Raw genomic sequence first — 1,122,253 nt, forward strand, 5'->3', positions numbered from 1 at the left:
CTATTTGTCAAATGCAGACAAGAGCGTCTGCAACTACTCACACCATTTCATTAATACAACCAATGGATCAGGGAACCTTGGAAGACTGGATCTTCCGAGGTTTGCAGAAGACCCGGTTTGGGCCACATCTAAAATATAGCCTAATTAGTGATGTTCATAATATATCACTCAGTGATCCAGTTTAGCTCTCCACATTCCAGGACCATATCCCAAATGCTAACCAGGTATTGCTGTATGAATAAATATGCCATTATTAATAACATAGGCTTGCCAGATGTCCCGTATTTTACATCGAATTTTGCTGTCCCGTATTGTACTTGTAGGGACAGCCTAATGTTCCGTACTTTTAATGAAAAGATAAAATTATAAATATTATGTTAAGCAATTATAATTTCAATATTCTTTTTGAATAATCCAACTTAAATTGATTTTTATAAGCCTTAAAAATCGACAATTTGAGGAAATTAATTGTGTTTACAGTTTATGGCGGCGACGATCCCTTTCATTGGTCACTTTTTATTTAGTACAAGCATTTTATTTGTAATTCTGTACAGATATATTGCATTTGTTTATTTTTAAACAGTTCTTATTTGGCCATTGTGCAGTGTGGTATCTGTTATTTCAATAATTATTAAAAAATAACATCTTGCCTTTTTCGAATGTGTGATATTTGATTAATACATAATCAAATTTCCTTAAGTCCTTAACAATGCCAAAACGAAAGTGCGTTTTTAATTATGATTATTCAAAAGAACGGAATTTTATTGCAAAAGGAAAACGGATATCACATGTTAACACTCAGAAACACAAAATGAGCATTTAGAGTTCCAATTCCAAAAGTATTAATACTTATTTTGTAAAACCAAATACCAGCAATAAAAGAAAAGTTATTGCTGCCAAAATAACTAAAGCATCATCATTCTTTTGTCACCCATGTCCCGTATTTGGTTTCCCAAAATCTGGCAACCCTATAATAACATGTCATGGTCTTTTCTGTTAATTTTTTAATGTGAATTTCACCCATGAAAGGCTGTAAATCTATATTACAGTATCATTATTATCATCATGGGTAGGCTAAAGGTTATATCTCATAAACTTTAGAACAAGTTTATGTGTTCTAAAGACCAAACTTGGATCTTTTTCTAAACCACTTCGAGTCTGTAATAAGCAGAGTGGTTTCTCACTGGGTGACGAAATTCATCCATCACCTGAAAACACTCACGTATATCTATGCCTGTGGTAGGATTTGAGCCTGTATCCTGTTGGTTGGTAAGCAGGTAAGCTATCCACTTTTTCAACCAGGCTGTTTCTTATCTTACCCCTCCACTCATGTAAAAATTGTTTTGAACACATTTGACTGCTTTCTCATCTATCTTCACTAAAAATTGTGCCAACTACCTAAGATGCATACTTTGTTCTGTGGGCACACACACACACACACACATATATATATATATATATCAATGACAAGAAATCATACATTTTCCTTGGAAATTTGTCTCATGGTGCAGTTAACCAATTTGGTTAAAGAAGTGATTTATAGCAGATTTAATTACTTATAAATAACATACTCTGCATCAAGTAAAAATCTTAACTTCATATATGAAGTTAATCTATATGAATATCATGTTTACTACCACATTCCCTAGTAACATGCTCCACATATATTATTAAAATGGAGAAGCATATAAACCTACTTTATATAAAATTTAGTATCGGACTCATTTCCTCTGAACCCTTTAGCTCACCTGCAACAGAAATATCACACTATATAATGTTTCATTAATGCTGTACAAATTAATATTTTGAATATTTAGAGCTCCTTATTGTTTTTATATGACACTGCCAAAACTAGAAACCAGTGTTTTCAATCTTATTTTGCCTAAAACTTGGTGTTAAAGTTTTGTAACAACTACAAGAGTTTAGTGCCACTGATTTCATCATTTTCAGGTTGAATATCATCTCTACTTTAGCTGCATTCCCTTGTATTGGGTTTTTCATGGCTTCTCCACAAGTATTGATAAATATTTATAATCTGCATGAATGTTGGAAAACATTTCACCTGTTTCTCTGACTTCTGTCTTTTATTATTTCATTTCAGAATAATTACTCCATCTATCAGAATATCTAGTTTTTACATAACATTTATGTTCTCTGATTCATTTTTGTCATGCTCTTCTTCCATCGTCTAGCCTCCTAAATGCTTTCTGTTGTGCACCCTTAAATAAAGAAAGCAAGCTTTGTGTACATACTAACAAGGGATGTTTTTTGTAATTTCTTCTTTTCATGGATTATGAAGTTTTTTTCCCTCTCCTTGTAGAAAAATTCACCACATGCTGAGTCAATATTTTTCTTCATATTTGACACCACTCAATCTTTAAGATAAATCTGGTTCTTGCTTTCAAACTTCACTCTTTACCAGTTTGGAATAATCTGAATATATCACTTATCAGTAAATGATACTTACCAAGAAACTGTATTCTTAATCTTTTATCCAAGTGTAAGCAAACAAAGTGTGAGCATGGCATATCTTTACAACTAGGCTACTTGTATATTCTCAACATCATGTTGGAGGCTTAATGGATTGTATATTATCAAGTCTGATGACTTCACATCAATTGCCTTAGTATCCCATAGTACAAAGGACACATCCTTTTGGATGTGCATAATGCTATACATTAGAGGGGGAAGAGAGATAACTTCTCATACAATGCATAGTGTTATGTACATCCAAAATGAAGTGTGTTTTACTCTATAGCATCGGTTCCCAACCGGTGGTACATGTACCTCCAGGGTACATGCTGGGCCATTCAAGGGTACACGAAAAGTAATCAGTAATGGCAGAAAAACAAGTAAAGTAAACAAAATGCAAAACGTTAGTTATGGAACAATAAATGTTAAGTTTGAATCACAGCTATTTTAAAAACAAGGGGTACACAAGTGGGAAAAGGTTGGGAACCACTGCTCTATAGGATACTAAGACAATTGATGCAAAGTCAGTCTCTCAAAAGTAGCCTAGTCATGAAGATACTTCACATGTAAACTTTGTTTGCTTACACGAGGGTAAAGAATTAAACAAGAATATAATTTATTGGCAAGTATAATTTATATCCCTATCAAAAATAATATAGTAAGCTTTTCTTGTGTATTGTATATACTCCTCCCATTTGAACTTAGCACATTTTTGTATTGGAACATGTTTGTGTTGACAGTGAAAATTGTGTTCCAAGCAGAAATCTGGGATACCTATCATCACTGTTATTAACCTTGTTCTTTTGTCCAAAATTTCCCGAAATATTTCCATATGTCTGGATGATATTCTACTCTGCTATTTAGGTATCCAACAAGATTTAGGTTTTTCTTTCTCTTTAGGCCAGCTATCCTCTCATCTCCAACCTTCACAGGTGGGAGATGAATTTCATCGCCCAGTGTGAGACCACTATCCCACTTATTGAAGGCCCAAAGTAAGTGGGATAGTGGTCTCACATTTTATCTCTAACGAGGTTTCTGGACTATATAAAAATAAATTTTTAAAAAATTACAGAAAATATATAATATTGATAAAAAAAATGAAAAGAAAAAAAAATCCCTGGCCCACCCACAATACAAATAGGTTTACTGAAGACCCTTCTTTCGGTGGGTACCACAAAAAAAAAAAATCCATACTGAAACCTTTCATAGGAGATACACACTCACCAATTTCCCCATTTCAAAATCTGTCCACATCACTTTATTTGAAATTGACTGCAAGTCATGTAAGCTCATCTTCACTTGTATTATGTTGACTATTAATAGATACTCCTTACTTTCTGATTCATAAATTATCTTATGCTAAGAATATGTTTTCCAGTATTTTTCCACAAAAATATTGCAGAAACTATTTATTTTCTCAACTAGTTTTGTGAAAATTCTTTGTTTCACTTCATTAGGATAATTGCATGAATAAATTAAAAAAAAAAAAAAAACTAGAAAACAAGTATCAGTTAACAACTCTAGTGAAAATATTTTAACATGAATAACAATGGGAAATGTACATTGACTTTTACACTGGCTGCTTGTTTGTGGATTGCTTTATGCTTCTAGTACAGTGCTTCCCAAACTTATAGACGTAAAGGCTCCCTTGGAAAAATTAAAATATTTCATGGCCCCATCGAAAAAAAGAATTCATAATACAGACATATATTATTATAATATTTATTGTATTTATATTTAATACAAAACATGCACAGCTAATATCATCATCATCATACGTATCAAGGATTTAGGCCTAGCACCTGTTCCGGCCTTAGAAGTCATTGTTGAATCGTTTAAGAGGACGTCCTGGTTTTCTTTTTCCTAATGGCTTGTACTTTAAGGCTTGTTTTGGTAATCTTTCTGTTTTCATTCTTTGAACGTGTTCCATCCATTTATATTTATATTTTTTAATTTTTTCTATTACTGGTTCTTGGTTTAATTCTTTTATAATTAAGCACAGCTAATATCGCAGAAATCAAATGCAAATATTACATTTTTAGCATTTTACATACACATTTGACATGGCACACTTAGTCTTAAAACATTTTAAATTTGTTTTCATTATTTCACAGCTCTTCCCCCCCCCCCCCAAGAGGGCTGCGGCCCACAGTTTGGGAAATGCTGTTCTAGTAAATATGAGTGTGCCATGATGAATAGTGAAGACCAAACTTGATGTAAAATTGTCCCTTGTTTTCTGTTGCACTCTAGAGAATGCTGATTCTTAGAGTGCTCATGAGAAAAAAAAACTGTAATCTGTTTGTAGCATTTTTGTTTGTTGCCATGCTCTTCATTCATTCTCAACGTCCTTGAAGTGTTCTGATTGGCATACCTCTCTAGATCTGCCTGTCTATCCTATGTAGTGTAAACCACAACTGATATGTTGACACTTGGTTTTTTAAAGGTCACCTTTTACCCTCTAATTACCTGAAATCTCTGTATCTGCCACTTAAAAATGATGAAATGGTGAAGCATCCTCTACAGTGCAACAATAAACGAGAGATGATTTTACATCAAGTTTGGTCTTCATTAATTCATCATAACACACTCGTATCTACCAGTAGTATAGTGTACACCAACCCATTGTTATGTCGTTGCTTTTTCTTATAATCTTCTTTTGTTATAAATTTGCCTCTCTACAATAACTACAAGAATTTTCTGACTTTAATATCTGTATCACTTCTTATGTACTCACTCTAAAAAGGAAGGCAAATTCTATATCTCTGGCCGATTCCTAGATTAGTCACGTGTTTACCCTAACTATTAAAGGTTATTCCTTAATTTAGAGTGAATCCTTTAAATTTCTATCTGGGGCTGTCTCATTTTCAGATATTGACAAATTTATTTTTTCATGCTGTGCCAGCCAATATCTTAGGATAGAGAGGACTCTTATTCAGAGATTAAGGAGACCTTCCCAGATTTTGATGCACAGCGGTGAATAAATCTAGTACTTAAACTCATTAACTAAACACTCTACTACAGCCATGTGAATTCTAGTTTGCAGTTGTAACCTCTATAACAACATAATATACTTTTCTTTCAATCCCCCCCCCCCCCCGCTATGGTTCAGATTAATGAGTGGTAGTTTTAATTCATATCATAGGCAAAACTTGGGTATAAAAGACAAAACATATTTATTGAAATCTTAAGACACATACAACTAGACATATCTCACATTCAGTTAGTTCAACGTCATGCTAAATCAAACTATATCAAGCAATTAAGTACTCTAGTACATGAGCAATAAATTATTATTATTACAGGCAGCTCCAAGGAGTCCTTAGACTCATCAAGGGAATATTTAAAATAGGACAGATATCAAGTAAAAAATCCTTCTCTTAAATTAAACATTAAACACACACAATATACACACACTGTATACTTCTAATCAATATTCTGCCTACTATGTTAGTCTCTCATATTAAACTTGTTACAATCATCTATAATCATTCAAGACAATTTGTCTTATGGAAATTAGCCACTGCTAAATAGTCACTTAAAGTTCTCTAATATTGTCCATACTCGATCATTACATTACAATTTTCTTTCCTCTTAACTAACTGGATAATATACAACAAATTTTTGTACATTACCATCTCTTGGCAAGGTTACCAGGTTCGTCCATTCTGTTCACAGCCTTGCCTAATACAGCTCGAATCCTCCCTTTTGCTTTCGCCCACGTGGTCACTTATGGCGGTCGCACAATCTGGCCTTTCTGAACGGCTGGCGATATGCCCACTCTGATCTCGCACCATTGCCACTTGTTCTCATCAGCATTCCTGGATCTTTGGTCGTGGTCAGCTGTTCTGCTCTGAGGAGATAGCTAGCCAGGACTCTGGAGCTACAGGTACCGACACATAACATCCAAGGGCGATCTGGAATCCATCAGGAGGCGAGAGAGAGAGAGAGACCCAATGTCCAAGAAATCAGGAACCAGGAACACAGCAAAAAAAGCCTTGAGAAAGGGGAGCAAACCCCTTTTATTGTGCGCCCTCTCTCTGCTACATTCTTCTGCATGGCACTTATCCTCTCGTCTAGCATTTTCCGGGAAAAGCAAATGAGTGTCGCTTTCCTTGTAAATGCCTTTGCTTCAAGCCGCACGTTCAACTGCACGGTTCGCACGCGACCTTTGGACTCTTGTTTACATCTTATCATGCCACTCACATTACATAGAATATTCTCTTTTAACTACATTTTTTACACTAAATTCTTTACATGATTTTGGATAGATGAGATTATTTGTATAACTTTACATTAAAGTATTTACAGCCTTACTTACAGTTAATATATATATAATTTCTTTCTTGCTCAAGTACAAGTTTTTTCCTTGTAGACTTTTAGACTTGTTAGATCTTGAATGAATAGTTTCTTTTAAAAGTTATCCATTCACGATCCAACACCATGAACCATCAGCCAGAGTAATAATGATTGCATGCTCTCTATTGTTTAATTATGTTCAGATATTTTCACTAGAGTTAATTGTTATTGATGTAATTATCACAATGAAGTGAAACAAAAGAATTTTCATGAAACTAGTTGAGAAAATAAAAAATACCTTCTATGTTTTTTTTTTTTTTTTTTTTTTTTTTTTTTTTTTTTTTTTTTTTTGTGGAAAAATACCAGAAAACATATTTCTAGCATGTCCTATCTCTGCAGAAGCCTACACAACGATAAATAACTTGCATTATTTAGAATAATCTGAATGACATTCAATCATTCAAACTTATTCTGCTCTTTTTAGTCTCAAAAATACCACTTAAATTATCTTAATATAACTATCATTCCGGGGTGCTTAAGGGTCAAAGCTGTATGACTGAGAGGAGACCTCCACATAGCCTTTAAAGGAATGCGGAGAACCAACCAGGGCTTCTGACCTAATGTCCAATCCTCACCTTCTCGTGGTGCACCCTGTTGGATATCTACTTGGATACTGAACGAACGAGGATGGGCTGGCAATTTAGGATTTAGCCGACCAAATTGTATTCTTATTGGTTAAACCAAAATAAAATAAAAAAATGATGGTACAACATGACAAAATTTCATGCCAGCTGGTGTGTCGTCCGGTTAAACATTTTTTTAACCGAGTAGAAGTGGAGGAATTTTTTGAGACTTTAGAAAAAGCAACTGACACAATAAAAAAGGAAAAGTTGGTCCTTGTTGGGGATCTAAATAGCAGAGTAGAAAATGATTGTGAGATATACAAAAATATTTCGGGAAAATTTGGAGAAAAGAGCAAAGCTAATAATAATGGCAAATATCTGTTGGATTTCTGTTCAGGACATGGACTGGTTATTACTAACACCATGTTCAAACATAAAAATGTGCACAAATTCACATGGAGAGAAGAGGCAAGGAATAAGAAAAGTCTCATTGACTATGTTATTGTTGATAGTGATGTTTTCTCCCTGGTGCAGGACACCAGAGTGTACAGAGGATTTGAAATTGGAAGTGATCACTATTTAGTCTTGAGCAGGATAAAATTGAATTTCATATTGAAAAGAATGACATGTAAGAAAGTTTTAAAGCGAATAAAAGTTGAGCAGCTCTCAGATGTGAACTGTAGACTAAAATACACAAAGATTATTGAAGAAAAAATGAAAGAGTTTGAGAACAGGAATCAAACCTTGGAGATTCAGTGGCAAACTCTGAAGAAAACATTGATTGATTCTGCCAGAGAGGCATGTGGTGAGGTTGTCTGCAAAGATAAAAAAATCAGACCTCCCTGGTGGACACAGGAAGTTAAAGAGGCAATGAAGGAAAAGAAGAAAGCATATCAAATGTTTCTGTCAAATAAGTCAGCTTGTGCTCTTAGAGAATATAGAGACAAAAACAGGACTTTAGGAAAACGGTAGCTTCCTCGCTTCTTTTCTCATTTGCTGTTATGTAGTACTTGTGTGCACCTGTTCTTTATTTTAAGTTTCCAAGAAGATGGCAACATGACGTTGACGAAATATCGGAAAGTATTTATTAAAGTTGTTTTAATTTATATTTCTAGTGTACACTGTCAATTCCTTCATTATTAATTATCATGTTCTCCTATTTGTTAGACATAGACATTTATTTGTTGTTTATTTTTTAACAGTATATATATTAGAATATATTAACTTATTGCTGATATTTCGCTGGTGTTATAACCAGCTGAACTGGCTCACTTACGCCACACCTTGGCCAATGGCTATAATCCCTATAAGATAAACAAAATACTAAACGCTCCTAAGAAACCCTTCCCACTATCCAGCACAGAGAACTACAACAAAACAGTCACCATCCCATACATTAAAGGCACATCCGAAAAGATTTCAAGAATTCTTAATAAACATGAACTACACACCACATTCAGACCATGTGGCAAATTAGTAACCCTTATCCACTCACCCAAGGACCGCATTCCCCCTTTATCACATCCAGGAGTCTACGAAGTACCCTGCTCATGTAATCTTCCTCTTTGACCCTACGGTCAAAGAGGAAGAACTGTGAACATCTGCATCAGCGAACACAAAAGATACATCTGGCATTATCACTATGGCAAGTCGGGCCTAGCAGACCATGCTCTGGATACCCCTTGCACACAGGATCACCTGGAAGAACACAAAAGTACTGCATAGAAGCTCTTACAAGTCGGAGAGATTGTTTTTAGAGGCAACAGAAGCCCTGAAACACACTCCAAATCTCAACAAATATGACTGTATAAATTTGCCTAAAATCTGGGTGACAGTCATCTTAAGAAAAAACTACTACCAGTTTGTTTCTCTGTTTAGGACTCTAGTCTTATGTGGCTGCAATTCTTTTTTTCAGATAGAGGCCACCAAAATCAGGACTCTAGTCTTTGTGTTGCTGCTACAATTTTGTTTAACTAGTCCGTTGATTGCACCATGTTGTTATAGTCTCGCGTATTGTGACAAACTGTGTTTTTCTGCTCTGAAGATGCTGGTTATAACACCAGCGAAATATCAGCAGTAAGATAATAAATTAATTACTTATTTTTCTGTGTTCTAATATGTACCGTTAAAAAATAAACAACATGTACGACTCGTAATGATAATTTTCCTATTACTTTATTATCATGAAACAGTATACAGGGAACTGTCTTTTTATGCAGGGTTTTGTTTTCTAGAATTGCCATGTATATTGAAAATGCATAAAATGGGAGGCTTATAACATGGAATGAAAGAGATTACGTTTCCAAGAGAGATTCCGATCTTTCGAGATTAATTTAATCAAAAATGCACCTATTTTTCATGCATATTAAGCCATAAGAATAGTAAATAAAATATTTCATATGTGTAAAACAAATAACTATTGAAATAGTCTTTATTTTAATGATTAATAGATCATAATTACATATTTAATCACATCTTCTTTAGCCGGCATGCTGAAGTTGAAGGCTCCTTTTTCAACTTATGATTGTAACCTCTTAGTGTGTTACCTCCTGCTATCTTGCTTTGAATAGAAATTCATGAAATTCTTCAGCTGCAACATGATCTGCAGCCTCCCCAGGTATGTTAAGATTGTGGAACATAGTGACTCTTATAATATTGAGTCACCTAACTTTGCACCACTTGCAGTAAAAGGTGTCAGTTGCTTTTTATCTTTCATCAGATCTTCATACAAGTCTTTCGCCTTTTTTCCTATGGCTGTCCCAGACAAAAGGCAGGCATGTACTGCTGGTTCTGTTGCTTGATCCATGTGGCCAGCATCCTTTCCATTTTCTCAATTGTATGACATCGATATTTCATTATTCTGGTCATGCTGAGATTCATGGATGATTGAGACTGACACAAATTGTATCACTATAGAATCACTCAATTGTGTGGCCCTTTGAAAGTCAATTCTGTGTCAACTTTATCAAACTGATTCAGAACTTCCAACTTCACTGCTGAAGAATGAGATTTCCTAGGACTTTTCTTCCCTTAATCTTTATTCACATTATTCTTTTTACTCTTACTTTTCTTTGTTTTTACCCTGCTAGACATCTTGCTCAAAGGGCACAGAAAATTTTTACAGGTAAAGAAAAATACCACCTACAAATAAAGTAATAGGGACACAAAATTAACACTGAGCTACTAACAGTGGACAGGGGTTAGAAATGAGGCACATGTGTGGAAGCTTTCACATCTTGGATAGGAAACAGCAATAGCCTTTATATACCATAATAGTGAAACTGCACATATGCAAAGATGCAGATAATGAAATCATACATGAGAGTTACCTGTACAAGATAAATCTATGTAGATATCACAAATAAGAGAAACTAGGCAAGTCCTAAACTGTTACCTAGTAGAGCTTACTGATCACTTTCCTTCTTATATACTCCATAACATTTTCTTTTTTTTGTCCTCTCCTCTCCCGCTTAATGATCCTACATATCCATTTAACTGCCATCTGATTTATCTTCCTGAACCTCGGTGTGCATTCTGATATGGCTTTCCTTAAATGCTACTTCTCACTCATGATCTGTACATTACTAATATATTTCCCTTGCAGTTTTTTTTGCTATAGCACTGTTCCCAGTTACCCCCCTGAGTTTCTGAATCACAGTTTTTTTTCAGTACTCTTAAGTTGAAAATTACACACATTTAGGGAACTCAGGATTGCACCATGATCATTCAGCAGTGAAGTGGCAACCTAGGATATTAACAGATTCTCATCAGATCCAACACTCTCTCCAACCTTGAATGCACTCTATCTCATGCAGTTTTAAGTAATTATCTCAGATGCATTAATTATATTTCTTCTTCTTGTGTTTTCTTCCTTCCAAATAGCTGAAGTCTTCTATAATGATTTTCATCCTGCACTAGTGGTCTATAGCGGCAACCTGCTACATATATTTTATACTTGCATCTAACGCAGTTTCAAATGTTTTCTTGGTCAAGCTTGCCTTCATGCTGAACTGCATGTTTTTTTTGTTTATTTTCCCAGAAAATACAGTATTATTTATATTCTGTACTAGGTATAATTTTTGATAAAGCTCAAGTACCAGTGCAAAAAATACTGTTCATTCTTGTTCCTGATGTTTTTAGTCTTAGTCAGTGGTGTTGTGTGCCCATTTAGGTTGGGTGTGCTGTCGTGTTACTTGTGCAACCCACTTATTGGAGGCCTGAAGTGGCTTGATAAATGTTCCATGTTTGATTCTAGCAGAGTTTCTGTTCTATATTTTGAGCTACAAAATGCACATCAATTTGACTGTATGATCACATTGTTATTAACGTGTGAAAGTTTTAAGAGTGCATAGTGTATCAACACTCATTTTATTGGTCCAATGCAATTAATTATAAGATAACTTTGAACAGTTTAATTTATCAATTAATATAATTTAAAATCTGGAAAGCATAAAGGTCAAATGAACAATAGCTATGCTTTACGTGTGCTGTTGATTTTAGAAGCACAAAGGATTTATTTACTCTTAATGATGAGATTAGATTATCATTGGCAAATACTGAAGTGAGACACAAATAGTTTGAGTTTTGATACAGTTTTTAAATACTACCATATAATATGCACAGAAATTGGAGAAAAAAAAAGTAGTTGGAAAATTATTATTTTTCTGGATTGAACTAAAGAAAAGCTGAAATAACTCATTTTACTTATTTATATACACGTTCCAGCCTCCTTCGAATATAATCAATCATGCAATCTGTGAAAGCAGAAAATGGAACATTCAGTAGATCACTATTTCCTATTGTAAATATAGGGAAAAAAGTTATAAATTATTTATAGAAATATATCGTTATCCTAAACACATCATTTCACACTTTACACATATAAAACAGATGAAACTCAGAAAACAAAAACAACAACGCATGACAAATGACAATGTTCAGTTGGATTAGTTGACACAATAACCGATCACAGCCACTGATTTCTAGGTGCTACTGGCTCAGCACTTGCTCTGCCTAGTTTTCTGGAGTGGTTTAAAACCACTGGAATGCTAAGAATTTGATCCAGTGTGCCATCTATATGTCTGTTCAAACAGCTCAAAAGTGTATGTATTTGTGACCACACACCGGGCTGTTAACGCGAATGTGATACAACGTTTACATGTCGAAAATTTTCCTCTTCGTGAAGTATTAGTATATTGTGTTTAACTTTAGGAATCATGCAAAGCCAGGAAACAGTTAGGGAAGTCTTTAATGGAAATAAAAGTAAAAATATAATATTGGTGATATTGCTATTCTGTGGATGTGTGCCACACACCCTGAATTGCTCCTTGTGTTAGTATATATAAATTGCAATACCTCATTAGGTGCTCAGGTTCCAGTATCTCAGTTTCAAGGCTGTGTGTTGTATTGTATTGTATTGCCTGTTTGGCATTGCAAGAAATAGATGTTTTTGTTGTGTGGAATTATAGCCAAAGCAACTAAAAGCCAGCAAATTAAATCAATTAATTGACATTTTCCTGGTTGGTTTTCCTGTTTTGCTTGAGGGTTAATTTGAGTTTTTGGAAGGAAACCCTCGTCATACCCATTTGAGATCATCTATTCACCTTCAATTGAAAAGTCCTTTTTAAGGCTCTTCATGTTCTAGATTCTGCCCATCTCTTTCCAATAGAACTGGTTCCAAATTTTGCAGGCCCAGGTGAAAGGTATGAATGTGGGACACCAAATTTCTTGACCAAAAAATAACTAACCTAGAAATGTTGTGGATCCAAACAAGTCATTATCTTCTCAGTATATGTGTATATATTTATCACATTTTGGATAGAAAAAGTAATTTATTATTATTATTATCCCAAGACCTCCCCATGGAGTCAAAGACCCATTTCAGAAAGTCCTTTGTCATACAGCTCATCATACTGGCCTTGAATACATTCAAATTCTCTGCAGACACCACAGTCTCAGGTAGTGCATTCCAATCATTCATAACTGTCCATGCAAAAAAACCTGCTTGGCACTCACTTGCTCACTGCTTCCAAGGCTGACCTCTTGTTCTCCCTTCATCTCCTACCATTATGAAAAACCTCTTCAACGTTAATCCTATAACAATTCCTTCCCAACTTCTGGGAAGTGTACGAAATATGTGGTAATATATTATCAAGTCCCACAGCCTTAAGTTTGCTCAATTGCCCATACACTTCTTGCTCACAGTCAGTCTCTCCTCCCTATCAACTGCTCTCAATCTCTCTATGATGTCACATTCATAAGAATGAAAGACATTACATTTATGAACTGCTTGTTCAGTATCTCCACTATATCTTCTGCAGCAGTTGACCTTATATCATTTTCTGCAATCAGTGCCATTATTCTTTTTTTTTTTTTTTTTTTTGCTGGCTTCATTAGCTAACTGCTGCTCATACTTCACTTTTGCTACCGTTACCAACCAAGCCACCCTCCTTGTCTGGTCTTTGTAATCCTCATGGAATTGGTTACCACTTCTCTTATGCTGCCTCCATAATGCCTTTTTTATCTGTATATCGCATGCTTAATCTCTTCATCCATTTCACACCTACCTTATTTAACCTTGGAATATATTTAGACATTACTTCTACTAAATAGTTCTTGAATATCCCCTAACTCCTCAGTCCATGCTACACCTGTAAGCTGCCTCCTGAGCTCATCATAATCACCAGCCTTGTAGTCCTACATATACTCTTTCTCAGTCTTTACACTTCTGGCAACCAGCCAGGTAATCACTTCATGGTCACTCTCACCATCTGGAGAGTAATTTGATACCTCATTTATAATTACAGTTTACCCTGCAAACGCGGGGGTTAGGGACACCAAACCCTGTGTTGTTCGAAAATCCGCATATAATTTTTGACTTCCCAAAAACTTAACTGCTAATAGCTTACTGTTGACCAGAAGCCTTACCGATAACATAAATAACACATTTTGTATGATATGCATGTATATTTTACTATATTCTTACAGTAAAGTAAGCTGGAGAAAAGAAAATGTAATTACAAAAAATCATAAGGAAGAGAAAATTCATTTCGATACCATAAGTTTATGTCATCTGTTTACAAGATGAATTGTATGTCTGTCAGTATCTACATCAATATTGTTTTATATGATACAAAACACTGTAGATGTTACACGTATTACTAACACTAGACATCAAAAATGAAAAGATAATGTGTAAAAGAAATTCATATTTATTTACAGGTATAACGATTCATACACTGATAATGAAGAAGCAACAATATGATTGCTTTATGGTAGCCTAGTGCAATTGATACAATTGCTTCGCAGTAGTCTAGCCTATACACTAATGAAGGAATTGTTTTTTATTTTATGCTAAATAATTAATTTAACTAATTAATAAGTTATTTTATGCAGTTATGAATTAATACTGCATCTTTACGTTTACTCACATTTCTCTTGACCGTAAATGGTCATGTATGGTCTGTAAGTGGTCGTGTGCGTAAGTTTTGATAAATTTTAACTTTTTTTTTAATAGATGTGTGTGTATATTTTATGGTAGTAAATGATAAAATAGACTAGTATATACTATATTTTATGCGTTCATGATATACCTAACTTTTCGTAATTTTTTCGATATTTCTAAGCTATGCTGTTAGTCTGCGAGTTGTTTCAAATTGTTGAAATCTCTAAAAAAATTTCCAATATATTTATTCAAAAAAAAAAAAAAAGTGTATAAGTGGAACTGCATAGTTCAAACCTACATTCTTCAAGGGTTAACTGTACATCCTCTGATGAGATGATCAAATCCAAGATCCTCAATCCTCTTGTGCCCTCTGTTAAATACTGTCTGAGGTAGCTGTCCCTCAAACTCATTTTGTTTACTTCTAGGTGCTATCTCATCATCCCAGTCTATATTGCCATAATTAAAATCGCCCATAATCATCACCCTTTTCTTATGTGCTTGGCTAATTTGATTATACATTTCATGGTCACTACCTTTTACACTATCAGGTCTATAGCAACATCCGATTAAGTATTGCATTCTATTCGCCTCTATTTCACACCAAAACAGTGCCAGTGGTTTTCACACCTGAAAACCACTGTCTCTGTTTCACCTTCCATCTCTACCTTGTAGAACTCCTTTTCTATCATTAATAGCACTCCACCTCCCTTTTTATCATTTCTATCTTCACAAAAAGTACCATACCCTTCCATCTCTATTCCTTTCAGAAAGTCGTCCTCATCTAACCATGTCTCACTTATTCCAACAATTTTTGGGTGAGAGAACTCAATGTAACTATTTCATTTCCCTTATTTCTGATACTTCTGGCATTTGTATATAAACATAACAGCTCATTCCTGGATCTATAACAAGTTTAACTGATGCCACTTATTAGATGTTACGTCTTCATATCTTCCTTGAGCCATTTATTTTTCTCATTACCCATCCCAGAACCTTCTTCAAATACAACTGTTCTCCCTACATCCCAGGCCATCCCATCCCTTTCTTGTCTGCACACACATTTACTTCCATTTGAGCATTGATCTTTCTCCACACTGTGTTCCCCATGTCTTGTACACTTGTTCTCTCATTATCTACACTCAAGCTACCCATTTCTCCATTTATAAGCACCACTTCAGTCCCTCCTTCCTTACTCTTCTGCTCTTTCATATCACTTCTTACTTGCTTACATTTATTCTCTGTCATACTTTCCAGCAGCAGTCTCTCTAAATGTGCTCCATCACTCATGCAGTTAAATTTGTTCTTTAAACCCATTCCATGCATTAACAAACTGCACTCCTTTCTATCCGCATATTTTCCGCTAACATATCATTCATAATCCACCTCATCTTTAGTCTTTCTCATTTTATTTATTTATTTATTTTTTGGCCAAGCCCATTATGTACTCAAAATTTAAATTTTAGTTATTCCAACAATTTCGGGCGAACTCAATAGTTGTAACCATTTCATAATTGTAAGTGATGACCAGTGATCTTGAAAAATGCAAGATCATAAATAGTTTTTCACAGGATATGCATATAGTGCAGTGGTTGTATAATCCAATGCCGGATTTGACAGTTCATTTTATATTTTTGTTGTTTCATTACTCTAATTCCTCCAGTTATATCCACCACTGCACAAATCTCCTGATTTAAAAATGCATGCATGTTTGCTTTGTAAAAAATTATCTAATTTAATACAACATATTAAAAAACGTTTAATTTTCTTGACCAAAAAGATCTGGAATGACTTTTAATGGGATCATATTGATCAAGTGCATATAATAAACAACTATGTTATACCAACTAGTTTCACCAACTAAGGCTGTTGGCATCTTCAGGGTACATAACTGATGTAAGGCACTAAAAAGTAAAAAACTGTTACAAACTGTAATCAACTGATTCCAATTATATTAAACGAAGAACAGAGCACGTACAATACATGCATAGAGCATGCATGATTATGTGTTGTTATTTAGGCACGTTCTATAGTTGGCACTATAATTCAGTTCTGGTGAGTTGAGGGATCTAATAAGGGTCTTCCAGATCATGGGCAAGATTAGTCCTTGGTTCCTGTTAAGGTTTTGTATACAGCGGGCAACTGTTGTGTCCTCATTAAAAATTCGAGAGCGGAAGACCTCCTCCATGTAAGGAATTGTGCTTGTATCCCACTCTATGGTATGGTTCGTGCTTGAGAAATGAAAAGCTACAAGATGGAGAGAGGGCGGCTACCCATCAGTATGGTGGAGATACATGGACAATATCTTTATCGTTTTGAACCACACAAAAAAGGACCTGTTCGACTTTCTTAACAAAATCAACTCTCTACACCACACAATCAAATTCACTCTAGAACCCAGATTTTTCTTCTCTGTTATTATTGACGTCACCTATGTGTTCTTTTTGCCTAATTTCAAGGCTCCTTGAAGTTTGGCCGATGTAATTCAAGCCACATGAGCCGGGTATGTTATAAACTCCAGCATATTTGGAGAAAGGATGGCTATTTTTTGGAGATCTTAAGAATTGTCTAATCGTTTCTGTAGGTTTAAAGGCCACTCTTATTTTATGTGGTCTAAGGAGTCTAGCAATCTTATTGAAAACTGTCCCTAAGTATGGAATGACGATGGTAGAAATATAACGTATATCATCCTGTTATCTTTGTCAGGATTCAGAGAAAAGTATCTTGTGGACGAGTCTTCGAGGAAATCCATTCATGGTAAGGTTTGTGGATATCAGGGATAGTGCTTCCTGGAGGTCTTGTTGATCTGTTGTAAGGAGAGAGGCACGGTTCTTCAACATGTGTATAATACTAAGTTTATGAGAAATGTGGTGGCAGGAAGTGAAATATAAATAATGTCTTGTATTGGTAGGTTTGTGGTAAACTGAGAGGTTGATACCCCATTTGGAAGCTTCTTAATTAAAGTGTCCAGAAATGATAATTGGTTATCTTTTTCAAGTTCTAGAGTGAATTTGATTGTGTGGTGTAGAGAGTTGATTTTGTTAAGAAAGTCGAACAGGTCCTTTTTTGTGTGGTTCCAAACAATAAAGATATCGTCCAAGTATCTCCACCATACATGTGGATTTAGGGTCTGTTTGAGATAAGAATTTACTTTCAAAATCCTTCACAAAGAGATCAGCACAAGATGGAGAGAGGGGAGCTACCCATCAGTATGGTGGAGATACGTGGACGATATCGTTATCGTTTTGAACCACACAAAAAAGGACCTGTTTAACTTTCTTAACAAAATCAACTCTCTACACCACATAATCAAATTCACTCTAGAACTTGAAAAAGATAACCAATTATCATTTCTGGACACTTTAAAATTAAGAAGCTTCTGAATGGTGGTATCAACCTCTCAGTTTACTGCAAACCTACCAGTACAGGACGTTATTTACATTTCACTTCCTGCCATCACATTTCTCAGAAACTTAGTATTGTACACATGTTGAAGCACCGTGCCTCTCTCTCCTTACAACAGATCAACAAGACCTCCAGGAAGAACTATCCCTGATATCCACAAACCTTACTATGAATGGATTTCCTCGAAGACTCGTCCACAAGATACTTTTCTCTGAACCCCGGCAAAGACAACAGGATGATATACGTTATATTTCTACCATCGTCATTCCATACTTAGGGACAGTTTCCGATAAGATTGCTAGACTCCTTAGACCACATAAAATAAGAGTGGCCTTTAAACCTACAGAAACGATTAGACAATTCTTAAGATCTCCAAAAGATAGCCATCCTTTCTCCAAATATGCTGGAGTTTATAACATACCCTGCTCGTGCGGCTTGAAATTAGGCAGAGAGAACACACAGGTGACATCAATAATAACAGAGAAGAAAAATCAGGGTTGGCTTTTCATTTCTTAAGAACAAACCATACCATAGACTGGGATAGAAGCACAATTCCTTACGTGGAGGAGGACTTACGCTCCCGAATTTTTAACGAGGCCACAACAGTTGCCCGCTCTATACAAAACCTTAACAAGAACCAAGAACTAATCTTGCCCATGATCTGGAAGACCCTTATTAGATCCCTCAACTCGCCAGAGCTGAATTATAGTGCCAACTATAGAACGTTCCTAAATAACAACAAGTGATATCATGCATGCTCTATGCATGTATTGTACGTGCTCTGTTCTTTGTTTAATATAATTGGAATCGGTTGATTATAGTTTGTAACAGTTTTTTACTTTTTAGTGCCTTACATCAGTTACATACCCTGAAGATGCCAACAGCCTTAGTTGGTAAAACTAGTTGATATAACATAGTTATTTATTATATACACTTGATCAATATAATCCCATTAAAATTTAATACAACATAATTCATGAATTTTTCATATTTAAATTCTGTATCAAGTGTAGGGCCCTCTAAGTGTGGTGCCCTGTGTAACTTCACAGATTGCACGCCCATGATATCTGTCCTCTTTTCCAGCCAAAGTGCAACATTAATGGCAACTAAGCTGGGAGTGGGGGAACTCACAAATTTGATGATGCTAAGGATTTGATTGTTATGTTCCATCGAGTCATTTTTGACTCCTGGTAATTTTATGAACATACACTCTCCATTCAGATCTGTCCCTGGCCATATCTTTCAGAATTTCCAGGTGCATTCCAGTTGCTTCTTTAACTCCATCCACCCATCTAATTCTTGGTCTTCCTCTTCTCCTTCCATTAACTTTAGCAAGCATCGTCATCTTCTCCAGACTGTCATTTGCTTCCATAATATGTCCAACGTATGACAATTTTTGCTTGATGATCATAGCTTCAAGGCAAATCTGACTGTATTCTGTCTATCATTGATTTATTGGTTTGCTCTGCAGTCCAGGTATTCTTAGTAAGCATCTCCAAACCTGTAATTCTAATGCATATATCTTCCTTCTTTCACTCTTTCTCGGGGTCCAACTTTCACATCCATACAGTACCACAGGGAATACCATTGCTTTCACCATTCTGATTTGTGTTGCAAGGCTAATATCGTTATCTTTCAAGATCTTGCTTAAATTTCTCATTGCTTTCCTTCTGAGTAATAATCATCTAACTTCTTCAGTACAATACTCATCTTTATCAATTCGGGATCCTAGGAACACAAAATTGTTAACTACTTCCATTTGATAGTGGCCTTTTATTTTAAATTTGAATAACTCATAGAGGAAAATTTGAAGGGCCATACTTGCAGAAATGGACAATGTAGCATAAGGAATCATTTGGATGTTGAAAAATATAGTGATGATTAGGGATAAGGAAGTTATCTGACCTGTTTATAAGATTATATCTGGGCTGCTATGCTCAGAATTGGCTGCATGGGTTTCATATGGGTGATGAAGTGGAGGAAGAGGATTCACTAGTAGATGGGAGACTTGTTACAGTATATGATGAGAATTTGTAGATTGCAGAATTTGGTTGACAAGTGGAAAATCTTTTTTCTAGTTATACATTTATACCAAAGAGATTTTAATAAACTAAGTACTGCTATAAGCTGATTTTATACGATGGATGCAGAATAAAATTTTGATACTTGGCAGTGTGATAGAAAATAATAAATAAATCTTGTAAATTCAGTAGGATTATGGTAACCAAATACCAGAATGTGAGTAGTAAATCATTTTCTTGAAGAGTGGTCAATAGGCAATATAGGTTGACAAAGATATCTCTGTCAATTTCTCTGTGTGATTTAAGAGAGATTATGATAGATATTTGTGAATAATGGATAGTTTGGCATCCAGAAAGGATTCTAAGGAGACACCTGGATAAGAGTGGTATCTATATAACTTATTACAATATGCATAAAATAGTGTTAAAAAAAAAGGAAGACTGGTTTCACTTGAGAGGTGGACTCAAAAATGGGATGGAGGTAAATAAGATGGTTTGAAGATATAAAAGGAAAATAAGCATGATTTATTTCTACTAATAATGGAAAAAAGATAAAATTAATTAGGCTGAAGAGAGAAAAAATTATGAAGAAATATTATTTCTTCATCATTATATGACCTATGAAATAAAATGACCCATGAAGTGCTAGCTTAAAGCATTGAATGGGCAAGTAATGTAATTTTTATAACATGTAATCTAGTTAAGAATATTTTGTAATTGCAGAAATTCCATGTAAGTCAGAGAGTATACTAAGGGGAGATATAAGCTGTCTCCCATCAATGACCTACTTATGTTCATAAAGAACAATTCCCCACTGTGATCTAAGTATGGAAAGTGTGCTTGCACATTAAACTAGTATATTTAAATGTAATTTTATATTTGTTTTTAGTTAAAAAAGGTGACATTGACATTTGTGAATACATTGTAAATGACATTTTAGTTACATTGGGCATATTAAGACAGTATTTGAAGTTAAGAAAAAAATTGCTGAAACATAGTCATCTTATACTCTAGGAATAAAATCTGAACCTTTGAATTTGGAGAGGGAGAACATCATAACTTCTACAGTAAAATGTACTGTGTTCTAGTAAGGTTTTCTTTTTATATTATTTTTATTAGAATATGAATATACTGATGTCTTCATATATCAGTATATTTGTATATAATGTCTTCATTAGGTTTAGCATGTAGTTTTGTTTTGTTTAAAAAAAAAAAAAAAAAAACTTAATGAACTTGATTGGCATGATGACGACAACATGAATTATGATATAAGAAAACTAAGACTGCTATGAACAACAATTTTACTGATCTTCTCATTCTGGAAAACATTTTCATAAATTACAGTAAAGAAAATACATGCCATGATTGCTGTGCCTATGCCATATTAAATCATTTCACCAGTCAAACCTATTTGTAGACAGAATAGGATTCAAATGTATTGCATTTGGAACAGAAGTCAATGTAACAAAACTTATGTTTATAGAGACTATAGTAGATGTGTATTTGAACATTAAGTCTACATTTATTTCTGTATTTAACATAATACTGTACTTATAGCACATTTTAGTTGATGATTTTCTGTAAAATGCAGTGGAAAAAATCGGTTTAAGTTCGAAATTGACAAGCACTGTGTCATTAGAGAAAGTCGTGGAGAGAAAAACAGTCATACTGCATTTTCTTTCACAGGCTCAGAAGACAAATGTAATGAGTAGGGAATATTTGTGTATCTCTATAGAAATTACTTATAGGGTACAGGTAAGTTGTGTTTTTATCCTTATGTTTCGAAAAATCCACCATTGATGTGCACTGTTACAGCCAGTAATGGGTGTTAGGGTTTAGGGCCATGTGATAGTAGCAGTTGTCAGTTGCATGCTTTCTCTTGAAAAGCTTTGGCTTATTCATAACTTAGCTAGCTAGTGAAGGCTTCAAGGATGGAGACTTGACTGCCCACCAGTCTTCAAAACAGGCTTAAAGAAGCTCTGGTGGGAGAATGCAAATACATTCTCCCACCAGATTAAATGCAAATTAAATGCATATCCTAATGCATCTTATTCCCTTTGGGAATAAAATGCATTAGGATATGCATTTAATTCTTTTTATATATAAATGCTACATTTATTTCAATAGATGTAAAAAAATTACATAAATAAATCACACTTTTCTGTATGTGTATATATATATATATATATATATATATATATATAAAAGAAGCAAAAGAAATATTCATTGGAAGGAGGACTTATCTACTCAGTGATAGAATGAGAATTAGGTGTTTCTTGCCAATAAGAAATTGTGCCATATGCAACAACCAATATTAGAATTATATATTTCATGTAAAGATTGATTTAGTTTAGATAAGAATCAAAATAAAATTTCATCACATTTCAGGAAAAGCTGCAGTAAATAGTTTTAATAGTGGTCCATTAGCTTATTTAATCTTAATTTTTATTTTTAGAAGAAGAAGTAATAAAGATCTCTTCTTTTTCTTCATCTTATTATTATTATTCCAAGATCCCATGGGGTCAAAGACTCATCTAGGGGGTCCTTTTGTCATACACACAGCTCATCATGCCATGCCTAAAATACACTCAAATCCTCTGCAGACACCACACTCTCAGGCAGGGCATTCCAATCATTCACAATTTTACATGCAAAAAAACCTGCTTCTCACACCCTTCTTATACAGTTTCCAGGGATGACCTCTGGTTCTCTTCTGATCTCCCACCATTTTCTGTAAAACCTCTCCAACACTGATCCTATACCAACCTCTTACTAAACTTTCAACATCAATAACTTGTAGGACTCTATCATATCACCCCTCTTTCTCCTATCCACAAGACCGTAAATTGCATCTTCTCGAACTTTTCTCATATTCGACATTCCAGAGATCAGAAACTACCTTAGTAATTTCTGATCTCTGGAATGATTTCTACAGTCACCTCTAGACCCTTTCCAACATTTCTTCATCCTTTTGAAAACCAGGTGACCTAAACAAAGCCTTATACAATGGAACAAGAATCTCCATACTTCTACAAGTCAGGTGTCCCATAAATTTCAGATCCTTATGCACTATCACCCCAAGATCTCTTAATTCCTCCACTTCCAACAATATATCCCCACCAAGCGTAAATTCTGCATCCCATATCATCGTCATCATCAATTTCCTGATATATACCCCTCAAGGGGTGCACAGGATATTATTATTATTACATCACAACTCCAGGGAGTCCAAAGACTAATCAAGGGTGGGCATCTACTCTACATCTCTTCGTCTCACTACTCCACCAACCATCATCTAACCCAATGCCATCTACTGCTGACTACCACCACTAGTACATTCACAGACATCCATGCCCACAGCGGGATTTGAACCCGCAGCCTCTTGGTTGGAGAGCGGATACGCTAACCACTCGGCCAACCAGGCCGGCAATATATTATATTACTACATGAAAAATTACATCGTTGCTAACTTCCTATCTCCAATTTTCCTCCAAATCAGTCTGTTACCTGTCAAGCTTCCAACACTATCAGATCTTATATTTCTATCTTCTAAGGCACTTTTTACTGCATCAATGCACCTTTCCACTGGGTCTTTTTCCTGTCAACCTGGTAGAGAACACTTGTTTTGCTAATCTTTCCTCTCCCATTCTGTTTAAGTGACCATATCACCTGAGATTAGCTCTACTAATGCACTCCTGGATGCTGACAATGTCAAGTTCTTTCCTAATATCTTCGTTTTTAATATAATATTGCCATTGATGCAATCTGTTCATGCCTCTAATCTTTCTCAGGACTCTCATATCTGCTGTCTGTAGTCTTTGGTCAAGTGTTTTACTTCTGACCCAGCTCTCAGATCCATAAATTAAAATTGGCTTCAATACTATCATGTGTACAGATAATTTAGTGTTTTGGCTAATTTCTCTCTTATTTATAAATTTATTCAGTTGACTTCCTACCATACCAGCTTTGTTGATTCTGTTTTCTATTTCCATATTTAATTTACCATCTTCACTAAAAATCATGTCTAAGTAGCTGAAATGTTTTACTTGTTCTATAGGTTCTCCATTCCCAATTCAGTTAATATTTTCAATATTTCTGCCTATTTTCATTGTCTTTGTCTTTTTAATGCTGATCTTCATACCTTATCTGTTACAACAGTTATTCACTTTAGTCAGGGAATCTTGTAGCAGATTTATTTAAAAGTATAACATCATCTGCATAAAGCAAAGAGCTGAGATTAACACCTCCAATTTTGATATCAGGTTTAATACCACTTTCCTTCATAATGTGATCCATATAGATAATAAATGACAGAGGGGATAAACTGCATTCTTGTCTGACACCAGATTTAACATTAAACCACCTGCTTATATATCCTTCAATTCTAACTGTTGAATTACAACTCAAATAAAGGCTAAGCATTGCTTAATATAATGCCCCCATTGACACCATGTAACTGTATCATTTTGAATAGCTTCTCTCTTGGCACCTTGTCATATGCCTTTTCCAGATCTACAACTCTTAAATACAGATCTTTGTTATATGGTTTCTCAAGTATATTTGCATATATCTTACCAGGAACACTCAATAGAGAAATAACTCTGTAATTCTCACATTCAGTTTTATTTCCCTTTTTGTATATGGGTACAATGAGAGGTCTACTCCATTCATCTGAAATTTGTCCCTCTGTCCATGCCTTCTGAACTATGCAGTGCAGCCACTGTAAGACACTCATGAATATCCATACTTGAGCATTTCTGGTTGAATATCATCTACTCCTGCTGCCTTTCCACATTTCAGTCTTTTGATTACTTTTTCTACTTCAAGTATGGAAATGTATTCCTGATTGCATGCCTGGTCAGTATTTTTTACCAGTATGCTATTATTACTGCTTGTTTCATTTAGTAATTTTTTGAAGTAATTACTCCATACTTGAAGGATATCTTTTTCTCCAGTTTTCATGTCACCTTTATTATCTCTAATTCCTTTTACAGTACCATTTCTGAGCTTCTTCAACAACTTGTAGAATATCTTGCCACCTTCTTGATATTTATTTTCTATGCTCTTACCAAAGTCCTCCCATGACTTTTGTTTAGCTAGTTTTACACAGTGTTTAGCTTTCTTACATTTGTCTCTGTATTCTCTAAGAGCACAAGCTGACATATTTGCTAGGAAATTTTGATATACTTTCTTCTTTTCTTTCACTGCCTCTCTGACTGAATCGATCAGTATTTTCTTCAGGGCTTGTAACTGAATCTCCAAGGTTTGGTTCCTGTTCTCAAAATCTTTCATTTTTTCTTCAATTATGTTTGTGTATTTTGGTCTACAGTTCATATCTGAGAGCTGCTCAAATTTTATTTGTTTTAAAACGTTCTTACATGTTATTCTTTTCAGTATGAAATTCAGTTTTATCCTCCTCAAGACTAAATAGTGAACACTTCCAATTTCATATTCTCTATACACTCTGGTGTCCTGCACCAGAGTTTACAGAGGATATGAAAACAGGGAGAAAACATCACTATCAACAATAACATAATCAATGACACTTTTCTTATTCCTTGCCTCTTCTCTCCATGTAAATTTGTGCACATTTTTATGTTGGAACATTGTGTTAGTAATAACCAGTCCATGTCCTGAGCATTAATCCAACAGATGTTTGCCATTATTATTAGCTTTGCTCTTTTCTTCAAATTTTTTTAAAATATTTTTGTATGTCTCTCAACCATTTCCTACTCTGCTGTTTAGATCCCCAACAAGGACCAACTTTTCCTTTTTCATTGTGTCAGTTGCTTTCTCTAAAGCCTCAAAAAATTCCTCTATTTCTACCTTAGTAGAACCTTCTGTGGGACCATAGGCACAAATAAGTCTCATTGTCTGGTTCCCGATTCTCATATTTGCCCACATAACTCTACTTGAGACTGCCTGCCATTCAAGATTAGCTTCATATTTAGTGTTGAATACTACGGCTACTCCTTCTTTTCCTTGATTGTCATTGCCTGAATATAACATTTTGTATTTATTGGTCAGAAATAGTTGGGGTGGGTTTTAGAATTTGTTCCAGTAGCTGACTTTTTGTTTGCCCTGGTTACCTGGCAAAAACAATGGAGGTCTTGTTTTACCAGGCAATGCCCCAGTACATCCCATCTTTTTTCCCCAAAATTTAAAACCTTACATTTTGCAACATTGAACTTTCATCCCCATTCCTGTGCCTAAGGCAGAAGCAATTGGAGAGGTCCAGAGTAATTCAGTAATAAGGTCATACACCTGTTGGCAACTTGTATAGGTAAATATGACCACTCCTATTGCTTCTGCCTTAGTATCTCCATATTTGGGTCTGCCTCCCACTGACGAGACCTCAATAAAGGTTGAAACCGGTCTGGGTAGTGGTCCTTCCCTTAATGCATAGCAGTATACATGTCTGCAAGGAGATGTGCTTTGCATTATGGGAGATAGATACTGAGACAAGGAGTGATGGGAGCTTGGTCCACCTTTGCTTGGAATTGGCTGGTGTTGCACCACCTTACCTCAGTCCTGAAGATATTTTCAGGCACAAACTCTGTTTGCTTACACTTGAATAAAGGATTAAACTAAATTTATTATAGTCTAATGAAGTGCAAAATAAACTTCCAACACCAGCCTTGTAGTTCCACATATACCTTTTTTTCACAGAGGTCCTCACACTGTTAGCAACCACCCAGGTAATCACTTCATGGTCACTCTCACCACCTGAAGGGTGATTTCACACATCATTTATAATTATATCCTCTGATGAGATCATCAAATCCAAGACCCTCAATTCTCTTGTGCTCTCATTAAATACTGTCTGAGATAGCTGTCCCTTAAAAACACGAGAAACTCATTTTGTTTACTTCCAGTGCTATCTTATCGTCCCAGTCAATATTGTCTTGTCCGCACAGTTAGCCTAGTGGTTATGTGCTTCGCAACCATATGCCTGGGAAAGGAGTGTCCTGGGTTTGATTCTCGTTTCTGACATGAGGAACTTAAGAATCTTTCTCAGACATAGCCAAGTTAGCCGGTCTTGGGCGTGGACAGCAGGTTTTTCTCCCCAGTTTATCTGGGGGTTTTCCTCCTGCAAGCAGGCAAACCGGCCCCATGAACACAGATTACAATCAGGAATACTTAAGACCCAGCCATAGTCCTGATTCATCAGTCCTATGCTGGTCCCGAGCCCGAATAAAATTTGGGGGTACTGAGATGGTGCTGTATTTCCCCGTAAAAGGGGCCTCACGGCTGTTATATCATCATACGAATAAATAAATAAATATATTGCCTTGATTAAAATTGCCCATAATCATCACCCATTTCTTATGTTCTTGGCTAATTTAATTATACATTTCATGATCACTGCCTTTCACACTATCAGATCTCCAACTAAGTATTTCATTCTATTCACCCCTATCTCCCACCATACTGCCTGAAAACTATTGGCTCTGTTTATCCTTCCATCTCTATCTTGTATGAGTATAACGCCTTTTCTATCATCGATAGTACTCTCCCTCCCTTTTTACCCTTTCTATCATCACGAAACACATCATACTCTTCCATCTCTATTCCTGTCAGAAAGTCGTCCTCAACCAACCTTATCTCACTTATTCCAACGATTTTTGGGTGAACAAACTCAATCAATGCAACCATTTCACGTGCCTTTTTTTCTCACATTTGTAGCATTTGTATACAAACACAGCAGCTTATTCGTGCATCTATAACTAGTTCCACTGATACCACTTATTTGATGTGACTTCTCCATGCTTCACTCAAGCCATTTCTTTTTCTCCTTATTCATCTTAGAACCTTCTTCAAATCCAACTGTTTTCACTTGATTCCAGGTCATCCTCCCTCATTTGTTTACTCATGCATTCACATCCTCTTGGAGCATCTACCTTTCTCACACCTGTTCTCTCATTCTCTACACTTCTTCAGGGGAAAAGTTCTGCATAAGATCAGTCTTCTGATAAAGAATGCTCATTAGCAGAAGAATGCAATGACAAAAACTACAATGATTAGAGTATGTTAAAAATATGAAAACCTTATTTAAAAAAAAAAAATTGCACAATATTATGTTCTCTCCTCAAAAATTACTTAACCAGAAAGGGGGGGGGGGGGGGATTTGAATAGTAATAGTATGAACCAACACTTAAATATGGTCTATAAAACCACGAATTCCCTTTCATGTTCACTTATGAGTAGGAAGAGGAAATGCAAGGAAGCTTGTGAACCTAACAAACGTAAATGATTAACATGAGAACAAAAACTTGAAATTATAAAGAATCATGAAGGAGGAGCATTGTATATTAAAATGCCACTTGACAAAGAAATGAACAAGTCATTGGCACAAACACTAATTAAAGAGTATCAAATAAAAAAACAAAAAACATGGAATAGACGTAGTATGTTATTGCAGTAGCATGGCAAGGGGGGGGGGGGGGCGGCACTTTTTTTTTGGATCTCACCTGAGACACAATTTTATTTGTTGACGATTCTTCTATTTATGTTAACTTAGTAATTTTTATTTTTTAATAATTAGTTTTTAACTACTATACTTACAACTAAAATAAATAAAATATAAATATAACAAAACTTACATTTCCCTATCATACTACAATTCAAATTCTTAAAAATAAAACGCATGGCAAGGCGATTGCTTTGTTTATTGTTTTGAATGGAAAGGGAAGTTATATTAGTGGATAAGGATTCATGTTGTTATCGGTGGGACAGTTTAAACCAAATAGGGGTAGGGTGAATGGGGGAGGCGACGTCAGTGTCGTGGATGTGTGGTGTTATGAGCTGTAAATGGTAAATGGTTAAGTAAATGGTTTGCATATGGCATTATGGGCGATGGATAGTGATAAGATAGAGTTTGGAATGTTTGGAACTTTGCAGGGGGGGCCTCTGTCAGGGACATCATGTGGTGTGTTTGGTTCGCGTATAGCATTATGGGTGATATTTAGAGATAAGGAGTTGTGATGTTATCTCAGAAACATCGCCCACAATGTCTCTCGCAAACCAAAACATCACATGTTTTGGTTTGCCTATGGAATTGTGGGTGATGTTTTTGAGATAAGATATCTTGGAATTTTCCCAGGGTGACAAACATCTGTCATTGTAAAGTTTTGTTTTTGGATGTCTACAGATAGCAGTACTAATTTTCAAATACAGTTTGGGGTATTTCTTTCCTTTTAAAAGACTGGGAATTCATAGAGTAGAGTAGAGTCTAGATGGCGGCAGTGTTTAGGATTTTCTGAATAATTTAATTATATGCTGGTGTCCCTCAAACACACTTTTTTTTTCTCTCATATACAAAACTCATCTGAATACTTTGATTTGTCTACATTAAGATCTTAAACTTCATTACTTTTGCTAATTAAAGTTATCTTTTTTTACAAAATGTTTTGACTATTGGTATTTTTAGCTTACAGTCAAGAGAAAAACCAAACGGTATTTCAAAAAAATAAATTAAAATAAACATTGACTTAAATGGATTCCAACAACTTTTGTATGTAGTCTAGAATATTTTTAGAACAAGCTCTGAAAATGCAGCTGAATCTTTTTTCCTTATAGTTACTGTATGTTTCGGGTTCTGTCCCAAATGACATCATAGATTTGAACTCTAAACCACGCTTTGTTGACACTACGTGTTACTTACTGTTTCGAATTCATGGTGTTGTTGGAGTATGGAATTCTAACAAATGAAATTAGTTTTTTTTTTAACTTAATGGGATTCACAAAACGCTACAACACTGAAATATATTTTTTTAAACCAATACATATAATTCTAATCAATAAATAAATTGTGTGAATTTCTTTTCCCCTACACTATAGATTTTCATATGTTTTATTTTAAACTGTGTCATTTCCCTTTGTTTTTTTTTTGTTGAGCCTACTTGTGAACTTTTCTGACTGGGGCATTTGCACTGATGTTCATTTATCTTGAAGATGCCTGACTCATTTCTGCTCATTTGGTTTTCGCTCTCTTTCAGACACTATGGGAACATTGGTTTAGACATTTGTAAATCATTAATCACCTCCTTTCACAGATGTATCGCAGTATTCTTCAAAGAAAATTTCCCAGAGTTGTGATGATTTCTGATGTGACTAAATGTTTTTGAAGTATCGCGGTATTCTTGAAAGGTAAAATTTTTCAAGAGTTGTGTGTTACAATTTCTGATGTGACTAAATGTTTCTGAGGTGATACACGAATTGTTACGCTAGTGTTGGGTACCAAAGGTTTGGAATTTGACCTCGTGATCGATGAGAACTAAGTTTTTTGATGTCGTGTATTCTCATTATTGGTTTTCGATTGGTTCTGATTTTTTATAAATAGACAGTAACGGATTCCTAGATTCCCGCCATTGTTTTTCAAGTATTTGAAATATCTATATGCAGTCAGAATTTCGTAGTTCCAAGATGAGTCATTCCGGAGAAAATGTAAGTGAATGTTTTTGAAAATATTAACATTAGTTGAGGTTTTTTTAGCAACTACATTAGCATTTGTCTTAGTTTTAATATCAGGTTATAAGATGGTTTTGCAATGGAAATTAAAAACATGTTCATGAAAATGTTTCAAACTGTATTTGTGTTAAGTGAAATGTGCATAAATCATTCTTTTTTTTGCTTGTTAGTGATTGGGAAAAGATATTGAGGGTGGTTATTTAGTAAAATTGTGTTAGTGAAAGTATCGCAATTGCAAAATCACTTTATGATGATTAACATTTATTTATTTCTAAAAGATTTCTGAATCTAGAAAGTAATTAAAATTTATTTATTTATTTCTAAAAGAGATTTCTGAATCGAGAAAGTCATTTTTTTTAATAGCGATCATTCGTCATTTGGTTTGTTGATGGTGGCGGGATTTTGCATAACCATGCACCCGTTCTTGTAGAGTTGGATTTGACAGATTCATCTAGGTGGAAATGAACAACACACAGGTCATAGGGTGAGTCCTCATGTTACAGTCGTTGGTATGGCTGGGGGGTGAGTCATGATCCCCTGAATTTTTACATTCAAATTCTGTATCTGAAACTAAACTCTCTACTTCTACTACTGAACCCCCACTCTACATGGATTTTTATACTGTTTCAGTGGGTCAGTCATGGTTTTCTATCAAATCTCAAACTCATCAAATGGAGTACCAGGTTAGAATTCGTGACATTGAACTCCTCCCACTGGAGTCGTTTTTTGAAATGTTTCGGGATATGCTTAATGAGATCATTCAGCATTTATCAAATTTAATAACTTTCTCACATTCAGTTGGGCATTAGTGCATTCAGTTTAGAGGACAACATTAACTTACCATTCATGTTGCATTCTGAATTAACTATCCAAAGGATAGTTGATGCATTTTATGCTGTCACCCAATCGAAAAGTGAGTTTCTTTTGGCAAATGATCTTGCTATCGATGTCGTTCTTATCAGTATAAGTAATTGTGGTGGAAGAACCAATGTAAAATGAAGAAGACGGCATAGCCTGAATGACTTTCTGGAAAAACAAACTGTTGTGGAAATTTCTAACAAAGACAATCTTTGTATGGCCCGAGCACTTGTTCTGGGTGTTTCATCACATTTTGATGATGTAAAAACATACAAGTGTGATTAGATCGTAAAAATTTACAAAAAAGAGGGCTTTAACTCTCCACAAAATTGCAAAGGTGCTGCTCATTTCTTGTAGTATTCAAGAGGCAGGTCTTTTTCAAAAGCATTTGACTCTGAAATACCAAATAGAAAATTTAGCATCTTCAGAAAAAATTACTATGTTGTTTTGGGGACCAAATGCAAATAAACAGATCTGTCTTTTATTTTGCGATCTAATTATGATTTTGTGTGTAGTGTGCCAGCTGTTTGGGAGTTCCTATTATTGCCCCAATTGCTTAAAAACATACAAAAATGCAATGCATAAAAAATGCATATATGTAAAAATGTGCATCCGCTGTCACACAACTGCCAATCATAGTGTTCAGAACCTTTTTTGTGTGAGTCATGCAATAGGTTTTTCTATGGCAACGATGTCTGAATTTGCACATACAAAATAATATTTCTTCAAAAATTCAACGTTGCAGACAGTGTTTGGCTACTTTCTTTACAGATAAAAGCACATCTATCCAGCTGAAAATTACTGCAGCCACTGCAAATTAGTTCACCCAAAACAGATGTGTTTTGTGCAAAAATTGGAGGTCTCAAATAAGCAGGTTTCGATGATTTTTTTGACACAGAAACTATTCCTAAAAATCATCATGTTCCAGTATTATGTATAGCTGATTTTGGTAGTCACGAATGTGATGGGGTGAAAACTGTGTGGTCAGTTTCTAGTCGAGTTGTTTTCTGTCAAGAATATCATGAAAAGGGGAGAAGATGGTAGGATCCTTCAGACTCAATCCAAAATACGAAAATATTCGTGTGATTGCACACAATTTTCGTGGTTTTGACAAGTATTTTATTTTGGAATATCTTTTTGCCAAACATTTCCTACCCCGTGTAGTGTTTGACGAATCGAAGATACTTGCTATATGTTATGACCCATTAAACATCATATTTCTTGATAGTTTTTCCTACATTAGTGTCCCTCTAAGGAAACTACCACCCATGTTCGATCTCCCTGAATTTCGTAAAGGTTTCTTTCGTTATAAGTCACACATTCGCTTTGCTGGATTATCACATAGTCATCCCCGAAAAATCATATTTCCAGCCAGAATTTATGAACAAAGAAACTCGTACAGAGTTCGAGACTTGGTACGAAAATCGGCTAGACATTGAATACTGTCTGAAAGCAGAACTATTAGCTTACATGAAAGATGACATTCATGTTTTGTGTGAGAGTTGCAATACTTTTTGCACTCTCTTCATACAGCTCACCCAGATTGATCCCTTTCTCCATGACATTACAATTGCAGGAGTATTTGAGAGTATTTCTCTAAACCTTTTTGAAACCTAACACTTTGGCCATACTTCCTGCTCAGAGTTACATAGGGGCAAAGGTGCAAATTGAAAGGCATTGGCTTGGCTCAAATGGCAAGAATAACATAATCATACAACATGCGCGTTCTGTAGAGGGAAGTCCGCATTGGACCTTATTTTGTTGATGGGACATGTGGAATCTTTTTATATGAATTCTATGGCTGCTTCCATTATGGATGTCAAAAATGCTGCAGACCAAATACTTTCCAAACAGAAACAGACATGATTTCCCTTTTTGAGCAAAGAAAGGATTGCGAAAACTTTTTTCGTAGCAAAGGATTCGATGTGATCAAAATTTGGGAATACCAATTTAATACAGAAATTTTTCGAAAAACACAGCCATGAATATCTTTATTGCTGCTGTTAAAATTCCAGATCCTATTTGACCTTGCAGTACTCTTTATGGTGGCAGAACTGACTGCTACAAAATGTATCACAAAACTCAGTCAGAATTATTTGCTATTTGGACCTCAATAGTCTTTATCAATGGGTAATAAAATACCAGGTATTTCCTATGGGGCATCCCGAAGTTATCCTCGATAATTTCGATTATTCTGGTGTGGTATACTTTGGTATTTGCCATGCAAAAGTGGAAGCACCTGCCGAACTCTTTTTTTACCGGTTTTGCCCATCACAGTAACGAAAAATTAATCTTCCCTCTGTGTGGGATGTCTGCTTCTGCCCCATTATGCTCTCATACGGACCGATCTGTTACAGGTTTTTGGTGCACTCCAGAATTAGATTTAGCATGTGCTCACGATTATAAAGTTATAGAATTTTATGAGGTGTGGCATTTTTCTCGAAAATTTGAAGGTGAAAAAAACTTCTTTGCTCACTACATTCATACCTTTCTGAAGCTGAAACACAAAGAATCTGGATGGCCTGAAGGTAAAAACAGACAGCCTTATCTGGATGAGTTTTTGCTAAGGGAAGGCATTATGCTAAATAGTGAACACATTAGTAAAATTCCTGGTAAACTTTCGCTTGCTAAGCTTTGTTTGAATTCCCTATGGGGAAAGCTTGGTGTGAGAATGTTGAGAACTCAGACTCAGGTGATTTCCTCTTATTTCCTCATAGAACTATTTTTAGATAACAGTAAAATTATCCAAGATGCCAGGCTAGTTTCAGAAGAGCAGATGGTGGTTGCCTACTCTCCTCTTGAAGGCATTGAGCCTGAAAATAGGAAAGGGAATGCTGTCATTTCTTCATTTGTAGTTGCCTACAGTAGGATAGAGTTATATGAGTTCATGGAACCTTTGCAATGACTTTTGTATATACATACCGATTCTGTCATTTTCAGTGAAAAACCAAATGATTACTCACCATCCACTGGTGAGTAAACATTGGGGAGCTAGGTGAAGAACATGATGGTGACTTCATAGTTGCGTTTTTTGCAACAGGCCCCAAATCTTATTCCTACAGAACGTGGGGGAGGGGAGTGAGATTGTGACCAAATGCAAAGGCATTACTTTAAATTCTCGTGCGCCCACTGATATTAATCTGGAATCTATGATAGCAGCAGTAAGGGGTGAGCCACAAAACATCCAAATTCCTGTACCATTTTCTGTTCATAGAGACAAATGGAGCTGTCAACTCAAAACGACCTACATAACAATAAGGTTTGGATACACCGGTTTCAATCTTTATTTCGATCAATAAAGATCGAAACAGGTCTGGGTAGTGACCGCCCACCATAATGTATAACATCATATATCTCCTAGGGGATGGGTTTTACATTATGGAAAATACTAATAATAGCGATCAGAACTTTTTTCACCTTTGCTACGAGTAGCCCTAGTTTGTACTACGTACTTGGACTACGGGCTTTAGCCTACGCTAATAGCCGCCGATACTTTTATAGTTACTATATTCGTCATGAAACTCTTTGATTCCGATCTTTGAGTTTCTTATTCGGTTTTAAAATAACGTGGGATTTAATATCCTCTTAATTTAAATACGAAAAAATTCGTTTTGGCATTATTACATGGTGACAGTGATAAAGAAAAAAAAAATCTTGATGGGGAGAATTTTTTGATATTAAATACAAGTATCTGTCTATTTTTACATGATCTCTGATTATATAAAAATAATCACAGTCTAATTATGTTATCATTTTCGTTATGTTCATACATCCATTTACATTAGGGATGCACAGACAGCGGCCCTCCTCACCGTGTATTATTTTGACTTTAACAAGTTACACGATACGAAATTTTTAAAAATGGTACATGCGCAAAGCAAAGTAGCTGTGACGTCACGATTGCCTGTCTGCTTACAATAATCGATTAGTAATAATGTTAACAAATGGAAAAACTTTTATTGGGATTATATTGATCAAGTGTATATAATAAACAACTAAGTTATACCAACTAGTTTCCCCAACTAAGTCTGTTGGCATCAAGTCAGGGTACATAACTGATATAAGGCACTAAAAAGTAAAAAACTGTTACAAACTAAAATCAACCGATTCCAATTATATTAAACAAAGAACAGAGCACGTACAATACATTCATAGAGCGTGGATGATCTCACTTGTTATTTAGGAACGTTCTATAGTTGGCACTATAATTCAGTTCTGGCGAGTTGAAGGATCTGATAAGGGTCTTCTAGATCACAGGCAAGATTAGTCCTTGGTTCCTATTAAGGTTTTGTGTACAGCGGGCAACTGTTGTGGCTTCCTTAAAAATTCGGGAGCGGAAGTCCTCATCCATGTAAGGAATTGTGCTTCTATCCCACTCTATGGTATGGTTCGTTCTTGAGAAATGAAACGCTAACCCCGATTTTTCTTCTCTGATATTATTGACGTCACCTATATGTTCTTTTTGCCTAATTTCAAGGCTCCTTGAAGTTTAGCCGATGTAATTCAAGCCGCACGAGCATGGTATGTTATAAACTCCAGCATATTTGGAGAAAGGATGGCTATCTTATGGAGATCTTAAGAATTGTCTAATCGTTTCTGTGGTTTAAAGGCTACTATTATTTTATGTGGTCTAAGGAGTCTAGCAATCTTATTGGAAACTGTCCCTAAATAATTTTTTTTTTAACATGTTAACAAATTTTATAATTCGTCTATTTGTCATATGAGTATTTTGTTTTCGTAGGCGCGGTTGCTACAATTAATTATCACCCCTAGGAAACGGTAAAAAATAAATTCTACAATGGATAAAACAGGGCCAAACAGGAAACGCAAACTACAGGATGAAAAACGGCAGTTTCAGGATAGCTGGACCGAAAAATATCGTTTTGTGCAGTCGTAAAATCATGTGCTTGATTTGCAAATGTGCTGTAGTCATACCAAAAGAATACAATATAAGGAGACACTATGAAAGTCTGCATTCTCAAATCTACCCGAATATCTTCTACATAAACAAAATATTTCATTTTTGAAACGAGAATTGACAGGTCAGCAAGTGATGTGTACAAAACCTATTCAAGATTCGGAAAGCGCAACAGAAATAAGTTTTGAAATATCTCGCATTATAGCAAAAAGGTGCCAACCATTTACAGACGGAGATTGCATTAAAGATTGCCTTCAGATAGCTACTAAAAAAATTTGTCCTGAATCAGCCAAAAATGTTGAGAAAATTCAGTTAAACAGGTTGACTGTGCACAGAAGAATTACTGTAATGTCGGAAAATGCAAAGGACCAATTAATATGTTATTCAAAGAAATTTGCCTATTTTTCATTAGCTATTGATGAATCACTTACATTACTTCCACAGCCCAGTTGTTAATATTTGCACGTGGAATAACGCAAGAGTTTCATGTAAGTGAGGAGCTGCTTGGAATGAGTTCATTGTCAGGTCAAACGAAAGGTAATGACATGTTCATTGGGCTTTTGGAACAGTGTTCCAAAATTGATTTAGATCTGACAAAATTATCGAGTATCACGATTGACGGAGCTCCTTCCATGATACGAGCTAATTCTGGACTGGTAACATTATTGAAACAGCATTTGGGACGGCACGACGATGAGTTGATACAATTCCACTGTATAATCCACCAGGAGAGCTTGTACCTTAAGAAACTTGGATTTGAACATGTCACGAAAGTTGTGGTTTTAACGATTAATTTTATAAAATTCCGTGGCCTGAATCACCGACAATTTAAAACGTTTCTTGAAGTCATTGAAAGTGAATATGGTGACTTAATTTTTTTACACAGAAGTGAGGTGGCTAAGTCGTAGACAAACAATGGAGAAGTTCCTAAATTTAATTGATGAAATTGAAATCTTAATGACTGAAAAAAACAAAAACGTCCCTGACATAAAAAAAAAAAGGATTGGTTATGTGACCTAGCCTTTCTGGTTGACATTACTAATCATTAAATACGTTAAATACTCGACTTCAGGGCAAAGATCAATTGCTTACTCAACTTTACAGCGACATTTTGTCTTTTCAGTGCAAGTTAAATATATTTCAAATCCAACTGAAGCCAGAGAATTACATCCATTTTCCTAATTATAAGAAAGTTTCTGAAAAGTTCAATGTTAGCTTCAAAACTGTGTATATCTGACAGGAGACTTATTTCCCTTCTTAATTGTAAATAACCACTAACATCGATAAGTACTTCCAAACAGGGATATAATTTCATATGCGAATTTTCGAGTATTTTTAAACCTGGCAGGTAAATATTTGTAAAATCCAGGCATGCCAACTTCACTGAATTTTGCCTTTAAATCTGAATCGCACTGGATCTCAATTACCTCCATTTGCATTTCATTAGGTACCGATTCAATATTTATTGAAAAAATCGAAGAAAACAAAGAAAACTTGTCTTCCAAAAATTTAAAATCTGCAAACCTTGTTTCAAATTCAGTCCTAAAGCTTACAATTTTTTCTGTGTATTTTTGATACGATGCAGTTTCACTTAAACTTGATTTGTTCATGATGCATGTCGCAGAGTGCGTTAAGTCTTCATTTTTCAACTGCTTTCCCCAAAGAACTAGTTTACATTTCAATGCCTTAACTTGGTCACACATGTTCGTAATGATCTGATCTTTTCCTTGCAGTTTTAAATTTAAATCATATAAGTGTTTTGGTATATCAACCATAAAGGATAAATCTTGCAACGACAGTATGTCAATAAACAGGATTGTGTCTTGATTTTTAGTTATTAAGAACTGACATATTTCTTCTTTCAAGTCCCAGAATTGTTTACGAATCCTGGAGCAGGATAGCCAACGTATGTCGGTATAGTAGGACAAACCGGAATTTTCACTGCCTAATTCGCTTAAGAAAGCAGAGAACTGTCGCTGATTTAAGCCTCGAGATTTTATGACATTAAGATTTTTTTGATAGATGTCAACACATTTTCCATGTTTATAACTTTTGCGCATAATATTTCTTGGTGTATAATGCAATGCGTGTGATGAATCTTGGATCCGTCACATATTTCACTTTTTTTTTTCAGTAATGCCACGAAACCGTTGTTTTTTCCGGTCATAGAAGGAGCTCCATCTGTAGCTACAGAGGTTAATTTTGACAGAGGTAGATTGTATTTTTGCAGAAGTTCAAAAACACAATTAAATATATCTTGTCCTGTACTAGTGTTTTGCATTGATACTAGTTCCAATAATTCCTCAGAAATGTTGAAATCCGTGTCGCAAGCACGAAGAAACACAGCTAATTGAGCTATGCCCCTGTGTCCATATTCTCGTCACAGGCAATGGAAAAAGCTTCGAAACTAGACGAATTTGCTTTGATATGTACACTTAAATTGTCGGCCAAATCAGTAATTCTTTCCGCAACTGTATTTCGAGACAAAGCGATTGTTTGAAAAGCCTTCATATTTTCAGAACAAATAATTTCTGCAGCTTTAATTAGACATTCCTTAATGAAATCATATTCAGTAAAAGGTTTCGAGTGTTTAGCTATCAACTCTGACAAGACGTAGCTTGCATACATCGCCGCTTCACTTTCTGGTGATACTTGAACTCTTAGCATGAACTGTTGTTTTTTCAGTCCCAACTTGAGCTCTTTCAACTTTTCTTGTCTCATTAATCCCTCGTAATTATCATATTTTGATTTATGTTGTTCATAGTGACGATTAATGTTGCATAACTTTGGTACACTGATAACATTATTACATATTAAGCAGATTATTTTATTTTTTACTTCACAGCAAAAATACTCCAATTTCCACTTTTCTTGGAAATTTCGATGTTCGTCAGCAATTTTTCGTTTATTACTATCACTTGGTTTCGATAGAGACATGCTGATTATTTTAATAAACACTGATATTTTGTGTAGCTCAGTGGATGTGGCGTTTGCACACCAAGGAAGACTTCGTTTCGAGTCTAGTCGGCGACTAGAGGAAATTTTTCTAAGCCTTTTTTCGACCGGTTCCGTGCCAGAGATCAACGAGTTAGTTGTAACTCGTTGATCTCTAATAATCAACTAAATAATCAACGAGTTAGTTGATCTCTGGCACGGGCAAGCAGGTTTTTCCTCCCGGAAACTCGGGTTTTTCGTCCTGTAAACTCAAGAAAATCGACCGTAGAACCCACATTATTTCAGACATTAAATATATTGTGTTAGCGTTAGGAACCACGAGATGGCGGCACATTTGAGCATCTCTCTTCACTGCGTACCGCTTAATTAGTGATGGCTTTGGGCCATCTGTCTCTGATTGGGTACCAGTGGAGATTAAACTGCCCACTCAGTCTCCAAAATTTAGATAGGGCTAAATGGCCTCGCCTACTCCCGTATACGGGAATAAAAAGGCGTTAGCTGATTTTTTTTTTGATATTTTTTCTTGGAACATAAACTTACCAGACACTAAATAACTGCACAAATTAATAAGCGTAACGTAAATAAACTTATTTTTATTGTTCACCGAAAGCGAAATATTTCCTGCTACGCACACCAAACAAGTCAGTTCAAACAAGACTGGCGACTAGACGTGGGCGTGGTACTTGATAGTAGGTATCTAATCGGCTGGTAGAAATAGAGGGGGAAATGGTTCGCCTGCATGTAAAGGAAATGCATGCAACACGGCTATATATATAGTAATCACTTTCATTGGCAAACGTTTGGCTGGGCCGCAAAAATATTCGTCGCCGGCTGCGAGTTTGACACCCATGGTTTACAGGCATTATTCGGGAACTACTCGGTCAGGAAAAACAATCTTCGTGTTGTCTCTCATAGAATATTGCAATCAACTAATCAAACCACCACCGGAGCGAATTTACTGTTACAGTGAAAATCAGGATAAATTTAAGAAATTTTCCAACATAGAATTCATGAATGGTTTGAAGTTACCTGAATTTGATTCAAATGTGAGAAATTTCCTCATAATCGATGATTTGGTTCACCAGGCACGGAAATAGCTGATGTTTTCATAAAACGTTCACATCACCATATCCTCTGTGTCATTCTACTGACACAAAATTTATTCTGTAAACGAACACATTTTCGGACAATTTCTCTAAATAGCCATTATGTTATTATTATTGTTGTTCCGGGCAACTCCAAGGAGTCGAGAGACTCATCGAGGGAGGCCCTAACATCATGTCAAGAACAACTATTCGACATTCACACAGTATCTATCATACCTTGCCTTGAACTCATTCACAGTTGTAGCACCCACAACAGACTCTGGAAGCTTATTCCACTCATTCACTACTCTCCAAGTAAAAAAACCAGCTCTAACACCCTTGTCAACCACGCTCTTGCCCAGCTTCCATTCGTGACCCCTAGTCCTCCCACCACCAGTCATATTTTCAAAAATATCTTCTGGATCAATCTTATAGAAACCCTTCAGTAATTTGAATGTCTCAAACATATCACCCCTCCTTCGACTATCGACCAATTTCTGCAACCCACAAATCTTCAACCTATTCTCATAAGGTTCATTCCACAGACCTGCTGTCATCTTGGTCAATCGTCTCTGGATCCTCTCCACTTCCTCCCCATCACGAAGAAACCCTGGTGCCCATAATTGGGCACAGAAGTCCAGATGGGGTCTTATCAAGTCTTGATACAGAGGAACAACAACTTGTTTGTCTCTGCATGTTAAAGTATTTTTCAGAAGCCAAGTAATTTGGTGAGCTGTTTTAGTGCCCCCTAAACTTCAATTCTCTACCCACCAACACTTCCAAATCCCTGGCCTCATCAATCTCCTGGAGTACGGTTCCACCACTGCGATATACTGCTGCTATTCTTTTCATCCCAAAGTGCATAACTACACTTTGACACATTAACTTGACATCCATTTTTCCTAGCCTAGTCCTCCAAACTATCCTGTAAAATTTTGACATTCTGTGCACTCATAATTGCTCTACCGAACTTTGCATCATCAGCAAACAAGTGAATACTTCCTCTCAAAACCTTTCCTATATCATTGATGAACAAATTGAAAAGCAGTGGTCCAAGAACAGAAACCTGTGGCACTCCACTAGTCACAAGCCGTCTTTTAGACTCCACTCCTGAATAAACCATTCTCTGGTATCTCTCCTTAAACCACCCTTCTATCCATCTCACCAACCCTATATCTATCCCAATCTGCTCCAGTTTACTGATTAGGGTTCTATGTGGTATCCTATCAAAAGCCTTGGCAAGGTCCAGTAGTATCACTGTAAACCCATTACCCCTAACTAGTTCAGCCATCGCTGTGTTATAAAACGTGAGCAAGTTACTGAGGCATGATCTACCCTTCACAAACCCATGTTGTCCCCCATACAATATCCCATTTTCATCTATCCAATCCTGTATTCTTTTCTTGACTAATTTCTCTAAGATCTTGACAATGATTCCTGATATGCTAATCGGTCGGTAATTTACAACAGCAGTCTTGGAACAACCTTTATGCAGTTTAACTATTTCCCCTCTTTCCACCCCCTCGGGACTAACTCAGACCCGAGTCTCAAATTAAACAAAATGGTCAAGGGTACTGACAATTCTTTAGCTGCTTCTCGTACAACACGAGCTGGTATACCATCCAATCCCACAGATGTATTGACATTGAGGTTATGCAATAGACTACTCATCTTCACTTCATTCACCACAATTCTCGTATAATCTACTGGTACATTCGTTTCTGCAATGTAACCACCTGAATGATATGTTCTTGCAAAGTGCTCACTCAATAACTCAACTATATCAACTGATTCAGTTACCTCCCTACCAACAGCATTCTTTAAAATCATTCTGCCATGTACATTTTTCCTTTTACTTGCTACATATCTAAAAACTGTTTAGGATTCTCTTTAGCCTGCATGGCCAATGTTCTTTCATAATCCTTTTTTGCTTTTCTTACCACACTCGTTACCCTTCTGGCCTGCGCTTTATACCGTTCGTGTGCCTGCCGGTCACCTTTCACTTTAAATTCCCTCCATAGTTGTTTCTTTTTTTGCAGCTCAATATTAATGGTGTTATTCTTCCATTTTACCGCTAGTTGATTTATTATTCGGACTCTAGGTATACAGTCAGCCATTGCTTCATGCAAACACTTCTTAACTACCTCCCATGCACTATCAACTTCTACTCCTTGCAGTTGTACATGCCATGGCACTGAACCAATCAAACTCCTAAGCTTGTCATACTTTCCAGCCCGATAATTCCACATGTACCCTGTCTTAATTGAAAATTCTACAGCCACCTCCCTAGTCAAGACCCTATGATCACTCTCGCCGATTGGTGGCAATGTGGTCATATTTGTTACACCCAAATCCTCAGATGTAATTACTAGGTCAAGCACTCTCTGATGCCTAGTATTTTCCATTACATGCTGTCGCAGATAGTTATCCCTTAATAACCGCATAAAATCCAGTTCCTTCCTCCCGTGTGTCCTCTCCTCACTCCAATCAATGCGACCATAGTTGAAATCTCCCATAATAATCACCCTCCTTCCACTCATTTCTTCTATTTGCTTGTGCATACTATCACCATCATCTTTTCCATCACCTGGTCTATAGCAGCACCCAATTGTATATTTAGTTCTGCTAGCCACAATCTCACACCAAATGGCCTCAAATGTGCTCTTTTCTCTATCCTGCAATTCAACTTCTATTCTCCTTGGCTGCAGCTCATCAGCTATCATCAACAATACTCCTCCCCCCCATTTTATTCTCCCTGTCATTCCTGAACACACTATACCCATCACATTCAATCCCACTAGCTATATCATCTACAGTCAGCCATGTTTCACTAATACCAATAACCTGTGGTCTGGAAGTGCCAACCATGGCCAAAAACTCTTCCTTCTTATTCCTAATACTCCTAGCATTAGTATACATGAATTTAAGACCCCCATTAGCCCCAACCCTACCTTGATGCCTTATATTAACTATCCCACTCTGATTTGTTGTCCTTATTTGCTTGGGCATATTATATTCATTCTTACATTCAACTGCCTCCCTAAGGACTGTATATCTACTCCCCCCCTTTATTAAATCTAGTTTCCCTGAATTTGCACATCCACCACATTCAGCAACACTTTCTCAAGTCTTCTTACACCATAACCATTCAAATGTAAGCCATCCATCTTATATAGATCCTTTCGCCCAAAGAACTCACTCCACACGTCCACAAATTCCACATCACTCGTCATACATAACCCACGCATAGTCATTCGCAATTATGGCCCTCCTTTTAAACATTTCACTGTCATACCGTGGCAAAAGACTAATCATTCTATCTCTCTCACTCTTTTCTTTTGCTACCTCAAACAATTCATTCAGGTCTTATATCATTTCCATTTTGTCTCCTTTCAAATCATTCGTACCTCCCACAACAATAATTTCATTCACCCTTTCCTTTTGCTCTCTAATAGACTCAGTTAAATCCTTTATAGTCGCACCAGGTTGGTACGATTTTGTCAAATCCTCTACTATCACACCTTGTACTAACGAGTCGCCATACAGCACTCTATCCTTCATTTTGTTCATGTTCACACTCATACGTCTATTTTTGCTGTCATACTTTTTATTATTGGCAGGTTCATTCAGTCGACTTTTGCACATACGCTCCAGCTGCTGTTTTGCACTTTGTATCGCACCATTCAACAACGCGATCTCACTCATTGCGTCTATCTGATCTTTTTTATTCTCATTAAAACCATTAATACTATCATTCACACTCTCACAATTCTCTGGTACAACCTCGCCGTTTCTTGTCATATCCCTATTTTCTTCATTCTGAAGTTTGACAAAAATATCACACTCACGATCCGAAATACTCTTCAATTTCTCATTCTCCCTACATTTTCTACACACATTCACTCCTTTATTATCATCTAACCACACTCCGCAAAGCGTACATTTCACAGCTAGTACACTGAATCATCTCTTTTATACTACCGTTCTTTCTTTGATAAAGATGGCGAACCATCATTACTGGCCGCCATTTTCCTTAGTACTGGAGCCATACTTACTTGCAACGTATTTTATCAAATTATAAATTATAACACACCAAAAACACACAAAAAGATGCACTAAGAGACGCAAGGCAAACAAAACTACGCAATATTAAATAAATTTATCAACGATAAGTGAAAATAATACTTATATTATCCGGAGTTTCAAGAACACTACACACTACGATCCCTCTAGCGGCGACAGCCTCAATGAAATATGTTATAAAGACACACAAAATACTCTAAAAACACGAAATCGTTCTAATATATTATAAAACCAATTTTCTAAGGAAAAACACACACAAAAAACACCAAAAATCACCAATTTTACACGAGCGCTAAATTACACCGACCACTCACCATATAACCTCGAACCCAAGTGTTATTACTTTTAAAAATCCCCGAGACTCTTTACAATTTTCTCGTTTAGCTTTCCAAGTATTTCCAGGGCAGACGAATGTGTTAGTTCAGATTTATAAAGATGCAACACGGGAACCCCACTCATATTTAATTTTACACTTTGGACAGGAAACACCTGCTATTTTACGCTTAAGGTCGTGGATCTTGCCAGAAGAACCCAACACAGTGGTTATTCCTGAATGGCTGATAGACTTAAACAATATGAATATCTCATCAAGTAGTTATCTTATTCCTCATCCAAACAAGCAAATGAAGCTTTTAAACACTGCACCTCCAGTCATATCACCATACTCTGTGAAATCTGCAAAAATGTTTTGTCTGGAAATGTTCCACTAAAAAACAACCAGAAGTCACGCCTACGAAGCAAAAAACAAAATAATAATAATAATAATATATATATATATATATATATATATATATATATATATATATATATATATATATATATATATATATATATATATATATATATATTATTATTATATATATATAATATATATATTATAACTCAATACTTGAGAGAGATCCAACTCGTGAACTTCAAAATCGTACAAACAACTTATTAAAAACAACAACTGAATTATCCCGAAACGTCCGTTTATCTCTTCGCTCTCTCCATCCGTTAATTCCTCGCATATATGGTGTTCCTAAAATCCATAAAGAGAACACCCCATTACGCCCAATTGTAGAAGGTATCGATTCTCCTACATACAATCTTTCAAAATACCTTAAAAGTTTTTCAGGGAAATCACCTTCCTTTATCAAGAACACTACAGAATTTGTTACATACATCAAGGATATTACAGTTGATGAAAATGACATCATGGCTAGCTTGGACATAACTTCTTTGTTCACTGATGTCCCAACAGATGAAGTCCTAACATTACTCAAGGACAAGTTATCCAAAAAAATCTTAGCCTTGCTTACACATTGCATCAGGTCCGGTTACTTCAAATTTCAAGATAATATTTACAAACAAAATCATTGACTGGCTATGGGTAATCCTTTATCTCCTGTTCTTGCAAATATTTACTTAGAAGATTTTGAAACCAAGGCTATCTCTTCCTTTATTTTAACACCTAAAGTTTGGAAACGTTATGTGGATGATGTCTTCATTGTTTGGAGCCATGGACATGAATCCCTTATGGTTTTCCTCGAACATCTCAATACCCGACATCAAAGTATTAAGTTTACTGCTGAGCTTGAAACGGATAATTCCTTGCCTTTTCTTGATGTCAAACTGACTCGCTCTTCTGCTGGTAAACTAAAAATATCGATATATAGAAAACCCACACACACCAACAGATATCTGCACAGTCAATCCCATCATTTCCCTCCTCATAAGCTTGGAATAATTTCCACCTTGGGACATAGAGCCCGTTCTCTTCTTGATGATCCAAATGAATTGCTTACAGAAATAAACCATCTGAAAACTTCTTTCGAAGTTAATGGATATTCCAAGAAAATCATTAACAAATTCCTTCTTAATCCTCCCAGACATCACTCAGAAGAAACAAATAGATTCAAAGGCAATATATCTATTCCTTACATAAGTACTGTTTCACATAAATTAGCAAAAGTTCTAAAAAAATACAATATCAGAACCTTGTTCACTCCACTTCCAAAGATCCGTTCCTTAATTAGCCACCCAAAACCTTGTCATCATCAACTCAAATACCCTGGCGTATATAAAATATTATGTGACTGCGATATTCCTTATTTCGGGCAGACAGACAAATCTGTCGAAATGCGTATGGAAGAACACATGAGAGACATTACTTACAAGAGACAGCGAGCAAGTGCATTATCAAGTCATATCCTCTTCTCGGCTAATCCTAATGATGATAACCAAAGTCACAAAGTCTGCTGGGAAAAATCTACAAACATCTTCCGTTGCAGTGACGAAATAGAGAGAAAAATTGTGGAATCGAGAGAAATCATCTTCAATCCTGTTCATCTAAATAACAACTTAAGCTACAACCTCCCGGATAGTCATTCAGCTGTAATCATGTACTGGCGTTCACGTGATGCAGCAAGCACGCACTCTCCCAACAATGCAACAAATGAAAGAACAGCTTCAAATACAACTACAACGTTTTAATGCTAATTATGTATAAAGACTGTCTATGATGTTCATAGTCTTTTAACCCTCAATGTTTAGTGTTTTTTCTTTTATGTCACCTGAAGAAGGCTGTTATAGGCCGCAACTAGTAGTGTGTTTATATTAAAACTTTTTAATTAAATCTCGGTTCTAGTCATTCAATTTTTTTCATAAAACTATGTATGTTAACCGAGTCAATGATCATTCTGTCATATATATATATATATATATGTATATATATATATTATATATATAAGAACACTAGCTACAAACAGCTTCCCTTCATTACTAGAAGAAAACTGGTTTTACAGCACGGGGGAGCAGTTCCCATTATTAGGCAGTATTATTGTTCCTTTATTGAGTTCACTTATTAGAAAATGAATCATATGTTTAAAAAATTTACGCTCCTCCAATCACCAGAGGAGCGTGAACTGCATACTAGATGAGATGACTGCCATTTTAAAAATGAGAACTAATCAAGATGAAAAAGTAAAAGCATACTTAAGTACTTTGCAAAATATTTAGTTTTGAAAACCAATTGACTCACACAGAAGGAGAGCAACAGGAACATAGACTGTCACATCCAGAACCTACACTGAACAAACAGAACACCCAGAACCATTCCCGTCAACCATCAGCATCAGCCAGTCCCAGTGAGGAAAATGCTTCCAGTCCATTCCCTGCCCGCGGGAGAGCTCTAAGAACCAGTACCAAATTCGTCTTTTTAACTCCCCGAAAGCTTCATGGGAATAAGAAACTGGTATGGAAAAAATGGTAAGTGAAAAACAATTTTTTTTAAATTAATTTTTTATTTTCAATAAATTTCAGTTACAGAACAAAGTGACTACAATATCATTTAACCACAAATCATTTGAGTAACATTTGCTAATAATATTTTGCATAGAAACACCACGACATCTTAATATTAAAAAATATACACAATGCAAACCACACGCGACAGAATCATTAGCTTGTACAGGTACACTATTATAATGACATACTGTATATTAGTGTTGATATTCAGAGAGTTAACAATATCGCTTTCGAGTGGATTACCGAAGCTATCGAAAAAATCACCGTATTTGTCTTTGACAGAGATAGTTTGCCAATGTTGTCCTGGCAACCAAGTCGGATCTGTATTCACGACGAACATCGACTGTTGTTGTCTGATCGGATGTGGTGGCAATTCATCACGAGCGCAAACTACTAAACCTACTTTTCTTGTAGTGGGTTCTAATTGTAGAACCCACTCACTAATTGTTCAGTGTTCATAGTCCAGTAACACAGAACGAGCCTTTGTTATGGATAACGTACACTGAAATTCTGCATAAAGAGCCACTGTAATGTTTCAGGAAGAGATTGAGCAAATTTAATTTTGAGGCGTACACTTCCTCTTCTTAACTGTCTGACATGGGGGCAACAGCATTTTGATCTGGCGATAAGTCAAATCCATAGAGAACGTTTCCCTTTACGTATTCCTCATAAGAAATGTCATTACAACAGTCTCTGTTCCATTTGCCTAGTCATGAACAGTGACATGTAACATCTGCTGTAATACCTTTCTTTGAAGTTCGGAGTCAAAGGTAGCAAAGGATACTGAATACCGTCAGCTGTCACCACAAGAAAATTCAGATTGAAATGATGAAAATTAAATGGATTTCTGTTGAAAGTGCAATTAAATCCATCACTAGCGACCAGTCCAATAATTAATCTAGATGGTATTTCACCTAGATACAGATTGTCTCGTATGACATCTGACATACCTTTGGGAATCGAAAAATAAGACACTTGCACTCGTTTGATGGGATATACCATGTTCGACTTTTCTAACACAGACAGGTGAGCCAGTTGAATCTTTGGGTTTATTTTGGCTTTGCGGACAAAACGTGTATCCTCTTCAATTTGCACTTTAGCCTTAGCATCAGCGTGTGCAGTCAGTAAACAAAATTCGGGAGAACTGTGAACCATACGAACACGAACAGAAACGTTGTTGATCAAGTACCGGTCTTGATGCATGATGTAAACGTGTATTTGCACAAGCATCGTGACACTTTTCGATTGGTTAAATCGAACATGTCGTCTACGCATTCCACATTCACTTTTGGTAAACATATCACTAACATCAGCCACGTCATCTTTAACAAATAGTTCATTTGTAAGTTGACTGTTTTTCATATCTCTGTCATAATTTAGCAGGTTTTCAATAAAAGCCCTAAAAGGATACATGTCTGATGCCACATTTACTAGTTTATCTTGGAGAAAAAGTCAATTTGACTGAACAGGGCATGGAAAATATTGTTCACGATACCAACTGAAGAATCTTCTATAGGTTTACCATCGTCACTGATGTGGACACGAATGCGTAGGTATGATTTTCCCAAATCCAAGTATTCTTCAGATGTACCTGGTATGCAAAATTCCACAGGACCTCCACTGTCAGTACTCGATATTGGTTGGTATGTGACATAAGAACTTCTTTCCACACCTTAGTTAACATGAGGGTGGGAAAAAAGATCTAACTCTGACATCATATCCTCAGCAAAAGATGTCATCTCGCTTGCGCTTTTTTGTATTCGTTTTTTTCTTCTTGCTTCCTTGACCTCTCTGAAGCATTCGGCTCTGAGCTTTTTCAGCAATGGTTTTCCCAGCTTCTGAAGCTGTTTATGAAGGCTCGACGTACAGGTACCCTTCCAATACATCTCCTATCATATGCTGACTGACTTTTAAGGCTTGACGACCGACAAATTGAGCCGTAGGTTTTAAAAGTGGACTTAAAAAGTAGAAGGCACTTCTAAAAATGCTACCTAATCCATACCAACACTGTATTGGAGGCCCCATTAATCCTTGAACCCACCTACCTACAGTGTGTAATATCTGAGATAATCAATCATCCTTCACGTGTCGAAAGTGTAATTTAGCTATTGTCATGCTGCCACGAAAGTGAAACAATTCTGCTGCCAGAACGAATTTCAATGCTGATTGACTGAAATGATTGTTTTCGTAACGGATAATAATCAGGGTAAGCAAAAACGAAGGAACACTTGGTGCTGCACTGAACAACTCGTAACAATGGTGCACATGTATCACCAACTATCTGTTCTTGGATTAAATCAAAATAAATAAACTATGCTGCTATACCCCTCTTCACATCAACCGGATATTTCCCAGTGGTTGTACCTTTCAGTTTAACACCAATCTGATTAAAACCCAGTAAAAGACCCAAACCTGGGGCCTCCATGGGAAACAACAGGTTGTAATCTTTTGGGACTGTCAGAGAAATCGTGTTGTTTGGTTTTTTTTCCAGTAATCACAGAGCTCACATCAACCACTGCTTGAAGAAGTTCAGAGGGTGAATTGCAACTGTCATTGGGAATCTTGTACACTTCGTAAAAGCCTTCTTTAGACTTTTCAAAAACTTTATTTCCTGTGATGTTGTTGTAGTCGATAGTGTTGACACCTCCTCCTTCAACTCCACGTATCATATGAAACTCATCGCAACCGGAATCGATGTTATTAAATTCTCCCAAAAGATGAATTTCGGCAAGAGCAACTTCCCATTTACCTTTAAGTCTGATCTCGTGTGGTAATTCCACTTGAAATTTCGTTTGCGTGTTAGTAGGAAACATTTTCATACTAGCATCACTCGAAAGGGTTAAGCAAAACATCTTCGCTACGAACCCAAGAATTACACGATAACCTAACCACTTAACAAAATACTCAGGCTTTCCTTTCTGCTTGCGCTGTTTAAGTACTTGTTTGATCAGATACATGGCTTCCGGAAGTTCATTCGGTATATAAGCCTTTTTCAGTTGAGGTTCATAGAAAGTTCCCTCCACTATCTCTCTGTCCTGACTGCGAACTCTATATACTGCAGGGTTTCTATTTAATAACCTGAGCAATAGTGAACAATTCTCATGCCCAATTACTCCAAAACCCTTTTCTAAATTTGTGGATATCATCACTTAAAACCACAGTATCACATAAGCGAAATTTTGGTTTGGTAGTCTCCTCTTGAGTTCAGTACAAAAATTTCCAAACACGATCCTCGTTGTGAAGATTAACTTTCGAAGGAGCCCACAATGCTATACGCAAACCAAACACACCACGTGATGTCCATGACAGGACCCCCAGCAAAATTCCAAACTCTATCTTATCACTATTCATCGCCCATAATACCATATACAAACCATTTACTTATCTACAGCGCATAACACCACACATCCACGACACTGACGTCGCTTCCCCCATTCACCCTACCCCTATTTGGTTTAAACTGTCCCACCAATAACAAAACGAATCCTTATCCACTAATAATCTTCCTTTTCCATTCAAAACAATAACGTCACTTATTTACAAGTAACAAATGATGACACTTATCATCTGATGAACAACACACATCCACGACACTGACATCACTTCCCCCATTCACCCTACCCCTATTTGGTTCAGTGTCCCACCAATCACGACACGATTCCTTATCTCTAACCACCACCCACAATTCCATACGTGAACCAAACTAACAATGTGACATCACACATGTTCCCCCAGAAAAATTCCAATCTCATGACGTCATCAGCTGAACAACCCATTACGTCACGATTCCTTATCTTATCTTGATCTGGTTCAGAGTGCCCGGCCTACTACTAAGCTCAGTACCAGCTATCTCCTGTGAAGAAAAGCATCCCCAGTCAGACCTGCACAAGCTTCACTAAATTCAATGTTCCACTCTGTACTCTTATAGGCTCAGTACCAACTATCTCCTGTTGTGAAGAAATTGATGCAGTGGTCAATAATCTAGAAAATACAATTTATGCTGGCTTGGCAGCAGCCTCCACTGTTACCACCCTAGCTCAAGCCAACCTGCTTCAGGAAGAAATTATACAGCTAATCCTAATAAAAAAAAAGAATCAGATGCCATTATCACAACACATTATCTCCCCAAAACCATCAAGAGCTAAATAGGACAACCAATTGAGTTCGCTGTGAGTTGAAAGATCACAGGAACCAACAGTGGGAAAGAAAGATGTTCCCGAAAAGCTGAGGATAATTCGCTCTGAAAATTGGCTAAAGCTCTCCACACGGATCCTTCCAACATCCATCCCATTCATGGTGAGAGGCATAGCTTACGAGATGATGAAAAGGCAGAAGCTTTCACGGACGCCCTGGAGCTTCAATGTAGTCCTAAGTACATGCATGCGGATTTGCTTTTTATCGACAAAATCCACCGGCATGTTTGCTACATGCTCTATCAGCCCTGAAAATATTTGTCATACTTCACCTAGGCAGTCTATTCTATCATTAAAAACTTGACAACAAAAAGGCCCCAGGACTAACAAAACTATAAAGGTGCTCCCACATAAAGCAGTTATGCATCTAGTAGTCATTATAAACTCAATGCTCAGATTCAATTATTTTCCCACTCGCTGGAAACAAGCAGATATAATCCTCGTTCACAAGCCAGGGAAAGAACCTCAGTGCCCCCAGAATTATAGGCCCATTAGCCTCGTCATGCCTGAGAAAAATTGCGTAAAATATTATTCTCAACTGTCTGCAAGATGAGGTGAACAAAAACAGCCTTATCCTGAAAGCAGTTTGGGTTCCGTACCAGGCACAGTGCAACTCAGCAAGTCCACAGATTGATAGTTTATAAAAACTGGTTTTAATTGGAGACAACGTACAGGAGCTATCTTTCTTGATGTCACAAAAGTCTTTGATAAGATTTGGCACAAAGGCCTTATTTACAAATTAATTGCAGCCAACATTTTACTATACCTTACTATACTCACTGACTCTTATCTGAAAGACCGGAAATTCCAAGTTAAGCTGCACGGACTCAGATCCTCCATGAAAAGATTCACTGCAGGTGTACCACAAGGCTCGCTGCTTTTCAACATCTGCATTGCAGATGTCCCAAGCATGGCATCAATGACCATGGTTTGCTATGCGGATGATATGGCAATTTTGATCAGATCTCTCAGGCTGCACTTAATTATGCAGCAACAAACCTAGAAAAATGGTTTAAGAAATGGAGGATAGATATTAATGCTGACAAAAGCACCGCCGTACTTTTTACAAGACGGAAAACATCTCACTGCAGAGAAGTTAAACTGTTCAATGCAGCTATTCCATGGCAATTCAAAATCAAATATCTAGGTATACAACTAGATAACCAAAGACAAATTAGCATTTCAACAGTTGAGTTGAAATGCTAATTCCCTTCAACCGAATTCCGTATATGAAACACATTCACTATATATTTCTTAGTTTTAACACGTTAATGACGGGGGTGGTGTCAAGCAAAACCATATGGTTTTGCTTGACCTGCAACATATGGTTTTGCTTGATCTATACAGGTTTCTGTTGGAGAGGGGATGTGATTCATTAGTTAGTGCTGTTTTATCCTGGTTGTCTCTAACTGCACCATTTGTTGAAAAATATAATAATGACTCCTTTAATTATGCATAGCCGATGCACACCCTAACGACCTTTTGCATACCCCCAGGGATACACGTACCACACTTTGAGAAACACTGCCCTATGATAATGTGTTTGTTAGACTATTCTAATGCTTTTGACTGTGTTCAGCATGTGTAACTGTGGGAAGTAATGAAAAGAATGGGTTTTCCTCAACAGGGCAGACTGTCAGTGAGATGGATGGATGGTGTTTGTGGAGTGACTTATCTTCAGAGAGTTGAGGCCTCCAATGAAAAACAGGACTACATAGCAAGGACTGGTGTGGTACATCACCGAGCATCAGAGTGACCATATGGCATCTGTGGATGTCCAATGAACAGAAGAAGGAGGCAGTGTGGGCAAAATAGAACAATTATTAATTTAATGTTCCAAAATGTAAGGTTATATACTTTGGGATGAAATGCTATATACTTTGTATCACAGTGATTGTACCGAATTGCAGGATATTGATGAAGTCAGAGATTTGGCGGATAGTGGACAGAGAGTTGATGTTCAGCGGCAACATTGCAAAAGTTGGCAAAATAGTTCAAATGATTACTCAGGTGTTGAAAAATACACCGACAAGTAGAGATAAGGAAGCTATTATATCTCTTTATGAGACAATGATTTGGTCACCTTGTGGGTCCCATGTGGATCAGAAGAGTAACCAAGTTTGTGATAGGTGTGTATGTTGCAGAGTTTAGTTAAGTGGTAGAAGAGAGGAGACACACAACTTATCACCTCAGCTACATACTTATTTCACCAAACAATAACGACACACAATGCCTTCTAACACCCACCACTAATAGTAATTCTGGCTCATTTGCCTATATGCAGGATGAAAAACTTGAGTTTCTGGGAGCAAAAATGCTCCTACCTCCATGAGATCAATTAACTCGTCTTCAATTGATAAAGCCCATATAAAGATTCCTCTTGTCAAAATAAGAAATGAACTTAGGATGCAATTCAACTGCACTTATTATTGAGGAGTTTTCTCCAAATTAGTTTATAATCTATTGTCAGACATATTCCTGTCTTCTGAGGTGCTTCTAACTGAATCCACCTAGATCTTGGCTTACCTCTGTTCTATGTGACTATACTACCTGGTATTCTCCCTCTCGACTGAAAGTTAACAATATTAAGTATCTTAGTACCTTCCTAATATGATTCTGCCACTGATACCATCTATGTGCACAAGTGAATAAATTTGTATGGAATAAGAGAGAAAACAATCAAAACACTAACCTAGTGTGTATAAGACAGTGTTCAAATCAGCTTTTTTAACTTGCAGATTTGAAAGTTGTATTAGAATGTTCAAAGATTTGACTGTTTTTCTCTCTTATTCCATACAAATTTATTCCCTTGACTCCACTGCACACCAGCTTTATTCTGTTGTCTACTTCCATATTTAATCTTCACTAAAATTATGCCTAAACAGTTGAAGTATTTTATTTGTGCTATAGGTTCTCAATTATAATACATCTGATGTTTTCAATGTTCCTAACTATTTTTGTATTTGTATTTTTACTGTGATTTTCATGCCAAATTTCCTATAGCTGTTAAAAAAAAAAAAAAAAAAAATAGAAATCAATATAGTTAAGAAGTACTGCAGAATAAATTCTACAGTAAGAGTATAACATCATCTGCATAAAGTAAAGGACTGAGACTGACATCTCCAGTTTTGATATCAGGTTTAATACCACTTCCTCCTGCTCATGTTATTTATCTGGTTATCTAGACCAAAATGATGATATCAATATGAAATAATGGAGGAAATATGAAATGATTATGAAGTGCTGTTAATAACACCCATACCTTGCTCCAGACCCAAACAGGGAACATTTGCTAGTAATAAGTTAACAATTCTAATCATCGAGCCATTGAGTAAGGCACTCGGGATGCAGATGTAATTATAAAAGGTAAACAAACAAACAAAAGAACCGACTGTGCACCACTGAGCAGCAGCTTGGATTTGCATGCTACACGTGGTATACAAACCATACTTTTGGGAACCCTGATCTATACTATTAAAATATTTATAAAACTTTCATCATAGCTTACACATGTAAAAAAGAAATATACAATTTAATTCAAAAACTTCAATATATTTCATCCAGTGTTACATGGATATAATCATTAGGAAGACAGACCAGTAACATTATTCAAAACACGAATCATAAGAATGAGTCCTGAAGCATGTGCATACTACTTGTATCCTGGTTGCAGCTGAGGTGATACGGTTACACTTTTAGAGTTCAAAGGAAAAATTGTAAAAGTTGCATAGATAAAAAATAATTCAAAACAATAACTAAAAAATCATCATGAATGATTAATAGTAATTGCTTATCAAAACTTAGAGTGGCATACAGTCTGATCTTTGGAAGATTCCATTTCACTTGTTCCAAGGAAAAGACCATCATATTTGAACCTGCTGGAATGAAGAATTTTTATCTGGTTCCAAAGAACTCAGTGCCCAGTGCCAATAGCATGTGAAGCGAAACCAGACTTGCCCGATTCCAAAAATGTAACGTTATCTTAATGTTCTTGGATTCTAATCAGAGCAGAATGGCCGCTCTTTCCAAAATAACAAAGATGACACAAAAATAGGGTACCTGATAGACACATGGTAAGGAGAGATGTGATAATGTATCCTTTGTAGATGGCAAAAAGAAGATAGTTTCTGAGCAAGTTTGAAGGAAGAGCAAAGAATTTGCCAATATTCCATGTGAGATTCCTTTAAGACAGGGTATTGCAATTCTTTACACATTGGATTGTAGTCTGATAGATCATAATCATCATAATCATTAAATTCCTGATATGTACCCTCAAGAGGTGTACAGGATATGATAGTACTACATGAAAAACTTACATCATTACTAACTTCATATCTATAATTTTCCTTCAAATCAATCACCTGTCAAGACTCCAACATTATTAGATCTTATATTTCTATCTTCTAAGGCACTTTTTACTGTATCAATTCACCTATATCTTGGTATTCCTCTGGCCAACCTGGCAGAGAACACTTGTTTTGCTAATCTTTCCTTTCCCATTCTGTTTAAGTGACTATACCACCTGAGATTAGATCTGCTAACAAATTCCTGTATGCTAACAATATTAATTTCTTTCCTAATATCCTCGTTTTAATATGATATTGCCAATGATGCCATCTGTTCATGCCCCTAATCTTTCTCAGAACTCTCATATCTGTGGTCTCTAGTCTTTGGTCAAGTGTTTTACTTCTAACCCAGCCCTCAGATCCATAAGTTAAAATTGGTTTGAACACTGTCTTGTATATACAGCTCATTTAATTTTGGACTAATTTTTCTCTTCCATATAAATTTATTCAGCTGATTTTCCAACATACCAGCTTTATTGATTTTATTGTCTATTTCCATATTTAATTTACCATTTTCAATAAAAATCGTGCCTAAGTAGTTTGAATCAATCAGCTGAAATGGTTTTCTTGTTCTATAGGTTCTCCATTCACAATGCAGTTGATATTTTCTATGCATCTGCCTATTTTCATTGTATTTGTTTTGTTATTGTTGATTTTCAAGCCAAATTTATTAAACATTTATTCGATTTAGTCAGGGAATCTTGCAGACTTTTGCTGGATTTATTTAAATATATAACATTTCTGCATAAAGTAAAGAGCAGAGATTAACATTTCCAATTTAGATCACAGGTTTAATACCACTTTCTTTCATAATGTGATCCATATAGATAATGAATAACAGAGGGGATAATGTACATCCTTGTCTGACACCAGATTTAACATTAAACCATCTTCCTGTACTTCCTTGAATTCTAATTGCTGAATTACAACTCAAATAAAGACTACGCATTGCTTGATATAATGCCCCATTGACACCATATAACTGTAAAGTTTTGAATAACTTTTCTCTTGGCACCTTATCATAAGCCTTTTGCATCAGCCTGTGATTTCTTAACTATTTGTCATAAAGTGAAAATCTGATCCTGACAGCCTCTATATGGCCTGAAACCAGCTTGTTCCTTGCCATGCTCCCATTCCACGATCCTTCTGAACAGTTTCTCTAGTATATTGGAATAAATCTTACCAGGAACACTCAGCAGGGAAATGACTCTGTAATTCTCACATTCGGTTTTATTTCCCTTTTTATATATGGGAGCTCTACTCCAATCATCTGGGATTTGTCCACCTGTTCAGGTCTTCTGAACTATGCAGTGCAGCCACTGTAAGACTTTTATACTCCATACTTGAGCATTTCTGGTCAAATATCACGTAATCCCACTGCCTTTCCACACTTCAGGCTTTTGATGTTTTTTCTACTTCAAGTATGGATATGAATTCCTGATTGCATGCCTGTTGAGTGTTTTTTTATTATTATTTTTATTTTATTTTTACCACTGTAGTGTCATCACTGCTTGTTTCATTTAGCAATTGTTCAAAGTAATTACTTCATACATGAAGGATATCTTTTTCTGCAGTTTTCATGTCAACTTTCTCATCTCTAATTCCTTTTAGAGCACTCTTTCCTCCATTTCTAAGCCTCTTCAACAAACTCCAGAATATCTTGCCACCTTCTTGATATTTATTTTCTATGTTCTTACCAAAGTCTTCCCATGGCTTATGTTTAGCTAGTTTTACACAGTGTTAAACTTTCTTATATTTGTCTCTGTATTCTCTAAGAGCACAAGCTGAGTTATTCGCCAGGAACTTTCGATATGTTTTCTTCTTTTTCTTCATTGCCTCTTTAACTTCCTGTGTCCACCATGGACACAATTCTGATTTTTCTCTCCTTCCAGAGAAACTTACCACATGCCTCTCTGGTTAAATCAATGTTTTCTTCAGGATTTTCCACCGAATCTACAAGTTTTGGTTCCTGTTTTAACTCTTTAATTTTTTCTTGAATAATGTTTGTGTATTTTAGTCTACTGTCAACATCTGAGAGCTGCTCAACTTTTATTCGCTTTAAAATTTTCTTACATGTTCTTCTTTTCGATATGAAATTTTATCCCGCTTAAGACAAAATGGTGATTACTTCTAATTTCAAATCCTCTGTACACTCTATTCCTGCACCAGTGAGAAAACATCACTATCAACAATAACATAGTCAATGAGACTTTTCTTATCCCTTGCCTCTTCTCTCCATGTGAATTTGTGCACATTTTTATGTTGGAACCTGGTGTTAGTAATAACCAGTCCATGTCCTGAGCAGAAATCCAACAGCCGTTTGCCATTATTATTAGCTTTGCTTTTTTCCTCCAAATTTTGTCAAAATATTTTTGTATATCTTACAATCATTTCCTACTCTGCTATTTAGATCCCCAACAAGGACCAACTTTTCCTTTTTCATTGTGTCAGTTGCTTTCTTACAGCTCAATAAATTTCTCCACTTCTACCAGTAGTAGAACCTTCTGTGGGACCACAGGCATAAATCAGTCTCATTGTCCAGTTCCCCTTTCTGATATTTGCTCAAATCACTCTACTTGATATTGCTTGCCATTTAAGATTAGCCTCGTATTTTGTGTTCAGTACTATAGCTAGAACTTTTTTTTCCTGATTGTCATTGCCTGAATATAACATTTTGTATTTATTGCTGAAAAAAATCTCACAGTTTTTATCTTTTTTTTTTTTGTTTCAGTCACCTGTATTATGTCAATTTGGTACATTGACATAATACAGGTTCATTTCTCCATGTGAAATGAACCTGTATTATCCAATTCCTGAGCTCCATTTCTTTGCCATTCAGGCTTCTTATGTTGATAGTACTGATCTTGATCTCTGGTGATGTGTAGTTGGGATGTGTTTCAGGACTTTTGACTTTTCATTGTTTGCCCTTGTTCCCTGGCAAAAATAACGGCCGCCTTGTTTAACTGGGTGACGTCCAAGCTGGCATGAAATTCTGTCACATTGCACCATCATTTTATATTTGGGTTTAAGCCAGTGGTGTAGCTAGAGTGTTTGCTGCCCGGGGCGGTCCCAGAGTTTTCTGCCCCTCTCAATACCAAAAATACCACAAAAAGTCAAAACGATGTATAGGTTAATAAATTAAAACATTGCTTATTTTTGAAGTAAAACTTTAATTTCAACATTCTAAAATTGTATTTTTCTTGCTTTTCTGTTAGCAAAATCGTCGATTACATTGGCGAAGTCTATTTCATAGTAATGTAGGTAATTCTTAATCAATTTTATTTAGAAAAACTCCTCTCACAACTACCAACACTTACAGCAATTGAAGGAAAATTCACGGTAGTATTACAATATTTGGGAATGAGTTCTCGAGACTGTATTTTAGAATTAACTGCAAAAGTTCAAAAAGATTCAAAGTGCCACCCAGGGCAGACTGTCCCCTCTGCCCCTCACTAGCTACGCCTCTGGTTTAAGCCAATAAGAATATAATTTGGTTAGCTAAATCCTAAATTGCCAGCCCATCCTCGTTCGTCCAGCATTCAGGCAGATACCCAACAGGGTGCACCACGAGAAGGTGAGGATTGGACATTAGGTCAGAAACCCTGGTCGGTTTTCTTCATTCCTTGATAGGTTATGTGGAGGTATCCTCTCAGTTATACAACTTTGGCCCTTGTATGATAATTATATCAATAATTTTTCATAGTAGTTTCATTGTATCTATTGCACATCACATTGCATTTAATTTTATTCAGTTTCTCTAACAAAGGGGAATCTGAAGAACAGATCATATAAGCTCTATATACAACACTCTAGAAAATATCCATCTTCGGTGATCATCATGTGAGGATGAATCAATGTATCTGCCACTAATGGGTGGTTTCTGATAAACTTAAAATTCAACATGACCTATAGGGTTTTAAATTACAGTATAAAGGTATCCAAAAAGTATAGATGGTTATTGGTATCATGTTCACGAACTTGATACTGGAATGCAAGACTTGTGTCTCAGCTGTGGTCAAGATAGAAGATGGTTGGCACATGCTTCATGACTCATTCTTATGATTCATGTTTTGAATACTGTTACTAGTTGGTCTCCCTGATGATGATGATGTCCATGTAGCATTGAATGAAGTATATTGAAATTTTTGATTAGAATTCTATAATTTTTACTTGTATAAGCCATTTCAAGTTTTTATAGATATGTCTGATACACCTGCTCCATTAAAAATTTTCCATTTCCACAATAAGATTGTCAAGTTTACAGATAACTGTATTCAGTTAGTACTTTATCTTTGGTTTTAACAATAGTAGTGTACAGAAGTTTAGCCTGCAGCCTCTCTCAGTATTTGATTCCTCATTGTCACTATATATAATAATTTTAATCTTAATATCCAATGTAATAGGTTTATACTTCTTCTTTTCACTGGAAGTAACAGCACCTTTACTCTGAATTTTATCTGCAATTATTAAAATATTAAAATAATAGTTATAAACAGTTTATAATTCACAGCAAATCACAAAAGAAGATAGATACAAAGCAATGATGTCATAAACAAACAGTTCACAAAAGCTACACTTCATTTGATTCATGGGCACATCATGTGTCACTAAAACTCTCATAAGGTAGGGTGTTACTGTATATAGATTATTTAAATCAATCATTTCATTTTGAGGCACCACCTCAAAATGAAAACTTATTTGATAAATGACAATAATTTTTTTATTACTGTGAATATATACTGGAGCTATATTTGGTATACATTTTTAAGTATCTACCAATTATTCACCTTTTATAACTGATGGATGATGAAAACAATTTGTTTTCACAGGATGGGAAACAAAATAGACGATTAGCCAAAATTCATGCACTCTCTTTATTTAAAAATTTTTTTCCATTCAGAAATGAAGAGCAACCTGAATGATATAAAAATTATTACAGACGACAACTGTGACTTTTTTCCCCTTCAAGAATAGGGCAGTTAGTTTTTTCTTTTATGTCTGTTCAGGACTCCTCTTGTATCAGACTTACGGACAGTCTTTTTTCAGGCCAGGCATATGTTTTTGGAAGGCTCATCTATACAGAGAAAAGAATAATAATTATATTTAAATCATATGAAGTCATATTTTATAACATTTGTATTTGATATATATATATATATATATATATATATATCTCTTATGCATGCAAAAAAAAAAAAAAATATATATATATTTATAGTTTACATATTATTATTATATGACACCTCCAAGGACTCATTGTAGGAGGACATGTTTGCTTTTCTAACATGTCCCATAAATTCTCAATGGGGATCAGATCCGTGCTACAATTGTGGTGGCTCTTAGGCTTGCTGAATCACTGCTGAACAATTCTTGCGAGATGGACAGTAGCACTGTTGTCCATAAAACAGCCATCATTTATTGGATAAAAGTCAACATTCAAGGATGGACTCGATCAGCAATAATGTTCAGATATTCCTTGGTAATCACTACTTTTCCAGCAATTATCAGGGGACCCATTCCATACAAACAAGGACAAGATGGATTCATTGCTTCATGGGGCTTCTGCAAGACTTTCTGCCTACTTGGGATAGAACAAGGTGTATCCTGACTTGTCGCACCACGACTTTTTTCCAGTCTTTCAGTGTCCAGTTACGGTGTTCCCGACATCAGTGTAAATGAACTTTCAGCTTCACAGATCCTCTTCAGTTCCTGCACAAAATTTGGTGACATATGGGTCAGGAACAGCCTTCTTACAGCACAAAGGAAGGTCTGTTTGTCTGTACAAGCCTTCTCAGACAATGGTGACCTTATTCCTGACAGACTGCCTTAGGACCACAGTTACATCTCTTAATCTCCTATGACAAGCAATGTGGGTTATTTTACCACTCATTAAACATGCATGATATCTTACTTTTTTAGAAATTAGTCAGCTCTGCTGTTTTCAAAATTGTGGCTCCAGCCAGACAGGCACCCAAAATAAGCCCTTTACTGAACTCTAAACGATCCTTTGTTTTTCCCATTGTGATCAAATTTTGATGATTACTGACATACAGCATTCGTAAATAGTTGCCTAGAACACATGGTGACACACATGACCAAGTATTTTGCATAAACGCTATGTAAGTGACATTTATGTACATCTGCATAAAGGTTTCTAATTCAATGGTCTGTATGTGTAAGATCTGATCACCAGCCTATCTCTTTGCTAACTGCCATGAAAGATTCAGCCTATACTGACATGACTTACAGTCCAGAAAAAAGAAATATAGCTGATTACTGGGATAGAACTTACATGATCATAGGCAGAGAGCTACCATGGCACCACAGTTGACAACATGAACATATTTCATGTGCACATACATACTGTTTTTGTATATGTATGATATAATAAAAAAAAATAATAATACATAGAGATTTTCACATATTTTTGAATTTTTATAGTAGTTTAAAATCAACAAGTCAAGAACATAAAGATCTTCACTAAGATATGTATAAAAACATATTCCACGTTATCACTTTTTTAATATATGGCTGAATATGTATCACTTATGTTTTAATATTTAATCAAAGGGATAACTAGTGTTTCGATACCTGACTGTCTCCTTAAGAATGTATGCAAATTTTCTACATTATAGTGATTTGCATTTTAGAGGAGCAACATGAAAAATTTTCAGAACTATAGCATCTATAGACAGTAAATAGATATTGTGGGCAAAGAATAATTTGCCCACAATTTAATGCTGCAAAACCAAGTAGAATGATAGTCATAAATTTTGTACCTTATTTTCGTCATTGGATTATTGTTTTCAGTCTTCTGATATAACCATTTGTATTGTGTGCATCACTGAAACAATTCCTGTTGGTATAGAGAGATTCATTCCACTTAATATTATCATCTCTTAACTAAGCTTTGGTTTTTCAAGAAGTGTGTCAGGGTTGTACAGGAAAAGAATCAGTCATATCAAATTGACTTTCATTGACATTTTTATCTTACCTTTACAACAGAATTAGATAAAGGAAATGATTATACCATGATACTGATGGACTTTTGTGAAGACATTTGACAGAATACCGCATTGAAACTATTAAATAAGTTGAAGCTGATGGGAATGGATATGAGGTTGATGTATGTTAGAGTGGAATCAAGCAAATAAGGATGACTAGTGAAGTGCCTCAAACTCCTACAAGGATTTAATGGGGATATTTAGTTGTTTGCTGACGATGCAAAACTGGGAAGGGCAATAGTTGATAAAGGCGAAGTAGATATGTTGCAGGATGATTTAAATAAATAGGCATTGTAGGCAAAGAATAATGGTTGTCAAATGTAAGGTAATATCTGCATTAGAAGATTACATCCTTTCTATCTTATTGATTGTACTGGATTACAGGAAATGGATGAGGCTAGGAATCTGGGGTGGACAGAGATTTGAAATTCAGAGGACATACTTTAAAATTTGGCAAAATAGTAAAGGTAGGGAGGTTATTATCAATCTTTATAAGGCTATGATTCAGTTGCATCTAGATTACTGCATACAGATTTGATCCCATGGGGATAGAGGATAAACTGAATTTATGTTGTTGCAGTTTAATTGACAAGTGGAGGATAGTGAGAGTGAGAGAGAGAGGGGACATGATAACTTGTAATTTACTAAAGAGATTCTATAAGAGACACTAAAGAAATATTTCAATACATGATGAGTAGGGAGGAAATGAGAGGTAACCCCCAGAATGAGTGGAGCAGATTGTCAGAGTGAATGAGTTAAAGGAGAGGTTTGATAGGTATCGCGTGAATAATGGTTAATGTGAGTCTTTCACAATGTGTCCTTTGACTTCATGAAGATACAATGTATAATAACAAAATATCTTTAAATGTAAAGAGAGAGCTTTATCTTGTAAACATTAGTGCACATTGTGCTAATATACACTGTTTGGAAAAGAGCCAACAGACATCCCCCATGGGCAAGGTGCATCGTGCCATGTGAAGAGTCATGTGTTTGAAGTTGGTATAAATTGGAGGAATATGATGCTCCCAATCAGTGCAACTATGTCTCAGTCAAATGGCTGTGAGAAGGGAACTGATGGAGTTTGAAAGAGGCGATGAAAGAGGAACTGATGGAGTTTGAAAGGAATGGCAATTTGTCAACAATATCTTGTTCAGAATATTGTTGACAAATTGCCATTCCAGGTCAACAATAAGCGATACCATACTGAGATGGAAGTGCAGAAGTCAACTGCAAGCTACCCAAAGTGAATGATCAACCACACTCACTGAATGTAACCATAGGGTGACATGAAGAATAACATGTAAAAATTGGCATTCGTTAGCCAACATGTTGAATGTGGAGTTCTTCTGGGCATTGAATGGAACACGAATCTGCAGAAAAACATTCATAGCTGAGGCTCACAACATAAGTTTTCATGGTAGGGTCGCAGTATGCAAACCCTTCATTATATGCAGCATCGTTTTCAGTGGTGCAAAGAGCATGTACAGTGGGATGTGGAAGATGGGAAAGTTGTGTTATGGAGTGACAAATCACTCTGTACTGAGCAGATGGATGGGTGTGGTGGAAGCTCAGTGAACATCTCTTACGAGACTGCATAACCCCAACTATGAAATTTGGAGGTGGCAGTGTGATGACATGGTCCTGTTTTAACTGGTTTGGCCTTGGGACTTCGTTTGTGGTGCCATGAATACTGAATTCCAGGAAGTACCTGAACATACAGGACAACACCATGCCATAAGGCTGTTGCTGTAACTGTGTGGTTTGTGGAAATGAACTTTTCCACACTTAACTGCCTCCAGCCCTCATCTCAACCCTGTTGAACATGTTTGAGATGAACTGGAGTGTCTGATAAGGTCAAGGGATGACCATCCCACAATAGTCCATAACTTCATTACATGCTTACAGTAATAATGGTCCAAAATTCCCATCGAATGCTATCATATGCTTGTGGAAAGAATTCTACAGTCATTGTAGCAAAAGGAGGTCTTAAATCTTATTAAGGTGAGTGCCATGGCTGCTTGTTCCTCGTACTATAGTGTCGTTCGACACCATAGTATGAGTGCATAAGTCTGTTGTGTTACTAAGCAGTGTATTACATTTCTAACCAATCAGTATTAAAAAAAAAGTATATGTATGTATATATAAAGAAATATAGGTGGAAGACATTATCCAATAGCCCTCATTGAGACCCTATCTTGAAAAAGTGTCATGTTTGGTCTCCAGAGTAGGGTCTCAAGGTGGGTGATACAATTATACTATAGAAATTTATAACATTTAACCCTGCGGAGGTTGCGGCTGATCAGATACAAACAAATTGTTTAATATAAATATTCTTACACATATCCAGTGTATAGCTTGGAGATCATGGCTAGCTGCCATGCATATATTATGAGTGATATTCCACACTGTTTATGCAGTCAGTTTTGGTTTAACACGCATTATGTAAAGGTGTGTGATATTTGATAGTAAATTGTATCTGAGAGATACACGAACTCCAATGTCAGTATAGTATTGGTTTAGTTTTTTTTATTTACCGTTGAAAATGGCTGGAAAAATATATTGATTGGATAATCCATCAGATGTTGAAGAGATTTAGTGAATGTTACTCGAGTCCGATGATGAGAATGATAGAGTCAAATGTGAAAGTGACATTTGATAGTAAATTGTATCTGAGAGATACCGCATACTCCGATGTCAGTATAGTATTGGTTTAGTTTTTTTTTTCTTTGTTTCTATGTTCAATAATTTCTAGATTGTAACTGAAAATAAATAAACCAGCATGTATTATATATGAAGTGCTCTTTTTTTTTAAGTTTTATCACATACTAGTAATGAATGTATTTCTCAGATACGCAACCTACACTGGGTTAAAACAACAATTTTTTCGACCACGACCTCTGCAAGATTAATAAGTGTGATTCACGTTGTGTATGTGTATGAGAGAGAGAGAGAGAGAGAGAGATGCATACCTACTAGGTAAAATGCAAATACAAACAAGATGTCTTTATTAAGAATATCCTTTGGTTGTAAAACTGCATCCATGCATCGTGGAAGTCTATCAGCCACCCTACTATCCATGCCAGCTTCATATCCATTCCCATTTGCTCCAACTAATGTAATAGTTTTTCATGCAGTATTCTGTAAAATGCCTTTGTAAAGTCCAACAGTATCATGGTGTAGCCATTTGCTTTATTCAATTCTGCTGTCACCTTATAAAATGTAACTAAATTACCTTTTACAAAGCATGCTGTCACCCATTCCTTAATTTTACTTTTAACAAACTTTTCCAATACTTTCGCCACTACTCCAGAGACATTAAGTGGTCTGTAATTTGCTACTTCTGTCTTCGAGCCATCTTTATGTAATGGAACTATCTTATCCTGTTTCTACTCCCTTGGAACCTTGTTGGAGCTGAGACTTAGATTAAACAACTTCATCAAAGGCACTGCTGATTTGTCTGCACATTATTGTAGTACACGAGCACACATACCATCCATGCCCACTGCTGTATTCACATTGATATTTTTATTAAACCACTTCGTCAGTTCACTTCACACATTATTGTAGCACATATACCATCCAGGCCCACTGGATATTGATATTTTTCAATATACTGAGTACCTTCAGTTCATCTGAAGGTTTGCAAGGGTATAATATCAGTTAGATGGATGATATGAATTAATCTTATAGAAACCCTTCAGTAATTTGAATGTCTCAATCATATCACCCCTTTTCCACCTATCAACTGATTTCTGCAACCCACAAATCTTCAACCTGTTCTCATAAGGTTCATTCCATAGACCTGCTATCATCTTGGTCACTCGCCTCTGGATCCTCTCCACCTTCTCTCCATCAAGAAGAAACCCTGTTGCCCAGATCTGGGCACAGTAGTCAAGATGGAGTCTTATCAAGGCTCGATACAGAGGAACAATAATTTGCTTGTCTCTGCTCATCAAAGTATTCTTCAGTAACCAAGTGATTTGATGAGCTGATTTAGCCACTTTTGCAATGTGCTTCTAAACTTCAACTCCCTATCAACCAACACTCCCAAATCCCTGGCCTTGTCAATCTCCTGGAGTACAGTTCCATCAATCTGGTATACTGCTGCTAATCTTTTCACCCCAAAATGCACAACCTTATACTTTGCCACATTAAATTGACATCAATTCTCCTTAGCCCAGTCCTCCAATCTATCGAAATCATCCTACAAAATTTTGACATCGTGTGCATTCACTATTGCTCGACCCAACTTTGCATCATCAGCACACAAATGAACGGTTCCTCTCAGATCCTTTCCTATATCGTTAATGAACAAATTAAATAGTAGTGGTCCAAGAACAGAACCCTGCAGCACACCACTAGTCACAGGTCGTCTTTTGGACTCTACCCCTGAATAAATTACTCTCTGATATCTCTCCATCAACCACCCTTCTTCATTCATTCACTTCTTTTTTTCTTGTGCACACTTAAATATTCACTAACATCCTTTTATCTTTGCACCTGGAAATGTTAAAATGTCAAACTTTTAAAATATAAGACATACACACTGGTTCAGAAAATAAATGTAGAACTCCCGATTCCTATGCTCCGCTTACTTTAACTATTACTGCCGAAAGTTTTTCCACTTGGTTATATTATAAATTAAACATGTCAAGAAATTGTATTCTTGGTTTCATCCTTTATCCAAGTGTAAGTAAACAAGGTTTGCCCTGTTGCAGTTAACTTCACAACAGGGCAAATCGTATATAGAGGCTAATGACTTCACATTGTTACACCCTGATAACTTAAGAATGTGCAAATTTCAGTTATCATAATGAAGAGAAGAATTAAAAACCCTGTATAGATAACTAAGTAAGCAAGCTTGTTCCTAAGCAGATATCGTTAAGAGCCTTTGAAAGTAACAAATACAAAAAATAAAAAGAAAGAAAATTATGTTTGCATCCAAGTGAAAAATATAGCTGCAATTGTTTGTTGAACTAAATAAAAAAAAAAAAAGGGAATTTTATTACAGTTGTGATATGATAAAATAAGTTTAAGTAAAGCAAAGAAGATTAGTCATAGGAATTTGTATGTGAGAGGCTATAGTTTTTCCACTTGAAATAAGAGATTAAAGATTCGAGTTAATTCTTAGAAATTTTTGGAAAGAGGATTAATTTAGTATAGATGACATAGAGGTTAGCTTAAACAAAACCCAAAGCTCAAGGTCATAATTCTCGAATTGAGACTTCGTCACGTGTCAGCCGCATGCACACGAACCGCATGATATTTTGGCAGAAAAACGCCACTCTAATTGGTCAGTGAAATCGACTTCAGTAAGGGGAGAAGAAAAGAAATTGAAGAAGGTGCCAGTAGGGGTCATCGTATAAAAGGGTTAGGAACCCCCCCACGAAGCGTTTTTCCTCAGAGTTTTCTTCACGAGTCTTTGTATAGGTCTCAGGCGGTTTTCCTGAGTGATGGGTTAGGGGTTTTCTCCGTCCAACACAATAAGGAAACAAAGTGTGCGGGATTTCGATTCCGTGTTCCTATTGTAAGAAATGAGGGATGCTGTTTAGTTAAAAAGAAAGAAAATAATGTCAGTGTGTTTCATCATCCAGTGATCGTAACGAGAGAAGAAAAAAATCTATAAAGAAGTCAGTGCCCATGTGGTGAGTTTCACAGCCATAGAATAGATGATCCTATGTATGTCCTTAATTGAAGCATATAAGGTAAAGATTGGGAAAGCCCATCTTAGCGCCAAAAGAACTTAGGAGTGATAAGTTATAGAAGAGTTCATCCTAGGAAGGTACAATCGGAAAAGGGTAGACCAGTGTAGAAGACGCAAGTCAAAAGGTACTGTAAAAACTCGTGTCAATTCAAATCATATGTAATTGTAATAATTGCTCAAATTACTGAACAGTTGAAGGGATTAATGAGAATTATACTAGGACTTTACTACATGTCAAACTAGAATGAAAATGAGCTATTGTTATTGTTATTGTTAATAGTGATGTTTATTCCCTGGTGCAGGACACCAGAGTGTACAGAGGATTTGAAATTGGAAGTGATCACTATTTAGTCTTGAGCAGGATAAAATTGAATTTCATATTGAAAAGAATAACATGTAAGAAAGTTTTAAAGCGAATAAAAGTTGAGCAGCTCTCGGATGTGAACTGTAGACTAAAATACACACAGATTATTGAAGAAAAAATGAAAGAGTTTGAGAACAGAAATCAAACCTTGGAGATTCAGTGGCAAACTCTGAAGAAAACATTGATTGATTCTGCCAGAGAGGCATGTGATGAGGTTGTCTGCAAGGATAAAAAAAATCAGAATTCCCTGGTGGACACAGGAAGTTAAAGAAGAAAGCATATCAAAAGTTCCTGTCAAATAAGTCAGCTTGTGCTCTTAGAGAATATAGAGACAAATGCAAGAACACTAAACACTGTGTAAAACTAGCTAAACAAAAGCCATGGGAGGACTTTGGCAAGAATATACAAAATAAATATCAAGAAGGTGGCAAAATATTCTGGAGGTTGTTGAAGAAGCTTAGGAATGGAGGAAAGAGTGCTGTAAAAGGAGTTAGAGATGATAAAGGTGACATGAAAATGGGAGAAAAAGATATCGTTGAAGTATGGAGTAATTACTTTGAAAAACTGCTAAATGAAACAAGCAGTTATGATAGCACAGTGGTAAAAAACACTGACCAGGCATGCAGTCAGGAATACATATCCATACTTGAAGTCGAAAAAGCCATCAAAGGCTTGAAATGTGGAAAGGCAGCAGGAGTAGATGATATTCAACCAGAAATGCTGAAGTATGGTGGTATAAGAGTCTTACAGTGGCTGCACTGCATAGTTCAGAAAGCCTGGACAGAGGGAAGAATTCCCGATGATTAGAGTACTGCTCTAACAGTACCCATATATAAAAAGGGAAATAAAACTGAATGTGAGAATTACAGAGGTATTTCCCTACTGAGTGTTCCTGGCAAGATCTATGCAAGTATACTTGAGAAACGAATGAGAAGAATTGTGGAAGAAAAGCTTGGTGAAGAACTAGCTGGATTCAGACCAAATAGAGGCTGTCAGGATCAGATCTTCACTTTACGACAAATAGTCGAGAAAGCATGGGAATATAACAAAGATCTATATTTAAGTTTTGTCGATTTGGAAAAAGCATATGACAAGGTGCCAAGAGAGAAGCTATTCAATACTGCAGTTATATGGTGTCAATGGGGCATTATATCAAGCAATACTTTGTCTTTATTTGAGTTGTAAGTCAGCAGTTTGAATTGAAGGAAGTACAGGAAGATGGTTTAATGTTAAATCTGGTGTGAGACAAGGATGTACATTATCCCCTCTGTTATTCATTATCTATATGGATCACATTATGAAGGAATGTGGTATTAAACCTGATATCAAAATTGGAGATGTTAATGTCAGCTCTTTGCTTTATGCGGATGATGTTATACTTCTAAATAAATCCACTACAAGATTCTCTGACTAAATTGAATAGCTGTTGTAATAAATATGGTATGAAGGTCAGCAATAAAAAGACAAAGACAATGAAAAGCAGAATAATTGAAAATGTCAACTGTGTTGTAAATGGATAACCTGTGGAACAAGTAAAACATTTCAGCTACTTAGGCACGATTTTTAGTGAAGATGGCATATTAAATATAGAAATAGACAACAGAATCAACAAAGCTGGTATGGTGGGAAGTCAATTGAATAAATTCATATGGAATAAGAGAGAAATTAGTCGGAACACTAAATTAGCTGTATACAAGACAGTGTTCAAACCAGTTTTAACTTATGGATCTGAGAGCTGGGTCAGAAGTAAAACACTTGACCAAAGACTAGAGACCGCAGATATGAGATTCCTGAGAAAGATTAGAGGCGTGGACAGATGGCATCAATGGCAATATCATATTAAAAACGAGGATATTAGGAAAGAACTTGACATTGTCAGCATCCAGGAATGCGTTAGCAGAGCTAATCTCAGGTGGTATGGTCACTTAAACAGAATGGGAGAGGAAAGATTAGCAAAACAAGTGTTCTCTGCCAGGTTGGCAGCAAAACGACCCAGAGGAAGACCAAGATATAGGTGGATTGATATGGTACAAAGTGCCTTAGACGATAGAAATATAAGATCTGATAATGCTGGAGTCTTGACAAGTAACAAACTGATTTGGAGGAAAATTGTAGATAGGAAGTTAGTAATGATGTAGTTTTTTTTATGTAGTACTATCATATTCTGTACACCCCTTGAGGGTACATGGCAGGAATTTGATGATGTATTATATTTGCAATGTTTTTTTGCATTTTAGCACATATTATACATCATCAAATTCCTGCCATGTACCCTCAAGGAGTGTACAGAGATACCGCATCGTACCCTGCAAAATTACCGCTGTTAGCTCCCTAGTGTTAATAAGGGCACTTGTTCAGCAACAAGATATTTTACAAAAATATAGCATTTAGTTTACCAAATAAAAAAAGGCACCATTTCCAATTGACAGTTAAATATGTGCTTATTATATTTTATTAATAAAAAAATTATAGTCACATACTAAAACTAAACATTTTAGAACCCACTTATTAGATACTGAAGAAAACAACCCATAAAGTATCATACAATGTAAATTTGATAAACTTTTATAGTCTATATATATATATTAAATTATATTATGCATGAATTCTCCTTGCTCCCTGCAGTAAACAATATGCCCCCCCCCACAACAGCGATTATACTGCAGAAACACGAAAAACAATTAGTTTTATCATGTCACTGAATAAGGTTCACAGACATCTGCAGACTGTAATATATTTCTCAACAAGTAGTGCAATTACAGACAACTGGGAATATAAACACTAACTAATGAATTACATCTCCCCTCCAAAAGACGACTATATAGACCCAAGCAAAACCACATGTTGCCGATGCAACCTAAGGTTTTGCTTGACACTACCCGGTCATGAACGTGTTAAAACTAAGAAATATATAGTGAATGTATTTCAGATATTATGGAAATCGGTTTAAGAGGATTAGCATTTCCATTCTGTTGCTTTTTGTTTGAGTTGCACGATCATTTGTTAATACCGCACCAATCACATGCACTTGTTAATAGCTGCTTTTTCTCTACTGGCCTACAATCACACATATCTTTCACTTCTCATTAGTAATTTGTCAAGGATTGTTCATTACATATCTCAGGTCTTAAATTACTGGTAATTTTTTCTTGATATAATGGGAAAGAAGATGTCTCTATTTCGGTAGATAATTTTGATGTTGCGGTCAATGAAACCGCTCTCGAGGACAGAAGAAGTGATGGAGAATAGAAGCTTCTTGGTAAGTCATGCCCATTTTAAGTTTTTTTTTCTGAAAATTTTAGTTTCCGAAAATCCCCGCATATATCTCGCACCACGATTTTTTTGCTTTAATTTTGGGAAAAAAGTGCGAGTTATATTCGAGTAAATACGGTAATTTTTTTTTTGCTTTCAAATTCTTAAGTATGGATCATTCGTTAAATATTGGATTTATAAAATGCGCAAAAGAGAGCAATATATAGCAGATATAGAAATAAGCAATTTCACTCCTCTCACTGATGATAAATTATTTATATTAAGTAAAAATGTATAGTATCTTTATAAATTTTGTTCTATTAAAAATAAATCTTTTTTTTGTTCAAATGTATATCTAAATTAAAATAAAACAGATATTTACAATGAAATAAATATATTTTTATTTATTTATTATTATTTTGAAGGGTATGTCGATAACGTACTCGGTAAATATGAAAATTTAAGAAGGGGTACATGGATATCTGAAGTTTCAGAAATGCTAATCTATCAAAATATTTAGTCTGAAACATAGATGTATATTATGCTGTTCGTTTTCTTAAATTCTGCTTCAGATTTGGATAGACAAAACAGCATGATATGCACTTACATTTTTTTCAGCGTCATTTCAATTTTGAATGTGAAACATATTGAATATATTGTGTATTCTGTGTTTAAGTGATTTTGGACAATTTTTGACTTAGTTTTTAATTGTGTATTTATTTTTGAGAGAAAAATAAAATTTTAAAGATTCTTACATTGCCCTCAATAATTATAGTTTACCTTTAATTATCAAATTATTGTATAAATTAATTATTTATAGTAAAAATCTGTAGAAGGCAACTGTTTTAAATCGATTTTTATAAAATAAGATTTAATTGTTTTAAACTCTTAAAAATAATAAATTAACTCAAAATTAATAGAAAAAGAATAATTTATCAATACAAAATTTATTTAATATATAAAAAATCAGTAATTTGAAAGAGAAAAAGTTATTGAGAGCTACTTTTCTCAAAAGGAAAAGAGAAAAGGAAGAGCAAGTAAAGAAAGCAATAAATGATATAAGGAGATTTGGAATTTATGTGAGCAAGGTGTGCTAACCTTGCTCACACAAAGGGAGTCAGGAGCAGGTTTTTTGCATGGAGAGTGGCAAGTGATTGAAATACATTGCCCGAGAATGTGGTGAGCGCAGAGACAGTAAATATATTTAAGGCGTGGTATGATAAGCTATGTGTATAACAGTGGACCTCCCACGATGAGTCTTTGACTCCATGAAGGTTTTTATAATAATAATAATTATTATTATAAATCGTTCACATATCTGCAAAATTTTCTTATATGGCAGTTTGCTATTCCTGTATTAATGTGTATTATATTATTAGCTTGTTGAATGAATTTTGTTACCTCATATTTATGAAGGTAAGTCGTAGTTAAATACGTGATTTATCTTAGTAATGATTTTGAAATAAATTATTCATTTCATTTTCTTTGTAGCTATAGCCATGTTGTTTTTAACTTATTTTACAAACGTGTGCATATATTTGAAATTGTGCCCACTGACTACTATATGGAGTTTTACGTTAATATTAAACAAGGTAATTTTTAATTTTATTTTGCTAATTTATTTTTCTTAATGCAGTAAAATCAGATAAAAATTATTGTGTAAAGGGGTTAGACTTGGCAAATGACGATTCAATTCTAAATTTTTTACTTTGTTTTGGACCCATACTTTATGAAAAATAAATAAAATTTTTTTATGATTTCAGAAACAAACAAAAATGGCAGACCAGAGAAACAAAATGAAAACCCTTTCTGGTCATCAATAAAGAAAAAGATGAGCAGAAAGAGAAGTTATTCGAGCTCAGCAAGAAAATCAATTGCAGAAATTTTTAAATTAATGGAAATAAGAGTCAGTGAAAGGACGTTCCTGTGGAATCCCCCACTGACAATGAGTCTGAAAATTCGAATTTGTGTTTAGATGATAATCAAGTTCTTGAGAAACATCCAATAGCTTCAACTTCAAATACAAATACCTTAACATTAAATTATGAGCTTTTTTGACGATCCAGCTTTATGGCAAAACTTGTCCAATTCAATAATCGATATATTAGTAAAACAAGGTCCTCCAGCTTAATCAAAAGAGACTTTTTTTCCATGTGATGAACATAATAGAAGTTTCATGTACTGCATGATAATAGGATTTTGAGTAACGGAGAAACCATTAAAAGATCTTGATTACTTTACTCAAGTTCAAAAAATGTAGTATTTTGTTTCTGCTGCAAATTATTTTCTGATATTCGAACTATGAACTTAATTTCGGAAGAAAATAACGATTGGAAACATATGTCCCAAGTTCTTCAGTGCCAAGAAAAATCTCAAGAACATTTTAATAATTTTGCAAAATAGATTGATTTGGAAAAGCGTTAATAAAAAATGAAACTAAAATTGATCAACATCAGCTAAAATTACTCAAAAAAGAACAAGAATGCTGGATGCATGTTTTAAAACATATAATATCGGTTATTAAATTTCTTGCAAAAGAAATCATACAAATAATGATGGAAAATTCTTGAAACCGATTGAATTATTCGCGGAATTTTACAGCGTATTACAAAAACATGTAGAATGCATAAAAAACAATGAAATTCACATTCATTATTTAGGGAAATGTATCCAAAACGAAATCATTAATATATTGAATAATGAAATTAAAAAAAAATTGTATCTAAAATAATGAATGCTAAGTATTTTTCAATAATTGTTGATTGCACCACTGATATTTCGTGGCAGGAGCAAGTGTCCTTAATTGTAAGATGTTTCTATAAAAGAAAAAAAATGAAGAAGTCCAAGATTATACAAAATTATACAAGATTATCCAAGATATTATACAAATAGAGGAAAGGTTTCTAGATTTTATTAAAATTAATAATACAACAGGAAGTGGTATGGCTGAAAAAACTTTAAAATTATTAGAAGAAAAAAAACTCAAATATTCAAAATATTCATGGTCAGGGATATGAGAATGGGTCAAATATCAAGGGGGAAGAATGCAGGGGTACAAGCACTTAAGGAACAAAAATCCCAGAGCAATTTTGTTCCATGTTGTACGCATTCCTTGAACTTGGTATTGAGCGATGCAGCAAGCTGCGATGTAAATACGGTTTTATTTTTTTACATTATTCAGTCAATCTATAATATTTTTGAAGAAAAGAAATATATTATTTCTTTTCTTCATCAAGTCATCGATGGGAAGTTCTTCTAAACCACATCCAAAATTTTACTTTAAAACCTTTATGCACGATGAGATAGGAAAGTCACGTTGAAGCTGTAAAAGCAATACGAAATCAAGCAAAATAAATTCATCAAGCTCTAATTTTCATCACAGAAGATGACAGCTTAATTGGGCAACAAGGCATTAAAACAAAATTGGAAGCTAGTTCGTTAGAAAAAAAAATAATTCTTTCAAGTTTATATTTGGCACATTTGTTTGGTATGACATTCTAAGTGAAGTCAATGCATCTAGCAAACAATTGCAAAATATTTCTTGCAATATTATGAAAGCCTTGAAATCATTAGATGTCATGAAAAAATTCTTGACACCGTACAGAAGTGAAAATAATTTTTTGAAAGTTAAGTACCAAGCCCATAACTTTGCTCTAAATATTGGGTTAAATGCTGATTTCCCAACTAATGACAGCACACGAACTCGACATGTAAAAACTCAACTCGATCATGAATGTCCTGACGAATCAATTTGAGAGACAGTTTCAAATTAATTTTTTTAATGTAATTCTTGATTCAGCAGTAACATCAATTACTAAGAGATTTGAACAGCTAAATAAATATGAATCAATTTTTGGGTTTCACTTTAACATTGGTAACTTAAAATTTGATAATGATACAGTAAAAAAGGCTTGTTTTGACTTAGAAACTGTTCTGTCTGATGGTGATCAAAAAGATATTTCAGCAATAGATTTATTAGATGAATTAAAGATATTGTCTCTGAGGATATCAAATAATTATTCTCCCAAAGAAGTATTAAATTATATTTGTGCAAATAACTGCATAAGTCTTTTTCCTAATGTGTACACATCACTATGAATTCTTTTAACAATCCCAACTACAGTTGCAAGTACAGAGCTGGTTTTCTAAATTAAGACTTATTAAAAATTATTTGAGGTCCACAACATCCCAAGAGAGATTAGATGGCTTAGCCACTTTATCTATTGAAAGTGATATAGCTGAGACATTAGATCTAGAAGAAGTAGTAAAGTCTTTTGCCGAAATTAAGGCTAGAAAGGTTTATTTTTTTTTAAATAATTAAAACTCTTAATTCTTAATTTACATTTTTTCATATTTCTTTTGTCATATTTAATGTGATTTATGTAATATTTATAAACTGTGTTAAAATTATGTACTCATATCATCATCAGTTGAATCAGTCTTGGGACTGGTAGCTCAGCAGCAATTTCCTCCATTCCGCTCTGTCATTGGCTTTCTTCTTAACCTTCCTTCTGGTATCTCAAACCCGTGCTGTCTTTGACTTGGTCAAGAAAGCTTTTCCTTGGTCTGCCTCTTCTTCTTTCCCCCTCTCTCTATTTTGCCTTCAGTTATTCTTTTCACAAGTCCATCATGTTGAAGTATATGTCCAAACCACCTATCTCTTCTAATTTTGATTGATTTAATTAGAGTTCTTATTTCTTTTATCTCTCTCAGGACTTGTTGGTTTGATTTTTTTCCTGTCCATTTTATTTTGTTCATGAGGCGCCAGCACCACATTTCAAAAGCCTCCAATCTTCTTACATCTTCTCTGCCTGAATCCAGGTTTCACATCCATACAGTGTAATGCTCCATATCAATGTCTTTACTAATTTTTTTTTTTCAATTGTAGGTTGAGGTTTCCTGTTAAAATGCTTTTCATCTTAGAGAATTGGGCTTTTGCATTGGGATTGTTTATTCTTGATCTTATGTCTTCTCTTGTTCTGCCATCTTGTGTTATCAGGCTTCCTAAATATTTAAAGCTTTTCACTTGTTTTATTTGTTTCCTGCTGATGTCTATATGCTCTATATTGATAGGGATTTTGCCTGTAACAATGATTTTAGTCTTATCTGTGTTGATTTTCATTTTATATTTTTCAAAGTTATTATTTAGTAATTTTAGCATTGATTTTAACGTTCTTCTATTTTCTGCTACAAGGGCTATGTCATCAGCAAATCTTATATACATGACTTGCTCACCATTTATCTTTATGCCACTATTTATTTTATCTTTAGTTTCCTGAATGGCCTTTTCAATATATAAATTAAATAAAAGTGGTGAAAGTATACATCCTTGTCTTACTCCACTCCTTATATTTATCATTTTCTCCTTATCATTGATTTTAATCCGTCCATTTTGATTTTTGTAAATTTGATAAATTATTTTCCTATCCCTCAAATCTATGCCGATATTAGTTAGACAATTTAGGAGAATTTGCTGGTTTACTTTATCAAACACTTTCTCTAAATCAAGGAAGCAAATGTAAGTATTTTGACTAAGGTCTAATCTTCTCTCTATTATTTTTCTTAAACAGAGTATTGCCTCTCTTGTTCCTTTATTCTTTCTGAACGCAAATTGGTCTTCATCCAATAGATAATCTATTTTTGAATAAATTCTAATTTGAATAATTTTTAGCAGAATTTTGCTAACATGTGGGATTAAAGCTATTGTTCTAAATTGGCTGCATTTGTTTGCATTATTCTTTTTTGGTGTTGGTATTATGGTTGATTTCATAAACTCCTTTGGTATTTCTCCTCTATCATAAATTTGGGCTATTAATTGATAGAGTAAGGTTTTTGTCTCATCACCTAGATTTTGTAACAGTTCTATAGGAATATTGTCTACACCTGGACTTTTTCCCTTACTCATTTCGGACAGTGCTTTATCAAATTCTTCTTGCATTATTGGGGTCCTAGATTGTCTTCATTTTGATTTTCTATGCTGATATCAACATCAAGTTTGTTGCCATTATAGAGATTTTCAAGATAATTCTTCCATTCCATTAATATATCCTCAGATTCTATTAGTAATTTTCCATTTTCATCTTTGATGTCATTGTTTTTGCTGTTCTTATTAAATTTGAAAGTCAGTTTCTTAATTTATTTATAGGCTTTCTCTATTCAAATACAAACTTATTTATTAATTACTGACCATTTATGAAAAACAAAACTACATTAGAGCCTAACAGTTTCGCCAGCAAACTGTTTGGCTTTTTCAAGGCGTTTATGGAGACATAAAAAGTAGTAAATGCAAATTGAAAGGAACATAAAAAACGTTGTAAACCAACTAGTAGCTAAGGTTACACATTCGCGTGACAGAGAGGACTTATTGTTCTTATTCATTATCACGCATGCGTGTTTGTTGTAAACGTGTAATGTAATTACTGGCTAGCTGTAGTTCAGATTGATTGAAAGAGAGGATCAAGTTTTTCCACGAACTGTTTAGGATTGCACCCTTTCTGTTGAGGTTTCCACCGGTTATTAACACTATTGTGGCTTCCTTGAATAAACGATATCTGTAGTCGTCATCCAGATATGGCATGGAGTTGTTTTGCCACTCTATTGTGTGATTAGATGTACAGAAATGATGTGCTAAGCCAGAAGATACTTCTGTTGTGGTTTACATCACCAACATGTTCTTTTTGTCTGATTTCTGATTTTTTCTGAAATTGAAAGCTCTTACCTCCTTAAAACATAATAGCAACATAATCATCACTAAAGCCGACAAGGGAAATACCACTGTTGTCCTAGGTACCAATTCACATGACTGAAAAATGACTTTATTACTCCGAGATTGAAATACATATACCCAACTTGATTATGAAAGGAACATAAAAAACGTTGTAAACCAACAAAAAGACAGCTCAAGAAAGTAAATAATTTCCTTAGATCAAGAAACAATTAAAGAAAAAAACTCCGAACATGCCATGCTAAGCTTCCTAGAATGTACAGTTTACCTAATCTTCACAAGAACAATCTTCCACTCAGACCCGTCGTGGATTCTATTAGCAGCCTGATGTACAAATTATCAAGATTTTTATCTAACCTTCTCCATCCTCTCAAAGACCACTCAGCCTCATCAATTAAATATTCCACAGAGTTGCATGCAAAAATAAAACACATTCAGCTGTTGGAAATTGACATGCTAATTAGCTTTGACATTGTCTCCCTCTTCATTAATACTCCCCATAAGGAAACGATTGACTTGCTAACTCAAAAATTTCCATCCAATGTTGATGAATTATTCAAATTTGTTATCACTGGATACTTCACTTTGAAAGAGAAAATTTACAAGCAAGAGGAAGGAACAGCAATGGGGTCTTCTCTCTTATCACCAAACCTAGCCAGCATTTTTCTAGAACACCTTGAAGAAAAAATTTTCATGTTTAATCCAAAAGCAAAAATCTGGCTACGATATGTCGATGACGTCATTCCTGCTCGGGGGTCATTCTGAACAAGAACTACACTTGTTTCTAGATAAAAATCAACCTTCATCCCCGCATCAAATTCAAGCTAGAAAAAGAATTTCCACAGGGCATCTCCTTCCTGGATGTACACTTACAAAGAAAAGAAGATGGTTCCATCTCCACTTCTGTCTAATATAAGCCGACATTTTCAGGTCGCTACATTGACAGTTCTTTGGCTCATCATCCAACTCATAATTTGGCATCATTAAATCATTAGTAACCAGAACACACAGATTCTGCTCCGCCGAAGAATCTTTAAACCAAGAATTGGAAATGATCAAAAATACAGCCATACAAAAGGGATACAATCCAAAAACAACTCAAAAAATCATCAAACACTTCCCCACACATCAACCTAGACAAGAACAAGCCTATAGGATTCCCATACCTTATGTCAAAAGGCATCTCTGAACTTCTTTTAAAACTCATGAAGAAATATAAATTGGCTGCTACTTACAAACCATTCAACCAGATCTACAGTTAGTTACCTTCTCCTAAATACAAACACTCACACCCGATGCTATTTGCCATGTACGATGTCCCATGTTCCTGTAAATTGTCCTACTATGGACAGACAGGTAGATTCATTAACAAACACATTTCGGAACATCAAGATCATATCATTGTCTTATAAAACCACAGAAATCTGGCCTCGCACAACACGGAATTGAAAACCTAAACCATAAGATCTATTGCAAAAAAGACCAAACTACTACATAGATCTTTATATAAACATGAACATTTATATAAAGGAAGTGCTGAAGCGCTGGCCTGAGCAAATTTTTGAGTGTAGGCAAGATTTTTTTCCCCCTCCCTTCGGTCGAAATTGTATATGTATATATAAAAATTATATATATAGTGAATAAATAAATAAATAAAATATTTTATTTATTTTATTAATATTTTATTTAGCTGTTCAAATGGAATGCAAGAACACTGCTAGAACCAGGTAAAGTAGTAAATGTGAAAAAATAAATGGAAAGACTTGAAATAGACATTCTGGGCATTAGTGAGACGAGACGGGAGGGACAGGGTGATTTCCGAAGTGGAGAATTTCGGATAATACATTCAGGACAAAAGAAGGGCGATCAAGTGTTGCAATAATGCTTCATAAAAAAGTTGGAAAGTTAATCACTACAATAATTAACCACAGTGACAGAATCATGGCGATAAGTATTCAAAATGAACCAGTAAACCTCAATATTATAATGGTCTACATGCCAACATCACAACACAGCGATGAAGAAATAGAAGAAATTTATGAACAAATAGAAGAAATCTGGAGCAGCTTTAAAGAGAGACAATACAATAATAATGGGAGATTGGAATGCTATAGTGGGAGAAGAGAGCAATGATAATGTTTCAGGAAGATTTGGTCTTGGATGTAAGAGTGAAAGAGGAAAGCAATTAATAAAATTTTGTACACAAAAACAGTTAGTTACAGCAAATACACTACTTCAAGATCCAAAAAGAAGAAGATACACCTGGAAAGTGCCTGGGGATTCAAATAAATATCAAATAGATTATATATTGGTCAAGAAAAGATACAGAAACCAAATAAAAAATTGCAAAAGCTATCCAGGTGCCGACATTAGTAGTGACCATAACCTTGTCTTAATGAAAACAGAACTGAAACATAGGAAACAAATCCAAAGATACAAACCAATAAGGTGGAACTTTGAAAAATTAAAGAGTAAAGAAGTAAAGAGAGGATGCCAAGAGGCAACTGATCATAACATTCCAGAAAACATAAATAGTCAGAATAATATTGAAAACCAATGGAATATGATTAAAGAGTTAATTACAAATTCATCAAATCAATTATTGAAAAATGCAGAAAAAGAAAAAAAGAAAACATTGGATAACAGATGAAATACTTGGCCTTATGGATGAAAGAAGAAAATATAAAAATGCTTTTAAAGAAGATGTGGCCAAATACAAATATCTTAAAAATCAAAATACAAGAAAATGTAGACAAGCCAAAAAAGAATACCTAGAAGAACAGTGTAATAGTATAGATGAATTATTTAAAAAAGAAAACATAGAGAAAGCCTTAAACTAAACATATTTGGTTGTTTATATAATTCAAATACAAACTTATTTATTAATTACTGACCATTTACAAAAAACAGAACTACAGGGTGTTCGGGATAAATTTGACAGTTTCGTAAGGAAAAAGAAAATCTTCTTTGTATCTATTAAATTTAATGAATTGACAAAAAACATTACAGGCAGAGTTAATTACAATACTATCAACAAGATTTACTCAAAATAACCACCATTAGCATCGATCACAGCTTCAATCCTGCTTCGGAACCTCGAACAAGCTGATGCTACAGTCTCCCTGGGAAGGGCCGCAAAAAATGTTTTAATTTTATCCATTAACTGGGCTTTTGTATTACTGGAAGTGCGATTGGTGTCTTTTTCAACTGCGCCCCATACAAAATAATCCATGGGGTTAAGGTCTGGGGAGTTTGGAGGCCAAACATTTGGACTGGTGAAGTCGTAGAAATTTTCAGACAACCATTTTTGACTTTTCCCAGAGGTGTGGCAAGGGGCCGAATCCTGCTGCCATACATACGGCCTACCATTGGCTACCCTTGTTATCCAGGGCTTGACTACAGTGTTTAGCAACTCCACGTAGCCATCTGAAGTCAACCTGAGGCCCTCTTGGAAAAAATGCAGAGGCATCACATTGCCTTCAGAGGATACACATCCGAAAAGCATCACAGTTTGGGGAAATTTAGTCTGCATTACACGAGGAATGTCCTTTGTACTGTATGCAAGCCATCTGTTATTCTGCGTGTTGTGTTTTTGATCCTGGCAAAAGTTTTTCTCATCGGAAAAGAACCAGATTGTTTGTGGTTCCGCAGGATGTTTCACTTTGCTTAGAAGTTTCTTCGCGTTTATCAAACGTTTTTCACGGGCCTTTTCTGTAAGCAGCTGACCTTTGCGGCGCTTGTATGAGTAGTAGCGGAGGTCTTCATTGAGTGCAAGCTTCATAGTAGAGGCTGCAACATTCATTTCACGTGACAAAGCCCGAATTCCAATGCCAGGGATCTTCAACACCTGTTCCTGCAGATTTGCGAGGAATTCTGCTGTACGAACGCAATCAGATCGTCTGCTAGGGATCTTTCTTCTTGCTACATCCTCGTAGTCACCATTGCAAGTCTCTAGTTCATGCCTGATTGTTTTTACTGTATTCAGGGAGCATTGGGCAGCAGTCGAAATATCCTTATTTTGATGGCCGGCACGAATCATCATGATACAAGTTATTCTCTTCCATGATTCAGGTGGGTTCCAGCTATCCATCCTTTCTGACATCTTGTATATGAATGAAGAAGGGTCCAACCTTTTAAATGAAGAGAAGTGTGTGTTAATACATGTAACTTACGGAAAAATATAATTAATTATAAATATGTCAAATTTATCCCGAACACCCTGTATATTAGAGCCTACCAGTTTCGCCAGCAAACTGTCTGGCTTTTTAGTAGATTTGTAGGATCATAATCAAGTTGGGCATATGTATTTCAATCTCGGAGTAATAAAGTCATTTTTCAGTCATATGAATTAGTACCTAGGACAACAGTGGACAACATAATCATCACTAAACCCTTGTCGGCTTTAGTGATAATTATGTTGTTATTACATTTTAAGGAGGTAAGAGCTTTCAATTCTGATGGTGGGTTAGCCAACCTTTTTCTAGAACATCTTGAAGAAAAATTTTCACATTTAATCCTAAACAAAAAATCTGGCTATGATATGTCGATGACGTCTTTGCTGTCTGGGGTCATTCTGAACAAGAACTATACATGTCCCTAAATAAAATCAACCTTCTTCATCCCCACATCAAATTCACACTAGGAAAAGAATCTCCATAGGGCATCTCCTTTCTGGATGTACACATCCAAAGAAAATAATATGGTTCAATCTGCACTTCTGCCTATCGTAAGCTGACATTTTCAGGTCGCTACATTCACAATTCTTTGGGTCATCATCCGTCTCAAAAATTTGGCATCATTAAATTACTAGTAACCAGAGCACACATATTCTGCTCCTCCAAAGAATCATTAAACCAAGATTTGGAAATAATCAAAAATACAACCATACAAAATGGATACAATCCAAAAACAACTGAAAAATCATCAATCACTTTGCCACACATTAACCAAGACAAGAACAAGCCTGGGGGATTCCTAAACCTTATGTCAGGGGTCTCAAACTCAAATGCAGCAAAGGGCCAGTCAATTAGATGCAGGCCATATTCAATATTATTCTGTGAACCAAAACATAAACTAAATAAATATATCAAGTTCAGCAAATATAAGTTCAATTACATTTTATTCATGCTTTAAGAAAATTATTTAAATACATAATTTTGACTCACAAAAATAAAGATTTTTTATCTACGAGACATTTTTTTAATTTGATTTCCATCCTTAAACCTGACATCTTTTCCTCTGTACTAACATGTCAATATCTTCTTTTTCATTTCATGTTGCAATATGAAGTATTGTATTTAATTTAGAATCTTTTATCAGTGAGCAGCAATTTGATTTATTAAGTTTCAAAATAATTGTTCACATGCTTCCAAATATTGATAACATTTTTGCACAATAAATATTATATTTGGGATATTTACTGCCGAGGTATTTATAAAAATTTGGTATGCCAACTTCGTTATATTTATTTTTTTGATGACAGAAACATGAATGATGGTAGAAAGAATTATAATAATAAGTTTTACTTTTGTTTCAAGCTGCTATAAAATATTTAGAAGTTTGAATTTTTTCTGTTTTAATCCCCACAGGATGTTAGAAACATTGATTTTTAGAAAAGAAATTAAGATTGCAAGCCGGATATGAAGCCTTCGCAGGCCATATAAAGTCTGAGGGCCGCCATTTTGCGATCCCTACCTTATGTCAAAGGCATCTCCGAACATCTTTTAAAAATCATGAAGAAATATAAATTGGCTGCTACCTACAAACCATTTGACAAGATCTATAATTGGTTAACTTCTCCTAAAGACAAACTCGCACCTCTGATGCTACCTGGCATGTATGAGGTCTCATGTTCCAGTAAATTTATATAAAGAAAGTGCCGAAGCCCTATGTAACAGACTCAATTTGAACCATATTGATGTTCTTACTATCGCTAAAGTCTGGGAAATTGGCATCTTAAATTGTGTAAAATAATTCATATATATATATTATCTCATTTTAATGTATCTTTTTTTTTTCTGATATATTTTAATTTAATTCTATAATACACTACTGCACGCATAGAAGGATTCCATTGTAAACATGCACTTTAACTGCTGCATGTGATTCCTATGATATTAGGATGAAATATTTACTTATTAAAAAAATATTTTTACTGTGGTTACATGTGTATGCTTAGTTATATACCTAGCTGTATTTATTATTATTATTATTAGACACCTCCAGGGAGTCCAAAGACTCATTGAGGGAGAGTGTGCCAACAGCATTAAACTATTGGTCCCCTTCCAACTACTAACCATGCTCAAACTTTCTTAATGTTTTGCGAGCCATTAGTAGCAGAGGCTCTACCAATCGACCAACCTTTGCCTTGATTGTTAAAAAAAAAAAAAAGGGTGCCAAGGTTTAGTTTACAATTTTAAATCAATACACCCTCTGTACAAAAAGAAACTGAACTTTTCGAAAACAGAAGAAACTAGTGGCTTTATAAGTGATTGAGATTTAATGTCTTAGCTATCCCCCCCAGGTGGAAGAAAGAATGTAATAGGTTAAAGTAGTCTGGCAAAACAGACAAACTGGCCAGAAGAACACACGTAAGGTACAATTACTTTGGAAAAATCAAGAATTCAAACAAAAAGAAAGTGCACATTTGTATATGATTGTATATGATGTTATCTATCAGCATTTCTCTGGGTGTAAGAGGCGATAATTTTGGGAGGGGGGGGGTGTGTTAGCCATCAAAGGCGAAATGGGGATGCCATTTGTGCAATTTTCTAAGGTTTACTGTGAATATAATGAAATATACAGGAATTCAGATAAAAAAATTGAAAAACTTGAAAAAATGATCAGAGTGGTTGGTTGCATAAATGCAACCAACCACTCTGAGCTTTTAATTTCCTCTCGTTAAAAATTGATTGGGATGATTAAGGGTTAAAGCTGTATAACTGAGAGAAGACCTCCAAGCAGCCTTTAAAGGAACTGACAAAGGCTTCCGACATAATGTCAAATCCTCACCTTCTCGTGGTGCACCTTGTTAGGTATCTACTTGGAAACTGAATGAATTAGGATGGGCTGACAATTTGGGATTTAGCCGACCAAATTGTATTCTTATTGGCTTAAACCAAAATATAAAATGATGGTGCAACATGACAGACTTTTGTGCTGGCTGGGGAGTCGCCTGGTTAAACAAGAGAACCAGGGCAAACAGTGAAAAGTCAGCTACTGGAACAAATCATAAAACACACCCCAATTCAACATCACTAGAGTTCAAGATCGGTACAATCAGCATAAGAAGCCAGAACGCAAAGAAATGGAGCTAGCTGAGGAACTGAATAAGAAGGAATAGCCATAGTATTCAACACTAAATACAAGGCTAATCTTGAATGGCCGGCAATTTCAAGTAGAGCGATCTGGAAAAATATCAGAATTGGGAACTTGACAATGAGACTTATTTGTGCCTATGGTAGGTGAGAAGATTCTACTAAGGTAGAAGTGGAGGAATTTTTTGAGGCTCTAGAGAAAGCAACTGACACAATGAAAAATAAAAAGTTGGTCCCTGTTGGGGATCTAAATAGCAGAGTAGGAAATGATTGTCAGAAATACAAAAACATTTTGGGAAAATTCGAAGAACAGAGCAAAGCCAACGATAATGGCAAATATAATGGCAAATAAATATATATTACCAACACCATGTTCCAACATAAAAATGTGCACAGATTCGCATGGAGAGAAGAGACAAGGACTCGAAAAGACAAGAAAAGTCTTATTGACTATGTTGTTGTTGATAGTGATGTTTTCTCCCTGGTGCAGGGCACCAGAGTGTACAGAGGATTTGAAATTGGAAGTGATCTGCATTTAATCTTGAGTAGAATAAAACTGAAATTTCATATTGTTAAGAAGAACATGTAAGAAATTTTTAAAGCGAATAAATGTTGAGCAGCTCTCAGATGTGAACTATAGACTAAAATACACAAACATTATTGCAGAAAAAATGAAAGAGTTTGAGAACAGGAAGCAAACTTTGGAGATTCAGTGGCCAGCCCTGAAGAAAACACTGACTGATTCAGGCAGAGAGGAATGTGGTGAGGCTGTCTGCAAGAATAGGAAAATCAGAACTCCATAGTGGACACGGGAAGTTAAAGAGGCTTGAAGGAAAAGAAGAAAGTATACTGTTCCTGGCAAATAAGTCAGCTTGTGCTCTTACAGAATAAAGAGACAAATGTAAGAAAGCTAAACACTGTGTAAACTAGCTAAACAAAAGTCATGGGTAAACTTTGGTAAGAGAATAGAAAATAAATATCAAGAAGGTGGCAAGTTATTCTGGAGGTTGTTGAAAAAGCTCAGAAGGCCTGAACAGTGGGACAAATTCTAGATGATTGGAGTAGAGCTCTCATAGTACCCATATACAAAAAAGAGAAATAAAACTGAATGTTAGAATTTCAGAGGTATTTCTCTACTGAGTGTTCCTGGTAAGATATATGTAAGTATACTGGAAAAACGGTTGAGAAGGACAGTGGAAGAGAAGCTTCGTGAAGAACAAGCTGGATTCGGGCCAAATAGAGGCTGTCAGGATCAGGTTTTCACTTTATGACAGATAGTTGAGAAATCATGGGAATATAACAAAGATCTTTATTTGAGTTGTAAGTCAGCAGTTAGAAATGAAGGAAATACAGGAAGGTGGTTTAATGTTAAATCTGTATTAAAGAGAAGGATGTGCTTTATCCTCTCTGCTATTTATTATTTATATGGCTCACATTATGAATGAAAGTGGCATTAAACCTGATATCAAAATTGGAGATGTTAATCTCAGCTGTTTGCTTTATGCGGATGATGTTATACTTCTAAATAAATCCGCTAAAGATTCCCTGACTAAAGTGAATAACTGCTGTAATAGATATGGAATAAAGGTCAAGCAATAGCAAGATAAAGACAATGAAATTAGGCAGAAGCACTGAAAATATCAACTGCATTGTGAATGGAGCAGTGGTGTAGCTAGAGCTTTTGCCGCCCCTCTCAATACACACTAAAAATACTACAAAAATTCCAAACGACGTACAGGGAAATAAATTAAAACACTATGTTTATTTTTGAAGTAAACCTTTAATTTCAACATTCTAAAATGTTATTTTTCTTGCTTTTCTGTTAGCAAAATCATCGATGACATTGGCAAAGTCTATTTCATAGTAATGTAGGTAATTCTTAATCAGTTTTATTTAGAAAAAGTCCTCTCACAACTAGCAACACTTACAGCAATTGCGAGGAAAATTCACAGTATTACAATATTTGGAACTGAGTTCTCGAGAATGTATTTTAGAATTAACTGCAAAAGTTCAAACAGGTTCAAAGTGCTGCCCGAGGCGAACCACTCCCTCTGCCCCACCTAGCTACGCCTCTGGAATGGAGAACTAATAAAACAAGTAAAACATTTCAGCTACTTAGATATGATTTTTAGTGAAGATAGTAAATTAAATATGGAAATAGACAAAAGAATCTACAATGCTGGTATGGTAAGAACACGATCATGCCAAGTGTTGCTATCTGGCAACATTATCAGCATGATTTTTTTTTTTTCTAAGTTGGTACATCTGTCATAAGCATTCATGTGAAATTGCAAGTCATTCTATCAAGTAGTTTGTTTTATACAGCTGTCTGTATCCCTTGAAATGGATAAAATTCCTTGTAAAAGAAGGTATAATGCCAAAAGAAATTTATTCGAAGTTCATAAAAGTTTATGGGCACTTTCACTCTTCTCCTTCATTTTTGACAATTAAGAAATGGGCTGCCGAGTTGAAACATGGTTGTACTCTTGAAGATGATCCATGTGAAGGATGTCCAAAAAGTGTAACCACACAAGAAATCATTGATATATTTCTGGTGTGGTTACACTTATATTTTTGCATGAAGAATTGCAAATGAAAAACCTTTATGCTCTTTCTCACCAATGATCCTTCCAAAACACAGTGAATGTAGTGGGTCCTGTAGGGAATTCTGACTATAATCTAGTGCTCATCTTCTTCCCCATGCAACCATGCTTACATAGTCACTCCCATACAAGACTAGTTTGGCATTATAACAGTACCAAGTGGGTCAACCTCCATTACTTCTATGCCACATTCCCATGGTTGGACTATTGCTTCCAGCCCTCCAATCCCAACACATGCACCGAACTTATAACCAAAGAAATCCTCACTAGCATCTAAACATACATTACCCACAGTACTCTGAATTGCCATTCCATAACTATACCAGCTCAAATCAAAAACTCCATCCTCCTTTAGAGCTTATACCAAAGCACGAAATAAATGCAAAAAGGCAATCAATGCTTCCAAAACAGAGTTTGAAAGGGCAAAAAGCAAGAAATTAGCAGCTTGTCCAAACAGCAGCCGAGCCTTTTGGTCTCTCACCAAAGCAATCAGTTGTACCCTCTGTTCAACATTATTCCTACCCCTATCATACCCAGATGGCTGTATTACATCATCACCTACACAAACGGCAAATCCCCTGGCCTTGCACTTTGCTTACAATGGTAAAAGTTCCCCCCCCCCCCCCCAACCACTCCAGATGTCCAACATACGATGCACACTATATCCTTTTGCCAGGATGAGATCAGAAAATACTGTCCAAATTAGACACACACAAAAAAAAAAAATCTCCTGGCCCTGATGGCATTCCTCCTATTGTCCTGAAGGTTTGTGCACCAGAACTGACTCCTGTACTATGTCGCCTGTATATATACTGTCTTACTCCACTGGTATCCCTGGAAATTGGCCTATATTCAACCCATTCCCAAGAAGGGCGCCAAGTCACTGCTGTCCAACTACTGCTCCATCTCAGTCCTCTCTAAAGTAATGGAAAAAATCATCAATTCCCAACTCCTACACTATCTTGAAGACACCTGCCTTATAAATGACTGCCAGTATGGGTTCCGTTGCTGCTGATCAACAGGAGATCTGCTCATATATGTCAACCATCTCTGGCCATGCAGAAGTTTGGCGAATCTCAAGAGGTTGTACTTGATATCTACAAAGTGTCTGACCAGATCTGGCACAAAGGCTTACTGAGCAAGCTGCCATTGTTTGGTCTGTCTCAAGACTTCTATAGTTGAATTGCCAGCTTTCTGTCTGGATGCACAGTATGTGGGGTGGTGGATGGTTCCTTATCCTCTCGCCATTCACTAATGCGAGGGTTCCACAAGGTTATATCCTCACACCAACTCTTCCTGCTATATATCAATGACCCACTTCAGCTGACCTCCAACCCAATACACACTTTTGCAGACGACAGCACATTGCACTTCTCCATTTCTTTGGATAAATCTTACTTTACACAGCTCACCTTAACCTACAGAACATCAACCACCACTTGCCTCCATTCTGATCTCTAAGCCATCTTCCAATGAGGTTCACAGATAAACTAGTCTATTTTAATGTTAATAAAACCCAGTATCACCTTATTTCTTATAAAAAAGAACCATTTTCTCCCAGTATTATTTTTGACAACACCCAAATTTCCAGACAATTTTAGATTTCACTTCTTGGAATTACCCTGACAGCAAGCCTCTCCTGGATAAACACATCACAACCATTGCATCCTCAGCTTCTAAAAAGTTACGATTTCTCTTTCGCTCAGGACATTACTTCAGCCTTGAACAGGTGTTAACCTTATACAAATCATAAATCTCCCAAGCCATTGAATACTGCTCTCACATATGGAGTGGGGTCCCCAAAAGCGTCCTCAAAATGCTTAACTCAATACAAAGGAGAGCAATTAGACTTATTAATGACCCATTTCTTACCAACTCACTTCTGCAACTTTTGCAAAGATGACTGGTCTCTGCAGCATTCTACAAATACTTCCATGGAAAATGTTCATCTGAAATAGCATCAATAATTCCCCTACTTAGTACTAAATATTTTTGGAACATGTGCAGCTGCTGCTCAAAATCCCTTCACAGTGCATCTCGAAACCCACAGAACAAGTTTCTTCTCCTTCTCCTCCATCCCTGCAAATGCTGTACTATGGAACAGTCTTCCCCCTGTTGTGTTCCCCCAAGGAATACAATATACAGTCATTTAAATCAAACGTGAACATGTACCTTCTTTCCCAACACCCATACACGGTACTAATGTACTATACGTTGATCAACCAACCTCTCGTGTATGGGCTCAATATAGACACAGATTATTTACTTGTTTTTGCTATTCCTCAAGGACTGGAGCGCCATATCTGCTTATCCTTCAAATATCATTGAAGACAAGTAATTACAGTTGACAAGGGGAGGATACAACAAAGAATAATGATGAGTGTTCATATGGATATATTTCTAGGATTGAGGAGGTGATGGTGTAATTTCTTAATAGAAAGGTTAAAAGGTTGTCTCAAAAAGTAATACAACAAGAACAATGAGTAAAGAAATAGTAAAACTTAGATTTTCGAATCATGTTCATTTGTTATATTCAGATGAGCAGCATTTGGAAGATCATATTCAAACTTCTCAAGGCTGCCAATGGTCAGTAAACCTCAGGTTGGAAAAATGGGATTGGGTTCAGTTGTTTTGAATTACGATGAAGCAACTGGCCATAATTAACTGCGTGTTTTTCTATTCTGTTCTGCTTGTTTTCTGGAAAGAAAAACCCTTCCATCCCCGTCTAAGTGAGTAACCCACTTTCAGATGAAAAGCCCAGATAAAAGCTCTCTTGGCAGCCTAGGTAAAAGTCAGATGCTGAAGTTCTTTTGGGTAGTTTCTTTAAATGAGCTGCAGAATTTTTCTTTTCTCAGTTTCTGTAGTTTTCTAGAAAACAGGTTTAGGTTGAGGAGAATTTATTATTTTTTTTTTTTCACGTATGCATTAGTGCATAAATAAATGCTGCAATTTTTCTTTCAGTTAATTTTTCTGTTTTCGAGCTGACAAATGATATACCTGGTTTTATATCATTTGACCAGAAGTTCATTGGTTTCACATGAATATCTTTCCATACATAGTCACAGTGTTATACTGTTTACTTGCAAGGTCATAGCACTACATGTGCTGCCATGATCAACTTTAAAACTTTATATACTCCCAGTTAGGTAAACTGAATGTACAAATTTGAATCATTTGTCTGCACTGAAGTTTTTTCTTTCTGGATTTTTTTTTTTTTTTTTTTTTTGTTCCTGATTAGGTCATGTTTAAGTTAGTTTAGAAAGAAAATTTCTTTCTGAAAATTTCTATCACCTATTCAATCATATTTAGAAAACAGATAACAAGCTGTTCAAACAAACAACATCTTCAGCTAATACCAACTCATCAAAACTGGTGTTCCAAAAAGCTCAATTCTAGGACTTTTATTATTATTATATTTTATGATATACTGGAACTGAATCAGATATACTGATGATGTGGCAATAGTTTCTTAAGGCATTAATAAGACTGCATTTGGACTACTGCATACAGATCTGGTCACCTGGATTTCTTGGTGATGAAGAAATGGTGGAGAGGATTCAGAGGTGAGTTACAAAGATTGTTGCAGGTCTGTGGGATGTTTCCTACGAGGATAAATTAAAGGTCTGTGGGCTTCAAAAACTAGCTGATAGATGTAGGAGAGGAGATATGATAGAGGCATATAAATTATTAAGGAGGTTTTATAGGATCGATACTGATGACTTTTTTTAAGACCAGTGCAGGAAGGGAGAAAACGAGGGCCATCCCTGAAGTTTGTGTAAGAGTGTGATAAACAAGGGTGTTAGGACTAGATTTTTTGTTTGGAGGGTTGTGAATGGGTGAAATGCATTGCCAGAGGTGGTTGTGAATGAATTTAAGGAGAAGTATGGCAGGTATGTGAATGTGACAGAAACTCAACTGGTGGTGTAGGATTCCTAATAAATTAAATAATCAAGGACAATATCCTGTAAGAAGAAAAAATGGTGAACTTATGGAATAATGGTAGACTTCTTAAAACTGTGAGGAAGCCCTGTCATCAAACAGCTGACTAAACTCTTTAATAAATGCATAAAACAGAGAAAAATTCCAAAAAATTGGACCAATTCACTTCTAATGTTAATTTTTAAAAAGGGCAATAAAGAAGAAATTAAAAACTACAGACCTATAGGCCTACTCCCCACCATATATAAAGTCTTCACAAAAATTATAAATAATAGAATAAAATCTAAACTAGAAGGAATGCAATCCTGTGAACAAGCTGGATTTAGAAAGAATTACAATACTTTGGACATTATTCACACATTAAGACAGCTCATTGAAAAATCAACTGAATGCCATAAACCCTTATGTCTGGCCTATATCGACTACGAAAAAGCATTTAATTCAGTTAAAACATCTGCAACACTAAAAGCACTTGAAACCCAGGGAACCGAGAAACCATATATTGAAACACTAAAACATATTTACAATAATGCAACTTCTGTAATTAAATTATATAAAAACAGTGAAAAGTTGCCAATACAAAAAGGCATCTGGCAATGTGACACCATACATCCCAAATTATTTACAGCTGCACTAGAGGAAGTCTTTAGAAGCCTTGATAGGGAAACAAAAGGAATAAACATAAATGGAGAAAGGCTGCATTATCTGAAATTTGCAGATGATATTGTCCTAATAGCAGATAATCTTGAAGATCTGGAAGAAACTAAATCAGCTAAATGAAGCAGCCAGAGTAATTGGATTAAAAATAAACAGAAAAAAAATAAAAATAATGAGAAATAAATACATAAACCATAGAACTATCAAAGTTGAAAACCATGAAATAGAACAAGTTAATTCATATGTATATTTGAGCCAATTGTTATCCTTTGAGATTCGCCAAAGAAAAGAGATTGAACGAAGAATTCACCTTGGATGGATGGCTTATGGGAAAATGAGAGACATATTCAAAAGTGACATCCCTATGAGTCTAAAACAGAAAGCTTTTGACCAGTGCATACTTCCTGTCCTAACATATGGAGGAGAAACGTGGACTTGAAGCCCTAAGCAAAAAGCTGAGAACAACACAACATCGCATGGAGAGAAGTGTGCTAAAAATAACATTAATGTTATTTTTAACAGAATATTTTAACATTAATGTTATTTTTAACATTAACAGAATGGAGACTAATGGATGGAGCAAGACAAAGAGGAAGACTGAGAAGGTGGAGAGATGAACTGGAACAAACGGCGGGTACGAGATGGATGGGAGAGGCAGAAAACTGAGTGGTCTGGAAAATCATTATTACTATTATTACGGGCAACTCCAGGGAGTCATTAGACTCATCGAGGGAGGCCCCAAATCATATTCATCACAACTATTTGACATTCATACAGTATCTATCATACCTCGCCTTAAACTCATTCACTGTCACAGCATCCACCACAGACTCAGGGAGCGCATTCCACTCATTCACTACTCTAAAAGTAAAGAACCCAGCTCTAACACCTTTACTAACCACACTTTTGCCCAGTTTCCACGGATGTCCCCTAGTCCTCCCACAACCAGCCCTGTTCTCAAAAATATCTTCTGAATTAATTTTATAGAAACCCTTCAGTAATTTGAATGTCTCAATCATATCTCCCCTCCTCCGCCTATCAGCCAATTTTTGCAACCCACAAATCCTCAACCTGTTCTCATACGGTTCATTCCACAGACCTGCTATCATCTTGGTCACTCGCCTCTGGATCCTCTCCACCTCCTCCCCATCAAGAAGAAACCTAGGTGACCAAATCTGAGCACAGTAGTCTAGATGGGGTCTTATCAAGGCTCGATACAGAGGAACAATAACCTGCTTGTCTCTGCTTGTCAACGTATTCTTCAGCAACCAAGTGATTTGATGAGCTGTTTTGGTCACTTTTGCAATGTGTCCCCTAAATTTCAATTCCTTATCTACCAACACTCCTAAATCTCGTGCCTCATCAATTTCCTGGAGCACGGTTCCACCAATGCAGTAAACTGCCGCCAATCATTTCACCCCAAAATGCATAACCTTACATTTTGCCACATTAAACTGACATCCATTCTCCTTAGCCCAGACCTCCAATCTATCCAAATCATCCTGCAAAATTTTGACGTCATCTGCATTCACTATTGCCCTACCCAACTTCGCATCATCTGCAAACAAATGAACTGTTCCTCTCAGATCATTTCCTATATCATTTAGAACAAATTAAACAGCAGTAGTCCAAGATCAGATCCTTGTGGCACACCACTAGTCACAGGCCGTCTTGTGGACTCTACTCCCGAGTAAACCACTCTCTGATATCTCTCCGTCAACCACCCTCCTATCCATCTCACCAACCCTATGTCCATTCCCATATGCTGCAATTTACTGATTAGAATTCCATGTGGAATCCTGTCAAAGGCCTTGGCAAGGTCCAGTAGAATCACCGTAAACCCATTACCCTTATCCAGTTCAGCCATCACTGTGTTATAATACGTGAGCAAGTTACTGAGGCATGATCTACCATTCAGAAAACCATGCTGTCCCCGATACAGTATCCCATTTTCTTCTATCCAATCTTGTATTTTCCTCTTGACTATTTTCTCTAAGACCTTGACAATGATTCCTGATATGCTAATCGGTCGGTAATTTACAACAGCAGTCCTGGAACCACCTTTATGCAGTGGAACTATTTTCCCCTCTTTCCACCCGCTCGGGACTAACCCAGACCCGAGACTCAAATTAAACAAAATGGTCAAGGGTACTGACAATTCTTTAGCTGCTTCTCGTACAACACGAGCTGGTATACCATCCAATCCCACAGATGTATTGACATTGAGGTTATGCAATAGACTACTCACCTCCACTTCATTAACCACAATTCCCGTATAATCTACTGGTTTATTCGTTTCTGCAATGTCACCACCTGGATGATATACTTTTGCAAAGTGCTCACTCAGTAACTCAACTATCTCAACTGATTCAGTTACCTCCCTACCATCGGCATTCTTTAAAATCAATCTGCCATGTACATTTTTCCTTTTACTTGCTACATATCTAAAAAACTGTTTAGGATTCTCTTTAGCCTGCATGGCCAATGTTCTTTCGTAATCCTTTTTTGCTTTTCTTACCACACTCGTCACCCTTCTGGCCTGCGCTTTATACCGTTCATGTGCCTGCCGGTCACCCTTCTCCTTAAATTCCCTCCATAGTTGTTTCTTTTTTTGCAACTCAAGCTTAATGGTGTTATTCATCCATTTAACCCCTACTTGATTTATTATTCGGACTCTAGGTATACAGTCAGCCACTGCTTCATGCAAGCACTTCTTAACTACCTCCCATGCACTATCAACTTCTAGTCCTTGCAGTTGTACATGCCATGGCACTGAACCAATCAAACTCCTAAGCTTGTCATACTTTCCAGCCCGATAATTCCACATGTACCCTGTCTTAATTGAAAATTCTACAGCCACCTCCCTAGTCAAGACCCTATGATCACTCTCGCCGATTGGTGGCAATGTGGTCATATTTGTTACACCCAAATCCTCAGATGTAATTACTAGGTCAAGCACTCTCTGATGCCTAGTATTTTCCATTACATGCTGTCGCAGATAGTTATCCCTTAATAACCGCATAAAATCCAGTTCCTTCCTCCCGTGTGTCCTCTCCTCACTCCAATCAATGCGACCATAGTTGAAATCTCCCATAATAATCACCCTCCTTCCACCCATTTCTTCTATTTGCTTGTGCATACTGTCACCACCATCTTTTCCATCACCTGGTCTATAGCAGCACCCAATTGTATATTTAGTTCTGCTAGCCACAATCTCACACCAAATGGCCTCAAATGTGCTCTTTTCTCTATCCTGCAATTCAACTTCTATTCTCCTTGGCTGGAGTTCATCAGCTATCATCAACAATACTCTTCCCCCCATTTTATTCTCTCTGTCATTCCTGAACACACTATACCCATCACATTCAATCCCACTAGTTATATCATCTACAGTCAGCCATGTTTCACTAATACCTATAACCTGTGGTCTGGAAGTGCCAACCATGGCCAAAAACTCTTCCTTCTTGTTCCTAATACTCCTAGTATTAGTGTACATGAATTTAAGACCCCCATTAGCCCCAACCCTACCTTGATGCCATATATTAACTATCCCACTCAGATTTGTTGTCCTTATTTGCTCTGGCATATTATATTCATTCTTACATTCAACTGCCTCCATAAGGACTGTATCTCTACTCCCCCCCCCCTAACAAATCTAGTTTCCCTGAATTTGCACATCCACTACATTCAGCAACACTTTCTCAAGTCTTCTTACACCGTAACCATTCAAATGCAAGCCATCCATCTTATATAGATCCTTTCGCTCATCAAACTCACTCCACACATCCACAAATTCCACACCACTCGTCATACATAACCCACGCATAAAGTCATTTGCAATTATAGCCCTCCTTTTAAACATTTCACTGTCATACCGTGGCAAAAGACTAATCATTCTAACTCTCTCACTCTTTTCTTTTGCTACCTCAAACAATTCATTCAGGTCTTCTATCATTTCCATTTTATCTCCTTTCAAATCATTCGTACCTGCCACAACAATCATTTCTTTCACCCTTTCCTTTTGCTCTCTAATAGACGCAGTTACGTCCTTTATGGTCACACCAGGTTGGTACGATTTTGTCAAATCCTCTACTAACACACCTCGTACTAACAAGTCTCCATACAGCACTCTATCCTTCATTTTGTTCATGTTCACATTCATACGTCTATTTTTCCTGTCATACCTTTTATTATTGGTTGGTTCATTCAGTCTACGTTCATGCACTCTAGCTGCTGTTTTGCTCTTTCTATCGCACTATTCAACAACGCGATCTCACTCGATGCATCTATCTCATCATTTTTGTTTTCTGAGAAACCATTTATACTATCATTCACACTTTCTACATTCACACTCTCACAATTTTCATGTACACCCTTGCCGTTTCTTGTCATATCCCTGTTTCCTTCATTCTGAAGGTTGACAAAAATATCACACTCACGATCCAAAATACACTTCAATTCCGCATTCTCCCTACATTTTCTACACACATTCAATCCTTTATTATCATCTAACCACACTCCGACCGCACTCCGCAAAGCGTACATTTCACAGCTAGTACACTGACTCATTTCTTTTATGCTACTGTTCTTTGATAACGATGGCGAACCTTCATTACTGGCCGCCATTTTCCTTCGCACAGGTGCCATACTTATCTGTAACGTGTTTTGTCAAATTATACGTTATAACACACCAAAAATAGACGCACTAAAATACGCAAGGCAAACAAAACAAAACTACACAATATTAAGTAATTTGTATCGATAACTGAAATGATACTTATCTGGAGCTTGCACGAACACTACACATTACGAATTCATCTAGCGGCGACTTCCCGACATAGATTATGTTATAAAACACTTTAGTACACTAACCACTCTAATAAAGCTCCAATAATATACCAAAATTAAACACTTAAGTCCATTAAATTGAATCCAAAACACCAATAAATCAACAAAAAACACAAATCTCTCAGGAGCTCTCCGATAGCACGTCCGTTCAAATCATGGGGGAGAGCTTCGTCCAGCAATGGATAGAACCAAAAGGTTGAAGAAGAAGAGGCTGGCAGGTATTGTGTGAATAATAGTTAGTGTGTCAATGTAGGGTTTCTCGCGATGAGTCTTTTGAATCCATGGAGACACCATTATAATAATAATAATAATAATAGTTTTCTCATCAAGCCACAAGCCAACCTTACAGCATAACATGGATTCTGATTTATTAAGCCTGCATATGTGGTTCAGTGAAAATAAAAAATGACTTGAGAGGTGGGTATGGTGGCAAAAGATTTAACAACAATGTTTAGATATCGTGAAGAAAAGTGTCAAAGGGAAGACAGTGAGTGTGCCGCCTCGTTTTGATAAATATGAGTTAAGTAGAAAAGCAGTAATAATGAATGATATGATTGCAAGAATGTGTAAGTGGTCTAAACTACGTTGATATTTGGAGTGTGCTTGATAGCAAAAGAGAGCTGAATGCAAGAGATGAGCAGCATCCGGATGTGGTCATAAGCATATGAAGAGGATTCGACTTGCTCAGAAAACTGCTGTTTTCTGAGCAAGTTGAAATATTTGGGCAGGGAATTTAGAATTGATAAGTTTAAGAATAGGAGGGAGAGGGTTATATAAGGAACATGTTTCAGATGATTGCATATCATGGAATAATTTGGATAACAGAGCAGATAAAAATTAGTTTTCGGCTGTTAAAAATACTGAAATTGCTGAAAAGTATATAAGGTGTATAGGTGGTAAGATATCTAAAGGGAATCTACAGTTTTTTCTTTACTAATACAAGAAACGTTCAAAATAAGAGGGAAGTGTTGTTGGCATTAGTCAGTGCAATCTCACCAAAAGTGATAGGCATTAGGAAAATTGGCTGAGAGCAGATGTTGTTGTTATGGAAATTGAATGTGATGGGTATAATATTTTCAGGGAGGATAGAATGGGGGAGACCTTCTTGCTGATGATAGCTTAAGGGCTACAGCCATTTATGTAGGATATCAAGAAGAGAGGCATGTGAATGGTATTTTGTTTGAGGCAATGTGGTATGAAATAGTGGTCAATGGAACAAAAAATACAGTTGGTTACTGTTATAGGCCTGGGGGGGTACAAGACTTGCATCTGCAAATGAGTGTAGATCGAGTAATTATTACAGGGAGATTTTAACTACAATGATATCAACTAGAAAGAGGAAAGACCACATGGTTAGAGGAAAATGGAATTGATGCACCTTTTATGACTTACTTGAAACAGTATGCAACCCAAGAGATGAATGGTGTGAGGGTGTTGGATCTGGTTACAGGTTCAAATGATCTGTTCATAAGTGAGGTATCCAAAGCTACCACTGATTGGTGAGAGCAATCCATGTAGTATTGATTTGGAAGGTTGCAAAATTTGTGTATTTTTCTCTTAAGAAGGGATATGTGTGTGGAATTACAGGGAAGGTGATTATAAAAAGCTTCAGAGACAGCTGCCTCTTTTCCCGAGGCTTGTAAGGCCAGAGGCACTAGAGTGCTCCATGGTCCCTTAAATTGGCCCTAATTTCAGGGCCCCCCAGGTGGAGCCTTGTTCATCTGTGCATAAATATGGCCAAGATCAAAATGTATTTCCATTGTCAGGAAGATAAATAACAAAGGTGTTAGATGGATAACCAGTAGTATTCGGTGTGATATGAAAAAAATAAAAAAAGCTATAAAGGATTTATAAGGAGAAAGGTGATGAGCAAGCTCAGGTCAGAAAGGTTACCAGCATACTGAGTCAAGCTAAATCTGATTATGAGATGACTTTAGCTAACCAGGTCAAAGGAAATTTGATGAGATATATTCCGTTGTCTGCTGATGATGTAAAGCTGAGTAGCATAATAATTTTAGTGGGTGATGATGGTAGCAAGGTGACTGAGGCAGATATAATAGTAAATTTACTGAGTGACCAGTTTTCAAAACTTTATCATCCAAATCAGGATGTTTCTGTATCTTATATAGCAATAACTCTTATGAGAATTGAGGTCAATGAATCAGAGGTACTTGGGATATTGTAGTATTTAAATGCAAATACTGATGTGAGTTTGGATGGGATATCAGCTCGGGTACTGCATGAAAGTTCAAGGGAATTATCAGTGTCTCTTACCGAGCTGTTTAATTTAAGTCTGAGATCTGGTAAGGTCTCTAAGGAGTGGAAGGTGAGTAAATAGTTCCTCTAGGTGTGCAGTAGAAAGTTACAGGCCAATCACAATCTTGGGAGTGCAAAACTATTGAAAAAGTTGATTAAAGAAAGAAATTAAAGAGGAATGGGTGGATAAGAATATGATACTTTATGGGGGCAATTTGGTTTCGTTAAAGGTCGGTCTTGCCTTAAGCAACTGGTTAATATACCAGTATATATAAAGCATTGAATTTTCTCTGCAATAGTACTGTTCTCCCTTTAATTTTGGTTTTATTGAAAGTAATAGTGATATGTCATCTGATTCATCACTTAGCAAGAAAGAAAGTGGGTGATATTAAATATTCAACAGAAAATCGAAATTATATTAAAGAAAAAAATATCAAAGGGGGGGGGAGTGCCCACAGATATATTACTAAGAAAATACTATGTTTTGGTTTGTGAATTTCTAAAGTTGGTTGGCATACTCTTTAGGATTTACAAAGTCATCATGGAAGGCAAGCTCTGCTTTTTTTTTTTTTTTTTATATTGCTCCCACCTGCAAAAGGTTATTTTCAAACCTATAGTACATTTTGCACAGTGAGTAAGCTAAGGATTTTCTTCTATTTTTTTTTTTTTGCATTTTTTCAAATGTATTTCCTACATAATGCCAGCCTGGTTGGCTGAGTGGTTAATGTATCTGAGCCAAAATGCTGCGGGTTTAAATACCGTCATGGGTATAGATGTTTGTAATTGTCTGTGAAAATACTAGTGGTGGGCAGTAGATGTCGTCAGTGTTGATGATGCGGTTCACTGTAGTTGGTGTCTTTGGACTCCTTAGAGGTGTAATGTAATAATAATATTGGAAAATCCTGCTCTAGACACCAAACATGGAACTTTTTTAAGCCACTTCTGACATCCAATAAGCAGGGCGATATGGAGGATGAATTGTAACACATCTATCTTAAATGCTTGCAACATCTATCTCAATTATACACACACACTCTAATTCCATTTATGAATCACTCCCTTTAAGTGATATAATAAAAAAAAAGTTCTAGTTCTTATTCAGCACAATTTCTAGGAATATCCCTAATTCTTGTCCCTTCCCCTAGTTTTATTATTATTATTACTTGACACCTCCAGGGAGTCCAAAGACTCATCGAGGGAGGGCATCTACTCTACAACTCTCTATCTCTACCACCCACAATCCAACTACAATGAATCACATCTACACCAACACCATCTACTGCCCACCACTAGGATTTTCACAGACAATCACAAACATCCAAGCCCATGGCGGGATTCGAACCCGCAGCCTTTTGGCTGGAGAGGGGATATGCTAACCACTCGGCCAACCAACAACTTAAGCATTGCAACCACATTCTTTGCATTTGCAGATCTACATATCACAACTACATGAAAAAATGACATGCCAAATTCGGTAGGTTTTCAGGAAATTGAATTTCAATTATTAGTGTACCATTTATGCATTCAGCTATGAATTCACATCTGATGTATACAGAAGTGACTAATAGTAAGGAAACGTTTATCATACAATTTCTTGGCTAGTGACATTTTTCACTGTTCTTTTAATAAGGTGCCATTATTCTAAATTTGTAATTTTTCCTCTTTGTCCAATGTATGATATATCGTATGGATTTTCATGTGTCATGGGGCAATGCGTAGTCATTTCAACTGCACAAAAAAAAAAAAAATGGCACTTCCGTTTTCCTATAGTGATGTTTGTCTGATCATTTTAGTGAGGTCCATCAGTATACTTTTAAGCAGCGTACCTTAAAACCTTAAACTTTAGAAATTAAGTGCATATCAGTAGTAGCACAGCTTTGTTACCATGCACTTGGCAAATTCATAGCTACATGCCTTCTTTCAGTGTGACAGTTTCCATAAAATATCATGTTACTAGTGCCCTTTTGACACTGGCCCAAACATAGTGTTCCTGCCTCTGCATATCAATATATCTCTTAACCTTAAAGGAAAAATGCTCCTAACATAATACTCGAAGATTTTTTCTTCAACTTGTGTTAAACCAGCACTTCATTTCTAAAAAGAAATCAGCAAAGACCACTGCTTAAGTCAGCATGCTGAATACAATTGCAGCAAAATGAATAACCAGTTAGAAGTGGCATGATGTGCTTTTATAAAAGTGGAATGCTCAAAAAAAATCTTTGTTTATATTGAGATCTTGGGGAAGGGAAGGGGTGAGAGAAAACTGCAACTAATTGCATGATGCGATAAGAAAACATCACAGAAATAATGCGAAAAGAAATCGGGTGGCTCTAACGTTACCAACTGTCGATACTCCTGTGATTCATTGACCATAACTTATCATTTTAGTTACCTTTAAAGTTATCGACAATCTTTTATTATTTTTTCCCTGTAACTCTTTAGAAGTTGGCAGATGAGTTTAGGGCAATTTTCATAGCAGTGTGGACACCAATATCTGCTTACTGTAATTTTTTTTAAATTATCGACATTTTGAGTTGTATTGCATTTTTAAAATTTGAAATGCATTTTTTTAAAGTTATTATTTTTTTTTTGAAATAGCACAAAAGGAATTAATACATCTGACTGAAAAGAAGAGTTATAAACAGTTTAGGGAAACCTCTTTCCATTAGAAATAAACTAAATACAGCAAGTGAAACTAACGTTTTTGTTTACATTTTCTTGTAATAAATATATCTCCCTGCTTCAGGAATCTTTTAATGGCTGAACTTCTTTTATTTACTTGTGAGAAAGCCATTGTTAAGTAGTAAAATGTTATTCACTACTTTTTTTTTCTTTTCAAATTGGTGTAACCAAAATGCTTCAGTGATTATATTTTAATTTAACAACAATGCGAAAAGCATTTATTGGTCCAAGACAAGTATTTTCCTGAAGCATTCATTCCAGTTATTATATTATTATTATTACAGTAATGACACTTCGATTTATTACAATCCACTTATACAATACTTTTCAATTAAATTTATATGATGGTTTTAGCAACAAGATACTGATGTTAATCAACCGATGTGCATGTTCCATGCCAGTTTGTTTACAATGTTTGTTGCACACCTCATCTCTTTGTGTTTCCATATTTTATTGTAAAATGCAAACTGTTTATTATTTTATTTTAGTGTTGTTAATAATGGCAGATAAATTTCAAAGTATGAGTATTATTGCCTCTATTGAAAAGAAGAAGCTACGTAAGATTAAAATTATTAAATTTAGTGATGATGGGCAATCACACACAGAGAGGCTGCAGGCTAAACTTATCACCTCACACCTGTTGTTACATTTATTAAAAACAAAGATAAAGTTCTTAGTCAAGTGAAAAGTGCTGCACTAGTTAATACTACAGTTATTTATAAATGTAATAATCTTATTGACAAGATGGAAAATCTTTTAATGTTATATATTTATGACCACACAGGTTGGTGGTTTTCCTTAAACCAGGCTATTCAGAATAACTTTTAAGTTTGGGAAGATTTTGAATTTTCATTTTGAAAATTCAAAATAATTGACGTAAATTAATGCTTTATTTATGCCATTTATGCACATATATAACTGCAATGATATTTAACAATTACATGCATTCTATAAGTGATAAAAAAAGGCAGTGATTTATGATGATCCGCTTATAGAATTTCATCAAATGATGAAATCTGCTGTACAATGGTGGTCTGGTACCCAACATGTCATATGATTGAGGTATTCCTGTATTATTATTATTTTCAAACCACCCTGGAGTCAACTCATTGTGGGAGATCACACACACACACACACACACACACAGCTCATCATACTGTGACTTGAATGCATTCTCTGCCTACCACACTTCCAGGGAATGCATTCCAATAGCCACAACTCTCCACATAAAAAATCTATTCCTTACCTCATTTGCTCACGCTCTCTTTTTTTATACATCGTCCAGGGATGGCCTCTTTTTCTACCCCCATTCCCATCCATTCTATGAAAAATCTGATCAAGATTAATCTAGTAATTACTCCTTACCAATTTATATGTGTCTCAATTATGTCCCTTGTCCTTCCATCCGCTCGACTATGCAATTTGCATTCCCTCATTCCAGAAACTAGAAACCATCTTAGTCGTCTGAATCCTTTCCAACAGCTGCTCAACTTTTTGAAAACCCAATGACTAAATCTGTGCACAGTAATCCACATGAAGTCTGATCAAAGCCTTATATGAAAGAATCATGACATCTTTATTCCTAAATGCCAATGTTCTCCTCATCATTGCCATCCTCAAAACGAGGACATGTTTCAGACATGTTTCAGTAACTTTCAATATGCTTTCTTCTTTTCCTTCACTGCCTGTTTAAATTCCTGTGTCTGCCATGCAGTTCTGATTTTTCTATCCTTGCAGACAACCTCACCACATGCCTCTCTGGCTGAATCAATCAATGTTTTCTTCAGGGCTTGCCACTGAATCTCCAAGGTTTGTTTCCTGTTCTCAAACAGGAAACAAACCTTGCCGGCCTAATTGGCAGAGTGGTTAGTGTATCTGCTCTCCAGCCAAAAGGCTGCAGGTTCGAAACCCGCAGTGGGCATGGATGTTTGTGATTGTCTGTGGAAATTACTAGTAGTGGTGGTTGACAGTAGATGGCATTGGTATAGTTGCGGTTAGTTGAAGTTTGTGGTTGAGACGGAGAGCTGTGGAGTGGGTGCCCTCCCTCGATGAGTCTGTGGACTCCCTGGAGGTGTCATAATAATAATAATAATAATAAACTCTTTCATTTTTTCTTCAATAATGTTCATGTATTTTAGTCTGCAGTTCACATCTGACAGATGCTCAACTTTTATTTGCTTTAAAACTTTCTTACATGTTCTTCTTTTAAATATGACATTCAATTTTATCCTGTTTAAGACTAAATGGTGATCACACCCAATTTCAAATCCTCTGTACACTCTAGAGTCCTGCACCAGAGAGAAATCATCATTATCTAAATAACATAGTCAATGAGACTTTTCTTATTCCTTGTCTCTTCTTTCCATGAATTTGTGCATAGTTTTATGTTGGTGGAACATGGTGTTACTAAAAACCAGTCCTTGTTCTCAGCCCCTAGGAATTTTACCGCCCCATGCAGTAGCATATTTTGCTGCCTCCCTCTCCCCTGTCAATAGAGCTGGCCCTGCTTGTTCTGAGCAGAAATCTGGCAGGTATTTGCCATTATTATTAGCTTTGCTCTTTTCTCCAAATATTCCCAAAATAATTTTGTATGTCTGACAATCATTTCCTACTCTGCCATTTAGATTCCTAATAAGGACCAACTTTTCCTTTTCATTGTATCAGTTGCTTTCTCTAAAGCCTAAAAAATTCCTCCACTTCTACCTTAGTAGAACTTTTTGCAGGACCATAGGCCCAAATAAGTCTCATTGTCCAGTTCCTTATTCTAATATTTGTCCACACCACTCTACTTGATGTTGCCTGAGAAAGGAAGGAGTAGGCTATAGTATTCAACATTAAATAAGAGAATACTACAGCCTGCTTCTTCCTTTTTCTGACTGTTATTTCCTGAATATAACATGAATATTCCCTAAGTATTTATTGCTTAGAAAGATCTCACCAGTTTTTGACTTATTTGTTTCAATTACCTCTATTATGTCGATCTGGTACATATCCAAATCTTTTGCTAGTTCCATTTCTTTGCCATTCAGGCTTCTTATTTTAATAGATCTTGAACACTGATATTGAGTTGGTGTGTGTTTCAGGATTTGTTCCAGTAATTGACTTTTTGCTGTTTGTCCTGGTTCCCCAGTGAAAACATCGGGAGGGCTTTGTGTAACTGTGTAACACCCCAGTCAGCATGATATTCTCTCATGTTGTATCATCATTTTATATTGTGGTTTAAGCCAATATAATTTGGTCCGCTAAATCCCAAATTGCCAGCCCATCCTCGTTCCTTCAGTATCCGGGTAATACTAACAGGGTGCACCACAAGAAGGTGAAGATTGGACATAAGGTCAGAAGCCCTGTTCGGTTCTCTGCATTTCTTTAAAAGCTCTGTGGAGGTCTCCACTCAGTTATATAGCTTTGACTCTTAAGCACCCCACCAATATCATTCGCATACAAATTAAACAGCAACTGCCCCAAAATAGACCCTTGGGAACACCATGAGTGACTTTCTACTATATAACCCCATCTGTTCCAGATAAAGTTTAATTACCAGCTTGTCATGTGACAATCTATCAAATGATTTTACTAGGGGTCAGAGAGTGCTTGACCTAGTAATTGCATCCGAGAATTTGGATGTAATGAATATGACCACGTTGCCACCAATTGGTGAGAGTGATCACAGGGTCTTGACCTGGGAGGTAGCTAAATGTGTGGAATTTTCAATTAAGACAGGGTACATGTGGAATTACCTGGCTGGTAAGTATGAAAAGCTTAGTTCAGTGCCATGGCATGTAAAACTGCAAGGGCCGGATGTTGATAGTGCATGGGAGGTGGTTAACGAGTGTTTGCAGGAGGCAATGGCTGACTGTATACCTAGAGTCCGAATAGTAAATCAAGTAGGGGTTAAATGGATGAATAACACTATTAAGTTAGAGCTGCAAAAAAAGAAACAACTGTGGAAGGAATTTAAGGAGAAAGGTTACCTGCAGGCACATGAACGGTATAAAGCGCAGGCCAGAAGGGTAATGAGTGTGGAAAGAAAAGCAAAAGCGGATTATGAAAGAAAATTAGCCATGCAGGCTAAAGAGAATCCCAAACAGTTTTTTCGATATGTTGCAAGTAAAAGAAAAAATGTATATGGCAGAATGATTTTAAAGAATGAGATAGTAGGGAGTAACCGAATCAGTTGATATAGTGGAATTACTGAGTGAGCACTTTGCAAGAGTATATCATCCAGGTGGTGATATTATAGGAATGTGGGAACCACCAGCTTATACGGGAATTGTGGTGGATGAAGTGGAGGCGAATAGTCTATTACAAACCTTCAATGTGAATACATCTGTGGGATTGGATGGTACACCAGCTTCTGAATATTAATTCAGAAGATATTTTTGAGAACAGGACTGGTGGTGGGAGGACTAGGGGCCATCCATGAAAACTGGGTAAGAGTGTCGTTAGCAAGGGTGTTAGAGCTAGGTTTTTTACAAGCTGCCAGAATCTGTTGTGGGTGCCATGAATGTGAATGAGTTCAACGTGAAGTATGATAGATACTGTGTGAATGTTGAATAGTTGTTCTTGACATGATGTTACAGCCTCCTTCGATGAGTCTAAGGACTCCTTGGAGTTGCCAGTAATAATAATAATAATAATTTATGAACTTCTAAATATACCACTATATATGCATCCCCTTTTTCCATGGCACCTGTCACCTTGTTAAGGTAAGTAGATTGTTAAACATGATCCTCCTTTAACGAACTGATGCTGTGCATCAAAGAGAATGTTGTTATCAACCCATTTCTGAATCCTGGTTGTCATTAGCCTCTCTAACACCCTTACCACAACTCCAGACAAAGAGATTGGCCTGTATTTCAAAGCCTTAGTCTTTTCATCCATTTATGAAGTGGAACAATTTTCTCCTCTTTCCACTCCTTCGGAACTTGGGAAAATCAAAGTCTCATGTTAAACAGGTAAATTAAAGCTGTTGTTAACTTCTTGAAACATTCACTCAAGACACGGTGATATGCCAATCAATCCCATGTCCTGATCATTTACTCTCATATTCATATTTTGGTGAATATGAGTGAAAAGGTGAATATGAGTTTACTCTCATATTCACCTTTTCACTCATTACTGGCTCCTTGCAACCCACTAATTTTAATCTCAAGTTCATTATGTTACTTTCAGATGGATGAAATATACATACTAGTCACTGAATCAGAAACTTTTATTTTATGTATAGGCATGTGAATGCCAATACTGATCCTCTAACTGCATTGGCATAGTTTGGTGAGATATTGGTCAGAAACAGCTTTCATTATATGCTTGACAATTAGTGCACAGGAAGTTGTACAAGCCTTCTCAGAAGATCGTGATCTCGTTCCTGACAGACTATCTTAGGACCACAGTTATGTCTCTTAGGCAATGTGGGTTATTTTTCCACTGAATAAACACACGGAATATCTTACTTTTTAGAAACCAGTCGGCTCTGCTGTTTTCAAAATCATAGGTCCAGCCAGACAGGCACCTACAATAAGCCCTTTATTAAACTCCAAAATATCCTTTGTTTTTCCCACTGTGATCAACACTGTTGATGATTATTGACCAGCAGCATTCTTAACAGTTGTCTAGAACATGTGGCAAAGCACAGGACCAAGTATTTTGCATGTACTCTGCATGATGATGATTCTATGTTATTTTCGACCATCTAAACGTAAGAAAAATTGATTGTTTCATTGAACCTGGCCAGACGATGATGAATATATTATCTACATAATGCAGCCATATTTTGAGTTTTTGATGGTAGTTTACCAGGGCTCTGTTTTCAAATGACTCCATAAATAAATTGGCTAGAAGCATAGTGATGAGCATACAAGACACTCTTTTCTATAAATAATATTTTTCTTGAAACAGGAAGAAAGTTTTTGCTATCACCATGGGAAAAGATTTAATGACAGTTCTGTTTCTTCTACAGAGAAATTTGTAGACAGATCGCCTTAGCACGTGGCGGTGAATTTGAGCTGTGCAGAAGAAAGTGATTTTTAATCGGTGAATAGTCCGCTTTTTTTCCCAGTTTTTCTACGTTTTTGAGTGCTAAATTGCTTCTCTGAATACGAGTGTACTTCAGTGGTTGTTTTTTTGGAAGTTAGTTGATGTCGCGATATAATATATTTTGGTACCGTCGGAATCGAACGCGTAACGGTGGAAGACAAAACGAAGCTAAGTTACTGTATTAAGTTATATTTCATTTTATTTAATTATATTTAGTACTTAAATGTTCTGATGTTTGTACTTTTTTTCCTCTTATTTATTAATTGAATAATTATTAAAGATTAGGGTATAATTTGACAAAACACGTCACAGATAAGTATGGCACCTGTGCGAAGGAAAATGGCGGCCAGTAATGAAGGTTCGCCATCGTTATCAAAGAACAGTAGCATAAAAGAAATGAGTCAGTGTACTAGCTGTGAAATGTACGCTTTGCGGAGTGCGGTCGGAGTGTGGTTAGATGATAATAAAGGATTGAATGTGTGTAGAAAATGTAGGGAGAATGCGGAATTGAAGTGTATTTCGGATCGTGAGTGTGATATTTTTGTCAACCTTCAGAATGAAGGAAACAGGGATATGACAAGAAACGGCAAGGTTGTACATGAAAATTGTGAGAGTGTGAATGTAGAAAGTGTGAATGATAGTATAAATGGTTTCTCAGAGAACAAAAATGATGAGATAGATGCATTGAGTGAGATCGCGTTGTTGAATAGTGCGATAGAAAGAGCAAAACAGCAGCTAGAGTGCATGAACGTAGACTGAATGAACCAACCAATAATAAAAGGTATGACAGGAAAAATAGACGTATGAATGTGAACATGAACAAAATGAAGGATAGAGTGCTGTATGGAGACTTGTTAGTACGAGGTGTGTTAGTAGAGGATTTGACAAAATCGTACCAACCTGGTGTGACCATAAAGGACGTAACTGCGTCTATTAGAGAGCAAAAGGAAAGGGTGAAAGAAATGATTGTTGTGGCAGGTACGAATGATTTGAAAGGAGATAAAATGGAAATGATAGAAGACCTGAATGAATTGTTTGAGGTAGCAAAAGAAAAGAGTGAGAGAGTTAGAATGATTAGTCTTTTGCCACGGTATGACAGTGAAATGTTTAAAAGGAGGGCTATAATTGCAAATGACTTTATGCGTGGGTTATGTATGACGAGTGGTGTGGAATTTGTGGATGTGTGGAGTGAGTTTGATGGGCGAAAGGATCTATATAATATGGATGGCTTGCATTTGAATGGTTACGGTGTAAGAAGACTTGAGAAAGTGTTGCAGAATGTAGTGGATGTGCAAATTCAGGGAAACTAGATTTGTTAGGGGGGGGGGGAGTAGAGATACAGTCCTTATGGAGGCAGTTGAATGTAAGAATGAATATAATATGCCAGAGCAAATAAGGACAACAAATCTGAGTGGGATAGTTAATATATGGCATCAAGGTAGGGTTGGGGCTAATGGGGGTCTTAAATTCATGTACACTAATACTAGGAGTATTAGGAACAAGAAGGAAGAGTTTTTGGCCATGGTTGGCACTTCCAGACCACAGGTTATAGGTATTAGTGAAACATGGCTGACTGTAGATGATATAACTAGTGGGATTGAATGTGATGGGTATAGTGTGTTCAGGAATGACAGAGAGAATAAAATGGGGGGAAGAGTATTGTTGATGATAGCTGATGAACTCCAGCCAAGGAGAATAGAAGTTGAATTGCAGGATAGAGAAAAGAGCACATTTGAGGCCATTTGGTGTGAGATTGTGGCTAGCAGAACTAAATATATAATTGGGTGCTGCTATAGACCAGGTGATGGAAAAGATGGTGGTGACAGTATGCACAAGCAAATAGAAGAAATGGGTGGAAGGAGGGTGATTATTATGGGAGATTTCAACTATGGTCGCATTGATTGGAGTGAGGAGAGGACACACGGGAGGAAGGAACTGGATTTTATGCGGTTATTAAGGGATAACTATCTGCGACAGCATGTAATGGAAAATACTAGGCATCAGAGAGTGCTTGACCTAGTAATTACATCTGAGGATTTGGGTGTAACAAATATGACCACATTGCCACCAATCGGCGAGAGTGATCATAGGGTCTTGACTAGGGAGGTGGCTGTAGAATTTTCAATTAAGACAGGGTACATGTGGAATTATCGGGCTGGAAAGTATGACAAGCTTAGGAGTTTGATTGGTTCAGTGCCATGGCATGTACAACTGCAAGGACTAGAAGTTGATAGTGCATGGGAGGCAGTTAAGAAGTGCTTGCATGAAGCAATGGCTGACTCTATACCTAGAGTCCGAATAATAAATCAAGTAGGGATTAAATGGATGAATAACACCATTAAGCTTGAGTTGCAAAAAAAGAAACAACTATGGAGGGAATTTAAGGAGAAGGGTGACCGGCAGGCACATGAACGGTATAAAGCACAGGCCAGAAGGGTGACGAGTGTGGTAAGAAAAGCAAAAAAGGATTACGAAAGAACATTGGCCATGCAGGCTAAAGAGAATCCTAAACAGTTTTTTAGATATGTAGCAAGTAAAAGGAAAAATGTACATGGCAGATTGATTTTAAAGAATGCCGATGGTAGGGAGGTAACTGAATCAGTTGAGATAGTTGAGTTACTGAGTGAGCACTTTGCAAAAGTATATCATCCAGGTGGTGACATTGCAGAAACGAATAAACCAGTAGATTATACGGGAATTGTGGTTAATGAAGCGGAGGTGAGTAGTCTATTGCATAACCTCAATGTCAATACATCTGTGGGATTGGATGGTATACCAGCTCGTGTTGTACGAGAAGCAGCTAAAGAATTGTCAGTACCCTTGACCATTTTGTTTAATTTGAGTCTCGGGTCTGGGTTAGTCCCGAGCGGGTGGAAAGAGGGGAAAATAGTTCCACTGCATAAAGGTGGTTCGAAGACTGCTGTAGTAAATTACCGACCGATTAGCATATCAGGAATCATTGTCAAGGTCTTAGAGAAAATAGTCAAGAGGAAAATACAAGATTGGATAGAAGAAAATGGGATACTGTATCGGGGACAGCATGGTTTTGTGAAGGGTAGGTCATGCCTCAGTAACTTGCTCACATATTATAACACAGTGACGGCTGAACTGGATAATTCTACTGAACCTTGCCAAGGCCTTTGACAGGATTCCACATGGAATTCTAATCAGTAAATTGCAGCATATGGGAATGGACATAGGGTTGGTGAGATGGATAGGAGGGTGGTTGACAAAGAGATATCAGAGAGTGGTTTACTTGGGAGTAGAGTCCACAAGACGGCCTGTGACTAGTGGTGTGCCACAAGGATCTGTTCTTGGACCACTCTGTTTAATTTGTTCATAAATGATATAGGAAATGATCTGAGAGGAACAGTTCATTTGTTTGCGGATGATGCGAAGTTGGGTAGGGCAATAGTGAATGCAGATGACGTCAAAATTTTGCAGGATGATTTGGATAGATTGGAGGTCTGGGCTAAGGAGAATGGATATCAGTTTAATGTGGCAAAATGTAAGGTTATGCATTTTGGGGTGAAAAGATTGGCGGCAGTTTACTGCATTGGTGGAACCGTGCTCCAGGAAATTGATGAGGCACGAGATTTAGGAGTGTTGGTAGATAAGGAATTGAAATTTAGGGGACACATTGCAAAAGTGACCAAAACAGCTCATCAAATCACTTGGTTGCTGAAGAATACGATGACAAGCAGAGACAAGCAGGTTATTGTTCCTCTGTATCGAGCCTTGATAAGACCCCATCTAGACTACTGTGCTCAGATTTGGTCACCTAGGTTTCTTCTTGATGGGGAGGAGGTGGAGAGGATCCAGAGGCGAGTGACCAAGATGATAGCAGGTCTGTGGAATGAACCGTATGAGAACAGGTTGAGGATTTGTGGGTTGCAAAAATTGGTTGATTGGCGGAGGAGGGGAGATATGATTGAGACATTCAAATTACTGAAGGGTTTCTATAAAATTAATTCAGAAGATATTTTTGAGAACAGGGCTGGTTGTGGGAGGACTAGGGGACATCCATGGAAACTGGGCAAAAGTGTGGTTAGTAAAGGTGTTAGAGCTGGGTTGTTTACTGTTAGAGTAGTGAATGAGTGGAATGCGCTCCCTGAGTCTGTGGTGGATGCTGTGACAGTGAATGAGTTTAAGGCGAGGTATGATAGATACTGTATGAATGTCAAATAGTTGTGATGAATATGATTTGGGGCCTCCCTCGATGAGTCCAATGACTCCCTGGAGTTGCCCGTAATAATAGTAATAGTAATAAACTGGGTTTTATTGGCCAAAGGATTTTAATTGATACTAAGTAAGAAATACCAACAAGTTTTGCCAACTTAGCTGTTTGGCTTCTTCAGGGTGAATAACAGAGATACAAAACAACTTAAAAACTTAAACTGTTCATGAAGGAATGAACTGAATACAATTGTATTTTTTACAAATACAGAAGAACGCATACATCAAACGCATGTAGCGTGTATAATGTCAACTGTTGTTATGCAGGAACGTTCTGGAATTAGCAGTGAAATTTAACTCTGGCATGCTTAATGATCTTATGAGGGTCTTCCAAATATCAGCTAGAATTAATCCTTGGTTTCTATTGAGGTTGTGTTTAGAACGGATGACTGTTATGGCTTCTTTTATGTATCTGGAGCAGAAATCTTCCTCTAAATAGGGCATGGAGCTTTTGTCCCATTCGATGGTATGGTTTGTCCTCAAGAAATGAAAGGCTTTCCAAATTTCCAAACTTCTTGAGGTCTGACAAATGTAATTTAATCCACATGAACAGGGGATGTTATAGACACCAGCATATTTGAAGAAGGCACGACTGTCTTTCAGAGATCTTAAAAAATGGCAGATAGTCTTTAAAGGTTTAAAAGTCACTCGTATTTCATGTGGCTTGAGGAACATAGCTATCTTTTTAGAAACTGTCCCAACATAAGGAATGGCGATGGTGGATTTGTAACGTATTTCCTCAGATTGTTTTTGTGGGGGGTTGCAGAAAAGTATCTTATGGATCAGTTTTTTTTGGATAACCATTGTCTATTTTGGGTTTTTGATATGTGGGATAGTTCATCTTTGAGATCTTTATCCTCTGTAGTGATGCGAGAAGCCCTATTTCTTAGCATGTGTATGATGCTTAGTTTTTGAGAAATGCGGTGCGAAGATGTGAAGTGCAAGTATCGACCTGTGTTGGTTGGTTTGTGATAGACTGCAAGGCTGATATGTCCATCCATTTGTTTCTTAATTAAAGTATCCAGGAATGGTAACTGTTTGTCCTTCTCAAGTTCCAAGGTAATTTTATTTTGTGATGGAAGGAGTTGATCTTGGTAAGAAAATCAAAAAGATCTTTTTCTGTGTTTTTCCATACAATGAAAATGTCATCCACATACCTCCACCACACTGTGGGTTTAGGGTCTAACTGAGACAAAATGTCATTTTCCAGTTTCTCCATAAAGAGATCTGCACAAGGGGTGGGAAGAGGGCTTCCCATTGTGAGGCCTGTTAATTGTTCGTAAATCGTTTCATTCCATAAGAAAAAATTAGATTTTAGGCAATGATGGAAAAGAGAAGTAATATCTTCAAGGAAGAGGTTTCTCAAAATGCTGATTACTTCTTCTACTGGAACATTAGTAAATAAGGATATTATATCCAGGCTTGCAAGAATGTCTGTTTCAGAGATCGAGACGTTCTTCAATTAATAAATGAAATGTTGTGAATATTTTATGTAGGTATCCAAATTATGGATGCGTGCCTTAAGGAGACTTGCGAGGTGTTTCGATAATAAGTATGTGGGAGAATTAATTTCATCCACCATAGGGTGCAGTGCATAAGGACCTTTTCAAAAGGATCATTCATTCAATATTTAACAAAAATACAATAATAACCAAGAAATACTTGTACTGTTAGTAAAGAAACAAATTGTTAATAGAGAACATAATTAAATTACCTTAAAATGAAGTACAAAAAAAAAAAAAAAAAAAGGAAGAATTTGTCTGTCTAGATAGAAATATTATTGTTTGAAAACACTAGTAAGAGTAAGAGAAAAATACTTCTTCCTTCCTTTCCAGACTTATAGGCCAAGTGGCATGTTCCAAACTCAATTCCATCTTTTTAAGGGTCTTCCTCTGCATCAAGTACCTTTTGGATGGTAATTTAGAATTTGTTTAGGTATTCTGCTTCTATTCATTCTTAGTATGTGTTCTTTCCATTTTTCTCTATAGCAAATCACTGTTTCATTTGTTTCATCACTGTTGCATAGAGTATTTTTCTTTGTTTCATTTAGGGAGGTTGTAACTTGGAATTATAACCTCCCTAAATGAAACAGAGAAAAATACTCTATGCAAAATATATGTCAATGCAAACAAAAGCCCAAAGGTTGCGTGTGAGTTACCCACGATGAGCATGATGCCCGAAGCGAAGCCATTCGTGGAAAGCGAATTGAACTTGCATTCCCCGAAAAGAGCGCTCTTGAGGAGAAGAGTTGTGACTAAACAACTTAAAGACCAATACAAAGGCGCCGTGAGAAAACTTCTGCAACAAAAAAGAGGGTGCAACAAGGGATAATAAATGCGGGTTCTAGTGGGTTTCAACCCCCGTTTTTTTGCTCCTGTTTTCTTTCGGACCCACGATGCTGACCAGTGGAAGGGAATTCTACGACTTTGGATGGCAAGTTTCTCTTCTTTGCTGACTGGTGAGTATCGGGCGAGTAGTACACGAGATGACGCCGTCCTCCAACTCGGGCCATCAGTAGAAGTGCTACCGGAATGAGACAACAGAAAGTCCCTCCAGGGAGACGGACAGTCTGACGATAGTGACCAGCGAGATGAGCGTTTGCCCAGCAGAGTGCAGAAATGTTGTACGAGATGAGCGAAGTGACCTCTCCCATGTGGATGCAACCCACCGAGGTAGTCAAGTATCTTACAGTAAAGGACGGACAAAGGAGACATGGTAACCTCATGTGGCGGTGGCAACGTACAGAATTCTCTTATTTTATTAACAATTAGCATTAGAGGAAAAGGATGAATCAATTTCTAGTTGGAAGAAAATGGACAACTGCCTAGAGAACTTTTTGAATGACTTATATGCATTGTAACTTGTTAGCTCCACTGGACTGGTAATCGGAGGACTTAAGTTCTTGTGTGAGACCTAATTAATGTGGTGGGGTCTGTCTGTGTTAGCATTTGAAGTTAAAATTGTAAACTTGTATTTTCCCATGCTAAGCATGTTTTAATTGACCAGACGATATGAGTTATATGTTCATTAACTAGAGTGTTCATTTATGATTGTCAGTTGATTTAGTATAGGTATTGTGATAAGCTTTTGATATGTTTAAACCTAATTGTAAACTCATTAGATCTTTAATAAACATGTTTTACTATGTAAGCCTGAGTTTTGCTTGACCACGAGACTAATTCGCCACTCATAAAAGTTTGAACCTATGCAAAAGGGGAAGATATAGAATAATTAGAAAGGATAGGGCCATGATTGCAAACTGAGATCTCTACAGGTGCTATACATATTTAACGAATTTAGGTAGCTGTTAGAACTTTGGGAAAGTTTCTCTGAGCAAGAATTCTTCTATCCTAGGATTCTGACTGGCGCAGCTGGAACAAACAAATTTTTCAGAATTCGAAAAGGAGACAGCCCCAGAGAGATATACTGGAGATCTCATTCTTATTTGGCACAAGAGGGGATAATAGCTTTTTTTTAGGGACAAACTACCATAAAAATCAAGTGAACAAGAAACTGATTTAACTTCTGATTTGAATTTAACATACTAACTTTGTTCGTAATCATATCATTAATGCAACAATTCATTGAGTATTTCTTTTCCGGCTCCCATTTTACTGAACTTTAAAATTATCAACAGTCATATGCATGGAAATAACATACCAACAGTCATTTTCGTGTAATTCTTTGGAAGCCTATGGATGAATTTCTGTGGAATATTCATAACATACTTGAGGCCAACATCTGCTTACTGTAATTTCTTTCTGGGAAAAAGCAAAATAAATTTAAAAAAATTGAAGTTTAGAATTCTTCATCTGAATGAAAAGAAGTAAGAATAAACATTTTGAGAAAATATTTGCTTTCCCTCAGAAAAAAAAAAGACAGTATAACAAGCAGACATGAAACTAATGTTTGTTTGCAGTTTATTGCAACTAAGTAACTCTCTCTCCCTCTCCTTGCCAGCTAAGAAAGTGAAATGTCAAGCAGCTTGTACCTTGTTTTTTTACTTCTAAAAACAGCTAAAATGCTATTATTATTCCCCCCCCCCCCTTTTTTTTTTACAATGATGAAACTAACTGAAATTACAGTGATGTGAAATGGCATCGATTTCCCCCAGGACATGGTACTTAACTGCAGTGTGCATTATATGCTTTCAAGTTAACAAACAATCAAATCTTTGAACAAAAAATTTTTCCATGATACCCAGAGAAATGATGGATTACCATACATATACATAGGTAACAGAATATGTATGGTTTCAATATGAAAAGACAGCATTGTAGGTTAAGGTAAAGTTGTAAACTGTTAGCCTATTCCAATCTCTTCAGCATCATCTAAGGGTATCTAGTAATATGATGTAATTCTTATTGAGGACTGAAGAATGGATCAGAGGACTCAGTGATTTACATTCTAATAGTCCCTAGATGGAGGTACAGGAATACCTTGTATAGCACGGTTTTGAACAACGCGGGTTTTGGTGTAACGTGGTTTTTATTATTACACTAACATTGTCAACACTGACCGGCGACTCCCAGGCGCCACAAGTGACAGTCGAGAGCCACGTTTATGCAGTAGTTATTCGATTGGCTCTCACATAGACACCTTTTTCCCCGCGGCATTTTATTATTTACGTTAATATTAGTATTTAATATTTTTTACTATTTAAGTATGAGTGAAAAGAGACAAAACAAACAAGACGCTGTTGGGGTACCAAAAAAATGCAAGTGGTTGACATTATTATTATTATTATTTTGGACTACTCCAGGGAGTCCTTAGACTCATCGAGGGAGGCCCTAAACATCATGTCCACACAACTATTCGACATTCTCACAGTATCTATCTTACCTGCCTTGAACTCGCTCACTATCATAGCACCCACAACAGACTCCGGCAGCTTATTCCACTCATTTACCACTCTAAAAGTAAAGAACCCAGCTCTAACATCCCTTCTAACCACACTCTTGCCCAGCTTCCATAGGTGTCCCCTAGTTCTCCCACCACCAGTCCTGATCTCAAAAATATCCTCTGAATTAATCCTATAGAATCGTTTTAGCAATTTGAATGTCTCAATCATATCTCCCCTTTTCCGCCTGTCAACTAGTTTCTGCAACCCACAAATCTTCAACCTGTTCTCATATGGTTCATTCCATACACCCACTATTATCTTAGTCACTCGCCTCTGGATCCTCTCCACCTCCTCCCCATCAAGAAGGAACCGAGGTGACCAAATCTGGGCACAGTAGTCAAGATGAGGTCTTATCACGGCTCGGTACAGAGGTACAATAACTTGCTTGTCTCTGCTCGTCAAGGTATTTTTCAACAACCAAGTGAGTTGATGAGCTGATTTAGCAATTTTTGCAATGTGCCCCCTAAACTTCATCTCCCTATCCACCAACACTCCCAAGTCCCTGGCCTCATCAATCTCTTGGAGTACAGTTCCACCAATGTGGTATACTGCTGCTAATCTTTTCACCCCAAAATGCATAACCTTACATTTTGTCACATTAAATTGACATCCATTCTCCTTAGCCCAGAACTCCAATCTATCTAAGTCATCCTGTAAGACTTTGACATCTTCTGCATTCACTACCACCCTACCCAACTTTGCATCATCAGTGAACAAATGAAATGTTCCACTTAGATCCTTCCCTATATCGTTAATGAACAGATTAAACAGCAGTGGTCCAAGAACAGAACCCTGCGGCACACTAGTCACAGGCCATCTTTTGGACTCTACTCCTGAATAAACTACTCTTTGATATCTCTCCATCAACCACCCACCTATCCATCTCACCAACCGTATATCCATTCCCATATGTTGTAGTTTACTGATTAGAATTCCATGTGGTATCCTGTCAAATCTTAGCCAGTATCACTGTAAACCCATTTCCCTTATCCAGTTCTGTCGTCACCTTGTTATAAAACTTGATCAAGTTACTGAGGCATGATCTACCCTTCACAAAGCCATGCTGTCCCCTGTACAGTATCTCATTTTAATCAATCCATTCCTGTATTTTTCCCTTGACTACTTTCTCCAAGACCTTGACAACGACTCCTGATATGCTGATCGTTCAGTAATTTGCCACCATAGTCTTGGATCCTCCTTTATGCAGTGAAACTATTTTCACCTCTTTCCACGCCTTCTTGACTAAACCAGACCCGAGACTCAGATTAAACAACATGGTCAAGGGCACTGATAATTCCTTAGCTGCTTCACGCAAGACCTGTGCCGGTATACCATCCAATCCCATAGATGTATTCACATTAGGGTTAAGGTTCTGTAATAGACTATTCACCTCCACTTCATTCATCACAATTCCCGTATAAACTAATGGTTCTTTCATTTTTTCAATGTCACCACCTGGATGATATACTTTTGCAAAGTGCGTGCTCAGTAACTCCACTATATCGACTGATTCAGTGACCTCCTGAACCAGTCGAGTTCTGATAATTCCTTAGCTGCTTCACGCAAGACCCGTGCCGGTATACCATCCAATCCCACAGATGTATTCACATTAGGGTTCTGTAATAGACTATTCACCTCCACTTCATTCATCACAATTCCCGTATAAACTAATGGTTCTTTCATTTTTTCAATGTCACCACCTGGATGATATACTTTTGCAAAGTGCGCGCTCAGTAACTCCATTATATCGACTGGTTCAGTGACCTTCTTACCATCGTCATTCCTTAAAATCATTTTGCCACGTACAGTTTTTTCTTGCTTACAGCATACTGAAAGAGCTGTTTGGGATTCTCTTTTGCTTGCATAGCTAGTTTCCTTTCATAATCGGCTTTTGCTGTTTTTACCACACTTGTTACCCTTCTGGCCTGCACTTTATACCGTTCGTGTGCCTGCAGGTCACCCCTTTCGTTAAATTCCCTCCACAGTTGTTTCTTTTTTTGCAGCTCAAGCTTAATGGTGTTATTCATCCATTTAACCCCTATTTGTTTTACTATTCAGAACCTAAGTATACAATCAGCCATAACCTCCTGTAAATGCTCCTTGACCACTTCCCATGTTCTATTGAGCCCTTGCAGTTGTACATGGCATGGCACTGATCCAAGCAATCTCCTAAGCTTGTCAAACTTGCCAGCACGGTAATTCCACATATACCCTGTCTTAATCAAAAATTCCACACCTTTAGCCACCTCCCAGGTCAAGACCTTATGATCACTCTCACCAATAGGTGGCAACATGGTCATACAGTCAAATTGTGAGATGCTATTACCAGGTCAAGCACTCTCACATCCTTAGTATTTTCAATTACATGCTAACTCAGATAGTTATCCCTTAATAATTGAATAAAATCCATTTCCTTCCTCACATGTGTCCTCTCCTCCTTCCAATCAATATTACCATAGTTGAAATCCCCCACAATAATTACCCTCCTTCCACTCATTTCATCAATTTGTTTATGCATACTATCTCCACCATCTATTCCATCATCTGGTCTATAGCAGCACCCAACTGTATATTTTATTCTGCCAGTCTCAATCTCACACCAAATAGCCTCAAATGAGCTCCTTTCACTATCCTGCGATACAACTTCAATTCTCCTTGGCTGCAGTTCATCAGCTATCATCAATAACACCCCCCCCCCCCCCATTTTATTCTCTCTGTCCCTCCTAAACACACTATAACCTACACATTCTATCCCACTAACTATATCATCTTCCGTCAGCCATGTTTCACTAATGCCAATAACTTGTGGCCAGGAAGAGCCAATCAAGGCCAAAAATTCTTCCTTCTTGTTCCTAATACTCCTGGCATTAATATACATGAAATGCAGTGATCCCTTTATCCCATCCCTATCTTGATGCGTTATTCTAAATGTCCCATTCCCATTTTTTGTCCTTAGTGCTGCTTGGGTACATTATATACATTTTTACACTCAACTGTCTCACTGAAGTTTGCATATCCACTCTCCCCCCTCCTTGGTAGTTCTCTTCTCTGACATTAGAGAAGAAACTTGAAATTATAAAATGTCACGAGAATGGCGCTTCGTTTGCTAAAATAGCACGTGAGAATTCAATGAATGAGTCATCTGTACGAACAATTATTCAGAGCAAAGAAAAGATTAAACAACATGGAATGACAATGCTTCTTATATGCCAAAAGTGATCACGAGAAATTGATCTTCTACAATGAAAAATATGGGATGCCTTCTAATGATCTGGATTAAAGATTGTAATCAGAAAAATATTCCTTTGAGTCAAATGATAATCCAGGCAAAAGCAACAAGTCTATATGACAAAATAAAAGAAAATGAAAGCAAAAATGAAGGATGTACAACCAGTGAAACTTTTATAGCAAGTTGCGGGTGGTTCTGCAATTTCAAAAGCGTATGGGACTCCATAACGGAAGAATCCAAGGTGAAAGCGAAAGTGCTGACACTAAAACTGCAGAATTATTTCCCAAAGAATTGAAGTAGCGTATTGAGAAGGAAGGCTACGCAGATGATCAAATTTTTAACGCTGACGAGACTGGCTTGTTCTGAAAAAGAATGCCATCACGCACATTTCTAGCAGAGTAGGAAAAAACACAAGCTGGGTATAAAGTGTCAAAAGACTGATTGACACTTTTACTAGAAGGTAATGCATCAGGTGATTTAAAATTGAAGCCACTGTTAGTGTACAGAGCTGAAAACCCAAGAGCTCTTAAGGACTTTACAAAGAACAATTTACCTATTCATTGGCGTTCGAATAAAAAAGCGTTGGTGACTCGTTCAATTTTCGAAGACTGGTTTAAAACTTGTTTTTGCCCTTAAGTTAAAAACAATTGTAAAAAAAACGATATTCCTTTCAAAATTTTGCTTTTATTAGACAATGCAGGCCATCCAACTCTATTGACTGACTTAGATGAAAATGTCAAGATTCATTTTTTTCCTCCAAACACAACATCAATTCTGCAGCCGATGGATCAAGGCGTTATCTCCACTTTCAAGGCTTACTATTTAAGATGAACTTTTGCTCAAGTTATTAAACTGCAACAGACGAAGATTCTTGGACTTTGAGTGAATTTTGGAAGAAATTTAACATAAAACATGCCATTCAAAATATTTATGAATCTTGGCAAGATGTGACTCAAAGCAACACGAGAGCCGTATGGCATAATATCTTGCCGCATTGTTCAAAGGACTTTGTTGCCTTTGCAACTCAGAAAGAGGAAATCTCAACAGAAATTGTGCAGATGGGCAAAGATCTAATTTTTACAAGTTTAGATTGTAACAATGCGAATGAATGTATTGATTCTCATTCAAATGATCTGGATGATGAAACCCTTTTGGATTTGGAACAACAACGAGCCTATGAAGCAGATGAAGATGAAGATCACCCCACTGATGTCATGGTTGAAGAATTTTCCTTTTCTGACCTTTCAACTGTTGTGAGAAAAATCGACGAAGCTTCCGACTTTCTCATAAATGCCGACCCGAATTTGGAAAGAAGCATCAAAGTGAGACAAAGTCTCAATAATGCCATCAAATGCTACAGAGATCTAGTACTTGAAGAGACAAGGCTGGTTCAACAAACACTAAAAGACTACTTTAGTAAAAAGTAAAATTACTGCATGCTAAAATTGAAGCAATATTTGTTTTGTTTTCTACAACTTTTATATCAGTTTAAAAAGATTTTATTTGTTATTTAGTTATTATTAATTATTTTATTGGTTAATAAAAATAACATTTTTTTTTCATTTTTAAACATTTTTATTATCCTAAATTTTTGTAATAAACAAATTAAATTGAAAACCTTTATAAATAGACCTCGAACAACACGGTTTTGCATAGCACGGACTCTTCTTGGAACCAATTAACCACACTATACAAGGTATTCGTGTATATTCTTATTCAAAATTAAGTGTTATTATTTCTTAGCTGAATAAGAAACTCAAAGATAGAAAATCTAATCTAAGAGTATGATGCCAAATATAGAAAACTATATAAAGTTCAGCGAGACCTGTTAGTGCAATGCTAGGCAACTTGTAGTAAAGGTGGAGCAAGCTCCTATCTCTCACTGTTCTATATTATGAGAGAAGGTATCTAGTAATATGACTACCCAGACCGGTTTCGACCTTTTTTTGAGGTCTCATCAGTGAGTAGGCAGACTGAGATGTAATACTAAGGTTTCAATAGTCAGAGTTTGTATCTTTACTGTATGAGTTGCGAAAAGGTGCACAAATACAATTACTGGGCATGAAACTCTTAGATTAGATTTTCTATCTTTGAGTTTCTTATTCGGTTAAGAAATAATGGTATTCAATATCTACTTAATTATGAATAATTTAACTTCACTTAAGTGAAGCCTGTTGGCTCTTATTTTAAGTAGGTATATTCTTAGTAATTTATTTTTAGATTAGATTTTCTACCATTGAGTTTCTTATTCGGCTAAGAAATAATGTGGTATTCGATATCCACTTAATTTTGAATAATTTAACTTCGCCGAAGTGAAGCCTGTTGGCTCTTATTTTCAGTAATTGTATTTGTGCACTTTTTTGCAACTCGTACAGTAAAGATACAAGCTCTGACTATTGAAACCTTAGTATTACATAATTCTCTGCCTTTAGCTGGGTACGGTGATTAGGAGGTGAATGATCGAGGATATTTAAAGTCGACTACTACTGTAATGCAAGTATGATGTGAAAATCTGGTTTTGTAGTGTAGCTGCTAGATTAACTAGCAGAAATGCGATTATAGTTTTTAAATTATATACAAGAACAGCAAGTTAACATCACAGATAAGTGGACTGTAATTGGGCGATTCAATAGGCCTAACTGCCATTGTTGATTAATTACTAAAAGCAACTGAATCGTAGGCTCACTAACCCACGTTGTTGAGGGTTTTTTCATAGCCCTTACATAACTCCAGGAGACTCCCGATTGATATGGAAGGTATCCAGGAACAGATTAAGACTCTAAACAAGGAGGAGTCATTAGAAGTTTTAAAACTTATCATGGCAAAGTTTGAGACTGACTGGCCGGGTTATTTAAACCTGTACGCCCAAACAAATGATCCAGAAGTAGAGGATGAAGAAACCCAAGGGGAATTTATAATCTAAAAAAACCCAGTCATAACAACTCACAAGAAGAGCATTCTAACAAACAGAGAAGAACAGCAGACGATCTTATGAAAGATGACTCACCCACACAGGACGTGCCGAAAAACTTGGAGAAGTCCCCCCACCAAGTTATTCTTCGGGACAAGGAGAAATGGATTTCTGTCATATCAGCCCTCAGGGAGCAAAACATTACATACTCCTGGGCAAAAAACTCAGATGAGGGAGTCAAAATCCAGCCAGCCACCATCACTGACTACAGGCAGATGACAAGGCTACTGGACACCAAAAATCTTCCTTACCATACATTCGCTTTACTGAGTGAAAAGACCTTAAAGGTGGTAATACGTGGCGTCACAGAAGGAATCGCTGCAGAAAAAAATCTCAGCTGATTTAAGCAACCAGAGCCTGACCCAATCAAAGTAAGTAGGATGCTCAGGTCTGATAAAAGGCCAATGCCTTTAGTACTCGTGGAGATTGATAACACCCAGAAGAAAATATATGAGCTGACTGCTGTCTGTGGCCTCAGAATTACTACGGAACCTCTAAGAAAGAGAGCATCAGCAGGACAGTGCCACAGATATCTAAGATAATAAGCACACCAAGTCAAGATCTACGCCAGCTAAGTGCACAAACTGTGGAGGTCCTCACCTCGCCAACTATAAAGGATGCATATGCATAGCACACCCAAAGAACAACAGGTCTCCCAAAACCGCTCATCCATCACCCAGCAGTAACACCCTGGGCAACTGTGCAAATTGCCATCCAGTTCAAATAACCTCCACCTTGACAACTCAGAAAGGAAATCAACCTGAAACCAGAACCAAAACATATGCTGAGGCTGCACGATCCAAGAATACGTCCTCCAACGAATTTACAAACTCCAATCTTACATCAGCAAAACAAATTTGAACAAAACAGTTCAAATTTGTTTTGCTGAATTCAGGAATTCAGCAAAACAAATCCTACACCATCCTCCACGAAGAAATTCCTTCAAGGTACCCATTCCATTCTGACAGCCCTCAATCATGAGCAATAGGAAATATAAGCCTAGCTCCCTTACCATAACTGCATGGAATGCAAATGGATTGAACAATAAAATCCTTGAACTACAAGAGTTCACTCACAGATATACTCCCGATATAATTCTAGTAAATGAAACACATCTCAGACCAGCTAATAACTCTAAATTACGGAACTACGCAATGTACTAAACAGACAGACTCACTGCCATTGGAGGAGGCACAGCCATATTCATTAAAAACTACATAAGCCACAATGTACTGACCAATCTACAAACCAAAAAACCTAGAGATAACAGGCATTGAAGTCCATACAAACAATGCTGGCAGTATCAAAATCTATGGACTATACAAACCACCCAGCATTCCATTACTGGTATATGACTTGGCCTCCATTCTCGGCTCCACAGACTCCATCATGATGGCAGGAGATTTCAATGCCAAGCATACAGCTTGGTATAGCTCCACAATCAATGACAAAGGCCGCACCCTAAACCATTACTCAATGCAAAATTCTATTGTTATAGCAGGACCCACAGCGCCCACTCATCACAGTCCAAATGGAAGATCAGATGTACTGGACATTGCAGTCCTTAGAAACATCAGATACCAATACAAACTAGAAAGGCTAAACGAATTATCATCTGGTCACAACCCCATTCTGCTCAAGCTCGGTATACAAGAACAATTCTCTCCTCCACACTCCTTTATATCATGGGAAAAGCTCTCCAAAACTCTCTCAGACCACATTTGCCCAACACCCATCATCCATAACAAAGAGGAGATAGATATAGCAGTCAACAATCTCACTTACCAAATTAAAAAAGCACTAGCTTCAGTCACACAAACCACAGTTTTTCATTCCAGTGGTCGGATCCCTGAGGAAATTATGGACCTGATCAGGCTGAAAAACAGAGCCCAGAAAGAGGTACCATAATACAAAATCCCCACAAGATAAAACAACTTTGAATAATTTAAATAGACAAGTCCTGGAAGCTCTACAAAAACATCGAAATCAAGATTGGGAAACCAAACTGAACAATCTGAACCCAGAGGATAACTCCATCTGGAAATTCTTGAGAACTCTCTGCACTAAAAGGCAACTCATACCCCCAATTGAAAAAGAAAAAGCAGAAGCTTTGGTTGACAATTTGGAAACTCAGTGTAACCCCTCTTACAAGAATTTAAACATCAGTCTAATCCACAAGATTCACCGTAGAGTCAGGCAGGTTATAACAGAACAAAAGGAGAAGGCAGAACCCATCACACCCACCTCTCCAGCAGAAATTATAAATATCATAACCCACTTGAATAACAACAAGGCTCCAGGTTCAGATGGAATCACAAACAGAACAATCAAATTACTCCCCCAGAAAAGCCATTGTGCACCTAGTCAATATTATCAATGCAATAATCAGATTCACATATTTTCCCTTAGCATGGAAAACGGCTGACATCACACCAATCAAAAAGATTGGAAAAAACCCTCAACTCCCCGAAAGCTACAGACCTATCAGTCGTCTACTGTCCAGCCTGGGTAAGGTTGCAGAAAAAGTCATCCTTACAAGGCTTCAATCAGCAAAAGATAAACTAGGTATTATCCCAAATGAGCAGTTCGGATTCAGAAAAAACCACAGCACCACACATCAGATACACCGACTGGTTGAATTTATCATCAGGTTTCAACTGGAACCTCCACACTGCTGCGGTCTTTATAGACGCTGTGAAGGCTTTTGACAAGGTGTGGCACCAGGATCTTCTCTACAAACTCATCAAATTTAACATGCCAACTAATCTAATAAAAATCATAGATAGTTACCTTAAAGACAGATTCATGCAAGTAAAAATAAATGAAACCATATCAATCAGACGCAAGATCCTGGCAGGTATGCCGCAGGGTTCTCTTCTGGCTCCCCTGCTGTTTTCTATCTACATAGCTGATATTCCACAAAATCCAAGTTCAACAATCACAGCATTATATGCAAATGATAAAGTTTTATTAGCAAGATCTCTCAGTCCCAAACTAGCTATCAAAAGATTCCAAAACAGTATTCACACATTGGAGAAATGGCTGATGGACTGGAGGATCCAAATAAACCCACTGAAGAATTCAGCCATCCTGTTGACCAAAAAGAAGTTTCAGATCAAGGAAGACATACACCTGCTAGGTGTTAAGATCCCATGGCAGAATGAAGTCAAATACCTCGGTGTCATACTTGACAAAAAACTCCAATTCACCAATCATATAAAACACATAAACTCAAAGACATCCAAAGCAATCACCCAGCTGTACTCCATGATCAACAGAAGAAGTAAACTGGATATCCGGAACAAACTACTCATATACAAGATGGTAATACGCCCAGTCATCATTTACGCATCTCCTACATGGAGCCACACCTTGAATACAAATATTCAAAAACTGCAGAGGATACAGAACAAATGCCTGAGAATGATTCTGGATGCCCCATTGTTTATCAGAAACTCCCAGATTCACCGAGAAGTCAACACTCCCTATATTGCATCCCTCCTCCATGATCTAGCAGCAAAGTTCTTCACCAAGACAATCATTCAAACCCGCTGATCAAGCAAGCTTCAGACTACAATGAAACAGAATTCTACAAATACAAAAGACCCAAGTCAATTCTATGCTCAGCTGAACACAGCTAATCTCACTGCCCTTCTTGGGTGAGCTTAACGCTCAATAACTCTCCACTCAAAGAACTCCCCCTCAGACAAAGGGGAATATGAAAAGCATTTATGCTTCACCCATCAAGTCAGCAACGTTCTGCTTAGTATTACATATTACATCTAGGTCTGCCTACTCACTGATGAGTTCGTTTTCCTGGATGCATGAAAGGCTCTGGTTGGGGTAGGTTTTTGCCTGTCTCTAAGTGGAGCCACCACTGAGATTATGGCTCTGTCTGGTGGTGGGGGTGAGCCTGCTACTGGGTAGCGCCAACGCCGAGAAGTTCTTATTGGTGACGGGGTAAGCCTGTCACTGAGCGGAACAACGCTGAGTTGGACGGTCCTCCAGTCCCTCATAGAAAATGGTCTGGGGATCGCCTAATTTTTAGAGAAGTCTTTACTTAAAAACACCTCAAAAAAGGTCGAAACCGGTTCGAGTAGTGACCTTCTCTCATAATGTAAAACAGTAATACATTTCCTAGGAGCTGTGTTTTACATTATGAGAAAATACTAAGAACAGTGATCGGAACTTGCTCCACTTTTACTAAGAGTTGCCTAGCATTGCACTACCAGGTGTTGGCTTATGCTTGGACTCGCCAAACTTTATATAGTTTTCTATATTTGGCATGAAATTCTTAGATTAGATTTTCTATCTTTGAGTTTCTTATTCGACTAAGAAATAATGTGGTATTCAATATCCACTTAATTTTGAATAATTTAACTTCGCTGAAGTGAAGCCTGTTGGCTCTTATTTTCAGTAGGTATATTCTTAGTTATTTAGCTGTGAACTTTAAACAGTCTCATGATCATTACTTCATTTAGTTCTATACAGTGTTAAACTTGATGAATAGAAGAGAGAAAGTAATGCAAGACCACGTTAATCATATACATGACAAATTTTATTTTATTTATTTACTTTTTTAAGCAGATAAAAGATATTTAGTTATTTGAAAATGTTTAAACAATGGAAAGTGTGCATTTGCTATTGCATTGGCTGCTGGTTTGTGAGTTCCTGTATACTACTAGTAGATTGAGTGTGTCGTGATGGAAGGAAGACCAGACTTGATGTGATGATGAAATGAAAACTGAAATGCTACACATTGATTACTGTTTTTACGCAACTCAAGAGCATCCAAAGAATGAGAGCTCATAAATAATAAATCAATTTGGAAGAAGGTTGCTGATTGGAAATATGACCTATTCATTATTTACATGACAGAACTACTCAGAGGAAATTGCAGAAGTGTATCATAGAGAATGAAAATGGCAGTGGCAAAAATGACAAAGTCAAAAGGAAGTGGAAATGAAATTAAAGACAAACAGTCATTGTGTAGAATTATGGAGACAAATGATCTTTTTTTTTTTTTTGGGCACTTACTTTACTTTAAATTGAATGTATTTACTTTAAAGTAAGTGCCCTAACATGGTAGTTTGTCTCCATAATTCAACATAATTAATGCTGGTCACTGTGTAACAATGAAAGAAAGACAAACAGTGGGAAGTAAACAGGCAATAACTGGAAAAGTAACTTTTTACATAATTTTATAAAGTAAATCGTCCAGTTATGCATGCCAGAATTATGTGACTTTGCATTACTGCAATTTTTTTTTCAAAACATTCCTCCTTGGTTAGCATGTGTGGGATTTGTGTACACAGATATTTATACTAAATTATCATATGCATTAACTTTTTAGTTTTATTCTATTTACAGGTCATATAAACATCCCTTCATAGAAGTCGTTTTTTTGTCCCCCACCCCCAATTGCTCAAGTTACATAGACTATCTCGCATAACTTGAGGTATTACTGTATACAAATCTAGCAAAGAATAATATATATAAAACAAAACAATCTCACTGTGTCTAGATTTGATAATCCTGCTAAATCAGCAAGCATCTGGTCTATGAAATCTTCTGTCAAAAGGACCTAAATTTTTCAAGAACAATAATGTGTACTTTTATAATCATAATACTTTATTTATTTTAATTTAGTGTTTCATCAGCTTAAACTGAAAAGTTTAAGCTGATAAAAGAAATTAATTTATCATATACAAATGTACTATATCAATAGTAATCAATAGTGTGATATAGATGTTATATATCGAATCCAAATTATATAAAAAAAAAATTAATATCTGTATGCGATTCACTGAGAGTAGATTTGCTAGAATAATACATATTCAGGTTTTTTCAATGCATAGGCTTCTGTGGAGATAGGATAGTTTAAATAGTTTTTTTATATATAAAAATTTGGAGAAAAGAGCAAAGCTAATAATAATGGCAAATATCTGTTGGATTTCTGTTCAGGACATGGACTGGTTATTACTAACACCATGTTCAAACATAAAAATGTGCACAAATTCACATGAAGAGAAGAGGCAAGGAATAAGAAAAGTCTCATTGACTATGTTATTGTTGCTGGTAATTAGTTTACGGAATTAACAACGCATATAAAGTATATTAATTAGAGTTAACTTTAATGAATAACTTCTATATTTCTTCTATATAACTTCTATATGTTATTGTTGATAGTGATGTTTTCTCCCTGGTGCAGGACACCACAGTGTACAGAGGATTTGAAATTGGAAGTGATCACTATTTAGTTTTGAGCAGGATAAAATTGAATTTCATATTGAAAAGAATAACATGTAAAAAAGTTTTAAAGCGAATAAAAGCAATGGCAAACTCTGAAGAAAACATTGATTGATTCTGTCAGAGAGGCATGTGGTGAGGTTGTCTGCAAGGATAAAAAAATCAGAACTCCCTGGTGGACACAGGAAGTTAAAGAGGCAGTGAAGGAAAAGAAGAAAGCATACCAAAAGTTCCTGGCAAATAAGTCAGCTTTTACTCTTACAGAATACAGAGACAAATGTAAGAAAGCTAAACAGTGTGTAAAACTAGCTAAACAAAAGTCATGGGAGGACTTTGGCAAGAATATAGAAAATAAATATCAAGAAGGTGGCAAAATATTCTGGAGGTTGTTAAAGAAGCTTAGAAATGGAGGAAAGAGTGTTGTAAAAGGAGTTAAAGATGATAAAGGTGACATGAAAACTGGAGAAAAAGATATCCTTGAAGTATGGAGTAATTACTTTGAAAATCTGCTAAATGAAACAAGCAGTTTCATTTAGCAGTTTAAACATGACAGCACAGTGTTAAAAAACACTGACCAGGCATGCAGGCAGGAATACATATCCATAGTTGAAGTAGAAAAAGCCATCAAAGGCTTGAAACGTGGAAAGCCAGCTGGAGTAGATGATATTCGACCGGAAATGCTGAAGTATGGTGGTATAAGAGTCTTACAGTGGCTGCACTGCATAGTTCAGAAAGCCTGGACAGAGGGACGAATTCCCGATGATTGGAGTAGAGCTCTCATAGCACCCATATATAAAAAGGGAAATAAAACTGAATGTGAGAATTACAGAGGTATTTCCCTACTGAGTGTTCCTGGCAAGATCTATGCAAGTATACTTGAGAAACGGTTGAGAAGAATTGTGGAAGAAAAGCTTGGTGAAGAACAAGCTGGATTCAGGCCAAACAGAGGCTGTCAGGATCAGATCTTCACTTTACGACAAATAGTCGAGAAAGCATGGGAATATCTGCCTCAAAGATATGTATTTAAGTTTTGTCGATTTGGAAAAGGCATATGATAAGGTGCCAAGAGAGAAGCTATTTAATACGCTGCAGTTATATGGTGTCAGTGGGGCATTATATCAAGCAATACTTAGTCTTTATTTGAGTTGTAAGTCAGCAGTTAGAATTGAAGGAAGTACAGGAAGATGGTTTAATGTTAAATCTGGTGTGAGACAAGGATGCACATTATCCCCTCTGTTATTCATTATCTATATGGATCACATTATGAAGGAAAGTGGTATTAAACATGATATCAAAATTGGAGATGTAATGTCAGCCCTTTGCTTTATGCGGATGATGTTATACTTCTAAATAAATCCACTACAGGTCTGCAAGATTCTCTGACTAAATTGAATAACTGTTGTAATAGATATGGTATGAAGGTCAGCAATAAAAAGACAAAGACAACGAAAATAGGCAGAATCAGTGAAAATGTCAACTGTGTTGTGAATGGAGAACCTGTGGAACAAGTAAAACATTTCAGCTACTTAGGCACGATTTTTAGTGAAGATGGTAAATTAAATATAGAAATAGACAACAGAATCAGCAAAGCTGGTATGGTGGGAAGTCAATTGAATAAATTCATATGGAATAAGAGAGAAATTAGTCGAAACACTAAATTAGCTGTATACAAGACACTGTTCAAACCAGTTTTAACTTATGGATCTGAGAGCTGGGTCAGAAGTAAAACACTTGACCAAAGACTAGAGACCGCAGATATGAGAGTTCTGAGAAAGATTATAGGCATGAACAGATGGCATCAATGGCAATATCTTATTAAAAACGAGGATATTAGGAAAGAACTGGACATTGTCAGCATCCAGGAATGCGTTAGCAGACCTATTCTCAGGTGGTATGGTCACTAAAACAAAATGGGCGAGGAAAGATTAGCAAAAGAAATGTTCTCTGCCAGGTTAGCAGCAAAACGACCCAGAGGAAGACCAAGATATAGGTGGATTGATACGGTACAAAGTGCCATAGACGATAGAAATATAAGATCTGATAATGTTGGAGTCTTGACAAGTAACAGGCTGATTTGGAAGAAAATTGTAGATAGGAAGTTAGTAATGATATAATTTTTTCATGTAGTACTATCATATCCTGTACACCCCTTGTGGGTACATGGCAGGAATTTGATGATGATGATGAAAACCTACAAACAAAGATGATGAATAGAAACCATGTTTCTATTTCGACAAATTTCATGAAATACTTTAATTTTATCGGGAAATAACACGAATAAAGTAAAAAGCAAGTAATAACAGTTAACATCTCTAGTGAAAAATATTTAAAAATATTTAAACAATGGAAAGTGTGTAGTACTAGAGATACAAGTGTGTCATGATAGGTTAAGGAAGACCAGACTTGATGTGATGCTGAAATGAAAACTGAAATGCTCCACGTCAATTACTGTTTTTACTCAAGAGAATTCAGAGAATCACCTGAAATGATGAAACATCCTCTATTACAGTCCAACAAAAATCAAGGGATGAGTTTACATCATGTCTGATCTTCCTTAATTGGAGTTGCCTTGGTTTGCACAATTTAAACAACATAAATGCTGCTCACAACCTATGTACTCATGTTTCATTAACCTGAAACATCAGACCTGAAATCGACCAAGTTCAACAAATTTGATGTAAAGTGCGTGATTACCTCTCCAAAAACTCCGAGTGACCTATAAGATCCCTCTACTTACTGAGTAACTCAAAAACAAAAAAACTAAACTAATGAAACTCTCACTGGTGGCTCCACTAAGTGACAAAAAATATTCAATGCTGTACCTAACCAGAAAGTTAAATTCATTATAAGTGATCTCTCAGTAGGTACATAATAAAATACTAAACTATATAGCTAAGAAGCTTATATTTGTCTTATGTAATTTGGAAGATATTACAATAGACAATATTACAGATCAGTGGCAGCTCATAGCTTGAAATCGTGTTTATCCAAACACGTATACACTGTATACGTGTTTGGATAAAATATCAAAATTATGGTAAAAATTAAAAAAAAAATTAAACATGAAAAAATATTGTTTATTATTGATAAAATTATACAGTTTAGTAAAATTCAAAATTACTTAAAAATAAAATCCATTACTTTAATTGTAATGTACAAATATTTAAAGAGAAGGAATAAACTTGATAAGCACTACGAACACTCTACTACTGGCTCAAACTGCATATAAACAACAGTGGAACTGCGCGACAGACAGTGCCACATTACGCTAATAGCTCGCATCTCACTATGACGTGCATATGCACGTCATAGTGAGATGCAAGCATATGACACTGTGATAACACAGTGCTGCTAGTGTCCTTCAACTTAATAAGTGCTACAAGATGGATTCTTATTATTTTTTATACAAAATAAGAGAATTGTATAGGATTGTTGATAAAATTAAATATTACAAGCAAATATAAATAAATTAATAAATATATTTATATATCAAGAAAAATGGGGGGTGCTGCAGTTTTGCTGCCCCTGTTACAGATACAAGGTTTGTCTGTGAAATTCCGACACTTTTTAAATGAAAATTTTCCTGTGTAACTTAGAAGCAATTCGGCCTTGTCACCTTCAAAGTACTCTCCTCCACTATGTATACACTACTGACAGCATTTCTTCCATCCTTTGAAACATTTCTGGAAAACACTTCTTTCAGGATACTGTGCAGTTTCAGTAGCGATTTTTTCTTTATCGAGTCAATTGACTCAAACATATCGACCTTTCAATATCAATTTCAATTTGTGGAATTAAAAAAAAGTCTGCTGCTATGAGATCAAGTGAGTAAGCAGGCTGTGAAACAACCACTATTTCATGTTTGGAAAATTGATGGATTAGTAATGTGTGTGTGTGTGTGTGCAGACATATTATCATGATGAAGACTCCATTGGTTTTCCCTCCAAGCATCAAGCTTTTTTTTTTTTTTTTTTTTTGATGCCTTATGAAGACACTGCATTACCTCAAGATAATACTCTTTGTTTACTGTGTTGCTTTGTAAAAGAAATAAAGGGTGAACACTCAGAATCGAAAAAATTGTCATAATCACTTTGACGTTTGACTGCACTTGTCTTGCTTTTTTGGGGTCGTGGTGATCCTTTTGACACCCACAATTGAGCCTTTGTTTAGACATCATAGCTGTAAACCCATGTCTCACCCACAATAATGATGTTTTTAAAAAGTTTATGTTTTTTTAGCTTGATTGGAAAGCTCTTACCTCACATCAACTTGAATTTATTTTTGATCGTCAGTCAAAAGACGAGGCATAAATTTTTCTGCAGTACGTTGCAAGCCTAAATTTTGCGTAAGAATCTCATGACAGTTTCTGAAATGTTGACTTCTTCAGCTACCTCACAAAGAGTTAAATGGTGATTAGAATGGATGGTTTCATGAACTTTAGCAACATATTCATCAATTTTTGATGTTGATGGTGGTCTTGAATGGGGACCAATGTCAACTGAAGTTTGGCCATAATCAAAACGTTTCCACCACTTGTTCATTTCAGTTTAGCCTAAAGTCTCATCCCCAAATCATGTTTTTAATATTTCAAATATTTCTGTGAAAGATTTTCCCAAAACTTCAAGCAAATTCATTCATCATGAAAATCAGTCATTTTAAAACACAAGAAAAAATCGCCAGACAGACCGAACACATGTTGACATAAACTCTGATGTGTCATGATCAGTTGGCAAGTTTAATCTACTTTCAGTAGATACCGAAGTAGATGAATGAAAAGTATCCACTTTTTCTGTGGATGTATCTGGTGGTTCATCTTTAAGTGACATTCTTGCCATAATTTTTTTAACAAGGGGGGGGGGTTTCTCATGGGCAACCATTTTTGGAGTTATTCCTGGAGTGAGGTGCAGGTCATGCGATTGATGCTCAACAGAGAAGCACTTACAATGATAAGTTCAGGTACTATGAAATTATTCTATGGTAGAATAGGCATATGAGTTTGAGATGCCACTGACATTTTCTTAACTGCTGCCTTCTTAGCATAAGAGGATCTCAGATGAGCTGGTGGTGGTAACAGGTAACTTCCTGTTGATAGGACACATTTTCTGCCAGTTCTGTTTTAATGCATTTATGATTAAATTTATTTCTTTTGCATCTTTCCACTTCTGACATGAATGGGGGTAAGTTGGATGATCTTCATGACAGTTAGCTTTCTTTGCAGAGCAAGTTATTGTGTTCTTTACTATCACATTGGACACAGGTGATAGAGCTAAGATAGGAAGTTTGGGTATGTCAATTTTTCTGACTTTCAAAGCATCTTAGTAGATTAGGGATGTACATTATAACAGGACAGTTGAGATGCCCTGCTTTCACATATGTTGGAGGCTTAGGAGTATTAAAAGTAAGGATCATGTTTCTGGTCGAAACCAGGAACAGGTTTTGTATCATTTGCATCCCCACGTGTCAAGGATATGCCTCATACCTGTCACTTCCTATCGAAGAGATCCTAGTCTGATATCACTCGTCTACAAGAGTCAAGTGTTTAATGAAGTGTTACTATAGCTGGTATTCCACCCATTGATGTTGTTCTCAGCAGTTTTTCAGAATGTTGCTGACATGTTTCCTCAAGGATATCATCAGAATTCCAGTTTCTTAACTGTTTTAAAGAAGGGTGACATTTTTTCTACTGGCTTTTTTTACCTGTTGCATGGTTAGAAACACTGGTACATTTATAATGGTATCGCATACTTTTGTTTCTTTCTTCTGTTATCAAATTATGTATCTATGGTTTCAGTATGTGGTTGATTCCTTGTGAGGCCCCCCTGAAAAGTATGAGGATGAAGAATTCATGATAAAGGGGGTTTTTTGTTTGGTGCCAGAGCTCCTTGCTTACCACGGAGCAAACATGAATTTCCACTGTTGTTTATTTTTTAACGGTATATATTAGAACACAGAAACTAAGTAAATAATTAATTTATTAATTATTAATAAATTAAATTATATTAAAGTAAATTATTAATAAATTAATTATTTACTAAATAATTATTAGTAAATTAATTATTTACTTAGTTTCTGTGTTCTAATATATACTGTTAAAAAATAAACAACATGTTCGAGGAACACATAAGTCTGGCCACACGTTTATGAATTCCCACTAACTGACAAGCAATAAATGGACTATTAATTGGGATGCTAGGGTTACTCTGAACACCATACCTGCACCAAAGAGTTTTAGAACCCCTTTCCAGATCATAGGGAGTAGATAATTTATTACAACACTGTTGACATTTACAGATAAGCCCACTAGTCAAATGATTCTGGTCGGACCATCTGCAACTGCCCATCTTGCCAAAGCAGAGGCCAAAGTAGTGCAGCTCTAGTAGGATCTCTTTTTCCAATTATCTATTGGTTACATTGCACAGCAAATATGGTGGCAGGACAGTGGATCCTAGTGATGGTGATCTGGAAGACCTTATTTATATTCTTCATATCTCATGGCATGTAAGACCTATATCTACTTCTTCCAGATACCTCTGGCTTGCCGACCAGTTCAGCTTCTCACCGGTTCTTCCAGCCAGTCATTTTTCTTTCCTTTTCGAATCATTTCTATGCTAAATTAACTTAGGCCTTCCTCTTTTCCTTCTGGGATCTACATCAAAGCCACTCTAATGGAATTCTACGTCGCAATTAGAACCTTTAGATTATGCTGATGACATAGTCATCAGCATAATCTAGAGCTGCTAATTGCAACATCGAATTCCATTTCATTCCTCTTCTTACACCTGTAAAGTATGTTAAACAGTAAACCAGACATTATACAATCCTGCCTTACACTAGACCATATCTTAAACCAATCAGATGTTGTTTGCTGCGCAATAACACAACTTTTATTTCTTTGATTATTCTCACATATTTGTCAGGAATTCCATAACTTTTAACAATTCTTCTTCCCTTCTTTGTCCCTTAGGATGGGTAGAGTTCCCCAATGAGGGTTTATGACGAATGAATGCAGCCAGCTCGTCACTCCTCTGTTACATCTTCGACTGTAGATCTGTGTGTGTTCATGGGGATGGTTCGTCTGTTCTGAGGGACAAAAAACCCGAGTTTCTGGCTGAAAAAACTGACTACCTTTGTATGAGACTGGCTAACTCACCTTTAGTTGAAAGAGACCAGATAAAGGTTCCACACGTTATGGGCAAGAATTGAACTCAGGTCTCTCCGACCAAAGGGCTTCGTCTATACCGACTGAGCTACAGATGCTTTAACTTTTAACAATTAACCATAATATTTCTCTATTGATCCTCTCAAATGCTTTAACAAAACCTATAAAATTTAGGTATAATGGGCTTCCAAGTTTTATGCTTTGTTTAATGATGTTCTTTAAAGTAAAAATGTGATGCACAGTATTGCCACCTGTTCTAAAATCAATTTGTTCATGTCTTAATATATTCTCTACTTCATTTTTAATCCTATTTATCAATAGTTTACAGAAAATTTCTGCATGTACCGACAGTAGACTAATTTCCCTTCAATTTTCACATCTAGTGAGATCTTCTTTCTTTGAGATTATAATTAGCATTGCTTCTTCATTCCACTGTTTAGGTATCTTTTCAGGCTCTAGCACATTGTTAAAGATCAGCTGCAGTTTCTTTAGTTGTCTTATGCATTTCTATTGCTATATTAACAGTGCCTGGAGTGTTACCACTTTTCATCTTCTCTATTATGTTCATTATTTAATTTTTAGATATTGGTTCTGATTTAATAATTAAATCTATGCTTGTAAGAGGTTCTTCCATTACTGAACTTCTAATTATGTCAGTTATATTGTTTTCTACATTTACAATCTCATCAAAGTGTTTTTTCCATCTTCTAACAATCTCATCCACTTCAGTTAGCAGCAGACCATATTTATCTCTTATAACATTTACTTGCTTATTTTATTTGTCATTCTATACAGTCTTCCAATGTGTCCTAATGTTGCAGTCTTCAGTCTTTTGTACTTCTGCTAAACTGTCTACATAATTCTTTTTATCTTCTCTTGCAAATCTTTTAACTAACTTGTCTTTCTCTCCATAATTACTCAAATGAATTTCTTTAGCTCTATGAGATTTAGCATCTGCACACATTATTTTAACTTTATGCATTTCTTCTGAGTTTCCAGGTCTTGTATGATATATGATAACCAATCCATGTTCTTTTCCCCCTTCTTAACACCCAAACAATTGCTTGCAACCTTGTTATAGTATGCCCACAGATACGAGACCCTTCGACATGTCAAAAGAAGGATAATCCATTCCGATAATAGGGTAATCAATTCGTATTGTGAGATGAGTGTTTAATATTACAGGTCGGAAAATTAACTTCTCTTTTATGATCATTGTAGTTTTCAAAGTGGTAATTATTTTGCTTGTATAACAGTTGGAAAATTTTACATATAAAGCACGTGATTTCGCGTGTTGGTGACCAATTTGTGCATCACCTTATTTCTTTTTCCCCTTCAACATGAATTGACTCTTCTTGGTAGTCTTCCAATGACAGCTCTCGCTTATGTGGTCGGATTATATAAACCATTTAAATATTTTTCCAATGCATTTCAACCATGTCTTTGAGGCTTTCTACTTTCTCACATTCTGGATTCTCATTTTCCAAAATATGAAATGAATTTTTTATCATAAGATAAAAATTTTTCTTAATTTCGTTTATTTTTAATTTAGACATCATATTTTATCCTTTTGTTCTAATTTCTAATTTTTTTAAAATCCTATGCAGTTGTAATTTAATTTTCACTGTTACTAAGTAATGATCAGATCATACATCAGCACCTCGCTTTACTTTAACATCTAAGATCGAACTGCTAAAGTTACCATTGATTGCAATATGATCAATTTGGGTTTTGGTTTTATCATCTGGTGTTATCCAGATCATTTTATGTATGTCTTTATGGTTAAATAAACTTCCTTCAATCACAAGATTATTCATTTCACAATATGCCACCAGCAGATCACCATTTTGTGTACTTCAGAAAAAATGTGAAGGAGTAGTTGTGTATTTTCATGGTCTCTAATATTACTGTTATTCTTTTCATTCATCCTTATAATGAATATAATGACCAATGAAAATAACATGACCAAAAGTAAACAAAAAACAATGGCAGTAATGAAAATGTAGTGGAAAAGAGATGAGAACTGATGAAAAATGCAGAGTGAAATGTAGGAGATGAAAGTGAATGCCTGAAGAAGCAACTGAATGAATACAAATATGGGAGTGGAAGTTAGGAAAATGACAAAAGTGTCAAAAGATGATCATATAACGTTGAATGACGACTCAGTCATTAGAGATGTAAATAATGGGGGTGCGTAAGGTATGTTTTGCAGGTGAGAGAGATTACAGGCTTTTAATGAAAAGAATGAGCAACCAGCAACCATCAGCAATCTGCATTGAGGCATTTCCCAGTCAAAGAGCCAGTATCATTGGCTCTTTGACTGGGAAAGACAGGGGTTTGATTCTTATCATGATGTATATGAACATTTTCAACTGAATTAGCTGGGCTCAATATGGAGGTAGCAAAGTTGTTTTCCTTCTGCATTGGAAAATAGCAAAGAATATTATTATTGTACCATATCAGAAATTGGTTGAATGCATGCCCCAAAGGGTAGATGCTGTCATTCAGGCAGAAGGTAGGCCCACTTGATGCTTGAATGATGTAAATGATACAAATGTAGTGATTACATTTCTAGCATCAAGTGGGCCTACCTTCTGCCTGAATGACAGCATCTACCCTTTGGGGCATGCTGCTTTTTCAGAATTTGCTTTTTCACAATTTCTTACACTTATTCACTGCCCTTTTACAACTCTCTCTCTGCTATCAGACAAGTACTCATTCTTTTCATTGCATTCTCGCTACATCACCCTCAATCGCTTATATATTACCTGCCATCAATCCACATTCAAATCACACTTCGCTCACATGCTCCTTCTATCCACCTTAAAAACTCATAATTTATCAACATACTCCAACAAATACATATAGCACACCTTGCATGCTACAAACACTGTGAGTGCACAGATTCTACTACAACTCTTGCACATAAACTTTCAAATATCCATGATTAATGAATTTAAAAAATTATCTGAATTGGGAGCTTTCTTTCACAAACCTGCCACCAAATCGCTACCTGTATTTAGAAGGATTAGGATTATCAGGAATTCTGATGGGTTGGCAAACAATTTGTGTTAAATCATTACTGATAGCAAACAGTTCAGTTTCTCTTCCAGCTTGTTCTTTGAAGTTGGAGAAGGGAAAACAGTTTTGAATTGTGGATGCTGAAATCCCCAGGGAATGTTGTCTCATTGTTGAGGAAATTAGACTGTATATAATAGAATTTCAGAGATAAATGTTCATGTACATTGGTGTAGTCAGGAGAATGGCAGAGGTAGCAAATGAAGGAAACATAATGAGATAAGGGTATCTTGAGCAAAGTAGAACATATAAAGAGGATTCCTGGTCCAATAAAGTTTAGCCTGGGATATCAAACCTGCGAAATGCACAAGTCCCTCTTCTTACAAAAGGAATCATGGAAGATTTAATGATGAAGGTTCTGAAATGAGATGTTGTTGAAGAGGATGTTAGTTATTGTTCAGGAATTAATAACATATTGAGTTTGATGCCTGTAGGTGGTGGTGGCATATATCATTGATATTAGTATTGAGATCTTGGATTGCATTTTTTTTTTTTTTTTGGTATGTTGTGTTTTTGTTTTTTATTCTGTTTTTTTTTAGCTACTTTAGTTTCTTCCTTCCTTTTCTTCTCATATATCTCGTTTCCTTTGTCCTGCCATACTCACTTTCTCACTCTTATATCTGTTTTCCATCTCTCCTTCCAAAATTTTCTTTTTCAACTCTCAGCCCTTCAACCCCTACCCACACCATTTCATCTTGACTCTGTGCCTTCTCAGAAAAGAGCAGTTGCTCCAACTTTCCAGCACTCTGTACATTCATAAATTGCATTCTCTTTTTGCCTCAAACAACTCAGCAATGTTGCCATTCATTATGATACTGTGACAGCTGAGTTGGATAATGGTAATGAGTTTACAGTGATACTGCAGGACTTTGCTAAGGTCTTTGACAGGATACCACATGGAATTCTAATCGGTGAACTGCAGCACATGGGGATGGATACAGGGTTGGTGAGATGGCTAGGAGGGTGGTGGATGAAGAGATAACAGTGAATAGTTTATTCAGGAGTAGAGTCCAAAAAAAAAGGCCTGTGACTAGTGGCATGTCACAGGGTTCTGTTCTTGGACTGCTACTGTTTAATTTGTACATGAACGATATAAGAAAGGATCTGAGAGAAACTATTCAGTTGTTTGCTGATGATGCAAAGTTGGGTAGTGCAATAGTTAATACAGATGATGTCAAAATTTTGCAGGATGATTTGAAGAGATTGGCAGACTGGGCAAAGGAGAATGGATGTCAATTTAATGTGGCAAAGAGTAAGGTTATGCATTTTGGGGTGAAAAGATTACCAGCTGTGTGCCAGTAGAACTGTACTCCAGGAAAACTGACAAAGCCAGATATTTGGAAATGTTAGTGAAAGTTTAGGGGGATACATAGCAAAAGTGGCTAAAGCAGCTCATCAGATTATTTGATTACTGAAGAATACTTTGATGAGCAGAGACAAGCAGGTTATTGTTCCTCTTTACTGAGCCTTGATAAGACCCCATCTTGACTACTGTGCACAGATCTGGGCACCAGGGTTTTGTGGGTTACAGAAACTGGTTGATATGATTGAGACATTTAAATTACTGAGGAGTTTTTTCAGAACAGGTCTGGTGGTGGGTGAACTAGGGGTCATTCATGGAAACTGAGTAAGAGCATAGTTAGCAAAGGTGTTAGAACTTGGTTTTGTGCTTGGAGTAGTGAATCAGTGAAATAGGTTGCCAGAGTCTATTATGGGTGCCATACTGTGAATAAGTTCAAAATAAAGTATGATAGATACTGTGTAAATGTTGAATAGTTCTTGATATGATGTTGAGGGCCTTCCTCAGAGTCTCAGGACTCCTTGGAGTAGCCTGTAATAATAATAATAATTGTTGCTCTCATTCTCAACTCACTATTTTCATACCTGGGCCACATATGAACAATTTTTCCAACAATAAATACTTCTTCGGAATTCCATTTCCAAAGATACCGCTTTGGAGTTACAGGAGGCCACTCTACACAGTATTTTTGTCTGTTAATTAGATGTGCTATGTCTTATCTCCAGGAAATTGACGAAGCCAGAAATTTGGAAATGTTAGTGAATAGGGAGCTAAAGTTTAGGGGGACACATAGCAAAAGTGCCTAAAGCAGGTCATCCATAGATGACTGGAAAAGGGTTTGCCATTGATGGGGGGGGGGGTGATGTGTGGCTTGTTCACGGCAGCTCTGCCATGGTAACCTAAGGCATGCAACTCTCTGTGGACAGTTCTAGCACTGACAGATGTTCCTGCGCTGTTTTCGAGGTTGATTGCGGCCGCTGATGACGTGTGGGATGCTTGAACATTCCTAGATAGAGCTCGTCGATTTTGGTTAGTGAGTGTTGGTGGCCTGCCTCCCAGAGCATTTTCCTGCTGTGGTTGCATCATTAACTTTTACCATCTAAAAATGACATAAGCAACAGTGGATTTCAGTATACTGAGACAGGCAGGAATATCACAGACAGAAAGACCACTGATGTGACATCTTGAAATTGAGTACAGTGCAAAACATGCAACACATCCCATCTTTTATTACCAGACTTATGCACGCACTCCCTGAATATTTGCATGTGGATGATCCAAAATTTGCATGCCACATAAGATGTCCAAATATTTTTGTCAACATAGTGCAGTGATGTGGTAAATGACATGCCAGGGTGTAGTAAGACACAGGAAGATGTAAAAGATGGTGGTATGGTATAAGAACGAATGAGGAACGGTAAAGAAGATAGCATGATAGATATGAATACAAGTGAAAATATTGGAAAAGAATTGGTAAGGTTGAGGAATAAATTAAATCATGTGCAGAGTGAGATAGGACATTTAGAAAAGAGAGTGGTAGTTGTGATAGATGAGTCAGAGATGAATGCTTGTAATGAAAAGTAGTGTAATGCTTATGGGGGATTCTATAGTGAAAGATGTGAAAATGGAGATGAAAATTTTTACATCTTTCACTATAGAATCCCCATGTCTGAGAGGAGCAACAATAGGAAATATGACTGAGGCTGTGGAAAGGAGAGGAAATGCAGAGGAGTTGACTGTGCTGGTTGGAATAAATGACTTGCAAGGTAGTGTGAATGAGGTAGCACACAATTTGTGAGTGCTGCTAGAGACAGTGAAGCAAAAGAGCATAAGAGGGAGATTTGTGAGTATGTTGCAAGGTATGCCATGCGAGCAGAATGCACAGAAAGAGAGGACTTAAGTTTTTGTGGGGGATAAATTTGAATGTAGGGGAGAGTTGTGCTACAGATGGTCTGCATCTGACTGAGAGTGGTAGTGTGAAGCAGAGTAAATTGTTGATGAGAGGGTGGCATGCAACTAGTCAGGAACATGAAAATAGATGTTGGGATTATGAATGAAAGATCCAAAATTGGTGTAAGATAGGGGACAAAGGAGAACAAGACAGGGATGCAGGGATAACCTTCAATGAGACCCACAGAATCAAATTATCTGAATGATGGGATAAGGGATTGTTGGAAGGAAAGAAGAATCAGGGGAAAGCTATTGGGCTTATATTAGGAATACGGGTGCGAGTTTGTAGCCTTGATGCAGTTAGTCAGCCCACGAATCATTGGTGTCAGTGAGACATGGTAAACAGAGGATGATGTTGTTCTTGGAATAGAATGTGATAGCTATAGTACTTTTTGAAAAGACAGAAAAGATTAAAGCACATATGGAGTATTATAAATGATTTCAGAACAATTATGTCCTCTCAGTGTGGAACTTGAAGAAAGCAATAAGGATAATGGCTTTGATGCCATTTGGTGTAAAGTTGAGGTTAGCACAAATTTTAGATATTTAGTGGAATGTTGCAATAGGCCAGGGAATGCAATGAGAGATAACCTTGAAACGTTCAGACAGATTAGAGACAGGGGGGTGATAATAATGGGTGACTTTAACTATGGAAGCAGGAAATATGTGTGAATAAGGAGATCGAATTTCTGGAGCTACTCAGGGGCAATTATCTCATGCAGCATGAAGTTGAAGCAACGTGCAGAACTCAAGTGTTATATTTAATAATATCATCTCATACAGTAATGACAGAAGATGCCACCAGCTGAAAGAATAATCATGTGGTTTTGATGTGGAGAGTGGCTAGGCAGGTATGAGCTTCATGGAACAAGAGATTTGTGTGGAAGTACAAAGCAGGGGACAATGATAAATTAAGGAATCAAATTGGTAGTGTGCAGTAGTTTAATCAGTTAAAGGGAAGAGAAATCAGTAGTGTATGGAACTTGATCTAGAATCAATTACTTATGCAAATGTTGGGTTGTATTCCTAAGATTTGGAGGATAAATAAAGTAGCAGAGAAATGGATGAATCATGGAATTACACAGGAACTTTTGAGAAAGGGGATTTTATGGAGATGATATAAAGAACGGGGTACCCATCAATACCATGAGTATAAAGTGCAAGCTAGGAAGGTGAAAAGTATAGTAAGGAAAGAGAAATAGACATATGAAAAGAGATTGGCTGAAGCTCTAAAGCAAAACCCTAGAGAATTCTATAGTTATGTTATTAGCAGAAGAAAGGGTGAATAGTTGCCAGAGATGGGAATGAGTCACATTCTGCTGAAGACATAATGAAAATGCTCAATGAGTATTGAGCTGACAGTGCCCTTGATTTGGTTGTTCTACAGAAGTCTGGCAACAGGAACAGTCTCAGAAGAGTGGAAAGAGGGAAAAATTAGTATCACTGTGTAGGGATGATTCCAATTCAGCAGCATCAAACTATAGGCCAGTTAATATATCAAGTATAGTGGTGAAGGTGTTAGAAAGGCTGGTTAGAGACATAACACAAACCTGGATTGCTGAGAATGGAAATCTTTCGAGAGAGAGCAGCAGAATGGGTTTGTTAAGGGGAGGTCATGCTTTAGTAACTTGGTTACATTTTATAATAAGCTGGATGGGGTAGATGCTTATACAGTGATTTATTTGAATTTTTCTAATGCATTTGATCAAGTGGAATGAAAAGTACAACTCTACCTCTCCGTGGTGCACTCATGGGTGTTCGGAATCCTAACCATTATCAGACCTTGAGTGGACCCAACACCACTAATAGAGCTCTGGCAAACACTTCAGAACCATGGTCAGGAGAAGTGTATATGCGATTACACCCACACCAAAGATGCCACTACAACAACAGAAATGGCTCTGAGTCCTGCGCGGCTCACACTCACCTTTCTACAGCGACGGTAAGGCATCGAGTGAGGCCAGGGGGTGCTAAGAATCTTGCAGATGAAAACAGGCCGCCTCTTAAATCTATGAAAATGGCCATCGGTACCCTCAATACTCGAACTTTGGCAAGAGACTACAGAATAGATTTATTAATCAAATAAGTAACGAATATCAATTTGGATATCCTGCTAGTGAAAGAACTGACAGCAAGATGGTACAATGGCTCAAAGATACTCCTCGGAGCATCCTCAAACAATGGCAAACAAGGTGGAGTGGGATTCATTGTTAAATCTAAACTCGGCAAGTCGATTATTTCTTGGAACATCATATCTGAAAGAATAGGTGTACTCGTAATTGGAATAGAGAGCAATATAACAATAAAATTAATATCCTGCTATGCTCCAATACCCATAGCTGATAATCAAGAAATAGAAAATTTTTACATGAATCCTGACAAGACATTAAATTACAAGTCAACATACACATTCATTGGTGGAGACTTTAATGCCAAAATAGGATGCGAAAAAGAAAACAAAAAAGTTTATAGGACCAAAATGGCCTGGGAGAAAGAAATAGAAGAGGAGAGGAGAGATTAGCTGAATTTGTTGCAGCTGAACAACTCTTTATCATGAACACTTTTCGCAACAAACGCCCGGGAAGAAGATGGACTTGGCAATCACCAAATGGAGACACAAAAAATGAAATTGACTACATTTTAATAGACTGTAAAAGACTGGTACAAAATGTTGGTACAATAGGCAAAACATACTTCAGCATAGACTCTAACCACATACTCCTCAGAGCCATTATAAGAATAGATCACAAAAAAGAACAACATATCAGGGCAACATCAAACCACAAAAGACAACCCAAACAAATAGACTACCACAAGTTCAGAAAGTACATAGAAGAGACCAAATGGACTATTAAGAAATGTTACATAAATGATGACTATATTGACTTCATTAATAAATTCAACGAGTGCAAGAAAAAAATCAGAAATTCCTATGAAACAAAAGAAAAGAGAATGACTCTCACTTCAAACTATAGAACTACTGAAAAAGAGAAAAGAACTGAAGAAAATTTTCTAGAATACAAAATTATCTGTAAGTTACTAAGGAAAAGAATTCCAGAAGACTACAAAGCTTTCAGGATACAAAAACTAAGAGAAGCAGTGTAGGCAAAAACCAGCCTGAAAAAAAAATAGAGAAAGACTTAAATTTTAAACAGTCAATTCCATCTACTTTACAGGATCAAAATGGAGAAAAACATACTAATAGAAAAAGGATAGAAGAAATTGTGCAGAATTTTTATAATGATCTCTAAGTGCCAAGTTTCAGAACTGATCATTCCAAAACCAAGCAATATACCAGATGTACTTCCGGAATGTTGTGTCGGAAAATGTGATGAGTCATCTCCTTTTTCCGACCCAACATAGAGTTAGCTCAGAAGGAGTGGATAAGGACATATTTATGCCTCTAAACAGAAAATGTGCTCATTGATGATCCAAGAACATGTGTATATCCAGATTAGTAAATTCTAAGCAATGTTAAAGTATCCCATAAACTAAATAGAGAAGGTTTATTAAATCTATTAAGGTAGAAAATCATGCATAAATTCTAAAAATTCTAAAATCATGCATATATTCATAAATCCGAATATGTGTACAAGCTAATAAATAGTTTTAGGCCATGTCAAAGATAGTTTGTGGCCATGGTATCAAATCGGCAGCCGCCGTACGTATGACGACACCACCAAGTGAGGGCAATGTTTTGGAGTATATAGGTTTTGGCGGGGATTTGAATCGCTCTTTTTCTTCTCGTTTCGTCGGTACCTGGTCTCCTGTGTGGAAGGCTGTATAGCTGTGAAAAGCTTGCCGCCATGCGTAGCAAGAATCTCCCCTTGCTATGCGTGTTATGTGGATCAAAGCTGCAGCTATAGTGCGTCCAGATTCCTAAGAAGAAAGGGCCACTGATGAGTTAACGTCAGTGTATAATTCAGTGTAAGAGTGTTTCGTTTCATGTGGAACAAAAGAATAGTGAAGCCGCCATTAAAGAAAGTACAGTAAAGAGATCCGAATATCCAGACAAAGCAAGAACGGTAAGCAGAAATCTTTTCATATTAATATCGGAGTAACTGTGGAGTAAGGAGAACTGTCTGCAGTTTGGACATTTTGTCTATATTTAAGGAAAAGGCATTTTAGGCTTGAGCCAAGTAGGAAATCGAGGCTACGAACTGTTTGTGTCTAAAGAATAATAATGCTATACTGTTAGAACCTAATTGAATGTTAACTAAAAATTTTGGGGGAGGATTAAGTCTAAAATATAAGAAGGAGCATTGCCTCAAGAAATCTATGTCAGAGTTACTGAATTGACTTGTATATATATGTAATTAGCATGTGTGATAGTAGATTGGTTATTTAGTATATGTTGTCAGAGTCTGAGGATAGTTATATACATAAATGAACAAATTTGAGTCATTATAGAGGATTACAGTGTAGAAATTTTGGATGTGTTAAATTAAGAAAAGGGAGGGAACCCAGACTCTTTTAATTTAAGGATTAACTAACTTGTATCATTATGTTTTGTGCTAAATAAACGTATTTCTTTATGTGTAATCAAATGAGTTTGTCATGCTTTCTGTGGATTGAATTACCGCTTGGAAAATTACGAACCGTGCATAAAAGGGGAATCCACTAATAATATAAGAAACGGGACCACGACTGCATACTTCATGATCCCTGCATTTTCTTTCTAAGTAATCTTAGTTAGTGTATCAGAATTTAGTTGCTGGCTGGTGCAGTCATTAAATAATATAAATTTGTCGGCAAACGAATTAACTGATAATAAGTAAAGTGCTAAAATTTAATGATAACAAAAGATAAAGTTTAAGATAGGACAAATAAGCGATAAGACGCCAATAACATGGAAGACACCAAGATATAACAAGAAGAAATAGAACACTCCCTTAAGAAAATGAGTAAAGGTAAAGCCTCAGGACTTGATCATGTTAAGGCTGAAGAAATCCTACAAGGTGGACCAATTATTTTCAAAGTCTTGGCTGCCAGATTCACATGATACTTCAAAGAAAGAAAGATTCCAGAGGAATGAAAGACCTCAAAACCATACTTCTATTCAAAAAAGAGAACAAGGAAGACATAAAAAAGGATCGCCCACTCTGTCTACTCTCTCACATATATAAAACCATGAACAGAATCCAAAACACTCTCGAAGACAACTCCAGTAGACAGCAGGCAGGATTCAGAAGAGGCTTTCCACAATAGATCATATCCAGGTCATTTTATAACTAACAGAAAAATGCAGAGAATACCGAATTCCTATATGTTTCCTCTTTATTGATTTTAAAAAAGCATTTGATACCATAGAACACAATGCAGTCATCAGTGCCTTACTGGAAATAAATGTGGAATCTACTTACATCCACATGATAAAAGAAATTAACAAAAATCAGACCATACAAATAACCCTATTTGGTCAACCTATAAATATAGATATAAAGAGAGGGGTCCACCAAGGATATGTGATATACTCCAAATCTATTTACCAGCACTTTAGAATACATTCTGAAAAAATAGACCTAAATGAAATAATCAGCATAGATGGTGAAAAACTACAAATCCTTATGTTTGCCAATGATCTAGTATTGATATCCCACAACCCAAAACACCTAGAAGAAATGGGTGAAAAAATATACACAAACAGCAGTAAGATAGGCTTAGAAATGAATCTAGAAAAATCTAGAACAAGTGACAGTCACCTATGTATCAATAACATCCCTATAAAACAAGTTGACTCCTACAGTTACTTAGAAAAACAATAAAAATGAATAACGATTTATCTGAAGAACTGGCAAAAAGAAAGAAAGCTGCATGGCTATCGTTCAACAGACTAAAAGAAACACTTACTGATTCAAATCTTGACATCTCTGCGCAGGCAAAACTATTTAATTGTGTCATTCTTTCATCACTCGCATATGGATCAGAAACATGGAACATGACAAGAACAGAAGAAGAGACTCTCAGAATAACTCAGCATGCAATAGAACACAGGAGTTGTAACATCAGCAAAATGGAACATGTTAGAAACAGAGAACCAAGAAAGAGATCAGGCATAAAATATATGGTAGCTGCAGTATATGAAAGCAAGATGAGATGGGCAGGTCACATAGCCAGACTCAGAGATAACAGATGGACATACAGAATACTCAATTGGCAACCAAGAATAAAGAGAAAACCAGGAAGACCATCTACAAGATGGGAAGATCCACTAGTGAAATCTATGGGTAGAACATGGAAGAGAGAGGCTCCAGATCGAGATCATTGGAGGCATCTTTGTGACCTGCACTCATGGAGAAATCCTGAGTGAAACACAGGTCCATCAAGGAAATTTGATCAAGTATCTCATGATAAACTACTATTAAAATTAAGCAATATGGGGATGAATGTAGTAGCTTGGTTACAAGGCTGGTTGACTAACAGTAGCCAGTGAGTTGTCTATGGAAGTACAGTATCCCAAACTTATATATCAACAATATAGTTCATGGTGTGAAAGGAGATATTCAGTTGTAACGATGCTAAATTAGGAAGAGCAATTTCAGGAAGTGCTGATGTTATACAAGAGGATTTGAAAGGTTGGTGCTTTGGGCTGAAGAATGAGGATGTTACTTCAATGTTGCTAAGTATAAAGTTATGGTTACAAGGTGAGAAGATGGAATGAGAATTACCATATTAGACGAACTGTGCTCAAAGAGGTGGGATGAGGCAAGGGATCTAAGCATCTTGGTAGATAGGAAACTGAAATTCAGGAGACAATGAGAGTAATCCTTATTGCTTTCCTAAAAATTGCTATTATAATGCAAAAAATGTTGACACTCTAATTAGGATTCATCTGCATTTTTGTGCACAGATCTGGTCACCTGGCTATACTGGTGATACGGAAAGACTGGAGAGAGTGCAGAGGCAATAACTAAGTCTGTATCAGGACTCTGGAATATTGATATGAGGGCAGACTGAATGAATGAATGTGCTCTTCAGAAACTGGTGGACAGGAGAAAGAGGAGTGATATGGTTGAGATGTATAAGCTGGTGAGAGGAGCCTAAAAAATAGATAAAGGGGTATTGCATAGGATAATGGGTGATGCAAGAACAAGTGGTCATCTCTGGAAGATGTACAAAGGTCATGTGAGTAAACAAGTGAAAAAAGAGATTTTTACTTGGCAGGTGGTGAACAGACAGAAGGTATTGCCAGAGTGAGTAGCAAGTGCCCCAATATTGAATGTGTTTGAGGCAAGGTAATAATTATTGAGGTCTGTGAGCATTCGACCTCCCGCAATGAGTCTTTGGACACTACAGGGGCTTGGAAGTAATACTAATATGGACCTTTTCTTAAAAGGATTTACTTCCAAATGTAACCTCATCCATGTTTCATTCTTTACAGTTTGTCCTTCTCCCAGTCATTCTCAGCCTCACATCTTGCAAAATTACAACAAATTGCCAAATGGGATGGCCCCTGGGATTTCTATGGTCTACTGTTTCTACAACTCTAATCATCATAGCCTCTTCTCTGATCTAATAACAGAAATTATTCTTACTGGGATGAGTGCTTTTATCCCCCATTTCAATGAAAATCCTTGATCCTTACCCATCAATTTTATCCTCCAGTTCTTGCACAGAGAAAAAAGTTGAATCTCCTCTCACCATTCCACAAAATATTTAACAGCATGCCTTCTGTGAAATTTCAGATCTGATGGTATTCTTCCAGTTGTACTAAAAGCTTGTGCTCCAGAGCTTACACCCATTTTGCATCAGCTCTTCAAGCTATTATAGTCATCTGGCTTCTATCCCATAGCTTGGAGCAACTTTTATCCAGTCGGTGCTCAAAAAGAGAGATAAAATTCTACCATCAAGCTATTGCTCTATTGATCTGACTTCAATACCTTCACAAATAGCAGGTAAGGTCATTAACAGCAAACTGCTTGATTACTTGGAGACTGATCACAAAAATGGATTCCACACCATTCTAGAAAACCTCACCCAACTTTGGACACAAGCAACAGAAAAGTCTGGAGAAATTCAAGTGGTCACTCGATATTTCTAAGGTATTTTATTGTATCTGGTATTGTGGCTTTCTTACCAAGCTATCAATCTTATGGTATTCTTCCTTTCCTATTTGAATGGATTGCCTGCTCCCTCACTGGCTGATTACTGCAGGTCATGGTGGATGGTTTCCTTTCATCAGATTTTTTAATCAATGCTGGGATGCCTCAAGGCTCAGTGCTTTCATCTACACTGTTACTCCTATACATCAATGATTTCCTCTTTTTGATTTCCAAACCTATTCACAGCTTTGCTGTTGACAGTATTCTCCATTTTCATTTTCTAAACCTTACAGTGCTTAGGTAATTCATGTTTCAAGATCTTTAAAGAATGCTCTAAATACTGATCTCCTTGCCAAGTGCTGGGAGGAAATCACAATAAGTAAGTGCTGGGAGAAAATAGTATTTAATTCCTTCAATATTTCATCTCAGTTACAGCCATTGTCAGGGGAGTACAAAATGAGAGTAACACACACACACACACACACACACACTGGAATGCTATCCATTCCAGTTCCAGTTATTTCTCTTGGAAAAACAGAATTGATAAACATATAGAGGATACCTCTATGGGATTTCCATCTCATTCCCTCCCTCCTGCCACCACCATTTTTTTAATGGAAGATTTTCAAGGAAAAAAAAAACTCTTGACTCTAAAACCTTCTATCTGGTTAAGATATGTAGATGATGTTTTCCATTTGGTCTCAAGGCCCAGACACTTTTCTCTATCACCTCAATAGTCTTTACCCAAGAATCCAATTTATAATGGAAAAGGAAATCAATAATAGTCTACCTTTCTATACAACTTGGTCACCCACCTACCTAATGGTAACCTGTCCTTTTCAGTATATAGGAAACCCACTCACACAGGCAAATACATTCACAAACTTTCCCATCACTCTCTCCTCTGAATAATAGGTGCCATAAAAACACTAATAGAGCCTATAATCTTTGTTTCAATGAGATCTCTCTTGCAGCAGAACTATATCTTTTTTTCAACCATTACAATCAACCTCCCACAGTATCAAAAAAATAATCAATCCTTCCTCCAATCCATGACCTTCTCTTCAGAAAGATTCCAGTAATGATATCACCATCCCCTATGTCCAAGGCACATCGGAAAAAATATCCAGAATCGTAAAGAAATACAATCTTCGCACCACTTTCAAGTTCCACTTAACTACTCCACTAAAGACACCCCCCCCCCTTCCCTCTCAATTTCAGATGTATATATAGTTCCTTGTTCTTGAAGGTGGCTTACTATGGACAGACAGGAAGATCAGCTACCATCTGCATGGAAGAACATAAAAAAAAATACATCTACAGTCATGGCTATAATCAATTTGGCCTTGCAGGGCATGCTTTTGATGTAGCTCACAGAATCGACTGGAAAAATACCTTGCGCTCCATCACAGTAAATTTAGAAGAGAAAGACTGTTTTTAGAATTTGCTGCTGCTCTTAAAAATCAGCCTAATTAAATAATTCAAGATCGCAGTTTACATCCTAGGCCACTGACAGGTGTTCATAGAGGACACTGTACCTAGTTAGGACTCTAGTCTTTCATGCACATGTTTCAGTTACTTTTGTGATACTTTTATGTGTGTGTGTGTGTGTTATGTTTCATTTTGTACTCTCTGACAATGTTTCTGTAACTGAGATGAAATACTGAAAGATTTAAATACTATTTTTAATCCTTTTTTAGTGTTTTGTTTCACTCCATTAAACTTTTAACACGATCTCCTTGCCATTCTGAAGTGAAGATAACCTGGTAATTTTAATGTTACTAAAACGTAATCCTGTCTCATTCCAAAGAAGAAAGACCATGTATAACTCTCCCTCATTTCTGAATATTCCTTGCTCACCAACCAGGATCAGTTTTCTATTCTATTATGTCTAGCCTGTCATGACACAAGCATATCAAGCTAGGTATTATTTTTCATTCCAAACACGACTTTTCTCCTACTCAATAGGATACATCTGACGCAAGCAGTGTACAACTATATACCAAGAGTTAAGCAAATAGGGTGTGAAAGAGTGGCTAGTTATAGCAGATGGGTAGTCATGATGCAGTGTAACATTCTAGAATGAAGGCAAACTGATCAAAATTTCACAGGCTTTTTTAAGTTTGCATTCATACCAGGTTTTTGCGTGATGTAAAGAACAGGTTATTTTCCAAGAAATTTGATGTAGGGTGTTAAGAGCATGATCTGAGAGGCCTGTATTCACCAAAATTGTTAAATTTAATGTGTTGTTTGTGTTCTTTTTTTTTTTTTTATGGACAGGAATTATACATCCAGTTTCACCAATATAAGGTAAGTTACACATGCAATGGATACTATATACTCCACGGTGAGCCAATCGGGGGGGAGTATCCTTAGAGGAGTTCAATATATTTTTTTGATTTACAGGTGGTTTAAAAGTAGCATTAATATTATAACGGTGTAGAATTCTATTTATTTTTTCTGTTAACCCTTTTAATGTATGAGATAGCTATGGTTTACTGTAGTCTATATCATATGAATTTTTTGATGAACTTTTATTAAGAACGTTATTGACAGTATTTTTCCTATAGCCATTATTTGTAAATGTGTTACTAATAATTTGTAATTCTTGTTTAAGAGCTTGTTCATTAGAGAAAATTGTTATAGTTCTGTTTTTGAGGGTGCTAATAACTCCAAGTTTTTGCAAAGGGTGGTGATATGAGTCAGCATGTATATATTAGATGGTATGTGTAGATTTGCAGTAGACAATGAAGGATAGACTACCCGAGGGAAGATGTGTGACTGGTGTATCCAGGAAAGGAAGAGAGTTCTGATTTTCAATTTCAATAGTAAATTGTATGCATTTGTGTTGTTTGTTCAGGTGGCTGAGGAAGGTGTTTAATGTTTGGCAGCTGTATGGCCAGATAATGAAAACATCATCAACATATCTAAGCCAAACTGTAAGTTTTCAAGTAAAGGAATCTAGAGCATGTTGCTCAAAATCTTCCATATAAAAGTTAGCAATTGTAGAGGGAGACAGTGGTGACCCCCATGGCCATACCTTCTTTTTGTATGTAAAAATTATTTTGCCACACGAAGTAACCAGAATGTAGTACATGGGCACAGAGAGCTGTAATAATGGGGGTGGAAATTTGTTCTGTAAGAGAAGAATTGTGTCACTGATTGGGAGATTTGGGAAAAGGGCAGAAATATCAAAATTGACTAATAAATCATCTTTGCCAAGTGTTATGTTTATAATTTTGTCTATGAAGTGTTGTGTGTTCTTTTTATAGGAGGGGAAATGATCTACCAACTCCTTGAGTGTTGATGCTAATTTTTTGACTTGGTGATAATTAGGGCTGTCCATACCTTCAATTATTGACCGAAGTAGAATGTTATGTTTATGTACCTTGGGCACACCACATATTCTGGGAGAATGGGCATGATGGCAATGGCCAAGAAGTTATCAGAGACTAATTGATTCATCTGGTAAATGTAAGTTGTTCTGTTTAGTATGACTGTGGCATTGCCTTTGTCTGATTTTGTTATATTTATATCCTGATTAGCTTTTAATGACTTGACTGCTGCTAATTTTGTTTTAGTAAGATTGCTACATATAGCTTTCTTTTTATTTATTTATTCTTATGGCAAAAGGAATACAAAGCAGCTACAGGTCAATGTCCAGACCAGAAAGCCAATGTAGGGTCTCATTCGTCACCTTGTGGATGTCCTGGAGGCCACCATCATGAAATTGGTGCCTTGGGCAGTCATTCATAATATGAGTAATCATTTGGGCCACAGGAGAACAGTCACAATAAGGGTGGTCTGACAGTCTCCATTTATATAGTAGGTAGCCACATCTGCCCTGGTTAGTTCTCATCCTGTTGATAGATGACCAAATCTTCCTAGGAAGACTAAAACCAAGCTGCAGAGCATAAGGATCTTGGTAAGGAAGCTGAAGAGAGTTCATCCACGGACCAGAAAAGGTTTCTTGATTTTAGGCGAAGACTAGATGGATTTATGAGAGTGTAGTGCAGGAACAGGAGCGGGCTGCTCATTACTTTATTAAATTCTTTAATTAAGGCTTGTCCTCTCCTTATATTTGGTGGAGCAATGTTAGATAGGACAGGCAGCCAGGGGAGAGGGGTGCTTCTCAGTGTACCACTAATTGTATGCATGGTAGGGTTTAGCTGGGTTTCTATAATGTTAATGTGCATACTTCTTTCCCAGACAGGGGCACAGTATTCTGCTGCAGAGAATGCAAGGGCTAGTGCAGACGACCTTAGGATTTCTGCACCACAACCCCAGGTTGTTCCAGCAAGCCTTGAAATGATATTATATCTCATTTTAATTTTGTTGGACAGGTTGGTGATGTGCCTTTTATAGGTTAAGCTTCTGCCCAGGTTTATTCCAAGGTATTTCGGGTGAGACTCGTGTTCTTCCATTTTGCCACAGAAAGAGAGGTTGAGGTCTCAATTTGCCTCTGCATTGTTTTTATTTAAAACATTGCTGGTTTCTAAACAAATTTTATCAGCTATATTATTTAGAAGAGGCTTAAAGCCTGTTTCTATGTGGTATATAACATCCAGTTTATTAACAGTTCTAGGTGGTACTGCGAAGTTTAAGCCATTATAAACTAGTGAAAGTTTGCTGTTATTTAGGGTGTGGTTGATCACATGGTTATTGCCTGCATATGGTTGGTTGCTCATCGTCTCATTTGTTTGTTGTTCACTGCTATAGTAATATGACAGAGAAGCGATATCCAGATTGGTTAGATTCGTATGATTGGCATTCAGATTTTGCCGTTGTTTTAAAATATGAAATTTAGCCTTAAGTTTTTCTTTAGCATACCATGTAGACTGTAGTGTAGCTTGTTTCTTTGCATATATGTGTATACTCCAGATGATGATCTTAATGTGAAAGTCAAAACGTTTAGTGGTTATTTTGGTTTACATTAAACTGAAGTTTTACTTTAACACAGTAGTTGTTTTCATAATTTTTATAATGAAGAGACCAAACTCATCTTGGGCAGATGAGAAATGGATGGATGCGGATCTACCAGTAAATAGCTTCTAACATACATTCACTAAACTGAGTACCAATGGCTATGAGAATAAGGAAGATGTCTAGAACTCTCCTTTCCTATGGTGAACTGAATATATGGATGTAGGCTGTTCATTTGATGTAGGAGGGTGGTTAGTTCATGTTTAGAATGAGGCCATACCAAATATATCATCTACAAAGCAAACTCAGAAAGAGGATTAAGGATGAATGGTTGAAAACAAATTATCATTTAGATGATTTCAATAAGAATTAGCCAATAGTACAGAGGGCCCATGGACCCTCAATCTGTTTGTTCATTATTTTTCAGCTAAAATATCACAAGCTATATGGTGAATTCAAATATATTCACAACATTTGGAGAAAAATCATCACACAAAAGGAGTGTCAGCCAACAGAAAATGTTTGGAACTTTTGATAAATTATCTATATTTAGCAATATGTGGCTTAACAGACAAGAAAGTAACTTAGCCATTCTACATGTAAAAGAATCAACACATTTCCCAATGGGAATCACAGGGTAGCATTCTTCAAGTAGTTTTGGAAAACCATATAAACAAGGAGTCCTCCTAAAATGAGTGTGTAGTTTTCACTGCATTGTCATCCCAGTTAACAACTTCATAGAGGAGATTATCTGTGTTTTGGCAGGATTATAACTTATTTCTTGACAAGCAGATGTATCCCATAAAAGGGTGTCTAACTTTCCCCTGTAACTTCCTTTTGAAATATATATATATATATATGGCTCTTTTTCTTCAGCGAAAGCAGCACGTGAAATTCAGCCATAGATATAGAAGGTGTTAATTTGAATTTAAATAGTAATGTAGAAACTTCAAAGCATAATTTATTAGCATCATCTCTCGATTTGTTTTGTATAATATCGAATATATTCTTTCTGATCTTTCAAGTGATTAGCCAGGACATCATACCTAAAACTGAACATGATTTTGACATCATACCTAAAAAAAATCAAGTTCATTAGCAAGGACACTCCTCTTAGCATCGGTCAACAGGCATTTAAAAAAATTAACTACATAATTATCAAGAGGCAGGTTTACAATGGTATATTTGCTATTAAAGTGGATCAGTTAAGGGACAAAATTTTGCTGCTCATTGAAATAAAACTGTACAACCAATTTGCAGATTTGTGAGAAGGCATGGACCATATTTGCTAATCTGAGAAAAGAAGATTTAAGTTACATATTTGAATTTAAAGCAATGTTATGGGTAATTTAGGCCACCCACACAAATTTGTTAGCTGCAGCTTTATCTAGTGATGCTTTTCACCATGCCCCATAGTTATGTAAAATCTCTAGCAGAAAAATTTTGCTTTGCTAATTTTTCGCAATCGATTTTACAGTTTTTTTTCTCAATATTTAGTAATATTTAATATATAATGTAATAAATAGAATGTTATTGTAAAAGTGCATATACATTGACTGTATGTAAAGCTGTAAATAGGGATTATGCCAGATTAGTGATGACAAATCACCAACCAAAGGTTGCAAGCTCAACCGATGCTGACCGAACAGGCAGAAATGATGTAATTGCTAAAGGCTAATCCCAAAAAGACAGCATAGAGAACAAAGAGTGATACTTTGCATAAAAGGAGATTGTGCCTCTTAGCTCAGGGCTTTTTCCTTCTGCTCATCGCCAAGGCTTTTGTTCCCATCGTTGAGGCTCTTCTCCTGTCGCAGGTTATCTACCTGTCGAGCGTTGTAGGATCTTCATCTCCAGATCGCAGCAGGCCAATTTCTGCGTCGATGGCTCTCAAGTTTTAGTCTCCAGAAAGAGAGCAGTTACATGCAAGCCAAGTGGTAACCACGGCTGATTCCATATCGAATATCCAATGCAAGAAAGTTCTACAAGAGACTGCCTATGATGTCTATGCAGCAAGGAAGTTAAACCAGAGAGACGACCCTAAGAACCTGAAGAAGTTTGCTGCAATTTGTTTGAACTCTTAATTCATGGTGAAATTGTAAGTAGGCACTAATTTTATAATTTTGTTAAGGAAGTGTATCTCAGAATTGTGAAAGTGCTTACAAGAAATCGACTGTAAACAGGTGCTAACTACGCCACAAGTTTTAAGGGAAGATTGGTTGTTAATTTGTATATTTAAACAAAATGTGTGCTTAGTTATAATATTGACAGCAGTGCTATTAAGAATGTGTATGTAGCCAGGCAATTGTTAAGTCAGTATTAAAGGGAAGGATTTTGGTAACCTCTTTATGCAGTGAGCAAGTATGTACATAGTTTATGCCTAATGAGTTAACCCAGTAAATGTGTGGATTGTGAGTTTTGCCTTATCAATTGCATTTTCTCTTTGTAAAAAGGGTTAAGTGAAATAATTTCACGATATCTCATGTGTAATGTACGTATTGTCTAGTTTTAAAATAAATGTTTTTGTTTTGTAACTACCTGGCTTGTTCTTTAGCTAATGCAGTATCCTCCCCCCCCCCCAAAAAAAGCAAACCTGCGAGCACATTTTTAGTGTGAATAGTCATGACTTGCATATAGAGAATTTGGATATATTTAGTGATTAATTCCTGTTTTTCCTTACCCTAACTTTCTAACAATATTTATTCAAATCAGATGGCTCTATCAAAAATAAAATAAATTTTCTAATTTGATTTATATGAGAGTGGGGACTGCATGCATTAAATATACTTATAACACAAGGTTTGTTTAATAGCAGGGGGGGGGACAGCGATTGGTCACGGTAGGATTAACGTTGAGAAGTCTTGTTAATAGTCTAAACTTGACAATAGAGTTAATAGTGCAGTTGATAGTCTAAACGTAGTGAGAAGTGAACAAAGTAAAGTAAAGTTAAGACAAAGTTACTTTAATTTAAATAATTAACATTATTTTACAGTTAGCCTGATTCCAAATAAAGTGGTGCTAACAGTTTTGTGGGAAATTGAAGTTTAAGGTTATTCTTTTCCAAGTATGCAACTTTGATTAAATTGATGTATTGTGGATATAAGCACTCAAAAGAATATACAATATGAAGAATGATCAAAAGATTACATCGGTATTTTTGTAGGTTTCCCATTCCACCAAACAATCACTAACCTTATTCTCCTTTCATCTAATCATTTAAGAACAAAGGCAGCTGCAAGTCAACAGCCATACGGTTTCAGCCTCCAAGCTTATCACTGACAATCTTAAAAATGTAACCAACGTTACTCAGCATTCAGCTTCAATGAAAGTGGTCCCTCTTCTGAATAAAATCATCCCAGTTCTTCAAAAAATACATTAAGAGATTCCTTCCTTCTTCCCTGATCACTTATCTACATGCATGTGGGCATGCACACACAAACTATTCTGTTATATGTTGTTTTCTTCTCTATGGTGCAGTGTTTATATATCATATCAAATGTTACTACATCATAATCCTGACAGATGATGTTACATGTTTTAATATATTTGTTTCCATTATTAATTTATCTGAGTTGCCTAGGAATCAAAGCCAGATAACTGGGAGGAGACACTTACAGAACCTGTAAGGAATGAAGAGCACACTAGGACTTCTAATCTGATATTCAACCTTCACTTCTCATGGTGAATACTGTTAGTTCAGTATACATGTCTGTATTCAGAATTCAGTATAGAGATGGTGCAGTCACCTGCATGCTGAATTAATGAAAACAGATTGCCAATTTAGGACTTAGCCAATCAAATTGTATTCTATATTGGCTTAAACTAATAACAAAATGATGGAATGCTATGTCAGCTTGGATAATGATGGTTAAACCATCATTATCCCATAAACCATACTGTTTTCACCAGAGAACTAGTCATTCCAGGGTGAACAGTGAAACATTAGAACAAACTCAACATTAACGGAATAGAAGGCAGGCACTATCACCACAAGAAGTATCAATGGAAAAGAAGTGGAACTAATAGAAGAATAAGGGAAGTACCATGCCAACATAACTGGTATTACTGAGATTAAGAAGACTGAAACAGGCAAGATTCTGCTAAAAGGTGTCACGATGTTATATGACAACAATAGTAGTAAGGGAAAGGAAGGAGCAGTGATTCAATTCAGCGCTAAACACTAAGATAAACATTTTGAATAGCAGGCAATTTAGGTCAGTTTCAAAATGGGAAATTGGAGAGAGAGAGAGAGAGAGAGAAGCTGACATACAGAAGAATAAGAGAAGTACTATGTCAACATAACTGGTATTACTGAGATTAAGAAGACTGAAACAGGAAAGAGTCTGCTAAAAGGTGTTAAGATGTTATATGCCAACAATAGTAGTAAAGAAAAGGAAGGAGCATTGAAGGGATATCTAAATAGCAAAGTAGGAAATATATACCAGACAAAGAGAAATGTGCTGGACACATCTGGAGAAAGGGGCAAAGCTAATAATAATGTCTAAGAACTTGTAGGATTTCTGTACAGGAATGGATCAGTCATCACTAATGCTATATTCCAGCATAAAGATATGAAAAAATTCACATGAGAAAAGAGACAAAAAATATATTAGTTATTGATTATGTTATTGTTAATAACAAAATAGAGATGACCTAAAACAGGAAGTGATGCAGAAAGATTTAATTGTGAGCAGGATAAAAATGAATATCAGAATGATAAGAAGATTTCAGAGGTGAACTATAGACTGAAATAAACAAATATTACTGGATAAAAACATGCAAGAGTTTGAATACATAAACCAAACCTAATCTTAGACACTTGGTAAAATAATCTGAAGAAATCACAAATGATTCAGTCAAGGTAGCTATGGTGTATTTTGCCATCTATGTTTGGTTTACATATTCAACCCACAATAATAATATTTGTGTCTATTGGAGTCTGCAGTTCGACTCTGAAAACTGCTTCATTTTGGTTTTTAGAGACTGAGGAGGCTATGTAAATAATATACTTCAGCTAGAATAAACTAAATGTGACAGTCAATCCAAGAAAAGAGAGAGAGAGGATCTTGAAAGGATACTAGTATATTATAAAAATTGAGAGGGGATTAGGTAGGATTTTTCTTGTGGATAATAAGGTAGGCTTGAAGTTTTTTGGCTTTGACATTTACTAAGTTATCTTCACCCCATTTGGGGATGTGAGGTGGTCACTGTTTAAGTCACTGGTTATGGAAGATCTTGAGGCATCTAACATTAGGGTACTGTTTGAATGAGGAAGAGAAATAAAAAGTTCTGTCATCAGCAAAGATGTGAATAAGATTTGAAGTAAGAGAAAGGATGTCATTGATGTAAAGGGGGAAGAATGGGGGTGAGATCACTCCAGCATCGATGGGGAAATCTGATGAGAGAAAGCCATCCACTATAACACACAATGAACGACCTGTGAAGAAACTGGCAATCCAGTCACAAAGAGAAGCAATGGTGAACTAGCCTGTAAAAATCTCACCACCAGGAATACTTTGTGGGCAAATGCCTACAAAGTCACCTACAGTCAGAAACGACTGAAAGGGAAAATCAAATCAGAAAAATTCAGAGGAGGCATGCAGTCGACAGTTTGTTCAGGTGATTTGCTTTGGTCGTTCAGGCAGGAGTTGGAGAAAAAAACTTATTCAAAGAGATCTGCCTTTTCCTTGGGTGAGGTTACCATGGTACCATCAGGATGCAAGAGTGGTAGTAGAAGGGCAAAAGTCACTCTCAACAGGCAAGTTTATTTTATTTGGCCAATGAAGTCTGCTTTGGAATTGTTGATAACTTTGTTACATGTTTCTGGCTGTTGCGTAAGCTGAATGAGAAATTGGAGTTTTTAATTTAAGCCATTGCACTTTTGAAAGAACTGAGGTGAGAGTCATGGGTTGATAGTTAGATAGCTGACTTTCTCTCCCTTTTTTGGGTACAAGCCTGATGTAGGTTTACTTCTATTCTGTTGCAACATAAAAAATTCTAGTGATCATCCCAGTTGGCATAATTATTAGTGCTGGTGTTCTTTTCTGTTCTAAACATTATTTTTCTTCCTCTCAACTCCTAATACTTTATAAGTCTCAGATCCAATCAACTTTGATGATACTCAGAAGAGGGAAATCTGCTTAACAGATGACTCTTCCCTCAAAGACTCCCTTCAGTCACTTTATCATAGGCGTTCTGTTTCAGTGCTGTGTCCTTTCACGGGCATTGCTTCTCCAATTGGCTGTTACCATTACTCTACTTTTTTCCAACCATAAAAAACTAGAGCAGACACTAGCCAGCTTCCATACACTGTTTAACTCCAAATGGACCAAACTAACTTCTTATCAGCTTCCTTCATTCCATCCATCCCTATTCTTTAGAACAATCTCTCCCATACTGTTTTTCCTCCACTCTTTAAGAAACATACTGACAGGCTATATTTTCTCCTTAATCACTTGCTCACACATGGCCCTGTAGTGTTATAGGTCTTGTGACCTTCCATGTGTTGGGTAATAAATTTACGACACATATAATGTGTTTTAAATCTGTTATGCATATTATTATTATTATTACATCACACCTCCAGGTAGTCCAAAGACTCATTGAGGGAGGGCATCAACTCTACAACTCTTTGTCTCACTACCCCACCAACCTTCATCATCTAACATCAACGCCATCTACCGCCAACTACCACCACCACTGCTGCTTTCACATGTAAAGGATGTGAGGATATTGTAATACTGTATATCATGATTACAATTTTTCATTCGAATTTAGTAAAGGCAAAGATTTTGAAAGCAATTTTTGAAAGAAATCAATGTACAAACTTCTCAAATACCAACATCAAAATACATAAGTATATGTATAAATAAATAAAGAAGGCAGTCTAATTAATAGATGGTTCCTCTCAGACTTGATCACAAGCAGGACATATACAAGAAAGTTATTCTTACAAGAATCACTTTCTTGTATATGCCATGCTTTTGCATTATGCTTTTCTACAGGTATCTGACCAACATTCTTTCACTTTTTTTTCTAAACATGTTATTAAAATTAAGGGGATATTAAATCCCACATAGTTTTAAAACCGAATAAGAAACTCAAAGATAGGAATCAGAGAGTTTCTTGCCGAATATACTCGGCAAGAAACTCTCTGATTCCTATCTTTGAGTTTCTTATTCGGTTTTAAAACTATGTGGGATTTAATATCCCCTTAATTTTAGTAATGTTTTCATTGCCGAAATGAAGCTTATTAGCTCTTTATACTTAAGTAAACATGTTATTTTTTTTTTAATTATTAAAAAAGGTTTCAGAAATTACCACATTTTCCTTTACACAATGTAATGCATTTTGCCACTGATTATTTATAGTTTTTTTTTTAATATTATTTTTCTAGCATGCAGCAAACATTTTTAATTGGTCAACTGATTGTTGTATTTATCTTGCATTCTTCTTGTTCCTACACACTGATCATGATGCAGTTATTTTCAGGGAGAAATATTTGTGCTTTTCATTCAAGTTTATTACTATGGTTATTGTGTTATTTTTGCTGACTTCTATATAAAAATAATAAAATAAAATAAAGAGAAAAAGCTGCTGGTCAACACACGAACACATATATAATTCAGCTTCAAATTTAGCAAACACTTCTCATCCTCCTTCTCTTTCATTCTGTTCAGTTCTTGAAGAAAACAACTTTCTCTGTTTTTTTCCCATCTGATGACACATGAAAGGTTGCAAGCCATGCTATAGCATACAAAAGAAGGAATATGGTGACTTTTTTTTCTTTTTTGAACAGCTAAAGGTTGTATTTTTTGGGGAAGTCAAGAGTGAGGGAGACTGTTCCAAAGAGTAGAGGTAGGTACATGGAATGAAAGAAGAGGCAGAGAAGGTTTGCTTTGGTCAGTTTGAAGCTGGCTATAAATGGATGTTGGTTAGCAGCAACTCTTGTTTTTATGGTTTTGGAGGAGAGAGTGATAGTGGCCATTTGAGCAGAACACTGTTCTACAAGTATCTGTAGAACAGGCATAATGCAGAAACTAAATGTTAATGAGAGAGGAATTGAAGTGGATCCGTGAGAGGAAATCATTAGTTAACTGGATAGCAATGGGCAATCTTAGAGAGGATTACAGGGTACAATCTCAAATGTGTGAGTAATATCCCATTGTTGGTCAGATTTGGGATAGTCCTCCAGCTGTTCAAGATAACTCATCAACTGATTCCTTCTTTCTCATAACTGGCCTGGTTAGCCAAGTGCGTATCCGCTCTCCAGCCAAAGGGCTGTGGGTTTGAATCCCGCTCTTGCATGGATGTTTGTGATTGTCTGTGGAAATACTAGTGATGGTGGTGGGCGGTAGATGGTGTTGGTGTAGTTGCGGTTAGAATGAGCTGTAGGGCAGACAGAGCTGTATAGTAGGTGCCCTCCCTTGATGAGTCATGGACTCCCTGGAGGTCTCATATGTAGGACTGATGTATTTAAAAATAAATGATGCGAAAACTTGACTGAAATATATCATATACTCTACATAATTCAAGAATATACAATGTAGGAATATAAAAAATTCAGAAGATATGAGTAAAACTTTACCTGCAGCCAGTTTCCATGAGCCACATAAGGATGCTCTACATCTGCAAATGCTCCAATCACATTAGGAGTTACTAAAGTAATGGCAATATCACCTATGACATTTTTAAAGGTAAAATGTCGGCCATGTTTTAATCTTCCCCTTAAAAAGCACACAAACAAAAAATTAAATTATATGCTGGATTGCATAAAAAGTTGGCTTTTTTTCATATTTAAATATTTTCAAGAGTAAAAAAAAGGAAGAAAATGTTTATTTTTTCTTTATCATTTTTATTATTTTTTCTTTATTGCATTCAATTTAAATAAATAGGTTATCATTTTTGGAGAATTATACTGAAGGAAGACAGATGGAAAGTGGAGAGGGGGAGAAATGTGAGTAAGAAAAGATGGTTGAATGTGACCAATGTTATTCTTCCTAATAATACTCATCAGTACTGTTGATAAAGTAAACTTTACAACCTCTAGTAAACAAAAAGGATTTAAAAAGCATATAAAAAAACAACACTAATTTCGCCACAGGAATGAGTAGATTCTTCAGCATTAATTAACACGAAAATGATGATGAGAGAAATACATATTATCATAAAACAACTGAGAGGTACTGTTACAGAATTAAAAATTGATGCACAAGGAACCAATGAAATGATATGAAATGTGTCATCTGTTTTCTAGCATTGTTCAGAGGTGATTAATTAAAAAGTTGAAGTCAGGTATGTTAAGTGGTCTAATTAAGGATTTCTGGACATCACTTAGAATGTCTCTTTCTTCTTCTTCTTGAGATGGAGAGAAAGAGAGAAAATGACGTGAATGAATGATGGTGCTGGATTCTTTAATCTGACAAATAAGAAAGTTTTCTTCATCAAGTCAGGTATGTTAAGTGGTCTAATTAAGGATTTCTGGACATCACTTAGAATGTCTCTTTCTTCTTCTTCTTGAAATGGAGAGAAAGAGAGAAAATGACGTGAATGAATGATGGTGCTGGATTCTTTAATCTGACAAATAAGAAAGTTTTCTTCATCAACTAGGACTTGGGATAAAGCTCCAACTGATGTCATGCTGTGTGTTGGAAAAGTGGTAAACAAGCCCTGATTATTCCTTCTTTCTTATTTCAAAACTTCAGTAAGTTTTATATTTTCAGAACAAGGACTACAAACCTCTTTGGAGAATGAAGAAGTATGCATATGGTAAGAACAGGCTTATAGACCACTTTGTGTTATGAATTTTAATGAGGCTGGTGCTTTTAATGGATAGATAAAAGGATTAGAAAATAAATTTTTTTTTTGACAGTTCTACTTGAATAACAGTTGAGGACAAACTGGCTGAGAAGAAACTGAATTATCTTCCTTTAGGAACATTTAATTACTACTAGTGGTCATAAGCTTTATCTTATCAACAGGAATAACCTTCAAGGAGAAATGAAACATCAGGTACATATCTCAGAAATATAATATACATAAAAAAAAGTATTGAACCACCTCACATTTTTGAAACACTGTAGAGACAATCAAATTATTCTCAGGTTTTCAGACAGATATCAACTTATCAGAACAAAAAGAGTAACATTGATCTGTCACAAAGCATTTGTTGTTCTCCTACTCCCTAAGAAAAAATTCATTACACAAGATATACCATAAGTTACTTGTGTAATGAATATAATTCATTACACAATAGGGAATATAATTCCCTATTCCTTAATTTACATTGTTCTTTAGCTAATTTAACAGGCACTGACCTATGGGGTAATAATGAGAACATACTAAACAATAAAGCAATACACAGCAGTATCAATGTGTGAATGTATGTGTGCAATGGCCTGGTTGGCCAAGTGGTTAGCATATCCATTCTCCAGCCAAAAGGCTGCGGGTTCGAATCCAGCTGTGGGCATGGACGTTTGTGATTGTCTGTGAAAATACTAGTGGTAGTGGACAGTAGATGGCATTGGTATAGATGATGTGGTTCGCTGTAGTTGGTGGATTGAGTAGTGGAGATGGAGAGCTGTAGAGCAGGTGTCCTCCTTTGATAAGTCTGCTGCAGAAGAACTATTGAGGTATTCAGCGATCAATTTATAAGGGTGTTTCATCCTGATATCAGGGTGGAATCATGAGGAACTTAAGTGTAGAGGACATAGGAGAGGATGGCTTAATTTTAAGTAAACAGGAGGTATTTGAGGAAATAATATCCTTGATGTCAATAAGGTGACAGGATTTGATGGCATATCATAACGCATCTTAAGGGAATGTTCCAGGGAATTGGTGATAGCACTGGCATGCTTGTTTAATAAGAGTCTTACAACAGTACAGGTTCCAAGGGAGGAAGAGTTAAAATTGTTCCACTGCACAAAGGTGGTGATAGGGCTGTGGCTTCAAATTATAGGCCAATCTGTATATCTGGAGTAGAAACTAGAAACATTGGTGAGAAGTAGGATACAGAATTGGATTGAAAACATTAGTATTCTTTGTGGTTATCAGCATGGGTTTGTTAAAGGGGGGGGGGGATCATGTTTTATTAACTTAATTATGTACCATAACAAGGTGAAAAATACCTTGGACAGGGGAGATGCATATACAGTGATGTACTTGGATTTTGCAAAAGCTTTGGATAGGTTCCCACACAAAAAACTATTAAATAAATTGAAACAGATGGGATTGGATAACAGACTTCTGAGTTGAATCAGTGAGTGGCTGTCAGATAGGTATCCGAAAGTTGTATATGAGGGTGCGGTATCCCATAAGAGGAAGGTCACTAGTGGTGTACTACAGGGGTCAGTTTTGGGACCACTGTTATTCAATTTGTATATTAATGATATTGGGATACATTTAACTAAGTGCAGCTATTTTAGATGATGCAAAACAGAGTAGAGCAATGCAGAATCTACTTTTTACTCCAAAATATGAGTAATGGAAGTGAAGCTTGAACAAAATGATGACCAGCGCCACAACACAAGTTCACTTTTGCCTGCAAATGAAGTCTGCGACTTAATCAAGTCAATGGTATACGACTTGATGGAGGCCAAAAGCAGAAAAAATTGTATGCCATTATTTTGAACTTTCCAAACGGAAAATAGAAAATCATTAAAAGAAGACATCAACAAATTAGCAGAAGAATGCAACATCGATCCTAAAAATATTGTCAGGTGCCAACATTTCAGGTCCATAAATAAAAGAAAGGATGAAACAAACTTTCTGCACCTCATACAAGTGACTTGTGACATTCCGACAACCACATCTAAATTAATAACAGCAGTCAACAACAAGTTTAAACACACTTGCCCCAGTTATGCACACGTGCTTAACTGGGGCAAGTGTGTTTAAACTGGGGCTAACATTTGCACAGAGGGAACAAGGACAGCAACTTCGAAGAGAACTCAAAGAAAAACATCAAACAGATACAGCAGTTGGATCATCAAATACAAGCAAGTTAAATTGGTGCAAAAATCAAGTGATGCCACTAATAGCCACCATCGAAACCAGTATGCAGGCATTGCATAGGAAATGTGCAAGACCCTTGTGGTCAAATATATGCCTCACAGAACCTTGCATATCCACTTCACCAACATCCATGACCTAAACTCCAACTTTAATAGTGTCCACTATTAAAGTTGGAGTTTAGGTCATGATTTTAATAGTCACCTCTTCCAGCACTACGTATCTCAAACTTCCAAACTACACACTCTTTAACTCCTTTCGACCCAAGGGTGGCATCTGCATATACATCTGCTCTGGCATACCTTGGCGGAGAGCACCCAACCTAGAATTGCCAAACTTTGACCTTTTTTGTTTGAAAATATCTTTTCCCGACTCAGTCAAATTCATCTGCTATCTCTATTGTTTCCCCGATGCAAACAGCCACTCTGAGCTCTTTAATTTCATCTCCTTAAAAATTCATTTTTTCCAGTCCTACTTTCCCAACACTGAAATTATCCTCCTATGAGATTTTAATGTACACAACACCAGCCTCTTTCTCACCAATGACCCCTCCAAATACAGTGAAAGTAGTGAGCCTCCTGGGTAATTCTGACCACAATCTAGTGCTCATCTCCTCCCCCCATGCAACAACGCTTATACAGACACTCCTATGCAAGAGTAGTTTGGCATTATAACAGGCCAAGTGGGACAGCCTCCACAACTTCTATGCCACACTTCCATGGTTGGACTATTGCTTCCGGCCTTCCAACCCAACTCATCACCAAAGTAATCTTCACCATAATGGAAACATACATTCCGCACAGTACTCTGAACTGCCATTCCCTAAATGAACCCTGGTTCTCCAAAAAGATGTGCCAAGGCTGTACAAATGAAAAAAACAAACAAACAAACATATTGCAACTGGCTCAAATCAAGAACTGCATCCTCCTTTACAACTTATACTGAAGCTCGAAATAGATGAAAAAAAAAAACAATCATTGTTTCCAGACAGAGTTTGAAAGAGCAAAATGTAGGAAACTAGCAGTCTGTGCAAATGGTAGCCGAGCCGTTTTGGTCTCTCGCCAAAGCAATTGGCTGTGATTTCTGTCCAACAATATTCTCACTTTCAACATATCCAGATGGCTCTATTGCATCATCATCCACAGAAAAAGCCAATCATCTGGCTTCACACTTTGCTTCCAATGCATGCATAATTGACAATGGTAAATGACCCCATCCATTCCAGATGCCCCCCTATATTCTTTTGTCAGAAAGAGATCAGAAAAACACTGCCCAAATTAGACACAAAAAAGTCTCCTGGCTCTGATGGTATTCCTCCAATTGTCTTGAAAGTTTGTGTACCAGAACGGACTCCTATCCTATGCCACCTGTATATACTCTCTCTCTCTTACTCCACTGGTATGTATCCCACAACCTGGCCTATATTCAATCCATTCCCAAGAAGGGCGACAAGTCACTGCCATCCAACTACTGCCCTATCTCGCTTACCTCAGTCCTGTCTAAAGTAATGGAAAAAATCATCAATTCCCTTGGAGGCACCTGCCTAATAAACGACTGCCAGTATGAATTCTGTCGCTGCCAATCAACAGGAATCTGCTCACATATGTCAAACATCTCTGGACAAATACCATGAAGAAGACCGGCGAATCTCAAGTGGTTGCACTTAATATCTTCAAAGACTTTGACCGGGTGTGGCACAAAGGCTTACTAAGCAAACTACCATCATCATTTGGTCTGTCTCAGGACTTGTGTAGTTGGATTGCCAGCTCTCTGTCTGGATGCACACAGTGTGTGTGATAGTGGATTGTTCCTTATCCTTTCACCATTCAACTAATATTCAATACCCTCTTCATGCAATATATCAATGACCTACTTTAGTTGACCTCCAACCCAATACAGTTTTGCAGATGACAGAACATTGCACTCCTCCCTTTCATTTGATAAATCTTACTCGACACAACTCACCCCAACAACTCTCAATTCTGATCTCCGAGCCATCCTCCAATGGGGTTCAGATAACACAATCAATTTCAATGCTAATAAAACCCAGTTCTCTCTCTTATTCCCTGCATTCTTTTTGACAATACCCAAATTTCCAGACAATTTGAGATTTCTCTCCTTGGAATTACCCTGACATCAAACCTCTCCTGATATAAACACATCACAATCATTGCATGCTCAGCTTCAAAAAAACTAAGATTTCTCTTTCGCTCAAGATGTTACTTCACCCATGAACAGCTGCTAATATTGTACAAATCACAAATCTGCCAGGCTATTGAATACTGCTCTTGCATATGAGGTGGGGCCTCTAAAAGCTCCCTCAAAATGCTTGACTCAGAAGAGAGAAATTAGACTTATTAATGACCCATCTCTTACCAACTCATTCCCACCACTATTGCACAGATAACTGGTTTCTGCAATATGTATATTCTACAAATATTTCCATGGAAAATGTTCATCTGAAATAGCACCAATAATTTCCCCACTTAATTCGTTGGAACATGTGCAGCTGCTGCTCAACATCCCTTCACAGTGCACCTTGAAACAAACGGAACAAGTTTCTTTTCCTCTTCCATCATCCCTGGAACACTCTTCCCCATGTTGTGTTTCCCAAGGAATACAATATACACTCTTTCAAATCAAATGTAAACAAGTTCCGCCTTTCCCAATCCACTACTCATATACGGTACTAATGTACCGTATATGGGTAGTGGTTGATCGACCAACCTCTCGTTTATGGGCTTGACATAAAAAAAAAAGAAAGCAGATGTCATGTCTTTGCAGTTGATCTTGAATAGATTGCATGAATAGGCAGGTAAGTAGAACTCTCAGTTCAATGTTGCGAAGTTTAAAATTTTGAAATTTTGTAAGTAACAATGAAATACACTCGGTGAAGAAACTTTAAAAAAGGTAGAGGAAATGAGAGATCTGGGAATGGTGGTGGACCAGGATCTGAAATTCAGGGGTCACACTGCACAGGTTGTGAAGACATCACACTGGATAATGGCAATGATATTGAGGACCCTGGCATGCAGAAATAAAGGGGTTATGATGCCACTGTATAAGGCTTGGATTAGGCCTCATATGGATAATTGTGCATGGATCTGGTTGTTGGGTTTTCACGATGATGAGGATATGTTGAAAAGGAGCCAAAGAAAATTCACAAAAGTTGTTAGTGGCCTTTGGAATGTGGAATAAGAGGAAAGATTGAGAGAATATAAATTGCAAAGCCTTGTGAATAGGAAGAAGAGGGGGAGATATTATTATTATTACATAACATCTCTTTGGACTTCCTAGAGATGTTATGTAATAATAATAATAATAATTATTACATAATAATAAACAATAAACACAACTAATTTCATGATCTACACCAATGCTATCTACAGCCCACCAACAGTATTTTCACAGACAATACAAACATCCATGTGCACGGTGGGATTCGAACTTGCAGCCTTTTGGTCGGAGAGTGGATACGCTAACCACTTGGCTGGATATGACTGAGACATATAAGCTAGTCAGGGGTTGTTATCAGGTAGACATGGAAGAGATTTTTCAGAGAATGAGAGGAGGGAGGTAGAAAAAACAGGCCATCGCTGGAAACTGTATAAAGTGGGTGTGAGTTCTTTGCGTGGAGAGTGGTTGGTGAGTGAAATGCATTGCCTGAATGTGATGTGAATGCAGACACATTGAATCACTTTAAGGAACGGTTGGATGAGCATTGTGTGCAATAGTATGTACCTCCCACGATGAGCCTTTGACTCCATGGAGGATGGATAATAATAATAATTCAATATAACCTCACTTTCATCTCCTGTAAAAATTGACTAAAAATTTCTTGGTCTTTACAATGAGAAGTTAAAGGAAGGAATTTTCTTGCTAGGTGAGAAGTTAATCATTAATATCTTGGACTATAACTTAATCACAATAGAAAGCAATTTTTTTTTAATGCTTCCATTTTGTGATTACTTTTAATTATATCCCAAAAGACTTTTTAGGCCACATAGAAAAAGACCGTCATAACCAACCATGAAACCCTGCAAATATTAGATTAAAAAATTCAGTTCACTCATTTTCTTACATGGCAAGAAACAACATGGCTAATTTAGAAAGGAAAACTATAATTCAAGAAAAAATGCAGACAAAGATGATGTAACAGTTATCATGAACATGGCAAACTATATGTCAAAAATATTTTTTCTTTCATATTCTTTGACTTACTCCCCCTTAGCCAATGATTCTACATGGATGAATTATGAGGAATCCAATGATTTCTTTTAAATTAAAGATGCCAAGAAATTATATTCTTGGTTTAATCCTTTATCCAAGTGCAAGCAAACTAAGTTTGCACCAAGTAATTTCAGGCCTGGGCAACTCGTATATAGAAGCTAATGCCTTCACATCACTTACCTTAGTATCTCATAATGCCTTGCATTATGGGATACTAAGTATAATGCTATGCATTATGGGAAGGGTTACTATATAGACCGGTTTCGCCATCTATTTTATTGAGTTCTTATCGGTGGGAGCCAGACTTTTGGCTACTAGTATATCGAAATATGACTTCTGCATTACTTCGGCCTTGGTATCACTTCTAGGTCTAGCTCCCCATGATGAGACACTTTTGCAAATTGTTACATAGAACATTTTGAAAATCATCTTGAAGATGTAGATGTTTCTCCTAAACTTATGGTATGGTATGGTACGGTACAGATACGTAGATGATATATTTGCAATATGGTTCATCATCAGATTTAAAACATCATTTCAAAAATATATATGATTCATCGAAGAATTCAGTTTACTTTACATATTTTAATTCTTTGTCAACCAGATGGTAGTTTGCAATTTTCTGTTTTTAGAAAAGAAACTCATACTGATTGTTACATCCATGCTAATTCTCCTCATCATCCTAGTCAAAAGATTGGAAATTTTAAACCCTGTTACATTGTGCTCGTAATATTTATTCCACTGAAGACTTTTTATAACAAGTACTGAATTATAACAAATCAGTTTTTATGAAAAAAATGGGTTTAATGTTGTTGTTGTCTTGTCCTTTGAAGAGTCTTAGATGTTTCTGTGTGCTCCTTGTACTGCTTTGGCTATGTCTGTGATTTTGTTTGTATAGAGCTATTGTTCAGGATTAGGATCTATTTCTTGCAAGGCTGCTGTAATTGCTGGACAGGTAAAGATGTGAGTGGGTGTCAGTTCAGTATTGGGGCAGTTGTTGCAGTTTCTATATATTCTCGTATCATCTGTATTGATCTTCATTCCTCTATAATGTCCTGTTCGTAGTCTTGCTATCGAGGTGGAGGTCCTTCTGTCAGCACTGATTTCGGGAATTTGATGTTGTATCACTGATTTCAGTGGAATTAGTTTAGCTTTTGCTAGTGCATTGGCATCAACAAGAGTTATCATATGAGTTTCTTGGTTGAGTTCTCTGGCCTCTTTTGCTAATTTATCAGCTGCCTCATTGTAATCAATGCCTACATGTGCAGGAATCCATTGCAAAATGCAACTTTTACCTAAACACTTTAGTTGGTTTAAGAGTTTATGGATGTCTTGTGTGAGCTTGGTACTGCTATTTTTGATTGCCTCCATAACTGATCTTGAGTCACTGTAAATTATAATTCCTTCAGATTGTTGAGATGATGATAGATTTAAGAAGGATTCTAGTGCTTTATTTATTGCATAGAGTTCGCTGGTAAAATTGGAAGCGATTCTCCCAGATCCAACTTTTATTGAAAGTTTTTCACCCTTCTGGGAGTAGAAGGAGAACACCAGTGCCTCCATTAATCATATTGGTGTCTGATGATCCATCGGTATAACAAATAACCCGTTTGGAGGATGAAAGAATGGGTTTAATGAATCTTTTATTAAGAAAGCCTTTAGCAGCTTGAGACTACCAGTCTCTAGATCTCCTGAAGAGCTCACTTGCATTCCACTCCTTTATATTAAAGGATTTCTGAATATACAACTAAAGTTCTAAAATCTCTTAATATTGTAGTATCCTTTTGTTCTGTCAGGAAGATTTCTACCTTCCTTTCGTCACCTAAAGACAACCTTCCTCTGCTAAATCTTGCAGTTGTCTACCAGATTCCATTCCATGCTCCTGAGGTTTGTCTTACTTTGGACAGTCTGGCAGATCTCTAGTCATCTGCTGTGAAGAACATAAATCTTACATACATTACCATGAACCAGAACAGTCTGGCCTAGCAGAACATGCTATCTTGACCAAACAGTTTTTTTTTTGGAAAGAAAACTAAGCTTTTACATAGAAGTAGTATTCAGAAGAGACCTTTCTACACTCACCTAACTCACACAGATCTGATGGCCTTCAGTTATCCCTTTATATAAATTTCTGATTATTATATTATTGTAATTTTTTTTAGCAGTTGGAAATTTTACTGACCACTTGTTGTCCTATTACCACTATAGTCCTGCTTTTTTGAAAATGATTCTTTAATTGTAATTTTATATTCTGTTCCATTTTCAGGTACTAAGGATGCCTATGATACATAGGCAAAATTTTACATCTAATAAATTTATTTCACATAAGTTTAAGTTTACATGTTTAAATTTTTTTCTAAGTCTATCCAACATCTCACAAGTTTACTTAAGAGACACATCAGATTCTCAGCGCATTTTGTCCAGAAACCAATATTTCCATCTCATCATGAGATATCCTTGCAGGTCTGGAAATGTCTCTCTCTTTCTATGTGTTTCCGACAGATGAAGCTTTCAGCCTCAATCTTAAACTTTTTTTTGGCCTTGCCAAGGAAAGATCCTCATTCTCCTATATTAAATGCACATTTATTAAAGGCTCACATTAGTTATTTCTGTCCTTTTAGAAAAAAATGCTTCCAGTTTCCCTGAAAAAGCAAAATCTTTCCCTTCAATCTAATAACTTAATGGTCAGCTTCAATACTGAATCCCTATTCATTAACATCCCTCTGGAAGATTCCTTTCATTTGCTCTCATAAAACTTTCTGCCAGATATAGTAAAATTATTCAACTCTATCATTCATTCAGGATATTTTCTTTGTCAGAACAGAATTTACAGACAAGTTGAAGGGATCGCTATGGGGAACCCACTCTTTCCTGTTCTTGCAGACTTTTATCTAGAACATCCAGAAGTATTCCTTTTCTTATCCATATATCCTCACCCCCCTCATTTCAAAAGGGTACATTACAGAGGTGATGTCTTTGTGATCTGGTCCCCACAACAAAGATACATTACCTGCCTTTCTAGAAAACATAAACTATTTACATCCATGAATTAATTCTGTGATGGAAATAGAAAAAGAAAACAAACTAGCTTTCCTAGACATCAAACTCAATCACTCCTTGACAGGAGAACTAATTACTTCCGTTTATGGAAGCATATGTTTACTGAACACTATATTCAACAAGAACTTCTGGACATCAAATGGTATATACATCTCAACATCTAAGAATAGACTATGCAACATCTTTTTTTTTTTTTTTCCTATAAGCCAAGCTAGTCCACATGGTTAGCCTAGTGGCTGTGTGCTTTGCAACCATATGCCTGGGAAAGGAATGTTCTAGGTTTGATTCCCGTCCGTGACGTGAGGAGCTGAAGGATCTTCAGCCATAGCTAAGTTAGCTAGTCTTGGGTGCAGACAGTAGGGTTTTTCCCCAGTTCATCCTGGGGTTTTTCATCCCGCAAAGCAGGCAAACTGGCCTTGAGAACTAAACATTACAGACATAGGATACACCGGGGTGTAGGGCTGACCACCTTATCCTGTGAACAATTTGAGGTCCAATGATTAACTAACCCTCGACACCGCAAGGCAAAAGAGGGAAAAAGGAAGATGAGATGAGAGATAAGCCAGGCTCCAACAACAATGAAATGATATGAAGGGTTCCTACCCACATTTATGGCATCTTGGAACCAATCTCTAGAATCCTTAAAAAGCATAATCTAGTGGCAACATTTATTCCTTTCAACAAACTATCAGTAGTTCGCCATCTTTGAAGATAAATAATCCCCTCTCGTGTTTCCTGATGTCAACCAAGTGTGGTGTTATTGTCTTCTTTCTTATTTCAGGCAAACTGGACATTCAGGGGAGAAAAGAATGCAAGAACACTAATCTTACATTGTTAATAAGAGATCTGACAAATGTGGCCTTGCTTGAACAGCATGGAATTGATACCACAATATTCTCTAGTCTGAAACACACTTATTCCATTGTTGCCACCATAAGTTTGAACATTTGTTTAAAGAAAGCGGCAGAGCCTTACACATCATCCAAAACTGAATCAGAATGAATGCTTCTTACTGTTGAAAATATGGGAGAGTATTATTCTAATGACAACTTTATTTTTTAAAATAATATATGTTTTCTCTATTATCCATTTGCACTGTCCTATGTATAACATCAAGTGGCTCTTAATCTTTTAAATAAACTACTGTTTGTGTTCTACTTTGTATTCAAATTTCCTAAAGCCACTGATGATGATTTGTAATTTTCAGGTTGACATATATGGATAATAAGTTACTTAAATATAAAGAGCCAATAGGCTTCATTTCGGCGATATAAACATTATTTAAAACAATGTGAGATTTAATATCCCCTTAATTTAAATAATGGCTAGTAAGTATATTATTCACTCTTTTCCTTATGTTAATTTGCAAAACCTTATGGCATAAGTATTACTGAAACAACTGATTCTAACAAACCCACCTTGGACTTCTATTTGTAGTTTTTGCATGCTATAATGAACCATATCACTCTTTTTGCAGCCTGCCACAGACTTGTTGAAAAATCTAGGTGTAGACAGTGCTCTGGGGCTTGAGTGAAGCAAATGTTTGAATCAGAAGAGCAAAAACAGTATTTAGCACATGATATGACTAAAGCTATAGTCTTAGTTACTGAGAGCAAAGCTAACATCTAAAGTATATTTATCAGAGAAACTGGTTAGGCATGGAAGGGATAAAAGGTGTTTTTGAAGAAGATTAACAGGTATTCTGGTTGGTAGTTGGAAAATGTGAAAGCCTGTTGCTTATGTCTGGTATCTATGCAGCTCTTCCAGCTTGTTCAGTGGAAAATGGAGTAAGTAATTCATTCAGAGGTGGTGAAAACTGCAGTCACCAAGAAAGACAACCTCACTATTATTTACCTTGTTAGACAACTTTACTGTTTGGCTATTTGGACTGTAAAAAATCAACACTCGAAGACAAGAAATGAAAGAGGTTAGGGTGTTTATCAGAATTTGGAGAATAGGGACAACAAATGAATACAACTGAATGGGAAAAGGACCTTTTGAGGTAAATTAAGTCATAAGGGTGGTATGTCCTTCTTTTGAATGTCATACTCACTTTTATCCTGCTCAACTATGACTTCCTATTTCAAATGAGCAAACCTGATTGCCCGAGTGGATAGCATACCCGCTCTCCAACCTTTTGAGGATTTGTGGGTTCAAATTCCACATTGGGCATAGATGTTTGTAACAGCCTGCTCTAGATGAGCATGACAACCCTATAGGGATTGTCCTTTTTTCTTTTTTTTAAATCTTTTATGTACTCTTTAATCCTTTAGCAGTATATCACTATCAACAATAACATTTTTTAATGTGATTGCCACCCATGAAAGGTTGTAAAACCTACAGTGCATTATTACAGTGGATGGGCTAAGAGATTTTTTTAAATTTATTGATTTGTTTTTACATAATCCAGAAACCTTGTTCCAGAGACCAAACATGGAACTTTTTCACACTATTTCAGGCCTTCAATAAGTAGAGCACTAGTCATGTACCAGGCAATGAAATTAATTTCATAATAAACACATTCCCAAGCATCCATGCTCACAGCAGGATTTGAACCTGCAGCCTGTAGTTTCAAAAGTCAAGTCCACTAACTCGTCAGACCAGCAGAAAGAAAAGTCAATAGGAATTTTTTTATTTCTTATGTCTTCTCTCCATGTGAATTTATATATATCTTTATTTGAATATAGTAATAATGATGATTAGTCCATGCCAAGAAGAGAGATCAGACAGATATGTACCATATTATTAACTTTGCTCTTTACTACAAATGTTTTTAACTCATTTTTGTATGTGTCATATATATATTTATTTCTCACTCTGCCGTTTAGAGCACTAACAAGAACTAGCTTTTCTTTTTTCTTTGTCAGATGCCCTCTCTAATAACCTGAAAAATTTTTGAACAAATTCACAAATAAGCCTCATTTCAAATTTTCCATCTTGAAATATGCCCAAATCACTTGACTCTAAAACTGCCAGCCATTCAGAAAGTTTATCTTCATGCTTACTGTAGAATATTATTATTATTATAAGAGAGACTTCCAGGGAGTGAGGGACTCATTGAGTGAGGCCACATACTACAAGCACCAGTTATTCTTGAATTTGTTCACACTGCTTGCACTCACAACATCGAATGGCAATCCATTCAATCACGCAACACACTATGAGGAAAAAATCTAGCCCTTGCCCCCTTCTTGGCTGCATTCAATCTCAGCTTCCAAGGATGCCCTCTTGTCCTTTCCCCCCACCCTCAATAAATTGAAAAATTTCATCAACTGAAATCCTTTCATGACCCTTTCAGAAGTTCGTAAGTCTCAATCATATAACCCCTCTTTCTCCTGTTTGCATCTACAATCTACAAATTCTCAATCTGTCTTCATAATCAGTATTCCATAATCTTAATATCGCTCTCCTTTTCACTCTCTCCAATATATCAGAATCACAACAGAAATCAGGAGACCAGACCTGTGTCCAAGTGAGGTCTTATCAATCCCTTGTAAAGAGAGAAAATGACATCCTTTTCTTTACATGTGAACGTTTGTTTCAGCACTGCAATTATCTTTTGAGTTGTGTTTGCAATCTTTGCTACATGGTCCCTGAACTTCAACATTCTATCTACTAACATTCCAAGATCCCTGGTCCCATCAGTTTCTTCTAGCAGAATCCCACCAATACAATACGACACTGGATATCTAATCACACCGAAGTGAATGACTTTACATTTACTGACATTGAACTGACTTCCATTTTCCCATGCCCACAATTCCAGGCTCAAATCATTCTGCAAGTACTGAATATCAGCAGCATTCCTGATTACCCTACGTATCTTTGCATCATCAGCAAACAGCTGTATGTCACCTATCAAATCCTTCCTACAGACTGAATAACAGTGGACCAAGGATTGATCCTTGTGGTACACCACTGGTTACCTTAAATCTTGCAGACTCACATCCCCTGTATACAACTTTTTGATATCTGTCAGTCGGTACCACGATCCTCTTATCCATGCTAATATCCCATAAGCCAAACCCATATTCTCCAATTTATGCAACAGTCTACCATGTCTATTCTACCATGTCAACAATCTATTCTGTCAAAAGCCTTAGCAAAATCATCATGGTGTATCCATTCCCCTTGCCTAGTTCAATGGTAAAATTGTTATAGAATGTGAACAAGTTGCTAAAACATGACCTTCCCCTTAGTAAACCCATGTTGCTCATTGCAAAGTAGAGATTCACTGTCAATCCACTTCTGAATGCAAGCACTAACCAATTTTTCCAAAATCTTCACCAGCACTCCTGAGATACCAATTGGCCGATAGTTAGATACATTGGTTTTTGCACAGACATAGTTACAACTTCTTTTCCCTGATAATGATTGATCACATATAGCATCTTATGGTTACTTATTTTTCAGAATCTCACTGTTTTAGTCTTTTTTTAAAGTCTCCGTAATACCAATTACGTTGAGGTGATACTTCTGTAATTCTTCTGCCAATTTCACATGCTGATAATGCCCATCTTCAGTTAAGTTTGTTCTAGTACCTGAATTTTTTTACTCTTCATTCTAATTCACTGATGAAAACAGAAGTACTCTGCTTAAGTGGAATTCCCGGCTAGCCTGATGTTTTGTTATTCTGTACTAAGATTTTATTTTTGTTTTAAGTGAATGCAAAATACAATTTAGTTGGCAAAGTGAAACTAAGATAGAACATCCTCATTTGTGCAGTATTCAGGATAACACTACTGGGATGTATTATAAAAAGGTGATTACTGACCACTAGATGATCAGAAACTCTAGTGAATTGTGTGCAATTTTTAAGGCTATGTAGAGGTCTTCTCACAGTAAACTAGAATTACACCTTAAGTTACCTAAGGGCATATGAAGGTCCTAATTTTTATGTAAATTAATAAAAATTACTAATAAGTTTATTTTTTGAATACCAATACATTATATTCCATATATAAATACACGGTAAAACTGAATATATTCATATTCAATATCATAAAATTCTTGATATGTACCCTCAAGGAGCTTCTAGGATACTATACAAGTACTACATGAAAAGTGAAAATTATTGCGAACTCCATATCGACAATTTCTTTTCGAATTTACAGTTGCAAAGTGCATAGTGGTTATGCGCTTTGCAACTGTATGCCTGGGGAAGGAGTGTCCTAGGTTCCATTCCCTTCAATGATGTGAGCTTAAGGATCTTCCTCAGCCATAGTGAAGTTAAAAAATGAGTAAGGAGGTCTTGGAGGAGTGAATTTTTTATTTATTTTTCATAATTTTTGAGCACTGATGATGATAATGATGATAATTATCAGCGGAAGTAGTGTGCATCCTTGATTCACACCTAATTTTATATCAAATCATCTTCATCTACCTTCTTTAATTCTGTCTGCTGACCTTAAATACCCACCACACATTATTCAAACGAATTTCCTGTTTACATAATTGAATTGCAAGTTTTGGACAGCTGTTCTTTTGCCACTGCGTCTTATGTTTTTTTTTTCAGATTTACAAACTTAAAAACAGATTCTTGTTATCTGATGATTCAGAAATACTTTTGCTATAATTGTATGACTAGACTACACTTATATATGAGGATAATGAAGAGATTAAAGTAATAAATTTTAATTGGCAAAGATTTAAATCTGAAATTTGCAGGTCATCATAGTCATCAGTGGCAACAAGGTAGAACATTAACAATAGATTATTTGAAAAACTATATGAGTTGCATGATGGCATAATGGTATGCCCCCTTGAAGGTACACATATATATATATAATGTGTTAGTCATTTAATGGTGTAACTTTTTTTATGTAGTACTATCATAATTATCATCTACATCCCCTGGGGGTACAAATCAGGAATTTAATGATGATGAATAACCTTACATCATTTAATAAGAAATCTGGCCTAGCACAGCTTGGAATTGGCACTGATCACAGCATCTTCCTGTCTAAAATGTGCTTACATGTTATTGATATCACTTCAAGTTAGAATGTTTATTTAAGGAGAGCACTGAAGCTATGCTTCATCATCCTAATATAGATTCAGACATAGATTTTCAATATATATATATATATATATATATATATATACACATACACCGTATTTTCCGGTGTATAAGATGCACTCAAGAAATTTAATACACTTTTCTGGAAAAAACCTCACAGGCTACTTTGACTGCATGTGTACGAATCATTTTTGTTGAAATGGCAATGCCATTTTGCCGATTTTCTTGCACCCATTTCAAAACTTCGGTCTCTAGTTCTGGTCACATCGCAATTTTTCCATGTTCCACGTGCTTTTCATTACGCAAATTGTACAAAATCTCCTTCTGACCACGCCAAGTTCTAATAATTTTTTCTGTAGGTGGAGGTCCAAAATGTCTTTCGGCTTCCCTATTCCTGTGTTCTTCCGCATATTTTACAACCTGCAATTTGTAACTTGAAGTATATGAATGTTGCCTGTTTTTTTCCATCACTAAAATCTATGGGGAAATATCAAACTGAACACAAAATATCTCAATACGTCAACTCAATACTGATAAACATTGGTAACTGATTACTCGGATAAGATATTATGAAACTTGAATAGGGACTCCACGTTCTTAGCCAATGACTCGCTAGAAGTCAGGTGAAGATCACGGCATCAATTTGATTGCACCATTAACAGCCTACAAAGATCTTGGAACATAAAAGGGAGTGCATATGACTTGAAAAGAGGAAACAATCTTTACCTTCATCATATAAGACGCACCCCATTTTTAAGATGAATTTTTAAGGTAAAAAAGTGTGTCTTATACACCGGAAAATACGGTATATATTCAAAATCTATGTCTGATGAGAATAAGACATTCCAAGTTTTTGGTAAGGAGAGACAGTTGACTTGATTCATATTAGGATGATGAAGTACAGCTTCAGTGCTCTCCTTAAATAAACATTCGAACTTGAAGTGATATCAATAACGTGTAAGCATATTTTAGACAGGAAGATTCTGTGATCAGTGCCAATTCCAAGCTGTGCTAGGCCAGATTTCTTATTAAATGATGTAAGGTTATTCATCATCATTATCATCATTAAATTCCTGATTTGTACCCCAAGAGAATGTAGATGATAATTATGATAGCACTACATAAAAAAAGTTACACCATTAAACGACTAACACATTACTGAATGCTAACAATGGAGAGTTCTTACCTAAGATACTGATTTTTCAATGTGATACTGCCAATGATGTCATCTGTTCACTCCACTAATCTTTTTCAGAACTCTCATATGCATAATTTTCCTACATATTAATCTGTTATCTGTGAAGACTTCAATATAATCAATGTTATATTTCTCTGTTTTAAGACACTTTTTATAGTATCAATCCATCTATTTGGTCTTCCTGCAGATCTTTTTCCTGCCAACCTGGCAAAGAACACTTGTTCTACTAATTGTTCCTTTCTCATTCTGTTTAAGTGACCGGAGATTAGCTCTACTAACACATTACTGAATGCTAACAATGGAGAGTTCTTTCCTAAGATACTCATTTTCAATGTGATACTGCCAATGATGTCATCTGTTCACTCCAATAATCTTTCTCAGAAATCTCATATTAGACGTCTCTAGTCTTTGATCAAGTGTTTTATTTCTAACCCAGCTGTCAGATCCATAAGTTAAAATTGAATCGCACACTGTTTGTATAGAGCTAATTTAGTGTTTTGAGTAATTTTTTGTAATAATTGTAATTAGTTTTTTGTAATAATTTTTGTAGATCTGGAAAAGGCATATGACAAGGTGCCAAGAGAGAAGCTATTCGAAACGCTACAGTTATATGGTGTTAATGGGGCATTATGTAAAGCAATACTTAGTCTTTATTTGAGTTGTAACTCAGCAGTTAGAATTGAAGAAAGTACAGGAAGGTGGTTTAATGTTAAATCTGATGTCAGGCAAGGATGTAATTTATCCCCTCTCTTATTCATTATCTATATGGATCACGAAAGTGGTATTAAACCTGATATCAAAATTGGAGATGTTAATGTCAGCTCTTTGCTTTATGCAGATGATGTTATAGTTCTAAATAAATCCACTACATGTCTGCAAGATTCAATGACTAAAGTGAATACTTGTTGTAATAGATATGGTATGAAGGTCAGCATTAAAAAGACAAAGACAATGAAAATAGGCTGAAACAATGAAAATATCAACTGCATTGTGAATGGAGAACCTATAGAACAATTTCAGCTACTTAGGTATGATTTTTAGTGAAGATGGTAAATTAAATAGGGAAATAGACAACAGAATCAACAAAGCTGGTATGGTAGGAAGCCAACTGAATAAATTTATATGGAATAAGAGAGAAATTAACCAAAACACTAAATTAGCCGTATAAAAGACAGTATTCAAGCCACTTTTAACTTATGGATCTGAGAGTTGGGTCAATAGTAAAACACTTGACCAAAGACTAGAGACTGCAGATATGAGAGTCCTGAGAAAGATTAGGAGCATGAACAGATGGCATCAATGGCAATATTATATTAAAAATGAGGATATTGTCAGCATTTAGGAATGTGTTAACAGAGCTAATCTCAGATGGTATGGTCACTTAAACAGAATGGCAGAGGAAAAATTAGCAAAACAAGTGTTTGCTGCCAGGTTGACAGGAAAAAGATCCAGAGGAAGACCAATATATCGGTGAATTGATACAGTAAAAAGTGCCTTAGAAGATAGAAATATAAGATCTGATAATGTTGGAGTCTTGACAAGTAACAGACTGATTTCGAGGAAAATTGTAGATAAGAAGTTAGTAATGATGTAATTTTTCATGTAGTACTATCATATCCTGTACATCCCTTGAGGGTATATATCGGGAATTTGATGATTCTTTTCTTATACCATATAAATTTATTCAGCTGACGTCCTATCATACCAGCTTTATCAATTCTGTTGTCCATTTCCATATTAACCATCTTCACTAAACATTGTGCCTAAATAGCTGAACTGCTTTACTTGTTCTATAGGTTCACCATCCAGGATACAGTTGATGTTTTTAATGCTTTGCCCTATTTTCATTGTCTTTGTCTTTTTATTGCTGGTTTTCATACTAAACCTGCTACAACATTTAGTCAAGGAATCTTGCAGAGTAGTACTGGATTTATTGAGAAGTATAATATAATCTGCATATAAAGAAAAGATCTACTAAGATAAACATCAAAAATTTTGATGCCATTTTTAATATCACTTTCTTTCATAATGTGATCCATATAGATAAATGAATAACAGTCGAGATAATGTGCCCCTTGTAACACACCTGATTTTACTTCTAACCATCTTCCTTTACCTCCTTCAATTCTAACTGCTGACTTACAGCTTAAATAGACTATGTATTGCTCGATATAATGTTCCATTTATGCCATATAACTGTAGTGTTTTGAAGAGCTTACAGCTTGTCATATGCTCTTTCCAGATCCCTGTTATATTCCCAAGATTTCTCAACTGTTTGTGTTAAAGTGAAAATCTGATTCTAATAACTTCTATTTGACCTGAATCCAGCTTGATCTTTCACCAAGCATCTCTTCCACAATTATTGTTAGCTGTTTCTAAATTATACTTGCATAAATCTTACAAGGAACACTGAGTACAAGAATACTTCTGTAATTTTGACATTCAGTTTTATCCCTTTTTACATATGGCTACTATGACAGATGTGCTCCAATCCTCTGGAATTTGACCCTCTGAACAGGACTTCTGAATTATGGAATGGAGCTACTGTTTTTATGTCTGCATATTTGAGCATGTCTGGACAAATTTATCTACTCCAGATGACTTTTCTAATTCAAATATGGATATGTACTCCTGACTACATTCCTGTTGTGAGTTTCTACCAATGTGCTGACCCTGCTTCATTACGTGTTTCATTTAGCAGTCTTTCAAAATAATTACTCCAGACATCTAGAATGTCGTTATCTTCAGTTTTCATGTCATACAGTACCTTTTCCTCCATTTCTAAGCATTTCAATAGCCTACAGAATATGAAAGACATCCCATTGTCAAATGATACAGATGAAAGGCAGATAACTCATATGACAGAAGAAGATACAGAAATGCAACTCAGTGAAAAAAAATTAAATAATCGAAATTGTCTGCATTATAACTGGACGAATCTACAGATCAGATATTCAGAACGACAGCATTTTACTTACATATGTATGATATATTGACCATGATGAAAGTGACATGAAGGAAGGCATTTTATGTGTTTCTGAATTACCTATGCACACTACCAGCAGTGAAATTTTCAAAGTTTTAAATGATTTCACTGAAGAGACAGGTCTCGAATAGAAAAATTGCATTGGAGTTTGTACTGATGGCACTGCCTGTCTTACAGGTAGAAATTTAGGTTTAGTCACAAAAATTAAGGATATGGTGGGCAACAACTTATTGTCAATGCATTGCTACATTCATAGGCAAAACCTGGCCTCCAAAAAAAATGGCACCTGAGCTTAATGAAGTCCTGTCTCAATCTGTTAAAATTATTAATTACATAAAAAACAGTGCTTTTAATACAAGACTGTTAAAAGCATTGTGCGATGAAATGGCTCTGATCATCAAAATCTTTTCCATTTGGAAGTTTGTTGGCTGTCCCGTGGTAAAGTTCTCAAGAGTGTGAACTCTGAAAGAAAGTTGAGCAGTTAAAGTGACATGTCCCATTATTTCCAAGATCAGCAACGGGTAGCGAGGCTGACATATATCAGCAACATATTTTCCTAAAAAAACGAGTTGAATTTAAAATGTCAAGAATGCTTGGAACAAGATAGAATTTTTCAAAAAGAAGCTCAAACTCTGGTTTAATATGATTGCAGAAAGAAATAATGAAATGTTTCAGTCATACTAAGATTATATTATGGAAGCAGATGATTTCCATTCACAGAATTCAGTTTCAGATATTATTGCAGCCCACTTGAAGATGTTGTCAGCCCTTTCCTATGAAGAAACCCTTCAACTTACTTCAACCAACATCATCAGATAAAGGACTGGAAAGTACTTTCAATTCTATGAGTAATTCAAAATTCTGCATAAGAATATCCATATTTACATTAAATAGCAATGAAATTTTTTCTTTGTTTTCCCACCACATATCTTTGTGAAACTGCATTTTCTGCCATGACTGTGCTTAAAACAAAACAGAGGAACTGACTGCAACTTTCTGACTGTCTTCACTTTAATTCATCCCAAAATTAATAAGTTAACAGATAGAAAATAGCAACAGAAGTCCTAGCCTAACTAAAACCTTCAAAAACTCAGTTGTAATAAAAGACACTAAGGTTAACTTTTTTCACTAATGTATAATTCGTGTTAAAGTGCTGTATTTTTAAATTCGAAATATTAATTAGTGTCGGAACTGGTGTTTAGAATTGAGAGATTTATCATCATCATCATCATCAAATTCCTGCTATGTACCCTCCAGGGGTGTACAGGATATGACAGTACTACATGAAAAAATTACATCATTACTAACTTCATATCTACAATTTTCCTCCAAATCAGTCTGTTACTTGTCAAGACTCCAACATTATCACATCTTATATTTCTATTGTCTAAGGCACTTTGTACTGTATTAATCCACCTGTATCTTGGTCTTCCTCTGGGTCGTTTTCCTGCCAACCTGGCAGAGAACACTTGTTTTGCTAATCTATCCTCTCCCATTCTATTTAAGTGACCATACCACCTGAGATTAGCTCTGCTAACGCATTCCTGGATGCTGACAATGTCAAGTTCTTTCCTAATATCCTCATTTTTAATATGATATTGCCATTGATGCCATCTGTTCACGCCTCTAATCTTTCTCAGGACTCTCATATCTGCGGTCTCTAGTCTTTGGTCAAGTGTTTTACTTCTGACCCAGCTCTCAGATCCATAAGTTAAAACTGGTTTGAACACTGTCTTGTATACAGCTAATTTAGTGTTCCGACTAATTTCTCTCTTATTCCATATGAATTTATTCAAATGACTTCCCACCATACCAGCTTTGCTGATTCTGTTGTCTATTTCTATATTTAATTTACCATCTTCACTAAAAATTGTGCCTAAGTAGCTGAAATGTTTTACTTGTTCCACAGGTTCTCCATTCACAACACAGTTGACATTTTCAATGATTCTGCCTATTTTCATTGCCTTTGTCTTTTTATTGCTGACCTTCATACCATATCTATTACAACAGCTATTCAATTTAGTCAGAGAATCTTGCAGACTTGTAGCGGATTTATTTAGAAGTATAACATCATCTGCATAAAGCAAAGAGCTGACATTAACATCTCCAATTTTGATATCAGGTTTAATACCACTTTCCTTCATAATGTGATCCATATAGATAATGAATAACAGAGGGGATAATATAATATCCTCTTCATAATGTGATCCATATAGATAATGAATAACAGAGGGGATAATGTACATCCTTGTCTCACACCAGATTTAACATTAAACCATCTTCCTGTACTTCCTTCAATTCTAACTGCTGACTCACAACTCAAATAAAGACTAAGTATTGCTTGATATAATGCCCCATTGACACCATATAACTGCAGAGTATTGAATAGCTTCTCTCTTGGCACCTTGTCATTTTCGCGCCTTTTCCCAATCGACAAAACTTAAATACAGATCTTTGTTATATTCCCATGCTTTCTCGACTATTTGTCGTAAAGTGAAGATCTGATCCTGACAGCCTCTATTTGGCCTGAATCCAGCTTGTTCTTCACCAAGCTTTTCTTCCACAATTCTTCTCAACCGTTTCTCAAGTATACTTGCATAGATCCTGCCAGGAACACTCAGTAGGGAAATACCTCTGTAATTCTCACATTCAGTTTTATTTCCCTTCTTATATATGGGTACTATGAGAGCTCTACTCCAATCATCGGGAATTCGTCTCTCTGTCCAGGCTTTCTGAACTATGCAGTGCAGCCACTGTAAGACTTTTATACCACCATACTTCAGCATTTCTGGTCAAATATCATCTACTCCTGCGGCCTTTCCACATTTCAAGCCTTTGATGGCTCTTTCTACTTCAAGTATGGATATGTATTCCTGACTGCATGCCTGGTCAGTGTTTTTTATCACTGTGCTCTCATCACTGCTTGTTTCACTTAGCAGTTTTTCAAAGTAATTATTCCATACTTCAAGGATATCTTTTTCTCCTGTTTTCATGTCACCTTTATCATCTCTAACTCCTTTTACAGCACACGCTTTCCTCCATTCCTAAGCTTCTTCAACAACCTCCAGAATATTTTGCCACCTTCTTGATATTTATTTTCTATATTCTTGCCAAAGTCCTCCCATGACTTTTGTTTAGCTAGTTTTACACACTGTTTAGCTTTCTTACATTTGTCTCTGTATTCTGTAAGAGTAAAAGCTGACTTATTTGCCAGGAACTTTTGATATGCTTTCTTCTTTTCCTTCACTGCCTCTTTAACTTCCTGTGTCCACCAGGGAGTTCTGATTTTTTTATCCTTGCAAACAACTTCACCACATTCCTCTCTGGCAAAATCAATCAATATTTTCTTCAGAGTTTGCCACTGAATCTCCAAGGTTTGATTCCTGTTCTCAAACTCTTTCATTTTCTTTTCAATAATCTTTCTGTATTTTAGTCTACAGTTCACATCTGAGAGCTGCTCAACTTTTATTCACTTTAAAACTTTCTTACATGTTATTCTTTTCAATATGAAATTCAATTTTATCCTGCTCAAGACTAAATAGTGATCACTTCCAATTTGAAATCCTCTGTACACTCTGGTGTCCTGCACCAGGGAGAAAACATCACTATCGACAATAACATTGTCAATGAGACTTATCTTATTCCTAGCCTTTTCTCTCCATGTGAATTTGTGCACATTTTTATGTTGGAACATGGTGTTAGTAATAACCAGTCCATGTCCTGAGCAGAAATCGAACAGATATTTGCCATTATTATTAGCTTTGCTCTTTTCTCCAAATTTTCCCAAAATATTTTTGTATGTCTCACAATCATTTCCTACTCTGCTATTTAGATCCCCAACAAGGACCAACTTTTCCTTTTTCATTGTGTCAGTAGCTTTTTCTAGAGCGTCAAAAAATGCTCCACTTCTACCTTAGTAGAACCTTCTGTGGGACCATAGGCACAAATAAGTCTCATTGTCCAGTTCCCCATTCTCATATTTGTCCACATTACTCTACTTGAGACTGACTGCCATTCAAGAAGATTAGCCTCGTATTTTGTGTTGAATACTATGGCTACAACTTCTTTTCCTTGATTGTCCTTGCCTAAATATAACATTTTGTATTTATTGCTCAGAAAGATCTCACCAGTTTTGGTCTTTTTTTGTTTCAGTCACCCCTATTATGTCGATCTGGTACTTATCTAATTCCTCAGCTAGCTCCACCACTCCACAGGCTTCTTACGTTGATAGTACCGATCTCTAACTCTGGTGATGTTGAGTTGGGGTTTGTTTTCAGATTTGTGCCAGTAGCTGACTTTTCGCTGTTCGCCCTGGTTCCTTGGCGAAAACAACGGGGGCCTTGTTTAACTGGGTGACGCCCCAGCCGGCATGAAATTTTGTCATGTTGTACAATCATTTTTTATTTTGGTTTAACCAATAAGAATACAATTTGTTTGGCTAAATCCCAAATTGCCAGCCCATTCTCGTTTGTTCAGTATCAAAGTAGATACCCAACAGGGTGCACCACGAGAAGGTGAGGATTGGACATTAGGTCAGAAGCCCTGGTCGGTTCTCTGCATTCCTTTAAAGCTATGTGGAGGTCTCCTCTCAGTTATGCAGCTTTGACCCTTAAGCACCCCATTGAGAGATTCATACATTTTTATTTATTAAATAAAATACTCTGCATATGTATAATTACATATAATTATATACTTTGCATATATAAATATTTGGCATGTGTAAGTGATAATTATTATCACTTAAGTGATAAGTGTTTCGCTGACAAGTCAAAATCCTTCTGCTGCTTCCTCTGCCCAGCTGACTTTATTATTAATAAAGCATCTCCAGGGAGTCCAAAGACTTATTAAGGGAGGGTACCTCCTTCACAACTCTTCGTCTCCACCAACTTCAACAACATTCATCATCTACACCAATGCCATCTACCGCAGAGTGCCACCAGTATTTTCACAGGCAATCACAAACATCCATGCCCATGGCAGGATTCTATGATTTTTTTTTTTTTTTTTTCAAACCAACATTATTAAAATCAATTTAATAATATAATAATCAATTTTACCTTGAATAATATTATAAATTTAATTGATCAGGATGGGATATGCCAATGAAAATTAGCCGAAATTAATTTAATGATGTTGGCCTGAGGAAACTACAATATTTTATATTAAACATTAAATATTAAACAATAGTTTAATGTGTGAACTTTAAAAAAAAATTGGGAAGGTATTTACAACTAAATTTGTTGGGACTGGACCCACATGCTGAACAATAACTGACCATGTGCCAGCATCCACACTCCACATGTTTCTATTGTATTTGTGTAACGGTTCCTATGCATTCAGTATTTTTTTAGTAATGTATTGATTCATAATCGAAGCTTGCCGTTTATTTATATTCGTATGTGCATCAAAATCCAGATGAAGCCACTAGTTCATGTGGGAAAATGAGTCGGTCACTAGTAATATCAAATCTTATGACAAATAAACTCAGTGTTAGTTATATTTATTACATTAGTTTTGTTGTCGAAAGTAACATACTAATCATAACTAGTTATTAACTTATTGCTGATATTTCTCTAGTATTCTATCTAGCATCTTCGGAGCACAAAAGCAGTTTGTCACAGTATGCGAAGCAACAATAATCTGGTATAACAATGGAACTAGTTTTAACAATTATAACGTACAACACAAAGACTAAAGTTCTAATTAGGTGCCATCTACAATGAGGGCGGGGGAAATCAGAAAGGGAAAGCAGGCATTAATTACAGTAAAACCCCTTTTTTACACTTTCCAGGGGACCGATGGGAAAAAGTGTAAACAGCAGGAAATGTAAAAAACATTAAAAAAATGCTAAAAGATGACTTACTGCTAGTATGCGACTCTACATACTAGATTACAAAATTTAATAACTGAAAATAAATGAATTTACAATTACTTAGATTTATCTATTTAAAAAAATCTTTAATTGTTGATTTTTTTGCTTTTCAGTTCCACCTGCCTCTCCACAGTGTATAAGGCATTAAATGCCCAATTGTCTCCTGATGCACTTGCAATATACTACCTCAAAACAGAGATAGCTTCCATTGCTTCTTTACTAGTTGGTACTGTAGGTTCTTGATCATAGTCTTCTTCAACCACTTTTTCCTCTTCACCAAGGTGGTTGGAAAGGATGTCTTCTACACCTGGTATACCATTGATGTGATCATGCCAGCATCAACATCAACATAGGCTTGAAATGAGGAAGACTCATCCAACACATACCAGTTGTTAGGCTCTGACATATCATCTTCTTCCTCCTCTTCCACAAATGTAACTCCTGCCTTCCGGAAACAGTTGGATATGGTTTCAGGAGTAACATGCAACCATGCTTTAGACACATAATGCATGGCATCAAGGATTGATATGGTCATTTGTTTTGGGTCCATACCATTATCATGCATAAACACAGCTTTTTCAACAAGCATTTCTCTATATTTCCATTTAAATGCATGGATGATGCCCAGATCTAATGGCTGAAGCTCACTTGTATAAGCGAGCTTCAGCCATTAGATCTGGGGAAAGAACACTAATGTAATGTTTCTGAGCTGCAGATCTTCAGGGTGTGCAAGTTTGTCTAGCAGTATTTTGTGGTGATTTGCCTCCATTTTAGCATCCAGAGCATGTATGGTGGATGTGAAGATGCTGCTGGTCATCCATGCTGTGCTGTTGGCATCAAACTTAGTAAGCAGATTTTTCACATTCTTAAAACACCTTGGCTCTTTATATTTACCAATTATGAGTGGAGTTAATTTTTCTAATCCATCAGCATTGGCCATGAGCAAAACAGTTACTCTGTGCTTACTGAGTTTTCCATCGTGACACTTCTCTCCTTTAAAGCACAATGTTTTACTTGGCAGAATGTTATAAAAGAGCCCAGTTTCATCAACATTGAAAATATTTTTCGGTTCGTAGTCCTGAATAATAGTCTTTAGTTCATGTTTCCACTGGTTTACTGTTTACCCTGCAATACTATTACTTTCTCCACACACTTGATTATACACAATATTGTGACGAGTCTTGAAATGATCAATCCATCCATTTGACACAGTAAAACCATTAATCCCCAAACCTCGCAGCAAATTCAAGGGCTTTCACTCGGAGTGTAGTACCATCGACTGGAATACCCAATGCTCTCATAGAAACAAACCACTCCACCACAAGTTTATCCAATTCATCGTATGTTGATGTCCGGATATATTTTCGTTGTTTTGACATAGCGTCAGATTGCATTTTCAATGCTTGACCTGTTTTTTACTATCGTGTTCAAAGTGGAGAGAGTTCAAGATCTTTTGCTAATTGCACACATGTTCGAGCATGCCAATCTACACATCACAGAATAATTGCCATCTTTTCTTCTACTGAAATATATTTTCTGTCTTTTTTCTCCATGTTACTAACATGGATCATCCACCACCACAACTTGAAAGCAACTATCACATGCTAAATTACGTAGCAGAAATTCTGCAATATACCACGTACCTCTGAACACCAACACTGCAAGCTAGTGAAGCGATATTTCACGAACTGTGGTTTATTCACTGATATCTAATATTCACGAGTAACAACTGTTACTTGGAAGAAGTGTGAATGTGATTTCACAATTTGTGTATGATCCTTGTTCACAATTTCAATACAGCACTGTGAATGTGAAATCACATCACAACACGTTACGGGTGCCATGAGCTACTGACAGTTTAAAATGACTGATATGAAAACTTCACAATATCAGTTCGTACTGTGATTGAAAAATCATGGTATCACTAATCTCTGCTGCAAGAGTGCAAGTCACTGATGGCAGAAACGAAACTACAGCTGAAAGCAATGGCATCTGGGAACAGAAATGTGCAGATTTCTGCAGAAATTGATTTGAATGAGAGGAAATCGATTCGAAAATCAGTGTTGCCACTTGAGAAAAAAAACTGCAAATCATGGAAAATAACGTCCACATCAAATTGTTAATGGTGGGAAAACAATATATCGTAAGAATAAGCCTTAAGACAGGACCAGCAGAAAATGACGTAAATTGCGGGAACGTAAAAACGGGGTTTTACTGTAGTTCTTAAGATGACTGTCTCCCAAATCTTTGGCACATTTACACAGCCATACATGTTGAGGCGTGTAGTATGTTTCAATGCTTCTGTTGATTCCAAGAACAATCTCTCTGACTTATGACTTTTGTGCAGCACTCCGCCCCCCCCCCCCCCAACACTGATCCTGCGTGCAGGGGTATCCAAGGCATGGTCTGCTAGGACTTGCCATAGCAATAGTGTCGGATGTATTTTTTATGTTCAATGAGGCAGATGTCTGCAGTTCTTCCTGTCTGTCCACAGTAAGCTCGATCACATAAACAGGGCACTTCATAGACTCTTGGATGTGATAAAGAAGAGATACTGCTTTAGGTGAACAGATGAGAGTTGCCAATTTGACATACGGTTTAAATACGGTGTGTAGACGATGTTTATTAAGAACACCAGATATCTGTTCAGATGTGTCTTGAATGTATGGGATGGTGACAGTTTTGTTGTTATCTTCTGTGGTAGACAGTGAGGGGGGGGGGGATTTCTGGGGAGTATTTAGTATTTTGTCTATCTTATGGGAATTTCAGATGTGAGAAAATTGTAATTGGAACAAATCACTCTAGCTCTGTGAGTTAGTGTTTTTATTATTATTATTCATGACACCTCCAAGGAGTCCGAAGACACCTACAACTGTCTCAACCACTACACCGAACCTCTACTATGAATCATCTCCATCAAAGCCATCTACTGCCCACCTCCACCACTAGCACAACTAGTATTTTTTGTTTGTAAACTGCGTGTGTTCTGAAGGGCTGATTTGTCTGTATGCGGGATGAAAAACCCGAGTTTCCAAAATCCGTTTTGGGATACCATACATCATGACATTTGTCTATAAACTGAAAATGATAAGGAACCATCTGGAAGATATGTGCTAAGTGTATCCAGGAAGGTCAGACAGTCATTAGCTTCCAATTACATTGTAAAGTGGATTTTTTGAGTGTTAGCTATTTAAATGTACTAAGAATGTATCCAATATGTCTGGGCCATGTGGCCAAATAGCAAGCACATCATCAACTAGCATAGTCAAAGCAATGGTATGAGAGTGGCTGTAAACTACTGGAAAACATGCTTCCAGTATCTCTCATTAAGTATACCTCTTATCATCAAATCTCCATACAATACTATCGCACTTATATGCTTTTCCCATTCAGTCTTTCTTTCATTTTCTAATCTTCTGTACCACACACAAACCAATTGTTTCTCCAGTCACTCGAGCTCACGTTTTGCCCTGTGAAGGAGTCCGTGTCCATAGTAAGCATGCAATTCCTTTTCCCACTAGCATCTCATTATTCATAATATTACTTTCAACCACTTCCTTCAAACTCTCATACGTATTTCATGAACTATCATTCACTACTTCTGCTACATTCTCCACAACACTTTGACAATCCTGCCTTATATCCATAATATCAGTTACTTCATTCTTTCATTCCCAACATGACTCACATTTCTTATACTTGCTTATGAAACATTTCCGACAAATATTTTCTCCATTCTTGCTCTCTTACCACAAACCATTCACTCTTGGCAATGAATACATCAAACACATGCTACATTTCAAGTTGAGGTGAACACTGACCATGAGAGATATAAGTGTGCTGGTCCCATTGTATAAAGTCTTGGAGACTTTATACATTGTCTTGGAGAGGGTGTGCAGAGACAGAAAACAAAAATGATGTTAGGACTGTACAATGTTGATTATGAGGATATGATTGAGATTGTCTTAATCATTAACAATGAGGAGATTTTTCATATAGTAAAACACGGGAAAGGAACAAAGACAAGAGGCCATCACTGGAAGTTGCAAAAGGTGGTGATGAGTACAAGGGTAAGAAGCATTTTTTTTTTTTTTGCATGGAGAGTGGTAGGAGAATGGAATGCATTGCCTGAGAAGGTGATAAATATGCAGACTGTGGATGATTTTAAGGAGTGGTATGATAGACTTTGCATTCACTAGTCTTGACCTCCCGTGACGTCTTGTGACTCCATGGGGGTCAGAAAATAATAATAACCAATAAATATTCACCCTCATTTCAACAAAAATTGACATTTAGTATACTTTAAAGATAAATTTGTTTCATCTATTCTCTTTATAACATTCCACAAAATCTTAAATGGGTGGGTATCTAATCTTATGAATAAACTAGTTGGAGAATAGAATCAACAGATGATTCTATTTCCCAACATGTCTGAGAAGACAGAATTCATTAGGGATTGGAATGACATGTAAGAATTTCTTTCACCTTCTGGTAATCTACATACCTGCAACTTCTGCCATCTAGTGGTAATTATTATTATTATTACCCCAAGGCCTCATGGAGTCAAAGACTCATCTGGGAGGTCCTTTTATCACACACACAGCTCATCATACCTGCCTTGAACACATTCAAACTCCTTGCAGATACCACACTCTCAGACAAGGCATTCCAATCATTCACAACTCTGCACGAAAAAAACCTGCCTCTCACTCCCCTAATCACACCCTCTTTATACAGTCTCCAGGGGATACTTTGTCTTCTTTCTTCAAAACGATCTGAAACTAGCCAGAATTTAAATCTAGTTGTGTAGATTATTGTGCTTATTTTTAAGAACCAAACAGATCAATAATTCCTCAATCTTACAAAGTGGAAAATTGAGAGGTTTTGAAACCTTATTGATAGCTCTCAATTCTAGGAAAAATCAAAGATTCCATTCGGTTTTTCAATTGATATAAAGGATCAGTTTCATTAAGTTTTTTTGTATAATGAGACCTGTGGAGTATCCATAGCTATAGAATCACACATGTACCACAGTTAATAAATTTATTATGCACATATTTTGTCTTATGTATCGTAAGACATCATCAGTACAAGCAGCGAAGAACAATAAGGAATGCCTCTATGTATACAGTTGTGTGTTCATGGGTTAAAACTATTGGGCTGAAAATAAATTAAAATAGATTAGTTACAAATAAAATATAAGAGATTACAAATTTATTTAATAGAGATGAGGATAACAATTCCCACACTTTTGGAAAAGTACGACAGTCATTATGATGGAGGTTAGGTTGATGAAGTAGGGCTTCATTACTTTCTTTTTATGAATGTTCATGTTTATATATGGATCTATGTAACAGCTTGGTGTTTTCCCAATGGATGCTGCAGCTATTGTTTTCAATTCCACATTCTGCCAGGCGAGATTTGTGAGGTTTGTTAAGCCAGATGTGGCCTTGATGGTCAGAGATACCTTTATTGGCAGATCTTCCTGCTTGTCCATAGTAAGACAAGTTACACAAACATGATACTTATTATGCACCAGGTAACATCAGTGGTGAGAGTCAGTCTTTTGGAGAAGGTAGCAGGTTATGAATTTGGTTGATGGGTTTATAGATAGTGATGAGTTAGTATTTTTTCATAATTTTTGCCACCTGTTCAGAGATTACTTTAATTTATGGTATAGGAGTCCTGTGGGCTTCTTGTCTGGGTTACTCTATAGGAGTCATTCATTCATTATTATTATTATTATTTTAGTTATTTTGGATTATAACCATCTAATTTTCTAATTTAGTATCAAGGGCACACAAGATTTGTTCTTCCAAAGAATCTTTAAATCAAGATCTGGAAACTATCAGAGAAAGAGCCTTACTTAATTAAGAAAAAAATAATTTTTCTTAATGTCTTATGAATAAAATAAATGTATCTGGAAAATAATGCTCTTCTTGAACTGATACTTTACAGTTCGGATTATCTAACTCCTTGTTTCTGAATAATAATAATTCATTTATCATATTGCTTTGGGACAAAAAACTTTCTTTTTAGTTTTTTCAAACAGGATTTACTTTCGTTTAAAAATTAAATTTCAGAGATACCCGTTACTACTCCTGTTATATGGTCTCGTGAACTTCTAAAATAAATCCCATGGCCTCTGTTCTCCAGCCTGTTTTTTATTTGGCCAATGGTCTCCAAGTCCAGTTGTCAATTTCCCACTAATTTCACTGCGGTTCATGTGCCCTCCTTTGATATCATACAAGTCACCAAACTTCTAGCCTTTCAGAGAATAAACATGCCACAGAAACATCTTCCTGCCTCTAAAAATCTTGGCATTCGTTTTTTGCTCAAAGCTTTTTTTCATCTTGAGCTACTAACTCTGTACAAATCTGAAACCTACCTTCTAACCTTAGAACGCTGTTCTCATGTTTCAGATGGTACATAAAAGTCATTAAAAAATCACACTACTTACATGGATTGAAAAGTGATCTATTATTTATCAAAGAACCTCAACTGGAAGACTCAAAAATATTATCTGTCTCAACTATAAAACCCCACTCTGTACAATTTCTTTCTTTTGTAAAAAGGGCAGTACATGTTCATTTGTCAGATGATCGACATTAGATAACAGAGAGTGATAAACCTTTATTCCTTCTTTATGATCTGCTCTAGCTCATAATTTCCTCACCAAACTTTGTTCATAATTCAAACCAGCTTCACCTCTTTATCATCATAGATCACGTGGAGAAAATACCAAAGTATTTGCTGTGAAGTAATGATCTAACAGAAACTGGCAAAATACTGGATGATCCTCATCATCTGCCCAACATCTTGAGCATTTTCTCAATCAGCTATCATCTTAGTAACTATGCATGCCCTTGTCATCCAAGGTTCCTTGTCTGTAAACTGACATTCACCCACCCAACCTTGTGTCCTTTAAAACTACAAGGATGACGTCCATGACTGGCATGCAACTTCTTTAAAGGCTGAATGCTGTTTCCACTTTCCAGTCCCAAAAACCTGCTGACTAAAAGAACTGAAATAATTCCTTGCATGAATAAAGGCATACACTCTTCATTCCACACAAAACCACTATCCCTTGTTCTTCAAAACACTGTCCAAGATAAAAATTCAACATATATCAAATGGCTCAAGTTGAAAATCCCAGCTTAGCATTTAACTCACCCACAATCCATAATGTTTATAAAAACTGTCAAAAAATGTATATCAAAGTTGGGAAAAAAACAAAAAAGAAACTGACAAATGCAGAAAACATGCCTCCTGCATAAAGAGCAGTTGAGCAGTAGCCTTCAAGACACTAGTCTTTAAGACTACTATTAACTCTCCTCCCAAAAAAAACTTGACTACTAATAGCCTACTGTTGACCTGAAGCCTTACCGATAACATAAACAGTTAATTAACACATATTTTGTATGTTGTATGTATTATATAGTGTATTCTTACAATAAAGTAAGTGAAAATACATTTACAGCACTGTACTGTTTCATTGATACCATAAGTTCATGTTGACAGTTTACAAGATGAATCATCTGTCTGTCAGTACCTACGCTAATATTATCTTATACGATACAAAATGCTGTAGATGTTATATGTATTACTAACACTAGACATCAAAAATGAAAAGATAACCATGAAAAAGAAATATATTTATTTACAGGTATAACGATTCATGCACCGATAGCGAAGAAGCAATATGATTGTTTTATGGTAGCCTAACCTATACACTAATGAATGAATCGTTATAAAATTTTTATTTTATGATAATAAATAAATTAATCCAATTAATTAATAACAATTACTTTTATGCAGTTATGATTTAATACTGCACTTTTATGTTTGTTTACATTTCTCTTGACTGCGAATGGCACCATGTATGTCTGTAAGTTTGTGTGGGTAAGTGTTTATAAAATTTAACTTTATATAACTTTTCACTTCTTCCACTAACTCATTCAAGTTTTCTCTAATTTCATACTTGTCACTTTTCAATAAAACATTTACACCAGGGACAAGAATCATCTCTTACATGTTTTCAATTTACATTCTTTGATTAAGAATGTGCCCCTCAAATCCCTAATTTTTGCACTAGGAAAACATGATTCCATCCTATAGGTATTATTTCTGGGAAAACTCCCATGTTACACCTCTTAAAAACTATTATTTTTATGGCTATTTTGCCTGCCTTTGTTTAGGAGTGACCTTCATTAATGGCATTGGCTTTTTACTCAAGAATTCTTAGGGCAATGCAGATGTATTTTAGAGACAAATATATGTAGCATAATAGAAGAAAATTTGCACATACCTTTTCTTGGATGTTGTTGCCTGTCTTCTTTCTGTGGTGTGCATACTTCTGCTGTTATAGTGTTGAAAGGGGAGTGTGGGGGGGGGGGCTCAGGCAATTTGAGAGAATTAATCTGAACTTCAAATTAAAAAGGGGCACTCCTAAACAAAAGCAGGCAAATTGCCGTAAAAATAATAATGATTCCATCCTATTTCTTTTAAGTATTGCAATAACAATGGAACTCATGATGAATGCTTATTACTGAACACTATGAGATCATAATATTGAAAGGAGATAAAATGGAAATGATAGAGGACCTGAATGAATTGTTTGAGGTAGCAAAAGAAAAGAGTGAGAGAGTTAGCATGATTAGTCTTTTGCCGCGGTATGACAGTGAAGTGTTTAAAAGGAAGGCCATAATTGCAAATGACTTTATGCGTGGGTTATGTATGACGAATGGTGTGGAATTTGTGGACGTGTAGAGTGAGTTCTTTGGGCGAAAGGATCTATATAAGATGGATGACTTGCATTTGAATGGTTACGGTGTAAGAAGACTTGAGAAAGTGTTGCTGAATGAAGTGGATGTGCAGAACCAGGGAAACTAGATTTATTAAGGGGGGGGAGTAGATATGCAGACCTTAGGGAGGCAGTTGAGTGTATGAATGAGTATAATATGCCCGAGCGAATAAGAACAACAAATCAGAATGGGATAGTTAGTATAAGGCATCAAGGTAGGGTTGGAGCTAATGGGGGTCTGAAATTCATGTACACTAATGCTAGGAGTATTAGGAACAAGAAGGAAGAATTTTTGGCCATGATTGGCACTTTCAGACCACAGGTTACTGGCATTAGTGAAACATTGCTGACTGTAGATGATATAGCTAGTGGGATTGAATGTGATGGGTATAGTGTGTTCAGGAATGACAGGGAAAATAAAATGGGGGGGGGGTATTGTTGATGATAGCTGATGAGCTGCAGCCAAGGAGAATAGAAGCTGAAATGCAGGATAGAGAAAAGAGCACATTTGAGGCCATTTGGTGTGAGATTGTGGCTAGCAGAACTAAATATACAATTGGGCGCTGCTATAGACCAGGTGATGGAAAAGATGGTGGAGATAGTATGCACAAGCAAATAGAAGAAATGAGTGGAAGGAGGGGAATTATTATGGGAGATTTCAACCATGGTCACATTGATTGGAGTGAGGAGAGGAAGGAATTGGTTTTATGAGGTTATTAAGGGATAACTATCTGCAACAGCATGTAATGGAAAATACTAGGGGTCAGAGAGTTCTGACCTAGTAATTGCATCTGAGGATTTGGCTGTAACAAATATGACCACATTGCCACCAATTGGTGAGGGTGATCATAGGGGTCTTGACTTGGGAGGTGGCTAAAGGTGTGGAATTTACAATTAAGACAGGGTACATGTGGAATTATCAGGCTGGTAAGTATGATAAGCTTAGGAGTTTGACTGGTTCATGGCATGGCATGTACAACTGCAAGGGCTAGAAGTTGATAGTGCATGGGAGGCAGTTAAGAAGTATTTGCATGAAGCAATGGCTGACTGTATACCTAGGGTCCGAATAATAAATCAAGTAGGGGTTAAATGGATGAATAACACCATTAAGCTTGAGCTGCAAAAAAAAGAAACAACTATGGAGGGAATTTAAGGAGAAAGGTGACCGGCAGGCACATGAACGGTATAAAGCGCAGGCCAGAAGGGTAACAAGTATGGCAAGAAATGCAAAAAAGGATTATGAAAGAACATTGGCCATGCAAGCTAAAGAGAATCCTAAACAGTTTTTTCGATATGTTGCAAGTAAAAGAAAAAGTGTATATGGCAGAATGATTTTAAAGAATGCCGATGGTAGGGAGGTAACTGAATCAGTTGATACAGTTGAGTTACTGAGTGAGCACTTTTCAAGAATATATCATCCAGGCGGTGACATTGCAGAAAAGAATTTTTTGCAATTTCTGCAATTTCATTGCAGAAATTGCAAAAAAAACAGAACCAATAGATTATATGGGAATTGTGGTGAAAGAAGTGGAGGTGAGTAGTCTATTGCATAACCTCAATGTCAATACATCTGTGGGATTGGATGGTATACCAGCTTGTGTCATACGTGAAGCAGCTAAAGAATTGTCAGACCTCTTGACCATTTTGTTTAATTTGAGTCTCAGGTCTGGGATGGTCCCGAGGGGATGGAAAGAGGGGTAAATAGTTCCACTGCATAAAGGAGGTTCCAAGACTGCTGTTGTAAATTACCGACCGATTAGCATATCAGGAATCGTTGTCAAGGTCTTGGAGAAATTAGTCAAGAAAAGAATACAGGATTGGATAGATGATAATGGGATATTGTATGGGGTATAACATGGTTTTGCATAGTTCATGCCTCAGTAACTTGCTCATGTTTTATAACACAGTGACGGCTGAACTGAATAATGGTAATGGGTTTACAGTGATTCTACTGGACTTTGCCAAGGCCTCTGACAGGATACCACATGGAACTCTAATCAGTAAACTGGAGTAGATGGGGATGGATATAGGGTTGGTGAGATGGATAGGAGGGTGGTAGATGGAGAGATACCAGAGAGTGGTTTATTCAGGAGTTGAGTCCAAAAGACGGCTTGTAGCTAGTGGTGTGCCGCAGGGCTCTGTTCTTGGACCACTACTTTTCAATTTGTTCATTAACAATATAGGAAAGGATCTGAGAGGAAGTGTTCATTTGTTTGCTGATGATGCAAAGTTGGGTAGAGCAATCATGAGTGCAAAGGATGTCAAAAATTTACAGGATGATTTGGATAGTTTGGAGGACTGGGGTAGGGAAAACGGATGTCATTTTAATGTGGCAAAGTGTAAGGTTATGCATTTTGGGGTGAAAAGAATAGCAGCAGTATATCACATTGGTGGAACTGTACTCCAGGAGATTGATACGACCAGGGATTTGGGTTGGTGGATAGGGAATTGAAGTTTAGGGGGCACATTGCAAGTGTCTAAATCAGCTCATCAAATCACTTGGCTTCTGAAAAATACTTTAACGAGCAGAGACAAACAAGTTATTGTTCCTCTGTATCGAGCCTTGATAAGACCCCATCTAGACTACTGTGCCCAGATATGGGCACCAGGGTTTCTTCTTGATGGGGAGGAGGTGGAGAGGATCCAGAGACGAGTGACCAAGATGACAGCTGGTCTGTGGAATGAACCTTATGAGAACAGGTTGAAGATTTGTGGGTTGCAGAAATTGGTCGATAGGCAAAGGAGGGGTGATATGTTTGAGACATTCAAATTACTGAAGGGTTTCTATAAGATTGATCCAGAAGATATTTTTGAAAATATGACTGGTGGTGGGAGGACTAGGGGGCCATGAATGGAAGCTGGGCAAGAGTGTGGTTGACAAGGGTGTTAGAGCTAGGTTTTTACTTGGAGGGTGGTGAATGAGTGGTATAAGCTGCCAGAGTCTGTTGTGGGTGCTACAATCGTGAATGAGTTCAAGGCAAGGTATGATAGATACTGTGTGAATGTCGAATAGTTGTTCTTGACATGATGTTAGGGCCTCCCTCAATGAGTCTCTCGACTCCTTGGAGTTGCCCGGAATAATAATAATAATAATAATAATAATAATAATCATATCTGCAAGTTTTTTAGTTTCAAAGAGAAATGTTCTTTTTGGTGTCTCTTTTTCCTTAAAGTTACCACGTTTTTCCTTTTTTCTTAATATTAATGTATGAGACAAAACAAAAGGTCTATTAACAAATCATATGTTTTCATGGTATTAAAACTTATTTTAATACCATGAAAACATATGGAGAGGAACTTAAGGCAGATTGTATTCTGGTGTTTTGAAAGAATGCATTCATGGAAAAATCAATCTTTGCATCTTATCACAAATGTGATACTGTGTTAGAAAAAATGGAACATGTTTATTGTGTTAAACGAAGTTTTCTTCAGGAGTCAATTAAGAAATGCAGTAAACATAAAAAATAATAAAATTATAAATATATATATATATATATATAAAAATTGGTACAGAAAAATAACCTGAGTGCTAAAGGTAGTAATGTGCCAGCCTCCAAATTAAAGTTTAGGTGAACATTTTCCAAATTTTTAGTTCTCAGTAACTCTCCAGATTCCAAAGATCTGTTTTCATGATTGACATCACTATCATAAGAGTCATTTGCTGACCTGCTATCATTCCTATAAATGCAATATATATATATATTTAAAGGAGATAAAATATTCTGAAGGAATCAGTATCTAAATGAAGGATTATATATGTAAAATCACCTACAACATTACACAAAACTATGATGAAATCAATAGTTTTAATACGATTGGAAGGAACGATGACAAGGGGCCATCCCTGGAAGTTACAAAAGGAAGCTGTGAGCAAGAGGGTGAGGAGTGGTTTCTTTGCATGGAGGGTAGTTGAACTGCAGAATGCATTGCCTGATAGAGTGGTGAGAGCAAGCACGGTCAATAAGTTCAAGGAGTAGCATGATAGACTATGTTTCCTAGGAAGGACCTCAAACGATAAGTCTTTTGACCATGTAGGCCTGAATAATAATAATTATAATATTTTCTCTAGAGCATCTCTGGTATCCTTTATTTTCACTAATCCTTAACTGGCAGTAATGGAGAACTGTATTTATCCTACTGCACAAAACGGCAGCAAATTGGTGGTAGAAGACTGATTTATTCAGTCGAAGTACATGTTTTTTTAGGATTAAATGACTGGGATTAATTGGCTGTCCTGCCTGTTTGGCCATCATAATAATAAGAATTGATATTAAATACGTTATTTTTTTAAATTAATTATTATTATACGGGTAAGTAATGTTGCACCCTTCTAATGAAAAGGCTTAAGTTCGATTCTCGCGATGGGAGGAATCTTTTTATGAGTTTTTTTCAATTTTTCAATTTTAGCCCATCTCATATGGAGGTAACAGAGTTTTTTTCTACCGGAAATTCAGGTTTTTCTTCCTGCATACAGATAAATCAGCCTTCAGGACACATGCAATTTACAGACAAAAAATACTAGTGGTGGTGGTGTAGATGATGGTGATGGAGACAAAATGTTGAAGAGTAGGTGCCTTCCCTTGATGAGTTTTTGTACTCCTTGGAGGCATCACGAAATAAATAAATAACATACATACATCTTCAAGGCCCACCTTTCCTAATTGGGTTGTGGGGGCAACAGCTGCAAGAGGAACTTGCAATGGACATGATCCTCTGCTACCAAGCTCAGGTAGCAGAGGATCATGACCTATCATGACCTGGATATAATCTATCCAGCGAGTCCTTGGCCTTCCAAGTGGCCTCCCACCCTCTGGCTTGGCAAAGAGGACCTGCTGAAGGAGCCTCTCTTGTGGCATTCTGACCAGGTGCCCGTACCAACATAACTGTGATCTCTCAACATGGAGAAGCAGCAGGTGAGTATTGAGGGTTTCCTGAATTGCGGAGCTTCTGACTCTGTCGAGTTTTGTCAGCCCCGAAACTCCTTGAAGGAACCTCATTGCAGCCGCTTGGATTCGTGTCCGCATTCTTTCGGTCATTACCCAACTCTCATGACCATAGGTGAGGATGAGGACATAGACTGTATTGAAGACAGCCAGCTTTGCCTTCTGGCTTAACTCCCGCTTCAATACTACCGAATGGCCAAGCTCCTGCAATATTGAGCTTGCTAAGCCAATTCGAGTATCTAGCTCTACGTCTCATTTTCCATCATTCGTGAATACAGACCCAAGGTATTTAAACTTCTCCACCTGCCTCATTGGACTCCACTTACATGTAGAGTGCACTGGGATGGTTGTCCTGAGACCACAAATGTTTCAGTTCTGGCCACACTGATCTTCATTCCGGCATCTGCACAAAGTGACAAACCTATCCAGGGTTCGCTGGAGGTCATCTGTGGAAGAGCTAAGCAGAACTAGGTCATCTGCAAAAAGCAGACGTCCACTGCTACATCTTCCAATTCTGACACACTCACCGCCTCGGCTGTGCCTATCAATCCAGTCCATAAATATTATGAAAAGGAGGGTGACAGAACACACCCTTGGCAGACGCCAACGGAGACTGTGAAAGGTTCAGACTTTTACCCCGATACAAAACTCTGGCCATTCATACAAGGACTTGATGAAGCTAATAATTGGCCATCCACTCCATCCTCCTGTACTACTTGCCAAAGCTTATCCCGAGGCACCCGGTCATATGCCTTCTCCAAGTCCACAAAACATGTGTAGACATTCTTGACATATTCCCAAGATTTCTCAAAGACTTGCCTTAAAGTGAAGATTTGGTCAGTTGTGCTTCTACCAGAATGAAAGCCACATTGTTCTTCCTGGAACTTTGACTCAACTATGCTCCTGCACCATCTTTCCAAGCACTTAGCATACACTTTCCCAGGCAGGCTGAGCAGAGAGATGCCACGATAGTTACTACAATCCTTCTGGTCTCCCTTCTTAAAGACTGGTATTATTATGCCTGTCTGCCATTGCTTTGGTGCTCGCCCAGATATCCAAGCAGCCTAACACACTCGAGTCAGTCAGAGAACACCGTCTCGATTTAAGGCTTTTAGCATTTCGGGCCGAATTTCATCATTGCCTACAGCCTTGCCCCGATCTGCACCTCTTGGATGTCCATAACTGCTGGGCCACCCGAGTTAAGAAGGCTCTCAAAGTATTCCCTCCATCTGTGGAGGATATCCTTCTCGGTTGTTAAAAGGGCACCATCAGAGGCCTCAATTGTCCTTGCTGTGCACGATTTCCTCCCTTGAAGGTGCGGATGGTCTGCCAGAATACTTTGTATGCATTTGCATAGGATGAGTCTAATCTTTCTCCAAAGGATTCCCAAACCTTCTGCTTTGCTGTCTTTACTGCCTCAGCATACTGGAAATGCATCTCAGGTGACCTGACCCTAAGCCATGTTAGGTAGGACTCCTTTTTTGCCTGGACAGTTTTTTGAACCTCTTGGTTCCACTAAGGTATCCTTTTCTCACTGCCCGTTGCCATGCCGAGCCGCTCTCTGCCACAGCATGGGAGTGCAGAGGCAGTGACAGCTGTTCTGAACAGCTTCCACTCCTCCTCAACATCTGCAGTATGCTTGGGAATCTCTTTGAATCTGGAGGAAATGTCATCTGCAAAATTCTTCCTCACAGCCTCATTTTCCAATGCCTCCGATTTCACATGGTATAGCTACTTAGGCCTACCAGCGTTGATGGTAGCATCTGGTTTCTGAAGCCGTAGAGTGCACACAACAAGGTGGTGGTCAGTTGACAGTTCTGCCCCTCTTCTCACATGAACGTCCAACACTGAGGAAAATAGGTTTGCTGAGACTATAAAGAAGTCAATCAGAGACCTTTGTTCTAGTGTATCCCTGTACCAAGTATACTTATGGACTTCTCGGTGCCGGAAGAAGATATTCATTATGGACAAGCTGTTAGTACAGCAGAAGTCCAATAATTTCAATCCATTCACATTAAGGTCAGGGACGCCGTTCCTCACAACCACACCCCTCCATGTCTGATCATCTGTTCCAACATGTGCATTGAAGTCACTCATTAGCAGGATTGATTCCATGTCTGCAACCCTGTCAAAAGCAGCATCCACTTCCTCTAGGAAGGCAGAGTATTCTGACTCCAGATTAGGTGTATAGGCTTGCACCACAGCCAAATCATGGTTTTTCATCTGAAGCCTTAACACATATACTCATCTCCCCAATGGGATTCACTCAGCAACACAGTCTGACAGCTAGGAGCTTGTGAATATCCCCACACCTGCCTGAGCAGACATTGTCGGGCTCACACCAGAGTAGTAGAGCTTCCACCACTTATCCAGATCGACAGTTCCAGAGCCTCTCCTCTTGGTTGAAGAAAGCCCCACTGAGTCTAGCCGGTAGTGTTTGGCTTCCTTGACCATTTCCAACTCATTCTCTGTCAGAGAGATGTTCCAGTTGCCTAAAGCCATAGTCTGGTGCCGTTGTCGTTTCCGTCCTTTTGCAGAATCATTTCTTTGCACTGCCCCTAAACACCTCATCAAACTGGTAGAGGGCCCATTGATGGAGTTTCCTCTAGAAGAGTGCTGAGGAGTGGTGTCTAAGGGAGACTGTAACATATTTAACAAACCACTCTCTGATATCTCTCCATCAACCACCCTCCTATCCATCTCACCAAACCTATATCCATCCCCATATGCTCCAGTTTACTGATTAGAATTCCATGTGGTATCCTGTCAAAGGCCTTAGCAAGGTTCAGTAGGATCACTGTAAACCCTTTACAGTGATCCTACTGAACCTTGTTAACTACTTAACACAGTTACAGCTGTCACTGTGTTATAAAACGTGAGCAAGTTACTGAGGCATGATCTACCCTTCACAAAACCACGCTGTCCCCCATACAGTATCCCATTTTCATCTATTCATTCCTGTATTCTCCTCTTGACTATTTTCTCCAGGACCTTGACAATGATTCCTGATATACTGATCGGTCGGTAATTTAGAACAGCAGTCTTGGAACCTCCTTTATGAAGTGGAAATATTTTCCCCTCTTTCCATACCAGACTCGAGACTCAAATTAAACAAAATGGTCAAGAGGTCTGACAATTCTTTAGCCGCTTCGCATAAGACACGAGCTGGTATACCATCCAATCCCACAGATGTATTGACATTGAGGTTATGCAATAGACTACTCACCTCCACTTCATTCACCACAATTCCCATATAAGCTGTTGGTTCCTTCATTCCTGCAATGTCACCACCTGGATGATATACTCTTGCAAAGTGCTTGATCAGTAATTCCACTATATCAACTGATTCGGTTACCTCCCTACAATCGGCATTCTCTAAAATCATTCTGCCGTATACATTTTTTCTTTTACTTGCAACATATTGAAAAAACCGTTTGAGATTCTCTTTAGCCTGCATGGCTAATTTTCTTTCATAATCCGCTTTCGCTTTTCTTATCACACTCGTTACCCTTCTAGCCTGCGCTTCATACCATTCATGTGCCTGCAGGTCACCTTTCTCCTTAAATTCCCTCCACAGTTGTTTCTTTTTTTTGCAGTTCAAGCTTAATGGTGTTATACATCCATTTAACCTCTACTTGATTTGTTGGACAGTCCTTGGCATGATGCTTGGGGCCTCCCTCAATGAGTAGTTTACTCCCTGGAGTAGACTACCCCAAAATATCAATTTTCTGATATATATATATCCCCAATGTGTGTTCAGGTTACTATGACAGCAATACATGATTAAGTTCATATTATTATTAATCTCCTATCGAAAATTTTCTTCCAAATTAGTCTATTACTTATAAGCACTCCAATATTGTCATATCTAACATTTCATTCTTCTAAGGCAGTTTTGACTGAATCAATCCACCTAGACCTTGGTGTTCCTCTGGGTCTCATTCCTGCCAAAGTGTTTGGTATCAAACACATGTTTTGCTAACTTTCCTCACCCATTCTATTTAAGTGGCTATAGCAATTAGCTAATGATACATTCTTGAATGCTAATAATGTGAAGTTCCTTTTTTATATTCTCATTTTTAATATGATTCTGCCATTAATTCCATCAGTTCACTCCCCCAATTTTTCTCAGAACCCTCAATATCTATGGTCTTTAGTCTTTCATGAAGTGCTTTATTTCTGATCCAACTCTCAGATCCATAACTTAATACTGGTTTGAATATGGTCTTATACACTGCTAGTTTGGTGTTTTGACTAATTTCTCTCTTATTCCATATAAATTTAATCAGCTGGCTACCCATCATACCAGCTTTGCTTCTTCTGTTGTCTATTTCCAGATTTAACTTCTCATCTTCACTAAAAACTGTGCCTAAATAGATGAAATAATTTACTTTTTGTTCAGAGAGTTGGATATTCCAGCTTAGTTCAGAATCGGAGTGAAGTCTGAGGTAATGTGTTTTCACCTGGGTGATGGTCGTGATTTTAACAGGATCAATGCATCATGTATAAGGAAAAGGATGGTAGTTAATGAGAAGCTTAGTTTCTATCTGCTGGGTCTGGATTTTTTGAATATCATTAGCTTTGTATTTTCAGAGTTTATGCATATGGCATTTTTAGTTAGCCAGCTGGTGACCAGATTAATGTCATTTTGTATATTTGCATAGGCTGTGTTTACATCATTATGAATACACATGATGGCTTGTTTTAAGTAAGCCATTAAAATACTGGAAGATATTACTTTTTAAGGGAAGTTAGTTAATATTGTGCATGTATATGTTAAATAGAATCAGAGAAAAAACATATTCGTGTGGTGCTCTATGTGTTACTGGTAGTTCTCTGCTCTGCACCAATCCTACGTGCTTTCTGTTTCCCATGTACACTTTGAACCACAGGAGTGGATGTGTGTGTTAGTGTGTCAAATGCTTTTGTTAGGTCAATAAAAACAACCAATACTATGTTTTTATCTAACACAGCATTTATTAGGTCTATGAAATTTTCCAGGAGTGTTGTTGTTCCCCTCATTCTTTTGAAAAAACCACACTCTGTTTTCTGGATGATGTGAAGTTTTTCTATGTATGTGGAGAGTTTGTGATACACAACACACTCCATAATTTAGTTGATTACTGAAAATGTGGAAATGGGTCTGTAGTTGGGTCATTTTCCATGTTTATGTATGGTAGTGATGAATGCAATCTTCTAGTGTATTGGGTATGTGCCTCATTTCGAAGATTTTATTTAACACTTTAGTGTATAACAGGGCATAGACTAGTCACGTGTCTTTTGATGCCTTTCGGTTTGATTTTGTCAATGTCTGGTCCTTTGTTGGGTTTAATCTGATGAATTGTGACAGCTCTTCCTTTGTTACTGTTGGGAACGGCACTGAAAGGATTATTTGTGGTCCTAGTGGAGAATATTGATTTCCTTATGGAGGGAAAATGTTTCCTGAAGATTTTGGATGAAGTTTGCAAAACGTTATTTGCCAACTGTTTGAGGGATTTGGGCTCACAAGGAAATCTGTGTTTCAATGTTTCAGAGGCTTTGTGTGTGTTAACTAGCATTATGTTGATCAGATACCAGGCTTTCTTCACATCACTCTGGTCTGTTGTTAGTTTGTTTCTACAATAGTTTCTTATTTGCGGTTCTAATTTATATACTTTTCTGGAGGGAAGAAGACTGGAAAAACACAAATGAAAAGGCAGAAAGAGAAAAAGCACCATTTATAATAAAAGAAGACATTTTAATGCAATAAACCAGATGAACTTATCTAAGTCACTTAGTTATAATGAACTTCCTACTGAACTGTAGAAATATAGAGGCATAGCAGCCATCAGTTTCCAGCTTGAAGTTTTTAACCAAATACTACATAAAGGTGAAACTGCAGTCTGGAATTTCATCAGAATATAATATTTGATTAAAATGTTCAAGCAGGAAATTGATGGCTGCTATGCAATTAGATTGGAGGACAGGTATCATATTAACAATTTTCAAAAAGGGAGATAAATGAATGTGTCAAAATTACAGACCCATAACACTGCCAAGTCATAGCTACAAAATACAAAACCAAATCCAGACTTGAATGAATGATACAATAGGAGGAGATCAAGCAAGCTTCAGACCAGGGTGGTCTGCTGTAGACCACATCTTCAGTTAATAGCCTGGCTGAAAAGTATTGGACATACAACTCACTTATATACTGCAATTTTACTGACTTCAAACAAGAATTTAATTTCATTGACAGGAACAAAATAATAAACATCTTAAAATTTATTACATTAGATTCAGAAATACAAATCTTTATTACAAATTATTATCAAGATGCCAAAGCAACTGTCAAATTTAATAAAATAAAAACACACAAATTCAAAGTAAAAAAGGAGTTGTTGAAAGTTTTTTTCCCACTTGGTTAGACTATAAATTAAAGATGCCAAGAAGTTATGCTCTTGATTTAATCCTTTACCTAAGTGTAAGCAAAAAAAGTTTGCAAGTGAAGTATCTTCACAACTGGGCTATTTGTATATAGAGGCTGATAGCTTCACATCAATTGCCTTAGTATCCCATAATGCAAAGCACATGCCATTCTGGATGTTATATAATGCTATGCATTATGGGAAAGGCAACTATCCAGACTACTTTCGACCTTTATTAAATTGTGTTAGCGAACTGATGTATCAGAATCGTTGATTTTTATTAATGTCTGAGAGAAATAGTAGCTGTTACACAGGCAAGTATCACCTGTGTAACTGTGGATAATCTGGACACAGATGACTTAATCCAAAAACTGGATAAAAATCTTGCACTTCAGCTGCTTAAAAAAATATTAAAGAAATTCCAAATTGCATGGTCAGGACACTTAAACCTCTACTCAGTAACAAATAATGCCACAGAAGGGGTGACATGAGAAGGAGTTAAAAACTGACTCTTGGTGGTTCCCCGACCACAGAGTTCCAAAAAGTACATGCACATAAAATGCACAAACAGAAGAACCATGCAGTGCTGACATCCCTAATAATGACCCTTCTGGCTCTGTTAAAGAGGGGCACCTCCAGTAATCCTCAGATCTAAGGAGAAATGGCAGGCTAATTCCTGCCATTTCTCCTTAGATCTGCATCATGAAAAACAATCGCATCAGATTCACTACTGCAAGAAATACTGCAGAGTTGTATGCATCCAGCCGGTGTCAGTGACTGACTACAGAGTACTAACAAAACTATTAGATAATTTAGTGATCCTGTACACACATTTACACTAAAAAATGACAAAAACTTAAAGGGGTAGTGATAAGGGGTGTTGTTAAATCAATAACTACTGAAAAAGTGACAACAGATTTAAGTGAACAGGGCTTTGAACCCATAAAAGTATTCCAGAATGAACAGGGGTGATAAGCATCCGATGCCACTAGTTCTGGAAGAGACTGATAAGGATAAACATGAAATATACAATTTAAAAACAGTATGTAATCTAGTGATCAAAATGGAATCACTATGAAGAAAGGCATCATTTGGTCAATGCCACCAATGTCAAAGATATGGTCATGTGCAGAGCCGATGCAGAGCAGAGTTCTGCTATCTAAAGTGTGGAGATAAACATCCTACATTTTCTTGTACGAAGCCTTGTACAACACTGCAAAGTATGCCAATTGTGGTGCCCACATCCAGCTAATTATAAATATTGTACGTAACATTCGACTAATCAGACGATAGCAAAGAAGGCACATGAATCCTGCCTTTTAACTGTACCAAATAAACCTGTACCATCTACGTCTCAATCAGGAACTTCCTCATCTGTTTCCATGAATAATTCTTATGCTCATGCAGTAAAGAAGAAAACAATTTTTCTTCTTTATTAGATGGAATTAGATGGGTAGTAGTTCACTACTACCCATCTAATTCCAATAAATCTACCATAACAACATCTGCCCTAGGTGAAATGCTAATTGCATTTGGTAAAACAAACAATACCCAAGAGTTGACAAACAAATTCATGAAAAACATCAAAATTATTTTCTCTATTTACTCAGTTATGAGTAACACAACTAGCACCAATAACTCATTACAGATCATATGTTAGAATGAAAATAGCATCCTTAACAAAATGTATGAATTACAGGAGTTTATTTTCTGTTTAGATATTGACATATTGCTAATGAACAAAACTCACCTGCACCCATCTGACAATCCAAGACTCTGAAATTATCTTTTTAGAAATTACAGAACTGATGCCAGAGGTGGAGGAACTAAAGACAACTAAACTTTAATGAAATGAAAATTCCTTTATTTACAACCTTAGCGTTTACTGGTCTACAAATTCATTCAACCAATACAAGCTGTCTTGAAATATATGCTGTGTATAACTCACCAAACAAACAGATTTCTACTTCGGATCTTTTACAGTTACTAGATGCTAATGAAGCAGTAATAATGGTTGGCGACATAAATTCAAAACACACGGCTTGGAACAGTAGAATTATTAATGGCAAAATCCTACATGATTTTGCTACCAACAGAAATATTGTAGTTGCAGGTCCACTTGATCCGACACACACTATGGAACGATGGGATGACCAGATATTCTTGACATAACAGCAATTAATGATCTTAGCTCGGGACAGAACCCAGTTCTACTCCAGTTTGGTGTGGTAATAGATGAAACTATGACTAACCCAACCATCACAAACTTGACTCAACTACCTATAAAAATTATGGATCTTACGGTCCAGTACCACTTATTTCTTCGAAAGAAGAAATTGAAGCTCAGTACTCAACCTAGGGAAGCAAATTATATTGGGTCTAGCAGCAGTCACTTCTGTTGGAACCCGTACAAAACCCAACTAGCTCCCAGAGGAAATTCAAAATCTTATTCACACCAAAAACAAAGTGTGTTGGCAATATCATAAAACTTTAGTTATTCAAGACCATCTTAATAGGACCACTAATTTAGTCCGCTATGCTATCAAAGACCTCTGCAACCAGCACTGCTACAACATGCTCAGATCCCTAAAACTGAATGATTAATCTCTATGGAAATTTTTTAAATTCCTCTGCAAAACACCAAAATAAATTCCACCAATGTACTGTATACCATGATGATGAAAAAGTGGAAGTTTTTGCGGACAGTCTTGAACTACAGTTTAGTCCCAACTACACATTTGCAAACTATTCATTCATTTCACAGTATGCCGTGCTCTGAATCACCATATTCATCAATTGAATATCTGCCCAACCTACCCACCTGAAGTCTGTGAAATCATAAAAAACTCATCATCATCATCAAATTCCTGCCATATACCCTCAAGGGGTGTACAGGATATGATAGTACTACATGAAAAAATTACATCATTACTAAATTCCTATCTACAATTTTCCTCCAAATCAGTCTGTTACTTGTCAAGACTCCAACATTATCAGATCTTATATTTCTATCGTCTAAGGCACTTTGTACCGTATCAATCCACCTATATCTTGGTCTTCCCCTGGGTCGTTTTCCTGCCAACCTGGCAGAGAACACTTGTTTTGCTAATCTTTCCTCTCCCATTCTATTTAAGTGACCACGCCACCTGAGATTAGCTCTGCTAACGCATTCCTGGATGCTGACAATGTCAAGTTCTTTCCTAATATCCTCATTTTTAATATGACATTGCCATTGATGCCATCTATTCACGCCTCTAATCTTTCTCAAGACTCTCATATCTGCAGTCTCTAGTCGTTGGTCAAGTGTTTTACTTCTGACCCAGCTCTCAGATCCATAAGTTAAAACTGGTTTGAACACTTGTATACAGCTAATTTAGTGTTCTGACTAATTTCTCTCTTATTCCATATGAATTTATTCAATTGACTTCCCACCATTACCATCTTTGCTGATTCTGTTGTCTATTTCTATATTTAATTTACCATCTTCAGTAAAAATCGTGCCTAAGTAGCTGAAATGTTTTACTTGTTCCACAGGTTCTCCATTCACAACACAGCTGACATTTTCAATGATTCTGCCTATTTTCATTGTCTTTTTATTGCTGACCTTCATACCATATCTATTACAACAGTTATTCAATTTAGTCAGAGAATCTTGCAGACTTGTAGCGGATTTATTTAGAAGTATAACATCATCCGCATAAAGCAAAGAGCTGACATTAACATCTCAAATTTTGATATCGTGTTTAATACCACTTTCCTTCATAATGTGATCCATATAGATAATGAATAACAGAGGGGATAATGTACATCCTTGTCTCACACCAGATTTAACATTAAACCATCTTCCTGTACTTCCTTCAATTCGAACTGCTGACTTACAACTCAAATAAAGACTAAGTATTGCTTGATATAATGCCCCATTGAAACCATATAACTGTAGTGTATTGAATAGCTTCTCTCTTGGCACCTTGTCATATGCCTTTTCCAAATCGACAAAACTCAAATAGAGATCTTTGTTATATTCCCATGATTTCTCTGCTATTTGTCATAAAGTGAAGATTTGATCCTGACAGCCTCTATTTGGCCGGAATCCAGTTTGTTCTTCACCCAGCTTTTCTTCCACAATTCTTCTCAAATGCATAGATCTTGCCAGGAACACTTAATAGGGAAATACCTCTGTAATTCTCACATTCAGTTTTATTTCCTGTTTTATATATGGGGTACTATGAGAGCTCTACTCCAATCATCGCGAATTTGTCCTTCTGTCCAGGCTTTCTGAACAATGCAGTGCAGCCACTGTAAGACTTTTATACCACCATACTTCAGCATTTCTGGTCGAATATCATCTACTCCTGCTGCCTTTCCACATTTCAAGCCTTTGATGGCTTTTTCTACTTCAAGTATGGATATGTATTCCTGACTGCATGCCTGGTCAGTGTTTTTTACCACTGTGCTGTCATGACTGCTTGTTTCATTTAGCAGTTATTCAAAGTAATTACTCCATACTTCAAGGATATCTTTTTCTTCCGTTTTCATGTCACCTTTATTATCTCTAACTCCTTTTACAGCACTCTTTCCTCCATTCCTAAGCTTCTACAACAACCTCCAGAATATCTTACAACCTTCTTGATATTTATTTTCTATATTCTTGCCAAAGTCCTCCCATGACTTTAGTTTAGCTAGTTTTACACAGTGTTTAGCATTCTTGCATTTGTCTCTGTATTCTCTAAGAGCACAAGCTGACTTATTTGTCAAGAACTTTTGATATGCTTTCTTCTTTTCCTTCACTGCCTCTTTAACTTCCTGTGTCCACAATGGAGTTCAAATTTTTCTATCCTTGCAGACAACTTCATCAAATGCCTCTCTAGCTGAATCAATCAGGGCTTTCTTCAAGGCTTGCCACTGAATCACCAAGGTTTGATTCCTGTTCTCAAACTCTTTCATTTTTTCTTCAATAATCTTTGAGTATTTTAGTGTACAGTTCACATCTGAGAGTTGCTAACTTTTATTTGCTTTAAAACTTTCATATTTCATAAAAAACTCAGCAATTGGAAAGCAAATCACAAACAAAGTCATTAAATAATGACTCAACATAATAAATAAACAAATGCAATGCTCAGGTTTAGCTACTTTCCAACTAGATGGAAAACAGCAGATATAATTTTAATTCCCAAACCAGGAAAAGATTTGAAATTTCCTCAAAATTACCGACCCATCAGTCTTCTCTCCTGTCTTGGAAAGCTATCAGAAAAAAATATTCTGACAAGACTGCAAGAAGCATCCACCAACAACAATATCATTCCAGAAGAAAAGTTTAGTATTCAGACCAAATCGCTGTATGGTGCAGCAGGTCCAGAGAATCATGCAATATGTCTCACATGGGTTTAAACTGAAAGCAGCAAACTGGTGCCATTTTCCTTGACATAGCGAAAGCCTTTGATAAAATATGGCACAATGGCCTCCTTTATAAGCTAACAATAACAAAATTTCCAATGCATTTGATCCTACTTATCAAATCTTTCCTAAAACATAGAAAGTTCAGAGTTAAAATACAGGGCCTCAGATCCTTTGAACGTAAAATTACAGCAAGCATTCTACACGGCTCCTTACTTTCTCCATTATTGTTCTCCATTTATATGGCAGATATCCCTCATACTAATTCCACCATATCTGCTTATTATGCAGATGACACAGACATTCTGACTAGATCACTCAATCCAAAACTAATAACTAAGCATATAATGCAGCTAATGATCTTGAACTGTGGTTTAAGAAATGGAGAATAGATGTAAAGGCAGAAAAAAAAAGTGCAGAAATTCTATTTACAAGAAGAAAAAAAATCACCTCATAGCTCAGTAAGCATATATGACACTACCATCCCATGGAAAACAACAACCAAATATCTGGGAATTCAACTTGATAAAAAACTACACTTTGAACTCCATATATATCTTACATTTACACCACATCAAATAAAGCAATAACCCAAATTTACCCATTAATCAACAGATGCAGCTGCTTAATTACATATAATATATTACTTATTTATAAGATGTTGAAAGTTTATTTTTCACTTGGTTAGACTATAATAAATTTAGTCTAATCTTTCATCCAAGTGTGAGCAAACAAAGTTTGCGCCTGAAAGTATCTCCAGGACTGGAGTAAGGTGGTACAACACCGGGCAACTTGTTGCAAAGGTGGAGCAAGCTAACATCACTCCTATCTCAGTATCTCCCATAATGCAAAACACATCTCCTTGCAGATATGTATAATGTTATGCATTAAGGGAAGGGCCACTACCCAGACTAGTTTCAACCTGTCTGAAACAAATGCCTAAGAATGTTATTTGATGCTCCTTGGTTCATTCGAAACTCACAACTTCATCGTGAAGCCAATATGCCTGACAACCTAAGTTTTCTTCAACATGCTGCCAACTGCTCTTACATGATAAAGGGAGTAAAAACCAAGGGCTTGATCTCCAGCAAACATCTTAGTCAATAATCAAACCTTGGTATCTCTTCTGGGTCTTGCTCCCACTGATGGTAGCTTGCTTCCCAGGAATAGAGAGGTTCTGCCCGGAGGCTGGCCTTTGCCTGTCACTGGGTGCAACCACTGCTGAGTTTCCTATCCTAGAGTGATGAGAAGCAATCCTTTAGGGCAGGCATGGCCAACATCATTCAATACGAGGGCCAATATATGTTGAGTGGTAGCATCATAGGCTGCACACTTTTAGACAGAACTTAAATAAATAAAGTCTGCATTTTTTCAAGGCAATAGTTATATGTATTGACTTACTATATTTGCTAAATCATTTTACTACTTGGAGAACAATATAAACTACTTGAAACTGATCACTGTAACCAGATCAGAGCAAGTGACTTCAATGATGCATTACTCTGGGGCGTATAGAAATCTACCACTCCCACTACTACAACTAGCATAGAGAAGCAGTAGATTTTATAATTGAGTAATATTTTTAAAGCAATTTTGATTCCGTGTTGAGAATATAAAGTGTTTCCGTCATCAGAAATAATGAATATAACTAGTATATCAATCAGAAAATCTGCGGTCGAAATTAATAGCTAAATTTATAATACATATAATTTAATATAGTTTTTATCCTGCCGTGGGCCACACAAAATCACGTTACGGGCCGCATGTTGCCCGCGGGCCTGCTGTTGGCTACCTATGCTTTAGGGCAGGGGTGGCCAACTTTTATAGTTCATGTGTCAATTTTTTCATTTTTTAGTTAAGATGTGCCATACAAACTTATACCACTTTTCAGCCCTTTTAAAATATGGTAATATGGATATATTTAACAGTTATGCATAAAATGATTTATATGGTAATATACACGCTTTTAGCAGTTTTAAATAAAAGGATTTCATATAAAGACAAGATAAACATTAATTATTTTAATGAGACTTTTGAAATTGCTTTGCTTTTGTGAAGCTTGTAATTTTTGGAGTTAAATCAATTACAGAAAGCATCAAACAGTTTTTCAAATTTGAAATTTGTTCTTAATCATTTTCATTGATGAAAATGCTTGTTCGCATCTGTATGTAGTTCCAAAACGACAGATATAACTCTGAGCAAATTTTCTCAGTTCTGGAAAATGTTCACAGGGCAACAATAGCCAGAAATTAATTATATCAGAAGCATCTGGGAATGATGGAAGTTCATTAAATTTCATTTTCAATAAAGAATTGGTTTTGAGATCAGTAAGTTCATTTGTATGTTACTAGGCATCATCAAGATTTTTTGTTCAGTAAGTGAAAAGGGATTTATAAATGCAAGTACGCAGTCTTCTTCTTCGGCAAAATCGCTAAAATGACTGTTAAAGGACTCTTGCAATAATCTGAGTTTCTCAGTATATTCTGTAAAGTTGCTATTATCTTCAACAGATTCACTATGTTCTTTTAAATGTGGAAATTGACTTAAATCCCCATTTTCTAACTGGGAGATGAACAGTTTCAATTTCATTTTGAATGCACTGGTGTCATTTACTAAGCTAGGAAACAATTTGTTCTTGCCCTGCAGTTTCAAATTTAGATCACTGAGGCGGCTGGTAACATCAACTAAAAATGCTAAATCAAATAGCCATTTCTCATCACACAACAGGGCTTTTTCCTCATGCAGCACATCCTTCTCTTCCAGAAAATTACGAAGACTTTCTTTCAGCTTCCAAAATTTACTGAGAACTTGTCCTTTAGAAAGCCAGCGCACCTCACAATGAAGAATGAGATCACCATATTCCATATCTAGCAGTTCACAATATTCTCTGAATTCTCTTCTGTATAACCCTCTTGCTCTAATTTTATTCACACACGCTTTACAACTGGTATCATAACATGCTTCAAATTCAGAGTTTTTCCACACAGAGATTCTTCATGTATAATACAGTGATACTTTAGTAGAGAACGACCTAAAAATCTTTCAAGTATAGTTAGTCCCAGAAACTCTACCTACCATTGACGGTGCTCCATCAGTGCAAACGCCGATGAGCTTACTAGAATCTAGTTGTTGATTTTCTAGACATGACTTTATTTTGTCAAATATGTCTGACCCCTCTGGTTTTTCCATGAAGTGACTCAAGACCGATAAGTTCTTCAAAGATGTTAAAATTACTATCGATTCCTCTTATAAAAATGCTTAATTGGACTAAATCACATATGTCAGCTGATTCGTCCAAGGCTAAAGAAAGAACAAGCATGAACATGGTCTTTCAATTGCTCAGTAACATGATGGGAAAGTTCTTCGATGCATCTTGTAATTGTTTGCTTGGACAGAGCAATTCGGTTTACTTTTCTTTCAACATTCTTATCACCAAGACATTTTGCAAATTTTTTGAGACAGGGCTTAACAACTTCCTCTCCATCAGAGAAAGGCTTGTGTTTTTTAGCCAACACAAAGGCAATTTCATACGACGCCTCCAGCATTGCCACACTTTCATAACTTCGTTTCACAAATATCTTTTGTCTCTTTTTTATTTCTTCCTTTTTCTTAACGACATATTCTTTCTGCAACTCAGACCCAGGAACTAACTTCAGTTAGATGTTTTCTATAGTGTCTGTTAAGATCATGTCTTCTATTATCTGAGAGAGTGCTTTCACAAACAATGCACAACGGTTTTCCTGAAGGACCTGCAATAAATAAGAACTAATTTTCCCAAAGTTCATTAAACTGGCACTTGCTATCACCTTCTGCTTTTCTTCTGCTCATTTTCTTTTGCAAAGTAATGGGTAACTGACAGTGAAAAAAAAATTATTTCAAAAAGTAAAGCTTATTATTAAATAATTTATTTAAATTATTTTATCATTTTAAACATTATGAACATTCAAAAACAGTTCTACAAGTTTTAGTTAAGATTTCTGTTTTCATGAATGCCTAATACAGTTCTATAAGTTTAAAAATCATACATATATTTTTTTTCATAGAGAGTTTTCATCTCTCTCGTAATATATTATGTCCAATGAAATACGAGATCGCTTCCTGCCATAAAACAGTCAATCAGCTGGCCATCTCACACACAACCCAAACATCCTCATTACGAAAGCTTTGATGATGATCAGTTAAATTTTAGGAATAAACCTACTATACGTAAATAAAAAGGAAAGATATTGTATAAAAAAAACACAAAAACACACACACACAAATACACCGAATAATTGCAGGTTTCAGTAATCAGCAAATTAGGGGAGAGGGCAAGAACTTGACATATGCGTTCAAAATGAAAACATTTATTTTAAATTTACAGAACTATATTAAGCCTTCATGAAAACAGAAATCTTATCTTAAACTTAAAGAACTGTTAATAAAAAACATAAAGTTCGAAAACACAGAATTGTTCACTCACATCGAATCAGAAGTTCATCAAACGTTATGACAAGAGCATGATCACCGGTTACTCAATCAGTTTATAGCTGATTGAGTAACTGGTGATGCATGTCAGCATTTGCCGGTGCCTCTTGCTTCAAGATCAAACAAGTATAATAAGTGCACACTCTAGAATTCAGTGGTAGGTTAATTGTGTGTTTATATAAATCATGTACAAATTTTTTAAAAATTTTTCTCTGGGGTTCAGCGCACCACTTCTAATCATGCAATGCGCCATAGGTTGGCCACCCCCTGCTTTAGGGTAATCTCGTAGATCACTCAGAGCAGCGTTTCTCAACCTTTCTAAGCCCAAAGACCAGTAAAATGCTAAAAACAATTCTACGGACCATGTTATGTAATTTTTTTTAAAAAAACCTATGTGCAGAAAAAACTGTGCCATTTATAACATAATAAATCTAAAAGCATGTTTTGAATAAATCATCATCATTCTCAGCCATTGTTGATCCACTGATGGATGAAGGCCTTTCCAAGATTACTCCAAAACTGTCTGTCCATGGCTTTCCTTTCCCATGCCACTCCTGCAAATCTGATGATATCATGAATCCACCATGATTTAGGTTGGATTCGTGGAATCCAATCCAGTACTTCTTTTGTCCATTGTTGATCTTGTCTTCGAGCAACATGTCCAGTCCGTTGCCACTTCAGATGTTTCACTCTTCCTATGATGTCAGAGACTTTGGTTTGGTTTCATATCCACGTATTCCTTTTGTGATCCAATCTTGTGATGCCAAGCATACTTCTTCCAATACTAAATTGTGTTGTTCTTAATTTCTGAGTTTCCTTTGCATTTAGTGCCCACGTTTCACAGCCATTTGTTAATATAGGAAGAATACACTGGTTAGAAACTTTTCTTTTCAGGCATAATGGTAGTTGGTTTTTGAATATTGAATGTAATTTTCCAAATGCTTTCCACCCAAGCATCGTGTGCCTTTTAATTTCATCCATGATATTTTGCTCCATTGATAACTGTTGTCATAAGTATATGTAATGATCTACCTTGTTTAATTTCCTCATTATTGATTTTAGCTACTGACATTGTACATAACTTGGGTTTTCTTCAGGCAAGCTGTTTTGCTAGCAATTTGGAGTTCAGATACGAGTCTGTAATTCATGTGCAGTTGAAGTAAAGATAATTATGTCATCTGCAAAGCGTAAATGGCTTAATCTTCCATTTATCTTCAGACCTTTCCCTTCCCAATCAAGAAGTTTGAATAATCCTTCTAGGTACGCTGTGAATAATTCTGGAGATATTGTGTCACCCTGTCTAATACCTCTCTGTATTTCCACAGAAGAGATGTTCCCACTGAAATGAATTGCTGCCATGGCATTGGCATATGCTGATTTGATGGTCCTGATGTATGGCTCCTTCCCTTGTTGGTTTCGTAATGCTTTAAGTATTGCACAAGTTTTAAATGAATCAAAGGCTTTCTCATAGTCACTAAAACCAAAACATAGTGGTAATTGATATTCATTACCATTCAATAATCTGCTGTACAACTTGAATATGGTCCATTGTACTAAAGTCCCTATGAAAGCCTGCCTGTTCTTTTGGTGCTAGGTCTAGAGTCACACAAAGGCTATGAGTTAAGACTTTTGTAAACACTTTCTAAACCACTGACAAGTCGGTAGTTCATCAAGTCTTCTACCTTGCCTTTTTTATGTATCAGAATTAGGGTAGCCTTCGTCGATGTTCTTGGCACATCATTTTTCTTCAGGCATAAAGTAAATAGTTTTGTTAAGAGTTTGCAGATTATTTCTCCACCTGTTTTTAGACGTTCAGCTATAACTCCATATGCACCTGCAGTTTTCCCATTTTGCAAGCTTTGGATGCTCCACATAACTTCTTCTGGTAGAAACTATACTGTGGTGCTTCAGCTGTTTTGTAGTTGTCTTTTTCTTTTTCTTCATTTAATTCATCACCCTGATATAATATTGAGTAAAATTCTTCAACTTCTAAATCTATTGTTTAGTTCTTGTTGGAATATATCTTTTTTAATGTTGAGTTTGTGTACATCTATACTTTGCTTTGATCTTCGAAACATTTTTCTTCTTTCTTTTTGGCAGTTTATTTGGATTTTACTGCATACCATACAATTGTCACTTCCAATGTTGAAGGTGTTTATAACAGAGCAGACTTGAAAGATGTTTATCTTATTGCTGAGGATTAAGTCAATTTCACTAGTTTTTCCATTTGGACTTTTCCATGTCCACTCCCTATGTGTTTTTTTCTTGAAACAGGGATTCATGATATACAGATTTTCATTTTCTGCAAATTCTATTAACCTTGCTCCTCTAACATCTCTCATGCCATATCCAAAATTTTCCATTGAGCTTTCATCCGAATGTTGGATACCAACTCTAGCATTAAAGTCGCCCATTACAATTCTGAAATGATGTTTTCCTTTATTGTACAGTTGGGATACATCATGATACAAGGCTTCAATTTCTTCATCAGTATGACTTATTGTTGGTGAATAATAGCACACACTTGGATGATCTTAAGAGTGTATCTTTTTTGAGATCTGAACCAATACTTGCTATTTGATCAAATAATATGCTGTCAAATTCCATTAAGCTGTTCTTCAATTTTTTGTTGATCATGAATCCAAATCCATCGATTCTTTTCTTATTTTGGCCTCTACAATATAGTATATCTCCGTTTTTTAACTGAAGAATTTCTTCACCATTACGTCTAACTTCACACAATCCAAGAATGTCACATTTTAGTCACTTTAGTTCTTCAGTTAGTTCATTAGCCATGCTTCGAATAAATATGGAAACATAAATAACTGGAAGTAAATGATTAAAAGTGTGTCATTTTGAAAAAGTTTTAATTTTTAAACAAATAAATAATATGATATAATTATGTTACTACTTACTTTTAATGAGATGGTTGGACTTCTTGGCCCTTGCAGAGTTGCTGGAAATGTAGCTCAATATAGGTCAAATTCAGTCGAAGATCAGCACACACACTAAGATGATTTCTGTATTTTGTTTTCATTTGTGAGATCGATGAAAATCCTTTCTCATAAAGATAGGTTGTAGAAAACTGCATTACGATTTTCAATGCTTCTTCAGATAATTCAGGAAATTCACTTCTCACTGAAGACGAGATCCAGAATCGAGCCAAACAAGATCACAGAATTGCATTTTAAGCCCATTGTCACTTGAAAGCTCCATTAACTTTTCATTAAAAGTAAGTAGTAGTAGTAGACCACCTTAAAACTCTGAAACAGAATTTTGAAACATATTTCCCGAATAACTTTTATAAGAAATTTCTGTGGATTCACGGTCATTCTCGTGACTGTAAGCCTGAAATGTACCATGAATCCACAGAAATTTCTTATAAAAGTTATTCGGGAAATATGTTTCAAAATTCTGTTTCAGAGTTTTAAGGTGGTCAAAAATTGTTGAAAACCTTTCCAGAAACTCAGAATCAACAAAAATATATCTGACAGATAAGATACTGTTGATAACCATGCTTTGTCAACAAGGAGCGAAGCAAAATCAGAATTACGTTCATTTACAAACAATAGAACTTCATGCCTTAATTGAAATAACCTCGTCAGTGGTCTGAAAAGTTCTCGGCCTAACAATGAAAAAACAAATTTATAATTTCAAAATTATTTTTATTTTTTATCATAATCTCCCTTAAGACTAATAATAGATTTATTCCAGCCATGCTTCAGCGCTATTATCCTGTCCCTGTAGTAGTTCTCAGTAAGATCTGCAAAATACCCCTCTACAGCTGCAATCACCTCTTCATTCAAAGAAAAATGCTGACCAGCAAGGAAGAGATAGAAGTCAGAGGGAGCCAAATCTGGAGAATACGGTGGATGTTCCAACAATTCATAGTGCAGATCCCTTAATTTTCCCATTGCCAAAACACCTTTGTCCTGATGAAAGATGATTTTTTCTTCTGCACACTAGGTCTTTTCTCATCTACTCTGGTTAAAAGATAGGAATAATATTCCCCGGTTATTGTTTCACTCCTTTTCAAGATAATAAATAAACAAAAATACCTTTAGCATCCCAAAACACCATGACCTTTCCTGCTGATGGAACCGACTTTTGTCTTCTTTAGCACTGAACAACTGGCATCTGTTCACTGTTTTGACTGCTGTTTGGATTCTGGTGTGTAATGGTCAATCCAAGTCTCATCCACAGTAATAAATCGACGCAGAAAAAAGCTCCAATATGCTCTAATATGCTCCAAGCACTGCTCAGAGATTTTCATGCGAATGCGTTTTTGATCTGCTGTGAGCAAGCGTGGCACCGATCTTGTGCAAAGCTTTTCATTTGCAATTAAGCATGCAAAATATATCCTACATGTTCTTTTGAAATACCTATAGTCTCAGCTATTTCAAGCATTTTGACTCGCTGATCATCCAATACCATATCTTGATCAATGCTTTTTGGTGTTGTTACACGTTTTGGATGTCCTTCATGTGGATCATTTTCAAGGCTGGTACGGCCAGGTTTACACTTGGCAGTCCATTGCTTAATTGTCGAAAACGAAGGAGAAGAGTGCCCATAAACCTTTATGAACTTCAAATGAATTTCATTTGGCATTAAACCTTCTTTTACAAAGAATTTTATAACTACACGATACTCAATTTTATCCATATCAAGGGATACAGACAAAAGTTTTGCTTCAGACAGCTGTATAAAATAAACTATTTGATAGAATGACTTGCAATTTCACATGGATGCGTATGACAGATGTACCACATTAGAATAAAAAATCTTGCCGATAGTGGTGCCATCTATGGCCGAGAACTTTTCAGACAACTCGTACTTTGTCCCTAGAAAGCTAGCGAATTTCAGAACAAAGCAAAAGTTGTATATATTCTCTGCCCATTTTCATCACAGAGTATCGAAAATAACCTGTTATTTAATGGTCAAGCCTTAATAAAATTGACTAGCTTTACAGCGTTGTATAGAGCAGTTTTAAATTCTGGTAGCATTCCTTTGGAGGTTAATGCTTTCCTAAGGAAACAATCCCACTATGCCTTCATTTTGAACAACTTCTTCAGTTGTTCAGAATGACAAAGTTTTACAAAACAGAATATTGTCATGAATGTTGTAATCATGCACATATCTTATGTGCATGATACTCTTCTTAACTCTTTCGATTAACTGAGATTCTATGTAACCTGCATATCATTAATTCTGCGACTGGAAGTGTCATATGAAAGAGGAATCAAATCAACATCTTTCAGTAACTTGTTGCCAAACAGTTTTTACAACATCTTTTATAGCTGGAAGTAGTAAATTTTCCCCGATAGAATGAGGTTTCCCTGTTCCCTGTTTTAGCTATGCACAAATTTAAGAGACGAGATGCTTCCAGTGCTCTGCTATTAATCGAACCCATGGCCGAAACTATGTCTTTCCCATGATTTAATGTTCCTAAATGTCATTGAAAAAATTCAATTGGCTTCAAGAGACATATTTCGGTGATTACACCACATTTTTTATTATTCAGTTATACAACATACTGAAATAATAGTTCCCGACAAGTTTCGTAAATCGTAGGATTTACATCTTCAGGGATAAATAGTATAACTTAAAGTTTAAACAAGAGAAATTAATAAATACAAATCATAACCGTCTGGCTATATTTTTCACATCACAATGTGAAGTTTCTAAATGTTGGAGTTTCGCTGGTTTCATTCACTCGTTCGACAACACTTCATAACACATTGAGGTTTCTGTTCAATTTCATCTCCACACCAAGTAAACCCAAGTTCCAAATACGAACTGTTATATTTCCGACTGTATTTTTTCTTTGAACTGCTTGTTTCTTCTCCTTTGATAGTATCAGATTTACTCACCGTTACAACATGTGTATCACAATTAGGGTTAGCATCACCTATTTCATTTTCTTTTCTTTTCAAAGTCCTAGCTCTTTTTTTTTTTTTTTGAGTCGTCTACCCAAATAACTTCATCTTCTTTTCCCATTATTTCACGCAAAAATTACCAGCAATTTAGAAGACTTGAGATACATTGAGCAGCTATGAAGACGTGCATATGATTGGTGCGGTATTAACAAAAGATCACGCGAACCAAAGACAAATTACCATTTCAACAGTTGAATTGAAATGCTAATTCTCTTCAACCGAATTCCATACTGAAATACATTCACTATATATTTCTTAGTTTTAGCACGTTCATGACAAACTGGTGTCAAGCAAAACCATATGTTGCACCGGCAATATATGGCTTTGCTTGAGTCTATACAGCAGTTTCTGTTGGAGGGGAGATACGATTCATTAAATTAGTGTTTTTATCCCAGCTGTCGCTAATTGCACTATTTGTTGAGAAATACGATTTCATGCGTTAATGACCTAGCCGAAAATTGTCACATACCCCTGAAGACCTTTCGCATACCACACTTTGAGAAACACTGCCATAATGCATAGCATTATACACATCTAAAAGGGTGTATGTTTTGCATTATGGAATATTAAGACAATTGATGTGAAGTTATTAACCTCTATTTACAAGTTGCCTAGTTGTGAAGATACTCCACATACAAACATTGTTTGTTTACACTTGGATAAAGGATTAAACCAAGAATATAATTTCTTGGCATCTTCAGTTTATAGAAAAAAAGAGTTGTGTGAGGTCGCTCGCTGTCACCAAATTTATTTACTATCTATTTCAAATAGATAGTAAATGTGCAAAGACATAACCAAAGAACCAGGTACAAATAAATGGCATGGATCAATCATATTAAATATGTAAATGATATCAATATTTCGGCAACGTCACGTTGCCATTTTCAAGAAACTTAAGAACAAGACACATGCATGCAGGCACAACAAACAGTAAGTGAGGAAGAAGCAAAAAAGCTATCATTTCTCCTAAAGTCTTGATGGTGCCTCCTAGCGAGCAATGTTGGTATTCTTGGGTGATTGGGCTGAAGGTCTTCTGATGTAGGTTTCCCAAATTTGAGGCAGTCTCATGCAGCCGAATTTGTACCAATGTCCAAGTCTTTCCACGAGAAATACCTTTTAATTCACTTATAGGGAGTTGGCAAGGTCATTTAGCCCTATCTAACGTTTTTTAGGGAGAGTGAGGGACATTTCAATAGCTACTGGTAGCCAATCAGAGATAGAAGGCTCAAGACTATCACTAATTATAAATGCCATCTCCAGTGAAGAGACAGCCGACAAGTGCCATCATCTAGTAGTCCCTAATCCAAAGACTACGTATTTATTCTTTGTGATAGTGTGGGTTCTATGGTCAATTTTCTTGAATTTATGGGATGAAAAACCTGAAATTCTGGGAGAAAAAATCCGCTTAGAGTTCGACTAACTTGAGAACCAGTTGAAGAAAGACAAATGTTCTTCTAGTCGGTGACTAGAACTGTACCTAGGTCTTTCTTTGGGCAGCCAAGTGCCACTTCCATTGAGCTATATAGAATACAACTGGAAAAGACAATAAAGACTTTAAATGACAAGTGGAAAACTTTTGGAATGAAAATCAATCTAAACAAAACTAAAACAATGAAAATAAGAAGAGATGAAAACATTTCACGACTTGGAAAATCATACACTTAAACAAGTAAAGCAATTTACATGTCTTAGCAGTCTCATTAGTAACAATCTCGACAACCCAGAAACAGTAAAATACAGACTTAACAAAGGATGATCTAATATGAATAAATTACACAAAATATGGAACATAACAGCATTTCAAGAGCTTCAAGTTAAAATTCTATAAAACCATTATTATACCTATGGCAATGTACAGAGATGAGACATGGAAATTCAATCAGAAAGAAATACAAAAAATCAGAGCATTCAAAATTAAATGATTAAGAAAAAAAAATAAAACTCGCTGGGTCAGAACACAAAAGAAATGAGCAAGTCACACATGAATTAAACTATTGAGAAGATATCGTATCTATAATTCTTAAACAGTAATTAAGATGGTTTAGATGTCCCCAGAGAATGTCTTCTCAGAGATTATCAAATATAGCCTTTTTACCATGATGAGTCTTCTGACTCAACGGAAACACTGTTATAATAATAATAGTTTTGAATGGAATCACTGGAGGAAGATGATCAAGAGGTAGACCAAAAAGAACTTGGCTACAGTCTTTGAAGGAAAGATCACACTAATCAAGCTTCAGACAGATGACAAAAATGGCCAGAGACAGAGCCAGATGGCAGGATTTTATAAGGAACTCAATCCGTCTTCTGACAGATGAGAAAGAAGAAGAAATCTGTGTTGTTAGGAGATCTCTTAAGCTGTTTCCATTGGGAATCTTTTCTTTGTACATCTGTTATCATGCTTTCTGCTATCCATGGATTCTGTCTAGTTTGAGCACATTTTTATTTTTGTTAATATATTTGTTATATATTTTATTAAATGCAAGTCTGTATATACAGTATATCCAGAATTTGAAGATTCTGTCTACATCCAGTCTATTTTCCTGATTTCATCATTTACAATATTTTTGTTTATGATGCTATTAAGCTGTTTTATAGTCTCAGTACGATTTAAGGCTTCTAGTTTAGTGTGTGGTTGTAATGCCCTGACATAATGGTCTGCTAGTTTGCATGTTATGATGGCTGCCATATAGCTGTTTCAAAGTGCCCATATATTTATGTATCAATACAGGAAAATCTGATTGTGTTTTTGACCATCTATTCTCTTGTATACAACCATATATAGATGGGGTTAAATTACACATGACTGCAGGTCTTGATATGGTTTATATTTATGTCACCTATAATTATCAAGTACTTTGAGGCACCCTCTTCTGTAGCAGAGCGCCATCTATAACAGACAGTATATTAGTTTATTTCTTTTGCTTCTAATTTATGCTTGCTGAATATTATTATTCCACTGTCTTCTTTTGTTAGTCTACAGTGCTGTTGTTGAAAAGCTTTGCATTTCATAACCTTTTGTATCTTTTTTGTGGATACTTCAGTTAATACTAAAATATCTATATTGTCTATATCTTCCTTCAGATAAGCTTGGAAGGTAAGCCAGTATTTCTGAATAATCCTGATATTTGATTGAGAATACACTGTGATTGGATGATAAATTTAGCGCTCCTGTAAAATTGTTGATTTATTGTAAAAACTCGATGTAGCTTAAAAATACCAAAGCACTTTACATCAATTTTTTACAGAAGTCAAGTCCCATGAGAATATTGTAAAAATAACCTTGTTTGTCTTTGTATATTTTATGCTAGATATTATTGTAAATAACCCTATGGAAATTAACTGTATTTACTCCTTTAACAAGAATATTTTAGAATCAAAAACAAAGGCAATGTTTTGCCACAAGAACATTGTGTAATAGCTCTCTATGAGAGCATAAGAAAGGTTGTTTACAATTTTTGTGTGTATGAGAAAGTGCTTACAAGCTCTGTGCATAAACACTTCCAAAGTCAGTCTAAAAGGTTCAAACAACTTTCCTCTGGCCAGCAACTTACGATCAAAAGAGTGCACAGAGAGAACAAAGAGCGGGTTGAACTTAAAAGAAGATGAAAGAGCCATGCCGAATTCTTCGGGGTTTACTAACCTTAGTGCAAGGACAGGAGATCGCAAAATAAAAGGGGACTTTGACTGAGCTGAGCATAAGGGGCTTCCAGTCGTCAGCAGAAGTCGGAACCAGAGTGGATGCGAGCTGCAGATCATAAGCAGAGTGCGAACCAGAGCAGTGGAGGCAGATAACAAGGATAGGCAAGGCCCCAGTTACAAAGAGGAGAGCCAAGATCCAGGTGCTAAGAGAACAAAGGCAAAATGCTGTTACCGAAAAGAGCCAGAGCCAGTCGGCGGCAGTTAGAGCCGCAGTCATTGGCAATTAGTAGCAGAAGTTCCCGAAGTAAGGATCCAGAGGAGAATTTGCCCGTATGCTGAAACCTCTTGTATGTGCTATTTGAGTACCGCAGATTGCAGACCAAAAACCCGCTAATATCCCGATGTGATACTGCTGTAGCAAGATCACTGAGGGAAGCCTAAAACTCGAGATGAAAGAAAAGCCATAAAGACTTTGGTAAAAGACTCTTGACTGAATGTGCGATACAGAGACTCTGTAAGTTACTTCCCTTTGTATATTTTCTCTTATAACCTAGGAGATATGTTGCATATGGACTGTAAAGAAATAGTTTAATAGTAATAAGAAGTGTCCATATGAGAGCCAATTGGCATATTAGAAGTTGATATCTAATTTGTAAAAACTAACCTCTTTGCGAGTAAAGTAGAGGTTTAATAAGTTGAATTCGTAAGCAGAGAGTAAATAAGTTTTAGAGTTAAAGAGATTATTTAGTGTTGAAGTGAATGGGTTCTAATTTTTATGTTAAAGATTTTATTGATGGGTAGAGAAAGCAATCTCCCTGTCGTTTGATTCATGTATATTTCATATTAATGTAAATAAATGTGTTTTAATTATTTGTTAAAAGAGTGCTGCCTGATCCTATATTTCACAACTGCACTGTTCCTAAATAAATCGCACTTGTGAGCGGGAAACAACTAAGGCATTAAAAATGCAGTTTTATTACTTAAGAACCACGACTGTTTATATAAACTTTATTGAAGGAAGTTACGCTAGTAAGAAAGAGAGAGATCTACCGGAAGTTTTATTGAATCTTATGCTGAATATTTAATATACTGATGGCGCAGTCTGACAAATAAATTTTTCAGTGTTCATAGGCATACGACTAATAAATACGGAAGGTGAAAAAACATAATACGCAGTAGAATAAGTGAAAAAGGTTACAAGAGGGAAAGCACGCACTAATTAGTAATAGTAGAATAAAGATTGTAATAAAGAATAAAAGAAGATATTACAATAACGAAGCAGATAGCATACGTTAGATTATGTCTGTTTTATTGTATTTTTTCCTTAGAAAATTACTGTTTTATAGTATATTAGTGCAGATTTTAATGTTTTTAGTATTTTATAACATATTTTTATTAAGATATTTCAACAATAAGTATAAGTTTAAAAAGGCACCAAAAATGCACAAGAAAAATAATGATAAAAAGAGCACCGCAGATGAGAACAAGAAAGCTAGCACAGCTAATGAAGTTATTGGAGATGTGAAGGAGGTTAATGAAAATTAATTAACCTAAAATAGCAAAATTAAAGCAGATCATCAGAGAAACGATGCAGGAATTACAAAAAGTCAATAGGTGATTAAATGAGCATAGGGAGAAAATGAAAATTAAGCAGCAAAATAAGAAAACCACAAAGCACGGAAACAGGTAAGTCAGAAAGTAACGGAAATCAGGTAAGTGACGCTGTTAGTAAAAAGAAAGAAGTTTATTTGGTATGATGACTCTATAATAAAATTTGCCATTGATGAGCGAATTATAACTTTGAGTTTTCCCAGACCGAAAATTAATATAAAGGAAGCAATTCAAAAACAGAAAAGCAAAGAAAATAAGATCATAATTGTAGTAGGTACTAATGACTTAACTAGCGATAAGTTCAGTATGAGAGAAGACATGAAAGGGTTGTTGGAAGAGGCGAGAGTGAAGATTGAGAATGTGAAAATTGTCAGTATTTTACCTCGATATGAAAAAAAAAAAAAAGAATTAAGAAGAAGGACTATGATGAAAAACGATTTGATGCGTAGGCTGTGTAGAAGGAATGGATGCGAGTTTTTGCACATGCGGAGTGAGTTTGAGGGAAGATTGGATTTGTATAAAATGGACGGTCAATAGTAGAATGCGTTTGGTATCAGAAGTCTAGAAAAACTAATAACTGGTATGAGACCTAACAAAGCGCCAGGGGAAACTAAATTATAAAGGGAGGAACGATGAGAATGTGAGAGTAAGAGAGACAATGTTATATAACTGTGTTAATGATGGGAATGGGCTTTGTCATGGAAATCTTGACGAGGAGAGAACAATTTAGACTTTGTGTTTGTCTAGTTCAGAACCATCGAACATGTGCAAAGATGCCTACATGTATATAAAACACTAGAGATCTGCAAGTTGTCCAACTGTGTCTTGCAGATTGCAGACAAGGTATACAAAAGAACATGCAGGTAGATTTATTATGTCTATACACGAATGCTAGGAGTATCAGAAACAAAATGGTAGAGTTTGTTGCCTTAGTCAATATGTTGTGACTTCAGATTGTAGGCATTAGTGAGACTTGGTTATCATAGTCAGACATACTAACTGGTATCAAGAGTAAAGGGCACACTATTTTAAGGAAGGATAGAGAGGAGAGAAGGAAGCATGCTGCTAACGATATTAGGTGGCTTGAATCTAGTTAGAGTTGAGCCCTATGACTGCCACATGAAATACTGTTAGTAGTAGTGAGTTTGAAGCCATCTATTATGAGGAGGAAGCTAACAAGATCAATTACATAGTGGAGTGTTGTTACAGACCTGGTGGATCAGTTGCTAGCGATGAAGAAATGCATATAGACAAAAGAAATAGAAAAGATGAGCACAAAAAGAGTAATCATAATGGAAGACTTTAATTATCCAAATATTTGATTGGGTAGCAGTAGAATTTCATGAGAAGAATGAAAATGCATTTATTGAGCTGTTACGGGACAACTTCCTCAAGCAGCATATGACAGAAGGAACTCAAAGTCAAAGAGTGTTAGATTTGATTATAGTGTCAGAGGATGTTTCAGTTAAAGTTGTAACTATTCTGCCTCTGGTTGGTGATAGTGATTATGTGGCACTCAATTGGGAAGTGACTAAGTTTATGACTGTTCCATCCAGAAAAGGTTACATACTGAGCTACAAAGCAGTAAATTATGACTTTTTTTTATGTTTGGCCCATATACAGGAGGTTGGTTGGTCAACCTATAGTATATTAGTACCGTGTATGGGTAGTGGGTTGGGAAAGGAAGAATTCGTTTACATTTGATTTGAATGCCTTTAAATTGTATTCCCTGGGAAACACAGCAGGTGGGAGACTGTTCCACAGTGCAGCAGTTGCAGGGATGAAGGAAGAGAAACTTGTTCTGTTTGTTTCTAGGTGTACTGTGAAGGGATGTTGTGCAGCAGCTGAAAGTGTTCCAATGAGCTTGGTACTGAGCGGAGGAATTAATGATGTTATTTCAGATGAGCATTTCCCATGGAAATATTTGTAGAATATACATACTGCAGAGATCATACGTCTGTGTGAAAGTGAGGGGGGGGGGGGGAGTTAGTAAGGGATGGATCATTGATAAGTCTAATTGCTGTCCTCTGTATTGAGTCGAGCATTTTGAGAGAGCTTTTAGGGGCCCCATCCCATATGTGGGAGCAGTATTCAATAGCTGGGGGGGGATTTGTGATTTGTATAACGTTAATAGCTGTTCGGGGTGAAGTAATGAGCATCTTGAGCGAAAGAGAAATCTTAGTTTTTTTTGAGGCTGAGGATGCAATGGTTGTGATATGTTTATGCGAAGAGAGGTTTGATGCGAGGGTGATTCAAAGAAGCGAGATCTCAAACTGTATGGAAATTTAGGTATCGTCAAAAAGGATACTGGGAAAAAATGGTTCTTTTTTATGGAAAATAGTACAGAACTGGGTTTTATTGGCGTTGAAATTTATGAGCTTATCCGAACCCCATTGTAGGATGGCTTGGAGATCGGAGTTGAGGGTGGTGGTGGTTGATGTTCTGTAGGTTGAGGTGAGTTGCGTAGGGTAAGGCTTATCAAATGCAAGCGAGGAGTGTAGTGTGCTGTCGTCTGCAAAACTGTGTATTGGGTTGCAGATCAATTGCAGCAGGTCATTGATATATAGCAGGAAGAGGGTTGGTGAGAGGACAGAACCTTGTGGGACTCCAGCATTAATTGAGTGGTGAGAGGATATGGAGCTGTCCACCATCACACACAGTGTGCATCCAGACAGAAAGCTGGCAATCCAACTATAGAAGTCCTGGGTCAGACCGAATGATGGTAGTTTGCCTAGTAGGCCTTTGTGCCAGATCCAGTCAAAGGCTTTGGAGATATCTAGTGCAACCACTTGAGATTCGCAAAACCTCTCCATAGCATTTGTCCAGAGATGGGTGACGTGTGTGTGAATAGATCTTCTGTTGATCAGCAGTGGTGGAATCCATACTGGCGATCATTTATTTGGTGAGTGTCTTCAAGATAGTGTAGGAGGTGGGAATTGATGATTTTTTCCATTACCTTTGACAGGACTGAAGTAAGCGAGATAGGGTGGTAATTGGATGGCAGTGACTTGTCACCCTTCTTGGGAATGGGCTGAATATAGGCCAATTTCCAGTTTGTGGGATAGATTCCAGTGGAGTAAGAGAGTATATATAGGTGACATAGGATAGGGGTCAGTTTTGGAGCACAAACTTTCAGAACAATTGGGGGAATGCCATCAGGGCCAGGAGACTTTTTTTGTGTATAATTTGGACAGTATTTTTCTGATCTCATCCTGGCAAAAGGATATAGGGGCCATTGTATGTTGGGTGTCTGGAATGGTTGGGGGACATTTATCATCGTCAGTTATACTTGCATTTGAAGCAAAGTATGAAGCCAGAAGATTAGCTTTTTCTGTGGGTGATGATTCAGTAAAGCCACCTGGGTATGATAGGGGTGGGAATAGTGTTGGACAGAAGTTACAGCCAATTGCTTTGGCGAGAGACCAAAAGGCTTGGCTGCCATTTGGACAGGCTGCTAGTTTCCTGCTCTTTCAAACTCTGTTTTGGAAGCGTTGATTGCTTTTTTTTTTTGCATCTATTACAGGTTTTGGTGTAAGCTTTGAAGGAAGATGAGGTTCTTGATTTCAGTCAGTTGTGGTATGTCTGGTGTTTCATCTCTACAGCCTTGGCACATCTTTTGAAGAACCAGGGTTTTGTTAGGGAATGACAGTTCAGAGTGCTGTGTGGAATGTATGTATTCATGCCGGTAAGGATTACTTTGGTAATAAGCTTGGTGTATATGTTTGATTTGGAAGGCCAAAGCAATAGTCCAACCATGGGAATGTGGCATAGAAGTTGCGGAGGCTGTCCCACTTGCCGTTGTTATAGTGCCAAACTACTCTTGTATGGGAGTGTCCGTGTCAACGTTGTTGCATGGGGGAGGCGATGAGCATTCATTTGTGGTCAGAATTGCCCAGGGGATTCACTACGTTTACTGTGTATTTGGAAGGGTCATTGGTGAGGAAGAGATCTAGGGTGTTTGGGGAGTGGTTTGGGTTATCTGGTATTCTGGTTGGCATCTGGACAAGTTGTGTAAGGTCGTTAGTGATTGCAAATGTTTCAGAATCTCTGCCTGCAAGATCTGTACAACTGGAGGATGAAAGCCAGATAGTGTTGTGGATGTGAAAATCTCCTAGGAGGATGATTTTGCTGTTGGGAAAGTGGGATTGGAGAAAGCTGATTTTAGGGAGAGGAAATTAAAGAGCTCAGGGTGATTGGTTGTGTTGGGGGAGCGACAGAGACAGACTGAGGAGTATTCCGAGTTCAGTGGAATGGGATTGGTTGATGGATGGGAAGCAATTAAGCAATACTTAAATGATGCGATATCAGAGTGTCCCGAGAGTTCGAAGATAAATATGGTAGAAATCAAATGGATGTGTAATCTTATTAAGCAAGAGATTCATAAGAAAAGGATGATGTGGAAGGAACACTGTGTGCATAAGGATGATGTGTATTATGAAAATTATAAGCAGCAGTCTACAATAGTCACAACTGTTGTACAGAAAGCAAAGTCTGAGTATGAAAAGAAACTGGCTCTGCATGCTAAAGACAACACATGAGAATTCTTTCAATATGCTTCAAGTAAAAGAAACAATAAATATAAAAGAATAACTCTTCTAAATGCAGATGCTGTGAGGGTTGCAGATGCAGAAGAGGTTGTTCAACTAATGAGTTCCCATTTTATTAAAGGCTAACAACCTGGTTATGCAACATTGAGCTCACTGCTACCTCTTCACTGGATGAAGAAATTCAGGTGTATGAGGACGAGGTATTAGAGCTGTTGCACAAACTGAATAAGAATTCAGCAGTAGAGACTGATGGGATATCAGCAAGTGTGCTAGAAGAGTTCAGCTGAACTGCCTATTCCTTTGACCAGGCTATTTAATGTGTGTCTAAGAACAGGGAAGATTCTACAGGAATGGAAAGAATGTATGGTAATTCCATTCATAATGGTGGTGCAGAGACTGATGTATCCAACTATCGACCAATTAGTATCTCGGGAGTGGTGGTGAAGATTTTGGAAAAATTGGTTAGGGCTTGCATTCAGAAATGGGTTCAGTAAATTTCTACTTTGCAATGAGCAACATGGGTTTACTAAAGGAAGATCACGTTTAAGCACCTTGCTCACATTATATAACAATGTTACCATTGAACTAGACAAGGAGAATGGATACACAATGATACTTTTGGATTTGCTAAGGCTTTTGACAGAATATAGCATGGTAGACTGTTGAATAAATCGGAGAATATGGATTTGGATTGCAGAATATTAACATGGATAAGAGGATGGCTGACTGACAGACATCAAAAAGTGATACATCAGGAATGTAAGTCTGCAAGATTTAAGGTAACCAGCCAGTGGTGTACCACAAAGATCAGTGCTTGGTCCACTGTTATTCAATCTATACATTAATATTGGGAAGGATTTGACAAGGTACATACAGCTAATTGCTGATGATGCAAAAATAGGGAGGATAATCAGGAATGCTTCTGATATGTACTTGCTGAATGATTTGATTAGGCTGGAATTATGGGCATGGGAAAATGGATGCCAGTTCAATGTAAGTAAATGTAAAATCATGTAGATATCCAATGTCATATTATATTGGTGGGAATATGCTTGAAGAAACTGATGAGGCTAGGGATCTTGGAGTGTTAGTAGACAGGAAGTTGAATTTCAGGGCCCATGTAGGAAAGATTGCAAATACAACTCAAAAGATAATCGCAAAGCTGAAAAGAATGTTCACATGTAAAGATAAGGATTTAATTAAAGAAACTTCCACTGTTTCTTTAATTAAATTATGCTGTCTTCCAGTTAGCACTTTTATGCTGTTTTAATTTCTCTTACAGTCAACAGTACTACTTCTACAGAATCATTATTAAACTTGATAAACTTCTCACATGCAGTAATATTTTTTTTTGCATGGAGAATTGTCAGTGAACCTTGCATGTTGTTAATGCAAGGAATGTTAATGATTTTAAGATTCTGTATGATAAATATGTTGTCATTTGAAGGAACCTCCCACAATGAGTCTGCTGACTCCATTGAGGGTGTAGTAGTAATAATAATAATAATATTTTTTGCAATGTGTGCAGTCTGTTTTCAAATAGTTCATGAACAAACGTGATTTAAGCAGCCTATCAAGCTTTGTAGTCTCTTTTCAAATGAAAATAGGCTCACCCACTTTGCAATATTACACTCCTTGTTCTGCATTTTTCCTGATGTTTTTACTGTTTACCACCAGCTGTTGAAGGCAGTGTAGCTTTGTTTTCCCTATAGCAGTGTTTCTCAACTTTCTAAGCCCAAGGACCAGTAAAATGCCTAAAACAATTCTACAGACCACTAAGTTATGTAATTTTTTAAAAAACCTATGTCGGGATTACCAACATTTCTGAAAAACCGTGCCATTTCTAACATAAAAATCTAAAAGCATGTTTTGAATACATATGGAAACAATTAATTAAATTGGAAGTAAACGATTAAAAGTGTATTATCATTGAACAAAGTTTTAAATTTCATTAAACAAATAAATAAATGATAGAATTATGTTACTACTTACTTTTAGTGTTGCACGGGGATCAGCATTCATTTTAGAAATTATAGACTTTACACATTGTTATCAATAACTATTTTAATTTCCCCAACATTTCAACCTTCACATTAAGGTACACAAATATACAAGGCCAAGCTGAGTTACATTGCAGAGTAAGCTAAAGAAACATTGATTTGATCACCAGTAATTCTTCTGGCATGACCACTAGTGACAAAAAAAAAAAAAAAAAAAAAAAAAAAAAAAAAAAAAAAAAAAAAATACAGATAAAATTACAAATTAATTATTTAGAAACTACATCAAAGCTAAATTCTAAATTCATCTTTGATGTAGTTTCATGAGAGAAACATTCTTTTTTATAGATAGTTTTCTTATAGCAACAATTGTTATATTACATTTAGGATTCTGGATTATCCACAGTCCTGTTTAGAGATAACTCTTAGGGAGAAAGGTTTCGTGGGTAGAATATGTGTCTTCCATATGCTTGGGATTTTTAGACCATCATTATTGTTCAGATTGGGGTGGTTGATAAGAATCTCACAGGCTTCCTTCAATTTGCATTCATACCATGTTTTGGTGTGATGTAAACAACTGGTGCTTTTCCAGACAATTCTATGTAAAGTGTTCAGGGCATGATCAGAAAGGCCAGCTTCACCATAGTTATTATATTTAATGTGTCGTTTACATTCCTTTTGTCTGAAAGCAACTGTACGTCCTGTTTCACCTATATATGGTAGATTACAGGTGCAATAAATACGGCATGCTCCAGGGTGGGCCAGCATTGGATGAGTTGATTAACCGTTTCAATTTTGCAGGACGTTTAAAGGTGGCTTTGAGGTTGTATTTTTGTAGTATTCTGTTTATTTTATCTGATGTCCCTTTAATGTAAGGAATAGTTATAGTTTTATTGCAGTCTGGTTTATCTTTTTTTTTTTTTATTGGGGTCTTGTAGAGAATTTTGTTAATAGTGTTTTGGCTGTAACCATTTTTTAGAAACGTATTGTTGATAACTTTAAATTCGTCTTTCAGCGCTTGTTCATTGGAGCAGATCTTCAGAGCCCCGTTTTTTAGAGTATTAATGACACCTAGTTTTTGTGTTGGGTGGTGGTAGGAGTTTATGTGTATATATTGGCCAGTATGTACAATATGTACAGTAATACATATTGTGTATTACTGTACATATTTAACAGTAATACACAATTACTGTACAATAGTAATTGTACAGTAATTGTGTAGCGCACTTGGAAGAATAGCGGAACATTGCACCCTTCGATTGGAAAAGACTTGGGTTCGATTCTTGTCATGATGAGAGGAATCCTTATATGGGCTTTTTCAGCTGAAGGTGAGTTAGTTGATCTCATACAGTGGTAGCAGAGTTTTTTCCCGAGAAACTCTGGTTTTTCATCCTGCGTACAGACAAATCGGCCTTCAGGACACTTGCAATTTACAGACAAAAAATGCTGTTGGTGGTGGCGGCGATGGGCGATGGATGGCGTTGATGATAGTAGTGTTGAAATCTGAGAATTTAGTAGTAGTGGAGAGGATGAGATGTATTTAACGAAGTAGTGTAATGTGTCCTCCCACGATGAGTCCTTGGACTCCCTGGAGGTGTCACACAATAATAATAATCATAATAATGTGTTGGTTTCCGTAAATAGTGAAGAAAAGACTGCCAGAAGGAAGACGTGTCACAAATGTATCTAGAAACGGAAGTGTGTTCTGTTTTTCAATCTCAATTGTGAACTGTATGTGTTTGTGTTGTTTAGGTAGCTAAGGAAAGTGTCTAGCGCCCATGGGGCTGGATCGCGAAAACATCGTCAAAGTATCTAAGCCAGACTTTGGGTTTTAAAGGAGAGGAATCTCGAGCATGTTGCTCAAAATGTTCCACATAAAAGTTAGCAATGGGGGGGTTAATGGCCAGCCCATGGCTGTGCCTTTTTTTGTACGTAGAAAGCGTTTTGCCATACAAAATAACCAGACCGTAATACATGCGTAAAGAGCGCCGTGATATCTGGAGGGAATTTGTTCTGTAAAAAAGGTTTGTGTTATTGATCGTGACATTCGTAAAGAGGACTGAGATGTCAAAACTGACTAATAAACCATCTTTTTCTAATGTAATGTCTTTGATTGTGTTTATGAAGTATTGTGTGTTTTTCTGATATAGGAGGGAAATGATCTACCAACTCCTTGAGCGTTGCCGCTAATTTCTTGGTAAGGTGATAATTCAGGCTGTCTAAACCTTCGCTTATTGGTTGGAGTGGTGTGTTTCACTTGTGTATCTTTGGTAGACAGTAAATTTTCGGGGAACCAGCATAGTGCGGAAGAAATTTTTTGACCGTCTTCTGGCCATGTAGTAATAGATTTAAGTAGTTTCTCTGTTTTCTTTTTTATTCTATTGGTTTGGTCGTAGTTAACAAGTTGGTATGTACTACTGTCCAAGACTAGCAGATTCATTTTTTTCTAAATAAGTGGTTCGGTTTAGAATAATGGTGGCACTTCATTACAGGCTCTAGTTATTATGATGTTCAGATTTGATTTCAATGATTTCACTGCTGTTAATTCATGTTTATATGGAACATTTTGAGCAACATGCTCCAGATTCCTCCCCTTTAAAACCTGAAGTCTGGCTTAGATACATTGACGATGTTTTCGCGATCTGGCTCCATGGCTGCCAGACACTAGACACTTTCTTTAGTCACCTAAACAAACGCATACAGTTCACAATTGAAATTGAAAAACAGAACACACTTCTGGGGGTGCTTAAGGGTCAAAGCTGTATAACTGAGAGGAGACCTCCACATAGCCTTTAAAGGAATGCGGAGAACCGACCAGGGCTTCTGACCTAATATCCAATCCTCACCTTCTCGTGGTGCACCCTGTTGGGTATCTACTTTGATACTGAACGAACGAGGATGGGCTGGCAATTTGGGATTTAGCCGACCAAATTGTATTCTTATTGGTTAAACCAAAATAAAAAATGATGGTACAACATGACAAAATTTCATGCCGGCTGGGGCGTCGCCCGGCTAAACAAGGCCCCCGTTGTTTTCGCCAGGGAACCAGGGCGAACAGCGAAAAGTCAGCTACTGGAACAAATCTGAAAACAAACCCCAACTCAACATCACCAGAGTTAAAGATCGGTACTATCAATGTAAGAAGCCTGAATGGCAAAGAAATGGAGCTAGCTGAGGAATTAGATAAGTACCAGATCGACATAATAGGGGTGACAAACAAAAAAGACCAAAACTGGTGAGATCTTTCTGAGCAATAAATACAAAATGTTATATTCAGGCAATGACAATCAAGGAAAAGAAGGAGTAGCCATAGTATTCAACACAAAATACGAGGCTAATCTTCTTGAATGGCAGTCAGTCTCAAGTAGAGTAATGTGGGCAAATATGAGAATGGGGAACTGGACAATGAGACTTATTTGTGCCTATGGTCCCACAGAAGGTGCTACTAAGGTAGAAGTGGAGGAATTTTTTGAGGCTTTAGAAAAAGCAACTGACACAATGAAAAAGGAAAAGTTGGTCCTTGTTGGGGATCTAAATAGTAGAGTAGGAAATGATTGTGAGACATACAAAAATATTATGGGAAAATTTGGAGAAAAGAGCAAAGCTAATAATAATGGCAAATATCTGTTGGATTTCTGCTCAGGACATGGACTGGTTATTACTAACACCATGTTCCAACATAAAAATGTGCACAAATTCACATGGAGAGAAGAGGCTAGGAATAAGAAAAGTGTCATTGACTATGTTATTGTTGATAGTGATGTTTTCTCCCTGGTGCAGGACACCAGAGTGTACAGAGGATTTGAAATTGGAAGTGATCACTATTTAGTCTTGAGCAGGATAAAATTGAATTTCATATTGAAAAGAATAACATGTAAGAAAGTTTTAAAGCGAATAAAAGTTGAGCAGCTCTCAGATGTGAACTGTAGACTAAAATACAGAAATATTATTGAAAAGAAAATGAAAGAGTTTGAGAACAGGAATCAAACCTTGGAGATTCAGTGGCAAACTCTGAAGGAAACATTGATTGATTCTGCCAGAGAGGCATGTGGTGAGGTTGTGTGCAAGGATAAAAAAATCAGAACTCCCTGGTGGACACAGGAAGTTAAAGAGGCAGTGAAGGAAAAGAAGAAAGCATATCAAAAGTTCCTGGCAAATAAGTCAGCTTTTACTCTTACAGAATACAGAGACAAATGTAAAAAAGCTAAACAGTGTGTAAAACTACCTAAACAAAAGTCATGGGAGGACTTTGGCAAGAATATAGAAAATAAATATCAAGAAGGTGGCAAAATATTCTGGAGGTTGTTGAAGAAGCTTAGGAATGGAGGAAAGAGTGCTGTAAAAGGAATTAGAGATGATAAAGGTGAAATGAAAACAGGAGAAAAAGATATCCTTGAAGTATGGAGTAATTACTTTGAATAACTGCTAAATGAAACAAGCAGTCATGACAGCACAGTGATAAAAAACACTGACCAGGCATGCAGTCAGGAATACATATCCATACTTGAAGTAGAAAAAGCCATCAAAGGCTTGAAATGTGGAAAGGCAGCAGGAGTAGATGATATTCGACCAGAAATGCTGAAGTATGGTGGTATAAGAGTCTTACAGTGGCTGCACTGCATAGTTCAGAAAGCCTGGCCAGAGGGACGAATTCCCGATGATTGGAGTAGAGCTCTCATAGTACCCATATATAAAAAGGGAAATAAAACTGAATGTGAGAATTACAGAGGTATTTCCCTACTGAGTGTTCCTGGCAAGATCTATGCAAGTATACTTGAGAAACGGTTGAGAAGAATTGTGGAAGAAAAGCTTGGTGAAGAACAAGCTGGATTCAGGCCAAATAGAGGCTGTCAGGATCAGATCTTCACTTTACGACAAATAGTCGAGAAAGCATGGGAATATAACAAAGATCTGTATTTAAGTTTTGTCGATTTGGAAAAGGCATATGACAAGGTGCCAAGAGAGAAGCTATTCAATACGCTGCAGTTATATGGTGTCAATGGGGCATTATATCAAGCAATACTTGGTCTTTATTTGAGTTGTAAGTCAGCAGTTCGAATTGAAGGAAGTACAGGAAGATGGTTTAATGTTAAATCTGGTGTGAGACAAGGATGTACATTATCCCCTCTGTTATTCATTATCTATATGGATCACATTATGAAGGAATCTGGTATTAAACCTGATATCAAAATTGGAGATGTTAATGTCAGCTCTTTGCTTTATGCGGATGATGTTATACTTCTAAATAAATCCGCTATAAGTCTGCAAGATTCTCTGACTAAATTGAGTAGCTGTTGTGATAGATATGGTATGAAGGTCAGCAATAAAAAGACAAAGACAATGAAAATAGGCAGAATCATTGAAAATGTCAACTGTGTTGTGAATGGAGAACCTGTGGAACAAGTAAAACATTTCAGCTACTTAGGCACAATTTTTAGTGAAGATGGTAAACTAAATATAGAAATAGACAACAGAATCCGCAAAGCTGGTATCGTGGGAAGTCAATTGAATAAATTCATATGGAATAAGAAAGAAATTAGTCGAAACACTAAATTAGCTGTATACAAGACTGTGTTCAAACCAATTTTAACTTATGGATCTGAGAGCTGAGTCAGAAGTAAAACACTTGACCAAAGACTAGAGACCGCAGATATGAGAGTCCTGAGAAAGATTAGAGGCGTGAACAGATGGCATCAGTGGCAATATCATATTAAAAATGAGGATATTAGGAAAGAACTTGACATTGTCAGCATCCAGGAATGCGTTAGCAGAGCTAATCTCAGATGGTATTATCACTTAAATAGAATGGGAGAGGAAAGATTAGCAAAACAAGTGTTCTCTGCCAGGTTGGCAGGAAAACGACCCAGAGGAAGACCAAGATATAGGTGGATTGATACGGTACAAAGTGCCTTAGACAATAGAAATATAAGATCTGATAATGTTGGAGTCTTGACAAGTAACAGACTGATTTAGAGGAAAATTGTAGATAGGAAGTTAGTAATGATGTAATTTTTTCATGTAGTACTGTCATATCCTGTACACCCCTTGAGGGTACATGGCAGGAATTTGATGATGATGATGATGATGACACACTTCTGTTTCTAGATACACTTGTCACACGTCAAGTATCATGGAACTTCACTGTTAACCGGAAACCGACACATACTGCCCAATATATACACATTACTCCTACCACCACCCAACACAAAAACTTGGTGTCATTATTACTCTAAAAAACAGGGCTTTGAAAATTTGCTACAATGATGAAGCGCTGAAAGACGAATTGAAAGTTATTAGCAATACTTTTCTAAAAAATGGTTACAGCCAAAACACTATTAACAAAATTCTCTACAAGACCCCAATAAAAAAAAAAAAAAGATAAACCAGACTGCAATAAAACTATAACCATTCCTTACATTAAAGGGACATCAGATAAATTAAACAGAATACTACAGAAATACAACCTCAAAGCCATCTTTAAACCTGCAAAATTAAAAAGCTTACTCATCCAAAGACCCACTCCCTTCGCTGGCACCCTAGATTATACTGCACTTATACCTGCAATCTACCATATATAGGGGAAACAGGAAGTACAACTGCTATCAGACAAAAAGAACATAAACGACACATTAAATATAATAACTATGGTGAAGCTGGCCTTTCTGATCATGCCCTGAACACTACATAGAATTGACTGGAAAAGCACCAGTTGTTTACATCACACCAAAACATGGTATGAATGCAAATTTAAGGAAGCCTGTGAGATTCTTATCAACCACCCCAATCTGAACAATAATGATGGTCTAAAAATCCCAAGCATATGGAAGGCACATATGCTACCCACGGAACCTTTCTCCGTAAGAGTTAACTCTAAACAGGACTGTTGATAATCCAGAATCATAAATCTAATAGTTGCTGTAATAATTGTTACTGTAAGAAAACTATCTTTAAGAAAGAATGTTTCTCTCATGTTATCTTAAGTAGAATTTAGCTTTGATGTAGTTTCTAAATAATTAATTTGTAATTTTATCTGTATTTTTTTTTTTTTTTTTCACTAGAGGTCATGCCAGAAGAATAACTGGTGATCAAATCAATGTTTCTTTAGCTTACTGAGTGAAATGTAACTCAGCTTGTCCCTGTATATTTGTATATACTCCAGATGATGACCTTAATATGAAGTTCGAAATGTCGGGAAATTAAAAGTTATTTATAACACTGCCCCAAGGGCTCAATTTAGTGAGTACCAGCAGGGCAAACTCGAGGTACCTGATGCTGGATCATGAATTACTTGTAATATACATCTGTTATATTATCTGAAGACTGGTCCCTTCCCTTTTTTCTTTCCTTCTTCTTGCTCCTTCCCCCCAATGCTATTAGTGTATTCGAGGGCTAGGGGTGAATCTTTCCTATTTTGCTATTTCATCCTATGTGGAAAGGGCGTCTGCAACCCTACCACTTTCTTCTTGCTGTGACTTTACTCCAAAATGCTAATATGGTTGTGCCTTATAATGCATCTCATGCTGCATCAACTGTCACACAGAATAATCAGAGCTGCATTCAGGACTTAAGCAGAGGGTCCTGTTCGAGAAGTATATTACAGTCTCCATCAAAAGTAAGTGATAATATGGAGCAACACAGAAAGTATAAGATTAATCTTAGAAAGGAATTTTACATAGGCACATGGAATGTCCAGAGGCTACAGATGGGTACTCTTGAGATTGTCTGTAAAGAGATGAATAGGTATAAAATTGACATCCTGGGAATTACAGAGACCAGATGGAATGGAGAAGGTCACTTCAAAAGACAGGATGGTAAGCTAGTTATTTACTCAGGTGGTGACTCAAAACATCATGGGGTAGCTGTGATACTGAAGACAGCTCAGGCAAGAAGCCTTCTTGGTTATAACCCCATTAATGATAGGATACTCTCTATTACACTTAAGGCTAAGCCTACCAATGTATCGATTGTGGTAGTTTACGCACCACACATGGATAGGCCTGAAGAAGAGAGTGAGGAATTCTATGAAAACGTACAAACTGTTTTGGACTGCCTACCAAGGAGAGACATACTGTACAACTCAGGGGACTTAAATACAAAAGTGGAAAAGAGTATGAAAGTCAGGCCGGAGTGTGGCATGTTTGGTCTGGGCAAACATAACATCCATGCTGAAAGACTGTTGGAATTTGTCTGTGCTAACAGATTAGTTATTACCAATACCTGCTTCCAGAAACATCCACGATGGACCTATACTTGGACATCTAACATAATAGGTCAAGGCACCAGATTGATTACGTCCTGGCTCTCCAGCGGTGGAAGACAAGCATCTCTGATGTGCATACTTGTCCTGGAGCAGATTGTGGTACAGACCATTAGCTAGTAAGAGCCAAAGTAAGACTAAGCCTCCGAAAATTTCCAGGTCAGGCACATCCCACTAGATTGGATATTAGAGTTATTCCTAGTGGATTCACAGAAGAAACATACTTGGTTGGATGATTTTTTTGGAGGACCAATGAGGAGAACTCACCAGAAATGCTTTTGGAAGGAGTTAAGGTGATAATACAGGATACAGTGAAGAAGTATCTCGGTCCAATAAGAAAACCAAGAGACCCACAGATATCAGATTCAACATGGAAACTAATCAAAAGTAGGCAGTTGAAAAAACAAAGAGACATAAGGACTGAAGAATACAAGAGATTACATAGAGAAGTCAGAAGAGCCATCAAGCAGAACAAGGAAAAGTTCTACACTAACAAATGTGAAGAAATAGAGTTCCAGATGAGAAGGCACAATTATAAAAGGATGTTTTATTCAGTTCATGACTTAAAGCACAAGTTTAAGCCTAAATTGAATGTCATCAAAGACAGCAATGGATCATTACTAACAGAAGAGTTGGAAATTAAAAACAGATGGAAAGAATAATGTGAGGAACTGTACAGCAGAGTGGATAAAGAAAATGTGGAGCCCTCCCACCAGGAAAATTTTGATTTGGAACCTCCTGCACTTAGGCATGAAGTTGAAAGAGCAGTTAAGCAGCTTAACAGCAATAAGGCCCCAGGTGAAGGAGGGATAAGAGTGTTTCATAGATTGATTACAAGTATATGAGAGACAGGATCATGGTCTAGAGACTGGAAGAAGTCAGTTTTCATATCACTACATAAGAAAGGTGATATGAAGGCATGCAAGAATTATAGAACTATTAGTTTGATATCTCATGCAAGCAAAATTTTATTGAAGATCATGCTAAATAGGATTGAGGCCAAAGTTGAGGCAGAGATGTCTGAGGAACAAGCAGGTTTTAGGAAAGGTAAGGGCACCAGAGATCAGATCCTTTGCCTTAGACAGATCATAGAAAAATATAAAGAATTCAGACACACTCTGGTAATGTGTTTCTTAGACCACTCTAAAGCTTTTGACTGCATTCAACATGTGAAACTGTGGGGAGTAATGAAAAGAATGGGTTTTCCTCAACAAACTATCAGGTTGATAACCAACTTGTATAAGGAGCAAGAAGCCATGGTAAGAACAGGTGTTGGATTGACTGACTGGCTTCAAGTTGGAAAAGGAGTTAGGCAAGGATGTTTACTTTCTCCTCGCTTGTTTAGTATATATGCGGAGGATATCATGCGTGAAGCATTGGATGAGCTCAGGACAGGAATTAGGATAGGAGGTAGACTGATCAGTAATCTGAGGTATGCTGATGATACAGTACTCCTTTGTAATGACATGGAAGAACTAGGACTAATTCTTGACAAAGTTAACAAGATCAGTAATAACAGAGAACTTCAACTCAATCATAGCAAGACAAAGATTATGGTTATCAAAGGAAATACAAACAGAGAAGCTCTTGAGAAACAAGTGTACCTTAATGGAGAAAGAATTGAGGAAGTCAGCAAGTTTGAGTACCTGGGATCCATTATTACTGTGGAGAATTGCTGTTCAGAAGACGTCAGAAAAAGGTTAGGAATGGCTAAAACAACAGTCAGAGATCTGTCTAAAATCTGGAAGGATGGATCTATCTCCATGGGTACAAAGTTGAGGATTTTGGATGCAGTTGTTTTTCCAACAGCGACTTATGGACGTGAGACTTGGAATCTAAAGAAGTCAGATAAGAAACGGATATCTGCTTTTGAGATGTGGTGTTACAGAAGGCTGTTGAGGATATCATATACTGAAAGGCATACAAATGAATGGATGTTAGGAAAGATCAGTAGAACTTTAAGGCTCCTTAAGGATATCGACAGAAGAAAGTTAAAATATTTTGTACACATAGAAAGGATGGAAGGTGGACTTCTCAGAACAGTAATAGAAAGTATAGTTCCTGGAAAAAGAGGCAGGGGTAGATCATCAAATGAGATGGATAGATGGCGTGTGTGGAGTGATTGATCTTCAGAGAGTTGAGGCCTGGTGTAGCACATCACCAAGCATCGGAGTGACCACACGGCATCTGTAGATGCCCAATGAACATAGTAGTTGTAGTATTTATAACACGGTTGTAAAGTCCATAATTTCTAAAATGTATGTTACTACTTACTTTTAATGAGATGGCTGAGCTTCTCGGTCCTTGCAGTTGCTGGACATCTGGCTCAATATTGGTCAACTTCAGTCAAAGATCGGCACACACACTAAGACGATTTCTGTATTTTGTTTTTATTTGAAGGAGAGATGAAAATCCTTTCTCACAAAGATAGGTTGTAGAAAACTGCATGACAATTTTTAATGCTGATTCAGATAATTTGGGAAATTCACTTCTCACTGACGGTGAGATCCAGAATTGAGCCAAACCAAGATCACGGAATTGCAATTTAAACCTATTGTCACTTGAAAGCTCAATTAACTGTTCTCTTTTTGATAACGAAAGATTGTTTTCATGACTGTAAACCTGAAATGGATCGAGAACCCACAGAAATTTCTTATAAAAGTTATTCGGAAAATATGTTTCAAAATTCTGTTTCAGAGTTTTGAGGTGGTGACAAACCCTTTCCATAAACTCAAAATCAACAAAAATATCATTTTCCACTAAAAAGGATAGCAGTATTGGAAAAGGTGCAAATTGTCTGTCTTTTACATAACTAATCCATAACAGTTTTTTCTCGAATGCCTTTTTGTCGTAGGCATCAAGAACAGTTAAAGAATTGCCCTGAAAGGAGATTTAGTTCACTTAATTTCGAAAATGTCTGAAAAATAGCATAGTATCGATAACCATGCTTCATCAACAAAGAGTAATGCACGTTTCTGAAAACATAAATACTAGGGTTAACTCACGACACACTTTGTCCAAGTATCACTTAGCACTTCTGAAGATGTACTAAGCTGTGGTTGCAGGAGGAAAACCTTCAATAATAAAAATAAATAAACAAACAATTGGTTGAAATGTGGATAACACATGTTTATTTCAAATCTGACAAAACAGCAAGGGAATGTGGAAGCAATAAAGCCATATTGTTGTTCACTCCCCCCCCCCCCCCCCTGTAGCAGCAGAATGTTCATTCCATGAACATTCTGCCACTATCTGTTTTTTTTTTTTTTTTTTAAGTATCCATTTTATTTCCATAATTCTTTCTTTTTTTTTTTAATAATATTTGTGTATTTGAATATACATTTCACTTTGAAAGCTGCTTGACATGATTCTTTTTAAAACTTTCTTACACACTTTTGCATTCAATATGATATTCAATGTTATCCTGCTGAAAACTAAATGATGATCCCCTCCTTCTTTGGCATGAAGATATACAGCAAACTTGATATAGTCAACGACACTTTTCTAATTTCTTTTGTTGTATCTCCATGTGAATTTTTGCACATCTTTACATTGGAACATGGCGTCAGTAATGACTAATGCATGTCTCGAACAGAAATCCAACAGGTACTTATTATTAAATTTAAAAAAAAGTAAAATATAACTTTGTAGTGTTAAGATATCAACAGACATTTACTTTCCTATGTCCATCTAATCAAGCTCTATGGGTAATCCTTATTCCTTCTTTTGTCCAGTGATTTTATGTGCTCAGTGTCACATAAAATCACTACAGTCTGATGGCTGCAGATACCAAGGGTGCTGGTAACAAAAATTACTTCTCCCACCCTTTTGTGACATCTGTAATTAGAATTAACAAATAAACTTTTCCATGAATACATTATCTTGCCATCCAAGTGTTAAAATATGAGGTAAAGTTTCCATATGATGCTGTGGTGAATATTCTCACGTATGTATGTAACATAATTTAATAATAACTCCTCAGGCCTTTAATTATTTCTGAATTCATGGTTCATGTTGTCCCTTTTGTAATCTTTGGTATAAAGAGAAAAGCAAACTTTTTATTTCTAGGAAGCACCCTTGCATCAGAACAAGTCCTTTGACTGCAGCTCTTTTAAATTAAAAAAAAAATAATGAAATGATCATATATAGGTATTACTGCCTAACTTTGCTCTATTTCTGGCAATTATGATCTTTGAAACTTAAAGTGGAGATTGTAGATGGTGATGAATGAATGACATCAAGTAGGAGAATACTAAAATGGAGTTCCATTTGAATCTTAAAATTTAAAATTTGAGATATAGGTAAAAGAGCTTAAAGTGAAAAATCATAGGATATTAATTAAAAGATGCAATGTGGACAAAAAATAATTAGGTGATGAATGATGTGATATTAATAATAAATACACTATAAAACTTGTAAAAATTAAAAGCTGAAATATAAAGGATTAAAAATCTAGAACTTAAAACCATGAAGGATAAAGACTGATTTAGAGGCCATAAGACTGTTTTGGGAAAGTCGTTAGCAAAATAAAGGAACAGAATTTTGTAGCTAATGTAGGTTTTTTTTTAAACTAACTAAATAAAAGGTTTGCTTTTCTCTTTATATCAAAACTTCTCAGACTTTGATTATTAAAATGTTATAATAGTTTTCATCTAAGTAAGGATTTAGATTTATAAACATTTTGCTCTTTCACTTTAATAGTACATTAACATTGCAATATTTTCTGACAACCAAGAGTAAGTATATCTTTAAGCTAACCAAGTAAATGTCATCAAAGCCTCTCCAAAGAGGCTTTGATGACATTTACCCGGTTTATGACAATTATTGGTATTATATAATTAGTAACATTTAGTATATGTATTTAGTGACGTTTGTGCAATTCTCATCCAGAAAGAAAGAAAGAAAAACTTAATTAGAAAGTTTTTTTAACTTGGGTAAATTATGTATTCAAGATACCAAGTAATTTTATATAAACTTGGTTTTAATCCTATTTCCCAAGTAAGAAAACAGACAAGAAAGTCAAGTTTGCGGCTGCAAGTAGTGAAAGTCCAAGGCAACTCATGGTAGTGCCAGTCGAGGCAACTTGTGGTAAAGGTAGATAAAGTTTAAATACATAAAATACCCAAGTTAAAAATTTTCTACATCTATCTCTCATCCTGAGATTTTATTTTATATATATAAGGTCAAAGCACCTTGTGGCAACTTGTTTTGGTAAAATACATATGAGCTCTGCATTACTTCATCCTTAGCATTTTCAGGGGTGGCTCCCACTGACGAGATCTCAATAAAGGTTGAAACCGGTATGGGTAGTGACCATTGCCTTTAATGTTTAGCATCATACATCTCCACAAGGGGACGTGCTTTACATTAAGGGGAAAATACTAAGAAGAGTGATCAGATCTTTATCCACCTTTACCACGAGTTGCCTCGACTGGCACTACCATGAGTTGCCTTGGACTTGCACTACTTGCAGGCACAAACTTGACTTTCTTGTCTGTTTGCTTACTTGGGAAATAGGATTAAAACCAAGTTTATATAAAATTACTTGGTATCTTGAATACAAAAACTTAATTAATTGCGTTAAACAATATTATTTTCAAGTCTATCAATTTTTTTTTAACGTTCTGGTATGGTCAAACTACTCATTATAATTAAAAATTTACTTGAGTTATGTAACCAGGGTATAAAGAGTATACTCTGAAATACTTCACGGAAAACTGGTTTTTTTTTTTTTTTGTCTCAATAATAAGACTTGTACAACTGCTGTTTTAACCTTCTCTCATCTATCACAATACTCATTTGCTGTCACAACCTGTAGAGTAATGCACACGTTTAATCTTCTTTGTTTCTTTATACAAGCAAATGATGGTGAAAATAAACTGAATAATAATGGAGATAAGCAGTTAATACTCATTAATTTAATGTTATACAATTATTGTAATCTGGAGGGAAAAAAAAAAAAAAAATCTGGCAACAGTTCGAAACTAGGCGAATATATTATGTTTATGGGAAAATGATTTTTTTAAAACTCTTTTTCACTGAATAAGTGAACTGTTAAATGCTTATTATTTTACTCTTAAGGGAAATACTAAGTATTTCTCAAAGCATAAAAAAACACTGATCCTAAGTTTAATAAACATACACTGTATTATAGTTGTAAAGAATACAAAAACATTTTTATAATCGCCATAAAGTACAGATATGCTTATAACTTTCAAAGAGCTTCGGTCGACTATGAATAATAAGCTGGTTAAACTCAACAGCACTGTATGAATGCTACTCACACATGTTTTGCTGTCCTTTTTGACTGACAGTATCTTCAGGAAGATATTTAACACAAACAAAACAGATATCAAATGTTTCCAGCAGCCATTATTTTTATAAATTGAAAAATGTCAGACTGACAGTTTAGTCAAATGTAACATTAGACTTTGCACAACAATGTACAGATTTCTGGCATAACACAGGCCCTAAATGTTTTGAACATATGCTAATTAATGACTTCTAGATATCATGAGATGTAATTTCTTGGTTTCTGTTTAATGTGTCTTGTGTTTACATATCCTCAGATGACTCCTTGAACATTCTGACAAAAAGTATTCTCTTCTAAAATAAGCCACGGAAGATGTTGCCAGTCTATAGTGTGATGTCCTGTGATATTGTTTGTATGAGTTCACTTCTTTCTTCTCTTATTTTCAATGTTGCCTATGTGTTCCTTTTTACAGATTTCAAAACTTCTCCACATATACAACTTTCCATAGGAGGAATCTTGTATACTGCAGGGTGTTTATAGAATGGAATGCTGTTCTCATGCTGGTAGATTTTAATAATTGAGCTATTTGTATTGTCTTGATGCATTACTGTATGGTAATACAAGGAGCAGTACCACTGTATTTGATTTTCGGATGGTTTATCAGAAAATAGCATTTTTTTCAGTAACTTCGTTGAGTAGTCATTTGGAGGAATTGAAATATGATTTGAAGCTTTTTAAGGAATACAAAGAGGTTTTGCTCTGCTATGAGCTGAAATACAAAAAACAGATCAGATCTATTCTCCACAGAATGAAAAGAATATCACCTACATAATATCCTAGCAAATGCAATCTCCCTAAATATAAGGAATGCTACAGACAAATATAAACTGTACAGGAAATCCATGCATTTATACAACATATCACACAAAAATACCAATTCTTCTGCTATAAAAAATGAATATTAATATTTTCAAACTATAATCTTAATGAAATAGAAGACTGAATTTTAAATAACATTTTTTTTTTATGCAATTATCCCAGACACTTGCCAAAAGTTGATATCATAGCAAGTGTTAAAAAAGCAACTCACTTTCTATCGCATGATGAAATGTTAATTAACCACAAGATTACTTATACTTCTATTTTATTAAAATAGTGTCTACCAAAAAGCAACATCACATTAAAGTGGACAACACAGTGAAATTCCACAGGCATTTTAAATACTGCAAATATGACCAAGAATCCAGCCATATCCCTCCAGTTCCTCCAACCCGCTTGTATCCTGCATCCCACTTCCTTCTCAGCTCCTCCATCTTCTTCCACTGTCGAACCTAAGTATCTAAAGTCTCTCACCTTCCTGATGACATTTCCTTCCAGCTCCAGATCTGTCTCCTGGCCGCCGCCCACTGTGCATATACTCTGTGTTACTTCTGCTCAGTCTCATACCTCTCTCTTCCAGTACTTTTCTCCATCTTTCCAGTTTAGTTCCCGCTTCTTCTCTTGAATCTACACACAACAAGATGTCATCTGCATACAACATTGTCCAAGGCGCATCTCCTCTCAGCTCCTCTGTTACCACCTCCATCACAATATTAAACAGGAACGGACTTAATGCTGACCCTTGATGCAAGCCAACTGTTACTTGAAAACTTTCTGTTTTCAAGTAACAGGTCCGAACGCTTGTCTTCACATTTCTGTACATTTCCCGCACCAACCTGACATATTTCTCCGGCTTTCTTCTCCCTCAGACACCTCCAGACTTCTTGCCTTGGCACTCTATCGTATGCTTTCTCCAGATCAATAAATACCAGATGTAGCTCCCTTTGTTTCTCTCGATATTTTTCCCATCATCTGCCGTAACCCAAAGATAGCATCTGTTGTTGATCTACCAGGCATGAAGCCAAATTGTTCCTTTGCAATCTCCACCTCCTTCCTCAATCTACCATCAAGAACCCTTTCTAGGATCTTCACTGTGTGAGACATCAATTTTATTCCTCTGTAATTTTTACAGTCTTGTGCATCCCCTTTACCCTTGTAGATAGGGACAAGAGTACTCTCCCTCCATTCCTCGGATATATTTTCCTGTTGGCAAACTTTCACGAACAGGTCCCACAGTAGGTCAATTCTCTCTTCCCCCATTGCCTTCCATGCCTCCACTGGAATTCTGTCGGGGCCCACCGATTTTCCATTCCTCATCCTCTTCATGGCCTCCGTCACTTCCACTCTACTGATGTTCTGCACCATCCCCTCAGAAGGCTGCCCATCTCCTCTGAGAGTCCTTGCATTTTCCTAATTCAAAAGTCCCTCAAAGTATATTTTCCATCTGTTTCTTATGTCCACATCTCTCCATAATACTCTTCCTTCAGCATCTTTGATCTGCCTCACATGTAAGATGTCCTTTGCTGCTTTATTTCTACATTTCACTAGTTGGTAAATTTTTCTCTGTCCTTCCTTTGTTTCTAATTGATCATACAGGTCTTGATATGCCATGGCCTTCGCCTGTGCCACAATCAATGCCATCCACTATGGGACGTAATGGCACATTTTCCATATGTATTTTTGGGAGTCTGTAAATACGGGAGGTATAGAGTTAAATGGCTTTAATCTGTTGGTAACTTCTACAGGCCAAGAAGTGACTTTCCTAAGGAGCCTGTGAAGTTTTCTAATTTGAGAGTTGGTGGGATTGTATTCGATAGGGAGGTAAGTAACCCGATCTAATAGAAGACCAACAAGGAAGAGTTTAGGTTTTGGGAAGAGACAGAAGTCAGAGGGAGCCAAATCTGGGGAATAGGGTGGATGTTCCAACAATTTATAGTGCAGATACCTTAATTTTCCCATTACCAAAATTGTGGGGAGGTGCACTGTCCTGATGAAAGATGATTTTTTCTTCTACACACCAGGTCTTTTCTCATGAATTTGTTCATCTAGTCTGGTTAAAAGATCGGAATAATATTCCCCAGTTACTGTTTTACCCTTTTCAAGATAATTAATAAACAAAATGCCTTTAGCATCCCAAAACACAGATGATGACCTTTCCTGCTGATGGAACCGACTTCATCTTCTTTGGTGCTGAAAAAAACTGGCTTCTGTTCACTGTTTTGACTGCTGTTTGGATTCTGGTGTGCAATGGTGAATCCAAGTCTCATCCATAGTAAAAAATTGATGCAAAAAATCAGTTTTATTCTTGTTAAAATGCCCCAAGCACTGTTCAGAGATTTTCATGCGAGTGTGATTTTGATCTGCTGTGAGCAAGCATGGCAACCATATTGCACCAAGCTTTTTATTTGCAATTCTTCATGCAAAATATATCCTACACGTTCTTTTGAAATGCTCAGTAATTTCATGCACTTTGACTCGCCGGTCATCCAATACCATATCGTGCACTTAATCAATGATTTCTGGTGTTGTTACACTTTTTGGATGTCCTTCATGTGGATCATCTTCAAGGCTGGTATGGCTACATTTAAACTCAGCAGCCCATTTTTTAATTGTAGAAAACGAAGGAGAAGAGTGCCTATAAACTTTTATAACTCCGAATGAATTTCTTTTGCCATTAAACATTTTACAAAGAATTTTATAACTGCATGATACTCAATTTTATCTATTTCAAGGCATACAGACAACACTCTTGCTTCAGACAGCTGTATAAAACAAACTTGATAGAATGACTTGCAATTTCACATTGATGCTAATGACAGATGTACCAACGTAGAAAAAAAAAAAATCGTGCCAATAGTGTTACCATCTATGGTCAAGTCCGAGAACTTTTTAGACCACCCTAGTAATACCACTTTCCTTCATAATGTGATCCACAAAGATAATGAATAACAGAGTGTATAATGTACATTTTTTCTGACAACACATTTAATATCAAACCATCTTTTGTACTTCCTTCAATTCTAACTGCTGACTTACAAACCAAAGACTAAGTATTACTTGATATAATTGACACTATATAAGTGTAGTGTTTCGAATAGCTTTTCTTTTGGCACCTTGTCATATGCCTTTTGTAGATCTACAAAACTTAAATACAGATCTTGGTTATATTCCCATGCTTTCTCAACTGTTTGTTGTAAAGTGAAGATCTGATCCTGACAGCCTGTATTTGGCCTGAATCCAGCTTGTTCTTCAACAAGCTTTTCTTCCACAATTCTTCTCAACCATTTCTCAAGTATGCTTGCATAGATCTTGCCAGGAACACTCAGTAGGGAAATACCTCTGTAATTCTCACATTCAGTTTTATTTCCTTTTTATATATGGGTACAATTAGAGCTCTACTCCAATCATCGGGAATTCGTCCCTCTGTCCAGGTTTTCTGAACTATGCAGTGCAGCACCTGTAAGACTTTTATACCACCATATTTCAGCATTTCTGGTCGAATATCACCTACTCCTGCTGCCTTTCCACATTTCAAGCCTTTGATGGCTTTTTCTACTTCAAGTATGGATATGTATTCCTGACTGTATGCCTGTTGTGTGTTTTTAACACTGTGCTATCCTGCTTGTTTCATTTAGCAATTTTTCAAAGTAATTACTCCATACTTCAAGGATACCTTTTTCTCCCGTTTTCATGTCACCTTTATCATCTCTAACTCCTTTTACAGCACTCTTTCCTCCATTCCTAAGCTTCTACAACAACCTCCAGAATATCTTACAACCTTCTTGATATTTATTTTCTATGTTTTTCCCAAAGTCCTCCCATGACTTTTGTTTAGCTAGTTTTACACAGTGTTTAGCATTCTTACATTTGTCTCTGTATTCTCTAAGAGCACAAGCTGACTTATTTGCCAGGAACTTTTGATATGCTTTCTTGTTTACCTTCACTGCCTCTTTAACTTCCTGTGTCCACCACGGAGTTCTGATTTTTCTATCTTTGCACAGAACCTCACCAAATGCCTCTCTAGCTGAATCAATCAGGGTTTTCTTCATGGCTTGCCACTGAATCTCCAAGGTTTGGTTCCTGTTCTCAAACTCTTTCATTTTTTCTTCAATAATCTTTGTGTAATTTTGTCTACAGTTCACATCTGAGAGCTGCTCAACTTTTATTTGCTTTAAAACTTTCTTACATGTTATTCTTTTCAACATGAAATTCAATTTTATCCTGCTCAAGACTAAATAGTGATCACTTCCAATTTCAAATCTTCTGTACACTCTGGTGTCCTGCACCAGGGAGAAAACATCACTATCAACAATAACATAGTCAATGAGACTTTTCTTATTCCTTGCTTCTTCTCTCCATGTGAATTTGTGCACATTTTTATGTTGGAACATGGTGTTAGTAATAACCAATCCATGTCCTGAGCAGACAGGTATTTGCCATTATTATTAGCTTTGCTCTTTTCTCCAAATTTTCCCAAAATATTTTTGTATGTCTCACAATCATTTCCTACTCTGCTATTTAGATCCCCAACAAAGACCAACTTTTCCTTTTTTCATTGTGTCAATTGTTTTCTCTAAAGCATCAAAAAATTCCTCCACTTCTACCTAAGTAGAACCTTCTGTGGGACCATAGGCACAAATAAGTCTCATTGTCCAGTTCCCCACTCTGATATTTGTCCACATCACTCTACTTGAGACTGCCTGCCATTCAAGAAGATTAGACTCGTATTTTGTGTTGAATGCTATGGCTACTCCTTCTTTTCCTTGATTGTCATTGCCTGAATATAACATTTTGTATTTATTGCTCAGAACGATCTCACCAGTTTTTGTCTTTTTTGTTTCAGTCACCCCTATTATGTTGATCTGGTACTTATCTAATTCCTCAGCTAGATCCATTTCTTTGCCATTCAGGCTTCTTAAGTTGATAGTACCGATCTTTAACTCTGGTGATATTGAGTTGGGGTGTGTTTTCAGATTTGTTCCAGTAGCTAACTTTTCGCTGTCCACCCTAGCTCTAGTCAAGAAGTTAATGTAGTAAATGATCAGTCTACTTGTGAAGTAGGATAGCACAAATAAACAGACTGTATGACAGAAGGAAGATGGATGTGAGGTTGAAGATGAGGTTGCAGCAGCACAAGATGATGGAATACATAACGATGAGGATAAGACATGAAGGAATGGAAATCAGAGTCAGGATCAGGGAAACGGGAATGATCAGACCAAAGAGAGAGAGAGAGAGGGGCGTGGTTCAGCAGCTAGAATAGTGAATGTTGGTGCTGGTAGAATGGCCTCAAACACACAGGAATTGTTAATTTTGTACAAAAATGTAAGGAGTATCTAAAACAAGAAAGCTGAGTTTGTTGCATTCATTGACTCAGTATGCTAAAAGATAACTTGAATAAGTGAAACTTGATTGTCTGAGGAGGATGTGATAATAGAAAAAGAAGGATATATAATTTTCTGGAGGATAGAAATGTGAAAAGAGGAGGGGAAGTGCTGTTAATGATTGAGAGGAATTGTGTCTGCAAAGTGTGGAAGTAGATAGTGCATGCACAGATATTGAATCTGTGTGGGGTGAAGTTGAAATAATCATTAATTAAATTAAGGGGATATTAGATCCCACATTGTTTTAAAACCGAATAAGGAACTCATGTAGATGAGCTGAGTGGAAAAGATGTTGACAATGCATGTAAATCACAAGGCACTATCTGACAAAAGCAATGTATAACTGCATATCAAAAGTTAAGCGAGTAAATACAGTAGGAGTGAAATCAATCAAGCTGTGCTGGAAAAGAAAATGTTACGGACAGGGTACAAGACAGTTGTTAGTGATCGGATTCAAGAAGAGTATAAAGTGCAAAAAAAAAAAAAAAAAAAAAAAAAAAAAAAAAAAAAAAAAAAGAGGATATACCACCATGAGAGGAAATTGGCTGGTCAGGCCAAGGTTAACTCAAGAGAAAGAATAATTATTGCAGGTTAATACTGGTGGATTGTTATGGCAGCAAAATAACAGCTGCAAAGGATATAGTGGAATTATTGAACGAGCACTTTATCAGCATATATCATACTGGTGTAAATGATGCAGTGCAACATATAGAAGAGAGGCATGTATTAGGAAAATTGGAAGTGAAAGAATGAGAGGTGTATCAAATGTTGGTTGGGTTAGATATTTATAAGGCTGTGGGAATGGATGACACATCACCACGTATATTCTTAAGGGATGTGCACCACAATTGGCTATGCCCTTGACTTGGTTATTTAATGAAAGTCTTGCAGTGGGTAGAGTTCCTAAGGATTGGAGAGAAGGCAAAATAGTACCACTACACAAACGTGATTCTAGGACAGGTCCAACTATAGAGCAGTCTGTATAACTGCAGTTGTAGTCAAGGTGTTGGAGGAGATTGGTAAGGATTGAATATAGGAAGGAAATTGGTAAGGAATATAGGATTGATGAAAATAACATTCTTTATGATGGTCAGAATGGATTTGTAAAGAGTAGGTTCTGTCTTAGCAATTTACTTGCATTTTATGATAAGGTAATAAGCATGGACAAGGGAGAATCATATACAGTGATGTTCTTGGACTTTGCAGAAGCGATTGATAGATTACCACATAATAAGTTGGTGTACAAGCTGCAGAGGATGGGAATAGATAATATATTGGTCAGATTGATCAGACATCAGCTCTGAACGATACTAGCAAGTTGTGTATGATGGAGCATTGTCTCAAAAAAGGAGCATAACCAGTGGCATGCCCCAGGGTTCTGTTCTTGGGCCTCTGCTGCTTAACTTGTTTGTCAACGATATATCATGTAGACTAACTGGGATCTTCAGCTGTTTGTTGATGATGTGAAGAATTATAAATAGCACTGCTGAGTTAATTCCCTTCAGCAAGATTTGGACAAAGGAATGGGGTTGTAGTTTAATATCAATAAGTGCAGGGTGTTGCATTTTGGAGTGCAGAAATATAAGGCTGTACACTATATCGACAGTACCATACTGCATTAAGTTGGATGAGATTAGAGATTTGTGAGTGATGGTTGACTGTAGACTGAAGTTCAGAGGGCATATTGCTGTTGCAAAGGCCTACAAACTAGTGCTGCTATCATAACAGGTACCTCTGACATATAGGGATAAGGAAGTAGTTGTACCACTGTATAAAGCACTGGTCAGACCATACTTCGGCTACTACTCAAATTTGGTCACCTGATTTTCATTGTGATGTGAAGACATTGGAGTTGGTTCAGAGGCAAGTGACTAAGACAATATCAGGGTGTTGTGTTGTCCTACCTAGCTAACTGTTCCATTTTTGTTGGTATGTTAATCTTATCTTTACCTCTTTAAATTCCATTTTTATTCATTAGTTGTTGATTGATGCTCATCTGAATATAAAGAAATTTATATTATACTGCGCCACCCTATATTCAGATTAGCCTAAATAATATGGAGGAATCAATCATCAACTATATTTATATTATCACTTTATCTTCAGGCCTAGATTATTAATAGCTTTTAAGGCTTCCGCAAAGGTCCAATTAATTTTATGAGCGGTGCAATGAAAGAAAATCAGGCAAACACCAAGTTTAGCTCAACAAAAGAAAACATTTAATGTGAAATAGTACAGCATATACATTCAAGTATAACTATCTGCAAAAGGTTATCAAATTGAACAATTACAAAGATTCATATTCAGATATTAGTAATTTCTTATTTAGGTTTGAGGATTATGGCTAATGTTGACGCTTCTTAATTCTTAAATTATCAGTACTTCTTTCACATAGTTCTCTCTACTCAATTAGATGAATTAAATCATAAATATATTAGCTCAGTTTAAAGTATTCAGAATAATTACAATCCATTAACTAACAAACATTCACTTTTCAGTTCTTTATGCTCAGTCAATCAAGTTGAGAATAGTTCTTAAAAGTTTAACCTTCCAAACGTTACAATAACTAATCTTATTATAGGCTACACTATATTCTTTCTCAGTCAGCGAACGCTTAATAGATCGACATAACACTTATTATTTTGAGGGGAAAGTACTTCAGTACATCTAACATCCGACCATTAACTGACATAACATCACAGCTAAGGTCAAAATATATCCGACGGAGTTAACTGTTATTGCTTCACACACGTTATAGAAAGGACAACTCTTACCGGATTACTGCTTCTGCACATCGACTTTTACTTTATGGTAACACAATTCAAAAAAAATCTTCCACTATAATAACTGAATTATAGACACAGAAATTCACAAGTCTTGATGCACTTGGTTTAAGTTATCTACTAATTCCTTATTTTCTTCCATGTATTAACTTCAGTTCTGCATTATTCTTCCACTAACCATTTGGAATTTATTGTAGTATCAGAATTCCCATAGAAATAAATCGAAATGCCTATTAATTCCCGATCCTTCCTAGTCGATTTACGGCATATATAAATTCCCCCTCTGCCACTCGTTACTGCACTCCATGCTCTCTCTAAGGCCTCTCCCTATATCTTACTTTCGTTTTCGAATTAACTCTGTTCTCCTCTTTCCCACTAAAATCCGGTTCTGACCAGTTCAGCTCATAACAACTTGCTTCTCCCCTTTGTATACAGTACTCACGCTCTAATCATGTGCCACCTAAAAATAACTCCATTTCCTTGACAGTGACCAATCAGATCTCATTAGCAGAATTCCTTAAATTTACTTTCACTTTCATTTACAATAATAAAAAACATATATCACAGTTCACATAAGGCACATAAAAGTTACACACATACAATTTCTTATAATATTATTAAAGGAATAAAGTAATAAAATAAATGACATTTAATATAGAGCCTTTTCATTATTATGACATATTCTAAAATTATATAATTAAATAATAACTGACAAAATTCAAGGAAAATACATGAATAACAAATTTTAAGCAAGAGATAATATACAATTTTTTAAGCAAGAGATAAACAACAAATAATATTTACAAGTCTTGCTTATGACATGGAGGATTATTTTAAACACGAATGAAGTATTATAATTTACAAAATACTTTCATTCACAATTTAACAAGGGCTTTGGACTGCTGGCTATGAAGAAAAGTTGAAAAAAATTTGGATTGAAGAGTTTCATGGAGAGGAAGAAAAGAGGTGATATGATAGACATTTAAGTTAGTAAGAGGATTTTATCAGATTAATCCAGAGGGAATTATAAAAAGAATAGAAGGTGAGAGGGGAAGAACCAGAGGTCATTCCTGAAAGTTATGTAAACGTGTGGTGAAGAAGGGTGTGAGAAGTAGATTTTTTACATTGAGAATTGTCAGTGACTGTGTTGCTAGATGTGAAATGGATAGAACGAGTGTTAAGGATTTTAAGATTCTATATGATAAATAAGTTGCCAGTTGAATGAACCTCCCACGATGAGTCTGTTGACTCTATGAAGGTTGTAATGTTAATAATAACGGGAAGTCTTTATGACAGAGACAAAATATTGGAACTATTAAACTTATGTTTAATTATTTAACTGTGCTGTTTTCATTCCATACTACCTAAAGATGAACTTAAATCAACACTTGTGCATAAATAATCATTTGGAATAAAACAGCAATGTTATATAAAAATGATTTTATATCACAGAATCTATTTTTTGGAGTTATCATTAGCAGTGAATCACTCTCTTGATCTCAGCAAATATGGCTACATTTTGAGATGTGCTATTCTAAGACACCAATTTAAGCTTAATGGCCACAGACTACATATTCTGTTTCAGAAGGTGATTTGGGTTTAATTTTTTTTCCCTCCATTTTCCATTACACACTTAAATTGTTTCCACTTGTTATTTGATTTTTTTAAAGTGCTTTTTATGATCCAAAGGTAACTGAGCAGAATAAATTTTAAAATTATTTTACCTTTCTAAGTCTTTCTATATTTATATTAGTAAACTAAGTGATTAAGAAGAAAAAAAAATGTATGATATTAAATGAGTGATTATTATTAGTATGGCTGACTTAAATTATATGAATATTGAGTGGGCATCAGAGAAAACTTATAAGAACAAATGAAAAATTTTTGAGCTGCTACGTGACAATTTTCTCAAGCAGTATGTGCAAGAAGCAACTCAAGAACAAAGACTGTTAGATTTGATCATAGCACCAGAAAGTATGTCAGATAAGGATATGACTATTTTACCACTGTTTGTTAAAGTAATCATGCGAGCTGACCAATTGTATAGATGTTCCAATCAAGTTATATGCTGAACTACAAATCTGTAAATTATGGCAAACTCAGGAAAATAATCGCTTTGGTTCCATGCTATCGGTTGTTGAATGGGAAGGATATTTAGTATTATTGCATGGAAAGCTCTGAAAAGATGCTTAAATGTGATATCTGAATGTTTCCCTAGAGTTCATAGAACAAATAGAATGGGGATGATATGTCTGTGCAGTCTCATAAAACACCAGATCGATAAGAAGATGATGATGTGGAAGGAATATCATGAGAATAAGAGTGAGAGGAGTTATGAAATATATAAGGCTCAGGCCAGAAAAGTTACAAGTACTGTATGGAAAGCTAAGTTGGAGTATGAAAAGAAATTTGCTGCACATGCTAAAGCTAACCCAAAAGAATTTTATCATTATGCTGCAATTGTGGAAGAATAACTACTGAACGCAAACATTAATCTAGTATCAAAAGCAGAGAGGTAGTTCAAATAATGAGTGCTTGCTTCACCAAGACCTATCAACGTGGCGTATGTAACATGCTCACTTCACCAGGAATTTTCAATGTGGTGTATTTAACATAGTGCCACTGTATTGGATGAAGAAATACAGATACATGAGAAGGAGGTTTGGGAGCTGTTGCATAACCTGGACAACTAAACATCTCTGTTTTTGCTTCTTTCCTAGGTGATAGCTGAATTAAACTGTATCTGTATTTCATTATCCTTATATATGAGTAGTGTACATTTCTGGAAATGCTAAAATATTATCGATAAAGTGTGAAATTATAACAATGTAATAATCATTGTGTAGGTTAAAAAAACAACAACAAAAAACAGCAATACCTTTTGCTAGACCGAATTGGTGGTAGTACAGGTTTTGTGTTTAGTAATCCCCTCTTCAGAGTTTCTTTGATTTGTTCAGATTCTGCATAAAAATAAAAGGGAAAGGAAAAATATTTTTTATTTCTTTATAATGTTCAAATAATAATAATAATAAATAAGGAATTATGTGTGCAGTTTATTCAATTCGAAGCAAATTAATGGATATTTGCTTCTTACCAAGTTGAAGAAGGTAGTTTATGTTGGGGTAGCAAATTAACTGACATTCATCTAGCATGGTGTACATATATGCATTAAGCTAACAGCCATACCTATTCCCCAACTGTGCTAAGTGCAGAAACAATACTAATGATGTCTCAGTTACACAAAATAGACTATTCTAAAAAGTTTCCCAATGGAAACACCTTAACAAAGTGATAACATCTTAATAAATGCAAGACACTTATCCAACTTGATGGATGTCAGATCCTAGAGATGGGAAAATTCACTCTGACCATTATATATCACACTCACATCAAAGATTAGAAACAGAATCTCAAATGCAAGGAAGAAAGATGTATGGATCTCATGCCAAAATGTTCAATAATGCAAGACTGAAAGAATTAGAAGTCAAAGCCAGATATAGCAAAAAAAAATAATGAAAGCCTATCTACTCTAACTGATAGTAATAGTGTTAATGATGACTGGGAAACTGAGAATGTCATAGTGACAACAGCAGATATGTTATTTGGAAAACTGGGTTGAGATGAATGTAACAACTGGTTTAATGTGGAATGTATGACTCTAGCAAAAAATGAGACATATAGATGAATGCAACAAAGGAATCATACTCGTAAAGCTAGAGGAATATTGTATGGCCAGAAAGGAAAAAAAAGAGTGCATAAGAATAGAAAGAAGAAACACCATTAGGACAAACTTAAAGAAATAGAACATCTCAGAAGTATAAATGAAAGTAGGACCTACTATCAAAAGTTAAATAGAAGTCAGAAAGACTTCCAGCCTACAACAATGTTATGTAGAGATAAGGAGGGCATAATCCTTAGTGGGAATGAAATGCTACCAGAAAGATGGGTAGAGCATTTTGATGACTATTGAATAGATTGACTGAATCGAATATATTTGAGCATCTGGAAAACATTGATAAAATACAGATGATCTAGAAGCAGCTATTACAAAACTTAAGAACAATAAGGCCCCAGAACAATAGGTAAGATACAAGCAAAACTAATTTAAAATGCAGGTGCAGAACATATCAGGCAATTGTGTAAACTTATTACCAAAATCTGAATTAATGAAATAATCCCAGATGAATGGAATCTGAGCGTAATATGTCCTATACATAAGAAAGGTGATGTAATCATCTGCTCTCACTACATTGAATAAATTTATTATGTACTACATATAAAATTTTTTCCAACATTCTATTCAAGACTTTACCTCTTGGTAAATACTAATGGTGATTGTCATGTGGATTCCATCAAGATTTACAAATGACCAGATTTTTACAATGCGTCAAATACTTGTAAAATGCAATGAATTTTAAATTTAAACACACCATCTCTTCTCATCAGTTCTTATCTTAGAACTGTATATGATAGCACAGACAGATCTAATTTATTTAATGCAATGAAGAAACTACAGATACGTCAAAAACTTATTAGCTTAGTTAAAGCTACAATGAAAAATACTCATTATTATTATTATTGCACAGCACTTCCATGGAGTAAGACTCTTCGTGAAATACCCAAACTATTAACAGATTATCTTCATTATCAATATTGATAATGAAGATAATCTGTATTACCAGTATTGATATGACCAATACTTCCAGTATTGATATTCAGGAGAAGACTGAACTTGATTCAAGTAACCAGGCCTTGTTACTTGCTGAGGTGCAACCAAAAAAAAAAAACACAGCACAGAACTGCCACCGGTAATTAAGAAGAAAAGAGGACGATCTCGGAGTAGACATCGTCGTGGTTCTAACAGTAAAGGCATGAAGGCCAATGTGTCATCAAAAGTAAATGAATTAGACACACCAGAAGATACTGATAGGTCAATAAAGTCATTCACAAGTGAAGGAAGGTTAGAACTGTCTGGAACTGATTATCCATTAAATGGGATTTCTGTTTCTAATTCGAATATATATCCTAGTCCAACTCAGAACGCATTTCCATCTATACAGACTTCAGTGTTGGTAAAAGGATCACAACAACGTGAAGATACAATAATAGAAATTGAGGAATCACAGGTAGTGACAACATCTTTTGACAGTTTGTTCCAAGATCCAATGTTAATCCCAGTAACGAATACGATGCCTATTCTTAATACTGTTGAGTTAATTGAAACTCACTCAAATAACATAGAATCAGGGCCAAGTACAGATAGCCAAATATTAGTTCCTTGTTCTGTATCACCTGAATTATCTATTTCTCAAGTTCACAAAGTATGATGAAAGATATCGAAACTGGTGTCTCACTCTTATTACCTGGAGCTGCAGTTTCATCTTGTGCCAGTTCTTCACATCAAGACAGTAGATCCACAATGATGACGTCTTGGGATACATCCAAGCCTACTGTTGTTATGCCAAACATTCATAAAATACATGATCAGCAGCTTCCGCTACATTAGTCAATTAATTATCCTTGGATATCCTCACCAGAACATCAGTGTGAGGTGTGCTGTAGATGCTGCACAGCCAAAAATATCCAAAGACATAATATGGAACTACATGAAAATGTCAGATGGGAAAATATATTGGATGCAGACATGAAAGCAGAGTTGATGATGATGAGGCAAGAGATGAACTGCATGCGAAATGAAATGAAAAGAATTACGGACATACATGGAAGAGTGAAAAAGAGTAGAAGGAAAGCTGGCCATGCAAAAGATATAGAATGATTCGAGAGTGGCTTTCTATGGAGATTCCATTATTAGAAGTGTGGTGAATGAGAAGATGCATAAGGTTTGTTTTCCTGGTGGTAGAATGGAGAGAGTGATTGAAGCATTGGACATGAGGAATATGAGAGCACAAGAGTTGGTGGTTGTAGTAGGAACAAATGATTTGGATGGGAACAAGGAAAATGCCAGATTGGATATAAGGAGATTATTAAGGAGAGTAAAAGATAACAGTGTGGTAGAAAAGGTAGTCAGTGTGTTGCCAAGGTATGATAGTGATGAATTGAGAAGGCGAGCAAAGATTATGAATAATTCTCCTCACATAACTGTTAGCGTGGTTATTGTGAGGAGAATGGAGTGCATTTTGTCAATGTGTGGGAAGAATTTGAGGGACGGATGGAATTGTATAAAGAAGATGGGCTGCATTTAAATAGTTTTGGTGTGCGTCGGCTGGAGAGGTAATGACTGTAATGAATAGATCTGAGGTGGTGCGAAGTGATATGAATGAGCAAAAAAGCAGGGTTGGGAGAGGTGTTTGCTCACTTGCAAATGGAGAGGTGAATATTATGAATGAAGTAAATGAGAGAGTAAAGGCACAACACAAACAGGGAAACTGAGGGGGGGGGGAACCCTTCATGAAACATGCAGATGCTGAATTCAGAGGTGAATGTGTGAGCAGGCAAACATAGATTGAGATGGCCCGGGATGGGTGGGGAGAGTTTAGGTGTGAGGAAAGTTGTAGAATTGGTGGTAACATAGAGGAAGTGACTGGGGAAGGTATTGAAGAGCCACATCGTAGGAGTGATGTTCATAGGACTTGTAGAAGCAGTAATGATTTCTTATGTTTATTCACTAATGCTAGAAGAATTCGAAATAAGGGGAATGAAATTGTTGCTTTGCTTGAGTTTATTCGCCCCAAAATTGTTGGTATAAGTGAGGCATGGTTAGATGACGATGACATTCTGGCAGGAATAGAGATGAACGGATATGATATTTTTTGTGAAGACAGACAGGGAAGAAAGGGAGGAGGAGTCCTATTAATGGTAGCAGATAAAGTTGTGCCTATCTAAGGTGGATTTGCAAGGTGCAAATAGTGGCCATGGTTTTGAGGCAGTAATGGTGTGAAGTAGAAGTAAACAGGATGAAATATTTAATTGGATGTTGTTATAGACCTGGTAATATGGAGGGTAATGAGAAGGAAATGTATAGGCAAATTTGCCTAGCTAGCAAGAAATGAGTGATCATTATGGCCAACTTTAATTATGGTAATATAGACTGGAAGCAAGAAATTGCATCTGGGGTAAAGAAAATGAATTTTTGGAGTTTCTGAAAGACAATTACTTTAGGCAGTATGTAACGGAGGATACACGAGGATCAAGAGTAGTGGATTTCATCATCTCATGAGATGATGTTATTATAAAGGTGTCAAATCTTCCACCAGCTGGTGAGAGCGACCACGAGGTGATCACTTGCAGGGTGACCAGTCATTCGCAGATGTCTATTAGAAAGGGATATATGTGGAATTATAAGACTGGTAATTATGAAAAGCTCAGGAAACAGCTTGCAATAATAAATTGGAAAGAAGAACTGGATGGAAAGGATATCAATGCTGCTTGGACCATACTCAAGAACTATTTGGTGGATGCAATATCAGTGTAGTGTATTCCAAAGGCTAAGAGGGTAAATAGAGTAGGTGTAAAATGGATGAATCAAGAGATAAGATATGTGATCTGGAAGAAGAAGGTATTATGGAAGAAACACAAAACGAGTATTTATAACAACCAGTTGCATGAGAAGTACAAAGAGCAGGCGAGGAAGGTGACTAGCTTGATAAGGGTAGCAAAAATGCAGTATGAGCAGCAGTTAGCAAAAGCGGCTAAAAAAAAAAAAAATCCTAAGGAGTTTTTTTGATATGTGGCCAATAGAAGAAAGAATAATTATGGTAGGATGGGATCGATTGGTGAAAATGGAGGAATGATAACCGCTGTGGAGGATATAGTTGAAATATTTAATGAGCAATTTATAAAAGTATTTAATTCTTGTGAATGTGACATCATGCAGAACTTGAAAGCAGTGAGAAAGGAGGAGGAACTGTTAGTAAGTGAACAGGAGGTATATGAGGAATTGAATAGACTTGGTGTAAATAAGGCTGTGGGACTTGATGCTATTTCACTACGTGTTTTGAGGGAATGTGCCAGAGAGCTTTTGCATATCTTTTCAACATGAGTCACTGGGTCAAGTTCCAAAAGAGTAGAAAGTTCCAATTCATAAGGGAGGTGATAAGATTAAGGCTTTGAATTATAGACCAGTCTGTGTGTCTGGAGTTGTGGTTAAGGTATTAGAGAAGTTAGTTAGGACTAAGATTCAGAATTGGGTTGACAACAGAAAAATACTCTTTGGCGGCCAGCATGGATTTACTAAAGGAAGTTTGTGCTTTAGTAATCTGCTTACTTTTTATAATAAAGTGACAAATGCGTTGGATAAGGGTGTTGCATATACATTTAGTATATTTAGATTTTGCAATGCTGTTTGATAAACTGCCATGACAAGCTGGTAATTAAATTGGAATGGATGAGGTGAACAGTAGATTAATTCATTGGATTGGAGATTGGCTGTCTGATAGATATCGGCGAGTTGTCTACGGAGGAGCGATATCCCAGAAAAGGAAAGTTACTAGTGATGTACCTCAAAGGTCTGTTTTGGGTCCATTGCTGTTTAATTTGTATGTAAATGATATTTGGAGAGGTCTGAATGGTGATATGCAGTTGTTTGCAGATTATGCAAAGTTGGGGAGCTATCAGGAGTAGATCGAATGCTGTAGCTTTGCAAGAGGACTCGAACACACTGGCTGAATGGGTAAATGAGTGGGGATGCCAGTTCAATATTTCAAAGTGTAAAGTTTTGAAATTTGGGAAGCAGAGATGGGATGTAAAGTACACAACTGGTGGAAATATCTTGCAACAGGTAGAGGAGATATGAGATCTGGGAGTGATAGTAGACAAGGACCTAAAATTTCGGGGACATGTTACTAAATTGTGAAAAACACAATTTTAACACAGTGGATGATGGGAATGATGCAGAGGACACTGACTTGTAGAAGTAAGGCTGTTATGGTTCCTTTGTATAAGGCTTTGATCAGTCCACATATGGATTACTGTGTACAGATCTGGTGCATCAAAAAGATGAAGATGCGTTGAAAAAGTTCAGAGGCAATTAACTAAGGCGGTTTCTGGTCTCTGGAATGTAGAGTATGAAGACAGATGGATAAAATGCAATTTGCAGAAATTGGTGGATAGAAGAAGGGGGGGGGGATATGATTGAGACATATAAGCAGTAAAGAGGCTATTACCAGATTAATGTCAGGGAGGTTTTACACAGAATAGGTGAAGATAGTAGGAGAACAAGAGGTCATCCCTGGAAGCTATATAAGGAGGGTGTGAGCAAGGGAGTGAGGAGCAGGTTTTTTGCATGGAGAGTAGTGAATGATTGGAATGCATTGCATGAGAGTGTGGTGAGCACAGAGGCTGAATATATTTAAGGCGCAGTATGATAAACTGTGTGTATAACAGTGGACCTCCCATGATGAGTCTTTGACTCCATGGAGGTTTTTATAATAATAATAATTATCTATCATACCTTTCCTTGAAACCATAACAAACAAAGCACTCACGACTGACTCAGGTAACCCATTCCATTCATTCACCACTCTTGAAGAAAAAAAAAAAAAAAAAAAAATCTAGTCCTCATGCCTTTGCTAACTACACTCTTATCCAACTTCCACGGATGACCTCTTGTTCTGTTCCCACTAGCCAAGTGCAGAAATATTTTCCCTGCATCAATCCGATAAAAGCCTTTAAGTAACTTAAATGTTTCTATCATATCCCCCTCACTTTTTTTCCCACCTATCAACCAACTTTTACAACTCACCATATTGGTCAAGTTGCCTCTGAATCTTCACCACCATTTCCTCATTCTCAAGAAACCAAAGTGACCAGACCTGAGCATATTAATCCAGATGTGGTAGCATCAAGGCTTTATAAAGAGGAATGATAACTCACTTATCTTTACTTGTTAGTGTGTTCTTCAATAACCAAGCAATTCTGTGAGCTACCCTGGCTACTTGCACAATATGCCCTCTAAACTTCAGCTCTCTATCTACTACTACCACCAGACTCAATTTCCTGGAGTACAGTTCCCTCAATGTGATAACAGGTTGTAATCTTTGTATCTTAAAATGCATAACTCTCCATTTTTCCACATTAAACTGATATCCATTAAGTTTTGCCCATACTGTCAGTCTATTTATATCATTCAGTACATTCTCTAACATTACCTGATTAACTATTATCCAACTTTGATTCATCAGTAAACAACTGAATATCTCCCTTCAAATGACCATATTTATTCAAATATAACTTGCACTTTTTTTCCCAAAAATTAAAGTTTTACACTTTTTTTCATGTGTGAACTATACATGCAACTTTTTAATTTCTGTTTCGTAAAGTAAAATGAGATATATGCAAAGGCAAGTTATATACAAGTAAATACGGTATTTCCTATATCATTTATGTACAAATTGAGCAGCAGTCTTCTAAGTACAGAGCCCTGTTAAATTTGTGATCCTCGAAACTTCATAAGAGAATTTACTTGATCACAATGTAACAAGTAGAACTTCAATAAGAAAATCATGCTTGCATCTAAGTATAAATGAAATAAATATATTTAAAGAAATAATTGTTAACTCATATAAGAACATTGATTGTATAATATTAGAAAAATAAGATAATTAATGTACATTATTTAGTTATAAGAATTTTGCATGTAAAAAGCTTGCTTGTTATACACTTGAAACAAGAGATTGTAAGTCATGCTAATTCTTAGAAAAAAGGGTGAGCTGATAGAGTTTGATAAAGCTGACTCATAGGATTAACTAGAACCAAAGTAAAGCCCAAGGTCATGGTTCCCGATTTAGACACTGCCGCGGGTCAGTCGCGTGCACACGGCCCACCAAAGGTAGAAGTTTCAGCAGAGAGAGATGCCGCCCTAACAGGTTACGATAAACGTATCCTAGTGGGGGGGGGGGGTTGCACAAGGTGCCCTGATAGGGTCATAATATAAAAGGGGTAGGACCCCCCCCTCGAGGTCTTTTGCCAGTTTTCGTTTGGAGATTACCTTATGAGTTTTCTGAGTGATGGTCAGGAGCCCCCCCTCTTCCCTCTGTCCGCCACGACATGGAATATTAGTAAGTGGGATTTTAGGTCCTGTTTTCCTACCATCAAGAACAAAGGCCGCCACATGGTCGGGAAGAAAGGTATTTACTGTATACTAAGCCAACCCTGGTCTAAAGGAAGGAAATCATCAATAGAAATTGTGGATATCCTTATGGCGAATCTGATGACTGCAGAACAGCAGATAGATCGTGTTTCCTTAGAAGAAGCCTGATATGGTGTAACCGAGGTGGCCCTCATGATCCGAAGTACCCCAAATATGTCCCACTACAGAAGGAATATTTCCTCAGGAATCACAGGCAAGTAACGTCTAGTAGAAGAGCTTCATCAAACAGTATTGTGAAAGATTTTATGTTAATTCTATTAATTTAATATGGTTGTAATTGTAATTCGTATTACTTAGCAATTGAAGGACTTGAACGAGAGTTGAACTAGGACTTTAGCTCACTTAATAGTATAGAGCAGGGTTTCTCAAATTGTGTTCTGCGAGAAGTTCTGGAATTTGTCATTTTAGTTTTCTAAGCATTTTTCATGAATAAATATTTTATAGTAGAAATATTCTGAGGAGAATAATACTTGCGAATATGCCGAAAAGCTCAGACCCAGAACCCATAATAACATCTGTGTATCGTTAATTTTCACACATTGAAATATTTCAACATTTGGGAAATGTTTCGATGATACATAAAGGGAATAACGCTGTTTATGAGAGGTCATAAAAATCGCCTACAAGTGGATTATAACAATGGTGGCATATCCTCTGTTCTCAAAACTGAAGGAAATGACATCTGTGTAGCAAATGTCAGTGACCAAGCAGCATATTTTTAAACACGGAAATATTCATGAATTATCGTTAATTTTCATACATTGAAATCTTTCAACAATCGGGAAATAGAATACTGCCATTTATGACCGATAATAAAAAATTGCCTGCAAGTCAATTACAACAATGGGCGGAGTGTTCTTAAAACTGAACGAAATAACATCTGTGTTGCAAATGTCAGTGACCAATCATCAAGGAAGTATAAAGAAACTATTTCCACTGAAATTGAAGATCAACGTTCTCAGATCTAGTAATACTGAATACTTTCTTCGCAATTCATAATGCAGTGTGTAAGTGCTTGTTCTGAAACTGGAGTGCCGTGATTTTTTTAAAAGTAATAGGAATACAGATTTAAATTCTAATATGAATAAGAGACAAGGCACTTTGTCTAATTTTGGTATTAAGAAATCTTTTATTGAAGGTGTTTGTGATGGAACAGATAGTGAGTCATCCACCTCAAGTCTACAAAGATCTCCAAGATGTACAAAAAGAGGGAAAAACTACCAGCACACAGGAGAAAAAGTCTGCATTCACTCGTAAGTACTTATAATAATATTATAAATATATTTGGTGATCAGAATAGGATATGTCAATGAAAATCAGCACAAATTAATTTAATGATGTTTTTTGACGATTTAATTAAGTCAATTAAATTAAACTTTAATTGATGTTGAATTAATTATTAATTAATACACAAAATAACCAAGGTGTTCTGTGAAAATTTCAGGATTTGTGAAGTGTTCTGTCATAGAAAAAGTTTGAGAAACCCTGGTATAGAGAAAGAGGGAACTAGTTTATCAGTGTTACTGAACGAGCGATAGTGTGTATTGATACTAATATATGTAATTTACCCTTAGCTGAGAAAGGTCAAAAGAACTGAATGTGGCGTTCATTGTAACGGAATTGCTAAGCCCACATAACTCTTGTAAATCAACGTGTGTAATCCAATTGTCTAATTGAATTATTGTGTTTAAGAGGGTGAAAGATTTAAGCCAACTTAATTATTGACGGGAAAGCCTCTTTATCCTGTGTGTGTGTAGAGTCCTTTGTGGAGGCATAACAGTTTTTCCCAAGCACTAGTGTGAAATTCTCATATTTTGTATTCTGCTTATCTTATTAACATTGTATCATCTTAGTACTGAATTGTAGTTTTTAGAATTTAATATGTGTTTATGAGTTAAATAAACTTTTGCTTATCAAATATTCAGTTGTCTGTAATTGCCATTCAATGCACCGCTTATAATAACGTATGAACCTAGGCACACGGGGGGGAGTTAAGTTACGAGATCAAGGTTACTACTGCATGATTATTTCACTTCTAGACTTATTTAGGAATTGCTTCTTGTTTTAAATTTCTTTATAAACTAAATGTCCTAAATTGGCGCAGCTTAAAAAGAGAAATGGTTTAGGATACTAAGAGGAGCAAGAGCTTAGATTTCTAGTACGGAAGTGACGATACACAGAGAAAAGGGATAAGATATATAAAGGAAAGGAAAGTATAAGGAAAATATATATTTAAACAAGAATGGACACAACAGCCCTTCAGCACACTACCAGTTACCTGCCTTTTCCTGGATTCTGTGCTTCCACATACCACTTTTTGGTATCTGTCCATCAGCATCCTTTTATCCATATCACCAGTTTCCTATCCATCCCCATTTCTCCTTTCAATGTATGTCTCTGAAGTCAAAGTCCCTTCCCCCTATAATAATTACTCGACCTGCACTTATTGTATTAATCTGCATGTCTTTCACATCATCTCTGGTGAATAGCAGCAACCAATTTTGTATTTTGTCCTACTGGACAGAACCTTACATCAGACTGATTCAAAAGAACTAGCACCTGCCAGACTGACTTCTACTCTTATTGCCAATTGATCTGCTATCAGCAGTAACCCTCATCCTGCCTTATTCTATCCTCCCTGAAAATACTAAATCCATGTAACTACATCATTCGCTGTTAGCCATGTCTCACTAATCCCTATAATGTTTGGCAAGGTTGCACTAACCAATGACCAGATTTTTATAATACACCAAATACTTGAAAAATGCAATGAATCTGGAAACGAAACAACACACCATCTCTTCATCGATTTTACAGCTGCATATGATAGCATAGATAGATCTCATTTATTTATTACAATAAAGGAATTTACATATACCTCAGAAACTTTTTGCCTTGGTTAAAGCTACAATGAGAAACACTTAATGTCAGATTAAAATTTGAAGCATGTTGTCTGATCCAATACATATAAAAAATGGTGTTCGACAAGGGATGTCTTAGCGTGCTTATTGTTTAATACAATGATTGAAAACATTTTTGGAGATACTGGTATATTAATACAAGGGGGAACTATCTTCTATGAGTCAATATGAATTCTGGCACATTATTATTATTAAGAGATATCTCCAGGGAGTCAGTAACTCATCGAAGGAGGGTACATAATACACGCGCCAGCTCTCATACTTGTTCTTAAATTCATTCACACTGCTTACACACACACAACATCCAAAGGCAATTCATTCCAAACATGTACCACTCTATGAGAGAAAAAAAAAATAGGTCTCATCCCCTTCTTAGTACCACTCATTCTCAGCTTCCAAGGATGTGTTTGCATTCTTTCCGCACCCTCCATAAAATGAAATCCTGTATGTCCTTTCAGAAGTTTGTAAGTCTCAATCATAGCATCCTGCTTTCTCCAGCAGTATCATCGTGTAGACTGCAGACATTAGCAAACTACAAATTTTCAATCAGCCTTCATAATCAGTATTCCATAATCCTGATATCATTATTAAGTCTCCTTTGCACTACCTCCACTGTATCAGAATCACCATGGAGAACAGGAGACTGGAACTGAGCACAGTAGTCCAATAGTCCAAGTGAGGTCTTATCAAGACCTTGTAAATAGGCAAAATGACATCCTTAAATTTACATGTCAAAAAAGTTTGTTTCAACATTGCAATTATCTTCTGAGTTGTATTTGCAATTTGCTACATAGCCTCTGAACTTCAACTTCTTATCTACTAATATGCCAAGATCCCTAGCTTGATCAGTTTCTTCTTCTAGCATAATTTCACCAATATAATATGACACTGGATATCTAATCATGCCAACGTGCATGACTTTACATTTACTGACATTGAACTAATATTTTCCCATGCCCACAATCCCAGCCTATTAAAATCATTCTGCAAGTACTGCATACCAGTAGCATTCCTGATTAATCTACCTATCTTTGTATCATTAGAAAATAGCCATGTCACCAGTCAAATCCTTCTTAATATCATTAATATACAGATTGAATAACAGTGGACTAAGAACTGATCTTTCTGGTGCACAGATTACCTTAAATCTTGCAGACTCACAGTCTACTACTTTTTGATATCTGTTGATCAGCTATCCTCTTATCCACATTAATATTTTATAATCCAAACCCATATTCTCCAATTCATGCAACAGTCTTCCATGCTGTATTGTCTTAGCAAAAAAGCCTTAGCAAATCCAAAAGTATCATTTCCATTCCTCTTTTCTAGCTCAATGGCAACTTCTTATCTACTGATACTCCAAGATCCCTAGCTTGATCTACATATCATTATAAAATGTGAGCAATTTGCTAGAAAACACAACCTTCCCTTAGTAAACCCATGCTGTTCATTGCAAAGTAGAGATTCGCTGTTAACAAATTTCTGAATGCAAGCCCTAACCAACTTTTCAAAATTTTCACCACCACCACCACCACTCTTGAGATGTTGAATGGTTGATAGTTGGATACATCAGTCTTTACACCACCCTTGTGCAATGGGATTACCATACATTCTTTCCATTCCTGTTGTGAGACTCATATTAAACAGCCTAGTCAAAGGAATAGTCAATTCAGCTGAACACTCTCTTAGTACACACATGCCAATATCCCATCAGTCCCTACTGCTGAATTCTTATTCAGTTTGTGCAACAGCTCTAATACCTCACACACCTGAATTTTTTTTATCCAGTGAAAATGTAGCAGTGAGCTCAATTTACACTAGGTTGGTAGCTTTTAATAAAATGGGAACTCATTAATTGTACAATGTCTTCTGCATCTATAACCCCCATGTCATCTGCATTTAGAAAAGTTATTCTTTTATATTCATTCTTTCTTTTACTTGCAGCATGTCGATAGGATTCTTTAACATGCAGAGCCAGTTTCTTTTCATACTCAGACTTTGCTTTCTGTATAACAGTTGTGACTATTCTAGCCTGCTGCTTATAATTTTCATAATACACATCATTCTTGTGCAAACAGTATTCCTTCCACATCATCCTTTTCTTACACTCTCTTGCTTAAAAAGATTACACATCCATTTGACTCCTACCTTATTTATTTACTCTTAGAACTCTTGGGACACACTCTTATATCACACCATTAAGTATTGTTTAAATTCTTCCCATACACTGTCGATATTCTTCCCATCCATCAACCATCCCATTCCATTGAACTCAGTATACTCCTCAGTTGGTATAATTTTCTACTTTGTAATTTGGCATATAACCTTTTCTAAATGGGAATGTGAATTTTAAAACCTGGATTTTAAAATTCACATACCTTATTCACCAACATCTCTCTTTCTATCTCCACATTTTTATCCCCCTTCCTTTCGGTAATATCACCATGCGCCGGATGCCGCTCAATAAGAAGACCAATCAGCAACATCCAACAAAGGTATGTCCGAATTTATTCCTTTCTTATATTATTCATATATCCATATCTTTAAAACATCAGTAATGCCGTAAAAATTGAGTAAAAAACCAATGATCTCATAAAAGGGTTCTTCTAAACAAAAAGGCAAAATAACCATAAAAATTAAAATTAATATTTTAAATTATATTCAGTCCGTGCAGTTAGCCTAGTGGCTGTGCGCTTTGCAACTATATGCCTTGGGAAGGAGTATCCTAGGTTCGATTTCCATTGGTGACGTGAGGAGCTGAAGGATCTTCCTCAGCCATAGTCAAGTTAGCCAGTCTTGGGCATGGACAATAGTGCTTTTCACCCAGTTTATCATGGGGTTTTTCATCCCGTAAAGCAGGCAAACCGTCCTTGAGAACTCAACACTACGAACATAGGATACACTGGTACACTGGGATGTAGGGCTGACCACCTAATTCTGTGAATGGTTTGAGGTCCGATGATTAATGAACCCTCGAAGCTGCAAGGTAAAAGAGAGAAAACGAAGCGGAGATGAGATGAATTATATTCTTATTTAGTCCTATATCCAAGTGTAAGCAAACAAAGTTTGTGCATGAAGTATCTTAACAACCAGGCTACTTACAGAGACTGATGACTTCACATCGGCTGCATTAGTATCCCATTATGCAAGGTACACTTCCTTTTGGACATGCATACTGTTATACATTATGGAAGGATCACTACCCAGACCAGTTTCCACCTTATTGAAGTGAAAAAGTAAAGGGATGTTCATCATAGGTCTAGATTAGTATAGGAATACAGGAAAACCTGCAAGTATTAAGAGAAAGAAAAAAGGTTTCAGACTTCTTTACATCATCATGTAGCAAAACAACCAACTGAAACTAAAATCCAGAGATAATTATAACCAATGTGGTTAGCCTTATTTAAGTTAATTGCTTTGAGTTGGCTTTCTCTGCCCAGGATTGCTCTCCAGTCATCCTTGTAACTGACCAAAGACCACAGTGAATTAGGATGGAACCATGTGAAAAACCTCTCATAAATTTACTATCGCATTGACAGTATGATAAGGAGTACGTTGACATCTAGGGGTAAGGAGATGGTTAAGCCACTGTAGAAAGCACTGTTCAGACTACTCGAACTATTGTACCCAAGATTTGGTCACTTCAGTTTTTATGCAGAAACAATGGAGAGGGTTCAAAGATGAGTGACTAAGGCAATATCAGGACTTTTGAATGTTGGCTATGGAGAGAGGTTAAAGGAATGTAAATTAGAGTTTAGTGGATAGAAGGAAAGGCAGTGATGCCACAGAGATTTAAGTTAACAAAAAGATTTTATCTCTGGTTAATACAGAGGGGAATATGAAAACAGTAGAAGGCGAGAAGGAAAGAACTAGAGGCCATCCCTGGAGGTTGTGTAAAGAATGTGGTGAGAAGGGTATGAGGAGGAGATTTTTTTACATGGATATTGGAAAACATTACACCAAACATGTTCTGAAATTAGGAAGTGTTAAGCATTTCAAGGATCCATATGCTAATATGTTGTCAGTTGAATAAAGCTCCCACGATGAGCCTTCTCAGTCCATGGAGGTTCTAATAATAATAATAATCATAATAACAGACAGAATTTTATCTCCCTCCCCCCTGGTGAATACTGCATAATGTGGGTGCTATAAATCAGTTAGCTAAAAATTTGAAATCTATTAGAAAGCTTCTTTCCAAATATAAACTCACAAGACTGAACAATAAAATTTCCACAATACAATATTGCAAAAAAATTGTTATGTCATACTGCTGGTTTTCAAAGCCAAGTTTGTTTTCCTAACTTTCCGTAAATGATATTTTAACTCATTCATTATAAAAATCAAAAATCTCTTTCCATTGCTGATGGAAAGGGGGGGGGGAATGTTCTGTTGTAAGTAATGGAATGACCAACACTTTACTTAAACTTTCCAAACATGCAGGGCAAGAGAGCAGCTACACAATGATGTATTTTCGACTATTTCCTTCCAATCTGCAATGGTTGTCATTGGATTGCCAATGTTAAACTACCTGTATTTGATGGCTTTTACTGGAAGATGGTCAAATGGAATTCTCCAAGCACAGAGTGTCTTGGAGAATTGTCAACTATTAGTACCCAAATGGATTTGATGGCAGAAGAGTTGAAAGATTTTCTTATAATACTGAGTTCTGCTATTATTAATGGAAATGGCAGTTCCCAAGGGCTGTGACAGTCTTAGAGTTAAGACTCAGAATTAAATCCTAAGCACAGAATGCTGTGGTACTCAATCAGTTCTTGGGCCACTGTAATCGTTTTTTCCAAATAGTGGAAGATGAAAACCCAGGTAGTACTAGTTTTGAGGCTGTACTGTTTAAATAACAGAGTTTTAATACTGGAAGCACGAAGCCTCCATGCTTCTTTGACAGTTCAAGAAATTTCTTTTTAACTTCCTGGTATTGGTTAAACCAAAGAAATATGTACAGGTTTACTATATAAGTGTTTTTCTTCAGCTTCTGTAATGTCTACAATATTTATAATGTAAGCTGAGCAGGCAAAATTATAGTTATAAGAACTAAAGTTTCAATGTTTTTTGTGTATAAGTTCTTGAATTGGTAATATTGGGCAGATAGAGAAAGGAATTCCAAGTAAAGCGAGAGGTTCTCTCTCTTGTGGTGAGTCCAAAGGGAATGCCTCTGAGATTCCATCTTCCAAAAACTTTTAATTTTGTCTGGTTAGCACTGGTAGTTAGTCCCAATTTTGCTGATTTTTTTTGAAAATACCAAATAAAGATATATACTGAATAATTATTCCTCAAAGTACCTATTAGATATGCTAATACTTTATTTTCCTTCAAAGTGAAAAGAACTGCACAGCATGTGAATTGTTAACATCCCACAAAAAAAAAGGTTCCAGAACCAATGCAAACAACAAGGGACCAAAACAGGCAACCTTGTTTGATTCCTTTTTGAACTTTGACTGGATCTAATAGCAACCTATTATTTAAAGATGGACAGCAGCCTTTGGCTTACCACATTTTGTTGGAGGATGTGAAACAGAAAGATAATATCGGACATTTTTAAATGCACAGATAAGATCTGCTGAGAGTACTGTCATTGGCTGCATTTTCATGTTAACCACACAGACTAGATCCCATAGCAGAAACATTAAATCCTAGTGTCAGTATGGAATTCCATATTATGCATGTTGTTGATAATGCAAAAAAAGAAGCTTATAGTCAGTATTAGATAGATTAAGGTCATCATCTGGAGTACACACACATTTCAAACAGTATGCCAAAGTGACAATGATCTGATCAACCATTATTCTAATGGCTTAACTTCCAGTGGAGAAAAAAAAAAAAAATCTACATCAAGGCTTTATCCTATTTATAACATGGTAGAGAACAAATTCATATTAATACAGCAATGGTGGTGGCCTAATCAATAATTTAACATAAGTGTTTGTTATATTAAAGCTAAGATCCAAGATTACTTACAGTTCTAATCATAATTTATAATGAACTCTTAGAGCAAAAGGTTTTATGGATAGAATATTTGCCATCCACAGTCTTGTCATTTTTAGACGATTACTGCTACGAATAGGGTGGTTGATTAGAATTTCACAGGCCTCTTTAAATTTGTACTCATGCCATGTTTTGGTGTGATGTAATGAACAGGTGCCTTTCCAGTCAATTCTATGTAGAGTATGCAGAGCATGATCAGAAATGCCAGATTTACCAGTAAGTTATTAAATTTAACGTGCCGTTTATGTTCCTTTTTTCTGATAGAAACTGTGCATCCAGTTTCATCTATGTAAAGCAAATTACAGGTGCAGTGAACAGCATACTCCAGGGTGGACCAGGGGAGGAAGTGGATCCTTGGAGGAGTGGAATAAACTTCCTTAATTTTGCAGGGGGCTTAAAGGTTGCATTAAGGTTGTATTTGTAACATCGTCAAACTTGATTTTTAAAATAAAGGTATCTAGAGCACGTAGATTAAAAGCTTCCATATAAAAGTTGTGTGTGTGTGTGTGTGGTGAAATGGTGAGCCCACAGCTGTGTCTTCTTTTTTGCATGTAAAAAGTATTTTGCCACACAAAATAACCAGAACAGAGCGCATGGGTAAAGAGTCCATGATATCAGATTGGAATTTGTCCTATAAAAGAAGAATTTTGTCACTGATTGGGATATTTGAATAAAGAACAGAGATGTCAGAACTGACTAATAAACCACTTTTATCAAGTATGATGTCTATAATTCTGTTTACAAAGTGATGTGAGTTTTTTAATATAGAAAGGGAATGACCTACCAACTCCTTGAGTGTTGTCGCTAGTTCCTTGGCTAGTAATAATTGGTGCTGTCAATTTCTTCAACTATCAGCATGTTCTGCTTATGAATCTTAGACAAACCATAAATTCTCAGGGAACAAGCAAAGTGCAAAATTAGTTTTTTAACTGTATATGTGCAGGCCATGAAGTGATTTTCTTTTTAATCCATTAATTTCAGATATATTCCACAAGTTGAGAGGTGGTGTTGTCTGAGACTAATTAATTCACTTTTTCAAGGTAAGTTGTTCAGTTTAAAATATGTTCTGATGAACAAGCATTTAAGTTAAAAGAAAAAAAAAAAAAAATGAAAATTTAGAAGCAAGCACAAATGTATTGGCAATACTTTCCTAAAAAATGGCTACAGCAAAAATACAATCAACAAAATTCTTTACGAGACTGCACCTAATAATAAAAATAAACTGGATTACAATAAAACTAGCCATTCCATACATCATGAGGGTGGTCTGAAAAGTTCTCGGCCTCGACCATAGATGGCAACACTATCGGCATGATATTTTTTTTCTAAGTTGGTACATCTCTCATAAGCATCCATGTTAAATTGAGTCATTCTATCAAGTAGTTTGTTTTATACAGCTGTCTGAAGCAAAAGTGCTGTCTGTATCCCTTGAAATGGATAAAATTGAGTATCATGCGGTTATAAAATTCTTTGTAAAAGAAGGTTTAACACAAAAAGAAATTCATTCGAAGTTCATAAAAGTTTATGGGCAGGGCATTCTTCTCCTTCGTTTTTGACACTTAAGAAATCGGCTGCTGAGTATAAATGCGACCGTACTAGCCATGAATATGATCCATGTGAAGGACATCCAAAAAGTGAAACAACACCAGAAATCATTGATCAAGTGCATGATATGGTATTGGATGACCGGCAAGTCAAAGTGTGTGAAATTGCTGAGACTATAGGTATTTCAAAAGAACGTGTAGAATATATTTTGCAAGAAGAATTGCAAATGCAATAGCTTTGCGCAAGATGTGTGGGTGCTGCGATTGCTCACAGCCTATCAAAAATGCATTCGCATTAAAATCTCTGAACAGTGTTTGGAGCGTTTTAACAAGAATAAAACTGATTTTGTGCATCGATTTATTACTATGGATGAGACTTGGATTCACTGTGTGAGAACTTTTCACACCAGAATCCAAACAGCAGTCAAAACAATGGGTAGACGTCAGTTGTTCAGTGCCAAAGAAGACAAAAGTCGGTTCCATCAGAAGGAAATGTAATGGCATCGGTGTTTTGGGATGCTAAAGGCATTTTGTTTATTAATTATCTTGAAAAGGGTAAAACAATAACCGGGGAATCTTATTCCGATCTTTTAACCAGACTAGACGAAAAAATTCGTGAGAAAAGACTAAGTTGCAAGAAGAAAAAAAATTTTTTTCATCAGGACAATGCACCTGCCCACAAATGTGTTTTGGCAATGGGAAAATTAAAGGATCTGCACTAGGAATTGTTGTAACATCCACCCTATTCCCCAGATTTGGCTCACTCTGATTTCTGTCTCTTCCCAAAACTAAAACTCTTCCTCGCTGGTCAGCATTTTTCTTCGAATCAAGAGGTGATTACAACTGTAGAGGGGTATTTTGCAGATCTTACTGAGAACCACTACAGGGACAGGATAATGGTGCTGGAGCATCGCTGGAATAAATGAATTAGTCTTAAGGGAGATTATGTTGAAAAATAAAAATAATTTTGAAATTATAAATTCGTTTTTTTATTGTTAGGCTGAGAACTTTTCAGACCACCCTTGTAAATGTCAGATATCAGATAAAATAAACAGAATATTACATGAATACTACCTTAATAATACCTTTCAACCATCTCCAAAATTAAAGAACTTATTCAACTCCTCCAAGGTCCACCTCCTCCATACGTGGATCCTGGTGTATATTGTATTCAGTACACCTATAATTTGCCTTATATAGGTGTAACTGGATGCATAATTTCTATCTGAAAAAACAAACATAAACGACACTTTAAATTTAATAACTATGGGAAATCTGGCCTTTCTAATCATGCCCTGAATACTCTACATAGAATTGATTGGAAAAGCACTTTACTACTGTTCATCTTTTTGCCGGCCTGCTTGGCCGAGTGGTTAGCATATTCGCTTTCCAGTCAAAAGGCTGCGGGTTCAAATCCTGCCGTGGGAAGGATGTTTGCTATTATCTGTGAAAATACTAGTAGTGGTGGTGGTGGGTGGTAGATGGCATTGATGTAGATGATGAAGGTAGTTGCGTTTCATTGTACTTAGTGGAGACAGAGAGTAGGTATCCTCAGTCATTGGACTCCCTGGAGGGTGTCACATAACAATAATAATTACATCACACAAAAACGTGGCATAAGTGCAAATTTAAAGAGACCTGCGAAATTTAATCAACCACTTAATCTAAACAATGATGGTCTGAAAATCCCAAGAATATAGATTGCGCATATTCTATCTATATAACCTGTTAAGTTTATTATAAATTATAATTAGGACCGTAAGTAATCCTGGATCTTAATCTTAATATAACAAACACTTATATTAAATTACTGATTAGGCCATCACTATTATTATTAAGAGAGACCTCAGGGACTCATGAAGGGAGGCCACATACTACACACACCAGATATCATTCATACTGCTTGCACTAACAACATCCAATGGCAATCCATTCCAATCACGCACCACCGTACAAGAAAAAAAATCTAGCCCCTTTCTTAGCGTCATTCACTCTCAGCTTCCAAGGATGCCCTCGCGTCCTTTCGCACCCTCAATAAATTGAAAAATTCCATAAACTAAAATCCTGTATGACCCTTTCAAAATTCGTAAGTCTCAATCACATCACCTCTCTTTCTGCTGTTTGCTAGTGTCTGAAGTCTACAAATTCTCAAAATGTCTTCATAATTAGTATTCCATAATCCTGATATCATTTTTAACACTCTCCTTTACAATATCTCCAATATATCAGAATCACACGGAAACCAGGAGACTAGACCTGTGTGCAATAGTCCAAATGAGGTTACATCCTTATGTATAGGTAAAGATAAAATAACATCCTTATCTTTACATGTGAATATTCGTTTCAGCACTGCAATTAACTTTTGAGTTGTGTTTGCAATCTTTACTACATGGCCCCTGAACTTCACCGTCTTATCTACTAACATTCCATGATCCCTGGCCTCCAACAGTTTCTTCTAGCAGAATCCCACCAATACAATATGACACTGGATATCTAATCAGACCGAATGACTTTACATTTACTGATATTGAACTGACTTCCATTTTCCCATGCCCACAATTCCAGACTCAAATCAAACTGCAAGTACTGCATATCAGCAGAATTCCTGATTACCCTACCTATCTTTGCATCATCAGCAAATAGCTGTATGTCGCTTGTCAAATCCTTCCCAATATCATTAATGTATAGATTGAATAACAGTGGACCAAGAATTGATCCTTGTGGTACTAGTTACCTTAAATCTTGCAGACTCAATCCCCCTTATATCAATTTTTGATATCTGTCAGTCAGCCATCCTCTTATTGACGGTAATACTCTATAATCCAAACCCATATTCTCCAATTTATGAAACACTCTACCATGCTGTATTTTGTCAAAAGCCTTTGCAAAATCCAAAAATATCACAGTGTATCCAACTGTGATATTTTTATTAAATATATCACTTTTTGATATCTGTCAGTCAGCCATCCTCTTATTGACGGTAATACTCTATAATCCAAACCCATTTTCTCCAATTTATGAAACACTCTACCATGCTGTATTTTGTCAAAAGCCTTTGCAAAATCCAAAAATATCACAATGTATCCATTCTCCTGGTCTAGTTCAATGGAAACATTGTTACAGAATGTGAGCAAACTGCTAAAACATAACCTTCCGTTAGTAAACCCATGTTGTTCTTCGCAAATTAGAGATTCACTGTCAACCCATTTCTGAATGCGAGCCCTTAGTAATGTTTATAAAATCTTCACCACAACTACTGAGATAATGATTGGAATTTTTTTACCATTCTTACTATTCCTGTGGAATCGTCCTGTTCTGAGACTCATGTTCAACAGCCTGGTCAAAGGAATAGCCAGTTCAGCTGAACACTCTTTTAGTACACATACTGATATCCCATCAATCACTATTGCAGAATTCTTATTCAGTTTGTGCAATATCTCTAATACCAGTGAGTTCAATGTCGCATAACCAGGTTGATAGCTTTTAACAAAATGGGACCTCATTACTTGAACAACCTCTTCTGCATCTGTAACCCACACACCATCTGCATTTAGAAGTTATTCTTTCATATTCATTGTTTCTTTTACTTGAAGCATATTGAAAGAATTCTCATGTGTTGTCTTCAGCATGCAGAGCCAGTTTCTTTTCATACTCAGACTTTGCTTTCTGTACAACAGTTGTGACTATTGTAGACTGCTGCTTATAATTTTCATAATACACATCATCCTTATGCACACAGTATTCCTTCCACATCATCCTTTTCTTATGAATCTCTTGCTTAATAAGATTACACATCCATTTGATTTCTACTATATTTATCTTCGAACTCTCAGGGCACTCTGATATCACATCATTTAAGTATTGCTTAATTGCTTCCCATGCACTGCTGATATTCTTCCCATCCATCACCCAATCCCATTTCACTGAATTCAGAATACTCCCCAGTCATAATTTCCTGCTTTGTAGCTCAGCATGTAATCTTTTCTGAATGGAACATTCATAAACTTAGTCACATTCCCAAGTGAGTGCCACACGATCACTGTCACCTACCGGAGGCAGAATAGTTATATCTTTAACTGAAACACCCTCTGACCCTATAATCAAATCTAACACTCTTTGACCTTGAGTTCCTTCTGTCATATGCTGTTTGAGGAAGTAGTCCTGCAACAGCTCAATAAATGCATTTTCATTCTTCTCATGAAGTTCTACTACTACCCAATCAAATATTTGGATAATTAAAGTCTTCCATTATGATTACTCTTTTCACGCTAATCTTGTCTACATGCATTTCTTCATCACTAGCAACCGATCCACCAGGTCTGTAACAACACCCCACTATGTAATTGATCTTGATAGATTCTCATAATAGATGGCTTCAAACTCACTGCCACATGAAATAATCTTAGTAGTAGTTCAATCATAGGTCTCAATTCTAACTAGATTCAAGTCACCTTAATACAGTTAGCAGCATGCGTCCTTCTCTCCTCTCTATCCTTCCTTAAAATAGTGTCTGATTCTGATAGCCAGGTCTCATAATGCCTACAATCTGAGGCCCCAACATACTGACTAAGGCAACAAACATTATCATTTTGCTTCTGATACTCCTAGCATTCGTGTATAGACATAATCAAACTGCATGTTCTTTTGTATACCTTGTCTGCATTCTGCATGACACAGTTGGACAACTTGCAGATCTTTATTCTTCTCTAGTGCCTTAACATGTAGACATCTCTGCACACATTTAATGGGTCAGAACCTGATGAACACAAAGTCAAAATCTTCTCTCCTCATCAAGATTTCCATGACAAAGCCAATTCCTATCATTAACAGTTATATACTCTTATACTCACATCCAACCATTCCTCCCTTTATAATTTAGTTTCCCTGACTCTCTATGTTACGTCTCATACCAGTTATTATTTTTTCTAGACTCCGGATACGAAAGCCATTCAGGTGTAGGCCACCCCTCTTATACAAATTCAATCTTTCCTCAAACTAACTCCACACATCCAGAAACTCACATCCATTCCTTCTACATAGCCTATGCTTAGAATCATTTACCATCATAGCCCTTCTTCTTAATTCATTTTTATCATATCGAGTAAAATACTGACGATTTTCTCTTTCTCGCTCTTCACTCTTGCCTCTTCCAACAACCGTTTCGTGTCCTCTCTCATAGATTGAAGAGCATACATTAACATCTCCAATTCTGATATCATGTTTAATACCATTTCCTTCATAATGTGATCCATATAGATAATGAATAACAGAGGGGATAATGTACATCCTTGTCTCACACCAGATTTAACATTAAACCATCTTCCTGTACTTCCTTTAATTCTAACTGCTGACTTGCAACTCAAATAAAGACTAAGTATTGCTTGATATAATGCCCCAATGACACCATATAACTGTAGAGTATTGAATAACTTCTCTCTTGGCACCTTGTCATATGCCTTTTCCAAATCGACAAAGCTTAAATACAGATCTTTGTTATATTCCCATGTTTTCTCCTCAACTATTTGTCGTAAAGTGAAGATCTGATCCTGAGAGCCTGTATTTGGCCTGAATCCAGCTTGTTCTTCACCAAGCTTTTTTCCACAATTCTTCTCAACTGTTTCTCAAGTATACTGGTATTCCCGTTTTATATATGGGTACTATTAGAGCTCTACTTCAATCATCAGGAATTCGTCTCTCTGTTCAGGTCTTCTGAACTATGCAGTGCAGCTACTGTAAAACTTTTATACCACCATACTTTGGCATTTCTGGTAGAATATCATCTACTCCTGCTGCCTTTCCACATTTCAAGCCTTTGATGGCTTTTTCTACTTCAAGTATTGATATGTATTCCTGAACTGTATGCCTGTTGAGTGTTTTTTACCACTGTGCTATCACTACTTGTTTCATTTAACAATTTTTCGAAGTAATTACTCCATACTTCAAGGATATTTTTTTCTCCCGTTTTCATGTCACCTTTATCATCTCTAACTCCTTTTACAGCACTCTTTCCTCCATTTCTAAGCTTCTTCAACAACCTCTAGAATATCTTACCACCTTCTTGATATTTATTTTCTATGTTCTTGCCAAAGTCCTCCCATGACTTTTATTTAGCTAGTTTTACACAGTATTTAGCTTTCTTACATTTGTCTCTGTCTTCTCTAAGAGCACAAGCTGACTTATTCACAAGGAACTTGTGAATAAGTCAGCTTGTGCTCTTAGAGAATACAGAATACAGCACAAGCTGACTTATTCACAAGAAACGGTCCCCCTGAACAAAACTTATGGCCCCCAGTTTGGGAAGGGCTGCTCTAAAGGATCAAAAAATTCTTCCACTTCTACCTTAGTAGAACCTTCTGTGTGACCATAGGCACAAATAAGTCCCATTGTCCAGTTCCCTGCTCTGATATTTGCCCACATCACTCTACTTGAGACTGCCTGCCATTCAAGAAGATTAGCCTTGTATTTTGTTTTAAATACTATGGCTACTCCTTCTTTTCCTTGATTGTCATTGCCTGAATATAACATTTTGTATTTATTGCTCAGAAAGATCTCACCAGTTTTTGTCTTTTTTGTTTCAGTCACCTCTATTATGTCGATCTGGTACTTATCTAATTCCTCAGGCAGCTCCATTTCTTTGCCATTCAGGCTTCTTATGTTGATAGTACCGATCTTTAACTCTGGTGATATTGAGTTGGGGTGTGCTTTCAGATTTGTTCCAGTAGCTGACTTTTTGCTGTTCGCCCTGGTTCCCTGGCGAAAACAACGGGGAATTGCTTCCTTTATATTCTTATTGTTTGCTCTGGGAAAACTCGAAGTTATAACTCACTCATCAATAGCATGTTTAGAGTCACCATACCAAATAACTTCTTTCTTTTTACTAACAACTTCACTCACCTGATTTCCATTACTTCCTGACTTATTTGTTTCCTTGCTTTGTTGTTTCTTATTTTGCTGCTTAATTTTTGTTTTCTCCCTATGCTCATTTAAACACCTCTCAACTTTTTGTAATTCCCGTGTTGTTTCTCTGATAATCTGCTTTAAGTATTGATGTACGAAAAGTAATATGAATTTGTTCTCTGACCATGTTATAAATAGGATATAACTTTGACATTTTTTTTTTGCCATTAAAGGTTTTGAAGCAGAATAATGATTGATCAAATCATATCAGTTTTGCATAATGTTTTAAATGGAAAGTAGCTTATTTCTTTATTGTATATAAAGAGATAAGTTACTTTCCATTTCAAACATTATGTTCAAAATTGATCAGGTGATCAAAATTGAAGTACCCCTTTAAGGCCTTGTAGAATGCCACCCAGTGATCCAAATGCTGAGAAACTTTCCAGGAATACATTGTTCATCATGTGGAATTTATAGCTGATAAAAAAAAAAGTTCAATCCAAAATTTAACTCCAGCGCACTCACTGTATGATGTACAGAATGTTGATGTAGTAAATTTTTTTTTTCATGTGTGTAAGGAGGAAAGGGACACAAACATAAATAACATATTTTTATTCACTTCCATTATGCATTACTGTACTATTCAATGTGTTACCCTTCCTAGTATGCCTAAAAAAGCATTCTTTGCACAGCGTGTTCAACGGCAAAATGTAGCTGGTCGGGAGGGGGATGATGAACACACATTGCATTATGCTGTCTTTCAGAGCTGAAAAGTTAATGGATAATCCCAATGAACACTGTCTTGAGAAATCCCCAGAGCCAGATGGAGTTCGACCAATGCACGGGGTGGTCCCATCCTGCACATTAAAATGACTGAATACATGCACAGGCACTGTGGTATCTGTGTCACAACAAAATTGTTTATCATATTGCGATACCTCTCGGCAGTAACTGAGCAGGTCACAGGACCAGCCTGGTGAATGTGATCAAATAAGAATGGTCCAATGATAAACAAAGCTGTTATCCCACACCAGATAATAACTTTGGGCGTGAATGCAAAGGAATTTGTTGAATTGCAAGCGGGTTTTGAATAGCCACTGTGGATATTCACAGCTCTGTTTAGGAGAAGGTGTGTCCCACAAAATCATCCATGGTCATGCAGAATCCAATTCCACTTAAGCAACAAACGTTAAAGCAAATGTCAGTTGACTTTCAAAATCCTGCAGGTGAACTCCTGTGTCAGGGTTATCTTGAACGGGTAGAAATGCAGAATCTTCTGTAGAATTTTCCAGCCAGTTGTGTAAGGCACATTCATGTGTCTTGATACAGCACACTCACCATAGGAACCAATGCTGTTATTCATGACCTGCTCCCCAACAGCAGTAGCAACTTCATTAACTGATTGGTTTGTGACCTTTGCCAGGTCTAACTCTTAATCATCCCATTTCTTCAAAATGACTAATCATTTGTCACAGATCACATGAAGATAGTGGACCTCACCAACATTTGTTAAGGCAATGAAATTCATAGGAGTGCAGAAACACCATTGCAAATGTTTAGGTAGTACAGCTTCACAAGCAAAGCACTTTGGGTCAAAGTTAGTGCAATCACTAAGGATGGTATTAACAACCCGAATGAAAGGAAAAATCTCATGTCCATCTTCTTAAACCCTACTGGCACCTGCCAAGTTGTGTGATATGCAAATTCTATGCATTTCGTATTGGTGGTGAATTTTGGAGCTACTTTTTTTTCTCCTCTCTCTGATATCGCTTCCATATAACGCACAATGCATTCCTGATGAGTTTCGCTGCATTTTGATCACTGGATGATGATCCACATCTTAAATAGGCATACTTTAATTTTGATTGCCCTATAAATATGAATTACTCCAGATGATGAACTTAATATACAAGTCGAAAGTTGAGAAATTAAAGCAATTATTCTTAACAAGGTTGTAGTCTCCACAATTTATTAAAAGGAATGATGATTACTTTGTAACATTAAAGGAATGGATATCTGCTGAAGATAGCAGCTGAAATGCTTGGTGATGGTGTGTTTTTATTAAAAATTCTTCTTCTTCAACATATTTCTGCCTTTCCAATTGTGTATCTATGCTGATCACTGTATTCTATCCCACTGCACTGGTTTGATATGAACCAGCTGCTCTCTTTATACAGGTCCTTGAACTTTTTTCCTTTTGAGGAAAGCATGTTCCGTTCTCTATTCAATCATATTTTGTTCGACTGCTTCTCTGAATTTTGAACAAGCATCCCAGAATCAGGTAACATTATTCTAATCTGAACAGAGGATATGAGTTTGTTGAAAGAATCAATGGATGAAGTCCACACGATCCTGAACTAATCTCAATTTGTTTCATGCAATAGAATGAAACAAATTGAGATTTGTTTCATTCTACAGTTATGTCAGTTCATAACTTCAATTAAGTTATGATCTAACATGTTGATTTCAAGATGTTTTATCAGAATTACTCTGTTTATAAGGGAAGAAGAGATATAATTTGATCATGCCAGGAGCCAATACCTTGATTCATGTAAGTCTGGAGATTATTGTTGTGAATCCTACACATATCTGCTAGTTGAGCATTGTCATGGCTTGATACTGCTTCACATAATGCTCCACTGACACCATGCACATTTTCATATGCCTTTTGCATATCTACAAAATTTAAATACAGATCTTTGTTATATTCCCATAATTTCTCAACTATTTGTTGTGAAGTGAAAATCTGATCCTGGCAGCTTCTATTTGGTCTAAATCCAGCTTGTTCTTCACCAACCCTCTCTTCCACAATTCTTCTCAACCATTTCTCAGGTATACTGGCATAAATCTTACCAGGAACACTCAGTAGAGAAATACCTCTGTAATTCTCACATTCAGTTTTATTCCCCTTTTTATATATGGGCACTGTGAGAACTCCACTCTAATCATCCAGAATTCGGTCCTATTGTCCAGGCCTTCTGAACTATGCAGTGCAGCCACTGTAAGACTTTTATACCTCCATACTTGAGCATTTCTGGTCGAACATCATCTACTCCTGCTGCCTTTCCACATTTTAGGCCTCTGATGGTTTTTTCTACTTCAAGTATGGATGTGTATTTCTGACTGCATGTTTGTTGAGTGTTTTTTTACCAATATGCTGTCACTGCTATGTTTTCTTCTTTTCCTTCACTGTCTCTTTAACTTCCTATGTCCACCATGGAGTTTTGATATTTCTATCCTTGCAGACAACCTCACAACATGCCTCTCTGGCTGAATCAATCAATATTTTCTTCAGGGCTTGCCACTGAATCTCTAAGGTTTGGTTCCTGTTCTCAAACTCTTTCATTTATTCTTCAATAATGTTTGTATATTTTAGTTGACAGCTCACATATGACAGCTGCTCATCATTTATTTGCTTTAAAATTTCTTATATGTTCTTCTTTTCGATACGAATTTCAATTGTATCCTGCTCAAGTCTAAATGGTGATCACTTCCAATTTCAAATCCTCTGTACACTCTGTTTTGCAGCAGGGAGAAAATATCACTATCAACAATAACATAGTTAATGAGACTTTAATTATTCCTTGCCTGTTCTCTCCATGTGAAGGCATAGTCTCTATTTAAGCTGTAAGTCAGCAGTTAGAATTGAAGTAGGTAAAGGAAGATGGCTCGATATTAAATTTGATGTTGCATAAAGGTGCACATCGTCTCCACTTTTATTCATTATCTATACGGATCATATTATGAAGTGGTATTAAATCTGATATCAAAATTGCAATGTTAATCTTAGCTGTTTACTTTATCCAGATGATTTTATACTTCTGAATAAATCCAATACAAGTCTGCAAGATTCCCTGACTAAATTGAATAACTGTTGTAATAAATTTGGTATGAAAATCAGCAATAAAAAGACTAAGACAATGAAAATAGGCAGAAACATCAAAAATCTCAATTGTATCCTGAATGGTGAACCTATAGAACAAGGAAAATTGTTCCTTGCCAGCCTGGCTAGCCGAGTGGTTAGCATGTCTGCTCTCCAGTCAAGAGGCTGCGGGTTCAAATCCCGGCGTGGGCATGGATGTTTGTGATTGTCTGTGGAAATACCAGTGGTGGTGGTGGTGGTGGTCGGCAGTAGATGGCAGTGATGTAGTTGCAGTCAGTTGGTGGATTGTGAGTGGTGGAAGCAGAGTTGTAGAGTAGGTGCCCTCCCTCAATGAGTCTTTGGACTCCCTGGAGGTGACATATAATAATAATAATAATAATAATAAAAATATTTCAGCTATTTATACACAATGTTTAGTGAAGATGGCAAATTAAATATGGAAACAGACAACAGAATTAGTAAAGCTGGCATAGTAGGAAGTCAGCTAAATAAATTTATATGGAATAAGAAAGAAATTAGTCAAAACACTAAATTGGCTGTATACAAAACAGTGTTCAAACAAAACATTGTTATTATTTTATTAGTCATAATCTTGAATTTTATTGATCTAAGAAAAATTGTTCTCTTAAATTTTTGTTTTCTGATAAAGTCAAAGGTTTATGCTAATTTTCTCCTAACCGTAACTTTAATATCTCTTATTCAATTTTCAACTTTCTATGTAGATAGTAAAGAGCAGCAAGAAGTATGTGAAGCATGCCCGTAGAATAATCTGATGGCTAGGTTTCATAGCCATCAAACTGACGTACTCAACAGCTGGTGATTAATGTCTGGGAGAGAATGTAGAGAGTGTGTAAAAAAGTAAGTTAAAAAGATAGTTGAAATTATGGCCAACAACTAAGCGACAATATATGAAAGTCTCTGTTAAACATACGTTTTGTAGCTAGTTTTCAACCAACAGGCTTGGATTCAAATTCCAAGCCTGTAGAATGGATGCCTATAAACGTCTTATAGATAATAGATGATTTTAACCGTTCATGGGAGATTGTCACCATGCTTATTACATCATGTAGAACAGTGCTTCCCAAACTTCTGGATGTCAGGGCCCCCTTTGCAAAAATTAAAATATTTCACGGCCCCTCTCGAAAAAAATTAATAGAGATATATTATTATAATATTTATTGTATTTATATTCAATACAAAACATACACAGCGAATATTGCAAAAATCAAATGCATATATTACATTTTTTGCCTCTTACCGTTTGGTTCTGAAGACGATACGGTCTGTTCTGGTAAAATATGAAATACTCTCCTTTTTTTTTTTTTTAAGTCTGTTTCTGCTTCTTCTGATTGTTCGCGGGATTTTTTTTAATTTTATATCAGCCACTTATCAATCTCAGGGTTAAATTTTTTATGTAGAATAGATCAAATAATATCACCACTTACCGATACTGGCACACCACAGACTGATAACATGAAATTAGTGAATATTACCTGAATAAGGGAATCCCCGGACCAGGGACATTTTTCACTTTTGTGACTTTTCTCCTTTTACGGTAATTAAGCTTAATGCGAAACAGACAGCAAAGGCAGTCTGTTTATTAAAACGTGCATATGATTGGTGCGGTATTAACAAAAGATCGCGCAACCGAAAGATAAAAGCATAGCTGACAATTGAGTTGAAATGCTAACTCTCTTCAACCGAATTCCATATGTGAAACTGCCATAACATTCATTAGATATATATATATTACTTAGTTTTAACACTTTTAAGAATTTTAACACGTTCAGTTGAATTTTATTGCTGCCTTGGGAAATCGAACTCACATACATCTAATTAATAACAATAGTTTTTAGTAGATACTGTGTTTGCCCATGCAACATATGGTTTTGTTTCAGTCTATACAGCATAGTTTCTGTATGAGGGGACATGTGATTCATTAATTAGCGTGTTTTTATCCCAGTTGTCTCTAATTGCACTATTTGTTGAGAAATATATTACACAGACTCCTCATACCTTATTCACTAGCATAATAAAAGTACTTATTTTTATTGCCTCTGCAGTATAGTGGCTCTTAGGTAGGGCGTGTTGTTTACCACTGCAAGTGAGTTACTATATCCCCACATGAACTTGTTTAAGCTTTTTTCATGTGTGAAGTATATGCGAAACTTTTAATGGTAACAGAAAACTAGCTCGGATGATAGTGATAATATAAAACGAGTTTTGATATGTATATAAAGTCAATATCAACAGTCCCTGATTACGAACGTGTTCGTGTTATGAAAGGAACAGAAAGATTTGGAACTTCCCTGGAGAACATTCGAAGTAAATACAATTAACCACTGCTTTGAAATGAAACATATGAATAAGCAATATTTACTAATATTTGTTAAGCACGAAATATGCAGGAAGCAAAGTTTGTGAACCAACACCAATGTGTGAATTTTTCCATTAAAATATAAAAAATAATAAAAAAGAAATAATAAAAGTTAAATACGTTTGTTTTAAAATAAAAAAAAAATATACTTAGTCTTAAAACATTTTAAATTTGTTTTCATTATTTCATGCCCCCCCCCCCCCTCAACAAAACCTACGGCCCCCAAGGGGGCCGCGGCCCACAGTTTGGGAAGCGCTGATGTAGAAGACACTGGGCAACCTAACAGAAATGTAAATTTTTTTTTTTTTTTGCTAAATGAAGTATTTATAATAATAATGCTACTAGCATGCCTAATTTCTGCACATATCCATTTCCATCAAGAATACCTACATGCATCTGAGTAAATTAAATGCCACATATAGCACTGTTTGCACATCTCAGTCCTCGAATGAGATGGAACGATGTCACATCCATCAAAATGTAGCAGATAATCAGTCTGCACTGGCAGGAAAAATCACGGAAAAGTCTGAAATATTGAGCATTTTCTTTTCTTTTACTTTTTTTTTTTTTTCTGAGTAGCTATGATTTTATAAACCTTAAATTAAAACTCGTCAATATTATAATAAACTCATAGGGATCAAAAAGGAACAGTTCCATGTTAGAACATTTGAAAATAACGAATTTTTACATAGCACCAGTTCTATGAGAAACTGCATACTGGTTGGATTCATTGCTGAATTCATTAAATCTATAAGGTCAGTATATTATATCTGTGTCACTGGCAGTTTTTGTGGGATAGTGGCAAATCTTTCTCTTTCGGAAACTCATAGAAATTTTTCAATGAATTTCCGAAAGAGAAAAATGCCACCTATGTATGCAATTAGTTAATTAACCTTCAACTGAAAAGACTTATAAAGGTTCTATATGCATCCTAAATGGGGTGGAGTGGGGTCAAAACTTTGAACAAAATGGCAAATGCATCATTCATCAAAGCTGAAGGGATATGATTGTATATAGCTGATAATTCTTAGCAGTTAGTTATAGTGATTGCTGAAAATGTTAGTCAATCTCTACTCAAAGTAATGAAAAATATTTTGAAATAAATTAACAGATGAATGAAATTAATAAATAAAGGAAATTGAAAATTGTAAACTCTAAACTGAGGAAAAAGTTTTCAAAGTTTTAGGAAGAGACAAAGAACTGTAGATATGACAGAATTACAAGTTAGTAATGAGAAATTAAAATCTTAGTTAATGAATTGAGACATAGATGACAGATTTAAATTATACATTTTTGGTCGTTTTATAATAGAAATACAATTTTATTAATACAGACCAGTATTTTACAATAAAAACATTTATTCAAACCTACCAGTTTCACCAGCAAACTGTCTGGCTTTTTCAAGGCATTACAGAGATATGAAAGTTAGTAAATGCAAATTAAAAGGAACATAAAAAACGTTGTAAACCAAACTAGTATCTATGGTTACACGTTTTGCGTGACAGAGATGACTTATTGTTCTTATTCATTATCACACATGCGTGTTTGTTGTAGACTTGTAATGTGATTACTGGCCAGCTGTAGTTCAGATTGATTGAGAGAGAGGATCAAGTTTTTCCACGAACTGTTTAGAATTACACCCTGATTTCTGTTGAGGTTTCCGCCGTTATTAGTACTATTGTGGCTTCTTTAAATACACGATGCTTGTAGTCGTCATCGAGATATGGCATGGAGCTGTTTTGCCAATCTATCGTGTGGTTAGACGTGCAGAAATGATGTGCTAAGCCGGAAGAGATGCTTCTGTTGTGGTTTACATCACCAACATGTTCTTTTGTCTAATTTCTAAACTTCGTGAAGTTTGTCCGATGTAGGCAAGACCACAGGAGCAGGGAATGTAATATACTCCTGGATATTTGTAGAACAGAACTTTATCTTTTGGAGATCCTAAAACTTGTCTGATGTTGGTGGTTGGTTTGAAGACCACTCTGATGTTGTGGGCTCTTAGTATTCTTGCTATTTGATAAGAAATTGACTTGATGAAAGGTATCACTACTGTAGAAATGTGCTGACGGTGGGATTCTTCTTGTCTGGGGTTGTCATTGTATAGATATTTTTTGATGATGTTTTGAGGATATCCATTTTGTGATAATGTGTTGACTATTAGTGAGAGTTCATTCTGTGTATCCTCCTCTTCTGATACTGGAAGATATCTTCACTATACTTCAAACCATCACAAGTCACACAAACTGAGTATTATCCACATGTTGAAACATAGAGCCAAAAAGTTTATATCACGATGCCTGTAGTCGTCATCGAGATTGGCAAAACAGCTCCATGCCATATTTCAATGACGACTACAGGCATCGTGTATTTAAAGAAGCCACAACAGTACTAATAACCGGCGGAAACCTCAACAGAAATCAGGGTGTAATTCTAAACAGTTCGTGGAAAAACTCGATCCTCTCTCTCAATCAATCTGAACTACAGCTAGCCAGTAATCACATTACAAGTCTACAACAAACACGCATGCGTAATAATGAATAAGAACAATAAGTCATCTCTGTCACGCAAAACGTGTAACCATAGATACTAGTTTGGTTTACAACGTTTTTTATGTTCCTTTTAATTTGCATTTACTAACTTTCATATCTCCGTAATGCCTTGAAAAAGCCAGACAGTTTGCTGGCAAAACTGGTAGGTTTGAATAAATGTTTTTATTGTAAAATACTGGTCTATATTAATAACATTGTATTTCTATAGATGACAGATATTTAGGCAAGACTAAATGGCATATATATATATATGCCATTTAGTACACGTACCTACAGACTACCAGTGCTTGAGTGCAGTTTAACTTTCAGCTCTCTGTAGGTCCCTAGGTTTCTATCATCGAATGACAGTTTGTTTATCATGTCAGGTATGTAGAAGTTTTGGGTGGCTTTTCCATAGTGATTATTATATGTTACATGTTGTTGACTGTGGTCTAGTTATCTGATATTTTGTTATGGTTACTCTGTAGTTGGACTGAAGTAATGTTTTAACATGGCTATATAGTGACATAAGTGTTTCACCTTAAATATTTTGTGTTCTGTCCTTGCTGCCTATATAAATGTGGGCTGTTCTCTTTGGTCCCAGAATACCAGTTTTACCATTTTATTTTGCAACGATTTTAATCTGCTAAGTTTAGCTGCACAGAATGCATATGATGTAATTGCGCATCTTAAAATGTTTTCACATAATGCTTTATAGATTATTTTTGCGTGTGTCTGAGCAATATCTTTTAATAATAAATATCTTTTAGTTTGCTTGCTATTATTCTGAGTTTGTTGTGTAGATAATTTGTATGGCAATTCCAACTTTGATCAGCATTGAAGTGAAGTCTGAGATAACGTGTCCTTTTCACCTGTGTGATGGTTGTGGTTTTAGGATAAGCGCTTTGTGTATAGGAGGATGGATGTTGGATAGTGAGATATTAGTTTCTATGGGCAGGTTTTGGGGGTTTTTGAATATCATTAGCTTTGTTTTTTCAGGATTTATATATACAGTAAAACCCCGTTTTTACGTTCCTGCAATTTACATTTTCCTGCCATTTACGTCATTTTCCGTTGGTCCCATCTTAAGGCCTATTCTTATGATATATTGTTTTCCTGCTATGTTCCTGCCAGAACATGTGTGCATTTATCAAAGATCTTGGACTCTCCATGTCCACTTTGAACAACTTGATGTGGACTTGATGTGATGTTTCCCGTGATCTGCGTTTTTTTCTCGGGTGGCAATACTAATTTTCGAATCGATTTCTGCGGAAATCTGTGCATTTCTGTTCCCAGATGGCATTGCTTTTGGCTGTAGTTTGGCTTCCGCCATCATGGCGACTTGCACGTTTGCAGCAGTAATGTAGTGATGAGCGATACCATGATTTTTCAATCACACTACGAATTGATATTGCAGAATTTCTGCTACGTAATTTAGTGTGTAAAAGTTGCTTTCAAGTTGTGGTGGTGGAGAAAAAAGACAGAAAATGTATTTCGGTAGAAGAAAAGATTGCAATTCTGCGATGTGTATATTGGCATGCCAGAACATGTGTGCATTTATCAAAGATCTTGGACTCTCCGTGTCCACTTTGAACACAATAGTAAAAAACAGGTCAAAGATTGAACTCAATGCAAAGCAATCTGGCGCTGTCAAAAAAAAAAAAAAAAAAAAAAAAAAAAAAAAAAAAAAAAAAAAAAAAAAAATCAACAATTAAAGATTTTTTTAAATAGATAAATGCAAGTAATTGTAAATTCATTTATTTTCAGTTATTAAATTTTGTAATTTAGTATGTAGACTCACATACCAGCAGTAAGTCATCTTTTAGCCTTTTTTTTACATTTCCTGCTATTTACACTTTTTTCCATCAGTCCCCTGAAAATTGTAAAAAAGGGGTTTTACTGTATGTATATATATATATATATATGTTGTTTTCAGTTAGCCAGTTACTGATTTGACTGATGTCGTTGCATATTTGTGTAAGTGATATTTGCCTCATTGGAATGGATATATGGCCATGTCATCTGCATATTGGAAGATTTTACTTATTAGGGGACGATCGCTAATATTGTGTATGTATATGATAAACAGAATGGGAAATAGAACAACTTCTTATGGTATACTCCACAGGTTACTGGTATCTCTTTGCTGTGCACTAATCCTATACGTGTGATGTGCTTTCTGTTTTCATGTATGTTTTGAAACACTGAAGTAGACGGCTTCCAATTCTGATATGTGTTAGTATTCAAGAAGATTTTGTGCATCAGTGTGTCAAATACTTTTGTTAGGTCAATAAAAATGACTAATACTATTCTGTTTTTATTTAACCATGCTACAGACGTCTATACACGTCAAGGTTATCATGGATGCGAAGTGCATATTAAAACTGCAATATCATTGATATTACATTGAAATATATGATGGATACGAAGCGTATGAGGATGCATATTTGATCCATAATGGTCGGTAAGGTGGTTAATGCAGTATTTATTAGGTCTGTGAAATATTCTGGGAGTGTTGCTGTTCCTTTATTTTTTTGAAAGCCATATTGTATTTTTGGGATGATTTGGAATTTTTCAATGTATGTGGAGAGCTTACACAATGCACTCCATGATTTGGATGATTACAGATAACGTGGCGATGGGTCTGTAATTACTTATGTTTCTTTTTCCATGTTTATGTAAGGGAGTGATTAATGCAGTCTTTAGTGTTTAAGGTATGTGCCCCGTTTCGAAGATTTTATTTAACAGTTTTAGTATAACTGATCATATGTTAGTTGAGTGTTTTTTAATGTCTTTTGGTCTGATTCTGTCTATTGTCCTCTGTTAGGGTTAATTTGTTGAATTGCAAGGGACAGTTCTTTTGTTATTATGGAGAACTGCATTGACTGGGTTGCTCCTGGTCCTAGTGGAGAATGTTTCCTGTAGTTTTTGAACAGAGTTTTGCAAAAGTGCTGATTAGAGTTGTTTGCCAACTGTTTGAAGGATTTGGGCTGGCAAGCAAAGTTGTGTTTGACTGTTTCTGAGGAAGTGGTTTTGTGTGTTGTCCAGCCAGGTTTCCTTTACGTTGTTCTGAGCGTTAATTTATTTGTATAATAGTTTCTTTTTGCAGTTCTAATCTGTGTTTAATAATAAATTTAGTTTAATCCTTTATCTAAGTGTGTGCAAACAAAGTTTGGGCCTGAAAGTATCTTCAAGACTGGGGGTAAAGTGGTACAACACCGGGCAACTCCTTGCAAAGTTGGACCAAGCTACCAACACTCCTATCTCAGTATCTCCCATAATGCAAAACACATCTCCTTGCAGATATGTATAATGTTATGCATTAAGGGAAGGGCCACTACCCAGACACTGAGGTCTCTTCAGTGGGAGCCAGTAGTGGCCCTTCCCTTAATGCATAACATTATACATATCCGCAAGGAGATGTGTTTTGCATTATGGGAGATACTGAGATAGGAGTGTTGGTAGCTTGTTCCACCTTTGCAAGGAGTTGCCCGTGTTGTACCACTTTACCCAAGTCCTGAAGATACTTTCACGTGCAAACTTTGTTTGCACACACTTGGATAAAGGATTAAACTAAATTTATTATAGTCTGACCAAGCGAAAAATAAAATTTCAACATCTTTCTCTAAATCCAGAGTAATTTAATAAAAAGGTGGCACACCATTTGGCAGCTCCTATAGGAGGAGATGACCTTGCTAATGCTTCTGCCTGATATCTCTGCTTGGGCCTGGATCCCACTGAAGAGACCTCAATAAAGGCCGAAACTAGTCTGGGTAGTGGCCCTTCCCTTAATGCACATCCGCAAGGAGATGTATTTTGCATTATGGGAGATACTGAGATAGGATTGTTGGTAGCTTGCTCCACCTTTGCAAGGAGTTGCCCGATGTTCTACCACTTTACCCCAGTCCTGAAGATACTTTCAGGCGCAAACTTTGTTTGCACACAGTCGGATAAAGGATTAAACTAAATTTATTATAGTCTGACGAAGTGAAAAATAAACTTTCAACATCTAATCTGCGTTGTCAAGAGATTCCATTTACTTTTGTATCCAGCCTTGTCAAGTGGTACTGTTAGGTGACTTCCTAAGTTGTTTCCATAGGGCATCTTTTATCTGTATGTCTATTAATATGTTGTCTGTTATCCATGGATTTTGTCTGGTTTGGGAGCATTTTTTTTTTTTTTTTGTTAATGCTTTGTTATATATTTAATTAAAGCAAATTTAAGATTAGATGTAAGTTAAAACTTATATTTAAACTTACATTTAATAAAATGTAAGTTTAAGAATAGCATCTACAGACTCAGTGTCAGCAGGGTATAAAGATGTTATCTGCATCCAGTCAGTTTTTCTAATTTTGTCGTTTACTATAGTTTCATTTAGGATGCTATTACATTGTTTTGTAACTCAGCGAGTTTTAAGGGATCTGGTTCAGTATGTAACTGTAATGCAGTGACATAATGGTCCGCCAGTTTGCACATTATGACGGCTGTTGTATAGCTGCTTGGAGGGGCCCATATATTTATATAGTCAATACTGGATGAAGTGACTGTATCTGACTATCTCGTCATGTATATGACTGTATGGATGGGGTTATGTTATATGCCAATAAGAGGTCTAGGTATTGTGCTGTATAACTGAGAGGAGACCTCCACATAGCCTTTAAAGGAATGCGGAGAACCGACTAGGGCTTCTGACCTAATGTCCAATCCTCACCTTCTCGTGGTGCACCCTGTTGGGTATCTACTTTGATACTGAACGAACGACGATGGGCTGGCAATTTGGGATTTAGCCGACCAAATTGTATTCTTATTGGTTAAACCAAAATAAAAAATGATGGTACAACATGACAAAATTTCATGCCGGCTGGGGCGTCGCCCGGTTAAACAAGGCCCCCGTTGTTTTCGCCAGGGAACCAGGGCGAACAGCGAAAAGTCAGCTACTGGAACAAATCTGAAAACAAACCCCAACTCAACATCACCAGAGTTAAAGATCGGTACTATCAACGTAAGAAGCATGAATGGCAAAGAAATGGAGCTAGCTGAGGAATTAGATAAGTACCAGATCGACATAATAGGGGTGACTGAAACAAAAAAGACCAAAACTGGTGAGATCTTTCTGAGCAATAAATACAAAATGTTATATTCAGGCAATAACAATCAAGGAAAAGAAGGAGTAGCCATAGTATTCAACACAAAATACGAGGCTAATCTTCTTGAATGGCAGTCAGTCTCAAGTAGAGTAATGTGGGCAAATATGAGAATGGGGAACTGGACAATGAGACTTATTTGTGCCTATGGTCCCACAGAAGGTTCTACTAAGGTAGAAGTGGAGGAATTTTTTGAGGCTTTAGAAAAAGCAACTGACACAATGAAAAAGGAAAAGTTGGTCCTTGTTGGGGATCTAAATAGTAGAGTAGGAAATGATTGTGAGACATACAAAAATATTTTGGGAAAATTTGGAGAAAAGAGCAAAGCTAATAATAATGGCAAATATCTGTTGGATTTCTGCTCAGGACATGGACTGGTTATTACTAACACCATGTTCCAACATAAAAATGTGCACAAATTCACATGGAGAGAAGAGGTTAGGAATAGGAAAAGTCTCATTGACTATGTTATTGTTGATAGTGATGTTTTCTCCCTGGTGCAGGACACCAGAGTGTACAGAGGATTTGAAATTGGAAGTGATCACTATTTAGTCTTGAGCAGGATAAAATTGAATTTCATATCGAAAAGAATAACATGTAAGAAAGTTTTAAAGCGAATAAAAGTTGAGCAGATCTCAGATGTAAACTGTAGACTAAAATACAGAAATATTATTGAAAAGAAAATGAAAGAGTTTGAGAACAGGAATCAAACCTTGGAGATTCAGTGGCAAACTCTGAAGGAAACATTGATTGATTCTGCCAGAGAGGCATGTGGTGAGGTTGTGTGCAAAGATAAAAAAATCAGAACTCCCTGGTGGACACAGGAAGTTAAAGAGGCAGTAAAGGAAAAGAAGAAAGCATATCAAAAGTTCCTGGCAAATAAGTCAGCTTTTACTCATACAGAATACAGAGACAAATGTAAGAAAGCTAAACAGTGTGTAAATCTAGCTAAACAAAAGTCATGGGAGGACTTTGGCAAGAATATAGAAAATAAATATCAAGAAGGTGGCAAAATATTCTGGAGGTTGTTGAAGAAGCTTAGGAATGGAGGAAAGAGTGCTGTAAAAGGAATTAGAGATGATAAAGGTGAAATGAAAACAGGAGAAAAAGATATCCTTGAAGTATGGAGTAATTACTTTGAAAAACTGCTAAATGAAACAAGCGGTGATGACAGCACAGTGATAAAAAACACTGAGCAGGCATGCAGTCAGGAATACATATCCATACTTGAAGTAGAAAAAGCCATCAAAGGCTTGAAATGTGGAAAGGCAGCAGGAGTAGATGATATTCGACCAGAAATGCTGAAGTATGGTGGTATAAGAGTCTTACAGTGGCTGCACTGCATAGTTCAGAAAGCCTGGCCAGAGGGACGAATTCCCGATGATTGGAGTAGAGCTCTCATAGTACCCATATATAAAAAGGGAAATAAAACTGAATGTGAGAATTACAGAGGTATTTCCCTACTGAGTGTTCCTGGCAAGATCTATGCAAGTATACTTGAGAAACGGTTGAGAAGAATTGTGGAAGAAAAGCTTGGTGAAGAACAAGCTGGATTCAAGCCAAATAGAGGCTGTCAGGATCAGATCTTCACTTTACGACAAATAGTCGAGAAAGCATGGGAATATAACAAAGATCTGTATTTAAGTTTTGTCGATTTGGAAAAGGCATATGACAAGGTGCCAAGAGAGAAGCTATTCAATACGCTGCAGTTATATGGTGTCAATGGGGCATTATATCAAGCAATACTTAGTCTTTATTTGAGTTGTGAGTCAGCAGTTAGAATTGAAGGAAGTACAGGAAGATGGTTTAATGTTAAATCTGGTGTGAGACAAGGATGTACATTATCCCCTCTGTTATTCATTATCTATATGGATCACATTATGAAGGAATGTGGTATTAAACCTGATATCAAAATTGGAGATGTTAATGTCAGCTCTTTGCTTTATGCGGATGATGTTATACTTCTAAATAAATCCGCTACAAGTCTGCAAGATTCTCTGACTAAATTGAATAGCTGTTGTAATAGATATGGTATGAAGGTCAGCAATAAAAAGACAAAGACAATGAAAATAGGCAGAATCATTGAAAATGTCAACTGTGTTGTGAATGGAGAACCTGTGGAACAAGTAAAACATTTCAGCTACTTAGGCACAATTTTTACTGAAGATGGTAAACTAAATATAGAAATAGACAACAGAATCAGCAAAGCTGGTATCGTGGGAAGTCAATTGAATAAATTCATATGGAATAAGAAAGAAATTAGTCGGAACACTAAATTAGCTGTATACAAGACTGTGTTCAAACCAATTTTAACTTATGGATCTGAGAGCTGGGTCAGAAGTAAAACACTTGACCAAAGACTAGAGACCGCAGATATGAGAGTCCTAAGAAAGATTAGAGGCGTGAACAGATGGCATCAATGGCAATATCATATTAAAAATGAGGATATTAGGAAAGAACTTGACATTGTCAGCATGCAGGAATGCGTTAGCAGAGCTAATCTCAGATGGTATGGTCACTTAAATAGAATGGGAGAGGAAAGATTAGCAAAACAAGTGTTCTCTGCCAGGTTGGCAGGAAAACGACCCAGAGGAAGACCAAGATATGGGTGGATTGATACGGTACAAAGTGCCTTAGACGATAGAAATATAAGATCTGATAATGTTGGAATCTTGACAAGTAACACACTGATTTGGAGGAAAATTGTAGATAGGAAGTTAGTAATGATGTAATTTTTTCATGTAGTACTGTCATATCCTGTACACCCCTTAAGGGTACATGGCAGGAATCTGATGATGATGATGATGATGATGGTATTGTGCTGTGTTGTTATTTTTGTTCCTAATATTTATATTCATGTCACCTATTATTATCGGGTATTCTGAGGTGCCTCCTTTGTGGTAGAAAGCCATCTGTTTAATTCATCTAGAAATTTTGGGTGCTTAAATTGGGTGGTGTCTGTATATTGCATTGAATATTAAGGAATTTTCTTCTTTGATATTTTTAACTTCGATGCATATGTTTTCCGTAAATTCTAATTTATAGTTTATTTCTATTACTTCTAATTTATGTTTGGCACATATTATTATTATGGGGTGCTTAAGGGTCAAAGCTGTATAACTGAGAGGAGACCTCCACATAGCCTTTAAAGGAATGCGGAGAACCGACCAGGGCTTCTGACCTAATGTCCAATCCTCACCTTCTCGTGGTGCACCCTGTTGGGTATCTACTTGGATACTGAACGGACGAGGATGGGCTGGCAATTTGGGATTTAGCCGACCAAATTGTATTCTTATTGCTTAAACCAAAATATAGAATGATGGTACAACATGAAAAAATTTCATGCTGGCTGGGATGTCGCCCAGTTAAACAAGTCCCACTTGTTTTCGTCAGGGAACCAAGGCGAACAGCAAAAAGTCAGCTACTGGAACAAATCTGAAAATAAACCCCAACTCAACATCACCAGAGTTAAAGATCAGCACTATCAACGTAAGAAGCCTGAATGGCAAAGAAATGGAGCTAGCTGAGGAATTAGATAAGTACCAGATCGACATAATAGGGGTGACTGAAACAAAAAAGACCAAAACTGGTGAGATCTTTCTGAGCAATAAATACAAAATGTTATATTCAAGCAATGACAATCAAGGAAAAGAAGGAGTAGCCATACTATCCAACACAAAATATGAGGCTAATCTTCTTGAATGGCAGTCAGTCTCAAGTAGAGTAATGTGGGCAAATATGAGAATGGGGAACTGGACAATGAGCCTTATTTGTGCCTATGGTGCCACAGAAGGTTCTACTAAGGTAGAAGTGGAGGAATTTTTTGAGGCTTTAAAAAAGCAACTGACACAATGAAAAATTGGTCCTTGTTGGGGATCTAAATAGCAGAGTAGGAAATGATTGTGAGACATACAAAAATATTTTGGGAAAATTTGGAGAAAAGAGCAAAGCTAATAATAATGGCAAATATCTGTTGGATTTCTACTGGTTATTACTAACACCATGTTCCAACATAAAAATGTGCACAAATTCACATGGAGAGAAGAGGTTAGGAATAGGAAAAGTCTCATTGACTATGTTATTGTTGATAGTGATGTTTTCTCCCTGGTGCAGGACACCAGAGTGTACAGAGGATTTGAAATTGGAAGTGATCACTATTTAGTCTTGAGCAGGATAAAATTGAATTTCATATCGAAAAGAATAACATGTAAGAAAGTTTTAAAGCGAATAAAAGTTGAGCAGCTCTCAGATGTAAACTGTAGACTAAAATACAGAAATATTATTGAAAAGAAAATGAAAGAGTTTGAGAACAGGAATCAAACCTTGGAGATTCAGTGGCAAACTCTGAAGGAAACATTGATTGATTCTGCCAGAGAGGCATGTGGTGAGGTTGTGTGCAAAGATAAAAAAATCAGAACTCCCTGGTGGACACAGGAAGTTAAAGAGGCAGTAAAGGAAAAGAAGAAAGCATATCAAAAGTTCCTGGCAAATAAGTCAGCTTTTACTCATACAGAATACAGAGACAAATGTAAGAAAGCTAAACAGTGTGTAAATCTAGCTAAACAAAAGTCATGGGAGGACTTTGGCAAGAATATAGAAAATAAATATCAAGAAGGTGGCAAAATATTCTGGAGGTTGTTGAAGAAGCTTAGGAATGGAGGAAAGAGTGCTGTAAAAGGAATTAGAGATGATAAAGGTGAAATGAAAACAGGAGAAAAAGATATCCTTGAAGTATGGAGTAATTACTTTGAAAAACTGCTAAATGAAACAAGCGGTGATGACAGCACAGTGATAAAAAACACTGAGCAGGCATGCAGTCAGGAATACATATCCATACTTGAAGTAGAAAAAGCCATCAAAGGCTTGAAATGTGGAAAGGCAGCAGGAGTAGATGATATTCGACCAGAAATGCTGAAGTATGGTGGTATAAGAGTCTTACAGTGGCTGCACTGCATAGTTCAGAAAGCCTGGCCAGAGGGACGAATTCCCGATGATTGGAGTAGAGCTCTCATAGTACCCATATATAAAAAGGGAAATAAAACTGAATGTGAGAATTACAGAGGTATTTCCCTACTGAGTGTTCCTGGCAAGATCTATGCAAGTATACTTGAGAAACGGTTGAGAAGAATTGTGGAAGAAAAGCTTGGTGAAGAACAAGCTGGATTCAAGCCAAATAGAGGCTGTCAGGATCAGATCTTCACTTTACGACAAATAGTCGAGAAAGCATGGGAATATAACAAAGATCTGTATTTAAGTTTTGTCGATTTGGAAAAGGCATATGACAAGGTGCCAAGAGAGAAGCTATTCAATACGCTGCAGTTATATGGTGTCAATGGGGCATTATATCAAGCAATACTTAGTCTTTATTTGAGTTGTGAGTCAGCAGTTAGAATTGAAGGAAGTACAGGAAGATGGTTTAATGTTAAATCTGGTGTGAGACAAGGATGTACATTATCCCCTCTGTTATTCATTATCTATATGGATCACATTATGAAGGAATGTGGTATTAAACCTGATATCAAAATTGGAGATGTTAATGTCAGCTCTTTGCTTTATGCGGATGATGTTATACTTCTAAATAAATCCGCTACAAGTCTGCAAGATTCTCTGACTAAATTGAATAGCTGTTGTAATAGATATGGTATGAAGGTCAGCAATAAAAAGACAAAGACAATGAAAATAGGCAGAATCATTGAAAATGTCAACTGTGTTGTGAATGGAGAACCTGTGGAACAAGTAAAACATTTCAGCTACTTAGGCACAATTTTTACTGAAGATGGTAAACTAAATATAGAAATAGACAACAGAATCAGCAAAGCTGGTATCGTGGGAAGTCAATTGAATAAATTCATATGGAATAAGAAAGAAATTAGTCGGAACACTAAATTAGCTGTATACAAGACTGTGTTCAAACCAATTTTAACTTATGGATCTGAGAGCTGGGTCAGAAGTAAAACACTTGACCAAAGACTAGAGACCGCAGATATGAGAGTCCTAAGAAAGATTAGAGGCGTGAACAGATGGCATCAATGGCAATATCATATTAAAAATGAGGATATTAGGAAAGAACTTGACATTGTCAGCATGCAGGAATGCGTTAGCAGAGCTAATCTCAGATGGTATGGTCACTTAAATAGAATGGGAGAGGAAAGATTAGCAAAACAAGTGTTCTCTGCCAGGTTGGCAGGAAAACGACCCAGAGGAAGACCAAGATATGGGTGGATTGATACGGTACAAAGTGCCTTAGACGATAGAAATATAAGATCTGATAATGTTGGAATCTTGACAAGTAACACACTGATTTGGAGGAAAATTGTAGATAGGAAGTTAGTAATGATGTAATTTTTTCATGTAGTACTGTCATATCCTGTACACCCCTTAAGGGTACATGGCAGGAATCTGATGATGATGATGATGATGATGGTATTGTGCTGTGTTGTTATTTTTGTTCCTAATATTTATATTCATGTCACCTATTATTATCGGGTATTCTGAGGTGCCTCCTTTGTGGTAGAAAGCCATCTGTTTAATTCATCTAGAAATTTTGGGTGCTTAAATTGGGTGGTGTCTGTATATTGCATTGAATATTAAGGAATTTTCTTCTTTGATATTTTTAACTTCGATGCATATGTTTTCCGTAAATTCTAATTTATAGTTTATTTCTATTACTTCTAATTTATGTTTGGCACATATTATTATTATGGGGTGCTTAAGGGTCAAAGCTGTATAACTGAGAGGAGACCTCCACATAGCCTTTAAAGGAATGCGGAGAACCGACCAGGGCTTCTGACCTAATGTCCAATCCTCACCTTCTCGTGGTGCACCCTGTTGGGTATCTACTTGGATACTGAACGGACGAGGATGGGCTGGCAATTTGGGATTTAGCCGACCAAATTGTATTCTTATTGCTTAAACCAAAATATAGAATGATGGTACAACATGAAAAAATTTCATGCTGGCTGGGATGTCGCCCAGTTAAACAAGTCCCACTTGTTTTCGTCAGGGAACCAAGGCGAACAGCAAAAAGTCAGCTACTGGAACAAATCTGAAAATAAACCCCAACTCAACATCACCAGAGTTAAAGATCAGCACTATCAACGTAAGAAGCCTGAATGGCAAAGAAATGGAGCTAGCTGAGGAATTAGATAAGTACCAGATCGACATAATAGGGGTGACTGAAACAAAAAAGACCAAAACTGGTGAGATCTTTCTGAGCAATAAATACAAAATGTTATATTCAAGCAATGACAATCAAGGAAAAGAAGGAGTAGCCATACTATCCAACACAAAATATGAGGCTAATCTTCTTGAATGGCAGTCAGTCTCAAGTAGAGTAATGTGGGCAAATATGAGAATGGGGAACTGGACAATGAGCCTTATTTGTGCCTATGGTGCCACAGAAGGTTCTACTAAGGTAGAAGTGGAGGAATTTTTTGAGGCTTTAAAAAAGCAACTGACACAATGAAAAATTGGTCCTTGTTGGGGATCTAAATAGCAGAGTAGGAAATGATTGTGAGACATACAAAAATATTTTGGGAAAATTTGGAGAAAAGAGCAAAGCTAATAATAATGGCAAATATCTGTTGGATTTCTACTCAGGACATGGACTGGTTATTACTAACACCATGTTCCAACATAAAAATGTGCACAAATTCACATGGAGAGAAGAGGCCAGGAATAAGAAAAGTCTCATTGACTATGTTATTGTTGATAGTGATGTTTTCTCCCTGGTGCAGGACACCAGAGTGTACAGAGGATTTGAAATTGGAAGTGATCACTATTTAGTCTTGAGCAGGATAAAATTGAATTTCATATTGAAAAGAATAACATGTAAGAAAGTTTTAAAGCGAATAAAAGTTGAGCAGCTCTCAGATGTGAACTGTAGACTAAAATACAGAAATATTATTGAAAAGAAAATGAAAGAGTTTGAGAACAGGAATCAAACCTTGGAGATTCAGTGGCAAACTCTGAAGGAAACATTGATTGATTCTGCCAGAGAGGCATGTGGTGAGGTTGTGTGCAAGGATAAAAAAATCAGAACTCCCTGGTGGACACAGGAAGTTAAAGAGGCAGTGAAGGAAAAGAAGAAAGCATATCAAAAGTTCCTGGCAAATAAGTCAGCTTTTACTCTTACAGAATACAGAGACAAATGTAAGAAAGCTAAACAGTGTGTAAATCTAGCTAAACAAAAGTCATGGGAGGACTTTGGCAAGAATATAGAAAATAAATATCAAGAAGGTGGCAAAATATTCTGGAGGTTGTTGAAGAAGCTTAGGAATGGAGGAAAGAGTGCTGTAAAAGGAATTAGAGATGATAAAGGTGAAATGAAAACAGGAGAAAAAGATATCCTTGAAGTATGGAGTAATTACTTTGAAAAACTGCTAAATGAAACAAGCGGTGATGACAGCACAGTGATAAAAAACACTGAGCAGGCATGCAGTCAGGAATACATATCCATACTTGAAGTAGAAAAAGCCATCAAAGGCTTGAAATGTGGAAAGGCAGCAGGAGTAGATGATATTCGACCAGAAATGCTGAAGTATGGTGGTATAAGAGTCTTACAGTGGCTGCACTGCATAGTTCAGAAAGCCTGGCCAGAGGGACGAATTCCCGATGATTGGAGTAGAGCTCTCATAGTACCCATATATAAAAAGGGAAATAAAACTGAATGTGAGAATTACAGAGGTATTTCCCTACTGAGTGTTCCTGGCAAGATCTATGCAAGTATACTTGAGAAACGGTTGAGAAGAATTGTGGAAGAAAAGCTTGGTGAAGAACAAGCTGGATTCAAGCCAAATAGAGGCTGTCAGGATCAGATCTTCACTTTACGACAAATAGTCGAGAAAGCATGGGAATATAACAAAGATCTGTATTTAAGTTTTGTCGATTTGGAAAAGGCATATGACAAGGTGCCAAGAGAGAAGCTATTCAATACGCTGCAGTTATATGGTGTCAATGGGGCATTATATCAAGCAATACTTAGTCTTTATTTGAGTTGTGAGTCAGCAGTTAGAATTGAAGGAAGTACAGGAAGATGGTTTAATGTTAAATCTGGTGTGAGACAAGGATGTACATTATCCCCTCTGTTATTCATTATCTATATGGATCACATTATGAAGGAATGTGGTATTAAACCTGATATCAAAATTGGAGATGTTAATGTCAGCTCTTTGCTTTATGCGGATGATGTTATACTTCTAAATAAATCCGCTACAAGTCTGCAAGATTCTCTGACTAAATTGAATAGCTGTTGTAATAGATATGGTATGAAGGTCAGCAATAAAAAGACAAAGACAATGAAAATAGGCAGAATCATTGAAAATGTCAACTGTGTTGTGAATGGAGAACCTGTGGAACAAGTAAAACATTTCAGCTACTTAGGCACAATTTTTACTGAAGATGGTAAACTAAATATAGAAATAGACAACAGAATCAGCAAAGCTGGTATCGTGGGAAGTCAATTGAATAAATTCATATGGAATAAGAAAGAAATTAGTCGGAACACTAAATTAGCTGTATACAAGACTGTGTTCAAACCAATTTTAACTTATGGATCTGAGAGCTGGGTCAGAAGTAAAACACTTGACCAAAGACTAGAGACCGCAGATATGAGAGTCCTAAGAAAGATTAGAGGCGTGAACAGATGGCATCAATGGCAATATCATATTAAAAATGAGGATATTAGGAAAGAACTTGACATTGTCAGCATCCAGGAATGCGTTAGCAGAGCTAATCTCAGATGGTATGGTCACTTAAATAGAATGGGAGAGGAAAGATTAGCAAAACAAGTGTTCTCTGCCAGGTTGGCAGGAAAACGACCCAGAGGAAGACCAAGATATGGGTGGATTGATACGGTACAAAGTGCCTTAGACGATAGAAATATAAGATCTGATAATGTTGGAATCTTGACAAGTAACACACTGATTTGGAGGAAAATTGTAGATAGGAAGTTAGTAATGATGTAATTTTTTCATGTAGTACTGTCATATCCTGTACACCCCTTAAGGGTACATGGCAGGAATCTGATGATGATGATGATGATGATGGTATTGTGCTGTGTTGTTATTTTTGTTCCTAATATTTATATTCATGTCACCTATTATTATCGGGTATTCTGAGGTGCCTCCTTTGTGGTAGAAAGCCATCTGTTTAATTCATCTAGAAATTTTGGGTGCTTAAATTGGGTGGTGTCTGTATATTGCATTGAATATTAAGGAATTTTCTTCTTTGATATTTTTAACTTCGATGCATATGTTTTCCGTAAATTCTAATTTATAGTTTATTTCTATTACTTCTAATTTATGTTTGGCACATATTATTATTATGGGGTGCTTAAGGGTCAAAGCTGTATAACTGAGAGGAGACCTCCACATAGCCTTTAAAGGAATGCGGAGAACCGACCAGGGCTTCTGACCTAATGTCCAATCCTCACCTTCTCGTGGTGCACCCTGTTGGGTATCTACTTGGATACTGAACGGACGAGGATGGGCTGGCAATTTGGGATTTAGCCGACCAAATTGTATTCTTATTGCTTAAACCAAAATATAGAATGATGGTACAACATGAAAAAATTTCATGCTGGCTGGGATGTCGCCCAGTTAAACAAGTCCCACTTGTTTTCGTCAGGGAACCAAGGCGAACAGCAAAAAGTCAGCTACTGGAACAAATCTGAAAATAAACCCCAACTCAACATCACCAGAGTTAAAGATCAGCACTATCAACGTAAGAAGCCTGAATGGCAAAGAAATGGAGCTAGCTGAGGAATTAGATAAGTACCAGATCGACATAATAGGGGTGACTGAAACAAAAAAGACCAAAACTGGTGAGATCTTTCTGAGCAATAAATACAAAATGTTATATTCAAGCAATGACAATCAAGGAAAAGAAGGAGTAGCCATACTATCCAACACAAAATATGAGGCTAATCTTCTTGAATGGCAGTCAGTCTCAAGTAGAGTAATGTGGGCAAATATGAGAATGGGGAACTGGACAATGAGCCTTATTTGTGCCTATGGTGCCACAGAAGGTTCTACTAAGGTAGAAGTGGAGGAATTTTTTGAGGCTTTAAAAAAGCAACTGACACAATGAAAAATTGGTCCTTGTTGGGGATCTAAATAGCAGAGTAGGAAATGATTGTGAGACATACAAAAATATTTTGGGAAAATTTGGAGAAAAGAGCAAAGCTAATAATAATGGCAAATATCTGTTGGATTTCTACTCAGGACATGGACTGGTTATTACTAACACCATGTTCCAACATAAAAATGTGCACAAATTCACATGGAGAGAAGAGGCCAGGAATAAGAAAAGTCTCATTGACTATGTTATTGTTGATAGTGATGTTTTCTCCCTGGTGCAGGACACCAGAGTGTACAGAGGATTTGAAACTGGAAGTGATCACTATTTAGTCTTGAGCAGGATAAAATTGAATTTCATATTGAAAAGAATAACATGTAAGAAAGTTTTAAAGCGAATAAAAGTTGAGCAGCTTTTAGATGTGAACTGTAGACTAAAATACACAAAGATTACTGAAGAAAAAATGAAAGAGTTTGAGAACAGGAATCAAACCTTGGAGATTCAGTGGCAAACTCTGAAGAAAACATTGATTGATTCTGCCAGAGAGCATGTGGTGAGGTTGTCTGTAAGGATAAAAAAATCAGAACTCCCTGGTGGACACAGGAAGTTAAAGAGGCAGTGAAGGAAAAGAAGAAAGCATACCAAAAGTTCCTGTCAAATAAGTCAGTTTGTGCTCTTGGAGAATATAGAGACAAATGCAAGAATGCTAAACACTGTGTAAAACTAGCTAAACAAAAGTCATGGGAGGACTTTGGCAAGAATATAGAAAATAAATATCAAGAAGGTGGCAAAATATTCTGCAGGTTATTGAAGAAGCTTAAGAATGGAGGAAAGAGTGCTGTAAAAGGAATTAGAGATGATAAAGGTGACATGAAAATGGGAGAAAAAGATATCCTTGAAGTATGGAGTAATTACTTTGAAAAACTGCTAAATGAAACAAGCAGTGATGACAGCACAGTGGTAAAAAACACTGACCAGGCATGCAGTCAGGAATACATATCCATACTTGAAGTAGAAAAAGCCATCAAAGGCTTGAAATGTGGAAAGGCAGCAGGAGTAAATGATATTCGACCAGAAATGCTGAAGTATGGTGGTATAAGAGTCTTACAGTGGGTGCACTACATAGTTCAGAAAGCCTGGACAGAGGGACGAATTCCTGATGATTGGAGTAGAGCTCTCATAGTACCCATATATAAAAAAGGAAATAAAACTGCATGTGAGAATTACAGAGGTATTTCCCTACTGAGTGTTCCTGGCAAGATCTCTGCAAGTATACTTGAGAAATGGTTAAGAAGAATTGTGGAAGAAAAGCTTGGTGAAGAACAAGCTGGATTCAGGCCAAATAGAGGCTGTCAGGATCAGATCTTCACTTTACAACAAATAGTCGAGAAAGCATAGGAATATAACAAAGATCTGTATTTAAGTTTTGTTGATCTGGAAAAGGCATATGACAAGGTGCCAAGAGAGAAGCTATTCAATACGCTGCAGTTATATGGTGTCAGTGGGGCATTATATCAAGCAATACTTGGTCTTTATTTCAGTTGTAAGTCAGCAGTTAAAATTGAAGGAAGTACATGCAGATGGTTTAATGTTAAATCTGGTGTGAGACAAGAATGTACATTATCCCCTCTGTTATTCATTATCTATATGGATCACATTATGAAGGAAAGTGGTATTAAACATGATATCAAAATTGGAGATGTTAATGTCAGCTCTTTGCTTTATGCAGATGATGTTATACTTCTAAATAAATCTGCTACAAGTCTGCAAGATTCTCTGTCAGCAATAAAAAGACAAAGACAATGAAAATAGGCAGAATCATTGGAAATGTCAACTGTGTTTTGAATGGAGAACCTGTGGAACAAGTAAAACATTTCAGCTATTTAGGCAGGATTTTTACTGAAGATGGTAAATTAAATATAGAAATAGACAACAGAATCAGCAATGCTGGTATGGTGGGAAGTCAGCTGAATAAATTCATATGGAATAAGAGAGAAATTAGTCGGAACACTAAATTAGATGTATACAAGACAGTGTTCAAACCAGTTTTAGCTTATGGATCTGAGAGTTGGTTCAGAAGTAAAACACTTGACCAAAGACTAGAGAGCACAGATATGAGAGTCCTGAGAAAGATTAGAGGCGTGAACAGATGGCATCAATGGCAATATCATATTAAAAACGAGGATATTAGGAAAGAACTTGACATTGTCAGCATCCAGGAATGCGTTAGCAGAGCTAATCTCAGGTGGTATGATCACTTAAACAGAATGGGCGAGGAAAGATTAGCAAAACAAGTGTTCTCTGCCAGGTTGGCAGCAAAACGACCCAGAGGAAGACCAAGATATAGGTGGATTGATACAGTACAAAGTGCTTTATACAATAGAAATATAAGATCTGATAATGTTGTAGTCTTGACAAGTAACAGACTGATTTGGAGGAAAATTGTAGATAGGAAATTAATAATTATGTACTTTTTTTTTATGTAGTACTATCATATCCTGTACGCCCCTTGAGGGTACATGGCAGGAATTTGATGATGATGATATATTATTATGCCACCGCCTCGTTTAGTTTGTCTGCAGTGTTTGGTTGAAAGTTTGGCATTTGGTAGATGGTTGCCTCTTTGTTTGTCGTAGATATTTCAGTCAGTATTAAAATGTCTATGTTGTCTATATCTTCCTTCAGATAAACTTGTAGGGTTCAGCCAGTATTTTTGAATGCTCCTGATGTTGATACGGAGAATAGCCAGTTCTATTTTTGGGGGTAGTCACTTGTTTCCATTCTGTTATAGAGTTTAGAATGTGGCACTTGTCATGTTCTGTAGTGATTACATCTGCTTGGTGGTCCACGTTCATGTGAGTTGGTATGTTGTTCCCTTTTTTACGACTCATCTGTGTTCCTTTTAACATGGCAGCCTGTTGAGGTCTTCTCGGGTTTTATTTGGATTGGCTTTGCATCTTGTGTATTTTTAAGGAATATTTTGCTGTCTCTGATCCACATAAACTGGGAATTTGTTTCTGTTTTTACTTTCCTTGTATGGTAGAATAGTTTCTGATAATATGGCATTAAGTATTCGGACAAGTATATTGGGGTACTGTCATGAGTTCCACTCAGGCTTTGGCTACTGGTATTTTTTAATCCTGCTAGCTTTTATGAAGTTAACTTCTCCTTTCTTTTTTTGAGGTAATCGATGCACTGACTGCATATCCTTTGATTCTATAGGAGTGCCAATTTTCTGGCTGAGTTTCATTACCGTGTCTTTTATAAATATTCAGTAGCAACTTCTGGGAGACCATCTATAAGGAGATCATTTTTATACTGTTATTGGTTTAGGAGTTTGTAATGTTGTTTTAAAGACTGTAGTTCCTGCAGTAGCTCCACTGTCTCTTTAATTAAGTTATGCTGTCTTTCTGTTAGCTCTCTAATGCTGTTTTTAATTTTTTTGTAATATGTCAAACTGTTATTAAATTTAATAAATTTCTCATATTGGCTGAACTTTTCAGTAATTTGTGTGGTATGTTTTCCAAATAGTTCTCCAACAAAATTGATTAAACAGTTTTTTACGTTTTTTAATCTATTCTCTAGTAATACATTCAAAGTGGGTTCATCTGACTTTCTATAATTGTACTCCTTGTTTCCACCCTGCCATTGAAGGCAACATTCCTTTGTTTTCTCTACAATGTGAGCACTTCCATTCGTCACGCTTCGTATTCAATTTTCGCTGCCAAGTGGCCTCAGACAATTCTGAACATAGAAAATCATATTTCTCTGGCAGTTCCTGCATGTTATGTAGTTTTCTTCTCCCGTTAGGTCTTCCTGGCATTTGTATTTCTGATTTTGGCGATCCTGGTGTGACTTCCTTTGTTCTCCTCTCACATGGATGACCACCATATACTTTGAACTTTGTAAACTTATAATTTACTTATTACTTAACAGATACTTACAGTTTTTACATTAATATGTTTCGCTTGAAGAATGGAATTCATTGATACACTTTGAATTTTAATCCATAAGAAAACACTCTAATTACAACTTAAAATATGGGAGCATTTATAATAATAATAATAAAAATAATAATAATAATATAACAAAGATCTCTATATAGGCTTTATTGATCTCCATAAAAAATTGAAATATATGATTTTCTGTATGTTGCTGCTTAATACATACCAAGAACTGAAATCTGTGGAATTGATGGTTCAGTTTCATGTTCATCATGGGTGCAATTTTGTGTGATAGTACTTTTTTCTATCCATGAGCATCGTGCACTAACACCACTCAAGTTTGAACCTTCAGTTTCTATTCCCTGATCTACTGATTCCTGCATTAGAAAATAAAATTTTACATTTAAATCAATCAGTGACAATAATTTATTGACTAAAATGCAGAAGAACACATCAAATTAGCTAGAATAAAATGAGTATAGCTACAAGAGTATCCTTTATTTCATAGATTGACAGTCTCTGAGAAAGGGTCCTTAGTGATTCAGTTTAGCTAATAAGCTAGCAAAAAAACTTAGTCACTACAGCACTGCTATCAAACACCAACAAAATCCAGATAATTTATAAATATCAACTATGTTCTGTACATGATAGTTTTATTTATGTTCTAAGAAAAATGCTATATATTTAAATTAAAATTGCCAAGAAATCATATGCCTATTTAATCCTTTATCCAAGTGTATGCAAATACTATGGCACATACTTTCTGAAAGCATATGACAGCAATTTTGGACCAGGCATGTAACAAAGTCCTGGACGGACTGTTGTGGGGCAGACATCCCTTGACCTCACCTAACACTCCAGTTCATCAACAGATGTTCAATAGGGTTAAGATCAGCACTCTGTGAAGGTCAATCAAGTGTGGTGACATTCATGTCCACAAACAGCACGGCTACAGCAGCAGCAGCCTTATCACATGATGAATCACCTTGTTATGAAAGAGACAATGGTTGGTTCCATAGAAATGCCACAAAGTAAGAAGCACTGCATTGTTCACAATGTTCAGATACCTCTTGGAGTTCAATGTTTGTGGCACCACAAACAGAGGCCAAAACAGGATACCATCACACTGCCACCTCTGAATTTTATAGTTGGGGTTGCATGCTCTGCTAAGAGACATTCACCAGGCATCCGCCATACCCACCATCTGCATGGTAGAGGGAGTAGCGCGATTCATCACTCCATAAAATGTTTTTTTTGAAAAAAGTATTGGAAATCATTTTTTTTATAGCAGGAAAAATTGAAGATTTAAAGCATATTATTATTAAGAGAAACCTCAAGGGATCTGATACTCATTGAGGTAGGCCACATACTACACGCACCAGCTATCATACTTATTCTTGAATTCATTCACAGTGCTTGCACATGCCACATCCAATGGCAATCCATTGCAATCATACACCACCATATGAGAGAGAAAAATCTAGTCCTCACCCCTTCTAAGCAGCATTCATTATCATCTTCCAAGGATGCCCTTGCATCCTTTCCCCAACCCGCATAAAATGAAAAATTCCTTCAACTAAAATCCTGTGTGAACCTTTCCAAAGTCTGTGCATCTCAATCATATCATCCTGTTTGCTAGTCCCTGCAGTCTACAAATTCTCAACCTGTCTTCACAATCAGTATTCCACAATCCTGATATCATTTTTAACACTTTTTGCACTCTCTTAACTGTATCAGAATCACAACAGAATTTTCACACAAGTGAAAAATAAACTTTCAACATCTTTCTCTAAATCCAGAGTAATTTATTAAAAAATGGGTGGCACACCAATTGGCAACTCCTATAGGTAGAGATGACCTGCTAATGCTTCTGCCTGGTATCTCCACTTGGGCCTGGCTCCCACTGAAGAGACCTCAATAAAGGTCGAAACTAGTCTGGGTTGTGGCCCTTCCCTTAATGCATAACATTAGACATATCCGCAAGCAGATGTGTTTTGCATTATGAGAGATACTGAGATAGGAGTGTTGGTATCTTGCTCCACCTTTGCAAGGAGTCGTCCTGGTGTTGTACCACCTTACCCCAGTCCTGAAGATACTTTCAGGCGCAAACTTTGTTTGCCTTTTGAGTTGTATTTGCAATCTTTGCTACATAGCCCCTGAACTTCAACTTCTTATCTACTGTAAAATCTCATATAGAATAAAAATAGAAATATTTTTTTCAATGTCGATTTTACACGGGCAATTAAATTACATATTATACTTGTAAGTAAAAGAATGTATAACTCATTGTACTGAGATAAATGTTGTAACTAAATGTTAAAATATTTGAATAAGAACCAAAAGATTTGTAACTAAAATTAAGCTCTGACAGGATTAGGCTAGGAGACCTAAGGCTAGCAACAGTAGAAAACAGCAGAAAACTCATAATCCGGGTCACCGGATTATGAGTTTTCCCACCAAAACCCAGTGATAGATTGGGTGACGGAGAAAACCCCTCCAGTAAATCCAGGAGATTTTAGAGAAGAAGGGCCAAGGTCGGGAGAATGATATAAAAGACAGAGATTGAGTGGCTAGGGGGCTATCGTTTTGAATTTTGTTCCTGTGCCAAGCCTTTCCGAGAACGGGGAGAGTTGCGTTTCCCGTGATTAGCAGTTCTGATGAAGATGGGAAGTTCGCTAGTGGCAGAGACGGCCTTTTCAAGATATCCCACTGTGTGATTCCCGGATGATCTACGTGTGTGCTGAATTATTGTAGCGTGTCCTAGTGCCTGATCGAAAGTTAGCTCGGAAGAAGCGGAACGTGATCGTAAACCTTTAGGATCTAGGACTGTGTAATGAACTAGAAAGGTTGCAAGTAGAATGTTTCATGTAATATCCTAGATTGTGAAGCTCAAATGACAAATGTTGGTTCTGTTATCTAGTGGCATAGAAGGTGTTAGAAAGAATTGTAAAGTCGTATTTTAGTTTGAGTGTGAATAGTAGAATACAGAGATCTAAAGATTTGCCTATGTTATGTAATGCTAAGAGGGAATGTGGTTTGAGATTTGCCTTTTATTGTTTACAACGTGAGAGAAAGCTGAGTGTGTTAGGTATCATCCAAGTCTGAAAAGTTATGAGTAATTATGATTTCTTTGTCTTAAAGCATAAGTGAAATGCTTAATTGATTTTGTGGAGAGTTAGAGACATGACAAGTATTGTCTCCAGTGTACTCTTGTTGTCTTAGTTAGAACCAAACATGTGATGTGTTTCTTCAAACTACTAACAATACCTTCATGTTGTTGCAAATTAGTGAAGCAACCATCACTTGTTTAGAAGAACAAATAACACAACTAGGGTATGCTGAAAGTATTGTTAGATCTAGAGAACAACATGAAAGTATTGTTAGTAGTTTGAAGAAACAGCATCAGGAAAAAATACTAGAACTAAAGGAAGAAATTGATAATATTAGACATAATCTTTGCCCTTGTTTAGCTTAACAACCTGTGTAGTAGTCTTTGCACATTTTCTCACTTGTTTTTGATTTCTTAAGATGGAAAGAGGAAAATAATTTTTTTTGCATTACTTTTTAGATGGGCAGAACATCTGTGAACGTCAGATAAAACTTAATAAAATGATTTAATTAGCACATTTTCAAGGGGAAAGAGACAAACAGACTTGTGTCATATTTATCTTTAAGGAGGACACATGAATTTGTCCACTGCAAATTTTGTTTGCATAAATATGTATTGGTTATGCAAACTAGAATGAATGAAAAGTACTAGAATGAAAAATGACCCTTTTTCATGAAACACATTTCACCCTACAAGAACCAAACTGCACAAATGCAAAAAAAAATCGTTGCAATAAAAACAGCACACACAGACACAATAGTGTATACCATATTTAGTTAAAAAGAGTAATTAGAAACAATTGGAATGAACAAATACTAATTATTAGTATTTGTTCATAGTACAAAGTTTTATTGTATCACTAAAATGCAGTACAGTTACACATGAGGTGCAACTTGCATAAACACAGCCTGGCATGAACATGCTAATAATACATTATTGTTATTCGTGACACCTCCAAGGAGTCCGAAGACTCATCATGGGAGGACATCCAATGTACAACTCTCCATCTCCACCACTACACAGAACCTTTACCACCAATCACACTTAATTGTAAATTGCATGTGTTCTGCAGGGACGATTTGTCTGTATGCGGGATGAAAAAAACAAGTTTCCGGGAGAAAAAACCCTGCTATCTCTGTATGAGATCGGCTAACTCACCTTCGACTGAAAAAGTCCATATAAAGATTCCTCCCATCATGACGAGAATCAAACTTAGGCCTTTTCTAATTGAAGGGCGCAACGTGCCATTGTTCTTCCAACTGCAATACGGAGGCGCTCATAAAAAAAAAGCTGGCATGGAGCCAGTGCAATGCGAGAAATACGAAATAAGTAATTTAAAATTCCAAAAATAGTCTTAGCAAATATCTTAACAATAGGCATATCAAAATTGAAATTATATTATATAACTAAGATTATTTGAATACTAGATAAATGTATAAAAAAATGTTACGGAATATTATAAATTTTTAAATTTACCACATTAGTCTGTCACTGTTTAACAGAGATGCCAGTGTGCTATAAAAAGCACTGACCACTACCCATACCATTTTGTCCTTTATGCAGATCTCATCTGTGTGAGCCAAACTTAGAAAAGGTACCAAAGCTGAATTAATGTAGAATCCATATATTTCTCATATACAAATGGCCAAAAGGTTTATCACCTCATTATTAAAATACTCTGGATCAGAAATAGCTGTAGAATGTTTTTCCATTTGGTTAGAAATTAAATTAAAATTACCAAGAAATTATATTACTGTTCAATTCTTTATATAAATGTTAATGCTGTTTGTTGGAATTTACAGACAAAGCAACTATGGCTATGAGACCAGTGCATTAGGTCTCTAAATTGCATGTGTTCCTCAAGCCAGTCTACTTGTTTTGTGCAGTGAAAAAACTGCCACTTCTATACAAGATATCTATTTAAGTGGGAAAACACAGTTTGCAGGTGAAGTATCTTCACAACTAAGCTACTTGTATATAGAAGCTTATGACTTCATATGAATTGCCTTAGTATCCCATAATGCAAAGCAAACTTCCTTTCAGAAGTGCTGCTATGCATTATGGAAAGAATCACTACTCAGACCAGTTTTGACTTTTCAGTGGGAGCTTGACCCAGAGGAGATACCAAGGTGGAATGGAATTAATGCAGAAGTCATATATTTCCCATACACAAGTAGTCAAAAAGAGTATATCACTTCTTAGAAACTGGATCAGAGTTAGTTGGAGAAAGTTTTTCTAAATACAATTTCTTGCAACATGGAATTTTTAAATTTAATTTCTAACCAAGTAGTAACTATCTCTGATCCAGAGTATTTTAACAATGAGGTGATACATCTCTCTGCTACTTGTATATAGGAAATACATGACTTCTGCATTAATTCAACCTTTTTTTTTAATCTCTTTGGGGTCTGGTTCCCACTGATGAGAACTCAATAAATGTTAACAAGTCTGGGTAGTGACTCTTTCTATAATTAATAGCAATATACACATCTGAAAGCAAGCGTTTTGAATTATGGGATGCTAAGACAATTGATGTGAGCCTCTGTAGCTCAGTCAGCATAGATGAAGCCTTTTGGTCGGAAAGATCTGGGTTCGATTCCCATCTAAGATGCGAGGAACCTTTATCTGGTCTCTTTCGATGAATGGTGAGTTAGAAGGTCTCATATTGGGGTTTATGATCTGGGAGACGAAAAACTTGGATTTTTCGTCCTCCAGAACAGGCAAACCAGTCCCGTGAACACACGCACCTACAGACATAGGACACATTGGGAGGCACAGGGCCAATCACCTTATCCATGAGATGTTGCAGTTGTGAAGTCCACAGCTAAGAACTTTAAGGGTTCGTGAAAGCTTAAGAAGAAGGCAATTGATGTAAAATCATCAGTTTCTATCTGCAGCTTCCAGTAGCCTATTTATGAAGGCAGCTGATGTAAAATCATCAGTTTCCCCATACACAAGTATTCAAAAAGAGTATCACCTCATTCTTAAAATAGATCTAGATCAGAGATAGTTGGAGAAAGTTAATCTACATACAATTTCTTGTATGAGATCCCAAAGAGATAAAAAAAAGGTTGAATTAATGTAGATGTTATGTATTTCCCATATATATTTACTTTACAATAAACTACATTTGCTTACACTTGGATACAGGATTAAGCAAGAATATTATTTCTTAGCAATTTTAATTTAATTTGTAGCTAAGTGAAAACATGTTCTAAAAATGATACCTGATGTTCTACATGTGAGATTAAGGTTCAATATATGAGAGTAAGATGCCCAAAAATACCTTGCTTGGATCGATGATGATGATAATTGTCCTAAATTTATTGAACTTTTTTGCTTTCTCCTTTTTTTGGAATGGGAATAAGAATAACTGCACACCAAGTTTCTGGTCAGATCTATGTTCCATGCCTGCTGGCAAATTTTATGATGTGCACTGATATTAGGATTTTTCTTTTTTTTCTTTTTCTTTTGTTTTAAGTATAGTAAAACTATTTGTTAATTTTTTTCAGCATAGTAACCATTGGACCTTCTTGTCCAATAAAGGAGAGTTTAGCTGAAAGGGGTAAGCCTGGGTAAAACAGGCTTGTTGACAAGGGTTTTGATAACATCATACCTTGAGATGGGGATGATGATAACATTTATGTGTGTATCAGCCTGTGTGGGTGGTTTTCTGCAAATTGAGAAAGAAAGAGTGCCGTTGGGAATATGAGTGATTAGAGTATCTAAAAAAGGTAGGCTATTATTACTTTTTTTTTCTTTTTTTTCTATAGTGAATTGGATTCTGGGATGCTGGCTGTTGAGGTGAAGGAGTCTAATATGTCTAAGCCATGTGGCCAAACAGAGAAGACATTATCGATATATTCCTGCCTAGTTGGCCGAGTGGTTAGTGTATCTGCTCTCCAGACAAAAGGCTGCAAATTCGAATCCCGCTGTGGGCATGGATGTCTATGATTGTCTGTGAAAGTGGTGGTGAGCGGTAGATGGCATTGGTATAGTTTCAGTTTGTTGTAGTTGGTGGATTGAGTGAGTGGTGGAGACAAGAGTTGTAGAGTTAGATGCCTCTCCCTCGATGAGTTTTTGGACTCTCTAGAGGCGTCATGTAATAATAATAATAATAATATATCTTAGTCAGATAGTGTTTGAGAATGGTGGTATCAAGGGAATGTTTTTCAAAATGTTCCATAAGGAAACTGGCAAGAGGAAAAGAGAGAGAGAGGGAAAGAGAGCCCATAGCTGAACATTCTATGTTTATACTATGATATCCTTCTAAGAGAAGCCAGCATGGATGGCAAAAGTGAAAACAACAACAAAAAAAAATGATGTTGGGGGGGGGGGGGCATTTTTCAATAAAGATGAAGTGTCAGAAAAGGGGATATTCGTAAATAAGGAGCTGACATCAAAGATCACATGGATATCATTATTACTTAAAACTAAATTTTGAATTGAAGAGATTTGAACTGAGTGGAATTTTTAATACAGGATGGCCCATAAATGAAGGGGTTTAAATATTTAATAATTTTTAATCATTAATTATTTTTATTCTATTTTTTGTTATAATGAAATACAGAACCTGAAGATTTTTTTTTATTGGTTATGAAAACCATACCATGTAAATACCTTCCATTTTCGGCTTCACAAAGATGGCCCTTTCTATGTTATGTTCCATGCTGTTAATGTTTATGGCTGAAGCATCCTAATTTCTGCACAAATGCTCTTCTTTAGCTGTTGGATTGTCTGCAAATTGTTCATATACACCTTTTCCTTCACGTAACTCCAACTTATTTCTTCACCAAAAATGTGCCTAGAGGTACCAACTCTTTGTTGTTGGGCTGTGAACTTTTCCAGGATTAATGTCCCAAATATATTTTTTCAGGTATTTTATACCTTAAAAAATAAAAATAAAAAATGAATAATCAAAAAATTATTCACATCTTAAATCCCCTGCATGACAAGCCTGTATAAGATGAAGTATGACCAGCAAGGAGTTAAAGATTTAGTTAATTGTTTGGCTAACTTGGGGGGAGGGTCAGTTAAAAAAATCAAACTGTTTATCTCTCCCCTAGATATAAAGATTGCCTAAAATTCATAAACCTAATAACTCTCTCCATCCCATAGTGAAAGCTCCTGACCCTGCTCCCCCTCTTTTAAGTGGGAAAGAGTCAGTAGCATCCACGATTTGCTTTAAGTCACTGCTTATAGCAGATAATTCACTTTCTCTTCTAACGAGCTTGATAAGTAAAACTGGAAAAAGGGGAGCCAGCTGGGATTATCACTTTATGGTTTGGGTTGTTGCACTGCAAGAAATAATCTTTTAAATCAGGAACAGATATGAAATTTCCTATTAAAAAGGGAGATGCCATTTCGCATAAATTATTTATAGCAGCCATAAAAGAATTTTTAAGGCTGCTGTAAATCCAATTTTCCAATCCAAAATCTGGATTGCAAAAATAAGTAAATGGGAAAGAACTAAAAAATCATCTAAAATCTGCTGATGATAATATTCTTTTAGGAAACTCTGCAAAATTTCAACAAATGATCAATGAATTGAATGCAGAAAGTAAAAAGAAAAGGCTAAATATAAACAAAGGCAAGCAAAAATAATGTACGATAAACCAAAAATCCAGTACCTTATGAAATACCAGGAAACCATTATAGTAACCTAGAACAAAAGATCAGAGTAGAGGGTGCTGTAAAGAAGAAATTATATGTAGAATTCAACTTAGCCACATACCCTTTGGAAAATACCATGAAACACTTAAAGAAAACATCCAAATCTGCTTTAAAAGAAAGACATTCAACAGCTGTATACTTCTAGTCATGACATATGGAAGTGAAACATGGACTCTGATTAAGAAATTGAACAACAAGCTGAAGACTACCAAGAGGAAAATGAGAAGATCATTACTTAGCATTACCATTCAAGATAGAAAGTGCAGTACTTCGATAAGAGCTCAGATTAGGATAAGCAATCTTATAACAGCAGTTCAAAAATCCAAAGGGCAGGTCATATTGCAAGAATTAACACTCAAAAATGGACAAGGTTGATATCAGAATAGCATCTTACAGATGGAAAGAGAGCAACATTAAGAACAAAGAGATGTTGGGGAGGATGAGATTAAAGAGATGGCAGGAACTCACTGAAAGGCTAAAGAGAAGTGGGGGGGCTTCAACCAACAGTTGACAGAAAATGGCTGATGACTGTAGAAAGTTAAATTTCACTGATAAGTAGTCAAACTGGTCAGAGTACTAACATACGAGGGTGGTCTGAAAAGTTCTTGGCCTCAGCCATTGATGGCAACACTATCTGCAAGATTTTTTTTTAAGTTGGTACATCTGTCGAAAGCATCCATGTGAAATTGCAAGTCATTCTATCAAGTAGTTTGTTTTATACAGTTGTCTGAAGCAAAAGTGTTGTCTGTATCCCTTGAAATGGATAAAATTGAGTATTGTGCGGTTATAAAATTCTTTGTAAAAGAAGGTTTAATGCCAAAAGAAATTCATCCAAAGTTCATAAAAGTCTTCTGCTTCGTTTTGATAATTAAGAAATGAGCTGCCGAGTAATGAGGCCATACTAGCCTTTAAGATGATCCATGTGAAGGCTGTCCAAAAAGTGTAACAACACCAGAAATCATTGATCAAGTGCATGATATGGTATTGGATGACTGGTGAGTCAAAGTGCATGAAATTGATGAGACAATAGGCATTTCAAAAGAACGTGTAGGATATATTTTGCATGAAGAATTGCAAATGAAAAAGCTCTGCACAAGATGGGTGCCACACTTGCTCACAGCAGATCAAAAATGCACTCGAATGAAAATCTCTGAACAGTGTTTGGAGCGTTTTAACAAGAATAAAACTGATTTTGTGCATCGATTTATTACTATGGATGAGACTTGGATTCACCATTACACACCAGAATCCAAACAGCAGTCAAAACAGTTGACAGAAGCCAGATGTTCAGTGCCAAAGAAGACAAAGTCGGTTCCATCAGCAAGAAAGGTCATGGTATCGGTGTTTTGGGATGCTTGTTTATTAATTATCTTGAAAAGGGTAAAACAATAACCGGGGAATCTTATTCCGATCTTTTAACCGGACTAGATGAAAATATTCGTGAGAAAAGACCCAGTTTGCAGAAGAAAAAAAATCATCTTTCATCAGGACAATGCACCTGCCCACAAAGGTGTTTTTGGTAATGGGAAAATTAAGGAATCTGCACTATGAATTGTCGTAACATCCACCCTATTCCCCAGATTTGACTTGCTCTGACTTCTGTTTCTTCCCAAAACTAAAACTTTTCCTCGCTGGTCAGCATTTTTCTTCAAATCAAGAGATGATTGCAGCTGTAGAGGGATATTTTGCAGATCTTACTGTGAACCACTACAGGGGCGAAATAATGGTGCTGGAGCATCACTGGTATAAATGTATTAGTCTTAAGGGAGATTATGTTGAAAAATAAAAATAATTTTGAAATTATAAATTTGTTTTTTCATTGTTAGACCGAGACCTTTGCAGACCACCCTCGTAATGGAATAACTTGCACCAGAGAAGGGGATTCACGATTGGGAATCATCTGGGGAAATAGCAGAATTCAAAAAAACATGCGTCACCATGTGGTAGAAGGATGTAATTTAGACAATTGATGATGCCAGTATTAGTATACATAATTTTATTGGTGTTTCTGTTGCAAATGGGAGTGAAATGGATGAGAAAGAGCTTTTATTTTGGCAAGCATTTTTTGTGAAGAAGGTTTTTTTTCTGTTTGAGTTTGCTGGCATGGTAGTGGTCAGAAGTAAAGTAAAGATCTTGGGGACATGCACTGAAAGGAGATAAATTCTTAGATAAGTCACCCATAAAGAAAGCAGCCAGTTTTCACTCATAATGTGTTCTTGACAATGCATCTGCTGCCTACTCTCGGCCTACCACCAAGCACAATTAGACACACTCTCAAATTCCGTCGCATAGTATTCTTTGGTGGTTAGCCTGCAGAACAAGTTTACTGCTATACCCTCAAACAGAAGAGGCTCTGGATCTCACTGTAAAGATCCAGTGTGTTTTGACATTCCCTTGAAGGGTAGCATTTACTGCATGTTTGAATGGAGAAACAGAAGCCAGATCTCCTGTTCTAGGAACCAAAACTTGCATCAGCTGCTTCAGGCATAAGGGTGGTGTTTCACCATATGACGATGGTCATCTATCACTTAGATCATTGGTTCCCAACCGGTGGTATGGTATCCCCGGGGATACTTGTTGGGCCGTTCAGGGTTACACGAAAAATAATCAAGCAATGGTGGAAAAACAAATAATTATAAAAAAAAAAAAAGTTATAGAACAATAAATGTTAAGTTTGAATCACTGCTAATGGAGACACTACGTGAAAATAATCAGTAATGGCAGAAAAATGATCATTAGCTATTTTAAAAACAAGGGGTAAACAAGTGGAAAAAGGTTGGGAACCACTGACCTAGATAAACTAAATAAATCTAGCTAATATTATTCCTTTGTTTCATAGGATCTAAGAAACAAGAAAAGCTGAAGAAACTATGACTGAGATGTATTTAATTGAATTAAAGATTTTCAACGCCTGACTTCTGAAATTCACAAGGGGAATGATGTACTAGATCAAGGGTCTTCAACGCATGGTCGGAGGAGCTCTTTGCCAAGGCCCGCTGGCCATTTTGAAAAAATAACTACTTAACATTAAAACGCGATTAAATAAAAAATAATTTCAATGAAGCCAGCAGGACAATAAGCTATACTGTGGTATTTAGAATTGTAAGATGCTTTCCAGATTCACAAGGAACGCTCTGCATTTGATACTTTATATAAAATCCTATAAGAATAAATATTAAATAGACATGCTTCTTCAGCCATCTACCAGCACCAAGCATTACTTAAGTATTGGTACTAACGTCACAGGTAGATGGCTGAAGTAGTAGTTTGTTCGAGTGCGCTGTTTAGTGCCTTCCAGATACATCTCGAAGGTTCTCGATACTTTATTTTAATATAAATACAAGAGGATCTCATTGACAGTCAGTCAGTCGTGAACAGTGTGATATTTGAATATAAGCGCACGTAGGTTCGTTGCGACAGCCACAGCCTATTGTGGTTTTATATTGCCAGACTTTTTTCATTAGTGTGAGACATATTCAGTGGATAATAACCGTTACGCGGCCATTTTGGATCATTTTTTGGGTTCACCTTTCATCACAATTCGTCTACAAGTAAGAAGCGTAAATCAAGTGATTTGATTCTTGTCGGGTTTTTAATGAAAAGTGGACTAATTTGTACTTTTTTTGTGCCGATCGACGATAAGCCAGTGTGTTTAATTTGTTGTGAGTCAGTGTCAGTATCAAAAGAATACAATATAAAACGACACTATGAGACAAAGCATGCATCCAATTTCGATCACCTTCAAGGGCAGCTCCGTGTGGACAAAGTGGACTGTCTCCAAATTGATTTAAAATGTCAGCAGGGTACGTTTAAAAGGCAGAGGGAAGAGAGCAAAGCATGCATCAAAGTAAGTTATGTAACAGCTGAAAAAACTGCTAAAATATCAAAACCCTTCTTGGACAGCAAATTTGTGAAAGAGTGTCTCATCACTGCTGGGGAAATTCTGTGCCCAAATAATAAGGAAGTGTTTAAAAAAACTGAGCTTATCTGAGGTAACTGTAGCACATGTTGAAGAACTTGCCAATGACATTGAAGAAACTTTAAAAAAAACAAATGGTCGTCCGAATTTAAGTCATATTCACTTGCTTTAGATGAGAGCACAGATGTGAAGGATATAGCACAATTGGCTATCTTTGTCTGTGGTATTGATCAACAATTCACTGTGACAGAAGAACTGCTAGCGCTCGTACCTATGAAGGGAATGACGAAAGGCACCGATATTCTTGAAGCAGCCAAGAAAACACTCCAGCGTTTTGACCTCAGCTTAACCAACCTCGAGGGTGTGGTAACTGATGGCGCCCCTGCTATGGTGGGAAAGAATGAAGGGTTTGTTGTGCTGCTATGGAAAGAACCGGAACTAGAAGGAAAAGATTTCATCTATTACCACTGTCTAATCCACCAGGAGAATTTGTGTGCGAAAACTACTGGATTTGAGAATGTCATAAAAGTTATTGTGACTGTCATCAACATTATTAGTGCAAGAGGACTGAATCGTCATCAATTCCAAGAGTGCGAAGAGAACCACATTGGATCACGACAATGTGGTTTATTATAGTGATGTGTATTAGTTGAGCAGAGGGAAGGTTCTTAAAAGTCTTTGACTTAAGGAGCAGAATACAGCAGTTCATGCAAACCAAGGGGAAGTCAATTGCAGAATTTAATGATCTGAAGTGGATGAGAGACTTTGTCTTTGTGACCGACATCTTGTTGCATATGAATCACGGACCAACATCTCGAGAATACTCTACGCATAGCTACTTCCAACATTGACAAGTTGGTGAAGGAAAAGCATTGCCAAGTTTCCCATTGACATTGTAAAAAATGAATGTTTTCTTCATTAAATTATGATTTTTCCAAGTATTTATTGTATTTACTTATGAAACTGACTCCCCTACCTACACGCTTAAAGCCGAGTTTGTTTATTCTTATAGGATTTTATGTAAAGTATCAAATGCACAATGTTCCTTGTGAATCTGGAAAGCATCTTACAATTCTAAATACCACAGTATAGCTTAGTGGCATGCGGGCTTCATTGAAAATTTTAATGCGGCCCATACTGTCTGAAAGGTTGAAGACCCCTGTACTTTTGTGTGCATAACTGTTTTAAAAAGAACTGAGAACTGCAACTTTATATTTTTTTAAAACACGGTTTGTTTTAGTCTTCCATCCCTTTATTAGAGGTTCTTCAGTTAAATTGTACTGCAATAAATTCATAGGCATGAAAACCAGTGTGAAATATTTTCTATTTCAGTTAAGCGTTTGATGGAATATAATGCTATTCCATTTATAGTGCATTAACATTTTTGTCTGAGAGAAAAATCTACTAATTTCTTTTCAAAGATGGCACTTTTTGCATAAATGATGCCAAATTAAAATCACTTGAAAACAGTCAACTCTCATAACCTATTTGAAACACTCCCAATGTGTCAGCAGTTATTCCAAGGTCGAGTACAGGGCCACCGGCTCTAGGCTTAGGAACAAGAGGCACTGGCCTGGGGGGGCACTGGTTGAGTAGATTGAGTATTTATAGTGTTGGCAGTTATACGTGCAAGAAGTAATGTCTTGAGTTGAAAATTATCCCGGATTTCTTGGAGGCTGAAGATGCTAAGGTCGTGATATGTTTATACCAGGGAAAAGCTAGAGATGAAAGTCAGCCTGAGAAGAGAAATAAGATCATGTTTGGAGATAAGATCATGTTTGGAGATCCAGGTATTATCAAAAGTAAAGGTAAAGTGATGTGAAATCTTTCTTGAAAGAAATAAGATAGGATTGTGCTTTGATATCACTGGAGTTTGCAAGATCATCTTCACCCCTACTAAAAGTTAATAGTAAGGAGATCAACAATAAATTTAGTTTAATCCTTTATCCAAGTGTAAGCAAACAAATTTTGTGCCTGAAGTATCTTCCAGACTGAGGCAACTAGTGGTAAAGGTGGACCAAGCTCTCATCACTCATTGTCTTAGTATCTCCCATAATACAAAGCACATCTCATTGTGGATATGTATAATGCTATGTATTAAGGGAAGGGTCACTACCCAGATCGGTTTCGACCATTGTTGAATGTTCAAGTACAGGTCAAACTAGAAAAACTCAGCATTGTTCCCCTCAGTAACAGGCTCACCCTGCCACTGAGAAGAACTCTCAGAACCGGTTGGCTCTACACCGTGGCAGGCTCACCCCACAACTGAGCAGAGCTGCATATTTGCTCATATCTCATCTGAGGGTAACAGCAACATCCGTGCCTCAGTTAACTTCACGAGCTACAGCATCACACAAGCTTCCAACTGGCTTCGACCGCTGTTGAAGTCTCGTCAGTGGGAGCCAGACCCAGAGGCGGTGATACCAAGGGGGAAGCAGTGGGGAAATCATCTTTACCTATATGAGTTACCAAAAGGTGTCTCACCATATTATTAAATTACTCCGGATATAGAGAAAGATGTTGGACGTTTTTTCCCCACTTGGTTAGACTATAATAAATTTCGTTTAATCCTTTATCCTAGTGTCAGCAAACAAAGCTTGTGCCTGAAGTATCTTCAGGACTAAGGCAACTCGGGGTAATGGTGGTCCAAGCTTTCATCACTTCTTATTTTAGTATCTCCCATAATGCAAAGCACATCTCCTTGCGGACATGTATAATGCCATGCATTAAGGGAAGGGCCACTACCCAGACCGGTTTCGACCATTATTGAGGTCTCATCAGCGGGAGACCGACCAAGAGGTGGTGATACCAAGGGGGAAAGCAATGGAGAAGTCATCTTTACGTATACGAGTTACCAAAAGGTGTTTAGGAGTGATGAGAGCTTGGTCCACTTTTACCAAGAGTTGCCTCAGTCCTGAAGATACTTCAGGTGCAAACTTTGTTTGCTTACACTTGGATAAAGGATTAAACTAAATTTATTATAGTCTAACCAAGTGAAAAAAAAAAGGAGATCAATGTTATGGAAGGTCCTGAAGTTTCTAATAATTTTGCACTATAATTATGGCTTGTCATATGAAGAAGGGGAATGGAGTATACTATCATTACAAAAAGAATCTGAGGTCAGAAAGAAAAAGTGTTGTGTCACCTTTTCTTAATAACTTTGCTCTTTACGTTTATTCGTCCCTTGGTGTCACGTGGTACTATCTAAGTACAAATTTAATTGCCCTCAGTTAGAGCCAAAATCCAAATGTAACAAAGCTTCTGAGCTTCTTCTTCTTCTCATAAAATCCTACGACATTTAATTGTTTTTGCTGCGCCACTTAGGACAATTAGTTTAAAGGAAAAAATCTTAAACAAGAAGTGAACACTCAGCTATACCTCAGTGACTAACAGCTGCGCAATCGTGACCATAGACACACTACTCAAATTTCCCGCTTAGGTTCGCATGTTTAGCAAGTGGTGCATCGGGTAATACTAACAAACAACTGAATCAGAGTAAGCAAAAGATTTATTTAACATTCTAACATATATACAGTTCATGAAAGTCTGGGAAAGATCATTTCTAAACTACAAATTTATGTGCTATCACAGTTATCAAATACGAAACAGTAAATTCTCATAACTCACATAGGATTAACAACAGAGCTGTTCAATATCACTTCACATAAGATCCTCATAACTCTCTTAATTAAAACCTAGTAAACATACATTATCACCTTGTATTCACACATCCTAAGGTTATCACTCTTTAAGTTACATTTGTCTACTTTCACAACTTATAATTTGCTACAGTCCTAAGTTTTATCTTTGTTAAGTCCTTAGATCTTGATTCAGACCTAACATGGCCTGTTCCGGCTTTAGAAGTCATCATTGAATCTTTTAAGAGGACGTCCTGGTTTTCTTTTTCCTAATGGCTTGTACTTTAAGGCTTGTTTTAGTAATCTTTCTGTTTTCATTCTTTGAACGTGTTCCATCCATTTATGTTTATATTTTTTAATTTTTTTCTATTATTGGTTCTTGGTTTAATTCTTTCATAATATCTTCGTTTCTTTTGTGATCAAATAGGGTATACTTCGCAGTTTTTCTCATAAACTTCATTTCTGCTGTTGTTAATCTTTGTTTGTCTTTTTGTTTTATTGTCCAGATTTCACTTCTATACATAAGACTGGTAGGGCTAATGTATTGTATACTTTCAGCCTGGTTTGTTTTTGAACTAGGTTGGTTTAAATATAGAGTTAATTACACCTGTTATTTTTAAATATTTTGCAATTTTTACGTTTATATCTTTTTCATTTTCATATGTAATCATACATCCTAGGTAGTTAAATGAATTCACCTGTTCTAAGATCTTGTTATCTATTACTATTTTAGTTCTTGCTGGATCTTGTCCTTTAAAGGCCATATTTTTTGATTTTTCTGTTGATATTCTCATACCATAATCTTTGGATATCTCATTTAGATCTAAAATAGCTTTCTGTAAGTTATCTTCAGAATTTGTAATTATTATTTGGTCGTAGGCAAAGAGGAGAGTGTTTAAGTTTACGGTAGGAGAAAGTTTAATTCCTCGATGTAAATTTTTATTCCATTTTATTATTATTTCATTTAAATAGATATTTAAAAGAGTTGCTAAGAGGGGACATCCCTGTCAGACTGCTTGGTTTATCTCTCTCGTATATGATAGCTCGTGATTTAATCTTATTTGTATTTGATTATTTTCATACATACTTGTGATAGCTTTTGGGATATCATTCAGTATTTGTCTTTCTTTTAATATGTTAAATAATATGTTTCTTTTAACTTTGTCAAATGCTTTTTCAAAGTCAATAAATGCAGTATGTGTTTCTAAATTGTATTCTCTTCTTTTCTCTATTATTAATTTTAGGCAAAAGGTCGGGTCTATACATGATCGTCCCTTTCTAAATCCATTCTGTACTTCTAGAATAAAGTTTTCGGAATATTTCGTTAGTTTGTTATTTAAGATTCTGCTATATATTTTGTAACAGGAATTTAGTATACTGATACCGCAATAGTTTTTAGGGTCATCTCTATTACCTTTTTTAAAAAATAGGAATCACAATTGCTTTTTTCCAATCTATTGGGGGGAATACTAAAATTTACTAAAATAATAGCAAATTTTATTTAAAAATAATAAGAGTCTTTCTTTGAATCTTGTTCCATATTTATATAGTTCTGAACCTAGCTTATCTTCTCCAGGTGATTTTCTGTTTCTTGTTTCTTTCAGGCTGATTTCTAATTCTTCTTTAGTTATTTCCTTTTCATTTTCATTAATTGTTTTCCAGTTGTCTTTTTTAAAATATTTGTCTGTCCACAGTTCTGTGTAGTAATTTAGAAATTCTTCTTATTTCAATTCAGTGTTTAATTTTATGTTTTCTTTGGTATCTGCATATAAGTATTTCAAAATCATATATACATTGAGACTTATTTTATATAAATTATGTTCTAAATTAGAAACAAATTTGTTCCATGATTCTCTGTCTTCTCTTTCAGCTATGGCTCTTATTATATTCTATTTCATCTTCTAATCTTTTACTGCTTAACCATTTCTGATAGGCTTCTTTTTTCTTTTTGATTATTTCTTTGATCGTATCATTGCAGATCTTCAGTTTTTTTCTTTTATTGAATTTTTTGGTCTTTCCTAAGCTTTCATTTGTTGCTGCATTTAGTATCGTTTTTATATTAAGCCATTCTATTTCTTCATTTTGTTTTATTTTATCTAGATATTGGTTAATTCTTTGTTCATATAGTCATTGTACATTTGTGTCATTCATTCATTCATTCTAGTTTTATAAACAAATGTTTCAATTTTTCTTTCTGTTCTTGTTACTTGTAGCCATTTAGGTGGTAATCTTAATTTTATTTTAACAAGGAAGTGGTCACTGCTTATTTCATATCCTCTGTGAACTCTAACATCTAGTGAAAATTTTGATGTCTTTTCATTTAATATCAAGTAATCTATTATTGATTTCCATCCTCTTGCTGCCCAAGTATATTTATGTATGTCTTTATGTTTATAGAAGGAATTCATTATTTTTACATTATTATAAACTACAAAGTCAATCAATTTTTTACCATTCCTGTTTAGAGTATGTTCTCCATGTATTCCTATATTATTATTAATTTTCGTGTTTCCAATTTTTGCATTTAAGTCTCCCGCTAAAATTATCTAATAATTTTTATTTATTTTATTATAAAAATCAATATTATCCTGTTCTCTTTCATTCATTCATTTACACTATTTAACAATAAAATTTCACCATACCGTATAATAGTTATCTCCTGTGCTTGTTCCTCTCTTTACTCGTCCTTTGACCCTCAAATTGATTTCTTTGTGCTGGGATTGGTACCTGGAATTCCTCGATTATATGCTGGCCCATTCATTTCAGTTGTATATGCCTTTCTTTCAATAGGATTCCTGGAGCAAAGTCACTCTTTCGCACGAGTTGCCATTTTACCTAGATTCTGAGGCCTCTTCATAGACTACCCTTTTCTTCTGGAGAAATGTGATTCACCTCGGACCTTGCGACGCATAACCTTTCCCATGGAAACGCGCCATCTACCGTTTCTGTCTGCCAGGCATCAGGGCAGATATTTCCCCCTCACGCTCTCGAACCGTCCCTCCATTCGCGAAGTCCACACACCAAAAACAAAACCACCAGGAAAAAAGCCTCGTGGTGGTGGTGGGGATAACTCTTTTATATCTCCGCACCCTGTCGGCACCTTCTGTAACCCCCCCCCGACTCATCGATAGCTCTCAACGCAATATCTCTTGGTAGAGGATTTCTTCTTTTCTGCCTACTTATCATGTGCCGTGTGCACATGATACGCTTGCGGCAACTTCCTTTAATCTTGTGCTCTTGGCCTTGGATTACGCTACAATTATCATTAAAAATTGTGAGTCATTCATCTAAGCTTTGTCTATCTAATTCCTAGAATTGGTATACTGCTTTAATCATACTATAACGTTCTTTTTCTCTACAATTTTACCACCAATATTTAACTAGCTTAAGTAATGTTTCTACACAATGGAACAACACTTCTTTCTTATGCATTTTCACAATTATTATCCTTTTGTTTAATATATACAATTTTGTTCACATATATGTGATTTACACTCTTAGATGCAAGCAAATTTTCTATTATAGGTTCTTTGCTTGTTAAATTATGAAAGAATAAATTCTCTTAGGAATTTTATCAATCACAATTTAACCAAAGTCATTCATGTATAAGAGGAAGAGAGTGAAAGTACAGAGCACAGGTATGCTTCTATGCTGGTGGAAGACATAAAAAATCTCAATACTACGACAACATACTATCAAATATCATTTTACAATTTTCAACAACATACAGTAGCAAACAAGATAATCCAAACACTCCTATTTTAAAGAAAAATTTTAATTTTTAAAGAAAATAAGCACAAAATTAAAACTCCAACTTTACCTAATAATTTATGTGTTGCCCTATTCCTAATAAATTCCTTAATTTGCTTAGGCATGGACTCTACCAACGTAGAACACATTTTTCTTATTTCTGCATCTCAAAACCATACTTTTATAATGGATTGTATTAAGTTATCCTTTGTTTTACAATTCAAATTTCCAACTCTCTTTTTCACTATGGCCCACAAATTTTCTATTGGATTAATGCCAGGAGAATTACCTGGCCAATGAAAAAATTGAATGTTGTTATTTTTCAGAAACTCTTTCACTTTTTTTTGAAGTGTGGCATGGAGTAAGATCCTGTTGGAAGATAAGTTCTTTGTCTTTCTGGATCCATGGGACCACTCCTTTCTCCAATTGTTGGAAGTTTTTCTTCAAAGAGGTTATACTATAAATTAAAGTTACCAAGAAATTATATATACTTATTCCTGCGAAGGTTTTTGTGGTTAAGAAGTTCAATATAGTTATTCCGGTTTTGTGACCACATGTTTATTAAAGAAAACTATTTTTAAAACTAAACAAGTACTAAAAACACCTGACAAGTTTCGTTAGCTAGTCATCAGATTAACATCTTTAGGGGTAAAGAAAAGTTTAAAGCACAAACTACTAGAAATTATGAAAATTAGTTCATTCGTTGGTATTGTGAACATCAAAACAGTTCGTTAAAAACCAAATAACAGATCTATAGAATCGATAATGCATGTTACCTGGACACAATGCTATTTGTTGTGGCATTCTGTGGTTCACGCTCACTCCGTCCGAGGTCTGAAATTTGTAAATTTTTAATAAATGATAACCAAACTTGATTGAAAATCAAACCTTGGTTTTTGTTACAATGCGTAGGAATTTTAATCATATTTGCTGCCTATTTGAATTTTCTTGTGAAACAATTCTTATCTATATAGGAGATGTTTGTTCTATCCCATAGTACATCATGACCGGTAGAGGTTGTGTGAAATGCCAATCCCGATTTATGTTCTCTCTTATTTTGTATGTCCTTTTGATGTTCGCTCATGTGCATTTCAACCCGTCTGGCCCAAATTAGCAGATGCCACAGGAACAGTGAATATTATAAACCCCTGGTTTTTCATTGGGTGATGTGGAGGTTTTGGAGGATGAAGAAATCTTGATATTTTTTCAAGTGGCAGGAAAGTCACTTTTATGTTGTATTTGTAGAGAAGTTTGGCTAATTTATCTGTTACATTGTTGATATAAGGAAGGGTAACTGCATTCTTGAAATCTTGTTTATTTAAGTTTCTTGTAGGTGCTGTACTGAATTTTCTTAATTAACTTAGTATTGAAACCATTGTTGTAGGATCTGTGTTAAGAATTTTATTTCTTCTTTCTGTTTTTCTTTCTGTACTTGGGATTTGAAAGTTTATTTTTTCACTTGGTTAGAGTATAATAAAATTAGTTTAATCCTTTATCCAAGTGTGAGCAAACAAAGTTTGCGCCTGAAGTATCTTCAGGACTAGGGTAAAGTGATACAACACCAGGGCAACTCGTTGCAAAGGTGGAGAAAGCTACCAACACTCCTAACTCAGTATCTCCTATAATGCAAAACACATCTCCTTGTGGATATGTCTAATGTTATGCATTAAAGGAAGGGCCACTACCCAGACTAGTTTTGACCTTTATTGAGGTCTCTTCAGTGGGAGCCAGGCCCTAGTGGAAATACCAGGCAGAAGCATTAGCAGGTCATCTCTACCTATCGGAGTTGCCAAATGGTGTGCCACCCTTTTTTAATAAATTACTCTGGATTTAGAGAAAGATGTTGAAAGTTTATTTTTTCACTTGGTTAGAGTTGCCCTGGTGTTGTATCACTTTACCCTAGTCCTGAAGATACTTCAGGCGCAAACTTTGTTTGCTCACACTTGGATAAAGGATTAAACTAATTTTATTATACTCTAACCAAGTGAAAAAATAAACTTTCAACATCTTTCTCTAAATCCAGAGTAATTTATTAAAAAAGGGTGGCACACCATTTGGCAACTCCGATAGGTAGAGATGACCTGCTAATGCTTCTGCCTGGTATTTCCACTAGGGCCTGGCTCCCACTGAAGAGACCTCAATAAAGGTCGAAACTAGTCTGGGTAGTGGCCCTTCCTTTAATGCATAACATTAGACATATCCACAAGGAGATGTGTTTTGCATTATAGGAGATACTGAGTTAGGAGTGTTGGTAGCTTTCTCCACCTTTGCAACGAGTTGCCCTGGTGTTGTATCACTTTACCCTAGTCCTGAAGATACTTCAGGCGCAAACTTTGTTTGCTCACACTTGGATAAAGGATTAAACTAATTTTATTATACTCTAACCAAGTGAAAAAATAAACTTTCAACATCTTTCTCTAAATCCAGAGTAATTTATTAAAAAAGGGTGGCACACCATTTGGCAACTCCGATAGGTAGAGATGACCTGCTAATGCTTCTGCCTGGTATTTCCACTAGGGCCTGGCTCCCACTGAAGAGACCTCAATAAAGGTCAAAACTAGTCTGGGTAGTGGCCCTTCCTTTAATGCATAACATTAGACATATCCACAAGGAGATGTGTTTTGCATTATAGGAGATACTGAGTTAGGAGTGTTGGTAGCTTTCTCCACCTTTGCAACGAGTTGCCCTGGTGTTGTATCACTTTACCCTAGTCCTGAAGATACTTCAGGCGCAAACTTTGTTTGCTCACACTTGGATAAAGGATTAAACTAATTTTATTATGTACTTGGGATGTTGTATGCTTCATCCCTTAAGATTTTTATTAGGCCTATTTTTGCTTGGGATGGTGATGTGAAGTAGCATGCAGAAATCTTCCTGTGTTTGTTGGTTTCCTATAGATGGAGAACAATAATCTGTTTTTTTTTTCCCATTTATTTCTATAAGGATGTTTAGGAAAGGAAGTTTATTTTCTTCTAGTTCCAGAGTGAATTTTATGTTAGGATGTCAGTTATTAAGATAGTCTTGAATGCAGTCAGTCCTAGTGCTGTTCCTGGCCAAATGATGAAGATATCGTCCACATAGCAGAGCCATTTTTTGGTTTTTTGTGCCAGTTTTGCAAAGAATTATTTTCAAAATTTTCCTTCAGACATATTAGCGAGTTTAGATGTAGTCAGCCTTTTCACATAGATTCCAAGAAATGAAACAGTAAACATCCTAGAAAATATCTCCCCACCGGATATTGTACAGCTCTACAAACATTGCATAAAAAACACGTTCTTCTTTACCAAGACAAACTCTGGGAACAAAAAGAAGGACTAGCAATGGGTTCACCCCTCTCACCAGCTCTAGCAAACTACATGGAAAATTAAATTATCACATAATATTAAATAAACTTCATAAGAACAAAATTCCTCTGATTTGCATTCTTAAACTTCCATTGGCTCTCTCTTCTGTTTTTTTCGTTACTTCGTTACTGTATGCTCTCTCTGTCAGCTCTCAATCACGCATCAAACTCCTAGGCGAGCATGCGCACCTCATGAAAGTGGCAATCAAGAAGTTAGGTATAATGGCTGACATATTGTCTCTGTTAGCATAATGAGAATGTCTTTATAAAACACAACACTTAATAATTTTAAACTACAATAACATTTCTGAAAGTACCACAACTATCCAAATCCAGTAAGTACATAAATTTTTTAAATGCTTGACATTTCATTTTGACAAAATAACATCAATAACAGGCACATCGCAAGTGGCAAAAATACATGTTATGAAACCAAAACTAATAATATACTAACATAGAAATTTGTAAAAATATTCATAATTTTAAAATATGATTATTTTTAAATCAGTTTCATCTTTCTTTCAAAATTTTTGTTTTGTTTAAATCTCAAAATATTTATCTTACATCTAACAAAACTTCTAAAGCTTATTCCTAGATCTTAAATAATAAGGAAGTTCTTGCTGATCATTATTTACAATCTCTGAATTTCTAATTTCAGAATCATCTGATGTTAAAGATAATTTGGAATTTACATCTTCCAATTCATTATACTTACAAATTTCATCTGAACTTATCAAATATTTCACTTATATTAATTGAATTATGTCCTAAATTTACAGAACCATCACTATCAGAATCAAATTATACAGGTTTCTGAGATTCTCTATCTTTGTTAACTAAATTAGAAGTAAACCTTCCTCTGGTTTATTTAACTCGAAGTTAACTAACCTATGATATTCTTTTTACTTAAGTAGTTTGGAAAACTCGTTTGCAGAGTATATAAGTTCTTTTCGCTATACACTTTGGTATTAGGTCTAGCTACTCACTGATGAAGCCTCAAAAAAGGCTGAAACCGGTGTGGGTAGTGACCTCCCTCCATAATGTAATAACAGCATACATTTACTAGGAAATGTGTTTTTACATTATGGAAAATACCTAAGAATAGCGATCTGAACTTCCCCCACCTTTGCAACGAGTCATCCGGTATTGTACTACGTACTAGGATCACTTGCATTGGCTAACGCTACTGTCGCCGATACTTTATAGTTTACTATATTTGGCAAGAAACTCTCTGATTCCAATCTTTGAGTTTCTTATTCGGTTTTAAAACTATGTGGGATTTAATATCCCCTTAATTTAAGTAATTTAAGTATGATATTCTGTTATAATTTCATCCATAATAGAGTCTATTTGATTATCATCACTTTTATGTTGTACATTATCTAAATTATGTAACCTACTTTCTAGAATTTCTTGCATTATTAGGTTTTGTTTTACCAGAATTTAACTTTCTCCTTTGCAATGTATTTGAATTACGAGGTTTGAAACTTGTTGAGTGGATTTTAACGTTATAGATACGAACACAGATTGATAAGAAAATAACTATTTATTGACTTAATTGGTAATATTTCGCTGGTATTCTATCCAGCATCTTCAGTGCACACAAACAAAGTTTGTTACAGTAGTGAGACAACCACAATCCAGTGTAGCAGTGGGATGGGACTAGTACGAGCAATTGTAGCATGCAACACAAAGACTAATCATAATTCGGTGCCATCTAAGTTGGAAAAAAAAAAAAAAAAAAACAACAACAAGAAAGCAGATATCAATTTGGTCTTAGGATGACTGTCTGCTAAATCTTTGGTAGATTTATACATCTATACTTGAGGTTTGGAGTATGTTTCAAGGCTTCTGTTGATTCCAGGAACAACCTCTCTGACTTGTAAAACCTTCTGTGCAGCACTTTTGTTTTTTTCCAATTGATCCTGTGTGTCCCCCAAACACAGGATCCAAAGCATGGTCTGCTGTGGTTGTCTCGCTACTGTAACAAACTTTGTTTGTGTGTTCTGAAGTAGCTGTATAGAATACCTGCGAAATATTAGGCAATTGAGTCAATAAATAGTTATTTTCTTATCAATCTGTGTTCGCATTTATACCGTTAAAATCCAATCAACATGTGCAACAAACACATAAGCCTTTCCACACAGTTGAGGTTTGAAACTATTCCCTTTCCTATTATCTGATTGTGAATAAGATGCACAATTAGTATCAGGAAAACAACCCTCATCTTTCAATACTTTATTCATATTGTCTCCTAATACAATTACATTTCTACTCCCTAAAAGGTACCTTTTTAACCTATCAGAGTGTACTTTTATAATTTTACTAGGATTTCTGACATCTTGAATCCTAAAGTTCATGGGAGAAAATTGGTCTAAAATTCTATATGGACCTGAAGCTTTCCTTCCTAATTTCCCAACCTTTTTTTTTTATACTGGATTTATCATCTAACAATACTAAATTTCCTAGTGCAAATGGTCTATACCTTCTGAAACAATTAATAACTGTCTGGTTTTCTGTGAACTTAATTTAATTATTTCACCTAACTAACCTATGAGTAGTGGAAAATTTATCTACTACTGTTTCCAGATACTCATTTATGTCATTGTATCCTGTATTAGGAATGACTGAAACAAGTTCATTAGGAAAGATTAGATCAAAGCCATATAAAGCAAAAGATGGTTTTTCTTTGATAGCAGAATGAAAAGCAGATCTGCATGTGAATAATGCTCGAGAAAGATGTGCGATGCTGGTAAAGAGGCTGGTATAACTGCCTTCCAAGAAGTCGACCTGGGTTTGATTCATGGCGTTCGCAAAATTATATTTAGCCAGCCTGGCTGGCGTATCTGCTCTCCAGCCAAATGGCTGCAGGTTCAAATCCTGCTGTGGGCATGGATGTTTGTGATTATCTGTGAAAATACTAGTGGTGGTGGGCAGTAGATGGCGTTGGTGTGGATGATGCAGTGAAGACGGAGAGATGTAGAGTAGGTGTCCTCCCTCGTTGAGTCTTCGGACTCCCTGGAAGTGTCACGTAATAATAATATGTGTCCCAATCCCAATCATTCATTTTAGTGTTTGCCAGATTGGGAAGTATTTGCTTTATATTTTTATTTAGCCTTTCACACATACCATTATACTGTGGGTGGTAAGGTGTAGTAAAAATCTTCTTAACACTGAGTAATTTACAGAATTGTAACAGCAGTTCAAATGTGAAATTTGCTCCTTGATCTGAAAGTTAGGTTTGAGGAGTTCCATATCTACAAATTATCACATTCAAGAACTTTCTTGCAATAGTCTTTGCAGTTTGATCCTTCATTGAGACTGTTTCAGAAAATCTTGCTAGCATATCTATGGCTACTAGAACATACTTATTGCCCTTTTTAGTAGTTGGCAGTGGACCAACTATATCAACAGCAACAGCCTGAAAAGGTCTTGTTGGGATTGGAAATGGTTGTAGTGGAGCTTTTCCTATGAAAGCAGATCTTATTTGGTACTTATGGCATGATTTAAGATATATGAGTATGCCACTCTTCATACCTTTCCAGATGTAACGACCCCTTACTTATTCTTTCCCAAGTTCTAGAAAATCCTTGGTGTCCTGCCAAGTCAGAATCATGGAAAGTGTATATAATCCAAGGAATCATTTGAGTTGGTGCCAATAATTTCACTTTCAATCTTCCTTCTTCCATTTGTCTAGATAAGAGTAATCCATCTTTATCTAAATATAGCTTTTCCAGGTTTATAATTGTATCCAATTGAGTTTAACCCCTCAATACTGCTTCATAAATAGTTTTGAGTATCAGATCATCTTTCTGATCTGATCTGAGCTTGGATAATCCCATCATTTTCCCAAATTTATAAACTAGGTTCCTTATTATTTAGAGTCTCAATATTAAACACTTGATCATTATCATCAGCGTGATTAAAATCTTCAGGAGACTGCTCTAATTTTCCTTTATCATCTGATGTCCTGTACAAACAGTATTCTAGTTCACACAAGGACACTGTACCATCAACAAAATTACATGCAAAAGCATGATGCTGTTTCAGAAAATCAATTCCAAATATTACTTGTACATTTGGATTAGAAGATTCTGGAAGAACTATTAATGGATGACAAACTTTCAAAGGAAAACAAGGAATTGAAATAAAAGCAGTGATTTGCTTATCAGCTGAAATTTCGAATTCAAATATACCCTTCAGCTTAAATGGATAACTTAAAATTGAAATGTCATTTTGAATTAGAGTTTATTTTGTTAATCAAACTATAAGAAATTAGTGAAATATATGCACCTGTGTCAAGAAAAATTTCACATGGCTCATTTTCAATAAATCCTTGTAGAACTGTCAAAGGATTATTTCCATTAGCATAAGCAGCTAATGATACTTCAAACTCTCTTTTAGAGTTTGAGCTGCCTTTAGCTTTACCCATGTCTAATGAGTAGTTTGACATTTCTATTCCTTGCCAATATGATATTGGAATAATAATTATTTCCAAATTCTCCTTTATTCTCAGATTTCTTATGTTGAAAACGGAATTTATCCCTAACATAACAGTCTTTAGCAAAAATGACCACGTTTATTGCATCTAAAACATTTTCGAACATATCTCTTTTGAGATGTTTTATTCCTGTCAATACCATCAGATTAACAAGAGGAAGATTGATTATATGGAAGATTCTTATATATTGTTAAATCAGATATCATCTTAAACAGAAGTTCCTGTCCCTTCATTATTGATCCAGCTGCCTTAAGAAATGTTTTCAGTTCCTCTATTTTTCTCAACGCGTGGATAGGCTTATGTGTTCGTCAGACATTTTTGTAATAGATTTCACTGTTTGATATGAACACAGATGATTAAGAAAATAACTATTTATTAACTTAAAAGCTAATATTTCGCTGGTATTATATCCAGCATCTTCAGAGCACACAACACAAAGTTTGTTACAAATGTGCAAAACAACCACAATCTGGTGTAACAGTGGGGCTAGTAATAGTAATTGCAGCATGCAACACAAGACTAAAGTCCTAATATGGTGCCATCTAGGTTTAAAAATAAATAAATAAACAAAAAATTCAAAGTTTTGAAATAATAGTCCAAATGATAGTCTTAGAAAGTTTGTAAAAATGAAATAAAATAAAAGTAATAAATATTAATTTGGTCTTAAGATGACTGTCTCCCAAATCTTTGGTCTGGCAGACCATGGTCTGGGTATCTTGGATACCCCTGCACACAGGATCAATTGGAAAGAAACAAAAGTAATGCACAGAAGCTTCTACAAGTCAGAGAGGTTGTCCCTTAAAACATACTCCAAACCTTAACAAATATGGCTGTATAAATCTACCAAAGATTTGGGAGACAGTCATCTTATGACCAATTAATATTTATTACTTTTATTTTATTTCATTTTTTCAAACTTTCTAAGACTATCATTTGGACTATTATTTCAAAACTTTGAATTTTTTATTTTTTTTATTTTTTAAACCTATATGGCACCATATTAGGACTTTAGTCTTGTGTTGCATGCTGCAATTACTATTACTAGCCCCACTGTTACACCGGATTGTGGTTGTTTTGCATTTGTAACAAACTTTGTGTTGGGTGCTCTGAAGATGCTGGATATAATACCAGCGAAATATTAGCTTTTAAGTTAATAAATAGTTATTTTCTTAATCATCTGTGTTCATCTATTACAAATACGTGAAATCTATTACAAAAAATATCTTAAGTGAAATTCACTGAAATTTCCTCAGACTGTTTCTTTTTCTTATCATCTTTTAATTTTTGAAACTTCCCTTCTCTCACTATATCTGCAGCCACTTTGCTAAGAGAATAAGTTTCACTATACTGAAAAGAGTTTACCTGCTTATTGTTTATGGAATGAAATATATCTCTAAGTCTCTCTTCCTTTTCCTTAACAAGTTGAAAACACTGTTCAAGTTTTTACTTTTTCTTCTATGCTGTTTCTTTCAAGTTATCTTTAAGGCCATGCCTAAACTGATGAAACAGTAACCATTCTAAAGAGGATCTCTCTTCAGATGAAACATTAAGTTTATGAGCAATGCTCCAAAGTCTGTGTTAATACTCTGAAAAAGACTCCCAATTACCTCGAATCTACTGATGAATTTTCCAAATGTTGGGCCCTAATTCTTTCACATTTGAATATTCTGATATTAGCAAACTTTTAAATGTTGCATAACTATCAATGTCTCACAATAAAGGGGATTTGTGTAAGAACATTTTGGCTTGGCCCAATAATCAATTACGAAGCATAAATAACAAATGGTAATCTGACCATTTTCCTAAATCTCTAATTTTTTCTGCGTATCTAAAAAATGTTTCTATGCTTTCATTAGTATCACCTGAGAATAAAGGTATTACAAAGTTTGGATTAATTAACTTAAAAAATTCCTCATCCTTAACTGAAGAAACATCACTACTAGAATTACTATTTCCTGTAGCCATTTTCAGTGGCGGCTCGTGGCTGGAAATCGTGGGAGTGCTGCAACTTTCGAAATATACATACACACTGTAAGTAGAGTGTATGCATGTTTGGATAAAATATCAATATGGTAAAAATTTAAAAAAAAATTAAACATGAAAAAACATTGTTTATTATCGATAAAATTATACAGTTTGGTATAATTCAAAATTACTTCAAAATAAAATGTATTCTTCTTGTTTTGTTTCGTGAAAAAATATCATTTATTATCGATAAAATTATACAGTTTAGTATAATTCAAAATTACTTAAAAATAAAATCCATTATCATAACCCCAATAACGTTCTAAAATAAAAACTATAATAACAAATGTTATGTCTTTAATTGTAATGTCCAAATTTTTAAAGAGACTGAGTAAACACATTAAGCACTATGAACACTCTACTACTAGCACAAACTGCATATAAACAACAGTGGAACAGACTGACAGACAGTGCCGCATTACACTAATAGCTCGCATCTCAATATGACGTGCATATGCTTGCGCACGTAGCAAATACTAGTAATATGACACTGTGGTAAACAAGTGCTGCTATCGTCCTTCACTCTCTTAAGTGCTACAAGACAGATTTTTATTATTTTTTATACAAAATAAGATAATTGTATAGGATTGTTGATGATAAAATTAAATATTACAAGCAAATATAAATAAATTAATAAATATATTTATATATCGACAAAAATTGGGGGTACTGCAGTTCTGCAGTGCCTATACACGAGCCACCCCTGGCCATTTTACTTGAGTCAAGATCTACTTTCTGGAGTCTAAAGTAAAGTTAAGTCACAACCAATCCTTTTCGACTGCACCATGAGATCATCTCTAGTAAGGTATTTTTTTTTTAAATTCTGAGTGTTTATTAATTACACAAGGGTTCAATTCTGATTGGTGCAATGACTTTTAACAGTTTCTTTTAGAATCCGAAAAATCACTGACTCAAGATCATAAAAAACATTTAATAAAACTAAACAATATATACATTAAAATAAAATAATTACAAAAATATTAATAACTACAAAATACTGGATCCAAAGCCTTCTAAATAAATATACACTTTAAAGATTTTCTTATCCAAAAATCTTAAAATGACCCATTCTCTGACTTATTCTATTAGTGGGTTGTTTAACATGTACTTAATCACGTCTACCAGACTAAACACCTTGTTTTCACAACAAAAATATTCATTGTCATTTATTAGATATATGAAGAGCCAAAGGCTTCAATTCGGCGACATATGACTTGTTTAAGTTAAGGGATATTACATCCCACATCGTTTCTTAGCCGAATATAGTAGAAACTATATAAAGTTCGGCGATTCCAAGCATAAGCAAATACCTGGATACAGCAGCAACTGACCCTTAAGGTTAATAACGGCGATTCCAAGCGTAAGCATTATGCTTGGAATCGCCGAACTTTATATGTTTCTACTATATTCGGCATGAAACTCTTTGAGTTTCTTATTCGGCTAAGAAACGATGTGGGATGTAATACCCCTTAACTTAAACAAGTCATATGTCGCTGAATCGAAGCCTTTGGCTCTTCATATATCTAATAATTTATTAGGACACCTCTCGGCAATACTCATAGAAGGGTTGTAAGTTCTATTCGCTACAAACTTGATATTAACTAGGGTCTACCTACTCACTGATGAGACCTCAATAAAGGTTGAAACTGGTCTGGGTAGTGACCTTCTCTCATAATGTTGAACAGTAATACAGCTCCTAGGAGCTAAGTTCACATTATGGGTAAATATCAAGAATAGTGATCGGAGCTTGCTCCACCTTTGACATGAGTTGCCTCAGCTTGCACTACCTTAAGGGTCAGTTGCTGCTGTATCCAGGTATTTGCTTACGCTTGGAATCGGCGAACTTTATATAGTTTCTACTATATTCGGCATGAAACTCTTTGAGTTTCTTATTCGGCTAAGAAACGATGTGGGATGTAATATCCCTTAACTTAAACAAAAAATATTCATTGTCAGTTTCTTTGTTAGAGCTTTTTCCAAAAATATAAACATTTCTTCTTCTTTTCTATGGGATCCTTTCTTGTTACCCTTAAGTAGTACACAATATTATTCCTCACTGACTAACTGAAGAATAAATACTTTTACCTCTTGCAGTTCACACACAATTTACTAATTTTTGTACCGGGGGATAAAAGTTCTTCTACTACTTCAAAAACAACATATCTAAATTGAGCTAATTCCATCACCCTTTCCAGTAGAACTGGTGTCCTTAAGACAGAAGAAACTTTCCAATCAGCGTTTCCTCAAACATTCTTGTAGAACATCGACTGCAATATCTTCTTTTATTTACTAATTACTTGTTGTCAGTCTCAACTCCTCCAGTTTAAACACTCACAGTTTTACTATTCCTTTTTCAGAATCTACTATTAATATTCTTCCGAATGTCACATAAAACTAAATAAACTTTATAAGAACAAAATACCTCTGGTTTGCATTCTTAAACTTCCATTAGCTTTCTTCTTCTTTTCTATGGGATCCTTTCTTGTTACCCTTAAGTAGTACACAATATTATTCCTCACTGACTAACTGAAGAATAAATACTTTTACCTCTTGCAGTTCACAGCTGTCAATAATGCAACAAACTCCTCAGCGAGTATGAAATTGCTTGCCTAACTTTGCCACTCTATGAAAGTGGCAAGCAAGAAGTTAGGTATAATGGCTGATGTGCTGTCTCTGTTAGCTTAAGAGAATGTTTTTATAAAACACAACACTTAATATTTCTGAAAGTACCACAACTATCCAAATCCAATAAGTAAATACATTTTTTAAATGCTTTATATTTCTTTTTGACAAAATAACATCAATAACGGGCAGATTGCAAGTGCCAACACGTATTATGATACCAAACCTAATAATATACTAACATACACATTAATAAATTTAGTTTAATCCTTTATCCAAGTGTGTGCAAACAAAGTTTGCGCCTGAAAGTATCTTCAGGACCAAAACTTCTATTTCAGTATCTCCTATAATGCAAAACACATCTCCTTGCGAATATGTATAATGTTATGCATTAAATGGGAAGGGCCACTACCCAGACTAGTTTCGCCCTTTATTGAGGTCTCTTCAGTGGGAGCCAGGCCCAAGTGGAGATACCAAGGCAGAAGCATTAGCAAGGTCATCTCCTCCTATAGGAGTTGCCAAACGGTGTGCCACCTTTTTATTAAATTACTCTGGATTTAGAGAAAGATGTTGAAAGTTTATTTTTCACTTGGTCAGACTATAATAAATTTAGTTTAATTCTTTATCCAAGTGGGTGCAAACAAAGTTTGCACCTCAAAGTATCTTCAGAACTGAGGTAAGGTGGTACAACACCGGGTGACTCCTTGCAAAGGTGGAGCAAGCTACCAACACTTCTATCTCAGTATCTCCCATAATGCAAAACACATCTCCTTGCGGATATGTATAATGTTATGCATTAAATGGGAAGGGCCACTACCCAGACTAGTTTCGACCTTTATTGACGTCTCTTCAGTGGGAGCCAGGCTCAAGTGGAGATATCAAGGCAGAAGAATTAGCATTAGCAAGGAGTCACCCGGTGTTGTACCACATTACCTCAGTCCTGAAGATAATTTCAGGCGCAAACTTTGTTTGCACATACTTGGATAAAGGATTAAACTAAATTTATTATAGTCTGACCAAGTGAAAAATAAACTTTCAACTTTTAACATAAACAATTTGTAAAAATATTCGTAATTTTAAATTATGATTATTTTTACACTTGGTTTAATCCTTTGACAAGTGTAAGAAAAGTTTGCCCATGAAATATAATCAGGACAAGGCAACTAATATATAGAATCTAATGACTTCACATCACTTGCCTTAGTATCCCATAATGCAAAGCACATATCCTTACAGGTATGTATAATGCTATGCATTATGGGAAGGGTTACTAGTCAGACTGGTTTCAACCTTTAATGAGGTCTCGTCAGTGGGAGACAGACTCAGAGGTGATACTAAGATTGAAGTAATGCAAAAGTCACATTTTCATATACGAGTTGCCAAACTTAGTATCACTTCTGGGTCTAGTTCCCACTGACAAGACCTCAATAAAGGTCGAAACTGGCCTGAGTAGTGACCCTTCCCATAATGCATAGCATTATATATATACCCGTAAGGATATGTGCTTTGCATTATGGGATGTTAAAGCAAATGATGTGAAGTCATTAGCTTCTATATAGGAGTTGCCTTGTCCTGATTATATTTCAGGCACAAATTTTGTTTGCTTACAGTTGGATAAAGGAGTAAACCAAGTACACATAATATCTTTTCTCTAATATTTTTATGTATTGGTCACTTTTCATCATACTGTCAACAGGCACAAGTGATCCTGGACTATCATGCATAAAACAATCCCAGGACAACTTTAAATCTGGGTGTTTAGGAGATTGTTGAAGGTGGGTGGGAGAGGTCTTCTCAGCCACTGATTTGCAATCAAATCATAGGATACTTGCTCTCCTTGGACAAGGAAATTGCTCTCATCTGAGAATGTGACCTTTTCCCACTTCTCAACAGTCCAATCTTTGCACACTTTTCCTTTTCAGTCAGGAGAAAAGGTACCAGTCTCCCTAAACCTCTTTAAAGTCACATTAAGAAACGAACACTACGCTCATTGGCAATTTGTCTTTAATTATGGATGAGAAAGTACGTATTTCTGAATGCTTTCTTGGAAATGTATCCATGTTATAGCTTCACAAAATGAATAAAACACTATGAATATCAACTTGATTACACTATTAATAAAAATCACACAGACAGTTAACACATGCAACACTCAACCAAAATAGTAAATTAAAACCAAAACTGAAAATAATAAACTGAAACCAAATTCAAAATTATTGTGAACTGAAACAAAAACCAAAAACTTGAGTAAAATTCGGCTTGTTTGGATTAATTTGTTCACTACTGTATATTAGTCTTTCTTCAGCCCATAGCTGGACCACAGCTAGATGTGAAGTGAAATTGATATCTAAATTTAACTTTCTCTTTATTACTGAAAGGCATTTTGTTGTATCCAAGTGATAAGAAGATTTATTGTTAGTTTGGTTAATTAAAACTGAAATAAAACAGTTAATTAATTGAAATAAAAGATGTGTATAACTATCTCTTTCAATGATAAGATTTTGTTTGTAAAACAACATTTCTGTTTTAAACAATATGCAGTACAACCGTACAGTACACCCACAGATGCAAGACCCTTCACACTTCTGTGCATGTCAGGAGAATCCATTTCGATAATAGGGTAATCAATCTGTCTTGTGGGATGAATTTGTTTATCATTACAGGTCAGAAAATTTAGCTATTCTTTTACAAACATTGTAGTTTTTAAAGTAGTAACTATTTTGCTTGTATAACAATTGGAAAAAATGTATGTATAGTATTAACAAAACTAAAAAAGATATAAAATAAAAATAATTATACAGAAAAACAGAATTTTTTTCCAATGAACTCAGATATTCTAAACTTACAGTTGAGAGAACTGAGACACTTTAATGTCCTAAACTGATTAATTACTTATGACTTCTTGTAACTCTTTAAAAAACCATGCAAAAAAAGTTTGAAAAAACAAAACAAAACAAAACCAAAAAAAAAAAAAAAAAAAAAAAACCATTATCATTAAAAAACTTTTAATGTTCATAGTCATCTGAATCGGTATCCGAATCATCATTACTTACACTGATCACCAAAAGGATCGCATAATTCTTCGATAATTCCGTCTCTGTCCCAATACATACTTTCCAATGAGGTGATATTAGAACAATATTTTCCCCAGTTTTGAACTGCAATACTTTAAATGGCCTGTTCTGAAATCTAAAAAAGTTTCAACATATCAATATCCCCAGTTATGTTGCAGTGACGAATGAAATTTTTCACTTCTGCCCAAACATACTCAATAGCATTAATATCACAATGATATGGTGGTAACCACAAAGCTAGAAATCCATGCTCTTTGAGCATCGTGTCGAATTTAAATAGGTTTTGGGTAAGTTTCTTTTGACCAAGTTGAGCAATTCAATTTTTCGCATATCTGGGGAATGAGAAATGTTATTTGTAGAGAGCCAATCCATAAGGACTTGCTTCTTATTAGAAGAATTTGTAACTTTGATTAATTGAATGGAGTGATATGGAGCATTATCTATTATAACAACAGCATTTTTAGGAAGGTTTGGAATCAGTTTTTTTTCTGCCTACTTTTTGAAGATTGTAGAATTCATTTGCCCATGGTAATCTCCAGTAGTTGAATTGGCTATATATAGTAAGTTTGAATTTGGTAAAAAAAAACCATTTCTCACCCGCACACAAAATTATTATGCGCTGCAAGGAATTTCCAGTTTGTAACACTCCACATTCCTCTTTAGATTGCCAACATTTTCCATAAGTTAAATTACTGTCAATCCAAGTTTCATCTATATACACAGTCAGTCTTTTCTCCTCTCTGAAATGTTGTATTGCTCTCAAATACTGCATTCTAGATAAAACAATGTCACTTCGCTCCATGATAAGTTTCCTTTTATTCTTGGACTTTTGAAAAATTTGGAGAAAATAGCAAAGCTAATAATAATGCAAACACCTCGTGAATTTCTGCTCAGGACATGGATTGGTTATTACTAACACAATGTTCCAACATAAAAATGTGCACAAATTCATATAGAGACAAGAGGTAAGGAATAAGAAAAGTCTCATTGACTATGTTATTGTTGAGAGTGATGTTTCCTCAGAGGATTTGAAATTGGAAGTGATCGCTATTTAGTCTTGATCAGGATAAAATTGAATTTCATAATGAAAAGAAGAACATGTAAGAAAGTTTTAAAGCAAATAAAAGTTGAGCAGCTCTCAGATGTAAATTACAGCGTAAAATACACAAACATTATTCAAGAAAAAATGAAAGAGTTTGAGAACAGGTACCAAACCTTGGAAATTCAGTGGCAAGCCCTGAAGAAAACATTGATTGATTCAGCCAGAGAAGCACGTGGTGAGGCTGTCTGTGAGGATAGAAAAATTAGAACTCCATGGTGGACACACGAAGTTAAAGAGGCAGTGAAGGTAAACAAGAAAGCATATTGAAAGTTCCTTGTGAATAAGTCAGCTTGTGCTCTTGGAGAATACAGAGACAAATGTTAGAAAGCTAAACACTATGCAAAACTAGTTAAACAAATGTCATGAGAAGACTTTAGTAAGATCATAAAAATAAATATCAGGAAGGCAGCAAAATATTCTGGAGGCTGTTGAAAAAAGCTCAGAAATAGAGGAAAGAGTGGTGTAAAAGGAATCAGAGATGATAAAGGTGACACGAAAATTGGAGAAAAAGATATCCTTGATGTATGGAGAAATTACTTTGAGAAATACCTAAATGAAACAAGCAGTGACAGCACATTCAGACATGCAATCAGGAACACATATCAGTACTTAAAGCAGAAAAAACCCATCAAAAGCCTGAAATGTGGAAAGGCCAAGGGAGTAGATGATATTTGATGAGAAATGCTCAAGTATCGGATTATAAAAGTCTTGCAGTGGCTGCACTGCATAGTTCAGAAGACCTGGACAGAGGGACAGATTCCTGATGATTGGAGTTGCTCTCATAGTACCCATATAAACAATGGCAAATAAAAGTGAATGTAAGAATTACAGACATATTTCCCTACTGAGTATGCCTGGTAAGATTTATGCAAATTATACTTGGTAAACAGTTGAGAAGGATTGTGGAAATGAAACATGGTGAAGAACAAGCTGGATTCAGGCCAAATAGAGGCTGTCAGGATCAGAATTTCACTTTACGACAAACAGTTGAGAATTCGTGGGAATATAACAAAGTTCTGTATTTAAGTTTTCTAAACCTGCAAAAGATGCATGACAAAGTGCAGAAAGAAAAGCTATTCTAAACACTACACTTATATAGTGTCAATGGTGCATTATATCAGTCAATACTTAGTCTTTATTTGAGTTGTAAGTCAGCAGTTTGAATTGAAGGAAGAACAGGAAGATGAATTGATGTTAAATCTGGTGTCAGTCAAGGATGTACATTATCCACTCTGTTTTTCATGATTTATATGAATCACATTATGAAGGAAAATAGTACTAAACCTGATATCAAAACTGGAGATGTTAATCTCAGCTCTTTACTTTATGCAGATGATGTTCTACTTTTAAATAAATACAGTACAAGTCTGCAAGATTCCCTCACTAAATTGAATAACTGTTGTAATAAATTTGGTATGAAAGTCAGCAATATGAAGACAACGACAATGAAAATAGGCAGAAACATTGAAAATAGCAACTGCATTGTGAATAGAGAACCTACAGAACAAGTAAAACATTTCAGCTACTTAAGCACAATTTTTACTGAAGATGGTAAATTAAATATGGAAACAGACAACAAGAATCAAGAAAGCTGGTATGGTAAGAAGTCAAATGAAGAAATTTACATCAGCTGTATACAAGACAGTGTTTAAACCAATTTCAATTTATCAATCTGACAGCTGGGTTAGAAATAAAACACTTGACCAAAGACTAGAGACCACAGATATGAGTCCTGAGAAAGACAGGAAGACTAAGATATAGATGGACTAATACAGTAAGAAGTATTTCGAAAGACAGAAATATATGATCTGATGATGTTGGAGTCATCAGATAACAAATTGATTTGGAGGAAAATTATTGATGAGAAAAGATGTAAGTTTTTTCTGTAGTACTATCATGATATCCTGTATACACCTTGAGGGTTCATGTCAAGAATTTGATGAGTATAACATATTATATATATACATATATATTTTTTTTCTTTTGAGCTCTTCGAACAGACATACAGATGTTGCAGTGGGTCAAATTCTTAGTCTTCCAGTAGTTTAAACCCTCAGAATGCGAAGCAGGGTGTTAGTTGCTATTTTTTTTCTGAGTTTCATCTGTTTTGCATGTGTAAACTGATGTGCTTAGGACACTGATATATTTTTTTCTTATTAGACACCTCCACGGAGTCCAAAGATTTATCGAGGGAGGGCACCTGCTCTACAGCTCTGTCTTCACCACTCAATCCACCAACTGACAGCACCTACACCAATGCCATCTACCGGCGACCACCATCACTAGTATTTCCAAAGACAATCACAAACATCCATGCCCATGGTAGGATTCGAACCTGCAGCCTTTTGGGTGAGGAGTCGATACGCTAACCACTTGACCAGCCAGGCTAGCCGAGTGATTAGCGTATCTGCTATAGTCAAGTTTTTAATATATCTTCTCTTCTTCCTTTTATGTATTAGGCCTAGTGGTGTATTACAATTCGAAACTGGAAATGTCATGGAATAAGTCGGTCAATCCTTATTCCGGGAGTGTCCTATGTCTGTAGATGCGTTTGTTCACAGGGTCAATTTGCCTGTTCTGGAGGACAAAAAAACACCCTACCTTCGTATGAGACTGGCTATCTCACCTTTTGTCGAAAGAGATTAGATAAAGGTTCCTCGTCACGGATGGGAATCGAACCCAGGTGTTTCTGACCAAAGGGCTTCGTCTATACCAGTGTTTCTCAACATGGGGCGTACGTCCCACAGGGGGACAATTGAAAATGATGTTGCATTCGTCACCTCATCACTGATATACTCAAAACACTAACTGTTGTCGGCGATGGGTCTCATCAAAATCTTTGAGGCGTTGAGGTGGGGCATGATCCAAAAAACAGGAAATACTGGTCTATATGGAGGCTGTTTTTTTAATATACAATTTTCTATAAATAATTTATAACTTTTTTGCCCATATTTACAATAGGAAACAGTGTTGAATATCTACTGAATGTCCTGTTTTCTGCCAGAGCTTTTTAAGTTATTAAAATGTAATACAACTTGTCCTCCTCTTCCAAGTTTATTACTATACTTACACCGTTGAGTAATTCAAATACACCAACTAAACAAATACAGAATTCTCCTTCATCATTGTTTTCTTATATATCTTAAAACAAAGACACTGACCCCCAATCCATGAAGATTTGGTTACAATTAATTGATAAAGTATTCAATAAAGTAGCACAGGTTGCATAAGCCACATGACAGTACAGTCAACCGAAATAGGCACGCGATACCACTGATGTGCATATATATATATAGGTGTGTGTGTGTGTGTGTGTGTATTTAAAAAATTAAATGACTGGATACCGAGGGATAAAAGTAAAATATAGTTTATTAGCACAACTAGTTTTGTCTTTTAACAGACTTCTTCAGGTGCATAAAAAAGAGAAAACCAAGCAAAACACATGAAGAAATAAACTCTAAACAAAGTGTTAGCATACACAGTTCGGTATTAAAGCATTCGGGTTTGGACATTTAAAACTGTTCTCTGGATAACCTCATATTTGGGCGTGTGCATGCATTCAGAATCTCATGAACACCAAATTTGGATAGCAGCACAATAACAGCCTGATAAGTTATAACTAAGGTTATTATTAAGATGTATAGGATTAAGGATGATTTCTTTAGATTCCATTATCCTTCTTTCCAGTTCGTCGTAACAACGAAAGATATTATTTGATATGTCCCACAGAACTGAATGGATGATGATTTCTTCATTACTGTTAGCAGAAAACACAAAACTAGTTGTGCTAATAAACTATACTTTACCTTTATCCTTGGTATCCAGCCATTTAATTTTTTAAAAACATGTCTCTGCACCAAGTAAACCAGTCTTGCCTCATATATATATATATATATATATATCTATCAGTGGCATTGCATGCCCATTTCAGATGAGTGTGCTGTCATGGCTTATGCAACCTGTGCTACAAAATTCATGTCAGTTTGCCCATATGATTGCATTTTTATCGATTTTTAACGTCACGTTGCCATCTTCATGGGAACTTAGATAAAGACACGTGCATGCAAGTACTACACAACAGCAAATGAGAAACTAAGCGAGGAAGCTACTGTTTTCCTAAAGTCCTGATGGTACTCCCTAGTGGGCTATATTAGGTGTTCTTGGCCTTTGGGCTGAAGTTCTCCTGATGCATGTTTCCCAAATTTGGGGCAGTCTCATGCATCCAAATTTGTTGAAGTTTCGCATGTTCCTAAGGGCTGAGGCTGATTCCATGAATAGGCTTTCATGTTTGAACTTGCTGCAGTGTATTACTGTGGCTTTCTTCCACTTTATTCTGTGGCAAGTATCCAGAGCATGTGGATATTGGATTGCAGACTTGCAAGCCCAAAGTGGCTGTACTGGTGAAATCGGATGTAGTCTTTGTGTTCTGAGATTCTGATATTTGTTGTCCTGCCTGTTTGGCCAAAATAGGGCAATTTACAGCTGCAAGGGATCTGGTATACACCAGGGGAAGTGGTTGATCTTTAGTGGAGCGGATAAGGAATGCCAATTTTCTATATGGCCTGTAACAAGAGGTCAAGTCATGTTTTTTTAGGATTTGGTGATTTTTTTCGAGGTGCCTCAGATGTAGGGAATGGTGATGGATTTAGAGTAATCTTTTTTGTGAAAGGGGGGGGGGGGGGAGAGGAGGGTTGTGGATTACTGGTTTTAGTATTTTTTTGATTTTTTGGGGAGTGGGGGGGAACACATTGGCTGAGAAAGTGTTAAGGATGTGATTTAGTTCAGTGGTTAGGGCTTTGTCATTTGAACAGATTAGTTAGCTCTGTTGTATAGTGTTTTCACCACTCCATATTGTTGTGTGTGTGTGTGTGGGGGGGGAATTGTTGGTGAATGTATCTGCCTGTATGGGTGGGTTTTCTATAAACTGAGAAAACCAAGGTTCCATCAGATTGGTGGCTGACTAGCGTATCTAGGAAGGGGAGGCTATTGTTCTCCTCTTTTTCCAGGGTGGACGTGATTGTTTAAGTGTGTTAAAGAAGGAGAGAAGTGTATCCGAGCCATGTGGCCAAATAGAGAACACATCATGAACGTAGCCTCACAAAAACCTACCATATGGTAGGTTTTTGTGAGGCAGAGTTTAAGGCTTTCTCTTCAAAAGTCTCCAAAAAGAAGTTGGCCAAGGATCGGGAAAGTGGCGAACCCATGGCTGCCCCCTCTTATCTGTTTGTAGAATTCTTCCTGCTAAACGAAATAGCCTGAATTCATTGTGAACTGAAATAGGGCTGAGATATCGGGAGGAAATTTGGCTTGGAATAGCTCTAAAGTTTCTTTGAAGGGGACATTTGTGAATAAGGAGGAGATGTCAAAGCTGACCATTATGTCAGTATGTTGGAGTGTAAGGTTTTCTACACTGGCTTTGAAGGCTGAGTTTTTTTATGTGTGATGGTGTGTTGCCAGTATAGTGTGTGAGCGCTTTGGCTAAATATTTAGCTAGTTTGTACATAGGGGAATCAATTCCATCCACTATGGGATGTAATGGCACATTTTCTTTATGTATTTTTGGGAGCCCACATAACGGTAGCTTCCTCGCTTCATTTCTCATTTGCTGTTGTGTAGTACTTGTGTGCACGTCTTTATCTTAAGTTCCAATGAAGATGGCAACGTGACATTGCTGAAATACTGGAAAGTATATATTAAAGTTTGATTTAATTTATATTCTAGTATACGCTGTCAATTCCTTAAGTATTTAATAACCATGTTTAACCAACATGTAAGCCTTTCTACAAGAATTACTATCATCCACGGAAATTCCATTGCACGCAGGGCCCGCCAATAAAGCAAAATGAAGGCGAGGTTATCGAGACAACTGAATCGTCTGACCTTCCTAAAATGCTGCTGGGATGATCGGGTAATCCCAAATTGTGTGAAATTTAAGCACCGTTTCTTTTCACAGAACGCTCTTTGAATCTACAACTGCGTGAGCTATGCACGCAAATACTACGGGAACAAATTAATGCTACACACAGGTTCCTAGCTGATGCAAACAAAGCCATTTTAGCACTAAAGGAAGAGCTTTCTAATATGCTAAATCACGAATTTTGGTCTATTCTACATTTGACATATCAACAAGTTTGATAATTTAAAAAGGAACTCAATGTCCAAACCAAAACTACCAACCAACACTGTAGTTAACCTTTCTTCGGTTATTTTGAAGCCTGAAGCACTCAACGCTCTGTCATGTGGTCACAACTTCGGCAATGCTCCTAGGAAAATACCGGCCGAGGAATTAATGATCCAGATTGAACGCGGAATTTACCACCTTCCAAATCACATCGGCAACGATATTAGATTGGATGTAGCCTGTGTTCTCACAAAAGCAAGACCACCAAAAAACAAAATATCCAATAGCGAATACAAGTCTCTACAGGAAATGAAGAAAACCAAAGAAATAGTTATCACCAAAGCAGATAAGGGGAATGCCACTCTGGTACTCAATCATACAGACTACACAGGTAAGCTTAATGCTATAGTATTAGATCGGGCTACTTACCTCCCCACTGAATACAATCCCGGGGTTTGTATTCAATCGGGAGGTAAGTAGCCCAATTAAGGAGCCTATGGAGTTTCTAATTTGTGAGTTTCCAACTCACAAATTAGAAACTTCATAGGCTCCTTAAGAAGGTCACTTCTTGGCCTGTAGAGATTACTAACATACTAAAACCAATAATCTACAACCAACCCCCCCTTCACAAAAAAGATTATTCTAAATCCATCACCATTCCCGACTTCCGAGGTACCTTGGAAAAAATCAACAAAATCCTAAAATAACATGACTTGTTACAGACCATATAGAAAATTGGCATTCTTATCCGCTCCACTAAAGATCAACCACTTCCTCTGGTGTATACCAGATCCCTTGCAGCTGTAAATTGTCCTATTTTGGCCAAACAGGCAGGACAACAAATATCAGAATCTCAGAACATAAGGACTACATCCGATTTCACTAGTACAGCCACTCTGGGCTTGCAGACTGACATGAGACTGCCCCAAATTTGGGAAACATAAATCAGGAGAACTTCAGCCCAAAGGCCAAGAACACCTAATATAGCCCACTAGGGGGCACCATCAGGACTTTAGGAAAATGGTAGCTTCCTCGCTTAGTTTCTCATTTGCTGTTGTGTAGTACTTGCGTGCACGTGTCTTTATCTTAAGTTCCCATGAAGATGGCAACATGACGTTGCCGAAATATTGGAAAATATATCCTACCTCCAGAGTTCTGGGCTACCAGCCTGGAACGCTGGAGGTAGGCTAGTAGACAAGCGTAGGTAGCCCCCTGAGTATCAAGTCTTCAAAATTTGAGTCATCAGAATTCAAGGAGAACCGGCCTACCAGCCCGGAACTCAGGGGGTTGGGTGCTGTAGGTGCCACAGAGGCAGCTATGGCATAATAAAAATTTTATTGTGCATAAATAGAAATTTTGTAGCTCAGGTTGCATAAGCCGCACGACGGCACACCCAACCTAAACTGGGCATATACATACAGGGTGTCCCAGAATTAGCTATCTATTTCAGTGAAATGGGACGAATTTTTTAAAATCTCATGTTTATTGATGTTTATCATGTTTAATATGTGTTATAAATGTAAAAATTTCAGAATTATTTCAGAATTTTATTTTCATCTCCTTTCAGAACCCAAACCCTAATAACGAATACACAAGAACACATCTTTGTTGTAACATCCGGTATCAAAGAAGTGCGATGTAATGAAATCAGAGAAAGATTTACAAGGAAATTTCACAGAACTGGTCCTAAAGACAAAGCAATTCATGAACTTGTGGATAAATTTAAAAGAACCGGATACGTACATGACAAGGTGGGAAGAGGGAGTTCAAGGATAGCACGTAACAGTATCGAAGGAGTGCGACAATTGTTTGAGGGTGAGCCAACAACATCGGCTAGGAAAGCCAGTCGAAGACTGGCTTTCTCAAAACAACATTTCATAGAATCTTGCATTCGACACTGATGAAAAAAGCTTATCACATTCAGGTACTGCATGCCCTAAATGAAGAGGATTATCCAAATTGAGCAACAAGGCATGCAGAATTTGTGGATCAGATCGAAAATGGAAGTTTATTGGATAACATCTTATTCAGTGATGAGGTGACTTTCCACACATGTGGTAAAGTAAATCAACAGAATTGTCGTATCTGGTCCAATGAAAAACCACCTGAAGTCATAGAATGGCAAAGAGACTCTCCAAAAGTTAACGTGTCACTTGGAATGACTAAATCAAAAATTTATGGCCCATTTTTCTTTTGGGAAGCATCTGTAACAGGTACCATCTACCTTGATATGCTTCAGCAGTTTCTCGAACTACAGCTTTTTTGACGATGACATTCTCGATAATATTGTGTTTCAATAAGATGGAGCACCATGTCATTATGCACTAATTGTCCGAGAATACCTCAACACACGCTTTTTTGAATTGGTGGATTGGACGTGGAGGACCTTAACGTTTGCCTCCGCATTCTCCAGATTTGACACCCCTGGATTTCTTTGCATGGGGTTTCATAAATACAAATGGTTGCCAAAAGATTAATAGTTTAGCTGAACTTAAAGAACACATTCAGTTGGCAGTGCAGGACATAACTCCTGAAATGCTTCAAAATGTGTTTTGCAATGCTAAGGATAGATTTGAAATTTGCAGGGATACATACATAGCACACGTTGAAAATTCTTAATAAAGATTTAATTTATGATTTATAAATCTATCTGTTTTTGTATAATAATTAGGTAATAAACACGAAATTAGGTTTTTAATAGGTTTGTCTGATTTCAAAGAAATAGCTAATTCTGGGACACCCTCCATAAATATACATACATATATATATATATATATATATATATATATATATATATATATATATATATATATATATTATGCGAATTCATTTTTACTCGGTTGGAATATTATGAAAAAGTTTTAATGACTGTTACCGAGAGATAAAAAGATGACAAATATATTTAAAAAGATACTACTAGTTTACTAGTTTCGTTGAATAGATCAACATCCTCAGGTATCACAATCAAAGAAATATATAAAAAAATTACAGAGACTTAAAATTGTAATAACAGAACAAGTATAAAAAGACAGTAGCGTGTTTGAAAAACAAATGCGAGTATGAGTTCCAAACAAACGTATACTACGCGCTATCGCGAGTGCGCCAGTACTGAACAGAAGCAACGTGTGCATCAGAGAGATTGTAACTCAAGCTGTTGTTGATATGAGAGGAATCCAGAGAAATTTCCCTGGATTCGACAATCTTTCTTTTGAATTCATCGCAGCACACATGGATGTTAGAAGTTAACTAGAGCTAGCGCTCTCTCTAGCCACGTTCTCTTTTCAGCTAACTCAGACGAAGGCCGCCAGCACATTGTAAACTGGACTCAAACTTCTAACATCCATGTGTGCTGCGATGAATTCTTTATACAAACCTCTCATACAAACCCACTTCTATCTCACAGATGCAGTGTGTCTGTTTTATCCAGCATTCCTTTTCAGTGCAGCTGCAAAGACACTGAACCTGCTTTTCTTCTGTCCTCTGGAACTGCCTTAATCATGAAGTATTCCCAAACAGCTACAATCTGCAACTCTTCAGAAAAATGTCAATAAACTTTTACTTTCTCAATCCTCACCTGCACCGTAAACATGGCAATGATGGATTAGAGGTTCTTTAATCTCTCGTATACAGGATGAATATAATATTTATGTATACGAGATGAATATAATATATATATTTTTTTTATTTGTTTTGTTGTTCTTCATTCTTACATTTTCCAGAAACCCTGAACTAGAGACCAAACATGGAACTTTTTCAAGCCAACATTGGGCCTCCAGTAAGTGGGATGATAGTCTCATAACAGGTGATAAAGTTCCTATGCCACCTAAAGACAGTTAAAGACATCCATGGCCCTAGCAGGATTCAAACCAGCAGCCTTATAGTTGGAGATCAGATATGTTAATATGTTAATCTCTAGGCCAGCAATATCATGCATACTTATAGTATGCATGATATTGCTGGAATAATGTTAGTCAGTAAAAGAAAAGAAATTCTCAAGAAATTTCCTGCGAAGGTTATTCTGTCACTCTTTTTCAGCTTTATGATGGAATACCTAAATACTTCTTAAATCAATATAGTGATGTGTTCTTCACGTATTGTATGCCCACACTTCCGAGATCCTATTTTTGCGAATTGCCAAGAATAGTCTATTCATGCTGAGGGGGAGAAAGAAATGAAGGAATTAATTTTTATTTTATTTTATACCTTTTTTAATTTTGTTAATACTATACATACATTTTTTCCAACTGTTATACAAGCAATATCGTTACGACTTTAAAAACGGCAATGTTCGTAAAAGAAAAGCTAAATTTTCCAACCTGTAATAATAAACAAACTCATCCCAGAAGGCAGATTGATTATACTATTAACGGAATGGATTCTCCTTCTTGTGACATGCACAGAAGTGTCAAAGGGTCTCTTATCTGTGGGCGTACAGTAGTACTGTTGATATAATGCACCATTTTATATGTTTGTTTCTTGCTGTTCAGCTGTGGTATCTGTCTGCAAGCTGTGAAGAATTTCTTCATTTATATTAATCTACTCTAAATTTTTCCCTTCCTTAATAAAAGAGATTATGTCCCCTCTCTTATATACCCATAAGTCACAAAGGGGTTTAAAATGTGATCAAATTCTCACTAAATTTAATAATTTTAATATTAGTTCTAATGTGATAGGTATATAAGTCTTTGCTTTTCAGCAGAAGTAGCAATATCCTTACTTTGATTTTTATCTGCAATTATTAATAATAGTAAAATAAAATGAGTTATAAAACAGTTTATAAATTACAGCAAAACACCTATATTGTAAACAAACTGAATCCACAAAAACTTCATCAGTTGATTCATGGCAGTGTCATGTTGCTAAAATTGCAAAGTGTGTGTGTGTGTGTGTGTGTGTGTGTGAAAAACTTTGAAATTTTGTATGAAAGTCTTTGCAGCTGCACTGAAAAGGAATGTTGGATAAAACAGACACACTGCATCTGTGAGATAGAAGTGGGTTTGTATGAGAGGGGATCACCTATGAGCCAAACTGCTATTCTCTGAACGATATGAAGGATTTTTTTAGGAGGTTTTAGGTGCTCCACTCCCGCATATATGAACAGTATTCTAAGGATGGAAGGATTTGGAATCTGTATAGAGCTATGATGTGTTTATGCCAGGAGAAACTGGAGGTAAATGTTAGTCCAAGCAGAGAGAGAGATCTGATCCTGTCTAATGACTTGTGTACCAATGAGGGTAAGGGGAGGTGAGCTGATATTTCATTTGTGCAAGAAAAGCAAGACTGTGTTTTAGGACTGAAGGTGAACAGATTGTCCTCACTTCATTGAAGAATGGTATATAGATCAATGTTTAAGGAAGATACTAGTTACAGATAATTTTGAAGTTTGGAATGTCTGAACGCTGCATGGTTAGTCAAATAGGATGAACGGAGAATACTATCATCTGCAAAACTCTGAATAGGATTATTGGTGACTGGGAGTACGTTGCTTATCTACAGGAGAGAGAGAGAGAGAGAGAGAGAGAGAGAAAAGGTGATAGAACACATCAGTGAGGGACTCTTGCACTGGTGATGAAGCTTGAAGAGCGGGAGCTGCCTACCATTTCATGCAGTGAATGACCAGATAAAAAGCTGTCATCCTTTGGTAGCTTTTTCTCTTGTCATTCACTTACAAAGGGCAGTAAGTAGACCAAAGGATGGCAATATGTTTAACAGGACTTAATGCTGGATGTGGTCAAAAAGCTTTGGAAACATCCAGAGCAACAGCATATTAGTGAACCTTTGAACCTTTTCAGGTCATGTGTCTAGAGGTGAGAAATGTAGATTAAGAGATCAGTTGTGGATCTTCAACAGAGGAATCTATACTGGAAGTGGTTGATTAAATGGTGCGTCTGTAGGTTAAGGAGAAGTTTACTACTGATACTTTTTCCATTATTTTAGAGAGGACTGAGGTAATTGTGATTAGTCAGTAGTTTAAGGGTTGATTTCTCTCTCCCCGTTTTGAACAGGCTGGATACGCGATTGTTTCTATGCACTGGAATAACTTACGGCTAGGTATCAAAGATTATAGATACTGCAGGACAGGTATTAGCTCTGGAGTACAATGTCTGAGTACAACTGGGGAGAACTAGAAGACTTCTCAGTGTCAAAATCATTTAGTAGTGTCTGATGTCTTTTTGTTGAAAAATTAAATGAGGCGTATGGTGCTTGGATTCCAGTATGACAGGATGAAATTTACCTTGATCATTTATGCAGGAGTCAGAGGAAAAGAGTGATGTTAAGAGATCAGATATATCTTTGTGTGCTGAAACAGTGGTGCCATCAAGAAAAGAAAGACAAGTGGAAGTGCAGGTGAGAAGTTGCATCCAATGGCATTAGAAAGGGACCAAAAGGCACAGTTTCCATTTGGACAGGAGAGAAGGTTTCTGCTGTTCGCCTTTATGAAAGATGACTGTTTTGCATTTGTTGTATGCTTTGGCATTGGGTGTGTATGAAGCTGGGGTTCTTATGAGCCAGCTGCAATAAATTGAATCATTTCCTTCAACTTCTCAGTTACACTGTCTATTGAACCTGGCTTGTAACGTGAAATGAGGAATGAAAACCATCATGCCAGTAAGGATAATTTTTTGTGATGCCACAAAAATTTGCCACTTAAGGCTTCCAATAAGCTGGGTGGTAGTATTTCACCAGGTAATGAAGGTCACTACCACATAGTGGGTCTAGTTGGCATTTCCTCCAACTAGAAAAGTATCCTTTTGTAGGTTGAATGTGCATATGGGTTCAGCAGAGCCCCTTTTGTGGAAACAGGCCACATTGAAAGACAGGGTTGACATAAGGAGAGACTGCATATCGCACACTGCCTGCTTACATATGAAATTAATAAAAAAACCTTAGCCCACCCATGGTACAAACGTATTATGGGTTGTCAAAAAATATTTCATGGATGAGAGCTACACAATAAAATTAGCAATGCTAACTGTGTATATATAAAAATCTAAATTAAAATTTACACAGTGCCTAGTAAATTTAATACTGTGGAAGACGTTAAGCAATGTGCATAAGAGATTTATATTACATGGTTACACAAATAGGTTTTTGACAGTAGTGTACTATTACTTGCCTGCAGATTACTAAATATGTTAAGCACAAACTGCAAACATCAACTAGGGGAAAACATTTGATGAAATCATTTTTCCATTAATCATACACAGAATTCTTACACCATTTTTGAAAGAAATTTTTTTATCCATGTAAGGGTGCTAAAAAATCAAGGAAGAGAAATGATGCATTAAAATTATGAGAAACCAAAATGCAATCATAATAATGGAAATTTACGTTAACTCTTACTTGCGCACTTGGATCCAACTCAAAAATGGTTTCACCCCGTCTCATATCAGTGACAAGCCATGGACCACCAGCTCCAGGAACAGCTTTCATTAGTTCTACAACTCCTGGCCCATTCCAGCCTTGAGCTGCCTGAAGCTCTTCAATACATACTCCAACAATCTAAAAATGAAAATTGCTGAAATTATTCTGGATACCAAAAATCTTATATTCATGAATTAAATCAGAGTAAATGATTCTTTTTTTTTTTTTTTTTTAAAGTGGTTGATAATATCATAAATATGTAACCATTATATAGTTTTCTTTGTTTTTCAAGTTTGCAAGGCTGCAGTAAATTCTATCATGTGAGTCACCAGATGTGTCAAGTAATAATACATCCAAAATATGATACAAGGAAGAGAGTGGGGCTGAAAGATTGGAATTACAGCTGAACCAACTCAAATCATGAGGAATTGTAGTCTGAACTGCCGATGCTGCAACATCAAGAGTGTGCTACAAAGACACGATAATAACTGATCCAAACAAACTAGAAATGTATGAATTCCGTATGAAACGGCAACTCTTTTGGGAAAGGAGTGGGGAAAAAGTGATCCTACAGAGTGGCCCATAAGTCACAGAAGGGGTTAAAAATGTGAATAACTCATAACTAATAAAAAAAATTCCAGGTTCTGTATTTTATTATAATAAAAAAACAATAAAAATAATTAATAAATAAAGTGTTATCATCATTAAATTCCTGACATGTACCCTCCAGGGTTGTATAGGATATTATGAGAGTACATGAAAAACTTACATCATTACTAACTTCCTATCAACAATTTTCCTAAAATCAATCCGATATCTGTCAAGACTCTAACATTATCAGATCTTATATTTCTGTCTTCTAAGGCACTTTTAACTGTATCCACCTATATCTTGGTCTTCCTTTGGATCTCTTTCCTGCCAACCTAGCAGAGAACACTTCTTTTGTTAATCTTTCTTCCCCCATTCTGTTTAAAGTGATCATACCACCTCAGATTAGCTCTGATTAACATATTTCTGGATGTTAACAATGTCAAGTTCTTTCCTAATATCCTTGTTTTTAATATGATATTACCATTGATACTATCTGTTCAAGCCCCTAGTCTTTCTCAGGCCTCTCATATCTGTGATCTCTAGTCTTTGGTCAAGTGTTTTATTTCTAACCCAGCTCTCAAATCCATAAGTTAAAATAGGTTTGAACACACATATAAATCAAGTGAATATTAAATCCAGCATTATTTCAAAGACAAATGTAGAAAAATTGAAAGTTTTGTATGAACTTTCAAGCCTTTTGGCTCTTTAGTTTAGTAATTAGGTTTGAACACTGTCTTGTAAACAGCTAATTTAGTGTTTTGACTACTTTCTCTTTTATTCCACATAAATTTATTCAGTTGACTTCCTACCATACCAGCCTGGTTGATTGTGTTGTCAATTTCCATATTTAATTGACCATCTTCACTATAAAATGTGACTAAGTAGCTGAAATGTTTTACTTGTTTTATAGGTTCTACATTCACAATGCAGTTGATATTTTCAATGTTTTTGTCTTGTTATTCCTGATTTTCATACCAAATATATTACAACAGTTATTCAACTTAGTCAGAGAGTCTTGCATACATTTACTGGATTTATTTAAAAGTATAACATCATCTGCATAAAGTAAAGAACTGAGATTAACATCTCCAATTTTGACATCGAGTTTAATAACGCTTTCCTTCATAATGTGATCCACATAAATAATGAATGACAGAGGAGATAATGTACATCCTTGGCACCAGATTTAACATCAAACAATCTTCCTGTACTTCCTTCAATTCCAGCTGCTGACTACAACTCAAATAAAGACTAGGTATTGCTTGATATAATGCACCATTGACACTATATAACTGTAGCATTTTGAATAGCTTTTCTCTTGGCACCTTGTCATGTGCCTTTTGCAGGTCTACAAAACTTAAATACAGATCGTTGTTATTTTCCCACGAATTCTCAACTACTTGTTGTAAAGTGAAAATCTGATCCCCTCTATTTGGCCTGAATCCAGCTTGTTCTTCACCAAGCTTCACTTCTACAATTCTTCTCAACCATTTCTCAAGTATACTTGCATAAATCTTACCAGGAACACTCAGTAGGGAAATACCTCTGTAATTCTCACATTCAGTCTTATTTCCCTTTTTATATATGGGTACTATAAGAGCTACTTGAATCATCTGGAATCTGTCCCTCTGTCCAGGCTTTCTGAACTATGCAGTGCAGCCACTGCAAGACTTTTGTGAAAATACTTGAGCATTTTCTTGAGAAAACACCCCATACTTGAGCATTTCTAGTCGAACATCATCATCTTCTGCTGCCTTTCCACATTTAAGATTTTTGATAGCTTTTTCTACTTCAAGTATGGATATGTATTCCTGATTGCATACCTGTTGAGTTTTTTTTTTTTTACCAATGTGCTGTCACTGCTTGTTTCATTTAGGATATCTTTTATTCCAGTTTTCATGTCATCACCTTTCTCATCTCTAATTCCTTTTACAGAACTCTTTCCTCCATTTCTGAGCTTTTTCAATAGCCTCCAGAATATTTTGACATCTTCCTGATATTTATTTTCTATGTTTTTACTGAAGTCTTCCCATGGCTTTTGTTGCTAGTTTCTCACAGTAGAGCACAAGCTAACTTATTTGCCAGGAACTTTCGATATACTTTCTTCTTTTCGTTCACTGCCTGTTTAACTTCCTTTGTTCACCATGGAGTTCTAATTTTTTCTATTCTTGCAGATAACTTCACCACATGCCTCTCTGGTTGAATCAATCAATGTTTTCTTCATAGATTGCCACTGAATCTCCATGGTTTGGTTCCTGTTCTCAAACACTTTCATTTTCTCTTGAATAATATTCATGTATATTTAGGGTACAGTCTACAGTTAAGAGCTGCTCAACTTTTATTCTCTTTAAAACTTTCATACATATGTTTCTTATCAAATATGAAGTTCAATATTTATCCTGCTCAAGAGTAAATGGTGATCACTTCCAATTTCAAATTCTCTGTACACTCTAGTTCTGCACCAGTGAGAAAGCATCAATATTAACAATAACTTCAATTGACTTTTCTTATTCCTTGCATCTTCTCTCCATGTGAATTTTGTGCACATTTTTAAAATTGAAGATTGTGTTAGTAATAACCAATTCATATTCTGAGCAGAAATTCACCAGGTATTTGCCATTATTATTAGCTTTGCTCTTTTCTCCAAATTTTCCCAAAATATTTCTGTATGTCAGACAATCATTTCATACTCTGCTATTTAGATCCCCAAAAAGGACAAACTTTTCTTTTTTTCATTGTGTCAGTTGCTTTCTCTAAAGCCTCAAAATATGCCTTCACTTCTACTTTAGTTTAACCTTCTGTGGGACCATAGGCACAAATAAATCTCGTCCAGTTCTCTATTCTGATATTTGCTCACATCGCTCTACTTGATATTGCATACCATTCAAGAAGATTAGTCTCGTGTTTAGTGTCTACTCCTTCTTTTCTTTGATTGTTATTGCCTGAATATAATATTTTGTATTTCTTGCTTAGAAAGATATCGCCAGTTTTTGTCTTTTTTGTTTCAGTCACCCCTGTTATATCAATCTGGTACTTATCTAATTCTTCTGCTAGTTCCATTTCTTTGCCATTTAGGCTAGTACCGATCCTGAACTTTGATGATGTTGATTTGGGATATGTTTTAGAATGTGTTCAGGTAGCTGACTTTTCACTGTTGGTGCTGGTTCCCTGGCAAAAATAATGGGAATCTTGTTTAACTGGGCAACACCCCACCTAGTATGAAATTCTGTGATGTTGTAGCATCATTTTACTTGTGGTTTAAGCCACAAGGAAAGATTGGCAAAACAAGTGTTCTCTGCCAGTTGGCAGGATAACAACCCAGAGGAAGACCAAGATATAGGTGGTTTGATAGGGTACAAAGTGCCTTAGACGACAGAAATATAAGATCTGATAATATTGGAGTCTTAACAAGTAACAGACTGATCTGGAGGAAAATTGTATATAGGAAGTTAGTAATGATGTAAATTTTTCACATAGTACTATCATATCCTCCTGTACACCCCTGGAGGGTACATGGCAGGAATTTGATGATGATGAATACAATTTCGCCGGCTAAATCCCAAATTGTCAGCCCATCCTTGTTTTTCAGAGTCCTGGTAGATACCTAACTCCACGAGAAGGTGAGGATCGGACCATTAGGTCAGAAGCCCTGGTCGGTTCTCAGCATTCCTTTAAAGGCTATGTGGAGGTCTTCTTTTAGCCAAAAATTTATGACTCTTAAGCACGCCATTTATTAAAAAAGTTATTCATGTTTAAACTCTTCGGACTTATAGGCCAGCCTGTATATAAATCAAGCTCTAGTTTTAAGAATTACAAAAAATATACTTAAATAGGGATTTATTATTAAATAGGATTTGTAAGTTGTTTGGAATTACAACAGCAGCAACTATGAAATAAACGTGTTATGTGGATTAATTACATGCTCTTCTGGTTAATTTAATTGCTTTGCAAATTGAATAGTTTCAGTTTCTTGCCATCTCCATATGCTAACAAAAACCAGTAGTCACTTTCTCACTAATCTTATAGTATTCTCTATCACATCGGAGAAAACCAGGAACTCTTTAAGTTATTTATAAATCATGCAAAAATTCTGGTCCCCTTTAGGTTGAAGTGGGAGAGCTAATTAGTGGTACGAAAGGTTAGAAAGTAAGGGGAAGAAAATCAATATCGTATATGATTTCTTGAAATATTTAACAGAAAGTGTAATTAATTAATATTGTGCTTATATACATATATAGCACAATATAGTACATATATAGCACAATATAGTACATATTCTAAATCCAAAAATGATAAAAACTAATTCTTTTTAAAACACTGCCTTTCTGAAGCAAAAAATAGTACAAACATGATGAATTATACTGCTAGCATTGTCAACTGGCAGGAAGACCAAGGACTCACCAGCAAGAATTTCACAGAATTTTCTTATTTTCTGTCATCAATATTTCCTGTAATGGACAGCAAATGTATTATGATAATGTACAACCTTGTTTCATTACTAATTTCCTATTCGACTCAGTTTCTTGGGCGTGCCAATTATTAAAGCACAATATATTGTAATCTAGACTGTAAACTTGATGCAATTTCCAGTTCACAATACAAAAAACTTGCTCCACCTATTTCTAATGCAGCTTACTGGAATAATATGGTGATACATGATCATGAAAGTACTACATGAATGAGTTTATATTAGTACTGATGTCTTATTAACAATTTTCTTCCAAAATAGTCTGAACATATATTTCACACTTCTAATGCAATTTTAACCTTATTACTCCAACTACATCTTTGCTTTTCTCTGTAACTTTTCTCTGCCTTCAAGCATCTGTTTTGATAATCTTTCTTTTCCCATTTTGTTTAAGTGAACTCCACATGATAGTATCACTGCTTACACATTCCAAAATGTTATTCCTTCCTAATATCATTTTAACATAAAGCTACCCGTGATGCCATCGTATCTGTCATCACTAATCTTTGATAAACTTTTTTTTTTAAATTAACCCAACTCTCCAATTCATAAATCAAAATTGATTTTAACTGTCTTGTGCACAGCTACAGTAGGGTTTTGACTATTTGCTCTCTTATTCCATATAAATTTATTCAGCTGGCTTACTTGCATTGTTTATTCTATGATCTGTTTATAACTTTCATTTGCCATCTTTGCTAAAAATTGTGCCTAAATAGCTAAATATTTTACTTGTCCAATATGTTTTCTGTTGAGAATGTAGTTGCAATTTTCAAGGTTTATACTTATTTTCATACTTTTCAATTCTTGGGTCACTAATAAATGGCTATTTTACCACAGAAAAATAGTTTTCTATAAAAGCACAATTTTTTCACTTCACAAATATTGTTGATAACACAATGGTAGAAATTTTCTTTTCGGTGGAAACAATACAAGTGGTCCATCCATGCTCTCAGTTAAAGAATGCAAGTGCTCATGTGATACTTGTGGACATGGCGGGCAGAATGATTTGTCACTCAGGAAGGTGATAATGAAACAGTCATACCAAACTTTTTTCATCATCATTATTCAATTTATTAAAAAAAGACTGAATTTACTTAGGAGTATAACATCATCTGCAAAAAGTAAAATTTTGATATCAAGCTTTATGTCATGTTCTTCTTAACATGATTTGTATAAATCAACCACCACTGAAATAGCAGGCATCCTTGATTTAAATTTCATTTTATAATTAAACCTCATTTCTAACAGTTGACTTAAGTAAAGACTGCATATTGCTCTATACCAAGCAATTTACAAAACATAATTGTAGAGTTTCTGAACAACACTTCTTATGGCACTTTATCATATGCCTTTTCCAGAGCTATAAAACTAAAATAACATTATTATATTCCCTTGATTTTGCAACTATATGTTTAATTAAAGCAAAAATCTGATTTGGTCAACCCAGCTCATGCATCCTAGTTTCTGTTTCACAAATTTCCTTAGCATCTTCTCAAACATGATAAATTTAGTTTAATCCTTTGTCCAAGTGTAAGTAAACAAAGTTTGCGCCTGAATATATTTTCAGGACTGGGGTAAGGTAGTACAACACCGGGCAACTCGTAGCAAAGGTGGACCAAGCTAACATCGCTCCTATCTCAGTATCTCCCATAATGCAAAACACATCTCCTTGCGGATATGTATAATGTTATGCATTAAAGGAAGGGCCACTACCCAGACTAGTTCTGACCTTTATTGAGATCTCTTCAGTGGGAGCCAGGCCCAGAAGTGGAGATATCAGGCAGAAGCATTAGCAGGTCATCTCTACCTACAAGAGTTGCCAAACAGTTTGAAACCGTTTTATTAAATTATTCTGGATTTAGAGAAAGATGTTGAAAGTTTATTTTTCACTTGGTTAGACTATAATAAATTTAGTTTAATCCTTTGTCCAAGTGTGAGCAAACAAAGTTTGTGCCTGAAAATATCTTCAGGACTGGGGTAAGGAAGTACAACACCGGTCAACTCGTAGCTTGGTCCACTTCTGCTATGAGTTGCCTGGTGTTTCACCTTTCACCAAATCTATTTAATATATATAGTGAGACAGTGATGAAAAAGACTGAAAAACAAAAAACAGCAATTAGTATCAGTGGTATAAATACAACAATCTTACATATGCTGATGATACCATTCTAATAGCAGAAAACAGAAAAAATTAATCAAATTACTGCAGCTACTAATTGAAGAAGGTAAAGAACTTGGATTAGACATAAATGCAAAAAGACCAAATTTATGAAAATCTCAAAAGAAAACAGATCCGAGCCAGAAATATTCATAAACAATATGAAAATTGAACATACAACAGAATACAAATATTTAGGCACCTACTTTACTGCAGATGGAAAGCAAGATAAAGAAATAAAAATAAGAACAGCCATAGCTAAAGATGCATTCTGGAAAAATAAAGATCTACTCAGAAATTCTGTGAGTATCGAGACAAAGAAAATAATGATAAGAACATTATTGTGGCCAATTTTGAGATATGGAAGTGAGACCTGGATATTCAAGAAGAGAGTAAGGCAACAGATAATGGCCTTTGAAATTTTGTGCTATAAAGAGTTCTGAAAATCTCATGGACAGAACATGTGACAAATACAGATGTCCTACAGAGAATGAGAACACAAAGATCTTTATTACAGGAAATGATCCAGAGAAAGATGAGATTGGCAGGATATGTATGTACTGAGAGGTTCAGCAGGAGAGAGAATACTAACAGTTTTAGAAGGAAAAATTATGGAAAAAGGATCAAGAGGCAAAAAGGACAAGGCTTGAAGATATAAGATCATGGACAGGATCACATGGTGTCACACCCTCTAACTGAGGAAGCTACATGATGAAGAAGAAGGTCCAGTGTTATCTACTGCCGCTGCTTTTTCACATTTCAGCCATTTGGTAGGCTTTCCGTCTGATGTATGGATATGTACTCTTGATTTTATTGCTCTCGAATATTTTCTATTTTCTAAAAAAATACGGTTCTTTCATTACTTGTTTCATTAACAATCTTTCAAATTAATTACTCAAGACATTCAGAATAACTTTATCATTACATAAAGCTGAATTCATTAATTTCTAAGAATCATCAATAGCATCCAGAACATTGCAGAATGTTTTTTTTTCCTCACTTGGTTATTAAACTTGCCAAGAAATTATATTCTTGCTTAATCCATATCCAATTATAAGCAAACAGAGTACACATAATTTTGGACATGTATAATGCTATGCATTATACATGCATTTTCTGAAGATAGCCCTTCAGCTCTATCCTTCAATAGACAATTCACTAAACTCCATAAAGAAAGGACTATCACTCAAATCTGTATTAATGGTGAAAACATGTCCATCACTCAAGACATTCTTGACTCCTTTCACAAACATTACAAAAATCTGTTTGAAGACAATAGTACTGTTGGAAATTATAACTATTGGAACATTAATGGCTTTCCTGTTCATATACAAGATGAGTCTGACAGACCCATTACAACAGCTGAAGTTACCACAGCCTATAAAGAATGCAGACAAGAAAATCCTCAGGACCTGATGGTCTAGGGATAGAACTTTACTGTGAGGCCTGGGATTTTATTCATCCCATTCTAGTTATACAATTTAATTATTTTCTCTCATCAGGACACGTACCAAGTGAATTTGTAGCAAGCCATACTGTCCTCAGTTCAAAACCTAATAGAGATCACACCTTAATCAGCAGCTGGAGACCTATTTCTCTATCTAATACTGACAAGATATTTTTCCGCATTATCAATAACAAGCTCCAAGTGGGAATGAGATATATAATTAAAAGCACACAGGTGTACAGAGTTCCAGCCTGAGCAGCAGAATTTAATCTATTTCTGCTACAGAATCTAATCTGCTAGTTAATATGGAAAAGCAGTCGATGGCAGTGCTCTCAGTAGATCTTACTGAAGCACCTGATAATGTCCGGCATCCCTTTCTGTTCCACATCCTCCAGCAAACTGATGTAGGTAAAAAGTTGCTATCCGTTATCAAAGGAGCCTATGCCAATTCAACTACCCGCATCCAAGTTAATGGGTTCCTGTCAGACCCAGTCAAAATTCAAAAAGGGAATCAAGCAAGGTTGCCCTCTTAGTCCATTGCTCTTTGCATTGGTTCTTGAACCTTTCTTACAGGAAGTCAACAATACACATGCTGCATGAGGAATAACAGTTCTTTTAACTATGAAGGAAACTAAGGTATTAGCATATGCCAATGATGTAGTAGGCACTTTGAAAGATAATGATTCCATATATATCTTTTTTTGATATTTCGGAAAAATTCAGCAAGATCAGTGGATTAACTACTAATGCAAACAAGACAAAATTAAAAGTTTTTGGAAAATGGGATCTTGGATGCATTCCTTTTGGACTAACCCATAAGAGAGAACTCCTGATTATACTTAGAATTCCCTTCTCCACTTACCTAATATTGCCAGTTCAAGAACTTTGAAACCCTAGAAGACTAAAAAATAGGGCCACTTTCGTTTTCTTCTAAAGCCATAGTACTCAAAACCATAATCTATCCTGTTCAGTTGTACATAATAAATATTACAGATATCACAGAAGCTGAAGAAAAGCAACTATATAGTAAGCGTGTATAATTTTTTGGTCCAGCCAATACCAAGAAGTTAAAAAGGAATTTCTTCAACTATCAAAGAAGCATGGAGGATTTGGGCTTCTAGTCTTAAAATTCTACTATTTAAGAATACAGCTTCAAAAATCCATAAAATATTGCAGACCAATCACATTTGGGCAGACTTTCTCCTGTACTACCTAGGTTTTCATCTTCCCCTGTTTATAGTAAATGATTATAAAGGTCCAAAAGCTCAGTTGTTCCAGAATATACTACAACACTCTGTGCTTAACTATAAGACCACTACAGCACTCTGAAACTGACATTCTTTCCATTAAAAAAAAGTACAATTTGGTATAAAGACTTTTTTAACCTCTTTCGCCAAGAACTTTCACAGTTGGGTACTGACAACCATACTTTCTTGTCATAACTTACTAAAGTTCCAAGGATACCCTAAGAGGAGGGATCTTGCTTGGATATGTGCATATGGCTGCCTTCCAGTCAATACCATCAAACGGAGGTACTTTAACATCGGAGATCAATCTGTGACATCTGTTACCAATTGGAAACAGTAGAAAATGCATTATACAGTTGCCCGTTTGCCCTGCTTATTCGAAACAGATTATGTAATGTGTTGGCCATTACAACAGAACAGGTTATTTTTTCCTTGCAGTACTCATCATCTGTCAGCAATAGGAAGAGAATTTTGATTTATTGAATAATGAATAATTAATGAATTAAAATACCATTCATGGAAGGTTAGAAGGAAACATGGATTTCAAAACCAGCAATATGACATCCAAATGCTTTATAATATTGTATTGTGCAAATTTTATTGTTCAGTCAGATGATGTTTGCATTTAGAAAGAAATATTCTAGGAGATACAAATTTTTGACTAGATGGGGTAGACCACCCACATTATGCAATATTCACCAGGGGGAGATAAAATTCTATCTATTCTTGCTATGAGAGGTTTTTTTAATAGTTCCATCCTCTTAATTCAATGTGGTCTTACAGTCAATTGCAAGAATGACTGGAGAGCAATCTCAGACAGAGGAGGTCAAGTCCAGGTGGTTAACTCATCTTGTGGTCAAATAAGGCTAACCACTCGGGTATCGGTCATCTTTGCACTTTAGTTTCAACTGGTCTTTTGGTTGTTCATCTACATGAGATTGATGAAAAAGGAAAACTGATAGCCTTTGGCTATATGATGATACAAAAGAGCTGTGGCCTTTTCTCTATCTCTCATACTATCTATCTGTCTTTACTTTCTTCTAATACTATCATGCTCTCTTGCACCTCTATACTAACTACTATAGACCTATGATGAGCACTCTTTTACTTTTTCACCTCAATGTCATATCTCCATGTGCCCTGAGGTCTGACATATGTCAGTTTACAGGCCGAAGCCCTGTGAGAATGGCCAACTCCTCAGCAGAGTGCCAACAGCATCGAACGATTGATCAACTTTCAACTACTAACAGCATTCAGACTTGCTTAACTTTTTTGTGAGCCATTAGTAGCAGAGACTCTACCAATCGACCAACCTCTGGTGGCAGTTTTTCACCTCAAGGTCAAAACCCATATGCTAACCAAACAGCTCTGGGTAGTTGCCCTTCTAAGGGTGCATAGCATTATACTTCTCCGTAAGGATATGTGCTTTGTACATATCTTTACAGACATTACAAGATATTTGAATATTAGAGCTATTAAGGCAACTTATGTGAAGTTATTCACATAACTTCACATAAATTGTATAATCTTCACATAAGAGTATAATCAAATGAAAAAAACTTTCAACTGAAGATGACTGGTACCCAGGTTGTTGGTCTTATGAATTGCCCTCTAGTCATTCCTACAATTGACAATAAGTCCACAGTGAACTAAGAAAATTGAACCATTTGAAAAACCATTATGAAAATGGGGAAAAACAATACACAAAGAAATAATCAAAATGAAAAAAGAAGTCTATCATAAATGGTTAAGCAGTAAAAGATTAGAAGATGCAATAGAATATAAAAGAATAAGAGCCATAGCTAAAAGAGAAGTCAGAAAAAGACAGAGAATCATGGAATAAATTTGTTTCTAATTTAGAACATCATTTACATAAAACAAGTAACCCACCAACAGAATGGAAAAAAAGCAATAAATATTCTAAATTCTTGTTACAAAATATATAGCAGAATTTTAAATAACAAACTAATAAAATATTCAGAAAGCTTTATTTTAGAAGTACAAAATGGATTTAGAAAAGGACGATCATGTATAGACCGAACCTTTTGCCTAAAATTAATAATAGCAAAAAGAAGAGAATACATTCATTGACTTTGAAAAGGTCATTCGACAAAGTTAAAAGAAGCATATTATTTAACATATTAAAAGAAAGACAAATACCAAATGATATATTCTAAAAGTTATCTTAAGTATATATGAAAATAATCAAATACAAATCAGATTAAATCATGAACTATCATGTACAAGAGAGATAAACCAAGGGATCAGACAGGGATGTCCCCTCTCAGCAACTCTTTTTAATATTTACCTAAATGAAATAATAATAAAATGGAATAAAAATTTCCAACAAGGTATTAAACTTTCTCCTACTGTGAACTTAAACACTCTCCTTTTTTACCGAATACTTGACTGAATAATAATTACAAATTCTGAAGATAACGTACAGAAAGCTATTTTAAATCTAAATGAGATAGCCAAAGATTATGAAATGATAATATTAACAGAAAAATCAAAAACTATGGCCTTTAAAGACAAGATCCAGTAAGAACTAAAATAGATAACAAGATTTTAGGACAGGTGAATTCATTCAACTACCTAGGTTGTATGATTACATATGAAAATGAAAAAGATATAAACCCAAAAATAGCCAAATATTTAAAAATAACAGGTATAATTAACTATATTTAAACCAAACCTAATTCAAAAACAAACCAGACTAAAAGTATACAATACATTAGCCCTACCAGTCCTGTTGCATGGAAGTGAAATCTGGACAATAAAACAAAAAGACAAACAAAGATTAATAACAGCTGAAATGAAATTTATGAGAAAAACTGCAAAGTATACTCCATTTGATCACAAAAGAAACAAAGAAATTATGAAAGAATTAAACTAGGAATCAGGAATAGAAAAAATTAAAAAATATAAGCATAAATGGTTGGAACACGTTCAAAAAATGAAAACAGAAAGATTACCAAAACAAGCCTTAACCACGCTACCGACCAAGATGTATATATACGTCCAGTTTATCATGGATGCGAAGTGCATATTAAAATTGTAATACCATTGATATCACATTGAAATATATGATGGATATGAAGCGTATGAAGATGCATATTTGATCCATAATGGCCGGTAAGGCGGTTAAAGCCATTAGGAAAAAGAAAAACCAGGACATCCTCTTAAAAGATTCAATGATGACTTCTAAGGGCAGAACAGGCCACTCTAGACCTAAATCACTGATAGGCATGATGATGATGATTATGATGAAAAAGGGACAAAATTTTATCTTCCCCTGAATACTGCATGATGAGGATGGTCTAATATTACCTAGCTAAAAATTTGGTATATATCCTAGAATGCTTCTTTCTAAATACAAAATTTGTCGAACAACAAAATTTTGATATTACAACAATGTTAAACATTTGCATGTCACATTGCTGGTTTTCAAATACATATTTTTTTGCCAACTTTCCATAAAGAAAATTTTACCTCATCAATTATTAATAATAATAATATTACCTCATTTCATGTTTTAGCAATTTGCTCATATTTTATAATATTATTACGGCCAAGTTGGATAAAGGGAATGTATACACGATGATAACGATGGATTTTGCTAAATTTTTTCACAGGATACCACACAAAAGGCTGCTGCTTAAACTGAAGAATATCGGATTGGAATATAAACTTGACTTGGATCAATAAATGGTTGACAGACAGATATCAAAGTGTGAATCCGCCACATGGTGAGCAATGGTGTACCTCAGGGCTCAGTCACTGTGTCATTGCTGTTCAATATATATCAATTACAACAAAATGATTTGAATAGGCTGGAAATTTGAGTCAACGAAAATGGTTATCAGTTTAATGTTAGTAACAGTAAAGTTATGCACTTTGGCTTAATGAGATTTCTAGCAGCATATTATATTAGTGGAGTTATGCTATAAGAAACTGATGAGGCTAAGAATCTTGGCATAATGGCAGAGAGGAATTTGAAGTTCAAAGGTCACACAGCAAAAGTTGCAAATACAACTCAGAAGATAACTTGCTGAATTGGATTTTAATGGTATTGATGCGAACACAGATTGTTAAGAAAATAACTATTTATTAACTTAAAAGCTAATATTTCACTGGTATTATATCCAGCATCTTCAGAGCACACAAAGTTTAGTAGAATAGCGAGACAACCACAATCCGGTGCAACAGTGGAGCTAGTATAAGTAATTGCAGCATGCAGCACAAGACCTAATTAGGTGCCATCTAACTTATAAAATAAAAAAAAAAAGGAAAAAAAACAGTAGTCCACAAAGTTTTGAAAAAAATAAAAATAAAATAAACTAAATAAATAAATATTAATTTGGTCTTAGGATGACTGTCTTCCAAATCTTTAGTAGATTTATACAGCCATACTTGTTGAGGTTTGAAGTATGTTTTAAGGCGTCTGTTGATTCCAGGAACAACCTCTCTGATTTGCAGAAGCTTCTGTGCAGTACTTTTGTTTTTTTCCAATTGATCACGTGTGCCGGGTATCCAAAGCATGGTCTGCACCAGACCTGATTTGCCATGGCAAAAGTGCTGGTTATATTTTTTGTGTTCACTGAGGCACAGTTCTTCCTGTCTGTTCGTAGTAGGCTTGATAACATGAACAGGGCACTTCATAGACTCCTGGATGTGATAAAGGAGTGAATCTATCCTTAGGTGAACGGATGACAGTTGCTAATTTCGCATAAGGTTTAAATACAGTGCGCAGTTCGTGTTTGTTAAGCACCCTAGACATCTTTTCAATTTTATCAGTATTTCAATATTCAATTTTTCAATATTCAAAATTATCCTTAGGCAAGCGGATCAGAGTTGCCAGCTGGCAACTCTGATCCGCTCGCCTAAGGATAAACTTCACCCTTTAGCACACCCAGGAGTGTATGAAGTTCCGTGTGACTGTGATTTGGCCTATTATGGGCAAACAGGAAGATCAGTGAACATCCGCCTGGAAGAACATGAAAGATACATTCGCTACTATTACTATGGCAAGTCGGGACTGGCAGACCACGCTTTGGACACTCCTTCACACAGGATTAGATGGAGGAAAACGAATGTGCTATTTAGGAGGAGTCGTTATAGATCTGAAAGATTATTTTTTGAGTCAGCAATGGCTTTGAAGACTTCTCCCAACCATAACAAATATGGTTGCATTAATTTGCCAAAAATTTGGGAGACGGTTATCCTAAGAAAAACTCCTGGATAACTGCTGTTTTTTTTTTTTTTTCGTTAGAGGGCACCAAAAATAGGACTTTAGATCTTTTGTCTTTTGCAATTATATTGTTTCACTCACTCACTGTCGTGTTTACATGTGTGTTGTGCTCTGATGATGCTGAGTTGAAAATCAGCGAAATATAAGCGTTAATAAAGCATCTCTGTTGTTAAAAGTGTTTGTGGTGTTGTTAATACCGTGAAAAATAAATCATGAATATTTGGACTACTGTCCAAATATTCATGACTATTCATAGTACTTATTCTTGTGTTACACGCTGCAATTATTTATACTAGCTACCACTGTTACACCTGATTGCGAATGTCTCACTACTGTAACAAACTTTGTTTGTGTGCTCTGAAGATGCTAGATATAATACCAGCGAAATATTAGCTTTTAAGTTAATAAAGAAGAATTATTTTCTTAACAATCTGTGTTCGCATCAATATCGTTAAAATCCAATTCAACATGTGCAATGAACACATAAGCCTTTCCACACGGTCAGAAGATAACTGCAACGTTAAAGCAAACCTTGACATGCAACGATAAGGAAGTCATTTTGTCTTTTTATAAGGCCTTGATAAGTTGCAATTGGATTATAGTGGACAGATTTGGTCTGCTGTGTTCCAAGGGGATGAAGAAGCTGTAGAAGGGTGCAAAGAAGAGTTGCAAAGATTATATCCGGATTATGGGATTTTCAGGGTCCAATGTTCACATCCATACAGTACCACTGGAAATACCACTGACTTCATTGATTTTTGTTGTGAGACTAATATCTTTATCTTTAAAGATCTTGCTTAAATTTGTCATTGCTTTCTTTCCGAGTAATAATCTTCTTCTAACTTCCTCAGTACAATACCCATCTTTATCAATTCGAGAGAGCCTAGGAGCACAAAATTGTTAACTACTTCCATTTTCTCCTCATCTACTTCAAAATCATTAAGTTCACATGTTGCCACAACTTTTGTCTTTTTTGAGGTTAAGTTTAAGACCATATTTATCACTTTCTTCTTTAACTTTCATAATAAGTTCCTCCAAATCTTCTTTGAATTCTGCTGGCAAGATGGTATCATCTGCATACCTCAAATTATTAATATTTCTTCCACCAATTTTAATTCCAACTGAAGATTCCTCCGGCCCTGTCATTCTTAAAATGTATTCGCTGTACAAGTTAAACAGGTATGGAGATAAAATACATAAAATAAAATACTTGTCACACCCCTTTACCTATTGTGAAACATTCAGTTTCTCCAAGATCTGTTTGGAAAGTAGCTTCTTGTTCATAATAAAGATTCCTCAGGAGGATAATGAAATGCTCTGGTACTCCCACTGTTCTTAACACATTCCACAGTTTCACATGATCTACAGAGTCAAAAGCCTTACTATAATCAAGGAAACAAAGGTAGACATTCATTTGATATTCTGTGCTCTTTCTATTATCCATCTCACATTGGCAATCTGATCTCTTGTTCCTCTGCCTTTTCGAAATCCTGCCTGTTCATCTGGCATTTTTCTCTTCATGAATGGTTCCAGTCTTTTCTGAATGATCTTAAATAAGACTTTACTTGCATGAGAAATCAGTGCTATAGTTCTGTAATTTTTGCACTCTCTTGCATCGCCTTTCTTCAATAAAGATATATAAACTGATTTTTTTCCATTCCCTAGGCCTTGTCGTTGTGAACCAAATTCACTGACAAAGAGCCTGCTAAAATTTTAACTGCCTCTTTTTTAATGGCTTTGAGCAGCTCAATAGGTATTCCATCCCCTCCTTACTGCTTTCTTACTAGATAGCTGTTGCAGTGCACACCTAACTTCTGAGCCATGCACAGGTGTTCCGCTGGTTTTTAAAGTTTAAAGAGGAGAGGAAGTCCCTGGAAGATGAACCATGCTGTGGACAGCCAGTTTCTACATGGACAAATGAAAATGTGGAGAGCTAGGGAAATTGTTGCCCATGACGGATGAATAACCACTAGGCTACTCACTGTACAGGTTGGTGTTGGTAAGGAAATGACTAGATTAATCTTAGAAAGGGATTTGCACATGTAGAAGATTTGTTCAAGGTTTGTGGCTCTCAGGCAGTGCACTGTGCACTATCTGTGAAAAAGTTTATAGTTTCGAATTCGATCTGTATAATCAAATATCCCCCCTTTTTGTCGGATTTGGCTCCTGCAGATTTTTTTCCTCTTCCCAAAGATGAAGTGTGCCTTGAAAGGGGAACACTTCAGTAACATTGAGGACATTCAATGCATTATGACCCAGACAATGGAGGTTCCTGTTCAGGACTTCCACCATGCCTTCATACACCTGTACAACAGATGTAAATGTTTTGTGGAGTTGGAGGGAGATTATTTTGAACCTGTGTAACTGACAATTCCAAATACAGTTCGTTGCTTTGATATAATAACTGTTGTTTCACTACTTAATGGGCACACCATGTAGCTTTAGACATAATAGGAATAAGTAAGCTATAAAGTGAAAGAAGTAAAAAACAAGTATTACCACAATGAATTTTTGAAATGTGAATGTATTGCCAAAAAACAATGGCAATTCATAAATAAAATACTTAGCAAAAATATCCAAGAACCAACACTTCCAAGATTTAGTAATGATAAGCAATCATATAGTTTAAATGGCAAAAGAATTTAGCAGACAAATTTAATAATTATTTTGTAACTGCCAATGAAAAACTTGCAAATAGCCCTAATACTCCATCAGTAAATTGCACAACATTTCATGTACTTGTTTTCCTATTTGTGAGAATGAAATCAAAAATATTATAATAAGATTTAAAAACTCTTGTACTCTGACCCCATGATGATATTAAAGTCAGTATTGTGTGGGAGTGCCAGAAATATTTTATAGCTCCTTTGGTAACTATCTTCAAAAAAGGATGCAAAAGTGATCTTAAAAATTACAGGCCAACCTCCATACGCCCAGTCCAAAATATTAGAGAATTTAGTGAAAAATAAATTAATAACTTTATTTTTTAAAAAAAAAGAAAAAAACACTTCTTCTCTAAGAACTAGTATGGGTTTAGACAGAAACTAAGCACTGAACATGTGCTGCTGAACTTCACAAGTTTGATTTATTTATCATAAGACCAACACAGACTAACTACAGCAGTTTTCCTAGACTGCCAGAAAGCTTTTGACACAGCATTCAATGATATTTTATTAAAAAAAAAAAAAAAGGAGACTATATGAATCTGAGGCTGAGCCCTGCGTAATCAAAGGGCTCAGCCTCTGTTTGATTACACAGACTTTGGACAATGTCTGTGTAATCAAAAAAAGATTATTAACCATGACAATGTTAAGAACATTATATTTTGCCTGGATAAAGACTGTTATACAGTATATTTACTAAGGTGGGGAGGAACATATCACACCAAACTGACCCCACTAGAGTAAAGTAAAATCAATGCTATCTCATGTCTTCTTTTTAAAAAGAAGACGTGAGACTGTGACAATGTTACAGATTGTTTACAACGTTTTTTATGTTCCTTTCAATTTGCATTTACTAGTTTTTTTATGCTTTTCCATTACGCCTTAAAAAAGCTAGACAGTTTGCTAGCGAAACTGGTAGGCAAAAAATGTAAGATGTTTGTATGCATTACATATGGTCAGCATTAAAACAATAAGTTTGTATATTTAATATCTGAAATGTATTTTTCAGTTAATAAATTTTTTTAACAAACAAAGCTTGTAAAAGTGAACATATAACACAAAACATTCATGTGAGATGGACGTTTTACCTCTGACAGAAGCTTTGTTAATCTCAAAACAGAACAACAAGAGAAAAGCTGTTAAAGATCACTATTAAATAAACAGTCTGCGTGGTTAGCCAAGTGGTTACGCACTCCGCTAAGCCTGGGAAAGGAGTGTCCTGCATTCAATTCTCATCGCTGAAGTGAGGAGGTAAGGATCTTTCTCAGACACAGCCAAGTTTGCCGGTCTTGGGCATCGGCTGCAGGATTTTTCTCCCTAGTTCATCAGGAATTTTTCCTCCTGTAAAGCAGGCAAACCGGTCTTAAGAATACAATGCTTCACAAACAATTACACATGGTTGAGAGTGGGGATAATGACCCCACCTTGTAATGTGTTATGAAAACCCAAAAATGAGAGGCCAAGGCCCTACATGGGACTGTAGTGCCAAGGAAGAAGAATTAAATGAACAGAATTGCACAGAGCAATAAATAACTTACACATAATTTGCAAATCTTCAATTAGAACAGAAGGCAAAGGCAGTGATTCTTAATGGGGGGGGGGGGGGCAGAAAATTGCTAGAACATTTCTAGTTTTAAAAATTTTGAAATCTCTTAAAATAATTATTTTTTGCTCTTTATTTTACTTTGTTTCAAACTTGTATCGTTTTGTATTAGTAATCTGAATTATGCAGTTTGATACAGTGGTTTCTTTTGTGGTGGTGGTGCCACAAGTTGACTTTTCACTGCTGGCAACACTGCCAGTCGTGACATCTGCCTACTGGACGTGTGATAGAAGTGATTCTCTGGTTTTAAACAATGCTAGTACGAATGCATAGAACTTAACGTTGTTAAATGCTACTTGAGAGCAATTACTTTTCGAAACTTTCATTACTGCAACACTGATTCGTTAAAATTTACCCCCTCATAAAATGAGCAAACAAAAGAACATTATTTGATTTCCTAAATATAAATACACTTGGAGGTTCAAAAAGAGTACATAAAAGTAGTGATAGTGATATTTCCACGAATGATGTAAAACGCGTGTCAAAGAGAAAATAATGCCAGTCATAAATGTAAAAAAATAAGTAAAGTAAACAAAGGAAATATGATACAAGTTATATAAAATACGGATTTATTAGTGTAGAAATGGATGAAATTCAAAAACCACAATGTGTTGTTTGCGGTGTAGTCCTCTCAAATGAATATCTGAAACCAAATAAATTAAGAAAGCTTTTAGAAACAAAGCATCAGCAATATTAAGATAAACCAGAAGTTTTTTTACAAGAAAAAAGGATGAACTGAAAAATCCAAAGTCCTTCGTGAATGCAATAACTGTTAGAAATAAATCATTAGTTAAAGCTTCGTTTATAACAGTTTTGCATATTGCAAAATCAAAGAAACTGATTCAAAAGTTTATTGAAGCCATGCATGATTAATATTTGTGAGGAACTGTTTGGAATATCAGAGGCTAATAAAATCAAAGAAATGCCTATGGCAAAAGATGTTATCTGTCATAGAACTACACTGATTGTGGACAATCTCCAAGAGCAGTTAATTCAAAATATTACAAATTCTCCGTAGTTTTCACTACAAATTTGGGATCAACGTCGGTTGATTCCAAACATCAACTGACATTTCCAACATCAGTTGATGTTTGGGATATGTGCGATATATCAAACATAATAAAGAAGACATATTTGAAGAAATGTTTTGTTTAGAATTAGAAACTGATAATACTGTAAAACAAGTGAAAGTACATTTAACAAAATAAATTCATTTTTCGCATCCAATGACTTATTAATTAAAAATCGATATTCAAATAGAAGATATTAAGCTTAGTTCTTTATTCCATGCACAGGCATCATACTCTGAAATAAATCGGCAAGGCCAGAGCATTTAGCCAAGTTAAACAACTGCAATGACAAATTTGGTATGAAAATCAGCAATCAGGAGACTAAGAGAAAACAGGCAGGAAAGATGAAAATCAACCACATTCTTAGTATTGAACAACATTTGTCTTTACTGGAGAGGTTGCCAAATGTGGAACTACAGATCAGATGATTATTTCACTTGTCTTAAAGTGAAAATCTGATCTTGACTTGGACTGAACCCAGCTTGTTCTTCTTCAAGTTTCTCTTCCGCAATCTTTCTCGACTCTTTTCAAGTATGATTGCATAAATCTTACCAGGAACACTTTGTAGTGAAATCCCTCTGTAATTCTCACATTCAGTTTTATTCCATTTGTTTATAGATGGGTACTATGAGAGCTCTCCCCCAATCATTGAGAATTCAACTTTCTGACCAGTCCCTCTGAATTATGTAGTGTAGCTACTGTAAAACTTTTATACCTCCATTCTTAAGCATTTCTGGTCTAATGTCATCTACTCCAGCTGCCTTAGCACTTCAAATGTTTGACAGTTTTTCCTACCTCAAATATCAGTATGTACTCTTCTTTGCATTTGTCTTGAAAATTTTCTAGTATGGTTCTGTCACTGCTTGGTTCATTTAAAAGTCTTTCAAAGTAATTACTCCAGACATCTAGGATATCATTATCTTCAGTTTTCATGTCATATTTATCATCTTTGATTCCTTTTACAGTACTATTTCCTTCATGTCTTAGCTTCTTCTTCTTCAATAGCCTCCAGAACATTTTGCCAACTTCCTGTTGTTTTCTACATTCTTACCAAAATCTTCCTATGACTTTTGCTTAGCTACTTTTACACACAGCTTAGCTCTCTTAACCTAAAGAGTTAAGAGTTAATCTAATTTTCTCTGTATTCTTTTAGGGCATCTGACGAATTATTTGGTAGGAACTTTTGGTGTGCTTTTCTTTTCCAGGACCACTTCTTTAACTTCTTGTGTCCACCATGGTATTCTTATTTTTCTATCCTTGCAAGCAACTTCACCACATACCTCCCTAGCTGAATCAATCAATGTCTTCTTCAGAGTTCGCCACTGAGACTCAGAATTGGTTGCTGTTTTATTTTTTCTTCAATAATGTTTGTATAGTCGAGTCTACAATGAGTCTCTAATGAGACTCAAAACTTCCTCAACTTCTTTCTTGGAAGAACCTTCAGTGGGACCATAAGCAGAAATAAGTCTCTTTGTGCACATCCTCTGTTTGAAGTTTGCCCACATAACTCTACTTGAAACTACCTTCCAATCAAGAAGTTTATCTTCATGTTTAGTGTTGAATGCCATCATTACTCCTTCCTTTCCTTGATCATTATTGCCTGAATATAACATTCTCTACTTATTATTTAGCAAGATCTTACCTGTTTGTCTTCTTTGTCTCAGTAATGCCTGTTATATCCAAGTAGTACTTTTTCCAATTCTTCTGAAAGTTCAATTTCCTTTCTATCAATACTCCTTATATCAATGGTTCCTATCTTCAGTTCTTCTGATGTTGGGTTTATTCTTCTTCTAGATTTTAAGTTGGAGCTTGTTCCAGTAGCTGACTTTTCACTGTTTGCCCTGCTTCTGGCAAAAACAGCAAGGCACTTGTTTAACCAGGCAATGCTCCAGCCATCATGAAAAGTGTTGGTGGACAAGGAGTTGAAATTCAGAAGGCGTATCACAAAAGTTAACTTAAAAATAAATAAATAAATAAAATAAAATAAAAAATCACTTCAATGCTGAAGACATTGACAACAGGGATATGGAGTTATCCTTCTTTAGAAATCCTTGAAGGAGTATTTCTTGAATATTTATTCAAGTTAAATACACATTGCTTCAATTAATTACTTCTATAATATATTTCATTGTAATGAAGATATTATGAAATACTGATAAAATGAAAGTGGCCATGGATTGATGTAAATTATTTCAGGGCATATGTGACTAATGTTAGCAGTTAATGTTATTGACAACAGCAGAAAATTGAAAGTGATTTCTTTTATGTGGAGAATTTTAGATTCAAGGTGTAAAAAAATATTCAAGAAAGGTTAAAAATGTTTTAGATAGGTTATAAGGGAGTTATGTACCTCTAGCAAAAGTAAGTATTGACAATGATATCAGCAAGCATGGGACTGAAGAACCTATATGTGACTGTCCAATTTGTAAGATATTGAACAGAATACACACACTAGCGAAGAGAGGAAAAGGATAGTACTACTCAGAGATAGTGCTGCTTATCTTCGACCAGAAGATTTTAGAAAGTGGTTATGACTCTTCAAGGTAAATAACACATTATTAATTTCTGTCAATAAATATTTTTCTAGCTTCGATAATGGCAGAACACTTGCATCGCAACCAAACATCACAAAAAAGGAGCATTGCTCATTATTCAGGTGATAAAATACAAAATGAAATCATCTCTATAATTTCTGAAGCTATAAAACAAAAAAATTTAGAAATGGGTAAAGAGGAGAAAAAATTCATTTCTTTACTATGGATATTCAAAATACATTTAACCCATCTGAAATAGCACTAAGTCCATAGTTCACTACAAAACAAACTAAAGCAAAAGACTGTGCCTTGTTTGGTTTTTGCGTGGTTGGCCTAGAGAACATCGTGTGTGTGTGTGTTTGTAACTAGATGCTTTAAAGCAACATGTGTAAGAGACAATTATATCTGTTAATGACTGACATGTTCAGAATTTATCAAACTTCCATATATTTCATCCTATGTTACAAGGATATAATAAAAGAAGAGAAGATTGATTAACAACATTCAAAATATGGAATCACAAGACATGAATCACAGTTTTGATTCACTCGGAGAAAGAATTACTACAATTTTTGGATAAAGAAATTGCTTTTGAATTTACTATTGAACATGAATCCAACAACTGTCTTTCTTGAATACATAAGTTTCTATGAATTAGCAGTTTTGTAGAAAGCTCCCAGTATTGAGCCAAAAGTTTTTTAATACATAACGAGTTTAATAAAATAAACAAATATAATCCTACAAGTTTCATGCCATCAGACTTGCATTGTCAGGGAATAATAGCAAAAGTTATACATACAAAAAAGGCTAGAAACAATTAATTACACATACCAGATATTATCAGAACTTCAAAAATGGTAGATATAAACAAGAAACCAGAATAAAAAAAATAATAATGTTTTAGATAGGTTATAAAGGAGTTATGTACCTCTAGCAAAAGTAAGTATTGACAATGATATCAGCAAGCATGGGATTGAAGAACCTATATGTGAGATATAGGTTCCAATTTGTAAGATATTGCACAGCATACATAGACTGTTTCTTGGTTGTTTTAATTAAATGTTTAATTAATTACTGTATATGTGTTGGAACAATGCTAGCTGTTGCTGTCATATTCTGTAGCATGCCATATATTGTATCCTAAGTTCTGCGGTAGTTATTTTTTTAATGAAAGCAGACCAAACTTGGTGCAGGATGTGAGGCTTCCTTGAACTTCCTTATAAAATAATTATGATCAATATAAAGTATTTTTGTTTACTGCCAAACTACTTGATGGCCTGTGTTAGTTTTATTGGATGCCAAATCTGATTTATACTGTCTTCTTTCTGTGACGTCTTTTAGGGGTTCAGACATACAGATCCCCCCCCCCCCCCACACACACACACCAACCTTCCTGTCTAGTTTATATAGCAAATGTCACAAATGCCTGGTTTTTTCATGGGATGATATGGAGGTTTTGGTGGATGTGTGAACCTGGAGATTTTACACAATAGTAAAAAAAGTCACTTTAAATTTGTAATCAGGGAGCAAGGTTGCCACTTCATATGTAACATTCTTGATGTAAGGTAGAGTGATTACATTCTCAAAATCTTTTAAGTAAATTATCTGTTGGAAGTGTATTAAGAATTTTGTAGATCATCGATGTTGAAAGTTTGGGTTCATAACCATTGAGGGAAAGAGCATGCTTCAGATATACTAAGGGAGTGAAGAGATAGCTATCAGATTATCTAAAATAAACCCCTTTGCAATGCTTTATTTCTGTTAACTGACATGGTGGACATATTGTATGTTCCATCTCGTAATATTTTAATCATGCCTATCTTTTGAAATGCATGATAGTGTGAAGCGGCATGTAAAAATCTTCCAGTTGCAGTAGGTTTTTTGTAAACAGAAAAGGTCAGTTTTATTCTTTTTCATTTACTTCAACAAGGAACTAAGTTTTTGGTTTCTTGTGATAGTTCCTAATAGCATTAATTTCGAAATTTTCCATATAGGCCAGTGCTGGAGATAAGGAGAAACCCATGGCAGGTCCTTTTTGTTTCCAATATTTGTCCTGAAATGTAAATCAAGGCACCAAAATCCTACACCAAGTTTGATTACTCTGCAAAGGTGTATAATTCAGGTGGAGATATTGCAGTAACAGATGTGACAATGGCTGATATTGAAACAGAGGTAGATGAAGAAGAGGTGTACACGATCTTACAGAACCTTGACATTAATACAGCTATGGGATTAGATGTGTAAAATTTTGTATAGAAAGAATTTTGCATAAAATTCTTATATACCGATTTTACTTGAAAAAAAGTCAATAAGAAATACTTGTAGTTAAATTAACAAATTTCCAGATTATTCATTCTAATAATCTGGAAAATTATTAGAATGAATTTTACTAAATTATTTAAACACAACCATGTAATCTGTAAAATTGTTAGTATGAATTGCTAAATTTGACCACCAATATTGTACAAACAAACAGATAGCCCAGACAGAATTAGAATGTAGACCTGAGGCTATTGCCAGGTGCGAAGGTCAGCGAGTTACAGGGTTTTCCCGCCATGACTCAGCGATTTTCATGTGGGTGGGGGGGGGGGGGGGTACCCCTGGTAGAACATCTGGGGAACTCAATCTAAAGAAGTTTCAAGACCGTCAAGGAAGAATAAAAAGGGGACAGGGGCTCTGCTCCAGACTTTTTGGCTTTGCTCTGCTCTGGTGTCTCACTGTTCCCGACTTGTTCCAGTGTCACGTCGAAGAAGGTTCCTATATCCAGCCATTCCAAGGATGGGGAAATATATCCAGCTAGCAAAGTTTTGGTGATGATAGGAGATATGTAACAGTGGAGTCGGCCTGTTCCAGAAGGTCCCGTCGCGAAGTTCGTTAAAAGATCTCCAGGAATGCTGAAGCGTCGTTGCATGGAATAATGTCTGTTTGCTGTTCTAACAGGAAAGAAGAAGGTTATACTCGTGATCTCTAGGATCGTGAATGCTGAACTGGCTGAGAAATGTATCAAGTAAGATTAATGTAAAACTGTTATGGATTGTGAACCTTAGAGCAGGGATTGTTGATTATATAGTTGCTAGCATATTGTAAGGTTATGAAGTCGGAAAACTGCACTTCTTAATTATTGTGAAATAGTTGTCTAAAAAATTCTGAGCAATTGTTAATGTTAAAAGGTCATTGTTAAGAGTTTATGTTTGAGGGAGAGATTAAATGTGAAGCTTAGTTAAGCATAATTCTGATATTGATCTAAGTTAAATCGTTTTAAAGTGTGTATGAAATTAACTACGTGTCTGACATATATGTGAATGTAAATATTTGTCATTGTCTCTAAGCTATAGGCTAGAAGTACTGATTTTAGTAAGTTGAAAACCAGACACGTGCATTGCTTTGTTACTTGCCAGAATTGCTAAGAGCCTTTTTAAATTGTAATTGGCGGTCATACTAGACATGACCGCCAATTTTTAAATTGGCGGTGATGTCTAGTATGAATAAATTATTTTGTTTGTTAAATAACTTGCCTGATTTCGACTTACCAATGCACTTCTCATAAAAGATAGAACCTGTGTGTCCTTAAAGTTAAAAGTAGCCATGACTGACTAAATTTAAGTATATAACATTGCTTGAATTAGAATTGAATATTAAAGATATTTCCTTGTTCCACTGAGCATTTCTCTTATATGTTTAGGAAAGACAAACAATTCCTTGCACAATCTTTAATGGCACAGTCATTAATACAAATAAATTTTTAAAGATCAGTGTGAGAGAAAGCCAGCTAGTTAGACAAAGGAATTGGTTCCAGCCAGAGGCAATTTCTAAATCTATACTACACACACACGTGAAAGTAGCATAGTTACGACCTTGAGAGGGGAGGGGATTAAATTGCAGACTGAAAGGATTAAAGGCGATAAGACTAAAACAAGCAACAATAGCACAACTTGGTGTTACAACTGTTAAGTTAAAGAAGATAAGTAAAAGAAAAAATATGAATTTTTAAGAACCATTAATCCTCAACTTGTCATTCGGCAATTTTCTGGTGAAGAAAATGACAATGTTTTAGCTTTTTTTAGCTTCGCCGAAGAGCTGAGAAAAGTTGGAAGGTGGTCAGACTTCCAACTACTTATTCTGCTCAGGAGCCAACTGGTTGGAAAGGCCAAAAGCTTCTTGTATTCATCCCCAATACTTAAGGATACTTTAGAATACTCAAAGTTTAAGGAAACCTTGATTTCCCAGTTCTCCAGGGTAAGAAGTCTAGGCCCAAATCTCTGGAAATTGCAGAGATGTGCTGAAGAAAAAAGAAGGGAATGTGACAGAATACTACAATAAACTACTAACAATAGCAAACAGTCTAAGTGTCTCAAAAGAGGATAAACCTCACCTCGACTGGGCAGTATTTCACCAGTTTAGGTTAGGAGTCAAGGAAGAACTGAAGGAGACTGCATTGAAAAAGAAAATCACAAATCTTGAGGAATGTTTCCTCACTCTGAAGGAGAGAGAGGAGAGGCTTGGAGACATTCATCCCTCTTCTACTAACAGCCATATTAATGTCATCAAGAAGGCAAATGATTCCTCTTGCGAAAGCAAAAGTGAAAAAGACTCAAGCACATGTAAAAGGAAAGTCTACTAAGGATCATATTGAAAGGGAGGGAGAAAGAGAAAAATCAGTCAACGTTAATCAAATGACTGACAGTAAAATGAACATCCCAAAAGAAGTAGGGCTAACAAACATGGAGGAATTATCCACTATGATAAGGCAGGAGGTAGAAAGGCTACAACAGCCTGTGATGGACAAACTTGATGTAGTCATGAAACAATTTGAGGGAATGATAGATAAAACCTCTAGATTAACTCCTCCTCAAACGGGGAGGAATAATGAAGTAAGGAACAGGAGGGAGCCTCCCAAATGTTTCATGTGCAACAAATATGGGCACCTGGCTCGCAACTGTTTCAGAAACATGAGCAGAATCTTGTACTTAAGCCTCATGATTGTGCAAATACACCATGGAGGAGAGAGGGCAAGAATCTAAATTATCTAGGGAAATCAAAAATAATCAAGGGGAAGGTACAAGGATCGCCTTCTGACGTATTGCTAGATACGGGTTCCCAGGCCTCAGTCATAACTGGAGAATATTTTTAAGAAATAAAATCTAGGGTATGGAGGGGCATTTCTAAGCTGAAGAAACCAATTAGATTATCGGGAATCTCAACATCAGAGATATATGCGACCAAGAAACTAAGAGTAAAAATATACTTACCAGAATTGGTAAGTATATTTTTACTCTTACTACCAGAATGGAAAATAGAACATGAATCAGATAAGGTACAAATTCAGGCAAAGAAAAACTTAGTCAAATTTTCTCCAGAAAATTTGTGTGTTTGCAAAGAGTTATTGGTCCTTCCTAGGACATCTTACCCAAGTGCACAGATAATCTCAGGAATTAAGTTTCTAAAGTGGTACAAATTCTCTTGCAACTTCTCTCAAAATGAAATGTTCCTAATGGGGAATAGATGGAAAGGAAAAGGGAACTATGTTTTTAAGGATAGAGTTGAGAGACCACGTGTAGAAAGAATACAGCAGAATGAAAATAAGGTCGAGCCTACTGAACTGACTGAAAAGAGTACTGAAATATGTGAACATAATCGTACTAATTCTTCAGTATGCTCAACATACAAAAGGAACAGTCACTCGGAGGCCTACCACAAATCAAGCGTCAAACTAGTAAATGACCAAGGTGAAAAAGGAGAAATTGTAGGGGAGGGTAATCAGAGAAAAATAGAAGTAAACATTATTGAGAGATATAAAAGATCCAGAAGTAACAAATCGAGGTGGAACAAGCACAGAAAAGCTGAGGTTAACATTCAAATCAGAGGGAAGTTTAATTATACCAACATCCTCTGTTTTCTTTTCATGATAAGAGAAGCAGTAAGAGAATTGTTAGCTTGGAGTTTAGCCATTGCTACAAAGGCTGCACACTTGATAAAAATTTGTGCGATTGCAGTTATGAAGTTTTTGGTTCAGGACTGTGGAAAATAGAAAGGGGAATAGGTTTTAGAATAGAACATGAATCAGATAAGGTACAAATTCAGGCAAAGAAAAACTTAGTCAAATTTTCTCCAGAAAATTCGCATGCAAGAGGTTTAAAAAAATTTTTTTGAGAGACGCAGCCTATGTAAAATCTTGTATAGAAAGAATTTTGTATAAAATTCTTATATACCAATTTTACTTCAGAAAGAAAGTCAATAAGAAATACTTGTAGTTAAATAAACAAATATTCGCGAGTGTTTTATGTGATCTGGAAAATTATTAGAATGAATTCTGCTAAATTATTTAACCACCAAAATGTAATCTGTAAAATTGTTAATATGAATTGCTAAATTTGACCGCCAATATTATACAAACAAAGAGATAGCCCAGACAGAATTAGAATGTGGACCTCCACAGGGTTCTGTACTGCTATTTAACTTGTATGTTAATGATATAGTATATGATCTTAGGATAAATATTTAGTTATTTTTGCTGATGATGCAAATCTGGAAAGGATCTTTTGCAGGCCAACTTGTATAGGCTAACAATATGGCTGTTCGGTTTAATGTGGTCAACTGTAAGGTTATGCATTTTGGGATGAAAAGATAATCAGCTATGTAATGAATTGACAGAAATGAACTGCAAGAAATTACAGAAGCTACGGATTTGGGGGAGATGGTGGATTCTAAGTTAAAGTTCAGAGGCCATATTGCAAAAGCCACTAAAATAACATATAGAATTACCTAGTTATTGAAGAACACACTAACAAGCAGAGATAAGGAGGTCATCATACCTCCTTATAAGGACTTGATATGATCTCTATCTTGCCTACTGCACATAGATCAGGTCACCTGGGTTCCTAAGTTACTTAATATTTCAGTACATGAGTAGTATTGGGAAAACTGGAAGTCTTCCCTAGAAATTAAGGAAGAGTTTAGTTAGAAAGGGAGTGAGAGCTAGATTTTTTTGTTTGAGGATGGTGAATGAGTGGAATAGGTTGCCAGTCAGTGAATGAGCGCAAAGCTAAATATGACAGGTATTGCACAAACGAAGGCTGGTATTTGGTTTGTGGAACATAAGTGGACCTCCCGCAATGTCTACACTCCATGGAGGTGTCCATAATAATAATAATAAATTCTTAAATATGCAAGCATAAAAGTCTTAGAGTGGCTATGTGACATAAATCAGAATGCCTGGTCGAATTCCAGGGGAATCTGCTGAATAAATTTAAGTCATCTTAATGCCAAAGTAATTTTTTTTTTCACTTGGTTACAAAGTAAATTATACTTGCCAAGAAAATGTATTCTTGTTTAATTCTTTATCCATGTGTAAGCAAACAAAGTTTGTACATGAAGCACCATGACTAGGGTACTTCATTTGCCTTAGTATTCCATAATACAATGCACACTTCCTTTCAGATATGCATTAAGGTAGAATCACCAGCGAGACTGATTTCGGCCTTTTTTTTTTTTTGTCTCATCAGTGGAAGCCAGACCCAGGAGGATACCAAAAATATCTTTGTTTGCTTACACTTGGATAAAGGATTAAACAAAATAATTTCTAGGCAAATCTAATTTACATTGCAACCAAATGAAAAAATTTTCTGCAACTACTTCTCTGACTCAGAGTGTCAGAATAAACTTCTGCATTAATTCAACTTAGGTATTTTCCTGGATCTGGCGTCACTGATGAGACCTCAATAAAGGTTGAAACTAGTCTAGCTAGTGACGCTTTCTTAATGCATAGTATTAGGCAAGTCTAAAAGGAAATGCACTTTGAATTATGGGATACTACAGCAGTTGATGTGAAGTCGTCAGCTTCTATGTACAAGTAGCCTAGTCATGAACCATCTTAGACAAACATTAAACAAGAAATTTCTTAGCAAGTATAATTTGCCAAAGTACTTGTACACAAGATAGTATTCAAACTAGCTTTAACTAATGGATGTGATATTTGGGTTAGAAATAAAACAGTTGTTCAAAGACTAGAGACCACAAGTATGAGAGATCTGAGAAAAATTAAGGGATGAACAGGTGGCATTATTGCCTTATTTAGCATTCAAAATTGTGAAATGATTTAATGTGAGATAGTATAGTGAACAGAATGAGAGAGGAAACAGCCAGAGGAAGACCAAATTCTAGGTGGATTAATATCTTAGAAGATTAGTACATGTAACACAAGAAATACCAGGTTCCTGACAAATAAAAGAATAATATTATAGATGAGAGGGTATAAAGGAGAGTGTTAAAGATATCTGACTATAGAATGTAGGTTGCGAGGAGAGATGGAGAATTTGTGGGCTGCAGATGTTAGCAGATAGGAAAAGAGGGACAATAGGATAGAGATTTACACACTTTTGAAAGGATCACACAGATAGTAGTAGATGGAATTTTTCATTTTATGAAGGATGGGGGGGAGGAGAGAACAAGAAAGAACCCATGAAAGTTGAGAATGAATGCAGTCAAGAAAGTAACAAGAGCTAGATTTTTCTCTCATAGAGTGGTGCAGGACTGGAATGGCTTGCTTTTAGAGGTGGTGAGTACAAGTAGTGTGGATGAATTAAAAAAAAAAAGTAGGACCATGTGGTGTGAGTGATATGTAGCCTCCCTCGATGAGTCCCTGACTCTCTGGAGGTAATCGCAATAATAATATGTAGAAAGAAAGAAATCTGTTCATAGGAAGTTAGTAATTATGTAAATTTAATCATGTAGTATTATAATACTTATGTACATACCTTGAGAATTCATATCATAATTTTGTTGAAGATGACAAAAATGCCAAATCATACAACATATACGCTGGTTCAATTAAAAAATTTCTGGAAGCACTGCAACATGTTGAAAGATAGATGAGATGGAATGTTATAAAATTCAGCTAAATAATGAAATCATATTTTTCTGTTTTTTTTTTTTTCTTTTTCCCCCTCAAAGTACAAGATCTGAATGAAAAATATATAATGTCTTTCAATAAAACTAAATAACTATCAAAAATTTATACAATAAGTTCTGATGATTTATGATGTGAATGAAGAAATAAGAAAGTCAGTTTATTTAGTTTAGAGACAGATAGAGATCACCACATGTAATCAAAGTTTAGAGGAAATCAGGAATAATTACTTTTGTGTGTGTGTGGTCAGATTATACAAAAAATTTCTTCTAGAGACCAAACATGGAAATTTCAATTAGCAGGTAGTCTCATACCATTTAACAAAATTCATCCACCATATTCACAGTAGTTCTGCTGTCAATCCCTGCCTACCACATGTTTCACTAAATTCATCTGCTATGTCTGTCAATTGTACTTCCAAACAAGTACATCTATACATGTGAAATGATGATAAAACTATATATCTGAGGCACTGTACATTTGTCGGCCTGGTTGGCCAAGTGGTTAGCGTATCCACTCTCCAGCCAAAAGACTGCGGGTTTGAATCCCACTGTGGGAATGGATGTATAGAAATGCTAGTAGTGGTGGGTGGTAGATGCATTGGTAGTTGTGGTTAGTTGTAGTTGGTGGATTAAGTGGTGGAGACAGAGAGTTGTAGAGTAGGTGACCTCCCTCAATGAGTCCTTGGACTCCCTGGAGGTGTGACATAATAATAATATTTTCTCCTGCATGTATTATTCAGAGAAATAACAAAGTCCTGTTGCCTTCCTTTACTCAGTCTTGATTGAAAAGATAAAATTTTGCAACACAATTTGAAGGATGATCTTCACTACAAGTGGCACGTGAAAAAACTATTGCCTCATGGACACATCATAAAGATCAATTCTAATGACCAACAGCAAATGAAAAAGTCTGCAGTTAATGGAAGTAATTTATGCATGATGGGAACTGAAGTAAAAGGGGAAGAGCAAATTAACTACCTTATGTTAGAACAGAATCAAGAGATTCTACTTATTGCTTTATATAAATTATAACAAGTCACCTGGACAAAGGATACAAATCCAAATGGTGTCAGTATGGTCCCTAGTTGAGAATCTTCTGTCATAAGCATGTGTTGTATCCTTGATTCACTATTATCTAGAGAGCAGTGCCAAGAAACATGATCACCTGCACATAATGTATTTTCTACAAGTAAAAATTATATAATCTGTAATTCAAATTCTTAAAATAATATTATTAACTTGCATTATTAATTTAAAGTGTTTTTATATGATCTAATTAAATGCATAATACTTCAATATAAGATCAAACATTAAAAAATATATATCAAAAGACAAATGCTTTCTTTCCTGTGGCAAAGAAGGATGTGAAGAGTATGTTTTTTACATTGATAATTGTGAATGAGTGAAATGTGTCATGAATACTGGATGTGTTAAGGATTTTAAGATTCAATATAACAAATGTATTGATGGTTGAGTGCACCTCCTATGATAAGTCTGCTGATTCCATGGAGGTTGATATGATGATAATATTATAATAAATATAATAATAATTAGTAACAAAAGATGTGCATAAATTCACACGAAGAGACAGCATACAAGAGATAAAATAAATCAGTGACTATGCTGCTTTTGATAGTGATATCTTCAGAATGTTTAGGAATATAAGGGCGTATACATAGGATTTTAAATGAAAGTGTTAACCATTTAGTTGTGAGCAGTATAAAATTGGGCATCATATGGAAAAGACATAAGAGGGTTAAAAATAATAATAATTAAAGTCAATCAGTTTTCAGAGGAGAATTGTAGACTGATATAAACCAACATCACTGAAAAAGGCATCTGAAAGTAAGAATCTTAGAGGTACAATGGCAACATATGACAAAGAAGAAAGCAACACTGAAAGTAAGTTAGGAAGTATCCTTAACACGCTGCCTTAACCTCAGCCTTACGTGCATTAGTACAGTCCTAGCATTAAAGTGTTAAAGAATATAGAGAAAAATGAAAAGCTACAAAATGTATTTAAAGGAGCACAAGGTAAGATTTTGGAAAGATTATATAATATAAATATCACAAAGGTGGCATGAACTGTCATGAACTTGGAGGTTACTGAAAAATGCTTAGAAACAGAAAAAAAGGCACTGTAAAGGAGATGATTAAGGTGAGCTAATCACATATCTGAAGTAATTACTTTGAAAGATTGCTAAATGAGTTTAGCACTAAGATAACACTGAATATATAAAATATTCAAGAGAAAAGGTCAGGAATACATTTCAATTTTCTAGATTTCCAATAGTTTTACAAAGAAAAGTAGAAAGAAATCTGGAAATACAACTGGAGTATATGATAATCAACCAAATATGCTCAAATACAGAATATTTCAGCATATTTGAGAATTCCCATTGTAATGGGTTACCTTCCTACTTGTAAATGGCAAGTAGACTCTAGACATACTCACATAGTAGATGACTTTCATCACCCAGTGAAATACCACCAGCTTACTTATTGGAGACCTAAGTGGTTGTTGCCATCTTCGGTTCTTAGAGCAAGGGTTCCAGTTTCTGCTCTCCCCCCACCCCTTCAACCTTTTCACGCAGCATCAATGATACTCAATGAGGACATGCCAAACATACTGCAGCGATCCAGTACCCCACCCCCATCTTTGTCGGGACAACAGTAAAGCAGTTCTACATGCTGCCTACCAGTTAGCGTATGGGACTGAATCAGATGGTAATGCATTTTAGAAGGCTTAATGATCAATGATATGTGTGTTTGGGGAAGGGAGGACAGATGAGGCACTATCAAGGCCATGTAATGGTTAGGAGACGATGCTTTCTGAGTGGGCAACACATTTATGCACCTATTTTTCATCAACACACATGTTCCCCTTCTTTTTACCTTTTGAAAGATTAAATATGAAAATAAGCCTCAATAATAAATTTAGTTTAATCCTTTATCCAAGTGTGAGCAAACAAAGTTTGTGCCTGAAAGTATCTTCAGGACTGGGGTAAGGTAGTGCAACACCAGGACGACTCCTTGCAAAGGTGGAGCAAGCTACTAACACTCCTATTCTCAGTATCTCCCATACTGCATAACACATCTTGCGGATATGTATAACGTTATGCATTAAGGGAAGGGCCACTACCCAGACTAGTTTCGACCTTTATTGAGGTCTCTTCAGTGGGAGCCAGGCCCAAGTGGAGATACCAGGCAGAAGCATTAGCAAGGCGTTGTCAAATGGTGTGCCACCCTTTTTTTAATAAATTACTCTGGATTTAGAGAGAGATGTTGAAAGTTTATTTTTCACTTGGTTAGAGTATAAGAAATTTTGTTTAATCCTTTATCCAAGTGTGAGCAAACAAGGTTTGTGCCTGAAAGTATCTTCAGGACTGGAGTAAGGTGGTACAACACCAGGGCACTCCTTGCAAAGGTGGAACAAGCTACCAAAACTTCTATCTCAGGACTAGGGGCCATCCAATTTCCATGGATGGCCCCTAGTCCTCCCACCACCTGTTTTGAAAAATATCCTCTGAATAAATCTTATAGAAACCCTTCAGTAATTTGAATGTCTCAATCATATCACCCCATTTCTGCCTATCAACCAATTTCTGCAATCCACAAATCTTCAACCTGTTCTTGTAAAGTTCATTCCATAGATCTGCTATCATCTTGGTCACTCGCCTCTGGATCCTCTCCACCTCCTCCCCATCAAGAAGAAACTCTGGCACCTAGATCTGGGCACAGTAGTCAACATGGGGTCTTATCAAGGCTCGATACAGAGGAACAATAACTTGCTTGTATCTGCTCGTCAAAGTATTCTTCAGTAACAAAGTGATTTGATGAGCTGATTTAGCCACTTTTGCAATGTAAACTTCAACTCCCTATCCACCAACACTCTCAAATCCCTGGCCTCTTCAATTTCCTGGAGTACAGTTCCACCAATGTAGTATACTGCTGCTAATCTTTTCATCCAAAAATGTGCCACATTAAATTGACATCCATTCTCCTTAGCCCAATCCTCCAATCTATCCAAATCATCCAGCAAAATTTTGACATGATATGCATTCACTATTGCTCTACCCAACTCTGCATCATCAGCAAACAAATGAACAGTTCCTCTCAGATCCTTTCCTATATTCGTTAATGAACAAATTAAATAGTGGTGGTCCAAGAACAGAACCCTGCGGCACACCACTAGTCAGAGGCTGTCTTTTGGACTCTACTCCTGAATAAATAAACTACTCTCTGATATCTCTCCATCAACCACCCTCCTATCCATCTTACCAACCCTATATCCATCCCCATATGCTGCAGTTTACTGATTAGAATTCCATGTGATATCCTGTCAAAGGTGTTAGCAAGATCCAGCAGTATCACTGTAAACCCATTACCCTTATCCAGTTCAGCCGTCATAAAACGTGAGCAAGTTACTGAGGAATGATCTACTCTTCACAAAACCATGCTATCCCACATACAGTATACCATTTTCATCTATACATTCCTGTATTTTTCTCGACAACTTTCCCCAAAACCTTGAAAACGACTCCTGATATGCTGATCGGTCGGTAATTTGCAACAGCAGTCTTGGAACCTCCTTTATGCAGTGGAACTATCTTCCCCTCTTTCCACCCCCTCAGGACTAACCCAGACCCGAGACTCAAAATAAACAAAATGGTCAAGGGCACTGACAATTCTTTAGCCTCTTCACATAAGCCCCAAGTTGGTATACCATCCAATCCCATAGATGTATTCACATTAAGGTTTTGAAATAGACTATTCACCTCAATTCCTGTATAAGCTAATGGTTCCTTCATTCCTGCAATATCACCACCTGGATGATATACTCTTGCAAAGTGATCGCTCAGTGATTCCACTATATCAACTGATTCAGTTATCTCCCTACCATCAGCATTCCTTAAAATCATTCTGCCTTATACATTTTTTCTTTTACTTGCAACACATCGAAATCACTGTAGTCGAATTCTCTTTAGCATGCGTGGCTAATTTCCATTCATAATCCGCTTTTGCTTTTCTTACCACACTCTTTACCCTTCTGGCCTGTGCTTTATATTGTTCGTGTGCCTGCAGGTCACCTTTCTCCTTAAATTCCCTCCACAGTTGTTTCTTTTTTTGCAGCTCAAGCTTAATGGTGTTATTCATCCATTTAACCCCTACTTGATTTACTATCAAGTTTCTAGGTACACAGTCAGCCATTACCTCCTTCGAATGCTCCTTTACCACTTCCCATGCACCATCAACCTCCAGCCCTTGCAGTTTTACATGGCATGGCACTGACCAAGCAATCTCCTAAGCTTGTCATACTTACCAGCCCGGTAATTCCGCATGTACCCTGTCTTAATTGAAAATTCCATGCATTTAACCACCTCCCAGGTCGAGACCTTATGATCACTCTCACCAATTGGTAGCAACGTGGTAATATTCAATACAGTCAAATTCTCAGATGCAATTACTAGGTCAAGCACTCTCGAACCCCTAGTATATTCCATTACATGCCGTCTCAGGTAGTTATCCCTTAATAGCTGCATAAAATCCAATTCCTTCCACACGTATCCTCTCCTCCTTCCAATCAATGTTACCATAGTTGAAATCCCACATAAGGGTCAAAGCTGTATAACTGAGAGGAGACCTCCACATAGCCTTTAAAGGAATGCGGAGAACCGACCAGGGCTTCTGACCTAATGTCCACTCCTCACCTTCTCATGGTGCACCCTGTTGGGTATCTACTTTGATATTGAACGAACGAGGATGGGCTGGCAATTTGGGATTTAGCCGACCAAATTGTATTCTTATTGGTTAAACCAAAATAAAAAATGATGGTACAACATGACAAAATTTCATGCCGGCTGGGGCGTCGCCCGGTTAAACAAGGTCCCCCCGTTGTTTTCGCCAGGGAACCAGGGCGAACAGCGAAAAGTCAGCTACTGGAACAAATCTGAAAACAAACCCCAACTCAACATCACCAGAGTTAAAGATCGGTACTATCAACATAAGAAGCCTGAATGGCAAAGAAATGGAGCTAGCTGAGGAATTAGATAAGTACCAGATCGACATAATAGGGGTGACTGAAACAAAAAAGACCAAAAATGGTGAGATCTTTCTGAGCAATAAATACAAAATATTATATTCAGGCAATGACAATCAAGGACAAGAAGGAGTAGCCATACTATTCAACACAAAATATGAGGCTAATCTTCTTGAATGGCAGTCAGTCTCAAGTAGAGTAATGTGGGCAAATATGAGAATGGGGAACTGGACAATGAGACTTATTTGTGCCTATGGTCCCACAGAAGGTTCTACTAAGGTAGAAGTGGAGGAATTTTTTGACGCTTTAGAAAAAGCAACTGACACAATGAAAAAGGAAAAGTTGGTCCTTGTTGGGGATCTAAATAGCAGAGTAGGAAATGAGTTGGCAGGATAACAACCCAGAGGAAGACCAAGATATAGGTGGATTGATACGGTACAAAATGCCTTAGACGATAGAGATATAAGATCTGATAATGTTGGAGTCTTGACATGTAACAGACTGATTTGGAGGAAAATTGTAGATAAGAAGTTAGTAATGATGTAAATTTTTCATGTAGTACTGTCATATCCTGTACACCCCTTGAGGGTACATGGCAGGAATTTGATGATGATGATCATGATGATCATCATCATCACATACTCATTGCGTCTATTTGCTTATGCATACTATCGCCACCATCTATTCCATCATCTGATCTATAGCACCACCCAACTGTATATTTTGTTCTGCTAGTCTCAATCTCACACCAAATAGCCTCAAATGTGCTCTTTTCACTATCCTGCAGTTCAACTTCTATTCTCCTTGGCTACAGTTCATCAGCTATCATCAATATCACTCCCCCCATTTTTTTCTCTCTGTCCCTCCTGAACACACTATACCCTTCATATTCTATCGCACTAGTTATATCATCTTTTGTCAGCCATGTCTCACTAATGCCAATAATCTGTGGCCAGGAAGAGCCAACCAAGGCCAAAAATTCTTCCTTCTTGTTCCTAATTACTCCTGCCATTAGTATACATGAAGTGCAGAAGCCCATTAGTCCCACCCCCATCTTGATGCTTTATACTAACTATCCCATTCTGATTTGTTGTCCTTCGTACTAGCTTGGGCATATTAAATACATTCATACACTCAACTGCCTCACTGGTGTCTGCATATCCACATCATGTGAAAGAAATAATCCATATTGGAATGAAAGCTTTCATTTCTCTCTTAAAATTCCCACCTTATATCCAAATCATGGTCTCCAAGAAGAGTTCTAGGATAGTGCAAAAAAAAAAAAACAGCCTATCACAAGTGGTTTGAGACCAATACACCAGCTTCCTTAAGAGACTACACAGTTGCTCAAAACACTTCTAAAACCATCATTAAAAGGGCTAACTTCAACAACAATAAAATGTGTTGTATAATTTGATTACCAGTTTTCTCTTGGCACAATTGTATTGTCTCTTCAATCTAAATGTCAACAGTAGACTTTGTCAACACTTGGAGAACTTCTAGAAAATTACTAAGTAATTTGGACACCAAAAAGTCCCTAGGTCCTGATGGCATCTCTCAATCTCTCCATTTGTCCAAGCATGCCAGGATAGTGCAAAAAAACACCCTATCACATGTGGCTTGAGAGACAATCTGTATTGTCTCTTCAATCCAGCCTAGTCCAAACAAAGGGAAATACAAGTCAGCCATCAAACTATAGACCAAATGTTATCACCTCAGTTCTCCTCTCCAAAATAACAGAGGAAGTCATTAATAACCAACAGCTCCATTATCTAGAGGTCCACTAATTAATCAGCGACCACCAGTATGGATTCTGCCATTAAAGATCCACAGCTGACCTCTTAGCTTACATCACCCACAACTGGACATGTGCAATGAGGGTTGGAGAAACTTGTGCTAAGGCTCTTGACATTTCCAGAGTTTGATTGTGTCCGGCATTGAGGTCTGCTAAACAAACGGCCACTCTCTGTAACTGGGTTGCCAGTTTCCTCTCTTTGAGCTTCACCACCAATGCAGGAGTACCTCAGGGCTGTTCTATCACCTATCCTCTTTCTCAGTCACCACTGATCCTTTTCACAGCTTTGTAGACAATAGTGCTCTCCATTCATTACTCATTTGACAAACAATGCAGTGCAAAAATATCAAGCATCAAGACCATCTACAGTTAGTGTCTTAAAAACTGATATGTTCTTCAATGGGGTGAGGACAATCTGTCAAAATTCAATGCCATCAAAAATCAGTCTTACCTCTTCTCTCACAAAAGAAATCTCAGCTCACATTCCCTTACCTTCAATAATACACAAATCACCAGACAAGCTCAGCTCTTTCTGTTTTAAGTAAAATTTACTTCCAGTCTCTCCTGGCACAAATGCATCACAGAACAGCTTCATGAACATCAAAAAACTAGACATTCTCTTTCACTCAAGAGGCTATTTTACACCCAACCAACTCTTAACTATATACAAATCTCAAATGTGGCTTTGCTTAGAATTAATACTACTCACATTTGGGTGGAGCACCTAAAACTTCTCTAAAAATTCTTGATGGTGTCCAGAGGAGAGCAATTCAGCTCACAGATGATCTCTCTCTTACAGATTCACGTCAGCCTGTATCTCACAGATGCAGTGTTTTGGCTGTGTATATTCCACAGGTACTTTAATGGTCAATGATGCACTGAACTGGCAACCATAATTCCTCCACTTTATGCTGCATCTATTAATACAAGAGCAGCAGGTGGCCAGCATCCCTTTTCAGTGCAACTGCAAACACAATGAACCTTCTTTTGTTCTGCTCTTTTATTCCATCTAACTCTGTCCTCTAGAACAGCCTACTGCATGAGGTATTTCAAAACAACTACAACTCTTTAAAAAAAAAAAAAAAAAGTTAATAAACTTCTATCAGACTCCCCACCTACCCTCCAGATCCCCACCCACATTCCATACATCTCTAGTGTATGGGATCAATATTAAAAAAAAAAAGAAAGTGAACCATAAGCATGGATTTTGTCAATCTAGACCCATGGGAGATATAGCTTACACCTCTGAACTCATTCCATCGAAAGCCTGTGCCATTTCACCAGACAATCTCCAAACAAATTACCAAAATGTGTGTTGTATAATTTGATTACCAGTTTTCTCTTGGCTTAATCCTTACACAATGCATGGTGCTCTCTCTCTCTCTTCAGATTTTCCTGCTAATGCAGGAATCCCTCAGGGCTCTGTTATTTTACCCATCCTCTTCCTGATTTATATAAATGGCTTGTGCCCAATGACTGCAAGCCCTATTCATGATATGATTATGCTAGGAATAATGTTTGGAATAAAAGTCTAAGAAGAGAGATTTGGTCTTGAATGTTGTTCTGAGTATTATCAAAAGTAAATGGAAAAGATCTGAGGTCTTTTCTGTGAGAAAACAAGAAAAATTGTGTTTTAGAAGCACAGAAGTTGAGTAGGTTGTTTTCACTCCAGTCAAGGATACTGCAGATAATTTTAAAGCTTGAAGATGTTTGAGCACTGCAGTATGATGAGTGGAGCATACTATTATCAGCAAGACATTTGTTCATTAATGATCATATCACCAAGTGCAAAGATTAAGGATGATTAGTAAAGATATTGGCAGAGAACAGAAGTGAAAGAATTGATTGTTTTAGCAAAAACAAGTGATCTGAAAGGCAAGAAACACCTTTCTTTGTGAGATTAGATATAATAACATTTGCTGTAAGAAACTTCCCAGATTTCCAATCTGAATGGGTTGATAACAAAATTATGCAAAGGTAACTGAGCAGAAGGGAGATATTGAAAAATATGTAGACAAATGCCAAAAGTATCAAAAATAAAGGGGATGGGGAATTTTTGGCATTGGTCAGCGGGACTTCGCAAAAAATTATTGGCATCAGCAAGATCCAACTGACAAGATAGTATAGTTATTCGACCAGAAATACACAAGTATGGAGGTATAAAAGTCTTGCAGTGTAAGATAGTGCTAGTGCACAAGGATGGTGGTAAAATGCAGGTGTGTGTGGGAGTGTACAGGCGACAATCGTATAATGCGGTACTTGTACAATGCGGTTTCGATATAACGCGGTCTATAAACGCAGTTGTTTCAATATAACACAGTCTGTAAATTGTAGTAACCCTTCATCTTTTCATATATTTTTCACCGCGCAACTTAAAAATCAAAGTTTATCTTCGTTAAATTTGCGTCTGCCTGTATTGCGCATGTAGTTATAAGTAGCCAATTTATATTAGAGAAAATACCCTTTAGCAAGCATATACATCAATTGTTTACGGTAAACGAAGACAATTTCTATTGTCTTCGTTTTCTGCCAGGAAAGTGCATTAAAATCATAAGTGTGTTAATCTCAAGCTGATCACTTTATTTTCTGATGAGTTACATACAATATGTAATGCTTTTTTTTGTGTAAAAAATTTATTTTTATAGTAATGGCCACTTAGAGGGCTTTTGCAATATGGTCAAAAATGAAATTAGTAAATTAATTGATGGGGAAACAGATTTAAATGAGGAGGAACTGGTACAATTGATAGATGACCTCGAACCAAATGACAAGGAAAGTTCTCCCGAAGATTCTGATTGTGATGAATCTGTTAAAGAATTCAGTTTAAACAAATTAGCAGACAGAAAGGATTGGACTTAGCAAGAAAGTTAGGAAGTTATTTTATGGATAATGATCCCTCAATGGAGCGCTCTGGAAAATTCACAAGACAATTGGATATTTCTTTGCAAGTTTATTTTTCACTTGGTTAGACTATAATAAATTTAATTTAATCCTTTATCCAAGTGTGAGCAAACAAAGTTTGCACCTGAAAGTATCTTCAGGACTGGGGGTAAGGTAGTACAACACCAGGCAACTCGTTGCAAAGGTGGAGCAAGCTAACATGGTGTTGTACTACCTTACCTGAGTCCTGATGATACTTTCAGGGGCAAACTTTGTTTGCTCACACTTGGATAAAGGATTAAACTAAATTAATTGGATATTTCTTTAGCTCCATATTATGAACTTAATAAAAAAAGGCAGCATAGTGATAAGCAAGGTCTTATTACTGACTTCTTGATAATTAAACCAACCGACGTATGCAATGAGAATTATACAAATGATATCCAAGAGATTTCAAGTGATGATGATGTCTGGCCACTCAGAAATAAAGAACATCTATGAAATGTTAGTTTTGAAGAGAGTGATGATGATTAAATTATGCACTTTATTTTATTTTGCCTAAAACATTTGTGCATTATGTGCAATGAAGTTTACTTACAATTTTTAATTTTATAAGTTTATACTATGTATTTGTTTCACAGTTTATATGTTTTCTTAACTTACATGAATTACCTGAATGAAATAAAAATATATTTTTGTTGGGTATGTCATTGTTGTTTATATAATTTAAAAAAAAAAACAACGATTTCGGACCCTAACCCTACTTTTTGTATGTGATCTGATTCTCGAAAAACGCGATTTATACAATGCGCCATTTCTATGGAACCTAACATCCGTGTTATATGAGGGCTACTGGTATACAGTTTTACTTACTCGCTCACACACTCTGAGTGGCTATAATTCTTAAATTCAAAATACAAAGGAAACACTGAAACTAATCTCCAAATTAATCTTGCACACAAGTTTGTATTCCAGGATATTGCATATATAACCTAACCTCTTCCCATTCCCATTCATGTGTCGCCTCCTATCTAGGCTACTACCATGATCTGACTTATAGTTAACTATGGGTGTAATGACATCTGGTGAGGACCCTATCTCTTCCACATATTGTCATAAGTATTCATGACTGTAATCTGTGTGTGTTCATGGGACCGGTTTGCCTGTTCTGAGGGTTGAAAAACCGGAGTTTCCAGGTGAAAAAATCCTCTACCTCCATATGAGACCAGCTAAAGGTTACTCACATCATAGACGGGTATCGAACCCAGTTCTTTCTGACCAAAGGGTCTATACCGACTGAGTTATGAAGGCTCAATCTAACCTCTTAAATAACCATTTAATCCTATTAACAGACTGAATCTTCATACTCTTTTGGTTAAAAATAAAAATCTTTAATCTATGAATAACACAAATATATATACTATACAATATAAAATCAACTGCTCTAGGCAAGTACCAGTGTATTCTTCAATTTACAACAAGAAAAAATGTGCATGCACAACTTTATTCCAATCATATAAACCAACAGTTATTATCCTATATGGACAAAACTGCTAGAATCTTAGTCTCTTGCCTCCTAAAGAACTTTTATTCCTTCTCAAGTTCACACAGGAGAGAGAAACACAAAACAAAGGTGCTCTCTATATGACAGCAACACAAACACAACAGACAAATTCTTCTTGCACTTTAAAATCACAGATGATTGAATAAAACAAATCTTGTCTTCATTCAAGACACTTCTGTAATAACCTCACTTTCTATATGAAAGTAACAAGCTTCACTGAATAAACTACTAAAACTATAGCACTTTATAATGAATTAACTCTCTATATGAAAGTCTCAACATTCTTCTAAAAACATCACAGTTTCAGCACTTCAGAACAACCTTTTGCTTCCACATGAAAATATCTGAAAAAATAACTAAAACCATATCGCAGTTAGAAATCACTTTCATAGGCCACATAGCCAGACTCAGGGATAACAGATGGACATACAGAATACTCAATTGGCAACCAAGAATAAAGAGAAAACCAGGAAGACCACTACAAGATGGGAAGACCCATTAGTGAAATCTATGAGTATAACATGAAAGAGAGAGAGGCTCAAGATCGAGATCGTTGGAGGCACCTTTGTGACCTGCACTTATGGAGAAATCCTGAATTTAAATAAATTATAATCCTAGAATTAACTCGCGCAAAATATTATTTATTAGTATAATTTTCACCTGAGTATCACAGGCATCTTCAATACAAGGTTGAACGATAACTGACAATTCCAAAAGATGCCACCTAATTAGCTAATGCAAGATAACTAAAATAGGTCATTAAATTTCCTAAAAAAAATAAAAATATAAAAAATAATTAATTAAATAATATATATATATATATATACACACACACAATTAAAAATTTTACAAAAGATTAGCTTATTTAATATACTATCTCCCACAAAAGGGATAAATGTAGACCATCAGATCCGTTTAAGTTAGGAGAATGAAGTAAAGTTTCACGTGTTTCTTTATAAAGCTGTTCCATGAGGAACCAACTTGTATGAGGAACCAACTTGTATGAAGAACTCTTGTCTTGTTCCAATGAATTCTAATGTCCAGTGCTGATGGCATGCTCTGCAAGTCCAGACTGTTCAGGTTTAAGGTATTGAATATATGGCTTATGTTCTTCTATCTGAATAAAAGCAGATCTTCCTGTTTGTCTGAAATAAGATAACCCACAAGAGCAAGGAATCTGGTAGAGACCTGGATGACTGAGATGTAGAAGCTTGTCCTTTGGAGAAGTGAGAAAGGTGCTGATTTTTCTGATGGAGCAAAAGGCAATAAAAATATTTAGTGGTTTTAAAACTTTTGCAATGCATTCACTAATGCCTTGCATAAGGGATAGGAATATGAGTTATTTTTTCTGTATTTGAAGAGGTAGAGATACCAAAGCTTCTCAAAGCTCTTTTGATAAAAAAATCCTTATAACTATTAGATAAAAAAGTGGAAATCGCAATTTTTTTTGTAATAGCTCATCTGAAGAACCAGTGATTTAAAAGTTCCAGCCTTTTGACTGGGATGGTGATGAGATTCAGCATGGATATAATGGCCTGTATAAATCTTCTTCCTAAAAACTGAGAAATGTAGGTTACCATCTAGTTGGTGAAGAATTAAAAAAGCTAACTTATTTACTTCTTCCTCTAGGGCAAATTGGATCCTTGGATGAAGTGCATTTAATTTAGAGAGAAACTGTTGTAATTCATAAGAGTCATTCCAGACAGCAAAAATGTCATCTACATATCTGAACCAATCAGTAGGTCTAAGTGAAATGTTGTCAAAATTACACTGTTCAAAGTGCTCTACAAAGAAGTTGGCGATAGCAGGAGAAATAGGATTGCTCATTGTTGTTCCTTCGATTTGTTGATATAACTTGTTTTTAAAGGAAAAATAACCAGAAAATAACTATACAAAATCAAATATTTTAACAATGTCTAAAGGAAATTCTTGTTGTTGTAATTCAATGCTGTCAGATAAAGGAACATCAGTAAATAATGAAACAAAAACATCTAAACTAATCATAATATCTAAAGCGTTCAAATGAAGATCCTAAATTTTATTTTTGAAATCCAAAGTATTTTTTATATAAGTAGTAGTTCTTCTAGTTGAAGAAGTGAGTAAGTTTGATAAAAATTTTGACATTTTATAAGTGGGACAACCTATACAGCCTACAACTGGTCTTAACAGTTAGGTGGACAACCAAAGAACGTTTTAAGTTTTTTCTTTGATTCTCATTCCATGTAGATACATTATCTATAAAAGAATTAAGTCTTTTTAATTGACTACTATTAGGATCGATGTGAGGGTCCTGTAAGTTGAATAGTCTAAGAGTAATAGAGACAATTTTCTCTCATATTCTCTTCTATCTTGAATAATGACAGGTTTTGTCAGCTTTCTAATATTTTTAATAATTCCTATCCCTTATGTGAAAAGCATTAGTGAACGCATAGCAAGTTTTAAAATCATTAAATATTTTTATTGCCTTTTTCCCCATCAGAAAAATGTCCACCTTTCTCCAAAGGACAAGCTTACACATCTGTATCATCCAGGTGTCTACCAGATTCCTTGCTCCTGTGGGTTATTTTATTTCGGACAAACAGGAAGATCTACTTTTATTTGGCTAGAAGAACACAAGTCTTATATTCAATACCCTGAACCTGAAGAGTCTGGACTTGCAGAACATGGCATCAACACTAGACATAGCATTCACTGGATTAAGACAAGAGTCCCTCATACAAGTCAGTTCCTCATGAAACGGCTTATAAAGAAACGTGAAACTTTACTTCACTCTCATGACTTAAATAGATCCGATGGTCTACATCTATCCCCTTTGTGGGAGTTAGTGCTTTTTAAATCGGCTAATCTTTCCTAACTTTCTTTAATTAATTATATATATATATATATATTATTTAATTATTTTATGTATTTTTTTTTAAGTTAGGAAATTTAATGACCTTTTTTAGTTATCCTGCATTAGCTACTTAGACAGCACCTTTTGGAATTGTCAGTAATTGCTCAAACTTGTACTGAAGATGGCTGTGATACTCAGGCAAAAATTATACTAATAAATAATCGATTGGTAGAGCCTCTGCTACTAATGGCTCAGTTAAGTAAGTCTGAGCGCGGTTAGTAGTTGGAAGGGGACCATTCGTTCAATGCTATTGGCACACTTTCCCTCGATGAGTCTTTGGACTCCCTGGAGGTGTCAAATAATAATAATAATAATAATATTTTACATGAGTTAATTCCAGTATTATAATTTATTTAAATATGCATACTCACGGTATTTCCTTATTGAAACAGAAATCCTGTATGAAACACAGATTCATCAGGGTAATCAGAAAGCAATTTGACATTTATTTATGATGTGTAAGAAGATATACAACAAGAGTATGGCTTTTTAACAAAATAGGATATGAAAGATTAACAAATCAAGTGCTTTCAGCATAAGTGGCAGGGCAAGATCAAGATACAAATTAACCATCACAACTGAAAAGTATCATGAAATTAATTAAAGCCCTAAAATATAAGAGAGTGTTTTAAAATAATGTTGCTGAGAACATGTGTTAAACTATTGTTATATCCTGTAAACCTGTTGAGAGTGTATCCCAAGAAGTTACAAAATATCATTGTGGCAAGCAAGTAAGCATCGACATGTGAATTTATTGTAAAATGAATTCACCAAAAAAACTGATGCTAAGAAGCTACTAGGGCCAAATAGCAATGCTATCCAGAAAATTCACTGAGTAAACCTTCCGCTTTAACAAATTGATCTCTGGTTCATATAAGGTTTGCTAATAGTGATAGGTGCAAAATAAATTAATTATTCTACTTAAAAATTTTTGTGCAATTATATATCATACTGGTTGACACTCCATGAAGTCCAAAGACTCATTGTGGAGGGCAGTCCATATTGATCACTAATTGTATTTTTGTCTGTTAACTGCATGACTCTGACTGATTTGCCTATATCTTGAATTAACCACGTTACCGGCCAAGATGTCTACAGACGTCAAGTTTATCATGGATGCGAAGTGCATATTAAAATTGTAATACCATTGATATTACATTGAAATATATGATGGATACGAAGCATATGAGGATGCGTATGTGATCCATAATAACCGGTGAGGTGGTTAAAAGCCAGTTCCATCAGTTTCAATTGAAAAAGTCCATATAATGATTCTTCTCATGATGACAAAATTCAAACTCAGATCGTTTACAATAAAGGGATGAACTGTTTCGTTATTCTTCATACTGTGTTATAGAGGCACTGCACAGTGAATATAAACTAATGAAAGGATTTCTTCACTCCAATGAAACGTTTGTAAACAGGAGACTCATATATACAGGGACACATTCCTATCTGTACGAATAACAAATATACATATATCTCATCTCATCTCATCTTCCTTATACCCTCTTTTACCTTGCGGTGTCGAGGGTCCATTGATCATTGGACCTCACTCCGTTTACAGGATAAGGTGGTCAGCCTTATGCCCCAGTGTATCCTATGGCCTGTAGTGTTGAGTTCTCAAGGCCAGTTTGCCTGCTTTGCGGGATGAAAAACCCCAGAATAAACTGGGGAAAAAACCCTACTGTCCACGCCCAAGACTGGCTAACTTGGCTATGGCTGAGGAAGATCCTTCAGCTCCTCACGTCACCGACGGGAATCGAACCTAGGACACTCCTTCCCCAGGCATATGGTTGCGAAGCGCATAGCCACTAGGCTAACTGGGCAGACAAAAAGTATCATATATATATATATATATAATTTTATATATATATAAAATAAATATAAAAAGTATCATATATATATATATATATACACAGTAAACCCTCTTTTTTACACTTTTCAGGGGACTGATGGAAAAAAAGTGTAAATAGCAAGAAATGTAAAAAAATATTAAAAAGATTACAAAATTTAATAACTGAAAATAAATGAATTTACAATGTACTTACATTTATCTATTTAAAAAAAATCTTTAATTGTTGATTGTTTCTGCTTTTCGTTTTTTTTTTTTTTTTGACTTAGCGCCAGATTGCTTTGCATCAAGTTCAATGCTTGACCTGTTTTTTTACTATCGTGTTCAAAGTGGACACGGAGAGTCCAAGATCATATGCTAAATGCACACATGTTCCGGCATGCCAATTTACACGTCACAGAATTGCCATCTTTTCTTCTACTGAAATACATTTTCTGTCTTTTTTCTCCATGTTACTAACATGGATAATCCACCACTGCAACTTGAAAACAACTTTCACACGCTGAATTACGTTGCAGAAATTCTGCAATATAAATTCGTAATGTGATTGAAAAATCACGGTATCGCTCATCACTACAGTACTGCAGCATGCGTGCAAGTCATCGTGATGGCGGAAACGAAACTACAGCCGAAAGCAATGTCACCTGAGAACAGAAATGCGCATATTTCCGCTGAAATTGATTCGAAAATCAGTATTGCCACCGAGAAAAAAAAACGCAAATCACGGGAAATAACGTCCGCATCAAGTTGTTAATGGCGGGGAAACTACATCGTGAGAATAGGCCTTAAGACAGGACCAACAGAAAATGACGTAAATTTGCAGGAAAACGTAAATTGCGGGAACGTAAAAACAGGGTTTTACTGTATATATGTTTACCATAAATTAACATGAAATTAAAGTTACTGCCTAATCATTTCTTTTAATTTTTTATTGTTTACCTGACTGGAAAACGTATTTGGCAAGGGCCTGCATTATGGCAGCAGGCCATGTTGGTGGCGCAGTTTCTTCAGGCTCCTTCTTCAATCGAAAAGTAAGCTCAAACCCAAATCCACTTGGTACATCACTGCCTGAAATTCTATTAATGATGAATAAGATCACACACTCAAACTTCACTACAAAATTCTGCTACTTTACAGGCATTAATCTTCTCAATAATAACAATAAAATTATGTTACCACTTATCTTTTCTGTACAAAAAAAAGCAACCAACACATAAAATAACCACTTGTATATTCGTAATACAACACAACATGCACAATAATTTTAATAATAAGATTAAGGATGGATAAAGTAATACTATTAAGCTGACAAAGGACAAGTGAAAGATTAAATATTTTAAAAACTTTAACTGCCTTTACTGTAGGGCAGATCCTTGCTATCCATTAACTTGCTTATAGGCAGCAAAGCTCTTTTTATTATTATTATTTTCCTGATTCCCTCATGGTGTCATAAGACTCATTGTGGGAGGTTAACACTAGTGAACATGGTCTATCATACCACTCTTTAAAATCATCCACAGTCTGCACATTTCATCACCTTTTCAGGCAATGCATTCCTTGCTCCTGCCACTCTCCATGCAATACTTCTTACTAAATAATACTTATTTCTTACCCTTTTACTCATCATGTCCTTTTGCAACTTTCAGGGATGGAAGCTTGTCCTTGTTCCTTTCTCTTTTTCTATCATATGAAAATCTTCTCAGTGTTAATACAATAATAATCCTTTAACAGCTTAAATGCCTTGATCACATTCCGCACCCATTGCCTTCTATTCACCACTCTGCAGTCCATATGCCTTCAGTGTATCCTCATAATCAATGTTGTATACAGTCCTGATATCATTTTTGTTATCCATTTCTGCACACTTTCCATGGTTACTCATCCCCTTCAAATCCTGGTGACCAGATCTGAACACAGAAATCTAGATGTGGTCTGATTAAAGCTTTATACAATGGGACAATCACATATATTTCCTGTGGCCAATATTCTCTTGAACATGGATGCAATTCTGTGGGATGTCTTCACAATTTTTGCCATATGTCCCAGGAACTTTAAATCTCTATCCACAATCACCCCAAGATCCCTTTGCTTCCTCAACTTCTGACATTGTTTCAGAGATCTCTGTGCATTACAATAATAATCTCAGGACAAGAAAGACAAAGGTGAGCTGAAGCTCAATAACACTACAGAAATACAATCATAACCTCAACTTTTGCATATAATCTGTTTTACCTAGCTTTTGCTAATGCTAGAATTCCCCCCCCCCCTTAGCTCAAAAGTCAATCAACTACACTATCCGATTACACTTTTTTTTTATTTTTTAGTATTGCAACTGGACAACGAATTTTGGTGTTTCAAGGCATAATGCATTCACATTTCAAATATCAGTTTTCATGAAAACTGAGACTAGAAATATAAGAACGTCAGAAAATATTATTTTTTACTTTATTATTTTTATGGCTATTTAGCCTATTTTTGTTTAGGAGTGTCCCTTTTATAACGTCATCGGCTTTTTACTCAAATTTTAGGGCATTACTGATGTTTTATATAGACAGATACGTGAAGAATACATAAGAGGAATAATTCGGACATACCTTTGTAGGATGTAGCTGGCTGTCTTCTTATTCAGTGGCATCCTGGCATATGGCAATATACATTCATCTGCTGTTCAAGGAAGGAAGTATGATTGAAAGGAAGGGGAGATGGAAATGTGGGGGAAGAGAGATGTAGGAGAATTACTATTGAGGCAAGAGTTATGTGAACTTTTTTGAAAAACCCAGTTTTTTTTTTTTTATTATTATTAAAGGTGGAATTGGGATGTTGCAGTCATGGAAGTGTTCTTGTAGTGTTGCCCATAAAGATTTGATGGTAGAACCTGTGTAGTTGACATCACAATCTTGTTGGAAAGGGAATTTGCTATTTTTGGTTCATGGTGAATACTAGCTTATAGACAGTGTTTAAAAATGTATTTGTAGGCTACTTAAATATAAAGAGCCAACAGGCTTCATTTCGGCAATATAAACATTAATTAAATTAAGGGGATATTAGATCCTACATTGTTTTAAAACCAAATAAGGAACTCAAAGATTGGAATCAGAGAGTTTCATGCCGAATATAGTATAAAAAACTATAAAAGTATTGGCGAATACTAGCGTGAGCTAAGTGCAAGTAGTCCTAGGCGATATAAACATTAATGTTTATATTAATGAAATGCCGAAATGAAGCCTGTTGGCTGTTTATATTTAAGTAACTTAATGGGTGTACCTTTTTGGACAACTCGTATAGCAGAGTATATAAGTTCTTTTCGCTATACCCTTTGGTATTAATTTGGTCTAGCTACTCACTGATGAAGCCTCAATAAAGGCTGAAACCGGTCTGAGTAGTGACCTCCCTACCATAATGTAATAACAGCATACATTTCCTAGGAAATGTGTTTTTACAGTATGCCAAATTCCAAGAATAAAAATCAGAACTTTCCCCACCTTTGCAACGAGTTGCCCGTGTTTGTACTACATTCTAGGACTACTTGCACTTAGCTCACGCTATTATTCGCCGATACTTTTATAGTTTTTTATACTATATTCGGCATGAAACTCTCTGATTCCAATCTTTGAGTTTCTTATTCGGTTTTAAAACAATGTGGGATTTAATATCCCCTTAATTTAATTGATGTTTATATCGCCGAAATGAAGCCTGGTGGCTCTTTATATTTAAGTAACTTAATGAGTGCACCTTTTTGGACAACTTGTATAGCAGAGTATATAAGTTCTTTTCGCTATACCCTTTGGTATTAATAATTTGGTCTAATTACTCACTGATGAAGTCTCAATAAAGGCTGAAACCGGTCTGGGTAGTGACCTCCCTACCATAATGTAATAACAGCATACATTTCCTAGGAAATGTGTTTTTACATTATGGTAAATACCAAAGAATAGTGATCAGAACTTTCCCCACCTTTGCAACGAGTTGCCCGCACTACGTTCTAGGACTACTTGCATTCAGCTCATGCTAGTATTCGCCGATACTTTTATAGTTTTTTATACTATATTCGGCATGAAACTCTCTGATTCCAATCTTTGAGTTTCTTATTCGGTTTTAACACAATGTGGGATCTAATATCCCCTTAATTTAATTAGTATTTGTAGGCTTTGTATGTGTTCTGGATGTATGGCAGTTTGATGATTTTTTTGTGTTGGGAAGTTTGGTTTGGTTGCTAGATTGTTTTAATGGATTTTTGCTGTTTTGTTGGCATAATTTATTATGCTGTGTTGGGTAATTTTGATTTTTAAAAATCTGTGTTAACTTCTTTATTTCTGTGTTGAGATAATTATGTGTAGTCGAAAACTTGTAAGCATTTATAAACTGTGCTAGGATGACTAATTTCTTAATGGTATGTTAAAGTGGAGGTAGTTTCTGATACGTGTGGGTTTGTGGAATATTTCTGTGCCTATTTTGTTGTTTGTTCTAACTCATGTCAGGTTTAGGAAATTGATGGATTTTTCATATTCTGTTTTACATTGGCAAATTTCTTTGCCAACAAGATTGCTATGTCACCTGTTTCTGCTATCAGATCTTTATGGGCAAGACTACAAGAACACTTCCGTGACTGCAACATCCCAATTCCAGGACATTTAAACAATAAAAAACGCAACACCCAAAAGAAAAACAGAATACAAAATACAGGAAAAATAAAAATAGCAGTCCACGCCTTGAACAGAAACACTCCCCACAAATCAATAAGGCCATTATAATAGATATACAAGAAAACAAAAAATGCTTAGAATATTGGAAACGATAGCCATAAAATGTGACAAAAACTCAATAAACATCCACTGGCTGTATATAATCTCCAAGAGTTGGAAGCTCCATTACATAAAAATTAGGTCATGACTCCGAACAATAGGAGACAACAAACATATCCAAAGAAATGAAACACCAAGCCGGCATGACATTACTCCTACCCCTGATCTAATGATATCCTTCTCCCTCCCCAAAACTTTCTATTTTTTAAACCCCCTCTCAAAGTATTCGCTGTGAACCTTTAATAATAATAAAAAAAAAACTGGATTTTACAAAAAAGTTCACATACCTCGTGCTTGACCAATAATTCTCCCACATCTCTCTACCCCTCCCCTTCCTTTCAATCATACTTCCTTTAACAGCAGATGAATGTATATTGCCATACACTGGAATGCACTGAATAAGAAGACAGCCAGCTAAATCCTACAAAGATATGTCTGATTTATTCCTCCTATGTATTCTTCATATATCTGTCTATAAAAAACATCAGTAATGCCCTAAAATTTGAGTAAAAAGCCAGTGATATTATAAAAGGGGCACTCCTAAACAAAAACAGGCTAAATAGCCATAAAAATAATATTTACTTTGATAAATAATAATATTTACTTTATCTTCTTCCCACAAGATTCCCATGTTAATGAAATAATACCTGGTTTTTTACTTTATTTTTCTAGCTAACTATCTTAAGAAACTTGTTATGGATTTCAAAGTAGGTGTATGAAAATTATTTTCCATACATGCAATCACTTTTTCTTTTATTTAAATCTTTATTTTTAAAATTTAATTTAATTTAATTTTTCAATCTAATTCTGACTTGCAGCTAATATGATAAGCAGAGAATAAACATGGATTTTTTTTTACTCGAAAGCAGGATATGATGAATAAGCTGTTTACATCATAAATAGAGAGGAGGTAAGTATATTATGTTTGTTAAAGTGATTTTCATGGATCTTCACATAATACTAGATGAAAAACTCTTGCTGCATGTTTGTAGTGGGAAACAACAGTCCTCGACTTCAAAAACACAGCAAGACTCTCTATTTAAGTGTTGCCTACTATGATTCAATTTGCTGATGGTAAATGCCACTGCAATATAATTATTCAATACAATATATCTTTTTAAATTCTGGAATCATGTGAATACCACCCCCTTAATTAGCAATGTGCATAGTATACGTAGCAAGCTATACCACAGTTTCCTGACTGGCTAGCACGAAATTCTGCTGCTAACTTACTTTGCCAATTTGTGACTAGAAGGAGCCAAGTACAAGGGGAGGCCAGAAATTTCTGATAAACACCTAGAACAAAAATGATATTAAAGCAATTGATATAACGACAAGAAAGAACATAAGTTACTTTCATAACTCTGCTACTAGTATGTTCTTTCTTGTGGTTATATCAGTTGTTTTAATAATATTTTTGTTCTAGGTGTTTATCAGAACTTTCTAGAACCCCCCCACCCTCCTTAAACAGTGGTTGCAGGGGAAATGTCAAGCCCGAGTGTGAACAGGCGACCGGATTCCTTCTTTGGATAGCATGTTTTGTGGATCTGTCATCAGCTTTCCACGTGCAATGGATTTCAACTTAAAGAAACACAATTTCACTTAGGATCAAAAAATCCACCCTACCTGCTAAAAAAAATAAATCATAAAAACAACAACAACAAACTCTAATAAAACATTAAAAAAGCCCAGCAGCAACAACAACAAAAAATCAAAGCTTCACATTAATTCTTACTAAAATAAATTTGATATCCACTTCAACATTCACTTGTCTAAACAATAATATAAAAGGTACACTACCACCTACACTCATTTAAACGAGAATTGCTATTCCTAACTGGACTCCAGCTGGCAACCTCAACTGAAGTTGAGGTTGTCAGCTGAGATCCACTGAAACCACTCTGATCTCTAAAATACCCAAAACACATGAATGCATAAGTGCTATCAAAAGGACAGCACTTATGCATTCATGAGAACTGACATCTCAGGTAAGAGATTGTAAAACCTCAAATCCACTCTGTTTGATCTGATTTGGCTCAAAATTTCCTTACCAAACCAGCCTGTCTTTTTCATTGGCTGTCTCTATCACTTCTCAAGCTCTGTTAACTACTCTGACCTCTTCACCTAACTATCTCTCTCCCTACAGCTTGATTTTCTGAAGTTAAAATACCCTAACACTGTTGTTTTCTTCTTCTTCTTGTCATCCTTCTTGGGGACTTCTCTTCTTCAGTTTCACTGACCAAGCAAGCAGGAATACTTACCTGCCTCCTCTTCCCCTCTAACAACACACTTGATCTCTTCTTAAAAAGTTCTTGTAAATATACTGTAGATGCGAGTTCTCCTCTGGATAACTTGAACCACAACCTCATAAAAGCATCCTTTCCCATGGGACAACTTTCAAAACAATAGTTCCTAGTCTCGTATCTGTCACTACAAGGATGAAAAAGGGGATGATTTCCATGGTTTTTACTCCTCTTTCCAATGGTCCAACTGCTTCAATTCTTACAATCCAAATAAGAATTGCTCAGACCAAATAACAAACCATCCTCACAGGAATGAAGGCCTTCGTCCCTCATTCCACACAAAATTCTCAGCCACCATCCATACCTTGGTGCTCAAAAATGTATGTGAACGTATTACAAGAAAAAAAATCAGCATACCATAATTGGCCTAGTGCAAAAACTCCTGCTGCTCACTCTGCCTATATCACAGCTCAAAACAGCTGTAAAAATACAATAAAAAATCCAAATCAGACTCTGAAAGGGGCAAATGCTACAAACTCACCACCTATCCAAATGGCAGTTGAGCCCTCTGGTCCCTTGCCAAAGCTACTGGATACAACTTTTTCATCAATGTTTCCTCCACTTTCACATCCAGATGGTACTTTAGTACCATTTGGATGTCCCACAGGTGAGTTCATTACCCTTCTCTTTGAAATCCTGCTCTGATGACCAAAGTAAAGCAACTCTCACCTTACGGAGAACTGCTCACGCCATGTCATCCATAATCTTCTGTAAGAAATAAATTCAAAGAATCTTTAATAACCTGAACACAAACAAGGCATTTAATACTGATGGTATCCAGTCTATTGTGCTAAAAACTTGTGTCCCAGAACTAGCACCTATCCTGCATTGCCTGTTCAATCTATCCTACTCAACTGGTATTTACCCTCCAGCATGTAATGGGCCAGCCCACATCCAGATTTTCAAAGAAAGGGGATAAAAGTCAGACAACAAATTAACACCCAATTGCTCGCAGTTTTGTTCTTCTCTCTATAATTGTGGAGAAGGTCATCAACATTCATCTTCTGCAACACCTGGAGACATGCTAACTAATTAGTAGTCATCCAGCTTCAATCACTTCACTCACTCTCAATCCACAGTCAATCTTCTAGCTTTCATCACCCACCACTAAACTCAAGCCACAGAAAAATCCAGAGAAACTCACGCAGTTACTTTTGACATCTCAAAAGCATTCAATTTGGTTTGGCACAGTGGCCTGCTTAACGATCATTCTATGGTCTACCACCCTCTGTAACTGGATTGCCAACTTTCTCACTGGTTGAACCTTACAAGTCATGGTGGATGGTTTCCTCTCCTCAGATATCTCTGCCAATGTTGGAGTATAACAGGATTTTGTATACACAACCCATTCTCTTACTCCAGTATATAAATTACCTACTCTCATACTTCGAATCATATCCATAGCATTATAGGTGACAGTACAATGCATTCCTCCTTTTCATTTGACAAAACTCGTAGTACCCAACTATTATAACCCTCACGATATACCATGATTAATGTGCTGAATTCTGAACTCATAGTTATATCTCAATGGGACAAGAACAACCATGTAGACTTGATGCCACTGAAATAAGTTCTGTCTGATCTCTTGCAAGAAAGAGCTGACATCCCTTTCCCTAATCGTCAATAATAACCTGATATCCAAAATCAATCAGATTTCCCTCTTTGGAATGACCTACATCTCCACCTTCCCTGGTACAAACACATCTCATCCATAGTAAGATTGCTACCCAAACAAGGGCAATCAGGTTAATTAATAATTCCTATCTTATGGATTCACTTCACCTCTCCCACAGACATTCAGTTTCTGCTTTATGCCTGTTCTACAGATACTTCTACAGATAACGCCCTGCTGAATTGTCCACTATCATTCCAACACTTAACTCAAAAAACCACAAAAACAAGAGCTACTGCTAAAAATACACCCATTTACAGTTCAGCTTGAAACTTGCTGTACCAACTTCTCTGCCTCCTCTTTCAATTCCATCTAATTCTGTTTTGTGGAACAAAACTTTAGCACTTTAGCCTACCCAAAGAATATAGATTTCAGCTGTTCAAAATAAATGTGAACAGATTCCTACTTTCTTCTTACTCTCTTTCCCACATGACACTGATATATTGTAGGTCTTGCTAGTTTTCATGTGTGAATCAGATATCAAAAAATTAAAAAAAAGAGTAAAAATAAAAATTGTCCTCAGCTTAGAATGCACAGTCTGAATAAACTCAAGCCACAGAAAAATCCAGAGAAACTCACGCAGTTACTTTTGACATCTCAAAATCAGGAGTTAATTGGCACAAGCACAGCAATCGCCATATTGTAAATTAAAGATACCAAGAAATTATATACTTGGTTTAATCCTTTATAGTGTATACAAACAAAGTTTTCATCAGAAGTATTTTCAGGACTGGGGCAACTTGTATGTAGAAGCTGATGACTTCACATCACTTGCCTTGGTATCCCATAATGCAAAGCACATATCCCTACAGGTATGTATAATGCTATGCATTATGGAAAGGGTCACTACCCAGACTGGTTTCAACCTTTATTGAGGTCATATCAGTGAGAGCCTGACCAAGAGGTGATACTAAGGTTGAAGTAATGCCAAAGTCATACGAAGGGGATCTGAAAAGTTCTTGGCCTTGACCATAGATGACAACACTATCAGCACGATTTTTTTTTATGTTGCTACATCTGTCATAAGCATCCACATGAAATTGCAAGCCATTTTATCAAGAAGTTTCTTTCATACAGCTGTATGAAGCAAAAGTGTTGTCTCTATCCCTTGAAATGGATAAAATTGAGTATCATGTGATTATAAAATTCTTTGCAAAAGAAGGTTTAACGGCAAAAGAAATTCATTCGAAGTTCATAAAGGTTTATCGGCACTCTTCTCCTACATTTTTGACAATTAAGAAATGGGCTGCAAGTTTAAACGTGGCTGTACCAGCCTTGAAGATGATCCACGTAAAGGACATCCAAAAAGTGTAACAACACCAGAAATCATTGATCAAGTACACAATATGGTATTGGATGACTGGCAAATCATAGTGCAAGAAATTGCTGAGACTATAGGCATTTCAATAGAATGTGTAGGACATATTTTGCATGAAGAACTGCAAATGAAAAAGCTTTGCACAAGATGGGTGCCACGCTTGCTCACAGCAGATCAAAAATGCACTCGCATGAAAATCTCTGAACAGTGCTTGGACCGTTTTAACAAGAATAAGGAAATTGTGTGTCAATTTATTACTATGGATGAGACTTGGATTCACCATTACACACCAGAATCCAATTGGCAGTCAAAACAGTGGACAGAAGCTGGTTGTTCAGCACCAAAGAAGACAAAGTCGGTTCCATCAGCAGGAAAAGTCATGGCATCAGTGTTTTGGGATGCTAAAGGCATTTTGTTTATTAATTATCTTGAAAAGGAAAAACAATAACTGGGGAATATTATTCCGATCTTTTAACCAGACTAGACAAAAAAATTCGTGAGAAAAGCCCCGGTTTGCAGAAGAAAAAAATCATCTTTCATCAGGACAATGCACCTGCCCATAAAGGTGTTTTGGCAATGGGAAAATTAAGGGATCTGCAGTACGAATTGTTGTAATTTCCCAGATTTGGCTCCCTCTGACCTATCTTTTCCCAAAACTAAAACTCTTCCTTGCTAGTCAGCCTTTTTCTTCAAATCAAGAGGTGATTGCAGCTGTAGAGGTGCATTTTACAGATCTTACTGAGAATCATTACAGAGACGGAATAATGGCCCTACAGCATCGCTGGAATAAATGAATTAGTCTTAAGGGAGATTATACTGAAAAATAAAAATAATTTTGAAATTATAAATTCGTTTTTTCATTGTTAGGTAGAGAACTTTTCAGACCACCTTCGTAATTTCATATACGAGTAGCCAAAAGGGGGAAATTATATACTTGGTTTAATCCTTTATATAAGTGTGGGCAACAAAATTTGCATACCAATTTCTTGGGTATCTTTAATTTATAGTATAACAAGTGGAAAAACTTCCAACAATATCTCCAATTCACAGTATTTCAATAGTAAGATGTGACACCTTTTGGCTACTCGTATATGGAAATATAACTTCAGCATTACTTCAACCTTAGTATCACCTCTGGTTCTGGTTCCCACTGATGAGACTTCAATAAAAGTTGAAACCGGTCTGGATAGTGGCCATTCCCATAATTCATAGAATTATACATACTTGTAAGGATATGTGCTTTGTATTATGGGATACTAAGCCAAGTGATGTGAAGTCATCAGCTTCTATATATGAGTTGCCCCAGTCCTGAAAATACTTCATGCGCAAACTTTGTTTGCATACACTTGGATAAAGGATTAAATCAAGTATATAACTTCTTGGTATGTTTAATTTATAGTATAACCAAGTGGAAAAACTTCCAATAAATAATAAACAGTAATAAACAGATATATTACATATAAAAAAAAAAAATAATAATAAAAAGTTATACTACAAAAGCTAATTTTTAAAAATTAAGCTAAGCAAAGCAGTATCTACATATAAATAATTTATAATCAGACATGTTTGTATAAATTTTCTTTTTAAATTTTTATTTTTAAAAAGTTAAAAATTTCATGCAATTTGCCTGAGTCTGATAAGATCTGCTTGAGTGTACATAGCTCAGACAATATAGTAAAAATTTCATTCCTTTCGGGAGCAAAGAGCTGACCTTCCACCAGAATAGGACAAATGTTGAGATATATATAGCACTGTTCACACATATAGGTGGGTCATCAGCCCTCAGTAAATGCGAATGTGTAAGATGAATGACTTATGTGGAGCTTAGAAAGAACAACTTCCTCTGGAACAATCTTCACTTGAATGCCAATATTTAATTTCAGCTCAATCTCATGTAATTTATTTGCCAGTGCTTCCTTCCATGATAACTACCATTTGGTTATTAGCTTTGCTCTTATAAACTGTCTATACCCCATAGACAGTTTATAAGAGCAATATCTGGAAAATACATGAGCTAAATCTGCAGTCTTATTTTCTTTAATTCCACAGTTAAAGAACCTCACAAAGCACTGGATGTGGACTGTACACAGGAGAGGAGATGGCATATAAAGAACTCGATGATTCTGTGTAGCATTGAGTAGGCTTCTATGGAGACAGGACATGCTAGGAAAGTATTTTCGGGTATTTTTTCCTAAAAATATCACATACAATCAGAAAGTTTTTTATTTCTCACTTAATTCCAAGAACATTCTTTTGCTTTGCTTCATCAGGATAATTACATGAATAAACTAAAAAACCAATAATAACTGTTAACAGAGAAAATATTTGAAAATGATTAAACAATGGAAAGCTGTTTCCATAAATTATGTAAATCATACCAGCAGTCAGCATAAAAGAGAATGCATGCTTTCTGTTGTTTAACCATGTTCAAATATTTTCAATAGTTGTTAATTATTGTTACTTATTTTCTAGTATTTCAGTTTATTAATATAATTATACCAATGATGTGAAAGAAAAGAATTTTCACAAAGGTAGTCGAGAAAATAAAAAAGTTTTCTATGTGATATTTTTGTGGATAAATAAGAACACATATTCCTAGCAGATTTTGTACACTGGTCCAAAAAGCTAAAGGTGAACTACATTTTATCATAATCATCTATCGTAACACTCCTTGAACTCATTGACCGTTCTTACTCTCACCACTCTATGAGGCAATGCATTCCATGGTTCAACCATCCTCCATGCAAAGAAACCACTCCTCAACCTCATGCAGCTTCCAGGGATGGTCCCATCTCATCGCTTCTTCCTGCTGTTTCACCAAGCAAAAGAATTCCCCAGTGTCAACCCTATAACCACCTCTCAACAGTTTGTCTCAATCATATCAACTCTCCTTCTTCTATCTACCAAACTCTGCAGTCCACATTCCCTCAGCCAATCCTCATAAGTAGCACTGGACAGTCCTGAAACCATCTTTGTTATCTGCCTCTGTACTCTTTCCACAGTTAATTTATCCCCTTCAAATCCTGGGACCAAATTTGAGAACAATAGGCTAAGTGTGATCTGATTAGAGTCTCATACAATGGAACATTAAGTCTTATCTCTGCAGGTCAGCGTCCTTCTCAGTATTGAAGCAAGCCTTTAGGTTACCATCACCACCTTAGCAATATGTTCCCTAAAATTCAGTTTTCTATCGATTATCAACCAGATCTCATGTCCCCTACTTCCTCCAGTACACTCCTCCAATCAAGTATGCAGCCTCCCATCGATGTATCCCAAACTTCAAGACTTTAAATTTTGCTGCATTAAACCGACACCCCCATTCATTCACCTATCTGTCTAGATTATTCAAATTCTCATGCAAGGCTGCCACATCTGCACTATAGTTCGCCCACAGTTTGTAGATTTCTGCTTGGTGTCTTGCCAAGAATAGTCGATTTATGCTGAAGGGGAGAAAGAAATGAAGGACGTACAAATTGCTCACCAACACGCAAAATCATGTGCTTTATAGGTAAAATTTTCCAACTGTTATACAAGCAACAAGTTAACTACAATGATCATAAAAGAGAAGTTAATTTTCCGATGTGTAATAATAAACAACTCATCCCACAATACAGACTGATTATCCTATTATCGGAATGGATTCTCCTCCTGTTGACATGCACAGAAGTGTCGAAGGGTCTTGAATCTGTGGGGATACTACATTACTAATAACCTTTCTCAGCTTCACATCATCTGCAAACTGAATATCCCAATGCATCCACTGACACTGTCATTAATAAAAAGGTTAACAATACAGGTACCAGTATTGAGCACTGCAGGACCCTACTTGTAACCTTCTACCTCCTTGATACTACTCCACCATACACAACTCTCTGATATCTATCAGACAGCCAATCCTGAATCGACTTGACTAACTCGACATCTAAACCCATGTGCTGCAACTTAAATATCAGCTTATCATGTGGCACTCTTTCAAATGCCTTTGCAAAATCCAAAAAAAAAACGGCGGTATATGTCTTTTCCTCATCAACTGCTCTTGTTGCTTTATTATTATAAAAGGCAATCATATTACTAAAGCAAGAGCGCCCCTTAACAAATCCATGTTGACTCTCACAGATAACAATTATCCCCATCTGCACAATGCTGTACGAGGTGGTCTGAAAAGTAATCGGCCTCGACCATAGATGGCAACACTATTGGCACTATTTTTTTTTTCTAAGTTTGTACGTCTGTCATAAGCATCCATGTGAAATTGCAAGTCATTCTATCAAGTACTTTGTTTTATACAGCTGTTCAAAGCAAAAGTGTTGTCTCTATCCCGTGAAATGGATAAAACTGAGTATCGTGCTGTTATAAAATTCTTTGTAAAAGAAGGTTTAACTCTAAGACAAATTCATTCGAAGTTAATAAAAGTTTATAAGCACTCTTCTCCTTCATTTTCAACAATTAAGAAATGGGCAGCGAGTTTAAACATGGTCATAAAAGCCTTGAAGATGATCCACGTGAAGGATATCCAAAAAAGTGTAACAATACCAGAAATCATTGTCAAGTGCACAATATGGTATTGGATGACTGGCAAGTTAAAGTGTGTGAAATTGCTGAGACTATAGGCATTTCAAAAGAACGTGTAGAATATATTTTACATGAAGAATTGCAAATAAAAAAGCTTTGTGTAAGATGGGTGCCACACTAGTTCACAGCAAATCAAAAATGCATTCGCATGAAAATCACTGAACAGTGCTTGGATCACTTTAACAAAAATAAAACTGATTTTGTATTTAGATTTATTACTATAGATGAGACTTGGATTCACCCATTACACACCAGAATCCAAACAGCAATCAAAAAGTGGACGGTTGCTCAGTGCCAAAGAAGATAAAGTCGGTTCCATCCGTGTTTTGGAACCAGACTAGACGAAAACATTCATGAGAAAAGACCCAGTTTGCAGAAGAAATAAACCATCTTTCATCAGGACAATGCACCAGCCCACAAAGGTGTTTTGGCAATAGGGAAAATGAAGGGATCTTTAGCACAAATTGTTGGAACATCCACCCTATTTTCCAGATTTGGCTACCTCTGACTTCTATCTTTTCCCAAAACTAAAACTCTTCTTTGCTGGTCAGCGATTTTATTCGAATCAAGAGGTGATTGCAGCTGTAGAGGTGTATTTTGCAGATCTTACCAAGAACCACTACAGGGATGGGATAATGGTGCTGGAGAATCGCTGGAATAAATGTGTTAGGCTTAAGAAAGATTATGGTGAACTATAAAAATAATTTTGATATTATAAATTCGTCTTTTTATTTCATTGTAAGGCCAAGAACTTTTCGGACCACCCTTGTATATGGTCCCTCACTTATTTCTCGAAGATCTTTACAACTACTGATGAAACACAAATGGCGTATAGTTAGACACATCCGGTCTGCTAACGCTCTTATACAATGGCACTATCCTACCTTACTTCCATTCCTTGTACCTTTCCCGTACAAGGGAAATACAAATAAAAAATCTAAATACAAAATCAGTTTTATTTTTGTTAAAGTGATCCAAGCACTGTTCAGAGATTTTCATGCAAGTGCATTTTTGATTTGCTGTGAACAAGTGTGGCACCCATCTTATGCAAAGCTTTTTCATTTGCAATTCTTCATGTAAAATATATTCTACATGTTCTTTTGAAATGCCTATAGTCTCAGCAATGGAGCTGTCAGTTCTTTAGCACATTCTCTCAAATCCCATGGTGAAATACCATCCAGTCCCACAGCTTTACTGACATCTGCTATACTCAAGTATTTGGAACACACTCTCCTCTTGCACCTCTAAACTGCCCTATCCCTCTAGTATTAAAACTTACTTCTCCAGGATGAAATACTTCAATAAAGTGTTTATTCCACACTTTGTCCTCTGCATCAGTCACTCTATTCCCTTTTTTATCCCACTCATTCTTCCACAATCATTTCTCTTCCTACTGGCCAAATAGCTAAAAAATTCTCTAGGATTATCTTTGGATGTTGGTGCCAGTCTCTTCTCATATTCCAGTTTTGCCTTATTTACCATATTAGTCACTCTCCTAGCCTGCGTCTTATATTCTTCATGCATCTGCTCTCTACCCCTCTCCTTATATTTCTTCCATAACCTCTTTTTCACCTTTTGATATTGTTTGTCATCCACTTTACACCAAATTGTGTCCTCTTCTTCACTCATGGAATACAGCTTACTATTGCTGCCAACAAATATTTCTTCACAATTTCCCCCAGACTAATGATATCCCGGCCTTCCAATTTTGCTCTCAATAGAACTCCCCTAAGTTGATATCTAAAACTACACCCTCTGTCCAAAAAGAAACCAAACTTTTTGAAAATAGAAGAAATTAGTGATGCCACCTGTTGTATCTTTTTGTTGTCAAAAGCGGCAACCTTCTTCAGTGTTATGTCAACTGTTTATGACATTTGTTTCATTAGAAGCCAAGCTAAAGTTCCAAGAGTGACAGTGTGTTTTGACGAACAGTCAGAAAATGAGTTTCAAACAGAGAGCTGCGATTGACTTTGGTGTTAAACTTGGTAAAAGTTTTACCGAAACACATCAAATGCTTCAAAAAGGATACAGTGATGAATGCTTATCCCATACTCAAGTTTATGAGTGGTTTAAGCAATTTCAAAGTGGTCGTGAGATGCTTGAGGATGACAAAAAGCCGGGCCGTCCAAAAACTGGACTGAGTGAAGTTAACATCCAAAAAGTGCGTGATTTTATCAAAGAAAACCCGATATCGTCCGTGAGATTGATTGAAGATGAATCAAGGATTCCAAAATCAACTGTGCACAACATTTTGACCGAGAGTTTTTTCTTCCACTTGAGCAGGATTTTTTGCCATATAGGCTCATTCATAACATTACTAACTAGCATTCCTCTAAGTCGGTCGACTTACAGTCTATTTTTGTTTTTCCCCTTATTTATTTATTTTTTTAAACGCAGATTTATTATGAATAAACTGATTCCATTCCCACCCAGGACTAGAACACTAGGGATAGATGTGCCAGGATGTGAGGAACCTAGAGTTTTAAACAAAGTATTAAAAGAGATCATCAGGACACAGTACATCTACTCCTTCACTCCATATGAGGATGGAAAGATCCCCGTTGTCATCATTAAGAACACAGAATCAAGAAATAAACTTTTAGAGGATTATCTTACAAGGGAACCATATAACGTCAGTCATGATAGGGAGCCAAGTGAGTATTCTTAAAACAGACAAGTTCCCTATGAAATATATCCAAACTGGAGATGACATTTTAGTAGAAGCCTTTGCAAAGTGGTGAAAGGTGAGCAACATAAAACACATCATTTCAAAAGAAGATCCCACTTGGTTCTCTGGAGAAGTAACCTTTACGATGGATATGAGGTTACCTGTGCCCAACTTAGTTAACATCAAAATGGCACGGCTAATGGTAAACTACCCCAGGGTGCAGCGGCAATGTTTGTGTTGTAGCTCGGTTGAACATCTGGGCAAAGCCTGCCCACAAGCCAAATGCTTTAACTGTGTTAGCGTCAGGCACATCTCCAGCCAGTGTCCAAACCCCTGCCAAAAATGCAGCAATCCAGAACGTTGGATTACTTGCCCACTAGATATCTTCGTGGAAAGAGCAGGGGCACAATTAGAGCCTCTGACACAATACCCTACCATGATTACAGAGCAAGGTGATTTTCCACAACTCCCTAAGATTATCGGGGTGAAGATTTTCACACGCACTCTCATCAGGAAGATAAAGAAAGTAGCTATGACTAACATCCCTGTAGCTACTTCTACCACAACATCAGCGGCTATGATGCACCAGCAACCAACAACAGCTAGATAAACCAACATCTGAAGCCGAGTCAGAAATGCCTATAGAAGCCATTGTATTACCAGCAACAACAGCAGCCGGTAAAACGAAGGACAAGACTCATCCATATATAGCCAGTGACCCTCCCCTGCAGAAAACATGCAACTTGAAGAGGGGGAAAATATCACACATCACCCCTTGCCATCACCAATAGAAACATCAACGATGGCAAAATGCAAAGAGGAATTGGCTCTAAAGAAAGAAAAGAAAGAGAAATCCAGAACTAGAAAACATCAGAATCAGAAATGGAGCTGGACCCCCCCCCCCCACCTTCAAGAGAAGACAGCATCAAGGATAAAATCATGAGGTATACGGATTCACAATTTAATACCTATTCGTACAAGCCCTCTAAGACAAAATAGTCAGCTTCAAGATAAAGAACAGTAGACTCAAGTTTGAAGTCTTGGCGAACTCGTGTTCCAAACTTGAAGCAAACCTTAGAATCAATAATCTAGACTGGGTATAAACAACTAACGATGCCACCAGTCTTTTGTATCATCTCTCTTAACATCAAAGGCCTCCAATCACTATTTAAATAAGAGATGGTGTGGAAATTGATGCTAACATACATTAGGCTATTGTTCCTGCAAGAAACACACTTTTACCACTACAGAAACATGCAGGAACTTAGCCAAAAGTACGCCTTGACATTGTATTGGAACTTTGGCCCAACACCACTCAGTGCCGGAGTTGGGATACTTATGCTAGCATCCCCCTCCTAGAAGACTTTTGCAATATCCAAAGGATTGCAGAAGGAAGAATTCTCGCCATAGACTGGAAGTATCGAGGCTGTACCACTTGGTTCCTTAACATTCTATGCCTTGGCTAATGCACCTACAAGACCAGCATTCTTCCACTCTTAACAACCATCTCTATGGCATCCATCATGTCATCATGATTGATTATTTTAACTGTGCAGTAAACCCAGTCTTACACAAAGTAGGAGGGAACCCAACATCAGGAACATCTGGCCACAGATGTGGAAATTCACCTCAGCAACATCTTAATCCCCACACCCGTGACTACGCATGGTTTGGCCAAAGAGATGGCACTCGGCTAAACCATTTCTAACTAACATCATTGCTCTTTTCTAGAGTTGAGACGGTAAGGCACCTCAACATCGGCAACAACATTTCGGACCATAAAAATGATTGTGCTCAAGTACCATCGTTTTGAAAAAGTAGAAATTGGTCCCGACCCCTGGAAGTTACTCAGACTTCTCATCCCCTTTCTCAGTCAAGTTTCACCATCTTTGTTCCACGTGGACCAATGCTGACTGGGATTGGGACACTTGGGCATAATTCAAACTCACCATCAAGAAAAAAATGATAGAACAGGGTCAAGAATGTGCCTACCTCAACAGATCTCAGCTCTCAGACCTCTACAAAGAAAGGAGCTGGTTTACAGCTGGCCAACGCCTAGGAATACCATATGATAACATCATCTGGGAAATCAACATTGAAATAGATACAGAAAAGCAAAGGGAAGCGGAGGAAAGAAATTTCAAGATCAGAACACACTTGTGATCGGAAGACAGGCGTTAACCGCCTATTATAACAGGTGCTTCACAAGGTTCAGGGACGAGAGAACCATACTTAACATCACGGAAGGCGGCAACATCATCAACACCACTTCTGACATCCTGCAAGCCTTCCTGAGACACTACAAAGAACTTTATACAGATGACAGTGCCTCACCAGACAACTCCTCTTGGAACATCATAACCCTCCCTGTACACATACAAGCAGGATTGGATCATCCTTTTACAGTGGCTGAAATAACAACAGCCTTTAAGCAATGCCAAGCTAAGAAAGCGCCCGGTCCAGATAGACTTGGGGCTTTCTTAGCTTGGCATTATGATAGATCCCACATGATAGAACTCTGGGGGCAGAGTTCCATCATGTGGGACTTCATTCTGCTGGTTCTCCTGGCACTTCACAACATCTTCCTTACCACTGGAAATGTCAGGCGAGTTAGTGGAGTACCATATAGTTTCATCCCCACAAGGGATCCCTCCGTGATCAAGAACTTTCAGCCAATTAGTCTTTACAACATAGACTGCAAGATCCTGGCCCGAGCCATTGACAACAGACTTAATGTAAATGGCATCCCAGGTCAATCGATAGAATTTAATCTGTACTTCATCAAGAGATCTGCTCCATTTGGTATCATCAAAAACATCCCGCCATGTGCATGGATGTTTGTGATTGTCTGTTGAAATACTAGTGGTGGTGGTCGATGATAGATGTCATTGGTGTAGTTGCAGTCAGTTGGTGGAGTGTGAGTGGTGGAGACAGGGTTGTAGAGTGGATGCCCTCCCTTGATGAGTCTTTGGACTCCATGGAGGTGACAAATAATAATAATAATAATAAAAAACTCCCAATAGCACTGCTCTCAATCAAATCTCAACCAAGCATTTAACAGCATCTGAACATTCATATTTGTTCCATATTCTTCAAGTAGTCGGGGTCAGCAGGACATCCTTTCCATTCTCTGGAGAGGCTATAACAACAGCTCTACTCACCTCCAAATCAATGGATACTATTCAAAACCATTACCATCCAAAAAGGGGTCAAACAAATGATGTCCTCTCAGCCCCCTTCATTTTGCTCTGGTCCTTGAGCCTTTTCTACAGGCAGTCGACAACTCTCATGCCCTTAGAGGAATACGACTTCCACTCACCATGGAGGAACCCAAAATAACAGCCTATGCAGATGATGTGGTGGGCACCCTTGGGGACAACGACTCCATTAGGAATCTCTAATATCCTGGAGAGATTCAAAGTGTCAGGTCTACAAGCAAATCCCGATAAAACTCAGCTCTACCCATATGGAGTTTGGGATCCAGTTAACATCCCACTGGATCTAGTCCTCCAAGGAAGACCCCATTACAATCTTAAGGGTACCCTTTATGATGCAGCCTGAATTCGACAAAGATCATCTCATTGCCAAGATCATCGATAGCCTCAAGGACTGGAAAATCGGATCGCTGTCACTTTCCTCCCAGGCCAAAGTAATCAAGACCATTGTGTGCCCAGCATACCAATATGTCCTTAACATAACAGATATCTCGAAACATCTAGAGAACCAGCTGTAAAGGAAACCCTTAAAGTTTTTCTGGGACAAGTTATGTCAGAAAGTTAATACCAACATCCTTCAACTTCCAGGGAAGCTGGGGGCTTCGGCCTCCCAGCACTCAAAATACAATACCTGAGTAATAATGCTCTCCATCTGAATAGGATACTGCAATGCAACCATCTCTGCAGTTATCTTGTTCAGTATTACACGGGTTTCAAGTTTCCGCTCTTTGGAATTACAGCTCACCAAGGATCCAAGGTGGACGTTGTCCTAACAACTCTGCTCTTCGGGTATAGACATCAACAATATCCTGAACAGCATAAAATGTAACATCATCTTTAACCATCTACATACCGGCATTCCAGACCTAGGATCTGACAACATCCTGTTTGGTAACCTAGCAAGACACCGTGGCTACCCATTGAGAAAGGACCTGGCATGGAGGATAGCATACCATAGCCTTCCAGCCAACTTTAATATCTGGCAGATCCACAACACAAGGAATCCCTTCTGCGACTTCTGCCTAAGTGTGGATAATGTGGAGCATGCTTTCTATCAGTGCCCAGTCTCCCAAAACATCTGGAGGAAATTGAGTGATGTGCTCCACATCCCACTCTTAACTCAGGATCAAGTCATCTTCCAGCAGTTCATACCACCAACAAACAACTAATCTTCGTGATAAACGAGATCAAATATCACATCTGGAAGGTTAGGAAAAAACATGCATATAACATCAATCATCTGAGCTGGACAGACATCTCTCAGATTGTGCTCTACTGTTTCTATGGAGTTACATGAAGTTTCCTGCTGATTGAGAAAGAAACTCTAGCTGAGCAGAAATTCAAGACCCTCTGGTGCTCTCCTCCCATCCTATGCACCTTAAGGGAATAAGAAGCCTGAATGGCAAAGAAATGGCATCCATAACATTCATTGTCCATCTATTCCGGGTTCTAGTTCTAGGTTTTCTCCTTTCATATATTTGCCCACATCACTCTACTTGATACTGCCTGCCATTCAAGAAGATTAGCCTCTTATTTAGTGTTGAATACTATAGCTACTCCTTCTTTTCCCTGATGGTTATTGCCTGAATATAATATTTTGTATTTATTGCTTGGAAAGATTTCACCAGTTTTGTCTTTTGTATTTCAGTCACCCCTATTATGTCGATCTGGTGCTTATCCAATTCTTCTACTAGTTCTATTTCTTTGCTATTCAGGCTTCTTATGTTGAGAACACCAATCTTGAACTCTAGTGATGTTCGAGTTGGGATGTGTTTCAGGATTTGTTCCAGTAGCTGACTTTTCACTGTTTGCCCTGATTCCCTGGCAAAAAAAAGGAGGGGGGGGGGTGCCTAATTTATCTGAGTGATGCCTGTACCAGCATGAAATTCTGTTATGTTGTACCATCATTTTACACTGTGCCAATAAGAATATAATTTGGTTGGCTAAATCCCAAAATTGCTAGCATATCCTCATTTGTTTAGTATCCAAGTAGATACCTAACAGGGTCCACCACGAGACGGTGAGAAATGGATATTAGGTCATAAGCCCTAGTCAATTCTCTGAAATATGCAATGAAATTATTGAAATTTGAAACTATAAAGTGGAATTAAAGAACAAGAGCTCTTTCTTTCTACTTTCTAGATACATTTTATTTATGAAACAACGAACTCTTTGCTCTGATAAAGAATTTGTTATTTTACTTCACCCTGAGGTAAGACAATATTTATACTCAGTGAGGGAGTGAGAATGAATGGATTAAGACAGATATATACGAAATGAGGAAATACTGCATACTCCCATGGAACCTAAGTTTGATGAAGAAAAACTCCTGAAAAACATTCCAATGAACATATTTGTTCATTGCATATTATTATTTGTAATAATATGCAATGAAAAAGCATGATGCTCAGACTGTTAGATTGAAAATTATTATTATCAGAATACCTCCAGGAAGTCAGAGACTCATCAAGAGAGACCATATACTACCACACCAGATGTCATACATGTTCTTATATTCATTCACACTACCAGCACTCGCCACATCCAATAGCAATCCATTCCAATCATTCATCACTCAAAAAATCTAACTCTCATCCCTTCTTGACAGCATTCATTCTCAACTTTCTCTCGTCCTTTCCCTGCCCTCTATAAAATGAAAAATTCTATTTGCTAATACCCTGTATGCACGTTTGAAGTTTCTAAGTCTTGTTTATGTCATCCCTCTTTTTTCCCTGTTTGTTGGTGTCTGAGATCTACAAAATTTCAATCAATCTGTCTTCATAATCAGCATCCAACAATCCTGATATCATTATCTCTCTCTCTCTCTCTCTCTCTCCACTGTATCTGAATCACCATGGAACCCTTAGATCACAACTGAGGTCTTGTCAAAGCCTTCAAAACAGGCAAATTGATTTTCTAATCTTTGTGTGTCCAGGTTCACTTCAGTATTCCAATTATCCTTTGAGTTGTATTTGCAATCTTTGCTATATGGCTCTTGAAGTTCATATGGCTACATGGATCTTCCTATCTACTAAAACTCCTAGAACCCTAACCTGATCAGTTTCTTCTAGCATAATTCTATCAACATAATATGACACTAGATATCTCATCACATGGCTTTACATTTACTTACATTGAACTGAAAACCCTTTTCACATGCCCACAATTCCAGTCAATTGAAATCATTCTGCAAATACTGCACATCAGCAGCATTCCTGATTACCCTGCATCATCAGCAAATAGATGTATCATTTATCAAATCTTTCTAAATGTAGTTAATGTAAAGACAGAATAACAATAGACCAAGAAATGATCCTTCTGGTCCACCACTGGTTACCTTAAACATGTAAATGCACCAATACTCTATAATCCAATCCCATATTCTTCAATTTATGCAAACATTTGTCTATGCTCTATTCTGTAAAAAGCCTTAGCCAAATGCAAAAGGATCATGCTGTTACCATTCTCCTTGTCTAATTCAAGGATAACTTGATTATAGAATGTAAGCAAGTTACTTAAACATAACCTTCCCTTAGTAAACCAAGCTGTTCACTGCAAAGTATATATTCTCTGTCAATCCATTTCTTTATGCGAGTCCCAACCAACTTTTCCAAAATCTTCACCACCACTCCAGAGATACTGATAGCTCAGTATGGCTGAATACATTAGTCTTTGCACTATCCTTGTGCAATGGGATTACCATACATTCTTTCCACTCCTGTGGAATCTTTCTTTTTCTAAGACTCAAATTATATAGCCTGGTAAAGCAATACTCAGTGCAGCACAACATTCTGTTAGCATCTGTGCATCAGTTCCTATTACCAAATTCTTATGATGTTTGTTTAACAGATTTAGTACCTCCTCCTCATATACCTGAGTTTCTCCACCCCCAGTGATGAGGTAGCAGTAAGTGCAATATTGCATTCAGTATGTTGATAAAACTTTAACCAAAATAATCACTCAGTATTTGAACAAACAATCTCTTTCACACCTGTCACATGCATACTATCTGCATTAAGTAGAGTTATCTTTTCATATTCATTCTTTCTTTTACTTGCAGCATAATAACAGGATTCTTTTAGCTTTCAGTACAATAGTTGTGACTCTTCTGGCCTACTCATAATTTTCATAACTGACATCTTTATGCACACGGTATTCCTTCCATATCATTTTTTAATTATAAATCTCTTGCTTAATAAGACCGCACATCCATTTCACTCCAACCCTATTTGTTCTTCGAACTCTTGGGGCACATTCCACCACTTTATGTATTTTTGAAGCACTTCCCATGCACTGTCGATGTTCTTCCCATCTAACAATTGATACAATGGCACAGAACCCAGTCTACTCCACAGATGTTCATAATTTCATATGCTTTGTAGTTCAGCACAAAACCTTTTCTGAATGGAACATTCACAGGTCTAGAGATACCCACTTCAAAAGTGAGTATTAAACTCACTTGGCAAGTGGGTCACTAATGATCAGTCACCAACCTGAGGAATTATAGTTATGTCATTAAAACTCCCTCTGACACTGTAATCAGATCTAACTCTCTTTAAACTCTAATTCCTTCTGTCACATGCTGCTTGAGGAAGCTGTCTCATAACAGCTCAATTAATTTAGTTTCATTCATTTCATGAGATGTCACTGCTACCCAATCAAGGTTCAGATAATGAAGGTCTCCCATTATGATTACTCATTTTGCACCTATTATCTTTATTTGATAATGCATTTTATGTTACTTGCAACGAATCCACTAGGTGTCTGTAACAACACACACACACTATGTCTAAATTTAACACACGTGAACCACAGTAGTAGGTTTTTTTATTACGTAAATATTTCGTCCTAGGTATCTTAAGACATCATCAGTACAGTAGAACAATACTAAGAATGACACGAAGGATAGGACATGTACGTACAATGGAATCCAAATTGCGTGCAGTGGCATGTTATGGCCTGAACTTAAATTAAATTAAATTGCAATTAAGTTATTTTTACACAATTTTGTATGACAATTTCCCATACTTTAGGGATGACAAGAACATCATTGCAGTTTAGATTTGGTCTGTGAAGTAGGGCTATAGCGCTTTCTTTATATAAGCGTTCATATTTATATGAAGATCTGTGTAGGAGTTTTGTCTTTTCCCAGTGGATCTTGTGGTTTGGGTTTTTAAATTCCGTGTTGAGCGAAATCTCATTTTTGCAGTTTGATGAGGCAGATATGGTCTTGATGTTCCGAAATGAGTTTAAAAACTGATCTGCCTGTCTGTCCATAATAAGAGAGTTTACAGGAGCATGGAACCTCGTATACACCAGGTAGTAGCATAGGTGCACTACTTATGCAAAACTTGACTATGATCCCACAAAAAGACAGCTGAAAAAACCGAACAAGTTACTCGATGAAGCAAAGTTGTTAGATGAAGAAACTTCAAAAAAAAAAACAAAAAAAAAACTCAAGACATACCATGCTAGACCTCCGAGAATATACAGTTTATCCAAGCTTCACAAGAACAATGCCCCACCCAGACCTGTCGTTAATTCAATTAGCACCCTGACTTACAAGTTATCAAAATTCTTATCCAACCTTTTCAATAAAAAATTCCACAGAATTTCACACCACAATAAAAGACTTTCAACTGCTGAAAACTGACATGCTAATTAGCTTCTACATCGTCTCTCTCTCTTCACCAATATTCTTCATTATATAAAGAAACTGTAGACCTGTTAAAGCAAAAATTTCCGTCTTGATATTGTTAAACTTTCAAATTTGTTATCACTTCTGGTTACTTCACATGGAAAGGAAAAATCTACAAGCAAGAGAACAGCAATGGGGTCCCCCTTGTCACCCAACTTGGCAGACCTGTTTATAGAAATCTTGAAGAAAAAATTCTCGCATTTAAACCCAAATCAAAACTCTCGCTCCGATATATTGATGATAACTTCGCAGTCTGGAGTCATTCCGAACAAGAGCTACTTCAGTTTTTAGATAAAATGAACCTTCTTCATCCACGTATCAAATTTACATTAGAAAAAGAATCCCCACAGGGCATCCCCTTTCTGTATTTACACATCCAAAGAAAAGAAGACGGTTCCACCTCCGTTTATCGCAAGCCGACATTTTCAGGTCGCTACATTCACCATACTTCTGCTCATCATCCCTCTCAAAAATTTGGCATCATTAAATCATTGGTAACCAGAGCACACAAATTTTGCTCCTCCGAGGATTCTCTAAAACAAGAATTGGAAATAATCAAAAACACAGCCACTCTAAATGGATACAATCTCAAAACAACTCAAAAAATCATCAGCAACTTTTCCACACACATCAACCTAGACAAGAACAAGTCCATAGAATTCCCATACCTTATATCAAAGGCATCTCCGAACGGCTCTCGAAAATTATGAAGAAATACAATCTTGCTGCCACCTACAAACCCATCAACCAGATCCACAACTTGTTACCTTCGCCTAAAGACAAACTTTCACCTATGCTACTACCTGGTGTATACGAGGTTCCATGCTCCTGTAAACTCTGTTATTATGGACAGACAGGCAGATCAGTTTTTAAAAGCATTTCGAAACATCAAGACCATATCTGCCTCATCAAACCGCAAAAATCAGGCCTCGCTCAACACGGAGTTGAAAACCCAAACCACAAGATCCACTGGGAAAAGACAAAACTCCTTCACAGACCTTCATATAAATATGAACACTTATATAAAGAAAGTGCTGAAACCCTACCTCACAGACCAAATCTAAACCGCAATGATGTTCTTGCCATCCTTAAAGTATGGGAAATTGTCATACAAATTTGTGTAAAAATAACTTAATTGTAATTTAATTTAAGTTCAGGCCACAATGTGCCACTGCATGCAATTTGGATTCCATTGTACATACGTGCCCTATCCTTTGTGTCATTCCTAATATTGTTCTACTGTACTATGATGTCCTAAGATACCTAGGACGAAATATTTACGTAATAAAAAAACCTACTACTGTGGTTCACGTGTTAAATTTAATCATGAATTCTCCACAGGTTTCTCTATATAATCAACACACACTATGTATTTGATCTTCTTAGACTCCACTTCACATCGGATGGCTTCAAATGCACTGTCAGATGGAATACTGTTACTAGTATTCCATCTCAACTCTAACTGGATTCAAGACATCTAACATCATTAGCAGAACGGCCCTCTCCTCTCCTATAGCCAGATCTTGCTATCTATCTATCCATCATTGATCCTATCAGGCACTTAAGCACCCACAACCTTTCGAAGTATTCTTGTACTTCACAACCATAACTCGAGGATAAGGTGTTTAGCCTTCTGCCTCCCAATGTGTCCCATGTCTGTAGATGTATGTGTTCATGGGGCCGATTTGCTGGTTCTGGGCGATGGAAAACCTGAATTTCTGGGTGAAAAAACCCCTATATCCGTATAAAACTGGCTAACTCACCTTTCATTGAAGGATAGCAGATAAAGGTTCCTTACGTCGCTGATGGGAATCGAGCCAGGTCTTTCCAAAGGACTTCGTCTATACCAACTGACCTATGGAGGCTCAGCCAGATCTCACTAATGCCTGCAATATGAGGTCCCAATGTATTGACCAAGGCAACAGACTATCTCTTTGCTTCTTACACTCAGCATTTGTGTACAGGCATAAGATACCTGCCTACTGTTTTGTATATTCTTCTCTATAGTCTGCGTGATAAAGATGGATGACTTGCTCATCTCTGTTCTTGTCTAGTGCTATACTTATGCAGACATCTCAGCACATGCCTGATAAATCTAAAATGCCCATTCTCATCATTACATAACATTGTCACTCTTACACACAGATTCTCACCATGCCTCCCATCATAATTTAGTTTCCATGCATCTCTGTGTTAGGTCTCATATAAATTAATTCTCAAGACTCATGATACCAAACACATTCAAGTGTAGGCATCCCTCTAACATAAATCCATTCTTCCCTGAAACGCTCTCCACATATCCAAATCCTCATATCCACAGAGCCTCTTACTTTGTCACTCTTCACTCAATTCTTCCAACAATCATTTCATCTCCTCTCTCTCTCTCTCATACTGAACTTATCACTAGTTAAGTTGATCCTAGCTACTAGAATTATGATCTCTTTTGCTTTTCTTTTCTGTTTTTCAAATGCATGTGCTATATTTTTAATTTTGCTCTGGGAAAATTTGAAGTTTAACTCACTCATCAATGGCATGTTTTAGGATAGTTGCCAAACCAAATAATGTCATTCTTTTTACAACCAACTTTACCTACCTGATTTTTGTTACATACTAAATTACCTGATTCTCTGTATTGTGGTCTGTTATTTTCTGCTCAACTTTCTTATCCTCATGTTCTTTTAAATGCCACTCGACTTTTTATAATTCCTGCACTGTCTGTCTAAATTATTAGTTTCTCAAGACTCATGATACCATCTCTGAAAATTTTCCGATTTCAGAGGCTAAATATTTTCAACGTCATCTTTGGAAGGGCAAGCCTTCTTATTCCCGACTCTGCTGTTTTGTTAGTTTTCGGCATTTTTAGTGCCATATTACAGAATGTATCCCCGATAAAAAAGATCCCAAAAAGGTGCATTTCAGGGAAGAATGGATTTATGTAAGAGGGAAGTCTACACTTGGATGTGTTTGGTATCATGAGTTTTGAGAAATTAATTTATATGAGACCTAACACAGAGACTCATGGAAACTAAACTATGATGGGAGGCATGGTGAGAATCTGTGTGTAAGAGTGACAATGCTATGTAATGATGTTAATGATGGGAATGGGCATTTTAGATTTATCAGGCATGTGCTGAGATGTTTTGATGCTCAATTTGTTTAAAAAAAAAAAAAAAAAAAACGACCAATATTTATAGTTTTATTGACTCTGAATAGCTCTGGATAGAATACAATTACAGGAAGCTTTGAGGTACAAGCATCAAGAAATAAAGTACTGGAAATTACTGAAATAATTGAAGATATAGAGTGGGTGTGTAGGTGTGGAAATGGCATGTTTATATAGCACTAGGCTGCCCAAAAAAAGACAAGTATAGGTTTGATTATCATCACAGACTAGAGGAACCTTTTGCCACTCCTTCTGTAAGACAGTTCCAGAATTAATTATCTTTAGTATATGGACAAGTAGGTTTTTCACAATCCAGAAACTTGAGTTTTTAACTCAGCCCCTCAAAATTACTAACCATTAAAATATTACAGACAATAATATGAGTGTTAAGCTTTAGGGACATAAGATGGCAGGAGTTGGCTGTCATACTCTTGCTCCTGAAAGCCTTAGTTCCTTTTAATAGCTTGAGCTCACTATCAGTAAATGCTGAAGGACAGAGAGTAGCTAGAGAGCTCACCTTTTTCCTTTGGGGGATAAAATAAACCCTCTAATGCCTTTTTAATTTATTTGTTTTAAAGATATTTTATGCACATAAAAAATGAATCTATAAGTAAATATCACAAACATGAAGAAAATCTTAGAACAAGATCTGTTGTGAATCTTTAAGCTTATCTTTAGTAAACATAATTATACATGAAATAATAATGGAATGTAAGAAACAGGAAGTTATTGGAATAAAAATCAAAAAATAAAAAGTTTAAAATTGAATGGATATGTAGACAATATAATTTACTTGATGGAAATGCAGTTAATCTTCAAAGGCAATAATTTAATTCCAAGAGATATGCAGCAATTTTTAACATGGAATTATCAAAGGTAAACAACAATAATGGTAACCGCAAAAGTAATATGATGCATGCTACAAAAAAACATATCTAGAAATAACTGTTAACAGTGAATTTATTTTGACATATTAACAGTGAATTAACACAAGACAGATATAAAGAACAATCCCTGAAAGCTAATAAAATACCAGGATGTTTAAATTCAGCAATGTGGAAAAAAATAATCTATAAATCAGTAGTCCAATCTAGGTAGAAGGTGACTTTCATCAGCTGGCAAAGGTCATCTACCACTGCCTAACTAACTGGGTATGCTCGAAACACTAATTAATTGAGAAGCTAGAACCTCCTCCATTTGAGGGAACTGCAATAAAGCAGTTTCAAAGGCTGGCTACTAGATAGTAGATGACCGGTAATGATTCAGATTTCTTGACCATCTGGCAAATAATGCATCATATTGCTGCCAGCACATACCTGGAGGTAATGACTATAATAGGTTATATGGAGCACTGAAAATACCATATTTTGACTGAAATCGGCATACTCCCTATGTAAAAGGCATACTGAGAGCTCTTCGATCCTGTTACTTGTTCTGTACGTTTTCTACCATGAACCATATTATTATTATCATATGGGCACCTCCATGGAGTCTGAAGACTCATCATGGGAGACTCAAACTACCCACACTATCATACCTCTCATTGAACCCATTAACACACAAAGAACTCGCCATAAAAAAATCTCCCAAAGTTGTAAAAATAACAAATACACTCCAAAACATTCTAAAACAGATCAAAATTCCAAGTGAAAATCATTTCCATAACTTTACCAAACTCCAGGGCCTTACTCAATATTAACATCAATGACATGAAATATGTACAGTAATCCCTCTATTAATGCGCCCCTGATTAGTGCGTCATTTTTTTTGATACCCAAATTCGATTAGTGCGCTTTTATACATCTTACAAATAAATATTACAGATTTTAAAAATTTTCTATCTATAAATTTTTATGGCTAACTATTTTAAAAAATCACTCACCAGAATGAAATAACTTAGTTACCGATTTAAAGCATTTTATAAAGTTATTTTTAATGGCATACTATACTACTTCCATGTACACTATATATAGTATGTTCCAAATTTTTACCGCCAAAATTTATGTCGTGTGCTATAGTACGCGCACAGATTCGAGACCATTCGACACTTCTGTGCACGTCACAAAAAGGAGAATCTATTTCGATAATAGGGTAATCAATCCATCTTCTGGGATGGGTTGTTTATTATTTCACGTCGGAAAATTAACTTCTCTTTTATGATCATCGTAGTTTTTAAAGTGGTAACTATTTTGCCTGTATAACAGTTACCACTTTAAAAACTACAATGATCATAAAAGAGAAGTGATTTCGTGTGTTGGCGACCAATTCATATGTCCTTAATTTCTTTCTCTCCTTCAATGATAACATAACATCCAAGAGTTAATTAAATCTCATTCTGAAGAATTGAGTGATTCCGACCTGCTAAATTTAGATACACAGCAGGAAGATCCCAAAGAATATGAGGAAAATTTAACCACTTATAGTCAGCCAAAAGAGATTTCACAGAAATAATTTCAAAACATTTTCTGTACAATCAAAGTTTTTAAGCAGCAATGCTCAGAGGCTGACCCTGATGAAGAGAGAAGCAGCAAAATTCGCAGAAGAGTAGAAGAGGCAATATGCCATACTGTCGGTTGTATGAAAAAAAGAAACAAAATGCCCGCCATACTACGTTAGCTCAATTCTTTGTTAAGAAGTAGAATAAATTTATATTCTGAATAAGTTTTACTGTCTTTCAGATTCATAGTTTTCCTTTAACTAGACCCTGAGACATATCCTAATTCTTTTATAAAAAAAATTAAGGGTCAAAAAGAAATCTGAGGAACGAATTATACATTTTCTCACAGGTTATTAAATTCAATTAGTGCGTTTTCGATTAATGCACCTGTTTTAAAGAACGCATTAGGCGCACTAATTGAAGGATTGCTGTACAGGAATCAAAACCCAATCTATTATTCTCTCACTAAACAGCATTCTCTGTGAAGGATGCATAGCATATTGTAAAGAAAAAATATATTCTTGTTTTAATCCTTTATCCAAGTGTATGTAAACAAGGTTTGTAGGTGAAGTATCTTCATAACAAGTCTACTGGTATTCGGAAGCTGTTGACCAGTGGCAGCCTGTACATAAGCACTGCAACACCCCCAAGGAAAAAATGAAAAATTTAAATTTTGTGTTTATAAATAATAATGCTTACAACATTATATAAATGCAATACAACATGTTAAAGGCTACAGCTAATGTTTGAACATTGATTGAATAGTTAATAATTGGAATTGTTCGATTAATGCTTTAGATTATGAAACAAATACACTGCGATCTAACGCAGTGTCAAAATTATCAGGTTCGACCAATCGCAACAAGACTCGCCGATATTTGTTTGTGCTTGTGATTGCACGTTACAAGTCATTCCGACACTGCTCGGTTGGGCAGTGTATCGTATGCTTGCGCGCGTTATTTCTGTGAAATACAAAACTTTTATTATTGGTGCGTGTTCATGGTGAGGGCGAACTATTTTTTGCAAATCTTATTTTAATCTGTTAAAACAACATATAATTATTTATTTATTATAGATACAAGGCTGAATTATGACGAGCGTTACTGTTGAAAATATGAAACGAATTATATTTTTTCAATTATTGTTACACAAAACAAATACACTATGATTATCGTGTTTGGTCAAATGCAGCCACTCGCCGATATTCGTTTGTGCTTCTGATTGCATGTTACAAGTCATTCCAACACTGACACTGCTCGGTTGGGAAGTGTGTCGCATGCTTGTGCGTTGTTAGATCTGAAATAGGTGACCTCATTTTTACATGAGGTTACCATTCCAGAATCTAACAGTAAACATAAAATGAATATGCATACTTATCTTTTAGCACATTATAACTATTTTTTTTTTTTTGTTAACAACATCTTATATAATAAACTTTGAATTATGTGAATTCAAACTCGGAAAGGTGGTGCTCTTGGGAGCGTATAAAAACCGGCAACACGGAATTGAATCCCCTGTTTTCTTGTTCCTGCATTTCTCTCCGTGTGCTACAAGTGTTCATCGCAGTTCAGCTCTTATTTTTAAGAGCTGACTCTCGAGAAGTTCCGGCATGCCACAGCAGCAGATTTCAGCAAGATCGAGCATAGGCCGTCAGTGAGAAGGTCATTGACGTAAAACCTTAGCAGAGAAAGAGCACCTGGCTCAGGAGAGCACGTGTATCCCACGTGGCAAAAGAATTGCGATAGCCAGATTCGTAACAAAGAAGGACGGAAAGAAACCGATAAAGAGTACATAAGTACTTTCACCTGTTCTTGCCCCTTTTGAGAACTAACAGGGCGAAGAGAGTGTATTTTAAGTTTGTATTAGAAGGAAGTGAGAAGAACTAAGATTTATGTAAACGACTCTATGCCTTTTGAAATGAACTTTAAGAACTTTCAGTTTAATAGAGAATTTGTCGTGATTCATTCGAGAGAGATTATAAATGTGACGAATGCCTAAATGCCCAATAGAGTTGTAGATAAGAATGAAAAATATGTTGAAATATTTAATTTGCTAAAATTTAGAAATCGATGCTTAATTATTTTAAGAGCGAGAGGGTGAGAGAAAAGTAGAAGTTTAATTTAGAATTAATAATTATTTTATTTTGTTTGTATTGCATTGCATAATGAGTTCATTAAATTTATTTGATACTTTACATGTCTGTGTTTCTGATCATGCTGACTGACCCTTCATAAAATACGAACCTATGATTGTATGTGTGCGCGGGGATATCCCAATTAAGAGTAGTAGGGCATGACTGCAATAAACTAGAAAAACCTAAGGCTTCTGAATTTCAGTTAAGATTATTAGTAGCACCTGATATCCTATGACTATTCTTAGGCTGAGTTTAGCTCTACCCTCAAAGCCCAGGCTGGCGCAGTAAATAAATTTGCCTAAGTGAATAGGATAGCTCATAGTATTCAGGGAACAGGTAATTTCTGGTGGCCCTTAGAAAGTTAAGTTACGTAAGGAAAAGTATAAAAAAGGGAAACATAACGATAAAATTAAAACAAAGAGAAGGTCACATAACAATGGCGCAACCTATATAACAAAAGGTGCAGGCGGTAGGAATTTGATAGAAGAGGTTAAAGTAAGAAAGGATAAGATTAAATACAGTGCATCGATATAATAATAATAGTAAAATAAAAGGAAAACAAGGACGTAACAGCGTGTTATTTCTATGAGATATGAATCTTTCATTATTGGTGTTTGTTTGTGATGAGGGTGAAATATTTTTAATAAAGCAATTTTTTAATATATAAATTTATATATTAATAAATTGGTTACTGATAAGGAAAAAAATTATTTATTTATTTATTTATTTTATATATGCAGCACCCCCACTTAAAATTTTCACTGGCCGCCACTGCTGTTGGCTTTGAATTAATTGCTGATTAGGTCACTACCCAGAGTGCTTTCAACCTTTATTGTCTCAACAGTGAGAACTAGACCCAAGAAGATGCAAAGGCTAATTCAATGCATATACCATGTATTTTCCACATACAAATACAAAATGGTGTAACACCATATTAAAATACCCCCAATAAGAGATAGTTGCAGAAAGTTTTTTCCCTAGGATATAAAGAATATAATTCTTGCCAAGAAATTATATTTCTGTTTTAATTTTTTACCCAAGCATAAGCAAACAAAGTTTATGCATGAGGTTTCTCATGAAGATAACTTGCATGCAAACTTTCTTTGCTTATGCCTTGGTTAAGATTGTACTTGACAAGAATATAATTTCTTGTCAAGTAAATATATATGAGGTTTTTAAACAATGTTTGTCTTGATACAAACAGCACCAACATTTCAAAAATTGACAGCTTGTACAATATACTTGATAACCAAGCTAGAAAATATCTATAAATTCCTTTGGCAAGAAAGGTGCATTAAGATTAACAATGTTGAATATCTTCAATATGATCCATTCTAGCTCAAGATTTTCTTGCTTCACTTTGTTGCCTTTATTTTCTAAATTTACTGCTCTTCCAATTCAGATAATAATAATAATTATTATTATATGGGCATCTCCATGGAGTCCGAAGACTCATTGCGGGAGACTCAATCTATCATACTCTCGTTGAACCCACTAACCGACAAAGCATTCACAACTCAATGGGCAACCCATTCCACTCATACACAACTCTCCAATCAAAAAATCTAGTCCTCACATGCCTACAGACCACACCTTTATTCAACTTCCAGGGATGACCACTTGTTCCAGTCCTTCTAACCAAATGCTAAAACATTGCCATTGCATCTATCCTACAAAATCCTTTAAGCAACTTAAATGTTTCTATCACATCTCTTCATTTTCTCCTATCAACCAACTGCTGAAATTTCTGAATACACTCCACTGCTTCCACATTCCCAAGAAATCCAGGGGACCAGTAATCCAGATGTAGGCGTATTAAGGATTTATAAAGAGGAAAGAGACTTCCTTATCTCTACTTGTTAATATGCCTTCTAAACTTTAACTCTCTGTCTACCCACTCCTAAATTTCCAGCTTCATCTATTTCCTGGAATACAGTGCCATCAATGTGATAAACGGCTTGTAATCTATTTATCCCAAAGTGCATAACTTTACATTTCTTGACATTAAACTGACACCATTTAACTTTTTCCCATATTGACAGGCTATTTAAATCGTTCTGCAAGCTTTCCACATCGCCTTGATTAACTATTACTCTACCTAATTTTACATCAACAGCAAACAACTGAATATTTCCTTTCAGGTTATTCCTATATATTTATGTACAAATTAAACAGCAATGGTCCCAGCACTGAACCTTGTGGCACACTAGTTACCTGCTTTTGCTTCGATTCTGCCCCTCCATATACCACTTTTTGATATCTGTCCAGAAGCCATCCTCTTATCCACTTAACCAGTGTCATATCCATCCCCATTTGTTCTAATTTGAATAACAGTGTGCCATGTGGTATTCTGTCAAATGCCTTTCCAAAATCCAGCAAAATTATTGTGTAGCCATTTCCTTTATCCTACTCAGCTGTTACTCTATTATAAAAAGTTAGAAAATTACTAAGGCATGACAGACCCTTCACAAATCCATGTTGACCTTCATACAGTATCATATTTTTATCTACCCATTCTTGAAATCTCTTTTTTACCAATTTATCTAATACTTTTACCACCATGTCTGAGATACTGATTGGTCTATAATTTGCAACTATAATCATAGAACCTCCCTTATGCAAAGGAATAGTTTTGTCCTCTTTCTACTCCCTTGGAACTCTACCAGAGCTGAGACTTAAATTAAACTGCTTAGTCAAAGGCATTGCCAGTTCTCTTGCACATTCTTGCAAAACCCTAGTTGATATCCCATCTAATGACACAGCTGTATTTACATTGAGATTCTGTAATATTGTAAGGACCTCCAATATATCCACCTCTGTGCCCACATTAGTGTCTGTCACATAGGTTAAAGCAGCAATCTCACCAGGAAGATATATGCTTGCAAAGTGATCATTCAGTAACTCAACTATTTTATCTGCTTGTCTCCTCATGACCATCATCACTCATTCCTCTTACTTGCCACATAATGAAAGAACTCTTTGGGATTTTCTTTGGCCTGCTCAGCTAAATTCTTCTCATAATCTGATTTTGTCTTCCTTGTCATGCTGGTCACCTTTCTTGCCTGAGTCTTGCACTGTTCATGAGTTTGCTGGTCACCTTTCTCTTCATATATCTTCCACAGCATTTTCTTCTTCTGCAGCTCGTGCTCAATGATATTACTGATCCATCTAACTCCAACCCGATTAATCCCCCTGAGGTATACAATTTAATACTGCTTCCTCTAGATGACCATTAACTATCCCATGCACTACTAAAAATCTTATCCTGAAGTATTTTATGACATGGCACAGATTTAAGCTTCTTCTTAAGCATGTCATAATTACATGCTTAGGTAGTTCCAAAAATATCCATTCTTGATTGAATATTCCTCATGTTTTACAATTTCCCAAGTAAAGACTACATGTTCACTTTCACCAATTTGGGCAATGTTGTCACTTGGTTATGGATAGCTCTTCTGATCCTATGATCAGGTCCAATACTCTCCCATCCCTAGTCCCCTCCATCACATGCTACCTTAAGTAATTATCTCTTAACAGGTGTTTAAATTTTATTTCCTTTCTGCCATGTGATCTTTTTTCCTTCCAGTCTATGAAGTCCCCCATAATAATCACTCGACCTGTACTCACTGTACTAATTTGCTGATGTATGTCTTCTGGATCATCTGTGGAATTCCCTGGCCTATAGCAACAATATATTAATACTAGCTTTACTAATGACAATTTTCTTTTAAATTAATCTGTTAGTTATAACAAACTTAGCTTAATCCTTTATCCAAGTGTAAACAAACAAAGTTTGTGCCTGAAGTATCTTCAGGACTGACGCAACTCGTAGTAAAGGTGGACCAAGCTCTCATCACTCTTTGTATCAGTATCTCCCATAATTCAAAGCACATCTCCTTGCGGACATATATAATGCTATGCATTAAGGGAACGGCCACTTCCCAGACTGGTTTCGACCTTTATTGAGATCTCGTGGGTGGGAGCCAGACCCAGAAATGGTGATACTAAAGCAGAAGCAATGGAGAGGTCATATTTACTTATACAAGTTGCCAAAAGGTGCCTCACCTTATTATTAGATTACTCTGGATTTAGAGAAAGATGTTGGAAGTTTATTTTCCACTTGGTTAGGCTATAATAAATTTAGTTTAATCCTTTATCCAAGTGTAAGCTTCTTCTGGGTCTGGCTCCCACTGACGAGACCTCAATAAAGGTTGAAACCGGTCTGGGTAGTGGCTCTTCTCTTAATGCATAGCATTATACATGTCGGCAAGGAGATGTGCTTTGCATTATGGGAGATACTGAGACAAGGAGTGATGAGAGCTTGGTCCACCTTTACTACAAGTTGCCTCAGTCCTGAAGATACTTCAGGCACATACTTTGTTTGCTTACACTTGGATAAATGATTAAACTAAATTTATTATAGTCTAACCAAGTGGAAAATAAACTTCCAACATGTTTCTCTAAATCCAGAGTAATTTAATAATAAGATGGTACACCTTTTGGCAACTCTTATAAGTAAATATGACCTCTCCATTGCTTCTGCCTTAGTATCACCACTTCTGGGTCTGGCTCCCACTGACGAGACTTCAATAAAGGTCAAAACCGATCTGGATAGTGGCCCTTCCTTTACTGCATAGCATTATACATGTCTGCAAGGAGATGTGCTTTGCATTATGGGAGATATTGAGACAAGGAGTGGTAAGAGCTTGGTCCATCTTTATTACGATTTGCCTCAGTCCTGAAGATACTTCAGGCGCAACCTTTGTTTGCTTACACTTGGAAAAGGATTAAACTAAATTTATTATAGTCTAACCAAGTGGAAAATAAACTTCCAAATCCAATAACCTGTTGTCAGGTCTCCAACATCGTCAGTCACTAACTCCATCAATCTATCAACAGTTTGGTTTTCTTCTGGGTCTTGAATGTCAGGAATGTGAATTTTCGGAACCCTCATACATCCAGGGTGGTTATATATCCCATATATAGTCAAACTTTGTTGTAACGAGCATGGAAATAATGAGATCATAGCTGTAATGAGCAAAACGCAATAATAATTTTAAAATTTTTATTTACACACACACTCCCATATAATCACTCACTTTTATATGAGTGTATTACACAGACATACTGTAGAAATTTTGATACCTATGCAAACATTCTTAATTGCTTGGATAGTTCTTGGAATAGAGAAAAATGAAAGAAGTAACTCAGCTTTTATGACCACCTACATTGAATTACAGGCTGATTTATAACTTAGATTATGTTATAAATTGACACTACACACTGGAGAGGTAGGTAGTGAGGGACTAATCCTCCTACCTACCCCGCCAGTGTCTAGTAACTGTCCTTCCTTACTCACTTTGCCCAAACAATGCCTTGGCTGTAAACTCAGTAAAAATTAACCCTTGTGTTGAAAAACATGTCTCATGGTTCGTGAAAACGACAAAATTAATCATGAGTGAGATCAAGGAGAGAAAAATGTTGAAGTGCATAAAAAGTTTTCTTTGTCCTCTTCAACAGCACTGACAATCTGGAAGAGTAAAGATATAACTGAAAAATAAATAAATAAATAAATAATAAGTTAGAAAGTGCGAACTTAGAATGCTGATGAAGCAATGCTTCAATGTTTCATTGGGCACCAAGAAGTGCTGAGTTCTCAGCAGATGGTCTGATCTGGAAGGATCAAGTGGAAAAATTTGTTAAACAATTTGGACATAACGATTTTGTATGTAACAACAGTTGGCTGGATTGATTTAAAAACACTGTTTCAATTAGTATTATTTGTAATTACTCACATATATACTTAGTAAAAATTATGAACAAATAAACTCTGTTTAATACTAAGTGCACTGTAGTTTATACAAGCGTATTTTACAAATGATATGTAGATTCTTTTCTTTTAGTGTTGCACAGTGATCAGCATTCATTTTAGAAATCATGGACTAAATTTACAGCTGTGTTATAAATAACTCTTTTAATTTCCCAACGTTTCGATCTTCATATTAAGATCATCATCTGGTGAATATACAAATATAAAAGGACAACCTGAGTTGCATTACACACAGTAAGCTAAAGAAACAATGATTTGATCACTGGTTATTTTACAGGCGTGACCTCTAGTGAAAAAAAAAAAAAAAGGATAGTATTACAAATTAATTAATTATTTAGAAACAATATCAAAACTAAATTCTATTTAAGATAACATGAGAATTACATTCTTTCTTATTGATAGTCTTCTTTCAGTAACAATGATGTCCTATTTTTAACATTACATTTGTTATTTTTGATTTAGGATTCTCGATTACCTACAGTCCTGTTTATAGTTAACTCTTAGAGAGAAAGGTTCCATGGATAGAATATGTGCCTTCCATATGTCTGGGATTTTTAGACCATCATTATTGTTCAGATTGGGGTTGTTGATAAGAATCTCACAGGCTTCCTAAAATTTGCATTCATACCATGTTTTGTTGTGATGTAAACAACTGGTGCTATTCCAGTTAATTCTATGTAAAGTGTTCAGAGCATGATCAGAAAGGCCAGCTTCACCATAGTTATTACATTTAATGTGTCGTTTATGTTCCTTTTGTCTGATAGGAATTGTGCATCCTGTTTAGCCTATATATGGTATATTACAGGTGCAATAAATACGATATACTCCAGGGTGGGCTAGCCGAGGGAGTGGGTCTTTGGAGTAACCTTTTTATTTTTGCATGACATTTAAAGGTGGCTTTGAGGTTGTATTTTTGTAGTATTCTGTTTATTTTATCTGATGTTCCTTTAATGTAAGGAATGGTTATAGTTTTATTGTAGTCTGATTTATCTTTTTTTTTTTTTTTTTTTTTTTATTAAGGTCTTGCAGAGAATTTTGTTAATAGTGTTTTGGCTGTAACCATTTTTTAGAAAAGTATTGCTGATAACTTTAAATTCGTCTTTCAGAGTTTGTTCATCGGAGCAGATCTTCAGAGCCCTGTTTTTTAGAGTATTAATGACACCTAGTTTTTGTGTTGGGTGGCGGTAGGAGTTTATGTATATATATATTGGCCAGTATGTGTCGGCTTTCGGTACACAGTGAAGGAAAGACTACCAGAAGGAAATCGTGTGAAAAGTGTATCTAGAAACAGAAGTGCGTTCTGTTTTTCAATCTCGATCGTGAACTGTAAGCTGAAAGAAAGTGTAAGCGTTTGTGTTGTTTCTTTAGGTGGCTAAGGAAAGTCTAGTGTCTGGTGGCCATGGGACCAGATAGTAAAGCTTATCTAAGCCACACTTTGGGTTTCAAAGGAGAGGAATCTAGAGCATGTTGCTCAAAATGTTCCATATAAAAGTTAGCAATAGGGGTGGATAATAGCGAGCCCATGGCTGTGCCTTCTTCTTGTAGGTAGAAAGCGTTTTGCCAAACAAAATAACCAGAACATAATACTTGCGCAAAGAGAGCTGTGATATCTGGAGGGAATTTGTTCTATAAAAGAAGTATTGTGTCATTGATTCGGACATTCGTAGGGAAGGCAAAGACGTCAAAACTGACTAATAAATCATTATGTTTACGAAGTGTTGTGTGTTTCTGATATAGGAGGGGGAATGACTTACCAACTCCTTGAGTGTTGCCGCTAATTTCTTGGCTAGGTGATAATTTGGGCTATCTATAGACTATTGGCCGGAGTGGTGTGTTTTGTTTGTGTATTTTTGGTAGACTTTAAATTCTTGGGGAATGAGCATATTGCGGAAGTAGTTTTTTCACTGTGTCTTCAAGCCATGTAATAATAGATTTAAGTAGTTTCTCTGTGTTTTCTTTTTTTATTCTATTGGTTGGGTCGTAGTTAACATGTTGGTATTTACTATTGTCCGAGCATAGCAGATTCATTTTTTCTAAATAAGTGGTTCGGTTTAAAAAAACGGTGGCACTTCCTTTATCGGCTCTAGTTATTACGATGTTTGGATTTGATTTTAATGATTTTAAAGTTTTCTTATGATTTATATTTAAAATGTTGGCGGTTTCCAAACGTATTTTGTCTGATATGTTATTTGGGATGAAACTCAAGCATCTTTTAATATTACAAATAAAATCCAGTTTGTTCATCGATCTGGGTGCTATGGCAAAATTTAGACCTTTGCTGAGTAGTGAGAGTTCATCTTTGTTTAAGATGTGGTTGGATAGGCTGATTACATTATCTGCTGGCGTTTGGTGGCTCCTGTTGCTTCTTGCTTCTGGTTGGTTGTTAACGTTCACTGTGGAGAAATTCGAATATGTCCATTTTTTTTGCCAATCTTTTAGTCTATGAAATTTGGATACGAGATTTTCTTTGTTAGTTTGAAGGAAATGGTTTGCCATAATCTTTTTGAGGATAATCCAAATATCTGCGTTCAAGTAACTCGAAAGTTCAGATTTTTCATTCTGTACCTGGTATTGAGTAGTGACCAAGTTTTTTCTCGCAGCCTGGATCTGATCTCTGAGTAACACTTTCTCCATGCGGTGGTTTATTTGTTGCGCCTTTGTTGAAGTAATTTTTCTCTTTACTTTGATGCAATTCGGAATGATATTGCTGTCACTACATCGTTTTAAAAAACCTAGTTGATTGATCAAACCTGAAACATGAATCTTCAGCTTACTGTATAGATTGCATCGCTTGTGGGTCGAATTTCCATGGATTATCAGAATCCTTTCTTTTAGTGTTGCATGGTGATAGCATTCATTTTAGAAATTATGAACTTTACAACCTAACTTAACCATAATAACTATGGTGAACCTTTCTGATCATGCCCTCACTTGACATAGAATTGACTAGAATAGCACCAGTTGTTTACATCACAACAAAACATGGTATGAATGCAAATTTAAGGAAACCTTTGAGATTCTTATCAACCACCCCAATCTGAATAATAATGATGATTTAAAAATCCCAAGCATATGGAAGGCACATATTCTACCCACAGAACCTTTGTCTCTAAGAATTAACTATAAACAGGAAGGTAGGTAATACATGAATCCTAAATTAAAAATAACAATTGTAATGTTAAAAATAGGACATCATTGTTACTGAAAGAAGACTCTCTATAAGAAAGAATGTATTTCTCATGTTATCTCAAATAGAATTTAGCTTTGATGTAGTTTATAAATAATTAATTTGTAATTTATTTCTTTTTTTACTAGAGGTCATGCCAGTAGAATAACCGGTGATCAAATCATTGTTTCTTTAGCTTACTGTGTGTAATGTAACTCACTTGTCCTTGTATATTTGTATATACTACAGATTATGATCTTAATATGAAGATCAAAATGTCGGGAAATTAAAAGTTATTTATAACATGGTTGTAAAGCTCATAATTTCTAAAATGAATGCTGCTCACAGTGCAACACTAAAAGAAAGGATTCCGATAATCCAGATGGAGATAACAAGTAACGTAACGACACAAGAATTAACGGCGGTGAAATCATTAAAATGAAATCCGAATATCGTAATAACTAGAGCCGATAAAGGAAGTGCCACCGTTATTTTAAACCGAACCAAATATTTAGAAAAAATGAATCTGCTAGTCTCGGACAATAGTACATATCAATGTTAACTATGACTCAACCAATAGAATAAAAAAGAAAACAGAGAAACTACTTAAATCTATTACTACATGGCCTGAAGACAGTGAAAAAACTACTTCTGCACTACGCTCATTCCCCAAGAATTTACGGTCTACAAAAAATACACAAACAAAAACACCACTCTGGCCGATAGTTGAAGGGATAGATAGCCCGAATTATCACCTAGCCAAGAAATTAGCAGCAACACTGAAGGAGTTGTTAGGTCATTCCCACTCCTATATCAGAAACACACAACACCAGTGGTGAGCTATGGAAATTTTAACGAAAGGCTTGCATCGTCGAGAAAAAAAAAAGCCGTATTTCACACAAAAACTTTTATTAACACGTTCGCTGCCACACTCTTTCATCATAGTTTGTTCCTGTACGCCAAGCAATTTCACTTCTTCAAGGTCAGTACGGGTAATCTTGTTCCCGGCGGTAAACGACATACGAATATACTCGTAGTTGGCTTGTGCAGAGCATATACCTTCTACGAGCATACACAATTCTGTTGCTAGCTCCACAAGCCAAGAATTTTCACTTCTTCAAGGTCAGTACGGGTAATCTCGTTGCCAGCGGTAAGCGTCATACGAGTATACTCGTAGTTGGCTTGTGTGGCTCATATACCAACTATGAGTATACTTGTAGTTGGCAGCGAACCTGTTAATACAGCTGTGTACAAATTCCAATCTAAAAGTATGAGAGGACAATCAACCTCTAAAGGCTATCATTTTTAAACAAACGTTTCATGATCTAAACATGAAATATTTGCACGCAATCAAATGTGTTAATTTATCTTACATAAGAAAAACATTTTTAACTATCAAAATATAACAAGAATGAAATATTTTATAATCTTTTATAAAACATTTGATCGGCTACTGGTTTTATCATACAATTGGCTACCAGAAGGGAGAAGGGTAAAGATAGTGCATGCGCTCATTTTATTTTTAAACTTGGGTGCATTCGTTATAGAGGAAATGAAACAATAATTCAAAATAATCTATGCACTACCAAATAGCCTAATTTTTGTTATGTTACCGTATGAGTTTGTTGCTTAATATGTTTAAAAAAAAATTTTATTTTTTGAAAAAATAAAAAAGTAAACAAGAAGAACAAGCAGCTCGCAAATTTGAGAAAAATTTAACAAAGGACTCAAGCAAGCCACTTATAGCTCACAACTGCACAACACTTCATAAACATAAAGACATTACATTAGAAAAAGATGATTTTTTAGTCAGTTTTGATGTCTCTGCTCTCTTTATGAATGTCCCATTCAACAGAATACTTCTTTTATAGAACAAATTCTTTCCAGATATCACAGCTCTCTTTGCGAATGTATTACGTTCTGGTTATTTTGTTTGGCAAAACGCTTTCTACCTACAAAAAGAAGGCACAGCCATGGGCTTGCCATTATCCCCCTGTATTGCTAACTTTTATATGGAACATTTTGAGCAACATGCTCTAGATTCCTCTCAGTTGAAACCCAAAGTCTCGCTTAGATATGTTGACAATATTTTCGTGATCATCTGGTCCTGTGGCTGCAAAACACTAGAACTTTCCTTAGCCACCTAAACATACAAAACAAACGTATACAGTTCACAACTGAGATTGAAAAACATACTTTAATTTCTAGATACACTTGTCACACGTGTTCCTTCCGGCAGTCTCTCCTTCACTGTGTAAGCAGCGATGGAAAGCAGACATATACTGGCCAATATATGCACATAAACTCCTACCACCACCACCACCAAAACTAGGTGTCATTAATACTCTAAAAAACAGGGCTCTGAAGATCTGCTCCAATGAACAAGCTCTGAAAAACAAATTTAAAGTTATCAGCAATACTTTTCTAAAAAATGGTTACAGCCAAAACACTATTAACAAAATTCTCTGCAAGACCTCAATAAAAAAATAAAGATAAACCAGACTACAATAAAACTATAACCATTCCTTACATTAAAGGGACATAAGATAAAATAAACAGAATACTACAAAAATACAAGCTCAAAGCGACCTTTAAACGTCCTGCAAAATTAAAAAGCTTACCGAACTCATCCAAAGACCCACTCCCTCTGCTAGCCCACCCTGGAGTATACCGTATTTATTGCACCTGTAATATACCATATATAGGGAAAACAGGATGCACAATTCCTATCAGACAAAAGGAACATAAACGACACATTAAATGTAATAACTATGGTGAAACTGGCCTTTCTGATCATGCCCTGAACACTTTACATAGAATTAACTGGAATAGCACCAGTTGTTTACATCACAACAAAACATGGTAGGAATGCAAATTTAAGGAAGCCTGTGAGATTGTTATCAACCTCCCCAATCTGAACAATAATGATGGTCTAAAAATCCCAAGCATATGGAAGGCACATATTCTACCCATGGAACCTTTCTCTCTAAGAGTTAACTATAAACAGGAAGGTAGGTAATCCAGAATTTTAAATCAAAAATAACAAAGATAATAATAGGACATAATTGTTACTGAAAGAAGGCTATCTATAAGAAAGAATGTATTTCTCATGTTATTTTAAATAGAATTTAGTTTTGATGTAGTTTCTAAATAATTAATTAATTTGAAATACTATCTGTATTTTTTTTTTTTCACTAGAGGTCATGCCAGTAGAATAACCGGTGATCAAATTATTGTTTCTTTAGCTTACTGTATGTAATGTAACTCAGCTTGCCCTTGTATATTTGTATATACTCCAGATGATGATCTTAATATGAAGATCAAAACGTCGGAAAATTAAAAGTTATTTATAACGCGATTGGAAAAATAAATGATAGCTAGGTATGTAATTATGATTTTTTATTTCTAATACTATTTTTTTTATTCTGTTTTCTATTCAATTATTGGAAATACAAAAAAAAAAAAAAAAATTGGAGGTAGATAACTCGGTGTAATAATTACACAGAGGAAATTTTGTTTGTCGCATGGTGCTCATTATAACCAAGTTCGACCATATTCTTTACTTATCAGATTACAGACTGGGATCCTACTAAATCTCTAAAGAAAAATGTGTATAAATTATTAGAAAAAAAAAAAGTTACATCTTGGCCCAAAGAGATGTATCTACATTGTGTCCAAAAAGAAACCAAACTTTTGATAGAAAATAAAACTCAGGCCAATTATAATCATTCAAATCATTTATTTCAATCAATATCCTCTCCCTCAGCTTCAATACAGCATTTGGCAAGGTTAATTAATTCGTCAAATGAGTTTTTTTATATTGGTTTTTGGAATACTGTTGAGGGTCGTGGTTACTGCCACCTGAACGTTTTCAATGGTGTCGATCGCTTTCCTGTCATCAGCAAATTAATTTGGGGGAAGAGAAAGAAATCACAGGGTACTAAATCAGGTGAATAGAGCAGTTTGAGTCCTTACAAGCGGTTTTAATGAGGCTGTTGCAGTGTTCAATTCGATACATTTTTTGGTCTTCGGTCAACTTGTGGGGAACAAATTGCAAATTCAATTTACGAAGGCCCAAACTCTTGGTAAAAATGTCATGCACAGTTGATTTTGGAATCCCCAATTCATCTTCAATCAATCTCACGGAAGATTTCGGGTTTTCTTTGATAAAATCACACACTTTTTGGATGTTAACTTCACTCAGTCCAGTTTTTGGAAGGCCTGGCTTTTCGTCATACTCAAGTGTCTCACAACCACTTTGAAATCGCTTAAACCACTCTCGTAAACTTGATTTAGAATGAGATAAGCATTCATCACTATAGTTTTTGAAGCATTTGATGCGTTTCGGTAAAACGTTTACCAAGTTTAACACAAAAGTCAATTGCAGCTCTATTTGAAACTCATTTTCCGACCATTCTTCAAAACACACTGTCACTCTTGGCACTATAACTCTGCTTCTAATGAAACATATGTCATAAACAGTTAACATAACACTAATGAATGTTGCCGCTTTCAACAACAAAAAGATACAACAGGAGGCACCACTAGTTTCTTCTATTTTCGAAAAGTTCGGTTTCTTTTTGGACAGAGGGTGTATAATATATAGGCACACAGAGTGAAAGAAACGATTAATCAAGGTGCTGAAGTATATGATATTACACTATCAGAGTTCAAAGGAGAAATGTAGTAAGTTATGTAGATAAAAATAAAAAATTAAAATTATTAATTTAAAAAAAAAACTTATGAACAATTAATAGTGATCACTTCCCAAAATTTGGATATTGGTATACAATCTGATCTATTTAGTTAAGACGATTTCTTAATTTTTCACATGTTTCAAGGAAAAGATGATCAAATTTGAATTTGCTGGAGTAAAGAAGTACTGACTACTTCCAAGGAACAATGTCTAGTGACCATAGCATGAGAGGCAAGGCTTGTCAGATTCCAAAAATGTAACATAATCTTGATGTTCTTCAATTCTAATTTTCATTAGAATCAGAATGGCCAGTCTGTCCAAAATAGGAAAGATGACATGAGCAGGATACTTGATGGAAGTGGTAATGTATCCTTTGCAGTGGTAAGAAGGAAGACAGTTTCCAAGTTGGGTGAAGGAAGCATATAAGCATAGAAATTGAATGCATTCTATATAATTTTTGTTACATTTGTAAGCCTTGAAACTTGCTTTAATATGTTTAAGGTACATTCCATTAAAGCTATTAATTCTTATTTAATCCTTTATCCAAATGTAAGTAAAAAGTTAATGTGTGAAGTATCTTCACAACTAGACTACTTGTATATACATATAGATAGGCTTACCATACGTCCCGGTTTGAAGGTATGGTCTTGGTGTCCCAGCCAGTTTGTGATTTTGTCCCGGTTATTTGTTAAAAATTTAAGTGCAGACTCGGAAAATGGCGATTATGCAACACGAATACCCCACTTTGACTCTGGCCTGTACGCTACATCGCAAGTCATTGTTGAGCATGTGCAATCTTAGTTGAGTTCAGATTGCGAGTTGGTGTTTCTTTTCGGAGTGTTATTTGTGATTTTTTTTACATCATTAATTTAATTTAACCCCAAAATGCCAAAAAGAAACTGTGTTTACGGATGAATTAAAAAAGGATTATCTGTTTTCGAAAAACGTCTGTGGTCATATTGACAAAGTGAAATGTGAATAGTGCTCTTCAGAATTTTCTGTGGCTCATGGTGGGCATTCTGACATAAAGCAACTTTTGCATTTCATGTTGCTATTATTAACAATCTGCCAATTGTTCATCTAAATTGATATCAAAGCTTTTTGAAACAAAGTTTAGGCTGGGTAGAACAAAATGTGAAGCTGTCATTGTTAACGTGATTGAGCCACTGTTGTTTCAGCAACTTTGTGAAGATTTAAACAAAACAAATTTTGTGATGATATATATTGATTCTTCCAACAGGAAAGAAATTAAAACTGTGCCATGTGTTGTGCGGTATTTTGCACCAGATTGTGGAGTGAAAGTTAAACTTTTAGACTTTCAATCAGTTCCGAGTGAAACTGCAGAAATACTGACAAATCATTTAATGTTAGTTATGAAAACTCATAATATAACAAAAAAAAATTATTGGATTTTGTGGAGATAACTGCAATACCAATTTTGGGGATGTAAAACAGAGAGGAGAAAACAATATTTACAGTCGATTGAAGAAGGAACTAGGAAGAAATATTGTGGGCATTGGTTGTGGTGCTCACATCGTTCACAACTTCAAACTGCAGTTGATGTTCTACCTATTGAAATAGAAGCTTTAGAAGTCAAAATTTATAAATATTTCTACATTTATATGGTTTGAGTCACTCAACTAAAAGCGTTCTGTGAATTTGTAGATGTAGAGCATAAAAAGGTTCTTCAACATGACAACACCTGTTTTCTTTCACTACTTCCAGCTATTGACAGAATACTTGAAATCTATGAGGGACTGAAATCATTTTATTTCACAAGAGCACTGTCCGGTGATGATAAAACAGTTCTTTGATAATGATTGTGGTGAAATGTATTTGTGGTTTGTGCACGGCAACACAAACTATTTAACAAATCTATCTTGATTATGGAAAGTACAAAAGCGAGTGGCAACAGATATTGTCATTGAACTTAGAAAATTAAAAACAAATCTTGAGGAAAGACGTGATAATAAATTTATACCTCAAGAAGCAAAAAACTTTTTTAGAATACTGGAAAATAATGGAAGTATTAATATTAATACAACACTACAAGAGTTTACAAAATTTTATGATGATGTCTTTCTTACATTGAGCTTTGGGAAAACAATTTTGGTGGAGCAGAATCTTTTACTTGGATAAACAACAATGAATTAACATGGATGGAAATTGAGGCTTCGGGTGAAAAAATTAATGAAACTCTTGCAAATAATGCAATAAACATGGATGAAGTGTTTGATGAAGTGGTGATTGCAAAAGCTCTTTGGTCGGCAAACTATGACATTTTGAAAAATACAAGTTGCAAAGAAAAATGGATACAACTATTCAGTCATTTCAAAGAAATGAACATTTCATTGCCCAATCTTGTCCAAATTATAGAATACATTTTCAGCCTGCCAGGCACATCTTCACCTGTTGAAAGGATATTCTCAATAATGAATAACATATGGTCTGAAGAAAGAGGTAGAATGCCTGAATCAGCAGTAAAAGCTGTATTGCGCTGCAAACTTAATAGTGAACTAAACTGTAGTGAATTTTTCAGCGCGATTGAAAATAACAAATAATTTTTAAAGAAAGTTCACACTAGTGATAAATATTAATAACTTTTTAATAATAAGTTATGTTCAGTTAAGAGTAATTAAAAATTATTACTACGAAATGTTGTTTTTTGTTAACCACTCCGTTATTTAGCCTTTTGAATCATAAATACTTAGGGTAGAAGGGGTCACTTTCTGTTTTGAGCAAACTCTCAAAAATGTGCTGGTTTGATAAAAATATTTTATGGTAAGTCTACATATAGGTATAGAGCAGTGTTTCTCAACCTGTGGTCTGCAGGCAGACTTAAATTAATTGAATAAATATATATTTTTTAATTATACAAAGAAAATTCAAAATTGCATAAGTAAAAATTATTGAAATGGATACTTAAAAAAGCCAACAAATAGCAGCAGAATGTTCATTCCATGAACATTTGGCCCTCTTATTGTAGCGGCAGAATGAAGAGTAATAAAAGAGGGGTGAAGTGAACAACAATATGGTTTTATTGCTTCTGCTTTCCCTTACTATTTGTGAGATTTGAAGTTAAACATGTGTTATCCACATTTCAACCAATTGCTTGTTGCTTATTGTTTATTATTGAAGGTTTTCCTCCTTCCAAGGCTCAGAATATCTTCAGAAGTGCAAAGTGATACTTGGACAAAGTGTGTCGTGAGTTAACTCCAGTATTTATATATTTTTTGGAAACGTTTTTTAATAATGGAAAAGTGGCTTAGAACTAGGACTTTGAAAAGAAAAGCAAATTAAACAGGTGATGCTAATCCTAATTGTGATACCAGTGTTGTAACGGAGAGTAAATCGGATACTATTAAGGTAGAAGAAACTAGCAGTTCAAAGAAAAATTACAGTAGGAAATATAACAGTTCATATTTGGAATTTGGGTTTACTTGGTGTGGAGATGGAAGGGAACAGAAACCTCAATGTGTTTTGTGTTATGAAGTGTTGTCGAACTAGTGCATGAAACCTGCAAAACTCCGACAACGTTTAGAAACTAAACATTGCGATGTGAAAAATAAGCCAACTGAATTTTTTCAACAACGCTTAGGAACATTAAATCTTGGGAAAGATACAGTTTCAGCCATGGGTTCGATTAATAGCAAAGCACTGGAAGCATCCTATCTTTTAAGTTTACGTATAGCAAAAACAGGGAAATCTCATTCTAACAGGGAAATTTTCCTAATTGAAGCTATAAAAGATGTGGTAAAAACTATGTTTGGCAACAAGTTACTAAAAGATGTTGATTTGATCACTCTTTCAAATGACACTGTCGTTCGCAGAATTAATGATATGGCAGGTGACGTAGAATCTTAGTTACTCGAAAGAGTTAAGAAGAGCCCTTATTATGCATTACAAATAGACGAGACTACTAACTGTTGGAAGTTTTTTCTACTTGGTTAGAATATAATTGAAAATATACAGGAATACCTTGTATAGCACGGTTTTGAACAACACGGGTTTTGGTCTAACGCAGTTTTTATTATTACACTAACATTGTCAACACTGACCGGCGACTCCCGGGCACCGCAAGTGACAGTCGAGAGCCACATTTATACAGTAGCTATTCGATTGGTTCTCACGTACACACGTTCTTCCCCACGGCATTTTATTATTTATGTTAATATTAGTACTGTATTTAATATTTTTTTAATTATTTAAGTATGAGTGAAAAGAGACAAAACAAAGAAGACACTGTTGGAGTAGCAAAAAAACACAAGTGGTTGACATTAGAGAAGAAACTTGAAATTATAAAATGTCACGAGAATGGCACTTCGTTTGCTAAAATAGTACGTGAGAATTCAATGAATGAGTCATCTGTACAAACAATTAGAGCAAAGAAAAGATTAAACAACATGGAATGAGCCCCGCTTCTTATATGTCAAAAGTGATCACGAGAAATTGATCTTCTATAATGGGAAATATGGAAAACGCCTTCTAATGATCTGGATTGAAGATTGTAATTAGAAAAAGATTCCTTTGAGTCATATGATAATCCAGGCAAAAGCAACAAGTCTATGTGACAAAATAAAAGAAAACGAAAACGAAGGAGGTACAACCAGTGAAACTTTTATAGCAAGTCGCAGGTGGTTCTACAATTTCAAAAAGCATATGAGACTCCATAACGTAAGAATCCAAGGTGAAAGCGAAAGTGCTGACACTAAAACTGCAGAATTATTTCCCAATGAATTGAAGGAGCCTATTGAGAAGGAAGGCTACACAGATGATCAAATTTTTAAAGCTGACGAGACTGGTTTGTTCTGGAAAAGAATGCCATCGTGCACATTTCAAATAGAGAAGGAAAAAACACAAGCTGGGTATAAATTGTCAAAAGACTGACTGACACTTTTACTAGGAGGTAATGCATCAGATGATTTAAAATTGATGCCACTGTTAGTGTACAATGGAAAATCCAAGAGCTCTTAAAGGCTTTACAAAGAACAATTTACCTGTTCATTGGCATTCGAATAAAAAAAAGCATGGGTGACTCGTTCAATTTTCGAAGACTGGTTTAAAACTTGTTTTTGCCTTGAAGTTAAAAGCTATTGTAAAAAAGAATGATATTCTTTCAAAATTTTGCTTTTATTAGACAATGCGCAGGCCATCCAACTCTCTTGACTTACTTAGATGAAAATGTCAAGATTCATTTTTTCCCTCCAAACACAACATCAATTCTGCAGCCAATGGATCAAGGCGTTATCTCCATTTTCAAAGCTTATTATTTAAGATCAACTTTTGCTCAAGCTATTAAAGCTGCAGCAGAAGAAGATTCTTGGACTTTGAGTGAATTTTGGAAGAAATTTAACATAAACATGCCATTCAAAATATTTATGAATCTTGGCAAGAGGTGACTCAAAGCAACATGAGAGCCGTATGGCATAATATCTTCTAATGATCAGGATTGAAGATTGTAATCAGAAAAAGATTCCTTTGAGTCATATGATAATCCAGGCAAAAGCAACAAGTCTATGTGACAAAATAAAAGAAAATGAAAGCGAAAACGAAGGAGGTACAACCAGTGAAACTTTTATAGCAAGTCGCGGGTAGTTCTACAATTTCTGTTGAGATCTACAATTTCTACAGTTGTAGTTCTTTCTACAAAGGTGGTTCTACAATTTCTGTTGTACAAAATCTGTTGAGATTTCCTCTTTCTATGTTACCTTTGCAACACAGAAAGAGGAAATCTCAACAGAAATTGTGCAGATGCGCAAAGATATTGGTTTTACAAGTTTAGATTGTAACAATCTGAACGAATGTATTGATTCTCATTCAAATGATCTGGATGATGAAACCCTTTTGGAGTTGGAACAACAACGAGCCTATGAAGCAGAAGAAGATGAAGATGACCCCAATGATGTCATGGTTAAAGAATTTTCCTTTGCTGACCTTTTAACTTTTGTGAGAAAAATTGACGAAGCTTCTGACTTTCTCATAAATGCCGACCCGAAATTGGAAAGAAGCATCAAAGTGAGACAAAGTCTCAATAATGCCATCAAATGCTAGAGATCTAGTACTTGAAGAGACAAAGAAGACAAGGATGGTTCAACAAACACTAAAAGACTACTTTAGTAAAAAGTAAATTACTGTATGCAAAAATTGAAGCAATATTTGTTTTGTTTTCTACAACTTTTATATCAGTTTAAAAGGATTTTATTTGTTATTTAGGTAATAAAAATAACAATTTTTTTTCATTTTTAAAGATTTTTATTATCCTAAATTTTTGTAATAAACAAATTAAATTGAAAACCATTACAAATACACCTCGAACAATGCCGTTTTGCATAACGCGGACGCTTCTTGGAACCAATTAACTGCGCTATACAAGGTATTCCTGTATTTAGTTTAATCTTTTATCCAAGTGTAAGCAAACAAAGTTTGTGCCTGAAGTATCTTCGGGACTGAGGCAACTCATGGTAAAGGTGGACCAAGCTCTCATCACTTTTTCTTAGTATCTCCCATAATGCAAAGCACATCTGCCTGCAGATATATATAATGTTATGCATTAAGGAAAGGGCCACTACCTAGAACGAAAGAGTTTCGACCTTTATTGAGGTCTCATCAGTGGGAACCAGAGCAAGCTCTCATCACTTTTTCTTAGTATCTCCCTGGTCCACCTTTACCATGAGTTGCCTCAGTCCTGAAGATACTACAGGAGCAAACTTTGTTTGCATACACTTCACAAATTTATTATAGTCTAACCAAGTGGAAAAAATTTCCAACATCTTTCTGTAAATCCAGAGTAATCTAATAATAAGGTGAGGCACCTTTTGGCAACTTGTATAAGTAAATATGACTTCTCCATTACTTCCAACTTAGTATCACCACCTCAGGGTCTGGCTCCCACTGACGAGATCTCAATAAAGGTCGAAACCAGTCCAGGTAGTGGCCCTTCCCACAATGCATAGTATTATACATGTCTGCAGGGAGATGTGCTTTATATTATGGGAGATACTAAGAAAAAGTGATGAGAGCTTGGTCCACCTTTACCAAGAGTTGTCTCTGTTATGTCCCTTAGTTCGTTGTTTATTATTTAATTTTATATACCTTTTCTCTTATTTAATTCTAACCTTTTCTCTTTTCTTATCTACATTTAAGACCCTAACTTTATTACGAGCTTTGGTGCTAGTTACAGAAGTTATCTATACAATCTGGCTAGATTGTTCACGTGCATTAACTACTTAGACAAAGGGTTTACCTCAGACTGGAGACAAATCCTTTGTTATTATTGTCTGGAGATATTTCCCGACTAGATACTGGCAAATTTATTTGTTTCACTGCGCCAGCCAATATCATTAGGTTAGAAGGTTTCCTTAACAAAGAAAAACTCTTAGGTAAACATACAGCGATGATCAATCTACCATTAATACTTAGCACTTAATTATCTATATCAGCTTTGTCAATTGTCATTTGCAGTCATGGTTATTGACATACTATTATATCCCGCTCTGGTTCTAGGTTAAATGAGTCTAGGTTAAATGAGTGGTGCATTGAATTCAATCTCAGGCCAAATTTCAGGTAAAATACAAAGCACATTTATTGAGATCATAAGATTACAAGTTCACATACATACACTCTACTAAACTAATATCATTCTAAGTTATAGAGCAATTTAGGACAACTAAATCTCAACTCTACTGGATTCTATCATGAGCTCTCTCTATAAGGTTAAATTCCCTCTATACAATATACTGACTTAAATTTGCATCCATACAATTATTCTACTTAATCTCGTTAATCACTTCAGATAATATATTTGACACACTGAACCTATTTAACATTCTCTAAAGAAGCATTCACTGGAGTCATGCTTTTGCTATCTACAATAATTACTTAAAACTCCTATACTAAATGTCTTTGCACACTATCTTATAACATTTCTTCTCTTCAAAAGGAAAACTAAAAGCTGTACATTACCAATTCTCAGGATGTTTAATAGGTCCATTACTTAGTTCTTAATTCAGCTTGCGCTGCTCGGTCCTTCTCCCTCTAATGTGACTAGAACATCTCAGTCTGGCTTTGAACCACGTGGTCACTCATGGTGGTTCTTCGATCTGGCTATCTCAAAAGGCTGTCGTTGTGCCTGCTCTTGACCCGCTCCATTGCCATTTGTCGCCGTCTACATTCGACCCGACTACCGTACTTAGTTATTCCTCTCCGAAAACATACCGAGCCAGGATTCTGGAATTACGGTTGCCGACATCAAATTACCGAAGGCAGTCCGGAATCCATGAATAGGTGAGAGAGAGAGAGAGAGAGATATCCGACATCCAAGAAGAACGAAAAAAAAAGGGCCTTCTCGAAGGGGAGCAGACTCCTTTTATGTTGCACCTTTGGCACCCTATTTACTGCTATTTTTTTTTCCTCGTTCAGTACCTATCCTTTTGCACGTGGGACGGACCCTTATACCACGTCTCCTTGTGCACATGGAACGATCCTCTCCTCCGTGTCTTCCGAGAAATATGAGCACATGCTGTTCTCTGTGCAAGTGCCACTGCTTTAGGCCAAACGTTCACCCGAAAGTTTCGCCACCGGACTTTGAACTTTTGCTTTTACCTCATGACAAACATTTCATATAGAATACCTCTTGATATTCCTTTCAAAATTTTGCTTTTATCAGACAATGCGCCACGCCAACCAACTATTGACTGATTTAGATGAAAATGTCAAGATTCATTTTAAAATATCATTCTTTTTACAAAACAGATCATATTACTTAGATTAAATAAATTCCATATTAAGGTATCCAATTAATAGCACTTTTCACAGTCTGTTTCTTTACTTAGCACAAGCATCTCCTTGTTGATTTATTACACTTGTTAAATCCTGAATGAAAATTTTCTAGAACGAAAACTCTTCATTCAAGATCTAACACCTCAGTCCTGAAGATACTTCAGGCACACTTTGTTTGCTTACACTTGGATAAGGGATTAAACTAAATTTATTAGAGACTACTAACTGTCAATTTTTAGGGAAAGACAACGTGTACTGTTATATTAATTAAAAAACTTTAATTTATACTTCCTTTATACTTTTTAATTTATTCGTTCTTGTGACTGTAATCCTGAAATGGATCACGAATTCACAGAAATTTCTTATAAAAGTTATTTGGAAAATGTTTCAAAATTCTGTTTCAGTGTTTTGATTGTTCATTCTGAGTTTCTGGAAAGGAATTGTGACCACCTCAAAACACTGAAACAGAATTTTGAAATATTTTCCAAATAACTTTTATAAGAAATTTCTTTGAATTCATGATCCATTTCAGGATTACAGTCACAAGAACGACCTTTCGTTATCGAAAGAAAAGTTAATTGAGCTTTCAAGTGACAATGGGCTTAAAATGCAATTCTGTGATCTTGGTTTGACTCGATTCTGGATCTTGCCTTCAGTGAGAAGCGAATTTCCCAAATTATCTGAAGAAGCATTAAAAATCGTCATGCAATTTTCTACAACTTATCTTTGTGAGAAAGGATTTTCATCGCTGCTTCAAATAAAAACAAAACACAGAAATCACCTTAGTGTGTGTGTGCCGATCTTCAACTGAAGTTGACCAATATTGAGCCAGATATCCAGCAGCTCTGCAAAGGCCAAGAAGCTCAACCATCTCATTAAAAGTAAGTGGTAACATAATTATATCATATTATTTATTAATTTAATAAAAATTATAACTTTGTTCAATGATGATACTTTTGATCGTTTACTTCCAATTTAATTAATTATGTTTCCATATGTATTCAAAACATGCTTTTAGATTTATTATGAATGGCACAGTTTTTCCCAAATATTGGTAATCCCCAAATATTTTTTTTTTTAAAAATTACATAACTTAGTGGTCTGTAGAATTGTTTCAGTTATTTTACAGGTCCTTGGGCTTAGAAAGGTTGAGAAATGCTGGTATAGAGGATAATGACTTAACATTAATTTCTTTAGTATCCTATAATGCAAAGTATACATCCTTTCAGACTTGTATAATACCATGCATTATTAGACATGTATTCTTGTGAATAAGTGTGTCTAATAATCTTTTCTATGTCATAAGTAGGAGCCAAACCCATAACAGATACCAATGTTGAAGTGATTGAACTAATCCAGAGTATTTTAACCTCCCTATCAGCTGTGGTGGTTGAAATAGCCAGACCACCCTAGCATTTTTCATGGATCAAAACTTCACTGGCATTCTACCTTTTATCATGCAATTACCCTCCTCTACCATTAATCCCTTAATAGTGATTTTAGAGCCATTAGCAGATTAACTGTGGTGGAGTGAACTTTGTGTCACTTGTCTTTATGTGTACTGTGTTATTTGGAATTTTATTTACTGTCCTAAGATATTTGACTTTTTTTTTTGCTGCACAATTTAATTATTTTGTCTCTTCCCAAAAGTAAAAAGGAATTTCACATGTATGAAATAAATAATCAATCCTGAAATGACCACAGAGTAAATCTATTTAGTAGTAGTAAATCCGCTTCTTTCACTTTACTGACAATATAGAAGTATTTTTTTCCTTTTTTTTGGGGAAGTTTCAAATGTTTGTTTGAATTAAAAATATTATATCAAATATTTATTTTTTTAAATAACATTTATTGAAATAAATATGAATTTTTGCTTTCTTTCCTTGCATACCATTATATGGATTGTCACATTTCAGTTTTAGAAAAAATTTCTTTTTTTTTCTTTTTATGCACAACAAATAATGTTAAACTAAATTATTCAGTTTCTGACTGTAAGTCTTTTTCAGTATCAAAAATTTATATTCAATGATATTTTAGCAGGGATTCTTTGCCTTCATCTTTTGCTTAAACTTGGAACAGTTTTTTTTTTTTTTTTTGTAGGATGCACATCACTATAACATACAATGCATAATCACTGTGGACATGTTGAAAATATAATATGAAGGATATCCTATATCAGCATTTCTCAAACTTTCTAAGCCCAAGGACCAGTAAAATGTCTAAAACAATCTGCAGACCACTAAGTTACAGAGGCGTAACTAGGGTGGGGAGGAACAGGCTGAAATTTTTGAAATTTTAAGAAATTTTCATAAAAAAAAAATTTTTTTTTCACAGAAAAAGGATAAATTCATTATATATTAACAATGGCGCAGTCGACTACGGGATAATTGGTTATGACTAAACTATTTTAGAATCCAAAAGGCAAATCTTGACTCAAATCAAAAAAAAAAAAAATGGCTACAGAAAATAGTAATATTAGTAGTAAAGTTCCTTCAGTTAATGATGAAGAATTTTTTAGGTTAATAAATCCAACCTTAGTAATACCTTCTTTCTCAGGTGATAGTAGTGAAAGCATAGAAACATTTTTTAGGTATGCAGAAAAAATTAAAGATTTAGGAAATTGGTCAGATTTTCACTTGTTAATTATACTTCGTAATAAATTGTTGGGAAAAGCCAAAACATTTTTAAATACATCTCCTTTACTAAGAGATACTGACAATTATGCAACCTTTAAAAGTTTGCTAATATCAGAATTTTCAAATGTAAGAGAATTAGGGCCAAACATTTGGAAGATTCAACAGTGTATCCAAGGTAATAAGGAATCTGTTTCTGAATATTATCATAGATTGTGGACCATTGCTCATGGATTTAATATTTCATCTGAAGAGAAATCCTCTTTAGAATGGTTGCTCTTCAATCAATTTAGGCTTGGCCTCAAGGATAATTTAAAAGAAACAGCGTATAAGAAAAAAGTTAGAAACCTTGAACAATGTTTTGAGCTTGTTAAAGAAAAGGAGGAAAGATTAAGAGATATATTTCATTCCTCAAGCAATAAGCAAGTAAATTCTTTTCAGCATAATCAAACTCATTCTTCTAGCATTGTGGGTACAGATAAAATGAGAGAAGAAAAGCTTCAAAAGGGTAAAGCTGAAAATAAAAAGAAAAAGTCTAAGGAAACTTCTGTGAATTTTACTAAAGATATTCCAGAATCTGATTCCAGGGTAAAATTATATGATTTGGAAAAATATGAGGAACTGAAAACATTTCTGAGTGAAGAAATAGAAAGACAGCAGAGACCCATAATACAAGGACAAGAACTTCTGTTTAAGATGATGTCGGATTTATCAATATCAAAAAAATCTTACAGATAATCAATCTTTTTCTTGTAAATCTGATGGCATTGATAGGAATAAAGCATCTCATAGAAGATACATTCCAAAATGTTTTAGATGCAATAAACAGGGTCATTTTGCTAAAGATTGTTATGTTAGAGATAGATCTTGTTTTCAAAATAAGAAATCAGAGAATAAAAGTAAATCTGGAATTAGTTATTATTCCAATATTATACTGGCAAGGACAGAAATGTCAAACTATTCACTAAACATGGGTAAAGCCAAAGACAGCTATAACCATAAAAGAAAGTTTGATGTAGCATTAGCTCCTTATGCTAATGAAAGTAATCCTTTAACAGTATTACAAGGATTTATTGAAGATGTACCTTGTGATATCTTACTTGACACAGGTGCACACATTTCACTCATTTCTTATAGCTTATTTAACAAAATTAAATCTCTAATTCCAAATGATATTTCAGTTTTAAGCAATCCAATTAAGTTAAAAGGAATATTTGAATCTGAAATTTCAGCTTATAAGCAAATCAATGTCTTTATTTCAATTCCTTGTTTTCCATTGAAAGTTTCTCATTCATTAATTGTTCTTCCAGAATCTTCAAATCCAAATGTACAAATAATATTTGGAATTGATTTTCTGAAACGTCATGGGTTTGTGTGTAATTTTGTTGATAATACAGTATCATTGTGTGGAATAGAATGCTGTTTGGATAGGAAATCAGGTGACAGTGGAAAATTAGAGCAGTCTCCTGAAGTTTTTCTAGATACTAGTGATAGTGATCAAGTATTTAATATTGAAACTCTAAAGAATAAGGATCCTAGTATACAAATTTGGGAAAAGGATAAGATTATCCAAGCTCAGAAGGATGATCCCATACTAAAAACTATTTATGAAGCAGTATTGAAAGAGGAAACTCAACTAGATACATTTTTGAATCTGGATAACTTGTATTTAGATAAAGATGGGTTACTCTTATCTAGACAAATGGAAGATGGAAAGTTGAAGGTGAAAATATTGGCACCAACTGAAATGATTCCTTGGATTATGTATACTTTCCATGATTCTGACTTAGCAGGACACCAAGGGTTTTCTAGAACTTTGGAAAGAATAAAGGATCGTTACATCTGGAAAGGTATGAAGAGTGATATACTCACGTATGTCAAGTCATGCCATAAGTGCCAAATAAGATCCCCTTTTAGAGGAAAAGCTCCTTTACAACCATTTCCAATTCCAACTAGACCATTTCAAGCTGCTGCTATTGATGTAGTAGGTCCTCTACCAATTACTAAAAAAGGAAATAGGTATATTCTAGTAGTCATAGACATGCTAACTAGATTTCCTGAAGCAGTATCAATGAAAGACCAATCTGCAAAAACTATTGCAAGAAAGTTTTTGAATATGATAGTTTGTAGATATGGAACTCCTCAGACCTTACTTTCAGATCAAGGAGCAAATTTCACATCTGAACTATTATTACAGTTATGTAAATTGCTTAATGTTAAGAAGATTTTTACAACACCTTATCATCCACAATGTAATGGTATGTGTGAAAGACTAAATGGAAACATAACGCAAATACTTTCAAAGTTGGCAAACACCAAAATGAATGATTGGGATACACATATCTCTCAAACATTATTTGCATGTAGGTCTGCTTTTCATTCTGCTATCAAGGAAAAACCATCTTTTGCATTATATGGTTTTGATCCAGTTTTTCCTAATGAACTTGTTTCAGTTATTCCAAATACAGGATACAGTGATATAAATGAATATTTAGAATTAGTAATAGATAAGTTTTCCACTACTCATAGACCAGTAGGTGAGATAAGTAAATTAAGTGCTCAGAAAACTAGACAATATATAAATCGCTTTAGAAATTATAAATCTTTTGTACCAGGTGATTTAGTATTGTTAGATGATAAATCTAGTATTAAAAGAGTTGGGAAATTAGGAAAGAAAGCCTTAGGTCCATTTAGAATTTTAGACAATTTTTCTCCTGTGAATTTTAGAATTCAAGATGTCAATAATCCTAGTAAAATTTTAAATGTACATTCTGATAGATTAAAAAGGTACTTTTTGGGAAATAAAAATTTAGTTACTTTAGGTGATAATATGAATAAAATATTGAAGGATGAATGTAGTTTTCCTAATACTAATTGTGAATCTTATTCAAAGTTAAATGATAGGAAAGGAAATAGATTTAATACTCATAATTCAAATATGCAGCGAAGGAAAAAATTAAATTTTGGTAAAGTGAACCAAAATACAAGAAATATTAGAATTCCCAAGACACACATTTCAGATGATGTACAATGTAGGAATAATGATAATCAAATTGATTCTAATATTGATGAAAGTATAGCGGAATTTCATAGGTTGATTAAATAAGAAAATTAAATAGGATTAAATAAGAAAAGGGAAGTTAAAGATACCTCAAATTTAGTTAGTAAGGATAAGGAATCCCAGAAACTTATAGAATCACAAAAACCTGTAGAAACTGATTCTGATAGTGATGATTCTATAGATTTAGGACATCATTCAAGTAGTTTAAATGAAGTGTTTGAAAGGTATAAAAATGAAATTTTTAAGAAATTTTAATAATTTCAGAATAAATTTCAGAAACTGTAAAAATAATCATATTAAAAATTCTGAATATTTTTACGTATTAATTTTGCTTGTTAGTTTTTGTTTTCATACACGCAGTGTCTGCACTTGTGATGTGCTCGTTATGAAAATATTATGTTAGAAGTAATATGTAAGAAAGTAAAAATATTGAAGTACTTACTTAATTGATTATTTGTATTATTTATAAGAAAGTTTGTTGTATTTTTTTGTTGAATTTTGTGTTTGTGAAAGACTTTCTTCAGCGTTGGTGGATACAGCGAGTCAGCCATATTTTTACAATGCGTAGTTTCTAACGTTGTTGAAGTGCGCATGCTCCCGGAGTGAACTTGATGTTTGATTGACAGCTGACAAGAAAGCGTTGCGTATCCAAGTTACAGTGGTAAACAAGAGAGCGTTCGGAAAGTTTTTTAGAACACTGGCCGAGGAATATTCAAGTTGGGAGGAACTTGATTTTTTTGTGTGCGGCAGTTAAAAGGAAATTTTATATTGTATTCCGAAAAAGGAATAGTGGAAATAATATGTTTCAAGAAGGAATAAGTACAGAAGAAAAAGGAAATCTTGGAACTAAGTTTTTATAAACTGGCCGAGGAATATTCAAGTTGGGAGGAACTTGATTTTTTTTGTGTGCAGCAGTCAAAACGAAATTTCATATTGTATTCCGAAAAAGGAATAGTGGAAATAATATGTTTCAAGAAGGAATAAGTAAAGAAAAGGGAAATCTTGAAACTAAGTTTTTATAAACTGGCCAAGATATATTCAAGTAGGAAGGAACTTGATTTTGTTTTGTGTGAGGCAGTAAAAAGGAATTTTAAAGGGATCCTAAAAAATGAAGTACAGAACCTTGTAACTTCTGGAAAGAGCCTTAACAGGAAGAGAATAAGACTATGAACATTTTTTTTGTGATTGTAAAAAAAAAGGTGTTTTGTCCTAAGAGTAAGTTTATATTTTTTTAATAAGGCCTTGGATCCATATAATCTGTATTTGTAGTTATGTATTTTTACTAGAAGTGTATATATGTTGTTTTAAGTTTTATTAAATGTGTTTATTTTGTACTTGGCATTGAGTAAATGATTAGTTGGATTCTGAAAGAGTGAGTTAAAGTCATTGCACCAATTGGAGTGAACTCTTTGTGCAAATATAATAACATATAGGGACACTCGGAGTCAAAAATAAAAATAATTGTTAGTAAATGAAATATTATTTATAATACACATTATAAATAACAATGGCGCAGCCTATATAGGATAATTCATTAAATATCAACAATGGCGCAGTCGACAGGATTAATTCATTAAATATTAACAATATCCTATATCAGCGTTTCTCAAACTTTCTAAGCCCAAGGACCAGTAAAATGTCTAAAACAATCTGCAGACCACTAAGTTACAGAGGCGTAACTAGGGTGGGGGGGATCAGGCCCTGGCGGCACCTTTTTTGGCGTTAATGAAATCTTGCCTTGCTGTCTATAAAACAGCAACTGAGTGATGAAATAAACTTCGACAATGTGATCGACGATTTTGCGAACAGAAAAGCAAGAAAAACATTTTAAAATGTTGGAATTAAAGTTTTACTTCAAAAATAAATATACTATTATTTTAATTTATTTCCCTGTACGTCATTTTGATTTTTTTGTTTTTTTAAAAAAAATAATGTAGGAATTAAAAACATTTCAGAAAAACTGTGCCATTTATAACATAATAAATCTAAAAGCATGTTTTGAAAGATATGGCAACATAATTAATTAAATTGGAAGTAAACGATTAAAAGTGTATCATCATCGAACAAAGTTTTAATTTTTATTAAACAAATAAATTAGATGATATAATTATGGATATTATTTTTGGGAAAACTCCCATGTTACTCCTCTTAACAAACTATTATATTTACGACTATTTTGCTTGCTTCTGTTTAGGAGTGCCCCTGTTTAAATGTCATTGGCTTTTTTACACACGGATTCTTAGGGCATTGTAGATGTATATTTACCAATAAATATATGTAGCATAAAGGAAGAAAAATTTACACATACCTTTTTATGGGTGTTGTGGCTTTTCTTCTTTCTGCGATGTCCAAACTACTGTGTGTGTGTGGGGGGGGTAGGCAATGTGGGAGAATTAAATAGAAATGGAAAAAACCCGGGTTTTTTGAATAATAATATATATATATATACATATATATTATATTATTAGGGATGGGCGGAGCGCTATTTTATTTTTACATAGGGTGGGAAAGGGTGAAGGTTAAAAATAGCAACTGATTTTTAGAGGTGGGGAAGGGGGTTGATGGGTTGTGGTCCGTTTTGACCATGCTTGGTTGTTGCCTGAACACATGGAAGAAGTGGATGCCACCCCCTCTAAAAATCAGTTGCTATTTTTAACCCCCATTCACCCTTTCCCACCCTATATAAATATATATAAAAACGTTCCACACACTCCTAATAATATAATATATATGTATATATATATTATTCACCTGGGTTTTTTCTATTTCTATTTAATTCTCCCACATTGCCTACCCCCCCACACACACACACACAGTAGTTTCAACATGGCAGAAAGAAGAAAAGCCACAACACCCATAAAAAGGTATGTGTAAATTTTTCTTCCTTTATGTTACATATATTTATTGGTAAATATACATCTACAATGCCCTAAGAATCAGTGAGTAAAATAGCCAATGACATTTAAACAGGAGCACTCCTAAACAGAAGCAGGCAAAATAGCCGTAAATATAATAATGATATAATTATATTACTACTTACTTTTAATGAGATGGTTGAGCTTCAAATCAACATCTTTTAGTAAACTTGCTGCCAAACATTGTTTTTACCACATCTTTTACAGCTGGAAGTAGTAAATTTTCCCTGATTGAATGAGGTTTTCCTGTTTTCGCTATGCGCAAACTTAATAAATAGGATGCTTCCAGTGCTTTGCTATTAATAGAACCCATGGTCGAAACTATATATCTTTCCCATGATTTAATGACCCTAATTGAAAAAATTCAATTGGCTTATTTTTCACATCACAATGTTTAGTTTATAAATGTCGGAGTTTAGCAGGTTTCATGCACTAGTTCGACAACACTTCATAACACAAAACACACTGAGGTTTCTGTTCACTTTCATCTCCACACCAAGTAAACCCGAATTCCAAATATGAGCTGTAATATTTCCTACTTTTTGTTTTCTTTGTATTTTTTCTTTGACCTGCTTATTTCTTCTACTTTAATAGTATCAGATTTACTGGCCGTTACAACACGTGTATTACAACCAGGGTTAGCATTACCTGTTCCATTTGCTCTTCTTTTCAAAGTCTTAGTTCTAAGCCACTTTTTCATTATTAAAAAAACGTTTCCGAAAAATATATAAATATATAAATACTGGGATTAACTCACGACACACTTTGTTCAAGTATCACTTAGCACTTCTGAAGATATACTGAGCCTTGGTTGAAGGAAACCTTCAATAATAAAAATCTACACACAACAAGCAATTGGATGAAATGTTGATAACACATGTTCACTTCAAATCTGACAAAACAGCAAGGGAAGGCGGAAGCAATAAACTATATTGTTTTTCACTTTATCCCTCTTTTATTATTCGTCATTCTGCATCTACAAATTTAGCAGCAGAATGACGAATAACAAGATGGGTGAAGTGAAAAAGAATAGTTTTATTGCTTCCACCTTTGAACATTCTGATGCTATTTGTTGGATTTTTGAAGGCTCCATTTGATATCAATAATTTTTACTTACTTATTCAATTTTAATTTGTTTTGTTTGGATAATTAAAAAATATATATTTATTTAATTAATTTAAGTCTGCCTGCGGACCACATGTCCCATCGTCGCGGCCCACAGGTTGAGAAACACTGTCCTATATGGAATAATTCAAAATTCATGCTCATTTTGAAGATTTTCTACCCCCCCCCCCTTCTCTCCTGAAACTCAATTACATAACTACTCTGAATTTCTACTGGTTTGAAAGCTTTCACAGACAGTATTCAAAATCTATTACTTCATTTTACCATTTTGACAAACAAAATAAGACAATAACATCGTTGTACTGTCGAAGCTTCTAATTCTCTACTATTTCTTTGCAATCTAAAATCAGCACTCTGCTGAAATTATTCTAAGTTTTAGAAATCCTATGCTATATTTTTACCATGCAAAACTGTTTAGATGCATACCACACAAAAGAAAGTTCAGTAGTGCTATTTTTGTTTCTTTTTCTTAAAAAAAATTCTAAATATTACTACTTCTACTGGTTGAAATAATCTAAGTTTTAGAAATACTCGATAATAATCCCCTCAGCTGGAGGAAAAGCTAAAGGCTTGGATTATTCTCCCTACTATTGAGAAAGAAAAGAGAGAACATTTTGCCTGATGTCACAATAAAGTGGCTCAAGCCGTAGTGCAGAATATACATCAAGAATGTCATTTCGTTTTCTATTGTTGATTAGCAGACATCCAAACAGAAATACTGACATTTCTTTTACAAGCTGATAGACTATTTATGCCAAAATGATTTAATTTATAATGACCAGTTTCATTTTTATTATCGAAAAATTATGAATCATTGATAAAATTATCTTGAAAAAAAAAAAAAGGATTTGAATTATTTAAAGGAAAAGGTTTTTGTTATGTAACGTGTATATAATGTAAAATATGTAATGTGTTAAATTTTTTTTTCTTTTCCTGGGGGAGTTATAGACTTATTCAATCTGCACATAGTTCAGAGAATTTATTTTAAAAGTTCAAAAGACAAATGTTACAAACTTAGATTACTTGTGAAACATATTCGTACATTTTAGCATATTCAACAATGCCAAGTATCTAAACTAGATGTTAGAACTCTTACATAAATAATTTTTTATGGCATGATATCTCTATTAGTTATAATGTAATCAATTTACAGATTTTTGCCCTCTTGTATTCTCCCATGTTATGTGCAGTAATTGCTTCTTTGTGCTACATAAAAAAATAAAATAAAAAAAAAAAAAAAAAAAAAAAACAGATAACAGAATAAAAGTATGTAGTATTTTCTTTTCTATTGGGTGAATTTATAATGCTTTATCTTTGTGTTTTGAAAAAAAAGTGCAAATGATTATTTTCTTACTATTCTTGCCAACAAAACATCTGATATAATTATACAAGTGGCATTTTACTGTTTTTCTCCCACAAGAGAAAAATTATTATTATTATTATGTGACACGTCCAAGGAGTCCAAAGACTCATCGAGGGAGAGTGTGCCAACAGCATTGAACAATTGATTCCCTTCCAACTACTAACCACACTCAAACTTACTTAACTTTTTGCAAGCCATTAGTAGCAGAGGCTCTACCAATCAACCAACCTTATTAAGGCAATAATATTGTGGAATCTGTCAAACTTTATCATAGCAGAAATTTTTATTACAAAACTTGGCTGTTTTGTAATATGGAATGATTTAGCCTACTATTCAGAATTGTTTGATATATAATTAAGGTATCACACACATAAATAAATCGCCCACACAACATAAGGAATTTGGAATCCATACACATCAATGCTGTGTGTTGGCAAGGGGAAAATGTTCACATTATTACTTATATATTTTATTTATTCATTTAATTTTTTTGGTGATATAATTTACTTTTCTTTCAATTGTAGCATGTTATCCCAATTCATATTTCATGAAAAACAGAATCTGAGTATTATATTGTCACTATGCTGTTATTACAGAATACAGTTTACATTACGATAATACAATAAGTTTCCTGATATAAATTGATACACATATGAAAAAAGTCCCTTTATCCCCACATTTAGTAAAACACTATTATTACTACTAACAACAACAATAATAACACTATTTTCTATGTTCTGGATTCTGAAAGTCACCATATTTTTATTTTTATTTTTTCCTTTCAAATAATGTAAAACTTGAAGCCCGTTGTGTTCTAGAAAAAACAGTGGAAACTCTTCCAAGCGTTGCTTTTGCATTTGCTAGTTGTGGAAAACTGAGGATTTCATACCTCATCCAGAGAACTGTGACTATGAGATTTATGAAACAATAGCAAAATTATCCCAGCTTTGTTCCTTTTTAGAAATTAGGGCTCTTCCACATGCAAAACAAACAAATTTTCCAGCGAACATCTGTTTCCCAGATATGAGATATAAAATTTCTCATAATAAGTAACTTCATTGCTTATCACGTTCGGTTATCATTCTGTTATTATCTGGTTTTAATTCACGAAAATGTACTAAAAAGATTTGTTACATATTCATTGAAATAATATTTTTTTGTAAGTTACTGTATTCAGCCTTTGTTACAATAACGTGGCACATGAGTCAGCAAGCCTAACGGTAAGATTAGTAAAGAATCAAGAGGATTACCAGAAGTGAAAAGTTACAGACACTTGCGAAGAATGACATCATCGTATTCAAAGGTCAACAAATTCCATAGATGAGGAATTCGAAAAGCATGAGAAGAATGATGTAAACATACTTGAAGATAAGTACGTAACGAGTCTCGAGAATGGAAATCTAGGTCTATATAAGGCAGCTCGTCAGAAAGGAATATTATCTTCAGTATTTTTGAGGCATTCTCTTACCTGAGATCACTGCCATTCGTGGTTGGGAATTGAAAGAGAAGCTTCATTTATTGTCTACTTGGATTGCTGCCACAAGGAAAACACTGCATTGAGTTGCTGGGAAAGAAAGGAGCTGTATATTGCCACTATAATAATGATATAATAAAGAAATTGACAGTCCTCTTCTTGAGCAAGAAAAAGAGAAAAGGAGCAACACTGTAAGTAAAAAGAAAGATAAGAAACTTCTCGTAGAACATTAGATTAATGTGAAGAACTGTCTGCTAAAAGGAATTTGTAACTAACTGCATTACTGAAAGTATGTAAAGTGAATGTATGGAAAGAAGACTGTATGTAAACTCTTTGGGAGACATTGTATAAGTAACAGTAATTTAGGCTTAACCAAATTGTCTCATAATCGAGTAATGTTATGTTTAGATCTTAAACTAGCTCAGAACTAAAGTTTAGAGTAGTAAGGAAATTGTACTCTGTATATATTCTTGTGGCTTAATGAAATGGTAAACAACATGCTGAATTGTATTTTGTGTCAATGCGCTATCCTTAAAAAATTCAACCCTGCATGCGAGAAGTATATATGAATTTTGTTTATTTTGCCACGACTAATTTAAGGTTAAAATAGATTAAAGCAGGGAATACGAATATGATATCCATATTGTCTTTGGATTAATGTCTTATACTCACACTCAATATATAGTCTCGCTGGTGCAGTCATTAAACATATAAATTTGCTAGACTATAGAGCGTGGGAGATAAGATAAAGTATAAGATATATGGCAGCAGTCAGAAGTTAAGAGAGCTGGCCATTACATATAAAGAGAAGCAAGGACAACACAGGGTAGTGGAAGTACGTAGTATTACAAGGCGTGCAGCCGATAAGAATACAAAACGTACAACCACAGCTATTACAGCTAATATAACAATGTTGTCCATGGTATATGCATCTAAAGCAGATGTGAGGAGAGTGCAAGAGTTTTCTTTGGTCAGAAAACCTGGATTTGAAACCTATGTAGTACTATGAGAACCATTCTCAGGGCTTTTCAAATGAAAATAAGTTAGTCTCATACTGAGATGATTTTTTCCCTACCAGGAAGTTGCATTTTTCAGCAAACAAGCAAAGCAATGGAAAATAAACACACAATGTACTTGCCTCACAGTTACTTCTGTCATAATTTCAATCAAAAACAAAATCACCACCTTAGTTGACTCAATCATTTTCCTGATTGACACAACTAAGCTTGGGTAGCCAACTGGAGAGGGTTGCTGCTTTTTTTACTAAGTGGCGGCGGATTAGAATCTTCGATACTGCTTAGAATCTTCAATAATGCTTATGAAAATATTTAGGTTGTTAGATGAATTTGGTTTAGTAAATAGCATAGTGCAAGGACATCACCCAGATTACTGGATGCTTGAAAAAAAAAAAAACATCTTTAATCTTATCTCTGATGTTAATTACATATAGTATAAACATGTTATAGATTTCCAAACTTGTGGTTGTGGACATTAAAAAAAGAAAATGTTTGTACCTAGTGGGCATGTGTTTTGATGATCATCCCTATTTTTATTTTATTCCCTCAAAAAAAAAGTTATTATTAGCCACTTTGAGAGGAACAATGTATTATTCTGTGTGTTATAAAAACAACGTAAACAAATTCCTCTTCAAGGAATTTGCTTAAGGAACTTATTGCTTAAGGAATCATTACACTGAGTGTAATGATTCCTTTGCTTAAGGAATCATTACACTCAGCCATCTCTCTATCAATACTTGTATATCTGGAAAACAACTGTCTTGATAGCCTTGAAATGGAATATTTTTGTTTTCATACTGTTCATACAATGCTTTCATACAATGTATTATTCTGTGTGTTATAAAAACAACGTAAACAAATTCCTCTTCAAGGAATTTGCTTAAGGAACTTATTGCTTAAGGAATCATTACACTCAGCCATCTCTCTATCAATACTTGTAAATCTGGAAAACAACTGTCTTGACAGCCTTGAAATGGAATATTTTTGTTTTCATACTGTTCAAAATTTATATATCTTGAACAGTATGGAACAACCTAAAACAAAGATGAACGCACAAGGCAGTTTTACATTCTGGACACCAGAATAGTGTCTCTTTTCTGATTTTTTAAGCAGATATGACATTTGCATTCAGTGTTTATTTATTTATTTATTTTGTTGTTGGTGGTAAAGTTTCTGATAAACAGAGTTAGCAACATTCGCCTACAGAAGCTAGAAGGATTGCCTGTTTTCCTGCTTGTTGAAAGATCATAAACTTGTAGCAATGTTTAGAGATTTCTACATCGACAAGGGAAGATCCAAATAATTATCATGTTCAAATACAGTCTGCTTTCCCCTATAAGGTTTGAAATCCCGAAGCTACACTTTGAGCTTTGTAGAGCATAAATTTAATCCTTACTGTGCTCTCTTTTGGGGAATACACTGCTTACATTTCAATCTGCCTTTGAATGGTAAGGCTTCCATTGATATTTACGTCTCTCAAGAATATATAGTGATCTAAATTTCTGATGAATTTTCATCAGAAAATCATATGGTTTATAGAGTGGATTCTGAACGCGTCAATGTTTCGTGATGTTATGACTGAAAAAAAGTTCAGTTTCATTGTGAAGTATTTGCATTTTCAGAATAATGAGGACTGGACAAGGATGTGTTGCCTGATCATATTCCTCATTATTCTGAAAATGCAAATACTTCACAACGAAACTGAACTGTTTTTCAGTCATAACATCACGAAACATTGACGCGTTCAGAATCCACTCTATAAACCATACATGTAGAAATACATTTCGAGAGTGGGCCTTTTTCACAATATCTTGAGCAATGAAGAGCGTTATAAATGTAAGTGGTATTATTTAAAGTAAAGAGCCAATAGGCTTCATTTCAGCAATGTAAAACATTATTTAAATTAAGGGGATATTAAATCCCACATTGTTTTAAAACTGAATAAGAAACTCAAAGATCAGAATCAAAGAGTTTCATGCCGAATATAGTAACTATTAACGTATCGGCGACTACTAGCGTAAGCTAAAGCACGCAGCATACCCTTAGTATTATACTTGGTCTAGCTACTCACTGATGAGATCTCAATAAAGATCGAAACCAGTCTGGGTAGTGACCTCCCACCATAATGTATAACATCATACATCTCCTAAGAGATGGGTTTACATTATGGAATATACTAAGAATAACGATCAGAACTTTCTCCACCTTTGCAACGAGTAGACCTAGTTTGTACTACGTACTTGAACTACGTGCTTTAGCTTACGCTAGTAGTCGCCGATACGTTTATAGTTACTATATTTGGCATGAAACTCTTTGATTCCGAACTTTGAGTTTCTTATTTGGTTTTAAAACAATGTGGGATTTAATATCCCCTTAATTTAAATAATGTAAGTGGTATGTTGATATCTATTGGGCTCCAAAGTGTACTGCAAGAATGCAGACTGTACTCAAATTACTGATGTTGGCAAGCATAAAGGGAGGTCTGTTCCATTATGAAGGAAAGAATACTGCCTAGAAATATATGGAAGTAGCCTAAAATGTTGCTGTGTCAAAATCTGTAGTTCCTGGCTATGAATGGAAACTGTGGACAAGCTGGTATGCATTTAGTGAAGATCACCCATCTTCTGCATGAAGGCATGTCTAAATTACATGTAAAATCACTATCTTCACAGCTAGAAAAATTTCTGTCATCAACATTAATAGAGTAAGAGCTACTTGAAAGGCAAAGGCTCCAATGTTCTGCATCTCCAGAAATTTTCTTTTTTTTATCCCATACTTTGCTTTTTTTTTGAGGAATATACTGCTTACATTACAATTTGCTATTAAATAGCATAAGGTGCAGTGCAGTGCAGTGCAGCAATTATACATGAATTGTGTTTGTATGGCGTGTGGACAGACTTATGTGTTCGTCGAACATGTTGTTTATTATTTTAACGGTATAATAGAACACAGAAACTAAGTAAATAATTAATTTATTAACTTGATGCTGATATTTCGCTGGTATTATAACCAGCATCTTCAGAGCACAAAAACACTGTTTGTCACTGTTTCAAAACTGTTTTAAAATCAAAAACAAGTTCCACTCGGCCAAAGCCCAACGCATCTATAAACGAGCGAGTGTAGCGCTTTTACGCGAACAAATTAACACCACTCGCCGGGAATTAGCACAAGCAAATACAACCATCAGCGCACTACGAGAATCACTGCATAATATTCTAAATACGGAACTTTGGCAGATCTTAGAGAACATCACCGACGCAACGGCAAAAAAAGAAAAGTTCTGCAGATGCAGAAAAGTTGGAGCCTTCACCTTTCAAGCAGCTCTTACTCTACTAATGTTGATGAGGGAAATTTTTCTAGTTGTGAAGATAGCAATTTTGCATGTAGTTTAGACATGTCTTCATGCAGAAGATGGCTGATCATCACTAAACAGGAAAGTATCAGTACTTCAAACTGATGCTACTACTTGTCGTCTCAGAAATGAACTGTGTCTTACATATACTTGCTAATATTCCTTTCTGCTCAAGTAAAATGAAAATTATTGAGAACGTGAGGAAAGAACATGTCTAGTAGACATGTAGGTTTTGTTGAGGAGTCCGTGAAATAATGAAAACAAATAAAAAATCTTTTAAGACTAAGTAGATTTTTTTTTATCTTAAAAGAAATGTATTTAATTTTTATTATATCTTTTTTGTTATTTTTTATATTTTAAGGGAAAAAAATCACACATTGGTGCGGGTTCACAAATTTTGCTTCCTGTGTATTTCAGCGGTTAATGAATATTAGTAAATATATGATTATTCATATAAGTTTCATTTCAAAGCAGTGCGATTTCAAATATTTCACCTGATATTGACTTTTTGTGTAGCAGTATTGAAACACATCCATCACATTAAAATGTTATTAAACTTCTTTTATGTTTTTAATTCTTTCTTTATTACTAATTGTTTTACGTTTCATGTGCTTGTACTGCAAATGTACAATTACAATATATCTATCTATATAAAAATATGAGATAATGTGCCACGTGAAATGTGTACGTAAGATGCTAAAAATGTAATATTTGCATTTGATTTTTGCAATATTCGCTGTGTATGTTTTGTATTGAATATAAATACAATAAATATTATAATAATATATGTCTATATATTACGATTTTTTAGGGGGGGGCATGAAATATTTTAATTTTTCCAAAGGGGGCCCTGACATCTAGAAGTTTGGGAAGCACTGCAGTAGACACACTAAAAAGTCCCTAACAATAGTTGAATTCACACAGAAATTTGTTGGGGTTTTTTTGTTATGCTTTTCTGTTTGATTTTCAGATATTCGAAACATTTTATTCTGATGCTGTTTTTTCGGATGACACTGTTTTTTAAACCTTAATTTCCCCAATATCACATTAACTTAATGATTTATAATCAGGAATTATAAATCATTAAGTTAATGATTTATAATTCCTAACTCCTGATTTATAATTATAAATCAGGAGTTAGGAAATAATATAAATGAGAAAATATACAAACTTTGCTCATTTATAATAATCACACTTTAATTTCTTTATTTAAATATTAAAAGTTATCTGGTACAATTACTTTGGAAAAATAACGAATTCAAACAAAATGAAAGTGCATATGTTATGTTACTTAGCAGCATTTGTGTGTGCGATAGTTTTTTTTTTTTTTTTTTTTTGGGGGGGGGGGGGTTAGCCATCAAAGACAAAATACAATTTTAATTCTATTATGAAAATTTTGGAAATAAGATTTCACTTTGAAGCATGCTTCTATATACGTTTCGAATAATAAACTGTAGGAAAAGTATTGCTACTTCAAAACTGTTACATAATATCAAAATTAACAGAAAATATGTACATAATAGTTGACTTCATAACCGTTGTTTATTTCAATTTGTAGTAAGTGATTAGGGGAAACCAAGAAAGTTGAAGTGCAAAGAACTATAGATTACGTTAAAAGATTATACATTACGTGATATAATTCAAGATTATGTATGATTCTCTATAAAGTAAAATCATAAAAAGTATGAACCGTCACACAATCTGTGAACTAATCTTCGAACTAAGATTATGAATAAAAAAAAATAAAGAAAATTTAATTTGAAACAGATGGGGAATGTATATATTTTAAGATTTGAATTTTCATGAATTCATAAAATAACTGTTTGATAAAAATAATTATCTTGAATCAAGTTCTGGGAGAAAAAAATGCATTGGTGACTAAGATAATTAGCCAAAAAATTGATAGTGACATTGGTCTTCCAAAGTGAGAGAATATCAAGTAAAGAATGTCTGAAAGGATGGTTTATTTTGAACTGACATTAAAAAATATAATTATACGATAAAACCCATAGCAAAAATAAATATAACTTGTAGGTATTTAGTCTAATATAACTTACATTTCAGTTACAAAGCAAGTGGCAAGCAACTGCGTTCTTGCTATAGGTAACTGAACATAGCTATGTATGCGAGGTAATCTGGTTAAGTGTTTGCCTCAGTGGGAAAGATTATCACACATTCTAATGGACATGACGATCAAATTGCACTTCCCATTCATGTTCTTACAACAGATGGTCTGAATCTTATCCAAGTTTTGCTAGATGTATATGTACATCCTGGCCAGTTGGGAGGTTAATAATGAGGTTATTTATCTTTTCACTACTTGTATATGGGAAATATATGAAATATAATCCATATATCTGGGGGGGGGGGGTATACAGGATATTCAAAATATGAATCCAATTCATGTCTTGAAAGTAGTTAATGCCTGTTCCCTGATGATGTCTAAGTAACATTGGATGAAATATATTGGAGTTTTTGAATAAAATTCTATATATTTTGTTATATGTGTAAGTTACTACACACATATTCCATTAAAACTATTTACTTTGAAGTTATTTAGTTTAACATGCCCCTAAAATCTTTTAAACCATGCACAGTTTGTAATGCATGTAACACCAGCAACATTCTCGCCACATTTACGCTTTAGTTCTTCAAAAATGACTCAAGGCAATCTTGTATAAGCATAAGACAATGTCATTCACTGCCATTGTATATCCTCAATATCTAATTATCACCAATATTTGAATGTGAAATTTAAAATTTCACATTCCAAAAAGAACTGATACCATTAAGAAAAGGAAACATTACAAAACTAATACAAAGTACTGCTTCCATCTTTATGCATTAACAAGGTATGAAAGTAGGCACTATGAAATGGGGAAAGATACCCCATAGATGGCTGATTTTATTAACATTAGCTATCCACGAGGTCAAATAGTCCTTCACAAGAGGTCTATTCTTTCACACAAAATCTCTCCCATGTTCCAATCCCTAGTGCAGTAGTCGGCAACCTTTTTAATATAAAGGGTGCAATACTGCTGGCACCGTGTTGCCGACTCCTCCTGATTTAAATAATTAAACTTAAAATTACAATTGTCATGAATGGTTTTGAAATATCTTTCTATATTACTTTTTTAGAAATAGCCACACTATTATTGCATAATAAACAAATACATTTGCCATTATTATTGATAAAGCAAGCCACTCGCATCTGATCTGACAGATACATGCTAATTGTTAACACGAATATTCTTTAACGGTTAAAGAATATTCATATTAACAATTAGCATGTATCTGTCAAATCAGATGCAAGCACTCGAGAGACCTCTGATCATAAGTAGTTTGAGTTGTTGACGTCATCTAGTTATCAATGTGACCGCTCTCACTACTCTTCACCCCATTTCTAAACATTGTTGGAAATGGGGTGAAGAGTAGTGCGATACATACTAAAAAACAAGTGCCTTTGTTTTTTAGTATGTATTTGTTGAATCACTCTCGCATGACATGACATCCATTTATAATGGATGTCACGAGCCCTCTGCAATTTTTAAATTTTATATTGCAGTCTTCATATTAAAAAGGTTGCTGACCTCTGCAAAATGTGCTTTACATTTATGGAAAATACTAAGGAAAGAGGTCTGGAGCTTGCTTCACCTTTACTACGAGTTGCCCATAAAGCACTACTTATGCTTGCATCTGCCGAAACTTTCAGTTTTTATATATTCGGCACGAAACTCTTGTAGTTTCTATATTCGGCTATGAAATAATGTTGGATTCAATACTCACTTAATTTGTACCATCATGTATTACATTTGCAGTGTTTTCTTGCATTTTAGCACATACTAGTAATGAATGTATCTCTCAGATATACTGCGATCTACGCTGCGAGCTCCAAAGCAGTTAACAATAATTTCTCTTAAGGCACACTAAAAATTCACTGCAGGTGCCATGGCGCCCACGGGCACTGTGTTGCCGACCTCTGCCCTAGTACATAATTGGCAGATACTGGTCAAATTGTTGATATTGAGTGTGCCTTCCATGATGAGTCTACTGACTCCATGGAGATTATTGTAGTGATAATTCCACAAAAAATAAAAATGACAATCGATACAAAAAATATACAAATTAATAGTTTTTTATTAATTAAATTCATGAGTGTTGCAGATGAACCAAGAACATTCATACTATAACAACAAAATTCCCATATCACATGATGATGATACCCTTAGTCCCTGGGAAGGAGATTGCCAGAATGCAAAAGAAGACACCATTTCCCAAAGCTACAGAAATCACCTGTATTATGGATGAATGGAAAGTTAGGAATAAAGACCCTTTCTGACATCATATATCTGATTTAACTGTAGGCTGAAAGATATCTGCATCAATATGAGGATATCATTTAAAAGTACAAAGGTATAAACAGATTAAAAGTATACACTACTTACTCATGAACCCTTCCATCTCCATGTAAATCTGAAAGACCAAAACTGATATAATGCCAGTGAGGACTAATACCTTTCTGTGGATCTCCCTGATTAGAATACATGCTTATATAATCAAGAGGGTCTGGACCACCTAGCCTTTGCAAAAGAAAAAAAAAGTGAAAAGTGATGTCGTAAAAATATCATAATAAAGTTTTACATTTCATTGGAGAGAACAGTCTTAATTATGCTGCAATCACATAACATATTTAAGGGGATATGACAGTAACATAAGTTACTATTGAGAGTTTTAAAGAATAAATGTAGAAGAAATTCTTCAATACAGGACAGAGGTGAGAGAACCAGGAGATTACTGTGATGTAATGATGAGGGTAACAAGAGAATAACACAGTAGTATAGAAGTATTAGTCACGTGGCAGCATAAAAAAACAATAAATCAATCCCAATCAATGAACTGGTCTCCAATGTCAAATTTCATTACATCACTGCTAATATTTATTATACAGGAATCTCAACAGATTCCAACTCAGTATAGTTATCATTGGTGCAGAGGCCTAAATTAACTATTATTCACACAGTCTGTCATGTTGCTCAATACAGCCAATGACAAAGCAACTCCCAGTCCACTGGCAACCCATGCCAATAATTTAACACTCCCCCAACAAAAAAATCCTCATGTTTTTTCTAACTATACATTTACAAAACTTCTGGGAATAATTGTCATGTTCCCCCTTTTCTTGTCAATGAAAATTTCTTCTGCATCCATCTTATACCCACTTCCCAAATTAATAATTTAGCATTTCTATCATACTTCTTCCTTTAAAGCCTATCAACTAAATTTTGTAACTTACAAACATTCAATCTATCCTCACAGGGAGCATTCCATAGTTATCAAAATGATAACTGGTCTCTGAAATGCATTTGAGGTTTACTTGCCTCTGAATCCTCTCTATCACTTCCTCATCGTGAAGAAAACCAGACAACCAAATCTGTTCAGAGAAACCCAGATGTGATCATATCCAGACTAACTTCTTTATCCCAGTTATCAGTGTATGTTTCAACATTCAAATGATCCTTTGACCAAATTAGTCCACTTCTGTAATATGTCCTTCAAAACTACTACTCTCTGTCCATCCACATCACACTAGCTTTATTATTATTACGCGACACCTCCAGGGAGTCCAAAGACTCATCGAGGGAAGGTACTTACTCTACAGCTCTCTGTCTCCACCACTCACTCAATCCACAACGAATCACAACTACACCAATGCCATCTACCGCCCACCACCACCACTTTCACAGACAATCACAAACATCCATGCCCACGGTGGGATTCGAACCCGCAGCCTTTCGGCTGGAGAGTGGATACGCTAACCACTTGGCCAACCAGGCCGGCTTTATGAATTTCATGCAGTCCATTTCCATCAATATAATGCAAACCATGCAATCTTTTCATCCTAAAGTATATAGCACTACACTCTGCTATACTGAATTACAATTGTTATTTTTTCCCTTACTCCCAGTCTATTTATATCAATCCAGAGGATTGCTTAATAACCATTATTACCTATTATCCCTCCTCAGTTTAGCATCAACAAACAACTGAAGTTTTCCCCTCAAATCCCCCAATATCATAAATATAAAAATAAACAACAGTGTCCAAATACAGTTCTGTGGCATACCACTAGTCACTTGCCTTATCCTTCTATATACAGCAATCCCTCGATTCATGCGCCCCCGATTAGTGCGTCATTTTTTTTCGATACCCAAATTTGATTAGTGAGCCTCTAAAATTCGATTAGTGCGCCTATATACATCTTAAAAATAAATGTTACAGATTGTGAAAATTTTCGGTCTATAAATTTTTTATGGCTAACTATTTAAAAAACCACTCACCAGGATGAAATAATTTATTTACCAATTTGAAACATTTTACAAAGTTATTTTTTAATGGCATACTACATTATTTCCATGTATACTATGTTCCAAATTTACTGCCAAAATTTATGTCGTCTGCTTTACATAGCATTTAGCTGATCATATCACATGCAATTGTTTTCCTTACTATTTTATTTTAAATTATTTTCCTAACCTTTAATCATGAGTAAAATAATTTGTGTAAGAAGGAGACTATTGTGATCAACAAATATCTAATGTCGATGAAACTGGCCTTTTTTTTGGAAGCAAATGCCTTCCAAGACTTTTCTAGTCAAATCAGAGAAATCTCAGTCTGATTATAAAGTCGCAAGGTCAAATGAAATTACTGCTAGCAATATGTGAGCCATTTGAAAGCACATTCTTCCACATTGTGCAAATAATTTTAGAGGCTTTTCAAATAAATCTAAGTTAATTAAATCTAATTCTGAGAAGTTGAGTGATTCCGACCTGCTAAATTTAGATACACAGCAGGAAGATTCTGAAGAATATGAAGAAAATTTAATCACTGACAAGCCCAAAGAGGTTTCACAGAAACAATTTGAAAATAGTTTTTGTACAATCAAAGTTTTTAAGCAGCAATGCTTAGAAACTGACCCTGGTGAAGAGAGAACCAGTAAAATTTGCACAAGAGGCAATAGGGCCATACCGTCAGTTGTATGAAAAAAAGAAACAGAGTGCCCATCAAACTACGTTAGCTCAATTCTTTGTTAAGAAGCAGAATAATATATTCTGAATATGCTTTGTCTTTCAGCTTCATGGTTTTCCTTTAACTAGACCCTGAGACATACCCTAATTCTTTTATAAAAAAATTAAGGGTCAAAAAAGAAATCTGAGAAATGAATTATATATTTTCCCATAGGTTATTATATTCGATTAGTGCGTTTTTGATTAATGTGCCTGTTTTAAAGAACACATTAGGCGCACATTGAGGGATTGCTGTATTATTTTATGATGTCTGTCCATCAATCATCCTCTACGTGGAGAGTGGTTGATGCACAGACAAGTTACCAAATCCATGTTATTACTTATCCCTATCTGATCCAATTTTCATAACTAGTTTCATGCACAATCTGGGCTGTGTTTTTGCAAAACCTAGCAATTCATGATATAGCAAATTCCTTTATGCAACTCAAAAGAAAAAAAAAACAATTTGCTAATATTATCTCATCTTCCTTTTTCCCTCTTTTACCTTGCAGTGTCAAGGTTTTTTTTTTTTTTTAAATAATCGAACTTCAAACCGTTCACAGGATAAGGTGGTCAAGCCCTATGCCACGGTGTATTCTATGTCCGTGTTGAGTTCTCATGGAGGTTTGCCTGCTTTGCGGGATGAAAAACCCCAGGATAAACTGGGGGAAAAAACCCTACTGTCCATGCCCAAGACCAGCTAACTTGGCTATGACTGAGGAAGATCCTTCAGCTCCTCATGTCACCAATGGGAATCAAACCTAGGACACTCCTTCCCCAGGTATATGGTTGTGAAGTGCACAGCCACTAGGCTAGCTGCATGGATCCTAATATTATTGTTTTTTTTTTTTTTTTAATCTGTCCCACACCAAGAAGTTGTACAGGATACAGGAAAAAAAGAACTTGTTAATTTCATAAATTATATATTCTGAACAGTGGAGATTGTAGTTACTGAAAAACAGTAAGAAGGCAATCTACTTTTATAAATTCTTACAATTACTGGTATGGCAATCAGTCTGTTATGAAAGACTTTCCGATGTATGCATGAAGGAATTAATTAGAATAATTATTTCTAAGCAAAGTTTCTTCCATTAAAAAAGCTGACAAAGGCAATATCTGCATGTCATCCATGGGCCAGCTGGGGTCGGATAGTATGGGTGTGAGATGAACGAGCGTGGAGACTGGTGTGCAGTGCAGGGAAGGAAGATATTGTGGTGTTATTGCCAGTATATATCGCCACAAGATATTGCCAGTGAAGGTCAGCACAAAATGAGTGGTAGTAGTCAGCTAGACAGAGAATGCAGAGCACTGGCATGGAGAGTGGCTTGCTAAGTGAGGGAAGCAAAAGCACACTATGAACAGCAGATGACTACTAAAGAGGTGCTAGGCAGTACTATCGATACAATGCAAGTGGGTTGGGGGGGGGGGATGATTGTGGAGTCATGATATTGTTTGGTGAAAATGGTAGAGGAATGGCCATGACAAAGGATAAAGATGAGTAAGTCCTTGGGGTATTTAATTCTCATGAGTGTTATGCAGGCTTAAGTATGGTGGGGGGAAGAGGAGGACGACAGAATGGCAAGATATGTATGGGGAATTGAGTAAATGATACAACTAGAGCTACTGGGGTTAGTGATGCGTCACCACATGATCTGCAGGAATGTACTGGGGGGGTAACGGTGACTGGCAAATTCTTGCAATGAAATTCCACGAGTGTGGAAGAAGGTGCAACTGTTTTGCTTAATTGCAAGGGGGGGAGAGTGAGTTTGCATCTTTATGTTGTAGGTTAATCTGTGTCTGGAGTTAAGTACTGCACACATTAGTGACCACCCAGATTGAGACTTGGGTACAACAGTGGCATTCTTTTTGATGGACAACACAGGTTTTCTGCAGTAGGAATTGTTTTGACAATCAGCTTACTAATTATAACAGGGTAAAAAATAGACTGCATGGGAAACATGAATATGCAGCAGCAGTGGATTTTGCAAAGCCTTTGAAAGACTGCCACAAGATAGGTTGGTGATTAACCTGGAAAGGATGTGGCTGAATGGTAGATCTGTATAGTTGATTGGAAACTGGCTGTCTAGTAGGTTTTTTTGGAGATGGAATGGCAATGTCCTGGAAAAGAAGGGCCACTAGTGGTGGGATCTGTTTTGGGGCCACTGTTGTTTAACTTGTATGTTAGTGATATTGGAAATGATCTGAATGGTGATGTGCAGTTGATGAAAGGTTGGGAAGATGAGTAGATGTTGTGGCTTTTCAAGATAATTCAGTAGACAAGGTGAGGGAAGTTGCCAGTTCTACACAGCAAAGTGTAAGGTCTGAATTCAGGAATCCCAAAATGGTGGGGATGTCTTAGAGGAGGCAGATGAGAAGTGATATGAGGGTGAGGGTGAAAAGGACTGGAAATTTAAGACCATATTGGTAAAGTTGTGAGGACAGCACAGCAGATTATAGCAATGATATAGAGGACACTGAAGTGTAGAGGTAAGGAAATTATAGTTCCAATATATAAAGCCTTGTTCAGGCCACGTATCCTCACAACTAGGTTACTTACATACAGAGGTTAATGACTACACGCTAATTGCCTTCGTATCCCATAATGCAAAGTAAACATCCTTTTGGGTGTGTATAATGCTATGCATTAGAGGAAGGGCCACTGCCCAGACTGGTTTTGACCTTGGAGGTCTCATTAGTGGAAGCCAGACTCAGAAGAGGTACCAAGGTTGAAGTAATGCAGGCATCATTGAAGAAATGCAATTTACAGTCAGGTGGAGGGAGGGGGGGGGGGGAGATATGATCAAGACATATCAATCAGTAAGGGGTTATTACCAGATTAATGCAGATGAGTTTTTCATAAATGCCACAGTGTGGTGAGTGCAGAGACTGAATATATTTAAGGTGTAGTTGGAAGAGCTAATATGTCACAATGGAACCTCCAATAATGAGTATTTTGATCCGTGGCATCTTATGATGATGATAATAATAAAAGGAGGTTAATGGAAGGGATAAAAACCTCACTTGTTAATGGTTAAAACAACAGGACTGGATAAGTACAACAAAATTGCATGTCAGCAGCAGCACCCCAATGTCCATCTGCAGTCTACCAAAATTGTTCAGTAGAGTAGCGAACTCTTCCAAATTTTATGAAAGTTGTCTCTTGCTTAGAATTTCCATGTAGAATTTCTGTTGGATGTAGCAGCCAGTGAAAATTATGGCTGATGAGTTCATAGAAAATAACAAATTCCGACACTTTGCTATTACATTCTTCAGGGCAACGTCTGTTTTGTTGAAATATGATAATTTGCAGGAATATGGCATCTTAAACTAACCTAATGGAAACGAGAGGGGGGGAGGTATAAAGCATTTTTAGTAGAGGAAAAAACATTGCTATTTTAGATGGCTTGTTTCTATACAGTGGTCAGACTGTAGTTTCAGCATTGCTTTTAACTATTTTTTACATAAAGTGACTACCAAAAAAGCAATGGTGACAAGTTTTTTTAAATCACTTGTGGATAGAGTGTTAAGTTTAGGAGTGCTGTATCTGAAATGATTACATATAAAATCATCTTAGGGTATTTTTCTTGGCATAAAAAGAATACTGAAGACTGTGCAATGTCCGAGATCATCATATTATATAACCCAACTAACGAAATTTTCTTAGTTTTATACAAAGCACTTTCCAAAATTAAATATAAGCAGTGCATCATCTAACAATTCTCAATGGAAACAAAGAATCAATTTCAAAAATTCATTAATTTATTTAAGAGAAAAAACTGATCAATATGTTCAAGTACATATCAAAATAAAATGAATATACATTTATTTTAAAAGAATTATATTTTAAATAAATTCAAATTATTTCAAAAATGGACAGCTTTTTTTTTTTTAAATAATGTTAATGTTGTCTTTTCATTATTTGAAATATCCTTAACCATTAGTTTCTCAGTCCACTACTGAGATCGGTTTTTATTTTTTTTCTTCTTTTTTAAAAATAATTAAAAAAACCTGCAAATATTATCTATGAAGATACTGTTTCTAATGGTTATATCACCTTTTTTTCTTTTTACTACAAACTAACTGGACTGTTCAACTTCTAAGTCAATTTTTTAAATATCTGAGAATTGGTAACCCTTTTGATGAAGCATCTCCATGCTGTCATTTTTTTTTTTTTTTGTTAAATGTGGTTTCATTCATGAAAAGTTATTAGTAAACCTACAATACATTTGTACAGTGGGTGGGCTAAGGACCCCCCCTGCATTGTTATACATTTTTTTGTATTTCTTTGTAATTTTTAAAATTTATTTTTATATAGTCTGGAAACCCTGCTCAAGAGACTAAACATTTAACTTTCTCAAGCCAATTCAAGCCTCCAATAAGCAGGGCAGTATCTCACACTGGGTAATGAAATTCATCTCTAACCTAAAGACAAAGGCAAACATCCATGTCCACAGCAGGATTTGAACCTGCAACTTGCTGGTTGGAGAGTGGGTACGTTAGCCACTTGACTCACCAGACCTTGCACAAATCTAGGTAATCAATCCATCTTGATTTAGGCCTACTCTCCTTCTGGACCCTGTATTTTGTCTTGAATTTCTCTAGGTTATCACCTTCTTTTTGGGATCTATGATATGACCATAATGTTTTAGCAACTGTGATTTTACAATATCAATTAATCTATTGTTCTTTTAATCTTTTCCTTTCTATCCAGAAGAATCTCAACATTTTTATCCAACACTTGATCTCTAATGTGGAGACCCTCCTTTTGTTTCTTCTTTATTATCTGGAGTAAGATGTTGCTATTTGGAATTATAGTCAAAGCAACTAAAGCTATGAGGCTAGTGTATCATGTATGTTAGTGACATGCGTTCTTCTGGTCTACCTGTTCTGTAGAATTAAAAACCCAAGGTTTCCTCATGCCATCTTTGGTTTTGTTTACCACCTCAATATGAGAGAGGACAACTCACCCTCAGCTAAAAAGCATTTATGAAGATTTGTAGGATGATAAACTCAGTTATCCCACAAATTAAAAATACAAAAATGTATTAACTTGAGCTAAGAATTTAGTAATAAAGCATTATGCTTAAATAACTTTATTTTTTTATGTTGTGTGTAAAATATTTTGATATGCTATTTCTGTCTTTCAGTATTGAAGTCTTGCTTAGATGTAAAATAAATCAATTTAAGATAGATATTAGAGTGTAACTAATTTTGTATTAAATTTCAAAGCTCTAATGTTTGTGCCATTTTATTTAAACAAATACAAAGCATTTGTTTACAAATGTGTTTACAAAATATGTTGTCAATTATGAGAGAAGTGAAGGTTATTGCTGTATTCACATTATTATTAGTTATTCAGGCCTCCATGGAGTCAAAAGACTCATTGTGGGAGGTCCTTCCTAGGAAACACAGTCTATCATACCACTCCTTGAACTCACTGACCGTTCTTGCTCTCAGCATTCTACCAGGCAATGCATTCCACAGTTGAACTATGTGTAAAATGCTATGGGAAGGGCCACTACCCAGACTAGTTTCGATCTTTATTCAAGTCTCATCAGTGGAAGCCAGACAGATACATAGGAGAGATACATAGGTTGAAGCAATGCAGAAATCATGGATATCTCATATACAAGTAGCCAAAAGGTGCTAGACCTTATTAATAAAAATTTCTGGATGAGAGAAAGATATTGAAAGTTTTCTTTACCTTGGTTCTTCTATACATTAAAGATGCTAAGAAAGAACATACTTGGTTTAAATCCTTTATTCAAAGAAGTGAAACAATGTTTTTCAAGTGAAATATATTCATGCCTGAGATACTTGTATATAGAGGCTAATGACTTCACGTCACTTGCTTTAGTATGTATCCCATAATGTAAAGCGCACACACACCCTTTCAGATGTGTAAAATGCTCCTGGGTCTGGCTCCCACTGATGAGACCTAAACAAAGGTCAAAACCAGTATGGGTAGTTGCCCTTTCCATTATGCATAGCATTTTACACATCTGAAAGGGGGAGTGCTTTTGCATTATGGGATACATACAAAAGGCAAGTGATGTGAAGTCATTAGCCTCTATATACAAGTAGCTCAGACATGAATATATTTCATGTGTAAAACATTGTTTTGCTTTCACGGGTAAAGGATTAAAACCAAGTATATAATTTCTTGGCATCTTTAATGTAAAGTGGAATAGGTTGATAGTGTCAGTTGTAAGTGCTGCATCAGTGAATGTTTTCAAAGCAAAGTATGAAAGATACTGTACAAATGATGATTCATATTTGGTTTTTGGAATGTTAGTAGACCTGCAATGAGTCTACAAACTCCATCAAGATGTCTATAATGATATTTATTTAGCACTTTGGTTATCTTCTCAGATGTGTCAGGAATATACATACAGGATAGTAATAGTTACTGCATTCCTTATGTATTAGAAGAGGGGAACAGATTGGAAGGCATTTAATATATCCATTTTTAGGCGATGGCTAAAAACGTGACGATAGGCAAATTTAGTGCCAAGAGCTGCATCATTAGTGGATAGCCCTGGGTCTGTGTGTTAATGTTTTTCAATGGCATATTATTGGACTGGATGATGAAGAGTGTGGCTGCTTTGTAAATATCTTCCAGTGTGTGTGTGTGTGTGTGTGTGTGTGCGCTGTCTTTCTATAAACACAAAATGATAATAAACCATTTGCAAGGTTTCCCAATCCTAACTGTGACAATCCTCTAGACAGTTTTTTTTTCTTCTTCTACAACCCAGGGATGCCTTCTAACAATATAGGCAAATTTGCTATATTGTATTGATTGAGGAGCAACATGAAAAATTTTCACAAATCTAAAGATTTTTTTATTTCAGAAAGGTTGAGTATCCAAAATGATTTCCTTTCAATCTAAAACAGCTTTCTTTATCTGTAAATATTTAGATAAAGCCAGCCTGGTTGGCTGAGTGGTTAGTGGCCACTCTCCAGCCAAAAGGCTGTGGGTTCAAATCCTGCCATGGTCATGAATGTTCATGGTTGTCTGTGAAAATACTAGGGCTGGTGGTCGGTGGTAGATGGCATTGGTATAGATGATGAAGGCAGTTGCATTTGGTAGAGACTGAGAGTTGTACAGTAGGTGCCCTCCCTCGATGAGTCTTTGGACTCCCTGGAGGTGTTATGTAATAATAATAATAAAATATGACTGCAGTGCTAATTATGAATCATAGTCTGTTCCAGTTGCACCTAAACAAACTTCTTTTGAAATTAAGAGAACTGGTTTTCAACAAAGAACATACAACTATTTATAATAAGGATGTTCAAATCACAATTTAATCACATCAGTAACAATAAATTAGACTAGATGAAAATTTCTTTCTTGACAAATATTAACAACATAAAAAAGTCAAAGAAAATTTTTTTACACCACAACAGTTGCTTATAGTTCAAACTCAACTTCAGCAAAACTGAAAACAGGCATCATCAGGATATCTTATGCTGAGAAGTATTAATGGAAATGAAGCAGAACTGTCAGAAGATTGTAGAACTGCTCTGATAAGATTGAGAAGAAGCCTAAAACATGTGAAGCTCTGCTAATTAATACATATATGATGTAGCATTTGATATGAGTGATCAGGAAATGGAGAACAGTTAATGTATTCAACAGTGTTATAATAACACAATTATAACACTACAAAAGATAAATTTCTCAAAAAAAAAAAGGAAAATGTCTTATGACTTTTGACCATGAAAGGTTGTAAACCTATTAGTACTGTGGATAGATTAAGGATTTTTGTCTACTTTTTATTATTATTATTTATTTATTTTATTTTATTTTTTATATGGTCCTGAAAGCCTGCTACTCTACAGACTAAACATGGAACTTTTTTAGGCCTCCAACAAGCGAGTGGTGGTCTAGCATTAGGCAAAGAAATTCATCTCTCTACCTAAAGACTCTTACAAACATCCATTTTTTCTTTTAATGTTACATGGTGGTCAGCATTCAAAGTGAAGAATTTACGGAGACACAACACAAGTGTCAGAATAATTACTTCACTTAACACTAAGCAAGTAACAATCGATGTTTCAACCTCAGTATTGAGATCATCATCAGTAAACATACATACGTACAATATATTATTATTATTATTACGTGACACCTCCAAGGAGTCCAAAGACTCATCGATGGAGGGCATCCACTCTACGTTTACACCACTCAATCCACCAACCACAGAAAACCACATGATGTACATCAATGTGCCACTCTACCAACCAGGTGACAATTTGTGTCAATGGTTTCACATGTTTCTTGTAAAGATATTTTAATCTTTTTCACAAGAAATTTCTGTGGGACCAAGTAATTAGAAAAGGCAGTTGACATAAAGAAAAAGGAAAAGCTAGAGTTGGAGATCTAAGCAGAAGGTCGGTAAAATGAATATCAGACAAAGAAAATTTTGGGGAAAATTTAGAGAAAAGAGCAAAGCTAATAATAATAACCTAATGAATTTCTGTTCAGGGCAAACTAGCCATTAATAGCACCATGTTGCAATATGAAGATGTGTGCAAATTCATGTGTGTGTGTGCATGAGAGAGAGAGAGAGAGAACAAATAATTCATGACTATGAATTGGATATCTTCACAATGATGAATACAAGAGAGTAAAGGGTTTTTGAGACAGGAAGTGATCTTATACATATTTTTGGTTGTAAAATGTTAAAAAATATAAGACTTATTGATAAACTGACTATAGATATTTAATTCGTATGATACAATATTGTTCGTACAATATTGCCTACTGGTTTCGCTAGTAACTGACTAGCTTTTTCAAGGTTTGCACAGTACAAAAAAATGGGAAATGCAAAATGGTTTAAGAATACAAAAAACATTAGTACCTGTTGGGTAGCTACCTAACAGGTACTAACTTTTTTTGTATTGTTAAACCTTTTTTGCATTTACCATTGTTTTGTACTGTGCAAGTCCTGAAAAAGCTACTCAGTTACTAGCGAAACCAGTAGGCAATATTGTACAAACATACGTACAAATTAAATATCTATGGTCAGTTTATCAATAAGTCTTATATTTTTAACAGGAAGTGATCATTTAGTTTTGAGCAGGATAGACATCATAGAAAAGTTTCAAAAAGGATCAATATTGAACAGCTTTCAGAGGTCAACTCTAGTGACTCAGTTCAATTACAAGACAAACATGATCCAAATGCAATAATAATACAAATATCATAGAAAAAAATCACAAACACACACACACACAAAAAAAATAGAGTTTGAGAACATGAATCTGTGGTAAAGATGTTTACAAGATGAAGACACAGAACTTCACAGTGGACAGTTAAAGAGGTTCTGGAAATTAAGAAATCCCATTATCAAAACTTCCTATCATGTAAGCAAGCAGATGCCCCAGAGAATACAAAGAAAATTGTCATGGGAAACTTACAAAAGATATGGGGATGAGTTTTATGACAACATAGAAAAATGTAAGGGTGGCAAAACATTCTGGAACCTACTAAAAAGACTTAGAAATATTAGAATGAATACTGCCAAAGGAATCAGAGATAACTAAGGTGCTTTAAAAACTGGAGGTAAATTCTGGGTGTTTTGAGTAAGTATTTTAAAGACTGTTAAAGGAGATAAACAGTGACAGGACAGTAGTAGAAAATATTCAAGAGAATGTAATCACAAGTACTTATCAGTATTTGAGGATAAAAAAAAAGGTAGGTGTAAATGTTTTAAATATGTAAGTATAAATGTTTCAGGATAGTTAAGCTACTCGACATAATTCAGAAGGCATGGTTATACAACTGAATTCCAGAAGATTGTTAGCGCTATCTTTACTTAATTCTTAGGCCTTCCACATAGCATTTAAAGCTAGCCAACAGCACCCATAAAGGGTGTTTCTCATAAAACTTCAGTCTTCAAGTAGTCCAATTTCATTTCTTCCACTTAATGTTTCATGTGTGTTATTACAATTTTAACATATTCTTGGAGATGTGTCTATGTGACAAACAAATTATTGAAAGGATATAGAGAGAAATAATTAAACCTGCTGTTTAATTATTTCTCTTTGTGTTGCAGTTATTCTATTAAATTGTATCATCAGTGTATGGGATTATTAAAACTCTGTACAACAGGGCAAAACTGATCACCTCTAATAATCATACCCTCACTACTGAACTTGAACACATTCACAACACCTTCTTAGCCAATAACTACAATCTCCACCTAATCCAAAAACTATTAAACCACCAAAAACTATTAAACCACCAAAACCATCCCCCCCTCTACTAGAAGAAACACTATACCAAATCTATTACCATGAAATATATCTGTGGCAATTCAAAAAAAAAAAACTAACAAAAATCTTCAAAAGATACAACTTTTGTAACTACTTACAGACCATATAAAAATTGGCATCCCTTATTCACTCTCCAAAAAACAATGACAGCACCTAGAGCTGCCAAGTACCATATAGCTGTAAGCAGTCCTATTATGACAAAACAGGTAGGAGCGACAACATGAGAAGTGCCAAACACAAAGACTACATCCGGTTCCCAAGTGGTTGTAGACCACTCAGGCTTGAGGTCATGCCTTGGATACCCACCATAACATATGATGGAAAAAGGCCACCTTACTCCACAGGGAGAAGTTTAAATATGAAAGACTTTTCCTAGAATCTGCCTCAGCTTAAGGAGTTACCCAAACATAAACAAATTTGGATGATGAAACCACCTCAAATCTGAGAAGCACACATCCTTAGAACTTCAGTCCCAACAGTCAATCACAACCCACTAATGGGCACTGTTTAGGCCTTATTATTATTATTACCCAAGACCAACATGGAGTCAAAGACTCAACCGGGAGGTCCTTTTATCACACACACACACAGCTCATCATACTGTGCTTTGAAAACATTCAAACTCCCTGCAGACACCACACTCTCAGGCAAGGCATTCCAATCATTTACAACTCTGCACGAAAAAAAACCTGCCTCTCACTCCCCTACTCCCACCTTCTTTATAGTTTCCAGAGATGACCTCTGGTTCTCCCCCGATCTTCTCCAGCATTGATCCTATAACAACCCCTTACCAACTTGTAGGTCTCTATCATATCTCCCTCTTCCTCTTGTCCACCAGACTCTGCAAATTGCATCTCCTCAATCTTTCCTCACACTCGACATTCCAGAGGTCAGAAACTACCTTAGTCAGTAGCCTTTGGACCCTTTCCAATATCTCCTCATCCTTCTGAAAACCAGGTGACCAAATCTGGGCACAATAGTCCATGTGTGGCCTAATCAAAGCCTTATACAACAGATCAAGAATCGCCCTACTTCTACACATCAGTGTCCTCCGCATCACTCCCAGAAGCCTTTGTGTTGTCATCACAATTTTGGCTATGTGTCCCCTAAATTTCAGATCCTTATCCACTATCACCCCCAGATCTTATTTCTTCCACCTCCAACAATGTATCTTCACCAAGCATAAATTCTGCATCCCATCTTTGTTTTCCAAATTTTAAAACCTTACATTTTACAACATTGAATTCACATCCCCATTTCCATGCCCAATCACTCAATTTATTCAAGTCTTCCTGCAAGGTCACAACATCTTCACTACTCTTCATGGTTCATCTCAACTTTGCATCATCTGCAAACAACTGAATATCTCCATCCAAATTTTCACTTACATCATTAATATACAAGTTAAATGGTAATGCCCTAAAACAGATCCCTGAGGCACTCCGCTAGTGACTTTCCTTTTCCTCAACATCGCTCCCCCATACACAACTTGTTGAAACCTATCAGACAGCCAATCTCCAATCCAGTGCACCAATCTAATATCCAACCCCATCCACTCCAGTTTGGCTATCAATTTATCATGAGGTACTTTATCAAAAAACCTTTGGAAATCCAAGTATATCATTGTGTATCCTTCTCCTCTGTCCAAGAAAGCCGTCACTTTATTGTAATAAGCAAGTAGATTACTAAAACATGACCTCCCTTGAGCAAATCCATGCTGTCCATCAAAGATGATACCATTGTTGTCAACCCAACTCTGGATCCTAGTTCTCACAAGCTTCTCCAACAACTAAACCACAACACCTGACACACAGATAGCCTACAGTTTAATGCTTGAGTTCGATCACCTCCTTTATGAAGTGGCACAATCTTGCCCTCCTTCCACTCCTTAGGGACTTGACCGAGTGCAAGACTCTTATTAAAAAAAGATGTCAAGACAGGTGTCAACTCCCTGCCACATTCCTTCAGAATACGTGGCAATATATTATCAAGTCCCACAGCCTTATTAACATGTAGTTTACTCAACTCCCCATACACCTCTTACTCACAGTCAGTCTCTCCTCCCCATCATCTACTGCTCTCAATCTCTCCATGAAGTTACATTCACAAGATTGAAAGACCTGTATAAACTGCTCGTTAAGTATCTCCACCACACATTCTGCAACAGCTGTCTTTATACCATTTTCTCTAATCAATGTCATCCTTCCATAATCATTCTTTCTTTTGCTGGCTACATATCGAAAGAACTCCTTAGGATTCTTTTTGGCTTCATTAGCTAACTGCTGTTTATATCTCTCTTTAGCTACCCTCACCAACTCATGGAATTGGTTATTTCCACTTCGCTTATGCTGCCTCCACAATGCCCTCTTTCTCTGTATCACATGCTTAATCTCTTTATTCATCCATCTCACACCTACTTTATTTAACCTTTTCACCCTTGGAATATATTTAGACATTGCATCTACTAGATAGTTTTTGAAAATCCCCCAAGATGCACTGATCTCTTTTCCAGCTAACTCCTCATTCCATGATACACCCACAAGCTGTCTCTTGAGCTCTTCATAATCATTCCCCCCCCCCGTAGTTCCACATATACCCCTTTCTCACCGAGGTCCTTGCCTTTGTGTTTCTCCTTACTTCCCTGATATTCATTTTCTTTCAATTTATTTTATCATATTCATATCTATTTGTTCATTGTTCTCTGCTGATGGCAGGATGACTCTGCTGAAATATTGGAAGTATTAATTAAAAGTTATTTTAATTAATATATAGTAATATCCTTAAGTAATATCATTTTGTTGTTTTTTGTCATATTTTTGTGATTTTTTTTTGGTTATTTTATTATTGTTTTTATTTTTTATTTTTTTGCATCTGCAGTAACATCAGAATTTGTTCAGGTATATTTCAATGCAGAGTTGGTGAAGAAACTAAAAAGCAGGAAACACAACTAAGGTTAGGGTCTTGTGCACATCATTTTTACAAAAGGAGTGACCAAACTCCCAATCCAAGTGTGGTCTTGACAGTACCATACTCAGACTACAGGCATGACATGTAGACTAAGCAGCAACAGTAGCACTATTCACCAGCTGATCAGGAAGCCTCTAGATAGTGATAAAGAAAATTATGAAGAAAGTGATCATCATTGTTAGTAATATCCAAAATACTGTAATATCCAAAATGCCTTAGAATTAGAGAAGCCAACTCTTCCTATTCAGGTATTAGTCTTCACTTATTAAAAAAAAATCGTACAGTGGAATGTCAAAGTGGTTTCCACAGACTGATGGGACCAAACCTGGATGTAACCTGGCCTCACTATTCATTAATGTGTCCATCCTTGAATGTACTAATATCCCTTGATTTGACGGAGATTTCCGTATTTGCTAATGTACCTGTGAAAGAAACCTCAGAATAAAGTCAGACTCTTTTTCATATAGCAGCCTTATTCAGGTTAACTATGAACTAATGCTATTGTATGTAGCAAGGAAAAATCAAACAAAATGAAGGCACAGCTACATTCCCCGACCACAACAATCTTTTCATGGAATATTTTGGAAACACAGCCTAAACTTTGCTCCTTGACACCCACAATATGGTTTATGCCACGTGGACAATGTGTTCTCCACTTGGCCACATGACTAGCATATGTTGCAAACATTTTTAGCACACCTCAACAGCCCCAGATTTGTTTCATCGCTAAAAAGGAAAACAGTTGTCTGCTCTTCCTTGATACTCTGATTACTTGACAATCCCAGTGGATCCTGATACTTTTCCATCTACAGAAAACTTACACTGGAAGGAACATACATCATCTGTCACATCACTACCCTCCCCCAGCAATATGGTGTTATCAAAACCCTTAACTAATAGTAGAACCACTTATTTGAACCACACTAGTCTATCCACAGAAATCACTGCTCTGCTCTACAAAAAATCCAGAACAAATGCCATTTACTATATCTGGGGTACAAAAAAAAATTCAAGAGCTTAAACAAAAGTACGATACTTTTTTTAAAACTAAAAAAAAAGTAGACTGCCTTCAAGTCTTACCTAAAATTTGCTGCTCTTCTTGGCTTACCAAAAGATACTCTGCATCATATAGACCATCCTAGGGTCTACAGTATCCCTTACTCCAGCAAATTTTCCTATTTTGGACAAACAATAAGAACTGCCAACATCTGTCTGGAAGAATAAAGAATCTATGTCTATTACCTGACTAGAGTAGTAGACTAAGCCATGGATATAAATCACCAGATCCAATTGAACAAAACCTCTCTTTCATAGAGGAGCAGATATAAATCAGACTGTTTCTAGAATCTACCACAGCATTATGTCATTCATCAAATCTAATCAAATTCAGTGCTATACTTTATGAAAAATTGGGAGACCATTATTTTGAGATCTTCACTGAGTTTCCACTATCACTATACCCATAGAGGGTCCTAGTTAGGTCTATTGGATCTTGCCTTTCATACTGTCCGTGTTTGCCTTCCTGCTAGTGTGCACATACTTAGTTCTATTTCTTTGTGCCACTGAAGATGTCTGGGCGACTAAGGCAAAATACTGGCACAGTAATTTGTCAGCTAAATAAATTTCATTAGTAATTCTTATATCTCGATGTGTTTTCTCCATTAAATTTCAAAATGGCTTAATACAGTGCCACTGCTATCTGACTGCTATATCTTCTGTGAAGGACAGATAAACTGAATTTTTCTTTTAAGGAAATAAGTTAACCTCAAAATATCTTTAGATTATTATCATCATACCTCCAAGTCTAGATTTATCATGGACTCATTGCAGAGATGTAATCTGGATTGGTAGATTTTTTAAACTTTTGTAATTATAGATGATGGGTTAGTAAGCTGGTGTGTGTTCTTACATTATAATTTCAACAAGCAAATACTTGTTGAAATTGTAATGGTGAAATTATAAATAGAGTGGGTCTTGCCAAAACTTTATAAACTTTTTCTTGTATGATTTTGAACTCTGTTACATTTGAAATTACTGAGAATTTTCACATCACATTTTTTATTTTTTTAAATTACCATTTCTTTTTGTTTCAGTTACAGTAGTTCCTCCCTTATCCACAGGGCATACGTTCCAAGACACCCTGTGGATATCTGAAACCACAGATAGTACTGAATCCTATCTTTTTTTAATACACATACGCCGGGTTTTCATGGTGACGAGGATATGTTGGAAAGGGTACAGAGAAGATTCACAAAGGTAGTCAGTGGTCTTTGGAATGTGGAGTACGAGGATAGATTGAGGGAATGTAAGTTGCAGAGCTTCGTGAATAGGAGGAAGAGGGGGGGATATGATTGAGATATATAAACTGGTCAGGGGTTGTTATCAGGTAGACATGGAAGAGATTTTTCATAGTATTGGAGAGGGAAGTTGAACAAGAGGCCATTGCTGGAAACTGTATAAGGAGGGCGTGAGCAAAGGAGTGAGAAGCAGGCTCTTTGCATGGAGGGTGGTTGGTGAGTGGAATGCATTGCTTGAGTGTGTTGTGGATGTGGACACATTGAATTTAAGATGTGGTTGGATGAGCATTGTATGCAATAGTGAGTACCTCCCACGATGAGTCTCTGACTCCATGGAGGTCGGGTGTTGATAATAATAATACATATCTATAATAAAGTTTAATTTATAAATCAGGCATAGTAAGAGATTAACAACAATAAATAATAATAAAATACAACAATTACAACAACATACTGTAATAAAAGTTATATGAAGGTAAACAGAAGCTTAGCAATCTCAGCATATTTTTTTAAAAATTATTTTATGAGGTGGAGAACTCTCACCTTTTTACTTAAAAGGAAGTACTTTATGGCTTCTCTTTGGCATATATATCTGAACTGACAGCATCACCACCCTTGCACTACTACATACTCTTGCACTTTGGGGGGGATTATTAAGTAAAATAAGGGTTACTTGAACACAATCGCTGCGATACCGCAATAGTCGATCTGATATCCGAGATCTACTCAAAATGGCGCACAATTTAAAACTTATGAATTGTCTATTACTAAAAGAAAGAGCCATATGGCTTCATTTCGGCGATGTAAAATTACATAGGGAAAGTGGATATGAGATCCAAGATTATTTGAAAGCCGAAGGTTTGTATTCCAACATTATTTCAAAGCCAAATATTTGTAGAAACTATGAAAGTTTTGTAAGTTGACCTGAGAGTTAACGAGAATGCAATCCTCTGCATCCCCGAGTTGGCTTAGCTTGCACTACTTGACTTAAGATAGCTAATGCAACCCAGGGATGTCAAGGATTGCATTCTCGTAAACTCTCAGGTCAACTTGCAAAACTTTCATAGTTTCTACAAACATTTGGCTTTGAAATAATGTTGAATCTAATATCCACTTTGCCTATGTAATTATAAATTATTTATTTCTAAAATTTTCCATTTAATATTTTCAGACTGGGGTTGACTGCAGATAGCGAACTAGCAGATAACGAGGGGGGGGGAAGAGACTAGGGTATATACATTTATAAATCTAAATTGTTAATTTTTTTTCCCTCTCGGTATTTCAAACATAAATTCACCTTGTGTTTTATTCACATAGAAAGATGATGTCACTATACTATAAGACTTTGGGATTGGCATATTGTTTCTGGTCAATCATCTGGGAAGAATAATATATTCTGAAACCTGAAAAGCACCTTTTTAAACACTAACAGGATTAATAGGCTAATGTAAAAGGCTAATCCCCTCCCAAGAAACTTTTGGTGAAAGTCATCACCTGTGGGTTTCATGACTCTTGTCTTGTCATCTCCTTCCAAGACAAGAGTCATGAAACCATAAGAGAGAAGGACAAAACTGTGCAAGGTAGAAGCTCATGGTAGTCAACTTCCACTATGTACGGTTTTGTGCTTCTCTCTCTTCCTTAATATTTCCCATCCAATCTGTTCTTTGTCTTCCTCTGCTTTTTTCTTGTATCATTCCTTCTAAAAGTGTTTTTTGTAGTGATTCATGCCTTAGTATGTGACCAAAGTAAGTGGTTTTCCTTTTCTTAATAGGTTTCTCAACAAAGTCCTATCTTCTCCAATCATCTCTAAATTTGTTTTTTTGGCAGTCAATCGGACTCTAAGGATTCTTCTGAGGATCCACATTTCAAAAGGCTTTTAGTTTATTTTTGAACCCATTAACAGACAAAGCGCTCACAACTGAGTCTGGCAACCCATTCCACCCATTCACAACCAAGCAAAAAATCGAGTCCTCAAATCCCTAATTAACCACACCTTTATTCAACTTCCAGTGATGACTTCTTGTTCTGGCCCCTCTAGCCCAGTGCTGAAACAATTCCCCTGCATCAATCCTGTAAGTTACTTAAAGGTTTCTATCACATTCCCTCTTTTACTCATATCAACCAACTTCTGCAATCCACAACCCTCAATCTATCCTCTAGGATACATTCCACAGACCACTCACTGTCTTGGTCACTCACCTCTGAATCTCCTCAACCACTTCCTCATTCCCAAGAAACCCAGGAGACCAGTATTGAGCAGAGTAATCCAGATGTGGATGTATTAAAACTTCCTTTTTTCTACCGCTAGTGTATTCTTCAATAGCCAAGTAATCTTATGAGTTATTTGAGCAACCTTAGCAATACGTCCTCTAAACTTGTTGCTTAAGATTGTCAAAGGCTAGTAAGATACAAATACAAATACAATGCTTTTCCATTAGGATTTTTCATGTAAAACCTAGGTCAATACATGATCGTCTTTTCCAGAAGGCATTTTGTTTTTCATAAAGTTTATATTCTACGCATGATTTGAGTTCTGAAGTGTTTGGGAATAAGTTTCCCAGTATTTGGAAACCTCATTCCACTTTGGTTTTCATAGTTGCACTTATCACCTTTTTTATATATTGGAATTATAATGGCCTTATTCCAACTTTCGATATAACTGCAAAACATCCTGTGTATCAAAATACATTTGATACACAGGATGCCTGGTTATGTAATAAGCTCTATATTTATTCCATCTTCTCCATCAAATTTTCCTGATTTACTATGATGTGCTGCTGTTGGACTTCTTTTAATGTTATTTCCTCCACTGTACAATTAGTATTATATCAATTTTAGTTTTATTACCTGGTTAGAAAACATCTAACCAAGCTTTGTCTTTGTTTATTACAAGCTTAATTTTCTCCTCCTCATTCATTTTTGTTAGAATTTTGTATTTATTTGGTCCCTTCACTGTAAGATTTCCTTCCAATTACCATACTTTCTGCCTTATAAGACTCGCTTTTTTGTTATCTGAAAATTAGGATGCGTCCTATAAGCTAAATGTATCTTATAAACCAATGCATCTTACAATGTGTCATATATACCAATATGTTTATATGTGTGTGTGCATCATTGTCAGTAATATATGACCAATTTGAATAGTTGCATGGTGGTTAACAATCAATACATTATTATATTTATTTTTTTATAACCCATGGATTCTAAAGAAGCACAGACATAGCTACATGATAGTGTTCAAGCGTAGTGTGATTGAGTATGCAAAAATAATGCGAATATGGCAGAGCAGCACTTTGGGCCTCCACCTACAGAAAAAATGGTACAAAACTGAAGGAAACAAGAGCAGCAATTAATAAAAGGAAATTCTAAAAAATAATCTCTGCAGAAAACCAGCAAAATGGCCAAATTAACTTGGATAATGGATCAAAGATCGGTTGCTGCTTATCTACAAAAAACGATTATTCAACGAGCAAAATTATTGGCAACAGAAAGAAATATCTGTAAAGAAAGATTTTACAGGGTCGCTATCATAGTGATTTAGATTTATGAAGAGAAATGATTTGTGCATGTGTGCATAAAGGAAAATTTCACAAAAAATGTCAGACGAATTCAAAAATAAAATCATCAGGTTTCACAGATTCATCATAAATGCAAGAAAAAGACAATTTTGAACTTTCACAGACAGCTAATATGGTTGAAGTTCCTCTGACTTTTGATGTGCCCTCGAACAAGACTTTTGACTCCAAAGGCAAAAAAAAAATATTATTGTTAAAACTTCAGATCATGAAAAAACCCACTATACTGTAGTTTTGTCATGCTGTGTAGTTGGAACAAAATTGCCACCTTTTTTAATTTTTAAAAGAAAAACTTCCCAAAGGAGTTTACATTCATATTCATCCAAAAGGATGGATGGATGAGGAAGACATGAAGTTATAGATAAAGAAGGTGTGGTCTGGACATCCTGGCAGTTTAAGTCAGCAACCTGATTATTAGTATGGTATCAGTTTAGATGCCATAAAACTGAAGCTGTTAAGCAAAATGAACACAAAAATAGCTGTAAACTCAAGAGGACTCACCTCTGTGCTTCAACCTTTATATGATTATTATTACGGGCAACTCCAAGGAGTCCATAGACTCATCGAGGGAGGCCCTAACATCATGTCAAGAACAACTATTCGACATTCACACAGTATCTATCATACTTCGCCTTGAACTCATTGACAGTCATGGCACCCACAACACTCTGGTAGCTTATTCCACTCATTCACCACTCTCCAAGAAAGAAACCTAGCTCTAACACCCTTGCTAACCACACTCTTACCCAGCTTCCATGTATGGCCCCTAGTCCTCCCACCACCACCAGTCCTATTCTCAAAAATATCTTCTGAATTAATCTTATAGAAACCCCTTCAGTAACTGGAATGTCTCAATCATATCACCCCTTTTCCACCTATCAATCAATTTCTGCAATCCACAAATCTTCAACCTGTTCTCATAAGGTTCATTCCATAGACCTACTATCATCTTGGTCACTCATCTCTGGATCCTCCCCATCCATAAGAAACCCTGGCATCCATATTTGGGCACAGTAGTCTAGATGGGGTCTTATCAAGACCGATACAGAGGAACAATAACCTGTTTGTCTCTGCTTGTTAAACTATTTTTCAGCAATCAAGTGATTTGATGAGCTAATTTAGCCACTTTTGTGATGTGCCCCCTAAACTTCAACTCCCTATCCACCAACACTTCCAAATCCCTGGCCTCGTCAATCTCCTGGAGTACACCACTGTGAAATACTGCTGCTAATCTTTTCACCCCAAAATGCATAACCTTACATTTTGCCACATTAAATTGACATCCATTCTCCTTAGCCCAATCCTCCAAACTATCCAAATCATGCTGCAAAATTTTGACATCCTGTGCACTCACTATTGTTCTACCCAACTTTGCATCATCAGCAAACAAATGAACAATTCCTCTCAGATCCTTTCCTATATCGTTAATGAACAAATTGAACAGTAGTGGTCCAAGAACAGAACCCTGCGACACACCTGTGACTAGTGGTGTGTCGCAGGGTTCTGTTCTTGGACAAATTCTTGGACTCCTTGGAGTCCATAGAATTTGATTAGAATTCTATGTGGTATCCTGTCAAAGGTCTTAGCAAGGTCCAGTAGAATCAGTGTAAACCCTTACCCTTGCCCAGTTCAGCGGTCACTGTGTTATAATACGTGAGCCAGTTACTGAGGCATGATCTACCCTTCACAAAACCATGCTATCCCCCATACAGTATCCCATTTTCATCTATACATTCCTCTATTTTTCTCTTGACTACTTTCTCAAAAACCTTGACAACGACTCCTGATATGCTGATCGGTCGGTAATTTGCAGCAGCAGTCTTGGAACCTCCTTCATGCAGTGGAACTATTTTCCCCTCTTTCCACCCCCTTGGGACTAACCCAGACCCAAGACTCAAATTAAACAAAATGGTCAAGGGCAATAACAATTCTTTAGCCGGTTCACGTACGACACAAACTGGTATACCATCCAATCCCACAGATTTATTGACATTGAGCTTTTGTAATAGACTATTCACCTCCACGTCATTCACCACAATTTCCGTTATTAGATCTTGAATGAGAGAATTTATAAAAAAATTATTTCATCCAAGATTTAGCAAGTCTAACATATCAACAAGGAGAAACTTGTACTTAAGCTATCAAAAGGATATTGCTAATAGGGCTATAAATACCTTTAAATGTAGAATTATGAAAGAAAACTTGTTTATTCAAAACTAAGAAAAGATTTCCAATTTGTAAATTGTAACTATAAAAGGGTATTCTTGAAATAAAATGTTTATCAAGATGTAAACAAAAGTTCAAAGTTCGTGGGAAGACCATTCAGGTGAACGTTTGGTTTGAAGCATAACCGTTTACACGGAAAGCGACACTAGTTTGTTTTCCCGTGATGACGCGGTATACTGGATCATCTCGTGGGGAATGGAGACGAGTGCCGTGCGTAAGAACGCGGCAGTAAAGAGGGCGCCAAGGGTGCAGAATAAAAGGGATTTGTTCCCCTCTCTCAAGGCTTTTTGTTTCTTGTTCTCCTGACCCTTTATGGATGTTTTACGTGGTTGGACATTAGGCCCCTGCCTCGCCTCCTGATGGATTCCGGATCGCCCTGAGATGTTAGATGTTGGCACCCGCAGTTCCAGCACCCTGACTAGCTATCTCCTCGGGATGGAATTCCTGAACCAGCAGTTCTGAAGAGGACTAGCAGCATCAGAAACAGACAGATGTGGGCACATCGCCAGACGTTCAGTAAAGCCAAGTAGGATGACCTCTATGAGTAATCACGTGGATAAAGGCCAAGTGGAGATGTTCTGACCCCAATTCAAGAAAGAAGGATCAGGCGGTGTAAAATGAAAATGTGAATTAAGTGATGGATCTGTTAATCTTCCCAAGAGCTGGTAATATACAGAATTTTGTTATTCCTTTCCCACTTAGAGTGAAGAAATGTTATATAGTTAGTGAGCAAGGACAATGTAGTATAGAACTCTTAGGTGATTATCGATGATAGCAGCGATGATAAAGGCAACTCAAAAGAAATTTATCGTCATGCCACAAACAAAAGAAAGAATGAATGTGGAAGAATAACCTTATTGAATGCAGATGGTACTATAGTGTTAGGAGTTAATGAGATTATTCAATTAATGAGTGCTTGCTTTGCAAACATATATCAACCAGGTGTATTTCAGATGATCCACAGGGCTACTACTACATTGGATGAAAAGTTAGAGTGTGTATGAGAATGAGATCGAAGAGTTGTTGCATAATCTGGATAAAAATTTGGCAATAGGGACAGATGGAATATCAGCATAAATGCTAAAGGAATGTTCAGCTGAATTAGCTAGGCCTTTCACATATTTGTATAACTTGAGTCCAGTGTATATCCAGGGATAGTTCCAGTGTACAAGGGTGGTGCAAAAACTCATGTATCTAACTACTGACATATCAGTATCTCTGGTGCGGTAGTGAAAATTTTAGGGAAGTTGGTAAGAACTCGCATACAGAAATGGGTAGACACAACCTATATTCTGCAATGGGCAGCATAGGTTTTCTAAAGAAAGGTCATGTTTTAGCAATTTGCTCATATTTTATAACAATGTTATGGCCGAGTTGGATAAAGGGAATGGATATACTATGATAACGTTCGATTTTTCTAAGGCATATGATAGGATACCACGCGAAAGGCTGTTGCATAAATTGGAGAATATGGGATTGGAATATAAACTTGTGACTTGGATCAGGGGATGGTTGACAGGCAGATATCAAAAAGTGGTATACAGTGGGTGTGAATCTGCCAGATTTAAGATGACCAGTGGTGTACCTCAGGGTTCAGTTCCTGGGTTATTTTTGTTCAATCTATATATTATTATTATTATTACTATTATTACGGGCAACTCCAGGGAGTCATTGGACTCATCGAGGGAGGCCCCAAATCATATTCATCACAACTATTTGACATTCATACAGTATCTATCATACCTCGCCTTAAACTCATTCACTGTCACAGCATCCACCACAGACTCAGGGAGCGCATTCCACTCATTCACTACTCTAAAAGTAAAGAACCCAGCTCTAACACCTTTACTAACCACACTTTTGCCCAGTTTCCATGGATGTCCCCTAGTCCTCCCACAACCAGCCCTGTACTCAAAAATATCTTCTGAATTAATTTTATAGAAACCCTTCAGTAATTTGAATGTCTCAATCATATCTCCCCTCCTCCGCCTATCAACCAATTTTTGCAACCCACAAATCCTCAATCCATATATTAATGACATTAGGAAGGGTCTGACAGGAGATGTGCAATTGTTTGCCAATGATGCGAAGATAGGTAGGGCAATTGTGAATACTACTGATATCCATAACTTACAAAATGATTTGAATAGGCTGGAAATTTGGGCAAACGAAAATAGCTATCAGTTTAGTGTTGGTAAGTGTAACAGTTATGCACTTTGGAGTGATTAGATTTCCAACAGCAAATCATATTAGCCCGATTATGCTACAAGGAAATTAGCAGGCAAGGGATCTTGGCATATTGGTGGATAGGAATTTGAAGTTCAAAGGTCATATAGCAAATTGCAAATACAGCTCAGAGGATAATTGCAATGTTGAAGCAAACCTTGACATGTACGGATAAGGAAGTCATTTTGCCTCTTTATAAGGCTTTGATAAGACCACACATGGATTACAGTGTGCAGATTTGTTCTCACAGATTCCAAAGGGATAAATAAGCTGTGGAAAGGGTGCAAAGAAGAGTTACAAAGATTATATCCGTAGTATGGTAATTAGATTATGAGGACTGTGAATATGAATTACAGACTCCAGTTAACAGGAGAAAGAGATGTGATATGATAGAAGTATATTAACTTTTGAATGGGTGTTATAGGATATCGTCTGATGAAATTTTTTGTTGTTTGGAATGTTGAGAGAGAACAAGGGGGGGGGGCGAATCCATGGAAGTTAAGTTCATAAGCAGTTAAGAAAGGACTAAGAGCTAGGTTTCTCTCTCACAGAGTAGTGAGTGCATCTAGTGTGAATGAATATAAGAGGAGTTATGACAGCTTCTTTGGGAGATTTATAGCCTCTGTCAATGAGTCCTTGACTCCCTGGAGGTCTCAGATAATAATAACCTCATAATAATAATAAATTTCATGGTTTATTACGTCAAATGCTTTTTGAAAGTCTATAAAGTAGAGATGTTAGTCATAAGTTGCATTAATTGTACTTGGCATGAATCCTTTTTGTTGATTACTTATATTGCATTAAATTCTAGATACTGTTCTATTTTTTATTATTTTTGTTAACAGTATTTTAAAAGTATGGGATATGATATTAATTGTTCTATAATCTTGACATTCTGCAGCATTATTCTTTTTTGGGTTTCAGATTGCAAATAGATTTTATTAAGTCTTCTAGTAGCAATGTCTGTATTGCATATATTCTGTACAATTTCTATTAAAAAATCTATTTCTTTATTAACTCAGTTGATATTCCATCACATCCAGTCATTTTGTCATTAGGTAGATCTTTTATTGTGCTTACTATTTCTTTTGTAAATATACCTGGATTATTTGAATGAACACTAAACATTGGTTTGGCAGGCCTGTGGATCATTATACATTTCTGTTATATACTCTTCTCATCTTTGTATCTCATCTTCTAGATTTATAACATTCTTATTATTTAACTGATGGCTTGTTTTCTTTTGGTTATCAAGAAATTTTATTTTTGAATGTAATTCTACAAGTTAAGGGATAATATATATCCCATATTGTTTCTTAGCCGAATAAGAAACTCAAAGAGTTTCATGCCGAATATAAAAACTATATAAAGTTCTGTGATTCCAAGCGTAAGAAAATACCTGGATGGTGCAGCACCTGACCCTTGAAGGTAGTGCAAGCTGAGGCAACTCATGGGATATATATTATCCCTTAACTTAAATAAGTTAATGTTGCCGAATTGAAGCCTTTGGCTCTTCATATAATTAGTAATTTATTACGACACCTCTTGGCAAATCTCATAAAAGGGATGCAAGTTCTGTTCACTACAAACTTGGTATTAACTAGGTCCACCTACTCACTGATGAGACCTCAAAAAAGGTCGAAACGGGTCTGGGTAGTGACCTTCTCTCATAATGTTGAACAATAATACAGCTCCTAGGAATTAAGTTCACATTATGAGTAAATATCAAGAATAGTGATCGGAGCTTGCTCCACCCTTTCTATGAGTTGCCTCAGCTTGCACTACCTTCAAGGGTCAGGTGCTGCACTATCCAGGTATTTGCTTACGCTTGGAATTGCCGAACTTTATATAGTTTCTATATTCAGCATGAAACTCTTTGAGTTTCTTATTCGGCTAAGAAACAGTATGGGATATATATTATCCCTTAACTTAAATAAGTTCATGTCGCCGAATTGAAGCCTTTGGTTCTTCATATAATTAGTAATTCTACAATTTTATTTTCTTTATCTAATTTTTCTACTTCTAAGTAATTATTATTTTCCAGGTGCAATTGTTGGATTCTAGAAATATATCTACATCACAAAATTCTCTGTCAACACTATCAGCATATAAAATTGCTGATAGCGTTGTAAGATGCAGTATATACACCTGAGATTCAATAGGTCATTCCGTCAATATGGAAAATTGTTCTGATATTTCCATATATAAACCCAAAAAAATTATTAAATTTGAAATCTTTGCTGCAATCCACTGATTTTGTTTCATTTGCAATATTATCCTCCTCCTCAGATAAATGTAAAGATAATGAATGCAAAAATGATTATGTCCAAAACAAAATAATCTAAATTTTTTTTTCCAAGTTTCACCAAAACAATCAAATTGTAAAAGGTAATTTCTTAATTATCAGAAATTTCAAGAAATTTTTGAACAAGTCCTTTTCAATATCAGAATATGTAACAATGGCAAATAATGAAATCAGAAATATGGATATGTTTGGAGAACCAGATTTTAAAGATAACCAGACTAAAGAAAAAAAATAAAATAAAATTTTTCTATAACAGGGTAAAATCCAAAAGAAATCATACAAATGTATAAAATGTAAAGTTCAACAGAGTACTCCTTGAACCACGTTCAGGCGCAAACTTAACTTACTTGTCTGTTTGCTTATTTGGGAAAAAGGATTAAAACCAAGGTTATAAAATTACTTGGTATCTTTAACATATATTATACCCAAGGTAAAAAACTTTTCACATCTTTCTCTCATCTGGAGATTCTTAATAAGGTCAAAGCACCTTGTGGCAACTTGCATAGGAAAAATTGATAAGATCTGTATTACTTAAACCTTGGCATTTCAGGGTCTGCCTACTCACTGATGAGACCTCAATAAACGTTGAAACCGGTCTGGGTAGTGACTCCCACCCATATCATACATCTCCTAGGAGATGTGTTTTACATTTATGGGAAATACTAAGGAAAGTGATCAGAACTTAATCCATCTTTACCACCAAGGTTATAAAACAGAGTACTCCACTGTTTTAATGAAAGATATTTAAAATATCATAATTAAGAACTTTCAGAGAACTGGACCAATAAAATGACCTTTTAAACTAACAGATTTATATAAAAAATTAGCAACAATATTACAAAAATTACAAGAAGAGATGATATAAAAATGAAGAAAAATACAGTTCAAGAGTATATCTTTTTGTCATATGATATCACATCCTAACTAAATTTAATTTGCACGCACTGCCATACAAGGCACATTTACAGGCTATAAAATACAGCATGTATTAACCTTATCTTCAAAAGAGTTATCCAATGACAAGTCTTTCACAAAACAAAAATATATTCTTAAAGACTGAACACTTTGTTTAGAATGTATTTTTCACATTAAGTTAATACGAACAGTCACATCTTGACTTTTCATATTAATGTCATGCAAAAATGATTTACTTAGTTAAATAAATAAATATATTCTTAATAAATTAGTTTCAAAACAACTTTTTTTTGTAAAAATAAATTACATGCATTAATATTTAAAAATACAGGTAATGCTCGTATAACACGGTCTACAAATTGTAGTAACCCTTGTTCAACACGGTACTTATACAACGCAGTTTTGATAAAACCACGGTCTACAAATTGTAGTAACTTTTTATCTTTTCATGTTTTTCATCGTACAACTTGAAAATCAAATTTTATCTTCGTTAAATTTGTGTCTGCCCATATCGCACATGTAGTTATAAGCAGCGAATTTATATTAGGGGAAATACCCTTTAGCATGCATGTACGTCAATTGTTTACCATATAAAGTGTTTATTGTTGAAAATTGTCTTCATTTTCTGCCAGGAAAGTGCATTCAAAATCATGAGTGTGTTAATCTCAAGCTGAGCACTTTATTTTCTGGTGAGTTACATACATAATTAATATGCAATGCATTTTTTATGTAAAAATTTATTTTTATAGTAAGGGACACAAACTGCAATGAAAGGGGGGAAAAAAACATTGAAAGCAAAATTCATTTCTCTCGAAGAAAAAATTAAAATCATGGATCTGGTTGCAAAATGGAAACTCAACATTTGAATCAACAATTCGAACAATCAAACAAAATAAACATGAAATCTGAGAAAGTGTTTATTGCTGGGTCAACAAAAAGGGCAAAATATGTTGCTCATGTACGAGATATTCTAATCAGAAAAATCTCTAATGATTTGGATAGATAGAAGATGGCACTCAAAAGCAAATTCCTTCAGATGGAAATCTTATTAAACAAAAAGCTCTCAAAATGTATAAATATTTATAGTGCAGACCAGGTGTTCAATGTGGATGAATCCAGATCATACTGGAAAATAAATGCAAAAATGCACCAACACCATTTCGAAAAATGAAAGATCAGCTTATGGATTCAAAGTTTCCAAAGATAGAATTACTCTACTGTTTTGTAGTAATGCATCAGGTGATTACATGACAAACCAATGTTTATTAACTGATCCTCAAAACCTCATGCAATGAAAGATTAAAATATGCACTTTATTTTATTTTGCCTAAAACATTTATGTATTATGTGCAATGAAGTTTATGTACAATTTGTAATGTTTATTTTATACTATGTATTTGTTTCATAATTTATATGCTTTCTTACATGAATTACCTGAATTAAATAAAAATATATTTTTGTTGGATATGTCATTGTTGTTTATAAAAAAAAAAAAAAAAAAAAACAATTTCGGAATATAACCCTATTTTTTCTATGTGATCTGAGTCTCGCATAATGTGATTTACATGATGAACCTAACATCTGTGTTATATGAGGGTTACCTGCAATGTAATAGAGGTGCTTAAGGTTCAAAGCAGTATAACTGAGAGGAGGCCTCCACACAGCATTTGTCAGAGAACCAAACAGGGCTTCTGACCTAATATCTATTAATGGTGTGTCCTGTTAGGTGCAGTTTACTGCACCTAACAGGCTGCATACTGAACTCACGAGGAAGAGCTGGAAATTTGGGATTTAGCCGACCAAATTGTATTGGCTTGAACAACAATATAAAATGATGGCACAACATGAACAGAATTTCCTGCCAGCTGAGGCAATGCCTGGTTAAACAAGGACCACGTTGTTTTTGCCAGGGAATGTGCAAACAGCGAAAAGACAGCTACTGGAACAAACCTTAAAACATACCCCACCAGAGTTCAAGATCAGTACATTCAACATAAGAAGCCTGACTGGCAAAGAAATGAAGCTAGGTGAGGAATTGGATAAGTATCAGATCGATGTAATAAACGTGACTGAAACAAAAACTGGTGATATCTTTCTGAACAATAAATACAAAATATTATATTCAGGCAATGAAAATCAAGGAAAAGGAGTAGCCATAGTATTGAACACTAAATACAAGGCTAATCTTCTTGAATGCAAGCAATATCAAGTAAGAGTGATGTGGGCAAATATCAGAATGAGGAACTGAACAATGAGACTTCTTTGTGCCTATGATCCCACAGAAGGTCCCACATAGGTAGAAGTGGAGGAATTTTTTGAGGCTTTAGAGAAAGTAACTGACACAATGAAAAATGAAAAGTTGGTCTCCTTGTTGGAGGATCTAAATGGCAGAGCAGGAAATGATTGTCAGACATACAGAAATATATTTGGGAAAATTTGGAGAAAAGAGCAAAGCTAATAATAATGGCAAATACCTGTTGGATTTCTGCTCAGGACATGGAGTAGTTATTACTAACACAATGTTCTAACATAAAAATGTGTGCAAATTCACATGGAGAGAGGAGTCAAGGAATAAGAAAAGTCTCACTGACTATGTTATTGTTGATAGTGATGTTTTCTCTCTGGTGCAGGACACTAGAGTTAAGGAGGCAGTGAAGGAAAAGAAGAAAGCATATCAAAAGTTCATTGTGAATGCATCAGCTTGTGCTCTTAGTGAATACAGAGACAAATGTAAGCAAGCTAAACGCTGTGTAAAACTAGCTAAACAAAAGCCATGAGAAGACTTTGGTAAGAACATAGAAAATAAATATCAAGAAGGTGGCAAGATATTCTGGAGGTTGTTGAAGAAGCTCAGAAATGGAGGAAAGAGTGAAAAAGGAATTAGAGGTAATAAAGGTGATAAAAAACTGTAGAAAAACATATCCTTGATGTATAGAGTATTTACTTTGAAAAATTGCTAAATAAAACAATCAGTGACAGCACTGTGGTAAAAAACACTGACCAGTCATGCAATCAGAATACATATCCATATTTGAAGTAGAAAAAGCCATCAAAAGCTTCAAATCTACTCCAGAAAAACCAGCAAGCATAGATGACATTCGACCACACATGCTCAAGTATAGAGGAATAAAAGTCTTACAGTGGCTGCACTGCATAGTTCAGAAGCTGGGACAGAGGGACAAATTCCAGATGATTGGAATAGAACTTTCATAGTACTGATATATTAAAAAGGGAAATAAAACTGAATGTGAGAATTCTACTGAGTGTTCCTGGTAAGGTATTATTATTATTATTATTCCTGACACCTCCAAGGAGTCCAAAGACTCATCGCGGGAGGACACCTACAACTGTCTCAACCACTACACCGAACCTCTACTACTAATCATCTCCATCAATGCCATCTACCGCCCACCTCCACCACAACTTATATTCTATGTGTAAATTGCGTGTGTTCTGAAGGGCCGATTTGTCTGTATGGCAGATGAAAAACCCGAGTTTCCAGGAGAAAAAACCCTGCTACCTCCATATGAGATCGGCTAACTCACCTTCGATTGAAATCGTCCAGATAAAGATTCCTCCCGTCGCGACGAGAATCGAACTTAGGCCTATTCCAATCGAAGGGTGCAATGTACCGTCGTTCTTCCAATTGCACTATTTCTCAAGTATATGCAAGTATACTTGAGAAATGATTGAGAACAATTGTGGAAGGGAAGCTTGGTGAAGAACAAGCTGGATTCAGGCCAAATAGAGGCTGTGCGGATCAGATTTTCACTTTATGACAAATAGTTGAGATCATGGGAATATAATAAAGATCTGTATTTAAGTTTGTAGATCTGGAAAAGGCATATGACAAGGTGCAGAGAGAAACTATTCAAAATGCTATAGTTGGATGGTGTCAATGGGGCATTATATCAAGCAATACTTAGTCTTTATTTGAGTTGTTAGTCAGCAGTTAGAATTGAAGGAAGTACAGGAAGATGGTCTGATGTTAATTCTGGTGTTAGACAAGGATGTACATTATCCCCTATGTTATTCATTATCTATATGAATCACATTATGAAATAATGCGGTATTAAACCTGATATCAAAATTGGAGATGTTAAAACTCAGCTCTTTGCTTTATGTGGATGAAGTTATACTTCTAAATTGACTTCTACATCGGTGGTGCCATATTGCAGGAAGTGAATGAGATTAGAGATTTGGGAGTGATGGTTGACAGTAGACTGAAGTTTAGAGGGCATATTGCTAGTGTTGCAAAGGCTGCACATTATGATAAGATACTCTAACATGTCAGGTTAAGGAAGTGGTTGTGCCACTGTATAAGGAACTGGTCAGACCACACCTGGCCTATTTTGCTCAGATCTGGTCACCTGTTTTTCAATGTGATGTGGAGACATTGGAAAAGGTGAAGAGACTAGCGATTAAGACAATATCAGGAGTTTGGAATGCTGGCTACAGAAAAAGGTTGAAGAAATATGGATTACAGGGTTTGGTGGATAGGGGAAGAGAGATGATATGACAGAGACATTTAAGTTAGTGAGAGGATTTTATCAAATTAATCCAGAGGGGATTATAAAAAGAGTAGGTGAGAGGGGAAGAATCAGAGGTCATTCCTGAAAGTTATGTAAAAGCGTGGTGAAGAGGGGTGTGAGGAGTAGATTTTTAACATAGAGAACTCTCAGTGAATGGAACGCATTACCAGAGTGTGTTGTTAATGCAAGGAGTGTTAAGGATTTTAAGATTCTATATGATAAATATGTTATCAGCTGAATGAACCTCCTACGATGAGACTGTTGACTCCATGGAGGGTGTAATAATAATAATAAATAAATCTGCTACAAGTTTGCAAGATTTCCTGACTAAATTGAATAACTGTTGTAATAGATATGATATGAAGGTCAGCAATAAGAAGGCAGACAAATGAAAATAGGTAGCAGCAATGAATATCAACTGCACAGTGAATGGCAAACCTATAGAACAAGTAAAACATTTCAGCTACTTAGACATGATTTTTAATCTCATCTGATCTTCTTTATACCCTCTTTTACCTTGATGGGTCAAGGGTTTATTAATCATCCGACCTCAAACTATTCACAAGGCCGGTTTGTCTGCTTTACAGGATGAAAAACCCTACTGTCCATGCCCAAGACCGGCTAACTTGGCTATGGCTGAAGAAGATCCTTCAGCTCCTCACGTCACTGACAGGAACTGAACTTAGGACACTCCTTCCCCAGGCATATGGCTGTGAAGCGCACAACCACTGGGCTAACTGCACGGACTGTGATTTTTAATAAGGATAGTAAATTACACATGAAATAGACAACAGAATCTAAAGCTAGTACGGTAGGAAGTCATCATCATCATCATCAAATTCCTAACATGTACCCTCAAAGGGTGTAGATGATATGATAGTACTACATGAAAAATTTACATCATTACTAACTTCCTATCTAAAATTTTACTCCAAATCAGTCTGTTACCTGTCAAGACACCAACATTATTAGATCTTATATTTCTATCTTCTAAGGCACCTTTTACCATATCAATTCACCTATATCTTGTTCTTCCTCTAGGTCTTTTTCCTGCCAACCTGGCAGAGAACACTTGTTTTGCTAATCTTTCTTCACCCATTCTGTTTAAGTGACCATACCACCTGAGATTAGCTCTGCTAATGCATTACTGGCTGCTGATAATGTCAAGTTCTTTCCTAATATTCTCGATTTTGATATGATATGATATTGCAATTGGTGCCATCTGATCATGCCCCTAATCTTTCTCAAGACTTCCATATCTGCGTTCTCAACTCTTTGGTCAAGTGTTTTACTTCTGGCCCAGCTCTCAGATCCATAAGTTAACAGATTAACTAATTTCTATCTTATTCAATATAAATTTATTCAGCTGACTTCTTACCATATCAATTTTGTTGATTCTGTTGCCATATTTAATTTCCCTTCATCACTAAAAATCGTGCCTAAGTAGCTGAAATGTTTTACTTGTTTATTAGACTTGTAGCGGATTTATTAAGAAGTATAACATCATCCGCATAGAGCAAAGAGCTGACGTTAACATCTCCAATTTTCATATCAGGTATAATACCACTTTCCATCATAATGTGATCCATATAGATAATGAATAAATAGAGGGGATAATGTACATCCTTGTCTGGCGCCATATTTAATGTCAAACCATCTTCTTGTACTTCCTTCAATTCTAACTGCTGACTTACAACACAAATAAAGACTAAGTATTGCTTGATATAATGCCCCACTGACATCATATAACTGTCGCATTTTGAACAGCTTCTCTCTTGTCATATGACTTTCCCAGATCTACAAAACTTAAATACAGATCTTTGTTATATTCCCATGATTTCTCAACTGTTTGTTGTAAAGTGAAAATCTGATCGTGACAGCCTCTATTTGGAGTGAATCCAGCTTGTTCTTCAACAATCTTTCTTTCCACTATCCTTCTTAACCGTTTCTCAAGTGTTTCCCTTGCATTAATTTTTAGTAAAAATCTCAGTAGAGAAATAGCTCTGTAATTCTCACAATCAGTTTTATTTCCCTTTTTATATATGGGTACTATGAGAGCTCTACTCCAATCATCTAGAATTTTTCCCTCTGTCCAGGCCTTCTGAACTATGCAGTGCAGCCACTGTAAGACTTTTATACCTCCATACTTGAGCATTTCTGATTGAATATCATCTACTCCAGCTACCTTGCCACAGTTATTTACAGGCTTTTGATGGCTTTTTCTATTTCAAGTATGGATATGTATTCCTGACTGCATGCCTGGTCAGTGTTTTTTTACCACTGTGCTGTCATCACTGCTTGTTTCATTTAGCAACTAGTCTCTTCCCTGCAGTGTTATGAATACCTAAACCAAAATGACCTATTATTCCTTGTTCCTCGGTTTCTCCCACTTTTGCATTCCAATCTCCAATAAGTAGCCATAAATCTCATTTTGGTGTTGCATCTATCACTTCTTGTAATTTGCCATAAAATTCTTCTATATGTCTTCTTCTTCTGGTGCCTCTGTAGTGGGTGCATAAACCTGTATGATGATCATATTTATTGGATGTCCACTGACTCTGAGAGAAATGATTCTGTCACTCACTGGATTATAACCTAACACATACCTAGCCATCTTTTTTCTGAGTAAGATACTCCATTTTTACAACTTGTCTCATGACCTGAGTCCCATGACTGAAAATGGCCCATTCCTGTCCATTTAAGTCCACTTGTTCCCAATATATCCAGCTTCTTGCAGTATATTTCTATCTTTATTATTTCCAGCTTACTTTGGTTCATACTTCTAACATTCCAAATTCCAATGCTGTGGGTTCTTGTGAAACAGGGAACCTCCCTTTTCCAAACAGCAACGTCCATGACCAAGCTTCCTTCCAGGTTTGACCTGGACACATCATAACAACTAGTTCTACTTGTGGAAGCTGTCTGTTCTTCCCCAGTTGCATGTTGGATGCCTTCAGGCTTGGGGGGGGGTCTTACCATCCAGCACCATATTGTACGTTCTCATTTTTGGCATATTCATAGAATGTTCTTAGCAAGGTACAGAGGTGGTTTGCCATTGCCTTCCTCTGGAATATTTTTCGACTTTCCAGTCTAGATCTGCACTGTTCCGTAAAAAACGGGGGCACTTCTGGAAGGATGTGACTCTTTGCCATGCAGTATGGTCTTGGTAAAGGAGAGGCTAAGTCTCTGTATTAGAGATGTATTGTGCATATCTTTACGCTGATGTTTTTTATATTATTATATCAATTCCCAATAAGGAAATTATCCCTTACCCTTAATTTATAGTATAACCAAGTTAAAAAACTTTCAGCTTAGCTCTCCCACTGTACAAATGTATCATAGATTTGCAACCTTTAGTGGGTTGGGTATGAGGGTAATGTTATCTGTGAGAATCAACATGGATTTGTGAAAGGACGTTCTTGTTTTAGCAATATGCTAGCCTTTTATAATAAAGTTACAAGAACATTAGATGAGGGAAAGGCATATACTGCAATTTTCTTAGACTTGGCGAAGGCATTTGACAGGGTGCCACATGATAAGCTGATATTTAAGTTGCAGCACATGGGTCTGGATGTCAGATTGGTCAACTGGATTCAGGATTGGCTGTCTGATAGGTATCAGAGAGTTGTGTATGGTGGAGCAGTTTCCAGGAGGGTTACAAGTGGGGTCCCACAGGGCTCAGTACTAGGACCTATATTGTTTAACCTTTATATCAATGACATAGCCAGTGGATTGCAGGGGGATATTCAGTTGTTTGCGGATGATGCGAAGCTGGGAAGGATTATTAGTAATAGTGCAGATGTGGTAGCCCTGCAAGAGGATTTAAATAAGCTAGATAGATGGGCAAATGAATGGGGGTATCAGTTTAATGCAGCAAAATGTAAGGTCTTGAGGTTTGGGAAACATCGCTGGGATGCTGCATACTCTATGGGAGGAGTTATACTGGAGGAAGTAGGGGGAGACAAGAGATCTGGGGTTGATGATTGATAGAAACCTGAAGTTTAGGGGACATATTGCAAAGGTGGTGAAGGTAACACAGAAGATGGCTGCTATTATGAGAAGGACACTGACCTGCAGAGATAAGAGGGTTATCATTCCGTTGTATAAGTCTCTGATCAGACCACACTTGGACTATTGTTCTCAGATTTGGTCCCCAGGATTTGAAGGGGATAAATTAACTGTGGAAAGGATACAAAGACGGATGACAAAGATGGTTTCAGGACTGTACAAGGATAGTTATGAGGATCGGCTGAGAGAATGTGGACTGCAGAGTTTGGTGGATAGAAGAAGGAGAGGTGATATGATTGAGACTTTTAAACTGTTGAGAGGTGGTTACAGGGTTGACACTGGGGAGTTCTTTCGCTTGGTTGATCAGCTGGAAGGAGTGATGACAAGAGGCCATCCCTAGAGGTTACGAAAGGAAACTGTGAGCAAGAGAGTAAGGAGTGGTTTCTTTGTGTGGAGGGTGGTTGAGCCGTGGAATGCATTGCCTGATGGAGTGGTGGGAGCGAGAACGGTCAGTGAGTTTAAAGAGTGGTATGATAGACTGTGTTTCTCAGGGGGGGGACCTCCCCTCGATGAGTCTTGACAGACTTTATGTCTTAGGAAGGACCTCCCTCGATGAGTCTTTTGACTCCTTGGAGGCCTGAATAATAATAATATCACAAAAAAAAAAAAAAAAAATGCATATCATGTTAATAAAAAAGTAAGATATTTTGACAACTGAACACTCCTTTTTATAATAACTAGGTTAAAGAGATAAAATTATTTTAAAAAATGTTTTTTATTAAAGGATGTTAATTTCACATACCTGTATAAAAATTTTTTTAAAGGTAAGGATGGTAAATAACTTACCAGAAGACTTGATCAGGGCCCAGACGGTATGTAATTAAAGTTGGCAAGCATAAGATGCCAATAAGATACTGAGTGCAGAAATACATTCGGATAATTGATAAACGTGAATAAAACCAATAACAATCAAAGGAATTGATTTTTTTCATTACTAGTTTATCTACTGATAAAAAAAAACTGATTTTTCAATTAATTAATATAAGTAACAAGGATGCTCTTAATAACCTAGGAACAAAATAATTGCTATATTTTCCCAAATAGCAATCTTTATGCTTGAAAAAGGTATTAGTAATTGTTAAGTTATTATACAGTATATGGAGAAATCTCTAAGCTGTATTAACCATTTGTTCCTATATTTGCATCAAATTGAATGGTCCCTACTAGATATTGAAATTGTCCATTATTAATAGATAGTTGTTCAGGTTTACTTTATTTCTCTCTCTTTTAAATCTGAAATGAAGGCATTGTTATCTTCCTCTCTTCCTTCCTCTGAGGCATAGATGCCAAGAATAATACTCAAGAAGCCATGACTTATTTGCAAGTTCTAGAATTCCCTCACTCAAGTATTTATAATGTTGATATTTTTTTTAATCAAGTAATGATTTTAAAAATATTACTCTTGCTTTTAAGCTTTCCCTTTTTTTTTGACTCCACTGCATACACAGACGTAATTTTATCTGTTTCATTTGAACATTTTTGTTTTCTTCATTTCTGTTATTACTGCTAATGTGATATTTCTCTTTATTAGAGTTTTGTCTGGATCTGGGTATTTCTGATGAATATATTTGATATTCTAAGTAGAAACATTCCTAATATTGTTGTTTGTTTCATTCTTTTTTCTTTCCTTGTCCTGCTCATATTTATTAACCTGTCCAAGCTGTTTTCCAGAAAGGCAGTTCTTTTGAAACTAGGCAGTGGATACTGGTAATGAACCCGGTCAAATATTTTTCTTACTCCAAAGTATGAAGATAGGATAGGATAAGTAAATAATCAGAAGAAAGTGTGGGAAGGGAGGGAATAATTTTGTATGTTGGAACTATAGAAATATGTAGAGAAACTTTGGGTAACATGGAATATTACAGCATTCTGTATTACCCTAAGTCCCCTCTACTGCTTTAAGTAGTACTAATAATTGTTCAAGGTTTAGGTTTTTTCATTCAGTTATAACCCCTCCATGTGAGACATCAGTTCGTGGTGAAGGGAATCTTCCCAGTGATGGTATTGGCTCTTTTAATTCTTCCTCTTTTACATTACTTTTCTTCCCATATCTTTTGGCATTTGGCATCAGGAGCTGGAAAAATTACTTCTTGGTATGAAACCTAATGCAGAGATTCAGGGAAATTAAATCATAAAGGGAGGAATGGGAAAAATGTGTGAAAGTTCAGCTATAGTATGCAACTATGATAAAGATATGAATATCTTCAAAACATGTTGTTTATTTTTTAACAGTATATATTAGAACACAGAAACTAAGTAAATAATTAATTTATTAACTTATTGCTGATATTTCTTATTTACTTATAATAAAATCAGTTTAATCCTTTCTTTCAACATCTTATTTACTTAGTTTTAATTATTTAATTATTTTTTTAATTATTTACTTAGTTTCTGTGTTCTAATATATACCGTTAAAAAGTAAACAACATGTTCGACGAACACATAAGTCTGTCCACACGTTCTTCAAAACATGGTTATGTATGTAGCAAAGGAGTGAAAAATGCTTTGGGTTCAGACCCTTTAAATAGAGAAAGTTCTACAACAAGGCCAAATAGACTGCATATCTAATTATAAAAAAAAAAGGCTAGGTGGTAATTTATTATGTCTATACACAAACGCCAGGAGCATCAGAAACAAAGGGGTTCAAGTTGGTTGCTTTACTGAATATTATTATTATTATCCAGGCCTCCATGGAGTCAAAAGACTCATCGTGGGAGGTCGTTTTTAGGAAGCACAAAGTTTATCATACCACTCCTTGAACCCATTGACCATTCCCGGTCCAACCACTCTCTCAGGCAATGCATTCCAATGTTCAACCACCCTCTACGCAAAGAAACCACTCCTCACCCTCTTGCGCACAGCCTCCTTTCGTAACTTCCAGGGATGGCCCCTTGTCATCACTCCTTCCCGCCGTTCCACCGAGTGAAAGAACTCTCCAATGTCTACCCTGTAACTGCCTCTCAACAGTTTAAAAGTCTTGATCATATCACCTCTCCTTCTTCTATCCACCAAACTCTGCAGTCCACATTCCCTCAGTCGATCCTCATAACTCATATTATACAGTTCTGAAACCATCTTTGTTATCCACCTCTGTACCCTTTCCACAGTCAATTTATCCCCTTCAAATCCTGGGGACCAAATCTGAGAACAATAGTCTAAATGTGGTCTGATCAGGGCCTTATACAATAGAATAATAACTCTTTTATCTCTGCAGGTCAGCGTCCTTCTCAGTATTGCAGCAATCCTCTGAGTTACCCTCACCACCTTTGCAATATGCTCCCTGAATTTCAGTTTTCTATCAATCATCTGAATGATGTGGCCTAAGATTGTTGGCATTAGTGAAACCTGGTATTAAAGAATCAGACATGGTAAATGGGATTGAGGGTAATTGATATACCATTTTTAGAAATGACAGAAGAGATAGGACAGAAGGAGTACTACTAATGATATAAGATGACTTAAGTTCAGTTAAGATAAAAATGCAAGAAAACAATGATGGTAAGAGTGTCCCATGTAGCAGTTAGTTTGAGTCTATCTGGTATGAAATGGAGGCTAACAAAATGAAATATACGATGGGGTGTTGCTACAGACCTGGCAGCTCAGCTGCAGGGGATGAAGAAATGCATCGCCAATTTAGCCTTATGAAACAAATGATAATTATGGGTGACTTTAATTTTTCAAACATTGAGTAGGTAGATGAGAAATCTCATGACAAGCAAGAAGAGGAATTTATTGAATTGTTGTGAGACAATTTTCTCAAGCAGCATGAAAAAGAAGGAACTTGAGGTCAAAGAGTGTTATTTGATCATAGCATCAAAACGGGTCTCTGTTACAGGGGCGAATGCTGGTCTTGAAATTCACGCTTGCTCTTGTTATCACTCAGGGAGTGAGAGGTGTGATTGAAGTCTGATTAGCGGAATAATGAATTACTGACGATTTAAAACTATATATTTAGAAATTTATGTACTGTACATTTAATCATACAAATACAACATTTATTTTACAAATGATATTCTATCTTTTTCAATTTAGCTACTTGAATACAAATTCTACCCTACGGTTCTTCTTTATGAACTGGTCAATAACATCGTCATAAATAGTTGGTTGTAACTTAATTTTCCCAAGCAACACGCACACCTGTAAAGACTGGCTGAAGCTCTCTGGCTAGAGCTATGTTGACTGCGTATGGCCTGTGTTTAACCAACAGAATGAGACGACATGAAATGGCTATGCGCACATGAAATCACAGTGCTGCTGCAAGGACCTGGAAGCTCATACAACCGAGCAAGCCAAAGTAGCTTTGACAAGACAAGCAAGCATTGGCCTTCGATACACAATGCAAAGCTCAATTATTGCCGCAAAAGCTTAAGACATCTTCTGTCTACAAAAATAAAAGCCTAAATGGAATGCTTATGAATGCATGCAATTACTAACAAATAAATATTACTTCTTTCTCAATTAATGAGCTTGCACAGCAAGCATAGCAAGCATGGAGAATTCGCCCCTGCTCTGTTAGAATGTGGCTATTTTACCACCAGTTAGTGACATTGATCATGCTGTGCTTTCTTGGGAAGTATCTAATTGTATTAATGGTCCAATTAGAACAGTTACATGTTGAACTACAAAGTTGGAAATTATGACCAACTTAGGAGAGCACTACCTTTGGTCCCATGGTATCCGTTACTGAATGGAAAAAATGTCAGCAATGCATAGGAATCTTTGAAAAAGCATCTATCTGAATGTATTCCTAGTGTTCAAAGAATAAATAAGTTGGTAGTGAAATTTAGGCAAGTGAGTTTCTTGCTTATTAAGCAAGAAACTCACTATATGGAAAGCACATAGTGAGAATAAGAGTAAGAGGAGTTATGAAATATATAAAGCTCAGGCAAGAAAAGTAACGATGTATGGAAAGCTAAATTGCAGTAAGAAAAGAAATTGGCCATGCAAGCTAAAGCCATTCCAAAAGAATTTTTTCATTATGCTGCAAAAGAAAGAATGAATGTGAAAGAATAACTTTATTGCATGCAGATGGTACTCAAGTATTAGAAGCTAATGAGATTGTTCAATTAATGAGTGCTCACTTTGTTAAGATATATCAACCAGGTGTATTTAACATGGTCCACAGAGCTACTACTACATTGCATGAAGAGTTAGAGGTTCATGAAAATGAGGTTGAAAAGCTGTTGCATAACCCGGATAAGAATTTCTCAATAGGGACAGATGGAATATCAATCCATTTGCTAAAGGAATGTATGGGTGAACTGGATAGGTCTTTCACATGCTTGTATAACTTTTTTGCCAGCCTCATTGGCTGAGTGGTTAGCATATCCATTCTCCAGCGAAAAGGCTGCGAGTTCAAATCCTGCCGTGAAAGCAGATGTTTGTGAATATCTGTGGAAATACTAGTGGTGGTGGGCAGTAGACGGCATTGGTAGTTTCGGTCAGTGGTGTATTTAGGTATTTCCCTCCCCTATGCCCACAGAAAGTGCCCCCCATATTTAATGAACATGTTGATTTATATGCATAACCTATTTATATCGTAAATTCGTAATATAAATATAATTACAAAAATGAGAGTCCAGGAATTTCTGCCACCCCTCAAAATTTGCCACTCTAGGCCTGGGCCTATACGGCCTATAACAAAATACACCACTGGTTGAGGTTAGTTGTGGTTGGTGGATTGAGTACAGTAGTTGCCCTCCCTTGATGAGTCTTTGGACTCCCTGGAGGTGTTATGCAATAATAATAATAAAATAACTTGAATCTCAACTCAGGAATGATACCACAGAAATGCATGATATTTCCATTGTACAAGGGTGGTGCATAAGCTCATGTGTCTAACTACTGACCTGTCAGTATCTCTGGTGTCATAGTGAAAATTTTAGAGAAGTTCATAAGAACTCACTTAAAGAAATACGTAGACAAACAAGGTCCAAATAGCAGTAAGGGTTTTAAAGGAAGTCATGTTTTAGCAATTTGCCTCATATTTTATACCAATGTTATGGCCGAGTTGGATAAAGGGAATGGACACACTATGATAATGTTGGAATTTTCTAAGGCATTTGACAGGATATGACACGAAAGGCAGTTGCATAAACTGGTGAATACGGAATTGGAATATCAACTCATGACTTGGATCAGGGGATGGTTGACAGAAAGATATCAAAGAGCGGTATACAGTGGGTGTGAACTGCCAAATTTAAGGTGACCAGTGGTGTACCTAAGGGTTCAGTAGTTGGACCATTATTGTGCAAACTATGCATTAATGACATCAGTCAGGGTCTAACATCAGATGTGTAATTGTTTGCCGATGATGCAAATATAGGAAGAATTAATTAAGAAAGATGAACAAAGAATTAACCAATATCTAGATAAAATAAGACAAAATAAAGAAATAGAAATAGAATGGCTTAATATAAAAACGATACTAAATGCAGCAGCAAATGAACGCTTAGGAATGATCAAAAAATTCAATAAAAGGAAAAAACTGAAGATCTGGGATGATACAATCAAAGAAATAATCAAAAAGAAGCCTATCACAAATGGTTAAGCAGTAAAAGATTAGAAGATGAAACAGAATATAAAAGAATAAGAGCCATAGCTAAAAGAGAAGTCAGAAAAAGACAGAGAATCATGGAACAAATTTGTTTCTAATTTAGAACATAATTTATATAAAATAATACTCAATGTATATATAAGATTTTGAAATACTTAAATGCAGATACCAAAGAAAACATAAAATTAAACACTGAATTGGAATTAGAAGAATTTCTAAATTACTATACAGAAATGTGGACAGACAAATATTTTAAAAAAGATAACTGGCAAACAATTAACGAAAATGAAAAGGAAATAACTAAAGAAGAATTAGAAATCAGCCTGAAAGAGACAAGAAACAGAAAATCACCTGGAGAAGATAAGCTAGGTTCAGAATTATATAAATACGCAGGAACAAGATTCAAAGAAAGACTCTTATTATTTTTAAATAAAATTTATTCAACTGGTATCTCCCCAATAGAATGGAAAAAAGCAATTACGATTCCTATCTTTAAAAAAGGTAATAGAGATGACACTAAAAACTATAGAGGTATGAGTATGCTAAATTCCTGTTACAAAATATACACCAGAATCTTAAATAGCAAACTAATGAAATATTCCAAAAACTTTATTTTAGAAGTACAAAATGGATTTAGAAAAGGACGATCATGTATAGACCCGGCCTTTTGCCTAAAATTAATACTAGAGAAAAGAAGAGAATACAATTTAGAAACACATATTGCATTTATTGACTTTGAAAAAGCATTTGACAAAGTTAAAAGAAACATGTTATTTAACATATTAAAAGAAAGACAAATACCAAATAATATCCTAAAAGCTATCACAAGTATATATGAAAATAATCAAATACAAATAAGAATAAATCACGAGCTATCATATACGAGAGAGATAAACCAAGGGGTCCGACAGGGATGTCCCCTCTCAGCAACTCTTTTTAATATCTATTTAAATGAAATAATAATAAAATGGAATAAAAATTTACATCACGGAATTAAACTTTCTCCTACAGTAAACTTAAACACTTTCATCTTTGCCGACGACCAAATAATAATTACAAATTCTGAAGATAACTTATAGAAAACTATTTTAGATCTAAATAAGATAGCCAAAGATTATGGTATATTAATATCAACAGAAAAATCAAAAACTTTGGCCTTTAAAGGACAAGATCCAGCAAGAACTAAAATAGTAATAGATAACAAGATCTTAGAACAGGTGAATTCATTTAACTACCTAGGATGCATGATCACATATGAAAATGAAAAAGATATAAACGTAAAAATTGCAAAATATTTAAAAATAACAGGTGTAATTAACTCTATATTTAAACCAAACCTAGTTCAAAATCAAACCAGACTAAAAGTATACAATACATTAGCCCTACCAGTCTTAATGTATGGAAGCGAAATCTGGACAATAAAACAAAAAGACAAAGATTAACAACAGCAGAAATGAAGTTTATGAGAAAAACTGCAAATTATACCCTATTTGATCACAAAAGAAATGAAGACATTATGAAAGAATTAAACCAAGAACCAGTAATAGAAAAAATTAAAAAAATATAAACATAAATGGATGGAACACGTTCAAAGAATAAAAACAGAAAGATTACCAAAACAAGCCATTAGGAAAAAGAAAACCAGGATGTCCTCTTAAACAATGACTTCTAAGGCCGGAACAGACTGTGCTAGGCCTAAATCCTTGATACGCATGATGATGAACTCGTGACTTGGATCAGGGGATGGTTGACAGAAAGATATCAAAGAGCGGTATACAGTGGGTGTGAACTGCCAGATATAAGATGACCAGTGGTGTAACTAAGGGTTCAGTAGGTGGACCATTATTGTGCAATCTATGCATTAATGACATCAGTCAGGGTCTAATATCAGATGTGTAATTGTTTGCCGATGATGCGAAGAGCAACAGGGGATCCTAATGATATTCAGCAGTTGGAAAAGGATTTCAATAGGCTAGACATTTGGGCAAACAAAATTGGTTATCAGTTTAATGTTGGTAAGTGTAAAATTATGCACTTTGGTGTGATTAGATTTCCAGCAGCATATCATATTAGCGGGGTTATGCTACAAGAAAATAAGCAGGTAAGGCATCTTGCCATATTGATGGATAGGAATTTGAAGTTCAAAGGTCACATAGCAAAGTTGCAAATACAACTCAGAGGATAATTACAATGTTGAAGCAGACCTTCCTTATCTGACATGTACAGATAAGGAAGTCATTTTGCCTCTTTATAAGGCTTTGATAAGACCACACACGGATTACTGTGTGCAGATTTCGTCTCACAAATTCCAAAGGAATAAAGAAGCTGTGGAAAGGGTGCAAAGAAGAGTTACAAAGATTATATCCAGATTATGAGAATCAGATTACGAGGATAGATTGCGAGTATGGATTACAGATTCTGGTTAACAGGAGAAAGAGGTGTGATATGACAGAGGTCTATAAACTTCTGAATGGGTGTTATAGAAAGGTGGGGAGAGAAAACGGAGGATTCATGAAAGTTGAGTTTGCTCAGTCAAGAAAAGGATAAGAGCTAGTTTTTTCTCTCAGAGAGCAGTGAGTGAGTGGAATAGTTTGTCATTAGGTGTAGTGAGCGCATGTAGTGTGAATGAATTTAAGAGAAATGATAGCTGGTTTGGGCGATTTTTAGCCTTCCTTGACTCCATGGAGATTTCAGATAATAATAATAATATCCTTTGCTCTATTTCTGAGTATTTTCTATTATCCTTTCTTCCATACCACTATCACTGGGATCCAATATCTTGCTGCTGTATTGCCGTGCAGTGTGACATGTGGACATATAAAAAGGGTTTTAAAAGAGGTATATCGTGAGTAGACATGTCGATACAAAATTAATAATGGAAAAAAACTTACAAAGATTATTTAATAGTATAATTTTTAGACATTGTAAAGGTATTTGATTTTGTAATAAATTCTAGTTATTATTCCTTTAAAAATAAGTTGTATCAACAAATTGAAGAAACAGCAATGGGTAATCCTCTTTCTCCCGCTATCTCCAATTTCTTTATGGAACATTTTGAACAACGTATCTTTGACAACATTTCTCCTAGACCTACTCATTGGTTCAGATATGTCGATGACATTTTTGCTGTATGGAATGGGTCTTCGGATGAACTTCAACAATTTCTCACTAAGTTAAACACATTTCATCCTAGAATCAAGTTTACCCTAGAAGTAGAATCAAATAAGCAATTAGCCTTTTTAGATCTTCTAATTCTTCGCCAACCAGATGGTAACCTACATTTCTCAGTTTATAGAAAGAAGACTCATACAGGCCAGTATATCCATGCGGAATCTCATCACCATCCCAGTCAAAAGGCAGGAACTATTAAAACACTGGTTCATCGGGCCCACTCCTTTTGTTCTTCAGACGATCTTTTACAGAAAGTACTACAATATATAACTTCTTCCTTTCTAATGGTTATAAGAATTGCTTCATTAAAAGAACTTTGAGTAGTTTTAATATGTCTTCCTCTTCAAACACAGAAGAAATAACGCGCATTACTATCCCTTATGTACAAGGAATCAGTGAACGTATAGCAAAAGTTTTAAAACCACTGAATATGTTTGTTGCCTTTCGACCGTTTAGAAAAATGTCCCCCTTTCTCACTTCTCCTAAGGACAAGCTTGCACATCTTAATCATCCAGGTGTCTACCAGATTCCGTGCTCTTGTGGATTATCTTATTTCGGACAAACGGGAAGATCTGCCTCTATTCAGCTAGAAGAACACCAATCTTATATTGAATATTTTAAACCTGAAAGTCTGGACTTGCAGAACATGCCATCTTCACTAGACACAGAGTTCATTGGAGAAAGACAAGAGTTCTTCACAAAAGTCAGTTTCTCATGGAACACCTTTATAAAGAAACATGTGAAACTCTACTTCATTCTCCTAACTTAAACAGATCTGACGGCTTCCTTCTATCCCCTTTATGGGAGATAGTACTTTACAAATCAGCTAATCTTTCCTAACTTTTATTTTTTTTTTTTTTAGAAAATTTATTGACCTTTTTAGTTATCTTACACCAGCTACTTAGGTGGCGCTTTTTGGAATTGTCAGTTATTGTTTAATTTGAGCTTAATGTACTGAAGATGCCTATGACACGCAGGTGAAACTTATACTATTAAATAATCTTTGTACGTGAGTTTTTTCCGTTATTAATTTTGTATCGATATAGAAAGGAGTTCCTGGTAGTCTTACACTACATTGGCAAGACATGGTCCTGGATGGTGGATCAAGAATCAATCAGTAGTGGGCTAGAGTGCAAGGATCAACGGTGTTGTAGTAAGTCTCTCACATCGTGATCTGGGTTGTGATACAACTTCAGGAAGCAATTGATCATGTTTCTCTAGGGGCTCTTAGTAATGGGTTCAGGTTTTCAATAGAAAAGTGTGTGTACACATCATCAAATTCTTGTCATGTACCCTCAAGGGATGTACAGGATATGACAGTACTACATGAAAAATTTACATCATTACTAACTTCCTATCTACAATTTTCCTCCAAATCAATCTGTTACTTGTCAAGACTACATTATCAGATCTTATATTTGTACTGTATCAATCCACCTATACCTTGGTCTTCCAATGGGTCGTTTTCCTGCCAACCTGGCAGAGAATACTTGTTTTGCTAATCTTTCCTCGCCCATTCTGTTTAAGTGACCATACCACATGAGATTAGCTCTGCTAATGCATTCCTGGATGCTAACAATGTCAAGTTCTTTCCAAATATCCTCGTTTTTAATATGATATTGCCATTGATTAGGGATCCTATATGTCCAGGTTTTATTATTTCTGTCCCAGAGTCCCGATATGTTTAGTTCGGGACACTAAATGTCCCGGATTTTTTAGAATATTAACATTTAGAATATTAATATATGACTTGTACTTATTCTAATAAGAATAAGTACAAGTCATAATATTTTGAGATGAAATTTAAAAATAAACATACTTTTAAAAATGTATGTTTACAAAACAAAAAGCAGAGACATATTTATTTTGAATTCCAGTGAATTATCAGAATGTTAGAATTTTTAGGAAAACAATTTAGTTCCATACATTTCATTCAGCCGGAGAAAAGAATGTCAGAATGAGGGAAAGAGTCGCCTAACTGTATGTTTAACTAATCGCAACCAGGGCATCTATTTCGTTGGTCTGGTCGGCGGTAAATTTTTAGCAATCTTTTGTCTCAAGCTTAGTTCGCATGGCATACGATATCCGACGGTCCAAAATGTTTCTTATTGATCGACATGTTTTTGAATATTAATGCGCCACAATAGTTCATTTTCTTTCAACCAATGAGAAGCATTTCGGACCGTCGGATATCATAAGCTACGCAACAATGTACAAGAAGAGGGAGAATAAGGAAGAGAGCAGGTATATATTAAAAATTAATTATAAATTTGTTTTCATTTTTTTTAATTTTTAAATTAAATTAAAAAATTAAATTCATTTATTTTTCATATAATTTCAGATATTATGCATCTACACAATATGCATAAGGCTCGTGTTGTTTATATTTACATTGTAGTTCCCATATTATTGACATATTAACATTTCATATTTTTATTCTATGTCTTTATATTTCATATACTTATTAATGTTTAATTTAAGTGTCATGTGTTTAAGTATTGTCATCTGTATTTAAGTGTTGTTATTAGAATTCTATTTATTTGACGTATGTATAAACATTTATATTATCTACATTAATAAATCAAATTCAAATTCAAATAAATATTTAATTTTTTTATTTTAAAATACATAATGTTAACGAATAAAATTTATTTCTCTTAACCCTTAATTCTACAAAATTTATTGTTTCCCGGTTTTTTGTTTTCAAAAAATGGGATTCCTACCATTGATGCCATCTGTTCATGCCTCTAATCTTTCTCAGAACTCTCATATCTACAGTCTCTAGTATTTGGTCAAGTGTTTTACTTCTGACCCAGCTCTCAGATCCATAAGTTAAAACTGGTTTGAACACTGTCTTGTATACAGCTAATTTAGTTCCGACTAATTTCTCTCTTATACCATATGAATTTATTCAATTGACTTCCTACCATACACGCTTTGTTGATTCTGTTGTCTATTTCCATATTTAATTTACCATCTTCACTGAAAATCGTGCCTAAGTAGCTGAAATGTTTTACTTGTTCCACAAGTTCTCCGTTCACAACACAGTTGACATTTTCAACGATTCTACCTATTTTCATTGTCTTTGTCTTTTTATTGCTGATCTTCATGCCATATGTATTACAACAGTTATTCAATTTAGTCAGGGAATCTTGCAAACTTGTAGCAGATTTATTTAGAAGTATAACATCATCTGCATAAAGCGAAGAGCATACATTAACATCTCCAATTCTGATATCATGTTTATTACCACTTTCCTTCATAATGTGATCCATATAGATAATGAATAACAGCGGGGATAATGTACATCCTTGTCTCACACCAGATTTAACAATAAACCATCTTCCAGTACTTCCTTTAATTATAACTGCTGACTTGCAACTCAAATAAAGACTAAGTATTGCTTGATATAATGCCCCATTGACACCATCCAACTGTAGCGTATTGAATAGCTTCTCTCATGGCACCATGTCGTATGCCTTTTTAAGATCGACAAAACTTAAATACAGATCTTTGTTATATTCCCATGAATTCTCAACTATTTGTCGTAAAGTGAAGATCTTATCCTGACAGCATCTATTTGGCCTTAATCCAGCTTGTTCTTCATCAAGCTTTTCTTCCACAATTCTTCTAAACCATTTCTCAAGTATACTTGCATAAATCTTACCAGGAACATTCAGTACAGAAATACCTCTGTAATTCTCAAATTCAGTTTTATTTCCCTTTTTATATATGGGTACCATAAGAGTCCTACTCCAATCATTGGGAATTTGTCCCTCTATCCAGACCTACTGAACTATGCAGTGCAGCCACTGTAAGACTTTTTATTATACTACCATACTTCAGCATTTCTGGTCGAATATCATCTACCCCTGCTGCCTTTCCACATTTCAAGCCTTTGATGGCTTTTTCTACTTCAAGTATGGATATGTATTTCTGACTGTATGCCTGTTGAGTATTTTTTACCACTGTGCTATCACTGTTTGTTTCATTTAGCAATTTTTCAAAGTAATTACTCCATACTTCAAGGATATATTTTTGTCCCATTTTCATGTCACCTTTATCATCTCCAACTCCTTTAACAGCACTCTTTCCTCCATTTATAAGCTTCTTCACCAACCTTCAGAATATTTTGCCACTTCTTGATATTTATTTTCTATGTTCTTGTCAAAGTCCTCCCTTGACTTTTGTTTAGCTAGTTTTACACAGTGTTTAGCTTTCTTACATTTGTGTCTGTATTCTCTAAGAGCACAAGTTAACTTATTTGAATTACTTTTGATATGCTTTCTTCTTTTCCTTCACTGCGTCTTTAACTTTCTGTGTCCACTATGGAGTTCTGATTTTTCTATCCTTGCAGACAACCTCACCACATGTCTCTCTGGCTGAATCGATAAGGGTTTCTTCAAGGCTTGCCACTGAATTTCCAGGATTTGGTTCCTGTTCTCAAACTCTTTCATTTTTTCTTCAATAATCTTTGTATATTTTAGTCTACAGTTCATATCTGAGAACTGCTCAACTTTTATTCACTTTAAAACTTTCTTACATGTTATTCTTTTCAATATGAAATTCAATTTTATCCTGCTCAAGACTAAATAGTGTTCACTTCCAATTTCAAATCCTTTGTACACTCTGGTGTCCTGCACCATACAGAAAAAACATCACTATCAACAATAACATAGTCAATGAGACTTCTTATTCCTTGCCTCTTCTCTCCATGTGAATTTGTGCACATTTTTATGTTGGAACATGGCGTTAGTAATAACCAGTCCATGTCCCGAACAGAAATCCAACAGGTATTTGCCGTTATTATTAGCTTTGCTCTTTTCTCCAAATTTTCCCAAAATATTTTTGTATGTCTCACAATCGTTTTCTACTCTGCTATTTAGATCCCCAACAAGGACCAACTTTTCCTTTTTCGTTGTGTCAGTTGCTTTCTCTAGTCTCAAAAAATTCCTCACTTCTACCTTAGTAGAACCTTCTGTGGGACCATAGGCACAAATAAGTCTCATTGTCCAGTTCCCCATTCTGATATTTGCCCACATCACTCTATTTCAGACTGCCTGCCATTCAAGAAGATTAGCCTCGCATTGAGTGTTGAATACTATGGTTACGCCTTCTTTTCCTCAATTGTCACTGCCTGAATATAACATTTTCTATTTATTGCTCAGAAAGATCTCACCAGTTTTTGTCTTTTTTGTTTCAGTCACCCCTATTATGTTGATCTGGTAATTATTTAATTCCTCAGCTAGCTCCATTTCTTTACCATTCAGGCTTCTTATGTTGATAGTACCGATCTTTAACTCTGGTGATGTTGAGCTGGGGTGCGTTTCAGATTTGTTTCAGTAGCTGACTTCACTGTTCGCCCTGGTTCCCTGGTGAAAACAACGGGGACCTTATTTAACCAGGCGATGTCCCAGCTGGAATGAAATTTTGTCATGTTGTACTATCATTTTGGATTTTGGTTTAAGCCAATAAGAATACAATTTGGTGTGCTAAATCCCAAATTGCCAGTCCATCCTCATTCGTTCAGTATCCAGGTAGATACCCAACAGGGTGCATGATGCGAAGGTGAGGATTGGACATTAGGTCAGAATATGGTCTGTTCTCTGCCTTCCTTTAAAGGCTATGTGGGGGTCTCCTCTGAGTTATTACAGCTTTGACTCTTAAGCACCCCGTCTGTGTACACTTCTGTCAAAAATGCACTCTTCACCAAAATCCTGAATTAAGAATGGGATGAACTGTAATTCCAGTAGCAACAGAAGCCAAGTTATTGGGACTCATCTTTGACAGAAAACTTATTTCTTGCACACATTTGTCAACTAAGAGAAAATTGCAAGATAGCAATGAGTCTCCTTCGCATTCTATCCTCTAATGAACGGGGTGCCGATTGATCTTCATTACTTCATCTTTATCATGCGCTTATACGTTCAAAGTGGGATTATGAATGTCAAGTTTATGGTTCTGCAAGGCAGAATAACCTCCGATCATTGGATCTCATCCATCATCAGAGTATACAAATAGCTACTGGTACCTTTCGCACATCACCCACTCAAAGTCTTTATGTTGAAGCAAATGAAACAGCCCTATCACTTAGAGAGAAACAACTGTCTGTTAATTGTGCCCTAAAGATAAAGTATTTTCCAGACCATCCCAAGGACTGGTCTCTTTTCTTTGTATTGGGAAGTTCAATATCACATGCATCAGACTGCCATACATGCTTTTGTTATGTGTTAAAGAGACTATGAAAACTATTGGCATGAATGTTGAGAACATTGCCTACACCAAACATAACAGCAATCTCTCCATGGCAGATTTGCACTTCATCCTGCAATCTCTCATTCTGTCAACTCCATGTCTCATACTCCATCATGTCTACCTGCAGTTGTTTAATGTACACTGGAATTAAGAGAAATGAGACTGCAGCTGCAAGATCAGCTGATACTTTCTCCACATATTGTTTGACAGTACCACATACAGACTAAAGACAGTTTATAACATCAAAACTAATTGATCAATAACAGTCATCATGGCAGGAAACATTGACAAACAAATTACATGTTAAGCCTGAAAGTAAGCATTGGCATTCTAGTCAACATAGAAAAAGAAGAGAGGAAGGTGTTCTTGTTGGGCTCCACATAGGTCAGTCATCTTACATGTTCTTATTTATTGAGAGCTGATGATCTCCAATGTGTTATCATATTCTGATGGAGTGCCAGCATTTTACACAAGAGAGGAATGAAATTTTTACCTTTAGCTAAGTCATATACACTGAGGTAGATGTTATCAGACTCAAACAGACTGCATGTTTTTAACGTTGTACAAAGAATTAATTTGTACAAACACATTTGACTTAATTTTGTTTATATGTAGATACTGCATTGCTTAACTTAATTTTTGTATACACACATTATTTACTAACTTATGTATTTATTTACTAACTACATGACTATTTATGTACTGCTGTAGCATTTGCTGTAATTTTATTTACATGTAGCAATTGCATTACTTGGCTTGGTTTTTGTATACATGCACATTGTTTACTAGTTTACCTTTGACAATTTATGTATTACTGTAACCTCTGCTGTTCTTGCACCAATAAACCAACCAACCAACTTCATTATAAATTAAATTAAAGGTGCCAAAAATTATATTCTTGTTTAACCACCTTACTGGTCATTATGGATCAAATACACATCCTCGTACACTTTGTATCCATCATATATTTCAATATAATATCAATGGTATTACAATTTTAATATGCACTTCGCATCTGTGATAAACTTGACGTCTATAGGCGTCTTGGCCGGTAGTGTGGTTAATCCTTTATTCAAGTGTAAGCAAACAAAGTTGGCATGCGAAGTATCTTCATGACTAGGCTACTTATATATAGAGGCTTATGACTTCACAATAATTTCCTTAGTATCCTATAATGCAAAGTACACATCCTTTTGCATGTGTATCATGCTATGCATTATGGAAAGGCCCATTATCCAGACTGGTTTTGACTTTTACAGAGATATCATCAGTGGGAGTCAAACCAACTGATGAGACCACCCGTCTGATATGGGATACTAAGACAATTAATGTGAAGTTATTAGCCTCTATATACAAGTAGCCTGGTCGTGAAGATACTCCACAAGCAAACGTGTAAAACATATTTAATCCTTTGTCCACCCCACTTTTAAAGAAACACATTAAGAGAATTTTAAAGAAACATATCCTTAACTACTTATGCATGCATGCACACACGCACCATGGTAGTGTTATAGATTTTGTCATTCTGATATGTTTGTGTGTGTGTATGCGCGCGGGCGCTGTGGGGACGCTGATGCTAAAAACAATATTAAACATATTTAATCTAACCAATGATGAACTAATAAACTTTGCAATACAGACAAAACACCCCAAGGCAATCACAGTAATCAATCTTGTTGGGTAACTAATAAGTGTTTTATATAATTCTGCTATTTATAATTCATGGTGTGCACAGTTTAATCGCAATATTTTTGAAAATCTATGTGGATATGCTCCCTGCAGAGTGTACACATTCACCTTTGGTACATAGAACTACAAAGAAAGTAGCAAAATATGCTATTTTAATACATAATGTAATAATTGTTCAGGCTACATCTCTGAAAATTGCTGAAATTTATTCTTATTAATCTTTTTTATATGCAATTTGTAAATAAATGATATGGAAATAATTTGAAGGCAGATATTCAGTTGTTTGCTGCTGATGCAAAGTTGGGTAGCATAATAATTAATCAAGTTGATTAGAGAGCTTGCAGGATGATTTAAATAAGCTGTCAGTATGGACAAAAGATAGTGATGTTTAATGTGGAAAAGTGTAAATTTGTGTATTTTAGGATAAACAGATTACAAGCTGTGTATCGTATTGATGGAACTGTATTCCAGGAAATTGATGAGGCAAGGAACTTGGGAATATTGGTGGACAGAGAGTTGAAGTACAGAGGGCATTTTGCTAAGGTGTTCAACGTGGCTCATGTGATTATTTGACTATTGAAAAACATGATAACATGCAGAGAAAAATAAGTTATTATTCTTCTTTATAAGGCACTGATATGTCCAATTTTGGATAACTGTGGTCAGGTCTGGTTGCCTGGATTCCAAGTAGCAGAAAAGATGAGATGAGTGGCCTGAGGAATGGAGTGTGATCTGAAGAATTCATGAGTTTGTGGGGGTGCAGAAGTTGGTTGATAAGCAGAGAAGAGGGGGATATGATAAAAACATTTAATTTCAGGACTTGGCTAGTGGTTGAAGAACAAGAAGCCATCCCTGGAAATTAAGTAAGAGTGCGGTTAACAACGTGGGGATTAGATTTTTTTGGTTGGAGAGTGGTGAGGGAGTGGAAAGAACTGGCTGACTCAGTTGTGAGTGCTTCATCTCTCAATGAGTTCAAGGAGAGAGAGATAGGATAAGTATTGTGTTCATAGTTTGGGACTCCGGTGGTGAGTCTTCGGACTCCATGGAGGTGCTCCTATAATAATAATAAATGCAGTTTGACTAAAAATAGTTACATACTAATCACCAAAACACATCCTCTAAAAGCAAATATATCTAGTCAATACTCCAATATATTCGTCAACCACTAAAGAAATATAATACTGAACACTTTACGTAAAGAAATACACATTTTAAAAATAAATAGGTTAAGTGACACATACCAGTACTTTAAGACAGCTGTTACTTGTAGAGGGTTAGCTTGATCGGGATATAGTCTTCTGCATGCTGCGTATAAGCATTCTAAACCAGGAGGTATTTGAGATCTAGGGGCAACTAAAAAGTTACGAGTGAAACATTCTCTTCCATCCATTTATTTTAAATTAAATAATGCACTTAAAGGAGTGGAAAAATCATCCATTTCTAGTCGCTAATTGTAAAATCACATGGAATCAAACTACCAGGAAGAACAAACTTTAGTTTCTAGATATTCATTAACACATATAAAACCAAGTGAAAAATTTACTTAAAGGGATACAATAAAATAAACAAACAAAAAACGGAGAAAAAAAAAAAAAAAAAAAATAGACAAAACAGAAACCATAAAGTCACCGCACGGCAACATACATACACTGAGAAACACAAAATCAAACTAGTTTTCTTTTTCAGGATATTTAGAGAAATATCAGTAGAGTAGACAAACTTTTCGACACAATAGTTGAAGATACAATATTAAATTATTATAACTTAGAGTTGTACGTTACTATATATGCAAATCTAATAAATAATAAATAAATAAAACAACAGAATATAATAACTCCGAAAAGAGAAACCCTAAAAACAAAGACACAGACTGTCTAATAAAAGTGCAACATGAAATGAGAAAAGGTTATGATAAGTCCTTAATCTACAAGACTTGCAAACGGATAGTACGAACTGTTTTGGCTAGAAGTGCAAGAAAGGTTACAGAAGAAGAGTGTTTTAATATATAAAGTTCCCAAGCTATTTTAAACCTGGTTTTACTCCATTTAACAAGTAAGCAAACAGACAAACAAGTCAAGTTTGCGCCTGCAAGTGTTACAAGTCTAGCTCATCCTACAGGTAGTGCAAGACCAAGGCTATTTAATCACTAATCTTAATATTTACCCTTAATGCAAAGCACATCTCCTAGAGGAGATGTATGATGTTTTGTATTAAAGGCAAGGGGGCCACTACCCAGACCGGTTTCGACCTTTCTTGAGGTCTCATCAGTGGGAGCCAGGCTAGAAATACCAAGATTTTAGTAATACAGAGCTCATAAGTATTTTACCAGAACAAGTTACCATAAGGTGTTTTAACCTTATTAAATAAAAATCTCAGGAGGTGATATAAATGTAGAAAGTATTTTACCTTGGGTATAATAAATGTTAAAAAAAAAAAAAAAAAAAAAAAAAAAATATATATATATATATATATATATATAAATCAGCTAACGCCTTTTTATTCCCCGTATGCGGGGAGTAGGCGGGGCCATTTAGCCCTATCTAACTTTTGGAGACTGAGTGGGCAGTTCAATCTCCACTGGTACCAATCAGAGATAGATGGCCCAAGGCTATCACTAATTAAACGGTACTCAGTGAAGAGAGACGGCTCAAATGTGCCGCCATCTCGTGGTCCCTAACCCTAACACAATATATTTAATGTCTGAAATAATGTGGGTTCTACGGTCGATTTTCTTGAGTTTACGGGACGAAAAACCCAAGTTTCCGGGAGAAAAAACCTGCTTGCCCGTGCCAGATATCGACTAACTCGGGAACCGGTCGAAAAAAGGCTTAGAAAAATTTCCTCTAGTCGCCGACTAGACTCGAAACCAAGTCTTCCTTCGTGCGGCCAAGTGTGGTGGTGTGCAAACGTCACATCCACTGAGCTATACACACACACACACACACACACACAGATATAATATTCATCAAAGCTTGATTTGCTTCCTCAGTCTTAAGAAAGAGCTGGTTATATTCCACTAATACGAGCCCTACCCAAGGGCCTATGAGTTGTGGAAATACTTTCTGAAAATGAAAGCTGTGCCGAACAAAGCGGCTTTTTGCAGCTGCCCGATTTTTAATCCATCTAACTTGAGTGCTTCTAGATGTTTTTTCAATGTTTTAGGGATGGCGCCTAAAGCACCTATTATTATGGGAACAACTTTCATTTTCTTTTGCCAGATTCGTTCAACTTCGATTTGCAAATCGCGATATTTTGTAATTTTTTCATTTTCTTTGTCGTCAATCCGACTATCTCCTGGTACCGATATTTCGATAAACTTAACACCCTTGTTTTCACTTTTTTCAACCACTGTGATATCTGGTGTATTAAATTCCAAGCTTTTGTCAGTCTCAGTCTGGATTTTGAAATCCCAGAGTATTTTAGCTTTTTCATTCTCAACCACTTTCTGGTGAACTTTATGCTTCCAATAGTCTTTAGATACTTCAAACCCATACTTTTTACATAAATGCCAGTGGATTAACTTAGCTACGTTATCATGCCTTTTACGGTACTCAATTTGTGCGATTTTGCTGCATAATGTCGTCTACCGTTTCTTCCTTTTCTTTGCACAATCTACGTTTATTGTCTTCTTGAATGTTTTGTATTTTTGCCTTCATAACGTTGGTTTTAATGGCCTGTTCTTGTGCTTCAAAAATTACCGATTCCGTTTCTTTCTTTAGTGCTCCATTTCTCAACCATTGCCAGGTCAAGTTGCTCTCAGTTCTGTCCTCTATGCTGTGAAGGTATTTTCCATGCATTGCCTTATTTTTCCATCTTTCAGTTCTCACTTTTACTTGGTTGTTTTGTATTCCAATTTTGTCTCCATTGGTTTAAATAAACCCTCTTTCTTTACCTCAATTAGAAATTTTTACATTGTTTGCTGCAGATAATCATTTAAATTTCGTTTTTCTTCTTCAATAACTTGCTTCACTTGTAATAATCCTCTACCTCCTTTTTTGCGTGATAGATATAGCATATAAATCTCATGGTGCATTGTCATTAATTTTCGAGTTTTTTGGGTCTAAATCTTCCATCTCTCTCTGGGACCATTCAACAACCTGCTGAATATCTCAGAACAGGTATGGCCCAGGTATTAATTGCTTTTATCAAATTTCCAGCATTAAGCATTGACTTAAGGAGTTTTCTTAATCGTCTTATATTCTGCTCTAGTTCTTTCTTTGATCTTATTGTGAAGAATTTGTGATGTTTCTAAAATTACCAAATATATGTAGCTGTCTTTGAATTTTATTGTCTTGATTATTTCATCATTGAGCAGCTCTATTTCGTTCAGATCTTCAAACTTTCCTCTCATTATTCCAGCAATTGCACATTTGTCTAAGCCAAAATCCATTGATATATTATTATTATTATTATTATTCCTGATACCTCCAAGGAGTCCGAAGACTCATCACGGGAGGACATCTACAACTGTCTCTACACCTAACCGCTACTACGAATCATCTCCATCAACGCCATCTACCGCCCACCTCCAACACCACCACAACTAGTAATTTTGTCTGTAAATTGCGTGTGTTCTGAAGGGCCGATTTGTATGTATGCGGGATGAAAAACCCGAGTTTCCGGGAGAAAAAACCCTGCTACCTCCGTATGATATCTTGACTGAATATGTGCACAGTGTTAAGCAATGATCCCAGTTCATGCTCTGATTTTGCATACAACTTCAGATCGTCCATGTATAAAATGTGAGATATCTTTGCTCTCTTTTGTGCAGTTTGATAACCATGAGCAGTTTTATTTAAATTCTAGTTAAGGGGATCAATGACAATATAAACAATAGAGGAGATAATAAGTCTCTTTGAAAGTCCCTTTTTATTTTTAACTCTCCAATTTCTTCTCTATTTAGAACCAACGTTGTTTTCCAGTTTTTCATGCTGGATTGCACGTTTGGCATGTTTTCGCTAATACCGAATAGTTCTGTGCATTTTAAAATTCACTATGAGACACCGAATCAAACGCTTTTTTATAATCTATCCAAGTTATATGAAGGTTGGTTTTTCTACGTTTGCAATTTTTAAGAATCATTTTATCAATCAGCAATTGGTCTTTTGTGTCTCTTGAATATTTGCTGTCACCTTTTTGTTCAATTGGGAAAAGAGAATTTGCTTTAAGATAGCTGTATATTTTATCAGCTACTATGCCTGTAAGTAGCTTAAAAGTTGTTAGCAGGCAGGTTATTGGTGGGATGTTTTCTGGGTTTGGACCTTTTTCTTTATCATTTATGATCAAAAACCTTTTCTCTGCTGTAAGCCACTCTTCTTTGCTTTTTCCTTCTAAAACATGATAAAATTGGTTAGCAAGTCTTTCGTGTAAGCCTGTTAGATATTTCAACCAGTAGCCATTTAATTCATCCTTCCCAGATGATGACCAATTTTTATTTTTTTAGCTTGCTTTTGAATCATTTGAGCTGTTATTTTCAGTTGGTCCATTTTTCGTTCTTGAGATTCGTACATAATTTGTTCAATCCACTTTGCCTTGTTATTGTGCCTCTCAGGGTTGTCCCGTACGTTTTTCCAAAACTTTAGTGTATTTTGTTTGTCCCTGGTAAAAAAAAAAAAAAAAAAATCAGCTAACGCCTTTTTATTCCCGTATACGGGAGTAGGCGAGGCCATTAGCCCTATCTAACTTTTTGAAGACTGAGTGGGCAGTTCAATCTCCACTGGTACCCAATCAGAGACAGATGGCCCAAGGCTATCACTAATTAAGCGGTACGTAGTGAAGAGAGACGGCTCAAATGTGCCGCCATCTCGTGGTCCCTGACCCTAACACAATATATTTAATGTCTGAAATAATGTGGGTTCTACGGTCGATTTTCTTGAGTTTACAGGACGAAAAACCCGAGTTTCCGGGAGGAAAAACCTGCTTGCCCGTGCCAGAGATCGACTAACTCGGGAACCGTTCGAAAAAAGGCTTAGAAAAATTTCCTCTAGTCGCCGACTAGACTGTCCCTGGTATTTATGTTTATATTTTCTTTAAGGTTATCATTCCGCAAGCAATCAATTTTCTTGTAAAACTGGTGCTGATTTGCGCGAAACATCGAATTTTGCTTGTACTGTTAAATCTGTGCACTGTATCTTCTTATTTTAGCTGCAACTGCAACTATTTTTTGCTTCACTTCCTCTAATACTTCATCAAAAGATTGTGTTCCAGTATCATATCTCTTTATTAGGTTATTTCGGATATTTGTGTTTTTCAGCTTCTTTCCCTTAAGGTTTTTCAAATTGCTCACGTCTGCTATGAGTTTAAGAATTTTATTCTCCAGTCGATGTTTCCATTTTGGTTCCTGAGCCTTACTGCTTGGGTTCACTAATCTTATATCCTAAATCAGATGTTATGACGTAGGGTATTGAGTACATAAGTTGATTCGTTTGCCCAATAGTTCCAGTAGGAATTTATAAAGAACATGTAGGATATATTTTGCATGAAGAATTGCAAATGAAAAATCTTTGAGCAAGATGGGTCCTGCGCATGCTCACAGCAGATCAAAAATGCAAATGCAGCAAAATTTCTGAACAGTGCGTGGAGCGTTTTAACAAGAATAAAACTCATTTTGTGCATCGCTTTATTACTATGGATGAGACTTGGATTCACCACTACACACCAGAATGCAAACAGCAGTCAAAACATTGGACAGCAGCCGGTTGTTCAGCGCCAAAGAAGACAAAGTCAGTTCCATCAGCAGGAAAGGTCATGCCATCGGTGTTTTGGGATGCTAAAGGCATTTTGTTTATTAATTATCTTGAAAAGGGCAAAACAATAACCGAGAATATTATTCCGATCATTTAACGAGACTAGACGAAACATTTGTGAGAAAAGTTAGCAGAAGTTAGCAGAAGAAAAAATCATCTTTCATCAGGACAACAATGCACATGCCAGCAAAGGTGTTTTATCAATGGGAAAATTAAGGGATCTGCACTATGAATTGAACATCCACCTGTTCCCCAGATTTGGCTCCCTCTGACTTCTATCTCTTCCCAAAATTAAAACTCTTCTCGCTGGGCAGCGTTTTTCTTCACATCAAGAGGTGATTTCAGCTGTAGAGGGGGGGTGGGGGCATTTGCAGATCTTACTGAGAATCACTACAAGGATGGAATAATGGCGCTGGAGCATCACTGGAATAAACGTATTAGTCTCAACGGAGATTATGTTGAAAAATAAAAATAATTTTGAAATAATAAATTCGTTTTTTCATTATTAGGTCGAGAAGTTTTCAGACCACCCATGTGTGTGTGTGTGTGTGAGTTATTCACACAGACACACACTGATGACATCACGATTTCTTATCTTATCTTTATCTAGTGACCAGATCAAGATAAGATAAGGAAAGGTAATGTCATGAGTATGGAGTGTTTGGAATTTCCCTCGGGGAACAACTGTGTGTGACGTCACGTCGTGTGTTTTGGTTAGCGTATGGAATTGTGGGTGATGGTTAGAGATAAGGATTCGTGAAGTAATTGAGTTGAAGTGGAAAAGGAAGTTATAATAGTTGTGAGGTGTGACTTCCGGTATTTCGTGGATGGCAGTTTTGTGTGAGTGTCTTATTTTTTTTTGTTTTCAGTGGTGGCTTATGGGTAATTGTTTGCCTATGGAATTGTGGGCAATGGTTGGAAATAAGATAGAGTATGAAATGTTTGGAATTTCGCTGGGGGACACATCTGTCAGTGACATCACGTTTTGTTTTTGATTCGACTGATGTTTAGAGTATCGAATTCTGGGGCATATTGTTTCAAGTGTTGGTGTCTTTGGTTCGATTGTGGAAGTGTTGGGAAACATTTGTCTATTGGTGGCATCACGAATTTTCAAATTCAAATGTGTGTGGTAATTCATTTCTGTTATTTAATATGGGAATTTTTAGTTTAGAGTCAAGAAATGACATCAACAATTACACATTTTCTGAAAAATTAATTACTGGCTATCATTGGTATCCTCATCCTGGTGTCTTCCCCCCTCAAACACACACACACTTTTTTCCCCATATATTAACTCATGCGAATATTTTTATTTGACTAACATTTTAAGATCTTAAAGTCTGGGGCGGTTCTAATAGGTGTACAGGGCGTGAGTGCATGCAGGTGGCCAAATCTGTAGTGCGACCGATGGATCATTTTTTTGGAATCTGTAGAGAAAGGCGTAAGTCAGTTTGGGTCATTACAACATTTATTTATTCATTCAAAAAGAAAAAAAATAATAATTTGTTATTATTATTATTATTATTATTGGGGAGAGGGCGCTATATAGGCATAAGAACGGTTGCATGGTTGTATCGCTGGTCCCGTTTTTATAGTTTTAATGCGGTTCTAACTGCTGTTTTTAATTTAAAAGTGTCATATAGTAACTCTACTTGTCACGCCGAAGACAGTGACATATAATTCATCGAAATCGGCCAAGTGGAATCCAAAATCGGAGTGTGCTAAAAATTGAAGGGTACGCCGCGGTTGCTAACGAGTATAGAACAAAGGACGTCGCCATCTTTGCAGCTGTCCAAAGGAAGAAAGGTGAGTCATGAAGTGCAATAAGTGTCAGAAGGAATTGCCGTCCGACGGATGTTACATAACCTGCAGGAAATGGCATAGGAATCTTCACTTTGCATGTTCCGTACTTTCTGAAACAACCTGGCAACACAAATCCAATGCCAAACGAGAAGAACGGAAGTGCCTAAAGTGTAGAGAGAACAAAGAAACGCCACCACCCACGACGCAACTGATTATGCCGGAGGCAGAATTGGACGATGAACTGAACAGACAACAAAACACTAGTGAGTCTTATAATTTGAGTTCCGTCTATTTATTACTAGAAAAAGGTTTAGAAAATATAAAAGCCAGTTTGGTAGATCTTGTCCAATAAATATTTGATAAACAGAATAAAGAAATAACAAAAAAATTAGCGAATATGAAGAGTTTGTTCAATTTAATAATTCAAAAGTTGAAGAAGTCTTACAAACGGTAAAAGACATTAAAACCAACCAGCATTAACACATTAACTGACAGGCAGCACAAATTGATAAAAGATACATCGGAACTCCGTCAAGAATATAATTCCCTGAAACTACAATACTAAGTTTTAAACCAACAACACCATAAAGAAGACCTTGTCATAAATGGTCTTCCAGAAACCGAATCCACAGAAAATCTCAGAGACGTAGTTTTAAAGATAGGCCATGCAATTGACATTCCCCGGCAGCATAATGATATTCAGACCATAAATTGGTTTCCCAGGAAGAACAGAAAACAAGGCTTGCCACGACCCACACCAGTCATAGTTCATTTGACAAGCAAGGCTACAAGAGACAATCTCATAAAATCCAGCAGACTGAAAAAACCAGTGGTCAAGGATTTAAATGCATCGCAAGACAATACGCCAATCTTTCTATCTGAGTATTTAACACCTTTCAATCAGAATCTTTTGTACCAAGCAAGAAAAGAAAAAAAACAGAAAAAAAAGTATCAATTTTTATGGATCAAAGACAGCAAAATATTCTTGAGAAAGTCACAGACTTCAAATTCTATACAAATAAAAAGCTCTGTAGATATAGACAGGTTGGCAGAGTGAAACAAAAGACTCCAACTTAGTTCAATAACAAGATCTCAACACAACAAAAATGAACGTGAACCATCAGATAGATGTAATTACATTAGAATACATCAGTAATTGCAGTTTCGAATCTCTTGATGCATGGAAACAAAACACAGTACAAGCGAGAGGTCTCTCAATCTTACATATTAACATCAGAAAACATTGGTTATTTATCTGAGGAAGCCTATACAAGCTTATCTGAGGAATTACACTGATATAATTGATATAATGATTCTTACAGAAGTATCCATAACTAATGACGAAGCGACTGCTTTCCAAATTCCAGGCTTCCAACAACATAGATCATGCCACCAAACAAAAAGAGGGGGTGGAATATTAATATTTATCAAACAAAAATTAATAGCAAAGAAATGGCCTATCCGTTTGAGCATGCTGAAACTCTCTGCCTCGAAATCATTAATACCACGACTACACAGCATCCCATAATACTAAATGCTATTTACAGGCCACCAAACCTAAACATGATAAAATTCTTACACGAACTCAATTGCTGGCTTTCAAGCCAAGAAATATGCTCAACCGATCATCTAATGATAATTGGCGACATAAACATAAATATTGCAAATGAAAACCAGAACAACACTGTACAATACCTAGACAAACTATCCTTGTACAATCTAATACTAACAATAACATCATGTACTAGAAAAGAAATATTCGGAAATACTATCATTGCCTCCTGGCTAGATCATATAAACGTCCAAGCACCGCCAAATAGTTACACTGCATCAGTCATAAAGTGCATAGTATCAGACCATTACTTCACTGCTCTAAACCTGCAATACCATGCAATGTTCCACAGAAGAAAAGCGACAGAAAACAATAACAGACGAAGAAATATTCAACCACGAAATAAGAAAAACAGACTGGGAACATCTGGCATCAGATTCGCAGATATCTTATACATTAAACTCACACTGGAGGAAATATATAAGAAAGCTACAAAGAAAGTCCGAATTCGATCAAAAACAACATAAAATCCTTGGATAACACAAAACTTAATCCTAGAAATACACTAAAAGGGCGCTTTATGAAAAGAATTAAAGCGCTATCCAAATAACATAGCTTTAAAAACTGAATATAAGGTAACAAGGAATCGCCTTACAACACAAATCAGAAATCCTAAAAGAAGCTACTACAGAGACAAACTGACCTCCGCACAAAACAACATGAAACAAACCTGGCATCTGATCAATGAGATGCTAGATTTTATTCCCAACACCACCGCCTCCGAAACCATAAAACACAGCTTCACGAAAGACGCAAAACTTTCCAACAACTAGCCAATGATTTTAACCAATACTTTGCAGACTCCATCCAAGAACTGCACAGAAATATTCCCCCAATTCCAAAACGTGACGCTTCACTTGGACCGCAAACAAAACAGACATTATGGTTCCCAACCATAAAAGAAACAGAACTTCTCTCAGCAATACATCAAATCAAAGAAAACAAAGGCCCAGGAATAGTTGGTATCAGACCTAAAGATATAAAGCAACATGCAACTAGTTTAAGTCCTATCCTACTAAAACTAATAAATAAAATATTTAAAACAGGACAGATACCAAGTATGCTAAAGACTGCCATAATCACACCCATATACAAACAAGAAAAAAGAAATTTAATCAGCAATTACAGACCAATAGCAAAATTATCACTCAAATTACGGAGCGGATCATACTGAAGAAACTCACAGCATACACTGAGATCTTTCATATTATCCCCAAAACACAATATGGTTTTCAGAAAAATAAGGGAACAACATCTCACTTGGAAGAGTTTACAGACGTACTTAATACCACCTTAGACAAAAACAAAAGTGCCATGTTAGTCTTTATAGATCTAACTAAAGCATTCTACACATTTACACATCAAACCTTGTTAGAAAAGCTCAGGCATGTTGGAATAGACTGGCCTCTTCACAGATGGTTTACAAACTACCTCCAAAATAGAAAGCATATCACACATATCGGATCAAACTGAAGCAGAGAGCTACCAGTTACCTGTGGAATGCCACAAGGAGCTGTACTCTCCCCAACTCTATTCAACATTTACACGCACAATATTAATCAGTTACCACTCAAAGGTAAGATATTCCAATATGCAGACGATACAGCAATAATATCCATCCATAACAACGCAAGCATAGCCCAAACAAATATGCAACATGATATAAATCTGATCATAGACTGGCTCACGAAAAACTCCATACACCTGAACTCAGAAAAGACAAAATTAATGATATTCACAAAACCACTGACTTGACCAGTTGATAACAAATATATAACCATCCAACATAAAAAACACACAGAACAGCAAAACCACTACAATCACTCAGGTTGAAACAATACGATAGCTTGGGAATTTATTTCGATGCAGATATGAACTGGAATTGCCACATGAACCATCTACACAACAAACTCCGAACAATAAGCGGCAAACTCTACAGGTTAAAAGACATAGTTCCCATTCGCCTAAAAACACTAATATACAAAGCACTATGCCAAAATATACTAAGATACGCTATAACAACGTATACTTTCTGTGCACCCTACAAATTAGATAGATTAATATCGCTACAGTACAAAATGACAAAACTGATCTTTTGGGAACAAAGAGAAAATCATGACCTTATAAACATTGCAATGTCAGATCATAAAATACTGACAGCAAAACAATTATGTCACTATACAGCCTTGCTAAAACATTATTTCGATGCCTACTACAGGACAGTTAGAAATACTGTATAAAAAGACCTCAGACTACTAATTATATCACATATAAATACAATAATAACTACGGAAAGGCCACGTGAAACTTATACATCCCAGACATGATAAACAAATTACCATTTGAATACAGATACCTTACAAACTACAATAGCCTGAAAAGAGCTCTATGGACATACTACGAACAAGAAACACGCACCCAAAATACCATACAAACTTAACGAAACACAATATATTCGCTCAGGCTTCCAGTTCAGCGACATATCAATACATTCCAAGTAATTGTGTGCGTGCGCGCGCGCGCGCGCGTGTGTGTGTGTGTGCGCGCGCACGCGCGAATTTCTCAATCATAGATTTCGTAGCTTCCCAACACCGAAAAAAAAAAAAAATGAAAGCAAAGAAATTAGTTCTCATCCAAGATATATCATATGTAACCAAATGCATGTAATGTACGTATCACATGAAAACCAATGTATGTAATGTATGTATTATATGTAAACCAATGTACGTAATGTAAATATCGCATGTAAACAAATGTAAGTAATGTATCATATATAAACAAATGTATGTAATGTATATAATAATTGTAACAAATGTATGTAATGTATATAATAACTGTAATAAATGTATGCAATGTAAAAAAAAATATTTTAAAAGTAAATCATGAGTTTACACCATATGTTTGTGAGAATAAGGAAACAATATTTAGATTGCATATGTGTAAATACTGTGAAGACTGAGTGGGAAAATGGCGGCTCGCGTGTTAGTGTTTTGTGTCGTGTGTTATTGATGGTGAATTGTGTATTTGACTGATAAGTTTTCAGAGATTTATGCTTATATTCATTAGTAATATCAGTTATTTGCTTGCCGCAATAAACAGGCATTTTACATTTTATTTCCCATACAAGGTAAGTCAACTGACTTCGCAAAGGCGATACGCTAGGCCTACTGCCATTAGTGTCGTTGTTGTATTTTAACATCTTGTTGCTAGTTGACGCGCCTATGCTTGATATTGCTGGTAGTCCTTTGCGGCTGCGGGATATTTTACAAAAACTTCTGCTGGCAGGTCTTTAGACCTGCGGGATATTTTATTAACGCACATACGCAACTAAATCGATATGAGCGTGCCTGACCTGGACGTATTTGCTGATCTGCTCGAAAGAGAGCCAGCTCTTGAACTCATTGATAAACTACAAAAGAAGTTCAAGTTGACATGGCCTACTAGCATGATTGACCCCGACACTATTATTGAGTCACTCGATAAAAAGCTAGCACTCAGTTTTATTAAAAAGCTCCTCAAAAAGTTTGAACGGGATTGGCCCGGCTACTTAAATTTGTATTCCTCACCTGAAGTTGAAGTTGAGGAAAATGAAGACTCCCCACAAGTGGAGGAAAAACTCAATCTAGTTGTCTCTACCTCTAATCCTTCTGATCAAGAAGAAACTCACGCACGTAAGAAGAGAAAAATTCTTGCTGCTGAATCAACAAATGTTGTTGGTATGGAAGAGGATGTTCCCATTTCAGATCCCTCTGTTTCCCACAATGAAAAGGTGCCACCGATTATCCTAAGGGAAAAGCAGAGATGGACAACACTCAGAACCATCATGGCAAATTCACAAATTCATTACACGTCTGCTAAAAATGCAGACGAGGGAATACGAATTCAGCCCACCACGGTGGCTGACTATAGAAACCTTACAAAGGAACTGGATACTAGAGGAACCCAATATCACACATTTTCCCCCCCCCCCCCCACCCCCCCCCCCCCCCACCCCCCCCCCCCCCCACCCCCCCCCCCCCCCACCCCCCCCCCCCCCCACCCCCCCCCCCCCCCACCCCCCCCCCCCCCCACCCCCCCCCCCCCCCACCCCCCCCCCCCCCCACCCCCCCCCCCCCCCACCCCCCCCCCCCCCCACCCCCCCCCCCCCCCACCCCCCCCCCCCCCCACCCCCCCCCCCCCCCACCCCCCCCCCCCCCCACCCCCCCCCCCCCCCACCCCCCCCCCCCCCCACCCCCCCCCCCCCCCACCCCCCCCCCCCCCCACCCCCCCCCCCCCCCACCCCCCCCCCCCCCCACCCCCCCCCCCCCCCACCCCCCCCCCCCCCCACCCCCCCCCCCCCCCACCCCCCCCCCCCCCCACCCCCCCCCCCCCCCACCCCCCCCCCCCCCCACCCCCCCCCCCCCCCACCCCCCCCCCCCCCCACCCCCCCCCCCCCCCACCCCCCCCCCCCCCCACCCCATTGCTGGTTTCTTTAACAACCTCTGCGTTAAATTATGTGCCATATAACGAAATATACTTAAATACACTCAAATAGCTTCATTAGATAGCGTTTGTGTGTGTAAAACACGAAAATAACGTTTCCGTGAAATTTTGCAAAAAGTCAATTTTTTCGTGTTTTTTAGTCAAAAGCAGCTTGTTTTCACTCTTACAGCACGAATACGCTGATACTCGCTGGAAAATGATCCGAGCGATATGAAACTTTTTACATAGGCATAGGGCAGTGCTATCTATCAAACTGCGCTAATAAGAACTTAATCGGGTGATATGCAAATTTTTAAAAAATTCAACATTAGTTCGATAACAGCGCCCTCTAACGACATAATGTCCAAACAAGGTATAAAGCACTATACTATGTATTGCTGGTTTCTTTAACAACCTCTGCGTTAAATTATGTGCCATATAACGAAATATACTTAAATACACTCAAATAGCTTCATTAGATAGCGTTTGTGTGTGTAAAACACGAAAATAACGTTTCCGTGAAATTTTGCAAAAAGTCAATTTTTTCGTGTTTTTTAGTCAAAAGCAGCTTGTTTTCACTCTTACAGCACGAATACGCTGATAGTCGCTGGAAAATGATCCGAGCGATATGAAACTTTTTATATAGGCATAGGGCAGTGCTATCTATCAAACTGCGCTAATAAGAACTTAATCGGGTGATATGCAAATTTTTAAAAAATTCAACATTAGTTCGATAACAGCGCCCTCTAACGACATAATGTCCAAACAAGGTATAAAGCACTATACTATGTATTGCTGGTTTCTTTAACAACCTCTGCGTTAAATTATGTGCCATATAACGAAATATACTTAAATACACTCAAATAGCTTCATTAGATAGCGTTTGTGTGTGTAAAACACGAAAATAACGTTTCCGTGAAATTTTGCAAAAAGTCAATTTTTTCGTGTTTTTTAGTTAAAAGCAGCTTGTTTTCACTCTTACAGCACGAATACGCTGATACTCGCTGGAAAATGATCCGAGCGATATGAAACTTTTTATATAGGCATAGGGCAGTGCTATCTATCAAACTGCGCTAATAAGAACTTAATCGGGTGATATGCAAATTTTTAAAAAATTCAACATTAGTTCGATAACAGCGCCCTCTAACGACATAATGTCCAAACAAGGTATAAAGCACTATACTATGTATTGCTGGTTTCTTTAACAACCTCTGCGTTAAATTATGTGCCATATAACGAAATATACTTAAATACACTCAAATAGCTTCATTAGATAGCGTTTGTGTGTGTAAAACACGAAAATAACGTTTCCGTGAAATTTTGCAAAAAGTCAATTTTTTCGTGTTTTTTAGTCAAAAGCAGCTTGTTTTCACTCTTACAGCACGAATACGCTGATAGTCGCTGGAAAATGATCCGAGCGATATGAAACTTTTTATATAGGCATAGGGCAGTGCTATCTATCAAACTGCGCTAATAAGAACTTAATCGGGTGATATGCAAATTTTTAAAAAATTCAACATTAGTTCGATAACAGCGCCCTCTAACGACATAATGTCCAAACAAGGTATAAAGCACTATACTATGTATTGCTGGTTTCTTTAACAACCTCTGCGTTAAATTATGTGCCATATAACGAAATATACTTAAATACACTCAAATAGCTTCATTAGATAGCGTTTGTGTGTGTAAAACACGAAAATAACGTTTCCTTGAAATTTTGCAAAAAGTCAATTTTTTCGTGTTTTTTAGTCAAAAGCAGCTTGTTTTCACTCTTACAGCACGAATACGCTGATAGTCGCTGGAAAATGATCCGAGCGATATGAAACTTTTTACATAGGCATAGGGCAGTGCTATCTATCAAACTGCGCTAATAAGAACTTAATCGGGTGATATGCAAATTTTTAAAAAATTCAACATTAGTTCGATAACAGCGCCCTCTAACGACATAATGTCCAAACAAGGTATAAAGCACTATACTATGTATTGATGGTTTATTTAACAACCTCTGCGTTAAATTATGTGCCATATAACGAAATATACTTAAATACACTCAAATAGCTTCATTAGATAGCGTTTGTGTGTGTAAAATACGAAAATAACGTTTCCTTGAAATTTTGCAAAAAGTCAATTTTTCTCTGTTTTTTAGTTAAAAGCTGCTTGTTTTCACTCTATACAGCACGAATACGCTGATACTCGCTGGAAAATGATCCGAGCGATATGAAACTTTTTATATAGGCATAGGGTAGTGCTATCTATCAAACTGCGCTAATAAGAACGTAATCCGGTGATATGCAAATTTTTAAAAAATTCAACATTAGTTCGATAACAGCGCCCTCTAACGACATAATGTCCAAACAAGGTATAAAGCACTATACTATGTATTGCTGGTTTCTTTAACAACCTCTGCGTTAAATTATGTGCCATATAACGAAATATACTTAAATACACTCAAATAGCTTCATTAGATAGCGTTTGTGTGTGTAAAACACGAAAATAACGTTTCCGTGAAATTTTGCAAAAAGTCAATTTTTTCGTGTTTTTTAGTCAAAAGCTGCTTGTTTTCACTCTTACAGCTCGAATACGCTGATAGTCGCTGGAAAATGATCCGAGCGATATGAAAATTTTTATATAGGCATAGGGCAGTGCTATCTATCAAACTGCGCTAATAAGAACTTAATCAGGTGATATGCAAATTTTAAAAAAATTCAACATTAGTTCGATAACAGCGCCCTCTAACGACATAATGTCCAAACAAGGCATAAAGCACTATACTATGTATTGCTGGTTTCTTTAACAACCTCTGCGTTAAATTATGTGCCATATAACGAAATATACTTAAATACACTCAAATAGCTTCATTAGATAGCGATTGTGTGTGTAAAACACGAAAATAACGTTTCCGTGAAATTTTGCAAAAAGTCAATTTTTTCGTGTTTTTTAGTCAAAAGCAGCTTGTTTTCACTCTTACAGCTAGAATACGCTGATAGTCGCTGGAAAATGAACCGAGCGATATGAAACTTTTTACATAGGCATAGGGCAGTGCTATCTATCAAACTGCGCTAATAAGAACTTAATCGGGTGATATGCAAATTTTTAAAAAATTCAACATTAGTTCGATAACAGCGCCCTCTAACGACATAATGTCCAAACAAGGTATAAAGCACTATACTATGTATTGCTGGTTTATTTAACAACCTCTGCGTTAAATTATGTGCCATATAACGAAATATACTTAAATACACTCAAATAGCTTCATTAGATAGCGTTTGTGTGTGTAAAATACGAAAATAACGTTTCCTTGAAATTTTGCAAAAAGTCAATTTTTTCGTGTTTTTTAGTTAAAAGCAGCTTGTTTTCACTCTTACAGCACGAATACGCTGATACTCGCTGGAAAATGATCCGAGCGATATGAAACTTTTTATATAGGCATAGGGCAGTGCTATCTATCAAACTGCGCTAATAAGAACGTAATCCGCTGATATGCAAATTTTTAAAAAATTCAACATTAGTTCGATAACAGCGCCCTCTAACGACATAATGTCCAAACAAGGCATAAAGCACTATACTATGTATTGCTGGTTTCTTTAACAACCTCTGCGTTAAATTATGTGCCATATAACGAAATATACTTAAATACACTCAAATAGCTTCATTAGATAGCGTTTGTGTGTGTAAAACACGAAAATAACGTTTCCGTGAAATTTTGCAAAAAGTCAATTTTTTCGTGTTTTTTAGTGAAAAGCTGCTTGTTTTCACTCTTACAGCTCGAATACGCTGATACTCGCTGGAAAATGATCCGAGCGATATGAAACCTTTTATATAGGCATAGGGCAGTGCTATCTATCAAACTGCGCTAATAAGAACTTAATCGGGTGATATGCAAATTTTTAAAAAATTCAACATTAGTTCGATAACAGCGCCCTCTAACGACATAATGTCCAAACAAGGTATAAAGCACTATACTATGTATTGCTGGTTTCTTTAACAACCTCTGCGTTAAATTATGTGCCATATAACGAAATATACTTAAATACACTCAAATAGCTTCATTAGATAGCGTTTGTGTGTGTAAAACACGAAAATAACGTTTCCTTGAAATTTTGCAAAAAGTCAATTTTTTCGTGTTTTTTAGTTAAAAGCAGCTTGTTTTCACTCTTACAGCACGAATACGCTGATACTCGCTGGAAAATGATCCGAGCGATATGAAACTTTTTATATAGGCATAGGGCAGTGCTATCTATCAAACTGCGCTAATAAGAACTTAATCCGGTGATATGCAAATTTTTAAAAAATTCAACATTAGTTCGATAACAGCGCCCTCTAACGACATAATGTCCAAACAAGGTATAAAGCACTATACTATGTATTGCTGGTTTCTTTAACAACCTCTGCGTTAAATTATGTGCCATATAACGAAATATACTTAAATACACTCAAATAGCTTCATTAGATAGCGTTTGTGTGTGTAAAACACGAAAATAACGTTTCAGTGAAATTTTGCAAAAAGTCAATTTTTTCGTGTTTTTTAGATAAAAGCAGCTTGTTTTCACTCTTACAGCACGAATACGCTCATACTCGCTGGAAAATGATCCGAGCGATATGAAACTTTTTATATAGGCATAGGGCAATGCTATCTATCAAACTGCGCTAATAAGAACTTAATCGGGTGATATGCAAAATTTTAAAAAATTCAACATTAGTTCGATAACAGCGCCCTCTAACGACATAATGTCCAAACAAGGTATAAAGCACTATACTATGTATTGCTGGTTTCTTTAACAACCTCTGCGTTAAATTATGTGCCATATAACGAAATATACTTAAATACACTCAAATAGCTTCATTAGATAGCGTTTGTGTGTGTAAAACACGAAAATAACGTTTCCGTGAAATTTTGCAAAAAGTCAATTTTTTCGTGTTTTTTAGTCAAAAGCAGCTTGTTTTCACTCTTACAGCTAGAATACGCTGATAGTCGCTGGAAAATGATCCGAGCGATATGAAACTTTTTACATAGGCATAGGGCAGTGCTATCTATCAAACTGCGCTAATAAGAACTTAATCGGGTGATATGCAAATTTTTAAAAAATTCAACATTAGTTCGATAACAGCGCCCTCTAACGACATAATGTCCAAACAAGGTATAAAGCACTATACTATGTATTGCTGGTTTCTTTAACAACCTCTGCGTTAAATTATGTGCCATATAACGAAATATACTTAAATACACTCAAATAGCTTCATTAGATAGCGTTTGTGTGTGTAAAATACGAAAATAACGTTTCCTTGAAATTTTGCAAAAAGTCAATTTTTTCGTGTTTTTTAGTTAAAAGCAGCTTGTTTTCACTCTTACAGCACGAATACGCTGATAGTCGCTGGAAAATGATCCGAGCGATATGAAACTTTTTATATAGGCATAGGGCAGTGCTATCTATCAAACTGCGCTAATAAGAACTTAATCGGGTGATATGCAAATTTTTAAAAAATTCAACATTAGTTCGATAACAGCGCCCTCTAACGACATAATGTCCAAACAAGGTATAAAGCACTATACTATGTATTGCTGGTTTCTTTAACAACCTCTGCGTTAAATTATGTGCCATATAACGAAATATACTTAAATACACTCAAATAGCTTCATTAGATAGCGTTTGTGTGTGTAAAACACGAAAATAACGTTTCCGTGAAATTTTGCAAAAAGTCAATTTTTTCGTGTTTTTTAGTTAAAAGCAGCTTGTTTTCACTCTTACAGCACGAATACGCTGATACTCGCTGGAAAATGATCCGAGCGATATGAAACTTTTTATATAGGCATAGGGCAGTGCTATCTATCAAACTGCGCTAATAAGAACTTAATCGGGTGATATGCAAATTTTTAAAAAATTCAACATTAGTTCGATAACAGCGCCCTCTAACGACATAATGTCCAAACAAGGTATAAAGCACTATACTATGTATTGCTGGTTTCTTTAACAACCTCTGCGTTAAATTATGTGCCATATAACGAAATATACTTAAATACACTCAAATAGCTTCATTAGATAGCGTTTGTGTGTGTAAAATACGAAAATAACGTTTCCTTGAAATTTTGCAAAAAGTCAATTTTTTCGTGTTTTTTAGTTAAAAGCAGCTTGTTTTCACTCTTACAGCACGAATACGCTGATACTCGCTGGAAAATGATCCGAGCGATATGAAACTTTTTATATAGGCATAGGGCAGTGCTATCTATCAAACTGCGCTAATAAGAACTTAATCGGGTGATATGCAAATTTTTAAAAAATTCAACATTAGTTCGATAACAGCGCCCTCTAACGACATAATGTCCAAACAAGGTATAAAGCACTATACTATGTATTGCTGGTTTCTTTAACAACCTCTGCGTTAAATTATGTGCCATATAACGAAATATACTTAAATACACTCAAATAGCTTCATTAGATAGCGTTTGTGTGTGTAAAACACGAAAATAACGTTTCCGTGAAATTTTGCAAAAAGTCAATTTTTTCGTGTTTTTTAGTCAAAAGCAGCTTGTTTTCACTCTTACAGCACGAATACGCTGATACTCGCTGGAAAATGATCCGAGCGATATGAAACTTTTTATATAGGCATAGGGCAGTGCTATCTATCAAACTGCGCTAATAAGAACTTAATCGGGTGATATGCAAATTTTTAAAAAATTCAACATTAGTTCGATAACAGCGCCCTCTAACGACATAATGTCCAAACAAGGTATAAAGCACTATACTATGTATTGCTGGTTTCTTTAACAACCTCTGCGTTAAATTATGTGCCATATAACGAAATATACTTAAATACACTCAAATAGCTTCATTAGATAGCGTTTGTGTGTGTAAAACACGAAAATAACGTTTCCGTGAAATTTTGCAAAAAGTCAATTTTTTCGTGTTTTTTAGTCAAAAGCAGCTTGTTTTCACTCTTACAGCTCGAATACGCTGATAGTCGCTGGAAAATGATCCGAGCGATATGAAAATTTTTATATAGGCATAGGGCAGTGCTATCTATCAAACTGCGCTAATAAGAACTTAATCGGGTGATATGCAAATTTTTAAAAAATTCAACATTAGTTCGATAACAGCGCCCTCTAACGACATAATGTCCAAACAAGGTATAAAGCACTATACTATGTATTGCTGGTTTCTTTAACAACCTCTGCGTTAAATTATGTGCCATATAACGAAATATACTTAAATACACTCAAATAGCTTCATTAGATAGCGTTTGTGTGTGTAAAACACGAAAATAACGTTTCCGTGAAATTTTGCAAAAAGTCAATTTTTTCGTGTTTTTTAGTCAAAAGCAGCTTGTTTTCACTCTTACAGCACGAATACGCTGATAGTCGCTGGAAAATGATCCGAGCGATATGAAACTTTTTACATAGGCATAGGGCAGTGCTATCTATCAAACTGCGCTAATAAGAACTTAATCGGGTGATATGCAAATTTTTAAAAAATTCAACATTAGTTCGATAACAGCGCCCTCTAACGACATAATGTCCAAACAAGGTATAAAGCACTATACTATGTATTGCTGGTTTCTTTAACAACCTCTGCGTTAAATTATGTGCCATATAACGAAATATACTTAAATACACTCAAATAGCTTCATTAGATAGCGTTTGTGTGTGTAAAACACGAAAATAACGTTTCCGTGAAATTTTGCAAAAAGTCAATTTTTTCGTGTTTTTTAGTTAAAAGCAGCTTGTTTTCACTCTTACAGCACGAATACGCTGATACTCGCTGGAAAATGATCCGAGCGATATGAAACTTTTTATATAGGCATAGGGCAGTGCTATCTATCAAACTGCGCTAATAAGAACTTAATCGGGTGATATGCAAATTTTTAAAAAATTCAACATTAGTTCGATAACAGCGCCCTCTAACGACATAATGTCCAAACAAGGCATAAAGCACTATACTATGTATTGCTGGTTTCTTTAACAACCTCTGCGTTAAATTATGTGCCATATAACGAAATATACTTAAATACACTCAAATAGCTTCATTAGATAGCGTTTGTGTGTGTAAAACACGAAAATAACGTTTCCGTGAAATTTTGCAAAAAGTCAATTTTTTCGTGTTTTTTAGTCAAAAGCAGCTTGTTTTCACTCTTACAGCTCGAATACGCTGATACTCGCTGGAAAATGATCCGAGCGATATGAAACTTTTTATATAGGCATAGGGCAGTGCTATCTATCAAACTGCGCTAATAAGAACTTAATCGGGTGATATGCAAATTTTTAAAAAATTCAACATTAGTTCGATAACAGCGCCCTCTAACGACATAATGTCCAAACAAGGTATAAAGCACTATACTATGTATTGCTGGTTTCTTTAACAACCTCTGCGTTAAATTATGTGCCATATAACGAAATATACTTAAATACACTCAAATAGCTTCATTAGATAGCGTTTGTGTGTGTAAAACACGAAAATAACGTTTCCGTGAAATTTTGCAAAAAGTCAATTTTTTCGTGTTTTTTAGTTAAAAGCAGCTTGTTTTCACTCTTACAGCACGAATACGCTGATACTCGCTGGAAAATGATCCGAGCGATATGAAACTTTTTATATAGGCATAGGGCAGTGCTATCTATCAAACTGCGCTAATAAGAACTTAATCGGGTGATATGCAAATTTTTAAAAAATTCAACATTAGTTCGATAACAGCGCCCTCTAACGACATAATGTCCAAACAAGGTATAAAGCACTATACTATGTATTGCTGGTTTCTTTAACAACCTCTGCGTTAAATTATGTGCCATATAACGAAATATACTTAAATACACTCAAATAGCTTCATTAGATAGCGTTTGTGTGTGTAAAACACGAAAATAACGTTTCCGTGAAATTTTGCAAAAAGTCAATTTTTTCGTGTTTTTTAGTCAAAAGCAGCTTGTTTTCACTCTTACAGCTAGAATACGCTGATAGTCGCTGGAAAATGATCCGAGCGATATGAAACTTTTTATATAGGCATAGGGCAGTGCTATCTATCAAACTGCGCTAATAAGAACTTAATCGGGTGATATGCAAATTTTTAAAAAATTCAACATTAGTTCGATAACAGCGCCCTCTAACGACATAATGTCCAAACAAGGTATAAAGCACTATACTATGTATTGCTGGTTTCTTTAACAACCTCTGCGTTAAATTATGTGCCATATAACGAAATATACTTAAATACACTCAAATAGCTTCATTAGATAGCGTTTGTGTGTGTAAAACACGAAAATAACGTTTCCGTGAAATTTTGCAAAAAGTCAATTTTTTCGTGTTTTTTAGTCAAAAGCAGCTTGTTTTCACTCTTACAGCACGAATACGCTGATAGTCGCTGGAAAATGATCCGAGCGATATGAAACTTTTTATATAGGCATAGGGCAGTGCTATCTATCAAACTGCGCTAATAAGAACTTAATCGGGTGATATGCAAATTTTTAAAAAATTCAACATTAGTTCGATAACAGCGCCCTCTAACGACATAATGTCCAAACAAGGTATAAAGCACTATACTATGTATTGCTGGTTTCTTTAACAACCTCTGCGTTAAATTATGTGCCATATAACGAAATATACTTAAATACACTCAAATAGCTTCATTAGATAGCGTTTGTGTGTGTAAAACACGAAAATAACGTTTCCGTGAAATTTTGCAAAAAGTCAATTTTTTCGTGTTTTTTAGTCAAAAGCAGCTTGTTTTCACTCTTACAGCACGAATACGCTGATACTCGCTGGAAAATGATCCGAGCGATATGAAACTTTTTATATAGGCATAGGGCAGTGCTATCTATCAAACTGCGCTAATAAGAACTTAATCGGGTGATATGCAAATTTTTAAAAAATTCAACATTAGTTCGATAACAGCGCCCTCTAACGACATAATGTCCAAACAAGGTATAAAGCACTATACTATGTATTGCTGGTTTCTTTAACAACCTCTGCGTTAAATTATGTGCCATATAACGAAATATACTTAAATACACTCAAATAGCTTCATTAGATAGCGTTTGTGTGTGTAAAACACGAAAATAACGTTTCCGTGAAATTTTGCAAAAAGTCAATTTTTTCGTGTTTTTTAGTTAAAAGCAGCTTGTTTTCACTCTTACAGCACGAATACGCTGATAGTCGCTGGAAAATGATCCGAGCGATATGAAACTTTTTATATAGGCATAGGGCAGTGCTATCTATCAAACTGCGCTAATAAGAACTTAATCGGGTGATATGCAAATTTTTAAAAAATTCAACATTAGTTCGATAACAGCGCCCTCTAACGACATAATGTCCAAACAAGGTATAAAGCACTATACTATGTATTGCTGGTTTCTTTAACAACCTCTGCGTTAAATTATGTGCCATATAACGAAATATACTTAAATACACTCAAATAGCTTCATTAGATAGCGTTTGTGTGTGTAAAACACGAAAATAACGTTTCCGTGAAATTTTGCAAAAAGTCAATTTTTTCGTGTTTTTTAGTCAAAAGCAGCTTGTTTTCACTCTTACAGCTCGAATACGCTGATAGTCGCTGGAAAATGATCCGAGCGATATGAAACTTTTTATATAGGCATAGGGCAGTGCTATCTATCAAACTGCGCTAATAAGAACTTAATCGGGTGATATGCAAATTTTTAAAAAATTCAACATTAGTTCGATAACAGCGCCCTCTAACGACATAATGTCCAAACAAGGTATAAAGCACTATACTATGTATTGCTGGTTTCTTTAACAACCTCTGCGTTAAATTATGTGCCATATAACGAAATATACTTAAATACACTCAAATAGCTTCATTAGATAGCGTTTGTGTGTGTAAAACACGAAAATAACGTTTCCGTGAAATTTTGCAAAAAGTCAATTTTTTCGTGTTTTTTAGTTAAAAGCAGCTTGTTTTCACTCTTACAGCACGAATACGCTGATAGTCGCTGGAAAATGATCCGAGCGATATGAAACTTTTTATATAGGCATAGGGCAGTGCTATCTATCAAACTGCGCTAATAAGAACTTAATCGGGTGATATGCAAATTTTTAAAAAATTCAACATTAGTTCGATAACAGCGCCCTCTAACGACATAATGTCCAAACAAGGTATAAAGCACTATACTATGTATTGCTGGTTTCTTTAACAACCTCTGCGTTAAATTATGTGCCATATAACGAAATATACTTAAATACACTCAAATAGCTTCATTAGATAGCGTTTGTGTGTGTAAAATACGAAAATAACGTTTCCGTGAAATTTTGCAAAAAGTCAATTTTTTCGTGTTTTTTAGTTAAAAGCAGCTTGTTTTCACTCTTACAGCACGAATACGCTGATAGTCGCTGGAAAATGATCCGAGCGATATGAAACTTTTTATATAGGCATAGGGCAGTGCTATCTATCAAACTGCGCTAATAAGAACTTAATCGGGTGATATGCAAATTTTTAAAAAATTCAACATTAGTTCGATAACAGCGCCCTCTAACGACATAATGTCCAAACAAGGTATAAAGCACTATACTATGTATTGCTGGTTTCTTTAACAACCTCTGCGTTAAATTATGTGCCATATAACGAAATATACTTAAATACACTCAAATAGCTTCATTAGATAGCGTTTGTGTGTGTAAAACACGAAAATAACGTTTCCGTGAAATTTTGCAAAAAGTCAATTTTTTCGTGTTTTTTAGTCAAAAGCAGCTTGTTTTCACTCTTACAGCACGAATACGCTGATACTCGCTGGAAAATGATCCGAGCGATATGAAACTTTTTATATAGGCATAGGGCAGTGCTATCTATCAAACTGCGCTAATAAGAACTTAATCGGGTGATATGCAAATTTTTAAAAAATTCAACATTAGTTCGATAACAGCGCCCTCTAACGACATAATGTCCAAACAAGGTATAAAGCACTATACTATGTATTGCTGGTTTCTTTAACAACCTCTGCGTTAAATTATGTGCCATATAACGAAATATACTTAAATACACTCAAATAGCTTCATTAGATAGCGTTTGTGTGTGTAAAACACGAAAATAACGTTTCCGTGAAATTTTGCAAAAAGTCAATTTTTTCGTGTTTTTTAGTCAAAAGCAGCTTGTTTTCACTCTTACAGCACGAATACGCTGATAGTCGCTGGAAAATGATCCGAGCGATATGAAACTTTTTATATAGGCATAGGGCAGTGCTATCTATCAAACTGCGCTAATAAGAACTTAATCGGGTGATATGCAAATTTTTAAAAAATTCAACATTAGTTCGATAACAGCGCCCTCTAACGACATAATGTCCAAACAAGGTATAAAGCACTATACTATGTATTGCTGGTTTCTTTAACAACCTCTGCGTTAAATTATGTGCCATATAACGAAATATACTTAAATACACTCAAATAGCTTCATTAGATAGCGTTTGTGTGTGTAAAACACGAAAATAACGTTTCCGTGAAATTTTGCAAAAAGTCAATTTTTTCGTGTTTTTTAGTCAAAAGCAGCTTGTTTTCACTCTTACAGCACGAATACGCTGATAGTCGCTGGAAAATGATCCGAGCGATATGAAACTTTTTATATAGGCATAGGGCAGTGCTATCTATCAAACTGCGCTAATAAGAACTTAATCGGGTGATATGCAAATTTTTAAAAAATTCAACATTAGTTCGATAACAGCGCCCTCTAACGACATAATGTCCAAACAAGGTATAAAGCACTATACTATGTATTGCTGGTTTCTTTAACAACCTCTGCGTTAAATTATGTGCCATATAACGAAATATACTTAAATACACTCAAATAGCTTCATTAGATAGCGTTTGTGTGTGTAAAACACGAAAATAACGTTTCCGTGAAATTTTGCAAAAAGTCAATTTTTTCGTGTTTTTTAGTCAAAAGCAGCTTGTTTTCACTCTTACAGCACGAATACGCTGATAATCGCTGGAAAATGATCCGAGCGATATGAAACCTTTTATATAGGCATAGGGCAGTGCTATCTATCAAACTGCGCTAATAAGAACTTAATCGGGTGATATGCAAATTTTTAAAAAATTCAACATTAGTTCGATAACAGCGCCCTCTAACGACATAATGTCCAAACAAGGTATAAAGCACTATACTATGTATTGCTGGTTTCTTTAACAACCTCTGCGTTAAATTATGTGCCATATAACGAAATATACTTAAATACACTCAAATAGCTTCATTAGATAGCGTTTGTGTGTGTAAAACACGAAAATAACGTTTCCGTGAAATTTTGCAAAAAGTCAATTTTTTCGTGTTTTTTAGTCAAAAGCAGCTTGTTTTCACTCTTACAGCACGAATACGCTGATACTCGCTGGAAAATGATCCGAGCGATATGAAACTTTTTATATAGGCATAGGGCAGTGCTATCTATCAAACTGCGCTAATAAGAACTTAATCGGGTGATATGCAAATTTTTAAAAAATTCAACATTAGTTCGATAACAGCGCCCTCTAACGACATAATGTCCAAACAAGGTATAAAGCACTATACTATGTATTGCTGGTTTCTTTAACAACCTCTGCGTTAAATTATGTGCCATATAACGAAATATACTTAAATACACTCAAATAGCTTCATTAGATAGCGTTTGTGTGTGTAAAACACGAAAATAACGTTTCCGTGAAATTTTGCAAAAAGTCAATTTTTTCGTGTTTTTTAGTCAAAAGCAGCTTGTTTTCACTCTTACAGCACGAATACGCTGATACTCGCTGGAAAATGATCCGAGCGATATGAAACTTTTTATATAGGCATAGGGCAGTGCTATCTATCAAACTGCGCTAATAAGAACTTAATCGGGTGATATGCAAATTTTTAAAAAATTCAACATTAGTTCGATAACAGCGCCCTCTAACGACATAATGTCCAAACAAGGTATAAAGCACTATACTATGTATTGCTGGTTTCTTTAACAACCTCTGCGTTAAATTATGTGCCATATAACGAAATATACTTAAATACACTCAAATAGCTTCATTAGATAGCGTTTGTGTGTGTAAAACACGAAAATAACGTTTCCGGGAAAATTTTGCAAAAAGTCAATTTTTTCGTGTTTTTTAGTCAAAAGCTAGCTTGTTTTCACTCTTACACCACGAATACGATGATAATCGCTCAAAAATGATCCGAGCGATATGAAACTTTTTATATAGGCATAGGGCAGTGCTATCTATCAAACTGCGCTAATAAGAACTTAATCGGGTGATATGCAAATTTTTAAAAAATTCAACATTAGTTCGATAACAGCGCCCTCTAACGACATAATGTCCAAACAAGGTTTAATGCATTATACTATGTATTGCTGGTTTCTTTAACAACCTCTGCGTTAAATTATGTGCCATATAACGAAATATACTTAAATACACTCAAATAGCTTCATTAGATAGCGTTTGTGTGTGTAAAACACGAAAATAACGTTTCCGTGAAATTTTGCAAAAAGTCAATTTTTTCGTGTTTTTTAGTCAAATGCTGCTTGTTTTCACTCTTACAGCCCGAATATGCTGATACTCGCTGGAAAATGATCCGAGCGATATGAAACTTTTTATATAGGCATAGGGCAGTGCTATCTATCAAACAGCGCTTATAAGAACATAATCGGGAGATATGCAAATTTTTAAAAAATTCAACATTAGTTCGATAACAGCGCCCTCTAACGACATAATGTCCAAACTAGGTATAAAGCACTATACTATGTATTTCTGGTTTCTTTAACAACCTCTGCGTTAAATTATGTGCCATATAACGAAATATACTTAAATACACTCAAATAGCTTCATTAGATAGCGTTTGTGTGTGTAAAACAACGAAAATAACCTTTCCGTGAAATTTTGCATAAAGTGAATTTTTTCGTGTTTTTTAGTCAAAAGCTGATTGTTTTCACTCTTACAACACGAATACGCTGATACTCGCTGGAAAATGATTCTAGCGATATGAAACTTTTTATATAGGCATAGGGCATTGCTATCTATCAAATTTCGCTAATAAGAACTTCAGCGGGTGATATGCAAATTTTTAAAAAATTCAACATTAGTTCGATAACAGCGCCCTCTAACGACATAATGTCCAAACAAGGTATAAAGCACTATACTATGTATTGCTGGTTTCTTCAACTACCTCTGCATTACTTTATGTGCCATATAACGAAATATACTTAAATACACTCAAATAGCTTCATTTGATAGCGTGTGTGTGTGTAAAACACGAAAATAATGTCCCCGTGAAATTTTGCAAAAAGTGAATTTTTCGTGTTTTTTAGTCAAAATCTGCATATTTTCACTCTTACAGCACACATACGCTGATACACGCTGGAAAATAATCCGAGCGATATGAAACTTTTTATATAGGCATAGGCCAATGCTATCTATCAAACTGCGCTAATATGAACTTAATCGGGTGATATGCAAATTTTTAAAAAAGTTCGATAACAGCGCCCTCTAACGACATAATGTCCATACAAGGTATAAAGCACTATACTATGTATTGCTGGTTTCTTTAACAACCTCTGCGATAAATTATGTGCCATTCACGAAATATACTTAAATACACTCAAATAGCTTCATTTGAGAGTGTTTGTGTATTTTAAACACGAAAAAAACGTTTCCGTGAAATTTTGTATAAAGTGAATTTTTTCATGTTTTTTAATCAAAATCTGCTTGTTTTCACGATCACAGAACGAATCCGCTGATACTCGCTGGGATATGTTTCCAGCGATATGAAACTTTTTATGTATGCATAGGGCCGTGCTGTCTATCAAACTGCGCTAATAAGAACTTAATCGGGTTATATGCAAATTTTTATAAAATTCAACATTAGTTCGATAACAGCACTCTCTCTAACGACATAATGTCCAAACAAGGTAGAGAGCACTGTACTGGTATTGCTGGTTTCTTTAACAACCTCTGCGTTAAATTATGTGGTATGTAACGAAATATACTTAAATGCACTCAAATAGCTTCATTTGATTGTGTTTGTGAGGGTAAAACACGAAAATAACGTTTCCGTGAAATTTTGCAAAAAGTGAATTTTTTCGTGTTTTTAGGTCAACACCTGCTTGTTTTCTCTCTTACAGAACTCATACGCTGATACTCGCTGGAAAATGATCCGAGCGATATGAAACTTTTTATATAAGCATAGGGCAGTGCTTTCTGTCAAACTGCGTTAATAACAACTTAATCGGGTGATATGCAAATTTTTTACAAATTCAACATTAGTTCGATAACAGCGACCTCTAACGATATAATGTAAAAACTAGGTATAAAGCACTATACTATGTATTGCTGGTTTGTTAACAACCTATGCGTTAAATTATGTGTATTATAAAGAAATATACTTAAATACACTCAAATGGCTTCATTTGGTAGCGTTTGTGTGTGTAAAACACGAAAATAAGGTTTCCGTGAAATTTTGCAAAAAATTGAATTTTTCGTGTTTTTTAGTCAAAATCTGTTTATTTTCATTCTTACATCACGAATACGCTGATTTTTGCTGGAAAATGCTTACAGCGATATGAAACTTTTTATATAAGTAAAGGGCAGTGTTATGTATCAAACTGCACTAATAATAACTTAATCGGCTGATATGCAAATTTTTAAAAAATCAACATTAGTTCGATTACAGCGCCCTCTAACGACATAATGTCGGAACAAGGTAGAAAGCACTATACTATGTATTGCTGGTTTCATTAACAACCTCTGCTTTAAATTATGTGCTATATAACGAAATATACTTAAATACACTCAAGTAGCTTCATTTGGTAGGTTTGTGTGTGTAAAATACGAAAATAACGTTTCCGTAAAATTTTGCAAAAAGTGAATTTTTTCGTGTTTTTTAGTCAAAATCTGCTTGTTTTCACTGTTATAGCACTCATACGTTGATATTCGCTGGAAAATGATTCCAGCGATATGTAATTTTTTATATAGGCATAAGGCACTGCTTTCTATCAAACTGCGCTAATAAGAACTTGATCGGGTGATATGCAAGTTTTAAAAAATTCAACATTAGTTCGATAACAGCGCCTTCTAACGACATAATGTCCAAACAAGGTAGAAAGCACTATACTATGTATTGCTCGTTTCTTTAACTACCTCTGCGTTAATTTATGTGCCATATAACTTAATATACTTAAATACACTCAAATAGCTTCATTTGATAGCGTTTGTGTGTAAAACACGAAATAACGTTTCCGTGAAATTTTCCAAAAAGTGAATTTTTTCGTGTTTTTTAATCAAAATCTGTTTATTTTCACTCTTACAGCATGAATACGCTGATACTCGCTGGAAAATGATCCAAGCGATATGAAACTTTTTGTATAGGCATAGGGCAGTGCTGGCTATCAAAGTGCTGTCTATCAAACTAATAAGAACTTAATCGGGTGATATGCAAATTTTTAAAGAATTCAACATTAGTTCGATAACAGCGCCCTCTAACGACATAATGTCCAAACTAGGTGTAAAGCACTATAATATGTATTTCTGGTTTCTTTAACAACCTCTGCGTTAAATTATGTGCCATATAACGATATATACTTAAATACACTCAAATAGCTTCATTTGATAGCGTTTGTGTGTGTAAAACAACGAAAATAACCTTTCCGTGAAATTTTGCATAATGTGAATATTTTTTTTTTTTTTAGTCAAAAGCTGGTTGTTTTCACTCTTACAACACGAATACGCTGATACTGGCTGGAAAATGATTCTAGCGATATGAAACTTTTTATATAGGCATAGGACATTGCTATCTATCAAATTTCGCTAATAAGAACTTCATAGGGTGATATGCATATTTTTAAAAAATTCAAGATTAGTTCGATAACAGCGCCCCTGACGACATAATGTCCAAACAAGGTATAAAGCACTATACTATGTATTGCTGGTTTCTTTAACAACCTCTGCGTTAAATTATGTGCCATATAACGAAATATACTTAAATACACTCAAATAGCTTCATTTGATAGCGTTTGTGTGTGTAAAACACGAAAATAACGTTTCTGTGAAATTTTGCAAAGAGTGAATTTTTTCGTGTTTTTTAGTCAAAATCTGTTTGTTTTCACTCTTACATCACAAATATGCTGATACTTGCTGGAAAATGATTCTAGCGATATGAAATTTTTATATAGGCATAGGGCATTGCTATCTATCAAACTGCGCTAATAAGAACTTAATTGGGAGATATGCAAATTTTTAAAAAATTCAACATTGGTTCGATTACAGCGCCCTCTAACAACATTATGTCGGAACAAGGTATAATGCACTATACTATGTATTGCTGGTTTCTTTAGCAACCTCTGCGTTAAATTATGTGCTATATAACGAAATATACATAAGTACACTCAAGTATCTTCATTTGATAGTGTTTGTGTGTGTAAAACAAGAAAATAACGTTTCCGTGAAATTTTGCAAAAAGTGAATTTATTCGTGTTTTTTAATCAAAATCTGCTTGTTTTCACTCTTACAGAACGATTACGATGATACTCGCTGGAAAATGATTCCAGCGATATGTAACTTTTTATATAGGCATAGGGCAGTGCTATGTATCAAAGAGCCCTAACAAGAACTTAATCGGGTGATATGCAAATTTTTAAAAAATTCAACATTAGTTCAATTACAGACCTCTAACGACATAATGTCGGAACAAGGTATAATGCACTACTCTATGAATTGCTGGTTTTTTTAACAACCTCTGCGTTAAACTATGTGCCATATAACGAAATATACTTAAATACCCTCAAATTGCTTAATTTGATAGCGTTTCTCTGTGTAAAACACGAAAATAACGTTTCCGTCAAATTTTGCAAAAATGAATTTTTTGCTGTTTTTTAGTCAAAATCTGCTTGTTTTCACTCTTACATCACGAATACGGTGATACTTGCTGGAAAATGATTACAGCGATATGAAACTTTTTATATAGGCATAGAGCAGTGCTTTCTATCAAACTGCGCTAATAAGAACTTAATCGGGTGATATGGAAATTTTTAAAAAAATGCAAAATTAGTTCGATTACAGCGCCTTCTAACGACATACTGTCGAAACAAGGTATAATGCACTATATAATGTATTGCTGGTTTCTCTAACAACCTCTGCGTTAAATTATGTGCAATATAACGAAATATACTTAAATACCCTGAAATAGCTTCATTTGATAGCGTTTGTGTGTGTAAAAAAAAAAATTACGTTTCCGTGAAATTTTGCACAAAGTGAATTTTTTCATCTTTTTTAGTTAAAAGCAGCTTGTTTTCATTCTCATAGCACGAATACGCTGATACTCGGTGGAAAATGATTCCAGCGATATGAAACATTTTATATAGGCATAGGGCAGTTCTATCTATCAAACTGCGCTAATAAGAACTTAATCGGGTGATAAAATTAAATTGAACTAATATTGAATTTTTAAAAAATTCAATATTAGTTCGATTACAGCGCCCTCTAACGACAGAATGTCGAAACAAGGTATAATGCACTATACTATGTATTGCTGGTTTCTTTAACAACCTCTGCGTTAAATTGTGTGTCATATAACGAAATATACTTAAATATACTCAAATTGATTCATTTGATAGTGGTTGTTTGTGTAAAACACAAAAATCACGTTTCCATGAAATTTTGCAAAAAGTGAAATTTTTCGTGTTTTTTAATCAAAATCTGCTTGTTTTCACCATTACAGAACGCATAGGCTGTTACTCGCTGGAAACTGCTTCCAGCGATATCAAACGTTTTATATAGGCAGAGGCAGTGCTATCTATCAAACTGCGCCAATAATAATTTAATCGGGTGATATGCAAATTTTTAAAAAATTCAACATTAGTTCGATTACAGTGCCCTCTAATGACATAATATCGAAACAAGGTATAATGCACTATACTATATATTGCTAGTTTCTTTAACAACCTCTGTGTTAAATTCTGTGCCATGTAACGAAATATACTTAAGTACAATCAAATAGCTTCTTTTGATAGTGATTGTGTGGGTAAAACACGAAAATATCGTTTCCGTGAAATTTTGCAAAAAGTGAAATTTTCGTGTTATTTAGTCAAAATCTGCTTGTTTTCACCATTACAGCACGCATAGACTGATACTCGCTGGAAAATACTTCTAGCGATAAGAAACTTCTTATATAGGCATAGGACAGTGCTATCTATCAAACTGCGCTAATAAGGAATTAATCAGGTGATATGCCAATTTTTTAAAAATTCAACATTAGCTCGATTACAGCGCCCTCTAACTACATAATGTCGAAACAAGGTATAATGCACTACACTGTGTTGCTGGTTTCTTTAACAACCTCTGCGTTAAATTATATGCCATATAACGATATATACTTATATAGACTCAAATAGCTTCATTTGATAGTGTTGGTGTGTGTAAAACACGAAAATCTCGTTTAGGTGAAATTTTGCAAAAAGTGAAATTTTTCGTGTTTTTTAGTCAAAATCTGATTGTTTTCACCATTACAGAACGAAAATGCTAATACTCGCTGGAAAATGCTTCCATCGATATGAAAATTTTTATATAGGCATAGGGCGGTGCTATCTATCAAACTGCTCTAATAAGAACTTAATCGGGAGATATGCAAATTTTAAAAAAATTCAACATTAGTTCGATTACAGCGACCTCTAAAGACATAATGTCGAAACAAGGTATAATGCACTATAATATGTACTGCGGTTTTCTTTATACAACCTCTGAGTTAAATAATGTGCCATATAACGAAATATACTTAAATACAATCAAATAGCTTCATTTGATAGTGTTTCTGTGTAAAACACGAAAATAACATTTCCGTGTTTTACACACCCATTTTACCACAAAAATCACGTTTCCGTGAAATTTTGCAAAAAGTAAATTTTTTCGTGTTTTTCAGTCAAAATCTGTTTGTTTTCATCATTACAGAACGCATAGGCTGATACCCGCTGGAAAACGCTTCCAGCGATGTAAAACTTTTTATGTAGGCATAGGGCAGAGCTATATATCAAACTGCTCTAAAAAGAACTTAATCGGGTGATATGCAAATATTTAAAAAATTCAACATTAGTTTGATTACAGCGCCCTCTAACGACATAATCTCGAAAGGAATAATGCACTATACCTTTGTGTTGCTGGTTTCTTTATCAACCTCTGTGTTAAATTATGTGCCGTATAACGTAATATACTTAAATACACTCAAAGTGATTCATTTGATAGTGTTTGTGTGTGTAAAACACGAAATTAACATTTCCGTGTTCTACACACCCATTTTACATAAAGTGAATTTTTTCGTATTTTTTAGTCAAAACCTGCTTGTTTTCACCATTACAGCACGAATCGGCGGATGCTCGCAGGAAAATGCTTCCATAAATATGAAACTTTTTATATAGGCATAGGGCAGTACTATCTTTCAAACTGCGCTAATAAGAACTTAATCGGTTGATACGCCAATTTTTAAAAAATTCAACGTTAGTTCGATTATAGCGCCCTTTTACGACATAATGTCGAAACAAGGTATAATGAACTATACTATGTATTGCCGGTATCTTTAACAACCCCTGCGTTAAATTATGTGCTATATAACGAAATATACTTAAATACACTCAAATGGCTTCATTTTATAATGTTTCTGTGTGTAAAACTCGAAAATAACGATTCCGTGAAATTTTGCAATAAAGTGAATTTTTTCGTGTTTTTTAGTCAAAACCTGCTTGTTTTCAGTTTTACAACACGAATCGGCTGATACTCGCTGGAAAATGCTTGCAGCGATATGAAACTTTTTCTATAGACATAGGGCAGTGCTATCTATCAAACTGACTTAATAAGAACTTAATTGGGTGAAATGCAAATTTTTAAAAAAAATTCAACATTATTTCGATTACAGCGCCCTCTAACGACATAATGTCGAAACAAGGTATAATGCAGTATACTACGTATTGCTGGTTGCTTTAACAACCTCTGCGTTAAATTATGTGCGATATAATGAAATATACTTAAATACACTCAAATAGCTTCATTTGATAATGTTCTTGTGTGTAAAACACGAAAATACAGTTTCCGTTAAATTTTGCAAAAAGTGAATTTTTTGTGTTTTTTAGTCAAAATCTCCTTTTCACCATTACAGAACGGATCGGCTGATACTCGCTGGAAAACACTTCCAGTGATATGAAACGTTTTATATAGGCACACGGAAGTGCTGTCTATCAAACTGCGCTAATAAGAACTTAATCGGGTGAGATGGAATTTTTTAAACATTCAACATTAGTCGATTACAGCACCCTCTAACGACATAATATCGAAACAAGGTATAATGCATTATACTATGTATTGCTGGTTTCTTTAACAAACTCAGCGTTAAATTATGTGCCATATAACGAAATATACTTAAATACTTTTAAATAGCTTACTTTATAGTGTTTGTGTGTAATACACGAAAATAACGTTTCCGTGAAATTTTGCAAAAAGTGAATTTTTTTGTGTTTCTTTTCTTTTTTTTTTTTTTCATTTTTGACTTTTGCCTAAAAAGTCAAAAACTGCTTGTTTTCACCATTACAGCACGAATCGGCTGATACTCGCTGGAAAATGCTTCCAGCGATATGAAACTTTTTATATAGGCATAGGGCAGTGCTATCTATCAAACTTTGCTAATTAGAACTTAATCGGTTGATATTCTAATTTTTAAAAAATTCAACATTAGTTCGATTACAGCGCCCTCTAAAGACATAATGTCGAAACACGGTATAATGCAATATACTATGTATTGCTTGTTTATTTAACAACCTCTGCGATAAATTATGTGCCATATAACGAAATATACTTAAATACACCAAAATAGCTTCATGTGATAGTGTTTGTGTGTGTAAAACACGATAATAACGTTTCCGTGAAATTTTGTGAAAATGAATTTTTTCGTCTTTTTTAGTCAAAATTCATATCGCTGGAAAATGGTTCCAGCGATATGAATTTTTTTATATATGCATAGGGCAATGCTATCTATCAAAGAGCGCTAATAACAACTTAATCGGGTGATATGCCAATTTAAAAAAAATTCAATATTAGTTCGATTACAGCGCCCTCGAAGGACAAAGTCGAAACAACGTATAATAGACTGCACTATGTATTGCTGGTTTCTTTAACAACCTCTGCGATAAATTATGTGCCATTAACGAAATATACTTAAATACACTGAAAATATATACATTAGTTCGATAACAGCGCTCTCTAACGACATAATGTCCAAACAAGGTAGAAAGCACTATACTATGTATTGCTGGTTTCTTTAACAACCTCTGCGTTAAATTATGTGACATATAACGAAATATACTTAAATGCACTCAAATAGCTTCATTTGATAGCGTTTTATGTGGGTAAAACACGAAAATAACGTTCCCGTTCACTTTTGCAAAAAAATTATTTTTTCCTCTTTTTCTTCATAAACTGCCGTATTTTACCATAGCAAATCACGGCGGCTGTAACTTGCTTCCAAATGCTTATTTCGATTCGAAACTTTTTCTATAGGTTTAGGGCAGTGTGCTACATATCATCAAACTGTACTAATAAGAATTTAATCGGGTGATATGCAAATTTTTAAAAAATTGAGCATTAGTTCGATTTCAGCGCCCTCTAACGATATAATGCCCTATACTATGTATTGCTAGGTTCTTTAACAACCTCTGCGTTAATTTATGTGCTATATATATATAACGAAATATAGCACATATTTCGTTATATAGCACATAGAAATAAGACAGAAAACAAAAGTCACTGATGTCACAATTTTTGACAAAGGAGGGAGAATTTTTTCTATCCTTTTGATGTTTAACATACTTCTTCCCATTGCTCTTTGGCATGTTATTAGTTTGGTCGCTTGTTTAGTTGTTACTGGCCATGTTTGTGATCCAAGGTTAGAATGGGGTAGTAGGATCATATTATGAAGTTTGCATTTTAGGTTGATTGGTAGGACTCCTTTCATCCACTCTTTTAAAACTCCTATAGCTCTTCCAAGCATTGCTGATTCTGGCATCTGCTTCTTTTTCCATCCAGTTTTTAAATAATATTATCTGGCCCAAATATTTAAAATTTCTTCATATATTAGTATTCTGTTTTCAACAATTATTGGAATTTCTGTGTGGTTAGTCATTCAGTTGCTAAAAGCCAAGGAGAACAGAGGTGTTTAGGCAGCTGAGCTTGGCAAGTGCAAGAATGATTGTTATGGGAGATTTTAACAGCATTATACATTGGAACAGGACATTTCTAGAATTCTTGAGGGAAAAATGTCTTAGACAACATGTCTTGAACAAGAAGTTCAAGAGTTTTGGATTATAGCATCAGAAGAACTGATAATAACTGAGATGACATCTCTTCCCCCATTTGGAGAGAGTGACCATGTGGTTTTGACTTGGAATATGAATAGACATGCAGGAATATCAAAGAAAAAGGAACATATGTGGAATTATAAGGTAGGTGATTATAATAGTCTTAGATATTGGTTTGGGAGAATTATATGGATGGCAGAATTGGAAGGTCAGGATATCATTAGTGCTTGGGAAATTGTGAAGGAATATTTGTTAGCAGCAATAGTAAGATGTATTCTATGAGTGAAGAAGAGGACACAATTTGGTGTACAGTGGATGACAAACAATATCAAACAGAACTGCAGGTGAAAAAGAGGTTATGGAAGAGATATGAAAAGAGGGGCAGAGAGCTGATGCATGAAGAATATAAGACTCAGGCCAGGAGAGCAACTAGTATGGTGAGAAAGGCAAAACTGGAATATGAGAAGAGATTGGCACTAAGATCCAAAGAAAATCCTAAGAAATATTTTAGCAATGTAGCCAGTAGGTGGGAAATGATTGTGGATGAATGACATTATGGGATAAAAATGGGAATAGAGTGACTGATGCAAAGGACATAGTGGAGTTGTTCAATGAACACTTTACAGGAGTATTGCCTCCTGGAGAAGTTTTAATATTAGAGGGATAGGGCAGGTTCAAGGAGAGTGTGTCCCAAATACTGAGTACTCTGAATTCAGTAAAGCTGTGAGACTGGATGGCATTTCACCATGGGTTTTGAGAGAATGTGCTAAAGAACTGAGCTCTATTGATCTGGCTTTTCAATGAAAGTCTAACTACGGCAAAGGTACCCAAGGAATAGAAGGAAGGAAAATGTGCCATTGCATAAGGGTAGTAGCAGACTGGAGCCTGTTTAGGCCAGTTTGTGTGTCATCAGTAGTTGTTAAGATCTTGAAGAAATTAGTGAGGGACCATATACAGGGTTCGGCAAATGACGGTACTATTATCTGTGAGAGTCCACATGGATTTGTTAAGAGTGGCACTCTTGTTTTAGTAATATAATAGCCTTTTATAATAAACTGACAAGAGCAGTTGATGAGGGAAAGACATATATTGCCATTTTTTTTTTTTTTTTTTTGAATTTTGCATAGACATTTGACAGGGTGCCACATGATAAGCTGATATTTAAGTTGCAGCACATGGATTTAGATGTCAGGTTAGTGATTCAGAATTAGCTGTCTGATAGGTATTGTCGGAGTGTTGTGTGTGGTGGGGTAATATCAAGGAGGCAGAAGGTTACAAGTGGGATACCACAGGGACCTGTATTGCTTAACCTATATATCAATGATGCTGTCAATGAATTGCAAGGGGAAGTTCAGTTGTTTGCAGATGATGCGAAGCTGGGTTATTAGGAATAGCGTGGATGTGGCACCCCTGCAAGAGGATTTCAATAAACTAGACAGACTGACAAATGAATGGGGGTATCGGTTTAATACAGCAAAATTTAAAGTCTTGAAATTGGGGATACATCGATGGGAGGCTGCATACTCAATTGGAGGAGCTGTACTGGAGGAAGTATGGGAGACAAGAGATCTAGGGGGTGATGATTGATAGAAAACTGAAATGCAGGGATCATATTGCAAAGGTGGTGAAATTAACTCAGAGGATTGCTGCAATATTGAGAAGGATGTCGACCTGCTGAGATAAAATAGTTATCCTTCCATTGTATAAGACTCTAATCAGACTATTGTTCTCAAATTTGGTCCCCAGGATTTGAAGGGGTAAATTAACTGTGGAAAGGTACAGAAGCAGATAAAGATGGTTTCAGGATGGTACAATGTTAATTATGAGGATTGGCTTAGGGAACGTGGACTGAAGCGTTTGGTAGATATATGATGGAGAGGTGATATGATTGAGATTTTTAAACTGTTGAGAGGTAGTTACAGGGTTGACACTGGGGAGTTCTTTCACTTGGTGGTACAGAGCGAAGGAGTGATGACAAGGGGCCATCCCTGGAAGTTATGAAAGATGTGAGCAAGAGGGTGCGGAGTGGTTTCTTTGCATGGAGGGTGTTTGAGCTGTGGAAGGCATTGCCTGATAAACTGGAAAGACCAAGAACAGTCAATGAGTGGTATGATAGACTTTGTGTTTCCTAGGAGGGACCTCCCATCATGAGTCTTATGACTCCATGGAGGCCTGAATAATAATAATTTCTGAGCTGTTTTCGGAGAATGCTATGTCATCGGCAAATCTAAGATTGCTTAAATTTTTGAATAAGATGTTTAAACCATAATTATCCCAGTTTAGTTCTCTCATACCACTCCTTGAACTCACTGACTGTTCTTGGTCTTTCCAGTTTATCAGGCAATGCCTTCATATATAGTAATATAACAAGGCATTTAAATATAACTTAAATACTGATTTGTTAAGTTCAACAAACTATTTTGTTTTGTATTGATTGTAACCTTTTTTCTTTAGTAGTTCTCTTTGTTTTATTAAGTTTTTGGGGTTTTCAGCTATTTTTGACTCTTTATTTCTCTTGTGGCTACTTAATGGTTGGTATGCTTGCTTCATTACTTCCTCTATATTATTGTAAAGCTCTCAAGTATCATTTAACCTGGTTGATTTTTGAGATGTTAATATTTGCCTTAAGTTGTCTCTAAATTTATCCCTGTATCCTTTGTAGATCTTGAACTCTTGGTTGTCTGTTTCTGAACCAGTTATTTCTGATTTTGATTTTTTGGAACCAGAAGGTTCCTCTTATTAATCTATGATCTGAATTAAAGTCGAAATTGTTAAGAACTTCAAAATTATATAGATGAAGTGAATTTTTTAGTAATATATAGTCTATTTTATTTCTTGTTTTTCTGTCCAGTGAAATCCATGTCCATCCTCTTTTTTTTTTCTAAAGAAAAAATTTCAAATTTTCAGCTGGTGGTTAAAGGTGAATTGTAGGAGTCACCTTCCTTTGTCATTTCCGATTTTTCCTGATCATAGTTTGTGGTGAGAGCATAAACCTGTACTATTGTTAGTAATTTGTTTTATTTTTTTTTTCTTATTCTAACTTAAAGGAGGCAATTCTGCTTATATAACTTTTAAATTCTGTGATATGATTTTTCCATTTGTTTTTAATTAAGAAACCGACTCCATTAAGTCAATTTTCGCCTTCATTATGGTAAAATAGAAGTCTATTGCCTCTTATGGTAATTTTTTCAGTGTTGCGTCTCACCTTTGAAAGTCCAATGTTGTCCCAGTTGATTTTTTTCCAAAGCTTCTTCTAGTTCTACTAATCTATCCTTTGATTGTAAAGTATACAGCCATTCAATGAGGCAATTTTTATTGTATACATTTTAGAGGCAGATTTAGTTATAGTTTTAGTAGATGTTCCCAGTTTTTTTTTTTTTTTTTTTTTTTTTTTTTTTTTTATCAGAGGCAGACCTTCATTCAGGGTTTGAGTTTGCATCCTCATTCACCTGTGAGAGATTCATCAAAATTGGTAAATATCCTTTTGGCCTCGGACAGTGTGGCTTGGAAGATACATTTTATATCTTTCTGTAAGGTCTGAAAGTGGCCACTCCTCTGGAGTGTAGATGCCAAGGAAGATTTACCTGTAACCCTGATGGGTTACACCATCTTTACTGGGTAAGGTGAAATGAAATAGAATAGAAAAGATTCATCCCTAGCCCTTGAGTACTCTAATAGCAATGGGTGAAAAGAGCAAGAAAAAAAAAGAAAGAAGGAAAGAAAAAAGTGGAGGGACCTGTCTGCAGATAGTATAACCGATGTATAATACATGAAGTAAGGATGGTCCAGCATCAGGTTATTCAGGTTTGCCATGTCCATACTCACTAGAGTGAGCCCTTGAATTTAGCATTTTCAAAGAATTATGATTCAATAATTTTTTGGTAAAGAATTTAAAGTACAAAAAGAAAATGAATGATGTGAAACAAATGAAAAAAAAAAAAGCTATAAAAAACTTGAAAATGAAATATCTGTATTACAGAAGAAAAATAATGAGAATCATTGAATCATTTAGAACAAGTAAAATTTTTGCTGTGTTTTTGAACAGCAAAAATTTTCCAGGAGCTAATAAATAAAAGTTTATACACATGAATACACTAATTGTTTTCAAACATGAAATGAAACATTAACTCCTAAAGATAAATTTTATAGTGTTTTAAATGACAGTATTATAAAAATGAAGATTATAAACACGCTAAATAAGTTAGAAATGTAAAAATAAACAAAAATTTAGGAGAATACTTCACCCTCTACCCTTTGTATATATATATATATATATATATACAAAGTATATATATGTGTGTGTAGGGTAATTATAATTAAAGTTCACATTTTTAAAGGCTGTAACTGGGTAATTACTCAGTGCAGAATAATTTAACACAAAGTGCGCAGCAATGGAATTTTATTTTGCACAAAAAAAAATGTTACTTTGAAAAGTTGCCACTAGGATGATAGATGTGGCTGCATTACATGTAAATTGTGTATGATACTCCTGGTATGCAAGGAAATGCTGCAACTGTACCATTTATGCAAATGACTCCAAAGACATATGCTTAAAAAGAAGTTTCTTTAAAAGCAGGTAGCTGCAGAATGCATCAGTTCATTGCCTGCAAGAAGATGTGTTAAAGTTCAGTAATGTTACCGAAAAGTTTCGTACTCCTCGAGAAGTTGTTATACCAAAATGATAGCTGTGCCTTGACAGCAGTTTATGCAAAATGATCCGGAAATTTGAATGAACCTCACTTTCATCTGAACAGTGCTGTGAACATGGACAACTGCAAACCCATGTCGTGACAGATTCCACTTCACTTCCCGAAGGTCACCATTTGCTGCGGTTTTACAGCAGAATCCATTATTGGATTTTTCTTTTTCAAGGAGGTCAATCCTGCTTGTCTCGTTACCTGTACTTAATGGCTAGCATTATGCATCTCTCTTAGTCAATCCAGTGATTCCAATGGCTCAAATGTCAGTGCCTAGATTCAACAGTTTTTATGCAGGATGGTATCCCTCTTCATATCACTATTCCTATCAAGTGGTTGCTTCAAACATAATTTTACTGAGTATAGGATTCTCAACTGCCATTTTCATATAATGTGGCCAGTCTGCTTGCTGGATCTGAATCCCTCCAACTTTCAGCTGTGGGGACATTTCAAAGATGTTAGATGTTGTCTATCATGGACACACACAGCCAACTTTGTGGACCTCGAGAGCAGCATTACATGTCATGTCCACAACATTCCAAGTGAAACTCTGTTGTGCTTAAGTATGCAATTTTAGCATTTGACAATGGAGGAACATGCTGTTGTGTACTCTACATTTCGTTACATATTGAATTACCCATGGTATTGCACCACCATGTATCACCCTAGTGGCAACTTTTAGAACATTGGTTTTTTGCACAAAATAAATCTAATGGTGCACACATCATCATGTTAAATATTAAGTTTTTCCACTGAGTAGTCACCCAGTTGCAGCCTTTCGAAATGTGAACTCTAATTATAATCATCCCACATATATATATATATATATACAAACACGAGAGTGGTCTGAAATGTTCTCAGCCTAACAATGAAAAAACAAATTTATAATTTCAAAATTATTTTTATTTTTCAACATAATCTCCCTTAAGACTAATGCATTTATTCCACCATTATCACTTCCATGCAGTGGATCTCAGTAAGATCTGCAAAATACCCCTCTACAGCTGCAATCACCTCTTGATTCAAAGAAAAATGCTGACCAGCAAGGAAGAGTTTTAGTTTTGAGAGGGGATAGAAGTCAGAGGGAGCCAAATCTGGGGAATATGGTGGATGTTCCAACAATTCATAGTGCAGATCCCTTAATTTTTCTGATGAGAGATGATTTTTTTCCTTCTGCAAACCGGGTCTTTTCTCACAAATTTTTTCATCTAGTCTGGTTAAAATGTCGCAATAATATTCCACGGTTACTGATTTACCCTTATCAAGATAATTAATAAACAAAATGCTTTAGCATCCCAAAACACCGATGCCATGACCTTTCCTGCTGATGGAACCGACTTTGTCTTCTTCTGCACTGAACAACTGGCTTCTGTCCACTGTTTTCACTACTGTTCAGATTGTGGTGTGTAATGATAATCCCAGTCTCATCAATAGTAATAAAGCAATGCACAAAATCATTTTTATTTTGTTAAAATGCTCCAAGCACTTTTCAGAGATTTTCACGAGTGCATTTTTGATCTGCTGTGAGCAGGCGCAGGCACTCATCTTGCGCGAAGTTTTTATATTTGCAATTCTTCATGCAAAATATATCCTACGCATTTTTTTATTGAAATGGCTATAGTCTCAGCGATTTCATGCACTTTGACTCACCGGTCATTCCAATACCATATCCTGCACTTGATCGATGATTTCTGGTATTGTTACACTTTTTGGACATTCTTCACACGAATCATCTTCAAGGCTGGTACGGCCACATTTAAACGCAGCAGCCCATTTCTTAATTGTCAAAAACAAAGGAGAAGAGTGCCCATAAACTTTCATGAACTTCGAATGAATTTCTTTTGGCATTAAACCTTCTTTTACAAAGAATTTTTATAACTGCACAATTCTCAATTTTATCTATTTCAAGAGATACAGATAACACTTTTTGCTTCCAGCAGCTGTATAAAACAAACTACTTGATAGAATGACTTGCAATTTCACATGGATGCTTATGACAGATGACCAACTTAGAAAAAAAAAATCTTGCTGATAGTGTTTTATGGTAGAGGCTGAAAACTTTTCAGACCACCCTCATATATATGGTTTGGAATGAGTCGATATTACCTGATAAAGCTTTTAAATGGAGATCCTAATATAGATGTAAAGAGTAACAAGGAAATATGATACATTTTAGAACAGTGTTGAATCACTGATGGCCCACCGTCACGTTGCACTTCATTTAGCTGAAGTGTAAAAATTTTAGCAAAAGGTACAACGTGTTATCAATATGAAACATGCATTCTTAAGAAGTCATGTGAGAAATATTTGCTCGCAATGATAATTCCCACAATTGTGCCATTAGCCTTTGCATTTTCAGTCATGCATGAGCAGTCGTACTATAATGATATATGAAAGCAGTCGCATTATTCATGAATAAACTTATCGATACACGTTCTTTCAAAACTTAAGCAAATTATAAATTTATAATGGTCATATATTTTTTTTCTTTTAAAAAATTGCATCTTTACAAGATTTTTTATTTTCTTTTACAAACAGAACCTTGTGTTAAGAATTATAGACACGTAAACACAAGATCATTTTAATATTTGTCAAATATTTCAGTCTGAAAATAACAGACTATCTTCAGTGACTACATAGGAACAGTTTTTAAAAGGTGGAATACCAACAATTGATCATTCAAAAGTAGAACAAGCCATACACTGTTACATTGCTAAGTATTAAAGAGAGGAAAATTTTCATCAGAGTGATGATTAAACTATAGGTATTAATTTAAAATTTCATGTAATAATCTTAATTTATAAGTAATATTAGACTAATGTAAGAATTACAAGTCTCAATTTAAAAAAAATTAATGTGTTATCCTGATTAAACTTTCCCATATTTTTGATAAGGAACGAGCCGCTTGTAACATCAAGCGGCTCATTCTACTTTTCAATGATCAATTGTTGGTATTCCACCTTGTTAAAAACTGTTTTTATGTAGCCACTGAAGATAGTCTGTTATTTTCAGACTGAAATATTTGGCAAATAAAATAATCTTGTGTTTACATGTCTATAATTCTTAATCATAATGTCACAAGTGTCTCTAAAAAGTAGAACCTTGTGTTGAAAATGCAAAGTTGAGAAAGAAAATCGTCAGTTTAACGAAATATGGACACACAACTATTTTTTTTTTTTTTTTTTTACTTTTATAAAAGACAATGCTGTTTGCTTGATATGTTGTGAAAAGATATCTGTTCTCAAGGAATTTAACATCAAGAAATAAAATAAAATCAAACATTCTTCAAAATTTGACAATTTGCAAGGACAGTTGCACAAAGACAAAGTGAATCAACTGCCAAAAATTCTTAAACAATAGCAAAATGTATTTAGAGCTGCTTCATTAATCACAGATACTGCAGTTTGTGCAAGCTACATTGTTAGTGAAATTTTGGCACAAGGAATGAAATTATTCTCTGATGGAGAAATACTACAAGAATGCTTACTAGCAGTAGCAGATGTCACTTTCCCTGATAAAAAATATATAATTTTGAAAATTGGCTTGTCGCGATTTACAATCGCAAGTAGTGACAATCTTTCGCAAAGTATTGAGGAAATTTTGCAGGGATATATTTAAGTTAGAATGGATTTCTTTTGCTTTAGATGAAAGTCGTGATGTTAGTGATATGGCACAACTTGCTTTGTGAGAGGAACAGATTCTAGTTTTAACATCACCAAAGAATTTGCATCTTTAGTTCCATTGAAAGAAACTATTACTAGAAAAGATATATACAGGGAACTGAAAACTGTTCTTAATTACAATAATTAACTGTTCTCCATTAAATATCCCAATAGAAAAGATCATCGGTATAACAACAGATGGAGCTCGAGCCATGTCTAGTATGAATGTTGGTATATCGGGTTTGGTTTTGGTTTACAGGGCACAAAAACTACAAAGGTCATACTGTGCCATACTAAGGTTACAACTATACATAAGCAGTTAAAGAAAATTGTAAACAATATGCCTGTACAAAAATTAGGTACACAAAGCAGCATCTACATATAAACAGAATTGCTGCAGAGGGCACAGCAACACACAAGGTTAAAGGTTATAGTTGTACAAAAATTGTTAACAATACAAATTAAATAAACAAAATTCATGTACAAGCCAAGGAATGCAGTTTCTACATATAGTTAAAATTATAACAGATGTTTTTACAGCCATACATAAATAGGCAAAAAGGAATTATTATACAACATGCATGCATAAAAATAAAATTTGGCAATGTGGTATCTACATATGAACAAAATTATAAGGTGTCCTACAGTAATTACATTTTACATAGTCAAAAAATTAGTAAATAATATGTATGCACAAACGTTAAGCTGGCCAATGCAGTATCTACATATAAACAAAATTACTGCAGCATTTAAGGCAGTATATAATTAGACAACAATATAAGTTAATAAACAAAATGCATGTACACAAGCCAGAGAATGCAGTATCTACATATAAGATTACAACAAATGTTATTACAGTAATACATAGAGTTAAAGAGGAATTATTATACATTATGTATGCATAAAAATTAAGTTTAGCAGCATAGTATTTACATATTAACAAAATTACAACAAGGTAACACAAGGCTACAGAAATACATTAGTCAGAAATTAACCTAATGAATAATATATACATTAGTACTCAACTCCTGCATATATACATCACAAAACATGACATATTTTGTAATATATATAGGTACAAAAGTTAAGTGAAGCAATATAGTATTTACATATAAACAAAATTACAGTCAAATGTGTTTGTATAAATTAATTCTTTGCAAAAAATTAAAAACATCGTGCAATCTGCCGGAGTCTGTTAGCATCTGCCTGGGTGTATTATGGTCTGGCAAGGTAGGCAAAACTTTCATTCCTCTCTTGTGCAAAGTGATAAATAGTGAGATGTGCATTGCATTTTTCACACATGGGAGAGTCATTAGCTCTCAGTAAATAAGAATGTGTAAGATGACTGTGACCTATGCCGAGCCTAGTGAGAACAACTTCCTCTCTTCTCTTTATTCATTGACTAGAATGCCGATGCTTGATTTCAGGTTTAATGTCATATAATTTGTTGTTAATGCTTCTTGCCATGATGACTGCCATTAAGCAATTAGCTTTAATCATATAAACTGTCAAACAGTATGTGGAGAAAGTTTGAGCTGATCTAGAAGCTGCATCTGCAGCCTCATTTCCCTTAATTCCAATGTGGCTAGGAATCCAGCACCACTGAACATAAAAATTAAGGATTTTCATTATTTTGTGAAACAGGTGTAACACTTCATAAAGTAATGAATATGGATTATGCATAGGAGAGGAGACAGCCTGTAAAGAGCTCAATTAGTCTGTATAAATTATACACTTTGAAAAGTGAAATTCAGTTATTCTTGGAGATGAAAGACAACCTGTTTCCAGAATTTAATGACAAGGATGTGTGACTTTGCATTGACATTTGAATGAATTAAATGTAAATCTTCAAGGACAGAACAAACTTATCAATGAAATGTTCATTAAAATAAAAGCTTTTGAAAATAAATTAAAAATTTGGAATCGGCAACTGGAATCTAATGACATGGCTCATTTTCCAATTTTGAGAAAAGAAAATCCACCTGAATTGAAAAAATATACGAAGGATATACAAAGCCTACATGAATTCAGTTCGCGGTTCAAAAACTTATGTGAAAGTGAAACTAATTTTGATATTTTCTTGTCACCCTTTAATATAGAAGTTGAAAGGGTCACAAAGAATTTCAAATGGAAATAAATGATTTGCAAAGCAACACTGAACTAAGAAATATTTCAAAATGTTAGTCTTATTGACATTTTATAAGAGTTACTTTCCAGCTGATAAATTTCCATTGCTGGCTACACATTCCAGGCAAATAACGAGTTTCTTTGGTAGTACTTATCTGTGTGAAGAACTCTTCTTGAAAATGCAAATTGTAAAAAATGATTGTCAAAATTACTTTAATAATGAACTAAAAAATTGTATTAGAGTTGCAATTTCAAACATGCCTCACAATAGTGAAAAGCTTGTTGATGAGAAACAGAGCCAAATATCTCATTAAATTTTGCAGCTATTTATTTTCTTTTGATTAAAAAAATTATGTACGTATACCTGTGTATATATTGAAAGTACAACTAATAAAAAGTAAATCAAATTGAAAAAAAAAAAAAACTTTTCATTGTAAATCTGTGTCGAAAATAACAAATTCCACCACATAAATTAAATTTTTTTGATTAATATATATATATATATATATATATATATATATATATATATATAGTGTTCATTGTGGCCTGTATGGAATATTAGGTTTACAACTGTGGCCCACTCAAGAATAAAGGGTGCTCATCATTGTTTTATAAAATGATTTAAAATATCCAAAGAATTATGTGATGATTGCAATGATTTACTATCAGCTGCAGAACATATATATGAAATTGATATCTACTTTAAAAGATAATAAATATGTGGGACATTACAAAAATATGGACAAAGTAATTGAATTTAAACAATCTGTTTAACCTAAAATTTTATGCTGACAGTAAAAGAACTCGAGCAAAAAAATTTTGAAATTGATTTTTATATAATATGAATAGTTCATATTTCATAATATGAATAATACAAAAAATATAAATATCACAAACTTAGCAAAACTGCTTAATGATAATGAAAAATATTTTGTTGATGATTTGTTTTTTTGGAAGTGCAACGTATGTATTTTGATTAACAAATTATAAACCAATCAAGTTTGAGAAATTCAGTATTCCATTTGATCAGCGAATGTTATTATTATTATATGACACCTCCAGGGAGTCCAAAGACTAATCAAGGAAGGGCACCTGCTTTACAAATCTCTGTCCACCACCAATCAAACTACCAACTACATCAACGCCATCTACTGCCCACTACCACCACCACTTTCACAGACAATCAAAAGCATTCATGCCCACAGCGGGATTCGAACCCACAGCCTTTTGGCTGGAGAGAGGATTATTATTATTATTATTTGACACCTGACAGAAGGACCTCCACTACGATAGCAAGACTACGAACAGGACATTATAGAGGAATGAAGATCAATACAGATGATACGAGAACATATAGAAACTGCAACAACTGCCCCAATACGGAACTGACACCCACTCACATCTTTACCTGTCCAGCAATTACAGCAGCCTTGCAAGAAATAGATCCTAATCCTGAACAACAGCTCTATACAAACAAAATCACAGACATAGCCAAAGCAGTACAAAGAGCGCACGGAAACATCTAAGACTCTTCAAAGGACAAGACAACAACAACAACATTTGACACCTCCAGGGAGTTCACAGACTCATTGAGGGAGGGACCTGCTCTACAGCTCTGTCTCCACCAACTGACTGCAACTACACCTACGCCATCTACCACCGACCACCACCACTAGTATTTCCACAGACAATCACAAACATTCATGCCCACGGTGGGATTCGAACTCGCAGCCTTTTGGCTGAAGAGCGGATACACTAACCACTCGGCCAGCCAGGCTGGCATGGAAGAACACACACACACACACACACAAAAAGAAACACCTGCAGTCATGACTATGGTCAATTGAGCCATGCAAACCATATTTTAGATAAGGCTCATAGAATCAGTTGTAAAAGACTACCATGCTCCATTGCAGTAAATTTATAAGACAAAGACTATTTTTGGACTCTACAGCTGCTCTCAGAAATCAGCTTAATTTAAATAAATATAGTTCCATTAAACTTCCCAAAATATGGAAAACACTAGTACTTTGAGATCCCGGTTTACATCCTAGGCACTTACAGAAGGCACCCCACCTACTTAGGACGCTAGTCTTTCGACCACATGCTTCACTGAGTTTCTGCTGCCTTTGTGTGGGTGTTACAAATCTCATACTGTACTCAATAATGATGTCTCAGTGACTGAGACGAAATACTGGAAGAACTAAATAATATTTTTAATCCTCTCTCAGTGCTTTCACACTCCATTAAGCCGCTCACACGAATTTCTCCCAGCATTTAAGCCTTAACTTACAAAAAGGGCATACAAAATGAATATTTTTGTACTTGGACCACTCCTTTTTTTTTTAAAACATATAGAATACATTGAGGAACATACACTAAGACTTTCATCATCGTTATCAATGAAATTTGCACAATTTTGCAGTTTGCCTTACATGATTTCTATATGCAACTTATTTCACAAAATGTATAATCACAAAAAATGTGATTAAACATAAAGTGGGATAGTCTTTTAATGTTATGAAATAAGGACTATTCAAATTAAAGTAAGACATGCATTAATCCTAACATGAAAGAAGGAAAAGAATATCTATGCATAAGAGGACTGCTCTTTAAGTGAATCTCACAAAATTTTAAAGCCACATTAAATGTGGTCTGTAGAATGTCAGTACAAGAGGCATAATTAGTGTTATATTATTATTAACATCAGATCTCCATGATGTCAGAGACTTATTGTGGGAGGTATTGTACACAGTGCTCATCCAACTGTGTCTTAAATTGATTCAATGTGTCTACATTCACAACACACTCAGGCAATGCATTCCATTCGACAACCGCTCTAAATGCAAAGAACCTTTTCCTCACTGCTCTGCTTAGACCCTCCTTATACAGCTTCCAGCAACGGCCTCTTGTTCTACCCTCCTCTTCCCTCTCCCATTATATGAAAAATCTCTTTCAAGTTAACCTGATAACCCATGACTAGCTTATATGTCTCAATTATATCCCCCCACTCTTCCTACTATTCACGAGGTTTTGCAATTTACATTATTTCAATCTGTCATCATATACTCCACATTCCAAAGACCACTTACTACCTACGTGAACCTTCTTCTGGACCCTGTCTAACATATCTTCATCACCATGAAATCCTGCCGATCAAATCTGCTGCCTTTATTCTCTGTACTTCAACATGTCAGGGTCCTCTGCATTATTGCCACTATCTGATGTGATATCTTCACAACTTGTGCAGTGTGGCCCATGAATTTCAGGTCCTTGTCCACCAACACCCCTAGATCGCTCATCTATTCTACTTCCTTTAAAGTTTCCCCACCGATCATATACGTTGCATCCCATGGTTACTTACCAAATCTCAGAACCTTACACTTTGCAACACTGAACTGACAGTTCCACTTACCTACCCATTCATGCAACCTATTCAAGTCCTCCTGTAGTCATAACATCTGCTTGACTATGCATTGGAAACAGCTGCATATCACTAGTTAAAGCCATCCCAATAGCATTAACATACAAATTGAACAACAATGGTCCCAAAACTGACCCCAGCGGTACACTACTACTGACCTTCCTCTTTCAGGATACCCTTATATACAACTTTCTGATACCTATCTGACCACTTGTCACTGATCCACATCAGAAGTCTGTTTTCCAATCCCATCTGTTTCAATTTAATTAACAGTTTGTCGTGTGGCAGTTTATCAAAAGCTTTTGCAAAATCCAAGTACACCAATGCATATGCATCTCCTATGTCCAAAGTATTTGTCAACTTGTTATAGTACATAAGTTAGTAAAAACATGATCTCCCTTTAACAAACTCATGCTGATAACCACAGAGAACACTGCTTTATCAATCCATTTCTGTATCCTAGTTCTTAACAATCTGCATAGTACCTTCACCACAACTCCAGATATACAGATTGGCCTATAATTTGAAGCTACAGCCTAATCACCATCAGATCTCCATGGTTGTGATCTGATCTTCATCAGATCACCACTTTTATGCAGTGGAACAATTTTACTCTCCTTCCACTCTGTTGGAATCTCTACTGTTGTAAAACTCTTATTAAACAGGCATGCCAATTCCCTGGAATATTTCCTTAATATGCATGGTAATATGTCACCAAATTCTATCATCTTATTAACATCAAGGTTATTTATTTCCTCAAATACATCCTGCTCATTCACAATTAAGCCATCCTCTCCTACATTCACAATTAAGTTCTTCATGATTCCATCCTGATCAGGATGAAACATCCTTATAAACTGATCACTGAATACTTCAATAATGTCTTCTGTAGCAGTTATTCTATCATTTTCATTCATAAAGATCATTCTTCCTTCTGCTTGTCACATATCTAAAAACTCTCTAGGATTTTTCTTTGCCTGATTTGTCAATTTTTACTCATACTGTACTTTTCTTTTCCTTACTAAATGAGTCACTCTCCTGGCTTGTTCTTTTTACTATTCACGTAACTGATTATTACCATTATTCATCTTGTACTGCCTCCAAAGTACCTTCTTCTTTTAGATTTCATGTGTTCCTCTTTCATCCATTTTACACCTACCTTACTCAGCCTTTTGGCCTTCAGAATACATTCACAGATTGATGCTGTTAAGTATTTCTTTGTCAGTTCTGAAGGAGTATTTATTTCCTTACAGCTGAACTCCTCATTCCATGCTACAGTTCTGAGCTGTCTCCTATGCTTGTCATAATCACCAGCATTATAATTCCACATATATCCTTTCCTCACAAATGTATGCATATTGGCTAGCCACAACCCGATGATCACTTCATGATCACTCTCAGCAACTGGAGGAAAGTGTGAAACCCCACTCACAATTGTATCCTCTGATGAAATGATCAAATCTAAAACTCTCGATCCTCACATGCCCTCCTTTACTTACTGCCTGAGATAGTTATCTCTCAAGAACTGGAGAAATTCATTTTCTTCATTCCAATCTACACCACCATAATTAAAATCACCCATAACAATTACCCTTCCTTTGTTCACTAATCCAAATTGTTTATACATTTCTTCATCCCCACCTCCACATTTCCGAGCCTATAGCAACATCCAACTATATATGTCTTCCTGTCAACCTCCATGTTACACCACACTGCCTCATAACCATTGGCACTATTTCTCTCTTTCATATCTAACTTATGTGGATATCATTCCCCTCCTATCATCAGCAGCATTTCCTCCACTCCCCTTTGTGTCCTTTCTATCCTCGCAAAACATATTGTATCCTTCCATTTCTATTCCCATTAGAACACCATTCATTCAGCTATGTTTCACTTATCCCAATGATTCTGGAGCGAATAAACTCAATCAGTGAAACCAATTCATCTCCCTTATTTTTGATGCTGGTATTTGTAAACAAACACAGTAATTCATTTTAATGTCTATAACCAGTCTTTTCCAAGCCACTTCTTGGTGATTTCCCCACCACACCTGCCCAATCATCTTTATCACCATTTATTACATTTATCTGCTCAACTTTCCCACCCACATCACATATACTCCATCTTCATATGCACGTTCACTGCCAATTTCAACATTCACTCTCCCTATCCCCCTGTTCCTCTTGCATTCCCGTTGTCATTTCTCACACTACTACTGTTTCCACTGCCATAATTATATGTTAACAGATAGCACATATTGTCCAAGAAAAAAACAACAACAATTTAACTAAAAGTAGGCATACTGCATATTTAAAATATGAAAAGGAAAATATGTGAAATTCAGATTAATGGAACACTAACATTTGAAATTTAACATGTCAGATGTAGAGCTGGTGATAAGACTCACCAGTTCTACACTACCTGTTTAAAGCCACATTAAGTATCTTGCATCCCATATGGCTTCTATTTTGAGTTATCACTGGCATTTCCTGTAAGTAATACTCACAGCTGAAGGTGTTGTGTCTCTAAATGCATGCAGGCTTCAGGAAGATGGAACCATTTTTTTGAAATGCTGTGTGGAACACTTTGTGAGGGAAACTATCCAGAAGCAGCTGTACTATAAAAGGATGTTGGGCAGTCACTGCATGCTGGTTCAGCAGAAAAGTGCTCACATATCTGTAGAAAAGACATATGGCAGGCATCTGAAAGAAATCCATGTAACAGAGAGAGATTCACATTTTCTCCCTTCTGCATAATGTCAATAATTTTTTGGAAAGTTGTATTTATTTGGAGTTACAGCAAAGCAACTAAGGCTATGGGGACCACATGTTAACTGCAAGCATTTGTCTGATTTCCATAAAGAAAAACAATTCCATCTCAAGATTAAACTGGCTAACTCACCTTCATATATGGGGAAAAAAAAGAAAGAAAAAAAAAAGAACCTTGTAGAGAATCTTCGCATCTATGTGAACTTGAAACAATGTTGTTCCAATATAACAATATTCCACAGTTAGCTTTATTTGAGATGAAGCATTATTTAAGTGGAAAGTATGTCAAGAGTTTGAGACTAAGGAAATAAATTATGTATTTGTGCCAGGAAAGATGACTAAAGGTAAATTTTGGTGTAAGTAGAGGGAGGGAGAGAGAGAGAGAGAGATCTAATCATGCACTAGATGCATTCCATGGAAAGGTTTGCAGAAATCTGTGCTGTTTCTCCTGCCATTTCTCGGTCATTTGATTTGGTCAAGCACTGAGTCCTGCTGAAGTCAAGTTGTCATCCTTTATTCTACCTTCAATTCTCTGTAAGTGGGTAATCAGTTTTCTCTCATGTTGAATAGTGTACATCATGATAGAAAACCTCCTCATTTATGAATTCCCCACCAATGTTAGTGGGGAATTCTTACTTTACTCTTAATTTGTACCTTACAACTTACTCTTACCTTGGTGACTGTTCTATCACCAATCCTGTTTTCCTATATATTGATAACCTTTCTCTCTCTCTTTATCCATAATTGTGCTGACTATAGCATATTCCATTGTTGCTACTCATTTTTTTTTACAAACCTTGCTGTACCCAAACATCCCAAGCTCAAGATCTTCTATAGCCACTGTCTTAAGCACAGGCCTATACCCATTCATCATTGATGGAATGATGATAACCTAGTCACATACCAATATGCATTCTGCATTTTCATGCAAAAAGATTTCATTTCATCTTCTCTTACTCTTGGTAATATGCAAATCACAATGAAATGAGATCCTTTTTTGCATGAAAATACAAAATGCATATTGGTATGTCACTAGGTTATCATCATTCCATCAATGATGAATGGGTATAGGTCTGTGCTTAAGGTAGTGGCTATAGAAGATCTTGAGCTTGAGATGCTTGGGTACAGCAAGGTTGTAAATTGAATAGCAACAATGGAATATGCTATTGTCAGCACAATTATGGATAAAGAGAGAGAGAGAGAGAGAAAGGTCATCAATAAATAGGAAAACAGGACTGGTAATAAACAGTCACCAAAGTAAGCTAAAATTGGTGGGGAATTCTTCAATGAGGAGATTTTCTATCATGATGTACAGTATTCAACAAGAGAGAAAACTTATTACCCACTTACAGAGAATTGAAGGTAGAATAAAGGATGACAACTTGACCTTTAGCAGGACTCAGTGCTTGACCAAATCAAATGAAGGTAGAATAAAGGATGACAACTTGACCTTCAGCGGGACTCAGTGCTTGACCAAATCAAACGAAGGTAGAATAAAGGATGACAACTTGACCTTTAGCAGGACTCAGTGCTTGACCAAATCAAATGCCCTAGAAATGTCAGGAGCAACAGTTCAGATTCCTGCAAACCTTTCCATGGAATGCATCTAGTGCAGTGGTGGATTTACCTGTGGTTGTATACCTGGTGTGCCCCATGGGCCCTGATTTAAGGTAATCACAAAGATTACCTTAAATCTATTAACAGGCTAGTAAAAGAACAAATTTTAAAACTGAATAATTAAAGCAATTTATTATTGCCTTGAGTTTATAATTCAATGAATATATTTAAACCAAAATTCCATAAAATTGATCATAAAATGTTATAGGTTTTTAGTTAATCTCATATTAATTGATTATATGACAGAAGGAAGATGGATATGAAGTTGAAGATGTGGTTGCAGCACAAGATGATGGAATGCATAAAGGTGAGGATGACACAGGTAGGAATGGAAATCACAGTTATCATGAGGGAAACAGGAGTGGTCAAACCAAAGAGAAAGGTGTAGTGTAGCAGCTAGAACAGAGAATACTGGTGCTGGTGGAATGGCGTCAAACAGGAATTGTTATGTTTATACACAAATGTAAGGCGTATTCGAAACAAGAGAGCTGAGTTTGTTGCATTGATTGAGATGGTATGACTAAAAAATGATTGGAATAAGTGAAACTTGGTTATCCAAGGAGGATGTGGTGTCGGGAATAGAATTAGAAGGATATATATACTTTTCCGGAAGGACAGAGATGTGAAAAGATGTGGGAGTGCTGTTAATGATTGCAGAGGAATAGTGTCCTCAAAGTGTGGAAGTTGATAGTGAATGTACAGATTTTGAATCTGTGTGATGTGAAGTTGAAATAAACAGGTTAGTATATCTGATAGGATGCTGTTATAGGCCAGGGAATGTAACGAATACTGATTGTGAAATGTTTAGACAAATTAGTTGGGCATGTAAAAAGAAGGTGATCCTGATGGGAGATTTTAATTACAAGAATATAGACTGGAAGGAGGAGATAGTAGAGCGAGTTTGTGGAATTTCTGAGAGATAAGTATCTTAAACAGCATGTGATTGAAGCAACTAGAGGCTTTAATGTTTTGGATTTGGTGATAATTTCACAAGATGTAGTTGTTAATGAAGTGCTGACACTACCGCCAGTTGGTGAGAGTGATCATGCCGACCACCACTACCAGTATTTTCACAAACAATCACAAACATTCATGTCCATGGAGGGATTCAAACCCGCAGCCTTTTTGGCTGGAGAGCGGATATGCTAACCACTTAGCTAACCAGGCTGGCACTTCCATGAATACTCCTGTGTTCTCTTCCCACCTTCCATATATAATGAAAATTTTCAGACGATATCCTATAACACCCATTCAGAAGCTTATAGACCTCTATCATATAACTGCTTTTTCTTCTGTTAACCACAGTCTGTAATCTGTCCTCGTAATCTAAATCCCATACTCTGGATATAATCTTTGTAACTCTTCTTCTTTGCACCCTTTTCACGGTTTCTTTATCCTTTTTAACTCTTCATCCAATGTAGCAGTAGCACTGTGCACCATGTTACATACACCTGGTTGATATACTCACCAAAGTGATCATTCATTAATTGAACAATCTCATTAGCTTTTGACACAGAATACCATCTGCATTCAGTAAAGTTATTCTTTCATGTTCATTCTTTCTTTTGCCTGCAGCATAATGATAAAATTCTTCTGAATTGCCTTTAGCCTGTATAGCCAATTTCTTTTCATACTCTGCCACACAATACTCATTACTCTTCTGGCCAGCAATTTATATATGTCATAACTCCTCTCACTCTTATTCTCATGATATTCATTCCACATCATCATCTTCTTTTGGATCTCTTGCTTAATAAAGCTGCACAACCATTTCACTCACAATTTATTTGATCATAATTTCCAGCTTTGTAGTTCACCTGTTCTAATGGGAACATCCATATAATTAGCTACTTCCGAAGAAAGCATGGCATGATCGCTGTCACCAACTGGTGGTAAAATAATCATATTCATAACAGAGACCCCCCCCTCCCCTTTCTAATGCTATGAACAAATCAAACACTCTTTGATCTTGAGTTCCTTCTTTCACATGCTGCTTGAGAAAGTTGTCATTCAACAATTCAATAAATTCCTCTTCATTCCTTAGCACGAGATTTTTCTTTTATCCAATCAATGTTTGGATAATTAAATTAACCATAACGATCACTTGTTTAGCACCTATAAGGCTAAATTAGTGATGCATTTCTTTGTCACCTGCAAATAGGTCTGAGCCAACAGGTCTGTAGCAATACCCACTAAAAGGGGCAATGTTAGCATCATTGTTTTCTTGTGTTTCTACCCTAACTGGACTTAAAGTCATTTGATATTATTAGTAGTACTCCTTCCTCTTCTATCATTCCTAAAAACAGTGTATCCATTACATTCGATCCCAGTACCATATCTGGTTGTGATAGTCATGTTTCACTAAAGCGAGCAATCTTAGGTCACATTGTATTCAATAAAGCAACAAACTGAACCCCCCCCCCTTGTTTCTGATGCTCCTGGCATTTGTGGTATAGACATTACAAATTACCACCTAGCCTATTCTTATAATTAGAAATGCAATTTATTTGACTTTGTTGTAGAGCTTTCTCTTCTCCCCCACTCCAGAAGGGACAAACGAAATTAAAAAAAACTATATATATATATATATATATATATATATATATATATATTAGGAGCTAAAATAACCAAGCATATAAAATTGCTTGGTTATCCTAATATATATATATATATATATATATATATTTTTTTTTTTTTTTTTTTTTTTTTTTTTTCAGAACATAACTCCAATGAACAGCAAAACAAACAGTAAAGAAAAATTTTCCAGTTAAATACCTTTTTTTGTCATATGTGATTCTTTATGTTCTGAAATAATGCAAAGTGAAATTTACAATAAAACACTTCACAAAATTTTGAAATATTTGTAAATTTTAATTTAGAAGAAAAAGAACAAGCCAAATTTACTAAAAACGATTTCGACACCAAAAATTAAAAAGCAGAAATTAACTATGTTTAAATATTTGCCAAAGAGTAAAATACTGACTATTCAAAATTTATACAAATTAGTCATTGTGAAATGTACACTGTCATCTATTGGATGTGTCGTACATATATTTCTTATGCTGCTGATATCTAGTGCGTTGGACAAAAGATTGTTTCTGTTTTAAAGAGAGGAAAGAAGTTTTAAGAAGTTATCAGAAGAATGACAGATTGAATGCTATAGCTCTTTTATGCATTAAGATTTACTAGACAACATAAATTTTGAACATCATGAACACATTTGTGCAAGAAAAGTGTAGAAACTAAAAACTTGATTCAAAATTTATGAGAGGATTGTGCAGGAGAAATGGTGTACAGTGAATTTGATGGATGTAAGGACCTGTATATGCCTAATGGACTGCACTTAAATGGTTTTGGAGTTAGGTGCATGGAGTAAGTGTTGTTCATTGACAGTTTGGAAGTGTAAAACCACGGAAACCAGACACACTGCGGGGGGGGGGGCAATCAAGCATGTGTCTAGGTGTCTAGCCACCCCTGAGACAAATAAGTGTGATTGCAGGAATGACTGTGTGGAAATAGCCACTCCTGGAATAGATAAGTACAAGTGTAGGAATGATTGTAATGAACTGGGTACAGTTTCTCAGGTTTTGAAATCTGAATGGGCAGGTAATAACATTAGAGAAGAGTAACTGTGGGGCAAAGGAGATGTTGAAATGCATGTACAGGAATGCCTGAAGTATCAGAAATAAAGGAGAGGGGTTTATGGCATTGTTCGGCTCAACTTGGCCAAAGATTATTGGCATCAGCAAGACCTAGTTGTTAGAGATGATGCAGTTACAGGGACAGAAAGTAATGGATATTGTATTTTCAGAAAAGATAGAAGAAATAGGGTAGGAGGAAGGGTGTTATATTACTGATGACAGCTGAAGAACTTCGACCAACAAAAACAGAAGTTAAGGAAGATTATAGATCTGATGGAAAATGGTTCATCTTAGGCTGTCTGGTGTGGGATAGGAGTCAATAGGACAGAATATATTGTTGTTTGCTGCTATGGACCTAGGGATCCAGGGGAGGATGTGGATGACATGCATTGGCAGATTGGCACAATGAGTGCAGACCAAGCAATTATCATGGGAAACTTATTCAATTGTGGTGATGTGGATTCGGGGGGAGTGGAAGACATGGCAAATGAAAATGGAGTTTGTGCAGTTAGTAAGGAATGGTTACCTGAAACAGCATGTGATGATGGGGGGGGGGGGGGCTAGGGAGTTGCTAGTATAGTTATGTTATCTATGTATCTATATAACTACAGTAGCAATTCTACCTCTGACCGGGGAAGGAGACCATGCAGTCTTGTCCTGAGAGGTCGCTCAGTAGGTGGAATGAATGTCATTAGTTCATGGGAAGTGGTCAAGGATTGCTTGAGCAAGGCAGTATCAGAACATAACTGAGGTCAGGACAATAAGCTGAGTACGGATTGCATGGATGACTAGCAATATAGAGCAGGAGCTGCAAAGAAGGAATTTAAATAAGGTGATCAGCATGCCCATGAACAGTGTAGGGCACATGTAGGAAGGGTGGCTGGTGTGGTGGGTCAGGCTAAATTGTATTTTGAGAAAAGATTGGCTAAGCAAGCCAAAATAAACCCAGAAGAGTTTTTTTGCAGCATGGCATGTGGGAGAATGAATGATTATGAAAAGATAATTTTACTCAGGGCTGATGGTAGGACAGACATAGAGGAAATAGTTCAACCACTTGGTTCAGCAACTAAGTGGTTGCTTTGCAGGAATGTACACTGCCTTGTTGTACAAGACAGTGTTTTCTTCACAGTTTGTGGTATGTGACTGTGAACATGATAGCATTATGGCAAGGGTAAATACCCAGACCGATTTCAACCTTTAATGTGGTAGCATCTTTTTGTGCCGTGATCTCACTATGCATAATCAGTAAACATTATTTAGGCTTAGGTGATGGTTAAAACTCATGTTCAATGGAATTAAAACAGCAAAAAGAATGAATTAAAACAGTACAAGTATCCCTTGCTTAACACAGTTTTGCTTAATGCAGTGAAATTAATTGTGACAATCCCTTTATATACGCGGCAAAAATGTTAATTAGCGTGCCTTTAGATGTACCAAAATTCCACCAAATATGACATCATTGCTACAACCCATGGACATGGACGTCATTGCAACTTTCAAACCCTATTTTCTTAAAAAGACATTCTTAAAGGCATTAGAAACAACAACGGGAGAAAACACAATTAGGCTCCACGAATTTTAGAAAATTTTTACCATTAAACATGCAGTTGAAAACATTCATGACTCATGTGAGCAAGTATTTTCTAGTGGTATGAGAGCTGTTTGGAAAATCTTTTGCAGAACGTGCTAATGACTTAGGTGGTTTTCAAAATCCTGTGAACAACGTGGTTGAAGAAATTGTTGCAATTGGTGAAGATATTGGTTTTGATGGTGTTGATTCAGAAGATGCTAAATAATCATTGGATTCAAATTCAAAAGATTTCAGTTACAACGATCATCTTGAAATTGAACAACAACGCACATATAAAGACAATGAACAAATAGAATGTGAAGATGAGGTTCCAAAGGAGATAACAATCAAAGAACTGGATGCAATATTTCAGTTTAGAATCGCTTAAGCAGCAAGTAATGGATATGGATCCAGATGTTAATCAAAGAATGCTTGTTTGCCAAGGTCTAGAGAGTCATTTTGCTTATTATCGTAGAACTTATGCTGATAGGAAAAAAACCAAAACTGTTCAAACGACTCTTGATAACTTTTTTTTGATAAAAAATTGCAATAACTAATGTAGGTACAAACATTTATTAATCATTTACTTTGCATTCATTTTTTATCTTTCCTAAAAGAGTACCATATAAAACAAATTATTAATATAGTAATCGATCATGGACAAATTGTAATTTTTACCATTGATTATTATATTTGATTAATGCAATTTTGATATAATATACACGGTAACATCAAGGGATTAATTAATCGTGTTAATCAAGGGATACCTGTATAATTCTTCAAATCCTCTTTTGTCAAAGACACATCTTCAAATGTACAATGTAAATTGGTGTTGTGCAATCCTTGGTCAGCTGAGTGGTTATCTTATCTACTCTGCGAACAACAGATTGTATGTTTGAATCTCACCATTGGAATGGATGTTTGTGATTGTCTTTAGGTGGGAGATAAATTTCATCACTCACTGTGAGACCACTTCCCCATTTATTGGAGAATGGCAGTGGCTCGAAATACATATAAGTTCCATTTGGTCTGTAGGGCCAGGTTTTTGGATTATGTAAAAGAATAAATAAAATACACGGAACGTTTCATAATTATGTAAACACAATTTAAATTTTCTTTATCACATTTTAACACTAAGAAACAGACAATTTTTTCACAATGAAGTAATTTTGTTTTATTTTTCAGATACATGAAACTTGATGGAGAATACTCAATTAAGTTTTAAATAAAGACAATTCTAAAATGGTCAAATCAGGCTATATTTAAACTGAATGGTCATGTAAATCATCACAATGGTGTTTACAGGGCTACTGAAAATCCCCACTTCACTCTTCAGAAGGACTGACCTGGAATCACTGTGTAAATGGAGAATCTCTTTATGTGGAATAATTGGACCATATCGACTCACTGTTACTGTTAATGGCAGGAATTATCAGGTGCTGTTGAGAAATTATTATTATTATTATGGACTTCCATGGAGCCATTACACTCATTGTGGGAGGCTCATCTTAAACAGCACATTCTATCATACTATTTCTTAAACTTATTTACTGTTTGTGCTCTCACTACCCTATCAGGAAATTCATTCCAAGGCATAACCACCCTCTATGCAAACAAGCTTCTCTTTGCCATCTAGCCACTTCTGTTTATAACTTCCAAGGATGGCCAGTTATAATTGTTCCTTCCTTTTGATCTACCATATGAAAGAACTCCCCAGTGTCAATCCTGTAAACACCTCTCAACACTTTAAATGTCTCAGTCATATCACCTAAACTCTATCCTCACAGCTAACATTGTACAATTCTAATAACATTTTTGTTATCCATCTTTGCATCTTCTCCAAAAGTTCATTTATCTTCTTCACATTCCAGAGACCAAATCTGATGACAGTGATCTATGTGGTCTGATCGTAATGGAACAAGTCTTCTATATTTTCTGACAGTGTCCTTAGTACTGCAGCAATCCTCTGGGTTACTCTGACCAACTTTGCAATACGTTCCCTGAATTTCAGGTTTCTAAAAATCATCATCTCAAGATCCCTTACCTCCCCCACTTCATCCAGTACACTTCCTCCAACAGAGTATGCAGCCTCCCGTCGACGTATCTCAAACTTCAAGACCTTACATTTAGCTGAATTAAACTGATATCTCGATTATAAATTAAAGATACCAAGAAATTATGTTCTTAGTTTAATCCATTATCTAAATGTAAGCAAACAAAGTTTATGCATGAAGTAACTTCACAACTGGACAACTCATATATAGAGGCCAATGACTTCACATCATTTGACTTCCCTTGTATCTCATAATGTAATGTATCTTATATCCTTACATACGTATCTCAGAATGTAACGTATCTCATATCCTTACATACATGTAAGGATATGAGGCTATGCATTATGGAAGGATCATTACCCAGAAGTGATACCAAGGTCGAAGTAATGCAGAAGTCATATTTTCATATACAAATAGCCAAAAAGTGTCACACATTATTACTAAAACAGTCTGGATTAGAGATAGATGTTTGAAAGTTTTCCACTTGGTTATACTATAAATTAAAGATGTCAAGAAATTATATTCTTGGTTTAATCCTTTATCTAAGTGTAAGCAAACAAAGTTTGCAAGTGAAGTAGCTTCAAGACTGCACAACTCGTTTTTTTTATTTTTTATGTTGGGCCCATACACAAGAGGTTGGCTAGTCAACCTATAGTACATTAGTACCATATATGGGTAGTGGATTGGGAAAGGACAAACTTGTTTACATTTGATTTAAAAGCCTGTATGTTGCATTCCTTGGGAAATACATCATGGGAAGACTATTCCACAGTACCGCAGTAGCAGAGATGAAAAGAAAAATTCTGTGGGTTTTAAGGTGTACTGTGAAAGGATGTTGGGCAGCAGCTGTATGTGTTTCAATGGGCTTAGTACAGAATGGGGGAATTACTGATGCTGTTTCAGATGAACATTTTCCATGGAAATATTTATAGAATATACAAATCGCAGAGACCAAGCATCTATGTGAAAGTGAGGGGAGTGAGGTGGTGAGAGATGGTCATTTATCAATCTAATTGCTTTCCTCTGTATTGAGTCAAGCATTTTGAGGAAGCTTTTAGGAGCCCCAATCCAAATGTGAGAGCAGTATTCGATAGCTGGGTGGATTTGAGATTTGTATAATGTTAACAGCTGTTTAGAGGTGAAGTAGCATCTTGAGCAAAAGAGAAAACCTAGTTTTCTGGAAGCTGAGGATGCAATGGTTGTGAAGTGTTTATGCCAGGGGTTTATACCAATGCCACAAGAACGAATGATTCTTTCCAAAATCATTCATTCAAAAGCTTACACAAGTGGCAGAGGAGAGAAACAGGGTGAAAATTCTTCAACTCTGTAGGTTCCTTTCCTGTTTTAAGTAAAGCTACCACTTGAGCTTTCCTCCATAATTTGGGCAACTGTACAGATTCTGTGCACTTATTCATCAATTTCACCAGCCATTGGATGGTTACCGGACTGAAACGCTTTATCTGTTCTGTCTGAATGTCGTCCAGGCCAGCAGCTCTATTCTCTTTCAGGTGACATATAGCTTTCTTAGTTATTCTTCGGAGAATGGAGAGGCTAATAAATTAGTTTCAGCTTCTTTAATACGCATAAGATTGGTTTTCGGTATCTTCTTGTCTGTCCTGTCATTCAATAATAACTGGTGAGCAATCTGGTTTGGCGTGACCTCTGTTACATGAACTGGAATTTTAGTTGGGTCGTTGCTTAAATTCTTCACCAGTTTCCAAGCTCGTCTGCAGTTCTGTTTCATATCCAAATCCTGCAGTAGCTTCATCGATCTTTTCTTTCTACCATCCGTGAATTTATGCATCAGTGTTTCGCCTGCCTCAATTATGTCTACAGCGAAAGGATCCTCGTCATATCTGATTTTATATTCTTTTAGTTGTTCCGTCTGGTCTTCATTAAGCCCATCGATGTATTGAGTTCTGCACCCTCATGGTATGTGCCGCCGAGACTTTTAACTCTTCCTTCATAGTTATTTGGATCCGCTTCAAGAATGTTTACTGTCTGATGGAGTTCCTTTGCAAATCCATCCCATCTTGCTTTTTTAAAATTAAACCATCGCTTAAAAGGTACTATCTCTGGATTGATAACGGCTCTGACTTCACAAGTGATAGGTGCCGAGTTCTTGGTATCGGCTCTTCTACTATCTTCGTCGCTTGCACGGCTACTTGTTCACAACATATTTATCTGATGTTGATAAAGACAACATCTTTATCTGGATTATAGCCTCTTCAAAACTTTCCACTATTGAATGATGGTCTTAACTTGGGGTCATGGATCAGCTTCAATCCTCTCTCAGCACAATTTTCCAGCTCAGCACCATTCCTGTCAGTCATTTTGTAGCCCCATGTTAAACTCTGACAATTAAAGTCTCCAAGTATTATTTTAACCTTCTGGGCATTAAAGTTGGCAGGTTCTTTGAAGACAAAATCTTCATTAGGTGGCTTATATACCGATGTGATTGTGCAGGAGTTGATCTCAATGGTTAATATCTCTATATTATTATGGGATGTCATATGTATAGATTTGATATCAAGTCTGGTTTAGCAAATATAACACTACTGTATTGCTCGTGTGGTCTCTCAGCTACTAATTTCATACCATGAATTTGTGGTCTACTGCTATTTGCTCCTCGATGAGTCTCCTGGATAACTAAAACATCACATTTGCATGCATCACACGTCTGCTAATAAAACTTCCTTTTCAGATGAGAGTCCTTCAATATTTATTGAAGTCGTCTTAAAAGCTAGCCTTGAAGAAGGCCGATTTATAGTTTGCATGATTGTTCTGGAGGCTGAAGGATTAGCCATTGAGTTTCAACGTTGCCCAGGGTATGCCTGATTGTGAATTCTCAGTGATCGCCTTTTTATATATAACACAATCTACAAGGAGGCTCCTTCACTGTACCCCTTTATTATTAAAATTCTCTGAATTAGGTGAAAAAACTTTTTATCTCTATCTCTGATTAACCTTTTTGCTATATGTATTTATATGAAAATAATGAATTATCGAGAACCTTCGAGATGTATCCGGAAGGCACTAGACAGTGCACTCGAATCAAACTACTGCTTCAACCATCGACCTGTAATGTTAGTACTAGTACTTAAGTACTGCTTGGCACACTTGGTACATGGCTGAAGAAGCATGTCTATTTAATATTTATTTTTATAGGATTTTATGTAAAATATCAAATGCACAGCGTTCCTTGTGAATCTGGAAAGCATCTTACAATTCTAAATACCGCAGTATAGCTAAGTGGTCTACGGGCTGCATTAAAATTATTTTTTATTTAATCGCATTTTAATGTTAAGTGGTTATTTTTTCAAAATGACTGGCGGGCCATGCGTTGAAGATCCCTGCCATAATGTAAAGCATACTTCTTTTCAGACATGTAAAGAAGTGTGCTTTGCATTATGGGTAGTGATATCTCCTGCTATGCAGAGGAGACCACCCAGACCATTTCTGACCTTTACTGAAATCTCATCAGTGGTAGTCACACCCAGGACCTTGGTGGAATTAATGCAGATGTATCACTTTGTAATTAAAATACTCTGGATCAGAGGTGGAAAGTTTTTTTTTCACTTAGTTTAAAAGTAAATTATACTTGACAAGAAATTATATTCTTCTTTAATCCTTTACTGAGGTATCAGCAAACAAACTTTTGAGTGTGAATTATCATGATGACTAGGCTACAGTGGATTATTCAAGTACTCTGGATCAGAGATCCAGAGTACTTTTAATAATATGGTGATGCACCTTTTTAATACTTATACATGGAAAACGTGTTAGGGCAGAGAAACTAGAAATGAAAGGGTGGAACATAGCAGAGATGGACTTGTGGGGATAGTGGCTTGAGAAATGAGAGGGTATACACTATATTGCAATAGTGTACTAGGAGTATTAAGAATAAAGAGAATGAGCTTCTGCCATTGATTGACTAGGTCTCTCCAAAGATTGTTGGTATTAGTGAAACTTGGGAGAATGGTCTAACATAGATATACATTGAAGGATATAGTATATGTGGGGAGGATAGGAAGGGTAAATGTGGTGGTCGAGAGATATTCATGATAAGAGATGAATTGTGCCTCTCGAGGTGGAGAATCACAGTGAAAATAACACTAATGGCTTTTAGAATATAGAGTGTGAGATAGAAGTTTATAAGATAAGATATTTAATGAGAGGTTGCAATAGACCAGGAAATACAGTGTGTTTCAAAAGGGTGTAAACAACTTTGCAGGAGAACAGAGTGTCATAATGCAGTGAAACACATCTGTTTTTGGTCATGTAACTTTATTATCAAATGACAACACTAAATGGTATGATACATCACACCATTTGAAAATGGCACTTTGATGGTGCAGAGCAAGTACATTATGTGTGTTTTGGTTAGAGAAAACGAAGTCTGTAACAAAAGTTCAGAGAAATTTCTGCACGCAATACAGCAAAGAACCTCCTAGTAGGTGCATGATCTACATTTGGCACAAAAATTTTTGGAAACAGGCTGTTCTGTTTATCATCTAAGGTCAACGGGAAGGTCGTGTGCTGCCAATGCTGTTGTGGAAGAAGTTTGGGAAAGTTAAGGAGGAACTGCAGATAAAAAAGAGATTATAGAAGATATAAAGGAGAAATTAAGGAGGAACTGCAGATAAAAAAGAGATTATAGAAGATATAAAGAGAGAGGTGAAAAATAGTTGCATAAGCTCAGGCCAAGAAAATGACTAGTATTGTAAAGAGAGAAAATTAGTACATGACAGGAGGTTAACACTGCAATCCAAGGACCCGCATAGCAAGTTGTTTTTTTTTGCTATGTGGCAAGTAGGAGGAAAGATTATTGTGGATGGATTACCTTGCTGAATGGAGATAGGACTCATGTCACCAATGTAGATGACACAGTTCAGCCATTTAATGAACAATTCATCAGTGTTCCATCCTGATAAAGCAGGATGGAATTCTGAATACTGAGTGAACTAAATGACAGTAGGGTAGGGATGTTTCACTGCAAATTCACTTAGTGTTTTAAGCGAATGTGCTGTGGAGCTCACTGTGGAATTAACTTGGCTGTTTAATGGAAGTCCTGCAACAGGACAAGTTCCTATAGAGTGGAAGAAGGGTAAGATAGTGTCACTGCATAAAAGTGGTAGTAGAATGGGGTATCAAACTATAGTTGACCCTTGAAGAATGTAGGTTTGAACTGAGCAGATCTTATATGTGGTTTTTTATGAATATATATATATATATATATGGAAATTTTTTTAGAGATTTCGAAAATTTGGAAAAACGCGCAGATGAACCATGTAGCTTAGAAATATTGAAAAAAATTAAGAAAAATTTAGGTATGTCATGAGTGCATAAAATATATGTAGATAGTAGTCTATTGTACCATTTACTACCATAAAAGTATACAGAAATCTATAATAAAAAGTTAAAATTTATCAACACTTATATGCACACAAACGCTTACAGACCGTACGCGGCACCATTTGCAGCTGAGAGAAATGTAAACAAATGTAAGGTGCAGTATTAAATCATAACTGCATAAAATAAAATTTTCCAACAATTCATTCATTAGTGTATAGGCTAGGCCACCACAAAGCAATTGTATCGACTGCACTGGGCTACCATAAAGCAATCATATTGCTGCTTCTTTGTTATCAATGCATACCTTTAAATAAATATGAATAATCATTATCTTTTTCATTTTTGTTAGTAATACATATAGCATGTACAGTGTTTTGTGTCATATAAGACAATATTGATGTAGGTACTGATGGACATACAATTCATCTTGTAAACAGATGATGTAAATTTATGGTATTGATAAATACAGTACGGTACTGTTAATTATTATTATTATTACGTGACACCTCCAGGGAGTCCAAAGACTCATCAAGGGAGAGTGTGTCAACAGCATGGAACGATTGAATCCCTTCCAACTACTAACAGCACTCAAACTTGCTTAACTTTTTGCGAGCCATTAGTAGCAGAGGATCTACCAATTGACCAACCTTTGCTGGCATGTATTTTCACTTCCTATGATTTTGTTCAATAACATTTTCTTTTCTCTAGCTTACTTTATTGTAAGAATATAGTATATGATACATACGTACCATATAAAATATGTGTTATAACTAATATTTAAGGAATTGACAGCGTATACTGGAAATATAGATTAAATAAACTTTAATATACACTTTCCGATATTTCGGCGAACGTTACGTTGCCATCTTCTTGGGAACTTACTAAAAAGACACGTGCACACAAGTACTAATACAACAAATGAGACTGAGGCTAGGACGCTAGCGTTTTCCTAAAGTCCTGATGGTGCCCCCTGCCAGGCTATATTGGTAGTTCTTGGCCTTTGGGCTGAAGTTCTTCTGATAAAAGTTTCCCAAATTTAGGGCAGTCTCATGCATCCAAATTTGTTGAGGTTTGGCATGTTCCTAAGGGCCGAGGCTGATTCCATGAATAGTCTTTCATACTTGAACTTGCTGCGGTGTATTACTGTGGCTTTCTTCCATCTTATTCTGTGGCGAGTATCCAGAGCGTGGTCTGCAAGCCCAGAGTGGCTGTACTGGTGAAATCGGATGTAATCCTTGTGTTCTGAGATTCTGATATTTGCTGTCCTGCCTGTTTGGCCAAAGTAGGACAGTTTACAGCTGCAAGGGACCTGGTATACACCAGATAGGTCTAGAGGAAGTGGTTGGTCTTTGGTGGAGCGGATAAGGGATGCCAGTTTTCTATGTGGTCTGTAACAAGTGGTCAAGTCATGTTTTTTTAAGATTTTATTGATTTTTTCTGAGGTGCCTCTGATGTAGGGAATAGTGATGGATTTGGAGTAATCTTTTTTGTGAAGGGGAGGGGGTGGTGGGTTGTGGATAACTGGGTTAAGTATTTTTTGGATTTTTTGGAGGGGGTAGCCGTTGGCTGAGAAAGTGTCACGGATGTGATTTAGTTCAGTGGTTAGGGCTTGATCATTAGAACCGATTATTTTTGCCCTGTTGAATAATGTTTTAATAACTCCATATTGTTGTGAGGGGGGGTGGTGGGATTGTTGGTGAATGTATCTGCCTGTATGGGTGGGTTTTCTATAAACTGAGAAAACCAAGGTTCCATCAGGTTGGCGGGTGACTAGTGTGTCTAGGAAGGGGAGGTTATTGTTTTCCTCTTTTTCCAGGGTGAATTTGATTCTAGGGTGTTGGTTGTTCAAGTGTGTTAGGAAGGAGAGGAGTGAATCCGGGCCATGTGGCCAAATAGCGAAAACATCATCAACATAGCGAAGCCATATGGTAGGTTTTTGTGGGGCTGAGTTTAAGGCTTTCTCTTCAAACATCTCCATGAAGAAGTTGGCCAAGGGTGTGGAAAGTGGTGAACCCATGGCTGTCCCCTCTATCTGTTTGTAGAATTTTTCCTGCCAAACTTGAACAACCAACACCCTAGAATCAAATTCACCCTGGAAAAAGAGGAAAACAATAACCTCCCCTTCCTAGACACACTAGTCACCCGCCAACCTGATGGAACCTTGGTTTTCTCTGTTTATAGAAAACCCACCCATACAGGCAGATACATTCACCAACAATTCCCCCCCCCCCCCCTCACAACAATATGGAGTTATTAAAACATTATTCAACAGGGCAAAAATAATCTGTTCTAATGATCAAGCCCTAACCACTGAACTAAATCACATCCGTGACACTTTCTCAGCCAACGGCTACCCCCTCCAAAAAATCCAAAAAATACTTAACCCAGTTATCCACAACCCACCACCCCCTCCCCTTCACAAAAAAGATTACTCCAAATCCATCACTATTCCCTACATCAGAGGCACCTCAGAAAAAATCAATAAAATCTTAAAAAAACATGACTTGACCACTTGTTACAGACCACGTAGAAAACTGGCATCCCTTATCCGCTCCACCAAAGACCAACCACTTCCTCTAGACCTATCTGGTGTATACCAGGTCCCTTGCAGCTGTAAACTGTCCTACTTTGGCCAAACAGGCAGGACAGCAAATATCAGAATCTCAGAACACAAGGATTACATCCGATTTCACCAGTACAGCCACTCTGGGCTTGCAGACCACGCTCTGGATACTCGCCACAGAATAAGATGGAAGAAAGCCACAGTAATACACCACAGCAAGTTCAAGTATGAAAGACTATTCATGGAATCAGCCTCGGCCCTTAGGAACATGCCAAACCTCAACAAATTTGGATGCATGAAACTGCCCCAAATTTGGGAAACTTTTATCAAAAGAACTTCAGCCCAAAGGCCAAGAACTACCAATATAGCCAGCCAGGGGGCACCATCAGGACTTTAGGAAAACGCTAGCGTCCTAGCCTCAGTCTCATTTGTTGTATTAGTACTTGTGTGCACGTGTCTTTTTAGTAAGTTCCCAAGAAGATGGCAACGTAACGTTCGCCGAAATATCGGAAAGTGTATATTAAAGTTTATTTAATCTATATTTCCAGTATACGCTGTCAATTCCTTAAATATTAGTTATTATGTCTAACCAGCGTATAAGCCTCTCAACAAGAAAAATATGTGTTAATCGACTGTTTATGTTATCAGTAAGGCTTCGGGTCAACAGTAGGCTATTAGTAGTTAAGTTTTTGGGGAGTCAAAAGTTATACGCAGATATTCCAACAACATGGGGGAGTCGGAGTCCCTAGCCTCCCGTTATTTAAGGGTCAACTGTATATGACTGTATTTCTTTTGTACTTGTTATTGATTTGAGCAAACTGGTTAGAACTCATAAAAAACAAGGATTATTTGTTTTACATGAGTTCTAACATGTTACTTTTACCAACAGAGTAACAAGAGCAGTGGATGAGGTTAAGGCATACACCGTCTTTTTTCTTTGGGTTTTTCAAAGGCATTTAAAAGGGTGCCATATGACTAACTTGGTTTTAAAATTGCAACATATGAGTTTGGATTAAGGTTAGTGGACTGGATTTGTAACTGGCCTGCTAATAGATATCAGAGTGTTGTATATGGGAGAGCAGTATCAAGGAGTAGGAATGGTCCAAGTACTGACCTGTGGAACTCTAACTGTAATAGGTACAGTTCCACAGATTCAGTACTGACAATGTGAAACTTGGGAGGATTATTAGTAAAATAGTGCTGATGCTTGGCTCTTCAAGAGGATTTGAATAAGCTAGAAAGATGAGCAAATTCACAAAGTTATACTGAAAAAAAGTAGAGGAAGCAAGGGACTCAGGGATTGTGGATAAAATTTTGAAGTCAGAGGAGATTGCAAAGGCTGTGAAGATATCTCAGAGAACTACTGCAATATTGAGGAAATACAATGACTATGAGAGATAGAAAGGTGGTTGTCCATTGTAATAAAACTTTGATCAAACCACATCTGGATTTCAATGCTCAGATTTGGTCACTGGGATTTCAAGAGGATGAAGCAACCAAAGAGAGAGAGGGTGCAGAGATGAATAACAAAAATATGTTTGTAAAATGATGATTATGAAGACACACTGAAGACATGCAGAATGCAGATTTGGTAGACAGAAGTGATGGGGGAGGGATATGAGGGACTATTATCAAATTAATACAGATTTTTCTGATGGTGGAATGAAGGAAAGGACAAAGGACAAGGGACCATCCCTGGAAGTTACAAAAGGAAGCAGTGAGTAAAAGGGTAAGAAGCAAGTATTTTTGCTTGGAGAGAGGTGGGAGCTTGAAATGCATTGCCTGAGAGGTTGGTGAAAGGGCAAAGAATGGATGAATTTAAGGAGTGGCACAATAGACTTTATATTCACTTGTGCTGTCCTCCCCTGAAATGAGTCTTGACTGTATGAAGGCAAAGTACATAATAATAATTCTGCCTTGCTATGCCTAGATCTAACTGGTGACATTATAATCATGTTTATCTTTGGGCTTGATTGCTTGCATCCTGGGAGTAGAAAAGTTCTGCTCAATAGTAGGGTTCTGCCTGTCAGTGAGTGGAGCCACGACTGATTGTCATGTCCTGGAGCAAATCAGGTCAAGTGTGATGAGTTTAGCTATCCTTGTGGGTCATTCAGTAAGATGTAGATATTTTAGATACCTCAGAATTTTCGGAAAGGTGTCTTACACTTTTACGCTATCTCAATGAAGATTAAAACTAGACTAGGTAGTGATCCTTCCCACTACCTAGCAATATCGAAAAGTGCTTTGCAATATGGATGACTTCACATAAGTTGATGTGAAGTCAACAGCATCTATATACAAGTATTCCAGCAGTGAAGATACTTCACATGCAAACACTGTAACTTTGGATAAAGCATTAAATGCCTGCTGGATTTCTGTTCATGACATGAATGAGTTATTACAAACACCATGTTGCAACATAAAAATGTGCATAAATTCACATGGAGAAAAAAAAAAATGTAAGAAATAAGAAAAGTTTTATTAACTATGTTATAGTTTGCACTAATGTTTTCCCACCAGTTAAGGACACAACAGTATACAGAGGATTTGAAACAGAAAGTGATCACTACTTTTGAGAAGGATAAAACTGAATTTTATACTGAAAAGAAGAGTGTATAAGAAAGCAGCTTTCAGAAGTGAACTGTAAACTTAAATGGACAAACATCATTGAAGGAGAAAAGAAAAATGAAAGAACTTGAAAACAAGAACCAAACTTTGGAGATTCAATGGCAAATCCTGAAGAAAGCACTGACTGATTGATTCAGCCAGAGAGGTATGCAGTGAAGTTATCTATAAGGATAAAAGAATCAGAACTCCATACTGGACAATGAAAGTTAAAGAGGCAGTGAAGGAAAAGAAGAAAGCATATCAAAAGTTCCTGGCAAGTAAGTCAGCTCGTACTCTTACAGAATACACAGAAAAATGTAAGAAAGCAACACATGGTAAACAAAAGCCATTGGAAGACTTTGGTAAGAATATAGAAAATAAATATCAGAAAGGTGCAAAATATTCTGAAGACTATTGAAAAAGCTTAGAAATGGAGGAAAGAGTACTGTAAAAGGAATCACAGATGATAAAGGTGACACGAAAATTGAAGATAAAGATATTCCAGATGTCTGGAGAAATTACTTTGAAAGACTGCCAAATGAGACATGAAGTGAAACAAGTAGATGGTAGAAAACTCCCAACAAGAATGCAGTCAGGAATACATATACATCTTTGAAGAAGAAAAGTAATCAAAAATCTAAAATGTGTAAAGGCAACTGGAGTAGATGAAATTTGGCCAGAAATGCTCAGATATGGAGGTATGATAGTTTTACAGTAGTTGCATTGCATAATTCAGAAGGCGTAGTCAGAGGGTCGAATGAATTCCAGGTGACTGGAGCAGAGCTCTTGTAGCACCCATTTATAAAAAGGAAAATAAAACTGAGTTACTGAAAAACTGAATTAGAGGTATTTCCCTACTGAGTGTTCCTGGTAAGATTTATGCAAGCATACTTGAGAAAAGGTTAAGAAAAATGGTTGAAAGGAAGCTTGGTGAAGAAAGAACAAGCTGGATTCAGGCCAAATAGAAGTTGTCAGGATCAGATTTTCACTTTAAGACAAATAGTTGAGAAATCTTGGGAATGTAACAAGGATTTGTATTTAAGTTTTGTTGATCTGGAAAAGACATATGACAAGAGGAAAGCTCTTCAAAACGCTAGAGTTATATGGTGTAAATGGGACATTATATCAAGCAATGCATAGTCTTTAAGCAGTAAGTCAGCAGTTAGAATTGAAGGAGGTACAGGAAGATGGTTTGAGGTAAAATCAGGTGTGCAACAAGGGTTCACATTATATCCACTGTTATTCATTATTTAGGTGGATCACATTATGAAGGAAAGTAATGTTGTATCTGATATCAAAATTGGCAAAGTTAATCTTAGTTCTTTACTCTATGCATATGATGTCATACTTCTGAATAAATCCAGTACAAGTCTGCAAGATTAACTGACAACTTCAAGTCCTCCAAATTGAATAACTGCTGATAATTTTGGTATGAAAATCAGCAATAAAATAGGCAGAAACACGGAAAACATCGGCTGTATCCTGAATGGTGAACGTATAGAAGAAGTAAAACATTACAGCTATTTAGGCACAATTTTTAGTGAAGATGGTAAATTAAATGTGGAAATAGACAACAGAGATAGAAAAGCTGGTATGGTAAGATGTCAGATGAATATATTTAAATGGAATAAGAAAGATATTATTATTATTATGCGACACTTCCAGGAAGTCCAAAGACTCATCGAGGGTGAGTGTGCCAACAGCAGCGAACGATTGAATCACCCTCCAACTACTAACCAGGCTCAAACTTGCTTAACTTTTTGCTGAGCCATTAGTAGCAGAGGCTCTACCAATCGACCAGCCTTTGCTGGCAAATTAGTCAAAACACTAAATTAGCTGCATACAAGACGGTGTTCAAACCAATTTTAACTTATGGATCTGAGAGCTGGGTTAGAAATACAACATTTGATCAAAGATTGCAGACTTCTGATATGAGAGTTCTGAGAAAGATTAGTGGAGTGAACAGATGACATTAATAGCAATATCACATTAAAACTGAGGATATAACAAAAGATCTTGCCATTATTAGCATTCATAAATGTGTTAGTATAGCTAATCTCAGGTGGTGTGGTCACTTAAACAGAATGGGAGAGGAAAGATAAGCAAAACAAGTGTTAATTGCCAGGTTGGCAAGAAAAAGATCTAGAGGAAGACTAAGATGTAGATAGAGTGGTAATATAAAAAGTGCCTTAAAAGACAGAAATATGAGATCTGATAATAATGGAATCTTGACATACAACAGATTAATTTGGAGGAAAATTGTTGACTGGAAGTTAGTAATGTTACTTTTTCATGTGTATTAAATGAAATGTAATAAACATGAAATCATAATTATCATAATTACCCTGTACACCCCATGAGGCTATATATCAGGAATTTGATAATGGTAATTTCTTGTCAAGTATAATTAACCTTTTAGCTAAGTGAAAAAAAAAAAAAAAAGAATTTCAATAAACATCATCGATTCTATCTGTCCACTGCTCTAATTTTTCTCAGAACTATCACATCCAATTCAAGTCATTGTTCATCTCTTACTTTTAAACCATGCTCACAGATCCTTAAATTAAAATAGGTTTGAACACTGTCTTGTATACAGTTTAGAATTTTGACTAAATTTTCTCTTATTCCACATAAATTTGTTGTCTCTTACCTATACCTAACTTGTTTCATTCTGGTGGGGTGTTTAAGGGTCAAAGCTGTATAACTGAGAGGGGACCTCCACATAGCCTTTAAAGGAATGCGGAGAACCAACCAGGGCTTCTGACAAAATGTCCAATCCTCACCTTCTCGTGGTGCACCCTGTTGGATATCTATTTTGATACTGAACAAATGAGGATGGGCCTGGCAATTTGGGATTTAGCCGACCAAATTGTATTCTTATTGGTTAAACCAAAATAAAAAATGATGGCACAACATGACAAAATTTCATGCCGGCTGGGGCATCGCCCGGTTAAACATGGCCCCCGTTGTTTTCGCCAGGGAACCAGAACAGCGAAAAGTCAGCTACTGGAACAAACCTGAAAACAAACCCCAACTCAACACCAGCAGAGTTAAAGATTGGTACTACCAACATAAGAAGTCTGAATGGCAAAGAAATGGATCTAGCTGAGGAATTAGATAAGTACCAGATTGCCATAATAGGGGTGACTGAAACAAAAAAGACCAAAACTGGTGAGATCTTTCTGAGCAATAAATACAAAATGTTATATTCAGGCAATGACAATCGAGCAAAAGAAAGAGTAGCCATAGTATTCAACACAAAATACGAGGCTAATCTTCTTGAATGGCAGTCAGTCTCGAGTAGAGTAATGTGGGCAAATATGAGAATGGGGAACTGGACAATGAGACTTATTTGTGCCTATGGTCCCACAGAAGGTTCTACTATAGTAGAAGTGGGGGAATTTTTTGATGCTTTAGAAAAAGCAACTGACACAATGAAAAATGAAAAGTTGGTCCTTGTTGGGTATCTAAATATCAGAGTAGGAAATGATTGTGAGACATACAAAAATATTTTGGGAAAATTTGGAGAAAAGAGCAAAGCTAATAATAATGGCAAATATCTGTTGGATTTCTGCTCAGGACATGGACTGGTTATTACTAACACCATGTTCCAACATAAAAATGTGCACAAATTTACATGGAGAGAAGAGGCTAGGAATAAGAAAAGTCTTATTGACTATGTTATTGTTGACAGTGATGTTTTCTCCCTGGTGCAGGACACCAGAGTGTACAGAGGATTTGAAATTGGAAGCAATCACTATTTAGTCTTGAGCAGGATAAAATTGAATTTCATATTGAAAAGAATAACATGTAAGAAAGTTTTAAAGCGAATAAAAGTTGAGCAGCTCTCAGATGTGAACTGTAGACTAAAATACACAAAGATTATTGAAGAAAAAATGAAAGAGTTTGAGAACAAGAATCAAACCTTGGAGATTCAGTGGCAAACTCTGAAGAAAACATTGATTGATTCTGCCAGAGAGGCATGTGGTGAGGTTGTGTGCAAGGATAAAAAAATCAGAACTCCCTGGTGGACACAGGAAGTTAAAGAGGCAGTGAAGGAAAAGAAGAAAGCATATCAAAAGTTTCTGTCAAATAAGTCTGCTAGTGCTCTTAGAGAATATAGAGACAAATGCAAGAATGCTAAACACTGTGTAAAACTAGCTAAACAAAAGTCATGGGAGGACTTTGGCAAGAATATAGAAAATAAATTTCAAGAAGGTGGCAAAATATTCTGGAGGTTGTTGAAGAAGCTTAGGAATGGAAGAAAGAGTGCTGTAAAAGGAATTAGAGATGATAAAGGTGACATGAAAACGGGAGAAAAAGATATCCTTGAAGTATGGAGTAATTACTTTGAAAAACTGCTAAATGAAGCAAGCAGTGATGATAGCACAGTGGTAAAAAAACACTGACCAGGCATGCAGTCAGGAATACATATCCATACTTGAAGTAGAAAACGCCATCAAAGGCTTGAAATGTGGAAAGGCAACAGGAGTAGATGATATTCAACCAGAAATGCTGAAGTATGGTGGTATAAGAGTCTTACAGTGGCTGCACTGCATAGTTCAGAAAGCCTGGACAGAGGGACGAATTCCCGATGACTGGAGTAGAGCTCTCATAGTACCCATATATAAAAAGGAAATAAAACTGAATGTGAGAATTACAGAGGTATTTCCCTACTGAGTGTTCCTGGCAAGATCTATGCAAGTATACTTGAGAAACAGTTGAGAAGAATTGTGGAAGAAAAACTTGGTGAAGAACAAGCTGGATTCAGGCCAAATAGAGGCTGTCAGGATCAGATCTTCACTTTACGACAAATAGCCGAGAAAGCATGGGAATATAATAAAGATCTGTATTTAAGTTTTGTCGATTTGGAAAAGGCATATGACAAAGTGCCAAGAGAGAAGCTTTTCAATATGCTGCAGTTATATGGTGTCAATGGGGCATTATAACAAGCAATACTTAGTCTTTATTTGAGTTGTAAGTCAGCAGTTAGAATTGAAGGAGGTACAGGAAGATGGTTTAATGTTAAATCTGGTGTGAGACAAGGATGTACATTATCCCCTCTATTATTCATTATCTATATGGATCACATTATGAAGGAAAGTGGTATTAAACATGATAACAAAATTGGAGATGTTAATGTCAGCTCTTTGCTTTATGCGGATGATGTTATACTTCTAAATAAATGCGCTACAAGTCTGCAAGATTCTCTGACTAAATTGAATAGCTGTTGTAATAGATATGGTATGAAGGTCAGCAATAAAAAGACAAAGACAATGAAAATAGGCAGAATCATTGAAAATGTCAACTGTTTTGTGAATGGAGAACCTGTGGAACAAGTAAAACATTTCAGCTATTTAGGCACGATTTTTAGTGAAGATGGTAAATTAAATACAGAAATAGACAACAGAATTAGCAAAGCTGGTATGGTGGGAAGTCAATTGAATAAATTCATATGGAATAAGAGAGAAATTAGTCAGAACACTAAATTAGCTGTATACAAGACAGTGTTCAAACCAGTTTTAACTTATGGATCTGAGAGCTGGGTCAGAAGTAAAACACTTGACCAAAGACTAGACCACAGATATGAGAGTCCTGAGAAAGATTATAGGCGTGATACAGATGGCATCAATGGCAATATCATATTAAAAACGAGGATATTAGGAAAGAGCTTGACATTGTCAGCATCCAGGAATGCGTTAGCAGAGCTAATCTCAGGTGGTATGGTCACTTAAACAGAATGGGCGAGGAAAGATTAGCAAAACAAGTGTTCCTCTGCCAGGTTGGCAGCAAAACGACCCAGAGGAAGACCAAGATATAGGTGGATTGATACGGTACAAAGTGCCTTAGACAATAGAAATATAAGATCTGATAATGTTGGAGTCTTGACAAGTAACAGACTGATTTGGAGGAAAATTGTAGATAGGAAGTTAATAACGATGTAATTTTTTTCATGTAGTACTATCATATCCTGTACACCCCTTGAGGGTACATGGCAGGAATTTGATGACAGTTTCATTCTGGTGTCTGTTTCCATTATTTGCATCATCACCAAAATTGTGTACAAATAATTGAAATGATTGACTTGTTTATAGGTATATGCAATGTTCCTGCAAAAAGAGAGACTATATTAATAGTCTGTCTTTTTGATCATTTTCATTCTAGATCTGTGATAGCAGTTATTTAATTTAGTTAAGAAATAATACAGATTTGTATCAGATTTATTTAGGATTATATGAACGGGCCGATATTAACATCTCAAATTGTGATATCAAGTTTAATGCCACTTTCCTTCATAATGTGAAGGAAAGTGGCATTAAACTTGATTTAGTTGATGAATAAGAGTAGAGATATTGTCCATCCTTCTCTTGCATCTGATTTTATTTGATTTAACATCAAACCATTTCTCTGTATCTCTTTCAACTGCTCACTTATAGCTTAAATTGCTTTTCTTTTTTTTTTTTTTGTATACTTTTAAAAGTAATGCTCATGTAATATCCAATACCAACAGCATCTGTGGACTAATATAGAATTCAGTATTATTATTGTTATTTTCTTATTTCAGGGAAAACCGATAACTTACTAATTCAATGTAAGAGTGTAGAATTTTGATGAAGCTCTTGTTACTCTTCCTTATACTAAATCTTCTACTTACACAACTTTCATTCTGGAAGACCTGGGTAGCATTCCAAGTCATATACCCCAGAAAATAGGCACTGTCAGATTGCAAGAAACTACCACAGACTGAACGAACATAGGCAGTATTTCAGTGGCATCCACACCTTTCCAAGAAAGCCAAGTCTCAGGTAATCGGCACCATTAAGTGGTAAAAGTGTTTCACTGCCAAAGTAATACCACTACTTGCTTAAAGGAAGCTGTAAGTCAGAGGTCTTCAACACATGGCCTAAGGAGCTCTTTGCCGTCGTCTGCCGGCCATTTTGAAAAAATAACTACTTAACATAAAAACATGATTAAATAAAAAATAATTTCGATGAAGCCTGCAGGCGACTAAGCTATACTGTGGTATTTAGAATTGTAAGATGCTTTCCAGATTCACAAGGAATGCTGTGCATTTGATATTTTACATAAAATGCTATAAAAATAAATATTGCATGAACCTGCGTAGCCCAGTGGAAGTGGTGTTTGAACTTCTCAGCACTAAACCGCCCGAAGATACACTTTGAGTTCAGGTCTAGTCGTCTACCTTTTATAAAAGAGGAGAGAATACGATAAGTGGAAGAGAGGAAATAAGAGAGATTTATGGGAATGATAGACGAGGAGAGAATGGAAACAGTAGGAGAGAGGAAATGGTAAGAGGTGTAATGTATGGTGACTCAATGACCAGAGGTGTGCAAGATAGGATGCGTGAGGAGCGTTTGCCTGAAAGGAACAATAGAAAGTGTGGCTATGGCAATTAAGAGGGGTGAAAGGGTGGCTGAGATGATTGTGATGGTAGGAACAAAGGACTCAAGAGGTAATGTAAATTGGGCAGCGAGAAATATGAGATTCTTGATAGTATGAAAGAAGACACAGAGGATAGCGTGCATGTTGCCTAGGTATGACAGTGACGAGTTGAGCAGAAGAGCAGTAATATTGAATAACATAATAGCTAGAATGTGTCAGATGAGAGGATTGGAATATGTGGATGCTTGGAGGGTGTTCGAGTACAGAGAGGAATTGTATGCGAGAGAGAGAGAGACAGCTTGCATTTGAATGAGGAAGGACTTAGGCATCTGGAGATATTGCTGTTCTGAATGAGTCAGTGTGTCAATGCAGGGAAACTAGAATACCCAACGTGGATAGTAGCAGGGATGACCACTTGTGGGAAAGGGTACTTGGGAGAACGGGGACAACATCAGGTAACGATGAGCCCAGTGGAGTCTAGAGGGGGATAATGATGGATATAGAAATAGTGGCATTTTTATGCTTTATACTAATGAGAGGAGTATCCGGAATAAAGGAGAGGAATTGGTGACGCTGATAGCATCAGCCTTGGCCAAAGATTATTGGGATCACTGAGACGTGGTTGACAGAAGATGATATAATAACAGGAATACAGCAAATTTCGGCAGGAGAGGCAGGGAAAGTGTGGTGGTGGTGGGAGTACTGCTTATGATAAGCGATGACTTCTGTCCTCTAAGAGTGGAGGCTTTGGAAGGTAGTGACACTAATGATTTTGAAAGCATATGGTGTGAGGTAAAGATAGGCAAGCTGGGATATTTAGTGGGTGTTGCTACAAACCAAGGAGCACAGAGGGCAGGGACCAGGAGACGTTTAGACAGTTGAGATTGGCAAGTGCAAGAAGAATGACTGTTATGGAAGATATTAACTACAGCAGTATAAATAAGAGAGAGGAAGATGCATGTAGCAATAAGGGAATGGAATTTCTAGAATTCTTGAGGGACAAATGTCTTAAGCAACATGTAATAGAGGGAACAAGAGGTTCAAGAGTTTTGGATTTGGTCATAGCATCAGAAGAGTTGATAATAACTGAGATGGAATGACTTGGAAGATGAATAACCATGCAGGAGTATCAAAGAGATGGCAACATATGTGGAATTATAAGGCAGGTGATTATAATAGACTTAGGCATCAACTTGGATAAGTTTCATGGAGGAAGGAATTGGAAGGCCGGGATATCATTAGTCCTTGGGAAATTGTGAAGGAATATTTATTAATAAGCAATAGTAAGCTGTATTCCACAAGTGAAGAAGAGGATACAATTTAGTGTAAAGTGGATGAGAAACAATATTAAACAGGAAAACTGCATGTGAAAAACAGGTTAACGAAGAGATATAAGGAAACAGGTGAAGATCAGATGCATGAAGAATACAAGACACAGGTCAGGAAAGTGACTAGTATGGTAAGGAAGGCAAACTGGAATATTTGAAGAGATTGGCCCTAAGATCCAAAGAAAATCCTAGGGAATTTTTTACCTATGTGGCCAGTAGGAGGAGAAATGATTGTTGAAGAATGCCATTGTGGCATAAAAATGAGAATATAGTGATTGATGCAGAGGACATAACAGAATTGTTCAATGAACACTTTATTGGTGTATTTCATCCTGGAGGAGTAAATTTTAATACTAGAGGGATAAGGCAGGTTCGAGGTTTAGAGGTGCAGGAAGAGAGCATCTTCCAAATACTGAGTACTCTGGATGTCAGTAAAGCTGTGGGATTGGATGGTATTTCACCACGAGTTTTGAGAGAATGTGCGAAGGAACTCACAGCTCCTTTGACCTAGAAATTAGTTAGGGACTGTATACAATATTGGGTAGATAAGGGTAATGTTATCTGTGAGAGTCAACATGGATTTGTGAGGGGGAGGGACGCTCTTGTTTTAGTAATATGCTAGCCTTTTATAATAAAGTTACAAGAGCAGTAGATGAGGGAAAGGCATATGCTGCCATTTTCGTGGATTTAGTGAAGACGTTTGACAGGGTGCCATATGATAAGCCGTTATTTAAGTTGCAGCACATGGGTTGCAACTTAAAATGAAAGTCTGGCTATGGGAAAGGTGCCCAAGGAATGGAAGGAAGGTAAGATAGTGGCAGTAGCAGACTGGAAGTGCCAGGTTGTATATGTCAGGTTGATCAACTGGATACAGGATTGGCTGTCTAATAAGTATCGGAGAGTTGTGTATGGTGGGGCAGTTTCAGGGAGGCAGAGGGTTACAAGTGGGGTCCCATAGGGCTCAGTACTGGGACTTATATTGTTTAACCTTTATATCAATGACATTGTCAGTGGATTGCAGGGGAATATTCAGTTGTTTGCGGATGATATGAAGCTGGGAAGGGTTATTAGTAATAGTACAGATGTGGTAGTCCTGCAAGAGGATTTGAATAAGCTAGGCAGATTGTCAAATGAATGGGGGTGTCGGTTAATTGCACCAAAATGTAGGGTCGTGAAGTATGGGACACATTGATAGGATGCTGCATACTCTATTGGAGGAGCTATACTGGAGGAGGTAGGGGAGACAAGAGATTTGGGGTTGATGATTGATAGAAACCTGAAATTCAAGGGACATATTGCAAAGGTGGTGAAGGTAATACAGAGGATTGCTGCAATAATGAGAAGGACGCTGACCTGCAGTGATAAAGCGTTATCGTTCCGTTGAATAAGACGCTGATCAGACCACACTTAGACTATTATTCTCAGATTTAGTCACCAGTTTGGGGACCAAATCTATTGTTCTCAGATTTCGTCGACAAGAAACCACTCCTCACCCTCTTGCTCACAGTTTCCTAACTTCCAGGGATGGTCTCTTAACTGTGGAAATGGTATAAAGTCCTATAACAAAGACAGTTTCAGGACTGTACAATGTTAGTTATGAGGATCGACTGAAGGTATGTGGACAGAAGGAGAGGTGATATGATTGAGACTTTTAAACTGTTGAGAGATGGTTACATGGTTGACACTGGGGAGTTCTTTCACTTGGTTTGAATAGCGGGAAGGAGTGATGACAAGAGACCATCCCTGGAAGTTAGGAAAGGAAACTGTGAGCAAGAGGGTGAGCAGTGGTTTCTTTGCATGGATGGTGGTTGAACCATGGAATGCATTGCCTGCTAGAGTGGTGAGAACAGTCAATGAGTTTAAGGAGTGGTATGATAGGCTTTTCCTAGGAGGAACCTCCCACGATGAGTCTTGATACACTGGTGTTTGCTAGGAAGGACCTCCCAAGATGAGTCTTTTGACAACTTAGAGGCCTAAATAATAATAATAATAATCATTAAATAGACATGCTTCTTCAGCCATCTACCAGCGACAAGCGGAACTTAAGTACTATTACTAACTTCGCAGGTAGATGGCTGAAGCAGTAGTTCGTTCGAGTGCGCTGTCTAGTGCCTTCCAGATACATCTTGAAGTTTCTCGATACTTTGTCATTTTCATATAAATAAGAGGATCTCATCCAGAGTCAGTCAGCCAGTCGTGAACAGTTCAAGTCTTTTTTCATTAGTGTGAGACCCATTCAGTGGATAATAACAATTACACAGCCTTTTTGGATCATTTTTTGGGTTCACCTTCCATCACTTTGGTGTCTACAAGTAAAAAGCGTAAATCAAGTGATTCTTCTCGGGTTTTTAATGAAAAGTGGACCAATTTGTACTTTTTTGTGCCGATCGATGATAAACCAGTGTGTTTAATTTGTCGTGAGTCATGTCAGTATCAAAAGAATACAATATAAAATGACACTATGAGACAAAGCATGTGTCCAATTTCGATCACCTTCAAAGGGTGGCTTCGTGTGGACAAAGTGAACCGTCTCCAAGTTGATTTAAAATTCCAGTAGGGTACGTTTAAAAGGCAGAGGGAAAAGAGCGAAGCACGCATCAAGGCAAGTTATGTAATAGCTGAAGAAATTGCTAAAAAATCAAAAGCTTCTTGGATGGCAAGTTTGTGAAAGAGTGTCTCATTGCTGCTGGGGATATTCTGTGCCAAAATAATAAATAAGTGTTTAAAAAACCAAGTTTGCCTCGGGTAACTGTAGCACGATCTGTCGAAGAACTTGCCAATGACATTGAAGGAACTTTAAAAAAATAGTCGTCTGAATTTATGCCATATTCACTTGCTTTAGATGAGAGCGAGATGTGAAGGATACAGCACAACTGGCTATCTTTGTCCATGGCATTGATCAACAATTCAACATGACAGAAGAACTGCTAGTGCTCGTACCTATGAAGGAATGACAAAAAGCACTGATATTCTCGAAGCGCCAAGAAAACACCCCAACCATTTCAACCTCAGCTTAACCAACCCCGAGGGTGTGGTAATTGATGGTGCCCCTGCTATGGTGGGAAAGAATGATGAGTTTGTTGTGTTGCTATTGGAATAACCGGAACTAGAGGAAAAGATTTCGTCCAATACCACTGTTTAATCCACCAGAATTTGTGTGCGAAAACTATTGGATTTGAGAATGTCATGAAAGTTATTGTGACTGTCGTCAACATAATTAGGGCAAGAGGATTGAATCATCGTCAATTCCAAGTGTTTTTGACCCAAGAGTGTGAAGCCGATCATTACAACGTGGTTTATTATAGTGATGTGCATTGGTTGGTTTTAAGAAAGAGTCCTTAACTCTTTCTTAAAAGAGTTAAGGACTCTTTTAAGAACCTTCTTAAAAGAGTCAAGGAGCGAAATACAGCAGTTCATGCAAACAAGGGTAATCCGATTGCAGAATTTAATGATCCGAAGTGGATGACCGAGTTTGCCTTTGTGACCGACATATCATTGCATATGAATGACCTAAATACATGGCTCCAATCCAAAGATCAACTGGTGCACACTCTGTTTGATCACATCAACGCTTTTGTGGCCAAGCTCAAGCTTTGGGAGGCACCACTCGCAAAAAAAGACTCAACTCATTTCCAGCTTCTCACTGAGTCTAACTGTTTGTCTCTTGATGAATACGCTACAAAATTAGCTGTGTTGCGAAGTGAGTTCGAAAAGAGATTTAGTGATTTTCATAACCAACAGTCTTCTTTAGATTTATTCTCAATGCCATTCAGTGTCAATGCTGCCTAAATGCCAGGCTCAGTACAAATGGAGCTGTTTGAACTCCAAAAATAACTCTTCTTTGAGAGAAAAATTATTCAATATGCCCTTGCCTATATTTTACAAAGACTACATTTCTGAGGACGTATTCCCTAAGATTGGCTGGCATGCTTTGAAGATGTGCATTTTTTTAGGAAGCAAATACTTATGTGAGCAGTTATTCTCCAGAATGAAGCATGTGAAGTTCAAGAAAAGAACTCAGATTATGGACCAACACCTCGAGAATACTCTGCGCATGGCGACTTCCAACATTGACAAGCTGATCAAGGAAAAACATTGCTAAGTTGCCCTTTGACATTTGTAAAAAATGAATGTTTTCTTTATTAAGTTATCTTTTTTCAAGTATTGATTGTATTTACTTATCATGAACCCGACTTCTACCTATATGCTCTTAAAGCTGAGTTTGTTTATTTTCATAGGATTTTATGTCAAGTATACACAGCGTTCCTTGTGAATCTGAAAAGCATCTTACAATTCAAAATACCGCAGTATAGCTTAGTGGCCCGCAGGCTCCATTGAAATTTTTAATGTGGCCCACACTGTCTGAAAGTTTGAAAACTCTTGCTGTAAGTAATCAAAAATCCACATTTGAAATGTAAGCTCCTGGTTTACTTTTGCCCCATTGCACAATGCAATATGAGTGACATTTGATATGACTAAACATTGTTGATAAGCGAAAGATTTTTTTTTAAGGTGATGTTTTAATGATTTAAAGTGTAGATAAGATAATATGTTGGACTGAACTTAACAATAATGTTGTATGTTATAGAAGACTTTCATATGAAATGACTTGCTAATACTGTTCTCTCAGGTAGACCTGAAAGGATTCAAGTGGCAGTGAGCATAGGATACCACCAAGGTCATGGTTGAAATTTTCCATACTTCTAAGTAAATAATCCATTCCATGTTCCTCCAGGTTTCAACTTTCCTTTACCAATGACTCCGGTGCCATAAAAAAGAAACTGGACTGTGCGGGATACTCAGCAGCAGATTGAGTTACAGTCTCATGCTGTCAGGTGTCAGTGGCATAGACACTGCTGAGTCATCCTGCTATGTAGCGTTGTGCTGTGCACCGGAACTCATGTAAAGTGCATTATTCTTATCACATGTTTGTGATGTTTTGTGATTTCACCATGAATGCGAATTAGAACACAAGGTCAAATGGAAAATTTTGCACGAAACTGGGAAAATCTGCCACAGAGACACTTGAATTACTTCGTAAGGCATACAAAAATGAAGCTATGAGCCAAACGCAGTGTTTTGCAGGGCACTCGCGTTTTAAGAAGTGCAGAACTACCTTGGAGGACAACCATTCACCAGCACAATTCATGAAAATGTCAAAAAAATTTGACAGATCATCTATGCAGATCGATGCACCACCATCCAGGAAGTTGCTGACAGAGTTGGGATTTCATATGGAGCAGATCAAGTAATAATCGAAAGAGATTTGAACATGCATTGCATCACTGCCAAGTTCATTTCCAGTCTCTCAACTTCTGACCAGAAGGAGCACCATGTGAACATCTGTTAAGATCTTCATTAAAAGGCCATCGATGATCCCACCTTCATCTCAAGGGAGATCATAAGGGATGAGACTTGGGTTTATGGCTACAACCCAGAGACAAAACAGCAATTGCCACAGTGAAAAAGTCTGCATTCCCCAAGACCGAAGAATGCAAGGCAAGTCAGGAGTGTGACAAAGATTATGTTGATTGTCTTTTTCGATATTAAGGGGATTGTGCACTGAGAATTTGTCCCACCCGGTCAGAAGGTTGATGCAGAATTCTACTGCAACAATGTTTTAAGGTAGTTGAGAGAAGGTGTTCATTACAAAAGACCAGAACTATTGCAAATGGCTCCATCATCATGACAATGCACCCTCCCACAGTGCCTTAACAATGTGAGAGTTTCTGACAGCCAACAGCATGACAGTCATCACACATCCTCCTTACTTTCCAGATTTAGCCTGTCGTGATTTCTTTTTGTTTCCAAAAATGAAACTGAAGGGGTGGTGGTTCAACACTGTTAAGGAGATCCAAGATGAATTGCAAGTGGTGCTTGATGCACTTCGACAAAAAGATTTCCAGGAAGCATTTGGAGCATGCTAAAAGTGATGGGATCACTGCATGAACTCAGAACAAGACTACTTTGAAAGGGGATTCAGTCTAAATTTAAGCTGGGTAAGTTGTAAAGACAAAGAGAAATAAATTATATGAATAAAAAAAAGGCCAATCTCACAAATCTTTCCAGATATACTACATAAATATACTCACTCTGCAAAACCATACCTACTTTTCCTAAAAGAACGTCAAATGTCAAGCATACTATAAGCAGTTTCCCCTCTTCAGATGTTTTGTTGATAAAAACACAAAGGATGGAATATTTTTGATGTGTAGATGTTCTGGGTTTCAAATCATATTCTTAAATATCAAGGAAACCAACTCATACTGGTATCCTCAATTGTCGGCATTGTTCACTTCACTGTCCACAGAAAGTTTGGTATTATCAATATGGAAAGGCTGTGATTAAAAAAAAAATTACTATAAAAAAAGAAAATCAACTGAACCTTCTCTTCAAATAATTCTTTCAGCTTTGACTCTGCTGGAGACAGCATTTTGTGCATATGTTTGATGTGATATATTACGTCAGAGTTTCATGTTGGAATTTGTTCTTTTTCATCTTCTACTGACTAAAATTCTTTTCACTTCATTCTATCAAAACCATTTGTTGCCTCTATTGCTCTCCTAATGCCACCAACTATTCTGGTGGTTTTTCACCATACCATTTCTTGTGATCACAAAACATCTTCCTTAGATGTTTTATATTCACAACTGCAACTGGATTTTTTTTTCAACTGCAATGATCCAACAAGCAGAGATACTGGAACATGTGCTTTTCGATTATAAAAGACCTGGGTTCAATACTGATTCACAATTGGAAGAGAGAGACCACAACTTTACAATAGAATGAATGGCATAATTAAAAGAAATCGTGAAAAATAAATGACTAAAGAAACTCAATTAAGATTGCATAATATGACCTCTAAAACATCTCTTAAATTTGGAAGTGAAACTTGGATTCTAAAAGAAAAAAAACCAGACAAAGATTGGAAGCAGCACAGATGAAGTTTCTAAGACCTCTCCTGAGACTCATTAGATTAGATAAAAAGAAAAACACAGAAACAAGATAACGATTACATATAAAAAATATTATACAACAGAAGAATACCAGCAAAATTGGCTACACCACATAGAAAGAATGAATAAGAGTAGGATTTTAAGTTCGAAAACTATTGAAATCTAAGACTTTCATGCCGAAGAACTATTGGCGAGTCCAAGCGTAAGTCAACAATGAGGGAGTACAACACTAGGGCAACTTGGAGCGAAGGTGGAGCAAGCTCCATCACTATCCTTAATATTTTCTCATAATGTAAAATGCAGCTCCTAGGAGATGTATTACTGTTTTACATTATGATGAGAGGTCACTACCCAGACCAGTTTTGACCTTTATTGAGGTCTCATCAATGAGTAGGTAGACCTGGAATACCAAGGTGTAAGTGAACCAAACTTACATATACCCCTACTAACGAATTGCCAGACCGGTGTACCCATATATTATTATTACTACGATAAAGAGCCAAGAGGCTATTTTCCCGGCAGCATAAATTCAGTTAAGGGGATAATGAATCCCTCATTATTTTAAAGCCGGATACGAAACTCGGAGATCGAAATCTATCAAAAGCTAAGAGTTTCATGCTGAAGAACTATCGGTGAGTCCAAGCATAAGTCAGCACCTGGTGTTGATCCAGGTGTTGACTTACGCTTGGACTCACCGATAGTTCTTCGGCATAAAACTCTTAGATTTAGATCTCCAAGTTTCGTATCCGGCTTTAAAATAATGAGGGATTTATTATCCCCTTAACTGAATTTATGCTGCCGGAAAAATATCCTCTTGGCTCTTTATCGTAGTAATAATAATATATGGTTACACCGGTCTGGCAATTCATTAGTAGGGGTATATGTAAGTTCGGTTCACTTAAATCTTGGTATTTCAGGTCTACCTACTCACTGATGAAACCTCAATAAAGGTCGAAACCGGTCTGGGTAGTGACCTCTCCTCATAATGTAAAACAGTAATACATCTCCTAGGAGCTGCATTTTACATTATGAGAAAATATTAAGGATAGTGATGGAGCTTGCTCCACCTTTGCTCCGAGTTGCACTCCCCAAGTGTTGACTTACGCTTGGACTCGCTGATAGTTATTTGGCATGAAACTCTTAGATTTCGATAGTTTTCGATCTCCGAGTTTCGTATCCAGCTTTAAAATAATGAGGGATTTATTATCCCTTTAACTTAATTTACGCAGCCAGAAAAATCGTCTCTTGGCTCTTTATCGTAAGAGTAGGATTCCTAAATTAGCACTAGAATATAAACCAATGGAAGAAGAGACCGTGGATGTCCAAGTTTAAGATGAAAAATCAACCTCATCTGCAGAGCAGGAACAGGATATAAAAAAAAAACTGTAGCTTGTTGGTTTGAGACATGATAAACTAACCACTTGGACAACCTTGCCAAATTATTGTTTTCAGCCTTCTGATTCAAACATTTGCATTGAATACATCATTGAAACATTTCTTTATCAGGTATGCCAATTTTTCACTTGAAATCTTCATTTCTTATCTAACTAAGCCTTGGTTTTCCAAGAAATATGCAAAAGTTGAAAGATTAGAACCAGGTAAAAGTTCAACAAGTCTCCTTATTGTGGTGGCATTTCTCCAAATGTTTTGAAAAAAAGGTTTATACTTCAAATGTGACAATTGCTGTATGTTGTCTTTTTATTTTCTCTCATTCCCCTCTAAAAAAAAAAGTGAAATTCCATTTGAAAATCAACATTCTAATTATGAAATATTTCAAGTATTAACTCGTTTATGTATTTCTATATTTTATAAAAATTCCTCTCCAAAAATTCAGTTCTTTATAGAAATAAACAAATTCCATTCCCAGGTGTTTTGCTGATAAAACACAGAGGACAGAATATTTCTGATGTGTAGATGCTCTGGGTTTCAAATCATACTCTTAAATATCAAGGAAACCAACTCATACTGGTATCCTCATTGTTGGCATTGTTCACTTAGTTGTTCACAGAAAGTTTGGTATTATCAATATGGAAAGGCTGTGGTTAAAAAAAAAAAAAAAAAAGAAAATAACTGAACCCTCTATTCAAATAATTCTTTCAAAATGATTATTCTAAAAAAGTACTCAAAAATCATTTTTCTGAGAAACCTATATGTACTGCCTGAAGCCAGAAAAAGGCTCTACTACCTACCATATACACACAGACCACCATGATGTATGGGCTTCAGCTACTACAGGGCTGCAACATGCATAGTGTTAGTAAAGAGCTAAAGAAAGATAAGAGCTATTGTGTGTAATAGCGATACTGCTTGAATTTTAGTATACTATTGTTTATTTTTTGATAACCTAGTGAGTTTGAGTGATTTTTCGCCTTAGGGAATTGTTGCTAACTTTATTAATTGAAATTTTTGAATTTTGCTTTCTTGAACAGAACACAGTGATGGCACTCATAGGTCAAATGCAGGTGTCAACTGGTGCAACTAGACAAGCATCACGAAAATCAAGTGGCATTAATGATGTGGATTTTTAATAATGGTTCAATGTCACAAGTGGCAAAATGCGAGAGATGCATTTGCGGAGAGACTGAACAGGAGAAAAAAGAAAGTGTGGATTTATAGGAAGTGCAATATTTTGTTACACTATGAATTAACAAATGCAAAACAGACTGAAGAAATGAAAGATAGTATAAATGAAGGAAATGGAACCAAAGCTAGTGAGGGAGTGAAGGAACACAAGAAAGCAAAAGCAAGTGATAAGGGAGCTAAAGGAAGTGTAAATGAGGAAACAGAAGTAAGATGGATGTGGCAAAACAAGAGGTGGTATGAAACAGAGTGAAATTGTTGGAATGCAAGATTTGCATTCCAACAATTTATTCGAAATGAAAAGAGGAGCATGTGGAGTGATACTAGACATTTGGTGGAAACAAATGAAAGTGTGCAAAAGAATAGAATGAAAGAAAAAAGGGTAAAGATGCGACAAGTGACTTGAGAAGATGGAAGTGCAGTGTGTGATGTAAGCAAGAGATCTGCAGTAAGAGGTGGAGTGAAAGATCAGGAGAATGATATTGAAGAAACAGAAGTGGCTGGCAATGAAAACGGTAGTGGGAGAGATGAAGAGAGAACAGAGAAACAGGGATGTTGGAAGTAGTAGTGAATGTAGGTGTGTGGTGCACATTCATGTAATAGCAATAGCACCTATATTATATTTTAACATTTATTTCCATTAGAGACTCTCCTAATTGTTTCCTGGCTTTGCGTGATTCGTAATATAAACACAATATACCAATGCTTCATGAAAAAAAAAAAACACTTTTTGATGTGAATATATTGCATCACATTCACGTTAACAGCTCGTGTATGTGGTAACAAATACATACAAATTTGAGCCATTTGAACAGACGTACAGATGGTGCAGCAGGTCAAATTCTTAGCATTCCAATTGTTTTAAAGTGCCCAGAAGGCAAGGAAGAGTGAGCACCGAGACAATAGCATCTATAATGATTGGTTATTCTGAAACCAATCCCAATGAATGTTGTCATATGACAAATGACAACCTTCAATTGAGTTGCTGGTTTTGTTTTCTGATCTATTTTATGTGTGTGAAGTGTGAACTGATGGGTTAAGATGCCGATATAGACAAGTAATTTTCTATAAATAATTCATAACTTGTCCCGTTTTCTGGCAAAGCTTTCGTGGATTGTATGATTCATTATAGTTGAAGGCGGTTGGAACTGTATAAATAAGTAAGTGAAATGAGTTATTTGAGCTTTGGTTCAATCCAGAAAAATAATTTTCTAAGTGTTTACTTTTTTTGACTTCTGTGCATATTATATGGTTGTATTTAAAAATAATATCAAAATTCAAAATATCAGTGTCTCACTGATATTTGAATTTTGAGGATTAGATTATTATTGGCAAATACTAGAGTATTTGCCAATAATAATCTAATCTTATGATGAAGCATAAACCCTTTGTGATTCTCACATAAACGGTATGCATGTAGCATAGCTATTATTCATTTGACCTTTATGCTTTCCATATTTAAAATTATATTAATTGACAAATTAAAGTATCCAAAGCTATCCTTCAATTAATTGCACTGGACCAATTAAGATGAGCGCTGATGCACTATGAACTCTTGAAACTTTCATACATCAACAACAATACAATCATATGGTCACATTGACATGAATTCTGTGCTGGGGATTGCATAAGCCACACAACAGCACATCCATCATAAATGGGCATGGAGCACCACTGGAATGTATGTATGTATGTATGTATGTATGTATGGAGATGATCAGCACAGAAATGGAATAGATTGGGATGTAAGTGGGATAGTTGAGATTGAGCAGAAATATGTGGTAAACAATGATAAAGATGACTGGGCAAGGACAGGTGTGGGGAAATCACAACCAACAAGTGGTTTGGGTAGGACTGGTTATAGACCTAAATGTGAACTGCTGTTTACTTTCACATGCCAGGAGTATCATAAATAAAGGAGAAGAAATGGTATCACTTATTGGGTTTATTCACCCCAAAATCACTGGAATAAGTGAAACATGGTTGAATGAAGATGATATCCTAATGGAAATAGAAATAAAAAAGTACAGTGCTTATTGCAAGGATAGAAGGGAGAAGGGAGAGTGCTGCTGACAAAGCAGAGGAATTATGTCCACAATAAGGTAAACACAAAAGAGGGAAATCAGGTAGTGTGGTGTGAGGTGGAGGTTCACAAGAAGAGATATATAATTATATATTGCTAGAGGCCAGGGAATGTGGAGGATGGTGATGATCAAATGTATAAACAACTTGGATTAGTGAACAAAGGAAGGGTAATTATTATCGGTGATTTTAATTAGGGCAATGTAGATTAGAATAAAGATATAGCATTTGGGAATAATGAAAATGAATTTGAGTTCTTGAGAGACAACTCTATATATGTTTAGTATACATGCAGAAGGCATCATGCGTGAAGCATTGGATGAGCTCAGGACAGGAATTAGAATAGATGGTGATGATACAGTACTCCTTTGTAATGACATGGAAGAACTAGGACTAATTCTTGACAAAGTTAACAAGATCAGTAATAACAGAGAACTTCAACTCAATCCTAGCAAGACAAAGATTGTGGTTCTCAAAGGAAATACAAACCGAAAAGCTCTTGAGAAATAAGTGTACCTTAATGGAGAAAGAACTGAGGACGTCAGCAAGTTTGAGTACCTGGGATCCATTATTAATGTAAAGAATTGCTGTTCAGAAGATGTCAGAAAAAGGTTAGGAATGGCTAAAACAACAGTCAGAGACCTGTCTAAAATCTGGAAGGATGGATCTATCTCCATGAGAACAAAGTTGAGGATTTTGGATGCAGTTGTTTTTCCAACAGCGACTTATAGATGTGAGACTTGGAACCTAGTCTCACATCCATAAGTTGAACTTGGAAGAAGTCAGATAAGAAACAGATATCTGCTTCTGAGATGTGGAAAGCTGTTGAGGATATCACATACTGAAAGGAGTACAAATGAATGGGTGTTAGAAAAGATCAGCAGAACTTTAAGGCTCCTTAAGGATACTGACAGAAGAAAGATAAAATATTTCGATTGTTAATATTTGGTCCTTTTATACTAAATATGAGACATTTTCTTTCAATTTTATTGGACCATGATTCTTTATAAATATATGTATACAATCGTCAACCAGTTTCACCAGCTTGGGTCTACCTGGCTTCTTCAGGACTAGAATGGGTACACTAACATTAAATGCTACAACAGAAGAATGCAGTAATGACCTTAAAATCAGTTAAAAAAATTGAAAAGGACGTGCAACATTAAGAGCATAAAACATGGAGAATTAATCATTGTTAGTAGATCGCGTCTTATAGTTTTTCGCGTAATTCATTTCTGCTAAAAATAGTGAATTTATTAAGCTTTTCCAAATGCCTTGATTTGTATTGAGATTGTCTATTGTATGGAATACCACGGTTGTATACGAGGAGCGCAGTTTCCTGAAAGTGGAAGGTCATTAGTGGTGTGCTGCAGGGGTCAGTTTTGGTACCAGGATTATTCAATTTGTATATTAATGATATTTGGATGCATTTAACAGGTGATTTGCAGCTGTTTGCAGATGATGCAAAATTCTGGAGAGCAATGTAGAGTCAAGCAGATGTTATGGCCTTATAGGAGGACATGAATAGATTGTATGAATGGGCAACAATGGGATGCAAAGTATACAAAGTGTGGCTATTAAATAATGAGACTGGTTGCAAAAATGTGGTTTATTATTACAATTGTACAACTTAATTGTTATTCCTTTCAACATACTTCCCTCCTCTATCTATACACCATTGTATACAAATTTTCTGTTGTTGGAAGCAGTGCTGCAAGTCATCAGGTGTTATCTGCTTCAGTAGCGCTTCAGTTTTCTCCTTTACCTTATCCACTGACTGAAAATGGGTGCACTTAAATGAGGATTTCAATTCTGGAAAAAGATAAAAGTCGCAAGGAGCTAAGTCCGGTGAGTAAGGTGGATGGCCCAACACTGGGATCTTCTTATCAGCCAGATACTGCTTTACAGACAGTGCACTGTGGGCTGGAGCATTCTTATGATGGAGAATCCAAAGATAGTTCTTGCACAGATCGGGTCTCTTCTTCCTCACTTGATATCTTAGATTGGCCAGAACCTCAAGGATCTGTACGGCGCATACAACTATACATAGGAAACAAGCTACACTACAATCAAACTGGTTTGTTGAAGACACTGACCAACCGCTACAACAATTGTTAGCCTGACCTCTGGTGGAAGGAAGAAAAAAAAAAAATAAAAATTTATACATCAATGCTAGAGTCCTATTATTAGTGTTATCTGTTGGTTATAGAAATACATTGAGCATGTACATGATGTTAGTATATGTATATAGATAGATACAAGTATCTATCTATATACATATAATAACATCATGTACACATTCCAGCCAGTTGGTATGGAATGGTTTCTAATACTAGCTGAGGATTGGCTGGAGTCCTGACTTACGCTGGATCTTATATATTAGGTAGGCTGAATGTGTGCCATCCAGATCCTTGCAATTTTCATGCCATCTTTGTTGTTGATATTTAGGTGGTTTATCAGGATTTCTCATGCTTCCTTAAATTTCTTTTTGTACCAAGTTTTTGTGCATTGTAAAGAGCAGGTGCTTTTCCAGTTGATTTGGGTGTAAGGTGTTGAGTGCATGGTCTGAGAGGCCTGCTTCACCATAATGATTATATTTAATGTGTCTAATGTGCTCTTTCTTGCGAATAGGGATTGTCCTGTTTCACCAATGTAAGGTAAGTTACAGGTGCAGCAGATGCAATAGACTCCAGGATGTTCTAATGGGAGGAGAGACTCCTTAGAGGAGTTGAATATGGTTTTAAGTTTAGTGGGTGGTTTAAAGGTGGCATTTAATGTTGTAGGATTCTGTTGATTTTTTCCGATAACACTTTAATGTATGGGATGGCTATGGTTTTACTGTAATCTAGATTCATTTTTGTTTGTAGTTTTATGGAGTATTTTATTAACAGTATTTTTGTTATAACCATTATTTATGAATGTGTCGCTGATGATTTTTAGTTCTTGTTTCAGGGTTTGCCGGTTAGAGCAAATTGTTGTAGCTCTGTTTTTAAGGGTGTTAATGACTCCATATTTTTTGTGATAGGTGGTGGTATGAATCAGCATGTATGTATTGGCCAGTGTGTGTCAGTTTTCGGTAGACCGTGAAGGATAGACTACCTGAAGGAAGACGCGTGACTAGTGTGTCTAGGAACGGAAGCGAATTTTGGTTTTCAATTTCGATGGTAAATTTTATGCATTCATGTTGTATGTTCAGGTGGCTAAGGAATGTGTTTAGCGTTTGTTGCCCGCGCAGCCAGATCACGAACACGTCGTCAACGTATCTAAGCCAGACTGTCGGTCTTAGCATGGTGGAATCAAGAGCCCTTTGCTCAAAGGTTTCCATGTAGAAGTTAGCGATTGGGGGGGGGGGGATAGTGGTGAGCCCATGGCTGTACCTTCTTTTTGTAGGTAGAATTTGTTTTGCCACACGAAGTAACCGGACTGTATTATGTGGGCAAACAGGGCCATAATATCAGGCAGAAATTTGTTCTGTAGTAGGAGAATTTTGTCATTGATGGGGACATTAGCGAAAAGGGCAGAAATGTCGAAACTGACTAATAAGTCGTCTTAGTCTTGTTTTTAATTTTGTTTATAAAGTGTTGTGTTTTTTATGCAGGAGGGGGAATGACCTACCAACTCCTTGAGTGTTGCCGCTAATTTCTTGGCTAAGTGGTAATTGGGACTGTCTATTCCTTCCACGATTGGTTGAAGGGGCACATTTTGTTTGTGTATTTTCGGAACCCCATGTATTCTGGGGGGGGGGGGCGTAGTGGGGTTTGAGTTTTTTTAACCGTGTCTGGTGGCCAAGAAGTGACTGACTTGAGTAGTTTCTCTGTTTTATCCTTTATCCTTTTTGTTGGGTTATAATTTACCATTTTATATGTGTTGTTATCGGCTACTAGTTGATTCATTTGAAGTACGTATGTTGACCTGTCAAGGACAACAGTGGCATTGCCTTTATCCACTTTATTTTAAGGAAGCCTGCAAAATCCTGATAAACCACCCAAATATCAACAACAAAGATGGCATGAAAATTCCAAGGATCTGGATGGCACACATTCAGCCTACCTAATATATAAGATCCAGCATAAGTCAGGACTCTAGCCAATCCTCAGCTAATGTTAGAAACCATTCCAGACGAACTGGCTGGAATGTGTACATGATGTTAATACATGTATATAGATATGATAACTAATATTTAAGGAATTGACAGCGTATACTAGAAATATAGATTAAATAAACTTTAATATATACTTTCCGATATTTCGGCGAACGTCACGTTGCCATCTTCTTTTTTAATTTAGATGGTGCAGAACTCAATACATCGATGGGCTTAATGAAGACCAGACGGAACAACTAAAAGAATATAAAATCAGATATGACGAGGATCCTTTCGCTGTAGACATAATTGAGGCAGGCGAAACACTGATGCATGAATTCACGGATGGTAGAAAGAAAAGATCGATGAAGCTACTGCAGGATTTGGATATGAAACAGAACTGCAGACGAGCTTGGAAACTGGTGAAGAATTTAAGCAACGACCCAACTAAAATTCCAGTTCATGTAACAGAGGTCACGCCAAACCAGATTGCTCACCAGTTATTATTGAATGACAGGACAGACAAGAAGATACCGAAAACCAATCTTATGCGTATTAAAGAAGCTGAAACTAATTTATTAGCCTCTCCATTCTCCGAAGAATAACTAAGAAAAGCTATATGTCACCTGAAAGAGAATAGAGCTGCTGGCCTGGACGACATTCAGACAGAACAGATAAAGCGTTTCAGTCCGGTAACCATCCAATGGCTGGTGAAATTGATGAATAAGTGCACAGAATCTGTACAGTTGCCCAAATTATGGAGGAAAGCTCAAATGGTAGCTTTACTTAAAACAGGAAAGGAACCTACAGAGTTGAAGAATTTTCACCCTGTTTCTCTCCTCTGCCACTTGTGTAAGCTTTTGAATGAATGATTTTGGAAAAGAATCATTCGTTCTTGTGGCATTGGTATAAACCCCTGGCATAAACACTTCACAACCATTTCTGGCTGAGGCTGATTCCATGAATAGTCTTTCATACTTGAACTTACTGCGGTGTATTACTGCAAGCCCAGAACACTCTGGGCTTGCAGACCACGCTCCGGATACTCGCCACAGAATAAGATGGAAGAAAGCCACAGTAATACACCGCAGCAAGTTCAAGTATGAAAGACTATTCATGGAATCAGCCTCGGCCCTTAGGAACATGCCAAACCTCAACAAATTTGGATGCATGAGACTGCCCCAAATTTGGGAAACTTTTATCAGAAGAACTTCAGCGCAAAGGCCAAGAACTACCAATATAGCCCGCCAGGGGGCACCATCAGGACTTTAGGAAAACGCTAGCTTCCTAGCTTCAGTCTCATTTGCTGTTATTAGTACTTGTGTGCACGTGTCTTTGTAGTAAGTTCCCAAGAAGATGGCAACGTGACGTTCGCCGAAATATCGGAAAGTATATATTAAAGTTTATTTAATCTATATTTCTAGTATACGCCGTCAATTCCTTAAATATTAGTTATCATGTTTAACCAGCGTATAAGCCTCTCAACAAGAATAATGTATATAGATAGATACTTGTTGTTGTTGTTGTGCCCAATGTATTTCTACAACCAACAGATAACACTAAAAATAGGACTCTAGCGTTGATGTATAAATTTTTTTTTTTCCCCTTCCACCAGAGGTCAGGCCAACAATTGTTGTAGCGGTTAGTCAGTATCATTAACAAACCAGTTTGATTGTAGTGTAGCTTGTTTCTTGTGTATAGTTCTATGCTCCAGAAGATGACCTTGATATAAAGGTCGAAACGTCAAATGTAAATTTTAGTTATATAAACTAAAGTTTTTATTCAAACACGGTAGTTGTCTTCATAAATTTCAAAAATACATTCGGATCACCGTGTAAGCCTAAAAGAAAGGATTCAGATCAACCGAAATGAAATGATACGTAGCTAAAGATTCGTATTTCTCTCTTGATCAATCGGCTGGCCTTTTTAAAGAGATGCAGAGACAATAACCTTATTCCGATCTGCATCAAGCTAAAAAAGAAATTTACATCCGCTAAGGCACTCTGTATTTATGACTGCACAGAAAAAAGCAATGCTTAGAGAACAGATTCAAACAGCCCGTCAAAACCTAGCTACAACACAAAATCTGGTTTCAAAATTACAATCCGAACTATCGAACTATATTATCCAGACATTCTACAAGTACTTGAAAGAATTACTGACAATTTGGCCAAAAATACCCTGGAAAAGAATAGAGAAAAACTCAAGACAAATTTCCACAATTTGAAACAATGGCAAAATATGGCGGCCAATCACAGGAATCCATCCAATCAGAGGATTTCCTCCCCGATAAACACCAACAATTAACAACAAACAAGGGAGACAAGGAGCGACCAACAACCGACAAGCAAGAACCACGTGATTAACCTATCAAGCCACACCCTGAACAATGGCGAACTTACGCTACTGAATAAAGGACTGAACTACGCAATAGCACACCTAAAAAGGTAAACAAATTGGATTTTATCTACCACATTGAAAGAGGCATCAGGTCCCTACTTAACAATATAGCAGATAAAATACGACTAGAAACTAGTAATGTCCCGAACACTAAGAGAACCATACAGAACAACCTCACAAAAACAGAATTACCAGCAATTAAATCATTAAAAGCCAAACAAAACATAATAATAACGAAAGCGTATGAAGGCATTGCCACTGTTGTCCTAGTAGCCGATAACAACACATATAAAATGGTAAATTATAACCCAACAAAAAGGATAAAGGATAAAACAGAGAAACTACTCGAGTCAGTCACTTCTTGGCCACCAGACACGGTTAAAAAAACTCAAACCCCACTACGCCCCCCCCCCCAGAATACATGGGGTTCCGAAAATACACAAACAAAATGTGCCCCTTCGACCAATCGTGGAAGGAATAGACAGTCCCAATTACCACTTAGCCAAGAAATTAGCGGCAACACTCAAGGAGTTGGTAGGTCATTCCCCCTCCTGCATAAAAAACACAACACTTTATAAACAAAATTAAAAACAAGACTAAGACGACTTATTAGTCAGTTTCAACATTTCTGCCCTTTTTGCTAATGTCCCCGTCAATGACAAAATTCTCCTACTACAGAACAAATTTCTGCCTGATATTATGGCCCTGTTTGCCCACATAATACAGTCCGGTTACTTCGTGTGGCAAAACAAATTCTACCTACAAAAAGAAGGTACAGCCATGGGCTCACCACTATTCCCCCCCCCCCCCCCAATCGCAAACTTCTACATGGAAACCTTTGAGCAAAGGGCTCTTGATTCTGCCACGCTAAGACCGACAGTCTGGCTTAGATATGTTGACGACGTGTTTGTGATCTGGCTGCACAGGCAACAAATGCTAAACACATTCCTTAGCCACCTGAACATACAACACGAACACATACAATTTACCATCGAAATCAAAAACCAAAATTCGCTCCCGTTCCTAGACACACTAGTCACACGTCTTCCTTCAGGCAGTCTATCCTTCACGGTCTACCGAAAAACCAACACACACTGGCCAATACATGCATGCTAATTCATACCATCACCCATCACAAAAATATGGAGTCATTAACACCCTTAAAAACAGAGCTACAGCAATTTGCTCTAACCAGAAAGCCCTGAAACAAGAACTAAAAATCATCAGCGACACATTCATAAATAATGGCTATAACAAAAATACTATTAATAAAATACTGCATAAAACTACAAACAAAAATGAATCTAGATTACAGTAAAACCATAGCCATCCCATACATTAAAGGGTTATCAGAAAAAATTAACAGAATCCTACAACATTATAACCTCAATGCCACCTTTAAACCACCCACTAAACTTAAAACCATATTCAACTCCTCTAAGGATCCTCTCCTCCCATTAGCACATCCTGGAGTCTATTGCATCCGCTGTACCTGTAACTTACCGTAATTGGTGAAACAAGACTGACAATCCCTATACGCAAGAAAGAACACATTAGACACATTAAATATAACCATTATGGTTAAGCAGGCCTCTCAGACCACACACTCAACACCTTACACCAAATCAACTGGAAAAGCACCTGCTCTTTACGCCACACAAAAACTTGGTACGAAAGGAAATTTAAGGAAGCCTGTGAAATCCTGATCAACCACCCAAATATCAACAACAAACATGGCATGAAAATTGCAAGGATCTAGATCGCACACATTCAGCCTACCTAATATATAAGATCCAGCATAAGTCAGGTCTCTAGCCAATCCTCAGTTAGTATTAGAAACCATTCCATACCAAATGGCTGGAATGTGTACATGATGTTAATATATGTATATAGATACTTGTTGTTGTGCCCAATGTATTTCTACAACCAACAGATAACACTAATAATAGGACTCTAGCGTTGATGTATAAATTTTTTTTTTTTTCACTTCCGCCAGAGGTCAGGCCAACAACTGTTGTAGTGGTTGGTCAGTGTCTTGAACAAACCAGTTTGATTGTAGTGTAGCTTGTTTCCTGTGTATAGTTGTATGCACCAGAAGATGACCTTGACATAAAGGTCGAAACGTCAAATGTAGATTTTAGTTATATTAAACTAAAGTGTTTATTCAAACACGGTAGTTGTCTCCATAATTTTCAAAAATGCATTCAGATCACTGTGTAAGCCTAAAAGAAAGGATTCACACGTGTTTCTTTTATAATGACCTACAGACTAACTATGAGTGACAGCAAACAATGCTCATCTCAACTGCTTCTAGAACCTTCAAGTTCATTCACAGCTGAACTGCATCCCACTTCTACGAGTACACGATTCACAGCACACCTTGTACACTTGGTGAGGAAACTTTAAAAGAGGTAGAAGAGATGATAAATCTGTGAGTGATGGTGGACGAATACCTGAAATTCAGGGACCACATTACACAAGTTGTGAAGACATTACATTTAATATTGGCAATGATGTAGAGTACCCTAACGTGTAGAAATAAAGAGGTTATAATACCATTGTGTAAGGCCTTGATCAGGCATCATTTGGATTATTGCAAACAGATTTGATATCCAGGATTTCATTGTGATGAGGATATGTTAGGAAGGATCCAGAGAAGATCCAAAAAGGTAGTAAGTGGTCTTTAGAATGTGGAGTATGAGGACAGATTGAGAGAATGTAAATTGTAAAGCCTCATGAATAGGAGGAGGATAGGCGATATGATTGAGACATATAAGTTGGTCAGGGGTTATTATCAGGTTGATGTGGAAGGTATTTTTCATAGCATGAGCAAGGAGAGGGTAGAACAAAAGGATGCCAGTGGAAATTGTATAAGGAGGGTGTGAGCAGGGGAGTGAGGAGTTGGTTCTTTACATGGAGAGTAGTTGGTTAATGGAATGCATTGCATGAGTGTGTTGTGAATATATATATATATATACACATTGAATCAGTTTAAGGCATGGTGGAATGAGCATTGTGTGCGATCGAGTCTCTGACTACATGGAGGTCAGATGTTATTAATAATAATAATAGTGTTATTTTAAAAATGCTAATATGAGAACCATATTTAAACCAGTATAGACCCTTGAAGGTTTTTTGTGGTCTCCAAAAGATAGTGTTTCCTTCTAAAAACAAACAATCCCATCCAGGATGCTGAAGTACCTTTATAGGGATTTTCAAATGAAAGCAAGTTAACCAGTTTTGACAGAATGGAGGCAAAGTGATTTTTGCTTTCAGAAATTCTGGCAAGCAAACTAACCAGAGAATATACCACAATTGACAGATGACAGACAGGAGTAAATTCCCTATTATAATTTTAATTAGGTTTCTTAAAGCCAAATTTCTGGCTGATTCATTTGGTATACAACATTAATCGAAAGGTAATATAAATATTTTAAGGTCAGAATCTTCTTCTGTAGCTTGTCCCACTTGAGTGGGGTCGCTGTTTTTGATACGTCTCCTCCACATCCTCCTGTCTTGGGCTGTAACCACATTCAAGTTCTTCATCCTCAACTCCTCCACCAGCTTCGTCCATCTCTTCTTTGGCCACCTGTGCTTCCCCCTGCCCTGCACATCCATCTGCATGACATTTATTCCAACATATTTATTCTCCCTCCTCATCACATGACCAAACCATCTCAACCTTGCCAACTGTATCTTCTCTCCTAAATTCGTAACTTTCACTGTTCCCCTCACATAGTCATTTCTTAGAAAATCCTTTCTGGTCGCACTGCACATCCACCTAAGCATTCTCATCTCCACAACCTCCATCCTGCTGATATATTTATATATACATATAGGTGTGAAAATTAAGGATGTAAGTGACAGTATTAGAGTGACAAAGCAGAGAGTAAAAGAAATGATAGTTGTAGCAGGAACGAATGATTTGAAAGGAGATAAATTTGATAAGAGAGAGGTCTTGAAGGAATTATTAGAGGTAGCGAAAGAAAAGAGTGACAGAGTTAGGATAGTGAGTCTGTTGCTGCAGTATAACAGAGAAGAGTTTAGAAGGAGGGCCATAATCGCAAATGACTTTATGCCCAGGTTATGCAAATGGTGTGGTGTGGAGTGAGTTGGATGGGCGAAAGGATTTGTACAAGATGGACGGCTTGCATTTAATGGATTTGGTGTGTGAAGACTGGAAAAAGTGTTGCTGAATGAAGTGAAAGTGCATGTGCAAAATCATGGAAACTAGAACTATTGAGGAGGAGGGGGGGGGGAGTGGATATGCAGACATCAGTGAGGCAGTTGAGTGTAAGAATGTATAAAATGTGCCCGAACCAGTATGAAGGACAAGAAATCAGAATGGTTAGTATAATGCATCAAGATGGGGTGGGACAAATGGACCTCTGCATTTCATGTATACTAATGCCAGGAGTATTAGGAACAAGAAGGAAGAATTTTTGCCCTTGGTCAGTTCTTCCTGGCCACAGGTTATTGGCATTAGAGAAACATGGCTGACAGAAGATGATACAGTGGCATAGAATGTGTAGGGTACTGTGTGTTTAGGAGGGACAGAGAAAATAAAATGGAGGGGAGGAGTGTTATTGATGATAGCTGATGAACTGCAGCCAAAGAGAATAGAAGTCGCATTGCAGGATAGAGAAAAGAGCTCATTTGAGGCTATTTGGTGTGAGATTGAGACTAGCAGAACAAAATATACAGTTGAGTGCTGCAATAGACCAGGTGATGGAATAGATGGTGGAGATAGTATGCATAAACAAATTGATGAAATGAGTGGAATGAGGGTAATTATTATGGGGGATTTCAACTATGGTAACATTGACTGGAAGGAGGAGAGGACACACGTGAGGAAGGAAATGGATTTTATTCAGTTATTAAGGGATAACTATCTGAGACAGCATGTAATGGAAAATACTAGGGGTTCGAGAGTGCATGAACTAGTAATAGCATCTGAGAATTTGACTGTAATGAATATGACCATGTTGCCACCTATTGGTGAGAGTGAACATAAGGTCTTGACCTAGGAGGCGGCTAATTGTGTGAAATTTTCGATTAATACAGGGTACATGTGAAATTACCGTGCTGGCAAGTATGACAAGCTTAGAAGATTGCTTGGTTCAGTGCCATGGCATGTAAAACTGCAAGGGCTGGATGTTGATAGTGCATGGGAAGTGGTCAAGGAGCATTTGCAGGAGATTATGGCTGACTGTATACCTAGAGTCCGAATAGTAAATCAAGTAGCGGTTAAATGGATGAATAACACCATTAAGCTTGAGTTGCAAAAAAAAGAAACCTGTGGAGGGAATTTAAGGAGAAGGGTGACCTGTAGGCACATGAATGGTATAAAGCGCAAGGCCAGAAAGGTAACAAGTGTGGTAAGAAAAGCAAAATCAGATTATGAAAGGAAATTAGCCATGCAAGCTAAAGAGAATCCCAAACAGTTCTTTCAATATGCTGCAAGTAAAAGAAAAACTGTACAAGGCAGAATGCTTTTAAGGAATGCTGATGGCAGGGATGTCACTGAATCAGTAGATATAGTGGAATTACTGAGTGGGCACTTTGCAAGAGTATATCATCCAGCTGGTGACATTGAAGGAATGAAGGAACCATTAGTTTATAAGGGAATTGTGGTGATTGAAGTGGAGGTGAATAGTCTATTACAGAACCTTAATGTGAATACATCTGTGGGATTGGATGGTATACCAGCATGGGTCTTATGTGAAGCGGCTAAAGAATTGTCAGTGCCCTTGACCATATTGTTTAATCTGAGTCTCGGGTCTGGTTTACTCCCAAAGGGGTTGAAAGAGGGGAAAATAGTTCCACTGCATAAAGGAGGATCCAAGACTAATGTTGCAAATTCCATGACTACTGTTGAAAATGAGATACTGTATGGGGGACAGCATGGTTTTGTGAAGGGTAGATCATGCCTCAGTAACTTGCTCAGGTTTTATAACACAGTGATGGCTGAATTGGATAAGGGTAATGGGTTTCCAGTGATACTGCTGGACCTGGCTAAGGCCTTGACAGGATACCACATGGAATTGTAATCCATAAACTGCAACATATGGGAATGGATATAGGGTTGTTGATGGAGAGATATCAGAGAATAGTTTACTCAGGAGTAGAGTCCAAAAGATGGCCTGTGACTGCAGGGTTCTGTTCTTTGACACTGCTGATTAATTTGTTCATTAACGATATAGGGAAGGATCTTAGAGGAACAGTTCATTTGTTTGCTGATGATACAAAGTTGGGTAGGACAATAGTGAATGTAGAAGATGTCAAAATTTTGCTGGATGATTTGGATAGATTGGAGATCTGGGCTAAAGAGAATGGATGGCAATTTAATGTGGCAAAATGTAAGGTTATGCATTTTGGGGTGAAAAGATTAGTAGCAGTATATCACATTGGTGGAACTGTACTCCAGGAGATTGATGAGGCCAGGGATTTGGGAGTGTTGGTGGATAGGGAGTTGAAGTTTAGGGGGGCACATTGCAAAAGTGGCTAAATCAGCTCATCAAATCACTTGGATGCTGAAGAATACTTTGACAAACAGAGACAAGCAAGTTATTGTTCCTCTGTATCAAGCCTTGATAAGACCCCATCTAGACTACTGTGCCCAGATTTAGTCACCTAGGTTTCTTCTTGATGGGGAGGAGGTTGAGAGGATCCAGAGGCAAGTGAACAAGGTGATAGTAGGTCTATGGAATGAACCTTATGAGAACAGGTTGAAGATTTGTGGGCTGCAAAAATTGGTTGATAGGCAGAAAAGGGGAGATATGATTGAGACATTCAAATTGCTGAAGGGTTTCTATAGGATTAATTCAGAGGATATTTTTGAGAACAGGACTGGTGGTGGGAGGACTAGGGGACATCCATGGATGCTGGGCAAGAATGTGGTTAGTAAGGGTGTTAGAGCTAGGTTTTTTACTTTTAGAGTTGTGAATGAGTGGAATAAGCTGCCAGAGTCTGTTGTGGGTGCTATGACAGTGAATGAGTTCAGGGCAAAGTATGATAGATACTGTGTGAATGTCGAATAGTTGTGATGGACATGATGTTTAGGGCCTCCCTCGATGAGTCTAAGGACACCTTGGAGTCACCCATAATAATAATAATATTTCCTCAGGGGCCAAGTTTTCCATAGCATACATCATAGCTGGTCTCACTACTGTCCTATAGATTTTGCCTGATGACATTTCCTTCCTGCTCCAGATCTGTCTCTTAGGTGCCATCCACTTTGCAACACATGTACTCTGTCTTACTTCTGCTCATCCTCATACCTCTCTCTTCCAGTAATTTCCTCCTCCTTTCCAGCTTAGATGCCACTTCTTCTCTTGATTCTGCACACAACAAGATGTCATCTGCATACATATTTTCCAAGGCGCATCTTCTCTCACCTCCTTCATCACAATATTAAACAGGAACGGACTTAATGCAGACCCTTCATGCAAGTCAACTATCACTTGAAAACTTCCTGTCTCTCCCAGGCAGGTCCGAACTCGTCTTCACATTTCTGTACATCTCTTGCACCAACCTGACATATTTCTACGGTACCTTCTTCTCCCTCAGACACCACCAGACTGCTTTCCTTGGTGCTCTATTGTACGCTTTCTCCAGATCAATAAACACCAGATGTAGCACCCATTGTTTCTCTCGGAACTTTTTCATCATCTGCCGTAACCAATGATAACATCTGTTGTTGATCGACCATGCATGAAGCCAAATTGCTCCTTTGCATTCTCCACCTCCTTACTCAACTTCCATCAAGAACCCTTTCTAGGATTTTCATTGTGTGGGACATCAACTTTATTCCTCTGCAATTCTTACAGTCTTATGCATCCCCCTTTACCCTTGTAGATGGGGATAAGAGTACTTTCCCTCCACTCCTTGGGTATATTTTTCTGTTGGTAAACAAAAGGTCCCACAGCAGGTCAATTTGGCTATGAAGAGGATCTTCATCCTCTTCATAGCCTCCTTCTCTTCCACTCTACTGATGTTCTGCATCATCCCCTCATAAGGCTACCCATCTTCTCTGTGAGTTCTCACATTTTCCTCATTCAAAAGTCCTTCAAAGTATATTCTCCATTTATTTCTTATATCCACGCCCCTCCTTAATCCTCTTCCTCCGGAGTCTTTGATTTGCCTCGCATGTAAGATGTCCTTTTGATACCTTATTTCTACATTTTGCCAACTGATAAATTTTTCTCTGTCCTACCTTTGTTTCTAATTAATCATAAATTAGAAACAAAGCGTACAAAGATTGTACACTTTTTAGTCTATCCGCAATCCTAACACCATCTCCCTAAAGTGTTTCCTCACACTCTCTTCTTTTAAATGAAACCACTTAATTGTCTTCAACCCATGGCTTCCAAATGTTCTTATCTTCGACCTTTTTTTAAAGTCTGAGCACAGCAGCCGCTGTTGCTACACCACTTGATCTATTGGGAATACTTATCAAGAGAGAGAGAATGAGAAAATAGTCAACAGATTTAAACATTAGGAGACATCAATTAAAATGGATGACAGTTATTACACATAAAAGACACAAATGATTGTGATCTGGTAGTATACGCACAGTTCATATTTTTCTATAAAGAAATACTGAAGATTAAATGTTTCAAATTTTCAAAGACTAGTATATAATGGAGCTCCCATAAAGTCAACTCTCACCACAGAAAACATGGAGAAACCAGAGGATTAGTCTGAATACACTGAAAAAAAAGGGCAATCTCTATCACAGGAGATGAAGAAACACTAAAAGAAGAATTACATTCTCTACTCCTGCTCCAGAAAAAATTCCTGACATTTGCTACAAAGCATCAGTTTCCACCCCTTATATTGGCAGACTTTCTCTCAAAATTGTCAATCTTCTGAAATGTCATGACATAAGAGTGGCTTTCAAGCCCAATGTGATCATACAAGCTCTGTTACATTCACCTAAGGAACACAACTGTTTCAACAAACATCCTGGAGTTTACAATATTCTATGTTCTTGTGGCTTTACTTATATAGCGCAAACATCTAAAAGTTTGGAAATTAGACAAAAAGAGCATATTGGAGACAATTACAATAAATAAGCCAGCCTAGCTTTTCACTTCTCCAACACTCACCACAATACTGAATGGGACAAGAGTTCCATGATTTACATTGAAGACAACTTAAGTGGCTGCAACATCCAAGAGTCTACGATGGTTATCCACTCACAATGCACACTGAACAGAAACCAGGTAATGATTTTGTAATATTTGCAAGTCATTTATTAGGTCTTTGCATACATCAGACTAACTTTTTTTATCAACTGTCATGCATATCTACTGAAAAATAACTGACCCTTGCCACCTTCCATGCTCAACGTTTTTTTTTTTTTACTTTTGTGTAAAGATTCCAACATGATCAGTTTTAGTTATGTAATGGTTCATGTTTACCACTCATCTTTTTTTTCGTTCTTCTTAACCCAGAAGAAGTCACTAGCATAAGTGGCAAAACTAGTCAGTTTAAGTATCTATATTATCATGACCTACTAAACTCAGGGTCAATTATCATTTGTGACATTTCTTCTACTGTTTTTTCATTATCAGCTAGACCTGATCTTACTTCATACAATATACACTTGGTATATCATATCTGGAGACCAGTCTTCTACCCTTCTTTCCCTCTACTCTCTCTTACTTCTTACTCCCCCCCCCCCCCAGTGCTATTAGAGCAACTCGAGGGAAAGGGGGTGACTCTTTCCTCTCAAACTGTAGTTTCCACTATCTACTAAAAAAAGCAGCTGAATTCAGGTCAAGGATGGTGGTTGACACGACGAAAACTTAACCATTAAAACTGAATAAACTCTAACCAACCTAAAGATACATGCCAGCTCGACTGTCACCCGGTCAAACAAGGGTCACACCCACTATTAGGGAACCAAGATAGTGAAGGCGAAAAATATGCTATTGGAACAAAACATCACCTAATAGACAGGAAAAACATAGCAAGCATAGGAACATGGAATGTAAGAACTCTTCACCAGGAAGGAGCATTGGAAATACTAGTGCATGAATTAGACAACTACTGATGGGAAGTGACTGGACTCTGCGAAACCAGATGGACTGGAAAAGGATAACTCCACCATGGACAGCACAAAATCTTAACTTCAGGCAGGGAGGACAACAAACACCAAGAAGGAGTAGCACTTATATTAAAACCAAAGGCTCAAAACTCTCTATTGTCCTACAATCCTATCTCACCTAGGATAATTAAAGCAAGATTCAAAACATCAATTTATTCAAGCATACTCACCAACTTCGACGTCATCAGAAGAAGACATTGAGGAGTTCTATATAGATTTGCAAAAAGCAGTACAGCAGACATCAAGTCAAAATCTCCTAATTGTAATGGGGGACTTAAACGCAAAAGTAGGCAAAGACTGGGATACCTGGCCAAGAGTAATCGGAAAGTTCGGGTATGGAGAAAGCAATGAATGTGGTGAAAGACTGCTAAACTTCTGCTCAAATAATAGACTAACAATAACCAACACTCTCTTTAAACATCCAAAACCCCAAAGAAAATGGACATGGATATCACCAGACAGACAAACCAAGACTATGATAGACTATATTATTGTAAACTAAAGATGGAAATCAAGTATCCTAAATTGCAAATCCTTCTCTGCAGATTGTGGATCAGACCATAAGCTAGTATTAGCAAACCTAAGAATAAAGTTAAAATCTGGAAGTACTTTTAGAGTCAAAAGGAGACTGAATGTAAAAAAACTACAAGACAACAATATTCTATGAAAATATCAACTAGAACTAGATAAAAACCTGATGGAACTACCAAAGCAGAATATAAACATCGAAGAACATTGGTGCAAATTAAAGGAAATAATATTAAATTCGGCAGAAAAAACAATAGGTTACACAGAAAGAGAAAGTAAAAAGGATTGGATCTCAAATGAAGTAAAAAGGTTAAGCAATCAAAGGAAAAGCATGAAACTAAAACAGAACTATAACAGAAATGAATATAATAGATTAGCCAGAAAAATTAGAAAACTAGTTAGAAGAAAAATGCAAAATGGCAGAAAAGCTATCAAAAGAAAATAACCTTCATGGATTATATAAACAAATAGACCAAATTAATAAGACACAGACAACAAAAATTATAATGAACAAAAACAAAGAGGGACAACTAATTGAAAGTAAAGCAAAAAGAATGGCCAGATGGGAAGAATACTTCAAAGATTTATATAATAAAAACAGCTCCCAGGATATTACAATTCCAGCTACTGAAATGGAAGAGGAAACAAATATCTTTACAAAAGAAATAATAGCACACAGCATAGAAAAACTCAAAACTATGAAAGCACCTGGCATTGATCAAATTTATGCAGAATTCTTAAAAGCAGGAAAGGAACAACTTTTGGAACCATTAAAAACATTATTTGAAAGGATCTACAAAAACGAAGCAGTGCCTACTGATTGGACCAAATCGGTCATAACTCCTATATACAAAAAAGGAGATGAAACAGGATGCAATAATTACAGAGGCATTAGCCTCCTCAGTATTCCAAGTAAAGTTTTTACGAAAGTACTCCAAAAACAAATTAAGCCATATATAGAACTGGCACTAGGAAAAGAACAAGCAGGTTTCAGACCAGGGCAAAGCACAATTGATCAACTATTCACCTTAAGACAGCTAATAGAAAAGATACTGGAGTACAACCAAAGTTGCTACATAAATTTCATAGACTTTCGTCAGGCATTTGATTCAATCTGTAGAAGAGATATGTAAAACTATGAAAGAATTTGAAATTCTCAACAAAACCATAAGATTAATAAAGAATCTATATGAGAAATCTGAAAGTGCAGTACGAATGGAGGACACCTTAACCAACGAGTTCCACACAGAGCAGAGTAAGACAGGGATGCAATCTGTCACCAGACATGTTCAATCTTACACTGGAAGAAGCAACCAATAAGGCCTTAAACAATGAAGACTCAGGAATCAAAATATATGGGGAAAATGTGACAAACTTAAAATTTGCAGACGACATTGCATTACTTGCAAGCACAGAAGAAAATCTACAGTGATTTTCTGATAAAATAAAGGAGTGTATAAAATCTGGATTAAACATACAGGGTGTTCGGGATAAATTTGACAGTTTCGTAAGGAAAAAGAAAATCTTCTTTGTATCTATTAAATTTAATGAATTGACAAAAAAACATTACAGGCAGAGTTAATTACAATACTATCAACAAGATTTACTCAAAATAACCACCATTAGCATCGATCACAGCTTCAATTCTGCTTCGGAACCTCGAACAAGCTAGTCTCCCTGGGAAGGGCCGCAAAAACTGTTTTAATTTTATCCATTAACTGGGCTTTTGTATTACTGGAAGTGCGATTGGTGTCTTTTTCAACTGCGCCCCATACAAAATAATCCATGGGGTTAAGGTCTGGGGAGTTTGGAGGCCAAACATTTGGACTGGTGAAGTCGTAGAAATTTTCAGACAACCATTTTTGACTTTTCCCAGAGGTGTGGCAAGGGGCCGAATCCTGCTGCCATACATACGGCCTACCATTGCCTACCCTTGTTATCCAGGGCTTGACTACAGTTAGCAACTCCATGAACAAAGCCCGAATTCCAATGCCAGGGTTCTTCAACACCTGTTCCTGCAGATTTGCGAGGAATTCTGCTGTACGAACGCAATCAGATCGTCTGCTAGGGATCTTTCTTCTTGCTACATCCTCGTAGTCACCATTGCAAGTCTCTAGTTCATGCCTGATTGTTTTTACTGTATTCAGGGAGCATTGGGCAGCAGTCGTAATATCCTTATTTTGATGGCGGGCACGAATCATCATGATACAAGTTATTCTCTTCCATGATTCAGGTGGGTTCCAGCTATCCATCCTTTCTGACATCTTGTATGTGAATGAAGAAGGGTCCAAACTTTTAAATGAAGAGAAGTGTGTGTTAATACATGTAACTTACGGAAAAATATAATTAATTATAAATATGTCAAATTTATCCCGAACACCCTGTAAATATAGAACAAAAATTATGCAAATAGGAAAAAGAAGCACCAATCTGAAAATTGAAATTGATAGTAAGAATCTAGAGCAGGCAGAAAACTTCACCTACCTTGGAGGAGTAATTGAGCACAATGGTGAAATTATAAAAGATATAAACAGACGAATCAGTCAAGCATCCCAAACTTTTAGACGACTTAATAAAATATGGAAGGCAAGAGACATCAAGCAAGTAACCAAAGTAAGAATATGAAACAATGGTGCTCCCAATACTCCTCTATGGAAGTGAATGCTGGAATCTCAAAAAGGCTGAAGAGAAAAAATTATAAATTACTGAAATGGGTTGGCTAAGAAGATTACTTGGATTATCTCTGTTTCATCAACTAAGAAACGAAGACATAAGGAAATGACTAAAACAAGAAATAACAATAATAGACAAAATCTAACGAAGAAGACTGCAATGGTTTGGCCATGTGACCAGAATGGGAACAGAAAGACTACCATCTAAAGCCCTGAATACAACGATGGAAGGTAAAAGATCCAAAGGACGGCCCAGAATTAGATGGATAGACAAAATAAAAGAGGACCTGAAAACCAAATCACAACAAGCGACACCAAACAGGACAGAATTGTTCGGACTCTCCTGGGACAGACGGAAGTGGAAAAAGTTCATTCGGCCTCATCATCATCCACACAGATGATGGAAGAGAGGAGAAGTAGTAGTTTTATTTTTCAATTTCCATGTTGGATACTTTGGATAAGGAGGGGCAAGACACTTTGTTGTCCCTCCTCCTGAAAACATAATATACATTATGTTATGTTTTCAGGATATTAAAGAAAAAAAAAAAATGTTTTCAGGATAAAAAAAAAATAATATGCACTAGTCCAAAACAGTAATTTACTTGATACTGTTACTATGTGCCAATATGTACTTTAAAAATTAAGTTCTGCTTTCAGGGACATTACTTCTCATTTTATCTATCTCATGCTAAATCTTTAAATTTCAATCATATTTTTCTATTCTTCTATAGCTGTTGTTTTTACATTATTATTAATGCTGTGTTTTTTATTTTAAAAAAATATATCTTCTACTCATTTGCATTGTTGCTTCTAAGGGTTATAATAATTAAATAACTGATATGTCATATCAGTCAAGATTAAGGACTGGCAGAATCTAAAACCTGCCTTACCATATTGCCAATAATATCTGCCTTGACATAGCCAATATCCTGAATGATGCAAAACTTCCAAAAAAGGAAGAATGTCTCACCTAGAATTCATGCACTAAAGAACCTATGACAAACAAGAATATCATATAATCAAAGCAGACAAGAGTAATGCTTTGGTCATACTTGATCAACCTAAGTATGACTGAAAGATGTTCAACTTATTGAGTGAACTACCTACTGTCTGACCACATATACGAGAACCTCGGTTGGCAATGTGCCAAGAAGTCAATTCATGCTGAAGGGGAGAAAAGAATAAGGCGATATGTATGAATTCACCACCAACATGCAAAATCACGTACTTTATACCTAAAATTTTCCAATCTTTGTACAAGCAAAATAGTTACCACTTTAAAAACTAGAATTTCCATAAAAGAAAAGCTAATTTTCCAGCGTATAATAATAAACATTCACCCCACAAAATGCATTGATTACCCTATTATCAGAATGGATTCACCTCCTTCTGACATGCGCAGAAGTGTCGAGGGGATCTTGCATCTGCAGTTGCACAATACTTACCATGTAGTTTAGCTAGTGCAGTGACGAGAAGTAGCAGTTGTATTCAAACTGTGCTAAGTTTTTTTTTTTTTTTAATTACATTATGTAGATTTTTGAATAATGCTTTTGGGTAACAGCCAGAATGAATGTAGGTGTTGTACTGTGCTATTCATTGTGATTTTAGTTTGGCTGGCAAGAGGGATTGTTGTTTGTATTAATGTGATAGCTGACTATATAAAAATGTGGCAGTAAGAAAAATAAGAGGGATACCAATGAAAATTGGAGCAGAATCATGGAAACAGGGATGGTCAGATTGAAGAGAGAGAGATGTCTACTACAGCAGTCAGAGTACACAGTAATGGCATAAATTAAAGGTACCAAGAAATTATGTACTTGGTTTAATCCTTTACCCAAGTGTAAGCAAACAAGTTTGCACCTGAAGCTTATGACCTCACTTCACTTACCTTAGTATCCCATAATGCAAAGCACATAACCTTATGGGTTTATAATTCTATGCATTATGGGAAGGTTTACTACCTAGACCGGTTTCGACCTTTATTGAGGTATCATCAGTCAGAGCCAGGAAAAACTTCCAACAACTATCTCTAATCCAGAGTATTTTAATAATAAGGTGTGACACTTTTTGCCAGCTCGTATATGAAAATAAAACTTCTGCTTTACTTCAACCTTGGTATCACCTCTGGATCTGGCTCCCACTGATGGCATCTCAATAAAGGTCGAAAATGGTCTGGGTAGTGACCCTTCCCATAATGCATAGCATTATACATACCCGTAAGAATATGTGCTTTGCATTATGGGATACTAAGGAAAGCGAAGTGAGGTCATAAGCTTCTATATAATAGTTGCCCCAGTCCTGAAAATAGTTCAGGCACAAACTTGTTTGTTTACACTTGGATAATGGATTAAACCAAGTATATAATTTCTTGGTATCTTGCTATCTTAGTAATGGTATTGGTGAGACAGCTTCGAAGAGCGAAAAATTGTTCTGTTTGTATGCTAATATAAGAGATATCAGAAATAAAGAGGCTGAGTTCATGTATGAGTCAGTATGCCCAAAAATAACTGAGGTTCTTCAAAAGTCACTAAAATAATTGTATAATAAGAATTTTTCTCAAAAGTTGCTGAACTATTCTATTATAATATATGTGCTTTGTATTCATGTAGAATTCTAATCTTGTAGAGAAGCAACATTTGAAGAATACTCTTCAAATGTTGCTTATCTACAAGATTAGAATTCTACATGAATAAAATAGCCACATTTAAAGGGGAAAACTTGGTAAAATGGCAAACTAGTGTTTCATGATAATACTAAAGTTAGTATTATCTGAACATCTCTATGTAGTGAACTGTGTACTGTTGAATGAAGAGGTTAGCCAAAAAATATTTTCTAAAAGTGAATTAAATAAATTTCAAAATCAAAGTAACAAATGCCACAGTTCATCGCTCAATATTAGAAACATTTTAAAAAGAAAATACACAATGGGAAAGGCATCTCATGCCATATAATGAGTCACGTGTTTGTAGTCAGTATAAAATGGAGGAATATGATGCACCCAAGTCAATGTGACTGTGTCCAGATGAAATGGCTATGAGAAGGGAACTGACAGACTTTGAAAGAGGTTTTGTGATAGGATACCATGTTGCGGGCCAATCTGTTCATCAAATTGTTAAAAAATTGGACCATCCTAGGTCAGCAATCAGTCATACTATACTGAGATGGAAGCACGGGGAGTCTACTGCAAATGCTACTTGCAGTGGACAACCCGCCACACTCACCAAACATGATCGTAGGGCGCTACAAAGGATAATGTGTAAAAACAGACATATGTCAGCTGATACATTGAATGCAGACTTCAGGGCATCGACTGGAACATGAATCGACATGAAAACATTCAGAACCGAAGCTCACAACACGGGTTTCTATGGTATGATAGCAATATGCAAGCCCTCTCCCCCATCCTGAACCAACATGCAGTACTGCAAAGAGCAGAGCATGTATAGTGGGACGTGGAAGCTTAGAAAGCTGTGTTACAGAGAAACAAATCACGCTGCACACACACACACACACACACACACACACACACTCTCTCTCTCTCTCTCTCTCTTTCTCTACTAAGCAGATGAATGTGTTTGTGGGTATGGCAGATGTACAGCGAACATCTATCCATAGTGCATAACTCCAACTATGAAATTTGAAAGTGGCAGTGTGATGGTATTATTATCCGGGCACCTCCATGAAGTCCAAAGATTTATCGTGGGAGATCCAATCTATCCACACCTATCACACATCTCCTTGAACCCATTAACATAAAAAGCACTCACAACTGACTCTGGCAACCCATTCCACTCACTCACAACTCTCCAATCAAAAAACCTAGTTCTCACACCTCTACTAACCACACCTTTATTCAACTTCCAGGGATGACTTCCACGATGACTCCTTGTTCTAGTTCCTCTAGCCAAGTGCTGAAACATTTCTCCTGCATCTATCCTATAAAACCCTTTAAGCAACTTAAATGTTTCTATCACATCCCCTCTTTTTCTCCTATCAATCAACTTCTGCAATCAACACATCTTCAATCTATCCTCATAGGGAACATATCACAAGCCACTCACCACCTTGCTCACTTGATTCTGAATCCTGTCCACTGCTTCTATATCTCCAAGAAACCAAGGGAAACCAGATTTGAGCACAGTAATTCAGATGTGGGCATATCAAGGTCTTATAAAAAGGAATAACAACTTCCTTATCTCTACATGTTAATGTGCTCTTCAATAGCCAAGTAATCTTATGGGCTACCTTAGCAATATGTCCTCTAAACTTTAACTCTGTCCACAACCACCCCTAAATCTCTAGCTTCGCCTATTTCCTGGAATACAGTGCCATCAATGTGATACATTGCTTGTAATGTATTTATCCCCAAATCTATAACTTTACATTTCCCCGACATTCAACTGACACCCATTAACTTTTGCTCATACTGACAGCCTATTTAAATCATCCTGCAAGCTCTCTGCATCACTTTGAGTAACAATTTTATAATTTCTCATCCTCAGCAAAGAACTGAATATTTATTATTATTATTATGTGACACCTCCAGGAAGTCCAAAGACTCATCGAGGGAGAGTGTGCCAACAGCATTGAAAGATTGTTTCCCTTCCAACTACTAACTGTGCTCAAACTTGCTTAACTTTTTGCGAGCCATTAGTAGCAGAGGCTCTATCAATCAACCAACTTCGCTACTTTCAGGTTATTTCCTATATCATGTATGGTCCTGTTTTTCTTGGTTTCGCCTCAGATCTCTGTTTGTGGTGCCACAAATACTGAACTCTGAGAGGTAACCAGACATTTTGGACAATGCAATGCATCCTATTATGATGTTTCCACTGTATCCTTCAACAAAGCAATGCAACATGTCATGGTTGTGGGTTACTGGTTTTAGTATTTTTTGGATTTTTTTTGGGTTATACTCAACACTGTAGTCAACCTCTCATTGGCAGTTTTAAAGCCTGAAGCACTCACCGCACTTGCACGTGGTCACAATTTCGCCCTAGCTCCTAAAAGAATACCTGCCGAGAAAATCATGATCCAAATAGAACATGGGATTCGCAACCTTCCTAAACATATTGCCAACAACGTCAGACTGGATGTAGTCTGTGTTCGCACTAAAGCCAAACCTCCAAAAACCAACTTATCCAAAGATGAATATGCAGCCCTACAAGAAATGAAGAATAACAAAAAAATAGTAATCACCAAAGCGGATAAGGGAAAAGCCACTGTGGTGCTAAATCAAAAGGACTACAAAGGTAAGCTTAATGCTTTAGTACTAGACCATACTACTTACCTCCCTATTGAATATAATCCTACCAGCTCTCAGATAAGAACTCTCCACAGACTCCTTAAGAAAGTCACTTCTTGGCCTGTGGAAGTCACTAACAAACTAAAACCTTACAACTCTACCCCGCCCCCCGATTATATGGACTCCCAAAAATACATAAACAAAATGTGCCATTACGTCCCATAGTGGATGGCATTGATTCCCCCCACATATAAATTAGCCAAACATTTAGCCAAAACGCTCACACACTATACTGGCAACACACCATCACATATAAAAAACTCAGCCCACTTTAAAGCCAGTATAGACAACCTCTCACTCCAATACACTGACATAATGGTCAGTTTCGATGTCTCCTCCCTATTTACTAATGTCCCACTCAAAGAAACCCTAGAGCTCATCCAAGTCAAGTTTCCTCCCGATATCTCAGCCCTATTTCAGTTCACAATGAACTCAGGCTATTTCGTTTGGCAAGGAAAGTTCTACAAACAGATAGAGGGGAGAGCCATGGGTTCACCACTTTCCCCACCCTTGGCCAATTTCTTTATAGAGATCTTTGAAGAGAAAGCCTTAAACTCCGCCCAACAAAAACCCACTATTTGGCTTCGTTACATGGATGATATGTTCGCTATTTGGCCACATGGCTCACACTCACTCCACTCCTTCCTAACACACTTAAACAACCAACACCCCAGAGTCCAGTTCACCTTAGTAAAAGAGGAAAACAACACTCTCCCCTTTCTAGACACTTTAATCGCCCGCCAGCTTGATGGATCTTTGGTTTTCTCTGTTTACAGAAAACCCACCCATACTGGCAGATACATTCACCAGTAATTCCCCCCCCCCTCACAACAATATGGGGTTATAAAAACACTATATAACAGGGCAAAATTAATCTGCTCAGATGACAAGGCCCTAACTACTGAATTAAACCACATCCACAACACTTTCTTAGCCAATGGCTATAACACCAAAAAAATCCAAAAAATACTAAAACCAGTAAACCACAATCCCCCCCCCCCCTCCACAATAAAGATTACACCAAATCTATCACTATCCCCTACATCCACAGCACCTCTGAGAAAATAACCAATATCCTCAGAAAATATGACCTTACTTCTTGTTACAGACCATATAAAAAGTTGGCATCCCTTATCCGCTCTACCAAAGACCAACCACTTCCCCTAGACCTACCTGGTGTATACCAGGTCCCTTGCAGCTGCAAATTGTCCTACTTTGGCCAAACAGGCAGAACAACAAATATCAGGATTTCAGAACACAAAGACCATATCCGGTTTCACCAGTACAGCCGCTCTGGGCTGGCAGACCATGCCTTAGATACCCACCATAGAATTCGTTGGAAGAAAACAAAAATAATACACCGTAGCAAGTTTAAATACGAAAGATTGCTCAAGGAATCATCAGCAGCTCTAAAAAACATTCCTAACTTCAACAAATTTGGGTGCATGAAACTACCCCAAATTTGGGAGACTTACATTTTGAGAACTTCAGCCCAACTGCCAAGACAACCAAATTAGCCTGCCAGAGGACACCATTAGGACTTTAGGAACAATATTAGTTTCTTGCTTTCTTCCTCATTTTTGCTTTTGTTAGTGCCTGCGTGTACATACCATATCTTTATGTTCCTGAAGATGGCAGTGTGACGTTGCCGAAATATAGAAGTTATTTATTAAAGTTACCTTTAATTAATATACTTTATATGCGTTGTTAATTTCGTAAACTAATTACCAGTTATGTATGACCAACGTATAAGCATTGCTACTAGAATTAGATTAACCCTGTTCACACATTCTTGAATACTAAGAATGTCTAGTTCCTTTCTGATATCTTCATTTTTAATATGATTCTGCCATTGGTGCCATCTGTTCCCTTCTCTAATTTTTCTCAGAACTTGAATATCTGTAGTCTCTAGTAGTTCATCGAGTTCTATTTTTCTAACCCAACTGTCTGATCATGTTGTACTCCTAAACACATCTAGTGAAAGTCTCCAAGGTTCTCTAACTAAATTGTATACAGCTGTAACAAATTTGGCATGAAAATCAACAATAAAATGACCAGAACGATGAAAATAGCAGGAACACATAAAATACCATTCTCAATAAAAAAGAAAAAACAAGTGAAAGGTTTCAGCTATTTAGAGACAGTTTAGTGAAGGCAAAGTTGGTGTGAACTTAAAACTGGTGTGAACACTGCCTTGCACGTTGCTAGTTTTGTGTTTTTGCTAATTTCTCATTTATTCAACAGGCTGTCCACCATACCAACTTTGCCTTCACTAAAAACTGTGTCTAAATAGCTGAAACATTTCACTTGTTTTTTTATTGAGAGTGATATATTCTATGTTCCTGCTATTTTCATAGTTCTGGTCATTTTATTGCTGATTTTCATGCCAAATTTGTTACAGCTGTATGCAATTCAGTTAGAGAATCTTGGAGACTTGCACTAGATGTGTTTAGGAGTACAACATGATCTGCATAAAGAGAAGAGTTAAGCTTGATATCTTAGATTTTAATATCGACTTTAACACACTTTATTCAATAATCACATTGTCATCTTACCCTGATTTAAAAACATCAAACCATCTTTAAATAAATATATATATATTTATAGAATATAAATATATATGTATACTACGAATATAATTTATCTTTTTTCCCCCGAAATTAAAATTAAAAAATTGTGATGCGAGATATATGCAGGGATTTTCACAAACTAAGTTTTTCAGGAAAAAACTAAATTGACATTTATAATTAAACCCTAAGTATTCATTATAATTGCTCAAATTATTTATAAAATGAATGAATTTCAATTTTAATTAACTATGTTATTTATGCAATTGGCCACTCACCTTCTTCACGAGATATATTTGAATCTTTAACGACAATGCTTCTGTAATTAAATTAAAACAAACAGTTTCATTATTGCTCATCCTTTTATCATTTCAAAATCATAAGAACTTTGAATTTAAAACCAGCACTGTAACTTGAACGCTTCTCCATATATCAAGCAAAAATTACCAGTAATTTACAAGACTTGAGATACATTATGAACAATGAGAACTGAAAGCAGAGCATGAAACAGATAGCAACGGTAGGCCAGTAGAGATGGTGCAGCTATGAAGACGTGCATATGATTGGTGCGGATTAACAAAAAATTGCACTACTCAACGACATAGGCAAACTGATGATTGTTGAGCTAAAATGCTGATTCTCTTCAACAGAATTTGAAAATATCTGAAACTATCATAACATTCACTATCTATTTCTTAACATTTTAAACTTTTTTTCATGTGCAAGGTATATGAGAAACTTTTTAATTTTTTTTCTTAAAGTAAAATCAGGGTTGCGAGATATACGTGAGGGCGAGTTATATTTGAGTAAAAACAGTATGTATTGCTCAGTATAATGTTCCATTTACTCCACATAGTTGTGGTGTTTTGAAAAGCTTTTCTCTGGACACCTCATCATAAGCCTTTTACAGATCTACAAAACTGAAGTAGAGATCCTTGTCATAGATACACATACACCTTCACTAGGATTTCCCATTAGCTTACTTTCATGTTGCCAATATCTGATGTTAATTTGTGTGTGTGTGTGTGTGGAGATCAGTGTCACTTATGTGAGATAATCTAGGCAAGCTGAGAATATGCTTTTTTTTTTTTCAAGGTTGTGTTACGTTTTCCAAAACTTGGGGATTTTTAGCCCATCGTTTTTGTTTAAATAAGGTTGTTTTATGTTTTGCATGCCTCTTTAAATTTTCTTTTATACCATATTATTGCCTTTCCAATCAATTCTATGGAAGTCTCCAGAACATGGCTGGAAAGGCCTTTTATTTCTTGTTAGATAAGCTGGATATCTTATTTATTTTTGATAGCATCTGTGTGTCCAATTTCACCAGTGTACACAAGGTTACATGTACATTTATGGTATACTTCTTGATCTTCATATGCACTGAATAAATGTTTTAAGTATACTATGGTATGTTGTTAGTTGCTGGAATGCAGAATTTATATATAGAATTTATGTACAGCATTCATGGAATGAGAATCCAAAAGCAATGCAGCTACTACAGTAAGCAAAAAATTCATATTTCTAGGCTTGTAAACCATCTGTTCCTAAAATGATGCCACGATAGTAGCATAATTGTAAATAGCATAAAGTAGAGAAAAAAAACGTTTGGCTCTGACAGAGCCCTTTGGATTTGTTTGCACATGAAGAAAGCTCTACTAAGAGAACAGATCCAAGAAATAAAAAAAGAATTTGCCAACTGTCAAGAACAAAACAAAAGAACTATAAGAGATGTTAGCCTATTTACTTAATCCAAACATTTGCTCTTTCACATGAAAAATACTAGAAAGAATTACCAACAACCAAAGAACATCTCATACCAAATTTAGCAAGCCACAACAACAAAGACATATGATTAACAATCACTCAGTAATACACAAATCAACTATGTTGTGAACTTGTCAAGCCATAATCTTAATGAAGGCAAACTTTCAATATTCAACAAAGGCTTAATTTTTGCAGTTGCTCTTTCAACAGCTGACAAATTACATACATGCTTATTGCACTGAAAAGGTTTAAAATCCTCATCTCTTACTTAGCTAACAAAATCAAACAGAATATGAGTAGCCTATTAGGAAACATCAAAACTCCTCCTAGAAATTTAATCAAGGAAGATCAAGAAGCAATAAAGTCACTAAAAGTGAATAAGAATCTACTCATCACAAAAGATGAACGTCTGATATCAGATAGCAATACTTACAAAGTCAAATGCTATCCCACAAAGAGATCCAAAAACAAAAAAAAATTACTGGAAAATGTCACTTCCTGGCTTAGGTTGTGAAAAAAAGTAATACCACACTATTTAAGCCCATCTGAATTTTTTGAGTCAACAAACTCTACAAAGATAACATACCATTGACTATTACTAATAGTCAACACTTCGTTACCAAGGACTACACTTTAGATCAGTGTTTCTCAAACTTCAGATATCCACGTACCCCTTCTTAAATTTTCATTATTACCAAGTACCCCCTTATCAAAATAATAATAAATAAATAAAGAATATTTCATTTAAATTTATATGTTCATGTAAACAAAAAATATGATTTATTTTTAATAGAACAAAATTTGGAGTAGGTTCCTCTTCATTTCCCGTCTATGAAAATCCACATTTCAAGTAATTCATATCATACTTATGAAGATTTATCATCTTCTTCCTAGTTGGTTCTCTAGAGATGTCAGATGACACACCCTTATCAATTTCATTTGATCCAGATACAATATGAATGTTTTCTTGTTGCCTACAGCTACTTGTATTTGCTATATTGCTCACTTTTGTGCATTTTATATATCCAGTAAGAGAATTTGAGTAAGAGAATTCATACATAATATATAATTTATTGAGAAATATATACATTTAAAATAATTATCTTTTTCTTAATAATGATTCCGTGCATTAATGATGCATAGCCGAAAATTGCCACGTATCCCCCGAAGACCTTCGCATACCCCCACTTTGAAACACACTGCTTTAGATTAACAGAATCTCTTAGCTTTGACATCACTACCCTCTTAACAAACATCTTTGACCGTGACAATTCTCCATAAAACAAATTTTTGACTGACATTACAGCCCTCTTTGCCCATATGCTAGGCTCAGGTTATTTCATGTGGCAAAGCAATTTCATCTTCAAAAAGAAAGGGCAGCTCTGATCAGAATCTCAGATTCTGATTACAGCATTCCTGAAATGACCTTTTCTCATAGTGCAAATGTATTTCATCTTTCATCATATATTTTAAATATTTCTACTGAGGATTTTATATTAGTCTTTTTTCATCCTTTACAGTTTTAAAGTTCTGATTTTTAATCTTTACAAGTTTATGGTGATATTTATCATTAACTTCACATCATTCATTACTGTATCTATTCTTTGTTCATATTGTATCTTTAAATCATATCCTTTATTTTTAGACTTGTAGGCGTTCTTACTTATATCTCAGGTTTTAAATTTTTAAGATTAAATGTTTTATCTCACTATTTGACTTAACATTAATATTATATTGATTCATCACCATCTAGAATTTTGACTTAAAACTTTTTAAAATTTAAACCAGCTACTGTCAAAAAACACCTGATCCAAGGGTATTCCATAAAAATAAAGTTTTATTATCTCTTTATATCTAAAATTATAAAAATGGCAGTGGTTTTGAAGGAGCATGATGTCAAGTGGAGGCTCATAAAATGAGATATTTGATGAGATGTTGCTAAAGGCCAGAGAATGCAGAAGGTGGAGACAAATGTACAGGCGACTTTGGCTTACTTATTAGCAAGCAAACAGTGATTTTGATTATGCCAATATTGATTGGAATGAAGAGATAGCATCAGGGAATAAATAGAATGAATTGCTTGAGTTTGTAAGGGACAACACTCTTTGAGCATATATAACAGAAGGCACATGAGATTAAGATACCTAGATCTGGTTATATAATCAGAGGACACGATTTAAATGGAAAGTCTAATCTTCACCTAGTTGGAGAGAGAGAGAGTGACCATAAAGTGATTACCTGGGTTGCAGTCAGTCACATGAGAACTTCTACAAAGAAGGGACATATGTGGAACTACAAGGCTGGTGATTATGGAAAGCTTAGGAGACAAGTGATAGCTAGCATGGAAAGAGGAGTTGAGTGGAAAGGATACAGACACTGCATGGGCATTGATCAAGAGCTATTTAACAGCAGCAAAATGTGACTATATTCAAAAGAGGACACAAGATAAGAGTGAAATGGATGAATGAAGAAATTAAGTGTGAAATCTGTAAGAAATAAAAAATGGCATTGTGGAGGGAACAAAAGATGAATGGTGGTGATGATCAATTGCATGATGAGTTTAAAGAGCAGGCCAGGAAAGTAACTTTATTGGTAAAGTTGGACGTTTTTCCACTTGATTATACAATAAATTAAAGATGCCAAGAAATTATATTCTTGGTTTAATCTTTTATCCCAGTGCAAGCAAACAAAGTTTGCACCTGAAGTATTTACAGGATGGGCAACGTTATGCATTATTGGAACGGATTACTATCCAGACTGGTTTTGACCTTTATTCAGGTCTCATCAGTGGGAGCCAGACCAAGAGGTGATACCAAGGTCGAAGTAATGCAGAATCCATATTTTCATATACCAGTAGCCAAAAGGTTTGACAACTAATTATTAAATTACTCTGGATTAGAGATAGTTGTTGGAAGTTTTTCCACTTGGTATACAATAAATTAAAGATGCCAAGAAATTATACATGTCTAAGGTACATGTGCTTTGCATTATGGGATACTAAGGCAAGTGATGTGACGTTATTAGCTTCTATATATGAGTTGCCAGTCCTGAAAATACTTCAGGCACAAACTTTGTTTTCTTACACTTGGATAAAGGATTAAAACAAAAATATAATTTCTTGGCATCTTTAATTTATTGGTTGGTAAAGGCAGAAAAAATGCAGTATAAGAAGAAATTAGCCAATCAAGTTAAGAAAAATCCTACTAATTAGTTCTGCATATCAAAAGAACTAATGAGTTCTTTTGATATGCAGAAAGTAGAAAGAAAAATGACTATGGGAAGAGAAGGATGCTAGATGACTGGCAGATTAGTAACCAATGCGAAGGATATAGCTGAATTATTCAATGCCCAGTTTATCAGTGTATTTCATCTTTGTGAATGCAACAACAGGAAAAGCTGGGGTGTAGAGGGTATGACAGAAGAAGGACTGATGGTGAATGAGCAGGAAGTATATGAGGAATTAAATATACTCGATAACAGCAATAGGATTTGATGTATATCACCACATGTCTTGAGGTAAAGTTCTATGGAATTAATGCCACCTTTGCACAACTATTTAACATGAGCCTTGCAACAAGGTGAGTCCCAAAGGATTTGAAGGTGGGAAAAATTGTTCTACTATGCAGGGGGGTGGATAAGACTATGGCTACAAATTATATGCCGATCTGTATATCTGAGTTTGTTATTAAGATATTAGAAAAGCTGTTGAGGACAAGGATTCAGAACTGAGTTGATAATAGCTGTATTCTTTATGATGGTCAGCATGGGTGTGTTAGGGGTAGGTCATGTTTAAGCAATCTGCTTACATATTACAACAAGGTGACAAATTCACTCAATAAAGGAGATGCATATAAGGTGGTGTATTTTAATTTTTCAAAGACCTTTGATAGGCTGCCACATGACAAGTAACACCTTCTGTCCAAAAAGAAACTGAACTTTAGATAGAAAATAAAACACAGGCCAATTATAATTATTCAAATAATTTATTACAATCAATATACTCTCCCTCAGCTTCGATACAGCATTTGGTACGGTCAATTAATTCGTTAAATGAGTTTTTTTATATCGGTTTTTGGAATACTGTTTAGGATCGTCGTTACCGTCACTTGAACATTTTCAATGGTGTCATATCACTTTCCTTTCATCGGCAAATGAAGTCGGGAGAAGAGAAAGAAGTCACAGGGTGCTAAATCAAGTGAATACGGTGAGTGATCTAACACACAAACTTGGTTTTTGATCAAAAACTGTCTCATAATGTTCGAACGATGAGATGGTGTTACATCCTGAGTGAAGAACTTTATTAAAGAAATGATTCATTCAGGATTTAACAAGTCAGAAAAAATCAGCTGAGAGAAAAAACTTGTACTGGAGCAGAAGAACTACGGTACTAACTGTAAATGGAAATAGAATTACTTCCTTTTAGTAGAATTGTAATACCATGTAAAGAATTTCGTGTATAAATTAGTATTATATGAAATGCATCATGTATACAATGAATGGGTAAATCAGATGTAAACAATAGTCCAAAGGTCATGGGCAGGCCTGGGGCATTTTTAATCTCGGAAAAGTGATGCACATTCGTTTCTCGGCAGACACTGCGAGAAATCTCGCGATGTACTGAAGTTGCCGCGGACGACAAAAGTAGCAGGCAGGAAAAGATCGCAGGAAAAAAAAAAGTAAGAGGGTGCTATTGTGGTAAGAACAGGGTGCAAAAAGGGGGGAAGTGAATGGAGAATAAAAAGAGTTTGCACCCCTTTCTCAAGGCTTTTTTCGCCTGTTTTCCTGGAAGATGATTTGACTTCTCTCGTGGACCAGTGGTTCCTGATGATGTTTCATGGCGATAGTTCGATATTGGAGGGTGCACCTTTCCCTTAGATGTTGGAATTTCCGCCGGTACAAAAGCGTGAGATGTCAGCATATCTGTCTTCGCTCCTTCGCTGAAAGTACCAACGGAATACTATCGCATACGTACATTATTAACCGGCAGCTAGAATTGAGGATGGTCCGAAACAGATCGAGAATAGAGAGGGAAACTGAGGACCATAAGGACCCACCACGTGGACGCAGGCTTATGGCAGATTCGAAAGGTAATTCAAACAAAGAAGGACAGTTCCGACGGACCTGGAGACCCTACCCCAAGAAATGGTAATGTACAGATTTTGTTGTATAACTATCCAGTAGGAAAAAGGAAAAGATCGTTGTAGTGTATTAAATGAGTGTGGACAGTATTTAAGAACTTTAAGTCATTGTTTAGCAGTGGCTAATGTCCATAAGACAAATTGCTAGGAATGATTATAGATGATTGTGTCTAGTTTAATATGCAAGACTAACACAGTGGGTAGAATATTGATTAGAAGAGTATAATATGTATATTATTATTATTATTCAGGCCTCCAAGGAGTCAAAAGACTCATCGAGGGAGGTCCTTCCTAAGACATAAATTCTGTCAAGACTCATCAAGGGGAGGTCCCCCCCTGAGAAACACAAAGTTTATCATACCACTCTTTAAAGTCACTGACCGTTCTCGCTCCCACCACTCCATCAGGCAATGCATTCCACGGCTCAACCACCCTCCACACAAAGAAACCACTCCTTACCCTCTTGCTCACAGTTTCCTTTCGTAACTTCCAGGGATGGCCTCTTGTCATCACTCCTTCCCGCTGATCAACCAAGCGAAAGAACTCCCCAGTGTCAACCCTGTAACCATCTCTCAACAGTTTAAAAGTCTCAATCATATCACCTCTCCTTCTTCTATCCGCCAAACTCTGCAGTCCACATTCTCTCAGCCGATCCTCATAACTATCCTTGTACAGTCCTGAAACCATCTTTGTCATCCGTCTTTGTATCCTTTCCACAGTTAATTTATCCCCTTCAAATCCTGGGGACCAAATCTGAGAACAATAGTCCAAGTGTGGTCTGATCAGAGACTTATACAACGGAATGATAACCCTCTTATCTCTGCAGGTCAGTGTCCTTCTCATAATAGCAGCAATCCTCTGCGTTACCTTCACCACCTTTGCAATATGTCCCCTAAACTTCAGGTTTCTATCAATCATCAACCCCAGATCTCTTGTCTCCCCTACTTCCTCCAGTATAACTCCTCCCATAGAGTATGCAGCATCCCATCGATGTTTCCCAAACCTCAAGACCTTACATTTTGCTGCATTAAACTGACACCCCCATTCATTTGCAATTATGTGTGTTTAGTCTTTAATTTAAGAGAAGGATTTATTGTTCATGTATTAGAGTATTAATCAGTTTGAAAAGGTCTGATTTAGCATGTCATTGAACTAATTGAAAGTGAGATTGGTCTAAGTGTATATTATGTCTTTAGATTCCAATAAATATGTTTTTTCTTTTATACCTGAGATTTGCCTGTGATATGAACCAAAACTACCACTCATTAATCTGAACCATAGCAGGGAGGAATTGAAAGAAAGGTATAACATGTTGTTATAGAGGTTATGACTGCAAACCAGAATTTATTTAGCCGCAGTAGAGCATTTAATTTATTCACCTATGTGCCCCAAAGGTCTGGAAAAGTCTCCCTGAATAAGAGTCCATTCTATTCTAAGATACTGGCTGGCGCAGCATAAAAAAATAAATTTGTCAATATCTGAAGAGGAGACGACCCCAGAAAGAAATTAGAGGATTCGTTTCTTTTAGCAAGGAATAACCTTAACAGTCAGGGTAAGCACATGAGTAAAATTTGGAATCGCCCAGAGATATAGAATTTGCTTTCCTTATAGAATGAACACGTAAGAAGTGATACAGATGTTAGAGTCAAGGAAATTTTGTAAGTCTTGTAATTAAAGTAGAGAGGTTAAAATCATAAGGTAAAGGAAGTAAAATATTATAGGAAGAGCAACGACATAAAATGGTGCACATGGCGATACATAACAATGGTAGTGAGAGACACACGCAAAGAAAATGTAACAATGATGCATTATCGTGCAAAAGTGACCAGCTGCCTGCATCACGAGTATCGTGATGCTGGCAGCTGCCATTATAGGCAAAGGATAATGGTTGCCAATGTAATGTGGTAAAATGTACATTCATGAACCTTACACTGTCACAGTAACATGCTTTTAGGAGATTATAAAACATGAGGAATATTCTATCAAGAAAGGGTATTTGTGGAACTACAAGGCAGGTGATTATGACATGCTTAAATCTGTATCATGGCATAAAACACTGCAGAGTAAGGATGTTAGTAATGCATGGGATATAGTTAAGGGTCATCTGGAGGAAGTAGTATTAAATTGAATACCTAGGGCAAGGACGGTTAATCAGGTAGGAGTTAGATGTGTAATATCATTAAACACGAGCTGCAGAATGAGAAAATGCTATGGAAGGTATATAAATAGAAAGGTGACCAGCAATCATGAAAAGTACAAGGCCCAGGCAAGACAGGTGACAGCATGGCAAGAAAGGCAAAATCAGATTATGAGAAGAATTTAGTCAAGCAGGCGAAAGGAAATCCCAAAGAGTTCTTTCATTATGTGGGAAGTTAGAAGAAGAAGAATAACTATGGAAGATTAACCTTAATGAGTGATGATGGTCAGGAGGAGACAGAAGCAGATAAAATAGTTGAGTCACTGAGTGACCACTTTGCAAGGGAATATCATCCAAGTCAGGTTACTGCTTTAACCACATTAATTCCTGTGACAGGAATTGATGTGGTTAGAGCTCTGGTAGAGTTATAAGGGAGTGGAAAGAGAGCAAAATTATTCCTTTGCATAAGAGAGGTTCGAAGATTACAGTAACAAATTATAGGCCAATCGGTATCTCAGGCATGGTGGTCAAAGTACTAGAAAAAATTGGTAAAAAAGAGAATTCAACAATGGATAGATGAAATTATGGTACTGTATGTGGGTCAACATGGCTTTGTGAAGGCTTGGTCATGCCTTAGTAATTTACTAACTTTTTATAATAGAGTAACAGCTCAGTTGGATAAAGGAAATGGCTATACGATTTTGCAAAGACATTTGACAGAATACCACATAGAACATTGTTACACATATTAGATATTAGAACAAAAATGGGGATGGAAATGACACTGGTTAATTGGATGGCTGCTGGACAGATATCAAAAAGTGGTATATGGAAGGGCAGAATCGAGGCAAAAATAGTTGACTAGTGGTGTGACACAAGGTTCAGTGCTGGGATCATTGCCATTTAATTTATACATAAATGATACAGGAAATATCCTGAAAGGAAATATTCAGTTGTTTGCTGATGATGCAAAATTAGGTAGAATAATAGTAGAGTAATTAATCAAAGCGATGTGAAGAGTTTGCAGGAAGATTTAAATAGGCTGTCAGAAAGGGCAAAAGTTAATGGGTGTCAGTTTAATGTTGAGAAATGTAAAGTTATGCATTTTAGGATAAATAGATTACAAGCTGTGTATCACATTGATGGCACTGTACTCCAGGAAATAGATGAAGCTAGAGATTTAGGGCAAAGATAGAGAGAGAGTTAAAGATTAGAGGACATATTGCTAAGGTTGCTAAATTAGCCCATAAGATTACTTGGATAGTGGAGAACACATTAACAAGTAGAGATAAGGAAGTTGTAATTCCTCTTTATAAGGCCTTGATACACCCACACTGGATTACTCTGCTCAAGTCTAGTCCCCTGGCTTTATTGGGGATGAGGAAGCGGTGGAGAAGATTCAGAGGCAAGCGACCAAGGAGGTGAATGGCCTGTGGAATGCTCACTATGAGAATAGATTGAAGGTTTGTGGATTTCCAGAAGTTGGTTTACAGCAGAAAAAGAGGGGATATGATAGAAACATTTAAATTGCTTAAAGGATTTTATAGGATGGATGCAGGGGAAATGTTTCAGCATTTGGTTAGAGGGACCAGAACAAGGGATCATTCCTGGAAGTTGAATAAGGGTGTGGTCCAGATTTCTGTTAATGGGTTTAAGAAGAGGTATGATAGATTGTAGGGATAGATTGGGTCTCCCCGTGATGAGTCTTCGGACAACATGGAAGTGCTGTATAATAATAATAATAATGCTTTCTTACATCTGGATTATGGGAAGAAGAGATAGATGACATGGTGTATACTATAGTGATGGAAGTAGTAATATTCACATAATTGAAGTGGCAAAATCCATATGGATATTATTTAATTATGTAGATATTATGTGAATAATGGTTAGTGTGGGTGTCCTGTGATGAGTCTTTTGACTCCATCGAGAATAATTATCAAAATGAAAATTCTTGATAAGTGACTGACTGTAGGAAAATTCTGTTTGTCTGTGTCAGAGATTGACTAACTTAGGAACCAGTTGAAAAAAAGGATTAGAAAAATTTCCTATAACTGGTAACAGAATTGTACTTAGCCCAGTCTTGTTTGAGAGGCTTAGTGCTATGAATGCAAATACCATTTCCATTGGATTACACAGTTCTCAGATTCTATAAGTATATAAAAAAATAATAATAATAATCTCGAGATAAAGACATGAATATATTTCTGCCAAGTGATAACCACCAGCCTGTTTTTAGAAGCCAACAGGTAAAAAAAAAAATTAATGCAGATAAAGAGTAAAAACAATTTAAAAGATTATAATCACTTTTTAATTTATAATTAAAAAGGGTATCACGCAAATGATAAACAGGAAACCTGTATATAAATAAATAAAACTAACTTTTTTAAAAAACTATTTACATCACAAAATTCATCAACTTCTCTTGTTGATTAAAAATTACTATCTGCTGTATTTCATATGAAGTATTATATATTTCATATCATAACAATTTTCTACAAAGATAATTTTTCAATGTTTTTGGAATAGGAAGAGCTTGAATTCGAACTGCATTGTCATCATGATAATGGAGGTACTGTTGGATGGCTTTTCTGCAAAGTTGCTTTAAACATTCTGGCTGTGTAGAAATGTACCACGTATACAAGTCCTCATCCATGTGATAGCTTGGAGATAGAATTTTGTGCTGATGAAGCCATGAGGACAGGTTTAAAGAGTCACATCCATTCATAATAAGAACCTAAAAATATTACAACATTAAATATGTAATGCAATAATATCGCTGATATTTATGATATATTTATAATACTGGTTCTACACTATTATTATAAACATTCAAAATGTTTTTGATTATTCTTAATGGAATAGTAATTTACTCAATAATTTTACAACTTTTAATTAAAATGGAAGTTGCAAAACAACTTTTAATTATGGGTATTATTAATTGATAGTTCCATGTCTCTTTTGCTAACATACTGTCAGTATGTTAGCAAAAGAGATATGGAGCTACCAATTAATAATATCCATTTTTTAGATGGACAATGGGCTGAATTTTGTTGTATGCAGTGGTCTGTTGAAGGTGAGTTTGCAATGAACAGAAGTTGCAAATAATCGAAATAGGATACTGGAAAGGAGGATGTCCAAGAAGGCTAATTTCTCATTGTTTTCTTTTTCCATTGCTTACACTCGGTCCACCTTTACCACGAGTTGCCTCAGTGCTGAAGATATTTCAGGCACAAACTTTGTTTGCTTACACTTGGATAAAGGATTAAACTAAATTTATTATAGTCTAACAAAGTGGAAAAAACTTTCAACATCTTTTTCTAAATCCAGAGTAATTTAATAATAAGGTGAGACACCTTTTGGCAACTCGTATAGATAAATATGACTTTTCCATTGCTTCCACCTTAGTATCACCACCTCTGGGTCTGGCTCCCACTGACGAGACCTCAATAAAGACCGGAAGGGCCATTATCCGGTCTGGATAGTGGCCCTTCCCTTAATGTATAACATTACACATGTCCACAAGGAGATGTGCTTTGCATTATAGGAGATACTAAGACAAGGAGTGATGAGAGCTTGGTCCACCTTTACCATGAGTTGCCTCAGTCCTGAAGATACTTCAGGTGCAAACTTTGTTTGCTTACACTTGGATAAAGGATTAAACTAAATTTATTATAGTCTAACCAAGTGGGAAAAAAGTTTCAACTTCTATTTGTCATAATGCCATCTTACCAGAGGCCATTCTTACAACAAGATAGGATACTGTCCATCTCAAGAAATGGACTTCATCAAACCCTCAGTTAAAGAGCACATGTCTGTTCCAATCCTAAGGATCCTCGACTAGAATTTGACACCATCCAAAGCATCATGCTACAAAATGGCTCTGCTTCAAAAAACATTACACACATCTATGACACAAGCTGGTCCATAGGAACCCAGCTCCTGTACAGCAAGTTCTAATTCCATACATTACAGGTAATACTGAAGCAATTTCAAAAAAACTTTAAAAGATGCATATTGCCCTGTTAACAAATCTTGTTACCCCCTATAAAAGATAAGCACACTCCTCTCTGGTGTATCCCAGGTTCAATGTGATTGCCTCTGCTCATACTTTGGACAAACAGGATGTCCAGTTGACAAATGACTATTTTACATCGCCCACAATAAGCATGAAAAATCTAATAAGAAGGCCTAGCAGAACATGCAGTGGACACTGAGTACAGTATCTTCTGGTTGAATACATGCTGTTACATTAGTGCCATTTTATGTTTGGTTGTTGTTTAAAGAGAAAGCTGAAGTACTTCCACACAGACCAAACTTTATGTAGAATTAACATCTATCCATAGCAAAGATTTAGGAGTGTCAATATGAGCAAAGGTTGGTCGATTGGTAGCGCCTCTGCTACTAATGGCTCAGCAAAAAGTTAAGCAAGTTTGAGCACAGTTAGTAGTTGGAAGGGAATCAATCGTTTGATGCTGTTGGCACATTCTCCCTCGATGAGTCTTAGGACTCCTGGAGGTGTCACATAATAATAATAATAAATGGCAAGATGTAATCCTATTTTCCTTGTCATTTTTTTATTATTATTATTACTTAATTTTTTAACCATCTGTTGCATAATGGCACTGTAATATGTGGTTCATGTGTAAAAAGGGAAAAACAATCCCCACTCATTCTCCACTATGCAAATGAACTGATAGTGGCTGAAATATTTCCAATAATAAATTAATTCTTGTGCCAATATGTTTCTACTAAACATTACTATGTCACCAGTACCATTAAAAAACTCGTTTTGTTGCCTTTTTATTTTCTCCTATTCCAATTGTGTATATATTTTACAGCCTGCAAATTAGCTCATATCCAACCCATCCCTAAGATGTGTATAATACTATCCATTATACACATCTGAGAGGATGTATGTTTTGCATTATAAGATACTAAGGCAACTAACATGAAGTCGTTAGCCTCTATATACAAGTAGCCTAGTTGTACTGATACTTCATGTGTTAACTTTGTTTACACTTGTTTAAAGAAATAAACAAAAAGGTAATTTCTTGTTAAGTTTAATATAATTTATAATCAAGTTAAAAAACTTTCTCTTCTTTTTTTCTCTATATATCAATAATCTTCAGAAGCAGACTGTAAATTCAATACACAGTTTTGCTAATGGAAGTATAGTGCACTCCTCTTTTGACAAACCTTGCACTAAACTAATCACTAAAACTTCCAGAATATCAATTGCTAAAATCTGAAATTGTAATCTCCAAACCATTCTTCAACAGGGCTGTAGAAAAGGATTTTTGTGAGAAATAAAATAGGATTTATTTCTTGCAAAAATTCTTTTCTTGTGGTCTTACTTTGGACAACATTCAAACCCCTTGACAAGATGTGAGATTTATTGTTTGCGAGTTTACTCTGATCTGAAATTTCTCTCTGCATAAACATATTACACATATTGCCTCCTCATCATATAAAAAAATCAGGCTCTCGTTTACTCCGGATGTTATTTTTAGCCCTGAACAACTATTAACTTTATACAAATCACAAATTGGTTCAATCATTGAACACTGTTCTTATATTTGGCATGGTGCTATTATTAATACTTTTCTAAAAATACTGTAGTCAATAATAAAGCAAGCAAGGCTGATTAATGATCCATTTCTCACTAATGACAGCAACACCCCTTCAAGGTTCATCTATAAACTAAGAAAACAAAATTTTCTTACTCTTTATTCATTCCTTCAACTGCTGATTTTTTTTTTTTTTTTAAACTATCTTCCTTTGTACATTTTCTAAGGTGTGAAATTACAGGTTTTCAAATCGAATGTTAAGTTTATTTCTTGCTCTGCACCTTTCTTTCCATTCAGTGTACTAATTTAAAAAATCCACAAAGACAATTACTATATATATTTTAATAGCTCTTCTAAAGATCCACTAGCAATTTACCATGTGCCCAGCAGGTGTAAATTCACTCATTCTGGAAAAATAGCTGATCTAAGTGCAGTGATGTAGCTAGAGCTTTTGTTGCCCCTCTCAATACACACCAAAAATACTACAAAAAGTCAAAATGACGTATAAGAAAATAAATTAAAACACTATGTTTATTTTTGAAGTTAAACTTTAATTTCAACATTCTAAAATGCTATTTTTCTTGCTTTTCTGTTAGCAAAATCGTCGATGACATTGGCGAAGTCTATTTCATAGTAATGTAGGTAATTCGTAATCAATTTTATTTAGAAAAACTCCTCTCACAACTAGTAACACTTACAGCAGTTGTGAGGAAAATTCGTAGTAGTATTACAATATTTTGAACTAAGTTCTCGAGACTGTATTTTAGAATTAACTGCAAAAGTTAAAAAACGTTCAAAGTGCTGCCTGCGGCGACCCCCCATATCAATAAGTAATCAATATATACTGATTAAAAAAGTTTATAATTAGTATATAGTGTGGCTTTTTGTCACAAATTGTGCTACTTTTTTTTTCAGTTTGATACAGGTGTCCTTCAGTAGTGTTATTGTTGGAGCTTTTTGTTTATTATATTGTTTTGCTGATTGTTTATTCTTATGGAGAGGACAAGGTCAGAGTCGGATGCATTCAGAGGTAGCAGTGAAGAAAAAAATAAGTTTTCGTTATTAAATTGCCATGTGCCTAGTAGGTATAAATTTGCTCATTCTGGAAAAATAGCTGACATAAGTGGTAGATTTGAGCAGTGCTAAAAAAGTGTTTTTAATCAGTATATAGTTTGGCTTCTTGTCACAAACTGTGCTACATTTTTTTTCCAGTTTGATACAGGTGTCTTTCAGTAGTGTTACCGTTGGAGTTTTTTTTTTGTCGTTGTTGCTGTTTATACTGTTTTGTTGCTTCTTTATTCTTACCAAGAACACAAGGTCAGAGGTAGCAGTGAAGAAAAAAAATAAGTTTGTTTTTTTATTGGAGTTTATTTTAAATTACACAACATAAAGTATAGTCTGTGGGCAATTTGCAGTTGGGGAATTTGTATTGTACAGGCAGTCCCTGGGTTATGGATGACCAGACTTATGCCGTTCCGTACTTACAAACGGACTTCCAAGCTCTCTATAAGGATAATTAATAATTCTTCCCTTCACATATTAGGCCTAGTAGCCTGTTACGGGGCTATCCTAGGCCTTTCTAAGCCGCACCCACCCCAAGGATAAGGTGGCTAGCCCTATGCCTCCTGGTGCGGCCTATGTCTGTAGATGCATGTGTTCACAGGACCGGTTTGCCTGCTTGTGAGATGAAAACCCTGCAGTCCACGCCCAAGACCGCTAATTTGGTTATGGCTGAGAAAGATCCTTAAACTCCTCACATTGGCAACGGGAATCAAACCCAGGACACTCCTTTTCTAGGTATATGGTTGCGAAGCACATAGCCACTCGACTAACCGCACAGACATTAATAATTAAATCATTAAATTAATCATTCGGAAACTAGTTTCTTCCGCACATGTAAACAAACTTGCATGGCGTAAGCGGTTCATGCTAGTGGCTAGTTTCATTGTTTATATGGTCGCTTCTGCACAGCATCACTTTTGTCTCAACTTTTTTTATTGGATTTTGTGAGTCTGTGATGGATCATGCCAATAGACAGTCATTTCTGTATTTAAGGCTCATTACTATGCCATACATTCCTGCAAGCAGTCAGGGCTAGGGAAGATGATGTGATGACTTTGAGAGAGTTCTTGAAGAATTATGCCACCAAAAACATTGCTGATTCTTGGGAGGAAGCGAAGCAATCAACAATGAAAGGGGTGTGAAATAAACTGTGCCCTCAATTCTGCGATGACTTTCGTGACTTCACAGAAAAAGACGTTGCCAAAACTAGAAAAGTTGTGGTAGATAGTGGCAATGTGCACTCCAATTAGATATCAATAAAAATTATGTCATTGACTTACTCGAGTCCCATTCACAAAAATTAACTAATGAAGACCTTATGGAGATAGAGAAGCAACTGATAGAAGCACAAGAACACGCAGAATCAGAATTGCCAGAACCAAAAAAGTTTATAACAAAAGAATTAGCTGACACCTTTTGTCTGATTAAAGTAGGACTTGTTAAGCTTGAGGAGTAAGATTTGCAAAACACTCCTAACATCGAGTGTTTTACAAAGGTTTACTGTGTAGTTAGTGAGAATATCAGCTACTACAAGGCCATTTATAATGAAAAATAGAAGAAGGCTAAAATATAAGCCAACTAAAATGAGAAGGCAGGGTGGACCTCAAAAAAGGATATTGGATGGATAATGAGACAGGAAAAGACCAATATGGTCTACACCCGTAATTACTGTTATGATGATGATGAAAAAGGCTGTGCAAACCACCCCAGATACCTTTTTCAAGAAACCAACTTCAGTGGTAAGCTTCCCTCCTCCTCCAGCTGGAGAATCAAATCGAGTAAGCAAGACATTAATGCAACATTAGGCGAATGTTAACCTCATCATCATCATCATCAAATTCCTGCCATGTACCCACAAGGGGTGTACAGGATATGATAGTACTACATGAAAAAATTATATCATTACTAACTTCCTATCTACAATTTTCCTCCAAATCAGTCTGTTACTTGTCAAGACTCCAACATTATCAGATCTTATATTTCTATTGTCTAAGGCACTTTGTACCGTATCAATTCACCTATATCTTGGTCTTCCTCTGGGTTGTTTTGCTGCCAACCTGGCAGAGAACACTTGTTTTGCTAATCTTTCCTCGCCCATTCTGTTTAGGTGACCATACCACCTGAGATTAGCTCTGCTAACACATTCCTGGATGCTGACAATATCAAGTTCTTTCCTAATATCCTCATTTTTAATATGATATTACCACTGATGCCATCTGTTCACGCCTTTAATCTTTCTCAGGACTCTCATATCTGCAGTCTCTAGTCTTTGGTCAAGTGTTTTACTTCTGACCCAGCTCTCAGATCCATAAGTTAAAACTGGTTTGAACACTGTCTTGTATACTAATTTAGTGTTCCGACTAATTTCTCTCTTATTCCATGTGAATTTATTCAATTGACTTCCCACCATACCAGCTTTGCTGATTCTGTTGTCTATTTCTATATTTAATTTACCATCTTCAGTAAAAATCGTGCCTAAGTAGCTGAAATGTTTTACTTGTTCCACAGGTTCTCCATTCACAAGACAGTTGACATTTTCAATGATTCTGCCTATTTTCATTGTCTTTGTCTTTTTATTGCTGACCTTCATACCATATCTATTACAACAACTATTCAATTTAGTCAGAGAATCTTGCAGACTTCTAGCGGATTTATTTAGAAGTATAACATCATCCGCATAAAGCAAAGAGCTGACATTAACATCTCCAATTCTGATATCATGTTTAATACCACTTTCCTTCATAATGTGATCCATATAGATAATGAATAACAGAGGGGATAACGTACATCCTTGTCTCACACCAGATTTAACATTAAATCATCTTCCTGTACCTCCTTCAATTCTAACTGCTGACTTACAACTCAAATAAAGACTAAGTGTTGCTTGATATAATGCCCCATTAACACCATATAACTGCAGCGTATTGAATAGTTTCTCTCTTGGCACCTTATCATATGCCTTTTCCAAATCGACAAAACTTAAATACAGATCTTTGTTATATTCCCATGCTTTCTCGACTATTTGTCGTAAAGTGAAGATCTGAGCTTGTTCTTCACCAAGCTTTTCTTCCACAATTCTTCTCAACCGTTTCTCAAGTATACTTGCATAGATCTTGCCAAGAACACTCAGTAGGGAAATACCTCTGCTAACAAAATGTTAACCTTTAATATTCTTTTTTTGAAATTTCTCCTGTCTAAACTTTTTGAATGCATTTGTTTTTATGTTCTGTTTGTTTGAATTAAAAGAAAGAGCACAATAGTTTCTGTAACTTATTATTACAGTACAGGGGTATTATTATTACAGCCACATATGAGCCATTATAGTATTATTATTATTACTACTACTATCACCATATCGGTGAGTCTTCAGACTCCTTGGAGGTGCCACAAAATAATAATAATAATAATAATCCGAGTTACGGACCTATCCAATCTAAAGACGTTCTCAGGAATGTATCTCATCAGTAACCCAAGGACTGCTTGTATTTGTATTTTCTGTATTTTTATTGGAATTATTTTACTTCAAATTACACAATATCTGTAGGTAATTTGAATTGTTGGAATTTGTACTTAGAAACACAATATTTTAGTATAGTTGAATCAGTTCTTAGTGCTTGGTTCTTAATGCAGTATTTGAATGATGCCATCAGCTACAGCTCAGTTTGCCAATGGCTTGTCATCAAATCCTCCCCAATTTAAGGACTACATTTTGCACAGCATACTATGAGATTTTGTAGTATGTGGTGCTTGCAGCATGTATGCATCCTGGCAGTCAGATACGTGGCAGGTGAGAGTTTAGGGTGTGCATATATGCAGGAAATGTAAGAAATGGGAAGAACTTTGAAAGTTGGAGATTAGTAAAATGGACCTTGGCAGTGTTGTCTCAGAGGGAGGAGAATACTGCCCAGATAGACAAGTAGCATGACAGAGGTGAGGATAATGAGCAGAACATAAATGAAAAAATAAAATGGGGGAGTGTGGTAAGTTTGAATCATTATTAAGTTTTCGAAGATGGTGTTAACTGGGAGGATGAATGTTGAGCAAGAGCTGGTAGCTTGCAGAGAGAGATAGATGAACTGAAAAAGGAGATGGAATGTCTTGGGAATGAATTGAGAAGCATAAAAGAAGATATTAAGCAACTGAAAATGATGAATGCAAAGCAAATCAGAGTACAAGCAAGAGAGAGTTATGGGAATGTTGGAAGAGGAGAGAATAGAACCAGTAAAAGAGTAGGAATGAGAAAAATGGAAGAGAGTGCTAGAGCCAGGAATGACAACAGGTAAGTAGAGGAAAAAAGAAACAAAGTGTCAGAGGAGAGTGAGGGATGCACGTGAGCAAGGAAGGAACAGTGGTATGTGGTGTGATGTATTGAGATTGAATGATCCATGGTGTGCAAGATAGAATGCTCTGAGGAGTGTTTGCCTGTAGTAAGGATAGAAAGTGTGGCTATGGCAATTAATGAGATAAAAGGATGGATGAGATGACTTTGATGGTGGGCACGAATGACTTGGGAGGCAGTATGAATTTGGCGACAAGAAATTTGAGATTCATGCTGGAGGTTGTACAGAAGAACACTGAGAGAGGAAAGATAGTGCGTGTGTTGCCAAGGGTATGATAAAGCATCTGAAGAGAATGCTGTTCTCTGAATGAGTCTGTCTGTCAATGCAGGGAAACTAGAATTATCAGTATAGATGGTAGCAGGGTGGCCTTTTGTGGAAATAGGTGCTTGGGAGAAGGAGGAATACATCGGGTAATGCTGAATCAAATGGAGACTAGAGGAGATAACGGCAGGTATAGAAATAGTGACATTTTTATTCTTTATACTAATGACAGGAGTATCCAGAATAAAGGAGATGAATCAGTGGTGGTGCTGAGAGCATTGGCCTCTCCAAAGATTACTGGGATCTCTGAGATTCAGTTGACAGAAGATGATATACTAACAGTAATAGAAGTAGCGAGGTACAGAATTTTTCGACAGAATAGGAAGGGAAAACTCGGTGGTGATACCTAATTCCTAGAATTCTTGAGGGACAAATGTCTTAGGCAACATGTAGTAGAAGGAACACAAGGTTCAAGAGTTTTGGATTTGGTCATAGCATCAGAAGAACTTATTATAACTGAGATGGCATTCTCTGTCCTCAATTGGAGAGAGTGACCATATGGTTTTGACTAGGAAGATGAATAGACATGCATGAGTATCAAAGAGAAAAGAATGTATATGGAATTATAAGGTAGGTGATCAACAGTCTTAGTTATCAACTTCGGGCAGTTCCATGGAGGGAGGAATTGGAAGGCTGAGATATCATTAGTTCTTGGGAACTTGTGAAGGAATATTTATTAGCAGCAACAAGCTGTATACTGCGAGTGAAGAAGAAAACACAATTTGGTGTTAAGTGGATGACACAATATTAAACACGAACTATAGGTAAAAAAGAGGTTTAGAAGAGATTTAAGGAGAGGGATGGAGAGCAGATGCATGAAGAATAAGAATCATCTTATAAGACAGGCCAGGATAGTGACTAATATGGTAAAGAAGGCAAAACTTGAATATGAGAAGAGACTGAATGAAAAAGAAAATTCTAAGGAATTTTTTAGCTATGTAGCTAGTAGGAGAAGAAATGATTATGAAAGAATGACATTGGATAAAAATGGCAATAAATTGACTGATGCAAAGGACATAGTGGAGTTGTTCAATGAATACTTTATTGGGGTATTTCATCATGAAGAAGTAGATTTTAATACTAGAGGGATAAAGCAAGTTTTAAAACTGCAAGCGGAGAGTGTGTTTCAAATACCGAGTGCTACAGATATCAATAAAGCAGTGGGACTAGATGGAATTTCACCACGGGTTTGAGATAACGTGCTAAAGAACTGACAGCTCCAATGAACCTGGCTTTCCAATGAAAGACTGGCCAAGGGAAAGGTACTCAAGCAGTGGAAGGAGAGTAAGACTGGAGGTGTCAAACTACAGATCAGTTTGTGTTTCATCAGTAGCTGTTACGCTCTCGGAGAAATTGGTGAGGGATCATATGTACAGCATTGGGCAGATGAGTGTAATATTCTCAGTGAGAATGAACATGGAGCACTCCATGTTTACAATTGTTAAGGAGCATTCTTCATGGATTGCAAGGGGATATTCAGTTGTTTGCAGATGTGAAGCTTGGAAGGGTTATTAGTAATAGTGCAGATGTGGTAGCACAGAAAGAAGATTTGAATAACTGGAGAGTCATGGATGGGATGAATTTACTCAGATGGGCAAAAGAATGGGAATCAGTTTAATGCAGCTAAATGTAAAGTCTTAAAGTTTGGGATACATCAATGGAAGGCTGCATACTCTGTTGGAAGAACTGTACTGGAAGAAGTAGGGAAGGCAAGGGATCTGTGGGTGATGATAGATAGAAACCTGAAATTCGAGAATATATTGCAAAGATGGTGACGGTAACCCATAAGATTGCTGCAATATTGAGAAGGATGCTGACCTGCAGAGAGAAGAGTTGTCATACCATTGTATAAAGCCCTGATTAAACCACACTTGGATTATTCAAATTTGGACCCTAGGATTTGAAGGGGATAAATTAAGTGTGGAAAGGTGCAGAGGCAGATAGCAAAGATGGTATCAGGACTGTACAATGTTATTTATGAAGACAGGCTGAGGGAATGTGGACTGCAGAGTTTGGTAGACAGAAGGAGAGGGTAATACGATTGACACTTTTAACACATTCGCTGCCAAGTATACTCGTAATTGGTATATGAGCCTCACAAGCCAACTATGAATATACTCGTATGTCGATTACCGCTGGCAACGAAATTACTCGTACTGACCTTGAATAAGTGCTTGGCGTGCGGTAACAAACTATGCCTGAGGAGCATGGCAGTGAACGTGTTAAATTGTTGAGAAGCAGTTACAGGATTGACACTGGGGAGTTCTTTCATTTGGTAGAGTAGGGGGAAGTAGTGAAGACAAGTGGCCATCCCTGGAAGTTACGAAAGGAAGCTGTGAGCAAGAGGGTGAGGAGTGGTTTCTTTGCATGGCGGGTGTTTGAATGCTGGAATGCATTACCTGATAGAGTGGTGAGAGCACAAATGGTCAATGAGTTCAAGGAATGGTATGATAGATTGGGTTTTCTAGGATGGGTCTCCCACAATGAATCTTGTGATTCCATGGAGGCCTGAATCATAATAATAATAATAATAATAATAATAAGTAAATGGTATCTTTCCAGCATATTGCAGAATAATATCTTGGAAAGATACTTTTTTTTTTATATTTCTTATATGCCTTGGAAAACATGTCCCCAACCTCAAAAGTGGCATATGTGCCAGTTTTGTTTTGCATCCATAAAGATACAAAAAAAAAAAAAATGCCACATATCCTTTTATGTGACTCCTATTCCCACCACATGAAAGTCTTTTTTTACACCTATAGTAGTACATTTGTACTCTGAGCTAAGTATTTTTCTCTTTTTTTATTAATATGTATTAATATTAAATAATTTTTATTTTGTATTTTTATTTATTTTTCCATAGTCCAGAATCCAGTCTAGAGACCAAACATGGAACTTTTCCAAACCACTTCAGGTTGCCAATAAGCAAGTGGTGGTTTCACACCAGAAGATGAAATTCAGATCCCACCTAAAATACATTCACAAATATCAATGCCCACAGTGGGCATTGATATTTGTGATTCAAATCAGGTTGAATTCAAATCAGGTTTGTTGAACAATGGATATGCGAGCAACTTAGCCAACTAGGATGGTAGACATGGGAAAGAAACCTGATATTCTTAGATCCAGCGCACACTGCTGAAACTCCTAGCATTTGGAATGGAGATCCAAGAGTTTACAAGTCCATTAAGACCTATAAACTGTTATAAACTCATGTTTCCTTCAGAAATATAGGCTTCTTGTCATTGGACTAGTATCAAGTGTATTTATGTATAATTATTACTATTGCAGAGGGATCTCCATGGTGTTCAAAGACTCATAACAGAAGATCCACACTAATCATTGATGCATAAATTAAATAATAATAGCAGTCCAAGTAAAGAACCCTGCAGTACACCACTAGTTTCCTGCCTTCTTCTGGATTTCACTCTCCAGCATATTACACTGTCTCTGGATTAGCTGGATCCTGTCAAATGCCTTTTCAAAGTCCAGCATTAACAATGTGTAGTTCTTTCCTTTATCCAACTCGCTGTCTTTTTCTTATTAAAAGTAAGTAGGCAAAGGCAATTATTAAGGCAAGACCAATCATTAGCAGTTCTAGAATCCTATGGAATTGATAAAAAACTAATAGCTATATTAAAAAATGTTTATCAGAATGCAGTTGCAGCAGTTAGAATAGGTGATGATTTGGGGAAATGGTTTTAAAACAAGCAGAGGTACTAGACAGGGAGACCCAATATCACCAAGCATTTTCATCGCACATTTAGAAAGAGCAATGGACAAATTGAAGGAAGATGCCAAAGGAACATCTGTACACGGAATGAGAATTAACAATCTGAGATTTGCAGACGACATTGTTATTATTGAAGAAGATGAAAGAGAACTACAAAAAAAACACTGGAACTGTTAAATGAGGAAAGGAAGAGATTTGGACTTGTTATGAACTTGGAAAAAACAAAGACAATGGTATTTGGTGAGAAGAACATGAAACAAAAGATACAAGTGGATGGAACTGATATAGAAAATGTAGAACAATTCACATATTTGGGAAGTAAACTGACATATGACTTGGACTGTAAAAAAGAAATAAAGATCAGGATTGCAAAGGGAAGAACAAATCTGAAGGCCATGGATAACATCTGGAAAAGTAAAATGATCAGTCTGCAAACAAAACCAACAGTACTGGAAACATGCATCTTCAGCAGTGTACTGTATGGATCTGAAACGTGGATAATAAATAAAGAATCAAGAAAAAGAATTTTGGCATATAAAAGAGCTTGTTACAGGAAGATTCTAAGAATAGCATGGGTACAGAAAATCACCAACGAAGAGCTCTATCAGAAGATACAACCAAAAGAGAATCTAATGCAGAAGATTATAAAACGGAAGCTGCAATTATTTGGACACATCTGTAGAATGAGTGAGGACCGGAAGATAAAGACATTTATGTTTGGTATTTTGGATGGTTTAAACAGAAGAGGTAGACCATACAGAGAACGGATAGACGATATAAAAGACTGGTGTGGAATGGGTGTACAAAAGCTGTGACACTGTGCACTGGACAAAGAAAGGTGGAAGAAGATAGTGAAACAGGCATCGGACATCAACGGGTAGTGAGCCCATGGTTCGTGATGATGAATCTTTCAAAAACCCATGCTGTCCCATAAGAGCACTTCCATCTACCCATTACTAAATTTTGTTGCTGACCAATTTCTCTAATACCTTAACTACTATTCCTAAGATATTAATTGGGCTTGTTACCTCTTAGAGTCTCCTTCATGCAAAGAAACTATTTTGCCCTCTTTTCACTTTCTTGGATTGCCTTATGACCAATTTCCTTGCACATTCTTGTGATGGGCTGATATGTCTAATTCCATGGACATTAAGAATCTGTTACATTTTAAACACCTGTTTAAAATGTAACATTAATTCCTGTGACTCTGGCACAGCAATACTTCCACCTGGATGGTATACACCTGCAAATGCTATTACTCAGTAACTGAACTATTTTGTTTGCTATTGTTGGCAAAGGTTGGTCGATTGGTAGAACCTCTGCTACTGATGGCTTGGTTAAGTAAGTTTGAGTGCGGTTAGTAGTTGGAAGGGAACCAATCGTTCGATGCTGTTGGCACACTCTCCCTCGATGAGTCTTTGGACTCCCTGGAGGTGTCAAATAATAATAATAATTGTTAGTTTCCAACCATCACCAGTCATTAAAATGATCCTTCATTGGTCATTCTTCCTTTTACTCGCCACACAAAGAAATAGTTCTTTGCTTTTCTTGGGCAATTTGGCTAAAATCTGATTTTGTCTTCTTTATCATATGCGTAACCCTTCTGGCTTGTACTGCTCATGAGCTTGGTGATTGCTTTTCCACTATTACATCCAACACAACACAACATCCACTTCTTTTCTTTTTTTTTATTTTTTTACAGCTCCTGCATAATGAAACTACTCACCCATGCAATTTCTAATAGATTTATCCTCCTGATCCTGTATACATAGATCCTACTATTTACTGTAACCTCTCCTCAACCATCCTCCATAAACTGCTCCAAGCTGACTTCTTATCTTGCTATAATCAGCTTCTATAGCTCCACACCTTTTCTTAAAATGAAAATTCCATTTGGCAACTTCAGTTACTGACAAATTCTCTGATCCCAGATCTAGTATTCTCAAACCTCGTCTCCTCCATCACATATAGGATCAGGTAATTATCTCTTAGTAATATAAATTTCATGTGGTTCTCTTCAGTGACCATTTCTTCTTTTAATCTATGTCCCCATAATAATTACTTGTCTTGGACTCCTGCTAAATTTCTAATGCATTCATCCAATCATTTCAGAATTCTCATATGCAGGGCAGAGCTCTCACATTGGTCAATGAAATGCATCTCTCAAATAAAGATATTCACAAACATCCAATGCAGCAGAATTTAATCCTACAGCCACTTGGAAAATGAGCATAACCACTTGGCCTAGAGGGCCAGCAAATCAATTATTTAATTAATTTACTTTCCATATTCTTTATCCTTATTTGCCTCATTAATTTCTTCATAACAGTCAGGCTTTTATGTACCCAACCAATTTACCACTGTTCAACCGTGCCTGGTTTATATCCCAGGCCTATAATAACTTCCTAATAATAGTAGATATATATACTATTCTATTTATTGTGATCTCGACCAAAAAACAGCCTCGAAGCAACAGCCATAATTCCTCAGCTATCAGTGCACAGCATTCCCCCCTCCACTTTTCTCTTTTTTGTATCTTCCTAGGGAATTGCCTATCGCTTTATTTACATTCATATATACTTCAGTTAACCAAGTTCTGCATATGCTAATAAACCTGGAACAAAATAACTATCAATATCATATACCAAGAATCCTTACTTTAGATAGTCCTCACTTTAGTATATGTATATAACAGCCCACAATATCTCATAAGTTATCATTATTTTCTTGATCTGCTTCACCAGTCGACAACCTAACCACCCTTCCCTTTTAATCACACCATGTGAGACAATCCAACTTCTTCTTCCTCTCTTCTTCCCACTGTGACTGCTAGTTTTCTTGTTCCTTTCACTTATCCCCTTCTTTTCTCTCAAATTCTTTCACTCTGCACTGTTTTTCATCCTTGTATCCACCATCCTGTCTGTTTTTACCTGTTGCTCAAGTTCATTATTCTCTCTCTCTCTCCTTCTGTGCATTCTGTATTGCATTCAGCAAAAACTTCTAGTTGCTTCTTGTCATTATTACACCACATGGATATCCTCACAGATAGTCTTTACTCTCCATCCAACACACTGTGTATTTGAAACCAATTATGTTCAGGGATGTTCTGCGAGTCTTTAAGGTTAGTAGATGCCAGAGTCAGATGCTATCCTGAATAATGGCGGCTGAAAGTGGTTTACAAATGTTCCATGTTTGGTTTTGTTTACTGCTAATTGGCTAATTACTATTTATAATAATAATAATAATAATTTTTTTTTAGGTATCTTTTAGGTATCAATTGCTATTTATTTCTTTATGTTATTTTTTTGTGTTTCAATTACGAGCCAAATTGGCACTATTTTACTAATAATCCTCCCAAGCTTCACATTATCTGCAAGCGATTGAACCCATCCTTGTAGTCCTGTGACAATATCATTGACATAAAGACTGAACAGTAATGGTCGCAGTACTGAACCTGTAGAACTCCACTTGTATACTATAACCTGATACTGCCACCCCCCCACTCCCATATTCTTACTTACCAATTTCTCCAAAATCTTAACTATGGAAGAAATCAAACCAGCCTACAGTTTGATTCCCTGTTGCCATTCCCTACATTAAAGGCATATTTCAGAAGGTATAGCCAAACTACTTATACCCATTGGCCTAGGAACATCATTCCATCATATACACAAGATATCTAAGTAAAGCTAAAGATAAAAGTCTGCCTTTAGAATACTCTGGAGTATATCAAATTCCTTGCAAGTGTGGATTATTGTATTTTGGCCAAACAGGTAGTAGATCTACAGCTGTGCATGATGATGAACATTTAAAGATTACATTAAGTTCCATGAGCCAGAGTAATCAGAACTTGCAGAGTATGCTATCACCACCAGATGCTGTATTCTTTGGAAGAAAATTAAGGTTCTTCATAAAAGTAAAAATCTCTTGGAAAGTTTATACAAAAAGAGTTGTGAGACCTTGCTCCACTGACTGAATCTAAATAGAAATGATGTATTTAAATTATTCCTCTGAAGGGAAGTAGGTCTTCACAAATTCCACACATAACTAAAATTTAATTATACATATATATGAATTATATATATATATATATATATATATATATATATATTTTTAAAAATAGATTTAATGACTTAAAAACCGAGATTACTTATAAAGATTTAATAAGATTAATAAAACTAGTTTCGGCTTATAATAGCCTTCATCAGGTATTCTTAAAGGAAGAGAATAGTAATAAACATTGAAGTATCTAAAAACTTGAAAATACAGGTAAAATATTGCCACACATAATTGATACATAAAAAACAACGTTTTTTAAACATTGAAGTATCTAAAAACTTGAAAATACAGGTAAAATATTGGCACACATAATTGATACATAAAAAACGTTTTTTATGTATCAATTATGTGTGGCGATATTTTACCTGTATTTTCAAGTTTTTAGATACTTCAATGTTTATTACTATTCTCTTCCTTTAAGAATACCTGATGAAGGCTATTATAAGCCGAAACTAGTTGTATTAATCTTATTAAATCTTTATAAGTAATCTCGGTTTTTAAGTCATTAAATCTATTTTTAAAAATGTATCACAACAAACCGAGTTGAAACATATAATTACACACACACACACACACACACACACACACACACACACACACACACACACAATATATATATATATATATATTATGTTTGTCTGTGAATTTATTTATTTTTTATTTTATTTATTTAATTATTTTTATTCATTTATTATTATTTTTTAAAACCTTGTTAAAATTAATTTTACTAGAGCCTTAATATAATTAATATAAAACCATGATGCCCTACATCATGTATGTCCAGTTCGTGCATGTCATTCTGTTGAATATATTGGTTTCTCTTCTGGTTGTTTAATTTGAAAGATATACTGAAGAAGCCCTTGATACTAAGGTGAATTTTACTAATTGGAAATATATATAAGGTACATCCGTTTTATGCTATTTACTAATTATCACGTCTTACTTTCCTATAAGTCATGTTATATCTTGTTGTATTAACGTCTATCTCGCATCATAAACTCTCAAAGCCGTTTGTATCATTTCCACTGTCATTCTTCATTCTGAGAGAGCATATTTCATCTGTTATCAAGAGTAACACTACACCACCATGTTTACCTTCGCTGTCCTGAAAATACATGTTATACCCTTCGATTGTAATTTCTGCTAGAACATCCTCCTCAGTTAAGTTTCACTGATAGCAACAATTTTGTAGAGACTGAGTCAATCAATAGCAGAAACTCATTCCCTTTATTCCTCTTGCTCCTTGCATTTGAATACAGAAAAACCAGTGCATTGCCAGCATCTTATAGCCATTATTATTTGAGAAGGCCAGAGAGAACAATAAGAACTGCTGGATACAAAACAAAGGAACAAACCAGTATGAAATTACAAGAATAGTTTCTGCTAGGGTTGAAGTTTACTGCTGCAGTGATGATAGTAAGGCAGCCAAGGGAAAAAAATAAGTAAATTTTGCATATAAATTATTAGGATTTTTCTCAAAATTTACATTAAATTTTTCCTGTTTAGCATATTTGTTTAGAGTATTTTCTCTGTGTTCATTGTACTGTGCTTCATTAATGGTAGAAGCCATAAGCCACCATGTTTGAATAAAAACTTTAGTTGAATATAACTAAAATCTACATTCGACGTTTCGACCTTTATGTCAAGGTCATCTTCTGGAGCATACAACTATACAGAGAAAACAAGCTACACTACAATCAAACTGGTTTGTTAAAGATACTGACCAACCACTACAACAATTGTTGGCCTGACCTCTGGTGAAAAAAAAAATAAAAAATAAAATAATAAAAAAAAATTATACATCAATAGAAATTTTCACCAGAGGTCAGGCCAACAATTGTTGTAGCGGTTGGTCAGTATCTTTAACAAACCAGTTTGATTGTAGTGTAGCTTGTTTTCTGTGTATAGTTGTATGCTCCAGAAGATAACCTTGACGTAAAGATCGAAACGTCGAATGTAGATTTTAGTTATATTAAACTAAAGTTTTTATTCAAACATGGTAGTTGTCTCCATAATTTTCAATGCATTTGGATCACCGTGTAAGTTTAAAAGAAAAGCCATAAGCCAGTTTGCTGGTACATTATCACCCACCCTGCCACCATTTATAGACTACAATTTGCATAGTATCCCACAAGATTTTATAGCATGCAATGCCTGCAGTGTGTTTACATCCCAGTAGTTTTGGCAAGACCAGGCATGAAACAGTTCATTAGAAATGAATGAGCGGTGGCAGAGAGATACAAGAGCGATCGAGGATTAGGAAAGTGAGTCTGATGTGTATATATCATTAGGAAGTGTAACAGATATGGAAAATGGGGTTGATTGGGTACAATACTTGGAGAGAGGTACTGAGAGAAGAATTGGAAGGCATGAAAAATGAGTTGAGATGTATGAAGGGAGAGAATAGAAGACTGTGCTAATTGATGTGGGACAAATGAGTAAGAGAGAGATTTGAGGAAATGACAGAAGAGAAAGAATGTGATTACCAGATAAAGAGAGATAATGAGGGGAAGTAGAGAATGTTGGAAGGGGTAGAGAGAGAGAGAGAGAGGGGGGGAGAGGAGGGATGCAGGCAAGAAGAGAGTGAATGGATAAATGAAGTGTGATGTACGGAGATTCAATGATTTGTGGTATACAAATAGAATGCTAAAGGAGTGCTTGCCAGGAGGAATGTGTTAATATAGCCATTTAATGAGGTGAACATGTGGACGAGATGACAGTGATGGCAGGTACAAATGACTCAATAGATATAGTGAATCTTGTGGTGAGAGAGATCTGAGGTTAATGTTAGAAGCTGTACAGCATAAGTGTGAAAGAGAAGGTAGCAAGCTTTGATACGATAATGAGAGTTCAAAAGAAGATCAACAATAACGAATGACATGATAGCAAAAACATGTTTTGAAAGACAGACTTGGATTATTTAAATGCTTGTAGTGCAGCTAATGAACTGTATGCAAGAGATGGACTGTATATGAACATGGAAAAACATAAGCACATGGAGAGACTGTTGTTTACTGGGCAAGTAAGGGCATCAGGGTAGGATATCTAGAGAGTTGCTAGTCAGAATAGTGGTATGGATGGGAAAATACATGGTATATCACAGAGTCAAGTAGAGTTTTTTTTGGGGGGGGGATAATAATAGTGGGTGTGAGAATAATGTTAATGCACTAATGCTTCTATATACAAATGTATTGAGAATAAAGGGAATGAATTGGATATATTAATAGTCTGAGCTGTCCTAAGTTTATTAGGATCACTGAAACATGGCTGACAGAAGATGATGCTCTGAATACAGGAATTTAGCATATATTGGCAAAATAAAATGTGTGAATGGAATGGTGGGAGTATTATTTATGAGGGGGGGGGGATAATACTAATTGTTTTGAGAGTGTATGGCATGAGATGTGAAGAATCAAATATTTAGTGGGATGTTGCTATAGGCCAAGACACACATAGAGCAGAAGATGTTTAGGCAGTGAAGTTAGGCAAGTGCAAATTGAGTGATCATTATGGGAGATACTAACTACAGCAATATAAATTGGGAAGAGGAAATAGCATATAATAATAAGAGAATGGAATTTCTCAATTCTTGATAGACAAATGTCTCAGGCAACATGTAACAGAGGGAACACGAAGAATTTTGGATTTGGGTCTTGCATCAGAGGATTTGGTTGTAACTAAGATGTCAACTTTGCCCCAGGTTCAAGAGAATGACCATGTAGTAATGGCTTGGGAGGATATACATATAGAAGTTTCAAGGAGAAAGGCATTTATGTTGAATTATAAGGCAGGTAATTATCTTAGAAACCAGCTTGGAGAAGTGCAAAAAAACAAACAAAAAAATAATAATAAAATAAATCAGCTAATGTCTTTATTACTTATAGGGAGTAGGCGAGGCCTTTTAACCCTATCTAGCTTTTGAGACTGAGTGGGCAACTGAGATTCAACTGCCCACTCAGGCAGCAGCGAATCAGAGATACCTGGCTCAAGACTATCTCTAATTATAAGCAGCAACAACCGATAAAGAGAGAGGCAAACAAGTGCTGTCATTTATTGGTACCTAACCCTAACATAATTTTTTGCAGATGAAAAACAGGTCATGATAAAAATATAAAAAGAAAGGTGGAGAGTAGTTGCATGAGAAATATAACACTCAGGCCAAGAGAAACACTAGTATAACAAGGAAGAAGTTGAAATATGATAAGAGATTACCGTATTTTCCGGTGTATAAGACGCACTTTTTTACCTTAAAAATTCATCTTAAAAATGGGGTGCGTCTTATATAATGAAGGTAAAGATTGTTTCCTCTTTTCAAAGTCATACGCACTCCCTTTTATGTTCCAAGATCTTTGTAGGCGGTTAATGGTGCAATCAAAGTGCGTGGAGTCCCTATTCAAGTTTCATAATATCTTATCTGAGTAATCAGTTACAGATGTTTATCAGTATTGAGTTGACGTGTTGAGATATTTTGTGTTAGGTTTTTTCCAGAAAATTGTATTAAATTTCTTGGGTGTGTCTTATACACCGGAAAATACGGTAGTTATGAGTGAAGGAAAATCCGAGATCTTCTGTTGTTATGTGCAGGAGAAATGATTGTGGAAAGTTAGATGAAAATGGAGGTAGAGTGACTATTTGAGATGACATGCAGTGAAACTGTTTAATGTTCACTTTATTGGGGCAATTCACCCTGGACATTCATCAATGTCCATGATGAATTATCCTAATTCTTTATTACAGGGGTGAAAAAAATGTCCAGGACTTTCATACTGGATGTATGTTACTGGAGGGATGTAGGAGGGTTCAAGTTTTAGAAACATGAGGAGAATGTGTTTTAAGCCTTAAGTACTCTGAATGTCAATAATGGATGGGGATCAAAGTTGAAAACAACTTTAAGGTAAACATCAAGAAATGATGCTATTTCAAGGGATACAGTAGTTTTAAAATAGAAATATGTAATATCAATAAGTATCATCTCAAAGAAAATGCACTAATCAAAGGCTAACCATAGAAGAAATTATACAATTATTATAGAGGAAAATCTGAAGGAAACAGCATCCACCATATGCTTCCCTGACTGAGAAGCACATGCTAAAGTTGACATGGACAAAATAATAAAAATGCTATGTGAACAAAAGCTCTCACTGAAAATATATCCTTACTAACTAGTTAGCAGGTGCTTCTCAGTGAATATGAACCAATATATGAAAGAAAAGTTATTATTACGTGACACCTCCAGTGTCCAAGGAGTCATCACAGGAGGGCAATCTTCTCTACTTCACTAAGTACATCTCACCTTCTCCACTACTACTTAATTTTCCTACTACAGGACCTACTACCATCAATGCCATCTATCTTACATCACCAACAACAGTATTTTTTGTCTGTAAACTGCATGTGCACTGAAGGCCAGTTTGTCTGTATGCAGGATGAAAAACCCCCGAGTTTCCAGAAGAAAAAACCCTGCTACCTCCATATGAGATTGGGTAAATTCACCTTAAATGGAAGTTGCATGTAAAAGCAGTTAAATAAAATCTGTGGGAAGCAACGCAGAAAATGAAGATCACAAAGTGAGCAAGTCACAAAAACTAGAAATAAGATAAACAGCATATACAAAAGAAATCAAAGATCTTAAAAGGTGATTGAAAAAGTCAAGATAAGGATATTCATTCAGTGTGAATGCTGGTCTTGATGTCCCATGCCAAAAATAAGAATACTGAAGAAAATAAGGAAAGAGATGGAATTAATCTCAGAGCTTTATTAACAATTAGGATATCAGAAAACAACATGGCATTATATTATTATTATTACCCAAGACCTTGTGGAGTCAAAGACTACAGAGCTAATTTAAGACAATCGCTTAAACAGAATTACATATTAACAAAATTTGCAAGGAAAACAGACCTAACGAAGTCCAAACTATAAGTAAGTTGTTATCGTTAGTAGTATTCTAGGAGACAGAAAAATAAGAGCTGATCATATCAGACAGCAGAAAATTAATATCTAAATTTATTTTTCATTGAGAAGAATCTGAAACAGCAAGTAAAGAATACAAACAAAAAATTAAGCACATATTAATAGAATGAGATTTTATGAAACTGTTAACAAGTGTAATAAGAACTATTCTAATGTTTAAATTTTAGTTTAAAATATAATTTTAAACCATACATAGGATAGAATGGATCGCACTTATAATAGAATTTTGATAGGCATCAACTAATCTGGTATAGCTGTAATTAATTAAGGAAGTCTGCCAGAGAGTGAGGCTATAGTAATGCTGAACTACAAAGCAGGAATCATGACCAACTGAGGAGCATACTGAGTTCAGCACAATGGTATCGATTGCAGCATGGAAAAAATATTGATTGTGGATGGGAAGCATTTAAAAATACTTAAATGATGACATATATGAATCTGTTCTGAGAGTTCAAAGAATAAATAGAGTAGGAGTCAGATAGATGTGTAATCTTATCAAGCAAGAGATTCATAAAAAAAGGATGATGTGGAAGAAATATGATGTGCATAAGGATGATATGTGTCATGAATATTATAAGCAGCAGGCCAGAAAAGTCACAACTGTTGCACAGAAAGCTAAGCTTGAGTATAAAAAGAAACTGGCTCACCAAGCTAAAGATAACCCCAAAGAATTCTATCAATGTGCTGCAAGTAAAAGAAACAATGAATATGAAAGAATAACTCTACTTAATGCAGATGGTGAGGGGGAAGGGATAACAGATGCAGAAGAAGTTGTTCAACTAATGAGTGCCTATTTTGCTAAAAGCTATCAACCTGGTGTATGCAACATTGATCTCACTGCTATCTCTTCACTGGATGAAGAAACTCTGGTATATGAAGAGGAGGTATTAGAGCTGTTTCACAAACAGAATAAGAATTCAGCAATAGGGACTGATTGGATATCAGCACGGGTGCTAAAAGAGTGTTCAGCTGAACTGGCTATTCTTTTAACCAGGCAATATAATTTGAGTCTCAGAACAGAGAAGATTCTGCAGGAGTGGAAAGAATATATGGCAATCCCATTGCATAAGAGTGGTGCAAAGACCAACAAATCCAACTATCAACCACTCAGTAACTCAGGAGTGGTGGTGAAGATTTTGGAAAAATTGGTTAGGGCTCACATTCAGAAATGGGTTGATGGAGAATTTCTACTTTGCAATGAACAGCATGGGTTTACCAAGAGAATTTCATATTTTAGCAACTTGCTCACATTCTATAATAATATTACCATTGATCTAGACAAGGAGAATGGATACACCATAATACTTTTGGATTCTGCTAAGGCTTTTGACAGGATACAGCATGGAAGATTGTTGTATAAATTGAAGAATATAGGTTTGGATTATAAAATATTAGCATGGACAAAAGGATTGGCTGACTGATATGTCAAAAAGTGGGATATGAGAAAGGCAAGTCTGCAAGATTTAAGGTACCCAATGGTATACCATAAGGAGTCCTTGGTCTACTGTTATTCAATCTGTATATTAATGACATTGGGAAGGATTTGACAAGCAACATACAGTTTGCTGATGATACAAAGATTAATAGGGTAATCAGGAATACAGCCGATATGCAGCAATTGCAAAATGATTTGAATAGGCTGGAATTGTGGGTGGGAAAATGGATGTCTGTTCAATGTCAGTAGATGTAAAGTCATGCGCTTTGGTGTGATTAAATATCAAATGTCACGTTACATTGGTGGGATTATGCTAAACTGATTAGGCTAGGAATCTTGGAGTGTTAGTAGATAGGAAGATGAAGTTCAGGAGCCATGTAGCAAAGACTGCAAATACAATTCAAAAGATAATTGTAATGCTGAATGAACTTTGATATGTATAAAGATAAGGATGTCATTACTGTCTCTTTACAAGACCTTGATAAGATTGTGCACAGGTCTGGTCTCCTGGTTTCCATTGTGATTCTGATACAATGCAAAGAAAGTGCTAAAAATGATATCAGGAGTGTGGAATACTGATTATGAAGAAAGATTGAGAATTTGTATACTGCAAACACTAGCAAATTTTTAAAACAGGATGAAAAGGGGTGATATGACAGAGTTCTGAAAGGGTTATACAGGATTTCAGTCGATGGAATTTTTTTATTTTTAATTTTATGGAGGGTGGGAAAAGGACAAGTGGCATCCTTGAAAGGTGAGTATGAATGCTGCTAAGAAATGCATGAGATCTAGATTTTTCTCTCATAGAGTAGTGTGTGATTGGAATGGATTGCAACTGGATGTTGTACTTGAAAGCAGTGTGAATGAATTCAAGAACAAGTATGATAGATGGTGCATGCAGTATGTGGCCTCTCTTGATGACTCTTAATAATAATAATAATAGTCAGACATGTTATGAGATAGCAGTGAAAAAAATGTTTGTTTTTATTTATTAGTTTTACTTTAAATTTACAGGGAATCTAAGCCAGATAGAACATTTAGTATGTGGATAGTTTGCACTTGTAGGAATTTGTACTTGAACATAATATTTAGAATACTTCATTAGTATTCTTTGTGCAGTGGTCGAATAATGGTGAGAACTGCAATTCATTTTGCCAATGGCTTATCGCCGAGTCCTCCATAATTTAAGGACTACATTTTGCACAACATACTATGCGCTTTTGTAGTGTGCAGTGCTCAGAATGTACACATCCCAGAAGTTAGAAATGTGACAGATGAGAGACCAGAAAGTGCATGTCTGCGTAAAAGGTAGAAAATAGGAAGAATTCTGCAATATAGAAATTAGCATAGCATACTTCAGCAGTATTATATCAGAAATGGATGAATACCAATTGAGAAAGACGAGTAGTGTAATCGAGGAAGAGGAAAACAAGTAGCATGAGAATGAGAATGAGAATATAAAATTAGGGAGGGTAGTGGATTTAAAAGATGGTGTAATTTGCAGGATGGTGCTGGTTGCGTGGATGAATGTCGGATGAGAGTAGGTAGCTTGTAGAGTGCACTGAAAGAGGGAGGGAAATGATTGAAGAATGAGTTAAGAAACGTGAAAGAAGAGATTATGAGAATGGAAACAACAAATGCGAAGAAAATCAGAGTAGGAGTGAAAATTATGGGAATGATATAGGGAAGAAAATAGGAAAACCAGAGAAGGAATGAGAGGATGGCAAGACAGTTCAGGAACCAGGGATGGAGAGATGACAGAATGGCAGGTAAGTGGGAAAACAAAGAGAGAAAGTGAGAGGAGAGAGAGAGAGAGAGAGGGATGTATGTTAGCAGGGAAAGAACATAGTAGTAAAAGATGTGATGTATGGAGATTCAATGATCCATGGCATGCCAAAACAGAATGCTAGGGGGAGTGTTTCCTGGAGGAATGATAGCCAGTGTAACTATGGCAATTAAGCAAGGGAAAAGAGTGGATGAGATAATTGCGATGGTGGACACTAATGTCTTGAGAAGCAGTATTAATTGGGTCATGAGAGATCTGAGGTTCGTGCCTGAGGTTGTACGGAAGATAGTGAGTGTGCTGCCATATATGATAATGTAGAGCTGAGAAGACCATCAATAAGGAATAGTATGATAACACGAATGTGCACAAAGAAAGACTTGGATTATGTGGATGCTTGAAGGGCATTTGAGGACAAAAATAAGGACAAATAAAGGCTTGTAATTTGAATAAGGAAGGATCTAGTCATCTGGAGTGAATGTGGTTCTCCAAACAATGTCCAAATGTCAATGCAGGGAAACAAGAATTATCAAGGTAGATGGAAGCAGGGGATGACCTTTTGTGGGAATAGCTTGAGAGAAGGAGGAATACCTCATGTAATGCAGAAGCTACTGGAGTCTGAAGAGAGGTATAGGAACAGTGACAATGTGTTAGTGAGTCTTTATTTTAATGCCAGGAATATTCATCAGAATAAAGGAGATGAATTGTGGTACTGATGGCCTTGGCCTGTCCAAAGATTATTGGGTCAATGATTCATGGTTGTCAGAAGACGATATAATGATAGGAATAGCATTTTTCAGTAGGATAGGAAGGGCAAATGCTGTGGTGGAGTACTGCTTATGATAAGTGAGGGGTTGTGTCCTCTCAGGCTGGAGGATTTGGAGGGCAAGAGAACTAATGGCTTTGAGGTCATATGGTGAGAAGTGGAGGTGGACAGGACAGGAGAGGAGTGGGGTATTACTATAAGCTAGGAAGCATAGAAGGAGAGGATCTAGAGATGTTTAGGCAGTTGATATTGGTGAGTGCAAAAAGGACGATTGTCATGAGAAATTAACTATGGCAATATAAATTGGGAAGAGGAAATTACATGTAGTAGTAGTAGTAAAGGAATGGAATTCTTGATGGACATATGTCTTAAGCAACATGTAGTAGTAGAAGAGGCACAAGGTTCAAGGGTTCGGGATTTGGTCATACTATCAGAAATGGCTGTAACTGAGATGACTAGGCATGTAATGAGAATCATAATAAGCTTAGATATCAGCTTGGGGCAGTTCTACGGATGGAGGAATTGGAAAGGCAAGATGATATCAGTGCTCGAGAACTGGTAAAGAAATATATATTAGTAGCAATGGCAAACTGTATACTGCAAGTGAAAATGATAACACAATTTAGTATAAAGTAGATGAAAAATAATACCAAATTGGAACTGCAGGTGAAAAAGAAGAGATGTAAGAAGACAGGTGGGGAGCAGATGCAAGAAGAATATAAGAATCAGGCCAGGAGCGTGACTAACATGATAAAGAAGGAAAAACTTGAATACTAGAACAGATTGGCTATGAGATCCAAAGAAAATCCTAAGGAATTCTTTTGCTATGTGGTCAGTAGGAGGAAGAATGATTGTGGAACAACTCGACTATCCTTTCCATCCATTGATGCAAAGGATATAGTGGACTTGTTCAATGAACACTTTATTGGGAGAATTTCATCATGGAGAAGTAAGTTTTAATATTAGAAGGATTGGGCAGGTTCAGGATTTAGAAATGCAAGAAGAGACTGTCTATCAAATACTGAGTATTCTGGATGTCAATAAAGCAATGGGACCAGATGGGATTTTACCACGGGTTTTGAAAGAATGCACTAAAGAAATTAATTTTTTTATCTTTAGTGCATTCACATGAATGGCTAAGGGGAATCTTATTTCTTCCCATGGAATGGTCACGGGAAAGATGACCGAGGAGTGGAAGGAGGGTTACTTAGAGCCATTGCATAAGGATGGTATTAGAATTCTAATCCTGTTGTCTCCTCTCTTTGAGAGAGTTGTAACTGATTACTAGGGAGATATGATGCAAAGTGGTTTCCTGTCAGCTTCCTTGCCATAAGTATTTATAACTGTAGCCATGTGTGTTCACAGGACCAGTTTGCTTGTTTTGAGGGATGAAAAATCCAAGTTACTGGGAGGGAAAACCCTCCACACTGTATGAGACTGGTTAACTCACCTTTAGTTGAAAGAGACCAGATAAAGGTTTCTCAAGTAATGGATGGAAATCGAACCCAGGTCTTTCCAACCAAAGGGCTTCATCTATACTGACAGAGCTATGGAGACTCAGTATTAGAATGGCAATGTCAAAATACAGACCAATTTGTATATCATCAGTAGTTGTTCAGATTTGGAGAAATACGTGAGGAGTCATCCACAGCAGGAGTGTCACACTCAATTGGATTGTGAGCCATTTGGCACAAAAAACGTATCTCAAGTGGGCTGCAAAAAAATTTGACTAAAAAAAGCTACACTAATTAGAATCAAAAGGAAGTGAAAGAATAAGTATAAATAAACTGGAAAATTAATGATGAAAATTTAATTTATTCTAAGACAATTCCTTCTTTCTTCATGTAGCATCCTCAGTGAGAGGATGCAGCAACATGTTCTTCCAGTTCTCTCTGTTGGTGACTTTTCTTTTTGTTTCTGCATAGCAATGTGATCTTATCCATGATCTTATATCTTCAAACCATTCTAAGTCATTACAAGATATATAAAATAATAATATAAAGATTATGGCAACTCAAAAAAATAAATAATATTTTTTATTATATTAATATTTACAATAATCAGCATTTAAAAAAAAAATTAAACTGAAATGAAAATATTATTTGAACAAATCAAACATTTATACAGTCTAAAAAAGTATAAAGTCTCATTAATAACCATCGCAAAAATTTACAGGGAGTACTATTAGTTTGAAATTTTTTGTGCTTGTGTTGAAATAAAATACTTTTGTTTTTTGGGGAAAAAATATATATTTGGGGAAAATTCTCCAAAATATATTTTGGGGTAAAAAACATATATATATATATATATATATATATATCATCATCAAATTCCTGCCATGTACCCTCAAGGGGTGTACAGGATACGATAGTACTACATGAAAAAATTACATCATTACTAACTTCCTATCTACAATTTTCCTCCAAATCAGTCTGTTACTTGTCAAGTCTCCAACATTATCACACTTTATATTTCTATCGTCTAAGGCACTTTGTACCATATCAATCCACCTATATCTTGGTCTTCCTCTGGGTCGTTTTCCTGCCAACCTGGAAGAGAACACTTATTTTGCTAATCTTTCCTCTTCCATTCTATTTAAGTGACCATACCACCTGAGATTAGCTCTGCTAATGCATTCCTGGATGCTGACATGTCAAGTTCTTTCCTAATATCCTCATTTTTAATATGATATTGCCATTGATGCCATCTGTTCACGCCTCTAATCTTTCTCAGGACTCTCATATCTGCGGTCTCTAGTCTTTGGTCAAGTGTTTTACTTCTGACCCAGCTCTCAGATCCATAAGTTAAAACTGGTTTGAACACTGTCTTGTATACAGCTAATTTAGTGTTCCCACTAATTTCTCTCTTATTCCATATGAATTTATTCAATTAACTTCCCACCATACCAGCTTTGCTGATTCTGTTGTCTATTTCTATATTTAATTTACCATCTACAGTAAAAATCGTGCCTAAGTAGCTGAAATGTTTTATTTGTTCCACAGGTTCTCCATTCACAACACAGTTGACAGTTTCAATAATTCTGCCTATTTTCATTGTTTTTGTCTTTTTATTGCTGACCTTCATACCATATCTATTACAACAGCTATTCAATTTAATCAGAGAATCTTGCAGACTTGCAGCAGATTTATTTAGAAGTATAACATCATCTGCATAAAGCAAAGAGCTGACATTAACATCTCCAATTTTAAATCAGGTTTAATACCACTTTCCTTCATAATGTGATCCATATAGATAATGGATAACAGAGGGGATAATATACATCCTTGTCTCACACCAGATTTAACATTAAACCATCTTCCTGTACTTCCTTCAATTCTAACTGCTGACTTACAACTCAAATAAAGACAAGTATTGCTTGATATAATGCCCCATTGAAACCATATAACTGCAGCGTATGGAATAGCTTCTCTCTTGGCACCTTATCATATGCCTTTTCCAAATCGACAAAACTTAAATACAGATCTTTGTTATATTCCCATGCTTTCTCGACTATTTGTCGTAAAGTGAAGATCTTATCCTGACAGCCTCTATTTGGCCTGAATCCAGTTTGTTCTTCACCAAGCTTTTCTTCCACAATTCTTCTCAACCGTTTCTCAAGTATACTTGCATAGATCTTGCCAGGAACACTCAGTAGGGAAATACCTCTGTAATTCTCACATTCAGTTTTATTTCCCTTTTTATATATGGGTACTATGAGAGCTCTACTTTAATCATCGGGAATTCGTCCCTCTGTCCAGGATTTCTGAACTATGCCGTGCAGCCACTGTAAGACTCTTATACCACCACACTCCAGCATTTCTGGTCGAATATCATCTACTCCTGCTGCCTTTCCACATTTCAAGCCTTTGATGGCTTTTTCTACTTCAAGTATGGATATGTATTCCTGACTGCATGCCTGGTCAGTGTTTTTTTACCACTGTGCTATCATCACTGCTTGCTTCATTTAGCAGTTTTTCAAAGTAATTACTCCATACTTCAAGGATATCTTTTTCTCCCGTTTTCATGTCTCCTTTATCATCTCTAACTCTTTTTATAGCACTCTTTCCTCCATTCCTAAGCTTCTTCAACAACCTCCAGAATATTTTGCCACCTTCTTGATATTTATTTTCTATATTCTTGCCAAAGTCCTCCCATGACTTTTGTTTAGCTAGTTTTACACAGTGTTTAGCATTCTTGCATTTGTCTCTGTATTCTCTAAGAGCACAAGCTGACTTATTTGACAGAAACTTTTGATATGCTTTCTTCTTTTCCTTCACTGCCTCTTTAACTTACTGTGTCCACCAGGGAGTTCTGATTTTTTTATCCTTGCAGACAACCTCACCACATGTCTCTCTGGCAGAATCAATCAATGTTTTCTTCAGAGTTTGTCACTAAATCTCCAAGGTTTGATTCCTGTTCACAAACTCTTTCATTTTTTCTTCAATAATTTTTGTGTATTTTAGTCTACAGTTCACATCTGAGAGCTGCTCAACTTTTATTCGCTTTAAAATTTTCTTACATGTTATTCTTTTCAATATGAAATTCAATTTTATCCTGCTCAAGACTACTATATATATATATATATATATATATATATATATATATATATATATATATATATATTCTTGCATAATATAATTACAGTAATTTTAAATAATTTAATTGTAGTATTTTATTTTTTCCCTGACACTTGACAACATTTATCGTTAACCAGCTTGACATTTTGGACTTAAAGATTGAGAGCATTAGACCTTCATTATGGTAGAAAGATTGATGTCGATTTGCCTTGATCTGTGTTTTGTTACCTTTCATACACGAGAATGATTATTCACACAAATAGATGCTTCCAAAATAACAGAATATTTGCTGAAAGCTTTTTTATTTCCAGGTTTTTGACCTAAATAAGTGTATATTTTTGGAATACTGACCTCTTAGTATTTCTCATTCAGAATGGAATCATTTTGGAAATCAATAAGTTCCATTTGAATACAAATAGGAGATTTTTCAAAATTAAAGGAAAAAGGATCTGTAAAAAGTGAAATATCTTCTTCCTGCTTTAAATCGCCTATGAAATTCTTCTTTGATCTTTTCTAGTTTAGGAGAATATTGAGAAAAGGTAAAGCTTTGATTTTTATTGTTTAACTGTTCCCATATAGGAAAGTAATTTAGAATATTCTCTTTTATATGATTTTGAAACAAAACCAATTTACATCTAAAACTTGCCAGTGAATCATACATGTGTTATTATCCAATCTTTCCCCTGAAGTTTGACATTTAAATCATTCAAATGTCCTGTAATATCAACTAAGAATGCTAGATCTTGTACTTGTACCCATGTCTGATCATTAAGAAATACAACATCATAATTTTTCATTCCTAGGAACAATTTTATCTCCTCTAAAAAGTAAAAAAAAAAAAAAGCTCTTCAAATTCACTCTCCAAGTCTAAGAAAATTGTGCAAACTGGTGGTGATTGAGACCTCTGGATCAGATGAAGTTCACAGTATTTGTCACGGCCTTGAGTATGCTGCTCATTTCCAATACTTTGGAGCACAGGACCTGCTGATGAATAATGCAGTGGAAAGATTGCAGATTTGGAATGTCTGGATGCATTTCCGTTAACTTTGCTGCAAGTCTTGGTACCAAACCTTTATTTTTGCCTGTCATAGCTAGTGCACCATCAGTTGTCAGAGTCATGAGCCTGTTCAGAGGAAGTTGGTATTTTTCCAAAAATGTTCCACACAGCAACCAAAATGTCTTCCCATGTAGTGGTTCCATGGATGGGAATCATTTCCAAGAACTCTTCAGTAATATTCATATTGTCGTCACAAGCCAAAGAAACAGAGCAACTTGAGCCATGTCATGAATATTGAAACTTCGTCAAGTACAATTTAAAAGCACTGTACATTTGCAGATATTTCTTGCAAATGGTCACACAGATTATCTGCCATTTCGGTTATTCTTTTGATCGCAGTATTTCTGGACAAAGAAATGTTGCAAAATACTTGCACATTTTTGGGACAGACGTTTTTGGGTACTTTTTATAATACATTCCTTAACCAAGGGACCATCAACAAAAGTTTGGAATGTTATGCCAATAAATCGCTGATTTCATAACTGGCTCTGACTGCTGATTCATTGTTTTTCATAATTTGTGAAAATACTTGTTGACTTGGAAGCGAATTCTTCATACTTTAATTTTTGTTCTCTCAGTTTACCCTCAAAGCATGAATATTGTTCTTTGTGAATTTTATTGCAGTGTCTTTTTATATTATATTCTTTGGAGACACTAATTGTTTCATTACAAATAATGCTCACAATATTGTGCTTTGTTTCAGTGCAGAAGTAATTCAATTCCCCAATTTTTTTTTTAGAATTTTCTCCCCTCATCAGCAATTTTTCTTTTTCTTGTTGTCTTAGAAAGCAACATTGTCTGGGTTAATAAATATATTATTAATAACAATTTTTATAAAAATATATTTATATAATTACTTACATTATGAAAATTAAATTTATTTATTAGTTGGAAGGGAGTAAATAGTTTGATGCTGTTGGCACACTCTCCCTCGATGGGTCTTTGGACTCCCTGGAGGTGTTACATAATAATAATAATAACACACAAAACTGTAGACCAGTGCACGATACTATTGCAAATAAAAAATAATAAAGGGAATCCTTCACAGCTTGATTACGTTGCTCATGTCGTTAGATCATGTTCGCACACTAACATGTGCTTCAGAGATCGCTGATGACTGTAGCAAGCAATTATAAACTTGCACAGCCTAGATTCACAGGTGCATATGCTGCACATCAATTTGGTCACATGAACAACTCCTAGCCGATAAAATTCACTTTTTCCAGCGTGCTATAAATTAACAATGAAAGCATAAATATAGTTTACGATTGATTAGGATCAGATCTGACATTGAAATTGCGATATAAATTGTTATTATTGCAATTATATTATAGCAGGTCATTGCATCCATATTGTAACTATAAATGTCATATGAAAACGAATAAATCGAATGTTTAAATCGATATTTCTGTTTTATTATAAAAAGCAACCATCTTTTTTTTTTTGTATCTTTCTTTGAGGCATCATGGGCTGCACAAAATTACTTTGTGGGCCACCAGTTTGACATCCCTGATCAGCACTGGGCAGATGAGGATAATGTTATCTTTAAGAGTCAGCATGAATTTGTTAAGGGATACTCTTGTTTTAGTAATCTGATTACCTTTTATAATAAAGTAAAAAGAGCCATTGATGAGGGAAAGGCATATGCTGCCATTTCTTTGGATTTTACCAAGACTATAATGATTGTGGATTGGCTGTTTGATAGATATCCAAGTTGTGAGGGAGCAGTATCAAGGAAGCAGAAGGTTACAAGTGGGGTCGCACAGGGCTCAGTACAGGGATGTAGATTGTTTAACTTTTATATAAATAATATTGTCAGTGGAATGCTAGGGAATATTCAGTTGTTTGCAGATGATGTGAAGTGGGAAGGGTTATTAGTAATAGTGCAGATGTGGTAACCATTCAAGAGGACTTCAATAAACTGGACAGATGGGCATATGAATGTGGATGTCAGTTTAATTCAGCTTAAAGTAAGGTCTTGAAGTTTCGGATACATTAATGGGAGGCTGCATACTCTGTTGTAGGAAGTGGGGGAGGCAAGGGATCTTGGGGTGATGATTGATAGAAACCTGAAATTCAGGGAACAATTACTGCAAAGGTGGTGGAGGTAACATTGAGGATTGCTGCAATACTGAGAAAGATACTGCCCAGGAGATAAAGAGTTGTCATTCCATTATATAGTGTCTTGATCAGACCACACTTGAACTATTCTGATTAAATTTGGTCCTCAGGATTTGAAAGGTAATAAATTAACCTTGGAAACAGTGCAGAAGCTGATAAAAAAAATTATATCAGGACTGTACAATGCTAGTATTGAGGAAATATGGAGAGGTGATATGATTGAGATGATGAAACTGTAGCAAGCAGTTACAGGGTTGACAATGAGGAGTTCTTTTGGCTGGTGGAACAGGGGGAAGGACAAGGGAACCATCCCTAGAAGTTGTAGAAGGATGTCTTGAGGAAGAGGGTGAGCAGTATTTTTTTGCATGAAATAATTGAATTGTGAGATACACTACCTGATAGGGTAGTAGGAGTAAGAATGTTGAATAAGTTCAAGGAGTTGTATGATAGACTATGTTCTCTAGTGTGGGTCTCACACGATCAGTCTTGTGACTCAACAGAGGTCCTGAATCATAATTGTTATACTGAATATGAAAAGAACACTTGACAAAGATTTTTTTTCCCCTGAAATTCACTATAGCAAACTTTCATCATACAAACTTTTCTTGTATCTAAAAAATAAACATTTTAAAATGAGAACTAGGAATATATCAAGGAAATCATTTTTAACTGAAATGAATTAAATATTACGGAAACTAACCTTAATTGATGGCAAATGCTGCTGAAACATCTCACGTTTTCTTTCAGGCACATTAATTGCACGAATGCAACAAAAAAGTGGTGTTTTCCACTTCAGATCCATGTAATCAATTTCAGAATTTGCCTAGAAACACAATTTCATAATAATTAATTCCAAAACAGAAAAGAACTTTTAAGATGCAAGCTTGTGAACAGGCTTAGATGTTGGAAGATATTCAATCATTACTAACTATTATAATAATGGAATTAACTCATGTAAATTATTCTTTATTCGTAGAATTTTCACTCACAGGCATCATCAGTACAGGTACAAGACTAATTAAACAATAACTGTTATATTCACAAAGCACCACCTAAGTAGCTAAGGTTAAATTTCCTAAATTTATTTAATGATTATTATTTATTTATTATTATTTTTTATAAATATATATATGTGCATACACTTCTATGTTAGGAAAGATTTGCTGCTTTATAAAGTACTATTTCCCACAAGGGGGAAAGACATAGACCATCAGATCTGTTTAGGTTAGGGGAGTGAAGTAATGTTCCACATGTTTCTTTGCATAGCTGTTCCATTAGGAACCGACTTTTGTGAATGACTTTTGTCTTGCTCCACTTAACTCTATGTCTGGTGTTGATGGCATGTTCTGCAATTCCAGACTGTTCGGGTTCAAGGTACTGGATGTACGACTGGTGTTCTTCTAACCGGACCTGAGCAGATCTTCCTGTTTGTCTGAAATATGATAATCTACATGAGCAGGGAATCTGGTAGACACCTAGATAGCTGAGATGTGGGAGCTTGTCCTTTGGAGACATTAGGAATGTGGAGATTTTTCTGACGGGTTGAAAAGTCACACAGATATTTAGTGGTTTTAGCACCTTAGCTATGCGTTCACTAACCCCGTGTACATAAGTATACGTGTAGGTTCTTCTGTACTTGAAGAGGATGCTGGAGCACGACTACTTAAAGCTCTTTTTATGAAAGACTTCTTATAGCCATTGGATATGAAGGAGGAATTAATATACTGTAATTCTTTTTGTAAAAGTTCTTCTGAAGAACAAAAGGAGTTGGCTCTATGAACTAGTGTTTTTATAGTACCTGCCTTTTGGCTGGGATGGTGATGTGATTCAGCGTGGATGTACTGGCCTGTATGAGTCCCTTTCCTATAGACTGTGAATTGTAGATAACCATCTGGTTGGTGAAGAATCAAGAGGTCTAGAAAGGCTAACTGCTTATTTACTTCTACTTCTTGGGTGAACTGGATCCTTGGATGAAGTGCACACAATGTTAGTGAACGCACTAAGGTGCTAAAACCACTAAATATCTGTGTGGCTTTTTTACCCATCAGAAAAATCTCCACATTCCTAATGTCTCCAAAGGACAAGCTCCCACATCTCAGCTATCCAGGTGTCTACCAGATTCCCTGCTCATGTCGATTATCATATTTCAGACAAACAGGAAGATCTGCTCAGGTTCAGTTAGAAGAACACCAGTAGTACATCCAGTACCCTGAACCCGAATAATCTGGAATTGCAGAACATGCCATCAACACCAGACACAGAGTTAAGTGGAACAAGACAAAAGTCATTCACAAAAGTCGGTTCCTAATGGAATGGCTATACAAAAAAACATGTGAAACATTACTTCACTCCCCTAACTTAAACAGATCTGATGGTCTATGTCTTTCCCCCTTGTGGGAGATAGTACTTTATAAAGCAGCAAATCTTTCCTAACATACACATATATATATTTATAAAAAATAAAAAATTAAAGAAATTTTTTTTAAATTATTATAATTGAATAATTAAATAATTATTTAATAATTAAATAACTAAATAATTAAATTTAAATAATTAAAAAAATTAAAAAAAAAATAATAATCAAATACATTTAGAAAATTTAATCTTAGCTACTTAGGTGGCACTTTGTGAATATAACAGTTATTGTTTAATTAGTCTTGTACCTGTACTGATGATGCCTGTGATACTCAGGTGAAAATTCTATGAATAAAGAATAATTTACGTGAGTTAATTCTGTTATTATAATAGTTAGTAATATGTCTACTCATGGTATTTCCTTACTGAAACTTATATTCAATCATGTTTTTACAGTAGTACATAACACCAAAACAATGTGGTATTTATCAAGTAGCTAATATGTTTGTTGCTGATTTTTAATCTGCATCTTCAGAGCATAGCTATTCGTCGCATATATGTGTAAGAAATAATTCAAACTGTAATGGACAAAACCCCGAAGTCCAAGCTTGGCACCCTCTGACTGACAGAAGTTTTTAGAGTTGTCGAGTTGGAGGTGATCCTAAAATAACTGTCTCCCACATTTTAGGCAAATTAATGCAGATACAGCGTTTGAGGTTAGAAGAGTATTTTATTGGTATTGCTGATTCTAAAAACACTCTCGCTGTCTTGTAATAATAAATTATATACAGAACTGATTTTCTTCCATGACTTGTCAATGATAGCAACAAATGTATTTCTCGTGTTCTCCAAAGTGGATATTAACAGATCTTGCTGGGTTTTTTTTCCATAATAGGCCAAGTTAGTCACAAGGCACTTCATACACTACAAGATGTGTAGGGAGGATGAAGTTTGTCTTTCAGTGAGTTGATCAAACATCTATCACCATCTGCCAAAAATCAATTGCTGTATCTGTTCAATTTGATATCATTTATTTTGTATTGTTTGTATCATTTTCTGTGATAACACTTTTCTGGATACCTGGGAAAAGGTGATTATTTCTACCTTTTCTAAGCCAGAGAAGGATTGAAAATCCCTAGTATATTACTGATCAATTGTTCTAACCAGCTGATTCCTTCCTTCTACCAGACTACCTAATGTGAAAAGATTCTCAATATCCTACACCTTACCTTAAAGTAGCCTTGGAACGTACAGTAAGGATTTTTCAGAAATTCAATCTATATGCTTCATTCATTCCTTCCTACCTATCAACAAAGTATACATTACCAGGAGTCTATCAAGTACCCTGTTCATGTCATCTTTCCAATTTTGGACAGACTGGCCATTCTGCCTTGATTAGAATTGAAGAACATCAAGACTATATTGCATTTTTGAAATGAGACAAATCTAGCCATGCTTCTCATGCTACTGACACTAGATACCGAGTTCTTTGGAATCTGATAAAACTTCTTCATTCCAGCAAGTTCAAATTTGATCATCTTTTTCTTGAACCATGTGAAACATTAAGAAATCATCCAAACTTGAAGTGACCACTATTAATTGTTCATAAGTTTTTTTTTTTTTAATCTATGCAACTTAGTACGATGTTCCTTTGAACTCTGATATCATATATTTCAGGCTAAGACTGAGACGCAAGCTAGTATACACATGATTTATGACTCATTATTTTGATTCATCTTTTCAATGTAGTTAATGGTTTATCTCCCTGAGAATGTCAATGTAACATTACATGAAGTATAATGGAGATTTTGAATACATTCTATATAGTTTTTGTTACATGAGTAAGCCATGCAAGTTACTTTAATATAAGTAACAGTCTAACATAAATTGTACATCTACCTCCTCAAATTCCTGAGAGCACTCTTTCCCAAGATCCTTGTTCTGTTTTAACCAGTTTTCCTTCTGAAATATGCTGTAGAGGTTACTTCTCCTCTCAGCAAATCAGATAACCATCTTGTGTAAGTCTCCACACTCTTAGAACATTCCTCCTCTGACCACACCTATTCTCATGTCTTTTGGCACTAAAAAAAAAAGTACCAAGTGGGATGCTCCAGAACAATTACTACTCTTCCTGTCATATAGTCTCACTATTGTTTCTGCTCTTGTGCTGAGTGAGTCAAAGAAATTATCATCACTGGCATGAAAGTCTTCGTCCCAAATTCAATCCAAAATTCTCATCCACTGCAAGCCTTCGTTTAAAGGAAGATGCATGAAAGCAGCTGAAACAAAAAACTCAAGATTAGTGCAGGTGCTTGCAGCATGACCAGCTTCATATTCAGCCTATGCTGAAGCATGCAATAAATGTAAAACAACTACCAGTAAGTAACATAAAGACCAATAGCAAAAAAACTCACATTTTGTCCAATTGGAAGCCATGCCTTCTTAAAGTACATCAGATGCAACTCCTGCTCACCTGTGCTTCCAATCCCCTCTCTCTCTCCAGATCAATCCAGATGACAACACTATAGCACTGAAAGAAAGCTGACTTCCTTGCATCACTCTTTGACTCCAACTCCTGCACAGATGAAGGCAAATCACCTCCTTCCATGCCAGTAACTGGGCACCATATTCCTCTTATGGTCTTTGGGAAAAAAAAAAAAAACACCATAAAAATACTAAACAACCCAGACACTAAAAAGTTTTCTGGTCTCAATAGTATCTCTCCAACTGTATTCTAATGCTGTACTCTGTCCAGTTATCCCAGCACATGGAAGTAAACATATAATCAGTTCATTGCAAAAAAACAGATAAAAGCCTACAGTCCAACTAATGACAACTGCCATCATAGCAATCCAATCTAAAATAATGGAGGAAGTGATTACAGGTCAACTTTTTCACTATCTAGAAGCACACCAGTTAGCAACCACTAGTGTGGATTCCACCAATCCAGATCCACAGCTGATTCCTTAGCCTACATCACCTACCACTGGACAAGTGCCATTGAAAAGTTTAAAGAAACGTGTATGTGCGTTTGACATTTACAAGGCCTTTGATCATGTTTGGTATCGAGGCCTGCCTTGCAAATTGCATTTCATCAGTCTACCTGCCACTCAGTAATTGTAGAGCCAGCCAGCTAAATGACTGATTCTTAAATCATCACCAATTCTATCTATAGCTTTGTCACACAGACATCCCAAGCATCAAAATCATTCACCAAGTGCCTTAAACCCCGATCTCCATAGCATCGTTCAGTGGAACAAGGGTAACTTGGCCACCTTCAATGCCACCAAAACATAGTCCTACCTTTTCCTCTTGCAAAAGAGATCTCAGCTCACCTTCCATTATTCTCAGTAATATGTCACAAGACAGGATCAGATCTCTCCTAGCATAAACACAGCACATCAATAGCCTCCTCCTCTGCCTCTTAAAAATTATACATTCTTTTCCACTCAAGAAGCCATTTTACACCCACCCATCTTTAGAGTACTTTTGCATAACTTGGGGGGGGGGTGCAACTAAAACTTCCCTAAAAATTCATTTTTGCTGTTCAGAAGAAAGCAATTTGGCTCATAGATGACCCCCCCCCCTCACAGATCCACTTCAGCCTCTATCTTAAAGATGTGTTTCATTTCTGTGTCTCTTCTACATGTATTCCCATAATCACTGCTTCAGTGAACTGGCAAACATTCCTCTGCTTACTGTTGGTCCTATCAAAACACAAGCAGCAGCTGCTCAACATCTGTTTTCAGTACAAATGCAAACACATCAGACCTGCTTCTCAGATTTCCTGTTCCTCTTTAATTACAATACCTCCATCCTCTGGAACAGCCTTCCTCACAGTGTGTTCAATCTTTACTTGCACCTCACACACATAGCACTGATATGCTACAGGTTCTTGTACTTCTCATGTGTTATGTGTGTGTATATATGACAGAATGATCATTGACTCGGTTAACATACATAGTTTTATGAAGAATTAAATGACTAGAACCGAGATATAAGTAAAAAGGTTTTAATATAAACATACTACTAGTTTTGGCCTGTAACAGCCTTCTTCAGGTGACATTATAAAAGAAAAAACACTAAACATTGAGGGTTAAAAGACTATGAACAACATAGACAGTCTTTATACATAATTAGCATGAAAACGTAGTTGTATTTGAAGCTGTTCTTTCGTTTGTTGCATTGTTGGGAGAGTGCGTGCTTGTTGCATCACGTGAACGGCAGTACATGATTACAGCTGAATGATGATCTGGGAGGTTGTAGCTTAAGTTGTTATTTAGATGAACACGATTGAAGATGATTTCTCTAGATTCCACAATTTTTCTCTCTATTTCGTCACTGCAACAGAAGCTGTTAGTAGATTTTTCCCAGCAGACTTTGGTTATCATCATTAGGATTAGCTGAGAAAAGGATATGACTTGATAATGCACTCGCTCGCTGTCTCTCGTAAGTAATGTCTCTCATGTGTTCTTCCATACGCATTTCGACATATTTGTCTGTCTGCCCAAAATAAGGAATATCGCAATCACATAATATTTTATATACACCAGGGTATTTGAGTTGATGATGAGTATGTATAAAGACCGTCTATGTTGTTCATAGTCTTTTAACCCTCAATGTTTAGTGTTTTTTCTTTTATAATGTCACCTGAAGAATGCTGTTACAGGCCGAAACTAGTAGTGTGTTTATATTAAAACCTTTTTACTTAAATCTTGGTTCTAGTCATTTAATTCTTCATAAAACAAAAAAAAAAAAAAAAACATATATATATATATATATATATATTAAAAAGAAAAAGCTACCATTTCCCTGTCCCCTTCACTGAGACAGGAGATCATAAGACAAACTTATTTCAGTGACAGTCACATTATGAAACAGAAAGACCAACAATGAGTTCTAGCCTGAAATCAAATTATGGAGTCTAGTCCAGGAACTGTAAAGAGAAAATTGTTCTTGAATTGGTCATAGTCATCTCACACACTACTTCCTATTGAAGAACAATGACATGCCTATGTGCAAGTTCAAAGATACAGGTCTAATCATTATTCACATTTTTATTGACTGCCCTGATTTCATCAATGAGTACGGTCCCTATTTCATATTTCATTTGAGTCCTAGACACTCAGGCAGATTTTATCAAATTCATTAAGTGTTTCTTTTACTTTTACATAAGTTCAATATTTATCACTGTATACAGATTGTAGATAATCTGTATACAGTGGATCGTGGACAATCGAACCCAGGATTCGATTGTCCATGAGCCTCTATAGGTTTTTTTATACCTGGTTATTTTTATCTATTTATGAACTGCTTTACACTTTTTACTGTGTTTTTTTTTAAAAAAAACAATTGTCTCTAAATCTGTTTTTTTCTGTTACTTTATTTATTATTACCTTGTGTAATGCTATGACCTGTACTAGTGCAGTATGACCTCAGCTGTCCTTGCACACTAATCCTTAACCATAGCAAACCAAGCCATTAGTGAGTATATCAGCGTTGCTAGTTTGAAGTGTGGTTTAAATGCAAAGTGCCAAGGTTATATTTATTTATCACTTTAGGTATCATTTCAGATGTACTCAGAATATATTGGTTAGGAATAGCAGTATTTTGGTCTTATGCGTTAGGGGAACATAATGTATTTTAGATATTTCATAGTGGTGGCAGCCATTGACTAAAAAAGTAATAGCAGAAGTAGTTGTTCTGCAGCAAGAAATCTGTCATTAGAACAAACAACCCTGACTCCACGAGTTGTGAGGATTCCATATTGTTGGTGGTGAATGATTGTGCAAGTATCTTCAAGTATGTGTTGGCTTTCTATAAATAATAATAAAAAAAAAATTCAGATATGCCAAAGAGAAAACAGTGGACTGTTTGAAAGATGTTGACTAGTGTGTCAAGAAAGGGCAGAGCAGTTATTTGATTATTTTTCTGATGTAAATTGCATATTTTAAGGTGCTGGTTAGATGAGTTAGCATCTGAAGAATTTCATCTGTGGGACCACATGGCAAACCCATTATTAACACAGTAAAGAAGCCAGACTAAAAGTTTGGGAGTAGCTATGATAAGTACCTTGTTGTCCAAATATTCCACACAGAAATTAGCTGAAGGAAGGGAGGGGAAAACTCAATGTGGTTACATCAATTCCTTTGTAGCTGTTTCCTTTCTATGTAAAGTAATCCGCATATATTGTAATGATGAATAATTTAAATGTTTGGGGAAAAATTCCTATCCCACATATCTGAAATATACTTGAAAAGATAGCCAGTATCCTTTACACCACATTCAAACCACTTCACTTTGCTCAAACAAAAGACAAGTCCATCTGCTACCATATGCTGGAGTGCATGCACTGTGGCTAACTAGGCCAAGCAAGAACAGAAAGGAAGATCTGTTATCATCAACTTTGGTGGAATACAAGAAATACATTTCCTAACATCATATATATAGACTGGCAGGGTGCCAAATTTAAACTTTGCATTTTTTGTCTGTTACAATCTGAACTGTTTCCAACACTCACTGATGCACAGGTTCTGTGACAAGTAGCTATGATCCTTATTTATTCATATGGGAACCCTCCCTCAGGACTGGTTGAGCTCTCCTAGTGAGGGATTAAGTATTTATTTTATAACTGAAGATCTGTGTGTTCATGGGCCAGTGTGCCTGTTCTAAGGGACAAAAAACCAGAGATTAGAGGTGAAAAAACCCTCTAATTCAGAATGAGACTGGCTAACTCACCTTTAGTCAAAAGAGACCAGATTCCTCATATCATGGACAATCGAACCCAGGATTCGATTGTCCATGAGCCTCTATAGCTCAGCTGGTATATAGGGCTTTGCCTATACCAACTGAGCTATAGAGGTTCTAGCTATGTTCTGAAAATGGTAGTTAAAAATCCAGCAAAATGTTAGTCTGTTAATAAGTATCATTTATTCTTTTGGTATTGTGTAATACTGCTAAAACATTTACAGTAGTCCCTCCTTAACCATTGGTTCGCTTGCTGTGGTTAACCCTGGTCCAAAAATATTAAATGGAAAATTCCAGAAATAAACAATTCATTTGTTTTAAATTGTGTGCTGTTCTGAGTAATGTGATGAAATCCTGCCCTGTCCCACCTGGGACATGAATTATCCCTTTGTCAGGCGTATCCATGCTGTACTCTATACGCTATCTGCCTGCTAGTCCCTTAGTAGCCATCTTGGTTATCAGACTGGCTGTTGCAGTATCGCAGTGCTTCTGTTCAAGTAAACCCTTATTATACTTAATGAAGACCTTAATTAAGTAAAGTAAGTAAAGTAAATTAAGGTCTTAATTAAGTAAAAGCAATGATGAGTAATGATATTGAAATGAAGAAATGATGCTGGCAATTCAGATATGCCAAAGAGAAGCCGTAAAATGCTTCTTTTAAGTGAAAAGGTGAACATTTGACTTCATAAGAAAAAAAAAACTGTATGCTGAAGTTGCTAAGATTCCATTCACAAGTTTTATTGCAGTATTATTAGTTACTGTTGTTAATCTCTTACTGTGCCTATCATAGGTATGTATATATATGATTCAGTACTATCCGAGATTTCAGGCATCCACTACGCATCTTGGAACGTATTGCCTGCGGACAAGGCAGGACTACTGTATTAATAAGATACAAACATTATTACATCTCAATTACTTATTTAAAATATTACTGCCATGCAACCTACTTGTGCACTACAGAGTAATTATGGGGAGGGTAAGCATTCACATATGGGTAGTGCAATTAAGTGTTATGAACTACCTTTGAGTTGAAAAGGTGCTATACAGTTTTGAATTCTTTGTTTTTATCATTTTCATTTCCTGCAACAAGTTCTGGTTAAGGATGTAACTGAATATCTGTGCTTTATACGCAATTTGTTTGCGAATAGCTCTACAGTTATGCAAATGTTGAGAAAAATTAACTAAATCTGTATTAAAAATTTAAATTAGCACTGTATTATTGTTATCACGCATTTAATTGTGTTATGTACAATGGCCTGTAATTCTCGTAGAAAGGCCTTCCACGTTGGTTCCACATGATTATCAAATAACTTAAGGAATTCACAACGTATACTGGAATATAAGTATTCCAGTATACGTTGTGAAACGTATACTGGTATAAATTAAAATAAACTTTAATATATACTTCCTATATTTTGGCAATGTCACGTTGTAATTTTCATGTTAAATTAAGACATGTGCACGCAGGCACTAAAAAACAGCAAATGATTTAGATGCGAGGAAACTACTATTTTTTCTAAAGTCCTGATGGTGCCCCCTAGCAGGCTATATTAGGTATTCTTGGCCATTGGGCTGAAGTTCTCAAGATGTACGTCTCCCAAATTTGGGGCAGTCTCATGCATCCAAATTTGTTGAGGTTTTGGCATGTTTCTTAGGGCTGAGGCTGATTCTATGAATAGACTTTCAAATTTATACTTGCTGCAGTGTATTACTGTGGATTTCTTCCACCATATTTTATGGAGTATATCCAGAGCATGGTCTGCAAGCCCATAGTAGCTGTAGTGGTGAAATCGGATATGGGGAGCCCACTCTCACCTTCATGTGCTGACCTCTTTATGAAAGACTTAGAAAATAAAATCCTATACCAAATTATTCCCAAAACTAGAATTTGGTTCAGATATGTGGACGATATCTTCATCGAGTGGAACAACAACAAAGATGACCTATATGATTTTCTCAAAAAGATCGACTCCTTCCATCATTCTATTAAATTTACTCTGGAACTTGAAAGAGAAAAACAATTACCGTTTTTAGACATCTTAATCAAAAAACAAATTGATGGCAGAATAAATCTATCGGTGTACAGAAAACTGACCAATACAGGTCGCTACATATTTCAGCTCCTCTCACCACATCTCACATAAACTCAGCATTGTACACGTTAAAGAAGAGAGCGATTTGCATCACAATAGACAAGACCCTTCAAGATGAGTTAACATTAATTTCCAACAATCTGTACTTGAACGGCTATACAAGAAGACCAGTCAATGAAGTCCTTTTTTCTGAACAACCACAAAAAGAACAAGAAGATATTCAATATATAAAAACTATTGCAATTCCGTTTGTAAATGACATCTCCTACAAGCTCACCAGCCTCCTCAAACAACACAAAATAAGAGTAACATTTAAACCAATGGAATTTATTCGTAAACTACTAAGATCTCCAAACCACCCTTTCTATAAATATGCTGGAGTTTATAATATTCAATGCTCGTGTGGCTCTAGTTACATCGGACAGACTTCGAGAAGCCTTGAAATCAGGCAAAAAGAGCACATTGGCTATGTCAAAAACAACAGACAGGACATTTCTGGCCTATTGTCTCATTTCTCCACAACTAACCATGTCATTGAGCGGGACAGAAGTTGTTCCCCCTACTTAGAGGAAGATTACCATTCAAGAATTTTCAAAGCAGCAGCCACAGTCGTCTATTCTACTGTCAACCTTAACAGAAATCAAGGCCTAATACTCCCAGAGATATGGAAAACCCTAATGAAATCTTTAAAAACAAAAGAAATGAACTTTAATACAAACTACAGAAAGTTCCTCAGCAACAGCTAGCTAATCTTGTACACATGATAAGTGTTTCACGCACGTTCAATACTATTTTATTTGTAATTATTCTAGTCAGTTTTATAGTTACACATAATTGTGAGATTGTTTCAACCTATATGTAAGCACCCTGAAGATGCCAACAGTTAAAGTTTGGTGAAACTAGTTGGTTAAGTTAATAAAATTGATCAACACTTGATCTGTAAACCAAAAATATTATTACTAATTCTCAGGATCAAGAAAATAAACCTTCATTATGAATAAAGTCAATGGTGTCACGAAAATCAAGGTACGCCATTTTGAAATCCTAAAATGTAAAAAGGCAAGGCTACTAAACCATCTCACTTTTTTAAAACGTTGCCGAGATAACTGTATAATTCCTAAGTTTTTACTTCTTAAACCTCTTTTCAATACTAGACAAGCTAAAAATATTTATTTCAAAACATCGATGTTACTCATTCGTAAAAGGTTACATCACACAAGATTTGTGTTTAATTAAATTGACTCACAATGCTATGAAGTGTTCATGGATCTCTCCAGCTCTTTAGATGAGGCAATTTGGCAAGTCTTAGATAGAATGATTAATAACAGTTTCGCCAAAGCTTTCAACAAAAGCAGACAGACCCAGATTAAAAAATTCAACTACCTTTATACCATCCACAATGAGTCTAAACCTTCTCTACCGGACAACCAAGTTATTCTTAATTTCTCAAACCACATCTTAAAGAAACCTGAAATCTATTCTCAAGAAAGGTTTCAACTATGCAATAGCTCCTCAACAGATTCCTAAGGTGTATTTCATCTGTAGTCTAGAAAAAGGAATCTCATTATTACCGGCTCACACAGCAAATCATCTAAGACTAAAAAGTTGTATAATACTTTCCTCTCCCTATTCCACAAAACAAAACTTCTCCACATTAGATAGAAGAACTATTCGTAATTTAAAAAACAACGACATCATAATACTTAAAGCAGATAAAGGAAACAGGTCTGTAATACTGAACTCAAAGGACTATGAAGACAAAGTAAACCATCTACTATCTGACTTGCCCGTTTACCGTCTTTTAACGAAAGATCCGACATTAAAAAGCCACCATGATACCAATGAATTACTACGTAATTTAACCAACTGGCCAACAGACTTGATTAAAAAACTAAACTCCATGCATCCTTTAACTCCGAGACTCTATGGCGTTCCAAAAGTGCACAAAGATGGTATTCCTTTACGCCCAATCGTTGATGCAACAAAACAACTCAGAGAGTTACATTAAAAACTCCAAACATTTTGTGGAAAAGCTAAAAAACATCAACATATCGGATAATGATCTTCTACCCAGCCTAGACGTCACCTCTCTCTCTCTCTCTCTCTTTACAAACGTTGCTGTAGTGGATGTTATTGACATCTTAAGTACCTTGTTCCCACAAGATATATTGTTCGCTCACTGCCTAAATTCTAACTACTTTACGTGGAAAAATAAGATCTACCAACAATTAACAGGCTTGGCGATGGGGAGCCCACTCTCACCTTCATGTGCTGACCTCTTTATGGAAGACTTAGAAAATAAAATCCTATATCAAATTACTCCCAAACCTAAAATTTGGTTCAGATATGTGGACGATATCTTCATCGTGTGGAACAACAACAACAACTATATGATTTTCTCAAAAGAATCAACTCCTTCCATCATTCTATTAAATTTACTCTGGAACTTGAAAGAGAAAAACAACTACCGTTTTTAGACATCTTAATCAAAAAACAAATTGATGGCAGTATAAATCTATCGGTGTACAGAAAACTGACCAATACAGGTCGCTATATATTTCAGCTCCTCTCACCACATCTCACATAAACTCAGCATTGTTCACATGTTAAAGAAGAGAGCGATTCGCATCACAACAGACAATGAGACCCTTCAAGATGAGTTAACATTAATTTCCAACAATCTGTACTTGAATGGCTATCCAAGAAGACTCGTCAATCAAGTCCTTTCCTCTGAACCACCACAAAAAGAACAAGAAGATATTCAATATATAAAAACTATTGCAATTCCATTTGTAAGTGGCATCTCCTACAAACTCTCCAGCCTCCTCAAACAACACAAAATAAGAGTAATATTTAAACCAATAGAATCTATTCGTAAGCTACTAAGATCTCCAAACCACCCTTTCTATAAATATGCTGGAGTTTATAATATTCCATGCTCGTGTGGCTCTAGTTACATCGGACAGACTTCGAGAAGCCTTGAAATCAGGCAAAAAGAGCACATTGGCTATGTCAAAAATAACAGACAGGACATTTCTGGCCTATCGTCTCATTTCTCCACAACTAACCATGTCATCGAGTGGGACAAAAGTTGTTCCCCTTACTTAGAGGAAGATTACCATTCAAGAATTTTCAAAGCAGCAGCCACAGTCGCCTATTCTACTGTCAACCTTAACAGAAATCAAGGCCTAATACTCCCAGAGATATGGAAAACCCTAATGAAATCTTTAAAAACAAAAGAAATGAACTTTAATACAAACTTCAGAAAGTTCCTCAGCAACAGCTAGCTAATCTTGTACACGCGATACGTGTTTTCATGCACATTCGATACTATTTTATTTGTAATTATTCTAGTCAGTTTTTATAGCAGTTTTATAGTTACACATAATTGTGAGATTGTTTCAACCTTTATGTAAGTGCCCTGAAGACGCCAACAGTTAAAGTCTGGCTAAACTAGTTGGTTACGTTAATAAAATTGATCAACACTTGATCTGTAAACCAAAAATATTATTATGAGTTTGTTTTTTTCCCACATGGTCAAACGTTTTTAACAATAATGCTTTTTGCAACTGCAACATTTTATGTTTTGTGTGAAGGAACATCAAATGTCACAGGTACCACATATTTTCTATTTGTGATAGTTCAAAGTTCTCTTGCTTCGTAGCATTAATGACATACTCATGAAAGTGAATAACTTTATTTTCATATTCATCCAGCATCTCTCTATTTTTTTTTTTTTTCTTTTGCATACATAGGTTATTTCTTTTCATAAACCTACAGCATGATGATGTTGAACCTGTAAATTCAATGATACCTCTATCTGTTGCTATTTGTTTTGATTGGTAAATAATGTGGATACTGAAATATCAGATTATCTGTTGTCTAATACCCACATTTTTAAATCTTCCTCAATTTCTAGCTATTTTACAATTCTTTTATGAAGATCATGTTTATTATATTTAGTCTCTTTTAACCACGTCACCGTCGATATGGATAAAATACATGACTCCTCTACACTTCGTATCCATCACATATTTCAATGTAATATCAATGGTATTACAATTTTAATATGCACTTCACATTCATCGTAACTTGGATATATATATACGTCCTAGACGGTTGGGTGGTTAAGTCCTGTTCTTGTTTTCCCCAAGTTGGTATCATTTTTTCAGTGGGGCAGCCCAAAATACCACACTGCTGTTCTATTGCCTTTTTTTTTTTTTTTTTTTTTTGCATATGCAATGACCCCAAGTTTGAAAACAATATTATAGCAATGTGTATGTTGCTTTTAAGCCATAGGTTAATAATAAAATAATCTTAAACACTAGAATATCACTAATTCTATTGCAATTAAAAGATCATTGGATGCATGATTTGTCAATTGTCATGAAACAGTGTGAATGCAAACTATTGTGCACAAATCAGCAACTGTTGAGTGTCAGCACTGTTTTAAATGAAACCGGATTCATGAAGTTCCATTTCACTATATCAAATATATCCACTGTCTTCTTATATTAGCTATAGAGATGTATATTTTAAATTTCTTATGTATTTAACTCAAAATCACGTATAAAATACATGCGAGAATAGAAGCATAAAATAGCAAATTTTGACCAAACAAAATTATTATTATTATTATTATAATCCAGGCCTCCACGGAGTCAAAAGACTCATTGTGGGAGGTCGTTTTTAGGAAACACAAAGTTTATCATACCACTCCTTGAACCCATTGACCGTTCTCACTCCAACCACTCTGTCAGGCAATGCATTCCAAGGTTCAACCACCTTCCACACAAAGAAACCACTCCCACCCCCTTGTGTACAGCTTCCTTTCGTAACTTCCAGGGATGGTCCCTTGTCATCGCTCCTTCCTGCCATTCCACCAAGTGAAAGAACTCTCCAATGTCTACCCTGTAACTGCCTCTCAACCGCTTAAAATTCTCGATCATATCACCTCTCCTTCTTCTATCTACCAAACTCTGGGGTCCACATTCCCTCAGTCAATCCTCATAATTCATACTGTACATTCCTGAAACCATCTTTGTTATCTGCCTCTGTACCCTTTCCACAGTCAATTTATCCACTTCAAATCCTGGGGACCAAATCTGAGAACAATAGTCTAAGTGTGGTCTGATCAGGGTCTTATACAACAGAATGATAACTTTTATCTCTGCAGGTCAGCATCCTTCCCATCATTGCAGCAATCCTTTGTGTTATCTTCACCACCTTTGCAATATGTCCCTTGAATTTCAGGTTTCTATCAATCATTAACCCCCAGATCTCTTGTCTCCCCTACCTCCTCCAATAAAGTATGCAGCGTCCCATCGATGTGTCCCAAACCTCAAGACATTATATTTTGCTGCATTAAACCAACACCTATGTTCATTTGCCCATCTGTCTAGTTTATTCAAATCCTCTTGCGGGGCTGCCACATCTGCACTATTACTGATAACCCTTCCCAGCTTCACATCATCTGCAAACAACTGAATTTCCCCTTGTAATCCATTGACAATATCATTGATATATATAGGTTGAACAATACAGGTCCCAATACTGATCCCTGTGGAACACCACTTATAACCTTCTGTTTCCTTGATATTGCCCCACCATACACAACTCTCTGATACCTATCAGTCAGCCAATCCTGAATCCATTTGACTAACCCGATATTTAAACCCATGTGCTGCAACTTAAATATCAGCTTATCATGTGGCACCCTGTCAAATGCCTGTGCAAAAAAAATGACAGTATATGCCTTTCCCTTATCAACTGCTCTTGTCACTTTATTGTAAAAGGCGATCATATTACTAAAGCGAGAGCGGCCCGTAATAAATCCATGTTGATTCTCACAGATAACATTAACCTCATCTACCCAACGCTGTATATAATCCCTCACTAATTTCTCCAAGACCTTAACAACTACTGATGACACACAAACAGGCCTATAATTAGACACTTCCGGTCTGCTACTGCCCTTATGCAGCGGCACTATCTTACCTTCCTTCCATTCCTGGGGTACCTTTCCCACACCCAGACGTTTACTGAAAAGCCAGGTCATGGAGCTGTCAGTTCTATAGCACATTCTCTCAAAACCCTAACTGAAATGAAATTGTAACTGAAATTTAAACTTTTGCATATAAGACCTGGTTTTTAGCCAAATTTTAGGGAAAGAAAAGTGCATCCTATATGCTCCTCACAAACTGCAACTTCATGATCATTTTGGTCCTGGGTGAGAAGTCTCAGCACAAAATTTGAAACAATGCTCCTCATTTCCAAATCTTTCTCAAAAACTGGTAGCAGGATCCAACTGAGATTCGTATTATTATTATCATTATTATGATTATGATTCAGGCCTCCATGTAGTCAAAACACTCATCGTGGGAAGTCCTTCCTAGAAAACACAAAGTCATTCATACCACTCCTTGAACTCATTGACCGTTTGTGCTCTCAACACACTATTAGGCAATGCATTCCATGGTTCAACCATCCTCCATGCAAAGAAACCACCCCTCACCCTTTTCCTCACAGATTCCTTTCATAACTTCCAGGAATGGCCCCTTGTCCTCGCTCCTTCCCTGTTTCAGAAAGCGAAAGAACTCCCCAGTGTCAACCCAGCATGTACCTCTCAACAGTTTAAAAGTCTCAAATATATCACTTCTCCTATCTACCAAACTCTGTAGTCCACATTCCCTCAGCCTATCGTTATCAACATTGTATAGTACTGAAACCATGTTTTTTATCCATCTCTGTACCCTTTCCACAGTTAATTTATCCCCTTCAAATGCTGGGGACCAAATTAGAGAACAACAGTCCAAGTGAGGTCTGATGAGGGCTTTACACAATGGAATGACAACTCTTTTATTCTGCAAGTCAGAATCCTTCTGAGTATTGCAGCAATCTTCTGGGTTACCTTCACCACCCTTTGAAATATGTTCCTTGAATTTCAGGTTTCTATTAATCATCATCCCCAGATCTCTTGTCTCTCCTATTTCCTTCTGTACAGCTCCCTACTGCCTTCCATTGATGTATCCCAAAGTTCAATACTTTACATTTTGCAGCATTAAACTGAAACCCCCCACTTATTTGCCTATTTGTCCAGTTTATTGAAATTCTCTTGAAGGGCTACCACATCTGCAAGATTACTAATAACCCTTCCTAGCTTTATCATCTGCAAACCGTGCTGCAATCCACAATGTCATTGATATATAGGTTAAACAATACAGGTCCCAGTACTAAGCCCTGTGTGACCCCACATGTAACTGTCTTCCTCCTTGATATTGCTCCCCATACACAACTCGCTGATACCTATCAGACAGCCAATCCTCAATCCAGTTGACTAATCTGATATCTAAACCCATGTGCTTCAACTTAAATATCAGCTTATCATGTGGTACCTTGTCAAATGCCTTTGTCAATTGTTTGTAAAATCCAATACAATGGTAGAATAAGACTTTCCCTCATCACCCGCTCTTGTCACGTTATTATAAAAGGCAATCGTATTACTAAAACAAGAGTGCCCCTTAACAAATCCATGTTGACTCTCACAAAAAACATTACCCTCATCTGCCCAATGCTGTATCCCTCACTAATTTCTCCAAAAATCTAAACAACTACTGACGAAACACAAACAACTGGTCTATAATTTGGCACCTCCAGCCTGCTACCATCCATCCTTATGCAATGGCACTATCTTACCTTCCTTCCATTCCTTGGGTACCTTTCCCATAGCAAGACTTTCATTGAAAAGATAGGTAAACTGAGCTGTTAGTTCTTCAGCACATTGACTCAAAACCTGTGGTGAGATTCCATCCAGTCCCACAGTTTTATTGATATCCAGAGTACTCAGTATTTGAAACACACTCTCCTCATGCACTTCTAAATCTCGAACCTGCCCCATCCTTCTAGTGTTAAAACTTACTTCTCAGGATAAAATACTCCAATAAAGTGTTCACTGAACAACTCCACTATGTCCTCTGTATCAGTCACTCAATTCCCATTTATATCCCAGAATGTCATTCTTCCACAATCATTTCTCCTCCTACTAGCCACATACCTAAAAAAATTCACTATGATTTCTTTGGATCTTAGGGCCAATCTCTTCTCATATTGCAGTTTTGCCTTCCTTACCATACTGATCACTCTCCTGCCCTAATTCTCATATTTTTCATGCATCTGCTCTCCACTTCTCTCTCCTTATGTCTCTTCTCCTTTTTACCTGCAGTTACTGTTTGATATTTTTGGTCATCTGCTTAACACGAAATTATGTCCTCTTCATCACTCGTGAAATACAACTTACTATTGCTGCTAACAAGTATTATTCACAATTTCCCAAGCACTAATGATATCTAGCCCTTTCAATTCCTCCCTCCATGGGAACTGCCCCAAGTTGATATCTAAGACTATTATAATCACCTGGCTTATGTGTTCCCTTCTCTTTCATACTCCTGCATGTCTGTTCATCTTCAAAGTCAAAATCACATGGTCACTCTCTCCAATTGGGGGATGAGATGCAATCTGAGTTATAATCAGCTTTTCTGATGCTATGACCAAATCCAAAACTTCAGAACCTTGTGTTCCTTCTATTACTTGCTTGCCTAAGACATTTGTCCCTCAAGAAATCTATAAATTCCATTCTCTTATTCCATTTTCCTCTTCCCCATTTATTCTGCTGTAGTTAAAATCTCGTATAACAATCATTCTTTTTCTTGCACTTGTCAACCTTAAATCCCTAAACATCTCCAACTCCTCACCTTCTGTGCTCCTTGGATTGTAGCAACACCCCACTAAATATCCTGTCTTGTCCACCTCTACCTCACACCACATGCTTTCAAAACCATTAGTGTCACTGCCACTACTATATAAAGGGTGATTCAGAACTCTTGGGCCAAACTTTAACGGGTGATAGAAGACACCTAACCAAGCACTTTTCATCATACAATGCATGGTCTGAACTCAAGCGGTGAAGCGCTAGAGGATGCTTTCCAGTGAACACTTATAAATGCTGGTTTTTGCAGTCATCGTTATTTCTACCGTAGAGCAAAAAGGATGGATTCTTTCACAGATCAGAAGGCTGACATGCATTTCATTTACGGAGCTGTGAACAGCAATGCGAGGGAAGCCCAAAGACTGTACCGAGAGCGCTTTCTAACCAGACGCTTGCCTGATCGTAAAACCTTTCAGTGATTGCACCAGTATCTGTGCAAAATGGGCTCCGTTGTCAGAGGCATGCAGGATACAGGGCGTGCAAGGAGTGTGAGGATGCCATGTGTTACAGAGGAAATTCTACGTAGTGTTGCAGATCATCCTGAATGTAGCACGCGAGTAATTTTCCATGCCGTATGTGTGCCTCAATTAATGGTGTGGTGTGTTCTACGAGACGAACGATTACACCCTCTACCTGCACAGAGGGTGCACACCTTGACACCTGCAGATTACTACCCTCGTGTGGATTTTGCACAGTGGTTCCATCAGCAGACTGCACAGCAGCCGGACTTTGATGCACATGTCTTATTCACTGACAAATGCACCTTTACACGTGAGGGCATTTTTAATACCCACAATTATCATATGTGAGCGAGCAGAAATTCACACGCCACACATCCACATTTGTACCAGTGCCGTTTCTCCATAAATGTTTGGGCTGGAATCCTACATGAACTTTTAATTGGCCCATATCTTCTGCCAGCACGACTGAATTGGAGAATGTACCTCGTGTTTTTACAAGAGATCTTGTCAGAATTACTGAACCCTGTTCCCGCAAACATTCAAACACGTATGCGGTTCCAACACGATGGAGTGCCACCCTATTTCAGCATGGATGTGGGGAATGCCTTGGATGCAACATTTCCAGGACGATGGATTGGTCAGGGTGGTCCCATTGCTTGGCTGCCACGAATGCTGATTTCTCATGTCTGGACTTTTTCCTATGGAGCCATATGAAAAGCCTGATCTACGATAGCCACATATTTTTTTAAATAAAGAAACCTGTGGTGCGTTCATAATTTGAAGAAACACACGTATAAACCACAGTGAAAATTATTTAGTTGTAAATCATATGTCGATGACGTATTTGCAGTATGGAATCATCCAGAACCTGAATTACAACTGTTTCTAGATAAAATTAACCTTCTTCATCATCGCATCAACTTTACGTTGGAAAAAGAATCTCCACAGGGTATCTCTTTTTTGGATTTACACATCAAAAGAAAAGAAGACGGTTCCATCGCAACTTCCGTCTTTCGCAAGCCTACATTCTCAGGTCGCTACATTCACAATTCTTCTGCTCATCATCCATCTCAGAAATCTGGCATTATTAAATCACTAGTTTCCAGAGCACACAAATTCTGCTCCTCTGAAGAATCTTTAAACCAGGAATTAGAAGTTATCAAAAATACAGCCATCCTAAATGGATATAATCCCAAAACAACTCAAAAAATCATCAGTCAATTCTGCCTACATCAAACCAGACAGGAAGAAGTGCATAGGATTCCCATACCTTACGTTAAAGGCATCTCAGAACGTCTTTCTAAAATTATGAAGAAATACAATTTTGCCACTACTTATGAACCTATCAACCAAATTTACAACTTATTACCTTCTCCTAAGGACAAATTCTCACCCTTGATGTTACCTGGTGTTTATGAGATTCCATGCTCATGCAAATTATCTTACTTTGGACAGACAGGTAGGTCTGTTCAGAAACGCATCTCAGAACATCAAGACCACATTCGTCTTCTTAAACCACAGAAATCTGGCCTCTCTCAACACGGAATTGAAAATCCAAACCATAGGATCCATTGGGAAAAGGCTAAACTTTTACATAGATCTTTATTTAAACATGAACGTTTATACAAAGGAAGTTCTGAAGCCCTACTACACAGACCAAACCTAAACCGTAACGACGTTCTTACTATTCCTAAAGTATGGGAAATTATCATACAAAACTGTGTTAAATAATTAACGATTTTTTTTTTTTTTATTTGTTGTTGTTGTACTACTTTAGCACGTTATGCACATTTTCATGAGATTCTATTGTAATCATGCGCCCTAACTGTATATTATTCCTAATTTTGTTTTAATACTGTACTGATGATGTCCTAAGATACTTAGGATGAAATATTTACAACTAAATAATTTTTACTGTGGTTTATACGTGTGTTTCTTCAAATAATGATAGCCACATAGATTCCAACGAAGACCTTATTGCCAGGATTTCTATTGCTGCTACCACTGTACGAGAAATACCTGGTGTTTTCGCCAATGTACACCAATCACTATGTCGAAGGTGTGAAGCCTGCATTAATGTTGGCGGTTGCTCTTTTGAGCAGTTTCTGTAATTTGTTCAATAAAATTCTGTAATTTATGTTCTGTAATAATTTCTGCAATTGTTTCAAATCTCCTCTGTCATTCTTGTGTTTCTTCATTTCCTGACACAGTAGTTGCTAAACCCTAGCGCTTCACCACCTGAGTTCGGACCATGCATTGTATAACGAAAAGTGCTTGTTTAGGTGTGTTCTATCATCCATTAAAGTCTGGCCCAAGAGTGCTGAATCACCCTGTATATATTATTATATATTACTATACATTACTGTCCTGGCATACTATAAAGCATAAAAATGTCACTGTTTCTATACCTATACCTCCTGACTCAACTCTGCATTAACTGATGTATTTCCCCTTCTCCCAAGCACGTATTCCCACAAGAGGCCATCCCCTGCTACCTGCCACTACAATAATTCTAGTTTCCCTGTATTGACACACCGACTCGTTCAGAGAACAGCAATCTCTCCAGATGCCTATGTCCTTCCTCATTCAAATGGAAATGGTCCCTTACATACAGTTCTTTTCTGTCCTCAAATTTCCTCCAAGCATTCATACATTCCATGCCTCTCTTCTGACACATTCTGGTTATCATGCTATTCATTATTAATGCACTTCTACTTGGCTCGTCATTATTATACCTGGGAAACACACACTATCTTCCCTCTCTGAGTTTTCTTCTGTACAACCTCAAGCATGAATCTCAGATCTGTCACCACCCGATTTACACTGCCTCTCAAGTCATTTGTGCCCACCATCACAATCATCTCATCCACCCTTTCACCCTGCTTAATTGCCATAGCCACACTTTCTATCATTCCTCCAGGCAAACACTCCTCTGGCATCCTATCTTGCACACCACAGATAATAGTCTTCATACATCACACCTCTTAACACACTGTTCCTTGATTGCTCAACTGCATTCCTCACTCTTTCCCCTCTAACACTTTCTCTCCTTGTTCCCCTACTTTTATTATTATTATTACGTGACACCTCCAGGGAGTCCAATGACTCATCAAGGAAGGGCATCTACTCTATAACTCTGTCTCCACCACTCACAATCCACCAACTACACCACTAGTATTTTCACAGACAGTCACAAACATCCAAGCCCAAGGTGGGATTCGAACCCATAGCCTTTTGGCTGGAGAGCAGATACACTAACCACTCGGCATCTTACCGGGTCAGCATACTTACCTGCCATCTTGGCATATCTCTATCCCTGTTCCAGCACTCTCTTTCATTCTTCTCATTCCCCTCCTCATGTTCTATTCTCTCCTCTTCTATCATTCCCATAACTCTCTCTCAATCCTACTCTGATTCACGTTGTATTCATCTCTTCCATTCACTTAATCTCATCTTTCGCACTTCTCAAATCATTCCCGAGACATTCCACCTCCTCTTTCAGTTTATCTCTTGCTCACCATTCATCCTCCCAATTAAGACTATCTTCGAAAACTTCACAATTATTCAACCTTTCCACACTCTCCACTCTTATTTTTTCATTTATATTTTGCTCATTATTCTCACCCTCTATCATATTCCTCGTCTCTCTTGGTCGATATTCTCCCAACTTTGATGCTATGTTGCCGAGGTCGGTTATGGTAATCTCTAACTCAAAGTTCTTCCCATTTCCTACATTTGCCGCATATATGTACTCTCATCTCACAAGTGCCACATACCCAACTGCTGGGATGTGTACATACCACAAGCACAGCATACTGCAAAATCCAGTGGTATGCTGTTCAAAATGTAGTCCTTAAATGGGGGAGGGAGCACTTGGTGACATGCCATTTGTAATATGAGCTGCGGCTGCTGCCATCATTCAAATAGTGTTGAGTACTAAGGAACTACTACAACTATACTAAACGCTCTACTATAAGCTATGCTTATGCGATACTGTAAGTATAAACTTTACTTAACCAACCATAAACTATACTATACTAAATAAAGAAAATATACTAAATAACAAAAACTTATCTCTTCTACCACAGAAAACACCTGACTCTGACCTCACCCTCTCAGTAAGAATAAGCCAAAAATAAATACAATATACACAACAACTAAACTCCAAAAGCAACATCATTGAAGGATAATTTTAACACTGAAAAAAATGTATCACAATTTGTGAAAAAGCCACACAATATACTGAATAAAATCACTTTTTCTTTAGCATGCTCAAATGTACTGTCACATTCTTTCACAGAACACTTCTCAAACAATAATTTGCTAATTGTTGATGACCCTTTTTTTGCAAACACAAGCCACCAAATCATGGATGCAGGAAGATGGTCAACCAGAGTGAAGTTCATCTTCAATTGAAGGCTCAATCATCTTTGAACCACATGAATCTCTTTGAGCACCTTAAGGCATTGTTCCAGAAAGCTGTTTCAAGCATCTGATAAAGTTCAATGGCTTTAAATTAACACAAAATTTGATGAATATACACAATTTATTAATTCCTGACATCAGGACACTCCAAACAACAACAACAACAACAACAACAAAAAAAAATTTGTGCTTGTTCATTCATCAAGGTGTTGTGGGTGACTGAGGTAAAGCAATGACTTTGGGCTTGTTTTTTCATCGCTATATACATATCTGTTTACATGAAAGCATGTCCAGTTTCTTTATAATAAGTCCCATAACTCTTTGAACAATCATTTATACTACCAAATTCAGTGATTGTAGCTGTTTATTTTAGATAAAATTTCAGGTGTTTGATTTGAAACTTCAGAATAGGAGAAAATTAAAGTCTTATAGTGCTTTACTGTTATATGGTAATAAGAAGCATTATATCAAATTTCATAATTGCATACAGTGCTTGTTTAGATAAAGTTCACAAAATTTTAAGTTTGGGCTACTGAGTGGAACCATACAAGAATTACAATATGAGGAAGCTGTATGCCAAATTAGGTGCTGAAGCTGATTTTATCTGATTAAAATCTTTAAGAATTTAATTGAATCCAAGGGCCAGATGCTAGTGATGCTTTAAGTTAAACAAAGGTAGGATGTACTCCAAATTTGTGATTAGAGCTTGTTTTGATTGATTTGATAGAATTTGTAACAGTTCAGGCTGGAGTCCCTTATCTTTTTTTTTTTTTTTTTTTTTGGAAGGGGATTAAATTACAATTATTAGTGGGTTATATTTCAAATTGGAGACTGTAGCTGTTTTACTTCAGATAAAATCCACAAGAGTTAAGATTCAAAATTGCACCGATGCACAAAAATCATTACTGTACTTTGAGTTGTGATAACAGTGCACTATATGAAATCTGGCAATTCCTTTTTACTTAGATTAAAATCTGCAAGAGTTTCATTTGAGCTCTCATGTCAGAAAGCATAATAAATGCCTAATGATGGTTTACACAGTCTCTTTGTTCAGATAACCACATGCTTGAGGGTTCCAGTGGCAGATACCTAACCAAACTTATTGCTTTAATAAAATTCCTTTAGTACACAAAAGGGAAAAAAAAAAGTCTTCACCAAAAAAAAAAAAAAAATTATATATATAACAATTTGTTGTATTAACTCGGTATTGGGATAACTTCATATTTATATACTGACTATAACTGAAACTAGAATAACAATTAAATTTATTCAAAACGTAACATGTTTCATCGGATTGTCCGACTTCTTCAGGTGTGGGAAACATAGAAAGCAAATAAACACTATAAGAAACATCGTATCACTATACAAACGACTATTATAAAATTGAATTAGTTTTGAACTGTGGCTACAGTCCCTGTTAAAGTTCTGTTGTTAAGCAGCTGCGTGCATCTGATTTCACGAGTGTGCCAATATTGGATAGCAGAGCTGAAAGAGTCTGGTAGATTATAGCTAAGGTTATTATTTATGTGATGAGGGTCCATAACAATTTCCTTAGACTCAACCATGCGATGCTTCACCTCGTTACGGCATATATGAAGGTGTGAGGTTGTTGTCCAGTTTATCTCATGGCTTTCATCATTTGTGTTTACTGAAAACAGTACATGGCTTGACAGGGCACTTGCTCTAGTTCTTTTATAGGCAATGTCCCTCTGGTGTTGTAGATGGTTGTGAGCTTGTTTGAATTTGCTTAAAATTGATCTTGGTTTAGGAAGAGTAGAGAAACAGATTTTTATGTTGAACTTTCGTAAAATTCATCTGTTTCGTGGAGAGCAAGCTGATATATGGTAAGGAGATAACCTTTGGGATTGTCTTGTGTTTCTGAGTTGTTTTGATGGCGGCGGTATAGATGCTTATTAATAGTTTACGACGAGTAGCCATTACTTGTCTCTGCTATCCGATATTGGCACACTCGTGAAACCAGACGCATGCAGCTGCTTAACAACAGAACTTCAACAGGGACTGTAGCTACAGTTCAAAACTAACTGAATTTTATAATAGTCGTTTGTATAGTGATACGATGTTTCTTATAGTGTTTATTTGCTTTCTATGTTCCCACGCCTGCAGAAGTCGGACAATCCGATGAAACATGTTGCATTTTGAATAAATTTAATTGTTATTCTAGTCTTGGTTATAGTCAGTATATATAAATATGAATATATATATATATATATATATATAAGTTGAAAGAAGGCATTAAAAATGGCTATGATCTAGTGACTAAAAGGAACCATACCATGCAAAATCAAATTATTTCAAAAAGAAAATTACAGACAGATAAAGCTGATAGAGACTAGTTTCTCCTTCTCTCTCTCATGAAGGAAAGGACTCTAGCTTAGAGAGAAAGAGAGATTAAGTTCTGTGTTTAAAAAAAAGAGTTCTGAAGCTGATACAATCCTGTAATAATTCATTCAACATTAGGAAACACAGTACATTCCTTCACTCAATGGCAGAGGGTGAACGTGAACATTTTAGTTCGCATCTTAAGTTAACAAGAAGAAATTAAATATGACAAAAAAAAAACATTTCCTGTCTAGTGATCTTTTGAATATTACAATATTAAATGAAATGCTGCTTTTAAAATTAGGTCATAATGCACTACCACCTCAGTGAAGGAAGTTTGAAGACACCAATGACCTGGAATGTGCCTCTGAACACTACATACATACATACATACAAAAACACTCTCCCATGATGAATTGGGTCATCACAGGAGAGGTAGACCCAACACTCTGCATGAAACCAAGAAATCAATACTTTTTTAATCAGGTCTACCTTTGGCTAGGATAACAAGAGATGCAAAAGTAGTAGCTTTGCATTTTAGAATGCTCCCAAAAGCTGGTTTTTTTTTGTTTTTTTTTTGAACAAAATAAAAACCAGTGCTGTAAGAAACTGTATCAGAAGTTATATTCTGGTGTAAATTAGACTAAGTCTGGTGTAAATTAGAAAGTTGCAGGACCCCCACGATTTCAACCCACGAGCCGCCACTGTACATATCAAAACACAATCAACAGAGAGCTAGGCCTTCTGTATGTGTTAACCATTAATCAATGCATTAAGGTTTTGTCTATGTATGCCTTACAAATATATTTGTGGAGTCCTAGCTGAGGCTTGCTTTTGCTCAAAGCAGCTACTATGACGGCAGCTTATAATAGAATATAACAGCAATAATAAAACCAAAAGTTTTTTCCACTTGGTTATGCTATAAATTAAAGATGCCAAGAAATTATATTCTTGGTTTAATCCTTTATCCAAGTGCAAGCAAACAAAGTCTGTGCATGAAGTATCTTCACGACTAGGTTACATGTATATAGAGACTAATAACTTCACATCAATCGCCTGATGTATGCTCTGCATTATTGGGATACTAAGGCAATTGATACAAAGCCATTAGCCTCTATATAGAAATTAGTCCAGTCATAAAGATACTTCACATGCAAACTTTGTTTGATTCCACTTTGATACGGTAGTAAGCCAAGAATATAATTTCTTGTCCATGACAATTTACTCGATAACCAAGCGAAAAGACTTTCTACAGATACCTAGATCCAGAGTATCTAAATGCTTGTGTATGACAAATATATGATTTCTGTATTTGCATGTGTTAACCATTAAAAATTTTCTATCCATATATTTTTTATGGCTAACTATTTTAAAAAATCACTCACCAGGATGAAATAATTTAATTACAGATTTAAAACATTTTACAAAGTTATTTTTTAATGGCATACTAACACTATTTCCATGTACACTATGTTCTAAATTTACTGCCAAAATTTATGTCATCTGCAAATTACATAGCATTTTGCTGATCATATCCTGTGCCTCCTTTCCAATTGTTTTCCTTACTTTTTTTTTATTACCTGTTAGTTACTTGAGGTTTTTCTGCCTGAAGAAAAATTTTTTTTTTATTGTTTTTAGAGATTTTTTTTTCTCCAAAGGAAACCCAAAGGAAGTGACAGACGGCTATATATGAAACTGTAAATGATTCCTTACCTGGGTTTTCAATGCCAATATGCTGTAAGATAAAAATATTCCAAAGTAATCTTTCAGGTGGACCATTGGGATGCATACATATAACTGTACAGAAAACAATTCCTTTGTTTATTGTCTCTGTACAGTCCTCCCCCTTCTTTCTTCCTGCATGGTTGTCACTAATCAGTCACTAAATACCATGGTATCTCAGTATGATGTCATGAGTACACTATGTATACTTGGCAAATTAAAACCAAATCTATGCACAATAATCCATATGAGGCCTCGTAACAGCCGCATATAGATTATTGTGCATAGATTTGGTACCCTGTTTTTCATGATGATGAGGATATGCTGGAAAGAGCCCAGAGAAGACTGACTAGGATCATAACTGGTCTTTGGGATGTGAGGTATGAGGAAAGACTGAGGGAATGCTGTTTGAAAGCCTTTTAAATAAAAGGGAGAGGGGGGGGATATGATTGAGACATTTACATGGAAGAAATTTTTCATGGAATGGGAAAAGGAGTAAAACATGGGAACATCCCTGGAAGCTGTATAAGGAGGATGTGAGCAGGGACAATAAGAGTAGGTTCTTTGCATGGAGAGTGGTTGGTAAGTGGAATGCACTGTCTGATATTGTCGTGAATGACTTTAAAGCATAGTTCGATGGCGTTTACGTGTAACTGTGTTTGCTTTCCACGATAAGTCTTTTGACTACATGGAGGTCTGGTGTTAACAATAATAATAATAATAATGTAAGACTTTGAGAATTTGGTTATCATCATTAACATCAAATTCCTGCTATGTACCCTCAAGGGGTGTACAGGATATGATAGTACTACTTGAAAAAATTACATCATTACTAACTTCCTATCTACAATTTTCCTCCAAATCAGTCTGTTACTTGTCAAGACTCCAACATTATCAGATCTTATATTTCTATCGTCTAAGGCACTTTGTACCATATCAATCCACCTATATCTTGGTCTTCCTCTGGGTCGTTTTCCTGCCAACCTGGCAGAGAACACTTGTTTTGCTAATCTTTTCTCTCCCATTCTATTTAAGTGACCATACCACCTGAGATTAGCTCTGCTAACGCATTCCTGGATGCTGACAATGTCAAGTTCTTTCCTAATATCCTCGTTTTTAATATGATATTGCCATTGATGCCATCTGTTCACGCCTCTAATCTTTCTCAGGACTCTCATATCTGCAGTCTCTAGTCTTTGGTCAAGTGTATTACTTCTGACCCAGCTCTCAGATCCATAAGTTAAAACTGGTTTGAACACTGTCTTGTATACAGCTAATTTAGTGTTACGACTAATTTCTCTTTTATTCCAAATGAGTTTATTCAATTGACTTCCCACCATACCAGCTTTGCTGATTCTGTTGTCTATTTCCATATTTAATTTACCATCTTCACTAAAAATCGTGCCTAAGTAGCTGAAATGTTTTACTTGTTCCACAGGTTCTCCATTCACAACACAGTTGACATTTTCAATGATTCTGCCTATTTTCATTGTCTTTGTCTTTTTATTGCTGACCTTCATACCATATCTATTACAACAGCTATTCAATTTAGTCAGAGAATCTTGCAGACTTGTAGCGGATTTATTTAGAAGTATAACATCATCTGCATAAAGCAAAGAGCTGACATTAACATCTCCAATTTTGATATCATGTTTAATACCACTTTCCTTCATAATGTGATCCATATAGATAATGAATAACAGAGGGGATAATGTACATCCTTGCCTCACACCAGATTTAACATTAAACCATCTTCCTGTACCTCCTTCAATTCTAACTGCTGACTTACAACTCAAATAAAGACTAAGTATTGCTTGTTATAATGCCCCATTGACACCATATAACTGCAGCGTATTGAATAGCTTCTCTCTTGGCACTTTGTCATATGCCTTTTCCAAATCGACAAAACTTAAATACAGATCTTTGTTATATTCTCATGCTTTCTCGGCTATTTGTCGTAAAGTGAAGATCTGATCCTGACAGCCTCTATTTGGCCTGAATCCAGCTTGTTCTTCACCCAGCTTTTCTTCCACAATTCTTCTCAACCGTTATTCAAGTATACTTGCATAGATCTTGCCAGGAACACTCAGTAGGGAAATACCTCTGTAATTCTCACATTCAGTTTTATTTCCCTTTTTATATATGGGTACTATGAGAGCTCTACTCCAATCATCAGGAATTCGTCCCTCTGTCCAGGCCTTCTGAACTATGCAGTGCAGCCACTGCATGACTTTTATATCATCATACTTCAACATTTCTGGTCGAATATCATCTACTCCTGCTTCAATCATAACATTTCAAGCAAAAAAAAAAAAAAAAAAAAAAATTTTTTTCCCCCTTCCAGTATGATTCCAACAAGGACGTGCAGATCCAAATTTAAAAACCTTACATTTAGCTGCATTAAACTGATATTCCCTTCATTTTCCACCTTTCCAGATTATTCAAATTGTCTTGAAGAACTAAAACATATGAACTATTAATAATAACCCTCCCAACTTCACATAATCAGCAAACAACTGAATATCTCCCTGTAGTCCAGTGATAATATCACTAACATAAAGATTGAAAAGCAATGGTCAAAGTACTAAATCCTGAGGAAATACACACGACCTTCCTACTCCCTGATATATATACAACTTGGGTATCTATCAAAAAGTCGGTTACCAATCCACTAACCTGATATCTACGAGGTGGTCTGAAAGGTTCTCGGCCTCGACCATAGATGGCAACACTATCAGCAAGATTTTTTTTTATCTAAGTTGGTACATCTGTCATAAGCATCCATGTGAAAATGCAAGTCATTCTATCAAGTAGTTTGTTTTATACAGCTGTCTGAAGCAAAAGTGTTGTATCCCTTCAAATGGATAAAATTGAGTATCGTGCGATTATAAAATTCTTTGTAAAACAACGGTTTAACGCCAAAAGAAATTCATTCGAAGCTCATAAAACTTTATTGGCACTCTTCTCCTTCATTTTCAACAATTAAGAAATGGGCTGCCGAGTTTAAACGTGGCTGTACCAGACTTGAAGATGACCTACATGGAGGATATCCAAAAAGTGTAACACCACCAGAAATCATTGATCAAGCTCACGATATGGTGTTGGATGACCGGCAAGTCAAAGTGCGTAAAATTGCTGAGATTATAGGCATTTCGAAAGAATGTGTAGGACATATCTTATATGAAGAATTGCAAATGAAAAAGCTCTGTGCAAGATGGGTGCCGTGCTTGCTCACAGCAGATCAAAAACACACTCGCATGAAATCTCTGAATAGTGCTTGGAGCGTTTTAATAAGAATAAAACTGATTTTGTGCATCGATTTATTACTATGGATGAGACTTGGATTCACCATTACACCAGAATCCCAACAGCAGTCAAAACAGTGGAAAGAATCTAGTTGTTAGTGCCAAAGAAGACAAGGTCGGTTCCATCAGCAGGAAAAGTCATCGCATGGTGTTTTGGGATGCTAAAGGCATTTTGTTTATTAATTATCTTGAAAAGGGTAAAACAATAACCAGGGAATATTATTCCGATCTTTTAACTAGACTAGATGAAAAATTCATGAGAAAAGACCCAGTTTGCAGAAGAAAAAAATCCTCTTTCATCAGGACAATGCACTTACCCACAAAGGTGTTTTGGCAATGGGAAAATTAAGGAATCTGCACTATGAATTACTGGAACATCCACCTATTTCCGAGATTCGGCTCCCTCTGACTTCTATCTCTTCCCAAAACTAAAACTCTTTCTCGCTGGTCAGTGTTTTCTTCGAATCAAGAGGTGATTGCAGCTGTAGTCGGGTATTTTGCAGATCTTACTGAGAACCACTAAAGGGACGGGATAATGGTGCTGGAGCATCACTGGAATAAATGTATTAGTCTTAAGGGAAATTATGTTGAAAAAGAAAAATAATTTTTAAATTATAAATTCGTTTTTTCATTCTTAGGCTGAGAACTTTTCAGACCACCCTCATATTACTGATCTCTTCACTAAGCTATACATATAGTGAATTATATTTCTCCTAATTTCAAACTCAAACAGCAGTCAAAAGTCAAGCAAAGAGATTACATGCAGAAAAACACAAAAATTCTAGAGGTTTCCAAGATCCATTTAAGAAATGCGTGTGTTCATCTCAATGAAGCTTATTGCCGATTCCTAGCTGTACAGCTTGGAATTCTAACAGCAATTCATAATTTCAGCTTCTTCAGTTGTTAATCTTTGATTATTACTTTTTTTTTCCCTCAAGGACGTATGTGTGGTTGAAAATATCAGAGGTTCCCCATATTACAATATCCTAATTTGATGTTCCTTGGCTAAAAATCTATTTGCATCAATGTATTAAACTTGCCTGTATCAGTCTCCTAACATGGTCACAACCAATTTGAGCTTTCTAATTTCCTTACTGCAAATGATTTTCTCCAATTCAAGTTTCCTAATAGGAAATACATCTTTCTTAGAGATACCAATGTTCATAACTTGATTTTCTTTTCCACCTGGTTATGCTCTACTGCAGGGTTTCTCAAACTTTTTCTATGACAGAACACTTCACAAATCCTGAAATGTTTACGGAACACCTTGGTTATTTTCTAATGTATTAATTAATAAATAATTGGTAATTTAGCTTATTTTATTGTTAATTAATAATTGTTAATTAATAATTAATAATTATAAATTATTAATTAATAATTAATTATTAACATCAATTGATGTGTTATTAATTAATAACACATCAATTAAACCATTATTAAATTAATTTGTGCTGATTTTCATTGATGTATCCCATTCTGATCACGAAAAATTTATAATATTATTATAAGTACTTACGAGTGAATGCAGACTTTTTCTCCTGTGTGCTGGTTTTGTAGGTTAGGTAAATATAAATAAAATAAATGAGTAAATCTAAGCGTTAAGAAAAAAACAATCATTTATTGTCAAATGTTAATTAGTAAAAACAAAACACATAAAAATAGTAAAACGTATATTGCAAATTAAGTTCTTGATGACTCTGATGTTTTTGGGTCTTTGAATTACAAATTCCTTTGATATCATCATCATCATCAAATTCCTGCCATGTACCCTCAAGGGGTGTACACGATATGACAGTACTACATGAAAAAATTACATCATTACTAACTTCCTATCTACAATTTTCCTCCAAATCAGTCTGTTACTTGTCAAGACTCCAACATTATCAGATCTTATATTTCTATCGTCTAAGGCACTTTGTACCGTATCAATCCACCTATATCTTGGTCTTCCTCTGGGTCGTTTTCCTGCCAACCTAGCAGAGAACACTTGTTTTGCTAATCTTTCCTCTCCCATTCTATTTAAGTGACCATACCATTTGAGATTAGCTCTGCTAATGCATTCCTGGATGCTGACAATGTCAAGTTCTTTCCTAATATCCTCGTTTTTAATATGATATTGCCATTGATGCCATCTGTTCACGCCTCTAATCTTTCTCAGGACTCTCATATCTGCGGTCTCTAGTCTTTGGTCAAGTGTTTTACTTCTGACCCAGCTCTCAGATCGATAAGTTAAAATTGGTTTGAACACTGTCTTGTATACAGCTAATTTAGTGTTCCGACTAATTTCTTTCTTATTCCATATGAATTTATTCAATTGACTTCCCACCATACCAGCTTTGCTGATTCTGTTGTCTATTTCTATATTTAGTTTACCATCTTCAGTAAAAATTGTGCCTAAGTAGCTGAAATGTTTTACTTGTTCCACAGGTTCTCCATTCACAACACAGTTGACATTTTCAATGATTCTGCCTATTTTCATTGTCTTTGTCTTTTTATTGCTGACCTTCATACCATATCTATTACAACAGCTATTCAATTTAGTCAGAGAATCTTGCAGACTTGTAGCGGATTTATTTAGAAGTATAACATCATCCGCATAAAGCAAAGAGCTGACATTAACATCTCCAATTTTGATATCAGGTTTAATACCACATTCCTTCATAATGTGATCCATATAGATAATGAATAACAGAGGGGATAATGTACATCCTTGTCTCACACCAGATTTAACATTAAACCATCTTCCTGTACTTCCTTCAATTCTAACTGCTGACTCACAACTCAAATAAAGACTAAGTATCGCTTGATATAATGCCCCATTGACACCGTATAACTGCAGCGTATTGAATAGCTTCTCTCTTGGCACCTTGTCATATGCCTTTTCCAAATCGACAAAACTTATATACAGATCTGTGTTATATTCCCATGCTTTCTCGACTATTTGTCGTAAAATGAAGATCTGATCCTGACAGCCTCTATTTGGCCTGAATCCAGCTTGTTCTTCACCAAGCTTTTCTTCCACAATTCTTCTCAACCGTTTCTCAAGTATACTTGCATAGATCTTGCCAGGAACACTCAGTAGGGAAATACCTCTGTAATTCTCACATTCAGTTTTATTTCCCTTTTTATATATGGGTACTATGAGAGCTCTACTCCAATCATCGGGAATTCGTCCCTCTGTCCAGGCTTTCTGAACTATGCAGTGCAGCCACTGTAAGACTGTTATACCACCATACTTCAGCATTTCTGGTCGAATATCATCTACTCCTGCTGCCTTTCCACATTTCAAGCCTTTGATGGCTTTTTCTACTTCAAGTATGGATATGTATTCCTGACTGCATGCCTGGTCAGTGTTTTTTATCACAGTGCTGTCATCACTACTTGTTTCATTTAGCAGTTTTTCAAAGTAATTACTCCATACTTCAAGGATATCTTTTTCTCCTGTTTTCATTTCACCTTTATCATCTGTAATTCCTTTTACAGCACTCTTTCCTCCATTTCTAAGCTTCTTCAACAACCTCCAGAATATTTTGCCACCTTCTTGATATTTATTTTCTATATTCTTGCCAAAGTCCTCCCATGACTTTTGTTTAGCAAGTTTTACACACTGTTTAGCTTTCTTACATTTGTCTCTGTATTCTGTAAGAGTAAAAGCTGACTTATTTGCCAGGAACTTTTGATATGCTTTCTTCTTTTCCTTCACTGCCTCTTTAACTTCCTGTGTCCACCAGGGAGTTCTGATTTTTTTATCCTTGCACACAACCTCACCACATACCTCTCTGGCAGAATCAATCAATGTTTCCTTCAGAGTTTGCCACTGAATCTCCAAGGTTTGATTCCTGTTCTCAAACTCTTTCATTTTCTTTTCAATAATATTTCTGTATTTTAGTCTACAGTTCACATCTGAGAGCTGCTCAACTTTTATTCGCTTTAAAACTTTCTTACATGTTATTCTTTTCAATATGAAATTCAATTTTATCCTGCTCAAGACTAAACAGTGATCACTTCCAATTTCAAATCCTCTGTACACTCTGGTATCCTGCACCAAGGAGAAAACATCACTATCAACAATAACATAGTCAATGAGACTTTTCTTATTCCTAGCCTCTTCTCTCCATGTGAATTTGTGCACATTTTTATGTTGGAACATGGTGTTAATAATAACCAGTCCATGTCCTGAGCAGAAATCCAACAGATATTTGCCATTATTATTAGCTTTGCTCTTTTCTCCAAATTTTCCCAAAATATTTTTGTATGTCTCACAATCATTTCCTACTCTGCTATTTAGATCCCCAACAAGGACCAACTTTTCCTTTTTCATTGTGTCAGTTGCTTTTTCTAAAGCCTCAAAAAATTCCTCCACTTCTACCTTAGTAGAACCTTCTGTGGGACCATAGGCACAAATAAGTCTCATTGTCCAGTTCCCCATTCTCATATTTGCCCACATTACTCTACTTGAGACTGACTGCCATTCAAGAAGATTAGCCTCGTATTTTGTGTTGAATACTATGGCTACTCCTTCTTTTCCTTGATTGTCATTGCCTGAATATAACATTTTGTATTTATTGCTCAGAAAGATCTCACCAGTTTTGGTCTTTTTTGTTTCAGTCACCCCTATTATGTCGATCTGGTACTTATCTAATTCCTCAGCTAGCCCCATTTCTTTGCCATTCAGGCTTCTTACGTTGATAGTACCGATCTTTAACTCTGGTGATGTTGAGTTGGGGTTTGTTTTCAGATTTGTTCCAGTAGCTGACTTTTCGCTGTTCGCCCTGGTTCCCTGGCAAAAACAACGGGGGCCTTGTTTAACCGGGCGACGCCCCAGCCGGCATGAAATTTTGTCATGTTGTACCATCATTTTTTATTTTGGTTTAACCAATAAGAATACAATTTGGTCGGCTAAATCCCAAATTGCCAGCCCATCCTCGTTCGTTCAGTATCAAAGTAGATACCCAACAGGGTGCACCACGAGAAGGTGAGGATTGGACATTAGGTCAGAAGCCCTGGTCGGTTCTCCGCATTCCTTTAATGGCTATGTGGAGGTCTCCTCTCAGTTATACAGCTTTGACCCTTAAGCACCCCTCCTTTGATATCAGGCACAATATTAGAAAGTTGAATTCTCATATTTGGTGTAGCGTTGAATCTGTTCCTGGACTTTGATTTGGTTGCAGCATAATATGAAAATCCTGCCTCGCATAAATATGTCGTTGTAAAAGGAAGTAAAACAAGAATAGCTAGTTTTGATACGCTTGTTCAGAAATCATTTATTGGCAGTTCCTTGTATTTTTGTTTTAAATCAGAGTCACTAATTAAGTCAATTAGATTTTCATAGTCACTTGCGCTGAAGCCTGCTGGCTTAGCTGTCACTGTAAATGGATTCAGAACCTCAGGAATTATCCTCACTAGATTTTGGTAAATATTGCAAAAGGATTGATTGCAACTCATGCAAGTGTTCTAAAATTACGTTAGATACTTCTTCATTTACTTTAGAATTTATTTCAGTTAAAAATTCATGCAAGGTGGGAAAACAATCAAAATTATTCTGTTCAACTGTAGAAATCCAGAATTTCAACTTCCTATCAAAAGATGCAATTTTATCTATTGTATTAAAAATTGTAATATTCTTTCCTTGTAATGACAAGTTAATTTCATTGCACTTTGTAAAAATATCTGCCAGATACGCAAGACTCATCAACCATGAATAATTTCTTAATAATTCAATAAAATTTTGTCCTAAATTATGTGACATCAAGAAGACCATTAACTCAGTACGAAGTTCAAAAAGCCTCAATAATGCTTTTGCTCTGGATAGCCATCTCACTTCAGTATGTAATAAAAGTGCGTCATGTGCACTACCCATTTCATCGCACAAAATTTTAAATAATCCGAATTGAAGTGGTCGAGATTTTACATAGTTGATCATTTTTACGAATTCATCCAAAATAGTTTTTAAATATGTAGGAATTATTTTTGTTACTAGTGCTTGTCTATGCAAAACACAATGACTTTTGGTGGCTCTTGTAGCTACTTGCAGGATACGTGTTACAACTCCCTTCATTTTTCCTACCATTGCTTGAGCAGCATCTGTACAAATATCAATACACTTCTCCCAACCGATTTTCTGTTTTGTAATATAATTATTAATACAGTTGAATATCTTCCACGGTAGTCTTTTCTTGTAGATATTCACATATGAGTAAATCTTCTTCAATACTTTTATCAAATATGTAACGAACAAACACTAGTAATACAGCGAGTCCTGTGACATCTGTAGATTCATTTTTTGCAATGAATATTCACTGCAAAGTCTAAGTCGATGAATTAGCTCTTTTTTCTATGTCAGCGTGAAACAGTATCATTTGATAATTGTACTGCATCTATTTCTTTAGCAACCTGCTCGTTTAACATGCATGATACAATGTCTTTCACACAAGGCTTAATGAGCGTCTCACCAATTGTATGAGCTTCACCATGAAGTGCAATGCGGTAACTCACACGAAAAGACGCCTCTGTTGCATTTTCAGTTGTAGCAATTGTAGCCATTTAAAGTTTAGATTTTTCTAGCGAGTCACGTCGTCTCTTAAAAAAATGTATATCTTTTCCTTTGTAATCAGTGTTTCCTTTCGAAGTGCCTATGAAATTTAGCTGGAGCCAAAGAACTGTTTATTAGTATTTCATTACACAAAACATCAGGAGCATGTGTATTGCCAATGCACGTAAATCCATAATTTAAATAACTTTCATGGTACTTCCGTTTTGGTCTGTTCTTAGATGACTCTTGTTCTTTAATATTAGCATTTGAAGAAACCACAGTTTGCAATTCCATATCTTCTCCAATCATACGAATAGATGTGTCAGCAGTAGTACTTGCTCCTCCTTGTGTTAAAGTTCCTGTCTTTAAACAAGACTCCATGGGTATTTTTTGAATAATATTCAAATTCCAATATTTGTCAGAGCTATAATAAAAACAAATAGAATTGTGTTGTAAAGGTAACTTTAGTATGAAAAACAACAAGATTATAAATAAGAAATGTCGAATAATATAAAGGTAAATGAATAATGCAAAATAGTAAAAAAAGACTGCAACACACAAAAGTAAATATGAATTGTAACAATACTTGTAAGAAAAGTACTAAACCGTATCAAATAATGTAAAAGCAATTGTAATAAGAATGATTTGATAAAATGTTCAGTAACAAAAATGAAACAGTTCGAAATAAATCAGATATTAATTATAAAATTAGTTAAAAGAGTAAGAAGAATTCTTTTTTTTTTAAAAGTCACCTCGCCTACTCCCTATATACGGGAATAAAAAGGCGTTAGATGATTTTTTTTTTTCCCCCCCGAAAACCCGGTCCCAAGAAATTTACTCGTAAATACCTTTCCAAATTTTTTTAAAGTTCATATATTAACATAAGTATTAATAATTAATTATGGAATAATCATAAAGAGTATTAGTATACTTATGTATATGGTGTGGCATGTTGACAAATATAAATTATATTTAAATTAGTTATCAATCACTGGACTAATGAAATGTTGTAGCATATCGTAGTTTCTTCAGGCAAACATCATTAAATTAATTTGTGCTGATTTTCATTGACATATCCCATTCTGATCACCAGATACATTTATAATATTATTATAAGTACTTACGAGTGAATGCAGACTTTTTCTCCTGTGTACTGGTAGTTTTCCCCTCCTTTTGTACATCCTGGAGATCTTTGTAGGCTTGAGGTAGACTCACTGTATGTTCCGTCACAAACACCTTCAATAAGAGATTTCTTAATACGAAAATTAAACAAAGTGCCTTGTCTCTTATTCATATTAATTTTAACTCTGTATTCCTATTACTTTTAAAAAAATCAAGGCACTCCGGTTTCAGAACAAGCACTTACATATTGTAATACAAACTTGCGAAGAAAGTATTCAGTAGATTTGAGAACCGGATGCAGACTACCTTGATCTTCAATATGAATGGAAAAATTTTCTTTATACTTCCTTGCTGAATGGTTACTGATATTTGCAATGCAGATGTTATTTCGTTCAGTTTTGAGAACATGCTGCCCATTGTTGTAATCGGCTTGCAGGCAATTTTTATGATCAGTCATTAACGGCAGTATTCTCTTTCCCGATTGTTGAAAAATTTCAATGTGTGAAAATTAAATAATTCATGAATACTTCCATGTTTAAAAATATGCTGCTTGGTCACTGACATTTGCAACACAGATGTCATTTCCTTCAGTTTTGAGAACAGAAGATATAACACCAATTGTTGTAATGGGCTTGCAGGCAATTTTTATCACCTGTCATAAACAGCGATATTCCCTTTCCCAAATGTTGAAAGGTTTCGATGTGTGAAAATTAACGATATACAGATGTCATTAGGGTCTGAGCATGGGTCATAATGGTCTGAGCCTTCTCCATATTCACTAATATTATTCTCCTCAGAATATTTTTACTATAAAATATTTATTCATGAAAAATGCTTAGAAAACTAAAATGACAAATTTCAGAACTTCTCGTAGAACACAGTTTGAGAAACCCTGACATAAAGTATGGCTGCATTAATTTACAGTTCTGCAAAAGTTTGGAGACTGAAATTCTAAGATCACCTTCATCCCTAAAGCCATAGTTACCTCAAATCTCAATCTTCAGATGGTGCAAGCTGGGACTTAAGTTCTCAATTTTTCCATTACAATTTTGAATTGTTCCTGCTATATATTTGTTTCTGGGGCCTTCTATTTCTGAAAAGCAGTTTTGTGCTTCATCGTTTTGGTTTGAATTAAGCAAAAAATAACAGATTCGCATGGTTCTTAATACAACATTGCAAGTGTGTGTTGAAAACAAAATAACGTGATTGAAAATCAACAAATTAACTACTACATATTCCATTGATGATTATCTAGAAACCAGTTTAAAACTTTTACCTTAATTAATACTTCTGTTATCTCTCCTAATCCCCACAATGCTGCATAATGCAAAGCAATTTTTCCAAAACGATTAGGTTCATTTACTCTTGTTCCAGCAAGGATTATGGATCTCACTGTGTCAGCATTATTATGAACCAGTGAATTCTGAACACATATATGAAGTGGAGTATTGAAATTATGATCGCACAAGTGAACATCTGCACCTTAAAAATAAAAAATATAAAAAAAAGAAGCTAAAACAAATATGAAAATAGAGCTGCAAAATTTAACACACCTGTTCTTCATCTTAATTAAACAAAAAAGTATATCGTGTAAAAAGAATTGTTAAGAATATTATGTAATTCCCCCTTTTCCCACAGCAAACACAATGACAAAAAATCATATAGCTTACAAAATTTCCAAATCATAATTCAGTAGATGACTAAATTTCTTAACCTTTTCTGGATGTATTGGGATGGAGAATATCCTAAACATTTGAAACTCATTCACTATGTATTACAATTCACCTTAATGATGCACTCAGGTATTTTTATTTTAACTAATGTTGAGGACATGAAAAAAATTAAAATCAATATGGTCTCCATGTAACTGCATACCTCCACAGATGTCTAGATACAGGGCCGCATTTACCATAAGGCACATGGGGCCTCACTCTCTATGGGGCCACATTTTATAACCTTACTCCTCACAAACAACAATATAAAAATGGCCTAGTTATAGTTGTAAAATAAAATACTTATTTTTAAATATTAAATTCATAATATAAACACTAGAGGCTGCTGAAAATTTTTTGAGGCCTCCTGCCTCCATCTGAAATACGTTGTTCTTTCCTTAGAATATAAAATTAACGGGAACTGTTGCATTGCGAAGTATGTGGAAAACATATTTCACACAACCATAGAAGAGTGAGAATAAAAATAGAATTGTGGATTTTTTTTTTTTTTAAGCTTATCGCTATTCCTTAGTTTTCTATTCTAAAGTTCTATCACATTGCCATAACCGACTGGTCATTAAGTGTCGTTTGTACGCACGCGTAACAACTGATAGTTTAGTTACCGTTGCTTGGCTAGTATTTGTAAAAGAGAATGCAAGTGTATATACCTAATTATAAGGTTAAAGTAGTTGTCGCAATCAGTAAGAATATATTTTTCAATGAATTTATTATTGTTATTGTACTGATACTCGTTTATTTTAACAAAACCATGATACCACTGTTTCTATTTTTTGTATATTTTAGCTTTTATTTTATTTATATGTTTATTTTGGATTTAATAAATATTTATTTCAGTTTTGATAGTATAATACACATAATGATGCCAAGAAATTTTGAATCCAGAGCTAGTAAAAGAAAATGACTCAGAGAAAAGGAAAAACAGCTAAATAGTCAAAAGGGACCAATTTTGTCTTTCTTACGTTCTTTTGAAAATGAAGGAAGTGAAGAATTTCATAGAACTGAAGTTGTACCACCTCATATTTCTTGGAATGAAAGTGAAACATTGGTATCAGTCTCAGGAGGAGACGAAAGTGAAAAATGAAGACCATCAAAATAATGTGGAAAACATAGAAGGTGAGAAAGAAGTAAATGAAACAAATCAAGAGGATTTTGAAGAAAATTTAATTGGAGTGTACTTACCAGCAAGCAATCTTATCCTACCGATATAGCAGTGTGGCCAATTAGTATTAATGAACATTTTATCAAGTATATTTTAATAAATATGCCTCAGAATGTTGGTAACATCGAAAATTTAAACAAACAAACAAAAAAAAGAATACACAGAACGCAATAGAATATATGTCAAAATTGTAAATGAATCACATTTTTAATGTGAAAAGGCGAATGGAACAAACAAGAAAGGAGAGTGGTCAATAATAGGTTAACGAAGGGTTTTAATGACTGGAGAAATATAACACAAACCTTATGTGATCACGAGATTTCTATTGAGCATATGAGCAATGTGCACATATCGCAAAAGAATATCAAGTTCTGTAAATATTCCGAATTGATTCTGAATTAATGAAATAAATATAATCTGAAGAAAATTATTGGAGAGAGGTTTTAAAAAGAATAATAGCTACCATTAAGTTACTGAGTAAACTAGGGCTAGCATTTAGAGGCAATACAAATTATATTTTTTCTGATTTTGGGGGAAATTATTTATCGTGTTTACATTCTAGTAGTAAGACTTATACGTTGGTTAGACATAACTGGTAATTAATTTACGGAATTAACAATGCATATAAAGTATATTAATTAAAGATAACTTTAATGAATCACTTCTATATTTCGGCAATGTCACATTGCCATCTTCAGGAACATAAAGATATGGTATGTGCACTAAGGAACTAACAAAGCAAATGAGGAAGAAAGTAAGAAACTAATTTTGTTCCTAAAGTCCTAATGGTGCCCTCTTGTCAAGACTACCAAATTAGCCCACAAGAGGGCACCATTAGGACTTTAGGAACAAAATTAGTTTCTTACTTTCTTCCTCATTTGCTGTGTTAGTTCCTTAGTGCACATACCATATCTTTATGTTCCTGAAGATGGCAATGTGACATTGCCGAAATATAGAAGTGATTCATTAAAGTTATCTTTAATTAATATACTTTATATGCATTGTTAATTCCGTAAATTAATTACCAGTCGTGTTTACATTATTTAAGTGAATTTGATGATTTTTTAAAACATCACATGAAACTGTATGCCAACTGTGGTTCTGGAAGATCAAATCATCTTTCTTACCACACTTGTGATAAATTCATAGCATTAATAGCTAATAAAACAGAAGAAATATTAATATCAGAAATTAAGCAAGCTGCTTATTTTGCAATAATATTCGATTCAACGTCAGATGTTGCCCATAATGACTAACTAGTTATTATATTTAGATACGTTACCGCAAATTCTGACATTAGAGAAACATTTATCGGGTTCACCAGTATTACACAACATAATTCCTTATATTTAGAAGAGGAAGTATTAAAAAAAATTAGAATAATTATCTTTGGAGTTAAAAATGTGCAGAGGGCAAAGCTATGACAACGCTGTCAATATGAAAGGTGTCTATACAGATTTACAAGCCAGGCTGAAAAAACATAGTCCCTCTGCACATTATATACCATGCTCTAGTCCAGCGTTTCCCAAACTATGTTCCACAGAAAGTGAATAAGTGTTCCGTGAAAAATTATCAAAATTAATATGAGCCTGGAATGGTTTTAAATGCTGCGACAAGTTCAAACATGTTTAAAAATCAGGCGCTCCTCACTTTGCATGTGGATTGTGCTATTAAGGCCAGAGAGTGCTGGCTTTGACTCAGCAGCTGGCTAACAGCCACCCTCGGTTGTTGACACCTCCGAATGTGAGTGAAGTACGGAGGTATCTATTCTAGGAAACGTGAAGTCACAATCAAGGTCAGTGTGATGCGATGCGACCCGGCACAACTGTAGTGTGCACTGTCGCATTTTTATGATGTGATACAGCCTGCTGCAGTGATAGTGTGCACTTAGCTTTACATTAAATACAAGATTGATCATACTCGACTCTAACCAAGGTTAGAGACGAGTATGATCAATCTAGTGTTCCATCATAGGAGAAGTTCGAGAAATTCTGCTCTAGTCATTCCTTAAATTTAATTGACAATTATGCCGTGGAATCTTGTCCGGAGGCAGTGCAATATTTTTGTTTTATTCAAAACATATATAATTACTTTTCATCTTCAACAAGATGGGGTATACTTCTTAAACATTTAGAAAAAAAATTTTTAACAGTTAAAAGATTAAGTGAAACGAGGTGGTCCACAAGAGCTGATGCTATATTGACATTGAAATGTTAAAGAGGCATTACTTGAACTATTCATTTCTTCTCCTGAAAAACCTATTTCTGAATTAGAGAGCTCATCATTGGCTGAACATTTTGACAATTCAGAAACAGAAATTTTAACGTGTGGGACAAAATTTTACAATGAATAAATGCTACTAGTAAATCTCTTCAAGATCCCTATATGGATTTGTTGTTAGTAATAATTTGTTACAGTCTTTAGTTGGTTTTATTTATGATATAAGGAATAATTTTGCTGCTTTAAATGAAGAAGCGAATTTGTTATCAGATGAGATAAAATTTAAAGATGAGAAGGAAAGAGTGAAAAAAACGAAAAAAAATGTGTGACGAAGTTTCACAATCTAACGATGAGATTATATTACATGGGAAAGAAAATTTCATTGTTAATACTTTTAATGTCATTTGCAATAAGCTAATTTGAAAATTAATGGAAGAGCAAAAAAACTATTTAGACATATTAGATATGTTTGACATTTTTTGAAGAAAGAATTAGATCAAGACAAGTACAAGACTAGTATTAACAAAATTTTAAAAACTTATGGGACTGATATTAACTCAGAAAAAATTATTGATGAAGTTAAGCAATTTTTAATAATGCTATAAGAAGAAAATTCTTCATTTAAAAATATGCACAAATTTATAAACGATGGGTTAAGGTTACTTGGGTCATGGGTTACTTTTCCGAAGGTGGAAACAGTTTTAAAAATATTTTTGATGATGCCTATTTAAAATGCAAGTGCTGAACGCTCATTTTCAGTGTGTGAAACAAATAAAAAATTATTTAACATTCAACTTTCACCAAAAAAAAGTGACCTGTCATTATTATGCATTGAATCATATGTAATGGACTCGATTAATTATGATGACATTATATATATATATTTGCTAAAACCAAAGCCAGAAAAAAAAAAAACTTTTAGCTATTATTATTATTTTTTTAAATTTAAACCGATTTATTTTTATACTTTTTTAAATGCAAATATATGTATACCAATGCTGTGTTATTTTTATTTCATTAAAATGAGTTATTATGGAAATGTTGACTTTTATTTTCAATAAACTAAAAAGAATGCATATAAATTTGATTAACTGAAATAGACTTGAGGCCTCATAATAATGATGTTGCCCCTAGGGTCTCCAAAAGTATAAATGCAATCCTGTCCAGATATTAAAAGGAAGAGGGCAAAAAAAATATGTAAAAGAGAGAGAGAGTGTGAGTGAGTGTGTATGTGTGTGTAATTAAAATATAATTCAGGTTTTTGCTTCAAAGAAGACATGTAGGAATAATAATACCTTCTCATTCAATTATTAGCCTATATTTTGCCTTGGTCACCGAGATAATTTTCATACACTAGCTGGTTTTTTTTCCTAATGAAAAGTTGAGATTTTTATCCAGCATATAGTCAAACTGGTCAGAGTACATATGAAATTTTCAGACAATAAAAATACAATTTGTGGGTGGTAGATGGCAGGTGGTGGTAGGTCCATCATTATCTAGACATTGTGCATAGATAATGATAGATCATGTAGTAGAGTGTAGATAGCAATGTGGAGGGATGATTAAGTATACTGCTCAAAACAATTAGGGGATATTTTGGTTTTCTTATAAATCATAAAGTTATAAAAATAATTTACAAATGTAACATTTATTTTAAAATATTCTTAATATACAGGGTGTTTGGGAAAAATTTGACAGTTTCGTAAGGAAAAAGAAAATCTTCTTTGTATCTATTAAATTTAATGAATTGACAAAAAAACATTACAGGCAGAGTTAATTACAATACTATCAACAAGATTTACTCAAAATAACCACCATTAGCATCGATCACAGCTTCAATTCTGCTTCGGAACCTCGAACAAGCTGATGCTGCAGTCTCCCTGGGAAGGGCCGCAAAAACTGTTTTAATTTTATCCATTAACTGGGCTTTTGTATTACTGGAAGTGCGATTGGTGTCTTTTTCAACTGCGCCCCATACAAAATAATCCATGGGGTTAAGGTCTGGGGAGTTTGGAGGCCAAACATTTGGACTGGTGAAGTCGTAGAAATTTTCAGACAACCATTTTTGACTTTTCCCAGAGGTGTGGCAAGGGGCCGAATTCTGCTGCCATACATACGGTCTACCATTGGCTACCCTTGTTATCCAGGGCTTGACTACAGTTAGCAACTCCACGAACAAAGCCCGAATTCCAATGCCAGGGTTCTTCAACACCTGTTCCTGCAGATTTGCGAGGAATTCTGCTGTACGAACGCAATCAGATCGTCTGCTAGGGATCTTTCTTCTTGCTACATCCTCGTAGTCACCATTGCAAGTCTCTAGTTCATGCCTGATTGTTTTTACTGTATTCAGGGAGCATTGGGCAGCAGTCGTAATATCCTTATTTTGATGGCGGGCACGAATCATCATGATACAAGTTATTCTCTTCCATGATTCAGGGGATATTTTGGTTTTCTTATAAATCATAAAGTAATAAAAATAATTTACAAATGTAACATTTATTTTAAAATATTCTTAATATACAGGGTGTTTGGGATAAATTTGACAGTTTCGTAAGGAAAAAGAAAATCTTCTTTGTATCTATTAAATTTAATGAATTGACAAAAAAACATTACAGGCAGAGTTAATTACAATACTATCAACAAGATTTACTCAAAATAACCACCATTAGCATCGATCACAGCTTCAATTCTGCTTCGGAACCTCGAACAAGCTGATGCTGCAGTCTCCCTGGGAAGGGCCGCAAAAACTGTTTTAATTTTATCCATTAACTGGGCTTTTGTATTACTGGAAGTGCGATTGGTGTCTTTTTCAACTGCGCCCCATACAAAATAATCCATGGGGTTAAGGTCTGGGGAGTTTGGAGGCCAAACATTTGGACTGGTGAAGTCGTAGAAATTTTCAGACAACCATTTTTGACTTTTCCCAGAGGTGTGGCAAGGGGCCGAATTCTGCTGCCATACATACGGTCTACCATTGGCTACCCTTGTTATCCAGGGCTTGACTACAGTTAGCAACTCCACCAACAAAGCCCGAATTCCAATGCCAGGGTTCTTCAACACCTGTTCCTGCAGATTTGCGAGGAATTCTGCTGTACGAACGCAATCAGATCGTCTGCTAGGGATCTTTCTTCTTGCTACATCCTCGTAGTCACCATTGCAAGTCTCTAGTTCATGCCTGATTGTTTTTACTGTATTCAGGGAGCATTGGGCAGCAGTCGTAATATCCTTATTTTGATGGCGGGCACGAATCATCATGATACAAGTTATTCTCTTCCATGATTCAGGTGGGTTCCAGCTATCCATCCTTTCTGACATCTTGTATATGAATGAAGAAGGGTCCAAACTTTTAAATGAAGAGAAGTGTGTGTTAATACATGTAACTTACGGAAAAATATAATTAATTATAAATATGTCAAATTTATCCCGAACACCCTGTACAATAGTGTAGAACATGCAGCTGCATACAAAATAATGTTAGACTTTTTGAAACGTGTCTTAGCCGTATTAGCATGTGGAGGGTATTAAAGCGTGGCTTGTTGCGCTCACTTCCACAGTGCATAATTATCACTTCAATTGTAAACTTGTGTCACCTACCACCCATTATTTTGTTAAAAATGGCAGAGCAACATGATATCCCAGAATTCATGGCATGGAGAGTCATTGGTCAATTAAAAACAAACACAGCAAGTTGTCGCTCAAGTGTGTCGTGTATCTCGAAGCAAATTTCATGACTTTGAAATCGCTTTCTGGAGAAAGGAAATGTTTACCAAAGACAAGCTCAAGGTCGCCCACCATCAACAATTCCAACAGACAATCAGTATTTGTCATTACTTGCCAGAAGAAATGGAACATTTAACCCAAAGCAACTTTGAAACAAACTTGCCAGAGCAACAGGGAGGCTGGTATCGACACAGACGGTACAAAATTGTCTTCATGCGATAGATTTATATGATCAATGACCAATGGTTTGCATTTCACTTACTGCAAATCACAAAAGAGTCAGAAGAATTTGGGCACAGGAACACCACAACTGGACAAATGAGGATTGGGCTTGTGTACTTTTTAGTGACGAGTCCAGGTTCAGTGTGCAACCAGATAACTGACATATCTTGATATGCCATGAAAGACCTCAACATAAAGTTGGGAGTTTGATGGTATGGGCTGGAATAAGTATAGGCCATACTGATCTCTATTTTATCAGAAACAGTTCCTTAACAGTCCAAAGTTATCATAATGAGATTTTGGAGCCTATGAGTATAGTTCATCCATATGCTGCTACAATTGGCCAAAAATTCATTTTTATGGAAGATAATGCTCGCCCACACTGTGCACATTTTGGTACAAGAGTGATTTGAGGAAGAAGGTACTGAACGAATGGACTGCCCTGACTGTTCACCGGATTGTAATCCAATCGAACATGCCTGGGATGCTTTAGGTAGGCATGTTTCTGCTCAACTGATGCCATCCCAATCGCTTCAAGAGCTCAAAATTGCTTTCACAGAAGAGTCGGGAAATATCCCACAAGAAGTGTTTGATCATCTTATTCAGTCCATGCAATCAAGATGTACTGCTGTTTTGGCTGTTAATAGAGACCATATGCTCTATTAAAAATGAATAAAAGCGTTTTTTGGCTATTCTTGTTAAAATTATTTCACACCAAAATGTATAATTTGTTAAATTTGTAATAAATATTGATTATTTAAACAATATCTCATCAATTACACCTAATCCATAAGTAAGAAATATTTATTCATGTATAAAGTACCCAGTAGTTATAATTATTTGCACAAATTTATAATTATCTGACAGAAACTAAAATATCCCTTAATTGTTTTGAGTAGTGCAGTATAGACTATGGTTATGTGGAATGGAGTGAACTCTCATGATGAGTTCTTAGACTTGAAGGTGCCATGTATTAATAATATAATATGCACATGCAGGCACAACTGCAGGAAAGTAAACTGAGACTGAATTCAAAATGCCTAATCTTAATTTCTAAATGGGTGTCTTCTACGGATGTGGTGAGGGGACTGAGAATGTTCAGGCGGTCTGAAGCTGACATTTAGGATTATATCAAAATGTCATAATATATGAGATATGACTTTCATCGATGAATTTGATACACTAAGCCACTCAAAAAGTTAAGGCAAGGCCTACTTTTTACAAAGCCTTTTTCCAAAGAGTACCATATTCTTGATTCACACAGTCCTGAATTTTGTCTTTTACCCACTTCCCCAATAACCACCACTTCCAAGACACTGGTTTATAATTTGTTACCACTGCTTTGGAGCCTCCTTTATTCATCATCATCAAATTCCTGATGTGCACCATCCAAGAATATATGGAATATTATAATAGCACTACATGCAAAGTTTACATCATTACTAACATCCTATAAATAATTTTCCTTAAAATTAACCTATTAACTATGAGGACTCCAATATACCCAGATTTTATATTTCAGTCTTCTTAAGGCACTTCTTACCATATATCAACCAGCCTATATCTTGGCTTTCCTCTGGGTCTTTCTCCTGCACCACAACAACAAATGTCTGTTTTGCTAACTTTTCCTCCCCCATTCTATTTAAGTGACAATACCACATTAACTCTGCTCACACATTCCTAAATACCAACAACATCAAGTTACTTCTTAATATCCACATTTTAATATGATTCTGCCATCGATGTCATCCATTCACTCCCTTAATCTTTCTTATAATTCTCATATCTGTGGTCTCCAAACTTGAATAATCAAGTGCTGTATTTCTAACCAAGTCATCAGATCTGCAAGTTGAAATTAGTTTGAACATTTGTTTGATTTTGTTAGTCTTGTATACAGCTAAGATACTGCTTGGACTAATTTCTCTCTTATTCTATATAAATTTATTCAGACGACTTCCTATGATACCAGCTTTTCTAATTCTGCTGTCTATTTTCATATTAAATTTACCACATTCACTAAAAACTGTTCCTATATAGCTGAAACGTTTTCCTTGCAGATTTTCATTCAGGATGCAGACAATGTTTTTAATGTTCCTGCCTATTTTCACAGTCTTCTGCCTTTTTATTTCTGATACCAAATTACACCATACCAAATTTATTATTTTACCATTAATTAAATTAAGGGGATATTAGATCCCACATTGTTTTAAAACTGAATAAGAAACTCAAAGATTGGAATCAGAGAGTTTCATGCCGAATATGGTATAAAAATCTATAAAAGTATCGGCGAATACTAGTGTGAGCCAAATGCAAGTAGTCCCAGAACTACTTGCATTTGGCTCACGCTAGTATTCGCCGATACTTTTATAGTTTTTATACCATATTCGGTATGAAACTCTGATTCCAATCTTTGAGTTTCTTATTCAGTTTTAAAACAATGTGGGATCTAATATCCCCTTAATTTAATTAATGTTTATATCGCCGAAATGAAGCCTGTTGGCTCTTTATATTTAAGTAAATTATTTTACCAGTTTTACTAGTTAAGGAATCATGAAGACTTGGAGTGGACTTATTTGGTTTGTTTGTTTTTGGATTTAATGGTGCAAGGACAGCTATCGTCATACTGCCAAAAACGTGCAATAAATAAGGATTTATATAGGTCTAAAAACTATATATAAAAGTTGAAATAGCAACAAAAAATGAAAAATTAAACAATTCTTAGAAGTATACTATACTATTTGTCTTATAAATAAGTAAGACAGCATAAAAACAGTGTAGAAAGAACAAATGTAAAAGAAAAGTATAAAACATGTAAAAAAGTATAAAAAAATATTAAAATTCATAACATGAACATAAATCTGAAGTTTTGAAAAACATATTTACAATAATTTAAACTAAATATATATATATATATATATATATATATATATTATATAATATAATACATTATATAATACTCAAAGACACAGAGATTGTTACGTTTGTACACAAATGTAAGCGGTATTTGAACAAGAGAACTGAGTTTGTTGCATTGATTGAGTCAGGCCCAAAGATAATTGAAACAAATGAAACTCTGATGTCTGAGGAGGATGAGATGTCAGGAATAGAAATGAAAGAATATATAATATTCTGGAAGGACAGAAATTTGAAAAGAGATTGGGGAGTGTGGTTAAAGATTGCAGAGAAATTGTGTCCACGAAGTGTGGAAGTTGAGCATGCACAGAATTTTAAATCTGTGTGGTGTGAAGTAAAAATTAACAGGCTAGTATATCTGATAGGATGCTGTTATAGGACAGGGAATGTAGAGAATACTGATTGTGAAATGTTAGGTAAATTGGCTGGGAATGTAAAAAGGAGATGATGCTGATGGGAGACTTCAATTATAGGAATATAGAATGGAAGGAGGAGATAACGTATGGAAACAAGGTGAGTGAGTTTGTTGAGTTTCTGAGAGATAAATATCGTAAGAAGCATGTGACTAAAGCAACTAAACACTAATATTTTGGATTTGGTGGTAACTTCACAAGGTGTAGTTATTAATGAGGTGTTCACACTGCTGCCAGTTGGTGAGACTGATCATGAGGTACTTGTTTGGGAAGTGGTGAAACAAGAAAAGATTACTGGGAATGGATAATATATTACCACCTATGCTTAAGGAATGTGCACAACAGTGTCCAGGCTTTCATGAATTTGTAAAGGGTAGGTCCTGTTTTTAGCAATTTACTTGCATTTTATGATAGGGTAATGAGAGTGTCAGATAAGGGAGAATCATATACAGTGATATTCTTGGACTTTGCAAAAGCATTTGATAGATTACCACATGATATGTTGGTGTACAAGCTAAAGAATATGGGAATAGACAGTATTTTGGCTAGACGGATCGGAGATTGGCTCTCTGAACAATACCAGAGTTGTGTATGATGGAGCAGTGTCTTGAAAAAGGAGGGTAACCAGTGGAATTCCCCCAGAGTTCTGTTTTTGAGCCCCTGCTGTTTAACATGTCAGTCCATATGATATATTGTAAATAATATATCATATGGACTGACTGGGGATCTTCGGTTGTTTGCTGATGATGCAAAGTTGGGGAGAATTATAAGTAGCACTGCTGATGTTAATTCCTTTCAAAAAGTTTGAATACACTTTTGACCTGGAAAACATTTTAATGTAGTTTCAGTAAGAGCAAGGTGTTGCATTTTGGAGTGCAGAAATATAAGGTGTTGTATTGAAATACAGTGTCTTGAAAAAGGAAGGTAACCAGTGGAATGCCCCAGAGTGAGTTCAGTTCTTGAGCCCCTGCTGTTTAACTTGTAAACAATACCAGAGTTGTGTACAGTACACAGACAGTACCAGTATGGTACCGTCTGTGTACTATACGGATGGTACCATACTGCAGGAAGTGGATGGATGAGATTTGAGATTTTAGAGCCACTGTTGACAATAGACTGAAGTTTAGAGGGCATATTGCAAGTGTTGCAGACTGCACATTGTAGTGCTGCTATGATAAGAAGTACACTAACATGTAGAGATAAGGAAGTGGTTGTGCCACTGTATAAAGCACTGGTCAGACCATACTTGGACTTTTGTGCTCAAATTTGGTCACTTGGTTTTCAGTGTAATGAAGAAACACTGAAGATGGACCAGAAAGGAGTGACTAAAAAAATATCACAACTTTGGAATGCTGGCCATGGAGAATCCAGAGGTTATCCAAACGGCATGAGCTCTGAGGGACTACTCGGAGTGGCTGAGGATCTCTCAAAATTTGACAAGGTGGTCGCCAACATCTGATAGGAGATGGAACCCAAAGAGCACGATAAATATGTTGTCAGTTGAATGAACCTCCCACAATGAGTCTGCCAACTCCATGGAGGGTGCAATAATAATAATAATGTGATAAAGATTAATTCTCTGTAAAAACTTAAAATCCAGGTTGATAATTGATGAGTCTGATAAAATCTGTCTTGGTGTGTATGACTCAGACAAATTATAGAAAGTGACTAAAATAATGCCTATGCTCATTGGCAAAATGAGGGCAGTCAATTAAAATATGACTGATGGATAGTCAGTCATAAAACTCACATACACATGCACATCATCACCCTTCAGAAGGAAGGAGTGGGTGAGATGACACAGGTCATCTATGCATAGCCAAGTACGAACGACCTCCTCTGTTCAAACCCTGCATATGCTAGACTGCCATGATTTAAGTTCAGGCTTAATTTGGTAGATCTTATTATTACTCTCTCTCTATCTCTGTTCCAAGATAGCTGCTATTGGGATAGACGTTTTTGTCTGATAATCTACAGTAATCTGTGTATGGTACAGGCAGATGGTGGATGTTTGAGAAATGAGCTAACCAGATTTATTTAGGAATATAACATCATCTGCACAAAGCAAGTAGCTGAAAATAAATTTCTACATATTATTATATGCCACCTCCAAGGAGTTCAAAGTCTCATTGCAGGAGAGCACTATAATCCATCAGGTACAATGTCACTTTCCTTCAAAATAGGGATCTATGTTGATGATGAATAACAGTAGAGATAGCTTGTACCCTCATCTCATACCTTATTTTATATCAAGCCATCTTCCTATACTTTGTGCAATTCTGATGGCTGACTTACAATTCAAACATAGACTATATACTGCTCGATATAATGCGCTATTTACACCCACATAATTACAGCATTCTGAACATCTTATCTAGTGGAACCTTGTTAGATGCCTTTACCAGATCTATAAAATTTAAATACAGATCTTTGTTATATTCCTATTATATTCCAAAAATAAAGTGAAAATCTCATCCTGACAACTATTTGTCCTGAACCCAGCTTGTTCTTCAACAAGTTTCCATTACAATTTTTTTAGTCTTTTCTCAAATATGAATGCACAAATCTTTGCTGGAACCCTCAGTAGAGAAATTCCTCTGTAATTTTCCCAGTTTTACTTCCATTTTTATATATGGGTACTATGAGAGCTCTAATCATCTGATTTCAACTCTCTGACGAAGTCATCTGAATTATGTCCATATAATTCAAAAGTAAAGTGGATGACAAACAATATTAAACAGGAACTGCATGCAAAAATAAGGCTATGAAAGAGATATAAGGAGACAGGTGAAGATCAGATGCATGAAGAATATAAGACAGAGGCAAGGAGAGTGACTAATATGGTAAGGAAAGCAAAACTGGATATGAGAAGAGATTGGCCCTAAGATCCAAAGAAAATCCTAGGGAATTTTTTAGCTATGTGGCAAACAGGAGGAGAAACGATTGTGGGATAAAAATGGGAATAGAGTGACTGATGCAGAGGATATAGTGGAATTGTTCAATGAACACTTTATTGGAGTGTTCCAAACACTGAGTACTTTGGATGTCAGTAAAGCTGTGGGACTGGATGGTATTTCATCACAAGTTTTGAGAGAATGTGCTAAAAAAAACTGACAGCTCCTTTGACATGGCTTTTCAATGAAAGTCTGGCTACGAGAAAGGTGCCCAGAGAATGGAAGGAAGGTAAGATAGTGCCATTGCATAAGGGCAGAAGCAGACTGGAAGTGTCTAATTATAGGTCGCTTTGTGTGTCATTCAGTAGTTGTTAAGATCTTGGAAAAATTAGTTAGGGACCGTATATAGCATTGGGCAGATGAGGGTAATGTTATCTGTGAGAGTCAAAATGGATTTGTGAAGAGGTGCTCTTGTTTTAGTAATATGCTAGCCTTTTATAATAAAGTTACAAGAGCAGTAGATGAGGGAAAGGCATATACTGCCATTTTCTTGGATTTAGCGAAGGCATTTGACAGGGTGCCACATGATAAGCTGATATTTAAGTTGCATGGTTTGGATGTCAGGTTGTTCATCTGGATTCAGGATTGGCTGTCTGATAGGTATCAGACAGTTGTGTATGATGGGGCAGTTTCAAGGAGGCAGAAGGTTAAAAGTGGAGTCCCACAGGGCTCAGTACTGGGACCTATATTGTTTAACATTTATATTAATGATATTGTCAGTGGATTGCAGTCGGATATTCAGTTGTTTGCAGATGATGTGAGGCTGGGAAGGGTCATTAGTAATAGTGCAGATGTGGTAGCCTTGTAAGAGGTTTTGAATAAGCTAGATAGAGGCAAATGAATGGGGGGAGGAGTCAGTTTAATGCAGCAAAATGTAAGGTCTTGAGGTTTGGGACATTGATGGGATGCTGCATACTCTATGGGAGGAGTTAAACTGGAGGAAGTAGGGGAGACAAGAGATCTGGTGTTGATGATTGATAGAAACTGAAATTTACGGGACACATTGTAAAGGTAGTGAAGGTAACACAGAGGACTGCTGCAATAATGAGAAGGACACTGACCTGCAGAGATAAAAGGGTTATCATTCTGTTGTATAAGACCCTGATCAGTCCACACTTAGACTATTGTTCTCAGATTTGGTTCCCATGATTTGAAGGGGATAAATTAACTGTGGAAAGGATACAAGGGTGGATAACAAAGATGGGTTCATGACTGTACAATGTCAGTTATGAGGATTGGCTGAGGGAATGTGGACTGCAGAGTTTGGTGGATAGAAGAAGGAGAGGTAATATGATTGAGACTTTTAAACTGTTGAGAGGTGGTTACAGGTTGACACCAGGGAGTTCTTTCGCTTGGTTGAACAGCAGGAAGGAGTGATGACAAGGGGGCCATCCCTGGAAGTTACGAAAGGAAACTATAACCAAGAGGGTGGTTGAACCATGGAAAGCAATGCCTGATAGAGTGGTGAGAGCGAGAACGAACAATGATTTTAAGGAGTGGTATAATAGACTTTGTGTTTCCTAGGAAGGACCTCCTGTGATGAGTTTATTGACTAAATGGAGGCCAGAATTATAATAATAATAATTTAGTGAAGGCAAAATTAAGGTTTCCACCAAACTAAATAACAAATAATAATAATAATAAACATACTAGAGAAACAACAGAGGATTCGTAACTATTTATAAAAAATACAAGAAAATCAAGAAATAATAGAATAATATGAAAGAAATTACATCACCAGCATATGTGAGTCCAGGAATGCATAAAAAATAGAATATAAATAAAAAAGTATATGTATGGAACAATGAAATAAAAACAATAATTGAAAATAAAAAGCTGGCCTTTATAAGATGGTTAAGTAGTAAAAAAACAAGATGAAATTGAATATAAAAAGATACAAGCAATAGCGAAAAGAGAAACTAGAAAGAGAGAGACAGAAAGCTGATAAAATTTTCTTTCATAACTAGAAAACGATATATATATGAGGGGGATGGTCTGGAAAGCTCTGATAAACACCTTAAACAAAAATTATAATAAAGCAACTGATATAACCACAAGAAATAACATATGAGGACCCATAAGAATATAAGTTACCTTCATAACTCGGCTCAATATTTTCTTTCTTGTGGTTATATCAATTTTTTTAATATAATTTTTGTTCTAGGTCAGAACTTTCCACCCCCATGCAAAATATGACCCAATGCCTAACAAATCCTAAAGCACATGAATGCAGATATAAAAGAAACTGCAAATATAAATTGCAAAGTAGATTTAAAAGAAGTCTTAGATTACTTTACATATCCAAAGATATGTAAAGTAATCTAGACACCAAAAATGCTTCAAAATAACAGTGGAAGAATTAAAACTACATAAGTAAAAAAAAATGGTAAATCGGAAGGCAAAATTGGAAGAAACTCCAAACTGTAAAAATTTGCGAGAAAAAAATTTCATCGGCAATTACTAAAATTTTTAAATAAAATATATACAAATGGACCCATACCAAAAGAATAGAATAGAAGTACAGTAAACCCTCGATTTAACGGACTTCGGATTTAATGGACAAATTTTCCGGTATGTATGTATGTCACATGTGAAAATTAACACCCTGTTAATTTTAAGGAAAACCAAGATTTCCTTATAATTAAATTAACAGGTTATTTTTTGTTATTAATTTAATCTTATTTTTAAGAAATTTTGGCGAACAGGCCATCATAAGTTGGAAAAACACTGTAGTAATTTAGCCGACATAAATGAGTCACTGCTCATAAAACATGTTCAGTGAATGATTAGGACATGATCACACCTATCGCACTGTAATTCTTTTGTTGGGTGCATGACTTTCTGAGGCAGTTTTATTACACACGTTTTTGTAATTTTAGGGAGTAATTTATAAAAAAACAGAAGAATTCATAAGTTCAAAAAAAAACTTGATAGTTTTTTCAAAGCAGGATTACCTAAACCAAGCACCTCAACAAACATTAACTTCACATTAACTTATCTAAATGTGTGAAAATTGTGTGTAAAACAATTTTTTTTGTTATTACAGGGCTACCAATAAAATTGCAGTATAATGTTACAGATATTTTTATTTTAAAAAATTCACGATGCTTAAGGGTCAAAGCTGTATAACTGAGAGGAGACCTCCACATAGCCTTTAAAGGAATGCGGAAAACAGACCAGGGCTTCTGACCTAATGTCCAATCCTCACCTTCTCGTGGTGCACCCTGTTGGGTATCTACTTGGATACTGAACAAACGAGGATGGGCTGGCAATTTGGGATTTAGCCGACCAAATTGTATTCTTATTGGTTAAACCAAAATAAAAAATGATGGCACAACATGACAAAATTTCATGCCGGGTGGGGCATCGCCCGGTTAAACATGGCCCCCGTTGTTTTCGCCAGGGAACCAGAACAGCGAAAAGTCAGCTACTGGAACAAATCTGAAAACAAACCCCAACTCAACATCACCAGAGTTAAAGATCAGTACTATCAACGTAAGAAGCCTGAATGGCAGAGAAATGGAGCTAGCTGAGGAATTAGATAAGTACCAGATTGCCATAATAGGGGTGACTGAAATAAAAAAGACCAAAACTGGTGAGATCTTTCTGAGCAATAAATACAAAATGTTATATTCAGGCAATGACAATCGAGCAAAAGAAGGAGTAGCCATAGTATTCAACACAAAATACGAGGCTAATCTTCTTGAATGGCAGTCAGTCTCGAGTAGAGTAATGTGGGCAAATATGAGAATCGGGAACTGGACAATGATACTTATTAGTGCCTATGGTCCCACAGAAGGTTCTACTAAGGTATAAGTGGAGGAATTTTTTGATGCTTTAGAAAAAGCAACTGACACAATGAAAAATTGGTCCTTCTTGGGGATCTAAATAGCAGAGTAGGAAATGATTGTCAGACATACAAAAATATTTTGGGAAAATTTGGAGAGAAGAGCAAAGCTAATAATAATGGCAAATATCTGTTGGATTTCTGCTCAGGACATGGACTGGTTATTACTAACACCATGTTCCAACATAAAAATGTGCACAAATTCACATGGAGAGAAGAGGCAAGGAATAAGAAAAGTCTCATTGACTTATGTTATTATTGATGGTGATGTTTTCTCCCTGGTGCAGGACACCAGAGTGTACAGAGGATTTGAAATTGGAAGTGATCACTATCTAGTCTTGAGCAAGATAAAATTGAATTTCATATCGAAAAGAATAACATGTAAGAAAGTTTTAAAGCGAATAAAAGTTGAGCAGCTCTCAGATGTGAACTGTAGACTAAAATACACAAAGATTATTGAAGAAAAAATGAAAGAGTTTGAGAACAGGAATCAAACCTTGGAGATTCAGTGGCAAACTCTGAAGAAAACATTGATTGATTCTGCCAGAGAGGCATGTGGTGAGGTTGTCTGTAGGGATAAAAAAAATCAGAACTCTCTGGTGGACACAGCAAGTTAAAGAGGCAGTGAAGGAAAAGAAGAAAGCATATCAAAAGTTCCTGTCAAATAAGTCAGCTAGTGCTCTTAGGGAATATAGAGACAAATGAAAGAATGCAAAACACTGTGTAAAACTAGCTAAACAAAAGTCATGGGAGGACTTTGGCAAGAATATAGAAAATAAATATCAAGAAGGTGGCAAAATATTCTGGAGGTTGTTGAAGAAGCTTAGGAATGGAGGAAAGAGTGCTGTAAAAGGAGTTAGAGATGATAAAGGCGACATGAAAACAGGAGAAGATATCCTTGAAGTATGGAGTAATTACTTTGAAAAACTTCTAAATGAAACAAGCAGTGATGACAGCATAGTGGTAAAAAACACTGACCAGGCATGCAGTCAGGAATACATATCCATACTTGAAGTAGAAAAAGCCATCAAAGGCTTGAAATGTGGAAAGGCAGCAGGAGTAGATGATATTCAACCAGAAATGCTGAAGTATGGTGGTATAAGAGTCTTACAGTGGCTGCACTGCATAGTTCAGAAAGCCTGGACAGAGGGACGAATTCCCGATGACTGGAGTAGAGCTCTCATAGTACCCATATATAAAAAGGGAAATAAAACTGCATGTGAGAATTACAGAGGTATTTCCCTACTGAGTGTTCCTGGCAAGATCTATGCAAGTATACTTGAGAAACAGTTGAGAAGAATTGTGAAAGAAAAGCTTGGTGAAGAACAAGCTGGATTCAGGCCAAATAGAGGCTGTCAGGATCAGATCTTCACTTTACGACAAATAGTCGAGAAAGCATGGGAATATAACAAAGATCTGTCTTTAAGTTTTGTCGATTTGGAAAAGGCATATGACAAGGTGCCAAGAGAGAAGCTATTCCATACGCTGCAGTTATATGGTGTCAATGGGGCATTATATCAAGCAATACTTAGTTATTTGAGTTGTAAGTCAGCAGTTAGAATTGAAAGAAGTACAGGACGATGGTTAAATGTTAAATCTGGTGTGAGACAAGGATGTACATTATCCCCACTGTTATTCATTATCTATATGGATCACATTATGATGGAAAGTGGTATTAAACATGATATCAAAATTGGAGATGTTAATGTCAGCTCTTTGCTTTATGCGGATGATGTTATACTTCTAAATAAATCCGCTACAAGTCTGCAAAATTCTCTGACTAAATTGAATAGCTGTTGTAATAAATATGGTCAGCAATAAAAAGACAAAGACAATGAAAATAGGCAGAATCATTGAAAATGTCAACTGTGTTGTGAACGGAGAATCTGTGGAACAATTAAAAAATTTTAGCTACTTAGGCACGAATTTTAGTGAAGATAGTAAAATTAAATGTGGAAATAGACAACAGAATCAACAAAGCGGGTATGGTAGGAAGTCAATTGAATAAATTCATTTGGAATAAAAGAGAAATTAGTCGGAACACTAAATTAGCTGTATACAAGACAGTGTTCAAACCAGTTTTAACTTATGGATCTGAGAGCTGGGTCAGAAGTAAAACACTTGACCAAAGACTAGAGACCGCAGATATGAGTCCTGAGATAGATTAGAGGAGTGTACTGATGGCATCAACGGCAATATCATATTAAAAATGAGGATATTAGGCAAGAACTCGACATTGTCAGCATCCAGGAATGCGTTAGCAGAGCTAATCTCAGGTGGTATGGTCACTTAAACAGAATGGGGAAGGAAAGATTAGCAAAACAAGTGTTCTCTGCCAGGTTGGCAGGAAAACGACCCAGAGGAAGACCAAGATATAGGTGGATTGATATGGTACAAAGTGCCTTAGACGATAGAAATATAAGATCTGATAATGTTGGAGTCTTGACAAGTAACAGACTGATTTGGAGGAAAATTGTAGATAGGAAATTAATAATGATGTAATTTTTTTCATGTAGTACTATCATATCCTGTACACCTCTTGAGGGTACATAGCAGGAATTTGATGATGATGATGAAAATTCACGATTTAACGAACACCCCTTAGCCCCTATTAGTCCGTTAAATTGAGGATTTACTGTATTGTAATACCTATATTTAAAAAAAAACATGATAAAAGAAAACTTGCTAATTACAGTTATTAGTTTTTGGATTATATGCTACAAAATATATAGAAGAATACTTGATGAAAAATTGAGTGAAAAAATATTATTAGAATATCAAAATGGATTTAGAAAAGGACTCTCTAACCTAACCTTTTGTTTATAGATTATGAAAAAGCATTTCACAGAGTAAAAAGACACTGTTTGATATATTACAAAGAATAAATATACCTAACATTTTACTAAATGCAATACTGAACATATACGAAGATGATGAAATAAAAATATATGAAAAAAATGTCTGATAAACAATCTATAAAAATTTAATATAAATTTTTAATATTTATATTAATGAAATATTAATATAGTGAAACACTTTAACAAACCCAAGTATTGAAATTTCTCAGAATAACAAAACAAATATGCTATTATTTGCAGATAATCAGTAATATCTGATAAGGAAGACAATTTACAAAGAGCAATATAGTTTGGAACAGTTTGGAATGAAAATATCCACAGATAAAACTAAAACATTGGCATTCTGTTGACAAACTCCAACTAGAAGTAAAATAGTTAATAATAAAATAACAGAACTGATAAATGAATAGTTGAATGTGTAGGTCAGTGGAAGTGGTGTTACACTCCTCAATGATAAACTGCCTGAAAAAAAGGGCATAATGAGTTTGATTCTAGTCAACTAGAGAAATTTTTTCTAAGCTTTTTCTTTTTTGCCAGCCTGGCTGGCCAAGTGGTTATGTATATCCGCTCTCCAGCCAAAAGGCTACAGGATTTGAACCAAAATTCAATATCCTAAACAATTAATTAAATATAAACCAACTTGGAATATATAGGCCGGACAGAACAGAACAAGTGGATATTACATGAGTATTTATATGATAACAATTCTTTAAATAGCCTCTGGAACATTTTGCCACCAGCCTTATATTTATCTCCTATATTCTAATCAAAGTCTTTCCATGAAAAAGAAAACTTATTAGAGAGTTATTAGTTTATTGAATATATGCTACAAAATATATAGAAGAATACTCAATGAAAAATTGATAATATACAGCGAAAAAATATTATTAGAATATCAAAAGCAAGTTTTACATGACAGCTTGTTTTTCTTTCATTTGGAACAACAAGACACTGTACCCATCAACTGGAAAAGACCTGGGTTTGATTCTCAATGTGATGAGAAGAATCTTTACATAGGCTTTTTCAGCTGAAGGTCAGTTAGCTGATCTCATATGAAGGTGCAGTTTTTCCTCCCAAAAACGAAGATTTTTCATTCTGCATACATGTATATTGGCCAAGAGAACATGCAATTTACAGATAAAAAAAATAGTATGGGTGGTGGGCAGTAGATGGCATTGTCTCACTATATCTGTCTGGCTGAATCAATGTTTTTTGTGAAGTCTGCCACTGAAACTCCAAGGTTCAGTTCTTGTTTTCAAACTCTTTCATTTTCTCTTGAATGATATTCGTGTATTTGAGTGCACAATAAACCCCGAAAGCTTCACCATTTCCATTAAAAAAAAAAAAAAAATTAAACGCTTTTCAATGTTATTCAATTTTATGCTGATGAGAACTAAATAGTAATTATTTTCTATTCGAAATTTCCTGTACACTCTTGTCCTGAACCAATGCAAAGATATCACTATCTAGAATGATGTACTCAATGAATTAATTTTTTATATCTTCTGTCCATGTTAATTTGTGCATACCTCTATGTTGGAACATGCATTAGAAATTACTAGTCCATGTTCGATGGGGCTATTCAGTTGTTTGCAGATTATGAAAAGTTGGTGAATGGGTATGCAAGTGGGGGTGCCAGTTCAATGTTGCAAAACATAAGGTTTTAATATTTGGGAAACAAAGATAGGATGTAGAATTTACACTTTTGGGATTTATTGTTGTAGGTGGAGGAAATAAGAGATCTTGGGATGATGGTAGATAAGGTTCTAATGTAGAGGACACACTGCCAAAATTATGAGGACACCACAATGAATTCTGGGAATAATGTGGAGGACACTGACTTTTAGAAGTAAGGAGATTCTTGTTCCATTGTGGCCTTGATTAGGCCACATGTAGACTACTGTGCACAGATTTGGTCACCTGATTTTCAAATGGATGAAGAGATGTTGGAAAGGGTTCAGAGGCAATTGACGAAGGCTGAACCTCTGGAATGTTGAATATGAGGAAAGGGTTGAAAAGATGCAATTTAGTCTAGTGGATAGAAGAAAGAGGAGTGATATGATGGACGGACAAGTTAGTAAGGGGTTGTTATAGGATCAATGTTGAAGAGATTTTTTCATAAAATGATGGTAAATCAGAGTAGAACAAGAGGTCATCCCTGGAAGCTGTACAAGGGAGTGAGAAGCAGGTGTTTAGCATACAGAGTTGTGAATAATTGGAATGCTTGCCTGATAGTGTGTATCTGCAGAGAATTTGAATGTGTTTAGGGCAAGGTGTGATGAGCTGTGTGTATGATAAAGGGATCTCTCCTAGATGAGTCTGACTCCATGGGGTCTTGGGATGATAATAATAATGTTCAGAAGAGAAATCCAGCAGGTATTCACCATTATTATTAGCTTTTCCCTTTTCTCCCAATTTTTGCAATTTCTGTATGTCTGCAAATCATGATTCCCTGTACTTAACTTAATTACTACAGTACTATAATTTAATTTTGGTTTAAGCCAAGAAGAAGAATACAATTTGCTCAGCAAAATCTCCAATTGTCAATCAATCTTCATTCATTCAGTATCCAGATCCTTTTAAGTTCATGAAATGATCAGGACCAGGCATTTGGTCAGAAACCCCCAATCAGTTCTATACATTCCTTAAGTGGCTATATGGAGGTATCCTTCGTTATGTAGCTTGACCCCAAAGTGATCCCCCCTCCTCTTTTTTTTTTTTTTTTTATTCAGCAGAACTATTTTGCTCTATTTCCACTCTCATGGCACTATTCTAGAACTAAGACTTGGTCAGCTGAGCTGCCAATTCTCTTGCACATTTATGTAATATGTAGGCTGATATCACTTCCAAATCCATGGCTGTATTTGCATCAAGGTTCTGCAATATCCCAAGCACCTTCAATTCAGCTATTTCTATTCTCACATTGCACTGCCAAATATGGCATTGACTAATCTCCACTTGAATGGGAAACACTTGCAAAATGATAACTGAATAACTAACTCATTCGGTTCTGTTATCTCTCTACCATCAGCACTTTCCTTCCAGGGTCATACTTATACTTTTCCCTAGGCAGGCAGGGCGCGAGGTGCTAGAATGTGCTCTGGAACTCTCCCTCATTGTTTGAGGCCTTTAAATTGGCCTTAATTTTTGGGATCCCAGATAGAGCCTCAGGCCCCTGTATCCTTCCACAGTTTTCTTCCTTTTACTTGCTGCACAGTAAAAGAACTTTTTGGGATTTTCTTTAACTTGCTCAGCTAGCTTCCTCTAATAATTATCTCTTGCCGTCCTTAGCATAGTGATCACCTTTGTTTATATACCCTCCATAATTTTATTTTGTTCAGTAACTAATGCTTAATGATGCTACTCATCCATCTAACTCCTATCCTACTTATCATCCTTAATCTATATAGAAAGAACATGATAGAGTGGGAAGGTCAAGAAGTGACCAACTTTCCAAATGGAAAGCTGATATTTACAGTACATTTGGGAGGAGAACTAGTTAAGGAATAGTCAGAGTTTTGAAATGACAGTGAGGATTAACTGGTATTCTGGTGGACAGACATCATTGCCCAATATTTAACAGTTTATGTTAAATTATTATCAACAGCTGATACTTTGGGATGATTTTAACATGGTGTTCTCAATGTCCAGTTAGACATAGATCCTCAAGAAAACAACTTCAATGTTTTGGTATTTGGAATATTAAAAAAAAAAGCTCCAGAGATAATCAAAAATGTGTTAGTGGTTATCAGAATTTGGAGAGCAGTGAATAAAGACAATATATGAATGGTAGACAAAATCCAACAAGCAAATTTTGAGTGGAAAAGATTGAAAAGAGTGGATTCTTGACATGTCCAACAGATCTCACAAATGCATAAGTATCACAACTGTGATTGGAGTATTTGGTTCACCATTTCAATACATGGGGTGGAAAAGACTTGAGACTGCTAGATGTCCATCAGAATTTATAGAGTGGGTTCAGAAGTCAGTGAATCATTGTGCATCACTGTTGAAACAGATATGGAATTTGTCAGGTTTTTTTGTTTTGTTTTGTTTTCATACATGTGTGTGTGTGTGTGTGTGTGTGTGTGTGTGTGTGTAGAAAGTTTTTTACTTGGGTTTATTATATGTTAAAGATAGCAAGAAACTATATACTTGGTTTTAATCCTTTTCCCAAGGAAGCAAAACAACGTATTGGTCAATGTTAAGGTCAAGCGCCTTGTAGCTTGACCTTAACACCTTTTAGTCATATATATCTCATGTACTTGTATATGAGATATATATGACTTTTGCATTACTTAAATCTTGGTATCTCTCCCTGGTCTGGCTCCCACTGATGAGACTTCAAAGGTTGAAACCAGTCTGGATAGTGGCCCTTCCCATTATTATATAAGGATTTCATATCAGTTGCCTAAGTATGTATCCCATAGCCTCTGTATACGAGTAGTTCAGAAGTGAATATATTTCACATGCAAAACATTGTTTTGCTTCCTTCGGAAAAGGATTAAAACCAAGTATATAATTTCTTGGTATCTTCAACATGTGTGTGTGTGTGCGTGTGTGTGTGGAAAGTTTACCTTGGGTATACTATACATTAAATGTACCAAGAAATTTTATAAACTTGGTTTTAATCCTTTTTCCCAAGTAAGCAAACAGACAAGTCAGTCAAGTTAGCACTTGAACTATGTTCAGTCTGAGGCAACTCGTGGTAAAGGTGGAGTAAGCTCTGATCACTTTCTCTTAGTATCTCCCCTAATGCAAAGCACATCCCCTTGCAGAGATCTATGATGCTATGCATTAAAGGAAAGGGCCACTACCCAGACCAGTTTTGACCTTTACTGAGGTCTTGTCAGTGTACCCAAGGTAAAAAAACTTTCTACATCTTTCTCTCATTATGAGATTTTTATTTAATAAGGTCAAAGCACCTTGTGGCAACTTGTATATGTAAAAATTTATAAGCTCTGCATTATAAAGTGATCAGAACTTACTCCACCTTCACCACGAGTTGCCTCAGACTTAAACATAGTATAGGTGCAAACTTGACTTACTTGCCTGTTTGCTTACTTGAGAAAATGGATTAAAACCAAGTTTATAAAATTGCTTAGTACATTTAACATATAGTATACCCAAGGTAAAAAACTTTCTACATCTTTCTCTCATCCTGCGATTTTTATTTAATAAGGTCAAAGCACTTTGTGGCAACTTTTATAGGTAAAATTTATAAGTTCTGCATTACTTCAACCTTGGCATCTCAAGGTCTGGCTCCCACTGATGAGACCTCAATAAAGGTCAAAACCAGTTGGAAGCTTGGGTGATGAATGGCAATGTTATAGTCCATGAAGTTTTAACCAAGGCTCGGCTATTGCTGTCAACCAGGTCCTGGGTGTGTGTGTGGGGGGGGGATAATGAATGGCAATGCTGTAATGCATGAAGTTAACTGAGGCATGGCTGTTGCTGTTACCCCTCGGGTGAGATATGAGCAGCTCTGCTCAGTGGTGGTGTAAGCCTGCCACAATGTAGAGCCAACCGGTTCTGAGAGTTCTCTTCTCAGTGGCAGGGTGAGCCTGTTATTGAGGGGAACAATGTTGGGGTTTGACCTGTAATTGAACATTCAATAAAGGTCGAAACCGGTCTGGGTAGTGGCCCTTTCCTTTAATGCATAGCATCATACATCTCCACAAGGGGATGTGCTTTGCATTAGGGGAGATACTAAGGGAAAGTGATCAGAGCTTACTCCACCTTTACCACAAGTTGTCGCAGACCTGAACATAGTTCAGGTGCAAACTTGACTTACTTGTCTGTTTGCTTACTTGGGAAAAAGGATTAAAACCAAGTTTATAAAATTGCTTGGTATATTTAATATATATATATATATATATATTTACAACGTTTTCTGATATGCAGTGCTACTGTATTTATTTTTTATTTTCCTAGTTGGTGATGCAGAAGACAATTAAAAAAGAAGCATGCAGTGTGAACATGTAAAACTTGCAAAAATGAGTCCCACACAGACCGAGAAAACAACTTCCAGACAAAATCTGGCAGAATAAATAGCAGGAGAATTATTTACCAGCTGGTTGGGGAGCCTCCACTATGTTGTTATTCTCAGATGTAGGTTTCATTTACTATTTAAGTATTAGGCCCACTCTGCTGTAAACTTAAATGAGGATTCCGTGTCCCTATAGTATCATTAGCATGTTGCTGAAGGGCATTATCTACACTACATGTTAAAAAGTAAGATGATGGAACAAAGACCAGAGACCTTGTTGCCTTGAGAGTACAGGTTGAGTGATTATTATGGGAGACTTCAACTATGGAGATATAAACTGGAAGGAAGAAAGATCACATGGCAGAAAGGAAACAGAATTTATACACCTGCTGTGTGTATAAATTACCCTTAGCCCCTTCCATCACATGCTGGAAGGGGCTAAGGGTGGGAGAGAATTGGAGCTGGTCAAAAGATCAGAAGACCTATCCATTATCAAGGAGACAACATTGCCTTTAATTGGTGACCATGCAGTCTTAACTTGGGAGATTGTAAAACATAAGGAATATTCTATCAAGAATGGGTGTTTATGGAACTATAAGGCAGGTGATTATGACAGGCTTTGGAAAAAACTTAAATCTGCACCATGCATAAAACACTCCAGGGTAAGGATGTTAGTAGTGGCATTGGATATAATTAAGGGTCATCTAGAGGAAGTAAAATTGTATATATAGGATATATACAATTTAAAATTAAATTGTATATATAGGATAAGGAGGGTTCATCAGGCAGGCATTAGATGGATGAGTAATATCATTAAGCACGAGCTACAGAAGAAGAAAATGCTGTGGAGGGTATATAAAGAGAAAGGTGACTGGCAAACTCATGAACAGTACAAAGCTCAGGCAAGAAAGGTGACCAGCATGACAAAGAAGGCAAAAATTAGATTATGAGAAAAATTTAGCCGGGCAGGTGAAAAGAAATCCCAAAGAGTTCTTTCATTATGTGGGAAGTTAGAAGAAGAAGAATAACTATGGAAGATTAACCTTAATGAGTGATGGTTACGAGGAGACAGCAGCAGTGAAAATAGTTGATTTATCTCAGTTTGCAAGGGTATCATCCCATTGAGGTCACTGCTTTAACCTATGTGACAGGCACTAATGTGGGAACAGAGGTGGATGAATTGGAGGTTCTTAGGATACTGCAGAATCTCAATATAAATACAGCTGTCGGATTAGATGGGTTATCAGCTAGGGTTTTGCAAGAATGTGCAAGGGAACTGGCAATGTCTTTGACTAGACTGTTTAATTTAAGTCTCAGATCTGGTACAGTTCCAAGCGAGTGGAAAGAGGGCAAAATTATTCTTTTGCATAAGAGAGGTTCTAGGACTACAGTACGAATTATAGACCAATCAATATCTCAGGCATGGTGGTCAAAGTACTAGAAAAATTGGTAAAAAATTCAAGAATGGGTAGATAAAAATATGATACTGTATGAAGGTCAACATGGCTTTGTGAAGAGTTGGTCATGCCTCCATAATTTACTAATTTTTTATAACAGAGGAACAGCTGAGTCGGATAAAGGAAATGGCTATACAATGATTTTACTGGATTTTGAAAAGATATTTGACAGAATACCACATGGAAGACTGTTATGCAAATTAGAACAAATGGGGATGGATATGACACTGGTTAAGTATAAGAGGGTGGCTGTTGGACAGATACCAAAAAGTGGTATAGTAGGGGCAGAATCGAAGAGAAAATAGGTGACTAGTGGTGTGCCACAAGGTTCAGTGCTGGTTCAGATGTGGAGAGCTTGCAGGAAGATTTAAATAGGCTGGCAGTATGGGCAAAAGTTAATGGGTGTGAGTTTAATGTTGAGAAATGTAAAGTTATGCATTTTGAGATAAACAGATTACAAGCTGTGTATCACATTGATGGCACTGTACTCCAAGAAATAGATGAAGCTAGAGATTTAGGGGTAGTGGTAGACAGAGAGTTAAAGTTCAGAGGAAATATTGTTAAGGTTGCTAAATTAGCCCATAAGATTACTTGGCTAGTGAAGAACAAATTAACAAATAGAAATAAGAAAGTTGTAATTCCTCTTTATAAGGCCTTGATACACCCACACTGGATTACTGTGCTCAAGTCTGGTCACCTGGGTTTTTTGGGGATGGGGAAGCAGTGGAGAAGATTCAGAGAAAACTTTCCAACAATACTTACTATTATTAAAGAAAAATATAAATGACCGAGAATTTAGACATCTCCCATATTTATTAAAATTTTTTGAACAAAATCAAGAAATGCTTCACTATGATTTAAAAGAATTTATTCGTGAAATAGAATTAGTCGAGGAAGAAATAAATTCAAGATTTAAAGATTTTAATAAAACTGAAATGATCGTATCTTTTATCAATAATCCATTTCAAGAAAGCTTGAACATCACAGAAATTTCAAATAAAATAAGTGGGCTGTTGGATATAAACGAAGCTGAAGTAGAACTTGAGATAATAAACATTCAGAATAGTTTACATTTAAAATCAATAAACAATGAAGTCATTTGGAAGTATGCACATGAAAAATTCCCAATATTAACTGTTATTGTGCGAAAAATTCTGTTGTGTTTCGGATCAACATACTTGTCAGAATCCGCTTTTTCAAATATTACTATCATAAAAAATCAATTAAGAAACCAAATGATCATTTGGATGATTGTCTGCGATTGGCTACTTCTTCATATCAACTTGAGGGCGCTAGTGGGTCAAGGGCTACGGACGTGTTTTGAAGAGCTCCTGATTCAGATAAGTTTTACTAGGAATAATTAAGTATATATGCGTAATTGTTTAAGTAAGAGCGGCTGTAAACGTTGTACGCTACCGATATTATTAGTGTGGGTTTTTTTTTCTTGCTTAAACTAAATATGAAAACGTTAATATTAGACCTAGTAACCTGCAGAGAAAAAAAAAAAAAAATGGCGGCGGCATTGTCATTCCATGATTTTAATTTGGATTTCAGTCGGTTCGTTAAGTGTGAGGTCTGTTATATGTATTCCTTCGATTACATAAATGATTTGTGGATGTTTAGTGCGTATAGAAGAAGGGTGTGTGCGAAATGTGACCTGAACAAGGAATTGATGAATGCGAATATGAAGTTGATGACAGAAAGTGCTAGTACCGATTGTGTCGCGAGTGCATGTTTGAAAGAGAAGGATGGTGAGAAAGACAGGCGAAAAAATGTTAAAAAATCAGGAAAAAAGAAAAAGAGCGATTTGACAACCGTAACGGATGTTAAAAGGGACGAAAGTGAGGCGGAAAGAAACGAAATTGAGAGAACGAATGAAAGTAGAAATGGCGTGATGCAGAAATCGCAAGTAAAAAAAATCGAAAGAATGAATGATAGCGAAAAAAGAATGACTGATGGCGAAAGTTGGACGCATGTTGGAACGAAAGTACTGAACCAAAGAAAGATGAACAACAGTAAAAGTGAGAAGAATGATAGCGAAAGTTGGATGCATGTTAGTTCGAAAGTACGGAAACAAAGAAAGATATGTGAGAGTGAAAGTGAGAAGAATGATAGTGAAAGTTGGACGTATGTTGGACCGAAAGTACGGAAACAAAGAAGGATGAATGAGAGGGAAAGTGAGAAGAGGGGGTCGAGAGTTAGAAAGATTTAATGATAGAGTGAATGTGTCGCGAGGTTCGGAAGGTGAATTGGATTGGATGAAGCAAGAAATGAAATGGATGCGGAATGAAATTAAGAGAATTCAGGTCAAAACTATTAAAATAAATCATGATGGCATGAAAGAGTTAACAAAAGATGAGCAAGTGGCGTTGTATGGCGACTCCATTATTAAAGGTGTGCTAGAGGATAAAATGCACAAGGTATGTTTTCCAGGCGATAAAATGAGTAGAGTGATTGGGGCATTGAATATGAGGCGGGAACGAGCAAAAGAGTTAATTGCATTAATTGGTACAAATGATTTGAGAGAGAACAAAGAGCATGTCAAAATGAATGTCAGGAGACTGCTTGGAAAGATAAAGGAGAATAGTGTGACAGGAAGGGTGGTCAGTGTGTTGCCTAGGTATGATTGTGGTGAAATGGGGCGGAGAGCAAGGATTATGAATGATATTCTGGCTGAAATGTGTGAGGAGATGGGAGTACAGTTTGTTAATGTGTGGAATGAGTTTGAGGGACGAAGTGAGCTGTATGGGAGCGATGGACTGCATTTGAGTGGTTATGGTGTGAGTCGCTTGGAGAGACTGCTGCTGGAAAGTGGAGAAGTGAATAGAGAGAATGAATCAGATCGAGAGGGGAGTGATGTGGAATAGCAGGAGAGTAAGACAGGAGAGATTGAAGGAGTGGAAATGAATGGGGAAGTGAGTGGTATGAGTATAGAAAATGAGAGAATGGGTGTGCAAGAGGAACAGGGAAATGGGGAGGCTCAGGGTGGACAGGGGTACACAGCGTGAGAAAGGTGGATGCTCCACGAGGAGGTGAGAGCATGTGTATGCAGGAAAGTAATGGGATGATCAGGGATCAAAAGGAAACAGATAGAATTGCAAAGGGTTCTAAAATGAAGAAGCAGAAAGGGAAATGGCCCCAGTCCAGCATGGAGAGATCACATCGAATGAGTGGTATCAGTGGAACTAGCTGTAGATCCAGAAATGAGTTGTTGTGTTTGTATACCAATGCTAGAAGTATAAGAAACAAGGCGGATGAAACGGTTGCACTAATTGCGTCTGTGCACCCAGAGATTGTCGGAATAAGTGAGACATGGTTAGATGAGGATGACATCCTGACAGGAATAGAGATGGAAAGGTACGATGTGTTTCGTGAGGATAGAAGGGGTAAAAAGGGAGGGGGAGTGCTATTGATGATAGAGAAAGAGTTATGTCCATACAAGGTAGAGATGCAAGGGGGAAATGGGGCCAGTGGTTTTGAGGCAGTATGGTGTGAGATAGAGGTGAATAGAATCAAATACTTGGTGGGATGTTGTTACAGACCTGGTAATGTGGATGGTGGTGATAGTGAAATGTATAGTCAAATAAGCCAAGCAAATAAGAAAAGGGTGATCATTATGGGTGATTTTAATTATGGCAATATAGACTGGAATGAAGAGATAGCAACTGGAAGTAAAGAAAATGAGTTTCTTGAGTTTTTGAGGGATAACTACCTCAGACAGTATGTAACAGAGGGCACAAGAGGATTAAGGGTCTTGGATTTGGTCATCTCATCGGAGGATGTAATTATCAATGAGGTATCAAATCATCCACCAATTGGTGAAAGTGACCATGAGGTGATTACTTGGGTGGTTGCCAGCAGTGCAAGGACCCCTGTGAAAAAAGGGTATATGTGGAACAATAAGGGGGGGGGGGGTGATTATGAAGAGCTCAGGAGACAGCTTGCATGGAATGAGGAGTTAGCTGGAAAAGAGATCAATGCTTGGGGGATTTTCAAAAAATATTTAGTGGATGCAATGTCTAAATGTATACCACGGGTGAGAAGGTTAAATAAGGTAGGTGTGAGATGGATGAATAAAGAGATTAAGCATGCAATACAGAGAAAAAGGGCATTGTGGAGGCAGCATAAGAGAAGTGGAAGTAACCAATTTCATAAGGTCTACAAAGACCAGGCAAGGAGGGTGACTTGGTTGGTGAGAGTAGCTAAAGAGAGGTATGAACAGCAGTTAGCTAATGAAGCTAAAAAGAATCCTAGGGAGTTCTTTCGATATGTAGCCAGCAAAAGAAAGAATGATTATGGAAGGATGACATTGATTGGAGGAAATGGTATAAAGACAGCTGTTGCAGAATGTGTGGTGGAGATACTTAATGAGCAGTTCATAAAGATCTTTCAATCTTGTGAATGTGACTTCATGGAGAGATTAAGAGCAGTTGATGATGGGGAGGAGAGACTGACTGTAAGTGAGCAAGAGGTGTTTGGGGAGTTGAGTAAACTAGATGTAAATAAGGCTGTGGGACTTGATAATATATCACCACGTATTCTGAAGGAATGTGCCAGAGAGTTGACACCTGCCTTGACATATTTTTTTAATATGAGTCTTGCACTTGGTCAAGTCCCTAAAGAGTGGAAGGAGGGCAAGATTGTGCCACTTCATAAAGGAGGTGATCGAACTCAAGCATCAAACTATAGGCCTATATGTGTGTCAGGTGTTATGGTTAAGTTGTTGGAGAAGCTTGTGAGAACTAGGATCCAGAGTTGGGTTGACAACAATGGTATAATCTTTGATGGACAGCATGGATTTGCTAAAGGGAGGTCGTGTTTTAGTAATCTACTTACTTATTACAATAAAGTGACTGCTTCCTTGGACAGAGGAGAAGGATACACAGTAATATACTTGGATTTCGCAAAAGCTTTTGATAGAGTACCTCATGATAAGTTGACAGTCAAACTAGAGCAGATGGGGTTGGATATTAGATTAGTGCATTGGATTGGAGACTGGCTATCTGATAGGTATCAACAAGTTGTGTATGGGGGTGCAATATCCAGGAAAAGGAAAGTCACTAGTGGAGTGCCTCAGGGATCTGTTTTAGGGCCATTACTATTTAACTTGTATATTAATGATACTGGCGAAGATTTGGATGGAGATATTCAGTTGTTTGCAGATGATGCAAAGTGAGGACGAACCATAAAGAGTAGTGAAGATGTTGTGGCCTTGCAAGAAGACTTGAATAAATTGAGTGATTGGGCAAGCAGATGGGGATGTGAGTTCAATGTTGCAAAATGTAAGGTTTTAAAATTTGGAAAACAAAGATGGGATGCAGAATTTATGCTTGGTGAGAATATATTGTCGGAAGTAGAAGAAATAAGAGATCTGGGAGTGATAGTGGATAAGGATCTAAAATTTAGGGGACACATCGCCAAAATTGTGAAGACAACAGAAAGACTTCTGGGAATGATGAGGAGGACACTGACGTGTAGAAGTAGGGAGATTCTTGTTCCATTGTATAAGGCTTTGATTAGGCCACACATGGACTATTGTGCCCAGATTTGGTCACCTGGTTTTCAGAAGGATGAAGAGATGTTGGAAAGGGTCCAAAGGCGACTGACTAAGGTATTTTCTGACCTCTGGAATGTCGAGTATGAGGAAAGATTGAAAAGATGTAATTTGCAGAGTCTAGTGGAGAGAAGGAAGAGGGGAGATATGATGGAGACCTACAAGTTGGTAAGGGGTTGTTATAGGATCAATGGTGGAGAAGTTCTACAGAGAATAGTGGGAGATCAGGGGAGAACCAGAGGTCATCCCTGGAAACTGTATAAAGAGGGTGTGAGTAGGGGAGTGAGAGGCAGGTTTTTTTCGTGCAGAGTTGTGAATGATTGGAATGCCTTGCCTGAGAGTGTGGTGTCTGCAAGGAGTTTGAATGTGTTTAAGACCCGGTATGATGAGATGTGTGTGAGATAAAAGGTCCTCCTAGATGAGTCTTTGACTCCATGAGGTCTTGTTTAATAATAATAATAATAATAATATTGCGAGGTCCAAACAATGCCAAATTTCATAGTAACTTTTTTTCTTTTTTTTTTTAATCACCCAGCATTTCCTGTAACTTGTGAGTTTGTAATCAATCTGTTGTTTTTCTAACTTTGATTTTCCAAAATAGAGAAATAAATATTTTATTCCAATATATTTGTTTTGTTTTTTTTGTTGTATTAAAATAATTAAAAGTGATAAATAAATTTTAAATAGACAAATAAAGTTTTCAGTTGTGTATTTTTTTTTAGTTGTTTATTTGTGTGTAATCAGATATCAGACTGGGGGAACGTGATCTATATAAGGGAGTAGATTGCTGAATGACTTTGTATAGAAAAGTAGCTCGCGCAGTAAAAAAAGGTTGAACACCACTGTCCTAAAGCATCTAACAGTATACTAGTGACATGCTAACAAATCTTATTCATAATTTGGAAATAACATGATATCTAGGACTTTCCTGAATGCATTCATTTCCTTACAGTAACCTTAAACGTTAGGTTTATATAAGTTGCACATAAGAAGGAAACCTCAATTCAAAGTCTGAGTAAATCATAGACTAAGTAACCGACAATTCTGGTTGAAACTTCCCAAACTTCACCATGATAATTCTGAATTAAAAGAATTCAGAGTTAACAGTTCGAAATAGTTTTACAACAAAAGCTAAATTTGAACCAAATTTAGCAGACAAAAGCTGAAGGAAATTTTTAGCAAGAAATTAGTTGAAAAATCCTAGTAAAAATGAAATTCTCGAATTTTCAGTGACTACAGTATTTTATTTAAAAACAAAACTACTCTTAAGTATAGTCTCTGGGAAAAAAACCCATGTTACTCCTCTTAAAACTATTATTATAATTACAGCTATTACAGCCTGTTTTTGTTTAAGAGTGACCCTTATTTAAATACATTGGCTATCAATACTCAAAGGGGTATATATATTTAGGGCATTATTGGTCAGTATAGAAGGCAATTAAGGTAGAATAAAAGAGGTGGAAAAGTTTTGTCACATACCTTTATTGATTCTACGATGTCTTCCACTTCCATGATCTCGCTGAAGTTGTTTACAAGCAGGGGGTGTTTTGATGTGGGAAAATAAGTTTGGATAACCCGGGTTAATATTAATATATATATATATATATATATATATATAAATGTATACATATATTATTTTGAATTAGGGCACATTTTTTGTGGAGGGGAAGGGGAGGAAGGATAAAGACTATTGTGGCAACTGGGGCTGGATTAACGGGGTGTGAAACCGTTTCGGTTGTGGGATCATCATCGGAACTTTGTCGGAAATGAGTGTACGGCTATGTCAGGGAAAAGTTGCAACTGCCAAATAAGGGCATTAGTTGTCCACCTAAACTAATGCCCTTATTTGGCAGTTGCAACTTTGCCCTGACATAGCCGTACACTCATTTCCGACAAAGTTCCGAGGATGGTCACATGACCGAAACGGTTCCACACCCCGTTAATCCAGCCCCAATTGCCACAATAGTCTTTATCCTTCCCCCCACAAAAAATGCGCCCTAATTCAAAATAATGCATGTATACATTTATATATATATATATATTATTAATATTAACCCGGGTTATCCAAACTTATTTTCCCGTGTCACCCCCCACCCCCACTTGTAAACAACCTTCAGCGAGATCATGGAAGTGGAAGACATCGTAGAATCAATAAAGGTATGTACCAAAATATTTCCACCTCTTTTATTCTACCTTAATTGCCTTCTATACTCACCAATAATGCCCTAAATATATATATCCCTTTGAGTATTGATAGCCAATGTATTTAAATAAGGGTCACTCCTAAAAAAAAACAGGCTATAATAGCTGTAATTATAATAAAACTACTTTGGTTTTTAAATAAAAAAAAAAATTTTTATTTACTTATTTTGTTTTTAAATACTGTAGTATTTAAAAACAAAATAAAAAAAGCAAAAAGCCAACTGTTTAAACAATATCAAACATTGACAATTTTCTAAGATTTAAGGAATTTGGTGTTTATTTTAGATCTCAGGTGAGTCAGTATGAGAGGGATACATGAAGTATAGATAAAACATACATAGATATTTTGATATATCTATTAAGTGTAGCGAAGATAAACATCAAGGCACTACAATATAATAGTGCCCATGATATCAATATTCAAAGAGTTCACCATGCACCAGCAAAATTACATGAAGTGGGTAATATGTACACCTAAAGCTCTTTTTACGCGATAGACACGTTCCTAAAAATTACACGTAAATAGAATTTGCGTGAAAAGAACTACTGACTCCATAGAAAAAGTGAAGATTGGTTCCAAACCTGAAATATAAGCAAAATTAAAAAAAAACAAAAAAAACATGAAATTCGTTAGGATCATAAGATTTTTATTTACATTTCATGGAGAACATAAATACATATAATGAATTTTAATAACTTAAAAAAAAACATTCATTTCAGTTGTTTGCTAAGGATTCTATAAAAAAATTATGTTATTCACTATCAGTTTCAGACAATAAACACGAAAGCTTTCGTTTCTGTGAGATTGTAATATCATTAGAACTACTAGATTTGGTATTATCGTCATCGACTTCCATCTCAACTTGTGGAATTCTTCTTGTCATGTCTTGAACAAAAGTACCACTGGTTGTTTCAGTAGTTTTAGGCATGAACTCAGTTATTAATCGCTGTGTTGATGCTTTAGATAAGTCGTGATATAATTCTCTGTATGAAGACATTAACAACTTAAGCTCACGTGAAATCTTCCCAGCACGTTCTTCATTTGGATCATGTCGGACAAAATAACTGCCTAAATTACTGGCCAGTTTAAGACCTTCTTTAATTATATCAGCAGTAAAAATAGGATTATCTTGATAATTATCATTAATAATAATCAATAACAATCTCCACTATTTCGTCTTCACTAAGAGGTTTACCAATTAACAATTCTTCGATATCTGCTGACGTAAGCTCATCGAATCCCTCTCTGCTAATTTCACATGCCAAACTTATTATATTGGGGAATTCTGCAGTATGATTGAATGGAACAGGAGCATTCTCTTTAACACATTCTGGCCAAATAGCTTTCCTGCATGTATTCATAGTCTCTGGTTTCAATTCAATTCAGATAATCGAGCCTGATCAATACAATCAATAATGGAAAATTTTTTCTGCACATCCATAACTGACAGTGTTTCATCATTATTTAGCTTGTTGAAAACGTATACTGAAATGTTTGTCTGACATAATATGTTTTAAAACTTGCAATTATACCGTGATCTAGAGGTTGTAGCAATGATGTGGTATTGGGCGACAGAAAAAAAAAAAACTGCACATTTGGGAGTTCTATGGCAGGATGACTGGGTGCATTATCAAAAATCAAAAGCACTTTAAATTCGAGACCCTTGTCATTTTTTCAGTGGTTCCACAAACATTTTTTGCCAGACCCTTGTCTGGCAAAAAATGTTTGTGGAACCACTCAGTGAAAATATCAATGGTCACCTAAGCTTTTTTGTTGGCCATCCAATGAACTGGCAATTTTTGAAAATCTATGCCTTTTATTGGCCATGGTCTTAATGATCGATTTATGAGCAGTGGTTTTAACATCCGATCTCCTAAAGTGTTCGAACAAAATAGGAGTGTTATGCGATCCTTTGAACCCACAAACAGGTTTTTGCATTTTTGATACGCAAGTTCTGTTTGGCATTTTTTCCCAGAAAAGGCCGGTTTCATCCATATTCCAAACTTGTTCATGAGTGTAACCTCTATCTTCAATTATTTTAGCAAGTTTTTGTATAAATGCTTTAGCAGCTGTTTCATCAGCAGAAGCCGTTTTCAGCTTTAATTTTTATATTATAAAGAGCATGTCTTTTAATAAACTTAACCAGCGAACCACTGCTTGCATGAAATTCATATTTTTTCCTCGATTGAGATGATGTATCTGGCTGCAGTTTTTTAATCTGTTCATAAAATCTCAATGCTGATTGCTTGATGGAATTTCCGTCAACTGTCATTCTTTTTTGCACATTATCTTCTATCTCAGTAAAGCTTTTTCAGCCTTTTCTAGAACAACATCTCCTGTGTATGATGATAATTTCGCACTCGAATTTGTACCAGAACATATCGCTTTTCTAATAGCCTCTTCATTTTTCTTTATAGATCTGACAGTTGATTCACAGACTCCAAAATGCTTACCCACAGCTGTTGCACCTTCCCCAGTTTGAAGACGATCTAAAATTTGAATTTTTATATCCAAGGAAATGGCTTTTCTTTTTTTTTTTTCGATATCTGCAACATCATGTGAGGACTGGATTGAACTCGTCAGTTAATGAAATGAAAGTTTGAAAATTACATATAGCTTACCATTTATTATTTCTTAGCAAAATTATTAATTTTATAACGCGATTTTGATTTTACTTAAAAAATGCAAATGCAAAAAATGCAGTAACTGTGTTGAAAGTTTATTTTTTACTAGGTTAGACTATGATAAATTTAGTTTAATCCTTTATCCCAGTGAGAGCAAACAAAGTTTGCACTTGAAAATATCTTCAAGATTGAATGTAGTATTGTACTATCTTACCTAGGTAAGTAGTACAACACCAGGCAACTCGTAGCAAAGGTGGAACAAGCTACCAGCACTCCTATTCCAGTATCTCCCATAATGCAAAACACATCTCCTTGTGGATATGTATACTGTTATGCATTAAGGGATTGGCCACTACCCAGACTAGTTTCGACCTTTATTGAGGTCTCTTCAGTGGGAGTCAGACCCAGAGTTGGAGATACCAGGCAGAAGCAGTAGCAGGGTCATCTTTACCAAAGGAGTTTCCAAAAGGTTTGCCACCTTTTTTTTTATTAAATTACTCTGGATTTAGAGAAAGATGTTTAAAGTTAATTTTTCACTAGGTTGGACAATGATAAATTTAGTTTAATCCTTTATCCCAGTGAGAGCAAACAAAGTTTGCACCTGAAATTATCTTCAGGACTGAATATATTCCCACTGAACACCTCAATAAAGGTCGAAACTAATCAAGGTAGTGGCCAACCCTTAATGCATAACAGTTTACATATCCACAAGGAGATGTGTTATGCATTATGTGAGATACTGGGACAGGAGTGTTGGTATCTTGCTCCACCTTTGCTACGAGTTGCCTGGTGTTGTACTACTTACCCAGGTAAGATAGTACAACACTCTATTCAGTCCTGAAGATATTTTCAGGCACAAACTTTGTTTGCTCTCACTGGGATAAAGGATTAAACTAAATTTATCACAGTCTAACCTAGTGAAAAATAAACTTTCAACATCTTTCTCTAAATCCAGAGTAATTTAATAAAAAAAAAAAAAGGTGGCAAACCTTTCGGCAACTCCTATAGGGTAAAGATGACCTTGCTACTGCTTCTGCCTGGTATCTTCAACTCTGGGCCTGGCTCCCACTGAAGAGACCTCAATAAAAGTTAAACTAGTCTGAGTAGTGGCCAATCCCTTAATGCATAACAGTATACATATCCACAAGGAGATGTGTTTTGCATTATGGGAGATACTGGGATAGGAGTGTTGGTAGCTTGCTCCACCTTTGCTACGAGTTGCCTGGTGTTGTACTACTTACCCAGGTAAGATAGTACAACACTATATTCAGTCCTGAAAATATTTTCAGATGCAAACTTTGTTTGCTCTCACTGGGATAAAGGATTAAGCTAAATTTATCACAGTAACTGTGTTATCTACTCAAACACCAAATTCAAACTGCAAAGAACTGCCTTTTTATGCAGAGTCAGTTATGTAATTCGGGGAATTCCCAATAAATGAAATTCATAAGAATTTAGAATTTTCTTAATGGAAACGAGAATGCAGTTCTACAAAATTCTCAGAATTTTCTTGAATTACAGATTTTTTCCTAACTTAGACTTTAGGTTGGTCGCATAAAAGTGAATAAAAATCTCGTAAAAAATTATTTTTGATATTTCAATTCGTAAAAAAAAATTCGTATAGAAAGAGGTTTAGGGAGAGAGAGATTTTGATATAGCTATGAAGTATGCTGGTATATGGTAAAGGAGTATGCTGAAAATGTTTAGAAAGTGGTAAAGAGTACCAAAAGTGTGGAAATCTTGTCAAAAGTGAGAGAGCATAATCCATGTACAACTCCTTCCCATAATCAACAGTCCAGTGTCCTGCTATAGCATTGATCACTTGTCTCTGTTAACTCTGGTTTCAGAGTTACTAAGTTCTCAAGGAAATTCTTGGGCACTTTCTGAATCTTTCTTGTCTCAAGAAAAACAGCTCAAGACTTAAGACATTTCATAAATTTAATTTACAAATATGAAACAGAAATGCATCAAATTTCTTATATTTTTTATAATTTTTAATTTTAGTGAAATGTGTATTGTATTCACATATATTATAGATAACAGTTAAAATTTTATTACAAATTAATGAAACTACTTAACAACTGCAGTAAATATAATGTTATGAATAATATTATCCATCAATTTGTATTTCTTTTAAATTAATATAATAATATGATTATATGCATAATGTGATTATAAATCATGGTCACCTGGTTTACAGCATGATGTGAAACACTGGAGAGGGTACAGAGATGAGTGACTGGCAATATCAAGACTTTGAAATGCTATGGAGAGTGGTTGAAGGAATGTGAATTGCAGAGTTTGGTGGATAGGAGGCTAAAGAGGTGATGTGATAGAGACATTTAAGTTAGTGAGAGGATGTTTGATGGCCCTGGTTAGTGTATCTGCTCTCCAGCCAACAGGCTGCAGATTGGGATCCTGCCATGGTCATGGATGTTTGCGATTGTCTGTTAAAATACTAGTGACAGTGGTGGATAGTAGATGCTGTAAGTGTATATGATAATAATGGAAGTTGCAGCTCATTGTAGTTGGTGGAGACAGAGTTGTAGAGCGGGTGCCCTCCCACAATCAGTCTTTGAATTTCCTGGAGGTGTCACGTAATAATAATAATAATAATGTTATCAGATTAATCCAGATGTGATTATAAAGAATAGTTATGTAAAAGTGTAATGAAGAGGAGTGTCAGGAGTAGATTTTTTAAATGGAAAATTGTCAGTGAATGGAATTATTGATGCAAGAAGTGGTATAGATTTTAATATTTGGTATGATAAATATGTTGATAGTTGAATGAACCTCCCACAATAAGTCTATCGATTCTATGGAGGGTATAATAATAATAATAAAGTGCAACGAAGCAGCCACATGTAACAGATATTTTATTATACCATGTATATTTGAGTATGTCTGTTCACAGAATTCTCTCTCTCATAAGGCAGTTTGTTAGTTAAAGAAATATAAAATATCACTAACAGTAATAATGGATTTTCATGCTGTAATATATGGTGAAGTTATTTTTAATTTTTAAATTTGGTAACTTGATGGTAAGATAAAATTATTTATAATTTTAACCTTTTCACTTCAGCTCCAAAATGACAACAAATCGATGCAAAGTTTGGAAACATTTTAAGAATTGCAAAAATGAGAAAGCAGCTCAGTGCAATTATTGTTCAAAGTACATTTCATGTAAGGAACCAAACACACTAGTGGAGAGATGAGGCATTTTAGATATATGCACAAATCATATTTGTGAGCTTGTGTAGCTCAGCAGAAGTGGCATGTGCCATCCAGGGTGCTAGACTGCCCGAAAAAAGAACATAGTAAGTTCTATTCTAGTCACTGATTAGAAGAACTTTTGCCGGCCTGGTTGGCCGAGTGGTTAGCTTATCTGCTCTCCAGCCAAAAGGCTGTGGGTTTGAATCCCACCATGGGCATGGATGTTTGTGATTGTCTGTGGAAATACTAGTGGTGGTGAGCAGTAGACGGTGTTAGTGTAGTTGGTGGAATGAGGTGTAGAATAGGTACCCTTCCTCGATGAGTCTTTTAACTCCCTGGAGGTGTAATTTAATAATAATAATAATGATGATAAAAAAAAAGAGTGATGAAAATGCAGAATCATCAAGCAACTCAAAATAAGTCAAGGCTGATTAGTCAATATGTAAAGTAAGAAAATTGTGAGATTGTATCTAGACTGACTGCTGAAGATGGAATTTACAATCAAACAATTTCCAATAATTTCTTTTCCTTTTCTTTTAATTAATGAATCAATTTCAAAGCAGAATTATGGATTACCAGAGAATAAGTAAGATATGTGACTAGTATCATAAGGAAGGCAAAACTGGAATATGAGAAGAGATTGACACTCAGATCCAAAGAAAATCCTAAAGAAATTTTTAGTTATGTGGCGAGTAGGAGGAGAAATGATCGTGGAATAATGACATTGTTGGATAAAACTGGGAATAGAGTAACTGCTGCAAAGGACATAGTGGAGTTGTTCAATGAACACTTTATTGGGGTATTTCATCCTGGAGAAGTAGGTCTTAATACTAGAGGGATGGGGCAAGTTTGAGGTTTAGAAGTGCAAGAGGAGAGTGTGTTTAAAATACTGAGTACTCTGGATGTCAATAAAACAGTGGGCCAGGATAGAATTTTGCCATGGGTTTGAGAGAATGTGATAAAGAGCTAACAGCTCTGTTGACTTAGCTTTTCAATCAGGCCAAGGGAAGGGTACCCAAGGAGTGTAAGATAGTGCCACTGCATAAGGGTGGTAGCAGACTGGAAGTGTCAAACTATAGACCAGTTTGAGTTCATCAGTAGTTGTTAAGATCTTTAACAAATTAGTGAGAGATCATATACAGCATTGGGCAGATGGTGATAATATTATCTGTAAGAGTTAGCATGGATTTGTTAAGAAATGTTCTTGCTTTAGTAATATGATTACCTTTTATAATAAAGTGACAAGAGTGGCTGATGAGGGAAAGGCATATTCTGCCCTTTTTTTTTTTTTTCCCCAAAGGCATTTGAAAAATCCAAAAGATACCACATGATAAGCTGATATTTAAGTTGCAGCACATGAGTGTAGATGTCAGGTTAGTGAACTGGATTCAGGATTGAATGTCTGATAGGTATCAGATACTTGTGTATGGAGGAGCAGTATCAATTAAGCAGAAGATTACAAGTGTGGTCCCACAGAGTTCAGTACTGAGATGTGTATTGCTGGATCTCTATATCAATGGTATTCAGCTGTTTGAAGATTATGTGAAGCCGGGATGGGTTATTAGTAGTAGTAGTGCAAATGCGGTAACCTGCAAGAGAATTCAACTAAACTGAATAGATGAGTAAATGAATGGATATCAGTTTAATGCAGCTAAATGAAGTCTTGAATTCATTTGAGATAAATTATGGAGACTACAACCGTGTTAGAAATAATTATTTTATTTTTCTAACGTTTCAACCTTCATATTAAGGTCATCATCTGGAGTACACACATCTACCCTATATATATCTATAAAATGATAATCCTTTTTATGTAACGTTTTTGTGTCAAGTTATTTGAAACGTTTTGAAACTCAGGGGCTACCTTGAGTGTCGAGTTTTCAACATTCGAGTCATCAGAATTCAAGGAGAACCGGTCTACCAGTCCAGAACTCATGGGGAGGGAGGTGCCAGGGGCGGAATCCCGCCTTTCGAGTTTTTTAAAAATTCAAGTCATCAGAATTCAAGGAGAACCGGCCTACCAGTCTGGAACTTGGGGGGGCTGGGCACCATAGGCGCCACAAGGCCACCTTTTGACGACTTGACACTCAGGGTAGCCTCTGAGTGTCGAGTCATCAGAATTCAAGGAGAACCGGCCTATCAGTCGGGAAGACGGGAGTGTTGGGCACCATAGGCAGGGGGTGGAGCCCCTAGTATGTGTGTGTGTGTGTGTATATATATATATATATATATATATATATATATATATATATATACACACACACACACACACACACATATACACTAACAGAGAGACAAGTTATATTACATTTCACATAGTATGCTAAAGAGACAATGATTTGATCAATGTCTCTATATGGAAGTCACATATTCTACCTGGTTATGCAGGTAGAATATGTGCCTTCTATATTCTTGGGATTTTTAGACCATCATTATTGTTAAGATAAGATACCACAGTGCTCTTTGCCCATGTACTACACTCTGGCTATTTTGTGTGGCAAAACACCTTCTACCTGCAAAAAAAGGTACAGCCATGGGCTTGCCATTATTCCCCCCCCCCACAATTGCTAACTTTTATATGGAATATTTTGAGCAACAAGCTCTAGATTCCTATCCTTTAAAACCCAAAGTCTGGCTTATATACGTTGACAATGTTTTCGCTATCTAGTCCCATGGACACTAGACACTTTCCTCAGCCTGCTAAACAAACAACACAAATGCATACAATTCACAACTGAGATTAAAAAACAGAACACACTTCCATTTCTAGATACACTTGTCACAAGTCTTCCTTCTGGAAGTTCTTTCATTGTTTACTGGAAACCTACATATACTGGCCAACATATACACATAAACTCGCACCAACACCCAACAAAAAATCTAGGTGTTATTAACATACTGTAAAACATGGCTTTGAAGATTTGCTCCAATGAACAAGCATTTAAAGATGAATTAAAAGTTATCAGCAATACCTTCCTAAAAAAGCTACGGTCAAAATACTATCAACAAAATTCTTCACAAGACCTAACTTAAAAACAAAATAAACTAGATTACAATAAAACTGTAACCATTCCATACATTAAAGGGATGGATACCAGATAAGGGAAAGGCATTAGATGAGGGGAAAGGAATATACTGCAATTTCAGTACTAGGACCTATATTGTTTAACCTTTATATCAATGACATTGCCAATGGATTGCAAGGGGATATTCAGTTGTTTGCAGACGATGCGAAGCTGGGAAGGATTATTAGTAATAGTGCAGATGTGGTAGCCCTGCAAGAGGATTTGAATAAACTAGATAGATGGGCAAATGAATGGGGGTGTCAGTTTAATGCAGCAAAATGTAAGGTCTTGAGGTTTGGGAAACAACATCGATGGGATGCTGCATACTCTATGGGAGGAGTTATACTGGAGGAAGTTGGGGAGACAAGAAATCTGGGGTTGATGATTGATAGAAACCTGAAGTTTAGAGGACACACTGCAAAGGTGGTGAAGGTAACACAGAGGATTGCTGCAATTATGAGAAGGACACTGACCTGCAGAGATAAGAGGGTTATCATTCCGTTGTATAAGTCTCTGATCAGATCACACTTGGATTATTGTTCTCAGATTTGGTCCCCATGATTTGAAGGGGTTAAATTAACTGTGGAAAAGATACAAAGAAGGATGACAAAGATGGTCTCACGACTGTACAAGGATAGTTATGAGAATCGGCTGAGGGAATGTGGACTGCAGAGTTTGGCGGATAGAAGAAGGAGAGGTGATATGATTGAGACTTTTAAACTGTTGAGAGGTGGTTACAGGGTTGACGCTGGGGAGTTCTTTCACTTGGTTGAACAGCGGGAAGGAGTGATGACAAGAGGCCATCCCTGGAAGTTACGAAAGGAAACTGTGTGCAAGAGGGTGAGGAGTGGTTTCTTTGCATGGAGGGTGGTTGAGCCGTGGAATGCATTGCCTGATAGAGTGGTGAGGGCGAGAACGGTCAATGAGTTTAAGGAGTGGTATGATAGACTTTGTGTTTCTTAGGGGGAACCTCCCCTCGATGAGTCTTGACAGACTTTATGTTCTTAGGAAGGACCTCCCACGATGAGTCTTTTGACTCCATGGAGGCTTGAATAATAATAATAATATAATAATAAAATAAACAGAATACTACAGAAATACAACCATAATGCCACCTTTAAACCTCCTGCAAAATTAAAGAACTTATTCAACTCATCCAAACATCTACTTCCTCCCCTGGCCCACCCTGCAGTATACCATATTCATTACACTTCTAATTTGTCCTATATAGGTGAAACAGGATGCACAATTCCTATCCAAAAAAAGGCTCATAAATGGCACATTGAATTTAATAAATATGGTAAATCCAGCCTTTCTGATCATGCTCTGAATACTCTTTGTAAAATTGACTGGAAAGCACCTGTTGTTTACATCACACCAAATGTGGTAGAAACGTAAATTTAAGGAGGCCTGTGAAATTCTTATCAACCACCCTAATCTTAACAATAATGATGGTCTAAAAATCCCAAGAATATGTAAGGCACATAACCTTTCTCCCTAAGAGTTAATTATAAATAGGACTATAGGTAATCCAGGATCTTAAATCTAATATAACAATTCTTATGTTAAATTAGGACATCACTGTTGCTGTAACAAACTACCTACAGGAAAAAAAATTTCTCAGGTGTTGTCATAAACAGAATTCATTGCACTTGCTTTGTATGGTCTGATCAGGACTTTATACAATAGAATGACAACTCTTTCATCTCTGAAGGTCACATCATTCATTGCTTTGATGTAGTTATCTTATTTTACTTCATTTTATTATTTTTTTCACTAGAGGTCAGGCCAGTAGAATAACCGTTGATCAAATCATTGTCTCTTTAGCATACTAAGCGAAATGTAATATAGCTTGTCTCTGTATGTATATGTGTGTGTGTGTGTGTGTCTGTGTGTACACACACACACACACACACACATTTACATATATATGTGTGTGTGCGTGCTCCAGATGTTGACCTTAATATGAAGTTCGAAACGTTGGGAAATTGAAATAATTATTTCTAACATGGTTGTAGTCTCCATAATTTGTCTGAAATGAATGCTGATCACCATATAACACTAAAGGAAAGATAAAGTTTTGAAGTTTGGGATACATCAATGGGAGACTGCATACTTTGTTGGAAGAACTTACTGGAGGAAGTAGGGGAGTAAGGGATCTGGGAGTGATGATTGGCAGAAACCTGAAATTCAGGGAACATATTGCAAGGGTGGTGAAGGTAGCCCAGAGGATTGCTGCAATACTGAGAAGGATGCTGACCTTCAGAGATGCAAGAGTTGTCATTCTATTGTATAAAGTCCTGATCAGACCACACTTGTACTGTTGTTCTAAAATTTTGTCCCCAGGATTGGAAGGAAATAAATTAACTGTGGAAAGGGCACAGAGGCAGACAATAAAGATGGTATCAGGACTGTACAATGTTAGTTATGAAGACAGGCTGAGGGAATGCGAACAGCAGAGTTTGGTTGAGAGAAGAAGGATAGTTGATATGACTGAGACTTAAACTGCTGAGAGACAGTAAAAGGTTGACACTGAGGAGTTCTTTTGTTCTTTCGTTTTCATAACTTCCATTCAGATGGAAGTTATGAGCAAGACGGTGATTGAACTGTGGAATGCATTACCTGACAGAGCAGTAAGAGCACAAACGGTCAATGAGTTCAAAGAATGGTATGATAGACTGCGTTTTCTAGGATGGGCCCCACACGAGGAGTGTTTTGACACCATGGAGGCCTGAATAATAATATCATAAAGCTAATTTTGGATTTCTATGAACATGAAAAGCAAATATAAAAAATTATAGAATTAACAGAAACAGATAGTCATTTTAGTCTTAATTCAGATGAGTGTACGAGTATTGGAAATGAAATAAATTTCACTTCCAAGAGTCAAAAAGGAATAACCATTTTAATCTTAATTCAGATGAGTGGACCAGTATTGGAAATGATTTCAATGCTGTACATTCAGAATTAAAAATAAAAATAGCCAAGACTCAAACTCTAGATCTGACTAATGCCTTGTTACAGCAGCACAAATACTTACTTGTCTCTGCTTGTCCATATGCATTTTAGCATAGCAGATACTATGATAAAAATCTTTTTTTTTTTTTTTTCCTGTTAATAGTGTAATCCACTGCTGATGAAAATAGGAATTGATATCAATCATAAGCATGACAGAAAAGTTATCCAGAGCCCTAAAAGCAATGATATATATTTAAGATTGCTAGTGAAGCTGTAACGTTTCAGTGCAAGGAGAATTGCAGCTAAATTTAATAAAATTATTTTGAAGCATTTGTTTATGAACAGAACAATAGACCACCCTTGTCTCTGGCAAAACTGGTTAAAATTATGAAAAAGTGAGGGCAAATAAACAAGACTGCAGCTGTTCTAGGAACCATTATAGATGATCTGCCTACATTTGAAATACCTAAATTAAAGGTATGTACTCTTCGTGTTACTGAGCAAGCCCGGGCATGGATTTTGAAAGCTGGAGGTGAAATCATAACATTTGATCAGTTGGCTCATCACTCTCCAAGGGGCAAAGGCATTGTACTCATACAAGGTCCTAGAAAGGCTAGGGAAGCATGCAAACATTTTGGACCAGCTCCAGGTGTTCGGCACAGTCATACCAAGCCATATGCACGTTCTAAAGACAGAAAGTTTGAAAGGGCCAATGGAAGAGTCACGCATTTAAAGTGTAATTACTTACTATGTCTGATGTAATCATTAAATAGAACTTTCCATTAAAAAAAAAAGTGAAGAAGAGAACATGATAACTAATATTTAAGGAATTGACAGCATATACTAGAAATATAGATTAAATAAACTTTAATATATACTTTTCGATATTTCGGCGAACGTCACGTTGCCATCTTCTTGGGAACTTACTACAAAGACACGTGCACACAAGTACTAATAACAGCAAATGAGACTGAAGCTAGGAAGCTAGCGTTTTCCTAAAGTCCTGATGGTGCCCCCTGCTGGGCTATATTGGTAGTTCTTGGCCTTTGGGCTGAAGTTCTTCTGATAAAAGTTTCCCAAATTTGGGGCAGTCTCATGCATCCAAATTTGTTGAGGTTTGGCATGTTCCTAAGGGCTGAGGCTGATTCCATGAATAGTCTTTCATACTTGAACTTGCTGCGGTGTATTACTGTGGCTTTCTTCCATCTTATTCTGTGGCGAGTATCCAGAGCGTGGTCTGCAAGCCCAGAGTGGCTGTACTGGTGAAATCGGATGTAATCCTTGTATTCTGAGATTCTGATATTTGCTGTCCTGCCTGTTTGGCCAAAGTAGGACAGTTTACAGCTGCAAGGGACCTGGTATACACCAGGTAGGTCTAGGGGAAGTGGTTGGTCTTTGGTGGAGCGGATAAGGGATGCCAGTTTTCTATGTGGTCTGCAACAAGTGGTCAAGTCATGTTTTTTTAAGATTTAATTGATTTTTTCCGAGGTGCCTCGGATGTAGGGAATGGTGATGGATTTAGAGTAATCTTTTTTGTGAAGGGGAGGGGGTGGTGGGTTGTGGATAACTGGGTTAAGTATTTTTTGGATTTTTTGGAGGGGGGTAGCCGTTGGCTGAGAAAGTGTCACGGATGTGATTTAGTTCAGTGGTTAGGGCTTGATCATTAGAACAGATTATTTTTGCCCTGTTGAATAATGTTTTAATAACTCCATATTGTTGTGAGAGGGGTGGTGGGATTGTTGGTGAATGTATCTGCCTGTATGGGTGGGTTTTCTATAAACTGAGAAAACCAAGGTTCCATCAGGTTGGCGGGTGACTAGTGTGTCTAGGAAGGGGAGGTTATTGTTTTCCTCTTTTTCCAGGGTGAATTTGATTCTAGGGTGTTGGTTGTTTAAATGTGTTAGGAAGGAGAGGAGTGAATCCGGGCCATGTGGCCAAATAGCGAAAACATCATCAATGTAGCGAAGCCATATGGTAGGTTTTTGTGGGGCTGAGTTTAAGGCTTTCTCTTCAAACGTCTCCATGAAGAAGTTGGCCAAGGGTGGGGAAAGTGGTGAACCCATGGCTGTCCCCTCTATCTGTTTGTAGAATTTTTCCTGCCAAACGAAATAGCCTGAGTTCATTGTAAACTGAAATAGGGCTGAGATATCGGGAGGAAATTTAGCTTGGATTAGCTCTAAGGTTTCTTTGAGGGGGACATTCGTGAATAGGGAGGAGACATCAAAACTGACCATTATGTCATTATGTTGGAGTGTAAGGTTTTCTATACTGGCTTTGAAGTGGGCTGAGTTTTTTATGTGTGATGGTGTATTGCCAGTATAGTGTGAGAGCGCTTTGGCTAAATGCTTGGCTAGTTTGTAAGTGGGGGAATCAATGCCATCCACTATGGGACGTAATGGCACATTTTCTTTGTGTATTTTTGGGAGCCCATATATGCGGGGGAGTCTAGAGTTATAGGGTTTTAGTCTGTTGGTAATCTCCACAGGCCAAGAAGTGACCTTCTTAAGGAGCCTATAGAGTTTTCTAATTTGTGAGTTGGTGGGATTGTAATCAATGGGGAGGTAAGTGGAACGATCTAATAATAAAGCCTTGAGCTTACCTGTGTAGTCTATAAGATTGAGTACCACAGTGGCGTTCCCCTTATCCGCTTTGGTGATCACTATTTTTTTGTTTCTCTTCAATTCTTGTAGTGCCTTGTATTCACTAATGGATATGTTGGATTTTGGAGGTTTTGCTTTATTGAGAACACAGGCTACATCCAATCTAATATCGTTGGCGATGTGGTTTGGAAGTTGGCGAATCCCGTGTTCAATTTGGATCATTAATTCCTCGGCAGGTAATTTCTTAGGAGCAATGGCGAAGTTGTGACCACGTGACAGAGCGTGGAGTGCTTCTGGCTTTAAGGTAGCTGACGAAAGGTTAACAACAGTGTTGGTTTGTAGTTTAGGTTTGGATGCCGAGTTCTTTATGAATTTATCAAACTTGTTGATATGTCGGCTCCGTACTTGTTCAAATTCTTTTTTAGCTGCCGTACACGAGACGTCATGTAGGACCGACGAAAGCTCGTGATTCAGCGTAAGTGAAAGCTCATTTTCTAGCGTTGAAATAGCTCTGTTTATGTTGGCTAGGGAACTTGGTTTTCTCAGTTTATAGAAAACCCACCCATACAGGCAGATACATTCACCAACAATCCCACCACCCCCCCTCACAACAATATGGAGTTATTAAAACATTATTCAACAGGGCAAAAATAATCTGTTCTAATGATCAAGCCCTAACACCACTGAACTAAATCACATCCGTGACACTTTCTCAGCGAACGGCTACCCCCTCCAAAAAATCCAAAAAATACTTAACCCAGTTATCGACAACCCACCACCCCCTCCCCTTCAAAAAAAGATTACTCTAAATCCATCACCATTCCCTACATCCGAGGCACCTCGGAAAATATCAATAAAATCTTAAAAAAACATGACTTGACCACTTGTTACAGACCACAGAGAAAACTGGCATCCCTTATCCGCTCCACCAAAGGCCAACCACTTCCCCTAGACCTACCTGTTGCATACCAAGTCCCTTGCAGCTGTAAACTGTCCTACTTTGGCCAAACAGGCAGGACAGCAAATATCAGAATCTCAGAACACAAGGATTACATCCGATTTCACCAGTACAGCCACTCTGGGCTTGCAGACCACGCTCTGGATACTCGCCACAGAATAAGATGGAAGAAAGCCACAGTAATACACCGCAGCAAGTTCAAGTATGAAAGACTATTCATGGAATCAGCCTCGGCCCTTAGGAACATGCCAAACCTCAACAAATTTGGATGCATGAGACTGCCCCAAATTTGGGAAACTTTTATCAGAAGAACTTCAGCCCAAAGGCCAAGAACTACCAATATAGCCCGGCAGGGGGCACCATCAGGACTTTAGGAAAACGCTAGCTTCCTAGCTTCAGTCTCATTTGCTGTTATTAGTACTTGTGTGCACGTGTCTTTGTAGTAAGTTCCCAAGAAGATGGCAACGTGACGTGCACAGAAATATCGGAAAGTATATATTAAAGTTTATTTAATCTATATTTCTAGTATACGCTGTCAATTCCCTAAATATTAGTTATCATGTGTAACCAGCGTATAAGCCTCTCAACAAGAAGAATGAAGAAGAGGACAACATTTGGTGTAAAGTAAATGACAGACTATCAAACAGGAACTGCATGTGAAAAAGTGGTTATGGAAGAGATATAAGGAGAGGGGTGGAGAGCAGATGCATGAAGAACATAAGACTCAGGCCAGGAGAGTGACAAATATGGTAAGGAAGGTGAAACTGGTATATGAGAAGAGATTGGCACTCAGATCCAAAGAAAATCCTATGGAATTGTTTAGCTATGTGGCCAGTAGGAGGAGAAATGATTGTGGAAGAATGATATTGTGGGATTAAAATGGTAATAGAATGACAGGTGCAAAGGACATAGTGGAGTTGTTCAATAATCACTGTATTGGAGTATTTCATCCTGGAAAAGTAAGTTTTAATACTAGACAGATAGAGCAAGTTTGAGGTTTAGAGGTGCAAGAGGAAAGTGTACTGCAAATACCCTGGATGTCAGTTAAACTATGGAACTGGATGGTATTTCACCCCGAGTTTTGAGAGAATATACTAAAGCACTGACAGATCCGTTGACCTGGCTTTTCAATGAATTTGGTTATGGGAAAGGTATCCAAGGAATGGAAGGAAAGTAAGATTAGTGGCATTGCATAAGGGTGGTAGCAGACTGGATGCGTCTAATTACAGGCCAATTTGTGTGTCATCAGTAGTTGTTAAGATCTTGGAGAAATTAGTTAGGGACCGTATACAGCATTGGGCAGATGAGGATAATGTTATCTGTGAGAGTCAACATGGATTTGTTAAGGGGCGTCTAGCTTTAGTAATATGATTGCCTTTTATAATAAAGTGACAAGAGCAGTTGATTAGAGAAAGGCATATACAGGGTGTTCGGGATAAATTTGACAGTTTCGTAAGGAAAAAGAAAATCTTCTTTGTATCTATTAAATTTAATGAATTGACAAAAAAACATTACAGGCAGAGTTAATTACAATACTATCAACAAGATTTACTCAAAATAACCACCATTAGCATCGATCACAGCTTCAATTCTGCTTCGGAACCTCGAACAAGCTGATGCTACAGTCTCCCTGGGAAGGACCGCAAAAACTGTTTTAATTTTATCCATTAACTGGGCTTTTGTATTACTGGAAGTGCGATTGGTGTCTTTTTCAACTGCGCCCCATACAAAATAATCCATGGGGTTAAGGTCTGGGGAGTTTGGAGGCCAAACATTTGGACTGGTGAAGTCGTAGAAATTTTCAGACAACCATTTTTGACTTTTCCCAGAGGTGTGGCAAGGGGCCGAATCCTGCTGCCATACATACGGCCTACCATTGCCTACCCTTGTTATCCAGGGCTTGACTACAGTTAGCAACTCCACGAACAAAGCCCGAATTCCAATGCCAGGGTTCTTCAACACCTGTTCCTGCAGATTTGCGAGGAATTCTGCTGTACGAACGCAATCAGATCGTCTGCTAGGGATCTTTCTTCTTGCTACATCCTCGTAGTCACCATTGCAAGTCTCTAGTTCATGCCTGATTGTTTTTACTGTATTCAGGGAGCATTGGGCAGCAGTCGTAATATCCTTATTTTGATGGCGGGCACGAATCATCATGATACAAGTTATTCTCTTCCATGATTCAGGTGGGTTCCAGCTATCCATCCTTTCTGACATCTTGTATGTGAATGAAGAAGGGTCCAAACTTTTAAATGAAGAGAAGTGTGTGTTAATACATGTAACTTACGGAAAAATATAATTAATTATAAATATGTCAAATTTATCCCGAACACCCTGTACTGCCCTTTTTTTGGACTTTGCAAAGACATTTTGACAGGGTGCCACATGATATGCTGTTATATAAGTTGCAGTACATGGGTTTGGATATCAGGTTAGTCAACTGGTTTGAGGATTGGCTGTCTGATAGGTATCAGCGAGTTGTGTATGGTGGGGCAATATCAAGGAGGCAGAATGTTACAAGTGGGGTCCCACAAGGCTCAGTACCTGTACTGTTTAACCTTTATATCAGTGACATTATCAATGGATTGCTATTCAGATGTTTTCAGATGATGTGAAGCTGGGAAAGGTAATTAGTGCAAATCCTACAAGTGGATTTGAATAAACTAGACAGATGAGCTGCATTAAACGACACCCATGAATGGGGTTTCGGTTTAATCAGCAAAATGTAGTCTTAAAGTTTGGGATACATCGATGGGAGGCTGATACTTGATGAGAGAGCTGTACTGGAGGAAGTATAGTTGGTCCAGTACATCACCCCCCCCTGCCAGATCTCTTGTCTCCCTCAACTTCCTCCCAACTGGAGGATATATGGGAGACAAAAGATCTGGTGGTGATGATTGATAGAAAATTGAAATTCAGGGAACATATTGCAAAGGTGGTGTGAAGGTAACCCAAAGGATTGCTGCAATACTGAGAAGGACGCTGACCAGCAGAAATAAAATAGTTATCATGCCACTGTATAAGATCAGACCAATTTAGACTATTGTTCTCAAATTTGGTCCCAGGATTTGAAGGGGAAAAAATAACTGGGGAAAGGGTACAGAGACAGATAACAAAGATGGTTTCAGGACTGTACAATGATAGTTATGATGACTGGCTGAGGGAATGTTGACTGCTGAGATAAAGAAGGAAAGGTGATATGTTTGAGACTTTTAAACTGTTAGGAGGTAATTACAGGGTTGACACTGGGGAGTTCTTTTGCTTGGTGGAATGGAAGGAGCGATGACAAGCGGCCATCCCTGGAAATTGTAAAAGGAAGCTGTGAGCAAGAGGGTGAATAGTGGTTTTGCATGGAGGGTGGTTTAACCATGGAATGCATTGCCTGATAGAGTGATGAGAACAAGAACGGTCACTGAGTTCAAGGAGTGGTATGATGGTCTTCGTGTTACCTAGGAAGGACCACCCACAATGAGTCTTTTGACTCAATGGAGGTCTGAATAATAATAATAATGCAATGCAATGTGTTTATTACACTTGCAATTAATCTGATAACCTACAGACCTCAGTCAACTATTATTTCAAATATACCTTTCAAATAGGTTCGTGCAAGCTCCTGATAAGATAAGTATTATTTCCAGTTATCGTTGATAAAATTAGTTAATATTAAGTAGTTTTGTTTGCCTTGCGTATTTTAGTGCGTCTGTTTGTGTGTTTTTGGTGTGTATAACTTATTATTTGATAAAACACGTTGCAATAATTATGGCACCTGTACAAAGGAAAATGGCGGCCAGTAATGATGGTTCGCCATCGTTATCAAAGAACAGTAGTATAAAAGAAATGAGTCGGTGTACTAGCTGTGAAATGTACGCCTTGCAGAGTGCGGTCGGAGTGTGGATAGATGATAATAAAGGATTGAATGTGTGTAGAAAATGTAGGGAGAATGAGGAATTGAAGTGTGTTTCGGATCGTGAGTGTGATATTTTTGTCAAACTTCAGAATGAAGAAAATAGCGGTATGACAAGAAACGGCAAGGTTGTACATGAGAATTATGAGAGTGTGAATGTAGAAAGTGTGAATGATAGTATTAATGGTTTCTCAGAGAATAAAAAAGATGAGATAGATGCATTGAGTGAGATCGCATTGTTGAATGGTGCGATAGAAAGGGCAAAACAGCAGCTAGAGTGCATGAACAAAAGTCGACTGAATGAACCAACCAATAATAAAAGGTATGACAGGAAAAATAGGCGTATGAATGTGAACATGAACAAAATGAAGGATAGAGTGCTGTATGGAGACTCATTAGTACAAGGTGTGTTAGTAGAGGATTTGACAAAATCATACCAACCTGGTGCGACCATAAAGGATGTAACTGAGTCTATTAGAGAGCAAAATGTAAGGGTGAAAGAAATGATTGTTGTGGCAGGTATGAATGATTTGAAAGGAGATAAAATGGAAATGATAGAAGACCTGAATGAATTGTTTGAGATAGCAAAAGAAAAGAGTGAGAGAGTTAGAATGATTAGTCTTTTGCCACGGTATGACAGTGAAATGTTTAAAAGGAGGGCCATAATTGCAAATGACTTTATGCGTGGGTTATGTATGACGAGTGGTGTGGAATTTGTGGACGTGTGGAGTGAGTTTGATGGGCGAAAGGATCTATATAAGATGGATGGCTTGCATTTGAATGATTATGGTGTAAGAAGACTTGAGAAAGTGTTGCTGAATGTAGTGGATGTGCAAATTCAGGGAAACTAGATTTGTTAAGGGGGAGGGAGAGTAGATATACAGTCCTTAGGGAGGCAGTTGAATGTAAGAATGAATATAATATGCTAGAGCAAATAAGGACAACAAACCAGAGTGGGATAGTTAATATAAGGCATCAAGGTAGGGTTGGGGCTAATCGGGGTCTTAAATTCATGTACACTAATACTAGGAGTATCAGGAACAAGAAGGAAGAGGTTTTGGACATGGTTGGCACTTCCAAACCACAGGTTATTGGTATTAGTGAAACATGGCTGACTGTAGATGATACAGCTAGTGGGATTGAATGTGATGGGTATAGTGTGTTCAGGAATGACAGAGAGAATAAAATGGGGGGAGGAGTATTGTTGACGATAGCTGATGAGCTACAGCCAAGGAGAATAGAAGTTGAATTGCAGGATAGAGAAAAGAGCACATCTGAGGCCATTTGGTGTAAGATTGTGGCTGGCAGGACTAAATATACAATTGGGTGCTGCTATAGATCAGGTGATGGAAAAGATGGTGGTCACAATATGCACAAGCAAATAGAAGAAATGAGTGGAAGGAGGGTGATTATTATGGGAGATTTCAACTATGGTCGCATTGATTGGAGTGACGAGAGGACACACGGGAGGAAGGAATTGGATTTTATGCAGTTATTAAGGGATAACTATCTGCGACAGCATGTAATGGAAAATACTAGGGGTCAGAGAGTGCTTGATCTAGTAATTACATCTAAGGATTTGGCTGTAACAAATATGACCACATTGCCACCAATCGGTGAGAGTGATCATAAGGTCTTGACTTGGGAGGTGGCTAAAGGTGTAGAATTTTCAATTAAGACAGGGTACATGTGGAATTATCGGGCTGGAAAGTATGACAAGCTTAGGAGTTTGATTGGCTCAGTGCCATGGCATGTACAACTGCAAGGACTAGAAGTTGATAGTGCATGGGAGGTAGTTAAGAAGTGCTTGCATGAAGCAATGGCTGACTGTATACCTAGAGTCCGAATAATAAATCAAGTAGGGGTTAAATGGATGAATAACACCATTAAGCTTGAGCTGCAAAAAAAGAAACAACTATGGAGGGAATTTAAGGAGAAAGGTGACCGGCAGGCACATGAACGGTATAAAGCGCAGGCCAGAAGGGTGACGAGTGTGGTAAGAAAAGCAAAAAAGGATTACGTAAGAACATTGGCCATGCAGGCTAAAGAGAATCCTAAACAGTTTTTTAGATATGTAGCAAGTAAAAGGAAAAATGTACATGGCAGAATGATTTTAAAGAATGCCGATGGTAGGGAGGTAACTGAATCAGTTGAGATAGCTGAGTTCCTGAGTGAGCACTTTGCAAGAATATATCATCCAGGTGGTGACATTGCAGAAACGAATAAACCAGTAGATTATATGGGAATTGTGGTGAATGAAGTGGAGGTGAGTAGTCTATTGCATAACCTCAATGTCAATACATCTGTGGGATTGGATGGTATACCAGCTCGTGTAGTATGAGAAGCAGCTAAAGAATTGTCAGTACCCTTGACCATTTTGTTTAATTTGAGTCTCGGGTCTAGGTTAGTCCCGAGCGGGTGGAAGGAGGGGAAAATAGTTCCACTGCATAAAGGTGGTTCCAAGACTGCTGTTGTAAATTACCGACCGATTAGCATATCAGGAATCATTGTCAAGGTCTTAGAGAAATTAGTCAAGAAAAGAATACAGGATTGGACAGATGAAAATGGGATATTGTATGGGGGACAACATGGTTTTGTGAAGGGTAGATCATGCCTCAGTAACTTGCTCACGTTTTATAACACAGTGACGGCTGAACTGGATAGGGGTAATGGGTTTACAGTGATACTATTGGAACTTGCCAAGGCCTTTGACAGGATACCACATGGAACCCTAATCAGTAAACTGGAGCAGATGGGGATAGATATAGGGTTGGTAAGATGGATAGGAGGGTGGCTGAAGGAGAGATACCAGAGAGTGGTTTATTCAGGAGTGGAGTCAAAAAGACGTCTTGTGACTAGTGGAGTGCCGCAGGGCTCTGTTCTTGGACCACTGCTTTTCAATTTGTTCATCAATGATATTGGAAAGGATTTGAGAGGAAGTGTTCACTTGTTTGCTGATGATGCAAAGTTGGGTAGAGCAATTGTGAGTGCACAGGATGTCAAAATTTTATAGGATGATTTGGATAGTTTGGAGGACTGGGCTAGGAAAAATGGATGTCAGTTTAATGTGGCAAAGTGTAAGGTTATGCACTTTGGGGTGAAAAGAATAGCAGCAGTATATCACATAGGTGGAACCGCACTCCAGGAGATTGTTGAGGCCAGGGATTTGGGAGTGCTGGTGGATAGGGAGTTGAAGTTTAGGGGGCACATTGCAAAAGTAACTAAAACAGCTCACCAAATCACTTGGCTTATGAAAAATACTTTAACATGCAGAGAGAAACAAGTTGTTGTTCCTCTGTATCGAGCCTTGATAAGACCCCATCTGGACTTCTGTGCCCAGTTATGGGCACCAGGGTTTCTTCGTGATGGGAAGGAAGTGGAGAGGGTCCAGAGACGAGTGACCAAGATGATAGCAGGTCTGTGGAATGAACCTTATTAGAATAGGTTGAGGATTTATGGGTTGCAGAAATTGGACGATAGGCGAAGGAGGGGTGATATGATTGAGACATTCAAATTACTGAAGGGTTTTTATAAGATTGATCCAGAAGATATTTTTGAAAATATGACTGGTGATGGGAGGACTAGGGGCCATTCATGGAAGCTGGGCAAGAGCATGGTTGACAAGGGTGTTAGAGCTAGGTTTTTTACTTGGAGAGTGGTGAATGAGTGGAATAAGCTTCCAGAGTCTGTTGTGGGTGCTACGACCGTGAATGAGTTCAAGGCAAGATAAGATAAATACTGTGTGAATGTTGAATAGTTGTTCCAGACATGATGTTAGGGCCTCCCTAGATGAGTCTGTCGACTCCTTGGAGTTTGCCGGAACAATAATAATAATAATAATAATAATACCTCTTGAAGAACAGTTTCACCAGTCAGTACATCTCACAATGAATCATCCAAACTAAAAGCTATTTAAATCTACTTGCAGGGATTTTATTTATTCACTGGGATAATGAATAATAAAGAAGTGATTTTAATTATGGTAATACAGATTGGAGGGAAGAGATAGCATTTGGGAATAAGGAAAATTAATTTCTTGAGAGAACTTATTTTGAGATAATTAATCTGAGATAATGCCACCAATTCTCCTAAGAGTGTGAACTACAGAGTTTGAATTTCTCACATCCAGGAATTTCAATACCAATGGTTCAATCCCAAGGGTGTAATCCTGGTATTTCAATCACTATGGTCCATAGGGATTGAAATTCCAGGATTTTAGAAAGTGAGACAAGAGATATATTCCTTCATACCGTACAGCAGAGGGGCATATTTAACTGAAGATGTGGAAACCAGGCATAAACTAATGCAGGCTTTCATATTGTAAAGTAGCACAATAATGCATGTAATGATAGGAAGCTAACTGAGAATAATAATAAATGAATGAATGAATGAATGGAATTATCCAATATTCTCAAAAGGAGGTAAAATCAGCAACATAAAAAAGGACATCTCAAGAGAAGATCCGAACTAAATTTCTGGTGAGATCATTTTCACAATCAAGAAGATCTGAATACCAATTTTACATGTTGGTAGAACTCAAGTTATGGTAAACCATCCAAAGATGAAGAGACATTGTCCGAACTGAAGCTCATATGATAACTTAGGCAGCAGCTGTCCCAGAGTTGAATGTTTCAAATGTATAGAAATTGGACATATCACCAGTTAAGAGCAGCAGCAGCATCAACAGAACCTGTCAGGACTGCATACAAATTGAAGGTCAGCAAAGAAGCGTTTCACATCTTTCAAATCATAAAATCCTAAAACAGGTGTGACAATATCAACCAGACATTCTCCCAAAAGTTCCCTATCAACCACAAAAGAATAATCAATCGTTAAAACTAAAATTAATGTAATGAGTATAACAAATACAGAAGGACGACTTTAAAAAAGTGCTGATATTGGGGAGATAACAGAAGCAAACAGATAGCTGAATTGCTGAGTAAGCATTTTTATGGGTGTACCATTTAGGTGGCGATGTTGCAATACCAGATGTTATGCCGACAGATGGAAGAACAGATGTTGAAGAAATAGAGGTGCTTAAAATAATACAACCTCAATGCAAACACAGCCATGCAATCAGATAGCATATTGGCTTGTATATTACAAGAATGTGCAAAAAATTATCAGCTCCTCTGACCAAGCTGTTTAATTTAAGCCTCAGTATTGGGAAGGTGCTAGTGGAGTGGAAAGAGGAGAAAATAGTCCCAGCAAATAAAGGAGCATCCAAGACAAAAGTAGCAAAGTATAGGCCAATTAACATCTCAGGAGTGGTGATTAAGGTATCGAGAAATTTGATGAAGGACATAATTGACTGGATGGATAGGAATATGATATTCTATAATGGATAACCTAGTTTAATGAAAGCTGGGTCTTGTCTCGATAATCTGCTTTTTATAATCAAGTGACAGTTGGATAAGAGAAATGGCTAATCAGTGATACTGCTATACTTTGCAAGGGCATTTGACAGGATCCAGCACAGAACGGTGTTGCATAAACTGTAGCAATGCGGGAAGGATGGATATGAATCTTGTGATTTAGATTAGAGGGTGGCTGATGGGCAGATATCAAAGAGTAGTCTGTGGAAGAGTTGAGTCCAGGAAAAGGCAGGTAACCAGTGGTGTATCACAGGGCTTAGTCCTCTATTATTTAATTTGTACATTTGACAGAAAACATTCAGTTGTTTGCTGATGAAGCTAAACTGGGAAGAGCTATGTTAAATGAAGATGAAGATCCTGCACGATTCACATTCCGCTTGTTTTCCTCACCCTCGATCCACTACTCATTTCTCTTGATAAGTTATTCACCCATTACTTACATAGTGCTACCAAAGTCTGTTATACTAATTTCTAAATCATAAAGTACTTCCTGTTTACTACATTTCACACAGACATGCATTCCCTTCTCTCTCACGTGCCACGTTTATAACTGCCGGAATGCCTATATGCTCCAACACTGGATACCACAAAATCCAATATTGTTGTGTAAAATGTAGTCCTTAAATGTTGAAGGACTCATTGACAAGCCATTAGCAAATTGAATTGTGGGTGCTGCTACTATTCAAAAACAGCACCAAGAATACTAATACACTATACTAAAATATTATGTTTTAATGCAAATTACCCAAAGACTTTCTTTCTAGTTTAGATTCTCCTTAAATGTAAGGTAAAACTAATAAATTATTTATCATGTGCCATCCAGTCATTTTCAACTGTTGGTGATCCTGCGAACAAACTCTTCATCCCACTCGGCCTCTTGTCCTTTCTTTAAGTAAGTGTATAATTGTAAGTTCAAGTTGGTAAGTTCTTTTATGTTGCCGATCCAACTTTTTTGTGGTCTTTCTCTTCTTCTCATTCCCTCTATCTTCCGCAACATAACTCTCTTTTTCAATGATTCATCAACTTCACATAATATGACCAAAATACATCAACTTCTGGTTAGTGATCATTGCCTCCAAGGAGCAGTCCGTCTTTATACTCTCTAAAACCTTATTGGTCATTTTTGAGTTCCATGGAATTCTTCGGTCTCATCTGCATCCATAATTCAAATGAATCAATTTGCTTTCTGTCTTTCTTCTTAATAATCCAGCTTTCACATCCCTACTTCACTACTGGAAATACATTGGTTTGGCAATTTTAACTTTCATGGCATTTGCTCCTCTATCTTTCATAATTTTTGTCAGGTTTAAAATAGCATTTTTTCCCATGACTATCCTTCTTTTAATTTCGTCTTCACACTTACCATCATTTCTGATTTTGGACCCCAGTAAATCATAACTTTTAACGATTTCTATTTTATCTCCCTCTATTACAAATTGTCAGAAGCCATCACTTTTGTTTTGCTGATGTTTAAATTAAGCCCAGCTTTGATACTGTCTCTCTTAAGCAATAGAATCAACTGCTCTGGATCTTCCTTAGTTTCTGCTATGAGGGTTGCATCATTTGCATATCTTAAATTATATTTCTGCAACCAATCTTAATTCCACCTGGATCTTTGTCTAAATCAGCCATTCTCATAAAGTATTCACTATAAATATTAAAAAGATAGGGTGAGAGTATACAACCCTTCCTCACCTAGTTTTCCAATCGAACATAATCTGTTCCTCCAAAGACTGTTTTTACTGAAACTTCTTGGTTGTCATACAGCTCTCTTATCAAGAGAATTCGATGTTCGGATATTCCTTCCCAGGGATCTCATTACAATTCACAGTCTGTTGTGATCCACGCAACAAAAACCTTTCTTATAATACAAGAGGAAAATACAAGATTGGATAGAAGAAAATGGGATACTGTATCGGGGACAGCATGGTTTTGTGAAGGGTAGGTCATGCCTCAGTAACTTGCTCAAGTATTATAACACAGTGACGGCTGAACTGCATAAGGGTAATGGGTTTATAGTGATTCTGCTGGACCTTGCTAAGGCCTTTGACAGGATACCACATGGAATTCTAATCAGTAAATTGCAGCATATGGGAATGGACATAGGGTTGGTGAGATGGATAGGAGGGTGGTTGACGGAGAGATATCAGAGAGTGGTTTACTCAGGAGTAGAGTCCACAAGACGGCCTGTGACTAGTGGTGTACCACAAGGATCTGTTCTTGGACCACTGCTGTTTAATTTGTTCATAAATGATATAGGAAAAGATCTGAGAGGAACAGTTCATTTGTTTGGGGATGATGCGAAGTTGGGTAGGGCAATAGTGAATGCAGATGACGTCAAAATTTTGCAGGATGATTTGGATAGATTGGAGGTCTGGGCTAGGGAGAATGGATGTCAATTTAATGTGGCAAAATGTAAGGTTATGCATTTTGGGGTGAAAAGATGGGAGGCAGTTTACTGCATTGGTGGAACCGTGCTCCAGGAAATTGATGAGGCACGAGATTTAGGAGTGTTGGTGGATAAGGAATTGAAATTTAGGGGACACATTGCAAAAGTGGCCAAATCAGCTCATCAAATCACTTGGTTGCTGAAGAATACGTTGACAAGCAGAGACAAGCAGGTTATTGTTCCTCTGTATCGAGCCTTGATAAGACCTCATCTCGACTACTGTGCTCAGATTTGGTCACCTAGGTTTCTTCTTGATGGGGAGGAGGTGGAGAGGATCCAGAGGCGAGTGACCAAGATGATAGCAGGTCTGTGGAATGAACCGTATGAGAACAGGTTGAGGATTTGTGGGTTGCAAAAATTGGTTGATAGGCGGAGGAGGGGAGATATGATTGAGACATTCAAATTACTGAAGGGTTTCTATAAAATTAATTCAGAAGATATTTTTGAGAACAGGGCTGGTTGTGGGAGGACTAGGGGACATCCATGGAAACTGGGCAAAAGTGTGGTTAGTAAAGGTGTTAGAGCTGGGTTCTTTACTTTTAGAGTAGTGAATGAGTGGAATGCGCTCCCTGAGTCTGTGGTGGATGCTGTGACAGTGAATGAGTTTAAGGCGAGGTATGATAGATACTGTATGAATGTCGAATAGTTGTGATGAAAATGATTTGGGGCCTCCCTCGATGAGTCTAATGACTCCCTGGAGTTGCCCGTAATAATAATAATAATAATAATCAATAAAAAAGATGAATACTTCCTTCTGTAATTCTCTTGTTCTTTCTGTAATACATCATATGTTTTTTATTTGGTGTCCAGTTCCTCTACCTCTCCTAAAGCCTGCCTGTTCTTGTGTCATTTCTCAATTTACATATGGGCTCCAACTTTTGTTGTATCACTTTCAAGCATAACTTTACTTGCATGTGAAATTAAACCAATGGTTCTATAATTCTCACAATCTCTGGGATTTCATTTTTTTGGAACTGGAATGAATACTGATATTTCCAATCCCTAGGCCAGTAAATTTTCTTCCAAACCTGTTGACAAATTTCCATCAATATATTCACTACTTCATCCCCAGCTGCTCTCAATAATTTCACTGACACACCATCATCTCCAGGAGCTTTTCCTTTTGGCAGCTGTTCCATTGCTGACATCATTTTGCATTTCATTATCATGGGTTCCTCAATAAATTCTTGCCTCTCAAATTCTCCTTCAATATTATTAGTTGAGTCTCTTGACTCCATGGAGGCCTGAATTATTATTATTATCTTTCTTGTACAAATCCTCTACAAAACTCTTTCCATTTTTTGCAGTGTCTCTTTTTCCACCAGACATTTACCCAAATCACTCTTTACAACTCCTAATCCAGTGATAAACTTCCATTTAACATTTATTTTTCTAAAAAGATTGCTTCTAATTACATATTTGGTTTAATCATTTATCCAAGTGTAAGTAAACAAAGTTTGTGTCGAAATATTTTCAGGACTGGGGCTCGTGGTAAAGGTGGTATAAGTTCTGATCACTTGCCTTATTATCCCATAATGCAAATTACATATCCTTATGAGAATCCATAATGCTATGCATTGTGGAAAGGATCACTACCCAGACAGGTTTCGACCTTTATTGAGGTCTCATCAGTGGGAGATACACCCAGAGGTGGTGACACTAAGGTGGAAGTAATGCGAAAGTCATATCACCATATACCAGTTGCCAAACATATCAACACCTTATTATTAAAATTCTCTGGATTAGAGATAGTTGATGGAAGTTTTTTCACTTGGCTATCCTACCAATTACATATTTGGTTAAATCCTTTATCCAAGTGTAAGCAAACAAAGTTTGTGCATGAAATATTTTCAGGTATGGGGAACTCGTGGTAAAGGTGGTATAAGTTCTGATCACTTGCCTTAGTATTATTATTATTTAGGCCTCCAAGGAATCAATATACTCATCGCGTGAGGTCCTTCCTAGGAAACACAAGTCTATCAAGACTCACTGTGGGAGGTCCCTCTAGAAAACACAAAGTATCGTACCACTCCTTAAACTCATTGACTGTTCTCACTTTCAGCATTCTATCAGGCAATGCATTCCACGGTTCAACCACCTTCCATGCAATGAAACCACTCCTCACAGTTTCCTTTCATAACGTCCAGTGATGGGCACTTGTGGTCACTCCTTCCTGCTGTTCAACCAAGCAAAAGAACTCCCCAATGTCAACCCTGTAACCAGCTCTCAACAGTTTAAAAGTTTCAATCATATCACCTCTCCTTCCTCTATCCACCAAACTCTGCAGTCCACATTCCTTCGAACCTCATAACTAACATTGTACAGGCCTGAAACTGTCTGTTATCCACCTTTGTACCCTTTCCACAGTTAACTTATCCCTTCAAATCCTGGGGGCCAACTCTGAGAACAATAATCTAAGTGTCGTCTGATCAGGGTCTTATACAACAGAATGATAACTCTTTTATCTCTGCAGGTCAGTATCCTTTTCATTATTGTGGCAATCTTCTGTGTTGCCTTCATCACCTTTGCAATATGTCCCTTGAATTTCAGGTTTCTATCAATCATCAACCCCAGATCTCTTGTCTCCACTACTTCCTCCAGTATAGCTCCTCCAATAAAGTATACAGCATCCCATCAATGTGTCCCAAACCTGAAGACCTTACACTTTGCTGCATTAAGCCGACACCCCATTAATTTGCCCATCTGTCTAGCTTATTCAAATCATCTTGCAGGGCTACCACATCTGCACTATTACTAATAACCACATCCAGCTTCACATCATCTGCAAACAACTGAATATTCCCCTACAATCCACTGACAATGTTACTGATATAAAGGTTAAACAATATAGGTCCCAATACTGAGCCCTGTGGGGCCCCACTTGTAACCTCTGTCTCCTTGAAACTGCCCCCAACATACAGAACTCTCTGATACCTATCGGACAGCCAATCCTGAATCCAGTTGACCAACATGACACCCAGACCCATGTGCTGCAACTTAAATATCAGCTTATCATGTGGCACCCTGTCAAATGCCTTCGCTAAATCCAAGAAAATGGAAGTATATGCCTTTCCCTCATTTACTGCTCTCGTAATTTAACTATAAAAGCTAGCATATTACTAAAACAAGAGAACCACCCTCACAAATCCATGTTGACTCTCACAGATAACATTACCCTCACCTGCCAAATGTTGTATACAGTATCTAACTAATTTCTCCAAGATCTTAACTACTACTGATGATACACAAAGTAGCCTATAATTAGACACCACAAGTCTGCTACCGCCCTTATGCAATGCCACTATCTTACTTTCCTGCCATTCCCTGGGCACCTTTCCCATAGCAAGACTTTCATTGAAAAGCCAGGTCAAAGCTGTCAGTTCCTTAGCACATTCTCTCAAAACTTGTGGTGAAATACCACCCAGTCCCACAACTTTACCGACATCCAGAGTACTCAGTATTTGGAACATGCTCTCCTCCTGCTCCTCTAAACCTCGAACCTGCCGTATCCCTCTAGTATTAAAATTTACTCCTCCAGGATGAAATACACCAATAAAGTGTTCATTGAACAATTCTGTTATGTCCTCTGCATCAATCACTATATTCTCATTTTTATCCCACAATGTCATTCTTCAACAGTCATTTCTCCTCCTACTGGCCACATAGGTAAAAAATTCCCTAGGATTTTCTTTGGATCTTAGGGCCAATCTCTTCAAATATTCCAGTTCGCCTTCCTTACCATACTAGTCACTTTCCTGACCTGTGTCTTGTATTCTTCATGCATCTGATCTTCACCTGTTTCCTTATATCTCTTCGTTAACCTGTTTTTCACATGCAGTTCCTGTTTAATATTGTTTCTCATCCACTTTACACTAAATTGTATCCTCTTCTTCACTTGTGGAACACAGCTTTATATTGCTTATTAATAAATATTCCTTCAAATTTCCCAAGTAATAATGATATCCAGGCCTTCTAATTCCTCCCTCCATGAAACTTCCCCAAACTGATGTCTAAGACTATTATAATCACCTGCCTTATAATTCCACATGTTGCCGTCTCGTTGATACTCCTGCAGGTCTAATCGTCTTCCAAGTCAAATCTACGTGGTCACTCTCTCCAACTGGTGGGAGAGATGTCATGTCAGTCATTATCAACTCTTCTGATGCTATGACCAAATCCAAAACTCTTGAACCTCTTGTTCCCTTAAGACATTTGTCTCTCAAGAATTCTAGAAATTCCATTCCCTTATTGCTACATGCATCTTCCTTTTCCCAATTATACTGCTGTAGTCAAAATCTCTCATAACAATCATTCTTCTTGAACTTGCCAATCCCAACTGTCTAAACGTCTCCTGGTCCCCACCCTCTGTGTTCCTTGGTTTGTAGCAACAACCCACTACGTCTTGCCTATCTCTACCACACACCATATGCTTTCAAAATCATTAGTGTCACTGCCTTCCAAAGCCTCTTATCACTTATCATAAGTGATAAGAGGCTTTGGAAGTCTCTCTCTCGTCACTTATCATAAGCAGTACTCCACCACCATGCTTTCCCTTCCTATCCTGCCGAAAAATGCTGTACCCTGCTACTCCTATTCCTGTTATTATATCCTGTTCTGTCAACCACGTCTCAGTGATCCCATTAATCTTTGGACAGGCTAATGCTATCAGCACCACCAATTCCTCTCCTTTATTCCGGATACTCCTGGCATTAGTATAAAGCATAAAAATGCCAGTATTATATATACCCAGCATTATCCCCTCAGCTCAGCATTAACTGATGTTGTCCCACTTCTTCCAAGTACCCTTCCCACAAGAGGCTACCCCTGCTATCATCCACCTTGGGTATTCTAGTTTCCCTGCATTGACACACTGACTCGTCCAGAACAGCAATATCTCCAGATGCCTAAGTCCTTCCTCATTCAAATGCAAGCTGACTCTTGCATACAAATCCTCTCTATCCTCAAACGCCCTCCAGGCATCCACATATTCCAATCCTCTCTTCTGACATATTCTAGTTATGTTATTCAATATTACAGCTCTTCTGTTCAGCTCGTCACTATCATACCTAGGCAACATGCATACTATCTTTCCTCTCTGCGTCTTCTTTCATACTACCTCAAGCAAGAATCTCATATCTCTCGCTGCCCAATTTACATTACCTCTCGAGTCATTTGTTCCTACCATCACAATCATTTCATCCACCCTTTCACCCCTCTTAATTACTATAGCCACACTTTCTATCATACCTCCAGGCAAACACTCCTCACACGTCCTATCTTGCACATCAAGGATCATTGAGTCACCATACATTACACTTCTTACCACCCTCTTCCTCGATTGCTCCCGTGCATCCCTCATTCTCTCTCTTCTAACACTTTCTCTCTGTGTTCTCCTAGTTACGTGCCTTCCAGACATGACTCTATCCCTGGTTCCAGTGCTCCCTCGCATTCTTCTCATTCCCTCATTCTACTGTTCCCATTTCCATTTTCTCCTCTTCTATCATTCCCATAACTCTTTCTCATTCCCTCATTTTACTGTTCCCACTCTCTCCTCTTCTACCATTCCCATACCTCTCTCTCCCACTTATCTTATTCTCTCCTCTTCTATCATTCACATAACTTTCTCTCATCCCCTCTCTTCTACTGTTCCCATTCTCTCCTCTTCTATCATTCCCATACCCCTCTCTCTCATTCCCTCTCTTCTCCTGTTCCCATTCTCTCCTCTTCTATCATTCCCATACCCCTCTCTCTCATTCCCTCTCTTCTCCTGTTCCCATTCTCTCCTCTTCTATCATTCCCATACCCCTCTCTCTCATTCCCTCTCTTCTCCTGTTCCCATTCTCTCCTCTTCTATCATTCCCATACCCCTCTCTCTCATTCCCTCTCTTCTCCTACAGCTTCTATGCCTCTCCTCTTCTATCATTCCCAAACCTCTCTCTCATTCCCTCTCTCCTACTGCTTCTATACTCTCCTCTTCTATCATTCCCAAACCTCTCTCTCATTCCCTCTCTCCTCTTCTATCATTCTCAAAACTTTTTCTCAACCCTACTCTGAGTCACCTTGCATACATCTCTTCCATTCTCCTAATCTCATCTCCTCTTTCAGCTCATCTATCTCTCTGCAAGTTTGTCACTCTTACTCGCCATTCGTTTACCCAATCAAAACTACCTCTGTAAACTTCACAATCATTCAAGCGTTCCACGCTCCCGAGTCTTATTTTCTTATTCATATTCCGCTCGTCATTCTCTCCTATCACACTTCTCGTCTCCCGCTCATCATTCTCTCCTATCACACTTCTCGTCTCCCGACATTCATTTCCCATCCCTGAAGCAACTAGGTCGGTAATCAAAATATCTAATTCATTATGCTCTAATGCCATGCATTATGGAAAGGATCACTACCCTTACGGTTTCGACCTTTATTGAAGTCTCGTCAGTGGGAGATAGACCTAGAGGTGGTGATAATAAGGTGGAAGTAATGCAAAAGTCATATCACCATATACCATATGACTTTTACATTACTTCCACCTTAGTATCACCACCTTTGGGTCTATCTCCCACTGACGAGACATCAATAAAGGTCACTCGTCATTCTCTCCTATCACACTACTCTTCTCCCGACATTCATTTCCCGTTCCTGAAGCAACTAAGTCGGTTATCGAAATATCTAATTCATTACGCTACAACGCAATGCATTATACATACCCATAAGGTATCCGCTTTTCATTATAGAATACTAAGGCAAATGATCAGAACTTTACCACGAACTTTACTTCACCTTTACCACAAGTTGTCCCAGTCCTGAAAATATTTCAGGTGTAAACTTTGTTTGCTTACGCTTGGATAAAGGATTAAACCAAATATGTAATTGGTAGCATAGCCAAGTGAAAAAACTTCCATAAACAGATTTCTTGTTTTACCTATATGTTGCTTTCTTCAATTTCCTTGAACCTTTTGTTTAGATGTTTTTCCTTATCTGTACTATTGGAAATCTGCACTCAGCTGTTTAACCTTTTCTTTGTTTTCCTCTGAAGTTTCATTTTTCTTCTTTCCTCTGCTATTTGAATAGCTTCTTCTGACAACCATCTTCAACGACGATCTTTCTTTCTTATTGGTTTATTTAGACTTCTTTGCTGCTACTATGACTGTATATTTTGTTTTTTCCCATAGTTCTTCAAACTCTCTTCCTGTATTCTCCAAACTTTTTAATTTCTTTCCAACTACTACTTTAAATGCTTCATTTATAGGATTTAAATCAAATCTGATGCTGTTCTTTTGTTTCTTCTTTGCCCTTGATTTCAATATAATTTCAGTGATGAATGATTCATGATCTGTACCACAGTGTTCACCAGGTAGTATTTTTGCTGCTTGGATAGCACTTCTCCACTTTCTGCTGGCAACAATATAATCTGTTTGATTTCTGTATTCACCATTACTTGAAGTTCATGCATACAATCTTCTTTTATGTTGTTGGAAGCAAGGGTTTGCAATAAAACAACTGTTCTCAACACAAAACTCCAACATCCTTTCTTCTGCTTAGTTCCTTCCTAAACCAAATTTTTCAGTGATGCCTCGTTCTTCTTTTTCATCCACTTTTGTTTTCCAATCACCTAATATCAAGAGAAAATCTGTTTTTATCAATATGGTATACTACTTGTTTCAAGATGCTATAAAATTCTTCTACCTCATCTTCACTTGAATCCGTAGTCAGTGCATATGTTGTGTCGTATCCTATCCTTAATGTGCCCTTTCTTATCTCTATTACACCTGTATATATATTATAACTCTTACTTCTATCCCACACTTATTATTTCCAGGTTAATCCTTTCTTATTAATAACACTACTGGCCGAATCCCAGATAAGAGTGAAGCTGTTGTTTTGTGAGACAAAGAAATGTAAATGGCAGATGCCTATTTCTTTGTCTCAGCACTGGTTCTATCTCCCTTTTTAATTTCAGAGAAAATTTATTTGTATACGCTGTGCCACCCTGAATCCTAGGAATTACTAAAATGTAGGACCAAGGAGATAGAACACAGTCAGCGTTCACTCTTCTCAGCTATAAATTTACAACTTGCCGTCATGACCTTATATTATACAGTTTCCCGTGCTTTTGTGGTTCGTTATATCTTATGAGCAAGTGCAGTAGGATGAAGTACAGGTAAGACAACATTCACATTAAAACAAAACATTTTAATTACAGTTAGAATTCATATATCACACTGAGAAGCACTTAGTTAATCATTCAACTAAATTATATATACAGCATTAACACTCTTACATACAGTAAATTATCCCCTTTTATGAATTTCTATCTTAGAAACATAAATACTAACATTTAATCACTTAGTCTCAATTTTCTACTCTAATCTCTTAAATTTTACTCTAAATACTTATCAAATTCCATTCATAATTCTCTTTAACAATCCTACTCAAAATGTACATATATCTCAGATTTAAACATGAACATTCGTAATTCACTCTCTTTCAAGATACATTTATGAGACACTATTAAATTTCCTTCTAAATCTATCAGCAACAGTTCAAAGAAATGTCTCTTAGCACACACATTAAAATCTTCTCATTCAATTCTTTAGTTAATAGACATAAAGTTTTCACCTTACCAATTTTGCTGGATATTCTACTTTGGCCACTTCAATTCTTTCGTCAGACAAGTACCTTATATGACCGCTTTTCTTTCACACTTCCTCGGGATTTTCTATACGATTTCCCTCTATTCTTCAATTGGAATTATTCTGTAGTTTTCCACTATCAGGATCTGCTGGGCTTTTATTTCCGACTGGTAAGTTCTTAAGTTCTCTTGGTCATTCGGTCGTAACTTCCATGAACAAAGGAAACCCAAGTGGAGGCTCCAAACTAGCCGGACTCCCGTGGCACAGGAATACAGCAGCAGGAAAACGTCTAAAAAGCCTTGTTTGCAGCGTTACCTCCCCTTTTAAACACCGCACCATTTCTCTCTTTCGTCATCGATGTATACGTCATGCTTTCACTACATTGCACAGCACCTAGCGCCGCTTGCAGAATCCTTTCGTAACTCTCGTAGCGTTACGGTGGAAGGGGTAGAAGGCACCGTGCTACTTAACAGATATACTAGTACATTCACCACGTGTCTCAGAAGTCGGCCGTTTCACATTTAGATTATTTCTTACCCAGCAAATGGTTAGTTGTTCACATATCGATGCAGACTAAGTAACTATACAATAATAACATTGAAATTTCACATCACTAAATAAGATAAAAAAAACTAATTACGATTTCTATACAAGTGCTTCTTTACTTCTGATAAATTATTATTTTTCTGATAAATCATTATCTCAAAAGAGTGACAACAATGTTAAGTCCTCCGACTTAACACATACACTTGTATGAGTAACATTCACAGGGTATGCTTTAATTCAGATTAGAATTATTCTATCGGACACAGAGTCGTAACTCAAAATGTATTTCCTGTATTTTATTCTAACTATGAATGCTACTCTTCTTCAAAAGTTTTCATGGTCCAGAGTAATACAATGTGAAATCATCGGCATCAAAGTGATCCATTCTTGTCTATCTCCGTTCACCGATTCCTAACATCTTAACTCGAGTTCTTCTCATTTCTGTCTTCGCCAGTTCCAATTTTCCTTGATACATGTTATTTACATTCCATGTTCCTATTTTATGTAAATCAGTAAAGCGGAGGCATCTTCTTCTGAGATTAATTCTATCAGAAGTTGAACTTTCAGAAGGTTTTGATCCAGCTTCATCATTCTTGTTAACTTCACTAGAAGTTCCTCTCTGCTCTTTCAGTGCCTTCCAACACAAGTGTCCCATCTTCCAGTACTATATCACAATAACTTAAACCTCTGTTCATAAGATTTTCTTGGCAAAATATATACAGAAGTGGTGGTTTGCCATTGCCTCCTTCTGTGTTTGTTTAGCCTACGAGGTTAAGCTAAACAAAATGCAAGAGATGAAGAAAAGTAAAATAGGAAAGATTGAGTGGGGAGGAGCAATAAGGAAAGAAAGAAAGAAGGGTAAGGACCAGTCTACAGATAATATAACAGAGGTATATTACATGAAATAAGGCATGGAACAGCATCAGTTACCTCAGGTTCGTGGCTCCTGAACTCACTAAAGCGAGTCCTTGAAATAGCACTTATCTTTTTATTGCTGCTACCTCCTAACATGTCCAACCTTGCTCTAAATTATATATTCTGACTTCCAACATATACCTTGCTCTATGGTAGACTTCATGTGTGTGTGTGTGTTATTGGCTCCAGAAATTCTACACCATGAATGTTGACCAGTGTGTAATCTTGAAAGAAAGAACATACAGAAATTATGGTCTGATGCAAAATAGTTCTCTACACATACTGTAGTCAATAGTTTTTTTGGATTTTTTTAAATTTAGTACTTTGTCTCTTGTTTAAATTTGTACTGTTATGGACTAAAAGACATTCTTATGACCTCGTAATGTATTTTACAAGGTCATAAGAACATATTTTAGTCCATGTCACTCTATATCATGTGTAGCCCATGCATTTTCAATATTGAGTCTTCTGTTTTCACTTCCAACCTGTTTAATTTTGCAAAGTGATACTGAAGTTGCCCTACACACTAGGTTATTTTATGATAAATAATGTCTTAAATAACTTATTCTGTAGTCAGTTATTTATTTAAACCATCTGATCTGTAAAATTGGAGTGACGTAGCAATAAGTATTCAAAGTTCTTTTGGTATAACTGCTACTTCGTGGAGCCTTTTTTGAACAGTATACTCTACAAAAGCATTAATCCTAAGCCTTCAATGTGTTACAAATATACAGATGATAATTTTCTGACAGTGTTCTATTCAAACTTCAAGATTAATACCATTCATCCTAAGATCATCAAATTCCTGCCATGTACACTCAAGGAGTGTACAGACTATGATAGTACTACATAAAAAATTTACATCATTACCAACTTCCTATCTACAATTTTACTCCAAATCAGTCTGTTACTCGTCAAGACTCCAACATTATCAGATCTTATATTTCTATCTTCTAAGGCACTTTTTTACTGTATCAATCCAGCTATATCTTGATTTCCTGCCAACATGGCAGAAAACACTTGTTTTGGTAATCATTCTTTGCCCATTCTGTTTAAGTGACCATACCACCTGAGATTAGCTCTGCTAAAGCATTCCTGGAGGCTGACAAGGTCAAGTTCTTTCCTAATATCCTTGTTTTTAATACGATATTGCTATTGATGCCATCTGTTCATGCCCCTAATCTTTCTCAGGACTCTCATATCCGCTGTCTCTAGTCTTTGCTCAAATGTTTTACTCTCGGATCCATAAGTAAAAACTGGTTTCAACACTGTCTTGTATACAGCTAATTTAGTGTTCCGACTAATTTCTCTCTTATTCCACATGAATTTATTCAATTGACTTCCCACCATACCAGCTTTATTGATTCTGTTGTCTATTTCCAGATTTAATTTACCATCTTCACTAAAAATCGAACCTAAGTAGCTGAAATGTTTTACTTGTTCCACAGGTTCTCCATTTACAATACAGTTGACATTTTCAATGCTTCTGCCTATTTTCATTATCTTGTTAGTGCTCACTTTCATACCATATCTATTACAACAGTTATTCAATTTAGTCAGGGAATCTTGCAGACTTGTAGCGGATTTATTTAGGAGTAACATCATCCCCATAAAGCATTAACATCTCGAATTCTGATATCAGGTTTAATACCAGTTTCCTTCATAATGTGATCCATATAGATAATAAATAACAGAGGGGGATAATGTACATCCTTGTCTGACACCAGATTTAACATCAAACCATCTTCCTGTACTTCCTGCAATTCTAACTGCTGACTCGCAACTTATGCCCCATTGACACCACATAACCGTAGCGTTTTGAATATCTTCTCTCTTGGAACCTTGTAATATGCCTTTTCCAGATCTACAAAACTTAAATACAGATCTTTGTTATATTCCCATGATTTCTCAACTATTTGTTGTAAAGTGAAGATCTGATCCTGACAGCCTCTATTTGGCCTGAATCCAGTTTGTTCTTCCCCAAGCTTTTCACCCACAATTCTTTTCAACCGTTTCTCAAGTATACTTGAGAAACGGTTGAGAAGAATTGTCGAGAAAACAGTGAAGAATTGAGAAGAAAACTGAATATGAAAATTATACAGGGACATACCTCTATAATTTTCATATTCAGTTTTATTTCCCTTTTTATATATGGGTACTACTGGAGCTCTACTCTAATCATCGGGAATTTGTCACTCTGTCCAGACCTTTTGAACTATGCAGTGCAGCCACTGTAAGACTTTTATACCTCTATACATCCGCATTTCTGGTCGAATATCATCTACTCCTGCTGCCTTTCCACATTTCAAAACTTTGATGGCTTTTTCTACTTCAAGTATGGGTATGTATTCCTGACTGTATGGCTGTTGAGTGTTTTTTTTTTTTTTTTTTTTTTTTTTTTTTAAATCACTGGGCAATCACTGCTTGTTTTATTTAGCAATTATTATTATTATTATTATTATTGTTCCGGGAAACTCCAAGGAGTCGACAGACTCATCGAGGGAGGCCCTAACATCATGTCTGGAACAACTATTCAACATTCACACAGTATCTATCATATCATGCCTTGAACTCATTCACGGTCGTAGCACCCACAACAGACTCTGGAAGCTTATTCCACTCATTCACCACTCTCCAAGTAAAAAACCTAGCTCTAACACCCTTGTCAACCATGCTCTTGCCCAGCTTCCATGTATGGCCCCTAGTCCTCCCACCACCAGTCATATTTTCAAAAATATCTTCTGGATCAATCTTATAAAAACCCTTCAGTAATTTGAATGTCTCAATCATATCACCCCTCCTTCGTCTATCGTCCAATTTCTGCAACCCACAAATCCTCAACCTATTCTCATAAGGTTCATTCCACAGACCTGCTATCATATTGGTCACTCGTCTCTGGACCCTCTCCACTTCCTCCCCATCACGAAGAAACCCTGGTGCCCATAACTGGGCACAGAAGTCCAGATGGGGTCTTATCAAGGCTCGATACAACAATTTGCTTCTCTCTGCATGTTAAAGTATTTTTCATAAGCCAAGTGATTTGGTGAGCTGTTTTAGTTACTTTTGCAATGTGCCCCCTAAACTTCAACTCCCTATCCACCAGTACTCCCAAATCCCTGGCCTCATCAATCTCCTGGAGTACGGTTCCACCTATGCGATATACTGCTGCTATTCTTTTCACCCCAAAGTGCATAACCTTACACTTTGCCACATTAAACTGACATCCATTTTTCCTAGCCCAGTCCTCCAAACTATCCAAATCATCCTGTAAAATTTTGACATCCTGTGCACTCACAATTGCTCTGCCCAACTTTGCATCATCAGCAAACAAGTGAACACTTCCTCTCAAATCCTTTCCAATATCATTGATGAACAAATTGAAAAGCAGTGGTCCAAGAACAGAGCCCTGCGGCACTCCACTAGTCACAAGACGTCTTTTTGACTCCACTCCTGAATAAACCACTTTCTGGTATCTCTCCTTCAACCACCCTCCTATCCATCTTACCAATCCTATATCTATCCCCATCTGCTCCAGAATATCTTGCCACTGTAAAATTTATTCTTTGGTTATTTTAGAATTGTGTTATCAATTAAATCTTATAATTAATTCTTGTATGGCTTCATCTTTGAAAAATCTGCTAATTTTTTTATTTATTTATATGTTATGTTTTTGACCCTTATCTAATCTAAATCCTTGGTAGTACTTCAAACTTATGGCCGCTACTAATATATTGCTCAGGAGTGCGAAACTCTGATAACAAAGGCCGTGCCTCAGGCTAGAGCCAAATTCTTTGTTAGATTACTAGTGCTCAATCTGATTAAAAATTTTAGAAATTTATTTGTTTAAGCTGTGCCACCAAAATTTACAGGATAAAAGAATTTTCTGTATCCAAGATCAGAGCATGGCACACAAATCCTTAATTCTCTATCTCATTCCTATACTATAATCATACATGTTTCTTACTTTGCAGTCATGACTATATCCAAATATATATGCATAGGTTCTGTTTATGAGCAGTGCAATGAATTTAGTGATCAGGCAAGTTATTTGTTTGACAAGAAAAGAATTTATTCATTATTAAGAAAAAGAGATATACTATAGTCATTCAATAAATTCAACTGAGTCTAGCATATAGGTTCTATTAAGCAATTTGATATAATATAAATACACCTCTGTCCCTTAACTAATTTTGATCTTTTCAGGGATCACGTGCCTCGAAACTTACCCCTTCAAAAATTAGCTTATTTTAGATTATCATCACATAAAACTCAGGTTGAGGAATTTATCTATGAACATCAGATTCTAGAATTACGCTCTATAACTTAGCTATGTTCTCTAGCATAGAGTAATAGATCTTATCTAGTGGTATAGCTCCTAAAGTCCTGCATTACTACATAAAGTACAATTCCAGTTCATTTTCATTAACCGTCACAAAAATTAACTAATTTTCTTCCTACAAGACATATGGAAAGTTCTTACTTGGTAGTGAAGTCAGGATCTCTCTGGCTTTTACTTTCGAACATCTTTTGAATTCCTGTGGCTCATAATTTCACATCAGTTCTTCCTAGATGAGTTTCCTTTGCTGCTACATTCTTTCAGCCTTTGCTTCTTGTATGTAGGTCTGGGAACACAGTGAAGATTCATTGCCTATGATCTTTGCGAAGCTCAGCTGCCGTTGTCCGACCTCGTATTTCCACATATTCTCCTCAGGTAACATCGACTTCAATGCCATCCGGAGTCCTAAACCTCATGTCGGAATTCTACTTGACCACATAATTGCACTCGGACACTCCACTCCCGACCGTACTGGAACTTCGACTCTCAGGAATCCACAGGGGAAAAAAGCCCTCTTTCAGCATCATAAACTTCTATATATCCGGCTCCAATGACCTTCCTGCTCTTACGTCATCGTCCAATTGGAACCTCGACACTCTGCACCCGATACCATTGCTTGTCGTTGCATTTAGACGGGAAACCACTACGCAATGTTGACCTTGTGTTCGCGTTAGCCTCAGGTCACGAATTAATCCTCTTATTTTATCTGGAACTTTAGCTTGACCTTGGTATACTTATGCGCAATTTACCACATATACAATTTCTATTTTTCTCATAACTAAACACTCGATAATTACAATATTCAAAATTTAAAGGAAAAGATATTAACGTTATTTCATTTACACTCAATTTCTCTTATTAACAGACAAGTATTTTAGCAGGATTTTTGATACTTGTTAAATCTGAACAATAGATATTATATTACTAAAATTCTTTCTATTCAAGATTTAACACAACCTTCTTGATATTTATTTTCTATGTTCTTATCAAAGTCTTCCCATGACTTTTGTTTAGCTAGTTTTACACAGTGTTTAGCTTTTTTACATTTGTCTCTGTATTCTCTAAGAGCACTAGCTGACTTATTTGCCAGGAACTTTTGATATGCTTTCTTCTTTTCCTTCACTGCCTCTTTAACTTCCTGTGTCCACCATGGAGGTCTGATTTTTCTATCTTTGCAGATAACCTCTCTGGATAAATCGATCAGGGTTTTCTTCAAGGTTTGCCACTGAATCTCCAAGGTTTGGCTCCTGTTCTCAAACTCTTATTTTTTCTTCAATAATCTCTGTGTATTTTAGTCTACAGTTCATATCTGAGAGCTGCTCCACTTTTATTCACTTTAAAACTTTCTTACATATTCTTCTTTTCAAAATGAAATTCAATTTTATCATGCTCAAGACTAAATAGTGATCACTTCCAATTTCAAATCCTCTGTACACTCTGGGGTCCTGCACCAGGTAGAAAACATCACTATTGACAATAACATAGTCAATGAGACTTTTCTTATTCCTTGCCTCTTCTCTCCATGTGAATTTGTGCACATTTTTATGTTGGAACATGGTGTTAGTAATAACCAGTCCATGTCCTGAGCAGAAATCCAACAGATATTTGCCATTATTATTAGCTTTGCTCTTTTCTCCAAATTTTCCCAAAATATTTTTGTATGTCTGACAATCATTTCCTACTCTGCTATTTAGATCCCAAACAAGGACCAAGTTTTTCTTTTTTGTTGTGTCAGTTGCTTTCTCTAAAGCCTCAAAAAATTCCTCCACTTATACCTTAGTAGAACCTTCTGTGGGACCATAGGCACAAATAAATCTCATTGTCCAGTTCCCCATTCTCATATTTGTGTACATCACTTTACTTGAGACTGCCTGCCATTCAAGAAGATTAGCCTCGTATTTAGTGTTGAATACTATGGCTACTCCTTCTTTTACTTGATTGTCATTGCCTGAGTATAACATTTTGTATTTATTGCTCAGAAAGATCTCACCAGTTTTTGTCTTTTATGTTTCAGTCACCCCTATTATGTCGATCTGGTACTTATCTAATTCCTCAGCTAGCTCCATTTCTTTATCATTCAGGCTTCCTGTGTTGATAGTACCAATCTTTAACTCTGGTGATGTTGAGTTGGGGTGTGTTTTCAGATTTGTTCCAGTATCTGACTTTTTGCTGTTTGCCCTGGTTCCCTGGCGAAAACAACGGGGGCCCTTGTTTAACCTGACGACGTCTCAGCTGGCATGGAATTCTGTCATGTTGTACCATCATTTTGTATTTTGGTTTATGTCAATAAGAATACAATTTGGTTGGCTAAATCCCAAATTGCCAGCTCATCCTCATTTCTCAGTATCCAAGTAGATACCTAAAAGGATGCACCACAAGAAGCCGAGGATTGGACATTAGGTCAAAGCCCTGGTCAGTTCTCCACCTTCCTTTAAAGGCTATGTGGAGGTCTCCTCTAAGCTATACAGCTTTTACCCTTAAGCACCTCTCATCCTAAGATTTACATTAGAAATGGAAGATAGCAAATCACATTGCCTTTTCAGATCTCCTCATTCTTTGTCAGCCAAGTGAAAGATTTCACTTTTCGCTTAGTGAACTATCAGCACATAATTATAATAAACTAAGACCATCAACATATAAGAAAATGCATGGTACAGGAATAAGCAGTGCACTGGAAGTGTTCAAAGAGTGTCTGAAGAAAACTATAACTGCCTGAAACCCCAGAGTTAAAAGAATAAATTGCATTGTAAATAAAATAGTCCTTAAATGGAAGTAGATTTGATGATAAGCCATTGGAAATGGAGTTGCAGCAGCCACCATTATTTAAAGGCTACACAAAAAATACTACAGACTATGCTGAAATATTATGCTTAAGTACAAATTCACCAACTGCAAACTACCCACAGATTATATGTTGTATCTAGCTTTGATTCTGCATAATTTAAAATAAAAATTCTAATGAATAATAACAAATACCTTATCTTTTCTTATCTACTACTTCATAACACATCCAACAATAGTGTTTCCATATGTCAACTTATGTCTCTGTCATGTTGTATCAAGTCCTGCAGATTACATTCGCTCATCTGTTCTTTCATATTTCACATGCTCTGGTGTTATCTTTGTCACCTGGCTGAATCCTCTCCAAAGTTTCAATTTTTATCATCCTGAAATATAGATGACTAAATTGTACAGAATATTCCTGGTCGGTCTGATCAAAGCTTTACACAGATACAACTTCCTTATCGTTGCTTGCTTTTCTTAACATCAAATTAGTTCTCTTTCCACTTGCTCCTGAACTTCATCTCTCTATTGTCAGTCACAAAAACTTCTTTTGTGTTCTCTAGTTCAGTAGTATGAGCCTCTGTAGCTAAGTCGGTATAGACGAAACCCTTTGGTCAGAAAGACCTGGGTTCAATTCCTATCCTTGATATCAGGAACCTTTATCTGGTCTCCTACAACTAAAGGTGAGTTAGCCAGTCTCATATGGAGGTTGATGGTTTTTCTACCCGGAAACTTGGATTTTTCATCCCTCAAAACAGGCAAACCAGCCTCGTGAATGCACATGAATTCCTGGATGGAGTCCAGGAAAAGGCAGTTAACCAGTAGTGTACCATACGGCTCAGGTACTAAGTCCTCTATTATTTAATTTGTACTTTAATGATTTGACAGGAAACATTCAGTTGCAGTAGCATACTCAGGATTTAATCTTGGGAGGGCTGAGTTGAGTAGATCATTTGAGAATACTCAATACGCATCGTATACGACTTATGACTGAGCATCTGCAATGATCGCTAATTCATAAGTAATATAGAAATAGAAGACACAACATAAATGAAAAAACGAATTTTAATTAGGAAAAGATTTTTGGAAAATCTTCTGTTTTTTCATTTTCCTTTGGGGGAACAGGTTCCCCCAAAGGAAAATGGTTGCACCACTGTTCAGTTATTTGCCAATAATGCTAAACTGGGCAATATTAAACGAAGATGTTGCAGAGATTCTGCAGGAAGATTTAAATTGACTAGAAGTAAGGGTAAAGGTAAATGGCTGCCAGTTTAATGTCATCAAGTGACACCTTACACTTGGAAAGAAGAAATCGCAAGCTGTGTGCTATATTGATGTTACTGAACTGCAGAAAACTGATGAGGTCAGAGACTTTGGAATGACTGTAGACAGGGAGCTGGAGTTTAGAGACCATATTGTGAAGACAGGTAGCCAAAACAGCATTAACCTTCAGGTTACATGGTGTTGAAGAACACACTAACAGGAAGGGATAAAGAAGTTACTGTTCCCCAATATAAGGCCATATCAGTACTACTGTGTACTGATATGGCCTTCCTACCTCATCCCCACAGAATCTGGACACTCAGATTCTGTGGGGATGAGATGGTGGAGAGATCCAGGATGAGAGACAAAGATTGAGGCAGGTCTATGGAATGATTCCCTATGGGAATAGACTGATGGTCTGTGAGCTTCAAAACTGACTGATAGGTAAAAATAGGTGACATGATAGAAGCATATAAGTTATATATAGTTATATATAGGATTGACATTGAACATTTAAATTACATGGTATTGGAGATAAAAATTGTGTAAGATCATGGTTAGCAAGTTGGTTAAGACTAGATTTTTTGCTTGTAGGGTGGTGAGTTGGTGGAATTGATTGCCAGAAGTGACTGTGAGTGCTTTGTCACTGAATGAGTTGAAGGATATTGTATGATAGGTATTGTGTAGATAATGGATTTCCTGTGATGAGTCTTCTGACTGCATGGAGATACCTGTACAATAATAATAATAATAACAATAATATACTATATTTTTTGAATAACAGCTGCACACATGTAGGAGAAAACTTAATATAATTTATGATTTGTCAATATGTCAGAGCCGCCTTCTCTCTGAAAAAAAAAGCTCATGACATACTGAGCAAAATATATAGTATTAAATTATATTTAGTTTTCTCTTACATGTGTGAAGCCATTATTCAAAGAATATAGTATGTCTAATGCACATGTCTCTATTAAACAACTAATAATAATAATACAAATGGCTAAATATAAAGTTAATTTATCAGAAGGAGAAATCAGAGAATAAGAATCGGAAAACCAAGTAAGGCATCTGAAAGAACTCATCTAGACATCAGTGAAAAGGAAAGATTAATTGACAAAAAAAAAAGAGAAACAGAAGAAATTAAAAGATGCCGTTAAAAAAAAAAAGGAAGAAAATTAAAAAGGAGAAATGATCATAAATGTAAAGACAACGAAGGTTTGTGGATCATCAGATAAAGACTCACAACCTCCCCAGAGTTCATGGACTATGAGGAGCCATCTCATGCTGATAAAAGGAAAGAGTAAAATTCTCTTGCTATGAATACTATCTACACACGAAAAAATAAAATAAAATAAAAAATAACCAATTTTTCCAAATCATGTAAAAGCAACCATAAAAGTGAAGATATTAGATTCATCCAAAGTGTGAAAACTAAATACTTACTTGCACCTCACTAATCATATCTCCCATCTGTGTTACCTCATTAAATGTACGAGAGTGGCCTGAAAAGTTCTTGGCCTCTACCATAGATGGCAACACTATCAGCAAGATTTTTTTTATAAGTTGGTACATTGTCATAAGCATCCATGTGAAATTCCAAGTCATTCTATAAAGTAGTTTGTTTTATACAGCTGCCTGAAGCCAAGTGTTGTATGTATCCCTTGAAATCGATAAAATTGAGTACTTTCCACAATTAACAAATGGGCTGCCAAGTTTAAACGTGGCCTTGAAGATAATCTACGTGCGTCCAAAAAAGTAACACCACCAGAAATCATTGACCAAGTGCACGATATGGTATTGGATGACCAGTGAGTCAAAGTGGATGAAACTGCTGAGACTACAGGCATTTCAAAAGAATGTGTAGGATATATTTTGCATGAAGAATTGCAAATGAAAAAGCTTTACACAAGATAGGTGCCCTGCTTGCTCACAGCAGATCAAAAACGCACTCGCATGAAAATGTCTGAACAGTGCTTGGAGCATTTTAACAAGAATAAAACTGATTTTGTGCATCGATTTATTACTATTACACACCAAAATCCAAAGTAGTCAAAACAGTGGACAGAAGCTATTGTTCAATGCTGAAGAAGACAGAGTTGGTTCCATCATCAGGAAAGGCCATAACATCGGTGTTTTGGGATGCTAAAGGCATTTTCTTTATTAATTATCTTGAAAAGGGTAAAACAATAACCAGGGAATATTATTCTGATCTTTTAACCAGACTAGCCAAAAAAATTCATGAGAAAAGACTCAGTTTGCAGAAGAAGAAAAAATCATCTTTCATTAGGACAATGCTCCTGCCCACAAAAGTGTTTTGGCAATGGGAAAATTAAGGGATCCACCCTATTCTAGAGATTTGGCTCCCTCTGACTTCTATCTCTTCCCAAAACTAAAACTCTTCCTAGCTGGTCAGCGTTTTTCTTTGCATCAAGAGGTGTTTGCAGCTGTACAGGTGTATTTTGGAGATCTTACTGAGAACCACTACAGGGACAGGATAAAGGCACTGCAGCATCGCTGGAATAAATGTATTAAGGGAGATACATACATACATACAACTTCAAGGCCCGCTTTTCCTAATTGGGTTGTGGGGGCAACAGCTGCAAGAGGAACTTCCAATGGTCACGATCCTCTGCCACTAAGCTCAGGTATTATGGTGGGATTCCCAAAAGTGTCCACCCAAGGTTTTGATATAATCTATCCAGCGAGTCCTTGGCCTTCCACCCTCTGGCTTGGCAAAGAGGGCCTGCTGAGGGAGCCTCTCTTGTGGCATTCTGACCAGGTGCCCATACAAACATAACTGTGATCTCTCAACATGGAGAAGCAGCAGTTGAGTACTGAGGGTTTCCCGAATTGCAGAGCTTCTGACTCTGTCAACTCGCCAGCCCTGCAACCCCTCAAAGGAACCTCATTTCAGCCCCTTGGATCCGTGTCTGCATTCTTTCAGTCATTACCCAGCTCTCATGACCATAGGTGAGGATGGGGACATAGACAGTATTGAAGACAGCCAGCTTTGCCTTCTGGCTTAACTCCCGCTTCAATACTACCGAAAGGCCAAGCTCCCACAATATTGAGCTTGCTAAGCCAATTCGAGTATCTAGCTCTACATCCCATTTTCTATCATTCATGAATATGGACCCAAGGTATTTAAACTTCTCCACCTGCCTCATTGGGACTCCACTTACATGTAGAGTGCACTGGGATGGTTGTCTCGAGACCACAAATGTTTCAGTTTTGGCCACACTGATCTTCATTCCGGCATCTGCACAAACAGCTACAAACCTATCCATCCAGGGTCTGCTGGAGGGAGGTCATCTGCAAAAAGCAGACCTCCAATGCTACATCTTCCAATTCTGACACACTCACTGCCTCGGCTGTGCCTATCAATCCAGTCCATAAATATTATGAAAAGGAGGGTTGACAGAACACACCCTTGGCAGAGGCCAACAGAGAGTGTGAAAGGTTCAGACTTTGTGCTGTTTACCCTGACACAAAACTCTGGGCATTCATACAGGGACTTGATGGCAGCTAATAGTTGGCCATCCACTCCATACTCCTGTACTACTTGCCAAAGCTTATCCCGAGGAACCCAGTCATATGTCTTCTCCAAGTCCATAAAACATATGTAGACATTCTTGGCATATTCCCAAGATTTCTCAAAGACTTGCCTTTAAGTGAAGATTTGGTCAGCTGTGCTTCTACCAGGACGAAAGCCACATTGTTCTTCCTGGAACTTTGACTCAACTATGCTCCTGCACTGTCTTTCCAAGCACCTAGCATACACTTTCCCAGGCAGGCTGAGCAGAGAGAGAGATGCCACAATAGTTACTGCAATCCTTCTGGTCTCCCTTCTTGAAGACTGGTATTATTATTATTCCTGTCTGCCATTGCTTTGGTGCTCGCCCAGATATCTATGCAGTCTGACACACTGGAGTCAGCCAGAGAATACCGTCTCGATTTAAGGCTTTTAGAATTTTGGGCCGAATTTCATCATCTTAAGGGAGATTATGGTGAAAAATAAAAATAATTTTGAAATTATAAATTCATTTTTTCATTGTCAGGCCAAGAACTTTTCAGACCACCTTCGTATGAGGATTCCACAGCCTAGTTAAGTAAAAATGGCAATTGCTTAACTCAACAGAACAGTAATGATCATTATTCCATGAAGTGCAACTATACATAAAAGTATTGTGCTCACTTTGTCATATCACCTGGTAGCAAACTGTATTGAATACCTCACAACAGACAGATAAAACAGGAGGTAACCCCTGAATTGGAATAGCACAATAAGCACAATTAAAGGTATGCCCTGACTAACGAGACTTGCTCAACTAGCAAGACACATGGACCATGCACAAAATTAATGTCTAGGCTCACATGAATTGTGGTTTTGGTTCACAGATTGAGCAAATTTATATTTCATCTTCTCTTATAAAGAGAGAATTCAATTCAAGACAGCAATTCAGATCAAACATTTTAACATGTCAGATCATAATCAGTATATAAGCAGGATTTAAATTTCCCCCAGTGAATTTAAGTCCTACTTAAATTACACTGCACAAATAAGCAGAAATCAATGTTCTTGACTATGGAGACCACCAGATTACCCATTAATCAATCTGGAACAGAAATCCTCTGTTCCAGTTCAAATAATGTTACCTCGTGATGGTACAGTAGTAAACAAATTAATCCAAACAAGCAGAATTTTAGTCAAGTTTTTGGTTCTTGTTTCGTTTTCTATCTTCAATTTTGGCTGAATGCTGTATGTTTTAATTGTCTGTATGATATTCATTAATAGTGCAATGCATTTTTAACAGTGTAAACAAAATGATATTCTTAGTGTTTCATTCATTTTGTGTAGCTATAAAATGGATACATCTCCAAGCAAGCATTCAAAGATATGTACCTCTTTCTCAGCATACATCCATGACTCAAAAACAAATTGCCAATGAGTGTGGTGTCGGTTTTGGTACTGTTAATCTGATTTTTGAGATTTAGAGAGACAGGTACCTTTTATCCTGACAGAAAAGGAAAACATGGGTGAAAAAGTAAAACTTTTTCACCCATGTTGCAAGAACCTCATTAAAACCGCTCATAAGGACTCAAACTTTCTTGAAATGATCGTTACTAGTGACAAAACACAGTGTTTTGAGTATGAGTCCAAAACAAAATGCCAGAGTGCTGAGTGGAGACCACCAGATTTGTTTCTACGATGCCAAGGGTATTATCCACAAAGAATTCATTCCGCCTGGCCAAACGGTCAATGGTGAGTTTTATCTTGAAGTTTTGAAGCAACTGACAGCGAGAATTCGTTGCATACGGCATGAATATCGTGACGACCGACCATTCATCAAAACACGCTGTCACTCTTGGCACTATGACTCAACTTCTAATGAAACAAATGTTGTAAACAGTTGACACAACACTATTGAAGGTTGTCACTTTTGACAACAGGTGGAGCCACTAGTTTCTTCTATTTTCTAAAAGTTTGGTTTCTTTTTGGACAGAGGGTGTAGTATGGACAGAGTTGCTAAAGGAAAACAATTATAACATAATTATAACAATTTTGTATTGGCTGGACCAAAGAAAGAAAGAAGGCTTCAAAGAATGGAAGATTTGTGCTTTCATTCAGTATTAAAATTCCCATTTAAGCAATATAGCTTCAAAAATTCACAAAACATCACAATCACACATGCAGAGGTCTCCAGTTGTAGCTGTTTTCATCTCCCACTAGTCTGAATAAATGATTACAATTATGCAAGATCTGAGAGTTCCTGAATACTACCAGCATCCTATGCTTAACCCTGACTGCTATATCATTCCAGCACCAATTATAATAGCAAAACCTGGTATAAGGAAATAACTAGCCTCTTCTGCCATGAACTTTTGCCGATGGCGCTCACAGTGACACTCTAACTTAATGAAATTCCAATAATATCCCAACAGGTAGGATCTTGCTTGGAGAATTGTATATGGTTGCTTTTCAGTAAATGCTCTGAAATAGAAATACTTTAACATCAGAGATATGATCTGTGACATCAATTACTGATTAGAAACAGTAAAATATGCATTCTACAGCTGTCCTCTTGCCCTGCATACTGCAACAAACTATGTAATGTATTGTGGGCATTCCAATACTCATCTCAGAACAAGTTTTTTCTATTTTTATTGATTTGTTTAATTTATTTTATTGATTTTTATTTATTCATTTTTTTTTTATTTTGTCTTGCAATACCTGCTACCAGTTAGCAACAGGAAAATAATTTTCTTACATATAACTAATGAATTAGAATGAGTTTTTCTAATTTTTTAAACTGTTTATGGAAAGTAAGAAGAAAAAAAGCTTTGAAAATCAGTAATGGAATACAAATGTTCTGCAACATCTAGGATATATCAAATTTTTGGCAAGACAACCCAGACTGCTCACATTATGAAATATAAATAAAATTCTATTTTAGTTATACAAGGTTTTCATACTATTCATAATCCTCTTAATCTTACTGGTCAATATGGTCACAATTACATAGATGACTGGAGGGCAATCACAGGAAAAAGGCCGACTCAATGCTGTTTACTTAAAAGACCGATGAAAAACACAAAAAATAAAAAGATAGCCCTTGACTATGTGATGATATGAAGGAATTGGGACCCGTTTTCTTTTTGTCCTACTATCCATCTTTGTCTTTCTCCTAATATTTTCAGGCTCTGTTACATTCCTAAACTACTCTGGGAATATGATGAACATCCATTTACTTTTTCACCTCAATATAAGGTCTAAACTGGTTTGGATAATGATCCTTCCCATAATGCATAACAATATACATATCCGAAAGGTACTATGCATTATGAGATACTAAGGCAATGATACAACAGCTTCTATATAAGTAGCCTATTTGTGAAAGCACTTTCACCTTGAAATTTTGTTTGCTTATGTTTGGGGAAAAAAGGATTAAAACAAGAAAAGTAATAAGTTTAAAACTTCATTACCAAGAGTAAAGCTTTTGGTACAGTTGATAATTCATACATAACCACATCCTGTGAGGGTATCACTAAATCAAATACTCTAAAACCTTGTGGTGCTTTGATGCTACTTCCCTACCAAAATATCATAATATGGATAATTCCATCTCTCAGAACTCCAGAAAGCATCATCCTTTTCCCCTATATACTACATCTTTCTTTAAATGCATATGAAATTCAAGTTCATTCATCGAAATAAAAATGTTACCGAAATAAAAAAGAAGTGAGAAAGTAGACTATGAAGTTTGCCACTATGGTAAACAGAAAGATCTGTGACAGCAGATGAGTTGATTAAACAACTATGCACCAGGAATGGTATACACAATTTGCATTTAAAATGCAAAATTTGTAGATGGGCAAAAGAACATACAGTAAAATATCATTTATCCAACCTTCAACACAAACCCTTGCATATCAATCAACTTTTAGTACAGCACCATGTACTTCAGTTATCTGATCATTCAAGAATTCATTCTGCAAATTGCATTCTTGATGTGATTGGATAATGGTAGATTACTGTATACAGAATAATCTACCAGTTATTTGATTGCAGAGGGAAATCGATTTTTTGATAACACATTTGAAGGGTTGTTAGTGCAAAGGAATGCTGCATATCGGGGAACCACCACTCTTAGGGCTAATGAATGCTTTTCATATTAGTGCCAAATTATACAATTGCCAAAACTTTCAGAGTCGGTTTCTTCAGTTTTCTTTTTAAACTACTAACATTTTTGACATAACAGCTTTCTGACATGCAAATTCTTGAAGCAAGGAGAGAGAGAGAGTTAATCACAACAAACTGTAAACACATTGGTTTCACTTGCTATACATACTTTTGCATTCTCAACATCAAGCCATTGAGAACTGGAAAATTTTCAAAGGCTTTCCATGCAAGTCCAGAATGAAATTATACTAAGAAGATATTGGCACCCAGCCGGCTAGGAAAATTTCACTAAACCAATCAGCTAGCTTCTAAGGATAAAGATATGTTGGTAATTTTAAATTCAGTTCAGTGCAATGTCTTTGATCATGTTGACTTAATGCTCTTTGCTGATTTCTTAAGTGCTATTTTTACAATAATAATGTAATAATAATAAGCAATGCACTATTAACTGTGTTTGTCATACAATACGTGCAAATGAAAGTCAATTAGCTGAGAGTCTGACATTTAACCTTCCTTTCTTCCTACCATAATAAATCTTTGGCAAATTTGTACAATATCACATGTAATAATCATCAGAAACTTTTACTGTTTATATACAAACACGTCTGTATAGGATAAGATATATACAGGGTGTTCGGGATAAATTTGACAGTTTCGTAAGGAAAAAGAAAATCTTCTTTGTATCTATTAAATTTAATGAATTGACAAAAAAACATTACAGGCAGAGTTAATTACAATACTATCAACAAGATTTACTCAAAATAACCACCATTAGCATCGATCACAGCTTCAATTCTGCTTCGGAACCTCGAACAAGCTGATGCTACAGTCTCCCTGGGAAGGGCCGCAAAAACTGTTTTAATTTTATCCATTAACTGGGCTTTTGTATTACTGGAAGTGCGATTGGTGTCTTTTTCAACTGCGCCCCATACAAAATAATCCATGGGGTTAAGGTCTGGGGAGTTTGGAGGCCAAACATTTGGACTGGTGAAGTCGTAGAAATTTTCAGACAACTATTTTTGACTTTTCCCAGAGGTGTGGCAAGGGGCCGAATCCTGCTGCCATACATACGGCCTACCATTGGCTACCCTTGTTATCCAGGGCTTGACTACAGTTAGCAACTCCACGAACAAAGCCCGAATTCCAATGCCAGGGTTCTTCAACACCTGTTCCTGCAGATTTGCGAGGAATTCTGCTGTACGAATGCAATCAGATCGTCTGCTAGGGATCTTTCTTCTTGCTACATCCTCGTAGTCACCATTGCAAGTCTCTAGTTCATGCCCGATTGTTTTTACTGTATACAGGGAGCATTGGGCAGCAGTCGTAATATCCTTATTTTGATGGCGGGCACGAATCATCATGATACAAGTTATTCTCTTCCATGATTCAGGTGGGTTCCAGCTATCCATCCTTTCTGACATCTTGTATATGAATGAAGAAGGGTCCAAACTTTTAAATGAAGAGAAGTGTGTGTTAATACGTGTAACTTACGGAAAAATATAATTAATTATAAATATGTCAAATTTATCCCGAACACCCTGTAGATAAGTACATCTTTGTAAAAATATCATGGTTTGGATAATTCCATCAAAAATAATCTCTTTATGTATCACACACTGATGGATAAAAATGTATCAAAAACTGATTTTCAACATTATAAACAAGCAACTATTTATAGTATGTTCACCAACAATAAGTCCAAGAGGGGTTTCTTATGCAACTATACTGGATGAAAAATTTTTAATTCGAGGAACATTTTAAAAGTGGTAGTAGTTCCATTGCATAATGGCCCTGATTAGACCACATCTAGATTTACTGTGGCACTTAAGTGAATCCATATGTTACTTTTGTGTGAGAAAATCATATTTAGAGCTGTGATGCCTTTCTAAAACAAATGGGTACAATTAGTTAAGTAGTTTCCATGAAAAATGAAAGATCTTTTGAGATTTCTGTGTTATGATTAAATTCTTGAGAGTTCCAGTTTATAATGATCACATGATAATAGAATTAAAAAATATGTCAAGTCAAAAAATTGTATAGTAAATGTTTTTCTGCAAAAGTTTTCTACTGTAGATGAACCAGTACAACTGATCCTTCTTGCATGAAGTATAATCAACTTACATTAACCTATCATGTTACTAAAGCAATTGCATTTCACATTTAAATTTTATCATTAATAATGAAAATTCAATTTTCCCATAAATTGGAAATTGATTTATTTTTTCATGTGGTTGCAATATGCAAATCGTGAAAAAAAAAAAATTATATATTACACAACATCTTTGAATCCATTGTCAGGCAATGCTGTGACAATGGATTCAATGGACTCGTGCCATCCTCCAATGAAAGCAAAATTACAATTTAATATTACTGAATTGCAGGAATTATTTGGCTTTTGACAATATGAAGCTAGGGAGAAAAACCAGATATAATGTGGAATATAGTGGCTCTTCAGGATGATCCATAAGCTAAAGATGTGGGCAAATGATGCAAGGTTACTGTTGCTAAGCATACACTTTTAACTTTGAGATATAGAGATGGAGAGTGAATAATTTATTTCTGTTATACTGGAGGGAAAAAGAAATTAATTCAAGGAATATATTTTAAAATGTGGTAGTAGTTCCATTGCATAATGGCCCTGATTGGTACATGTCTAGACTATATTACTATGCTGAGAACTGAAGAGAGTGAAAAGTCTTGAGAAGGTGCAGAGACAGCTGACAAAAATGAATTCGGGACTCCAGAATATTAGTTACAAGAAGAGACTAAAGTCTATCCAAGTAGCTAACATTCCAGAGTCCTGTGTCTTCAGGCATGCAAATGTGAAATGACTCTGCTGCTAAGTTAGTGAGATGTATTTTATGAATGGAGATAGGAGAGATTTTTCAAATAATAGCTCAAGAAGGCCTAGAGGTCGTCCTGAAATGTGAATAACTGAGAAGTATTTTTTACATAGAGAATTCTATGCAAGCAGAATTCATTGCTTCAATGAGTTGTAAATGCTAAGTACATGAATGAATTTAAGATTCAGTATGATAGATATGTTGTAGGTTCCATGAGAGTCCATTAATTCTATGGAGAATTCTTGTAAATCCTTCTCCCTCAATTAATTTGACTCTAGGAGAATTGTAATAATAAATTTTACATAGTGTATCAAGTAAAATTAACTGTTTGTTAAATGATGACCCTTAAAATAATGCTGGCACATGCTCTGTTTTTTGTATTCATTTCATTTCATTTATTTATGGGCTATTAAATTTATAGACTTAAAATGTATATATTTTAAATGCATAGATAAAAGTGACTTGTAAAATAAAATTATGCTTGAAAAATTTTTGCTAAATATATCTGTTTCCCCCTCTCCTCCATGTCACACTGCCTTTAGAATATCCAAATAAGTTCATTACTTATTTGAATATTCTAACTATCTGTAATTATTTAATTACTGAAGTTATTGTAACATGAGTGTATTTATATTTTGCAGGTTTCAGAAGTTTTAAATTATTTTTAAAATGTTATGTTTGTTTCTAATTTGGAAAATTTTAAACACTCTTAGAAAATGCATCACTTGAGATGTTTTCTTTCTTCTTGTTACAGTGAGAGTTTAAAAGAGTTACTGGATGCAGGAAAATACTAAATGATGACTAAAGTGTCATCGGTATTTCCTGAAAATTAGCAAAGGTAGTTCCACAAACACAAAAAACAGAATTTTATTTGTTCATGTTGTAGAGAAATTATTTTGCTCTGGGAAAAAATTCCTAAAGCAGACAGAAATTACCAGTGTAGTATATAGCTCATACATTTAGATTTGTATGAGTGCTTCCTATTCTCCCTACCATGGCTTACTTGTTTGCATATTTTGTCAGTAATATTTGTTGACAGTTCAATTAGCATTTTGGGGATGGTTTAGTCAATGAAGTGATATGATTAAAAAAATTACCAGAACTTACGTATTCAGAAAATTATTATGATAAATATTTATGAAAAACATGTTTTCAAGTAACATTTATTGAAATAAATATAATTTCATCAACTGTTTTTCCTTTTAATGCAAAATTTCAATACATAGCTTGCTATTAAACTAAGATTTTTTTTTTAGTTTTTTTGTTATTTTTATATTGTTACAATACACAAGAAGTCGAAAAAATAAATAAACATGAGAATGCCACATGTGGAGTGCAGATGAGAACTGAGATAGGTTACTGATATTTTTTTTTTTTTTTTGGAACAGTTGTAGGTTGTGAATACTTCCTGAGGAAGATTGTTCTAGAGCAGTATTTCTCAACCTTTTGTCTATCGCAGTTATATCTCAGATAATTTTTCGTAGTCTGGCAATATAAAAAGTACAAAAAAACATATTGTAAGATCACATTACACTTTATTAAGAAATTGCACTTTATTTGAATATAATATCATCATATCATACATTGTAACTTATAAAGTAGGTATATAATAATGAAGAAATAAACATGATAAATTTAATGGGCTCTTTGTTCTTGCCACCTTTCAACAATTATATCAATGTTTGGTTGCAAATTTGTTAAAGCTAGTCAAAGAAGTGGACCTATGGTTAAACGATTTATTAACTTCGTTTTCATAGTTGACATTGCCGAGAATCCTGATTTGCACAAATAAGTTGTTGCAAACTGTAGTAATGCCTTCATTGCTTCCATATGCTTGGATATTTGTTCCTAATTTTGGTCATCATCATCATCAAATTCCTGCCATGTACCCTCAATGGGTGTACAGGGTATGTTAGTACTACATGAAATATTTACTTCATTACTAACTTCCTATCTACAATTTTCCCCCAAATCAGTCTGTTACTTGTCAAGACTCCAACATTACCAGATCTTATATTTCTATCGTCTAAGGCACTTTGTACTGTATCAATCCACCTATATCTTGGTCTTCCTCTGGGTCATTTTCCTGCCAACCTGGCAGAGAACACTTGTTTTGCTAATCTTTCCTCACCCATTCTATTTAAATGACCATCCCACCTGAGATTAGCTCTGTTAATGCATTCCTGGATGCTGACAATGTCAAGTTCTTTCCTAATATCCTCAATTTTTAATATGATATTGCCATTGATGCCATCTGTTCACGCCTCTAATCTTTCTCAGGACTCTCATATCTGCGGTCTCTAGTCTTTGGGCAAGTGTTTTACTTTTGACCCAGCTCTCAGATCCATAAGTTAAAACCGGTTTGAACACTGTCTTGTGTACAACTAATTCAGTGTTCCGACTAATTTCTCTTTTATTCCAAATGAATTTATTCAATTGACTTCCTACCATACCCGCTTTGTTGATTCTGTTGTCTATTTCCACATTTAATTTTACTATCTTCACTAAAATTCGTGCCTAAGTAGCTAAAATGTTTTACTTGTTCCACAGATTCTCCGTTCACAACACAGTTGACATTTTCAGCAATTCTTCCTATTTTCATTGTCTTTGTATTTTTATTGCTGACCTTCATACCATATTTATTACAACAGTTATTCAATTTAGTCAGGGAATCTTACAGACTTGTAGTGGATTTATTTAGAAGTATAACATCGTCCGCATAAAGCAAAGAGCTGACATTAACATCTCCAATTTTGATATCATGTTTAATACCACTTTCCTTCATAATGTGATCCATATAGATAATGAATAACAGAGGGGATAATGTACATCCTTGTCTCACACCAGAATTAACATTAAACCATCTTCCTGTACTTCCTTCAATTCTAACTGCTGACTTACAACTTAAATAAAGACTAAGTATAGCTTGATATAATGCCCCACTGACACCATATAACTGTAGTATATTGAATAGCTTCTCTCTTGGCACCTTGTCATATGCCTTTTCCAAATCGACAAAACTTAAATATAGATCTTTGTTATATTCCCATGCTTTCTCAACTATTTGTCATAAAGTGAAGATCTGATCCTAATTTTGGTACAAAAGTGATTTAAATTCATAGTTCCAAAATTTGTTCTTAATGACAAATCTAAATTTAATTCCAAAAGACATTCTTGTTCTTTGGTAGTTAAATTATTTTTATTGTGCTCTATGAAAGGACTGGTAATCCACAAATTCATTTCTCGATTATCTGTGTCTTTTGGGAAATATTTCTGGAATGCATCATATAATGAATTTAAGTGATGGCAGATAATCATATTCAGATGTCAAAAATCATGATATTTTTGTCTTATTTTGATTTTACAAATCTCGTGTGTTTGTAAAATAAACAAAATTAACAATTTTTTTCTTTGACTTTTGTTTGAAAAAATCTCAGTTTCTTTCTGAATCCATCGATTTTGTTATATAAATTTAATATATTTGTCATACTTCCCTGAAAACTTTAATTAAGTCATTGACATATGAAAATATATCACATAAATAAGCTAATTTCGAAATCCACTCAGTGTCTGAAAAATATACTAAGTGGAGACTTTCTTTCAATCAAGAATATTTCTACTTCTGTCTTTAATTCAAGCAATCTGGTTAGGTACCCTACCGTAGGATAAACACCTTACTTCAGCATGAAGTAATAAGTGCTCATGTTCTGCACTTCCTTCTTGGCAAAATGTTGTGAATAGTTGTGAATTTAAAAAAAAAAAATGTATTTTATTAAGAACAGTCATCTGACTGTTCTTAATAAAATTAAGATTTTTTTTTTTTTTAGGATTGCGAAAGAATGTTATTTAAATCAGGTGACAAATTTTTCGCTGCTAAATGCTCATGATGTATAATGCACTGAGTAACAAAAATATCTGATGTTTCTTGAATTTGTTTAGTAAGTCCTGAATGTTTGCACATCATATTAGCTGCTCCATCAGTACATATACCAATGTAGTTTTTCCAATCCAAATTATGGTTGCAAATGTATGCATTAGACACATTAAAAATTTCTCAACTTAGTGAATGCGAAGCTAATTCTAAACAACATAAAAACTCTTCTTTTATGTCCTCAACAATACAATCAATGTATCAAGTGTAACACAGCAAAATGGCTTTTTTTTTGTGTTGTTGAAATATCTCCTAATTCATCAATATGTATTGCAAACAGATGATCTTTTTATTTTTTATGATGGTCAACATTCTCAGATAATGTTACAATGTCAAATCTCTGGTGGCAAAAGATCTTTTTTTGTTTGAGCAATGCGGAGTGCAACTAGATATGAAGATTTTAATAAGGATTTGTTTTGTATAAAATTTTGTTTAAATGATTTCTTCTGTAATTGAAACTCTTGCTTCTTACGTTCAAAATATTACAAAGATTTTCTTCTAATTAAGGATGTTTTATCTGAAAATGCTTTGATGGTTTCATAGCATGATGATTTAACTTCACAACAAATTACACAAATTGGATGCAGATCTTTTTCGGTAGATTCAAGTGAAATAATAAAACCATATTTAAGATAATTATCATTATGATGTCTTATAAAACTAGATTTTTTTCTTTTTCGCTGGTGGAGATTCAGGGATAATTTTGCTTTCGTACTCAATGCTTGCTTCCTCATGACATGAATAGCTTGGATTCTTGTATATATTACAAGATATTGTATATTTATTGTATATAATAGATTTTTGTATATATTATGGTAGTAAATGATAAAATAGACTAGTATCTACATATATTTTAAGCATTCATGACATACCTAACATTTTCTTAATTTTTTCAATATTTTTAGGCTATGTGGATCGTCTACTAATTTTTTTTTTAAAAAATGCATATAAATGGAACCATGCAGTTCAAACCCAAGTTCTTCAATGGTCAACTGTACGTGTTTAACAAAAAAAAATGCAGCGAAACAGCGATATGCACCCAACAAGATTTAAAAACATACTAACTACTAATAGATATACGAGCATCTAGCCCCCCATGCCTTTGCCTCTATTTGGCACATGCACAGCACTAGCAATTGCCATGATTCCCTGACAAGTAGAAAAGGCAAACTGGTGAGTGCAGAGGACTGTCGTAGGCAATTTTTTGTAGACCAGTCTAATTACTTCATGGATGGTGCCAGTCCGTGGACCAGAAGTTGAGAAACACTGTTCTAGAGGACAGAGGTGGATTCAATAAAAGGGGAAAAAGAAGCAGGTTAAGTGTGTTTGCAGTTGCACAGTAATTGGATGCTGGGCAGCTGCTGCTCTTGTATTATGTGCAATAGAAAGTGGAAGAATGATGGTTCCAATTCAGCACAAGCAATAACAATTGAAGTACCTGTACAATAAACACAGCATGGAAACACTGCATCTGTAAGACGGAGGTTGAAGTGAATATGAGGATTCATCTATGAACCTAGTTGGCTTGCCTCTGGACAGCATCAAGAATTTTTTAGGGGAGTTCTAGGTGTACCACACCAAACATGTAAGCAGTATTCTAAGTATGGGTGGATTTGGGGTTTGTATACGGCTAAGATTGTAAAATAGTATCTTGAAGAAAGAGAATGCAGAGGTTTTTGATACTGAGGAAGCTACTGACATAATGTGCTTATACCAAGAGAGTAGAGGTAAACATTACTCCATGCAGAGAGAAATTATTTTCTCTGATGATCTGTGCACTACTGAGGGTAAGCATAGGTGAACTAAGATTTCTTTTGCAAAATAACATAAGACTGTGTTGGTGGCACCGAACATGACAATATCATCCTCATCCCATTGAAGGATAGTAAGTAGATCAATGTAGCTGGATGTCAGAGAATGCATGTTTTTTTTTCAAATGAGTAGGATGAAGTATTATCTCCTGTAAAGCTGTGGATAGGATTAATGGTCATTGTGATTTGGTAGGATGATAGCCTGAGACACTACAGCATTGGTCATGAAGCTCCAAGAGAGGGAGTCATCTATGATGACTCAAAAAGTACAACAGATAGAAATCCCGCTGCCCAATTACAAACGGTGGCAGAGAGACCAAAAGAATGGCAATTTGTTTATAGACCTTGATGGCAGACATAGTCAAAAGCTCTAAAAACATCAAGAGCAACAGCACAAGTTTCTCTGAATCTTTCAATGGTGATGTAAGCTACGAGATTAATTGGTTGGCCTCTACGTAGTGGAAGAGTTGGCTATTGATGACTTTTTTTTTTTTTTTTTTTTTTGAGAGGACAGAGGTGATGGCAACTGGTTACCAGTCTGATGGTAGTATTTTATCTCCCTTTATGGCAATAGGATGGATATGAGATTGCCTCCATGCAATAGGACAAGTACCAGGAGACAATGCAAGACAGATTTTAACTCCAGAGCAAAATGCTTGAGAACAGTTGGAGAGATGCCATAAGCACAGGATTTTTTAATGTCCAAGTTATTTAGTAGTTTCCTGATGTCCTTTTGTTGAAAACTACAAGATGTATACAATGCTTGGAGTTCAGTATTGTAAAAGTTGATTTCTCTTGGTCATCTATATGGGAAAGGAAAAGAGTGCTGCCAGGGTCAGCTTTATTTTTAGGTGAAGTAACAGGGAGTGCCTTCAGAATGAGAGAGAGAGGGGTGGAAGTACAGGAGAGTTAGAAACTTCATACCAGTGAGAATAATTTCTGAAGTGGCATCTAACAGCACCTCAGCAAGGCTGTTGAATGCAATAAAAAGCAAGGCTTCCATTTGTACAAGAGGCAAGTTTTCTGCTGTTTGCCTTTATGAAATTGGATCTGCTGATGACTGATCTGTATATATTGCATGCTTTGAAACAAGACTTGTACAAGATTGTGGTCTGAGTTACTGAGAAGGAAGGTGACCTCTACCATATATCTGGAAGGAGAACTGGTCATAAAGAGATCCAGAGTATTTGGAGGGTGACGTGGATTATCAGGAATAAGTAGATGTACAATTTGTACATATACCTATCAATATGTACATTACCTATTATGGCAAAAACTTCTGCTTGTCGTCCAGCTTAGTTGGTGCTGTTGCTAAAAGGAAGCCAATTGGTATTATGGATGTTGAGGTCACCAAAGATTACTTCACTATTTTTATAGCTGGATTGCAGATAGTTGAGTTCCATAGAAAGGAATATAGAGGTCTGAGTAGTTATCAGTGTTTGGAAACTGGTAAATCCATCAAATTAATGTTATTACATGGGGTAAGAAAACCCTGAGCCAGAGAAGGTGAAAAGCAGGGGATTCTAAATTAGACATTCTTTGGCAGGTAATCAGATCTCACAAAGCAACATGTGCCATCTTTGAGGTAAAAGGAATAGTTAAGTGCATAGTTTAGACATTGGAGATGTACAATAGTACATGCAGCTGCAGTCTGAGATTCTGTAAGGTGTGAGATGTTTGGTCTGAAAGACTACAAATGGTGGTAAACGTCATTTTTCTTTGTGTTAATGTCACGGATTTTAGTACAGTGGATGCGTACATGAATTTTAATGGAAAATGTTTGGCTTAGTTTGTATGTAGGAGATTCACTTTGTTACAATGTCAATGTCATTGTAAGTTTTCATAAGTCCGATCATAATTAGATACAGGATATAGTGACAACATGCAGTGACTCTTGGACCCAGTATCCATATAAAAAGAAACCAGTCTCCATGACATAACACGGCCTCAACAGTACCCCCCCCCCTCACAACTGCTGCATAATCTTGGCAGCAAGATTATGCAGCAGTTAACCAGAAAGTTTCCTGACTCATTACTGACAGGTTTGGACCATGCACTAACTGGTGGCCAGTTAGTAGGGTATTGCTATAAGCCCATGAACATAGATGAACAGCAGGAGATATTGAGTTGGTGAAATAAAAATTATTTGTGTGATTAAAGAAAAAATTTTTTTTCACTGTGAAAAAAATTATCATTATGGGAGATTTTAATTACAGCAGTATTAATAGGAAACTGCATGTAGTAGTAAGGGACTGGAATTTCTGAAATTCTTGAGGGACAAATAAATAACATGTAGCAGAAGGACATAAGGTCCAAGAGTTTTGGATTGCATCTCTGACCAAACTGGAGAGAGGACCCTGTGGTTTTGACTTGGCAGATGAATGGACATGCAGGAGAATTAAAGAGAAAGGAACTTAAGTGGAATTATAAGGCAGATGATTATAATAATTTTAGAAATCAATTTGGAGCAGTTCCATGGAGGACTTAGTGAAGAAATATTAGCAGCAATGGCAAGTTGTATATCTCGAATTTGTTTTTCAGAACAAATTGTGTTCTGAAAAACAGAACACAATTTGGTGTCAAGTAGATGAAAAACAATACTGAACAGGACCTGCAGGTGAAACAGAGGTTACTAAAAGAAATATAAGGAGAAGGGTGGAGAGAGCAGATGCATGAAGAATATAAGCCTCAGGCCAGAAGAGCAATGAGTATGGTGAGGTGAGAAAGGCAAAACTGGAACATGAAAAGATATTATCCCTGGGATCCAAAGAAAATCCTAAGGAATTCTTTTGCTATGTGGCCAGGAGAAAAATGATTGTGGAAGAATGACACTGTTAGACAAAAGATGGAAATAGTGACTGATGCAAAGGACACAGAGTTGTTTAATGAACACTTTATTGGAGTATTTCATCCTGGAGTTGTGGGTTTTAATACAAGAAGGGTGAGACAGGTTCAAGACAGGAGTGCAAGATGAGAGTAGTGTGTTTCAAATACTGAATATTCTGAATGTCAATAAAGCAATGGAACTGAATGGGATTTTGCCACAGGCTTTGAAGGAATGCACTAAAGAACTAACTGCTCCACTGATCTGGCTTTTCATTGAGAGCCTGGCTAAGAGGAAAGGTCCTCAAGGAGTGGAAGGGGTTAGATAGTGCTATTGCATAAGGTCAGTAGTAGAATGGAAGCAGAAGGTTACAGGTGGGGAACCACAGGGCTTAGTACTTTGACCACCATGCTCTACACAATACTAAGCCAACCACATAGGTGACTCTAAAGTCCTATCTAGGTGGAGTGCCCTCTATGGCAGTTGTAGGTGGCCTGGAATGTAAGGCGGGATCTCTGATGATTAGTGTTTCCCAAATCTTAGGAAGCTTAATGCAACCGTATTTATTTAGATTTGGTTGATTTCTGAGAGCTGCTGTGGATTCTAAAAATAGTCTATCTTTTTTGAATTTACTGTGGTGGAGCATGGTGTTTTTTTTTTTTTCAAGAGATCTTGTGGTTTGTATCCAAGACATGGTCAGAAAGGCCTGACTGACCATAGTCATGGTTGCAGGTGTACGACTTGTGTTCGTCTAGGCGAATGGTTGCTGATCTGCCTGTCTGTCCACAGTATGCCAGCTTACAGGAACAGGGTACTTTATAAACTACAGGTACTGAGAGAGGAGGGAGCTGATCTTTTGTAGAACGGATAAGGGTAGCAAGTTCGCGATGAGGCTTAAATGCTGTGTAGGTTGTACTTATTTAAAATCTTGGCTATTTTTTCCCAATGTGCCATGGATGTAGGGTATGGTGATGGCATTTCTAAACTCTTGCTGAAGAGATGGCTGGGGAATAGGGAAGGAACTGATTATATTTTTAATACTATGACTGCTGTAGCCACTGGAGAGGAAGGTGTTATGTATGTGGTCGAGCTTAGTTGAAAGGGCGGTTCCACTGGAACAAAGATTGTGGTGGGCTCTTTTGGTTAGAGTTTTAATAATGGCATATTGTTGAGTTGGGTGGTGGTGGGAGAGTTTGGGAATGTATCTGCCTGTGTGATTAGATTTTCTGTATACAGTGAAGGAAAGTGCACCATTAGGAAGGCATGTAACTAAGGTGTCTAGGAAGAGTAAACTATTGTTCTTTTCCCTTAATATCGTAAACTGGATTCTTGGATGTAGGCTGTTGAGGTGACTGAGAAAGGAGTCTAATGTGTCTGGGTCATGAGGCCAAATAGAGGACACAACATCTACATATCTCAGCTAGATAGGTTTGAGAGGGGCTGAGTCTATGACTCGTTTTTCAAATTTTCCATATAAATATTGGCAAGAGGGGTGAGAGGGGTGAGGTGACCAGTGAGGAAGAGTTTTAGTTTTGGGAAGAGACAGAGGTCAGAGGGAGCCAAATCTGGGGAATTGGGTGGATCCCTTAATTTTCCCATTGCCAAAACACCTTGTGGGCAGGTGCATTGTCCTGTGAAAGGCGATTTTTTTTTCTTCTGCAAACTGGGTCTTTTCTCATGAATTTTTTCATCTAGTTTGGTTAAAAGATCAGAATAATAACTCCACGGTTATTGTTTTTTATCCTTTTAATAATTAACTAACAAACAAAATGCCTTTAGCATCCCAAAACACTGATGCCATGACCTTTCCTGCTGATGGAACTGACTCTGTCTTCTTTGGTGCCGAGCAACCGCCTTCCATCCACAGTTTGGACTGCTGTTTGGATTCTGGTGTGTAATGGTGAATCCAAGTCTCATCCATAGTAATAAATCACTGCACAAAATCAGTTTTATTCTTGTTAAAATGCTCCAAGCACTGTTCAGAGATTTTCATGTGTGCGTTTTTGATCTGTTGTGAACAAGCATGTCACCAATCTTGTGCAATTCGTCATGCAAAATATATCCTACACGTTCTTTTGAAATGCCTATAGTCTCAGCAATTTCATGCAATTTGACTCGCTGGTCATCCAATATCATATCGTGCACTTGATCAATGATTTCTGGTGTTGGACGTCCTTCATGTGGATCATCTTCAAGGCTGGTACGCCACGTTTAACACTTTTAAAACTTGGGAGCCCATTTCTTAATTGTTGAAAACAAAGGAGAAAAGTGCCCATAAACTTTTATGAACTTCAAATGAATTTCTTTTGGCATTAAACCTTCTTTTATAAAGAATCTTATAACCACATGCTCAATTTTATCCATTTCAAGGGATACAGACAAAACTTTTGCTTCAGACAGCTGTATAAAACAAACTACATGATAGAATGACTTACAATTTCACATGGATGCTTATGACAGATGTACCAACTTAGAAAAAAAAATCTTGCTGATAGTGTTGCCGTCTATGGCCGAGAACTTTTCAGACTACCCTTGTAAGTGACACACAGTTGTTTCATAAAAAAAAAAAAAAGGGGGATCATGGGCACTTATACAGAAAATCCTGTTTACTTTGTTTATCATGAACTGAAGTTCATGGAATTTAAAATTTCATTCAATTCAAAGTTAATAAATTACAAGTTACTAGTCAAGTTTACCTTCTTGCTTGGAAAGAGAACTTCTGGAAATCTATTAATTTTATTGCAATTTTCTTACAAAAAAGAAAACATGGTGGACACTAGCTGCAGTGAACCCCGAGAACTAGAGAAATAGTTTGTTATGGTGCAAGGTTCACCACAGTGAATTTAGAGTTAAAAAAGAAACTGACCCCTGACTCCACCTAATTCCAAGGAAATATCACTGACAAAACACAGGATTTTCTGGGTAATGCTTTCAACCACATGACATATTCCCAGAACTTCAGTTGCCTATCCACCCAGATCCCCTGATCTTTTGTCACCTCCCCACTTGAAACAAAGTTCCTCAAATATGATAAACCTTGTTCCATCTTCTCTGACTGAAGTGCATAGCTTTACACTTAGCAGCAATGAAGTTACACCGACATACTTTAGCCGAAAGCACCAACTGATTCATATCCTCATGGAAGATCATATCAGAACTTCCTGAAATCACTCTTTCTAGTTTAGTATCTTCTCTCAAACCTTGAACTATATCTTTGATATATAGATTAAACAATAGTGGTCCCAGAATAGAACCCTGTGGTACTCCACTTGTCACTTTTCTTTTCAGGACAGTGTACCCTATTCAGAACTTGCCAGCCACTATCCATGTATCCAAGCTAAACTCTACATCCCCATCCTGCTCAATTTTATCAGTAGTTTATCATGTGGTACTCGATCAAATGCTTCTGCAAAATCCAGATAAATCACTATATAAGCATCTTATCTGTCCAATACACTAGTCACTATTAATAAAACGTAACCAAGTGACTAAAGCAATGACCTCCCGTCCACAAACCAATGTTACTCTCTTGAAAGATTTCTATTCTCATCAATCCAGGTTTGTATTCTGTCTCTAACCAGCTTCTCTAATACTTTCACCATCAGCCTACAGTCTCATACTACTGACCTGGATTCTCCTTTATGTACTGGCACAAGTTTTCCTTCTATTCACTCTTATGGGATTGTTCTTTCTGTTGCCAGACTTCTGTCGAACAACCAACTCAAGGGCACTGCCAGCTCTTTAGCACATAACTGTAATATATGTGGGGATATGCCACCAATCCCATAGTTTTTTTTATTTTAAATACCCAGGTTACTTAATTTTCTGCACACTTCCCATTCTTGAACTGTCAGTCTTCCATCCTCTTCTTACTGTTATTCAACAGTACTGCTAATTTTCCCCACCATCAATGTATTTCATGTATTTCCTACATGAAATACATTAATGACATTCACTTAACACTACACTTTCCCTAAATCTTTAGCAGATATGACCTGTGTTCCATCTTTGTCAATTAAAGTCAGTCTTCCATATTCATTCTTTCTTCTACTAGCAACATGCTATAATGTTCTCTAGTTTTGCTTCAGCTAATTTCCTTTCATATGCATTTCTTTTTCCTGACTACACTTGTCACTTTCCCAAATCATACTTCTCATGCTGCTGAGGAGCATGGTGTTCCTTATATCTCTTCCCATATCATCCTCTTTTTCCGTGGCTCCTACATAATTTCATGATTCATCCATCCCACCTATATACGTTATCCTCCTATTCTTAGGAATACAATCTCACATTGCCATAAGTAACTGATTCCAGACAAAGTCCAGGGCACTGTTTATTTCTCTCCCCATCAATTCATCAAGCCACTGCAATTAACCAATCTGTTTTCTTAATTCATCATAATCCACTGCTCCGTGAGTGCAAATATCTCTTGTTCTGTGAGGCTTGCACCTGCCTAGCCACGTCCAACCTCAAAACCACAATCACATTCTGTAAATGGTGACATTTTATTATCACTGTATGAAATATTATCAAATCCAACACTCATGGTTCATAAGGTAGTCGTCCCTGAGTAGCTCAAGAAATTCAACCTCCTTACTCACACATTATTTCCTGCTTCTATAGTTAAAGTCAAACATTATTATTGCCCTTCTGTTGCTCACAGTCTCAAAAGTCTGAACATTTCAGAATCATTTCGTCTGCATTTTCTGGCCTGTAGCAACACCTCACAAAATATCTAATCATACTTACCTCACCCATATTGCTTCAAAGCCATTATCATTTCTGCTTTCTTAAAGTTCCACATGGAAAGGACACAAATCCTCTGAAATGATCGGTAACAGCACATCTCTTTCATCTGTGATGTATTTTCAAATAATGCTATAACCATCATACTCTGTTAACCACATCTCACTAACACCAAAGATTTGTGAACTGATTGAGTCCATGAGCTCTGGGACAGGAGTTGAAATGCTTTAGAACCAAAATAAAATGATTGTCTCGAAACAATTCAAAAATAACTTTCTTTTTTTTCAATTGCTCAAATTAATAATCCTGGACAGAATTTATTTATTTTTAATTTTTTTTTTTTTTTTTGCTATCACAATTTTTTTATCTATCAAAACAGGGACAATTTATTTGTTCCTCTGAAGATATATTTCCAGATCAAAATGAAAAGTATACTTTTTATTTTGATCTGGATACTCCATTAAAAAAAAGTATACTTTATCTATCGTCATCATCAAATTCCTGACATATAACTTCGGAGGGTGTACAGGATCTTATGATAGTACTACATGAAAAGTTATATCATTACTAACTTGCTATCAACAATTTTCCTCCAGATTGGCCTATTATCTGTCAACATTCCAATAAAGATCTTATGTTTCAAAGGCACTTTTTATTGTATCAATCCATATACATCTCTAATTCCTTTTTTAGTACTCTTTTCTCCATTTCTAAGCTTTCTCAATAATCTCCAAAATATTTTACCACCTTCCTGATATTATTTTCAATGTCTTCTTTGCCAAAGTCCTCCCATGACTTTTATTTAGCTAATTTTATACAATGCTTGGCTTTCTTACAATTATCTCTGTATTCCTTGCAGATCACACATATCACTCTGGCTGAATCCAAGTCTTCTTTAGAGTTTGCCACCAAATCTCCAAGATTTTTGGTTTTTATTTTCAAACTCTTTCAGTTTTTCTTGAATAACGTTTGTGTATTTGAGTCTATAATTCATATCTGATAGCTGTTCAACTTTGATTCATTTCAAAACTTACACACCCTTCTTTTCAATATGAAATTCAATTTTATCCTGTTTAACACTAAATGGTGATCATTTCCTATTTCAAATCCTCTATATACTCTTGTGTTCTGAACCAGTGGGAAAACATCACTGTCAAACAATAACAGAGTCAATGAGACTTTTCTTATTCCTTGCATGTTTTCTCAATGTGAATTGTGCACATTTTTATGTTGGAACATGGTTTTAGTAATAACCTGAACATAAATCTAGCAGGTATTTGTCATTATTATTAGCTTTGTTCTTTTCTCCAGATTTTCCCAAAGCATTTTTATGTCTGGTAATCATTTCCTACTTTGCTGTTTAGATCTCCAACAAGGACCAATTTTTCCTTTTTCGTTGTGTCAGCTGCCTTTTGTAATGCTAATATCAAATGGGAAATCGTCCAATTTCCCATTTGATATTAGCCCACATCACTACTTGATATTACCTGCTATTCAAGTAGTTATCCTCATATTTAGTGTTTAATATTATAGCTAATCCTTCTTTTCCCTGATTGTTATTTCCTGAGTATAACATCTTGTATTTGTTGTTTAGAAAAATTATATCTGTTTTTGTCTTCTTTGATTGGGTAACATCTTTTATGCTGTAATAAATTTAGTTTAATCCTTTATCCAGGTGTGAACAAACAAAGTTTGCATCTGAAAATATCTTCAGGACTGGGGTAAGGTAGTACAACACCAGGCAACTCGTAGTAAAGGTGGAGCAAGCTACCATCACTCCTATCCCAGTACCTCCCATAATGCAAAACGCATCTCCTTGCGAATATGTATGATGTTATGCATTAAGGGAAGGGCCACTACCCAGACAAGTTTCAACCTTTATTGAGGTCTCTTCGGTGAGAGCCAGGCCCAGAGGTGGAGATACCAGGCAGAAGAAAAAGAGAGATCATCTTTACCTATAGGAGTTGCCAAACGATGTATACCACCTTTTTATTAAATTACTCTGGATTTTGAGAAAGATGTTGAAAGTTTATTTTTCATGCGGATATGTATGATGTTATGCATTAAGGGAAGGGCCACTATCCAGACTAGTTTCGACCTTTATTGAGGTCTCTTCAGTGGGAGCCAGGCCCAGAGGTGGAGATACCAGGCAGAAGAAAAAGCAAGGTCATCTTTACCTATAGGAGTTACCAAACAAATGCCTGATGGTGTACTTGGTCTAAGAGAACAGGATTCTCAGCTTCTATTTTAATCCCTATTTTTCTCTCTCTCTTTTTCAAACATGCCATGTGATACCTTTCAAGGGTATGAAAAACATGAAGAGATTCAGAGCTCCTCCATTCAAGGGCAGTAGTAAAGCAGTTCTACTATATAGTGCACTGGACTGAATGAGCAGGAAAACCATTAGCTAGTGTATAAACTTGTTGCCAATCTACAGTATTATGTCATACCTGGAAAAAGGTTGAGTAGTGATATGTGAAAGGAACTGTCAAGACTACATTAGAACATAGAGAGTGGATGCTTTAATTATAATGAAGCAAAATAGTGAAGTTAAAGCAAATTATTAGAGAGAGACAATGCAAGATTATAAAGTCAAGTGGTGTTTGAATGAAAACAGGGAAGATGAGAAAATTAAGCAGCAAAATAAGAAAACAATAAAGCACAGAATCAGGAAAGTTAGTAAGTAACGTAAAACAGGTAAGCAACGTTAATCGTAAAAAGAAGGATATTATTTGGTATGGTGACTATCATAAAATGTGTTGTCGATGAGTGGGCTGAAGATAACTTCAAGATTTCCCAGAGCAAAAATTAAAAATATAGCACATGCAATTCAAAAACAGAAAAGAAAAGTGAATAAGATTGTAATTGTAGCAGGAACTACTGACTTAACTAGTGATAAGTTCAATATGAGAGAGAATATGAAAGGGTTGTTGGAAGATACTAGATTAAAGAGTGAGAAAGTGAAAATCATAAGTATATTACTTATGATTTTATATATACCTCAATATACCACCTATGATTTCAATATACTCAATACTTCTTAACTTCTTTTCACGAGTTACCTCATGGTAACTCGTGAAAAGAAATTAAGAAGAAAGGCTATGATGGCAAACAATTCAATGTGTAGGCTGTGTAGAAGGAATAAATGTGTGAAATGTGTTTGATGGAAGATTGGATTTGTATAAGAGGGAAAGCCTACACCTGAATGCAGGAAATTTTTTTCCACTTGATTAGACTATAATAAATTTAGTTTAATCCTTTATCCAAGTGTAAGCAAACAAAGTTTGCACCAGAAGTATCTTCAGGACTGAGGTAACTTGTGGTAGAAGTGGACCAAGCTCTCATCACTCCTTGTCTTAATATCTCCCATAATGCAAAACACATCTCCTTGCAAGACATGTATTGTATAAGATGTCCTTCCCTTAATGCATAGCATTAAGGAAAGGACAACTACCCAGACCAGTTTCGACCTTTACTGAATGTTCAAGTACAGGTCAAACTCCAAAAACTCAGTGTTGTTCCCCTCAGTAACAGGCTCACCCTGTCACTGAGAAGAACTCTCAGAACCGGTTGGCACTACTCCATGGCAGGCTCACCCCACCACCAAGCAGAGCTATTAATTTCTCATCTGAGGGGTAACAGCAACAGCCATACCTCAGTTAACTTCATGGGCTACAGCATCGCCATTCATTACCCCTCCCCCCCACACACACCCAGGACCTGGGTGAGAGCAACAGTCGAGCCTCAATTAAAACTTCACAGGCTACTACAGCAATACCATTCATCACCCAAGCTAAGCTTCCCACTGGTTTCGACCTTTATTGAGGTCTCGTCAGTAGGAGCCAGACCCAGAAGTGGTGATACCAAGGCAGAAGCAATGGATAAGTCATATTTACCTATACGAGTTGCCAAAAGGTGTACCACCTTATCATAAATTACTCTGGATTTAGAGAAAGATGTTGAAAGCTTTTTCCACTTGGTTAGACTATAAAAAATTTAGTTTAATCCTTTACCCAAGTGTAAGCAAACAAAAATTTGTGCCTGAAGTATCTTCAGGACTGAGCCAACTTGTAGCAAAGGTAAACCAAGCTCTCACCAAGCTGTAGGGCCAACCAATTCTGAGAGTTCTTCTCAGTGGTAGGTTCAGCCTATTACTGTGGGCAACAACACTGAGTTTTTGGAGTTTGACCTGTACTTGAACATTCAATAAAGGTCGAAACCAGTCTGGGTAGTGACCCTTCTTTTAATGCACAGCATTATACATGTCTGCAAGGAGATGTGTTAATGCATATTAAGACAAGGAGTGATGAGAGCTTGGTCCACCTTTACCACAAGTTGCCTCAGTGTCCTGAAGATACTTCAGGAGCAAACTTTGTTTGCTTACACCTGGATAAAGGATTAAACTAAATTTAATTTATTACACCTGAATGCTACTCCTACTCATACTCCTGGTATGAGGAGTCTTGAAAAACTTATAATTGGTATGAGACCTAAAACAAGGTGAGTAAAGACACTAAAAAAAAAAATTCTCAGCCTACAATGAAACTTGCAACAACTATTAGCAAACCTAGGTCTGACTTTGAAAGGGTTAAATGCCAAAAACTTGCCTCTTGCACAAATGGCAGTCATACCCCCTTCCCCCCAGAAAATCTGGGTTTTCATCAACAGTCTAACTGTCCAGAAGAACACACACAATTGATAGACATAATACTGGCCTCACTGCCTTAACTCAAAATATGCCTTTTAGCCATAACTCAAAACAGCCTCTGGTCACTTAGAAAGGCTGTAGGGTACAATTTCTCTCCATTTGTGCTTCCCCTTTCTCTCTCTCAGATAGCATTACAGCAACAATACTTAAAGTTGACCTCCTAGCATCACTAGGAGGTCAGCTTTTCTAATTCCTGCATACATAAAAAACGCAAATCATATCCAACTACACTCAGAACAACAACCACATACATGGTTCCTACCTTGCTGATATCTTTTTGGCCCGCCTGCCAGAAAGATATCCGAAAAATCTTGAAATGAGATATCAAAAAGGCTTTTGATCCTGGTAGCATTCTCCCAATTGTAAGAAATGTACCCCTAAAAACCAGTACTTTATCATCTCTAAACGTATTTACTTTACTCAGCTGGCATCCACTCCATAGCAAGGAAACAAGCCTGAAACTAGTCCATTCCAAGAAAAGAAAAGAGATGTCTGCTATCAAACTATTGACTTATTGCTCTTTCAAGTAATCATGAAAGTCATTAGTCAACCTCTTCATTTTCTCAAGAACTGCCAACTAATCAGTGACCAATAGTATGGATTCCACCAGTCATCAATAGCATATCTTATTGCCTACCTCACCCAACTCTGGATATGTTTGGAGAAACCTATGCTGTTGCCAATGACATTTCCAAAACATTGGACATGTCAAGTCTGTAACAGAGGGCATCTTAGCTAACAGATATTTCACAGTCTGCCTTTCATCTTTTGTAGTTGGGTAGCCAGTTTTCTCTACTAATGCAGGGGTTCCTTAGCAGAACTCTGTTATTATTCACACTCTTCCTCATAAATGATACATGATATGTTGTCAATCTCAAAGCCTCCCACAGTTCATACCGATGATGGCATGCTCTCCATTCTCCTACTCATATGACAAACCTTATAGTGCTCAAGCATCCCAAGCTTCAGGATCTTCCACAACCAATGACCTAAACAATGATCTCCATTTTCAGTGGGGTGATCACCTAATAATCTTCAATGATTTCAAAACAATTTGATTTTTTTTTCCTTGCAAAAAGACTTGCTTAATTCTCCCTTACCTTTGGTAACACTCAGCTCAATAGCAAAGATCTCTCTCTTTCAACTCTCTACAGTTGTTACTATTTCTCTATTATAAACACCTCTCTTTTGCTCAAATTCTGAATGCTGTTTCCATTTTGCTTTTCTTTCTCCCATTCGCCCCCCCCCCTCCAATAATTCAGAATGATAATAACCCAGGCAACAAATTCCCTCATTGTGCAATGAGGGAATTTAAAATTAACCCATACAATTACCCATTTCAATCATTAATTTAAAAGAAGACAAGTGTATTCTAGCAGAATATCCTAAATTAAGATAGCCTTACTGATCTTAGCAGGGCTAATGTAAATATAATACACTGGCCATGCTAAGACCTATTTAAGTGGTGCAAACTTATTACATTTATTTCTGCCTAGCGTATATTACAGATAAAAATACATTCAAAAAATTCAGTTCACAGAAAATTATGTATTTCTAATGAATTAAAAACCTTAGTTCATTAATATTTTACTAACCAGCAGTAATGAGCAATTCTGTAAGTAGTGCCCTTCCATGGTAAGCTGCTTTATGTAATGGGGTAAATCCAAAATTATCTGGCTTGTTCACTAATGCTCCAGATTCTAAAAGTACCTGAACAATTACCAAAATTAGATTACAAATTTACAGAATTAGATATTAACCACCTTACCGGCCATTATGGATCAAATACACATCCTCATACGCTTCGTATCCATCATATATTTTAATGTAATATCAATGGTATTACAATTTTAATATGCACTTCGCATCCATGATAACCTTGACATCTATAGAAGTCTTGGCCGGTAGCGTGGTTAAGAGATATCATAATTGCAATAATTTTTCTGAAGTCTAATAATTGTGACAGGCATTGAGAAACACTCAGCAAGCAATGAAAAAAAAAAACCTAACAGGGACTAATTAGTTCTATTAGTGTATTTAAAAAATTTTATCTATGATTTAAAAATCCATATAGAGGTTAAAAAAAAAAAATAATAATAGTAAAACCAAATCTTGAAAACTTCATTTCAGAAAACAACTTATTAGTGGAAAGAAAATCATCCCTGAATGAACTATTCAGAACAGGAATTCATTTATAAGAAAAAATATATAACTTGGAAAGTAACAAAAACAGTTTCCTTAGATCTGAGATCAGCATTTTTTTCAGAATTTGAAAATTTTCTAAGAATCTATTAATACTGAATGCTAACACTGCTTCTGGGATTTTGTGTCTCATTCTCATAAGCTTGATTTATGATATATTTGTTTTGAATGGAGTGCTCTGAGAAATCTGTTGTTTGCTCTTTTCTTATTCAACATAGACAATATGTATTTTATTATTATTTGATACATCCAGTGAGTCCAATGACTCATGTAAAATGCATATAACAGCAACTCATATAGATAAAGTCTATTAAATGAAAGTGAGGAAAACTGTTGTTATGTGACATGGCAAAATGTCAAATGGTTCGTGAGTCTCATCATTAAAATTAATTTTACTTAGGTTTTGCCAAAACTTGCTTCCTTTTCCACTCTATCCATTAGTTGGATAGAGTAAGTAGTAAGAGCAATGAACATAGGCTAGGGTGGATGTCTAAGTTGGTGCTCTCCAACTACGTAAGCTGATTTTCTTGAATTATTTCTATTAGAGGTTTTTGATGGCTTTCTTCAAGAATAATGACAGTATTAGGAATGCGATCTTGCCATGCATCCTAATACTGATGAAAGACATGTTTTTTTCCAAAACTTTTGATTTTATTAAGTGCACAATGAGTAGTGATGTTCCATGTATGGGAACATAAACAAATATGGCATTATTTGTGGTTTTGCACAGATGAATTTTGATATTTGTTTGTAGTGACGAGTTTGGATTTCCAGATATTATTTAGGCTTTTGTCGATCTGAGCAGCTTTGTGCTTTCTTTTCACTATGTCATTTAGAGTATCAATTTTAAGAACCAAAGTACCGAAAATCTGTTACCCCCAAAAGCGTGGTCATTCAGCTTAATGTCTCTTTCTGTTTTTAGGACTTCAGTTTTACTACCCTTAACTGCCAATCCATCAATGCTGATTATTACATAAATTATCTAGGTGGTTTGGACATTCTGAATATAGAGTTAATCAGCACATCAACTGCAAAGCAGAGATGTGCTAATTGTGAGTCTGAAAACATAGCATGGAGTAATAATAAAGAGATTCAGCCAAGTGTCTTCCTGAAGAACTACCAGGAATATGGGAAAGCTCTTGTTCATTTCTTCCTTAGCCCTCTTGTACAGTAATTTTGGTATGGTTCTGTTACTGCTTTATTTTCAAAGGTATGTCACAATTTTGAATATCGTTTCTCTACTGATTGAATCAAAGATTTTTCAGAAATGTACAAAGATAAATGGATGGTGTTTATTGTTTACTTCTAACAGTCTTCTAAGACTATGAATGTGTGCCTCTGATTTTAAGAAACCTGCTTGATTTTTGAATAGAAGAGAGCACTCCATTAGATTTTGAAAGTGGTAGGAAGTAGTGAGATTCCTCTGTAATTTCTGAGTTGTTCAGATTTTTTGTTTGTGTGTGGAAGGGATATTAGTATCATTAGACCATCTCTCTATTGTGATGGAATTATTATTATTATTCAGGCCTCCATGGAGTCAAGAGACTCGTCGCAGGAGGTCCTTCCTAAGAAACACAAAGTCTATCAAGACTCATCGTGGGAGGTCCCTCCTAGAAAACAAAGTCTATCATACCACTCCTTAAATTCGACTGTTCTCGCTCTCACCACTCTATCAAGCAATGCATTCTATGCAAAGAAACCACTCCTCACCCTCTTGCTAACAGTTTCCTTTCCTAACTTCCAGCAATACATCTCCTTTGTCCAATATATATGTCACCTTGTTAATACATGTAGCAGATTGCTAAAACATTATCTCCCTTTAATAAACTCACACTGATTATCAAAGAAAAATGTTGCTAATATCAACTCAAGTTTTGTATCCTAGCTCTCACCAATACCTTAATTCCAGAAACACAAATTGGCATATAATTCTAAGTGTCAGTCTTATCTCCTTTTTGAAGTGGACTAATTCTTCCCTCCTTTGGGACTTGCCCTATTGCAAGACTCAATAAATGATGCAGAGCTACATTGCCGATATTTAGTAGTTGCTGAAACTGCTTTCCTCCATGTTTAATAGTGTATGCTGTTGTTCAATCCAGATGCTTTGTCATTCCTTTGGATTTTTAGTGCAATTTCAAATTCTTACATTGTAAAATTGTTACACACAATAAGAAATTTTTTTTGTATTCTTTTATATTCTTTCAAAGAAGCTATGGTGATGATTCAAGAGATTTTCTAGAGTTTTTCCAAACAAAAAGTTCATTTTGTCTGAGTATTTTGTCATTTTCCCTTTTGATTCTTAGTCTTTTGGGTTTCTTTCTTTGGTGCATACTGAATTAGCAACCTAGTAGATGGGCAAATGCTGCAGTTTAATTTGAAATTTAAATTTGAAATTTAAATTAAACTGCATCATTTGCAATTGTGAGTGCTCACTTAAGTGCTAGATGATCAGTAACAGTAGGTAAAGTTCTCATAACCTTTAATAATATATTTAATGAATGGTACAATACATGATTATTACATAGGCATCTCCATGGGGTGGAAAGAATCATCATGAGAGGCCAATATACTAATATTGTTTAATCTCTCTACCGGCGAAGTAGATGAAATAATGAGACCAACTTGCACTTCTTATCCATGTTATTCAATAGGTGTTACAGAATCGTATCCAGATTTATCTGGACATATATATACGTCCTGGCAGGGTTAAGATAACATCCATCACAGTTCTCCTTAAATTACTTCACTGACAAAGCACACATCAATACATTCCACTCAAAGAACCATTTTTAAGAATGGTTAATTTCAAGCTAAAAAAATCTACTTCTCACAGCATTGCTAATATAATTTCTAGGAAGGGAGAGAAGATTTCTTATTTCCTCCTTTCACATAATGTCAACTTTCTACATTAATCCTATAAAACCATTATAATATCAAATTCCTGATTTATATCCTGTACACTCCTTGAGGGTATGCGAGTACTACATGAAAAATTACATCTTACTAACTTCCTATCTACAATTTTCCTCCAAATCAGTCTGTTACCTGTCAGGACTCCAACATTATAAGATCCTAAGTTTCTGTCTTCTAAGGCACTTTTTATTGTATCAATCCACCTATATCTTGGTCTTCCTCTGGGTCTTTTCCTGCCAACCTGACAGAAAACACTTCTTTTGCTAATGTTTCTTCTCCCATTTTGTTTAAGTGACCATACTACCCGAGATTAGCTCTGCTAACGCACTCCTCAATGATGACAATGTCAAGTTCTTTCCTAATATCCTCGTTTTTAATACGATATTGCCATTGATGCCATTTGTTCATGCCCCTATCTTTCTCAAGACTCTCATATCTGTAGTTTCTAGTCTTTGGTGAAGTGTTTTACTTCTGACCCAGTTCTCAGGTCCATCAGTTAAAATTGGTTTGAATACTGTCTTCTATACAGCTAATTTAATGTTTTGGCTAATTTCTCTCTTATTCCATATAAATTTATTCAGTTGACTACCTACCATACCAGCTTTGTTGATTCTCTTGTCTATTTCCATATTTAATTTACCATCTTCACTAAAAATCGTGCTTAAGTAGCTGAAATGTTTTACTTGTTCTATAGGTCTTCCATTCGCATGCAGTTGACATTTTCAATGTTCATACCTATTTTCATTGTCTTTCTCTTTTTAATGCTGACCTTCATACCAGTGGCAGCTTGTACATAAGCACTGTGACACTGCAGCACCCGAAGGAAAAAATTAAAAATTTAGTTTGTGTTTATAAATAATAACAATGCTTATAACATTATATAAATGAAAGACAACAGGTTAAAGGTTACAGCTTATGTTTCGACACTGACTGAATAGTTAATTGGAATTGTTCAATTAACGCTTTAGATTACGAAACAAATGCACTGCAATCTAACATGTCAGAATTATCACGTTCAGCCAATTGCAGCTTGACTGGCCGATATTCGTTTGTGCTTGTCATTGCACGTAACAAGTGAATCCGACTATGCTCATTTGAGAAGTATCACTACAGATAAATCGTATGCTTGCAAGCGTTATTTCTGTGAGATACGAAACTTTTATTATTCATGTGTATTCGTGCTGAGGGTGAACTATTTTTTGTAAATCTTATTTTATTCTGTTAAAATAACATAATTATTTATTATAGATACAAGGCTAAATTATGACAAGTGTCACTGTTGAAAATATGAAAAGAATTATATTTTTTCAATTATCGTTACACGAAACAAATACACTGCGATCTAATGCGGTGTCGGAATTATCATGTTCGGCCAAATGCAAGCTAGACTTGCAAATATTCTTTTGCACTTGTCATTGCACGCAACAAGTGAATCTGACACTGCTCATTTGAGCAGTGTCGGTACAGATAAATTGTATGCATGCACAAGTTATTTCCGTGAAATACAAAACTTTTATTATTGGTGTGTGTTCGTGAGGGTGAAATATTTTTAATAAAGCACTTTTTTAATACGTAAATTTATTTCTTATTAAATTGGTTACTGATTAGGAAAAAAAATTGTTTTTATTTTTTTTTGAATTTTGTGTATACAGCACCCATACTTAAAATTGTCACCGGCCACCACTGCTTCATACCATATCTATTACAACAGTTATTCACTTTAGTCAGGGAATATTGCAGACTTGTAGCAGATTTATTTAGAAGTATATCATCTGCATAAAGCAAAGATTAACACCTCCAATTTTGATATCAGGTTTAATATACCACTTTCCTTCATAATGTGATCCATATAGATAATGAATAACAGAGGGGATAATGTAATGTTAAATCACCAAATTTAACACCAGATTTAAGATTAAACCACCTTCCTGTATTTATTTAAATTCTAACTGCTGATTTACAACTCAAATAAAGACTACGTATTGATAGATATAATGTCCCATTGACACCATATAACTGTAGCGTTTCGAATGGCTTCTCTCTTGGCACCTTATTATATGTCTTTTCCAGATCTATGAAACTTAAATACATTTTTTTTTTTTTTTTTTTTTTTTTTTTTAAATAACGAAACCTGTGGTGCAATCATAATTAAAAGAAACATACATATTAACCACAGTGAAAATTATTTAATTGTAAATATTTCATCCTAAGTATCTTAGGACATCATTAGTATTAAACAATAATAAGAATAACATACAGTTAGGGCGCATGATTACAATAGAATCTCATTAAACGTGCATAACGTGCTACAGAAGTAAAAAAAAAAAAAAAAAAAAATTATTATTTAACACAATTCTGTATGACAATTTCCCATACTTTAGGAATAGTAAGAACGTTGTTGTGGTTCAAGTTTGGTCTGTGTAGTAGGGCTTCAGAACTTTCTTTGTATAAACGTTCATGTTTATATAAAGATCTATGTAAAAGTTTATGGTTTGGATTTTCAATTCCGTGCTGAGAGAGGCCAGATTTCTGCGGTTTAAAAAGACGAATGTGGTCTTGATGTTCCGAGATGCGTTTCTGAACAGACCTACCTGTCTGTCCAAAGTAAGATCATTTGCATGAGCATGGAATCTCATAAACGCCAGGCAACATCAAAGGCGAGAGTTTGTCCTTAGGAGAAGGTAATAAGTTATAAATTTGGTTGATAGGTTTGTAAGCAGTGGCAAAATTGTATTTCTCCATAATTTTAGAAAGACGTTCGGAGATGCCTTTAACATAAGGTATGGGGATCCTGTGGACTTCTTCCTATCTGGTTTGATGTGTGGAGAAGTGACTGATGATTTTTTGAGTTGTTTTAGGATTATATCCATTTAGGATGGCTGTATTTTTGATTACTTCTAATTCCTGGTTTAAAGATTCTTCAGAGGAGCAGAATTTGTGTGCTCTGGAAACTAGTGATTTAATAATGCCATATTTCTCAGAGGGATAAATAATGAGCAGAAGAATTGTGAATGTGGCGACCTGAGAATGTAAGCTTGCGAAAGACAGATGTGGTGATGGAACAGTCTTCTTTTCTTTGGATGTGTAAATCCAAAAAGGAGATTCTTTTTCTAACATAAAGTTGGTGCGATGATGAAGAAGGTTAATTTTATCTAGAAACAGTTGTAATTCATGTTTGGGATGATCCCAGACTGCAAATACGTCGTCGACATATCTTAACCAAATTTTTGGTTTGGGTTCAAAAGTGAATATTTTTTCCTCAAGGTGTTCTAGAAACAAGTTTGCTAGGTTTGGTGATAAAGGAGATCCAATTGCTGTTCCTTCTTCTTGCTTGTAAATTTGACCTTTCCAGGTGAAGTAACCTGATGCAATAACAAACTTGAACAATTCAACTATATCAGACGGAAGTTTTTGAGTTAGTAATTCTATTGTTTCTTTATGGGGAATTTTTGTGAAGAGGGAGACAATGTCGAAGCTGATTAACAAGTCAGTTTTTGATAGTTGAATGTCTTTAATTTTTGTGTGAAACTCAGTAGAATTTTTGATTGAAGAGACTGAGTGGCCTATGTGAGGGCAGAGAAGGTTAGATAAGAATCTTGATAACTTGTAAGTTGGACAGCTGATACAGTCTATGACGGGTCTAAGTGGAACATTAGTTTTGTGTAGATTCTAGGATGTCTTAAGATTTTTGATTGTTTCTTCATCTAAAGAGGAAGTTTCATTAAGTAGCTTATTTAATTTTCTGAGTTGACGTTTTGTAGGATCATAATTTAATTTGGCGTAGGTATTACGATCTCGAAGAAGTAAATTCATTTTTCGGTCGCATGAATTGGTATCAAGAACCACAGTCTTATTTCCTTTATCAGCTCTAGTAATGATTACGTTTTTATTACGTTTTAAGGAAATAATAGCTTTCAATTCTGATGGTGGGATATTTAATTCTGAAGGTTTGGCACTGCAAATCACTTTAGCTACTTCAAATCGAAGTCTGTTGGCTTCAATACTGGAGAGATGGTTGACGTTTCTTTCTATATTATGTATGAAGTCTAAATATGGGAAACACTTTGGTGAAATCGCAAATTTATGGCCTCTTGCTAGAACATTCAATTCATCTTTTGTTAGTGGATGGTTAGATAAATTGACTACCTATTTTTCCATTGGTAATACACTACTTACACAACATTTAAGAGCAATCCATTCCAATCATGAACTACTCTATGAGAGAAAAAACCAGCCCTTACCCCCTTCTTGACAGCATTCAATTTCAACTTCCATATATGCCCTCACATCCTTACCCCGCCCTCCATAAAATGAAAAATTCCATCTACTGAAATTCTGTATAACCTTTTCAGAAATTTGTAAGTCTCAATCATATCACCCTGCTTTCTTCTATCTGCAGCCTACAAATTCTCAATCTGTCTTCATAATTTGTATTTCCAATCCTGATATCATTTCTGACACACTTCTTTGCACTCTCTCCACTGTATCAGAAAGTTCCTAACGAAAATCTGCAAGTGACCTGAAAGAATACAGAGAAAAAAAGATTGGAGACTATTGAAAAAAAAAAGTATAGAAATGACTAAAAGAGTACAGTAAAAGGAATTATATCCTTCACTGATATGAGGTTATATTGCAAGTGGTCATGCAAGAAATTAGTAAAACCCTTTTGTGAAATTAGCGATTTTCATCTGTTTTGTTGTTGTTTTTTTCCATCAGAAAATTAGAGTATTACAGCATATTAATGTAGATTTTCGCGTTTTTAGAGTATTAGTATATTTATAACATTCTGATTGTGATATTATTGGCATGGCATTGGCACACGACAAACAATGGTGGCAAAGACCATGTTGTCCGGTGATTTGAATTTGTGGGATATTATTCGGAGCAGTGTATGCGAAATGTATGCATCGAGAAAATTAAAGAATATGTAGAAAAAAGTTGAAACTCGAGAGAGAATATGTATTAACTGTTTTAAAAGTGAGTGTCTCTTAGGTGAGGAGAATGCAACAAATACCGACAATAAGATGGAAAATTTTGATAATAATATCAACCATGCAGCTGTGGAAATAGACGAGAACGAAATGGATATCAATAAAGAAATAGTGTGCTTAAATATTATCCTTCATAGGACAATGCATGAAATTGAAAAACTGCATAAGTGGCAAGAGTTAAGCAGGGCTGAAAAAAGAAGCAGGCGATCTGAAAGAATAATAAAGACCGAACAAACAAACAAGAAAAACAAGTAAAGGAGAAAATTATGTATGGAGAAACAATAATCAGGGGAGCACTTAAATGAAAGAATGACAAAATCATGTTTCCTGAGTGCAAAAGTTCACAATATTAGCCACGCCACCCTGATGTGAAAAGGTAAGTCGAAAGAAATTATTGTCTTGGTTGGTACGAATGATTTGAAAGGAGAGAAGTATTCTATGAAGGATGACGTTGTTAGAACTTGCTGACAAAAAGAAATACCTACACATCAGCTGTAATTAAAAGTGAAACTTCTTCACTTTATGTAAAATTTGTATTCTTTATTTTAAGTACCTTATATTTAAGCTGTGGTGATTATATTAAGATTTCATTTTTAAGTATGTCTAAAAAGATATTTTCAGGACTGGGGTAAAGTGGTACAACACCGGACGACTCCTTGCAAAGGTGGAGCAAGCTACCAACACTCCTATCTCAGTATCTCCCATAGGGAGATACTTTGCAAGGAGTCGTCCGGTGTTGTACCACTTTACCCAAGTCCTCAAGATACTTTCAGGCGCAAAGTTTGTTTGCACACACTTGGATAAAGGATTAAACTAAATTTATTATAGTCTGACCAAGTGAAAAATAAACTTTCAACATCTTTCTCTAAATCCAGAGTAATTTAATAAAAAGCTGGCACACCGTTTGGCAGCTCCTATAGGAGGAGATGACCTTGCTAATGCTTCTTAACAGTAAGGGAAGGGCCTTAATGTTATGCATTAAGGCCCTTCCCTTAATGCATAACATTATACGTATCCGCAAGGAAATGTGTTTTGCATTATGGGAGATACTGAGATAGGAGTGTTGGTAGCTTGCTCCACCTTTGCAAGGATTCGCCTGGTGTTATACCACTTTACCCCAGTCCTGAAGATACTTTCAGGTGCAAAGTTTGTTTGCACACTCTTGGATAAAGGATTAAACTAAATTTATTATAGTCTGACCAAGTGAAAAATAAACTTTCAAAATCTAGTATTGCCTCCCTGAGTAAGGATCTTTCTACTATAGGATACTGGCTGGCGCAGCAAAATATAAATTCACCAGTATCCGAAGAAGAAACAATCCTAGATAAAACAATAAGATTAAAGTAAGTGAATAAAAGGAATAAATCACAAAGGATAAATATTTAACAATAGAGCAGCCAGTAGGATTTTGATTGTATATGGTTTTAGGTAAGAAAGGATAGATTTAAGTAAACAATAATTAAGCATAAATCATATAGAAATATCGATATAACAAAGGAGTCGTTAGAAGAGGCAAAACTAAAGAGTAAGAAGGTGAAGATTGTGTATCCTACCAGGCTATGATAGAGGCAAACTGAGGAGGAGGACATATAAGTTACATATTTAGTTTAATCCTTTATCCAAGTGTAAGCAAACAAAGTTTGCACCTAAAGTATCTTTAGAACTGGGGCATCTCGTGGCAAAGGTGGATCAAGTTCTCATCATTCTCTTTAGTATCCCATAATGCAAAACACATCCATTATATGCATGTCTGCAAGGAGATGTGCTTTGCATTATGGGATACTAAGGAGAATGATGAGAACTTGGTCCACCTTTGCCATGAGTTGCCCCAGTTCTAAAGATACTTCAGCTGCAAACTTTGTTTGCTTACACTTGGATAAAGGATTAAACTAAATATCAGGAGGAGGGCATTGATAGCCAATGAGTATATACGTCGACTGTGCAAAAGAAATGAAGTAGAATTTGTTGATCTGTGGTCTCTGTTTGATGGAAAGAAGGATTTGTACAATGCGAATGGACTGCATCTGAATGGTTTGGGCGTTAGATGTCTGGAGAGAGCTTTGTTCACCAAGCATGCCAATGTGCAAATTCAGAGAAATTAAGCAATCAGGGTAGAAGCAAGTGAGTTTGTGTGAATGCAACCATGAAGCAAGTGAGTGTGAGAATGACTAAGTGAGGAATCTAGTCTCTCAAGCAAAAATACCGAATAGGTTAGTCAATTCAGAAAGTAAAGGTGGAGGGGGGGGGGAAATAAAAGGATGTTGCTGTTTTCATATACTAATACCAGAAGCGTCGGGAGCAAGAGGGATGAGTTTTTGGCATTGATTAGCGCAACCTCACCAAAAGTTATAGACATTAGTGAGACTTGGCTAACAGCAGATGATGTAGTTACAGGGATTGAATATGAAGGGATTAGTATTTTCAGGGAAGATAAAGAAGATAGGATTGGGGAGGAATACAGTTGATGATAGCAGATGAATTGCAACCAAAAAAGAATAGAAGACAGGTGGGAGGGTGGCTATTCGTTTAAAGCAATCTACTGTGAGATTAAGACCAGTAAGATATACAGTTGGTTGTTGCTATAGGCCAGGGAATTCCACGGATGATCATGTGACATGAAATGCATCGTCAAATTAGTAAAATGAGTACAGGTCGAGTGATTATTATGGGGGCTTCAACTATGGAGATATAGACTGGAAGGAAGAAAGATCAAATGGCACAAAGGAAAGGAAATAGAATTTATACACCTGCTGAGAGATAATTACTTAAGGCAGCATGTGATGGAGGGGAATAGGGATGAGAGAATATTGGACTTGGTCACAGGATCAGAAGAGCTATTCATAACCAAGTTGACAACATTGCCTCCAATTCATGAAAGTGACTATGCAGTCTTCACTTGGGAAATTGTAAAACATCAGGAATATTCTATCAAGAAGGGGTATTTGTGGAACTACAAGACAGGTGATTATGACATGCTTAGGAAAAAGCTTAAATCTGTACCATAGCATAAAACACTGAGGAGCAGGTAGTAGTGCATGGGATATAGTTAAGGGTCATCTAGAGGAAGCAGTAAATCCCAAAGAGGTCTTTTGTTATGAGGCAAGTAAAATAAAGAATGACTATGGAAGATTAACCTTAATGAGTGATGATGGTCATGAGGAGACGGAAGCAGATAAAATAATCGAGTTACTGAGTGACCACTTTGCAAGCATATATCTTCTTAGTGAGGTTACTGCTTTAACCTATGTGACAGACACTAATGTGGGAACAGAGGTGAATGAACTGGAGGTCCTTACAATATTGCAGAATCTCAATGTAAATACAGCTGTGGGATTAGAAGGGACATCAGCTAGGGTTTACAGACCCATTTCTTAAAATACTTCAGGCGCAAACTTTGTTTGCTTACACTTGGATAAAGGATTAAACCAAATATATAATTGGTAGCATAGCCAAGTGAAAAAACTTCCATCAACTTATCTCTAATCCAGGGAATTTTAATAATAAGGTGTGACATCTTTTGGCAACTCGTATAGGGAAATATGAGTTCTCCATTACTTCCCACCTTAGTATCACCACCTCTGAGTCTGGGTCCCACTGATTAAACCAAATATATAATTAAAGTATACAAGGTTGAGAAGACCAGCTCAAGAAATCAAACTGAAGATGAGTGGACAAGAGTTCTCATAATATCTGTGTCTAAAAAAGGGAAATAAAACAATTCCAGAAGAATTTCTTATTCAGCATTCCAGATTAGAATTATGCAAGTATGCTTGAGAAGAGCAAAAAAAAAAAAAGATGTCAAGATAAGATGTCAAGAGAAAATAAATCAGAACTGAAGGAGGTAAAGGTAATGTTAAATAACAGTACCTTCACTGTTATTTAACATTGATATGAATTACCCTATGTAAGAAAACTCACATTAAACATGATATCAAAATTGGAAGTATTTAATTCTGTTGTTCACTTTATGGAAATGTTAAACTCCTAAATAATCCAGAACAAGTCTTAGAACATCAGCATTCAAGAATGCTCACACATTTTTCACTGCTAATGATATCAAGTTCCTTTGTAGTATCCGAAAGCTGTCACCAATACAAGATGTGGTGAAATTTCTGATACAAGATTGTTTTTTTTTTTTTTTTTTAATATTTTTGAAAAATAGTATGCCTTTTCCAAAAATTTATTTATTAATGATACAGAGACTGAATGCTTAGAAAATTATCAAGGTTGTAAATTTTACAGAGAAATTTTGTGTAACAGAGTTAATGAAGGCAAAATGGCAATTGGAACTAGAGCATCTAGACGTATAGTGAAAAAATCAAGTGTAATCAATGGTTCTCTAAAATGGCTTCGTGTCAGGAGTGTGGTGTGTATACATGGGCAAACACAGAAGATGTGTTTATTGAGATTAAACAAGATAAGTGAGAAGGTGAGGGTCTGAAGAAAGTGTGATATTTTAAAACTGCAGAAATTTAAATGAAGGTCAAGAATGAGAAATGGAGAATATTAGATGAAAGACAAAACTTAGTAACGGGTGAAAGATTGCTAGAAGGGTTACAGAGAGAGAGAGAGAAAATGAGTGTGAAGAATATGACTGCGAATACTGAAATGACTGAAAAATCAAAGGTGAGCTAGGTTATGCAACAGAAGTGAGCCTGAGTGATGGAGCAAAAGCTGGCATGATTTGGGGGGGGGATGAAAGAAAGCCTAACCAACAAAGTATGGGAGCAGTTGTCAGTATGAAAGAGCATGATTGCTATGGAATACAAGAATTAAAGAATGAAATGATTAAATGAGATGAGGTATACACAAAATGAGATCAGGTATGATGGATAATTGGAATAAGCTGAAAGATGACGGGGGGAAAAGAAGTGTCAATAATTGAAGAGTAGCATGGAACACAGATTCTATGATAAAAGGTGTAGTGGAAGAGGTGGTGCACAAGATGCGGTTCCCAGGAGGATGGATGAACAAAGTAATTAATGGTCTGTATACGAGAAGTGAACACAGGAATTAGTAGAATTAGGAACAAATGATTTGGTTGGACAAGATGGATATCAAGATATTATTAAGGAGAGTGACAGGCTGTAGTATAGTAGGAAGAGTAGTTGGTGTGTTGCTCAGGTATGACAATGAAGTTGAAACAGAGAGCAAAAGATAGTGAATGGTATGTCAGCAGAAATGTGTGAAAAGAAAGATATGCAGGTTTGTGAATGTGAGGGATGAGAGACAAATGAAACTGTATGTGAGTAATAGACTGCATTTATTATTATTAACACCTGACCTCCATGGGGTCAAAGAACTCATCACAAGAGATCCATACTCTAATGCAAAAAAAGATTATCAAACTGTGCCTTAAACACAATCACAGTTTCTGCACTGAGCACATTTTCAGGCAATGCATTCCATTCACCAATCACTATCCATGCAAAGAACTTGCTTCTCATTCCCTCCTTATACAATTTCTAGGTATAAACTCCTGTTCTACACTTGTCTCTCTCTACTCTATGAAAAATCTCCTCCACATTAATCCCTCACCAATTTATGTCTCAATCACATCCCCTCTCCTTCTGTTCTTAAGGCTCTGCAAGTTACATTCCCTCAATCCCTCTTTTCGTATCCAACATTCCTGAGACTGACTTACTAAACCTTCTCTAAAACACATCTAAAACATCTGGATCACAAGTTTTCCCAACTTCCTCAACCTCTTGCAAGACTTATGTTAAATATGTGTGCCAAAAGGAGCCAATAATTCCCTACAGTACTCCAAGATATGTGGGCAATTAACATCAAATTTATTCAATTCCTCATATATCTCCCACCCATTCACCATCAGTACCTCATCCACCATATCCTCTAAACTCCATCTTCTCACGGTATCACCTTCACAAGGACAAAATACACTGATAAACTGCCCACTGAATACTTTGACTATATCCTTGTCTTGATTAGTCGAGAAGTTGGCTAACAAAGGGTTTCTTTAGTGATGGCGAGTGGAAAAGCTGGTAAAGATTCAGGAAAAGCAAAGGCAAAAGCCATTTCACGCTCAAAGGAATCGTTAGTTTATACGGGAATTGTGATGAATGAAGTGGAGGTGAATAATCTATTACAGAACCTTAATGTGAATACATCTGTGGGATTGGATGGTACACCAGCATGGGTCTTACGTGAAGCGGCTAAAGAATTATCAGTGCCCTTGACCATGTTGTTTAATTTGAGTCTCGGCTCTGGTTTAGTCCCGAAGATGTAGAAAGAGAGGAAAATAGTTCCACTGCATAAAGGAGGATCCAAGACTACCGTTGCAAATTACCGATCGATCAGCATATCAGGAGTCGTTGTCAAGATCTTGGAAAAAGTAGTCAAGGGAAAAATACAGGAATGGATTGATGAAAATGAGATACTGTATGAGGGACAGCATGGCTTTGTGAAGGGTAAATCAAGCCTCGGAAACTTGCTCAAGTTTTATAACACAATGACGGCTGAACTGGATAAGGGTAATGGGTTTACAGTGATGCTGCTGGAACTGGCTAAGGCATTTGACAGGATACCACATGGAATTCTAATCCGAAAACTGCAACATATGGGAATGGACTATGGACAACATATGGTTGGTGAGATGGATAGGTGGGTGGTTGATGGAGAGATATCAGACAGTAGTTCATTCAGGAGTAGAGTCCAAAAGACGGCCTGTGACTAGTGGTGTGCTGCAGGGTTCTGTTCTTGGACCACTGCTGTTTAATTTGTTCATTAATTATATAGGGAAGGATCTAAGAGGAACAGTTCATTTGTTTGCTGATGATGCAAAGTTGGGTAGGGCAATAGTGAATGCAGAAGATGTCAAAATCTTGCAGGATGATTTGGATAGATTGGAGTTCTGGGCTAAGAAGAATGGATGTCAATTTAATGTGACAAAATGTAAGGTTATGCATTGTTGGGTGAAAAGATTAACAGCAGTATACCACATTGGTGGAACTGTACTCCAGGAGATTGATGAGGCCAGGGACTTGATAGTGTTGGTGGACAGAGAGATGACGTTTAGGGGGCACATTGCAAAAGTCGCTAAATCAGCTCATCAACTCACTTGGTTGTTGAAAAATACTTTGACAAGCAGAGACAAGCAAGTTATTGTTCCTCTGTACCGAGCCTTGATAAGACCTCATCTCGACTACTGTGCCCAGATTTGGTCACCTAGGTTTCTTCTTGATGGGGAGGAGGTGGAGAGGATCCAGAGGCGAGTGACCAAGTTGATAGCAAGTCTATGGAATGAACCTTATGAGAACAGGTTGAAGATTTGTGTGTTGCAGAAATTGGTTGATAGGTGGAAAATGGGAGATATGATTGAGACATTCAAATTGCTAAAGGGTTTCTATAGGATTAATTCAGAGGATATTTTTGAGATCAGGACTGCTGGTGGGAGAACTAGGGGGGACAACTATGGAAGCTGGGCAAGAGTGTGGTTAGCAAGGGTGTTAGAGCTGGGTTCTTTACTTTTAGAGTGGTAAATGAGTGAAATAAGCTGTCAGAGTCTGTTGTGGGTGCTATGACAGTAAGTGAGTTCAAGGCAAGGTATGATAGATACTGTGAGAATGTCATATAGTTGTGTGGACATGATGTTTAGGGCCTCCCTCGATGAGTCTAAGGACTCCCTGGAGTCGCCCATAATAATAATAATCCTCTACATCAGTTACCAATCTGAAAGTGTCATCAACTAGCATCATCCTCTCAGTCATGTTTTTTCTACTTGCCACATATTAATAGAACTCACTAGGATCCATATGATGCTTAAGTGCTGTGAGGACATCATGTTGGAGGTTTAATGGAATATTTACACAGTAGGATAAGATTAAAACTAATTCTGATGCTTTCCTAGTGGTGTAAATATTCCATTAAACCTCCAACATAAAGAACTCACTAGGATGTTCTTAGCTTGATTAGCTAATTTCTTCACATTGTGCACTTTTGATGTCTTTACCAACCAAGTCACCCTCCTGACATTCACTGTGTACTCTTTGTACACCCGATTATTACAAGCATTCATCTTGTTTCCTCCACAGAGCCTTCCTCTTCCAGATTTCACTCTCAACCTCCTCATTCATCCATTTTACTCGTTCCTTATTTAACCTTATCATCTTTGGAATACACTCAAGGCATTGTTGCTGTTAAATAGCTCTTGATCAAGTAGAGGATGGATGCAAAGAAATTTATAGACACTTGACTTAGTGAGCAAGAGGAGTGTGATCATTAGTGGTGATTTTAATTATAGTCATATAGAGTGAAATGAAGAGATAACATCAGGGAATAAGGAAACTGAATTTGAGTTTTTAATCTTGTGAAGTTTGTGGTTGAAAAAAATCACAGCTTAGGCTGCGTGTATCTCAGAGATATATTCATTACTAGTATGTCCTGAAATGCGATAAAAAACTGCAAATATTATTATTATTATTATTCAGGCCTCCAAGGAGTCAAAAGACTCATCGAGGGATGTCCTTCCTAAGACAAAGTCTGTCAAGATTCATCGAGGGGAGGTCCCCCATTGAGAAACACAAAGTCTATCATACCACTCTTTAAACTCACTGACCGTTCTCGCTCCCACCACTCCATCAGGCAATGCATTCCACGGCTCAACCACCCTCCACACAAAGAAACCACTCCTTACCCTCTTGCTCACAGTTTCCTTTCGTAACTTCCAGGGATGGCCTCTTGTCATCACTCCTTCCTGCTGTTCAACCAAGCGAAAGAACTCCCCAGTGTCAACCCTGTAACCACCTCTCAACAGTTTAAAAGTCTCAATCATATCACCTCTCCTTCTTCTATCCACCAAACTCTGCAGTCCACATTCTCTCAGCCGATCCTCATAACTATCCTTGTACAGTCCTGAAACCATCTTTGTCATCCGTCTTTGTATCCTTTCCACAGTTAATTTATCCCCTTCAAATCCTGGGGACCAAATCTGAGAACAATAGTCCAAGTGTGGTCTGATCAGAGACTTATACAACGGAATGATAACCCTCTTATCTCTGCAGGTCAGTGTCCTTCTCATAATAGCAGCAATCCTCTGTGTTACCTTCACCACCTTTGCAATATGACCCCTAAACTTCAGGTTTCTATCAATCATCAACCCCTGATCTCGTGTGTCCCCTACTTCCTACAGCATAACTCCTCCCATAGAGAAAGCAGCATCCCATCGATGTTTCCCAAACCTCAAGACCTTACATTTTGCTGCATTAAACTGACACCCCCATTCATTTGCCCATCTATCTAGCTTATTTAAATCCTCTTGCAGGGCTACCACATCTGCACTATTACTAATAATCCTTCCCAGCTTCGCATCATCCGCAAACAACTGAATATGTGGTTATGTATGTCTAATTGCTTACAGATATCCTGATGTCCAAAATAATCTAACCACATTACAAGAAGAATCACAGAATTTTGTTTGTATTTATTTGAAAATAAATACAAACAAAATGAAAGAAATGAAAATCAATGTGAATAACAAGGCACCGAGTACAACTGAAAATGGAAAAATTTAAATCGCTTCAAATTTTACATATCTTGGGAACATTTTATCTTCAGATGGAGAAGCAATTAGAGATGTCTATATAAGGATTCGAAAGGCAAGAAGTGCATATGCTAAACTTAGTAGAGTATGGAAAATAAAAAATATTCACACAGATACAAAAATAAAAATAATTAATGCATGCATTAAATCAGTTCTTTTATATGGATGCAAAACACAGCTAGTTTCAAAGGAAATACAAAGAAAGCTACAAACATTCATAAACCTATGTCTGCAGGCATACTTTGAATTTGGTGACCAAAAATTATTACTAATGAAGACCTTTAGAAAAGAACAAATCAGCAAAAAAGTAAATTGAAATCATCAAATGAAATTTTAGATTGATTGGACATACACTTGGGAAAGATCATCAATAAATCTGTCATGCAGTTCTGGAATGGAATCCACAAAGAAAGAGAAAGCCTGGCTGTCCTAAAAATACACAGAGGACATCGACTTTAATGTAACATGAGAAGAAAACTTTGCTGAACTAAGACCAATACCAAGGATAAGGAACCAATAGAAAGCATTTATAGATTCCCCGACGTTCCTGATGGAATCTGAAAAGAAGAAGAGTAGGCCACTTGTATATAGATGCTAATGACTTCAACATCATTTGCCTTAGTATCCCATAATACAAAGCACACATCCTTTCGGATGAGTATAATACAATGCATTAAGGGAAGGGCCACTATCCAGACCTTATACAGCAGTGGTGTTCAACCTTTTTTACTACACGAGCTACTTTTCTATAAAACGTTATTCGATGATCTACTCTCTTATAAGTTATTCAGCGATCTACTCTCTTATATAGATCACATTCCCCCAACCTGATATCTGATTACACACAAATAAACAACTAAAAAAAAAAAAAAAAATACACAACTAAAAACTTTGTGTATTTAAAAATTTATCATTTTTAATTATTTTAATACAACAAAAAAAAAAAAAAAAATATTGGAATAAAATATTTATTTCTCTATTTTGGAAAACCAAAGTTAGAAAAAACAACAGATTGATTACAAACTCACAAGTTACAGTAAATGCTGGTAGATTAAAAAAAAAAAAAAAGTTAGAGTTAATGTGAAATTTGGCATTGTTTGGACCTCGCAATATTTTTAGTCAAGTTGATATGAAGAAGTGGCCAATCGCAGACAATCATCCAAACGATCATTTGTAATTTGGTTTCTTAATTGATTTTTTATGACGATCATATTTGAAAAAGCGGATTCTGACAAGTATGCTGATCTGAAACACAGCAGAATTTTTCGCGCAATATCAGTTAATATTGGGAATTTTTCATGCACATACTTCCAAATGACTTCGTTGTTTTTATTGATTTTAAATGTAAACTATTCTGAATGTTTATTATCTCAAGTTCTACTTCAGCTTTGTTTATTTCAAACAGCCCACTTATTTTATTTGAAATTTCTGTGATGTTCAAGTTTTCTTGAAATGGATTATTGATAAAAGATACAATCATTTCAATTTATTAAAATCTTTAAATCTTGAATTTATTTCTTCCTCAACTAATTCTATTTCACGAATAAATTCTTTTAAATCATAGTGAAGCATTTCTCGATTTTATTCAAAAAATTTTAATAAATATGGGAGATGTCTAAATTCTCGGTCATTTATATTTTTCTTTAATAAAAGTAAGTATTGCTGGAAAGTTTTTATTGAACTTAACATGTCAATTAAATTTTTATCTCTACCTTGTAACTCTAAATTTAAATTGCTTAATTTCGTACAGAAATCTACTAAAAATGATAAGTGTAACAACCATCTTTTATCACTCAATTGTGGATAAATCTCCTTTTTTATCAAGAAAAAATTTTATATAGTTAATTAATACAAGAAATCTTTCTAAAAATTGACTTCTGCTGAGCCAGCAAACATTATTGTACAACAGAAGTTCCCTATCATCATCTGCCTGTAATTTAAATAACCACGGGTGCAGGGCTTTTTCTCGAACAGAATTTACAATTTTAAATGTAATAACCAAATCACCTTTTGTGTTTAATCTTTTACTACACAATACTTGTTGGTGAATAATCCAGTGGTACATTAAAAAATCGGGATATGATATTTGCCATCATTTTTACATAATGAAACGAAGCTTGATTTATTACCTATCATTGCAGGAGCACCATCAGTAGTAACAGACACAAGTTTAAAAAATGGAAGTTTGTGTTGTTTCACAAATTCATCAAATGCCGAAAAAATGTCTTCTCCCCTAGTCCTTCCCAATAATGGTATAATTTTCAAAAGTTCTTCGTTACTTGAATAATCTTGAAATACCATGCGAATAAATACCATTAACTGAGCAATATCAGTGAAGTCGTTTGATTCATCAAATTGTAATGAAAATGCAACACACTGGTGAATGTGACATTAACCTGGCCTGGAAACTTTTCTCCGGCAATTGGAACTCTCCCTTTCGGCAATTTGAAACCTTGTCTGCAGCCAAGAAGTAGTCTCTCTCTCTCTAGCGATGTCTTGAACCTAGAAGCTCCTTTCTGGAAGCAGGAAACTCCTCTCTCAAGCAACGTGGATCTGGGCAGTCTTTCTGATAGCGACTCTGGACGGGGCGGCCTCCTCTCTGACAGCAATTCTGGAACCGGGACCCCTTCTGCTTGCTTCAGTCCCTTTTTATTAGGCCTCCTCTGAGACCTCACATGAAGTTTGGCAACACTCAAAGAATCGATATGAGTCTTTCATCTTAAGTTTCAAATTCAGCACGCATTTTGTTCTCTTCCGCTTTCTTTTGATTGTAAGTTACCGGTCATCGGAAAGTTGTTTGAACTCTTTCTGACTGACTTCGGAGATGTTTACACTTTGAGCCTGCAAGCCTTTCTCATACATACAAGTTTCAATAACAATCTTTCTAATGCCGCCATGTACAGCTTTGGCGAAAAAACATTGCCTTTATTTTTAACACTCTAACATATTCTTATTAAAGAAGTATATACAGTTAGCTTCAAAAGAGTTATTTACAAAAACATCTAATACAAACTATACCGAGACAAACAAAGTTTATTTTTTTACAATATTCACATGGGACTTAACCTAAGTAAAAAATCGATGTAATGTGCTTTGGAATATTTAATATTAAGCTACAATCGAGTTTTTACACTTTGCTTATAGTCGTATTCACTCGGCTCGCTGTTTGACTTCCACTGATCCAAATTAATTCATTTACCCGGACTTGCAAGAAAATTACTGATTTGAAAATTTTAACAAAAAATTAACAATAGCAATACACTTAAAGTGAATTAAAAATAATACAAAATAATGATAAATAAAATATTATGTCTTCAGTTTTAATTAAATTTGTAAGTAAGGAGGAATACACAAGAGATCGACCAAAAATTGCTCTGTGGTCGATCGCGATCGACAGGTTGAACACCCCTGCTTTAGAGCTTGCTCCCAAAAAATGTATTTTCCAGGAGATTCGATTTTGGTAAATTCTTGAATTAAGAGATTTAATAAGAGAGTTGAAATTTATTATTTTTTTATACCTTAACCTCAAACAAGAGCTACCAAGAAATTATATACTTGGTTTAATCCGTTATTATTATGGGTATCTCCATGAAGTCAGTAGACTCATCACGGGAGACCCAAACTAGCAAAACAATATCTGTCATATCTCTTCTTGAATTCATTTACAGACAAAGAGCTCACAATTAAGTCAGGCAATGAATTCCCCTGCAATATGTTCTACCATGGGATGGCTGCAAGCTCACTCCGAAGCTTGTTATAATTGTCTGTTATGTGCTGTTTCAAGTAATTGTCTCGTAGAAGATGAATGAACTCCATTTCCTTTTTGCTATGTCATATTTCCTCTTTCCAACTGATATCACCGTAATTAAAATCCCCCATAATAATCACTAAACCTGCACTCATTGCACTAATTTGCTGATGCATGAATTCAATATCTCCCCCTGTACTCCCTGGCCTATTGGAGCATCCAACTGTATATTTGTAGAAAGTATTTTTAACTTGGGTATAGTTATGTTAAAGATACCAAGCAATTTTAAACCTGCATTAAGGGTAAATATTAAGATTAGTGATCAGAGCTTGCTCCACTTTTACCACGAGTTGCCTTGGTCTTGCACTACCTGTGAGATCAGCTAGTCTTGCATAAATTGCAGGCACAAACTTGACATTTTGTCTGTTTGCTTACTTGGAAAAAATGGAGTAAAACCAGGTTTAAAATTGCTTGGTATCTTTAACATAACTGTATATTTGGTTGCATTTGTCACTATTTCACACCAGACCGCCTCAAATGAACTCTCATTCACATGTTTATCATCTTGATATACTACTTTCTTTAGCTACAACATATCAGCTATTAAAAACAGTACTCCTCCCCTTGTTCTATGTTCTCTATCCTCCCTGAAAATACTGTACCCATCACATTCAATTCCAGTGACCACATCTTCTGCTGACAGCCAAGTTTCATTAATTCCTACAACTTTTGGTGTGAGATTGCACTGACTAATAAGAGAGAAGAATTTTTGCCATTAGCCAAAAATTCTTCTCTCTTATTTCGAATGCTTCTTGCATTGGTATATAAAAATTGCAGCTTCCCTCTAGATCTTCCAGCGTAAGCAAAAAAGTTTGTGCCTGAAGGATTTTCAGGACTGGGGCAACTCATGGTAAAGGTGGTATGACTTCACATCACTTGCCTTAGTATCCCATGATGCAAAGCACATCTCCTTGCAGACATGTATTTCCAGTCCTGAAAATACTTCAGGCACAAACTTTTTGTTTGCTTACACTTGGATAAAGGATTAAACCAAGTATATAATTTCTTGGTATCTTTAATTTATAGTATAACCAAGTGGAAAAACTTCAACAACTCAAACAAGAGAGATTTCAACTTATAGGAGAAAATGGTTTTAGTTTGGAGCTGAACTGATGTGGATGTCGACCAGCAGTTACATATCTTTGTACATGATTAGCAGAATGGTGATGGCCAGTTCATTTGAGTATTGCCCATGGAAATACCTATAGAAAGAAATGTAATCCAGAAAGAGAATACTCCTTTCTCATAGAGAAATAGATAACTGATTTGGATGTAATCCAACATTCTGAGGGAGGTTTGTAATGTGTCAAATAAATAAACAATAGTAATACACTTAAAAGCAAATTAAAAATAATACAAAATAATGATAAATAAAATATTATGTTTTCAGTTTTAATTAAATTTGTAAGTAAGGAGGAATACACACGAGATCGACCAAAAATCACTCTGCAATCGACGGGTTGAACACCCCTGGTATATAGTATACAGCTTTATTGAGCTCTCATCAGTGGGTGCCAGACTCAGAAGCGATATCAAGGTTAAAGTAATTAATCTTTAATTTGTACTATAAACAAGTGAAAAAACTTTCAACATCAGTTTTTATTATTTAGAAAAGTATAGTCTGCACATATTTCTTCCTTTTTCTCCAATACGTGCCTCAGTAGCATTGAATAATTTCTGAAATTTGCCAGAATTTAATGCTTTGTTGAACTCTGGGACAACACTCATAATTACATTAATGCATTCTCAAGAACCAGAAAAACCTTCTCACTTATCTACTGCAAATTCTTCTTGGAATGATGCTTGGAAATACAGAATACTTGAAAATTTCTATAATGCTCAAAAACATGCTTGCCTTAATTTTATAACACACTGCTGCTTCAATGCAATGGGTAACTATTAATGTAAAATATGATCAATATAAGTGCCTTTCTGACAAAACTACTATAAATTAATTCCATTTTACACTAATTACAAACTACATTATACTGAAACCAGCAACTTTGAAACCATGCTCTGCATGAATTGCTGTACACAGCTTTCTTTACCAAACTGCTTATTATTTTGTTCTTTTTGAAATTTGCCATCACCCTATTCAAATCCATTGTTTCTGATTATTTTACCATTTCATTAGAGGTTGACTGGATAATGTCTGTGATTTCCAGCATACACACTATAGATTTGAGTCCTATTGGGGTATCGATGCTATGAATGTCTTTATGATGGAAGGCAATATTTTCTGTAAAAGTTTAAGATCACTACCATGTTTATGAGAGGCTAGAAGAAGCTTTCATAAGGATTTCCTACTTTTGAAATAAAATCGACTAAAATTGCTCTGAGAAGTAGTGAAAATGTGGTGGTGAGATATTTAAGGTTATTAGCAACTATGCAGCAGAAAAATGTGAGAGGAAAGATTGGGGGGTGTTTTACCCAGATATAATAATACAGAATACAGGAGAAATGTGTGTAAAAGTAGTTAAACAAAAATAACGGGAAGACAAAGTAAGAATACAGAAACTAAATATCAGGAAGGTGGAAATGTTTTGGAGACTATAGAAAAAGCTTAGAAATGGAGATAAAAACACTATAAAAAGATCAAAGATGATAAAGGTGAAATGAAAACTGAAAATATGGATACACTAAATGGAGTAATTACTTTGAAAGACTTGAAACAAGTGGTAGAACAGCAGTAAGAAATTTTCAACAGGAATTCAAACAGAAGTATATATTAATACTTGAGGTAGAAAAAGCCATCAAAAACTTGAAATGTAGAAAAACATCTGGAATGGATGATATTCAACCAGAAATGCTTAAATATGGAGGTATAAAAGTTTGGCAACAGCTATATTGCATAATTAAGAGCCTGGTAAGAAAGTCAAATGCCAGATGATCAGAGTAAGACTCTCATAGTTCCCATCTATAAAAAAAATAAATAAATAAATAAAAATAAATGGAATAAATCTGAATGCGAGTATTACAGGGGAATTTCTCTATAAGTGCTCAAGAAAGATTTATGCAGGCATAGTTTCACAGAGCTTGAGAAAAATTGCAGAAGAGAAACATTTGGAGAAGAAAAAGCTAAACAGAGGTTATCAAGACCATATTTTCACATTATGACAAATATTGAGAAATCATGGGGATATGGTAAGGATCTGTAGTTAAGTTTTGTAGATCTGGAAAAGACATGCAACAAGGTGCCCAGAGAAAAGATTTTCAAAACACTACAATTATTTGGAGTAAATGGAACATTATGCAGAGCAATATATATTTAAGTTGTGAGTAGTTAAAATTGAAGGAAATACAGGAAAATGGTTTGATGTAAAACCAGAGGTAAGATACGGATACACATTATCACCACTCATTATAGGCTACTCCATAGAGTCCTTAGACTCATCAAGGGAAGCTCTAAACATCATGCCAAGTACCTGCCAATATTTGCACAACATCTATCGCACTTTGAACTCATTCACAGTCATAAGACCTAAAACAGACTGGCAACCTATTCCACTCATTTACCATTCCCCAAGCAATAAATCTAGCTCTAACATCCCTGATAACTACTCTTGTTCAGTTTCCAAGGTTATTCTAATTACTTTAATGTTATCCCAGTTTTCAGTTATTCATCTATATGGACTGCATTATGAAAGAAAGTGGCAATGATCCTGATATCAGAAATGGAGATATCAAACTTAGCTCTTTGCTTTATGCAGATGATGTACTCCTAAACACATCCAGTGCAAGTCTCCAGGGTTCACTAACTAAATTGCATAACAGAAGCAACAATTTGGCATGAAAATCAGCAATTAAAAAAGACCAAACTGAAAATAGGCAGGATCATAGAAAACTTCCACTGCATTCTCAATGGAGAATGTACACAATCAGTAAAATATTTCATAGTTTAGGAAAGCTGTAATAGATTTCACGGTATGAAATGAACACAGATGGATAAGAAAATAACTATTTATTAACTTAGAAGCTAATATTTCACTGGAATTATATCCAGCATCTTCAGAGCACACAACACGAAGTTTGTTACAAAAGCAAGACAACTACAATCCGGTGTAACAGTGGGGCTAGTATAAGTCATTGCAGTGTGCAACACAAGACTAAAGTCCTAATATGGTGCCATCTAGGTTAAAAAAAAAAAAAAAGAAAAAAAGTCCAAAGTTTTGAAATAGTAGTCCAAATGATAGTCTTAGAAAGTTTTAAAAAATAAAATAAAATAAAAGTAATAAATATTAATTTGGTCTTAGGATGACTGTCTCCCAAATCTTTGGTAGATTTATACAGCCCTACTTGTTAAGGCTTGGAGTATGTTTTAAGGCTTCTGTTGATTCCAGGAACAACCTCTCTGACTTGTAGAAGCTTCTGTGCATTACTTTTGTTTCTTTCCAATTGATCCTGTGTGCAGGGGTATCCAAAGCATGGTCTACCAGAGCCAACTTGCCAGAGTGAAAGTGCCGGATATGTTTTTTCTGTTCACTGAGGCAGATGTCCACAGTTCTTCCTGTCTGTCCGTAGTAGGCTTGATGGCAAGAACAGGGCGCTTCATAGACTCCTGGATGTGATAAAGGAGTGCATTTGTCTTTAGGTGAACGGATGAGAGTTGCTAATTTTACATAAGGTTTGGATACTGTGCGTAGTTGGTGTTTATTAAGCACCCTAGATATCTTTTCAGATGTGCCTTTAATGTATGGGATGGTGATAGTTTTGTTGTAGTCTTTTGTGGTAGGCAGAGGGGATTTCTGGGTAGCATTTAGTATGTTATCTATCTTATGGGGATTATAACCATTGGTTAAGAAGGTATGACGTAGGTGAAAAAGTTCAGCAGTGAGAGCAATGTCATTGGAACAGATTGCTCTAGCTCTATGGGTTAGTGTTTTTAAGATACCATATTGTTGAGAAGGGTGATGGTGTGATTGTTTGTGTAAGTATCTGCCTGTATGAGTGGGTTTTCTATAAACTGAAAATGATAAGGAACCTTCTGGAAGACGTGTGATCAGTGTGTCCAGGAAGGGAAGGCAGTCATTGGCTTCTAGTTCCATTGTAAAGTGGATTTTAGGGTGCTGGCTATTTAGATGCACTAAAAATGTATTCAATGTGTCTGGGCCATGTGGCCAAATAGCAAACACATCATCAACATAGCATAGCCAGAGGATAGGTTTGAAAGTGGCTGTGTTGATAGCTAATTTTTCCAGATGTTCTATGTAGAAGTTGGCTAGGGGAGGGAGAAAGGGGGGAACCCATAGCTGTCCCATCTAATTGTTTGTATATTTTCCCTTTCCATGTAAAATAACCTGCCTGTGCTGTGAATTTAAATAGCTGAAATATATCTGGGGGAAATTGTGAATTTAGTAAGTTAAGTGTTTCAATCAGTGGTACATTAGTGAATAATGAGGTGATATATCAAAACTCACCATTAGGTCTGAACTATTTTAGGTGTGGTTTTCTAAAATACTTTTTTAGGTGGGTTGAATTTTTAACAAAAGAGGGAGAATTGTTTGTGTAAGTGGTTAGTAATTTGGCTAAATATTAGCTTCTAAGTTAATAAATAGTTATTTTCTTATCCATCATACCGTGAAATCTATTACAACATGTCTGACGAACACATAAGCCTCTCCACGCATTTAGGAAAGCTATTTAGGCATAGTCTTTGGTGAAGATGGCAAATTAAATATAGAAATAGACAACACAATAATTAAAGATAGTATGGCAGAAAAGCAAGTTGAACTAATTTAAATGGAATACAAGAGAAATTAGACAAAACATCAAACCAGCAGTATGCATGACAGTGTTCAAACCAATTTTAAGCTATGGATCTGAGAGATGGTTTAGAAATAAAGCACTTGATCAAAGATTACAGACCATGCATATGAGTGTTATGAGAAAAATTAGACTAAACAGATAGCATCATTGGCACAATCATATTACAAATGAAGATATTATAAAGGAACTTTACATTGTTAGCATTCAATATGTGTGAGTGGGACTTATCTAAGGTGACATGGCCATTTAAACAGAAAGGGTGAGAAAAGGTTAGCAAAATAGGTGTTTGATGCCAAGATGGCAGAAAATAGATCCAAAAGAAGACCAAGGGCTAGGTGGATTGATTTAGTCAGAAGTGAATTAGAAACATGAAATGTTAGAAACAATATTGGAATGCTGACAAATAACAGACTAATTTGGAGAAGATGGTGATTAGACATTAATAATACTCTAAACTTAATCATGTAGTTCTGTTAGTTGCCTGAACACCCCTTGAAGGTACATATATCAAGAAAATGATAAGGAGAACAGCAATAATGAATAAATAGCCTGATACTAAGAATGTGTTGAAAGAGATCAAGAACATGTGGATATGAGTGCATCTGAAAACAGAAGAGAGCAGTATGCCAGAGATAAAATACATTTAAACATGGAGGCGCATAGGCATCTGGAGAGATTATCGTTCTCTTGGCAAGTGATAATGTTAGGACAGGGAAATTACAATTGTCAGTGTGGATTATACTAGCAACAATTGGAAATTGGATGCAAGGTATATTACAGAGACAAATGGCATCTGGAGAGAATAATAATGGGTACAGGATTGGTGAGAATGAACTGACAATTCTTTATACAAATGCCAAGTGTATCAGGAATAGATGAAGTTAATTTGCAACTCTGACCTGAGCCTGCCAAAGATTACTGTAATTAATGAAATAGGGTTGATAACAGATGACAATCCTGACAGTAATAGAAGTAAAACTATATAGCATATTTTGGCAGGATAAAAGGGACAAACATGGGTGGTGAAGTGTTACTAATGACAAGTGATGAGTTGAATCCTCTAGAGTGGATATGGAAGGAAATGATACTAACAGTTTTCAAAGTGTATAGTGTGACATAGAGGTGAACAAAACAAGATATTTAGTGTGATGTTTGTAAAGTCAGGAATAAAATGTTAATGAGCAGGAAATACCTAGGCAGATAAGTCTGATGAGTACAAAGCAAGTGGTCATTATGACATATTTTAACTATAGCAGTATAAATTACAGGAATCAGTATAACAAGCAGTAAAGAAAAGAAATTTCTGAGGAACAAATGTCTCAGGCAACATATAGCATAGAGAACACTAGGATCAAGAATTTTAGATTTTGTCCATGCATCAGAGGATCTGACTGTAAGATATCAGTCGTGCTGCTCACTGGCGAGAACAAGTATGCATTTGGAGGCTGGATAAACATGATAGAAGTGCCAAAGAGAAAATAGTTTATGTATAAGGCTATAATAATAATATTATTATAGCCTTATACATAAATAATATAATTAGGAACCAACTTCGGGCAGTTTCATGAATGGATGATTTGCAAGGGAGATTTCAGGAATTTGTAAAAAAGCAATATTTATCAGCAGCAATTGCAAATTGTATTCCTTAAATGAAAAAGAGAACACAATTTAATGATAGAGTAATGCCTAATAAAAATTATAAAGGAACTACAGAAGAAAATGAAGTTATGTAAAATAATATAAAGAGAGGTGGAGAGCAACTGCATGAATAATATGAGACTTGGGCCAAGAAAATGACCAGTACAGTAAGAGAGACAAAAATGGAATAAGCGAGATTTGCTCTATAGTACAAGGAAAATCCTAAGTAATTCTTTTGTTATGAGGCCAGTAGAAGAAGAAATAATGGACTAATAACCCTCTATTAGATGGAAAAGGAGGTCAAGTGACCAATGGAGTTGATATAGCAGAGCTGCTTAATGATCACTTTATTCTGGCAGTTCATAATGGAGAAGCAGATTTTGCTCCTAGAAGACTGGAAAAGGTTGAAGGATTAGAAGTGCATGAGAAGAATTTGCTTCAAATGCTAAGAACTTTGGAAGTCAAAAAAGGCAGTGGGGGACTAGATGGGATTTTCCCACATGTTTTAAGAGAAGTGCACATTAAGTGGAAGGGTAAGATAGTACCATTGCACAAGTGTGGCGGCAAAATGCAGGTGCCAAACTATAGACAAGTTTGTATTTCTTCAATGTACTTCTATGGTTGTTAAAGATTTTGAAGAAATTAGCAAGTAATAATATACAAAATTGGATTTGTTAATGGGTGCTCTTGCTTCGGCAATCTGCTAGTTTCTTATGAAGTGACGAGAGAGTGGTTGACACGGGGAAGGCATATAATGCATTTTTGGGGGGGGGGGGGGAATATTGCAAAGACATTTGATAGGCTGACACATGGTAAGTTGATATTTAAGTTGCAACATAGGAGCTTAAATTTTAGCTTAGTGAATTGGATTGGAAACTGGTTGACTGATATATCAGAGTTTTGTATAGGAGGTGGGGGGGGGGGGGGGGAGCAGCATCAACAAAGAAGAAAGTCCCAAGTAGGGTTCTGCAGGTATCAGTACTATGACTTACTTTTTAACCTTTATGTCAATGATACTGTTACTATTCAATTATTTGAATAGTAACAATATTCAATTATTTGCAGACAATGTGAATCTTTCATGGTTGTTATTAATAGTGCTGATGTGATAGCTCTTCAGGATGATTTAAATAAGCTGGACAGATGGACAAATGAATGGTTATGTCAATTTAATACAAGTAAATGTAAGGTTTTGAAATCCATCAATTGAAGGTGCCTTACTCTATTGGTGGATCTATAATAGAGGAAGTGGATATAGCAAGAGATCTCAGAGTGACAATAGATAAAAATTTGAAATTTAAAGAACATATTGGGGGGGGGGGGTGATGAAGATAACCCAGATGATGAAGATAATGATGATGAAGATAAAGGATGATGAAGATAACCCAGAGATTTGTTGCAATACTGAAGAATATAAAAAAGTCCTAACTACATTGTATCAAAACCTGATCAGGCCACATCTGGATTATTGTGTTCGGATCTGGTCACCAGGATTTCAATAGGATAAGCTAATCTTGGAGAGGGTACTGAGGCAGATAACTAAATAATATTAAGCCTTTATAATGTCAGTTATCAGGACAGACAAAGATCATGAAAAATGCAGAGTTTGCTGGATAGAAGATGAAGGGGAGACATAAATGAGACATTTGCTGTTGAAAGAAGTATTTACAGTACAGATTTTTCATCTAGCAGAACAAGGGAAATATAGTAAGGACAAGAGGCATTCCAGGAAGTTGAAAAAGAAGGTAGTGAGTAGGAGAGTGAAACGTGGCTTTATTTGCATAAGTTGGAATAGGGAAATCATTGTCTGACAGAATGATAAATGGGTTAATGGAGTGGTATGATAAACTCTCTTGACTCTAAGACATGCCTCCCATGATTCATCGTGTGACTCTATGGAGGTTTGAAATAATAAAGTAATGAATCTGATGTGGCTTTCACAATTTTAATGAATAATATGTTTGTTTTAATACTATCCTTTTCTGTTTTATCTATTATGATCTTCTTCAAGAACAGTGCTGCACAGCAGACATCAGCATAGAACAAGGTAAGGGAACAAGATTAACCAATTTACTGTTTTATTTTTAATTAGTATATTTTTACTATTTCATTGTGGTTTACACTTATTTTTCTGCATTTATTACATTTGCTAATTTATTTTAAAGCATACTGTTAAACTAAGATAGTTTGTAAAAAAAAACAGAACATTAGAACAGTGTCAAAAGCTAAGGATAATGATCACGTGGAACTTGGATATGAGAACACATCCATGACATATCTGTGGAACTCAGATATGAGAACATATTCATGATATGACACAAATAAAGAAAATTAACACATGAAATTTCTAGAATGAAAAGAATTATTAGAAAATCAACGATAAAGTTAAAGGATAAAAATACTTATAAGTAAACCAAGAAAATAAAAATAAGGAGAATAAAGAGGAAAGCATGGAAATTGCACTTAACTATCAAGTCAAGACATCAAACTTACCAGGAGCTAAAATAAAGGGCAAGATGAACAGAAAAGAGATAGTACTGCTTATGTCCATCATGGTGGTTCTTGATGGAACTAATGATTTAAGTAGTGATAAGTACAGTAGTACAAGCAGTAAGAATTGAAAACTCACTGTCCCCTGCATTCCACTTGAAAAAGGATCAAGACAAGGATGTATACTCTCACAGTTACTATTCAACTTTGACAGCGAAACTATAATGAAAAGATCTCTAGAAACATGGAATGGAGGGATTAAATTAGGTGGCCGAACAATCACTAACCTATGATATGCAGATGACAAGGTAATGAAATAGCAACAAATGAACAGGAATTAAAATCCATCCTAAATCAATTAAAATGGGAAAGTTTAACCACGGTTTACGAATAAATCAAGACAAAACCAAAATAATGGTTTTAAAAAATGCAGAGGAGATAGATATAGAAGGAATTGATATTGTAGACAATTTCAACTACCTTGGAGTGATAATAAAAAAAGATGGATGTAAAAAAGAGATCAGAAGAAGAATAGCACTAGCTAAGAAAACGATGACTGATTTAACTAAGATCTGTAAAAACAGGCACATCTCCAAAAAGATCAAACTTAAGCTTGTAAAAACCGTAGTTTTTTTTCAATCTTTCTCTATGCTTCTGAGTCTTGGCCAATGATGAAAGATAACAGAAGAGGAATTGAGGTGTTCAAGCTCTGGTGATGGTTTTACATAGTTTACCTCGCTTACATTTTCTTTTCTCTGTTTTCTTCTAGGGCATCTGCCGACTTATTTGCTAAGAACTTTTGATATGCTTTCTACTTTTCCAGGTCTGCTTCTTTAACTTCTTATGTCCACCATGGTGTTCTTATTTTTCTGTCTTTGCAGACAACTTCACCATATATCTCCCTAGCTCTTGGACAGAAAAATGAACAATCAAAAGTATCCTAGAAGAAATGAATACTCACACAGGACTGATAAACATAATTGACAAGAGAATAGTGCCATATTTTGGACACATATGTAGAAGGGAAGGCAGCTGCATGGAAAAAATAACCATCCAGGGTAAACCGTGTGGGAAAAGAAAAAGAGGAAAAACTCCCCAACAGGTGGATTGACCAAATATCAAGAATCACTGGACTTAAACTAGAACAAGCAATAAGAGCAACAAGAGAGAAAGAAATGCCGACGCATCATCAGGAAGGTCATGAGTTCTTCCTCAGATATGAGGAGATCCAAGTGAGAGAAGTACAGTATGAGAGAGGATATGAAAGGCTTCATGAAAGCAAGAAATTTAAAGCTGTTAGTTTATTATTAAGATATCACAGTAATGAGTTAAGGAGGGCTATGACAGCATATGATTTAACATGCAGGCTTCATAGAAGAAATGGGTGTGAATTATTGAATGTGTGGAAGGAATTTTTATAGCCCATCCGAAAAGTTGGACGATACTTTGGATTCAAGCATTTTGAGCATGTCTAGGAAAAAAAAGAAAAGAAAAGAGAAACTTGTCCAACCGAGCCAGGCAGACTGCAGATAAGTATATGAAAACATGAGGCAGCGACTTATGTCTATACACAAATGCCAGAAGCATTAGAAACAAACTTGTTGAGTTTGTTGCTTTGGTGGATAGCCTAAAATTTTTGACATTAGTGAAACCTGGCTCTCAAAATTGGATGTAGTAACTGGAAACAACTGTAAAGGGTATATAGTTTTTAGGAATGAAAAGAGATAAGGAAAGGAGGAATATAAGATGATTTGAATCCAGTTAGAGTAGAAACTCAATGAAAGCAACATTGGTAATAATATCCTGTGTAACAATGAGTGTGAGACTATCTAATGTGAAGTGGAGGCCAATAGGATGAAAAACATGTGGGGGGTGTGCTACAGATATGGCAGTCTAGATGCACTATCAAATTACTCTAATGAGTACTCTAATTACTCTAATTTAGAGTAATTACTCTAATTACTCTAAATGAGTGATTATTATGGGTGACTAATCTGAAATTGGGTAACAGACAAAATGATAAGAATGAAGGAGAATTTATTGAGCTGTTGCAAGACAACTTTCTCAAGCAGTATGTCAAAGAAGCAACTCCAGATGAAAAATAGTGGGTTCAAAACAAAAGGTGTCTTCTCAGTGAAGGATATGACTGTTTTGCCACCAACTGGTGACAGCGATCATGCTGTACTCACCTGGAAAGTAGCCATCTATATGGATGTTCCAGGCAGGACCAGTACCATGCTGAACTACAAAGCTGGAAATTATGATAAACTCAGGAGAATACTTTCTTTGGATGCATGACATCATTTAGTGAATGGGACATCAACAGTGCATGTGAAGCCTTGAAAAGATGCTTAAATAATGAAATATTGAACATGTTCCTAGAGTGCACAGAACAAATAGGATAGAACTGAAATGGATGTCAATCTTATTAATCAAGAGATCCCTAGGAAGTGGAAGGAATATCGTGAGAGAAGTTATGAAATATATGAAGACAGAGACCAAAAGTTACCAGTATTGTATGAAAAACTATGTTCGAGAATGAAAAGAAATTGACTGCACAGGCTAAAAACAATCCAACAAGATTTTACAATTATGCAGAAAATAATGAGAATGAATGAATGCAGAATAATAACTTTATTGAATCCAGACTCTTTGTACTCCTATGCAACCGAAAGTGTTAGTCAAGAGACTGCAAAAGTATATTTCACATGACATTCGGCAGAGAGCCTTTGTCCCTTCAGATGGCTGTGCTGAGGACATCTATATTCTTTCTGCCCTCTTTTCTGATTCCCTGTCTTAAGCCTTTGTTTATAGCTTCCCTTGACCTTCAGAAAGCCTTTGATAGTGTTTCTCTTACTGCTATTTTAAGAGCACTATCTATTGCAGGCTGTCCCGATTCTTTCCTTTCATATTTAGAGTTATACTCTAATAATTCTCTAACTATTAATATAGGAGCCTGTGTGACTTCTATTCCTGCAGTTTGGATGTTTGCCAAGGTGACCCTCTATACCCTCTTTTCTTCAACTGCATCATTGATGAGTTTCTTCATTCTCTACCTAACTATATTGATTACTTTCTTCGTGCTTCTTTTAATGCTATGGCCTTTGCTAACAAAGATTACAGATTTAAGGAAAGTGATTGGGATAAAGGCATCAGTCTTTGCTCTACCATAGTATGTAGCTATGCATTTAGTGCGAAGTTTTTTATTCTCGTACCTCCACTAAGGGTGACCTACAGGAACTCCTTGACCAGGCAGTACACTTCTTTCATGTTAGAGGTCTTACCATAAATGTGGAGAAGTCCTGCTCATTAGCACTTGCCCCTTTGGGGTGTGACAAGAAGCTAAAGGTCGAAAATCTTGAGTTTTTCCTGAACAATAGGCCATTGCATTCCCTCACTGTCCTGGAGATACCTTGGTATCTTGTTTACACTTCTCTCAAACCACAACAAAAGATTTCCGTCCTTCCAAATTATTTGCTCCCCAGATACTATCATAAGTTGATACTCGGGTGTACCTATGTCTCAGTACTGTCCCATATGGATAGGGCTATTCATCTGCCGTTCGTTCATGGCTTAGGCTTCCTTTAGATACTCCTGTTGCCTATTTTCCTGCCATGGTAGCCTTCCTGGTATTTTCATGGGATGATAGCCCTTCCCTCCACTGGCTAATCCCACACCAGGGTGGACCAAGTATCAAGGTCAAATGATAGACTACTTCAGCAAAGCATAAGAAATGGGCTGCACAGCCAAAGAGCTCTGTCGAAGATACATCACTTTATGGATCTAATCTAGTGCTTCCCCAGCATCAATGGGTATGAGAAGGTACTATACTCCTACTCGGTTATGAATTTATCGACTTAATCAGAGCTAGGATTAATGCCCTGCCGACGATGTGGAGGCAGAGGTGACAGTAGTTATAGGGCAGGTTGCTGCTACAGTGTGAAACCCTTTCTCATGTTGCTCAATGTTGTTTTTGAACTCATGGTATTCAGGTGAAGTGGCATGAACTGTTGAAAAACAAGGTTGGGAAACTGCAGTTGAATCACACTTGTGGTTCAAATGTGGTTTCACTAGTACAACCTATCTACCAACCTCTCGTGTACAGGCTCAACATAAAACACTATACGATTATAGCTGGTATTAGAAAGCCCGATTTAACTGCAAAGAAGGATGAAAGAGGACGAAGGATGAAAGGGTTATTGATGCACAGATAGTGGATACCTGGGGCCCACTTGTTGTCAGTCATAAGAACAAGGTCTCATATTATAAGCAGAACATAGATCTTGCTTGGCAGAATGAAGAGTTTGGGGCAGCTCCTCATTTCACTAGTGCTACCATTTCCCTTCGTGGTGCAATGAGAGTTATAAAGACATGACTTCTACAGACATTACTTTGGCAAACATTAAGATCTTGTCGCTTAGAGTTTTGCAGGGCACATGACTTCTAGAATACCTTGTACCAGCATGGGATAGATCTTGATGTGTTGTGGATTTGGCCTTTCTGGCTTATTGGGATAAAGGCATCGGTCTTTGCTCTACCATAGTATGTAGCTATGCATTTCAGTGCGAAGTTTTATAAAATGAAATAAAATAAAAATAGAAAAAGAGGTACAAAGGTATCTGGGGTACAATAACTTGAAATGTGGAAAGGCAGCTGGAGTAGATAAGATCTGACCAGAAATGATAAAGTATGATGGCATAAAAGTTTTGCATAATTCAGGGAGCCTAGTCAGAAGGTCAAATTCCCAATGATTGGAGTAGAGCTTTCATAGTACACAAATATAAAAAAAAAAGGGAATAAAGCTGAATGTGACAATTACAGAGGAATTTTTCTACTAAGTGTTCCAGGTAACATTTATACTAGCATACTTGAAAACAGGTTGAGAAGGATTGTGCAAGAGTTACCTGGAGAAGAACAAGCTAAGTTCAGGCCAAATAGAGGTTGTCAAGATCAGATTTTCACTTTAAGACAAATAGTTGTGAAATCGTAGGAATATGACAGGGATCTGTACTTCAGTTTCGTAGATCTGGAAAAGGCATACAACAAGATGCCCAAAGAAAAGATATTCAAAAGACTACCATTATATGGAGTGAATAGAACATTATGCAGAGCAATACAATTGTTGCAATGCATAGTTTAAGCAATACTTGAAACTATATTTAAGTTATCAGTCAGCAGTAAGAACTGAAGGAAATATAGGAATATGGTTTGATGTAAATTCAGGGTTAAGACAGGGTTGCACATTATCTCCACTCTTATCTGTCAACTATATGGATCACATTATGAAATAAAGTGGCATTAGGCCTGATATTAGAATTGGAGATGTCAAACTTAGCTCTCTGCATTATGCAGATGATGTTGTATTCCTAAACACATTTACTGTAGGTCTCCAGGATTCTCTTACTAAATTAAATAACAGCTGCAACAAATTTGCCATGAAAATCAGCAATAAAAAAACCAAAACTATGAAAATAGGCTCGAATATAGAAAAATTCAGCTGCATTCCGAAAGGAGATCCTATAGAACAACTAAAATATTCAATCTATTTAGGCACAGTTTTAGTGAAGATGGCAGGTTACATCTGGAAATAGACAATGGAATATGTAAAACTGTATGGTGGGTAACCAGCTGAATAAATTTATATGGATTAAGAGAGAAATTAGCCAAAACCCCAAACTAACAGTATACAAGACAGTGTTCCAACCATTTTTAAGTTATGGATCTGAGAGTTGGGTTAGAAATAATGCACTTGATCAAAGACTAGAGACAACAGACACGAGAGTTCTGATAAAAATTAGGGGAGTGAAGTGATAACATCAATGTTGCAATCATAAAAATGAAGATGTTAGAAAAGAACTTTACTTTATTAGCATTCAAGACTGTGTTAGCAGAGCTAACCTAAGGTGGTATGGCTACTTAAATAGAATTGGCAAGGAAAGATTAGCAAAACAGTGGTTTGATGCCAAGATGGCAGAAAATAGGTCAAGAAGAAAACCAAAGTCTAGATGGATTGATTCAGTCAGAAGTACCTTAGAAGCATGAAATGTTAGTCATGACAATATTGGAGTGTTCATAAGTAAAAGACTGATTTGGATAAAAATTATTGATGGGAGATTAATAATAAACTGATGTTGATGATGAGAGACTTTTTTATTTTATGCCTTTTTGATCTAAACAAAACAATGATAGATCACTGTTACATTCCTACAATTTGTTGTAAATAAAAATATGATCCTGACATCCCCTATTTGACATAAATAGAGCATGTTAATTCTGAATTTCTTCTCAATTTTTCTTAATCTCTTCTTAGATATGCTTCTATAATTTCTACTTGAAACACAAAAGAAAAATTTCTCTGCTATTCTTACATTTAGTTTCTTTATGAATAATATAAGAGATTTTCTCAAATTAATATACCACTGTGAAACTTTTGTACTTCATATTTTGGCATTTCTGATTAAATATCACTTATATGAATTGTATTTACCATCATGCATACCACTCCTTTACACTTTTTGCCCCCCTTTCAGGCAAAGCATTTGATGCTGCTGCTGTTCGGCCAGTCTTGGAAAAGTACATATTGTTTTAATTGATGACACATCATTGTCTCCAGTGTTTTTGGCCCCTTATCTTTGCTTTTAGTTTCACAAAACTAAAAAATTGCAGTTTGCATTTCCTTTAATTTATTATTATTATTATTCAGGCCTCCGTGGAGTCAAAAGACTCATCATGGAAGGTCCCTCCTAGGTAACACAAAGTCTATCATACCATTCCTTAAACTCATTGACCGTTCTAGCTCTCACCACTCTATCAGGCAATGCATTCCATGGTTCAACCACCCTCCATGCAAAGAAACCACTTCCCACCCTCTTGCTCACAGTTTCCTTTCATAACTTCCAGGGATGGTCCCTTGTCATCACTCCTTTCCACTGTTAAACAAAGCGAAAGAACTCCCAATTGTTAACCATGTAACCACCTCTCAACAGTTTAAAAGTTTCAATCATATCGCCTCTCCTTCTATCCACCAAACACTGCAGTCCACATTCTCTCAGTCAATCCTCTCTAACATTGTACAGTCCTGAAACCATCTTTGTTATCTGCCTTTGTACCCTTTCCATAGTTAATTTATCCCCTTCAAATTCTGGGGACCAAATCTGAGAACAATAATCTAAGTGTAGTCTGATCAGAATCTTATACAATGGAATGATGACTCTTTTATCTCTGCAGGTCAGTGTCCTTCTCATTATTGCAGCAATCCTCTGTGTTACCTTCACCACCATTGCAATATGCCCACTAAATTTCAGGTTTCTATCAATCATCAACCCCAGATCTCTTGTCTGCCCTACTTCCTCCAGTATAGCTCCACCCTTAGAGTATGCAGCGTCGCACCGACTTGTCCAAAACCTCAAGATCTTACATTTTGCTGCATTAAACCAACACCCCATTCATTTGCAAATCTGTCTAGCTTATTCAAATTCTCTTGCAGGACTACCACATCTGCACTGTTACTAATAACCCTTCCCAGCTTCACATCATCTGCAAACAACTGAATATCCTCCTGAAATTCACTGACAATATCATTGATATAAAGGTTAAACAATATAGGTCCCAGTACTGAGCCCTGCAGGACCCCACTTGTAACCCTCTGCCTCCTTGAAACTGTCCCACCATACACAATTCTCTGATATCTATCGGACAGCCAATTCTGAATCCAGCTGACCAACCTGACATCCAGACCCATGTGCTGCAACTTAAATATCAGCTTATCATGCAATAGCCTGTCAAATGACTTTGCTAAGTCCAAGAAAATGGCAGTATATACATTTCCCTCATCTACTGCTCTTGTAACTTTATTATAAAAGGCTAGCATATTGCTAAAACAAGAGTGCCCCTTCAAAAATCCATGTTGACTCTCACAGATAGCATTACCCTCATCTGGCCAATGCTGTATATGGTCCCAAACTAATTTCTCCAAGATCTTAACACAAACTGGTCTATAATTAGACACTTCCAGTCTGCTACCGCTCTTATGCAATGGCACTATCTTACCTTCCTTCCATTCCCTGGGCACCTTTCCCTTAGCCAGACTTTCATTGAAAGCCAGGTCAAAGGAGCTGTCAGTCCTTTAGCACATTCTCTTAAAACTCGTGGTGAAATACCATCCAGTCCCACAGCTTTATTGACATCCAGAGAACTCAGCATTTAGAACATACTCTTCTCCTGCATCTCTAAACCTCGAACCTGCCGTATCCCTCTAGTATTAAAATTTACTCATCCACGATGAAATATTACAATAAAGCGTTCATTGAACAATTCCACTATGTCCTCTGCAGTCACTCTATTCCCATTTTTATCCCACAATGTCATTCTTCCACAGTCATTTCTCCTCCTACTGACCACATAGCTAAAAAATTCCCTAGGATTTTCTATGGATCTTAGGGCCAATCTCTTCTCATTATTCCCTGTGTCTTATATTCTTCATGCATCTTCTCTTCACCTGTCTCCTTATATCTCTTCCATAGCCTCTTTTTTGTATGCAGTTCCTATTTAATAACATTTTTCATCCACTTTACTACAAATTGTATCCTCTTCTTCACTAATGGAATACAGCTTACTATTGCTAACAAATATTCCTTCACAATTCCCCAAGCACTAATGATATCCCATCCTTATGTTAGATAATAATAAAGGAGTGAATGTGTGTAAAAAATGTAAGGAGAATGAGGAATTAAAGTGTATTTCAGGTCGTGAGTGTGATATTTTTGTCAAACTTCAGAATGAAGAAAATAGTGATATGACAAGAAATGGAGAGGTTGTACCAGAGAACTGTGAGGGCGTGAATGTAGAAAGTGTGAATGATGGTATTAATTCAGAGCAAATTAATGGTTTTACAGAGAATAAAAAAGATGAGTTAGATGCAGTGAGTGAGATCGCGTTGTTGACTGGAGCAATACAAAAGGGAAAAGCAGCAGCTAGGGCGTATGAACAAAAGTCGACTGAGTGTACCAGCCAATAATAAAAAGTATGATAGGAAAAATAAGCGTATGAGTGTGAACATAAGCAAAATGAAGGAGAGAGTGCTGTATGGAGACTCGTTAGTATGAGGTGTGTTAGTAGAGGATTTGACAAAATCGTACCAACCTGGTGCGACCATAATGGATGTAACTGAGTCTATTAGAGAGCAAAAGGAAAGGGTGAAAGAAATGATTGTTGTGGCAGGTACGAATGATTTGAAAGGAGATAAAATGGAAATGACAGAGGACCTGAATGAATTGTTTGAGGTAGCAAAAGAAAAGAGTGAGAGAGTTAGGATGATTAGTCTTTTGCCGCGGTATGACAATGAAGTGTTTAAAAGGAGGGCCATAATTGCAAATGACTTTAGGCGTGGGTTATGTATGACGTGTGGTGTGGAATTTGTGGACGTGTGGAGTGAGTTCGATGGGCAAAAGGATCTACATAAGATGGATGGCTTGCATCATTTGAATGGATACGGTGTGAGGAGACTTGAAAAAGTGTTGCTGAATGTAGTGGATGTGTAAAATCAGAGAAACTAGATTTATTAAAGGGGGGGAGTAGATATACAGACCTTAGGGAGACAGCTGAATGTATGAATGAGTATAATATGTCCGGGCGAATAAGGACAACAAATCAGAATGGGATAGTTAATATAAGGCATCAAGGTAGGGACGGGGCTAATGGGGGTCTTAAATTCATGTACACTAATGCTAGGAGTATTAGGAACAAGAAGGAAGAGTTTTTGGCTATGGTTGGCACTTCCAGACCGCAGGTTATTGGCATTAGTGAATCATGGCTGACTGTAGATGTTATAGCTAGTGGGATTGAATGTGATGGGTATAGTGTGTTCAGGAATGACAGGGAAAATAAAATGGAGGGAGGAGTATTGTTGATGATAGCTGATGAGCTGCAGCCAAGGAGAATAGAAGTTGAATTGCAGGATAGAGAAAAGAGCACATTTGAGGCCATTTGGTGTGATATTGTGGCTAGCAGAACAAAATATAAATTGGGTGCTGCTATAGACCAGGTGATGGAAAGGATGGTGGAGATAGTATGCATAAGCAAATAGAAGAAATGAGTGGAAGGCGGGTAATTATTATGGGAGATTTCAACTATGGTCGCATTGATTGGAGTGAGGAGAGGACACATGGGAGGAAGAAATTGGATTTTATGCAGTTATTAAGGGATAACCATCTGCGACAGCATATAATGGAAAATACTAGGGGTCAGAGAGTGCTTGACCTAGTAATTACATCTGAGGATTTGGCTGTAACAAATATTACCACATTGCCACCAATTGGTGAGAGTGATCATAGGGTCTTGACTTGGGAGGTAGCTAAAGGTGTGGGATTTACAATTAAGACAGGGTACATGTGGAATTATTGGGCTGGGAAGTATGACAAGCTTAGGAGTTTGAATGGTTCAGTGCCATGGCATGTACAACTGCAAGGACTAGAAGTTGATAGTGCATGGGAGGCAGTTAAGAAGTGTTTGCATGAAGCAATGGCTGACTGTATACCTAGAGTCCGAATAATAAATCAAGTAGGGGTTAAATGGATGAATAACACCATTAAGCTTGAGCTGCAAAAAAAGAAACAACTATGGAGGGAATTTAAGGAGAAAGGTGACTTGCAGGCACATGAACGGTATGAAGCGCAGGCCAGAAGGGTAATGAGTGTGGTAAGAAAAGCAAAAGAGGATTACGAAAGAACATTGGCCATGCAGGCTAAAGAGAATCCTAACTAAACAGTTCTTTCGATATGTTGCAAGTAAAAGGAAAAATGTATATGGCAGAATGATTTTAAAGAATGCCGATGGTAGGGAGGAAACTGAATCAGTTGATATAGTTGAGTTACTGAGTGAGCACTTTGCAAGAATATATCATCCAGGTGGTGACATTGCAGAAATGAATGAACCAGTAGATTAAATGGAAATTGTGGCGAATGAAGTGGAGGTGAGTAGTCTATTTCATAACCTCAACGTCAATACATCTGTGGGATTGGATGGTATACCAGCTCATGTCATACGAGAAGCAGCTAAAGAATTGTCAGTACCCTTGACCATTTTGTTTGAGTCTCGAGTCTGGGTTGGTCCCGAGGGGGTGGAAAGTGGGGAAAATAGTTCCACTGCATAAAGGTGGTTCCAAGACTGCTGTTGTAAATTACCGACCGATTAGCATATCAGGAATTGTTGTCAAGGTCTTAGAGAAATTAGTCAAAAAAAGAATACAGGACTGGATAGATGAAAATGGGATATTGTATGGGGGACAACATGGTTTTGTGAAGGGTAGATCATGCCTCAGTAACTTGCTCACGTTTTATAACACAGTGACGGCTGAACTGGATAGGGGTAATGGGTTTACAGTGATTCTACTGGACCTTGCCAAGGCCTTTGACAGTTTACCACATGGAACCCTAATCAGTAAACTGGAGCAGATGGGGATAGATATGGTGAAATATCTATCCCCAATTGTGGTGAAATGAGGCGGAGAGCAAGGATTATGAATGATATTCTGGCTGAAATGTGTGAGGAGATGGGAGTACAGTTTGTTAATGTGTGGAATGAGTTTGAGGGACGGAGTGAGCTGTATGGGAGCGATGGACTGCATTTGAGTGGTTATGGTGTGAGTCGCTTGGAGAGACTGCTGCTGGAAGGTAGAGAAGTGAATAGAGAGAATGAATCAGATCAAGAGGGGAGTGATGTGGAAGAGCAGGAGAGTAAGACAGGAGAGATTGAAGGAGTGGAAATGAATGTGGAAGTGAGTGGTATGAGTATAGATAATGAGAGAATGGGTGTGCAAGAGGAGCAGGGAAACGGCGAGGCTCAGGATGGACAGGGATACACAGCGTGAGAAAGGTGGATGCTCCAAGAGGAGGTGAGAGAATGTGTAGGCAGGAAAGTAATGGGATGATCAGGGATCAAAAGGAAACAGATGGAATTGCAAAGGGTTCTAAAATGAAGAAGCAGAAAGGGAAATGGCCCCAGTCCAGCATGGAGAGATCACATCGAGTGAGTGGTATCAGTGGAACTAGCTGTAGATCCAGAAATGAGTTGTTGTGTTTGTATACCAATGCTAGAAGTATAAGAAACAAGGCGGATGAAATGGTTGCACTAATTGCGTCTGTGCACCCAGAGATTGTCGGAATAAGTGAGACATGGTTAGATGAGGATGACATCCTGACAGGAATAGAGATGGAAAGGTATGATGTGTTTCGTGAGGATAGAAGGGGTAAAAAGCGAGGGGGGAGTGCTATTGATGATAGAGAAAGAGTTATGTCCATACAAGGTAGAGATGCAAGGGGGAAATGGGGCCAGTGGTTTTGAGGCAGTATGGTGTGAGATAGAGGTGAATAGAATCAAATACTTGGTGGGATGTTGTTATAGACCTAGTAATGTGGATGGTGGTGATAGTGAAATGTATAGTCAAATAAGCCAAGCAAATAAGAAAAGGGTGATCATTATGGGTGATTTTAATTATGGCAATATAGACTGGAATGAAGAGATAGCAACTGGAAGTAAAGAAAATGAGTTTCTTGAGTTTTTGAGGGATAACTACCTCAGACAGTATGTAACAGAGGGCACAAGAGGATTAAGGGTCTTGGATTTGGTCATCTCATCGGAGGATGTAATTATCAATGAGGTATCAAATCATCCACCAATTGGTGAAAGTGACCATGAGGTGATTACTTGGGTGGTTGCCAGCAGTGCAAGGACCCCTGTGAAAAAAGGGTATATGTGGAACTATAAGGGGGGTGATTATGAAGAGCTCAGGAGACAGCTTGCAGGTGTAGCATGGAATGAGGAGTTAGCTGGAAAAGAGATCAATGCAGCTTGGGGGATTTTCAAAAAATATTTAGTGGATGCAATGTCTAAATGTATACCACGGGTGAGAAGGTTAAATAAGTTAGGTGTGAGATGGATGAATAAAGAGATTAAGCATGCAATACAGAGAAAAAGGGCATTGTGGAGGCAGCATAAGAGAAGTGGAAGTAACCAATTTCATGAGTTCTACAAAGACCAGGCAAGGAGAGTGACTTGGTTGGTGAGAGTAGCTAAAGAGAGGTATGAACAGCAGTTAGCTAATGAAGCTAAAAAGAATCCTAGGGAGTTCTTTCGATATGTAGCCAGCAAAAGAAAGAATGATTATGGAAGGATGACATTGATTGGAGGAAATGGTATAAAGACAGCTGTTGCAGAATGTGTGGTGGAGATACTTAATGAGCAGTTCATAAAGATCTTTCAATCTTGTGAATGTGACTTCATGGAGAGATTAAGAGCAGTTGATGATGGGGAGGAGAGACTGACTGTAAGTGAGCAAGAGGTGTTTGGGGAGTTGAGTAAACTAGATGTAAATAAGGCTGTGGGACTTGATAATATATCACCGCATATTCTGAAGGAATGTGCCAGAGAGTTGACACCTGCCTTGACATATTTTTTTAATACGAGTCTTGCACTTGGTCAAGTCCCTAAAGAGTGGAAGGAGGGCAAGATTGTGCCACTTCATAAAGGAGGTGATCGAACTCAAGCATCAAACTATAGGCCTATCTGTGTGTCGGGTGTTGTGGTTAAGTTGTTGGAGAAGCTTGTGAGAACTAGAATCCAGAGTTGGGTTGACAACAATGGTATAATCTTTGATGGACAGCATGGATTTGCTAAAGGGAGGTCGTGTTTTAGTAATCTACTTACTTATTACAATAAAGTGACTGCTTCCTTGGACAGAGGAGAAGGATACACAGTAATATACTTGGATTTCGCAAAAGCTTTTGATAGAGTGCCTCATGATAAGTTGACAGTCAAACTAGAGCAGATGGGGTTGGATATTAGATTAGTGCATTGGATTGGAGACTGGCTATCTGATAGGTATCAACAAGTTGTGTATGGGGGTGCAATATCCAGGAAAAGGAAAGTCACTAGTGGAGTGCCTCAGGGATCTGTTTTAGGGCCATTACTATTTAACTTGTATATTAATGATATTGGCGAAGATTTGGATGGAGATATTCAGTTGTTTGCAGATGATGCAAAGTTGGGACGAACCATAAAGAGTAGTGAAGATGTTGTGGCCTTGCAAGAAGACTTGAATAAATTGATTGATTGGGCAAGCAAATGGGGATGTGAGTTCAATGTTGCAAAATGTAAGGTTTTAAAATTTGGAAAACAAAGATGGGATGCAGAATTTATGCTTGGTAAGAATATATTGTTGGAAGTAGAGGAAATAAGAGATCTGGGAGTGATAGTGGATAAGGATCTAAAATTTAGGGGTCACATCGCCAAAATTGTGAAGACAACACAAAAACTTCTGGGAATGATGAGGAGGACACTGACGTGTAGAAGTAGGGAGATTCTTGTTCCATTGTATAAGGCTTTGATTAGGCCACACATGGACTATTGTGCCCAGATTTGGTCACCTGGTTTTCAGAAGGATGAAGAGATGTTGGAAAGGGTCCAAAGGCGACTGACTAAGGTAGTTTCTGACCTCTGGAATGTCGAGTATGAGGAAAGATTGAAAAGATGTAATTTGCAGAGTCTAGTGGAGAGAAGGAAGAGGGGAGATATGATAGAGACCTACAAGTTGGTAAGGGGTTGTTATAGGATCAATGGTGGAGAAGTTCTACAGAGAATAGTGGGAGATCAGGGGAGAACCAGAGGTCATGCCTGGAAACTGTATAAAGAGGGTGTGAGTAGGGGAGTGAGAGGCAGGTTTTTTTCGTGCAGAGTTGTGAATGATTGGAATGCCTTGCCTGAGAGTGTGGTGTCTGCAAGGAGTTTGAATGTGTTTAAGACCCGGTATGATGAGATGTGTGTGAGATAAAAGGACCTCCTAGATGAGTCTTTGACTCCATGAGGTCTTGTTTAGTAATAATAATAATAATAATAATATAGGGTTGGTGAGATGGATAGGAGGGTGGTTGATGGAGAGATACCAGAGAGTGGTTTATTCAGGAGTTGAGTCTAAAAGACTGCTTGTGACTAGTGGTGTGCTGCAGCACTCTGTTCTTGGACTACTACTTTTCAATTTGTTCATCAATGATACAGGAAAAGGATCTGAGAGAAAGTGTTCACTAGTTTGCTGATGATGCAAAGTTGGGTAGGGCAATAGTGAATGCAGAGGATGTCAAAATTTTACAGGATGATTTGGATAGTTTGGAGGACTGGGCTAGGAAAAATGGATGTCAATTTAATATGGCAAAGTGTAAGGTTATGCATTTTGGGGTGAAAAGAATAGCAGCAGCATATCACATTGGTGGAACCATACTCCAGGAGATTGATGAGGCCAGGGATTTGGAAGTGTTGGTGGATAGGGAATTGAAGTTTAGGTGGCACATTGCAAAAGTGGCTAAATCAGCTCATCAAATCACTTGGCCTCTGAGAAATACTTTAACATGCAGAGACAAACAAGTTATTGTTCCTCTGTATCGAGCCTTGATAAGACCCCATCTGGACTACTGTGCCCAGTTATGGGCACCAGGGTTTCTTCGTGATGGGGAGGAAGTGGAGAGGATACAGAGACGAGTGACCAAGATGATAGCAGGTCTGTGGAATGAACCTTATGAGAATAGGTTGAAGATTTGCGGGTTGCAAAAATTGATTGATAGGCAGAAAAGGGGTGACATGATTGAGACATTCAAATTACTGAAGGTTTTCTATAAGATAAATCCAGAAGATATTTTTTGAAAATAAAACTGGTGGTGGGAGGACTAGAGGCCATGCATGGAAGCTGGGCAAGAATGTGGTTAATAAGGGTGTTAGAGCTAGGTTTTTTACTTAGAGAGTGGTGAATGAGTGGAATAAGCTGCTAGAGTCTGTTGTGGGTGCTCCAACCATGAATGAGTTCAAGGCAAGGTATGATAGATACTGTGTGAATGTCGAATAGTTGTTCTTAACATGTTAGGGCCTCACTCGATAAGTCTGTCGACTCCCTGGAGTTGCCCTTGAATAATAATCCTTCCAATTACTCCCCAAGAAAACTTCCTCAAGTTGACATCTAAGACTATTATAATCACTTGCTTTATAATTCAACATACGTTCTCGTCTCTTTAATACTCCTGCATGTCTATTCATCTTCCAAGTCAAAACCATATGGTCACTCTCTCCAACTGGTGGGAGAGATGTCATCTCAGTTGTTATCAACTTTTCTGATGCTATGACCAAATCCAAAACCTTATTCCCTCTAGCACATGTTGCCTAAGACATTTGTCCCTCAAGAATTCTAGAAATTCCATTCATTTATTACTACATCGATACAAAATAAAAAAAACTCACGTAAAAAGATTATTTAATAATATAATTTTCGCCTGTGTGTCACAGGCATCTTCAGTACATTAAGCTCAAAATTAAACACTAACTGACAATTCCAAAAAGTGCCACCTAAGTAGCTGGTGTAAGATAACTAAAAAGGTCAATGACTTTCCTAAAAAAAAAAAAAAAAATTAATACAATAAAAAGTTAGGAAAGATTAGCCGATTTGTAAAGTACTATCTCCCATAAAGGGGATAAACGTAAGCCATCAGATCTGTTTAAGTTAGGAGAATGAAGTAGAGTTTCACACGTTTCTTTATAAAGGCGTTCCATGAGAAACTGACTTTTGTGAAGAACTCTTGTCTTTCTCCAATGAACTCTGTGTCTAGTGAAGATGGCATGTTCAGAAAGTCCAAACTTCTCAGGTTTAAAGTATTCAATATAAGATTGGTGTTCTTCTAGCCGAATAGAGGCAGATCTTCCCGTTTGTCTGAAATAAGATAATCCACAAGAGCACGGAATCTGGTAGACACCTGGATGATTAAGATGTGAAAGCTTGTCCTTAGGAGAAGTGAGAAAGGTGGAGATTTTTCTAAATGGTTGAAAGGCAACAAAAATATTCAGGGGTTTTAAAACTTTTACTATACGTTCACTGATGCCTTGTATATAAAGGATTACCATCTGGTTGGCGAAGAATTAGAAGATCTAAAAAGGCTAACTGCTTATTTGATTCTACTTCTAGGATAATTCTAATTCTTCGCCAACCAGATGGTAACCTACATTTCTCAGTTTATAGAAAGAAGACTCATACAGGCCATTATATCCATGCGGAATCTCATCACCATCCCAGTCAAAAGGCAGGAACTATTAAAACACTGGTTCATCGGGCCCACTCCTTTTGTTCTTCAGACGATCTTTTACAGAAAGAACTACAATATGTAACTTCTTCCTTTCTATCTAATGGTTATAAGAATTGCTTCAATAAAAGAACTTTGAGTAGTTTTAATATGTCTTCCTCTTCAAACACAGAGGAAATAACACGTATTACTATCCCTTATGTACAAGGCATCAGTGAACGTACAGCAAAAGTTTTAAAACCACTGAATATTTTTGTTGCCTTTCGACCATTTAGAAAAATCTCCACCTTTCTCACTTCTCCTAAGGACAAGCTTCCACATCTTAATCATCCAGGTGTCTACCAGATTCTGTGCTCTTGTGGATTATCTTATTTCGGACAAACGGGAAGATCTGCCTCTATTCAGCTAGAAGAACACCAATCTTATATTGAATACTTTAAACCTGAAAAGTCTGGACTTTCTGAACATGCCATCTTCACTAGACACAGAGTTCATTGGAGAAAGATAAGAGTTCTTCACAAAAGTCAGTTTCTCATGGAACGCTTTTATAAAGAAACATGTGAAACTCTACTTCATTCTCCTAACTTAAACAGATCCAACGGCTTACGTCTATCCCCTTTATGGGAGATAGTACTTTACAAATCAGCTAATCTTTCCTAACTTTTCATTGTATTATTTTTTTTTTATTTTATTTTTTTTTATTTTATTTTTTTCTGGAAAGTTATTGACCTCTTTAGTTATCTTACACCAGCTACTTAGGTGGCGCTTTTTGGAATTGTCAGTTGGTGTTTAATTTTGAGCTTAATGTACTGAAGATGCCTGTGACACACAGGCGAAAATTATACTATTAAATAATCTTTCTACGTGAGTTTTTTCCATTATTTATTTTGTATCGATATGTCTACTCACGGTATACCTCTTTTAAAACTTATTCTTATTACTACATGCATCTTCCTCTTTCCAATGTATACTGAGGTAGTTAAAATCTCCCATAACAATCATTCTTCTTGCACTTGCCAAACTCAACTGTCTAAACATCTCCTAGTCCCCACCCTCTGTGCGCCTTGGTCTGTAGCAACACCCCACTAAATATCCTGTCTTGCCCACCTCTACCTCACACCATAGGTTTTCAAAATCATTAGTGTCAGTGCCTTCCAAAGACTCCACTCTTAGAGGACATAAGTCATCACTTATCATAAGCAGTACTCCACCACCATGCTTTTCTTTCCTATCCTGCTGAAAAATGCTGTACGCAGCTACTTTTATTCCTGTTATTATATCCTCTTCTGTCAATCACGTCTCAGTGATCCCGACAATCTTTCTTCTAGGCTGATGCTATCAGTGCCACCAATTCCTGTCCTTTATTCTGGATACTCCTGATATTTGTTGTCCATAATGAATATAAGTTCAATATAACTTATATTCTTAAGGAGGTTTGGCTTTTGTGAGAAATTCTCACAAAAGCCAAACCTCCAAAAACCAACTTATCCAAAAACAAATATGCAGCCCTATAGGAATTGAAAAACAACAAAAAAATAGTAATCACCAAGGCTGATAAGGGAAACGCCACTGTGGTGCTCAATCAAAAAGACTACAAAGGTAAGCTAACTGCTTTAGTACTAGACCGTACGACTTACCTCCCCACTGAATATAATCCGACCAGCTCTCAGATTAGAACTCTCCACAGACTCCTTAAGAAGGTCACTTCTTGGCCTGTGGAAGTCACCAACAAACTAAAACCTTATAACTCTAGACCCCCCCGATTATATGGACTCCCAAAAATACATAAACAAAATGTGCCATTGCGTCACATAGTGGATGACATTGATTCCCCCACATATAAATTAGCCAAACATTTAGCCAAAACGCTCACACACTACACTGGCAACACACCATCACACATAAAAAAACTCAGCCCACTTTAAAGCCAGTATAGAAAACCTCACACTCCAACACACTGACATAATAGTCAGTTTTGACGTCTCCTCCCTATTCACTAATGTCCCACTCAAAGAAACCCTAGAGCTCATCCAAGCCAAGTTTCCTCCCGATATCTCAGCCCCTTTTCATTTCACAATGAACTCAGGCTATTTCGTTTGGCAAGGAAAGTTCTACAAACAGAGGGGACAGCCATGGGTTCACTGCTTTCCCCACCCTTGGCCGCTTTCCCAAGAGAAAAACAACACCCTCCCCTTCCTAGACACTTTAATCGCCTGCCAGCTTGATGGATCTTTGGTTTTCTCTGTTTACAGAAAACCCACCCATACTGGCAGATACATTCACCAGTAATTCCCCCCACCCCTCACAACAATATGGGGTTATAAAAACACTATATAACAAGGCAAAATTAATCTGCTCAGATGACAAGTCCCTAACTACTGAACTAAACCACATCCTCAACACTTTCTTAGCCAATGGCTATAACCCCAAAAAAATCCAAAAAATACTAAAACCAGTAAACCACAATCCCCTTCCCCCCCCCTCCACAATAAAGATTACACCAAGTCTATCACCATCCCCTACATCCAGGGCACCTCTGAGAAAATAACCAATATCCTCAAAAAATATGACCTTACTTCCTGTTACAGACCATATAAAAAGTTGGCATCCCTTATCCGCTCTACAAAAGACCAACCACTTCCCCTAAACCTACCTGGTGTATACCAGGTCCCTTGCAGCTGCAAACTGTCCTACTTTGGCCAAACAGGCAGAACAACAAATATCAGGATTTCAGAACACCAAGACTACATCCGGTTTCACCAGTACAGCCACTCTGGGCTGGCAGACCATGCCTTAGATACCCACCATAAAATTCATTGGAAGAAAACAAAAATAATTCATCGCAGCAAGTTTAAATAGGAAAGATTATTCAAAGAATCTTCAGCAGCTCTAAAAAACGTTCCTAACCTCAACAAATTTGGGTGCATGAAACTACCCCAAATTTGGGAGACTTACATTATGAGAACTTCAGCCCAACTGCCAAGACTACCAAATTAGCCTGCAAGAGGGCACCATTAGGACTTTAGGAATAATATTAGTTTCTTGCTTTCTTCCTCATTTGCTTTGTGTTAGTGCCTGCGTGCACATACCATATCTTTATGTTCCTGAAGATGGCAATGTGACGTTGCCGAAATATAGAAGTCATTCATTAAAGTTATCTTTAATTAATATACTTTATATGCGTTGTTAATTCCGTAAACTAATTACCAGTTATGTCTGACCAACGTATAAGCCTTGCTACTAGAATTTGTAGAAATGAAGAAGATAAGAATTCTGTTAAGTATTGTTAAATTTTGTTATATTTTAGTTTTATTAATTATATAATTTTTTCAATCCATATTGATTTTTTTTTTTACTTTTATTGCTACAGCCAAACCACTACAAATTCTTACAAGCCACCACTGCAGTGATTTTTTATAAGAATGGTCATGGTTTGCAAGTAATGCCATACAAAATGTTGCTTGAAAATATTTCAATACTTCAAATATGCATTACAAAGAAATTTAATGTGAAATTTATACCTCCTATAGTTTCACTCACCTACAAAAAACTGAACACTTTTTGAATCTGCTTCTGCACTCAGGAATCAATCTAATTTAAACAAATACGGTTGCATCAAACTTCCCAATATTTGGGAACCTTTAATTATCAGAGATCACTCTTTATCCCAGGCCACCTGCAAATGCCCAGATATCACACCACCTAGATAGGACTTTAGTTTCACTTTGTATTGTATTTGTGTGTGTGTTGTTACAAAATGTTTTTGTAATCTCCGAAGATATCTCTGTGACGGAGACGAAATATTGGAAGTATTAAAATTAGTTTTAATCCTTTCTCAGTACTGTTAATATTCCATTAAACCTCTAACATGAATTCTTCATAGCACTTAAGCCTCAACACACGTATTCTGCCTAATTTCATTGTCTTTGTCTTGTTGCTGACCTTCATACCATATCTATTACAACAGTTATTCAATTTAGTCAGGGAATCGTGCAGACTTGTAGCACATTTATTTAGAAGTATAACATCATCTGTATAAAGCAAAGACCTGACATTAACATCTCCAATTTAAATTTCAGGTTTAACACCACTTTCCTTCATAATGTGATCCATATACATAATGAATAACAGAGGGGATAATGCATATCCTTGTCTGACACCTGATTTAATATTAAGCCATCTTCCTGAACTTATTGCAATTCTAACTGCGGACTTACAACTCAAATAAAGACTAAGTATTGCTTGATATAATGCCCCACTGAAACCATACAAATGTAGTGTTTTCAATAGCTTCTCTCTTGGCACCTTGTCATATGCTTTATCCAGATCTACAAAATTTAAATACAGATCTTTGTTATATTAACATGACTTCTCACCTATTTGTCATAAGGTGAAAATCTGATCCTGACAGCGTCTATTTGGCCTAAATCTAGCTTGTTCTTCATCAAAGCTTCTCTTCCACAATCCTTCTCAACCGTTTCTCAAATATACTGGCATAAATCTTACCAGGAACACTCAGTAGAGAAATACCTCTGTAATTCTCACATTCAGTTTTATTTCTCTTTTTATATATGGGAAATATGACAGCTCTACTCCAATCATCTGGAATTCATCTCTCTGTCCAGGCCCTCTGAACTATGCACTGCAGCCACTGTAAGACTTTTATACCTCCATACTTGAGCATTTCTTGTCTAATATCATCTACACCAGCTGCCTTTCCACATTTCAGACTTTTGATGGCTTTTTCTACTTCAAGAACGGATATGTATTCCTGAATGCATGCTTGATCAGTGTTTATTTTTTTATTTTTATTTTTTTATATCACTGTGCTGTCATCACTGCTATTTTCATTTAGTAATTTTTCAAAGTAATTACTCCATACTTCAAGGATATATTTTTCTCCCGTTTTCATATCACCTTTATCATCTCTAACTCCTTTTATAGCACTCTTTCCTCCATTTCTAAGGTTCTTCAACAACCTCCAGAATATCTTACCACCTTCTTGATATTTATTTTCTATGTTCTTGCCAAAGTCCTCCCATGACTTTTGTTTAACCAGTTTTACAGTGTTTAGCTTTCTTACATTTGTCTCTGTATTCTCTAAGAGCACAAGCAGACTTATTTGCCAGAAACTTTTGATATGCTTTCTTCTTTTCCTTCATTACGTCTTTAACTTCCTGTGTCCACAATGGAGTTCTGATTTTTCTATCCTTGTAGACAACCTCACCAGATGCCTCTCTGGCTGAATCAATCAGTGTTTTCTTCAAGGCTTGCCACTGAATCTCCAAGGTTTGGTTCCTGTTCTCAAACTCTTTCATTTATTCTAGAATAATGTTTGTGCATTTCAGTCTACAGTTCACATCTGAGAGTTGCTCAACTTTTATTTGCTTTAAAACTTTCTTACATGTTCTTCTTTTCAATATGAAATTCAATTCTATCCTGCTCAAGACTAAATGGTGATCACTTCCAATTTCAAATCCTCTGTACACTCTGCTGTTCTGCAATAGGGGGAAAATGTCACTATCAACAATAACATAGTCAAATAGCAAAAAATAACTACAGTGCAAAGACATTCCTTGGCGATATGCTGTTGTAGTGTTTATCAATGGCCAGTTTTGAGAATCACATATACAAAATTATTATTTGGACTGTTATAAACCACTTTGGTTTCATCCTTGGATCATATTTGTTTTAGGTTTGGGACCAGCTCATGTTGTCATATTAAGCTGATTTTTTGATTCCAGTAGATATTTGTGGGAAAATACCAATGATTTACTTAGAAATATTTTGTTTCGGTTTCAAGCTCATACATTTTAACTAATTATTTTAAAATATAATTAATTAACAGGTGTTCTACAAAAGGAATTGCTTATAAGAGATACACTGGTTTATATATATATATGATGAAGATACCAAGCTGTTTTAAAGGTAAAATACTTTCTATATATATATATATATATATATATATATATATATATATATATATATATATATATATATATATATATACAGGGTGTTCGGGATAAATTTGACAGTTTCGTAAGGAAAAAGAAAATCTTCTTTGTATCTATTAAATTTAATGAATTGACAAAAAAACATTACAGGCAGAGTTAATTACAATACTATCAACAAGATTTACTCAAAATAACCACCATTAGCATCGATCACAGCTTCAATTCTGCTTCGGAACCTCGAACAAGCTGATGCTACAGTCTCCCTGGGAAGGGCCGCAAAAACTGTTTTAATTTTATCCATTAACTGGGCTTTTGTATTACTGGAAGTGCGATTGGTGTCTTTTTCAACTGCGCCCCATACAAAATAATCCATGGGGTTAAGGTCTGGGGAGTTTGGAGGCCGAACATTTGGACTGGTGAAGTCGTAGAAATTTTCAGACAACCATTTTTGACTTTTCCCAGAGGTGTGGCAAGGGGCCGAATCCTGCTGCCATACATACGGCCTACCATTGGCTACCCTTGTTATCCAGGGCTTGACTACAGTTAGCAACTCCACGAACAAAGCCCGAATTCCAATGCCAGGGTTCTTCAACACCTGTTCCTGCAGATTTGCGAGGAATTCTGCTGTACGAACGCAATCAGATCGTCTGCTAGGGATCTTTCTTCTTGCTACATCCTCGTAGTCACCATTGCAAGTCTCTAGTTCATGCCTGATTGTTTTTACTGTATTCAGGGAGCATTGGGCAGCAGTCGTAATATCCTTATTTTGATGGCGGGCACGAATCATCATGATACAAGTTATTCTCTTCCATGATTCAGGTGGGTTCCAGCTATCCATCCTTTCTGACATCTTGTATGTGAATGAAGAAGGGTCCAAACTTTTAAATGAAGAGAAGTGTGTGTTAATATATGTAACTTACGGAAAAATATAATTAATTATAAAAATATCAAATTTATCCCGAACATCCTGTATATATATATATATATATATATATATATATTGTATTTTCAGTGCCACGAGGCAGAGGATTGAACAGGAGTTTGTTGATAGTCTTCGTTGAGTAGCCATTCAGTTGAAAAAAAATTATATACATTATACACAAATTTATCATCTGCACTGCCCTAATTTATTAATATGCTTGTTGTGCCATATTAAGAGAATAATATGACAAATAGAAGTTTTTCTTTCAGAGCTGTATGTAATATATTGAGTTATTTAAAGAATGTTTCTTATCAGTGACATACATTCCTAAATTGAAGTCAAGTAATTACTGCATTTCTGTAATAATCTCATTTTACAGTTTTGTTAAAATTAGTGCCCATTGCTTTATTTATTGTCTATATTATACAAGGTGTAATTCTAAAGCAGGTGCTTAAGGATCAAAGCTATGTAACTGAGAGGAGACCTCCACATAGCCTTCAAAGGAATGCAAAGAACCGAATTCTGACCTAATGTCCAATCTTCACCTTCTCGTGGTGCACCCTGTTAGGGATCTACCTGGATACTGAATGGATGAGGATGGGCTGGCAATTTAGGATTTAGCCGACCAAATTGTATTCTAATTGGCTTAAACCAAAATTTCAAATGATGGTACAACATGACGGAATTTCATGCCGGCTCAGACATCACCCGGTTAAACAAGGCCCCTGTTGTTTTCGCCAGGGAACCAGGACAAACAGGGAAAAGTCAGCTATTGGAACAAATCCTAAAACTTACCCCAACTCAACATTGCCAGAGTTCAAGATCGGTACCATCAACATAAGAAGCCTGAATAGCAAAGAAATGGAGCTAGCTGAGGAATTGGATAAGTACCAATACATAATAGGGGTGACTGAAACAAAAATGACAAAGACTGATGAGATCTTTCTGAGCAATAAATCGAAAATGTTATATTCAGGCAATGACAATCAAGGAAAAGGAGTAACCATAGTATTCAACACTAAATATGAGGCTAATCTTCTTGAATGGCAGCAGTCTCAAGTAGAGTGATGTGGGCAAATATGAGAATGGGGAACTGGACAATGTGACACTTATTGTGGAAGAATTTTTTGAGGCTTTAGAGAAAGCAACTGACACAATGAAAAAAGAAAAGTTGGTCCTTGTTGGGGATCTAAATAGCAGAGTAGGAAGTGATTATCAGACATACAAATATATTTTCAGAAAATTTAGAGAAAAGAGCAAAGCTAATAATAATGGCAAATACCTGTTGGATTTCTGCTCAGTACATGGACTGGTTATTACTAACGCAATGTTAGAGCATAAAAATGTGCACAAATTCACATGGAGAGAAGAGGCAAGGAATAAGAAAAGTCTCACTGACTATGTTATTGTTCATAGTGATGTTTTCCCACTGGTGCAGGACACCAGAGTGTACAGAGAATTTGAAATTGGAAGTGATCACCATTTAGTCTTGAGCAGGATAAAAGTGAATTTCATATTGAAAAGAAGAACATGTAAGAAAGTTTTAAAGCGATAAAAGTTGAGCAGCTCTCAGATGTAAACTGTAGACTAAAATACACAAATATTATTCAAGAAAAAATGAGAGTTTGAGAGCAGGAACCAAACCCTGGAGATTCAGTGGTAAGCCTTGAAAAAAAACGAGGACTAATTCACCAAGAAAGGCATGTGGTGAGGTTGTGTGCAAGGATAGAAAAATCAGAACTCCGTGGTGGACACAGGAAGTTAAAGACGCAGTGAAGAAAAAGAAGAAAGCATATCAAAAGTTCCTGGTAAATAAGTCTGCTTATGCTCTTAGAGAATACAGAGACAAATGTAAGAAAGCTAAACACTATAAAACTGGCTAAACAAAAGTCATGGGAGAACTTTGGCAAGAACATAGAAAATAAATATCAAGAAGGTGGAAAGATATTCTGGAGGTTGTTGAAGAACCTTAGAAATGGAGGAAAGAGTGCTGTAAACGGAGTTAGAGATGATAAAGGTGATATGAAAACGGGAGAAAAAGATATCCTTCAAGTATGGAGTAATTACTTTGAAAAACTGCTAAATGAAACAAGCAGGGATGACAGCACAGTGGTAAAAAACACTGACCAGGCATGCACTCAGAAATACATATCCATACTTGAAGTAGAAAAAGCCTGAAATGTGGAAAGGCAGCAGGAGGAGATGATATTTGTCCAGAAATGCTCAAGTATGGAGGTATAAAAGTCATACAGTGGCTGCACAGGATAGTTCAGAATGCCTGGGCAGAGGGACAAATACCAGATGATTGGAATAGAGCTCTCATAGTACCCATATATAAAAAGGGAAACAGAACTGAATGTGAGAATTATAGAGGCATTTCATTGCTGAATGTTCCTGGTAAGATATATGCAATTATACTTGGGAAATGGTTGAGAAGGATTGTGGAAGAGAAGCTTGTTGAAGAACAAGCTGAATTCAGATACGAGCAATTTTATAAGCTGGGTTTTGGTCCTTTTTCCCACGTGGGTGGGCAAATGGGTGGGTTGAGTTTGCACCTGAACGTGGTTCGGGTCTGAGGCGGCTCGTGGTGGGGTGGGGTGGAGTGGGGTCCAATCACTTTCCTTGGTGTTTCCCCCCTAATGCAAGGCACACCCTCTTGCAGAGATGTGTGGTGCTGTGCATTGGAGGCAAGGGGCCGCTACCCAGACTGGTTTCGACCTTTATTGAGGTCTCCTCAGCAAGAGCCAGACCAAAAAAAATGCCAAGGTTGAAGTAATGCAGAGCTTATAAATTTTACCTAAACAAATTGCCACAAGGTGCTTTGACCTTATTAAATAAAAATCTCAGGATGAGAGGAAAATATAGAAAGTTTTTTAATTTTGGTATACTATGTTAAAGATACCAAGCAATTTTATAAGCTAGGTTTTAATCCTTTTTTCCCAAGTAAGCAAACAGACAAGTAAGTCAAGTTTGCCTGAACATAGTTCAAAGCTCAATAAAGGTCGAAACCGGTCTGGGTATTGACCCTTGCCTTTGATACATGGCATCGTGCATCTTCATGCGGGGATGTGCTTTGCATGGGGGGGGGGGGTGTGCTGGGGAGGGTGTTCGGAGCTTGATCCACCTTTGCTGCAGGTTGCATCAGACTTGAACTGCGTTCGGGCGCGGGCTTGACTTGCTTGTCTGATGGCTTGCTTGGGAAAAGGGATTGAAACCTAGCTTATAAAATTGCTTGGTATCTTTAACATAGTATATCCAAGTTAAAAAAAACTTTCTACAAGCTGGATTCAGGCCAAATAGAAGCTGTCAGGATCAGATTTTCACTTTACGACAGATAGTTGAGAAATCATGGGAATATAACAAAGATTTTTATTTAAGTTTTGTAGATCTGAAAAAGGCATATGACAAGGCGCCAAGAGAGAAGTTATTCCAAACGCTACGGTTATATGGTTTTATGGGGCATTATATCAAGCAATACTTAGTCTTTATTCGAGTTGTAAGTCAGCAGTTAGAATTGAAGTACAGGAAGATGGTTTATTGTTAAATCTGATGTCAGACAAGTATGTACATTGTTCCATCTCTTATTCGTTATCTATATGGATCACATTATGAAGGAAAGTGGTATTAAACCTGATATCAAAATTGGAGGTGTTATTCTCAGCTTTTTGCTTTATGTAGATGATGTTATACTTCTAAATAAATCTGCTACAAGTCTGCAAAATTCTCTGACTAAATTGAATAACTGTTGTAATAGATATGGTGAAGTTCAGCATTAAAAAGAGAAAGACAATGAAAATAGGCAGAAACATTAAAAATATCAACTGCATTGTGAATGGTGAACTTATAGAACATGTAAAACATTTCAGCTTCTTAGGCACGATTTTTAGTGAAGATGGTAAATTAAATATGGAAATAGACAACAGAATCAAAAAAGCTGATATAGAAGGATGTCAACTGAATAAATTTATATGGAATAAGAGAGAAATTAGCCAAAACACTAAATTAGCTGTATACAAGACGGTGTTTAAACCAATTTTAATTAATTACTCTGATATCTCTCCATCAAGCACCCTAATATCCATCTCACCAACCCTATATCCATTCCCATGTGCTGCAGTTTACTGATTAGAATTCCATGTATTATACTGTCAAAGGCCTTTCCAAAGTCCAGCAGTATTACTGTAGACCCATGTTGTCCCCCACCCATACAGTATCCCATGTCCATCTACCCATTCCTGTATTTTGCTCTTGACCAACTTCTCCAATACTTTGACAACAACTCCTGATATGCTGATTGGTCAGTAATTTGCTACATCAGTCTTGGAGTCTCCTTTATGCAATGGAACTATTTTCCTCTTCTTTCAACCACCTAGAGAATAACCTGGAGCTGAGATTCAGATTAAACAACATAGTCAAAGGCACTGACAATTCTCTCGCCACTTCATGTAACACTGCTGGTGTACCATCCAATCCCACAGCTATATTCACACTAAGTAACCTAGGGAAGTAACTGATTCAGTTACTTCTCTACCATGAACATTCATTAAAATCATTTTGTCATATATATTCTTTGTTTTACTTGTAGCATATCAAAATAATTGTTTGGGATTCTCTTTAGTCTCCATTGCTAACTTCCTTTCATACTCTGCTTTTGCCTTTCTTACCACACTAGTTATCCTTGTGGTAACCTGTGCTTTGTACTGTTCATGTGCCTGTTGATCACCTTTCTTCACTTTTCTCCTTAAATTCCCTCCACAACCGTTTCTTTTTTGCAGCTCCAGTTTAATGATGAAACTTACTTATTTACTCTCCTGATTTTAGGTATGCAGTCTGCCATTACCTCCCTCAAACATCCCTTTACCACTTCCCATGAAATATCAACATCCAGCACTTGAAGTTTAACATGCCATGGCACCGATCCAAGCAATCTACTAAGCTCGTCATATCTACCAGCCCCTATATAATTTCACATACACCTCATCTTAATTGAAAATTCCACATATTCAGCCACCTTCCCAGTCAAGATATGATTGCTCTCACCAGTTAGTGGCACCGTGGTCATATTTATTATAGACAAATTCTCAGATACAATTACTAGATCAAGCACACTTGAACCCCCCACCAAGTATATTCCATCACATGTCTAACATAATTATCCCTTAGTAATAAATCTGCTGGCCTCTATCTCACACGACAGCCTCAAATGTACTAAACTGCATAAATCCCACTTCCTTCCTCTCATGTTCCTCTCCTCCTTCCAATCTATGTTCCCATAGTTGAAATCTCTCTAATAATTACCTGTCCTCCACTCATTGAATCTATTTGCCAATGCATACTATCTCCATCATCTTTTCCATCTCCTGGTCTACAGCAGCATCCAACTGTATATTTTGTTCTGCTGGCCTCTATCTCACACGACAGCCTCAAATGTACTATTTTCAATGTCCTGCAGTTGACTTCTACCTCTCATTGGTTGCAGTTCACTGGCTATCATCAATAACCCCCCCTCCCCCATTATTTTCTCTCTATCCTCGCTGAACGCTATATCCCTCACATTCTATCCCACTAACTATATCATCTTCTGTTAGCCATGTCTCACTAATGCCAATAACGTTTGGCCAGAATGAGCCAACCAATGCTGAAATTTCCTCCTGCTCCAAAAGTTCTTTAGGTCTAGTACTATCCTGATGCTTTATACTAACTACCCCATTCTGGTTTATTACCAGTGGTACTAACTTGGGCATATAATACACATTCTTACACTCAACTGCTTCACTGATGTCTGCATATCCACCCCCCCCCCCAAAAAAATATCTAGTTTTCCTGATTCAGCACATCACTTTCAGTTCATTCGACAACACTCTTCTTAGTCTCCGAACACTAAATCTACTCGGATGCAAATCATCCTTCTTGTATAAGTCCTTTCACCCATCAAACTCACTCCACAAACTACACACCACTCCTCCTACATAACCTATACATTGAGGCATTCGCAATTATGGCCCTTCTTCTCAGCTCTACTCTGTCATACCACAGCAACAGACTCACTATCTTAACTCTCTCACTCTTTTCTTTTGCAACTTCTACTATTCTTTCATGTCCTCTCTCTCATGCCATATTACTTTTCTCCTTTCAAATCATATATTCCCACCAATATGATCAACTCTTTCACCCTTCCCTTTTGTGCTCTAATAGCCTCACTAACATCATTAATTTTCACACCTGGAAAGCATGATTTTGTCTATCGCTCGTCAATCAAACCTTTAATGACTGAATCACTGTACAAGATATCATCATCATCATCTTCCTTATACCCTCTTTTACCTTGCGGTGTCGAGGGTTCATTGATCATCGGACCTTACTTTGTTTACAGGATAAGGTGGTCAGCCTTATGCCCCAGTGTATCCTATGGCCTGTAGTGTTGAGTTCTCAAGGCCAGTTTGCCTGCTTTGCGGGATGAAAAACCCCAGAACAAACTGGGGAAAAAACCCTGCTGTCCAAGCCCAAGACTGGCTAACTTGGCTATGGCTGAGGAAGATCCTTCAGCTCCTCACGTCACCGACGGGAATCGAACCTAGGACACTCCTTCCCCAGGCATATGGTTGCGAAGCGCAGGGCCACTAAGCTAACTGCGCGGACGATCACTGTACAAGACTTGCTCCTTAATTTTTTTTTTCTCTTGTTCGAGTCCTCATTTCTCTTCTCATAATTCCTTCTTTCTGTAATCAGCTGACTAACTTGCCAGACATTTCTGCATTTACCAAAATAAAGGGCCAAAAGGCTTCACTTTGGCGATGCAAAAATTATATAAATTAAGTGGATATTAAATCCAACATCATTTCACTGGTCTGACAGTTGTCAGACCAGTGAAACCTTACCAAATAGACCAATAGGAGGCAAATATACAGATGCATTGAGTGTTTGTGCTTCCTATTAGGTTTGGCTGGGGAAACTGGTAGTATGGCAGTGAGTATATTCCTGCAAGCTCTCTGGTCAATTTTTGCACAAAACTTTTATATTTTCTGTATTCGGCTTTGAAATGATGTTGGATTTAATATCCACTTAATTTATGTAATTTCTACATTTGCTCCAGCTCCCGCTTTGACCGGTGTATCACTCTGCATAACCGAGCTCTCTCTCTCTCTCTCTCTCTCTCTCTCAATACCGCCAACTTTTCAATCTTTACATCAGTCACACTACTCTTTTGTTCAACACATTTTGTTTCTCTCTTTCTATCGTGTCACATTTAATCTTTCTTTCAATCCTATTTGCTGTTATTACATCACACATATTTTCAAGTGTATTCTGAGTTCCATCCACTACTTCGATCTCGAAATCAATGCTACTAGCTTCATATCCATCCCATGTGCTCCAACTTTTATAACAGTTTTCCATGTGGTATTCTGTAAAATGCCTTTGTAAAGTCCAGCAGTATAGTTATGGTGTAGCCATTTCCTTTATCCAGTTCAAATGGATAAAGGAAATAAAATGTGAATAAATTACTATGGCAGATTCTACCATTTACAAAGTTGGGCTGCACATAGTGAGTATCTCATCCCAATCTACCCACTGTTGAATTTTTCCTTTAACTTTTCTAATACTCTAACAAAGACTCCTGATATATTAATTGTTTAGCAGTTTGCTATCTCTGTCTCAGAGTCACATTTATGTAATGGAACTATATCTTACCCTCTTTCCACTCCCCTGGAATCCTGCCAGAGTCTAAGTCAGAGCTCAGATTTAGACTGAACAATTTCCTCACAAGCAGTGCGAATTCTGTTGTTCATTCACATAGTGCACAGGCTAACATGCTATCCAGTCCTACTGCTGTGTTCACATCGATATTTTTCGATATACTGATTGATCTACTGTTTATCTACCTCAATTCTGATATGCATATGTCATATCAGGAACCGTAAAACCTCCACCTGGATGATACACCTCTGCAATACGATCACTCTGCAACTAAGTATTTCTTTGTGTTTGTCACCTTCCTACCATTAGCATTGTTTAAATTCACCCCACCAAAGTCATTTTTCCTCTTACTTGCTACATAACAAAGAAACTCTACTGGATTTACTTTGGTCCACTTAGCTAATTTTCTTTCATAATCTGATTCGGCCTTTCTTATCATAATAATCGCCATTCTTGATTGCACTTTAAACTGCTCATCAGGATCACTTTTTTCTTTATATTTCCACCACAGTGTTTTCTTTTTTTGCAGCTCTGGCTTTATATCTCTATTCATCCACTTAATCCCCACTTGTTTTTATCCTTCTGATCTTGGATACGTAAGTCTGGTACTGATTCTTACAAACAATCTCTAAAGACTCCCGATTCACTACGGACATTCTTTTCTTATAGCTTTTGTAGCCATGGCAATTCCAAGATGCATCCTATGTCTGTCATAATTACCAGCTTTATAATTCAACATAAACCCTTCTTTGACAGAGAATTCCACATGTTTAGCAACTTCCCAGAACAACATTGCATGGTCATTCTCCACAATTATAGACAGAATGTCCACCTTGGTTATGGATATATCTTCTGATGCTATTACCAGATTCACCACTCTCAAACCCCTGGTCCCCTCTATAACATGTTGTTTCAGGTAATTATCCTTTAGCAACTGTATAAATTCCAATCAGAATGTTTGAATAAAACAATATGGAAAAAGAAGAATCTTTGAGTAGAGACAAAAACCAGAATTTATAAAGAGGCAATCAGGTCTATTATGACATATAATGCAGAAACAAGACCAGACACTAGAAAAACAAGACAAATGTTAAACACAGGTGAAATGAATATATTAAAAAAAATAGTAAATAAAACTAGACTAGATAAAATAAAAAATACAGATATAAGAAAACAATTTGAAATACAAGCAATAAACAATTAGGTATCAGCCCGAAGAATAAAATGTATGGAAGATGCAGAGAGAAGAAGTGAAGATAGAATAATGAAGACCTAGAAAAATAATAAAAGTTACCATTAAAGTAGATGAAGGCTTGGTCAGAACAGATATTACATCCAATTACGTGAAGAAGAAAAATTCCACTTACAACTTGCCATGCCCTTTTCCTCCTTCAAAATATGTCGCCATAGTCATCATCAAATTCCTGAAAATGTAACCTCAAGGGGTGTACAATATATTATGATAGTGCTACATGAAAAACTTATATCATTACCAACTTCCTATCAACAATTTTCCTCCAAATCAATCTATTATCTGTCAAGATTCCAACATTATCAGATCTTAAATTTCTGTCTTCTAATGCACTTTTCACTATATCAATCTATCTCTATCTTGATCTTCCTCTGGGTCTTTTTCCAACCAACATGGCAGAGAATACTTGTTTTGCTAATCTTTCCCTTCCCATTCTGCTTAAGTGACCATACCACCTGAGATTAGCACTGCTAACACATTCCTGGATGCTAACAATGTCAAGTTCTTTCCTAATATCCTCGTTTTTAATATGATATTGCCATTGATGGCATCTGTACAAGCAACTAATCTTTCTCAGGACTCTCAGGACTCTAATTTCAAGATTACATGCTTGAACAGAAAGATTAGATCTGTAGTCTCTAGTCTTTGGTCAAGTGTTTTTATTTCTAATGAAGTTCTCAGATTCATAAGTTAAAATTGCTTTGAATTGTCTTGTACACAGCTAATTTAGTGTTTTAACTATTTTTTTTCTTATTCCATATAAATTTATGACTTCCTACCACACCAGCTTTGTTGATTCTGTTGTCTATTTCCATATTTAATTTACCAACTTCACTAAAAATCGTGCCAAAGTAGCTGAAATGCTTCACTTGTTCTATAGGTCCTCCATTCAGAGTGCAGTTAATATTTTCAATTCTTCTGCCTATTTTCATTGTCTTTGTCTTGTAGTTGCTGACCTTCATACCATATCTATTAAAACAGTTATTCAATTTAGAGTAATTATTTGGACAATAGATCAAGTGTTAACTAATAAATATTTATTAAATCTACTAGTTTCACCAATCCTTAGCTGTTGGCATCTTCAGGGTACAAGCACTTAGGTTAAAAAACATTACACAAATATGAATAACTATAAAATTCTAACGATTATAGTTACAAACTAAAATAGCATTGAACGTGAGTGATACACGTATAGTGTGTACATGATTAACTAGTTGTTGCTAAGGAACGTTCTGTAGTTTGCATTGTGTGTTAAATTCATTTCCTGTGTGTTAAGAGATCTAATTAGGGTTTTCCATATCTCTAGGAGTATTAAATCCTGGTTCCTGTTAAGGTTATCAACAGAGCGAGCAACTGTCGCTGCTTCTTTAAACATTCGGGAGTGGTAGTCTTCTTCTATGTAAGGGGAACAGCTTTTATCCCTGCAGCTGCTTCTTTAAACATTCAGGAGTGGTAGTCTTCTTCTATGTAAGGGGGAACAGCTTTTATCCCACTCAATGACATGGTTAGTTATAGAAAAATGAGATGACAGGCCTGATATGTCTTGTCTGTTGTTTTTGACGTAACCAATGTGCTCCTTCTGTCTAATTTCGAGGCTTCTTGATGTCTGCCCGATGTAACTTGAACCACATGAGCATGGAATATTGTAAACTTCAGCATATTTATAGAAAGGATGGTTATCTTTTGGAGATCTTAGTAGTTTATGAATTATTTCTATAGGTTTGAATGTTACTCTTATTTTGTGTGGTTTGAGGAGACTAGCAAGCTTGTTGGAGATGCCACTCACATAAGGAATTGCAATAGTTTTGATATATTGAGTATCCTCTCGCTCTCTTTGTGTGGTTCAGAGAAAAGGATTTTGTTGATGAGTCTTCGTGGGTAGCGGTTCAAGTTCATATTATTAGATATCAATGTTAACTCGTCTTGAAGATCCTTGTTATCTGTTGTGATGCAGACAGCTCTTTTCTTTATCATGTGTACTATGCTGAGTTTGTGAGAAATATGGTGACAGGAGCTGAAATGTAGATAGCGACCTGTATTCGTAGGTTTCCTGTGAACTGATAGGTTTATATGGCCGTTAATTTGCTACTTAATTAAGATGTCTAAGAATGGCAGTTGTTTGTCTACCTCCATATGAGACTAGCTAACTCACTTTCTTTTATTCAAAAAAAAGCCTGTGTCTAGTCGCAGACCAGAGGAAGTTTTCTAAGTCTGAGGTGGCTCGTTGGTCTAGGGGTATGATTCTCACTTAGGGCACGAGAGGCCCTAAGTGAGAATATAGCCAGCAAAATATCAACGGGCACGACAGGCCCTAAGTGAGAATATAGCCAGCAAAATATCAACGAGTAAACAAATACATTATTTCTTTTCTTATTCAAGTTCATGTTGAGTTTCTACTCAACATGAACTTGAACATGTAGAAATTGAATAAAGAGAATTAGGTGTGCCAAAAATATTGATTACAAGTTTTTTGAATTGCAAGGTCTCCAGTAAAAAAAGTTTCTTAAGCAATAATATCATTAAAAGAAATTAATGAAATAAGAATTAATGAAGTATACCTCAACAATGTGCCGATGGTTTAAAGATACTGCTTCACAAAGTGGCGTGCTTCCATCTTTTATACTTGGAGGCTCAGTACTTTGCCATGGAAAGTTTACATCTGTGCCAGAATTAACCAGAAATCTCACACTATTTGCATCATTCCTCATAACAGCAATATGTAGTTCTCTGACTTCTGGTGGCATTGCAAGGAAAGATGATTTACTAGTGCCCATGTTGGTTGAGTCCTAAAATTCAACAGTTTTATAAATAAGAGTGCAATTTCATTACAAAATTACACTTATAAGCACAATCAATATTTCAGTTACTGGAAATACAACTAAATCTCACTACAGAAGTAATTTGTTATAGTAGATAGTTTGATATAGTGAATTCTGTTCAGCACAACACTGTGCTATGTTACCAAAAAATCCCAACCAATGCTTCCATTTGCTAAAAAAATTTACACTTGGTTTAGAGATTTGTTATAATGTACGAATTTATTAAATCGGTGTTTGCTATAGTGAGAGTTAACTGCAATTACAAATTATCATTTACCATACTTTGAAATGAGAGGAACCACTGAATAAATAAGAGGTACAAAATACCAATTGATAACTCTAGGTAACTTGAATGCTTTAGGTAACTTGAATGAATGAAAATTAGCAGGATCATGTGTGTCATATTCATATATTTTGCTGATAAAAGGGACAGTGATAAGAAATGTAGCCGATATATCAAATCCCTGCAGACTGATTTTAATAAACTGGTTATGTAGACAAATGACAACAAATATGAGTTCAATGCTGCAAAGTGTGAAATGATGCATTATGGAGAGAGGACATTATAGAGTATTATATTAATGGTAATTTGTTATAAGGTCAATTAAGCTATTGTGGACAGTGAGTTAAAGTTTAGGAGTTACACTGCTAATGTGGTTAAGTCATCACATCGGATAACCACTGTTACACAGAATACTAACTTTTTGGAATAAAGAAGTTATTGTCCCACTTTACAAGGATTTGTTAAAACTATCTAGGTTACTATGCACAGGCAAGTTTACGGAATGAAATATTGTTCGAGACTGGGAGTATATCTTTGATAAATGTGCTCAAGGATAGGTATAGGTATTTAAGTGTGTGTTGAAGTGGGATCCCCTCTCTCAATGAGTGCATTCATAATATTTTATATTTCTTCTATTCTAACATACATAATAGCAATATAGAGATTAATCATAGGGGAAAATGTAGCAAGAATTTTTAAACGGATTTTAATGAAGAGAGTGGTAAAGAATGAGTAGTCTTAGCCCCTAATGTCCCAACCTGTCAGTCATTTTATTTATTTGTTTGTTAAGGTAAACACATTCATGAAAGGCTGATGACCTACAGAGCATTACAGTACCATGCATGGGCTAAGAACCTGATAAATCAGAAACGCTGATCTAGAGAGCAAACGTGTTTTTCATTATACATCAAGTGACCAATAAGTAGTACAATGGAAATTATCAATTACCTAAAGTCTTTCACAAACATCCTTGGCAGAGTAGAATTCTTAGCAACTACAGACTGTTAGTATTTTCAAATAAATTAAAATGAATCGCAGCAGTAATGATAGGTACTACAGTATATATTACATTGCTTCTCTTTTCACTGTTTATCGCTTTCTAGAATAAAATGCATCTTTATTTATCAAGACTAATGAATAACATTTTTTTTTTCAGGTGACAATATTGGGCATAATATGCCTTAATTATAAATATCCAGAAATCAAAGACAATGGCAGATATTCATGCTTTTTTGAAGCAGATGGACATTATGTAATGAAACAAAAAAAACTATTTGATGGCAAATTTATAGAAGTTAATCAGCTTAAATACCTGGACAATATTTTTAATAAACATGAGAGATCATGACAGGATATCAGAACAAATACTGCAAAGCAACAACACATCTCAAAAAATTAAAGCTGGTATGGAAGGATAACAAGCTTACAGTTAAATCTTATTGTAAAAATTTAACATACTTCTCTGGAAGTGAAATAGACCATTCTGAATGAAGATATAAAACACCTCATTCATTTCAAGCTTGCATTTAAAATGAGGCACTAACACTCCTAAAAATACTATATGCTGATCATATTACAAATTCAGAAATTAGGCAGAGAGCCAATTCTTTCACTGGACCAAGAGATAATCATACCAAAACCTTAAGAACTTTAGACTGCTACTTTAGAATAGCTCTATCCACACGTTTTGGAATGTAATAATATAAATTTATTTCTAATATGGTTTTATCATGAATGCATTTGTTCACTCAAATTATCCCCCTTTTGCTTCTAGTCAAATTCTTAGACAGATACATTACAACTAGTTTGAAGACTGTCTTGTACTGCTACTTTGGTGTTCTGGTCAATTTCTCTTGTTTAAAATATGTTCATTTAACTGGCTCTCTATCAAAGCAACATCTCATTCTTTAATGTATATCCATATTTTATTTGCTATTTTCACAACTATGCCTAAATAGCATAAAGTCTTTAAATGTTCCCTAAAAGCACATTTCATGCTTTATGCTTTCATACTTATATTAAAAGTTTATTTGTTAATGATAATTTTTATATATCAAATTTATGATTAGTTATTTAATTTAATTAAAGTCTTGAAGAATTAGGAGAATAAGATCATCTGTACAAAGCAGAGATGATATCAATATATGACTTTGCAGGCTCATTATTTTCCATTAACAGTGCATGATCCATATAGATTATAAAGAGTAATGAAGGTGTGATACAGCTTTGTCTTATGTCTGGTTGACAGCCTGTATTCATCACATGGAAACAATCAGCTGACTTAGCATCAAACTACCCTACTATAACTCCTTTAAATACTAACTACAATCTTACAATTCAGTATTTATGCAATTAAGAGCAACTTTCATATATATATATATATATATATATATATATTTTTTTTTTTTTTTTTTCCTATAAGATCTATAAAACTTAGAGATCCCTAATATATCCAGGTTAAAAAATTTGTCCTTATGCTAATTTGCTTGAACCAACTCATTCTTTCCTAGGCTTATCTTTAATAAACAAACAGCAAACTCCCATTTTCCATCTCCAAAGTGAAACCATCTTACTTACTAACGAATGCACGAAGTGGTTTGAAAAAGTACTAGGTTTGAGACTCTAGAATGGGATTCACGCACAAACCCTCAGTCCAGACACCCACACACTTACTAGCCACAGGACTAAAAAGGTATTATACATTTGTTACCTTTTGTGGTTTTCGGTATCCTGGAATATGATCTGTTGTCTCAGATTTTTGGCTTATTTAGCGCAAACATTTCAATATTTCTAAATGAAAATCTTTCAGGTTAAAGAAGCTCCCCTGTAGCACAGTCATGAGTATGGGATGATATTTGCCCCTTGGAAAGGGAAAATTGCACCCAAAAAATTCCTGTCTAGAATGTCAGGAATTCATAAAGGATTCCAAATGAAGGTGAGTTAGCTGGTCTTGTATGAAAAAAACAGAAACTTCCAGTTCAGTTTTCCATCTACAAAACAGGTAACTCATTTACCAATCTGCTGGTTGTCTCATTTAATAATTTTATAACGTAACTTGCGTAAAATGGCTGCAATATCCTTGTCCTTTTTTTTTTTTTTTTACATTATCTCAGGTAATTTTGTGCTATCTTCATTTTATAAGCTTTTTTCATTAGTCCAAAAATATATACAGCCTTAATGACATTTATCCTCTGTCCAATGATTTTTGCACTTAGTTAGTCTACAATTTCCTTAATATTCTCTAGGAACACACTTTACTTACTAGCCACAAATTTCCTATGATTTCTTCTTTTCAAGGACTAATTATTTAACTTCTTAAATCCACAAGAAATTTTTATCTTTCTAATTGATATCATTATGCACTTCCTCAGTCTATCAATGTTTGCTTCCAATTTTGTCCCTTAGTTTCTACTGTACTACTGATGCTTTCAAATTCTTAACTTTTTCTGCAATGATATTTCATATTTTTGGCCACTAAAGCTCAAGTAATGCATACCATGTAGTTTCTCCAAGCCAAGCAAAACACCTTCCTACAGTGGGGACTGATTCTACAAACTGGGCTCTTACACTTTGGAGAAGCACTGCTACCTTATAAATATACATTATATGATCAAAAATATCCATTCCAACTATTACTCTATTATGAAAAGCATTAATACAGAGTGTTAGTCCACTTCTTTGTTGCTATAACAGCCTACAATCTTCTGGCAAAGCTTTCCACTAGATTCTGGTAAGTTCCTGTGGTAATTCCCTTCCATTCTTTCAGAAGAGCATTAGTGAGGTCAGTCAATGATGCCCGGCAATTGGGTTGGCTCACAATCATCATTCCACTTCATCCCAGAGGTGTTCAATGGAGATTGAGATAACGGCTGTGTACAGACCAGTCAAATTTTTCAAAACTCATCACATCAAATCATTCTGCACAGACCTCGTTTGTATATAGCAGTATTCACATATTGATACAGGAATTTGGCCTTCACCAAACACTAGCCATAAAGTTGGACAGAATAGACTAGAATGTCATTACACACTACAGCAATGAGATTACCCATCACTGGAACCAGTCGAAACCATGAAAAACAGCTCCAGACCATAATGATTTCTCCACTTAACTACACAGGTGGCACAACACATTCAGGAAAGTAGCATTCTTCTGACATCTGCCAAACTGAGACATACCTGTTGGACCAGATAGTAAAGTTGCCTGGCACTGACCTTGATGGTTGGTTGGTTCATTTGGATTTATGGCCAAAGCAACTCGTGCTTTGAGGCTAGTGTATTATGTCTGTTAGCTGTATGTATGTGTGTGTGTGGTGTGCGTGATCTAATGGCCAGTTTACCAATTTATGGGATGAAAACCCAAGTTTCTGGGAGGAAAATCCCATCTCCGAAAGAGATCCTGGCTGGTGTTAGGCTTGTGGACAGCTGTGTGGCAACAGAAACCTCAATGAAATTCTTCAGCTCTCGAAAACCAGTTGTGATGCTGGCATCGCATTCAGAGGTATTTCAGAAATCTAAAGTGAGTGTTTTACACCAAGGACAAATGATATTTTCAAACCATGCCCTTCAGCACTCCTATCAGTGATTTTATGTGACCTGCCAGATCATGATTGTGCTGCTGTTGTCATAGGAATTTACACTTCACGATACCATCTCTCAGTTGATCGGGACAGCCGTAATAGGGCAGAAATTTCCTAAACTGAGTTGTTGTGAAGTTGTGCCACATTAATTTTCAATGTGCCACATAGTGCCACATTGAAAATTACTGAGCTCTTTGGTATAACCCATTTTACTTTTCACATTTGCCTCTGAAAATTGTAAAACCATGTGAACACTTTTATACCAGCATGAGCCATAGCTGTTATGTATATAGCCACATCCACTACCATAAAGGATATTTTTGTGATCAAAAATATGATAATCATATTTTTGATGATTATCATATTTATAAGATATGAGGATCAAAAATATCCAGTGGCTGGATATTTTTGATCATCATTTGGCATTTCCTTCCCTAGTCGAAGGGAATGCCAACTAGAAGTGGTAGATGACTTTCACTGTCTTTTGAAACATCACTGCCCTGATTATTGGAGAACTGTGACTATTGCCATGTTTCATCTAGCATAGGGTCTCCAGTTACTATCCTCTATCCACTCTCTTGACATTCAGAGTGCCAACAATATCCTTTGTGAACAAAATACAATGCAACTACAGAGTCGCTTCCAAATAAATGAAAGCAAACAAGGCATTCTGCAGATCAGCCATTGGATAAGTAAACAGGATTAAACCTGAAAGTAAGAAGTCAGATTTCCCAACCAATTAGAAAAAATTCATTTCCACCTATGTGGAAATGAATTTTTTAAATGAACTTTGGATAGTGCCTTCTCTATGACAATTTAGAGAAGGCACTATCCAAATAACACATTTAAGGAACACTGGGCACATCCTGTGTGGAAGTCATGCTGACGAGTCTTTTACTGACATACACATATTGCATACCCTTTGCTCTGTAAGTCTCTAATATCATCAACCTTTCAAGATATCAAAAATAACAGACTCTGAAGATATAAAAAATAAAGTTACAACAACAAAAATAAACTTATACAGTAGAACCTCAGTTGCCAAACATATTTCATTCCTAAAGGCTGTTCAGAAACCAATCTGTTTGAAAACTGAAACCATTTTCCCATAAGAATTAATGTGAAATGAATTAATCCATTCCCGAACCCCAGATGATTGCTTATTTAAACCTTTATAAAAGTACTTCATGCATAAAATCGTATACAAAAACAATGAAAATGCATAAACCCTTACACAAAAAGAATAAACACAATAAATAGATGAAATATAAACGAAAATTTCACTTCACTTTATCTGTATGGAGGAGAGTTGATGGCATAAGCAAAAAGTGGTGAGGAAGGGGAGCCCCTTCCATAAAAACATCAGGTAACTGTTCTTCTGAGGTTTTTGCTCTTTCTCTTTTCTGTCTCTTGGTGCCACTTGACTGCTTGAGACACATTGGGCCTCTGTCTCACTAAAAACTTATCCAATGAGATTTGGTTTTGCCTGCATTTTAAAATGTATGTGAAGTGAGACATGGCATTGTCATTAAAAAGGTTTATGATGCAGTTTGCTACAACTTTGTCAGGGTGATATTGTTAGATTTTTCATTCTAAAAAATTTTCATTCAGGATTTAACGAGTATAATAAATCTACAAATAGATGCTCGTGCTTAAGTAAAGAAGCAGACTGTAAAAGGTGCTATAAATTGGATACCTAATATGGAATTTATTTAATCTAAGTAATATGATCTGTTTTGTAAACTGTAACAATTAAGAGGTATTCAACATGAAATATTTGTCGTGAGATAAAATCAAAAGTTCAAAGTCCACTGGCAAAACTTTCGGGTGAACGCTAGGCCTAAGGCAGTGGCACTTGCATGGAGAACAGCGTGCGCTCGTATTTCTCGGAAGAGAGGATCGTCCCATGTGCACAAGGAGACGCGGTATAGGGGACCGTCCCACGTGAAAAGGATCAGTGCCGACGAGAAAAAACATAGCAGTAAAGAGGGCACCAAAGGTGCAACATAAAAGGAGTCTGCGTCCATTCAACAGGGTTTGGCATTTTCATTCTTCGTGGATGTCGGATCTATCTCTCACCTCTTCATGGATTCCGGACCGCCTTCGGTAGTTTGATGTCGACAACCATCATTCCAGAGTCCTGGCTCGGTACATTTTCGGAAAGGAATAGCTGAGTACGACAGTCGAGTCGACAATGTGAATGACGACAAATGGCAATGAAACGAGTCAAGAGCGAGCACAACGACAGCCTTTTGAGATAGCCAGATCGAAGGACCGCCATGAGTGACCATGTGGGTCATAGCCAGACTGAGACATTCTAGTCACATAAGAGGAAGAAGGACCGAGCAGTGCAAGCTGAATTAAGAACTAAGTAATGGACCTGTTGAACATCCTGAAAATTGGTAACGTACAGCTTTTAGTTTTCCTTTTCCTTTTGAAGAGAAGAAATGTTGTAAGATAGTGTGCAAGGACATTTAGCGTAGAACTCTTAAGTGATTATTGTAGATAGCAATTGCATAACTCCAATGAACGTTTCTTTAGAGAATGTTAAATAGATGCATTGTGTCAATAGTGTTATGTGAAGTGATTAACAAAATTAATAGAATAATTGTATGGAAGCAAATTTTGTCAGTATATTGTATCGAGGGAATGTTTAACTTTAGAAAGAGCTCATGACAGAATCCAGTCGAGTTGAAATTTAGTTGTCCTAAATTGCTCTATAACTTAGAATGATATTAATTTAGTTGAGTGTATGCATGTGAACTTGTAATCTTATGATCTCAATAAATGTGCTTTATATTTTACCTGAAATTTGGCCTGAGATTGAATTCAATGCACCACTCATTTAATCTAGAACCAGAGCGGGATTATTATTATTATTATTATTTTCGGGCTACTCCAGGGAGTCCTTAGACTCATCGAGGGAGGCCCTAAACATCATGTCCACACAACTATACGACATTCTCACAGTATCTATCACACCTTACCTTGAACTCGCTCACTGTCATAGCACCCACAACAGACTATGGCAGCTTATTCCACTCATTTACCACTCTAAAAGTAAAGAACCCAGCTCTAACACCACTGCTAACCACACTCTTGCCCAGCTTCCATAGGTGTCCCCTAGTTCTCCCACCACCAGTCCTGATCTCAAAAATATCCTCTGAATTAATCCTATAGAAACCCTTTAGCAATTTGAATGTCTCAATCATATCTCCCCTTTTCCACCTATCAACCAGTTTCTGCACCCCACAAATCTTCAACCTGTTCTCATATGGTTCATTCCATAGACCTGCTATCATCTTAGTCACTCGCTTCTGGATCCTCTCCACCTCCTCCCCATCAAGAAGGAACCGAGGTGACCAAATCTGGGCACAGTAGTCAAGATGAGGTCTTATCAAGGCTCGGTACAGAGGTACAATAACTTGCTTGTCTCTGCTTGTTAAGGTATTTTTCAACAAACAAGCGAGTTGATTGGTCAAGGAAACCTTCTAACCTAATGATATTGGCTGGATCAGCGAAACAAAAAAATTTGCCAGTATCTAGTCGGGAAATATCTCTAGACAGTAATAACAAAGGATTTGTCTCCAGTCTGAGGCTTTTGTCTAAGTAGTTAATGCACATGATCAATCTAGGGATTGGCCAGATTGTATAGATAACTTTTATATCTAGGAAGCTCGCCAAAGGAATCTATCCAAAGCTCGCATTAAAGTTAGGGTCTAGACATAGATAAATAAGAGAAAAGGTATATAAAATTTAAATAAATAAACAACAAACAAAGGACATAACAATATCTTTCCACAAAACTTTGCACTTCACCCCATTTCACACACACACACACATTTTGTTGATGAGAGAACTAGGAACATCCTTCCTTCCTCCACCACTGTCTTTTGCTGCTCCTTTTGAAGGTGTTCCAGTTCTTCCATGGTGAGCTCATTCCTATGGTCCTTCAAAAATTCTAAGTCAACTTCCAAGTCCAGAGACACAATCTCATCAACAACAGCAACATACTCGGTCTCAAAGCCCTCAATGTCTCTGTCTGCTACATAGTCTGGCCACAATTTCCTCCAGGCCGAGTTCATAGTCCTGTAAGTAACTTGCACCCAGGCTTTGGCAAGGATACTTAAGCAATGGTGAATGCTGAAGTGATTTTTCCAGAATTCTCTGAATGTTAATTCTGTGTCAGAGGCCACTTCAAAACACCTTTGAAATAGTGCTTTGGTGTAGAGTTTCTTAAAGTTCGAAATGACCTGATGGTCCATTGGCTGGATTAGAGGAGTTGTGTTAGGGGGCAGAAACTTCACAGTGATAAAATCAAACTCTTGTGCTGGACAGAGCAGGAGCACTGTCCAGCACAAGAAGACATTTTATTGGCGATTTTTTTTCTTGAAGGTATTTTCTCACACTTGGTACAAAGACTTCATGGATCCACTAAATAAAAAATTGCCTGGTTACCCCAAGCCTTACTATTAGCCACATAACAGAAAATTTACTTTTCATTATGTTATTTTTCTTAAACACTCTCAGAGTAGTACACAACCAATGGCTTGACCTTGAAGTCCCCACTTGCGTTTACAGATGGCAAAAGAATCAGCTTGTCCTTCTTTGGCTTGCATCCTGGCAATGCTTTTTTCCTCCTGAGAGATGGAGGAAAAAAGTATCTTTGATATTTTTTTCCAAAATAGGCCAGTTTCATCACAGATGAACACTTGTTGGTTCAGCTGTGATGTTTCTCTGTACTATGTTCCTCTAACATAGTACAGAGGAACCACAGTTGTTCCTCTGTACTAGAAACCTAATAAATTTAGTTTAATCCTTTATCCAAGTGTGAGCAAAACAAAGTTTGCGCCTGAAAGTATCTTCAGGACTGAGGTAAGGTGGTACAACACCAGAGCAACTCGATGCTAAGGTGGAGCAAGCTACCAACACCCCTGTCTCAGTATCTCCTATTATGCAAAACACATCTCTTTGCGGATATGTCTAATGTTATGCATTAAGGGAAGGGCCACTACCCAGACTAGTTTTGACCTTTATTGAGGTCTCTTCAGTGGGAGCCAGGCCCAAGCTGAGATACCAGGCAGAAGCATTCGCAGGTCATCTCTACCTATGAGTTGCCAAATGGTGTACCACCCTTTTTTAATAAATTACTCTGGATTTAGAGAAAGATGTTGAAAGTTTATTTTTCACTTGGTTAGAGTATAATAAATTTAGTTTAATCCTTTATCCAAGTGTGAGCAAAACAAAGTTTGTGCCTGAAAGTATCTTCAGGACAGGGGTAAGGTGGTACAACACTAGGACAACTCGTTGCAAAGGTGGAGCAAGCTACCAACACTCCTGTCTCAGTATCTCCTATAATGCAAAACACATCTCCTCCGGATGTCTAATGTTATTCATTAAGGGGCCTGGCTCCCACTGAAGAGACCTTAATAAAGGTCGAAACTAGTTTGGGTAGTGGCTCTTCCCTTAATGCATAACATTAGACATATCCGCAAGGAGATGTGTTTTGCATTATAGGAGATACTGAGACAGGAGTGTTGGTAGCTTACTCCACCTTTGCAACGAGTTGCCCGGGTGTTGTACCACTTTACCTCAGTCCTGAAGATACTTTCAGGCGCAAACTTTGTTTTGCTCACACTCGGATAAAGGATTAAACTAAATTTATTATAGTCTGACCAAGTGAAAAATAAACTTTCAACATCTTTCTCTAAATTCAGAGTAATTTATTAAAAAAGGGTGCCACACCATTTGGCAACTCCTATAGGTAGAGATGACCTGCGAATGCTTCTGGCTTGTATCTCAGCTTGTGCCTGGCTCCCACTGAAGAGACCTCAATAAAGGTCGAAACTAGTCTGGGTAGTGGCCCTTTCCTTAATGCATAACATTAGACATATCTGCAAGGAGATGTGTTTTGCATTATAGGAGATCCTGAGACAGGAGTGTGTGTAGTACCACTCTGGTGTTGTACCACCTTACCCCAGTCCTGAAGATACTTTCAGGTGCAAACTTTGTTTTGCTCACACTTGGATAAAGGATTAAACTAAATTTATTATACTCTAACCAAGTGAAAAATAAACTTTCGTACTAGAAACCTACATCTACTTTGTAACGTATGTAGCCATAATTTGAGCTTGAGTGATGTGTCACACTCACACAATCACTCACAAAGAACCACAAACCAACAAGCTCAATAAGTAGTGTTCATCTCAACTATCTAAAATACCGTATTTGTTGACGTATAAGACACACACCCTTTTTTGCACACATTTTTTAAGAAAAAAACTTTATCCAAGTTATCATTTTCTCAGTTGGGGTGGCCCAAAATGACTCTCTGCAGCCCTGTTTCCACGTTCTTTAGCATATGCAATCACACATAGCTTGTATGCAATATTATAGCAATGCCGATGTTTTTCAGCCATAATCTGCCAAGAAGTTTAGAGAAAATTTAACAGCAGAAATTCATCACAGTTCACAACAAATGCGACAACAATTGGAAAGTTTAAACGAACAGGAACACAGCTCTGATAGTCGATGAAAGTGCATGCGCATCCGCTGAACTCTACGTAACTGGAATGCTCTCACATACCACAAGGAAGAAAAAAGAAATAGCGTAACTCGGAACAGAGAAAATTTCCAGAAATGAAAGCAATAAAAAACTGAGTATCGGCATATAAGACGCACCTTATATGTCTTATACACTGGCAAATACAGTATATTTATTTTTCAAAAAGAAAAGCAATATATGTGCATTTATCAAATGAGACATTAAATGTCTAAGATTACTAAACTTAGAATTTTCTCTATTGGTTAATTTTCTTGCCCTACTATTATCTACAGTCCAATCACTCAATTAGTGAAATAGTGAATTCATCTTCCCTGGAGACTTCAACATTCATAATTCAAACTGGCTACCCTTTAATTTCACACACTTCAATCAAAAAGGGATGCCAAATTATTAGCTGTTAATAATGAACAAATGGAAATGTCTACCTACAAATCACTGTACTAGTTAATCCTCATTCTCTCAACACTCTGGATATACTTAACCAGATCTGCCAACAAATTAAATGGAAACTTTGACCATAACATTGTCCACATTTCCTTTTCTACAGATCAATCATCATTCAACAAATTTCAGGCTCAGGTGCTTCAACACTACAATGGTACCAAATGGTATGACTTTAATGATATCTACGCTTCTTTTCATATTGTTTCTGCTCTTCAAATACAAACACCTTCTATGTATTTCATAACTGAAATAACCTTTACTTGAATGGAGGAGAGAGGTTTCATCCAAATTCCACACACCTATGTTCGTTCTCCAAAAAAGTATGCCAGAACAATTCAAGATACCCTCATTTTTCAAATTCATTAAAGATGCCAAGAAATTATATTATTTTATTATAGGTTTAATCCTTTATCCAAGTGTAAACAAACAGAGTTTGCACATTAAGTATCTTTACAACCGGGCTACTTGTATACAAGTAGCCCAGTCAGAGAGGAAACCAGTCTGATGTGAAATCATTAGCCTCTATATACAAATAGCCCAGTCGTGAAGATACCTCATGCACAAACATTGTTTGCTTACACTTGGATAAAGATTAAACTAGAAATATAATTTCTTGGCATCTTTAATTCATAGTATAAACAAATGAAAAAAAAAACTTTCAACATTTTTCAAATGATTAAGTCAAAATGTAAGGGGTGAATAAATTTTCAGCCTCATTCTGAATGCATTAAAAATGTATTGGCTAATTTTCTTTGCATAATTTACACTTTTTTTCCCCCATTTTAAAACATCATCTCATTCACAACGAAGTTATTTGACCACAGATGGCTATAAAAAGTTTGTTCAAGGGAGATGTTAAATTAATTACATATGATACTAAGTTAATTCCTTTGTGGCTTACTAGTCCCTGCCAAACGTTAGTTTGCATTAAGATACTCTCAAAGATGCATTGTTGATGTTTACCAAACGTGAAGTTATTCTAATCAATGACTACATAATTACACATGTAGCACGCTTTTACCTCTCACCTCTGTTATAAAGTAAAGCATACACTGCATCTGCAGATTAATTTCAAACAGTCCAGTATTCTCAATATTATATTATAATCAAATAATGGAGGGCACTAGTGATGCAAGCATGGCAGATGTGTGTAAGAAGAGCTCCAGATTGAGACAAGTATTCTTAAAATAATTAATTGTATATGAATATTTGTTTGAGTAAGAGCTGCTATAAAAGTTGTGCACTATTAGTATTATTAGTGTGGGGAATATTGTACCTAAACTTAAGTAAGAACTTGTTATTATTAGACCTTAGAGTAGTGACCGGCAGAGGAAACATGGCAGCAGCTTTGTCATTCCATGAGTTTAACTTAAGACTTCAGTCATTTCATTAAGTGTGAGGTGTGCTATATGTATTCTTTCAATTACATAAATGATTTGTGGATGTTTAAGGCGGATGGAAGGAGGGTGTGTGCAAAGTGTGACCTGAATGAGGAGCTGATGAATGCTAATATGAAATTGATGACAGAAAGTGTTAGTAGCGAGAATGTTGCGGGGAAAACAAGTGCACATTCGAAAGAGAAGGATGGTGTGAAAGAGAGGCGAAAAAATGTTAAAAAATCAGTAAAAAAGAAAACGAGCGATTTGAAAACCATAATGGATGGTAAAAAGGGCAAAAGTGAGGCGAGAGTGGGGGGAAAGAAACGAAATTGAGAGAACGAATGAAACCAGAAATAGCGTGACACAAGATTCGAAAGTGGAAAAAATTGAAAAAATGAATGATAGCGAAAGTTGGACACATGTACCGAAAGTAAGGAAACTCAAAAGGATGAATGAGAGTGAAAGTAAGAAGAGGAGGTCGAGAGTTAGAAAATTAGAAAGAGTGAATGATAGAGAGAATGTGATGCAAGATTCGGAAGTTGAATTGGATTGGATGAGGCAAGAGATGAAATGGATGCAGAATGAAATTAAGAAAATTCAGATAAAAAATGATTAAAACAAGTCATGATGGCACAAAACAGTTAACGAATAACGAGCAAGTGGCATTGTATGGAGACTCCATTATTAAAGGTGTGCTGGATGATAGGATACACAAGGTGTGTTTTCCAGGTGGTAAAATGAGTAGAGTGATTGAGGCATTGGATATGAGGAGGGAGTGAGCAAAGGAGTTGATGGCTTTAATATGTATGAATGATTTAACAGAGGACAAAGAGCATGTCAGAATAGATATCAGGAGGCTGCTTAGACGGATAAAAGAGAATAGCATGACAGGAAGGGCAGTAAACGTGTTGCCTAGGTATGACTGTGGTGAGATGAGGCAGAGAGCAAGGATTATGAATGATATGTTGGCTAAAATATGTGAGGAGAGGGGAGTACAGTTTGTTAATGTGTGGAATGCGTTTGAAGGACGAAGTGAACTGTATGGGAGCGATGGACTGCATTTGAGTGGTTATGGTGCGAGTCGCTTGGAGAGACTACTGCTGGAAGGTAGAGAAGTGAGTAGAGAGAAATGAATCAGATCAAGTGGGAAGTGATATGGCAGAGCAGGAGAGTAAGACAGGAGAGATTGAAGAAGTAGTTATCAATGGAGAAATGAGTGGCATGAGTATAGAAAATGAGAGAATGGGTGTGCAAGAGGAACAGGGAAACGGGGAGGCTCAGGGTGGACAGGGATACACAGCTTGAGAAATGTGGATGCTCCAAGAGGATGTGAGAGCAAGTGTGGACAGGAAAGGAATGGGATGGAATGACCTGGGATCAAGAAGCAGTTGGAATTGAAAAGGGTTCTAAAATGAATAAGCAGAAAGGGAAATGGCCCCAGTCGAGCATGGAGAGATCACATCGAACGAGTGGTATCAGTGGAACTAGCTGTAGATCCAGAAATGATCTGTTGTGTTTGTATACAAATGCTAGAAGTATAAGAAACTATGCAGATGAAACGGTTGCACTAATTGCATATGTTCACCCAAACATTGTTGGAATAAGTGAGACATGGTTGGAAGAGGACATCCAGACAGGAATAGAGATGGAAGGGTATGATGTGTTTCGTGAAGATAGAAAGGGTAAAAAGGGAGGGAGAGTGCTATTGATGATAGAGAAAGAGTTATGTCCATACAAAGTAGAGATGTAAGAGGGAAATAGTGCCAGTGATTTTGAGGCAGTATGGTGTGAGATAGAACTGAATGGAATCAAATACTTGATTGGATGTTGTTAAAGACCAGGAAATGTGGATGACATTGATTGGAGAAAATGGTATAAAGACAGCTGTTGCAGAATGTGTGGTGGAGATACTTAATGAGCAGTTCATAAAGGTCTTTAAATCTTGTGAATGTGACTTCATGGAGAGATTGAGAGCAGTTGATGATGGAGAAGAGAGACTAACTGTAAGTGAGTAAGTGGTGTATGGAGAGTTGAGCAAACTAGATGTTAATAAGGCTGTCAGACTTGATAATATATCACCACATATTCTGAAGGAATGTGCCAAGAATGTGCAGGGAATTGACACCTGCCTAGACATATTTTTTTAATATGAGTCTTGCACTCAGTCAAGTTCCTAAGGAGTGGAAGGAGGGCAAGATTGTGCCACTTCATAAAGGAAGTGATCGAACACAAGCATCAAACTATAGGCCTATTTGTGTGTCAGGTGTTGTGGTTAAGTTGTTGGAAAAGCTTGTGAGAACTAGGATCCAGAATTGGGTTGACAACAATGGTATTATCTTTGATGGACAGCATGGATTTGCTGAAGGGAGGTCATGTTTTAATAATCTACTTACTTATTACAATAAACTGACAGCTTCCTTGGACAGAGGAGAAGGATACACAGTAATATACTTGGATTTTGCAAAGGCTTTTGATAGATTACCTCATGATAAGTTGACAGTCAAACTAGAGCAGATGGGGTTGGATATTAGATTAGTGGATTGGAGACTGGCTATCTGATAGGTATCAAACAAGTTGTGTATAGGGGAGCGATATCAGGGAAAAGGAAAGTCACTAGCGGAGTGCCTCAGGGGTCTGTTTTAGGGCCATTACTGTTTAACTTGTATATAAATGATATTGGTGAAGATTTGGATGGAGATATTCAGTTGTTTGCAGATGATGCAAGTTGAGACGAACCATGAAGAACATAGAAGATGTTGTGGCCTTACAAGAATGCTTGAATAAATTGAGTGATTGGGCAAGGAAATGGCGATGCGAGTTCAATGTTGCAAAATGTAAGGTTTTAAAATTTGGAAAACAAAAATTGGATGCAGAATTTATGCTTGGTGAGGATATATTGTTGGAGGTAGAGGAAATAAGAGATCTGGGGATGATAGTGGATAAGGATCTGAAATTTAGGGGACACATAGCCAAAATTGTGAAGACAGCACAAGGCTTCTGGGAATGATGCAGAGGACACTGATTTGTAGAAGTAGAGAGATTCTTGTTCCATTGTATAAGGCTTTGATTAGGCCACACATGGACTATTGTGCCCAGATTTGGTCACCTGGTTTTCAGATGGACGAAGAGATGTTGGATAGGGTCCAAAGGCGACTGATTAAGGTAGTTTCTAACCTCTGGAATATTGAGTATGAGCAAAGATTGAGAAGATGTAAATTGCAGAGTCTGGTGGACAGAAGGAAGAGGGGAGATATGATAGGATCAATGCTGGAAAGTTCTACAGAGAATAGTGGGAGATCGAGGGAGAACCAGGGGTCATCCCAAAAAAACTGTATAAAGAGGGTGTGAGTAGGGGAGTGAGAAGCAGGTTTTTTTGTGCAAAGTTGTAAATGATTGGAATGCCTTGCCTGAGAGTGTGGTGTCATAGTGTGTTTAAGAAACAGTGATGAGCTGTGTGTGTGTTTAAGACACAGTATGATGACCTGTGTGTGTGTGTGTGTGTGTGTGTGTGTGTGTGTGTGTGTGTGTGTGAGAGTGAGAGAGAGAGAGATAAAAGGATCTCCCAGATGAGTCCGACTCCATGAGATCTTGGGGTATTAATAATATTTTACTGTATATAACATACAAGTTATCCTTATTCTTATAAAAGTCAGGGATATCCTTAGAAAATTAATTCAGCAAGATGAATTTTGTTTATTTCACTGCCCACTGTAATTCTCTGAATGCTCTCTTTATCCTGAAATAGGTATGCTGTAGTAGTCATGTAAGATTCTTTTTGCAACTGACAACATAAATTATCTTAGTATAATTATATATTTCACCATACATAATGAAAAGGCTTAAAAAACACAATTACCTTGCACAAACGAGCTGGATACCAGATCACATTACTGATATTATATCGTGAAAAGTTAGTCTGGTTTTGTTGCTGGTGCTGAAAACAACATAAAATAGTCACCAACATTATTTTTATGGATAAATGATATAAATTCACCTTCATTATGGGCAATAAATGAAAGAAAATGCAAATAATACTGAAAGAAAATGCAAAAAATCTGCACTTCACAGAACTTTTTAGTTCTGCGAAGTGCAAATGAGGGACCAGAAAATATTACAAATAGTGAATAAATCTAAATCAGACTTTGACAGTGTCAGCCACAGAAAGCCTGTCTCCTCCTCAAACAGCAGATGAGGTTTTTCATCTCTGGCTAAGGATAGCACTTCTGTCTTTCAGTGCTCTATTCTTTCTCTCACACACAGTACCATGTTAACACTATAAATAAGGTAGGGCCTGTTGTACAGACAAACACAAGAAAAATAACCTCTCTATATTATGAACCTTCTTTCATCAGGAGAGACAGTACAAAAGCCCTCCTAATCATCCAACCTGTACTGACTACACTGTCATGCATGTCTGGCAGCCACCCAACAGCAATGAAGCACGTCTATATCCAAGCCCATATCTAAAAATACAAATAAGACAGCAATAAATTAATCTGAAATTGCCAATATGGATTTTCTCCTTCATTCCACAACAGATCTCCTAGCCAACCTGATCCTCCTTTAAATACAGACCGTGGAAAGATTTGCAATAGTTCATGCAATTACTCTTGCGATTTTCAGAGAATTAGTAACGTGTACCATACATGCCTTCTTACTAGGTTACTATCGCATATCTGCTATATGGATTAACAGTTCATTCTCTGATAGTTCACAGTATTGGTGATTGATTTCCTATCTTCAGATTACTCAACAAATGAAGCATCCTATGGCTCTGCACTTTTTCATGTACATTAGTTACCTCCTATTACCAACTTTACATCATATTCACTGTTGCTCATGACAGAACACTACTTCTTTCTCATTTGTAAAACACTGCAATGATTATTATTATTAAGGCCTCCATGGAGTCAAAAGAGTCATTGCAGGAGGTCCTTCCTAAGAAACACAAAGACTATCAAGACTCATCATGGGAGGTCCCTCCTAGGAAACACAAAGTCTATCATACCACTCCTTAAACTCACTGACTGCTCTCGCTCTCACCACTCTATCAGGCAATGCATTCCATGGTTCAACCACCCTCCATGCAAAGAAACCACTTCTCAACCTCTTCCTCACAGTTTCCTTTCGTAACTTCCAGGGATGGCCCCTTGTCATCGCTCCTTCCCACTGTTCAACCAAGCGAAAGACCTCCCCAGTGTCAACCCTAACCAACCCTCAACAGTTTAAAAGTCTCAATCATATCACCTCTCCTTCTATCCACCAAACTTTGCAGTCCACATTCCCTCAGCCGATCCTCCTAACTAACATTGTACAGTCCTGAAACCATCTTTGTACTCCCTTTGTACCCCTTCCACAGTTCATTTATCCCCTTCAAATTATGGGGACCAAATCTGAGAACAATAGTCTAAGTGTGGTCTGATCAGAGTCTTATACAATGGAATAATAACTCTTATCTCTGCAGGTCAGTGTCCTCCTCATTATTACAGCAATCCTCTGTGTTACCTTCACCACCTTTGTAATATGTCCCCTAAATTTCAGGTTTCTATCAATCATCAACCCCAGATCTCTTGTCTGCCCTACTTCCTCCAGTATAGCTCCTCCCATAGAGTATGCAGTGTTGCATCGATGTGTCCCAAACCTCAAGACATTACATTTTGTTGCATTAAACCGATACCCCCATTCATTTGCCCATCTGTCTAGCTTATACAAATCCTCTTGCAGGACTACCACATCTGCACTATTATTAATAACCCTTCCCGGCTTCGCATCATCCACAAACAACTGAATATCCCCCTGCAATCCACTGATACTGTCATTGATATAAAATAAACAATATAGGTCCCAGTACTGAGTCGTGTGGGACCCCACTTGTAACCCCTCTGCCTCCTTGAAACTGTCCCACCATACACAACTCTCTGATGCCTATTGGACAGCCAATCCTGAATCCAGTTGACTAACCTGACATCCAGACCCATGTGCTGCAACTTAAATATCAGCTTATCATGTGGCACCCTATCAAATGCCTTTGCTAAGTCCAAGAAAATGGCATTATATGCCTTTCCCTCATCTGCTGCTCTTGTAACTTTATTATAAAAGACTAGCATATTGCTAAAACAAGAGCACCCCTTAACAAATCCATGTTGACTCTCACAGATAATATTACCCTCATTTGCCTAATGCTGTATACGGTCCCACACTAATTTCTCCAAGATCTTAACTACTAATGACACACAAACTGACCTATAATTAACACTTCCAGTCCGCCTTCAAGATCTACAACCAATGTTAACACGTTCGCTGCCACGCTACTGAGTCATAGTTTGTTCCCCCAAGGCAAGCGCTTTCACATCTTCAAGGTCACTATGAGTAATCTCGTAGCCGGCTTATCAGATAGAATTTTGTTTCATACGCCAACTACAAGCAATCTCGTATCACTCCCATCTTCAAGGTCACTACGAGTAATCTCGTAGCCGGCTTATCAGAAAGAATTTTGTTTCATACGGCAACTACGAGCAATCTCTTATCACTCCCATCTTCAAGGTCACTACGAGTAATCTTGTAGCCGGCTTATCAGAAAGAATTTTGTTTCATACGCCAACTACGAGTAATCTCGTATCACTTCCATCTATATATTAGATGTGCTGACGGCAGTGTTTATTGAGTCTAGTTCAGTTTTAGTTTCTTGTCTCTAAGAACCTTCAGTTTCACCATGGCCAGTAAAAGAAAACTTACTGTTATAGAAGTAGAAGCTTATGCTAATATGAGCGATGATGAATTTCATGAAATATTTGGTTCCGATTCCGATGATGATCCTACAGAAGACTCTAGCGGTGACTCCGATGATGAAGAAACTTTTGAAGATGAAGTTAGCAACCAGCCAAATATATCAACATCAACTTATTGGGAAAATTCAGAAGAAGAGCCCCACAATTTGACTTTGTTGAAACTGCAGTTTTTAAATTGACATTGGAAATTTCAGTATCAAAAGGTTAGTTGAACTTTTCTTTTCTGAAGATTTTCTCACAATTTTAGTAGAACAAACCAATTTATATGCTTTACAAAATATTGAGGAAAGCCGAGCGCAGTTCAAAAAAAAAAAAGTTGAAGAATTTCTAACCGGAAAGCAACAGACATACCTGAAATGAAATTATTTCTTGGACTTTTACTTCATATGGATCCTTGTAATTTACAGTCTACTGAGCATTATACGAGTACAAATCAACTTTACAATTTGCCATTTTGGCGCTCTAAAATGTGCCAAAATCGATTTCAAATTTTATTGCGACATTTGCATTTCAAAGTAAATTCCCAAGCAGCTAATGATAAATTGCACAAATTAAGACCAGTCCGAGATCATTTTAATAGTGTAATGCGAAATTGCTACACACTAGACAGAAACTTATGTATTGAAGAGTCAATGGTGTTGTGGCACGGTAGAATGGCATTTCAGCAATACATAAAAAAACAAAAAATATAAATATGGCGTGAAATTCTATGAACTGTGTGAATCAAATGGATTAGTGATAAAAATATGAATATGCTCGTAATTGGCTTGTGAAGCTCATATACGAACTACGAGTATACTCATAGTTGGCATCTGACGCACATACACAATATACTATATTTTAGTTGAAATTATTTCCCTTCTACCAAGCCCCCAGACATGCTCTCCGCTTTATTCAAAATTCAAGGGTCCAAATTAAGGTAATTATACAAAGGGATAACTCGTGTTTGGCATAGGAGATCGGTAAATCGACATATGAGTATACTCTTAGTTGGCTTGTGAAGCTCATATATGAACTACGAGTATACTCGTAGTTGGCAGCGAACGTGATCTCCTGCACATTCTAGTGGGATGAGGACAATACTGCTAACTTTAATGCAGCCAAAAGGGTCTTATAAGAAAAATCTCACGTCATTCCCCTTTAGTTACAAAATATTCAGTTCTCTCTTTAAGACTAGATTTCTCTTTTAGCACTGCCTTACACCTTATCATTCTCTCTAGCACAAACACACTACATCCATAACCTACTCAAATCTTCAAAACATTTGTATCCTCTTCTTTTAAGACACTATGACTCACACATGCAACTTTTAATACCATATAAATCTAAAGGTTATAAAGACCTTAGAAATTACTCAAGGTTCTCACATTTGGGAAGATGCACCAAAAACCTCCATAGGAATGCATTATACAATCTTGAATAGAAGATTCTTCTCTCCAAATCCTTTCAATCACTTTCCAATTGGCACTACTTCAGCATTATACTTTTCTATAGATATTTTTTATGGGTTGCTCAACTGAGGTTGTAGCCACTGTTTTATATTTTCTCTAAACATGTAAAATCACCAGCAGTTGCTGGTCACCATTCATACACAATTCAGCTTCCAACTTATTTTTATTCAGTGATACCTCCAGGGCATCATCACAAGAAGGCTCAACTTTACACAACTTCTCTACACTACATCTACAGCCACTAGGTCCTCCTTTTCAACACAACTATCCATCATCCATGAACAATAACACTTACTGCCACTAAGAGTCTTTGTCTGCAAATTGTGTATGTACTCTGGCCATATATACTGAACCATTACAAGATCAGTTCTATGACCTTCCGTGTGAATGCACACATGTGCATTCACACGGAAGGTCATAGATATATATATATCTATATACGGAAGGTCATAGATAGATTATATATATATATATATATTTGAATCTGCAAATGTTTCAAATTTGATGCCTATAAAAACCTTCTTACAGTTTCTTTTTTCAATGTCATACTCAATTTTATTTTGCTGAGAAAAAGATGGTAATTACTTCCTATTTATCATCATCACTAAGTTCTTTTCTCCTTATAAGCAGTTTGAAGATATCACTTTTTATATATGTATATCTGATCTACACACGAAAGGCCAAGACCTATAGCACATTAGTGGTATACATCTTGTGGCCTATAGCACTAATGGCAAGAGAGAATTAGTTCACATTTTGTTCGAACAGCTGAAGCTGAATTCTTTGGAGAAGGTGGAGTGGGGAAGAACGTTCCAAAGAACAGAAGTGGATGGAATGAAAAAGGAGTCAGTGAAGTTGGTTTGGCAACTTTCAAGATGGAATGTAAAAGGGGTTTATTAAGCAGTGGCTCTTGTTCTGTTGATTTTGGAGGAGAGTGGAGAAATAACAGTAGTCAATTCAGCAGCGCACTGTATCAAATTATCTGCAGAAGAGGCACAAGGCGTAAACTGAACATCTGTGAGAGAGGGAACATTAATTAGCCAGATTGCTCTTTTCTGGACAGAAGGAAGCAATCTTAAAGAGGATTTTGGTGCACCATCCCATATATGGGAGCAATATTCCAAATAATGGAATATTGCTCCCATATATGGGATTTGTATAGAACTATGAACAACATACAAAGAACACAATGAAAAACAAATGAATAAATAAGACCTTATGTATTCTTCTGCAAGTACACATCTTAATTAAATATGGTGATAGTAATTTCATGCTGGCTTGGGTCAGTGATAGCATCACTGCTTTATCAACAGGCTCCTAGACTGAATTTCACTTTGTTATCAATATAGCCACTTCCTGCATTACGTATGCCAAAACTTAACATAAACTAACAAACAAAAAGAAAAAAATTCAAAGGAAATACATATCATGTTATGCACAGAATAAAGTAGTTTGGTGCGTGCAAAAGGTACTGTAATACAACAACCAATCATCTCCTGTTCAGTTAAATTAAATATGACAAGAAATTTTATTATTTTTATGAGCATAGAGGTTAGTGACTTTGCATTAATTGCCTTGGTATCCCAAAATAAAAAGAACACATGCCTTTTCAGGTGTGTATAACGCATTATGGGAAGGGCCACCACCCAGACTTGGAATCAAACAAGAAATCATATTCTTGTTTAATCCTTTATCCAAGTTTAAGCAAACTGTTTGGCACATGAACTACAAACTTCACACACAAACTTTTATTTGCTTACAGTTGTATAAAGGATAAAACAACATAATTTCTCGGCATTTTAAATTTAGCATAGCTTTGTGAGAGAGAGCTTTTGCCTTAGTAAATTACTCAATTTCTACAATAAAGTGGCAGCTGAAGAATATAATGATTCCTCTTCAAATGACTGCACCATGATAATATCAAACTCAGCAAAGTCATCTGACAAGATGCATAGAACCTTATTACATAAACCGGAGAAAATGAGATACGCATGAAGCTGATAACATGGATAAGTGGATGTCTGTACAAACATCAGAGCAAATATGGTGGAGACAGAATATGAAGGAGGCATGTGACCATAGTGTGTTTTAGGGTCTTGTATTGGAATGTTGCTATTTTTACATTAATGAAATTGAGAATGATCTGAGAGGAGAATATACAGTTGTTTTCCAATGATGCTAAACAGGAGAGGGACAAATATTAATAAAGGTGATATATTCTGCCAGATGATCTAAATAGACTGGGTCTAAGTAAAAGTTGCAGTTCAATGTGTCAAAGTTATGCACTTTGTGGTTACAAAAATGCATAACTTTTGTAACTCACTCCAAAATCCATGGCATCAATTCCTTACATAGATGTAAGGAATTGATGCCATGGATTTTGGAGTGATGATCGACATAGCTGAAGTTCAGAGGACATATTGTGAAAATATTGTGTGAAAATAGACATAGTTCTCAGATTACTTTGATATTAAGAAACATACTGACAAGCAAAAATTAAATTATGGCTTTGATAATACTGGACAACACAATTTGCCTATGAAATTAAAACAGTGATTCTTTACTAATTTCGATGCACTGAACATGAAAATGACAAAATCTGTTGATAAGTTCTTGTTTAGGAGAGAGTCAGTCTGCATTGCGTACATAGGTATCATTTCACAATGCTGTATTTCAATCTTCTGATTGTAATATATTGCATCAGCCAATTATACACAACATCCCCAGAAGTTATTGCAACATTGGCTGATGCAATGAAGTTAAGTCATGACATCACTGTTGTAAATAATGCAATCATTAGTATAAAGTCTCATAGGGTGAGCAAGTGTTTGTGTGATTTCCTGGGCTACTCTCATAAGTACTAAACAAGTGATCCCTGCAGTGTAAATCCAGTAGTAGTGATGCCTCGCTTGTGTTAATAGTGCAAATAACGTTTGTTACATTTGAGGGGAAGTGACGTTGGCAAGCCAGAAAAAGGCCATCACTCCATTAGTGAAAAAAGCATATCAGCTTTATTTGTATGTAAGATCGGGCACCAGGAGAAGTCCTGGGCCCACATGTGTGCTAGGAACCTCCTAATGTGGGTAAAAGGCAGTAAAATGTCAATGCTGTTTGCTGTTCGTATGATTTGAAGGTAAAAGGCAGTAAAATGTCAATGCTGTTTGCTGTTCCTATGATTTGAAGGGAGCCAAGCAATCATTCAAATAACTGCTACTTCTGCAGGGAACCAGCTGTTTCAGGAGGCATCATGAAAAAAAAAAGAAGTGAACAATAGCATACCCGAATATACCATATGCTCTTCAACCTGTTACACATGGCAAAGGAATTCCCATTCCCGAACTTCTGAAAGAATTTTCCATCAATTCAGAGGATGATGAGGACAGAGGTGAACCGATGTTGGGTTAACTGGAGCCTCTGGCATATAATGAAGATCCATATGTTTGCTATGGTGCATCATTTGCACCACACATTCTCACAAAAGAAGAACTGAATGATCTTGTTTGTGATCTAGAGCTGTCCAAAGCCAAAGCAGAGTTACTGTGATCAAACTTCTACAAAATGGAATCTTCAAGGAAAATGTCGAGTGACTTCGTTTTGCACTCATCATGAACAGTTTGCACCTCACTTCCGAATGGAAGATGATCTTGTGTTTTGCTACGATGTAGATGGCCTGAGGAATGCCCTTCGAATCAAACATAACCAGCACGAATGGCAACTTTTCATACTCGTCAAAATTGAGTGTTCATAAGGCAGTATTCCTGCATAATGGAAACCAGCTCCCAACCATTCCAGTCAGACGTGCTGTCAACATGAAAGAATCCCATGACAACCTAAAACAGCTGCTGAACTGTCTTCAATACAAGAACTGCTGGCATCTCTGCGGCGACTTGAAGGTAGTGTCTGTGTTGATGCGTCTGCAGCTGAGATATATAAAAAGTACTGCAGTTTTTGTGTGAATTCAACAGCCAAGCAAGGGCTTTGCACTATGTGAAGAGAGAGACTGGCCTATGAGGAAATCTCTAAAGGTCAGAGAGAAGAATGTGCAACAACCAGCACTGGTATTCCTCCTTTGAAAATCCATTATTTTTGTCTTTATTTCTGATATTCTCATATTGTTTGTTCTGAAATTCGTTTAATGATTTTGCTGATCTCTGTAGCTAATCTAAAAAGGTAGCAAATACAATTTCATCATCAGAAAATATATTTGCTACCTTTTTAGATTGTGGGTTTATTTATATACCAAATTAGTAGAGTTATTTATATACCAAATGGGTTATGCTGTTTCCAGATTTTAACACACACACACACACACACACACACAATATTATAACGAAGTAGAGGTGATAGGGGTCTGTCCTGATATTGTGGTATGTCCTGATATTTGTTCTAATTTGAATGCTATTCTTTTATTATTATTACGTGACACCTCCAAAGACTCATCAAGGGAGAGCACCCACAGCTCTGGTCTCCACCACTCAATCCACCAACTACAGTGATCTGCAACTATCATCTACACCAATGCCATCGACTGGCCACCACCACCACTAGTATTTTCACAGACAATCACAATATCGAAGCCCACGGCGGGATTCAAACCCGCAGCCTTTTGGCTGGGGAGCGGATACACTAACCACTTGGCCAACCAGGCTGGCCTTTTTTTGTATATATTTCTTGAATAGACTGTAACAGCTGGTTTGATATATTTAGATCAGCTAGCATTTTAAATAATTTTGTCTATTAATTTTATCAAAGGCTCTGTAATAATCAATGAACGCCACACGTCTATTTGAAATTCTCTTCTTTTCAATTAATATTTTAGAGAGAAAATTTAGTCTATGCAAGATCGACCTTTTCTGAAAGAACAGAATGGAACAGAATCTATTGTTCTTCTATTAGTTTCTCCTCTACAATACTGTTCAGTTTTTCTTAATATGCCTGCATATATTTTGTACCCTGAATTTAGAAGACTATAATTATTCTGCTATAGTTATTACAGTCATGTCAATTTTTTTTCAGAAATCCAGACCACGTTAAAGAATCTCAGAAGTCTTATTGCATTTTTCACCTGCATTTTTATACAGTCCCATGTTTATATTGTCTTCTCATGGTGTTTTCCTATTTTTCATCATATTATTGTTTTTTTTTGTTTTTTTTTAATTCTGACAACAGTTGGTTAGATCATTCTTTGTTATATAAAATTTTACTTCTTTATTACATTCAGTCCAGAGATTTTCAAAACAGATTACCAATTATTCTAAATCTATTGCTTGCATTTTTAACTTTTATTCCTTTGTTCATTATTTTTATAGGCTTTGGTTGTGGCTTAGATATATAAATTCTTTTCAATATCTGTTACAAAATTATATCATCTTTTTATGTTTGTTTCTTATTTCTTGTTTTCTATTGCACTGTTTCTTTTATACTATATTTGCTTCTACTGTCTTGGAATTTTTACCACATGTTTGGACTCTAAATAATTATAGTAGCAAATCAGATGATGCTACTGTGATGAGAGTTCACATGAGTCAGAAAAATAATCTTATAACAAATGCTGGTTATAACCAATTTCTATTCTGCAGTAGTAAGAACATACTATTAAAAATTAATTTGGCAGTACTCAATGAACAGCTGAAAATAAACTGCTTAATATAAATCCCTTACATGCAAGGTTGTTAAGCTTGTAACATACTAGTACCTTAATTTGATCTCAATATTTCATTTCTTAAGACCTTGGGAGTGTAGTAGTTAGGGGAACAACACTTTGTAAGAAGTATGTTCTAGTGCAGCATTTCCCAAGTTTTTCCTACAACGGAACACGTCACAAATCCTGAAATTTTAACGGAACACCTTGGTTAGAGTCGAGTATAATTGGTCTCGTATTCAATGTAAAGCTAAGCACACACTATTGCCGAAGCAGGCTGTATCGCATTAATTGACCTTGCTTGTGACAGCATGTTTCCTAGAATAGATACCTCTGTACTTCACTCGCACTCGGTGTCGACAACCGCAGCCGGTTGTCAGCTAGCAGCTGAGTCAAGGCCAGCATGCGTTGGCCTTAACAGCACAATCCACACACAAAATGAGGAGCGCCCTGATTTTCAAACATGTTTGAGCTTGTCACAGCATTTAAAGAAATTCCAGGCTCATATTAATTTTGATAATTTTTTCAAGGAACACTTATTCACTTTCCACAGAACACAATTTGGGAAATCCTGTTCTAGTGAATACAGGTAGTTCAGATTAAAGAGAAAAGGACAGGCAACTTTGAAGTTGTAATATAAAAGGAAGTTGGGCAGCAGCTGTTCATGTTTTAACAAGACAGTTTGGTGGTGAATCATCTATGGAATTACCTTCTATACCTACAATATGATGATACAATGGCTGTGAGATCCATAGAGGCAGGTATGGCATCTTCTTATAAAACCAACATAGAAGTTTAGAGACTGCGGAAGCAATTAACGTTAGGTATTTATGTCAGGAAAGAAAACAAACACAAACTGTGAAGGGATTTGGTTTTGTCTAGTGAGTTGTGATTTATGAAGTGAAGGATGAGAGCGAGAGAGAGAGCGATCTGTGATCCTCTTTTGCATAAGGCTGCTTTGTACAAATAAAAGTGACTAGGTTATCCTGACCTGATATCACCCAAGAACAGCATGAAGGTCTTTTTATGCACTAGTTGCAGAAAACCTGAGGATGTTTGAGCACTGTAAAGTTTGTCAAATAAATAGGAGGAATGGAGTGTACTATTATCATCATTAAATTCTCAATGTATACTATTAAGGAATGCCAAATGATTGAGTTGACATTATTATTTGTGTATGGAGGAATGTATCACCACTTGGAAAATTATGGATAGGGTTACTGGTCAGTGAGAGGTCATTTATAAGAGAAAGAAGATAGATGGAGAGAGCAGAACTCTATGTCACTCCTACATTAGGAAGGAAATCTGAAAAGGTAAAGCCATACACAATAACGTCCAGTAATCAACCAGCTAAAAAAAAATGGATAATTATGGAAAGTAGACTAAAGGATGGCAATTTGCTGCATATCGATGTCAGACTTGATCAAATGCTCTGAAACGCTGTAAGGGCAATAAGTAGTTAGATGAGAGTAATCTTTCTCAAGTTGCAAAGCAATTCTTAGAATTAAGACAACTGTTTTCTTTGTGGATAACCCTTTTCAGTTTAGTAGGTTCACAAAACACCAAATATCGCTTCAAAGTTTATCTTATATGTCAGATTTTTTTTTTTTGAAGATAGAACTCAATTTACCATTATAAATTCCAAAGAATAGTTTCACCATTCAAGACTGAGTGGAAAACAGTACCATGAAAATTCGTCGAAAAACAGATAATGAAATGCATTTCATCAAACGACAATTCGTTGAAAAAGAAATTCATCAAATAAACAATGCATCAAATGACAATTTAAGAAAATGTCAATTCATCGAATGAACAGAACGACGACAATTTGTCTAAAATTGTCGTTTTTTTTTTCCTACATTCACACCCAGATTATTTGTAGTTTTCTATTTTCTAGATGAGATGTTTCTTAAATTGATTTTTCTGTTTTGGAGTTGACTATGTGGTTTTATATCATTTGACCAAAATTTCAAAATGTCTTTCCATAGCTATATATATATATATATATATATATATATATATATGACGTGTAAATATAGTTAGACCAAATCGACTTTTTTCTATTTCATACCTTCCTTTCAACAATAACATTTGGGTTGAAATTCACACATTTCACTTACTAAATGGTGTTTAAGTATTATATATAAATGAGGGAAGTGAAAGGTTCGTTCCTAATATCAAAAATAATACCAATTGTGAAATGTAATGGAAGAAAAATGAGTTCGCAGATTAAAAATTTCAAAAAGTACATTTTCCCCACTTCTGAATAACATCAGTTAGATGCTGACATATGGCAATCAACACTAACAAAATTTCTCAAAAGCAATTGCCTTGAAACTGATCTTGATTCTCATATATTGTGTTTGTTTGAATGCAAGCACAAGCACTGTGAATTTTGGCAAATATACACTCCCATGTATAAGATGAACCCTACTTTTCGAATCCAAAAGAAATAAATATTTTAAACATAAAACAGAACACATCGGATTTTTTTTAAATATTCAAAGTATATTTAGAAATGAGGTAATATTTTTAAGATACATACTAAGAAATTATGCATCACTCTCAGTTCCAGGATATCATTTTCGTCATCACTTTTATAGTTCGTCCACAGATGCGAGACCCTTCAACACTTCTGCGCATGTCAACAGGAGGAGAATCCATTCTGATAATAGGGTAATCAGTCCGTATTGTGGAATGAGTTATTATTACATGTCAGAAAATTAACTTCTCTTTTATGATCACTGTAGTTAACTATGTTGCTTGCATAACAGTCTGGAAAATTTTACCTATAAAGCACATGATTTCACGCATTGGTGATCAATTCGTATACGTCCTTCATTTCTTTCTCCCCTTCAGCATGGATGGATCAACTATTCTTGGCAAGATGCCAAGGAGAGATGTACAAACTGTAGGCAAACTATAGTTCCACACATCACTTTCTTCAACCTCTACTGTATCACTGTCTGTCTATATACAGGCAACCCTCATATAACAAGGTACAAAGGTACTTATACAACGCGGTCTACAAATTGTAATAACCCTTGTTCAATGTGGTACTTATACAATGCGGTTTCGATATAACAAATTCTACAAATTGTAGTAACCCTTTATCTTTTCATATATTTTTCACTGCACGAAGATAAAATCAAATTTTATCTTTGTTAAATTTCTGTCTGCCCGTATCGCAAATGTAGTTATAAGTAGCGAATTTATATTAGGGAAATATCCTTTAACATGCATGTACGTCCATTGTTTACCGTATAAAGTGTCTATTGTTGAAAATTATCTTCATTTTCTGCCAGGAAAGCGCATTAAAAATCATAAGTGTGTTAATCTTAAGCTGAGCACTTTATTTTCTGGTGAGTTATGTAATTAATATGTAAAGCTATTTTTATGTAAAAAAAAAAAATTTTTTTTTAATAACAGCCACTAAAACTGCAACAAAAGGGAAAAAAGAACATTGAAAAGAAACTCCATTTCTCTCGAAGTGAAAATTAAAATTTTCCTATGAAATGGTTCTACAAGTCCACCCTACCCGTTTATTGGCAGACCAGCAAAAAGGAATGGGTTACAGCTAGCATGTTTGAAAATTAGGAATCAAGTGTTTTGTACTAGATGTAGAAAGTTACCCAAAGAAAAAGAATATTGACTTCAGAATTCTACTAATTTTAGATAACGCACCAGGCCACCCAACAAATTTAAGACATCTGAATATACTACTACTTCACTTATTCAACCACTCGACCAAGGAATAATATCAACATTTAAGTCATATTATATTCGTCGACCATTCCAATTAATTTTGGAAAAAATGGAATCAAATTCAAACATGACGTTGCCGCAAGCATGAAAAGTTTTCAATATTGAATTGTGCGAAAATTATTTCTCTGTCCATTAAGGAATTACAACCCCCAATCTGAATGCTTGCTGGAAAAAAAATATGGCCTACCACTGTTCTGGAACAAAATGTCGTACCTCCAATGGATGCCGAGCTAAGTCGTATAATAAACTTCGCATACATTTTTGGTGGAGAGGGATTTTTCGATATGGTTGAAAACAAAATTACTGAATTAATTGATGAGGAAACATATTCAAATGAGGAGGAACTGGTACAATTAATAGATGACGTCGAACCCAATGGAGGGTCAAATTCTGACGAAGATTCTGATTGTGATGAATCTGTTAAAGAATTCAGTTTAAAGAAATTAGCAGAAGGATTGGACTTGGCAAAAATGTTAGGAAATTATTTTACTGATAATGATTCCTCATTGAAGCGCTCCGGAAAATTCACGAGACAATTGGATATTTGTTTAGCTCCATATTATGAACTTAATAAAAAATTGCAGCATAGTGGTAAGAAGGTCTTATTACTGACTTCTTGATAACTAAACCAGCCAAAGTATGCATTGAGAATTATACAAATGATGTCCAAGAGATTTCAAGTGATGAAGACATCTGGCCACTCGTAAATAAAGAACATCTACTAAATGTTATTTTTGAAGACAGTGATGACAATTAAAATATGCAGTTTATTTTATTTTGCCTAAAACATTTATGCATTATGTGCAATGAAGTTTGCATACAATTTGTAATTTTTATAAGTTTGTACTATGTATTTGTTTCACAGTTTATGTTTTCTTAACTTACATAAATTACTTGAATTAAATAAAAATATATTTTTGTTGGATATATCATTGTTGTTTATATAATTTAAAAAAAAAAACAACTTCGGAACAAAACCGTACTTTTTCCATGTGATCCGAGTCTCGCATAATGCAATTTATATAATGCAGCATTTCTATAGAACCAAGCATCCACATTATACGAGGAATGCCTGTATATATGAGATCATCCTCAGTTCCATCCATGGCATTGCTGATTCCACATTTCTTGAAGGTTCACGATCACCTCTTGCCTGACTCCATCACATGAGTTTAGGACGTATTTGCATACCTCAGCAATGGTTGGTTTTTTTTACTCTTCCTGTCAGTGTCAAGTTATTACCTGCTTTTTGCATCCATTTATTCCATTCTTCTTTCATCAGAGCTTTGAAGGGCTTGTTGATAGAAATATCTAGTGGCTGTAGCTGAGCTGTAAGTCCACCAGGAATAACTGCTAGCTGTGTTTGCAAATCTGCTGCAATCCTTTTTGTCTTTTCTGTTAAATGTGCTTGGAATTGATCAAACACAAGCAGAGCTGGCCTCTTCAAGAGCTCCAGGTCTTCTGGACCAAATCTTTGGACACCAAATAGCCATGTTCTCTTCATTCATCCAGCTGTTCTCATGAATTAATTATATATTGGGTTTTATCCTTTATCCCAATATAAGCCCATATACGGTACTGAAGTACTATAGGTTGACCAGTCAACCTCTCGTATATGGGCCCAACATAAAAAAAAAAGCAAACAAAGTTTATGCCTTAAGTACTTTCAGGACTGGGGAAACTCGTGGTAAAGGTGGTATAAGTTCTCATCACTTGCCTTAGTATCTCCCATAATGCAAAGAACATCATGTGGACATGTATAATGCTATGCATTAAGGGAAGGGCCACTATCCAGGCCGGTTTTGACCTTTATTGAGGCTGTTTAAGTAAAGACTTCTCTAAAAATTAGGCGACCCCAGACCACTCCCTACAAGTGACCATCCAACTCAGTGGTGGCTCCACTCAGTGACAGGCTCGCCCCACCACTAAGCACAGCCATAATCTCAGCAGTGGCCTCACACAGAGACAGGCAGAAACCTGCCCCCAAGCAGAGCCTCTCACAGAGAAAGCAACCACTTCTGAGCAAAAGCACATCAGTGGGAGCTAGACCCAGAGGTGGTGATACTGAGGTGGAAGTAATGGAGAAGTCATATTTACCTATAAGAGTTGCCAAAGGGTGTCACACCCTATTATTAAAAATTCTCTGGATTAGAGATAAGTTTATGGAAGTTTTTTCACTTGGCTATGCTACTAATTATATATTGGTTTTTTTTTTCTTTATTCAACTGTAAGCAAACAAAGTTTGTGCCTGAAGTACTTTCAGGACTGGGGCAGCTCGTGGTGTAAGTACTCATCACTTGCCTTAGTATTTCCCATAATGCAAAACACATCTCTTGCGGACATGTGTAATGTGCTTTGCATTATGGGGGATACTAAGGCAAGTGATGAGAACTTATACTACCTTTACCATGAGTTGCTCCAGTCCTGAAAGTACTTCAGGTGCAAACTTTGTTTGCTTACACTTGGATAAAGGATAAAAGACAATATATAATTAGTAGCATAGCCAAGTGAAAAAACTTCCATAAACGTTCTCATGAACGTGGACAAGAACACCAGGCGGCATGCTCTCTTTAGAATACATTTTCCTCTAAAAAATGAGCATAGGAGGCAAGTTTGGTACCATCTGCATAGCATGAAAAGACAGCAGTATAGTGTGTCTTTTCATGATCACTTGTTTTGATTGTGACTGTTTTGACCCCTTTCATATCAACAGTTCTGTTGGAAAGCACATCAAAATTGAGAGGCACCTCATCCATGTCTGCAATCTCACTTGGTTCCAAAGCATATTTTTAATGAAGTTTTATGACATAGGATTTTGTAAAACTGTTGGATTTTATCCTCATAAGCTGGTGGCATTTTCTGGGCTCGCTTGGTTCATGTTCTCATGGCCAACCTTTCTCTCCACATGAAGTTGAAGCACCAGTTTGCCTTTCTTGTGAAATCAACAATGTTCATTTCTCTTGCAAACCTTTTTGACTCATATTGAATAAGCTTGGTTGATGCACATATCCCACTCTGGCACTGCTCCATAATCCAATTCTAAAGCCTCTGCTCCAAATTTGGCTATTTTTCTAGTTTTCCTCTTAAGGCCCTCTTCTTTTTTGGCATCTTGAGTAGTAGTTCTTCCTGTTTTTTCCACTGTCCAATCATACACTCAGTGGGAGGAGATCTAAACTATCTCTCTGAAGCTTTATTTCCATTTTCTTTTGCGTAATTGATGACTTTTAACTTGAATTTTGAAGAATATGACAATCGTTTTTTTATTTTCGGACATTTTTATGGGCTAGTGCTCAAAATGTTAATGCACTAACTTACCCTGCCAAATAGTTGCAGAAGTATTGCTTTCAGAGTTCTGATTGGTTTATTCAAAATCAGCTGTTAATGACGTCAATCGACAGAGTAAACAAAGGCTAGTGATTGGCAAAAGCCTGTTTGCAGAGAGAAGGTACTGGCAGTTTCGCCACAGCAACTACGAGTCTCTCAACCAGTTATCCCCTGTGTATAAGACGGCCCCCAATTTTTGGTCTAAAAATTTTAGAATAAACTATAGTCTTATACACAGAAAAATATGGTATCTTGTAAACACACGTGCTTCTAATTCATTTCTGAGCTGCAACCATCCTTGAAGGAAATAAACAATGTGCTCTGCCCGTTGATTTTACAGACCTCCATAAGAGAGGTAAAAAGCTTATTCCCATTCCAATACCATAATTTTATATTGTGGTGTTATAATGTTTACTTGTAAGGTCATAAAGGTTCACTTGTCGCTATGACTAAATTTCAAGTTGTATTTATTAAATACTCCCAGGAACGTAAGCAGAATGTCTGTGTTCAAATCATTTCTGTATCACAGTTTTTGTTTCTTGAAAATAAAACTGATTATTCCTGATTAGATTATCTTTAAGGCAAACTGGTTTGGAAAGAAAAATTCTGAGAATTTCCTCCACCTAAAACTGATGGTAAGCAGTTCAAAGAAGTGGCAGCTTGAACAAATACGAAATCATCAAAACTGGTGTTCTTCAAGGCTCAGTTCTAGATAAAAGTAAGGAGCCAGGAGACATTATTATTATTAGACACCTCCAGGGAGTCCAAAGACTCATCGAGAGAGGTCACCTGCTGTACAACTCTGTCTCCACAACTCAATCCACTAACTACACCAACGCCATATCTACTGCTGACTACCACCACTAGTATTTCCACAGACAATCACAAACATATATGCCCACAGCAGGATTTGAGCCCATGGCCTTTTAATATCTATATAAATGGCCTCTGTTGAATGGAACTGAAAGGAAACCTAATCAGCTATATTGAGAATATAGTCAAGCAACACACCAACCTTAAAGTGCAAGGAGAATCTGATATATTAATCTTACATACATGGTTCAGTGAAAACAAAATCAAGATGAGCATTCAGAAAACTAAATTTATCCTGTTTGAACTGAAGGGTAGAGAATCAGTCCTGTCAATTAACAGCTAACAGTATTTGGGTATACATATAGATCATAATATAAAATGGAAAACCTATATCCAAGCTGTCATAAGCAAATTAAGGTACACATTGCATAGAAGGTGTAATATTAAATGCACAGTACCTCATACATTTTTACAGACTATATTATGCACTGGTATACTGAAGAATTTGTTGTGGAATTTATCGCTTACGGAAGCATTCAAAAACATCCTTGGCAAACTGTATAATCTACATAAGAGAATATTACAGAAAAATCTTCATGTTTAAATCACACTGCAGACTGAAATGATTGACCTTCCCTGCACCCTCAGGCACAATGGTCTAATTTTCCAGATAACTTAAGGGAAAAAAAAAGCATCCTGGAGTGGCATTTCACAATATTAGCACAAGAATCTAACTCTCTTAACTGAGAAATGAGAAGTCGGAAGCAACCTTTAAGAGAGACAGGAATTAAGAGTATTTCTTGGATGTTGGAAGTTTATTTTCCACTTGGTTAGACTATAATAAATTTAGTTTAATCCTTTACCTAAGTGTAGGCAAAAAAGAGTGCTACGAGTTGCCTCAGTCCTGAACTACTTCAGGCGCAAACTTTTTTTTGCCTACACTTCGGTAAAGGATTAAACTAAATTTATTATAAACCAAGTGGAAAATAAACTTCCAACATCTTTCTCTGAATCCAGAGTAAATTAATAATAAGGTGGTACACCTTTTGGCAACTCGTATAAGCAAATATGATCTCTCCATTGCTTCTGCCTTAGTATCAAGCTTGGTCCACCTTTGCTACAAGTCCTGAACTACTTCAGGCACAAACTTTTTTTTGCCTACACTTGGGTAAAGGATTACACTAAATTTATTATAATATTTCTTGGATTCATAAATGAAACTGAAATAATGCTTTCTTTTATCTAGATAAACCCTAGATAAACATATATACATTCATGGGGATGTGAAGTGATGAAGCGCAATATATAACCTCACCCACTCAAATGCCAACCTCGGATTCTTGTGGTACATCCTGTTCTAAACTTACAAACTAGGCACTGACAACTCAGTATGAGAGGTATAACCCTAACAGCAAATGCTGTTAGAACTGCCAGTTCAGATTTATTAGGTACCTTATCCAGACTTAAGCAAAAGGTAAGTAAACTGTTCTGAGGGAATTTCATATACTTGAAGTTTCAAGTATATAAAGTTTCAGCCAAATAAAAGAAATTTATGTTTTCCCTGAAATTTTCAGGAAAAGCATATAATCAAAATCGCAACTTAGAATGTAAGGAGCATTGCACATAAAGAAGAGGAACTTGATGAATAACTAAATCAACTCTATGTAAAGATATGAATAGTAACAAAAACAAAGAAAAAGCAAAAAGGTACCAAACAAATTAATAACTATATACTATTGCCAGATTGATTGACCGAGTGGATAAGTGAATTATTTGCTTGTGGTGAAGAATGATGTCAGTGATGCGAGTCTGGCTTCTTATCCAGGTGTTTTTCGCTTCTTATCTTTTAATGTGATGCCTAGCATCGACCTCTCCATTTTTCTTTGAGTTGTTGTTAATATATTTGCCAGTGCTTTTGTTATCAACCAAGTTTCACAACCATATGAAATGACTGGAAGTATACACTGGTTAATGTCTTCCTTTTTATACACCTATATCTCAAAATTTCTGCCTTTAGAACAGTAGGTATGTTGCACAAAATATCATGAAATATTTAACGATAAATACAAAATGACCTATTTCTCAAACACAAAATCAACAGAGGAACTGTTGAAGACACATGCCAAGGGAGGTTGCCGCTGAATGCGCAGTAGCTACTGTGCATGGTGAATTGTTCCTAAATAGAAACCATTTTACTTTACGCTCGCTTGTGTCTTGTTCGAAAGTATAGTCAAAAATGTTATTCCCTTATGGTATCACGGACTATCTTCGAACAGATGTAAGTAGACGAATGATTATATATATATATATATGGGAATAAATTAATATATATATTAAATTAATTTAATATATATATATATATATATATATATATATATATATATTAAAGATACCAAGCTATTTTAAATATAAACCTGGTTTTTAACTCCATTTCCCAAGTAAAGCAAACAGACAAGTCAGTCAAGTTTGCACCTGCAAGTGTCAAGTCTAGCTGACCCTGCACATAGTGCAAGTCAAGGCAACTCGTGGTAAAGGGAGTATAAGCTCTGATCACTATTCTTAATATTTACCCTTAATGCAAAGCGCATCTCCTGGAGGAGATGTATGATGCTATGTATTAAAGGCCAGGGCCACTACCCAGACTGGTTTCGACCTTTATTGAGGTCTTGTCAGTGGGAGCCAGGCTAAGAAATACCAAGGTTTAAGTAATATAGAGCTTATAAATATTTTGCCAAAACAAGTTACCATAAGGTGCTTTGACCTTATTAAATAAAAATCTAAGGATGAGAGATAGATGTAGAAAGTTTTTTACCTTGGATATAATATATGTTAAAGATACCAAGCTATTTTAAATATAAACCTGGTTTTTAACTCCATTTCCTAAGTAAGCAAACAGACAAGTCAGTCAAGTTTGCACCTGCAAGTGTTGCAAGTCTAGTTGACCCTTTTTTTTTTTTTTTTAATATTTATAAGCTCTGTATTACTTAAAACTTAGTATTTCTTAGCCTGGCTCCCACTGACGAGACCTCAATAAAGGTGGAAACCGGTCTGGGTAGTGGCCCTGGCCTTTAATACATAGCATCATACATCTCCTCCAGGAGATGTGCTTTGCATTAAGGGTAAATATTAAGAATAGTGATCAGAGCTTATACTCCCTTTACCACGAGTTGCCATGACTTGCACTATGTGCAGGGTCAGCTAGACTTGCAACACTTGCAGGTGCAAACTTGACTGACTTGTCTGTTTGCTTACTTGGGAAATGGAGTAAAAAACCAGGTTTATATTTAAAATAACTTGGTATCTTTAACATATATTATACCCAAGGTAAAAAACTTTCTAAAACTTTCACTAAAAAAGTATATATATTTGGTATTTTTCATTTATTTTTATGTAATGTCTGGAAACCCTGCTCTAGAGACCAAACAGAGAACTTTTTCAAGTCACTTCAGGCTCCAATAAGTAGGGCAGTGGTCCTGCTTACTGGAATCTGAAGCTAAAGATAATCACAAACATGCATGCCTACAGCGGGATTCAAACTCATAGAATTTAGTTGGAGAGCAAGTGCACTAGCAAAAGAATTCTTTAAAATTTTTTGACTCATGTAGCTAATTTTCTCCCACAATATGATTTTGCATTCTATACCAGCTCTCTGATCACTTTTCTTGCTGATCATGTTTTTCCTTGTATTCCTTTCACCAGTTTCTCTCCGTTCCCCCCCCCCAACAAGCTTAACGATACTATGTGCTAATTAAACTCAATTAATTTATCCTCCAAAATTCAGATATGCAGTTCCCTCAAAATGCTTCGACTTTCCATGCACCGTTAACATCTCTCCTTTGCAGGTTATGATATCATGGTACTTCTCTTAATTGCTTCCTAAGTATGTAATCTTCTGCTCTTTTTTCCCATATTTCTTAACTGAAAACTACATTTTTGGCTGCCTTCCAGGCCAATATTGTCATGACTACTCTTCATATACAAGAGATAAGCAGTTAAGAATAAACTTGTTATTCCTAGATTCTGCACTCCCAAAACCTGGAACCTCTCCAGGTGCAAATTTAGACAATTTCCTCTCACTAACAGCATAAGTTTCATTTCCTCTTCACCAATATGCTTTTCCTGCTTAAAATTTATGTTCTCATACATAGTCCCCCACAATATTTTAAGTGCCAACATAGCAAGTGTCACATGCTATGTATAGTAACAAATACCTATTTCTATCCTATTATTCTATCTCACAACTGGGTAGTCTCAAATGCACTGCATCCTTCCACGGAGGACAAAACCTGACTGTCACCTCCTCAAGGTGCCCTCTGGATAATCTAATGACAGCAGCATTTCTTTTCACCCATTATGGAGACAAATTTTGGTGATAATTAGGCTACCACATACAGGGCAGGTGATGCCAGAGTCGAGAAATGAGCAAATCATTTCCCCATTACAAGAAATATTAATATCGTTACTCCGGCAAACATCAAGACGTGGACAGGAAAGAGCAGTGCACAACTGCTCAGATTAGCACAAGAGCACAGTTTGTTCGCCAAGATGGTCATTGACCTTTGATAGAAGATAGCACAATAAGAAGACTCCAGCAAACAAAGAAAAATTAAATAAACTATTACTACTAGCTGACAAGTATGATGCTGATATTATCTGCATCCAGGAAACCAAACTCCGACAAACCAGCAGACTAAACATTAAAAACTAGATATCATATGACAAGATAGGCCTACTGACCAAAATGGAGGAGGGCTCCTGACTCGAAATTTGTCCTATAAAGCTGTTGAACTAAACAAAGTAGTAGACGGAATCCAAATATTGGAACTAAGTAAACACCATTAAACATATTCAATTGTTAGAATCCTCCTAACAAACCTTGACCAAATCTTTCCAGTCTACCCAATCACATTGAAAAAAAATTTCATTATCTTAGGAGACACGAATAGCAAACACCTGTTATGAGGGTTTTGAGGAAATAAACTTAAGAGGAGAAAACCTGAGTAATATCTTAGATGAAACAAGTCTATTAACCCTTAACAGTGGAGAACCCACTTAGCTATCTCATTCTTATGTACAAAAGACACCCTAGATACTGGTCAGTTCTGGAACCAGCAGGAAGCAACCATACCCCAATATTAACAAACCTGAACTCAAAAATGACCACACCCACCAAAAAAAGAAAATATCATTGGAACTTCCAAAAGGCAAATTGGGATACAAGGATGAAGTAAACAAAATACTAAAAGCTCACACATACCATGATGACCTAAACAAAGACTACATAAGTTGGAAGAATACTATCCTAACATGCAGCAAAGAAAAGTATCCCAAAGCACTACAGGAGAAAAGTTCTCAAACTCCAAAAAGGAGAACAAAAGCCAGTAAAATAACTAAAAAAAATGAATTTAGCATCTTAAAAATTGGAAGTTCTCCAGAAACCAGGATCAAGTACAATATGACAAAAGCTGAAATTAAACAATAATATAATATTTTTGTTTAATTTCAAAGAACTAAGCTCCAAAAGGTAGGAATTCTGCCACAACTTAAATCCAAACCTTGAAAACTGACTGCTAATCTACAAAGAGACTTACCAAAGGCAAGTAAGACTGACACACTAAAAGACTTTGATGGAAATATCAAAATTGGAGGAAGACATGGAGATCACAAATACTTTAGCCTTTCATTTTCAAAATATAAGCAAACTAGAGATGAACACACTACCATACCCCCAAAAATAAAAATAAATTATTTTGGAATCCATTTCAAATCTCTGAATTGAGAAATGCCTTGGAGAGACTTCATGTAGCTTCTTCAGTGAGAGGGTGCAGCAGCATGTCCTTCCAATTCTCTCTATTGGTAGCTTTCCTTTTTGTTTCTGCATAGCCATATGATCCTATCCATGATCTTATATCTTCAAATCATGTCCTTCATTTTTTGCCTCTTGATCTTTTCACGAGAGCCTGTGTAGCTCAGCGGATGTGGCGTTTGTATACCGCCGCGCTTGGCCGCACGAAGGAAGACTTGGTTTCGAGTCTAGTCGGCAACTAGAGGAAATTTTTCTAAGCCTTTTTTCGACCGGTTCCCGAGTTAGTCAATCTCTGGCACGGGCAAGCAGGTTTTTCCTCCCGGAAACTCGGGTTTTTCGTCCTGTAAACTCAAGAAAATCGACCGTAGAACCCACATTATTTCAGACATTAAATATATTGTGTTAAGGTTAGGGACCACGAGATGGCGGCACATTTGAGCCGTCTCTCTTCACTGCGTACCGCTTAATTAGTGATAGCCTTGGGCCATCTGTCTCTGATTGGGTACCAGTGGAGATTGAACTGCCCACTCAGTCTCCAAAAGTTAGATAGTGCTAAATGGCCTCGCCTACTCCCGTATACGGGAATAAAAAGGCGTTAGCTGATTTTTTTTTTTTTTTGATCTTTTCACATAACTTTTCCTTCTAAAATTGTTAGTATCCTCTATCCTGCTGAACCACTCAGTACATGTCCTGCCAATCACATCTTTCTCTGGATCATTTCCTGTAATAAAGATCTTTGTTCTCATTCTCTGTAGGACATCTGTATTTGTCACATGTTCTGTACATGAGATTTTCAGAGCTTTCCTATAGCACCACATTTCAAAGACCATTATATGTTGCCTTACTCTCTTCTTGAATATCCAGGTCTCATTTCCATATGTGAAAACTGGCCACATAGTGTGGCCAGTTTTCACATATGGAAATGATAAGAACATTAGATGTTCTTATCATTCTTTTCTTGTCACGATACACATAGAACTTCTGTGAGTATCGAGATAAATATTTGTATTCTGTTGTATGTTCAATTTTCATATTGCTTATGAATATTTCTGGTTCAGATCTGTTTTCTTTTGAGATTTTCATAAATTTGATTTTTTTTGCATTTATATCCAAATTCTTTACCTTCTTCAATTAGTAGCTGCAGTAATTTGATTAATTTGTTTCTGTTTTCTGCTATTAGAATGGTATCATCAGCATATTTAAGATTGTTGTATTTTATACCATTGATACTAATTCCTATTTTTTGTTTTTCAATCTTTTTCATCACTGTCTCACTACAGATATTAAATAGATTCGGTGAAAGGACACAACCTTGTCTAACTCCTCTTTTTATTTTCACTACAGAAGTCTCAGAGTTAAACAGCTGAATTTTCTGTTTGGTGTAAATCATTTTTATAATCTTAAGTACATGATCTTCTATATCTAATTTATCTAATATATTGGACATTTTATTATATTTTATCCAGTCAAAAGACTTCTGAAAGTCTATGAAGCATATGTAAATGTTCCTATTTCTTTCAAGTGATCTTTCTAGTATTTTTAGTTCTAGGATAGCATTAATAGTTCTCATTCCTCTTCTGAAGCCTTTCTGTTGTTCACTCAATTTACCGATTAAGGCTCTTTCAATTTGTTTGTTAACAATGGTTAAAATCATTTTAGATGCACGAGATATTACGCTCAAAGTTCTGTAATCCTCACAATTTTGTGCATTCTTTGGAGATAGATGCAGATAGATGTTGTAAACACTTCAGGTAATTCTATTGTTTTATAGATGTCCTGAATGAATTCCACTAAATAATTATTATTGCCAGTCAAAGCTTTCAGCAGCTCAGCCAGGATATTATCACACCCAGGGGATTTATTATTAGGAAGATTCTTAATTAAGTGTTCTATCTCCTTTTTCTTGTTGGTAGTGTGGTATTTGTTGTTACGTTTAACTTAAGGTGTGGTAAATCATCTAACATGTTACCATTAGCATCATCATACAGATCTGATAAGTACTCCACCCATCTTCCATTGGAGAGACTATATAAATAAATCACGTGGATCAGATAACATACATGGAATTATGATCAAGCATCTTCCTCCCACTAGCCCTGGATTGGCTACTTCACTTATATAACAGTAGCCTAAAACAAGAAAAAGCTCCAAAAGACTGGAAAACACTCAATTATACCAACTTTAAAGCCTAACAAACCTGAAGACCAAACAAGGAAGTCACCACCCATTTTCACTGACTTCATTTTCAAGCAAACTGATAGAAAAAATGATACTCCAACGTTTGAACTACTATCTAAACAAAAATAGTATCCTGCCACATTTTCAAGCTGACTTTAGAACAAATTACTCTAACTGATCAACTTTTCTACTTAACCCAGTCAACTCAAGATAACTTCCAGATCAAACCTACAAAATCCACCATTGCAGCTTTTAGAGATTTTAGCAGTGCCTTTGACAGTATGTGGAAGCAGAAACTCTTTTCCAAGCTTTGTCATATTGGAAGAGAAGGAAAAAATAAATTAGAAAAGTACAAGTTAGAATAAATACTTCTTCTTCCAACAAAGTGAAAATCAGACATGGACTCCATCAAGGCAGTATTCTGAGCCCACTTCTTTTTTCCATCTACTTAAACAACTCATATAAAAATATAAATAAAGAAACAAAGATAACTATTATGTATATTATTTCTGGGAAAACTCCCATGTTACTCCTCTTTATAAACTATTATAATTACAGCTATTTTGCCTGCTTCAGTTTAGGAGTCCCCTGTTTAAATGTCATTGGCTATTTACTCATGGATTCTTAGGGCATTAGGAGTGTAGATGTACTAAAAAGTATATGTAGCCTAAGGAATAGAAAATTGCACATACCTTTTTCTGGGTGTTGTGGTTTTTCCTCTGTCTGCGATGTCGAGAACTGCAGAGTGGGGGGGGGGGGGTGGGGGGGTAGGCAGTTTGGTAGAATAAGTTAGAAAAACCCGGGTTTTTTTCGTAATGTATAGAAACATATACTTTTAAATAGGGTGGGGAAAAAGTGAAAGGGTTAATTTTTTAAAATAGGGAGGGGGAAGGGGAAAGGTGGTTGACGGGGTGTGGACTGTTTCGACTATTCGTGGTCGTCATCTGAACATATTGGGAAAGTGGAAGCTATGTCAGGTCGGGTGGGTGCTTCTGTTTTTAAGAAACAGAAGACCTGACATAGCTTCCACTTTCCCAATATGTTCAGATGACGACCACGAATAGTCGAAACAGTCCACACCCTGTCAACCACCTTTCCCCTTCCCCCTCCCTATTTTAAAAAATTAACCCTTTCACTTTTTCCCCACCCTATTTAAAAGTATATGTTTCTATACATTACGAAAAAAACCCGGGTTTTTCTAACTTATTCTACCAAACTGCCTACCCCCCCCCCACTCTGCAGTTCTCGACATCGCAGACAGAGGAAAAACCACAACACCCAGAAAAAGGTATGTGCAATTTTCTATTCCTTAGGCTACATATACTTTTTAGTACATCTACACTCCTAATGCCCTAAGAATCCATGAGTAAATAGCCAATGACATTTAAACAGGGGACTCCTAAACTGAAGCAGGCAAAATAGCTGTAATTATAATAAAGATAACTATGTTTGCTGATGATTTGGTCCAATTTTCAGTTCATAACAACTTAGAAAGAGCTGAAGGTCGCATAAACAAAGCCAATGAAAATTTATCTACATATTGTCAAAACAAAAAAAATCAAAATTAACCCTACTAAATCAGAAATTTGTGTATTTACCATTAACAATCACCTCAGAAAGTGAAGACCAAAGATTAAGCTAAATAATCAACTAATTACATTTAATAAAAACCCCAAATACCTTGGAGTTACTCAGGACCCATTATTATTATTACGTGACACCTCCAGGGCGTCCAAAGACTCATCGAGGGAGAGCTCCTACTCTACAGCTGTCCATCTCCACCAATCAAAAATCCACCTACTATACCAATGCCATCTATCGCCAATCACCACTAGTATTTTCACTAGTGCTCCGGCACTAGTGAAAATACTAGTGGTGGTGGTTGGCGGGATTCGAATCCGCAGCCTTTTGACTGGATGGATATGCTAACCACTCGACCAACCAGGCCAGCCATTATTAACCCTCTCATAAATATGGGCCTCATATGAGGACACATATTTTCCCTCGTAATAATTATTCATTCATAATTTAGTGCTACTGTATGCATGTAGTCCTCATCTGAGAACACAAAGTGTTCATAGAAACCACACCAAATGGCAGAAGTTTCAACAGAGTTACAGGAATACCAATCTCTCTGCAGTGCATGGTGGTATCAAGGAGGAAGTGAAAAGCTGCTGTTTTGTTGATTTGAATTTGGTGATTTTATGAGTCTTTTGGAAAGGTTAGTATGTTTTTATATATTGTTATACCTTGTAGATGAAGTGTGAATATTTAATTTGTTCAAGTTTATTACCATATTCATAAAATGATCTTGAAAACAACCTGTCCTCACATGAGGACAATATGTTTGTAAGGTCATCTATATGGCAAATAATTTGAGGTTAGAAAGTTCTTGTACAATATTTTTATTATTTTATTTTAGCGTATAAATGAATAGTAAGTGTGTTAATTGGCATTATCATCTCTTTTACAGATGGATAACCAAAAGCCAGGTCCATCAGGCATAAAAAAGGCCTATTACCACAAGAGACTTACTGAAGAGAAGATTGAAAAACTGGTAGAGGAATCTGAAGATGGTTTGGATCTGAGTGATTCTGATGATGATCCTACCGAGAGTGACAGTTCAAGTGAAGACAATGATGTTCAGTGTCCTTCCCCTGTTGGTCAAACTTACAATGTTTAAAGTCCAGTTAGTGTGCAAAATACAGCTTTTGCTAGTCATTGCAGAGACAACCAGTGTCTGATGCTATGTCAGAGAACAGATGGGAGAACATAAGGCGATATTTGCATTTTGTTGATTCAAACACGATACCTACCAACAATAAAGACAAAGCAATATGTATAAGACCAGTGCTGCAAAAGTTTCATGAAACATTCCATGCTGCAGAATTTCAGAGTGTAGATGAGATGATTCCATTCAAGGGACATTCACAACTTAAACAATATTTACCTAAGAAACCAAAAAAAATGGGGTTTCAAAATGTGGGTGAAGGCAGGTATTTCAGGCTATGTATATTGTTTTGATCTTTATGTAGGTGCAAATCCCAGAAGACAAAATTCAGACTCAGTGAAAATGTAGAACTTAGGCTTTGTCATAATCTTCCTGGTAAGAACTTCATATGCAGACAACTTCTTCAAAAGCATCCCCCTAATTAAGAAACTAAAGGAAGAGGATATTTATTATATGGGTACATGCAGAAGAAATCGACTTCAAGGTGCTGACAAGAAACTGAAAAGGATTTGCAGAAGATGGGATGAGGATGCAGAAGATGGGATGATATGTAGGTTACCACATCCTCTGATGGCATTACTGTCACTAAATGGGTTGATAACTCAATAGTACATGTGGTATCTAGCTACTCAGGAAAGGAGCCTGTCAGTGTATGTCAGAGATTCAGCTGGAAAGAAAAAAGTATGTTGAAATTCCACTACCTCATAGCATAGCTGTTTATAACAAACAGCTAAGTGGAGTGGACTTTATGGACTCTCTTGTGGCTTTGTATCAAAATGATAACAGGAACAAACGATGGTATACCTTAGACTGTTCACGGATCATTTGGATATGGGAAGAAAAAGAAAAATTGGATTTCTTGGAATTCAAATCAAGAGTGGCAACTGCTTTGATATATATAGGTTTAGCTTAGCTAGGTACAAAGAAACGAGGACACCCTTCAAGTCAGACACCACCAACACTACAGAAATGCAAAATCTCACTCTGTGCCACATGAGAAACGTTTTGATGGCGGTGGACACTTCCCAAAGAAGACAACAGGTGCTAATACCAATCCTTGCAGAGATGTACACTCCAAGAGTAAAACAAGATACATCTGTAGTAGATGTAAGGTTCTAATCTGTCTAGAATGTTTTCAGTCTTTCCATACAAAATTAGGTAAAGAGAATAAGACTGTTCTTGATTTACATAGCTCTACTGCAAATTCTAATTGTTCTACTCTTTTGTATGTATTAAATAATCCAAATTTTGATCATTCATGCAGTGTTACAGCAAAATATAAATTGTTCATAATCTGTTTTGTAATACTTGTAATGTATTTCAATGAAAATAAATTCCTTAGTACAAGTCGTTTCCATAGAAATATGTCTGTAGATTGGGGAGAGCTGATGCCAAAACCTTAGGTCATATACACCACTCTTATCTGACCCATAATGGAATATGCTTTTCCCACCTGGATGCAACATCACAAACCAGTTTAGACAAGCTTACAAAAATTCAGAAAAATACAGCTAGAATCATATGTGGACTAAGCAATACAACTCCTGAAAAAATAGCAGAATTTGAATCCAGCCTTGTTATTTTTAAATATTAGGTGGCAAGAAAATCTTACTAAATTTGTAGAAAAAAGAGCCAACCTTGCACATGATAGAATAAGTGAACTTTTTAAAAGGTGGCAATGAACAAACAGAATAAAGAAAAAATTAACGATGCAAGAAATCAAGAAAAATAAAATTCCCTTAGACTGTCCACTAGCCAGCATTTCCTCTAAATCAAGAAGACAGAAAAATACTGTTATTAATTTTGAAATAGAGAAACACGAGAAAAAGAGTCTAGAAAACCTTGAAATTTTGAGATCATTAGCTCTTTCAAAAATAATGAAATATGGACTTGATTCAATAAAGATCTACACAGATGGCTCCAAAAATCCAAATGACAATTCTAGGAGTAACATACTCATTTATGGCTCTCAAAATATAAAACTAAAAACAATGCCCAATTTTATATATATATATATATATATATATATATTTTTTTTTTTTTTTTTTTTTGCACATTCCTTAGTAGCCCTTCAAGCTATTAAGAACTGCTACACTAGCTACCAAGAAATACTTCAAGACATATCAAAATATATCAACTACATAAGAATTCCAAAATAATTTTTCCATGGATTCCATCCCATGTGGGATTAAAGGGAAATGAAACTGGAGACGAACTAGCAAAAATAGCTGCAACATCAAGTGATACCACACATTTTGATCTTTTTAAAACTATTCAAAAAGAAAAAAAAATTCTCCAGAACAGGACTCACCATTGGTATTCAACAGAAAAACCAGGAACTACCATCAACTCCAAGTTTAATCGCTGTGCCACTACCGTGATCTCTCACCTCAAGACCAATCAAGTTTAGCAATGCCATAAAAATCTTCCCCATCTGCAAAATTTGTAACATCCAGAAAGTATCATACGATATGAATATTTCTGAATGTCAACTTCATAACAACCCAGAAAAAAGGGCTTTATATAATACATGAACTTGACCTCTATGATCTGGTGTAATAAAGTCATGAGATAATAAATAAATAAAAACCCTGCGTCTACTTCTGCCAAATTTCTGCTCTTGTTAACTGCATTCTTCTTCTTCTATCATCAACAGCACTCACCTGCATCCTGTTTTCTATCATGCCTGACAAAATATCTATCACATTCTATCCTGGTAACTAATTTATATTCTGCTCTGTATGCCAAATCTCACTAATGCTTGTTGTATCTCATCAGTAATCAATACGTGATTAAACTTTTGAGTGAATATTCTATATTATTATGATGTTTTCATCTGAATGTCAAAATCATATAAGCAGTTAACAGCAATAACGGATATGTCATAATCTGAATAAGACTTCCCAGTTCTGGTGTGAAATCAGGAAAAGTCCATATTTTATAGTTATATAAGTGCCAAAATGAGTTTTAGTCCTACAAAAGGATGGTTATAAGCTTTACATAAAAGAACCACAATAGCACTCCATTTCATCCCATTCCACCAGAAACGATAAGCATAGCTTATTAGAAGCAGACGTTTAAAAGCTTTCAGGTTCTCGATTGGGCAGAGAAGGCGAGAAACAATCGACATCAAAATATAATCCAAAACAATTTCATTCTGCAATTGTAAAAACTGATGACCAAGGATACCGATAATCTCTGAGAGTTGTCACAACATGGAATGTCCCAATCTGTAAATCGCATTTCCTCACTTTCATATGAAGCTTTAAATTTCTCCTCTCACATTATAGTATATGTCATATCATATTATTTTCAAAAATACGCGGTAAAGTTAGTAATGTCATATTTAAAAAAAAAAAAATTAATGAATAAAGCATGAATGTTTTTGAAAAAAACGAATGAAGTATTATGTCGTATACTTTGAAGGTAAATAATGTACATTTAAAACGGTGTTTTCACTGTCTTCCAAGCTTAAGTGTGTGTGCGTGCGCGCGCACATACACTTAAGCATGAAAGACAGTGAACCGTTTTAAATCTACATTATTTATCTTTAAAGTATACGACCAAGCTCAAAAGCGAACGCTCCCTCATTTTATCAAAATTCCAACAACTTACCACAAATGCTTCCCAAGGGTTGTAAATCAACCGTTGACACCACAATGATGTTAAGTCTACCTCGTTAACTGCAACAGATGTAAAGAAATACCAATCCCAACGGCTCCGAACAGCTTCCCATTTCATTCACGAAATTTATGTAAAGACTGGAATACAAAAACTGTAAACTGGGAGAGTATGATACGCTAACAAAGACGTATGCTTTTTAATTATATAATTCTGCACCACGGAATTGTTACATTCTGAGACACAAGAACTAATGATTCATTTCTATACTACTTTCACACCACAGAATAATTCCACACAGGTGCTGTAGTATAAAATTACAGTAATAATACAGCTGTTCAACCACACTTACGTTGCAAAGTAACTAGCTGTGCGCAATTGGAACATATTGCAATCGAGTGAAAGAAATAAATTCACCCCCCTCCCAGATGACGGAGATAATTTAACTAGTGAAATGAAATAAACTACAATATTGATTTTCAAATATTTGCTCTAATTCTGGATAATTTCAATACTTCATTAAAGGAACATAATTTTCAGTAAATTGGGAGAAATTTAGAATAAATAAAATAATATAATATATATATATATGTGGGAGTGGGGGGTGTTTGCAACTGTCTTTAGGTGGGAGATGAATTTTATCACCAGGTGTGAAACCACCTCCCTGCTTATCAAAGGCCTGAAATGACGTGAAAAACGTTCCATTTTTAGTCTCTCTCCAGAGACGAGGGTTTCCAGACTATATAGAAATAAATAAACAATATCAAGCATGTGTAGCTCAGTCAAGCCTGTGTAGCTCAGTAGATGTGGCGTTTGCGCACCACGGCGCTTGGCCGCACGAAGAAAGACTTGGTTTCGAGTCTAGTCAGCGACTAGAGGAAATTTTTCTAAGCCTTTTTTCGACCGGTTCCCGAGTTAGTCGATCTCTGGCACGGGCAAGCGGGTTTTTCGTCCAGTAAACTCAAGAAAATCGACCGTAGAACCCACATTGTTTCAGACATTAAATATATTGTATTAGGGTCAGGGACTACGAGATGGCAGCACGTTTGAGCCGTCTCTCTTCACTGCGTACCGCTTAATTAGTGATAGCCTTGGGCCATCTGTCCCTGATTGGGTACCAGTGGATATTGAACTGCCCAATCAGTCTCCAAAAGTTAAATAGGGCTAAACGGCCTCGCCTACTTCCCGTATACGGGAATAAAAAGGCGTTAGCTGATTTTTTTTATACACATATATATATATATATATGAATAATAAAATGGGGAAAAAATCCTTATCCCAACCTACTGTATGAATTGAAATTGAAAATGAATGTGCAGAACCAGGGAAACTAGAACTACCAAGGATGGGGGGGGGGGGAGAGTGGATATGCAGACATCAGTGAGACAGTTGAGTGTAAAAATGTATATAATGTACCTGAGCCAGCACTAAGAGGACAAAAAATGGGAATGGGACATTTAGAATAATGCATCAAGATAGGGGTGGTACAAAGGGATCACTGCATTTCATGTATAATAATGCCAGGAGTATTAGGAACAAGAAGGAAGAATTTTTGGCCTTGATTGGCTCTTCCTGGCCACAGGTTATTGGCATTAGTGAAACATGGCTGACGAAAGATGATATAGTTAGTGGGATAGAATGTGTAGATTATAGTGTGTTTAGGAGAGACAGAGAGAATAAAATGGGAGGAGGGGTATTATTGATGATAGCTGATGAACTGCAGCCAAGGAGAACTGAAGTTGTATTGCAGGACAGTGAAAGGAGCTCATTTGAGGCTATTTGGTGTGAGATTGAGACTGGCAGAATAAAATATACAGTTGGGTGCTGCTGTAGACCAGGTGATGGAATAAATGGTGGAGATAGTATGCATAAACAAATTGATGAAATGAGTGGAAGGAGGGTAATTATTATGGGGGATTTTAATTATGGTAACATTGATTGGAAGGAGGAGAGGACACATGTGAGGAAGGAAATGGATTTTATTCAATTATTAAGGGATAACTATCTGAGACAGCATGTAATTGAAAATATTAGGGTTGTGAGAGTGCTTGACCTGGTAATAGCATCTCACAATTTGACTGTAATAAATATGACCATGTTGCAACCTATTGGTGAGAGTGATCATAAGGTCTTGACCTGGGAGGTGGCTAAAGGTGGAGTTACCGTGCTGGCAAGTATGACAAACTTAGGAGATTGCTTGGATCAGTGCCTTGGCATGTACAACTGCAAGGGCTGGATGTCGATACAGCGTGGGAAGTGGTCAAGGAGCATTTACAGGAGGTTATGGCTGATTGTATACCTAGGGTCCGAATAGTAAAACAAGTAGGGGTTAAATGCATGAATAACACCATTAAGCTTGAGCTGCAAAAAAAGAAACAACTGTGGAGGGAATTTAAAGAAAGGGGTGACTGCAGGCACACGAAAGGTATAAAGTGCAGGCCAGAAGGATAACGAGTGTGGTAAAAACAGCAAAAGCTGATTATGAAAGGAAACTAGCTATGCAAGCAAAAGCTAATCCCAAACAGTTCTTTCAATATCTGCAAGCAAGAAAAAAACTGTACATGGCAAAATGATTTTAAGGAATGACGATGGTAAGGAGGTCACTGAACCAGTCGATATAGTGGAGTTACTGAGCGTGCACTTTGCAAAAGTATATCATCCAGGTGGTGACATTGAAAAAATGAAGGAGGCAATAGTTTATATGGGAATTGTGATGAATGAAGTGGAGGTGAATAGTCTATTACAGAACCTGAATGTGAATACATCTGTGGGATTTGATGGTATACCAGCACGGGTCTTGTGTGAAGCGGCTAAGGAATTATCAGTGTCCTTGACCATGTTGTTTAATCTGAGTCTCGGGTCTGGTTTAGTCCCGAAGGAGTGGAAAGAGGGGAAAATAGTTTCGCTGCATAAAGGAGGATCCAAGACTATGGTTGCAATTTACCGACCGATCAGCATATCAGGAATTGTTGTCAAGGTCTTGGAGCAAGTAGTCAAGAGAAAAATACAGGAATGGATTGATGAAAATGAGATACTGTACAGGGGACAGCATGGCGTAGTAAAGGGTAGATCATGCCTGAGTAACTTGTTCAAGTTTTATAACAAGGTGACCGCTGAACTGGATAAGGGAAATGGGTTTACAGTGATACTGCTGGACCTGAAAAAGGTATTTGACAGGATACCACATGGAATTCTAATCCGTAAACTACAACATATGGGAATGGATATAGGGTTGGTGAGATGGATAGGGGGTGGTTGATGGAGAGATATAAAAGAGTGGTTTATTCAGGAGTGGAGTCCAAAAGACGGCCTTTGACTAGTGGGGTGCCACATGGTTCTGTTCTTGGACCCCTGCTGTTTAATCTGTTCATTAACGATATAGCGAAGTATCTAAGTGGAAAAGTTCATTTGTTCGCTGATGATGCAAAGTTGGGGAGGAGTTGATAATGAATGCAGAAGATGTCAAAGTCTTGCAGGATGACTTAGATAGATTGGAGTTCTGGGCTAAGGAGAATGGATGTCAATTTAATGTGACAAAATGTAAGGTTATGCATTTTGGGGTGAAACGATTAGCAGCAGTATACCACATGGGTGGAACTGTACTCCAAGAGATTGATGAGGCCAGGGACTTGGGAGTGTTGGTGGATAGGGAGATGAAGTTTAGGGGACACATTGCGAAAGTAGCTAAATCAGCTCATCACCTCACTTGGTTGTTGAAAAATACCTTAACGAGCAGAGACAAGCAAGTTATTGTACCTCTGTACTGAGCCTTGATAAGACCTCATCTTGACTACTGTGCCCAGATTTGGTCACCTCAGTTCCTTCTTGATGGGGAGGAGGTGGAGAGGATCCAGAGGCGAATGATTAAGATGATAGCATGTCTATGGAATGAACCATATGAGAACAGGTTGAAAATTTGTGGGTTGCAGAAACTAGTTGATAGACGGAAAAGGGGAGATATGATTGAGACATTCAAATAGCTAAAAGGATTCTATAAGATTAATTCAGAGGATATTTTTGATATCATGACTGGTGGTGGGGAGAACTAGGGGACACCTATGGAAGCTGGGCAAAAGTGTGGTTAGCAGTGCCGTTAGATGTGGCATTCTTTACTTTTAGAGTGGTAAATGAGTGGAATAAGCTGCCATAGTCTGTTGTGGGAGCTATGAGAGTGAACGAGTTCAAGGCAAGGTATAATAGATACTGTGAGAATGTCGTATAGTTGTGTGGACATGATGTTTAGGGCCTCCCTCGATGAGTCTAAGGACTCCCTGGAGTAGCCCGAAAATAATAATAATAATAATAATAATAATAATAATAATGAATGTACTATAAGTCAGGGCCTGTCCGAGAGTATCTGATGCCCCTAGTTGTCTAGGTTCGCCTGACGGGTGCGCTGTCTCTCTCTCTCTCTCTTTCTCTGTCATTTCAAAATTATGAGGTGTGTGTGTGTGTGTGTGTGTGTGTGTGTGTGTGTGTGTGTGTGTGTGTGTGTGTGTGTGTGTGTGTGTGTGTGTGTGTGTGTGTGTGTGTGTGTGTGTGTGTGTGTGTGTGTGTGTGTGTGTGTGTGTGTGTGTGTGTGTGTGTGTGTGTGTGTGTGTGTGTGTGTGTGTGTGTGTGTGTGCGTGCGTGTGTGTGAGAGAGAGAGAGAGTGAGACGGAAAAAATTTAGAGAAGAGGCTGTGATTGGGGTGTATGAAGGACGGTACAACTGGTAGAGAAATTAGAGGCGAATAATTGCAGTGGAATGGTAGACCGGTGTAGTGATCTGTGAAAGATGAGGAAATGGAGCAGGTTTCGAAAGTAAGTCTGAGAGGAGTAACGATGAGAAGAGTGATAGCGACTGTGAAGAAAAGAGAGTAAGTACCACAAATATATCTGCTGGTCGGAACAAATGATTTGCGAGAAAAGGTAAAAAGGTAGCTCTGGATTTTCAAGCGTTGATGGACACAGAAAATCTGAAGAGCATGTGAGGAATGAGTGGGAGTTTGTTTCCAAGGGGTGATAGCAGGGAGCTGGGGCAAAAGAGAAATGATTACAATTGGAATAATAGCTTGAATATGGGATAAATGGTAACATAACCGAGAGCTGTTTTCTGCTGATAGTGTGCATTTGAGTGACATCTGCAAGGTGAAGCTGGGAGTAACTGTTGATGAATGACATCGCCAGCAAGCGAAACAAACACTAAACCTTGGAATTATTAGTGTATTTCTTGCTTCTGGTGCCCTTTTCACTTCCAACAATCCTTGTTCTCAAAATTTACGTCCTTAAAGTTTGTTGCAATAACTGAGGCCATTTCTGTATCCTTGTCTCGTTTTCCTTGATCACCTATCCACACCGATCCTGGTTTCGTAGACTAATAATTCCAATATATTTATAGAATAGAATATTAATAGAGCTGTTTTCTGCTGAGAGTGTGCATTTGAGTGACATCTGCAAGGTGAAGCTGGGAGTAACTGTTGATGAATGATATCGCCAGCAAGCGAAACAAACAACTTGGAATTATTAGTGTAAGAAACCAGAATCGGTGTGGGATAGGTGATCAAGGAAAACGAGACAAGGATACAGAAATGGCCTCAGTGGTTGCAACAAACTTTAAGGACGTATATTTTGAGAACAAGAATTGTTGGAAGTGAAAAGGGCACCAGAAGCAAGTATTTTGCCTATACATCAATGCAGAAGCTTTGTGTATAGAGTTTGTGACCTTGTTGCAGCTAGTCAATCCGCAATCATCAGTATTAGTGAAACGTAGTTAACAAAGGAATGTATCCTCATAGAAAGAGAATATGATGTATTTTTATAGAGCAATACTTCGAAAAGATGATATATTTTTGAAGTATTGCATACTTCAAAAAGGCAGGATGGACAGGGAAATTGAAATTGAGAAAGGGAAATCGTTAACGGTATCCAAAGAGTTGTGTCCCCTCCATTTGGAACTTGAAGTAGGTAGTAGTGACAATGGCCTTGAGGTCAATTGGTGTGAGACTATTCTAAGAACGAATGTTGGATATTTAGTGCATGTACGTTTGGAAAGAAAATGTGGAAGATTATCCTGAAATTTTTAGAGATATGAGACTGGAGAGTGTTAGGAGGGTAATGACAATGTGTGACTTTAATTATGTAAGTATTGACTGGAAGTTGGAAATAGCATGTGAGTAAGAGATTGAATTTCTTAAGTTACTCAGGGGGAACAAATATTTTATGCAGCATGAAGCTGAAGTAACACATGGAACATGAGTGATTGATTTAATAATATCATTTTATTCAATGATAATAGGAGATGTCCCTATGACGCCACCAACTGAGGTGAGTGATCTTGTAGTTTGAAATTTGGAGTGGTTGCGAGGTACAATCTTCATGGAACAAAAGGTATATGTAGAGTTATATGGACTATGTTAAATTAAACAAACAGATTGGTGTTATACAATGGCTTGATCGATTGAAAGGAGAGACATCAGTAGTGCACGGGATTTGGTGCTAAATCAATTATTTAGAACAATCTGAAATAGTATTCCTAAGTTTAGGAGGATAAATAAATTAGGGATGATGTAAATGAATCATGGAATTATGCAGGAGCTTCTGGGAAAAGTATGTTATGAAAGGGATAATAATAACCGCCTAAAGGTGCTGCTCTTTATGGCGCTGCTCATACTATCCTTTTTTAACTGTCAACATCACTGGCCTAAAGGGTATGAGCATGTAGCTCGCCCTGAGTGAGCCTGAGGATTAATCATTGGAGTTTTGGTTTAAAATAGCTTTTGGTCGTTTGTTGTGCTTGAAGTAGTCTGTTGCGTCGTAATTTGCCGCTAGTTGAATTAGATTATTAGGATGCACAGATGCTTTTCAGAAAAACTTCGTTGCTATAGTCTGCATGAAGGTGTAAATATAGGGGATATTTATATCCCAGTGAAGTTACACAGTGCATATGAACTATGGTGCGTTGAGGATCATTCTGAGACATTTATTTTGCACACGTTGTAATTTTAGGATATGGGTATCAGCAATATGTCTCTCCAAGCCGGAGAAGCATATGTGAGAATAGGACGAATCATCATTTTGTATATAAGTAGGTTGATTCTGGTGCTCAATTTGCTGTTCCTGTTGGTTAGTGGATAGAGCTGTGCAATGATTTTGACGTCTTTAGACATAAAGTTTTGATTTGGGAGCTGAAGGTCAACTTTCTGTCAAGCAATACGCCAAGATATTTCATCCTTGTTTGCTATGGTTTTGTGTTGAACAAGAGGACGTCTCCAGTAGGAAGCATTGATCTTCTGGCGGATAACATGGCTACGCTCTTCTGGGGATTTACTTGAAGTCGCCATTTGGTGAAGTATTGTTCGATTAGCAGTAGATTTTCCTGCAATTTTTTGATAGCTAGATGCGGTTTTAAAGATCTGGTTAATATCGCTGTATCATTTGCATATATGGCTTTGATAGATGACAGAGGGTTGTGCGGGATATCACACATATATATGGAGAAGAGTGTCGGTTCCAGTAAGGATCCTTGTGGGACTCCAACTATGATGCGTTTTCGAGTTGAGAGTGTGCCATTTAACTTAACTTGCATGTGGCTATCATGGAGGTATGATCTGATCAGATGAACCACTTCCAGTGGTATTCCGGATGTTATCATTTTGTATAGCAAGCCGTAATGCCAAACTTTGTCAAATGCACTGGCTATGTCAAGGAAAACAATCCTAGTGCATTGACACCAGTTAAATCCCGAGGTGAGATATTCCACTAATCTGAAAATCTGTTGTGTGGTGCTGTGCAATTGATGGAACCCAAACTGCTCCTCAGGAAGAATGGTTAGCTTGGGTACTGATTCTTGGAGTCTGGTGAGAATAACTTTCTCAGCAATTTTGCCCAGATTAGAGATAAGGCTGATAGGTCTGTAATTTGAGGTAATCGCAGATCTTTATCTGTTTTATGGATTGGGATTATATCTGCCAGCTTCCAGTGGGAAGGGAATTATTTGTAGTGTGGGATGGAGTTTATTATGTTAGTCAGATGTACAATAGCTGTGCGAGGGCGTAGTTTTATCGCCTGGTTGGTGTTTCCATTAGGTCCAGGAGCCTTTTTATTCTGTAACTTCTTGATTATGTCATATATTTCTGCAGGTAATGTGGGTGCAATTTGACTAGAGCATGTGACAGAAGATTTGAGTGAAGATCTAACATATTGATGGATCTTATATATGTGATTGAAGTCGAGATGGTCATAAGAGGGTTTACATTGTTTTTCTAGTTTTTGCTATTGACTCGGCCTTGTCTGCATCAGTATGGATAAGGCCAAGATCTGTTTGGAGAGGAGAAAGAGGTTTGTTTTTGTTCTTGATGTCTCTGATTAGATTTCATGTAGAGTGGTTGTCAGAAGAAATAGAAGTTAATTTTTCTTCCCATATTTGATTTCTGTGCGCCTGCGAGGGCATCTCTTACTTCAGAGTTGAGTCTATTTAAGATTCGTTTATCTTGTTCTTCTCTCTGATCAAGTTCATGATATCGTCTGGCAAATGGTTAGGTCTGTGGGTAGTTGTGGAAATAGTAACTGCTGCAACGGCTGTGTTGATTTGTTTAGTTAGATCCTTTAGAGCTGTTTCAGTTTCCTTTATGGATTTGATCAACGGCACAGGACCAATATATTTTGGTTCTATATATTTTGGGAATACCATGGATAGCTTATCCAAATTTATATATGTGAGTGGGGGGGGAGACAGATTGTCCTGGTTTTCCAGCTTTAATAGAATGGGATTGTGATCAGATGATAGATCATTAAGTGTTACTAAACTGTACTGGGATCTTACATTCTGTAAGATAGTTATGTCTAAGACATCAGCCCTTCTGTATGTCTTGTGAGGCCTGCCGCAACCACATTGTTGGATCCTGAGTGGTTAGCTCGGATGTGATCATTTTTATTGGTGGAACGGCTATTTCAGGTAGGGTTCTTAGCATTAAAGTCACCGGACACGATGACACGCTCCCTGTTGATCAGTATGACATTCAGATCTGAGAAGAGTAATGTTTTTTTTTGAGGATTATAAACTGCATAAATCTTTAGGTTGCCCACTGAACACGTGGGATTCTCAATTCCTGTAATCTCAAGATTAATAGTGGGTAGAACATTTATAGAGTGATGATTGATGTAATTATTTATGTAGATATACCACTGCCTCTGCAGGATAATCTGTCTGTTCTGTACAGCTGGTATCCACTAATGTTGGGATTATCTGATGGTCGCAGATGGGTTTCATTTAGCAAAAGCACATCTGGCTGATGTCTTTGGGCAAACTCCTGGTGCTCCAAGACCTTACCCCTTAGGCCGTTCGCATTCCACGCTATGATCTGCAAAGAATCTGGGTTTAATTTATTTCTGTTCATTGGTGAGCGCTCAGATAATGGCTTGTGTATCCTTTAGAAATCCATTAGTAGAGCTTGGTGAGGGGTTGGATCTACTAAAATCCTACAGCATATTTGCGAGAGAAGAGGTAATGATAGCTGTCAGATTTGTATGTGGTGTTAGCTGTTCCCGGGATGACTATTTAGGACAAGTTATATCCGCATATGTCCTAGAGTGTTGTAGTGGAGTTACTCTGTTGGGAACCTCTGGCTTTGGCAGATGGGTGTCTGAACCTTTATGTTGTTCTTTAGGAGGCTGTGAAGTAATCTCTGACATAGTGTTGCTGAATGAGGAAGAAAATGTTTCTACTTCTGATTTTCTATTTCTTGGATTGTGAACGCATCCTTTGTAGTTGGCAGTGTGAGGACCGCCACAATTGGCACATTTAGCTGGGGTAGATTTTGGTTTAGTACATGTATTTGTTGGGTGGCCGATCCCACATTTTAAACATTTGAATTCAGCCCTTGCACATTTTCCATGGCCAGACCTTTGACATCTATGGCACTACCCTGTTAAAGCCCTTTTTCTTAATCGTTCTATAGTAATTTTCAGTCCACAAATGGAAGTCAGGTAATATATGTGCTTACAAGCTTGACTGACCCCTACTAGAACCAGTGGCATTGGAGTCTTTTCCTGTTTGGTCATTCTGCTGACCTTAACAGGCGGTAGGTCTTGCTGGTGTAGATCCGCAGCCACTTCTCCTGTGGATACGTCTTCTGAAGCACCTCTAATCACTACCGTGAGGATTTTCTCTGATACTAGTGAAAAGGTGTGATACTGTATACATTTGGCATATAATTCACCAGTTAACCTTGGATAATCCATCACTGACCTAGGTTGTATTTTAATACCATATGTGACATTCTTTTGCTTAGCTGAATGAATCTGTAGATTGGACATCATAGTCCTTAGGGACATCCATTTTTTCTTTTCTCGCAGAATAATCAGAGGTATCTTTTCCCTTGAGGAGGTAGGAGAGTCCGGGACAGGACCGTCTTCTTCCATTCGATCAACTTTGGGTGGTTCAGAAGCTGCAGTTTTGAGTTTTTTACGAGCACGAACCTTCTGATAATCACTGTGATCTGGAAGGGAATTATCATCAGCTGTTGTTGCTGTTTCGCTGGTGCTGTTCTAGGGGATGCTGGGAAGAAGTTCCGAAGTTGAGGGGAATCTGTATCAACTTCTTTTATTTGATGAATCACGACTTTTTCTGGCCGTTTAGTGTGCAGTAGATTGCCTACATGTTTGAAAATAGCCAGAAGTTCCTTGAAATTAAGTTCTTCATATGGTGCCTCCATGGTTAACCCCAAACTTTGTTCTGTGGGGCAGGACATGCCTTGCCCTTGTCACAATAATAAATAGACAGTTGCTTATCAAGGACACTACATGAAACCATGGCGATACTAACGGCAGTAGGCCTAGCGTATCGCCCTTGTGTAAATTCAGTTGTCTTATCTGGGTAAACCTCTTTGAAAAATAAACCACCTGTTTATGGTAGCAAAACAATTAATTACTAATAAATTAACTAATCAAAAACTTCTTAAATCGCATTTTACTATATCTCAGCCATGATAAAAGACTATATAATATACAAGCATTCCCAATCACGTTTGCTGTTATTTATAAACTGTGTATAACTATTATTTTATTTCATTGTTATTAATAATGGCAGATAAAATTCAAAGTATGGATGTTGTTGCTTCCACTGAAAAGTAAAAGACTCGTAAATCTATTAACATTAAATGTACAGTTAAATGATGAAATTTAGTAACGGTGGTGTATCAGTAGTAGGGCGGTCACTTCTGACCAGATCAAGATCAAGATAAGATAAGGAATCGTGACGTGATTGGTTGACGTCAATGTGGGCGTGGCTTCATGGGTTTGGAATGTTAGGAATTTCGCTGTGGGCATATGTGTCAATGGCTTCAGTTGTTGTGTTTTGGATCGCGTATGGAATTATGGGTGATGGTAGAGATAAGGATTCGTGTTGTGATTGGTGGACACTTCTGACCAGATGAAGATCAAGATAAGATAAGGAATCGTGACTTAAATGTTTGTTATGAGATGTAGATAAGTGACATCATTTGTTATTTGTAAATAAATGACGTCATTTGTTATTTGTATATAAGTGACGTTATTGTTTTGAATGGAAAGGAAGATATATTAGAGATAGGGATTTGCGTTGCGATTGGTGGACACTTCTGACCAGATGAAGATCAAGATAAGATAAGGAATCGTGACTTAAATGTTTGTTATGAGATGTAGATAAGTGATGTCATTTGTTATTTGTAAATAAATGACGTCATTTGTTATTTGTAAATAAATGACGTCATTTGTTATTTGTAAATAAATGACGTCATTTGTTATTTGTAAATAAGTGATGTTATTGTTTTGAATGGAAAGGAAGATATATTAGAGATAAGGATTCGTGTTGCGATTGGTGGACACTTCTGACCAGATGAAGATCAAGATAAGATAAGGAATCATTACGTGAATGTTTGTTGTTATGAGATGTAGATAAGTGACGTCATTTGTTAGTTGTAAATAAGTGACGTTGTTGTTTTGAATGGAAAAGGGAGATATATTAGAGATAAGGAATCGTGTCGTGATTGGTGGACACTTCTGACCAGATCAAGATCAAGATAAGATAAGGAATCGTGACGTGAATGTTTGTTGTTATAGAGTTTGGAATTTCGCTGGGACCCTCGTCTGTCTGGGACATCACGTGGTGTGATGGGTGATATTTAGAGATAAGAATCGTGACGATATGTCTTTGTGTGGTATTTTGGTTTGGCTATGGAATTGTGGGCTATGTTTTGAGATAAGATATCTTTGAATTTTCCCAGGGTGACACACATCCGTCATTGTCGTCTGTGGGAATTCTTAGAGTATGTCGTGATGGCGGGTGTGATTAGATTTTTCTGAATAATTAATTATATACTGGTGTCACTCAAACATACGGTATTTTTTTTTTATTTTTATATAGATGGTTGTACTAATTTTTCAATACATTTGGGGTATTTGTTTCCTGTTAAAGGGTGGGAATTGTTAGAGTAAGTCGTGATGGCGGCAGTCTTTCGAGCTTTTCTGAATAATTAATTATATACTGATGTCACTCAAACACACATACTTTTTTTCCATACCTCATCTGTATTTTCTTCTATATACATATTCTAATCAAGTTCATATTTTATTCATAATTCATCCGAATATTTTGATTTGTCTAAAATTAAGATCTTAAAATTCAATAAATAAATAAATAAACAAATCGTGTTCTGAATAATTTAATTATACTAGAGTCCCTTAAACACACACACACACACACACACACACACACACACACACACACACACACACACACACACACACACACACACACACACACACACACACACACACACACACACACACACACACACACACATTAGACATGAAAAGTTGCTAATGTGTCCATGTTGATACTCTAATATACACTGTGATTATTCTTATGAAAACAAAAAAAAACCGTTCAGTTTAGAATTATGTTTACTAAAAACATATGACCAATGATTATTGTATAACATTATCAATTGTTATGTTTAAGTTAAAAATTCACTTACATTTCTTTCAAGAATGAGAACATCTTGGTACTATCTAGGTTTCTGAATATTCGAAATTGTTGATTTTTAACATATATTCACAGCACAGAACACAAACACAACTCTGAAATCCATTTGACTTTTTAATTATAGGTTTTACTTTTTAAAATTCAGTTAACTACATATTATAACCAGAATAATTGAGTAAAATAAATAAATTGTGTGTGAATTATTTTCCCACACTGTTAATTTTCATTAACCTTATTTGTAGATAACTGAGTGACTCATTTCCGGTCAGCGAATCATCGTTCTTTTCATAGAAGTAGCGGTTCTTCAAAGGTAAAATTTTTCTCAGGGATGTGTATTAGTCATCTTTCTGATGTGACTAATGTTTAGACTAGTGTTAGGTAGCAAAGGTTCATAATTTGACCTTGTGTGATTGTTGAAAACTAATTTGTTCGCATCACTTCCTATATGTATCACGCTTTCTTCAAAGGTAAATTCCCGAGGATCATATATTACTCAACCTTTCTATTGTGATTTTCGAGGTGTTACACTACTGATGGGTAGCAAAGGTTCGTAATTTGACCTTGTGTGATCGATGAGAACTAAGTTATTCATTGTCACATGATGTGATTTTTGGTTTTCCATTGGTTCTAAATTTTTTTTAAATAGACTAAAGGGTCGCTCTTTGGTTCCAATTTGAGTTTCTAGTAGTAACTTTCTAGTAGTATTTGTAACAGTTGTAATTCTAATGTAACAATCGCTGGTGTGGCTGGAGGAAGTCGCGACCCTCCCCAAAATTTATATGATTCATATTCAGTTACTGGATGTGAAACTAAACTCTCTACTTCTACTACTATTGAACCCTCACTCTACAGGGACTTTCATACTGTTTCGGTGGCCTGATCATGTAAATCTATCAAGTATCAAACTTGACATTTGGAGTATCAAGTTCGATTTCATGATCTGGAACAATTTTCACCAGAGTGTTTTTTTGAAATATTTCGAGATATGCTTAATGAGATCATTCAGCGTTTATCGGGTTCTGGAAATTTTTCTCACGTTCAGTTGGGCGTTAGTGCATCCAATTTAGAAAGTAACATTAACTTACCATTCATGTCACTTTCTGAACTAACTATCCAAAGGATGGTTGATGCTTTTACGCCCAATCGAAACGTGAGTTCATTTTGGCAAATGATCTTGTGATCGATGTCGTACTTATCAATATCAGTAACAATGGTGGTGGCAGAACCAATGTTAAAAGAAGATCGCTGCTTAGCCTGGATGAATTTGTGAAAATAAAAAAAGCTATTGTGGAAATTACCAACAAAGACAATCTTTGCATGGCCCGAGCACTTGTTCTGGGTGTTTCTGCACAAAGTGATGATGCCCAAACATACAGACAAGTGCGTTTAGATCGTAAAAAGTTACAAACAAAGAGGGCTTTAACTCTGCACAAAATTGCAGGGGTTCTGCTCATTTCTTGTGGTATTCCAGAAGCAGATCTCTTTCAAAAGCATTTGACTCCAGAATACCAAATCGTAATTTTTTCGTCAGATGCTGATTTTTCTGTGGTATTTTGGGGCCCAAATGCAAGTAAACAGATCTGTCTTTTATACCACAACTCTCATTATGATTTAGTGCGTAGTGTGCCAGCTCTGTTTGGGGGTATCTATTATTGCCCCACTTGTTTTTGAACATTCAAAGATTCTATCAAATTGCAAATGCATAGATGCAAAAACATATGCATCCGCTGTCGCACAAATGCCAGTCATAGTGTGCGGGATCTTCTTTTGTACAATTTATGCAATAGATTTTTTACGACAACGAATGTCTGAATTTGCACATACAAAATAATATTTGTTCAAAACTCCATCATTGCGGACAGTGTTTGGCTACTTTCTCTACAGATAAAAGCCACGTCTGTCCACCTGAAAATTTCTGCAACTGCTGCAAATCAGTTCACCCAAAACAGAAATGCTTTGTGCTAAAATCGGAGGTCTCAAATAAACAAGTTTCTATGGTATTTTTTTGAAACAGAAACTATAGCTAAAAATCATCATGTACCAGTCTTATGTATAGCTGATTTCGATAGTCATGAACGCGAGTTCTGGGGTTAAAACTGTGTGGCTCAGTTTCTAGATGAGTTGTTTTCTGTCAGGAATATCATGAAAAGAGATCGAGATGGTAAGATCCTTCGGACTGTCAAACCAAAATACGAAAATATTCGTGTAATTGCACACAATTTTCGTGGTTTCGATGGGTATTTTATTTTGGAATATCTTTTTTCAAAAAATTTCCAACCCTGTGTAGTGTTTGATGGATCAAAGATACTTGCTATCTATTATGACCCTTTAAACATCATATTTCTTGATAGTTTTTCCTACATTAGTGTCGCTGTTAGGAAACTCCCAGCCATGTTCGATCACCCAGAAGTTCGTAAGGGTTTCTTTCCTCATAAGTTTCACACATCCGATTCTCTGGATTATCGTGGAGTCATCCCCAAAAAATCATATTTCCAGCCGGAATTTATGAAGAAAGAAACTCGTATAGAGTTCGAGACTTGGTACTAAAATCAGCTAGACACTGAATACTGTCTGAAAGTGGAACTTTTAGCTTATACGAAAGATGACGTGCGTGTTTTGCGAGACAGTTGCAACACTTTTCGCACTCTCTTCATACAGCTCACCCAGATTGATCCCTTTCTCCATGACATTACAATTGCAGGAGTATGTTTGAGAGTATTTCTCCAAAACATTTTGAAACCTAATGCATTGGCCATACTTCCTGCTTGGGGTTACATAGGGGCAAACGTACAAAGTTGAAAGGCTTTGGCTTGGCTCAAATGGCAAGAACAACATAACCATACAACATGCACGTTCTGTGTGTGTGGGGGGGGGGGGAAGTCCGCATCGGACCTTATTTTGTCGATGGGAAATGTGGAAGCATTTTATATGATTTCAACGGTTGCTTCTTCCACGGTTGTCAAAAGTGTTATAGGCCAAATACATTCCAACCATACAGAAACACTGACATGATTTCCCTTTTTGAGCAAACGAAGGATCGCGAAAACTTCTTTCGTAGAAAAGGATTCGACATTATCTCAATTTGGGAATGTCAGTTTAATGCATTTCTGAAAACACAGCCTTGAAAAACTTTATTGATGCTCTTAATATTCCAGATCCCATATTACCTCGTAGTGCTCTGCATGGTGGCAGAACCGACTGCTACAAAATGTATCACAAAATTCAGTCAGAAGGGGAAGTTATTCGCAATTTGGACTTCAATAGCCTTTATCCATGGGTAATGAAATACCAGGTATTTCCTATGGGGCATCCCGAAGTTATTATCGATAATTTTCGATTATTCTCCTGGGGTATACTTTAGTATTTGCCATGCAAAAGTGGAAGCACCTACTGATCTCTTTTTACCGGTTTTGCCCATCACAGTTAACGAAAAATTAATCTTCCCCCTGTGTGGAAAGTGTGCTTCTGAAATGGCCCCATTATGCTCTCATACAGACATATCATTTACAGGTTATTGATGCAGACCAGAGTTAGATTTAGCACGTTCTCGTGGTTATAAAGTTATTGAATTTTACGAGGTGTGGCATTTTTTTCAAAAATTTGAAGGAGAAGAAAACTTCTTTGCTCACTATATTGATACCTTTCTGAAGCTGAAACAGGAAGCATCTGGATGGATTGAAGGTCAAAACCGACAGGTTTATCTGGACGAGTTTTTGCTAAGGGAAGGTGTTATGTTAAATAGCGAACACATTAGTAAAAACTCTGGTAAACGTTCACTTGCTAAGCTTTGTTTGAATTCTCTATGGGGATGGCTTGGCATGAGAATTTTAAGAACTCAGACCCAGGTGATTTCCTCTTATGAAGACCTCATAGAACTTTTTATAGATAACAGTAAAGTTATCCAAGATGCCAGGTTAGTTTCAGAAGAGCAGATGATGGTTGTCTACTCTCCTATTGAAGGCACTGAGCCTGAAAATAGGAAAGGGAATGCTGTCATCTCCTCATTTGTAGCTGCCTACGGTAGGATAAAGTTATACGAGGTCATGGAACCTTTGCAAAGATGGCTTTTATACACAGATACTGATTCTGTCATTTTCATTGAAAAAACCGGTGATTACTCACCGTCCATTGGTTACTACCTTGGGGAGCTAGGTGATGAACTCGACGGTGACTTTATTGTTGAGTTTGTTACCACAGGCCCCAAATCTTATTCCTACAGAACGCGGGGGGGGGTAAGATTGTGATCAAATGCAAAGGCATTACTTTAAATTCTCGTGCGACCACTGAGATTAATCTGGAATCTATGATTGCAGCAGTAAAGGATAAGCCACAAAACATCCAAATTCCTGTACCATTTTCTGTCCACAGAGACAAATGGAGCTGTCAACTCAAAACGACCTCCATAACAAAAAGATTTGGATACACTTTTGCGAAGCGCATAGTGTCAACAGACACATGCACTTTTCCCTATGGGTATTTTAAAGGATAATTCATTACACTCACATACCCCATAAGCAAAAGATGCCATCTATGGGACAGAAAACTAAACAACATTCTACCTGGTAGGTAAAAATCCCTGGTTGTTTCCCAACACGAAAATTTGCAGTGTCGCCCTTCTCTTGTACATTTTTTTTTGTTACATCAATGTTATTGTTACTATTATTCCACAATAGCTTTTTTTTTCTTAGAAGTAAAAAAGAAAATTTCGTCTTGGTATGATTACATGGTGACTGTGATAAAAAAAAAAAAAAAAAAAAAATGTTGACAAGGAGATTTTTTTGATATTAAAACAAGTATCTGTTTGTTTTTACACGATCTCTGATTATATAAAAATAATCACAGTCTTATTATGTTATCATTTTCGATATATTCATACATCCATTTACATGTATAATTACAGGAGCTACTCAGTCAGGAAAAACAACATTCGTGTTGTCTCTCATAGAACATTGTAATCAACTAATCAAACCACCACCGGAGCGAATCGTTTACTGTTACAGTGAAAATCAAGATAAATTTAAAAAATTTACCAATATAGAATTCGTAAATGGTTTGAAGTTACCTGGATTTGATTCTAATGTGAGAAATTTACTCATAATAGATGATTTGGTTCACCAGGCTAAGGACAGCACGAAAATAGCTGATGTATTCATAAAAGGTTCACATCACCGTAACCTCAGTGTCATTCTACTGACAAAAAATTTATTCTGTAAAGGTACACATTTTCGTATAATTTCTCTCAATAGCCATTATATTATTTCTTTTAAAAATCCCCGAGACTCTTTGCAGTTTTCTCATTTAGCTTCCCAAGTATTTCCAGGACAAACGAACGTGTTAGTTCAGATTTATAAAGATGCAACACCCGAACCCCACTCGTGTTTAGTTTTAGACTTTAGACAGGAAACACCTGATATTTTACGCTTGAGGTCACGGATTTTGCCAGGAGAAAAACCCAATACACTATTTATCCCTGAATGGCTGATAGACTCAAACGCTATGAATATCTCATCAAGTACTTATCTCATTCCTCTCCCAAACAAGCAAATGATGCTTTAAACATTGCACCTCCAGCCAAATCACCATACTCTGTGAAATCTGCAAAAATGTTTTATGTGGAAATATTCCACTACAAAAAAACAGAAGTCACGCCTACGAAGTAAAAAAAAATTATAAGAGCACTAAGTAACAAATCGCTTCCCGTCATAACCAGAAGAAAACTGGTTTTACAGCATGGAGGAGCACTGTTTCCATTATTAGGCAGTATCATTGTTCCTTTATTGACTTCACTTATTAGAAAATGAATATGTTTAAAAAGTTTACACTTTTCCAATCACCAGAGGAGCGTGAACTATACACACTCGATGGCGAAATGAGCGCCATTTTCAAAATAAGAAATAAACATGCAGATGAAAAAGTGAAAGCATATTTAAATGTTCTGCAAAAGTATTTAGGGTTGAAAAACCAATTGGCTCACACAGAAGGAGAGCAACAGGAACATAGAATGCCACGTCCAGAACCTTTACTGAACAAACTAAATACCCAGAACCATTCCCATCAACCATCAACGTCAGCCAGTCCCAGTCAAGAAAATGCTTCCACTCCAATCCCTCCCCGCAAGAGAGCTCGAAGAAGGAGTACCAAATTCATCTCTGTATCTCCCCGAAAGCTGCGTGGGAATAAGAAACTGGTTTGGAAAAAATGGTAAGTGAAAAAACATTTTTTTTTTTTAAATTATTTTTTTTATTTTCAGTAAATGATCTGTAACAGCATTAGTTACTACAATATCATTTAACCACAAATCCTTAGAATAACATTTGCTAATAATATTTTGCATAGAAAGACCACGACATCTCAATATTAAAAAATACACACAATGCAAGCCACACGCGACAGATTCCTTAGCTTGTACAGCTACAGAATTATAATACCATTTATTAGTATTAATATTCAGAAAGTTAACAATATCGTTTTTGGGTGGACGACCGAAGCTATCGAAAAAATCACCGTGTTTGTCTTTAATATAGATAGCTTGCCAATGTTGTCCTGGCAACCAGGTCGGATCTGTGTTCACTACGAACATCGACTGTTGTTTTCTGATCGGATATTGTGGCAATTCATCACCAGCACAAACTCCTAAACCCACTTTTCTCGTGCTGGGTTCTAACTCTAGTATGCTTACTAATTGTTCAGTGTTCATAGTCCAGTAACACAGAACGATCCTTTGTTACGGATAACGTACACTCAAATTCTGCATAAAGAACTACTGTGATGTTTTCAGTAAGAGGTTGAGCAAATTTAACTTCGAGTCGCACACTTCCTCTTCTTAATAGGCTGACATGGAGGGCAACGGCATTTTGATCTGGCGATAAGACAAATCCATAGAGAACGTTTCCCTTTACGTATTCCTCATAAGAAATGTCACTACCACAGTCTCTGTTCCATTTACCTAGTGATGTGAACAGTGACATGTAACATCTGCTGTAATGCCTTTCTTTGAAGTTCGGAGTCAAAGGTTGTGAGGGATAGTGAATATCGTCAGCTGTCAATACAAGAAAATTCAGATTGAAATGATGAAAAATAAATGGATTTCTGTTGAAAGTGCCATTAAATCCATCACTAGCGACCAGTCCAATAATTAATATAGATGGTATTTCACCTAGATACAGATTGTCTCGTGTGACATACCCTTGGGAATCGAAAAATAAGACACTTGCACACGATTGATGGGATATATCATGTTTGACTTGTCTAAGACAGACAGGGGAGCCAGTTGAATCTTTGAATTTATTTTGACTTTGCGGACAAAACGTGTAGCCTCTTCAATTTGCACTTTAGCCTTAGAATCAGCATTTGCAGTCAGTAAACAAAATTCGGGAGAACTGCGAACCTTACGAACACGAACAGTAACGTTATTGATTAAGTACCGGTCTTGATGCATGATGTCAGCGTGTATTCGCTAAAGCATCTCGACACTTTTCGATTGGTTAATTCGAGCTTGTCGTCTACGCATCCTACATTCACTTCTGGTGAACATATCACTAACATTAGCCACATCATCATTAACAAATAGTTCATTTGTGAGTTGACTGTTTTTAACATCTCTGTCATAATTTAGTAGGTTTTCAATATAAGCCCTATAAGGATACGTGTCTGATGCCATTCACTAGTTTATCTTGGAGAAAAAAGTCAATTTGACTGAACAGGGAATGGAAAAAATTATTCACAACACCAACTGAAGAATCTTCGATAGGTTTATTATCATTGTCAGTGATGCGCACACGAACACTTAGGTATGAGTTTCCCAAATCCAAGTATTCTTCAGACGTACCTGGTATGCAAAATTCCACAGGACCTCCACTGTCAGTACTGGATATTGGTTGGTAAGTGACATAAGAACTTCTTTCCACATACATGTTGACACGAGGGTGGGAAAAAAGATCTAACTCTGACGTCATATCCTCAGCAAAAGATGTTATCTCGCTTGCGCCTTTTAGTATTCGTTTTTTTCTTCTTGCTTCCTTGACCTCTCTGAAGTAATCGACTCTGAGCCTTTTCAGCAATGGTTTTCCCAGCTTCTGATGCTCTGTTTATAAAGGCTCGATGTACAGGTACCCCTGCCAATACATCTCCTATCATATGCTGACCGGCTTTTAAGGCTTGACGACCGACAAATTCAGCTGCAGGTTTTAAAAGTGGACTTAGAAAGGAGAAGGCACTTCTGAAAATGCTACTTAATCCGTACCCACGCTGTATTGGGGGCCCCGTAAACATTTGAGCTCCACCTGATTGCAATGTGTAATATCTGAGATAATCAGTCATGCTTCACTTGTCGGAACTGTAATTTACCTATTGTGTTGCCACCACGAAAGTGGAACAACTCACCGCTATCAGAACGAATTTCAATGCTAATTGACTGAAATGTTTGTTTTCATAATGGATAATAATCAGTTTGAGGAAAAACGAAGGAACACTTAGTGATGCACTGAACAACTCGTAACAATGGTGCACATGTATCACCAACTATCTGTTCTTGGATTAAATCAGAATAAACAAAATATGCGGCTACACCCCACTTTATATCAACTGGATATTTCCCTGTGATTGTACCTTTCAGTTTAACACCAATCTGATTAAAACCTAGTAGAAGACCCAAACCCGAGGCCTCCTTGGGAAACAACAGGTTGTAATCTTTCGGGACTGTCAGAGAAATGGTGTTGTTTGGGTTCTTTTTTCCAGTAATCACAGAACTCACATCAAACACTGCTTGAAGAAGTTCAGAGGGTGAATTGTAACTGCCATGGGGAATCTTGCACACTTTGTAAAATCCTTCTTTAGATTTTTCGAAAACTTTATTTCCTGTGATGTTGTTGTTGTCGATATTGTTGACTCCTCCTCCAATTGCACGTATCATATGAAACTCATCGTAACCGGAATCTATGTTATTAAATTCTCCCGGAAGATGAATTTCGGCAAGAGCAACTTCCCATTTACCTTTAAGTCTGATCTCGTGTGGTAATTCCACTTGAAATTTCGTTTGCCTGTTTGTAGGAAACATTTTCATACTGGCGTTACTGGGAAGGGTTAAGTAAAACATCTTCGCTACGAACCCAAGAATTATACGATGAGGGATAACCGAGCCAACAAAATACTGAAGCTTTCCTTTCTGTTTGCGGTGCTTAAGTACTTGTTCGATTAGATACACGTCTTCCGGAAGTTCATTAGGTATATTAGCCTTTTGCAGTTGAGGTTCATGGAAAGTTCCCTCCACTATCTCTCCGTCCCGACTGCGAACTCTGTATACTACAGGGTTTCTATTAATAACCTGAGCAATAGTAAACAATTCTCGTGTCCAGTTACCCCAATACCCTTTTCTAAATTTGTGGGTATCATCACTTAAAACCACACTATCACCTACTTGAAATTTTGGTTTCATAGTCTCCTCTTGTGTTCCGTACAAATATTTCCAAACACGATCCTCGTTGTGAAGGTTAACTTGCGAAGGAGCCATACCGATAGTGCGGTGTGGTGTGAAGTTATAAGTATGTACAAAGGTCGGTAATACATTCGTATAACTTTTAATTTTAGTATACGTCATCCATTTGTAGATCTTTGTTTTCAATGTTCTGATAAATCTTTCTGCAATGGACGCTTTCATTTCGCTCCTGGTCATGTAGAAATGAATATTATGGTTCTTAAACAATGCACGAACTTTCTTGTTGCAAAACTCTTTTCTTTGATCAGTGTTTATGTAGCACGGCACTTCCTCTTTAAAAATAGACTCGAAAGCAATAACAACATCGTCTGCTGATTTCTTCTTCAGTGTTCGAACCCATGCAAATCGGGAAAAACAATCAATGCATACAAGAAGGAAACACACCCCCCATTCTCTTTTGCAAGGGATGACATATCTGCCAAATCACATTGAAAAGTATGTAAAAGTGTCGGGACTTTGATTTGATTGCGTTTAAACTTTCTTATAATGGGTTTATGTCTCACATAAGTAGGTTGTGTTGCTAACCAACTTTTCACGGTTTCATGTGGCATATTTTTTGTATGTTTCTGTAAAGCTTTGACACTTCCAAAACTAACTAATGTATTAGGATTATAGTAATCTGCTAACTTTTCCATTGCTATCAATGATTTTTTTTTCTTTGCAGGTGAAAATCAAGAACCATTGCAAAAGTGGCAGTTACTTGCTTTTATAGCAGTACAGCTAATATTAGTGACCTCAGAAATTTCCATAATCATTTGGGAAGTTGTATCAAAATCAGGCAATCAAACTTGCCTCATCAAAGAAATGTTACGCCAAGAAAAACACTATTTGCATTGGTGATATATGTAAATTCCTATTTCTGCATATTGCATTGTAAATAATATCTGTGAAATAAATATGTAAACTTAAAAGAACAAACAGTGTCTTTGATGTGTTAAGTAAGAACATTTTTGAAATGTTTAAGTAAGAACACTTTTCAAATCACCGTGAATACACACACGATTTGTTTATTTATTTATTTATTTATTGAATTTTAAGATCTTAATTTTAGACAAATCAAAATATTCGGATGAATTACGAATAAAATATGAACTTGATTAGAATATGAATATAGAAGAAAATACAGATGAGCTATGAAAAAAAAACTGTATGCTTGAGTGCCATTAGTATATATAATTAAATTATTCAGAAAAACTCGAAACACGGACGCCATCACAACTCTACTCTACTCTAAGAATTCCCACCTTTAACAAGAAAGAAAGAAATACCCCATAATGTATTGGAAATTAGTACAGTCATCTATAGACAACCAAACAAAACATGAAGATGTGTGTCACCCTGGGAAAATTCAAAGATATCTTATCTCAAAACATAGCCCACAATTCCATAGCCAAACCAAAATGCCACACAAAGATATAACGTCACGATTCTTATCTCTAAATATCATCCATCACACCACGTGATTTCCCAGACAGACGAGGGCCCCAGCGAAATTCCAAACTCTATAACAATAAACATTCACGGCACGATTTCTTATCTTATCTTGATCTTGATCTGGTCAGAAGTGTCCACCAATCACGACACGATTCCTTATCTCTAATATATCTCCCTTTTCCATTCAAAACAACAACGTCACTTATTTACAACTAACAAATGACGTCACTTATCTACATCTCATAACAACAAACATTCACGTCACGATTCTTTATCTTATCTTGATCTTCATCTGGTCAGAAGTGTCCATCAATCACAACATGAATCCTTATCTCTAATATATCTTCCTTTCCATTCAAAACAATAACGTCACTTATTTACAAATAACAAATGACGTCATTTATTTACAAATAACAAATGACATCACTTATCTACATCTCATAACAAACATTTATGTCACGATTCCTTATCTTATCTTGATCTTCATCTGGTCAGAAGTGTCCACCAATCACAACACAAATCCTTATCTCTACCATCACCCATAATTCCATACGCTAACCAAAACACAACAACTGAAGCCATTGACACATATACCCACAGCGTAATTCCTAACATTCCAAACCCATGAAGCCTCGCCCACATTGACGTCAACCAATCACGTCACGATTCCTTTTCTTATCTTGATCTTGATCTGGTCAGAAGTGACCCCCCTACTACTTGTATGGAACACTGAAATAGGCCACAGGCCTAACAAGTGCTTAATATTACATTGTTAGAAACAAAGATAAAGCTCACTTTTACAGTTAGCCATAAACGTGACAACCTATTGATGAAAGGAAAAAAATTGTTACTTGTGTGGATTGCTCTCCAAACTGGTCAGCATATTCCCTTAAACCAAGCTATACAGAATAATGTTTCCGTTTGTGAAAATTTTCCTACATTTTTCGTTTGCATAAATAAATGCTTTATATAAACCATTTACGCACATATCTAATTGCTTAAAAAATTATTAAACTATTATATGCAATTAGAAGTAGAAAAAAAAGACTTGCTATTCAATGAAATGCACTATACTATCCTGATGTGGTACTTAGCGCTTCATAATAGGACTGAGGTATCGCTGTATAAAGATCCGGATGCCCTCAGCAGCATGTGGAGTATAAAGCACATGCGAGGAAGGCAATGAGTGTAATGAAGAACAGAAAATTGACATTTGAAAAGAGATTCGCTAAAGCAGTTAAACAAAACCTTTGGCCAGAGAAGACGGAATAAGGTTTATCATACTAGAGTAACTTTCCTTCATGAGGCCAGGATAAAAGGATCTGGGAATCTTAGTGGATAGGGAACTCAAGTTCGGAGGACGCATCACAAAATTTGTAAAAATTGTCCAAAGAATGTTGTTGTAATGGGGCAATTATCAAGGAGAACCTTCATAATTATTGATAAGGTGGTGATAGTTCCACTGTATAAGGCATTAATCTAGCCAAATTTCATTTCTGTGCACAAATATGGTCATATGTTTGGTGACAGGGAAGCTTTGGTAAAGTTGGTAGAGGCAAATAAGACTGGTTAATGATTCTGATATATTGAGAATGAGGACAGATTGATGGAATGTAGTCTTCAGAGCATAGCAGATCAGCAGGAGGAGAGGTGATAGCATTAAGTATTATGTGGTGAGAGGGGGCCTATGAGATAAATATATTGAGGAATTATTGCACAGGGGTAATGGATAAGGGTAAACGAGATGTCTCCTCTGTAAACTGTACAGAAATCAAGTCAATCTAGAGATGAAAAGGAGACTATTTACATGGTGAGTGGGGAACAAGTGGAATGCATTGACAGAGTGGAAAATGAGTGCTCCAACACAATATTTTCAAGGCATGTATGATGCTTATTGTGGGCTGTTAGTGGTCCACTTCTGCGATGAAACTTCGCACTTCTTGAAGGAATGGAAGTAATACACACAAGCATGCAAGCACACACACACACACACACACACACAGAGAGAGAGAGAGAGAGAGAGAGAGAGAGAGAGAGAGGAGATGCGCTAATTTTACTCCCTAATTGCTTTCTGCAAAATAATGTAAGACTAAACGATCGTTGTAAACATAAACTTAAATTAATTTACTTACTCAGTGGTATCCTAGAAGTGACATTCTTGAAAATACTAGTTGTATTAATTACGCTTTTCTTTTCGATCAAATCCTCTATAGCAGTGGTTCAACCTTTTATACTACGCGAGCTACTTTTCTATCAAAAGTTATTCAGTGATCTACTGTCTTATATATAAGAGAGTAGATCGGCAATCTACTCTCTTATACAGATCATGTTCCCCCAGTCTGATATCTGATTACGCACAAAGAAACAATAAAAATAAACAACTTAAAATACACAACTAAAAACTTTATTTGTGTATTTAAAAATTTATTTATCAATATATATATATATATATATATATATATATATTGGAATAAAATATTTATATTCCAATTTATTTAGTTGGAAATATATTGGAATAAATTAGAAGAAACAACGGATTGATTACAAACTCACAAGTTACAGGAAATGCTGGTTGATTAAAAAAAAGTTAATGTTAAATTTGGCATTATTTGGACCTAGCAATATTTTCACAGTCAAGTTGATATGAAGAAGTGACCAATCGTAGACAATCATCCAAATGATCATTTGTAATTTGGTTTCTTAATTGATTTTTTATGATGGTCGTATTTGAAAAAGTGGATTCTGACAAGTATATCGCTCTTAAACACGACTGACTTTTTCGGGTAAAATCAGTTAATATTGGGAATTTTTCATGTGCATACTTCCAAATGACTTCATTGTTATTATTATTATTATTATTATTATTATTATTATTATTATTATTATTATTATTATTCGTGACACCTCCAAGGAGTCCGAAGACTCGCGGGAGGACACCCACAACTGTCTCAACCACTACACCGAACCTCTACTACGGTCATCTCTATCAACGCCATCTACCGCATACCTCTACCTCTACCACAACTAGTATTTTTTTTTGGTCTGTAAATTGCGTGTGTTTTGAAGAGCCGATTTGTCTGTATGTGGGATGAAAAACCCGAGTTTCCGGGAGAAAAAAATCCTGCTACCTCTGTGTGAGATCGGCTAACTCACCTTCGATTGTTTATTGATTTTAGATGTAAACTATTCGGAATGTTTATTATCTCAAGTTAAACTTAAGCTGGGTTTATATCAAACAGCCCACTAATTTTATTTGAAATGTTCTGTGATGTTCAAGTTTTCTTGAAATGAATTATTGATAAAAGATACAATTGCAGGCGTAGACTACTGTGGTTAATTGGTCCAAAAGATATATTTCGGTGATTACACCACATTTTTTATTATTCAGTTATACAAAATACTGAAATAATAGTTCCCGACAAGTTTCGTAAATCGTAGGATTTACATCTTCAGGGGGTAAATAGTATAACTTAAAGTTTGAACAAGAGAATTAATAAATACAAATCATAACTGTCTGGCTATTCATAAACTCAAATAAAATAAAATGCAGATATAAAACATTATTGACGTTGAACAATACTGGACGATCTCCCATGTTCTTGTTCTCGTTCATACAGTGCGAGCAAAGATTGAGGTAGATTTTTTATTAGAGCTGACCACATTTAATTCTCCATCAAATGATGGAGAATTAAACCTTGATTTTTATTGCATTGGGTTGGGTTTTTCAGCATATTAGCAGCGTCTTTAAATTTTCTTATATAACTGTTGTTTTCTATGTATGACATCATCGTTTTTTGCCAGAGTACATCGTGTCCAGTGGAAGTGCTATGGAAAGCAAGACCCGTTTTTTTGTTCTCTTTTGTATTGTACGTCTTTTTGGTGTTCAACCATAGGTATTTCTCCAGATCTTCCTGTCTCTCCTACGTAGCAAATCCCACAAGAGCAATCGATTTTGTAGATTCCTGTTTTTTTAAGAGGATGATGAGGTGGTTTTGGTGGATGTAGGAATCTTGAGATTTTTTTTCATAGGAAAGAAAGCTACTTTTATGTTTTGTTTGTTTATTAATTTGGCTAGCTTGTCTGTAACATTTTTGATATAAGGAAGCGAGATTGCCTTTTTGTAATTCTGCTTTATTGTATTGGACAGACAGGAAGCTGCAGTGGGTGAACCTTAAGTCCAAAGTCACTCGACTCTATGTTTTTTCTTATAGTACTGTTTACTCTTACTGTCTGTCGTACCCTGACTGTTCCTTCAAAAATAAACCTTTTGCACAGATGACTCAACGACATGCTATTGCAGACTGTTGGATATATGTTTGCTGTGTTTTTATCTGACTTAGTGTGGGGAAAGGTAAAATTTGTATGTGTTATTGGAGAGTACAAACATTTTTTCTATACCAAACTTTAAGAGTCTAAGTCACGTTTTGGGTTAATTATCTGCTATCTCTCTGTAAAACAACCAAATTCTAACAGTTCGGATTTTTGATTATGTGAACGAATTGTTTTCAGATAACTCAAACAATGTCAGTAGGTATCATTAGACAATTTCTAAAATAATCAATACATGGATATCAATTTTCAACACTTTATTTATTCCCGTTCCTGGCATTAATTTCACAGTAGTGATTTTTTTTAAAAATAATTAAACAGAATTGCATAAAGGTATAAAGTTGTGGATTTAAATATCAAGTTCTAATCAGGATAACTGAATAAAAAATTCACTGTGGAAAAACACAATAAGAAAAGCACATATCTTTGTTCATTTAAGTTTATAAATGCATATTTTATTTTGCTGAAATACTATTTACAAGTATATAAAATGGACAAAGAATTGAGGAAGTCAGCAAGTCTGAGTACCTGGGATCCATTATTAATGTGAAGAATTGCTGTTCAGAAGATGTCAGAAAAAGGTTAGGAATGGTTAAAAACTACAGTCATAGACCTGTCTAAATTCTGGAAGGATGGATCTATCTCATCAGAGAGTTGTGGCTGCCAGAAAAGGAAACAACAGGACTACATGGCGAGGCCTGGTGGGGAACATCATCGAGCATTGGAGTGACTATACAGCATCTGTAGGTGCCCAGTGAACATAGAGAGAGAGAGAGAGTATATTCACTGAGAAAAATTCGAAACAGGTAATTGCCTAAAAATATTGCACAATATTTAGTTTAGGCTCTTAACATTTTCCAAAGAGTTCAATGAATAAAATTTTTGTTACTCACTGTTTCTTGGTTACATTACATCAAAATAGCTGATCATGCAAAAGAGTTTTTAAATCAGATACCAATGCAACCACACTCCCATACATTTGATATTGTGTCAGTCTGGAAATGGCACCATGTCTGCCTAAACATTCTGTGTATTCTTTTGTCACCAAATATACACAAACAGTTTACATAAAATGTTCGTAAATGTCCCAAAATAAAGGATCTTTCTTGAAAATCTAATTTTACCATCGATGAATTTAAATGATTAGCGATAACTTTCCCCGTGATACGAATAGCTGGTAATTCAGTTTCCAAAAATAGTAAATGATTATCAATGTCGTACATTTTTGGTGAAAATCTCTCAGCTTCGTCACAACTAATAGGAAAAATTTTACTTCCATCAGCTCCTGTATCATCAAGTATTAGTTCCCCATCTTGGCATTTCAGAATATAACACTCACTGAGGTCCATTTCGTAGTCAACTCTTCTTTGCAAGTAGCCAAGGATATCAGACCACTTCCTGCATAACCTTTCCCAAGTGGTCCTGAATAAATACATCACAATGTACGTGTCTTCTAAAATAATAATCCGTTTCCATACTTTTTTAGCTAGGTAAAGAGTTTTGTCTTGTGTTATTTTCCTGAAGAAAGAAAATTTTAATGACTTTTGCGGCTCCCCTATTATTTTACTTTACTTTCCTGGATAGAAAATACCACAACACAATATGATAGCTGCACATGAATTTTACAAATTTTTCCTCTGATAATTTTAAAATTGATCATTAAGAGATTATAATTTTCTTGATGACTATAATTACTCATCCATATACGGTACTAACGTACTATAGGTTGACCAGCTATAGTACGTTAGTACCGTATACGTTAGTAAAGTATTACGGCAATTCGGTACGTTAGTACCGAATTGCCTTAACTGCAGTGACTCTTGACTCATTTGTTTTTCCTTATAGAACTGTTTACCTGACCCTTATCCCTGACCATTCCATCCAAAATGAAACTGTCATGCAGATGATTCATGGACATGTTTCTACATTCTGTTGGATACGATGTTTATGTGAGATTATCTTACTTTGAGACATCATAAGGCAAATTTTATCTCTGTAGCTCGAAAGGTATCTATATTATTTGTCCTTATTATGTTAAGTATTTTATCCTCAAAAAGTGTTTTTGATGTTTGACCATGTGACTATATCTCTCACTCATATGCCCTAAATTGTTGGGATGGGAAAAATAAATAGCATTAGGTGGTGGAAGTGAAAACGTCATCAAGAGGGTGACAGAGGTCTTACCTGCAGAGCTCCCCCCCCTCTCCTCCAGAAGATGTCTGTTCAGGCTAGTGGAGATGAGGAAGCTCATCATTTGCAGATATCTTTTAGTGATGTCACCTCCAACTGATAATACTGATAACTTCGGAGGGGAAAAACGCGTTTATTTTTTTACAGTTATATACAGTTAGCTTCAAAAGAGTTATTTACAAAAACATCTAATACAAACTATACCGACACAAACAAAGTTTATTTTTTTTACAATATTCACATGGGACTTAACCTAAGTAAAAAAATTGATGTAATGTGCTTTGGAATATTTAATATTTAAGCTACAATCGAATTTTTACACTTTTTTTACAATCGTATTCACTCAGCTCGCTGTTTGACTTCTGCTGATCCAAATTAATTCATTTACCCGGACTTATAAGAAAATTACTGATTTGACAGTTTTTAACGAAAAATAAATAAACAATAGCAATACACTTAAAACGAATTAAAAATAATACAAAATAATATAAATAAAATATTATGTTTTCAGTTTTAATTAAATTTGTAAGTAAGGAAGAATATACAAGAGATCTACCAAAAATCGCTCCGCGATCGACCGTTCGATCGCGATCGACGGGTTGAACATCCCTGCTCTATAGCATTAAATGCACCCTGACAGTGCAAAAGTCTTCGAGATTTAGTTTATTTAAAACTTCATCATCAATTTCCAAAATTTTCTGATGGCATCATTTTTTTATATTCAAAAGCCTCTCTGCCCACTCAGTCTCCAAAAGTTAGATTGGGCTAAAAACGGCCTCGCCTACTCCCTAATATATACGGGAATAAAAAGGCGTTAGCTGATTTTTTTTTCTAAAGCCTCTTTAAATCCTTCTAATGTAAAGGTAGAGAACTTTCATTTCATTTCCATCTTCAGTAGAGACTTTTTGAGTTAACGTATTCTCAAAGCAGTCATCGTCAAAGAAGACCCAAAACCTTCAGTCTTCTATTAACGCTGAGCAGAGTTTCTTTCGGATTCTCTTTTCTATGGTTTTTAAGTTTTCTATACAAACCAGGCGATGAATTTACGTCAAAATATCTTGGACACTAGAGCTGTCTTCCTAATCGATTACCTTTCTCTGAGCACAGCGAATCAGATCAACAATAATCTATATCTATGACGACAACAACAACAACCACAACAACAACAACTACAACAACAACAACATTACTGTCTAGATGGGTGAAGGAAACTTGGTTTTCTTATTCCCCTTTTTCTGAGTAAGGAAATTGTGGATGGGATCATTATGAGCTTTATGCTCGCCCCTTACGGGCATTTTGGTTAGATGTGTTTATCTGGAAGTAGTATTCATCTGGGTCTTTTGTGTTTGTAGTAGACTGCTTCATCATAATTGGAGGCTTGTTTGATTAGTGAGTTTGGGTGCATGCTCCCCTTCTGGAAGACTTTTTTCAGCTAAATCGCGAAGAAGGGAGGACATGAATGGAATTTTGTTCTCTCGATGGATCTGGGTGTTTCTAATAAACCATGGTGCGTCTAGAATCATCCGCAGGCATTTGTTTTGTATCCTCTGTAGTTTCAGGATATTTGATTCAGAGTTATGGCTCCATGCTGGGGAGGCGTAAGTAATCACAGGATGTATCACCAACATGTATATTAGCAGTTTGTTTGATATGTGTAGTTTACTTCTTTGGTTGATCAAAGGATAAAGCTGAGCTATGACCCTGGTTACCTTACAGCCAATAAATTTGATGTGGTTGTTAAATCGGAGTTTTTTGTCAAGTTGTACTCCCAGATATTATTTCCTGTCTGACATGGAATCTTATTTCCAAAGAGTTGGATATCGTCAATGATGGGGTTTTTCCTTCTAGAGAAAAGTATGATTAAGCTTTTGAGGGTGGTGTCCTGATCCTCCAATCTGAAAACCCTTTCGCCAGGGAAGAGATGCTGTTCTGGAGTCGCTGAGATTGCCAGCTTGGGGCCGAGAGATCTGACCAATATTGCTGTATCATCAGCATATAGGACTATGATGCTTGACCTTTGGTTTTGCGGGATGTCTGCCACATAGATTGAGAACAATACGGGGACCAGTAAAGAGCCCTGAGACACACCTGCTAGACCACCTTCCTAGCGATGACGTTTACCTGAATATATGTATCCGACAGATATGATTTGATCAGCCTTACTAAGTTTATCGGTATGTTTGCTTTTATGAGTTCGAAGACCTTGGTGCCAACCTTATCAAAAGCCTTTGCTAGATCTAAAAACACGGCGCCGTGTAAAGTTTCCAGTTGAGACCTTGCTGATGTGTTCTACTATTCTAACTATCTTTTGAACGGTAATATGCTCCTATCGGTATCCTAACTGTTCATGAGATATAATTATTAGCTTTTCTGTGATTTTTAGTAATCTTGAGAGGATTACGTTTTCAGCAATTTTACCGAGGTTGAACAGCATACTGATGGGTCTGTAACTTTGGGGGAGCTGTGGATTATTTCCAGGCTTTTTGATGGGTGTGATATCAGTAGTTTTCCAGGCTATGGGAATGGGTTGTAATCTTCTAATTGCATTTGTAATGTTAACTAGATGCACTATGGCCTTTCTAGGAAGAATCTTTATGATCGTATTGGTGATAACATCTGGTCCTGGAGCATTTTCGGAATTAAGCACGTTATGATGTTTAACGTATTCATATTTGGTCACTAAGTGTTAAAATCTAAGAATTATTATTGTTTATGTGACCATAGGTTTTTTTTAATTACTGTATATGTTCATATAATAACGCCTACCAGTTTCGCTAGCAACTGTCTACCTTTCTCAAGGCTTGAACGGTAAACACACAAAAAAAGTAATAGTTCTACAAAGGTAACAACCTAAACAGAAATCAAGATGCCATATTGAATGAGACTTAGAAAAATTTAATCAATTCACTCAGTTTGACAAAATTATAGTACGCCAACAATCATATAATGCGTGCTCATGCAACGCGTGTTCAGGACACGGACTAAAGATTCGCAATGCATGCTGACATTGTCACGCGAACGTATCAACATAGCTACCATTTATAGTTACTAACGGTTTAATATTCTTTATACTTTGTGCATTTATCATTTTTTTGTATTTACCGTTCAAGCCTTGAGAAAGTTAGACATTTGCTAGCGAAACTGGCAGGCGTTATTATATGAACATATATAGTAATTAAAAAAACCTATGATCACATAAACAATAATAAGTCTTATACTTTATGATGTTGTTTATTTCTGCTGGAGTAGTAGGGGTGATTGGATCAGAGCTGTCCTCTAATTGTCTTAAGGGATGCTTAAACTGTCTATTAACCTTCTATATGAGGTTGATATTCAGGTTTTCATGAGACTGGCTGCACTCTTCTTCCAGGCTATTAACTAGAGCTTCAGCTTTACATTTATTGGAATGTGCCATTCCGTGTTTTGTCTGCATGGGAGGGAGGGGTTGATTTTTTCTGCAAAGAATTTTCATCATTTTCGAAAGTATATGATCTTGTGAGTTGAGTGATGTTAATTTTTTTTCCCATCCTTGATTTCCATGTTTTTGAAGAGCGTCTCGGACTTGTCTATTCAAATTATTTAGGACTCTGGAATGACTTTTAATGGGATTATATTGATCAAGTGCATATAATAAACAACTATGTTATACCAACTAGTTTCACCAACTAAGGCTGTTGGCATCTTCAGGATACATAACTGAAGTAAGGCACTAAAAAGTAAAAACTGTTACAAACTATAATCAACCGATTCCAATTATATTAAACAAAGAACAGAGCGCGTACAATGCATGCATACAGCGAACATGATCTCACTTGTTGTTATTTAGGAACGTTCTATAGTTGGCACCGCTCTCCATCTTGTGCTGATCTCTTTATGGAGGATTTTGAAAGTAAAATCTTATCTCAAACAGACCGTAAACCCACAGTATGGTGGAGATACATGGACAATATCTTTATTGTCTGGACCCACACAAAAAAGGATCTGTTCGACATTCTTAACAAAATCAACCCTCTACACCGCAATCAAATTCAGTCTAGAACTTGAAAAAGATAACCAATTATTATTTCTGTATACATTAATTAAGAAGCTTCCGAATGGTGGTATCAACTTCTAAGTTTACCGCAAACCTACCAATACAGGAGGTTATTTACATTTCACTTCCTACCACCACATTTCTCAGAAACTTAGTATTGTACCCATGCTGAAGAACCGTGCCTCTCTTCTTACAACAGATCAACAAGACCTCCAGAGAGAACTATCCCTGATATCTACCAACCTTACCATGAATGGATTTCCTCGAAGGCTCGTCCACAAGATACTTTTCTCTGAACGCCGAAAAAGACAACGAGATGATATACGTTATATTTCTACCATCGTCATTCCATACTTAGGGAAGTTTCCAATAAGATTGCTAGACTCCTTAGACCACATAAAATAAGAGTGGCCTTTAAACCTACAGAAACGATTAGGCAATTCTTAAGAACTCCAAAAGATAGCAATCCTTTCTCCAAATATGCTGGAGTTTATAACATATCCTGCTCGAGCGGCTTTAAGTACATCGGCCAAGCTTCAAGAAGCCTTGAAATTAGGCAAAAAGAACACATAGGTGACGTTAATAATAACAGAAAAGAAAAATCGCGGTTAGCTTTTCATTTCTCAAGAACGAACCACACCATAGAGTGGGATAGAAGCACAATTCCTTACATGGAGGAGGACTTCCGCTCCCGAATTTTTAAAGAGGCCACAACAGTTGCCTGCTGTATACAAAACCTTAACAGCAACCAAGGACTAATCTCACCCGTGATCTGGAAGACCCTTATTAGATCTCTCAACTCGCCAGAACTGAATTACAGTGCCAACTATAGAACGTTCCTAAATAACAACAAGTGAGATCATGTATGCTCTATGCATATATTGTACGCGCTCTGTACTTTGTTTAATATCATTGGAATCGGTTGATTATAGTTTGTAACAGTTTTTTACTTTTTAGTGCCTTACATCAGTTATGTATCCTGAAGATGCCAACAGCCTTAGTTGATGAAACTAGTTGGTATAACATAGTTGTTTATTATATGCACTTGATCAATATAAGCGCATTAAAAGTCATTCCAGAGCTTTTTGGTCAGGAAAATTAAACGTTTTTTAACATTATTTAGGACTGTTTTGTCTATTGTTTTGGTACCTCTTCCTAGCTATATTTTTTTGTTCTGATTAAGTCCATTATATCTGGGATTTGGATGGTCAAATGGATGCAAGTAATTTTTGTAACAGATGCTATTGCTTTATTGATCTGGCTTGTCAAGTTCTTTACAGCTATGTAACTTTCTTCCTTTTTCCGAATGATAAGTACAGGGCCGATGTGCTCAGGGAGAACTTTGGTCAGCTTATCCCATGCTATGAATGAGTGCAGGGGAGAGTTGTTCTTGTATCCCAAGTTTGAGCAAGATGGCGTTGTGGTCTGAAGATAGATCATTGACCGTTTCAAACTGGTATTGATATCTGATAATCTTGAGTATGACGATCTAGTACATCCGATCTTCCTATAGGGCTGTAATGGATGGGCTCGACCAGACCAGAAATTATAGCTGAGTTGAGAGCTGTGTAGTTGTGTAGAGTGCGGCCACTTGTATTGATTCTGGAGCTAAAAGAATCAGTATGTTTAGCATTTAGATCCCCTACTCTGATAATGGAGTCTGTAGAACCAAGAATTGAGTCCAAATCTGATATTAATAGAGGGCAATTCGAAGAATTGTAAGCTGTGTAGATTTTGAGACTGCCAGCATTACTGTGTCCACCTCCACACCGATCACCTCCAAGTTCATAGTTTGCAGGTTGGTTATTGTATTATGATTCAGGTGGCTTTTAATGTAGATGGCGATGCCTCCTCCTCTGCGTCAAGTTTATCAGTTCTCTGCATAACATAACCTCTCAGTCTTGGGTTATTTGCTGGTTTGAGATGTGATACATTAATTAGAATTCTGTCTGGATTATATAGTCCGACCATATAAGCGATAACTATCGTTGGCAGACTGCCAAGATGAGTCAATTCATATTGAAGGGAAGAAAGGAATAAGGCGATGTACGAATTGGCCACCAACACGCGAAATTATGTGCTATATACATAAAAGTTTCCTATTGTTATACAAGCAAAATAGTTAAAACTTTAAAAACTACAATGATCATAAAAGAGAAGTTAATTTTCCGACGTGTAATAATAAACACTCATTCCACAATACGGATTGATTACCCTATTATTGGAATGGATTCTCCTTCTTTAGACATGCGCAGAAGTGTCGAAGGGTCTCGTATCTGTGGGCGTACTATATCTGAACATGAAATCTTGAAATTCCAAAATCATGTTGGTCAGTCCACCAGCATTCAATGCTATGATCATGAGAAGTTTGGTTTATATTTGTTTCTGTTCATGATTCAGGGCTGTTAGTATTGAATTCCTTGCATCAATCTCTTAGTGGAGGATGGCAACGGACAAGTCTTGCTGAATTCCTGTAGCATCGTAGCTAGTGAAGCATTTAATATTGATGTTAGGTTGCAGCTTGTTTGCTGTTGGGATGTAGTAGTTTTAGCTCTTGCAGCCTCGGCATAAGTTTTGGTCATGGTTGAGGGTTGCCTTCCTTCCTGAATTTTCAGAATGGAGGTTATTTGGGCTGGGGGTGATCTGCACGGTTGCTTAGGGTGTCATTGTGGGGAGGTGGAATGGTAACGTTTGCTGACCCGCGGTTTTTTGGCAGTATAATGCACCCCTTGTAATTGGCAGGGTGAGGTCCTCTGCAGTTGGCACACTTAGCTGGCCTAAATTTTGGCTTGGTGCATGTGAGTGTTTGATGGTTTTTGACGCACTTCAGACACCTAAAGTCCGCCCTGAATAGTTTTTGGGAGTGGCCAAACCTCTGACATTATGGCACCGCCCTGCTGATGCCTACTTTCTTAGCGGCTCTAGAAATTCTAAGGCCATAAGAAAACAGTCAGTTGATATATCATTTCTTGCATGTCAATTTCTACGAGTACCAGCGGCATTGACCTTTTGTCTGACCTGAGCATCTTGCTCTCTTTCACAGGGGTCAGGCCCTGATTGATAAGATCAGTATTGATTTTTTCAGGGGGTGATGCCTTCAGCGACCCCCAACTTCAGATTTCTTTCACTGGGTAAAGTGAAGATATGGTAAGGAAGATTTTTGCTATCCATTGATTTTATCATTTGCCTATAATCAGAGACAGTGGCTGGTTGAACTTTGACTCCCTCATCTGAGCTTTTAGCCCAGGAATATGTGATGTTATGTTCCCTAAGGGCTGATGAGACAGAAGTCCCTTTTCCCTTGTCTTGCAATATGGCAGGGGAGCCTTTTCCTTGTTTCTCGAGATTTCTTGTGTTGGTGAGTCCTCCTCCATTTGATCTTCTGTTGTTTTGTGCCATTTATTTGGATGCTCTTCCTGTGAGATATTTTGACGAGGAGTTGTTGATGGTGGAACAATTTGAAAAATTCTCCTTCAGTATCTTCTTTCTCACCATCCGGTTCATTTGTTTGATTTGCACTTTGATGTTCTCCATACCGAACAGACTTCTCTTGTGGTAGAAATGCAAGCCTGAAAGCTTACCAGTAAGGTCTTGCAGGTCCAAGGACCCGCCAGCACAATCCTGTAGACTGTGGAAGTCTACTAGCAGAAATCAAGAAGTGTAGTGTTGTGTGTGGGGAGAGTGATGTCGTGATCTTGCTTTGCTCAGCACGAATTACCTACCTCCCTAGAAACCAAACATCCACCTTTCGTGTAGAGGGGAGACAAAGAATTCGGACTTGGTTAGAATCAGTGCAGTGCAATAATCGGGAAACACCCTCACTAGTAGAACAGTAAAACCTAATAGAATACAGTTATCTGGCAGAAAGAAATGAACATGCCCGTCCTTGTCAATCGTCCAGGTCCAGTCATTTGAATCTATATCTATCTATATACTGTAAATATATATAAAATAACCGAGTTTATATAATTACTTGGTAACTCTAATATATATATATATATATATATATATATATATATCAGTTGAGGCGCACTCAAGATTTAAACACACTACCGGCCAAGATGTCTATAGATGTCAGGGTTATAATGGATGCGAAGCGCATATTAAAATTGTAACATGGGACAAGCACTCATGATTTAATCTTCGGGGAGGCGAGTTGAGTAGACGATTTGAGAATACGCACTACGCATTGCATACTACCCATGACTGAGCATCTGCAGTGATCTCTGGCCTGGGTCGGGCAAACAAAGTATCACCCAAGCACTACTTCATTCGCCTTCCGTTCACAACGGCCGTGATTCCCCAGAGCTAGAGGGTATTCCCACCTTATGTAACCTCTAATTCATGAGTAGTATAGAAATAGAAGACACGACACAACATAAATGAAAAAAAAAAGAATTTTAATTAGGAAAAGATTTTTGGAAATTTTTCTAGTCTTGCTTTCTTCTTGCTTTTGGAAGGCAAGGGCCCCTTTACCCATTCCCTGGGTACGCAAATGTATATCAGAGGCCTCACCTGCCCATTTTGGTTGTGTGTGTGCGTGTGCATGTGGCATACGCAACCAACGCTACACCATTCATATCAATTTGACCGTATGATTACATTTTTATCTGTGTATGAAAGTTTTAAGAGTGCATAATGCATCAGAGCTCATCTTAATGGGTCCAATGCAATTAATTCTAGGATAATTTCGAATACTTTAATTTATCAATAAATATTATTTTAATTATTGTGAGCATAAAGGTCAAATGAACAATAGCTATGCTTCACATGCACCGTTTATGTGAGAAGCACAATGGGGTAAAGCTTCGTGGCGATGTTCGATTATCATTGGGATATACTAGAGTGAGACAAGGATAATTTGAATTTTGATATGATTTTTAAATACAGCCATATCATACGTACAGAAATCGAAAACAGTGATTTTTGTAAACGCATTTTTGTACCTAAAATTTATCAGAAAAATAGAATGTGTACTATAAGCTGAATAATAATAATAATAATAATAACAATAATATGTGTGTGTGTGTGTGTGTGTGTGTGTGTGTGTGTGTGTGTGTGTGTGTGTGTGTGTGTGTGTGTGTGTGTGTGTGTGTGTGTGTGTGTGTGTGTGTGTGTGTGTGTGTGTGTGTGTGTGTGTGTGTGCAGTTACGTTGCGTCATCACTTATCAGTAATGGGTGTCCAGTTTGAATAGTTGCACGGCCGTTAACGGTCACTCACTTAAACTAGTAATCAACACATTAGTATATTTAATTTTTGTTATAACTCATGGAGCCTATAAAGCACAGATATGGCTATACGATTGCGTTTAAGCATAGTGTAATTGAGTAGGCAAAAAAGAATGGCAGTAGGGCAGTTGTGCCTCCTCCCACAGAAAAAAGGACACGAACTTGGAGGAAACAAGAGCAGCAATTAATAGGAGCAAATTCTAAAAAACACAATCTCACAATCTCTGCAGAAAACCAGCAAAATGGGCAGAAATTGAAACTGAATTAAAAACTTGGATAATGGATCAAAGAACATCAGATTGATGCGTGTCTACAGAAATGATTATTAAAGGAGCAAAATTATTGGCAACAGAAATATCTGTAATAAGTTGTAGTGTAGTCACTAATAGCCATATCAAGATCAAGATAAGATAATGAATCGTGACGTGATTGGCTGATAAGATTATGACGTCATGAGTGTTCAGTGACGTAACGTTGTTTGTTTTGTTCGCGTATGGGATTGTAGATGATGTTTAGAGATAAGGTTTCATGTCGTGATTGGTGGGACACTATGAACTAAATAGTAGTAGTGTGAATGGGGCAATCCACGACAGTATCCTGGATGTGTGTTTTTATCAGATGTAGATAAGTGATGTATTTTGTTAGTTGTAAATAAGCGACGTTATTGTTTTGAATGGAAAAGGAAGATATATTAGTGGACAAGGATTCGTGCGATGATTGGTGGGACACTTTAAACCAAATGGGGTTAAGGTGAATGGGGGATGCAACATCAGTTCCATCGATGTGTGTTGTTATGAGTTGTAGCGAAGTGTATGGTTTGGGTATGGAATTGTGGGTGATGGTACAGATAAGATAGAGTATGGAAGGTTTGGAATTTCGCTGGGGGGCCCAAATCTGTCAGTGACATCGTGTTGTGTGTTTGGTTCACCTTAGGCTTGTGGGTGTGGTTAGAGATAAGGAATCGTGACGTCCTGAGTTTGGAAATTTCTGGGGAACATACGCCTCATTGACATCATGTAGTGTGCTTTTGTTCGCGTAAGCGCTTGTGGGTGATGATTAGAGATAAGATATCTTGGAATTTCGCAGGGTGACGCACATCCATTATTTTCATCAAGTTTCTCTTTGTTGTCTACTGGTGGCAGTACGAATTTTTCAATATAGGTTTTGGGTATTTCTGTTATTAGGTAAGGGAATTTTAGTTTAGAGTGAAGAACTGGAGGCAGATTTTAGACATTTTCTGAATAATTAAATACAAACTTTCACTGATGTCTCCCCTCACACGCACATACACACACACATGCTTTTCTTGTCAATAGATGATTATTGGAATTTTTAGTTAGAGTCAAGAGAGCTGGTTGCAGCATTTAGACATTTTCTGAATTAATTAATTATATGCTAGCACTGGTGTCCCTCAACTACACACATTTAGTCATGAAAAGTCGCTAATGTATCCCATGGTTATACTCTAATGTATGTACCCTATGATTATTCTTATGAAAAACTATTCAGTATTAGAATTAGAATTGCGCTTATATACGCATATAAAACATACGAACAATGGTCATTGAAATTACAAATATCACTTTCTATGTTTAAATTAAACAAAAAAGATTAACTTCCTTTCTTTCCAGAATTGGGCATCTTGGAACTAGCTAGGTTCTGAAAACAATGGATATTCCAAATCGTTGATTTTTAACCATATATTCACAGCAGAAAATACACAAAACACAAGGTCTGGAATTTGCAGTTGACTCTTTTTTCATTCGCACTATGCCTCATGCTATGTCTTTCCGTCAGTTTCTGTCCAAAATGGCATCATAGATTTGAAGTGAAATGCAGTTCTGTTGTGGGTGGGTGTGACTTCCTGTTTTTGGAATTCTGGGTGAGGGTTAGAGTATAGAATTCTGACAAGTGAAATGAGTTTTTTTTTACTTTACGGAATACACAAAACACTACAACACACACACAAATATTTTTTCAATCTGCTTGGTTGTATTTTCTCTATTTTAGTTTAAAATTACGTTAACTACATATTCTAACAGAATACTGAGCAAAATAAATAGATAAATAAATTGTGTGTGAATTTATTATTTCCACACTGCAAATTTTTCATTTGTGTTATCTTAAAGATCTGTCTCATTTCCGGTCGCAATTTTGTTGTACCTAGTTGAGAAATCGTGTATTTGGATTGGATCTCTCGTGAGCAATGTCTTCTTAGAAAATTCTTTTGCCACCACAAATAAATAGTTATTTCTTATTATTTCAAATGAATATTAGCTCTGTAGCATATTTTGTTAATTTCTATGTTACCGTTTATTTGACTAAAATTTTATTTGCAATATTGCATTACTCAAATGAAATTAAATTAAAGTAATAAAAAAAATTAAATTTTCCCATCAAATATGAGCACTTTCCATTTGGTCCAGTTGACTGTTGTCCTTTCAGCCTGGCATTTATTTCACAGTAGTGATATTTATATATATTTTAACTAATTTATTATATTAGTTTTTTTTTTCCAACACAAATAGATAATTATTTATTCTTATTTCAACTGAATATTAGGTTTGGTATTATAATTCTCAACTTAACTCCACTGTTGCAACTTCCAAAGATTATCTTTCGGAATACCATATATTTTCACAGCAATCCTATACTGTTAATTTCATAAAGTAGTGTGACAGTTAGTAATGAGATTTGGTAGTTGCAATTTTTTTTTTTTTCAAACTGATTAATTGTTTTCTCTATTTTACTTTTAAAATTCAGTTTATCTACACATTCTCACCAGAATAACTGAGCAAAATAAATAAATAGAATGGTGTGAATTTATTTCACCCCCACTGTACATTTTTCATTTGTGTTATCTTAAAGATGTGTCTCATTTCCAGTCGCAATATTGTTGTGCCTAGGTGACAAATCATGTGTTTGGGTTGAAACTCTTATATTTCAAATGAATATTATCTCTGTAGAATACTTTGTTAATTCCTGTGTTGCCTTTTATTGGACTTAAATATTATTTACAATATTGTATTTCTGAATCTAATATACAGAAATTAAATAAAGTGAAAAAGATTTCTCTATTTTACTTTTAAAATTCAGTCTAACTACATATTCGAATACCAGAATAACTGAGCAAAATAAATAAATAAATTGTGTGTGAATTCACTTTCACTATATATATATATATACATATATATATATAATCAGCTAATGCCTTTTATTCCCTGATAGTGAGTAGGCGAGGCTTTTATACCCTATCTAGCTTTTGGAGACTGAGTGGGCAGTTCAAACTCCATCAGTAGCCAATCAGAAATAGCTGGCCCATGTCTATCACTAAATATAGCAGCTACCGATGAAGAGGCTGGCAAACAAGTGCTGGCACCATCTCTTGGTAGCTAAACCGAACAAGATATGTTACTGTCTGAAATAATGTGGGTACTATGGTCGATTTTCTTGAGTTTACAGGATAAAAAACCTGAGTTAATGGGAGGAAAACCTGCTTGCCCATGCCTGAAATAGACGAACTCGGTGTATGTATATATATATATAGGTTAAAGATACCAAGCACCACCAAGAGTTGCCTTGGTGTTGCACCACCACCATAAGTCTTGAACCACGTTCAGACACAAACATGACTTACTTGTCTGTTTGCTTACTTGGGAAAAAGGATTAAAACCAAGATTATAAAATTACTTGGTATCTTTATCATATATTATACCCAACGTAAAAAACTTTTCACAAACTTTTCACAAACTTCACTTGTCTGTTTGCTTACTTGGGAAAAAGGATTAAAACCAAGGTTATAAAATTACTTGGTATCTTTATCATATATTATACCCAACGTAAAAAACTTTTCACAAACTTTTCACACACACACACACACACACACACACATATATATGAATGAATGAACATTAACTCGGTTAACATACATATTTTTGAAAATAATTGAATGACTAGAACCGAGATTTAGTTCTAGTTCTCGGATCTAGTCATTCAATTCTTTTAATATATATATATATATATATATATATATATATATATATATATATATATATATATATATATATATATATATATATATATATATATATATATATATATATATATATATATATATATATATATATATATATATATATACTGTATATATGATCTTACTCAAAATTGCATAACACATTAACGACACCAAGTTGTTCATTTAAATTTACATTGTTTATTTGAGTGAAATATTATCTACAAATTGTATTTACGGAATCTAACAACACAGAAAATAAATAAAGTGAAAACTAGACTATTTTGTGTTCCTTAATCTTCTTATTGTTAATGTAAATCTAACGCTATATATATTTTTTTTTTTTACCATCCCATCAATTTCGGAAATATGAGGGTCAGAACTAGTCACATACTCTAACATCATAAATGCTGTTTGAGGATAAAAGTACTTAACATAATAAGGATAACTAACATAGAATACCATTTGAGTCACAGAGATAAGGTTTGCCCCATGGTGTTACAAAGTAAGATAAAAACACACCAACATCATATCCAACAGCATGCGAAAACATGTCAGTGAGTCATCTTCATGAAAGTTTCATTTTTGATGGAATGGCCTGGGTAAGGGTCAGGTAAAGAGTACTATAAGGAAACAGTCGAGTCGATTGCCTTTTCAGTTACTGCAATTCATTCATCCAGTGCAGCTATTGTATTGTGTTGTGGTGTTTTGTGTACAGTAAAGTAAAATGATGAGTGAACCACAAAAGTCTTTCAGATTTTCTTTCTTCAAGAAAATAGCATGGGACAAAACTCTTCACATAGCTCTAAAAGGATGGAAACCGATTATTGTTTTAGAAGACACGTACATAGTGATGTATTTATCTAGGACCACTTGGGAAAGGTTATGCAGGAAGTGGTCTGATATCCTCAGCTACTTGCAAAGAAGAGTTGACAATGATATGGACCTCAGTGAGTGTTATATTTTGAAATGCCAAGATGGGGAACTAATATTCGTGATACAGGAGCTGATGGAAGTAAAGTTTTTTTCTATTGTGAAGAAGCTGAGAGATTTTCACCAAAAATGTATGACATTGATAATCATTTACTATATTTGGAAACTACATTACCAGCTATTCATATCATGGGGAAAATTATCGCTAATTATCAAAATTCATCAATGGTAAAATTAGACTTACAAGATTTTATTCAATTCCTGAAAGATTCTTTATTTTGAGACATTTACGAACATTTTACAAAAACTGCTTGTGTATATTTGATGACAAAAGAATACACAGAAAGTTTAGGGAGGCATGGTATCATTTCCAGACTGACTAATATCAATTGTATGGAGCTGTACTTACTATGGTATTTGATCTTAAGACTCTTTTGCATGACCAGTTATTTTGATGTAATGTAACCAAGAAACAGTTAGTAATGAACATTTTCTTTATTGAACTCTTTGGAAAATGTTAAGAGTGTAAACTATATATTGTGAAATATTTTTAGGTAATCACATGTTTTGAATTTTTCTCCCTGAATATATTAATAAATAGTATTTCAGCAAAATAAAATATGCATTTGTAAACTTATATGAGCAAAGATGTGTGTTGTTGTTGTTGTGTTTCCCACAGTGAAATTTTTACTCAGATATTCTGTTTAGAATTTGATATATAAATCCATGACTTTATACCTTAATGCAATTCTGTTTACTTATTGTAAAAAATCACTACTGTGAAATTAATGCCAGGAATGGGAAAAGAAAAAAAAGGGGAAAAACTGAAATCCTGTTATTAATTATTTAGAAAATTGTCTAATGCTACCTATTGACATTGTTTGTGTTATCTATAAACATTTCGTTCACATACCTGAAAACCATAACTATTAGAATTTGGTGATTTTACAGAGAGACAGCAGATAATTTATCTCCAAAACGTCACTTAAACTCTTAAAAAAGTTTGGTATAGAAAAAAGGGTTTGTATTCTCCAGGTGACACAGATACAAATTTTGGGTTTTCCCACACAAAGTAAGATAAAAACACATCAACTGCATATCAACAGCATCTGAAAACATATCCGTGAGTCATCTGTGTGAAAGTTTCATTTTTGAAGGAAAAGGAAGGATAGAGTAGGGTAGGGTGAACAGTACTATAAGGAAAAACATCTAGTCGAGTGACTTTGGACTCAAGGCAATCGTTAATTCACTGCAGCTATTGTATTGTGTTGTGATGGTTTGTGTCCAGTAAAGTAAAAATAATGAGGGAACCACAAAAGTCTGAAATTTTCTTTCTGTAAGGTTCTAATTATTTGGAATTTTGTAGCAGAAAGTTAACATAAAATACAAGATCAGAACTAATAATCACTGAAATAATAATAAATTACTATTTATTTATGGTGCCAAATGAAGTAATGTAAGAAGAATGAAGGAAAACAAATATGAAAAATCTACAGTGGGTGAAAAATACGAAGTTTTATTGCTCATTTGAATTAGTGATGTCCAATTTCATTTGAATAAGAGTTCAACTTTATTTCCTAAAGCAATTTGTATTTCTGATGGAATTATTGTAAGTTATGCATTGACAAAATCACCTTGTAGTTGGAAAGAATTACCTGAAAGAGTTAAAAAACAGAATTCTTGGTTAATAAAATATAATCATCAGCAGACCTGGGATGGTTTACTATCTGTGGACAAACTAAGAGAATGGATAATAGAATCAATGTGGAAATATCAAATATTGCTCGCAAAAGGAAGAGAAAAATCAAAAACATTAGCAAATGTAATAGGCAGACCTGTTGTTGACTTAAATGATATCGGTTGCATTAAAGGTGAAAAAATTCCGTGTATTTTTAAATGCATTTGGAAACATAACAAAATATTCTGTGCTTGTAACAATGCTCAAAAATATATGTATTGGTTTAAAAAATATAAAAATGCAACCCTTAATTTAACACATTTGCTGCCAACTACAAGTATACTCATAGTTGGTAAACCAGCTACGAGTATACTTGTATGATACTTACCACTGGCAATGAGATTACTGTACTGACCTTGAAGAAGCGAAAATGCTTGGCTTGTGGAGCTAGCATCAAAACTGTGTATTCTCATAGCTGGTATATTCTCTGCACAAGCCAACTATGAGTATATTTGTATGATGCTTACCACTGGCAATGAGACTACCATACAGACCTTGAAGAAGTGAAAATGCTCAGTGTACGGGAACAGACTATGCCGAAGTAGCATGGCAGCGAACGTTTTAACAACATTAACAAATTCCCATGATCACAAATCAATAAACTTTCAGATGTGTGTGTCACATTCTCAAAGACTACTCCATTTCAATTTCACAAGCATGGGAAATCATCCCTTTGAACAATAGTGCAAATTTAACAATAAGAAGATTAAGGAACAAAAAATAGTGTATTTTTCACTTTATTTATTTTCTGTATCTTAGATTCAGTAAATACAATTTGTAAATAATATTTCACTCAAATAAAATGTGTAAATTTAAATGAACAACTTGGTGTTGTTACTGTGTTATGCAAAGTTAAGTAAGACCATATATATATGTATATATGTAGAAAGTTTTTTACCTTGGGTATAACATTAATTAAACATACCAAGCTATTTTATATATATATGTATATAAACTTGGTTTTAACCACCTCACTGGACATTATGAATCACATATGCATCCTCATATTCTTCTTATTCATCATATTTTTCAATGTAATATCAATGGTATTACAATTTTAATATGCACTTTGCATCCATGATAAACTTGACGTCTTCGCCGGTAGCATGGTTAATCCGAAGTAAGCAAACAGACAAGTAAGTCAAGTTTTCACCTGCAAGTAGTGCAAGTTTTGGGCAACTCGTGGTAAAGGTGGAATAAGTTCTGATCACTATTCTAAGTATTTACCCTAAATGCAATGCACATTTCCTTGAGGAGATGTATGATGCTATATATTAAAGGCAAGGGGCCACTACCCAGATCAGTTTCGACCTTTGTTGAGGTCTCATCAGTGGCAGCCAGGCTTAGAAATACCAAGGTTTAAGTAATACAGAGATTATAAATATTTTGCCAAAAGAAGTTATCATAAGGTGCTTTGAACTTATTAAATAAAAATCTCAGGATGAGAAATAGATGTAGAAAGTTTTTTATCTTGAGTATAATATACATCAAAGATACAAAGCTATTTTATATGTATATAAATGTAAACTTTTTTAAAATCCATTTCCCAAGTAAGAAAACTGACAAGTAAGTCAAGTTTGAGCCAGCAAGTAGTGCTAGTCTTTGAGATTCATTATGTAGTGCAAGTCTTAGGCAACTCGTGGTAAATGTGGAATAAGCTCTGATCACTATTCTTAGAATTTACCCTTAATGGAAAGCACATCTCCTTGAGGAGATGTATGATGCTATGTATTAACCACGCTACTGGCCAAAACGTATATATACGTCCAAGTAAACATGGATGCGAAGTGTATATCAATATTGTAATACCATTGACATTACATTGAAATATATGATGGATACAAAGCTTATGATGATGCGTATTTGATCCATATCGGCCGGTAAGGTAGTTAAAGGCAAGGGATCACTACACAGACTGGTTTCGACCTTTATTGAGGTGTCATCAGTGGGAGCCAGTCATAGAAATTCCAAGGTTTAAGTAATACAGATATTATAAATATTTTACCAAAACAAATGTCCATACGGTGCTTTGACATTATTAACTAAAAACTGCAGGATGAGAGATAGATGTAGAAAGTTTTTTTAACTTTTGTATAATACTCGTTAAAGATACCAAGCTATTTTGTATTTATATAAACAGAAATTTGGTTTTAATCCATTTCCCAAGTAAGCAAATAGACAAGTAAGTCAAGTTTGCACCTGCAAGTAGTGCAGGTCTAGGTGACTCCTTAAGTAGTGAAAGTCTTGGGCAACTCATAGTAAATGTGGATTAAGCTCTGATTACTATTCTTAGTATGTACCTATAATGCAAAGCACATCTCCTTGACGTATGATGCTATTCATTAAAGGCAAGGGGGCCACTACCCAGAGCAGTTTCGACCTTTATTGAGGTCTCATCAGTGGGAGCCAGGCTTAGAAATACCAAGGTTTAAGTAATACAGAGCTTACAAATATTTACTAAAACAAGTTGCCATAAGGTGTTTTGATCTTATTAAATAAAAATCTCAGGATAAGAGATAGATGTAGAAAGATTTTTTACCTTGGGTATAATATTCGTTAAAGATACCAAACTATTTTATATCTGTATAAACATAAACTTGGTTTTAATCCATTTCCCAAGTAAGCAAATACACAAGTAAGTCAAGTTTGCTCTTGCAAGTAGTGCAAGTCTGGGCGACTCCATACTTAGTGCAAGTTGTGGCCCCATGCCTTTAATGCATAGCATCATACGTCTTCTCAAGGAGATGTGCTCTGCATTAAGGGTAAATACTAAGAGTAGTGATCTGAGCTTATTCCACCTTTACCAAGAGTTGCCTAAGAATTGCAATACGTACGGAGTCTCACATACTTGTATACGCAAAATTGACTTACAGTACTTGTTTGTTTGCTTACTTGGGAAATGAATTAAAACCAAGTTTATATTTATATGCATATAAAACATCTTGGGTATCTTTAACATATATTATACCCAAGGTAAAAAAACTTTCTACATCTATCTCTCATCCTGAGATTTTTATTTAATAAGGTCAAAGTACTTTATGGTAACTGTTTTGGTAAAATATTTATAAGCTCTGTATTACTTAAACTTTGTTACTTCTAAGACTGGCTCCCAATGATGAGATCTCAAAGAAGTCGAAACCGGTCTGGGTAGTGGCCATTGCCTTTAATGCATATAACAATTACACACACACACACACACACACACACACACACACACACACACACACACACACACACACAAAATAGCTTGGTATCTTTAAACACATACACACATATATATATATTTTTTATTTTTTTTATTCATTTTTATATATATTTTTTTGAAGTCAAAGTGAATTCACACACAATTTATTTATTTATTTATTTAATTTGCTCAGTTATTCTAATTCGAATATGTAGTTAAACTGAATTTTAAATGTAAAATAGAGAAATCTTTTTCATTTTATTTAATTTCTGTATGTTAGATTCAGACATACAATAACATAAACAATATTCAAATAAAAGGTAACATAGAAATTAACTGAGTATACTACAGAGCTAATATTTATTTGAAATATAAGAAAACGAGAAAGAAGAGTTTCAACCGAAAAAGACGATTTCTCACCTAGGTACAAAAATATTGCGACCAGAAATGAGACACATCTTTAAGATAACACAAATTAAAAATCTACAGTGGGGAAAAAATAAATTCTCACCATTTTATTTATTTATTTATTTATTTTGTTCAGTTATTGTGTTTAGAATATATAGATAAACTGAATTTTAAAAGTAAAATAGAGAAAAACAATTAATCAGTTTGAAAAAAAAAATTACGAGTGCAAATACCAAATCTCAGTACAAACTATTGCACTACTTTGTGAAATTAACAGAATAAGACAACTGTGAAAAAATACGGTATTCTGAAATATAACCTTTGGAAGTTGTAACAGAGGAACTAAGTTGAAAATCATATTATCAAACCTGATATTCAGTTGAAATAAGAATAAGTAATTATTTATTTGTGTTGGGAAAAAAATTAATATAATAAATGGGTTAAAATATATATAAATATCACTACTGTGAAATAAATGCTGTGCTGAGAGTATAACAGTCAATTGGACCTAACAGAAATGAGTCAAACAAGGGAGTTGACAGCTTTCTTTCTTTGCAATTTGTGCATATTTGATGGTAAAATTTAATTTATTTTATTTCGATAATTTAATTTAATTTCAGAATGCAATATTGTAAATAATATTTCAGTCACATAAAAGGTAAAGTAGAAATTAACAAGGTGTAGTACAAAGCTAATATTCAGAATTTTCTAAGAAGAAATCGCTAATGAGAGATCCAATCCAAGCACACGATTTCTCAACTTGGTACAACAAAATTGCGACCGGAAATGAGACAGATCTTTAAGATAACACAAATGAAAAATCTACACTGTGGGAAAAATAAATTCACACACAATTTATTTATCTATTTATTTTGCTCAATATTCTGTTAGAATATGTAGTTAACTGAATTTTAAAGTAAAATAGAGAAAATACAACTAAGCAAATTAAAAAAAAAAAAAAAACAGAATTCCAAAAACAGGAAGTCTCACATACCCACAACAGAACTGCATTTCACTTCAAATCTGATGCCATTTTGGACAGAAACCGACGGAAAGACATAGCATGAAGCATAGTGCGAATGAAAAAAGAGTCAACTGCAAATTCCAGACCTTGTGTTTGTGTATTTTCTGCTGTGAATATATGGTTAAAAATCAACGATTTGGAATATCGATTGTTTTCAGAACCTAGCTAGTTCCAAGACGCCCAATTCTGGAAAGAAAGGAAGTTAATATTTTTTGTTTGATTTAAACATAGAAAGTGATATTTGTAATTTCAATGAGTATTGTTCGTATGTTTTATATGAGTATGTAAGCGAATTCTAATTTTAATACTGAATAGTTTTTCATAAGAATAATCATAGGGTACATACATTAGGGAGTATAGCCATGGGATACATTAGCGACTTTTCATGTCTAAATGTGTGTAGTTGAGGGACACCAGTGCTAGCATATAATTAATTATTCAGAAAATGTCTAAATGCTGCAACCAGCTCTCTTGACTCTAACTAAAAATTCCAATAATCATCTATTGACAAGAAAAGCATGTGTGTGTGTGTGTGGGTGGGTGGGTGGGGGGGGACAACAATGATAGTTTGTGATTAATTATTCAGAAAATGTCTAAATTCCACCGCCAGCTCTTCACTCTAAACTAAACTTCCTGTACCTAATAACTGAAATTCCCCAAACGTATATTGGAAAATTCGTACTGCCAACTATAGACAACTAAAGACAAAACTTGACATCAATGACGGATGTGTGTTTCCCTGTGAAATTCCAAGTTATCTTATCTCTAACCCTCACCCACAAGCCCATACGCAAACAAAAACACACTACGTAATGTCAGTGAGATATGTTCCCAAGAAATTTCCAAACTCAGAACGTCACGATTCCTTATCCCTAGTTCTTCACTCTAAACTAAAATTCCCATACCTAATAACAGAAATACCCAAAACCTATATTGAAAAATTCGTACTGCCAACAGTAGACGACCAAAGAGAAACTTGATGACAATGATGGATGTGCGTCACCCTGGGAAATCCCAAGATATCTTATCTCTAATCAACACCCACAAGCGCATACGCGAACAAAAGCACACTACGTGATGTCAATGAGACGTATGTTCCGCAGAAATTTCCAATCTCAGGACGTCATGATTCCTTATCTCTAACCATCACCCACAAGTCTAAGGTGAACCAAACACACAACACGATGTCACTGACAGATGGGGCCCCCCTGCGAAATTCCAAACCTTCCATACTCTATCTTATCTGTACCATCACCCACAATTCCATACACAAACCATACACTTATCTACATCTCATAACAACACACATCCATGACGCTGACGTCGCTTCCCCCATTCAACCTATCCCTCTTTGGTTCATAGTGTCACAAATCCTTATCTTTAAACATCACCCACAATCCTTTATGTGAACAAAACAAACAACGTGACGTCAGTGACACATGTACCCCTAGGGAAATTCCAAACATTCCACACTTATGATGTCACGCAGTGCATCACACACAACGACGTCATCATCTTATCAGCCAATCACGTCACGATACCTTATCTTATCTTGATCTTGATCTGGTTATGAGTGACTAGACTGCTACTGTAATATCTGCGAACAACTGTAATATCATCGATTTTACAGGGTTGCCATCAGGGTGCTATAGATATATGAAGATAAAAAGATATTATAGTAACAGTGTAGTCAATAATAACCAGATCAAGATCAAGATAAGATAAGGAATCGTGACGTGTTTGGCTGATAAGATGATGACGTCGTTGTGTGTGATGCATGCATGCGTGCATAAACAAAAATATCACAAAAAATGTCAGTCGAATTCGAAAATAGAATGATTGAGTTTCATAGATTCATCATAAATGCTAAAAAAGTAAACAATTTTGAACTTTCACGGATAGCTGATATGGATGAAGTGGGGATGACTTTTGATGTGCTCTGGAATAAGAATGTTGACTCCAAATAATTAATATATATATATATATATATATATTATTGTTAAAACTTCTGGTCACGAAAAAACCCACTATACTGTTGTTTTGACCCGTGGTGCGGATGGAATAAAATTGCCGCATTTTTTGATTTTTAAAATCAAAAACAATGCCTAAAGAATAACTTCCATAGGTGTTTATATTCTATCTCTCTTACTTACTCCTCCTCTTCATGTGTCGAGGTTTTTAATTCTTACAATCGCAACCGTCTGGAAAATAAAGTAGTTGGCCTTATGCCTCATTTACATTCATATTCATCCAAAAGGATGGATGGATAAAGACGAAGTGAAGTTATGGAGAGAGAAGGTGTCGTTGGGACGTCCTGGCATATAATATATGTATTAAAATTTAAAATAAAATAGATAATATTTATTGGAAAAATTTGATGCATAATTCATGCATATTATACTGCGAAGATGTTTTTTCTTTCAAAAATTCGACATTAAAAATATGATGCGTCCAATACAACGGTGAGTCTTATAAGCCGAAAAATACTGCACTTGAAAAATTTATTATTTTTCCAGTTTGAACCATAGAAATGCTAAAATAACTCGTTTTGCCTACTCATTTATACACAAGTTCCAACCGCATTCGACTGTAATCGTACAATCTTCGAAAGCTCTGGCAAAAACGATTATTCAATAGATTGTCGACACTCTTTCCCATTATAAATATGGGCAAAAAAATTTATCAATTATTTATGGAAAATTAAATATTCACACTTCACTCTCGCAAAAAAGATGAAACTCAGAAATCAAAAACAGCGACTCATGACAACGTTCAATTGGATTGTTGTCACAATAACCAATCACAGCCACTGAATTATAAGTGCTGTTGTCTCAGCATACCTTGCTTCGCCTTCTGGGTTTTTTAAAACCAATGGAACACTAAAAATATGGCCTGCTGCGCCATCTATACGTCTGTTCAAAGGACCCAAAGATGTCCGTATTTGCGACCGAACACCAGGTTATTAAGGAGAATGTGATGCAATGTTTACGCGTCAAAAAGTGTCATCTTCACGAAGCATTAGTATCACGCGAAGGCAGAAAACAATTAGAGGAGTCTTAACCAGAAATAAATGCAAAAATATAATATCGTTGATATTGCTATACTGTGGTTGTGCACTGCACACAGTGGCGAATTATGGATAGTTGGGGCCCCTAGCAAAATTATATTTGGGCGCTCCAAAAGAAATAATAATAATAAAAAAGAATAAAAATAAAATAAAATTAGGTGGCGAATAAATGAAATTTTGTACTTTTGAAGGATGATAAATAATAAAACTTTTTTATTTATTTATTTTTTTAATTTTTTTTATCATTTTTTTTTACAATTTTACAAAGTTTTTTTTACTTGCATTACACTCAAATAATCTCTTCTTCTTTTGCAGCTTCTCCCACTTAAGTGGGGTCACTGTTGATGATGAGTCTCCTCCACATCCTTCTGTCTTGGGCTGTCACCACATCCAAGTTCTTCATCCTCAAGTCCTCTTCTACTAGCTCCCTCCATCTCTTCTTTGGCCGCCCACGCTTTCTCCTTCCTTGCACATCCAACTGCATGACCCTTCTTCCAACATATTCGTCCTCCCTCCTCATCACATGACCAAACCATCTCAACCTTGCCTCCTGTATCTTCGCTCCTAAGTTGGTAACTTTCATGTTCCCTTCACATAGTCATTTCTCATACGATCCTTTCTGGTCACACCGCACATTCACCTAAGCATTCTCATCTCTGCTACTTCCATCCTGCTGATGTTATTTTTCCTCAGGGCCACAGTTTCTATAGCATACGTCATAGCTGGCCTCACCACTGTGCTACAGATTTTGCCTTTCAGATTGATCGGCACCCTCTTATCGCATAACACGCCACCCATCTCCCTTCAGTTCCTCCAACCCACTTGTATCCAGCATCCCGCTTCCTTCTCAGCTCCTCCATCTTCTTCCACTATTGAACCTAAGTATCTAAAGTCCCTCACCTTCCAGTAGACATTTCCTTCCAGCTCCACATCTGTCTCCTGGCCACCGCCCACTGTGCAACACATATACTCTGTCTTACTTCTGCTCAGTCTCATACCTCTCTCTTCCAGTACTTTTCTCCATCTTTCCAGTTTAGTTCCCGCTTCTTCTCTTGAATCTGCACACAGCAAGATGTCATCTGCATACAACATTGTCCAAGGCGCATCTTCTCTCACCTCCTCCGTCACCACCTCCATCACAATGTTAAACAGAAACGGGCTTAATGCTGACCCTTGATGCAAGCCAACTGTTACTTGAAAACTTTCTGACAGGTCCAAACATTTCTGTACATTTCCCGCACCAACCTGACATCTGACTACACTCAAATAATGAAAACACGAAAAGTCACACTAAAAAGTTATTTTTGAAAAAACACCTCACTCTTACACGATTCAATAACAAACGAAGTTAAGTAGCAAACCAGGCGAACCTTCCTATCTCGGCATGCAATCAGTTTTCGTGCCCTCGAAGCTGTCAACAGCGCGTGCGCCGACATTGGTAATGCGGCTTAATTTAAAGCGTAGATAGCGCGTGCTGTTCAAAATACAAGATACGAAGCTTGTCAACCAGCGCCGACATTGGTATTGCGGCATTATTTAAAGCGTAGATAGCTGTTCAAAATACGTATTAAAACATAATAATTGTTTGAAAAAAATTTCGCTTAAAATTATCAAGTTTTTATGATCATCATCATGCGTGTCAAGGATTTAGGCCTAGCTTGGCCTATTCCGGCCTTAGAAGTAATCGTTGAATCGTTTAAGAGAACGTCCTGGTTTTCATTTTTCTAATGGCTTGTTCTTTAAAGCTTGTTTTTGTAATCTTTCTGTTTTCATTCTTTGAACGTGTCCCATCCATTTATGTTTATATTTTTAAGTGTTTTTCTATTACTGGTTCTTAGTTTAATTATTTCCTAATTTCTTCGTTTCTTTTGTGATCAAATAGGGTATACTTTGCAGTTTTTCTCATGAACTTAATTTCTGCTGTTGTTAATCTTTGTTTGTCTTTTTGTTTTTTTATTGTCCAGATTTCACTTCCATACAATAAGACTTGTAGAGCTAATGTATTGTATACTTTTAATCTGGTTTGTTTTTGAACTAGGTTTGGTTTAAATATAAAATTGATTACACCTGTTATTTTTAAATATTTTGCAATGTTTACTTTTATATATGTGATCATGCATTCTAGATAGTTAAATGAATTCACCTGTTCTAATATCTTGTTATCTATTACTATTTTAGTTCTTGGTGGATCTTGTCCTTTAAAGGCCGTAGTTTTTTTTTATTTTTCTGTTGATATTATCATATCATAATCTTTGGCTATCTTATTTAAGGTATCTTCAAAATTTGTAATTATTATTCGGTCGTCGGCAGAGAGGAGAGTGTTTAAGTTTACTGTAGGAGAAAGTTTAATTCCTTGATGTAAATTTGTACTCCATTTTATTATTATTTCATTTAAGTAGATATCAGAAACAGTTGGTGAGAGGGGAGATCCCTGTCGGACACCTTGGTTTATCTCTCTCGTATATGATAGCTCGTGATTTAATCTTATTTGTATTTGATTATTTTCATATATACTTTTGATTGCTTTTAGGATATTATTTGGTATTTGTCTTTCATTTAGTATGTTAAATAATATGTTTCTTTTAACTTTGTCGAATGCTTTTTCAAAGTCAATAAATTCAATATGTGTTTCTAAATTGTATTCTCTTCTTTTGTCTATTCTTCTTCTTCTTCAACCTTCTGGTTCTGTCCACTGCTGGACGAAGGTCTCTCCCATGATTTTCCAGATCACTCGGTTTTCCCCTTCTCCCATCCATCTCACTTGTGCAATTTGTTCCAGTTTATCTCTCCACCTTTTTCTCGGTCTTAATCTTTGTCTTGCTCCATCCATTGGTCTCTGTTGTTTTTCTAGTACATCTCCCGTCACTGCATCTGGCAATATGGCCAGCCCATCTCCACTTAGCCTGTTTAATGTATTTTACAATATCCATGGCACCCGTTTGAGATCTTATCCAGATATTTGTCTTCCTATCTCTTAATGCTATTTTTAGCATACTTCTTTCCAGGCGATGTGTTGTTGTTCTCATCTATTTGTTTAGGGCTTCTGTTAAAGTCCATGTTTCTCCTCCATATGTTAGGACAGGAAGTATGCACTGGTCGAAAGCTTTCCTTTTTAGACACATAGGGATATCACTTCTGAATATGTCTCTCATTTTCCCATAAGCCATCCATCCAAGGTGAATTCTTAGTTCAATCTCTTTCCTTTGGCACTCCTAAAAGGGTAACAATTGGCCCACATATACATATGAATTAACTTGTTCTATTTCATGGTTTTCAACTTTGATAGTTCTATGGTTTATGTATTTATTCATCATTATTTTTGTTTTTTCTTTATTTATTTTTAATCCAATTCCTCTGGAGGCTTCGTTTAGCTGATTTAGCATTTCTTCCAGATCTTCAAGATTATCTACTATCAGGACAATATTTTCTGCAAATTTCAGATGATGCAATCTTTCTCCATTCATGTTTATTCCTTTTGTTTCTTAGTCAAGGCTTCTAAAGACTTCCTCTAGTGCAGTGTAAATAATTTGGGAGATATGGTATCGCCTTGCCGGATGACTTTTTGTATTGGGAACTTTTCACTGTTTTTATATAATTTAATTACAGAAGTTGCATTATTGTAAATATGTTTTAGTGTTTCAATTTATGGTTTCTCAGTTCCCTGGGTTTCAAGAGCTTTTATTGTTGCAGATGTTTTAACTGAATCAAATGCTTTTTCATAGTCTATATAGACCAGACATAAGGGTTTATTATTATTAATTTTAGGCAAAAGGCCGGGTCTATACATGATCGTCCTTTTCTAAATCCATTCTATACTTCTAAAATAAAGTTTTCGGAATATTTCATTAGTTTGCTATTTAAGTTTCTGCTATCTATTTTGTAACAGGAATTTAGTATACTGATACCTCTACAGTTTTTAGCGTCATCTCTATTACCTTTTTTAAAGATAGGAATCACAATTGCTTTTTTCCTTTCTATTGGGGGAATACCAGTTGAGTAAATTTTATTTAAACTAATAAGAGTCTTTCTTTGAATCTTGTTCTTGCATATTTATATAGTTCTGAACCTAGTTTATCTTCTACAGGCGATTTTCCGTTTCTTGTTTCTTTCAGGCTGATTTCTGATTCTTCTTTAGTTATTTCCTTTTCATTTTCGTTAATTATTTGCCAGTTGTCTTTTATAAAATATTTGTCTGTCCACAGTTCTGTGTAGTAATTTAGAAATTCTTCTCATTTCAATTCGGTATTTAATTTTATGTTTTCTTTGGTATCTGCAATTACGTGTTTCAAAATCTTATAAACATTAGGTCTTATTTTATATAAATGATGATCTAAATTAGAAACAAATTTGTTCCATGATTCTCTGTGTCTTTTTATGACTTCTCTTTTAGCTATGGCTCTTTATATTCTATTTCATCTTCTAAACTTTTACTGGTTAACCATTTGTGATAGCCTTCTCTTTTCGTTTTGATTATTTTTGGATTGTATCATCTGAGATCTGCAGTTTTTGCCTTTTATTGAATTTTTTGGTCTTTCCTAAGGTTTCATTTGCTGCTGCATTTAGTATCGTTTTTATATTAAGCAATTCTATTTCTATTTCTTCATTTTGTTTTATTTTAAAGCGATATTGGTTAATTCTTTGTTAGTATAGCCATTGTAATCTGTGTTAATAGTCTAGTGTTATAAACAAGCGTTTCAATTTTTCTTTCTTTTCTTGTTACTTGTAGCCATTTAGGTGGTAATCTTAATTTTATTTTAACAAGGAAGTGGTCACTGCTTATTTCATATCCTCTGTGAACTCTAACATCTAAAGAGAAATTTGATGTCTTTTCATTTAAGATAAAATAATCTAATATTGATTTCCATCCTCTTCTGCTCAAGTATATTTATGTATGTCTTTATGTTTATAGAAAAAATTCATTATTTTTAGGTTATTATAAACTACAAAGTCAATCAATTTTTTACCATTCCTGTTTAATGTATGTTCTCCATGTATTCCTATATTATTATTAATTTTCGTGTTTCCAATTCTTGCATTTAAGTCTCCTGCTGAAATTACGTAATCATTTTTATTTAATTTATTATATATGTTCTGTAGCTGATTATAAAAATTAATATTATCTTGTTCTCTTTTCTTCTTCTGGGGCATATAAAATAATTATTGTTAAATAGCTTCTATCTCTTTTTATTGTAGCTTCTATTATTCTTTCATTCCATAATTCATAATGTTTTAACTGTTTTGAAAGGGAGTTATGAATCCAAATCATGACTCCTGCTTGTGCAGGAGTCATGATTATCACATTATCAATCTGCATATCACATTAAAATTTTCGGTTCTTATAGTTCCTTTTAATTTCTTTTTTTTTGTTTCAGTGATTACTGCTATTTTAAAATTTCTTTCATTTAATAATTGGTCTAATTCTATTTCTTTATTTGCTATTCCTCTTACATTCCTGTTTGCTTTTCGTATCATATTTTGTCGTTTCCATTTTTGTTTTACCTTTTCCATTCCAGGGTCGTTTCCCATAGATTCAATCCGATTACAAGCAGAATTATATTTTCCATGTCACGTTACTTGCCAGAAGTTTGAATAGTTCAGTTGTAAGGCTGAAAGCTTCTGAACAATCCTTCTTCCGAATATAAACCTATAGGAGGAATAGGGTATATTGAAGAAGGAAAGAGTAGATTATAGAAGAATTATAGTAAGGCCAGAAATGAAACGTCCCCATGGCCTTAGAGTACTCTAATAGCATAAGGTCATAAAATGAGAAGAATTGGCTGATAAGGCCTTATAGGAAAAATTAAAGTAAGTGGATCTTTCTCAAAGTAGAAGAAAGAGAGAATAGATACAGCTAGGGGTCCATGGGAGTGCTGCTTCTCTTACAATCAAGATGATTGCCCCTTATGGCCCTGTTGGTCCACGAGTCTTTATTCAGTATATTCGGATCACCCCACCATACACACACACACACACATGGTGGGCTCCCCTATCCACCACCCAGGGGACGCTGTCTCTAGGGGTTACGGGGTCCCCCGAGAGAAAGATTTTTATGATGTTTACTGAAAACATTAATCTATTTTAAAACACTATAGGAAAATGTCTTGGATTGGGGGCCCCAAAAGCTTGAAGCCCTAGGCACGTGCCTCATTTCCTTAATGGGTAATCCGCCATTGACTGCATATCTTGAATTGATGCTCCTAATATATATAAATGTCAATGTGTCTCTAAACGTCTACGAGAAAAAAAGTCGCTCTACTTCTCCTTCAAGAGTCACAAATCGAAATTGAAGATCAAGTTAAATCTAGAGCAATAATCGCTGGCTTCGACATTCTCGGGATTACTTACAGTCGTAGCTACGGCATCATAACATATGTCCGAAATGGTATTGAGAATGTTGTGCTGATATCTTCTTCTACTGATGACGAAATCCATAAGATCACTGTTAAAATAGCGGATATTACGATTGTGAATGTATATAAACCACTTGCAACTGTTTGGCCAAATGATGTTCTACAGACATACTCCCACCCAACGGTGTACTCTGGGGACTTCAACAGTCATCATACTTCTTGGAAATATGATCGGAATGATCAAAACGGGGAAATGTTAGCTGAATGGGCAGATCAACACCGCTTCACTTGGTTTTTGATGCCAAGGAAAAAGTCACCTTTAAACCAAAAGCCTGGAATAAGGAATATAACCCAGATTTGACATTCGTTTCCAATAGTGAAAATCAGCCTCTACAGACTTTCAGACATATTCTTGAGGTTTTTCCAAATAGCCAGCACCGTCCCATCTTTATGGAACTAGGAGCCCAAATTCCAGTGATTTTAGAAGAATTACCCCAACTTACAAAAACTATACACGGTTCACTAGAGTAGTTATAACGGTGGCAAAAATACACATTCCTCGAGGTTACTGAAAAGAATACGTGCTTGGATGAACCAGTGAAAGCAAATCGCTGTATCTGGAATTCCTTGAAAGTAAGGTTCCTGGGATAGGAGAAGAACTGCTCCATAGTCTCAGTGCTGCTCGTTGGGAAAAGTGGATTCAAATAACCGAAAACATAGATTTTCACTCTAGTAGAAAAGCCTGGTCGCTATTTTTAAGTAGCGACCAGGTTCAAGCTTGGTTCAAGCTCCTCTATACCAAAGAAATCTCCTCTTGTCGATCTAAATCAGATAACTGCTCATATTGTTTCGCTTTCTAGAGCTCCGATAGATAACGAACACACTAAAGGGGTAAAACGCAAACTAAAGGCTATGAAGTCTGTATTTCAAAAGAATCAACAATTCTCTTTGCCTTTTTCCCGTGAGGAAATATCCTCGGCGTTTCAACATATAAAAATAACGAAGGCTCCTGGATTTGACAATATTCATAATGAATTCCTGATGCACTGTGGACCTCATGCAAGATCGTGGCTGGTTAAGTTCTTTAACGATATACTTGAAAGTAGTTGCGTTCTGAAGGATAAAAGGACAAAAATCATTGCTCTGTTAAAACCAGGTAAGCCAGCAGACAGAACTGAAAGCTATCACCCCATAGCCCTATTAAGTGCAACCTACAAATTGTTGAAGAGACTAATATTGAATAGGATCAGTGATAAAATTTTGGAACGTGTTCCAATAGAACAAGTAGGGTTCAGAAGAGATCGCAGCTGCATAGATCCAGTTCTTAGCTTAACAACCTACATTGAAGCAGGATTTCAAAGATGCATGAAAACTACTGCAGTCTTTATTGACTTAACAGCGGCTTATGATACTGTTTGGATGGAGGGACTCATATATAAATTTCTTAAGGTCATCCCATGTAAAATATTGGGTCATCTTCTGAACAACGTACTGTGTGATCGATATTTCAGGGTAGTCACCAGAAGAAGCATCAGTAAACAGAGAGTGCCTAAGAATGGATTACCTCAGGGCTCAGTGCTCGCATTACTGCTTTTTAGTCTTTACATCACAGATATTCCAGAAACAGCCAGCAGGAAGTTTGCTTATGCAGATGATCTAGCTTTGGCTATCTGCGACAGATCTATCAAAATAACTGGAGAAATATTGACAAATGATCTGTCGGCTTTATGGCAGTTCTATAAAAAATGGAGATTAACACCAAATTCTGATAAAACCGGATGTTCTTGCTTTCACCTAAATTTCACTTGTAAATGAAAAACCAGAGATATATGCTGATGGAACATTAGTTTCGTTTAATCCGACGCCTAAATATATGGAAATAACTCTGGATAGAACTCTGTCATATAAACAGCACATGATTGATTTGGCTGCTCAAGTTCGCATCAGAAATAACATAGTTCAGAAGCTTTGTGGTACTATATGGGGGCTCAAGAGCAACAACTCTACAGTACTGCCATGGGTCTAGTTTACAGTACAGCAGAGTATGGTGCTCTTTCTGGCTCAATAGTTACCATGTCAATAAACTAGCTGCTCAACTTAACTTCACTCTGCGATTAATATCGGGTTGCACTAGGAGTACACTCTTACAATGGCTCTCCACTTTGAGCCATATTGCTCCTCCAGAATTGCGACGAGAGGAAGCCTTGCTTCATAAATATAAAAGAATTTTAAATAACCAAAACCTCCCAATATATGAATTTATTTCAGATGCTTTATCTAATAGACTAAATTCCAGATGACCTACCATAAAAACCGCCCGTAATCTTCTTAGCCAGAATGACAGTATGGTGAGTAGGTGGCATGTACTGTGGTCCCAAGCAGTATCACCTGAAGTTCGTAATTACATAAGCATCTTCCAAAAAAACCATCTGGATTTGACTTGCCCAGGAATATATGGATGACGGCTAACAGGATTCGTTCAGGCCATGGTGTATGCAGAGACTTACTTTCAAAGTGGGGTAAGATACCAAATCCCCACTGCCCCTGTGGAGCTGAGACCAAAACCATTTGGCCTATAGTACAGGAATGTGAGTTGACGGCAAATTCAGGTGACTTTAAGAATATCTTTGACCTATGCCCAGAGGCGATCAACTGGATTAAAAATCAAAATGTTAAAATATGATTAGTCTTCTGTCTGATGCTTGTCATAAATTTCATATTTGTATTTGCCTGAATTAGATGTTTTACCCTTTTTTTTAAATTTATATCATCATATATGTGTGTGTTATCTATATTCATGTGTATTTTATCTTATTGTCTTTTAACCATGTGTATAATCTATACGATAAATAAATAAATGTGTGTATGTGTGTGGGCATGTATGTGGGGGGGTTCTATCTACTGTCGATTTTCTTGAGTTAAAAGAATAAAAAACAGTTTTGGGGGAAAATTCCCTTACTCGTTCTAGAGATCGATTATATCAGAATCTTGTTCCCTTATTATATATAAATTCCTTTACTCATTCTCAAGATCGACTACATCGGAACAAAGGGTTAGAAAAAGTTCCTCCAATCAGCGATTAGACTCGATCTGCAAACAACTATTTTCTTGGGATTGAATGTTATGAGTGATAACGCAACTTACACAGGGTTATAGACTTTCAGTATACTGTATTTGGTTTGATGATGATTAGGTCATAGGATCTGCAAATGTCTAAAAATGAATATACGAAATCTGCTAACACCTTTTATTTCTCATATATAGGGAGTTGGCGAAGCCATTTCAACCCTATTTGGCTTTGGGGGAAAATGTATTTCCCCAAACTGAGAGTGGGCAGTTCAGTGTTGACCAGTATCCAATCAGTGATAACTGGCCGAAGATTATCACTAATTTTAAACTGTGTCTGTTGAAGAAACTCCAAAAAGGTGTTGCCATCTTGTGTTCAATAACCCTAACACAGTATGTTATTGCCTAAACCAGATTGTGTTCTGCGGTTGATTTTCTTGAGTTTACGGGACTAAAACCACAAGTCTCTGGGTCGAAAAAACCCCGCTTCGTCTGTGCCATGATGGGCTAATTCATTAACCAATCGAAGAAAGAATTAAAATTAGGTCCTGTAGTCAGTGACTGGAATTGAACTTAGGTCTTCCTTCGGCCCAGCTAGTGCTGTGGATAATACAATTGCCACTTCCACTAAGATACATGAGCCTGAATTGAAGTTAAGATATAATTAAAAATGAAATGAAGACAATACTGTCTCTATCAAATTAAAACAAAAAAGCGATAAATCTCACTTCAGAAGTTCAAAGTACTTGAATTATCCAATTACTTCCTCTGAAATGTGAACGTTATTGCCTCTAAAAACAAAGTTGTGTAGTGTAATAATGCATAAATTGCACTATAATTGAACCATAAACGATAAATAATGGCTCTAAACCTAACTTGTTTAGTATAATTAAAAGTAAATTTAATTAATTATGTACATAGAAAAATATTGAAAATAAAAATTAAATAATGATGGATACTTATACAAAAGCGAGTGTAAATTATTAATATACTAACAAATCTGAGAGAAATATCTTACGAAATAATGCGGAAATATGCATCGAATGAAATATGTAACCTGAGAGATTTTTACTAATGAGAAACTTTATTACTTTCTGCTTTCAAAACCATAAAGAAATATGAGGGAATGAAAGTGCATAACTACTTTACAACTCTTAAAATAATAATAATTTTTTTTTTATTGTTCTTTCAAATATTTACATATGTACAATGATCATTAATTCAGTATATTATATTACAAAGTTCAATCAGCACTTTGTGCTGACTGAACCTTGATAATGAGTATAATGAGTTTTAATGAGTATAATGAATATAATGAGATAATGAGATATAAATAGTAATGATGATAACATAGTTTTTTAAGTTAAATCACAGTAATAATTTACAATTATATTCTTCAGAGTTACATGAGTTGTATAATATTACATGTTGTAGTTTACCTTTGTTTTTTTTAAAGTTTGAAAAGGTGTGATTTTACAACACTATTTACACATATGCAATCAACATATTATATTTCCTAATTCTCACAAATATACAGTGTAAACTCATGATTTACATTTTATTTATTTTTTATTACATTGCATACATTTCTTAGAGATATTACACACATTGCATACATTTGATTACATATGATACATTACTTACATTTGTTTACATATGATACTTACATTGCATACATTGCTTCATATGTGATACGTACATTACATGCATTTGGTTACATATAATACTTCTTGGAAGAGAAGTAATTTCTCTGCTTTCATCCTCGAAGCTTATATGTAAGCTTATCTGAGGATGACACCAGTTGGTTATTATTTCATGTTTTTTTTGCTGTGTTGAGAAGCAACGAAATCTATGATTAGGAAATTCGAGGGGCACGCGCGCGCACGCACGCACGCACGCACGCACACGCACACACACACACACACACACACACACACACACACACACACACACACACACACACACACACACACACACACACACACTTGGAATGTATTGAAGTGTCACTGAACTGGAAGACTCAACGAATATATTGTGTTTCATTAAGTTTGTATGGTATTTTGGGTGCGTGTTTCTTGTTCATAGTATGTCCTTAGAGCTCTTTTCAGGCTATTGTAGTTCTTAAGGTTTCTGTATTCAAAAGGTAATTTGTTTATCATCTCTGGGATGTAGAAGTTTTGCGTGGCTTTTCCGTAGTGATTATTGTATTTATATGTGATATAATTAGTTGTCTGAGGTCTTGTTATATGGTATGTATTTCTGACTGTCCTGTAGTTGGCATCGAAATAATGTTTTAGCAAAGCTGCATAGTGACATAAATGTTTTGCTGTCAGTATTTTATGTTCTGACATTGCCATATATATAAGGTCGTTATTTTCTCTTTGTTCCCAAAAGATCAGTTTTATGATTTTGTACTCTAGCGACATCAATCTGTTTAATTTGTAGGGTGCACAGAAAGCATACATTGTTATAGCGTATCTTAGTATATTTTGGCATAGTGCTTTGTATATTAGTGTTTTTAGGCATGTGGAAACTATGTCTTTTAACCTGTAAAGTTTGCCACTTATTGTTCGGAGTTTGTTGTGTAGATGGTTTATGTGACTATTCCAGTTCATATCTGCATCGAAGTAAATTCCAAGGTATCGTGTTGTTTTAACCTGAGCAATAGTAGGGATTTACTGTTCTGTGTGTTTTTTATGTTGGAGAGTGGATATTGGATGGTTATATATTTGTTATCAACTGGTCGAATCAGTGGCTTTCTAAATATTATTAATTTTGCCTTATCTGAATTTAGGTGTCCGAGTTTATGGTGAGCCACTCTATGGTCAGATTTATGTCATGTTGCATATTTGTTTGGGCAATGCTTGCGTTATTATGGATGGATATTATAGCTGTATTGTCTGCGTATTGGAATATCTTACCTTTGAGATGTAGCTGAATAATACCGTGCGGGTAAATATTGAATAGAGTTGGGGAGAGTACAGCTCCCTGTGGTACTCCACAGGTTACTGGTTGCTCTGTGCTTAGGTTTGACCCGATACCCATGTGATATGCTTTCTATTTTGAAGGTAGTTTGTAAACCACTTGTGAAGACGCCCATCTATTCCAACATGCCTCAGCTTTTCTAATAAGGTTTGATGTGTGAATGTATCGAATTCTTTAGTTAGGTCAATAAAGACTACCAAGGCAATTTTGTTTTTGTCTAAGGTGGTATTAATTACGTCTGTAAAATCTTCCAAGAGAGATGTTGTTCCCTTATTTTTCTGAAAACAATATTGTGTTTCGGGGATAATATGAAAGGTCTCTGTGCAAGCTGTGAGTTTCTTCAGTATGATTCGAACCATAAATTGATTGATAATTGGTAATGTTGCTATGGGTCCGTAATTGCTGATTAAATTTCTTTTTCCATGTTTGTATATGGCTGTGATTATGAAAGTCTTTAGCATACTTGGTATCTGTCCTGTTTTAAATATTTTATTTATTAATTTTAGTAGGATAAGACCCAAGTTAGTTGCATGTTGCTTGATATCCTTAGGTCTTATACCATCAATGTCTGTGCCTTTGTTTGGTTTGATTTAATGTATTATGGATAGAAGTTCTGCTTCTTTTATGGTTGGGAACTATAATGTTTGTTTTGATTGCGGTCCAAGTGGAGGGTCACATTTTGTGATTGGGTGAATATTTCTGTGCAGTTCTTGGATGGAGTATGCAAAGTATTGATTAAAGTAATTTGCGTGTTGTTGGATAGGTTTTACGTCTTTCATGAAGCTGTGTTTTATGGTTTCGGAATCGGTGGTATTGGGAGTACAATCTAGCATCAAATTGAGCAGATGCCAGGTTTGTTTCATGTTGTTTTGTGCAGAGGTTAGTTTGTCTCTGTAGTATCTTCTTTTTGCATTTCTCATTTGTGTTGTAAAGCGATTCCTTGTTATCTTATATTCAGTTTTTAAAGCTGTGTTATTTGGATATCGGTTTAATTCTTTCCATAAAGCGTCCTTTCTGTGTATTTCTAGGATTAAGTTTTGTATTATCCAAGGAGTTTGTGTTGTTTTTGAACGAATTCTGATTTTCTTTGTAGCTTTCTTATACATTTACTCCAGTGTGAGTTTAATGTTATTGTTTAAGATATCTGTTGAATCTGATGCCAGGTGTTCCCAGTCTGTTTTTCTTATTTCGTAGTTGACTATTTCTTCGTCCATTTGTATTTCAGTCGCTTTTCGTCTGTGGGACATTGCACAGATTTTGTCTTGGTATGCAAGTTTAGAGCGGGGAAGTAATTACTTTTCACTTTATGACTGATGCAGTGTAACTGTTTGGTGGTGCTCGGACGTTTATATGATCTAAACAGGAGGCAGTGATAGTATTTCCGAATATTTCTTCTCTAGTCCATGATGTTATTGTTTATTAGATTATACATGGATAAAGTGTCTAGGAATTGTACAGTGTTGTTCTGGTTTTCGGTTGCAATATTTATGTTTAAGTCGCCAATTATCATTAGGTATTCGGTTGAGCATATTTCTTAGTGTGAAAGTCAGCAATTGAGTTCGTGCAAGAATTTTAACATGTTTAGGTTTGGTGGCCTGTAAATAGCATTTAGTATTATGGGATGCTGTCTATTGGTGATATTAGAGTTTTCGAGGCAAAGGGTGTCAGCATGCTCAAACTGTAGTCCGTTTCTTTTGCTATTAATTTTTGTTTGATAAATATTAATATTCCACCCCGCTTTTTGTTTGGCGGCATGACCTATGTTGTTGGAAGCTTGGAATTTGGAAAGCAGTCGCTTTGTCATTAGTTATGGATACTTCTGTTAGAATCAATGTATCAATAATATTAGTGTAATTCCTCAGATAAGCCTGTATCAATAATCAATGTTTTCGGATGCTTCTGTTGTTAATATGCAAGATTGAGAGACCTCTCGCTTGTACTGTGTGTTGTTTCCATGCATCAAGCGATTCGAAAGTACAATTGCTGATGTATCTGACGTATTCTGGTGTAATTACATCTATCTGATTGTTCGCATTCATTTTTGTTGTGTTGAGATCTTCTTTTTGAACTAAGTTGGAGTCTTTTGTTTCACTCTGGCAACCTATCTATATCTTCCGAGCTTTTTATTTGTATAGACGTTGAAGTCTGTGACTTTCTCAAGAATATTTTGCCGTCTTTGATCCATAAAAATTCATACTTTTTTCTGTTTTTCTTTTCTTGCTTGGTTCAAAAGATTCTAATTGAAAGGTGTTAGATACTCAGATAGAAAGATTGGCTTATTGTCTTGCGATGCATTTAAATCCTTGACTACTGATTTTTTTTCAGTCTACTGGCTTTTATGAGATTGTCTCTTGTAGCCTTGCTTGTCAGACGGACTATTACTGGTGCGGGTCGTGGCAAGCCTTGTTTTTTGTTCTTCCTAGGAATCCGATTTATGGTCTGAATATCATTATGCTGTAGGGGAATGTCAATTGCATGGTCTAACTTTAAAACTACATCTCTAAGATTTTCTGTGGATTCAGTTTCTGGAAGACCGTTTATGACAAGGTCTTCTTTATGTTGTTGTTGGTTTAAAACTTCATATTGTAGTTTCAGGGAATTAAATTCTTGATGGAGTTCCGATATATCTTTTATCAAATTGTGTTGCCTGTCAGTTAGTGCGTTAATGCTGGGTTTTAATGTCTTTTACCGTTTGTAAGACTTCTTTGACTTTTGGATTATTAAATTTAACGAACTCTTCATATTTGCTAATTTTTTTTGTTATTTGTTTATCAAATAGTTGTAGGACAAGATCTACCAAGCTGGCTTTTATATTTTCTAAACGTTTTTCTAGTAATAAATTTACGGAACTCAAATTATAAGACTCACCAGTATTTTTTTTGTCTGTTCAGTTCATCTTCTGATTCTGCCTCCGGAGTAATCAGTTGCGTCGTGGGTGGCGGCGTTTCTTTGTTCTGTCTGCAGTATAGGCATTTCCATTCCTCCCACTTCGCATTGGATTTGCGTTGCCATGTTGTTTCTGAGCCTCTGAAACATGTAAAGTGAAGATTCCTAAGGCATTTCCTGCAGGTTATATGACTTCCGTCGGACGATAATTCCTTCATGTACTTGTTGCACTTCATGGCTCACCTTTCTTCTCTTGGAGAACTGTAAAGATGGTGACGTCCTTTGTTCTGCGCTCGTTAGTGACCATGGTGAACTTTGCTCAATTTTCAGCACACTCAAAATTTGGGTTTCACTTGGCCAATTTCAATGAATTATATATCACTGTCTTCAACATGACAAGAAGAATTACTTTGTGAAACTTTTAAATTAACAACAGGAGTTTGAACCACATTAAAGTATAAAAACTGGACCAGCGATACAACCATGCAACTAGGCATATGAACGGTAACAAATTATGGTAATAAAATAAAAAGCATGCGAACGGTAATAAAATTATTGTAATAAAATAAAAGGCATGGGGCCGTTTACCCTATCTAACTTTTGGAGACTGAGTGGGCAGTTCAATCTCCACTGGTAGCCAATCAGAGAGATAGCTGGCCCAAGGCTATCACTGATTCATCGGTACACAGTGAAGAAGGCGGCAAGCTAGTGCGAATGGTAATAATAATAATAATAATAATAATAATAATAATAATAATAATAATAATAATAATAATTTTTTTAAAACAATTTATTATGTCTCAGTATAAGTTACATACAATAATAATATTTACAGTATTTACAATAAGTTATACAGAATTTTTGATATTAGAATATACATAATAATAATAATAATAATAATAATAATAATAATAATAATAATAATAATTTATTTATTTTATTTATTTATTTATTATCGTTATTATTTATTTTTATTTTTATTTTATTTTATTTTTTTATGTCTCAGATGAATTGCATACATAGTTGCTGTAGCAATTATATATATATATATAATATTTATAATGCATTACAAGTGTGTATAACAGATTCTTGCAAGTTAGTAATTTTCTTCCTCGAAGCTTAGCAGAGCTTATCTGAGGAAGATAATAGATGACAGAGGGTGGTGGTTTCATGATTGTGTTCCTATACTGGTCACAAGCCAGGTGTTGATTTTACTGTTTGTTGGTACATGCTTGAAAGACTTCGACTGCTATTACAGTTTAACTTTTTTTTTTCCTTTTTATTTTTGTGCAAATAGGATTGGATTTGGACGTGGTGTGTTTGTTTCTTTGTGTTCTTGTAGTGATAGTTTTTGAGAGGGGGGGTTGTCAGTGGTTTGTGTGTGTGTGCATGTGTGGTGGGGGAGAGAGAGACAGGAATTGCTCTAATTTTCATTCTCGTTATAATATTTATATAGTGCCTGTTTCAGCTCTCTGTACGTTCCTAGGTTTCTGTCATCGAATGGTAGTTTGTTTATCATGTCAGGTACGTAGAAGTTTCGGGTGGCTTTGCCGTACTGATTGTTGTACTTATATGTTATGTAGTTTGTTGACTGTGATCTTGTTATTTGATATGTTGTTCTGGTTACTCTATATGTTGGGCTGTAGTAGTGTTTTAACATGACTGTGTAGTGGCGTAAGTGTTTCACCTTAAATATTTTGTGTTTTGTCCATGCTTCCTGCATAAGAGTGGGTTGTTCCCAGAATATCAGTTTTATCATTTTATCTTGCAACCATTGTAGCCTGTTAAGTCTGTAGTCTGCACAGAATGCGATGATGTGATTGCATATCTTAAAATGTTTTCACATAATGCTTTATAGATTAGTATTTTTATGTGGGTTGGGGCAATGTCTTTTAATCTGTATAGTTTGCTTGCTATTATCCTAAGCTTGGTATGTAGGTAGTTTGTATGGCTATTCCAACTTTGATCAGCATCGAAGTGAAGTCCAAGATAGCGTGTTGTTTTCACCTGTGTGATGGTTGTGATTTTAGGTTCTGCACTTTGTGTATAGGAGGATGAATGTTTGATAGTGAGATATTTAGTTTCTATGGGCAGGGTTTGGGGGTTTTTGAATATCATTAGCTTTGTTTTTCCAGGGTTTATATATATGCCATTTTGGGTTAACCAGTTAGTGATTTGATTGATGTCGTGTTGCATATTTTTGTAAGCGATATTTGCATTGTTGTGAATGGATACTATGGCAGTGTCGTCTGCATACTGGAAGATTTTACTCTTTAGGGGGAGTTGTCTTATGTCGTGTGTGTATATGTTAAATAGAATGGGAGATAGGACAGCTCTTTGCGGTACTCCACAGGTTACATGTACCTCCTTGCTGCATTCTGATCCTATACGTGTGATGTGCTTTCTGTTTTTCGTGTATGCTTTAAACCACTGGAGTAGAAGACCTCCAATTCCGATATGGGTAAGTTTCGTTAACAAGGTTTTATGTGTTAGTGTGTCAAATGCTTTTGTTAGGTCAATGAATACCACTAATGTTATTCTCTTTTTATCCAATGCAGCGTTTATTAGATCTATGAAATCTTCCAGGAGTGTTGCTGTTCCTTTATTTTTTTGAAAGCCATATTGTGTTTTGGGTATGATTTGAAATTTTTCAACGTATGTGGAGAGTTTCTGATGTACAATGCGCTCCATGATTTGGTTGATTACAGGCAACGTGGCGATAGGTCTGTAATTACTTATTATGTTTCTTTTTCCCTGTTTGTGTATGGGTGTGATTAATGCAGTCTTCAGTGTATCAGGTATGTGTCCCGTTTTGAAGATTTTATTTAACAGTTTTTGTATAACTGGAAGTAGGTCGGTTGAGTGTTTCTTGATGTCTTTTGGTCTGATTCCGTCTATCCCCGGTCCTTTGTTAGGATTAATTTGTTGAATTGCCAGTGATAGTTCTTCTTTTGTTACTGTGGGGAACCACATCGACTGGGTTGCTCGTGGACCTAGTGGAGAATGTTCGTTTGTGTGAGGAAAGGTTGTTTCTTGTAGCTTTTGGACAGAGTTCACGAAGTGCTGATTAAAGTTGTTTGCCAACTGTTTGAGGGATTTGGGGTCGCAGGCAAAGCTGTGTTTTATTGTTTCTGAGGCAGTGGTTCTATGTATATTGTCCAGCATTTCATTAATCAGGTGCCAGGTTTCCTTTATGTCATTCTGAGCTGTTGTTAATTTGTTGCTGTAATAGTTTCTTTTTGCCGTTCTAATTTGGGTTGTTAGGAGATTCCGTTTTCTTTTGTATTCAGCTTTTAAAGCGATATTGTTTGGCGACTTCTTAAGTTGTTTCCATAGGGCATCTTTTCTTTGTATGTCTGTTAGTAATAATAAAATAATAAAAATAATAAAAATAATAAAAATAAAAATAAAAATATTAAAAAAATAATAAAATAATAGTAAAATAATAATCAGCAACGCACTCAGGATTTAATCTTGGGGGGGGGGGGATGAGTTGAGTAGACGATTTATGAAAACACACTATGGATCTCATACGACCTATGACTGAGCATCTGCAATAATCGCTAATTCATAAGTAATATAGAAATAGAAGAAACGGCACAACATAAATAAAAAAAACAAAAAAAACATGAATTTTAATTAGGAAAGGACTTTTGGAAATATTTCTAGTATTTTTTCCTTTTTCTTTGTGGGACCAGGTCCCCATGGTCCCCCCCTTTCGATGCGCCACCGATGATGAAGATGATAATAACAATAATGAAAATAATAAAATTATGTGAGATGGTTTCCAGCCATAGTGTCAAAAATTAAAGGTTATATTAACGGATTGTTGAAGTAAAAGGAATAATACAAAAAAAAAGATAATGAAAGGAGTGGAAAAACAGAAAAGGCTCTGAATAAAAGCAGTGGGGAGACAAAAATACTGGAGAAAAAAAATAGATGGAGAAAAATACTTTAGCATATTGTTTCATTTGTAGCGTAATAGTTTTGGTTTATCATATTTTCACCTGTCTTTAAAGTTTCATGATACCTAGGTGATTAGCCCTTTCCTGACCAACGACCACACGTTGGCCTGCTCATTCTGAGTACATTTCCTAGTCACTCCTTGGAAAATTTCATTGCTCTTTATCATGGTGCACAAGATGACAAGATTGCATCATTCGATCATAATTTAGCATCACCCACTGTATCTTTCCTACATACCAAGCTCTAGAATTTATGTAAAATAATTTGGTACAAGTAAAGCAATCTAGGAGGATTGATGGTATTTGCATACTTATCCACATACACCATTGGCCAAAATTGTGGAAACCTTTTGGAAAAAGTGTATTTTTGAGGTTTGATGGCTCATAACACCGCTATTGTTTGGTGTAATACCATAAAAGTATATATATCAATGGAAAGATAATTTAATCACGAATGTAATGAAACAAACATTGTTCGATTATCTGTATTCTATGAAAAGTTATAGTGAAATAACCAGAAAAAAGAAGCACAACTTGTATAGGTTGATATGGAGTAGCTTTCCTTCATTTGAATGTAGCCAATGAGCATGAGTGTTTAGACAGCCAATCAGATGTCATCTTGTTTTGGCAATGATATCATGTATTGGAGCTGAGAGGAGGACATTTGGCAGTGTGTTTTGCGATTGCTATGAAGTTGGTTTTTTTTTTTGTGTGTGTACTTGCATTCAGTGAGCTTGTAAAACGTAATAAAATTAAAGAAATGGCGCAAAGAGTTGACTGGTCACCCAGAAAGCGATATAAAATAGTTCTATTAAGTGAACAAGGCTACAGTTATGAAGAAATTAGAAGAAAAATTGGTGGAAACTTAACCAAAGGTGGCATTTTTAAATTTTTGAAGAGGTATAAGGAGACTCAGTTACTACAAATCCAGACTGGTAAAGGCAGGAAAAGGTGCACAACAGCAAGTGACGATAGAAGAATTGAGACTGTGCCTACGTAACAGAAGAAAATTATCTGAGTGTATACAAGATGAAATGGCGCAATACAATGTGAAATTGAGTGCAAGGACTGTTCTGCACAGACTGCAGGAATTTGGTCTAAATGCTAGAATTCCACGAAAAAAGCCATTTTTATCTCTTAAAGAAAGGTTGAAAAGATTAAACTGGGCTAAAACCCATGTTAACTGGACAGTGGAACAATGGGACAGTGTTATTTGGAATGATGAAACCAAAATCTCCCTGTTTGGTAGTGATGGCATAAAACACGTAAGGAGAAGAATTGGAGAAGATTTTCATCCTGATTGCATTACACCTACTGTGAAACACCTACTTAGTGTTATGATCTGGGGTTGTATGACATCCAAAGGTGTGGGCAGAATTTGTGTGATTAATGGGAATATAAATGCCCAAAAATGCATAAATGAAATATTTGAACCCAAACTGAAGCCTTCCGCACGTGATATTTTCCAAGATAATGAAACATTTATATTTCAACAGGATTCAGCTCCATGTCATGTTGTTGCTGTTTGCAAAAAGTGGTTTCAAGATAATCACATTCCACTACTAGAATGGCCTGGGAATAGCCGAGACCTTAACCCAATCGAAAAAAAGAAACTTGTTAATCAGAAGCAATCCACCAATAAAACTCAATTAATAGAAGCAATAATTCAATCTTGCTTTCATATTATAACAGCTGCAGAACTAAAAAACTTAGTTCACTCCATGGGAAGGCGTTGTAAGGCCGTAATTAACGCTAAAGGTTATCCAACTAAGTATTAACTCACATTCTGAGAATTTTTGATTATCTCATTTTTTCTATGTGTTTCACTTTTCTTTATAACTGCTGTTCTAATACAAAGTCCTTCATAAAAGTTACTGCATTACATTCCAGATTAAATTATCTTTCCACTGATATATAATTTTATGGTATTACGCCAAAAAAAGTGTTAGTAGCCATCTAACCTCAAAAATATACTTTTTCCCAAAGGTTTCCACAATTTTCGCCACTAGTGTACTTGCCACTGAATTAGGCACTTTTATTTAATACCGGTTTAATCTCCTTTAGTTCGAGTTACAGCACATGCATGGTTTGGCATAGATTCCACAAGATGTTGGTTCAATTAACGTCTACAACATGAGAGGTAAACATAGAGCACTTTGACAAAATCAGATTTGATGAAACATAATTTGCTCAAGGTTCTATTTTTCTAATAGATAACCTCAATCAGATGTGGGCCTTGTGGTGGCAAGAGAAGTTAGGGAAAGTCGCTGTTCTGCTCACTGAACGACTGTGGACAACGTCTTTCACGATGGAAGTGGCATTGTCCTCGATGAAAAAAACTATCGCCTGCTGCACAAAAGTCGACATTGTAGTATGAACTTCATCGGCAACAATGAACATATTTTCATTGGATGATACCCGATCTTTCAGTAATATCAGCAGAATATGTTCCACGCTATAACACGACCTCCAGAACATTGAGTTTTGTTTATAAGGCAAGCTGGGGTCATTGCTTCATGGGACTCCAGCCGAACTCTATCTATACCTTTGATACAGTGTACCTTGATGCGATATGGTTTTTTTTAGTCTTGTAGTGTCCAGTTACGGTGTTCCTGACATCACTTTAGACAAACTTTCTGGATCTTCTCAAAAATCAGTGGTTTCCATATAGACATGCGACTGCCATACCGAATACACACACACACACATGCATCTTCAAGGCCCACAACATTGAAAGTTCCTCTTTCAACAGCAGCTGAAAGAGGAACTTCCAATGGTCACGATCCTCCGCCACCAAGCTCAAGTGTTCTGGTGGGATTCCCAAACGTGTCCACCCAAGGTTTTGGATATAATCCAAAACTGCCATACCGATCCTCTTCAATTTCCTGCATATAGTTCACAGATATGGATCTGGAACAGTCTTCATTAAATGCTTCGGTCAATTGCTGCACACACGCACACAAAATTCTGTTTGCCCGTTCAAGCCTTCTTAGGCGATGGTAATCTTGTTCCTGGCAGACTGTCTTAGGATGCTAACGTTAACGTACATCTGCATAAATGTTTCTAATTCAGTGGCCGATATATGTATTGCTTATCTTTCCAGATATCATATTTGAATTCGATGATAATGATAAAAACAATTCTCTATCTATTACTGACTGGTAGTAGCAACTGTAAGCAGAGGTGTTATTTTACGAGGAGGGAAATATATAGTACGTTACAAAGTTTCTTTACACTTAAAGAAATTGAACACTTTTAGAACGCATGGTTCGTTGGATGAATGGTAAGGCAGAAGTGAATAAAACGGTTCCTGCTGCTGTGGAATTTCCAGATATTAATATTATCTTGAAGGTTACTCTATGATTCCTTCATGCCGAGGCATTCGCGATCAATGACCTCCATACTTGATTTAATTTTCAAATAAGCTATTTATTATTTGTTCCTTCCTAATTCCGAGACAGCAGTACTCAGGATTTGTAAAAATGCTCATACGAGGTCTTATTGTTCAAGATGTTAGTATGCCTGTACGCATATTATGGAGTAGCTTTAAAAAGCTAGTTGTGTTTGCTGGGGAAATTTCTTCCTTGTGACCTTCGTGGTGTGTTATTGCACATAGCAGATATCTGAAGCCTAAGAAGTAGCATAACAAGTGTCTACCGTGATGGCAAGTTTACAATTTTTCTGTTTTTTTAAGACAGTGTGGCTGAATCCCAATCATATAAAAGGGTAGGTGAATACAACAGCTTTTTCCGGAAAAAGTTGTGAAAGGTTCAAAGAGTTCTGAATTTGGCTACTAAACAGTCGAAGTCAAAACTACAGTTTTAAGATCAGAAATCAGAAAAACCAGCAAGGCTTCGAAGTCCCGGAGAGCGTGTGCTCAAAATTTGATGCAAATCTGTAGGTAAAGGATACTCTGCCATTCCTTTAAGTGTATATATGTCACTTGAGTATATCAAACAACGTAAGGATCTAAGCTGGGTATAAATTTCTAAATGATGCCACCCTTCTGTATTTTCACTCTTAATCTAATAAGGTTTTAAATCTTGAATTATAAAGACCTATTACAATAAGAGGTGATATTTACTCTTATATCTATTACATTTACCTTTACATTTACCCTATTCCATTTACTCTAAACAAGCGTAAATGTGGATATTGAAAGTTTTTTCCCACTTGGTTATGTTATAAATTAAAGATACCAAGTAATTATAATTTGGGTTTAATACTTTTATCGTGAAGTTACAGCAATTCCTCGATTAATGCGCCCCAGATTAGTGGGTTTTCGATTAGTGCGTCATTTTTTTTCGATACCCAAATTCGATTAGTGCGCCTCTAAAATTCGATTAGTGCCCCTATATGAATTTAAAAAATAAATGTTACAGATTTTAAAACTTTTCGATCTATACATTTTTTATGGCCAACTATTTACAAAATCACTCACCAGGATGAAATAATTTAGTTACCGATTTGAAACATTTTACAGAGTTATTTTTTAATGGCATACTACACTATTTCCATATATGCTATGTTCCAAATTTATCGCCAAAATTTATGTCGTGTGCTTTACATAGCATTGTGCTGATCATATCAGGTGCAATTGTTTTCCTTACTTTTTTATTTTAAATTATTTTCCTAACCTTTAATCATGAGTAAAAGAATTAGTGAGAGACAACTAGAAGTGTGAAAATGATTCGAAAAGTAATCTGATTGGAAGACAAACTTGAAATAACAAAGAAAAATGAACAAGAAGAGTCCAGAGCTTTGTATTCAGCAGTGGATGAATCAACTGCTGAATACAAAGAGAAAGGTAAGGCTGCTTCAAGTTCATCCTGCATGCACTCGAAATCGAAGTATTATAATTGTTGAATTAGAGAGACTTCTTTTTACATGGAGCGAAGATTGTAACCAAAAACGGATCCCGCTAAACTATACCTGGCCTTATTAAATCAAAAGCATTGTCTCTTTGTAACCTGGAAAGAAAGGGCTATCAGTGATGGAAATGAAGTAGAATTCCACGTTAGTGCTGGGTTATTTGACCGTTTCAAAAAGAGAAATAGCCTACATAATGTTCTAATCACAGGAGAAGCTACAAGTGCAGATAAGGAGATATCCAGAGATTTTGAAGAAAGCTGTGTAAGAAGGAGACTATTGTGATCAACAAATATTTAATGTCGATGAAACAGGCCTTTTTTTTGGAAATGAATGCCTTCCAAGACTTTTGTACCCAAACCACAGAAATCTCAGACTGGTTATAAAGTCGCAAAATCAAATGAAATTACTGCTGGCAATATGCGAACCGCTTGGATGCACATGCCTTCACATTGTGCAAATGATTTCAGAGGCTTTTCAAATGAATCTAATTAATTAAATCTCATTCTGAGAAGTTGAGGGATTCCGAGCCGCTAAATTTAGATGACAGCGGGAAGATCTTGACGAACATGAAGAAAATTTAATTACTGACAAGCTCAAAGATGTTTCACAGAAAGAATGTGAACATAGTTTTCATACAATCGAAGTTTTTAAGCAGCAATGCTTAGAAACTGACCCTGGTGAAGAGAGAACCAGTAAAATTTGCAGAAGGAGGCAATAGGACTATACTATCAGTTGTATGGAAAAAGAAACAGAATGTCCGCCAAACTACGTTAGCTCAATTCTTTGTTAAGAAGCAGAATAATAAATTTATATTCTGAATATGTTTTATTGTCTTTCAGTTTCATGGTTTTCCTTTAACTAGGCCCTGAGACATATCCTAATTCTTCTATAAAAAAAAATTAAGGTTCAAAAAAGAAATCTGTGGAACGAATTATACATTTTCTCATAGGTTATTATATTCGATTGCTGCATTTTTCTATTAATGCGCCTGTTTTAAAGAACGCATTAGACGCACTAATCGAGGGATTGCTGTATATACTTTATTGTGAATTTATATTAGCCTCTATATACAAGTAGCCCACGACAGGGATACTTGTCTATAGAGGCTAATAACTTCATATCAGTTGCCTTAGTGTTCTATGAGGCAAAGCACACTCCCTTTTCGAAGTGCATAATCCTAGTCATCATGCACTTCAAAAGATGATATTCATTACTTCAGAACATTTCAAAGGTTTCTGTACAACAATATTTCTTGATCTTCAGAGATATTTGTGATGTTAATGGCACACTTGTATGCGCGGTATATGATGGTTTTGATGACTGTTGCCCAAGAGGAAAGCAACGGATATCTGATTCCGAATGTTTGGAAACCGTAGACGATCTTCGACGTTAACACATGGACTAACCCAATGGGCATGCTGCTTGGGTGTCAATCTCTACATGCTTGGAAGTGGGTTTTGTCGGTGTATTAGCTATTGAACGAGACATTTCAATTATCTCCAACATTTTAAAACATTGTCAATGGAGTCATTGTCGCTTAGTCTGGCCTCACATCATCCACATAAGGTATCATTTTGGATTTCTTCGTGGTGAGCAGGGGTTGGAGTTCCTATCGTAATATTACAGCAGTTTTCACTTCCTGTTGAAAATATTCAAGAATCAACAGAAACAGAAAGGAGTTAATCCCATATTGAATGATGATATGGGTCTCATAATATTCCGTTAATCATAAGGAAGATGGCATTATTGTTATAGACTTCTTGGACATTGGAAAGGTCCTTATTTGCTCTGACTTATCGAAGAATGTCAAAGCGAAAGAAATGTGGGACACTGTGAAACGCTCATTTAAAATCTATTGAAAGCACGGTCATTGATTACTATTTGATGTTTACCAGAACAAACGGAGCTATTATTAGGACGAAACTAAATTGTATCTTTAGGTCTGGAATACCATACCCTTTGTGCTCTGAGTCAATGTCTGATCCCAAACTGAAGTGTGCTGTTAGGCAAGAATCTTATAGTCCATGTTAAAAAGATTGATGGTTGCCCTGCTGTCTTTTGGGGAAAGATCAATGTTTACACTCCACTTATTCAATTAGCACTTTTCAGGTTATCAAAAAATGCTAAATAGTACTATTTAGCAATAGTACTATAGAAAAAATATAAATAAAATATCAGCTAACACCTTTTTATTCCCGTATATGGGAGTAGGCGAGGCCATTTAGCCCTATCTAACTTTTGGAGACTGAGTGGACAGTTCAATCTCCACTGGTACCCAATCAGAAACAGATGGCCCAAGGCTATCACTAATTAAGCGGTATGCAGTGAAGAGAGATGGCTCAAACGTGCCGCCGTCTCGTGGTCCCTAACCTTAAAACACAATATATTTAATGTCTGAAATAATGTGAGTTCTACGGTCGATTTTCTTGAGTTTACAGGACGAAAAACCCGAGTTTCCGGGAGGAAAAACCTGCTTGCCCGTGCCAGAGATCGACTAACTCGGGAACCGGTCGAAAAAAGGCTTAGAAAAATTTCCTCTAGTCGCCGACTAGACTCGAAACCAAATGTTCCTTCATGCGGCCAAGCGCGGTGGTATGCAAACGCCACATCCACTGAGCTACACAGGCTCCTTAGTATTATAGAGGGAAATCTAATTCCATATCACATTACGAATCCTTTCTTAACGCCTGTGTGTTTTTTTTAGTACAGCATAGCTTGAAACATTTTAGTAGAATTCTCATTTCTTAATTCCCAGGTGATATATATAGACATATCACCTGGGAATTCCGGCTAGACATATGATGATATCTAGCCGTATGTAAGTAGATATAAGCTGTATATAAGTAGATGTAAGCAGTGAATGAAACGATCAACAGAATTATTAACATTGTGAGATCCTATTCGGCGGTACAAATGATCAGTGGTCATCTGTACCGCCGGAAGTTTAGACTATTAGATGCTGTGGATCAGATACATTCGTTTTCATTGATGTCAGTCCTGGATCCTGGAGCTTATGAAATACTTGTTGTAAAGGCTGCCGAAAGTGTTTTTTTTTTTTTTTCAAATATAAGTGTCAAATTTTAAAGTCTCGTTTCTCTACTTGCCTCTTTATTTCCATATTAAAATCACCAATGGTATTGTTACAATGACGTACTGAATTTGATTGGCTAGACCTTTCCCAGTCCCAACCAATTGTTCGAAATGGAACAGAGGTGAGGATTAGTCAAATCGAGAGAAAGGAAGTCTGGAGGTAACTTTTAAGGGAACGTCAATTTTCAATTTTTCAAGGAAGGTGAGAACAATGAATTTACTCTCCAAGATGTTCAGATGTTTGTGTCCCTTACCTTCTCGACTCTCTTTATGTGTTCTCCAGATATCAGTGAGCAGGGGTTCTTGGATTTATTTCCCCTGCTTTGTCCGAAGCTAAATTCGCCACATAATTGAAGTCTTCCATTACGATAACGTGCTGGAAGTTAAATTAATAGCAAAAGGCGTGCATAATTCATGCCTTCTGCTTGAATTTCTCAGGGCGTACATGTTAATGGACGGTTGTGCACTCCTGGTAATTCCATTCTATGGCTAAGATTTCCTCTACTACCTCTTTTTGATGTTATGGAAGTCTTCCAGAAATAGCTATCATTAGCATTCCGACTAGTGTGATATGCGAAAACTCCTAAAGAATGCTACGGATTACATTTGGCTTAGTTCCGTTATATTCTTGCATTGGTAGAAATGTGGTTCTACAAGAAATATATGCCTGATTCTAGTATGCTAGCATTGTTATCCACATTTATAAATTAAAGATGCCATTAAATAAGGCCTGTGTAACTCAGTGGAAGTGACGCTTGGTCTCTCGAAGTTAGACTTAAGTTCAAGTCTAGTCGCCGTTTGGAGGAACTTTTTCTAAGCCTTCCTTCCACCGGTTCCCGAGTTAGTCGATCTCTGGCACAGGCAAGTGGTGATTTTTCCTTGAGTTTACAGGACAAACAACCCGTGTTTGTCCTGTAAACTCAAGAAAATCGACCGTAGTACTCACATTATTTCAGACAGTAACATATCTTGTTAAGGTTAGGTACCAAGAGATGTCAGCACTTGTTTGCCAGCCTCTTCATCGGTGGCTGCTATAATTAGTGACAGACATGGGCCAGCTATTTTTGATTGGCTACCGGTGGAGTTTGAACTGCCCATTCCGTCTCCAAAAGCTACATAGGGTATAAAGGCCTCGTCTACTCCCTATAAGGAAATAAAAGGCATTAGCTGATTTTTTTTTTCATTTTTTTAAATTATATTCTTTGTTTAATCCTTTATCCAAGTGTAAGAAAACAAAGTTTGCTCGCGAAGTAACTTCATGACTGGGATAGAGGCTAATAACTTCACATCAATTGCCTTATTATCCTAAAATGCAAGCACACTCCCATTTGGAAGTACATAATGCTATACATTATGGGAACGGCAACTACTACCCAGACCAGTTCGAACATTTATTGAGGTGAAAAAGTAAATAAGTGTTCATCATCGCCCTATGATGAACACCCCTTTACTTTTTCACTTCAATCATAGGTCTATAACGAATACCACCTTTTGAAGTATGTGCATGATTTGAAGTGTATGAACTTCAAAAAGGGAGTGTGTTTTCTATCATGGAACACTAAAGCAACTGATATGAAGTTATCAGCCTCTATATACAAGTAGCCAAGTCGTGAAGATACTTCACGATAAAGTATTAAACCAAAAATACAGTATAATTACTTGGCATCTTTAATTTATAGCATAACGAAGTGGAAAAACATTCAATATCCACATTTACTCTTGTTTAGATGGATTATAAAGCCCTATTATATTAAGAGCGACAACACAGAAGGTTGGCGTCATTTAGAGATTTATTTTACATTGTTTGATATAACGGACTGACACATCTACTCTTAAGGGAATGACAGAGTATCCTACTCCTGCAGATTTTCGTCTAATCTTGAGCACAAGCTCTCCATGACTTCGAAGTCTTGCTGACATTTCTGATCCTAAAGCTTGTAATTTTGTCTTCCGCTATTTACTAGCCAAATTCAGAACTCGAACCTCCACAGCTCAGTCAGTATAGAGTTCAAGGGAATCGAACCCACGTCTTTTTTTTGGAAAGACCTGGTTCGATTCCGCAGAGGAACCTTTATCTGGTCTGTTTCGACTAAAGGTGAGTTAGCCGGTATCATTCTGAAGTAGGTTTTTTTTTTCACCCGGAAACTCGGGTTTTTTCCCTCAGACCAGGGAAACTTCCCCTGTGAACACATATGGATTACAGTCATGAGTACGCCCGAGCCATATGCCGGTCTTGAGCACGGATAAAATTGCGGGGTTGGGGAATGCAATGGTGAACTACCCTGTACCAATCTCACCAGGAATACTTTGTGGGCAATACCTACAAAGTCACCTACGGTCGGAAACGACTGAAATGAAAAATCAGTCAGTATTTCAGAACCCTGCGAACCGTGTACTTCGTAACTTTTCTTTGAGTTGATCTTCTCTAAAATGAAGAGTAGAATTTATTTCGTGTTCGACATCTTTGCCACTTTTTTATTATTTGAGTTTTTTTATTGTTGTCGATTTTTGTTGATAATTCTTTTTTCCGTTTAACCGTTTTTGATATATAGACTTTCCCTTCAGGTCGTTTAATTTGCGAGTAGTCTTTTATATTCTCTTTCTCCTCTAGTTCTAGGTTTGCATTTATTTTCCAAGATTGTTGTGGTAACTTCAGATAGAGACCCTGTCTACAGAAGTTACAGCCAGTTTTTTGGTTGAGAATGGACGGAAATGGACGATTAATGTCAGTTTTTGGCAATTAGCTAGAACTAATTGCCAAGAATGTGTGGAAGTGGTTACTGTAGCAAAAGTGGAATTAGTCGCTTTTATCACATTTTCTCAGGACATTTGTGCAAATCTGCTCTCCCATCCGACTTGTTTGGTTAGGTCTCGAAATTCTTGTTAAATTTCCTTTCCTCCATGATCGGTTTAATTAGAGTTTTTCGACGCTCTTTAAATGCACACGGAGGACAAGCAGGGAGGGGGAGGTTCATTTATGCTCGATGTTGTTGCATTTACCGCAGGTATTTCGACAATCGCTGGAGTTGTGCCAATACTAAGAGAGTTCAAATACTTGATTTGAGAACGAACACTGCACAGGTGTGTTTTTAAGTCATATTCCAGGTATTTTCTTGATGTAACAGAGTCGGTCACTGGTGTTGGGTCCCAGTTCTTGTCCATTGCACAGCTGAGTGCTTAAAGCAGGTCAGCTTACAAAACAAATAAATAATGCATTGAAAAAAACAAGAATAGTTATCCTATATTATATTTGCAAAGATAAAAACAAGCACGTTTATACATAAAAACCTTTACATTAGAATTTACCAACAACTAGAAACTGAAATTTTCTTATGCACAGAATGATTATTATTACTATTATTATTATTATTATTATTATTATTATTATTATTATTACGGGCGTCTCCAAGGAGTCTTTAGACTCATCGATGGAGGCCCTAAACATCATGTCCACACAACTATACGACATTCTCACAGTATCTATCATACCTTGCCTTGAACTCACTCACCGTCATAGCACCCACAACAAACTCTGGCAGCTTATTCCACTCATTTACCACTCTAAAAGTAAAGAACCCAGCTCTAACACACTTTTGTATTTTCAATTTTTTTTCTAACACTCTAACACACGCTAACCACACTTTTCCCCAGCTTCCGTAGGTGTCCCTCTAGTTCTCCCACCACCAGTCCTGATCTCAAAAATATCCCCTGAATTAATCATATAGAGACCCTTTAGCAATTTGAATGTCTCAGTCATATCAACTAATTTCTGCAACCCACAAATCTTCAAACTGTTCTCATGAGGTTCATTCCATAGACCTGCTATCATCTTTGTCACTCGCCTCTGGATCCTCTCCACCCCTCCCCATCAAGAAGAAACCTAGATGACCAAATCTGGGCACAGTAGTCGAGATGAGGTCTTATCAAGGCTCGGTACAGAGGTATAATAACTTGCTTGTCTCTGCTCGTCGAAGTATTTTTCAACAACCAAGTGAGTCGTTGAGCTGATTTAGCGAATTTTGCAATGTGCCCCCTAAACTTCATCTCCCTATACACCAACACTCCCAAGTCTCTGGCCGCATCAATCTCCTGGAGTACAGTTCCACCAATGTGGTATACTGTTGCAAATCTTTTCACCCCAAAATGCATAACGTTTCATTTTGTCACATTAAATTGACATCTATTCTCTTTGCATCATCAGCAAACAAATTAACTTTTCCTCTTAGATCCTTCCCTATATCGCTAATGAACAAATTAAACAACAGTGGTCCAAGAACCCTGCAGCACACCAGTAGTCACAGGCCGTCTTTTGGACTCTACTCCCGAATAAACTATTCTCTGATATATCTCCATCAACCACCCACCTATCCATCTCACCAACCCTATATATGCATTCCCATATGTTGCAGTTTTTACGGATTAGAATTCCATGTGGTATATCCTGTCAAATGCCTTAGCCAGTATCACTGTAAACCAATTACCCTTATCCAGTTCAGCCGTCACTGTGTTATAAAACTCGAGCAAGTTACTGAGACATGATCTACCCTTCACAACGCCACGCTGTCCCTCGTACAGTATCTCATTTTCATCAATCCATTCCTGTATTTTTGCCTTAACTACTTTCTCCAAGATCTTGACAACGACTCCTGATATGCTGATTGGTCGGTAATTTGCAACGGTAGTCTTGGATCCTCCTTTATGCAGTGGAACTGTTTTCCCCTCTTTCCACCCCTTTGGGAGTAAACCAGATCCGAGACTCAGATTAAACAATATGGTCAAGGGCACTGATGATTCTTTAGCCGCTTCACGTAAGACCCGTGCCGGTATACCATCCAATCCCACAGATGTATTCACATTCAGGTTCTGTAATAGACTATTCACCTCCACTTCATTATTCACAATTCCCGTATGAACTAATGGTTCCTTCATTTTTTTAATGTCACCACCTGGATGATATACTCTTGCAAAGTGCACGCTCAGTATATCGACTGATTCAGTGACCTCCTTACCATCGTCATTCCTTAAAATCATTTTGCCGTGTGCAGTTTTTTTTTTTTTGCTTGCAGCATATTGAAAAAACTGTTTGGGATTCTCTTTAGCTTGCATAGCTAGTTTACTTTCATAATCAGCTTTTGCTGTTTTTACCACACTCGTTATCCTTCTGGCCTGCATACAGTTCTTGTGCCTGCAGGTCACCTCTTTCTTTAAATTCCCTCCACAGTTGTTTCTTTTTTTGCAGCTCAAGCTTAATGGTGTTATCCATACATTTAACCCCTACTTGTTTTACTATTCGGACCCTAGGTATACAATCAGCCATAACCTCCTGTAAATGCTCCTTGACCACTTCCCATGCTGTATCGATCCAGCCCTTGTAGTTGTATATGCCATGGCACTGATCCAAGCAATCTCCTAAGCTTGTCATACTTGCCAGCACAATAATTCCACATATATCCTGTCTTAATCGAAAATTACTCACCTTAGCCACCTCCCAGGTGAAGACCTTATGATGACTCTCACCAATAGGTGGCAACATGGTCATATTCATTACAGTCAAATTCTCAGATGCTATTACCAGGTCAAGCACTCTCACACCCCTAATATTTTCAATTATATGCTGTCTCAGATAGTTATCCCTTAATAATTAAATAAAATCCATTTCCTTCCTCACATGTGTCCTCTCCTCCTTCCAATCAATGTTACCATAGTTGAAATCCCCATAATAATTAGCCTCCTTCCACTCATTTCATCAATTTGTCTCTGCATACTGTTTTCACCATCTATTCCATCACCTGGTCTATAGCAACACCCAACTGTATATTTTGTTCTGCCAATCTCAATCTCACACCAAATATCCTCAAATGAGCTCTTTTCACTATCCTGCGATATAACTTCAATTTTCCTTGGCTGAAGTTCATCAGCTATCATCAATAACACTCCTCTCCCCATTTTATTCTCTCTACTCCTCCTAAACACACTATAACCTACACATTCTATACCGCTAACAATATCATCTTCTGTCAGCCATGTTTCCTAATGCCAATAACCTGTGTCCAGGAAGAGCCAATCAAGGCCAAAAATTTTTCCTTCTTGTTCCTAATACTCCTGGCATTAGTATACATGAAATGCAGAGGTCCCTTTGTCCCACCCCTAATTTGATGCGTTATTCTAACTGTCCCATTCCGATTTCTTGTCCTTGGTACTGGCTCGGGTACATTATATACATTCTTACACTCAACTGCCTCACTAATGTCCTCATATCCACTCCCCCCCCTCCTTAGTAGTTCTAGTTTCCCTGGTTCTGCACATCCATTTTCACTTCATTCAGCAACACATTTTCCAGTCTCCTCACACCAAATCCATTCAAATACAGGCCATCCATCTTGTATAAATCCTTTCTCCTATCAAACTCATTCCAAACGTCTACGAATTCCACACCACACCGTCTGCATAACCTGCGCATAAAGTCATTTGCGATTATGGCGCTCCTTCTAAACTCCTGTTTGTCATACCGCGGTCACAGACTCACCATCCTAACTCTGTCACTCTTTTCTTTCGCTACCTTTAACAATACTTTCAAGTTCTAACATGATACAGATCGATCAAGAAATACACTCCGGTCTCTTTTTATGCGGATCTTTTTTATACGGATTTGAAGTTATGCGGTAGTGCGCTCACAGATACAAGACCTTTCGACACTTCTGCGCATGTCAACAGAAGGAGAATACATTCCGATCAAAGCGTAATCCAGCGTTTTCCAAACTTTTCCTACGACGGAACACTTCGCAAATCCTGAAATTTTCATGGAACATCTGGTTATTTTGTAATGTATGAATTAATAATTAATTGTTAATTTAGCTGATTTTTTATTACTAATTAATAATTGATCATTAATTATTAAGCAATGATTAATTAAATTTGGCCCAATGTAGAAAAAAAAAGCACCAAAGAAAAGTAATTTCTTTGGAAATGAAAATTGCAATTTTAGATCGCTTAGCAAAAGAAGAGGGATCTACTCCGATTGGTAAATATTTTAATTTAGGCGAATCTACTATAAGAGCAATTAAAAAGAATGAAGTCGCAATAAGAAAATCTGTAATTTCTGGCTTTTCAATGATAATTTGGCACAAAACTAAGTGCCAAATTATCATCGTACTCAAGAGACGCTATATTAGAAAAAACAGAACGAGCGCTCGTAATTTGGATTGAAGAATTCCTCAAAGAAGAATTCCTGTAAGTGGTTATTTAATGAAACAAAACGCTCTTCGGTTTTATGAAGAGATTAAGCAATTGGAGCCGACTACTTCCGCTTCCCAGGCTGATAAAGAATTTCCGGCTAGCAAAAGATGGTTAACCGGGTTTTTATAAAGGAATGCACTTCATGATGTGAAGATTACAAGCGAGGTTGCAATAGGAGATGAAGAAGGCCAAAACGTTTCACTCTTGAAACGTTTTGGCTAACTTCTCTAAGTTAGCCAAAATTATTGAATATGGTAGTTATTGTCCCGATTAAGTGTTTAACGCTGACAAAACAGGATTGTTTTGGAAGAAAATGCCTAGTCGAACTTACATCGCAAAGTCTGAGAAAAAAGCACGTGGGTTTAAAGCAAGCAAAGATCGAGTAATGTTGTTACTTTGTAGCAATGCATCAGGAGAGCGAATGTTGAAACCCCTTCTAGTAAATCGATCTCTATGACCACTTGCTCTAAAAGGCAAAGATCTAAAACAACTTTCGGTATATTGGATGGCTAATACAAAGGCCTGGATAACAACTGCTGTATTAACTGAATGGTTCAATAATTGCTTTGTACCAGAAGTGGAAACATATATAAAGCAAAAAACTTTCGATTTTAAAGTTTTATTAATTGTTGACAATGCACGAAGTCATCAGCATTTAGAACATCCAAATGTGCTGGTAGTTTTTTTTCCACCCAATACAACAAGCATTATTCAGCCATTAGATCAAGGCATAATTGATACTTTTAAAAATATTATGTTAAGCACACTTTTCAATTTATATTGGATAAACTAGAAAATGAATCATTAACAGTAATTGACGTTTGGAAAAAATTTTCAATTTTGAACTGCTTAAATCATGTTGCATCTGCTATCGTTGAAATAAGACCACAAACTTTAAATGCCTGCTGGAAAGTAGCTTGGCCTGGATGTGTTGCAAACAGTGCAACCATGCAAACTACATTATCAGCTGGAATCATTACTTTGACACATGAAATTGGCGGAGAAGGTTTTGATACATATACATTTATCCTGAACGATGTAGACGAATTGCTTGTGGATAATGCCTTAAGTGACAACAGAAGCGTAGCTAATCAGGGGTAGAGGGGGCGGTCAGCCCCGGGCAGCACTTAGAACATTTTTGAATTAATGCAGTTAATCCAAAATACAGTCTGGAGAACTCATTTCTAAATATTGTAATACTACTGCGAATTTTCTTCACAATTGCTGTAAGCGTTGCTAGTTGTGAGAGGAATTTTTCTAAATAAAATTGATTAAGAATTACCTACATTACTATGAAATAGACTTCGCCAATGTCATCGACGATTTTGCTAACAGAAATGCAAGAAAAATAACATTTTAATGTTGAAATTAAAGTTTTACTTCAAAAATAAACATAGTGCTTTGATTTATTTCCCTATACGTCGTTTTGACTTTTTGTAGTATTTTTGGTGTTTTGAGAGGGACTGCAAACTCGGGGATCGCCAAGGGCGGCAAAAGCTCTAGCTACACCACTGAGTGACGATAATATTATTGGATATCGATTAAATTTAGATATAGTTGCAGATCCAGAAAACGATAGTGAAGCGGAAGAAAAACTGTTCCCCTCACTGCAAATATAATTTGAGAAGGTCTTGAACTGTGCAATAAATTCGAAAATCGGTTTCTTGTTAATGACACAAATTCTGAAAGAGAATTCAAATTCCAACGTGAGCTGAAGAACTGTATGTCTGGATATCGCGAGCTGTATAAAAATTAGTGAAATCATCATTGCAAAGTTTAATTACTTATTACATTGTCAGAAGAAAAAATTCAGCACAGAACGAGCGTGAAGCTGAGGCTGTGAACGAGCATGAAGCTGTTTGTGAAGAATTGCGTTTATTCTTTATTCATCACAGATCTGATAGGCTGACTATCTCTTCTGGTGATGAAAGTGATTTAGCACCAGTTAGCAAACGTTGCCGAATATTGTCCAATAGCGATGATACCTCTGATGACAAAATGTTAAATATATATATATATTAGTTTTCAATAAAATTAAATGAATAAAGCTTTAAAACAAACTTATGCAGTTTTATTTTCCTGAATTTTCATAAAATTTTATGCGATTTTAGGTTTATTTTAATTTACTGCTTCGGTTTTATGAGGTTTTAGAAAAGTATGGAACGTATCCTTAATTTTTCAACGTTAAGTTAGGTACTTTTTTGTGCGATTCTTTATATGCGGTTTTCTGTGAAACGTATCTACCGCATAAAATGAGACCCGACTGTATTTGAATATCACGGAATTAGAAACTTTTATTCAGATATACAGTATGGCGGGGTTAAAAAAAAAGAAAACAAGAAAGAAAGAAAGAAAAGTGCTGAACTTTCAGACCCGCTCCCCTTCAGTACAACCGATATGAGATATGCCATTCGAATTCATGCAAATTAATAGAAGAATGCATGTAGAGTCTACACCGTTACATTTAGCTGTAGCAAATGGTGGTGACGTTCGAAGAAAAGGCGTTTATTGTTGAGCATTATTTTCGCGCTTAAGGAGTTGAAAGAGCAAATGGTCAAACCTACAACATGTTTATGAGCAGTTTGTTCGTCGTTTGCGTAAGCGTGCCCCAAGTAATAGTGTCATCATTAACTCAATGGAAAGGTTCCAACATACTGGGAGAGTTCTGCCGCAATGCAAAGGGCATACGGGGGAGACTATGAACTGTTAACACAAATGAGAATCACAGGCGTATGCTGGAGCACGTGTTAAGTCTCCGAAACGTAGTCAACGCCGAACAGCGGTAAAACTTGGGATACTGAGGCAGTCATTACTGAAAATCCTTAGGGAGCTTGGTGTTTTTTCGTACGTCATTCAGGTGGGTCAGTGTTTAACAGCAACGGATTACGCTGAGCGGCCGGAATATTGTGCACGCGTGCTGGCCAATGTCCATGAAGATCCGTGGATGAACGAACCTACAGGATTATTGGTTTCTCGAAATCTGAATTTGTCTAAGAGAAACATCTTCACAGCGAGAGGATCACTGCACAGTATGCTGTTTCCGTCCATGGCATAACCGGACCCCATTTCATTGAAGGGGCAGTGTAAATGTGACCTTGAATAGCGAATGCTACATCGAGAATGCATTGGTTCAGTTCGCCGAGGATTTACACAGGATGTGTCCAGCAAAAAACATTCCATTTCTTGCACAGGTATTTCTACAGAACGGAGAAACCCTTTACACCTTGCGCTGTTCTAGAGCCTATTTATACTTACCCGGAAGGCTCATTTCGAGGTTCACAGATTTCCTGTCTCCCAGCATGTTTTGCTGATCTCACATCACTTGATGCCTTCGTTTGAGGTATGTTTAAAGAATGGGTATTCTACCATGACCGGCATTCAAACATTGATGAACTAAGGAATAAAATTACACGATATGTCCAGCAGATGTCCCAACCCTTGTTCTCCAAGATGACAGAGAAACTTCACATGTGCTAAGAAACATATCTTGAAAGACAAGGTGCACATTTCGAGCACGTAATTTATTGTGATTAATACTTTATTCGACGAAGATGATATGTATACATATCATCAAGTATAAACATATATTTCTTTGTTAATAACCTGTTTACTCCATAAAATATATCCTTACAATTATTCAGTACTGTGATTTCTTGCTCCATACTCTACAGCGGGATTTCTCAAATTGTGTTCCAAGGAATACTAGTGTTCCGCGAGAAGTTCTCGAATTTGTCATTTTAGTTTTCTAAGCATTTTTCATGAATAAATATTTTATAGTAGAAATATTCTGAGGAGAATAATATTCGTGAATATGTCGAAAATCTCAGAACCCAGAACGCCTTATAACATCTGTGTATCGGATTATAACAATTGGTGGCATATCCTCTGTTCTCAAAACTGAAGAAAATGACATCTGTGTAGCAAATATCAGTGACCAAGCTGCATATTTTTAAACATGGACATATTCATGAATTATCGTTAATTTTCACACATCGAAATCTTTCAACAATCGGGAAAGAGAATACTACCGTTTATGAGCTATCATAAAATTGCCTGCAAGCCGATTACAACAATGGGCTGCGTGTTCTCAAAACAGAACGAAGTTGCAAATGTCAGTGACCAATCAGCAAGGAAGTGTAAAGAAAATTTTTCACTGAAATTGAAGATCAAGGTAGTCTGTATCCGGTTCTCAAATCTAGTAATACTGAATACTTTCTTCGCAAGTTCGTATTGCAGTGTGTAAGTGCTTGTTCTGAAACCAGAGTGCCGTGATTTTTTTTAAAAGTAATAGAATAAAGATTTAAATTCTAATATGAATGAGAGACAAGGCACTTTGTTTAATTTTGGTATTAAGAAATCTCTTATTGAAGGTGTTTGTGACGGAACAGATAGTGAGTCATCCACCTCAAGCTTACAAAGATCTCCAGGATGTACAAAAGGAGAGGAAAACTACCAGCACACAGGAGAAAAAGTCTGCATTCGCTCGTAAGTACTTATAATAATATTAAAAATTTTTAGTGATCAGAATGGGATATGTCAATGAAAATCAGCAAAAATTAATTTAATGAAGGTTTAATTAATTAATAATTAATTATTAATTATGAATTGTTAATTAATAATTAAAAAACCCAGCTAAATTACTAATTAATTATTAATTAATACATTACAAAAGAATCAAGGCGTTCTGTGAAAATTTAAGTGTTCCGTCGTAGAAAACGTTTGAGAAACCCTGCTCTACAGAAATGTTATTTACGCGGCATATATGCAAAATAATACTCGGCCACGTACATCAGCAGATTTCTAGGTAACTACTTAAGAATGCTGTGGTCAGAAATCATCGGCAGTGTTGATTACAATGGGAAAAACAATGAATCCTTCAGAGTTCGATGAAGGGCTTATTGTGAGTGCCCGTTTGGCTGTAGCCACATTTTTGAAAACAAAAGAGCTGATTATTCTCTCAAAAGGGGAGATATCTGAATTGTATAATCAGTGGAAAAATAAATTCTCATTGCTTGTCTAGGAGGCGTAACTGTGATCCAAAGACAATCTGTCAGGAAGAAGATTATGTATTCTTCTTCCTAACAGACTGCACTCGAAATAATGTGCTCGAAATGGGCACCTTGTCTTTCAAGGTGCCCATATCGAGCACATATTCCTTCACCAGCGTTCATACATTGATGAACTAAGGGATGAAATTACACGATATGTCCAGCAGATGTCTCAACCCTTGTTCTCCAAGATGATACAGAAATTTCGCATGTGCTAAGAAACATGTATCCTCTTGGAGAACAAGGGTTGAGACATCTGCTGGACATATCGTGTAATTTCATCCCTTAGTTCATCAATGTATGAACGCTGGTCATGGTAGAATACCTATTCTTTAAACATAATTTAAACATACCTATTCTTTAAAAATACCCAACGCATTTAAATAATACCATTCCCGATTCAAATCTCTGTGAACTATATGCAAGGAATTGAGAGGATCGGTATGGCAGTCACATGACTATACGGAAACCGCTGATTTGAAAAGATCCGGAAACTTCGTCTACAGTAATGCCAGGAACACCTTGACTGGACACTGTAAGACTAGAAAAGAAATCCATGTAGTCCGACGCATCAAGGTACACTTTTTTCTGTACCGCGTATAAAAGGTATAGATAGAGTTTACCAGTAGCCCCATGATACAATGACACCAGCTTGCCTTGTAAAAAACAACTCAAGTTTCTGGAGGTGAGGTCATGGTGTAGGGCATGTTCTGTTGCTATGAAAATGGTCCTTTAATATTGCTGGAATATCAGGTTCGGATATTCTAATGAATATCTGAACATTGTTGCCGATGAAGTCCATCCTGCAATGGTGACTTTTTATCAGCAGGTGCCGGTTGTTTCACGGACAATAATGCTACTGCCTATCGCCAAGAATTGTTCAGTAGTGGTTCAGCGAACATGATACCGACTTCCACCATCTTCTGTGGTCATCACAAAGCCCATATGGACCACACTGGGAATGTATTGAACACATCAGAAAAAAGATTGGGAACCAGGTCCTCTTCCATCAAATTCAAGCTAGTTAAAGGACTCTCTGATGAATGATTGTTATGGTGTTGTTGTTGTTGTTGTTGATGTAATCTGACACCTTGTGTAATCTATACCAAGCTGTAATTCGGGCTAAAGGAATTCCAACATGGTATTAAATAAAGTTCAGAGACTGGTATGTGTAGTATATTGTTATTCGTATCATGTAATTGTGATTCATTCTCCTCTGGCTCACTAATTAGATCAATATCATATCGATTATACGAAATTCTTCGAAATTGTCGTGTTCCTATTTCCAGTAAGATTGACAGCATTATTTAAAAGACTGATTCAATATAATAAAACTCATAACCTGCAACAATTGAAATTGCTACCCATGCAACAGTGCCAAACCATTGACGTCAAAAAAAAAAAAAAAAGAAAAGAAAAGAAAAGAAAAAAGAAAAAAAAACGTATACTCGATTTCTAAGATAATGGAACAAAATTACGTGTATCTGAAGCACTGTCAATTGAAATTAATCTTTATTTCCTTAATGTTAATTTTAATTGACAGTGACAAATCTGACAAATGAATCATATATAATATTAACCCGAAAGTTAAACTCAATAAGAACACCCCTCTTTTCGAGCAGTGCCATTTATATTTTCTCATTCTTCAGACTTTCCTAATTTCTGAGGAAGGCCTCTGGGGAAATAGAATAATGTGAGTGCTTAATTTCTGATAACTTTTTTCATTAAATTTCTGTATTAATACATCGTTTTTATTTACTAGTCTTTGATATTAATGTTTACATTTATAACCTGAGTGAATTTCTTACTAACTTTCTCGGTACCAGTGACAGCAATCGTTTCTAATTAGTACACGATACGTTTTGGCCACATGATTGTACGAGTACTTTACTTGATTTCTTTATGTAGATAGTGCGAAATTGAACTATGGGAACCTTAAAAAAAAAAAAAATTTTTTTGCTGAGTTGATTGAAAGTTGATGCTTTTTTACTTCCAAAATGCTTCGTTAAGACATTAGCATCGAATCGCAGGTTATGAAGAGGCAAGAACCGAACCATCATCAGATATCAAAAAATACTCCATCCCGTGCGCTGTGTGTGTTCTGGGGGAGCATACAGTAGTTATCAAGATTGTAGAAGAGAGAGAGAGAGAGAGAGAGAGAGGAGACGCTTTTGAGAGGTTTGAACGCACACGAAAATAAATTAACTGCCATAATTATAGTAGGTCAATTCCAGACATTGAAGATGGAGAGATTTCCAGTGGACTTTCCAGAATACGAAATAGAATATTCGTATTCTGGAATATTCGTATCCAGACATACCCGAAAAGGGGAAATATAACAGAATCGCATTTCTACAAATAATCCCAACTGATATTCGTAAGAACTCAGCTTCTCCATGGACATGAGTACACCAGTAACAAATTTCGAGAAAATCGGAGCATCAACAGTTATTGTCAGCTATCGAATGGTATACAAGGAACCTACTTGCGTTGTGGCTGTTTAGACCATAAAGACAGCAATTTCCCAACAGCCAGAATGCTTCGATTGTCTAAAAAGTGAGCACTTTTTAGTCAGTGTCTGATACCATGCAGGAAATATGAGAGATCAGAAAATTTAGTTACTCCAGGATCGCTACATAGCGAGAAGGAGCCTCAATCAAGTCAAATAAAAGAGTAAGATACCCCAAACATCAACAAAGAAGAATTCTCGGAGATTTCTGTTACGTGTATCGCAGTACAGACAATATTCCCCACTTGCAAATTGCACTTGTGAAAATGCAAAAATTAGAACGGCAAACCACATCAGAATATTTCAGTAAAACTGCTGTGATCATTAAGACTTCGAGAGAGGCTTTCACTTGAAATGTCAACACGTCTGTCCTTGCATAAGAAATGAACAAAGGCAGAATGAAGAAACAGAGATGGGGACAATTGTTGACGAACAACAGGTCAAAGTGAACAATATGTTCACCAGGTTAGCAAAACGAAATGACGCATTGGGGAATAAAAATATGAAAAACAAAAGAAACTATAGGAAAATCAGAAAAAGCTATAAAAAACATAAGAACAATGAAGGACACAGTTTCATCTAATTCGTTCTTAGAAGCATACGAATGTACAGGTTTGGAAGGTCCTAGTCTCTATGGCAATATCAGTAATTCTGCGGCATTTTTCAAATTTTCCAATAATTTTACCCCACGTGATATCATCTAGATTATGTCTTTGAGATATTACAAGACATTCAAGTTTGAAACATACATTCACGAAAAGAAAACGTCATGCACAACGCAACTCGCTTAGCTCAGCTTTTTATCCTGATGAGTGCTACACGTCACCAGTTGTACGCGACTCGAAAATTTGAATTTGTACCCGCTTTCTAATGAAATCGTCAGCTATACAGATATACATAAGTTGATTCATCTAATTTTGTCATTATAATCTTCAGTAATAGCGTTTATCCTTAGGTTTTGGACACACACACACACACACACACACACACACACACACACACACACACACACACACACACACACACACACACACACACACACACACACACACACACACACACACACACACACACACACACACACACACACACACACACACACACACACACACATTATTCAATGGGAGAGAAGAGCAAAGAGTTTTTTTGATAATTTGTTCTTGAGAAGATTGAGGACTTCTTGAGCAGGTACATTTGTAAAGAGAGAAACAATATCAAAACTGGCCATTAAATCTGTTCTTTTAAGTTTGATGTCCTTGATTTTAGAAACAAAATCTGCAGAGTTTTTAATATGTGAAGAGGAACTTCCAGAAAGATTTCTTAGAAAACTCGTGAGATATTTGGAGAGATTATAAGTAGGAGAGTGTATGCCCTCAACTATGGGTCTGAGTGGGCAGTTATTTTTGTGAATCTTGGGGAGACCATACAGTCGAGGTATCAAGGGATGAAGTGACCTAAGAGAAAGCCGAATGTTTCTTTGTAACTCTAAGGTGGTTTTTAATGAATTATTAGTTCTATTGTGTAGTTCCATCGTAGGGTCATTAGCAATTTCTGAGTAAGTATCACTATTTAAAAGTTCCAAGATTTTATTATGGTAATCAGACTTGTTTAAGATGACAGTTGCATTCCCTTTGCCGGAAGGATAACTATGTTACTATTATCTTTCAAGGACTTGATAGCTGTGCTTTCTACATATATATATATATATATATATATATATATATATATATATATATATATATATATATATATATATATATATATATATATATATATATATATATATATATATATATATATATATATATATATATATATATATATATATATATATATATATATATATATATATATATATACAGTATATATGTGTAGAAAGTATTTTACCTTGGGTATAATAAATGTTAAAGATACCAAGCAATTTTAAACCTGGTTTTACTCCATTTCCCAAGTAAGCAAACAAGTCAAGTTTGCACCTGCAAGTGTTGCAACTCTAGATGACCTGCACGTAGTGCAAGCCTAAGGCAACTCATGGTAAAAGTAGAGTAAGCTCTGATCACTAATCTTAATATTTACTCTTAATGAAAAGCACATCTCCTGGAGGAGATGTATGATGTTTTGTATTAAAGGCAAGGGGCCACTACCCACACCGGTTTCGACCTTTATTGAGGCCTCATCAGTGGGAGGCAGTCTAGAAATACCAAGATTTTAGTAATACAGAGCTTATAAGAATTTTACCAGAACAAGTGCTATAAGGTGTTTTTAACCTTATTAAATAAAAATCTCAGGAGGAGATATAAATGTAGAAAGTATTTTACCTTGGGTATAATAAATGTTAAAGATACTAAGCAATTTTAAACCTGGTTTTATTCCATTTCTCAAGTAAGCAAATAAGTCAAGTTTGTGCAAGCAAGTGTTGCAAGTCTAGCTGACCCTGCAAGTAGTGCAAGACTAAGGCAACTCATGGCTTTAACATTTATTATACCCAAAGTAAAATACTTTCTACATTTATATCTCCTCCTGAGATTTTTATTTAATAAGGTTAAAACACCTTATGGTAACTTGTTCTGGTAAAATACTTATAAGCTCTGTATTACTAAAATCTTGGTTCTAGCCTGCCTCCCACTGATGAGACCTCAATAAAGGTCGAAACCAGTCTGGATAGTGGCCCCTTGCCTTTAATACAAAACATCATACATCTCCTCCAGGAGATCTGCTTTGCATTAAGGGTAAATATTAAGATTAGTGATCAGAGCTTAATCTACTTTTACAATGAGTTGCCTTGGTCTTGCACTACGTGCAGTGTCAGCTAGACTTGCAACACTTGCAGGCGCAAACTTGACTTGTTTGCTTACTTGGGAAATGGAGTAAAACCAGGTTTAAAATTGCTTGGTATCTTTAACATATATATATAAAGAGTAATGCCTTATATTCGCAAAGGGAGTATGCCAAGCTTTTTAACTGTAACGTTTGGTCGTAAGAAGATGCCAACTCTAACTTTAGCAATCAAGATAACTGGTCCCAGATTATCAAAGATTTAATTAGCATATAGGGATGACAGTTCATTAGAAAATACCATCTTCTTGTGTTTCCTAATGCAAACAGTACATAATACTGTCTTCAGCCATATAAGTGTGCACTCGAGTTTCTTGAGGTTGTCTTCTATAGTTGATTGCCTGAAGATTTAAACCCTGAGCTTCTGAAAGAAAATTCCTAATTTTCATTATCAGAATCATGCCTATCAAGGAGTAAGGCCTAGAGTGGCCTGTCTCGGCCTTAGAATTCATCTCTGAATCTTTTAATAGGACATCCTGGTTTTCGTTTTCCTAATGGCTTATACTTTAGGGCTTGGTTTGGTAATCTTTCTGTTTTCATTCTTTAAATATGTTCCATCCATTTACGTTTACATTTTTTAATGTTTTCTATTACTGATTCCTGGTTTAATTCTTTCATACTGTCATCGTTTCTTTTGTGATCAAATAGAGTATACTTTGTAGTTTTTCTCATAAACTTCATCGGCAAAAAGGAGAGTGTTTAATTTCACAGTAGGGGAAAGTATAATACCTTGATGGAAAATTTTATTATATATATATAATAAAATTTATTATATAATATATATATAATAAAAGTCAGTGAATATAATAATTGTTTCTAAATTGTATTCTCTTCTTTTCTCTATGATTTGGCAAAAGGCTGGGTCTATACATGGTCGTCCTTTTCTAAATCCATTCTGTACTTCTAAAATAAAGTTTCCGAATATTTTATTAGTTTGTTATTTAAAATTCTGCTATATATTTTGTAACAGGAATTTAGTATACTGATACCTCTATAGTTTTCAGGGTCACTCTACTACCTTTTTTAAAGATAGGAATCACAATTGCTTTTTTTCATTCTATTGGGGGGGGGGGGAATAGGATACCAGTTGAATAAATTTTATTTAAAAATAATAAGAGTCTTTCTTTGAACTTGCTCCTGCATATTTATATAGTTCTGAACCTAGTTTATCTTCTCCAGGTGATTTTCCGTTTCTCGTTTCTTTCAGACTGACTTCTAATTCTTCTTTTGTTATTTTCTTTTCATTTTCATTAAATTCTTGCCCGTTATCTTTTATTAAATATTTATCTGTCCACAATTCTGTATAGAAATTGAGAAATTCTTCTAATTTCAATTCGGCGTTTAATTTTATGTTTTCTTTGTATCTGTATTCAAGTGTTTCAGAATCTTATATACGTTGAGTCTTGTTTTATATAAATCATGTTCTAAATTAGAAACAAATTTGTTCAATGATTCTCTATGTCTTTTAATGACTTCTCTTTTAGCTATGGCTGTTATTCTTTTATATTCCATTTCATCTTCTAATCTTTTACTGCTTAACCATTTGTGATAGGATTCTTTTTTTCTTTTTGATTATTTCTTTGATTGTATCATCGAATATCTTCAGTTTTTTCCTTTTATTGAATTTTTTGGTCTTTCCTAAGCTTTCATTTGCTGCTTCATTTAGTATCGTTTTTATATTAAGTCATTCTGTTTCTATTTCTTCTTTTTGTTTTATTTTATCTAAATACTGGTTAATTCTTTGTTAATATAGCCATTGTACATTTGTGTCATTTAATAATTTATTTTTATAAACAAATGTTTTAAATTTTCTTTCTGTTCTTGTTATTTGTAGCCATTTAGGTGGTAATCTGAATTTTATTTTAACGAGGAAGTGGTCACTGCTTATTTCATATCCTCTGTGAACTCTAACATCTAAAGAGAACTTTGATGTCTTTTCATTTAAGATAAAATAATCTAATATTGATTTCCATCCTCTTGCTGCCCAAGTATATTTATGTATACTTGGGCAGCAAGTATACATAAATATATATATAATAGAAAGAATTCATTATTTTTAGGTTATTATATACTACAAAGTCGATCAATTTTTTACCATTCCTGTTTAGAGTATGTTCTCCATATATTCCTATATGATTATTAATTTTCGTGTTTCTAATTCTTGCATTTAAGTCTCCTGCTAATATTACATAATCATTTTTATTAATTTTATTATATATATTTTGTAACTGATTATAAAATTCAGTATTATCATGTTCTCTTACTTCGTCTGGGGCATGTAAACCGCTTATCCAAATTATAAGTCCTGCTTGTGCTCTTGGTGTCTGTCAACTCCACTATATATTACATTAAAATTTTCGGTTCTCATGGTTCCTTTTAGTTTCTTTTTTCTTTCAGTGATTACTGCTATTTGAAAATTTCTTTCATTTAATATTTGGTGTAATTCTATTTCTTTAAATGCTATTCCTCTTACGTTCCAGTTTGCTATATGTATTATATTTTGTCGTTTCCATTTTCGTTTTACCTTTTCCATTCCAGGGTCACTTTTCATAGATTCCGCTTTTTTCTGTCAGCTTAAAAGCAGAATGATGGTCTCCATATCAGGTGACCAACCTGCCTATAGATAGTCCTGTGGGACTATCTATAGGACTGCTACCTTGAGTACCCTAATAGCATAAGGGTTATAAAATAAGAAACGTCGGCTGATAAGGCCTTATAGGAAAGACTAAAGCAGTGGATCTGCCTCAAAGTAGAGGAAGAAGATGATTAGAGTAAGTAAGAGGAGTAAGGCTTCTGAACTAGCCTTCTTCCAAATTTAAACCCATAGGGTATATTGAAAGTGGGAAAGAGTAGATTATAGTAGGATAGAGTAGAATTATGGTAGAGGTTTATAGAGGGGACATATATTAGACCAGATATGGAAAGACCTCATTGCCCTTGAGTACCCTAATAGCATAAGGGTTATAAAATAAGAAACGTCGGCTGATAAGGCCTTATAGGAAAGACTAAAGCAGTGGATCTGCCTCAAAGTAGAGGAAGAAGATGATATATCCAGCTAGGAGACCACAGGAGTCCTACTTCCCTTACAATCAAGATGATTGTAAGGGAAGTGGGACTCCTGTGAACTAGCCTTCTTCCAAATTTATATTTAGAAAAAAAAAATATATATATATTAGGATAACCAAGTTAATTTATAAACTTGGTTATTTTAACTCCTAATCCCAAGTATGCAAACATTTAAGTTTGCGCCTGAAACAAAGTTCAAGTCTAAAGATGTTACAACACCAGGGCAACTCATTGTAAAGGTGGGTAAAGCTATGATCACTATTCTTAGTATTTTCCCATAATTTAAAGCACATCTCACTAGAAGATGTATACTGCAATGCATTACGGGTGGGAGTCACTACCCAGACCGGTTTCAACCTTTTTTGAGGTCTCCTCAGTGAGTAGCTAGATCCTAAATACCAATATTATAGTAATACGGAGCCTTATCAACTTTACCTATAGGAGTTGCAACAAGGTGTTTTTATTTTTAATAAAAATCTCTGGAGGAGATATAGATGTAATAAAATTTTACCTTGGGGATATTGTAAATTAGTGTAAAGATATTGCATATTCAAGTCTAAAGATATTGCATATTCAAGTCTAAAGATGTTACAACTGGTGTCGTAACATCTTTAGACTTGAACTTTGTTTCAGGCGCAAACTTAATTGTTTGCATACTTGGGATTAGGAGTTAAAACCAAGTTTATAAAATAACTTGGTTATCCTAATATACAATATCCCCAAGGTAAAAATTTTATTACATAATCGCCACTCAGGGGACGCGCTCTCTAGAGGTTACCCGAATTTTTTGTGTTTAAATAACTCAGAAACTGGTTACAAATAAGATCAAAATTTTTAGTAAAGGCAGTTAAAATTGAATTTTATAGTTTGTTCTTCTTATGCTTTAGCAATATTGTACATAAAATTTCACTTAGTTATACTTGTTTACGAGATTTCCGTAAAATTTCCACAACGTTTAACTAACTTTGTAGATACATTGGAAATAACAAAAAAAATTTATATTCTTTAATAGCCATAATAATTTATTACGAATAAAGTTTTATGTTATTCATTTGTATAGAATGCTTCTTTGCATTTTGTTGCTCAACTCTAAAGTTTTTGCATTGCAGACAACGGACAACAGAGTGTAAGGAACAAACAGCCATGACGCTCATCTTAATAAGATGTAGGAGTTCCTTTCGCTGCGATGATTGCAGAAAACCTACTAGGATTGCTGTCATATAAGCGTGCGATAGTAATGAATGGGAATTTTTGTCCATTCTTCCAGTAGGCATGTAATGTGATGCTTGACTGTGGTGGGGAGGATCTTGACGCGATTCGAAAATCTGAATGTGTACCCGCTTTCTACTCGTCAGAATAATGTAAGATTGATTATTGTAAGTCATGTAAGATTCAATGAATGTAAAAATTAGTGACGGAATTTTTACTTAAAAGTCCTACCCTGTTGATAGCGTGGATATTTTTTTATTTGTATTTATGCGTAATTCTAGCTGCCATATACAGCCACACAAATTAAAGACGCAGTTTTTAAAATCAGCAAAAGCGAAAACAATAAAGCTGAATATTTCTGTTTTTGATTTTTTATAAGGATCAATCAGACTTAAGTTTTTTCAGGTTTTTCGAATATATTACCGTGCACAATCTCATAATGCTTTCACTTGACTAAAGCACAATAAAATAAAATTAAATTAAAGATACTCTTTTAATAATTCTTAATCCCTTTCAGATAAAAATTGCAGATAAAATGAAATGTTATTTTACCTACATAATATATTAAACAGAAGTTAATCTTTACCATTTTTAGCAGAAAACATCAAATCAAAATTACATAAAGAAAAGTAGTGGACGGTTTATTTATTAAGAATCAATAAGACTTCAGCTGCTGCGTCACTGAGGAGATAATTTATACCAAGTTTATATTTTGTAACCTTTAGAGATATGCATGCGATAATAGTTTCATCTGTAAGGTTACTCTTATTACGACACTTAACAAAGTTCATCACTGAGAACAATGAATCTCATAAATCTGCGAAAAACATTAGTTTAAAAACCCACATGATGTCATACATTTCTTTATAAGACATTTGTTGATTAGTCAAAAAGAGATTTATCTCATCCAGGCATTCAACAAATCGTTTCCGAACAAGACCTCGACTAACACCACGAACATTGTTGTACATTATTAGTCTTTTGAACACCGAATTCACCTAATTCTCACACATGAATTAGGTGAATAAATTGTCTTTTATTCAAAGCACGTGCAGAAATGTAATTAAGAACCTTGGTTAGAGTTTGTATCACATCTTGAAGTTCCTTACGACCAGCTTTTGCACTTAAAGTCTCCTAAAGTATGATGCCTATCAGTGGATGATCAACATGTTTTGCAAACAATTTACAAATCCTGAGTCCTTTCCAATCATGTTGGGTGCATCATCTGTTGTGACGGATACCACTTTTTAAATATTAATTTGCCAAATAGATAATTCGTACAAAACTGCTTTACATATTTCAATCCCAGTGGTACGCGCAGGTAGTGTTACAAGGTTCAAATTCTTCATATTCTTCGTCAACCCTACAAAATCGAACAAAGCTTGTTAGCCTAGCTGATGATGTAATGTCTGTGCTCTCATCAAGAGAAATAGAAAAGAACTTACATGACGCCAAATCTTTTGTTAATTGTTCTGCTGTAATCCTTTCCAACTTACGTATCCTATCCTTAACTGATTTTCTACTCACAAGCAAATCTTTAATGCCTTGAATAATTTTTACCTTTTCTGAAAGATTGTCAAAAAGTAAAGTAGCACATTCTAGCCATACGTCTTTAACATACTCGTCATCACTGAGTGGTTTCCAATGTTGGGCAATAACTCTTGAAACCTCAAAGCAAAGCTAGCAGCAACTAAGTCGGAACTAGATTTACCTGAAATAAATTTCATCAAAGTATTGGACTGTTTTTTTATCTTGCTCAGTTCACGAGAAATTAATTCGCTTTGTTCTTGCTCACTTTTATTGCTTATGAACAGTTTCAAAATGTCTCTTTACAGAAGTCTTACAAACAACTGATTTGAAACATAAAATGCATAATACTTGATTATCTTTCTTAATCATACCAAATTTTTCGTGCAGTATTCTTTGAATTCTCTAAATACTCTTCATTTGAATGTCTATGTTTCTTTGCTAGTGGTTGTGAGATTCTGTACAATCTGTAAAGGCAGGAAGCAAATAAAATTATATGATAATGGTATATTTATATATTTATAGAATCAATATGAATAGATAAAAAGAGGAGGAAAGAAAGGAATAAGGCGAAAGGCAAAAGGGAAAAGTAAATTACAACTGAATGACCAAGTTGTACAACCAAAAAATGAAAAAAAAACAAAAATTGATTGCTTTTTTCATAGAGCTTCCAACTTTAATGAGAATCGGATCATGGGGTGTAAAAATGTGGACAAAGGCGTATGAATACTGACAAAAATGATAATTTGGACTCATAAAATCTCATCATAATCACTCTCTGTATACACTTACCAAGTTTAAGAAAATCAAAAATTAGTACAATTATAAGCCTACCTACACATATATGCAAACGAAAGAGAAGGGTACGCCTGAAATCTAATCTCGTGCACATATCACTTCATAATCCTGAATATTGATAATACATTTCACAAAGCTTTAACAATAACTTATGTTTATGGCAATGTAAATAAAATTGCTTTTATATCTAATGAATTAAACATATTAATTGACAATAAATACTTCCAATCTATATTTTAATAACTTACAATTAAATCCAAATCCACATATACGCACTCTAGAAAACCGATAAATTCTTTAAGTAACACTTAAAAATATATAAAATGATGGTAAAGGAGTCACGTCACGTCTGGCTGAAGAATGATGCAACAACTGAACGGGACAAAACTTTTACGTCAGTACATCGCGGAGATAGATGATGACTTTGAAATGGGATGTTTGTTTTATTTTCTTATCACTTATTATTACTAAAACAGTTGATAGTGTTTGTTTCATTATTGCCTTTTATTTGGTATCGCTCTACTTAATAAAATTGTATGCCATTAAGTTTAAATATGCAACTCAGCATAGATGTATTTATTTATTTAATTATTTTTTAAAGTGAGCCCTAGTTTGCTTGCTGGAAAAAGCCGTTGGCGTGCCACTTTTGGCATGCGTGCCAAAGGTTCCCCACCCCTGTCCTAGAGGACGACCAAACAGACATCCTAGGCCAAACTAGGAAAAAAACAGGAGACCATACAATCACACAGCCATCTCCCAATTTCATAGTTAGGGTTACGCACTCTGGTAAGATATGTTCACTGGGCACCCACACTCCTCCAACCTGCTTAGTAGAGTGTGTAGCATGATTCTTGGCTGTATAGCACAGGTTTCCAAGCTTCCATATCCCACTGTCCACGCTCTTTTCATCACTGAAGACGATGCTGCATATTGGTTCCGGAAATGTGGGGCTTGCATATTGCGGTTCTGCCATGAAAATTGATATTGTGAGCCTTGGTTCTGAATGTTTTTGTGCAGATGCCCAGAACTCTTCCGTATTCTACGTATGGGGCTTTTCCATAACTTTGTAAGCACTCTACACTCACGTTCGGTGAGTGTTGTATGTCGTCCGCTACGCGAAGCACTTGTAGTTAACTCCTTTCGCTTCCATCTAAGCATGGCCAATTTATCAGCAATTTGCTAAACAAATAAGCCTGCAACATAGCATGCTGTCATAACGCCACTTTCAAATTCCGTCAGTTCCATTCTGGTGAGCCATTTCGCCCGGATACATTTGCACTGACTTGGAAGCATCATATTCCTTCAATTTATGCCGTCTAGATAATACATCTCACATGTATTATCTAGACGGCATAAATTGTCACGATGTACCTTAGCCATGGGATGTCCGTGACTTCTTTCCAAGCAACAGCTATATTCACTATGAGGTTCTTAGGTTTCTGAACTGAACACATGCTTCTCAGCTGAGTTAACGAGTAATATATATATATATATATATATATATGATAATTGTATATATAAGCCTCCCTAGGCTTATATATACTAGGGACGACACGTCCCCCTGGCGCCTACGGCGCCCAACCCTCCGAGTTCCGGACTGGTAGGCCGTTCTCCTTGAATTCTGATTACTCGAATTGAATTTTGAAGACTTGAAAGGAGTGCCCCTCCCCCTGGCGCGTACGGCGCTCAACTCTCCGAGTTCCGGACTGGTAGGCCGGTTCTCCTTGAATTCTGATGACTCGACACTCAGGGTTGCCCCTGAGTTTCAAAACGTTTCAAATAACTTGACAAAAAACGTGACACAAAAACGTTTCATAAAATGGCTTATCGTTTTATACACACACACACACACACACACACACACACACACACACACACACATATATATATATATATATATATATATATATATATTATAATATTGTAAATTTGCATCCATCATATCTGAGTGTCGTACCATTCTTTTTTTTTAACTTTGATACACGTTTTGTTTTCAGCCCTACTCATTAAACTAGTCAACTAGAGAAGCTATGCTATTCTCTTCCTGTTTCAAATCGTATTAGCGTATAATATTTTAATCTGGGCCAATCTGAAGACCTCAGTATTCCTCTTATTATGGCTAACTTACATGGTGTATTTGTCCATGAGAATTTTATGAGATAATGCTACCCATCCTGCCAACACCTTGTCTTATTTTCTTAACCATCCCTGATTCAAAAATATACTATAGATATCGGTTCTCCACTTGATAACTCGATAACTCAGAATCTAGTTCGCGTTTCGATTACTATGGTGCAAACAACATGATATCTTAATCCTCTTCTTTCAGGTGTCTGAGTACTGGCTGTTTTCTCCTGATCAAAGCCCCTGTTCTGCTCGAACTCAATAGCGAATTAATTCTAAATGCAATGTAGCCTTTCACCCTATCGCACCCTAAAGCAGTGACCATCAATCAACTTGTTCTTTCAAAATTGTTCCTAGGAAGAGCAACAAAAATTCCTAACATCATAAGATACTTAAGGAAAAACTCCATATTTGCATATACCCCACAAAGCCGCTGGTAATATCTCTGAAAAAAAAATTGAAATACGTTTTTGAACGAGCAAACTGCAAGAAAATTGCATCGTACATCAAATGGCAACCAAACCCAAGCCTTTTGAATCTTAACTGTACCCTTTAGACGAAACTGTGGCTTTCCATGCACACACATATAGAAATAGCATCATTCTTCCAGACTGTTTCCAAATGGATTCTAAAGTGCTGTATATTTTAATCCTTTACTCACCTTCATTTAACCAAAGTTAAGGTTTATATATTAACCAGTAATGAAATATTTTCATTACTGATTAATATATAAACTGATATACATAAATGACCCTACAGAGCAGGTCGTATATGCATAGGAGCGAGGGAGTAAGTGAGAGAAAAAAGTTCTGAGGGACTCCAACATTAGTAGGAAGCTCTCGAACAGGAATCATTCACCATTTTATATTTTGAATGATTACAGACAAAGCTGGGTAGCTAATTATGGGAGGTGGGCAGTAAGTTTTCCTAAGGAGGACGCTGTGCCAGATACTAGAAACACTTTGGGTTTTAAGGCATTCTGGGTTTGTTCGTATTAAGAACAACATATTTTTCCAAACCATTCCATACCATGCGTCCAGTGCTGAATATTTTAGGCTTGAGGGTGGAGGATCTCTCATGGAACATGAATGAAAAAATCCATACTGTAGTTGTTGATTAATTATTGGTCCTCTAGAAAGTGGAGAATTAGATTATCGACGAACTTCTCCATTATTCTCAGGAGGCACTTTCATGGCATTTTTTTTATCTCCATGTTTTCGGAACAGGCTCGATACATGGTCCTTCCACGAATTGGAGTTCATGCCAGGTATAGAAAATTGTACACACGATGCAGGCGAGGTATCAGTTGTGGAGCATAAAGTTTCAGTATGGTTGGAGAAATGCCATCGAGAAGGGAGGATTATTTAGTGTCCAAGTTGGATAGAATTCTCCTGATATTTTTTGACTGAAAAACTACGGACGCATACAGTGCTTGGTTTCTGGTATGAAAGGAGGAAAACTGCTTTAGCCATCTATGCAGAAGTTGAAGAAAAGAGTAAAGCCAGGAGGTCCGTAACAGCGGTACTATCCGGATGAGAAAGTTGGAAGTGCAGGAAATCAGAAGATCCGCCTGATGGCCATTGCAAGGCATTACGAGCTAGGAAGCACAGAATCCATGCGAACGTTAAGCATGTTTTCTGCTATTGACTTTGTGAAGTGGGATTGAACATTTCTTTTGATTGCTGATTTCAGCAAGTTCATTGAGTACCGCTGTTAAGGACCTCCTGGCGTTACTCTTTTCTTTACACATCACATTTTACTCGGAGAATATTAAATAAAACACCAAGTTAAATAAAGTTAAATAAAGAACAACTATGGCAATCCTTCATGAGGTAATTGGTGCAATATTCTCAACAGGAAATATTCAAGCATTCTTCCTTCCACTTTATAAAAGTGGAAGGAAGAAGGACTCCGAGCACCCTAAATTAAAAACAAATAATGGAAACAATCGTGAACAAGGTTCAAAAATTCCTTCAAACAATTAAACCATAAGCCCAAGAAATGCACTGTTCCAGAAAGGGAAGAGTACAATTGATTCACCTGAGGAATTTATAGACAACATAAATAACTCTCTTGATAAACAATGACAAGTATGTAGCCCTCATTCTAACGAAATAAACTAAGGCTTTTCTACAGTAGACCACATCATCAGAATTAGAAAACTAACAGCGATAGGAATCGATAAAATTATTAGAGATAGAGCTGCAGCGGGTCTCCACAGCCAGTTGAAAACAGCCCAGTGAATTTTCACAGAAGATTCGAAATATTCCTTCTTTACGATATACTTTAGTAATGTTATAATACTACTACTACGAAAAGGAAGACAGAGCAACACAAGAATATCTTACGCTATTGGTCAATATATGCGAGGAAATACATTTCCAGTGACTAACTAAAGTAACTAAGATGCCACGAATATACACTATGCAAATATATCTGAAGAGAGCTAGCAAACAAACTCTATCCATACAGCACTTTGGACTTCCTTGTGGATGTTTTATACATAAATAATGAACAGAAGAGATACCCCAGAAATTACGTAATGCTAAACGATTAAGTGATAATCCATTGTTAACAAATTGCTACGATTCTAGGTGTTAGTTAATACAGGATATGTGTTAGTTCTGGAGCACTCTTTAACACTGTAGGTGGAATATCATCAGGATCAGATTCCTAGTTTATGCTCAGGTGATTAAGGACTTCAGAATCCTTTTTTGCATGAAGACAAAAAAAGTGACATGAAGGAAGCCGTTCTTGGTGGAGTGGAGGTAACTTTTCCCAGGTCAGTAATACAGGAATTGGAAGGGAAGAGTGATGCCAGTAAATTGGCCTTATCTTTAGTGATGAGCCATAGTACTATGGAAACCAGGGTGGGCAGAAGTTGCATCCAGTATCCTTGGCAAGAGATCGACTTCCATTTGGGGAGGAGGAGTGTTTGCCGCATTTGGCCGTTGCAAAGTCTGACTTGGACTTCTTATTCATTCTTTTACAACTGTTGCGAGCTGCAGCGTAAGCAGAGGTGGCAGCTGGAATTTTTGTCCTGAGCCATTTGTGGTAAGAAGAAGTTTTTTTTTATTTTACAGCATTGGCACCCTTTTTTTGAGAACCAAGGCTTGCAAGTTGGCTAAGTATTTGGAGTGGAATAATGGATGAAAGGCTGAAAGGCTTCATTCCTGTGAGGATTATTTCCGTTATTTGATCTGAGCAGCGTTTAGATTGGAATAACTGAAGCAGAAGTCAGACTATGGAAAGAAGGAATAGAAGTCACGGACTTCCTCCGGGTTTGCTCTCTTGTTGTGTCAAAGCACAGAAGACTGTAAACTAATGGGAGGAGGTTGTTCCGTGGAAAAAGGGTCTGTATGGGGCTATGGTTTGAGTTACCAAGAGGAGAACCGACAATCACAACATATTTATTAGTGGAGCTTGTTAGGAAGAGGTCACATGTGTTGGGAAATTGGAAGGAGTTGTCAGGTATTCTGGCGAACTTGATGATGTGAGATGGCAATCACCTCAGAATCCCTGCCTGCTTGATCGATGAAACTGGAGAAGGTGATCAAAATGTTAGTTGTAGACATGAATGCCCTCAAGGAGAATAACCTCACTATTGACTGCAGAAGGTCAATCTTCATATTGAGAGAGAGTTGAAGACGTCAGAGTAGTTTGGAGAGCGATACAGAGAACATATGAAATGGGCAGGTTGATTTGTTAGAGTAATTTTGAGTCAAAGCAGATCAGACAGTAAGGATTCAATGGTTTGCAATCTCTGGCAAGTATATCGGTTCTGATATATGCACAAGTGACGCCCTTGTGGAGAAAAGAGCTGTGTAATGTGTAGTTGTCATTTGGGATTCATAGAAACATTAGTTCTGGTTTAGATGATTGATGGTGGTGAACATGATAGGAACATTAGTTCTGATGGTGCTATACAAACGATGTTTACCACCATCAGAACTAATCTTCCTATCATGGCCACTGATGTTGGTGAAGCGGATGTGGAAAATTTTTTTCCTAAGAGTTAGTGTTGGTGGGTTGTTTGGTTAGATTTCTGTTGTTTTTTTATGATATTTTTGTTTGGATTTTAATGTTTTGTAAGGTTTTTTTTGTTTTATATATATATATATATATTTCACTATTTTTATATCAGAATTTTTAGGTTCTCTCTGTCTGTTTGTTTTAGGATCTGATTTAATGGATCTCTCCTTGGGATTAAGCACAATAGCAAGTTGGCAGTGTCTCCTTCTCTGATGATTACTAACTTTATCCACTACTTCCTCTGAACTGATGGAAATGCTAAAGAACGTGCTGATGAAATTATTGCCTATTAAGGTATAGAGTAAATCGTAAATCGTCTGCGTACATGATTTTGAACTCTTGATGTGTGGTAGCGATATTCCTCTTAATATGGCGATATTGTTCCTCCGCTTCTAATACAAGAGAGAAGAAGCAGCGGACTCAAAGGACGAATCTTGGCGCATTCCTATGCTAAAGGAGGGTGGGTAGGAGATGCAAGGTATGGTTATCAAATTGGTTTGGGTTTAGCGTAAACGCTTTTCCTAAGTCTATCAGACTTAGGAAAAGCGTTTAGTACAGCCAAGGGATACTGTTTATGCTTGGAAAGCTGTACAATATCTCGTAGTAATATGATGTTGATTCCCATATCAAGGCCTGCAATACAGTAGGTCTGCGTGCTTGTAGAATACTTGAGAGATTGTCCTTCATGGGGTTAATAATTATTTTTATGAATAGCTTATAGTCTGCGTTGTTGAGTTGAGTGCAATGGGACGTCATATGTCTATGATTTTCTCAACTCTGTCATTCTTGGGAATAACTTTTGGATAACTCTGGGTAAAATCCTGCTATATTCCTGGTTCTGTAGGAATTTGTTAATGCCTGATTAGTAAGGATAAAAAAGTGTTCCCTGCTGCTCTATAAAATTCTATTCCCAAGACCATCTGGCCTTGAATTTTTTCTGGCCTGCACTGTGTAGCCGCTAGTTTTACCCACTGTTAATAGGGCTGTTGGGGATCACCTGAACAACATACGGCAAGCTTGGTATGCACTATATACCTAGAACAACCGCTTAGTGCTTATCTGAAAAGGCTTACTTGTCGTGGTCAGTAAGAACCTGCAAAATTTCGTAAGTGTTGCTTACTGTGTTCCCATATAGCCTGATTTCCTTGATCATTTCCTTCTCTGCAGCGGTCCTGAGTCATTTGTTTTTTTTTTTTTTTTTGTAAAAGGTAGTGAAAGCAGCATCCGCTTAGCCCAATTTCATCTTTAATTTAAAGTTTTCTTCTGCTTTCTTTTCTTTCTCTAAAGTACGCTCTGTATTAGTCAGGAGTATGGCATGCTGATTTCTTGTGGATATACCATCTTTTCTCAAGCTGACGAAGCTTCTGACATAGCTGCAGGCGCCTCTCTCCTTCTCAAGACCTGAATTTACTTTGTTTAAGGTTTCGAAGTGGGACTATGCTTCCCATCTCATTCAATTTATTCCCATTCAAGACACAGTTTTTTTATATTGTCTTGAAAGAGCAGAAGATGACTGGGGTTGGGTCCCCAAGGTACGGACATATTTCTATCTTTTTACTAGGTTTAAGCTTTAAGAGTACTACCATTTTGTGATCTGAAATTTGCTGTTGGTTGGGGATACTCATATGTCTTATGTTGATTACCTGATGTTTTAGGTGAGCAGACACACAGAAACAGTCGATCATTGTACCACTCTGGTTACGGAACCACAAGCAGCCCCAGTTTACCCTGTTTCTGACTCTTCAAATATATATTACTTCAAAGCTTTTTAAAAAGGTCCTTAGCTTATTTTGGGTTCTTGTCTTTCATGTAGTTTCAGCTGCTATGATCTGATTTGCTTCATAGCAGTAGTTCCCTACGGTGTTAAAAACAGCCGTCAGATAGCTGTTCTTCTTGGAGCATATTTGTTCAGAAATTCAATTTGGTCCATCTCAATCCAATAAACAGTTAATGTCGTTCCATTAATATCTAGCTTGAAATTGAAGAATGAACCAATAATTAAGGGTTCTATTAATATTCTGATTCCACGGTTCCTTCAATCTCAGCCACAGAATGATAACAGCTGGAAAAGTTCATATCCATGTGATTTGAAAATGGAGCTTCTAGTAAAAAAGAGCACATGAATATCATAAATAATATAAGATTACGTATTTCTTCTTAGTTTGTTGTTGGAGGAAAGCCTCTTGTACTAAGCGAGGTGATGGAATGTTGCATCCATATTTGTTCTGTAATTATGGTTCTGATATACGCAAGAATTTATAGTACCTCTAGTATGATAAATTGTTCCATAACACATATCTGTGTATCAATGCTGTCTAACTGCAAGCAGAAAGAAGGGCGGTTAGTTTCTGGTCGTTATCGCACTCTCCCCATTCGAACCTTGATGGGATCTTCAAGTCGTCTCGTGTGCTAAATTTCAGCTTTCACTGGCCGAGTGTGTAAACTTCTGCTTATCATCTTTATTGAATCTCGGTTGACTTAGTTGTTTTCTCCAAAATTAGTTATAGGAAACGTTGCTGCGAACGACTTGTCTCTACCGGCCATTCTTCGTGTGTTTGCTGTATTTTGTCAAAATCATCATTCATTGAAATATTGAGATATAGTTGCCAATTTCTTCTTATTTTTTTCGTTGGTTTCTTTCCTTGTTTTTTATTGTTGTTAGTAGCTCCTCTTTGGATGTGTAGCTTTCAAACTTTATCTCGTGCTCCGATGAGTCCTTATGGCTCTCCTTATCCGACTCATCGGAGCACGAGATAAAGTTTGAAAGCTACACATCCAAAGAGGAGCTACTAACAACAATAAAAAACAAGGAAAGAAACCAACGAAAAAAATAAGAAGAAATTGGCAACTATAGTAGTTTTATTCATGAAGTCGACATCATTATCAGATGTGAGCAGTGGGCTATCGCTCGTCTCATGAGGAGATGCTGTAACAGTATGTGCCATTTTTGGGATGGGACTTTCCCTAGTATTTTTAATTGATTGATTAGATGGAGAGAGTCCTTAAATGACATAGATACTTCTACCATTAGCTTGAATGGTATCCCCAGTATTTCAGCAGCAGTTCTATGTGCGATGTCTGACATTTTATACACGGCAGACCCACAAGGCAAGTACTGGAACTTCAAGCCGAGGGAATTACATAACTCTGATCCCTTGCACGTTAAACAAATTAGGAATTGATATCGTCCTATCCATGAAAACAAGCTATCTCTCCCAATTTTCACTTTAAATCCTTGAAGTTTCCTCTGAAAACCAACAGAAATCTTTCAGTCTTTACGGTACGCAGCAAACTTCCGATATGGAAGGGCTTAATTAATCGTTTCTTAAACGGGAAACCCTCTAAAACCTCATTCCTAGTTTCAATATCATTGTGTATTACATGGAATCTAGCTCACTTAAAGGGGTAAAGCAAAAATATTTCGATATTACCTGTTGTATCCATAAGGATTTTAGCCACCTACTTGTGTTCATATTCTTCCTCAATTTTGAAAACGATAGTTTGCTCCCTCTCGATGAACTAGCACAGTTTGAAATCTGTAAACTCTATTGTAAAGATACCTTTACAATAGCTTGTTTTTATCCGAGGCAATAGAAAAATCCTGTTGCATCATCTGTTTGATCATCTGCAGATCAAATATGCAGAAAAAAATCTGTTTGAGCATCTGCAAACTTGCAGTCATGAAACTGTTAGCTAAGAAATATGGGGGGGGGGATAACACTGTAATAAGATATAATCCCGTGCTAACGGTTGACAACTACACCGTTAACACTAGAAGGTTTAGGTTAGTATTCAAAGTTAAACGGCATGTTAATAAATGCAAACAGAAAGATACATACTTATCTATGCAGATGCTCACTCTTTGATGCCGTGATCCTGCACGGCAATCCGCGAAACCAAACTATTGGTTCTGGTTAAAGGCCATGTGAAACCTTAAGAGGACAAAGAACCCTCTCTCCCTAACCGTAGTGACCCCTTGGTAGGTGCGTATATAAATTACTAAAATAAGGAGCTCGAAGGCCTGATTCTGACAAATAAATTATTTGCATAAAGGAATTATACAGTATATCGATCGATATATTTGGCCAGGTTCACGTTTATCAAAATTTAAAAGTGGGTTTAGATCCTCTTAAGGTTTCTTCCTGGTCTCTGATGAGAACAAGCAGTTCAAAACAGGTGTCAGTAAATACTAAAATGTACCAATAAAAGGGAAAAAAATATGGCTCTTGGACTGAGTTCGTGTCCTTTAATTAGGGTTCACCAAGGCAATCCCAATGTCGAAGATTATATTAACATAACCTTTAGGGAAATTTTTGAATCTGGCTAAAAATATAAATAGACATATAATATCCTCTAAACAAATAATTCATATTGCCAGAATAAGCCCTTTCGGCTTTTTATTTCAGTTATTGTTTCTTTACTTTCGGATATTTTTATTTAATTTGTTACCAGTCAGGCTGGTCAAATGAATGGCGTATCTGTTCTTCAGCTAACAGAATGGGAAATGTGGGTTTGAATCTCACTGTTGAATATATAGACGTGAAAGTATTATTATAAATGATGCTAGATAATATCGTTTCCTTCTGTTGAAATCATAATGCTTTTATTGAAGTCCTGATGGGCTATAAAATGTTTCATGTTTCGGGTGTAAATCAGGAATTATGGATAGTATAATTCAGTTTCAGTCTTCCCGCTAGGTAGTAAAGGTGCGATAAATTTATAATCTTCAGTAGAGAAATTCACACACACACACACACACATACGAAATTCTATTCTAAATACACAAAAAACCTGCATTAACTGCAGTGACTTTGGTATTTAAGTTTGAATGCCTATTTGAAATGAACAACAGAATGCCTGTCAAATAATGAAGAAAGTAATATAGCATTTTTAGTTTTGTTTAATACTTGGCTCTTTTTAGTGCAAGATGTGGCATAATTAGGAAATAACAACAAATTTGACAAATTTGCAAATATTTCAAAATGGAGTAGGCAGTGATATTTCCACTGGAAAAACATATACTGGAATCAAAATTTATTTCAAACATACCAACATTCATAGCTAAAAACCCACTTTTTGCTTTTTAGTACTTTGTGGATTCTCCCCTTGCTTTTATTACAGCTTGGCATTGGCGGGACATTGGCAAAACCAATTTCCTGATGGATGTAACTGTTCATGTTTCATATCTTTATAATGGCTTCTTGCAGCTCCGGAAGTGTTTTCGGCTTCTTGTATATTTCAGTCGCCATTTGGTACCGCACATTCTCAGTATACTTTTTGTCCTATGGCAAGGGACAGAGTCATCCTGAAAGATGCACTTCGTTGTTATGATAAAGTGGTCTTTGATAGTATGCAGCAATTCTTTTTCTAAAATTTTCTGGTACACTTGTGCATTCACTGAAGCATTTGTAAAATGAAAGCAACCAACACCATAACCAGGGCTGTTTCCTGTCCACGGTACTAACTGTATTGAGTGTTCATTGAGCCACTTGTTAATCTGCAACAAAAATTAAAGCTTTTGTGCACTTGTGCATTCACTGACACATTTGTATAATGCAAGCGACCAACACCATGATACTACTTGCAGCCTCAGATCATCTTGACTGAGAATTTGACTGTTGAATCAGACAGTCAGGTTTGAGTTTTTCTCCTGATCGTCTTCGAACTCTTCGTCTACCGTCGGTGCCCTGCAGGTTAAAATTTTTTCTCTTCAAAAAATTATTCTAATCCACCAATGAGAGGTCCATTTGGCATGTTCTTTGCATCATTGTAACCTAGTCAATCTAATTTTTGTGGTTAAAATGGGTTTGTTCTTCCCAGTCTCCTTTCAGTTCTCAAGAAGATGCACGGTCAATTTAAAGGAAGAGCAGCTTTAGAATTCGATCTTAGCAGAGTTTTCTCGGCTTTATTCCTGTCTCCTTCTTTCAGCAGATCCGGTTTCCTTCACTTTCGACAGTAGCCGTTTGCGCAGTAGATTGACTACAGGACACCCTGTTAGCTATTTCAAGAGAGAAATAGCCTTCTCTATTCAAATCTTGAATCACGCTTTTTCTGGGAGGTGTTAACTGAAAACTAGCTCTTGCTGTATAATTATAGCATAAAAAATGCTGACACAATAGCATGAACTATTACATTACACAGAAACAAAAATGATGCAATACAACGAAATATCTAATGATAAACTAATGAAAATGACCTATTAACTTCCAAAAAATCGTATGTAAGGTAATACGATTCTAACAACATTGGAGTATTTGAAGGCTGAAGAGATTAGTGCTTGTAGCAGGATAGAGCGCATGTGAGAGTTAATTGAAAAACAAAAACTAATCAAAACATTGATGTATAGGGTGACAGTGTAGGTAACAGCATTGATCATAGCACACCCTATGTCCAAAGAAACCGAATTTTTCGAAAAATAGAAGAAACTAGTGGCGTCACCTGTTGGGTCGTTTTGTTTTCGAAAGCGGAAACCTTCAATAGTGTTGTGTCAACTGTTTATCACATTTGTTTCATTAGAAGCCGAGTTATAGTGCCAAGAGGGACAGTGTGTTTCGACGAAAGGTTGGAAAATGAGTTTCAAACAGAGAGTTGCGATTGACTTTTGTGTTAAACTTGGTAAACGTTTTACCGAAACGCATCAAATGCTTCACAAAGCATACGGTGATGAATGCTTATTCCGTACTCAAGTATACGAGTGATTTAAGCAATTTCAAAGTGGTCGTGAGACGAAAAGCCGGGCCGTCTAAAAACTGAACTGAGCGAAGTTAACATCAAAAACGTGCGTGATTTCATCAAAGAAAACCCGAAATCTTCCGTGAGATTGATTGAGATGGATTGGAGATTCCAAAGTCAACTGTGTGCAACATTTTGACCAAGACTTTGGGCCTTCGTAAATTGAATTCGCGATTTGTTCCCCACAAGTTGACGGACGACCAAAAATGTATCGAATTGAACAGTGCAAGGACCTCATTAAAACCGCTCGTAAGGACTCAAACTTCCTTGAAATGATCGTTACTGGTGACGAAACTTGGTGTTATGAGTATGAGCCCGAAACAAAACGCCAGAGTGCTGGGTGGAGACAACCAGAAGAGGGGCATCCGAAAAAAAGTCTCTTGGAGAAGTCAAAAGTAAAGACAAGTAAAGATTTGTTTCTACAATTCCAAGGTCATTATCCACAAAGGGTCAATGGTGAGTTTTATCTCGAAGTTTTGAAGCGATTGATAGCTAGAATTCCTCGAGTATGGCAAGACTATCGTGACGACCGTTCGTCAAAAACATGCTGTCACTCTTGGCACTATAACTCGACTTCTAATGAAACAAATGTCATAAACCCTTGATACAACACTAATGAAGGTTTCCGCTTTCGACAACGAAAAGATACAAGAGGTGGCTCCACTAGTTTCTTCTATTTTCGAAAAGGTCGGTTTCTTTTTGGACAGAGGGTGTATATCAGCATTAATTGGAAAAGGTATATAAGAATTAACTGGAAAAATATGTTTATTGATGAAAGAAACCATCCACCATTGCCCACATGAATGACCGGTTAGCAAGCTGGCAACTTTTCAGAAAAAAATAAATAGGAACACCATAAGATGGTAGCTTTGTAACAAAACCACGATTCTAGAATCAATCAAATGCCTTGGAAATATCGAAGCCACCGTTTGAGTTTCTCTGAATATTTTTGAATGCTTGCATCCAAAGGCAGGTGAAGTTAATTAGAAGATCTGTGGAACATGAATTGCAGAATCCATGTTGGTGATCATTAAGCAATTGGTGGATCTCCAAGTAGTGAATGAAATGTTGAGAACATATTCCATTCTTTTTGAGAGTATTGAAGTCTGAGCAATAATTCAATTGCTTAATGGTTGATTTTTATCTCCTGTTTGTTTTGGGAACAGACTGGATATAAATTTGCTTCCAAACAGTTAAATAAATGCTAGATGAGATGACAGCTTGTGGAGATGACCCATGATAGGTTTAATTCTGGAGTTCAAGTATTTAGTACAACTGGACGAATGCTAGCGGGACAAAGTTTTATTTCTATCAAGACTATGTAGTATTTTTCTAGTGTCCATATGGCAAAATTTTATAAGAAACTGACTGTGAATAGTTTGTGGAATGGGGAGAGAAGTTCTTCGTTTAACGTTTTTACATAACTTGGAGGGGGTGTTCTGTTATATCTATGAAGGACAGAAGTCGCCCTACAGTCTTGGTGAGGGACCAGAGGGTTCAACTGCGATTTGGGCAGAAGACCACCTTAGGATATTAGTTCTTAGAAAGTTTACTTTGGATATATTGATGTACTTTTTGAAGTGTTTACGAGAAGACAGTTTGGAGACAGTTTATATGTATGACAAGCTAGAGGCGAAAAAGTTTTTGACTGGAGTCATTGGGCTTGTGCCGAATTATTGGCTATAAACTACATTGGCAGAATTGGACAGCTACTATTAGATGCTTGATTAAAAAAAAAAACGCACACACACACACACACACACACACACACACACACACACACACACACACACACACACACACACACACACACACACACACACAGAATCGTGGAAACGAGGGGATATATATGTCCGGATGGTCATGCCAATTGGTACCTTTGTTGTTACACAGGATCCCAAACTGAAAATGACTGAGAGAGGAACAATCTGCATACATGCTAAGAGGAGAGCTGACTTCAATGGTGTATTTGAGGGGTTAATTAAGAAAAGCTCTAAGGTGTTTGGAGACAGTTTATCTGGAATTCTGGTGGGATGATTCCAAGTCGGTTAGTGAACAATTTGTGTTAAATCGTTGCTGGTAGCAAACAGTTCAGCTTCTTTTCGAGGTTAGTCTGTAATGTTGCAGAAAGAAAGAAAGGGAAGCTAACGTAAATTGTGGATGATGAAATCATGAAGGAAGATAATCTCACTGTTAAGATAATTGAATATGATTAACTTTCACAGATTCTTAGTCAGATACGCTAGCTTTCATCAATTAATAAAGAAAGAGAAAATATCGCAATAACTAAAATATTGTATGACAAATTTTTATGCAATTTGATGAAAAGCGGTATGATATGAGATGTGAAAGAAACACCCATAAAATTGTAAATTAATTTTTTAATTCAGCAACAAATAAATAATAAAGACAATAGTAAATAACAAGATGTCCAAATAAAACTGTCAAAATGCCTCAATAAGGAATGTGATCACCTCTCACAGCAATACTTCGCTTATAACGATGCTTCGTACTGTTTATAATGGTGTCCAGGAGCGCAGTTCGTAATAATAACTGTTGCTCTTGAGGGAGTAACACTTCTTACTCCCTCAATGTTTAGGGGAGAGGGATTGAAAGCAGCAACGTGTCAACATATATCATCCCTGACATGCTTAAGGTCAGGAAACCTAACTGGCCAGATCACATGTACGGTAGACTCGTAGCGTAATCATGAATATAGCAACTTATAGAAACGAGATTCATATCCGTATGCTCGTCCTCATGCAGGTACAATAGGAGAGACATTTATCCTACAATATGATAATTCTCGTTGTCATCCACGAACTTAGCTCGATGATGTCGAGAATTATCGTCTTGTAGAATAAATATCTCTCCTATTGTACCTGCATGAGGACGAGCATACGAATACGAATCTCGTTTCTATAAGTTGTTATATTCATGGTTTCGCTGGAGGCATATATTGGTCGGTGGGTACAACCAATCAGATGCCTTCCCAAACCATAAAACTAGCTCCACAAGAAATCTCCCTTTCACGAATATTAGAGGTATGATAATGTATCACCCGTTTTCTCTTCAGATCAGAGCATGCCTCGTATCACTTTGTAGGGCAAATCAAGTCTATAAACGATACCGAATGGTCTTGGGTTCAGTTGAAGTGGAACCTCACTCATTTCAACCGTTTTCTCCTGATGACTTCTGCGCACATTGGAAGCAGATGCCAATGTTCTCAAGCCGAACAGAGGTCAAATCAAAGCTGAGTTTGGGTAGCAGCCCTGTTTCAGCGAGCAGATAATCCGTAATATTTTTAATCCACTGCAGTTGTAGTCAGTCACCTTCCTTCGCTGTATTTCTAGGATACTGTTTGTGACCGTTGGAAATGGTTCACGCATTGTGTGAACCACGGAATGATTCATATGCTACCATCTCGTTTCCAACCTGACTTTGGCTGTCCTTTATTCTTACGATAGCTTGCCACCTTAAATCATCCATTAAATGATGGATACGGATAGATACAGTATTGCAGCCATATCCAAGAATTTATCTAGCACGAAATGTTTTGTTCTCTCTGTTTCTCTCAGGACAAATGGAAAACCCCTTCAAATCATCCCGTTTTTATGCTGTTGATCATTTGCATATAACTACAGTATAATAGCGTCACGCATATGTATATGATTACCAGACTGTTTTACTTTTTACATAATGTGCATTATATTACTTTCAGATGTTTGTTTTTTCCCTATTCCTCTGAGTCATCCGGACTTTTTTCCCTTCCTTAATTTCTGGAAACTAGTGATATAATCTGTGTTAGAGAATGGTAGAGGCAGCAGACGAAGGAAACAACATGAGGTAAGCGTAAGCGCATTTTCAGCTAATGTAGATCGTATAAAGGACATTCTAGGTCTGAAACCTTTCAGAGGGGGATATCAGGTCTAGTAAATGCACCAGTCCCACCTTCTTAAGATGAGCGTTAAGTTGCAGAGAATGACAGCTGTGACTCATTCATAAATAAAATATCAAGTTTGAATTTCTGTAGGTGGTGATGCGCATCACTGATATTAGAAATAAGACCTCCGGTGTTGGTCGACTCAGTCTGATATATATATATATATATATATATTTTTTTTTTTTTTTTTTTTTTTGGAATGCATGGAATTTCGTGTGATTCAATGTATTTTTTTGCAATTATTTTGCGCAATTATGATATTTTTAAAGATTTTGTGTTTTTTTTTTTTTTTGTTTTCGTGGATGATTTTCTACCGCTGTCATTCTGGAATTTTCTGTAGTGTTTCTTTATTGTTTACATGTTTACAAGTAAATTAATGGGATATTTTAAAGAGCAAAGGTATGGAACTGGAGTAAAGGACTTGGGGGGGGGGGATCTCCTGTCCCGTAGAGAAAATTCCCAAACTCCAATTCAAGAATGGCAAAGTAAGCAGCAGCAGCAGAAATATTCTCTGGTTGATTGATAAGCCTCTGAAAGGGTTACCAACAGATTTGGTATTCAAGAGAATTACTGTAATACAATAATTCCCTTGAATAGAGGAGGCACTTTCCATTAAAAATTACGACATGCTTACGACACTATCAGAGAGACTATCACCTAATCTTTATGTAGAAAGAAGGAAGGGATACTGAAAGGCAATGACAGACACCTAGCACACAGATATGTAGTTGTACTATATTTGAAGCAAGTAATGACCATGCGATATATATGTTGATTGCATGTATATTTCGTATGGCTTATCTGTTTTTCAGATAAAACATATTCTGGAGAAGGAACTTTCTGTCTACAGGATCTTGTGGTCCTTAACCCTAACACAGTATAATATTGTCTGAAATAGCATGCGTCTTACGATCGATTTTCCGAGTTTATGATATGAAAAAAGATTTTTGGTGATAAAAACCTGCTTGCCGTGTTACAGATCGTCGAAACAAGGAACTAGTCGAAGAAAGGCATCGAAGAAGACTTTCTTAGACTAGTTCGATTCTAGTCGTCGACTACGTTCCTGTAGTCGACGACTAGAATCGAACTTAGAATCGTCTTTCTTCAAACGGTCTAGAGCTATGGCCTCAAGCCCCATTTTCACAGGGCTAACAGGCTTTACACTATGATATAAAGTAAAACTTATATACAATTTGAAAAGTGAATGCATAGAATCAGACAACAATAAACAAAATTCTATTTCATTACAAGTATTATTTTAGTGATAGACATATATATACAGGGTGTTCGGGATAAATTTGACAGTTTCGTAAGGAAAAAGAAAATCTTCTTTGTATCTATTAAATTTAATGAATTGACAAAAAAACATTACAGGCAGAGTTAATTACAATACTATCAACAAGATTTACTCAAAATAACCACCATTAGCATCGATCACAGTTTCAATTCTGCTTCGGAACCTCGAACAAGCTGATGCTACAGTCTCCCTGGGAAGGGCCGCAAAAACTGTTTTAATTTTATCCATTAACTGGGCTTTTGTATTACTGGAAGTGCGATTGGTGTCTTTTTCAACTGCGCCCCATACAAAATAATCCATGGGGTTAAGGTCTGGGGAGTTTGGAGGCCAAACATTTGGACTGGTGAAGTCGTAGAAATTTTCAGACAACCATTTTTGACTTTTCCCAGAGGTGTGGCAAGGGGCCGAATCCTGCTGCCATACATACGGCCTACCATTGGCTACCCTTGTTATCCAGGGCTTGACTACAGTTAGCAACTCCACGAACAAAGCCCGAATTCCAATGCCAGGGTTCTTCAACACCTGTTCCTGCAGATTTGCGAGGAATTCTGCTGTACGAACGCAATCAGATCGTCTGCTAGGGATCTTTCTTCTTGCTACATCCTCGTAGTCACCATTGCAAGTCTCTAGTTCATGCCTGATTGTTTTTACTGTATTCAGGGAGCATTGGGCAGCAGTCGTAATATCCTTATTTTGATGGCGGGCACGAATCATCATGATACAAGTTATTCTCTTCCATGATTCAGGTGGGTTCCAGCTATCCATCCTTTCTGACATCTTGTATATGAATGAAGAAGGGTCCAAACTTTTAAATGAAGAGAAGTGTGTGTTAATACATGTAACTTACGGAAAAATATAATTAATTATAAATATGTCAAATTTATCCCGAACACCCTGTATATATATATATATATATATATATATATATATATATATATGTATATATATATATATATATATATATATATATAGATATGTTTGCATCCATATGTATTTGCATATGGATGCAAACATATGTATTTTTACATATGTAAAAATTCAATGCGATTTGCATCCATACTGCTAGGCTGCCCGAAGAAAGACCTTTCTAAAATAGATTCTAATCACCGCCTATAGGAACTTTTTCTAAAATTTTCTTCAACTGGTTCCCAAGTTAGTCGAAATCTTGTAAGGGCAAGCTGGTATTTTCTCCAGGAAACTCACGTTTTACATATCGTAAACCCAAGAAAATCCACAATATAAACCATATTATTTAAAATTTTACGCTATTTTATGATTTTAAATAATGAAATACCACGTGTTATAGAAATGACCACTCAGTTCATATTCATTTAGAAGAGTATATAAAAAGTTTGCAGCTTCTTTCTCCTCTGGAAGGTTGTTATTATTATTGTTGTTTAAGAAATACTTGTGGTTTCACAAGTGGTTTCTTTAAATAAACACGAAAAACACAAGGAATAAGTACTGCTGTTTATTTACGGTCATATATTTCAAATTGAATATTACATGCCACCGTCAGTGGCGACAACAGTTAATTACAAAGTAGATCGCACAATGAATTGATTTGAAAAAGTAAGAGCCATGTGATGTTATACATAAAACAACGCAATGGTATAACTGAAGAAATATTGCAATATTAATTATTCATCAGCTTGTTTGAAAGAAAATTATTGATGTGTGATTAAAAGAAGACTTTCATATATCTTTGATAGAGAGAGGCAGTTGTTCTGATGAAGTAAGGCCTCAACACTTTCTTTAAACAGTTGTTCAGATTTTCACCGACATCGATATAATAAGCGTGTTTCAGACCACAGGATGCTGTGATTGGTGACTGCTGTATTTATTCCGTGTTGTGCCTATTCTGTACTTATCTATAGCTAGAATTTTCAGATTTACCGTTGTGATATAAGATTGGTGTTACTGTATTTTCTGCAGAGTTTCAAGTTTGTCTAAATTAATGACGATGGCAGTCACAAGGAACTTGTTAGACAACCAAGAAGAGCTAGAGGACTCTATTTATCTTTTGAGGATGGAAACTATGCTGATAATTTGTTCATAGCAGGTAAAGTAGCCACTAAATTGTATTTCTTAAGAATTCTGGAAATGGATTTGGATATGCCAGAAATATATGGGATTGGAACCAGACGTTCTGTTTCCTTGTTATCTGAGCTAAGATTATAGGAATTAAAATATGAGCTAATTCACTTTTAGTTGATAAAGCCAATATAAGGATTACTCTCGTTACGATGATAATTGAATGCAGATCTTTTCCAATCGAAGTGCAATGACCCTCTGTTCTTCCATTTGCACTACCGCTTGTTTGTCGTAGAAATTCTGTACGCATGCCTTAATGAAAGGATAATTTATACATTTTTTCACCATGTAAATATTTATTAAACCATTTTAATTTACAAAAACGTACTGTTTTCCCACCTTATTTTAAGTGCGAAAAAAAAGAGGAAAAAAAAACAAAAAATCCAAAGAGTAATACTATTAATATTAACTAATTCTCTTATTGTATATATCAATCAGTAGATGGCAGCACAGCACTGTTTTACTGTTTCATTCAACCTCTATAGAGAAAGCTATATCCTGTAAGAAATTGTCTGCAGGAATTCTTTTTGACGGAGACACGTTAAAATATACTTAGTTGACTATTACTGAAATTTTTTGTTCAGACGCTACATCACAGTGTACTTTTATCCGAAACGGTAATTAATTAGTTCAGTCTTCCTGACGTATAAAACTGACATATGTGACATACTAAAGCAAACCACGCGGTTTTTTTGCGAAAAGAAAGTATACTCAAGGACGCATATTCAGGGTGTGCTAGGTGTGTGCATAACACCCAAGATATTCATGAAGAAATAATATCTGAGCAGTAATTTATTGGAAATAAATTTATTTATTTATTATTTATATCAGTTATTTATTAGAAATAAATAGTCATGAATTGTTACAAATATCAAGACAATCTGAGTGTGACTGTTTGGGCAACATTGTCTTCGAAGCACTCGTTGTCTAGTCATATGAAAAGAGAATAATGTGGCTTCCTACGCGTAATCTGCAGTGAGAGTAGATGTACATTTTTACAGCTAGAGACGAGCGAGCAGGTTTTATGCAGCTCATGCGGTGGCCCATGCCCACTGACTGGAATTTTCTTGGGAAATAATGGTGTGCTGTCTCTCAACAGCACAGCCAGTTAGTTCTACTTAACATGTTACTTACAGCTGGGAAGTGCAGTGCAGTTCGTTATTCTTTGTGATTTCTGTTAGATGATTGCATTTTAACTAACATTTATTTTTATCCTTCTTCATAATGGGAAACATTGTTGAGAATATTTTATGTGCATGTTTTTCAAACCTATAATACGAAGTAAAGTTAGAAATCTCAAAGACGTTCAAAATTTAGTATTTATGGTGTTTATGTAGTATTTACATATCAGAAACGAATGTTTGAACTGATATAAAACTGACATACAACTTTCTTGATTTTCTTTAATAATGTTGTCTCACTACAGCACACATCGCCTGGAACACCTGGAATGCCGATTCTGATAAGAATAGTGATGGTTTATGCAGGGATAGTTGCATAAGAAGAGTTGTTCCAGCTAATGCAACTGCAGCGTTGCAGTACGGAGCGTATTTAAATATTGGCTAGTATTTTTAAGAAAGCAAAAATAGTTTTTTACAACAAAATTAAATATCATATCCTAATAGAATTTGATTCCTACTAACGGCTGATATCTCATATACTTGTTCGTTGTTCATGTACTTGTTTAATACATGATTAATCAATTTTGTTTAAAAAACAAAATTTCAGAAAAAGTGAATAAAGGTTCATTTACGATAAAAAGTTGTAGCAAGAGCTCTACAATAATAATTTATCCCAATGATAAATTTATTGGACATAAATTTAATGCTCTAAGAAAGAGGCATTACAAAAACTGAAGAATTGATTTTTTTGAATAAATGAATATTAATATAATCATTAATGCAGGATTACATTAGATTAATAATATTTATTAAGAATTCATTTTTTATGATGTGAGTGCGGAATGAATGAATACATATTTTATTTTCGACCACCTAGTTTATAATTTAGTAAATTTTGAATTTTACAGATCCCATTCCAGTCTCTCTATCTCTCTCTTCCGTCTGATTTAGACTGGTTGGGTCTCCTCCTAATGAGGAGTCACGACGAAATAATGCAGCCAGCACGCCACTCCTCTACATCCCTAATGAAGGTATTCATGATTGTAGTTCGTGTGTGTTCATGGGGCCGGTTTGCCTGCTTGCGGGATGAAAAAAAACCCAGCTAAACTGGGGGAAAACCCCTATTGTCCGCGCCCAAGACCGGCTAACTTGGCTATGGCTGATTCTTGAGCTCCTCACATCTCCGATGGGAATCGAACCCCATGCATACGGTGGCGAAGCGCAAAGCCACTAGGCTAACCGCGGGGACCCCGTTCCAGTTCTATTTCACTTACAGAGTAACTAAACAGTCATATGACAATAATCATAACGCTCAACGTAATTGCAATATTTTCAAAAACGTCTCCAGTGCTTTGTACATAAATGGAAAAGATATAAATGGAAAATCCTTCCTGCATTAGGAAATATATAAAAATGAGGCGTTTGTTTAAATAAGCCTAATGAATGCATGCATATGCTGTCTTATGCTCGATGTGATTGCTTTAATAAGTTATTTTGTTATCTTTACTGAACCAGTTAAAAACATGCGCAATTAATTACAGCACAAAATGAGTTATTTCCTATTCTAGTTTCTCTTGAGTATGATGGATCTTGGTACAATGGATTTTCTATATGGAGTTTATTATTATTTTATTATCCTTCTACTAGAAATGATGTGCGTGTAATGGACCTTTGGCTAGAAACAGACACAATCCAGAATAGTCATTTAGATCAATTCTCCACTTTTTTTTTTATATAATATATGTGAAAACAAATATATTGAATTTTTAAACTGCAATTTATGTCTTTGTTATTAACTGCTATAACGAATAGCGATAATTTAATTTCAAAATGTACGTTATGAAAAAAAGAAAAAAAAACGTTTTAATAGAGTATGTTGGTTAAGGATGTTTTTCAGTCCGCTGAGAGTGAAAATATCCTCAGTGGAACAAATTATCGAAAAATACTGTGTTGTATTCCTATAGAGAGAGTGTATGCCAAAGGTTAAGAGAATAAATAAAGTATGGATGAAATGGACAAATCATGAAATTATGCAGGAGCTTATGAGAGGATATTATGAAAGCAATGTAAAGAACAGGGTACGCTCAG

General features: G+C 36.2%; 2 protein-coding genes, 1 long non-coding RNA gene and 1 pseudogene across 7 annotated transcripts; 2 read left to right on the plus strand and 2 right to left on the minus strand.

Annotated features, from left to right (window-relative positions):
• Positions 1-61,314: 61,314 nt before the first annotated feature.
• Su(fu) (suppressor of fused domain protein) lies at positions 61,315-556,290 on the minus strand. Of its 4 annotated transcripts, none has more exons than XM_090393061.1 (11): positions 555,948-556,290; positions 499,025-499,159; positions 422,125-422,261; positions 405,199-405,341; positions 372,199-372,357; positions 322,204-322,354; positions 267,432-267,513; positions 205,576-205,731; positions 166,464-166,602; positions 130,694-130,762; positions 61,315-61,528 (listed from the first exon to the last, which is right to left on the minus strand). In XM_090393061.1, exons 1-11 carry the CDS (start codon positions 556,094-556,096, stop codon positions 61,457-61,459), a joined length of 1,392 nt encoding a protein of 463 aa, XP_090249187.1. In that variant the 5' UTR covers positions 556,097-556,290; the 3' UTR covers positions 61,315-61,456. The 4 variants fall into 4 exon arrangements, with proteins under 4 accessions (XP_090249187.1, XP_090249189.1, XP_090249188.1 ...); XM_090393063.1 differs by having other exon boundaries at positions 499,025-499,154; positions 555,948-556,071; XM_090393062.1 differs by lacking the exon at positions 130,694-130,762.
• Positions 556,291-689,091: 132,801 nt separating this feature from the next.
• On the minus strand, positions 689,092-993,677 carry LOC150106266 (uncharacterized). 2 transcript variants are annotated; one of them, XM_090392285.1, is made up of 7 exons: positions 993,299-993,677; positions 961,043-961,120; positions 943,675-943,902; positions 876,411-876,525; positions 764,683-764,888; positions 724,238-724,360; positions 689,092-689,474 (listed from the first exon to the last, which is right to left on the minus strand). In XM_090392285.1, exons 1-7 carry the CDS (start codon positions 993,422-993,424, stop codon positions 689,220-689,222), a joined length of 1,131 nt encoding a protein of 376 aa, XP_090248411.1. In that variant the 5' UTR covers positions 993,425-993,677; the 3' UTR covers positions 689,092-689,219. The 2 variants fall into 2 exon arrangements, with proteins under 2 accessions (XP_090248411.1, XP_090248412.1); XM_090392286.1 differs by lacking the exon at positions 961,043-961,120.
• Positions 812,687-813,270, plus strand: LOC150106267 (large ribosomal subunit protein eL18 pseudogene; annotated as a pseudogene).
• An 18,700-nt stretch (positions 993,678-1,012,377) lies between the features above and the next one.
• Positions 1,012,378-1,016,639, plus strand: LOC150106268 (uncharacterized). Its single transcript, XR_016548348.1, has 2 exons — positions 1,012,378-1,012,507; positions 1,016,464-1,016,639. It is a non-coding gene; the product is annotated as an uncharacterized LOC150106268 (long non-coding RNA).
• The last annotated feature ends 105,614 nt before the right edge of the window (positions 1,016,640-1,122,253 follow it).

Source organism: Typopeltis vanoorti, chromosome 5 (genome assembly GCF_054136105.1).
Source record: "Typopeltis vanoorti isolate ZY-2024b chromosome 5, IOZ_Tvanoo_1.0, whole genome shotgun sequence".
Taxonomy (NCBI): Eukaryota; Metazoa; Arthropoda; class Arachnida; order Uropygi; family Thelyphonidae; genus Typopeltis; species Typopeltis vanoorti.

What these genes read in the sequence shown, in the direction of transcription:
- LOC150106266 (XM_090392285.1), bottom strand. Translation starts at nt 993,424, where the DNA reads ATGAAATGGGAAGCTGTTCGGAGCCGTTGGGATTGGTATTTCTTTACA. An exon ending in ACCCTTGGGAAGCATTTGTG is followed by an intron (nt 961,121 to 993,298) that starts GTAAGTTGTTGG and finishes TGTTGTTTTCAG; the next exon opens with CACCAGCAACAAAACCAGAC. An exon ending in ACCATCGGCACATTGTTGAG is followed by an intron (nt 876,526 to 943,674) that starts GTATACTTCATT and finishes GTAATTGTTCAG; the next exon opens with GTACTTTTAGAATCTGGAGC.